At 31.6% G+C, this 1,152,339-nt stretch overlaps 14 protein-coding genes, 7 non-coding genes and 1 pseudogene across 32 annotated transcripts in view; 15 read left to right on the top strand and 7 right to left on the bottom strand.

Annotated features, from left to right (window-relative positions):
* Positions 1-305,319: 305,319 nt before the first annotated feature.
* On the top strand, positions 305,320-305,401 carry TRNAL-AAG (transfer RNA leucine (anticodon AAG)). Its single transcript has one exon. It is a non-coding gene; the product is annotated as a tRNA-Leu (tRNA).
* Positions 305,402-368,213: 62,812 nt separating this feature from the next.
* Positions 368,214-1,038,399, bottom strand: LOC147073889 (uncharacterized). Its single transcript, XM_085944702.1, has 10 exons — positions 1,038,088-1,038,399; positions 860,953-861,089; positions 585,395-585,595; positions 511,434-511,670; positions 504,777-504,883; positions 474,732-474,951; positions 409,781-409,930; positions 408,233-408,379; positions 371,643-371,792; positions 368,214-369,428 (listed from the first exon to the last, which is right to left on the bottom strand). The coding sequence occupies exons 1-10, from the start codon at positions 1,038,308-1,038,310 to the stop codon at positions 368,214-368,216; spliced, it is 2,787 nt and encodes a 928-aa protein (XP_085800828.1). The 5' UTR covers positions 1,038,311-1,038,399.
* On the bottom strand, positions 429,331-429,402 carry TRNAG-UCC (transfer RNA glycine (anticodon UCC)). Its single transcript has one exon. It is a non-coding gene; the product is annotated as a tRNA-Gly (tRNA).
* LOC147073905 (UDP-glycosyltransferase UGT5-like) lies at positions 594,273-600,260 on the top strand. Its single transcript, XM_085944643.1, has 5 exons — positions 594,273-594,377; positions 595,392-595,620; positions 596,855-597,450; positions 598,365-598,587; positions 599,734-600,260. Exons 2-5 carry the CDS (start codon positions 595,392-595,394, stop codon positions 600,258-600,260), a joined length of 1,575 nt encoding a protein of 524 aa, XP_085800769.1. The 5' UTR covers positions 594,273-594,377.
* Positions 608,292-610,600, top strand: LOC147073904 (UDP-glycosyltransferase UGT5 pseudogene; annotated as a pseudogene).
* On the top strand, positions 617,072-636,988 carry LOC147073903 (UDP-glycosyltransferase UGT5-like). Of its 10 annotated transcripts, none has more exons than XM_085945019.1 (6): positions 617,123-617,207; positions 617,287-617,377; positions 628,707-629,082; positions 632,155-632,750; positions 635,142-635,364; positions 636,320-636,988. In XM_085945019.1, exons 3-6 carry the CDS (start codon positions 628,848-628,850, stop codon positions 636,841-636,843), a joined length of 1,578 nt encoding a protein of 525 aa, XP_085801145.1. In that variant the 5' UTR covers positions 617,123-617,207; positions 617,287-617,377; positions 628,707-628,847; the 3' UTR covers positions 636,844-636,988. The 10 variants fall into 10 exon arrangements, with proteins under 10 accessions (XP_085801150.1, XP_085801149.1, XP_085801145.1 ...); XM_085945016.1 differs by lacking the exons at positions 617,123-617,207; positions 617,287-617,377 and adding exons at positions 619,382-619,459; positions 620,341-620,606; XM_085945018.1 differs by lacking the exons at positions 617,123-617,207; positions 617,287-617,377 and adding exons at positions 619,387-619,459; positions 620,402-620,606.
* On the top strand, positions 647,825-664,133 carry LOC147073902 (UDP-glycosyltransferase UGT5-like). Its single transcript, XM_085945010.1, has 5 exons — positions 647,825-648,065; positions 655,271-655,499; positions 658,785-659,380; positions 660,975-661,197; positions 662,606-664,133. Exons 1-5 carry the CDS (start codon positions 648,045-648,047, stop codon positions 663,133-663,135), a joined length of 1,599 nt encoding a protein of 532 aa, XP_085801136.1. The 5' UTR covers positions 647,825-648,044; the 3' UTR covers positions 663,136-664,133.
* LOC147073901 (UDP-glycosyltransferase UGT5-like) lies at positions 667,563-681,752 on the top strand. 3 transcript variants are annotated; one of them, XM_085945012.1, is made up of 5 exons: positions 667,563-667,597; positions 673,401-673,632; positions 676,554-677,149; positions 678,439-678,661; positions 680,717-681,752. In XM_085945012.1, the coding sequence occupies exons 2-5, from the start codon at positions 673,401-673,403 to the stop codon at positions 681,244-681,246; spliced, it is 1,581 nt and encodes a 526-aa protein (XP_085801138.1). In that variant the 5' UTR covers positions 667,563-667,597; the 3' UTR covers positions 681,247-681,752. The 3 variants fall into 3 exon arrangements, with proteins under 3 accessions (XP_085801138.1, XP_085801139.1, XP_085801137.1); XM_085945013.1 differs by lacking the exon at positions 667,563-667,597 and adding an exon at positions 667,949-668,787; XM_085945011.1 differs by lacking the exon at positions 667,563-667,597 and adding an exon at positions 671,448-671,857.
* Positions 692,646-697,365, top strand: LOC147073900 (UDP-glycosyltransferase UGT5-like). Its single transcript, XM_085944642.1, has 4 exons — positions 692,646-692,687; positions 694,400-694,622; positions 695,656-696,045; positions 697,355-697,365. The coding sequence occupies exons 2-4, from the start codon at positions 694,478-694,480 to the stop codon at positions 697,363-697,365; spliced, it is 546 nt and encodes a 181-aa protein (XP_085800768.1). The 5' UTR covers positions 692,646-692,687; positions 694,400-694,477.
* Positions 706,314-710,990, top strand: LOC147073899 (UDP-glycosyltransferase UGT5-like; the record flags this gene model as incomplete). The annotated part of the gene is made up of 4 exons (XM_085944640.1): positions 706,314-706,319; positions 706,668-706,856; positions 708,524-708,746; positions 710,635-710,990. Coding segments are annotated over exons 1-4 (774 nt in total), but the record flags the coding sequence as incomplete, so codon positions are not given.
* Positions 719,852-729,157, top strand: LOC147073898 (UDP-glycosyltransferase UGT5-like). Its single transcript, XM_085944639.1, has 5 exons — positions 719,852-719,860; positions 720,407-720,590; positions 725,024-725,205; positions 726,617-726,839; positions 728,622-729,157. The coding sequence occupies exons 1-5, from the start codon at positions 719,852-719,854 to the stop codon at positions 729,155-729,157; spliced, it is 1,134 nt and encodes a 377-aa protein (XP_085800765.1).
* Positions 734,314-744,763, top strand: LOC147073897 (UDP-glycosyltransferase UGT5-like). The gene is made up of 5 exons (XM_085944505.1): positions 734,314-734,572; positions 738,923-739,163; positions 739,282-739,877; positions 742,598-742,820; positions 744,074-744,763. Exons 2-5 carry the CDS (start codon positions 738,923-738,925, stop codon positions 744,592-744,594), a joined length of 1,581 nt encoding a protein of 526 aa, XP_085800631.1. The 5' UTR covers positions 734,314-734,572; the 3' UTR covers positions 744,595-744,763.
* LOC147073896 (5S ribosomal RNA) lies at positions 750,864-750,982 on the bottom strand. Its single transcript, XR_015070418.1, has one exon. It is a non-coding gene; the product is annotated as a 5S ribosomal RNA (ribosomal RNA).
* On the top strand, positions 753,998-756,556 carry LOC147073895 (UDP-glycosyltransferase UGT5-like). The gene is made up of 3 exons (XM_085944506.1): positions 753,998-754,470; positions 755,685-755,907; positions 756,012-756,556. The coding sequence occupies exons 1-3, from the start codon at positions 754,141-754,143 to the stop codon at positions 756,539-756,541; spliced, it is 1,083 nt and encodes a 360-aa protein (XP_085800632.1). The 5' UTR covers positions 753,998-754,140; the 3' UTR covers positions 756,542-756,556.
* On the top strand, positions 760,244-772,620 carry LOC147073894 (UDP-glycosyltransferase UGT5-like). Its single transcript, XM_085944638.1, has 5 exons — positions 760,244-760,381; positions 762,135-762,375; positions 767,717-768,309; positions 770,866-771,088; positions 772,079-772,620. Exons 1-5 carry the CDS (start codon positions 760,379-760,381, stop codon positions 772,618-772,620), a joined length of 1,602 nt encoding a protein of 533 aa, XP_085800764.1. The 5' UTR covers positions 760,244-760,378.
* On the top strand, positions 777,646-792,057 carry LOC147073893 (UDP-glycosyltransferase UGT5-like). Its single transcript, XM_085944315.1, has 6 exons — positions 777,646-777,780; positions 780,667-780,973; positions 781,128-781,729; positions 787,266-787,491; positions 790,766-790,933; positions 791,474-792,057. The coding sequence occupies exons 2-6, from the start codon at positions 780,724-780,726 to the stop codon at positions 791,821-791,823; spliced, it is 1,596 nt and encodes a 531-aa protein (XP_085800441.1). The 5' UTR covers positions 777,646-777,780; positions 780,667-780,723; the 3' UTR covers positions 791,824-792,057.
* Positions 793,913-794,031, bottom strand: LOC147073892 (5S ribosomal RNA). Its single transcript, XR_015070417.1, has one exon. It is a non-coding gene; the product is annotated as a 5S ribosomal RNA (ribosomal RNA).
* Positions 817,585-834,487, top strand: LOC147073891 (UDP-glycosyltransferase UGT5-like). The gene is made up of 4 exons (XM_085944235.1): positions 817,585-818,361; positions 825,941-826,542; positions 831,546-831,768; positions 833,731-834,487. Exons 1-4 carry the CDS (start codon positions 818,121-818,123, stop codon positions 834,249-834,251), a joined length of 1,587 nt encoding a protein of 528 aa, XP_085800361.1. The 5' UTR covers positions 817,585-818,120; the 3' UTR covers positions 834,252-834,487.
* On the bottom strand, positions 982,984-983,102 carry LOC147073890 (5S ribosomal RNA). The gene has a single exon (XR_015070416.1). It is a non-coding gene; the product is annotated as a 5S ribosomal RNA (ribosomal RNA).
* Positions 1,038,400-1,098,613: 60,214 nt separating the features above from the next.
* LOC147073888 (5S ribosomal RNA) lies at positions 1,098,614-1,098,732 on the bottom strand. Its single transcript, XR_015070419.1, has one exon. It is a non-coding gene; the product is annotated as a 5S ribosomal RNA (ribosomal RNA).
* A 39,969-nt stretch (positions 1,098,733-1,138,701) lies between these two features.
* On the top strand, positions 1,138,702-1,138,774 carry TRNAA-AGC (transfer RNA alanine (anticodon AGC)). The gene has a single exon. It is a non-coding gene; the product is annotated as a tRNA-Ala (tRNA).
* A 10,879-nt stretch (positions 1,138,775-1,149,653) lies between these two features.
* Positions 1,149,654-1,152,339, bottom strand: part of LOC147073886 (glutaryl-CoA dehydrogenase, mitochondrial) — a 3,610-nt gene continuing 924 nt past the window's right edge. Inside the window, exon 1 of the mRNA XM_085944259.1 lies at positions 1,149,654-1,152,339. This exon is cut by the window's right edge and continues 924 nt beyond it. Within this exon, the coding sequence (XP_085800385.1) occupies positions 1,151,435-1,152,339 (905 nt within the window). The 3' untranslated portion in view covers positions 1,149,654-1,151,434.

Here is a 1,152,339-nt window from a genome sequence, read left to right as displayed (position 1 = left end):
ATAATAAAAATAGGTAGATATTATACAATATCACACATTTTGTTAACTATAACAATTCGTATTAATTTCTTTCATTGTTTGCAATGGCAACTTAATATGACTATATCTATGGCATTTAGTAGCCTAGGTAATTATTCAATAAAAAAATAGTGCGTAAACAGCCACAAAGAAGTATTAAAAAAAAACAAATTTGTTATTAATTAATAGAAAACTCATCTTACAATAAAAATGTCTTGATTGAAATTGATTATTTATGGCTGCTAATAGAAATGCCACATTTTTTCGATTAATTCTGCAAATTCTAAATTTGAATTCTGACACGTCAAATGAACTTGTTTTGCGAAAGAAAACAAATGACAATATTATTAGTTTGACAGATAAAAAGCAGTGACATGGTTTTAGATTATATTTTCGTAGTAATTAGTGCGGAAAGATGTATTTATTTCTTGTAGCACGCCAATGTGCTACTTACAGATTTGAATAATTTTGTGGAATATTAATTTAGATATTTTGCAATATTGATTATATAGAAAGTATTAAACGACATTATAATCAATTTGAGGTACACGAACAGCAAGATGCGAAAATGTATGGTGACGGATGTAAAACGCGATTTAAAAACGATAGTATCTGTGATTGTGTCGAGTTTTATCAGATTGTGCCCGATTCAAATGGAAGTAGATTCGGGACTACAAAAATTGAAGTGAATTCCTTTAATAACCAACAAAGTGGTATTTAAATAAAAAAGTTGACGTATTTTCCAAAATCTCTTAGGATAATAATATATAGGAGATAATCGTCACGATTGCAGTATCATTCTGTGGCGTAATGCTTGTGCGTTCGGCTGATAACCGAACAATCGTTGCTTCGAATCCAATCGAGTGTGTTTTTTTTCTGTGAAAAAATAAATTATGTGTTACATGTCACACGCCAAAAATACACTCTGATCTGATTTTCCAAACGCGCCTAAAGAAGTATAAATACCCGTTAAATTAAAATATGTTTTTATAATGCTAGTCTATGTTTAATTAAATATTTGTCATATTACGTATGACGCACGATTTTCTAGATCCATTATGTGCAACAGTAGCCAACATAAAAGAGGAAAAACAACTTCCACCATAAATCTTTTTCAAGAATATCATTTACGAACGCTTTTTGCAGCTTTGCATTGAATACACTAGCTTCTATCCTTTCACACAAACTAAATAATGACTTTAACAAACTTATTCCTGGAAACTCATCTCTGGTACAGTATGAATACCTACTATGAAAAATATATACTGTTATAAAATGCGGAAGAAAAACCTTCTTTATAACGATGGAATATATTATTTCTGTACCGCAGAGCCAGTGACGAGTTTGGAGACTTAACTCCGTAGAATTGAAAGATTTTGATGCTCCATACGTTTAAAAATAAATAAAAAAAACTAGAGGATGGTTTATTTATAAAATAGAAACATATTAGAGTTCACAGAAATTAATCAACAATAACAGAGAATAGATCAAACAGCAGTGGCGAAGGGTGACTTTTGGAAACAGGTAGGCTGTGGAGAAAACACACGTGTTAGATATATTTACGGGAAATAAAAAGATAATCCGACATAACTACTGATGAATAGGTAGGTACACAAAAACCGATGAAATTTCAAAAGCTCACTGATGGTATAAAATTAAGCAATTAATTATTTGAATTATGTATTTTATTAGTATTTATTATTATCAAGATAGTAATTAGTATCAAGATACGCTCAAAATACCTATATTGAAAATATCCATTGTTGTGAATCTGTTCCATAACAATTTATAATTTAACCCGTAAACTAGACATTTTAAAATACTTCTATATTTAAAACACAGACTTAGACACAATATCAGATTTCAACTTACATAATTGGCTGAATAAATTGTCTTAGTCTATGAATAAACTAACTGACAAATAAAAATCACGAGATAAATTATTTATTATTTTTAACAACAACCAATATTTATATGTGATTGAATCCCTATAAATAATTATCTTATAAATTATTTTGTTAATATTATTTATATTATTTATTATTTTGTAAATATTATCTTATAAATTAAATTATCTTACAAATTATTTTGAATAAATGTGCATTTGCGTAAAATATAAGCGCTCCTTAAATAGCTTACCAATTTATATGGGCCGCCGCAGACGTCTTGAAATTATGAGAAACAAACTTCATATAAAAAAAAAATCGATTTACGCGAACGTAATCCATACAATATGTGAAGCGAAACGAGATGTCGCTTATTTTTTTAAACCTTCGAGACATGCCATAAATGGTGCTTATTGAAATAGTGGAAAATATCTTAAAATTATTATGACAATTATACGACAGATGTCGTTGGGCATATTGAATATATTAGTATGTGATTATATTATTTAATATGTCGATATAAAATTAAAAAATGTTTTTCTTAATAAGGTAGGCTTTAAATAATCGCCTAGTATGGAGTCTTCGCCACTGTCAAACAGTACACGAAAATAGACTAATTAGATAATATGATGACTCACTTGATACAAATAACCAGATGAACTTGCCAAAGAATTAGTTCAGTTCAGGTAGTTATCACATTTGACAACTAGATAACCACAATTAACACTAGAAACAAATCTCGATAGTGTAAAGGGCTTAGTTTCAAAATAGAGGACCTGTATTATCAAAAGGGTCAGAGCTAACCAGACTAAGCTGACAGGCTGTAAGACTGTGAAATAAAAATTACGGAGTCAACATAGGGTTAAATCATAATCCATCTACATAGCGTTTGCGGCATCCAGTCAATGGACAGGCCATCTGTGGGTCTCTTTTCGAAGTCATGCCTCTACAAAACCATACATTCCAACTATCAACGTAACTAGTAAAAATATAAATGTACATAATTATCTTTATTCGACATCCTGTACCTATATAAAAATAATTATTATTGACAATGGCATATTAGTTAGGTTATTTTTTTAGTACAAATACGTATTTGCTCGGTTGGTTATGTTATCTATTTGATATACGTTATAGATATTTTGTTATGCCTTGTCAGTCCTAAGCGAAGCATATAGGCATCCACAGAGTGAAGGTTAAATCAAAATTTTTGATGGGGAATTGATATTCGCCATTCGTCTAATGGTTTGAACTGTTTTAAGGCCCCCTTGTAAATCTTCTGACGAATCGATTGCAAATAACAGAAAATCACTACAGTTCATAGCCAGTGAAAACATTATTAAATAATACACAAATAAACATAAAAACCTTTTTTTCAAATGATTGCATACCTACGGCTACTTTTTTTTAAGCAAAATGGAATGCAGCTTAATGTGTTAATTATTTTAGGTTTGAAAAAAAATGGTGGCTACGTACGCATTCATCGCGTCAATTTTATATACCTATATTAATAGTGTGCCGTGACTCGAAAACGATTGAGAAGCACTGATTTAATGGACGATACTGGTAAATAGTTATTTGTTAAAGTTGTGCGGATTTAGATAGCTATATGATATATGGTTAATATTTTTCACTACGAGCACTTTAACAAGTGAAGCATATAGACACTCACCAAACATAGGTTATATTAATATTGTTATGAGAAAATGTTGGTTAACTAGTAATCGCTCCTTTTCATTGGATCAATAATATACATGAACAAAAAACATGTATTTTTGTGTCCAGCACCGCGATTTCCTAACTATCGACTCGTGTGGCACCAGACGACATGACGTAATTGTGACGTCAGCCAATACACGCTCGAGGCATGCCGCCCGCGCACAGTGCCCACCGTAGATATTATTACGATGAAACACCTATATGTGTATGGTGACAATGAATAGCGCCGCTGTCTGAGTATCGTTATTTTGTCGAGTGCTATTATCACTCCGGTAGTACGTCACAATGATGTCATATGACGTCATGTCGACCGGGAAGCTTGCACTCGCAAGTTCTAACATAGGGCCGTAGTCGCGAGACAGAACCAGTGACTCTCACCTTCAAAAACGGCTCACCAGAACACCGTGGGTAAATTTTATAAATACCTATACTATATAGAGAAATCATTAAAAGTATATCCAATTATAATTATTGTTTGAACTAACTAAAAGCCAAACTAAAATACATGTTTATAATGTTATTTGATATTATGTTAGTACAAAAACAATATTCGGTGTATTATTGCTTACTGTTTCATAGAATGTTTACTCGTCAAAAGCTTTTGACAGTTGAAATTATACTACTTAAACAAGCAAAAACAATGTTTAAGTAAAGTAGCTTATAGTGGTTATGTATAATTAATAATATGATATAGTGAAAGGGTAACATAATTAAAATACATCGAATATTTGTTGTTTAATAAAGTACGGTAGTATTATAAGTCTAGCAGTCAATAGTTTTGGGAACTTTCGTCGAGTATGTAGTATATTAACTCGGTGATTCCCAACCTTTTTTGTATGAAAAAAATCCTTGAAACTTTTTTAAAATGTCGCAGAACCCCTACCCGGAAGAGACACATCATATAATTATAAATTTCAAAAGAGGTAAATTATAAAATATATGTGTAAAGTAGTAGGTAGGTAGTGACAAGAAGTCTATCTTGCTCTCCCGCGGAGAACCGAGGACGTACATTACAGGGAAGCAGTAAGCAAACTCATTTACAAGACCGCATTCGTGGCATGGAAGTCAAGATGGATGGTATCCATAGAGGGGCTGCAAACTCTCTTATTTTTTTCAGACGTATACTGTAGGCATCAGAATAAGACGTGTGTGGGGCACTGAAATTGCCAGTTATTTACCGGCCATGGCAATTGCGCCGCGAATCTCTACGCCGGCTCTCACATCAAAACTCGTCGCGCGTAGCCTTCGAAACGTATAGATATTTGAATGCGGTGATCGGCGAGCCGGTATAGGAATGACCAATTCGTAGGTGTTTGTAAGTAAATTCGACTCTCAGAGTAATGCTATATAGAGAGGGCCTATTTTTCGGCAAATTGAAGTCGTGTTTCTAGCTTATAACGCACATTAGAACAACGATTTTATTATTATCAACTTTGACTTTTGACTAAATGATTAAAAAAAAATACCATGAACAAAAACTAGTATTTTAAAATGCTCACTACAATGGGCTAGACCAGCGCCATCTTAAGATACAAAGCCTGAGCATATCTTTTTGCACAAGCATATTTCTCAAACGAGCGGTCCCACTGTTCAGCTGTCAAAATCAGATCCCAGATTGTCTGACATATTGATTTGCAAAACCACATAATTATAAGCTCTTTCTTGTTTCTAATTTCGAAAATTAAATTGTAATACTTCACTTAGAACGTATTTTATTTAAACAACGTGTTTCAGCATTTGTAACTTCAACGTCTTCATCTAAAATAATATTTATTGCAAATTATGACTGAAAATACGGTACGTTTAATAATATTTAACTCGTTTAAATATTTTTTGAATGTTTGTTTGACAATCAAACCTGCGTGACAAGGTTTGTCTTTTTGAAAAGCAAAACGATATCCAAGATAATATGTTAATATCAGTTTTTAACGAAATCAATAAAAATGCTCTGACAAGTTAACACGACAGACACAATATCAGTATAAGCACTGTATAGAATAGTGATAGGTCACCCATAGACAGCAGCGGGAGGGGCAGAAAGGTAGGACCACTCGTCGCCAAGTCTCCAAATGCTTCGGCTTGTACTTAAGTTGGCTTTGGCTAGACGCAACTACAAATCACGAGAAAGAGCAGGTTGATGTTGCACGTTCAACAGTTCACGGTGCTTTCAAAAGAACTGCGACTGCACAGAACACCGGATTGATCGGCGTACGATATTTTGGCACCCCCCCCTCGTTTAACATTCCCATGTTCGAACTATCCCTGTTTTTTTCCCTAGACTGCTACATTCTGCGATTTATGGTTACGTCTACTCGTCGTAATTATCGTTGGGCCTTAACTTGCACATCGCTTATATTATAACGTGACCAATCACATAACACCGCGTTGAGTTTCTTGTATTATATTTTGAGTACCTACTGATAATATGGCTACATAATATTATTATAGTCAATCATCAATATTTTAATATGCAAATAAGCCAAAATCAGGTGATTTATAATTAAACTATTGTGAATGTAAATTCAACAAAAAAAGCATCAAATTTTCGGATGGGTTGTTTAAAGTAATAGTGATTGAATGATACGAGGGTGGGTCAATAATTCCTTAGAAAAAAGCATTAAAACAGTTTTTATTTTTGTATTTTTTTTTATTCCTTGGAGCTCAATACACTTGGTTAGACGTTTCTCAATTTTTTTTAAACCGTCAGAAAAATAAGTTTTCGGAAGGTCCTCAAAATAAGCATTTGTCCGATCGATGACTTCTTCATTTGAAAAAAAAAACGTTGTCCACTTAGCAATTTTTTAAGTTTGGGAAAAGGAAAAAGTCACTGGGGGCTAAATCTGGCGAATACGGTGGGTGGTCGACCAATTCGAACTTCAATTCTTCAATTTTAGCCATTGATCGTAAACATGTGTGAACACGGGCATTGTCCTGATGAAAGAGGATTTTTTTCCTGTTTAAATGAGGCCGTTTTTCTTCAATTTTGTTTTTTAGCTGGTCCAATAAAGATGCATAATAATCCCCTGTTATTGTTTTTCCTTTTTCCAAATAGTCAACGAAAATAATTTCACGTGCATCCCAAAATACAGTAGCCATAACCTTACCAGCTGATTTTACGGTTTTCGCCTTCTTTGGACATGGTTTGCCTTCGCAATCTACTGCTTTGACTGTTCTTTCGTCTCGGGAGTATAGTGGTGTATCCATGTTTCATCTACAGTCACAAAGCGACGAAAAAATTCATCCGGATTGCGTTGCATGAGCGACAACAGGGCTTTAGAGGCCACCACCCTACTGCGTTTATTGTCGACTGTGAGCAAACGCGGCACCCATCTTGCAGAAATATTTTTCATGCCCAATTTGTCATGTAAAATAGAAATGACGCTACCTTTTGAGATCCCTGTAACCTCAATTATCTCACTCAACTTTAATCTTCGGTCACTTAACACCATATCGTGGATTTTATTGATCATTTCTGGTGTAGTCACCTCTACAGGACGTCCTGAGCGTGGTTCATCCTTTGTTGATGTACGACCACGTTTAAATTCATTTAACCAGTTATAAATAGTTGCAAGTGAAGGAGCAGATATGCCGTGAACTAAATCCAACTCATTTTTTATTTCCTTTGCTGTTAACCCTTTTATATTAAAATGTTTAATAACAACTCTAAGCTCAATTTTCTCCATTTTCCATTTTTCCATTTTCCACAAGCAAATTTTTTTTTTAAATGTACGAGAAACACACAACAACCCGACCAATCTGATTGAAACTTCGCAGCATACTGAGTCGGTAGTGCCGCTGCATGAAAACAAACCGCTTGCAGTACTAGTCGCGCCACCTGTCGGCTTTTCTAAAGACTTATTGACCCACCCTCGTATTATGTTCATTAATTATTTAAAAATATAACATTTAAAAAAAATGACACTGGTCTTTCTGTTCATCTATGTTAAGTGATTTTTTATTTGGATAGTTCTAACAAATATTTTATTCTTGTAAATTGACGATGGCCGAGCGGCTTAAGCATCGGGCTATAACGACGTGGGTTGCAGGTTGGAATCCTGGGTCTGGCAAATACACATATTGTTTTTAAAGCTGTGTTTGAGTCAGAGGATGGACCTAATAGGTTGGGCAAGTGGCTAACATCCATTTCTCGTAGAAACAAATCTGTTGACACAAACCTACACTCCGTTCAGGCCCATATGATCTGATTAGGATCGACATGGCAAAAAAAAAAAAATTGAGAAAGAAACTGTTGTAGTAAATTTAATAAAACTGGTACGTACCTAATTAAATACAACTTTCATTGTTTTGATGCATAAAAATTTGTGTTGAAAAAATAAAAGCTCTCTTAAAAACCTATAAAATTAAGCTATATTGTGACCACATCGAAGTTTGATTCAATATACATACCTAATAGGGATTTGAAGAAAAAAAATATTTTTCCCGACAGAAATTGATGTTTTTAACTTAAAAATTACAAAAATATAACTATGATTTATTAAAAAATCTCATCACAATTTTCTGGATTTAAAAGACATAAAAAATGTTAAACATAGATAAACGTCTTCAACGAGCGCAAATTTAATAACTATTTTTATATATAGTAATATTATATTGTCTTTATTTTCTTTAATAATATATTTTATATAATATGTATTCTATCTATTCTGTCAATAGATGACCCTAATAGTACTACAGTCCTCCTTAAAGTTACTAGAAAGCTTGAATGGGTAAAACATCATATTATGCTCAACTGATTTATGTAATTTTACCTAAAATATGACAAAAAATGGTTTTAAATCTCTTTTTAGTAGATTTAACAGAACACCACGGACATGTTTATCGTATCGTATATATTATATTGTAGCAGTGAACAGAGATTTTATTTCTCACATTATTATATAAAGTATAAGAAAAGAATGTAAACAATATATTATAAAAATATGTGTATATAAAACTTACATCTTAATCACTTGTCAGGGTTGGAAATAATATGTATCGAGAACTCGCAAATAATATATCGCATATGCCGCTCAGGATATATTTAATACTAAACTACTCGAAGCCTTTCCAACCCTGTCCATTCCACGAAGCGTAGCGCTTGACGGCTGGCTTTCGAATAATTGATCACTTTACAGGTTTTCAGCGTAGCACCATATAAGCGTAGACCTACGGCGTAGACCAACAGCCGCGATACAAGGACCGATGGTAATTTGTTTTGATTTTGTGTGTGTGGTAAGGACAAACAAACTAAGTCTACGTCTGACACATTTATAAGGATTAATATTTCATTCGGATATGACTGAACTTTATACTGTTGTATTTGACAGTTCACGCAATGTTTAATGTTTCAATAATAGAGTACCGACTCAATTATTCGAAGTAAGCGGTGGGATAGGTAATTATTGTTTCTTTAACATATACCATGTGCGCACCAATTACATGTAATCTATCCTGTAATGTAATCTATCCTAACTTTGACCGTAAAAAATAAAAAAGTATTCACTATCAAATATCTTTACAATGAAGTTATAAATGTGAAAGGAGTGTCTGTTAGAATTTGAACTCAAAACTTATTTAAAGGAAACCAATTACATAATTTTTATGAGTGACAGCAAGTCTTTAATTTCTGTGAAAAAGTACTGTCAATTAATCTAGGTGAATATGTTGTATGTTGATTAGAGTAGAATGTTGTAAAGCGGTTTCGGAATACGGGTAGGATAAATATCGGTAAACGATGATTATTCACATAGTTTATTTGAATTTATTATTATTTAGGTTAGGGGGTGAAGATGATGGAGGAGAAAGACTGGACCACTTTGGGAGTAAAGGAGCGAGAATTTATTGACGTGTAAACGGTATATAGGTGGTACAAGAATAAATAACCCAGAAGAGATGTAAGTGGTTCGAGGCACGGTGGAAGAATGCTCGAGTCCCAGGTACGGTTAGATTGGTTAGAGAATGCTTCTGGGCGAGGCGCGGCGTGAAAGTGCGTTAGTCCAAGGCTTGGTGGAAGTGATTACTATACGGTGAGATCTGCTCACTCCAAAGCACGATAACGTGTACTACAATGATTATCGCTCTGTCCGGGAAGTTATGATTGAGTGTGTCTTTCTGTCAATCGTCCTTTGCTATTTATTGAAATAAATATTCAATAAATTGCGATAAGCTATTATTGATGTATCTCATAGTAGGAAAATATGCTGCCCATCGCATGACTGCAACTTCGCGGCATTTCGCTGACCAGGACTGGGGTTGTCGACCCTAATCGAACACTTGCAGAATGTGCTCACCGTAGATGAGATGTTGTGCGATACTTGTGTAACTCGCAGATTATCGCATTGTTGCAACCATGCTGACAATTGCATGAATGAAAGTGCATGAAAGAATGAATTAGAATTAACAAATTGTATGAAATTTATACATAAATATTTGAACGGAAAGTAATAAAAGTCTAATCAAGCTATTGTTAGCATTGTGATTTGATTAATATGTTGACAATATGACTTTAAGTAATGGCAACATCTTTAAATTATAAGTTTTGCGACAAATATTGCCACACATAAAGAAGATTTTACAATTATTGACAGTTTTCTTAACATGGAAGTGGCAAGTAGTAGAGAAGTAAGTAGTAGTAAAGCTAGACGTAGTAAAGCTAGATATATCTAAAGATAAATGCCTCAAAGACAAAAGTAATGATAAATTATTTTATATAGATGGCACTCAAATCAAGCTGTTATGTTCAGTGACGTCCCTAGACAAAATGCCGCCCCATTTTTGTATACAATATTTTTTATCATCCATGTTCGTATCGTTTCTGGTCACCAAGGACGTCGAAGGGAAACGGAAGTAAACTAGACATCACGAACCCGACAAAAAAAAAATACAGCCCTGTTAAACGTTTTACTTAATTAATGCATTTTGTTTACAACCAGTGAGCTGATTTTTTTAAATGAAAGATATTTTCGCTATTTAGTACTCAGTTTAGGTAGCTATTTTTATATATAGCTTATGAGAAAACAATACCTCGTATGCCACAAAACACGAGATGAAGAAAACTCTTTCTAGTCACTATCAAGGCATAAAAATTCTTCATTTTTTGTTTATCACTATTAAGATTAATAGTAGAATACGAAAAATACGTGATAGATTTGATGGAATCATAGAGAATATAGATATTTTTTTATCTCATCCACAAAGTGTCATGTGGCATAAGAGGTATTGCTTTCTCATGAGCGATATACCTAAAGATTCTCCTCGATTTGCCGCCCTTCGAGTAACTGCCGCCCCCAAGCGACGCTCAATCTGTCTACCCCCACGGGACGTCACTGGTTATGTTCCTTAGGGAAGAGGGCAAAGGAATCAGGTGACTTGTGTTGAAAGGAACCTGAGGTGGTATGATTTCTCCTTCCTTTGTCTTCTTACCAAAGACTGGACTTCTGTGCAGCTCCTGAGTAGTATTCACAGCTGTTACGTTTAAAAACTGTCGTTTTGAAGGTATTTGTCAAGGGATTTACCTTTAAGCGCGTGTTTAGATGAGACGGCGAGAAGATGGTCGGGAAACAATATAGCTTTCACGAAAGTTAAAACATTAAAGTTTATTCAACGGAAACTATTTAACGTTGATCCACTGACCACATGGCTAACTTCTGACTTACTTCGTACTAGATTTATTAAAACAGAGAACAATTATTATTACTACATGTTTTATCTTTTGATTATATAGATAAATAAGTATCTTTATTTTCGACTACCTATGCTAAAACTTTCATCATGTATCAGAAAATTCTCAGTACCTAAGTTATTCATGATTTAAAATTTGAAAAGAGGATATAGGGTGACGGGGAGGGGCACATAATCAACGATCCGCTACATTACAAATGTTTTTAGAAGAAAGTCCTAAAAAAAGGTCCCGACTTTGGATGAAATTTTCAATATTAGTAGAAAATTTTGATCATATTGAGAGTTTTTTACAGGACGTGTTAAAAACAACTCTTTGATTTTTGGATGGATTATTTTTTCTGGGTCGCTAAAGTTTCGCGAAAATGGCGTAACCAAATTTATTACCCTTATCTGGGTAGTATGTACTCAAAAAGGTTAAGAAATCCTGATCTAGCCCCATAAAAACAACCATGTTACGAATCTTCAAACATGGCGGTTATCTAGGGCAATGCTCAGGGCCGGATTCACACTTGAACGGATCCTGGGAAAATATTACCAGAAATTTCAACATTAAAACGTAATTAAAAAAATAGGTTCATTTTTATATATTTTTATTTTTATATATTATTTGCTAAATCGTAAATTCTATTGCGCATATTGTTCAAGTTATAAACATAACTGAAATGCAACACATAACTTCCTCAATATGTAAATTATTTGATTCATCCTGGGCAATGTTAAGCCCTATTTCAATTTAATTGACGGGTTCCGGGGGCTCTACCAATTCGGGACCCTCGCCTATAGCCCATTTAGCCCTATGTTAAACCTAGGCCTGGCAATGGTTCCTAACCTGTTTCGTGAAATATCACATATTTATTTCTGTTTTGATGTTTGAAAGAGCTACTCGTAAATTATTACCAGTTAACAAATTTATGTACGAATATTTTGAATTCTCGATAGTGGCCGTGACGAGAAAGACTCACATATTATATATTTAGTGGCAAATTGTAGAACGATAAATATTTTTTAACTAAACTTCGAGGACTCAGCCATTGTAAAATCTAGAGTAAATCTTAATTTTTTGAATAATAAAATGCCTAATTCTTGTCAAATTTGGGATCACAGAGATTATCAATATAATTTTTTATCGTAAATATTTCACTATAATAATGTCGACATAAATTATACTGATGGTTTAATAAATGCGTTTAAAAATTAATAAATGTAAAAAATCTTAACACCACTGCACATTTATGTACTGAAATATGACTATATTCTAAAACATTAGAGCGGGAGGTTTAAAAGAATACTATTTTATGTAATAAAAATACTTTATGCAGTCATCAAATGAATACGTGTATTAATTAAGGCTCTAAGTACCAAAAACAAAAAAACTGACATTTTTATAGAAAAGTGTTCTACATACTAACGCCAATAACTTCAGCTATGGTCTAAGTGCCTCAAGCAAGTCAAAAAAATACAGCAAAATATTTAAACCTGTTGACGTTGTAAGTCCATTGGCCTGTTTAATTTATAATGGTGTAAATAGCACTACAGTGGTCAACTTCATTCAATATAAAATGGCTGACGATGATGTGTTGACACTTGTGACTTCCTAATACCTAAAATTATAGAAGCTGCCGTGATTGCTTCACACTGTAAAACCACATTTTTCAAAAGGTCTGCTTCATGAAATTTTACTGCAATGACTCGGTATTTTGTATCTACAGGCATTACTACTTTTTGGTACTTAGAGCCTTAATTAATACACGTATTCAAATGTTTAAAATAAATATAAAGGATAATAAGGCTTCAAACTTGTATAAATAGATTATATACAACGTTTAAGGTATGTCCAGGATCATGCTTTGAAAATAGAAAAAAAGCTCCATTTTGACCCACGCTGAGCACGTCCGCCCTTAAGTTAATTTTGTGTATCAGTAGAAGAATCAAGAAAACATTGACATTGTCAAATATGGGTTTTCGTGGTTTTTTAGCCTTTTTTATACAAGGTAAAACGTGTATGATATATTTAAATGATAAAATAAAGATATACTAAAACTCGAGCTTGATATTATACTCTACAAGATATTTAGAAGATGGAGGACCGTTATATGTTTTTTACTCACTCAAACACCTCATACCTACCAAAGTGGTCATTATTTTAACAAATTTAAATTAAAACCATAAAATGATGGCTACATCTATTAATAAGTAACTTAAACTTTTAAAATAATCAAAATATGATTTAAAATATTTGAAATTAAATAAATGAAGAGAGAAGAAAGTCAAAAATCAGCTCAATGTGTCTAAAACTGCACAAATTGGGCTCATTGCATCATAAACTAAATACAAATGAGCTGATTACAAATTCATTGCTATCTTAACTTTCATTATATTTCAAAATAAATGAGAAATCAATATATATATTATAGATTCTTTTATTTAATATTACACCCATTTTCCAACCAATAACGAGTTCATTCTTTTTATTGTTCTCATGCACAATTATCATTTTGTCACCTGTTTTTGCTGTGTACCTACCCTTCATATTATGTTATTGTTTAAAATAGTTATTAATCTTTAAAACGCCCATATATCAGAAGATATGCAGTGATTTTGACTGTCGCATAATTCTAATATATTTCTTACATATCTTACTTCTCCGTCTTTTGTCTTTTTATATTATTATTTTCAATTTTAATAAATGCACGCTCTAGCCACATCTGCCGCCTCGAAATTATAATAATTCTCGACTGTCGCCCGCAGACATGATCGCGCAAATCGTGCGTAAACATTGCAGACATGTCTTTATGGACGTTTAATGTTATTGCGTCTTTAAAAAGTGACATCTTGCGGTGGCACCGCACATTATTAAAGATATATCAACATTATAATACATCTAATATTTTGCGGGTAAATTATCGTACGAAATTTGAAAAAAATACGAATACCAGCTATTAGAATGAAGCGCGAGCTAAATTGAGGTGCATGTCGCGGACTATCACGTGACGTCACAGTACGCTGCCGCTGCGGGAAAAAATGATGTGATGTGGTTTTTCTTGGTGTTTAAATTGTTATCAGACTGATGCTCCCATCCCCAAGCGCATTTTGAAAATTTAAAAAACATTGTCAGTTGGCAAAATCTTCCGAAATCACTAAAACAAAAATGAAGTCACCTCACGTTGAACTGCACTGCATCGACACCTGCATGAGGTTTTGAATGTTTTTATCATATTCCACATGCCTACACTTTTCGAATGTCATGTCAAAATCACGTTTTTTTTTTGTTTTTAGCGGTTGTCACTATGTATTTTCAAGAAGAATAATTATGGTCTATTATCTATGGTCAGCAGATTGGATTCTGTTCAAAATAATGTCTATGGATGTCATGCCGCAAGTATTTTAACGTACGTACACGTAGAAACTGTTAAAATTAATTGAAATTGGCATGAATAATTAATAATAATTCAAATTACAAATACATTATAGTAGGCACTATACTACAGTGTCGTTTTTTTCAGTGAATTTACAGAGATGGTGATGGTTCAAAATATTCTGCAAATTGACAAATTCTTAGATTAAATTTGTCGCCGCGCAGCGTGACAGTAGGCGACATGCACCTCAATTTGGCTTGCGCTTAATTGGATTACGATAGGGTTGGGTTACACGCACATGCTATTAATTATATTATTATTTATGCATGGACGGCCATTTCAAGACACACGAGTTAGTTCAACTAGAAAAGTAAGTTGGCTAATAGTTTTTTGCGAAGCACGTTCCCGTAGAGGCGTAGCACGCATTTAGACCTCTACGCCGTAGGTATAATGTACGCGTACAGTGAACAAATAATGAAATTGAAATGTAACCGTCCAGATAAATGATGTTTGTTTATTGCAAACATATTGAGATTTGATTCGAGTAATAAAACATCGATTATAATAAAAATCGTGAGTAAAATATCATTTTTTTTATTTAAATTTAATTATTAACATACATAATTTTGAAATTCACTTCTGAGAAAATATATAATAACCAATAGAAAAATCTTTTTGAAAAAAGTAATACACCCGGCAGGAATCGAACATTCATCTTTTGGGTTTACGCCCCGTGCGCATTGTCCACTATGCTACTAGGTGACATACTAATTACGATAATTTTTAACTATTAGCCCTTATAGTACCTGCTCATCAGCGTTTTTCCAAATCAAACTACTATTGGGAATCGGTTTTTGTATATTAAATCAAAGTAGGTAGGTACATATTACTTTAATTACTAACCGACGTCACGGATCTCTCCAATATTTTATGTTGTAACATACTCGAACTTGCAAAAAATTTTTAATTAACTATTTCTTTTATTCAACGAATAATTCACAAAATTTAAGAATGTACCATTCTAATTATTGGACATATGTGTATGTTTAATAATTAGAATGGTACATTCTTAAATCTTGTGAATTATTCGTTGAATAAAAGAAATAGTTAATTAAAAAATATATTAATATGTTTTATAGGCGAAGGATAAGTACTTTTATTGAAAGTTTTGGGACGTCGCTATTATTCAGGCGGATCATACCAAAACCATTGATTGGGATCATCAATAATGGATCGTTTGAATTAAAACAAATAAACGGTTTATGTAAGTAGTCAGACTTTAAATACAGTGATATTCCTAGGCAAAATGGTGCCCCATTAAGGGAGAACATGCTCAGCGTAGGTCAAAATGGAGCTTTTATTGCATTTTCAAAGCATAATCCTGGACATTCCTTAAACGTTGTAGATAATCTATTTATATAATTTTGAAGCCTTATTATCCTTTATATTTATTTTAGACATTTGATGACTGCATGAAGTATTTTTATTATATAAAAAGTATTCTTTTAAACCTCTCGCTCAGTTCAGTACATAAATGTGCAGTGGTGTTAAGACTTTTTACGTTTATTAATTTTTAAACGCATTTACTTTATGCAGTCATCAAATGTTTAAAATAAATATAAAGGATAATAAGGCTTCAAAATTATATAAATAGATTATCTACAACGTTTATGGAATGTCCAGGATAATGCTTTGAAAATACAATAAAAGCTCCATTTTGACCTACGCTGAGCATGTCCGCCCTTAAATCTATAGTAGGACGTGTCAAATGTTACATGAACTCATTGGCTACCTACCGACTAATTAAAGTATTTTTTCTCATTGAACAAATAAGATAAAAAAACGTAAATTTATGTTTAGAGTAGAAATATTATGTCAGCAGCGCAGGCGAAAAAAAATCTTATTTTCACGAAACTTACCATGGAATATTGTAATATTCGTATTCTTTTATCATTTGTCGCTTATTATAATGTACATACTGCTTTAAAGCAGCGCATGATCTTTCAATCCCAATGATATTACCGTTCAAACATGTTTGGTGTTTAACTCACTAAGCTAGCACAGTGATTTCACGAGCTGAACAGGCTTTTATAAAAATGTGTGTCTTTTGATTTTTGTTACCGCGGTCTTTTGCTTCATCCGTGCATCGTAGGCGTTAGAAAATCCATGGCGTTCGCCTAGTATTGACGTTGTTAGGGATGTAAAATAATATCACGTTTCACTGTTGTAAGGGTTGTTGGCAGGGAAAGTTTTAATGGCAGCCGATAAATTGTTCCTTTATCACTAGTGGCAGACCAGTTACCACACACTTGAAGGCTGTGCTATCACTGTTTACAAACTGTCATTAGTGAGGTACATGCTTAAACAAATCGGAGTTAGAGCGCCCCTGAGTTTTATCCAGCAAAATTAACAAGGAATGATACATCACGAGGGCCACCAGACACCACTGGAATAAAATAAATAAGTCATCTACTTGTATCTTTCAATGTGATATTTGAATATTTCAGAATGGTGATGTAAGAATATCTGCATATTAGATGAAATCGGAATTTTTAAGCTAAGGATAGTATTTACTCATTGAATCAATGAGTAAGTAGGTATGATTACCAGGGACCTAATTAGCAGAGATGTTGAAGTCAGAAAAATTAACTGAAACAATCCATGATAAAATCTTTAGGCAGAGTAAACAGCCCTAGCTTGATAAAACTAAGAAGGTACTTTCATAAGTATAATAGCGCTTGTAAATGTGCATGGATTTATTGGCACCAATAGTGTGTATTTTAAACTATCGCGATAATAACTTATTGTTTACATGTAAAAGTGCTGACTGTCTCTTCAATCTCATTCTTCAAGCGTAAGTAAGACGCGTTGTTGACATTGTATGGTGCTATTTGACAGGTTCGTAGATAATCGGTAAGCATCAAAATGTTCAGTGTGGTGTAGTTCGTATTTATTCCGACAGGTTCGCCACTATCGTTCTATTGCGCATGCGTACCGCCATGCAAATAATTATTATCTGAAAATTAGGAAGCTTCTGAACTTTCTACCTGTCTCGCCAATCTCATTCTTCAAAAGTAAGAGGAACGCGATGTTGTCATTTTATGGTACTATTTGACATCACCATCATCATCATCAGGGGCGCGACAACCTGGTGTGGGTCCTGGCCTCCTCCAACAGCTCCTTCCACCTGTCCCTATCCAGTGTGGCCGCTTTCCAATTTGGTACCCCTAGAATACGGCAGTCACTGGCAGCTCCATCTAACCAGCGAATCTTTGGCCTCCCTCTTCTTCTACGTCCTATTGGATTGCTGGACATCACTCTCTTTGCCGGTTTATTGTCATTCATATGGTCCACATGACCTAGCCATCGCAGTCTCCCAATCTTAATTGATTTAACTGCGCTGCAATCTTTGTACAGCCCGTAGAGCTCAGCATTATATCTTCTCCTCCAATTGGTGCCATCCCTGATCGGTCCATATATACGGCGGAGAATTTTTCTTTCAAAGATGTTCAGGGCTCGTTAATTTCGCAGAGTTAATGTCCAGGTTTCCGATGCGTAGGTGAGCACTGGCTTTACAAGTGTGTTGTAAAGAGTGCTTTTAGTTCGTCGAGATAGTAAGCGGGACTTAAAATGTCTTAACAGACCAAAGTAGCATTTATTCGCAGACATTCTCTTGTTGATTTCTTCTGTAATATCATTATGTCGAGTTACAAGAGATCCAAGGTATATGAAACTGTCGACCGTATCAAACTTGTATGCATCAATATCTAACTTTGGTGTGACTTCTCGTGGTGTGACATAGACAGGCATGTATTTAGTTTTTGCCTCGTTTATTTGTAAACCCATTCTTTTGGCAGAGGCTTCTAGTGCTGTGAATGCCTTTTTCAGCGCCAATTCTGATATGGCAACGATACTCGTATCAATATCATCGGCATACGCCAGCAGCTGCACAGGCTTAGTAAATATCGTGCCGCTGCCACGGGCATCAATCTTTGCATCCCGTATCGCCTTTTCTAGCGCAATATTGAAAAGAAGGCATGCCAGAGCGTCACCTTGCCTTAGGCCTTTCAGTGATATAAATGGCTCGGATATTTCTGCTTGAAGCTTTACCCGGCATTGTACTGGTGTCATTGTCATCTCTACAAGTTTAATTATTTTCGTCGGAATTTCAAATTCTCGCATTGCTTCGTATAACCGGTATCGATTAATGCTATCATAAGCTGCCATAAGCAGCGATGAATAGGTGACACGTATTAATATTGAATTCAGTGATCTTTTCTAGAATCTGCCTTAGAGTGAATATTTGAGTAACACATGATCTCCCTCGTCGAAAGCCTCCTTGGTAGTGCCCGAGTATTCCTTCTACAATGGGTTCCAACCGCTGGAATATCAGAATCGACAACAGTTTATATGCAGAGCTAAGGATTGTCACCCCTCTGTAGTTACTACATTCTAGTTGGTCTCCTTTCTTGTGCAGGGGACAAATCAGCCCATCTTTCCACTTCTCTGGCATCTTTTCTGAAGTCCATACTTGGTGGATTAGGCTATGTAAATGTTTGAGCAGGCTTTCTCACCCACATTTTATTAATTCACTCTGTAGGTTATCTATTCCAGGCGATTTGTTTGTTTTTAACCTTGACATGGCACCTTTTACCTCATTTAATGTCGGTGGTTCTTCGTTATCATCCATGCCACTTTGTACTGATTCCTGGTCATGAGTATTAATGTTAGTGTTGCCGGCATCATTATGGGGGGTATTTAAATGTTGATAAAAGAAACCCACCCACCGGGCAAGAATACGGTGCTTTTCTGTGAGTATCATGCCATTGTCATCCTTGCACATTGTGATACGAGGCTTGAAACCCTTAATCCTTAATCCTAATATTATTTATCTTTCTATAGAACAGCCGACTTTCTTGGGCTTTATAGTGTTCTTGGAGTAGGATTATTTCCTTTTTTAAATAATCAAGTTTCTTTTTCTTGTGTAATTTCTTTTCGTCATGCCGGCGCTTTTTATACTCATTGTCTGATGCCCGCGTTTTCTTCTGTAGCATCATTAAGTAAGCCTCATTCTTTCTCGTAGTGACTTCGCGGTAATCTTCGTCAAACCATTCTGATCGTTCACCTGTTTTTCGGCGTCCTAAGGTATCATTAGCTGAGGATACTATGGTAGTCTTGCACTCTTCCCAGTGTTGATTCACCTCTTCATAATCTCCAACCTCAAAATTGTCGCTCAGGTGAGTGTTCAAGCTCTCTTGGTACCAAGCCAGTCCCTGCGAAATCTTCAGTTTCTCTGTGTCAAAGAGTTTTGCTCTTGCTCCCATTTCCTTTTTGGTGTTTGAGATCTTTGCTCTAACTTTTCCACACACTAGGAAATGGTCTGAGTCTACATTAGCCCCTCTGTATGTCCGGACGCTCATTAGATCCGATCTGTGCCTGTTGTCTATCAAAATATGGTCTATTTGGTTTATTGTGCACCCATCCGGGGATTTCCAAGTTCCCTTATATATATCCTTATGGGGAAACATTGTGCTACCAATAACCATATTTAGTGACGCTGCACAGTTAATTAGTCGGGTACCATTGTCATTACTTTCATTGTAAAGACTATGTTTTCCGACAATGGCAGTGTAAGATCTCCTCCCGTCCTATTTTGGCATTTAGATCACCGAGTAGGTACTATTTGACAGGTCGTGAAAATTGGTTAAATTCAAAATGAGTCTCTGCGTCGTGTAGTTCGTTTTTTACCGGTAGGTTTGCTACTATCGTTTTACTGCATAAGGCGCAGATATTGCACAGTTCAATTGTCGCGTGAAAATTCTAAAGCTTTTGAACTTTTTTGATCCATGCATGCAATCTTGTAACTTCCACGATAATACGTGTTAACACGTGATTTTTTTTGTTGTGGCCGCGATAATACGTACCTACTGTCAGCAGTAAATCCATGCACATATAAACGGGGTATTATTGGAAATATTTACAATGACGGAATGAACATAATATATATTATAAATTAAACGCCACCCCATTAAAAAAAATATATATATAATTTATAAAAGAATCAAATATATTATCTAGGAAGGCTCGTTTTGAATTTCAGTTTTATTTTTATTTTACATTGTAGGCTCATCATTAAATAGTATATTAGGTTAGCGGGATGCATCAATGGAATAATTATTCTATCATTGAACCGACAAAAATTCGCATGTCGCAATTGAAATTTTTAACCAAAATACGAGGGTGGGTCAATAAGTCCTTAGAAAAGCCGACAAGTGGCGCGACTTGTACTGTAAGCGGTTTGTTTTCATGCAGCGGCACTACCGATTCAGTATGCTGCGAAGTTTCAATCAGATTGGTCGGGTTGTTGTGTGTTTTTCGTACATTTAAAAAAAAAATTTGCTTGTGGAAAATGGAAAAATGGAAAATGGAGAAAATTGAGTTTAGAGCTGTTATTAAACATTTTAATATAAAAGGGTTAACAGCAAAGGAAATAAAAAATGAGTTGGATTTAGTTCACGGCATATCTGCTCCTTCACTTGCAACTATTTATAACTGGTTAAATGAATTTAAACGTGGTCGTACATCAACAAAGGATGAAACACGCTCAGGACGTCCTGTAGAGGTGACTACACCAGAAATGATCAATAAAATCCACGATATGGTGTTAAGTGACCGAAGATTAAAGTTGAGTGAGATAATTGAGGTTACAGGGATCTCAAAAGGTAGCGTCATTTCTATTTTACATGACAAATTGGGCATGAAAAATATTTCTGCAAGATGGGTGCCGCGTTTGCTCACAGTCGACAATAAACGCAATAGGGTGGTGGCCTCTAAAGCCCTGTTGTCGCTCATGCAACGCAATCCGGATGAATTTTTTCGTCGCTTTGTGACTGTAGATGAAACATAGATACACCACTATACTCCCGAGACGAAAGAACAGTCAAAGCAGTGGATTGCGAAGACAAACCATGTCCAAAGAAGGTGAAAATCGTAAAATCAGCTGGTAAGGTTATGGCTACTGTATTTTGGGATGCACGTGAAATTATTTTCGTTGACTATTTGGAAAAAGGAAAAACAATAACAGGGGATCATTATGCATCTTTATTGGACCAGCTAAAAAACGAAATTGAAGAAAAATGGCCTCATTTAAACAGGAAAAAAATCCTCTTTCATCAGGACAATGCCCGTGTTCACACATGTTTACGATCAATGGCTAAAATTGAAGAATTGAAGTTCAAATTGGTCGACCACCCACCGTATTCGCCAGATTTAGCCCCCAGTGACTTTTTCCTTTTCCCAAACTTAAAAAAATGGCTAAGTGGACAACGTTTTTTTTTCAAATGAAGAAGTCATCGATCGGACAAATGCTTATTTTGAGGACCTTCCGAAAACTTATTTTTCTGACGGTTTAAAAAAAATTGAGAAACGTCTAACCAAGTGTATTGAGCTCCAAGGAGATTATGTTGAGAAATAAAAAAAAAATACAAAAATAAAAACTGTTTTAATGCTTTTTTCTAAGGAATTATTGACCCACCCTCGTATGTTCGGCTTTGGACTCCCTATACGCATTAACGTTAACCATCTCATAATGAGGTTAGGTTAGGCTAGGTTACACTTATTATGTATCCGAAGCCAGTGGAGCGTTAGAAATGGAAAATTTTACGAACCGGACCCTGAATAATTTAACGAAAATATTTACATAGAATAAATACATAGTTATCCAATATGTGTATTTTATTAAAATAAGTGTGCTAGATTTTTTGTTATATGACATATTTGGCTCAGATCGTTAAATTAATTTTCCAACCAGACAGAACAATAATTTTAGGGATTTTATAAACCGCAACGGCACTTCTGCCCATTTCGAGCCCTGAATCAGTACCAGTCCAAAAAGGTCATTAAATATGTATTTATTTAACATGCCATTAGTTAAGATTTGTCGCGATTAAGTATGGCGCCTTTAGCATAGCTATGTGCATGGACTCGAAACCCGAGAGTGGCAGGTTCGATTCCCGCGGGGTGTTTTACGTTTTCAAAAAAGATTTTTTCTATTGGTTATAATATTTATTTATTTATTAAATTTATCAAATTTAAGAATACAAAACATTGTGGACATACCAAATCTAAATTCAAGACGTACATAACATGAGATTTACGGCGGCTCTCGTGGTGCAGTGCGTAAGGCGCTTGACTTCCACCCGAGAGTTCCTGGGTTCGATTCCCGGTCAGGACACACAATATTTATGTGTTTTTCTCAAAGTCTGGGTGTTTGTGATTGTTCAAAATTACTAACAACCACCTTGTACGAAAAAGCGAGGACATGTTTATTAATAATGAAAAAAAAAAATAGATTTACATTATAACAAATATTACCCTCACAAAAGAGAAGAAGAGAATATAGAATATAATAATGATAATAATAACAGAAAAAAATAAATCAAAACATACTTAAGTACAATAATTTAATACAGAAAAATAAAAATTTGACAACAAAAAACATACAATTTTATACAGTTAAATAAAGTTTCAAAAACAAAATGAAAAGTACATCATTGAAAATGTCGATGTATTTAGGGAGCGCATTCACTAATGTAGCACCCCTCGCTAATGATGCCTGATAGGCTTGACACGAGGAAACGGTTCCGATCCAGAATAAATCATGGCTGCGACCACGTAGGAAATTAATTTACAGGCGCGTGTAAATTCAAATTCTTTAGGACACCAGGATTGGAAACCATCCGTCGCTCTAACAAGCAAAAGTGTTTCAAGATAATATATTTCTCAAAAGTGTTTTCAAAATTATGTATGTTCAATAATAAGAATGTTACCTTCTTAAATTTTGTGAATAATTCGTTTAATAAAAAAAATGTTAATTAAGAATGTATTTATTTGCTAACAAAATACTTACACATCGAAAAAATCTATTAGGTGGCATATACGTCAATTTCCGAAGTAATAAGAGTGTGTGCGAGTGTGCACTTTAATTATTACAGTCCACCCAGTCTTTGTGGGCAGTGTATAGATTTTAACACAAAGCATTCAGCCAAGCGGCGGCAATGAACCACGTAAAATATTTTCAAAAATTCTATGAATACTAAATGAAATCAGGGTAGAGTGCTACAGGGTGGCTAGCGGGCGGTGGCTGCATGACCGATGAAACAACGCGTTATAATGCACCCACTACAACCAGTGGCGTCCCGTACATTTAAATGAATTCGTACTAAAAAGAAATTATAATCTATAATGCAAGCAATTCACATTTACTGGACATCAGTAACAGAGATTGATTATAAGTTAGGCGAGTATCTGATTTAATATTAGATATAGCAGGCCATGCAGTAGTAGCAGTGAAATAATCACAGAAACAAACAGGTTTTGATAAATTATAGGTATGTAGTGCTTAATGACTTCGGATCTTGTCAGCATTGTTAGCCACTATTTGCCAAATATTACACATTGTGTAAGATTTGGAAAGTCATTTAAACAATCGCAAAAATCATCGCATCTTTTTTTTTCGACCATGTTCGATCCTAGTAGGATCATATGGGCCTCCACAGAGTAGATGTTTGTATTAAGAGATTTTGTTTTTTTTTTACAAGAAATGGATGTCAGCCACTTGCTCAACCTATTAGGTCCATACCCTGACTAACACACAAATTGAAAAACAATATGTGTACTTGCTAGACCCAGGATTCGAACCTGAGACCCACGGCGTGATAGTCCAACGCTTAAGCCGCGCGGCCACCGTGGGTATGCATCGTATCTACAGTCATCATATTCTACACGCGTGACATTATTCGATGGAATCGAAACGTTCCAAGTGGAATAATGCAGATGCCAGCAGATTTCTTAATGGCAATTTTTGCAACCTTGGACAAAAAAGAAAAAAATTGTACTGCACAAGAAAAAATCTGTACCGGACAAACAAGAATACGAGCTAATAAAAACGTGGTAAAGAATAGCTGCACTCTACAATTATTACACTGACCCACTGTGACACCCGCGTGATTCCGATTGTCAAAGTGCGGTCACGCTTTTGTCTTGCGGTTTTTGTTGTGTTTCGCTGTTAGTAGTGAGTGCATGGCGTAGCGTAGTGCGGCGGGGGAAACGGTGCAACGGAACATCTGGCGACTGCCCTACCTGCGCACCACCGCCGTTCCACTGACACATCTCGCGTTTTTTTATTTGCATATAATTAGTGGATCATTGTTGATGAACTAGTCAGTCTAAATATCTATTAATATCAATCATAATTCTCCGTCCAAGCTTCGTATCAGTATTCGCCAGTATTGTCAGTATCGCTCAGCATTCGATTCCACCGAGTTCGGACTTAGGAACATTATCATGAGTATTGTAACATACTCTTGTACTAACTGTTTACGCTGTAAATAAAACTCGCTCCTACATCCATCGGAGTAACCACCACCAAATCTCGACTTCTCATCCCTCCTCCTGACGACTCTCCATCTATAGCTCCTGGTCATCTCCAATTACAGCGGTCTCATTCCACAACCACGAGACTCCCGCAAAATATAGCTGAGAAGCTAATGATTTATGCGTAAAACAGTATTCTGGAATTTAAAATATGTTTTACATGGTTCGCCACACTTGAGAGTACATTGTGACTTGTGTTATTGGATAGAAAAAAATATGAATAAAAATATTGAATAGGGTCTTTGAATTCGCATGCGATGAAGATGTTAATGTACAGTGTGACTTTCATATCACGTCTTCTACATCACCACTGTCATTTTTGGAACTAAAACCCTTCTCCCGCATTTAATTTCAGCGTTATACATTCCCTGCGTCTTTAATTCAGTCTGTGTTCGTTATTGCGTGGAGTTTTATTAACATACGGAGGAGAAAGAGAAAAGAAAGCTTTTAATTCTTCTCAATAATTCCAGACAGAGAGTATCTGCTATGACGAGTCAACATGCAAAGAGGTGGGCTGTAAGTACATATACGTTTTATATTCCCTCCTTTCGTCTCATTCGTGAATGTGGGGTAACTGCGTTGGACAGGCCATATCTTAAAAAATGAAAGATACCTAACCACCCTAACGGCTACTTTTCAATACGCCGGAAAGAAAAATGCAGAAGGTACCGTGCATGGAATGGGTAGTAAAAGGCATTGCATCTTTAGGACGTATGGAAAAAAGAAGAGTGAAGGTATTTCTTGTGTAGGGTGAGTACCCTACCATCCAGCATGACTTGGCAGAAGACCATTACTTCTTAAGGGCGGACGTACTCAGCGTTGGTCAAAATGGAGCTTTTATTGTATATTCAAAGCATGATCCTGGACATTCATTAAACGTTGTAGATAATCTATTTCTATAATTTTGAAGTCTTATTATCTTTTATATTTATTGTAGGCATTTGATGACTGCATGAAGTATTTTTATTATATAAAATAGTATTCTTTTAAACCTCTCGCTCTAATGTTTTAGAATATAGTCATATTTCAGTACATAAATGTGTAGTGGTGTTAAGATTTTTTACATTTATTAATTTTTAAACGCATTTATAAAACCATTAGTATAATTTATGTCGACATTATTATAGTGAAATATTTACGATAAAAAATTATATTGATAATATCTGTGATCCCAAATTTGACAAGAATTAGGCATTATATTATTAAAAAAATGGGCAAGATTAACACATTTGAAGATAATTCTAAACATACCTGTTATAAGCTATGTCATTGACTATTCAAGTGTGGTAAACATCCTATGAATAATGATTGATTTATAATAATTATTGACCTAAGAATAAGGTAGTGTTTTTTTGAAATACGCCATTTCTTTTGGCATTCCCCAGTAGTTAAGTTACAACATACGGCCGTAGCCATAAATTGACAAACTAAAACTGAAGTAGGGAGTAAGATCATGTTAATGCGCGTGTTTGAACATGTACCGTTTAAAAAAAAATCAGTTAGGTTAGGTTAGGTTACACAAAACGCATTTATGTGTCGAAAAAAATCAAACACGCGCGTTGATGAAACAAGCTATTTATGTAGGTCAATTAAATTTCAAAAGACAGCTGATTTAGCAAAAGTGCAGTTTTTCAATCTATAAAATACTATACAAACATGTACTTTTAGACACTCTCTCAGAGTCTTTCTCAATAGCATTTGCATTAACAACATCGCGTCACATCTGTTAAGTCACTCATCGTAATTTTTCATAGTAAAATAGAATCAGCTTGTTCTACTACGACTATCATGTTACTGTTATTTATTGTAATTTGATTCGTAGTCGTAGTTTATAGTGTATTTCATTTTTGTAATAATATTTATATTTATGGGGGAATAAACTGGGTATTTTTCTCAATCACACCCATCTATCTGATCTTCTCATTTCAACCTCACTATCCTCGTTCCTATTCCTACCCCATACTTAGAGTTGTGTATTTCCTGAGAAAATCTCAATCTCGAGATTCGGGATTTCCCGAAATAATGAAATTTTGAATTCTCGAGATTCGGGATTTACAAAAAAGAATTCTCGAGAAAAACCTGTAAAAATCCTAAAATTAGTGTAAAACAGACAAATTCCAAAAAATATGATTTTTTTATTTATGTAAGAAGACAAACAAAAAAGAAATAATGAATTAGGAAAACAAAAATAATTCAAAACATTATTTAATAAAAAAGAATTTCAAAAAACACAGAGTATCAATTGCTGCGTCTGACAATCGCGTACGCTTTTGAGACACAAAATTCCCTGATGTTGCAAAAAATGCGCTCATTTTGAGTCGACGTTGGCTTAATTGTGTCAAATACCCCGATCAGTCCTTGAACGTTTTGTGTTTTCTGTCCACTTTTTTCATATAGAAAATCCTTTTTTCATTTAATATGATAATGAAGAAGTCCCGAATCCCGATAAAAGATTCTAGAGATCCGGGATTTCTCGAAATGTTGAAAATTTTAATTCTCGAGATTCGGGATGGAAAATCTTGAAAAATTCTCGAGAATTCCCGTTGGGAAATACAAATTCCCGAAACCGAACTCTACTCATACTCTTATGGGGCAGGGCTATGGCAATGGGTTGTATAGATTGTACGTAATCCGCATAACGTAATTCTGATAATGCCCGGATTCACTGTTATTTCTTCTCTCACACTTTTTGTCATTGATGAAAACAGCCAATATTATGCGGGTCATAGAATAATATACAGTATACACTACTAACATTACATTATTTCGTATATTATGTAAAGTATTTTTATGGTTTATGAATTGGATAACAGGTAAAAGCTGAAATTTATTTAAGTAAGTATTTTTTTTTGTACATACTCGTAGCTTGAAATTCGGTATGCAAAAGTGATCGTTAAGAAAAAAACAGATACAATATTGTCATTACATTCCAGTATGATATTGCGTCGATATGTATTTGTCCAAATGCTGAATGATTTCAGAACCAAAAGTTTGCCGCGAAAAATATTGGTATACTTTGGCATTATGCGACTTGGACCGAGCTCAATGAACGCCACTGTGTTATAAATTCAGCTGAAAAAACGATCCAGCTATCATAACATTATGGAGATTATACTCTATGTAAAAGGGTATATTTTTATGGCGGGAATTTCAACTGAAAAGAGCCAAGCGTATGTTTTTATTCGATTTTTGCAAGTTAAAAGCGGACAAGTCGTATAAATTATAAAGCATATTACAAACATAAGTATATAATATCTTATTCATATCCAATCCATTTCTTCAGTGTTGAGGATGGTGATCACTGAAATTCCATATGCTCGTAAAAATCTTCTTCTTTCTCCTGCGCTTATAGTAATACTGTGAAATATTCATGTGAAAAAGCGAAGAAATTTATGTTCAATAAAATTTATTTATATTAAAATTATTATATTGAAAATATAATAAATACAATTCATAGATTTTTAGATGAATTAAAATTTATTTTATATTTTAGATATTACAACTATTTTTTTTTGTACATATCATGTCGAAAACAATAGTGAGGTACCTACCTAAGTAAAAAATACTAGTTTTGAGATAATTGAACTTTAACGGTTCCATGACAAAACAGAACAGCCAGGGGAAAAATAAAACATTCATTTTTTTGGAATCGATTTATTAATTAAATACTTATATTACTTACAAACGAAATATATATAAATATTTTTCAATTATTAAGTGAAATCATCAACTGTTTATCAGGTATAGGTATAATATTGGTATATACATTTTTTTTACAAAATCGTTATTTTGAAAATAATACATTATTTTCAATATACATATAGTAAATACAATTTTAAAATGTAATCACTGCATGTTGGCTATTTGGCGTAAAAACCTCAATTTATCTATTTGGTTTTGATAATCGTGCACAACTTTACTATTGCCAGTCGATTACTAAAGGTCTCATACTTTTTCTTTATAACTTCAAGGTGATCTGTATCTCACCTTAATCCATCTAATACAGTGTTTCCCACGGTGGGGCGTACGCCCCACCGGTGGGGCATGACGCCTCAGAGGTGGGGCACCACGTTTCAGAGATGAGACACGTCGGCATTTCACATAATAAAGGGGAATACTCATCGGTTATACAAAAAAATGCCAGAGATGTACAAAATTGAAATAAACGCAAATTGTACTTAAAATAGAATGAAACCCATAACAATTTCAATAATTATCTAAAAACACAAACTGTGCAGGAGTATAATTGTATTGTGGTATTTTGTAAGTTTTTCTTTTTTTGCATTTTTAATGCATACATTTTTGCATACTGGCAATACTGATTATCGAAGTTTGACAGCTACTTTATAATATTATGGCTACAGGTTTGGCCAAGGCCTTGTATTATTTTAGTATTTTAGCAAAATGAGTGAACAACCAAAATCAAAAATAAAAAAACCTCAGTATTCGGAGGAATTTTTAAAATTTGGTTTTATACCTGCTGTGCACGACGAATGCCTACCTTTTTGTCTGCTGTGAGAGAAATCCTTTACCAATGAAACAATGAAACGAGGTCGTCTTGAAGCGCATTTGAAGTCGAAACATAGTACTCATATTAATTCAGGTATTATTTTATTTCGAAATCTTAAGGAAAAATTTGGAAAACGTGCAACATTAACAAATCTATTTTCTGCCCAAACTGCAAATGTCGATCGTAGCCTTGAGGCTAGTTACCAAATTTCATTGCTCATCGCTAAATGTGGAAAAAACCATACTATAGGAGAGGATCAATATTAGAATTTCTTAAAACAGTTTTACAACAAGATGACAAACTCGTGAGGGCGATGCCGCTCAGCAACACTACTGTTTGCAGAAGAATAGACAAATTGAGTGAAAACGTTAAAATACAGCTAGTTGAAAAGCTGAAAACACGGAAATTTTCACTACAAATGGATGAATCTACTTTAAGAGAACGTGAAGCCGTGTTGCTAGCTTACGTAAGATATATTGATAAGGGGATATTTGCTTTTTTTTTTTTTTTAAATTGTTTTATTAAAAAAAGATGCCGGTGGGGCATTTGACTTTTGAAAAGGCTATGGTGGGGCATGGCATGAAGAAGGCTGGGAAACACTGATCTAATAGGTTCCAAATGCTTGTGTGACTTTCATGAAACAATGAGTTTAAGGCATTGTGAAAACCTTTACAACAATTTGTAGTCTTAGGACATCTCTCAGCAGCAACCTCAAAATGATTCCATGTTGTTATACCATTATTTTCAAAATAACGGTTTTGTAAAAAAATGTATAGGTAGGTAAGTATATACCTAATAAACAGTTGACGATTTCACTTAAAAATTGAAAAAAAAAATAAATCAATAAATATTGAAGTGTATTTTGTAGTATTTAATTAATGAATCGATTCCACAAAATGTTTTATGTTTCCCCTGGCTGTTTTGTTTTGTCATGGAACATTTATAAAAGAAGAAATTTTTGAAGAAAAAAATGTAAAACTTAAAAATTGAAAAATTTAAAACGACAAATATTTACGTATATATATAATTCGGTTATTAGCTTAAGTTTTATTAATAAATAGATTAAACAAAAATAAATGTTTTATTTTTCGCTTGGCTGTTCTGTTTTGACACTGTTCTGTTTTGTCATGTTCTGTTTTGTCATGTTCTGTTTTGTCATGTTCTATTTTGTCACGTTCTGTTTTGTCCTGTTGCCCTAATATTATACATGCAACATAATATTATTATGTGTTATTAGCCCGATATGCAAAAATGTCTAGTTACAATATTTATATAAAAATGATACGGTCATGGTGTATTCACGCAACATCGTAATTATATCAAGTCAACAATTTTAACATATTTTAAATTTAGATTTCCCAATAATTTATTTTTAAAAGATTTCTCAATTCTCATAAAATAGTATGCAAAACGGCACCAAATAAATTAATAGTCATATAATAGTTGCTTTATGAGTATTTAACTCATTTAATTAGTGAATTATTGTGAGTACATTATAATATCTAGTGAGATAAACCAGTATATTTTGTATTAACATGGCTATAGAATTAGTATTTTTGCGCAATGTCGTCTGTTTTTTAGACGTCACAGTGAAAATAATATTATTTTATACGTATTAATTTAAAATTACTTGCCTTTTGTGTTTGCGTGTGTATTGAATCGATACTCAATATAATTATGTTTTCCATTCATATTCAAAATTATTTATTTGATTTGCGTTTAAAAATGACAGAATATGTCAAGATTTTAGCTTGTCAGTCGGATACACACGTCACTATCATAATGTCTATGGTACGGTCATTTAATTATTTAACCGATAGATGGCAAAATAGCATAAATGCATTTCGTGCTAAGCATTTTTCACCACGCATACCACCAAAATGGTAAATTTTTCTGTGATTAAAGATTTGGTGTGTACATTTTGCAAGAAATAAATAATTCATATAACTATCTACAATATATCATTTCCTTTGTATGCTTCTCTAGTACTCAAGCATAGTTATATATCCTAGTGAATATAATTATGTATTGGCAATATCGACTTCAATTTCTTTTTTTTATTCTGCTTCTTCGCGAAAATTCTGTGGACGGTAATTTCCAAGCCGAACGCTACAATTGACACAAAAGTACCTATAGCCCACAACATCAATAGCGCTAAGAAAGATTTCATTCTAAACACTATATTCTTATCAGTGTCCAAAATATCTAAGCCGCGGGAAGACAGTGCACTTCCTCCGGCAGACTGCATTGCAATTTCGCGCCATTTTTTAAGGTGACCTGTTGTGTATACTCTCAGAATATACTTGTCGATTACCCTCAAATACGGCGTTTTCTTCCTGAAAGGCCACCCGTGGGAGGATGGTCTATGCGCGCAGTCTTTGTTAAGGTAATAGATAATTACGCTTCTTTCTTCTATGAGCATCATTTTGTGATCTAAAAGCGCTGTTACGCCGTCGCAAAGTTCAAAATCGTTTCGTGTTCTCTTCGAAAGTTTTACCAGGCTAGGGTCTGCTGAAGTTTGTAGCATGGTGTCTATTAGTGATGGATCATCCTGTTGAAAATATTTATTTAGTTATTTATTTAGTTATTGAATAAACTATTTTTTTTATTCAAGATTTGAGAATATACCTAACATTCTTTATTGAAAATAAATATTTTGAAAATAATATTAACGCAATAATTAGGTAGGACGCTGGTGATTAGGGATCCCGAGCGATTTTCAATACCTATGAATCCCGGGATTGATAAACATAATCCCGGGATTTCGGGATTGATTTTTTTATCAATTTTTATGGAAAATAAAATAAAAGCGAAAATAAAACATACTTTTAATGAAAAATAACTACATTAGAAATAAACTGAGTTTGAATGAAGTTTGATTTATACCCATGTGTAGGTTGCCGATTCATTTTATTTTTTCACATGAATTATTAAAAATGAGAAAGATTGGAAAAAACAATGCTTCGCACTATTTTAACAAAGTAATTCTACGATGATATCATACGTTTTACGACAGTTTCATATTTGGCTGACTAATTAGATTTATGATGCGGAAAGGCCATACGCACGCCATGATTGTTTGCTTTACTATTTTAAATCTCGCTAATCCATTCATAATGTCTTTACTATCAGAAACAGCAATCTCATATTAAATTCACATTATTATTTATACGAGTATTACAATATTATTTACTCCATTAAACTTGTGTATTTCCAAGATTGAACGTATACAATATTAACAATAAATGTCTTCAATAGTATAAATTATACTAGATTTATTTTTGACCGATTTTATCAATGTTATTTGTAAACATAAAATTTTAATATTAACAATGGAAAAAAATGCCAATCCCGGAACCAGTCCCGGGATCCCGGGATTGTCAAATTGTAATCCCGAAATCCCGGGATCAGAATTTTGGCTCGGGATTGGATTCCCTACTGGTGATTCATTAGTAAAGCACACAGGCCGGAATTCGTAAAACAAATCAATATTACGTTACTATTAGCTGCTACTAGCCACTCGATATTTGACAGTTCGCGAGGAACTATAAATTAAGACGGCGGCCGTGACGTAATCATATTTTAAAACAGTCGAATCTTGGATCTCAATTCTCAATATGTAAAATTTTCGTAATCTGTCTCGTTCTACAAGTTAACACAGTCAAGAGAGACGCTGTTAAAAGATAGTACTTTTTGATAGTTCAGACGGTAAACTTATTTACATAATTAACCGCCTGAATACGTAAAGCCATAAATGTGATATATGTATCATAATTAGCTCTTTTTGGATGTTCAGTGATATGTTAGAATAGGCCTTTTGACATATTCATTCAATAAGGAATACTATATTCTTAAATTATGTATAAAATTTATACAGAATAATATAAAAAAGAAATCTGAATTAAATAGTTACATAAACTCAATTACTACTCATAAACTAATACTATGGAATATTTGAATATGTGTAGGTACCGGGCGAAGTAAAGCTTCGTAGTTCTGATCGACTAAATCTTCTATTTTGATTTGCGAGGATTTTGGAGGTTCCACCATCAGAGTGTAAAGTTTTCCTTTATAAGCAGTACTGATGATGACGCAGCATAGCAGCCACATCACCATCACCCTTCTTCCTTCGATTATATGGATGTGGTAAAAACCTTGTTCAATCAGAATACTCGCGGTTATCTGAAAACAAAATCGTTGTCATGAAATTGAATAAAAGCGTCTTTTTGTTTCGTGATTATCCAAAATTGTATATCTTCACACCATAATTTAAATTAAGTTCATATCAAACGGTAATATTTTTAATGCAAGAAATGAAGTATCTCTACTGTCTCGGGAGTTACTCACTTTTACAACAGATTTTTTTCAAAAACTTGATATTTGAAATCTATTACTAAATTTAATTGAGAAACACAGCCAGTGGCGTGTTTAAGGACGTATAAGCTCGATGCACTAACTGATTTTGACCCCGCCAAGGTAAAAAATAAAATATAACCAATAAATTCCACCTAATTTTTATTTGTAGAAAATTAGATTTTATTGGATTTTAAATATGCCACTTATTGACGAATTAAAATTTTAAACTGCTTACACGAACATTGGGTTATGAAAATTTGAACAATTTGTTTGGTAAATAATGTTCTTGAATAAACCTTAAAAATAAATTTGGTAATGGTGGTGAGATAGATAAAGACTACCTCTCGTGTTATGTTGAAGTTTTTTTTAATAAAATTATGACTAGTTTGAATTGTTTCAAGGAACTGTTTTAAATATCGATTGCTTTATTCGCTTCAAAGGAAATCGCCGCGGAACACTGTCTTAGATCAGTGTCTGCCAAACAACTGTGTGTCGTGAGAGATTTGGGGTGTAGCGCGAAAGATTGCCCTAATAGGCTGGTTTTAAAACTGATTTAATCAATAGGGTATTATTAGACTTCTTACCCAAAAACTTTCTCCAAAATTGACCAATTTGTTTGCTGTGAAATATTTATTCCAAATATATAGAACAATTGACAACGTAATCAATGCAAGAGCAAGTATTATCCAGATGTAAATGCCAAACGTTAGTACGATCTTCGCTTCTGTAAAAACATTTTAGCAATATTATCATTCATTGCCACTCAGCAAAACTTATTAAAATATATTTTTATAAATACCAAAAACTTTTTGTTATCGCTAAAGGGAGACATTTTTGATATGAGAGGAAATTATTCGCATATCGTGTTAGTCGAAATTCACACCAAAATTTTTTTTATTTAAACATTTAGAAAATAACGTATCACATTTTAAAAATATGAGTAAATTAATTTTGACAACTAGTCACATAGAAAAAGAGGGAAATTCACAAAACGAAACAATATTTCACCAAGCAAAATAATCCTTAATCTATGGTCGTTATGGTCGACTATGGTCACATATTTGCGCGAGACGTCATATTTTAGATCTGTCAAATAAAGTATGATATTAATACAGTAGAAATTATCGTTTTAATAGCCCGATATCAATAAAATAGAATATAAGAGAATATGGATAGAATATAATACATAATGTTATGTATACACGCGTAATTTTAACGGTTTGATTGGTGATTGAATCATATGACTCATGTGCCAAAAGAGATTAATCGAACCTATGTACTACTTACTAATAAAACACAGTTTACTTGTGAATTACCTTTTTTAATTAAATAAAACTAAACACCAGTAACCTGATGCTGAGTACTTCCAATACACGGAAGTACATTGAAACATGTATATGTCTGAGAGCGATTTAAGACACACATCCACATTTAAATGCACTTCCATGTAGCGGAGGTACCTACTCAGGATTTACCCACTAGCCAAATATTTTGTTAAAAAATAATTTTTTACGCAGTCTGTCAAAAGGTTACCGACCACTGGTAGATAGTGTCTGTTTTTTTAAAAATTCAATAAATTCCTAAATCTAAGTCGCAGTAAAAAAATATTCATTTATTTATTAATTAGATATCTAAAATTATGTCATTAAACCATACACAATTTTAGATATTTTCTAAAATAAAATATAAAAATAATTTAAAAAATACATAAGTATTAGTAATAAAAATATATAAGTAATATATTCATATTACATCAATCATTTTTATAAATCGTAAATTGTTTAAGCTAAGCAGGACTTGATGAATTACAATACATATTAATAATTAAATACAATTAACATATTTAGGACTGTCAAGGCTAATGCTCTGAAAATACCATAAAATCTCCATTTTGACCTAAGTGCGGCATGTGAGCCCTTAATAAATAATAGTTCTTTTAAATACATAGACCACGTAGGTTACGAGCTGTGTTCTTCACATATCATGCAGCTCTACCGGCCATTTCCCGCATAGGAAAACCTTTCTCTTTTCCCGCATCAATTCCTTATGTCAAAACCATCCCTGCAATTAAAACCTACCTGGTGTGCTTGGTCAATATTTATTTACAGTTTCAATAATTAAATATTATAATTCTTTTCACCTTCTTTGAAAACGCTTTCTTGATCTGCAAATAAAATCATCATAGGATCATTCCCAAACGACGTACAAAAAGTGACTTTCTTGTATCTTGATTCTGAAATAGTTATACCACCCATCGACCAATCAACTCTGGTTTCATTCACGTCCAAAATCATATTGTTCCAAGCTCTCTTCTCTACGTGATGTGGCAACACTAGTTGATACGTGAAGTTTAATTTTTCCATCATGCCAAATAGCAAACTTGCCTCCAGCCCTTCCAAATTGTCACAAAAGGCAATGTTCTCGTGATATTTCGGTATCTCTCGGACGTCTTTGTTACAAGTAAGGGTGCCGTTTACGAGAGCAAACGAGATTCTAAACTTATGCCCGTAAAAGTTGTGAAATCTGTTCATAATCATATATTTGATTGTTTTTATAAAATTTTCCTCATCAGAAGCGGAAGCGGAAGCTGTAGAGTGGTGAGCTTTTAATATGACTTTTTTGGAGTCTTCTCCACAGTAATAACATATATCGTATAGTTTTAATAATTCGTCTTCCATTACTTCTAAAACGAATATTGAATGAACTTCTTTAATCAAATCCCCTTTAATAAACATATTCACATTTAAATTTTCATTCTCATTCTCTGGCTGACTTTCTATTCCTGGTTTCATAATATGTCTTGTATCTAAAAAGTAGATAATAATGTCATCTTGACGTGTGATATTACCATACTGTAATTCAAATTGGAGCGGATCTGACAGTAATATGATGTGAGCATAGCTTCGTTTGTTGTTAAATTTATTAGAACTTTTATTTAAAGTATCATAGTTAACTGTTAAAACAGCCATGGCTTGGGAGAGAGCTTTATTTTGAGTGATGTGTGCCATTGCCATGATATGGTTCACTTTATTGATGATCCTGTCGACGACTTCTCCTGTGTCGCTTTCGTAGTGAAGCACAATATTCGATATGGACGCTACTTGGGCAACAACTTTGTTCAGTAATATGTGCATTTTGTTTGTTTCTAATGATTTAATCCATTTTAATTCGTTATATATGTAGATTGAACTATTCAACTGTTTAGAATCATCTTTCCGTATTTGACAATATATTGATATATTGTATACTATTATAAACAAATAAAAAACTTTCTTCAACATCGTTCTCATTTTAATTTATAATTCTAATGAGTACGTAATCATTCCTGAAAAAAGAGTTCAATTATTATAAAAAAATTCACGATGTGTCTAATATAAAGCATATCGGGTATAGTGACTGAAACTTTACCTTGGATATGAGATCGTTGGTCCCTATTAAAAAAGTCGGATCTGCAAAATGCTATTTTTCAGCACGAGCAATCAAAGATGTTTCATCAAATAACCTTTGTGACCTATTGCTTGCCATAATGAATAAAAATACGGGTTATAGAAACTTTTCTAAACGTTTATAAAAACATCCATCTGTCCGGTGAACATAGCAGCAACTGTCAGATCCGACGCATCTTGCTCATCCACGCCCAGCCAACAATGTCGGTTGGTAAGAACCGACATTGTTATTCGGACACTCTCGGTAGAACCGTCATTTTTAACTTGAGTATCTCGAAATTTTTCAAACAAACAAAAAAATTATTGTATAAATGTTTAAAGTGTTTAAATAACTTTTACGTAATAATCCGAAAATGACAAAATTTCAGACCCGACTTGTTTAATAGGGGCCGACGAGATAATTCATCGGCTAGACGTCAGACATCTGGGCGCCGCTACAGATCAATGAAATGTTACAATTTGAACCAGCAAGTAGTCAAGCGAGTCAAGTCAAGAATTTCTCCACGTCAATGTGTATAACCGTATTTTTTTTTTAAAAATATATTCGTCATAGTTTGAAATGCCATAGTTGGAGTATTCAGTCTTATTCTAATCGAACCATCCTCTAACGGAGGTTGCATTTTTGATTACGCGATAGACGCACTCGTACTAATTGTAGAGGTCCTTAAACCACGAAATGCCTTGTGTTTTGAAATGAATGCTGTGCTTTTGGCCTCCCATATTAGTAGCGGTTACATGTAAGTTGTACGTATGCAGTTATTCGTGGGACACTTATTCGTGCGCCGCAGTACGTGAAACATGAGTTCGTGCAACATTTAATCAAATGACGAGTTCTTCGTTGAACATTTCACCGTGGAATTGCTGTTCCAATTAGATTCAATACGAATTTTATGAGATGTTTTTATTGGTTTTAAATAATTTAATGTTCAAACAACATAAATAATATACCTATACGATGTGATTATATTTATAATCTACTTACCTACCTATTTTTTAATGTGTGTTCCTTGTATTACGATGGTTTTATTACGTATTTTTAAGTGTTTTATTTAAACATTAATATTGTAAGTTACCGAAATAGCAATATTTTGTTACATATTATAAATACATATATTATATTTATAATTCCCTGTGTAATATGTTAGTATTTGCTAGTATTAGTATTTTAGTAAGTAATAGTGCACTTCAATGGCATAAATTATCAACAGCTATTGGTGGTAATTGGTAAAATATTATATTAGGAGATTATCTTTATTATTAGAATATTATGGTTTCAAATGTTTTATTCAGATTCCTATAATCTTACCAAAACATTTGAATAAAAAAAATATGTGAAAAATGTTCTCTTATTGTATTAATATGTGTATTTATATTTGTACATAAGACCAGATCAAATGTTTCTTACACACATAAATTTTGCGTGTGGACAATGGACTAGTTGATTTGAAACCTTTAGTAAGTAGGCATTATTGAAAATACAAAGATGGCAATACCTACCTACTTTAACTTTTACTATAGATAAATGCTGTTATTTAATTCATTTAGGATATTAATGATTTTTATAGATAAGTACGTAGTAGCGTAAAAACCCAATGGGTTGGGCGAATGGCTAACAAGTGACAACATTATTTGTAAAAAGTTTATTTATTAATATAATTTCCATTCAATGGAGCCCAATGTATTGCGCTTTGGAGCAAAAATGTTAATTATTTAGCTAGTTCCAGTACAAGCGATTGTTTAATAACTTGCAGACTTATTAATTGATAATTTTAGCAATAAAGATGCACTATAGATTTTTTTGTTGTTTTTAATACAAGTAAATAATTTGGACAAAACTAAAAAATAAAGCAATTTTTGAAAATTTTTAAGAACGAGAAAAGAAGTTAGCTAAGTTAGACAATTTTGACATAGGCACTTCTTTTACATAGATCCAGATTTATAATTCCTTGTGTAATATATTGGAATCATGTAAGTATAGATAATTGATGATTTTCATTAATAATATTATGTAGTGCCAGCTATTTATTGGTGTGAATTAGGAAGACATTATATTAGGTAGGTATATCTATAAGTAATAGTAGTAGTAGTAGTATAAATAGTCAACAACCACTTGATAAAGAATATGTTATTTTCAATATTTACATTATGTATCATAATATGCATTAAAGTTTCTAACATAAACGAAACGCGCATTCAATATTGGCAATATTCGAAGACACTAAACGAGCTTAGTATTTCTTGCGTTGCTGGCTTCAAATTCTTGGTCGATGGTGACTGGCTTTCGCATATCTTATTAATCATTTCTGTGGTATGACCTATAGATATTTAAAATGCACTATTATGCAACTGTAACAAAAATAACCTATAACGTAAGTGTATTAAACATTACATATTATTATTTATAAATCATGTATGTGTGCATACTTAGTAAACAGAATACAGTAGGTACCTAGCTAAATAATTAACATTTTTGCTCCAACGCGAAACACATTGGGCTCCACTGAATGGAAATTATATTAATAAATAAACTTTTTGCGAAGAATGTTGTCACTTGTTAGCCATTCGCGCAACCCACTGGATCTTTACGCTGTATTAACACACAATGGTTTCAAATGTTTTAATCAGATTATAATAATCTGATTACATCAATTGAATAAAAAATATAGATATTATATGAAAAATGTTCTCTCAGGTATAAGTATAAAAAAACAAATCAAATGTTCTCCTACATATAATTTTGCGTGCGGACAGTGGACTAATTGAATTAAAACTTATTGTAAGTAGGTCTAATTGAAAATACAAAGATAGCAATACCTACTTTAATTTAAAAAATAAATATTTTACCGAGGTATATAGATAAATGCAGTTATTATTTAATTCATTTAGGATAATATTGATCTTTATATATAAAGTACGCATTACCTACCAACATGTCTTAAATATAATTAAAAAATCATTTCATAAAAAAGACAAAAGACGTATCCAGATGGTAATGATTTTGTATAGAAATTATGTCAGTTTATTGTGTAGGTTTCTTCTATTATTATTGTGTGCACAAAAAACATTTGGCTACTGTAATATACCTAATATCCGGAGTTAGGATTTATAAATAAATGTACCTACCTATTTTTCTATAATTTAAGACCTACCTATATAGATAAATGGTGTTATTTAATTCATTTTGAATACTACAATACAAAACTACATATAAATAATATAGGTACCTATATGATATAATTGTATTTATAATATACTTACCTACCAATTAATTGTCTGCTGTGTGTCCCTTGTATTACGATGGTTTTATTACGTACTTTTAAGTGTTATATTTTGACTTGAATATTGTAGGTTAACCGAAATTAAAACTACATTATAATATATTTATATTGTAAATAAATAATATTACTTACTACATTATTTTACAATACATTATGTATGCCTACTATATTGGTATTTTGTATTGATAATTGAAGCTATTTATAATACCTTTGTAGAATATTAATCTATGGTAATACCTACGTAATGCACATTAAAGGGATCCTTATACCAGCAGAGGCACATAGCGGAAAAATACGAAGCTTGCAATTTGAGACTTTTTTTTGATAATTATTTGATATTATATAAGACATTTTCGCCTGTACTGGAACTAGTTAAATAATTAACATTTTTGCTCCAAAGCGCAATACATTGGGCTCCATTGAATGTAAATTATATTAATAAATAAACTTTTTACAAAGAATGTTGTCACTTGCTAGCCATTCGCCCAACCCATTGGGTCTTTACGCTACTACGTACTTATCTATAAAAATCATTAATATCCTAATTGAATTAAATAACAGCGTTTATCTATAGTAAAAGTTAAAGTAGGTAGGTATTGCCATCTTTGTATTTTCAATAATGCCTACTTACTAAAAGTTTCAAATCAACTAGTCCATTGTCCACACGCAAAATTTATGTGTGTAAGAAACATTTGATCTGGTCTTATATACAAATATAAATATACATATTAATACAATAAGTGAACATTTTTCACATAATTTTTTTATTGAAATATTTTGGTAAGATTATGGAAATCTGAATAAAACATTTGAAACCATAATATTCTAATAATAAAGATAATCTCCTAATATAATATTTTACCAATTACCACCAATAGCTGTTGATAATTTATACCATTAAAGTGCAATATTACTTACTAATATACTAATACTAATATATTACACAGGGAATTATAAATATAATATTATTTATTTATAATATTTAACAAAATATTGCTATTTCGGTAACTTACAATATTAATGTCTAAATAAAACACTAAACTGCATACGTACAACTTACATGTAACCGCTACTAATATGAGAGGCCAAAAGCACAGCATTCATTTCAAAACACAAGGCATTTTGTGGTTTAAGGACCTCTACAATTAGTACGAGTGCGTCTATCGCGTAATCAAAAATGCAACCTCCGTTAGGGGATGGTTCGATTAGAATAAGACTGAATACTCCAACTATGGCATTTCAAACTATGACGAATATATTTAAAAAAAAATACGGTTATACACATTGACGTGGAGAAATTCTTGACTTGACTCGCTTGACTACTTGCTGGTTCATGTTGGTCATGTCTGTCACGGTGAAATGTTCAACGAAGAACTCGTCATCTGATTAAATGTTGCAGGAACTCATGTTTCACGTATTGCGGCGCACGAATAAGTGTTCTACGTTGAACTGTTTACGTACAAATTTCCGGATACGATTAGTAGCTACCTATTTGGTCAATCTTGACGCCCACTATGGTCGAACAGCTTAAGCGTCGTCTTATAATGTCGTGAGTCCCAGGTTCGAATCCCGGGTCTGGCAAATACACATATTGATTTTCAATTTGTGTTTGGAGTTAGAGTATGGACCTAATAGGTTGAGCAAATGGCTAACATCCATTTATGGTAAAAAATAAAAAAAATCTGTTAATACTAATCTCCACTTTTTGGTAGCCCATATGATCCTATTAGGATCGGGCATGGTCAAAAGAAAAGGAATTTGGTAAATCCATTCAATAATTCCAATCAAGCGTATTTATTTCCTATGCACTTGAGTTGTTATAAACCATTCTCGATTTTAGAACGTTAACAAATGAAAGTTGAATAAATTGTTATTAAAAATAAATAAACAAATCCACCATTTACATCTATTTGCTCACTATATAATATAAATATTTTGTATCATGTGTTAAATGTGTCGCTTTTACTTTTACCAAAATAAATACGCGGTAGATTTGAATATTATATTATACAAATTGAATATAGATATATCATATAATTTAAATTATGATATATTCTTTTACAATGCTAGTCTATGTTTAATTAAATATCCATTGTATGTATTATGCACGATGTAGGTACTATATCCATTATGCGCAACAGAAGTCAACGTAAAAAATAAATACAACTTCCACCATAATTATTTTTCAAGAATATCATTTTCGCAGCTTTGCATTGAATACACTAGTTTCTATTCTTTCATATAAACTAATATTGAGTTTAACAAACTTATTCCTGGAATCTCACCTCTGGTATAGTATGAATGTGTTATATTGTACTTATATGGCTACATAATATTATAAAGTTACTCATCTATATTTAATATGCAAATAAGCCAGAATCGGGTGATTTATAATAAGACTACACTGAATGTGAATTCAACCAAAAATGCATCACATTTTTGGATGGGTTAAAATAATGGTGATTGAATGGCATTATGTTTATTTAAAAAAACACCTCTTAAAATAACATTATGGTCTTTCTGTGAAAAACTGTCATTTTTTATAGGATAGTTCGAACAGATATTAATTGATTCCTGTAAATGGAGGAAGAAACTGTTGTAGTAAATTTATTATAACTGGTACCTAATTAAATGAAATTTTGTTGTTTTGATAAATAATAAGCTTTCTTGAAAACCTATAAAATTACACTATATTGTGACTACATCGAATTTCGATTTGAAGGAAAATATGTTTTTCCGACAACAATTTATGTTTTTAATTTATTTTAATTACAAAAATATAACTTAAGTTAAAAAATCTCATCACAGTTTTATAGATGACTTAAAAAATGTGAAACATAGATAAACGTTTTCAACGAACGCACATTTCAAAACTGTTTTTTTTTTTTTAAATTGTAATATTACATCTTTATTTTCTTTATCTACTTAAAATAATATATATTAGATATACATTATCAGTGAATTGTATTCTTTGTATTCCGTCAATTGATGAGCCTAATAGCACTACACTCCTCCTTAAAGTTAATAGAAAACTGGAATGGATAAAATACCATATTATACTCTACTGATTTATACACTTTTACCTAAAAGATGACAAGGAATGGTTTTAAATCTCTTTTCAGTAGTTTTACCAAAATACCACGGACATGTTCATCGTATCGTATGTTTATTAAAGGAGTAAACAGAGATTTTGTTTCTCACATTATTGTATAAAATATAAGAAAATAATATAAACAATATCTTATAAAAATATGTATTATATAAAACTTACATCTTTATCAGGGTTGGAAATAATATGAAGACTAGCTAATAACATATCACCTATACCGTATTGGAAATATTTAATACTAAACTACTCAAAGCCTTTCTAACCCAGTCCATTCCACGAAGCGTAGCGCTTGACGACTGGCTTTCGAATAGTTGATCACTCTACAGATTTTAAGTGTAGCACCGTAGAAGCGTAGACCAACGGCGTATAGTGTAGACTAGGGGTCGGCAAACTTTTGGACCAAAGGAGCCAAATATGAGTGGCACAACGGTTAAAAAAAAATTTAAGAGCCATACGTATATTTTTATAAATATGATTTATTTAAATGAATTAATTACATTTAATAGTTGTTTATTTATTAAACGAAGGAGATTTCCCGAATAAAACTAACGTAAATTTTTATTGTTGAAATTATAAATATAATTTTTACAGAATATCGATTACATTTAATTTTCACGCAGTCCTAAAACTAATGTGAACAATGACCTTCCTTGAATTTCTTTGGAGAGTTTCTGTATGTTTGGTATGTAACTTGTAGTTTTTAATTTCAGGCGCGACTCCAAATTTTCAACGGTTATTTGGCTTCTCTTAATGCATTTTATATTGTTCATATTTGAAAATGATTGTTCACATACATATTATGTAGACCATATGAGTTAAGAAAGCTATTCCATGTATTAAAAAATTGTAGTATCTACCTTATGTCGATCTTTTAGAGCGCTCCACTTGTGTTGTGAAATTAAATTGCATTTTTCTCTCTCCAAATCCTCAATTTTGGTGGCAAGACCTACAAATGTGGATTTCCATAACTCCTTGTTAAATCCATCAATAAAATTGTATTTCAAAAGTGCTCGTGTCAATATTAAATGGAGAAAAAAAATATTTATCGACTTTTACAATGGGCGGATTTAAAACAACAACAATCATACCTGTTTGCATCAACCATCACGAATACAACTATCTTCTTCTTCTTCTTTATTCTATTTTCGTTTATTTATATGGTTCCTATACCATTCATCTGTTGTTTTGAAACTTTCGTCAGTTGTTGTGCCAATACTCGCGAAGGTTTCTGAATTAGTACAACCATATTCTTCTTCTTCTTCATTATATCTTATTTTTTTCGTATGGATCCTATACCATTCATCCAATTGCGATAAAACCTTCGTCAGTTGTTATGCCCACACCCGCGAAGGTTTCTGATTTAGTACAACCATCTTATTCTTCTTCTGTTCTATCTTCTTCTATTCGTATGCGTTCCTATACTATTCGTCCGATTGCAATGAAATTTTGATCAAGTATTGTGCTCACGCCCGCAAAGGTTACTGAATTGGTACAACTATTTTCTTCATCTTTTTCTTCTATTCTATCTTATTCTATTTGTATGTGTTTTTATACCATTCATCCGATTGCGATGAAACTTTTGTCAGTAGTTTTGCGCACACCTGCAAAGGTTTCTAAATTAGTATTATATAAAATACAAAGTTTGTTGTTTGTTTGTTCCATCCAATTTTGAATTTTTTACTACATATCAATACTATTAATAACGATTGCATATTTTGAATTCGATTTTAATTTAGTGTTCTTTTGTTTGACCTTTACTCCTATTAGAATTACTTTCATATTGCCATATTGTATTACACAGATATTTTAACATTAAAAAGATAACTACTTATTATTATTTTTTAAATATCTAAGATAAATGTATCCACGAAGCGACCCTGTGCGAAGCCGGGTACTTCAGCTTGTATTATAAAAAATGATAAAGGCAGCAATGTATAGGTATGTGAAAGAGGAATGGAATTTGTTTTGAGAGGCCTTCATCGAGCAGTGGATGGATCCTGGTTTATGATGATAATGACGATATAAATGGATAGGTATATATTAATATCACATTTTTTTATGAATGTAGCAATTAATATGACCAAGAGGATTGGTATAACCTTCATCCATCAGTGGAAACCTAATAAGCATAGTGACATATATTTTCTTCAATGTAACCATATGAATGCAAATAATGGATAAAACAATGTAGGTACTTACTTACTCATAGTGATTATGGGATACAATGGTCATAACTGACTATTTAATTTGCCTATAAGCATATAAGCTTAATATGAAGTACTACTACGAGGATTACCGCTCTGTCCAGGTAGTTATGATTAAGTGTGTCTTTCCGTAAATCGTCCTTTGCTATTTATTGAAATGAATATTCAATAAATTGTGACAAGCTATTATTGACGTATCTCATAGTTGGATAATAATATGCTGCCCGTCGCATGACTGCAACTTCGCGGCATTTTCCTGACCCCCCACCTGGGTTGTCGACCCTAATCGAAGTATGTCACACTTGCAGAATGTGATCATCGTAGATGAGATGATGTCCGATACTTGTGTAACTCGCTGATTATCGCATTGTTGCAACCATGCTGACAAGGTCTGAAGTTGTTGACCGCAATAGAAATAGGATTATAATGCATTAGGATTAAATTAATTAATTATTGGATTTCATCTTGATTGATAAACATTTGAATGGAAAGTAATTATAGTCTAACCAAGGTATTGGTTGCATTGTGATTTGATTAATAAGTTGAAAATATGAGTTTAAGTAATAGCGACATCTTCGATTATAAGTTTTGCAACAAATTTTACTAACCGCTCAAAGAAGAATTTACAATTGACAGTTTACTTAACATGACAGTGACGACAAAAAGCACGTATAGTTTATATTTTGAGTAAAGCCGCTAACTAGGTTTAAAGATGAATGTCTCAAAGACAAAAGTAATAGCACAATATTTTATATAGATGGCACTCAAATCAAGCGATGGTGAGCGTGGCGAGAATGGTCGCAGAACCAAACTGGTATGGAGTGTATTTGGGCGCCTGAATAATAAATTAAATTATTTGTATGTTAAAAGTGGTAAAGTATTTAACCGACGTATTCTACCAGTGCTCATATTATAAGCGTGTGAAACATTGGTTCTTTATGTAAGAGAAATCTAAAAATGAAGCTGCATGTTAGACATAACGCGGAAAGACCCCAAAATAAACGTATGTAATGCGATAGAGTCATTTAGTAGATGAAATAACAATGTCATTCGGTGAGTGTACAACCACTGGACAAACACCATCATACTGTGATATGTGATACCAAAATTAATTATTTGAAACATCACAACGATTGCCCAAATTATTATATTATTTGTGCATTTGCGTCGATGGCGTGTAAGATTCGGAAAGGACTAGGGGCTTTTAAGATCTCTTGTATTATTCGCAAACCAATAAATTTAGAATGAACTATTTCTTTTATTCAACGAATAATTCACAAGATTTAAGAATGTATCATTCTAATTATTGAACATACATAATTTTGAAAAACACTTTCTGTGAAAATACATTATAACCAATAGACAAAATCTTTTTGAAAAAAGTAAGCCACCCCGGCAGGGAATCGAACCCTGCAACCTGGAGTTGCAGATTGATTGTGAACGGATTGATTTCTTTTCCGCTGAATGTTTGCAATTTCGTCTCAACGAATGACTACCTCATCAACAAAGTGTTCCCGAACATGCTAACGAACTGCTAACCACAAAAATCACAATTGGTTGAGTGAACGAGCGATTCTTGCGGCAAAGAACAAAGATGTGAATCACTTAAACTTCACAATTAAAAATCAAATCGTTGGTCCACTGCATTCCTTAAAATCTATCGACTGTGTAACAAACGGACACGAAGCAACCAACTATCTACTAATTTACAACTGAATATTGGCTCGGTAGTCATCATGCTTCGAAATCTGAACCAAACAAAACTATGTAACGGAACGCGTTTGGTGGTGAGAAAACGATAATCAAAGGAATGTTCAATGGTGAGGAAGTTCTCATTACGAGAATTCCGATGATCCCAACCAATATGCCATTCCAGTTTAAACGAATTCAATTTCCGATTCGTCTTGCATTCGCCATGACGATCAACAAATCACAAGTCCAATCCTTGAGTGTTTGTGGCCTGAATCTAGAAAATGAATGTTTCTCTCATGGACAATTGTACGTAGCATGTTCACGTGTCGGCAAACCATCCGCTTTGTTCGTTCTCGCACCTGACAAAAAAACAAACCATGTCGTATATCACAAGGTGCTTCAATGAAGGGAATCGACCCGAGTACAACCCATCCAGCAAACAGTTTAACAGAGCGTAGTGAAAAAATGCTACGCGAATCATTTAGATTCGCTTCAATAAAGCAAATGCCTTGCTGCCACGTGAATTACATTCATTTCAATGTAATTGAAATACTTTTCATTTTGATTTGATTTTTGCATATTTATTGAACTTAATTCATTTTGAGTATTCATTTTAACTTAATAAAAAAACTGAATTTAATTCAGCTAATAAGTTAACACAGGATTTCTTGATTCTGAGGCGGTACGAAGTTCGCCGGGTCAGCTAGTAATTAATATATTTAGATTCTTTTAAAAAATAAAAAAATAATTTTGTCTAATCTAATGACTTTCAATGTGTATCAATGTTTCGGAAAATACATAATTTGACCTCATCGCTTAATTTTATGTGGCTAGTTGAAATTTCATAGAATTTGTGTATATATAGCTATACATCAGTAGTAACATCGTATTATTTTGTTATTTCTGGTAAATATACCTGACAAGTGTGTTATTTTTCTCTGATATCCACAGCCTACCTCGTTCCAAATGTCACCCTTTGTCATTGCTACCATATAACCCAACATCACATATATTTAGATTTCTCAAGTATTATATATCCGTACCTTTGTATAGATATAAATTATTGTGGTAATATGAGTACATGGTGATACAGTAGTTTGATTTAAAAGCGCGCGCATACTGCATGTGTCTATATAAAATTGCGCGGATAATGGTAACAACGTGATCACCATTTTTAATTATTAGCACTTCAGTTTCGATGCAAAAAGCGCCATTATTATCGCAAATGAGTCTGTTTGTCTCTTTCTCGAGAGAATATACGCATTCATCTCTTTATGATGCAGGCACAATTAATGCGCGAAGCTTTGGTAAAGCCTGTTTGTTTCAGATGAGCTTTTGTGCTTTCAGGTAGATCATAGGTTCTCAATTAAAAAGCATTTCAATACATTTCATTACACTAATTAAAGAATTACTAGATACAATTAAAAAAAACGACCTAAAAGATGATAGAATAAGCATATGAGTTAAAAAAGCAACAATAATAAAAATAATAACGTTATAAAAGCTAATTAATTTAATGAAGACAATTTGATAAATAATATTTTATATAATTATCATGCATTGATTTATTTTTTAATTCCTGCTGTACTTATTAAAATTAAAAAGTAGGTTAAACTACGATAAGACGTGATATGTATAAAATTATGGATTTAAGACGATTCAGCGTCACCGAGTGGGCATTGTTGTGGTGGCACAATTGGTGTGGTGGTAAAAGGGTGTGAAATTAATGTGATTTTCTCAAAGCCTGGATGTTCAATTGATTTCTTCACTTCTTCTTGTATAATAGGTACTCTGTTTCATTACATTATTTATATTGGACCGCATGGTCTGTTGTAGTGTTAAAAATCAGTGCATTTCTTTATTCTGTATATCTGTCTATTTTATATTTAACGCAGCCAGCTATTGCTAGTCATAAATAATAAGAATATGATTAACGTAGGTACTATGTAAGAAATATAAAAGCATTATATATGTGAATAGAATATAACTCTCTTAGGTAAGTACATAACGTGACACAGTGATTGGATGTTCAGGATGTCCAATAAAATATGTGACCGAAAGAGGTAGAAAAATGATTTGGAGATTGGAGTTTGAGATTTCCACAGTATGATTGTGTTTTGGCATTAAAAACTGTTGTATTTTGAAAGTGACGTGTGAAAATATGGTGATTTTAATACAAAAACGTTTGGACAAAATTCGTCTACAATACGTGTTAACGTTGTGATTATTCATCTCATATGATACCGAAGAAAAAGTGTGTGTTAAAGTTGTTAACACACACTTTTTAACACAAACAATACGTGTTAACGTTGTGATTATTCATCTCATATGATACCGAAGAAAAAGTGTGTGTTAAAGTTGTTAACACACACTTTTTAACACAAACAATACGTGTTAACGTTGTGATTATTCATCTCATATGATACCGAAGAAAAAGTGTGTGTTAAAGTTGTTAACACACACTTTTTAACACAAACAATACGTGTTAACGTTGTGATTATTCATCTCATATGATACCGAAGAAAAAGTGTGGTAATATTATATAATTATAGTTTTCACTTAAAATAAAAATACTGTTTGAGAAACCCTGCTGACTACAAACACTTCAGTCAAGGTATTGCGTAGAAAGTAGGTAGTAAAATCACAAATGCATCTTCAGAATTGCTATAACGTATCTGCTCGTTTATATACACGAGTGGGTATCGGTAGCGAAGGGTAGTAGGCTGTTAAGATCCGCCATAAATAGTGCACATTAATTTTTTTTAGTCATACGTATTTGTTTTTATTGAACTAATACTAAAATTTACAGATGGTGTTAGTTAGTTTTTAAAAATAAATTAAGCCCTGTCTAGGCCAAACCTTAATAGTTTTCGTATACTTTGAGCGATATGACAAAATTGTGCCCACTTTTTCATTCATACTTATTTGTTTTCGGTGGATTAAGAATACATATTATATTTTATATTGTTAGTTCATTTTTTTATTCATTAAGCAGAGCCCAAACTAAAACAATAGACAGAAAATATTATTCTATCTATAAATAATTCAAAGTTATATATTATATGATTCAATTGCATAGTTTGCCATATTTTGTAGATAGACGAGTATTTTTTGACTATAATCTATTAGGTATGGCTTGGTTTCGCAGGGTTTAATTGAATTTTAAAAACTAACCAATACCACCTGTAAATTAAAAGTTATATTGGCACTATTTATGGGGGATCTTAACAGCCTACCTCTACTCATCGCCACTGGTAGGTATATAGTGAAACTGATATATTACATACTATTATGCAGATTAAAACATATACATATTATGATGCGTACAGAGTAGATACATTTGATCATGTAGGTAAAATTAATATACAACTTATTTAGAATTTAAATAACATATAATACAATATCATCAATACATTCAACTTAGCCTGCACACTACCATACTGCTCCTCGTCACTTCTATTGGAGAAAATTTTGTCATTACACGTCACTTGCAGTTACAACTACCTACTGATGGTTTTGCTCGTCTACCAGTTGATACAACCTGTCACACTCAAATATAACGTAAACGAATTGAACTATAATACATAGTTTTGAGGATGGATTTAACTTCCCACATTGGGTCGTGGAGCCAATTTGTTAATTTTTTTTAATCCATCGTCGCTTTTCGTCAGTAAATTCAACAAAAATAAATGTTTTATTTTTCCCCTGGCTGTTCTGTTTTATCATTGTTCTGTTTTGTCATGTTTTTTTTTGTCATGTTCTATTTTGTTACATTCTGTTTTGTCTGGTTACCCTAATATTATACATGCTACATAAAATTATTATGTTTTATTGGTTTGATATACAAAAATGTTTAGTTACGATAATTACATCAAAATAACATCAAAATGACACGGTCATGGTGTATTCACGCAACATCGTATAAATTATGTCAGAAATTTTAACATATTTTAAATATAGATTTACCGATAATTTATTATTTAAAGATTTCTTAATTCTCATAAAATAGTATGCAAAACGGCACCACATAAATTAATAGTTATTAAATCTTTAAACAATTCAATAATTGCTTTATGGTTATTTAACAATGAGAACATTAATATCTAGTAAGATAACGTTACATATTATAGTGAACCAGTGTGTTGTGTTTTAACATGGCAATTGAATTCGTATTTTTGCATAATGGCGTCTGTTTTGTAGACGCCACAGTGGAAATAATATTATTTTAGACATATTTAATACTAGTTGTCTTTTATGTTTGCCTGTGCATTGAATCGATATTCAATATAATTATCTTTTGATGGAAAAAATAGATCACATTCAAAACTATATATTTGATTTGCGTTTAAAAATGACAGAATATTATGTCAAGATTTTAGCTTGTCAGTCGGATACACACGTCACTATCATAATATATATGGTACGGTCATTTAATTATTTAACCGATAGATGGCAAAATAGCATAAATGCATTTCATGCTAAGCATTTTTCACCACGCATAAATTTATTTAATTATAAATATAATTTTTTCTGTGATTAAAGATTTGGTGTGTACATTTTGCAAGAAATAACTAATTAATATAACTATCAACAATATAGCATTTCCTTTGTATGCTTCTCTAGTACTCAAGCATTGTTATAAATATCCTAGTGAATATAATTATGTTTTAGCAATATCGACTTCAATTTCTTTTTTTTATTCTGCTTCTTTGCGAAAATTCTGTGGACAGCAATTTCCAAGCCGAACGCTACAATTGACACAAAAGTACCTATAGCCCACAACATCAATAGCCCTAAGATAGATTTCATTCCAAACACTAAATTATTATCAGTATCCAGAATAACTAAGCCGCCGGAAGACAGTGCATTTCCTCCGGCAGACCGCATTGCAATTTCGCGCCATTTGTTGAAGAGACCTGTTGTGTATACTCTCAAAATATACTTGTCGATTCTCCTCAGATACGGCGTTTTCTTCCTGAAGGGCCAGCAGTGGGCTGATTGGAGAAAAGTGTCTGAAGACAGGCGGACTCGAGATATCTCATCTGATGTTAGTCTATGCGCGCAGTCTTTGTTGAATGAATAGACAATCACGTTTTGTTCTTCTATGAGCATCATTTTGTGGTGTAAAAGCGCTGTTACGCCGTCGCAAAGTTCAAAATCGCTTCGTGTTCTGTTCGAAAGTTTTATCAGGATAGGGTCTGCTGAAGTTTGCAGCATGGTATCTACTAGTGATGGATCATCCTGTTGAAAATATTTATTTAGTTATTTATTTATTGAATAAACTATTTTTTATTCAAGATTTGAGAAAGTAACCCTTTATTGAAAATACATATTTTGAAAATAATATTAACGCAATAATTAGGTAGGATGCAGGTGGTTCATTCGTAAAGCACACATGCTGGAATTCGTAAATTTGCCTGGCGTCGTATTTTTTTCAAAGATTTTTTCTAATTGCTAATATATTATATGTATTGTTTAAGTATATATTTATTTTTAATACTGTCGACCTTGGGCAGGACTTGGCAGTTTATCAAGTGACAAGAGCCAAATTGTCGTTGAATTGAAGTTGCAAACAATATGATAAAAAGGTATCAGCGAGCCGCATATATGTAATATAATTTTTATATGGAAATAAATTTTTAAGAAGAAAAAAATTCAAGATTTTTTATTAAAAAAATAATTAGAACGGCGTTGATGCATCGCTTTTGATAGGTTTAGATACTATATCTGGCAAATAACTCTATATTTTTAATTGAATGCATGATTGTAAATTTTCATACGTTATTCTGCTTCTAAGTTTATTTTTTTATTTAGTTCATGGATGAGAATGTTTGTTCACATTATGTAGAGCCAAAGATTGTGAGAATACCAAAAGCTAGTTTTTTTAACGCGTCATATGTTTCAGGCAAACTATTCCATCGGGTCTATTCTATACAAAAGGCTGCTTTCGTCCGATAAAACCGCTAACTAGGGTATGTTTGTATCAAATTATTAACACGTATTGTAACAATTATAATTAGCCGGTATTAATTGTTGCAATAAATGATATATTTTAACGGCATGCCCCCTGCCTATGCTAAAATTTAGAGCATGAGCGATAGAGAGACAGTTTCGACTGATTAACTGATTACAATACAATTACAACTATAATATTTCAATATAAAATGTATGTAACAAATACTAACACATTATCACGTTAGCACGTTAGCGGTCGATAGTCGCCTTTTGTATAGAATAGACCCGCATGTATCAAATATTATTGTTACTATTTTAGGCAATTGTTTAATAGCTGTCCACTTGTGCTGAGAAATCAAATTGGATTTCTCTCTTTCGAGTTCTTCCAAGCGGCTGGTCAGATTTGTGAATTTGTTGCTCCGCAGTTTTTTCCTTTTTAAATCTATTAACTGTATTTGGGGTGAACCATCATCTGGGTCAAACGATGTCAAGTTAATTTCATTGACATTGATGATTTTCAAAGCACTCTACTTCTTCCAATAATGTATATGCGATGTTTTCTTTCCCTTAAAACAAAATATTCAAAGCACTAAGATGTGAACGGACGCGACCATAAAATGTAATTATTGTAGCCAAGTGTCTTTTTCCAATTCCTATTTCCAAAGTTATAAGACTGTTTGAGATGAGGTAAAATTGGAGTTTATGACTGAAGAGCCGCAAAAGTCTATGTAAAGAGTCGCATGCGGCTCGCGAGCCGTTTCTTCCGACCCCTGACCTAGGATAATTGATGGAATTTGAATTTAAATTCTAATGGATTTAACGCGTACTAACCAATGGTAAATACACACTGACAACGAATACATTCAAGTCTAACTTATATAATAGATAAATAAAATAAACAATAAAGTAGGTAAAAACTTTATCGCCAGCTACCTAATAGGTCAAGAATCAAAATAAAAATATAACAAACACGGTAATTGAATGACGTTATGTATTAATTGCAAATTTAGATGGTTGTATGTTTGACTTTTATTCAGAAAAAAAACATTTTCCCTTTTTTTCTAATATATACGTTTCAGGAGGTAAATAAACAGTAATCACTTTAGCACGTTTCCGTTATTTTAATTGGTTCAAATTACCACGGAAGGCCTTCTATCCACATGACGGTTATCGATAGCTATCTACAATAATTGGTAAATTCGTAATACGGCAAAAATTTTGGTTGATAGGCATGTCGGTCAAATTCGGGTATGTTCATGCTGGTGGTTACGGCCGAACTCAAGCGGATACGCCTGAACGCAAGAAGTTTGTATTGACACGTCAGAGGTATAAACATTACCTACAATTTTATTAGTCATGCAATTGCGATTGCAGCACAAATGTGATTGCAGTAAAACAAATATTAAGTTTCTACTAGCTGCTACTAGCCACTCGATATTTGACAACTTGCGGGGAACTATAAATTAAGACGGCGGCCGTGACGTTACCATATTTCAAACCAGTCGGATCTTGCATCTCAACTCTTAATATGTAAAATTTTTGTACTCTGTCTCGCTCTACAAGTTAACACGGCTGTTAAGAGATAGCACTTTTTGAGAGTTCGGACGGCAAACTTATTTACATAACACACCGCCTGAATACGTAAAGTCATAAATGTGATATATTTATCACAATTAGCACTTTTTTGATGTGAAGTAATATGTAAGAATATTAGCTGAGGTTTTCAATAGGGAATACTATATTCTTAAATCATGCATCTTAATGTTCATTATATAAAAAAGAAATCTGAATTAAATAGTTACATAAACTCAATACAGCATGCAGGTTATTTATTGCCAATACGTAAAATAATAAAATGGAATAATTTGAATATGTGTACCAGGCGAAGTAAAGCTCCGTAGTTCTGATCGACCAGGTTTTCTATTTTGATTTCCGAGGGTTTTGGAGGTTCCACCATCAGAGTGTAAAGTTTTCCCTTGTAGGCAGTGCTGATGATAACGCAGCATAGCAGCCACATCACCATCACCCTTCTCCCTCCGATTATATGGACGTGGTAAAAACTTTGTTCAATCAGAATACTCGCGGTTATCTGAAAACAAAATCGTTGTCATGGAATTGAATAAAAGCGTTCTTTTTGTTTCGTGATTACCCAACATTGTATATCTTCATTTCATAAATTTAAATAAGTTTATCGCCAAGTTACAAATAAAACAGTTTTATTTTTAATGCAAGAAATGAAAAATCTTTACCATCTCGTAAGTTACTCACTTTTACAACAGATTAAAAAAAAACTTGATACTTGAAATCCATTACTAAATTTAACTAAGAAACATAGAGCCTGTGGTGTGTTTACGGATAAGCTCGATGCACTATCTAATTTTGACCCCCCCACGTTAAAAAATAAAATATAACCAATAAATTCCACATAATTTTAATTTGTAGAAAATTAGATTTTATTGCATTTTTAATACATCACTTTTTTACAAATTAAAATAATAAGCTGCTTAGACGAACATTGGGTTTTGAATTTATTTGGTAAATAATATTCTTGAATAAACCTGGTAAAATAAATTTGGTATTAGAAGTAAGATAGATAGCGAACACCTTTTGTGTTATGCTGAAGTTATTATTTGGGCAACATTTTACACTTATTTTTTAATAACATTATGACTAGTATGAACTGTTTCGGGGTCTCGTTTTAAAAATCGATGATGTCGATCTGTCTTAGGTCAGTGTCTGCCAAACAACCATATATCGTGAGAGGTTCGGGGTGTGGTGCGGAAGATTGCCTTAACTCATTGGGTGCTAAGGCCGCGACTGGCGCGTTTGAGTTACCTGGCTAATCGATATAATTAACGTGTTATTTAAATGTGCTAATTAAAAAATAATTAAAAACTCAGCAGTCAATGTATCAATAGGCTAGTTGTGAAACTGATTTAATCAATAGGTTATTATAAGACATCTTACACAAAAACTTTCTGCAAAATTGACCAATTTGTTGGCTGTGAAATATGTATTCCAAATATATAGAACAATTGATAACGTAATCAATGCAAGAGCCAGTATTAGCCAGATGTAAATTCCAAACGTTAGTACGATCTTCGAACCTGCAAAAATATTTTAGTAATATTATCATTTATTTACCACTCAGTAAAACATATATAAATATATTTTTAATAAAAATGCCAAAGACTTTTAGATGTCGCTAAAGGGAGACAGTTTTATATGGGTGGGAATTAATCGCCTATTGCGTTAGTCAAAATTCACATAAACAAAAAATATTTAAACATTTAGAAAATAACGTATCACATTTTAAAAATAATTTTGACAACTAGTCACATAGAAAAAGGTGGAAATTCACAAGGCGAAACAATATTTCACCAAGTAAAATAATCCTTAATCTATGGTCACTATGGTCGACTATGGTCACGTCATCACACGAGACGTCATGTTTTAGAAATCTACCATTTGACAGTTTTCGGCCATTTGTGAAACCATACAATTTCGTTGTGAATTTAATCTTTTTAAATGTTATTGGCACTTTGGGAAAATAGTCTATTTAATTGTGCGCATATATTATGTTCCCCTTTTATATTAGTTAAATTGTATTAATCTGTACGTAATATACATTATATATTAAGTATGATAAGAATGCTTATGGAAAACTGTTAGTTAAGATAAATCATGTAAATAGATTTACTTTAATAAAAAACTTCAATGGTTGATTTGAAAGATATAAAACTTTGGGTACGAAGTCTATATTCATTTTTGGTATAATCGGACTTAACAAATAATGGTTCTTCTAAGTACATTTGTATATTATTTTAATGAATCAAGAAATTTAAGCTTCGGAAACGTGTTAATTCTATTTCTTGACGGGTTGAAAATAGGGATTTTATATGAAGACATGAAGCTGTAGATAGAGTAAGAGGTGTAATAGACCACGTAGATTACGAGCTGTATTCTTCACATAGCATGCAGATCTACCGACCATTTCCCGCATAGGAAAACCTTTCTCTTTTCCCGCATCAATTCTTAATGTTAAAACCATCCCTGAAATTAAAAACCTACCTGATGGCCTTGGTCAATATTTATTTACAGTTTTATGATTAAATAATATAATTCTTTTCACCTTCTTTGAAAACGCTTTCTTGGTCTGCAAATAAAATCCTCATAGGATCGTACGTAAACGACGTACAACATGTGACTTTCTTGTATCTAGATTCTGAAATAGTTATACCACCCATCGACCAATCAACTCTGCTTTTATTCACGTCCAATATCATATTGTTCCAAGCTCTCTTCTCTACGTGATGTGGCAACACTAGTTGATATGTGAAGTTTAATTTTTCCATCATGCCAAATAGCAAACTTGCCTCCAGCCCTTCCAAATTGTCACAAAAGGCAATGTTCTCGCGATCTTTTGGTATCTCTCGTACGCCTTTGTTACAAGTAAGGGTGCCGTTCACGAGAGCAAACGAGATTCTAAACCTATGCCCGTAAAAGTTACGAAATCTGTTCATAATCATATATTTGATTGCTTTTATAAAATCTTCCTCGTTAGAAGCGGAAGCGGAAGCTGTAGAGTGCTGAGCTTTCAATATGACATTTTTAGAGTCTTCTCCACAGTAATAACATATATCGTAAAGTTTTAATAATTCATCTTCCATTAATTCTAAAACGAATATTGAATGAACTTCTTTAATCAAATCCCCTTTAATAAACATATTCACATTTAAATTTTCATTCTCATTCTCTGGCTGACTTTCTATTTCTGGTTTCAGAATATGTCTTTTAGCAAAAAAGTAGATGATTATGTCATCTTTGCGTGTGATATTACCATACTGTTTTTCAAATTGGAGCGGATCTGACAGTAATATGATGTGAGCATAGCTTCGTTTGTTGTTAAATTTATTAGAACTTTTATTTAAAGTATCATAGTTAACTGTTAAAACAGCCATGGCTTGGGAGAGAGCTTTATTTTGAGTGCTGTGGGCCATTGCCATGATATGGTTCACTTTCTTGATGATCCTGTCGACGACCTCTCCTGTGTCGCTTTCGTAGTGAAGCACAATATTCGATATGGACGCTACTTGGGCGACAAGTTTGTTCAGTAATATGTGCATTTTATTCGTTTCTAATGATTTAAACCATTTTAATTCGTTATATATGTAGATTGTACTATTTAACTGTTTAGAATCATCTTTCCGTATTTGACAATATATTGGTATATTATATAATATTATAAACAAATAAAAAACTTTCTTAAACATCGTTCTCATTTTAATTTCTAATTCTTATGAGTATGTTATCATTTCTGAAAAAAAATAACGTTCAGTTATTACAAACAATTTGACAACGTGTCTAATATAATGTAAGTGTATTGTACTATCCTATAAACCAGGGATGGTCAGTGCGTCGATCGCGGGTCTAGGACGATTTGGCACCAGACAACTGGACGCCACGGAATTCGAAAATAAATAGACGTTAGGTACTTATAGGTAAATATTTAATATTATTATTTATATTTAAATAATAATATTATGATTTAATAGTTGGTGAGAATGTAAATATGCAGACGTAAACAATGATTTAATCGTGCATATGTTTAAGTTCCAACGTAAAGAGTTTTTTATTTTATATAAAGCCTTAGTCATGGTAATTCTCAATCCGCGATAAAGAATACATTATGTTAAGAGTAAAATGAATTCAAACTACTGAGTAGTAGATAGAAACTGATTAAAATACCTCGTCTACACGTGTCTACGACAGTGCGGCATCTAATTGTACGGAGGCCAGTCGTCCCATTCCCTCGATCGCGAAGGTATTTTTGGTCTATCGCGGATATAATAATAATATTGTACTATTTCTTGTTCAAACGAGTCAAAACTTCTCGATGTTCCAGCTCTTAAAATCTATTTATTCTTATATCTTTTCTTACATATCATTATCAAGAAATACACTCATGCAAAGAACACAAGTGATGACAACTTGGAAGAAATTCTACAGGAAAACATTAATAAAATAAACAATGTATTTACATCAATTACAGCAATTTACAGCAATTTGACGAGTCGGTAGATTACACGGATATTACACAACTATGCGTTTTTATTCGATTGGTTTTTAAAGACATGTTTGCTTCAAAAGAATTGTTAACAGTTTTACCAATGGAGGAACGATTCAAAAGAGAAGATATATTGGTACTGTTCGGTTATCAGTTATTTGAAAATACCCGATATACTGGATTATTTGTTAGTTTGGGTTAGTATAGGCTAGTTTAGGTTAGGTTAGGTTGGATTAGGTTAGGTTAGGTTTGGTTAGGTTAACCTAACAAATAATCCAGTTTATCGGCTATTTTCAAAATGTGTTTTCCGCTGTATTCCTGATAACCGAACAGTACCGATATATTTAATGCATTAAAGTCGAATATTAATCATACTTGATTTCCTTTTCATAAACTAGTATCGGTAACAACTGATGGAGTTTCTGCTATGGTTGGGATTCATGTTGTGTTTATTACTTTATGTAAAAATGAGGCAACAGTAACCACTTTTATCAGTTATCATTGCATTATACACCAGCAGGCATGGCTCCCACAAGGGGGGGGGGGGTCTGACAGGGCTCTAGCTTCAGGGGAGCCCGGCGTAGCGGGTCGACCAGTCAAGTAAGAAAAACACAAGCCACAAATTTGCTCGAATAGTAAAAAAGTCGCTTGCTATTTAAATTTAAAATACATGACTGTGCGACGCAATATGATGTAATTCATATTGTATAGAATTTTTTTTAAGTATGCTTCCTGGCGAAGGGTTGCATCTTGGCTACTACAAAATTTCTAATATTCGATATATAGGTAAATTGTATAAATATGTCGAAATTACAGTTAATGTGTACGTACTTATTTTTTTAGAAGGGAAAGACATAATAATATTACTAAAGTACCTACCTATACTATCGTCATTAATTCTATGTTGCTGTATCGTTATTTTTTATATGTATAAAATATATGTTTTCAAAATACATATCTGAATTATAAAAAATGGGGTTTTATTGTTCTCGCATGATATAATTTTATTACAAGTGATATCAGTCGATCGCCATAAATATTTTTTTCAACTAGTCGATCCTAGAAAACAAAAGTGTGGCCACCCCTGCTATAGGCTATAGTGACCGAAACTTTAACTTGGATATGATTCAGCGTCGTCAACAAGACGGCTCCGGCTGGACGTCGGACATATGGGCGCCGCTACACATCAATGAAATGTTACGACTTGAACCAGCAAGTAGACAAGCGAGTCAAGTCAAGAATTTCACCACGTCAATGTACATAACGTTGTTTTTTTATATACTTGCAATTATTTAAAATGCCATAGTTGGAGTATTCAGTCTTATTCTAATCGAACCATCCCCTAACGGAGGTTGGATATTTGATTTATCATCTGCTACTCGAGACAATGATTTGAGTTTCTCCATCTCCACCTGCCATGTATATGCGGCCGCGGTTTGTGCACGGCCGCCTTTCATGACGCTATAAACGTGTCAGAATGAAAATATTTAAGTGCCACACTTCCTTGTCCCAAAGCGATGCTGCACGGGACTGATGTAGCAACCATGCACCTTAGTGCTTATAGAAAGAGTTTTAGAAAATAAAAAGAATCTTGACTTGCTCTGCCGTCATTTATCTTTAATGACATGAAGTGTCCTCTGTACCCGTGTACTGAAACTCTGCCGAAGCGTAGGCGCATTCGTACTAATCGTAGAGATCCTTAAGCCACGAAATGCGTTGAAATGAATGTTGTTTTGAAATGAATGCTCTGCTTTTGGCCTCCCATATTAGTAGCTAGCTATTTGGTAAATCTTAACGACCACGATGGTCGAGCAGCTTAAGCGTCGGATTATAATGTCGTGAGTTCCAGGATTGTATCCTGGGACTGGCAAATACACATATTGATTTTCAATTTGTGTTTGGAGTCAGAGTATGGACCGAATAGGTTGAACAAATGGCCAACATCCGTGTCTGGTAAAAACAAAAAAAAACCTTTTACGTAGCCAGAAATTGTTTGATTTTTTTTTATTTATGAATATAAAACATAACATCAATTGGTATTCATTCCATATAAAATTTGCTTTTCGTCACGTGTTTCCCTCACCTGGTGAGTTTTATTAAAAAGTAGTATCGAATATCGTAGTGTATTTTTGGGTTTCCACATGTCTCCTTCTTCCTTCTTTACTCGAAGTTTCGGGCTCGTTGCAGAGGCCATTATCAAGAGATGATATGAAGAAGGAGACACGGTGGAAACCCAAAAATATACTACGATAAAAAACAACCGTGAAAGCCTCAAACATTATAGTAGTAGCGAAATTTGCATATGAGTTTTTGTAATATTTATATAATATTAATATTAATATGTAATATTAATATTTTGCACATTGCATTGTAAACCATGCTGACAAGGCTTGAAGTTTTTGTCTGCGACAGAAGGACCATTAGAATGATTTAGCATTAAAAATTGTATGAAAGATTATACTGTGTTTGAATTCGTTTGCATCTTGATTGATAAACACTTGAATGGAAAATAATTAAAGTCTAATCAAGGTATTGTTTTCATTATGATTTGATTAATAAGTTGACAATATGACATCTTCGATTATAAGTTTTGCGACAAATTTTACCCCGCAATCAAACAAGAATTTACAATTGATAGTTTTCTTAACACGAAAGTGACGACAAAAAGCACGTTTTGTTTATATTAAGAAGAAAGCCGCTAGCTAGGTTTAAAGATGAATGTCTCAAAGACAAAAGTAATGACACATTATGTCACTCAAATCGTCCGATGATGAGCTTGGCTAGAACGGTCGCTGAGTATAGTATAGTAAAAGTGACCTCCCATTATGTCTTAAGCGTAAAGTGTTAAACCGACGTATTTTACAAGTGCTTATATAACCGTGTGAAACATGGGTTTTTTATGTAAAAGCAATCTAAAAATGAAGCTGAATGTTAGAAATGACGCGGAAAGACTCCAAAATTTACGTACGTAATGCGATAGAAGGTTCGTATCTTTCAACATGAACGAAACAAATCAAATTAAACCATAGACAATATACGTACAAATTGTATGAGTAGAAAGTAGACCGGAAATGGTTTGAGATTTGACGTTTGGTTCAGTGTATCATTGAAAATCAAACCGTTCTCGGACCATCAGAAATGGTTTGACATGAAACGTCAAACCGATTCGGACGATCCATAGACTAATGGCAATCTGACAAAGTGTTGATAAGCATTATTCGGCATTTATATATCGTGAGGTGTTCATATTAATATGTTAGACATTTACACCATAGAAGTTAACTTGAATTATGTATATTATAGATTAATAATCAATACCTATTATTCATAAGTAACCATACGTGAACAAGACGCCGCTTTTGGTCTTATTATCTCAAAGTTCAGCCATATTTTCTATGCAAAGAGTTCGATTTAATATCATTACTATAATTATTATGTCAGACCAATAATTTATTTTCATTTTATTTATATTTTGTAACGGAGATTCTAATTTACAAACTGTGTTAAATCAACCCGGAATGATCTTTATATTACCTACCTAACGAATTTTATCAATTTAATATGTTAGATTGTCATCTAAGTCACAAAATCATACTGTCGACATGAACAAGTGGTCAATTATAAAAAGCTCTCATCAAAAGTAATTTTTAAAAACTTATCATACCTATAAATCTTATAAATTAACTAAATGGCTACCTATTCACGAAACATTCTTTATATTTTGTACATTTAAAATGAATGAATACGAATTTGTATTATTGTAGACAACGATAGGAGGTTAGAATTTCATAACAAGTTGACGTTTCAATAAATATGTTTCTGTTTTAGAGACTAATATGTTATGAATTATCTTAAGTACTGGCAACACTAATTAGTCGTCAGAAAAGCGTTTCCGTGGACATTTACCAAACGGTCCCAAACCAAACGGTTACATTTCGTTTGTTTGATTCAGGTTGAATGATACAGACTGAGAGTCACCAAGTAGATGAAATAGCAATGTCGTTCGGTGAGTCGACAAGCATTAGACAAATTCCATCATACTGTGGTACCCAAAGAGTACTATACGACCACAATAATGGTCTAAAATCCGTTGGATACACGAACTCATATTGTTCGGTGGATGTACTTGGTAGCAGTGATGTCCCGTGGGGGTAGGCAGATTGAGTGTCGCTTGAAGGCGGCAGTTACTCGAAGGGTGGCAAATCGAGGAGAATCATTTGGTATATATAGAAACAGCTACCTAAACTTAGTAATAACGAAAATATCTTTCGATTAAAAAAATCAGCTCACTGGTTGGAAACAGTTTAAAAGGACTGTCGGGTTCGCGATGTCTAATTTACTTCCGTTGCCTTTCGACGTCCTTGGTGAACGATAAACGACGCGTGCATATTTTCGTATAATTACAGGCTGACTTAATCAGTGCTCACAGAAGTTGTGTTGGCCTTCAAACTAAAGATGCACCCTCTCTTTCTGAAGCCACTGTATTACCAACGTCAAAAAAATCCCCACATTTGCGGAAAAATATTTATAAATTTAATTTTGCATGTTTTAGTGGAATATATTTTGTTAGTAATGTATCCGTACAACACATTTCTTAGATATTGGAGGCATGAGAGGATGATAAAAATTACTGTATTAAAAAATGGGGCGGCATTTTAACGCGTCCTAGAGGCGGCACTTTGTCTAGGAACGTCACTGCTTGGTTGTGAAGAACTAGTGACAGAAAATAGTAAAGGAAGCTAAGGGGGCTTTCATCATGATCATCATCATTATGGATTAACCTCGGATAATGATGGCACCAAATATAATTATTTGAAACATCACAACGATTGCCCAAATTCTTATATTATTTGTGCATTTGCGTCGATGGCGTGTAAGATTCGGTAAGGACTGGGGATTTTAAGATCTCTTGTATTATTCACAAACCAATATTTATGAAGAACGAATAATAAAGACAGTCAACTACACTGATAGTTGTCATGAAGTGAATAAAGGTCATATACATCAATAAACAGTATGCTCATTAATGTGTCATAATGAATATTGCACTCTTCAATAAAAATTACAAGCAAATCTATGCATAATAAATAATATCATTGTGAGCCATCCGTTAGGTTCACACGGTTCAGAATTGCTTAAATCAATTCGTGGCATACCAAATTAAATATAAACTTGCTTGTTCAAAATTATGTCAAATTCAAAATTAAAGTTATTTAGTTTACGTGAAGTGAGCATTACAAATTATAAATTCAAGATGACCACCAGATGACACGAATAAAAATATGTAATTTATAGTAGTGACAACACTGAAAAAAAAACTTGATGAGAATTAAAAAAACTAAATCAGAAAAAAAGTAGACGGTAACGTCTAAACTCGTTCTTAGGCAAGTGAAATATGTCAATATCCAAAGCGACTTGGTTGTACATAATTATTGGTCATCCAAATGGAATCACCAATGGCAGGATAATATACAAAATATGCTCCCGATAATACATAGTAAACGTTATATTATTTAAACTAAAGGATTGAGCGAATCGCTATCAAGCATTGAACTTAAATGTTAACATACACTATTTATATAAGTGTTCATATGATCCACATAAAACCGAAAAAGGTTATTTAATATTAAGTGTGTCAATTTAGGTTTATTCAGGCTCAATTTCATCAGTTAAAATACAAAATTTTGGTTGTTAAATAATATAAACGAGGGCCGCGGGTTGCTCGTCACTAATTTATACTATCAGTTCTATATAAAATATAAGTCATGAGAGTGGGTATAAAATAAATAAACATGCAAATTAAAAAAAAAAAATTAGCTTTATTAATTGTCTGATAAAACCTGACATTCATTTATGAAGCGAGTGTATTGTAAAAATTAATATAATATACGTTGCATTAAAATATTGATTTTTTTAGAAAAAAAAACGTATCGAATATACTTAGTATTTTTTTATGTTGTAGACGATGTGAGACATTTTCTCCAGACGTTCAGGTTTTACGGCAACATACGAAATGTCGCTTTTGACAATCTAAATTGTTGGCGTTCTTAAAATCACGATTTTCCGTAAATTATTAAAATATTTTTTAATTTACAGAAATCGACAAAATTATAAAAACTGCACATTATAAATGTAATAATATTTTAAATATCTTATCGAAAATATTATATTATTCTATATCAATCTTAAAGATCTTAATAAGATCATAATATGGGCTTCCACAAAGTGGAGGTTTATATTAACATATTTTTGTTTTTACAAGAAATGTATGTTAGCCATTTGCTCAACCTATTGAGTCCATACTCTGGCTCCAAACACAAATTGAAAAACTATATGTGCATTTATTAGACCCAGGAATTGAACCTGGAACCCACCACATAAAATAATTAATTGGTTAATATATCAGTGTTTTAATTATTCAATGAATGCGCACACCTCGAATAAAGTATTTCTATCATTTGGACAATTAATACTACTCGATGTGTAAATATTGTAACAAACACAAAACATTGTATAAAAAATATCAAACTGGTTTCGATATTCTGAAATTATTAGATACACTCTAAATACTGGTATTCATTCGTATTTGCGTAGATAATTGGTACTTAATATAGTTTTGCTTTGTCAGAAATAAGTAAAAGATATTAAACTATATTTAATTTACTAGATATTTGTCTAGTCTTTTTAGACGCCAGTTCGTTTGTCCGTTCAGTCGAGGTTTCCATTTTGGTAGGTTCAGTTTTGAAATCGTGGTATATTTAGTTTAGACGATCAGTTTGGTTATCTGTTCAGTCTCAATTTTACATCAATTTGACAGTTCAGTTGGAAAACGGCGATGTATATTTGCCTATTTTTTATCCATTAAAAATTAATATTATTTTTATAATAAGTTTCTAAACATATTGATTCGTATAATATGGCCACGCGGATCTAATAGCAACCGAGGTCAACTTTTCGGCATTCGAAAAAATTGCAGCGTCGTATGGGGAGTGAGATAGTCCTGACTCCTCTGTTAACTCGTCCATTTCAACTCGTGATAGTATGCGGATACACAAGGCACTTAACGTCAGCGGACAGCAGAGCCAGTACATTTTTTTTCTACTTTCTTAAAGCACTACGGTGCATGGTTGCAGCATCAGTCCGTGCAGTTTTGTCTCGGGACGGAATGAGTACTTAAAATCACTTCTTTCAGACACGTTTATATCATCATGGAAGGCGACCGTGCATATCCAAGGTAACATAACTGGTGGTGGTGGGGAACCTAGGTGTTCATATATTTGAAGAAGTAATAATATTTTAAATTAACTCTTTCTTTTATTCAACGAATAATTCACAAGATTTAAGATTATACCATTATAATTATTCAACATACATATTTACAGAAACATGTAAAATACCTGGATACAGTAATCGAATCTGCATCTCTCGGGTTTTGCGCCCATGCACGCGCCATGCTAAGTGCATATTGGTTATAATGTTGTCAGAAGTTTTTTCAAAATTATGTATGTTGAATAATTAGAATATTATATATTAATTAAAAATCATCACTTTTATTTCAATATCACATCTAGAGGTAACACTTATCTGAATTGTTATGCATTATTTATTATTTATCTCAAAATCAGTTGATTAACACAAAAGCCCACTTATTTACAAAAGTATTACTGTATATAATAAACTCCCTAAACTATACTTTTTGTACTACTTAAATAATGTTTATATTTCCTTGATAAAGTTATTTCAATCAATTTTGATCATCGCGTCGATATCTTGAATTATTATCGTTAATCGTGCTCTGAAAAAGACTAAATTATTTAAAACATTTTCGTATTGCTTCGAAAATTCTTTCTGTCGTCATTTATCTTTTGTGTACAGAAAACGAGACAAAATGGCTTTAAAATGTTAATCCATTTGTAGCTCAGACGTTGGATTAAATAATCAGCAGAGAAGTCTGACAGACGAAACAATTTTATATTCAGATTAGGCAATTCGTTTCCTCAAAGATTCCGACACTCTGTTTTAAAATTCCCGATATATTTTGGCACAAAAATTCCATTTATATTTTATTTTTGTTGTTGGTTTTTTTTTATATATTTATTGTAGTTTTTTATATTAGTCAGTGTTTTTCAACATTTTTCTCAGAGCATTTAAAGATCGATGTTTTAAATATGATAAAGATATATTTACGGCACACTTCTGTAGGGTTTGCGTTGGGGATGAAGCGGTCGTCAGAAGGAGAGATGAGAAGTCGAGATTTGTTGGTTGCTCCGATGGATGTTGGAGCGAGTTTTATTTGCGACGTAACTGTCGGTACAATAGTATGTTACAGTAGTTATGTTACAATACTTATGATGATGTTTCGAGGTCCAATTCTCGGTAGGATGATATGTTGAGCGGAGCGATATAGAGAGTGAGATTCTAACAAGCCGGGAACTTAGATTTCAGTGACATTTTGGATGAATTATTATTCGATATTTATACAATCAAAATAATATCTAAACATTAAAATTTAGTAAATAATTATATTGATCGGGTCAGCGAACTAAATGGGATTTGCGTCAATGGACATACGAGTAGCTAGGAATTTATGATTTCGGTCATATAATTTGATACTACGGAAATGGATATTAAAATAAATTGTAATTGCGGTAGAATATTTAATATCGCCGATCAATCTACTGATAGAGGTAATGAGTTGTTTTTCGCCATACTTCCAAATACCTTGTGGCAAACCAGAACCTATGTCGTAGTACATCGGTTAAAAAGTTTTTACCTATGTAATAAATTGATGGTCTAATGTTAATACCCCGTATCTGACCTGACTGTCTAAAAATGATTTTTTGATGTCCTAAAAACAACAAAAATACTACCCATCGACTGCGAAATTCCCGTATCTGTAGTTATTTTAACAAAAATGATACAGCCATTTTAGTAATTTCCCGTATGTGAACATTGCAGGAATAAACCTGTGATTGCCCGTATCTTGCCTATAAGCTGTCAAGCGTGTTGCATGACGTGTGTTGAATTCAGCTTCAAAATGTCACTTTAGAATTATTTCAAAGCTAAAACAGTAAGTAATATAACAAAATTGGATGTTTATCTTTATATATCAAATTTTATTGGATGTTATCATTATATTCGACGTTCTGTGCTTTGCCATACCACTTTTTACGTTACGGGTTATTTTATGTCACGTGATATTAGGATGTCTGGAGCAGTCTATATAAAACGATAGGCGCTAAAGCGTACGCCTAAAATCTTTGCGTATAATATATTATTGTAATAATTCATAATTAGATAATTTAAAAAATATATTTCTATGGCATTCTAACACACATTAATAGAGATTCTTTTTAAAAATAAAAAAATAATTTTGATTAACCTAATGATTTTTAATAAATGTACTATCAATGTTTAGGAAAATACATAATTTAACCTCATCGCTCAATTTTATTTGGCCAGTGAGTTATAAAAATTTCATAGAATTAGGGTGTGATATCATATTATCTTGTTATTTCTCGTAAATATACATGACAAGTGTATTCTTTTTCTCTGGTCTCCACAACCTATCTTATTCTAAAAATCATCCTCCGTCTCTGCTTCCATATAACCCAATGTCACATATATTTAGATTGCTCGAGTATTATATTATATTATCCCAACTTTATAACCTGGTCCGTAACATTGTATAAATTATTGTGGTAATATGAGTACATGGTGATGCAGTAGTGTGATTTAAAGACGCGCACATACTGCACGCATCGATATAAAACTGCGCGGATAATGGTAATAACGTGATCACCATTTTAATTATTAGCACTTCAGTTTCGATGCAAAAAGCGCGATTATTATCGCAAATAAGTGCTGCCGTCTTTGTCTCTTTCGCGATAATATACGCATTCATCTCTTTCTGATGCAGGCACAATTAATGCGCGAAGCTTTCATAAAGCTTGTTTGTTTCAGATGAGCTTTTGTGCTTTCAGGTAGATCATAGGTTCTCAATTAAAAAGCATTTCAATACCTTTAAACACACTAATTAAACAATTAAGAGGTAAGATTTAAAAACGTAAAAGATAATAGAATAAGCAAATGAGTTTGAAGAAGCAATAGAAATAATAATAATAATCAATTATTGATTATCTAACATTATAAAGGCTAATTTAATGAAAATAATTTGATGAATATTTCAAATAATTGCCAAACATATTACGAATTGATTAATTTTTAATTCCTGCTGTACTAAAACACTGTACAACTTATAAAGTAGGTTAAACAACGATAAGATGTGATATGTATGAAATTATGGGTTTATGACGATTCAGCATCACCGAGTGGGCATAGGGACGGTTGGCCACCGGAACTGTTGGGTTTTGAGACAACCGGGCAATGGTACAAGTGAGTGATATAACAATTAGGCGCGAGGAAGGAAATGTACAAAGGAATAGATATACGTAAGTTACGATTTCATACAGAAGTTTAATAGCTTAGTAGGTATATATTGATGGCCTAGCGCACAAACGGGTTAAGTGCAAGATTGCTCGATTAGAGTACTTCATAATAACAATCATTAATGATTAAAACAATTGCATCCATATAAATATCGATTATTGTAATGAATAGTGTTCTAAACAGTGTAACGTACTTGTAATATTTTTTTGCTTAAGGCGATACTTCAGTGAAATGGCAAATAATTTTCAACTATAGGCGCGACGAAATTTTGGACTCGCTGGCAGTCTTAGAGAGAACGTCGAGGTGTCAATACGTCAATTGTTTCGTGATGGTGACGGGGGGTATTAATTCTTAAATCGTGTAAAGATGACTAAAAACGTTACCCATTTACTTTAAAAAGAAAACATGTCAATGAATATATTATTATTGTTACTAATAGAACATAAAATAGTGCCCACCACCACCCGTCATATATGCACAACCGTGGATATGCACGGCCGCTTTCTATGACGCTTTAAACGTGTCTGAAAGAAGTGATTTTAAGTGCTCATTCCGTCCCGAAACGGAGCCGCACAAAACTGATGCTGCAACCATGCACCGTAGTGCTTAAAGAAGAAAGTTAAGAAAGAAAATGTTTGTTTTTTGGACTGGCTCTGCTGTCCGCTGACGTTAAGCGCTTTGTGTACCAGCATACTGAGTGTCACGAATTGAAATGGATGAGTCTACAGAAGAGTCGGATAAACAGAACATTAAATGGACGCATGTTGGATTTATATGACAAATTATATTTCGGTCGGCATGCGTCATTTGCACCCGCGACCCGCAATCCGCGCATCGCCTAGCCACGATCTTTTTAGACAATGCCTCAACTGAGGTATAGCCATAATATATTATTTGTACTACAAATTGAGAATTATTATGGTGGACGTTGTTTATAAAAAAAACTATTTGCACGCTAGAACTCAAAGAGAATATTTACAATTAAATCATTATATACATATTGTATTTTTTAAAAATATAAATAACCATGCCCTTGCTTTTTCATACAAGGTGGTTGGGAGGGTTAGTTGCATTGATGTGTGGCTAATTATGTTCCTCCATTTATATCTTTAATTTTCTTTGTGGCCTGAATTAAATATTTTATGTAGTGTTCTTGTGTTGTTCTATTGATTAGTACTTCGTGAGACTTTTGGAGGTCAATTTCATGATTGTGATGGCTACACAGAGTCCTGCAAGTCCATCGCTTCATTTCTAGTATAGGGCAGTCGTTGATGACATGCCACAGAGTTTGAGATCTGTCGCTGTCACATGGACAACAGTCATCAGCCCTCAATTTAAATCTTTTTAGATAAGCTTGCACCGCTCCGTGGCCTATTAGATCTTTGTAAGTTCGTGTGATATTTTTATGTTCCTGGCAAGAGTGATGAGAGAGCTTATGGAATAAATTTCTGCGTTAGTGATCCTGTGGCGGATGTTGTGTATCTGTGATTCCATAGCTCTATTGTGTCTATGTAAATTGAATTAGTTAAATTCTAATGGATTCAAGCTCTGTACTATTCCATTTAAGTCGTTATTTGCGACCCGGATTTCGCCTTTCGGCATCTTCAGGCGTCGTGTACACTCACCAAATGCAAACACACACTGACAACGAACACTCTTAACTCTACCCTATATAGTAAATCAATACAATAAAGTAGGTAAAAACTCCATTACCTACATATCTAGTCAGAGGTCACAAAAATATACCTAATAAACAAATTATGAATAGTTGAAGTATCAGTAAAAAACCTAATTAGTAAAAACCCTTTGGTAGCATATTATTATAATAAATCGTCAAACCTAATAATAGATCATTATTCTTTATAAATAATAAAAATACTACATTCAAGAGGTGTATATCGTATATATTTAAACAAAGTTTTAATATATTATAAAGTTAACAATTTAATACTCGGTGAGGTGTGGGTGTGACATTTATGTATTTTTCGCAAAACCTGGATGTTTAATTGATTTCTTCACTTTTTCTTGTGTAATAGATACTCTGTTTCATTACATTATTTATATTGGACCACATGGTCTATTGTAGTGTTAAAAATCAGTACATTTATTCATTCTGAATAACTGTTTATTTCATATTTCACGTAGGTAGCCAAAATCATGCGCTATTGCTAGTCATAAATAAGAATATGATTTTAATTAACGTATTATGCGAGAAATATAAAAGCAATATATGTATGCGGAGGAGAACATAACTCTCTTAGGTAAGTATATACATAACGTGACACAGTGATTGGATGTTCAGGATGTCCAATAGAATAAAATGTTACCGAAAGAAGTAGAAAAATGATTTGGAGATTGTAGTTTGAGATTTTCGCAGTTTGATTGTGTTTTGGGTATTGGACACTGTTGTATTTTGAAAGTAATACAAAAAACATTTAGATGACGCGTCAAAATTAGGTGATTAGGTGAGTTAATGCAAAAACCGATGCACTCGTCTGGATAAAATTTGCCGAACTACAATACGAGTAAACGTTGTGACTATTCATCTCATATTATGATACCGAAGAAAATGTGTGATAATATTATGTATTATAGTTTCCACTTAAAATAAAAATACTGTTTGAGAAACCCTGCTGACTACAAACAATTCAGTCAAAGGATTACGTTGGACGTAGGTAATAAAATCACAAATGCATCTTCAGAATTGCTTGAGCTTGGAAATATATTATGATATAACGTATCTACTCTTTGTTTAAGTATATATTAGACGAGTAGGTATAAAGTAAGTAAATATAAGGTACAAAAGGATCCCCATAAATGGAGAATACCTGAGTCATCTGCGCTTTGCCGATGACATAGTAATTTTCTCGCAAGACTCAGAAGACCTCCAAAGCAGAATGCAGGAACTCGTTGAAGTAAGCAACAGAGTAGGTTTGAAAATAAATGTAACAAAGACGAAAGTCATGTTCAACTGCTTTGCAGGCCAAAAAAAGATCCTCATCAATGGCACTCAGCTCGAACAGGTGAAAAGCTACATCTATCTGGGACAACAAGTGCCTGTAGATGGATGTATATTTGATGAAATCGTTTGCAGAGTAAAGCTAGGCTGGACTACTTTTGGCCGCCTGAATAATGTCTTCAAAAGTGACCTTCCACTGCACCTAAAGCCCAAAGTGTTCAATCAGTGTGTGCTTCCCGTGATCACATATGCGTGTGAAACATTGACCCTAAGTAAAAGAGAGAAACTTAGAGTAGCACAACGTGGTATGGAGAAGTGCATGCTGGGCATAACGTGAAAGGACAAAAAGAGGAATGAGTGGATAAGGAAGCAGACAAGGGTTTGCGATGTAATAGAGTTTATTAAAAGCCTTAAATGGAGATGGGCTGGACACATAGCTCGAAGAAAAGACAATCATCCAGTGGTATCCAAGAAGTACAAAACGTTCGCAAAGTGGACCTAGAGGCCGCTGGATCGATGAAATGATAAAGTTCTGCGGAAGTACGTGGCAACGCAATACACAGGACTGAAAGAAGTGGAAGCAGCTTGAAGAGGCCTTCATCCAGCAGTGGATAGATTCAGACTGATGATGATATGAGTAGGTCTAGGAATATCGCGAGACTCTAATATTACATAATATTATGCAGATTAAAAAATATACATATGATGCGTACAGAGTAGATACATTTGATCATGTAGGTACAATTAATATAAAACTTATTTAAGATTTAAATAATATATTAAACAATATCGTCAGCGCATTCAACTTAGCCCGCACACTACCATACTGCTTGTCACTTCTATTGGTGACCAATTTTGTCACTTACATACTGCTCGCACCTCACTTGCAGCTGCAACTACGGTGATTTTGCTCATCTACCAGTAAACGAATTGAACTATAATACATGTTTTCGAGGATAGATTCAACTCCCCACCTTGAGTCGTGGAGACGAATTGTCATCATTTTCTTATAAATCTATCGTCGATTTTAATTTTTGTCAAAAAAATACCACCCTAACGTTCCAATAAAATAGTTGTGCCAAATTTCACAGTGGATTTTTAATTTTCTATTTCAGTCAATTAGGCCAGCAATATTGATTGATTCGGTAAGAAAGAGAGGAAATATAAAAAAAAAATATTTTATGTACATAAAGTATTATTAATTTTTGCACGTTATTAATTACAGTCAATCACTTTAATCTAAATTTGAATTACTGTGATACTTATCCAGTTGTTTATGGAAAAAATTAAAAGAAGAATATTGATGAATTAAAATAGCCTGAAATATCGAGTCAATATTTGAACCATACTAAAGCGCCCGTCATCCGTTTTACTGTTTCAGTATATTTCGACAGTTAGTAGGTGACAGTGATTTCCAATTGCACGCTGACAGGTAGACGGGTTTCCTAGCGGACGCATTTCAATCATTCATTTAGAACCTTTCACTCTAGAATCTAGATAAATATATAGTAGCGTATTTGGTAGTTCACATTTGAATTCTGAAATTTGAAATAAGGCCCGAATTTTTGATATAAAACATTTGATTTTATGGACGGATTTGGAATTAGTATGTAAAGGCCTACGGCTAGGCATTCATTTTTTTTTATCAAAATAATCCATTACCAATTACAATAAACACGAGTATTTTACTCTGATCACACAGTTTAATTATTTTTATTCACTTACAATGACAGCATTCAATAAAAATCTATCAACCAATATATCTTGTGAAATTATGGTATTAATGCCATTAGTGCAATTTTTATGATTTAATATATCTGAAAGAGTCCAAAATCTACGATTAAAATAACAAGATATTATATTATAATGATTATAGAAGTCTATTTTACTAAATGGCAAAAGAATTAAAAAAAAAATATATTAATTGTCTTCTTCTTCTTGGCGCTATTCTATGTGTGTCCTGGCCTCCTTCAGCATTTGCTTAGGCCCAGGTCTGTCTAATTTGTCAATAACATTGAGCTACTTTACGAGCTGTTTGTTGGCGAATTAAAAAGCGGGCTATTCAGCTACTGTGATTGTGATGATGACACACAAAACTTTCTATTCACACGTCGGCGTGTAGCGTGTAAAGTTGGCCGGCTTTCAATTTTTCTCGGTAGATTGCTTGCTTGTTAGCTTGTTCGATGATGACACTGGGCAACTGATTGTAATTTCGCCAACAAGCAGCTCGTAAAGTAGCTCAATGTCATTGACGTATTAAGCAGCTTTTATTCTGTTTAGGACACCTTGTACGAGGTCGACCAGGTTTACGTTTGCCTTTTGCTCCCGAATGTCAGTTTTTTTGTCATGCGTGACTCATACATACTGTGTACATGACCAAACTCTCTAAAAGTATATAATATGTATTCAAAACTATTCTGTTCAGTAGAATTCCATTCAGAATCCAAGAAAAAAATATATTCAGTAACTATTATACCAAGCACGCATTTTGTTTGTGACGGATTGCAGAAAAGAAAAACAAATGCTTTCGAATTTTACGAAAAATCTAATTTTAAATTGTATAGCTTTATATAATATACATAAAAAATAACAGTGTTAACCTTAGGACTAAAGTGATATTACTTTTTTCATTAATATTTATTTTTCATAACAAAAGTGACAGAAACAAATGTCACGAAATGTTTTCGGCTACATTTGCGATATTAATACAGAATTTCCGTCACAGCAGTAGCAGAGCGTTACCCGCCAGAATAAAAATTGTATACCGAATAATAATTCACGAATCAAACGCATTCTTTTTAAAAACACAACATTCTTTTGTTTGCCAAATGTCAGTTGTCTGTCATTGTGTTCTTGCGCCATTTTATGGCATTATTTATCCTGCCGTCCCCTCCCACCTCTGAGTTTCACGTTTCACCCTTTCATGCAGCTGTAACGGCCAGTCATTTGTAAAGAATTTCATTTATTTTCTTCCTTGCCATCGAAAATATTATTCGTTGTTTTGTGGGATCAGTTTGAGGCATGAGTGATAGATATTCCGCCATTTATTCTTGTGAAAAAAATTGATTTGACAGACGGAGGAAACTGGTATTGTGCCATTATTTTGAATAGTCGCTCCAAGGACGATACTACCTAATATGCAGTTTCTCAAAATCGAATTGGTACAATACAATTTATTAGTCAACTTATATAATAGGGATAGAAAACCTTTTTAAGCTTACGTGCCAAACATCTTTACAAAATGTGATCTGACCGTGCATGACATGATAAAGGACCTTTTACATCTTCCGGTCTTTTATTTAACAAAATATTAACTAAATAAATTGAATGAAGTTCTGTTTGTATTCAGTCGACACATTTTTTTGGTTTTTGAAGTTATACTTATTTTGCGGCATTTGGTAGAGAGTGAAATTGAGAGCTGCGCGCGCACACCGTTACGAAAGTGCGCGACAGTATGAAGTTAGCCGCGAATCAGTCAGCTGTATACAAACGCATGTTTGATAGTAGAATTGTTCTTCTTCTTCTTGAATTTATTATTGTCGACCATTTGCAATTCCATACGTAAATAAACGATTAAACGTCAGAGAGATAGTTGTTACTTCAAAAATATAAACAACGAGAAACAATTATGTAATTTAGTAATATAAGTTAAAGTGTATAAAAATAAACCAACGGCGTAATTTAATAAGATAATTAAGAGCTAGTCGAAGAATCTAGGTTATCAAAAGTTTTGTTTTTGTTTTGTTACGCCAAAGAAGTATTACTTATAATGCGCGTACATAAGTACACACACCGATTTTTAAGTATTAAAAGTTTAAGTTTTAAAACAATTACTGCTTTCGGCGACGTATTAAAAAAGATTGACTGGGTCGTTTTGCGTGGAGGTTTTACATGGTTCTATGTTTCGTTCATATATCAGACGTGCCATAGGATCGCTGCTGCTGCTGTAGAATTTAATGAATGCCGAGAGTTTCAATGTGATCGCAAACCTTTGTTAAATCTTAACAGAAGTACGGAGGTTGGTACGGAGATATCTTCCTGCCTATGCCTCTACTGCCCTATAACTTTCTCGCATTATATGTGAGATCAGCTACATTTTGGCGTGTATTTATACCGGCACCTCAACTCACCACATACTCGTGATGAGTTGTTGCAAGAGCTTTTTTGAAACTATTTGGATTTACTGCTATCATACATTCAATACATTCCACTACTGCTATCTGACCACTACACCTTCAGTCTGTATGTTTAGTCAATATTACTATAATAATTTTTGAGTTATCATGAAAAAAAACTAATTCACAAAATTGAATAAAAAAAACTATATTATCATGAAAAAAATGCTAAAATCACAGATACTATGTATACACTATAATTTTATTATTAGATTGAAAAATGTAGAGTAATGGATGTCAAATGGCATGGCAATTTGCTTTATGAGCATAGAAAATGTCGCTTGTGAAATGAATACGATCAAGTTGTTATCATCATAAATGTATCGTAAAAAGGTATTTATTACAGTTTTATTAATTATGAGGAGAAAAATAATCATTATACGAGTATTATACTACAATATATTTTTATATTTATTATGTACACAACACTAATTTTACGATTCTTAATAACCAGATTGATATGTAGGTACCTATTTTTTTTATAGTATTTTAGATATTCGGTAATTGCGCATCTATTCTATACACAGTAATTCTGCTATCGGCCGCTGTCGGTGGCTATCGAGGGTAGTTTATCATATTTATGTATTGAGGTATTATAATGGGTGGGAATTAATCGCACAATATACCTAATATAACTTAACCTAACCTAACCCAACTTAACCTAACCTAACCCAACCTAACCTGACCTGACCTAACCTAACCTAACCTAACCTAACCTAACCTAACCTAACCTAACCTAACCTAACCCAACCTAACCCAACCTAACCTAACTTAACCTACCCCAACCTAATATTACGTACCTAATAATGTAATCTTAGATTGTGATAATGAAGTATCAAAATCTATGAGCATTTCAAATTTTAAATTAACAATTATTGGATCGAAAAACCTATGTGCCGACAGAAAAATGTATTTATTATAATTGCCTACTGGAATAAACTGTTTTCGTAAAAAAAAACATAAAAGCTCATGACGGCATCTGCGGCACAATTACCTAAGTTTTAATTCACGTCACTTTCTAAATAGGTATTTATAGTATTATTTGAATCTGAAAGTAGGTACCTAATACATACTTATGTTTTGCCAAAATATTGTTTAAAATCATTAAATCTAATTTTCATAGTGTTTGTATTCTTTTACGATTAATTGGTTACAATAGTATATTGATACGTGAAGACTACTTTTTCCTTAGTGCAAATCAATAATTTGAGTGTTGTAGTTGATTTGTGAAAATCATCCATTTCCGATGTGACGAACATCTTTTTAAATGTTGTCAGCACTTTGTGAAAACAGTCTATTCAATTGTGCGAATATATATTCCCCTATTATAATTGTTAAAATAAGTTAGCCGTCTAAACTGTCAAAACTGTCTATCTCGCTCTAAAAGTTACCACAGATAAGAGAGGTGCTCTTAAAACATAGCAATTATTGTTACACTAATTATAATCCCTCAATTCATAAATATGATAAACTACCTTCGATAGCCGTTTATAATGGCCGATAGCAGTCTTGTGTATATGCGCAAGAGTAGTTTTTGTTTTAATGTTGTATACAACCATCAAATAAAGAACAATTATTTTTCAAAGCACTAACCTTATAAAGAGACATTTCTAACTAAATATCAATATAATAACGATACCAGTGCGTCTATTCTATACTTATCGACCGCTAAAGTGATAAAGTAATAAATATTATCAAACGTAGGGTAAGCTTGTATGTATCAAAATATAAGCACTTATTGTAACAATTAAAATAAGTTGGTTGTAATTGTTGCAACAAGTGCTATATTTTAACTTTGTCTATATTTGGCTGTGATAAAATTTAGAGCAAGATAAACAATTTTGGCTGTTTAGACGGCTAACTTATTTTAACAATTATAATACCTCAATACATAAATATGATAAACTACCCTCGATATAAGATAGATAAGTTATTGTAACAATTATAATATCTCAATACAAATATGTAATAAATACTATCACTTTATCATTTCAGCGGTCGATTTGTGTATAGAATAGACCCGCAGGTTAAATTAATCTATCACAAATATATCATTATCATGAGGGCTGGATTTACAAAGTCCAGGGTTCCCTAATTGGTAGGTTCCCCGGAGTAATAAAAATAAACGTATCCCGAAATAACCACGGCACATAAAATAATGCATGGTGCATTAAATGAAAATTAAAATGGCACAATATGACATATTATACCATTTGTGCACGAATTATATATTATTATACTACCTACACCTACTTATATTGAGAAAATCTCGTGTTGCCTTCAAGTTAATATTTTAATACATGAACATGCATAATAAAAATACTATTAAATAAATATATAATATTAGTATTCAGTAAAAAAATATTATATGATTTTTTAAAATAAAGTTTTAATTCAGTTCAGTCAGTTTTTTAGTTGCCCCTTCAAGTGTTTACCTGGCCATGATTGTCATAGATTAGCAAAGTCTTTGTTAATTATACTTAATAGAGGTTATAATAGGTTATGGGACTATTCAATTCTTATCAATTATCAAAACTACCACTACCAGCGCTACAATTGGATAATTTAACGAAAAATATTATCCGATTTAATTGTTATTTTATTTAGATTTGCCGATGAACAACTGCAATAAAAATCTCTATAAATTTAATATTATATATAGGTATCTACTATACGTATTGCACAAGTAAAGTCAGTCAGCAATTTTTTTTACGAAATCCACTGTCAAAACAGTATTATTCTCTTTTCATCGTTTATATTATGTTGCCAATTAATAATATGCGCGTAGTTTGCTTTGGGATGTTAGAGATTTGTACTTATAAATAATGCATTATTATTTACGAATAATAACAAAAAACACCATAGAGAAAAATAATTTATTTTCTTAATAACTTGTGAATCGGAATTTTTTTCCACGGGACTGAGCGCTGGTCCAGCGTTTCGGTTCATTTCGAGCGCCTGCCATTTTGTAGTGCTCATGATAAACTAGCAGTGATATAATTACGAAATGAACAACTCTTCTATCGTCTCATATCATATAATCATCTGGTCTATAGATTACTAGGTTGGGTCCAGAGTTGAATCTTTGGTCTAGTATTCTTTATAATCTGCTATTAGCTTGCCATTAAATTGATTAGTTCATATTTTTTATTTAAGTCCCACTTTTGAGGCTCTTTCAGCAATGAAAAAAAGCTTGTACTTCCTTGAATAAGTTTTATGTTAAAGGAAATAAAACAATCAATACTTTTTATTTCAATCGGAACGCTTAAAAGTTGTGTACCAAGTTCTCGCGATAAGCTTCATTAACATTCATTAATGAGATGGTAACAAATTTAAAAAGTTTTTATGAGCCCTAAAGCGAAATAATAAGCCGGAATAAATCTTTTCGGGAGGCGTAAAGAGCAAAGAATTTAATTCTGCGCGCAACCTTCGGGCAGCAGTAAAATGTTGAAAGGGTACGAAAAAGCTGCGAAGAGCTTTTTTAAATAATCTAGCCACGTGTATTTGAAGGTTCTTTTGTGAAAAAAGAATTCTATTAACCTTGCATAGCCGCTGTAACATTTTAATACTTGGTCCCAAAGAGAAACTAAATATTCTCGGTAAGAAACTAATCATAATATTGTGAATTACATTTTTGTCACATAATCTTTATATTTTATTCTTTAAAAGATTTTTTTACTGTATTTTTATTACGTACATTTAAAACAGTAAACTTGAGAGGCGAGATCTATTGATATTAATAAAATTGAATAACTGAAGCGCCTAGTTTCAAAAGACCCTAAAACGATTTTAGGTAGTTCTGAGAAAAACGAGAAAACGATTTTGGGTAGTTTTGAGAAAAATGAGAAAAAAGCATATCTATTAAATCTGTGAACTTTATGTATTTATTTTTTAATTCGTTACATTCTAGGAGTATTTTGGCCTTTCATTTTAGGGGTTTTTGAAAAGCACATCCAACCATTTTACCGGGTTTTGAAATTTACCCTAATTTTTGATCATACGTATTGACGGTTTTTGGCGTTTTTTAAAGTTCAATCTTTGGCCATCGTATAGGTAACAAAAATATCCATCTAAATATATATGTAACTCAAAAATTTTGAAAAACCGTTTTAGGGGCTTTTGAAACTAGGCACTTCAACTGTTCCTTTGGTTTTAACTTGAAAATTTAATATTGACGAAACTTGAACACTTTCTACAAATTAGCTAGATTTTCATCTGGATATCTGTATGTACAAAACCTCGCACTAGGTAAATGGTAAAATTGTAGTGGTGGTGTGTCCAGGTAGAGAGGCGCGTATCTCCATTGACACGTTGGTTAATGACACACTTTTTATCATTGTTATATTAAGTGTAAGCTATGTGTCATCTTAAAATTATCACGAGTAAGTGAAGTAGTCAGAAAGCAGCGAGTGAGTGGTGAGGTGTGATGAGGGTAGGAGAGCATGCGCCTTAATCCGAATATTGTTGAAAAACGCACTTGCAACAATTTATCATGAGTAAGTGGTTACATAGCAGCGAGTGAGTAGTGAGGTGAGGTGCGAATAGACGGGCGTGTGCCTAGACCCAACTGTAGTCATACTCATCTGATTGATTTAAAAAAAGTGAAAAATTGAATCTATTTCTTCATTCTATTTATTAATGGTTTAAATATACCTACAATATTGAATATTCATTTGGGAGGATTCATTGAATATAAAATATGAGTCTATTATTAACAACAGGGCTTCTCTCCGTCAACATTGTGATACCTATGAGGATAAAAATAATTGCATAGTTTTGAAGAGGTTTTATGAATACTGTATTTTTTATGATGTTGTAATATACTGAAGACTTAAATAAAAAATAAAAACCCGATTTGTCTAAATATTAACAATAAAGAGTGCTGTGAATTTTGAAAATAGAGAGAAGCCATTTTGCTTCTAATATATTCTTATACTGAAACACTTCTTATTTAGAATAGCTGAACAAATATTTTTTGTCTATCGTCTTGCAATAACACAGAATTTAGTAGTGTGGAAACACTCAATTTTAAACATATTTTTCCACAGACTTTTGAAATTAAAATATTTAAATCCAGTTCTAATATTATGGATGAAATAAGTACTATTAACTATTCAAATCCGGGATTAGAACCAGAACTGAACCGAAAACCGGAAAACCATTATTTTTGTTGGAATGAAAACCGGAACCGAACCGAAAACGGTTTTTTCGATTCACTCGAAACACTAAATTAAAATCGAATCCAAAATATGCAAACGTTATTAAAGTTATTAATATGCAGTGGAACAAACAAACAACAAACTTTGTATTTTATATAATACTAATTTAGAAACCTTCGCAGGTGTGTGCACAACTTCTGACAAAAGTTTCATCGTAATCGGATGAATGGTACAGGAATGCATACGAATAGAAGATGATGATTTTATAATTCAGAAATCTTCGTGGGCATGCGCACGACAACTCACCAAAGTTTCATTGCAAACGGATGAACAGTATAGGAACGCATACAAATAGAAGAAGAAGAAGACGGTTGTACTAATTCAGAAACCTTTGCGGGCGTGCGCACAAGAACTGGTCAAAATGTCATCGCAATCGGATGAATGGTATTAGAACGCATACGAATAGAAGAAGATAGAGTAGAAGAAAAAGAAGAAGAAAATAGTTGTATCAATTCTTAAACCTTTGCACAACACTTGATCAAAATTTCATTGCAATCGGATGAATGGTATATTAACGCATATGGGACAGACAGACAGACAGTCATTTTTATATATTAGTATAGCCTATACTCTTCGCGCAAGTTCAAGCAATAAGTTGACAAAGTTTTATCGCAATCAGATGAACGGTATGGCAGCGCATAAAATACGAACAAACAAACAAATATTAATTTTTATATATTAGATTATTTAAAAAAATATGACTACGACCGTGCGGTGCAGCATGACCATTGGTTTTGGAACGTGGCGCCGGGGTATTATACAAGTACCATAAAATGTTCGAAATTATGGTAGAAAATAATTTTTTAATTAAAATTAAAATATTTAAAAATTAATCACTTATATCAAATATCAAAATTTATTTTAGGTATAGTCCCAATATTGAAACTCGATTTGATATAAATAAAAAGGATTTCAAGTTATACACATTTATATTTTTATAAAGATCAATGTTTTTTAAAATAAATACAAAAAATATTAAAACGATGAATTAGTCAAAAATCTAAACGGTCAAAAATTGAAAACTTAATAAACTAAATTGTAATGATAAATATGACCATAATATATAATGTAATAATAAGACTGCAACGAATTCACATTTTTTTACAATTGTAAGTTTATCTTTGAATTAAAAAAAAAATATTTTTAATGTTTTCAGATACATATTTATTTATTAACTAGCTGACCCGGCGAACTTCGTACCGCCTCAGAATCAATCTTGTGTTAACTTATTAGCTGAATTAAAATACTCAAAATGAATTAAGTTCAATAAATGTGCAAAAATCAAATCAAAATGAAATAGATTACATAGTTTTGGTTGGTTCAGATTTCGAAGCATGATAACTACCAATTCAATATTCAGTTGTAAATTGTGCGGTGGCAAGCCAGGCAGATCCAATAAGTTTAAAAATTCAGTTGGATAGTTGGTTGCTTCGTCTTCGTTTATTACACAGTCGATAGATTTGAAAGAATGCATTGGACCAACGATTTGATTTTGAATTGTGAAGTTTAAGTGATCCACATCTTTGTTCTTTGCCGCAAAAATTGCTCGTTCACTCAACCAATTGTGATTTTTGTGGTTAGCAATGACGTTCGGGAACACTTTGTTGATGAGGCCGTCCTTCGCTGAGACGAAATTTAAAAAATTCAGCGGAAACGAAATCAATCCTTTCGATTCGTCGACAGGAACACGGCAGTTATCGATAGTCAGCAATTGCTTAGAGAAATCTTCGGCAGATGGATCGTTTAGCAATGCAACTCGCATGTTTGTCGTCAGCTGAAGTTTATTCACATAGCGCCACAGAGTCTATGATTTGAGGTAAGCGTTCATTTCATCGGCAGCGGTCGATCTTGGAATGACTGGTAGTGTTTGGCGGAAATTGCCAGATAGTAGAATTATTGCCCCACCAAAACATCTTGAGTAATTGCGCAGATCTTTCATAGTTCGATTGAGTGCTGCCAATGCGCATTTGTGCGCCATTGTGCATTCATCCCAGGTGATGATTTTACTTGCTACCAAAACTTTGGCCATTGCTGAGTAATTCGCAATACTGCTTGTCGGTGTTTCAGTCGTTTGAAGGTTTAACGGCAATTTCAACGCTGAATGAGCCATTCGGCATCCTTCTAACAACGTGGCCGCTATCCCAGAAGAAGCAACTGCTACAGAAATTTAGGATCTCGCACGAACAGTGGCCAAAATCAATGACATGAGAAATGTCTTCCCAGTTCCACCAGGCCCAACGAGGAAAAATAAACCACCATTTCCATCATCAATTGCCTTCATTAACGTATCGTACACTTCCTTCTGTTGGGGGTTCAACACTGATACATTCGATCAAACCGATAGGTTCAATGCACTTCGATCATATTCACGTTCACGTTCCAATTCTTGATTAAAAGCGTCATTCATTCCACGATGTGGCGTTGGCATTCCTAACTTGACTAACAAACTGCCGCACATGAGATAACACATGTCTTCAATCAAAAGCAAAGCCTGGTTATGTATGTCCTCATTCACTTTGAGATCGGGATTCTCTGAACTGACATGAATTCGATGTAAAATGTCTTCTGACATGTCATTCTTGTACTTGTTTCACAGTTCAGGTGGATTTGATGGGAAGAATTTCGAAATCATGATAGCAAATAATGTGCGTATGTGACTTGGAGATGCAGAAACAATTGCTACAGCGATTTTCATGTCCCGATGAATATCGTTTTCAAGCAAATTGAGCTGTTGACATGCAGCACAAAATGTTGGACACACATTAACCACCATTACCCATTAACAGTTCGAAGTGATTCAAATTATGTCGGCCCACAAACATTTACCGCAAGTAGAAGCATTCGTCATTCTTCAGGTGAACTGTGTAAATGCGACCAAGAGCATCATTAGAATGCACATCCTGATGATCAGGAACCGCATCGCCTTGCTTCCGACGTTGAAATTTCTTCGATGAAGCGTTCCAAGTGTTATTACGTAGCATCTCAAAGTAGAGCAACGTTCGTGCAAAGGGATCGCTTTGACAAATTGAAAAGAAACTGGTCAATGTTGTCGCTGGAGGTGTTACAGCACGTTGAGCAACATTCGATGCATTAAAATAAACTCGTTGACCATTCTCCAGATGCACCGCCAAATGTACAGCAGTGGGATGACGTTATTGAATGAGGAATGAGAAAATATGCCAAATTGCTTCATTGCAGCTCACGATTTTCTTACTTTTCCAATGCGCGAAGAAGCTTCTCGAGGCCGAGACGAACAAAAAAAAAATCATCGAAATCAGTCGATCATCAATAGACATCATCAAAAAAGCCGTTCCATACGAAATGTGAAAATGAATGTTCTTCATAATTTCTTTTTCCGTGAATTTTCCGATGTTTTAATAGTTATTCTGCTATTCAGGGCAGAGACAAATCCAACAAATTAAAGATCATAAAAATCGGTCCAGCCGTTTTTGAGTTATAAAATAAACGGTGTAATTAACCCGACTTTGTTTTATATAGATATATAGATTAGATATTCTGGCTCGCGGCATTGTAAATAACACTGGAAAATTAATAACACAATTCAAAATTACATAATGAAGCAATTATCGATACGCGCACATTGACAAATTTGATAACCTCACAAAGTGAACATTTAAGAAGGCAACTTATCGTTTAAAAATCACGATCAAAATCGCTATTTGCCTACAACAAAGTCTTTCGGTATTATCCGAGGCTGAACTGAATCAACTGTCAAAAACGCCATGTTCATACTTTCTTTTGTTTGTTTGTTTCTTGTTTATTATTTCTGTCATGTATCAGAGATGGCGTTGTATACGGATTTAAATTTTTTGTGATTTTTTTTTATTTTCGTATGCGCGAGGTCCATCGTTTAAATAATTCATCGATATCAGTCAAAAGCCGTTCGATACAAAATGTATGAGAAAATGAATTTTCTTCATAATTTATTTTTTCCGTGATTCATCCGATGTTTTTATAGTTATTCTGCTATTTAGGGAGGATACAAATCCAACAAATCAAAGATCATAAAAATCGGTCTAGCCGTTCTTGAGTTATAAATGGTGTAACTAACCCGACTTTGTTTTATATATATAGATACAATTGAAATTGTAAATTATCAAAAAAACATTTTAAATTTCACGCTTCGTATTTTGCCGCTAGGTTCTCTGCTGGCATGCCTCTCCCCCTTAAAAATATCAAACCATTGTTTAAAATACATTATGTGTCGCTACATTTCAAAATCAGCCAAGTCCACCTTTAGGTATTTTTGACTTTTTTGTGAATTGCTGAAGAACTACTGCTTACTAACATTTCTGCATTATCAAAATGTGGAATTTATTAATTTTAAATAATCTATACTCGAAATAATATAAATTTTCACCCTTGTGACTGTGTATTTGAGAAAACAAAAAACTGTTTTTCTCCCATTCATCTATTATGGACTTGGCTGAATTTGAAATCTAGCGACATATTTATCTTTGTTATTCAGTTTTTAAATTTAATATTATGTCGAGTTGTCAATTTATTATTCAATTTTCAGGTGATAGGTGAAAATTTACGATGAAGACATTTCTGCGAGCTGTCAAATGTGGAATGAACATAAAAAGTGCAGGTTGATGTATGCAATAGGTCAATCTTTAGTGGGGCGATCATTTACGGTCATATCTCAAAGCGACAGGGTATTCCATCAGACGGCTTTGTCTCCAAACTAAATAGAAAAAACATCAAACTTTTACGAAAAAACAGAAAAATAGTAAAAACATGCATTTTGTACGAGTTCTGCTTCAGCCTAGAATCTGCAATGAAAAATCAATATTTCGTCAGTATTATTTGAAATTTTTAGAAATACCACAATTTTATGTCATTTAATCATAGAAAAGATTTTAAAAATTATAAGAATCTAGATGGTAGCCCATAGAGATTTTTGATTTTATGGTTTCAGTTTTTTTTATCTTCATTTATTATTGTTGATATAGATTTATTGGGAAGCTTACAACAGAGATACGAAATCATTTATAACGTAATTAATTTACAATTGAGTTTTTTTTGCTGACAGATGATTTTGTAGATTTTCAAGAAAACGGTATTTTAACCGTTTTTTTTCTCCACGATAACATTAGTTGCTGCTGGAGTGCAAGCCATAAAGCGAAAAATATTGGGATGTCTGTAATATTCAAATATTGATTTTATAAAAGATTAGGCAGTTTCCTGTGTCCGCGTTGAACTTAATTTTTAATGAAGAATTTTTTTCCTGTGCATATGACCAATGTTGTTAATCTCATTTTAGTAATAGTGCAAGTTTATGCGTTTGTAACGCAAAAACCAAAAATAAATAAAATTGTAAAAAAATATAAAAGCGCATGTACACGTGCATGGATTTACTGGCAGCAATAGTGTGTATTTTAAACTATCGTGACAATAATTTTTTTACACGTAAAAGTCACGAATGTCTCTCCAATCTCATTCTTCAAGAGTGAGCGAAACGCGATGTTATCATTTTATGGTAGTGAAAATCGGTTAACCTCAAAATTCGTTCGTTGTGGTTCGTTTTTTTTACCAGCAGGTTCGGCACTACCATAAGAAGCATGAAAATTCAGAAGTTTCCGAACTTTTTTAAATTCATTCATGCAATCTTGAAACTGCAGGATAATACATGTACAGTTTTTTGTTATGGCTGCGATAATACGTACTGTCAGCAGTAAATCCATGCAAGTGTAAACGGTGTATAATTAGTATTTGAAGTGAGTGCTTAATGATAAACTGACTACTACGATCTCTTATCACGATTTTGGTCTTAATTCATTTATTTCAAGACCAATGTGTTTGTTTTTCTTCTACATGATATTTAAGGTATACCTACAGCAATCTCATAGTTTCATTATTTTATAGTAAAATCATGTTTTATAGATCAAATAATAGAATAAAATTAAAAATATTAAATCATTTTTTAGTTATACTTACACAGTTTCAGAAGCCGTGGGCTATCACGAACAATGAAGAAGGATCCATCAATCTGTCGAACGCTCGAGATGATATTGTGAGACCGAGATCCAGTCGGATTATAGCTACCATGCATAGGTCACATATCGGTCAATATCGACCCGTAAATACCTACCATATAAAAACAAAAGATGGCTAGTCTGTAATGAGACAATTGAAATATAGAGCTTATGTATTTGTACATTAAATTCACCGAAAGAATCTGTGATTGATAAATAAATCCAGTCCAAATCTATTTTATAAAATTGATTAGTTAGGTACTCAAATTATTAGGTAAATGTTACGGGTCAAAAATATTCATCCATCATCGACATTACACAATGATGCGGGTCTTGGTTGTCTTCGGGAAACGTGTCCACCTTCCTGTTTGCTACAAGCCCCCTTCAATGTATTTACCAACTTCTTTTGATCCCCTTTTTTATTATACTGAAAAAAAAGCCTTTTTGGTGATTGTATAATATCTTCTATACTTGAAACATGGTCTATCATCATATGTGAGACGATGAGGGAATCATCCTACAATGTATAAAGTGGGTGTATCTTCCTCACACACGACGTCGAAGAGCCTTTCTAATAACTTACTAACAAGAATAGCCAACACCCTCTATTTATTTTGTAAGAAGCCTAACCGTTGAGCAGAATTATCAAATAGGAATAGAAAAGCCAGTCAATATTAATGACGGCCAGGACATAAAACGCATGAAATACAAAACCCATTTGATTATTATCAGAATATTACTAATAATGAATGCGCGCTTCATTTACGTGAAAAACTTTAATGGACTATTGAGAATAACATATCTTTTAAAACGTGTCCATATTTATTCATATGTGTTTTTGGATCAAAATTTAGACGTATAGATCAATATGGGCCCGATGCTGGTTTTGTATAGTCTTATATTAGTTTCTTTTGAGAGATATCTTCATATAAAGTCTCTCTGTAAACAGTGACGTCCCGTGGGGGTTAGCAGATTGAGCGTCGCTTGGCAGCGGCAGTTACTGGAAGGGCGGCAAATCGAAGAGAATCATTATGTACCTAAACATAGTAATAACGGAAATATATTTGGTTCTTGGTTGGAAACATAATATGTAGGTATTCATTAACATACAAGGTATAACAGTACTGTTTTTTTTGTTGGGTTCGCGATATGTAGTTTACTTCCGTTGACCTTGGATGTCACGTCCTTGATGACTAGTAGTGATACGTCTTGATTTGAATTAATTTATCCAAATATTTTTGCCAGTCACTCGCGAGTTTTGGAAATTCTCAGAAGTATTTTTAAATGTATTTGAAACCGCGGACTCGTAATGTTGTCTATTGAAGCAGAGGTGGCATTTAAATTAGATTTGGTGGTATATATTTTGTTAGTAATGTACATAAACACATTTTTTAGATATTTTTTTAGTCAGGAAAGGATGATAAAAATACCGTATAAAAAAGTGGGGCGGCATTTTGTCTAGGGAGGTCACTGTCTGTAAACCATGGTAGTACTTGGTTGATGTCATTTACAAAGGAAATTTGTAATCACAGATATTATATGAATTCACGAGGTTTCATAAATACGTAGCTAAAATATAGCATTACGCTCCGGTCCATTCTCTTTGTTTATAGCGTTATGGATTTTCATCTAGCTAAACTTTCATCATTTGCCTATTTATCTTATTTTTTCCCAAACACTATTGAAAGCTCGTGAAAGCTCAGATGCTGTTGTTATATGAATAAAAGCTGCTACATTCCAAAGTACTACGGTACCCGTCTGCTAACTATTGAACTTCAATAACGAACATTGAAGTGATTCATTGGACTGTTTGAAAAACTCGCGAAAGCTTTTTCAGTCTAGCTTCAACTTACTAAAGCATGTTCTTAATGGAGTAGTGAAAGAACATATTGTATAAGAAACACCTTTAATACCGGGAGTTTAAGATTTGTATGCTTCTATATAATTTAAATACCATCAATATTTAATTTAAATTATCAGTAAGTATATTTCACTTTACAATGATAATTATATAGTTTGATAAATTGTCACTAGAAAAAAAAGTTTTAATTTAACTAAAACATTTTTGATAATGAAAAGTATGTGAAGTTAACTTAAAATTTAAACTTAAAATTAAATTAAATTTAAAATTAAAAGTATTTAAACGAGATTAATATCCAGATAGGTAGAAGAAATGTCCATAGATGATTCAATCACATAAATTATTTATTTATTATCAGTTGGATATAAAATAAAAATACGTGTGACAACAATCTACGTATTAAGTATTTTAATACTTTATACATAATTTTGAAATTATTTTAGAATTTATGGCTACTATCATGGCCCCCATATCCTGTAGCAGGACCCTAAGCCAGGATAATTGGCGGGCCCCCTACCTATCGCTAAGGTTAAGTGCAGTGTGATATTCTATAGTAGTGTTCCCTAAATGGTATTAAACGGAACTCCAAGTTTCCGCAAGGTAAAATTAAGGGCATTCCATATTATCATATTTTTTAGCGATTTTTTGTATTTTTAAATAAATCCACTCCAATTATTCAGTCGTTGGCACTTGGAATCATGTATTAGAAGTATTGGTAATGACCCCTTTTTGTGGTGCCCAAGTAACATGCGACCCTTCACCATATTTGATAGCCATTTTATTAGTCAGAAAACACACTACAAATAATTATAAAATAAAATTCTACATGTGAATATCATTTAATTATATAAATCATTTTATCAATCCCATAAAATTCCATCACATAGTGAAATAGCTGTAAATGTTTAAGTAAAATGGCACCGTAGGCGACTTTTACTATTGGAAAAACTTTGTGGTTTGTGTTTATCTCACCTAACCAGTCGACCCACCACACCGGGCCCCTCCTAAGCCCAGGTCCCCAGGTTAAAGCCATGTCAACCCCTTCTTATGAGGGCCATGGCTACAATTATTTATTTAATGCATAATGACGACTCCACGATGGCCAAGTGGGTAACACATCGGCGTATAATAACGTGGGTTCCATGTTTCGAATCCTGGGTCTAGCAAATACATTAATTGTTTTTCATGTGTGTTTTGGAGTATAGACTTAATAGGTTGAACAAGTGGCTAAGATTTATTTCTCGTAAAAACAAAAATCTGTTAATACAAACATCTACTATAATATAGAAGCCAATATGATCTTCTTAGGAAAATGAATTTTACATGGCAGCTGCACTATTTTGTTTTGTAAATTTATCACGCACTTTTTATTAGGTAATTTGTTTTAAAATTGCAACACTGTGCATACATCTGTGCATATTCGTTGATTTACCACATTAAGGTAATCTGTTTGTTCAGTTCTAAGTAAAATAATATTCATCAGATTTACCTGGGTTATCGATTAAATTATTGGTACCAATTTAATAAAGTTTCATTTTTACAACTCACGCTCCAAAGCTAGGATAAAACTTCTTCAAAAATTCAAGTGTTCAGATAACAATGTAAGAATGATAAAGTGAGTTGGGCGCGTTATATCTAATCGTTGTCGATTGCGCGAATCAACTCACGCTCTAGGTCAACTGTAGCACTGACGTAAATGTACAAATATTCATTGACATAAGTGGCTGAGTAGAGAGAGGGATGTGCGCTTAGATTTAACCGTCTTCCGTCTCATTGATTTGAAAAAAAAAACATCAAATTGGATCAGTATAATATATCTATTTTTTTTTATTTTGCATTTGACACGAGCAGAGTTGGGGCATATCGCGTAGTATGTATTTATTATATTATAACCTTAGATGGATTATTTTCCAAGCACAATATTGAGGCAGTTTATAGCCACCCTGTGAGCCATTATGTGTAAAAACTTGATCGATGTTTGTGTGATTTATATCCAGATTGCCTGACTAAGAAGGCGTTTTACATGTAAGAGTATTATTTTTGAGAAATAATGTCGCGTGTCGCATGTAAGAATAATTACCGAACTACACTTCTTTGACACATTGTTTACACTGGGCTAACGTAAGCTTTGACAACAATTGGAGCAAACTTAATCACCAACTTTTAATAATGATTTGATAATGTACAATTATTTCATGACTTTTAAGTAAACATAAGTAATTATCTCCGACCAAAAATGCTATAAGTTGAAATTGAATTTACAAGATTACATTTTTACTAAATGTCACAATGTCGTTCTAACGCGGACACTTCATATATTATATTCCAACTATCGCGAGAAAATTCAGAAGCTATTATGTGGAACGTAGGGTTCACCACTGTTGTATTATTTGGTTTGGCTGAGGATAGGTATTGCACATTAAGAGCGGCATGCACAATCTAAGATTTCGGTCCTAAGGATAAGTCGCCGAAAAGGATGACCTAACTATAGACTATACTGAGTATAGAGTTAGGGAATCCTTAACCATAGACAACTTTTGTTATGAACACGCCTCTTTCCATATTATCATTTTACTACTGACAGCTGCTATCAAAATAAATTTGCGTGCTATAAAACAGTCCATACACTCATATTCATTTAACAATTTATCGCAATATGGATATTGATAGTGTTAATTCGTTTGGCATGTACTTGCAGAATAATATTTTACTTGTATACGCCAACGCAGAAATACAAGATGCCAGATGATAAAATGACACTTGACGCTAGTGTTACCATGTTAAAAAAATATCTTGCGGTACCTGTAGAATCATGTATAATGACTTATAACGGAAACATAAGAGTATTATAATTAAATATTAGTATGTAGGTATTTATAGTTATTGCATTTATAAAATGCAGTTGTCATATTTTTGTCATCGTTTAACAATTATAAAATAATTTACCTAAACTATAGGAAAGAGAATTTTTGAATATGGTATTATTATCAATAGAAATGATCTTAACTAAGGATAATGTTTCTGCATAGTGTTTTCTGCTAAGGAAATTTTAGTTATGACAAATGTTTCTGCATTCCGCTCTAAATGCGGTAGTAGTTGTTTGTGATGATGGAGGAGGCAAGATTTTATTTATTGTTTCAAATAACTACAATGGAACAATCGGTGCAATATAATAAACATAACGGAAGGTCGGTGCGATGTGTCTTTGACGGAAACTTGTAATCGAGTGAGATGTCCAATCGATTCTGACCCGCTATTTATACATATTTACACTATGAAATAATATTTTGAACTTATAATGAAATAAGTAACATTAATTCGTAATATTATGAAATTGCAGATCCGTTATCTCATAACATTACGAAATCATATTATATATAGGACTAACTGATTGTACGTAAAAAATGAATATTTAATAAATAATATTATAATTGAGATTTGGGAATCCGATTTTAGATAACAGTTATAAAGGATTTGATGATCAAATTTTTTAAGGTTTTAGGGTTCAAAAAGAGTTTCGTAAAATGTGCGTACTATTTTGTTTCTAAATGTCATGTTGTGAACGTCTTAAACCAATAATTTGTAATGTCCACAATATGTTAAAAAAATAAATAAATTGAATTGAAAAATTGCCAGTTTTCCATATAATATATGAGGATTATTTTAAACATCGTAAATATCATATAAAAATCTCTAGATGACTGAGAAAGAGGCTTTTCATTTGTTGACAGTAAAATCTCTTACATCCGATATGCGGATGATACTATAATAATTGCAAGTGGCGAAAATGATATGTGAAATTTATTCGGACGGATGAAAAAAGCAAGCGTTGAATTTAGCTTTATAATAAACAAATCCAATACAAAATTAATGATAGTGGATAAAAGTGTCAAGTTTGTTTACATTGGCAGACTAAACTATTTGGAATCAATGAGAAATTTTATGTAGCTCAGCTCAACCCTCACTAACCCCAGTAGCTGCAAGAAAATGCTTAGGTGAAGAATTTAGAAGTCGACAAATGCTATGAGCCCCCGTGGTGGTCTAGTGGAAATCCCCTCCATTACAAGTATTACTAAAAAAACATTTGTAAAACGTTGAGATTTTTAATCACCTATACAGTGTTGAAACGTGAACTCCCCACATTCGCGATGTGGTCATGTCGGAGGATGCTCTGCATTCCATAGATGATCAGGCGCACTAATGTCTCAATATTCTCAATACTGAAATAGCTTCGCATCAAAGACTTACAGTGCAAGGAATGCGTTCTTTATTTCTGCGTATAATATACCCGAGAGTCCTAGAAAGGATAGTGATCATTAATGGCCTATAAATGAGGGACATTGCAAGGACATGCATTTTCCAGAGAGAGCGATTAAATTAACAACGGCTGAAGTAAAAAGATCAGCCTTAAATCGTATCTATATATCTTTAGACAAAATGATAATATTATTGGAAATACCTTTAACTTAAGTATCTAATCACTATCCTCTGTGATTAAGAAATAATATTAATAAATATTAGTATTACGAATAAGTATCAATGAAATATAAGAAATCACAGCGTTTTGAGACTCTTTTGCACGGGGAATTGTCTAATGAATAAAAATAAATAACAAATTATTTTGAAATTGATTGGACAACAATTGCAGAATATTTTTTACTCAAGCAATATTTTGTCTTTTTCAAAAAAAAAAAAAACCAAAAAAATGGGTTTGAATACGGGGTTATCAAAATTCAATTGTTATTATTTAATGTGTGTTTGTATAACAAGACACTGTGACAATGACCTTGCAGTTCGAATTGTAAAGCCAATAAATAAATAATATACTTATTTCGAAATATAATTTAGGGGTTAATTGTATGGTGCTTATAAAATTGAGCTTGTTAAATTTTATGACAATTGGTCAAAAATGTGTATTAAACGTTATTTTTAAACGTGTGTATTAACTTACAAGAAATACTATTATATAATATATGCAAATTATAAATGGCAAGTATAGTAATATAAAAGTGTTCAGTATGATGCTGTGCAGTTTTTATTAACCATAAAGCAAGATGAACGGCGATTTTTTCAACAGTTGGAACAGAAACGCTAAACACTTTTCTATTTGTTCGCAAAGCCAAATTGCATCTTACATTTTTAAACAGTGGAAAAGGCGTTTCTTAATATGTGGTAATGGTAGATATATTTTTTTTATTCATTAACAGTTATAATATATTATATTACATTGAGAATTATATAGAGAAACGATAATAATAATAATATTAAAAGAGTAAAACAAAGTAAGTGACATAAGGTGTAAAATTAAACGTTATAAGTACATAATATAATATAAACCAATAAAATAATAATCAAGTTTCCCCAAGTATATAAAATACTTTCTCTAGCCCATGGCAGTGACAAAAGGTTACTTTTGGAAAGAGGTAGGCTGTGGAGATCTGATAAAAAGAACACATTTGTCAGGTATACTTAATAAATAAGAAGATAATACGATATTACTACTAATGAATAGGTACACACTAATGACAACGCCACACTAATTTAATGAAACTTCAAAAACTCACTGACGACATAAAATTAAGCGTTCAGTTTAAATTGCGTATTTTTTCAAAACATTTATACACATCAAAAATCATTAGATAAAAGTTCTTTTTATTTTTAAAAACAGTCTATATTTATTAATATTCGATTAAACACCATATAAATTATTTTTTAAGCCGAGACGTGGGCTGAATTCCGACTGTGAGTGGGAGTGAGAACGCATCAGCTGGTGCGACCTCATTCTCGTTTGACCTAAAACTGTTTTAGGCTCTGCGATCGGAGCTTACCTTAGTTCATACAATTCAATAGACTGGGCGGGGCTACGTGACGTAAAGTCCATGTGAAAAAAATGAGAATTATTTGAAACATAATCCGATCTTTATTTACGTCAAGACAGATGGCGCGCTGTGGAATATTTTTTAAAACCTTTGCAGATTGTTTTGTAATTACTGTGTAATAAATTCATACACATACGGCATCTCTCGTTGGCAAAATAAATAATTTTATAGAATATATAATCAACTGATTATATAAATAAGTCAATATGCAATTAAAAAATGTTTTAGGTAGGCTTCAAATAATCGCCTAGTATGGAGTCTTCGCCACTGGCCCATGGATACCTAAAGAGTACTAAAAACAACGACTGCATTACCTTTTTGGATTTCTATGCTTAGTCGCTATCTCAATAACTAAGTTGAACGGCACTCACCTGTTTTATCAATCAAGCGATGACCGATCTTAACCATCGTCTTCAAAGCAGACATTATAAATAATTCTTCTTTTTTTGCCCTGTGAAATTTTTCAATCATCGTAACGTGGTATATAAAATTATGATTATACTACGTTTTTATTCTAGTCCCTTTATTTCATCTTCCGAATAGTATATACGTTAGTCGAGACTGACAAAAATGTAGGTATACGCTTGATGGTTGTCTTAGGTACCTCCTTATTAACAAACACGTTCATATCGATCCGATTGGTACGGGAAGTTGACTTATTTTACAAAATATTACGGTTAGTATAAGAAAGTAAGCCTCATATTAAAGCAATAGGTACCAGTGGCTAAGGGTGGAGGTACGCTGCTAAGAATCGATATAAATAGTTCACATTAAACTTTGTCTGTATTTGTTTTCATCGAACTAAAAATACAATTAGTAGATGGAGCAGGTTGGTTTTTAAAATTTAATTAAACCCTGCCTAAACAAAATCACAATAGTTTAGGTGTGCTGTGGGCGATCTGATAAAATAGTGTATACTTTTTCAGTCATATTTATTTGTTTTCGTTGAATTAAGAATTATACATAATTATTACAGCTGATGATGTCTGTTCTTCTTCTTCTTCCACCCTGTCACGTCCCAACATTGGGGCATAAGGCAAGCACAAGTTGGCGCCACTTCCCTCGGTCCATCGCCAACTCTTGCGCCTCCCGCCATGCCAGACCTGCAGCATGTAAGTCACTCTTGTAGCGCCGCTGCAGGGTGAGGAAGGGCCGGCCACGGCGACGGAACCCTTGAGGCTGTGCCACAAGGGTACGAAGTACCGCACTCTTTGGCGGCATCCGGAATACGTGTCCCAGCCACGTAAAGCATCTCTTAGTGATTACTTCAATTAACGAAGATTGTTGTGTCTGCTCATGAACTCAGGTGTTTGTAACGCGGTCGTACCAATATACCCCTAAGATTCGGCGGAGACATCGATTCTCAAAGCTCAAAAGCCGAGACTCTTGAAGCTTAGTAAGATGCCATGTCTCACAGCCATTCAGGGGCACAGGTAACACGCACGCGTTAAACAAACGACATTTGGTCCTCACAGAATACAGCCTTGACATCCATGCGACTCCAAGTTGGTTGAACGCAGAGCCCGCCACACCCATGCTGATTCACACACACAAAAACGTTTTTTGCATGATAATGAATAAGTTGGTTTTTATATCCTTGATGTGATATTAATTATTGAGTTCTCATTCACTGCGGACCAGTGAATTATTATTTAATTACCAGATTTAAATAACATGCTAATTATATCTAAAAAACAATTAAGAAAAATGATAGTTAAGTCGTTTTTCCCACATCACTTTTTTTTTAAATTGCCACCTAGCTAAATTTAGATAATAAATCGCCATTTGTAGCTAACATTCTTTGAACACAACGTATACAACTATATTGTGCAATAAAACCTATTTTGAAAAAACCGAGTGTTACGCCTTTTTTCCTTTCTACGGTCGGTATAATTTAATTATTGTCTAGTTTTTCAGTGCGTAATGCAAATGATATCAACGCTATAAATTTTCATATGTTTTCTTTATCTATCATGTCATCATTAAATTGTACACGATTTTTAAAACAAATACGCATGCGAACACGTGGCTTCATTTTTTTGAAAATGTAAAATAACATAATACTATAAGATGTAGTAAAATTAATGTTAAAAGTTTTAGAATCGTCCAGCTTAAGTTTCTCAACAAGCTGTTCAGTAAGGCTGCCCACCCATGATCGTATGCGTCTACTTCACTTCAATTAATTTTTATTGCAGAGTGTTCTCGGTAGAGGTCTTGGGGGATTGTTTAATATTCGCTTTGAGCTGAAAGAACAAAAAAAATGAATTTAGTTTCTTCTGAAATATCAGAGAGAAAGAGATTCGGCGAATTCGACCTGTTCTACTAAACGGTTTTCCCCGAGAAAAGTCATAATTCGATTTATTACAAAAATAAAACACCGATTAGGCGTGTAATGTGAATTTAAGTATTTGTTTTGTTAATATAATCCATACACTTGAAATGGGTTCTAGCGATAGCACGCAACTTACTGCTGTTTGAAATATAGATAATATTTACCTAATATATAGAATGATAAATTTCCGATTGGTTATTATGATTTTTTTTTTAAATAAATGATGTAGATGCGACCTTCTTCCTACACCAATCACACCTCACTATTCCGCTGGTACAATTTATCAAGCTGGATACTCTACCTACAGAAGCACATAGAGGGAAAATACGAAGCTTGCAATTTTGAGATACTTATTTTGATAAGTAAAATTTTAAAGAGTATCTAAAAATATTATAAAGAAAAATAAATGTTTTTTAATAAAATTCAAAGATAAACTTACAATTTAAAAAACCTTACAAAACGTAAATTCGTTAAAATGTCTTATCGTATTATTCCATGTTATTTTATGGGCATATTTATTATTTAAATTTAATTCAGTATATTTTCGTATGTCCCAGGTTCGAATCCTGGTCCTGGTAATTACACATAATATTGTTTTTCAATTATTTGTGTTTGAGTCAGAGTGTGGACGTATTAAGTTGAGCAAGTGGCTAACACCCATTTTTCGTAAAAATAATATTCTTTTAATAAAAATCTCCACTCTGTGAAGGCTCATAATATGATCTTGTTAGGATCAGATAATATGTAATAATAATTAAATTATACGTATATTTTATGTGTTTATGGATACATTCTGTCAATTATTGACCCTCGTAGTCGAGACTGTAAAGGCCCATAATATGATCTTATTAAAATTGGACATGGTCAAAAAAAGTTTTCTTTAATGTAAAGAAAATATGAAGAATTCATAGTTTTATTGTTTTTTATTTTTATTTAAAAAAATGATAATGACATGATATCTTTTCGATTTATATCAAATCGAGCATCAATATTCTGACGAACAGGTATTCACATTTTGTAACGTTTTTAAGTCTTTGACTTTAAATTAAAAATATTTTTAATGTTTTAGATAATTATATATTCATTAATTAAAACACTTTAAAATGTAAATTCCCAAAAAATATCTCAAATTGTAAGCTTTGTATTTTTCTGCTAGATGCCTCTAGTAGGTGAAGTATTCAACTTAAATATAACTGCTCGCTCCTCCACTACCCGTACCTCACCTCACCATTTCACAGCGGCTACCAGACCACTTTACATAGTGTATTATTTATTTATTTTATACTTGTTTTTGTAAATTCGGAACGTTTTATAAATATCGAAGAAAATTCTAATGAAATGGTACCAAAATGCATTCTATTAAGTGCAAATTTAGCAAAAGTAGTTTTTCAGTTATAACGGACGCAACTAGAATGACAGATAAAAGAGAATAAAAACAATTGTTTTTGCTTATGTACCATGGAGACAGTCAAAATGCTGATCAAAAGTCAAATATTTTGAAATCAAAAAATACCCTTAAATAATATTATAAGCATATAATGATAAATTTATTAAATAATATGAATGGTAATGAGTCAAAGATAACATGAAAGTTTTCTAGTTTAAATACAATATTATGTGTAACTTATTTAAATATATATTTTTTTATATATACTAATTGCTCTCTTTACTGCAAATACCTGTATGTTATGATTATTAATTTGAATATAATTCGATTGAATGATTTTAACATACTGAAATTCGGCGAACTGTCAAATATGTTGCCTGCAGCAAAAATATGTATAGTGATACAATCACACTGTCTAGTCTAGTCAGTAGTAATGTGATGAATATGAAAATTGGAAAGCACATTAATTAACACGGAGCCAATTATAAATATACAAATTAAACAGTTTTTTAAGTGTTTAACAAAGAGATAAAGAATTTAAACCGTTTTATGATTATGTTATGTTAGATGTTTTAAAAAAATATTCTATTTAAATTATTATGGCCTAAGTGCAGAATTTCCATTGTTGTAGTCGCGAGTAGTGGGTTCGAATTCCGCGTATGAGAAAATTGTTTCTACAATGTACATATCCAAATACCTATTGGTAACCGGACGAAATAGAACATGAAGAAATAGAACTGTGACAAGACAGAACAGTGACAAAATAGGAAAGCCAGGGGAAAATAAAATATTAATTTTCATCGTATTTTAATACTTATAAAACATTTTAAACGTTATAAAAATTATAAACGTTATATGTATAAATATTTAATGCATTATAATCACTGCATGTTGACCATTTGGCGTAAAAAGCTCAACTATCTGTATTTGTTTATTAGTTGTTAAGGTAGAGGCTCTGCCTACCGATGGTATCTAAAGCTAGAATACGAAGCATACATTGATGGGTATATGACTGACTTATTGGCAAATTCTGATTCACTTGTTTCGGGAATGGGACAACTGAGCGCCAGGATAATTGGGCGCCGCACTGTCGAATTAAAATTTAATAAAAATATGTTTGTTACGATTTTATACAGAACGTAGACGAGGAATTTCAAACAGTTTCTATCTAATACTTTGTAGTTTTGATTTATTTTTCTCTGTAGAGGTTATACTCAGCTCTACGACTGACACGTTATCGGCTATGCTCATGTTTAAAGCATATATAATGGCGAGTTGGAAATGATGAGACCTTGAATCTATGTAGAGGTTACAAGGTCGCTCAGCCCTTTTCCAAATTATTAAGTTAAAAGAATGATGATAAACCTTTACACGTAAATCATAGTCAATATAACTTCATGCTATCTGCCGATTAATAACCATTTATGTATTTGTGTCATATAAATGATAAAAATACCAACGCGTGATTTCCTTCAACACTGCCCATACAATATCACATATAAAAGCAACCGTCTAAATATAAAATAATAACGGAGGTAGTTGACAAACAAATAACAACTACACGCCTTATATTTTTCATTGCGGATTAAGAATTATCATGCCTGAGGTACTCGTATTATATAAAAATAAAATAAATCTCTTCTCTATGGAACTTAAACAAAATATGCACAATTAAATCATTATTTACGCATGTATATTTAAATTCTCACCAAGTATTAAATATAACGATATGTAATAATTTTAATATAAAAATTAATATTAAATATGTATTTTAAAAGTATCTAATATAGTTCACGAACGTCTATTTATTTTAGAATTTAATTCGATGTATTTGTGTAGCGCCCAGTTGTTCCGGCGCCGAATCGTCCTAGACCCCTGTTTCATGTCAGTTGTGTAAGTACATGAACGACGCATTTCTATATGCTTTTTCAAAGTTGGGCGTTTATATTATTAAGTAATACAACTTTTCATCGCCCATTTGTCAAAAAAATAAATATTGACCTTTGTGTGGTGTCAAACCTAACATTATTACTCTGCAGCCCACACGAATACGTTGATGGAGTTAAAAGATTACATCACGTAAAAAAATGTGTTCATACTCACAACGTTCCTTTTACTGTGATTAATTTTCAGGAGCGTAAGAAACTTGATAAACTTATCAAATTTTATTGAACATGTCAGAATACAAGAATGGAAAGGGTAAACACACTTTGTCACAATGTTTTATGGTGGAGAAAAATGGACAAAGGTTAGATAAGAGAAAAATATGCTTTATTTTATTATTTGCGTTCAAGCAAAACATAATAAGAAATACGTTTTTTTTTGTGTTGAATACAAAGCGCTGCTCATCATTTTACTTGCAGAATTTGAATATAAAAGTAACTTTGTCAAAAGTCTGTAACAATCAACGTTGACTTTCAGATCTTTTTTTCTTCATTTTTCTTTTCAGTCTGTCTCCATCTCAGTTGCGAAGAGTGACTCTTGGATGAAGGTAAATGATGATTAAACAAAACGAATAATACTTTATACGAAGAGTGAAGAATGAGAAACATGCCATCATTGTCGAGCTGTTAAAACCTCCAATGTGACAAAATTATATCAACATGTTTTTTTTTAATATTCTTTCATGTTCATTTATATCACAGCACCTTGTTATAAATACCACCAAAAATCTTCAATTTAATATGTCTTATTTTAAAAGACCGTAATATATTCAATTAGTAAGTTTACTTAGATGTTTGTATTTATTACTAGCAGTTTTTTCTATTCTATAAAATAAAAATTTTGATGACGAATTTAAATGAAGAAAAAAACAAATTAAATCAAAATTTATGAATTAGTAAACAAATATACACATTCAAGGTCATCAAAAATTCGATCTAATTTTGGCTCTCTTGAAAAGTAGTGATTTTAAATGTCTTATATATTCTTTTCACGTAGGTATATTATTATAATTTGTGTACATAATGTAGTGTAGACTATAGTTATAGGTGACGAATCGTTTTGGTAAAATATCATTGGTCAGTTATAATTTTTGTTTGTAGATTATATCTAAATCTGCTTCCTTTTTCCTACTTGGACTCCCAAGGTTTTTAAGTCCAAATCCAACTATACCCTCCATCTCGTTTGAGGTCGACCAGGTTTTTATTTACTTTTCAACTTTTGTCCATTTTTTGCCAAACGTTTGTCATTTATGACTCATCCATCCTCTGTACATAGCTCAGCCATCTAAGGTGGCCTAATTTGATGAACTGTACGATGTGCAGGCAGAAATTGGATCTTCATCTCCACTCTAACGGAGTGTCATTGATAGGTTCAAAGAAATCAAGCAGCACGCTCCGCTAAAGTGAGTCGAAAACTATTTCCATATTTTTGGTTATACTGAAGCAAAATTTGTTGCTTAGCACAATAATTCTTCATTTACTTTCGATTTCTATACACGAAATTCTTGAGTTACTCAAAATGTGCTATTCGGCATCATGAAAGTATCACAAGATCTATCTGGCCCTTTTTTTATATATAAGCGTGTATTTGGTTTTTTTCGTATTACAAGTAATTCCCGGTGTGCTGGCATTTTTCTCAATGTCCACAAAAACTTCTCTGAAAGTATTTTCGTTACTGTCTACGATGTAAATGTCGTTCACATATGCTAATATTTGATGCCAGTTGTTTTCATACATTTATAGAAATATAATAGAAACAATTCATCAGAATACCTCTACTTATACTTATATCTCTATGATTACAACACTAATAACAACTGACGGTAAACTGTTATGGGTACAAAGCATTCACCTTGCCGATCATCATATTTCAGTGTCGTGCGTTCATTTACAGTCACCCCTTTTTGGGTGATGATAATAACAATAATTTGCAATAGCAAAATGGGAATGTTGGTCATATATTTTCTAACATTGGGAGTAAACCTTTTATTAGTTTAGAGAAAAAACGTGTTCTTATTTATGAGTTAATTTATAATTCTTCTTATAAAGTTATGGTTAATTCGGCGCTGAGGATTAAACTTATACAGATTATTTAGTAACAGTGTTTTCAGACATAGCGTATAATTAGTATCTTTAGAATTATCTTCAAATGTGTTAATCTTGCCCATTTTTTAAAATAATAAAATGCCTAATTCTTGTCAAATTTGGGATCACAGAGATTATTAATATAATTTTTTATCGTAAATATTTCACTATAATAATGTCAACATAAATTTTACTAATGGTTTTATAAATGCGTTTAAAAATTAATAAATGTGAAAAATCTTAACACCACTGCACATGAATGTACTGAAATATGACTATATTCTAAAACACTAGATCGAGAGGTTTAAAAGAATACTATTTTATGTAATAAAAATACTTTATGCAGTCATCAAATGTTTAAAATAAATATAAAGGATAATAAGGCTTCAAAATTATATAAATAGATTATCTACAAAGTTTAAGGAAAGTCCAGGATCATGCTTTGAAAATACCATAAAAGCTCCATTTTGACCTACGCGGAGCACGTAGGCCGTTAAGATTTGGTTTATTCGTCATGTGCGCGTCCTGTCAAAGATAATAATTTTGGAAAGTAATAATAATGAATAGGTATACACCTTTAATCCAAGATACCGTCATTTTCTTTCGCTCTGGCTTAGAATCTTTTTTGCGTTGCAGTTAACAATCCTTGATAAGAAAATAGCAAAGAAGGTACGAAAAAAACTGGTGGGCAGAAAAAATACAAATTCTCTCAAATATCTGGTTAATTGTAAATGTGGTACATGTGAGATAGTTCTTAGAATATTCACCATGTTGTATCAAATATATAGTTATTTATTTGTCTGCCCTTGACTGTCGTAAAAAAAGCCAAGTGAAAATGTTCACCACAACCCAAGGTCGGCCAACCTTATATTACAGGCAGGCCCGAAATTATTCCCAGTTTCCGCATCAGTTCGGCCGTTGGGCAGATTATTTTGTATCGATCGGTGGTCCCGAGGGTTTTGGACCACACGGTTAATAATTCAAACGCGTCATATATTTTCCGGGGCCGGCTCATGTAGCCGTATGAAGTTTGCGCAGTGGCAGAGCAATTATGTTGTAGAGGTTTGACATAAAATATATTTATTTCATACACTATTTTGATGTGTGGAATAAATTACCCTAATTATAAAATATTTTTAATACATTTTAAACTAGTCAACACAATAACCATTCCTAGTAAAAAAAACGCAAAACATGAGCCGAAATAGTTGGTATTTAAAGTTGGTACGATAGAAAGAGGGATTCACATGAAGTTTTGTATAAAAACATATCTACGATTTTATATTATTATTTTAATAAAATTGGCTATAGAGTTTTTATAACATACTATAGTGTGGTTTTGGTAAGTAAAATCTCAGAGTTACAGTATGCTGTTTGCTATAATAACTTTTATCTAATTAAATCAATAATCTTTAATATTTTAGCTCCATCTCAAGAGTTTATTCAACACATTTATTAAGTTTATTTAATTTTGCTAAAATATAAATAATTTAATAACTAAAGTATATTTTTATTGTGACCCTAGACTTGATAGGTAAGTAATGGAGTTTTTACCTATTGTATTGTATTGCTTTATTATATAAGTTAGGGTTAAGAGTGTTCGTTGTTAGTGTGTGTTTGCCTTTGATGAGTATACACAGCGCCCGAAGATGCTGAAAGACAAAACCCGGGTCGCAAAAACGATTGAAATGGAATAGTACAAAACTTAAATCAATTAGAATTTAAATTCAAATTCCATTAAGTACCTTCGGCCGATAGTATTAATAATATATTTATTTGATTTACTCAAAGCCTGAGTGATTGTGATATTTTATCTCATATTACTAAATAGACTACTGTTTCACTACACTACTATCATTGGGCATAGTGTTATGCAGAACTAAGGATTGCATGTCTACATAAATTTGCCGTTGATTTACTTAACACGATCACTGTCGATCACTTATCACGTATGTGATGACAGGGAATGGACAAATTGACTTGTGCGTTCTTGTAAACGTCATATATTCTGAATAAACAATATATATATATATTTTCTAAACAATATTTATCATTTTAGTGTCAAAATATTCATGATAAACTCGAGAAACCTGTTGATTTGGTAGGTTTTCACAAATATATTTGTGAGGGCCATGGTATTGTGGATGATGAAGTCGTCAGGAGAGATGAGAAGTTGAGATTTGGTGGTTGCTCTGATGGATGGTGGAGCGAGTTTTATTTGCAGCGTAAACAGTCGGTACAAAAGTATCTTACAGTAGTTATGTTACAATACTTATGATACTGTTCCGAGGTCCGAATCTCGGTAGGATGAGATGTTGTGCGGAGCGATATAGAGAGTGAGATTCTAACAGGCCCAGAACTTATATTCGAGTGACATGTCCAGTGAATCATGATCCGCTATTTATTGATGTACTCACAATAAAAATAATATCGTGAAAAGAATATTTAGGAAATAATTATTGTAATTGAGTCAGCTATGTCAGATACAGCTGACTATGTGGAAAAATGGATATCGCGGAACAATCTGCAGTAAGCTATTTACTTAATTTACTATAATTGGACACTCCGGGAAATGAATATTATTAGAGAATTTGTAATTTCGGTAATATATTTAATATCGCCGATTAATAGGTATGCTACCACGAATTGAGTTGTTTATCACTATATATTTTATTATTTTGTTCCTATTTCATATTTTTTAATGGATTTATTTTATTTAAAAAATAGCTGGCCTACCAAGTGTCCACCTAGTAAAAATTAGCTGGCAGTGAAAAAATTAACATGGTTACATAATAAGCACTTAGATTAATTTAATATTTAGTTTATCAATTAGATTCAAATTTTGAGTTGCGTGGTTTTACCGTAATATTTTTTGTTGAATAAAAATAATTCTTTATAATTTTATTCTCGGTTACGCCACTGATAATGTTTTCGTACACTCTATATTAATTCATATAGCAGAAACTCAATCAGTGTTAGTCGTTTAGCCGAAGAATGTCAGATATTTCCATTTACAGGAAATGGGAATATGTATCGATTATTGTCGATTCAATAAAATTTTACGTTTCCCCTGCAACTTATGAGCACATAACTTTTACACATACGACTGTATTTTATTTTAGAAGAAACAAAATGGTAGCGAGGCTTCTGCAAAGATATTGTATAATAGAAAGAGTAATATGAACTTATGTATCATTCTTAAATCTTGTGAATTATTCGTTGAATAAAAGAAGTGGTTTATTAAATTATTAGCAAGTGCAAGCAGGGACGGCTCTAGTAAAGGAGCAAAGTGTGCACTGCACTCCCATCATCGATTAAATAAAAATATATAATATACAACCCCCATGTATTCCGAAAAATGCGATATCGGAAACTTATACGAAATCAATCATTTTGAATTCCGCGCGTATTCGAACATGTGATTTCGACGCGCCAACGCTACCGTCTACCAATACACACGTAACTACACCAATGAGACGCGACCAATACACACATGCCTCCATCGGTGAGACATGCCAAGGAGCAAAATTCAAAGTGTACCTTGAATTTACACTATTTTTCACGCATACATTTAAAAATTTAGATCGATAAATGAGGCTAGTAAAATCAAAACCAACAAAGTTCTATAAGACTACATGAATCTTCGTTGGAAATGATGTTTTCCAAGTTAATTCTTCAGGAGGTTGCCTGTACCTAATGCCATAGCACACAAAGCTTAACTCGGCGTTCGGACAATAAAATCATACACTGGCCGATATAAATATTCCAACACAAGCGCTTAGGCCACGCGTCGAGATATAGTTGGAAGCCTAATTATTGATGACTAATGTCATGTCGATGCATGCAGTGCAAAAATAGAAACATACCTATTCCCGACTTATTTATCAAACGGTTAGTTTAGTAAGTTTAGTTCAACGTAAGCCGCTCCCGGTTTCACCGATTTCGCCGATATTATTATGCTAACGTTGGTGGATTAATTTTTTTATTTTAATTTTGAGATAACCCTATTACTATTAGTGTTTCAATAGGTAGGTATCTTAAATTTGATGTACACACAGTTCAGTTCAGCTTGTTAATTTGGTACTTAGGTGCATTATGATTTTAATCAGGTGGGTATTCCACAGAAAGGCTGTTATTGAGAATAAATAGGTACTTAGGTGTAGAATTGTAGACGTAGGTGGGTGGGTAGCTTTTAACAATTAATTAGCCTAGTGTTTGCCGCATTGAAGTAGGTACCTAGTTACATAGGACTTATAATATCTATTATTACGTTTATTTTGTACAGATAGGTAGGTAGGTAGGTATCTATTCAATAAGAAGGAACATGGACCATAGGTACTGTCGTTGAATGAGAATTTTACAAGTGAAATTATTATTGTTTATCGTTATTTTAATTAGCGATTCACATCGAGACGGATGACAGTTTACATTGGCCGACATTATTAGCTCAGCCAAGTATTCATTCATTGAACGGTACCTACCTACCTATTTATAATTTTTCTTATTTGAAACGATAATGGAGCCCTATTTCGTGGTCGATTTGAGATTAGGTGGTACCTATTTTGATAGGTAAGTAAGTACGATAAAAAGGCCCCATTTCTTTTGTGGTCATTTTGAGATTAGGTAGGTATCATTAACCTTATCATTAGGTAGGTAATTGTGTAGGTAGTATGTCGATAACTACCCACTGTCCTATAGTTTAATGGGAATTAATTTTCCGAGTCGAATTCATGAAGCAATTATTATTCACATCGGCGCATCATCTATTTTATAGGTGGGTAAGTATAAAGACTGCTTTTGGATCACAATAAGTGCTAATACTTCGATACAACCCTACCTTGGATAGCTGCCGTAGCGGCAGAATGTCATCAATGGGAATTTAGAGCATAAATCGACGATTCAATTCAATAACGTCATCGTAGGTATCGTGAAAATGCATTCATTAAACGAAGTTGCGATTTTATATGACAGATCACAGCACTGTCGTGTCGCGGGAACGTTCTGCGATTTGAATCTGACATGGGCTGATTTTAAAGAAAATACCGAAGATATTAATTTTTTCCACTCAATATCGACGTTTCGGTTTAAATATGTTCAATAAGCATGTCACTCATGTTAAATGTGCCGAAATTCCTTCGTTGCAAAGTTTATATCATTTTTTGCAGTTCGACGTTTAACATAGGGGCAGATTGGCAATGCGCGGAGGTGACATTTATTTTTTATAACTTTTATTATAACTATCTTATTACTCGATGGACAACGCTAAAACTTTGGAATATGTAAATTTGCATCGTCTGAAACATATCTACAATGCGGCCGCACGCAATGAATTTTTAAAAATCGGCGGTCACAGTTAGAGTTCCGTAAACAACGCGACCGAATTATGCCAAATTATCAGCTATGTTTCGCATTAATCATTTCAAAATCATACGTATATTTAAAATTTGTACTGAAGAGAGCTAGCCGCCTACCTAGCCGGCTGGCTTTATATTTTAGTAAATGATTTTTTTTAAATCGGGTAATTTAATACTTAATTATAAATAATGAATAATTATTATTAACGTGACAAATTTAAACTTAAAAATGAACTAATAGTCTTATACAGTAGAGAAGATTTCTACGGTACTGTTGGAGCATTATTGATACTTCAACTTTTCACTAATAATAATTTACTGGAAGTATTTGGCAAAAGTGTTACCCTATTAAAAATAATTTGTACAATCCCGATGATTTCAGTGGGAAGTGAGCGTTGTTTCTCAACTTTAGAAAAGGTTAAGTCATTTTTGAGAAATAAAATGACTCAAGACAGGCTAAATGCTCTTGCAATGTTAAGTATAGATGTTCGTCTTATCGACGTGTTTTCAAAATCGATGGAAGATGGACTTCTTGTATAAATAGGTGAGTTTTTTTGCACTCCCTCATATTCTTGTCACCGGCCGCCACTGAGTGCAAGTACGCTATAAAAACTAAATACTTGGAGTGATACGTGACGTCGATTAGTAATTAAAGCATTTAATTGATATCTACCTTGATTTATATACAAAAACCGATAGCCAATATTATTAACACACTTTGATAAGAATTTAATGTAAGAACTACTAGTTAAAATCGTCGTAATTGAGTAAGATACCCGTAGCTTAATTAGATAAGCATACTGGTGCGAATCCAGCGGGTACAGGTGCAAGTCCCGTTGGGTGTCGTATTTTTTTTAAAATAGATTTTTTTCTAGTAGGTATGTATATGCATGGGATGTTTTCAAATTCTGTATGATCAATATGTAATATAATGTTACATTCTTAAATCTTATGGATTATTCGTTGAATAAAAGAAATGGCTTATATCCAAAATATTATCAATTGGAAATAAAAAAGAAAATGGCAGCCTGCCATCTAGGTGATGTATTGGTTACATACGTCAAGTGACGTCCCATAAGGGTTGGCAGGCCATGCTTTGCTTAGTGGTGGCAAATTATAGATAGACATGATAAGGGATGGGGTATTTTACAAACACTTCAACTATTCATAATTTGTTTGTTATATTTTTTTATTGTGACCCTTGCTAGGTAGGTAATTTGATAAAGTTTTTACCTACTTTATTGTATTGATTTGTTATATAAGTTAGAGTTAATAGTATTCGTTGTTAGTGTGTATTTACCTTTTGGTGAGTGAAAATATTGCCTGAAGATGCCAAAAGGCGAAACTCGGGTCGCAAAAAACGACTCAAATGGAATAGTACAAAACTTAAATCCATTAGAATTTAAATAAATGTTCAATGTATTACTATATTATAAAGGCTATACTTCAGTTGAGGCATGGTCTAAAAAGATCGTGGCTAGGCGATGCGTGGATTGTGCAAATGACGCGTGCTGAACAAAATATAATTTGTCATAAAAATCCAACATGCGTCAATTTAATGCTATGTTTATTGTTATATTACTAATAATAATAGTATATTTATTGACATGTTTTCTTTTTTAAGTACATACGTAAAGTTTTTTAGTCATCTTTACACGATTTAAGAATATTTTCATCCGACGCCATGACAAAACAAATCAACGTGCGCACACTTCGATTATCAGTCTCCGATTGGCGAGTCCAGGCGACGAGTGAGAAATTTCGTCGCACCTACTGTTGAACATTATTTGCCGTTTCACTGAAGTACGCTCTTAATATTTAATTGTGGGTCGTTATCACTAATCAAACTCTTCAACTGCTTAATGTGCAAACCAGCTAACTATGAATAAACAAACAAATTATGAATAGTTGAAGTGTTTGTAAAAAAAAACCCTACCTTATCAATAATAATATACTTGATAAGCGTATAATAAATCGTCAAAACCTTCTAATAGATCATCAGTAATTATTATAAACAATAAAAATACTATATTTTTTTAAGAAAATTGATACATATAATATTATAAATGGAAAAGAATCCACTCACGTTGAACTAGTAACACCAGACATCACTAATGTGAAAGAGATATTATTGGTCAAAAAGAAAGATATCTTGGTTATATTAAAAAGTATCAAAAAAGAATAGTAGTCAAAACAGTGGCGTGCTGCGGCCTTCTTGTCGCGAAAATTGAAAAATGGTTTTAATATATTCCCCTCCTAACGATGCCATCGCTCATTTTTATTCTCGGCGAGATGCGAAAATTACAGGGGCGGCGCGCGCTGCGGATAAATATGATCGTTTGAGTTATTTAAATGCGTCTTTTGATTGCTGCTATTATGTTTTTAAGTCGCAGCGCGCACACAGCAAAGAAAAAAAACAAATGCGGTCTTTGTGAGAAATTTACAATATTTTTTTTTTGTTTGGTAAAATTCGTCGACTGATTTACATGAATAAGTCGTTTATATAAAAGAAAATATAGAATATAATAAAATATATAAGAAAGAATGATTTATTTTATCTTGTATATAAAAAAATACTTGATAAGGTCTATTCCTTGCAGATCTCAGACAACAATATATAAGTAGATATTGTATATTATACTCGCCATAATTTGAAATATTATTATATAGAATCAAAGAAAATTTATTGAAATGCATTTTTTAGACATACTATCTTCAATCCAGGAAACAGTGATATTCCAGGACTGCCCATGTCATGATGTAAAACTATCTAATAATTGACTTCCATAAAAAACAAAAACCGATTGCCAAAGTAGCTTGATTTGGAAGAGCGCTGATGAGTAGGTATTAAAATTGACCAATAGTTAAAATTTGTCGCAATTAGTATGTCACTGCGTAGCATATTGGTAAATGCGACGGATGGGGCGTAAACCCGGGAGATACAGGGTTTGATTTCCCGTCGGGGTGGCTTACTTTTTTCAAAAAAAAAAATTATCTATTGGTAATATACTCTCTCAGAAAGTGTTTTTCAAAATTATATATGTTAAATAATTAGAATGATATATTCTTAAATCTTGTGAATTATTCGTTGAATAAAAGAAATAGTTGATTTTAAATATTATTTCGTTTAATACAAAAAGAAAACATTTTTTAATTAAAACAAAATAAAAAATACAAATTATATAATATATGAAATCACACTTTTCGTTTGATTTACAATTATTAGTAATTTTATAGATTATATTTTAAACATTAAATTTGTAATTTTATTCAATTGTGTCGACATAATATCATTGTGTAATTATGATCACGCCATTTACATAGTAATGGCTTCGCATTACTAAATGGGAGCATCAAAATGATTTACCAACTCAACAAGTAAAAATATAAAACTTATCGAAAAATGAATTTCCAAATTTCAGCTGAATTGGTCTTGAATTAGTTTACATTAAAAAAGTTATCCAAACAACATGTAATTAAATTTATTTACAATACTAAAGGATTTTTACTACATTGAGAAACCTTTTCACTCTACTTTATGTGTCGCAAACTACATTTATTCATATGATCTAGGAATCTTATGTGCACAGTCAAATCACTTAGTTTTATGTGTTTTAACACTCTTTTTTGCTTTTGGTTAATTAAATAGAAGCCCTCCAGGTAGTTCGTTGTCTACTAATGTAATAAAAAAACATATTCAATGATTACTTTAATAATTTTTGAGCTCTAACTAAATAACTAAACTATATAAAGCATAATATGGTACCTCAGATGTTTTTTTGATTTTTTTTTATTAGCGACATGTAACGCCGCTGTATTATTATTCACTTACCAAAAACTGACAGTATTTTTTGGTCATACAGTACGCCTCTGAATTGTCATGATGATCATTTTTATTCCGGCGACCTATTTAAAGTATGAAATTTATAATTCCGTAGATAAGTCAATTTCCATTGGTTCCTTTGTAATGAAGCGCCCTTGCAAAGGAAATGCAGTAGCTTATTGTATTGTAGTCATAATATTATTAAGTTTTCTTGATTGGCAACTGAGGGTAACTGCATTACTACATGATTTTGTTACCTATAGTGTATTATTAGTATGATAATTCCAGCCATTTCTTCTTCATTGTCCTCCTCTGATGTGAAGTGTTGATCACTCACGTATCCTGGACCACGCCATATATTTACAGCAAGTTGTATCTACCAACACTTCTCCAAATCTTTCCAACGAGTCCGTTTGAGTCGAACAATTTTATTCTTTAGAATATGTTGGATTTCTCGCAATCTTCGTAGACTTCGTAGTTCTGATTAACGTATACGCCATAGTCTGTCATGATTATTGCTACTCATATCAATCAAAGAATTTTTCTTCAACAAACCGTTTTCAGATTGTTATACTAACGACCTTAAGGGGGGACATGCTCGTCGAAGGTCAAAATTGAGTTTTTATTGTATTTTCAAACCATGATCCTGGACACTCTTTAAACGTTGTAGATAATCTATTTATATAATTTTGAAGCCTTATTATCCTTTATATTTTAAACATTTTGATGACTGCATAAAGTATTTTTGTTACATAAAATAGTATTCTTTTAAACCTCTCGCTCTAATGTTTTAGAATATAGTCATATTTCGGTACATAACTGTGCAGTGGTGTTAAAATTTTTTACGTTTATTAATTTTTAAACGCATTTATGAAACCATTAGTATAATTTATTACGAGATAATTTTTGTAAAATATTCACGATAAAAAGTTATATTGATAATCTCTGTGATCCCAAATTTGACAAGAATTAGGCATTTTATTATTCAAAAAATCAGCAAGATTAACACATTTGAAGATGATTCTAAAGATACTTATTATAAACTATGTCTTTGACCATTTAAGTGTGATAAACATCTTATGAATAATGATTGCTTTATAATAATTATTGACCTAAGAATAATGTAGTGTTTTTTTTAAATACGCCATTTCTTTTGTCATTCCTTAGTGGTTAAGCTACAACATACGGCCGTAGCTATAAATTGATAAACTATAATTAAAGTAGGGAGTAAAATTATGTTAACGCGCGTGTTTGGTCGTCTTCGTCAAGTTATACACATTTATATTTTTTTATAAAAATCGATGTTTTTTAAAATAGATATAAAAAATATGAAAACTATGAATTTGTCAAAAATCGCTTAGGTGATGCTTAGAAAACTTAATAAACTAAATTTTAATATTAAATATGACCATAAAATATATGTAATAATAGGGTGCGGACCGATAGAACAAATTCACATTTTATTACATTTTTTACAATTGTAAGTTTGTCTTTGACTTAAAATAAAAAATATTTTTATTTTTAATGTTTTCAGATACATATTTATTCATTAATACAGTTGAAATTGTAAATTATCAAAAAAATGTCTCAAGTTGCAAGCTTCGTATTTTTCCGCTAGGTGCCTCTTTAAAAAAGGCTCTGTGAAGACTTCGCCTTAAGGGTGAATTTTGTGTGAATTACACATAAATATGCATTTCTCAATGTCATCACTAGATGTCACTAGTATTACAATAAACTTCGCCGCAAAGACTCGTATGTCTATTTATAACGATTTATTAAATATAAAAAAATAATAAACAAACGAAAATTTAACGAAGCCGTAAACTTATTTACGAGAGTTATTAATAAAGAAAATGACTAGGAAGTTGTTTTCATAAATCTGTGAAGTGTTTTATTTATTTTAATGAAAAGATAATTACTCAAATTAAATTTTACTGTATTACTCTAAGACTTAATTTAAACGTACTCGTGTTGTTATTAAAATTACATGCCTATTACTAATTACATTTTAATTTAATTAACATAAAATTATAATAAGTATTTAATGAAAGTTTTGATGAAACAAGATGGTGAAGTATAAGAAGAATTTGTTGTAAATCCGCAAACATCTACTAGTAATAATGTACACCCGCGGGTCAAAGGAGGCATCGGAAAACAAAGGAAATTTGTCCAAAAAAGAATTAGAAAAAAATGCAGAAAAAGACACTGAACTTTAATTGGAAAGACAGAACCGTCTGCAACACAACATAGCGACGCTTTTCTCGATTTTAAATGTAATCAACAAATTTGTTTTAATGTTTTCTTATAAACCAAGCTGTTTCTTTTAATTAAAATGGCGTCATTATTTGAGCTCGATATTAGTGAACACATTTTTAAATTTAGACACTGTTAATTCTTAATGTTAATTATTTATTTCATAAACCAATAGAGAAAGCACAAGCTACCGCCATTTTGCTAGGTCCAACTGTATTGTTATAGCATCGTTAAAAAGTGAGGGAAGACGGAATCCATACAGTTGTACCATAAGCGTAATATGGAGTATCGCATTTTGTTCATTTGGTACTTAAAATCTGGCGAAAATGAAGAATTTAACACCTCAAAAGTTGAAGAATGTCATATTCAGAAAGAAACTGTACATATAGACTAAATAGTAGCGAATCAGAATAGATCTGTGTTTTACAAATGTTTCTGAAAACATCTAGGAAGACAGTAAAACGTGCCTTGTCGTCGAAGAGGAGTCAGTAGCATTATTGTGAAGTTCTTCAATAGAATTGTGGGAAACGCCTGAATAATGGATTGAGTGATGAAGAGGTGACATGAGATATTAAAACAAATATGTCGACGTATTTGTGTAGTTTTGACTATCGGTCTCATTTTGAAAAATTAAAGATTTTTAGCGCTTGCATATTGTGAATTAATATTAGAGATTGCAATCCAGGTTTAAAATTTCGGGATCTGCGGATTTGTAAAAACTAAAATTTTTAGGCGTTTTTTGAATAGTATATAGTTGTATTAAAGGTAAGTCTGTATTTTTTCAACACACAATTAATTTTTTTTTACATTTATAGGTACGAAAAAAAAGCCAACTGGTTCAACGGTGAGTAGTAATGTACGCATTTATACAGTTACTGCCGATGCAGGGCTAAAAGGTTTTCTTGCTCGAATAAAAGATGGCTGTACAATAATTAAAAAAATTAAAAAAATCCCAAGGTACAAACCTTTCTTTCCCTTATGTATAAAGTAAATATCAGACGTGAGAATTATATATTATATAGGTAGTTGATAAGGTCGTCTACAAAGTCATTTTTTGGTAACAAATAATATAAGAAAGATATTATTATTCAGTGATATTTTTACAGCACTATTCAATACAATATATTATAACTTTTTATAAAAGCAATTTTCAACATACTTTTATTCGAAAATCTGATAGAGCACAAATAAAAATAACGAGCCTCGATAAAATACACACTGATATTTTTCTGTTACTATGTATACCAAGATCTGGAAATCTATTTTAACGATGTCAAATTCCTACTATCATAATAATATCGGAGAAAATGATTGTTGGAAATTTGTAATATTTATGATTTGGTTTCGACAGATTCAATGATACAACATGTAATTTCACTGTCTATTGCCAATATTCAGTGGCGTGCATTTTATTATTGCAATTAATGTAAGCAATGTACATTTAAAATAAATTGTTCTAGCTAGTTGAATAGCATCAATCTTGAGATGAATTTTATTGAGATTTTGAAAGGAAAACGTTGATTATTCTTATTTTATTTATAGCCACGAAAAAGCTTTCGTAACCTCGTCGTATCACTTGATTAGTTTTGAATTAAAAAGGGCTTGACAATATATATATATATATTTACTTATAATTAAAAAAACATGTCTGTATCAATTACAAGGAATGATAAGCCAAGTATATTACTATTATCATATATACGTAAAAAGAAAACTCAAAATTGAGACACTGGTCAAAAAGGGTTGAGAAAAGATTATTATACTAACTAATACATACAATAATTGTGTATACGATAATCTCTCTTATACTAATCCAAATATGTTATAAAGAATATAGATAACTAGTTTAATATTGATATTTGAATAGATACAATATAGTATTTTTCGATATATAACAATTATTATGTTAATTACTCTACAATCCACCATATTTGAAAAGTCTGCGTACGCTACTGATACTAACCGTTGATGACATATTATAGTTTGTCAGCAATATTTAAGCAAAGCATGATTGTTATTATATAAATCATCGCTTTCCAAATTCTAACCTCAAAATACTAAACCGACTCTATAAAGTATGTTTAAGAATCGATTTAACAATACGCTGTATTATTGTAAATATATTTAAAAAATATAGTGATACCAATAATTATTCAGGATATGTCTCACAATAAACCATAGACCCTGCTTCACCCTGCCCCTCTTGAGTCTATGCAGGAGCATACAACAAACATAACATCGCAACAATTCAATCGATCCAGCATCACACCCAAGTTAACCCCCGTACCATGTAGATTACTCCTGTTGTATTGATGCACCCATGATAGTGGCTTGACACAATATAACGGGATATTACACATTCGGGTGGGATAATATGGTGTCCCACCCCTTTTAAATATCTTTACGTGACAATCTTTGTAAAAATCATCACCGATAAAAAAAAAACTACTCAATGGTACGGTTGTATCAGTGTAGCTTAGAATTTGCGAATTTAGAATGGCATATTACGAATCTTCATGCGCACAGAATGTCTCTATATTAGAGAAGCTTTCTACCAAAGAACGTCTCTTCTTTAACTGCAACTGATGCAATTCAAGTACAACATTGTTAGAAGAGGTCTGAGCAGGTACATATTACTGATAATGTAAAAGGTGATCATATATTCATGTGATTTTTTTTTGTCTAGCACCATGTAGCATGCCATTTGCACATGCTACATTTGTAGCGCGTAGATCTGTTTTGTAGTTGGTTGGGCCATTTATGGTCACCCTCATCCCAATATTTTTCTCCTACTTCAAATCCTCATTATTGTCGCAAGTCCAGGCGCAACCAAGTTATGAGTCATTAGTCGACCGTTATTAATAAAATAAACTTCAGTTACTTTAAGACAACGAGCGCATCTAGGTTTGTTACAGCTTGACCGTTGTTAACGGCTAATTCAAAGCACATACATAGTGATTCAAAACGTTCAGTGCAGACCACGAGCATGCGCAGTGTAACCATCGTAGAAACCATAATTATATTCGAGTCTCCGTGCTTTCTCAGTGAATCAAACCACCTGTCAAGCCGTGTTTCCCGCACAGGGTTTATTGTATTAAAAAATGTGCCGCGGAAGTGCCTACTAGGACGTGAGGGCATGCACCAGCTTCAGCCAGTCAGTTGAATATCAATAAGATTAGCGCCTAGCCTAACTCTCGTGCAATATCCCCCCCCCCCTCCAGCATCCACATCCACCGTCACAATAATATAAAAATTACAGTCCACTAGAAAAAGCGCCGCTATACAAATCAGCGTAATATTAGCCAGGCATCGACCATAATGCTACGTTAGTTATACATTAAAACACAATCACTGCTGACATGTTAATTAATATTTAATTACCACATTTAAATATCAAGTTAATTTTATCTTATGGCCAACTAATCCAAACGCTAATTAACTAACACTACATCAGTTTAATTGTCCATCAATAATATTTTGTTTTTAGTAACTAGTTCAATAATGAATGAAAACCACAAGATAGCTTTTATGTAAAAAACAGTATTATTGAACTGTTATCATAAAATAAAAATAAATATTTTTCAAACATCTGCGGTATTCTTGCCGATGCATAGATACAAAAAATAGACGAATGCCTCGAATAAAGCCAATTAAATTTTCGATTCTTCCACTAACAAGATGTGCAATAAATCTTCTTTGAAACGATTCAGTGATTTATTCGCCGCAAAAACCAATTTTTTTTTCTTCAATTTAAATGTGAGAATTTATTCTTGCAAGAAAATTCAACGTAACTTATAAATTGTGCAATACAATCTAGCACCTGAACTGCCGAGATATTATTTTAATTGATACTTTAAAAATAGAAAGCTTTACGTAGAAATTTAAATTTATAGTTTTTAAGTAAATAATATACGCGGTTAGTTTTTTCTGCATTCAGCCAGTAAAATATTGCGTTCAGTATTCTTAATTTGATTTTTTATATGGGTATAACAATTTATTTGACTATAATAAGATTCACCGTAATAAACTAATAATAATAATATTGATAGGCAATATTTGAATAAAAGTGAGATCGTTGAGGTGCAACAAACTAACTTAAATAAATCAATATTTGGTTTAGAGTTAAAGTTTTTAACATGGTGTACGTTTCCGATTTTTTTCAATTAAACGATTTCTATGTGCTTTTATAAAATAAAATTAATTTTATCATTGAGAGTATTTGCTCACATGGTACCAAAAATAGTTTAAATAGCAAATTAAACTTTTTCGTTTGAAATGTATTAGATTTTAACAATTTCATCTTTGGCAATCAAATTTATTTTTTATTGAATTATAGCGCCTGTACACTGCATGGATTTACTTGTATCGATAGTGTGTATTTTAAACTATCGCGATAATAACTGTTTACACGTGAAAGTGCTGACTATCTCGCCAATTACTAGTACTATTTGACAGGTCATGAAAATCGGTTAACCTCACAATGTGTCTTTGCACGGTATAAGTGTTTACCAGCATGTTTGCCACTATCGTTCTACTGCGTAGGCGCAGATATCACACAGTCCAATAGTCGCGTGAAAATTCAGAAGCTTCAGAACTTTTAAAATCCATACATGCGATCTTGCAATTTGCACTATAATACGTGTTTACACGTGCCTTTTTTGTTATGTTCACGATAACACGTACTGTCAGCAGTAAATCTTTGCACATATAAACGGGGTATTACTGAAAAAAAATCATTAATAGTAATTTTCTAGAATCTCGGCATGCCACTATGCGTCACGCGTGTCATAAGTTGCCGAATACTGGATTAGATAATAATTACTTATTTTTATCAGGTATATTTACCTTTAAAAATCGACGTTCACCATCTGACCAGTGTTTTCTTTTAAAAATTATAAATCATTTTGGTAATATACTCCAGAGGAGATGTATCTATTGTCCATCGAGATTTGCGGGGCATTAAGCTTTGTACAATGTCAGCTGAAGTAATACCGATTTCACTCGGAACCTTTTTAATCGACGCTTTCGTTATAATTATGATAGTTATTAATTCTCTACTAAACCTCAGCTGTTGATTATCTATGGTATTATAACTATTTTAACTTAACTATTTATTCTCTGTAAATTCAATGATAGAGTAACCTAGTAATTATTAGTCTCTGTGAAGTCAATAATATTCTGAACAGAACCCAACCCGCAGACCATAGATAATAGACTACATTCTTATAGAAAATACATAGTGCCAACCACTAAAAACAAAAAAACACGCAATTTTGACAAGATTTGAAAATGTATAGTCGTGTAGAAAATGATAAAAAATGTTCATTGAGTCATGCAGGTGTCGATGCAGTGCAGTACAACGTAAGGTAACCTTATTGTTGTTCTGATGATTTCGGCAGATTTTGCTAACTGAAAATATTCGTTTAAAGGTTCAAAATATGCTACGGGATGGGAGAATCAGTATGGTAATATTTAAACTCCAGGAAAACCGACATTTTCCCGTAGTGGCAGCTTAATGTGACGTCACGTGATAGTACGCGGTATGCACCATCATATATTTAGCGCTTAAGAGTCAATTAATTAATCACGCTTTATCGTTGAGCATTACCAAACTTTTTTACATTTTACTTTATATGCTTTACATTTCTTTTATTTCTATTACAGCATCAATTGTAACTTTTTACGGTGACAATGTGCATTGGTTTTATGTGAGTAAGCAACAATTTATGGTAGTTCTTATAGTAATTACTAGTTACCTCCTGAATAACGGTTAAATGTAATCATTCTGAATTAAAATATATTGACAATCAAACGTTACAAAATACCGTAATATGAAATGTTCATATAAATAGATAACTATTAGCCAAATACGATTTTTTAGATAAACAATTAAATCAAGTCTAAAAATTTCGTTTTTTGCTAATACAACTCAAAATGAAAAATACACAAAATAGAAAGCAATGCAAATAAGTGCACACTTAATAAGACTTTATGTTACCATAATCCAGTCATAACTTCGTATTTTGTATACAGATATAATTTAATTTCAAAAGCCCTCCATTGAGACGGGGCTAGACAGAGCTTTTCGAGTGCCTCGATCTGAATAGGGGTAGAAATAAAAATATTTCGAGCTTTTTTCGGTAAGCAAGAAAACTTTTTCAATTACGACGGCAGTTTGCAATATTATTTATTGTAGAAAAGCGGGTCGCATAGATATTCATAGAGTCTTACTTGTATTGTATTTTATTTATTTTATATTAAAACTTCTGAGATAGTAAAATGTCAACAGTTCACTGCATTTCAGACACAAGAGTAAATATTGGTTTTTACCTTTTATAAATAAATTAAAATATAATATACATTATTTAGCATAACAACAATGCATGAGTCTATAAAGTGACACAAATACACACACACGTAGAATAAAATTACGTTAATGCATTGTAGTTTCACCGGAAATCGAACACGGATATCCCGGATAAGAAGCCAGTATCCTACGAATTGGACTACTGTCTACAAGGACATATCAATATAAGCTGTTGTTGTAATTGATCACTTTTTGAATTGCAGTTATCACAGAAGTGTAGTTTTGACTTCTATTATATTATTATATCAGTTTCACATATAAATCCTTGGAAACAATCTTTATATTAGATTAAAGTATTTCTAAAATATCTACTTACTTACATCGAGATTGATAAGTTTGTCAATAGGACAAGTTTAAGGGTGGCTTTGCAGTCGTTTAGTTAAAATACTATTGTCGAGGTAATTTTTACGCAACATGTCCAACCCATTGCCATTTCATTAGTTTGGCCAGCTCTATCACATCACGTAGTATTATCTGCATCCTTATTAACAAAGTTATTTCATGATTTTAAAGCTCAACATGCTTCATCCTTCTTTTTTGAATTATAATTTATGAGTATAATAAAAAATATTGTTAATAAAATTGCAATTTAACTTACAGATATATAATACTAATATACTGGCATTGTGTCAAACGCAATTAAGCATTTATTTGTGACACTAAAAATCATTGTGTGAAAAATTTCTGTACAGTTGTGTTTGTGTATTAGTATTGTAAGTAAAATTGAGGTACTGGGGATTAAATGAATACGAGTGAATATATGAATATTTATGAGGTCCAATGCCAGTGCTGTAGATAAATAATTATGTAGTAATTGTAATTGTAGTTGTAGTAACTGACACAGTTAAACACATTTTTTGTAAGGATTTTGGTAATAACTAATAAGTGTATAACTGGTTTGAACTATGTCGAGGCACCATTTTAAATCTTCTGGGGAATCGATTGCTTCAAAGAAAATCGCCGTTATTTATCTCACATTTCGTTCTGTCCCATGCCATGAGCATGCAATATTCATGCGTCCTTTCTGTATATAGTAAATTTTATGCTTTAATAGAGATTATAATATATAGAGGTCATAAAATATTGTACCACTTACTTGTGATAAAATATGTATAAAAACAAATCAATTATGTTATTAGTATGATTTTTAGTTATACTCAAAACAGTCGAAGCTTTTTAAATTTTAATAATACGTTTCTTTAATAATCATAAAATAACTAATATCGCCATATAAACAAAAATTAAATTATTGTTACAAAGTCACTAATAACATTGTAATTATATAATATACAATGGAAGGCTACGTAATGTAATATTTCTACATAAAATTTATTAACAAAAAGGGATACATAAACAAAAATAATTGAACAAAAGAGACTGTTATAATCAGTGAGAATAAAATTGGTATATTTTTTAAACAAGAAAAAAATGATTTTTGGGATTTACTCACATTCATTAATTAATTTATCAGTGAAAACAATTCTGACCCAGATAGGGGTTAATCTTAAAAGGCATCTGTTCAGTCAAAGCAAAAAATATAACATGTTATTTTTTTAGTGAACGTTTTATTTATTTAGTGATAAATTATGGTATTGCACGTATCATATAATAAAATAAAACTTTGTATTTATATTAAAATGACATGCTCAAATCGAATAAAATCAGATAATTTGGTTTTTTTTAAATCGACTGAAAAAGTCGCCTCTTTCGATTGGGTCACTTGACTTAATGGGGTTAAAAAAAGGAATTTAAAGGAATAGATATTAGCTACATGCAATCTATTAATTATTATGATACGGAGGGCTCCAAGGATGTTATTGAAGTTTTTGGTTTTATATGACTGATTTTCCTTTCATTCAGGTATTCGTAAATATTGTTATTTAAAAGTAAGTTTTCCTGATATACACGACGGTGTAAAATAACAGTATTGACATGTGTCTCCCTGATAATTTATTGTATAACCTTGCCTTGTATTTTAATATGTCAAATGCCACTGCAAATTATTGGAGATTGTGTTAGGATAAATAATACGTTACTAATTGTTAATACCTAAATGTATACATTACAAAAATAAGTTGAGTCAAAATAAATATCCAGTCGATTTATACAATACGTACTTTCATACTCTTTCAATTGAATTCTTCTAATAAGCTTGCCTTATCAGAATCAGAGGCTTTATGAAACTTGTAGCACAGGTTGCAAATGTCTTTCTTTGGTTTGTGGAACTTTAGTTTAAATTCACTGCGTCCAACGCAACTGGCCCATCAGGTGGCCATTAGATATAATTAGCATGTTATTTAAATGTGGTAATTAAATATGAATTAAAAGTTCCGCAGCGAATAGGTTATGCCTATAAGATAATTTATCAGGCAAATATTCTTTTCTAGGCAATTTTCCTTATACAATTCAAACATTTTCAGAATTTATATTGAAATAAAAGATTTTATATAAGTCAAATATTATGTATTCAATAGTTTTTTACTTCTACTTACGGAAAAACTTAAAACATTGAAAAAGTGAATCGAATTGTAAAACGTTATGCTGTTACGTTTGTGTGTTAATAATAATTTAGGACGAATATTGTTATCACGAAAATGTATCAGGCGATACGTTTGTGTGTTTCTAATCAAAGTAACATAATATGAGATACGTCTTAGGTTATTTCGATCTGTGACGACATTTTAAAATTTTTTGTTTATCCATCAGGTAGAAACCGTTATTCTGAGTAAAACTGCATACTTAACTCAAAAACGCATTTTTTGTCGATACGTTTATGTGTTAATCAGGGGACGAATTTTAATAAGTACTACGTTTTTTTTATATATTCTGCTTAGAGATTCTTAGAGAAAAGCATAAAATAATGTATAAGTACATCAAACATCTATGTATATATATGCTTTTTATGTTCTTGAAACATAACAGAACAAGTATCTAAAACGCGAATTTTTCGTATTTATCACTTTTAAATTTATTCCAATGAAGTTGGAATAAAAAAGAGATTTAACTTTTTCCATCACGCTAGAGCCAACTGCCAAAGTTTGACAAATATGAAATAAAAACGGCAGAGCAAAGATTTTTTTCTGCACAGAAAAAAGGCGAAGAAGAAGAAGAATTGAAAAAATATATACGAGAATATCATAAGGATGTAAATGACGGTTTTATATTATTACCGTTTTTTACAAATCTAGGGCCATTATTGTCGGCTGGAAATTCTACGAATGTCACTTACAAAAAGAACAAAGTGAAATATTGTCAAAAATATTTTATATAAGCAAATACAGAATTTGCTGATGCCAACTGTTTCATCAGAATAAAAATAATATAAATTTTGTTGTAAAGTATGTATTAAGTTGTCGTCAATGCTCAACAATTAATGACTTACCGTAAATTTGTGCAATTACGATATTTCATAAGAATTCTAGATTCAGTATATACTTATTAAGATAATTAGTAGAAAGGTAACTGATCTTATTAAATTTCTTATTAATTTGTTTATATATTTCTTTCACAGTTAATTCTTAGTGGAACGATATGATGATAAGAATTAACAAACGCTTATTTATTGTAGTATTTCAACAATTTTATTAACTTCATGACCAATTATTTCGGCCAATGGGTATATTTTATACAAAACGTGGCTATCAGCAGCTATCGACGGTAATTTATCATATTTATGTATTGAGGTATTATAATCTATTGTTACAATAAGTTAGCTGTTTAAATTGTCAAAACTGTCTATCTCGCTCTAAAAGTTAACCAAGCCAAGGAGGGGCTGTTAAAACTTACCATTTTTGACAGTTTAGACGGTTAAATTATTGTAACAATTAACCGCCTCAATACATAAATATGATAAACTATCATCAATAGCCATCTTTTGTATAGAATAGACTCACAGGGAAAACAACATTAATGGAAACTGGCATATCCTAATGAGTGTGTTAGAATAGGCTACGGATCTCGAATGTAAAAAAAATATGGGATACACTTAAACACGTATTGAAGAATCTGTTATTCTTAATAGCTATCTCTGTATCTTAATAATATATTTTTTTATTTGGGGACAGTCGGCGCTATTTATTTTAGTTTGGTTTTATGGCCTGACTGTTATAAAGAACCATGCTTCAAAACCTTGGTCTATGGCGATGGTTTTTAAATTTCTATCTTATTAATATATTCTATGATTTTGAGTTTAAAAATATAATAAAGTGAAATTTGTCCTGGATTGGGTAAATTAGAATTGTGGAAATAGTACAACAAATATAAATATTAACTAACATAATTTAACGTGAAATTGTTATTTATATAAAATATATTATATTATTATTTAATTAAATATAAATGCTTTTTGACAAATAATCATTAATAAATTATGTGATAACTATGTATTAGACTTTTTATTGCAGATAATCTATATTTTATCATGGTCTATTTTCTATAATAACCATTATTCTTATGAGACTAGTAGAGCAAACCAAGTATTGACTGTAAGTAAAAGGAATTGAATCTACCTCTAGAAATATTTTCTTAAAAATAGGGTATTTGAGGTAAAAATGATAATAACCACCAGTTGTTGGCCTTTACAAATAGCTATTTAAAATTTAATTTCAAATTTATTCTACATATTATTATGAACATGACTTTTTATAATTACAAATTTAAAGAATTTCTAATATGGCATGAGTTATTAATAGTATAAAATTAAAAGAATATGGAAGCATGTCGAGTAAGCTAATTAGACTTGATCTTAATAACGCAACGTCTAACTCAAATCACTCCCACGTCAGTGGAATTTATCAATTTCCGACGAGATTTGATTGAAAATATTTCTCCTACCTTCGTTGGTTGAATGGTTTGAGTAGGTATGGTAGCTAAAGTTTTCAGGGTTCACTGCAAACCGTGGTTAAAGCAAGTAGTCCCATGACTCCGCTCGTGGTAAAGTATATCTTGACGCATCTCCTTACAATGAGAAGAAACATTCATGCATTTTAAAACAAAACATACGAACTTGCTAAAAATAAAAAAAATGCGACAACGCGAATGTTATAATAACAGTAATAGTGAGGCGCGTCAAACTAGCGATCTAAAAATTAGTTATATTTACTATATAGACTATGGGTATATGTTATGAGTAGGTAATCCAATCCCGAGCCAAAATTCTGATCCCGGGAGTGGTCCCGGGATTGGCATTTTTTCCCATTGTAAATATAAAATTTTGAATACAAATAACATTGATAAAATCGGTCAAAAATAAAGCTAGTGTAATTAATACTATTTAAGACATTTATTGTTATTATTGTATACGTTCAATCTTGGAAATACAGAAGTTTAATGGAGTAAATTATATTGTAATATAAATAATAATGTGAATTTAATATGAGGTTGCTGTTTCTGATAGTAAAGATTTAATGCTGTTAGCGAGATTTAAAATAGTAAAGCAAATCATGGTGTACTTATGGCCTTTCCACTTCATAAATCTAATTAGTCAGCCAAAATATATGAAACTGGCGTAAAACGTATGAGATCATGGTGGAATTATTTTGTTAATAGTGAGAAGCATTATTTTTTCCCAATCTTTCACATTTTTATTAATTTATGTGAAAAAATAAAATGAATCGGCAATTTACACATGGGTATAAATCAAACCTCATTCAAACTAAGTTTATTTCTAATCTAGTTATTTGTTATTAAAAGTACATTTCTTTTTTTTTTAAGATTATTTTTATCAATCCCGGGATTCATATGTATCGAAAATAGCTCGGGATCCCGGGATCAGAATCCCTAGTCATGAGCAATAATCATTATCAAAAACACTATAGATTTTTTAAAAGTAGTGTGATTTTTTTATGACAGAGTCTATGTTAAGTTAAATGGCTGCACCAGAGTGTGGTGTTGTAACATTCAGTACCCCATTCAAAATCCTATAGCGTCCACAGTTTTTAAAAGTCTGTCTAAATAATCTTATTTTTATAAAATACGGGTAAATATTAGTACTACAGACACGTAGATAGAAATCAAAGCAAACTGTTGTTTAGCCCTGATAAAGGTATCTACGTCTACCTTTTTCAAAATCTTGAAATATTGAAGTATCGACTGAAATCAATAGAAGGCTGCTTGAAAATATTCCCAGTGCAATTTTAATGAGTTCAAAACTCACTTTGTCATATAATTCCGATAAAGATTTCAAATTTTATAATTGCATGTCTTAAAAGTGAAATTTTATAGAAGGTCAGTTAAATTGTAACCGTTTTGAAATAAGCGAGTACTTGCACACATACTACCAGGAAAGAAAATATTAGGTATTTTTACATTAAGACTTTACATACTAAATATTTTGGATATGGTCTGTGTTATTAAAAAGTTTAAATAAGTCTATTTTTAGAATTAAATAATTATATATTTTTAAAATAATAAATAAGACACAAGATCTAATAATTAAATATACTTGCATCTTAAATTTTCTAGCTTGGTAGAATTGTAAAGTTCTTTAACAGAATTGTAGTGAAAGCCTGATCAACGGATCCTCTTCCAGATGAGAAGAAGTAATATGACGGCGAGTCGCAGTCAAATCCACGGAAAATCATAAAAAAATGTAAAATAAAAATGTCGAAAAAGTTATAAACAAAATTGAAAATCACATTAGTAACGGAGGGGATAAGCAAGAAGCATATGGCTTACCAGAAAAGTAAAATTGTACGTTAGTAAAATGTTAATTGTAAGAAAATAATAGTCTGATAAACTTTTGTGTGTTAAAACATGAAATAATATAAATTATATAAATTTAAAATTTAAGATATAATATCATCATCATCGTCAACCGGGGTCGATCCTCTGCAGGATGAAGGCGTCTTCATATCCCCTCTACTCTTTTCGGTCCCTAGTTTTTTGCTGCCATGCACATCCACCGAACTTTATGAGTTCGTCTATTCAGCGTATTTTAGAGCATCCCATTGGGCGTTTACTGGAATTTGGGTACCACTCGTGGACATATCCAGCCCTTTGCCATAACATTTGCTAGTGACATCCATCACATCGAGTACTCTTGTCTACTTCCTTATCCATTTGGCTATTTTGTGATCTTTACGCGTATGCCCAACATACACTTTTACATTCCACGTTACGCTACTTATATTTTTTGGATTTCTCTTACGTTAAGAATCTACGTTTCACACTCATACGTGAGTGTTGTTAGCATACATAGGTTGAACACTTTAGGCTTAAGAAACAGTGGGAAGTCACTTTTGAAGATACTATTCGGACACAAAAATACACTCAATGGCAGTCATACATATCACCCTTCTACATATAGCCGAGATAGACGTAGTTGTTGACCCGTCCGATTTGACTACACTTAGTTAAAACTGACTTACTTATTGAATATACATAATTCTGAAAACACTCATGAGAAAATATAGCCAATAGAAAAAATCTTTTTCGAAAAAAGTAAGACACTCGGCAGGAATCGAACCTGCATCTCATGTCCTGTGTATTAACACTATGCTATGACTCCCATGCTTAATTGCGACAAATTTTAATTATTGGCCTTTTTAATACCAGCTCATAAGCGCTCTCCTAATCGAGTTACGTAGAATGGTACATTCTTAAATCTTGTGAATTATTCGTTGAATAAAAGAAATAGTTAATTACTTACTCATACTTAAAATGTTATAAATATGTTATAAGTAAATAATGATAATTAATAAAAAGCTAAAGATGAAATAAAATACTTGTTAGTACTTGTGACCATAAAGTATGCACTTTGCTAATTAATCACTCATTGCTAACACCCTCCCCCAAAGGGCACTTTTTGTCATTGATATATATTGAACCAATAGTAATTATCAAAGCAATTCCATAACGATTTTTAATTAAATTTGAACATATTATCAGATGTACATTATCATTAGTACGTATTGATAATTGTGCGAGAGCTCTGTTATAAGTTGATTTCGAAATAATATTACTGTTGATTAAAATTAGCAGATGTGTAGAGCGTAATTGTCTACACAAAGCAAATAATTACTGAAACGCTGTATTAATTGTAACGAATTGTACGTAGGAATTATCTGATCGACATACAAACTGTATTATTAAAGATAATGGAGTAATTAACAGAAATGTTTATGCTAATTCTAAAACCATATGATTAATTTCGATTATTATCGGTAATTTGCGCGAAATTATTTGTGCGAAAGTAAATTGGTCGGAACCATAAAACCGATTCACAATATTTTGTTGAAGAGGTAATTTGTATTTTTTAGTCATTCAAATGATCAATATTTTAATACAATTTTGATAGACGTTATATCCTTTAAATTAATAAACGTCGTGAATTATATAAACATTGCATCTGTGGTAAGATGGCAAAACACGATATGTCTGTTTTTTAAATTGATCGGGAGAGCAATTTTAAACTTCAAATTCAAACAATAAACAAATCACATATTGACAGAGCTTATTTCTCCCAACCTATAAGACCAAGACATACCATTTTTTTTTATCTTGTAGATCTCACTGAGATGAATCTGAAAGTATACTTAACTCAATTTGCCAAAAAAAACGGACATATCATGATTTGAAATCTTAACACAGACATAATATTCTTTAATTGGATCAGAAACTAAACCTTTGAAACGATTGTAATATGATTATTATTTCCTTCTTTAGAATTTGTAAAGTAAAACATAATTATTTAATTATCATGCTCGTTTCTAAGTAATTTGAAGGTTGTATTAACAGATTTTTTTACAAGGAATAGTGAGAGAGTGGGAGAAGGTATATAAAATTATAATTGTATAAGTACATGAAAGTACACCGATTTTGCTAAATATACCCTATATTAAGAATTCACAGAACGACGTCCACATAATTTCAAATAAATGCAAGTGCAATATATAGGTATCGTTTTATATATTTGGTTAAAGACAGTTATTGTAATTCTAATTAGCATCCATAACAGAAGATTAGCTATAGACTTTAAGAATACGAATAGTCTCGATTTTTTAGTGAAATTTTTAAGATTAAGTTATCATAATGAAACACGAAAATTTACACTACAAACTATATTGAAATGTTGTTATATGCATGCAAAGTAAAAAGAGACCAGTCGATTTTGTATATTTCAAACTGAAATAATATAGAAGTTTCCAAATATTACATATTATTTATTAAAAATAGACGATGTTATAACAGTTGTGTTTACAAGAAGTAAGGAGATAAGCCTAGAAAATAAATAGTTATATATGCCAAATTAATCATAATACATTATTCTAATTACAATATAGACACGAGTTTAGTCGATACTTTTGAATAAATTAGTAAATTTTACACAGTAACATAATATAAGCTTCAATACATTACATATATATAAAAAAATAAATATTTTTATAAGAGCTGTGTGTAAATTAAAATAGAGATAATTCTAACAATAAGTTATATAATATTATTTTTAATTAATTATAATCTGTAATGCTTATAAATACAGCTGAATTTGTAAATTTTTATAGACAACTCCATAACTTGGCTCTTATGAAAACGAGATTTTTGACATAATATCTCCCTTCTATTTTTGCATACACACACATATGTATATATTTATACGTCATCAGTAAATGGTGTTTTAAAACAATATTTGGTTTCTGTAAGTACCTATTTCAATACAGTTCGTTATCGGTTGAGAAATTTATTGAAAATGGTATTCAGACTCAGCATTCAATAAAAATGTAATTTAGGATATTTTTCTTTTAGTAAAAGTGTTGGGGAATTCCCGGGCTTATAAATAATCAGCATGAAACCACCATATTTCACTTATTCGCTCTCAGCAAAAAAGCAGCAAAAGAATCTGCGATAATTCAAAAAGATTTTCTGCCAAGCAACGCATGTTACAAATAAAAGAGAAAAGATTTCAATTCCATTAAGAGACCCGATACATGCTTTTATTTCTCTCCCACCGAAGCCTAAGTATGCCATACGTATGGATATTTTTCGAGATGCTTGATCCAATGAGCCATCTTTGGTTTATTATTATTCACTAGTAAAGAAATACGCATAAATTGGTAGAAATAATACGTAGACATTAGAAACACAACCAAAAATACGATATAGTTATTCACAGGTAGGCATGATTGATTATTTTCAATTGAGTATGTACTTAGGTATCTATAAATTCAGAAAAAAGTACCACAATTTTATACATAATTTTGAAAAACACTTTCTGAGAGAGTATATTATAACCAATAGAAAAAATCTTTTTTGAAAAAAAGTAAGTCACCCCGACGGGGAATCGAACCCTGTATCTCCCGAGTTTACGCCTCATCCGTCGCATTTAATCAATATGCTACAGCGTGACATACTAATAGCGACAAATTTTAACTATTGGTCAATTTTAATACCTACCCATCAGCGTTCTTCCAAATCAAGCTACTTTGGCAATCGATTTTTGTTTCTTAAATCAAAGTAGGTATATTACTATTACTTTGATTACTAACCGACGTCGTAGAATTTCTCCAATATTTTTTAGATGTAACTACTTGCACTTGCTAATAATGTATAATTAACTATTTCTTTTATTCAACGAATAATTCACAAGATTTAAGAATACATCATTCTGATTATTGAACATTTATATAATTTTGAAAAACACTTTCTGAGAGAGTATATTATAACCAATAGAAAAAAACTTTTTTGAAAATAAGTAAGTCACTATTAGTGATTTTTCGCTATTTTTATTAGTATGTCACGCCGTAGCATATTGGTTAAATGCGACGGATGAGGCGTACACTCGGGAGATACAGGGTTCGATTCCCCGTCGGGGTGACTTACTTTTTTTTTCAAAAAAGATTTTTTCTATTGGTTATAATAATATACTCTCTCAGAAAGAATTTTTCAAAATTATATATGTTCAATACTCAGAATGATATATTCTTAAATCTTGTGAATTATTCGTTCAATAAAATAAATAGTTAATTATACTATATTTCTTTGACACTGATGTCATGAGAACGTACTTCTCATTGCTGCCCATATTCAAATCCAGAAATGTCCACAGAAAAACTATGATCCGGTTCTATAAAACCGTCATACGCACAGTTGTTGCATACGGGTGCGAGTCATGGACGCTAAATATGAAAGCAGCTGAAGTGGTGGAATGCTTTGAGAGAAAGATCCTGAGGTGGATATACGGACCCATGAATGATGGTGGGGAGTGGAGAATTAGGTACAACATGGAACTATACCGTTTATACTAAGATTAAAAACTCTCCACCTTCATAAAACTCCATAGGCTAAACTTGGGAGGCCATGTCCAGCGCATGTCTGAGTCACGGATACCGAAGAAAAAGGAAACCCAGAGGGGAAAAGGCCAGTGGGAAAGCCATGCGAACAATGGAGTGATAACGTTACAAAAGATGCCAACCAGCTGCTAAAATTCAGGAACTGGAAAAGACCTGCGGCTGGAGGATGGCGGTGGAGGAGGCCAGGGGTCAACTTGAGCTGTAGCGCTATCGAAGAAGAAGATGAAATGAGAATGTCTCAATCAAATATATGTCGACGACGTAACTTATTTTGTTCAATATTCTCTTGGCATAATTATTGTACAACTCGAGTCAATGAGTTCTGAGAATGATTTCTCTGCATTGAAATTGTTTACTTTCTGATTTTTATCTGTATGTTTTTAGAAAACTCATTTTTTTCAATAAAAGCTTCTCCTAAAGAAATATTTTAGAAAAAACAAAATACTGTTACTTGTACACTATTACTATCCACTAATTTTATAGAATATTAAAAGAACAAAACTAACAAATACCCACCTATTCCATATTATATCACTGACTATTTTTACATAACAATTTATTTTCTAATGTTAGAAAGTGTCATTTTTATAACGCATTTTTTTTTATTGATTACTACGAATTTTAAAGCATATAAGGACAATTTGTGTGTCCTGCGAATTTTTGAAATGTACTTTCTCTGTCTTATTATGAGCTTAGTTGGATCTCAAAATTATTACTTATATAACAAAATTGCATGTGGAGTGGGCAAGGTAAACAAGCTGCTTCAAAGAAATCCAAATGCACTACAGCAGAATAATATGCAATTATAGGAAGCAGACAAGAGTACGCGATGTAATAGACGTTGCCAAACAGCTGAAATGGAGATGGGCGGGGCACATTGCTCGCCGAAAGGACGGTCGCTGGACAAATGCTGTCATCCAGTGGTACCCAAGGGGTACGAAACGGCCACAGGGTCGCCCTAAAAGCCGCTGGATTGACGAACTGGTAAAGTTCGGCGGAAATACGTGGCAGCGAACGACACAGGACCGAGAGAGTTGGAGAAAGCTTGGGGAGGCCTTCATCCAGCAGTGGATTGACCCCGGCTGATGATGATATAAAAGTGATTGAATCTACCTGCAGGCATGTGATGATATTATTGGTTCACAGAAAAACTAGAGTGTCCTCAGAAATTTTTGAATGTATATTCTCTGTTGAATTATGGTGTATTAATAATCATTTTTTTAACCGGTCTTTTTTAAAAAATGCCATCTAACAAAAATGCATATGAAGAGGGCAAGATAAACTTTATTAACGTATTTAAAAATATTTTTATGATAGATAACTATACTATATTAATTCACTTTTATGTAATATTAAAACTAAACTTGAAATTTACACTATACTAATCTTATGTTTTCATTAGCAAAATAGCAAGTCTCACACAATACCACATTTGCTGACGTAAGGAGTTGTTCTGGACAATTATTATTATATTATATCCATATGATGCAATAATGAAATACGTTATTTCTACTAAATACTCAACGTTTCCTTTAAAAAAAAACAAATGTACGAGTATATAGTGTTACTGTCATAAACCGAAAGGTATTAATTTTATCTGTCGATTTATGGCCAGTAGAATAGTAGTTATAAAAAAATGTTTGCATGTAGGCTAGGCAAGCTAAATTTTATTAATATATTTTTATAAATTCATTAAATATTCATATTTTACATTTATCTAATATAAAATTAAAAAATAATAATTTATATCAAGTAATAATATTCTACATAGGTACTGATAGTCATATTTTACAAAAATAACTTCGCAGCTAGAAAAATATAATAAATAAAATATATTATAAAACCAATCTCTGCAGTACGTAGTTTTACGGTTGGCAAACAAAAAAAAATCTGAATAAGAGAATAAGATATAATAAAAAGTCAAGAAGCATTGCGCTGCAAACGTGTTGGGAAAAATTTACGGCCGAGCCAAGGGTGACTATTAGGAAAAGCTGCCCGTGAATTTTCACCGCAGTGAAAAACTAAAAGAGTACTTTTCTTCCCTCCAAGTGTCTCATTCCTACGTACATTTTATGATGTCAGTAACTGCCAGTGGATGTGCCGCGGCGATTGTTTCCAAGTGTAAAGTGTTTTGTGGGCGCGAGAGGACTTCTCTCCTAAGTGGCACATTTCAGTAGTTTTAATAATTGAATCTTGAGAAAAATATTATCTAATTCAATTCATTTTGAAACAATCAATTATTACAAAGTTTAGTACGTTCAAAATATAATATTCAAATGCTTTTTAAAAAACATTGATAACAGGTACAGTTTTGCAGTACAAAATATAATTAAAATTAATAATTTTTCTATATTATTCATAAGGATATTTTATCTTACATTTTCAAAATTTAAAATATTTTTATAATCAATTTTCATTCATATTTAAAAAAAATAATCGTTGTACGTATGCAATTCGCCGTTATACACATCACCGTGAAATGTTGTATCAGAAATATATGGCCGTATATTAAAGATCATCCAACCTCTTTGGGTCGTATTATAGTACTGACATAAAATTAATGTGTAAATAAAACACAGTTCTTGTCAGTTTACACTTTACAGGAGGCCAACAGTAAACAAATTTTGAAAATAGCTGATATACTGGATAATTTACTAGGTAAGGTTAGGTTTGGTTAGGTTTTTATTCGTGAATTCACGAGTTTTGTCAAAATTAACTATTCAAATAATTGAATTAATGTTAATATTGAATCTCATAAAAGTTGAGACCGTATGGAAAATACGGTCATCTCTTTACGATAAGAAAGCTCACGGCAAACTGTGCCACGGTGAAACGTTTTACGTACAATTTACATGCATCTAACCTAAAAAAATACTCGAGCAGGATTAAGCGATTTTAATAGTAATATTGTGACTAATTTTTTTCAAAATCTGATAAGTCCAAAATTTATGATAAACGACTTTTTTGCGTGTGAAGCGTAACTGGTTTGTTTTAACGTAAAATTCTATAAAACAGTGTTTTAAAATTAGAACAATTTATTAAACAATAAATTCATAACAATAAAATATTGGACATATTGAAATATAATTGTTTCACTGTGGTTAAGTATTTTTTTTTCGAATGCTTTTGGCGGATTTTAAACCTAGAAATTATTATAATATATTGTGTGAAACCATTTATTATATGGAATTCGTAGGTTGGTACGTATTTTCTGTAAGATTTTCATCATAATTATTGTGTGAAAAAAAAAAGGCATTAAATAAATATGGCTCCTAATATTTGTCCTTAGTTGTTTAGTAGTAAAAATTACTTAACATTTATACAAACAACTATTATTCCTATAGCTATAAAACTGTCAAGTCGAACACAGTATTCAGTTGTAGAATGCGGGGTATTATTTCTAGCGAAGTACGGGACTTTCATGGTTTATGCACTCTGACTGACGTGCATAGTGATTAAGTATACCGCCAAAGCATTAAATGCAGTGTTGCAATTACGCAAAATTGCATTGTGGCCGATTATTTTCTTCCCGTGCAATGCAAACTGACCAGTTTGTTATTTGGAAGTTTACGCTGTCACAGCAGTTGTAGTTAAATTAAACTTTTGAATTAATTGTGAACGCAGTATCTGATGAATAACATTGTCTCTGTAAGCGACTTTCCGTATAGAAATAAATCTGGGTGTCCTCACAATATTTTAATTCTTCTCTACTATAGATGAATCTGGTTGAAAAATAAACTCTACTTACATAGCAATACGGTTGAATAATATTACAAATTTGCGTTCATGTTTTTCATAATTATTCTTCTTCTTTCACCCTGTCACGACCCAGCGTTGGGGCATTGGGCAAACACAATTTCGCGCCACTTCCCTCGATCCATCGCCAACTCTGGCGCCTGCCGCTATTCCAGACATGTAGCGCGTAGATCGCTTTTATGGCAATGCTGCAAGGTGAGGGAAGGCCGGCCACGATGACAAAACCCTTGAGGCTGGTACACCCAGTCACGTAAAACGTCTCTTCGTGAATCATTTAATCAATTAATATAATTAATTATATTGTAGTTCTACCATATTATAAGTTAACTAACTTAATATTGTATATAGTTGCTGTCCAATTCTGCTCACGTGCTATTTAAATACGTTTGATTGAGAAACCAATAATAATTTCAATTCAATTCAATTCATTTATTTTTTTAACATATTGTGGACACGACAAAATAATAAGTTTAAGACGTTCACAACATGACATTTAGAAACAAAGATATATAAATATAACAGTATTACATAATATGAATAACATGATATATCAGTAGATGAATTAGATAGGTACAAGGAAGTACACCGGATGAGTTAAGCAGACCCTATTTTAAGATTTTATAAAACAACATCCACCTAAACTCATTCTCACGTAGGTGGAATATATCAACACCCGAAGCAATTTCGTTGAACATAGTTATCACTCTCCCAATTGGCATTACCAGTAGCAGGTTGGTTCTGCACCTTGGGAGAATAAACAACTGGTGGTCTCTATTTCTAAGATAGTTATCAGGGACATACAGGTCAACACTGCCCAGAATGGCAGAGTTCTCATTTATACCTTGTATAAGTCGAAAAAAATACGTAGCTAAATAAAGATTTCTTCTAAATTGTAGACTGCAGTATGTAAGCATGCCTAAGAGAAAGTCAGTTGGATAAAGCCACGGATAGTATCCATACAACCTCAAGTAAAGGAGTCTCAAGAATTTCTTCTGTACCCTCTCCACCATAAGGCCATACTTCAACTGGTGCGGTGCCCAAACAATAGACCCACTCTCAAGTCTGCTTCGAACTAAAGAATTTAATAAAAGTTTTAATACCGTAACATCTGAAAAGACCCGGGAAGTACGCATGACGAAGCCCAACATTTTAATCGCTTTGTTACAAATGGTAACTATATGGCTAATAAATGTCAGTTTACTCTCAAACATAATGCCAAGATCCCTTACAGATGATATTCGTGACAGAACTCTGCCATGCATCGAGTATTGGAAAAACAACACTTTTGAGGCTCTGGTAAACGATAAAAGATTGCATTTATCAATATTGAATTCTAGTTTGTTACGCCTGCCCCAATTTAATACATTATCTATATCAAGTTGGAGCTGACGACAATCGTCCAAGGTGACAACTTCCAAAAAGAGTTTCAAGTCATCAGCGAACAACAAAAACATAGCATTTTTTATTACCAATGCTATGTCATTTATAAAAATCGTGAACAGCAACGGCCCTAAGTTTGAGCCCTGGGGGACACCAGAAAATGTGTAAAAGGTCTGTGACTGATAAAGGCCGTACGATACGTATTGTTGACGGTTCCTAAAATAACTCCCGAATAGTTTCAAAAATCGATCCGACAATCCAATAAGTTGGAGTTTTTCCATCAGGATGTCATGATCGACCTTGTCAAATGCTTTCGAGAAGTCATTGTAAGAACAGTCAACCTGGTGGCCTCTATCCAGTGCCGATGACACATAATCGGTAAATACCATCAGGTTAGTTTCCGTTGATCGGCCTGCTCTAAATCCATGCTGTTCATTTATTATGAATGACTCAATTTTTGGATAAATCATGTTGTGCATGTCACACATCACATGCAATATGGCCGCAAATTACAAATTTGCATTCACGTATTCAAATTCTTCTTTTTCTAAACACTACAATTTATTCAATAAATAATTCACAAGATTTAGGAATGTATCATTCTTCATTGGTCACAACATAGTTTGGTCATTTATCACAGGTGTTTTCAAATTTCACTTTAATATTATGATTTTTTGTGAAAGTACTTGAAGTTTAGATATTATTATGTATTAAAAATCAGAATTCAGGATGTTCACAACATGAATATAAAATAAATAAGAACTGGTTCTAATCAAACGAGTTAAATAAAAATACATAATAAATATGATAATATAAAACATGAACAACGCTAAATAAAAAAATAGAGCACATCACTGAAAATGTATATGGCTCTGAAGAGCGCATTAATTAGTCTTGTACCCCTTGCTAATGATGTCCGATTACCCGACACTAGGAACAAGTTCTGCTCTAGAAGAGGCCATAACTGCAACCACATAGAAATGGTGTGGTGACCGAAATAGCTATCGGCTAATTGACCTAACTGTATAAATTAATATAATTTATATTATCGTTACGTAAAATGGAATTACCAAGAAAAGAGTACTTAACTAAATAAATTCCTTATTGACTTACGTATTTTTATAGTTAATTATTATTTAGTTAATTTATTTAAAAATATCTGCAGATTATTGAACATTGTAACACTTAAGCTAGATATTTTGTAAAATGGATGACTTTGGAATAGCGATGATGAACCTATGGCACGCGAGATGATTTTGTATGGCACGCGAATGTTTTATTTCGAAGAGAAAAAAGACGATGAAAATCGTACACAAATGACATATCGCATTGTATGAAATATAGCGGCAAAATACTCATTAGCACAATAAGCAAAATAAGCATTATGTTGAATGTAAATATATTATAATTGCATATGTCGCTCCTTTGGCTTTATGGGTCACACATAATACCGATTATCACACTAACCTCATCAGGTGGTGGAAAAAGCTGCGCCGCAAACCTCTGATTTTGATCGATTTGCAATGCTTCAGACCAGCGAGAGAATTATTCAAACAAAAAAAGATATGCCCTCGGCTAGAAACACGGTGAGAGATTGAATCTAAAGAACTCAATTGAAATTTTTAAACTTTTTTAATAGAATTCTTAAAGAAAAACTGCTTGGCACATCAGACGGTCGAAAAATAATATTTGGGAAATTTTGGCTTGCAAACGTAAAAAGGTTCGCCAACCCTGGTTTAGAATAAGTTGTTATCTACGTAATAATATAACTAATGCCATGCAATGTGGGCCTGATCGTCTCCAGAAAACTCTCCCAAGTGTCCGCATATATTCACTTCAAACCCGTTCCAATCTCTTAGCCATAAGGATGTTAACCACCTCATTTTAGGTATTCCAATTTTTTTCTTCCACAATTATTATTGCGAAGGCTAGTAGTTGGTTGCAATTCTTAAGGAATAGTTTGCCAATCTAAACAGCCAGTTAGTAAAACTATTTTATACCATTAAAAAAAGTGAAACAATCTCATTTAAAGAGCTAAGTATTTTTCCAAGAATTTACCAAGAGTTTACCGTTATCAAATGAATCAAAAAAAAACTCTTATATAGCTGAGTTGGTATACCTATATTCTATCATTTTTTATACTCTAGCTCTTGGTGCCATTTTCAATTGAAAGTTGGCGAACAAATTGAAGTACCTACATTTCTCTATCCTGGGTTTATTTTATCAGAATAATAACGCTCTGGCCATTAAAAAACTAAGCTAGTTTGTATAGCCAAGTGGATCTCATTCTTCCTTCGCTTCTGCTACCATCTACTCTACACTGTTATTTTTTATTATTATATAACTTTTATGGCTGTGTTTGATATGTACATTTTTACTAAAGGCCATACGATAATTGTGAAATTATCCGAATTTCTCCACAGTAACTAAATTGACTGCCGGAAAAATCATGAAACTATATTATGATTTCTCAAATCATTGATAATTTTTGTGAAATACATTTAAATTTCACTTATTCTTGCACTGGATCAAATATTTATGAGAATCCTTCCTTTTTAGAAAACAAGCAGAGCTTTTAAATCATATTTTTGTTATTCTAATTATTACAGTTGAGTTTAATTACTTCTTTAATCTCCCATCCAGAGCCAGTTTCGGTACCGTACATGGAAAGCCCTAAACAGACTGAGAACCATGGTAGGGCGCACCCGAGACAACATGGTGAAGTGGGGGTTCTCTGATGACCAAACCTGCGAGTAGAGTTGGGTATTTCCCGAGAAAAACTCAATCTCGAGATTCGGGATTTCCCGAAATGATGAAATTTTGAATTCTCGAGATTCGGGATTTCCAGAAAAGAATTCTCGAGATATTGGGAAATTAAAAAAAAACCTATGAAAATCCCAAAATCGTTGTAAAAACAGACAAATTCCAAAAAAATATGATTTTTTTTATTTATGTAAGACAAACAAAATTGAATTAGGAAAACAAAAACAATTCAAAACATTACTTATTAAAATGGAATTTAAAAAAACACAGACTGTCAATTGCTGCGTCTGACAATCGCGTACCCTTTTGGGACACAAAATCCCCTGGTTTTGCAAAAATTGCGCTCATTTTGAGTCGGCGTTAGCTTAATTGTGTTAAATGCCCCGACCAGTCTTTGAACGTTTTGTGTTTTTTGTCCACTTTTTTCATATAGAAAATCGTTTTTTCAATAAATATTTGATAATAAAGAAATCCCAAGAAAAGATTCTCTAGATCCGAGATTTCATGAAATGTTAAAAATTTCAATTCTCGAGATTCGGGATGGAAAATGTCGAAATTTTTTCGAGAATTCCCGTCGAGAAATTCCCGATACCTAATTCTACCTGCGAGTGCTGTGAAATGCAAAGCAAGGAGCATCTGTTTTCATGAAAGACTTTCCCAGTAAGCTAGCTAGCTATTGAAGACCCGACACGACGAAGAAGTATAATTATTACGGTCATTATATTTTTATGAATGCATGTAATATTGTTGTTATTTCAATTAAGATTTAAAGCATTTTTTTTATCTGGTTTGTTCTATTATGTCACTATTTCTGGTCCTTGGCGTGCATCGTTATTGTACAACTGACTGACAAATTATTTTTGTTTGAAATTAATACTCTATTACAATGGTATTGAAACAAACATTGAGTTTCAAAAATATTATCTTATAATACGTGTATTAAATACAATGCTTCATATACATGATCACAATCGCGACCCACCAAGAAAACTCTGTAACAATCACTCGTACCATTTCCTCCCTGCGAGCCTTCTGAACGAACTTGGCTTTTCAGCCTTAGACAGGGGCAAGCAGAAAGGCAGCCTCTTTCCTCCACACTAGAAAGATATATTAGGCTTTATTTCATTTAACTAACAAATGAGTATAAAAGGCGAACAAACATTCCACTGCGTCGGCAAATGAACAAATCCAATTTCAATAAAACTGCGGTGGTTCATTTGACAGTGGCATACACAGATTATCTGACTAAAGGAAAAAATAATATCTCTAATTTGTACTATCATTATTATGGTAAATATCACATCAAATAAATTGCGTCTAGTGAGATTCAAACTCACATATTTCACTTTTCATTATGCGTTTTCTGTGATCTTTCAGAGTTTTTCCCACCATGTAGCTTTTAATGCCACGTTGCGTTGTTATTAGAAGTCTATAAGGAAAGTTGGATCAGTGGCAAAATAAATGTAGCCCGTGGAACACATAACCCGGAAATTGAAAGATAAATTATTCGAGAAACCTTTGAGTTTTCAGCAAAAAAAAGTTTTAACACTAGTGACTAAGTCGCAAAATCGGCTCTGGAAATAATAAGGCAAAATCTGCTCTGGCGATTTTTAAAACCTCTGTTTTATGTCAGTAAATATTATGAGAAAATAAAAAAAATATGTATTAGCCTAGTAGTTATGAAGTGAAAATATTTTTGTGACTTTTTTTTAAGTAGAAAAAAAAATCTCCAGAGCGGATTTTCTGGAATTAATAAGGCAAATTCTGCTCTGGATATTCGTAAAACCTCTGTTTTATGAAAATAAAAAAATAAGTATTTCCGTAGTAGGTATGAAATGAAAACCGTTTTTTTGCCTTCTTTTTAATATAAGAAATCTCCAGAGTGTATATTGTGACTCGACTACTCATTTATTTATTTAAGTGTATAGCAGTTTTATTTTGACGTAAATCAATTGCATAGTTGTGTCGCTAAATTTCAAAGCCCGCTATAACACTTTTTTGAAATAATTTAGATATATATCAACGGATTCGTTATTAAAATCTCTACACGAAAATTTTATCACTTCTTTCAAAATCTGCTACGATTGACTGTCATACTGTAACATTCAAAAACCTTTTTAGTTCATAAAGTTTTTATTGATATTCTCAATATAATGAAAAAGTTTTATAGCGGGGTTTGAAGCTTAGCGACACACTTATCAATTATTTTTTGTTATAAGTAAGCCACTGTCGAAAACCCCCTCTTGCTTTTTCATTGCTTTGTGAATACAGCCATGAATCGATCTACGATGTTCTGGTATTCCCCGCGCATCCTCCTCTCTGTTTATTTTGATAAATTGTGCCAGCGGATTGGCAAACGAATTATATTATGCCTAATGTAATCTATCGCGGCTTTCCGCTGATCGCACAGCAATGTCTTTGAGAATTACAATATGTGGATTTATATTTAGACTCTTATTGTTTCGATGTACACATATGCCGACGTCGATATTGACGTACACATACTTACATATTATCATAATGTATATTTACACAGAGGCGTCGCATCCTTATAAGCTATGTGTGCGATACAAGCGGGCGGTCCTACTAGGGAGCGGTCGCAGGCCTCCTTTCTCTCTGTACAAATCTGGTTTTGATATAAATGACTTATATATCACCATTTACCAATTAATACGTGAAAAAATATTATAATGAATGGACTTCTGTGTATATATGATTACACTATTGATATTATTTTAAAATCAATGTACGAGGGTTGTCCAAGAATTAAAGACATTTATTATTTAAAAAATAAGGAAAATTTTATTTTTATAAAAAAAGCATACGAAAATGTAGGTATATATCCCCAAATATTTACATAGGGTCCGGGGTTGGAGGGGGGGGGGGGGCGTTGCGGGTTGACCTGATAATTGAGATAAACACACATCAAAAATTTGCTTTAATAGCAATAACCTGCGGCGCTATTATACTTCGTGATCATTGAAATTTTTAATTAAATGATTGTGCGATGTAATTTTTGATTATTGTATGTCGATACTCGACATATCCATAATTAGGTAAGTAAATGTAATAAAATTACAACAAACCGCTAATAATACACTGAATAGCTTAATTTGACCTAAAACACATTTTAAAAACGTTAATGTAGTGCGTCACACTGCCTTTAACCTTAGCGATGGGTAGGGGGCCTTTAAATATCCTAGTCTGAGGGCCCGCTTTAGAATGTGAGAGCCATGAAAAGTATACTTTCAATTTCAATTTCAATTTTAATTTATTTTACATATTGTGGACATTACAAATTATAAGTTCAAGACGTTCACAACATGACATTTAGAAACAAATAAATATTATTAAAAAAGTATTATGTAATATTGTAATTATGCAATATTAAGTTATTCTATAGTATAAATGTGTAAATACAAAAAATATGAAGTATATAGGTACAAGAAAGTACACCGGATGAGTTAAGCAGACCCTATTTTAAGAATTTATAAAATAACGTCCACCTATACTCATTCTCACGTAGATGGAATATATCAACATCCGAAGCAATTTGGTTGAACAGAGTTATTGCTCTACCAATTGGCATCACCAATGGCAGGTTAGTTTTGCTCCTCGGGAGAACAAACAACTGATGCTCCCGATTTCTAAGATAGTTATCAGGGACACACAAGTCAATATTACCAAGAATGGCAGAGTTCTCATTCACACCACGTATTAGTCGAAAAAAATACGTGGCCAAATATTGATATCTTCTAGCACTTAAACTACAGTATGTTAGCATACCTAAGAGAAAGTCAGTTGGATAAAGCCACGGATAGTATCCATATAACCTCAAATAAAGGAGTCTCAAAAATTTCTTTTGAACTCGCTCCACCATAAGGTCATATTTCAACTGATGCGGGGCCCAAACAATCGACCCACTCTCAAGCCGGCTTCTTACTAAGGAATTATAAAGAATTTTTAATACAGTAACATCCGAAAAGACCCGGGAAGTACGCAAGACGAAGCCCAACATTTGTAGCGCCTTGTATGCCTTCAATCTTTAGCTCCTTAATTCCCCTTTCCAATACTTTTTGAAGCGGTATTTAAAATAAAAAAATAAAAAAGGCATCGAAACACTTCAAACCAGTCATGCAATTATTAAATCATAAATGATTTTATCAAAAATTGAGTATATCTACCAAAGCATACCGAAATTACTGCATATAACTTAAAAAAGCATATAACATAGCCACACAAATATCATATAGTATTTGTAAACAAAAGATAAACCGCTAATATCTAGTATTATGTGTCATCAGTGTTATTTCAATAATAATTGGAAGGGGAAGAGATACCTACATGATTTGTTATTTTTACCAAGCATGTTGGTAGTTGGATTGAACAGTTTTTTTTATTTTATCGCTTATAAAATTAGTCAGTGTCTTGGGCTTCCATTGACATAAACCCGCGACTACCCTTTTTTATGTAACTATTGTTATATATATATAATATATATATATGTTATTGTTCTTTCAGTGTATTTGATTTTGTGAAACGATACTTAATGTGGTATTTTCGTTAGTCTGTATATCAATAAAATGCCTGAAGTTAATTAAATCACGACGTATGTAGCTGATAAATAAGTAATATTAGAAGACTCTTTCTAACTCAGTGCGGCATTCTTCTCACTTAGGCGGCTCCATTCCTAAAAACGACCCTGCACCCACACACCCATATACACATATACATTTTATATTATATTCGTTTATTATATTATTGATACATAATAATTTTACGTTATATCATAGAGATATAAATATCCAGGGATATAAATTTCGGATAGAAATGTTAATTCCAGGATTTCAAGATTAGTTAGTATACCAGGTATTATACCCAATCCCGAGATAAGTGTAAACATAATATTGAATAAAAAAAGTACCATGTAATCTTTTTTATAATCCCGCAATCTCGAAAATTTTCTATCAATAAACTTATTCACGTAATATAATATATTATATATTATTGAAATATAAACATGTTTATATCAGGCCTGCGAATTTTTTTTGGACAAAGATTTACAATAGGAATATAAAATGAAAGGCGGACCTGCAAGTAAAATACTTATTTCTAGGTTATATTAAAAAATATATACGATTTTCTAATAGCCAACAATTTAATGAGAAGAATAAAATTGTTTTACATTTTTTAAATTTCGGGTGCTAATTTTGTAGTAGAGTTCTTAAAACTGCTTGTAAGTTAATCGTTGATGCTTGATTGTAAAGAGTTTTTATTGATATTCATAATTGAAAATGTTTGTTCACATATTATGCAGGTTGATCCAAAAATACCTAACATTTTTAGAGCAGAATCTTAAGTTATTCGAATTTATCCGAATTAAGAGTGTTGTAACATTTGCAGATTTCTGCGGTACAATTCATGTATATTCAAATTATATATAAAAAAAGCGTTAAAATGTAGAAAAGTATTTTTTTTTCAGAAATACGATTAAAGCTTGCGGGCCCCACGAAAATATTTGGCGGGTCACAGTTTTCTCATGTCCGGAGACTATATGTTATAATGACGAAAGGGAAGATTACCTTTGATTTTTATGATAAAGAAAACAATACAATCCATTTAAATAATCAATTCAATAATTATATTCATTAACATATGTTTATTTATAATAGCATATGCACTACTTGTTTATTTATTGAACTTTGGTTGCACCAAATTTCTATCGAAATGGTGCTGTTTTTTAAATTCCATACTACGTACCTACTATCAGATAGAAAGTACATTATTTCCAGAGATAGCACCATCTATCATTGGGATGACAAATTACCTTAACCTAATATCATACACCCGAATATTTTTATTACATCACAATTTTTCACGTTTAGCAAATTGTATAAGCGCGGCAAATGGAATATGTTCCCAGTTGCCGGATTCTCCTTGACCACACATCCGGTAGACGCCATCTTGCCCCGAGTAAGATAAATTACTGTGTATGTAAGCATACTGAGCAAAATAAAGAATAGATCTCGTCTACTTCTTGCTGATCCCGTATGGCCATAACGGATTATTCGTACACTCTTATTTATTAATGCAGGGTATGGCAACATTTAGCATATTACAAATCAATAATTAAGGTATTTCTAAGACTAATAATAGTGAGGTGTTCGTTAATTACTTGGTTCTTTTTTTGAAATATGTTTTTAATCGACGTTCTCATATTTCAGTTCAGTTTTTTACCGCCAGGTTTTGAATAAATCCGTTTGACGTATAAGTAATATTGTGTTGGCATCATAGCTTGAAAGCAATTAGATTGATTTTTTTGCTGCGCTTATGAAGTCCTGACACATGAAAATCATACATTGCCCACGTTCAGGAAAACCCGATATAAAATCTCATTGGCAGAAAACCACTCCATGCTAATTAGGCGAAATCTCATTGGCTGCATAATGTTTAATACCAATACGCCAAGCAATAAATGGCTCCGAATGCTTTACGAACTATCAAATCTAATTGAATGTATCTAAAGGTATATCGTATATAACAAATCAATGCTCGAAACTAAATAAATAGGCACTTTAAATATCTACGTGTACGTATATCATTTTTCATTATGAAACCTAGTAAGCTACCACGGTTGGATGTACGCTCGAAGGGGCACATGGCTAATACGTCATACTGGGATACTACGCTAGTAACTTAATGCGGTATTTTATAAAATATTAAACTTTTATTCTGTGTGATAGTGTACGTCTTTCCAGGTGGAAAATTGATATTTTTAACCATACTGTAAGTTCAGTTCTGAAAGTTATCGTAATAGATATTTTTAAATAAGCTTATCAGATTGTGACATCTTGTAGAAGAGCATATTAATATTCGTTAGACCTATGAAATTCTTACATAACTTAGAAAAAAACTATAAAATTGGCAAGCGACAAGTAGTAGAGAAGTCGTGTGGTGTTTATACTTAAAATACAAGCTAATATGGAAGAAGAACATCATATATAAATTCAAATAATAATTCAAAAGAAACTGCAAATTAATACTCAGACTGGAATGCCTGTACTACCAGTCCCAATACCATGGTGAGTGCAAAGATGCCAAAGGTGAAACCCGGGTTATAAAAGATGATTCAAATGAAATAGTACAAAACATAAATCAATTAGACCTAAATTCAGATTCTACTGTACGTCATACAAAAAGAAAAATGCTTCATGTAGCCGGAAAATACCCCTTTTCTTTAGTATTATTGCTCTGAGCTATCAAGTATTTGTTGTATCCAGTATAAAAAGTACAAAATATTATTAATACATATAATAATTCCCTCTATTATTATAATATATTCACCTCTTTTTTTGATTAAATTAATCACGGTCATATTTTCAATTAAGTTATAAACATAATTTGTGTAAAATAATTGCTCACTCCTGTGTAAGCCAATATTTTTTAGAAATGTTGCAACCTCTCGTGTAGCGCTTAGATTTTAAGAAAGGATTTAAAATTCTGAGATCTTGCAACACCGACTAATTTTTAATGCATATTTGCATTCGGAAGTTGTGTGCCGAGGATTAGTTCAAACTTTAATCTCTATGTGCAAATTGCACAACGTCAACCAGTCTTATCTTTAACAAGACTTTTAATAAGGATTTTATTTATTAAAAAATAAGCTTTATTTTTTTATGCAATATTTTATTGAAAAAGTGATATTACCAAGCTTGAACAAAAACAAATCATAAGCGCGAGTGAGAAAGCATTTGGCACGCTTATATCTCTGCAATATGATTTTGAGTAATATATAATATCTACGGCTGAATTAAATATTTTTTGTAAACGTCGCCGGTAAATATTGATTTGAATGAAATTAATGTAATTTAAAAAACGGCGAGCACGTGTTGCTGAAATTTATTGTTTTTGTATTAAATATAAAGTTAGTGGTAATTATTTTTAGTTAATTTAGTAAAACATAATATGGTTAACTATGTAGTGCTTAAATTTGGTAGCTGTACTGAGAAGCAACATGATGGTATAACGTTTCATATTTAAATTAATAATAATAAAATTGATGCTCTATAATTGTGTGTTATATGTAAAAAACATGGCTTCATTTTGCAGAACAATAGCCACTATCTTATTATTATTCCTCTGAGGATATTACTTTCAGGTGTAAAATATATGTTGAGTTCTTTATTTTATTTATTCAATCTTTATAATTACTTACTCAATGTTTGCTTCTTATTTGGAACATATTATGGAGACCATGTGGTAACTCTAAAAATCACTTTCCTCAGGACCGCACCAAGGGTAGTTGCCGATAGAAATAAAAGAAGATATAAAAAATATGAATATATACAATACACGAAAATAATTGAAATCATTATTTTATTCTTACCAAAATATTTAAACATATTGTATCAAATATTGCAATATTGTCATTTTTGTAAAAATGTTTAATAAAATAAAGGAAAATTATCCGCAGACGATTTTTTCACAATCCATTAAATGAATTTATTTAAGTTATGACCCTTAAAATATTATAGCTTAACGATTCGGTGTTGTTCTGGATATAAACAATTACATTTTGCAGAAACATTTTATGTCTATTGTGATAGGACGTAAGAATTAACAATAACATATTTAGAATTATGCCTTTATACAGCTTTCTCCAGAAGATAACCCACTTCCTTATTGAGAAATAGTGTAATTAATTCAATCATTTTTTTTTCTAATATTATTGAGACTAAAAAACATTTTGTAAGCACGAAGTATACAATTACTAATTAAGCAAATTCATGTTAATATCTGAGATTTATGTAAGTATGCAATATTACCTGGAATTGAAATAACTTATTCCTGCTAGTGGATGTAAACATAAAATGGCTTCAGAATTCGCATTCATCTTGCAGGAGAGGCATAAAGCTGCCACCACGTTTCAGCACTGAGCTGCTCCGCATAAAATGTTGCAACGCGTTTCCGTTTGTGAGGAGTTACTTGGCACTGTGTTACCCAGGGATGCGCACGATTGTTTTCGATTAAAAATGATATTGGTGGAAGAAGAATATTTTTTAAACTAATCAATTTAACAATATCTTTGGCATAATAATATGATAAGTTAGTTTACTTTGAAAATAGTAAAAAATCTACTAGAGATTTATAGCAACAATAATATTTTTTATCGATTATAATTTGGTTTAGGCAATTTTAAAAAAAATATACTGACAATATGTATGTATTCTTAATCCAACGAAAATAAAATAAGTATGAATGAAAAAATGTGCACAATTTTATCGTTCGCCCAAAATATACCGAAAATATTATGGTTTGGTTTAGGTAGGGTTTATTTGATCTTTAAAAACTAACCGATACCATCTGTAAATTGTCGTCTTAGTTCAATAAAAACAAATGCGCATGACTAACAAAGTATAATCTGCATTATTTATGGCGGATATTAACAGCCTACCTCCACCCTTCGCCTGTATATGACAGTGTAGATTAAGATTCTTCTGACTTAATTCGCAAGTACTATGTGGCTGAGCCAGTTGCAATGTTACTAATAGTAAATGAATTGAATATTAATAATTATTTATAATGCATTATAACTTGATAGGATACAAACACCAAATTTCTAATTATTGACATAAACAAAATTACAAGAACATTATAAAGCAATAACCATTTACTTACTAACACGTTCGGCCTTGTCCACATGGCGCGCTTTAACTCGCGCATTCCAGGTACATGTGACTTCATTAAGTCGTCCACGTACAGTTGCGCCTTTATGATTGTCGCGCGCGTTTAAGGTACAGGTGACCTCATTGAGGTGTACACATGCACACGCGGGGAATCGAGGCGAGACACTCGCCACGTGGAAAAGGCCTTAGGTATAACAAGACTTTTGATATTTTAATAATATGATGCATTTAATTAATAATTTTTAATTTATAAATTTACAATAGATTATTATATTATATTAATACAACTTAACGGCCCACATGCTCAGCGTAGGTCAAAATGGAGCTTTTATAGTATTTTCAGAGCATAACCCTGGACATTCCTTAAACGTTGCAGATAATCTATTTATATAATTTTGAAGCATCCTTTGTTTATTTATTTATTTTACATATTTGATGACTGCATACATTATTTTTATTACATAAAATGCTATTTTTTTAAACGTCTCGCTCTAATGTTTTAGAATATAGTTATATTTCAGTACATCCATGTGGAGTGGTGTTAAGATTTTAGAGGTTTATTAATTTTTAAACGAATTAACAAAACCATTAGTAAAATTATTGTTAACATTATATAGTGACAAATTTACGATAAATATATTAACCACCAATACCTAACCGAAACAAAATATTTTTTAAAAAACGGTACATGTTCAAACACGCGCGTTACTATGATCTTACTCCCTAATTCAGTTATCGTTTGTCAATTTATAGTTACGACCGTATGTTGTAGCTTAACCACTGGGAAATGCCAATAGAAATGGGTATTTCAAAAAAATATTACCTTATTCTTACGTCAATAATTATTATAAAGCGATCATTATTCGTAGGATGTTTATCACATTTGAATGGTCAAAAACATCGCTTATAATCAGTATCTTTAGAATTATGTTCAAATGTGTTAATCGTGCTCATTTTTTTATTAATAAAATTACTAATTCTTGTCAAATTTGGGATCACAAAGATTATAAAATATATTTTTTTATGTAAATATGTCACTATATAATGTTTATACTAAGTTTACTAATGGTTTTGTAAATGCGTTTAAAAATTAATAAATCTAAAAAATCTTAACACTACTTCACATGGATGTACTGAAATATGACTATATTCTAAAACATTAGAGCAAGAGGTTCAAAAGAATACTATTTTATATAATAAAAATACTTTATGTAGTCATCGAATGTTTAAAATAAATATAAAAGATAATAAGACTTCAAAATTATATAAATAGATTGTCTACAACGTTTAAGGAATGTCCAGGGTTATGCTCTAAAAATACCATAAAAGCTCCATTTTGGCCTACGCTGAGCATGTGGGCCCTTAATGGACATTTGAGAAAATAATGGTACAATATTAATTCCAACAGACAATTATGAATCAAAAATAAGTAATGTACAATCTATGAAATTAGGTTTAATCACGGTCATTATATGATACAACAACGGAAAAGAGATAACATGTAATTGACGTCCAACAATTTTGAATCAGGCATAAATTTATTCTTAATAATCTCTAAAATTTCTTATTTATCCAACTATTTAAATTTCCCATTCATTTTTAGAATTTAATTTTTTTTAAAGATGTAAAATGAATAATGAATGGGGACAATTTTGAGCTAACCCTACACATACAGAGCGCAACAAAAGCACAGAAAACCAATCGACATACCACATAAATCGGAATATCGGATGATGTCAATAGACGCCACAATATCCTGACACGATTCAAAATGGCAGCGTTCAAAAGGGAACATAGCTTCGAATTTATTTATGTTATGCTCTTTAGCATATTTATTCGGTCGATTGTAAGTCAATATCAGCTTGATATATTAACATAGGGTAATGTATTTATATATGCTAACTCTCAACTTAATATTTCTTAACAATTTGGTATATAAAATTTAACGGATCTGAGTTCTGTACTATTCGGTTTGTAAACTTAAATCCATTACAATTTAAATTCAAATTCCATCGTATTCCAAGTCGATAGTATTGATTTGGTATATAGTATACCTATCGTAATATTTGTTTATTTTTTGAAAACAAAACATTGTAGACATAACAAATCTTAATTTAAGACGTTCACAATATGAGATTTACATTATCACAAATATTAAAAAAAACACAAGTACAATTTAATACAGAAAAATCATTTATCGAATACAAAATACATAGCACGTCACTGAAAATGTCCACGTCTTATATAAATATAATTATATAGGATGCAGGTGGATAGATTGGTAAAGCCACATTGGCAAAATCCGATGGATACAGGTTCGAGTCCTGCTCGGCATCGTATTTTCATCATTATTAAGATTTGTTTGTAGTACATAATAATATGTATGTTGGTTTCTATTCTCACAGCATTAATTATTAGTACCTGTATACTCTAATTATTAATTATATGTGTATACGAGAAATAGGCGACAGAGCCGTTGTCAGTTTATAGGAAAAATATAATATAAATACAAAGTGAAGTTAATTTAAATGTCAACGGGTGATATGTATGATGAGATTGCTCACAGAACCAAACTGGTAAAGATTGCATTTAGGTGCCTGAATAATATCTTCAAAAGTGTACTCCTATTAAGTCTAAAATGTACAGTGTTTAACCAATATGTGCTACCAATGCTCACGTATGCTTGTAAAACATAGATTCTTAATTTAAGGGAAATAAAAAAATACGAATAGCGCAACGTGGCATAGAATGTTGTGTGTTGGACATATCGTGTAAAGATCGCAAAGGAAACCAATGGATAAAGAAGTAGACGAAGTAGCAATGGGCTGGCATGGCGAGTAGACAACCGATGGGCAACTGCCATTACACAGCCATAAAATTGGTGCTCAATGTAAAGACGGACATATTAACATATCCGCATGTTTACCGTTCATAGTATCCGTTTTTACATACATTTTCCCCCGAAATTAAGTGAGATTAATTTTTTTCTTTAATTTTATATCAAAGATGAAAGAGTAAAAAATTCTTTTTTGGTAGATGTCCGAATTTATGTAGAGGCCGTTGATATATACCTATATATTGATATTTTTATAACTTTGGAAATAATCCTGTCGGTGAACCTTTAAAAAATCAAGTTTGAGTTTCGTTTAGTTACTTACCTTTTAAATTTTATACGAAACTCTTTGGATTGCGGTTTTCTATTTTCATCCATCCGTTTTAGAAGCGAACGATCGCTGTTTGATTTTCATTATATTTGGCGTCGGTAAATATTTGCGTTGCTCCGAGAATTAATAAACTTTTTCGAAAGTTTATCAGGGATATTTCTGAAACTGTACTTTACGCCGAGAATACAGTTAACACACCCGTGTATTTTATTACGGTACAGGGTTTTCTTTAGTTCGGTTAATAAATAATACATTGATATCTATAAATAGTGATACTTGTATCCTGGTTCATATAGCGACCGTTTATAGAAACAGTGACATTACGACAAACTTAGATCATTTTTTTCTAAATAAGTCATGTAAAAAATCTTTAATAAAGCCAAACAAAAATTACATGGAGGTTTAGAAGTGAGATGGAATAAGGAACAGGCAGGGTAGGTTGGTTTGACTCCCAAATGAATAACTCAGAATTTGGTGCGTGAATGAAATAAGCCCTGGTTTTATTATCTCCTTCCAAATAAATATTAATTAAATTATTACAGATAAATGTACAGATTATAATTTAGCTGAGTGAAATCACGGTTATGCTTTCTGATGAATTTACGAAATCAATTGGGCGAAGCTGAACGATAACCTTACGGTTAAATCTTTGATAACTGACTGACTGAATTGCTTTCATCTGTCTCGAGTGTTTTATACAGATTCGATACAATAGAAAATGCTGCTATCAACTAGGTACTTGCATATTTTGATAATCATGCTTATTAGGTTTATTGTGTAATGCATGATTCGATTTGTAAATTATAAATAATTGATTTTAATTTGAACAATTATGCAGTTTTTAGTAATTAAGCAAGATTGATTTTATACAAATAATTTTTGTGCATATCATAGCAAACTTTAATAGCATTATTTATTAATTTGCTATATTATTGATTAATTGAATTATTAAATCATTTTTGCTAAATTAGCTTTCTGTTGAATTTTGATTGACTCACATAAATCGCTTGTTTTGTAATTTTAACAATATTATGTTGCAAGATACATTAGATACATAGTTATAAATTAATTGTTTCCTGCCAAGTCATGCGGATGGTAAGGTTTTGACCTTACAGAGGTATTATTACGTTCGGGAATGTCTCAGGAGTAGATATTCACGACTTAGTTCGGTATGCTCTTCAATGAACTTGGACTGATTTTAATGAGAAGTAATTTATTAAAAAGTACTATGGGAGAGAAAGGCACGGTTAATACGAATAAATCAATTTAAGATACAAAAAAAAACAAAGCTAAAATACGGACAAATAAAACAATGTGAAGCGATCTTTATGTCTGCAATAGGACGCCGCATTTGAAATGAAACATATTAATTGGCCTTTGTGGCGACCAGGTTGAACCAATTTGCGCATCTCTTCCCTCTCGGAGAACATTCTTGGATATTCCCAGAAGATGTGGTTTGCATCCTGTAATTCTCCGCTACATGGACATGTTGACCAGGTAAGAAATCCAAGATCGTAGAGTTTGGCACCGTTTCCACCATGGCCTGTCACAAACTGAATGGTGTAGTAGTCAGTGGTGAATGTAGTTCTCTCTAATAGTATATTCAGAAAGCATAAATATGTATGCCTAGATATGGTAGAAGCATCCCACTATCGCATCCAGCATTGTCCGTTTCCTCAAGGATACTTTTTCACTATCAAGGTTTGTAGGCGGGGCAAGGTGAAAGTCACCAACAATGCCTTTCTCACCTTTAAAGAGCATCGTGGATACACTGCGTACCTGTATGTGCAAGTCAAGAGGAAGGACTCCAGCCAAGACAGGTAGTACGTCCGTAGAAGTTGTACGGTAGGCCTTTGAAACATATATCAGTGCGCTACCCACTTAAAAGGATATTCATAATTTATTAAATAAACACTTTATCGAGGAAAGTTATAGTTTTCAAGGTGAGACTGTGTTGTTATTATTGGTGAGTAATAAATAATGTTAACATTAGAAAAAGAAACTAAAAGATCAGTATGGACTACTGGTGTTTTTCCTTTTATTTTTTACAATTTGCGGCGACAATAATTAATAATGACAAGTTTCTCCAAGCAGTCACCGCCTCCCTAAGTCACACTGTCATCCGTGACTTTTTCAAATTGTCATAATTTAGTATGTAGTTTTGGTCCCTTTTTAGTGGGCATTACCATATTTTATCAATCGTATTAAATCTTTGCTAACCGGAATAAATCTCACATACACATATTATATGGAACGGGGGCGATGACGAGGCCAAAGAAATGGAGAGTTTATCTTTCACTGTTTGCTGAAAATCTGTCTTTTATTATATGGAAATCAAGTTTTATCTCCAAAGTAGAGACCCGAAATTTGGCAAAAATGTAGCTCCTCATTATATTGACTTTATACATATTTTTTGTAATAAAACGAGTCCAAAAATTCAGCTTTCCACCTTCGGTACAAATTCTTGTTTAAACTATTTCCATCTATATAAAAATGGTTTGATTGGAACGTGCGATGTTCATTTTTTGTCTCCAACATTATATTTAAGAAAAAAAACATTGATTACCTTTTCATCGAGCTTCTATAATTTATGTTTTTACTACGTCCGGCTATGACTTTATATTTAATTTCCACATTAAAAACTTGTAAATTTTGTGAGCACATTTTTATGTAACAGTTTTGTTGTCACAATAATATAATACTTGTATCTTATTAAACAATTAACAATTTTCTCAAAATTTAAACATCATGTACCTACGTACTTTCTAATGTACTCTGCGGATATTATAGTATTCTCGCATTGGACGTCATAATTAAGCATTTCCGGTTGTTCAATGAGCTTTCAACGTAGACATTGTTGTCTGTGGTACAACTAATAGCCTATAGCTGAATCGATGACGTCATATCCTTTGCAGGGTAATTCAATGAGAGCTTTCACTAGAATATACTGCCAGACTAGAAATACATTCTAGGAATTTTACTTGAATGCACTTGAGTGATATAATTGAAAACAAATAATTTTCCGGCATTAACAAAGCTACACAGCGAGTTCTACAAATCACATTCTCTAAAATCATTAATCACATAATTTAGCTTGAAAATAGTGCATATTGTAGGTATTATTAAATTATCCAAATAATATTGTTTTTACCTTTTACATAATATACATATTATATATATAATAAACATATTAAAAATATACTTGGTGTTAAAGTTGGAGGGTGGCGGATCTAATAAACAACAAATTGGGTGAAGAACGGTTTATATTTAATAGATCATGACAAATAACGTACAGTTTCCAATATTTATTGTATAAATTAGATAGACAAACTCCCAACTGCCATCATTTGACATTTCCCGATATGCGGTGTTACCTAAGTATTGATTTATAGGAATTCGGGACTAAGTAAAATGTTTGTTACACACATTAGTTTTAGATATTAATCACACCGGGTAAAGTTAAAAATATTATTAATGTTTGTCTAAGTTGCAGCAAACTCCTTGGCAGTAATTTATAATTATCGAACAATATACATAATGACCAGAACAGTCGGACAGAGTGATAATTTTATTATTTTCTGATTTTTTACTTTTCCGGGCAGTAAGTTTAATGTTTGTTACTCACTAGGAATGTGATAACTGAATAAAAAATTCGCCATTGAATTTTTTGCCGAAATGGCATGTTTACATTTTATTAATTGAAAATATTTTTTTTTCAACAGTAATTTTAACAAAGTTAATGTATTAAAGAATATTTACTCTCTTTGCTCCAAAAATAAGCATTAAGTATATACATTGCCTGAACAAAGTTAGAAATGAGAAGATAGTAATGTTATCACTCTGCCCGATTGATCCAGTCATTATGTATACTTGGTCCATAACGTATATATATTATATTTGTATGTACATACATAATTCTGAAAACACTCATGAGAAAGTATAGCCAATAGAAAAAAATTTTCGAATCGAAACTGCGTCTCTTGGGTATCGCGCCCTGTGCATTACCACTATGTTATGACTGCCATGCTTAATTGCGACAAACTTTAACTATTGGCCTTTTTAATACCTGCTTATAAGCGCTCTCCTAATTGAGTTACGTAGAATGGCACATTCTTAAATCTTGTGAATTATTCGTTGAATAAAAGAAATAGTTAATTACATACTTATACCTAAAATGTTATAACTATGTTATAAGTAAATAACTATTGGCTTTTTTTAACCCAGAGCCTACGGGCCGCACAAAATTGTGTTTTTGCTAACTACTTTTCAAATGCAAATTAACACGTTAATTACAAAATTAAGTAAAAGGGCCCGTAATCATTGTGTTAATATCTGCTCATTAGTGCTCTCCAAATTGAGTTACGATAGGTATTTAATAATAAAACAATAATATTTATTATTAATTCATTTTATCAACCTAAATACTAACTTGTATAGTAAAGTTTAACAGTGGATGTCCCAGTTCATTCTGCTATGAGTAGATTGTAATTGCCAGAACTGCAAGTAGGGACTATCTACATGACGTCAGCAATTGTTTTACATCTGCAATAAGCATATATTTCATGACCGTGTGTAACTATGGCTTGATTCAGCATTCTACTAAGTATATTATATGCCAAAGATAATAAATAGGATTTTAAATACCGGGATCCTGAATCCACGGATTTGTTTTTTTTAGAAATAGCGTATTTTTATGAAATAAATATACTTATAATATAATTTTCGATGGTACGCTTTGTTAGAAGATTTTTCAAAATATTGAAAACATGCATATGTAATATTTGTATTCTCATTATTAACAAATCGGCATACTAATTGCCGATTTTTGAATAGATTTACTTTCATCACTGTTGAACTACAAGCCACTCAATTTGGCTATTTTAGCTAAGTCATGTACATAATATACATAATATGGTCTTTGAGTTTGGTGCCTATATACATGGTTTACAGTAAGAATATCACAAAGAGTATAAAAAAAAACAATATAGTAGGTATGTGGGAGAAAATAAAATAATCGTTTAATTTGCATTTATATTTCGTACTTAATATAAACACTGAGGCAATGCTTAACAATGGTAAAGGTCAGTTTATTAATTATTTAAAACTTCAAAGTCAATCATATTAAAAAAAACTATTTGGATTAACTTAAAATAATATAATATATTTAATATACATAATTTGAAAACATCTCATGCATATACAAACTAGAGAAAATCATTTTGTAGAAACTTGAAAAGACTTGAAGCTGTATCTGCTGGATTCGCGCCAGTATGCTTTTCCAATTAAGCCTCGGGCATCTTAGTTAATTACAATGATTTTAACTAGTAGTTGTTTTTCTAGTGTGTATATGCATAAGATGTTTTCAAATTATAATCAATATATAATGCTACATTCTCAAATTTTGTGTTTTATTTTTTGTTGATTAAAAAAATAGTTTATTGATAATTGGTTCTACAAATTGATGTGGATATTTTGTCCGTTCCACGGAGAGGTTGCTTAACAAATTTTATTTTTACAAATAAAGGGGTTACTTAATACTTTGAACGCTGAAGACGCACCTGGCACGTAATGACCAGGCGGCCGATCGATGTAATTAACGTGCATTTTAAAGGTGGTAATTAAAAGTCATTATCTAGTCAGCAGCGACTGAGTTAACCAATTGAGTCCGTGCTCTAGTACTTGTACTATGTACTCAATACACCCTCCTCCACCCGTCGTGTCTGTACAGCCGTGGATTATGCATGTTCAAACACGCGCGTCAATATCATTTTACTCCCTACTTCAATTATAGTTTGTCAATTTATGGCTACGGCCGTATGTTGTAGCTTAACTACTGTGGAATGACAAAAGAAATAGCGTATTTCAAAAAAACACTACCTTATTCTTAGGTCAATAATTATTATAAAGCAATCATTATTCATAAGATGTTTATCACACTTGAATGGTCAAAGACATAGCTTATAATAAGTATCTTTAGAATCATCTTCAAATGTGTTAATCTTGCCGATTTTTTGAATAATAAAATGCCTAATTCTTGTCAAATTTGGGATCACAGAGATTATCAATATAATTTTTTATCGTGAATATTTTACAAAAATTATCTCGCAATAAATTATGCTAATGATTTTATAAATGCGTTTAAAAATTAATAAATGTAATAAATCTTAACACCACTGCACAGTTATGTACCGAAATATGACTATATTCTAAAACATTAGAGCGAGAGGTTTAAAAGAATACTATTTTATGTAACAAAAATACTTTATACAGTCATCAAATGTTTAAAATAACTATAAAGGATAATAAGGCTTCAAAATTATATAAATAGATTATCTACAACGTTTAAGGAGTGTCCAGGATCATGGTTTGAAAATACAATAAAAACTCCATTTTGACTTTCGACGAGCATGTCCCCCCTTAAGCGTCATCGATGAACTGTAAACAGCATCATAAAATCATGTCTTCTTCGCCCTAGAGGGAAATATAAACGCCGTTATGCATGCAGTTGACAGTGGTTGGCTAACGGAGCGGATGCGTTAAACGGCCGCTATCCAGGCCGTTAAGGTCACGTTCGTCGTTGGGCCGGATTAGAATTTGCGGCTTACCGATAACATCCGGTTAACTTGAGCCCAGCCGACTAACGAACTTATGTGTCATTGCGACTAACTCGGAAGCGGCTGAAGTGAATCAAAAGTGAACTCTACTCAGTGCAAATCGAGGTTTATATCATTACTTACTTTAACGTTAAAATTATTTAAAATACTAAACCGAAATATGAGTGATTGGATTAGACATATGCGTACAAGGGGGTTGCTTCAAAATGCAGATAAGTGCATGAAGATTAAAACTCACAGCAACGCCATTATTTCACTTAGGTAATATTGGTGATTGACCATTGGACAATTGGGAGAGCAATAACTCTGTTCAATCAAATCGCTTTGGATGTTGATATATTTCACCTACGTGAGAATGAGTATTATAGGTGGGCATTAGAGGTAGGAAAACTGGTCGATTTTGAAGACTAAGTATACTTACTACCAGTATAAAAAATACTTAGTATCAAAACTTGTTCCAAAATACTTACTAGTATTTGGAATAATATATAGAGTGTTTGGCGTACGTATGCGACATAAGTCTCATACTAAACTGGAACTAAAACTTAACTGCATATTAGTATTTGAAATATCGGCTTCGCTAAATAAATCGCTAATAATACACTGAGCTGGGCTTTTCGAAATGTCCCATTTATTATAAAATTTTAAACACATTTTAAATTTATGAGTTTTTTTTTATTGTAAACTGCGTTACCTCAGTCACTTCAACATATTTCCGAGGGAATTATATGCTGCTACAGAAAATTTATGACCTATCGTTCATACATAAGATGATGTAATTCGCATGCATAGACTAATAAATTGAAATATAACTGTATTCAAGTGCTATCTTGCTCGCGCGTATTTAATGTCAGTAGTATTGAAAGTCTACCAACTAGTGAGCGAGACTCGCGTTGATATCATCACAAGTTTTTTGGAACAAGTTTATTGGCCACACGTACTGAGTATGGGTAGTTTCATCCGATACTTGAGTACACAAACTGGTGACAGTATTTCCAACTCACCTCTAGTGGACGTTGTTTTATAAATTCTTAAAATATGGTTCACTTCGCACATTCGGTGTTCTTCCATGCTTTATAATTTATATTTTTTATAATTTTTGTACCTTTTAATTTACTTTTCATACTGTTTTTATGATACTGCATATATTTATTTATTCTTTACACTATTTCGTTGTTTTTAAATTTCATGTTGTGAACGTCTTCAATTTATAATTTGTAATATTCACGGTATGTAAAAAATAAATAAATTTGAAGTTGAAGTACCTACTTTGAAGTCTTTTACCATGTGGATTCAAAAGAAGTTTACATTAAGGCGTATAAGTATCTTAAACGCCACCTAAAAAAATTATACACCAACTATATAATACTCGTATGATAAATACGTGAGGCGATCATTATAATATATGTCTTAACATGAAAACGATGACAGATTAATACGATTTAATTAAAAAATTTGAATGTAGTCATGGAACGACGTGAACTTTAAAAACCAGTCCCTCACTTCTTTACATTATTATCGCCAGGAAAGCGTAGTCTTATTTTAGCCAGGACAAAACTGTAAGGAACGTAGTTTAGATCAGTGGTTCCCAAAGTTGACTGGGCTCCGACCCATCTAACAAAAATTTCCAATCTTGGGACCCACCTCTCAGCTGTCTTAGAGAAAAGAGGGCACAAATATTGGTAATGCTCAGATTCCCTAGTGGTGAGTCGTGGAACTACTTAATGCTGAATTTGTTCTAATTGAAATAAAAAAAATATTTTTTATAAATGTTACCAATATGAATGAAATACTGTTGAAATAAGAAACACAACTTAAATTTAAAAAAAAATATTACTTAAATACCTACACCTGCAAGATTTTTTTACAAAGCTATTTCAATGGGAAGGATGTATTTGTTTCTTATTTATCTTCATTAAAGTTTTAGCATCAACTTCAACTTTAGTTACTTTTAATCGCAGTGAGTTTGATATATTCAATTTATTTCGATATTTAGTTTTAATATTAATCATAACCGAAAATCCGACCTCACATAGATATGAGGTAGTAAAGTGGAGGATGACTTTCATAGCTTCATCGAACAGGCAAGGATAATTATCAGCAACTAAGAGCCAGAATTTCGTTGATGTTCGATGAAATATCAAATTTATCACTTCCTATTTTTTTTAATTCATGTATACAGCGGCGAGGGCCCACTCAATATTTGCTCGCGACCCACTGGTGGGTCGCGACCCATAGTTTGGGAAACCATGGTTTAGATGATGAAATGCATATCCTCGACGGTAGCTTACGCTTTTGTAGACATGTGCCCTGTATTATAAAACACATTATTTCAGTATAATGTATGTCCGTATTATGTTGACTAACTTGATATTATGTTAGTACACCCAATCCTCTTTTTGCACGAGGGATACGTACCTAAGCTACAGTGCAAAACAAAACCGTGTAAAAAAGATAAGGTACCCATACAAAAATGGTAGATAGGTTCCATTACTTAAAATCAACTCAAAATACGAAATTCTTTTACTCAAAAATAAATCGAATTTATTTAATATGTACACATAAAAATACATAATTTCCGATTTAAATTAAATTTAGCATATAGAAATATATCCATTCAGTGTCGCTACTTTACAATAAACGTGCCCGTTTACTGCTGTTTTTCACTGGCGAAAAATCACTCTCATCGCTGGAAATGTTTAATGATGCTGACGCCGAAGCACGCGACGTGTCTCTCATGTCGAGCCCGAAGTGACTGACTAGCGGCGTCATGTATGTACGTATTTATATTTGGGCGGCATCCGGTGACAACATATGGATGCACCAGTGGCATGTGGTATTAGAAAATATCAGCAAGAAAGGTACTTTGGTCGATAATTGAGTAGTTAGAGCTATAGTATGCTAAGTGGAGGATGTGTGTTTAAATCCAAGTAATTGCAAGGTTTTTATGGGCTTTTCTAATTGTCTGATAATTATTGAGGAATGAGTGTTTAAATCAAAGTTAATTTAAGATTTTTTGAAGGTTTTACCCATATAGGTATGAAGTTTTTCTAAGTTATCGATTATACATTCAAATTATTTAATTCAAATTCAAATTTATTTATTTTTACATACCGTGAACATTACAAAATATAAATTTAAGGCGTTCACAACATGACATTTAAAAACAAAGAAACAGTGTAAAGAAGACATAAATATATGCATTATCACAAAAACAGTATGAAAAGTAAAGTAAAAGGTACAACAATTATAAAAAATATATATAAATTATAAAGCATGGAAGCACACCAAATAATGAGCTAATTGGACCCTATTTTCAGAATTTATAAAACAGCGTCCACCTATACTCATCCTCATGCAGGTGGAATATATCTACATCCGAAGCGATTTGGTTGAACAAAGTTATTGTCATCCCAATTGGCGTCACCAATGGCAGGTTAGTTATGCTCCTCCGGAGAACAAACAACTGATGCTCCCGATTTCTAAGATAGTTATAAGGGACACACAAGTCAATACTACCAAGAATGGCAGAGTTCTCATTTACACCACGTATTAGTCGAAAAAAATACGTTGTCAAATATTGATATCTTCTAGCATTTAAACTACAGTATATAAGCATACCGCATATTGCTTGATGAGCGAATGATTTGCCATTTATTGATGTTATATTATATTATGTCGATTGTTAAATTTAAAGGTAATTCAGTGTTTATATTGTCAAAGATAAAAACGTCTAAGTAGAAAAAGCATAAAAATATACTTCTGATAAAAATTGCGAGCAATGTAGAAAATATGTTTTCCTATAACACTAATTCCACTTTACATTATGGAGAAACATTATTTTCGCAAGTTGCGGTAATAAAATTTTATAGTGAAAATATTTCCTTCTGCGATAGCCGACCTATACCTACTAAAAAACATTACTTTTACTCCAGCGACCCTCATTTGTCAAGTGCGTCTCGGAAACTACCCGCTTGTCATCTTGGGGCTACCCTCCTCTAAGGGGTTGGTTTTTGAATCAAAGGATGAGGAAAAGGAGGAAATCAAGTATAAGAAATGTCTTCAAGATTCTAGTACCTATCTAGCTTGTCAGAGTTGTATGAAATGTTTTTTGTACATACGAACCTACGTACATTTTAATGTATTGGCTAGTGATTTTCAAATTATTTTTAACTGGTGTTAGTTAGAAACACTGATATATTTATAATGAACGTGTTTGATTGACTGTACATATTGTTGATGTAAGTTTTATTATTGGCATTAACATGTAACTTTGGTGATTCTGGACTTGGAATTGTATTGCAAAATGAGTGGTAAATTATAACAAGCACATGCAATAAATATCTCGCTAATATCTTATTCATACAAGATTTCTACTATTATAACAAACACACAAGAAATACATAACATATAACACCGTTATTTAAAAATACTTACAGAAAGCCGGAGTCGGCTACGAGTATAGCTAAATAATATCTTTCCTAGTCATCGAATAACAAAAACAACATGTTACAAAAAATAGTTTTTCAACTCTTAATAATTATTCGATTTGTTAGTACGTAAAATGACTTTAGGTATCAAGATAAACAAATACGGGCGAATGTGTTATCTGATTTGACGATAATCTTAGTATCTGTATGTTAAATGGCATGTAATTTAAAATTTATAAAAATTGAGCGGAGTTTTTAGGTTCTGATGATGTTTCAGTAATTGACTAGCCTCGCTAATGGACTATCGTGATGGTAACAGTATTCCTTGAAATACTTACTGTTATTTTTCTTGATGATACTGTGATTAAGGATTACATTATGAATGATTTAAAGCTCTTTAAAATTGTAAGTACTAGCAGGAGATTTTATAATGGAGATTTGAGGGTTAGAAAGCAATATTATCGCTTGTATTTCACTTTGTAGCATGAACACAAAAAATACAGTCACTTGAAATTTTTATGGTTTTTCTCAAAGTCTTGAATTCGTGCCTCATTACGCCTATTGTACTATTACTGATAATGGAAAGGACTATGATGAAATGCAAAAAAAATAGCAATAGTAAAAATAGAACGCCCACAATAGCCGAACGGTGAACGTGTCGGCTTATAATGCCGTGGGTTTTTGGTTCGAATCCTGGGTCTGGTAAATACATATAATGTTTGCGTGGAGTCAGTGTATGGAACTGATATGTTGAGCTAATAGCTAATATCAATTTCTCGTTTCTGTTAATAAAAATCTCTATTCTGTAGAGGCCAATATTGTGACCTTCATAGGATCAAAGATGGTAAAAAAAATCCACACCTAAATGTTTACTGTGAGATTAAAAAGAAATTCTAAGGTTGTCATAGATAGCCGAGACGACGAATAAGTAAATTGCCTACAAACTGGGCCTTTTCAAAGTTAATAATAATATGAAGAATGATAGTAAAAATAATTGAAATAAAATATTTATGTTTTATTTAAAAATGTTAACGACAAATAATACGTTAGTCATAAGAGTAGGGTGTTGCTATAAACCAAACGAACATAATGGATTAGCCTAGTATTGATGATCAAAAATAGTTCAATATTGTTTGGAAATCCACGAATATTGTAACTATGTAACTTCATCTAAGCAAACATATTGCTATCTCAATTTCTAAGCCATTTATATTTTCACATACTACAGCGGATTTTATTTGGGGAACGCAAATTTGTAATATTGTAAAATGGTAATACAACTCGGAGCTTGGTCTTTTAGAACATATTTTTCGACTATCTGTAGTCCATTAATTTGGATGGCCAGTTGGACATGCCGAGGTTCTGGAGATTCTTTTTTCTCCATTCAGCCACCAGAAATGTCGTTTCTCAGGCTATATTGAAGTTATGCGTTTTGAAATCAATGTACTGGTTATTTTACACATGCCTTGTCTACTGAAAACACAATTTTATATTAAACACAGCTCAGATCGGTACCTATTGCTAAACACTGCATTCCTTGATTGGGTCAAACCTGTGTAATAAATACTTAGAACACACCATAAAAAATACTTAACAAGTGTAGAGATTATATATTTTCCTCTATTCAAATCGAACATTAGGTACTAATTTTTCTTTAAACAGAGTTTTGAGAGATTTAAATATTCTATTTATGTGGCTTTACGATATGTTCATTTTTTTGATAGATACATACATAGTAATATTAAAAAAACTTATTTTCTATCCTAATAGGATCATATTGATTTCACAGAATGAAGATTTGTATTAACAGTATTTTTTTTTGTTTTTTATGAGAAATGGATGTTAGCCACATTACTCAACCTATTATGTCAATATTCTGACTACAAACACAAATTGAAAAACAACATGTGTATTTACCAGACCCAGATTCAAAATTGGGATCTACAACATTATAAACCGACGAGTAAGCCGCTCGGCTATTGTGGGCGACACTTATGGTTAGAGCGTTGTTTTGTTCTCAAAAATCTATTTCAGTCATTTGTCTTGTTTTATTGACATTTAAAGTATAGACAATTAGTGCATAAGCTTCACTGTAGTGGAAATTCATATGCATAACAGCAATGTGATTATGAACAAATGCATTCCAGAAAGTAGTATTTGCATTGTATGCACCTATTCGACAGAGGTCAAGATTTCTACTTGTATAAGAATAAACACCATACATATTTTAATTATTTTTGCCAGTAGGTATATCTAAATATTTTGATGTATTTTTACGTAGTGTGATATTATACTTGTATACTAAACTATATCGGATTTAAACGCTTTGCGGTAAAATATTTAGGGTATAAGTGAATATAAACGCATTCAAATTGATTTTAAAAATAATATAGTTGTATATTTTTATTCTTATACATATTTTTACATTGTTCAGAGTCTCTTAAAAATTATGCAGCGCGTAGATCGCTATTATGGCATCGCTGTAGAGTGGTAGAGAGTATGATATGATTATGGCATGGACGATGTTTTGTCACAATTTTTCAATTGTCATCAAGTAGACTTGTGACACACAACCATAGCTTATTAACAATACAAAAATACTGAACACTTTATAAAAATTTCACTCAGATAATTACCAATATTGAACATAATATAAAAAAAACGTAGGTATCTAACAAATATATTATGAAACACGACACACTGCAAAAGTTGTTCAAAATTCTTCACAAACCTTCTACACAAAAGCCAAGAAAACCAAATTAAAAATAATTACATACAAAATAAAAAGAACTTTTTATATACAACGTTTTTAAATTTTCTGTTGAATCGTATAAACTTGAATTGACCAGCTTAAACGATCAAAAAAATGTACTTGATAGAAATACTGAATAATGAAATGTCATTTCATATTGATTTCCATAGTAACGCATGTATATATTATTTAATAATTTAGTTGCTAAGACCCCCTAGCAACCAATAATGGTATCGAAATAACTTTTCATACAAAACAGAATTAACTAAAAATGAATTCAATTCTACTTAAAGATGACCATACAGGTAAAGTTTCGTACTTATTAATTAATTAACTTAATTTTTAGTGTATTGTTTTTTTTAATAATAAAAGTTTAAATGAAAATATTATTGATAAATGCAAGTGTGAGATCTTGATGTCATCTAAGACCAAGAAAAATATATTTAAATAATTACAAGATAAAAAGAACTTTTTATATACAACGTTTTTAAATTTTCTGTTGAATCATATAAACTTGACTTGACTAGCTTAAACGATCATAGAATACTGAATTGTCATATTGACATTTCATATTGATTTCCATAGTAACGCACATATATATTAATAATTTAGTTGCTACTTTTTATGGATTTCTTCCGAAATAACTTTTTATACAAAACAGAATTAACTGAAAATGAATTCAATTCTACTTGAAGATAACTAAAAGTATTTAAAAAATGCATTGGCATCGTGTTCTGATATATTATAAAAGTTTAAAATGTCTAGCTAGTCGGGATATTAGTTAAAATTCGATTGCAAGATTTGTGCCGGACAAACAACCACCGGACAAATAAGAATACAACCTAAGAAAAACGTTGTAAAAAAAATAAGGTTAACACATATTGCAGTGTATGTCTTAGAATAAGTTATCTATTCGGCGAATATGAGATCTGAGATAGTTATCTAATAGATACGTTATGGCTAAAGTTTTCGCATTTTACAATATTCGATAAATTATGTAGCGTGAGGCAAACATTTTCCAGAACCCAGTGCAAGTCCGTAATTGTTAAAATACTATGGATAATGTCGCGGACGGGGAAAATATTTATCGAATACTGGCAATACTACGCGCGGTATTCCTCTTTATTATGTCATTAAATTGAATCGAATTGAATTTTCTTTTGGGGTCATGAAGATAGTTTGTCATGATGGAGTGGTTTTGTTGCGAGCAACTGAAGAGATAAAATCAACAATTCAATGATTTACTCTGCGATAGTTCACCAATAAAAATATTGCTCGGTCAGTTTTGGTATTGTTAAAAGTTTCGAACAAAAAACGATGTGGCCAGAAAATAAGTTCCTGTATTTTATTGATAAACATACAATTTGACTCGTAGAGATATTTTAAGTCGAAATAAATAATTATACATCACTATCTGCCTTGAGTGCCTATTCATTATTATGAAGAAATATCCACAGATTCAAAAATTTCAACGACTCTTTAACTATGGATAAGTTCGTCAAGTCACCTTTGAAAAATTACTTTTATAGAAAATACTTTGAACTTTTTAAATGAGGCATGTCCAAACCACGACATATAAGCTGCAAATAGCTCTGGAAATATAGACCACATAATGTAATTCAAAGACAATTTTGACCATGCATCTTTACATTATTTATCATTACAGAAGAAAAATCTTTCTCTACGATCACATCTTATAAAAGTCATTATTATTTATTTGCAAGTGTATTTGCGAAAAACTATTTTCAAGGATGAAGCAGACGAGGAGTAAAAATATAGGAATATTTTTGACAAACATCTTTGAAAATTGCGATCATTTCAATCGAATCAAATACCGATGGATTGATTTACATGCACCAATAGCGTGTATTTTAAAATATCGAGATAATAACTGTTTACAAAGTAAAAGTGGTGACTGTCTCGCCAATCTCATTCTTCAAGAGTAAGCGAAACGCGATGTTGTCATTTTATGGTACTATTTGACAGGTCGTGAAAATTGGTCAAAACGAGTCTCTGCGGTGTACTTAGTTTTTTTTTACCGACAAGCTCGCTACTGTAGTTCTACTGCGCAGGTACAGATTTTGCAATAATAATTGTTGCTTGAAAATACAGAAGCTTCTGAACTTTTTCAATCCTCACACTAAATATTGAAATTTTCACGATAATACTTGTTTATACGTGCATTTTTTGTTATGGCCGCGGTAATACGTACTGTCGGCAATAAATTCATTTACGTGTAAACGGGGTATTAGTTTCAAAAATATTCCACTAGTTTTATGTTTCCTCTTTTCTTTTTATGTTAAATAAAAAATTTAATTTATGTACTTCGGCACTGTGATGGCAAACGGTTATAACTGCTATTTAAACAATTTTACAGCAGAGGAAAAACAATGTTTTGAAGTAAGTCTGGTAAGAGTTAGTTATTTCATATCAAAATAAGCAAAATTAACACAAACCTCAAATCATTTCTTTAAAAAGAAAAATGAAGTTTAATTTTATATGTTATACATAAAATAGTAAAAAAACAGTAGTTATAACAGTTTGCCATCACAGAACCGACTTAATTTATAATTTAAGTGCATAAATTAAAAGTTTACTTTGCGTTGCATGTTCTTGCGTCAATATTTTTTAAAACAAAGTTATAATACACTCTGCTTCTAAATGAATTTGAAAAAAAAATAATATTAAGTGGATTGCGTCATATTATATAGTAAACAATTATTATTAAGCAAATATTTGTCAGATGACTAACATTAAAATTTCTCCAATAATGTCACTATGCAAACAGATTTTCTTTTCATCAATGAACCACCAAATCAAGGGTGCTTCCTGCTTAAATAGATAAATATTTGAGCTCACCGAATGACTGGCTGCCTAGCCCCGATCACAGATGTAATTGAATAAACAAACCGTTCAGTGGTATATAAGACGATTAGTTATATTACGATTTCTCCAGGGAACCCCCATCCTGAGTACTATCTAGTTTACCACAGTGACATCCCATTAAAATAGGCAAGAGAGAAAAATAATATAAAAGAAAAAAATAGCATTAAAATTAGTAAACTATTGTTTATAATATAAAAACATATTAAATAACATATGTAGACTGAATTGACGATTATAGTATGTTAACATACTAAATAAATTTAATTATTGACCACAGAACAGATATTAAATAGAATTCCGATAGAGTATTATATAACAATACAGTAAATTTTGACGCAGGATTTTGAATGTGTGAGTATCCTATGAAAATGAATCATTAATTATAGACGTGCAATAGTGTGTGTAATACACTAATATTAAATGAGCGTCAATGCATAAACCGAGAGCAGTTGTCAGTATTCGATGTATGACGTCTTGACACGTGTTTCAATTTATCCCGTATTCTTCCTTACTCGAGATCGATTGCCTGCTTCTCCTTACCCGTTAAGTATTTCAGTTCTCATTATTTCTGAGTTCCCTGTTATTGACATATTATAAATAATTAGAGTCATAAATCACATGCTACAATTTTCTCACTTTTGAGTGAAATATACGAAGCGATTCTAAAGATATAAAGAAAATAGTTAGGTATCAAAAGTTATTTTAAACAATGTGAAAATCATTGGTGTCATAACTCACATTAAGTCAATGAATAATGTGATAACCAATAAAGAAGCTATATTTTTCATAGTGTACTGTGTGTTTAGAGCTTTAGGAGTATTATATATATTAAAAATAAATAATGTAAATTGACTCACTCACTCATTAATATTCAAGGGAGTTCAATACTTTTCTTCTAATTACAAAAAATCTGATGCTTTTTAACGATTATATAATATTTACTTTTCATTGTCAATGCGCATTAAGATGAAACTGGTCTTGTATTCAAAAATATAAATTAATTGTGAAAAGAAGTACAAAAAAAAATATGAATAAAATTACATACCGATAAAAGTATTTGGTACTTTTTTCATGTTATTATAAATTTCATAATATATTGGTAAATTCTAATGGATTCAAGCTCTGTACTTTTCCATTTAAGTCGTTTTTTGCGACCCGGGTTTCGCCTTTCGGCATCTTCAGGCGTCGTGTACACTCACCAAAGGCAAACACACACTGACATCACTCTTAACTCTGCCTTATGTAGTAAATCAATAGGTACTATTACTAATTAGGTTTTTTACTGACACTTCAACTATTCATAGTTTGTTTATTGTATTTTTTGTGACCTCTGACTAGATAGGTAGGTAATGGAGTTTTTACCTACTTTATTGTATTGATTTACTATATAAGGTAGAGTTAAGAGTGTTCGTTGTCAGTGTGTGTTTGCCTTTGGTGAGTGTACCTACACGACGCCTGAAGATGCCGAAAGGCGTAACTCGTGTCGCAAAAAAACGACTTAAATGGAATAGTATAGAGTTTGAATCCATTAGAATTTAAATTCAAATTCCATCAAGTACCTTCGGTCGATAGTATTAATATTATAAATATTGGTAAATATTATAAAATAGTCTTTATCAAAATAATACAGTGTGCGATTGCAGAATTGTCTCTGCTATAAACTATCATTTGACAAGGGACGTCACTGGTCTAATCCAACCCCCATAGGACCCCTAGCTTACTCTTTGCCTTAGTACTTTTGGTAAACAAAGTTTGTATCAACCCCTTCGGTTTGATTTTGGAGAGTTTACAAGGTTAAGTAAGACTGGTGCCAACGGAATATACAATGGATGTCTTTGAGAAGCTGGTAAAATGCGTGCCTTGGAGAATATTCTGATGGATAATCGATATGTATAATTTTGAAATATACCGCGAAGTTTAGATTAGTAATAGTGTTCTACACTAATTGTGTTTATAATTATTAGTGTAGGTATATTACATATAAACTATATTCGTATGAATATTGTTAATGATTAAATTATATTATATAATACAAGGATTTACAGATAATCAATAATTATTTAACATGTAAATTATATTGTAGTCATTAAAAATCTTAAATCATTAAATTGTATATATTGATCATAATATAATAACAACAAAATATCTGTTATTGTGTTAACTGTCAATTAATGGTAAAAATGCATTGTATTATTGATGTAATTTAATAAAACCTATTTTTTAACTTATTTTACTTTTACCCCCCCGGTGGCCGCGCGGCTTAAGCGTTGGACTATAACGCCGTGGGTTCCAGGTTCGAATCCTGAGTCTGGCAAGTACACATCGATGGCTTAGAGTTAAAATATTGTATCTCCATAAATCATAATATTGAGAAAACTGCAATTGAAAGTATGCAAACCTTGGAAAATTAGATTTTGTGATATAAAAAAAAGTATATATCTTTGAAAAGGTAAGTTTAGAAGATGCAATATTTTAACACATAAAAATATAGACTATATTTGGTACATTTCAGTACTTAACTCATTTTCGACCAAAACTGGAGATACGATATTTTAGCTCTAAGCCATCGACATATTGTTTTTCAATTTGTGTGTGAGGCAGGGTATGGACCTAATAGGTTGAGCAAGTGGCTGACATCTATTTCTCGTAAAAACAAAATCTGTTAATACAAACCTCTACTCTGTGGAGGCCCATATGATCCAATCAGGATCGGACATGCTCGAAAACATATATTTTACTTTTACTAAATAAATATGGACCAGTTTTGTCCGCCTCAGTTGAAAATGTTCCTCTAATAAAACAACAAAATAGTTTAATTGAAATATATTAACAAGTGCAATATACGTACAACTAAAACTTTGAGCGATATGTATTCATATTATTTATATTAGGTAGGTACGTTCAAAACCGGGCATGTGACAGGATTTCAAGAAAAGAAATTGTTATTTATCCAAATTCAATAAGTACTCACTAGGAATTCATTATCTTTTACATAGCTCGTCTATTGAGATGTTCAATATTTTCGACCTTTTAGGTACGCATTGTTGTACATTTTTGTATTGTTTTTTTACTGAACTAATCTTTTATAGTTTTATAATATGTTCATTTTACGCTCACGATGGCCGAGTAGCTTATGCGTCGGCTTATAATAGCCAGGTTTAAATCATGGGTCTGGAAAATATACATATTATATTGTATTTCAATTTGTGTTTGAAGTCAGAATATGGACCTAATAGGTTGAGCAAGTGGCTAACACCCATTCCTCGTAAAAGCAAAAATCTGTTGATATGGCCTATAAAATGTTCATTTTACTTATATTTTGTTTATATATATAACATAATTGTAATATTTCATTATAATTGTATTATATTTTTTACAGTTTCTATTTTTATAAGTTGTCATTCTTATTTTTATATGAAACTTTATAAATAATTGTTGTTATAATGTGAATTTAATTGTTCGAGTAACTATAACTAAGTAAGGACCAAAAGTAAACGAAGTGAATTCAAATTCCACTCGGCTCAATTTTATTATACCATGTTTCTGAGTTTTTTCAAAATTACGTTATTTCTATAATTAAGAAACTGACATAATAAATCTTCTATGTATTCAGTATTTAATTAAAAAAATATCGGTGTGTGTACTTATGTACGCACGTTAGAAGTTATACTTCTTCGGCGTAACAAAACAAACCTTGTGATAAACTAGATTTTTCGACTATCTCTTAATTATCTTGTTAAATTACACACTCAAAAAAAAGAACCGCTTATTGGAACGCCGTTGGTTTATTTCTATACACTTTAACTTCTATTACTAAATTATATAGTTATTTATGGTTGTTTTTATTTTTAAAGTAACAACTGCCACTATGACGTGTAATAGTTTTTTTAAGCAAGGAATTGCAAATGGCCGACAATAATAAATTCGCTGCCTAAGCAACGGAACAATTCTAAACTATAATATTATTATACTGTATAATCGTCACGATTGGAGTATCATGCTGTGGTGTAAAGGTAAGTGCGTTCGGCTGATAACCGAACAATCGGTGGTTCGGATCCAATTGAGTGCGTTTATTTTTGTGTGAAAAAATAAATTATGTGTTACATGTCACACGCCAAAAATACACTCTGATCTGAGTTTCCAAACGCGCCTAAAGAAGTATAACTTCAAAAATAATTACTTCATTTTTTACAACAATGTCAACAACAAACTAGGCTGTCGTCGGACGTCAGGTTGAGTTAGAAATATCATTTACTTCATTTGATTACAAATAATGGTGATCTTCACCTGATCGGTGAAGCACCTTGTTAGGCATAAGTCGCATTAATCATTTTACTCATTTAATTTAATTACGACATTTAAATAACATGATAATTGTATCTAATAGCTCCGCGTTGTCAGCACTGTTAGGGATCGATAGCACTCACCCGGAAAGTTAACGATGTGTATCAACCCAACTTTTTTTCTATGGTTTTTTTATGATTAAAAATGATATATTTTTATAAGAAGTATTGAATAAGCACAATAAGTATAACTAAATAAATAAATATTATTGTAAAAGAGACAAGTTGATATTCCTAGAAAATTTCAGATGGTTATTAATTACGAATTCCGTACCCCTTTATTTACATTAATTTATTTGTACTATATAATCATGTTAACATCAATCATTGAGATAGAGCCAAAAAATAAATACCTGTCTAGAGATAATAATTATAGCCAGTGGCGGACTAAGAGAGATGTGCGGCCGGGCTTAAATGTATATTATTGAATATATTAATAACGCAATCGTTACATTATTATTAAAAAAAACACAAACTGACAGAATGTTTATACGTTTAGGAATACATTTTGTGTAATTTAATCGTTATTTAAACATTTTTATCTTCGGATATTATTTGAGATAAAATATTTTCTTCTACAATTAACAGATTTATTCTTGTACTAATCTTGCTAAGATTTTGTTTAATAGTGGATATACATTGATTTTTACATGATGTGGCATTCTGACAAATATAATAGATAGATTAATAAAGATATTGTTTACAAATTGACTATAATCAGGAAAACTTTATTGGTACCAAGAAACAGACTAATGTTTTTTTTTCCATATATATATCATACATAGTGAATAAGGTACAATCTTTGCAATTTAATAAAACAAAATAATATATTAAACTTGATTTTATCTCAACCACCCGCCATGTCTCTACACATATTATGCAGGTGTATACCACGGCGTAACAAACGTTATGTCGTGTCCACATTGGCAACAAGTTGCTGGCAACCTCATTAAATTTCGATTAAAATAATTTTTGGTCAAACAAATTATGAGCAACTTGTTGCCAATGTGGACACGGCATTTGACGCCTTTCAATGTTGTACTGAGAGTATCCATAGAGCAACTACTCAAGACCTTAGATTGCGTGCCCATTTTGATAAAATAGTTACGGTAACTTCTTGATGAGATAAAATCTTCTCAATTGCCGCACAATGCCGCAAATTTTTTGAAAGATGAACAATTTTTCCTTATATTATACTAATAAAATTTACACGAATATTAGATACAACGAGAAAAAAATATTTAGATTTAATTAGATGACCAATCACATAAAATATTGTTTACTATAATAAAGATCGCCATACTTTATTACACGAATGCTTTCCTGCCAAAAACAGTCTAAAGATTTCATTAAGTGCTGTTTTAGTTAAAACTTTTTGATTATAATACGTTTATTTTTTACTTAAATAAATGTAATTCTCCGGACCCAGGGTGGCGCGTTTCCCTAGTCCACTACTGATCATACCCACCCCATTCGTTTGCATATTGAGTTTGTTTAATTATATCTGTAATTCAATTGAATAGAGGGATGAAAAGCTGCAACGACTTAAAGCTATGGCAGCGTTTACAGTTAATTAATTAAAGGGATATCAACCTGACACAGCAATGGCGGGTTGTATGTGAACCACTGGGGTTGTTTAATGTATTGTTATCAATCGGTAAGGGTGCGTTTTGCCCGTCAGCGGATAAGTGATATAAATGCCACAAAAGGTGTATTTTAGAGAGGTTTCCAGCGAACGTGGGTTAAAACGAAGTAACGATTCTGTTTTTGGTGAAAATCACCAAACAAATCGTTAGCTAACCAATGTATTTTATTGGTAACCGTATATTTGTTTCTAAAAGCTTACAATAGAGAATCGGAAAAACAAAGATAAATATATCTAATCGTCATTATTAAGATGTGTTAATAATTATTAACTATTATAATAATTTGCGGGTTGCCGGTTTGCCCGTAGAGCTGGTGTCCAGGTTTAAATACTTAGGTGCCACGGCTGACGACGATGGTGGTATTCCTAATGAGCTTGTAATCTGTATGGTTATGGCGGGGATGCATTCAGCCAACTTGGAGTCGCATGGAGGTCAAAGCTCTAATTTATGAGGACCAAATGCCGTTTGTACAACGCGTGCATGCTACCTATGCTCCTGTATGGCTGTGAGACATGTAAGCTTACTAAGGTTCAAAGGTCTCGGCTTTTGAGCTTTGAGAATCGATATCTCCGCCGAATCTTATGGGTAAATTAGTACGATGGCGTTACAAACACCCGAGTTCATGAGGAGACACAACAGCCATGGGTGATTGACGTAATCACGAAGGGACGTTTAACGTGGCTGGGACATGTGTTTCGGATACCGCCAAAGAGTGCGACACTTCGTATTCTTATGGCACAACCTTAAAGTTTCCGTCGTCGTGGCCGGCCCTCTCTCATCCTGCAGCGGTGCTATAAAAGCGATCTACACGCTGCAGGTCTAGGATGGCGGAGGGGGGGGGGGGTGCAAGAGTTGGCGATGGATTGAGGGAAGTGGCGTGAACTTGTGCTTGCACTATGCCCCAACGCTAGGTCGTGACAGGGTGAAAGAAGAAAAGAAGAAGATTATAATAAAACAGCTTCATCTTTATTTATTTATATTTTTTCTAACCATATTCACTATTATTTTACTTGCAAATTACTTTGTGTAAGCCCATATATTGTTTCGTTTAATAGTAAACTTGTTATTTTTTCTTTGATACTCAGTTTGTTTATTTGAATATTATGATTTAGTAAAAAAAAATACAAGTGAATAAACGTGGGAGTTATTAATCAAGAAAATGTGTTGGTACATTATCTAAGTAGGTACAAATTACGACGGGTTTAAAAAGAAAAAAAAGCTTATGTTTCTGAACAATATTAAAATGGATAACATTATTATGGACGCTGCAATTTCTGTATATTAAACGTAACAAGGTAATAAAGCACGTATAAAAATACCTCACAATTTAGATGATTTAACTCCGAGACCGATTGTTCCTTTGTAAAACCAAAAAAAAACCCACGCCTCCGAATAATAACAAAGCCGAAGAAAAGTAGAAGGAAAATTTAAATACGAAGATTAAGGAGAGCGACTTGCACATAGAAAGAACGCGCGCTGCCCCCCTGGGGGTATTTCCGCGGGAGATGCAGGGGGGTTCTGGGGAGGGGCCGCTCAGTACCTAATCATTGTAGATTAACGGTCGCCCATAAAAAAGGATAGCTACAAAAAAAAAAACGGCCGAACTAACTTGTTGTAGGAAGAGATGGACGTTTATTTGCAGTAGAATACTGAGCAAAGCGAATTTAATAAGGATTTAAAATCGAAAAAAACTTGTCAAATTGTAATAAAAAATATGGTGAATTTATAATTACATATTATGAAAAATAAAAAATCAAAATAGGTCGTTTCGTAATAATGACGATTTATCGAGAATCTCAAGATTTTTCGAGACATCAAAAAACCTACATTAAATTCTCGAGAAAACAAATAATTTTGATTTCGAAAATTTTAAAATCTTGAGAAATGAAAAAAAGTAAAGAAATAATTACAAGCCCTAGAAACAACTGACCCACCACTGTTGTGCATTTTATGACATTAAGTTGTATATATATTGTATAGAAAAAAAGTCACCTTATACAGTTAGGGAGGTTGATAACATACTTCATCTATATGAATCTGTCAAAATATATAACTAATAGAAAAAAACACCCAGCAGGAGCCGAACCTGCGTCTCTCGGGTTTGCGCCCATGCACATTGACCACAATACTATAGGTATTTCTAATTGTGACAAATTTTTACTAATGGCTCTTACAATGCTCTCTGAAGCGCTTTCTAAATTGAGTTACTATTGGCGATCGGCTTTTGTATTTTAAATCAAAGTAAGTAGTTTATTAAAAAAAACTAGTAAATTCTCTCTATATAATGTTAGTCATTGCAACCTCATTTTAGAGTCTAGATAGATATTACCGTGTGACTACGAGAAATGAAAAATGACAAGAAATCATAATCTCTAATCATACGTACTACCTATATTATAACAAAGCGTCAATATATGCTACCATTTTTCAATCCGCCGATGCATAAAATATTATTTTTTATATGGCTACCAATTATTCAAATACCTACGCTAAAAACACTGTAGATTTTAGTAAAAACGTTTATATTATTCAATGTGGAAATAAAAATTACCGTAGTATATTCTTGGGTTTTCACCGTGTCTCCTTCTTCCTTCTTTACTCGACGTTTCGGGCTCGTTGAAGAGGCCATTATCAAGAGATATGTTTTATGATGAAGTGTAGTGTAGGTATGTGAATGTAAACGTTGCTCTTAGAATGTCAAAAGGAATCCGATTATCTAAGAGCAAACGTTGCTCAGAGTAATCTGTCAATTATTACGACCGGGGATACCGGCTCGAATATTAGATTTTGCTGATAGTGCCACTGTGAAGGAGACTAGTGAAGGAGACACGGTGAAAACCCAAGAATATACTACGATAAAAAACAACCGTGAAAGCCTCAAACATTATATAAAAATTACCGTTTATATTTTTAATCGGCCTCTATGGACCTCCACAGTGTGGTAGTTATGTTAACAGACTTTTTACAACTAACGGATAACAACCATAAACACAATTATCATAATATACTGATAATATAGAACGCTTATTATAATAATTGTATGTTGTCTATGTCAATAGCGTCGTGTAAGTCACATTTGTCAAAAAATGTTACTTATTGATAAGATTATTTAGAATTTGGCACAGGTGCTGAAGCAAGAGTTATTCCATGGCAAACTTTTTTTTTTTTATTTTAAATATAATTGGTAGAAAATATATTATGTTGAAATCAATTAAAGTCTTTTTTTCATAATACTGTCTTAGAGGGTTGCAAAATTGAACTTATGTCCATTAGGTTTAGTAAATATATACGTGAATTTTCTCAAATATGGACTAGAAATATGCACCTATAATTCAGAAACGGACGCTATTTTTTTTCGGAAGCCAGAACCCTCTACGGGTTGTCTTATTTTTTTATAGTAATGATGATGATGAGTGATGATAACGGCTCAGCTGCCCGTATTAATGACTTAATTTTTTTATTACCTCGCAAATATGGTATGAAACAGATTTTATCGTTGATTTTTTTGGGTAATAATCGAATAAATCCAGTAGCCTGTTCGAGTAATGTGTCCCGCGGGACGCTGAAACTCTCGAATTGCCATTTAAAAACTTTCATACTAGACCGACTCTAGTTCCACCCCGTCCCGTCAGAGTAATGAATGAATGAAATGGCGATTTGTCTTTTTTTACAGTTTTCTTTATTTGAATATTCAATTGTTTTTTTTATATCCCGTGCCCAGTTTTACGTCAAAGTGAGCGACGCCTTTTATTCGAAATTTAAAAGCTTTTTGTTTGCGTATCATTGTGCCTCGTTTGAAAATTGCCCCCGTTTGAAAGGGTGGGGATTTTTGAAAATATTTAGTTCACAAATAAACAGCGCAGCATATTGAATTTGTTATTTGAAAGATTGATAATTATTTTGTGTAAATATAAAATACATAATAATATAGAAGATCTTTGAATAACAGTACCACACCTTTCTGTCCGCTATCAGTGCTCCCTCTGTACATATTCCAGATAGCGCAGTTAAGGTTTATCGTCCTTTATTTTTCATTCCAGATCATACTCTCAATAGTGAAAAGGAGCCTCTTTGGTTCAATAGTCTGCCATCCTTGAGACATGGGGTGCCCAATAGATTCGCTCTACATTCACGTCATTTGAGACGAAAGTTCACTGTAGAACATGTATAGTTCGTTACGGTACCTTTCTCACTACGTCCAATCTTCATCATGTATGGCTCTAAAAATACTCTTATCAATATCCAGATTTCTCTAATCTATTTTTGATAACGTCTCCCTAGAAGTAAAGATACATCTAATTCGGTGATTCTCAATTAGAATTCAGCAAGCTGTGGCATGGTTTTCGCGAAATTTTGCAAAAACACGCTTAACCTTTATGGTGAAAGAGTAGAGAAAAGGTTTATTGTAAGCCATTTTTAAACAATGAAACATTTTGATTGCTTGTCTTGATTATATTATATCTTCTATTATTTTGGTGCTATATCGGGAATGGGACAACTGGACTCCGGGCAATTGGACGCCGCACTGTCGTAGACACGTATACAGAACGTAGACGAGGTATTTTATCTACTACTTAGTAGTTTTAATTCGACATACTGTATTCTTTATTGCAGATTGAGAATTACCATGCCTAAGGCTTTATAAGAAATAAAAAACTCTTTTTTCGTGGGAACTTAAACATGTGCACGATTGAATCATTATTTAAGTCTGCATATTCACATTCTCACCAACTATTAAATCATAGTATAATCATTTAAATATAAATAATAATATTAAATATATTTTTTTAAAGTACCTATAAGTACCTAACGTCTATTTATTTTCGAATTTCGTGGCGTCCAGTTGTCCGGTGCCAAATCATCCTAGACCCGCTATATCCGTTATCGGAAGTCAGCGATAAGTTTCGTAATTTTCTTTTTGTCCGTCACAACTCTAAATAGGGATGGAATGCTGAGCTCTTACCAGTCTCTGAGGGCGGCTCTCATGGTGCAGCGCTTGGCTTCTACCCGAGAGTTCCTGGGTTCGATTCCCGGTCAGGACACACAATATTTATGTGTTTTTCCCAAAGCCTGGTAATTAATAATTCTAAAAAAAAAAGTCTCTGAGGTTCTTAATGCCAGTGGTATATTCAGTAATATAGAGACCCGATTGATTTGATTGATTTTGAGGCCCTAAACGAAATAATACAATAATCTCATTCTAATTTCTCTAATACATCCATGCATTCAAACACTTCATCGTTTTAATTTTGTATAAATTATACAAACATGGTTTAATTGAAATCAGTCTGCTGTCTTACAAATCACAATACATAAGTAAAAAAGTAGTATACATACCGTATGGAAAATAGCTTTCATGTATCTATATTAAACATGAATAGCGCCGCAGACAAATACATCTTACAATCAGTTTTAAATTTTTAATTTACCCTTCTGGACCTTAATAAATGTATCAGTGGGGAGGGGAGTTCCCTGAGATTTAAGAATATGCCTTAATAATTATTTTAAATAAAGTTTGGGAACCACTTCTGTAACAATTCATTGGTCAATAGCCGGTGAGGGTTTTGTAAAGTTTTATTTTAATTTTCTTTGAGAGAAGTCTTAATCTGTCATGTCTGTAATTTATAGTGGGAATTGTTTGTAAGTATAGTAATTTTTCTAGTAATTTATTAGATAGTAGTTAGAAGAATGATGCTTTATATATGATTTTTTTTAATTAGTAAGAACATAATATTAGTTCATACTTTTAAGATTCAAATATACCTATATATTGATAAAAATAAATATGGCAAAATTGCGGCATTGAAACCCTAGATATATTAAGGAAGATATAATTTGGAAAAAATAAAAAAAACATTATATTTTTTTAGATTTTAGGTAGTTCTGAGAAAGATGAGAGAAAATCATATCTTTTATATATGTGAACTTTATGTATTTATTATTTAATTTGTTACATTCTTATGAGTATTTTGGCTTTCTATTTTAGGGGTTTTTGAAAAGCACACCCAACCATTTTAGCGGGTTTTGAAATTCACCCTAATTTTTGGTCATACTTACTGACCGTTTTTGGCGTTTTTTTAAGTTCAATCTTTAGCCATCATATAGATAACAAAAATATCCATCTAAATACTTATCTAACTCAAAAATCTTCAAAAACAGTTTTAGGTGCTTTTGAAACTAGGCGCTTCATATTGAATAAATTTTAATTACTATACAATTATTAACTCTTTTAATGTAAAAAGCTCATTTTCTCAAGCGTTATAATACTTATATCTCAAACAGAACTATAAATAAGCTTAAAATAATCTTCAATTAGGTATAGTCAATTAATATGAACATATTTCTTTCTAGCAGTAAAAGCGCATACAATGTTCATTTCGCAGAGACAAAAACTTTAGTGCGGATTAAAAAGTTCATTATCAAACGAACACAGGAATAAAGTCTCGAATAATAAAGAACGTAAGTTTTTCAATGAACAAAAAGAGCGTTAAAAATATCCATTACTTTTTGCAACTAACTAATCTTCTCAGTTCAAACTAATAGGATAACGTTTCTGAAAGTTTTTTGTGAATAGAGGACTTATGTAAAAATATGTTTTAATTTTTTGTTAAGTAATTGAGAATAGTTCTCTTCTTCGTTGTTATCCCCCCCATAACTGAGGGTGATGATCATTCTGAAATAGGTAACTACTGTGTAATTCTGGATCAATTTATCTCTGTAAACCTTCACTTGGTCAATCTACCTCTTAAGTGATTACCGTTTGGCCATTTTAACAGGCACACAAAAATTCGAGACTTTGTTGACCATGGTGTACAGTATTTCTGAAGAACCGCACAATTTGACGTTTGCAAACATAAGAAACTCTTTTGTTAATGCCCTTACGATGCATTACTTCAGTGATTTAACCAAGAAACCTTCAGCAAACTTCTTCAGCAACAAATCTTAAATACCGTAAATACGCAATTTTGTTATCATACATCAAATATCAAAAAACTATTTATAATTAAGTTATTAACATTTAGCCTGCCCACTGCATATGAAAAGAAAGACAGCAAATGTTAGATTAATTTATTTTGAAATGCACTTGTCATCAACTACCTATTTTGTAGGAATATTGTATTGAAATGTTGTGTGGTATATACTCATGTAGTATATTATACTATATTAGAGCGCGATGCTCAATTCGTACTTACCATAAACTAACAGTAAAAATTGTAAGTAGCCGAAATCCATCTGTTAACTATAGATTATAGAGATAAGGAATCCTTAACCATAGACTACTTTTGTTATGAACTCGCTCCCTTGCCCCCCTTCCGTATTGCCATTTACCACTGACAGCTGCTGTCAAAATAAATTGACGTGTCTTTAAAACGGCCAATACACTCAAATTCATTTAACAATTGATCTCAATATGGGTATTGAACAATTATTAAATATCCGTGACATTTAATACGACATATTTTCCTTTACTTTCTTGATTCTGTACATGTCTTAATTTAGTAAAACCGATTATCGAATTGAAATGTCAGTGTCAATGAATTATGAATTAACTTTTCTTATTCAGATTTAGATATTTATGTAATATTAAACCAATAGATAGGTAGTTAAAATATATAAGTACTTAGTTACCTACACACCAACATGGTAATATTAGTTTTAATCACTCTATATAATTATTCACATCATGGCATATATTTGTTATAATTGTAAATGACAAAATCTGACATTTCAACAGCAAGTGTTACCGTATCGGGAAAAACATGGTCAAAAATAACTTATATTATTCACTAATTGCGGAGACATTTAATCATTTTTATTAAATATTAATTGTGTATTTATAGTTATTGAATTTATTTTATATATTTTTCATATTTTTGTCATCGTTTAACAATTACAAAATAGTTTACCTAAATTATGAAAAAGAGAATTTTTATATATGATAATATTTTCAATAGAAAAACAGAACGAAGCTATTGCAGATTTGGTGGACCATAGACAACTCGATCATAACTATGAAAGGCTTTCTGGATAGTGTTTTGTTGTAATTTTGTTGTAATTTTGTTGTAATTATGACAGACGATTGTGCATAGGGCTCTTAGACTAGCTACTCAGTACTGCTCCATTTGGGAGTAAATGGGGTGAGGCGTGGGACTTATTTGGCTGTGAAACATAAAATATGTTTATTGATATAATGTCATTTATTTAGGATTTCTTTTCAGTGAGCAATGCAAATGACGGCAACACTGCTGTCATTTGTTTTTTTTTTAATCGGTCGACATGTAATTAGTGAAAATATTATATTTCAAAATTTGAATATCTGGTGTTATAAAGAATGTAACATACAAATAATATACAATCATTCGCAAATGCAAGAACGTCAATATTAAATACTTGGCTAGCGCCCAGACATCTGTTAATAATTAAATGAGTAATGTCATTTAGATTACAAAGAAGATTACATACTGATTGCTGATATTTGATGTACCTACTCCAGTTTAAACGTAAATAATTTAAGAAATAATTTGCATGTGTCACAGATGGATCATTAGTTTATAGACTAAAGCACTCAACCGGAAAGTGAAAGACGTGAGTTTGAGTCCGAATCACTCCAAATTTTTTTCTAGAATTTTTTCTTATATGTTATAATATCAATTATGATTTTAGTATTAGGTTTACGGTTCTTACTTTGAGAGACACTTGAAAATAGAGCTAGATGATATCAGGATGGCAGAAGCATTGTGTAGAGGAGCAACTTTGTCCGTTCGTAAAATTTAGTGCCGTTTCAATTCTCAATTAGGCAATCAAATTAACATCGATTCCAGATTAAAACTTTCGGCGAATTCGCGGAGCGCGAGCTCAACGAATAAGTAGGGTGGGAAATTCATGACTCGGGGATAAATTTATATGTAGGTATCTATCTCCACACGTAGCTGGGGAAATTATTAATTGGCATTGTTGTGACAGTGTAATTGGATTAATTCATGCTGTATATATATATAATATACAGAGGTGTCTTTTTGTCATGTTATTATGATGAATCGAATGATGGATGAGTTTTGCGTATAACATAGGTAAATCTAGAGAAAAATGAATAAAAAAATATAAATCTACCAGATGATTCATCAATTATTGCTGTATATTCTGTCCTCGTGAAATAAATAGGGTTTTAGGCAGAATTACTGTGATTTTGTAAGTTTCTGGCAACACAATATGAAAAATATAATTTAATATAATTTACATTTTAGTATGTGGCAATCATACCACTCAGCATTACAAAAATGACACAATTCAATATTCATGTTTTGTTGTGAAAACAAATCAGAGTAGCAGAAGCGATTTCAGCATTTCCTCAATCATAACCTAGATCAACAGTATATATTATGATTTATTTAATTGTGACAATGACTGTTGTCATGTATTGATTTGTATAAATGGCAAAGACGATACCACTCATCTCGACTCTGTCACTCGACTCACTACTCCACTCGAGTCCGGTCACTCGACACTCGTCATTCGTGATTCGTCTCTTGAGCACAGACTCCCGAGTTCGTTACTCAATCATCATCACTACCGGATCGCGGCTCAGTCTAAACACCTAGCTCAGCGCGATCTTGTACCGTGTACCGTTATCTTATTCCGACTATTAATTGTAACTCTCTGTACTCTGGATCAAGACAATAAACATCCACATCCATCTACACTACTGCTGCCTATCTGCCTATCACCCATTCTCCTCCTCATGATTAGGGATCCCGAGATATTTTCGATACCTATGAATCCCGGGATTGATAAACATAATCCCGGGATTTCGGGATTGATTTTTTTATCAATTTTTATGGAACATAAAATAAAAGCAAAAATATAACAGAAAAAATACTTATAATAAAAAATTACTACATTAGAAATAAACTGAGTTTGAATGAAGTTTGATTTATGCCCATGTGTAAGTTGCCGATTCATTTTATGTTTTCACATAAATTATTAAAAATGAGAGAGATTGAAAAAAACAATGCTTAGCATTTTTAACAAAGTAATCCGACCATGATCTCATATGTTTTACGGCAGTTTTATTTGGCTGACTAATTAGATTTATGAAGTGGAAAGGCCATAAGTACGCCATGATTATTTGCTTTACTATTTTAAATCTCGCTAATCCATTCTTTAAGCCGTTACTATCAGAAACAGCAATCTCATATTAAACTCACATTATTATTTATATTACAATATTATCTACTCCATTAAACTTATGTATTTCCTAGATTGAACGTAGATATATAATATTAACAATAAATGTCTTAAATAGTATAAATTATACTAGATTTATTTTTGACCGATTTTATCAATGTTATTTGTGAATATAAAATCTTTATATTAACAATGGAAAAAAATGCCAATCCCGGGATCCCGGGATTGTCAAATTGTAATCCCGAAATCCCGGGATCAGAATTTTGGCTCGGGATTGGATTCCCTATTCATGATCCCTGAAGATGTTTGTTTTTACGAGAAATCTAAGTAAGGTCGGTACTCTGGTCTAAACACACTTTCAAAAATAACATGTGAATTTTCCAGACCCAGGATTTGGACCCGGGGCCCACGACATTATAAGCCGACACTGTAAACGCTTGACAATTGTAGACGTATTATAATTTCAATTTCAAATATCTATTATAGAATGTGCGTTTGTTGAACACGTTCATCCAATTATTGAGTAAATACATTTATTATTTGAATTTGGTTTGATAAGTTCTACTGAAAGTTGCAAAGGTTTTTCTATAATTTATTTGATTTAAAAAAAACTTTTATTTGTATCGATTTGAGCATCGGTATGGTCCAAGGGAAGGACGCTATCGACGTCTCAATATATTCAGTTATGTGGACGTCGCGACGGATTATTGTAGAGAATTAATAACAAATATGTATAAGAAACCCTGATCTTATATGCTAAAGTACACAAACAAGAAGAAGACTATACTATATTATGTAGACTTAATCTACAAAAAAAGACAGTTTATATAAAATATTAATAATTATAATATAACCAATATAAAAATAACTCTGCCAAATTATTTTCAATATAATGTACGTTTATTTTTTATAAAAATGAAGTGCAGACCATAAGACAAATATTGAGATAGTAAAAAGCACTTTATAGGATGGTTTTTATTTATTCATAACTTAGAAACACTTTCGGCCCACGTTGATTGCCAGTTTATAGTATGTTTTAGTTATAAAAAAGAAACACTTCCGGTTTTAGTATTTATTCCGAATTCATAGAGATTAACAGAGATTACTTCAAACGTACGCGAAAATAGATTAACAAGATAAGATGACTCGCTCGGGAAATAATCAGATGAACTTGCTAAAGGATTAGTTCAGTTCAGGTAGGTATCACATTTGAAATCTAGGTACCACACATATCACTACTACAAACGAATCTCGATAGTGTAAGTTGCTTAGTCTCAAAATAAAAACTCTCAGTCTCAGCCAGTCAGTAGTCCTCAGACTAAACTGACTGGCTGTGAGAAATCTGTGAACGATATCAATTTTGAAGTTACGTCGCTGTATAAAGAGTTAAATACTAATCTGTCTACATAGCGCCTGCGATATCTAGTCGATGTGCCGCGCCATCTATGAGTCTCTTTTCAAAGTTATGCCTGCTATAACCTTTTAAAAACGAAACATCTCTTCTGAAATCGAGACATGGCTCTGAGTCTTCGATAGAGAGCGGTCAAATGCTGAATCATAACCATACTGGTTTGCGGAGTTGAAGCATGCACGTAAAAATAACAACCAACAGATGATTGGAGGTTTTCAAGATGCAGCTATGTCAGTAGACCATGGAGATATCTTGAGCTCAGGAGGTTTTAAAAGGAGCCAATTTAGCCAAGAGAGCATAGATACGAGTAAGTAAGGTAAGTAAGGTACGTATTCCGGTCATATTTTACGCAAAAAAAAATAAAAATTACTACAACTATTAAAGTAGGAAAGGGAAAGAGATTTTGAAGAATAGGTAGAAGGAGTTTCTCTTGGCTATAAAGCTTCCATAAGTGGCTCAATAAACATCATTATCAGGGGCGCGACAACCCGGTGTGGGTCTTGGCCTCCTCCAACAGCTTCCTCCACCTGTTCCTATCCAGTATGGCTACTTTCCAATGTGGTACCCCCAGAATACGGAAGTCACTGGCAGCTCCATCCAACCAGCGAATCTTTGGCCTGCCTTTTCTTCTACGCCCTATTGGATTGCTGGACACCACTCTCTTTGCCGGTTCATTGTCATTCATACGGTGCACATGACCTAGCCATCACAGTCTCCCAATCTTAATTGATTGAACTGCGCTGCAATCTTCGTATAGCCCGTAGAGCTCAGCATTGTATTTTCTCCTCCAATTGGTGCCGTCCCTAATCGGTCCATATATACAGCTGAGAATTTTTATTTCAAAAATGTTCAGGGCTTCTTCATTTCGCAGAGTTAATGTCCAGGTTTTCGATGGGTAGGTGAGCACTAGCTTTACAAGTGTCTTGTAAAGAGTGCTTTTAGTTCGGCGAGATAATATGCGGGACTTAAAATATCTTAACAAGCCAAAGTAGCATTTATTCGCAGACATGATTCTTTTGTTGATTTCTTCGGCTCAATAAACAAGGCGTTGGAAATCTGATATGACTAGTCTAGAAAAAAGAGGTGTTGTTGTATTTAAATCAGGTAAGCAACCTTCGGCAGAAGACGACAACAACCGTCATTGAAATTCGTGAAATTCGAAATTTCGTTTTCTATGGTGTATTCAGTGGCAAAAAGCCACACAAATCCTAAATATATCCGTTGTATTTTCTTCGGCAACTCGTACAAGCAAACACATGTTTTACGTATTCTTGAGTTATTTAATGGCAAAATGCTTTATCACTTCGTGACCAGAGCATATAAAGAAAAAGGCTTCGAGGGAATAATTTATTCCCCTTAACAGCGATATCCGATGGGGAATGGCGCACGCATTTAACGAATATGTATCATCTTTTTCCAAAAAAAAATAATAATACTTACGACCAGAGTTCTTTATGGTTAGTGCTGGTTGTATTTTTCGAAATTATTAACAGTTTTTTTGCCGCCGGGCAGGGCTCGAAGTGAAAAATTTATCAAGTGGAAACTTTATTTTTACGTAGGTATTATACATATGTTTATTAAAATATTACTTTGTTCTGTAGGTATCTTCATACTAAATTGATGTATCTTTCCATTTTTGCAAGTTACTTTTCATATTATTTATAATATGGTAACAAAGTTAAATAATTTCGCTCATGTTTATCCATATAATATCAAAGTACCTGCTTTGGACTACTTATAGATAAAATACGATTAAAAGGCGATGTTGAAAGGTAAGAAGGTCATCGAGAGAGATGTAAGACGACAAAGGGCGCTAGAATTAACAGGAACACAATATAATACAAATCTTTCAATCTATACCTGTATAAATAATTTTATGTTGCTTCTAGTAAGATGTCATGCAATGTTTAATATATAATTTATTAGGTATCTGTCATTTTATGTACTTTTAAGTGTGCATAATTTCTGTCGAATAAAAAAACCACGTATTCAGATTAGTTTTAAATTTATCATTATTTACTGACTTCATGGAAAACGCAATAATGTACCTATATGAGATCTAAAGGATGCAATAAATTTAAAACATAAATAAATTTTTAATACTAATAAAAATCTAACATAGTTACAAATATCAGATTTTTTTTTCGTTGACTCTATAATCTGATGTAAATATATTCTGCCTCATGAGGAAGATTTTTTGTAACTTACTTTTTTATTAGCGACTTCATTAACTTATTAGATGATTTTGGGTTATACACACATTGAAAATAACACCTGAATTTACTGTGCCCCTATAATCCAATATATTCACCGCTAGTGGAATGTATTGCGTACTCGTGATGGGTAAATTGGAATAAAGACGCTGGTAATAAAAATTGAGTTCCAAGATATCCCCTCAGAATAAATTTTCATAAAAAATATTAGTTTTGGCGTCAAAAAGAAGAAACAACTATATTTTATAAACAAAAGCATGGTTTTACAAAAACATTAGGATTTTTCCAAGTTTTGTCTACTAGACTGTAAATAAAATTTAGTTTATTTTGATGTACGTAAAATGCACAAAGTAATGCCAAAATCATAATAAACGGTAAATAATTAAGTTCAAGATGTTTATTGGCCGTCTTACTGTTTGTGTTCTAGTTTTAATATTTAAAAAATGAACGAGTTTAATGATATCATAATATAAATGAAAAAGAGATTGAAAATATATTCTTTGTGTTTTATTAAAAGTTTTAAATACAATATTAAGGCATTCCTTAATTATTAATGTATTATTCGAAATGTTTTTTATGTTGTTTGAAAATTGATTTATACTCCGGTTAGGTCACATACAGGTCGAGCCCTGACTCAGGGTAAATTTATGGAAGACGTAAAAAATGTATGAATGTCAAACCAGCTTGAAAATGATACATGCACTCGTTGTGACTTCTACACAAATATTATTTATTATTATATTCCATTATCATATTATGCTTATAATGCAATAGAAAAAGTTTTATAAGTATATATATATGTCTTTGTATATATTTTTCCATCAAACCCATACGACACTACTATTTTAAGATCATGTTAATATATTGCTCAATAGTTTGGTAACATAATTTAGTAAGTTATAAATTATTTTATGTTTTAGGTAACACTTTTCTCAACTAACCCGCCATGCGTTATGTATAATATTGCAAAGAACGCCATAATATAATTTTGAATGTTCTGTGGAGAAGCTTCTAGTAGCAAGCTTTCAAAACCATGGTTGATGTGCAATATAGTGACGCCAACCATTTTGAAATGGCTGACCGGTATAACTGAGAGTCGTATTTAAGAAGTTCTTTTAACAAATATTTTAGTAAACTCCTATAGGATCCTGATATTTGCGACATAAGCTGATGGAATTTGGAGAAAAAACCAGTGTTTAGTTGGGAATCAAGAACTAAACGGTTTGAGGTGAATCTGGTTATCAAACTACCTTCCAATTCTCGCGTTATTAGATCAAGAAAGCAGTTGCTTTAAATAATTTAATTTTAATGCATATTTTCTGTTTCAATTACCTACAGTAGGTTTTTCAAGTAATTTCTACTATTGTTTGCAACAGTCCACATGGTATAAAAATTTAATACCAGAGGGTACGAATTGATTATTTATTTTTACGTTGCATTTAATGTCATTTTTTAAAAATCAAAACTACGTTCAAAGCCTTTGGCGTAGAATCAGTCTTTGTATTCGGCAAGATAAATTACCAACCGCTATTTCCGGTGAGGATACAATATATTTATCTGATTTTTTAAAGCCTGGGTGTTTGTGATTGTTTCACTTATATTACTAAATACACTCACTAATGTTAAAACTACATTATTTAGTCATTGGGTCTCTAGGCATGTAATAGTTTTAAAAATAATATATATTATGTATATTTTTGAAATTTATATATTACCTTTATTATAAATGTAGAGGGATAATGTCGAGGTGGATTTAAAAACCTTGAACGTTCTTCACTGGAGGGAAATGGTTTTGTACACGCATGTATAGACGTACATGCTGGAGAATACCAAAACCCACATAGTGTTGTAGCGCTAAGAAGAAACATAAGATATAAAAATATTTACAAGATAAAAAGAACTTTTTATAAACAACGTTTTTAAATTTTCTGTTGAATCATATAAACTTGACTTGACTAGCTTAAACGATCAAAAAAAAAATTGTATTTGATAGAAATAATACTGAAATGTCATTTTGACACTCATATTGATTTCCATAGTAACGCACGTATATATTAATAATTTAGTTGATAGAACCATAGCAACCGATAATAGTGGATTGGATTACGGATTTTTTCCGAAATAACTTTTCATACAAAGCAGAATTAACTGAAAATGAATTCAAGATGGCAAAAGTATTAAAAAAATGCATTGGCATCGTGTTCTGATATATTCTAAAAATTTCAAATGTCTAGCTAGTCGGGAAGTTAGTTAAAAATCGATGGCAAGATTTGTACCGGACAAACAACCACCAGACAAATAAGAATACGACCTAAGAAAAATGTTGTAATAATAAATTCCTTGATGCCAAAGTATAAATTTGGACCGTAAAGGTTGGCGAGATGGGTGGGGAAAATATAACTGTATTCTGGCGCATAGTTTTGTATAACCTTAAATGATCTGAATGTTGACGTTGTACTATCGAAATCATTTATTTATTCAAATTAAAAATATTATATGTTGCGTTAATTTCACCCAGAACAAACTTGGTTCTATGTCCACAAACTCGCCGGCTCACTTGGCTAGTAATCCATTTTTTTTTTTACTTTTTTCTATGCCATGCGAGCCAGGGACTAATTTTCCAATGTTCTCACGAAGTTAATTCCAGGTAGTGAAGTGCCTGACTTCCAACCGGCAGTCTATTGTTTCTTCTACGAATTCACGGCGACTGAATTCGTAAATAATTTTAAGGCATATATTTTGGTACTTACTGGTAAATCGAGTATGAAATTGATTTGAACAAAAGGGACATAAAAGCTGCTCTAATTATTCTCTCTCATAATGACTGACTCGGGGGGGTAGTTCAACCTAAATTTGCTTTGTAAGGTAAAGCCAGTGCTGAATTAGAGGCTTACACTAGTTTTCGTTTTAATGGGGTAGGTATTTTAAAATAATATAATATTAACTAAAATCATACTTACTGCGGGTTTTCTGCTATTTTTTAAACTGGAAATGGAATCGGAATCTCTTAAAATGTAAGTGTTTCACAGATTCCACCAACTTTTAAAAATAATAACTGTATACATACAGATACGATACTTTTAAGTGCGTTTTTTTATTTATAGTAGAACTAGTTAATAAATATATAATAATATCTTATAATATATATATATATATATATATAGCATTTTTAGTAATCCATAATCGCATCAGTTGAAATATGACCTAATGGTGGAGCGACTTCAAACGAAATTTTTAAGACTCCTTTATTTGAGGTTATATGGATACTATCCGTGGCTTTATCCAACTGACTTTCTCTTAGGTATGCTTACATACATTAAGTGCTAGAAGATATCAATATTTGGCCACGTATTTTTTTCGACTTATACGTGGTGTGAATGAGAACTCTGCCATTCTTGGTAGTATTGACTAGTGTGTCCCTGATAACTATCTTAGAAATCGGAAGCATCAGTTGTTTGTTCTCCTGAGGAGCAGAACTAACCTGCCATTGGTAATGCCAATTGGGAGGGCAATAACTCTGTTCAACCAAATCGCTTCGGATGTTGATATATTTCATCTACGTGAGGATGAGTATAGGTGGTCGTTATTTTATATATTCCCTAAATAGGGTCTATATATATTTTTTTGTATTTACACATTTATACTGTAGAATAACTTAATACTGATCTATCTCTTTTGTTATGTACCTAATATTGTTTTAATAATTCTTTGTTTCTAAATATCATGTTGTGAACGTCTTAAACTTATAATTTGTAATGTCCACAATATGTAAAATAAATGAATTGAATTGAATTGAATAATATGCCGCTGATCGTAGATTTTAGGAAACCGTCATGTTGCTTCAAATATACACATTTGAGTGCAAGAATAGAGTTTTCTTTACTAATATTTATGATGTTTTACTATAAAGCTTTCGACCAAACTAACGAAATGACAGTATTGCTTATTATTTGTAAGGGTATGATTTCCCTTACAGAATAACTTAAATGTACTTAACATAACACTTAACAATTGAAATCATACGTTTACAGAATTAGAAATACTCAAATTTTATGTTTGAACCTAGTTTACTCAAAACTAACCAGAATGGACTTCATTCACTTGTATTATGAACCACTCACATATGAATTAAAAATGACTATTTTTATTATAGTACTTACGTATAGTTTTCAGTATGTGATCAATTGGAATTTTATTCAAATTCATTATATTATGTTTATATTTTAACAATTGAATATTTTTTATTTTTTTATTCTTCAGTTTTTGTAAAGCATCCTTAATACTGCCCTGTTAAATTAAACCCCTCTCTTCAGTACACCACTGGATTTCTAGACGGAAAATGTGGGCAGAATGCAGTGGCGTAACGGCTGTTCGCTAACAGCCCAGAACGAAGGGAACTGTTTGTGAGTATTCTTTGAAGCTAAATATTATGCGCAGTTAACTCGAGCGTTCTTTTTGCATATTGATAGGAAAATTACATGAAAAATATTATTAACGATGTCTTGAATAATTATTTAATACTATATAGAAGTGCATTTGTAGAATCTCATTAAAACCCGTGACCTTCGAGATTTTAAAATGATTAATTTAAAAACTGACTTTAGATAGATATATTAAGAAATCCAAAAATTAAAAATTTCTTATGTAAGAAATGACTGACATAATTATTACTTCCTGCATCATATTATTTTATTTAATAAAAAAATATATTATCATGATTATATTATAGATAAAACAGTTTTTTTACGAGAAATAGTTAGTCATCTCAACAACTTATTCCATTTTAACAATTTATTAAACGCACATTGAAAAAAACATGTATTTTTGTTAACTGCAAGATTGACGGAGGAATGGAACAACTGGGCGCCAAGACAATTGGGCGCTGCACTTTCGAATGAAATAAATAGACCTTCGTTACGATTCTATACAGAAAGTAGACGAAGAATTTTAATCAGTTTCTGATAAAATGATGTTTTTATTGCGGGTTGAAAATTTGCATGCCTGAGACATTATATACAAATAAAAGAACTCTTATCATTGGAACTTAAACATATACACAATTAAATCAATATTTACGTGTGCATATTTACATTTTCAACAAGTATTAAATAATAGTAGGTACGTATAATTTTATCAACGTTAACATTAACGCAATCATTAACGTTTATCTATTTTCGAATTCCATTCAATTGCGTGGCGCCCAGTTGTCCGGGCACCGAATCGTCCTAGACCCATTGACGGCGAGGTCCGTAGTTTCAGTTACGCACACAGTTAAAGTAATAATAATCTTCTTCTTTTGATGATGCTCATTTCGAGGTTTGGCTTCTCCACTACTTTCCTCTAGCCAAATGGCTTTTTTCCTACAGTGCTTCCAATGAGAATCATTATTGTGAGAATGCGGTAAAATAGTAGTTAGAACCCAAGACTCGCTTTCACTTACTTATACGAGTATAAAACAATGCATTTGTACGTAACAATTATCGATAATTAATATATTGTAAATTAAATAATATATAGATATTTATTTTTGTATTACCACTGGTACACGACTAAAACTACAAGATCATCGTATTATCACTCCACTCAAAATAGAAAGACATTGATGGCAACCCCGGTAATTCGAGTGATAATAACATTATTATCCCCAGTAATGAGGCAAAGGATATGAAGTGATTATTCTGATAGATTCGATTATCTTCGTTAATTAATATTTAAAATAACTTTTGCTGCTATTTTTAGTGGGAGGAATAATATTCAATCGCTTATCTCTAGTGATCTGATCAACACATGTGTCGGATATGCGGTGATTAGTAAAACAAACTTCCCTTCGACCCTTTCGCAAAATTAAATCGTTTGAAAATTTTCACGCTTCTCATCCTTTTATTGGAATTTTGTACGAGTTGAGAAGAATCATATAAGTCAATGTTTTAAAAATTAATAAATTTGAATTATTTTACCAGGAGAGAGGTAATCAAAACGCTGCTGGCATGGGTTTACGTCAAATTTAATAATCACTCAAGTTTAGTTTATCGCAAAATTTCTGATATCCTACTTGATAAGTGACGCAAGGAATGGGACGACTGGCCTTCGGACAATTGGACGCCGCACTGTCGTAGACACGTATACTGCCCCCATAAGCAAAAACACAGCTAATGGGAAAAAATGAAAAATTAAAGTAAGTATGAGGTGACATACTAGATAAAATTCTGAACATAATTGCATAACAAAATAAACTGCAAATCATTTTTTTTCATAAAGAAATCATCATAATGTGTTCATTACTTTTGCATACATCTATCGATTTGCTGTGTTTTTTGCTTAAAAACGCTGGCCTACTGTTTTCTTGTTTATGATTCTAGAATTTTTACATAAACGTAATACCGCATGTAACTGGTAATAATGAGATAACCTCAAATTAATCATTCACTAACTTCATATCGCCCTACATTTTTAATGATATTTTAAGACTCAAAGGTGATTAAGTTCGAAATTGGACTAAGAATCGTGAAAAAAAGATTCTCAACCTTTTTTTGGAGAGTATGCAATTGGATAAACTTGATCAAAATGCTGCAAAATCCAATGAAATTATAATAGCAAATAAAATATTATTGACCAGTTAATCACTTTTTAATTACCACATTTAAATATCATGCTAATTATATCTAATGGCCAAATACTGAAAACGCTCCAGCCCGTTGTTAGCACTAAATGAGATTTATTAATTTTAATCTTAATCTATCATAAAACACATTTCTAACTAACTAGTCTTATTAAATTAATGATATTTGTACTTATGTGTCTGAACATTTGATATTTAAAAATAATGCAAAAGAAAATTCATCAATATTCCTTTTTTCCAATGCGAGCCGCATGGCTGCTTCTAAGTTTAAATTTGTCAACTGGCTTCGATATTTGTTTTTTATGAAGTGCATTTCACTGAATAATCTTTCACAGTATACAGTAGTAGGAAAAATTGACAATATTAACTCATTTAGTGATGACACTGCGACAAGCGCGTTTGGCGCGACTGGCCATTAGATATAATTAACATGATATTTAAATGTGGTAATTAAATATTAATTAACAGGTCAGCAGTTTATGGATCATTTTGTCATGTGTAATCAACCAATTTCATAATTTTAAAAATACATTTTTGAAATATTATCATGTGTGGCCGTGGTGGCCGCATGCGGCCACCACGGCCACACATGAAAACCACTAGTGTAGACCCTACATGAAGGACATGATGATTGACAAAGCCGTCAGAGGCAATACATTTAAAATACAAAACTTCGTTTGATATCGCTTCTGCGTAGCACGATATGAGGTTTTTGACTAAAACTTCTCTCCTTAATATATATACCAAAACCTCAAGTGTACGTTGCACCATGTGGAGTAACAAAGGAAAATAAGAAATGCATAATTCAAAAATAAGGAAGAGTATTGCCTACAAATAAGATGACGTTTTGGGCGTCTTCCCACCAAAACTGACGAATTTTCGTATATTTAAAAATATATATTGTTATTCCAATATAATTTAATAAATAAAATACCATTACATTAAAAAATAAGTATTTAATTTTTTTTAAATATCCATTACAATTTAAATTATAAGCAAAAAAACATATTTACTGTTTTTTTCCTTATGAAATTGACATTATTCCATTCAAAATCATAAATAAAAAGACAATAGTGAAGTTTTATAATCAATATTTTTGTAATTTTGCCATTTTTATGTAATCAAAATATCAATTTTTAAATAATCTATTATAAACCGAAACATTTATTAAAATTGATTAACTTTTAATGAAGCAGCAATGAAAAACATGATAACCTCTCTTTTCTCAAAATTGACTTTTTCCCATTAGCTGTGTTTTTGCTTATGGGGGCAGTATATAGAACGTAGATGAGGTATTTTAATCAGTTTCTATCTACTACTTAGAAGTTTTAATTCATTTTACTCTTAACATAATATATTCTTTATTGCGGATTGAGAATTACCATGCCGAAGGCTTTATATAAAATAAAAAACTCTTTTTTCGTTGGAACTTAAACATATGCACGATTAAATCATTGTTTACGTCTGCATATTTACATTTTCACCAACTATTAAATCATAATATAATCATTTAAATATAAATACTAATATTTTTTTTAAAGTACCTATAAGTACCTAACGTCTATTTATTTTCGAATTCCGTAGCGTCCAGTTGTCCCGGTGCCAAATCGTCCTAGACTCGTGACGCATAATTAATAATATCCAAATAACCCCGTTAAAACGATAAGTGACCTTCTGAACGCAGTATATAGTGAAAACATTAAAGTAAACCTTAGTTTTTAAATGACTCACTTTTTTCATATGTCAACTAATCTATCACAATGTCATATGTAATTGAATCGCGTGTTAATGGAACAATTTGGCTGATTGGTACGATCGGGGCTCACTTTCTAGGGAGACTTAACAACATAAGTGATTTAGTTTGATACAAAAATAATGTAATGGAAAAATAAGTTGATTTACAAATAAAACAGATTGTGAGACATTTAAAATGCAAGAACATGTGCAGTATGTAATGTTTGAGGCTTTCACGGTTGTTTTTTATCGTAGTAAATCCATAGAAACCATGAAAATATTAATAGGGATGATGGATTATGGTTAAAAACGTCATGGCTTCCGGCACTATCAGCAAAATCTAATATTCGAGCCGGTATTTCTGGTCGTAACGATTGACACATTACTCTGAGCAACGTTTGCTCTTAGCTTATCGGATTCCTTTTCACATTCTTAGAGCAACGTTTACATTTGTATACCTACACTACATTTTCAACATAAAACATATCATCTCTTGATAATAGCCTCTGTAACGAGCCCGAAACGTCGAGTAAAGAAGGAAGAAGAACATACGGTAAAAACCCAAAAATATACTACGGTGTGCAGTATGATTTATACTTTAATTGAATCCTTTCAAAAATTCAATTCCATTATTCAAGAATATCTTTAGCTATTATAATAATTCTAATAAAGATATTCTACACATTTAAAATGGGCTCATTGACGACATGATAATTAATGGAGTTTTTCATGTAAACTGTTGACGACCGTTAATTGAAAGGTAGTATAAAATCAGCAATAGAGGCCTCGCGCAATGCTCTAATCGGGACTCGCACTTGTTGAACCCTGAATACAATTATATGAATAGTCTCTGCAGACATATTTTATTTTAATTTTGTTTCTTTATCATTGAATTAACCTCTCCGGTGTATTTATAAAAAAAAATGAAGGTCTCTCTTTAGAAAACCACGATGGCCGAGCGGCTTAAGCGTAAGCCTATCGCGTCGGGTCCGAGGTTCAAATACCGGATCTGGAAAGTACCTAAACATATTGTTTTTTTTTAATTTGTGTATGAGTCAGAGTATGGACCTAATAGGTTGAGCAAGTGGCTGACATCCATTTCTCTTAAAAACAAAATCTGTTAATACAAACTTCCGCTCTGTGTAGGCCCATACGATCATAATAGAATCAGACATGGTCGGAAGTTTTTTTTTAGAAATAATATATGATGGTGAAACATCTCTAAAGCTCATTTATTTCAGTGATTTGGATCTTAAGATGACAATACTTTATAATATGTGTCGTTGAATCAAGAATATGCATTTAATATATTTAGAATGGCTAATAATGACTTTATTAAGATACTTCACTTAGTATGAAGTCTAGCATGGCAGTGAAATATTTTTGCTATCGTACCTTTTCAAACTTAGTAGTTATATGAAGAAGCTTTCATATTTATTAATATTCGTAAATCATTGATTGTAATGGTTCTTTCCACGCGTCTCTTGTGTATGTTGATAGATTGAGTTTAAACTTTTGAACGATTTTATCCCTTTTCCCTGTGTCATTTAAGCTATATATATGCACGGTATGTGTGTTGAAAAGCTCGAGGCCATTCGAATTACAGGGTGGCTATTTCAAATATGCAATGATGAGAGCTTTTTCTAACATTTTGATAAAAGAAGACATACGATGAGATATTGTGAAGTGAAGTTTTTTCGTGAAACTTTACAAGTAGGTGCCTACTAATGTCTGTGAATAGATTAAATAGTTAATGATATACTTTTTTGAGAATCAGAGGTGAGAGTTTTTAGCGGCTGGAAAAAAAATATGTACTTATGGGTTTTTCGATGTATAAAATAACGTTATTTTAATAGTGTAAACTTTTTATTATTTAAGGAAAGATTTATTGGGATAAAAAACTCAAATCGTGTCAGCATATTGATCGGCGGTATTAAATAACTGACCGCAATTATAAATTCCTTAATATCCATTTTCAGTAGTGTCCAATTATGGCAAACTCGGTAAATAGCTGACTGCAATTATATATCCGCAATATCCATTTTTCCACATAGTCAGCCATATCCAATGCGTAAGCTCTACATAGAGAAGCTGACTCAATTATAATAATTATTTCCTAAATATTCTTTTCAAGATATTATTTTGATTGTGCGTACTGTTACGTCCCCAAAAAGCGGAGTAGTTTAAGTAAGATAGTTAATCACTTCCACTAGTACTTTTAGATTTCGTAATATACGAATTTAAATAGTCTTTATACTTGTAAGGTATTATTTGCTATTTTATTATTATTATACAGAGGACTATGAAATAGGGCTCTGTTAAAGTCTCTTTTGTTTTGTCAGGAATAGCGAAAGAGGGCGGAAATAATCACAGGAGATATCAAATTGAAAGATAAGAACTTCTGATAGATGTTCGATTTATTAAACGGTGAAGAATTACAGTAATACAGATTTATTACAACTGACAGAAAGCCAGCTTACAATATGTGAGGTACAATGGTCGACAGGGAACTAACAAATTAATTACGTGTGCAATCGTTCATATAGAACATGAATAATGTTCTAGATGTTTCCAATTATCAAACACAAATAACATATTTTATTGTTTTGTGGTTTTCTAGAATAAATTAGAATAAATGAATCAATATTTAAATTGACAATATTATTGATATCAGAGGATGCTATTGTTATCAGCGGAAGTTGCGGTTTCTCTAATTAGAATCAATCTCTTATCTACGTATCGATCTAATGCATAACAGTACGTCAATAAATAGCGGATCATAATTCATGAGACATGTTACTAGAATATAAGTTACCGGTCTGTTAGTATCTCATTATCTGTATCGCTCCGGATGACATCTCATTCTACCGAGACTCGGACTTCAAAAGAGTATCATAAGTATTGTGACATAACTACTGTAACATACTCTTGTACCGACTGTTTACACTGTAAATAAAATTCACTCCTCAATCTATCGGAGCAACCACCAAATCTCGACTTCTTCATCCATCACATCATGACTCCCACAGATTAAATAAAATAAAACACAATAAGTCTCTATTATTTAAATAATCTCCAATCCAATTTTCCAAATTTTCTGATCTACTAATCCAGATACTATCTTATTCTTCAAAAATAACTTTATTCTGTTAATTTTAGTAACTCTTCACTTTCAACTAACATACTAGGCTAGGAGTTCTTAGCCTTATGTGGTAGTCTTATACCTTATTTGAGATTTAGGATAATATTAGCGGGCGAACGTCGTATTTATAAAACAAAACAGATATTTTTTTATTAAGCACGGGTATTATATGTTACATTAAATTTGTTAAATAAGAATGTATGTATCTGGATGTAGGTATGTATACGTGTGTATATAAATATATATATTAGGTGTGTTTGGGAATATTAATTGTTTTACTGATAACTTTTGCGGACTGATATATACAATATCTCATTAATTAACTCCATTAGTTACCATTGTTCCCAGAATGGACGATTTTACACCTCTTGAGTGTAGTATTTTTATTGTTTATGATTACTAATGATCTATTATTAGGTTTTGACGATTTATTATAATACACTTGTCGAGTGTATTATTATTGATAAGATAAGGGGTTTTTTACAAACACTTCAACTATTCATAATTTGTTTGTTATATTTTTTTTATTATGACCCTTGACTTAATAAAATTCTACTCTTCGTCAGTAAGTTAGTCACACTTCTTTGTTTAATTGAACAAACAATATAATTTGCAAATGGTGATGGTAAGTTTTAATAATTCAATAAAATTCTGCCTAAGAACAATTGGCTGTAGAAATTCAACAACAATTCTGCACACATTGTCAGTTATACTTATTTGTTTTCATTTCACAAAGAATACAAATTGCAGATAGCGATGGTCATTTTTAAAAATACAATTAAACTCTGCCTAAGCTAAACCCTTTTCTACTGTTTCAATAGTAGAAATTTATTAATATAAAACTGATGACAAATATTTTTCCTAAAATGCCACTAGGGACGGATTTTTTATTTCATTACTTTTAAGGGTTGCCCGCTCAAAGGGATCATGTACCCTATGAAACTTAATTACGACGTACTGTAACTCCGACTTGCGCCTAATTTAATTCCGCCCATTTCGGAAACTGCCCGAAAACTTGATTAAGAGAATAATTCATCTTGGACACTTATAATTACTGTTTTTTTACTGCCATTGGCGAGTCGTTTGAATTAAACGGAAGCTTTTTCAAAACTTTTTCTTCAAAAGAAATTGGACATTGGGACATTCCTTTTATCGATTGCCATGAAAATATTTATTCAAATGGTGAGGCATGCCGTATTATTCTGTTTTACTTTAAAACTGAAGTATCTATAATATAGGTAAAATATAAATGCATACTTATTCATTATGTCCGGAATCATAACTTTTCTCCAAAACAATATATGAGAGATCACACAGTTAGTTATTTTTAACAGATGCTCTATAATTAGCAGATGGAAATATGATACGAAGGCAAAGTAAGGGATATCCATTAAAATTGATTTTGTTTAAGTGTCTAACCCTGAGATGACGAGCCTTTTTATTGAACAAAAATAATTTTGAAAACACTTCTGAGAAAATTTATAATATTACCAATAGAAAAAATCTTTTTTTGAAAAAAATACGACACCCAGCAGGAGTCCAACCTGCATCTCTCAGTATTCGCGCCCATGTACAACGACCACAGTGCTAAAGGTATCCTATTTAATTGCGACATATTTTAACTAGGTAATTGCTCTTAGAATAAATTATCTGAAGCGCTTTCTAAATAGAGTTATTGGCAAACGGCTGACCTCTTATGACGCAGGATGCAGTATTGAAGACGTGGCAGTGAAAATTGGGAATCTTTTACAGAGTGCAGGCACACATATTTGTCTTCACATAGTTTTGTTTGTTCGGATTGTTTTAGCTTTGTTTTTTTTGTATCTTATATATCACTAGCTGACCCAGCAAACGTTGTTCTGCCATATAAATTATTTCTAGTGAATATTTTGGTTGTTAAATAAAAAATAACGAATGTATCGTAAGTGTGTGGGGATGGGATCTATGAAAGAAAGAGGAATGGAGCGTTGTAGACGATGACCGCCAATACAAACAAAAAAACATCAACCATTCATTTTTTCAATTCAAAATGACTAATGATGTTCATAATGAAAGAATTACTTGTGACAGGATCTCGTTTTTTAATGTTTATGCAATATCCGTCTTGTCCCTTCCAGAAAATTAGCAGATATTGGAGAGCGTCGTATGAACGGTGTGTGTCAGCGATGAACTCCAGATTATTGTTTCTTCTTCGAATCACGATTTCTCGCGTCGATGTGCGGTCGCCAACCATGATTCCAGCAATGTCGTCAACAACATGCGCATTGAATCGACGCACGTGCTCTCCAGCTGGTGTTTTATCAGGATTGATGACAATAGCGTGATAGTATTTGCAATTCGTGCACGTGTGCTTTGAAGAATTTCAATAATTCATTGTGCTCATTTGGCATTGGCAGCAATGAGCCTACTTTGTGGTATACTTGGCCTTTGATTTTGAACGTAGAATGTAATTGTTGACCATTTGCCGCAGTATTGTGAACTATTTCTGTTGCTCCGAACGAAGTCATTTGGAAGCATGAATTGAATGTGTGAATGGACTTCAGGAACAGGTTTGAATCTGGAACCGTGCCGATGAGCAAGCCGTTCAATGGTTCTGGTGGTATCTCAATTTCTGGTAGTTGCACTTTTCCTGATGCGCAACACATCCCGGCTGACTCATGTTTGAATTTGAGCGCATGACAATAGGGACATTCTTTGTCCATAGCACCAATCAGCACTTTCGGATGAGCGGAATATTCAATATCTGGCTCGTACTCGAATGCGAGACGAAGGAACGAAGCGGATGTAAATGTTCGATGTACTTGTTGGCGTTGTCGGTCATTTGCTCTGCGTGTGTTAACTACGAACCGGCGCGCTTGGCTCCGTTCTAATTGTCGTTGTTAATTTCGTTCAGCTCGTGCCTCTTATGATTGAGATGCACGCAATTGCGACATGCTTACACGCACGTTTTTGTTCTCTTGTTGGATTTGTTCGTCTGTTCTTTCTGATCTACTATTTCGCATGTTTGTTGCTTTATTCGTTCGACGGCCTAAATGGCCCCCCTTGCGTCTTGCTCGCACTGTGCACTGTAATACACGCACATAAAAATAGATAAATTAAAATAAATCGTACAAAATTTTAAACGCACTGCGTTGTGATATGCCGAATGAAATATCAAAATGACGCGACGCTTTTCTTGAATTCTTCTCGGACGTAGCGCCATCTGTCATTCAACAACATAAATAATTTCGTTCTGTTTGAAATACGAACGACGGTTAAATTTGTTCATACAAAAATAATAAAATCGCAATTAAAAAATGGGAGGGTGGGGGTGGGAGGGTTAAAATTTGGGGTTAAAGGTATTTTTTATGCCAAATAATAAAAAAAATACAAAAAAAAATTGTCAAAAAAATAAAAGAAAAATTTTCTGGATAGAGATACCCTAATCACCTAGCGGTATGAAATATACTTGTTGACCTATTCTCATACCTAACAAATATACATAAAAAAAATCATAAAAATCGGTCGAGCCATTTCGGAGGAGTTCGACCACAAACATCGTGACACGAGATTTTTATATATATAGAGATAAAATTCGCTTATTTTATAAGTCTCAGTGCTTTTATTTCCCATTGCACTTTTTATTAAATAACGTCTTTCATTAAACTCAGTCAAAGCTCATTTGAGAGCGTGGCGACCTCAGTCTTGGGTATCTGCACCTGAGACATTCCCAGGCTTAAACAACTGCTTATGCTTCACATCCAAAAGTAAGTCCCTGTGAGACGCTCGATTAAGACCGAGTGTGGTGCAGGGAATGTTGGTTTCGAAGGTCCTGCGGGATTTGTAATAATACAAATATATTATGTTAATTATTTACAAGTGCCAGAACGTTATTAAAAAATCTATAATTATGTTAGCAATATTTGGAATTTTACTTCTGTAATTATGTACGCCCACGATTTACCAGTGGCTTAAGCATCAGCCTATAATGTCGAGTATCGAGAGTCGAATTCTGGGTCTGGCAAGTACACATAAAGTTTTTTTCAAATTTTGTATAAGTCACAGTATGGACCTAAAAGGTTGAGAAAGTGGCTAAAACCCATTTCTTGTGAAAACAAAAACTGTTAGTACAAAACCTCCACTCTCTGGAAGCCCATATGATCTTATTAGGATCGGAAATGGTATATATATATATGTACCTACTAGTTTAATGAAACTATTCAGTCACATACAATCGTAGGTTTTGCGATATATTATTATTATTATTTTATAAGCGCATGTTGTTGAAAATTTAAAATGAGTTTGAAAATAACAATTATTTCACTCATAGCAAAAAAAAAAAGAATATTGAAAAATATATTTTACAACCTCACCTAAAACTACTGTTCGCTCAGAAAATCCCAGAGTGCCACTAGTAAAAATAATCCAGTTCAAAATCAACAATCAACATAAAAATAATAATGCAAACGGTACCGCGTGTTGTAAAATTTGAAAAAAAAAATGAAAGGTAATAAAGCTCAACTGGTTCAAAAACTTGCACCGAGAAATGCACCGGCTATAAGGGGGTTGGAACATTAAATTGCAGAAGAATATAACCTTTTACTGATTTAAAAAAAATGTAGATAAATATATAAATTTAATATTACGATTCAGTTTTGTGTCCTCTTTTGACATACGAAAAATTATTATTACCACCTGCTTTATTATGTTGCTTTTCATAAATTAAAATTATCCGTACATTTTTTTAAAGCCGAGATTATCGTTATGTTCAATACATGCACTCATTCACACAGTTTATGAATCTTTATGCTGAGTATATAATTTGTATTCAATTATTTTTTTTATTTTTACCTTACTATATGCTATGTGAAGGCCATGATACGAAACTGTAATTGTAGTGATAGCGCTAGTTATTGCGCATACATCGAATGTAGTTAAGTATTGTTTGTTCACCATCATCATCAGTCTGAATCTATACACTGCTGAATGAAGGCCTCTTCAAGCTGCTTCTACTTCTCTCGGTCCTGTGCATTGCGTTGCCACGTACTTCCGCAGATTTTTATCATTTCATCGATTCAGCGGCCTCTAGGTCTACCTAGCGGACGTTTTGTACTTCTTGGATACCACTGGATGACTAGATTTGTCCAACGATTGTCTCTTCTTCGAGCTATGTGTCCAGCCCATCTCCATTTAAGGCTTTCAATAAACTCTATTACATCGCAAACCCATGTCTGCTTCCTTATCCACTCATTCCTCTTCTTGTCCTTTCGCGTTATATAAATAATTAGTAATAATTTGAAAGAAATATCAAATCAAAAATATTCATTTATTGCAAACAGGCTGCTGCATTGGATTCGAATATATTAATAATAATTAGCTTTACTATCGTAATTTGCAATTCGGTGACACGGCCTGAATGTAGTCGGCCATATAACTTGTGTATGCCACATAAGCTTGAAGTTTAAAAAAACAAAACATAGTGAGCGAAGAGCGAGAGAAAATGACTCAATAGGGTTGATGTAAGTGAAGTCGACAATGGCTACCATAGATATAATCATATTAAATTACATCAAAATATTCGTCGATCATAATATAGGTATCCATGGATTGGAAGTTGTACCTATTACCAGTTTTTTTAAAATTAAAAATGGATGTTAGCCAATTGCTCAACACATTGAAATGCACACTATGGGTCCAACTCTACATTGAAAAACAAAATGTAAATTTTACAGACCCGGGATTTAAGCCCGGGACCTACGACATTGTAAGCTGATATATATCCGATCGGCTATGGTAGATAGATACCTATCCGATTTTTTTTAAACGGTACATGTTCAAACACGCGCGTTAACATGATCTTACTCCCTACTTCAGGGGAGGGCAAACTGTGGCCCGCGGGCCGCATGTGGCCCGCCGGGTATTTTTTTGCGGCCCGCCATCGATAATTGTACTTGTGATTATGAATAACTTTTTTAAAAAATATTGACAATAGATCATAATTTGAAGAATTTGTTGTTTCGTAAATGTATTATCTCAGTACGTATTCCTTGCGTCTCGTATCACACTATGTAACCACGATTTTCTACGTTGAAAATCGATTTCAATAGATATTGATAGTGTACCGACAGAGCTACAACTTGAGATTATTAATCTGCAGTGTGACACTGATTTAAGAGAATTACATAGTCGTGAAGAAATCTCCAAATTTTACAATGCCCTTAATTCAGACAAATTCGACCAACTTAAAGAGTAGGTATGCAAGAAAAATGTTCGTTATTTTTGGATCAACCTATATATTATGTGAACAAACATTTTCGATCATGAACCTCAATAAAAATTCTTTACGATCAAATATCTCCGATGCCCATTTACTAGCAATTTTAAGAATATCAAAACTACAAAATTAACACCTAAATTTAAAAAAATGTTCAAAAATGTACAACAGTTTCATTCTTCTCATTATTTTTTTTGTAATGTTTATTTTTCGTGATAATACATAGTGTATATCTAAAAATGGTATTTTACTTGCGGCCCGCCGCTCATTTTTTATTCTTGAATTTGGCCCTCCATCCAAAAAGTTTGCCCGCCCCTGCCCTACTTCATTTATCGTTTGTCAATGTATGGCTACGGCCGTATGTTGTAGCTTAGTCACTGGGAGATGCCAATAGAAATAGTGTATTTCAAAAAAATACTATCTTATTCTTAGGTCAATAATTTATTATAAAGCAAACATTATTCGTAGAATGTTTATCACATTTGAATGGTCAAAAACATAGCTTATAATCAATATTTTTAAATGTGTAAATCTTGACCATTTTTTAAATAATAAAATGCCTAATTCTTGTCAAATTTGGGATCACAGAGATTATCAATATAATTTTTTATTGTAAATATTTCACTATAATAATGTCGACGTAAATTTTACTAATGGTTTTATAAATGCTTTTAAAAATAATAAATATAAAAAATCTTAACACCACTTCACATGGACGTACTGAAATATGACTATATTCTAAAACATTAGAGCGAGAGGTTTAAAAGAATACTATTTTATGTAATAAAAATACTTGATGCAGTTATCAAATTTTTAAAATAAATATAAAGGATAATAAGGCTTCAAAATGATGTAAATAGATTATCTACAACGTTTAAAGATTGTCCAGGATCATGCTTTGAAAATAGCATAAAAGCTCCATTTTGACGTACGCTGAGCATGTCCTCCCTTAAAATGGCCATTATTGAAAATTGGTTTTCAAGTTAAATAGTATGTCATTACAATATTTAGTCACACATATGCTCAAAAATCTAATATAGATCATATTAGATTTTTGATAGAATCTATATTATAGATATTTCAGATAGAATCAGATATTACAGGTGAAATTTGACACACTATATCCTATCGCTTTGTTTATATTTTGGGAATAGTGGATTTATAAGCTGATGGAAATGGATCATATATTATTTTAATTTAAAAATAAATAATATGATGGAAAAAGGAAACCAATGTAAAAGTAACCAATTATTTAATCTTGACGTAAAAATATCATTTATCACTACTATTATAATAGTCATTAATAGTCTACTATATAAACTCTAAAATGAATATTAATTGAATTTATATAGTTTGGTTTGGGTTAATTTAAAGGGAGTGATCTCAATAAATAATAAACTCTAATGTTGAAAACTTCGTTAAACTACATTCAGCTAATATTTAAAAAACAGTAATTCTGTAGACTGCAAAGTCAACAAGTTGCTAAGACTAAAACCAATTTAATAGCCCAAAGTCAAGAGGTCATCGATCAACAGAGTTACAGGTCGTAAGTTGCTGACCACTGATTTTAAAGGGTTGTGGGGTGGAAGGGAGGGTAAACTAAGCCGCCGACGGCTAATTGCCGACAACAGCTGATTGGCCAATAAAACTGTGACGCTAATAAAAGCCTTCGCCTCGCTTTTGATTGGCTCCGATTGTTAGCAACCGGCACTGTATATTGATGTTAATGTTTTAGTAAAAGCTTTTCTTCGGCTTTTTTCAGATTTACTTGTTGCAGCGCGATGACACTTTGCCATTTCCCGGAGGCAGCCTCTTAGTGCAGATTTTGTAAAATGAGAGAAAATAAACGGAAAAGAAACTGAATAGATTTTTCTATGCTGTTTTAATAGTAGCAAAATTAAACATTTATGTTTCTGTGTTAAAGTATTATCGAAGTTTCAAAAATTTCTTCACTTTCTTATGGTATACTTTTTAAAATACATTTTCAATGATGTTTTTATATTATTTACTGAATAAATCACAAAATTCAAGGATATTTAAAACACTTCAGTTGCAAGACTACTAGTTAATATCGTCATAATTAGATAGGATAAAGGAGACTTAATTGGTAAAGCACATTTACAAAAATTAAATGGATACAGCATTAAGTCGTTTTCGGCGTCATATTTTTAATTCTATATTTCTGGTATTTTATGAGTTGTATCTAGTGTTAAATAGTTACAAGATAAAAAGAACTTTTTATATACAACGTTTTTAAATTTTCTGTTGAATTATTATGCTCAATATGCTCAAACTTGTACTTGATATGAAGTAAATAAAAAACAAACAAATAAATACAGAATACTGAAATGTCATTTTGACATTTTATTTTGATTTATATAGTAACGCACGTATATATTAATAATTTAGTTGTTAGAACCACTCCTTTAGCAACCAATAGTAGTATTTTACTTTTTACGGATTTTTTAACTGAAAATGAATTCAATTCTGCTTAAAGACGGCTATAAGTATTAAAAGAATGCATTGGTATCGTGTTCTGATATATTCCAAAATTTTCAAATGTCTAGCTAGTAAGAAAGTTAGTTAAAAATCGATTGCAAGATTTGTACTGGATAAACAACCACCGGACAAACAAGAATACGAGCTAATAAAAACGTTGTAAAATATACAGTACCTATCGAACAATTTCAGAAACATAATATTATCCACTTTTAATAAATAAATCTGGATCGATTTCGTCCGCCTCAGAGAGACATTTTTAACTTCATTATATTAGAAAAAAATCCTAGTAAAAAGTTCATTCAACTCACATCCATTCTCTGTCTGGATAAATTTTGTTATTCATTAAGCTAACAACCCGATTATGATTCATGCAAATTAGTGCTAATTACTTTATTATCTGACGTGTTCAAATTCCACTAAAAAAGGCAACAAAATTTATAATTTAAATGAAAGTACCTATTGATATTCACTAACACGATTTTATACTTAGCGTCAGAAGTTATCGAATTTAGTTATGATATCTTTATATATGTTTTATGTTTATTTATATGGAAGCTTTTATGGCGATCCGTTGTCATATAGCCGTTTGTCATATCATTGAGAGCCCTTCTTGAAATTACGTTAAAAATATAATTTGACTATGTCCTTTATCATTTAGAATGATAGTTCAATAGTTCGAAATTTTGAAAGTCGCAGTTATACTAGGTGTCGCTCAATTTTGGGGCATTGCACCGCTTTATGTACAATGTTCTCAAAAACATTACATTACTCACAGAGCCGCATATTACTTCTCCCCCACTCTTTGTGCTTGCTAATAATCGTAATTATATATTATTTTTTATTGAATACTGAATATACAGCTGTAAAATATAGGCCTTACCATTAAAAAGTTTTCAAATAAAATTAACATATAAAATAACAATAGCCGTTGTTTAAATTGAAAACACGTTACTGGCCGAGTTATTAAATTATATAATAAGCTTTTGAAAGTTTTGGCCAGCTTTTTACGCAATGAATTCAGTATAAAAGTTTTCAAACTGTATCAAAATAACTGCATCGAAAGCGTAATTTCAGTTGTTTTAATACCGTAACTTAGAGGGACCAGTATTCATAAATTTCAAACACGTGTTACAAATGTGTTTTTGTGTGTGTTTTAATGCAAATATTTCCAGTTTGCTTTATTAGTGCTTTTGAGAAGAGTACTGAGCTTTTTGATACGGCCAAAGCTTTCGTAGTATAATTTCATTAAATTTGATAAATTATTTTTAACGAGACTCTACTTTAGAAGTTGTATGTTTTGGTTTGAATACTAAACAGTCGGCGCACATTAAGAGGGCACGAGTTAAATCTGCTTTATTAGAACCATTTGATAAAATAAACAGCATTTAAGCGAGCCTCTTATTAAGCATACTATATCTGGACCATACAGGTAAAGTTTCGTACTTATAAAAAAATCTTAATTTTTAGTGTATTGTTTATTTTAATAAAAAAAGTTTAATTGAAAATATTATTGATTAATTCAAGTGTGAGATCTTGATGTCATCTAAGACCAAGAACAATATATTTAAATAATTACAAGATAACAAGAACTTTTTATATACAACGTTTTTAAATTTTCTGTTGAATCATATAAACTTGACTTGACTAGCTTAAACGATCATAGAATACTGAATTGTCATATTGACATTTTATATTGATTTCCATAGTAACGCACGTATATATTAATAATTTAGTTGCTACTTTTTATGGATTTCTTCCGAAATAACTTTTCATACAAAACAGAATTAACTGAAAATGAATTCAATTCTACTTAAAGATAACTAGAAGTATTAAAATGATACATTGGCACCGTGTGATGATATATCCTAAAAGTTTCAAATGTCTAGCTAGTCGGAAAGTTAGTTAAAAATCGATTGCAAGATTTGTACTGGATAAACAAACACCGGATATACTAGAATACGACCTAATAAAAACGTTGTAATAAAAATATGGTCGCCAATATTAACAAAATTTGAAAAACACCTGAGCGTATTCTTCAAATTCTGATTTCGGTTCATCCGACAATAATTCTAGTTACATTAGATGCAAATATATTTTTCTAATGTGTATATTTATGATTGTCTGAGAATCGAATATAGAAACTCTGTTATCAGAAGCCAGTGCCATATGCACCGGATGATGAGGTTTATCAATTGAACCTCAATTAATATGCAAAACTAAAAGAAACAGTAAATTATGTCCTGGCGGTGAGGCTTGATCAATATCGTTTACACCTTTTTGTGCCATTCACTATTGGGAGTCGGCTTCTATGAAGGAGATCAAGTATCTGTACTCATAGCAATTACGGGCATTATTAATAACACAATGCTTACGGGCCCTTTTAATTAATTTTGTAATTAACGTGTTAATTTGCATTTGAAAAGTAATTAGCAAAAACACAATTTTGTGCGGCCCGTAAGCATTGGGTTAAGCTACAAAATGCGGAGTATTTCTCTGATATGTTTTCCATTTATTTTTCCTAGGATAAAAGTGGAGGAATGCTACATTTTTGTTTTGTCAATAGGTACTATATTTAAATATACGATTGTATCGTAAACATTGTAGAAGTCAGCAAATCAGTCGATACTCGTACCAGTATGATATTACAATAATTTTGGGTAATTTGATAAAACTAGATTGAATACACAAGCTGATGAAGAAGTCGAGATTTGGTGGTTGCTCCGATGGATGGATGAGCGAGATTTATTTGCAGCGAAAACAGTAAGTATAAGAGTATGTTACAGTAGTTATGTAACAATACTTATGATACTGTACCGAGGTCCGAATATCGGTAAAATGAGATGTTGTGCGGGGCTTCTAGAGACTGAGATACTAATAGACCGGGAATTTATATTCGAGTGACATGTCCAATGAATTATGATCCGCTATTTATTGACGTACTTGCTATCAATAATATCTTGAAAAGAATATTTAGGAAATAATTATTATAATTGAGCCAGCTACACTATATGGAGTTTCCGTCATTGGATATGGCTAACTACAAAAAAAAATAAAAAAATATGTGGAAAAAAACGGATATTGCGGAAATTATAATTGCAGTAAGCTATTTACTGAGTTTTCCATAATTGGACACTACGGGAAATAGATATTAAGGAATTTGTAACTGTGGTCAGTTATTTAATATCGCCGATCAATATGCTGACCTTGATTGAGTTAGTTATCAAAACATACATAATTTAAAAATCAAAATTTGACCGAAATTACATTTTACCTCTGGGGTTCAGATTACTCTGGTAGTGTTTTGCATGCCGTTTCTTCGCTCTATGCCATTTATTATATAACAAACGACCTAGGAACAATAAGTAGTCTACTCTGCGCCTGCTGTCATATAATGTATATGTCAATAATTATTGTTGAAAATATATACACGTTTTTAGAAAAAAATACTATTCCAACGACCGATAAACACATAATTAATTCGTCACCTCAATACTGCAACTAGATAACTTGATTTTCACTGTTTTCAACATTCAGGAGGCATTGTATTGCTCATGTTGGCTTGATCCTAAAGTCATAAACAAAACTGCCATTAAAGCCTTGGACCATGAATGATAGTTTTTACATAATTGATATTATGTGTACTTTATATCTGAAATTACTGACAGATGGAGCGAGTGATCCAGTTATAAAGTGTGGTAAATTTTGGAGCAATTTAATTCAAAATAATTAAACAGTTTAAGTAGGCCTCGCCTTCTCGTAATTGAGCAGCCTCGCACGAGACAAAATTTGTGTTACAATTCTTAAAACTAATTTGGACGTAAAAAAATAAAACTTATCATTAAAGATATTGCAGGTAAATCCAAATTATTTGGCTGCCAAATGTTGGTTCCGACTTGTTTTAAGAGGGCGCCCCAAATTACAGTATCAGCAGGTATATTTTATATATTTGTAGTAATATATATATACTTATTTACTTATATTACAATCACCAAGTAGGTACTATAAATTATTTGGATACTTGGCCATCAATTAATAATCGGTAGATGGTTCTTAGAAGCATGTTAAATGCATTTGCTAAAGCACATTATCTATTGACAAGATATTCTACTAGTTAGTTTCGTATGTTGGTCTCCATGTAATAGGATTTCATGGAAACGTTCTCATATTCCAATGAACTGTAATTGCCTTATACGCCCAAGACTTAAATGACATGTTATTGGTTTATTTCAGTGAAACCAAACATACACAATTCTAGCACCCTTTTAGGGAGATAGATTTTATAATAATTTTATTCCATTCTTCATGACGATAATATTATGTTTTTTTCCCTGCCAAAATATTTTACTTAATAATTACTTATTAATAAATAAAATAATTATAAAATACTCGTATGAAAAAAGTTTCAAAATTTCTTTTAGATTAGTAGTGCACAACATATTTGACAGAAGGACCAATATATCCAGTTTATAATTATTCACAGACTGCAGTGTCTGCAAGAATGCAAGTCTTGATAAATTAGTATATATCGTCACCGTTCAGGCAAAAGTCACCAACCCTAAAAACATAGTTTTGAGATATTGCAATTTGAAAGTTTGAAAATGCAGGAAAAATCAGATTTTAATGTTTTTAAGGTTTTATCTACATTAAATTATTTTCTCATGTCTTCTTAATAATTTCTTTAAGGTACTTTTACTTTTTGATGCTAATTAAAACATCTGAAAGGTTTTAAAGGAGGCAAGGTAGCTCAAATTATGGCTTGGTGACTTTTGCTTGTTAATAATCTGAACAATGTTAGCCAAAAGAAGCATCAGTAAAACTCACATATCCATAGTATAGTGACTTTTGCTTGTATATTTATAACGAAGGATTTTTTTTTTATAGAGTCAATAATGTCTAATGTCTATTCACCTATAATGACTTTTGCTTGTTAAGATTTTATCGAAAGTCATTTAGTGAAAAACAAATAATTCAGATTTAAGCAAAATTTTACTAACTAATGTACCGAGGTGAGTTTTGCATCTTAAAGAACATAATTTTACGCTTCGGGTGACATACTCAACTCAAAACTGCCATTTTCAGGGTTGGTGACTTTTGCCTGAACGGTGACGATATTATATGATAATAATAGCCCAGATATATATTTTATTATTTTAAATTCAATGGTTACATATCAGATACTTTAATCACTTTCCACTCTGCATTACGTGAAAAAATAATCGTATTACTTAAATGAAAAAAAAAGTCTATGTATGATTTTCTATCAGGGACGATTCAGATTACATTCCTTTGCTAGTGCATATTTTTTTTCATATCGAATAGTTAATAAAGTATTTGTCATTTTATGCCGCTGGTTATGCATTGCTGCTTTAGAACTTACCAGGGGTTCTTAACCTTTTTGTGGTAGCGGGCGCATTTTAGATTTGGGGTAATAGTGGCGGGCGCACATCGGATTTCTGTCGCGTAGATGGATATTAAAAATATCTTCGCCTCTTGTTTGCTGTTCCATTGGTGGTAACTTTAGAAGTTCTTCTTTCACACTAAAACCACTGAATACTATCCTTATGCACACTGACAATTGCGCTGTATCAGATATTATATCTGTCGATTCGTCTAACTGCAGTGAGAACTATTCACATTTTTCCATATCATTTTTTAAATGACTTTGTAAATCAGTTGACTTCTTCTAGATTCTCATAATCTGCAATAACTGCACATCTTGAATTGCCGAAATAATTTCTCACTTATAAGAAAATCCTTCAGAGAGCGTTTCGGCACCAGTGAGAAATGCTTTCTTAATTAATTCGCTATCTAAAAATGGTATTTTACTTTGTGCTAACAAATAAGAAATTTTAAAGATGGCATTTTTAATTTTATTTACACGGTTAGTAAAAAACGTTTGCTGTGTAGATAATCCTGAATTAAGTTGATAAATTTTCCTTTTTCTCAACCCTGCTGGGGGCGCATGAAAATGGCTCCGCGGGCACGCGGTTAAGAACCCCTGCCTTATACCACCAGAGTTACGGCAAACACAACTTGGAAAACACTATTTTATAGTATCACATGCTTCAATAGAATACGTCCTATAACATGTAGTATAAAGCAACTAATTAATGGTGTTTTAATAGATTACGTGCATCGTAATAACTCTATCGAATTCCTATCACAATTGACACTATATTGCATGCATTTAGATTATATGCCATTATTGGTTCTATAAACATTGATATTATTAATTAAAATAAATATAAATTTTTTGGTATAATTACTTAATTATACCTATTAGAAAAAACCCCAAATTGCTAAATTAAACTTCCAGCCGTCGCGTGTATGTTTTTCACAAATTTGTAATTTCCAATTTTGGCTTTCAAGGCCGTGACGCCATTTTTTGTTTGTTTATTTTTGTTTTGAGGAACTTTGGGAATTATACTAAAAGAAAAGTAATTGACTTACACGTGATCCATAAATACACAATATACATACAAAAATTTAACAAATTATACAATAAACTTATACAATTTATCAGTTTACTATTTAATAGTTAAGACGGTACTTCAGGTAAACGGAAAATAATTTTCAACTAGGCGCGACAAAATTTTGGATTCGCTGGAAATTGGAGAGCGAAAGTCGAGCTGTGAACACGTCAATTTGTTTCGTGATGGCGACGGGGGTATTAATTCTTAAATCGTGTAAAGAACGTTACACATTTACTAGAAAAAGAAAACATGTCAATGAATATATTATTATTGTTACTAATAGAACAATAAACAGAACATTAAATGGACGCATGTTGGATTTATATGACAAATTATATTTCGTTTGGCACGCGTCATTTACACAATCCGCGCATCGTCTAGCCACGATCTTTTTAGACCATGCCTCAACTGAGGTATAGCCTTAATGAACCTCTTTAAAACGATCGCAGATCCTGTGGTCACAATCCTGGAATTGGAAATTTATGAATCTAGATGGATCTCGTTCTCATTCTTCAACCTGTTCCAAATCAAAGGCTACAAAAGTTTCTAGGTTGTCATTTTCAGTGTGGGGTAAATCGTTAAACTTTTAGACGACCACGAGATTCTGTTGAATCTATATTTTCTTCTTTTTTATCTCATCCGTGCAAGTTTCAGATATACACACTGGGTTTAAAAAAAATCTTACTAGACTAGGGGTCTGGAAAATTTTGTTACAAAAAAGCCAAATATGAGTAGCATAACCAGTTAGTGACAGCTTGTTCATAATTAACGGGAAACGAAGAAGAGGAAAAATACTTACATGCCAAATATAGTAATGTCTATATTCTGTAGATCTTTGATAACAAGCCACTTGGGTTGCGCAAAATGCATTTTTTTTACCCAGATTTTTTTATTTTATATCAAAATTTCGGTGTCGTTTGGGCATAACCTGTTAACTGAAAAATGTTGAATTTACAGGAGAGCCATTTTAAGCTTTGAATTGCCCACATAAATTTCAGTTCATTTTTTTGTTTAAAATTGAAAAAAACATTTAAAAATAAATAACTGAAGAAGAATATGACAATACTTAGATTGTCAATTATTTCACTAATTAGGAAAATAAGGTCACTTATCAGTGATCAAACTATGATAAGGTCTTTGGTCATGTTTTGACCAAACTAACCACTGTGTTTGTTCACATATCATCATGTTATTACAATAGCGTTTTGAGCATTTTAAGTGAAATATGGATATCGGGTTATTACCAAATGGAAGATAATACTATAGTGACCCAATTTGTACTCAACATAAAATGACCAAAAAACCAGTTATCAGGTTATGCCCAAACGCCACCGATTTTCTTTACTTATTTTTTCGTTCAGGAGGTAGATACAGAAATTAAAAAGAATATTGGTTGATATTTTGCATTAAGAAAATTTGTTACAAAAGCTAAAATCGCTTTAATAATATATAGGTACCGTTGAATCTCGATATAACGGACTAAAAGGTGGGTGAGATGGTATCTGTTAATGCCGGAAGTTCGTTATATAATAAAGTAGGTTTTCAGAATGAATTTTTTATTATTAAAAAAATAAAGGGCACAATACATTAATATAATATGAAGCCAGTGAAGTTTCCATAAATGGATTTAAAAAAAAATATGAGAAATGAATGAAAATTTTAATTTCACAGAACAGTTTTTTGATATCTAAAAAAACAGTCACATTTTTTTCTAAAATAAACTTATACTTAGTTAAAACACCAACACAGAAATGGAAATTTTGTCAGTTATATTGATGTTTTATTGTACACAGATTCTAGAAACCTTCACAGAAACGATTGTCTCAGACTAAAAAATCATGAAATAATATAACAGCAATGAAAATTTTGTTTTCTCGTCGGTATTTTGACGTGTTTTGAAAATATAGTACTAGTTTGATTTTAAATTCAATTTTCCTGAAGAACTACGTGCACCTATCACAAACTTACATATGGATTGCCACGTACACTTCGTTGCACCCCCAGGGTTACCCCCAGTTTAATCACATTAAAATAACATGTTAGAGTTTACATCACTATTTCAAGACTTATTTTTAAATTTTCTGACAGATCGATTGCTTCATTTGCGTCTAAAAAGAAAATCGCCGATATCCACCCCTGTACTAAACAAAGATTACCAAATAGTATAAACTCTGCATTCCCTGAATCTGTAAATAATGTATTTTCTTACCAAGATGCATGGTTACTTATATGGCATAGCATAGTGAGTATTTGCTTTGCAGAGACTAAACTAGTAGACGAGTCTAGCTGTAAAGTGTTCAGTATATAAATAAATACCATGCACGAAACACCAAACTACTGAAACTTCCTCACACGCTAAAACGTTACGGGAATTATTTGTACAAATTTCATTGCCACTGGTAGAACTGGTGAAGCTTATTTAAGGAAATTTCTACTAAAATATATATCACTGCGTCATGTCAACACAACAGAATCTAGTACTATAAACACATCGTTGTTTTAAATATTCAAATTTCGAATTTAATTATTTATTACATACTTTAGAATTCAGAACAATCGTATAATTAATATGGTAAGAGGCGAAACTTGAACCATTTAAGTTAATGATAACATCTAATCACTCCACCCAACACCCGGTATTAATCGGTGTTATTAGTTGTGTATTTTTGTATATTTTTTGACTGGGAATATCATAGGAGCAGTGACGAAAGATTGAGGTCAAAGTGTGCTTTGACTGAATTTAGGCTAAGAGTGTCCATAGCAGAGAGAAGTATACAGAGGCAAAAGCATCAATCGGATTCCGGCTAATGTTTTTTTACAGATTTAGCTAGGTACCTGCACCCTACTTAATTGACTAATACCATGAAACTGAAATATTTCTCAAATTATGTTGATATTGGGGACGAGCATTTGAAGTATGAATCAAGGTACCAATAATGGGTACTTATATTGGTTCCCAGTCGACGTTAGGATCGATTTTAATTTTAGTTTTAACGTACTTGCAGTACTTGCACCATTTTTAATGAATGAACTTTTTTTTTATTCACACGATTTAAAAATATATTATTCTTTATTAAACTTATATTTTTTGGATGTACATTAAAAATATATTTATTCGAAAGTGGCCTAAAAGACCTAGCCATAAACCTGGGTTGGCCGCTTAATTAAAATTATTAATCATTTACATTCATATATCTAAAAAAAATCTGTTTATACATAATTCTATTCTGTGAAAAATACTATAAAATACGACGTTTGTCTGAATTAAAAAGGTTATAGGTAATACAGTTAAATGATTTTATAATATAATTCCCGAGAGATAAGTTTCTCATACATTATCAATAAAAAGAAACAATGCAATAGAATTCCATGTAAAATTTGAATTTTCAATAACCTCTTCCATTTTGTATTAATAATCTGTAACCTTGGTAACGGAACAACAAAATACTCTGAATATAATTTATTTAGTCGATGTCAAAAATAATATATTGATTTCAATATTCAGAATTCACCGATATCTAAACTTGTGTAATCATGTTATGGATGACGATATTCTCGAAGTTTTACAAGAATCTATCATTGAAAGAACGAAATAACTGGAAAAGCTAAGAAAAGATAATGTCATTACATTTTTAAAGGCAGTGTTTTTTGTGAAGTGATATGGGACAACATAAACGTGGACCCCTACAAACCAACTCGTCATATTCTTAATCGAGCGTATCACGAGGGTCTACATTTGATGTGACGCATCAGCAGTTGTTTATGCCTGTGAATGTCTCAGGAGCAGATACCCAAGGCTGATATCGCTACGCTCTCAAGTGAGGTTTGACTGAGTTTACTGAAAGACCTTATTTAATAAATAAAGCCATGGGAGAGAAAAGCACGGACACATAATAAAAATAAATGAATTTAATGATATTAAGATAAAAAAAAAACTAAAACAATGCGGACAAACAAATATGTGATATGTCATAAGACGTGCTGTCGCTTTCTCAAGGATACTTTTTCAGCATGAATGTTTGGAGGCGGGCAAGTTACCAACAACGGCCATTCTCACCTTTGAAGAGTATCGTGGATGCACGCATACTTGTATGTACAGGTCAAGTGGAAGAATTCTGGCCAGGACATGGAAAGCGTTCATGGAAGTTGTGCGGTAGGCCTTGGTGATAGATAACAACGCACTGCGCTGCTCACTTAAAAGGATATTCATAATTTTTAAACTTTTGTGGATACGCGTACACCCAACGCTAGCAGCGTCGGAGGCAATTTTAAGCACCAGCTATACGGCCGACTCTCTGGAAGGTCGTCCCAGCCTTAGACCTAGGCCCTGGCATGGTGATTGAAATTTAACATAGTGTCCAATTGAACGCCGAGATAGGTGTCAATCTTTGAAAACTTAATGCTAGTATTACCAAAGCGGACTGTGGATGGCCGCGTACATTTAAAGCTACCTGGTTCTTTAAAAACAATGGCTTCTATTTTGGAAATGTATAAATGACAGTCTAAATAATTTTCCCCATGCCTTAATAAATTGATTTTAGGGCTTCGCCAACTGCACTCTGAATCTTTGCTCTGCTATCGGCTTCCACCAGTAGAAGCGCATCCTCTGCGTAGGTGATGATAGTGAAGTCAGTTGGAAGCGTGATTCTGAGAAGATCGTCAAAGAAAACGTTCCAGAGAACGGGCCCAAAGACAGAGGTCTGGTGACAGCCCATGCTGGTATGCCTCGCTACCAATAAGGGACAGCAAAGTTGGGTATAAATGCTAGTAATTTATAAAATAATTACCGTGTTACAAGTTGCCTTTAATTGGTAACGTTTCCCATCACACACTATAAGTGTAACGTGATCAAGTTACTGAGAAGAATTAATAATGTATCATATTACACTTTACTTTAATTTGAAATTAGTGAGAATAGTGTTTAGATGAAAGTTAGACAGCGTTGAAACGAAATTAGCAGGTGAATTTGAGCTTTCGCCAAATATGTATGACGGTTTCTCGGATATCATTTCTAAGAGAAGAGAATCTGATGTAAATGCGAGTAGGTATACGTATCCAAAAGACGTCAACATCTGTAGGATGGTTAACCCTTCGAATACGTAATACAATACTTACATAAAAATACATTGTGAATTATTGTAATTTTAAAAAGTATGAAAAAATAAAAAAAAATGATACAACAATACATAAATCACTGATTACGGAAGTATTTTTGGAATAACATTAAAAAATATTACTCCCCATTCTTTAAAGTAAACAAAAATATGCTTATGCAAATTTTATATATTTTATGTGTATTTATGCAAAAATTGTGAGTTGAAGGATATAGTGTTAAAAACTTATATGTGTGTAAATGCAAACTGTGCCATTGTTAGTACTGACCTGTATGTTACTGATAACTGTCTTAGAAATCGGGAAATCAGTTGTTTGTTTTTATAAGCTGCAGAACTAACCTTATATTGGTACCTAATGCCAATTGGCCGGGCAACTAAATCGCTTTAGGTAATTTTTTGCATTTAATCTTTTAAATTGCTTCTATTTTTTTTAAATACTAATGTTTTCGTTTGTCGTGTCATGTTGTGAACGTCTTCAATTTGTAATGTGTAAAGTTTACTATACTATGTATATATTGTAAATAAATACATTTGAATCGAATTGAATTTGAAAACCGATTAGTCTACATATGGTCCAAATCCAGTAAAAAAATCTGTGTAATTTCACACAATATTATGTAATAATTTATAACTTCCAAAACTTGCCAAAAATATATTTACCAAAAAATATATAAATGTAAACTTATCGATTTTTTAAATTAATATATGTTTTAATTAACTTTTTACAAAGTTAGGCAATTAAAATAATTTAAAGAATACATACCTATATGATGTAATAAAAACATAACAAATCCAGCATTAGTGAAAAATACTTAAGAACTATAGGATTTTATTAAAATATCTCCTTTTAAAATTTTTGAATATAGGTAGATAAATATTATTTTGATATTTCACTATAAACAAAATTGATATTAGAACTTGCTGTGACAGAACATTCTTGTTTCCCAAGGTTAGTTATTACCGAAAGCAGGAACACTGTCATCCCTTACACAAGCCATTTTTTAAAATTGTTTTGATTATTATGTCTTTATAATAATATATTATTATACTCTTATTTGATTTTTTGGGCATTCATTGCTATTAACATTTCCGAATTTACCCCACAAATAATAATACTCATAATCTACCCCTGTTTACGTCATGTATATTGAAAAAAATCTATTTAATACGAGTTACAACTAAAATTAAATAAATTTCTGTATGTATGTAACTAAAATAGATTAACACAATGGAAAAATTAATTATTTTTCTTTGTTATAAAAGCATGCTATACGTACTATAAAAAGATTTATAGTTAGTTGCAATCTTTTTTATAAGTCCTTAAGTGATTCTAGATCCTTTTTAGAATGGTTGAATTGAAAAATATATAACTATATTGGGTCTAGGACGATTTGGCGCCGAGACAACTGGACGCCACTCAATTCGAAAATAAATAGACGTTATGTACTTATAGGTGAAAAATATATTTAATATTATTATTTATATTTAGATTGTTATATTATGATTTAATAGTTTATGAGAATGTAAATATGTACATGTAAATAATGATTTAATTTTGCAGATGTTTAAGTTCCAACGAAAAAAGAGTTTTGAATTTTTATATAAAGGCTTAGGCATGGTTATTCTCAATCCACAATAAAAAAAAAAACATTATGTTAAGAGTAAAATGAATTAAAAATACTAAGTAGTAGATAGAAACTGATTAAAATTCCTCGTCTACGTTCTGTATACGTGTCTACGACAGTACGGCGTCCAATAGTCCTGGCGTCCAGTTGTCCCATCCCCACTAATTCTGCTAATACATGCTTACTATATTGCTTTGATTATTTACTTATGCAACGTCGTTCGTGTTTGTTGATCTAAATAATGATGGTTGATTGTGTAAAAAAACTTTAAAGTATTTCTCCGGAAAAAAAATTCAGACAACAATTATTGTGGAATTTGTTATAAATCAAATTACTTACCAATAGGTAACTTCAGTTACCCCTTCTCAGCTACATACATTTTTATTGCTGAAGATTTTTCTTCAATATCTTTGCATACATCTAATTAATTAGAATACAAAATTATTTCTATAATAATCAAACTATTTAAAAACATATTAAATTATGGTTCACATTCTAAGCTTATGGGCTATCATTGGTGGCGTTAAGTTCCAGTCGGCACGAAACGTTCTCCAAAAATCTCGTCCAAATTACTTTGAACTATTTGGCAGTGGCTTCGACCATTTGCACTTAAAATCTCAAATACGTTTTTCTTAATGTCCCAAACAGAGATGGCAATCATGCTTACTCGGTATCTTGCTTAGGATGCCTTGTTGCTCCACAAGTAAGTAGTGTTACCATAGTAATAATAATACATTGGTAAAACGTATGTATTATTATATTAGTGATTAATTGATCAAAGCATGAGTCGAATGATGATTTTCTAGAGCTGTGTGTATAACAATCATTACATAACTAGACAAATAGTGTTCGGAGACGTAAGCTTTAATTAATTGTATTGAATTGTACTAAAAATTACAGGTAAATCTTACAAAACCCTTTAAACTCATTTGCTATGATAGCATTTGGTTACACCATGAGCTTTATAAAAGACTTGGCGTCGTAAGATTTGTAAAAATCCATCACGTGGACGGACTTCAGAGCTTTCATGATATCTAGTCAATAACTGGAGAAAAGCGTAAAACCGAGATGAAAGCAGAAGTCTGTATGCGGTGGTTAATAACCCGAGCTGTATGATGTCAAAAGATGAAGATTATAATAATTAGAAATTAGTTTGAAAGATCAAGTAAAAGAGATCACAATATGTTCACGTTTTTACTGCACTAAAGAAAACAATATACTTACTATTGTAGGTGGAAGTGGGTTGTACAAAAAAATATTAAGATGCTATGAGACAAACACTATGGCTATAGAATATACCAGGGAACTCAGAAATAATGGGAACTGAAATACACAACGGGTAAGGTGATAGCAGGTAACCGAATCGAGTAAGGATGAACCCGGGTTAAACTTACACACGTGTCTAGAATACTTTTAACGTCGAATACTAAAAACTGCTCTCGGCTTATGCATTTACGCTCATTATTTAATGTTGGTGTATTACACACACTATTGCACGTGCATAATGCGTGCTTCATTTTCGTAGGACACTCACACATTCAAGAGCCTGCTTCACCATGCGGCGTATTGAATATAGCCTATTGGTATTCTATTTATTATTTGTTCTGTGGAATATACCATGTCCATATTAATAATGTTTTTATATAATGCATGGTTATCAAAATAAATAAACAAGATTACTAATCAGTTTAAAAATGGATGTTTTTTAATACTGATAGTCGCCACGGCGCGTGTGCGTGTGAACGGCTTGATGAGGTCTCATGTACCTAGAATGCGAGCGAGTGGACAATGCCTTAGGGTTCATGTTTTCCATGCATATATGATTACGTATAGCACACACTGGTTGAACATTTTGTGCTTTAGGCACAGTGGGAGGTCATTTTTGAAGACATTATTCAGGCGGCCAAAGCAGAATTTAGAGTATATTACATCATTTTCATCATAGAGTTGGAGTGTAAAGTTATAAAGTCGCAACTCTAATAGATTGAGCAAATGGTGAACGACTATATTTCATAAAATAATCTCTTAAGAATGTCTTTTGTAGATGACTAAGATCTACACCAGATTGTTGAATAATGATTATGATTGTGACATATATAAATAGCAAAATTTTAACTGCTGTCTTCCTTTAATACAAACAAATCACATGTAATATTATTGTAAGTAATCAAGTACGTATGCGATATTTAATTAAGCTTTCCAAGCTCTGTACAACATATTTCAGGGTATATATTATATTATAATCATCATATGAGGCTGGATGTAATTTTGTAAATGCGTAGGTGTGTGTGTGTGGGTGTATTGGTGATTTCCTTTACATGTGTGTCGTGCGTGTGTTACTCAGACGGATTTCCGCTGATTTATTTGCCCCCGCATTGGTTAATGGCTACCCGGAATACCTGGAAAGTTAGCGGTTCTCAAAATTTATCGAGAAATGTAACATGATTTGGAAATATTCATAGTAAAGTTGCTTTACTGCCCGGACAATGGAAAACTAGTATGTAGAATCATTTATGACGTCACACAGCGGCTTTCAAGACGTCTTCACCTAGTTTTGGGTTAGATTTTTTGTTATCATCATCATTCCGGTTCATTAAATCTCCAAAATTCTTATCTCGTAGAAAACATAATTCTACCATCTGAGTTAGATAGAGCCATATAATAAAAAATCTAATACATTAATTTTTATAAAATATACATACAATTGGATACGTATATTATTGTTTTCTGATAATTATTTAACGTTCGCAAAATTTTCCGTTTCGAGGGCTGTAAGTCTTGACCTTCTTCAAATACTTCCTCCATCCTGAACGATCCAGCGCCGACACTCTCCATTTGCTTTGACCGAGCATTTTTAAATTTCCCGTGGCGCAGTCCAGCCATCTCAATTTTGGCCGTCCAGGTCTTCTCTTCCCATGTGTACATAGCCCGTCTTACCGGTATATCCTCTGGAATTCTATGCACGTGGCCGATGCAGCGCTGTCTCTAAATTTTTACATGCCACGTGATCTTTTCGCCCCCATAAAATGTGTACTTTTTGTTATACCTATATAATATAACAATCTTATGTTTTTTGTTCTGTTATATTATGTAGGGTTCCCACCCTCTCTTTATTACTCGTTCAATAAAACGACGCACACTAATTTAAGTTTTCATTATCTCGGAAAGTAAACCACAACCACCCATGTTTTTTACATTTTAATTTATTGAAGATTTTACATCGGTAGGATAAGTATTAAACGTTAGTTTGGACTGTCTCAATTCATAATAGAATATGTTATCACCGGATTAGTATGTACGTATTTAAATGTCTCTGAATAAGTGGATATGTGGAAAGTATGCAAAACGTCTCTTTGAGCTGGATAGAAAATCCTTACCTATTTGTATTATAAAACAAACTACAATTATGATGATTTTGGCTTCAATATCAACCAAATATTTTAATAACGAGCTGTTGTGAGTTGTAACCATGAATTGTTGTAATTCAAATTTTATTTGATTTGTATGAATTATATAATATTATCTAAATGTAGTTTTATTATCAATAGAGTATAACCGCATTGGATTATGTTAAAGCAAAGGAAAAGTTATATTAAATCAGTGGCGGCTCTAAGATTTTTCAGATGGTTGTGAGTCGAGACGGGATTGACAAAAAAATAATAGGAACGGGTGAACAAAATACTAACAAATATTATAACATAGTGTTACTATTTTTATACATCGATAAAATATAAAATTAATTTCGGTATGTACTTACATATTTAATTAATTTATATGGGATATTGACTTGTTAGTAATATAATAAATATGTCGTATACTTCGAAGTAATGGCTAATGTTAATGAAAGAAATATTTTTATTTTTTCAAAATTTTTATTTGAACATTACCGGATACCATCTTCTTGGGCTCCTAACGTAGAGCCACTACTGTATTACATAATATAATATGTATTTATATTATGATGATGATTTTTAATATACCCACCTGAAAGAAGTACAATTAGTATTAGTAAATTATATTTTTTTTTTTTTGTTTAATATTTATAAAGAAAAAATATTTAATTTTATTTCCTTTGATCTATTATAATATTAAGACATTAGGTATAAGTCTCAACTATTATCTCGTCGAAGTGGAATTACGATGTAAAAGACATTTGAAAAGCATGTTCTCACAACATTGTTGAAAGAAAATTTCTTCACCCTATCTATAGGCCATTTTGGAATGGTGACACTTGAAGATATATAATATATACAATGCTGAGGTCTACTAATGACAAAAAGATTGCTATGCAATGTATGAGTGAAGGTAAGTACAACGCTTGTTAATTCATATGTACCTTATTATTAATAATATACAGATGTATAGAGTACTGTCAAGTAATTCAGTAAAATGGAAAAGAGAAGAAAATATGGTAGCTAAATGGGGTTACATGGGGTAAATTGTACGTAAACCATTTCGTCGTGACACAGTTCATCGTGAGTTTAATTATCAAAAAGAGATGACCGTACTTATACAATACTGATTCCAATTCTATTCGATTCAATATGGACATTAATTCAATTTTCATTGCTGATTTTGCCAAAATTCATGAATTAATTCATGAATGAAAACCTAACCTAACATAAGGTAACAAATGATCCAGTAGGTATATCGGCTATTTTCGAAATTTATTTGCTGCTGGCTTGCTGTAAAGTGTAAACCGACAAGAACCGTGTTTTATTTAGACATGAATTTTATGTCAGTACTATACGACCCAAAGAGGCTGGACGGTCTTTTATATACCGCCGTATATTCCCGATACAACATTTCACGGTGAAGTATGATACGGCGAACTGCATACTTAAAAGTTTCAGGACATGGCTAAATGGAGCTGCCGAAGCTACCAACGACTGTGTGATTATGGTGCTGAACCAGAATGCAGCCATTTTTAATGGTGACAGCTGGCGAAAAAAGTCGTTGGAGGAAACTAGCATCTATTTTAAGTTGTAATTGTTCTAATGACGATGATTGATCTAAGATATAAATTTTATAATTTATTAATTGAAAGTCCGCAAGATGCACAAAACTCTGAGAGCATATTTTACGAATTTATTATAATTTTCCTCACGCCGCGATAACCGGGGTATAATTAAAACGAGCACCCGAATGACTTGCATAGAGAATTGAACCTATTTATCAAAAGTAACCAATTAATTAAGCGAAGGGGCACAGGTGAGAAACGTTCGTGAAACTCCTAGGTAAGACTTTCCACCCTCCCCCCCGACGCCACCCTACGCACTCGTTACAATCATAATGAATGGCTCAGGGTTAGATTTAGACTATGCCTTAACTTTAACTTTGCCCCGTAAAATTAAGGTGGCAGCCCTGAATGCCGGGTGTATGAAATGTTTCCGCCCGACAGACAAATCATTTTAAATTTGCAAGTGTCATGCGGGGTTCGCAAATCACGCGGAAATATGGCGGCGAAAAGGGGTAAGTTGAAAATAAAACACCCGGCGAAATGATTTTACTTCAAATTGTTACTTCCCGGTATAAAGTGTTTTATTCGAAGCGTTTGACTATACCTAGTGTAATCTAACCTTATGTAATTTAAGCATTATACAACTTTAGTGGCATTTATGGAACGCCTTTAATGTGGTTAATTTTGTTGCCAGAGCAAAATGAACGATTCAGTAGTTAAAATTAACTTTTCTCAATAACTCTCCACTTTTTCCATCTGTAGCAATCATAAATCTTAGCATTACGGGTATGACATACTTAAATATTTATGTTTTCTTATCAAAACTTCTTGTCAGCATTTTCTCAATCAAAACTGTGTCTATTATGATTTATTTAATTGCGACAATATCTCTTGTAGAACATTGATTTCACGCGTATAAATAACGAGTGCGATCCATAACTCGCCACCACTCATCTCGAGTCCGTCACTCGACACAGTCACCTATTTAACAGTAGATTGGTAATATATTTGCTAACAGATCGTGGCATGATCTGAGCACGAGATTACCGCGATCACTCTGCACCATTCGTCTTTACACCGACCATTGTAACTATCTGTAGGTACTCTGCATCACGACAATAAACATCCACACTCATATCCACTACCGCTACTTTTATCTACACTCATCACTTCCAGCTCATCAATACCTAAATATCTAAAGGGACTACTTTCCGATTCAGTACGTCAAGCATATGGCAATTATTAATTGCTTCATATGGCCAGCATTTTTTTGACAACCTCTTCTCCTGCCTTCTATTTGATTGTTTGTCACTAATTTATCGATGTAGGCTGGGCGTATTTTTTTAAAAGTTTAAATTGAATAAAGATTTAGTTTAGTCACAATACTGAAGGTTGAAGGATATACGAGGGTGGGTCAATAATTCCTTAGAAAAAAGCATTAAAACAGTTTTTATTTTTGTATTTTTTTTTATTTCTCAACATAATCTCCTTGGAGCTCAATACACTTGGTTAGACGTTTCTCAATTTTTTTTAAACCGTCAGAAAAATAAGTTTTCGGAAGGTCCTCAAAATAAGCATTTGTCCGATCGATGACTTCTTCATTTGAAAAAAAACGTTGTCCACTTAGCCATTTTTTTAAGTTTGGGAAAAGGAAAAAGTCACTGGGGGCTAAATCTGGCGAATACGGTGGGTGGTCGACCAATTCGAACTTCAATTCTTCAATTTTAGCCATTGATCGTAAACATGTGTGAACACGGGCATTGTCCTGATGAAAGAGGATTTTTTTTCCTGTTTAAATGAGGCCGTTTTTCTTCAATTTTGTTTTTTAGCTGGTCCAATAAAGATGCATAATAATCCCCTGTTATTGTTTTTCCTTTTTTCAAATAGTCAACGAAAATAATTCCACGTGCATCCCAAAATACAGTAGCCATAACCTTACCAGCTGATTTTACGGTTTTCGCCTTCTTTGGACATGGTTTGCCTTTCGCAATCCACTGCTTTGACTGTTCTTTCGTCTCGGGAGTATAGTGGTGTATCCATGTTTTATCTACAGTCACAAAGCGACGAAAAAATTCATCCGGATTGCGTTGCATGAGCGACAACAGGGCTTTAGAGGCCACCACCCTATTGCGTTTATTGTCGACTGTGAGCAAACGCAGCACCCATCTTGCAGAAATTTTTTTCATGCCCAATTTGTCATGTAAAATAGAAATGACGCTACTTTTTGAGATCCCTGTAACCTCAATTATCTCACTCAACTTTAATCTTCGGTCACTTAACACCATATCGTGGATTTTATTGATCATTTCTGGTGTAGTCACTTCTACAGGACGTCCTGAGCGTGGTTCATCCTTTGTTGATGTACGACCACGTTTAAATTCATTTAACCAGTTATAAATAGTTGCAAGTAAAGGAGCAGATATGCCGTGAACTAAATCCAACTCATTTTTTATTTCCTTTGCTGTTAACCCTATTATTTTAAAATGTTTAATAACAGCTCTAAACTCAATTTTCTCCATTTTTGTAAACAAGCAATTTTTTTTCAAATGTACGAGAAACACACAACAACCCGACCAATCTGATTGAAACTTCGCAGCATACTGAATCTGTAGTGCCGCTGCATGAAAACAAACCGCTTACAGTACTAGTCGCGCCACCTGTCGGCTTTTCTAAGGACTTATTGACCCACCCTCGTATCATGACGTAAATAACAAATCTCTCTCTAACAATTATTTATTTGAGGCAAAGATCAGGTCACAAAATGGATAAAAGATTTTATATTCTTATGGAAGATGAGAAACGGCTTGGTATCTGTATATACATAATATATAGCGCGGTGCAATGTCCCAAATTTGAGTGATACAAAGTAGAGCTGTGACTTGTAGATGTCTTGGAGAAGTCGATGAACCCAAATGTGCTTTTGTATTGGGAAAACTACAGAAGAATTCAGTACAATCGTATAGTACTTTGACAGAATTAGTTTAGATGGACTGAATATTGGATCATAAGTTAAAATTATAGAGGTATCTATATCTAAGAGTATATTATATATATAAAAACCTATTATATGATAAATAAAAAAGATGAAAAATAGATTATTTGAAATAAAAAAAAAACTTAAAACTAAACTAAACCAAAGAATTTCACACCAAACTATTATTTTGGTATTGAAACCGTATACGAAAACGTTGAAACCGTAGATATATAAAAAAGGTCGAAACTCTCTTCATGAAATCATATACGTACGATATTGATATCATTGGACGGAACCAAAATACTACCAGAGAAGTATTTTTGCCAAAACACCAGGACTCACTGTTCTATCAAAAAGACCGGATAGATCTTTTAACATTTTGAGGGTGCCGAATAGCACTTTTAAGAAGGTCATAATTTTGGTGTACAAATGTTGTAGTCTATTAGCACTGAGAGTAACTTTACAATCAAAATTAAAATAAGAATATTGTACTAGGCAACAATGTTGCTTCGGTCTAATGAAGGTAATAAATGTTCTAAGGTTTGAATTTAAACTTGAAATGCATAGTAAGTATACATTAAAACATTAATAAGACCAGCAAAAGCATGCAAAAAGTATTGGGATCATTTAAGCGGACTGTGCTGCGTGGTATTTTTGGACGAATTAAGGACACACAGTTGGGGTGGAGAGGAAAATACAATTACTGTACGCGTTGTATGAGCTAAGACGGACATATAATGACAAAACAACTGAAATTCAGGAAACTAGAAGGCAAACAAAGATCCGGACGAATTAGTATAATATGGAAGAATAGAGTCATGTTTTTTTATTTAAATACTTAAAGCGTCGTAAACTAAAGGGGAACTTTGGACAGACCATGATGGAAGCAGATGCTGGAAAAGGCCAATAACCACATAGGATTGTAGCACCAGAAATACGAAGAAGACACTTGGAACATACGTATTATGTAACCAACGTAGCTTCTTCATTTTGATATCACAAGAGGCTGTATGATTCGTTTTCTTATCATGACCTCGTCACTCTTAATTTATTTTATACCATCGCATCAGCAGTTTCGCGGTACATGTCTGTTCTTGAAGCCCATTATAAAGTTGCTCTGAACCTTCATAAGGTGTCATGCCTCGTTATTATAAAGAAGTTCTGTAACTGAAAGGTAGCACTCAGTAATTTATTTTATTGATAAAGACGATTAGCTCTTTATATTCAGACGTGACATAAACGGTACATTTATATTTGTCACTGTACATCATATTATTTCCAAAATGGCGGCCATAAAACATGAAAGGCTCACATGTTAGAGTGCATCATAAACTTTGTGGCAGTAAAAATTCGACGTAAAGTTATGGAATTTAAATACCACGGTATCGCAGCATAAACAAAAACATACGTGCGTACAATAATTCGTACGCGCGGGAGTAGATTTGATTGCGCCGGAGCTTTGTAAGGATCCAAAGCAAAATGCGAGCCCACAAATCTTCATTACGCTAATATGACGGCAGGAGAAACGTTGCCCTGCTAACGTTCGTTTGGGCCAAAGAGGCCGTAAACTTTTCCACTAACTTGACTTGAGTTTATTCGCATAAAGTTTTTGGCTAAACGGCTGCGGTTGTTATAAATATCTCACAACAAATTTGAAACAGCTCTCGTGGTGCAGTGGGTAAGGCACTGGCCTTCCGCCCGAGAGTTCTGGGTTCAATCCCAGTGAGGATACAATATTTATGTGTTTTTCTCAAAGCCTGGGTGTTTGTGATTGTTCAAAATTACTAACAACCACCTTGTACAAAAAAGCAAGGACATGGTTATTAATAATTCTAAAAAAAAACAGCTGAAAGATTGAATGTTAATTATTATTATTCATGCATCTATCATTTACATTACACTAATAATTATATTCTGACCCTACCGCTCTATATAGATCTTGACTTCATCAAGTATCTGCATCGATATAGCTCTGGCCAAAGCCATTTCAGAGTTTTTGATACTCAAAGTCTTAGAACGAATTGACTTAAACTTAAACACTTATGCTCACTTTTAATATTAAAGAAATTCAATAACAATTAGCGCAACGTGGTATGGACATGTTCATGTTGGGGATAATGTAGAAAGATCACAAAAGTAACGAATGAATAAGGAAGCAGATACGAGTGGACGATGTGATAGAGGTCATAAAGCGGATGAAATGACTGGAGAACTGCTATCGTACAGTGGTACCAAAAGCGCAGTAAACGACTACACAAACGCCATGAAACCTGCTCGATTGACGAACTCGTAAAGTTCAGTGGATAGATGTATATGGCAGAGAATAACTACAGACTCATAAGGGTGAATTGGACTAGAGGAGGACTTCATCCTGCAGTGGATTGACCCCAGCTGATGATGATGATGATACGATATTAAAATTATTTACATTTTTCGTTGTTTTGAGCTATAAAAAATCGACTTCCGAACGATTTAAATATAACTCACATTAAAAATTTAAACAGCAAATGATCACAATCTACAAAATGTAATATCCAAGAGAGAAGGTAAATCTAACTACTTCGCCTCTTTTCATGTTTTCACTTTTTAAAAATTAATTAGTATGTAATGGAGATTTGCTAATAGTGAACAATCGTTTGTTTGAATTTTAAGGATTTGTTATATTTACATCGTTCTGAGGATTGGATTATAGCCTAAAAGCTATCTTCATAAATAGCTCTAATGTTTTGGAATAATTAATGAAAACCTTTTTTAAAACTCTTTAAAAATTAGATTATGTTTCATGTACATACCCTCATGTATTATGTGAACGCCCGCAATGGGCGCGCGGGTGACATGCCGGTCTATAATATCGTGGGTCCCGGGTCAGGCATGAGAAAACATAAATAATGTAATTTTTCAATGTATGTTTGGACCCAGAGTGTGAACCTAATAGGTTGAGAATGTGGTTAATACTCATTTATCGCAAAAACAATAATTTGTTAATACAACTGTGGAGGCCCATATTATGATCTTCATAGGATCGGACATGGACCCTCATGTACCCAGTAAATTATGTACTATAACATGACTTCTTCATGAGAATTTATTAATTCTAAATCATTTTTAATTACTCTATTATATTAAAATAAATCCATAACTCCCCACTTGATAAAATATATATTAAAAGGTTTACGAATGTTAGATTATTTAAAAACCCCCAGAAACACAGATATTAGAAAAAAATTGACCAAGTGGTGTACTTGTGAATAAAAAAATATTTTAAAATTCATAAGTAAATGTCCGCTGATATGATTAGATTAGTTATAGCTTTTATCTTAAGATTGTCTCCTGATTGGTGGAATTAGAATTATAATAATAATTAGAGATGAAACGTATCTATAAGAAATAATTCTCATGAATAATACACGAATTGGTAGATTAGAAGCGAAAGCACTTAACCGAAAAGTAAAAGACGTATCCTCAAGTGCTATTCAGTTCAAATTTTATTCTTGGATTTTCTTCTAATAATATGTATGTGAGGTCTTTCATAATTATATTTTTATATACTTACATTATTTATCTTCTATTTGTCGTTTTTTTTACAAACATTGATGAATGTACTCGTATTATATTAAACATTCACTTAGTGTTATTCTGTAGAATAATATAATACTCGTATGTTACTTTAGTCTGACGTTTTGCCCACAGGTCACCGAATGTGGAGACATTTCTAATTCATTACATCTCAACTTTAACTTACGAGGGACTTTCCCTTTTCAAACTTTCCGCCTTAATCATGACACTAAAGATGCGCAAAGTGTTTTATTCAATTGTCTTTCTCTTGCCTTTGAGAAGTGGTATGCGTGTCAACTAACAATGATGATTAAAAAGTAACTTAATACATTTAACAAAACGGGCTTCGTAACTAAAGTGTAACCGGGGTTTAAGCCACAAGTCTCAGTTTCATACTTGTTTACTTAAAGATATCATGAAATAACATTATGTTTGTCACTTTACTATACCAAAATTAACATGGTGTTTATTGAATTCATTTAAAGAGGCCTCTAGACTAAGCTATTGAAATAATACTATAATGTCTACTATCATAAATCGTCCAGTATTCGAATTTAGAACTAAGCTCATCACAGTATTAAAAGTGTTAAATGATATGTCAAATGTAAGCATGTAGCGCCCTCACTCAGCGGAGAACTTATACTTGTAGATCTATAACCGGTTATCGGGTTTACGAATAACTAACCGGTTAACATAATTGTTTAAACCACCAGATTAAAAGAAAAATATTACATATTTATTAAAATATTTATACTTTTAATTTTATTTCTTACTAAACAAGTACCTAAGCTTATTTTTTGAGTAAACAACTGTTCATGTATTTTGAACTTAGCTTAGTAGTTAGGATTTGAAGAAATTCCATTCGCATTTAAAGATTAATTAATTAACTAGCTTCCAGCAATACTAATAAGGATTATCAGTTTATTGCTGGGCAGTATACAAATTTAGTACCTAGGTAATATTTTATTTGTTGTCATGCAGCGCTGCGCAGTTTTTCTTGTGTCTTTTTAAATAATTATATTTTTTTCGGTTACCCGCGTAAAATTACCCGGTTTTTGACTAGTTTACAAACTTGCGGTTACCGGGTTAACTGGTTTGGATACTGAATATCAAAGATCTTTGACAAATATGTTTTTATAACGCTTCTAATAAGAGTATTCTTTTATAAAGCTCGAGGGAGCATAATTATACTGCGTAAAATATTTTATAAAAGATAAGTTAAAAAAAAATGGACAAAGAATGTAGGTTGACTTAATGATGATTATTGTATAAAATTTCATGTTTCGTATTGTACCATCAATACTTATATTATTTGCGTCTTCTAGTTTATATTTTGTAATGACCTGTCAAAACGACAGTAGACTCTGTGTTGCTAAGTTTACTGACATTTTAGTAGATCTATTGATATATGCATATTATGATAATATATTGAATTAAAGGACAAATTTAACTATTATTTTAGAAGATGCTTGTGAGTATAACAACGGAATGCTTGGAATGCCACGAATCTGTTTTTCATCAAGTAAAATCATCCATTCGTCATAGAATGTATTCGATTAAATATTATAGCAATGTGCTTTTTTACCCGCGCTTTTCCTCATATTGTTGCATGTGCGTTACTTCAGAGAAGTTTTTTTTAGATTTTACTAAAAGATATGTCAGTAAAAATAATGTCTTAGTCTATAAGATACGCAAGTTTCATTAGCTAGTTTTCCAGTAATAACCAATCAAATAGAAAGACATACAGTCAATGTAATTTAATTAATAATATAAAAGAATTCTATTGTAAAGTTAATCTGTACTGTAAATAAAATACCTAAATATTGACTATATATACACAAATTATACACTAGAAATTATTGTCTACGACGTTATTTGCGTAAGATACAAAATGACAAAATAGACTGATTCGTTTAATCGATTAATTTGAGATATCACAAAATAAAAGTATATTAAAAGTTATTTTCGTATATTGGTACGAGCAATATTGTCTATAAAGGGCTACCCACATTGAGGTGCATGTCACAGTGCTTGTCGCCTGCTGTTACGGGCTGCCGCTATGGGCAAAAAGTGCGTAATGTCGTTGTTCTTGGTGTTTAAAATGTTATCAGACTGACGCTCCCATCCCGTAGCACATTTTGAACCTTTAAACGAACATTGTCAGTTGGGAAAATTGTCCGTAATCATTAAAACAAGAATGAGCGCACTTGACGTTGAACTGCACTGCATCGGTGCCTGCATGATTCAATGAACGACAATTGAACGTTTTTATCATATTCCACATGCCAACACTTTTCGTCTGTGACGTCAAACTGTCAAATTGACGTTCTTTGTGTTTTTAGCAGTTAGCACTATGTATTTTCTATGAGAATGTTGTCTATTATCTATGGTCTGCAGGTTGTGTTCTATTATCTATGGATGTCGTGCCGCATATATTTTAATGTTCGCACACGTAGAAAATGTTAAAATTAATTAAAATTAGCATGAATAATTAATAATAATTCAAATTACTATTACGTTATTTATAGTAGGCACTCTTCGTCAGTGTCATTATTCAGTGAATTTACGAGATGGTTGGTACTCGTTCAAAATATTCTGCAAAATGACGAAACCATAGACATTTCTATCGCCGTGAGTTTACGTAATAGTCCGCGACATGCACCTCAATGTGGTTCCCGCTTAAGCTGTGCAAGTTTCAACAATAATTTTGGTTTATTAGTTTTTGAGTTATTAATAATTAATAACAGACGGACCGAAACTCTAATCTTATTAATAATATTTGAATCATTATTACTGACATTAACAGGTGTCTAATTTAATATTATTTAGGTATGTGAAACACAATGCTTTCAGTAACAATGTCTTTCGAATCAATAATGTTTTTAAAATATCTTCTGACTGCTTGTTGATATAGGGGAATAAAAACGCGGAGTCTTACGGAAAATTGACAGAATGAAAAAATAAAATACCCAGGCCGCAAAATACGATAATATGATATGTCGCTCGTGCGTGCACATGTCGCGTTTTGTCTGTGTTGCCAACACAATTGAATACAATGAAAATGCTATATTCAGTTTCTTTACCGTGCGTGAGGCTCTTTCCAAACTAAGCATTGGATAAAGCTAGACGTAGAAATTGTTTAATTTTAGCATTCTGGTAACTCACATTAATAGCATTACTTACTGAATGTATAATAATTTTGTAACATTAGCGTAATCGCACAAAGAAATCAAACAGGCTGGTAATGTTACATTTCTTTCGTCTGTGCGCATAAGCGGGACCATGTTGGGATAGTGACGTCACGCCGCTAAACAAATGAAAAAGAAGTATCTGCTCATGAGCGGATACGACATTTTGCTACTCTAAGTAGACACTGCTTAATTTTAGTATTTTGGTAACTAAAAATAATGATGAAAATCGACACGGTTATAAATAAAACCATCTGGCAATATTACAACTCTCTTCTACGCGCACAGGCGGGAATTTTTCAGGATATTGACGTGATGTGGCTAGCCGAAACGAATGAAAAGGTAGCATATGCAAATGGGTTGATACAACAGTTTGAAATTTTGCCTACGGTTTATGTCGTATGAATTTTGTTACATGCGATAAGCAGATTTTTCTATAAATTATTTAGCACAGAAAAATGCGGAAGTAAACTAAATTACATGTGTTTTGTGAATGACATTAAAATCACATCGACAAATTCGACGTGTTGCAGTCGAGGCGAGTTTGTGTGTGCGACCGGGCTTAGGTAGTTCCATACTATATATAATAATATATTAAAATTGTATTTCTTTGATAACTAACCACACTATCTAGTCTTGGTTTGATTAAGTTACGATTATATACATATTCTCTCCCCCACTATATAGGCAGTGGGGGTGTTAACACCTATTTAATAATAGAACCAACTAGCTGCCACTTTTACTTTTTGATTATAGGAATTATGACTTAGACTTGTATTTTGTAGATTATTCTAGAAGGAAGATGAAGAAGAAACTTATTACTATAATAATAATTGTTTTGTATACCTATATGTAATAAGTATATAGACATGTTATGTAATAATATTCCTATATTATTATATTAATTTTAATGAGTCTCCAACAGAATTTATATCTGAAATGTACTCTATAAATTTAATATGGGAGAAGGACAATGCGTGTATGTTAGATGGCAAAATATACCCAAGGTAAAAGATGCACGCAATATATGTAGTTAAGTATTGTTTTTTGATCAAATTAATTGACTGATACTTAAAACTGTTTTATTTGTATCCACAAAGTAAACAAAAACTAATTAAGAAATTATTTAATCTTGACATATTATTTTTAATTTAATATTAAAGAACGTTTGAATAAGCATAATGTATTTACGATTCTTTTTGTGATTATAATATAATTTTTATAATAGTATCCTTTTTACATCATTTGATTTATCATGCTCAAAAACTCCTATGCTAAAAATTGATATCACATACTTACTTTATCAGAAATGAGGACATAATAGAGTGGATCTTTTAACATTTTATCACATATAATAGAAAAAAAACTTTGCTTGGCCTTGTGCTATGGATGGATGCCTAACTCAACGGTCTGGTTATTCTTCAAGTCACAGGGATACTGGCATGTTTTGGGAAGACACAAGGTAACGCAGATTCTCGTAGGACTCATGTAATATCCATATTATGCTACACGGAATGGATTAGTTTTTATTAAAACTTTAGAAATGTTCACTTAGGTATCCTGGTTACACGTCGACTGTGTTTAGGAAAAAGAGCGTAACCCACACAGATTTTTTTTTACAGGAGAGGCAAACAACGTTTTTTGAATGATTTTGGTTCAATATTCATAAAAAAATTGTCAGGCATTGGGTGCATGACGATTGATTATTTTGTGTAATATCTTTTCGATCTACTAATAATTAAAGAAGTTATTACAGAAAAATCATTAAAATTGAGGGAAAATGCTTTTTCCCTTAAATTAAAACTTAATAATACTCAATTAAAACCTGAATTTAGATAATAAATCGGCATTTGCGGAATAATTCTTTTTGACAGAACGTGTATTTAGTTGTATACATTGTTAATATCTAATAAAAGCACTTTTCAAAAAATCGAGGGTTACGCCCTTTTTCCTAAATACAGTCGACGTGTATTATACAGCTAATAGAAGCATGTGTGAAATAATTATGGTCGCATGCATGCATGTTTCTAAAGTTAGAATCTTAATCAATTGAGAACATTTTTATATCAACTTCTCGTAAAGGAATCTATTACGACAGCGAACGAAAAGAGCATAGTTTGTGCAAATAACGTGAAGCAAAGGACTACAAAAACTGTAGCGTCTGCTTCACATGGATTCAGAGTTTCAGGTTATGAGGAAAATGGTGAATCAGTAGTAGAATCCATATATGTAATCAAGATCCACCAAAGGTATTTAACTACCTAACCAAGGATATGCAAAGAGGATCACCAAGGTGATGCTATTAATTTGCAATGAGGAAAAATATATTATAACGTACTTGAGTAATGATGAAATCTATGCATTAACTGGTCACAAAGTATTATTTTCTAAATCTATTAGATTGACGAACTAATTAGCTTTGCAATAAAATATGTGAAACTAGAGTAGTGAACTGAAAATAAGAATCTCTTTATCCCATCGCACATGGGTATTGAGGGCAATGAAAAGGCGGATGATCTGGCAAAGTAAGCTGGCCATTCAGGGGTACCATATCAGTGGATACCAGAAAACCTCGACTGGAATGAGGTTATAAAGAAAATGGGTCAAAGTATGTGGATAGATTTTTACCATAGGGCATCATTAGAAAAAAGGAAATGGAGTAAGTCTATTTTACCATCACCACGAGAGGTGCTCTGGTTTGTAGAGTCTCCTTTGACGAGGAATGAGCTTAAGTTAATACTGAGGCTAAGATCAGGGCACACAATGGGCAACAGATTTGATGTCCTCATGGGAAGAAGCAAATTGCAACTCTGCGATTTGTCATGTTTTAGAGGACATTGTACATATAGCACTACAATGCCCTAAATATGAACTTCACAGAGTACAGCTGCAAATTGCGGATATTTATGAGAATGTCGACGAATTGAAGTGTGTCCTGGCGGTGGGTAAGACGGAAGAGCTAGGCAAAATTGTAAATTTATTTAACAGAATAGGAGTGAGGACCTGATCCACGGATCCCCTTCTAGAAGAGAAGAGGCAATATGACAGCGAGTCGCAGTCAAAGCCTCGGTAAAATCACAAAAAAAAATATCTCTTTATCTAGAGTTGATTCAGAAGAAAAGCTTAATTTATTAGCAATGAATTGGAATCGTTATACAAAGAATCAGAGAATTTTTTGACAACAGATTCTGTGGTAATGGTAGGTATATAAATAAACTTTTCATATATTTAATATACTTGCACGTCTGTAGGATAAGGTCATATGCTGACAACAGTTATTTATTAGGATTCGGCGAAGGGTGGATCAAATAATGAAAAGTTATAGTTAAGATATTTTTCACGGTCTAAATAGATATTATATACCGAGTATGCAATAAACAGCTTGATAACACCAGGTCCGAAGTTGACTGATACAGACAGAGAATTCATAAATAATGGGCAGGTTCAAAAAAGACTGTTGGGAGGGAACAAGTCAGTCTCTCCGTAATATTCACTTGATAAATTGGTATCTTGCAGGAGAACTTAGTGCCTCGGAAAATAACACCTACCTCTGTTATGGTGTACCCTTATACTTATGTAACCATGAATAAATTCTCACTTCTCCATCATCACGAATAACCACGATCGTCTTTCATCCACCACACCATCGACCACTCCCACGAACGTATACATAATATTTTAGTAAGACTATTGATGAAAATAATTACAAGATAAAAAAACTTTTCATATTATACAACGTTTTATATACAAAAAAATTGTACTTGATAGAAATAATACTGAAATCTCACTGACATGTCATATTGATTTCCACAGTAACGCACGTATATATTAATAATTTAGTTGCTAGGACCCCAGAACCATGGCAACCGATAATGGTGTCGAAATAACTTTTGATACAAAACAGAATTAACTAAACATGAATTCAATTCTACTTAAAGATGGCTAAAAGTATTAAAAGAATGCATTGGCATCGTGTTCTGATATATTCTAAAAGTTTCAAATGTCTAGCTAGTCGGGAAGTTAGTTAAAAATCGATTGCAATATTTGTACTGGATAAACAACCACCGGACAAACAAGAATACGACCTAATAAAAACGTTGTAATAATGATGCATAAATGTGTATACTTATACGAATAATAAATAACTTAAATATGATGATTCAAAATGTAAAAAAAAATCAAATGTGAGTTAGAATATAGTTCGGCATTCAGCTGACGAAATGTTCTTTTGTTCGTTATTATTATTATGAATTTATTCGATACAATATTTAATTTATGAGTACATTTTCTTTGGGTCAAAAAGCTTTTTCCATTATACGAGACTGTTCAAATTAGAGTTACAGGAAGCTCTAAATAACAGCAAAGAATTAGTTTACTAAAAATATATATAATACTGGCCTGATTCGAAGGAAAACCATTCTAAAACTTTAACTCGGAAAGAATGTTTTTTTACAACTGACCTCCGGAGTTATTCAGCTGGAACGTAAGCGGCTAATTAGCAGAAATTTCACGATATACAAAGTTTGAAAACAATATTCTCTAAAATCCCAAACGATCCTTGAGTACCTACTGGGGTCGGTTATATTGTGGGCCAGTCGGCACGCACGGGGCATAGCGATTCTATTCACGAAATCGGGTCAGTGGGGTGCGTAGAAAACTTTTAATCGGCTCTCTAAACCCAAAATTTGCAAACAAATCTATACAATTATTGCTTTTTTACAAACTTCACGTAGGTACTATAATATATGCATGAGTATATTCTATTATATACATACATTTTAACAACGTTTGCTTTTAATCCATTGGAGACAATCGGAGCTAATCTGTCGACGCTGTTGACCAAGTGATTCTGGACAATCGGCATCAATTTTGCGAAAATTTAATTAAATTTTGGTAAAAATGTAATAATTCTTAAAACCCTATAATTTACGTACCTATTTAGAGATATAAGTATAAATTGAAGTATGATATTCACACAAGTTTAAAAAAATGAAATTAAACATATTATAATAAAAAAAGTTGTAGCAATTTTAGTAAAATCTTGTCAAATTTACTCAATGTTGTGTTAAATAAGAATATATATAATATTACAATAACATGTATATTTTTTTTAAATTATTTATTTATTTAAGAATACAAAACATTGTGGACATAACAAATCTAAATTCAAGACGTACACAACATGAGATTTACATTATAACAAATATTACCCTCACAAGAGAGAAGAAGAGAATATAGAATAAAATAATAATAATAACAGAAAAACAAATTAAATCAAAACATAATTAAGTACAATTTAATACAGAAAAATAAAATTTTGAAAACAAAAAACATACAATTTTCAACAGAAAAATAAAGTTTCAAAAACAAAATGCAAAGTACATCATTGAAAGTGTCTATATCTTTAGGGAGCGCATTTACTATCCTCGCTAATGGTGCCTGATAGGCTTGACACGAGGAAACGGTTCCGATCCAGAATAAATCATGGCTGCGACCACGTAGGTAATTGGCAGGCGCATGTAAATTCAAATTTATTAGGACACCAGGATTGGAAACCATCCCTCGCGCTGACAAGCAAAAGTGTTTCAAGAGAAGAAGAGACCGACGATATTCAAGAGAATGATAAAATGATTATTAAATATGTTTTGCAGAAAATATGAAAGCGATTTGTCTGCGCGGTATAGTTTGTGCAAACTAATTTTCGGTTTGTGCGAGCTACAGTTTTCCCGTCCATACTCACGAGCTTTCCGATACAAACCGGTTACCGCAGGTAAGCTTGTGGTAAAGCATGAGCGTCTAGCCGGCGCTTTAATACTTAATAAGAAAAGTATGTACCTAATGACTTACTATGAAAACTATCGACTAAAAACATGACGTTTGTGAAAAAGCAATATTATAAACTTTTTCAAATCGTAATTTAAAGATCTGATTAGAAAATTAAACTCTTAATATTATACTAATTTTTAAAATAAGGTTTTGTGTTTAATTTGTTGAATAAAAAATATATATTGAAATAGCCTGACTCACGAGAAAGTTTTTAATTGAGTTTGTTTATAAGAAATATATTGTGGCAGTTTATCTGAAACAAAGTCACACTAACCAAAGGTGATGTGTCAGCCTTGTATTGTTACTTTATATTGTAACTATTTGCACTGCCGAAACTGGAATATATTAATTACCTTTGATCCCATTTTCAGCAGCCTTTATTTTGAATTCACTAGATGATTTTGTTGCAGCAATCAAATCCGAAAACTACCCGCCATATTTTAGAAAAATAAATATTCCTTCAAATGCTTTGATAAATTATAGTCCGACAATAAGAAATCGGCGATAACAGGAAGTCGTTGTAGTCGCACATAGAGTTAATACTTCTCAGTGGCTTAATTGTCATTGCGGGAACGCGCGCACGGCACGCGTGTTTAAATATTGTTTTGGCTCTAATTTTAGATGCCACTTCTTTTCTTCTTTGCAATAAACCAAAAAATACTAATAATAATTCTAACATCACTTCTAATAATTTAAGATATTTTTTTTTTATAAAAAGCTTCAAATTATCCTAAATTGATAGATCAGTACACCACGGGAGCGTAAAATGAAGTGATAATTTGTGCGAGCTACACTAGAGGGAATTGGTAGTTCAAAATTTTAACTCGTGGACAAGAAGTTCTTGTTCGACAATAGCGTTAGTCATAGATTGATTATTTGTTCGCATCCAGGACATAGATTTAAAAAAAAAAATATGAATTTACCCCCAGATTTAGACTCCATCATGAAAGATTTTAATAATAATTATTTACCATTTAATACCACACAGTATATTCTGTGATTAGAATGCGGACACCACTGTCTTGCGTGATGGGTTTATTAGAATTTATAGATATGAAACATTAGCAGTCCATTTTGTGGAATATACAGCCTACTTCGCAAAGGCTTTTCCGATTGTCTTCCCATGCTTAGTTATTTTTATTGCCAGCTGGAAATTCAATTCTTATTATTTAATTACCTCTAGTATTATTGAAATATCAAAGCTTTATGACCAAATTAAAATTGGATACTTGGGGAAGCGAAGTAATTTCACGAACGAAGGTCGTAAACTTGGAAGGGAATTTATTGAAAAGCTATTTTTGATTTATTAACTATGTTGAATTTTTAATGGGTCTTTTACACGTAGATATAATTTTAGAGAAACCATCTTTAGGAATTATTACACAATACAAAATTAAGCTCACCGTCAGCCGATGTTGATTAAAACTTTAAAGATACGTATGGTTTGGGAACCATAAATAAATGTGTTTATTGTTGGGTTATCACTGTGGTTTCATTTGTTTCTCTCATATTCGAGAGCCATTCTCAAGAGATAATAATATAAAAGTGTTGATGTGTGTATGATACCATATCCGGAAAATTGTGGAGTTGACTGTGATATATTTTATCGGAAACCGACGGACGAGAGATTAAATTCACCTTAAATAAAACACTTAAAAAATATGTAGGTAATAAATACCACCGGAATACAATGGAAAGACAGAAAAAATGGATAAATTTAGAAATATAATCGAACACACAAAATTTTTGAAAACACTTCTGAGAAAATATATTATAACTTATAGAAAAAATCTTTTTGAAAAAAGTAAGACCCCGTAAAAATCGAACCTGCATCTCTCGGGTATCGCCCCCTCGTACATATACCACTATGCTAAAGGAGTCATACTTGGTTGCGACAAATTTTAACTAATGGCTTTTAATCAGCGCTCGAAACGGACCGGAACGCACCGGAGCGCAGCTCCTGTTCATGAATTCCTTGAAATTATCGAGATAAAAATGAAAAATTGCATTAGGATTCGTGAATTAATCATTCACATATTAAATATAATTTTTAAAGTTTATACGAAACTGAAAATTTAACTCAATTTTCACCTTCCTTGCCGAAAATATTATGCCAAAATCTTGCATGCCACAAAACTGTCTCAGCAAACCGTCTAATCTTGACAGGTATACCACAAAAAATCTACTAAGTACATACTCTTTTTATATAATCTTACATAAATATTTTAATATTTTCGGAAAATTATCGAGCGCTCCGGTTCGTAAAATTGCCCAATTCGAACGCTGCTTTTAATACTCTCTGAAGAGAAGAGAATAATTTTAAATTAATTATTTTTTTATTCGAAGAATAATTCACAAAAATTTAGGAATTCTAATTATTGAACATACACAATTTTTGAAAACACTTCTGAGAAAATATATTAAAATGTGTGTTCAATAATTAGAATGTTACTTTCTTAAATCTTGTCACTCTAAATACCAGTGGCGAAGGGTGGAGGTAGGCTGTTAAGATTCGCTATAAATAGTGCACACTAAACTTTGTTAGGCATATGTATTTGTTTTTATTGAACTAAGACTACAATTTACAGATGGTGTTAGTTAGTTTTTAAAAATCAATTAAACCCTGCCTAAACGAAACCATAATAGATTTGGTCTAATTTGGGCGATACGACAAAATTGTGCACACTTTTTCATTCATAGTTATTTGTTTTCGTTGGATTAAAACTACATATTAGACATATTGTTGGTTCATTTTTTTAATTCATTAAGCCCTGCGTAAACCAAACTAGAATAAATAAAAAATATTATTCTATCTATAAAATACTCAAAGTTATGTATGATTTAATTGCATAATTTAAGATATTTTATAGATAGACATGTATTTTTTGACTATTATCTATTATGGCTTGGTTTCTCAGGGTTTAATTGAATTTTAAAATCTAACCAACACTATCTGTAAATTGTACTCTTATTTCAATGAAAACAAATATGTATGTCTGAAAAAGTTTAATGTACACTATTTATGGCGGATCTTAACAGCCTACCTCCACCCTTCGCCACTGCTAAATACTCACCATTAATACATAGTATCACCGAGCAAGTTATAATTATTCATTATATTATTACGCAATGATACTAATTAAAATATTGAAAACTTAATAACATTAAGTAAAGATAAACTTTACTAATGAATATTGCAAGTGTAAGGCGTTATTATATTATAACGTAAGATATAATATGTACCGAATAATCTTGAACCCATAATAATTATTATCTGGGCGATGTGGATGTGTCCATATACATTATGTACTATTTTAATTGTTTTCTTGAGAATTTTCATTGGAATGTTATATATTTCTAAGCTGATAAATTTTTTACTTATTAAACGATTGATAATAATATTAATATGATCTAATAATAAGTTAAATCAAAATTTGACGTAAATTTAAAACTGTAAATAAGATAAATCATGACATAATATATTATACTTAAAAATAAATTTTACACAAAACTACTGCAAGTAAAATGCTTGATTCCAAATATTTTTAAATACACGTAATTCGACAAATAAATCTAAGAAACCAAAAATAGAATATGAGTTACTGAGTTTATTTCACATTTTTTTTTATCCATTTTTGGTGTCAGACAACTCATATTATATCGAAGATTCCTCTTCAACTAGGTACAGTGGTGCGTAAATTCCCGAAGAGACGAATTCATTTTTTTGTACAATCGCTTTCAATATGATTCCATTATCTGGTGAAAGAGCGTGCTTGTTATTTCGATGGACTCTTCGCTTTTTTCACTAATAATACCGAAGAAAATAAATTTCTAAGCTCTAACTACGTAAACTCTAAAGAATGATAAATATAATATACTCAAAATACTAAGTATGTAGAACATATTACATAACTTGTAAAAAACCTCAGATATACCCACTAGAAAAAATCATATTTGAAAAAATACGATGCTCGACGGGATTTTAACGCGTATAACCAGGGAACTCAGAAATAATGGGAACTGAAATACATAACGGGTAAGGCGATAGCAGGTAACCGACTCGAGTAAGAAAGAATCCGGGTTAAACTTAAACATGTGTCAAGAATACGTTTTACGTCGAATACTGAAAACTGCTCTCGGTTTATGCATTTACGCTCATTTAATGTTGGTGTATTACACGTGCACAATGCGTGCTCCATTTTCGTAGGACACTCACACATTCAAAATCCTGCATCAAGATGCGGCGTATTGAATATAGCCTATCGGTATTCTTTTATTATCTGTTCTGTGCGTATAACCACTGGTATCGTGCCAATTATGCTACGAGCCTCCTATCTAATTACGACAATTTATATTAGTAGGTCATATATAAAATGCTTATCAAATTGCGTTGTTATTGACTATCGGTTTTGTGTATTAAATCAAGGAAAATTAATTATGTAGGTATTTTCAATATATGGAATGTTACATTCTCAAAATATTGTGAATTATTCGTTGAATAAAAGAGATGGTTTATTAATTAATTATGTAAGTGAAAGTCTTCAGATAATAAATATTAAAAATATTTTTTGGCCAGCGAATTAAATATAATACTGTGCTTTTGATAGTTACGTCAGGAGTAATCCAATATTTGAGTAGATAAGAAGGAAATGGGCTTCTTTACATTACTTACAGATTGACATATGCATTCATGCTTCAAAACACAGTTTTAAAGCAGTTTTTGGTCCATTATGTTTTATTATAATATTATATTGTATTAATAGAGTATACTAAGCAACTTTGATCGTTGTTTAAATTAAAAATAATAAATTTCGCTAATTTGAACATTTTAAAGAGCGACTGTTTTGTATATAAAAACATGGAGATAAGTTCTTTTACTTCATATTATAATAGTTAAGACGTCATTGCACTTGTTAATAATTAAATGATTACATTATTATCGCTCATAATAAACAATAAATTGTGAATAACGCACGCATTTTACGCGTATATAGACCATTCTTGTTGATTGTTTTACGCTTCCACCTCAAGGTAAAAGGCGTTTCAGCTCCACCAACTCGACAAACATGGGCGCGATACCCGAGAGATGCAGGTTCGATTCCTGCGGGGTGGCTTACTTTTTTTTTTTAAGATTATTTCTATTGGTTATAATATTAGTTTCTCAGAAGTGTTTTCAAAATTTTATATGTTCAATAATAATTAGAATGTTACATTTTTAAATCTTGTCAATTATTCGTTGAATAAAAAAATACTTGATTAAAACATATAGCCTATACTCGTAGTTAATGTTATATTGTAACTACATTTATTTTTCCAATATTGGTTCTTTTGAAAGATAATACTCTTTTATTTCAAAAGCGTTTTGACATTACCTATTAATGTATATTCCATAATTAGAATGTTACATTCTTAAATCTTGTGAATTATTCGTTGAATAAAAAAAATACTTAGTTAATTACCTATTTATGATAATATAACAGATTGAAGATCAAATAGTTGGGTCGCATAAAGTGACCAAAGCGGTAAATTTTATAGACATAATATAATGTTTTATTTTTGTATTAGTAAGAATATAGCTTAATAGAGTTACAAAAGTGTATGGGTACGAGATGTTGAAAATTTGTCAAACAACGTTTACACACTTACCCACTTAATCATAACACATGCCATAAAGATCAATCTTGGGAATATACCCTAATTCAGGATATCCGAGATGCTATAACACATATGAAGAAAAAAGCCATAACCGCCCAAGTTAGTTGTAAACAACAATAACTATAATAATTATAACTAAGTGCAAAACTACTTGACGACAGTCAGCCTCCCACAGGGTCGGACCTCTGACCTTTGGGGTACACTTTGGACTCCGGCCGGGAGGGGTTGGGTTAATAGCACTGGCGTACTTGGAGGCTTAGTGAATTAGGAAGGTATGATGCGGCACTTGCCGTAGCTTGCATGCAGATGTGTAATACATAATCGCTTTTGCACTGTGTAATAAGTGTTATTGGTTAAGAACTGTCCAATTAGATACACAAAGCGTAAAAGTATATTACGTTTTGTATTTATTTGTTGGTATTATGGACATGGTTAATCTTGTATTAATTTGTTTAATTTTGGTATAAGGGTCACATCATTGTTATGTTTAAATTACACAATAAATTTTGATCCTCGCCGTATATATATGCCATATTAATCGGAAAACTATAATATGTGAATGTCCGTTAGGTTTCATACTCTAACATATTATGATAAATATAGATGATTTTATTTGTATTCGATCAGAGGAAGATTTTTAAATACAATTAAAAAACATAGGAAAAAAGACAAACCCAACCTTACAGATCCCAAAAATACTTATTTGACGAATTGTAAGATATACGCAAGAGTTATGTGGATCGGTAAAAACATATTTTTGTCGTCATAAAGCGAAAGAGAAGATCTCCTTCTCCTCAACTAGGTTGATCCAGAGTAACAATATAAATTAAAATAAGAACACTGCAAGCTCTAGTGGTCTAGTCGTGCACTCCATTCATAAGCAATTTCTTGGAAAATTCTGCGAGCACACATTTGAAAGATATTTCATATTAATAGCGCCAAGGTATATGCTGGAAAGAATATAGAAATAAATACCTACACGTCGAGTTTTGAGGGAAAAAAATTATTGATGCATCCAATAATAATTACTGACCGTTGTTTGCAATCGATTCGGTGATATAGAGAATGATCGTGTAATTTGACTTACGAGTATAGATGCAACAATGGAGGAAAGCATAACCTAATGCTTTAAAGTTAACACATCAATATTTCTATGAGAAATAGGCATTATTTCAAACAAAGTGCATACTTATTATAATAATAAATGCCGTTAATGTAATTGAATTATCCAGAAAAATAATTTGTTTCTATAAAATCGGTAATTATTATAAGTTAATTGCTTTGATAACCATAATTTAGTGTTTGTTATTTCTTATACCATATCTCTAATATAGTAATAACAGTGAATAAAATATTAATTAATATTGATAATCCTGCCGAAACCAGTAGATTTTAGTATAAGGCGTACTTGTTGATGGTATTTATTAAGTATTATCAAATGACCGTTCTTTGAGAGGCCCTCGTTAAATCATTGAGGGTTGAGGAATTTGTATGTTCTTATGTATGAGTCAGTTTTTGGCTTGGTGATATAATAATAGTAGAATTACCAGACATCCAAGTATTTTACAGATCAATCGTAGTCTCAACCATGTTCGCTACGGATATAGAATAGTAAGTATATTGTGGAATATTTATCTCATATAATAAGTGAGTGTGAAATAATTGACACTGAGCATTTGTCATCTTTGTGGATATAAGTAAAATGATACCAGCTTAGTTTGAAATATTTCTGATAATTTGATTGTATGTTGGTACTTTTGGTTTAGTTGTCGTCCTGTGCCTGTGGTTAACAAACAGTTACAATGTTATCATGGCCCCCACATCCTGAAGCGGCCCCCCAGGCTAGGATTTTTAGAGGCCTTCCCTACCTATCGCTAGAATATTTAAAGGTGGTGGTACGTTCTACAGAAACGTTTTTTAATTGGTTTTTCAGGTAAAATTAAGGGTATTCGGTGTATTTTTAGCGATTTTTTGTATTGTTGAATAAATCCACTTGAATCGTGGAGTTATCGAATATTGACATACAATAATCAAAAATTGCAGCATACAACTTTATAAATAAAATAACGCCGCAGGCGACCTTTTTCCCGATTAGAGCAAATTTGTGATGTGTGTTTATCTTATTTATCAAGTCAACCCTACACGCCGGGCCTCCAGGTTAAAGCCCTGTCAGCCCACCCCTTGTGGGGGTCATGACTGTTATACATGCATATAAAATTGAAAACGCCAATAAAAAATAACAAACAAAGTTTCTACAGATATTATATACTAACACGTTATTGTAACGTAATCGAAGAATAACGAAAAAAATAGTGCAAGTACGTTAAAACTAAAATTTTCAGAGATTCTGACACTGGTTAGTAATTAAGGTAATTGATACCTACATTGATTTAAAAATAAAAAAGCCACTGCCAAAATTAACGCAGTTTGCAAATCGCTTCAGAAATATAAAAAAATTACTGGTTAATTTCGTCGTAATTAGATATGACGCACGTGGTTCAATTGATACAAATCCAGTGAATGTCAGTATTTTTTTCAAAACAGTTTTTCTAGTAGGAATACATAATATATTTGAGGTATTTTCAAATTATGTATTATAGAAATCAGTTGAAGAAAAATATAAAAAAAGACAAGAACAGAAAAAAAATATTTTTTTTCACTACTACTATAATATATTGGAAATGGCGCGTTTATAGGAAGCAAGCTAAATGGATCAAAAGTGTAGAAATAAATATCATGGGTATTAATTGTAGCAATGTTCGTTGAAGGAGTTTATGGTGAGATTAGAATTACTTCGGCTGATACATTACAAATCTTGATGTCATATTAACCTAGATAGCAATAGAAATTCGGAGTATATTTGCTAGGTAAAAAAAATGAACTGAAATAAAATACTGATGTAAAGAGAACGTCGATTTTCTAAAGATGGTACAATGAAAGACGTAGTGGTCGACTTTAGGTTATATGATATTGTCTACTACACTATACCGCCGTATAAATGAATAAAAGCTCTTTATGGAGCTTTAATGATGTGAAATAATTGTTTTTGGATAGTTACAAAAAGTGGTTTAAGCGTGAAAACAAGTAAACTATTCAAAGTGCGGCCAGTTAATTTTTAACGTCCTGTTTTATGTACCCACTTACTAACCCTTTTACGGTAAGTATAATCTTGGCCACGCCACTGATTATAACCCAGAGCGGGGTTTCATCACCTAATTAAGATTGATTACGGATAAAAGTTTATTGTTGTTGAAATTTTGTCGGAACTATCTCGTTACTTGCCGGAAAGCAGTGGCGGCGCGTGGGATGGGCGGAGGGGCGGGGGGCGGCATCCGGGAAGTGTGCGACGAAGCAGTGGCGCGCGGAAGGAAGACGGGTATTAAGGAAACTTTAATTTGATACATGTGCCACAGGATGCGGATCACTATGAGATTGTATAGCCGGAGATTTAAAAGTAGATTTAGAGTAAGATAATATCTAGGAACTCAAAAATAACATTATGTTTTGACTGATTGATTTATTAGTAAATGCGATTTCTAAATTAAAATCTCACGTATCATATAAATTTATCATATTATATATAATAATATGAGTCGCCCATTTTCAAAAATTATCTAGTCCAGTTTTGACTAAAATGAAATGAATATACAATTTTATTCCTTATTCAAAGTGACATACACATGTTCTAGAAACATTTCCAAAACTAGTCTTGTGCAGTCAGTATAACGGTTAAAAAATATCATCCAATTTCAAAATGCATTTTGTCCGTCTGGTGACAATTTTCAAATATCATCTTTTCCATTGTTCCAGAGTGAGTATTTTGAAACTTTCACTCATTACGGGAAAGTATATCATGTTCTTCAAAACTTTCAAGTCTTTGATTGGAAAAGCTCTGTAGTTATATAATAAAAGCACCCGCCCAATGGCCGCAAAATGGTTATTTTTTCGATGTAGAATTTCCATACTCGTTTTTTTGTGAATATCTTAAAACAAAACAAAAAAAGTGAATTTTGGAAATAGGCGACTCATATCTATATATATACAGGGACGTATCAAGGCATTTTAGAGCCCGGGGCAGTAACGAAAAATACACCTCTTATGTAATATAAAACTGGTAGATACCTATGCATACTTACTAATAACTTATAAAGTTAGACGGTGTTTGGTTCAGATTAACAGAATTAATTAAGAAAATAACTAGGTATTAAAAGTATTTTCAAAAAGTAGTTAGTATAAAAATAAAATACTTATTTATGAAAGAATCACAGTGAATTTTCAATATTACATGTTATAGTTAACCAGACAAAAGACTAAATAATCGATTAACAATAATCGACAACTCAACATTTAGTATTACATAAACACATGTTTTTAAAACGCCAAAAAAATTGCATCACAAGCAATTTTTTACAAAAAAAATATTTTATTCATATCATAAGAAGGTTTGTTTCCTATAATTTGTTAATTTTACGATGAAATTTTCCGCTCATTTTTTATTCTTGCACGTTCAAAGAAATGCCAATTCTGCGCCTCTTCTCGAACTGCGTCTGGGGCAATTGCTTCTTTTGCATACCCCTTGTTACGCCACTGTATATATTAAATTATGGCAAAAAAATAAAAAAAATTGTTTCGAGTAAATTTCAAAGTCCAATGGTTTTAGCGGATATATTATTAATTCAAAGTTCATTATTTACCATTCAAATGCTGAATAAAATGGAAGAAAAATTATTTTTCATTATAAAATATGATTATATAATTGCATATGATTTTGCGTCGATGATCGGTAAGGAAATACTAATTTTAAGGCAGATATTATGGTGTATAATCATGTTACATTGTGACGTTCTAACATTGACACCTTGTATCCGACATATAATATTTTTCATATGGGGCATTAACATGTTATAAAAATCAAGTACCTAATCAAATTAAATAAAAACAAAAATACATTAATATTAATACTATCGACCGAAGGTACTTGATGGAATTTTAATTTAACTCCATTAATTATTTTTCTTAGAATTGACGATTTACACCTCTTGAGTGTAGTATTGTATTGTTTATAAAGAATAATGATCTATTATTAGGTTTGACGATTCATTATAATAATATGCTATGGAGTGTATTGTTATTAATAAGATAGGGTTTTTACTAATTAGTTTTTTACTAAGTATTCATAATTTGTTTATTTTATTTTTTGTGACCTCTGACTAGATAGGTAGGTAATGGAATTTCTACCTACTTTATTGTATTGATTTACTATATAAGGTAGGGTTAAGAGTGTTTCTTGTCAGTGTGTGTTTGCCTTTGGTGAGTGTACACGACGCCTGAGGATGCCGAAAGGCGAAACGCGGGTCGCAAAAAACGACTTAAATGGAATAATACAGAGCTTGAATCCATTAGAAAAATACATTAACCTTAAAAAATAAATTATTTTTGCACTAAACGTATTTTTGTTGGCATTTAATTTCATTTAATAGTTTTTGTATAAAATTTTAACTCAAATTCTATATATTATACTATTAGAACATCGATTATCTAAAACTATTTTAACGTCTAAAATAAAAAAAAAATATAAATCCTTATATCATGGTACCTAATTACAAAATGCAAAATGTTATAATTTCTAAAAAAAAAACACGAACGAGTTAAACGAAGTCTTGTAAAAATGAATATATTTCAGTATAATAATATTATGATGTTATCTGTTAAGAAAATTATAGGTAAAATGCACTTATTGATAAAGGATAATTTTAAAATTTACTATAACCGTGGATATTGTATGCAGTAAAATATGGCTATATTCTCAATGTCAAAAGTACCCTTTTATACTATTATTAATTTTATATCTACATAATATAATATAGAATATTGTATTTCCGACGTCTATATACGGCACGCGGACCTTTAATATAAAATCTTTGCAACAATAATTTTTGCAAATATATATCAATATTAACAAAATTAGCCCATGAAAATAAACCAAATTGATAAAATAAATAAATTATTATAGAACCTGATTTTAAATTATTTATGTTATATCTTACAAAATTTAATGATTGAAAAATGCATTATAATATTGTTTTAAATTTAAGTACTTATATTTCTGTTTCTACGTCTGGATGGTTTTTAAAAGAGTTCTTACAATGTTTGCGGAATTATTAAATTTATAAAGCCAAAAAAGGCTTTATGAAGAGCTTAAATGCGAGCTTTCTGCATGTATATATTATTCTCGTACTTACTGCTTATTGTGTCAGAACACAAGGATTTTTTCCTTTTGTACTCTGTTATTTGGACTTATATATTATATTTTAAAATTTATGAACGATGAAACAGTCGCAATGTTCAAAGATTTGAGGCTTTCATTTGAGCAACCTAAGAAATCCTGGAGTGAAAATTTAATCCTGGAATGATGCCTTCTGTCGTCTTGTCAATTCGCCACAATCTTGGCATACGTATAAATCATCTTAAAGCAGGTCCGCTTTAGAAATTTTGATTAGAATAATTATTTTATTATAATCGATTTCATTAATTAAAGTATTATAATTATTATAGATTGAGTTGCCAGAAGAGTGCAGGGAGACATAGTCATCATTCTGTCATAAATGATATTTGATCTGTCGATCTTTGTTTTCGCCGGGTGTTCCATGAAAGTATGAGCCTCTTGGTGTCTGTCTACAGGATGGTAAGTGACCTGATGGTATTAAGATGATTCCATAGAAGGTTAAGAAATCTAAGATCTGGGATGCCGTTGTGGTGGATATATTCGCGGTATCAATAAATAATAAATAAATAATCGCGGAATAAATCAGCTCAATCGTCAGGTTCAGCATTTTTTTTTTGCTGATTCTAACACAGCCAAGAAATACGATGGTCTGTCACCTAATTATACCGTCTAGTTTGAAGACAGTGGTTGAGATTGGTCGTCGCTCGACTGATAAAACAAGTGGGTGTCATTTAACTGAATACTAGAGACAGCGAATAAGCAAGACATTCCAAGAGGTAAAGCAGTCGCTTATTTAGGTACTCTTGAGGCATCTAGAAGTCTGGAGGAAGTATTCTATATACTTGGGGAAACCTAATATATCAATAGTTTTATAATTACTATTTTATTGGTTTACATAATATATTACTTATATCGTTTAATTGTACACCTTTTGTAATTTTTTTTGTTTTACTCTTTTATTATTATTGTTTCTCTACTTAATATAATAAAATATGTAACTATTTGTTTGCAATAATAAAATCACCCTATTCTATTCTAATTATTTGACTGGGATCTGTACATATGCATCATTGTATGCGATTATATAATAATTATTATAATAAATTACCTTAAATAATATTATGATACATGTGCTTTCTCTTCACTAACTAACACGTCCTCCACAACCTTTCTGTATATACCGTAGCGGCGTAGCACAACACATGAAAAGCTCTCTTCAAATGTGTAGTGAGAATGTCCCAGGAACAAAAAAAATAAAACCTATATGATGAATAGCGTGCACAAACATGTGGACAATTCTTGGTTTCGCATCTATGATTACTACTTTGGTAGAACCTATATGAAAAAAGAACTTCTCTAACGTCAAAACATACGAAAGCTGAACGATTTCCTTTTAATATAAACCAGTTCGCAATAGCCGATCGGGCTAGCTAACGGTTAGACAGACTATGAGCACTAGGGATTCCAATACCGGTATTTCAAAACCGGTAGACCAGTATTTTTCGATGCCGAAACACCGGTTTTTAAAATCAGACAATAACGATATATTCTTTATTGGAAGTGGAAACAAAATGTATTAATTAATATAAAAGACACTCTCGTTCTCTCTTCATTCTCAAAATCTTGTGAATTATTCATTGAATAAAAGAAATGATTTATTATAAAAGACTAAGTATATCTTACCTTTACCTATCTTTAAAGGTTTACATATAATATGTTTATATATTTAGATTTTTTTGCTATAAAATATTACCATTTTAAAGAGATATTTATATCTATATTTATTGGTAGATACTTCTGTTTTTTTTCCATACTTCAAAAGAACTCCTCAGATATATCTACTATAAAAAATCAATTTTGGGAAATATACGATACCCGACGGGACTAACCACAAGATAACCTGTAACCACAAGATTTGTGCCAATGTGCTTAAACCAATTAAGCTACGGACATCTTACTTAATTATAAAGAATTTAACTAGTAGTTAATACAAGAAATGTTTATCAAATTGTGTTAATGTTGACTATCGGTTTTTGTGTATTAAATTTAGATTTACTATTTAAATAAAAATAATGATCTATTAAGTTTTTAGTTAGTTAATAACACTATAGATAATATAATTATTATCTCTTCCAACTCTGACATTGACCTTATAACAGGCTACAAGCTTCCTTGAGATGATCGGCATTCGCGGTCCATCTAAAGTCAAAAGGATTAAAGTCCTAAGCAAATGATCTCAGTGGCTGGGGCAAAGCAAGAGACTTCGTAAATTTCATTACATTTCGAATGGAATTTCAGAATGTACCAATTTACTCTGACGAACGAAAATAGAATACATTCGTAGGATTTGAGGATTTGTATTGATTAACTGACATATTTGTAAATGAGTTTTGGTTATAGAATTCTTTTGGAGAGTTTTTAAGTATTATTATGTTAGTAAAATAAAGTATATATTGATACCAATTATCATTATATTATATGGCCAAATCTTCCTCAAAAAATCTTGTAAAAAACATATGTTTGTAACTGTGAAATGAGACAATTGCAGAATGCCAGACTAATAGGTCCTACGCCCTAAATGCCCCACAGCAAATAATTTTTACTAAATCATACTTAGAAGTGTAAGTTATTAAGATACGCAGCTATATTTAAGAAGTCAATATCGTTAACTTAGAATGCGTTGCCTACTGTATCCATATATTATAATGATACGGAAACAGGCAGCGACCCAGAACAACACCATTTAAAATATGGTTCAGACACGCCGAAATAAGATGATCTAAATTAGAAACTCTAGATGGTTTTTATTGCGTGTGACTTAGCTAATTAAGATGTTTCTGAATCGCGCTGTTTGCATTTCGACATAACGGTAAAGATAACAACTTCAGTCCGGCGTGGCCTGGAATCGGAATGATAATAGTCAGTCTTCCCGTCTCCTAAGCGCGTCTCAAAACTTAGAAATAGACTTTTTACTCTAAGTGCATGTACCTGCTAGTATTTTTAATAATAATTCATAACTTATCAGAAAATAAATAGTGTTTTATCCCCAAACAACACCCAAAGTGCCAGTGATATCTTGATAATAATTCAATATATTTTCACATCTGTTTTTATTGTTTCATAATATATTATGTCTCTGTTCGATATTTTATGTTGAAAGAATAGCATTACACACATTGATTATTAGATGATGTTGGAAGGAATCTGAATATTTTCAAATTTTATTATTGACATATTATTTGTACAACATTTTAATATATTTTTTTAAAATAAATAAAATAAAACATTTATTTTGTGGCTTATTTAGTAATGCTCTTGACCGGAATGTGATAGCATGTTCTTGAAGCTGTTGGATAAAGGCCTATCTAAATAGAAGTCTCCGTTTTTTTATTACGTGGTATTGTTGACGAAAGTCTGAGCTTGATAATATTGTATGTTAGAGAAATAATGTATTATGATGGGAGGGTTAAAGGCGATATCTTTACCTACCAAAGACTCCTAGCGGAAAAATACGAAGCTTGCAATTTGAGACAATTTTTTGATAATTTACAATTTCAACTGTGTTAAATATGTATTGGAAAACATTAAACAGAAAAATATTTTTATTTTAAGTCGAAGATAAACTTACAATTATTGTAAAAAATGTTAATTTTTTGAATTGGAATCCATGGTATTATTACTTTTATTTTATAGTCATAGTTATTATTCAAATTTAGTTTATTAAGATTTCAAAGCATCACTTAAGAGATTTTTGACTAATTCATAGTTTTATTATTTTTTTTATATTTATTTAAAAATACATCAATTTTTATAAAAATATAAATGTGTATAGCTTGAAATCCTTTTTCTTTAAATCAAATTTTATTAAGGTATGGTTTCAATATTGAAGCTCGATTTGATATAAATTAAAAGAATCTCAACAAATTTACATTTTAATAAAAATCGATGTTTTTTAAAATTGATATAAAAAATATTAAAACTTGGTATAAATTAGTCATAAATCTCAAGCGATGCTTAGAATACTCAATAAACTAAATTTTAATAATACACGCCCACGGTGGCCGCGCGGCATAAGCGTTGGACTATAAAGCCGTGGGTCCCAGGTTCGAATCCTGGGTCTGGCAAGTACACATATTGTTTTTCAATTTGTGTGTGTCAGGGTATGGACCTAATAGGTTGAGCAAGTGGCTGACATCCATTTCTCGTAAAGAACAAAGTCTGTCAATACAAACCTCCACTCCGTGGAGGCCCATATGATCCTATCAGGATCGGACATGGTCAAAAAAAAAAAAAAAAAAGTAACAATAAGATGGGGTCCAATTTAACGAATTTACATTTTTTTAAATTGTAAGTTTATCTTTGACTTACAATTAAAAATATTTTTCTTTTTAATGTTTTCAGATTATTAATTAACACAGTTGAAATTGTAAATTATCAAAAAAATGTCTCAAATTGTAAGCTTCGTATTTTTCCGCTAGGTAAAAACGTCGCCCTAATAGAAAATCATATTTAATACAGTTAACTATTACACGCTGCCAAAAGATGCTAAATATCCACTTCCCGTGTAATTCAACTCGTAAAATATTTATCGCCGAAACCTTTATGTAGAGATGATAGGGTATTCACGGCTTTCGATATTGAACCAAGTGCTGGCAAGAAAGCTAAGATGCTCAGAGAGAATTTACATAATGTCAAGTGAAGATCAAACCATAGACTAAGTAGGCGAGCTGGCTTTGGATGCGATAAATCTCTTTACCCTTTCAATTCGCAGTTTCAATGCAAACACTTCATCAGAAAGCACTACACGCAAGGCGAGCGCAGCTTAATGCAAAGGTTTGATGCGTCAAATAACGAGTCTAGATGATTGCCATAGTGGAAGCTTTACGTTTAAGCTTAGTGCAAAATGTACGTGATATTTTGCGATAATGAAATGAAGAGTAGTATATTTTAAATACTTGACATCAACTTAACATGAGATCTTTGTCCATACCGTCAACGTAATACTACAAATAGATAACACTGATTTGGTCATTATTAGGAAAATGAAATTCAAACTTTACTTGATGAACATAAATCTAGGCCATAATTATTATTTTAAATAAAAATGGAAAATAAAATTGTGCTTGTCTGATTGGGAACAATTAAATAATGTTGTATTATTTTAGTTATTTAATGCATTTATGGTTAATTGTTGATTAACTTATGACTTACCTAGTTTCATAATTTTGTAGAGAAGGAAATGTAAAATCATATTCAATTCTTTTTTTTTCTTTCGACCATGTCCGATCCTAATAGGATCATATGGGCCTCCACAGGGTGGAGGTTTGTATTAACAGATTTTATTTTTACGAGGAATGGATGTCAGCAACTTGCTCAACCTATTAGGTCCATACTCTGATTCATACACAAATTGAAAAACAATATGTGTACTTGCCAGACCCAGGATTCGAACCTGGGACCCTCGACTCCATAGGCCGGTATTTAAGCTACGCGGCCATCGTGGGTGTATTCAATAGCTATCATATAAACAGTGAAAATCAAGTTATCTTGTAGTATTGAGGTGACGATATATAATATGTGTATTTTTTTTCGATTTTCCGATTTTTCGTGTATTCTCCATATGGTTGAAATTTACTTATTTATTTTGTCATGTCCCAGTGTTGGGGCATAGAGAAAGTACAAGGTCACCTCATTTTTCTCTGTCTATCGCAATATTTCGTATCTCCTGTTAGATGTAGATTGTATTTGTAGCACCGCTGCCGGGTAAGGAAGGATCAGCCATGGCGACGGAACCCCTTAAAAATCTAATAATTATATATCTCAGGGTTTTCAAATGATGTATGTTAATTCAAATATTGTGAATTATTCGTTGAATAAAGAAATAGTAGTAATATTAAATTATTAGCAAGTGCAAGTACGTGATAACTAAATTTGGAATGATCAGGGCGTCGGTTAGTAATTAGGGTACTTAATTGATACCGATAGCTAAAAATAACGCAATTTGATAAGCAATTCATGAAATAACTACTATTTAATTTCACCGTAGCTAGATGGGATTCCAGTAGCCTAATTATTGTACAGCACATTGACGTGAATTAGAAATAAAAAAGATTATTCTAGGAGGTGTTTTCATATTAAGTATTTTCAACTGAATATAATATGTATATTATATTTATTATACAATTCGCTTTAAATATGTCGTCAAAATAGTATATTGCGCCAATTTATGTATGTTTAAACTATGTAACCACTCATTTATGTGACTATCAAAACACGAAAACTTACTTTCACTGAATCAACTACTCCGGTGATACTTGAACCCTTGCGGTTTTGATTGCATCAAACTAGAGTGAGGGCGCTTATTTTGATGACACATAAATCGATATCGAAATGAATCTGATCGAGTGTCCGGTACTATGTATATATTATATTATGGTTCTCGGCTGATGTCCCTGAACTAAGTAAGTTTAAGCATAAACGTAAAAAATACATTATAATTGACAAAAACAAGTCGATCACTATATATACCTTGAACAGCAACGTATTTATATATTATATAAGATCTATAAACTACCTGCTACCTGTCGCAGAATATAATTATTATGCATCCATAAATTACGTTATTAAAATTATGAATGATTTAAAAATATTATTGCTACATAAGAGTTAACTTAATAAACATAATTTAAATGATAATAATAATAGTAAAATAATTAAAAAATATATTTGTATTGACTTATCTATCTGTCTATGTGTAACGAGTAAGAGAAAATATATGCAAATTAGTATTGATCTATATAAATAAAAATAGTTGGCTGTCAAAGTAACTTTAAATCATGTGAAAATCATTGAAAAAGTCCACTGTTGTTGTCATAACTCACATATTTCAATGAAAAGTGTGAGTTCTGTCAACAAGGCCTTTCTAACCAATCTGGGAGCTATATTTTTTATAGTATGCTATGTGTCTGCAGCTTTATGAGTATTATATAAAATATGTATATTTTATATATATATATATATATATAAACATTTAAAAAAATATGTAAATCGAGTCACTCACTCATTAAAATTCAGGGGAGTTCAATATTCTAATTACAAAAAATTAAAGATAAAAATAACTTTTTATGTACCACGTCTATAAATTTTCTGTTGAATCATATAAACTTGACAATTCTATGTATTATTAATTTAGGACAAATAAGGCAATTGTCAACAAATCATTTTTTTTGCTATTTTGTAACAAACAAAAAATATAGAATACTGAAATGATATTTTGATTTTCATAGTAACCCACGTATATATTAATAATTTAGTTGCTAGGACCATCTCCTTAGTAACCAATTATAGTGGATTGGATTACGGATTTCTTCCAAAATAACTTTTCATACAAAACAAAATTAACTGAAAATGAATTTAATTCTACTTAAAGATAGCCATCTTTAAGTAAGTCGAGTATTAAAAAAATGCATTGGCATCGTGTTCTGATATATTCTAAAAGTTTCAAATGTCTAGCTAGTCAGGAAGTTAGTTAAAAATCGATTGCAAGATTTGTACTGGATAAACAACCAACGAACAAACAAGAATACGAGCTAAGAAAAACGTGGTAAAATCAGTGCTCTGGTGTTTTTTTCCCGATTATTTGAAAAATAGATTTTTGGAATATGCGACTCAAATAAATACAAATAAACGAAAATTCCAAATTTGAAAAATAAATTGATAAGCAAATAAAGGAATCGTTTATTTTAATCGGGTCGTGAAAGAAAATTAATGATATGATACTCTCAAAATAGTTGGACAGATACTTACAGTGCAGTACTAGCATATCGCTATATCCGAGTATCTCTACAGTTGACATTGTAATCTGGTAATTTTTTGTAGTATGTAATAATACAATGGAACCTTTTAACTAAATCACATTAACTTTAATTGTAAATTTATATTCGACTTTTAATTTCTTTTGCTCAGTTGTAGATTACGTAGTATTACGTTTTATTATATGAAAATATTGAATAGACTACAGACTGACAATTGTAAGTTGCCTTTTGCATACGGAAAACAATTTGTTGGGCCCCATTGGACCAGAAGACTACTCGGTAGCAATTCGAAATAACATGTTGCTTGAGATGTTCGGAATGCAATTTTATTTCTCTACCTGGTTCCAGTTTGTTATGTCTTTGTCAATTTAAATTGCATGTCTGCGAATGGACTTATAACAATTGGGTGAAGTCAATATTTTTCTTAACAACAATAGCAATACTTAGCACGATTAGAACATTGTCACATTTTCGTATACTTTATATATTCATATTCTCATCCCTTAGAAGACTTTATTTATTTAATAAAACGAAACATTGTGGACATAACAAATCTAAATTCAAGACATGTAAAATATTAGATTTATATTATAACAAATATTACCCTCACACAATGACATTAATATGGACGAATCATCTGGAAAAGAAAATGACACTCACTTTATTGCCGGGTCTGCCAAATGGCATAATCTGTTCTAACGCCATTACAATAAAGGTGATATTGCTATAAATTCCTGGTGCTTTTTGTTGGGTCTGCCGAATGGTTCGATTCGAACGGGTTCGCTCAAATGAACATTGACATTAGAAACACTGTTCTAACGCCATTACAATAAAGGTCATATTGCTATGAATTTCCGATGCGTGATATCGCATAATGGAAATTGCGTGACCTCTACCTATACATGCGAATGCGCGAATTTAATTGCTAGCTACTATATTGAGTGCGTCGTCCATTAATAATGTCATTGCCCTCACAAGAGAAGAGAATATATATAAATAATACAAATTTAAAAAAAAAACATAAGTATATTTTTATACAGGAAAATAAAAGAATACAAAATACATAGCACGTCGCTTGAAATGTCTACGTCTTTGGGGAGCGCATTGACTAGTATTGCACATCTCGATAATGGTACCTGATACGCTTGACACGAGGAACCGGTTCCGATCTAGAATAAATAAATAAATAAAACACGTAGGTAATTAACAGGTACATGTAAACTCAAATTCTTTAGCACACCAGGTTTGGAAACCATATTTCGCGTTAACAGGTAAAAATGTTTCAAGTTTTATACTATCTTACGTAGACAGTATCGAAAACTGCATATTGGACATGTGCTATTATAGAAGTTTATTTCGTTTTGTAAAATTACTTTTTTTGATAATCAGTTTAGTTTAAATCATGGGTGGCCAACTCGCGGCCCATGGGCCGCATGCGACCCACTGGGTGTCAACTTGTGGCCCGTGGAGCAGTGAGAAAATAAAAATAATAGTAAATCAAATGCTACCGCTAGATATGCTAATTTCGCAAATTGGGATTAAATATTGGCTCAAGATTTTAAGGAGCACCGTGTGCTGTTTGCTGCATTTGCAATGCCATTCTCCGTAGACGTGAATTTATTGCCGAGAAATTTACAAATGGAACATTGTGAAATATGTTGCGATGAACATTCCATGATGTTGGTTTGGAAGAGTTTTACAAAACATATTTGGACAAGGAGAAAATATCCTGCATTTTACAAACACGCTCTAATGATGACTTTGCTATTTGGAAACACTTAGACGTGTAAACAGTTTTTAAGTCGGATGAATCATATCAAATCCCGAGTGAGAACACGAAAGACTTATGTGCATTTAGAAAACTGTTTGCATGTAGGAACAACCTTACTCGATATCGATATCGATGCACTTAGTTCTGCCACACAAAATCAAACTTCTCGCTAAAATTTCTTATTTTTATATTATTTTGTTTATTTTTTATTATTATAAAAGTCTAATCTAATAAATATGTTTGATTCACATTTATGTTTTATTTTATTAATATACATTTCTTTCTCTCTGTTTTGTTTTGTATAATAATAAAATCGGTTGTGCGGCCCGGAAGGAAATCTCATTTTTAGAATCTGGCCCGGTTGCTGAAAAGGTTGGCCACCCATGGCTTAGATCAATGGCTAAGTATGCAGAAACTTTATTCATCGTGTGAATTGTACACACATATGAATTGAAGCAGATGCGGTATTGTTTCCCGCGCACCCAACAAACGACCCACGACGCGCCACAAACCATTTAAAGGCTCGTCTTACGTGAGCAACGTCAGCGAAGCGATGAGCGGCGTGCGCAACTCAAACGTATAACCGTATAAACGTACAACCAAAAAAGACTGTTTAAGAACATTTTCACACACGGTTATACGTTTGAATTGCGCGTGCCGCTCAACGGTTCGTGCGACTTCGCCCATGTAAAACACGAGAACCTCACCAACATTTTGTCATATCACTATAATAGTAGAACAATTTAACCTTAAAATTGCACAGATTGCAATTTCTTCTACTGCGCACAAATTACATAATGTAAATTTAATTATTGTTATCGTTATTATTTCCGACTGCTCTTACATGAAGCCTATTGCACCGTTTCCTCTCGCTTGGTATCGCTCTAACTATGTCATATTTTCTGTCAAAACTGTAGACATTTACGCTTATGAGGTATTTGTTTATAAATGTGAATGGCATGCTTCGTTCGGATATATAGCCCTTCCACACTGCGACAGAAACATCTTTTGTGTTATCAACACGTTTATATGAAAATGCGCAATAAAAATTGGCGTGCATTTATTGAACGTATACATGCTGCAAATTCCACCATAGCTTACGCTCGGCTCGCCGTATGCTTGTATTTGTATACCTGAAAATAGACATATCAAGACAAATATATTCCGTAACATGTTCTAATGATATCTTAAATATTTCGAGTTACTTACTACATTACTAATTCTTACGGATATACTTTACAATACAACAATCAGTTAAAATTAATTTAACCTACGCGTGTTCATAAGAGCATAATAAGATTTATAATGATTATTATGTTGGAAAACTTTACTATTAAAACTCATGAAATATTGCCATCTATATTAAAAATACTTAATTTTGACTTGTAATTTTATCAACTGATTTTGTACCTAAATACGGTAGGTACACATGCAATAGTCAAGAAAAATGTGTTTTATATTTATATGCCTACTAAAAATAGTCTAGAGTCTAGATAATAAAATACATCTAACTTTCACTATGAATTCTTATAAATTTTATTTTCGTGATTTCCGGCAACTAACTATACGAGTTAATAAAGTGTAATTGATAATATTAGTAAAAGATCCCATCATAATACGCGTAGCCTTTTTTCACTTTACCAGATATAATGATATCTGTCTATAATAGTTACTTAAATAAAATATTATTTATTATATACTAAATATTAAAGTATTTTCTGTATAATTACCGCACCTGAAGTTATCCTTTCGATACGAAATGACAGAGAGCCAAACAAATCAGCGGATTGAAGTCTCTCGATGCACATTTTCTTATACTGAATGACAGAGGCTAAGGAAAATGTACTTTAAGAAAAATGAAAAACGACGTCTATGCGTATAACCAAACTAGATTGAATGTCTTTCACAAAACAACGAGGAAAATTCTATTCGATGTAATGAAGACGACGTAAAGAATTTTCAATATAGTTTAAAAAGATACTGGGTTCTGTTTGTGCATTTAAAATTTTCAAGTATAATTTTAAATGTACTAGTTAACTAATTTAATATATACATTTTTATAACGGTTATTGATCGGATTAACTTCCTTACAGCAGTAACTATACTCAGATATTGGACGAGTTAGTATATTATCGACTATTAGTGGGAAAGGTGGATGTGAAGCAGACATAAGAAGGCGTGCATATATTGTGAAAAATATGGTGACACATCTTACTATATTATTACTATATGGAAAGGTCGAAGTATTTCAATTATGTTTATGCAACTATTAGTTTTTTCCAGATTATTGTACGATGACAAGATATATATCCTGAAGATAAGGGAGCGGAAGGTAATCGATGCCTTCGAAATATGGTATTGGCGTTGAATGCTTCATATTATTTTATGGACAGAAAAAGCACAGAACAAATCCCAGACACGACAGATAAAGACATAACTGTTAATATGTAATAATATGTCTGAGATGCATTCTGAAGTTTTGTGGAAATATTATTCGGTGACGATCAGCTAATCTGAAGAAACTGGTAGTTTTGGGTTGCTTCCAGTGATGGCGAAGTAGAAAAAGGGTATCGATACGCTGGTGCGACCAAGTCTATAGGGGCAGCATTCACTCTGCCCTGAGAGAAGCAGACGACCATGAGGGGTCGATATTAGTTGTTCAGAAGATGTCTGTATTTCAAAGTAATCACGATCTTTAGCTACAATGGAACGACAAACGAATATATTATTATTTAAATGATTTTTAATCAATATATCATGATTTATGAAATTCCATAATTTATTTTTACTTTCTAAAATACAAAACCCAACATCTGCGATGGATCAGCCATGTGATACATATGAATGAAATATCATCACTATTGATGGCATGAAAACCCTTGGTGGATCTTGGCCTCCTTCAAAAAGTTTTTCCATCCTAGACGATTAAGCACCGATATTCTCCAGTTGCTTTGAGCGAGTATTCTTAAATCTCATGTAGCACAGTCCAACAATCTCGCAACAATCACCCGTTTACGTCTTCTATTGCCCTCGGGGGTTGCATACACAGCCTGCCTTGCCGGTATATCCTCCAAAATTTTATAAACTATCACATTTTAATATTGTACGTTATAGTTTTTAGGCGACGAAAAATTGTTCAGAAAAAAAGAAAGAGTGTAGAAATACTACGACTTTTGTGATAATATAGTTGGAGTGACACCAAGCTAGGGAAAGCGATGTAATAATATTATGTTTGGTGTAAGTGCAGTCAAGAATCAAGTCAAGACAAGACCGTTTCAATAATATTATAATTCGGTCTACCAAATTACTTTGCACTAGAAGAAGATTAAAATGATACACTATAACAAGGTTGGCGAACCTTTTACGTACGCGTGTCAAAATTTTCCAAATATTATTTTTCGACTGTCTGACGTGCCGAGAAATTTTCATGGGAAAAAGTAGTTTTGAACTAATTTTATAACTGTCTGCCAGAATTACTATTACTAGCTCCATCAAGATTTTGTTTATTATTTAGAGATATTAAATTCTTTGTTACTGTACTACTTAGCATTACTGTACTTCATTAAGCACAAATTGACATCGGAATTGCTCCGATCCGATGAGGCATTCTATCGCTACAGTGGTCTCAAGCATAGTAAATCGATCAAAATTTAAAATTCGCAGCGCGGCTTCTTCCGCCGACTGATGAGATTGTTGCGATAATATTACATGTGATGCATAAAGCCTAAGGACCGACTTATATGAACAATTATAATATTATTTACATTAAAAACACACCTAATGCTTATCCTTGAAGATTACTTGCTTGCTTTATTTATACAATGCGATCTGTCATTTGAGGCGTCTAATTCCAAAAAGCGATAAGTACACATTTGGTCAAAATCGAGAAAAAAATACGCACGTATTCTTTGTATAATTTTACATAATATGTATTGATCTATAAATAAAATTCGAAAATAAAATATTTTAAGTCTCGATTTATTACAAAAAGCGCCAAGTCCGTGTTTCATATTATTTAAAGCTTGGTTGATTTAGCGCGTCCAATAAGGGAACGTTGAATATTGAAAAGGGCGTCTTCCATGCTGTAGCATCTGGTAAACTCATGACAGTGCCACGGAAATATGTGCCTTATGCGGAGTAAATTAAAAAGTGAGCTACAAATAGCGCTACGTCCAATTTTATTTTGCCTATATTTATTACATTTAAGAGTTTATCGGCTGAAAAAAAATTCCATTTGGTTCTAATTTTGACATAGAATACAACGGAAAACATAATCTTACGTTAAAACAAATAATTGAAGCTCAAAACACAAAAAAACGTTGTTTCCCGAAAATATTGAATTGTGGACTTGTCGCTTTTGTAATTAGACGCCTCAATTTATTATTTTTAGGGGAATTTTTTCCTTTTCAAAATAAAATATTTGCGTGCCATGCAAAATCAACTCGCGTGCCATAGGTTTGCCACTACTGTACTATAACATCGTTACTGATATTTTAAAATAATTTGTTAATCGTACTAAAGTATGTATTATCATATTATTATGTGTATTTGGTACAAATAAAGCTACTATATGGCTTGCAATTTTCGAGGTTTTCCCCAAAGCTTACAATTATCAAAAATACAGTAGAATATAGTACCATAGTGTAGTTTTGTTTAACATACTTTTTGTAGGTCGCATAATCTTGTCACAAAACCGGAAACTATGATACATTGCCACAGTAACTTGTCCCATTTGGGAATATTTTGTAGTCGACTACCTACTGAATAATGCGAGACAATGTGCATTTGGGATCAGGTGCATTAGCGTACTAGGACACTAAATATAGTTAGATGCTTTGCAATATGATTGTAATAATTTATATCAGCGCTATAATAAAGTTACGTTAGATATATCTAACGAAATTAGAAACAATGATTTCTAATTGAAATCTTGCTTTTGAAGTTGTATCACATGTGAAGAGGAGTGTTTTTTTTACATAAATTTTTTTGAAGTTATACTTTTTTTGGTGCGTTTGGGAAGTCAGATCAGATTGTATTTTTGGCGTGTGACATGTAACACATAATTTATTTTTTCACACGAAAAAAAACGCACTCGATTGGATTCGAACCACCGATTGCTCGGTTACCAGCCGAGCGCACTACCTTTACGCCACAGTATGATACTGCAATCGTGACGATTATACAGTATAATATTATGATTTAGAATTGTTCCGATGCCTAGGCAGCGAACTTATTATTTTCGGCCATTTTTAATTCCTTACGTAAACAAACGATTAAACTTCAGTTAGTAATATAAGTTAAAGTGTATAAAAATAAACCAACGACGTTCCAATAAGCGGTCCTTTTTCTTGAGTGTTTAATTTAACAAGATAATTAAGAGCTAGTCAAAGAATCTAGTTTATCACAAGTTTTGTTTTTGTTTTGTTACGCCAAAGAAGTAGCCAAAGAAGTATAACTTCTAAAGCGCGTACATAAGTACACACACCGATTTAAAAAAATGTTTAGATTGGAATCTATTTAATAATTTATATTTTAGTCGATCATCGATATTGTAAAAATAGCAATCAAGGCTTAAATTATGTAAAGTTACAAATAGTACTGGTACTAGTAAATACTATAGTTGCAAATGCGCTATTTTAGATGCAACCATAGAATATTTTTTCTCGTTGGTCGTATCCTCGTGACCACCTTGAATTTTTTCATACTTTGAGGGACCAAGACTTTCCATCCCTCTCGATCTTCCACTTCTTTCAAGGCAGAATAAATGGTGCCCCTAGTCAGATCCTTCACTTGGTCGCTCCAGCGTATTGATGCTCTTTCTCTGCTTCGCCTTACTTGGAGGTCAACTAAAATACCAGTCTCTCCAGGTTGTCCGGTCCACGCCGGACAATATGTTCAAAAAACTGCAGAATGCGTCTTATACATATTGTCGAGAGCCATTCCTTTATCGGCATTCTCTGGATTATTGACTGATACATCCTGTGTTCTGTCCAAGAAATACAAAGCATTTGGCGCCAACACCACATCTCGAAGGCATCAATTGCCGGCTGCTCCTTTGCCTTTACATCCATGACACCGAATAAAAATATGGAGATCACTAATGTTTGCACAAGCATATTATTGTTGTGGCAATTGAAATCCCCCGATTCTTCCATATAGTGGTAAGACGTGTCATCGAATTTTTTGCTTTCTTATTTCCGCTTCACACCCACCTTTTCCACTAATGGTCGAGCCCAGCTATACAAACTCATCCACTGTTTCTAAGTTTTGGAGTATACTTGCTGTTGGTAGAAGGTTAGCCTGATCGAAAACCATTAACTTGGTTTTATTTCTATTAATAAGGAAGCCGTATTTGCGCCTCTCTTCCTCTACCTGGTAAACAATCTAAACGCATGTGTTTTAAGTTCATCAGATGCGTGTAGTGACAATAGGCTGAGATTTGATATTTTAAAGAGCATTGCAATATTCGTCATATTTAGCCAGCGATAGGATTTCATATTCAACATAAACATGAAGGTGCTAGTCACAGAGAAAGATATCACCACATATCACATTAATATGATAGAAATATGAAAGCTAGTCACCATGAACCAAGATTTTGAAGCCAGATTTATTTTATTACTTTATAACGGTCAGGCTATAAAATGCAAGAAAAACAATGCGCGCCGAGTACTCTTAAATATTACCAATATTGACAGCGCATTTTGTTTACATGACAAACTTTAATGTTAATTATTAAACATATTATTAATATAACATAATTAACTACTTTTTTATTCAAAGAATAATTTACAAGCGTTAACAATAAGTATACTTAACATTATTTTATTGAACATACATAATTTGAAAACACTTATGAGAAATATATGATTAATATGATAAATTATTGGTTTTACATTTCTCAAGTGTTTTCAAATGATGTATATTATAATATTGCATATTTTAATACGTGTTTAAGTTTATCCCAAATTTCTCCACACTCAAGAATTGAACCATGTTACAATCTCAACCTTCTGGGTGAGGTACATTCTACTTCCCCTTATTGTTGTGTTCTTTGGATACCACAAGATTGTAGGTGAAAAGCATTTTTATACTCGTATTTTCATCCTTGGAATTTTTTATCACTAAATAATAATAAAGTACCTAAAGTATATTTTTCTGTAAAGTTATACAATTATAGCTTGTTATTATCTTTAAGATATATTAAAAGTCAAAAAAATATATATTGTAGTGAAATAAAATTGTACAATTAGAATTACCTGGGTATATAATATTATATACTTCACGACTAGAGTAATTTTGACTAACTTTGAGTAATTTTCATTATTATGGGCACCTATAATACAAATGTATAGTAATATCGACCCTCTATTTTTTTTTCATTTAAAGAAACAAGAAAAAAAATTGAATCTATCAAAAAATCGAAAAAACTCCTGTAAAATTAACTTTATTTAAATTCTACAAGTAATCGTCTGATTGTTTAATAAATAAAATTTCATTGAGCATTGCCAAATTTTATTTATCACATTTCTCTCGTAAATCAAAGAATAAACTGAAGATCTATGCGATAAAAATTAAAAGTCATTAAAATTTTTATTATCTTATTTTTATATCGATTTAGGTTATATAAATGTAAATAATTGCTGTCCTTACTTACTCCAAATTATGTCAATATACAAATATTCTACCAGGTGTGTCCAACCCAAATCATTTGGTGGGCCAAAAAACATATTACTAACCTTGGGTGGGCCACACACATAAAAAAAATCATAGAACTTATTCAAAATATTTTATTACCTAATTGTGGCACTTGTTTTGTATATTGTTTGATATCGTTTTCAAATAGACTGGTAATTTAGCTGACGTGCATTGCAGTTGATTGATCATGTTTTCATCAAGCAACTTGCTGTGACACTTCGTTTTTACTACATTTAATTTTGAAAATAATGATTCGCAGCGATATGTAGTCTCAAATGCTGCTGTAATGCACATTGACTGTCATTTTAATTTTGGAAATTTATCTTCGATAAAACTCAAGCTTATTTCTTTAGAACATGCACGTAAATCTATGCTTGATTGCAATTCTATTAGCTCCATTTGTAAATTTGTAGGCACTGATTCCACCTCCACGTTAAATGGAGTTAAGAATAATATTTTGAACATTTTCTCATACGTTTGCATAAATGCGTATCTGTTGTCAAATTCTTTAATTAATTTTGTGACTTTATTAGAATATTTAAAAAAATCTTTATCATCACTATTAAGTACGGAGTGTGTGGAGCCGGCATAAGTATAAAAACAGGTACTAGTACGCAGCATAACAAGAAAGTTCTAATTTCACAAAATATAATATAAATGTGGTAAATTTAGGAGAATTTTTTTTTATTGTATGAATACCGAAATGCAAAATACAGAAAACTGAAAACTTCAATTGGGCCTTCGGCCGCGGGTTGGGCATGCCTGTTCTACACAAATGATAATGCAATAGAAAGAAAAATATTATTTGAAATTTTTTTTTTTCAGTAGATAAATTGGATTTGAAAACGTCAAAGTATTTCTGTGAAACACGTATGAATAAGTAAGGCAAGGTAAATTATAATAATATGATTAGAAGGTATTTTCGGTCGAAAAATGTCATCTGAAATCTTCAAATAGAGTACCTACATAGGTATAATATAATAAGCTACTATATATAATAAAAACAGTCAAATATTTTTTTTACTCTATCTCATACAATGTAATAGATATAGTTATGAAAAGATGAGTTATGTTTTATTAAAATATTTTTTATTACTAGCTGATTTTTTGAAAAATATTTGGTGTTAAATAATAGCCATCCTAGCATCCTCTACGGGCTATTAGGTCTGACTTTTTAGATACCCGTTTTTTTTAAGTATGCCATCTTGTCATGGAAACCCGATCTATCATCTTTATTTGGTCTACAATTAATACAGTGTGAATCTTTACAGCCTCACGGAAATGATTATTAATAGTTTTTCTTTTAATGAGAAATGAATTTGAATCATCCAAAACTCCATCGCCCAGATGGCTTCGCAGCAAATTTTTTTAACAAGTCCCTTTTAGTCGAAAAAAATGATGGTTTAGAATTTCAGATTGTTTTGGTTTTCTCAAATTCGTCGTAGATTAATTCGTGGTTGTGATATATGCGCTACACTCTATATTGATTCCTCGACTTTGACTTTGGGTATTTCGTGTTTTATAGGGCAACTGGTCTGAAACCCTTACCTCTTCACTAGTTCGATGTCTGTAGTGTTCCAAATATCATTTTCATAATTTTCCATTTAAAAATTAGAAGAGTATTTTCAGACTTGTTGCTAATATGTGTTGCTAGTGCAGTATTTTTTTGTTTATCAGGATTTTTATGCTTCTTTGAAAGCACTTTGGATTTCAGATATTTACGAAGTTCAAAGTAACACTTGTTGGCTATTTAGTCTTTTGATTTCTATTTCCATATCATTGTTAGCGGTGACAATAAAACCCAGACTTATGAAGTGAGGTTAAATTAATCACAAAAATTAAGTCCATAAATTAGTATTTGTGGGACATTACGTTTCTGTATGTCATGCGTGTTGGTTTTAATGTCAGTTTCTTTCTTATATCGTATTTTATTTATAATCTAGAATAATATGCATATTATATATATTAGCTGATTAATCTTTTACAAGAACTCTATAGAAAATAAATACTTAACTAATTGATTCCTGTAAGTCGTGATAATTTTGATGATTTTTTTCATATAATTTTAGGGAATTTTAGGAGTTATACCCCATTACATATTCTGTAAAATTGCATATATAATTTGGACGTATTTTTTTTAGATTGTGACCATACGTGAGACTTATCGGTTTTCTTGAACGAATCATTCCGAATGGAAAAAATATATTACAATTAATAAATGGATACATAAAAAAGAGTAATTTAATAATGTTATAACATAAAAAAACATAAAATTTAGTCAACTAATAATCTTAACTATTAAAAAAAACTGGTGACACTTCCCTCGATATATTTTATAACAAAGTCATCGGATAATTTTTCGAAAGAAAATCATGTTTTTATAACGATGAAGAGACTGAAAAACATGACGTCATTCGTGTCTGAATAAATAATAAGCGCCCTCGGGCGGGTTTCAAGGGCCTACTTTAAAATGTAATTAACGTTCTTCGTCGGATCAAAATAACAACGTGGAACCACACCAAAGTAAGTTGCGTACAAACTGGTTATGTTTTGTAAATATTCATATCATTTTCAGTAGCTTTGATGAAAATCTTCCAGCGATAAATGATTTTTATTAATTTAACGGGGCCTAGTAAAAAAGCTTCAACTAATCCCAAAGAGCAGAGTTACTGGTTTCATACACAAATAATTTAATAATATGTTACTATAATATTTTATTATTTGTAAACCAATGTAGTTAACCTGATTTTTTGATTGAAAAGTGAGCAGTATCAATATCACTCAGCTCTAATCGGTGAAGAGCTGCGTCTACCTGAGAAAAAAAGTATTTATACATGGATGTGTTGACTATTTAAGTAATTTAAGGTCATCGTCGTTCAAGAAGTAAGAAAAACTTATATTTAAAAAAAAATATAAAGCATTTTATTGTATTTTAAGTGATAGTTACACAATCTAGATTTACGAAGAATATTACTATGATTTTGCTCAAGACTCAAAGGTTGAGAATATTCGGAGTGTTTATCAGACTTGAAAAGTTTGACAATATCCGGGATGCACTTACCCCTTCCAAAAGCTTGAAAACTTCCGGAGTGGACGCCGATCTCTAAAAATTTGGAAACATCATGAAAGCAGACGTCAGATTCTAAAGGTTGAGAACGTTACGGCAGCGAAAGCCAGGCTTCTCAAGAGGCTCGTGTGCTATATTTTTTTTATTTATCTGTGCAGCATTCGATTGTTCCAGAGCCCAGTTATCCTGGCACTCCAATTTCCTGTTCGTACACTTAACTTAAATTCAAGTAAATTTAGTCAAAAACATTGGAGTGTATGGCGACATCAGTCTCGGGTTACTGCTCCTAAGACATTCCCAATCATGAGAAAAATGGATGCAGTGCGGTGGTGGTTTGGTGGGGTCATTAAATTTAATATACTGACTCTCAATTATCCCACCCCAAATTGGAAATAACGCGTATGGTCAAAAGATGGCATTCTATGATAAATGAATATGCAGGGATATGCGACTTAAGTTTGCGAATTAACCAAAAACCTTATAAGAGGTGTCCATTGGGAAAAATATGTTTGAGAGGTAGCTGAAAAAGAGGTTGATGGATCGACAACATAGTAAAGTATGTGGACCATATTGGGATGCTGTTAAGGTATTGGAGGAGGTGTTTTATTTGTTGCGGACACATAAGGTATTATCAAATTTTGGTATATTAATATTTATTTGGTGTAGTATTAGACATAGCACTTATAAGCATTTTATTGTTATAGTGATGTATGAAAATATGTAGATTTTTTGTACACATTAAAATAAACTTAACTTAACTAAAGAATTGAATACATAATAAAAATAATCAGTCGATATTTGGAGCTTTTATACTATAAAATAAAGCTTATTTCAAATAATTATTATAAATACTTTATCAAAATATTACCTGCTTTTATGTTCATAATATTGAATGTATTAATTTAAAAGCCTAACAATTTGTAGAGAGGAATCAATTTTCTAGTATGAAATTAATATTATTCTCCCAGCATAATATTAGGCACACTTATTGTTGTAATAATTTTCAATTTGATGACCAATGAAAATGTTTGCTTTTAGTATTATTACTTCAACTACCTATTTAGAAGTTAATTGAATATTACGAATTATAATACAAATTTCAGCTCAAATAGGCACCTTTATGAGATAGATTTGTTCTATAAATATAATAAATGAAGTAGGTAATCAAAAACTGAAAGATAGTAAATCGTTATAGTATAATACTATTTTATTTCTATTATTGGACACCTCATCCTTATTTTATATAGTGATCCCTGTCGTGTGACAAAAATAAAAACGTGATTTTGAGACACAAAACATTTTTGATGGGTAGCGTCGATATTTCTATTATAATAATATTACATAGATATTTCTTTTAAAATAAAGCTCTATAAAATGCTCATCAGGTTATAATATTGATCTGTGGATTAGAACAGTGCTCTGAAACCTTTTCTTACCCACGTCATACCACAAGTAAAAATATACAAAAAAAATTATACCCCAAAATTATTATTATTATTTTATGAATAATTAAATTAAATATACATAGTATCTATATAATAAATTATGTATTTACTTATTAAATCAATATAATTAACATGATTATTATGAAATAATAATATTTGAGGATACTTGTGGTGCTTGTGCTGACCATCATAAAGTAATAAAGCGAACTCGGCTACAAAACCGTGGTCTATGGCTACTGAATTTTACATTTTTATCGTATTAATCTATTATGTCAGCCTCCACCAAGGGCAGGTACACATATTAGTTCTTTACGAAGAATGTTCAATGGTGATTGGAGATATCCGATATGACTCCTGACTACTAAACCAGTGTATTCTTGATTGGCAACGGTGGATTTGCTTCCAAAGATTTTTGACCTTGGACTTGTTACCCGACCAACATATCCATGTGGCGGAGGACAATGTGATTCAACGCATATCCTCGGGATGTTCGAGAATGTACTCCGAAAGGGAAGAGATGTTCAAGTTTGTCCAACCAGCTGTCAGACCCATTTTGGTGTCCGACCTGGTTATCACAAAGCCCAATTTTGTTGCGTTTAAAAATGCGGCATCTTTTTGCAGGCGTGAAGATCTCTTCATACAGCTTTGTACGTACGTATTATTTTAGCTTTGTTTTGGACTATATATTTATTTATTTATTTTTCGTTACCTCATCGCGCTTTTCTCTCTCATGGAAAATTTTCATTAGAAAGTCTCTGTAAACTCAGTGAAAGCACACTTGAGTATGTGGCGACCTCAGTCTTGGGTATCTCTTACTGATATATTCTCAGGAGTAAAAAACTACTGATGCTTCACAAACAAACGTAGGGCCTCATGATACGTTCGATTAAGAACGAGTGTGGTGCGGGGAGGCTTAGTTTGGAAGGGTGTATGTTTGTGTTGTTCTGTGAGCATGAATATCAATTTGCTATTTATTATAAATATTTTCATAAAGGTCACATGCTAAAAAAAACTATTCCCAAAACATTTCTTACAAAAAACCGTCTATTCAAACAGAAAACAGCCCTTTTTCAATCAAATGTTTAATTTAAAACTATCACAAACAAAAGTGAATGGCCGGCAAGACGCGCGTCGAGAAAATTCGATTTCCAAGACGCCGAATTTGCGGGCACGATCGCCGGAAAATCGAATACCGAATGGGATTTTTTTTGAAAAGCGGCACCAAAGAAAATATCGTAAAAAAGGGCACGTGGAAAATATGGAACATTACGGCGATAGCAATAATGTTTCGACTGAGCGTAGTAAAAGCCAGCCTCCTCCCCCAAGGAAACCTTATTACTGTGTTACACCGAACGATTCAGGGTATACACGCTGTCAAAACTATGACATGATACGATAGTATGTTGGAATTTTTACAAATTGTCTTCCATATTATATTCATTCGCATTCACTCATATAGTAACAGGGTGTAGACGATGGTATATTAAAAGGAAAAACACAGTCACAAATACATAGGTAATCTTATTTTAAAAAATTCCGACTATGTCCGATCCTAATAAGATCATTTATTATGGGTCTCCACGAGTGGAGGTTTGTATTAAAAGATTTTATCTTTACGAGAAATGGATGTCAGCCACTTGCTCAACCTATACCAACCATAGTCTGACTCATACACAAATTGAAAAACAATATAATGTGTACATGACAGACACAGGATTCGAGTCGGGGACCCATGATGCTATAGGCTGACGCTTAAGCCGCGCGGCCATCTTGGGCTGTAGTGTAAAGAAAAATAGTTAACACGAATTAGGCATCGGGAGATCGTATTTTCATCAGATTGGTGGATAAAAATAGTCTCCCAGACAATGAATGTTTACAGGATCTAGGATTTGAGATTTATTATATTAGATTATTTTATTATACCTATATGCTATACGTACATCGGCGTAAGATTAATTTGAATATATTCTGAATGTTGACAATTGAATCTTTTGATCTTTTGTGTACAATGTAGTTTACAATTACTATTTTTTATTAAATGAATAGGTTGAAAGAAAAAAAAAAATCTAAACTGATGTTCCAAATTGTGTGCAAACATTGTTATTATTTAATGGAAAATAATTATTTTAATTACTAGTTGTAACGTAAAATGCAAAAAACCATCATTCATTCAAATGTCATGGCGGCATTATAAGTACATGTAGTCCACAGCGTGTGTCAACCACAGAATATGAGTGTTATTTTATTAGATTGTATGGTGTAATATTGCGGCAATTGAGCATACGAAAAAGAAACTTTTCAAAACACATGTAAAAGAAAACCCTTGTACGTGGACCTTGGAGAAATCAATTACGACGTATAGATTGTGCAATCCAGTGGATACCAGGTACGCAAAGAAAAATATTAGAAATTTCATATTTATTAGCTACGTGGCAACGATATTTTTGGAAAATAGAATTTATGTACCTTGTCAATCAAATACTGTATATCATTTAAAAGTTATTTAGGATCTTTATCTAGCAATATTATACAGTATAAACGCATTGGTTGGTAATATATAAAAAAGTTAGGTAAATGTTGGTCAGTAAAAAAATGAAATATATATTTTTGAAATGAGTGCTCTTAAGGTAAAGCAAACATTAGAAACCATTAGATCGCGCTGTCACGTAGATATGACTAATAGTGAAACATGAACCTATATAATATTTATAAATTTATAACAGCAGAGATATACAAATTAATATTTATGAATGTTTTGTAAGTATGCACTCGTAAGTAGACTATTAATATGGGGGCCAAGTTATCATCTAAATGTGTACACAATGAAAAAAATGCAGAAGTTAATGAAAATACTGTAATTTAGTAGTAGATAAGTTGATAAAAAATATTGGAAGCACTATATATATATATAAATCTAATTAAAAAAAATGAAAAAGAAGAGCCGTGGTATTTTTAACAATTGAAGCTTGTGATCTTTGGTTTGTAGACAAAGTAAATTTATACAATTAATATTAAAGATTCATATACCTAATACTATGTATACTTATTTGAATCTTTTCCGTCATTTGATACAAACTAACTCTATTAAAAAATGCAAAAGAAGCTACACATTCAACTGAGTTTAAATGGATGCCATCCGAAGGCATCCGCCAAAGTAAATTTTTCAGAAAATAAATCTGTCCATATGTAAAGTATAGGTTAAAGTGATGAAACAAGGAATTGAAAGGCTTTCTCCTGCAAGCATTGTATTTGGTGTGAGAGAAAATCAACTTTGTGTCCTTTTCTTCTAGATCATCCATTATCTAGTTCGGGCTTATGTAAACTTATTGCTATTGCTAGTGCTATTGATAGTGTATAATAGTTAAATCGAGAAATACCAACTAAAAGTTTGTAAGTGACTGTGGTAGAAATCATAATATATTATTTGGAATAATATATCATTCTTCAAAACGATATCCGCTAAGAAGTTGGTAGATTAATACATCTAACGTTTATTAGAAAATGTTATTGAATGTCAAAAAGTGTCCTGATTCGTATCCCGGATCTGGCTAACTCACACGTTCTCTTTTAATATGTATTTTGACTTAATAATATGCTGAGTAGTGGCTGACATCCATTTCTTGTAATGAGTAATGTTAAAACAATTTTCACTCTGTGAAGATCCATATTATGATACTCGTAGATGATTGAATGTAATTTATTACTATTAAACAATGATCCTTCTATTATTTAGCATCTATAAGGATGTTAATAGGACATTTTCAAACGAAATTAATGAAAATGCCATAACGTCATATTATGTCAAATCGACACTAATGCAATGCGCAAATCTACCGAAATCGTTTTTCTTTGAATTTAAAAATAATTTATTATCTAAAAAGAAAAAGTCAAACAGAGGGGTCTCGAACTTCCGGAAGGTGAAATATTTGAGTTTGGGTCCCACTTTGTACAACTTTTTTTCTAAGATTTTTTAAGAGAAAAAATAACCGACTCGGACTCGAAGTCATAACGATCACTTTCCGAGTGAGTCGATAATCCAGCTATAATTCATGATAATTATTAAGTACCTACTAATAATATAGTAATATATAAGTATAATAATAACTGTCATCATTATGTTAATGGAATTTTTAAAAACTATTTTCCCCATAAAAAACCATAGTATTTGATCAATTTAGTAGTGGCGAAGACTCCATACTAGGCGATTATTTAAAGCCTACCTTCTTAAGAAAAATATTTTTTAATTTTATATTGACATATTAAATAATATAATCACATAATAATATATTCAATATAATAATATATAAAATATAATTGTCATAATAATTTTACGATCTTTTCCACTATTTCAATAAGCATCATTTATGTCGTTTCGCTTCACATATTGTATGGATAACGTTCGCGTGAATCGAAAACTTTTTTTATATGAAGTTTGTTTCTCATAATTTCAAGACGTCTGCGGCGGCCCATATAAATTGGTAAGCTATTCAAGGAGCGCTTACATTTTACGTAAGTGCACATTTATTCAAAATAATTTATAAGATAATTTAAGAATATAATTTCTAGGGATTCAATCACATATAAATATTGATTGTTGTTAAAAATAATAAATAATTTATCTCGTGATTCTTATTTGTCAGTTAGTCTATTTATAGACTAAGACAATTTATTCAGCCAATTATGTAAGTTGAAATCTGATATTGTATCTAAGTCTGTGTTTTAAATATAGAAGTATTTTAAAATGTCTAGTTTACGGGTTAAATAATAAATTGTTATGGAACAGATTCACAACAACGGATATTTTCAATATATTTTGAGCGTATCTTGCGTTTATATTTAAGAAAATACATAATTCAATTAATTGCTTAATTTTATGCCATCAGTGAGCTTTCGAAATTTCATCGGTTTTTGTGTACCTACCTATTCATCAGTAGTTATGTCAGATTATCTTCTTATTTCCCGTAAATACATCTAACAAGTGTGCTTTTTCCACAACCTACCTGTTTCCAAAAGTCACCCTTCGCCACTGCAATTTAGTTATATTTTTTATTGTCGTTGACTACTCAAATAAAAAATATAAAATTATTGAAAATAGAATGGAGTAGTATTTATATACCACCACATTTTCATAATAGTATTTGTGTCCTATATAATCGAAATAGTTTAGTCCTAATCTTATTATGTATTATTATGTGTGTCTATGTAATACGTATTGAATCGATGAGATTAATTCATGGAAAATTTACTCTGTGATTTCACAAGTACTAATCCTATTAAAGCTACATCAAATTGTAAAACCCCACTATGTAATTGGATTTCAAAGTATAGTGTCAAATTAAATCGTATTACATTATTGTTTCGTCATAATTATTAACTCAATTTCCCTATTACTTATTTAGGTTTATTAAGCATTTCATTTAGCGTAAGTATCCACATTATTTATTAATTATCTGTCCCAAAACATCCTATTTACAAGGGATATTGAAAAAAATAACAAAAACACAAACGCTGTATATAAAACAATAACGAATATTGGTTTGTAAATTGCCATTGTGCTGATGCGAATAATTACTATGTGTTTATGGATTGATAATTAATTCAGTCACGAAAAGTGGAAAAAGACTGCGTAAATCCGACATAAATAGTACACACTTAACTATGTCAGTCGTATTCATTTGTTTTAATTGATTACTGATACTGTTATTGGGTAGTTTAAAAATAATAAATGAAACACTGCCTAAAGCAAACCATAATACATATTAAGTATTAAGTAGAGAATATTCTTTTATCTGTTATGAATGGTTTAATCAATTTGTATTCTTAATTCATTGAAAACAAATAAGTATATGACTGGCAAAGTTTGCATTATATTTTTTAAATCTCCACAGACTACCTCTACTATTATGGTTTGGTCTAGGCAGGACTTAAATCGAGATTTTTTTATGTTTTAACATTTAAGATATTTCTTAAATGTTTGAATTTGGAAGCCTTGTGTTCAACAAACGTATCATACATAGATTTTGCCAAAATGCTTTGATATATCTTATTTGACATGATAATAAATCGAATGCTCGATTATTACAGCCTACGCATTATACTAATTTATACTATGGTGCATTATAATATGCATGTATAAATAGGAATATTGTATTAAAAAAATATTATATTGAGTACACATAGATGTCGTTGTTAGTCTTAAATATATTTTAAACAATATGTACGGTTTGGTTTAACTCAAATTCAATTGCATTAAAACTAATAATTTGCATTTAAAACAAGTTAAAAGGAAGGTGGTGATATTTAGAAATTTAAAATAAAATGGACAACTTAATATCGATTAAAAATACGACAGGGAAGGTAAACCTAGATTCCAATAACAAACAAAAACTTCTTAGCCTAGTGCAAATCGACATACATCTGCTCAAGAAAAATAGATATTTATACGAGAATTATTATGTTTTTATCCAAATGCGAATACTATTTTTATTCCGTCCCGGATGAAAGATATATGAAAATACATAGGCAAACAAACAAGGGTATCCTTGTTTATGGGAAAATAATACTCTTTCAAGCAAAAACGCTTGATTTTATGAATTTTTGTTTTGATTAAAGGGCGCAAATTTGTGCAATGTGGATTGTTGAAACTATATTTGATAATAATTGTTGCAAGTGTGGATATGACGTGTTCAGCTTCAAACAAATTGTCATGCACATACATTTTTGTACTTTACCTACTAGATTTACTTACTAGTTACTAGAACGTAGTTTACCATAATTAATATTGAATTTTAGGTTATATTTAGAAAGAAACGCCTTATATTATAATATCGTCGTATCGGAGATAAAGAAAATTTAACTACGCTAATAAGCTACTACACTAACAATTGAAGTTAATGGCTCCACCTAGAGCAACCAAACCAATTTAAACCGAAACCAATTAACCGGATAATCGCACGTTTCTAAAATAACCGAATATCGGGTAATTCTAGACGCAACCATATAAATACACACCAGCAGTGCAGCGCGACATGACAACAAATAAAATTATTGCTTACTAGCCTGCAATAAACCGATAATCATAATAATTGCTGGGACTTAGTCAAAGAATAAAATCTTTTTTAAATGCAAATAGAATTTCCCCAAATGTGCAGTTTTTTTTTTTTTTTTTTCGACCATGTCCGATCCTAATAGGATCATATGGGCCTTCACAGGGTAGAGGTTTGTATTAACAGATTTTGTTTTTTACGAGAAATGGATATCAGCCACTTGCTCAAACTATTAGGTCCATACCCTGACTCACACACAAATTGAAAAACAATATGTGTACTTGCCAGACCCAGGATTCGAACCTGAGATCCACGGCGTGATAGTTCAACGCTTAAGCCGCGTGGCCACCGTGGGTGTTAACTGAACAATTATTAATAAACCTACTTACTTACCTTCAAAGAAAGTACATACAGATAGATTACCAGGCTGGTATTATCCTTACTGATACATACCATAAATCGAAATTAAATTTAAAGTACATAATATATCTATTTAAACAGTCAACATATTTTTTTTGTATCTGACGTATCTTTATTTTTAATTGTATAACCGGTTAACCGGTTTATTATTCGCCAAAAACCGCTAACCGGGTAGTGTTTTCCTCCGGTTAATTAGATGCTCTGGCCTTACTAAACTATACTCGACCATACGCGGTATTCAACAAGCGTATTACGGGTTCCTATTTTTATGTGAAGCATCATTTTTCATGACTAAGAATATTTCAGACGTCAAAACTGATGTCGCCATGCGAAATGTGCTTTATCTAAATTTCATCATCATCAGGGGCGTGACAACCCGGTGTCGGTCTTGGCCTCCTCTAACAGCTCTCTCCACCTGTCCCTATCCAGTGTGGCCGCTTTCCAATTCTGTACCCCCAGAAGACGGCAGTCACTGGCAGCTCCATCCAACCAGCGAATCTTTGGCCTGCCTCTTCTTCTACGCCCTATTGGATTGCTGGACATCACTCTCTTTGCCGGTTCATTGTCATTCATACGGTGCACATGACCTAGCTATCGCAGTCTCCCAATCTTAATTGATTGAACTGCGCTGCAATCTTCGTACAGCCCGTGATTTTAATTTAAGGCTACTTATGGAATAGAGGAGTATGTATAGCAAAAATTAAACTTAACACTTAATCAGTTTTACCTAACATTATTATAGTATTAGATAATTTAAAAAAAATATTATGATGGTCTTAAAAATAACACTCTTTGAAAGTTCCACAATCACTGCGGCAGTCATTTAACCGGCTAGGTGGTGAATAACCGATACTCGGAGCTTTAGATAACAGACTGGTTCACTACCTTTTGTGGTTTTAACGCCCCGAGCCACTTTCGCACAAATGGATTTTACTTGAAAGCGTTCAATATTCACAAACTGAAAACGATCGCGCAGAGAGAGTGGTGCGGCAAAGGGGCCCTGATAACCGAAGCGAACAAAGCGAGGCGGGCTCAACGGGATCGAGTTTGTTTAATTCAGTTAAATTAGATTTTTGATTAATCCAGACCTGATCGGAATGTATAAAAAAAGTTTCCGCCCTGCCGCAAAAATAAAGCAATTTATCAATAAAATTGGCATAGTACCTTCTTCGTGGAAAATAAACAAAGTGAAAAGAGAAATAAGCATTTGAATTTATTGAAAATCTAACGATAATACAGCCTTGATTAAGATTTTATTGACTGAAGCTATTTTACATTAAATAGAGGGTTTAAGTTTCCATCAATATTATTATTAAGACTGGAAAATATTACAAGGTGGAACATTCTCGTACATATTCTTCTTCTCTTATACATTTTAATGTATATTCTTTCTTACTGTCTTTGTACTAGTGTTTCAGACCACCGCCATCTTTAGATTAATAAAACCTGAGCATAACTTTTTGCACAAGCAACGAGTGGTCCAATGCCATGGTATTTATTGACAACGTACTTGAGGGTAGAGTCTGGTATTCTATAATGACTGAAGAGTATAATAATATAAGTTATTAGTTATTGTCGTTTAGAATCGACTGTCACACTGACAAACGTCCGAGTGTATGATATTATTATACACAGAAGAAGTTTACTTACTTTTATCGTCACTTCCAATTATTAATAACACTGTAACACATAACTACCTAATCAGATGAACTCCAAGGTCTCCAAGATACGTTAAAATAATCTGAAAGAAATCTGAAACTAAGAATACTCCGACAAGTGAACATGCCGCGTCATTATGAGCACTCTATAGACAATGACAGGTCATCCATAGACAACGGGAGGGGCGAAAAGTAGGACCAGTCGTGTAATATATCGGCTTCCTTCTTCAGTGTGCAATGTTCAGACTCAATTCTTTGTCTGTGCTGCATCAGCTTGGCGGATTCTCATACAGCATCTTCCTCTCTCTAATACGTTGATGTGGATGTTCTATCTTATTGTCTTTGTAGAGACTTTGTCGATACGATACGAACGAGGCCGCGTTAATAACAGAGTGACTCAAAATGCATTTGTTTGACCTTCGTTGCGCTAAATCTGATTTGAGCGAACGTCGCATCTATCATCCGTCCTGAACTTTTCATCATCATTCATCCCAAAACTAAGTGAAACCGTGAGTGCGTGAACACCGAACCGGCTCCAGCGCGCGCCAGCCCTCTCAACATAAAAAGTCAGTGTCAGGCATCTTGTATAAACCCTCCCCCTAGATCCGTAATACACCAACCACCATCTTCAAATTACAGTCCACTGCTAAAAGCGCCACCACATACGTTATACTGTACATATTCACGAAAGATTAACTTTAAAAGTGGACAAATAACAGGTGGACGCTCTTTTCAACTGACCTGCGAAGCCGTTTTCTAATTGAAAAAAAATTAGGTAACTGAGTCTGCAGCGTCTAAATCTATTTCCCGAAACTGAAAAAAAATAAACTAGCACAGCGCCACCGAACGAATGCGAAAACTTTATAAATTAAATACATTGTGTTTTTTTCGGCGAAACTGCAGTCTGCCGGAAGATTGTCCGCTGGAAAAGCAGTGGTAGCGAATATTTGTTATTTATATTTTTTATTATTCATCAACTATTGTCTGACATCATAAATACAGATTGCGTTAACGTAATTGCAGTATTGTATATCATAGTGTATATAAATTTAACCAGGTAACTTGAACAGTGCTTGAAATTAACCAGATCGTACTGGAGCATATTTTCCGTTAATGGAAACCACAAAATTATCGCTAAGTATTTGTAATTTGTTGTATTGTGTAAAAAATAATTTGATCATCTGAGTTTTAACGCCATTTATTGTAACAAAAATCTAACACACTTTTTTAAAATATTATAATAGTGATAAAATTAAATAAAATAAATATTATCTTAAGAGCGTACTACGTAAACGGCAAATAATTTTCAACAATAGGTGAGACGAAATTTTTCTCTAGTCACCAATCGGAGACCGACTGTCGAGGTGTCCGCACGTGGATTTGTTTTGGCATGGCGTCGGATGAAAATATTCTTAAATCGTGTAAAGATAACTAAAAAAAAACTTTACGTATGTACTTAAAAAAGAAAACATGTCAATGAATATACTATTATTATTAGTGATATAATAATAAACATAACATTAAATAGACGCATGTTGGATTTTTATGATAAATTATATTTGGTTCGGCACGCGTCATTTGCACAATCCGCGCATCGCCTAGTCACGATCTTTTTAGACCAAGCCTCAACTGAGGTATAGCCTTAACACGGAATGATTTCATACCTTTCCGAAATTGGCCAGACTGGGCAGAAAAAGTTTTGTAAGTGTTTTTTAGATCATGCCTCAGCTGAAGTATAGCCTTAATATTTTCGGAGAATTATCGATCGCTGATTTTGAGAGATGACTTATGACGATTTTGGTATTGTCGTACAGTTGCTAACTGATATAATTATCTACAGACACATTTTGAATACTAAAAAACGTCTACATTTTTTATTTGATGTTTTGATTTCTCGACTTTTCACAACTATCAATATTCATGAATAATTCTCTTTTTCTCAAAATATTTATATATCGAGATTATTGTACTGTTTACTTAAAACGATAATACTGCCCTTCCAAGGAAGAAGGCAGTAACTCATGTTAAAAATTTGTGAAATTGAGTTATGAATGCCATCCGTTAGATAATTTTGAAAGCGATATATTCTTTTCCCTTTAAATCAGTAGGTATTGCCACTAAAATACCGTTCAAATCCTTTGTGGAAGAATGGACACCTGCTAAAGTGATACAAATTTCTTACCAAAAAGGTAGTCATCTCACCTATTTATTGCAGTTTCTGCTGATTTATTATTACTTTGTTTGTATTTTAACATCCTACCAATAAAAAATATCAACTTTTTTTTTATTAATTCACAATATTAAAATTTGAAAAAAAAAATCGGTGTGTGTACTTATGTACGCGCGTTAGAAGTTATACTTCTTTGGCGTAACAAAAACAAAACTTGTGATAAACTAGATTCTTTGACTAGCTCTTAATTATCTTGTTAAATTACACACTCAAGAAAAGGACCACTTATTGGAACGCCGTTGGTTTATTTCTATACACTTTAACTTATATTACTAAATTATATAATGGTTTCTCGTTGTTTTTATTTTTAAAGTACCAACTGTCACTCTAACGTTTAATTGTTTGTTTACGTATGGAATTGCAAATTGCCGACGATAATAAATTTGCTGCCTAGGCAACAGAATAATTCTAAACTATAATATTATACTGTATAATCGTCACGATTGCAGTATCATACTGTGGCGTAAAGGTAGTGCGTTCGGCTGATAACCGAACAATCGGTGGTTCGAATCCAATCGAGCGCGTTTTTTTTCGAGTGAAAACTTAAATTATGTGTTACATGTCGCACGCCAAAAATACACTTTGATCTGATTTCCCAAACGCGCCAAAAGAAGTATAGCTTAAAAAACACATTGTGTCATTTATCTCGAGTGTGTGAGAGTCAGCGTTCTTCCTTGAAAGGGCAGAATAGCACTCATCCGGATAATGAAAGATGTGAGTCCAACCTTTTTAAAGGTTTTTTCTCTCTAATGGTATCTATCTATATTTTTAAGAATAATAATCTAACATTTTTCAACAAATTTTGTGTACCCAATCAGGATCGAATTATACAAATTATAAGTACATAATAATAAAATAATGAAAGTATAAACATAGGAACATAATAATCCTAGTCGATAGTTCTAGAATATTAAATAATTCACAAGTAATTCAAAACACTAAATGCATGTAAGTACGAAAGGGTTTTGTTTTATGAGTTACTTAGAATGGGATCGAATCTGAATATTATTCTTCGTTTATTGTATGCTATAAATCTTTCGCCTTTTAATGTTAAGCACACAAAAATTGTAATTAATTGTAATATATTAATTATGTAATGCATTATAAAAATACGTAATTTAAAACGACTTTAACCGAAAAACCAAAAAATAAATTGATTGCGAATTGCTGACTCTAAAGACAAAAAAGGAGAAACTAAAATGGCCAGCTGCTTTTGTTTTTTAGTCATCATTACTGCAGAAGTTTTTTAACTGAGCTCAGTTTTCCCAATCCGCCTTTAACTTACTCCAGTGGCCGTAACTTCAAAGTTTCCAACTTATCTTATTCCTTCTTCTTCTGTGGCAATTATCCTCTAGGAGCGTTTGTCTCGTGGAAGGAGGTTGTGTGAGAGAGTTGAGATATAGTGGCATGGGTGAGCTTTATAATTTATAAAAATCTTCTGTTACTAGTCTAATTGAGGTGCCAAGGTTTCAACAGATATAAATAATATAATATTATAGAAAATTATGATATGGGGCAGTTTTTACGTAAAACAAACTACATACATGCGTTAAGCATATTCCTAACTTTAAACTATTTGTATCAAAAGTTATAAACATTCTTTCACTAACATTATTTGATTATATACCAAGGACGTTATTATCATCGTATTTAAATTGAAAGTTTTAACCCGATATATCCTCTTTTAAACATTAACAATATTTATTAACATATATTTTATTCGCATAGTAATAGTGAATAATTTAATTTTAAGAACGAAAATTATCTACTGTATGTAGAATTTACAAACGCATAATTAACGATTAATGATCTCGTAATAACGCATAAGTCGATTTCATTCATTCCGACCATCTTCAATCCTAATAGGATCATTTGGGCCTCTATAGAGCAGAGGTTTGTATTAACAGATTTTTGTTTTTTTATTCGAGAAATGGATGTCAGCCACTTGCTTAACCTATTAGGTCCATACTCTGACTCATACACAAATTGAGTGGTTCACAAGCATAGTGAACCAAGTCCATTCTGGTTATTTTAGAGTAAGCTAGGTTCAAACATAATTTTTGAGTATTTATTATTCTGTAAGGGTATAATTTCTCTTACATATTTACTTAAATGTACCCAAAATAACACTTCAGAACTGCAATCATACCCTCCCTACAGAATCAGAAATACTCAAATATTATGTTTGAATCTAGCTTACTAAAAAAACCCAGAATGAACTTGGTTCACAATGCTTGTGAACCACTCAATTGATATGTGTACTTGCCAGACCCAAGATTCGAACTTAGGAGGCATGAAGCTATAGGCCGACACTAAAGGCGGGCGGCCATCGTGGGTATATCAGAATATCTATCTCAATTATATATAATATGTTGATCAGATTAAAAATACATGTTAACAAGAAAACTATTAGCCTGGATCACCTGGGAAGGCCTCTCCAAGCTGGTACTATTTATCTTGGTCATATGAATTGAGTTGCTTTGTAATTAAGAATAATTTAACTATTTCGATTTTGTTCATTCACTGGAATACTCGATTGGTCCAGCAATTGTCTCTTTTAAGTTATATGCTCTGTCAATTTCTAATCAAGGTTTTAGTAAACACTGTGATATCGCAAACTGTTATTTTTGTCATGTATCTAATTAAATAGTTTGTTTTCATTTTGACATGTTAAACTCAGTATGTAGTATATATTACTCGTAGGAATTATTAAATTTTAAAGTATTTTTATGCTTTAAATCAATCCTCAGAATAGTCCCCTAAGACAACTTTATTCTATCAATTAAAAACGATTCAAATTTTTCTAGTTTCAATTGATCTACAATAAAATTACAATATACATATCTCAGAATGCTATTTTACATACTATAATTAATGTGAAATAATGAAAACACTATTGTAAATACGTTATGTAATGAATAATAACTAAAAGTGTGATATTTACATAGTCAAAATCCCCGTTTTGTATGAAAATTATAATATTTAACTATAATAAAAAATTTTCATGGACATAAATAAATATCCTCATACGATATCTCTGTTTCTTTAATCTACGTTTAGTTTTGAAGCAAAAAGCATCCTTTTTTAACCGCAGAGATCTTGTGATACTGCTGCAAGTTTATTCTCAGAATGACAAGTCGTTCTTTGTTCAAAAATATTTACTTTAATCCAAAATGTATTGTTCGTGTTTCCTAAAGAAACTTTAATGAGTCAGTTTCATTCATAACATTGGAATTTTAAACAATAGTATTTCAAAAACTTAATCGCCATTTCTGTTACAAGTTGTACGACTTCCTTAATGTGATAGTATCTTATGAGAGTAATCACATCTAGTATCTGTCAAGCGTAGTGATTGCCAATCTAACTTATTTGGTGGGACCCATAAGTCGTTTTGTAAAATTTCGGAGAACGCCCATATATTTGACACAACATTAAAGTCCAGAAATGCAAATTACACACCCTTTAAATGCCGGGAGGTATTAGAATGGTGGTACCCAGTGGGCCACGAATTTCGATGAAAAAATAAAATCTTAGAAATATCATTATTTAGAAATATATTAAAAGTATGTCATAAAGACTTGTATATCGGTTAAGAATGTCACCATAATTACAAGAGATGTCACTATATTGTGTGCAATACATTAATTTATTTAAAACAACCGAGTGAGTGTAAAGTAAAGCGTGTATATATGCTCATTTTCTATAGCCTGCCTTGCACGCACGGATTTGTAGAGCGTGTAAACGCGCTTGTGGCATACACTCAGTTTTAAATACGTAAAGCACTATTTTGTTTCAAATGCAATGGAAATTCATTATCTACTACATTTAATTTTTTGTGCGTGTTTTTCATAAGAGGATAAAAGAAAATCTTTAAAATTATTGTAAAATACTCGTCCACGAAAATTGATAGCCTATTAGCGCCGCAGGCGATAAATTGCTCATTTCCACGGAATCAATTTTCAAAACTGGAATTGTTTGCATACCTTCCACAATCCAGTTAATAATAAAACATAATTAACAATAATTAATAGAATAAAAATGAAAACTGTAACGCTAATGTATAGCATTGAAGCACCTTGACAGAAACAAAATTACAAGTAGACAAATATACCGAATGAAGAAATGTACTAAGTAATAATTTTTGATTTTTTTTTTTAAATAAAAGAGATATACACCTCACCACTGCTATCGGATCATTGTATCTACTGGTTAGTAAATTGTATTATTAGCTCCGATTAAATAAGCATAATCAAAAAGAATTGGACGTAGTTGTGCGCTCTCTACCGGACCTCACCTGATGACTCCAACGCTGCTATTTGAACACTTTACTTATTTGTGATGAGAGTGTTGCTTTTGAAAAAAATATTTTAAAATATTCAGATAATATACTACCCTACAATTTTAACTAAAAGATGTGCAAGTGTCATAAATTCAGCGGTTTTTTCGTTATAAGAGAATAAACAAACGGAAGGTCAAAACTATATATAGAATTTTTCAAAATGCTTATCCAAAGTATTTCAAAATCAAAGACAAAAACATAAATTTTATTGTTACTATTTTATAATATCAATATGAACGATATGTGTTTTATAATTTTTTGTATGTGTAGTTGTGAGATGAAACTGAATTACACACATATGAAAAATAGGATTATTGTTCATAATCTAAATTTTAAATACGAATATCTTTTTGTATTCGGCTATTATCTTGAAATAATTCTTCAATTGCATGACACGTGTGAAATTAGCTTTGGTAAGTACTATAAATTAGTGTAACACAGAATTAAATAATATACAAAACATGCGTTGTGTGATTTAATTATCATTTACCAGTAACAACAAAACTATATTAAAATAAAGCGATCAAGGAATATTATACATATGCGCCGAATATATTGAAATACCTATAGGTATATACTGCGAAACACGCGTTTTTATACATAATAATTAATTCAAAGTGAAATGAAAACCTAAACTTTTCAATATGAACCGGTAACAAATTGTGACATAGTGTGGCAGCGAATTTCATCTAAAATTGATCCCGCAATAGACAAAACTTCGCAACGTAGTATCGAGTGATTCACGGAAAAGCTCATTCGTAAAAAGCTCCGTTAAAATATTCACGATCAATTTTCTCCTGGCCATGTTTCTTGGTCGGGAAATATTCACGAGGGTTCATGTTCAACTATGCTCAACATACACCCGGGAAGCCTCTGCGGATACGATCCGTAATTATTAATTTTCTTCGCTGGAATACTGATTTAACGCCAAAATTATAAAACATTTGTAGTACAATTTTTCAATAATCATGACTTGGGAGTTTAGTGTGTTTTGTGTAGTAAAATATTTTTGAACGGAGATTTGGTTTACAATATTGTATTTAATATGTTGTCTTGTGTTTAATACAATAATTGTCCTTACATTTGCATCCACAGTAGTCGAGTGGTTAGGGCAACCGTGGGTTTCAGGTTCAATCACGCGGCTGGTCTAAAAATTGATGTTGTTTTTTTTCAATTTGTGTTTGATCCTGTTTAAAGACCCAATGGGTTGGGTGAATGGATAATAACCATTAATAGTAAAAAATGTTGATATATCTTCCAATCTGTGAGGGGCTATACATTCCGATCAGGAGCAAAAAAGGCAAATTTACTATTAGGATTAATCTAAATAGCTTTATAAGAATGATTTTTTTTATATATATTATAATGAAAATTATTTAAGTTACGTTGATGGAACCGGTCGTGATTGTTAATACGTTTATAGCCTAAAATAAGTATTACATTTGTGTTTTTATTTTAATGAGCGTAATGTTTTCCCACTCTTAGTGGCAGCGAAGAACTAGGGTATGAGTGAAAAGATCAGTGGCGTAACAAGGAGTGTGGAAGCGGGGTAGCCGCTCGGGCGCAACTCGGGTAAGGGCGCAGAAGTTGACTTTCGTTAAACATTCAAAAGTAAAAACTGAATAGAAAATTTCATCCTAAAATGTCGAAAATATGGGTGTATTGTCTTATCGTAAAAAAATTGCCTGTATCGCAAATTATTTTATCATTTATTATTTAAAATGCCTTTACGGAATGTAATTATTTTAATCTTTCATATAGTTACCCGTTGTTAAAAATACAATATTGTCAGTTCTATAATTTGTACTTAAGATTAAGAATCTTGATTTATTTTTAGTTTAAAGGGTCATGTGTTTTTGAAAATGCTTTTATTACTTATTTAATCCATAATATTTAATTCTTTAATGGTAAACGGATACCATCGACATTATTTAGTTTGTATAGGTTGGTGGTAAATGTGCATAGTATGTATCTACAACGTTTTTATTACGCAAAGGGCGTTTTTTGTGCGCTAAAGTACCTCGTGTCCGGAAACTTGTACGTATGCAGTTCGCCGTATCACACTTCACTGTGAAATATTGTATCGGAAATATATGGCCGTATATTATAAACCGTCCAACCTCTTTGAGTAGTATGGTACTGACATAAGATTCATATCTAAATGAAACACGGTTATTTACACTTTACAGGAAGTAAGCAGCAAACAAATTTTGAAAATAGTCGATATACTGGATTATTTGTTAGGTTAAGTTAGGTTTTCATTCTTGAATTCATGAATGCCAAAATCAGCGATGAAAATTGAATTATTGTTCATATTGAATCTAATAAAATTGGATACCGTAATAGTATACGGTCATCACTTTCCGATAGAAAGCTTACGGCGAACTGTGCCATGATGAAATGTTTTACGTACAATTTACATGTAACCAAAATACCTTGCTACGCCCTTGAAAAATATCTATGGGATGTTTCAATCTAGTAATGGGTTCATAGCAGAGTATTTCAAATATTACATAAAAAAATCTGTACGTAAAAGTAAAACCTCTTTTAGTATAAATGCTGTTTTGAAAAGGCTGAAATCTGTGTGTGTATAGTCGACCAATCGCAACGGCGAAACAAACTTTGCGTCAAATTGACTGTACCGTATTAGTTCGCACAGTTTATGGGCAAAGTTTTTGATGATGATGTTCCTTAGCGGATTTGCCTGCCGCGCTGTTAATAGCTGGCTTTGCACCTCCGCTCTGCTACCTATGAGTACCTACTCTTACACACAAATGTGGACATTAAAATTGTAACATAGTTTTAGTAATAATGCAAAATGTAAGTGGATAAAGACACAAATAATACGTTTTATCATAATTACTATAGGCGTCGATCCACATTTGATGAAGGGTTCCCAGTTGTGAAGAGTACCTATAGGTAAATGATGAATAATCTGATCTGAACAATTTTATTGTATTAATAAAATTGCATTAAATAATATATTTTTTTTAATTAACAAACATAATAATATACTTAGACTACTACTCTACCTGGGTTTCATGATTATGAAAAAGCATTTATTTATATCAAAAAATACTCAATTATAGACGCCATGTAATCTCTGAGTGCTATATAAACAAACAAACAAACAAAAAATATTATACAGTTATGCAACAGTCAGCGTTAAGCTTCATCAGCCATCTTGCAGACTTTTTCGATATCGGCCCGGCGCACCGAAATGAATGTATACTTAGGGACCATTCGGCTTAAATACCGACAGCCTCAGGTCACATGATAGTATGATACTAGTTTTGACACTGTGTGTGTTTTTTTTTACAATACGTATGTGTTGTTTGCGAGAAATGTACCGAATTAATTGAGCCTTTATTGCATTGTGTTGGTGACGTTGGTTTAATAGCTGCATACGTATTAATGCTAATAAATACATTTCCGTCTAGTTAAGCAAGTCTGCTGTAAATTTTGAATGCTTACCTACAGACAGATGTTGTTGGAAAATTATATTATTTTCGTAGAATATAAAATAATGAAGTTATTTTTTAAATATGCACGATAATAGGCAAATAAAAAATACTTTTTTTAAGATTGTGAGCTTTAAATAGGCCTATTCTAACATATCACTTAACATAAAAAAGAGCTAATTGTGATAAATATATAATAATACTTTACGTATTCTGGCGGTTAATTATGTAAATAAGTTAATCATCTGAACTGTCAAAAGGTGATATCTTTTAACAGCCCCTAGCGGCCGTGCTAACTTTGACAACGAGACAGAGTATGTCAATTTTACACATTGAGAATTGAGACGCAAGATCCGACTATTTTGCTGCAATCGCAATGACATGACTAATAAAATTGGAGGTTATGTTGATATGTATGATGTGTGAATACAAAATTCTTATCTTCGGTTCATTACCTTATTATCTGCTTGGGCTCGGCAGTACAAACATATCCGAATTTGACCGACATGTCTACCAACCTAAATTTTCGCCATTTTAGAGATAGCTGCCACTAAGCGTTTAGTGTAAAGAATACCTTCTGTACTAATTTGGAAGAATGAAAATAACGGAAACGTGCTAAAGTGATAACCGTTAAGAATAGACCTGCTGGTATGGAGTCTTTGCTATTGATAGTCATGTTTTGTCTTTTTTTTCATGATCAGAATAACATACACCTATCGTCAGTGGCGCACCTAGGATTTAATATGGGGGGGGGGGGCAAGAAGGAGAACTAAAAAGGAGCCTAATTTCTCGTTTATCGGTATTTTGTCTATTGCACTCGGTGTACCTACACCATGGTCCCCACATCCTGAAACGGGCACTCAGGCTACGATATTTGGCGGGCCCCCTACCTATCGCTAAGATTAAAGGCAGTGTGAAACGCTACATTCACGTTCTTTAAATTGTGTTTCAGTTCAAATTAAGGGTACTTATACAATGAATTATTGGCGATTTTTAATACATCTACTTTAATAATGGAGCTGTCGAGTATCGACACATAATAATCAAAAAATATATTGCATAATTATATAAGTAATTGAAAATGTTCATGGTCATGAAGTATAATAGCGCCGCAGGCGACTTTTTTTACTATTAAAGCTAATTTATGATGTGTGTTTATCTCACTTATCTGGTCAACCCGACACGCCGGGCCCCCCTCAGCCCGAGCTCCCAGGCTAGAGCTCTGTCAGCCCTCCCCAGCCATGACTTACACCACTCCGGAATTTGGATGGACACCGAGAATTTTTTGACAGTTCCATTAGGGATTGAATTTCTAAAAAAACCTGACATTAGTGTTTCGAATTTTTTGTATTAGAAATTAAAATCTAAGAAATTTTTCTAAAAATGGTGCTGGAGAATTATAACAAATCATTTTTGCCGTGTCTTTATTTGTCTAAGCCCAAAGGTACCTATAGTTTATTGGCTTTCAATTTCAATATTTAAAATCATTCTGATAATTTTCATTTTTGGGGGGTGCCAGGGCCCCTTGCCCTCCCCTGGGTGCGCCACTGCCTATCGTAATATAAAAATCTTGGTCACAGTAAATTTATGCACAACTCAAGTTCAAGATAAATAAATATACCTACATTAGGTAGTCTTCTATAAAAAGTTTATACGTAGGTGAAGCAGTTAAAAAAATCATTATATTTTCAGTATGTTAAATGTGAATATAATAATAATAAGAATGAACGTTGCATAATGGAATATTAAAACGTCATATTTTATAAAAATTATTCGTTTTGAATAAGCCGTTCGTTTCATACAGAGACGTGTAACAGAATCGTTCTTATGAAATACCTCGCATGGCGTTGCCTGCATCCTGATATCGTCATAAATCGGGTCGCGTTATCCGGATAAGTCACGTAGAATCTTCACGTGTTACGTGACGTAGGAATTTTAATTTTGCCAATTTACGTATGGTCACAGTATTTTAAAGCGATTGCAAGCTAATTTTATTTTTAGAGACAGTTTTATAGGTATCTCCAAATCTATTTGACTATTATTAAAAAGGCTATCTAATTATCACAAAATGATTTATAATACACAGGATCTGTTCTGTGATAATACATAATAAAAGAATGTATGAAAATGTAATAAATGATTTAAAGTTTAAAATAAAATAATCTTGTATTAAATTTTAACTAATAGCAGTGTTGTATCATTTTTTTGTGTGCCAGAGCAATGTTTTCTTTTCGAGTATTTACATAAAGGCTTTCCGCGATATTTTTTTAAGAGTGGACAGTACCTATGGAAGTTACGTACTCTTGTGGCACAATTTCAAGGGTTTAATCGCCGTGGCCGACCCTCCCTCATTCTAAAGCATGGGTGGCCAACCCGTGGCTCGTGGAGCAGTGAGAAAATAAAAATAATATCAAATGCTGCCGCTAGATGTGCTAATTACGCAAATTGAGATTCGATATTGGCTCAAGATTATAAAAAGCACCGTATGCTTTTTACTGCATTTGCAACGCCATTTTCCGTAGACGTGAATTTATTACCGGGAAATTTGCAAATGGAACATTGTGAAATATGTTGCGATGAACAGTTGAAGGAGAAATTCCATCAGGTTGGTTAGGAAGAGTTTTACAAAACATATTTAGACAAGGAGACATATCCTTCATTTTACAAACATGCTCTAATGATGACTTCGCTATTTGGAAACACCTACACGTGTGAACAGCTTTTTAGTCGGATGAAGCATATCAAATCCCGAGTGAGAACACGAATCACTGATGTGCATTTGGAAAACTGTTTGCGTGTAGGAACAACCTCACTCGATATCGATATTGATGCACTTAGTTCTGCCATATAAAATCAAACTGCTCACTAAAATATATTATTTTTATATTATTTTTTGTATTATTTAAAAAAGTCTAATCTAATAAATATGTTGGATTCTCATTTTTGTTTTATTTTATTAATATATAATATATATTTATTTTTTGTTTTGTATAATAAAAAACATGGTTGTGCGGCCCGGTACGAAGTCTCATTTTTAGAATCTGGCCCGGCTGCTGAAAAGGTTGGCCACCCATATTCTAAAGCGTTACTATAAAAGAATACGTGTTGTGTTGCAGGTTTCATTAGGCGATGAACTGAGAGAAGTAGTGCGACCTTGTGCTTGCTCTATGCCTCCACAATGGGACGAGACAAGGTGAAGTAAGTATGGGTGTTGGAACGGGATGGCGGAAATGTGGCAAATCGATTGCAGTGCCGAAGACTTCATACTAGGCGATTATTTAAAGCCTACCTTCTTAAGAAAAATAGATTTCGACTACATAGATTCACAACTACATAATTGGACGGTATCCAAGTCTACAGAATCTTCTACCTATACACGGAAACAAAGGCTTGTGATGATCCAAAGTTTTTTTGGATGTAGTTTTGTGATTTTGAGATTTTTGTATCATTTGGTTAAATAAGTCTTACTATCTATGACTATGTAATTTTATGCGCAATGGACTCTGTCCTGGCGGTTTGTTGGATAACAAATAATGATATTTTTAATTAATTTAAATTATATTAAGATTTTTGTTACATACACGTATATCTACAACTAAACAAGGTGCTAATTATAGTTTTCTTTTAAAGCCATCTCCGCTTTGATATTCCCATGATCATGGCTATCTTCACTATATTGGCTACTACCCATCACAGTTTGAAGAGATTAAACTCACACACGTATTTCAGTGCGTAAGGCATTCGTCTGTCATCTGGGGATCCGGAGTTTGATTCTTGGTGAAGTCACAATATATTAACGTGATTTTATCAAATCCTGGGTGTTTGTGATTATTTATCTTCTATTGCCTAGTAAACTACTGTTATTAGGCGTCATGGTCAGTTATAGTTTTAAAAAGAAAAAACATCAATATATACCGTGTTTTACTCTGTCTAGTATTTATACCAGTGATCTTTCCATCCTATTACACATCCCGAAAGAAACTAGACTGATTTTAGGAATTCTAAGCATTGATATACTACTGGATGAATCATATGCTTCTTAAAATGACGCCCGATTTTCAGCGACTCGGCCTTTGTTAAAACTTACTGAGTAAGCCCAGTCTAGCTTGCATCTTACTCTAACTAATAGTCAGCGCATGACGACTTGCTCTGTCTGTTTTGCGTTGCAGCACCCTTAGCTTCACTATTCCAAGAACGAAAATTTAGTTTTACAGCCAGGGCAATACGGGTGAAATTCGGGAATCCATGTTAACGGTCGTAACGCATTATACCTACAAGCTTAGATTATAGAAAAATACCTACAAGGAAATATTATAAGACGATATTCGTTATATCTTTTGTGGTACATTTTTAAAATGACACTTGTATGCGAACTGCTCATCTAGTAGTATATCAATGATTCTAAGCCACGTGGAATGGAAAATAGAATTGTTTATGTTTAATGTATTTGAGTTTAATCGAGCATTTCGGTATTTCGCATTCTTAGACTAAACTATTTATAGTTATTATTAAGTTTCCATTATTCACTCAAATGGCAAATGTCATAAACAGCTGGTACCCGGCAATGTGTATTTTACAATTAATTATAATGCAGTATGGGTTAATATTTCCCCCAGCATATATGCATGTAAAAGTATGCAACGTTTAAAATTACTACTATTTTCTTTTTCACTGTATGTGTGAACATAATAAATATCGCCTCGTAATTATACTACGTACATAAAAATATTATCTGAAAAAAATGTTTTCAATCAAATAAAAAAATATTTATTGTCATCACAATGATTACTGACAATCGTAATCACTCTATAATAAATACTGCGGAGTTTTGGATCTTTTTCTATCATATGCAACCCTTGTGGTGGATATATTTTCAGCCGGTGTCGGTCCACTGCTGGATGAAGGCCTCCCCCAGCTCCCTCCACTCTTCTCGGTTCCTTGTTTTTTTCTGCCACGTACTTCCATCAAACCTGGCAAGTTCGTCAATCCAGCGGGTTTTGGAGCGCCCCTGTGGCCGCTTAGTGCCTCTCGGGTACCACTGAATGACTGCATTCGTCCAGCGGCCGTCCGTTCGCCGTGCGATATGTCCGGCCTACCGCCATTTCATCAATTTGGTGATCTCTATCACATCTCTCACTCTTGTTTGCTTTCTTGTCCATTGGTTTCTTTTGCAGTCCTTACGCGTTATGCCCAACATGCACCTTTCCATGCGCGTTGCGTAACTCTCAATTTTTGGATCTCTCGTGTGTTGAGAGTCCATGTTTCGCAAGCATACGTTAGCACTAGTTGCACACATTGGTTAAACACTTTACGCTTCAGGCATATTAGAAGGTCGCTCTTGAAGATATTACTTAAGCGCCCGAACGCATCCCAAGCTCTCTTCGAACAATCTCGTCATCTATGCCTCCATCTACAGACATTTGCTCTCCGAGGTAGATATAGGTGTTGATCCTCTCGATTTGATTGCCGTTGATGAAGATCGCCTTTGGATCAGCGAAGTGGGTTATCATTACCTTTGTGTTTTGTCTTTGTGGTGGATACTGTAGTTTTTATAGTGAATCATTTTACCTGATCAGTCCGCCGTCTTTTGCCTCTTTTGGAACAATGCTCCAAATAATGAGATTTCAAATGAAAATCGGACAGGGTCAATGTGTACTATTGTATCATGGTAACGTAAACTATCATTGGTTGAGAAATCACTCCATAATAATCAACTGACACCTCATTGGCTGAATATTGCTTAATATCAATATACTGTTAGAATTTGCGTACATTTAAAACCTATATGTGGATTTAGCTAAAAGCCATTCCTATGGTATGGTAGATCAATTCTTTCGAGGCTCTCCGAGCATTGGCGAATACTATTACATATCATCATAATCAGCTTGAATCTATCCACTGCTAGATGAAGGTCTCTCCAAGCTGATTCCATTTTGCCACGTACTTCCGCTGAACTTTACCATTTCATCAATCCAGCGGCCTCTAAGTCTACCTTGCGGACGTTTTGTACCTATTGGGTACCACTGGATAACTAGATTTTTCCAGTAATTGTCCCTTATTCGAGCTATGTGCTATTAGATAAATATATTAGGTACTAATAAAAATAAAGATTTCCAGACTTTTAAAGAAGGGCCTCGTATGCCATGAATTATTTCACACAAGGGCACACAATCACTGCTAATCTTTTAATTACCACATTTAAATAACACGTTAATTATATCGAATGGCCAACGACTCCAAACGCGCCAGTCGCGGTGTTAGCACTAAATGAGATAAAGATAACAAGCATAGTTTGAAAATTAAAATAAATAAAATATCTCAAAAGAAAGTCAATTCGCTAGGATGTCACTCTCGGCAAAAACTGGGATGGTATTTTATCACTTATAATTTTTTCTGAATAAAAAAATTATATATTTATTTTAATTATAATATTATATCCACCACTGCATAAATGACACCGCGGCTAGAAAATTACTTCGACCAAGTGAGAGAAAAACGTTAATAAATTTATTTATTACCTTCTCTGAAGTACGCTGCAGTCATTTTCATAGAACTAGCTATGTAAAACAATAAAATATTTTCCGCACTCTATGAAATATGACTGTAATTTTCCGAGTCACAACTTTTGCTCTCTCTGTATTAGTGGTTTTATCATAATAATACACGGAGTACAATTTTCTAGTTCTTTCCCGTGAATATGACATCATAAAAGTGATAAAAGAACTGAATTTTTAGTACCTACTATAAATTAATAAGATAAAACAATATTATATTTGTCATTCTATCCACTATTTAGTGTTAACCAAGACGTGATGATAATATAACTAAAGTTTCATCAATAGTCCTGTAAGTAGATGTAGATCAATTATTATAGCCATAGAATAATCAAAAGCCCCCTAAATGAATTAGTAAATTTAGTGAATGTACGTTGAATGTTAGGATAATGATTATCGATACTGATAGCGTTTTTTGCATGATCTACCATTTTTGAGTAGTCGTTTAGTTTTCGAATCTAGCACATAGTGTTAAATATAGCATTTATTAATTGATATTGCATAGATTTTCTTGATAATTATTAGATTTAACTATCAAGTAAGTGTGAGTCTTTTATTGATGTTCCAGAAAATTAGCTTGCAACTGATCCTAATAGGAATTTGTCTACACCATAAACATGGAGCCTTCAAAACTAACCCGCCCCGCACCACACTCGGTCATACGTTTGGTTGTAAATCATCAGCAGTTGATTTCACCTGGTAATGTCTCAAGAGCAGTTACTCAAGACTGAAGTCGTTACGCACTTAAATGAACTTTGACAGTTTACAGTCACTTAATTAATTACAAAGTGAATATGGGAGAGACGAGCACGAAGAACTAACACAACAGAATAAATCTTAATAGTTATAATATCATACAAAAAAACAATACGGACATACAAAACTGTGTGAAGAGATCTTCACGTCCAAAAGAAGACGCCGCATTTTTTTTTAAATAAATAAAGTTTGCTTTTGTGGCGACCAGGTTGGACGGCCCGATGGACCCACCAACTAATTGAACCGACTTGAGTATATCTTTCCTTTCGGATCACATTCTCGGCATACCCAGAGGATGTGATCTGAATCCTGTAGTTCTCCGCGACATGGACATATTGTCAGAAATCTTTTTTTTTAACAAGAAACAATCCAACTTGACCGTAGATTTTTCACTGAATGAGCTAAAATGCTTTTACGTTTTGTCATGGAATATAAATTATTAATACGGCTTCTTTCCACAGATCAAGTTTTTTGTTTTTCATTATATTTTAAGAAAATCTAGAAAAATACCCAGCATATTTTTATATCCTGTCTGGCCGTTATTTGTCAATGAGAGTGAAAAATACTGCTAATGACTCAGATAAGTGGAGACATGAATGATGGACGTTTTTTCAGTACCTAGTGGATAAGCATAGCTGAAACAATGATGATTTGACAATAAACTTTGCAATATATTTTACCTAGGTATAACCGAAAGCCAAACCGAAGAAATCAGAAATAAGTATAATAATATACAATCTGGAAAATAAATTATATCTCCGTTTATTTTTTGATATTCGTACGTAGCACTATTTAAATCACAAAAATATATTTTATAAAAATAAATTTAGATGGGATACTATTAATAAACATTTTCTTATGTACGTACAGTCCGAGAATTTTCTAGCGCATCTTCCACCATCGGTAGCGTGGCCGAGCGGTCTAAGGCGCTGGTTTAAGGCACCAGTCTCTTCGGAGGCGTGGGTTCGAATCCCACCGCTATCATATTTTTTTATATTTGTTTTTAATTTATCGCGTGTACTTTTATTATAATCTAATTCAGAAAAAATGATAAGACAATCTTTGACATGGAGATAATTTTTTTATTGCATATTATTATATTTACAAATTGTTTATGTTGCACGGAGCTCTATTATAAGCTGTGTAATTTAATCGTATAATGTGGTAAATATTAAGTCTACTTAGCTGTAGGTACCTAAGTTATTTCTCAATGCAGATTTCCTTATGCCAAATTGTTCTCCGAAACTTAGTGGCATGGCTTAAATATGGCAACTTAAACATGGCATGCATTAAACAAAAGTGTGTTAATATTTTTTTTATATTATGATTAACGTAGTGACATTAATGGATGTTGCTATTACTGTTTCTTTTTCATCGTATAATAATATATTAAATACTGCCATACAAAGATTACTATTTTTCTCCAGTTACATGTACAAATGAGGGTTTTAGAGAAAACGGCAGTTTCCATCGTCGTTTATTATCCTTCAATTAAAACATTTTTAGTGACTTCCCGACATTTTTGTCTCTAGAGTCCTCCAAAGCAACCTTCATAAAAATGGGACATCAGGACTATTCTAACATATCACTTAACTACAAAATCAATAAAACAAGTGATAAATATGATATTATTATGTTGTATTCAGGCAGTTCTAACTAGTAAGCTAACTGTTAGAGGGCTCGCACATCAGAACTCGCCGCATGCGTCTTACGATGAATTCGTCGATGTGACGTCATCGTAAACCAAGAAACAAACGTTATCAAATGGAGCTTCACAGATTGGCCGATGCAACTGCGACGCTACGACGCTCCTGCATGCGACGAATTGCGTTTGCTAGAGCCTGCATGTCGATATCGAAAAATTTCGACTCCGAGCATGCGCACAGCCGAACAATCGGCCATTTCTGTCTCTGTCTACACTATCATTGCTCGCTCATCGCTGGTCACCGCGTTTTGACGTTTGTCCATATAATCAACACAATAAAAATGGCAGATGAGAGACTTCTCCTTTTTCGCGTTTGACGTTTGCCGCTAGGCAGATGTGTGAGGTTGTGGCATGCAACATTCGGCGGCGGCTCGGAAGTTTTGATTTATGGCCGTCAGGCACACAAGGCGAGTTGTGATGTGCGAGCCGGCTTAGGCGTGATATTTTATTAACACGGTCGCCCATGAGCGCGTTAACCGAGAGCTGTCGGAAATATCGTTAAGTAACACAGTTAACACGTCTTATTTGATTGAAAATGCACTCTATTAGAATCGAATAAGATCTGTTAACTATGCTAACTATTATAAAGGAAAACTTAACTATAAATACTGAACTATTTCTTTAATATAATATTATTTTAATAATATTTCTTTTTTTCTAAATGCCATGTCGTTAATGTCTTAAATTAATAATTTGTTCACTATCTGTAAAAAATAAATAAAATGGAATTGCTCCGCGTGATATCCGTGTTATTTTGGAGCAATGAAAATAACGGAAACGTGTAACTATTTAGAATAGCTTTAGAATCGTTATACAAATTCAATACTGCATTCATTAATAACCAATGCTCGTTGGATAACAGGAATACATCAAAATAATAATTTATTATATAAAACTAATTTCTCGAATAGTAGCTGTTCGTACCAAGTGAAACTCTTTTGATTTCTACGTCTTACAACGTTAATATCTTGGAAACATTCAACATTCCCAGACGCCAGTATAAGAATACATTAAAGCTATAAATCATGCCGGTAATAGATGTTTCATGTTGCCGAAACGGTTCGCATTCTAACGTGCTTGCAAATTTTAGGAAAATGTTAAATTTTAATGCGTCTTATTTCATCCAGTTTAGTAAATTTTGTGATTAAATACCTATGATATTTTATATCTTATGTAGTCAGGGCTAGTTTCAAGAAAATTAATTTAACATTTCAGTACATACAGCATGTAAACTTAGATACATTGGAAAACATGCAAATTCGGCAAATATTTGAACCCAGTGTGATTAAGAAACATTTATATCATATTCGTGCACTGCACCGCAAAAAGTCTTATTAGATGATAATTAGGACCGTCAAAAAGAACCTATCAATACTGGTCTTTGCGATTTATTTTCATAAATAAATACCTAGTAAACTTGCATCATTTGTTATATAATGTTTGAGGCTTTCACGGTTGTTTTTTATCGTAGTAGATTTTTGGGTTTCCACCGTGTGTTCTTCTTCCTTCTTTACTCGATGTTTTGGGCTCGTTGCAGAGGCCGTTATGAAGAGATGATATATTTTCTGATGAAAATGTAGTGTTGGTATGTGAATGTAAATGTGAATGTTGAAACCCTGAAAATATTAATAGGGATGATGGATTACGGTTAAAAACGTCATGGCTTCCGGCACTATCAGCAAAATCCAATATTAGAGCCGGTATCCTTGGTCGTAACGATTGACAGATTACTCTGAGCAACGTTTGCTCTTAGCTAATCGGATACCCTTTGACATTCTTAGAGCAACGTTTACATTCAAATACCTACACTACATTTTCATCATCAACATATCATCTCTTGATAATGGCCTCTGCAACGAGCCCGAAACGTCGAGTAAAGAAGGAAGAAGGACACACGGTGGAAACCAAAAATTCTACTACGATAAGCATCATTTGCTATCGATAGTTTTGACCGATAGTCTGATATTTTCTTTCGATATAATGCAGATACCAGGTATCAATATTTTTTCTTTCCGTATGACGGCCCTGATAACAATGACGTATTTAATCAAGATTTTAAATTAGAAAATAATATTTAAAGTATATATTTATTTGCTATGTTCGATCCGTATAGAGGCTCATCCTAACAGAATTTTTGTTTTTACGAAAAATGGATGTTAGCCAATTGCTCAACCTATTTCGGCGCTACGTTTTTTTGACACTATAATTTCATACTTTAGAATAATATTGAGTTGCAATATTTTTAATGTTAAGAATAAATTGTATTTGATTTGTGTTTTGATCTATTACATTTGAGACCTGGGTTTCGCATTTTGGCCTCTTCAGACACTATGCGTACTCACCAATGGTAACTATATACTGACAACGAATACAGTTACACAATGAGATCACAGGTAAAAACAGTATCAACTAAGTACAGGATCAGGTACGAGTATATAACATTTTTTTATCATTTTGAATGTATAAAGTTTTTATTTTTATTTATTTATTTAAAAAAGACACATTGAGCACATAACCAATTCAAGACGTTCACAACATGACATTTAGAATAAAAAGTACTGTTAAATCAACTTAGTAAAGAGAAAAAACAATGAAAAAAATAATTTCATAGTGAAAGAAATAAAATAAAAAAACAACAATAATTAAAGAAAAATACAAATTAGACGATAAAATAGAATTTTAAAAACAAAATAAATAATACATCGCTAGAAATATCTACATCTCTAGGGAGTGCATTGACCAGCCGTACAGCCCTCGCATTGGTGCTGTCAATTCCCTCCATTTTCGAAAGTGAAATGATGCTGTCTCTTTGTTTCTTTGTGGTTTTCGTCTGGATTCGGGACTTGGAGGTGGACAAATAACACACCGGAATTGTGATCAGAAACGACAAATTTTATTTGAGTTGATATATACTTATGGTGACATTTTTAATAATTTGTTTTATACGTAGCGCGAGTTAACAATGTTAACTGTCTGGCCGTCTGCCGCGTATTACCCGCCATTTTATGTTTCGCTTTCAGCAAGAAGCATTGTCGAAAAACAGCGACCATTGCGATGTTGCAGATATTTTTAAATGGCCGGGATTTACAGCATTGCCGGCTTTATTATTATTTATTTTCGTAATCAACCCTTACTATTTATTGGTTTGATACCGATTTGGGCCTCTCCAGATTCACAGAGACATCCCCAAATGGGGACCATTGGGAATGTAACAGTGCCTAGTGAGCCTGACATGAGGAAACAACTTTCACCCAAAATAGGTCTTGGCTGCGACCACGCATGTAATTGACGGGTGCATACAAATATAAAATTTTTCATAATATCGGGATGGGAAACTATATCATGTGAGAGCAGACCCAAAACCTATAGTAAATAACTGAATATTATTGGCGTGTATTTTTGAAGGAAGTATTAATAGACAATTTTGAAAAGTTTTTAAATCCCAAGTGTCAGAATTTTTAATCATTGGTAAGTATTTATTTCGAAGTGTCAGAATAAGGACGCCGGTTTTAGTGTGGAGGGTAAAATAATGCTTGAGGAAGTAATAATATTAAAAAATCGGTTGTAAAACTAAATAATCATTATTTAAATTACGCGTGTCAGTAGATAAAACATATATCCATTATTATTATGATAATTTGACAAGTAAACAATTTTATATGGGACGCATAGCAATTTAGGGTTACCATCTCGCACGTACGGGATATTTTCTATGCTCGCACGCCAAATTCATGAATATTCGGTACAAATAACCATTATTGTGATTATTAAAAGAACATTAACTAAGAAGTTATCAAAGGTGCAGCAAAAAGAGCTATAATTATATGAGCACATCACACAGATGACAGAAAATAACCTCAATTCCGATAACTTTAAGCCCAAATTATAATAATTTAGTGATATTTGACGGCTTATAATTATTATGGAAATTAAAAATATGCCTATTAAACTATTATTATCTAATTGAAATAACCTGTTTCATAAATTAATTCTATTGAAACGATTATGAATAATTTGTCTTCATTTGAAATTACGTGCAAAATAACTAATTAGCTTAAAGATAAGTGATAGTTAATGGACTATTTCAACCTATATCTAATATACTTATACTTAAATATTTTTAAAGAAAGTAATAATGAAAAATAATACCTCATTTTAAGGTTAAATTTGATTAAAAATGTTATATTGTGAAATATTATTCATTCAACCAAATTTTTCATACATTTTTAATGAGATTAAAATACCTAATATGATTGATCGAACTAATACATCGATAATCGAATGAGTTTATGTGATATTAGTATTAATTCAAATAAAATAGCTACCTACTTTCTGGTTAGCATGTCGATTATAAAACAATTTATATAAATCTTTTAGATAACGAACCTTTTAATGTCGAGACAATTGAGAAATACCTGTTACTTATTCCAAATATGTCAAAATTACGGATATCGATAACTTATACTAAATAATTTTATTTACAAAATAAAAGGAATGTTCATTGATCGACAATGGCTAGGCATTTTTTGCTGTGGGGAAAATATTGATATATTTTTATAAAATTTACAATAACCTGGTCACACCGTTCACCGTTGACATGACAAGCCAAGCGACCCTTCAAGTTGCCATGTATTTTTTTTTTGTAGACAACTGAAGTCTGCCTTATTCTTTATTTTTATGTCAAAAATAAACCTATAATAGACACATCTGGTGTACCTACCTACCTGTCTTCTTATTTTTTTAAATGTTAAAAATATATTATAATACACACTAGGCATACAACATAATTCTATAATGGAGCATGTATTTTCAATGGTCATTAGCCCAGTGTAGATACCTACTGAAAACAGTTTCTAATAAACATTAATAATTGATTACAAACTAATTCTGTTGTACCCAAGAACCAACAGTTACAGCTGATGGCTAGAACGAATTTCTTAAGAAACCTGCTCAGAAGATCCACATTGAATTGTGAAGCCATTTTTTTTAGATACATTCATTATAATAGAAAGAAAAAATACTATTCTACATTTCTAGTACTGAGGAAGTCAACTGTCATCTGTCAAGGTACAGCATAACCATAGACTATTATGGTATTAGTCTATGATACAACTAACTCGAATATTAGTCTATGTTATAACCCTGGTAAGAATGACAGAGAAGAATACTATCCTAGAAAATTTAAAAAAGCGGCCAATTAAATTATTTCTGCCCAAATTTTAATCTATTCTGACACACAAATATTTATACTTGACATTAAACATTTTAATAATTCCCTGTGCTTATTTAAATACTTTCTCATATATTATTTGAATACTTACCATTGAGTATTTTTTACTTCCTGCTTATTTTAAATTATTCCCAAAGATTAATAAAATACTTTTATTAAGATACTTCCTAAATTTGAATATTTATACTTACCAAATAATTAGAAGCCAATATTATTATCCATACGAGTCGCAAAAAATCATTCAAATAGAATTGTATAAAACTCAAACCAATTCAAATTTAAAATCAAATACCATCAAGTATCCTCAGCCGATAGTTTTAATTTTTAAATGAAACGTTTACAGATTGCCTAACATTGATTCTTCGTCACTACCAGGATTGGTTATAAGACAAAAGACGACATTACTTCATAATACGATTTATTGCATTATATATTTTACTATACAACTTTCAATTATCTTGCAGGAATATATACAGACTATAATATATATGACGTGCATACACAAGTTAATACAGTGCATTATGTATATAAATCGATATGCTAATTTAAAAATGAAATTCACTCACGTCCCCATTCTAAAGTCATTCGTGATTTCTTAACCTTTTGTAATGTCGTGACGGAAAGCTCCGGCTGGGTCACCGTAGTTAGCTTTCAGCCGACGAAACATGCATGCAGCCGAGCTTTTATATAATCGAGCTATTTCTGAAAATATCTCAATTGGAAACGGACAAAAATAGTGGAAAATAATTTGTATTTTTATTTTTTGATGTCAAATAAATAATAAATATAGTATCAGTCTTATAATGCACTTATTTGAGTCATTTATTACAAATAAGTTATACAAATTTTGTATAAAAATCGATGTTCCTTTTTTAATAAATTATGAAATATAATTAAAACTATGAATTATTAAATTTTTTCGATACACTAGAGAAAACTTCGTAAACTATTTTCTTTAAAAAAAACGTAATCGTAATATATTGTGTTGTAATATATGATTATTTAAAAACATCACGTGTATAACGCTTTTATTTATTTATTATTTATCTACGTCAAAATATTGTTCGTTTTAATGTTTTAGGTAGGTATTGATATTTAAGACGGTCAATAACACCAACATAACATTTGTTATCCGATAGAATTTGCTTTATATAGCCACCCATTGGCCGATATAAATAGTCAGTATTATCAGTTATTTTAATTAAATTTTATTGTATATAATCTTTTAGTTTAAACTATTATTTTTTTAAAAAAAAAGCTACACAAAACCGTCTTATAAATTTGACTGAGTATACTCACAATTGACACGTTTTAAAATGTAAATTATCAATGAATTGTCTCAAATTGTATATTTATTCCGTTAAGTGCCTCTGGTAGATGGATCATTCATCTTTAACATTCGATCATTATATTATTTCTTGTAATATTATGCTGCAGTCAATTATGTCATAAACTCAATACCCAATTAATTAATTCATTATTATACTATCCGAAGTCAGGTTTGCAAAAGTATTTTTATATGTATATAAGTATATTTTAAGTTTTAAAATTTAAATCAAATATCTATACTAAGTATACCTATGGCTAGGTAGGTGGATGTAAGTATCCCGAATCCCGTAATTAAAACTCATTCAATTTTTCCACTATAACGGAACCTTTTGAGGGTTCTAACAACTCGTCGTTACACAAGAGTAGAAACCCAATTATGTTTTATTTAGTTGTCTTTTATACAATAACATTTTATCATGAATTGACACATTGTGAGAACATTGAAGTTTTTTCTGCTGTGAAATCATCGCAGAAACCTTCTGACTGAATTAAAAAGTGTGCTAAATGTGTCAATGTTTTCTCTCTACGTGAATACAAAAAGTTTTATATGCCACAAAGTCTTAGTATGACTGAAGTAGCACTGACCCAGATTTTTTACTCGTTAAAGCTTTTTAGAGCTACAATTAAGACTTTAAAAAGAACGATATCATCCTAAACATTATTGTTGGAATAAAAATTGTTTGTCACAATAAAAAAAAGCTTTTTTTCGATTTAAGTCAAATGAGTTCTTTTACATTATTGCTTGATCAGGTGGAAAATTCATTTTTTTTATTGTTATGAGTTCTAGAATATTAAATTTAATATTCATTTATAATTGCTATTAAATAAACTTTTATCGTAAAGGCACTTAAGTAAATTTTCTTCATATTTCTCTCTCTCTCTTCCTCGTGATATACACACATACAAAGTTATTAGGTATTTTATATTACGGTACATATGTCTCATTCTAATTTATAAATCTTTATTAATCATAAAAGACATTTGTGTAGATACAATTATATTAAAAAAATATAAAACTGTGTGTGGAGGTACCTAAAACTTGGAATATGGTAAAGTGCGGACAGACAATCCACCTTAAACGACTCGTAAACTTATTTTCAAACACGACAATGACGTTATTTTTAAAATTTATATCTTGTGTTGAAATGACCAGCTGTTGCTACTTGATTGTTGTAAAATGATTCCAATAATGAGTAATTGAATTAAAAAATATACATAAAAATAAGCAGAAGTTTACGCCACTTCCCTCGGTCCATTGCCAACTATCGTGCCTCCCACCATGCCAGACCTGCAGCGCGTAGATTGCTTATGTAGCACTGCTGCAGGATAAGAGAGAGCCGGCCACGGTGACGGAACCCTTAAGGCTGTACCATAAGGTACGGCATGTCGCATTCTTTGGCGGTATCAAAAACACATGTCACAGACACGTAAAGCGTCTCTTCATGATTACCTCAGTCACCGAAGGCTGCTGTATCCGCTCACGAACTAGAGTGTTTGTAATGCGATCGTACCAATAATGTGCCCCTAAGATTCGGCGGAGACTTTGATTCTCAAAGCTCAAAAGCCAAGACCTTTGAAGCTTAGTAAGATGCCATGTCTCACAGCCTCACAGAATACAGTCTTGACCTCCTTGCGACTCCAAGTTGGTTGAATGCAGATCCCACATACCCATGCAGATACCAAACTCACTGGAAATACCCTTTTTTAATTTTCTAAATCGCTCTTCTTCTTCTTCGACCATGTCCGATCTAATAAGATCATATGGGCCTCCATAAAGTTGAGGTTTGTATTAACAGATTTAGTTTTTACGACAAATGGATGTTAGCCACTTGCTCAACCTTTTTTTTTGACCTTGTCAGATCCTAATAGGATCATAATATGGGCCTCTACAGAGTAGAGGTTTGTATTAACAGATTTCGTTTTTTACGAGAAATGGATGTCAGCCACTTGCTCAACCTATTAGGTCCATACTCTGACTCATACACAAATTGAAAAACAATATCTGATATTGCCAGACCCAGGATTCGAGCCTAAGACCCACGACGTTATAGGCCGATGTTTAAACTGCGCGGCCATCGTGGGTATATTTTTAATCTAAATTTGAGCATAAATGTTCAAAAATTGGGTAAATAATGTGAGGGAAAAACCCGACAATTATGCCACCTTAGATCATTATTTAAATAATATGTTAGGCGGTGTCCACATTGGCAACAAGTTGCTGGCAACCCTATTAAATCCCGATTAAAATAATTTATGGCCATATAAATTATGATAATTATCGTGAAATTTAATGAGGTTGCTACGAGGGTGGGTCAATAAGTCCTTAGAAAAGCCGACAGGTGGCGCGACTAGTACTGTAAGCGGTTTGTTTTCATGCAGCGGCACTACCGATTCAGTATGCTGCGAAGTTTCAATCAGATTGGTCGGGTTGTTGTGTGTTTCTCGTACATTTAAAAAAAAAATTTGCTTGTGGAAAATGGAAAAATGGAAAATGGAGAAAATTGAGTTTAGAGCTGTTATTAAACATTTTAATATAAAAGGGTTAACAGCAAAGGAAATAAAAAATGAGTTGGATTTAGTTCACGGCATATCTGCTCCTTCACTTGCAACTATTTATAACTGGTTAAATGAATTTAAACGTGGTCGTACATCAACAAAGGATGAACCACGCTCAGGACGTCCTGTAGAGGTGACTACACCAGAAATGATCAATAAAATCCACGATATGGTGTTAAGTGACCGAAGATTAAAGTTGAGTGAGATAATTGAGGTTACAGGGATCTCAAAAGGTAGCGTCATTTCTATTTTACATGACAAATTGGGCATGAAAAATATTTCTGCAAGATGGGTGCCGCGTTTGCTCACAGTCGACAATAAACGCAATAGGGTGGTGGCCTCTAAAGCCCTGTTGTCGCTCATGCAACGCAATCCGGATGAATTTTTTCGTCGCTTTGTGACTGTAGATGAAACATGGATACACCACTATACTCCCGAGACGAAAGAACAGTCAAAGCAGTGGATTGCGAAGGCAAACCATGTCCAAAGAAGGCGAAAACCGTAAAATCAGCTGGTAAGGTTATGGCTACTGTATTTTGGGATGCACGTGAAATTATTTTCGTTGACTATTTGGAAAAAGGAAAAACAATAACAGGGGATTATTATGCATCTTTATTGGACCAGCTAAAAAACAAAATTGAAGAAAAACGGCCTCATTTAAACAGGAAAAAAATCCTCTTTCATCAGGACAATGCCCGTGTTCACACATGTTTACGATCAATGGCTAAAATTGAAGAATTGAAGTTCGAATTGGTCGACCACCCACCGTATTCGCCAGATTTAGCCGCCAGTGACTTTTTCCTTTTCCCAAACTTAAAAAAATGGCTAAGTGGACAACGTTTTTTTTCAAATGAAGAAGTCATCGATCGGACAAATGCTTATTTTGAGGACCTTCCGAAAACTTATTTTTCTGACGGTTTAAAAAAAAATGAGAAACGTCTTACCAAGTGTATTGAGCTCCAAGGAGATTATGTTGAGAAATAAAAAATAAATACAAAAATAAAAACTGTTTTAATGCTTTTTTCTAAGGAATTATTGACCCACCCTCGTAGCAACTTGTTGCCAATGTAGACACGGCATTAGACTCCAAATAACTCAATATCAATAAAAAATACTTTTAGATAATTACAATACTACATCACTTGTATTTATCAATTCGTCACCGTTCAGGCAAAAGTCACCAACCCTGAAAATGGCAGTTTTGAGTTGAGTATGTCACCCGAAGCGTAAAATTATGTTCTTTAAGATGCAAAACTCACCACGGTACATTAGTTAGTAAAATTTTGCTTAAATCCGAATTATTTGTTTTTCACTAAATGACTTTCGATAAAATTTTAACAAGCAAAAGTCATTATAGGTGAATAGACATTATTGACTATATAAAAAAATAAATCCTTCGTTATAAATATACAAGCAAAAGTCACTATACTATGGATGGTGAGTTTTACTGATCATTCTTTTGGCTAACATTGTTCAGATTATTAACAAGCAAAAGTCACCAAACCATAATTGAGCTACCTTGCCTCCTTCAAAACCTTCCAGATGTTTTAATTACCATCAAAAAGTAAAATTACATTAAAGAAATTATTAAGAAGACATGAGAAAATAATTTAATGTAGATAAAACCTTAAAAACATTAAAATCTGATTTTTCCTGCATTTTCAAACTTTCAAATTGCGATATCTCAAAACTATGTTTTTAGGGTTGGTGACTTTTGCCTGAACGGTGACGAATTTATGTTTACCAGTATTATGAAACAAAAGTCTACTAAAAATCACAGCATTGCCATAATCCAACGCGAATACCATAATCTAATATAAAAGATTGCCACACTCCAAAATTATAACCCAGCAAGTGTTGTTCCCCTACTTGGTTTATTATGGTGTAATGAATTTCTTAACCAGCGGTAAGGTATAGTTGCTAGGTTTTGTAATGTTGAACATATTGAAAATAAAGCAGTTTAAAAACAACAGGCATGTGCATTACGAGGTTCAATATCTTTAAAAATAGAATAAAAAAATGAAAATAATTACGAGATAAAAAGAACTTTTTATATACAACGATTTTATATTTTCTGTTGAATTATTATGCTCAAACTAGTACTTGATAATATGAAGTAAATAAAAAACACAAACAAACAAATACACAATACTGAAATGTCATTTTGACATTCCATTTTGATTTCCGTAGTGACGCACATATATATCAATAATTCAGTTGCTACGACCCCCTTAACAACTAACAATAGTCTTTTACTTTTTACAGATTTTTCTGAAATAACTTTTCATACAAAAACGAAATTAACTGAAAATGAATTCAATTCTGCTTAAAGATGGCTAAAAGTATTAAAAGAATGCATTGGCATCGTGTTCTATCATCATCATGTTCAAATGTCTAGCTAGTCGGGAAGTTAGTTAAAAATCGATTGCAAGATTTGTACTGGACAAACAACCACCGGACAAACAAGAATACGAGCTAATAAAAACGTTGTAAAATATCCCTCGCTGTGTATTTAATTTGGACAGCCGTACTGTAAGTATATCAAAAGCGAAGACTCCATACTAGGCGATTATTTGAAGCCTACCTTCTTAAGAAAAATAATTTTTAATTGCATATTGACTTATTTATATAATCACTTGATTATAATATATTATATAAAATAATTTATTTTGCCAGCGAGAGATGCCATATGTGTAGGAATGTATTACACAGTAATTAAAAAACAATCTGCAAAGGTTTTAAAAAATATACCAAAGCGCGCCATCTGTCTTGGCGTAAATAAAGGTCTGATTATGTTTCAAATAATTCTCAATTTTTTTCATATGCACTTTACATCACGTAGCCCCGCCCAGACTATCAAATTGTATGAACTAAGATAAGCTCCGATCGCAGAGCCTAAAACCCATCGCGCATAATATTGTTGTCACGACTGCACTTTGCCCAAAATAATTAATAATTAGATAATAAATTTTTTTTAATGGTGTTTAATCGAATATTAATAAATATAGATTGTTTTGAAAAATATAAAGAACTTTTACCTAATGATTTTTGATGTGTATAAATGTTTTGAAAAAATACGTAATTTAAACTGATCGCTTAAGTTTATGTCGTCAGTGAGTTTTTGAAGTTTCATTGAATTAGTGTGTACCTATTAATTAGTAATAAGTAATATCGTATTATCTTCTTATTTCTCGTAATTATACCTGACAAGTGTGTTCTTTTTATCAGATCTCCACAGCCTACCCCTTTCCAAAAGTCACCCTTCGCCACTGAAGTATATACATATATTCACGTTTTCAAATGATATTTATCAAAGGGTGTGACAATTCCATTTAGCAAGTTTTTACTTTAATATAATATTAGACCCTCTACATAACGTTGTGTCATTCAAATTAAATTTTCAACTCCGGCAGATCCACTATGGCTGTGTGCATAATAATATTATTATTTTAGTCGTTGTTGGATGACTACTTTTGACCTTTTTTCAGGTGTAATCATTACTGTCATTTTATTCAACTATTTTTAGTCTCCTTTGAATATTTTACAGTTTCCGTTATTTTTTATTCGCAAGGTAATTCATATAATTTGAATGAATTTCAGTTTTGTACTATTCAGTTTGAGTAGTTTTTTTGCGATACGGGTTTGCCTTTCGGCATTTTTAGGTACATGCGCACTCACCAATGAAAAATACACACTGACAACGAATATACTTACAGTTATTTCTAACTTATATACCTACTACACTAATATACAATAAACTATAAAGTAGGTAAAAATTTTATACAATAAAAAATTTAATAAACAAATTGTTAATAGAAATGAAAATATAATTAACATTAAATTCTACAGGTTTTTTAGAAGATTTGTCGATAGCTATTTCGGTTGTTACACCATTATCAAGACTATACAGATAAGCCGTTTGCCTTTGCTTAAATACTATATGCATAGATAGAGACAGAATACATTTTCTTATTCGTTTAAACAATATTATGACGTTGTATACTTATTATTGATTGTAATATTATTATTACTTTGAAAACTTTTGGGTTTTTAATGGGTTGAAGTGTTTGTAAAAAACCACACCTAATTACTAATAATACATTCAATAGTCAAATAAATCGTCAAAGCTGGAAATAAGATATCATTAGATAACTACTCACTAAAACACAAATCAATCGGTGTAAAATCATAATTACTGAGTAACGTATTGGGAATTTATTGGAGTTTACTAATGAGAAATAACAATAATAAAAGTAGGTACCTACTAATAATAAATAATAATGGGTACCTATTAATAATCCATAATTGGTAAAAATATCATGCTTTAAAATAAGCTAAACAAATATAATTACAGGCTATGTTTTTTTTAAACGCCTTATTTATCTAAGTTAAAAATTCCATTAAGTATAATTAAGTCTATAGTATTAATATCATCCTAATTCGGGTTTGTGTATGTCACTTGATAATGTAATGTTTTGAATTATATGCGAATTTTATAGATCGCTTTTACAGGTCACAATATAGCGAAAGAATTCAATACCATATTGTGGTATGAATTAGGGATTCCAATCCCGGGAATCCGAACTATTTTCGATGCCTATGACTAATTTATGGAAAATAAAATAAAAACGAAATTATAACAGAAAAAATACTTTTAATAACATACAACTACATTAGAAATAAACTGAGTTTGAATGATGTTTGATTTATTTCAATTTCAATTTTATTTTTTATTTTATTTTCATTTTTTTTTTTTTTTTTTTTTTTTTTACATATTGTGGACATTACAAATTATAAGTTTAAGACGTTCACAACATGACATAAAAAAGAGATAGATAATATGTTATTAAACAAATATGTACATACAAAAATATTAATTATATAGGTACATGGAAATACACCGGATGAGTTAAGCAGACCCTATTTTAAAAATTTATAAAATAACGTCCACCTATACTCATCTTCACGTAGATGGAATATATCAACACCCGAAGCAATTTCGTTGAACATAGTTATCGCCCTCCCAATTGGCATTACCAGTGGCAGGTTGGTTCTGCACCTTGGGAGAATAAACAACTGATGTTCTCTATTTCTAAGATAGTTATCAGGGACACACAGGTCAACACTGCCCAGAATGGCAGAGTTATCATTTATACCTCGTATAAGTCGAAAAAAATACATAGCTAAATAAAGATTTCTTCTAAATTGCAAACTGCAGTATGTAAGCATGCCTAAGAGAAAGTCAGTTGGATAAAGCCACGGATAGTATCCGTACAACCTCAAATAAAGGAGTCTCAAGAATTTCTTCTGAACCCTCTCCACCATAAGGCCATACTTCAACTGATGCGGTGCCCAAACAATAGACCCACTCTCAAGTCTGCTTCGAACTAAAGAATTAAATAAAAGTTTTAATACCGTAACATCCCATTTGTTGTGTTACCCATATAATTACCCATGTGTTGCCAATTCATTTTATTTTTTTTACATAAATTAATAAAAATGAGAAAGTTTGGAAAAACAATGCTTCGCATTTTTAACAAAGTGATTCCACCTTGTTTTTTAATGCATTTGTCGTTTTTTATTTTAATTGAAATTTTATTGGTATTTGTCATCTTTTCATAAATAAATAAAACTGTTTTACTTTCACATTGTTATTTATATAACAATATTATTTACTCCATTATACCTATGTATTTCCAAGATTGAACGTACACAATATTAACAATAAATGTCTTAAATAGTATAATTTATACTAAATTACGTATATATATAAATTTTGTATTGAAAAAAATGCCAATCCCGGGATCCCGTGATCGTCAAATCGTAATCCCGGAATCTAGATTTTGGCTCGGGATTAGATTCCCTAGTATGAATGGTAAATTTATCAAATTTTATAATTTATAAAGTTCATTATTGAATGGTAATAATACTGATAATCATCGGTTGTCTGGTTCGATTTTTATTTCAATAACGGAATGATTGATGAAACAATTCTCAAACCAATAAAGTTTAATTTTTTCGCTAAGACATGTACATGGGTGGTAAAATTAAAAATGAACAAACTCGTTCCTTATTACTAGAAAAGACTAGTCTAATATGAATTAGAAACGACGCTAGTATGCTAAACAAACCATTGACTTCAATAATAACGGTGTAATAATGACGCTGGGGTGGTCGAGTTACTGTATAATAAAGATATTAGGTACATACTATTATTAACGTATCGATTATTTAAATCAGGCGTGTTCTATGCCTATGCGACGATAACCATTGTTAAAAGAACGTGCCATTGTGCTTGAATTAAAAAATAATACAAGTGAGGTCGAGAAACCAGGCGCGCACGTCATACGGGCCCTCAGGTGCAGACCTAGCCAGAAACATAGAAAAATATAAACCCAAAAAAATATTTACTTTTAATATTGCATAAACATGATAGCGCGATGTGAATGATACAAACGGACACTAAAGGCCATTCGCATACGATAACTTTTTGTGAAGATATCATTTTCGACTGAAAGCTTCTTTTATAGAAATGCATAACATATATTTCATTCTGTCCCATATTTTAGCATGTTGTTACTCTGAATATCTCGAAAGCTTCAAGTCTTCGTGACATCTCTTGGTGTTGCGTTCATACTCCCATACTATAGAAAAGAATTGAGAGAATATAACAACAAACCATACGCAGTTTCAGACCTAGGTTATGGTCTTGATTGCTAAGGAGGCGTCTCATTTTGAGAGATGAACCTTTCGAAATGTGGCTATATTGACGCATCCTCAAAATTCCTTGGACTGACCATGTGAAAAATATTGAAGCTCTCAATCGAACGGGAAAGGACCGAGAAGTTCTGCATAGTATCAAAACCAGGAAACGATAGTACCTCGGCTACATTATGAGAGGACAAAAGTACAGCATTCCCAACTTGTCATTCAAGGAAAGATAAACGGTAAACGTAGCAGAGGACGATGCCGATTTCGTGGCTTAAGAATCTCCGCGATTAATACAAGTGTAGCTCCACTGAATTGTTCTAGGTAGCAGATGACAAAGCTAAGCTCGACTTAGTGGTAGTCGACCTCCGTTAGGGCATGGCACAATAAGAAGAAGACTCTGAATATGTTATTTAATTGGTACAGTAGACATTTTTAGTTATTTGGGAGGTCTTTTTTGAATTCAATTTTTGTTATTTTAACACTCAAAAATATATAAAACTATAATGCCATTTGCTTTTAAAAGTAATTGACCAGTACCTATATCTACAAAACAAATAAATTAATAAATACATAAAGGCAGGAAAAAACAATTAATGATAATATCGGAAAGACATAGCTGATTACACATTAATCTCATAAACAATTACTTGACTAGTAGGTTTCTACTTCAAATTTAATATTTGCATCAGATGAGTAAATAATTAGATTTTCATAAAATTATGTTCAGAAGGGGAGACTGTATGTGAGTATTGCATTTATAATAGAGACTTCTCAAATATCATGGGGATCATGTAAGTTGCATCATACCCATTAACCAAATAACCACGAAGTAGTGTGGAATAGTTAAATATTAAACAGTGTATATATTATTATTTTTAGCTTGCAACTATTTTTCTTTTTAATAAAAATAATACACAAGATTTCAGAAAATAGCATTCATTATTAAACATTGTGTCTAACTTTTAACAATATTTTTTTCTAATATGTATGTTTCTGTGATTGCAAATTATCTTTGAATTCACAGAAGACTACAAGCATTGAGCCCTCCAAACCAACTGCTCTGCACAACACTCTGTATTAATCGAGCGTATAACGAAACCCTACGTCTAAATGTGAAGCATCAGCAGTTTTTTATGCTTGTGAATAACTCAGGAGCAGATACCTAAGACTGATGTCACAGCTCAATCAAGGCGTGTGCTTTAATACTTGATTTTATACGAGGCGTCTAATTCCAAAAAGCGATAAGTCCACATTTGGTCAAAATCGAGAAAAAATACGCACGTATTCTTTGTATTAATCTATAAATTCCAAAACGCGACATAACCCTACTAAAAAAAATATTTTAAGTGTTGATTTATTACAAAAAGCGCCATGTCCGTGTTTCATAATATTTAAAGCATGGTTGATTTCGCGCGTGTTTAAGTCAACCGATAAGGGAACGTTCAATATTGAAAAGGGCGTTTCCCATGCTGTAGCATCTGGTAAACTCATGAAAGTGCCACGGAAATATGTGCCTTATGCGGAATAAATTTAAGGTACAAATAGCGCTACGTCCAATTTTACTTATATTTAAGAGTTTATCGGCTGAAACAAATTGCCATTTGGTTCTAATTTCCACATAGAATACAACGGAAAAAATAATCTCATGTTACTACAAATAATTGAATCTTGAAACATAAAATCGTTGTTTCCCGAAAATATTGAATTGTGGACTTGTCGCTTTTTGTAATTAGACGCCTCATACACGCTTTGTAATCAAAAGTGTCTAAGGGAGATAAGAGAACGGTGATATGGTGAACTAAGAAAAAAAAACAAATGCTTCTAATTTATAAATATAATATAGTGTAAAAAATCGAAGCAAAACAATACGGATATACGAAACGCAACCAAATTGTGTCCTGTATGGTCATATGGAATAGATTATTAAGATAGAAGGAAATGCGACAAACAGTCGCTAAAAACCTAGACTTTGAAGCCATCTTTGATATATGACTTAATTATGACCAAGCTATACCTACAATACAAGAAATATAAAGGCTACTGAAATTCCCCAAATATTATCAATATTGATCTCGCGTTTTGTTTATGTGATAAATGTTTACGTAAATATTAAAAATAAAATATTATTTAAAAAGTGATTAAGTATGTTTATCCTTTTCTCCACATTCGAGTATTCTACCTTCTTATAGCCACACTCAGAAGGTAACAACTCCACATACCTACACATTATACATAGGAAAGAGTAAACGGCTGATCGGTTTTGCGATGTGATGCTGGATGAAGTTGCTCTGACCTCCACCGACAAGTGCACTAACCCCACACACTTATAGCTGTACATACATTATAAGCTCTCAGTATTATACGTAAATTTGGAGAGACTGGCAGTCAGCGAAAGTCAAACAACGAAAAAGTGGCCAGGTGATAAATGCCACTGAGTTTTCTTTATCAATGACTCTAGAGCAGTGGAGTGGACACGTATTGCAGATGATCATCGAGGGTGGTTTAAGCAATGCGGTCAGATGATTCGATATTATATAAAGACATCTGTCAGTGGTGGGTACATTATTTATTACGTATAGGTACATCATTGATTAGGCATTGCAACTCGACTACAATCAGTGATGCTTCAAACGAAGTATTTTTTTCTTAACTTAATACTCTATCTACCTCTTTATGTGCTGTACGACAATACTAGATCAAAATATCGGCTAATTTATTACACATATATTTTTAATTTATCGACAAAAAAATAATGAATTTTATTGTACTTTATTTCCGCCATCAAATACGCCTAGATAATAGCAAATTATATGCCCAGATAATATTATTGTTTGGGCAAAACGTATATAAAAATGGACGCTTATATTACCAGGCGCCCAGTAAAATATATCTTTAATCAGTGCTAACCGGTATTATACTGAACCGGAATATCTTATAAAGATTATATTATTATCGGTAGTGTGGTTAAAGAATAAAAATATTTTTTAGATGACATACATTAGATAACAGGGAAACTTTGCCATTATTAGTAGTATTGGCTTGTGTGATATCTCTGATAATTATTTTAGAAATCGGGGGCATCCGTTGTTTGTTCTCGTTCAATTTGAAGAGCTAACCTGTCAATTGGGAAGGCAATAACTATCTTTAGTCAAATCGAATAATGATATATTCCACTTACGTGAAGATAAATTTAGCTAGACGTTATTTTATAGGTTTTTAAGATAGGGTCTATCAAGCTGGTTTCACTCTATGTGCTTCCATGTACTTTTATTTTTCTTATTGTATTATTTACTGTAAACTACCTTGTATTTTTATTTGAAAATTGTTAACACATACTTCATGTCATGTCGTGAATGCTTTGAATTTATAATTTGACATGTTCATTATATGTAAAATTAATTTAAAATTTGAAATATTAGATTACATTATTTGAATTTCATAATTAGATTCTACATTTTCGGCATAGCAAAGATGTGTCAATAATAGTGTCTCCATGAAAAAGTTGTAACCATTCATTTAGCAGAGTAAATTATTAACGAAAAAATAAATTAAAAGAATCGTAAAATCCTTATTTCATATTGGTCTCCATTAAAATGGGACTACCTTTATTCTATTAATGAGATGATAATTATTACCAAATGACACGTCAGATCAGTGTGTCTCGATATAGTATAGTATAGTACGATCGTATTACCGTTGTGATATTATGGCCTAGATAAATAATTGGTTGACCTAAACAGACCAAATTCAATTTAATTTATTCAAAATTCCCGCTCTTTCGGGACATAATTTCAAAATATACCTATAGAGGAATAAGGCCGCCCGGTCACTAGATTGTTAATATTAATAACCCACGTACTACAGTGAAGACTTTGAAAAAAATGTCAGTCGAGAAGGGACCGATACCGAGTGCAAAGTTTAAACAAAATATAATCAAATAATAATATTATTTGAAACCAGGCAGCCATGTCCTCATCACGCATTCTATAGCAATGTAATATTATGTAACTGTATGTAATAGTATACACAAATCGACTACTTAATCTGCAAACCAGCCAACAGCACTTTTGATAAAAGATAAGATTTTGATGGCATTTTGTTATATAGCATGTTTTCTATGCTCATACAAACGTTTAAGCTCCTAAATCTATAAATAAATGCGTTATCGTTCTTCACACAAAACATCCAACTGCAGTCCAAATTTCCAATACGTATCGTATATGGAACAACTCCGCTCTTTATATACATTTTCTTTATAATATATAAAAGGGAAGTTAAAACAGTGTATTAATTATTCGTAGTGCAGCTTATTTGTAAAAAAAAATCCAAGTGTATTTTTGGAATTGTTAAATTCCGCTCGATAGTTAAATTATTACGTTTTTTCTCCTTCCTGAACAATTTGCCCAAATGGAGTTAGCTGGTTTGCAGATTAAGCAGTCGAAATGTAATTTACTTAACATTGAAGTTAATCCCTCCAAACCAAAACCCACCACGCACCACACCCGGTCTTAATCGGGCGTATCACGTGGCCCTACATTGGCGATGTGAAGCATCTAGTTAAGTTTTAGGCCGGGAATGCCCTATGAAGAGATAGCCAGGACTAAGGTTGCTACGCTCAGAGTAAGCTCTGACTGAGGTTAAAGTTACTTTCTAATGCAAAGTGCCGGGGAGAGAAGAGCACAAGGAAATTATGAAAATAAAAACGATTCTAGTGTATATAAAACGTAATAATAAAGCTAATCATACGGACAGCAAAAATTATGTGAAGAGATCTTCACGCCCGCAGTAAGACGCCGCAATTTTTTTTAAATGCAAGGTAATTAGCCTTAGTAGCAACCAAGCCCGATGGGCCCAACAGCTGGTTGGACCGACCTGAGTATCTCCTCCCGTTTGGAGCACATTCTAAGACATTCCCAGAGGATTTCCCAGAGGAGGAATTTACTTAACAATCACTGCTAACCTTTTAATTACCTTTTAATTACCACATTTAAATAACACGTTAATTATATATAATGGCCAACGACTCCAAACGCGCCAGTCGCGGTGCTAGCACTAAATGAGTTAAAGAATAAAATTGTCTTCATGTGCTAAATGTAGTTTTTGAATACATCAAACCCAGCTTCTCTAAGAAATCTCCCTCGATCATCTGCCGTGTTTTAATATGTTGAACTAAGATCATTGATTTACAGTAGGTAGGTATCAGTGTTTAGATTTTGTTCTAATATTGTTTAACAATAACAATATTCCGGAGAGAATTTTCCTAGAAAAGCAGCACTGTCTACGATAGGGGCAATCTAGACTAATGACACAACCCCGTACAGTCGCATGGGCTTTAATGGTATCGCGTGCTTATGTTTGATACTTCGCTCCCTCCCTAAGGCGACCCTGTGAATATTTACGTAAGTGCCGGGGGAAATGTTCGCCCCTCGCGGTGCCCACGGTAATTTTGAAAGTTTTACAAGGAAAAATTCTCCATTTTGCAATTGCGTTGTAGTTGGCCGTTTTACCTTACGAGAATGACATTGATGGTCATTCAAACAAAATGAGCATTTTATTTTTATTGTCTCTTTACACTCCGAGGAAATAATTAAATGGTTATACGGCGTCATAATTTTACTCTAATCTAATTTTTTGTTTGTAATGATTGATCCTAATAGATCAAATGGGATTCCATAGTGTGGAGGTTGTATTAACATAACATATGTATGTTTTTACGATAAACGGTTATTTGCTCAACCAATTAGGTCCATACTTAGGATCCAACACACACATTGAAAAACAATGTGTGTATTTTCCAGACCCAGGATTCAAACCTGGGACCTGCGACATTATAAGCCGACGCTTAGGCCTCTTGGCCATCGTGGGCATATATAAATATAATAATTAATCCGGCAATTTTTTATATGATACTAGCTGAAGTACCCGGCTTCGCACGGGGTCGCTTCGTGGTTATATTTATCTTAGATATTTGAAAAATAATAAGAGGTAATTATTTCTTTAATATTAAAATATCTGTGTAATACAATATGGCAATATGAAAATAATTATAATAGGAGTAAAGGTCAAACATAAGAACACTAAATTAAAATCGAATCCAAAATATGAAAACGTTATTAATGTTATAAATATGTATTAAAAAAAAAATCAAAATTGGATGGAACAAACAAACAACAAACTTTGTATGTTATATAATAATAATTTAGAAACCGCACACAACTGACAAAAGTTTCATCGCAATCGGATGAATGGTATAGGAACGGATACGAATAGTAGAAGAAGATGATTTTCTAATTCAGAAACCTTCGTGGGCATGCGCATGACAACTCACCAAAGTTTCATTGCAATCGGATTAATGGTATAGGAACGCATACGAATAGAAGAAGAAGAAGATGGTTGTACTAATTCAAAAACCTTCGCGGGCTTGCGCACAACAACTGGTCAAAATTTCATCACAATCGGATGAATGGCATAAGAACGCATACAAATAGAAGAAGAAAAAGATGATTGTAGTAATTCAGAAACCTTTGCGGGCAAGGGCACAACAACTCACCAAAGTTTCATTGCAATCGGATGAATGGTATAGGAACGCATACGAATAGAAGAAAAAGAAGATGGTTGTACTAATTCAGAACTCTTCGCGGGCGTGCTCACAACAACTGGTCAAAATTTCATAGCAATCGGATGAATAGTATAAGAACGCATACAAATAGAAGAAGATAGAATAGAAGAAAAAGAAAATAGTTGTAACAATTCAGAGACCTTTGCGGCGTGAGCACAACAGTTGATCAAAATTTCATTGCAATCGGATGAATGGTATAGGAACGCATACGAATAGAAGATAGAATAGAAGAAGAAGATGGTTGTACCAATTCAGAAACCTTCGCGGGTGTTGGCACAATTACTGACGAAAAATTTGTTGCAATCGGATAAATGGAATAGAAACGCATACGAATAGAAGAATATAGAATAGAAGAAGAAGAAGAAGAAGATAGTTGTACTAATTCAAAAACCATTGCGGGTGTTACCACAACAACTGACGAAGGTTTCATCGCAATCGGATAAATGGTATAGGGACCATACGAATAAAAGAAGATAGAATGAAGAAGAAGAAGAAGAAGATGGTTGTACTAATTCAGAAACCTTCGCGGGTGTAGGCACAATTACTAACGAAAATTTTATTGCAATCGGATGAATGGAATAGGAACGCATACGAATAGAAGAATATAGAATAGAAGAAGAAGAAGAAGAAGATGGTTGTACTAATTAAAAAACCATTGCGGGTATTACCACAACAACTGATGAAGGTTTCATTGCAATCGGATGAATGGTATAGGGACCATACGAATAAAAGAAGATAGAATGAAGAAGAAGAAGAAGAAGAAGATAGTTGTACTAATTCAGAAACCTTTGCAGGTGTTGGCACAATTACTGACGAAAATTTTATTGCAATTGGATGAATGGAATAGGAACGCATACGAATAGAAGAATATAGAATAGAAGAAGAAGAAGAAGAAGAAGAAGAAGATGGTTGTACTAATTCAAAAACCATTGCGAGTGTTACCACAACAACTGATGAAGGTTTCATCGCAATCGGATGAATGGTATAGGGACCATACGAATAAAAGAAGATAGAATGAAGAAGAAGAAGAAGATGATAATTTTTCTAATTTAGAAACCTTCATGGGTGTGCATACAACCACTTGCCAAAATTTCATTGCAATCGGATGAATGGTATAGGAACCATACGAATAAAAGAAGATAGAATGAAGAAGAAGAAGAAGATGATAATTTTTCTAATTCAGAAACCTTTATGGGTGTGCATACAACCACTTACCAAAATTTCATTGCAATCGGATGAATGGTATAGGAACCATACGAATAAAAAAAAATATAATGAAGAAGAAGAAGAAGGTGATGATTTTTCTAATTCAGAAACCTTTATGGGTATGCATACAACCACTTACCAAAATTTCATTGCAATCGGATGAATGGTATAGGAACGCATACGGGACAGACACACAGACAGACAGACATACAGACAGACAGACATTCATTTTTATATATTAGTATAGCCTATACTCTTCCCGCAAGTGCAAGCAATAAGTTTACAAAGTTTTATCGCAATCGGATGAACGGTATGGCTGCGCATTAAATACGAACAAACAAACACACAAACACACAAATATAAATTTTTATATATTAGATAACATATTACAATCGTTTTGAGTAACGTGGATAATTTTTTTTTTATATATTAATACTCAAGATCCAACACACACACATTGAAAAAGCAATATGTGAATTACACCAGACCCCGGGACCCATGATATTATAAACCGCTCGGCCACCGTGGCCCAGTATTTTTTTATTGTTGTCATTACTTATCATAATTTATGGCACTAATCTTGATGGGTATTCCCATTGAGTTACTATGTAAGATAAGCCTTTGGCCAAATTTACATAGATTTGATGCATAGACATTTTTTAATATTTCGTAAACTATTTGGAGCCATTTATTGATCGGAGTATTGGTATTAAGCGATATGCAGCCAATGAGTTATCACCTGATTAGTGTGGAGTAGATTTTATTCAATGCGATTTTATATCGGGTTTGCCCAAACGATTTTCGTTTATAAGAACTTCTCTCCATAAGCGCAGCATAAAACCAAGCCTCCTCTAATTTTTTTTCCATCCTGTATTTCTATATGAAAAAAAATTAATTAACTGTAAGATTTCGTTACAAAACTGTTTCTGCCCAGTCTGGCCAATTTCGGAAAGGTATGAGATCACACCGTGTTAAGGCTATACCTCAGTTGAAGCATGGTCTAAAAAGATCGTGGCTAGGCGATGCGCGGATTGAGCAAACGACGCGTGCCGAACGAAATATAATTTGTCATATAAATCAAACATGCGTCCATTTAATGTTCTGTTTATTGTTCTATTAGTAACAATAATAATATATTCATCGACATGTTTTCTTTTTCAAGTAAATGTGCAACGTTTTTTAGTCATATTTACACGATATAAGAATTTATACCTCCGTCGCCATCACAAAATAAATTGACGTGTTCACAGCTCGACGTTCGCCTCCGATTGCCAGCGAGTCCAAAATTTCGTCGCACCTATAGTTGAAAATTATTTGCCGTTTCACTGAAGTACCGTCTTAATATCTGTGCATTTGAATTCGGCCTGCATTCGAAAAAGCCTGTACAACACTTTGCGACTGTTTAAAATATTGTAACTGTATTACTCTGTAATTGTCATGATATTTCTTCAAATAAAAACCGTTCTTCACTAAAACTTTTACTATTGGACACGATGCCGGTTTAGGGTTTCGTGCCCTAGACGTGTCTATATAATATATAAATTATTTAGATATCTTACCATATTTTATGACAAAAAATGCGATTTATATTTAACTAATCATTGCCGTCACCCGGTCGCAAATTACTGCAAATTTGTCCACAAACACTCGACCTGCAAAAGCCGCATCACTGCATCCATTCATGAATTTTCCATCGCGATTCTGTCGCCAACTTTAATAACACAAGTCAACTTTAATAATTCAGACATGGACGCCTGAGAATCCGACGTTGTTTGCTGATAAACGGGTACGCTGCGTCTATTAATACACCATCTGGGTTGGTATTTTTAGTTCGGTTTAGAGAATATACATATTAGTAATATTAAAATTTCATTCATAATAAACCAGTTTAAAAAAACATACTAGAGTAAGAAATTAAAAGTTTCTATACTAATTATTATTAACGTCTTTCTACTTACGTACTGTTGCTTAAATACTAGAAGATCTCTATAATTTCTTAATTAGTTTTTGTTTACTTCGTGGATACAAATAGAACAGTTTTAAGTATCAGTTAATTATATTTATCAAAAAACAATACTTAACTATATTGCGTACATCTTTTACCTTGGGTATATTTTGCCACACGCATTGTCCTTCTCCCATATTAAATTTATAGAGTACATTTCACATATAAATTCTGTTGGAGACTCAATAAAACTAATATATAATTAAAATTATTGTATTTATATAGCAATATTAATACATCACAGGTCAATAATATACCTATTACATATTGGTATACAAGATAATATGTATGCTTCGTATTATAGTATTATTCACTTTTTCAAAAGAAAAAAGAGTTAAAAAAAAATTGAGACTACTTTACTTGGGGCTGTATGGATACTAACCGTGGCTTTATCCAATTGGCTTTCTCTTAGGTATTCTTACGTATTGTAGTTCAAAAGCTAGAGGATATCAATATATGGCCACGTAATTTTTCCGACTTATACGCGATGTAAATGAGAACTCTAACATTCCTGGTAATATTTATCTGAGTGTCTATGATAACTATCTAAAATCGCGGAGCATCAGTTGTTTGTTGGTCATGATTGACCTGTTCAATTGGGAGAGTTGATGATGCCAATTGAGAAATCGTTAGTAGAACACAATATGTTCCATTGGCGCAAATCCTAGGGATGCAAGTATGTCTCCTGCTGGGCATCGTATTTTTTCAAAAGAATTTTTTCTATTGGTTATCTTTCATAATCAATATTTTCAAATTAGCTTATTATGTATTTATTATGTTAACAACTTTTAAATATATATTAAGAAGGAATAAGCAGATGAATCAGAGCCTAAAATAGTTTTCACATCTTGAGAAAAACAATTGTGCTGATGTTCGAAGAGGCCGTCGTTTCCACATAAAATTTTAGATGAATGAATAAAATTAATAACATGCAAATTTTTACACGAATGTAAAATATTTATAATAAAATACAAAAAAACCTCAAAAAATATATATCAATATCAACTGACGGCTTATTGCACAATTCTTTTTCATAATTAGGTTTCAATCGCAAACCTACATTAAACCCACCACTCGGTATTCTCGGTAATATATCATAGATATTACTTGGATAAATGTCTCAATTTAATGTGTTAGGCTTTTGAGGGGTAATTTTTAGCCCCTCATTCAAGCTATTTAACTATGAATAAACCACACAGTGAAAAAACCTCATGTGAATTATATAAATAATATTGACAGTATTGATCGTGGAAAATGTCATTAAATTGTATTATTGTATTATTAGTATTGTTTTGTTATAAATACTAATAAACGATCACAGGGAATGGAAGGAGTTAATGGAGTCCTTTATCTAGTAGTTCCATCCCCGGCTGATGATGAAATACTAATAATAAATGCCAGTCATTTCGATCTTCAAAAGGACAATATTATTACCAAGTGATTTAGATAGCAACGGTGTAATGGTGAGATGAGGTGTTCGTAGATGGGCATATGCCTACATCCAATCATTGTCTATCATTTGTCTTCTCAGTTGTGTGTGATACTAACGTACATGTCTAAAAACACTGACTGGATATTGTTATAGTAATAGAACGGTTACAAAGAGGAGAATGCGTCAAACGAGAGTTTTATCATTTTGCAAATAATAAATTATTCGGTATATTTGTTTATTTTTTATTTACAATTTTCACATAAACGAAGTCGCAGGCTATTGCTATAGTACAGGGTTTCCCAAACAATGTTCCGCGGAACACCAGTGTCCGCCCTACCTGAATAGGTGTTCCGCGACCATTTGGAAAGGTTTTATACACTGCAACACATTTAAAGATTGTAAGTAGAAGAAAAATAAGTAAAACTAAAATAATTAAAGAATCTACTTCATATTGAAAGGCGAGTGATGATCGATCTCCACTGATGTTTTTGATTATCGTCGATATTTAACATATACATAATTGTTCATATCAACATAAAAGTGGGTGTATTCAAAATACAAAAAATCGCTAAAAACACCCTTAATTTTACCTCGAACACCATTTGGAATATGCAGTTGCAGATCTCCACATTGCCTTTAACCTTAGCGATAAGTAGGGGGCCCGCCAAAGATCCTAGCCTGGGGGCCCGCTTCGGGATGTGGGGGCCATGATCTAGGTACAGACGGAGGACCATCTTTTCTTACACCGTGCGCTTGAAAAAGATGGGGTACCTATATTGTTTTTAACTGACTGGCTGACAAGTCTTGCCAGTTTAACGATAGTTGCCAAACTTGGCAGAACGGTTAGCTGCGCTCATAAATAGTCTACAAAATAAAGTAAGTGTTCCGTTAAAATTTACGGGTTTGCAAAGTGTTCCATTGCAGAAAAAGTTTGGGAAACCCTGCTATAGTAAACCTAAAAACTAAATCTACATATTATTATTATAATATAATATGAATTATTGCTTTGTTGAGTTTATTTTATTTAATTAAAATATGTAATTGGCAATATTATCAGAATATGATATGGTTTTGATATAAGAACTAGACATAGACGAAAGAGGCTTCATAATATTATACACTGAGAGCAAAGGGGGCGTCAGGGAAACAAGCGATGTATGTTGAGGAAAGGACGACGAAGAGGGAGGGAAAGACGATCAGACAAAGGAAGCTCACGATGTAATGACGATGCCGCGGTAGCTGAATTAAACGTATGCATGAGAAACGTTTGACAAGACAGTACTGTAGTGAACCGATCGGAAAGTGCATTACGGTATTATAATATCTTGTTCTGTTAGATTATTATTTATCATATTGAAATGTATGAATCGTATTGATGTGACTAAATCAAGTTAGTGGATATAGATTTGAAGTAGAATCCCGTTATGTTCAATTTTATTTCTAATTGGCATGTTCGAAGTTTTTTACAAAGTACTTACTTATTCTTCTTTTCATTTGACCATGCCCAATCTTAATAATATCATAATATAGACCTTCACAGAGTGGTGTAGGTTTGTATTGACAGATGCGATTTACGAGAAATGGTTGTTGGCCACCTGCTCAACCTATTAAGCCCATACTCTGACACTAACCACAAAATGAAAAACAATATGTGTTTTTACCAGACCCAGGATTCAAACCTGTGATTTACCACATTAAAAACCGACGCGTAAGCCACTCGTCCATCGCCGTAGTGTAAATAATGATATGTTATAAAAGGCGACTCTCGTGGTGCAGTGCGTAAGGCGCTGGCCCTTCCACCTGAGGTTCCTTCCTGATTCCCGGTGAGAGCACAATATTTATGTGTTTTTCTCAAAGCCTAGGTTTTTGTAATTGTTCAAAATTACTAACAACCACCTTGTACGAAAAAGCAAGGACATGGTTATTAATAATTCAAAAAAAAAATATATTTTAACAAAAATTTTAAGTGATCCTGTCACAAGTTAAGTGATCTTCACACAAGTTAGTAATAATTAAAATTATTCAATACTTTGATTTAAAAATAAAAAAGCCGGTTTCCAATAAGTAACGTAATTTAGAAAGCACGTCAGAGAGTATCGTAAAAACTATTACTTACTTAACTTCATCGTAATTTGATAGGACCAGTATATCTTAGTGGTCAGGAAATAAGGGTGCAAGTCCCGGGGGGCGCAGGTTCGTATCCTTGCTGGGTGCCGTATTTTTGTCAAATTATGTCATCGTCATCATCAGCCTAGATCTATCCACTGCTGGATAAAGGCATCTTCAAACTTATTCCACTTCTCTCGGTCCTGTGCGTTGCATTTCCACGTACTTCCGTAGAAATTTATAATTTCATCGATTCAGCGCCTTTTAAGTCTACCTTGCGTACCTATACTTCTTGGGTACCATTGGATGACTAGATTTGTCCAACGATTGTCCCTTCTTTGTGCTATTTGGCCAGCCCATTTTCATTTTAGGCCTTTAGCGAACTCTATTACATCGCAAACCCTTGTCGGTTTATGTATATTCAATAAAATAATGTTATTTGTGTGGCCGTGCGGCTTAAGCATTGGACTATAACGCCGTGGGTCCCAGGTTCGAATCCTGGGTCTGGCAAGTACACATATTGTTTTTCAATTTGTAAATGTCAGGGTTAGGACCTAATAGGTTGAGCAAGTGACTGACATGCATTTCTCGTAAAAAAACAAAATCTGTCAATACAAACCTCTACTCTGTGGGAGGCCCATATGATCCTATTAGGATCAGACATGGTCGAAAGAAGAAAAGAAAAGAAGAATAATTATTCGTGGAATAAAAAAATAGTTTTTTATAATAAAGTATCACTATGCCGAAGTGAAGGATACTTATTATATCAATTGTATTAACTATTTTAATTTTAATATACAATTTATAAAATAGTCAAAGCTACCAACCACACACCAGACAAACTCATATCGCAGCTGTCTCGCGTACATACTTCACCGCAGACTCTAGTGAGCAGTGACGTCAGCAGAGCTCATTACGGATCCTGGGCCCTTTGTACTTTCTCACTACTTCTCTCCCCATTTCACCCTACCAGCGGGTACTCACTGCACGCTTCTGATCGGATATACATATTGTCAGTATGGAAAACTAATGGAAGAAAAACGGATAAAAATTTTAAAACTTTAGAGCCATTATGCTACGTAGGTAAATTCTTATTTTCGTTTCCATCATTCGCTTAACCATTTTCCCCCATCCTTTGGATTGAAACAAAAAAAAAAGAATGAGCTGGAATTGTACCTATCACTAACACAGGATGTGGTGATAATACTTACATATTATCCTACTACTCATTCATAGATACGAAATCAATCTCCGATACTATATTTTGGTGGCCCTACTCTGCAAAACCATATATCATTGGCGAAGGACGAAAGTCGGCTTTGGAAATCTGATATAAATAATGCACACTAAACTTTGTCAGTCATACTTATTTGTTTTCATTGAACTAAGAATACAAATTGCAGATAGTGTTGGTTATTTTTTAAATTCAACTAAGTCCTGCCTAAGGCAAACCATAATAGTGGAAGTAGGCTGTAGAGATTCCACCCAAATTTTCTTCTTCGACCATATCCGATCCTAATACGATCATATTATTATGGGCTTCCGCAGAGTGGAGGTTTGTATTAACAGATTTTGTTTTTACGAGAAATGAATATAAGCCACTTTTCAACCTATTAGTTTCATACTCTGACTCATACACAAATTAAAAAAACAATATCTGTACTTGCCAGACCCAGGATTTGAGCTTGGGAGCCACGATGCTATAGGCCTATGCTTAAGCTGCGCGGCCATCGTGGGTGTTACAAATAGTGAACATTAAACTTTTTCAGTCATACTTATCTGTTTTCATTGAACTAACAATACAAATTGCAGATGGTTTTAATGAATTTTAAAAATTCAATTAAACTCTACCCAAACCAAAGTAATAGATAAAAGATCTTTTATCTATATCTATATCTAAAAATGTATATGATTTATTGTAACTTTATATTTGGCACCAAACTATCAGTAACACGTTACTCTTGGTTTTGCCTTAAGGCTATACCTCAGTTGAGGCACGGTCTAAAAAGATCGTGACTAGGCGATGCGCGGACTGTGCAAATGACGCGAGCCGAACGAAATATATTTTGTCATATAAATCCAACATGCGTCCATTCAATGTTCTGTTAATTGTTCTATTAGTGACAATAATAATATATTCATTGAAATGTTTTCTTTTTCAAGTAAATTGGTAACGTTTTTTAGTCATCTTTACACGATTTAAGAATTAATACCACCGTCACTATCACGAAACAAATTGACGTGTTCACAGCTCGACTTTCGCTCTCCAATTGCCAGCGAGTGCAAAATTTCGTCGCACCTATAGTTGAAAATTATTTGCCGTTCAACAGAAGTACCGTCTTGAGCACATCAGTCGAGCTAATATTTACCAGCTTCGCGTCTAGCTTCACCAAGTCGTTTATTCATATATTATCTTCTTACTTTAATGCACTCACACTTATGGTTAGTTTTTGGTTCAGGCCTTCAATTTAATCATTATTCAAATTCTCTCCACCCAGGTCCAACAACGCGAAAGCATTGCTTGACATAATTATATATGTATAATTGTAAGCATTATATCTCTTTCGAAAAAATAATAACACATTTTTTTTGGATTAATATTGTATTTTCTTTGGTTAACATAAGGTTAAGAAAATTACCTACATCATTGGTAATAGTTTCTCTTATCTTATAAAGACTAATTATATTGTACAGCTGACTTGAATGAAAAGGAAAAAATCTAATGGTCATATTTACAATGGAAAGATTTTCTTTAAAAAATAAGTTTTATCTTACCTACTTCAAAACATTGTTAATTGTCTCAATACAATTTTGGGAAACAATATTATTCATTAAAAAATAAAAATATCTTAAACTACGTAAGTATTAATGTTTTCACTTAGTTCTATTAACGAATATTAAAAACATTACATTTAAATATAGGTTATAATATGTTATGGTTTATCATTCTAATATTCACAATTTAAAACTTATCAGTATGATTGTATATTTTATTATTTATTTATAATATTATTTACAACGGTTTTTGGTAAAAATAAGGAAATATTATAAGAAAAACGTGTTTTTACAATATAAAATGAGATGATGTTAAGAAAAATTTAGGCATTTTGAATAGTAATTACGATACAAAAAAATGTTTTTTTTTTCGATAAAATATTCAGACAAAAAGTGTATCTAAAAAAGATCTACAATAATATTGTTTAATTTATATTTTATCAAGACGTTAAAAATATTAAATATTCTTAATTGAATTTTTAAAAACAATGTTGTTTTTCAGAGTAAAGCGAAAAATATAATACATGAAAATATATTTGATACATGTACATTATAAAAAATATATTAGAATATGATGATTTTTATAAAATGATAATATGTAATAAGTCTAACTTAAAATAATTTAATAAGGTATCATTAATATTTATTAATTATTTGAAATAAAAACAATATGCAATGCGTAGGTGGCTTTACCGGATGTTTGATAATCTGGAGAAACTGTTGGTTTTTGGGTAGTTTCCAGGAAAGACAAAGCAGAGGAAGAGCATCGAGAACTTGGAGTGACCAAATGAATGCGCTAACTGGGAGCTACCGTCACTCTTCCCTGATAGAAGCATAGGACCGATAGCGGTAGAAACTATTAGTCGCTCAGAATATGAATGAATTTTCGAGTGGCCAAGATACTCAGTACTGAGGGAGCGACCAAGAAGAGTAAATAGGTTTATAATGATCAGGACAAGTTTCGTCTGTTTGGACAAATATGATAATTGACAGAGACACTGGTATAGATCGTTGTTGAATTATGCGTTTAGTAATTAATTCCACCAAGAACAGTTAACATCATAAAAGTAACAAGTATTACAGACTATAATACTATAAAAATGTATATAATTTTAATATACGGTTTCTTAAAAACATGTACAAAGAATTAGCAACAAAAATTTATTCATTCATTCATTTAATAATGTAGTATGAAAATATTAAATATAATGAATGATTCTTTCAGAAACAAAAGAATAATATAATATGATGTATTAATTTTATTCATTAAAAATGTCGATTAATTTTTTATTATCTATTCACAACATGTTAATTCTTATAACCTAAAAATGTCCGTTTATAAAAAATGTACAGTGTAATTTTATCAAGTAATATCGATGAACCATTATAAAATGTATTTTTTAATATAAGTTACATTGTCGCAATATATTCGTCTAATTGTTTTATAATATTCATAAATAACTGACTATAAAATTCATAATAGTTTTAAGAAAGTACAGAAAAAGTTAAGTAAACGAATGTTTAACAAATTAAAATTTAATTAAAATATAAAAATACAACATTAATGTATCACGCGTTTAAAATTAATATATTATGATTTTTATAACAATATTATAATTACATAATATAAGATTATGTAATTAAATATTGTTAAAAAATTATGTTAAATGTTTATTTAAACTCATTGTCGCCATTCAGGTAAAAGTAATCATCACATAAAATTAGACTACCTCTAGAGTCAAGATTTTTTCTCTTAATGTACTATGCTGTCACATTGCATTAACATACAATAAATTATTAATGATATTGACTGTAGAAAGGAAAAAGGACGTACCTCATAAATTAAATCTTACAGGAGGCACAAAAACGTGTTTGTTATGTCGTAGTATATTCTTGGGTTTCCATCGTGTCTCCTTCTTCCTTCTTTACTCGACGTTTCGGGCTCGTTGCAGAGGCCATTATCAAGAGATGATATGTTTTATGATGAAAATGTATCATCTCTTGATAATGGCTTCTGCAACGAGCCCAAAACGTCGAGTAAAGAAGGAAGAAGGAGACACGGTGGAAACCCAAGAATATACTACGATAAAAAACAACCGTGAAAGCCTCAAACATTATATGTGTTTGTTATGGTTTTCGGTCAAAGTTAAAAAGTACAAAATATACATAACTGTGAAGTGCAAGATAGTTAATAATTTGGTTTTTATATTCTTCATCTGATATTAATTATTGAGTTAATTAAAGAAAAACCAACAAAAATTATGGTTTGGTCGTTTTTCCCACATAACTTCCTTCTTTAAAAAAAAAAAATGCTGCTGAATTTAGATACCTTAAAAATTGGTATTTGCAGTTTACATCCTTTGGAAATAACGTGTACATTAAATTACATGTGTTATGTGAATACCAATAAAATCACATAGACACATTCCATGTGTTGCAGTCGAGACGAGTTTAAACGTGCGATCCAGCTAAAAAGACACGTAGTACGGTTTTCACTGTTAAAAAAAATGATTTTTCCTACACCTTTATACATTCAAAGAGTAATAATAATATGTCAATAAATTTTGCTGGTAATGACTTTTCCTTAAATGACGTCAATAGAGAATAAAAAAACAGGTTTTATATATAAATAAAAAGTTTTTTTTTTAATTAAAGAAATAGTTTTAATTTACATCGAGAATATGTAGGTAATTTAAATTCTGTCAGTATTCATTATAATAATAAAAATAAATAACAATTCATATTGCGGTACCACAGTTTATTTAAAAAATCTAAGAGAGAGATACTGTTCAATGCGGCGAATTCAAGCCTATTGCAGATATGACCAATTGTGTTTTGATAATATGTAGTTACATATAACTTACAATAGCCCTCGTGTTTACTGTTCACGTCATAGCGAAGAGTGATTAGACTAGCCACGAGTTGCTTGCCGGTCATATTATCTGCACATATCCTAATGCACACAAACCATAATCGGTGAGAAAATGTCCCTACCTACCTCTTAAATATTGTTTTGGTCGAATTTAATGATGAATTATTATTGATTAAGGGATGATAGTTGTAGGGTTGCTGCCAAAAGTTGATAAGTCGATAATTTAGGTATTTAGAGTTAACAACGGATTATGTATCTATACATACATAATGTATGCTAGAAAATACAATTCTAGGTCATCCGATAAGAAAATGTAAATAAAGCAGAAAGAAATTAGCATTATGCCTGATTTTCGAGGGTATGTCAAACTATAAATTACAATTATTATTACCTACTTCATCACAGGATTTTTAAAAACTTTTAGCGGTAACCAATAAGTAACAATTTTAAATTCGTTTTTACTGTGTAATACTGTGGTGCCAAGTAAAACGGAGATAAGTCCAAATGTATCAATGTCATTTTAAATAAAATAATTTAACATAATCACTGTCTATTACAATTCAATAAGTTTCATGTTAATAACCATTGAAGTAATAGGGTGCACGCTTAATGAAATTTCACGCTATTCTGATGACTTATCACGCTTTTCTTGTCACTAAAAAATAAATATTTTGACTTAAGTACATTCATTTTTTACTTATATTATTTTAAAAAAATCCTAAAATAAATAAAACATACTTACTTAAAAACATAATATGATAAAATTTAATAAAATTCGTTTTTGTATAGTTTCACATTTTTATAAACTATTAATATTTTTCTAAGTAAGTATTTTATAATCGTTAAAAATTCCACCTAAATATTATTATTTTATCATTAAATTAGTATGAGCTATTAAAGACAATTCACTTCATAATTTATAAAAATTCAGTCGATTTTTACAGCAGTCGAATCGATGAAACCCACGCCAACACGTTACAGACAACAAAAACAAATCTTACATACATAACAAAATATTAATTTATATATTATTACGTAATTTAATATATAATATTATTATATGTGTATAAAATTATTCACAACGTAAGAAAAAAACAGTGATATAATTAGATAAATTATTGAATTTTTAGGTGTAGTAGTGGGGATTTTTAACCCAATCAATACCGGCAAGTTTTCCAGTCGATAGTAGTAGTATCTACTAACAAACGATGCAGAAGAGTGGTTTGAATCTTTGCATACTTGACTGCATCAAAAGTTTTTCGAAAAAGTCAATAGATAGCTGAAAATATTAGATTAATTACGGCCCGGAAAAAAACCGGAAATTTCCGGGTCCGGTATTAAAGGGAATAAACATTAATCACGAAAATTTCAGAGTCCGGCATGATAAGTACAAAACTACTAATACGTGAACAGTAAGCTCTTCTTATATTTTTGCAAATAAACCTCAAAATTAGTAACCGTCTGAGACGGACGCATAATATATAAAAACCCTGCTTATTTGTAGAATATTATTAACCCCAATTTAACTGATTGTAAGTGTGATGTATTTGTTTTCTATTATATGATTTTAAAATATATTCCAAATTCATTCAATATAGCAGAGAAAAATTCCAGTGGTTCTATTCTATACAAATTATGGCTATCGATGGTAATTTATCATTTTAATGTATTTAGGTTGTTAATTGTTACAATAAGTTAACCGTCCTAACTGTCAAAAAGTGCTATGTTTTAACAGCTTCTCTCTTGGCGGTATTAACTTTTAGAGCGAGATAGACAGTTTTGAGAGTTTATACGACTAACTTATTGTAACAATTATAATACCTCAATACATAAATATGATAAACTACCGTCAATAATCGCAATGTGTATAAAATAGACCCACATATACTTAACTGGTTGATAAAACATGAAAGCAAAAAGCGACCAAAGAGTATTTGTGCTAATTAATACAGTTTCTCTTTATAAAACGAAGTGATGCTATGTAGATTTTTATGCTTAATCATTGGTTACAGATTGATAGCAGATATTGACTTATAAAGAGTGTATTAGGGTGTTTTGTTAAATGGAATGTTTATTCTACCTAAAACTTAAATAATCTACTAATAAATTATGCTACCAGTTTTAATACAAATATGTATGTATAACATGGTCCGTCGATGTAATAGAAATTAAAAATGAAAAGTAGTGCAATGTTTCACTAATAGAGACATGACGCGAATAGATCATAAATGAAAGTAATAATCAAGGAGGCACACAATGTGATAAATATCGTAATGATTTTGAAATGGTAATTATATTGAACAAATCGCTCAGCAAGTGGGTAACCACTGGGAGTTCAAAGAGCATTAAACGATCTTATGGCTACCCAAAAATCCACTGGATTAACGAACTCAGATTCAAACCTGAGTTCGTTAATCCAGTACTGTCAATATTATGTGTGGGTCTGAAGAAAGAAGGGACTCTAAAGAGAGAAAGGAGATTATTTTATAAATATGTAAATTAAAACAGATTTATATTTTTATCATAAACAATACTAGAGTTTTCGGTTGATCTAATACAATAATGTTTGAAAACATCATCAGTTGGTTTCTCAATATGAAATATAATTAATATTAGAATAGTGCATAATATTATTAAAAATAAAGATTATTATCCATACGTAATTCGGTGATATGAAAATCGACTGGGTTAAATTATTATGGATTGAAGTTGGGTTTAAAAAAATATGCATTGATTAGGAAACATTGAGGGTCAACGAGGAGAAAGGTGACGTATTTGATGGTCGGCTATATAAACGTGGTTTTTTAATATATCTATTCAGCCATATGGGTGGCGGAATGTGGATATAAATAATGCCTATACAATAATCGTTCATATCCATAATATTAAAAAAAAAGAACGTGACAATTTGAATTAAAACAATTTAAATGTTCATAATAATTTATAGAACGATTTGTAAACATTTATACAATGTTTACGTACATATGTGTCTTGGTCTGAAGTTTGGAATAGGCATTACTTTCTAGCGACCCACAAATATTGTACCTAATAGAACAGTTAATAATATTATATGCGTTAGCAACATTGTATAATGTATGAACGCTTGCTTTTTGTACATACTTAACAACTTGTTCATATTTGCGATTTTAAATGATCATTCATTTTAATAGGCGTAACAAAACTTCTTTTACGCTTAAAACACTAATGCAAGATGTTGTTATCTCATAATTAATCTGTAATGCCAAATGACTTGTAACTGATTTAATCGTCAGTCAATAGAATATATTATTTACAAGCTCTATCTACATATTATTTTCTTCATTTTTCTTCAGCATCTTTGGTAATAACTTTTACAAGTTATATTATTATCAATATTAACGAGATGTAACGATATTAGATTTTGAATGGAGGTGTGATCATCAATATTGAGAAATACGTCAAAAGAAAAATAAGGATATAATTCGATCAGAAGAAAAATTATAAATATAAGGAAATATATAATAATTTTATTGGATGTTTTTTTCACCATATTAAAATATTGGGGTCGCAAGTAACTAAACTTGTCCGTTATAGAACGTAGTCGCAATTCAACAAAAGTTAGAAAATCATATATAAGTAATTAATTATATCACTGTTTTAATATCGTCGTGTGACACCTCACGTGTCGTACACATAACACCCGAATTAGAATAAACACATTAACTTAACGTTTCGCGCTAAACCGTGGTCTCAACGAGCTCAAGCTCCTGTCAACAAAAACTGTCTTTACCTTCAACATACATGTCTTCCGTCGACGGTACATATACCCCTTTAGAGCTACCATACCTAGACCCCATCGCACTAGAGTGGTGGGTACTATACCGTCCTAACGTACCACCATACCTAGCTTCAGTTGGGTCTTTCATATATCTTTCATCAGTACGCGGGTCGTATCTATCAGTAGAATTAAACCTAGCGTCATTCAAGCCGTATCTTTCAGCTGTAGAATACTTGGATCCCATCGAATACTTATCAATCGTTGCGTATTTTTGAGCAGTACCATAACCTGGATCGCTGGGTACATAGTTTTCCGGTGGCGGTATCTGGTACCGTCCTATTCCCGTACCGTTACTATGCATATGATTTACATGAAGATGATTATTCGTCGTTGAATTAGCTTCTAATTGGGCTTTTATCTTCTTCTTCTCTCTGTGTCTGTGCTGGCAGAACCGGATACAGAATGTGAAGATTATTGGAATTATTAGTATCAGAAAGGCTCCGGCGCCTATGACGATGTAGAGGAATGGTATTCCAAAGTGGAAAGCGCAGTTAGCATCTTCTTCGTCGAATCCTGATGGGCAGTGTTTGACTCCGTCGCACCACAGAGAAGCAGATATACACGCGTTCAGTTCTGGACACCTGTTGAAAAAAATAAATCACATTAGAATAATTGATCTACAATGCTTTTTAATAAATAGTTAGGTACTTGCAAATATAAGTTATCTATTTGTAGTATTGAAGTGACGATATATTCATTTTTACAGTTTTTTTTTAATTGTAAAAATTGACTAAGTATAATAATTATTATATTTATGATATTCTTATTTATAACAAAACTGATACTGCATCGTTAAAAAATAATTAAATATTTGATAGCTATTTTTTTACAGATAAATCAGTACACAAAAGAATTTAAAATTCAATATTTTCACCAAGTTTATATAAATGAATATATTAATAAATCAGAATTTTGAACTGACTAATTTTTATCTGGCCTGTTAAAATGCCATTTACTAAAAAACGATCAATAATGAACGATATTTTTTCTTAATCGTTTTAAAAGAAGTAAAGTGTACGCCAATTTTAGAACACATTAGTGGGAGTATTGATTCGGGGTTAAATTTAACCATTCGAATTTTAAAGGTCAGCTGATAAAATCAACCGTAAAGTTTTTAATACAAACACAATTTATTTTTTAAGTACTGTTCTCTAAAAATATATCGTTATTTTATTAAGAATAACAAAGAAAATATCTACATGTTTTCTTGTGGACATACCGTCAAAATAACAGCGATTTTTCTTTTAAAACATTTTTTAATTTTTCTAAGGTAAATACTTAAATTATTCTTGTGCCAACATTAGTGTTCTATATATTTTTGTACGGTGTGTAATCATGGATATTGAAGAAAAGGGAGTGGAAGGCAATTGATGCCTTCGAAATGTGGTATTTACGTGTAATACTTTGTATTTCTTGGACAGAGTACAGGACGAACCAGTCAATCGTTCAGAGACTTTAGAATTTAGATAAAAGAACAGCTCTCGACAGTATGTATGAGATGCATTCTGCAGTTTTCTTGGACAAATTGTTCAGCGCGAACCAGATAACCTGGAGAGAATGGTAGTTTTGGGTAACCTCCAGCAAAGGCAAAGCAGAGAAAGAGCGCCGGCGCGCTGGAGCGACCAAGTGAAGGGGCTGATTGGGGCAGAAGATCGGAAGGAGTGGACCAGTCTTGGTTGCCCAAAAGATGCATTGATATTGACGCTTGACAACATTTCAAGGTGGTTATGATCCTTACCCATGAAAGAACGACCAAGAAGAAGAAATACTTGTAAACCTACTTGTGAAGGGATTTTTATGAAAAACTATTTATATTAGGAATATTTTAATTAAAATATTATAAGCATGTGCAAGCAGATTAAAACAAATATTTTGAGAGATCCTGATGTCGTCAAGGAATCTGGATAAGTACCTATTGTTAATACCTTGATATAAAATCCACTTAAAATATTCGTCAATGTTAATAAGTTAATTACGTGTTGGCCGGAGTTCAATGGATGCGGGTTTGCGTTTCTCTCCGAGCTAATATTTTATTCATAAATATTTTTCTTAATTATTCAAAATTATGTATGTTTATTATGGTTCAATTTACATTATAATATGTCAAAGAGTTGATGATAATCAATGGGTCTACTCTAGGTTTTAATATCAATCACAATAACAGATATTAATATTATATAGTAGGTACTTCATGTGCATAACTTAATAATGAGCGTGGCTGGTTTAATCATCTTAAAAAATATTATCAACAGGTATTATGTCTTCAAAATGTGATAGGTATTAAGACATATTTTCAGTAAGCAGCACCTATTGCAAACCGGAGAATCCTAAGTATTATATTTGAAATTATCAATGACATGCATTCAGGGTGGAGTTGGATACTTGGATCCGCATATAGTCAAGATTATTATGATGGGATGCCTCAAATGTTTGGGATATTTTCGGAAATCAGATCACAGAAGAAGTATTTGCCAGCGACGTACAAGATGGATAGATGAAATTGAACACAATATTAAGACAATGGTGTTAGTGAGAGGTTACACCAGAATCAAATTCTAAGCGTAACCCCAAACAAGCCTAGCCTAGTATAATTTCTGTCACCTTTTTGACATATTGCAATTTCGGTTGAAACCCAATAACTTTTTTTCCTATTCTATAAGCAAACTTATAATTAAATAATTAGTTAAGCGACTTGGGTTCACTTTTCGGCTTTTTCATGTACCATTTTCATTATCCTATGCTAAATATAAATTTACTTAGCTTATTGTTACTGACTGCATAAATAAAAATTATAAAATAACACAAAATTTCATTATTAGTAAGCAAAGAATTAATTCTACAGTAATTGGGAAATATGAAGTGCAATACAAATCTCAAGTAAGTATCTTCATTCAAAAGTTAAACATTAAATTGTATATTGATAAAGCTATGCCATAATATATTCATTATCAAAGTTAAGATGCTGTTTAGACTACTTCCGTTTTTCTCCTTCAAAAACCAAAAAAGGACTATCCCGTCGAGGGTCCACTTTCGAAAAATACTGATCGCAATTAAGGCTAAGAGTGGTTTCGGTGGGTGGCAGAGAAAATGCTATATTTTATTTCACATTGGCAAAAGTGTCGCGCGGGGCCATTAAGTTGATGAGTTTATTTCAGTTCGGCGCCCTCCGCGTACTTTGTGAAAACTTGCCGGCAATCAGCGAAATAGGGTGAATTAAAAAAAAACATCAGATCCTAAGTCCGCGCCTGACAGAATTTTGCAATTTTTATTTTTGCGTATTTGCAGCATTTATTGTTGAAATCGAATACACATTACTGTCTAAATATTTCATCATAGATTGATATTAAATTTTACCATCACGGGTAAGCATTTTGGGTATAATATGGAGTAAGGGGGTTCATACTAATTGATACTACAATAAAATACGGGTCTTCGTCGCTTCCAGAACTCCACTAGGCTCTGTTTGCTATAAGTTCTCTTAATTGTCCAAGTTTCATGGATAGATACTAGAAGATACTATATTGTCTTTTCTACACATTTCTTTTTCCTTTTACCTTCTGGATTATTATTGAAGAGGAGCTTCTTGTTAGTTAGGTGACTTATCTCTTTCTGTAGGTTATATCTCTATGTACCATTTTCTCCATCTGGCTCATAAGATACTTTCTAATATCAGTGTTTTATAGATATGCACACTCCCTTTATCTTTTTTTCGATCCATAAGTCATTATTGATTTAATAAGGGGTTTTAGAACATTATTTTAGTTTTCTTTTAAAGGACTTGATTAAAAGTGTCTCTATATTAAAAAGTTAGGAGTTTAATGAGTATATAATATGTGTGAGTGATAACGAATTGTTTAATTAATTTGATATATTAGGGTTTATAATTCTGAATTATTGATGCAGTGGTTACACTTGTACAAATATTGTTTCAAATATGGCGAAAGTTAAGAAATGAGTTAACTCTTCCGTTAAAAATGAGATTGAAGAGTATCAAAATATTTTCGTTTCAGTAGTATAAACAGTTAAATATAGTGTATTTAATACAAAAATAAATTAAACAAAATAACTGTTATAATATATGTCTTGGATTTAAATCTATATTGCAAAATATTTGTTATCCTATCGCTGGATTTGAGTGTCAAACAATCGATTTATAAGCGGATGATGATATAAAAAGTCGATTCACTGTTGGATGAAGTCGTCTTTATAATGCATTTATTTTATAATAATTAGATGCTATTACCCATTTCCATTTGATTCATTCATTCTTATATCGAAGAAAATAATCACTTGGTAGAGCTTAAATCTATGTCAGTGCATTTTGAATATTAAATAGCAGAAAGTTTCCCAGCGAACATGTTCAGTGATTAAGATTTATTTTATCCACGCTCACAAAAAGAAGAGGAATTTAATCTTCATTTAGCTCTAATAACTATGCCTACAACATATACGTATTTGCAAGGAGGAGTTGGCTGTATAAGAGCAAGATGGGAGTTCTTTACATTTGATGCATACTATCAAGTACGGAGTGCTCCGTAATTTTGAATTTACTTGCTCAGTTGAGAACTAGAAATGCTTCATTGATTTGGGCGGAGAGATCATGTCAAAATTAGGGTTGAATATGTGATACATTTGTGGGTGTACCATGGATCTCCCATCATAGTATATATAAGTTATGATAGTTTGTTTAAGTACCTAATAACCATGCTACTTTGTAAGTTAGTTGATAAGAAAGGGTTGTGATATCATTTACGAAATCTTGTTGACGGCACGTATAGAGGGCATTCAACCCGCTTGAGTTATTTTCCCGACGACAATTTCATAACGACACATCATGTTTTCTTGATAATTTAACCATTTGTAATAATTTGGAATGCAGCCGCAGCAACTTTGTATTTGGAAATATATTGTTAATTATTTTATAATGCAACTAGGAAACGCTGACAGTGTCATATTTGCGTGAACCCTGCTTAGTTCATGCAATAAATAGTGACATGCATCTTAAGGTCGTGTACCCCAAGCCATTGATAGATTTCTTTTGTTTGAAATCGTATAAAAGCTCGGTGCACGAGAGATCTGATAACACACGTCATAAATTCATTCCAAGATACAGTCGAATTTCTAATAGTTTTTCTCATAACGCATCGTCGTTATCTAAATTGTCAAACTCATTTTTAACTATCAATATACTGTTTGTAACTTTTGTATCATTTATTGTTGATGAAAATATATCGGGTATTTACTTATTCACGTATCCACTTTCTATTCATTGAAGTCAACCTACTTATCACATCCAACACCCCCATCATCCTCTCATAATACATTTAATCCATTCATTTATTCAAAAAATTGCATGGAAGATATTATTTACTCATTTCGGCTATGTTCTCATAAAAAGAATGTCAATAAAAAATGGTAAATTGACTCTGTGTAACCAATACCCTCATACTATGCTGATTGTACTGTCAAATTGTATAAAAGTAAGAATAAATAAATATTATATTTTTTTTGGTAAACAAGAAAAATCTCATTCATTTCCGTTGTTTTTTTTAAATTTAATTTTGCGCAGACGGCATGGGCATGGGCGAGGTTCAATTAAAAAGTATTCAAAATTGTATTAAAAATGACTGTTAAAAAAAGCGAACGATATTAAAGAGATATTTTAGTTATTCTTGAGTACGATAGGGAGTCCCGGAAACCATTAGATAATTTAAAATAAAACCTGCTTTCGGTTTTTTTACTGCTCACTCGTTTGCGTATAATTTGACCGGGATTTTTATGACCCCTCAGATATTCGTTTTTATTTAAGCTTTCATTTTTTTAATTTGCCAATTTACCCACTTTATTTCGAAAATTCGAATAAAATTTCAACTAAAAGTGAATTGACGCGTATCGTAACACAAAGAAAATTAAAAAGAAAATTGATACGACTTATTCGAGCAGTATTGTATAGGAATTTATATGAAACTCACCCTTGAGATTTTATTTCAGCCGACACCTCAAAAACATACCTACTTATTAGAAAAATATTTCTACCAAAATGGAAATTCAATTTACAATAATGTACGTTCAATAAAAGATGCGACACTCTTGGTTGATATTGTATAAATTGAGTCGTATAGTATCAAAAGTAGATCTGTGCATTATTCATCATTTCGAGAAAATGACGAAAAACATTTTGTTGGGCTTATTAGTGTTATAATAGCATGAAATAAGTTTCTACATTTAAAAATTAGAAATTCAATTCAAAATTAACTGTTCTACTTTTGTTTCCAAAGTATTGAACACTTCTAATTCTGATACCAAGCCCTATTTTCCATCACAATTTTATACGACACAAATATGATTTTGATTCGAATATTATATTGCTAGTCGTACATTATGGTCAGAAGAATAATTTGGCATACTTAGTTAAATTTAGATATATTTGCGACAGTTCTACTTTTGATACTATACGACTCAATTCATGGAATATAAATAATATATATTTTAAATAAAATTATTTTTCATTCATATTTAAATATTACCAAATATTTAAGAATATAATGTATGTCATTGCATATTTATATATATTTCAATTGTAATACTCAGCGGCAAAGGGTGGAGGTAGGCTATTAATTAGTATTAATATATTATTATATTATATATATATTAAATTAACATATTTTGTTTTCATTGAACTAAGACTGCAATGTGTAGATAGTGTGTGTTAGTTTTAAAAATGCAATTAAACCCTGCATAATTCAAGCCATAGTAGATAAAATAGTAAAAAAATATTCATTTATCTACGTATTACATATTTTTTATAGATTATGGTTTGGCGTATGTAGGGCTTCATGAATTTTAAAAAGCTAACCAACACCATCTTTAATATGTATTCTTAATTTAACGAAAACAAAAAAATACGACTGAAAATGTGTGCACAATTTTTTTGATCGCCCATAGCATATAATATAAACTATTATGGTTTTGTTTAGGCAGGATTTAATTGAAATTTAAAAACTATCCGGCACCATCTTCAAATTGTATTTTTAGTTCATTGAAAGCAAATAAGTATGATAGACAAAGTTTAGGGTGCACTATTTATTTCGAAAATTAACAGCCTACCTCCACCTCTCGCTACTGGCTAACACATCAGAAGCATACATATAAGAAAATTACTTATTATAAAGTTTATAACTTCGCCTAGAGCATTGTTAGTCTTGAACCGAGCCTCATAATACGTGACTGACTTAATTTATATATTAATTGCAAAGAAGTCGTTATATAACAAGTTAACCCTTAAATGCATGCTGTTCTACTTTTTAATAACAATGATATACTCATATACAACGAAGTGTGATTACGGGAAAAGTAATTAATTTTTTCTATATACTTTTATCAAAAAACACTTTTTACTATAAACTTGCTGTACTGTTGAAATCATTTTTATCATAAATAATCAATGAATCTACCTTATAGAATCCAATAATATTTTTTTCCCGATCAACATCTAATATTTCTGTAAATTCTTTTATTCTGTTAACTGTCAATTCATGGTGGAACTACATTGTATTGTTGCTTAATTTAATAAAACGCAATTTTTTTGAGTTACTTATTCCACTTTTAATTAATAAATTACGACTGGTTTCGTCCGCCTCAGAGAGACATTTTCAACTGAACTTCAGAATATATCAGAACACGATGCCAATGCATTCTTTTAATACTTTTAGCCATCTTTAAGCAGAATTGAAATTATTTTCAGTTAGTTCTGTTTTGTATGGAAAGTTATTTCAGAAAAATCCGTGAAAAGTAAAAGACTATTATTGGTTGCTGAGGAGGTGGTTCTAGCAACTAAATTATTAGTATATACGTGCGTTACTATGGAAATCAAAATTGATATTTAAGTATTCTATATTTGTTTGTTTGTTTTCTATTTACTTCATAGCAAGTAGAAGTGTGATCATATTGAGCATAATAATGCAACAGAAAATTTAAAAACGTTGTATATAAAAAGTTCTTTTTATCTTGTAATTAGGTATTACATTTTACTGACGTTTCCACTTAATTAGAAAATTTTGTATGAAACGCTACAAATATATTGTATAATATAACTTTATTTGTACAAAAGATCTAATGACCCGACGAAAAGAAGGAGCAATGTTTTTTTCCGATAAAACGTAAGCCCATACTGAATTGCACGCTCGTCAGCGGCCGAAAATTGTTTTTGAATAATGTTGTTTCGAAGGGAAATATTTCACCCTGTGAAAATTGAGATCATTAGCGGAATTTTCTTTGACGCAACGGAAAAAAAAATCGTCGTCAAAAAGAACGATTTTTTTTTTGAAACAGTTAATGATTACTGGTTTGTCGTGAAGTGTAGAATATGTCGTTTTACATAATAATGGGGTCGAATATATACAAGAATAATGCTTTCTGTAAAGAGAAAACGTGATGACGTTGACAACAGTAAGTTATTGAATTATGTTTGTAATAAAAGTAAGAATACCTATGGTGTTTCATAACTGTGTAAGTAATACTAAGTCTAAACCTTACGTGAATAATATTTTCTATCTGCGACGGGATACCGAAACATAACAATTTTAATTAAATATTAATTTGTACTTAAATCATTTATATACAATATAATTTGTTTGTTCACGTACATATTATAATATATATTTGATCTGGACCTAAATATAACATAAATTAAATGTATTCCTGCAGAAGAAAATATTATGTAGGTAAGTAAATTAAAAATAAAATAAAATCGTTTATTTGAGTCTAGAACGTTTCGGCGCCGGGACAACTGGGCGTCATCTAATCAAATGAAATTCAAAAATAAATAAACGTTCGTGATTATAGGCACTTTTAAAAAATATAATTAATATTATTATTTATATTAAAATTATTATATTACTTATTATTTTTGTTATTTGTTTCTTTGTTAAACACCACAACAGGCAGTGAATCCTAATTACAGTGGCAAAACTCCCAGGCTTGAAGAATTTGTTTATTAGATTATGTAAATATTCTTTTACCTCACCGGGAATCGAACCCAGAGCTGCCGGATGGAAGGCTAGCCAGCGCCTTACTTACTGCACCACGATAGCCGTCAAAGAATTGAAAATTGAAATTTGTACATGTAAATTGATTTAATTGTGCATATATTTAAGTTTTAACGAGAATTTCTTTTATTACAACGTTTTTCTTAGCTCGTATTCTTGTTTGTCCGGTGGTTCTTTGTTCGGTACAAATTTTGCAATCGATTTTAACTAACTTCCCGACTAGCTAGACATTTAAAACTTTTAGAATATATCAGAACACGATGCCAATGCATTTTTTAATACTTTTAGCCATCTTTAAGTAGAATTGAATTCATTTTCAGTTAATTCTGTTTTGTATGAAAAGTTATTTCGACACCATTATTGGTTCCTAGGGGTGTGGGGTCCTAGCAACTAAATTATTAATATATACGTGCGTTACTATGGAAATCAATATGACATGTCAAGTAAAATTTTTTTTGATCGTTTAAGCTAGTCAATTTAAGTTAATATGGTTCAACAGAATTTAAAAACATTGTACTTATATAAAAAGTTCTTTTTATCTTGTAATTATTTTTATATAAAGTCGCATGATAATTTTCAATCCCCAATTAAAACAAGATGTTCAGAGCAAAATTAATTATAAGTACTAAGTAGTAGATAGAAACAGATATGACCTCGTCTTCTTTCTTTATAAAATCTGTCAATTCCTTTACAGTCCAGGCTTCGACTCCATGAACCACTAGTATGAGTATAATATCGCACCTGATCGCTCTCCAACAAGTGCCTAAAGCTATGTCTCGATTGCAAAAGATATGTTTCATTTGATGAAAAGTGCTTATATTGCCATTTGAATCCTGATCCTTATTTCAAGGTTTGGATAAATATTATGTATGATATGATGCTATCGTAGTAGATTTTTGGGTTTTCACCGTGTGTCCTTCTTCCTTCTTTACTTGACGTTTCGGGCTCGTTGCAGAAGCCATTATCATGAGATGATATGGTTTATGATGAAAATGTACTGTAGGTAAATGAATGTAAAGGTTGGTTTAAGAGTGTCAAAAGGAATCCGATTAGCTAAGAGCAAACGTTGCTAAGAGTAATGTGTCAATCGTTACGACCACAGATACCGGGTCGAATATTGGATTTTGCTGATAGTGCCGGAAGCCATGACGTTTTTAACCGTAATCCATTATCCTTGTTAATATTTTCAGGGTTTCTATGAATTTCAATGGCCTCCTTACGTCCAGTAAAGAAGGAAGAAGGACACGCGGTAGAAACCCAAAAATCTATTACGATAAAAAAACAACCGTGAAAGCCTCAAACATTATATGTATGACGCTGATTAGCTCATAAATCGTTTTTGTAGGGGAGGGTATAATATTTACACCCCATACCCAAGGAGCCTCATCGGTTGTTATGACATATTTGGCGATATAGATTACTTGTCACAGAGACTGTCAAAAAATACGCATGTTATATACAACGTTATCAACAATGATATTATTATTATATTGTTTTAGAAATGGTATCCATTTTATTATAATATGTTTCAGTGACTTATATATTTTTGTCAGCCATGTGGTCTAAGATACCGCAGATAGAAGAAGTCGGATATCAAAGAATCAGTGCCGGGGCAGAGGGGTGGGGGCCGGAGAAACGCGAAATTAATTGATGTGGGACGCCGGATGGTCTCAGAGAAATAAAACTTGATTGCTTTCCTTCGGTGCTGGAAGAGAAATGCCGTTGAAGTATGTGCTAAGTAAGTATAATAAACGTTCTGCTACTAACTTCGCATCGGTCGACGCAGTGGTGTGGTAAAGAAAAACGAAATTTGACGAAGTTATTTTGTGATAATACACCATACTTCGTTAAGTCGAAAGACGTTACACAACTTTATTGTCATAATAATAATTATTATGCAGATAGGAGAAGTATAGTAAATTTAGTAATAGTTACTAAGAGTAATGATTGAATTAACTACAATCCGCATTTTACCACGTTTTTATAAGGTCGTATTCTTGTTTGTCCAGTACAGATTTTTTCTTGTGCAGTACAATTTTTTTCTTGTTTGTCTAAGATTTTTAACTGATTTCCCGACTAGCTAGACATTTGAAACTTTCATAATATATCAGAACACGACGACAATGCATTCTTATAATACATTTGGTCATCTTTAAACAGAATTGAATTCATTTTCAGTTAATTCTGTTTTGTACGTTTCGGAAAAAATTCGTTAAAAGTAATATTTACTACTGACTATTATTGGTTGCTAAGTGGGTCCTAGCAACTGAATTATTAATATATACATGCGTTACTATGGAAATTAATATTAAATGTCAAAATGACATTTCTGTATTCTATAATATTTATTTAGTATTTCTATCAAGTACAATAAAAAGTTTTTATTCATAAATAAATAATTGTTTAGTTTATATGATTCAACAAAAAATTTAAAAACGTGATATATAAAAAGTTCTTTTTATCTTGTAATTTTGTAAATTTGCTTCGCACTCTAATGTTTTATGATTATTAATTAGTAAGATGCACTCAAATATAAAAACAATTTTAAAATAGTTATTATTTAGATAATTTATCACGGAAAAACGTAACTTTAAGAACATGCCGCTATCAATCCACAGACGTAAAGAATATTAATAGTTATACAATTACCAATATTCAAAAAAATTAAATAATTTGGAACTGAAAGAGTTTGTCTTATTCTGTAAAATATGTTGGTTCAATCTTTCTAACTCGAATTCACGTTTTTTTATTTTCCGGATGAGTGCTTTGGCCTCTAAGCTACCGATCCATCTATGATTAGTGGAAATTATATCCCTTTTTACGCTTAAACTGGTGTATTTCAATTCGATCGAAGACAAATTTTTGAAGTTATACTTCTTTTGATAGAGAGTGAAATTGAGAGTTGCGCGCGCACACCGTTACGAAAGTACGCGACAGTATGAAGTTAGATGCGAATCAGTCAGCTGTATACAAACGAAAATTTGATGGTTCCGTTGCATCGGCCATTTGCAGTTCCTTACGTAAACAAACGATTAAACGTCAGAGTGACAGTTACTTTAAAAATAAAAACAACGAGACATAATTATATAATTTAGTAATATAAGTTAAAGTGAGAAATAAACCAACGGCGCTCCAATAAGCGGCCTTTTTTTGAGTGTGTAATTTAACAAGATAATTAAGTGCTAGTCGAAGAATCTAGGTTATCACAAGTTTTGTTTTTGTTTTCTTACTTTTATCATCACTTTTTTTACCCCCCACCCCAAAGTAATAATAATTATGACTTTACATAAAGTCAAATGTAAATTCAGATACTTATACTTGATTAAATATTAACATGTCATGTAGGTGAAAAAATAGTGAATGTAGTGAATACTAAAACTTAAACTGTATTCTTACATATTTTATTATTACGCCACTGTTACTGGAGATTAAGTTCACATTTTGAATTGATTGCTAAGGGAGGGTTTAAGTAACGATTGAACGGTGCTTGAAATGAAAAATGTAATGCATAATGATGATGTGGTGGGTCTAGAAATATATTATTTTTGATTTATTGAGCAATTACTAAATAGAAACGTAAAAGAAAGACTTTGGTACAGATATCAGATTGGGATTCGATTTAAAAATAAATTTTCTTAATAAAATAATAAATATAAGTAGTAATATATACTTATTGATAGTTTTTATAAGCTTATGGCTTGTATTGAAGATTATTAATCTAAGAAGAGATGGAATCATTTATTTTGAAATCGTTTAATAAACAAAATCAAAAGTATGTACGCTGACCTAAAATTGCTAAATTTAAAGGGATTTTAAAGGAATTTATGGTAATTCTGTGATTAGTTGATTGTTGAATATGAAAAACTCTGTGAAATGAATTTTCATACCCAATTTATTTTGTCATTAAAACTGTAGAATTTCTTGCAAAAATCATGGGCTTTTGGAAAAAAAACTTGTTGGCAACGAATACAAGGAAACACGATGGCATCGTCCTATAGCGTCGTGGGTTTTTGGTTCGAATCCTGGGTCTGACAAGTACACATATTATTGTTCTTAAATTTATGTATTAGTCGGAGTATGGACCTACTAGGTTGAACAAGTGGCTGACATCCATTTTTTGTAAAAACAAAATCTGTTAATACAAACCTCCACTCTGTGGGGGCCCATACTATCTAATTAGGATCGGACATGGTAGGATGTAGCATAAAGCCGGTGACAGATATCACTCATGTCTTATTATTTAACTTTTTCAAGTGCCACATTTTTTATTTCATATGATATTTCTTATGTATCTATTTATATATTTATTTAATTTACATTATTTAAAAATTATATCAATACCTGTGACGCACTAATGTCTATAAGTTCGAATCGATTGATCAATATTAATTATATTGCCTCTATTGTTAAGAAAAAAAGGTTTTCATACTTTGCATTGATCAACGGTGGTTATTCTTAATTCAAATTACAAAAAATGTCAGTCAACCTTTCGCGTGAACCGATTTATACTTAACCAAAAAAAAAACAAAAACATATTCAACAATATTTCAATGCTCAAACATCAAAATCGACAAAAATACTGGCCAAATACTAAATTTATTTTCCAATACAGCAATCGCAGGTGTTCTCGAAGCGTGGTACTTTATTGTAAAGAGATACGTTTGCGGGCGCAAGAAATTGGGGAAAACAACGGAATTGATTCAAAATCTGTGCGAAGGCATCTGCCCAGAATGGGAAGTTTTTTGTTGTTTCCGCGGCCATCAATATTGACCTGCGCATACAAATAAGCTACGCCTGCACAGAATGGCTAGCAATTTTGTAGAATAACTTTTAGAGAAATATCCAATAGTATGCGAAAACTTAGATATTGTTTATTTGAAAGCGATGTCTATAGTATCAAATTTAATAAAGCACTCAATAGTCATCATCGTTAACTGGGGTTAATCCATGGCTCGAAATGGACCACAGCTCACCGGAGCGCCGTTCCGGATCATAAAATCCTGAAGATTATCGCTTTGTCTCGTGGAAAAATTTAATTTACCGTCCGAGCTAGAAATGCCATATAAAAAATCTAACACACTTATTTTTATAAAATACACTTATAGTTAGATGACTATTAATATTTTCTTAAAATTATCGAGCGTTCCGGCTTGTAAAATTTTTATTTCGAGAGCTGGGTTAATCCACTTCTGGATGAAAGCCTTCGATAGATCCTTACACTCATATCGGTTCCCATGTCTTTGCTGCCGCGTATATTCACTGAAAGTTATGATTTCGTCTTTCCAGCAGGTTTTAGAGCAACTCTGTGCGGTCGGTTAGTAGCACAGAATAGATAATAAATCGAATTCCGTTAGGCTAAATACCAATACAGTTAATTTTAACGCAGGGTTTTGAATGTGTTAGTGTCCTACGAAAATGAACCACGCATTATAGACGTCCAATAGTTTGTGTAATATACCAATATTAAATGAGCGTCAATGCACACCGAGAGCAGTTGTCAGTAGTTGACGTATGACTTCTTGACACGTGTTTAAATTTATCCGTATTCTTCCTTACTCGAGATCGGTTGCTTGTTTCTCCTTACTAGTTAGGTATTTCAGTTCATTGGCTAGTAGCTCTCTGGTATCACTGAATAACGGGAATTTTCAGTGGTTATCCACTTTGCTGAGCGACATATTTAGCCTATAGTCATTTTCACCTGCTTAGCAATCTATACCAGATCACGTACTTTTGGCTGCCACTTATTTATTGGTTCATTTTATGTTTTTTTTTACGTTATTTGGTATGTAATAGAATGTAGTATATGTTATGGATATAATTCCATCAGTAATATATGTTAGTTTTCTAGGTAGACCGACTCAGGGGATGAAAGACTCTTATACAAATTTTACTGCTAAAATAAATTCATTTTAAAAATATTTTTTACGTTGATCACATTTACAAGAAAATCATAAAAATATATTACACTTGAATTTTTGAAATGCCCTGTGGAATGAAATAATATTTAAGCAGAAAACAAAACTGCTTGCGGGATGTGTATGCAATATGTGCGTCGGTTGCCTATTTTTTTATGAATTGGAATATAGCTATATTTATTGTGTACAGTCAAAAAACCGTTCTAGTCAATCGTGCGATTTTATTTTTTATTTATTTATAAACAAGAATTGCACTAAAACACATACTATATAAATAATATATGTGTTACGCCGAATATGTGAAATTGACTATTACATGAAATGGGCAAAATTTTGCCTAAATCATGAAAAATGCAAGCCTGTCTGGCGAATGCATGAATTCGGCAGTAATTTTTCTGCCTAGTTCATGTATTTGACAAATTAGATAGTAGCGCTACGGTGGTATTTTTTGCAACTAAACTATATGTGTCAAATGCTCATGCATTGGTCAAAATGTACGTATATTAATTATGGTCAAAATAGATGGTCGCGCTCCGGTGGTGTTTTTTGCAACTAATCAAACTAACCAAATGTGTCAAATATCATTGATTATAATATAAAAATATACCAATCAATAACTACAATGACGTTCATATCCATTTACTATGCGCAAAAAAAAATCTAGAACTATAATATGATAACGGAAGAATTTTATTGAAAGGTATTTTCACGATTTGATTCGTGCTTGAGTATCAATCGTGCAATGGTCGATTGTATGTTTGTAATAGTTTGTTGACACTTGTTAGCTAACCTCAAAATGGACATTTAGTTGAATAATTCAGAATTACAAAGCCTAACCTAACCTAACCTAATAATAATATTATTATATTATGTCCAATTATAGCTAATAAAACCATCCGTATTAAATTTACTTTTTCTACTGTCATGTTGACAGTACACGAATTCCATACCCTGGCGAATTCACGTACTCGGCAGAAAATTTACCTAATTCATGAATAAGGCAACAGGCTTGACTATAACACGAATTAGCCAAAATTTTGCCCATTTCATGTAATAGTCAGTTTCGCACATTCGGCGTAACATATGTATATATATATATATATATTCCAGATGCGTTATTTACATCATTGTATGACGTTTGCCATAGTTATCTCGATAATTGATCACCTTAATTTTCTCCATCTTCTGAGACCTCAAAGTTTTAGAGTATGTTATACCTATCAAAGCTGATAAAATACCTACCCAACTTCACAAGTTAATAAGGGCTAATAATGTCTATATAAGATTATGCTATACTTACAGAAGTATGGTAACTTGATAAACACAAGTGTGGGTCAACATGCGGTCGTAAGACTATGGACCCGCACCCGAATATCATACACAATAAGTAAATAAACTAATCATTATGATATCATCAAACTATATAAAAAAAAACGGCATGCGCTTGCGCCCTTTGTCCAATTATTTATTATACTTTGTAACGTTTATATTATGTATCTTTACTTGCATTCTCTTGAATAAACTTTAATACTTTAACTTTCGTGAAAGCATTGTTTTTTCTCAATAATCTTCTCGCCATCTAGTCTAAACATATCCCTGAATGTAAATTACCTGCCAATTACCCCTAAGACGACGGTCTTTAAACGAAACAACTGTGCATACTACTGATGTGTCGCATATAAATCTAGTCTTCCGTGAGGAGACAAAGGAACGAGAACACCATCATATAACCCCAGGTTCCTTTTAATACAAGTCACCTGATTCCATTACCTTCTTCCCTGGGGGACATAACAGTATCTTGCCTGAAGAAGACTTTTGTCATAACTGCTGTACAAGCTCATGATTAGAATAGAATCAGTGTGTTTCATCTTAAAAGATTGGGATTCTTCAGAGATTGTTATCTCAAGTTGAATGCTCACACTTGGGTTATCACTATTTTCATTTAATTTCTCCTTTACATTACGTATTTTCGAAGCTATATAATAATATACAGACTTGTAGTAATATTGAATAACTGTGTAAACTGTCTTCTTAATAACATTGTTGTGTACTGAACCCCCTGTAATTGTTCACAATAACTTCACAATGAATTTTCCTACTATACTTGATATGGTTTTAATATATTTGAGAAAAGTTTTGTTGGTAAACCATTATTAAGTAAACATTAAATGTACATATAAGTATATTATTAAAAAATAGCGCAATAAAATATTTATTTACTTTATCGGGTAATGGTAGGTAAGCAGGTAGTATAATTTATTAAAACCCAGTTGTAAAGCCATATTTTTGTAACAGTCATATTATAAGCAACTAACTTATAAGTAAGAGGTATTTTGAAATGTATTATTTTATTTCTTGTTATGTGAGTCTCCACAGAGTGGAGGTTCTATTAACAAAAAAAAAAGTTTTTACGAGAAATGACTGTTAGCCACTTGCTCAATCTATTAGATTCATACTTTGGATCCAAACGTACATTGAAAAGCAACATTTATGAATTTTTGCCAGACCCGGGATTCAAAAGATATTATCGGCCAATTCGGCCATTGTGGGCGTTAAATTCACATTACGCACAAAAATAATAGTTATATATACAAATACTATATATAAAACGTCCCACACCACACCACTTTTACTCACACAGTGGAAAGAGCTGGGTATTTAATTTTACGTTACGTATTTTAATTAACTACTCTTACAATAATTCGTGGAATGAACAAATAAGATTGTTTATCAAATTGTATGGAAGAATTTTAGCGTTATTTATATATATATATACACTAATATTCCTTTAAAATGCTATATAGATAAAATACCTTACACGAAAATTAAGTTCTTGTTTATTGTTGACATCTCGTATAAATAATTTTGTGTAATGTCTACATTATATTATTAAATATTAAACTAGAGACGCAAAAATACTAGGTTGAATTTTTCTCTACGAATACATCCCTTAGCTAATACGGTCTCAAAATAGTAAAAGCTCTTGGAAACTTACATATAAATAGATATGTCTACTTTGAAAACCAAGTTATTGCTAGCATCTTTATAAATTACCCCTCAAAACATATTCGTTCATATAAGTGGTGCTACCCCAGCGAAAGCTCTTAGATTAATCTTTTTTCTTGGGAAGAGGCAGCCTTTTGCGGCCTTGGATCAGAAAAAAGCCTGCCAAGTAGAGATTGCCAACAAGTGGGTTTTGGCGACAACATTGAATACAAGTCCTATATCAAATTTATAGAGCTTTCATTATTATTTCTTCTTACATAGAGCATTGTTTGCGGATAACGTGCTTAGATAACAGAAAAGGTTTTCTATTCATGATTAATCACTCTCGTAAATTTCTGTGATACTTTTGGATTGTATTAATGAATATCGGTATTAATATTTTTGCCAAACTGAAGTAATATATTATCAGATTATTTGTAATGATAACAAATGAATCGCTGCAAATCAACAGTGAGTATCTCAAAAATGTGTTGTATTCATAACTCCACGGGATAGTTATATTTATCAATTTTTACTTTGAATTTTAGTTTTGAAAATATAAATTTATATCTCTATATCTCTATATACTCGTATATAAAAATCTCGTGTCACGATGTTTGTGGTCGAACTCCTCCGAAATGGCTCGACCGATTTTTGTGATTTTTTTAATGTATATTTGTTAGGTATGAGAATAGGTCAACAAGTATATTTTATACCGCTAGGTGATTAAGGTATCTCTATCCAGAAAAATTTTCTTTAATTTTTTTGACAATTTTTTTTTCTATTTTTTTTATTATTTGGCATAAAAAATACCTATAACCCCAAATTTTCACTCTCCTACCCCCACCTTCCCATTTTTTAATCGCGATTTTATTATTTTTGTATGAACAAATTTAACCGTCGTTCGTATTTCAAACAGAACGAAATTATTTATGTTGTTGAATGACAGATGGCGCTACGTCTGAGAAGAATTCAAGAGAAGCGTCGCGTCATTTTGACATTTCATTCGGCATATCACAACGCAGTGCGTGCAAAATTTTGTACGATTTATTTTAATTTATATATTTTTATGTGCGTATATTACAGTGCACAATGCCAGCAAGACGCAAGGGGGGCCATTTGGGCCGTCGAACGAATAAAGCAACAAACATGCGAAATAGTAGAGCAGAAAGAACAGACGAACAAATCCAACAAGATAACAAAAACGTGCGTGTAAGCATGTTGCAATTGCGTGCATCTCAATCACAAGAGGCACGAGCTGAACGAAATCAACAACGACAATTGGAACGGAGCCAAGCGCGCCGGTTCGTAGTTAACACACGCAGAGCAAATGACCGACAACGCCAACAAGTACATCGAGCATTTACAGCCGCTTCGTTCCTTCGTCTCGCATTCGAGTACGAGCCAGATATTGAATATTCCGCTCATCCAAAAGTGCTGATTGGTGCTATGGACAAAGAATGTCCCCATTGTCATGCGCTGAAATTCAAACATGAGTCAGCCGGGATGTGTTGCGCATCAGGAAAAGTGGAACTACCAGAAATTGAGATACCACCAGACCCATTGAACGGCTTGCTCATCGGCACGGTTCCAGATTCAAACCTGTTCCTGAAGTCCATTCGCACATTCAATTCATGCTTCCAAATGACTTCGTCCGGAGCAACAGAAATAATTCACAATACTGCGGCAAATGGTCAACAATTCCATTCTACGTTCAAAATCAAAGGCTAAGTATACCACAAAGTAGGCTCATTGCTGCCAATGCCAAACGAACCACATACATTTTTACAAATCTACTTCATGGGCGCGGCGGTGAGGACATCAATCATGTGGATGCACGTTGCGGCTACAATAGCCTCATTTCGCATAATGCCAGGTGCATCGTCGGCGAACTGGACGCCCTATTGAATGAGCACAATGAATTATTGAAATTCTTCTTAGCACGCATGCACGAATTGCAAAGTGACAATCACTGAGATCCTGTCACAGGTAATTCATTAATTATGAACATCATTACTCATTTTGAATTGAGAAAATGAATGGTTGATGTTTTTTTTGTTTTTATCGGCGGTCATCGTCTACAGCGCCCTATTCCTCTTTCTGTCATAGATCCCATCCCCACACACTTACGATACATTCGTTATTTTTTATTTACCAACCAAAATATTCACTAGAAATAATTTATATGGCAGAACAACGTTTGCCGGGTCAGCTAGTAATGTTATATATATCTGCACGTCTTTTCATACACAAGACTGCTATCAGTGTCTATTGGTGACTATCGAGGGTAGTTTATCATATTTATGTATTGAGATGGTTAATTGTTACAATAAGTTAACCGTCTGAACTGTCAAAAAGTACTGTTTGAACAGTACCTGTCTTGGCTGTGTTAACTTCTAGAGCGACATAGACTGTTTTTACAGTTTAAACGGCTAACGTTTTGTAACAATTATAATATCCCAATACATAAATATAATAAACTATCCTCCATATCCGTTGATAGCAGCCTTATTTATAGAATAGGTGCACTGAAGCCTGTAGCTGTATACATTTATAAAATTATTGGGAAGAATTTTTAGATACTTAATTGAAAACCCTTGTATTCAATGTTTACGATAAAATGACTTAGAAATATGAAAGAATGAATCTGAATGTTCTCATAGTTGTTGGAATGCTCCTTTTTGAAGTCATAGATTTGGATTAGATTCGGCGCCAGGAAAAAATACATGTTTGTTTTGTTATACTATACATGTGAATTTCATATAGAGCAACAACTCAACAAATTGGTAGGGTAGCTAAAAACCATTAAACGTAAAGAAAAAACCTATTAATGTAATTTCTACTCTGCGGAGGTCCATTTACCCCACTTGAAACCTTTTTACCCCCAGTGGAAATGGTAATTTATTCTTCTTTTTTACTAATAATCAGATGAAATGTGAATAAAGGTTTAATTAAATTATCTAAAATGAAAATAATTTTCTACGAAACATAGATTTAATAGAATATGTTTTCATTTTTTATTACTGAATTGATCAAACTTTACATATTAAGTGGGGTTGGTTAGTCTCGAAATCATGTTAAGGCAGGGCTCGAAATGGACCAGAACGCACCGGAGCACCATTCCTGTTCGTAAAATCGGTAAAATTATCGCTCCGTCTCGTGGAATAAATAATTTGACCGTCTGAGCTAGGCCATATAATAGAAAATCTAACACAGTAGAAACACATAAACTTTGATAACTTTACTCTATAAAACTACACTCCACACTATAAAAAAACTTTGATAACTTTACTATATAAAAATCTTCGAGTGCTGTGTTAAGGAGTAATTGCAATTTGAAAGTTTGACAAATCTGGCAAACTGCTGATTTTTTGGGCTTTATATACGTGTTGACTTTTTTTTCTAGCATATATATGGATACATGATCCATTGTTTACTCTAAATACCTAAATTATCGACTTATTAACTTTTAGCAGCAATCCCACAATATTATGGATATATTTTCACCCTAATGGAGAGAGCAAAATATTTTGTAATAGCATGTAGTTCTCGATATAATAAATAATTTCCAGGGACAAGTATTTTTTCCGTTAATAAAATAGGAAGCATAATCACTGATGTAACGTGGGATACGAACCACTAGACGATGACGACCATATTGTCACACTCGTCAATATAATAAAAAATCTGTTTTAATACTTGCTATAATACAATTATCGTTAACACAGAATTAAAGCTATTTCAGGCGTATTAAAAGTCGCCATAGTATGACGCCCCTGTTCGTTTGGTGAAAGTCGTTACGGAGCTACGCGGCGGCGCCCCGTTATAACGGCGTTATGCTACTTTTCGTGAAGCGTCCCTAACGAACGAACGGGGTATCCGTGGCTGGGAAAAACAGATTGATGGCAAAATGATGGCCAAATGCGTACCGTCTGCATGAAAAGCGCAAAGTTTTGCCTTCAAAATGATTGCAAGGCAGCACGCATCTAGTATATTTGATTTATTAACGTTTACTCAACGAATTAAACGTTTACATCTGACTAGTAAATTAGTATATTTATATTTATATTTTAATTCAATAATATATTGAGTTAACTAAATATAATTAATAATGACAGTATTTTGTTTAATGTTTGGGACTTTCACAGTTGATTGTTATTGTAATATATTTTTGAATTTTCCTTGCAGATAATTCTTCCTTCTTTACTTGAAAATTCCGTTTGATAGGGATTGCAATACCGAATGAAAATACCAATCCGGTATTTTACGAGTATTTTTTATGAGTATATAAACATCAAACAATTATGCACAGGCAAGTCCATTATGTAGTAGACTAACTATTTCTATTGTATTATAATATAAATATTCGTCAATAAGGCCGAGGTTCTTAATAATTATACAAACGAATATTAGTTATTTAAGCGCATTTTTAGATACATCTAAAAATAGACCTGACAACTTTACTTATAAGACCCGTGGGCGACTGGCAAAAATATTTGGATAAATTTAAAATCAGGGAAGAAAGTACCTACCTACAATGTAATAATTTTGCAAACCTGCACGTGTTCTTAATGGTCTCCAAGGTCAAAGGCCAACGGAAATAAACCAGGCCGACACAAAATAATACAGTCCTGATAACCATTTGATATTAATTAATACATTTTATATCTACTTTCAATACTGAATATATTGGTATTTTCTGATTTTTAAAACCGGTAGGTGTTGCAATCTCTAGTTTTAGATGAAATTCTCTTGTATTGAAGTGTATTGTTAGGTGCATGAATACAAACGCCGCCCTAAGTGTATTGCAAAGAGCTCTGTTTAGCTGATAGAATATTTAAATTTAGAATAATATACTTACATAAAAATATACACGTTAATGTTAATAAATTATAACTTGTGAATAAAATTTTCAACGGGTGAAACGTTGCGAAAATAAACAAGTGGAACTCATGGTGACAACCCAACAATCTCGTAGTATAATTATTTATTTTTATAACTATCCACTGCAATATTATTTGTAAATAAGAGATTTTATTATGCATAGTCCAGATAAAGATGCATCGGTTCGGTAAACAAAAGAACATTATATTTATAAACTGTTTGAATATTGTATCAAAAGTGCTTACAAACATTTACGTACAATTTTTTTTAAACATTTATTATGTTCTAATAAAAAGGTCGATGTGTTTTTGTTTTTTTCCGATGCGAATGAAAAAAAAATGTTCATATAACAATAATATTAGTCTGACCATTAGTCGAGGATACTAAATTATTTAAAACAATAGAATTATAATTTTAAATTAATATGTTTGACATAAACTTGAACAGTTCTTAAAAACATTTAAAAAAAAATCATAAGCCGAATGAGTTTTAAAAACTATTGGTTTCCGGGCGAATACCTAACATCGATCGTCACTTAACTTCATTTTACTGTTCAACTATGAATACCAATAGTGAATTAATTATAGTATTGAAATATTTTTTTACCTGATGGGACAATCCAGAAACATGTTTGGTATAGCTGACATCGAAGAGATGAAGGAAGAGCTGGGACCGGCAAGAACTGGTATCTTCGACACCTCGATCCACTTCACGGCGTATTTTCCGACTTCCCTTTGGACAAACTCGACGACGAAGTTTCTAGAATTCGGCTCCAATATAAGTTCAGAATCCGACTGATCACCGCTCAATTTCCAACCCTTAGAAAATAATTCCACTGTCTGTACATCAAAGTTAGCCTTATCATATCCAGCACTTGCGACTGGGCATATTTCTTTAGGCGAGCTTGTATCCATCGCGTAGTAAATCAATATTCTATTCGAAGTAGGACATACTGATGCAGATATTTGATTTATTTCAAAGCCTTTTACTTTGATGTATAAGTAATTCATATTTGAATCACTTGGTTCAATCATCCACGGCTGGTGAACGCAATTATCTATTGTAGGATCGTCTGTACGTACACTTTCAGAGACTACGTTTTTATCAGAAATTACTTCTGAAGACGGAGTATCGTCTAAGTTAGGATTTTTAAGTATAATTTCTCCACTAGATCCACGTAACCTTCGTTCATTCCAAGCCGTAGAGCATACGTTATCTTCAGCTGAATTTGCTGATATAAACTGATACTCTCCTTCAAATCCAAAGTCATTAAAGTCTTCAGTTATATTCATCATTGTGATTGTTAAGTTTACTTCTACAACAGCTGCAGTTAAAGTATTTATTGTAAAGGTTTCTGTCATATTTGAACATATGCAATCACGTGGTATAGAAATACCTGGCCATGGATACTCTGTAATTTTTAATTCGCCAAAACCTAATGATTTCTGTGAACTAGATTTTAAAATATTGGCGTATGCTCTATCGCATTTCCATCGACCAGTTTTTGTATCCTTGTGAGAGTAGCATTCTTTATTTCCAAACGACGCTTTAGTGAAAGTCAATCTGATTCGCTCGCCAATTCCGGCCTCGAATCTTAGTATGCAACTCATATTCTGCGAGCCGCCTCGACCGTAGAAAAATATGCTTTTAGGTGATTGAAATCGTCCCGAGGAGCTTTGCGAGCCGGGAGTTGATCTGAATAGCCGATCACACAGGCTGCTAGACCCCCGAATGGGCTGGCCTTGTTGGCTTACGTCGACAAATTCATATCGAATCAAAAAGACGATTGGATAGAGTGCAGAGCCTTGTTTTAAAACCTGAAACAAAGAAACGAAAAACAATATTAGTCAGGTCGCACATAGTGATTGCGAGTAAACATCAATTTTATATAAATATCCTTATATGATCATTATTAGACTCGCATACAATCTTTATTTTAATAATATTAATTGATAAACTTCTAGTTGATATTATTTCCATACACATAATTCAAACTTAATTCTTACTTTGTAAAAAATTAGAATGACTTTACTAACAGTGACGAAAATGTAGTATTATTAATGATATATTTTATAAACGTATTTTTACAAATACATGGCATTACAGTTTTTTCCGATAAGTATACGTAACAAATATTTTTTTACAACGCATAATAATATATAAGAAAGACAGAATATATTATTAAAAATAACAATAATTATTAAACTTATATGTATATAAATTAAAAGTAAACAATCACAATCAAAATTAAAATACAAATTCAAAATAAGAATTCAATGTTATCACAGTTGATTAAATCTGTATATAATACTGTAAAGTATTGTTTTTTTTTCTGATGAAATGAATTACTAAACTTTGAATGATTGAAGGGACGAAATGTTTCCTATACGATTAAAAAAAATAGCCTTCCATAAAATACGATTAAAATAATGATATTATGCTAGAATCTTGTCTTTCAAGAAAAAAAAAATGCTTTCTGTAACTTTTCAGACACCTAATTGGTAACATTACCTATATATTATTGTGTTTGCGTGAATGTTTATATTTGTAATGAACACAATATTATGTTAAAAAAATAAATTGAATTGAATTGAATTTATAAAAGATGTTTGTGTTTATTTAGAAAAAATCGTCCCGAGAAGTTCGAAAGTAAATATACATTATAGGAGCAGACTACAAACTATGGAACAAATGCGAATATGTTGATATTTGATTAAATTGTAGTAAGGCAAATAATGTACAATTTTTCGTCTATGATCATCATCATCATCAGCCAGTGTCAATCCACTGTTAGATGAAAAGTGAAGACCTACCATTCCACAGCCTCATCTACTCTTTTAATTTGCTATTTTTCCTGCCACGTAATTTCATTGAACTTTATTAGTGCATCTACATTTTTTCATTTGCCGAATATCATATCCTGTCCATTTATAATGAATTAATTATAAGGAATGTAAAAATTTTTCATTGTATTTTGAGCCTATTTACAAATATCACATGTGTACGTATGTGTTTATGTATGTAAGTATGTGCAAGAATGAGAATTTATAATTTAATCGATGAATATTTTAGGCGAATTGTATCATAGTATATGTCGTAAGCCATATCCGTGTGCGAGATGCTTTAGGGTTTTTCGGAGAAAGTTAATTATGTCGCAAAAAAGAGAGTGTCGAGAGTTGCTAGTAATCAAAGTAATGTCCGCTGTTATCTCGGAAAACGTTTTCTCCCTAATGGCACTATAGAAATACGTTTCCGATATTTTTTGCGGAAATTTCTGTAAGTAAATGTTTATCGAGTTGAAATTAATGTGCGACGTGATTTCTTGTAATTCGATTATTGATTTTTTTTAAGGAATTCACTTACTTAAGTCAACGCCGTTGATATTTAAATACTTTAAATGTGATAGTACTAAAAGAATAGTAAATTTATCATACTTGCAAGAATAGTAGGTATTTTTCATTAGAACAGTATGAAGTGTCATTGTTTCTAGTTGTAAACTGAGAAACAAGTCGTCAGCTGAATGCAGAACTATTTTAACTCACAATTACAATATTTTAGGAGGGAGTTCTTTGAAACAAAATATTTAAATTATTTATTACTTGTATAGATAAATGTAGGTATAGATCAATTTTAGTAAGACTATTAATGAAAATAATGAGACTCAAATGTGTCTATATAAATATTAAAAATATCTTAAACAGAATGTTTCAAAAAAATACTTCTGTAAAATATTTTAAGTGTAAGTTAGAATTCTTCTGCATTCAGCTGACAAACTGAAAATTCAATTAGTAAATAATATGTAAGTATTAAAATGATAAGTTTTTAGAAACCTTATTGATGCATTTAATTAAAATAATATATTATCATAATATTATTTTTTAATAACTATTACTGATATATTGTGTAAGTATTTATATTTTAAAATAATTTTCGTAAATAGCATTTTATGTTTACCTTAGTTATTTTTTGAATTTTTATTTATAAACTAAAATTAATACATAATATATGGAATTGACAAATTGAAAGCTCACCTGTTCTATGGTCATTTCTGGTCCCGTAGTGACATAGCTTTCTTGAAGCGAACATGGTCGCGTTGACCTAGTACTGTTACTGAGCAAGGTATGATCGCAAAGCTTGGGTACTTCTTCTTTGCAAAATTCTCCTAACAGACTTGCGTTATTCTGAAAAGAAAAAGAAAAACAATATTAGATATAAAAGAAAAATTTACTTAAACGAAACAAAAAAATAAAATCCAAAGAAACTGAAACTTTTAGTTGTTTTCTTGTATAGATAATTATTAATACATGTATTTATGATTTGAGACCATTTAATTTCTGTTTACGTGTCACTGAATAAAAAAGCTTATTTTACATGATAGTCATGAAGTCATTTGTTGTATCTATGAAAAGCAACGACATGAATTGTAAAAAAGGTATACAATGCTAAATTGAACGGTCTGTACAAAGATTTAAATGCAATCAATTATTAGAATTGGGAGACTACGCTTGTTGGGTTATAACAGGAGTCGGCAAACCGTGGCTCGCGAGCCGCATGTGGCTCTTTTGGTATTGGCATGCGGCTCTTTGCAAAATTCCCTTTTTTTACAAAAAAAATTGCAAAATTCACAATTTTTATTTTTTGTCATTGATTTGTACGCTTATTATATTATATAATGATAATTATTATCGCGAGCCTAATTTTTCCTCCGTGATGGTTGATGCAAAAAGGTATGATTGTTGTTGCTTAAAATCCGCCCATTGCAAAAGTCGACAAATCAAATTTTTCTTCATTTGTTATTGACACGAGCACTCTTGAAATAAAATTTTATTGGTGGATTTAACAAGCAAATAGTTAGGGAGCTCAAAATTTGTAGGTTTTGCAACCAAAATTGAGGATTTGGAGAGAGAAAAATGTAATTTTATTTCACACAAGTAGGGCGCTCTAAAAGATCTACATAAAGTAGATACTACGATTTTTAATACATATTATGGAATAGCTTTCCGAACTAATGTTCGAGTCTACATAATAATATATATGTGAACAATCATTTTCGAACATAAACAATATAAGTAGCATTTAGAGAAGCCAAATAATCGATGAGAATTTTTTGCAGTCGCGCATGAAATTAAAAACTACAAATTACATACCAAACATACATACTCTCCAAAGAAATACAAGAAAGGTCATTGTTAACATTAGTTTTAAGAAATACGTAAAAATTGTATGTAATTATTCATATTCTGTAAAAATTATATTTATAATGTCAACAATAAAAACATATAATATAAAATATTTACGTTAGTTTTATTCGGAAAATCTTCTTCACTTAATAAATAAATAATTATAAAATAATTAATTCATTTAAATAAATCATATTTATAAAAATATACGTATGGCTCTCGATGTTTTTTTACCATTGTGCGACTTATATTTGGCTCTTTTGGTTCAAGAGTTTGCCGACTCCTGGGTTATAACAATAATATAAACGCCAATAAGTAAACCGGAGAAGATAGTAGGTATAAACGACCACTTTATAGAAATAATATTCTCAAAGTTGGTATAATACAATATAATAAGTTTGTAAATAATAATAAAAATGGTTACGTATTAATTATTGTTGAATTACGCTTTTGTTACGTATTGGCTGTAATTTTTTTTAATGTGATCTTACATATTGACAATGAGAATTTGTAGTAAGTAACAAAAGCTAATACGAAACTGCCGAACAATCTAAGTGAAGAGATCTTCTCGTTGGCAATCCTATTATTATGTTGTAAATTTTCTAAATGCAACAAAATGTCTTTGTGGCTCCAGGTCAGACAGTCCGAATGGCCCAACAGCTGATTGAGCCTACTTGAGCACCTCCTCCCTTTTCATGCACATTTTGGAAGATTCCTAGACGGTGTGGTTTGCATCATTTTTTTCTCCGCCAAATGGACATGTTGAACGGGTAACAAGATCAAGCTCAAAGAGCCTGCCAGCGAAGCCACCATGTCCAGTACAAAAATGACTGGTGTAATGATCTGGAGTCAAAGCAGTTTTCTCCATTTGCATTTAATTTTTGTAAAAAAACACACCTATATGTGTAAAATTTTAATGGATTTAAATTTTGTACTATTCCATTTGAGTCGTTTTTTTGCGACCCGGGTTTTTCTTTTCGGCATTTATACTGGTGAGTATACACAGCGCCTGAATATGCCGAAATCCGAGATCCGTTAGAATTTAAATTCAAATTCCATCACGTACCTTCGGTCGATAGTAGGTATTAATATAATATACGTGTAAGGCCAATCAGTAAGATTATAAAGTAAAACTTCAATATGCCACCATCTTTTATTCATTGAATGCTGCCAACGTTGAGAATATATATTTCACTAGTTCATAATTCTTTGCTGGTTTATTGTCATTTTTAATTATTTTACAACGTTTTTCTTAGCTCGTATTCTTATTTGTCCGGTGGTTCTTTGCAGGGTACAAATCTTGCAATCGATTTTTAACTAACTTCCCGACTAGCTAGACATTTGAAACTTTTAGAATATATCAGAACACGGTGCCAATGCATATTTTAGCCATCTTTAAGTAGAATCGAATTAATTTTCAGTTAATCCTATTTTGTATGAAAAGTTATTTCGGAAGAAATCCGTAATCCAATCCACTATTATTGGTTGCTAGGGGTCTGGGGTCCAGCATCTAAATAATTAATATAATACGTGCGTAATATACATGTCAAAATGACATTTCAGTATTATTTCTATCAAGTACATTTTTTTTGATCGTTTAAGCTAGTCAAGTCAAGTTTATATTATGATTCAACAGAAAATTTAAAAACGTTGTATATAAAAAGTTCTTATTATCTTGTAATTATTTACTATTGATTCTTGGTGGAATGGCATATTGGTCAAATTGTATTGATATTATCCGCTTGAATGAAACCAGTATTGGTATTATTTATTATTATCAGTATTGAAAAATACGAATAAATAATATAACTAAACTTCGGTTTATTGTTGTTTTTTTCCAAGAATATATAAAAATAGTTTTTCACTTTATTTTCATAATATAAAAGCTCAACCTGCATAAAAGACGTCTTTCGCTTAACGTCTTCGGATGAAAAACAATTTTGGCTAAACATCGAAAGCTCTAAATCAAAACAAATAGTGATCATTACACAGGCGCATGGTAAATTGTGTCTGCTTTATTAACATAGGGGTAGACTGGGGATAACCGTGCCATATTCAAAGCTAATAAATTGAGATTGTTTAGTTGGCATTATTTCATTAATCAATAGGTACAGTATGTAAAAGCGAAGCAACAGCTGGGGGCAATAGCGTAAGTTTATGTGCTGCATGCTATATTTTAACGTTCATATTAAACTTGAGATGCACACAACTCATTATGCCGAGACGTTGGAAATTAATATTTTCCTTTCGGTAGGATATATTTAAGCATATACAAAGAAAACGATTTCATTAATAAATTCCTTGGCGAGAGTATGTGCATACTGTTGCACAAGCGCATAATACTTTTGAAAAAATAATAAACCAAAAGTTTCGTTTTAATAACAGCGGAAAGATTAAATTTCACTATTAACTATTTAAATTTTTCGTATAAATAATCGCAAGTAGTGTTTTTTGTAATTTTATATTTTGCGTTAAAGAAAATATTTATAACTTTGTGTTAGCTAACAAACTTTGGTGGAACAAAATATATTAATATAGTAATTGTTCTATATTATAGTTAATTTATTATTATTATTATTGTGGCTGTCATGAAATTCCTGTTAGTAACTGTAACTCAGATCTCAATTATAATATTATTTAAAATTATTTTTTACGAACAATCAGTCAGACCTATGGATATACTTAATATATTATTATTAAGTCACCGTGGCCAATGAAAAATTTGCTGCGTCATATGGAGGACGGAATAATTCCGATCCCTCCTTAGATTCATCACTTTCAACTCCTGACTCCTCTATTTCGGTAGAGTTTCAGTACACGTGTACACAGAGGACGCTTTAATGTTATTAAAAATAAATGACTGCTGAGCAAGTTCAAGATTCTATTGTTATTTTTAACTCGTCCTGTAAGTACCAAGGTGCATAGATGTCACATGTGCAGCTTCGTTTGAGACAAAGAAGTGTGGCACCAAAATCTTTTCATTTTAACACGTTTATAGCGTCATGAAAGGCGGCCGTGCACAAATTGCGGCTGCATATTATACATGGCGGGTGGACCCGTGTACTGAAACTCTGCCAAAACAGAGGAGTCAGGAGTTGAAAGTGATGAATCTAATGAGGGATCGGAATCATTCCGTCCTCCATATGACGCAGCAAATTTTTCGAATGCCTGAAAGTTGGCCTTGGTTGATATCAAGTTGGCGTGGCCAATCGGGCCCGTGTATAGACGTACCCTAGAAAACAGCTCCGCTCGGTCGGATCCCATCAACGGGCAGTCCCAGAGGGCAATTGAAATTAAAATTTCTTGCAATCATCCCACAAATATAATAACTGAAATTTGAATGTACGATCGGTTACGATGATCGCATAAGTAAAATAGTTATCACCATAGAGGTATTAAATAAAGTTATCACTTTATAATGTTGCATATTTTTATAATCAAGTATAAAAATGCAAATATGTAACATAATCACCTATAATATTTAAAATAAATTTATTTTATACTGAAAGAAATGAGAGAGAATAAGAATTGAAAAAATAAAATTCCTAATATTTTTCTTTTGTGCTTTAGATAGAAGGATTATCAAAAAAACTTCGGAGAGTGTCTGATTTTAAAATGACATCCATTGTTTTCGTGCGGTTAACGTCATTAAACCTGGTCAACCCTATAGTTTGACTTTGAAAGTCATCACTCAAATTGCTGTGAGACATCATAGTCAGACTGTTTATTCTGTAAGGTCACAAACTTCTTCAAAACCTACAGTGGTGGTTAAAATATGAAGGGTACAGGGGAATAAGGCTAGAAATCAGTTTTTTTAAAATGTTCAGGAGACGAAATTTAGAATTGCAACACTCATATTGACCTCTTTTATGCCACATTTTTTTTAATGTTGGTATAGGTTTATTACTATAATCTAAGCTTCTAATAAATTCAAAATCGTGATTAACTTTTACTTTTGAAGATATGAAAAAAAAACCAGACAAACTTCCAAACTTATAGTGCAAAAAATGATGTCAATGAAACAGATGTAGATGACATTTCACACAAAAATCTTTTACGAATTTTTAAAATTTTTTAAGTGAACAATTTTTACGCACGCTATACAAAAACATCTGGAAAATTCAATTCAGCTGATCTGTGATAAAAAGTCGTAATGATTTATTCGACAAATTAAGTAATAATCGAACGTAACGGGCGAGATTAATCCAAAAACATTGCGATTAGCAAGCGCGCTTGCTGTTGAGTGAGCCTTTTTGGGAATCAGGTGGATGACTTGAATTATTTATTTATAGAAGAAAAATATTATTGCTAACACAAACCATTAAATAATCGATTTTTATTAAGTTAATACTATCAACAGATGGCAATATAATATTGATACTTTTTTGAATGGAGAATTTTTTTTTTTTTAAATAAGTACGTCTTACTTATTTTATTTTGAAAAAATACGAATTGCATGCAATTTACTTTACTATAGACTACTTCTTACAATTTATATATCTGAGAATAGAAAGACAGAAAGTCTCATTTTGGCCGTGTTTGTTCATTACACACACTTAATAAACTATTAATATATTTATTAAAATAATAAATTTATTATTATTATTATATTCAACTGAGGTTATTTAATTTCTTATTTAAACCACAAAAAGCCATTAGTCTGTACACGTCATAATTTGATTGTAGTTCTAACCATAAGATGTGTGCTGTTGTATACCACCACCAATACTGTTTAAGCAAGTTTAAGTTTTTTTTCACGCGTATAAAATATACATACTTAGTTAATTAGTCTAATGTTTCTGACCGAATGCATGATTTTTGTTATTAGACTTATGGTTTTACTGGAAATATAACAGTGTATGCGAAAAGATTAATTATTATTTATTTTAACAATTCTTTAATGCACGTTCTGTTACTAGACCCTGACATAATATTATAAGACAGCCAGGTTGACAATGATGCCATGTTTGATCCCCAGTTGTGCATCATACTCTTTAGTTAATATGAGTAACATCTATTTTTAAAAAGTTAAATATAACATTTTTAGTAATGTGTATTACTTAGTAAAATACCTCAAATGAAAAAAAAATCAAATTAAAGTCCCGTAGAAGTGGTTCCTATCACTTTTTCGGTTACTCATAGCTTACGTTCCTTCAAAAGGCACTTTTAGCCAGTGACTTTTATAATATTATGGTATGTAGTTAGTTATAAATGAACTTTGATATACATACTTACATTGAAATAAGAGTACCGACCTAGTTAATATAGATTTTCGTAAAACATGTCTTTTTATTTTAAGTATTCTGATTTTTTACAAGGATAAATAAGTTAAAATGATACATAGTAAAGTAATAACCAAATTTTTAATTACTTTTTTAATTCACACGATTCAAGAATATAACATTCTAATTATTGAACATGCATAGTTTTGAAAACACTTCTGAGAAAATATATTATAAGCAATAGAAAAAAATATTTGGTACAGTTCGGTTATGAGGAATACAGCGGAAAACACATTTTGAAAATACCCGATATACTCGATTATTTGTTAGATTAACCGAACCAAACCTAACCTAAACTAACCCAAACTAACAAATAATCCAGTATATCGGGTATTTTCAAAATTTGTTTTCCGCTGTATTCCTCATAACCGAACTGTACCAAATATTTTTTTTTTAAAGTAAGACACCCGCAGGAATCGAACCTGCATCTCTTGAGTATCGCGCCCATGCACATATTTCACTATATTTTCTCAGAAGTGTTTTCAAAATTATATGTGTTTAATAACAAAATTGTATACATAAATCAATACTCTCTTTTATGTAACAATCGATTCATTTTAAATTATTATGTTTATGTTAATCTCTTTATGCTGTATTTCATTGAAAAACTAAGAATAGCAAACTTTATTATGCTGTAATAGACAATGTTATGATTCACAAAACAATGCAGACAAAAGTAACAGAATAACAACAACTCTTTAGTGTCTTTCAAGGCACGCCATTGTCAGTGAGCGAAAAGAGAGGGGGGTAAACAGACGACGGGTCCATATTTCAAAGTGTTAAACTTTCATACGGCAATCAATTAACCTCTCACTTTAACCACCCCCTGCCCCTCCCTCGGTCTCTACTTAAAATGTCGGCACAAGGCGAACGGTGCGCGACCGTTCACCTTAAATCTACTGTAATTAATTTTGTTTAGCACTTTGTTTATTTGATTCAATTTTCCCGCGCGCACCTCCCGGATGCAGCTATATTTGAATTTCGAAGGTGTTTTCCCGCCACTCTTATGACTGACGTTATGTTTATCCGCTCGGGGGATAGATACATGTCGCTGTTGTTTATTTATGCCGTAACGTCATAATGCATGTTTCCATGTCATGTTACAGTAAACTGAGAATAATGATTTTAAATTTTGACATTTTAATAGCGCCTGTACACGTGCATGGATTTACTGGCAGTAATAGCGGGTATTTATTTTAGCGTTATAACTATCGTGACAATAACTGCTTACACGTTAAAGTCCTGACTGTCTCTCCAATCTGATTCTTCAAAAGTGAGCGAGACGCGATTTTGTTATTTTATGGTACTATTTGACACGTAGTAAAAATCGGTTAACCGTACGTAGTTCATTTTTTTGCCGACAGGTTCACCACCATCGTTCTACTGCGTAGGCGCGGATCGAAAAATTCTCAACTGTAGCATGAAAATTCAGAAGCTTCCGACGTTTTTTGATTCATGCATGCAATCTTGCAACTGCAGGATAATACATGTTTGCACGTACATTTTATTGTTATGGCCACGATAATACATACGGTCAGTAGTAAATCCATGCAAGTGTAAACGGGGTATAAGACATGCAAGTCATCATCATCATCAGCAGCAGCCTGAATCTATCCACTGCTGGATGAAGGCCTCTTCAAGCTGCTTTCACTTCTCTCCTGTGCGTTGTGTTGCCACGTACTTCCACATAACTTTATCATTTCATCGATCCAGCGGCCTCTAAGTCTACCTTGTGGACGTTTTGTACCTCTTGGATACCACTGGATGAGTAAATTTGTCCAACAATTGTCTCTTCTTCGAGCTATGTGTCCAGCCCATCTCCATTTAAGGCTTTTAATGAACTCTATTACATCGCAAATCCTTGTCTGCTTCCTTATCCACTCATTCATCTTGCAAATTCCTCTTGCAAGTGTGAACGTATGAACGTATTTTGCTGATGCCACGTTCCGACCTGTCAATTTTTGTCATTTAACTATCGGTAGAATGACGTTTGAAATTTATTTGATAAGTAGAAAATACATTGAAACAAAAGAAAATGTAAGATTATTTTAATGAAGTTGAAGCTTAACCACTGGGGAATGCCAAAAGAACGTATTTCAAAAAAACACTACCTTATTCTTAGGTCAATAATTATTATAAAGCAATCATTATTCGTACGATGTTTATCACATTTGAATGGTCAAAAACGTAGCTTATAATTAGTATCTTTAGAATTATCTTCAAATGTGTTAATCTTGCCCATTTTTTGAATAATAAAATGCCTAATTCTTGTCAAATTTGGGATCACAGAGATTATCAATATAATTTTTTATCGTAAATATTTCACTATAATAATGTCGATATAAATTATACTGATGGCTTAAAAAAATTTATAAAAATGCGTTTCAAAATTAATAAATGTAAAAAATCTTAACACCACTGCACATTTATGTAGTGAAATATGACTATATTCTAAAATATTAGAGCGAGAGGTTTAAAAGAATACTATTTTATGTAATAAAAATACTTTATGCAGTCATCAAATGTTTAAAATAAATATAAAGGATAATAAGGTTTCAAAATTATATAAATAGATTATCTACAACGTTTAAGGAAGGTCCAGGATCATGCTTTGAAAATAGAATAAAAGCTTCATTTTGACCCACGCTGACTGAGCACGTCCGCCCTTAAGTAATTGCGTGAATAGTTATCAATGTTAGAAAAAAACATACTTTTCTTCAGTTTAAACATATGCATATTTCATCACCACGTTCATGTATAAATAAAATAATATTAGATAAGTACATACAAATATCCAATACAAAAACGCCATAGTTAATTCAATACACAATGTCACAGAAAGGAAAAAATCTAAATTCATTTTTTCATCGGGCGATGTAAAAAGAAAACGCACCGCACTAAAAAAGCTATCAACTGTAATAAAAAGGCAAAGGATACTCTACGAGTGGGTGTTGGAAAACCGGTTTTTGGTATGACAAAATCGTTTTTACACAAAAAAAAAGTTTATTGTTATCAACGCCATATTAATTTTTAATAAACTATTTCATAATTCAACTATAATTCACAAGATTTTGAGAATGTAAATATTGAACATACATAATTTTAAAACACCTCAGCTGATATACCCACTAGAAAAAATCATATTTGAAAAAAAAAATGAAACTCGACTGGTATCACGCCAACTTTGCATTAATAAATTATGTTAGGAACCTCCAATCTAATTACAATAATTTAAACTACTAGGTCATAATTACATAAAATGCTAATCAAATTGCCTAATTATTGATAATGGGTTTTTGTGTATTAAATCAAGGAATATTAATTACCCACTTGGTACAAGTCGGTTATTGGGAAGCCAGCGACAAACACACTTTGAAAATAGCCGATATAGTGGATTACTTGTTAGGTTGGGTTAGGTTAAGTTAGGTTAGGTTAGGTTTTCATTCTTGAATTCATGAATTTTGCCAAAATCGGCTATGACAATTAGCGCGGTTCCCGCCTGGCTTCCCCATAACCGACTTGTACCACCTACCTTAAGGCTATACCACAGTTGAGGCATGGTCTAAAAAGATCGTGGCTAGGCGTTGCACGGATTGCGGGTCGCGGGTGCAAATGACGTATGCCGAACGAAGTATAATTTGTAATACAAATTCAACATGCGTCCATTTAATGTTCTGTTTATTGTTCTATTAGAAATAATAATAATATATGCATTGACATGTTTTCTTTTTCAAGTAAATGGGTAACGTTTTTATTCATCTTTACACGATTTAAGAATTAATACCCCCGTCGCCATCACGAAACAAATTGACGTATTCACACCTCGACGTTCGCTCTCCGACTGCCAGCGAGTCAAAAATTTCGTCGCGCCTATAGTTGAAAATTATTTGCCGTTTCACTGAAGTATCGTCTTAATTACTAACCGACGCCCGGCTCTCGCCAAATATTTTAGTTATAACGTCTATTGAACAGTCGGAAAAAAATAACCGGTTTTTCATTTTATTTAAATACAAAAAACCGATAATACTTCAGTTCGTTATTAAAGACCCCTTTACCAACACAATAGCTCGTATAAGTATAATAGCCTGGTATGCGTAATACGCAAGCTGAAAATATATTTTTTCTGCGAGCATTATTTATGTAAATAGCATTTGCTTGTTCAACAATGGGTTTAGTTTGTACTTGTATATTGTTAATCTTAGCTGTCAGCTTTTCAGGTTACGGCGGGCCTCATTTAGCTAACGGCCCGCCCGATTCGAATAAGTCCCACGATCGACGTAGCGAATACCGTTTCAAAATGGTTTTTAGAAACCGAGGTCGACATGTGCTTTGATTGCAATGCGGTAACCTGTTCGCAATAAATAAGGATATACCATTGGAAATTTTGTTTAAATTATTGTACGTCCATTTTGAAAAAAAATCTATAATATTTTTTTATGGATTTAAGAGGCGACGGGAGGCTGTGGGTCAACAAAACTAGCAGGTGCCACTGACTTCCAAAATTACCCCACCTAATACTTCTTCTTGCATGCCTATTCTTACATATTAATTAACATCAAAAAACAGCTAATTGTGATAAATATATCACATTTATCACATTACGTATTCTGGCGGTTTATTATATGAAAAAGTTAGCCGTCTGAACTGTCAAAAGGTGATATCTTTTAAAAGCTCCTCCTTTAGCCTGCAAACTTTGATAATAAGACAGAGTATGTCAATTTTACATAATATTGAAGATTGAGATGCAAGATTTGACTGTTGTACTGCAATCACAATGACAAGACTATGAAAATTGTAGGTTATGTCGATATGTCTGACGTGTTAAGACAAAATTCTTGTGTTCGGCTCATTGCCAACTAGATAGGGCTCGTTCGGTCTTATCCGCTAGGATTAGGCATTACAAACATATCCGAATTTGACCGACATGAGATTAGAGATAGCGGCCGATAACTGTTTTGTTTATAGAATGCCTTCCATGCTAATTTTTACCAATGAAAATAATGGAAACGTGCTAAAGTGATAGCCGTTAAATATAGACCTGTTTATGCTTCAATCGCTGACTATCGAACTTTTACAGATGTATTCCCCGTAACCAAGCAACTCCGTACTTGTATATGTATAAACCCCTGGTCTGCAGGTATAACTGAGGGTGTTCACTTACGAGTTGCATTCACAGGTGGTCATCGAATACGCGTGACTTAATTAATGGTCATTTATTGGATGCCTCAGACAGTTGAATCACTTTATGAGTACTAAATATATAAGTCCATCGCTAGACAAATCGATGGACAAAACATCGAGAGCGTCGACAGCTTCAAGTACCTGGGGGTACACATCACGGGAGATGGCATTATGCAGAAAGAGCTCGCTATCTAAATGGGAATGGCTGGAGCAACATTCAACTCAATGCGAAATGTCTGGTACTCACGATTGTACTCGGTCAAAACCAAATGCCGCCTATTCGACGCTTGCATTCTGATGGTGCTGCTTTACGGTAGCGAATCATGGCACCTTACGAAGGCTCAGAGCAACCGTATACTGAGCTTCGAAAACAGATGTTTGCGAAGAATACTGGGTGTGCGGTGGTATGACTTTATGAACAACGAGGAGATAAGAGAACACACCAAGCAGCCTCTCATCACGCTGAAAGTGTTGACTGAATTTTGTTGAATCGAAATTGGTTGAATCCGACGTTGGACTTGGCTCGGCCACGTGCTGCGGATGCCAGAGGAGAACTTTAGCCTGGCTTGCCTGTTCTTCAATCTGACCAGATTCCGGCGACCTGGAAGGCCGCTAAATACTATCTACAGAGTGTATACGGCGGAGCTACGGGATGCTGGTTTGACCTGGAACGAAGCAAGAAGACTGGCGAGCGACAGGGATTCTTGGAGGCGCCGCGTGGTGTCCATATGCTCCAGTTAAGGGGCGCATATGGCCAAAGAAGAAGAAGAAAAAGACTATATAAAATATTTACATATTAAATTAGTGTTTATGAACTATTTCTATAGACTAAAATATTCTAATATTATTAATTTAAAATATAGATATATATATATATTTATTATTTCTGAAACTAATTTTTAGCACATTTACAACACAGCGGGTGATCCACATTCCAAAGTTTCAATGCTACATGTAACAATCACTGTTGTTTGAAATGGTAAACAGATTTCACGCTTGTTATGTGGCCCTATGGAGCTATTTCACTTAGGCATAGTTCTCTCTGTATACATCAATCATAGAGTTAAGCAAATTTCTAATATAAATTAAATTTTAGACGTAGCCCTAACTAATATTTCTGGTACCATATGGAGTCAAAGTAAATTGTCTCACCGAAGAATTTAGACTGAAATACCTACAGAGTTGATTAGATTTCACTGCTACCTTCAATAACATTGGATATAGATTGATTTGCGGATTATTGACAGGTATTAGTATAATTTACAATTGTAGCAATGATTTTATCACTATCATGAACTCCAGAAACTCTCAAATTTATTCCTATCCAAAGTGGCCACTTTTGGTCTAGCATCACAAGTAGTTTTATTTATTAACTGTCATTTAGAACAATTTGCCAGGTGGAATAAAAAAATAAATGCAAAAATAATGATAGATTTTATAAACATTCTAAAAGTGTCTAGAAAATACGTCATAATTAGTAACATTGTTTCGACAATAACACGGATCCAATAATAATACTTAGAGAGCACTTATGAGCAGCGCTCGAAATGGAAAAGTTTACGAACCGTAGCGCTCGACAATTTTCTGAAGATATTTGAAAGTTATCTAAATGTATGTGTTTTTTATAAAAATAAGTTTGTTAAAAGGCTTATCTAGTTCAGACGATCAACATATTTTTTGCACGAGACAGAGCGATAATTTTACCGATTTCACGAACGGAACGGCGCTCCGGTGCGTTCCGGTCCATTTCGAGCCCTGCTTATGAGAGGTATTAATAAGGCCAGTAGTTAAAACCGGTCGCAATTAAGAATGGCAGTCGTAGCATAGTGGTAATGCACAGGGCGCGATACCCAAAAGACGCAGTGTCGATTCCTGCCGGGTGTCTTGCGTTTTTCAAAAAAGATTTTTTCTATTGGCTATATTTTCTCATTAGTTTTTTCAGAATTACGTACGCTTAAAAATTTTGTTTTACAACTTATAAAATACATAAGTCATAAAATGTATGCAGGTTAAAAGTTTCAGAATTTTGTATGTAGCATTTATTTTATTTATGAGACACGAAAGATCAGCATATTAATTTTCAAGAAAATCTATTATAATATTCTAATTTTATTATAAGAAGTTTTAAGTTATTTGCGTTATCAAAAACGCTAGATATTATAACACCATACGCCAAATGAACATTTTATAAGTTAAAGGCTTTTCAAAATTCACAGTTGGCAACAATGATCTGAAGCATACGCTGCGGTAGTCATTGGTAATGCGTCAATGACATTGAGCTACTTTACAAGCGGTTTGTTGGCGAATTTAAAAGCGGATTGCTACTGCGATTGTGATGATGACACACATAACTTTCCATTCGCTGAGAAGCCAACAAGGTAGCGACTATTTTTACAGAACATAGTTCGTTTTTTTACCGGGAGGTCGCTACTATGCTCTAATGTGCAGACGCAGAAGACCCACACGCCGGCGTGTAGCATGTAGCGTGTAAAGTTGACTGGCTTTCAACTTTTCTCGGTAGATTGTTTACAATTTGCTTGTTAGCTTGTTCGATGATGACACTGGGCGACTTTACAGCCAGATTGTAAATTTTCCAACAAGCAGCTGGTAAAGTAGCTCAATGTCATTGACGCTTTACTCCATCTGCCAGATGGCATCTGGTCAGTTTTCTACTTTCTATTCGGATAGTCGAGCTTGACACAATGTATCGTATAGACGTGGTTGTAGTAAGGGAACTGAAACCTAGCATAAAATGTAGTTTGCTATCTTAATATTGACTTAAAAAGTGATCTGAGTGGCTATGAGCCTAGCGCCTGGAGCGTTCCAAGTTTGTATTTCGATGTTTACAAAACTTCGCTAAGCTTGGCTTATAATTAGCGGAGAATAACACTTGATATATTATATCAAATTATATCTATGGAATTGAAAATCATAGTGCACATGATAAACGAGAATAAATTAATTTATTATCTAGATACTTTATTTTCATAATAATTATTTTTTATATTCATGTGGTTTTTAATACTCTAATAAATATTAACTAAACGGTTAAATAATAAGAAAAAAAATGAATTATCTGTCATCTGGAATTTAAGAGGAAGGGAATTAAGGGAAAGTAAAATGCAATGTCATTTAGATCCTTCTGTGCGGGGTAAAAATGTGATAGCTTTTGAAAGCTAGCTGTACAAAAGCTCGCTCCGTATTAGTAGGAAAAATACATCTCGAGGTGATTTTAAGAATGGAAAAGCACAAATAAGTTAAAATCAGGAATCTATTATACTCAAGTCACATGATGCGATATCCCGAAAAGTAGCGTACCCTTAGCGTCCTGGTATTAAACAGACTAGCTTGAACTCAATCCGATAACCAATAAATTAATAACCATACATTCAAACTACCAATGTATCTCTTCTAGAATACTTAACTAAACTTAATTATTATTGAAGATGTCAGTGATAGCACATAATATATTTTTTGTAGACTTTTTTGTTGTTATTGAATGGATTTTGTTATGCTTCTAGTAATATTTTATATTCAGTATCTCAGAAATACACATCGTTTTACTGTTTTGGTATAAATTATTAATTATTGTATGAATGGTTTGAACTATTTCGAAGCACCGTTTAAATTTTATGTTGAAACAAATGTGTCATCGGCAAGCAGCAAATAAAAAAAATATAAAAAAGCATATATTATTAAATTATCTTAAAAATATTAAAAATGCATACTCCTATGAAAAAAAACTGAATTAAGCAGAGAAAGTCTGTGGGTCTGTTTTTTTTTCTAAACTTCAAGCGTAGCTTAGTTTTGATTCTTATCGAGTCAAATGGTATTTTAATCGCTTTCATTCATTATCACACAGCGCTTAGTTATGTGTTTTTTTTCTACTTTTATAGTTTTATTTTGATTTATTTACACGCAAGATATTTAAATAAATCACTGTAATAAACATATTTCAAAATAACATTAACATATTCAATGGTATTTAATGTTTAAGAATGAGATTGTGTAATGAGTATGCAATGTATTATTTGTATAAGTTTAAAACTAATATTAATTTACACTAATAAATAACATTACTATTACATTATAATTGTATTTATCCTGATTTATTTGAAACGCTTGAAACCTTAAACATAAACACCAATTCGAATTTAAATAATTACAAGATAAAAAGAACTTTTTATATACAACGTTTTTAAATTTTCTGTTGAATCATATAAACTTGACTTCACTAGCTTAAACGATCAAAAAAATTTGTACTTGATAGAAATAATACTGAAATGTCATTTTGACATTTCATATTGATTTCCATAGTAACGCACGTATATATTAATAATTTAGTTGCTAGGACCCAACAGCAACCAATAATAGTGTTTTACTTTTTAAGGATTTCTTCCGAAATAACTTTTCATACAAAACAGAATTAACTGAAAATGAATTTAATTCTACTTAAAGATGGTTGAAAGTATTAAAAGAATGCATTGGCATGGTTTTCTGATATATTCTTAAAGTTTAAAATGTCTAGCTAGTTGGGAAGTTAGTTAAAAATCGATTGCAACATTTGTACCGGACAAACAACCACCGGACAAATAAGAATACGAACTAAGAAAAACGTTGTAATAATAATACGGTTTTTACTCTTCATGAAAAGATGTTGTTTTGGATTTACGATATTATGGTATTATAGAAAAAAAGTACAGTAAACAATCACAAGAAACAAATTCGCTTTGATTCCACAAGCCTTAATATTTAAATAATATAACGTCCCCTGTTCATTTCACATTTTAATTTTCCGCACGTTTCCCCAAATACCAAACAATCCATGTTCAACTTTCAATATGAATCGAAAAGCAATCCCGGGTTCCGGATGAAAGCTTCTCATACGAAATGAGCTTCGAATCGAACGAAACAAAAAATAATAATAATAAATCAGAAATTCAAATAATGTAGCGAGGTTCACAACCAATTCATTTGCGCCCTCTACGGCGCGCGTATGAAAACAATTATTACTTGATAGAATCCGCTGATATAAATCAACAAATTAAGTTTCCTCGTGAACCACTCACATTCAAAATGTTTAATCAACGTCTGGCGTACAAAATATTAGGCAAATTAACTTTGGCGCTAGTACTCTATCTCACTTTTGCCTAGCTGAGAAACTTCGCAATGTAATCTGAAAGAGAGTGAAGTCAGATATTCGGCACGTGAGGCCCGCGGGGTAACACGGGGCCTACACAGATGTATACCCTAAAAAGTTTGTTTAAACTTTACATACTAGGGATCATTTATTATACAATTTTTTTATTACAATATTTGATAGAGCTTTTATAATCAATATATCTGTAGATAACCATAAAAAGATATCATTCACTCCGTTGGAAATATTGTTCGCCATATTGTAAGGTTTTCCTATTACTTATCGAGGGGATGAACATCATGTTGTTCTTATTCCCGATGTTTTGTTTAATCGATTAAGGTTGCTTGATATGTGTGTGACATAGTGTGATCAGGCAGTGATGAATAATACACGGAGTTGGTATTTTCTTGGTTTTATATTGTAGTAATAAATTTTGGATAAACACGGCACAAAGAAATTACTGTCACATTGATTTTAGTTGAGTTGAAAGATTTACATTAATTTAAAATTTAGATACGGTGCGAGACACAGAACAGTGTGGCGTGTCGACTACATTGTAGGAAGGTTGAAAGACAACTGTTTACATTTCCGTTTTGCGTTATTGTCTATGGTCTATAAATAAGCATATATAATAACAATGTCGGTTGTAGGGTTATACAAAACCTCTACATACTATTAACTAATACGATAATATGATAATAATAATAATATGACATATGCAATCGAAAGCTTCATTTATGGCAAACAGGTTGTCGCATTGCATTCGAGAATAATCATTAACTGACACTACCATCGTAATTACCAATTTAATATAATGACTGTACAATAATAATTTATTCTCAACTCTATGACAAAAAGACTTAGAGATATGTAGCGCCTATCACATTATTTTTAAGCCGGCAGGTGTTTTTAAAGTAGACCCGAACACTGGAACCCTTGTTTTAGAATCTTAAGAACCCTAAACTGAAATAAGTTAGGTACAGATGTTAGGGTCCAGCGATTATATTTTTTAAATTTACTTGTTTCAATATATTAATCATATTACTTTTTGTCACTTTATCATTGATTCAGTTGTTAAAAAATATATAGGTACCTATATTATTACCGATATTATAAAGATACTCTAGGGGTTAAAAAATTATAATGAAAACTAAATTCATTGTAACTGAAGTCGGATCCGACGGTTCTAACATAATATCTAGACATTTTAATTTAACTGTTATCAACAAAGTATTATTGGACAGATAAAGCAATGCATTAGTAGACTATTTGTGTGGTCTTTTGAATTTGTTTTGGTAAACACCTGTTTTATAAATATTATTCAGTTGAAAATGTCCCTCTGAAGCGGACGTAACCGGTCCAGATTTATTTACTAAGTGGAACAAGTACCAAAAAAAAGATGTGTTTTATTAAAATTAGGTATTCAATAATATCTGGTTTAAGCAAAACTTAACAGTCTTGAAACAATATTATATTATCAAAAGAAAAAATCAGGATAACACCACTTCTGAAGAGAGTTGATAAATGAAATATTTTCTTTATATTTATTGTCAGTTTAATTTAGATGAATAAGACCGTTTACTTGAATGCTAAAATTAATATGGCCGCCTTTCTTATCCCTGGAGAATGTCTATGTACGTAGTTTGTCGGCAAACATTTTCATTAAAATCGAGCACTTTGAGATCATTTGTACGTTTGTACTGTTGGTAGGTGTTTGGTTGGGGTTTCAGTCTATGAAATGGTATGTTCGGTAATTGGCGTACAATTTATGGATCGAGAGAAACGCTTCCACGGGATTTATTTCGCAGAGTGAATTTATGAACGTTCGTTATTTGAATAAATAATATGATATGCGCGTAAAATCGCGGGAGAATTATGCCAAAAGTGTACTGAGCAAACTACTTAGTATTAAGCCGTAGTAGTTTATAAATCGTTAATATTCATATGAAAACTTAATAACATGCATTCAGATATAAATGTTTATTTATTGGATAAGTTATAAGTATTTCAATGACATATTGGCAATATCTGAATATTACTCAATATGACTGCGGATACATAAAATATAATAAAAATCCAGTACCTGATTATTGATATTAATATTTACTAGAATATAATATGTACTTTTTTTAATACATGAAGCGATCATGCTACTCTGTGTTTAATTAGTGGCACAATTTAATAAAATGTAGGTTTTGTCATTAAAACAAAACATTGGCAATAATAATTTTCAGCGCTTCCTCAATCATAACTAGACCAGTAATGTTTGTTTTCATTGAGAATATCGATGGTACTATATTTACTGTATTCATATAAATAAGAAGAACAATCTATGAATACACACACATGTTCGAATCCTGGGTCTGGCAAATACACATATTGTTTTTCAATTTGTGTGTCAGTCAGAGTCAGGGTATGGACCTTATAAGTTGAGCAAGTGGCTGACATCTATTTCTCGTAAAAAAACAAAATCTGTTAATTCAAACCTCTACTCTGTGGAGGGCCCATATGATCCTATTAGGATCGGACATAGTCAGAAAAAAAAGTCATCGAGTCTGCCACGAGACGTAGCTACTGCTATTGTGTCACGAGTTCTTCACTCGACATTCGTTATTCCATTTTTTTTAAATCTCTCAGTGCCTTCTTATAATTAATCTCTTGATTAATATCATCAATACATCATTACCTCTCGATTATAATCTCTACGTTCACATATTTATTATTAAAGTATTATATAACATAAATACCGTTTTAAGAAAAAAAACATTTTTTTCGGTTAGGCACATGTGTTCAAACACGCGCGTTAACGTGATCTTAGTCCCTACTTGATTTATCGTTTGTTAATTTATGGCTACGGCCGTATGTTGTAGCTTAACCACTGGGAAATGCAAATAGAAATGGTGTATTTAAAAAAAACACTACCTTATTCTTAGGTCAATAATTATTATAACACAATCACTATTCGTAGAATGTTTATCACATTTGAATGATCAAAAACATAGCTTATAAACAGTATCTTTAGAATTATCTTAAAATGTGTTCATTTTTTTAATAATAAAATGCCTAATTCTTGTCAAATTTGGGATCACAGAGATTATAAAATATATTTTTTTATCGTTAATATTTCACTATATAATATTAACATTAATTTAACTAATGGTTTATAAATGCGTTTAAAAATTAATAAATCAAAAAAATCTTAGCACCACTAAACATAGATGTACTGAAATATGACTATATTCTAAAACATTAGATCGAGAGGTTTAAAAGAATACTATTTTATGTAATAAAAATACTTTATGCAGTCATCATTTTTTTTTAATAAATATAAAGGATAATAAGGCTTCAAAATTATATAAAAAGATTAGATACTCTACAAAGATTAAGGAATGTTCAGGGTTATGCTCTAAAAATACCATAACATTTCCATTTTGACCTACGTGGCGCACATGGGCCGTTAAGACGAATTCAATTAATTTAAACACATGATATTTAAAAAATATATATTATAATAACTATTTCTATACATATTACTAAAAACAATTAACAGATGACAATGGCATCTATCAACATTCTTGGATGCGGGTTAGTTCTTTATTATCAGATTATGCTATCATTTGTTTTGTTGCATGGCCCAATGTGCAATGTTTTCAAATTAAGAATTTTTATTGACGTAAGTATATATTAATTCCTTTCACCTTACTACGCTTTTAATATGTCTTCTTTTTGTCTCACTCTCCTTCGAAGATTATTTACATACCTATATTGTCTCTCAAGCAAAACTGTAAATTCATTTATTATTTTCAATTAATCATTTTTTTTTACCGTGACTTACTTTTTCTTAATTTTTATTGGTTTTATTTTCCAAATTAATATAGCGCTTATATAGTTTTATTTTATAATATGAATATTTCATAAAATATTGCTAAAAGAGAAGCAAGAAAATTTACTGAGGTGACATTTTAGATTCGCACCGTCGGTAAAGAATCGCCCTAACGTTATTATAATAATGAACAAAGTTTCAAAATTACTTTGAAAATTATTGCAATCTACTCTCATTAAATTTTCAACTACTTTGTCCACTCAGAGCCTTCAAGTATTCAAGTACCTAAAGCTTCTCGATATTTTAAGGCATCAAATATGTAAGAGCCAGTAGTTGTTCGATGAGCTTTTACTGTGAGAGAAAAATCACTTAGTAATTTTCCGTGAGTACGTGTTACTTAGTTATTTTGATGTTGTTAATGATTTTAATTATTTCTGAGAAAGTTTGTTTATGTCGAACTTATATTAAAAATATATTGTTTAGCCTAAAAAGTTTCTAAATAATATCTAATTAAGGTTTCCCAAACTATCAAACCCAACAAATAATAAAGCACTGATTACGAAAATAAATAATGTTGAATATCTGCTGGCAACAATGCCATAATTTTGACCGTTGGAGATATTGCAACGTCGCCTTGAAAAAAACCGTTGAAAGCGGAATACAAGATGGCGCGGAGAACGCTGCAAGCAGCTAAATCGAGAACACGTACATTTCGTCCTCCGTAGAATTAAATTACTAAAAGTGTAACTATTATATAATATTAACGTAAATATACCTTGCCGTTTCCAAAACAATTCCGGTGTGTCATTGTTCACCTCCCCATCCCGAATCAGACGAAAAATCAGACAACAAAATAAAAGTGACAGTTTGCTATTCACCTTGCCAAAATGGAGGGAAATGATAATACGTAGTACTTTGAGTGACCTTGGTCGAAGAATGGTGTGAAACAATACTTATGAATGAAACATAGTTTTACACGCACTTACAATTTATTAAATATATATACTCCATTAACACTTTTTTCTACATCACGTAAAATATTATACATGTACTAAGACTTAAAAATACTCTGCGTAGAGTATGAAAGTTACTGGAGTGTATGCTAAGTCTATAAACTGTGTAAATTCGTACAAGTTAACGAAATTAGAAAGTGGGGATTTGGCGAGGTTTAGATGCGCAAAGCTTAAGAGCGAGCGGTATTATCGAGTGGTCAACCGATGGAGTGGGCATCTCGTAATAATAATTATTATATCGTGGAATCATTTGCGCTACTAACTTGGTTAACGAGTGAGTTGTTGGTGTAAGCGCAATACCACGAAAATTTCTTCGAATTATGTTACCATGTTTTTTAAAACAAAGATCGATTTGAGAAACGAATAAGATGAAAAAGTGAATTATTTTGTCATATTACGAGTATAACGTATAACTATAAATATTTTCGATAATTCAACTTTAATTGAGTCGTTTACGTTAACAGATGTTTCGGACTATAAACTATAATGGCGAAAGCCCCATACTAAGCGATTATTTAAAGTTAAAGCCTACATTCTAAGAATAACATAGATTTTCAAGTATTTAATTTAAATTAAAATACATAACGGAATGTATAAAAAATTGAGTCATCTATCGCCAGAATATAGAATACCGCTTAGTTTAGTTAAGTTTAGAATAAAAAAAAAATGACGAACGCCATCTGTTCTCAACTAAATTAATGAATTAATGGTGAAAAAATCCCTGGTCTATTTTATATGGCCCGTCATTTACGTGACGTCAGACATGTCTGGAAATTTGTATGGAGTTTATGAGCGATGGGCGAACAGCCTAAACTCTGTATGTTTATTGTCGATGACTGCCACTTTAAGCAAATAATAAATACATACGATGTTTTAAAAAAATAATTTCTATTGGGTTCAATCAGTTATAATTATAAATTGTTTTTAAAAATAAAAAAAATGTATTTAGTGTTTATTGTTAAAGTTATTACTTAGTTCAGTCATATACAAAAACAATTTATATCATGGCATGTGATTAAATGATATAGAGCATCTGGGTTTGCTGTACACTGAAATAGCCGCAGAAACATCGCATCCTAAGCTTTAATGATCGATGAGTGCGGGCAGGTCCATTGTACCATGTCGAAAACTGCTATAGTTATAACGGCTTAAAGTACTTTACATACTCATGTTACGTTCATAGTAAATCTAAGCGAGAAACGATAAGAACACTACCGTTTATTTGTCATACACTCAACTATCGTCTACAGATATGATCACGTATGATATATAAATTTAATATGGTGGATTGGTGAAGATAATAGATTTTTTTTATTATGTCGATCTTGTTAGTAATTATTGCATTCCATAAAAATGTTTTTATTTTGGATGTTATCTCATATTTAATGATTTACCGTACCGCAGGATGGTAATTATTTATTGAAAAGTCAGTAACTCGTACGCTAAAAATACAATACAATCTAAGTATATATAGAGTTATAGATTTAATTTACATACAAATCATCTCGTTTGATTGTGTGTAATTTTTAAATCAGCTTTGTATAAATTAAATCAACAAATTACAATTATATATATCTACTGCTAGATAAAGACCTCTCCAAGGTGATTTCATTCATCTCAGTACTGTGAATATTGTTGCCACTTATTTATGCAGAGCTTAAGTATTTCATTAATACAGCAGTCTCTAAGTCTACCTTTCGAATATTTTCTTCTTCTTGACTAGGTACTACTAGATGCTAGTCTATTTGAGGGCTCTAGGAACAAGATGGCAGTTTCCATTTAAAAAAATGATGGCTTAGTCAATAAATATGTCTTATTTCTCTCTTTTTAGTATATTTCTGAAAAACGTATTATAAAATGTTATACATAAAAAAATGTAATACACTTGTAATGACTGCCGTCTTTGTTTCTATTTCTAGACGAGATTTTAGCCAAATATATTAAATTGGATGCGCATTCTTGTTATTTTATTCCGTATTTTATCTATTCACGTAATGTCCAACAAGCACCTCTCTACACTATGCTATGCGATATTATTCAAGCGGCCAAAAGCACTCTAGCCTAGCTTTGTTCTGTAAACAATTTTATCCACTTTACAAGCGTTTATAGGCATAATATCTTATCGTCCTCAATATATTATGTAGTTATTCATCTGTTTAAACAGTTAAATAGTAACCGTATGTAATGGAGATTATTTGTCGCTTCGCTCCACTACGTACGCAACTTAATCCTATATAGCTACTATCCAGCCCTCTCTGGGTTTGTTGCTTTCCGGCAAAGTACATAATTAATATGAATGAATCACTTTCAGGCCGAAACTGGCGTTCAGAGAATAGGATTTCACGTGTAATTAAGTGGGTAGATCCTGTTGAATGATCAAGCTGCAATATGTATACAGGTATTAACATAGATAACTGACGCAGGCTGCGGAGATTTCCTGGTGTTATGACGTAGAATATGAAATGAGGTCAAGGTTAGGTCATTGGATAACATGGTTACTTTGTGAAAGTTTCTCTCGTAAATATTATAATATGTTTACTCAGCATATAATATTAACTTTACCTGGACATGTTTAGTACAGTTGTGAATATAAGTGCCACACCCACTTTGTCTTTTCTGATTTTCTATGATACTTTTAACAGAATAAATAGTTTTTTTCTGTTTTTTACATTATACCTCAAAACTACTACCATATAATGGTTTTATTTATGTATAACATATAAAAACTTTGGGCCCACGTTGGTCGCCTGTTATTATAGTAGGTATATCATAATATTTATAAAATAGACACACTTCCGGATTAGTATTTATTCAGAATTCACAGAAATTTAATCAACAATAACAGAGAATACTTCAAACGATACACTAAAACAGATTAACAAGATAAGATGACTCGGTCGCCCAAATAACAAGATGAACTTGCTAAAGGATTAGTTCAGTTCAGATAGGTATCACATTTGATAACCAGATACCCAAATTATTACTAGAAACGAATCTTGGTAGTGTAAGGTGCTTAGTCCCAAACGAGGACCTGTATGATCAAAAGGGTCAGAGCTAATGAACTGACTGGATGTAGGACTGTGAGAGATCTGCAAGAGATATCAATTACAGAGTCAACATAGAGTTAAATCCTTATCCGTCTACATAGTGCTTGCGGTGTCTAGTCAATAGGCAGCGCCATCTATAGGTCTCTTTTCGAAGTCATGCCTTGCAATATTGATTCCTTAAGATATCGATTCGTTGTTGATTCATTTAAATAGATTGTAATACTTACACTATAATGATAGTACTATATTATATAACTACTAACTGACAACAAGAAATCGGCGATAACAGGAAGTCGCTGTAGTCGCATATAGTAGACTACTTAGTATCGCACCTGTCATTGCAGCAACGCGTGCTAGAGGTGTGTTTAAATAATGTATCGGCTCTCTTTTCAGATGCAACTCCTTTTCTTTGCAATAAACCAAAAAATGACTAATAATAATACAAAATCACTCTTGATCGTTTTAGATATATTTTTTATTATAAAAAGCTTCAAATTATGTAAAATGATTGATCCGTATACCATGGGAGCGTAAAATGAAATGATAAATTTGGGGGCGTTCCTCATTTGAAAACGGAAGTGCGATTAGCTTTACTGGAGGCGATTGTTAGTTCACAGTTTTAACACGTGGACAAGAAGTTCTCGTTCGACAGTACGTTATCCGAGGTTTTTAAAATTTTGCCAATGAAATACTTATTATCACGTGTGTAAATAAATTGAAAAATATGCAAGTTTTTAATATTTTCGTAACGGAGACAGGTAGATTTTTTTCTTCTTTAATAGTGTCAAATAATGGTAATTTGTAATGGATTGTTCCATTTTTGAAATATTATTATTCATTTGTATGCTGTTTATTAATTACTTAAATACGATTATACTAATGTTTTCTAAAATGCTAGGTGAATTTATTTGATTTATTTTCGAACATAAAATATAAATTTCATTTAATTATTTTGCTCTAAAATTTTGTAGTACCTATTAGTAAAATTAGTTGATGATGTCACATTGAAGTGGCCAAAATCGGAACTGATTATTATGAAATTAAGTAAAACAAGTACTACATAATATTTTTATGTGTTTTGTTTTATTTTAAATTAATATTGGTAGAAATATTAAATGAAAACATAAAATAAATATATAATAATAATAAAAATATAATAAACTCTTCAAACATAATATATAAGCATTAGAAATTTAGAGAGATCCTGATGCCGGTTAGTAATTAAGATAATATTAATACTTTGATTTAAAGTATAAAAACTATTAGTTAATTTCGTAACAACTAGATAGGACATACATAACCAAGTTGGTAGAGCACACGTGTTCGTAAAAATATATATTTCTTAGTTTCATAGTTTATTTCTTTGTCAAGTTCTATGACCAATAATACTGTTAGAAAAAAGTACGTTGAAATTATTCTAATCGTTCTTTAGTATCTTGCAAGCTCTACACAAAGTTACATTTCATATTTTGTAAGACGGTGTGGCTTCCTCTCACTTGGCATGTTTAAAATTGTCATTAATTCGCAGCACTTAACCCTTATCGCGAGGATAAATTTACACTGCTGCAGCAATCTTGCGGTCGCTAAAGGGTTGGAATATCAAATGTGCAACATTAGTTTAGGTAAAGTTTAGAAACATTACATTATCGGTACCTATGGAAAATTGTATGGCATCTTTACAGAGTATACGAATAGTTTACAGAGGCGTGGAAAATTTCAGTCTTTTCTACACGAAAACTATTTGATTTACATTAATTTTATGTTATCCTCATAACTTCATCATTAGATCGCGAGTCTTGGGCTTAGAACCTGGATCTGGAAAATTCATATGTTGTTTTGTCGATGTCTCTTTAAAGTTAGAATATGGACCTAATAGGTTGTGCAAGTAGTAAACATAGATTTTTTTAATAACAATAGAAATAAAATCTTAAAGAAACCTCATCATGAGGCAGCTAAGGTATATATCCGATTGAAGAGGAAATAAAAAAAAAACAGATCATAACCACCAAAAAAAGTTTGCAAATATATTTAAAATCAACACCATCTGTTGCTTTTATATCATTCATTGAAACCCAATATTAGCTGGTTTCAAGAAATATATTTAATCTCCTATGTCTGCTGCAAACTTCTTCCTCTATCTTCATCTTAAAGCTTGTCTCGTTCAACAACCCTAATAGTGGTGAGGGGCTCTGTGTCGGTTATGATTCGAATCCCATTTGGTGCAAATATTTGTCAAAAAATGGTGATTTGCTTTGTGAAAATATGAAACAAAATGTGTCATCCATGCACTTAATATTCACAAAAGAAATTATCAGATATATTTCATAAATCACACCTCAGATATATACAACTACCAGAAAAAAATCTGAGGTGTTTTCAAATTATGTACTTATGTCCAATAAAGAATGTTATATTTTCAAATCTTTTGAATGTATCCATTGAATAAAACAAAAACATTAACGTGTGTTTCATAAAAAGAAAAATGCTTTATTTGCGTAATATTTATTTGAATAAAAAGATATTTTATCTATTTTATGTTATTCTTGTCAAAAGTGTTGATAATATGAATAACCAAGTAAAAGTAAAAGTTTAAAAATAAATAAAATCTCTTCTATATTATGGTACACGGATTCTTAACTAGCTAACAATAGCGTCTAAATCCGTATATCTTATGTCCTGCATGGATACATCTACATCCCTCCTAGACGAAGACTTAGTCAGGAAGATCCCTGTTTGCATCCACGATACCAAAATGGCTGATTTACATCCGGGCTTAGAGTGACACATAACCGGGGTTGATCCGTGGCGCGAGGATCGCCGGTAATTTGTTAAAGCGCAACACGCGACGCTGCCGACGCCTGATTTAGCGTCGATCCACTCAGGTTGTGACAGCCGAAAGCTTATACTGGATAGTGCGATCGACGAGGTGGAAGAAGATAGTTAACTTTACGAAAGGTGTGTTTATATTATAGTTATTTATATTAACATTAAACAAAATAAAAATTTGTATCTAAGTTCTTTTAAAATCTAACAATAATGACAAAATATGATTGAATATTTTATTACAATACATAGTTAAATATTGTATGTAAGCAGTTTAGTTAGGTTATGAAATTATTGGAAGGGTGCACTAAAAGATTTATTTTACTCACATTTATAGAACAAATTATATTCAATTTGAAATGGATCATGGTATTATCTCTACCCAGTCTTTACCTTTCAATATCTTCAGGCTTAGTTCTCAGTGTATTTACATTAAATCGTAATAAGTTAAACACTTAATTACCACGAACAACACTAAGTAGACCGCCTCACAGGGTGGAGGTTGTATTGACAGAATTTAGTTTATGAAAAATGGATATTAGTCACTTGCTCAGTCAATCCATTCCCAGGAGCCAAACAAACATTGAAAAAATAATATGTGAATTTCGACAGACTTAAAGATTTTAACCCAGTAAATAATATGATGTTATAAGCCGATGCGTTACTGCTTGACTATCGGACTAAATCATTAGCATGTCAAAAAAAAATTAGACCATTATAATATTTATGAAATAAATACCTGTGCGTTTTGGTTGGAAAATTTAAAAAAATGATATAGTGGAAATAGGGAAATATGTTTGCTGCACTTTAAACAAATAACCATTGTCTACTTTTCATATTTTTTATTGTAAAAGTGTTTTGTATATAAATCATTAATAATATAAACAACTATTGCGTGAATATAATATAACCAACTTAGGCTTTCTAAATGTTTCATGCAATTTCCACATGAATTTTTTTTTATTTTTTCAATTATAAAAACATGACGTTTTGAAATCATGCACCTTTCTCCAATCTTAAGTAAATATTCGGAAAATGATTTAGGTTTAGAGCATTACTATAACATAATATAATGCGATATAATACCAAACTTTCACTGTGTAAATACTATTAAATTATGTTTTCTTACATTGTATAATGAAATTATGTTCACATATGTAAAAATTATGTGCATGCACGAAAGGGTATGTATATTGATTAGCCGTGTGCTTGTAAACACCTATAATTTGTAAAACATTAAAACGTTTAATTAGTTTAAATTTTTTTTTAAGTTTTTTTATTAGTTTTAAACGTCAATTGCCGTATACAGGGTGACTCCATAAATAGTAATGCGCAAGAGTAGTAGTGCAAGTCAGTGAGAGCCAGCCTAATCACCATTAAAGGTCATTGTCTGGCATCCTCAGTATAACCCCCCCCCCTCGGCATCCGAATCATTCTGTCATATTACAGTCCAATGAAAAACGCCGCCAATTACATTACAAATTTGATTATATAGTATATTATTATACTTTTTAGATACGGAATTCAAACTCGCGACATACGACTACATAAGCGGACACGTTACTGTATCCATTTACACTAGTAAACAATTTCGTGTTTATAAATTTACATTTTTGAATTTCGGTGAATGATAAAGGAATATTTTTCTTTACTTCTATTTGGCATTTTATATGTCAATACAGAATCCATTGTAAAACATTGCATTCGTAAAAATTCCAATAAAAAATCAATCGAAAGCCCATTTCAACTTTTGAAACACCTCGCGAGGGTGAAAAAGCTCGACGGTAAAACCTCCACGTGAAGGCATGCAGCTAGCAGGCTGGAATTATTATTATTATTTGTCGTCCAAGGCAATCCTCCCTGGTGATAAATATTACTTCCTGTAGGAGGTAGAAAAGCTAATATATGCGATACAATATGTAATAACTTAAGACTAACCTACTGAAAATAAACTATAGAACGTACTGGAAATATTAAAAAAAATATTTAATGATACGAGAATATTTCTTTTAGATTTCATGTCGCTCGCTCTTTTAATAAGATACTTTCCGTTTATATATTAAGGGTTGGGGCTTACGTAGGGTGTTGATTTATACTTTACCACTTATTAAAAACACTGATTGAAGGACATTAAGTATTACGTCAGTATATTTCGCTTGACAAGTAACAATTAATTATTAGCAACATTATTTTGTAAAAGCACGCTTTGGCGCAAAAAGGTGGCAAATCGTATTTAGAGGCGACGTTCAAGGCTCATGGGTAGAATGCCGACTGACCGTACCTACTCTCGCTCCTTCGTCCGCCTAGAAACTTCTTTTTGTTTGTTTCGCTGTGCATCCGTGTCTAGCCTTGCCTCATTTACAGTTACAATAATATTATCATTATACTCGTACTTATTCTCAACTCTGTCGATTGGAGGATTTTTGATGAGGGATTTAGGCATTATGATATTTGGTATTAATATATACTCATTTTTTAAAAGTTATAACCAAGCTTTTTTATATTATGTGAGACAATTTTAGATATTTTTTTTAAACATAAAACTATTAAAAGTAAGTCAAAAATTGTCAAAGGTAGGTTTTTGTATGATTTTTTTTTTCATTTTTTCAATGTGTTCAAGTTTGAAAGTCTACTAGTTCTATATAATGTTATTATATTTACTAAACAGATCGATGAGTAAGATGATTTCATGTAAACATAGGTATATTATTATATATTAATCATTTCAAGAATATGTGACTTCTCAAAATGGAGGTAATCTAGAGTTTTTTACAGCAAAGGGTAGTTTTCTAGATACACATATACAAATTGAAAACTAAATTTTCTATAGATGAATATTTGATACAGCAGAAATTTTAATTTAGGATAATTTGATTGAGAAGTGGACATTTGTATGATTCAGTAAATTCAGTAGATGACACAATTAAAACAAAAAAAAAATACATAATATAATGTTATGTAGTCTTCCATTGGTATGAGTATAACGAATTATGTTTCCTTATAAATTAATATAGTACTCAAGGTAACCTAGTTGATAGAGTGGCAATTTTGAAAGCCGTGTTTGATGTCACAGTTGGGCAAAATTATATGTTGTATTTTTTAATGTGTATTTGATCTAATGCAAGGACTCAATTGTTTGGATGAATGAGTAACAATCACACCTGTACAGAGGCATATAATGTGTGTGCTCAAGTTAGAAGCAACACGGTTAGAAGTGTATAGAATTTTTTAACCGTTAAGGCGAAGTCTTCACTGAGCCTTTTTTAAAGAGGCACCTAGCGGAAAAATACGAAGCTTGCAATTTGAGACATTTTTTTGATAATTTACAATTTCAACTGTATTAATGAATAAATATGTATCTGAAAACATTAAAAAGAAAAATATTTTTTATCTTAAGTCAAAGATAAACTTACAATTGTAAAAAATGTAATAAAATGTGAATTTGTTGAATCGGACCGCACCCTATTATTACGTATATTTTATGGTCATATTTATTATTAAATTTTAGTTTATTAAGTTTTCTAAGCATCCCTTAAGAGATTTTTGACTAATTCATAGTTTTAATATTTTTTATATTTATTTTAAAAAACATCGATTTTTATAAAAAATATAAATGTGTATAACTTGAAATCCTTTTTATTTTTCCATTAGGTGCCTCTTTAAAAAAGACTCAACGAAGACTTCGCCTTAAGAAATTAGAAATTTATTAAATCAGGGATGCTTTCTTGTGCCCATGGTATTAAGTTGCATGTTTTGTTTGTTTCGCAAACGTGAGATTGAAAATATATATATTTCATATAGTAATATATACATTGCAAGTTTGTTAGTGTGTTCAAATATATGGGTTGCAGGTATTATATTATGTGTTGATAATATAAGTGGCAAAGCGCAGGTGTAGAGTTTCATACCATGAGAGAGAACTTGCAATATGTAATGGATATGTGTATTCTATTTCGAGCTACGATACCTACTAGTGGTAGATATAATACAATGCACCTATATGGTTTTACTGTTAACATTATATTATGTTTTAGTATTAACGTACCTACAATGTTCTCTTTCAATACATCGTCTTCTAATTATCATGTTTAAAAAATTGTTACAAAAAGTTTTATGGGAGAGATCTTGCTATTTTCTCAATTGAAAATATGAAATAATTTAATTAAAAAATAAAAGTAATTAATATAATTCTAATTGTATTTTTTCATACTTGATATAATATTATCAACATAATAATATGTAAAAAGTAAAATTTACGATTTACAATTCTAAACGGATCATATGAGTCTCCAGAGTGGAAGTTGTGTTAATAGATTTTTTACTTGGAAAATATGTTAACCATTCGCTTAACATACAGAGTTCGTGGTTTCGATCAAATACACATTGAAAAAAATAAAAATCACGTTATGAAATAGTAGACCGAACTTTTCAAAAAATATATGTCAGAGATCTTTGATAATCTAATACTGACCTGAGGCAAAGTCGCTGGATCGCGTTCCAATTTCGGTCATTGTTTTTTCAAGGATTTTACAAATATGTGTGTTTCGAGTTATAAAAGAACATATTAGATTCTTTTGGATAAGAAGTAATACAGCTGATAAATACGCTAAACACGCCACAATAGACAAGAGATCTTCAACTTATACAGACTCCCCCTTACGATATTATGTAAAAAATAAAATAAATTAAGACACAATAGAGCTATGGAACAGCAGATACACAACATCCGCTACAGGATCAAAAACGTTAAGCAACTCAAACTGTGTGGCATGTCATAAACAACTGCCCAATACTAAAAAAAAGGATGGGCTCTCAAAACTTTCTATAGATAACATAACCATAAAATTGACGTCCAAACACCTCATGAAATACTAAACACTAATATAACACAAGACCACTACACAAAATAGCTAATTCTGGCCTAACACTGAGGTAAATAGCTAACTACACGATTTACCTGAAAACTGTAATCTAGCATTTTTTTTAAATATCATAAGCACAAGTGCGAATATGTAAATAATTTAAGTATTATCTAGCACAATACATGGTTGGTACGAAAATGCAAAAGCATGTCTATTTAAAAAAAAAAGTATATATTATATCTGAGACTATTTCAAATTATAATATATTATGGTATATTTATACGTCTTGTTCATTAATTTCCATACTGTAGTACTTTGGTCTCATTGTTTGAATTTTCATTCAGTATCAATATTATGACAATACTGATTGTGTTACAATACTCCAAAAGGATTTCATTGTTTCTTCGTTTGATAATGTAAAAACCATGTTGTTATGTTCCGCTTTTCTTCAATGCTAATAATGAATGAAATAGCATCAATTTAACATTTTCAACATCATATCTTCCGATTTGCGTTAACAATGGTAACACAAGTAGATACAGCCTGCCACAGAAATAATGAACGTAAGAAGATGACGTTATAAAACGTCAAACGCCATTGCTATAATGATGTGAAAATAATAAGACCAAACGGCGGAGAGAAGATGACAGGGCCGTATCAAGAGTAGTTGCCGCCCGGTTGCACGCGAACTTTTACCGCCCTCCATATATGATTTTTTCCTTTCTAAAATTATAGTATTTTTAAAAACATTTCGTAAGCTTGTCCTTTTAAATTTGAAAACTCTATGGCTCGATTCCATTATATTAATTGCTTTAAGTTTTGTACAATTATTCCAATTGATTACATTTTGCAACCTGGGTGTCATGAGATATAAGTCTTAAACTTTATATTTAAATATATTATTATCATTGGCTTTACGATCATGTGTGGATCTTGGCTATCTTCACATTATCTCTCCACACGTAGCTCTCTTTTTTAAGTTCTCCAGATTTGCACACGCAGTTTAGTGGCATCTCTATTAAAATAGTTTGAAATACCACCCTTCATCAATGCGAAATCTACTTACTTTATATACTTCAATGACGCACAGAAAGACTATTAACTGTTTAAAAATAAAAAATAAGGGAGGAAACAAGATCAATATAACTTTTGTAAGGAGGTTTCGTGGGGAGAATTTTTTTTCACCTGCGGCTTATAAACGTCGGTAGGATTTTTAAAAGCACGTAGGTATTGCATTTTTACATTTATTATAATAAAGAAAAACAAAGTAAGCCAATCGAATGCTGGATGAATTCTCTGAAAGCTCTTGGTCTTTCTGTAACTGTGTAAATATCTCCAGAGTACTGGATGATTATGATATTAATTGTTCAACGATTATTAGTTTTTCGAGCATGCCTGTTCATTTCCACTTGTTACAATGAGCGATCCTAAGAGGATCATAATTATGGGCCTCCACATGAGAGGTTGTATTTACATATTTTTATTTTTACGAGACATGTTTGTTCGCCACTTGCACAACCCATTAGGTTCATTCTCCGGTCCAAACACATATTGAGAAACAACATGTGAATTTGCCATACCCGGAATCCACGACATTATAAGCTGATGCAGTAACCGCTCAGTTATCGTAGGCGTTATTCTTTCAACGATTTTGTTTACTCCCTTAAAAATTTATGAAAATTTAAAAGTTTGCCGTATCATACTTCCCCGTGAAATGTTGTGTATATATATCGCACCGTGAGTGTAAAACCAAGGCATTTGCAAATTTTTCAATTTCGAGATTAAATGTAAAACAACTGCAAAAGTCGTGAAAATGTAAAAGTGAAGTAACTGAAAGAACATGCAATATAATGTAGATATAAACCAAATATTATGGTTTTTTTTAGAATTTCTCCTAACAAAAGGAAGACTTCAAACCCTAACATATCAAAAATATGTCTTTTGCAGATAGCTTGGTTTTACACTCACGGTGCGATATGGCCGTATATTAAAGACTGTCTAACCTCTTTGGGTCGTACACTACTGACATAAAATTCATGTATAATAAAATAAAAAACACGGTTCTTGTCGACTTACATTTTACATGAAGCTAGCAGCGAACAAATTTTTGAAAATAGCCGATATACTGGATTATTTGTTAGATTAGGTTTTTATTCTTGAATTCATGAATTTTGCCAAAATCAGCTATGAAAATTGAATTAATGTTCATATTGAATCTAATAAAATTGGAGACCGTAAAGTATACGGTCATCTCTCTCCGATAGAAAGCTCACGGCAAATTGTGATACGGTGAAATGTTTTACGTACAATTTACGTGTAACCATTATTTTTGAAACTAATTTATATTTAAGGTCGTAGATACTTATTTCACCTGAACTTATTATACTTTTGTACTGGTAGAATACACCGGGGTTGTGGCATATTACTCATGAATATTTTATTATGGTTTTAAAAATATATTTATTCAAATATTTAGTCGCTCCTGAATTCTACCGCGCAGGTAATGTGCACCCACGGAACACTCACTCGAGGCGGGCCTGGCCGGGCATATTATAGAGGGGGTACATATCATCTATTACTCCGAAGGCTACCCTTTGACAGGCCCCCCACGCCCCCTCCGCGGCGCAAAACTTCCTGAAAATCACGCAAAACTGGCGTAATGATTCCGAAAAGGGTCTGACAAGACAATTATGCCGAAAATGACGAACCATTATTGGGTGGCCGACTTAATTTGGGCGGCGAGTGTTTCCAAAAGCGACGATTAATTTTCATTACAATTGGAAACGGTCTGGCATTTAGGGAATTTAATAAAAATGTTCGCCAAAAAATGATAATGGCTTCAGGTACTTACTTACCTGTACTAATTGATTTAATCATATCTTAAAAAATAAAATAATATAATTCTTCATTACAAGGCATTTTCATATTTTCTTCGTACATTCCATTTACATAATTTCAGAATATTAGTCTAAAACCAATACTTAAGCTAAGGCATGGTCTAAAAAGATCGTGACTAGGCGATGCGCGGTTGTGCAAATGACGCGAGCCAAACGAAATATAATTTGTTATAAAAATTCAATATGCGTCCATTTAAAGTTATGTTTATTGTTATATTAGTATTCATTGACATGTTTTCTTTTTAAAGTACATGCGTAACGTTTTTTAGTCATCTTTACACGACTTAAGAATATATTCCTCCGACGCCATCACAAAACAAATTGACGTACTCACACCTCGACTGTCGGTATCCGATTGGCCACAAGTGCAAAATTTCGTTCCACCTACTGTTGAAAATTATTTGCCGTTTCACTTATGTATTGCCTTAATTAAATATATTTTTAAATAAGATTAAGTTTGATTTATATTTAAAAAAATAATATTATTTAATTATACAGTGTCCGACATTTTTACGTGTGAAGTTGGCCATATCCCAGTTCACCGTGAGATGTCGTATCGGAAATAGATGACCGAATATTTTGTTAAACACCACAACAAGCCGTGAAGCCCAATTACAGTGGAAAAACTCCCAGGCTTCAGGTATTTACATATAAGATTATGTAAATATATTTTGACCTCACCGGGATCGAACCTGGAGATCACGGATGGAATACCAGCGCATTACGCACAAAAGCCGCAATAGAATTGAGATCCAATTAATGTATAAATAAAACAAAATACGTAATAAAACCAACGGAATAAAAAGGACAGACGAAATAAGATATGTAGCTAAATTAATAATACAATCATATATTATAATGTATTTAAAAAAATTTTAAATGCTGGTAGTTATCAAATATCTATTAATGAACATTGCTGGCTGCAATGATTCATGAACAACGCGTATTTTTTTAGATTTCAATGCTCTACAGCCATCTCTTTCCGGTAAGATATCTCACTGTGAACTGTGCTACGATGAAATAATAATGTCTTTTTGGAATGATCATTCGTGTTTCATTGGGTATATAAATGTTCATGTAAATGAAATATTTATTTATGATTTTGTTAAAGATCATGTAAAATTTATTTTATATTATAATTTATCATTTTGTTACAACCTTTTATTATAAAAAATCATAATATGTAGATTTGAAAGTAATATTTTAGATAAAAAAATATTCTAACCGAAGATTTGTGTGATATGAATTGAGGTAGAAAAATATTCGTACAGCTGATGTTAATAATTATGTGGCCTATAGAATCGCGAGTGTTGTGATTTGATTTTCAACGAATGTAATTAATATAAAAATCGTAAAAAGGACTATGTTCTTACCTTTTCTTCGATATCCCCATCCACGACTCTCCCATCCCAGATCCTTAGTTGAGCATTACAATCAGTTCCTTGATCGAATGCTGCAGGATCCGGTGACGCCGCATAGTATTTGATGAAGGAAATCCAAACAATTTCGTTGCTGCGGCCCTGATGAAAGAAATAAACAACAACGCATAAAGTAAGCTCATTATCCCAATTACCTAATATACATACAAAGTTAATTTTAAATTTGTTCAAGACCTCGAAAATAATTATACAAGGTAAATACATATTCACAATGTTGAAGTACTTATGTTAAAATGTCTAGTTTATGGCTAATTAATAATCAACCACTCATCAGTAAATATGACGAGGAAGTTATAGATACTTATACAGTGAACATATTCAAAATATATTATATTATTATAGTAGGGCAATGTGAAAAGTGTTTTTTTGAAAGTTCTATGAACTCCACAATTCGTAAAATAATATTATTTTTATCAGGAGCACGTTTATAGCCAAAACTGGAATAGTGGGCACAATTTTTTTCCAGTGAAACTTACATAACTTAGATAATACAGTACTTATATAATTTTTGATAAATAAATATTATGTAGTTCTATTTTTAACAATTTCTACTGATCAATAATCTATTATGAAACATATTAATTAGGTTACTTGGTTAAACGTAATTATTATCGTCAATACAATAAATATATCCATCTCCACCATTTGAAAGCGCTTCAGAGAGTATTATAAGAGCCATTAGTTAAAATTTGTCGTAATTAAAAGGGGTACCTTTAGCAGAGTGGTCTATGTGCTTGGGTGCGAAACCCGAGAGATGCTGGTTCGATTTCTGCGTGTCTTACTTTTTTTCAAAAAGATTTTTACTATTGGTAATAATATATTTTCTCAGAAGTGTTTTCAAAATTATGTAAGAATATAGTATATTATATTATATTGTAAATAAATTATTAATTTTTGCTATTTATATACTAGGAACGTGAGCATAATATTAATTTAGGGTATATTAGTAGTCAATTATTATTATATTAAGTATACCATATTCGAGGGCTTAGTGTCAAATAACACTATCTACAAAAGTGCAACTTTACAGGAGAGCCGAAAATCGTTATTTTAGATTCTTGTAACTTTACAAGGGAAATGTTTATTTAAAACCTAATGTTAATATTTTATAATTTATTGTGTATTGTACATTTATCTTGCTTATGATGTAGTTTTTAAGAAATATGAACACAAGGGTAACTTATGTAATTAGCGTTAAAGTTTACTGACGATTTAATAAGAAAGTAGAAAAGATTGACATAACGTTGTTTGACTATCATGTAGCCGTAAATGTAAAATAACGTTATCTCAAAAAAAAAAAAAAAACAGTTTTTTGTAGATAACGTTGTCTGACTTTAAGCACTATTATTGAGGAATAATTTGTATTGTCGATATATATAATGATATATTATATTATAATACATTCTACATCTGCTATATTATTTAGATATAATGAATTAGACATCATCAAAGACGTCATGTTATAATATTAATAATAATTACCTGGAAATGATATCGGCATGTGGTATTGGGTGGGAGAGAATGGCGCGGATTCCTCAGAATACCAGAGCTGGCATCGAACGTGTTGAGAAGGAATTCACAGCGGCCATCCTCGCGGACGTAGCTGTGAGAGTTTGTCTCCATGAACAGCACCTGGAGCAGAATAAAAAGTACCACATTAATAAAATGTTATTAAAATTTGGTAAATGTAGTAAAATAATATCCATTAATATTAAGTACGTAAACGCTATATTAATTAATAAATTAAAACTAGTCTATACATACAGATACTTGGGCGTTTTATTTATATTGTTAGTAAGATCATTCTGCAGCTAAGTTTATAACTAACAGTTATCAAAATCAAAGTTTTGTTTTAGAGTAATCAATAATTAACATTAAATATTGACATTCCGCAATGGAATCCCTTAATTTTGCATGACCTATTCTGGGTCAGAACTGTTTTCTCGAGTCAAGCTTATCAGGCACATCAGCGAAGGGTGCAAGACTAGTCAATGCAATCCCTAAATACATAGATATTTTCAATGATATGCTATGCAATTTTTTTTGAAACTTTATTTTACTGTATAAAATTGTTAACCTTTATATTTTATTCTTCTCTCTTGTGAGGGTAATACTTGTTATAATGTAAATCTCATGATAGTGCAGGATCCCATAGACTTTTCGTATACATAATATGCAGAACGCATTCTGACAATTAGAATAGGTTCTAGGGGTCACAGAGATATATAATGTCGATGTTGCCAGGCGATATTACTGGTCAATTTTTTTATTGAGGTTTTAATTTTTTTTCTTATAACCCACCAAAAATTGTTGTGAGTTCTTCAATAAAACCAAGACCAAATCAGGGATTGATTGGAAATGCAATAATTGTACGATGCCATCGGCATGGTCGTAGAACGGTTCGTCCCATTTGAAAAAATAAAAATAGCGGGTAATGCAATGTGTTCAAAATTATCGATCCGTAGGATCCTCTTTGGCTCAAATTATTTTATTTAGTAGCATTTTTGTATAGAATCACCCAGATTGGTTTTTTTAGTGTATCTATACATATGACATTAGTTTTAGTATTATGGTTAATCCAGAAACAGTGTAGGTTGCATATATAGGTAGGTGAATAAATGAAATGACGATAACCACTAACCACACTAAGTACACATTTATTTAAAAAAAAGAAACAACAAGTCAAGTGTTCAAACTACTTTAAGTATCATGATCACAGTTTTTACAAACTTTACTTATACATTTTCACAATGATATACTTGTCAAAGCCGATTTCGTATAACTAATAATCTAATGTACGGCAGTTTGAATTATATTGCATGGTTTAACTAAATAATTTGGTAAAGGTTCATTCGTCATTTGTCCTGGATACAAATTATTTTCTAGTAACTCATAGCCAAGTTGAAAATCAATAGGCTGAAATAGTGAATCGGATGAGCTTTTCCATAAATAAACTTGTGCTGAAGCCTTTAAATAGTTTTACACTGCCAAAGACCATGTATTATGAAATCATACATTTAATTAAAAAATATGCAGTTACTTTTTTTACACTAACTTTGGTCCAGTTCCAATTTTTTTTTTGTATTTTCATAAATTGCCATTACATTATAATGTGTAAAATTATTCAATATAATATATGCATTTCATGTAATATTATAATGTTTGAAAAATTAAGGTTATGTTTTATATTTTATAAATAAAGATAAAAAATGTGGGCCAAAGTTAGGACCACGAATTGGGTAACTTTGGCCCATGACACAAATTATTCATAATAAACACTAATCTTTCAAAGATTAGCTTTATGGTTATATGTATTTTGTATGTTATTAAGAGGATAAACATTAAACAAAAAATGGCTATGGTATAACCATAATATTATTACAGCATTATTTGGAACTTATTTTTTTGTAATGGGCCAAACGTAGATCGTGACTAGGTACACTATTTATTAAAAAATAACTAATTTTATAAGAATTAACTATAAAATCTGATCATATTAACGAAATCTATATACTTTTTTAATCAATTTAATATGTCAAGAGGTACCGAATATCGTAATTTTAAACGTTTTATACAAGACTGTAACAACTTAAAAACCGATAAAATTTCCCCCGTGGAGGTTAAAAACAGTTTGTTTTATCAACGGTGGAATAATATTTACCTGATGCCGGCGACATTTTCGTTTTTTTTATGTTGACAATTTTTAAATTTTAAATAAACATCGAGGAGTATTTTTTGCGAAATTATTTTTCAAAGCTCGGAGCGACGGCTATTGATTTTAAAGTGTTTTTTTATGAACATCAAGGCATCGATTTGATTACCTTGTGCTTTTAAAAGTTCACCACAAAAGCTTATACAAAGAAATTCAAATGTTGTTACATGCGAATTCACTTAGAATAAATTTAATCCAAACATTACTCTATTCATTATCATCATCAGCCGAGGTCGATCGACTGCTGGATGAAAGCCTCCCTTCTAGTGACGTCCCGTGGGGGTAGACAGATTGAGCGTCGCTTAGGGGCGGCAGTTACCCAAAGGGCGGCAAATCGAGGAGAATCATTAGGTATATAATATAGAAATAGCTACATAACATTAGTAATATCGGAAATATCTTTCCATTAAAAAATTCAGCTCACTGGTTAGAATCAAATTAATGTATGAACTAGGTACTATACAAGTTTTAACAGGACTTTATTTTTTGTCGGGTGTGCGATGTCTAGTTTACTTCCGTTGTCTTTGGACGTCACGTTCTTGGTAAACAGCGATGACACGTGCATACCTAATTTAAAAATTATCTAAATATGTTTGTAAGTCTCTCGTGAGTTTTGGAAGTTGTCGGGTGTATTTTTAAATCTGAAACCGTAGACTCGAAATATTGTATATTGAAGCAGCGATGGCATTTAAATTAGATTTTTAGTGGTATATGTCTTGTTAGTAGTAATGTATCCATACAATACATTTCTTAGATATTTGAGTCATGAAAGGATGATAAAAAGTACTGTATAAAAATATGGCGGCATTTTGTCTAGGGACGTCACTGCTCCCTTCACTCTTCTCGGTCACTAGTTCTTAGTTCTCCACTTCCACGTACGTTCACCAAGCTTTACGATTTCGTGTATTCATCGGGTTTTAAGGCATCCCTGTGTATCGTGACCTTTGTAGTGCCCCTAATATCTAACAGTTATCCATTCCCCGAGCGCCATGTCCAGTTTGCTTCCATTTAATCTATATCACCGCGTACTCTTGTCTGCTTCCTTATCCATTGACTGCTCTTGTTATCTTTTTGCGTTATGGATAATATGCATGGTAAAACCGTACGTTACGTTCCCCTAAACGGATTTGCTTACATTAAGACTACACGCATACGTGACCATTAGTAAGATTAATTGGTTAAACATTTTATGCTTAAAACACAATAGTCACTTTTGGAAACACTTTTAATGTGCCCAAATGCACTCCATGCTAGTTTGGTTTTGTAAGAAATCTCATCCTACATACAACAGGTGTCACCCGTCAATTGACATTATCTGTTTTCCAAGATATAGGTACGTATTTGTCGTCACGCTCAATTTGAGTGACATTGATGATGATCCGCATTTGGTTAAGAAAAGTATTCATCATTCAATCTTGTGCATAATTTTAACGACATTAATTTAAATTTAATATAATAAACGAATTTGAATGTTTCGTAAAAGCAAATTTTAAATTACGTATTGCTTGATGGATTTCTAAGATGGAAATAGTTAAAGTCTAATAATTCAGCTGACGTTTGAAGTTAACTGGTAAGTTTTTGTGTTCTGCCACTACCTTCCAGAGATCTGAATCACTCTTGAAGTCATAGGTTTTGCTAGTCTAGTTGGCAATATAATTTTAGTGTTGCCATAAGTTGTTCAGAAAAATATTTTGCAAGTAATGGTGAAATCTTAAATTTTAACATTAGTGATGCCACCAACATTTAACACCCAACGAAACATATTAATCACTTATTCAAAATAAAATAAAATAAAATGATAATACTATACTTCCAAACCCACAAGAAGGTGAAGGGTGGTGAGCAGGCATAATATTGTTGTTAATTTGTTTGTACTTCATTGTTTTGTTTTGAATTGTGTGATAAAATGTTTACAATGCATCGGAATAATGGTTTTAAATCGATTTCACAATGCAACGTTCATAATGGTTTTGCGTGGTTTATTTTAATGAAATGCATCACATAATAGACGTGGTCGAATATTTGAATAGCATAATATTATGTAATAATTGTATATCTACATACAGAGATAAAACGAAAAAGGTGAGTGATATTACAGTAAACATGCTTTTCTTATTTAATTATTAGTTATTTAAATAAAAAATATATTTTAACACATTTACCAATATTTTCTAATGTTATAGCCTCGCAGCTTTGAGCCTATCTTTTTATGCTTATCAAATATTAATAAGTAGCATACTGAATGTCTGGAGTGCATTTGATAAAGATGTGCATTATCGCATCATTGTGATGCTGCATTATGACGTGTTTTTTGCTGAAATGACTAGATGCTTTTCCAGTCTTTTGAATTTGTTTTTGCATTAACGAATTGCTAACCAAATGTCCTAAATATGTCAGTTATTTCTTGCACGCTTCATGTTAGAGATTCCAGAGATTTTATTGCATCGTTATGGAATTCAGCAGAATTCCTACTTTAAACATTATCAAATATATTTTTTTTAAAGAATCCCCTAAATATAAAAATATAACGGTTGTTGCATGAAATTCATATCAACAAATCAAACAATGTTGATGTAATTATTAATAATATTAAAGAGATTGGTAGATCGCCATTTTATTTTCGGATAATATAAACCCCTTTCTTCTAAATATAATATCCATAATCCTGTTTATAATATACAACACTAAACTACGTATTCATAATTAATTTTATAGACGTTAGGTACAAAAAAGATTTACAGGCTAAGTACATACGCTAAAGTGCTACAATAATTTAATATTTGAAGAAATTATTTATACTAAGTGTCATTTTAATAATTTTATAACTCATATTTCACAGGTTGATTGGTACTATTGAAATTCAGGTGCCTAGTTTGTTTACGCAAATTAGCATTTGGTTCAATATTTACAATTATACAGAATTTTCAACTGTACATATCCGTTCGATTGACGTCGGTCACGGAAGCCAACTAACCTGCCAGGTAAATATAGCATTACTGCCATCAGTGTATACAGGTGTAATTAGTAATCCAGGGATGGAATAATATACACAAAATTTGGTTTAAGATATTCTTAAATATTATTGGCAATATCTAAAATTGTACTTAATACTACAGTGTCGTGGTCTTCGTTTTATGTTGATAATAATGGTATCCATTTAAAGCATCGATGGGCTCATAACCATATTTCGTAAACATACAGTATAGTAGAGGGGTTTTCCAATATGCTGTCTTCAAATAATACAATTTGTTTAAAAAAAAAAGAGTCAAAATATGAGACGACCATTTTTTAATTATTTTTGGGTTGGAGGTCTAACTCTTTTTTCATTTAAGAGTGATTACGCCATCTTTAGGTACTTACATATTATAATTAGTTGGATTGCAATAACTTGCGATGTTATTATATATCTCCGTAAAATACAGAAATTACATCACCAATTATTTCGATACGCTTACTATTCTATGGTAATGACGGCGTTTTCTACACAACTTAGCTTGACTGTTGAACGGACCTAATGGGATGGGTGAATGGCTAACAACCATTCCTTTTAAAAAGTCTCTTAATATAATTTCATCTCTGTGGACGTCCATATGCGTAGGGGTAAAAATCTCATACGGTCCACTTAGGAGCAAAAATTGTACTTTACTTTTTCTTAAATAGAATAATTTTGTTTTCCTTCTTGTGCGGTTCTTTGAAATTTATTTTTACCTGTGTAATTTATTATGAAATAGAAAAAAATATTGCATAGGTAAGTTAAATCAATTTGTGTAGCCAGTATAATTTTATAGATATAGCGATATTTAAGTCTGGACTATTAATTGTTAAAAAGAACGAGTCACAATGGATAAAGATTTTTTTTAATTTGAGTCTCGTTGAAGTAGTTGTAGGAAAATATTTTGGACGTTGACACATTGAAACACACCGTCATCTTTGGAAGCTATTTTGACCCAGGTGTATTATCGATGTTTTACGTTTAATCCTTTCTATGCCGCAATTAGTTAATTGATAGTAATTAACATAAGAATTGGTGTAATTAGGGCGTGCAAAGACGCTTTGGGCACTTAACTGGTTAATACGTATGACATATGCATTTTTGTGTTATTATATAAAAAAATATAAATCTTTTAAATCTCTTGAATGAATTAAAAGTAAATAGTATTTAATAAATCTAGCTATTTGAGTCGTAACTTAAGCACATCCGAAAGGCGTATTAAAAATATTATTAATTATAAAATAATATTATATCGCTTATAATATTAATAAATTGTATCTCATTATTGGTTTTCAACGGCGACATGTAGCAAGCAGTGTTTATTAACCTCTATTAACCTAACTATTTGAATCCCTTCCAGTGCTCGAAATGGACCGTAACGCACTGGAGCGCAGCTCCTGTTCATGAAATCCCCAAGACCATCGCTCCGTGTCGTGAAATTAATTTACTTAATATAATGTAAATATCCATTTATACGAAACTTGTCGGAATCATTGTGCAGAAATAATATTTATGACCTCGATCTCCGTCCACGGTGCCTACAATATTATGCTTTAATCGTGTATACCACAAGTAATCATCTGAACTTGCAGGTATATCACAAAAAAATCTACTTAATACAATTATTTTCATATAATACTTTGATACATAAATCTACATAAATATGTTCATATTTTCGGGAAATTTAAGAGCGCTCCGGTACGTAAAATTTTCCATTTAGAGCGCTGATCCCTTCTCAGTATGTGTATAATAATGTTAATGCATTCGAATCATTAAATTTGTAGAATGCTATTGTTGTACCTCGGCGATAGGACGGGAAAAAGTCATCCCTGTCAGCGATAAATAGACGCCATAGCTTTCTTAATTTGTACATAGATATCGCCGTGCACCATTTATGTCGGATTTTAATAGCCTACTTCATCCTTTGTTACTGCTATGAAGCATCTAAAATAGAACCGCCCCTCACAATTATATAATATGAAATAGGTATGTCTAATACGACTATTTTTGAAAATATCGATGTTTGATGTATCGAACATTCCTAATACTGAAGCTCCATTTATAAAGATAAGGATATTTCAACAAAATTAGTTTCAATAATATAAATATCTTCAACTTGAAAAAATACGACACGTTAAAAAATACACGTACACAGAATAAACTCCTCGAAAGTCCTTAGATTGATATTTAGAATTTCTTCCCCGGATACTCTTTGATGTAGGTAGGGGCGCGCAAACAAGGGCATAAATTTTTCCTTGTTGTTATATTTTATTGTGCGTAGATAAAAATTTATGACATTATTCATGCCGCACTAAATATGTAATAAAAATATGTGCCTGTCATGCGGGATTGCCAATAAAAAAATTGCGACGGCGTCGTAAAATGAAAGAAAATCAAAACCGTATGCGATTTTCATGCGAGCAATTTTATATACCGTAATATTATTATTATGAAACAGCTGTTTTGAGAAAAACTGCTTTTCCCACCTGCAGTTGTGCAGTTTTATTTTAGTAAATCTATTGGTAATCAATCATATTATTTATTACGCTTGTAGATTTTTGAATTATGAATAATTGAGTCACCAAGAGTCATAATTCACATTTTGCAATTTTGTCATTTTTGAGTTAAATATACTAAATGATATATAGAAAAATAGTTGGATATCAAAAGTCACATTAAACTATGTGAAAATCATTGATAAAGTCGACTGTTAGTGTTATAACTGACATTTTTCAATGAATAATGTTTGTCTGTCACAAAAGCCTTTATAACCAATCAATGTATCTGCAGCCGGCTCACTCACTCATTAATATTCAAGGCAGTTCAATACTTTTCTTCTAATTACTGTGTTTGTCATATTAATGCTTGTTGCACCAGGCGCAGCCAAAGCCCGGTGCAGCGCGTACCCTTACCAAACTCTTCCCGTACACCAGGGGGTACGCGTACCACACTTTGGGAAACACTGCAGTGTAGTGAGTTGAAGAACCTACAATTATTATTGTTCGATTCAAAAATCAAACTGTCTTGAACATTACTAATTCGGAATGCAAATAAGACTCCAATAAATTCTTGTGTTTGTCAACTGGTAGGTACTTTGGTTATGATGGTTATAATATTACGGTGAAGGGTAGTTATCGAAATATTTATAAATAAACACGTGGAAATGACGTGTTAACCATAGCTGTATTTGCACAATCATGCGTAAAGTCGGATATAGTATTACAGGCGAAAGCCACATTGTACACAAGGCCGAACAGAGAGAATGCACGCATTGTGGCATCAATGTTGAACGCACAATTGCCCGGACAAACAATTATGTGTAACAGTAAGTTATAATCACAATTGAAATTCTGCCTAGTGCGTTACAAAAGCGAACTGATCACCTATGTAGTTATGGACATGTGTTATGCAATTTTCGTGATATTTACCTGTTAAATTAAAACAGTGGATTACACAGAATGATATTTGTATTGTCAATAATTAAAGTAAAACAGCATTAAGTCAATTTTTGTCGAAAATAAGACTGGAGATATAATTATTTCCAAAAAAGTGTTTTACTATTAATATTGTATATTGGTGGAAATACAATACAACAAACAATATTATGGAGTACGTATTCCAAATAATTTAGTATTAAGATGAATATCTGTCCTGATTAAGGGCGGACGTGCTCAGCGTGGGTCAAAATAGAGCTTTTATTCTATTTTTATAGCATGATCCTGGACATTCCTTAAACATTGCAGATAATCTATTTATATAATTTTGAAGCCGTATTATCCTTTATATTTATTTCAAATATTTGATGACTGCATAAAGTATTTTTCTTACATAAAATAGTATTCTTTTAAACCTCTCGCTCCAATGTTTTTGAATATAGTCATATTTCAGTACATAGATGTGCAGTGGTGTTAAGATTTTTACGTAAAACGCATTTATAAAACCATCAGTATAATTTATGTCGACATTATTATAGTGAAATATTTACGACAAAAAATTATATTGATAATCTCTATGATCCCAAATTTGACAAGAATTAGGCATTTTATTATTCAAAAAATGGGCAAGATTAACACATTTGAAGATAATTCTAAAGATACTCATTATAAGCTATGTCTTTGACCATTCAAGCGTGATAATGATAAACATCCTACGAATAATGATTGCTTTATAATAATTATTGACCTAAGAATAAGGTAGTGTTTTTTTGAAATACGCCATTTCTTTTGACATTCCCCAGTGGTTAAGCTACAACATACGGCCGTAGCCATAAATTGACAAACTAAAACTGAAGTAGGGAGTAAGATCATGATAACGCGCGTGTTTGAACATGTAGGTACCGTTTAAAAAAAAGTTTTTTTTTCGGTTAGGTACATGTTCAAACACGCCAAAGGTCAGGTCAAAGATAAACTTTCAATTAAAAACGTTATTTAATGTGTTTTATGAAAATCGATACCTAGGTACCAACTTCAAAATATTAAACCTATGAATTAGAAAAAATAGATAAACATTTTTTCTATATATTGGAGAAAGTTCAATGAACTAAATTTTAATAATAATTAATGTGACCATACAAAAAAATTAAATTATATAAAGATGGGATTCTTTAACGAATACACGTTTTATAACATTTAAAAAAATGTAAGTATGTTAACCTTTGACTTGAAAAAATATTACATATTTATTAATTAAAGTACCTTTGCTATATTCTATATTTTCCGCTAGGTGCCTCTGGTAGGTAGATGATTCACCTTAGTCAGGACTTATTGTCAATTGATGAAGAAGGTATAACATACTATTATGTTTTGTTTTATTTCATACTATTAATACATTTTTAATATCGACGTCAAACCGCCAAGATAAAAAAAACTTTACGTTTCAGCTATTTTTCATTCAATAATATATATCAAATCTAACATTTATTATTGGATATAGGTACTCCATTTATTTTTTTGAAGTACCTTAGAAATTATCTCCCCAGTTATTCAATATATATGGAGAGCATATAATGCGAAGAGCCCTAGATCATTGGCAAGGCGGACTAACAGTTAGTGGCCAAAAAATAAACAACTTAAAATTCGCAGATGATACCACACTAATCGCTGCTGATGAAAGAGAACTCACAGAGCTGCTACACGGGGTAGAGGAAGAGAGTCGCAAATACGGCCTCCTTATTAATAGGAATAAGACCAAGTTAATGGTTGTTGATCGGGCCAACCTTCTACCAACACCAAGTACACTCCAAAACCTCGAAACAGTCGACGAGTTAATATATCTTGGATCGCCCATCAGTGGAAAGGGCGGATGCGAAGCGGAAATAAGAAGGCGCACACAAATTGCAAAAAATGCAATGACACGCCTTACCACTATATAAAAGGATCGGGGAATTTCGATTGCCACAAAAATGATGCTTGTGCAAACATTAGTGTTCTCGATATTTCCATACGGAGTCGAGTCGTGGACCCTGAAGGCAAGAGAACGGAAGGCAATAATTGATGCCTTTGAGATGTGGTGTTGGCGCTGAATGCTTCGCATTTCTTGGACGGATCACAGGACGAACCAGTCAATCATCCAGAGACTGAAAATAAAGGAACGGCTCTCGACGATATTATGTCTGAGAAGAATTCTGCAGTTTTTTGGACATATTGTCAGGCGCGGACCGGACAACCTGGAGAGACTGGTAGTATAGTATAGTCTAGGTAGTGGTAGTAGAGAGAAAATGAAGCAGAAGAAAAGCGTCTGCGCGATGGAGCGACCAAGTGAAAGTGCTGGGGGGCACCATCCATTCTGCCCTGAGAGAAGCGGAAGATCGAGAAGGATGGAAAGTCTTGGTCGCTCAAAGGATGGCGAAATTTAAATGTGGTCACGATTCTCAGCCATGAGTGGACGACCAAGAAGAAAGAGAGAAATTTAATTGTTTGTCGACACTTCAATTACATTATTAGTATATATGTTAATAATTTGGTATTCAATAATTGATTATAAATCAGATTAATAGAAATGTTTAATTCAAATACGAGTAATTATTACATTATTCTATAAGTTATACGCTCTAACACTTAGTATTGCACATTTATATATTTAGCGTTAATACAATACGGTTGAACCGAAATGCGATATTAGCAGTGAAGGCACATCAAACCTGATTTCAATGCTATAGGTAAAGTTTCCGGCTCGCATTCATCCGGTGTATTGATGCGTACATTGTTATCAGGAGGGAGGGGTGGCTGAAGGCTTTGATTTACTCCTGGGGGTGGGCTGGTGTTATAAGGCCACGAATCTATTGATCGTTTAAGCACTGGAAAGTGCTTTTTGCTTAAGGTCTTTTGTTTCCTTTGATGATTTTTGAGCGACTTGATCAATGATATTGTTATCATTGATTCATAGTAAATCAAAGTTCTTTATTTGGTCAGAAATAAGACGTTTTTGTTATTAAATGCATTCACGGAACTATTATAATAATATGTTATACATTTAACTATATAAACTGACGTTTAACTTTATATACTTCTATATTATCTCATAACCTATTCAGAAAGATTAATTCCAACATTAAAATTAACTCCGGAGTCATTAAAAATTGTAGATAGTGTTAGCAGAGTCGTACATCAAAACCCGTCCGCCTGCAACTTATCGAATACGTCGATGTGACGTCAATGTTATTCATAAAACACACGTTGTCAAATGGAGCTCCGCATATTGGTGGAATGTGACTTTTTAGTTTGAAAAAAAAAACATCTAGTGCTACTAGCAACAAATCGCATGCGTCTCGGGCGGCGAGTCGAAGCCGCTAAAACGCATACACACACTAAGGAATTGGTCATTGCCACATCCCAATATCTAGGTTTTGAGAGGTTAAGCCCCACTGTCGCTTGGTTCCTATGTGCGCGGTCTTCATATCGTCACTGTTCTGGCAGAAGACACTAATTCGAAAAAATTACGTACTGAATTAGTTATACCAAAATGTTCCTTATTTCAAGCTTTACCGCCTGGAAACCTTCTTAATAAATAAACAGTCTTTATTTTAAAGTCATCCTTTTTACGATTGCTTAATAAACTCACATGATAGACCATTTCAAACATTTTAACAATTTCAAAGTCAAATTACTCAAAACTATTATTCTCCAGTTAGTGTGTTCTGCCAGAACAGAGACGATATTATGTTATATCGGAGTGCGCTTTTAGAAGGTTTGATTTATGGCTGTGCGGTAGACGAGGCGAGTTTGGATGTGAGAGCCGGCTAAGAGTTAATTCGGATATGAAACGTCAAAAATAACGTTTCAAAATAAATTAATTAGATTAGGATCGACGATAATTATTATAAATAACCGTAAAAATATCATTATCTTGCAATACTATATCGTGACACTAGCAACACTGCCGTGCATCAAGTTATACTTGCCGCCTTATAAGTCTCTCGTAAAGTTGTGAAATTTATTGTTCAACAAATTTCAATGGCAATGTATCATTATTATACGTTGGTATCGCAATAAACTACGAGTTCATCCATAAGTTTATGTTATTTTATAGGTTATGTTTTGTACGATTTCAAACTGAGAGCAGAATTCATGCGACTTTAAAAGAAGTGTAAATATTGATGAAACTTTCACAAATTAAGCAACGTTTCATATTGATATTACCAGTGGCGAGTCTAGGAATGTGGATGCCCAAAGATGAGTGGTTTCAAAATAATATATGAAATAAAAATAAAACCTTATTTTTAAACTTACAAGAAAAAAGTAAGTACTTGGAAGAATCATATACTGTAACTATACATAATAATTATTATTAAAATATGAAAGTGGTGACGCATAATATTAAAAGTGGTTTGTTTTTTGTGTAAAACTTGACTTGTTACGCCTCTTTTATGTTACTTGCAAGAATTTTGTTACGCTATAGTTAAAATTTAAAAATCGTATTTAAAAAAAATTATTAATTGCATGACTGGTTAGAACAGTTTGGAGGCCCCTTTTCTCATCGTTTGACTATTTGAATGTATTATTATGCATCAAAGAAAATTTCTGCTGGATATTAATACGAGTAGGTAAATTAGTCATAGCACCCTAATTTCAATCGTACATAATAATTTAGTCCACATATAACTTAGAAATTATTTTGAATAACTTGAAAAGATATCTTCTATTCAGCTGAATAACATTTTATTAAAAAAAATGGATTTCAAAGTTGTGCAATATGGAGATGTGAAGAAGAATCATTATCTTCCAGCTTAAGAGCAAGAGTGACTGGATTTTTGTTGTTATTTTTAAGACATCGTTGGAAATCTTTTTTTTAATACTTACCTACCATTAAATAAATATTTAAATGATTCTTCAGTCTCAATTTAATCTCACTAATCAAAAACCTCCGCTCTTGTAGTAATGCGAGGAAAGCGATTTTTACCGAAATGTGAAATATTTTATTTTCAGTTGGCGTCATTTGAAAATATGCATTGCAGTAAAAATCATACGAGCGGTTCAAGAAAAGCACCCTTACATTATTTTTTTAAAATAGGGTGCATGGAAAAATGCGGAAAACACCATACAATATGGAGTTATTCTAGCAACTATTAATATATTACATTTCATATTCTAATATTTTCCAAACATTTTCTGGTATAGATTTAAAAATATTTTTATTTTCTGCTATTTTTATGGGAGATTCCAATTCTGAAATTAAAGATTCGTGCTTATAACATGGTCAAGCGTATTTACCTGAAATAAATAAATATAACCTAAAATAAGCGACTTTTTCTAAATAAATATTATATTGGAAATTAATTATTATTTCAGTTAATAAAAAAATGATTAATTAATTGGCACAGTATTGTCGATGTTATAATTCAGTGATTCCGAATAATGTTGTTTTGAACTTGGTATAAAATTTAGCAATTAGATCGATCAACTTTACTATGTGATAATTTTTACCATGCCACTAACCTGAAATTGCCTTATTTTTTTTGGAAAACTATTTAGTAGTATGTCTTTATAGACACACTTCATCTACTTATTTAATTTACTCTGTGCAATCTTTTTTACTTTAATTAAATCATAAAATTCTCCGTAATGTGTTTTTTTTTTTGTATTTTATCACTTACCTACTTTGACACATACACTAAATGAAAGATTTAGGATAAATTTTATATAACATGTCATACTAATCCCTTAAAAATGTATATCACCTCTTAATTTTGTGTAGAATTAACTGCCACCAGAAAACATCAATTACAAACCCATATACAACAAGGTGACCCACGCAAGTGAATGAGTAACTCAACTATGTAACTAGATAACAAAAAAGTGTGCGAGTGAGTAACACGGGATTTAAGAGTATTTCAAGAGTCCAGGACTTCTTCTAGGTCCTTCCAGGTCCAGAGTCCAGGACTTCTTCTACTCACTAAACCCTGAAGATTAGTGCCTAGCGTTTGGAAATCCACACTATCTATCCTACCCTTACAAACTCAACATTAAAATATAAAGTTCATTAAAATATCGCAATGGTTTTCAAATCCCATAAACTTGTGATGGTTTTAAAAGTATAGTCAGTAATACGTATTAATGGACAGAGAATATAGTTTTAGTAGAAAATTACTAGCTAATTGATAATCTAGAGTCACATACATCAATGAAATAGTATATTTATTGGTTAAAAATGTACCTATAAAAATACTTTCCCCATTCCCATTCTGAAGAAATATTTGCTACTTAGACAATATCACAGTTTATAAACCGCTTCTTTATTATTGCAAAGAAATAAAATCACATCTCATTTAAATAAAAGCTCATCCGCTAAACGAGAGAGGGATGTTACTACCCCCTCTCGATATGCAGGCCATATTTCATTTGCGTTTGATCCTCGAAAATCCCTTTATGTCGTAAAGTCATACAGATGATGGACGCGAGAGTCCACAAAGCCTCAGGATTAGATATATGGAGACGTTTCAATTTACCTATGGGCAAATGCAGCTGTTTACATTCTGAACGACGCTTTGCACCCTCCTAAGACACTAAAATTGATATCGCCGAGACTCAGTGCAATACCACGTATATACAAAACATGAAATAGCAATTTTATTACCTGCATTTCATATTATTTTCAATAAGTAACATCGGAACATATTATTATAAGATCTGTTAATTAATTTCTTTACGTTCTACCTATAGGTACATTTTTATAATATATTTTTTTAAATTACGAAGTGTTATTTAATGTAAGTTTTATTCATCATTTCATATTATCCGTTTGATGATAATATGTACACTTCTTCCAAGAATTTTCACTAAAAACTAGCCATTACTATTTTTTTTTACAATTTTCAATTATGACGTTGTCTCTTTCTTATTTAACTCGTAATTAAATAATGCTAAAAATTAACATTTAATGAATTTCGGTACCTAAGCTATTATTGACAACCTGGGGCAATTGACCCTCATAGTTCTCTACTAAGAAATTTCAACTTCTTCTCTCTACATTTTACAATCACTTTAAATTATACTTACTGCTTTTAAAAAATAGTAAAATGCGAAGTTTAGTTTTGCTTTTAATCCATAATATCCAAAATAGTCAGTGTAAATATATTTATTATTTTATGAGCCAACAAAATGATTACTATTAATTTTCCAAGGCTGTGCTTTTTCGAAATATTATATGGCATTTATGTTGTGATTCAAAGTAATTTCAGATATAAAATATTTGAAATTCATCGTCACATATTAATCGACAATTAGTTAACAGTTTGATTTTTCTCTTATGTAATTAATATACTAAACGTTTAATATGATATTAGTTATTCTAATATTATTCTCTTCAGACGAACAAAGTTTCGAGGGTCCTTGTGAGAATTTCTGCATTTTGTTCTTACGTGGTATTAGACATTTGATTGTGATATTCTATTAGGGGTTGCATATGCTCGGCTAGGGGCGAATAAACGTGAATGGGATAGATGCACTTAGTTAATGTTATTATACACAAATAAATTCAACTTCAATAATATGTTATGATACTATTTGTTTCATAACCTAATACTTAACGTCAGAATGCAGTTTAACAGACTTGTGTTTATAGAACTATATTTTTTTGTTTTAATATTTTCTCTTCGATAAAGATATTTTTTTTATTTAATACTGAAAAAAAAACAAGATTTAAGAATATTACATTCTTCATTATAACACATACTTACATCATTTTGAAAATCCTTGATTTTTTTTGTAAAGTGGGACTCAAACACTCATCTTTCACTTTGCGGGTGAGTAGTCTAGCCCAGTGTACCGCAACCTTTTCATTATCATCAGTATCAGCAGACCCCTCGTGATAAAACTATGTTATTATAGCCACCCTTGTCCTCAAATTTTAATTTATAAATTAAAGGAATGTAAGTACACTTCAATTTTTTTTATATAATAAAGGAATGTAAATTAAAAAAAGTTCCGATAACTAGCTACATATCTGCCGCAAAATTTACGTATAGATATACTAGTAAAAAATGTTTTCTACAGTTTTAAGTACTTAAATAAAGAGAAATCAGTGTTTTAGAATGCAAACTACCCGTCACACACTGCATAATGGAACTACAGCGCTTTTTTTATTTCCAGTCCCATCCGCATTGAAATACATTGATTTAAATTTAAATGGTGAACAACCGTCCTTTGAAAAGATTATTTCAGACTTCGTAACAATTGTGAGAATTCTGTGTACAATCAAAAAAAATATTTATATTGATTGCAATTTGCAATTCTATTTTATTTGTATAATATGTATGGTTTAATAAATATTTGTTTTAACCGTTTTTTTTGACCACCGGTTGCGTAACACTGGTCTAACCCTAACCTATATGGACAATTTTGATCGATATCTAAAAGGTTAGAATACTCACATAGAAAGTTAAATATGTAAATTTGAGTCCTATTCGATCCAACCCTCTTTCTAGATATTTTTCTAGTAACTAAGTTTCTGAGTTTTTTCTGGAATGAAATACATTAATGGAATTTGGCTTTAAAGAGTTCTTTATTTTATTATGAAAAATAAATACCTACTCTTGTTTTTGCTTACAAGGTGATTCTCTTGTTTATTGAATATTTTCGTTTAACATATTAGGTATTTCGAGTAGCACTACATACAGAGAGATAATGCTCATATTACATAGGGATATTGAGATTTACTTTGATACGATAGTAAACAATTGGTTGTTCGTGAACCGCTCAATCCATATTCAAATAAACGCAATAGTAAAGAAAAAACTTACTATACTTTGTCATGATATGATTACCTATAACAGGCATGTTCAATCTAATATACTCTCATATTTTAATTATTGTAGTTTATTTCGAGAAGCACACTGAGATGTTACAAATTAACCAAAGACACATTGCACTCATCACTATTCTCATACGTTGGAAAAGCTTTCTGCGCGATGGCAGAGTTAGAATATTTATATATTCTCATATATCACTTTTGCAGCAGGCCGTGAGTGATGCAATACGATTTAAGTGATACGAAGAGGTTACGTGTTGTTTCTTATGATTAACTTGAAAACGATTTTCGTGTTAGTAATCTAGTTAAGGAAATAAACACCGGACTGGTATATGCTTCCACTTCAAAATCCCAATAAAATCATATATTAGCTACAACTTAATCTACAAACATTTCTCTTTTCACGAGTGAATGTATAGATATATAGTATATATAGTATATGGTGTGATCGACCAAAATTCAGACTGCAATAATTGACTGTGATTGACGCTTTGGACATGTTTGACTTATATTATTGGTTGGGAAATAAGAAAAAACTAATTTTAGTGAGTTGATAAAATACACAATATGATATACTCATTAAAAATTATATGATGATATGAAGCAGTGTAATATGGTTTTAATACAAGACAAAACAATGCATACTTACTCTTACTATTAGTATTATTATAAATAAGCTTTATATCATGGTTATACGAGTATAATATTATTATTAATATAATGTTAACCAGATTATACTATCACTACAAATGTATAAGGGTAGATTTTAATGATTATTTATAGTTCTCAAAATGTCTAGACTCTAGACATAGAACACAGGCTATGATTAAAAACAAGGTTTGCACGTGTGATGAAAATATTGTATAATATTATTATATTGAGTTACGAATAACCATAATAATGTCTTACTAAAATTTCTTTAGTAATAATATTGTCAACACTACCCTGACTGCTTTGTTGCCAAATATATTATATTGAATGATTACGGTCATTTTTTTTCGATCAAGATATCCAAAGAAACCCATAAAAATATGTAGGGGAAGGGTGTGTAAATTTATTGACATGTAATCTTAAAAAGACTTCTCAATACTATTTCCCCTTATTGCACACAGCGTATATATTATTTTTAGTACATATAAATTGAGGCCGTTATGCACGGAATGCCACGAATCATTATACGCTATTTTGCTGTTTATCGGGTGTTTAATGGATAGTGAAAAAATAAACAAGCTTAGTGGTGAAATTAGTGACATTTTTTATACGTCAGTGTCAAATAGAAAGAACACATAAAACAACAACCGTGAAGCTATGCAAGCGTTTGCGGGTATTTAAATATTTTTAGTATCGATTAAATAATATGCAAACGCAAAAGACTAACACTATGAATTGAATGCGTCATTTATAATATTATTATAACAGTTTTGACATTTATTATCGTAAAGCAAGCGAATTCATTACACATCGTGTCTTACTAGATACACTGTATTCGCAATGCGTCAATTTACTGATATTGCACTGATTGAATGATTGGTAAATTATATGATATGGTTGTTAAATTTTAATTAATAATAATTATTTTACTCATTTTTGTGCAATCCGGGTTTCGCTTTACGGTATCTTCAAGCACAATGAGCACTCACCAATAGTATACGTATTATCTGTCAGTGTGTATTTACCATTGGTGAGTACGCATAGTGCCGGAATATGCCGAAAGGCGAAACCCGAGTGCCAAAAAATTATATTTAAAACAATTAATATTAAAATTCCATAAAATACCCTCAGTAAATAGGATTATTTTGTTCAGATATTTAAGGTTTTAATAAAACTATACTATTTTATGTAAAATTACAAAATATTTTAATAATTATTATCGGATAATAGATGTTAAAAAACTGACACAAATGATTACGGAACGCAATATATCACAAATTAAGATTTTTGTGGCTGTCGTTATATTTTGATTCAACCTAACACGGCATTCTAGACGTCTAGAGATTAGGCAGGCAACTAAATAAAAATAGAATATTTTAATAAGATCACTAATAAAATGAAAACAAAGTAAATAATAAAAATGACAAAAAGGTGTGCGACGGCCGGGAATCGAACCCGGATCAACTGCTTGGAAGGCAACTATGCTGACCATTACACCACCATCGCCCGTGTACGAGTTCATAAAATTTCGGTTCAAATCAACATACTGTTAGAATAAAACTATTATTATTATCTTTCAGTAAGTATTGTCAGCTAATTCTTGATAACTAGGAACTAGGAGGTACCTACATAATAATATTAGATATATTCATTTTATTGATAGTAAAGTGAAGTGCTTTGCTACTGATGATTTGCTTGAGGCAAATACGAAAGGTAAACGTAAATTTTACTGATTAAAAATTATTTTAATATAAAATATTAAAAAGATTTTTTTTTATAACGTAGGTACAATTAAAAACAAGAATTATTATATTAGTAATACTATGCGATCGTTAAATGTAGACTTCAGCTTTGGTGTGGTTACAATACCCACAATACCTCGATTAGACATAAATTTAAGGATTTTATGTTATGCAGGTACATTGTTATTTCTGTTTTTAAATTAAAACAATATATTTTATATACTTATTTATAATTTATTTTATATATTTATATTATATAAGTATGTAAGTACCTAAAGCTACAAATGATTTTAAATTAATCTAAGACATTCTACACATTTTATTACATTATTTATTATTAATTTTAACAGTTTTCATTTGCTGTAAGTTTCTATTTGATTTTTTGAGTATGTTTAGATATACATTAATTATTTAAAACATTTCAATATTTGTAAATAATTATTAGTGAAGTCTAAAAAAATATAGAATAGGCGCTTACTAACATTACATTCTCCCTTTTTTATTCGAATAATTTATTTAGGGAGATGCTTATAGGTACCACCAGTGACACCTAGCGGAAAAATACGAAGCTTGCAATTTGAGACATTTTTTTTTGATAATTTACAATTTATGTAACTAAAAACATTAAAAAGATTTTTTTTAAGTCAAAAATAAACTCAATCAAGCTTCAATATTGGGACCATACCTAAAATAAAATTTGATATAATTAATAAGGATTTCAAATCATACACATTTATAATTTTATGAAAATTGACGTTTTATAAAATAAATAAAAAAATATTAAAACGATGAATTAGTCAAAAATCTAAACGTCAAAAAATAGAAAACTTAATAAACTAATAAATATAACCATAAAATGTAATGTAATAATAAGATGTGACTCTGCAATAAATTCACATTTTTTTTACAATAATTGTAAGTTTGTCTTTGACTCAAAAAAATCTTCTTAATGTTTTCAGATAAGTAGATATTTATTAATTGATACAGTTAAAATTGTAAATTATCAATAAAAAATCCCAAATTGCAAGCTTCGTATTTTTCCGCTAGGTTCTCTGTTGGCATAAGGATCCTCCTTAAATAATTGTTACAATAAGTTAGCCGTCTAAACAGTCAAAACTGTCTATCTCGCTCTAAAATTTAGCACACCCAAGAGAGGTGCTGTTAAAACATAGCACTTATTGTAACAATTACAACTAATTTCTTTAATAATTGTGTTAACTGTCAATACATGGTGGAACTGCATTGTATAATTGATTAATACTAGGTTGAAAATGTCCCTTTGAGGCGGACGAAACCGGTCCAAATTTATTAAATAAAAAGTGGAATAAGTACAAAAAAAATGCGTTTTATTAATAATAATCTATAATTACAGCTAACTTATTGCAATTGTTACAATAAGTGCTAATACTTCGATAAAAAAACTACCCTCGATGGCTACCGATAGCGGCTGATGGCAGTCTTATGTATATAATAGATGCATTGGTATTTTTAAAAAGAAAATATTTTACATAACATCGAATATAAAATCGCAAACAAGTCAATGTACTGTGATTAACTAAAATTATATTATTTGCAAAATCTGTAATAGATCGCATAGGTTAACATTGCCTATTTTATATTATTGACTCCGAGTAAATAATGTATTATTAATTAGCTAATTGAGATCCAATTTATTATACGCTAACCCATTCACGACGTACTTGGTACGTACCGTATACGTCTATAGAACGCGTTTTCCGAGAAATATTTTCTTTAGTGGGAAATTGAAAACGTTCCCATATTCTGAGAGAGGAAAGCATTAGTGATTCTTACACGTTTTTAGCTTATTTTACTCCATTTGTATTCCTGCGCACGCGTCCCGGGCCATTAGCTTTTCGTGGGCATGGCCTTTTCGTATCCTAGTTGAAAGATCATGTTATAATAATATATTTCCAAATAGTATCATCCTTTTTTATTAAACCAGTTGAGATATTAAGTTATAAAAAGATTTTTTTACACTAATTATAGGTTATGTAGTTCACATAGTATTTTGCGATGGATCTTAATAAAGTATTTTTTTTAATATACTTAATATAAACCAGACCTTGTTTTTTCAAACAAAGTGATTCTGTTATCATAATTAATAGAGGTAAGTTAATTACATAGGTACCTATTTTGTATATTTTGATATAAAAAAGGATTTTAAGTTATACACAAGTATATTTTTTATAAAAATCGATGTTCTTTTAACCCATAGCTTAGGGGCCGCACAAAATTGTGTTTTTGCTAATTACTTTTCAAATGCAAATTAACACGTTAATTACAAAATTAATTAAAAGGGCCCGTAAGCATTGGGTTAAATAAACATAACAAATATTAAAACTATGACTTAGTCAAAAATCTCTTCATAACATTATAGAAAATTTAATAAACTAAATTTTAATAATCAACATGATCAGAAAATAAAATGTAATAATAAAATGGGATCTTTTAATCTATTCACATTTTATAATATTTTTTTAAAATTGTAAGTTTATCTATGACTTAAAATAAAAAATATTTTACTTTTTCATGTTTTCGGATTACATATTCATCAATAAAAATAGAGTTTAAATTGTAAATTATCAAAAAAAATATTTCAAATTGCAAGCTTTGTATTTTTCCACTAGATGACTCTGTTAAGTAGAGAATTCGCCTTAAGTTGTATTATAGTACTTATTATTTATATTGAGAGTTTTAGACCATGTTTTTCCTTTGATTAAAAAAAACACCAGAATTATATATTTTATGTAGTGTCTTTGTGTTATATAGTATTTCGTGACGTTTTTGGAGGTAATCTTCGTAATTCGAGAGCTCATCGTTATTTTTATAGTATTCGGCAGTCGTTAATGGCCTACTGTATTAGAGGTGTTGCCATCACATGAACAGCAATCATCGTCTACTAGTTTGAATTTTTTTAGATATGCTCTCAGTACTCAGTGACCTCTTAGTATCTGTGCAAGTTCGTATGATATTTTTTATGTTTCTAGCAAGAACAGTGATTATATTTGAAATAATCAAAGTTTGAATAAGTTAATAATGCTACAGCCACCTCGGAATACAAACAAAAACAGGATGTGCACAGTAAAGATACTTATTGTGTACATACAAAGTTTTTTTAAATGCACACGTGGAATGGATAGGAGAGACTATTTAATCGTACTTCGTGATATATGGAGAATTCGTTTGTCATCTCTCTGTCAGACCTCAAAAGAGATGGAAGGGTAGATAGATGTAACTTTCGTTTAAAAAATCTAAATATAAATTAAATATAAGACGTGTTTATATATTTTACAACGTTTTCATTAGCTCGTATTCTTGTTTATCCGGTGGTTGTTTGTCCAGTACAAATCTTGCAATCGATTTTTAACTAACTTCTCGACTAGCTAGACATTTGAAACTTTTAGAATATATCAGGGCACGATGCCAATGCATTCTTTTAATACTTTTAGCCATCTTTCATTTTCAGTTAATTCTGTTATGTATGGAAAGTTATTTCAGAAAAATCTGTAAAAAGTAAAAGACTATTATTGGTTACTAAGGGGGTGGTCCTAGCAACAAAATTATTAATATATACGTGCATTACTATGGAAATCAAAATGAAATGTCAAAATGACATTTCAGTATTCTATATTTCTTTGTTTGTTCTTTATTTACTTAATATCAAATACAAGTTTGAGCATATTGAGCATAATAATTCAACAGAAAATTTTAAAACGTTGTATATTCAAAGTTCTTTTTATCTTGTAATTATTTAGACTGTAATTAATATGAAATCTGATATCCGAGCACCAAATAATATATTTAAAGTTTGGGATTTTTTATATAAATAAAATAATCCTTGAAAGACATTATTCATTTTAGATTTCACAATAGTATTGTTTACTCTTGGTCATTTTCAGAGTTTGCCCAACTGAAAAAAATCTTCATACTTCACACCACAAGGTTTTCTGTTGAAGTAATATAGTAAAACATATTTTTTCATCTTTTGTGGCACTTGGAACAATAGTCCTTTTAGCGTCTCGTGTTTGACTCTGCTCGAGACGTGGAAATATGCTTTTATCACGCCCTCTTTATGTTTTCGGGTTTATCTAAATGTCAGGAAATATTTCGCTACATTATTGTGCAATATTTCACGAAAATTATACAATAATTTAGTGTCATTGTAAAATTACGTTCGTAATTTGTGACTGATGTTACCGCGAAGAACTGAAATGTCTGTCCACAAACTCGAAAGTCACAAAAATCAAAAAAGTGTCGATCAGCGTTGTTGCGATCTACGCGTTGCAGGTCAAACATAGTCAAGAGGTGCATAATAACAATATGACGCTAGTCCAAAAGAAATAGCGTGACTTTGCCTTTACAGTATGATCTGATGCTGACTTGAACATGGCAGGATGAACTGCTAATAAATTCATAATTATAATATATTTTGTTCTAAGTACATAATATATTAATAATAATTAAATGGTAAATAACAACCCTTGATGTATTAAAATAGTCGTAGAATTTGTACTTCTACTCTGCTGTATGTGTTACGCCGAATGTGCGAAATTGACTATTACATGAAATGGGCAAAATTATCTGCCGAGTGCATGGATTCGTCAGTAATTTTTCTGCCTAGTTCATGCATTGGGTAAATTAGATAATAGCGCTCCGGTGGTGTTTTTTGCAACTAAACCAAATGTGTCAAATGCTCATGCATTGGCCAAAATAGATAGTGGCGGCTCCGGTGGTGTTTTTTGCAACTAATCAAACTAACCAAATGTATCAAATGTCATTGATTATATAAAAATATATCAATCAATAACTACAATGACGTTCATTTCCATTTACTATACCCAAAAACAACCTAGAACTATAATATCATAACGGAAGAATTTTATTAAAAGGTATTTTTGCGATTTGATTCGTGCTTGGGTATCAGGCTATTGTCGATTGTTTGTTTGTGATAGTATGATTTGATAGTTTGTTGACAGTTGTTAGCTAACCTCAAAACGGACATTCAGTTGAATTCAGAATTACAAAACCTAGCCTAACCTAACCTAATCTAACCTCAAAATTGTATATCACAATTAGTGCATATTTACTTAAATGTCACCACATGCAGAAAATTTACTAAAACTGTTACATGTCCAATTAGTAATTATATTATATTATTATTATTAATAATAATATATTTTATGTCCAATTATAACTAATAAAACCATCCGTATTAAATTTACTTTTTCTACTGTCATGTTGATAGTTTAAGAATTCCATTCGACGAATTCACGCACTCAGAAATAAGGCAACAGGCTTGACTGTTACATTAATTAGGCAAAATTTTGCCCATTTCATGTAAAAGTCAATTTCGCACATTCGGCGTAACATATATACAAACATTCAATATAATTTAATTAAATCTTGAATGACAATATCCCGAAAAATAATGAGTTTTTTGAACATATTGTTCGGCATGGATCAAATAACCTGTTTTTAGTGAAGCAGTTTATTTCAATCTACCCTAAAAGAAGCAGAAAACCATGAAGGGTGAAAGTCTTGGTCGCTCTGAAGATGGCTAAATTTTTAGGTGGTTACGATCCTCAACCATGAAAGAACTACCAAGAAGAGAAATTTTTGTACACGGATAACAACAGATGGCTTAATCTTAATTTCATTAAAAACTTAATTGTTCATCAATTTACAAGACATTCCCCTTTACTACTACTATACTCTACTGTAGTATGGTACCGGTAGTATTTATTGATAAACAGGAGAATACAAAGTATTTACATTGACTATTATTATATAGCTGGATTTTGTGATAAAAAATTCTGTCGATATTCAATAGGAACTTATATTCTGGATTGTAAATCAATAATGTGCCGGAAAACATTTCATTCGAGCAGATGAAACATAACCCTTTGCGTATTTGATTTTGCGGTATTTCCAAGAAGGTTTGCACTTGTAAATACGATATACTATGATCTGTTTCAGACACAAAATGACAACGCTTTCTATAAATTGAATTTCACGACTGGACTGTCAGAAATATCTCGGACTGTTATTCAAATCTTATCGCAATGAAACGGTTTCCATAACACATTTATTGAAAAGATAATATTTAATACGAGTACCTTAATTGCTTAATTATTACGGATTACATTATAATGAAAGAAAAATTAGATTTATTGTACCTATTTCAATTAAGTTTGTCTTATATAATAATACTAGCTGACCCGGCAAACGTTGTTCTGCCATATAAATTATTTCTAGTGAATATTTTGGTTGTTAAATAAAAAATAACGAATCTATCGTAAGTGTGTGGGGATGGGATCTATGACAGAAAGAGGAATAGAGCGCTGTAGACGATGACCGCCGATAAAAACAAAAAAACACCAACCAATCATTTTCTCAATTCAAAATGAGTAATGATGTTCATAATGAATGAATTACCTGTGACAGGATCTCGTTGTTTAATCTTTATGCAATATCCGTCTTTTCCCTTCCAGAAAATTTGCGGATATTGGAGAGCGTCGTATGAACGGTGTGTGTCAGCGATGAACTCCAGATTATTGTTTCTTCTTCGAATCACGATTTCTCGCGTCGATGTGCGGTCGCCAACCACGATTCCAGCAATGTCGTCAACAACAGTCGCATTGAATCGACGTACGTGCTCTCCAGCTGGTGTTTTATCAGGATTGATGGCAATAGCGTGATTGTCACTTTGCAATTCGTGTATGTGTGCTTTGAAGAATTTCAATAATTCATTGTCCTCATTCAACAGGGCGTCCAGTTCGCCGACGATGCGCCTGGCATTAGGCAAATTGAGGCTATTGTAGCCGCAACGTGCATCCACATGATTGATGTCCTCACCGCCGCGTTGATTTTGAACGTAGAATGGAATTGTTGACCATTAGCCGCAGTATTGTGAACTATTTCTGTTGCTCCGGACGAAGTCATTTGGAAGCATGAATTGAATGTGCGAATGGACTTCAGGAATAGGTTTGAATCTGGAACCGTGCCGATGAGCAAGCCGTTCAATGGTTCTGGTGGTATCTCAATTTCTGGTAGTTGCACTTTTCCTGATGCGCAACACATCCCGGCTGACTCATGTTTGAATTTGAGCGCATGACAATGGGGACATTCTTTGTCCATAGCACCAATCAGCACTTTCGGATGAGCGGAATATTCAATATCTGGCTCGTACTCGAATGCGAGACGAAGGAACGAAGCGGATGTAAATGTTCGATGTACTTGTTGGCGTTGTCGGTCATTTGCTCTGCGTGTGTTAACTACGAACCGGCGCGCTTGGCTCCGTTCCAATTGTCGTTGTTGATTTCGTTCAGCTCGTGCCTCTTGTGATTGAGATGCACGCAATCGCGACATACTTACACGCACGTTTTTGTTATCTTGTTAGATTTGTTCGTCTGTTCTTTCTGCTCTAATATTTCGCATGTTTGTTGCTTTATTTGTTCGACGGCCCAAATGGCCCCCCTTGCGTCTTGCTGGAATTGTGCAGTGTAATACACGCACATAAAAATAAATAAATTTAAATAAATCGTACAAAATTTTGCACGCACTGCGTTGTGATATGCCGAATGAAATGTCAAAATGACGCGACGCTTCTCTTGAATTCTTCTCGGACGTAGCGCCATCTGTCATTCAACAACATAAAGAATTTCGTTCTGTTTGAAATACGAACGACGGTTAAATTTGTTCATACAAAAATAATAAAATCGCGATTAAAAAATGGGAGCGTGGAGGTAGGAGAGTGAAAATTTTGGGTTATAGGTAATTTTTTATGCCAATTAATAAAAAAAATACAAAAAAAATTGTCAAAAAAATAAAAGAAAATTTTTCTGGATAGAGATACCCTAATCACCTAGCGGTATGAAATATACTTGTTGACCTATTCTCATACCTAAAAAATATACATAAAAAATTTCATAAAAATCGGTCGAGCCATTTCGGAGGAGTTCGACCACAAACATCGTGACACGAGATTTTTATATAGGTATATAGAGAAGTATATTAAAATAAAAATGCAACCGGGTGTAACTGGGTGTACAGTGGTATGACTGCAGGAGTAACGATGAGATAAGAGAGCGGACCAAGTAGTCTCTCATCATGCTTAGAGTAAAGAGGTGACATGAGACTAGGCTAGGCCCTTTACTGAAGATACTCCAAGAGAATTTCAAGCTTGCTTGCCTGTTCTCCAAGCCAACCGGTTTTAGACATCTTAGAAGGCCGCTAAATACTCAAGCCTCAAGAGAATTTCAATTTGGCTTATCTGTTATTCAAGCATATCGGATTTTGGTGTCCTGTAATGCCAATCAATGGTATCCAATGAGGACGCAAAAAGATTGGCGAGCCAAAGGGATTCTTAATACGGTCACATATTGAACATATAATAAAAAAAACCAGGAGCAATGTTGCAATTCTCTTCCGTGCCAACTAGTGAGGCCAATATCGACAAAGTGACGTTATTCGGCTAGCCAAAACGAATCAAAAAGCAGGTTCTGCATATAATGCACCATTTTTATATTATACTTGCGCCCCGTGTCAAGCGAAATTTGTTACACGTGACATGCAGATGTTTTTTCTACCAAAAATGTCCCACAGATGCTATGTGCGGCAGTATATTAAGTTAGATTATATTTTGTTAATGATAATAAAATCACAACTACAAATTTGATGTATATGCAACATCCAAGGCTGCAGACACACGGTATTGCTGTCGAAGTCAATCAATTAGATTCAAATAAGACCCTGCATCGACGCATGTCTACGCACGTCCACTGTAATGCCGTGTGTCTGCAGCCTAAGGGTGGCGGACATGACTACAGATAAAAAAGTTACCTATTTAAAAATATCTACCTACTACATATACAATACTATAACTAGATTACTTTATTTAGTTTATATTATTAGAATTTATCAATGTTAACACTAATATTAGATTCGTAATTTGAATGTGGTGACATCTACTCTATGTTGATTCCTATTTGAGGATTAGGCCGGAACTGACTTCGGGTGATCTTATAACTAGAAGTTAGCTTAACTTTTAGTAATACTAAAATTTGATTGTAGGTATTTTATGTTTGATGTAGATTTAAGAATACTGTTGTAAAATTTTAACTACCTAGCCTAACTGTCATTTTAAAAATTCAACCGTACTTATATCTATTTTCGTTCATCGCCAACGCTGAATGAGTTTTTATACCTGAAATTCTGGTAGCGCGGACATAGTCATATGGGTGGCATCAGTTTAATGCTCTGATTCTAGAATACTTATTGTAAAATTTACAAGGCTGTATCACATTTATATATATATTTTTTTTTAATACCCTTTCAAAGCAAGTCATTCTTTTAGGATGCGTCCACCCCCAGTCTTGTTAGTAACCAGTTAGTAACGTGTAGTGTTATTTTAGTTACAAACTAGTAATAAAATTAAATATTTTATTATGTTGAAGAATATTCGCAAACAATAAAAATACAGAACTATTTTTAAATATTCGTGGAATCAAAAGGAACAAGTGAAAAAGTGATTCATTTGTTTTAAAACAAATGAAAACAATAAAAAGTGAAGGCACGACTCATTATTTTTTTAAGTAAATAAAAATGCAGTAAACTGCATTACCGCTCGAGATTTCATTTATTATTTTCGCCAATTGATGTCACTACAAACGTTAATCTTTAAATAATAAAAATAGGAAGTGTGTTGTCTCCAGACACTGTTGTGTTGAATTGAGTATAATATAAATGAACGTGGATTCTTAAACTAACACAAATAAAGTCTTTAAAAATAATGTATTTCGCGATGAGGTTATCTGAACAGTGACTGATAGCCTCCATTTATTGCTGTTTTTCTTACAAAGCTACAATCACGAATAAGTGTTTGTTTTTCACGTGTAAGCACGTACGTCTACTAACACACGTACATATGAAAACTTTTACATTGGTATCAATTTGTGAAATCTCTCTATACCCTGCATGACGTCCTGATACTTTTAGCTGATTTGATATTTCCAATTTATCACCCTAGAGCAATGCGTGCTGAGCGATTCATCTAAGAATATCAGCTGTGATAAAAAATCTCTCCAATTAATATACCGTAATAATATAATGTTTATTTCATTTATAAAATATAAAGTTTGCTTATTTGTTTTTTCCGTAAATTTTGAATTTTCAGCACAGGATTCAATTTTTATTTGGTGTTCTATTGTTTAATTTTTACTGCTGTCAGAATTTTTTTCATGACAAACATACATTGATATTAAAATACTTCTAATTTATATTATGTTGTAAAATAGTTAATAATAAAGATATTGAACGGATAGTGACATTGGGTACAATAATGAAGACAACATATCGATTGTGCTGCACAAGTCAAAAGAGAGTTTGAATGACCATATTGAAAAAAAATCTTGGTTTTATTAGGTATTTATCACCATTCAAAAATAATAATACTCACAGAATAACTTTTGATGATGCATTTTTGGAATGCTGAAGATGATATTCTCATTAATTTATCCTCATAAATAACTCATTTTGGCTCAACAATTATCAATATGCCAACAAAGATTATTAATACATTTTAAATGTACCTAAACTAAAAACCAATCGTAATTTTTGTATCTTTATATTGCATTGGAGCAGTGTTATATTATAATATAAATATATTATGACATTATTGTTTAATTTATAATAAATTAAAAGAAAAAACAGCGGTAATCATTAAAAAGAGTTATTGTTTTGGAATAACGTTTTACTTTGACCCCATAATATTATTAAGATCATCACGAATCAGCACTCGAAATAGAAAATTTCACGAACCGGAGCGCTCGGTAATCATTTGAATATATTAATATAGTATTTATCTAATTTTATGTGTATTTTATAAAAATAAGTGTGTTAGATTTTTTGTTATATGACCATTCTTGCTCAAACGGTAAAATTATTTTTTCCACGAGACGGAACGACAACAAAATGGCGCTCCGGTTCACTCCGGTTCATTTTGAGCCCTCTCATGAATAAAGATTAAAATGATATATATTATAAAAACCAATTGCAAATACATCATCGCTATATACGATATATTTTCATTGCATAAGTAACAATATGTAAAGTTGTAGCATTTTTATTTAATTTAGAATTTAACAAAAATCCCCCATGAATGTCCAGCGTATGTTTGTTTCATATCGATAGCATTATTAACAAAAAAAAAAACACAGTATTTTAGCCGAACATTGAAAGACAATCTCATGTTTGGAGTACCAGACCACCTAGAAATATTAATACAACGTACTCATATTATTAACACTGCACAAAATATTTGCACCGAATTTAAAGTGTCTTGGTAAATATGTAAATAATCAGAAAGTGGTTAATAGTTTAAACATAGATATACTATAAGTATATACTTATATTTCGGACTATATAATTGTGTTGTCCAAGTAAAATTAATATAAGATTAATAAAAAATAGCAAAATAAATTTATGTCAATAGAAATAGTAAATTAACATTTATCTAACTCACAATGCAGAGAAAAATAGATGGCAGTAGAAGCGTCGGGAGAAGGATATTCTTTTGGATTCATTGACATAAGTGGCATAATAAGACATTTTTGGGATGTGATACGAACGACTGGTCGATAATAGAGAAATGCACTGCAAGTTGTTCGCTGATCGCCTATCGAATACGGCACCAAAATAATAAGAAGACTAAATAAGGTACTAAGAGGAGGACATATTATTATACATCCTTGGTAAGGAGACTAGCAGTTTAAAATAATCTTAAATTTACGATTACATGATTAAAATAACTTACAAAATATACTGACATGACTTTCGTGAGTAAGTTGTCGGAATCTTTAGGTGAATTGTGATCTACATGACAGCTTCAGTGTTAAGCATACATGGATAAACTTTTGCATGATATCAACGCAATCGGTGGATGAAACAGGAAGTTTCAGTTCAGGAAGAAACAGTTTTATAACGTCTTAAATAATTAAATGGCGTAGTTAGCTCTATCGGTGTACAGATATGTACTGTATAAATTTTGTATTTACTCGTCTCTGTATAGGTACTTACTATTTTTTCTAATAGTTGCTGCATCTATTTCTTTATTTTTAAACACTATTTTAATACTATTTCTTTGATTTTTTTAAAAATATTCTGTGCTCGTCTTGAATCTATAATCTGTAAAATTTGTTATATGTAAATTAATTTTTAATTTGAATCTTTATGGTAGGTATGTGGATATGTTGTTTTTTAAGTTTAATTAATTAACAAACTGAACTATCCCAAATGAGACAGTAATATAAGTTATAAGCAGTGACGAGTGGTGGTAGAAGCAACATGCCTGCTGATTATGGGTGGTAAATAAAGTAAGAGTAAAGAATAATACAATTCTTGACGGTATACTTTGTTGAGACGAGGTTCTTTCGCCTGCGGCGCTGACAATCCTTGCCCACTTGCTCAATATACATCCACGTAAGAAGTTCAAAGTTTATTGTTGCATTTATACATCCAACGTACGTACGTATGTAAAGAAAAAAATTAAGCATACCGTTTTTTCGGAAAATTATAGAGCGTTCCTGTTCGTGAAATTTTCCATTTCGAGCACTGATCATGTGGCTGCTTTTTGCAGAACGAATATGACATTTTTATATGACAGCAGCTTGGTTGCTTTATGCAAATCGAATATGTCATATTCTGCGATTTGAAAACTCTTTAAAACGCATTCATATGAAATTTTTGTATGACAGCAGCTTGGCTGATTTGTGTAGAATGTAAAACAAACCTGTGAGATTATGGAAATCACAATAACTCATTTTTTTCAAAATCGTGGCCTGGCTGCTTTGTGTATAACTACGCTCAATTAATATCCCCGTCGCCATCACGAAACAAATTTACGTGTTCACAGCTCGACGTTCGCTCTCCGATTACCATTCCAAAATTTTGTCGCACCTATAGTTGAAAATTATTTGCCGTTTCACTAAAGTACCGTCTTAATAGTTATAATATATATACAAAAATTATCTCAATCCGTTGCCGGTGTGCACTTACCTACTATTAAGTAGTGCAGAAAACGACAAATAGAGGTTTTAAGAAATATTTTATTCTTCATCATTTGTGTGTTTCAGATTCACCTTGAATACCAATTGGGAACCATGTGTTGTACGATTTATGTTTAAAAATGAAATGTTATTATTAAAACAAAATTAAATAAATTCGAATTCTTTCATGAATTAATAATAACTTGGGCACGTTCCGAGATAAAGCGTTATCATAAAATCGTCGTTTTGAGATAAAAGCGATAAAACACGATGCAATATTTCAAAATCCATGTGATACGTTTAAATGGTAATTTGGCACGTCATTTTAATTATAGATTTATTAAAAATAAGTAAATAAGCCGTAATAACGCTTTTTCCCTGATAGGAACTCAATTATTGCGCGTTTTATAATTCAATGGTCTCAGATTTCTTTGCGGTTTATATTTTGTTGTGAAGAATGTAATATTATAAAATATTAATTTTATTACCAACATTAGGACTGATATTTATGGCCCGTAGTTTACTTAGGCTGTAATTCTTTGCATACTCTTGAAATAAGCTAGCTACGCCACTGGTAACTAAAAATCTTGGTACTCGATACGTAGATACATAACACGCTTATAAAGGCAATATAATTTATCCTTTGATTTTAAAATATTCTATATTAAATTAATGAAATTCATATTATCAATAACTAGTTAGGTATTGTACCATTAAACGATGACAAAAACTATTTTCGTGGTTTATTTATATCGTAGATAAAAAAAAATTATTACCGATTTTCTTGTTTCAAAATATGTAATACTTATATATTTTTTTTATACTTTTTATTGCCAGGCTAGATTATCACAAGTTAGATAAACGTATTAAGTAAGTATATTTTTTTTTTTTTTTAAATATTACTTTTCTTTATTTATTTACTTTCAAATCTGATACTTATGTTTTATTAAAATATATCTCTATATATATAAAAATCTCGTGTCACGATGTTTGTGGTCGAACTCCTCCGAAATGGCTCGACCGATTTTTATGAATTTTTTTTATGTATATTTGTTAGGTATGAGAATAGGTCAACAAGTATATTTCATACCGCTAGGTGATTAGGGTATCTCTATCCAGAAAAATTTTCTTTTAATTTTTAGACATTTTTTTTTTGTATTTTTTTTATTATTTGGCATAAAAAAATTCTTATAAACCCAAATTTTCACCTTCCTACCCCAGCCCTCCCATTTTTTAATCGCGATTTTATTATTTTTGTATGAGCAAATTTAACCGTCGTTCGTATTTCAAACAGAACGAAATTATTTATGTTGTTGAATGACAGATGGCACTACGTCCGAGAAGAATTCAAGAGAAGCATCGCGTCATTTTGACATTTCATTCGGCATATCACAACGCAGTGCGTGCAAAATTTTGTACGATTTATTTTAATCTATCTATTTTTATGTGCGTGTATTACAGTGCACAATGCCAGCAAGACGCAAGGGGGGCCATTTGGGCCGTCGAACGATTAAAGCAACAAACATGCAAAATAGTAGAGCAAAAAGAACAGACGAACAAATCCAACAAGATAACAAAAACGTGCGTGTAAGCATGTCGCAATTGCATGCATCTCAATCACAAGAGGCACGAGGTGAACGAAATCAACAACGACAATTGGAACGGAGCCAAGCGCACCGGTTTGTAGATAACACACGCAGAGCAAATGACCGACAACGCCAACAAGTACATCGAACATTTACATCCGTTTCGTTCCTTCGTCTCGCATTCGAGTACGAGCCAGATATTGAATATTCCGCTCATCCGAAAGTGCTGATTGGTGCTATGGACAAAGAATATCCCCATTGTTATGCGCTCAAATTCAAACATGAGTCAGCCGGGATGTGTTGCGCATCAGGAAAAGTGCAACTACCAGAAATTGAGATACCACCAGAACCATTGAACGGCTTGCTCATCGGCATGGTTCCAGATTCAAACCTGTTCCTGAAGTCCATTCGCACATTCAATTCATGCTTCCAAATGACTTCGTCCGGAGCAACAGAAATAGTTCACAATACTGCGGCAAATGGTCAACAATTCCATTCTACGTTCAAAATCAAAGGCCAAGTATATCACAAAGTAGGCTCATTGCTGCCAATGCCAAACGAACCACGCGGCGGTGAGGACATCAATCATGTGGATGCACGTTGCGGCTACAATAGCCTCAATTCGCCTAATAACAGGCGTATCGTCGGCGAACTGGACGCCCTGTTGAATGAGCACAATGAATTATTGAAATTCTTCAAAGCACACATGCACGAATTGCAAAGTGACAATCACGCTATTGCCATCAATCCTGATAAAACACCAGCTGGAGAGCACGTACGTCGATTCAATGCGACTGTTGTTGACGACATTGCTGGAATCATGGTTGGCGACCGCACATCGACGCGAGAAATCGTGATTCGAAGAAGAAACAATAATCTGGAGTTCATCGCTGACACACACCGTTCATACGACGCTCTCCAATATCCGCTAATTTTCTGGAAGGGACAAGACGGATATTGTATAAACATTAAACAACGAAATCCTGTCACAGGTAATTCATTCATTATGATCATCATTACTCATTTTGAATTGAGAAAATGAATGGTTGGTGTTTTTTTGTTTTTATCGGCAGTCATCATCTACAGCGCTCCATTTCTCTTTCTGTCATAGATCCCATCCCCACACACTTACGATACATTCGTTATTTTTTATTTAACAACCAAAATATTCACTAGAAATAATTTATATGGCAGTACAACGTTTGCCGGGTCAGCTAGTATAAGTATAATAATCATTCATTTATTTTCTTGGATTATAAGTAATATTAAGAACTCCGAAAAATATAATATGATTTCATTTATAACAAGAGATGTTTATTTATCGTTTCTATTGTACAGATAATATACTTTCTAAAATATAAATTTATTATTTTCGTATAAAATAGTAACCAAACAAAAGAAACAAAAAACATCTAAACATATAACATTTTTTTGAGTTGAACTGTCACATCGAAACACTACATAAATAGTTTGACAGAATAAACTAACCTTGTAAGAGAAAAAAAACACTAAAGCCTCCAAGTCTATGCCAAAGACAAACATATTCAGCAAACGTTACCCAAGTGGAGTTCGGCGAAACAATATGGAGGAAATGTAAACAAAGAAGCCTTTATATTTTAGATAAACAGAAAGGAGGAAATCTTCAAAAAACAAAAAAAGCTTTCCCTCACAAAAAACGAGGCGTTTTGAATGCCACGCTTCTGTTCAGCATACGCGATTGAATTTTTTGCGGGGCTTACCACATTTGTATCCGTAAATGGAGCACATGGCCACCGTGCAGATCTCCAATAATATCCACAGTATTACTAAAAACTTCTTACACAACATCGTTTGATAAGTCACAAATTAATTCATTGAAAAAAATATTACTAAAAATGATTATTTAGAATTGGTGTCCTATAATTCTAATATATTGGAACAGCTTAACCGTAAAATTGCGCAGATTGCAATTTCTTCTACTCTGTGGACAAATTATTCACATTAAATTTATTGTTACCGTTATTATTTATGACTGTTCTTACGTGAATCCTATTGCATCATTTTCTTTCGCTCGGCGTCGCTCCAGCAACGTCATATTTTTTGTCAAAAGTATCGAACTTCACGCTTATATAGTATGTTTATAGAAAAAAGTATTCCATGACGTTATGGGTAACAATATTTTTTTTTTGGTGGGATAGTTCGCGAAAATTATACATAATTTGAAAACACTTCAGTAAAATATATAATCAATCCGACCATGTCTGATCCTAATAGGATCATATGGGCCTCCACAGAGTGGAGATTTGTATTAACAGATTTTGTTTTTACGAAAAATGGATTTCAGCCATTTGCTCAACCTATTAGGTCTATACTCTGACGTACACACAAATTATATTTATAAGCACTAAAAAAAATTTTTTTGAAAAAAAAAAACGACGCCAAGCGTTATTCAAACCCGCAACCCTAAGATTAGCATAAGAACACAGTAATTACGGAAATAACTTTTTATCTTCCGTTCCAATTTTACAACTGGATTTCGCACTTCGACTAAATAATACCATGTCCGATTGACCGTTTCATAATGTAACCTAACCTTAAATTTGGTGACTACAACGTGTAGAAACGCCAAAAACTAGCATAATACCGAGGAATCCAATAGAACGCAGAAGGAAAACCAGGTCAAAATTTTCTGGCCAGGTTCAATAAATACATATAGTCAGTAAGGTGTAGAGAATAATTGAAGGAAGCTAGAACCTACTCTAAGTTGTTGCACTTCTGATATAATAATTATTACCTTTACTGATTATAAGCTATATAATTATTATTTATTTTTATATTTGAAATATTTTGACGTTTGAGCAGTGTTCAAATCTTCCATCCAATCCGTATATGTATGAAAATCCATTGAGGCGTACCAAACATATGCCTTTATCACCGAAGAGGGTTTTTGGAGTGTCAGGACCAACATTTCATAGAATTTTATCTTTTGCGGCGTACATTTGTTCGGCGTTCCCTGTGTGAAAATCCAAGTTTTAAATCAACCGATTGTCTTTTTTCTCAACATGCCATCCACCCTCCCCCTAGACGCCCTAACAGTACGCCATTGGTACTCTGTCGTAACACGTTCATGTACAATGCGTCCGGAATAGACAACGTTTTGGATTTAGAATTTATTTAAAATGCATATCGCGTATAGTATGGATTGAAACACTTTATGGATGCATGTTAAAATATTATTATATTTATTTTATTATATAAAATAAAGCGTCACACATCAAGATTATAATAATATAATACATTTGAGTGAATTTTAACTAAATTCATTACTAGGTAGTACGTAGGCGAAGGGTGGAGGTAGGCTGTTAAGATCCGTCATAAATAGTGCACATTTAACATTGTCAGTCATACGTATGTATTTTTATTGAACAAAGACAACAATTTACAGGTGGTGTATGTTAGTTTTAAAAATCAATTAAACCCTGCCTGCACTAAACCATAATAGTTATGGTATATTTTGGGCGATACGACAAAATTGTGCACATTTTTACATTCATTTTTATTTGTAATATGTCTAATATGGATTAAAAATACATATTAGATATATTATTGGTTCATTTTTTTAAATTCATTTGATCCTGCCTAAACCAAACTATAATAGATCAAAAATATTATTCTTACTGTAAAATATCCAAAGTTATGTAGGATTTAATTGCATAATTTTAGATATTTTATCGATGGACGAGATTTTTTTGTCCCATATCTGTTATGGCTCGGTTTTCGCAGGGTTTAATTAAATTTTAAAAACTAACCAACACCATAATGTAAATAATTGTAGCCTCATTTCAATGACAACAAATACGTATGACTGACAAAGTTTAGTGTGCACTATCTATGGAGGATCTTAACAGCCTACATCTACCCTTCGCCACTGCAGGTACTGTTATCTTAACTTAAATGTTAAATTAATACAATATTTGTTAGTCAATAGTTCAGTATTCTGTTGAGCATTTTAAGCAAATAACATGATAGACTTGAGCTGAAACCAAAACATTGAAATGATATTGAAAATCATGGTAGCTACATAACTGTTTTTCTAATGATAGACCACTTTAATTATGAATAACAAATAACACTTCTACAGGGACGCTCTAAGCCCACTGGATGGACGAACTCATAAAGTTCGTTGAATATACGTAGCAGTAAATAGTTTGGGTCCAAGAATAGTAGAGAGAGCTAACTGAGGCCTTCATCCAGCAGTGCGTCGACCTCGGCTGCTGCTGATAATGATTATGGCATACCATAATTGTTTAGGTATTATTAACATATCCGACAAAATTGTGTACACTTTTTTAGTTACTCTTATTTGTTTTCGTTGAATACATGATTAGTTTTTTTAAATTCATTAAACCCTGCCCAACCAAACCATAATCGATAAAAAATAATCTTCTATCTATAAAATATTAAAAATGATTTATGGTTTAATGGCATAATAATTTTAGATATTTTATAGATAAGCGAATATTTTTTTCTGTTTGTTACCTACTATGGCTTGGATTAGACAGGGCTTAATTTTATTCTAAAAACTAACAAACACTATCTACACATTGTATTCTTTGTTCAATAAAAATAAATATATTTCGCTTACAATGTTTAGTGTGCAACTATTTATGTCGGATCTTAACAGCATACCTATCGAAACCGTGTTAATAAGATTCCTTCACTAATGGTCCAAAGTCTTTGATATAACACATTAAATTCGCTAATATCCATACCATAGGCCACAAACACGTAACGAGATTTGATAATATAAATCAAATCGAGCAATAAAAACAACATGTCGTAAAAGGTTAACCTGTCCTATTGTTTCCTTCGTCTACGTTGCGCCGCGCAGGGCTCTTCTGGGGCGCACTCTTTGATGCGATTAAGAAGCGCGACCCCCGCGGCCTCTGCGACGCACCACAAGTGAAATCTGCGTCGCACTTCAGAATGAATAATACATTTTTGGGGTCCCCTGTTTCTTTTGCCACTTATTTCGACTAGTATTGTGAGAGGGGTATGTTTCTATTAGTTTTGTCGATTTTTCGCGGAATTTATTTTGTTTGAGTAGGTAATATTTTGTGCATTAAAACTAAAAAACATAATTATTTTTGAAAATATGTAGTTAATTCACTGGTCATGATTTAATATTATAATATTGGTATCATTTTCATACTTTGACTTACTAAAATACAATATATTATAAAGTGACAAATAAAAGAACCATACCCTGCCCATTCATAGATATCTGTACATACAAACAGACAAAATATAAGTGATTATGTGAATTTGGTTAAAAACAAAAACAAAAAACTGTACCTACATTACAATAAGAGCCTTTTTAGAAAATTTGCTTTCACTTTTTTCACACTCTGCTAATGTACCTATCTACATCTGTCAACTATTATAAATATTATTGTAGAAATACATACTTACATAATAATATGTTAGCTATGTATATAAAATAATATATATCTTATACATTACGTCATGTGCATGAATTTACTGCTGACAATACGTATTATCGTAGCCATAACAAAAAAAAATGCACGTGTAAACATATAATATCATCTTAAAAATTGCAAGATGGCATGCATATATTAAAATGTTCAGAAGCTTCTGAATTTTCACGAGACAATTACTACACCGCGCAGACTCATTTTGAGGTTAACTATTTTTCACGAGCTGTCAAATAGTACCATAAAATGACAATATCGCGTCTCGCTTACTGTTGAAGAATGAGATTGGCGAGACAGTCGGCACTTTTACGTGTAAACAGTAGTTTTCATCGCGATAGTTTAAAATACATACTATTGGTGCAAGTAAATCTATGTATGTGTACAGGAGCTATTAATTTTACTCTTAGTACACAATAATTCTGTAGTACTGGTTCCACTTATTTTAAATTACCAGGACCCGTTTTGTGCGCTTCAAAGGGATATTGTCAACTGGTAACCCTTGTTCCATGGAATCTTTGAAGTGGATGAAACTGATCTTGACTAATATAAAAATAAGTGGAACTAGTACTACATAATAATGTTGTTGTATTTTAATTATTACAATGCATTTCCCCCATGAATTGACAGTTAACACCATAAAAATACCTGTCTTTATTACTTTAATGGTGATAAATAATGATACTCATTATTGTATTTGACATTTTATAATATTAACATTGTACTACCAATACTTTCTTGTAACAGTTATGCCCATTCAGGTATTGAGAGACTTCAAAATGCTGAAAAAACGTGCTAGCGAAAAACTATCAGCCAAGAAAACTTGATTGAGCTAAGGGTTACTTTAATCCGAAAATGAACTTATCCGGCTGATGATGATTATAATGAAGCCTTGAAGTAAAAATTGGCAAAAATTCCAAAGTAAATAATTTTATTTTATTTCTCTAAAATATATTTTAAATGTCGCAGTTTATCTACTTATAATTATTTATATATCTTATGCCGAGTAGTGATAACAGTATTATTTTTAAATACCAGTTAACATATAAAAATATAATTGCTTTTTTTCTTAAATAACATATACGTACATAATATAAATATTTAGTGTTAACTTATGGAGTTATTAAATTAAAATTCCAATTATTTATTAAACATTACACATTACATTATAAAAACAGTATTTTTTTGACCATGTTCGATCCTAATAAGATCAGATTATGGACCTCCACAAGGTGAATATTTGTATTATTAGATTTTTGTTTTTACAAAAAATGGATATTAGCCACTTGTTCAACCCATTAGGTCCATATTCTGACTCCAAATACAAACACAAATTGAAAAACATTATGCGTATTTGCCAGACCCAGGATTCAAACATAGAACTCACGATATTATCAACCGACTCGTAAGCCGCTCAGCCATCGTGGGCGTATTACAATATTGAAATAGAAAAAGCAAAATAAGTGTCATTATTAAAATAAATAATATAAACAAGACAAAAATATAAAAATACCAGCTAAACTCAATCACGTAAGTGGAATATGTATATAGACATCCGAAACAATCTGGTTAAAAACGGAAATTTATTTTATTAATTGGTCAAATCTACCTACTAGGTAGATTTAATGTTATAAAATACGTTTTCTATGCCAACTTAATCTTATTATTAATTATTTAAAATGTTATGATAGAATTAATTTTAATTAAGAATTTATGAACGTAATGAACATCATTATTAATATCGATCTATCCACTGTTGGAAGAATGCATCTCTAATCTTTCTCTCGGTCATTTATTGTGTATTGTATTGTCATGAAGGTATTTTTGTAAAAATTAGTTTTCTCGTCGATCTAGTGTCGATCTAGTGTCGATCTCAGCTAGATCTACCTTTCAGAAAACTATACTTGTCTGAAGATTATCTTGTCATTGAGCTTTATGCTCTACGTTATAAGTATTCAATGTTTTTAGTTATATTTATTACGTTATGTTTACACTATATATTTATCCATATTATCTTGTATATTTAGCAAACCCTTTTGAGCAATGGTTTAAAAAATACCCTAGTAAGGTACAAAATAGCATTATCGATTTTTGCGTAAGCTATTTTTTATTTCCTCTTGGCATACGTAAAAAAAAGAAAAACACACTTCTGATAGGAAATGTAGATACGGAAGACAGAGGTTAGGTGTGATTTATTAGGAGGAATACATTGTTTTATCTTTCTAGTATGCGATACATAAACTTTTTTTTCTTCTTTGTTTAAAGTCAGTCTGGCATAGAGGGATAGATTTGAGAGTATTTTCCCTTATAATGTATTTTTACCTCAATCTGGGAGGTATATTAAATATTTTTCTATATCGAACGATTCATTTTAAAAGAGTCTAAGTTATCTAAAACGAATCAACATTCCTTAAAGCCAATAACAATAATAAAAATAGTATTATTTTAAATTATTAATTGCCAGTAAACTTTTATACATTTTTTAGTAATATATTTATTCATTGGAATAACCACGTGCAGGTTTAATTAATAAAATGTTTGGTTAGAAACAACACATAATATTTTGAGAAAAATATGTTAGTGGAAAAGTTGATTATATTTACGTAATTTAAAAAATATATACAGTGGATTAATTTTTAATTAAGATTTATTTTATTAATATTTACCGTTGAATCGTTTTGTGATTATTTATTTATTATTATTATTTTTTTTATTTATCTATAAATATATATATTATTGATATTATAGTCAAATAAATAAACTCTCTTTATTTTTAATACACATATATATTATTATGTACATACCTAAATGTTATTTTGACAGTATCAAAAAATTATTAGGATAATCAAGCATATGAATTTATTTTGCAATACAGTATTTATCACAAGATTTGAGAATATAACATTATTTATCGAACATACATAATTTGAAAATAACACATAAGAAATTTAAATACAACAAAACGAACTCGCATCCATTGGATTTTGGCCAATGTACTTTCCCAATCGAGCTACCTGCGTCTTATCGAATTACGACAAAATAAATTAATACTAATGAAATGATTTTCAAATTATTTTAACGTGGTTACACCGAGCGTCATATTTTACCACGTTTTTCTTAGCTCGTATTCTTATTTGTCCGGTGGTTGTTTATCCAGTACAAATCTTGCAATCGATTTATAACTAACTTCCCGACTAGTTAGACATTTGAAACTTTTAGAATGTATCGGAACACGGTGCCAATGCATTCTTTAAATACTTTTAGCCATCTTTAAGTAGAATTGAATTCATTTTCAGTTAATTCTGTTTTGTATGAAAAGATATTTCGGAAAAAATCCGTAATCCAATCCACTATTATTGGTTGCTATGGAGGTAGTCCTAGCAACAAAATTATTAATATATACGTGCGTTACTATGGAAATCAAAATGACATTTCAGTACTTATTATATATTTGTTTGTTTGTTGCAAAATAGCAAAAAAATGATTGGTTGACAATTGCCTTATTTATCCTAAATTATTAATACATAGAATTGTCAAGTTTATAATATGATTCAACAGACAATTTAAAGACGTGGTATATAAAAAGTTCTTTTTATTTTGTAATTATTTTTAAGAGATTTTTTCTAGTAGGTAGGAGTTTTCAAATTTTGTAAAGTAACTTGTTTTTATTACATACGAATAAACTTTACTAAAGATACAATAAATCTTGACTTAAATATTGATATATTTAAAACTCAGTTTCTTAAAATTTCTTTCTGGATTTTGTCAAGAATATATCTAATGACTAATGATAATACCTCTTTAATTTTATCTGAAAATATGAACCCGCTAAAAATGTGCAAAGGGGATTACTTTGATCGAAAAAAATGACGGAAGGCGAGCGTAACGCGAACGTGCTTGCTTTGCTAAAGTTTTTATTCGATAAATCATTTTTTAAAGCACTGCCTAGCTAGAATAACCCCCGAAGAGCTTTTGCGCCCCCCGATACCCTGTTTTCCATTTCACAAGGAATTTATTAAGATATTTCATTATCGTTTCCGGATTTTACAATGAAAACAATGTTGATTAATAAATACCGTACCCACCTGGAATGTTTAATATTATCGTAAGTATATCGTGAAATATTATAATCATAGCTCTGGTCTCTTTTGATTCGGAACGAGAGGTAATAATAAAATTCTTGCACGAAATAACTGTCAAAAATACACACAAGAAACACGTCTAGAAAATGATCTACAAGACTTCAAAATTTCATTATACCAAATTTTTACTCAACTAGTATTTTGTAGCATTTTTTCTTCTCCTAAATATTTAAAATTGAAGATTTACATGATTTTGAGAAACTTCTGAATTTAATATACTTATTTTTTTGATCCTATCATTTAAACTGTCAATCCGAGTAATGCAAATTAATTATAACAAGTACGTTATCCGAGCTATGTATATTTAGCTAATAACGCAGCGAGCTTTTTTAATTATCCATATTTATGATATTTATTAACATGTTTATAATATATTATAGCATCTAAATTTATTAATGATATCCTTGTTTGACACTTGCGAATATTGAAATAACTATCATTGTTGCGTATCTGCATTCATTTCATTACATCACTTTGCTATTCTATTCTGCTAACGCGGTTACAGCTTTTATTGAAACTAGAAACAATAATTCATACTAGAAAATAAGATCATTATACCTATAATACAGTAACACCAATGCTTTCAGAAAATTACATACATTTAATTTCCATGGGAGTCGAGCATGGAGCTTTCGGATGAGAAGCCATCTACTATGCGGTAATGCCAGTTGTGTGTTTATCCGTTTACAAAATAATAAATATCTTATATATCTATAAGCAGGATCAAATTATTTCAAGGGGACCTTTTAAATCATCATGTACTACTTTGTTAATTGGTAAGTTGTTAAATAAATAATTATAATTAGAAAACAATATTTTTATAATTACATACTTAAATATTATTCAAGATTAAATTATAACTACAACAGGTGTATTAAGCTTGAATAAAATAATTATAAAAAAAATCTTAAACACACAGTGTTTATTACGGATTTCCACTTTTATACTGTTTGTTATTCTATCATTTCTCCCGTACCCCAAACTTCCGTGGCAAAGTTTTTCTTGCTAATGAAATATCTACAGTGAGCTTAATCAATTTCATTGCCTGTTTTACATACGGCCCAAGCGCTCCTATCAAAAATCTCATTTCGATAACAATATAAATTAACAAGGTGGGACGTGTTTTAATTATAAAGCCTGTTACGAGAATCCCCCAGTGCAGCGTTTCCCAACCTCAACACAGCTGTGGCCTTTTAGGCCTAGTCCATTATAAATTTTCGTGGCCCGGTAGTTAAATTAATAACCTATTTTTTAATTTAACATTCTTAAGGTTTTATTTTTAGTATTAGCGCCATTCTATAAATAAAGTTATGAATTATTATGATATGTTAACATTTGATAAATATAAAAAATGCACTTATTATCTGTGTGATTACTTTCCTGTATCAATTAATATGAAGTAATAAAGTCCAGTAAAATCCAGGACCGGCTTTCAAAATTGGTTTCTAGAAAGTTATGCAATTTTAAGGCTATATGTATATTGAGAAAAAAATAATGATAATTTAATGAGACTTACCATTAGAAAAAAAAAGTTGAAAAGTAAGATGAAAATTATCTAGGTGGGTGTAGGGTAGCAGAATTATAAATATATCGCTGAATATATTATTAAAATGACAGAAGAAGACATATTTTACCATATTGTTTTTATTAGCTCGTATTCTTGTTTGTCCAGTACAATTTTATTTTGTTTGTCCAACATTAATTTGTATTGGACAATTGAAGATTTTTAACTAACTTGCCGACTAGCTAGACATTTGAAACTTTTAGAATATATAAGAACACGATGACAATGCATTCTTTTAATACTTTTAGCAATCTTTAAACAGAATTGAATTCATTTTCAGTTAATTCTGTTTTGTATGGAAAGTTAGTTCGGAAAAACACTATTATTGGTTGCTAAGGGGGTCCTAGCAACTAAATTATTAATATATACGTGCGTTACTATTAAAATCAATATTAAAATAATGTCAGAATGACATTTCAGTATTCTATATTTATTCAGTATTTCTACCAAGTACAAAAAAAAGTATTTATTGATACATAGAATTGTTAAGTTTATATGATTCAACAAAAAATTTAAAAACGTGGTATTTAAAAAGTTCTTTTTATCTTGTAATTATCTTTATTTTGTTAGACTAGCTAAAAGCGCTGCCGAACATGACGATTAAACTATGAGATGCTGCGAGTGTATTCATCACCTATTTCCGATATTATAATGTATTGGTATGTAACGGATACTTTTAATTTCCCATCTAGATCCTCTATAAGGGATAAAAAATTCTAAAAAAACTACATTGAAATATTGCAATTAATATTGTTGTTAATTGTATTATAATCGCTAGCAAGCATTTAAAATATTCTACTAACTAAAGGAAGAGTTAAGCGCCTAGTTTCAAAAGCCCCTAAAACGGTTTTCGAAAATTTTTGAGTTAGACATGTATTTAAATGGATATTTTTCTTACCTATATAATGGCCGAAGATTGAACTTTAAAAAACGTCAAAAACCGTCAAGACGTGTGATCAAAAATTAGGGTAAATTTCAAAACGTGCTAAAATGGTTGGGTGTGCTTTTCAAATACCCCTAAAATGGAAAGTCAAAATACTCATTAGAATGTAACAAATTAAAAAATAAATACATAAAGTTCACAGATTTAATAGATATGATTTTATCTCATTTTTTCAAAACTACCTAAAATAGTTTTTCTATTTTTTCTCAGAACTACCTAAAATCGTTTTAAGGGTTTTTGTAACTAGGCGCTTCAAGTGTCGAATGATTCGATACTGTTATCATATTGGAAGAAAAGTATACGTCTTATATACCTTTTTGACGGCTCTCTTCTACCCAGTTCATCAATTATTAAGTGTGTGTATTATTATTTTATATGTTTTTTTTTTTTAAATAAAATTTACCTTATTTGACTTGGCGGTGTATATCCGGTCCGTGAAATGACGAAAACTGTCCTGACGCACAGTGTTGCCAGTTTTGGGCTGCGGTGATGCAAATATTCACAAAATAATTTGTATGACGGGTCAAAGTGGGGTACGTGTTAGCCTATAAAGTCCGAAGTTTGTCGAGAAGTTTGCGTGCTATTAGGGGTGGAGAAAATTTCGGGCGCTTTGCGAAAGGATTATGGCCGTAAAATTTAATATTCATAATTGAGTAGATTGAAGTTACGCATGGGCAAAACAGTACATAAAGTAATAACCTTGCGGCATTGCAATTTAAATTTCATTGATACAGATTTTGGTTCACCAATATCAATTTCCTCTAATATTGATCATCATGTCTCCATACTCATCATACTGCAGTGGTGAGGGCTGAAGGTAGGCCATTAACGGCCCACATGCGCCGCGTAGGTCAAAATGGAGATTTTATGGTATTTTCAGAGCATAAGCCTGGACATTCGTTAAACGTTGTAGATAATCTATTTATATAATTTTGAAGCCTTATTATCCTTTATATTTATTTTAAACATTTGATGACTGCATAAAGTATTTTTATTACATAAAATAGTATTCTTTCAAACCTCTCAATCTAGTATTTTAGAATATAGTAATATTTTAGTAGATCCATGTGCAGTGGTGTTAAGATGTTTTAGGTTTATTAATTTTTAAACCCATTTATAAAACCATTAGTAAAATTGTTGTTAACATTATGTATAGTGAAATATTTACGATTAAAAATTATATTTATAATCTCTGTGATCCCAAATATGACATTTTATTATTCAAAAAATTCGCACAATTACCACATTTGAAGATAATTCTAAATATACTCATTATAAGCTATGTCTTTGACCATTCAAATAAGATAAAACATTCTACGAATAATGATTGTTTTATAATTATTATTGACCTAAGAATAAGCTAGTATTTTTTTTGAAATACGCCATTTCTCTTGGCATTTTATTTCAGCAAAACAAAGCAAAAAATTATATAAATAGATTATCTACAACGTTTAAGGAATGTCCAGGTTTATGTTCTGAAAATACCATGATAGCTCTATTTTGACCTACGTGGCGCACGTGGGCCGTTAAGCCTTGCTGAACAATCGATAAAATATATTCTTCTATCTATAAAATATCAAAAATGATGTATGGTTTAATGGCATATTTTTAGATATTTTTTAGATAAATGACTATTTTTTTTCTATGGCTTGGATTAAACAGGGTTCAATTAAATTTTAAAAACTCATAAGCACTATTTATATGAAATCAATGGGAACAATTACGTTTGACTGATGAAGTTTAGTATGCGATATTTATGTCGGATCATAACACCCTACCTCAACTCATCATCAGGGTTTTTTTTGTTGACCATGTCCGATCTTAATAAGATCATATCGGCCTCCACAGTTAGTATATCTCACTAGTATACTGTGGTGTAAAAAATATTAGGTATCCTTCAAAATTGTGACCTAAGAGCAATCTCTCAAGACTTTGGGTGGCATCCACCAAGGCAAGGCAATTGCAGACAAAACACAGCAGTTATTGCAGACCATTTTTTTCTGGTCGTGTTATTTCCTATTTTAGCAACATTAACTGGCCACTAAACGTCAACATCGTACGACTTCTTTCTCTCTTCAGTTTTTAAAAAAAATGAATGTTTACACTGATAAGGCAGAAATTGATACTGACTAGAAATTGAAATTGACTTGAAATGACTTTGAATCACAAATATTCCAATTATGTACTTTACTTTTTATTCAAAAAAACAAAACTGAAAATAATTTTATTATTATTGAAACATTTTTTATTTAATTTATATTAATCTATTCTATTATAAAATATATTAAAGACTGTTAAGTTAATTTATAATATTGTTTAATATTTTAAAGTAGTTTTTGCTTCTGAGTTAAATATAAATAATATAGCATTTATGCATTTTTTTATCTCAAATTTCCTTCCAAGCTAAAGCCCACTGTCTACAAAACTAAAGTCTACGTTATAATTAAATGTGTAAGCTATAATTAAGGAAAGTGCCGCCATCTACAATCAAATATACGGAACTCATTCATTTCACGTTTTATTTTATAATTTCAACTTAATGGTAGACACCTACCAGTCAGACGGATGTGAAATAATAATAATTATTATTTTTTTGTAACGTAAATAGTAAATTTAACAACCAATAAAATCTTAATACTAATATTTTTTGTAAGTGTTTAGTTTCTATATAACTAAAATATAATTATGTAGCTTTGGTTGTATACATACCAGTGGCAAATGGTGAAGATAGACTATGGAGATCCGATGTAAACAATGCAAAGTAAACTTATTTATTTTTATTAGATCAATAATACAAATTGCAGATAGTATTGGTTAGTTTTAAAATTCATTTAAACTCTGCCTAAAGCAAACCATCTATTATTCTATCGGTTATAAAATATTTAAAATTATTTCATTAAATCATATATATTATACATTATGGTTTGGTTAAAATTTTAAAAACCATTATATAATTTGTATTTTAGTTCAATGAAAACAAATAAAAATATGACTGACAAAGTGTGTATTATTTTTGTTGGATATCCACAGCCTAAACCTGCTAGTAAGGTTTAATAGAAATTTAAAACTAACCAATATTATCTGCAATTTGTATTATTAGTTCAATTAAAATAAATAAATATGACTGAAAAAGTTTAGTATTTACTATTTATGTCTCTGTATTCACAGTCTACACCCACCCTTTGCTAATGATACATATAATATTATTTATAGAGTCTAGAGGTGTTGACCTACCCCCACGATGATCTACACCCACGATGGCCGCGTGGCTTGAACGCTGGCCTATAGAGTCGAGGGTCCCAGGTTTGAATCCTGGGTCTGGCAAATACACATATTATTTTTCAATTTGTGTATGAGTCAAAGTATGGACCTAATAGGTTGAGCAAAGTGCCTGACATCCATTTCTCATAAAAATTAAATCTGTTAATACAAACCTCCAGTCTGTGGAGGCCCATATGATCCTATCAGGATCGGACATGGTCGAAAGAAAGAAGAGGTGTTGACAAGTAAATTTTTATAGCTAAAAACGATACATATACAGAAAAATTAAAAAGTACCTATGTTATGTAAATCTCTTATCAATTATTAAAATACTGACCATTTAAATACAACTGAATATTGTAATAAGTTAATACCTAACTAATTAAAAATGGTCTTTTGGTATTCAGATGAATGATATAAGATATTGAAGTTAAGCGCCCTCCACCAAAATCCGCCCCGCACCACACTCGGTCTTAATCGAGCGTATTGCGGGATCCTACAATTGCTGATGTGAAGCATCCGAAACAATTGGACTGGGAGTGTCCTGGGAGAAGATGCCCAAGACTAAGGTTGCTGTGCTCCAAATGTAAAATTTCACGAATCAGAGCATTTGATAATTTAGACGGAGTAATAATCCCAGTGCAGTCGGGTTCATTTCGAGCCCTAATCTGAGGATATTTAGAGCCAAGAGAGAACATGCAGTATGGTGCATGATTTAAAGCGTGAAATTTTCGAGGACTTTGGGGAACCCATGCTAATTCAAATTATAAGCCCACTAAAATGAATTGTTCATATTCAACTACCTAATTCTTTGATGCGTACCACGCTTGGTGGGGGAGTATATATTGGAAGATATATGATTGGATTTCGTGACTTAAAACGTGCAAGCTATCGACATCCTGGATTGGAGGAGAGTTTTGGCGTTATAAATTGGACTAGGGGCGATGACTTGAGGAGGTTAATACCCATTCTATACTGTTAACCAATACTTGGAAAAACATAATAATATTTATAATTCTATGTATGAAAATAATAACTATGAAAATAAAATGCATTAATTTAATATCTAGTTCCTAGTAAAGATAAAGTAATATTTTATGCCAGTATATATAGCTTTCTGAGTAATAATTTTCCATATGTAGGAAGTGCAATAATATGTAGATTTCCTCTCGTGAATTCTGCATCCCTGTCCCAGACGTTCCCCGTTAGTTGGCAGGGGCAAACAAAGCGAATCTATCGTCAAATTTCTCGCGCCGAATAATAAGGGATAAAAGGGGAAATTCGGCGTAAAGTAATTTAATTGACGCAGCTCCCGGGGGATCCCTCGCGTTAATTATCGAATATGTGATGTGTTTTAATGGGGGAAAACTTTGGAATCGACAGAACCATTGTTAGCCAAGTTTTATATAATTGCTGACGCGGGAAGGAGTGAGATTTGTATACATTGGTAATTGATCTGTAGAATATTGCCAATTAATATTTATGCGTACAATCAAATTATTTATTACTGATATTTTTCAAAATAAAGTAGATGGGTGGGTTTTACGTAAATATTATAAAACATACTTTTAGTTTCAGATCAGTAATTCAATAACGAAATATGAAGTATGTTATGTTATATCAGTAGTTCTTAACGTTTTCGAAGTCACGGTGCACTTTTGATCACAAGAAAAAAATGCGGTGCACCAAAATCAAATGGTTAGAAAACAAAGTAAAATAAACGGATACTTTTATTACAAATTAAACATATTATATAACAGTTAAAGAAAAAAATATATATACATATATGGAAAAACTGTAAGTGAAATTCCCCTTAACATAATGGAATTTATTTGATGTGAAAATCAATTAATTTGATAACTGAGCTTGTCGGATTTTACAAATTTCAGAAAATATTAGGTCGAATATTTGATACAGCTACCCTCAATTCTTTGTCTAAATTCGTAAGCCCGTGAGGCTATGAAAGACGCGTGCGATCGATTCGTCAAAATCGAAATCAAATTAGATCTTTCATAATTTCGCGAAGGACTTTTTCGGTTTTCACTATTTCGCGGATTTTTCTGCTTCTATCATTTTTTTTGCGGTGCACTTGGTACAAGCTAGCGGTGCACCAGTACTTTGTGGTGCACCGGTTAAGAATCACTGTGCTATATTATAATATATAATTTAACATTTTACAAACAAATTAAGCATACAATGCGCACTGGTCTTTTGCGAAGTTTTAATTTTATAAACATTATTTTCAAGTCGATTGCAGATGAACAGAACAGGTCAATACTTGCTTCAGGTATTACAGGTTCCCTATTCTATACACTAGGGCCTAGGCGACTATCGACCGCTAAAGTAATAGTATTTATTACATATTTGTATTGAAGAATTACAATTGTTACTATAAGTTAACCGTCTAAACAGTCAAACAGGCTATCTCGCTCTAAATTTTATCACAGCCAAGAGATGTTCTGTTAAAATATAGCACTTATTGCAACAATAATTACAACCAACTTATTGTAATTGTTACAATAAGTGCTAATACTTTGATACGAACCTACCCTAAGTTTGATAATATTTAACACTTTATCGGTCGATAAATATAGAATCGACTCACTTAAACAGATAATAAGGTTATGTCATAACAAATACTCTCTCGCTCTATCATAACACCCCCAGAGTAGCAACAGGTTATTTGGATCTCTAAATTAACTCTAGAATTAACAAAAAGCTTAGTTTTAAACATTATAACGATAGAATTCTACTACGTAATCGCCAGTCCAATTTATAAATATTATTATAGATGTAGGTAGCAATATTCATCAAATAATTAGTTGATAATACTCTTATGAAAATATTACCATGACAACCGCTTTCAGGATACTAAGAAACCTTTTTTATCCTTACACAAGCCACAAGATCAAATAGATATTATTATTAGTTTACGTTTATTCGTGGAAACTATCAAAGGATATTGTAAAGTGCACAAAAGGAAATCAACATATCCTTGCGATAAAAATCTTTTGAGAATATTTTACGGCATTTTGGCAAGTCGAAGACGTCAGACCGCTTGTAAATTGGGAAAAATAAGCCATGCCATACTTATATTACGTACTAAAATATCATAATCTACTATATAATATAAAAAATATAGGCTAAAATCTGAAAAAAAATCTTGTTTTCATGTTTGTTTTGCGTTTTGTCGTATTAAACTATAAAATCCTAAGGTGATCCGGTACCTACTACAAACATGGGGTCTTCATATAACATTATTTAAAAAAAATAATTACAAAATAAAAAGAACTTTTTATATACAACTAAACTTGACTTGACTAGCTTAAACGATCAAAAAAAATTGTACTTGATAGAAATACTGAATAATGAAATGTCATTTCACATTGATTTTCATAGTAACGCACGTATATATTATTCAATAATTTAGTTGCTAGGACCCCCTAGCAACCAATAATGGTATCGAAATAAGTTTTCATACAAAACAGAATTAACTAAAAATGAATTCAATTCTACTTAGAGATGGCTAAAAGTATTTAAAAAATGCATCGCCATCGTGTTATGATATATTATAAAAGTTTCAAATGTCTAGCTAGTCGGGAAGTTAGTTAAAATCGATTTCAAGATTTATACCGGACAAACAACCACCGGACAGATAAGAATAAGAACCTAAGAATAACGTTGTAAAAAAACTATTTTATTTGCTATAAGTGACTAATGCATAGTTTCCAGATAGAAATATAAAAATATGGATGTGTGGCTTCAATTTTAGAGAAAATTAAAAGTAAATATTACATTTTTTGATAAAATAATGTTAAAAAAATATATTTTTCAAATAAAATGACGCTATCGCTCTGAAACCATTTCTTTTAGATGTCTGATGGGCGTATTTCAGAAATATAAAAAAATGGGTGGAATTTAAAAATCATAATAACGACCATTGTCAATTTGTACATATTGTGATGAATGGCAGGGAGAGGTTCATATTATAAACATTGTAACTTATTGATAAAGTGCAAATATTTAATTTTTTTGTCTTTAATTTATTATAAACATCACTGTTTATGTTTATTTTAAAATGAGACATAAACAAGTTCTATTTACGTCTGCAGCAAGTTAAAAAAAAAATCTACGCTACACTTTTAAAAATTGTATTCTATAAAAGCTTCATTTAAAGATAACACTTTGTTTGAAAACATTTACGCGTTCGCATTTTCCTTAACGAAAAATAGCTTTACGTCTGTCAAGGCGAGCTTTCCATTGACCGAAAGCACTTCATTGAAAATAAGCGGGGCAAAGCTTAAAGCTGGTCCCGTGATGAGCTTCTTTGAATAAACAGGGTGGTTTAAAGTGTTAATCATTTAATATTTCTTTCAATAATATTTCAAAAAAAATCTACTGGGCCTTAATTAAATATAAATATCGGATAGAAACTGTTTATATTGAATGCTTGTTATTATACAGTAATAATAATAAAAAAAGTTTTTTCTTAACATATTATTATTTTCATTTTTAAAAACTAAAGCATTCGCGGTAGTTTCAGAATGCGTGTTTTAAATTTTATATTAACAAAGAATGGTAATACATTAATAATTAGTGAGAACGAAAATATGGCATCAAAAATCTTCATTTATTGCTAACAGGTTACATACCATTTTGCATTCAAAGTATAAAATGTGTTCTCTTTTTAATATCATTCATGTATGGTAACTGACCATTTTTATATTTATACCTAAGCTATGTTTGTATAATTACTAGTTACAATTACAGACAAAACAAATAAATAATTCCACAATGTACAATTCGGATAATAAATCAATAATTCATGCTTGGCTTTACAGGTCGATATTACAGGTAAATATTATATAGTCACTTCGTAGGTATCGAGTCTTCGCTGGACTGCAATTTATGCTAGGTAAATATTTTAGAAATATTTTTTAAAACAATGGAAAACCAGTATTCCTGTGGCAACATTTTCTGATGCACACTGCATCCATCTGATAAACGCTCAACTTGTATGCGAGAAACGCGACCGTGCGCTCCTGTCGCGTGAATATTGAACAGTGGCGGCGCTTGAAAGGAAGGTTCTCAAAGAAGGAGGGGCGCGCCGCCACTGAAGCAGTTGCTGCCAAGCGAAGGGGTCGCAATCTGTTTTTAGCGGTCAGCTGATTTATGCTTGGCCGACGTTGCGATTTGCAAATTTATTGACCCCATGTAAGACTCGGAGTAAAATGAAGAATCTTGAAGGATTTTTTTCAAGCGAACTTATCGGTGATATGTACTATATACTTTTAAATCTTAAAAGATATTGATTGGGAAACATTACTCAGCTGTTATTGCCGTATTCTCACGTGTCAATTTTTGTTGTTCATCTTTATGTTGAATGTTGAACAAGAAATTAATAAAAATGTTTCCACATATCTATTTACGTTAGTGTTCAGTGAATTTGTTAATTTATAAATATCATTTCGTTCAATTACTTTAAAACTTTTTTGGACGAAGACGCTAAACTTAATTTGGAAACTAAAATAATAATACTGTGTGATGAACGTCAATTACGTAGATAATCGCATGGAAATCGAAAGCGGTTTGACGTGCCGATGCTAATTGTCATTGTCTTGGTTAAAGAAGGCAGTTGACACGAATGATGATTCACTGTTGAATTGACTAAACGTAGAAAGGACGTCAACTTCGTTCAATTCAACTTACAAATTGATCAACTTGGCTTAACTATTTAATTCCCACTTGATTCAAAATTTGACTTTAAACAATCATTCATCAAACAATTGAAACGTGACACAAATCGCTACGCGAGAACGCGGCATTAGACTGCATCATCGGGGCTAATTTCCAATGAGAAAGATTTAATTTAAGACTACCCAAGAGAACTTATAAATACTACCAAGCTCAGAAAGGCTTCGTATATACTTAAATTAAATATCTTAATTAGATTGATGAACAATAGAAAAATAAAAAATAATTCAAATATAATAATTATAGGCAACTAGCTGCAAAAGACAGTTGAAGATCGTCATAATAATTTCGCTAAGTCTATATTTAATTCCAGAATAAAAATATTTCTGGAATATAATAACACAATGGAATGTCTAAAGTAGTTTTTAACCGAGATTATGTGCATCTGTGGCATGTGAATTAATCTCCATTCCAGGATTCTGCAGAAGCACGGCTTTCAAGGGAATTTAAAATTTTCCCTTTGAGGTGCGACGGCTAAGCGAATGCATTCATTATGTTTGATATGGTAAAGATAGTGGCCGACGTTTCTGCAACGCGGTGACTTGCATTCAAATTCCATTGCAATAAAGACGTGGCTTTTCAGCTTTTTTTAAATATTTAATTTATGCAACATATATAATTTTAAAATATTTTCGATACTATTATAAATACTCGTACCTACTAGAAAAATCTTTTAAAAAAATATGACATGATAAAAAAGAGCAATGAAATAATCAGAGAAATAAAAGCAAAAAACGTTGGAATATTAATTTTGACCACATCATGCGGCATCCCGAGACATAATCAACTTCGACATCATTCTTATCATTGAAGGAAAGATCTCCGATAAGTAAAGGCATATTAGTTGAAGAATGTCCTAACTCAAGAACCTTAGAGACTGGTTTGAGCTCAGCACTTCCACATTCCTTCCACAGCACATCCCTATTTAAAACACGGATTGGCAGGGAAAAAATGGTCGTACGCATTGCCAACGTCCGATAATGGACATAGGGCACAAAAAGAAGAAGAGAAAGAAGAGAATAATGTTAAATTATAAAATCTTCTTCTCAAATACTTTTCTAGTTATTAGTTTGATATTTTGGAAAAATATTTTTTATCTAAAAAAGTATTTGTAATCTATAATAAAAATCATTAATTTTCATACTTTTAACAAAAAAATATTATAGTTATAATATTATAAAATAACTGCTAATAATCGAAGTTGGTTCCTGAAATTTTATTACGTAGGTATTTATGTGTTATATACTTAGTAATATTGACTGAAAAGTAGCAGAATATACATTTCGGATCCTGTTAAAAATGCGGCCAAATTCTGATAATCCAGATTCTGCTTTTATAATATGTGTTTAGATACTTAATTAATATGTTCAGCAATTATCTAATAATTATATATTTCTTGTAAAAATAATCTTTTAAAAATCATTGGGAGGTGACCAAGACTTTAGTCATTAGAGGAAAAAAAATCTTGTAGGTAAATGTATTGAATAGAAATAAAAATCAAGAAATACAGATATTCAATGAATTCAATAATAATTATACATTATTGGCTTTATTTAATTGATTTAAAATAAGCATTAAAGTATAAAAGTGATAATAACTAAATAAGAACTCTGCCATTCTTGGTAGTATTGACTTGTGTGTCCCTGATAACTATCTTAGAAATCAGGAGCTTTTTTGTTCTCCCAAGGAGCAGATCTAACCTGACATTGCTGATGCCAATTCATTGGGAGGGCAATAACTCTGTTTAACCAAATCACTTCGGATATTGACATGTTCTACTTGCATGCGGATGAGTATAGGTGGACGTTGTTTTATAAATTATTAAAACATGGTCTGCTTAGCTCATTCGTTGAACTGCCTTGTATATAATTTATATTGTTCTATATTTACACTTTTCTACTGTTTCATAACATAATTAATACTGATCTATTTATTTTTTATATAACACTGTTTTAATAATATTACTTTGTTTCTAAATAATGTCATGCTGTGAACGTCTTAAATTAATAATTTGTATTATTCACTATATACAAAGATAAATAAAATTTTAATTTGAATTATAATTATATGTAAACTGATATTTATAAACTATTGAATATTTTTATTGGTTTTTAATTAAATGTGTTTAGAATGGTTTACGAATGATCAGTTCATTTGCTTGTGACAATCATTTCGTACAAAAACTTTATAATACGTATTTGGCCGACAGATTTTTTTTAATTCGTTATTTCCAATATGACAAATTGTAATAGAAAAAACTAATAGATGATAAAACTCTTTTTAGCTCCTTTGATAAAAAGCTTCTTTACGCCGTTCAACTTTATTAATGACTTTAGAAGCAATTAAAACTTTCAAATGAATTTCATACTAGAACGACGAAATTCTTTTTAATTTTTATTTGAGTTGTAAACATGAATGATATTAATTTTGCTTGACTTAGTCCATCAATCAATAATTATTATCTAATAGGTAGTTATTTAAAATAAAAGTATTTTTTTTCTTTTTAATAAAAACGATGGCAACAAAAAAATTAGAACCGAGAAGAGAAAACAGCAATAAGAGATCTTAACCTAGCCGTGAATGGAGACGATGATAATGTAGAGGTATATGTTTTTTTTTCTTTTTAATGATTTTTATAATAATAAAAATTCTTTAAATGTGAATAAAACATAATCATTTTCTTAAAAAAACACGTTATTAAAAAGTCAATAGTTTTTTGAATAGATATTAATTTAACCACGGTTACATATTATAAATTGTACGTATTACATATCACCGTGGCATAGCTCGCCGTGAGCTTTTTTATTGGAATGAAATGACCGTATACTTTACGGATGAAATTCAATGAATTCAATGAAAACCTATCCTAACCTAACACATTTAAAAAATAATCTATATTTCTATAGACAAATCAATATTTTCAAAATTGATTTGTCGCTGGCTTCCTGTAAACGTGTAAACCGACAAGAACCGTGTTTTATTTATACATGAATTTTATCTTATTACTATAATATGACACATAGAGGTTGGACGGTCTTTAATATACGATAATTTATATTTCCGATATAACATGTCACGCTGAAGTATGATACGTTGAACTACATACGAACAAATTTTTGGATACGATTAAACAACATGAAATATAAATTTTGTAACAGCAAACCGATTGGACGAGAGACTAGCATACATATTTTAAGACCATGGGTCAATGAGAAGTTGAATTGGACCAGTCTTAAACGAGGAATGAAAAAAATCATTTTGCGAGACTTTTCTACTTAGAAATTGAAGACGCGAAATATATGGTATGGTTTGTAAGTTTTTTTCTCTTTCATGCATATAGTATGATGGTATTGACGCTGAACCACGAAATCCTACAGAGAGTTAAGGCTTTTGAGATATGACTGTATAGACTTATTTTCAAAATGATTTGGCCTGACTGGGTGACAAAATGTTTACATCATCGAATGAATGGAAAAGGACCAAAACGATCATCGTAGTAAACAAGGTAAAACTAGAAAATTCGTGATTGGTACGAGTGTAGCTTCATCAAACAGGCAATAAGGCCTACTAATAATGATATTAGTGTAGTAAAATAATAGTGTAATTAGTAATATAAATGAAACAATGACAAACACCCAGGGTTTGAGAAAATCCCCTAAATAATATTGTGACCTCACTGGGAATCAAAACCGGAGCACCTAGGTGAAAGGTCAGCATCTTACGTACTGAGATACGAGGGCAGCCAATATTAAGATTATATACAAAATGTGACTTTGGTCAAAAAAAATGGCACATTCTTATTTGAAGATTACAACAACGTCACAAGGACAGCTGAGAGTAATGTACTAATGAGACAGTGGCTTATTAGTAGCAGCGAAATGATCACAAAAACATTCAGGGTTTGAGAATATTAACTAGATGTATTGTTATATTACCAGGAATTAAAATTAAAAATTAAAAAAGCCCCGGATGAGAAGGCCAGTACGCTAGGCATTAGACTACGAGTGCTGGGTAGAGAGCTCTTGGTTACATGTTTATAATGGCGGTTATATTTGGTGCGAAATGATCAAAAAAAAATACATCAAAAAATATATTTCAAAGGGAAAAACCAATATTAAAGTAAAGCCAAAAAAACGGAATGTTTGTATTTTAGAAAGCAGTTTTTATAGATACTCAGAAATTTGCAACGACGGCAAATATTGAAAATTCGTTTCAGCTGGATTTTTATGATATATTTTTTGAAAACTTTTACGAAATTATAATATACGATATCTATATAAAATTTCATAGTGTTATTTACTGTATGATATGCGTAAAATATATATTTTTTTTAATTTAACTTGACATATAATCAATCATCCATATAAATCGCAAATTCTTACAAAATGAATATATCTTATGATATATTAATTTACTTTGATTCATAAGAATAACGATAATGCGGTAACAGGCAAGATTACAAAAAATTTTAAAGTGATTTTAGTTTCGTAGGTAGTAAAGTAATTTCTACATAGGAGCTAATGGAATGACAAAAAATTAATACAATAATCATTGAATAAAACAAAAAGACTTTAAAAAACAAAATCACAGAACAAGTCATATAACAAATCACGATGGAACCGACAAGGCATCAATCCATGCAATAGCTTTCAGTTTGGCTTAGTGTATGGCTGAATCACCTCTGGGTAAGGCATATAATATGACTCCAAAATGTGCTCCATGATCTGATCCCACCATACTCGCAAACGATAGCATTATTAACAAAAAACACATTTTTGTGACGATCTGAAACCTTCACAAATAGATACATGGACGATGCTTAGATAGTAATCTAAAAATATGGATATCGTTGATATAAAGAGATAATGGAACGTAAACGTTGTACTATCATCGTTGATTTTGCTTGTATTATTATTAAGAGAAGGTGAAAGTTTTGGTGGTTCGAGGTTGTGAAATATTATTTGATTTTAAGATTTTGGTAATGAAATTTATCGATTATTGGTGAAAAAATATTATAAAAATAGTAATATATGGCACTTATAATAACATTGAATTAAATATGTTTCAATAATTTAGAAATATTTGTATTTTACGATCACCGTTTTGAGTATTTCCATGTTACATAAGCACAGAATATATAGATTTTTTAATTTGTTTTATAAACGGGTCCGTTTATCGAGCAAATAAAAACTTTAATTATTCCAATAGATTAAATATAGGTTTTGAAGTAACATAATGCAACTTCTCGCACTTATAACAATATTCATCACGAACAGGTACCTAAAATGGTAAGTTATGAAGCGAGGTGCATCTATAGAGGCGCACGCGTACATCCAACTATCGTTGATTAAGGATATACCTCAGTTGAGGCATGGTCTAAAAAGATCATGGCTAGGCGATGCGCGGATTGTGCAAATGACGCGTGCTGAACGAAATAAAATTTGTCATATAAATCCAACATCCGTCCATTTAATATTCTGTTTATTGTTATATTAGTAACAATTATAATTTATGTTCATTGACATGTTTTCTTTTTCAAGTAGATGGGTAACGTTTTTTTGTCATCTTTACACGATTTAAAAATAAATACCCCCGTCGCCATCACGAGACAAATTGACGTGTTCACAGCTCGACGTTCGCTCTCCGATTGCCAGCGAGTCCGAAATTTCGTCGCACCTATAGTTGAAAATTATTTGCCGTTTCACTGAAGTACCGTCTTAAGCTGTCAGTCGAGTATGATACTGACTTTGTGATTAAAGGTAACTACTAACTGTAGGTATATTCATTGAATAAACTGTTGACTATAATATTATCTATTAAAAAAAATGTACAAAAAGGCTACTCATTTCCGTATTCAATGCGGAAATACTCGTAGGCTGCTGCTAACAAATTATTATTGTAATTTTTGTTTATAGTATTTACACAATCTACGTGTTTATATATATATAAAAAAAAACAAATTATCTTTAAAGAGAAAAACGCAATATTTTTTATTTGTCAGAGTTTATTTTTTAAAGCGAATTAAAACGTATTTTCAGTCATATTTGAATGTAAAAAAAATCCTTTATGAAGATGTGGACAAAAAATATCTCACTAATGAGCTTGCGTTTCAATGCAGACAGAATAAAACAACACAATTTCGAATCACAATATAAAGTTTTCCGCATTTCATCCCTTTGAACAATTAGTTTCGCATTTTTATCGCAAAGGTTTAGTACGTACCTATCTCTCTTTTTTGCAATGAGAACCATCGCATAATGCTACGGGCTATACGAGAAGACCATACATGTATACGATTTTGTACCAAACACATACAAAATATTTATAAATAACACTTGTGATTGATTTGAATAAAGTCTAATAAATAAATGTACCCCGAATGAAGTGGAATAAAAGTCTATAAAAAGCTTTCACACAAATATTGCTAGAAGGAAAACTAGAAATAAAAATGATATCTCGTAAACTTACGTTACTTATTGATTGTGTTTGTTTGTTTATGCCTTTTTATTATTTGTGACTAGAGCATTTAAACCGGTTAAAATCTAAACTGATTAACCGGTTATTTTTACACAGTTAACCGATAAAATTCATAGAAGGTATTTGTACAAATAAAAAAAATAAATTAAGTATGTAAAAAGACACAATAAAAACTGCACAGTTCGGCATGACAAAAAATAAACTATTAGGTACCAATTTCCGTACTAACCTGTAGTTAACTGATAATACTATGTGCTGAGAGCTAGTCTTACGTAGTGGCTACTAACAGAAGTTTTTGAAATTCAAATGGAACTTCACATCCAAAATATTTTTTTAAATTTTGATGGCTTAGATCGGTTAAACGGTTAGTTATTCGTAAAAAACCGCCAGCCAGATAATATTTTATTAATAATATAATATGTTTTATATAAATATAATATTTCCCGGAATTCTATTTATTATCTGTTCTGTGTGAAAAACATTATTTTTTTTAGTAGTTTTAAAACATATTATATCGATTTACAATGATTTAGCAAATTTCGTAGATATAATTGTGTGTGTTTTTTTAATTTTATGTTGATATTATACAGAGAGTTTAGTGTTACAATTAAAATAGCGACAATGGCCGCGCGGCTTAAGCGTCGGCCTATAACGTCGTGGGTCTCAGAGCCGAATCCTGGGTCTGGCAAGTACACATATTGTTTTTTTTAAAGTCTGGGCGTACTAGGTTGAGCAAGTGGCTGACATAAATTTCTCGTATAAACAAAAATCTGTTAATACAAACCTCCACTCTGTGGAGGCCTATATGATCCTATTACGGACATGGTCGGAGGACTTATAAATATAATATAGAAAAAAACGTCATTTACGATAAAAGAACGTCTGTATTAATAATAGTTCTAAAATTAAGCATATTTACAAAAAAGTAATTTCCAACAATGAGAAATAATATAATAATATTTTGTTTTGTACGTCAAATAGAATAATATGTACCATTTTCTTTAAAATTTATTATAGAGTTTTGTTTGTAGATTATGTACATAATTAAACATCAATTTTTAACATTGTTCTATTGTTTCAAATACAATTACCATCTAAATCATAGAATGATCTGAGTATAATTTCTTGTAGATAATATTATTTTCTTTGACTCATTCTTCATATTATAAAGATACCTACATTGTTCTACAATTATAATGTAGAAGTAAGTATTGTAGCAAAAAAATACAACGGAGCGATCCTTGTAAACCTGTGAATTCACAACATGTTATTTTGCGATATGAAAATGCGCTTGGAAATATGTAACAGCGAAGTAACAAAACGACGTCATAGTCTCTTTGTTGTTCGGGTAATCCCTTCTGCCCAGGGGATATTCTGGTCTCAAAGCCGGAACATTTTTTTCCAATAAAATAACCACCAAGATGAATCTCGGCGGTCTATTTTGCCGCAATAGGTTTATTACGAGAATATGGCTGTAATATGTCTCGTTTTTTTTTTTACAAAGAACTATTTTTATACGTTATAATGAGAATGGAAAGAGTTTACTCAGAGATTATATCACACACTGAGATCTATAGGATCACAACTGTAAAAAAACAACCAAAAAAGACTTATGAATGCAGTTCGATAGAAAAAAAAATCTATTTTAATGATTTATGGCATTAACTGCTACTTGGAAGCAGTGGTCTCCTACACAATTAAGTCCATGGTTATTTTATATTTAAAATTTTAATTTAGAGCTATATAGAGGCATTATCTTACATGAAGCCCTTTTGCCTAAAAAATAATTCATCTTTGGTACAATATTTTTCAGCAGTCTACTGCAATTAACTAAATTGTAGTTAATTATTTAACATTCGAACTCAAATTACTCAAGATTATGTGATTTGCAGTTATGGCCCTATAGATTTTAGTGTGTGATATTACACTCGTTATAGAAGCGCCAATCAATGTCGTTATAACGATAAAAATAATATATAAAATAAGTAAAATATTCAGATTCAAATGTATTTGACAAGGTGTACGATATCTGATAGATTTATTTAATACGAAATAAATGCCAATAAAACAATATACTATGAAAAAGAATTATTATTTAATTGTTTAGTTAATATTGAATGATATACAAGAGGTTTTTAAGAATGTGTGATTCTTTACTATAGATATAACATTTTTTGAAAAACTTCAGAAACATAAGTACATTTTAGAAAAAAAAAATCTTGAAAATAGTTGGACCGAATGGGACTCGTCTTTCTTTTCCCTTTCTGGGTAAGTGCTTTGCACTCTAAGCTATCGATCCATCTTTGATTCATGCGAATTATTTCTTATGATTGGTGGAATTTGAAGTACGTTTCTCAGTTTAAACGTAAATATAAGAAATAATTGGCATGAATCATAAACGGATTGATAGCATAGAGGCCAAAGCACTCACCCGGAAAATGAAAGACGTGAGTTTCATTCAGTCCAACGTTTATTATAGTTTTTTTTTCTAATGTGTATGTTTCTGAGGTTTATCAAAATTATGTTATTTATACTTAAGTATGTTTAAAATAACAAATCTAATTACCAAGACGATTATTTTATAACTGGCATCACGAGTAATTAAAATTGATTGTTATTACGTCTATAGTTATAACTCTTAAGGCCTGCACTAAAACTAAACATAATTTAGAAGTAAATTAGTCCTAAATTAATTGTCGCCTGATCCCAGGGCACTCGTCATTTTTGATAACGACTTTGAATTTGACCAGTGGTTTAAGCGTCATAATAACTTAGTTAATAGTTTTAAGTAATAAAGGTGATTATAATTGCTATTAAACTAATTATCTTACCTGTACTTCAAGCTCAAATCCAGGTAGATAACTGAGCGGTACCGGATGAAACGGATTATCATACGGAGAAGTGTGAAAGTCCAGCAACATCTTGGGACCAGAGCTGATGATATCAGGAACTGCGTCTCCACCGCATAGCCGCACGAGAACAGGAGATGATGGAAGTCCGCCATCGTAGACTGTCAAATAATCTTGGACTACGTTGCATTGATCCCAGATCCTGAAAAGAAAGAAAAAATAAATTGTTTAGGATTTTATTTTATTTTAAAAATATTATGTTATTGTATAACGTTCTGAGACTTTAACGGTTTTTTTGTTATTGTAATAGATTTTGGGTTTTTACCGCGTGTTCTTCTTCCTTTTTTTCGAGGTTTCAGGCTCGTTGCAGAGGACATTATTAAGAAATCTCTTAAGAATAGCCTCTACAATAGTCCGAAACACCGAGGAAAGAAATAGGACAGGGCTCAAAATAGACCGGAACGCGCCGGAGCGCCATTTTTGTTCGTGAAATTCTAAAAGATACCGTTCCGGCTCGTGGATTCTTTGAAAATTGCGTTCCGTTTCATGTTATTGAGATAATATTGCATGTAGGTATATAGTTTTTAAAGTTGTAAGAACTGATTCGTGAGAATATGTTATGTTATTTATTAACGATTAGTCCTACAAGGTCTATAACATAATATAGGCTGTTCGGATTTCAGATGTGCTCCAAATTTGTAATTATTTACCCTTACAAGCAGGGCTGAATTTACAAAAAGGGCTACAGGTCCGGGACCCAAAATTAGTAGGTCTACAGAACCCGAAAAATAATGGGAAATCACAAAAGAACCTTGCAGCGAAGGAATACAAAAATATACGAGCTTCTAGAATTTCGAAGATAAGAGCCCAATTCTAAGAAAATTGATGAAAAATAAGTGATTATGCAAAAAATGAGTAGGTACCTTTTAAAAAATAAAACTATATTTTAATGTTGTATTGCTGAGGGAGGGGGGGGTAATGTGTATTAGCTGAGGGCTCCTTCAAGCATAAATGAAACCCTGATTACTAGGCATATCGCCCTTATAATATCCGAAAAATATTTAACCCACTTTCATATTTTAGAATGATTATTCAGCGCTCCGGTTCGTAAGATTTTCTATTTAGAGCACTGAAAGAGGAAGAACACACGGTGAAAACCTAAAATCTATAACGATATTATGTTGTGATTATGAGAGAAAAATATTCTCTGATGGCGTCAAAGCGGAGTAGTTCCAAGAACACGCGCCTTCCAGATGGAGTGGCATAATCAAAAAAGCGATTGAATTAACAATGATGAAGCAACTTGACATAATGACTCCGGACTCCGGTTGTAATGCAAAGAAAATCAGGTAAAGAATTGCGATGTCCAAGAACTCTGTAAGTCGTCTCACGATATGGAATGACTAGTTAAACGCTAATATTTTCAATTTTTCTATACGGTGTTGAAACCTTGATTTTTTGAAAACCCGATACGAATAAAATTAATTCAATTGAGAATATGGTGCTGGCGGAGGATGCTCCGCATTCCATGGATGACCAGGCGTACAAATGTCTCTAGACTGGAAGAGTTGGTATCAAAGAAAGTTTCTTGGCTAACTGCAAGAGACGCGATACTTTAGGTAAAATATGGTAAGTAGAAATTTGGACAGCCTGGAAAGAAGAGTAAAATTTGTTGGCGTCGAAGAGAGGAGCTTGCAAGGGCAAGGAAGCAACAAGATCAGCGCAAAATTTACTGATCACCATTCTCAGTAATGAGGCAAAGGATATCTAGACAATAAATAACACAATCAGCGTAGGATCACTAAATCATAGAAATGCCTGAAATTTTAGTTATTACTATCGTAAGTAATAAAGAAAATGATATAAAGATAATTATGAGCACTCAATGCACATAGCACACAGTGAAAAATGTGAGGTTTGAGTCCTGCTGGGTTTCCTCTTTTCCTTTTTTCCTATTTTTTTTGTTCAAAGACGTGTCTTTTAAAAGTACGTATTTTAAATGTCTAATGTATTGTGTGAACGATAATTTAATTATCCATTTAATGTGTTTATTCAATTCAATATAAAATAGTATAGAAAGAATTGTCATAAGATGGAAACATAAAAAGCAAAGTATTTTTTCTGACTTACTTACTTCCGGTTTGTTCAGGATGCAGACCTCACATTGAGGTCGAATAAAGGTCGAAGCAGTAGTATCTTATATCCTTTGTCCGTCTAGGTTTGCGGACGCCAGGCATACTTGGCATAGATATCGGCCATAGGAAATAACCAATTCCCCGTACAGACCCGGGCAGAACTTTGTAATTACCCGCGGACCGACCACGGGCTTTGTTAATTAAACTTTGGTATTTGATTTTGTACCGTAATCTAAGGGTTAAACTGTTTTGATATCCTAATATTGGAGTCGTTTAGGGATAGAGAACTGGTATATGATTGCATGCCAAATACATAATATATTATACAATAATTATACCTATTAATTCTTAATTAGTAATAGTGATAGTATTAAATAATTCTGTGATATTTACGGTATGATTAATAGATCTCCACTGAGAAACAAAAAAAAGTTAATAGTGATGAGAATATTGTTCCAATTTTGTTTGATTTAATGAGAACATTAATTTGATATTAGTATCAAATATCAGATAATAGCAGTGTCATTATTTTATAGGTACGATTTGATACTTACGAGGATCTACCAGAATTTGTCTGAAAACAATTTTGTTTTTTCTCTACTAAGTTAATTTATCTGTTCTTTTTATTCTAAATGTCATATTGTGAACATCTTCAATGTGCCTTTTATAAATAAATAAATATATACGATATTTTTGTAATTCTAACCGTCTATACTAACGTACCTATTTTTTTTAATCTTTTACTCGTATTTCGGCGATTTTTTTTAAATCCCTCAATCGTTTTAGTTAAAACATAATATATTAAAAGAATGGCAGTAATACACAAAAATACATGCCACGCCACATTAACCCACTTTACCGTTGAAAAACAAGACAACCGTTACCATGGCCACCAAGAAAACCAACATGGCTACCGTTAGAGATTCTTGGGAGAATTATTGGAATTCAAACCACAATATTGAAGAAATCCAGGTGATTTTTGTGGAGGAAATAGTGACAATCCAATCTGATGAGCCTCAAACTTTTATAGAAACTTGATAAAGATAAAAATAATGTCGTATTGAATGAATTCACTGATGAAGCAAGTAGTCCCTTCAATTTGTATTTTATGTTAACTGTCCAATGTTTCACTTTTATTTATGCTTCATTTTTGATGAGAATTTTTAAGAACCAAAGAACTTAAAAAATAAAATACCACTCAAAAAAATCACTTTAATATATCAGTATAAATAAATTAAGCAAAACTACCATTTAACATAATAATACTGTAATACTATCTAAATGCAGACATTTCAATAATATACATATTGAAAAATTAGATAATTAACATTTAAAACTGCAATTTATATTAAAAATTTATAAGAATCTGTGTTATTATTTATATTATGAAAAATTTTATTCAGTATAATATTGAAGACGATTTTTTTAAACTTTGATGTTGATTATTTCTAAAACACACTTTTGTAGGCAATTCAGTTTTTCACCACAACCCTCTTATTATTTTTAAAAATATTTATTTACCCACAAAAAGAATTTGAAAGAAAAGAGTATTATAATATTTTTATGGTTTACGAGCTCACGTTACGTTACGAAACACGCATCTATAAAATTCACATATTGAATCCAGACGAAGAACCTGTTAGTTATAAAAAATGAGTTAGATTTAGGAATCCTTTGAGAAACTTCTTCGAGATGCAGCAAAAATACACAGTAGATTGTAGAGTAAAAAAAGTTTCTATGTAACCCAAGGTATAAATTAAATATAAATAAATATAAAGTTTGACCTTATTATATTATTAAAATGAAAAATACCTTAGGTTTGCAATCGAGGATGTTTGTATATCAGCAATGTTTCCAAAGCCTTGGTAACTGAATCATCATTTCGCAAACAATAGAAAACGAAGCACTATAGTTGCACACGTTTCACTAATCTGACCCATTTATTTTGTTGGTTATATGTATTGAATTTCAAATTTTCCCTACTACGTAAACAATACAGTTTATGTGAGAATTTTTGATAAAAATAACACAATTGTGGTATATAATGTATATCATATTAATTATTTACCTTATGAAATTTATAATATGCTATTTTATTCCAATAAAAGTGTATTAATTTAAACGTCGTGGTTTTAAAACTGAGAATAAGGACATTTTTTTTACAAATTATTATTTTTTAAATTAAAATCTTTTTGAATATTATTTAAAAGAATGACTATTTTCTATTTGTAAACATATAATACAAAAAAATTGCGAATTTTAATTTATTGTTTATTATAACAAAAGAAAATGTTATAAATTAGTTTTAAAACATAACAAATGGCGGCTGATAAATATGAAAGACTTCCTCAGATCAACATCAGCTTTAATTCTATTTAAAAAAGCAATTGGAGCTGAATTTTATATTTTATGATTTTAATGACGGAAAAGTACAAAGTAAAAATAAGTAAAAATGGAGGTTAATAACTCTTAAACTAATAGTTTCATTACTAATACTAACACTGTATAACTATATATTTTCAGCGATGTTTTTTTTATTATTTTAATTGATAATAATTGAGCAGTATTAGGTATACATGTAAATAAATCGAAAAACAGCTTACAAAACAATAAAAAATTAATAAAGTTGAAAATTAATCTTAGATAGAAAAATATTAACAAATAATAAAAATTATGTTAGGAATATCATCTGAATGTGATTTCAGAATAAGAAAAATATTTAAATAAATCTGAATTCGCGAAAAGGCATCCATAACCTTAAGTCTGGTAATAATTACTCATTAATACACTCAATTAAATTTACAGCTCTAATAATGCACTCACGGACGCGTTCAAAAGTGGCCAGTAATAAATAGTAAATCATTCGGACCACTGGCGACACTATGCCAGTTCTTTGCCGTTACTCTCGACGCCTCGTCGTTTAGCGTCGCGGCGCTCGCCCTGGGAAAAGCTAGGCGTCGCGTAATTTTCCCGACGCTAAAATCGCCACCCAGCTAGTGTTAATTGCTGCCGGCTTCAGTGCAAGACGCCAACGACCCTAGTGCTAAATCAACAATTCGAAGTATTGCTCGGGATCGATCAGGGATTTATAGTGCCTCTAATGGGGGACGGGCTTTATAAATGGTATAAATGTGATCTTTTTCGAAATATAGACCTTCATTATTTTCAATATACAGATAAAACGAGTATTATAATTAGTAATTTACTACAAAAATTCCTTTTTTCACATTAACGGAATATTTACTGTCCTTATTGTTGTCAAAAACGTGCACCATTATTTTTTTTCGATTGTACGCAGGGTGGAAAAAATTGATTTACCAACGGTCCCTCTATTTAGCGCACCTAGAATCATGATCATGAAATCATCAAACATCGAGAGCATCGACAGCTTCAAATACCTGAGGGTACACATCACGGGAGATGGCATTTTGCAGAGAGAGCTCGCTTTCCAAATGGGAATGGCTGGAGCAATATTAAACTCAATGCAGTGTGTCTGGGACTCATGAATGACTTTAGTAGCAACGAGAAGATAAGAGAACGCACCTAACAACCTCTCATTACGCTGAGAGTGAAAAGGCGGCGTTAGATCTGGCTCAGTCACGTGCTGCGGATGCCAGAAAAGAGCCTCCGCCTGGCTTGTCTGTTCTTCAAGCCGGATTCGGGCATCGTGGAAGGCCGCTAAATACCATCTATAGAGTATATACGTCAGAGCTACGGTATGCTGGTTTAACCTGAAACGAAGCAAGAAGACTGGCGAGCAACATGGATTCTTGAAGGCCACGTGGTGTCCATATACTCCAACTAAGGGGCGGATATGGCCGAAGAAGAAGAAGAAGAATCATGATAACAATTGAAGACAGGTTAATAGTAAATAACTCTCTCTCATTTCGATAATACGTTGGATAAATTAAATTATAGTTTCTAAATATTGGTTCCGCACGGGTTTTTAACCTGCAACCATTGAATTTCAACCAATGTGCTCTACCATTTGAAGTAATCGATTTTTTTTTAAATTTTGATGATATTGGCGACACTAATCAATACAAATTTGTTACTTATACTCGTAGTGTAATAAAAAGCAATTAAAAATAAGTCGGTATGTAGCTTGTTAATTGTTATTATGAAATAAATTTAAATAATCAAAATTACTGCCTTATTCATTGATATAAAGAATAACAAAAAACCGCATCGTTAATATTTGGTCTGTTTTATATTTAAGTTCGTTTATGTTGTAGATATTTTACATAAAACTATTTTATCAATTTAAAAATATTTTATAAACTTTGGAATACGGGTTAGCCGTGTTAAAATGAGTTGAATTATAAAGAAATAAGGGGAATGCCCGTAATAATACGAGACGTTTCATTGTGTGCGAAGTAAGAATCGTAAATGCACCCTTCTGAATAATAATCCTTTATTTAAACATCTTTAAAATGTGAAGTCGCTTTATCAAAGCAACCTTATAATTAGCTCACATCTGTAGTCTAGTCACACAAAGGGCTCTAATGAACGGCAATCAAGATATCGTGAAACATGAGTACATTTCATTTATTTCGAACAGATGTACCCAGATGACTTTCGCTGTTTCAAATATTGTACTTTCTGCATGATATACTATTTATCTAATATATAAAAATTAATATTTGTGTGTTTGTTTGTTCGTATTTAATGCGCAGCCATACCGTTCATCCGATTGCGATAAAACTTTGTCAACTTATTGCTTGCACTTGCGCAAAGAGTATAGGCTATACTAATATATAAAAATGAATGTCTGTCTGTCTGTATGTTTGTCTGTCTGTCTGTCTGTCCTGTATGCGTTCCTATACCATTCTTCCGATTGCGATGAAATTTTGGTAAGTGGTTGTATGCACACCCATGAAGGTTTCTGAATTAAGAAAATTATCATCTTCTTCTTCTTCTTCATACTATCTTCTTTTATTCGTATGGTTTCTATACCATTCATCCGATTGCGATGAAACCTTCGTCAGTTATTGTGTTAACACCCGCAAAGGTTTCTGAAATAGTACAACCATCTTCTTCTTCTTCTTCATTCTATCTTCTTTTATTCGTATGGTCCCTATACCATTCATCCGATTGCAATAAAATTTTCGTCAGTAATTGTGCCAACACCCGCGAAGGTTTCTGAATTAGTACAACCATCTTCTTCTTCTATTCTATCTTCTTCTATTTGTATGTGTTCCTATACCATTCATCCGATTGCGATGAAATTTTGACCAGTTGTTGTGAGCACGCCCGCAAAGGGTTCTGAATTAGTACAACCATCTTCTTCTCCTTCTATTCGTATGCGTTTCTATACCATTCATCCGATTGCAATGAAAATTGAATCAAGTATTGTGCTCACGCCCACAAAGGTTTCTGAATTGATACAACCATTTTCTTCTTCTTTTTCTTCTATTTTATCTTCTTCTATTCGTATGCGTTCTTATACCATTCATCCAATTGGGATGAAATTTTGACCAGTTGTTGTGCGCAAACCCGCAAAGGTTTCTGAATTAGTACAACCATCTTCTTCTCCTTCTATTCGAATGCGTACCTACACCATTCATCCGATTGCAATGAAACTTTGGTGAGTTGTCGTGCGCATGCCCAAGAAGATTTCTGAATTAGAAAAACATCTTCTTCTTCTATTCGTATGCGTTCCTATACCATTCATCCGATTGCGATGAAACTTTCGTTAGTGGTTGTGCCAACACTTGCAAAGGTTTCTGAATTAGAAAAATCATCATCTTCTTCTTCATCATTCTATTGTCTTTTATTCGTATGCGTTTCTATTCCATTCATCTGATTGCAATAAAACTTTCGTCAATAATTGTGCCAAAACCCGCAAAGGTTTCTGAATTAGAATAACCATCTCCTTCTTTTTCTATTTTATCTTCTTCTATTCGCAATGAAACTTTTGTCAGTTGTTGTGCGCACGCCTGCGAAGGTTTCTAAATTAGTGTTATTTAAAATACAACGTTTATTGTTTGTTTGTTCAATGCAATTTTGATTTTTTTTACTACTAATAACGTTTGCATATTTTGGATTCGATTTTAATTTAGTGGTCTTTTGTTTGACATTTACTCATATTAGAATTATTTTCATATTGCCATATTGTATTACACCGATATTTTAATATTAAAAAAACAATTACCTCTTATTATTTTTTAAATATCTAAGATAAATATACCCACGAAGCGACCCTGTGCGAAGCCGGGTACTTCAGCTAGTATTATATAAAATAATCGTATTGTTTTAGTAATCTTAGACGCCCGTAGTAGATTATTGACAAAACGTGAGTTTCTAAACATGTGGACTCAAATCATGCACAATATGGAAAAATTACATGTTCTTTTTTAGAATGTATACATTTTTAAATACAGATATTGAATTTATGGGTTAAGCTTGAGTACTAATAACAATGTATCATCTAAAATGTGCCAAGAAACGTAGCATTGTTGGAAGGTATCCAAGATCCTAACAAAATTGTAGAGCAACCAATGATTTAATTTATCTTACTAGTGTTGATATGTTCGAAAAATTAAGTAATTGAATACATTTGAGTGTTATTTTTTTTACTTTATTATACATATAAATTAATCGTAAAATTTTGAGAACACTGAACTGAGGAACTATTTTATGAAAATTATAAATGTTTTTTTGGTACTGTTCGGTTATCAGGAATACAGCGGAAAACACATTTTGAAAATACCCGATATACTGGATTATTTGTTAATTTGGGTTAGTTTAGGTTAGGTTAGGTTGGGTTGGGTTAGGTTAGGTTAGGTTTAGTTAGGTTAACCTAACAAATAATCCAGTTTATCAGCTATTTTCAAAATGTGTTTTCCGCTGTGAATTCCGTAAAGTAGATCATTTATTATGGGCCTCCACAGAATTAAGATTGTTTTAATAGATGTTTGTTTTAACGAGAAATGGATGTAAGCCACTTTGCTTGACGTATTTGGTCTATACTCTGGGTTCTCAAAGTCACAATTCAAAACCACTTGTGATTTTTTTTTTGCAGACATTATTGAACGACGCGTTACCCGGTCTGCCATCGTGGGCGTTATAAATACCTAAGTACTCAAAATTTTAACTTTGTGTAAATAATAAATGTTAGGTAATATATTATTATTATGTATATTAAAAAAATTAAATAATATTCGTCAAAAATAGAAACTGACAACTGATACTTCAATTATTATTATTCATTTTTATTTAATGACATTGACAATGTTGTTTAAAATTCGAAAACATGGAAATCGTTTCAAGTACTTGCTACTTGATACTCGTACAGACACGGTTAATTAGAGTAACAAGTACTATACATCAACGAACAACATACATCATTAGTGCTAAGCTAAAAAAGCATCAGTGAAAATTTGAAATTTAAAAAAATATGGTTTCATCATAAATTTATAATATTAATTCTCTTAAAATTTTCCGATAATAATTTAGTACAGATACATTTCGATATCTCAAAAGGTTCCGAAATTATACAACTAATAAAACGCACTTGCAACCAGAGCGTTGGAGCAGACCCTTTTTCGAATCTCTCTGCTCCGACTCCGCTCCAGGGTTTTCCTCCGCTCCGGTTAAAAAGTTATATGTATAAAATAATGTTAAAAAATATAAAACATAAGTAGTTTTAAAATAATCGTCATTTTCATTATTATTTATATTAAACAAAATGCCCGACAGCAAATCGTCTCTCATTATTTGACTCTTCTGTCAAAAAAGTGAGGTTATTTATCACTTGGCAGTGTTGCCATATTTCAAATAATTCCAGTGTTGCAAAGTGTCAACATAATATTCTATAATCATTTAGGATGAAAATTTAATAAAAAAAAACATCCAAAGCAGTGGAGCACTACAAATTTTCGGTGCTCCGGCTTCGCTCCTGCTCCAGTAAAATCCTATTGCTCCAGTGCTCTGTGGTCCTGCTCCGAGCTCCGCTCTAACGTTGTGCTTGCAACAACGGTTAGGTAGCTTTATTGTAGTGTTGAGGCAAAGCCTAGGTAGAAGGACGTGTGCCCACACCCAACCGACGACCGTATGAGATTAGTCGAATCATAAATAGGTAAAGTGGTCAGATAGCAGTGTTGGAGTGGTGAAGTGAAATTAGGATAGAGGCCTCGTTCCAATAGTTCAGACTATTTCTTTATTATGTACATTTGTTACATTTTTAGTTTAAATTACTAAATTAATAAAAAGACTTTTCATTTATGAATAGTTAATGGTTTATTGTGGCGATATTATGTTACATAATTCGGTTTATAATGTCGTGGACTCCACGTTAGAATCCTAGGTCTGCAAAATACATAATATATTGTTTTTAAATTTGTGTTTGGAGTCAGAGTATGGATCTTATGTTGAGCAAAAGTGTTTAGCACACATTTTTCTTCTAAATTCAAAAATATCTGTTAATACAAATTTCGGTACAGTTCGGTTATGAGGCAGTTACAGCGGCAAACACATTTTGAAAATAGCCGATATACTGGATTATTTGTTAGTGTAACCTAACCAAACCCAACCTTACCTAATCTAATATAAACTAACCCAAACTAACAAATAATCCAGTATATCGGGTATTTTCAAAATGTGTTTTCCGCTGTATTCCTCATAACCGAACTGTACCCAAATTTCTACTCCGTGGTGGCCTATATTATGATCTTATTAGGATTGGATATGGTCAAAAGAAAAAAAATTATATTAGATACAATTCTTTATAAAAAAAATATTTTCTTATACCACTAGGTACGCTATAAAAAACAAGGTGTGCAAACTAAAGGCTAAATAGGAATTTCATAATATAAGGTAGGTACCAACCAGCTTTGTTTTGTCAATGCAAGCAATGCCGTTCCAGAATTCAAACTGAAAGTAAATTTGCACAAGACTTGGCTGTTGGTTCAGTTTTGAATCTACACCTTCCGTTAGCCAGAGATGGAGGTAAACGTCTACGTTTCCTTATTATCTGCGGCACGTCAATTTAATGATTCGTGTATTTACGGTGAATTTGTTTATATAATTGGATTGTCTTATGAAAAGCGTCGACTGTTTTGTAACTATATAATAATAAAATAATATGAATTTATTGAGATTTAATAAAAGCATTTGCTTTTAAGATAAATAAGAAAGAATAGACTTTGACATAATAACAAATTTAACCATTAAAATGCATATCGTCACCTTACTATTAAAGACCTCGTGAGTCTGATATTATGGAAAAATGAAGTTTGTTTAAACAAAATAACATTTTAAATCATATGAAAACCTCGGTTCTCTAGACCAGTGGATCTCATGTGCGGCCACCAGCGCTTTACAGAATAATATTTCAAAAATTTATTTTAAACAGTTGAAAAATTTTGGTCGAAGTTGACGTGACCAAGAATCAAGTCAATTCAAAGAATTATTGTCGATTTGTTCTACTACTGTATACTGTGAAAGATCGTTCAGTGTAATTTACTTCGTTAAAAACAAATAACGAAGCCAGTTGGAGTTGACAGATGTAAACAAGAAGCAGCCATGCTGCTCGCATTGGAAATAGTAGTATTGAGAAATTTCCATTTGAATTATTTTTAAATAAATATATATGCACTAAAATGTTCAAATGTCTTTTATTAGATGGACTTGTCTGTAAATAAATTGATCTATTTATTAAGTAAATAAAATTTAGTTTTAACTTTTTCAATACAAACAAAAGTGAAATTTGGTGCCGCCACCAGACGTTTCCATAGAACTGTCAATGTTAATTGTGCGGCCACAGTTAAATTTCACGTGAGAACCACTGCTCTAGACTATTATGCAGTCCATCGATCGATTTAAAAAAATAATTTAAAAAAAAAAACTCGTAGGTCTCGTGGTTTCAAACATGGAATTAAAACCTCGTATTTCACAACCAGTATTAGCAGATTCATCGCTTATAGAGGTGTTTAAAATATTGTTTTTATTACGTTTTTTTCTTTGCCTCAACATTCTTTTCAAATAGACTTCAATAGGTTTTAATAGTAAGGTGACGATATATAATGGCAAATATAGAATCAATCGAAAATCGACAAACTATTCAAAAAGTAATATTATATTAGCACAGATATATAAACCAAAACATGGCATTTAAATTTTATAAATTGTAAAAGAAGGCGGTTACAATAATACTTATTTATGTTATTAAGGTTATACCTCAGTTGAGGCATGGTCTAAAAAGATCGTGGCTATGCGATGCACGGATTGTGCAAATGACGCGTGCCGAACGAAATATAATTTGTCATATAAATCCAACATGCGTCCATTTAATGTTCTGTTTATTGTTTTATTAGTAACAATAATAACATATTCATTTAAATGTTTTCTTTTTCAAGTAAATTTAACGTTTTTTAGTCATCTTTACATGATTTAAGAATTAATACCCCGTCGCCATCATGAAACAAATTGACGTGTTCACAGCTCAACGTTCGCTCTCCGATTTCCAGCGAGTCCAAAATTTCGTCGCAACTATAGTTGAAAATTATTTGCCGTTTCACTGAAGTACCGTCTTAACATTATTTGAAATTATTATGAAATGTTAATTTATTTAATTAAAAAGAGACAAGGCATCATAATAACAGAAGTAGACAACAGCTCTTCAGCTTCAGAGTTCTGTCTTCTGCTGGGTTCTGTTTACAAGTTATTTAATACTTTTTATGTAATAATATTTTTGTTATTGCACATTTTTGTAATCTACAGTGTTACCCTAGGAATGGTATCATTAATAATAATTCAATATAATAATTATTTTTATACAGGATATCCGGTCTACTAAAACCAAAATTAGATTTTATCTACCTAATTGAAATGTAGCCACAAAGCCTATTTAAATTTACTGTGAGAAGTGAACATGCCTAAATAATAATGGATTGAAAAGTTTATGCTGTTCGTGATAAACCGTGATTCGCTATTGGTACTCGTTTATACTTAGGTAATATATACTATATTATTGTAAGTATATATTTAATTTTATTATTTATTATGTATAGTAAAGTAAACAACAAATCATAGTTTTTTCAAGTATGTAAGTACATATTAATATGGATAACTAAATCTATAGAGAGTGTCTAATTTTTTACGTAAATTAGTTTCTCTGTTTAAATGAATGGGATTAAGGGGAAAATATAGTGGAAACTATAAACTATTCCAAATACCCTTATCAAAATGATTAAAATCCTGTGCAACCTAATGCCTAAGGAAAAGGAGAATAGGGCCTGATAGACGGACGTTTGTAAGCGAAGGATAAGTTAAGAGCCCGGGTACTGTGTGGAGATCGAAAATCAAGAATTTAGACGTCTTTGCAAGCTTAGCCTAGAGTCTAGACCATTTATAGTCCATGCAGGAAAGCCACATAGGTCATAATGATACCTTGTCTTCTCTCATCTTAAAAATTAACATGTAATGACAAATATGAAATTCATAAAAGAGTGTTATTATAAAATGTAATCATATTAAATTTGAGAATAAACCCATATTTGATATCTTTGGTTTTAGCATTTTTTTCAAATTATTGTTTTATAACAAACGTGTTATGTTTTCAACTAATTTAATATTAGGTACATAGTAAAATATATTCAACATTTTTTTCAATGGAGTTTGGAATTGACTCTAATTTTCAACTTGTAAATTCGGAGAATAAAAATAATAATTATTTTATTCACGTTTTTTTGACTTATGTGGTAAAACTTAAACTAATACCAATTACATTTACCATATAATTGTAAAGAACAAAAATTTTAGCCGGGTTTTGAACCAACTGTTTAGAGCGAGTAGTACAAAACGACCATAATATAAACAAAACCGCTGTCTGTAGACTGATATTTCCATACAAATCTCTCAAGGAATATACGCATAAAGAAGCTAGAGAGAAGAGAAATAAAATTTATTGGCTGAAGAGTCACCGACTGTGGTTCGAGTAAATGACAGTCAGATTTTAGATCCACAATAAATAAGTTGTAGATCAAAATATGATCATAGTCAGACTTTGAAAACGGTACCTACATAATATTACATAATAAGTTGGTGTGATTTAACCTAAGAGATAATATTATTTATAAAATATTATTATGTTGAGGTATTAAATAGCGCCGTCTAAATTAAATATACAACAGTGAACACATTTCGCTTATATATATTATTATTTATCAAGCAGTCTAGACACCCGGACTAAGTGGGATTTCAATTGAAAACTTACTTGCGACATTATAAGTACTAGTATTTATACTGAATTGAGATATCTAAGTTCTCATATGATTGGACGAGAATATTAAAGTAAGTAAAAATAGTGGCTGTAAAGAAATATAATAGCTATGTAAATAATATATTTAAAGTTACTGCTTACTTTCAGTGGTGTAGTGCTAAATAATTAAGTATTACAATAAATTTAAAAAAAATATTATATAAAGAAATAGTGTTTTTTAACATTACAGCATGCAATGACATTATTAATGGACAACGCACTCAATACAGTAGCTAGCGAGTAAATTCGTGCATAGCGACATCCGCACATGTATAGGTAGACGTCACGCAATTTCTATTATGCGATATCACGCATCGGGAATTTATAGCAATATCACCTTTATTGTAATGGCGTTAGAACAGTGTTTCTAGTGTCAATGTTCATTTGAGCGTACTCGTTTGAACCGAACCATTCGGCAGACCCGACAAAAAGCATCGGGAATTTATAGCAATATCACCTTTATTATAATGGCGTTAGAACAGATTATGCCATTCGGCAGACCCGACAAAAAAGTGAGTGTCATTTTTTTTCCAGATGCGTCGTCCATAATATTAATGTCATTGACAGCATGCCATAAAGTACAGTGACAATAGTGTACTAGCGCACAGATTTTGAGAAAATCAAATAAATAAATTATTGTGACCTCAACGGTAAACAAACATGGAGCTCCAGAATGATCTGACCTGAAGAAAGACCTTATCCCTTATTTAGATAATACAAACAAAATTAAATCAGAATAATTACGATCGATCGAAATCAATATTCGGATTTTTCTGCGCACGCGGTTCTTATACGAAGTTCAAATACAAACTTTTGTGTTTAGTAATGATGCAACGGATCTGAAACCTCCAGCAATAAATTCCTGTTGATCGGTTTCTACATTGACAGGTAAAAACTGATTGGTTGTCGTTGATTTTGTTACCGAGATAATTGAATTTAAACATTTCAATATCGATCAGCGTTTTTCTTTTAAATACATTACGAAATAAGTAAATACATATGTCGTAATCTTGCGTTAAGAATTATTCCACATCTACGACGATAGATTTGTAAATAAAAGACATAAAGATAGTATTTTCAAAAAAATATTTTTTGTTTAGCACATTAATTTTGATAATATATTATATTTTAAGATAAAACTAATAAATTTTACTAATGATGAATAAAAATATAATGTTTTCTGTGGATCATATTAGGTACAGTGAAAATATGCACACGTTGAATAGGTAGAGTAAGCCCGCGTCGGGCAATTAGTAGCCACGTTGGCCTGTCAATTAGCGTAACCGAACGAAAACTTGCCCAATATAAACCTACCCTGATACACCCCCTAACCAAGTCACAAATCCCCACCCCCATTCACAAATAGCTACCATATTTACCTTATCGTTAGTTTAGTTTAGACCATGGGAATAGTTATACCGAGTTGTTTGTTATCGCAGATTACTAACGTGCAAGTTATAGACATAAAATTCATTAATTTATATATCAAGGTAATAAAAACTCATAAAAATGTATATCCTAACCCTGCGAAAATTTTATAAATAATTTTGAAAACTAAATTAAAAGTAAATTTAACCAATGATTACAAAAATTATCAGGGCGTTGCTTATAAATCTTTGTATTCGTTTTATAGACAGTTATCTCCTATTTGAATCAAATGTTTTACAAAATAAGTATTATCCATTTTCTGATCTGGTAATGCCCCAAATTTTTTAAACCCAGAATCTTGTATTCCAATTGCGCTTATATTATACCTAGTCTATCAATGATGCTCTTCAAAGGTGAGAAGACGGTTGTTGGTGACTTTCACGCTCCCTCCCCTCTAAAGCTAACAAAATAGGTAATATGTTGACCGTCGCATGATTGCAACTTTGCGGTGTTTTGCTGACAACACCTAAGATTATCGATCTCCATCAAAGTTGTCTACATAATATTATAACTGATTTGTGCTATATTTATGTGGGTGTTCCGTAATACCTATATATGTTTAGGATATTGTATTTTTATTTAAAAATTCAAACCGTAGGGTCTCCAATATTTCAAGGCTATTTTGCAAGCTACGCAGTACCTACGGGTATCGATCAAATACATGGATACAAGGCCATAATTTTTACGTATTCAAACATAATATTTTTTTTAATAACTGGCCCCAGCATGAGGAATATAATAAAAATAGTAATTATATTACTAAATTAATGGGAAATCTCAAACCCTACATTTTTAATGTGTTCCAGTTAAGGTTCAGATATTTTAATATTCTGAATCAACATTTTTGGTTTCGTAATACTTTATGACCTCTCAAGTTTCCATGATTCCAGTATTATTTGCAAATCTGGTATATTAAATTAAGTAATCAAGTTTAGTCATGATATTTAGTAACCTGCTCTAGTTACTATACTGGTGTAAACTGTACTAACTAAAGTAACCACATCTGGTGGGCGGTTCTGTTATGTCCACTTTGTATGCACGCTCGCAGCGCCACGTGTGTGCGATGCGGCCGCGTAGCGAACTAGTGAATTCATATTTCGAATTCTAAATTAGCTTTTCTAAATAATTCGGCCTGCGGCGCTGTTTATGAATTTATGTGAATAATTATTCAAACTGTACAGAGTTTGTGTATTAGGCTAATCTTAATAAAATGCAACCCCGTTAATACATTTACTAAAATGACATAATATGCATAATAATTCACCCCCAAATATGAACAAATAAAACTTTACCGACGACGTTTTAAAGGTATGAATTGCTAAAAAACACCGTAGAAACATACAAAACAGGTGTGTTTTTAAAGTGATTTCTACATATGTATAATATAGAATATAACATTTTTTAATCTTGTGAATTATTTAGGTATGAACTTTTATTTTGTAGTGCCTGGCAGACTATGTTTTATCAACGTACGCCATTTTTAGGGTGTGTAATTTGTATTTATTGATAAGATAGATTAGTAAATAGATACCTATAAGTACTTCTTCCGAGTCATTGACTCATTTTTTTTTAAATTTATTTCTTTGTATTTTCATGTCGTCATTGTACAGGCCAAGTAGCGTAACCCTCAAATATCAAATTGTCCAGGAAGTGAAAAAAACTGTGGGCATTGGATTTACTTATTATTTTATAAAATATTTATTTATTATTTTATTACAAATTGAGTGGCTTATTCTGTCGTACCCTGTGGCTTACGTTTAGAGAGGGTTACAGCATTTGGCTGGAATATTTTTTGTCAAAGTTACAAATGGCTCACAAATAGTTTTAAATTATTTTGATATGAAATATTTTTTTGGGATTTATGATACTTGGCCAGTTCGTGTAAGACTATGCAATAAATGCATTAGCGTCAAAATGTCACTTTGATGAAAAATGAGGGTTACGCTACACTTGGCCTATACAGTGACGATGTCATATAATTGTAAATGTATTAAATTGGTAATTTGTAAAATTTTCTTTAAGCCGTGTTCAATTTTAAGAAGATCATTATGTGCCTCCAAAGTATCAGGTCGATTATTTAACAGATATTTGTTTTCACGAAAAATGGAATTTAGCCACTTGTCCAGCCTATTAGGTCCATACTCTGGGTTCAAACATGTGAATTTTTCCGATCCAGAATTCGAACGTGAGATTCAGGACATTATAAGGCTGGCTTGTAACGTTCGGCCACCGTGTGTTAGTTAGGCAAATATTAATATTATAATATTAATACTATCGACCAATTGTAAATGATGGATTTTGAATTTAAATTCTAATGGATTTAATATTATATATGATTTAAGTAATGCTATAAATACCCAAAACTAGATATAAGGTGTGTAACAACCATTTTATCAAGTTCAGGTACCGAACCAGGTGTGACCAGTAATATATTAATATGTCGATGACTGGATCGTTGATCGTCGATGTACCCAGCTTCTTATTGAAGAAGCTCGGATTAAAGTTAATGTGTGCATAGTTAAATTAATCTACCTGAATATTGTAAACTGTACGCTGTTTTTCTTGATCTTTAACATATAAACCATTTTCTTTCCAAGTGTATGCGATGCCGCCTCTCAGCTTTAACACTAGGCACCTACCAGAGTATGGAGTAATAACCAATTAGGTTGAACAAGTGGCTAAGATCCATATCTTGTAAAACAATGTAAGATTTATTATAATATCAGGTAACTATTCCGTAAAAATAAAAATAAATATTGATCTTTCTGACAAAATAACTAACATTATGAAAAAATATATCTTTAAAAGCTAATTCACAAGTATTATTTAAGTAATTCTTCATTGAATTGTTATGTTTTCGGCAACGAAAATCCTTACCAATGGGCCCCGATCCTTCACGTGGTCCAGTGGAAGGTGTTTGTCAGTAATATACTAGACAGCAGACTCCATGGATGTTAATCTTCAGAGATGTTTATTCGTCAATTCTCAATATTTAAATTTACATGGTGTAAAAATAAAAGGGAAAGAACTCAGGACAGTTCGAACCACAGTGAAACAACTCGGTGAGCAGAGCTAAGTTTAGTTTGAACAAGTTGAATGGTCCGAGTTGAATGATATAAGAATCATTTACAATAGTATAAATATGAAATAGTAAGTGAGTAATATTAGTGGGTCTAGTCTATATGTGTAAAATAACATAGCTAGATAGGGTAGATAAATTCGGGTTGATCAATATAATATTGAGTAGGTACATTGCAATAGTCGAAATCACACCGATATAATATGTTTAACAATAATACATAATTATCAGCTAGCTTAGAATGTCAATGAATTCAACAAAATATAATTTATTGTCAATGGGAGATAATACCATAGAGAGGGGAGTTACAGATACATAACAGAATTCTTCACGTAAACGTTAGTGAAACTGGTTCGCTTTAGAACTGAACAACTACCAATACAATTTCGATACTTAAATTAAGATACGTTACTGGTGTCAATACTTTAGGTCTTGACACTGGCAACATGACATCCCTAAACAGGTTCAGCAAGTTAAGTAGTAACAAATTGCAAAGGCCCAATAAAAAAGTTTCAGACCGTTACAAAACCCACTATAAAACTGCCTAACGTATGATATCTAAACACGTTCAGGCTATAAAGTTCTCCCCCGAAAGTCTGCCACTTACTTAGTTCATTAATAAGTTAACGGCACTAATTTATTAGTCGTCACTATCCTGTGAACGAAATAACTAACTTGGCCCAATCAAGCGTGAAAACAAATAGCCAAGTATCAATCTTGCTTATACCGAAACTTTTTTAATGTTCAAAGTGGATTTGACCTTATTGGGTAGACGCATTTAATATGACATTGAAAAGGTACTCGTAAGAAGCTTCTGCCTGACATAAATTTAAAGCAATCATTTTTAAGTTTTTTTATTAAATTTTTCGATTTAATGTAAGCAAGTTGGCATGACTACGTATTTAAAAAAAAACAGTTCGAATCACATCAAATACTTAATAAAAAACCAATAAAATCTAATATATTATTATGTCCATGTACTCAATAAGTGAAAAAGTAATATTATGACAAAATCAAAAAATAAACATACCGATTGGGGAAGAAATATATTTTGTGCTGAGCGAGACATTACATTGTATCCATTGCATATCGAAATATGTACTTTATCAATTAAACTACTGGTAAAATACTAATCAACTGGAAATTGTCTAAGAATTATTCGTTCGAAGTTTTTATTTCAAAATCCGTGGTATTGTCAACCAATGTTAACAATTATAATACGTCTGTTTCAACCCCCAGATGGATGAAGGTTTCCTCAAGCTCTGTTTAATCTTTTCGATTTATTATTTTATACTGACATATAATTCCACGGATCGACAGTCGCGTTTTTAGTCGTCTTATATTCATTGGGTACTAGATACTGGATTATCGCATTCGTCCAATGACCATCCTATCTATGAGCGATGCGTCCAGTCCATCTCCATGGGTTTCGGCATACTTATTTGACTTCGCATAATATTCTCATTTTCTCTCGTATATATTGGATTTTATTTCTATTTTTGCATATGTTTCTCAATACACTTATTTATATAATGTTGTGCAACTCTTGATTTCTGAATTTTTCTGTGATTAAGAGATCAAGTTTTACGTGAACTTTCATCATCGGAAAATGTCATCGTACATACCGCTTCTCCGTAATATATATTATATATTGTATTTGTAGACCTGCTCTAACTATACTCTCTATTGATCAACAATATTTTTATGTCAAAAGCAAGTGGTTTTTCATGGTTTTTCTCTTAGAAACCTTTATCTTCAAATAACGTACTTGGTGGCTTTTTTGCTAGTATTTTAATCAAATTTTCAAAGTTATTCAGATTTTTTAAGATTCATCATTACTTAGTGGTTATTAATTCACACTACGTTATAAAATATGTTTATTAATTGGTTATCACCACATTTGAGTATTAACTGAATTTGAGATAAGTGGCGTCTTTTTAAAAAAAAAACCAATAAATTAACTATAATTCTATATTAATGGTAGACAACGTTTTTAAGTGAAAGTGGTTTGTTTTAATGTAAGTATATTTATTATAGTAAGATAATAAAAATAGAAATTAAAAGCAATTAAAAATTTGACATTTATTAATATTTCATTCGAAGGATAATTTTTGGTGGTTTTTCTAAATCATTATAACGTATTGTGTAAAATTTGCAAAACATAATATTATGTTATTTGCAAATATACGCATTTTACCATCTCGGAGATATTTATAGTAGTTAGATGATTGGTATTGCACTAGTTACTTAATTGGTAAGGCAATTTACTCGGAATGGATTGAAGTTCAATTTCCGCTAAGCACAAATATTTTTTCAAATAGGCATGGTTCTCATCGAAATTATATATTTTCCATACGTTCTAAATTATTATATTCATGAATAAAAATAGTTCATTTAAAACCGAAATGTACTCACATGAAACTGTAACTCGGTAAGCTCTTTTAGGTTTTTCTAAATTTTGATATATCTCAAAACGCAGGTAGGTATACATTCTATTCAATTTAATATATTATTATGTATTTATCCTTGTAAAGCCGATTTGGGTAAGTAATTTTTATATCGACTTAGAGCGAATATTCTTTTACCTGGAGTCGCCGAGCTTTATTTTCCGGTATATTATAAAATAAAAGCGAATTTCCAATACTTTAAATCACAGTAGGTAAGGGATAATCTTCATTCGTCGATCTAAATTGCGTCTTAGATTTCTTTTGCGCTCGTCTCGGCGGCAATTTGTACGGTTCAAAATGGCAAGAAAACGTCCAAGTCAGCAATACAATGGTATATAATACAGAGAAGATGGGACGAAGTACACGATGATAATAAAATTGTATAATCGAATAAAAATAAACAACTCTATCCGGAGAAAATATTGAAATCTTTAATCCAAAACTGATTTTTTTGGTTGAGAATAAAACAACATAATATAAACAACCTAAAACAAAATACACAATATGTTGTCGCATCTAAAAGTTGTACCTACTTAATTCAGATTTTAAATTCTTGAAAAAATATCAAAATGTCTTGAGAATTCAAGAAATAGTTGTTACCAGGGAAAAATTACTGCGTAACTATTTTTTTTCGGTAGAAATACATGGAATTAGATAAATTCGCTAGTAAAAATAAATTAGACAAGAAAGCTGAAAAAAACTATCAATGTTGGGCCGGTTGAGTTAAATAAAAAACAAATTATGGACGACAAAAATCATAGCTCAAGAAAAAAACATTCTTGAAAAATGTCGAGAAATCATAAGATCTAGTCAATTAAACTAGAAAACTGAATAAAAATGTACTCATTTTAAATATTCACTTAATAATTGACGAGCTGTGGATTGAACTAATGCAAGTATAAGAAAATAGGGTTTAATTGATTTCAAAGGTTTCTTTAAAGTTAAAAACGTTCATTAAATAAGGTTTGATTCTTAAATGATTTTTATCTTTATATTTAATAAATTGGATATATTGTCAACACTGCTACTTAGTCGTTTATTAATTTTATACAAACTGTAATAGTTAACTGTTTATTCACTATTTTGATGTTTATAATAAAATTATTTTTGTTTGCGAATCTATGCATGAGCCTTAAATGAGTATAATAATAGAAGAAGAAAAACTTTTTACTTTTCAACATCATTGTTCAATGAATGCAATATAACTTTATTTATAAATTTTATCGTAGGATTTAATTCGCCAGGCAATACTTCCCTGAAGCAATTTGCCCATACAGCCGAAGGCTAGAGGCGAAAGAGTGAAAAGTGCTATCATTAGAGATAGTGTGCATGCATTGTGCGCGCTTCTATTTTACAAATATCTGTAGAAATAAATAATATATATATTTTCTTTTCAAGATATTAAAAAAGTGCATGGACTAGTATGTATTATTTTTCCATACTTGTTGCATTGAGTATTGAAAAATCTAATCTGAATGGTAGATAGTCTTTTTAACAATGTAGTATTTCATATTACCATCAACATGGGTCGATCTACCACTGGATGAAGGTTTCCCTTGGTTTAATTTAGGTACTCTTATCCAACTCTAATTTTGCGGTGTCATGTATATTTTCCCAATTTAATGAGTTAGTCGATTAGAGCTATACTCGTTTAATTCCTCATTGTGTACTACTGTATGACTGTATTTGTTCAACTGTAATTTATAATACTGGCGACTTACATCATATTACCGCATATTCTTGCTTGTTTCCTTATCCATTGATTTTTTTTAACTGTTTCCCCTATGCCCAACATGTACATATTTGTACCACGTTACGCTACTTTTTGCTTTTGGATTTCTGCTCTGCAATCCGGCTAACTCCATTTAGGTAACAACGCATTTATATATATACTTATATCCGCTCTACTATTTTACTCGTGGGAATTAGGCCGGAACAGACTTTGTGTAATCTTATAACTGAGAGTACCTTAAATTTTAATATTTAATTATTAGTATTTTATGTTTCTATCACGATTGGGTTGGCTTTAAAAATTGAAAATTTTATTTAAATGATTATTCAATCTAATGTTGGCGTACCCAAAATTCTGAGAAGGCACTCGGTGATGGCTTCGTGTGAAAAATTTAAGGAAAAGAAGGAAGAAGAATTCATTTAAAAATCTACCACGATAACAAACAACCGTAAACTTATATTTATTGTGACGTCACAAGAAACCAAAACTTAAAATCAAGACGTGCCTTACGTATTGACTCTATAAAAATTATCGGTATTTACCAGTAACTGCTTCTTGGTATACATTCTATTTAAATCTAAATCGACTATTATTAAACATTTACTAGGTATGTACTTTATATTTCAAGATACTATAATAATATGTATAGAATGATAATAATGCTTGAGATTCTAAAAAAAAATAAAGACACTTGAGATTCATTTAAGGAGAAAATTTTCAAAGACACCATTTCGTAGAATAATGTAAACATAGAAAATTAAATCAAGTGGAAAAATATCTACTCTCACAGTGAAGAAAATTTTGATGGTTGAGGCGTAAAACACGTATCGTTTGCCCCAAATAAAATAATTATACATGACGTATAAATCTACTAAAACATTTTTGTTGAAAACACGATATATTTTTATAGAAATAGATATAGTATTATTTTAAAATATCGATATTACTATATACTACAAACTAAGTAGTTATTTTGACAGGGTACAAAAATATGAGTATGAGGTACCAGTGGCAAAGGGTGGAGGTAGGCTGTTAAGATCCAACATAAAGAGTGCACACTAAGCTTTGTCGGTCATATGTATTTGTTTTTATTGAACTAATACTACAATGTGTAGATAGTGTTTTTTAGTTTTTAAAATACAATTAGACCCTGCCTAATCTATGCCATAGTACAGGGTTGGTGAACCATTTTACGTACGCGTGCCAAAATTTCTCAAATATTATTTTTCGATGTCTGACGTGCCGAACAGTTTTTAATGGAGAAAGAAAAATGGTTTTTAAGAATCCTATTAAAAATGATGATATTCTAGATATCAATATCTAGAACATAGCACGCGTATTTATAGCTTTAGCACTTTTTCAATTACGTCATACATTTCGATACACCAATTTTCTATAACTGATATTATATACTAAGAAAAACTTTCGGTATTTAGATTTTTATTATCGATTTTTTATATAATTTATTTTTTATGTCTTTATTCTTCATTATTCTTCCGGCTTTAGGATTCCACGCAAACATAGCATGTGTCTGAATTGAATATGATATCATAATTCTAGATGACATGCTTTCTTATTTTATAATATATACTTGCTCTTTGAATTGGGCCCCACTTTGTGACTGCGGTGAGATTAAGTTATCGAAACACATCTGGGAGTTATGATAATTTTATTTCTTCCAGAGAAGAGTTTCAGTTACACATCGAGCTGAACCAGAGGCTGTTGACTTTTTCCGTGATTTTGTTATACTCGTATATAGATTAGATTAGATTATATTAGATTTATTGTGTATGGAGTAAAAAATCTACAAAATTTTCTAATGACAGGCAACTACTCTGCAATATTTAATATTCATAAAATAAGACACTGAGCTTTTGGGATATTAGAAAAAATATCGAGAGCATCCTTGTCAGTTAGTTCAAAAAGCATCAGCGTTGATCGAACAAAGGCAAGGAGCTTAAATTAGTTTTAATAAGTTTTCCAATAATGAAATTTCCACTTGATTCAACTATAGAAACGCCGGAGACATTTTTTTACCTTTTATAGTTTTTTTTGGAACAGGATTGAATAACTTTAAAGTATTATCCCGGAGAGACAAAGTGGTACCTACGATCTACTTTGATTAGTTTCTCTGCCTTTTAAAGAATATTTAAAGTCAAGTCGTTTACAGATAAAAATTGAGCTGTTTTATTATTTTTTTACCAAGCCATTACAGATTAAATACTGTTTAGAGTTTTAATGTGAAACTTGATACTCAATCTTAATAATGTGAAAAAGTGATATATTATATTTTATGAACGTAGCTTAGTTATAATATAGTAGCTCTAGCTAATACACCTGTGCTTTTTCGATGACTATTTATAATGAGTTAATTTCCAAAGAAGAATCCAAGTAATAGCTATAGCAAAACAAAAAGTAGATCTAAACTTAAATGTATTAAATAAAAAGATAATATTTTAGGTACTGTATCTCGGCGGACAAATAATGCACATGTAATAGGTTTTTTAGGTACCTACTAATTAATATGATTTGGTTTTTACTACACTGATTTCATTCTTATTTTGTTATTTTAAAATTGAAACCATTAATTTGCATTTTACCTTAAGTTATGTAAAATAATATTGTATCTAGTAATAAGGGTGGAAACCGTCATTTTACAAAGGTTTTGTGTAACCTTTTCAAAATTTTGGTACGCCAACATTTTGCTGAACAGGTATTAAGTTATATTTTACAATTATTAATGGTAATAAAATTATTATGAACACATGTTTTATATTATTGACTTCAGTATAATTTCTACAAAAAATGATGAACTAAGCACAAACACGACGTGCATGCAATCAAATAGAATTAATTAAAAACCTTAAATATAAATAAGTAAGACACAGCATAAAGAAGAGAAAATCGCTGGAAAAATTAGATATCCAGTGATACTAAGATGGCGTAAAATTCCCGGATGCTAAAATATTTACCAGTCACTAGATAATCAAGTTCTATGGACGTATATAACAACTCAATATCCAAGGACAAACCTTCATTCAGTAGTAGAAATATCTACATGATTATAATGACGATGGAAAGTGTATTATTTATAATATTTATTTTATAATAAGTTATTGTAATGGTTACTTATTAAAATGGCGTATATTTAGGATGGGAGGATTGCATGAACTAATCTCAGCTTATTGTGATTGCGTCATACAATATGGATTATAGAATATTGCTTCGCGAAGTTACTCGGATACCTGAAGTATAAATGATATTATTAATCCTCTTACTATATTCACATTGAGTGCATCTATTTGTAAGTATACAATCATTATTGCATTAACATATAAATTAAATACAATAGAAGTCCTTCAAATAAATTTAAATCTTATTATATATAACTAATGTGTGAATAAAATATTCTCTATATCTCTCTATATACAATTACAATAATGAATTAATTCATTTTTTTAATAGTGTCAACTGTCAAATCTTGGTGGAAATACATTTACTTAAAATAAAACAATTTGTTGTACTTACTTATTCCATACAGTCTAATAATAATCAAGATCATCTTCGTCCACTCGTCAGTAATTGACAATAATTAATGTAACCAATATATTATTTTCGCATTCATACATTAAAAAAAAAGATGTTTCTTTGTCTGGTGTACAGTGACGTTTATTCAGGTTGACAGGAGATCGCGTCGCGTCATTGTCGCGGCTGTCTGCGGGGGAGAGACGCAACATGACTGGCAGTTATGGTTATTTTCATATCGAGTCTAATTTCAGTGTGGATAACGCATTTAAACCTGCAAGGAACCTCGCACCGATGTTGCATATGATGACCACTCATAGCGATAGTCGCGCGCAACCTCTCGAAATGTAGATATGTATGAGATGCGGTGACCGGCGAGCTTCGACGTCTAATCAGGAATGACCAATTCAAAGCGCGTGCGTATGCGTACTGGCGGTTTTGACTCGCAGCCCGAGACGCATGCAATTTGTTGCTAGCAACACTAGATGTTTTTTTTTTCAAACTAAATAGTCGCATTCCACCAATATGCGGATCTCCATTTGGCAATGTGTAATTTGTGAAGAAAGATGACCTCACATACATAATATTTGACACGTTGTGGGTGAGACGAGTTTATATGAGTGTATCAAGCAACATATTATAAGTTTATTGGGTACTTACTGTTCGTATATCAGGAATACAGTGGAAAACACATTTTGAAAATACCCGATATACTGGATTATTTGTTAGTTTGGGTTAGTTTAGGTTATGATAGGCTGGGTTAGGTTAGGTTAGGTTAGGTTAACCTAACAAATAATCCAGTTTATCGGCTATTTTCAAAATGTGTTTTCCGCTGTATTCTTGATAACCGAACAGTAGGTACCGTTTATTGTATGTCGAAATGAAAAATTGTAACAACTCTTCAATCTAGTTTTATTAGACCACAGTGAAAATAAGCTTGTATCACAACAGAGTGATCTCGTATATTGAAGTTTTAAATGACTATTCAGTCGCTTTATATAAAAAAAAACTAAAATCAAATGAAAAAAAAAACCGAGGAGGTAATACTGCGCTAGTAAGTTGGTGAAAAACATTAATCAAGCTTCGCCACTCTCGGGAAAATATGAAAACTTTACCACTCGCGATTTTCCTCGTTGTCGCCAACACGTTGACTTAACACTTGAAGTCGACTGTGTTTAAAAACTTTTTCATAGCATTATCTACACCTAGATTGCATCAGACAAAGAATTTCTTTTGTTAGCCGCCCGCTACAAGCTTCCAGCACTTCAGTCGTGAGGTTTCGAACTTGCCGTAGCTTTTTGTTAGTCTGCCGGACATGCGACATTGCTCCAGGGAAAGATAGTGTGAGAAGAGTGTGGAGAATTATAATGCTTGTATACAGTTCCAAGTGCACTCGTGGGAACTCAATTTTGGTGCATTTGTAAAGGAATACAAAGTAGATATTGAATGTTTTACTAAAACACATTTGTTTAAATTATCTTACTAATTAATAAACGTAATATAACAGTATCTAGTATTTTGCAGACATGTATGTATAATAAATCAACTATTCCTTATATTCTATTCATAGATAGTGTATTTTAAATCATGCCCAGTACCTTGTAGATATGCAGTTCGCCGTATTGTACTTCACCTTGAAACGTTGTATCGGACATATGTGTCGCTAGATTTCAAAATCAGCCAAGTCCATAATAGATGAATAGGAGAAAACAGCTTTTTGTTTTCTCAAATACACAGTCACAAGGGTGAAAGTTTATATTATTTCGAGTATAGAATATGTCAAATTAATAAATTCCACATTTTGATAATGCAGAAATGTTAGAAAGCAGTAGTTCTTCAGCAATTCACAAAAAAGTCAAAAATACCTAAAGGTGGACTTTGAAATGTAGCGACACATATACGGCCGTATATTAAAGACCGTCCAACCTCTTTGGGTCGTATAATACTGACATAAAATTCATGTCTAAATAAAACAAGGTTCTTTGTCAGTTTACAGGAAGCTAGCAGCAAAAAAATTTGAAAATAGCCGATATACTGGATTGATTGTTAGGTTAGGTTAGGTTTTCATTCTTAAATTCATGAATTTTGCCAAAATCAGGTATGAAAATTAAATTAATGTTCATATTGAATCTAATAAAATTAGAGACCGTATAGTATCCGGTCATTTCGTTCCGATAAGAAAACTCACAGCAAAATGTGCCACGGTGAAAAATTTTACGTACAATTTACACAGGTTTTAACCATTTTAAACAGCCTGTATGTTACATTGAAGTTAATGACTCTTATACCCACCACGTTCTACATCCGTAGTTACTAGAACATATCACGGGACACTACGTTTGATATGAAGCATCACTATTTTTTTTTTGACTGGAAATTTCTCAATAGCAGTTACCCAAGATTGAAGTTATCACACACTCGAGTGTGCTGTAATTAAGTTTAAAAATACCTTAGTTAAGTGGGCCCATGGAAGAGAGGAGAACGAGGATTAGACAAAAATTAAATAATAACGACTAATAGGTATAAACCTCCTGAACAATCTAAATTCTAAATAAAAAGATTTTGACATTTATGGAGTATGACGCAGAGATTTTTCTAAATGCAACAAAATTTGTATTTGTTCTGACTACCTCGGATAGCTCGATGAGCCTAACAGCTGGCTGGACTGATTTGAGTAGCTCTTCCAATTCCGTACATATTTCAGGATATTCCCAGAGGATGTGGTTTGGATCTTGAATTTGCTCTGCAACGAGACCGAAACGTCGAGGAAAGAAGGAAGAAGTACACGCGGTGGAAACCCAAGAATCTATTATGATAAAAAAAACAACCGTGAAAGTCTCACACATTATATAGTTATGTTTCAACGAATTTTAAAATAAATAAAAAATAGTTAAATATTATTGCAAAAAGATAAGAATACAAAACCAGACGATTATTGCTTTTATTTATTCGATTACATAGGGATAAATTTTATCATATTATGTATATAAATATATTTGTAGCTGTCAGTATATTATTGATCAAATATCTATTTTAATGTATCAAATTATTCGACCGCAATAATAAATTCTCAGCGACTCATATACCGGTAAACAACGTATTACCTGTGTCAGCATATCCATCTTTAGAAAGAATTATTGTATTGGTTAATGTATGTTAAGAAAACTTAACGTACTCTCTTAATGGTTACTCAACCTGTATTTTCTATTAAAATACTATGAAATTTATTATTTTCTCCATATATACAATATCGGCTGAGTACATTGTTCGGGACCGCACCGCACATGGAGAATAATATAATTTTCAAAACATATTGTGCACCCACTTTTATAAGATTCTTTGCCGGTTCGAGATTGTAGCAGTTCAGAAAAAATATTCTAGCGCTTTTGTTGAAAGAAAAAAAGCAAAGTTTTACTTACTTTAGGACTCTTTGACTTCTGTCGTATTTGATAATCTGGTCTTTGATGTGAATTTTGTGACTGTTTGTTTGACGAACTGCCAACAGGACGTGCTTTCCTGCGGGAACCTGAAACAATGAAGAAACCATCTATGAAGTTGACAAAAAAAACTAACTTAGAATATTTTCTTTGAAAATATATTTCTATATGAAAAACATATTATTTTGATAAAAATTCCATCACCGCACTGAAATCGAAAATATATACATACATAATTTTGAAAACACTTCTGAGAAAATATAATATTATAACCGATAGAAAAAATCCTCGCATGAATTGAACCTGCATCTCTCGGGTATCGCCCCCATGCACATATACCACTATGCTAAAGGCGTCAAACTTAATTGCGACGAATTTTAACTAATGGCTTTTAATACTCTCTAAAGCGTTTTCCAAAATGATCTACTTTTCGCGATCGGCTTTTGTATTTTAAAATAAAAGTAGGTAGTACTTTAATTACTAACCGACGTCACGGATCACTCCAAGATTTTTTGCTGTAACTAACTTGAACTTGCTAATATTTTTTAATTAACCATTTTTTTATTCAACGAATAATTATGTGATTAATAATCTTGTGAACTATTCGTTGAATAAAAAAAATAGTCAAGAAAATATTTACGTATGCCAAAATAATATCCTTCGACCTATTCATAAGTATACAGTTATATTGATAATGGATAAATATGTACCTTAACAAGAAGTATTTATTATATTACGTTATATATGTATATTGATAAACTTCTTCTTATTGTGCCATCCACTAACGGAAGTCGGCCACAATCAGATCGATCTTTGCTTTACCATCTGCTACTCGAATAGTTTGGTGGAGCTTCACTCATACCAATTACGGAGATTCTAGCGTTGTCCTGTATTACGCTTACGGTAACATTTATATATCCCTGGTTGAAAAGTTGGGGAATGCCACACCTTTTCCATCTCGTAATGTGACAGGTACTGTGGTTTTCTGGTTTTGCTACTTATAAAATATTTTTTTCTTAATTAATAATAAAAAATGAAAACTTAATAAACTTAATATAAAAAATAAATATAACCATAAAAATAATGTAATAATAACGTAACCTATGTACCAAATATGTGACAAATTCACATTTTTTTTTAAATTGCAAGTTTATCTTTGACTTAAAAAAAAATTCTTTTTATTGTTTTCAGATAGGATATTTATTAATTAATACAGTTGAAATTGTAAATTATTAAAAAAAATCTCAAATTGCAAGCTTCGTATTTTTCCGCTAGGTTCTCTGTAGGCATACAGGATCCCCCTTAACACAGCTGAAAATTATCAAAAAAATGTCTCAAATTGCAAGCTTCGTATTATTCAGCTATGTGCCTCTGTTGGTATAAGGATCTCCCTTAAATTAAAATTCCATCGAGTATCTTCGGTTTATAGTATTAATATATGAGGTAATCATTAGATAAACCTTTTATTGGTGCTGCCGAATTAACAGGGTTGTTTTAGAAATTCTGCATATTGTAAAACAACGAAAAAGTAAGAGAAGCATGGAATCGTCTTGGAAAAGCATTTATCTAGCACAGTAGCAAAGGGTGGAGGTAGGCTGATAAGATCCGTCATAGGTACATCAAACTTTGTTAGTCATACATATTTGTTTTTATTGAACTAAGACTACAATAAATTTTACAGATGGTATTGGTGAGTTTATAAAAATCAATTGTACCCTGCCTAAACCACCCCATCATAGTTTTTTTTATATATTTTGGCCGATACAACAAAATTGTGCACGTTTTTCATTCATTAAGAATACATATTACACATATTGTTGGTTCATTTTTTTAAATTTATTAAGCCCTGCCTAAACCAAAATAAAATAGATAAAAATATTATTATATCTATTCTATAAAGTATTCAAAGTTATGTATGATTTAGTTGCATAATTTTATATATTTTATAGATAAACGAGTATTTTTTGACTATTATCTATTATGGCTAGGTTTTCGCAGGGCTTAATTGAATTTTAAAAACTAACCAACATCATCTGTAAATTGTAGTATTATTTCAATGAAAACAAATACGTATGGCTGACAAAGTTTAGTATGCACCATTTATGGCGGATCTTAATAGCCTACCTCCACACTTCGCCGCTGCTAGCAGTACATTGATCTAGGTTTAAAATGATTATACTGATAAGGATACATTTTGAAAGGATTATTCATATTGTTTAAACTTGTAATCAAAACTCGCTGAGGATACGTCGTCGAAAGTTTGCATAAAGATAATCACCCGTAAGCACTCATAAGCTGTGTTGATCATCAAAACAGAATCCAACATTATGTGTCAAACTCCGAACAGTGAATATGGATTAAAATTAAGCATGGAATTTAGTATCATCTCTTCGTCTCTTCTTTGTCTCGCGAAACAAAATGTTTTTAGCCGAAAGGGAAGTTGCAAGCTCGCAAAAGTTGCGGACCCAATTTAACACGGGCACAAGACTTGTGACAACCTTCCTTTGAATTTTGAATGACAACCAGGTAAGAACAAAGGTGGAATAGAAATATAAACAAGGTATTCACAAAACGTATGTTCACTTAAAAATAAAATAGTTTAATTCAAAAGAAATATATTTATTCCCGTTTTGGAAACTATTATTGATAATCATTTTATTTTTAATAAACTATTTCTTTTTATTCAACGAATATGACACAAGATTTGAAAATATAACTTTATATATATTATTGAATATAGGCTACATATTTTGAAAACTTTTCATCCAATATACACACTAGAAAACATTTTTTTGTAGAAAAGAATACGAAACCCGACGGGACTTGAACATGTACGTGCTGGATTCGCGCCAGTGTACTTTTAAAATTGGACTACTGGCCTCTTACTAAACCACGACGATTTAAACTAGTAGTTGTTACATAAATTGGTTTTCGAATTGCGTTATAATGTTGGCTATTGATTTTAGTATATTGAATTATAGTAGGTTTTAATGTAATAGCTATTAGTTTAAACCGTTGTAATTTAGTAAGAGGTCCGTAGCTTAATTGGAAAGGCATACTAGCGCAAATCCAGTAGATATATATTCAAATCCCGTCGTATTTGTTTCTACAAAACGATTTTTTCTAATGTGTATATGCATGAGATGTTTTCAAATTAAGTATAATCACTCCATTGTTTAACTAAATTAAGGTTACCAAGTATTGTGAATTTACGAAATAATTCTTAGGATTTTTTGAAAACAATGATAATAATATATTACATAGAAATCTCATTCATTGTAAGAAAATCGAAAATTGAATTCTTTGTCTACATCAAATGAAAGTATTTTTAGGAGTAAATTAATTCATTGTCTCAAGAATGTGCCTTTGTAGTTTGAAACATTTTCCAGAGTTACTATTATTATTTTTCATATTAAAATACAATTTTTATTTTTATTTGTTTTTGAGGTAGATGACTCGTGTGAAGTAGAAGACTTTGCTGGAGAGGATTGTGTAGGACGAAATACCAGGAAGCTGTTTTTGGTGGAAGATGAGAGTAGCGGAATATTGACGAGACCAGTTGTTAATTTGGCCTGTAGTGAGATCAAATACGAAGAATATATGAATATAATAACTCGATTAAATAATGTATATTTTAAATTAATTATATATATTAATATAACGTGAAAATACTTTATCGTCAACTTGCTATTAAGACCTCGTACGTCCGATATTATGGAAAAACAAAGTTTATTCCACAAAATTTAAACAAAAAAACATATTAAATGATAAAACCTCGGTTATGTAGACTAGTATGTAGTCTATCTATCGAAAGACTTTAAAAACTCGTATGTTTCGTGGTTTCAAATATGGTATTAAAACCTCGTATTTCACAACCAGTTTTAGAAGATTCATCGATTAGAGAGGTGTTTAAAATATTGTTTATATTACTTTTTTTCCTTCCCTTCAACATTCTTCTCAAACAGACTTACGAGGTTTTAATAGTGAGATGACGATACGTTTGTTTAGGTATTAGTTAAGAAAAAAAATCTTAGAAAAAATATCTACATGGGATCAATTTTAAATGAAATAAATAAAATAGTTTTTAGTCATAGTTTGCAGAAATGTTACTTTATTTTATTTTAAAGCTTTTCAAATTGTGCTATTTGTTAAAACTTACAGACAGACGGAGAACACCTTGTTAGTTGTATGTGTGGTGTTGCCTGAGAAAAATTCAAATCGTAAGGAATAAAGATGAAAAAAGAGAATATGTGAAGAAAACTTTGAACAAACAAGAGGGCGACGTGTTAAAGTAACAACTTTCGATTTGATAACGCTTTCACGAATATCTTGAGAGCGACTTTTTTCTTCTCCGGTAGCGTTGTGCCAATGTATGTCAAAAAACAGTATTCTGTGAAGTAGCATAGATTGCTCTGCATATTAATAACACAAATACATGACTCCATTGTATACATAGAGATCAGTTGTCGACCATTTATAGTTGTATTAATGAATAATAATTTACTACGTATTATATTATTTAAATTAAAATGTTATGAGTGTTATAATAATATGTAATATAAATATATATAAGTTTATTTATTGGAATAACTAGATAAAGAATATTTATAATTAAAGAGTTTTATTGCCTGAAATTCAATGTAATTTTTATATTGTTGTACTGCCCGCTATATTCTACTGGAAAAATGTCTTCACACGTCATGCAACACGCTTGACAGCTTATAAGCAAGATACAGGATATTACAGGTTTATTCCTGCAATGTTCAGATACGGGAAATTACTAAAATGGCTGTATCATTTTTGTTAAAATAACTGCAGATATGGGAATTTCGCAGTCGATTGACAGTAATTTTGTGGTTTTTAGTAGGTGCGTCGTATAGGTCAGAGACGGAGTATTGGAGTAAATCTTGAAGTGGACCCATAGGCTAGAATCTTCAGCTGCCCCCCTACCTATCGCTAAGGTTAAAGTCAGTGTGACCATCTACAGTTGTGTAACACAAATAGTGTTCAAGGTAAAATTTACGGTATTTTATGGCGATTTTTTGTATTTTAATACACCTACTTGAATTAATTGTGAAGTTGTGAAATATTAACAAACAATAATCAAAAATTGCATCGCACAAGTAGGTACATATTTTGAAATGTTAGTATGCTTGAAGTGGAATAGCGCCGCAAGCGACATTTTTTACTATTAGTGCAATTTTGTGATGTGTGTTTATCTCACTTGGCTGGTCGATCCGCCACGCCGGGCCCCCCTTAAGCCCGGGCCTCCAGACTAGAGCCCTGTCAGCCCACCCCTTGTGGAGGCCATGCCGTACATTGTTAGACTAATTACTTTAACTATTTACCATATTATATGTGCATGTAAATATACGTTGGCACCACGAAGTGTAGTACTAGGTAGAAGGAAATGCGAAATAGCAGGTGCGACAAAAAATGCGCAAATAAATTGGAGACCAAGTAGGGTGGAATAACATTGGAGGAAATATTTACTACCATTTTGATGTGGGTTCGACTTTCGCTGAATTTGCTGACGATTTTTTATTCGACGGGCTTGCGATTGACGTTTTATGTCAATTCCGGTATAGGCAAAAGATGAATTTAACAAAGTTATCGATCGGAAAAAATGACAGAGTAAAAAAAATATATCATCAAAATCGTGTAATTTAATATCGTATGAGTCTTCGTAGATAATACGATTTCGTATGATATTATGTCATAAATTGCTGATTTGAAAAATTATCGTTCATTGATAGATTACATTTTCAGTTTCATATATGAAAATGAGCCACCGAAGAAAACCGTTTTCAATGCTGGCAGAAAAGTAGAATAAACTATTTAAATAATATTATTTAATAAGTTATATCAGTTATACATATTATTACTATACCTATTGATTTGACGGTCGGAAGTCTTCATTTTGTGTAAGAGAGAGAGAGATTTGCTGACCTTGGAAGACATCATGGTTATTTATCAGTAAACGTTAAGAAAACACAGAACTTGAAATTGGTTGTCTTTATGCAGATCTGGCTTTATTTTTATTATCAAGAACATTAACATTGGAGGTTTATTAATGAAGGTCGAGAGAGGTAAAAGATTGTATACAACATTTGAGATATTGTTATAACAAATACACATGGTTTAGGTAATGATGCTTTGACTAACACTTTACGACACTGATTTTGAAGGGTCTACAAATTATTATATTAGGTGTTTTAGACGTTTTTATCTAGTTTATTATTAAATGAATATAAAATTAAGGAGGTATGTAAGTACATAAACTCAAATTTTGATAATTAATAAGGAAATTTAATTGTTCATATATCACGAATTAATCCACAAAACCATTTCAAAATATGAGCGTTGATCCTAAATTTGGCAAATGAATCTTCAGAAAAAATACTAGCGCTCTTGAATTTGCCATTTTGGAACATTTAAATTCCGAGCAAACTTTGTATTGTATAGTATAAACAATGATAATGAAATATTTGTAAGAATTTTCAACAAATTTTTGATCGATCACCATTTGAAATAAGTTGTATCAAATTAATAACTGTTGGGTATTTATTTGTATTTATAACCTAAATAGTATAGTTTGTAGATATCTCCTCAAAATGAATAAAAATCATTCATCCTTACCTTGGAATGTTCGATTTTATACAAGCACGTAAGATTCCTAGGGTAAACCCCCGGATAGTTAGGTGATTGTATTCTGCAAGGTCTTCGATCGCAGTTGGTGAGCATCCTGTCACAGTAAGTTCCTGGCACCAGGTCACCTCTCCATATCGCCACTGAAGAGTTTCCGTAGCGCAGCTTTGCTTCGGACTTTTTCAAGAATTTGTAGGCCAGTTTGAAGTCAAAATTGTAGCCGATACCCTGTGGAATAAAGAAAAATACATGTTTAGTACGTGTATACTACAGTTTCATTATATAACACAAAACTCTATCTTTTAATATCTATCTGGAAAAAAATAAAAACTTTATTGAAACCATAATCATCACAATCTAGACGAGTTTTTTTCTCTTTTATTTTTTTATTATTAATTTTTATCACAATATTAATTGACACATAAAACTAAAATACTTACTAAGAATAGTCATTCAAATTACAGTTGTTGTAAAATAGTATATTTATTTTGGTTGAATAAATTGTTGACAAAATAATATAAATATACTTTTATCCAAGTAGATTTGTTACAGTATTCACTTTTAATATCCTTTTCATATAAAGTAAAATTCATAATATCATCGTGCAATACGCAGACTCGCAATCATTTTCCGTCAAGCATTTGAAGAGAAGCATGAAACAACTAAGTATATAAAAGCTTTAACATCATGCATTGGCGAACAGTGATCGCTCGACTTCCTATCGCGCGATAATATCCGTTTCGTGTGAAACGGGGGTAAGTTAATCTACATTTTTTGTTATATTAACATTAAGCGTATCTACCAGTTGTAACATCAGCTTCATCCATAACATTTAAATCGAGATATTAAAAATAATCTGGCTTTATGACTTTTCAAATAGAATATTATACTTTGTTAAACATATCATTAAATAATAATTATAAATGGGAATCTAATAAGAGAGAAAATAATTTAGATTCTAAAAATGATACAACTATATTTAAAATATCAATACCTGCTAATTTAGAATGATGTTATCGACTTTTCAACTAACCTCCAAGTTCAACAGTACCCCAGTTGGATTTTATAAATAGAAAAACTTGGTAGAGATTTACTTAAAAAAAATAGTTTCTAAAATGTAAAGAACATTGCAATCTATATTTTCATATTGTATCTGATGCATTGGCGGCAAACTTATGGCACATGTGCCAAGCCTAGTACGCAGGAGACTTCTGGTGACACGCGAAAAAATTATTGTAGAACGATATAAAATCTCAACCATTGGCACGCAGGACGTACAGGACATCGTAGAACTCAGTGTTATAAACTTAGAATTTTTTATGCCATATCTAATGTATTTATGTACCGACGCTTCTTAAGTATCATGTATGGTTAAATAATCGCCAAATGAGCTGGTAGAGAAAAAAAAAATCTTTTGGCAAGCCACACGTTATCACGAAAAATGCAAGGTTACTCAATGCGCTTCCCAAAGACATAGAAATTGTCAGTAATATGCTAATGTGTTTGAAATTTTATTTTATTGTATAACATAGTTTATGTTTTTTTTTATTTTTGTTTCTTCTCTCTTGTAATGGTAATATAACTTTGTTTGACTAGAACAAGCTTTTTTACCATGTGTTTCTTAGCTCGTATTCTTGTTTGTCCGGTAGTTGTTTATCCAGTATAAATCTTGCAATCAATTTTTAACTAACTTCCCGACTAGCTAGACATTTAAAACCAATGCATTCTTTTAATACTTTTAGCCATCTTTAAGTAGAATTGAATTCATTTTCAGTTAATTCTGTTTTGTATGAAAAGTTATTTTGGAAGAAATCCGTAATATAATCCACTATTATTGGTTACTAAGGGGGTGGTCTTAGCAACTAAATTATTAATATATACGTGCGTTACTATGGAAATCAAAATGACATTTCAGTATTCTATATTTGTTGTTTTGTTGCAAAATAGCAAAAAAATGATTTGTTGACAATTGCCTTATTTGTCATAAATTATTAATACATACATAGAATTGTCAAGTTTATATGATTCAACAGAAAATTTAAAAACGTGGTAGTATATAAAAAGTTCTTTTTATCTTGTAATTATTTCAATTTAAATCTTATATTGTCAACGTTATAGGTACAATGTTTTGTTTTTTGTAAGTAAATAAATACATAAATCACAAATAGTTTTTTGACATATAAACATAAAAAAGGTTTCCCAACCCTGATCCAGTGTGTTTTCAATTAGAATATTTGGTATAATATAATTATACAAAAATATTAGGTACTGTTCGGTTATCAGGAATACAGCGGAAAACACATTTAAAAAATAGCCGATAAACTGAATTATTTGTTAGGTGAACCTAACCAAACCTAACCTAACCTAACCTAACCCAACCTAACCTAACATAAACTAACTCAAACTAATAAATAATCCAGTATATCGGGTATTTTCAAAATGTGTTTTCCGCTGTATTCCTGATAACCGAACAGTACCAAATATTATTGTTATATAAAATGTATATATTATAATTATTTGGTTAATAAAAGTATGGGTCAGGTCAGGTAAAAAAATGGATAAACTCGTAGATGACTAATACCCTCATTTCTGCATTTCATAATAAATTCTGCTCAGATTTCTGTAAAGCATTTTGCAAAATGTTATTAAGAACAAAAGATTTGCAGATAGGGGAGAAGTTTCACAGGATACGAACATGACACCAACTTTGATGTAACGGGAAGTAAAGATAATTGTTCTTTGCCAACTTCTTCCCGGTAACGACAAAACTATTATGGAAATCCAAATATTTTGCGGAGGCTTTGTTCAACTTTGTTTAAAGCAGCTTTAATCATTTTAAACTGTTATCATCATCAGCGTTAACACCGTGTCATTATTTGTGTTATCTTTGCATGTGATATTAATATTTGGGACTTTCACGATTGTTTTTTATCGTAAGAGGGCTCGTACATCAGAACTCGCCGCAGGCGTCTTACGATGAATTCGTCGATGTGACGTCATCGTAAACCAAGAAACAAACGTTATCAAATGGAGCTTCGCAGATTGGCCGATGCAACTTCGACGCTGCGACGCATTGCGTTTGCTAGAGCCTGCGTGTCGATTTCGAAAAATATCGACTCCGCGCATGCGCACAGCCCCACAATATGCCATTTCTGTCTGTCTCTGTCTACACTGTCATTGCTCGCTCATCGCTGGTCACCGCGTTTGACGTTTGTTCATACAATCAACACAATAAAAATGGCAGATGAGAGACTTCTCCTTTTTCGCGTTTGACGTTTGCCGCTAGGCAGATGTGCGAGGTTGTAGTGCGTGGCAGTCTTGGAAGTTTTGATTTGCGTTGTGATGTGCGAGCCGGCTAATTGATTCTTCGGTTTCTACCACGTGTATTTCTTCCTTCTTTCCTCGACGTTTCGGGCTCGTTGCAGAGGCCATTACCAAGAAATATGTGTTATGATGATGATTCCGGTACTATCAGCAAAATCAAAAACTTCTTGATTAGTATGAGTGCAGCTCCTCCAAAATGTTTGGAGTAGGAGACGATACAAATAATTTTGCCCCGATGGTAGCCTACCTCCGATAGGTGATGGTATGGGAAACGAATATGAGAAACTCGAATTATTCAAAATTATTAAGTGATTCAGTACAAAAACAGATTTGGTCGAGAGAACGGCTTCAACCAATCCTCGTAAAAAAAAGTATGTTAATGTAACTTCTACTCTGTATTGGTCCATAGTATGCCCTGGTTAGGAATGAACATGGTATGTTATACTTATTCTTACTTCCTGTTTATTTGTCTTTATATTTATGTATGAATTTGTTAAATGAAATATGTAGTAGGTGTTCGTTTAATAAGGAATATTAAATATTATAAAATTTTGCTTAGAGATATAAAATGGCTCACAAAATTTTTCGTATTATAATATTATACTACGGCCTACGCAGCCCCCCAGCGGCGTGCGGAAGATGTTAAAAATAATGATACGAAAATAAAAAATAAACACACGCCATGGAAGGCGCGTGGCGGGTGGGCTCACATAATTCTTATGCCTTTTGTCAAGTGGCGGGGTAATAGAATTTAAACTTATTTATCCATTAAATGTGGCAAAATGGCTAATGTAAAAGTTTCCCGCGCAAAAGTTTCGCAATGAGAGATGTGGGATCGCGAAAAGTGCCGCGAGTCGTGACTCGTGCCGCAGCGGAGAGAAGGATGACCGTTGTTTGTGAAAAGTATAATATTATGTTTATATAAACAAATGTTTCGTAATTTAAAACCTTGTATTTTTACGTCTATTAATTAATATAATTAGAATTTATTTAGTGTAAATTTAATTTTACAATAGTCTTGTATATATTTTTTATACCTACTAATGTCTACAAGCCTTTGGCTATTTTTACTTTATATCAAAAAATATTGTCGGTATATTTACATAATATGTTCATTTCATTAAGATTATGTATGAAGATTAAAAAAACAATCTTTACTTACTTTAGTAATATAATATATTATAACAATACAAATAATGTTAGTGTGTTCCTTTCAATTTTTAAGTTTATTCAAATTTGGTGTTATTTTGTTAATTTTTACTTTTAAGCGCCAGCTAGATGATCATACTTTACCATAACGTTACGTGCGCACACCGGTGTGTATTGGGAAGCCCGTATGTATGGACGAGAAAACTGTAGCTCGCGCAAATTGAAAAGCGCTGAAAAAAAACCATATCGCGTAGGCAAGTCGTTGCCATCTATCCAGCCCATTTACATGGTCATTTTTAAACAGTTGTTTTTATTTTTTTAAATCTGTTTATTATTGTTTTGTTGAGTTAGGTAAATTCGGTAAATGTACATAATATATCGATAAAAAAAGTAACTGTGTGTATTCGGGTGGTTCAGTTAGTATAATATGTTAATATTTTGGCTTAATTTTGTAGTTTTATTGTATCCAAACCGGTAAGTGAATAATATAACAATATACAGTCAGAATAATGTCGTGAGTCCAACGTTTGAATTCCGAGTCGTGGCAAATTCACGTGTTATTTTTAGATCCAACTCAGGATCTAGTAGGTTGAGCTAGTGTCTAACATCCATTTCTCGTAAAAACAAAAATATTTTAATACAACCTCTGTAGAGGCCAATATGAACTTTATAAGGTTTAAAATAATAAAAAATACAATCATGATAATTATTATCCTGAATAGAACATGGATTCAATGCCTCGATACTGAATGAATTAAACATCACAGAGAGACCATCTTCAATGGTATACACGATATGTTGAATAAAACCTTCTTGTATAAAGATGGATCCTTATTTTCATACAAGGTCTCATTATGATCTTTCTTTCGACCATGCCAAATCCTAATAGGATCATATGGGCTTCCACAGAGTGGAGGTTTGTATTAACAGATTTTGTTTTTACGAGAATTGGATGTCAGCCACTTGCTCAACCTATTAGGTCCATACTCTGACTTATACACAAATTGAAAAACAATATGTGTACTTGTCAGACCGAGGATTCGAACCTGAGACCCACGACGCAATTGGTCAACGCTTATGATCTTAGTTATTATTATTTTTTCATACAAATTAGTACTTACGTCAAGTTTGATTTTAATGTGGGGAGCAATTTTTAAATATAAACCACAGAAGGCTTCATCTGGGAGAAGATTTGACATATTTCGTTTACATTGTATTATTTAACTCTTCGGATTTATCGTTGAGTGAGGCTCAAAAATCCCCAAAACAATAATATTTACCAATTTTGTAAAAGTTGAGTAAACAAATATTTTTTTACTGAATTTTTTTAAAATATTTACATATGCAAAACGTTTACTCATAATTTTTCATTATTACATTTATAAGAAGGCTACGATGAGTAAAATGAAACAAAAGATTCACAAAATCTTTTTTTAAAGGTAGACCATAATATAAACAGTCAAAATTTACTACAGTATAGTTATAAATGTAACTTTTCATCATATTAAAAGTATGGAGAGGTAACTAGACCAAACTAGGACTCCAATTATGGGTTCTTTTAAAAATATTACAACAAGATTATAACATTTTCTCATAATAATTAAATTATGGCTTTTTGAAACACCAGTAAATATTGAATAAAAAAATGATACAATAAAGTTATTATTAATATTGCTTTTCAGCAATTTATATGACAACACGTCTTTTTAAAATTTAAATAAATATGATGCAACAAATGAAAATGATCACGTTACAGGACTTGATTGCATCTAATTATAATAATACTTATTGTGCAGTGAAGGATTATGGAAAGGAGTCGTCTATCATAGCACTGCGTAACGTCGATGGTAAAACTCAGTAATTAATAATTTATTAAATATCCATGAAAATATTATAAATATACCAATAAGAAAAAAAATATAAAAATATGATGCCGGATAGCACTCGAACGTGCATCCATCGAATTCCGACTAATGTGCTTTAGCAAATTTATCACTTGCATTTTACCTATTTACGGCAAACATGAACCAATAGTCATGCAACTTAAACGCTTTAAAAATTTCGCTTATATTTGTGACGTGAAGATATAGGTAGGGATTGTTTTATAAATTCTTAAAATAGGGTTTACTTTGTCTAATTATTGTATATTATTATACTCGTGTCTAATTAATGATTATTTTTGTATTTACTCTTTCTATTGTTTAGTTACTTGATACCTCATCTATTTCTTTATTTATATAATATATATGTATACCTACTGTTTTAATAATGTTACTTTGTTTTTAAATGTCATGTTGTCAACATCTTGAATTAATAATTTGTAGAGTTTAATATATGTAAAATAAATAAAATTTGATTTGATTGATTGATGTAGGTACCTGCATTAATTTGATGTTTTAACAGAGTACGGATATACCGTCAGGATCAATCCAAATTTTAGTTAAATAAAAGAAAAAAATTAGCTCCACCTGTCTTATTTAAAAGAATTGTTTTTTTTAATCATAAATCTACCCTTTTAAGGCACTCATTATGGACTTTTAGATTTCTATAGACTATTTTCCGACTTCTAGTATCCCTATTCAACGAATACGGGATGAAAAATTGCAGGATAAAATTATTAGATAACGAAACAGCTGATGTTTGGAGAAGCCAAGTGGTGCTTGCATGCTCCTTCTACTAAGAAAGTGTTCTGAATAATTTAACGGCAAAATGACATAAATATTATTTACGATATTTTTTAGCATTATTCACGTAGCTTTGAATTAATTAAGTGGGCATTAAAAGTTAACATTATAACGACTGCACTTCATGTATAATAAAGCACAAAGCTTGCATCAAAGCTTCGCAATAAAGCTGCCTGGTTACCCCAGCGGAAGATGATACTACCTTGAGATGATTTCCGCCCTGGAAAGTGACAAGATATGCCACTCAGTAAAGCGAACCTTTGCGCCAAAGTATTCCGTCATTTTCTTCTTTTCTCTTCCATGACTTAGTTTGTGAATTCTTTCCTTATAGAAGAATAACAAAATAATACATTCATGAAATATTTATATTTAAATAAGAAAATTCAAGATATATTATTATATGTACTTATACTTTTGAATTAAATACCTACTTTCTTCAACTTCAATATAATATAGAAACGATTTATTAATACCACCTATACTATTATTCAAGTGCATTATTTTTTTATCATATATTTTTGTGAAAGACGCAGACGCAGGTTCGAATCCTGCTGGGTGTTGTAGTTTTCAAAAAATATTTTTTTCTATTCGTCATAATATATTTCTCAGAAGTGTTTTCAAATTATGTATGTTCAATAAAAATAATGTTACATTCTTAAATATTGTGAATTATTCGTTTGAATACAAAAATAGAATTTGTTTTATTTCACAGTAAAATGTATTAGTGTTGTTTACAAAGAAAGCGATGCACACAATTAATATTCTAAATTTAGGTATTTTGGAGTGATTTCATTTAAAAATAATACTAAATTATTACAAGATAAAAAGAACTTTTTATATACAACGTTTTTAAATTTTCTGTCGAATCATATAAACTTGACTTGACTAGCTAAAACGATCAAAAATTTTGTACTTCATTGAAATAATACTGAAATGTCATATTAATTTCCATAGTAACGCACGTATAATTAATATCAATAATTTAGTTGCTAGGACTCACTTAGCAACCAATAATAGTTTTATTTTATACGGATTTCTTCCGAAATAACTTTTCATACAGAACAGAATTAACTGAAAATGAAACCAATTCTACTTAAAGATGGCTAAAAGTATTAAAAAAATGTATTTGCATCGTATTCTGATATATTATTCTAAAAGTTTAAAATGTCTAGCTAGTCAGAAAGTTAGTTAAAAATCTATTACAAGATTTGTACTGGTCAAAGAAGCACTGGACAAGTAAGAATACGAGCTAAAAAAACGTTGTAAAATTATAATGATCCAAAGACATTCGTTAAAATACACTCGAATTATATTGTATTATTGTGGTACATAGGTATTTAAAAAATACCGTTAAAAGTAGAATTAACGTAATACCTCTTTAGAAATGAAAATGTAGCAAGACAATATTTATTGCAGTATGTAAATAGAACTAAGTAGACAATTCAATGTTAAAATATTGACGAAATATGGAATACCTACTCCATTTCACACGATTGGATGGTGTATAATTTAATTCGATATGTATCTATTTAATATATCATGCATCGTACACGTCATTATCTTTGCAATACACCAAAAGTTTACTAATAATAATTTTATTATCACTCTTGATCGTTTTAGACATATTTTTATTATTATTAAAACCATTAAATCACGTAAATTTGTAGATCCGTACACTACGGAAGCATAAAATGAAATGATAAATTTAGGGGGATCCTCATTTGAAAAAGAAAGTGCGATTAACTGCACATGATGGGATTGTTACTTCATAGTTTCAACACGTGGACAAGAAATTCTTGTTTGACATTAGAGTCCAAATTCTTTAGTATATTACACAGTATTACAACAGACAAATGAATAATGTTGATTGAATTTTACGAAGCCACCGGATTCCAATCCGTGGTTTACAGATCAGGAAGAAAGAGTGCTAGTTTATACTCCAAACTTTATTATAAATGCTGGATTAAATAATGAATGAGCTTTTATTAATGATTTCTATCTAGAAGATACAACTTAGTTCTGGGAGTCCTGAGCCTAGGCTGAGGTGTGAAAATATAATCATTTTTACATGTCACGAATGCCTCGACAACTTTGTCTGATGTAAAAAACTTTTTGTTTGACAATCGTGTTGAACGTCGGAGGCCCGAAAAGAGAGAAAAAATACTTGACAGGTATTCCTAGGAATTGTTAAGAGGGAAAACTTTCGTTTTCTAAGATAAAGAAAGAACTTTTGGTTTGATAAAAGAATTTATGTTGTACGTATGGACGTTGACGTTTTCCGTAGTTTTAGGGGTGCTTGATATATAAAAAAATAAGATATACATCGAAATCATCCCTCATTGTCACTTAAATACTAAATGAAGGTTTTTTTGTTCTATCATTCGTAAGTAAAAACAATATATTATTTATATAGTGGATTAAAATACTATACTTTAGATATTATTATTACATTATTAGTATTAAATAATATTATGGTTGGGCTGATTATGATCGCCCTCATCCCTTCAACCATCATCATCATCATCAGGGGCGCGACAACCCGGTGTGGGTCCTGGCCTCCTCCAATAGCTCCCTCCACCTGTCCCTATCCAGTGTGGCCGCTTTCCAATTCGGTACCCCCAGATTACGGCAGTCACTGGCAGCTCCATCCAACCAGCGAATCTTTGGCCTACCTCTTCTTCTACATTCTATTGGATTACTGGACATCACTCTCTTTGCCGGTTCATTGTCATTCATACGGTGCAATTGACTTAGCCATCGCAGTCTCCCAATCATAATTGATTGAACTGCGCTGCAATCTTCGTACAGCCCGTAGAGCTCAGCATTATATCTTCTCCTCCAATTGGTGCCATCCCTGATCGGTCCATATATACGGCGGGGAATTTTTCTTTCAAATATGTTCAGGGCTCGTTTATTTCGCAGAGTTAATGTCCAGGTTTCCGACGCGCAGATGAGCACTGGCTTTACAAGTGTCTTGCAAATAGTGCTTTTAGTTCGGCGCATCCCTTCTACCTCTAATCCTTATTATTGTTGCCGTCCAGGCGCTCAACTCAAATACGGAGTCATCAGTTGACCGTAATTGATAAAGAGTTAGTTACCTACAACAAAATAACGATCGGGTCAATACTTTGATACAGTTTAACTGTCGTGAACGCAGTAATTAAATTCGCGAGTCTTATTATGAAATCCATCGATAAAACACCTGGCAAGCTGTGATACCGGCTCTTGTGCATACATTTTAAACAGATACAAGTTGACTCATAATTGACTGTTCAACTGTGTTGTATAAAGACCGCCACGTACCACCAGAGCATTCGTTTAGTCAAGAGTTACGGTTGCATCTATGCAGCTATGCAAGCCACGCTATTGATATCATGATTAACTGTTTGGTGACCGACAGATCCTCAGCACTTAGCTTAAATAGCTGAAGACCTGTCTATAAATTGTGATACTATTTAACTAAGTTAATATAGATGGATGTATATTTTATGATTTTTTTCACAGATTAAAACTAAACTATAGTGCTTTTAGCTGCCTGAAAAATGTCTTAAAAATAGTTCTCTAATTATACCGAAACCAGTTAGTATATTATATATGAGCAAAATGTAAATTACAAATATTATCAAAAAGGTTTCACAAACGGCTCGGTTCCTCTACCGATTAGGCCACAGTAGTTGTTTTTAAACTTTTTGCCTGCCGACAAATATATACATAATATTCTGTCACATAAAAGTGTACGTATTCTCCCATATTATTGTCGAAGAACTGGTATTCAAAATAAAAATATCGCGCTACACAGTCAAAAGAAAAAAAAAATAATTTGGAAAGGCCCATCGTCAGCCAACACAATAATATAGGGTTGAAACGCGAGATGCAAGTCGCTTACATGATGTTCCGACCAGTGGCGCACCCAGGATTTAATATTGGGGGGGGGGGGGGCAAGAAGGAGAACGTAAATTAGTCCAATAGGCTATTTTTCTTCTTCACAGCCTAATTTCTCGTTTATCGGTCTTTTGTCTATTGCACTCGGTATACCTATACCATGGTCCCCACATCCTGAAACGGGCCCTCAGGCTAGGATATTTGGTGGGCCCCTTACCTACCGCTAAGATTAAAGGCAGTGTGAAACACTACATTAACGTTTTTCAAATTGTGTTTTAGTTCAAATTAAGGGTACTTATACAGTGAATTATTGGCGATTTTTAATACATCTACATTAATAATGGAGTTGTCGAGTATCGACACATAATAATCAAAAAATATATTGCACAATTATATAAATGTTCATGGTCTTGAAGTATAATGCGTATTTTACTATTAAAGGTAATTTATTATGTATGGTTATCTCACTTATCTGGTCAACCGACACGCTGGCCCCCCCCACAGACCGGGCCCCCAAGGCTAGAGCCCTGTCAGCCCTCCCCAGCCATGACCTACACTACTCCGGAATTTGGGTGGACACCGAGAATTTTTTGACAGTTCCATTAGGGATTGGGTTTCTAAAAAAACCTGACATTAGTGTTTCGAAATTTTTGTGTTAGAAATTAAAATCTAAGAAATTTTTCTAAAAAGGGTGTTGGAGAATTATTACAAATCATTTTTTATGCCGTGTTTTTATTTGTCTAAGCCCAAAGGTTATAGTTTATTGGTTTTCAATTTCAATTTTCTTCATTCTGATAATTTTCATTTTTGGGGGGTGCCAGGGCCCCCTGCCCCCCCTTGGGTGCGCCACTGGTTCCGACCAAGTAAGTGAAGAACAATACAGGTCTCTCAATAACTCAGCAGAACAGACAGAAGAATTCAAGAATTGCTGTTGAGATATAACTACCACATTTTAAAAGAATCACGATCGATAACAATGAGTGACAAGAAAACGAAAATAGCCTCAAACGCTAGTAGGTTTTTCGAAAATGTTAGTATTTTACAAAAATTTATTTATAAAACACACACATATATATGCAATGTAATATCCATACATATATGAAAACCCAAGAGACTAAATACGTACAGCAAAAAGATCTCACAAGTGTCTCTCCGGCGAAAAGAGAAATCAAACAATCAAACTAACTGAAACAAAAGACGAGATTCTCATTTTGAGCAACTCCCACCCACCCCCACTTTTAATCTTTCTAGATATATCTCGGGAGAACTTGGAAAATCCATCAAAAGTAGGTACTTCAAGTTTTAAGCGTATCATTATTTTGAAACAATTCACATCCCAGTGTTGACAGCGCTGATATTCGTATATATAAGTGGATTAATGGAGACGTTTTTTATTCAGAAGACACTGAGGATTATTGAGTTTTCATATACTCGTTTTCAAGACATGAGTATTTTTTTATTAGAAATTTTGACGATATAATTTGTTTCGGGAAAAAACCTTGAAAAGAGATTGAAATACTTACTAAAGTAAAATGAGATATCACTGTTTGTAGAAATTCATCAACTGCTGGGCAAAGGCCTTTCCAATGTATTTTTTTAGGATATTACGTATATTGTACGTTCTATTGTTACGTAGTTTTAGAAATCGGCATCATTTGAACATTATTTACCACTTCCATTTCCAGAAAGTCATTCAAGCTGTAAATCCTGTCCATTCCTCTTTTTCTCTCTAAAATTTTATTACATCGCATATCTTTATTCAATTATTTGTATTATTAAATCATTTAAAATCAGTCAAAGCATTCTTGATTGCATGGTAACGTAAGTCTTAATTTATTTTATTATGATAACTGTCAATTTTATTTATGGTGGAAATGCATTTTATTATTAATTTAATTTAATAAAACGCAAATTTTTATCTTGCTAACTCCACTTTTATTAATTATCTCGACCGTTTCATCCAACTCAAAGGGACATTTTCAACTATTGAAACATAAGTATGCTAAAAAAATTAGTTTATTTAAAGTCTTGGATAACTGCTCCTGAGATGTTCCTAATCATAAAAAAATATTGATGCCTTACATATAAATAAACGTAGGGTTCCGTTATACGCCCGATTATGACCGAATGTGGTACGGGCTGATTTAGTTTGGCGGAGCCATTAACTTTAAATATTTTAAAAATTAAAGTCGTCAAAATTTCTCGAATGAAATGGACTTGTCACCTCTGATGCAAACCGTCTGGTCAAAGAAGTATTGATTGATCTAAATCGAGCTAGAGCAGTAGTTAAATGACATGGCCCAGGATGCACGAGTAGTTGAAATCCTGGATAAAAGAAGGATCGCAGAGGAGAAACTGGACTGGGGAAAAAATTTGGGGAGGTTAATTCCCACCCCAGACGATTGCGCCATATAAACATATACATCAATAGTAATGATGGAAATGTCCTAACTGGTACTACGGAGTTGGTTACCCGAATATATATTGTTTTTAACCAGATAAATATTTTAACGTGTATATTAGTCATTTATGTAGTGAACTTTACTTCAGGCACAGTGAAACTTGGCGTGGCTTGTATCGAAGAGAAGCAAGAACCGAGCGTTGAGAACAGACAGTCTTAAATAAAGACTCATTATTATGTGCTCTGCCTCTGGTTGCGGTGTCTCTACAATAATGGAATAGTCGTGTACACGCGAGTTAATTGCAAAGACAATCGCGCCGTTATCGTGAATGCTATTCCAAAAACATGTACGAGTAAGTAACTCTATGATTCGCCAAGGTGTGTGTACACATGAACTACGTGTAGGGTCGACATATTGAAAGATAAAGTATTGATACTTGCTATCGGTATCGCATCTAATAAAAGTATCAATATTGATATAGTAAATAATGATATTAAAACGACACATGCGCATATATTCTATACACAAGGCTGCTATTGGCGCATATCGAGGGTAGTTTACCGTATTTATGTGTTGAGGTATTATAATATCTTTCTTTTTCCTATCGTTGGTCATGTCTCCCTTTTTATGTACTGGTCATACCCGCGCGTTCCTTTTTTATGTATAATTTTGGGACTCCTTTTGTTCTTTATAATGATAAGGCTCAAGGAACCAGGTATAAGTGGTAGGTAAAACTCCTTTCATTATTCGAATTTGACTATGAAGTCCTTGAGATATGTGTTTGTTATCACCTGGTAATTATAATACATCAATACATACATATGGTAAACTATTGTTACAACATAATTACGATATAATTATTGTTACAACAAGTTAGCCGTCTAAACTGTTTACAGCTAGAAGTAACATAGTATATTGAAGAAATTAGAGTGTGACTTTTATATCAAGTCGTCTACGTCACAACGCTGCATGCGTTGACACTGATGGCACGTGGTTTTGCACGCTGTTACTATTATGTCAAGTGCTTTTTGCATGTTGATTTGTCTTAGCAGATACTCTATTTCTGGCAATATTGAATTAAAAGCTTTATTTTCTCCGTCTGCTTCCGCGAAGGTTTTAAAATTTTAATATTAAAAAAACTCCAACAGATATAAAAAATACACTGATATTTGGAGGTAGGGAATTTAAATGGGAGGGTGGCGGTTTAGTTCCATAAATGACCGTTGTGACGTAGAAGACTTACTATTAAAGTCAAACTGTATAATATAGTATCGAGCGTAGAATATTAAACAGTACATAAACTTATATATTTAATGTAAGTTTCCGACCACATTCAACTTGTTTTCTGTACCCACATTGTCTACAATTATATAAAATAAATTATTTATGAAATAAAATCATTGCTTACAAAAACTGTCACCCTTACAACTGAAATTGGCTGTGCGACCTTTGACAAATTGCATCAATTCGTGTAAATACATCCCTTACTAATGACTATATTCATCCCGATATGCAACTTTGTGTGTGTAATATCTCGACAATAAAATACAAAATATATATGGTCGCGAGAAAATACTATTAATTTAACAAAATTTAAGTAATAAAGCTTCGATACAAAAAGCTTTCTAAGTACCTAGTACTCTGTGGCCTAATTTCACTTCATTTAACGGTACACATTTATTTAGTTACCTATGCATACAAATATGTCATATTGTTATTGATACTGCAGAGGGTTGGATGTTTTTTGACGCATCGACTCAAAACAACCATTAATTATTAATGTTGTATTTGTTGATCGATATCATTTAATCTGAATGGTTATATAATATATAATATTTATTGGAAAACAACGAACAAATATTAATATTTAAACGTAACATATTTATTTCATCTTCAGAAAAAAATGTCGGAAAAAACCATGCCAAAAATAATAAAATTATTCGGTACTGATCGGTTATCAGGAATACAGCGGAAAAAACATTTTGAAAATACTCGATATACTGGATTATTTGTTGGTTTGGGTTAGTTTAGGTTAGATAAGGTTGGGTTAGGTTAGGTTAGGATATGTTTGATTAGGTTAACCTAACAAATAATCCAGTTTATCGGCTATTTTCAAAATGTGTTTTTCGCTGTATTCCTGATAACCGAACAGTACCAAATATTCTAATGCATGCTAATAGTCAATCGGCATTTAATAAATTCAACAAGGTAACTGTATAATATGTTCCGATAAAAGAATCGATACCAAAGTATTGAAATATCGGTCAAAATATTAATACTTTTGAACGTCCTTATCTACGTGTACCATGGATGATGGAAGTTTCATTAACAAGATGAGAGGTGTGAATTAAAGTAATGTTCCTACGAAAAGTTTTAACGAGCGTACAAGGTTTTACAGGGAAACAAAATGATGTTAATTAATTTAATAATTATTCATGGCTCCCATTTTTCTGGTAAACATTGTAAGTGCGTAATAGTTAGTATGATAAATATCCCGCATTGCCCAGTCACCTCTTACTGCTAGTACCAATATATATCTTAGTTTCAATTATAATTTAGATAAATATGGTAGACAAATGGTGGATAAATAAAAATACTACAAAATAAATATTATATCAATTATTTGAGAGAAGTACGCATCTCAACGTCTATGTAGTTAGTTCCTCTTCAATGTTTTGTCAAATTGAAGAAGTAAGAATTAATGCATTCACTAGATTGAACAAAATCATATGCAACCATAATTTAAACCTGAACTTAAGGATGTGGTTGGCTAAATTTAATGATCTCTTATTATTTACGTGTCATCTTTTATCAGAAGTTGAATACTTTTTATAGAATTTCTCTTAAACAACTGCTATCCGGAGCAGTTCGATCCAGCTGTAGTTAAAAAATACTGTGGTTTGTCTTCACTCTTTTCTAGCGTAGTAAAGACTGAAATTCTCACTAAAATAATGGGGAATAAAATAAAATTGTTGCTTTAGAGTTGCGGGTTTATCAAAGAATTGTTAAGATATCGCGAAAGCAAAGAATTAGCAACATCTTTTTAACAATAAGTAATCGGAAACAATATGATTAGTTATTTTTGTCATCAAGAGAAAGATAGAGAGATAAACACAATCCTTCATTAATTCGCATCAGTGGATCAAATAAATATAAAGTAGATTAGCAAAAATGATAACTACCCTTCAGTTAGAAAATGAAAAATGTTGTTTAGGATTTAAGAAGGTCTTTTTCTTTGCTTGGCAAATTTTAAATTGTGGTTAGTTGAAAGGAAAAGAAATACGATTTATCGTAAAACATAATCTTTTAAAATAATGTGATTTAGGAATAATTATTGCTAAATGATTTTAATACAAATACAGCTCATAATTTATTATAACTGCTTCATTATCTCTGTTTGAACATAATTGCACAGAATTTAATCAATCTACATAGCTCATCTATGATAGGTTATTATTAAATAACGTAGGTATATGCCAAACATACGCATTGCCTGAGACTGCAGTGTAAATAACTTAATGTTAACTAACTCAATATTAAGGTTGAGTAATGAAGATTTTAGACGATATAATACACTACAACATACCGCCCAGAGAAAATATAGCCATCGTGGTTTCCTCGAATGTGATAAGAGTATTGTACGCTTTTAGAAATAGATATTGTTATAACATTATAATTAGATATAAGACACGAATCAATTGGTAAATTTACGACTGACCGAATTCCCACAGTATTATATTGTTAAAAAGAAATGAATGTTTTTACATAAATAAATAAGAGTTAATTTTTAGATTAAGTACTGATTAGACTAGATTTAGGTACTGTGTAATTTTAAGAACTAGCTATATTCTCGGGCGATTCTCGATCGATAACTATGTTCAAAAAAATTGCTTCAGGTGTTGATATATTCCACCTACGTGAGAATGAGTTTAGGTGGACGTTGTTTTATAAATTCTTAAAATAGGGTCTGCTTAACTCATCCGGTGCACTTCCTTGTACCTATCTAATTTATCTACTGATCTATCTCTTTTTTATGTAATATTGTTTTATATTTGTTCCTAAATGTCATGTTGTGAACGTTGTAAACTTATAATTTGTAATGTCCACAATATGTTAAAAAAAAAAAAAATTGAAATGTAGATAGTGTAATAATATAAAGTGTAATTATTATTCACGTCATAAAATCGATAGTTTATGATATTTTTGTGGAACATTAGTTGTTCTCTATATCCCTAGATATTCTCCCTTTGATTGACTCTTGTCCATGGGAACATATTATTATCGCAAGTACAATAAACTTCTTTCCAGTATTCTAGATATAAATTAAGTATCTAGATTTTAGTGAATGTAAAGCGGACTTTTATTTCAGCTGCCATATTGATCAGTTATGTTTGTTATCTGATTATACAATTGTCAATTAATTGAATCCAATAAAGTATTTTAATAAAATAAAATCATTTTGCATAATTAAACCAGCCTGGTTAAACCGTGCTATAACAATATACGTAGCTGTAATATTTTATATTTTTGTTATTATTAATAAATATGATTTGCCATTCTTGGTAGTATTGGCCTGCATCTTTCCTGATAACTATCTTAGAAATCTGGAGTACCTATAAGTCGTTTGTTCTCACAGGGTGCAGAACTACTAATTGGGAAGACAATAACTCGCTTCGGGTGTTGATATATTTCACCTACGTGAAAATGAGTAGGGGTTGTTTTATAAATTCTTAAAATAGGGTCTACTTAGCGTATTTGCTATACTTCCACCAGTTGCGTTGGACGCAGCGAATAGAATAATTATATTCTACGATTGAACTTAGATCAGCCACTAAAGAATTCAACAAAAAACAGTGTCGTCGAAGCATTGTTTGGAAACATGAAATGCAAAAAAACAGCACACCTGAAGATGGTTTACAACGATTCGGCGCCGTGACAGCTGGTTGCCACGCAATCGAATGAAATTCGAAATAAATAGACGTTCGTGAATTATAAGTACTTACTTTAAAAATATATATTTCATATTATTATTTATATTTAAATTATTATATTATTATTTAATTATAGGTGAGAGTAATATGCACACGTAAATAATTATTCAATTGTGCATATGTTTAAGTTCCGACGAAAAGAGAGTTATTTTATTTTTATATAAAGCCTCCGGCATGATAATTCTCAATACGCAATAAAAAAACGTTATGTTAAGAGCAAAATGAATTAAAACTACTAAGTAGTAGACAGAAACTTATTAAATTTCTCGTTCACTTTCTGTATAACATCGAAACGAACGTCTATATATTTCATTCGACAGTCCCATTCCCCCTCAAGAAGAAAGCGAAAGACAGATCAAAATTATGACTTGAACCACAAAATATCAGGATCCTTTTTGGATTGTGGACAAGGCGAATCTGAATGCGTCCTGTTACGATTACGATCATCAACTGTCTTACTTTTTGTTAAAACTATAAAACCACACAGGAATATTTTATGTTTATAAGGAAGGGTCACTACATTGTGACCGATTGAAACCAGGTTCGACTCCCGATGAGGTCACCATATATTTTTATGCACAAACTTCTCGATTATTAGAATCCGCTCTACTTATATTCTTGAGCAAGATACGCCAACGGCTAAGGCCCCGTTCCAAAGATTAATACATAATAATATACCCTCCCCTGAGTACCGAGTATTGTTTGGGTAGTGAAAAAAAGGCAGTTAATATAACCTCTAAATATGTACAAAGAGAAATAATATAAGAACGTAGGAATACCATTATCTGAGTATATAATACAACAAGTAGTGCCGCGCTTGAGAATAATTGAGCATATACACACACAAAACGAAAGTTGAAGGAGACAAACGCTGACAAAATGCATATCTGTCTAAAACGTGATTCCGCCCTTAAAATGCAAACTCGATGAGACGTTTGGTTCGCTCCTTCTTTGTGCAATGTCACAATTGCATGAACTCAAATTGCGATGCAGTTATAGTCGTTTTATGCAAGTATGATGACGTAACTGATAAAAGTAACCAACTTTAATATTATTTCCTTATAGTTACAAATAACGCATTCTTATTTTTTACTCCAATCCATATAGAGTTATTAAGCAACTGCTTAATAACTCTATATGGATTGGATCAACAATTATTGTTATTTAAAAAATATATTACATCTAAAGAAAATACTTTAAATATAAAATAAAATCATATTCTACCATTAGTAATAATAATAATAATAATTGTACTTACTCATATATTATTATTATATATTTACGAAACATCAGAACTAAAAACCTTTATATAGAATTTAATCTATTGATGTGTTTGTATGCAAAATTACAAAGACGTGAAATGTTTTCTATATTATATATCTGCAAGAAATTCAAGCCAAGTAGACCTTTTATTTATTTTTAAACATTTTTATTACATACATATTATTATAAAATTATTCTAAAATAAAACACAATATATTATAGTATTAATTCCACATCTTTAATATATTTAAACATTAAAAACGTTGTTTTTTAAACGAAAAAAATTGTGTTTTGCTTGAATTAATACAATGTATTTTTACCGGGGGTTGAATTAACTCCATAAGCAAAAAGCTTATTGAATGGTTCATTTTTAATGTACTTAGTTTGAACTTCTTATAAATAAGTTACTAACATACTTTTATTAAACCTATTTAAACTACTCTATAGACAAGGCTGCTATTGGCGGCTATCGAGGGTAGTTTATCATATATATGTATTGAAATACTATAATTGTTACAATAAGTTAGCCGTCTAAATTATTAAAATTGTCTACCTCGATCTAAAAGTTAATACAGCCAAAAGAGGTGCTGTTAAAACAGAACACTTTTTGATAGTTCATAAGATTAACCTATTGTAAAAATTAACCGTATCAATACATAAATATGATAATCTACCCTCAATGTGCACCGATAGTAGCCTTGTGTATAGAATAGAAGCGCTGAAACGATGATGTTAGCTTAGATTCGATACAAAGTAATATTTCAAATTAAGAATAATATTTCAAATCATTCTAATTTGTGAGTAATATTTTAAAAATAGAATGACATAAAATTTACAGTAATATTACACATAAAGCAAATAATACAGTTTACCTTTGAGAAACTGACAGGCTCTTGCTGTCATGGCGGTATATAGCAAAGGAGCTTTGAGATTTTGAACTAACAGAGGAAACTCTGCGCGATTATTAAAACGTAACTCAATTGTTGTAAGTGTGTTTGAATTTACACAATAACTACATTTCTACTATAGTTATTTCATTATTCAGTTCTACGAATCAACATTAAGTAGTATACCGCAACTAAAATATAATAATATATAAAGCAACAAATTGTAGATTCTTCTTTGTACATAATAATCTTGCGACAAAGATTAAAGTATTAACAGAGTATGTACTTTTAATTGGTAGTCGCTATAGTGAGATTATTAACTTGGTTATAAATCACCGCATTTATATTAAAACAGTTTAATTCATTGAACATACTATAATTTTCACGTCTAGTGATGTCACATTAGATTTAAAAACTGAAATAATGTTTTAAAACGTATTATATGCAAGTTCACGTTTGATATACGTTGTTATTATTGAAAGGGGTTTGTTTCAAACTTAATAATTACATTTTTAGTATTCAATTTTACAACGTTTTTCTTAGCTCGTATTCTTATTTGTCCAGTGGTTCTTTGTCCGGTACAAATCTTGGAATCGATTTTTAACTAACTTTCCAACTAGCTAGACATTTAAAACTTTTAGAATATATCAGAACACGATGTCAATGCATTTTTTTAATACTTTTAGCCATCTTTAAGTAGAATTGAATTCAATTTCAGTTAATTCTGTTTTGTATGAAAAGTTATTTCGACACCATTATTGGTTGCTAGGGGTCTGGGGTCCTAGCAACTAAATTACTAATATATACGTGCGTTACTATCGAAATCAATATGACATGTCAAAATAACATTTCAGTATTATTTCTATCAAGTACAAATTTTTGATCATTTAAGCTAGTCAAGTCAAGTTTATATGATTCAACAGAAAATTTAAAAACGTTCTATATAAAAAGTTCTTTTTATCTTGTAATTATAATATTATTATAAATATATGTGAAAATCAGTTTGTAGGTACTGAAATTATTAGCCCCCATTTCTAGATACTTATATGAGTTGCCTAGTCATAACTCACATTTTTAAATATTCTCATTTTTAGTTCTGTTAATAGGCACCAAGTGATTCTAAATGCATTAATCTATATAACAAGATAGTTTAATACAAAAAAAATCACTTTTAGTTATGTAAAAACCATTTCCAAAAATCACTCTTTGGAAAATTATATTCTGGCCCTAAGGTCTTTCTAACCAACCAGGAATCCGTACTTGACACTGTCATGGCGAATTATATATCTTAAGAAAGAGACAATTTGAATCATATTATTATATACTTTTAAAAACATCAAATAGACAATGTCACTCAAGTCACACATTTCTTTACTATTCAATAGTGTTTTTTTGCGATTTATTTAAAACTTGATATTTTGAGTATGCCAACTCATGGTGGCCGCGCGGGTTAAGCGTTGGACTATAACCCCGTGTGTCTCAGGTTTGAATCCTGGGTCTGGAAAGTACACATATTATTTTTTAATTTGTGTCTGTCTGGGTATTGACCTAATAGGTTGAGCAAGTGGCTGACATCCATTTCTCGTAAAAAACAAATTCTATTAATACAAACCTCTACTCTGTGGAGGCCCATATGATAAGGATCGGACAGGGTCGAAAAAAAATGATTCATTAATATTTACTTACATCAATTATTTGCAAAAAATTGCAGACGTAAGTTTGCAAGTAACATATTTGTTTTATTAATAAATGACCTTAATTACATACATATCGATTATTGAAGAACAATGTTTTGCCATTGGTAAAATTATATAAAATATTAATGCATCAATGAAATAAATTATAATGGTATACACTTCATGATCAATATTATACTACAATAATATACAAAAGTGATGGTTGAATTTGAAAGCTACAACGTTAATTCCAAATAAAATAAATTTAAAATATGCAGTAGTTTCAGATTAAATAGACAAATTAAACTATTTTTATTCAAACTAATTTTACACAAGATTTCATAATGAAATACGCAGTGTCACGATTTGTGTTCACATATTCTATTTGTCAACATCGCATGATGCACTGACGTGGAAATTGAACAGAAATGTTCACACTTTTTCGTTCACTGCTGCAAATCCGTCAGTCGCCCTCATGATATTATCTAGGTTTTGATTAGTCAATTTACTTAACGGATAAGTATACATAACGAATTATTAGAAAACTAACTACGTATACATTTTATCATTTTTAGGTCAAGAATGAATACATACTTAAGAAACGACTGTCGCTGATTAAAAAAAATACTGTAAGCTCTAATATTGCATGGCTTATGGAAGAGACGTCTGCATTTTAAGACTAATACTTTTCTTTCCAGTACGCGTTGTGATATATGTTTTGATACAATCATCGCTCGATTCTTTGTAAAGATTAAATCAAAAAAAATATTAATTACATACTTCAGCTATATCGGACTCTAAAGTACAATTAAAATTTTGAAAAATATAAGCTTTTTTACCTTATTTTACATGTTGTCTCATTGTTTAGTTAAATAACCTTTTCTATGAATAATGATGTTAATAATAATTCTCATGACGTTATTATTGTTATCCTGTGTATAAAAAACAAATTGATAAAGAGTATATGTTTTATACATGAAATTAGTCTTGTGAAATAATACCACAAGTCAACGTTAAGTCGTAGGTCATAGATACCAAACAGATAGTCATAGAGTATGGGTTTTTTTGTTGTGTTTATTTTGTGGAAAATTGATAATAAAACAAACAGTTTTCTTTTATGGCAGCCATTTAAAATCGTAAAAATATAATATTTTTCATTTGAATTGCTTACAGTATTCTGATATATTTGAAGAAAACAGTAAAAATTGGCGCATTAAAAATAGGGTTTATACATTTTTATTAGTTTCCTGTAAAAACGCCCATTTCATTCGAAGCACGTTGAAATACTAAATCAATTCGAAGAGGTCGTCAAAATTTTCGATAGACGTTACTCATGTCATGTCAAAAATTTCATTTCAACCGAAAAGAAGGGTATTTGAGAATTGAATATTACTTTCAGCAATATGATAAAAATGTCACGTCTTAATTTGTTATAAAGTCTTACCCACTTATATTAGATTGTATTGCTAACATAATTAATTACTAGTAAAATTTATTTTCTACTTAAGGCTATACCTCAGTTGAGGCATGGTCTAAAAAGATCGTGGCTAGGCGATGCGCGGATTGTGCAAATGACGCGTGCCGAACGAAATATAATTTGTCATATAAATCCAACATGCGTCCGTTTAATGTTCTTTTTATTGTTCTATTAGTAACAATAATAATATATTCATTGATATGTTTTCTTTTTCAAGTAAATGGGTAACGTTTTTTAGTCATCTTTACACGATTTAAGAACTAATACCGCGTCGCCATCACGAAACAAATTGACGTATTCACAGCTCGATGTTTGCTCTCCGATTGCCAGCGAGTCCAAAATTTTGTCACACCTACAATTGACAATTATTTGCCGTTTCACTGAAGTACCATCTTAATAACTAAAATAAATCAAATTTATTTATTAATTAATTACTTTTTTATTGAATGTATAATTCACATGATTTAAGAATGTAATATTCTAATTATTGAACATACATAATAATAAGATTATAACATAATAATTAGAATATTCCATTCTTAAATCTTGTAAATTATTCGTTGAATAAAAGAAGTAATTAATTAAAAATGATTAGCAAGTTCAAGGAAGCTACAACATTAAAATATTTTGGAGTGATCCGTAACGTCGGTTAGTAATTAAAGTAATACCTATTTTGATTTAAAAATACAAAAGCCGATTGTCAATAGCAGTCCAATTTGGAAAGCGCTTCAGAGAGTACTATAAGAGCCATTAGTAAAAATTTGTCGTAATTAAGTATGGTACTTTTAGCATAGTGATCTATGTGCGTGAGCGTGAAACCCGAAAGATGCAGGTTCGATTCCTGCGGTATGTCTTACTTTTTTCAAAAAGATTTTTTATATTGGTTATAATGTATTTTCTCAGAAGTGTTTTCAAAATTATGTACGTTCAAATTTAATTATATTACATCACGATTTATTCTTATCAATATATCTCCTATCTCTATCAGTAAGATCTTTATCTTGCTTTATCGCTTACTACTCGAAATAGTTCGATGGTTCTACACTTGTATCAAAAATATTGAAGTAAGAAGATGATTCTTTTTCTCTTTATGTAGGTAGCTGAAGTTTTGTTATTTTATAATTTTCAATACTACATACAAAAGAATTTGGACTATAAACAGAAGTAACCTTATATGAAATTAGAAAATATTTAACAATCGCACGAAGCACGGTCAGGTTAGGTAAACTTCACGGGTTAACAACCCCACCATGTAAAAACCTAACTGTTACGAATCCTCAGCCAAAGCCTCGGAAACCAGCAACATCTCCACGACGACTTCGCAAACGAAACATGGACTTGATTTTTGGTACATGGAACACACGAACACTGTACAAAAGATGCCAATCAGCTGCTAAAAATCATGAACTGGAAAAGACGTGCGGAGGACCGTTCCGGCTGGAGGAAGGCGGTGGAGGAGGCCAGGGCTCGACTTGAGCTGTAGCGCCATCGAAGAAGAATAAGAAGGTAAACTTCACTTATATTAAAATCGTACAGTTTCCATTTCAATGTTCTAACTCACGCAACAACTTCCATTTTATGTACATTATGATTACACTCGACTGCATTTATAAACTGCAGTCATAGAGAGACGTACACCCAGCAAATTGGTAAATAAATGTCATCAATAGTACAAAAATCTCTGTAAATGAACATACAAATAGAAAGTTACAATATAGAAAAATGTTTTTTTTTCAACATTTTTGTTACATATATATTTTTTTATCTGTTACTATTCATTTGTGGACGTCAGTATTTGTAACTTTATCAATACAAGGAATTTTAAGGATACATTCATAAAACCACATCTCAAAGATGTGAACAAAGATTTTTCTAATTGGAATATTTAAAAGTTATATATTTTTAATAATAATAACAGTGCGTTGTTTAATTTAAAAATATAATAAATATATGTTTTCTTAAAGGCCCACATGCTCAGCGTACGTCAAAATGGAGCTTTTATGCTATTTTCAAAGCATGATCCTGGACATTTCTTAAACGTTGTAGATAATCTATTTACATAATTTTGAAGCATTATTATAATTTATATGTATTTTAAACATTTGATGACTGCATATAGTATTTTTATTACATAAAATAGTATTCTTTTACACCTCTTGCTCTAATGTTTTAGAATATAGTCATATTTCAGTACGTCCATGTGAAGTGGTGTTAAATTTTTTTTATATTTATTAATTTTTAAAAGCATTTATAAAACCATTAGTATAATTTATGTCGACATTATTATAGTGGAATATTTACAATAAAAAATAATATTGATAATCTCTGTGATCCCGAATTTTACAAGAATTAGGCATTTTATTATTCAAAAAATGGGCAATATTTAAACATTTTACAAAAAGCATAAAAGCTCTATTTTGACGTACGCTGAGCATGTCCCCCCTTAAGTGTGTAATATAAAAAAGTGTATATTATATACAATATATTGAAAAAAAATCCATGTCTAGGAAAATGCTTTACTTTAGAGTGCTTCATAAAAGTCTAAATAGTTTCACCAATAATTTAAAACGTAAAAATCTCCGCGCTGGAGTCAAATTTGAAATTCCCCACTTCAGGCATGCGGCACACGTTGCAAATATAAAATGCGCCAAACACTCTCGCAAGTTGCCCCCATAAATACGGGCGATAAAATAAAAGTGGGGTTGGAGCCTTTCCGGGAGAGACCGACGGCCGGGCCTCGAACACATTAAAAGCCCGCCGAAAGATATGTGCGTCTATTAAAATATTTACCAGTGCGAATTTTTATTATTTACGCCGGTTTATTTAATGTTACGTCCCCCATTGGGCATATTGAAACAAATCTGCATGAAAAACGTACGCGAGAATGGCGTAAAATAAATTTATACTTACAAAACTAAACAAAACCTTGATGTTTATTATATGAATTAAACTCAGAATAATAAAAATTCACCGAAAAAATATTGCTAAAAGTTACAATATTTAAGCCGAGCGAAGCTCGTCTAAGCTTTCGCATATTTGTTAAAGAATATTATTATTTCATCAGTAGAATGAAGCCGCTCGATATGAAAAGAAAAACCGCCACTTAAATTTAGTGCATCATACATTTAAAGCGCATCTAAAACGAGCCATATTACATAATATTATCACCTAATAATTACAACAAAACATAATAATATGTAGTACTTAATACGTCACATATTTAATAAAAAATATTTATTGAAGATATTATGGACAAGTAATAAAAAAAATAAGAAATTTTCTCTTCAAAAATAAATCAATGAATTTTTTTATATAGATTTTCAGAAAATAGTTATATTTTATAATATTTTGTATCATTTGACAAATGAACCCGGTCCTGATTACTATTAAATAATATAAAATAAGTAATTCATTATTATTATCATGTTATACTTTAATTACTACAACGTTTTTTCCAGCAATGACTGAAAGTTAACACCACTAAAACATGTTACTTACTTTTAATATTTTCTTTAAGATTAATACAAAGACCAACAATTTTCCAGTAGTTTTTTCGTTAAATTGTGGAGCTAAATATTATAATAACTAATACATTTGTTTTTATTCTCTCTGTTTTAACTTTCAAACGAACTAAAAGCACTCTTTACAAGACACTTCGTTGCTATAGGATTGGTTTGTCGAATATCCGTTTTTGTGGAAATCGACCTTTTAAAGCAGAATGATTTTTTTGTATCTAAATAGATCAGAACCATCATTTTCTTTAATTTGCTTTATAATGAATACATTATTCATATTATGCTGTATAAGCAACAATTTAAATACCTCCATGCAGGATAATTCGACAAAACAATCCTACAGCGACGTCTTGTAAAGCCATTGCTCACCTACGCATCGGAAACCTGGATATTAACTCAAAATGAAGGAGCCCTGAACATCTTTGAAAGAAAAATTCTCCGCTGTATATATGGACCAATCAGGGACGGCACCAATCGGAGGAGAAGAAATAATGCTGAGCTCTACGGGCTGTAAGAAGATTGCAGCGCAGTTCAATCAATTAAGATTGGGAGACTGCGATGGCTAGGTCATGTGCACCGTATGAATTACAATGAACCGGCAAAGAGAGTGATGACCAGCAATCTAATAGGGCGTAGAAGAAGAGGCAGGCCAAAGATTCACTGGTTGGGTAGAGCTGCCAATGACTGCCGTATTCTGGGGTACGCGGAAAGCGGCCACACTGGATAGGGCACGTGGAGGGAGCTATTGTAAGAGGCCAGAACCCGCACCGGGTTGTCGCGCCCCTGATGATGATGATGTTTTAACTTTCATAAAAATAATTTGACAATTGACCAAATAATGTGATTTCAAAACTATATTTTGACTAAAATAATAAGGATATACGATACATAGGCCTTTATTCTGCTTTAGATACAAAGGCTTGTGATAAAATTTAAATTAAATAATTTTTAATGATTTTGAACCAATTCTAACAAAAATAAGTTTTTTTCAAAACGATTATAATGGAGTTTTACCACATAAACAACAGTTCAGTTGGTTTGTACTACAGTAGACTGAGTACCTAATTCAATTTCAAAAGATACACATTGAGAATTTTTGGCTAATCTATTATCTGATTAAATTTAGTATGTACCAATTAATATTTTTTTTATTTTGTGGCGATACATCTCAATTTATTCCACGGGTTCAACAAACAATACTCTTAATTACTTATATTGTTTTTCTGTTCCATTTCTAATTTATTATTTTATAATGTCCCTTTTTTGCAATTTTCCTAATTTGTCCAATTACTTTTGGATATCATCAAACTATCGAAAGTATAGCAGAAAACTAGGAACCTAGAAGACTGGAAGGAGCTAGGTTAGGTTTTTAATGAATAGATTTTGTTATAAGAGTGACACAACAACAAATTTAATACTCTCAACATTTTTCGATTTTCTGCTATGCTATAATATAAGTTTATAACATATTCTCTCTAGAAGAAGATGGGGTGAAAAGATCCATTATTTGGATAAGGTTCTATAATACTTATAACAGAATAGAACGTGTTAAAGGAGAATTTAGGAAAGGGGAGTACATACCGTCATGTTGGTCATAAGTTAGCGCGGGGGGAGTCGAGGGCCCCCGGGATTTAAGTTAGGGCCCCTTTGGCAAAGAAACGGCCCGTTATAAAGTAGGGGAATAGGCCATCGGTGGGCAGACATGAAAAACTTTCGGAAGGTGGAAAATTTGTGAATGTTTATCGAGTTTTCTGAATAGGAGAAAATCACTAAGGTGTACTAATTAATTGCAGGAAACTATTAACTGTTATCTAAGATCGCGATTTCAATGTAGATTTCTTAGTAGCTTTTGGCAGCTTAAAAAGAGCTTAGATTAATTTTGAGGTCACGAATTTAAATAATATTAATATTTTACTATTTTAACACTTTATAATTTGAACAAATGTACCTACAAAATAAGCGGTTTTATTTTAAATACATTATATTGTTTTACAATATGCGGAAAATAACACTAGACGTGAGAGTATATTGAGGGATTTCATTTTTTTACCATTCCAAATATATTTATACTGACTTATTTTTTAAATATTTTTATACGATTTTCTCTAATAATATACTAAAGTTTAGTAATTCCTCTGAGCCTCTATTCTACTATACGTAATGCGGATTGTAACTGTTTATATTTCTTCAATAAGTTGTTAATATTATGATAAAACATATCTTTATAAATAACTATTCAATCAAGGCCTGAACAAAAACGAACCATACGTGCGAATGAGAAAGCATGAGAAGCATTTCTCATAAGAATTTCTACGGCTGTTTTTTTTTATTTTTGGAAACGTTGCCGGTAAATATCGATTTGAATGATTACATTCATTTAAAAACTGCGAGCACGTCGTGTTGCTGAAATTTATTATTTTCGTGTTAAATTTAAAGTTTGTGCTAATTATTTTTAGTTAATATAGTAGAAAATATGTTTAACTATGTTATGCTCAATTTGGTAGCCGCACTGAGAAGCAATATGATGGTTATCATAGTTAAATTGATAATAATAAAATTAAGGTTCTACTGTGCGTTATACGCAAGAAACACGGCTTCATTTTGCCAAACAATAGCCACTCTCTTTATATTATTACTCTGAGCATTCAATTCATTTTCAAGGCAGAATAAATAATAGAGAAAATTTAATAGCACAACATTATTTGTAGTCATTTTGAACTACCTTAGTAAGATACTAATTTCAAAAACATATAACCGATGGATTCGAATAATATAATATAGTATCACATTTTGGAGTATTTTAGGTTTCTAGCTTAATCGATAAGGCTCTAGACCCTCCGTCGAACTAAGATAATTAAATGAATGTTACATTAGAAACAAGCCTTTTACAAAAATCATTCCATCTAATGAGAATAATTCATCCCACAACAATCGTATTTCGGATAATGTATTTTATTTATAAACGTTATAGAATATCGTAAAACTAATATTATATAATATATATAAGTACTAGAATCCAAGAATATTTTTTTTAAGTAAAAAAAGTTTTGGGGTACCTAATATGCGGCAATGGCTAATAGGAAATAGCATCATACTATATTCAACCCAAATTAATAATATTATATTCTATAAAATAATTTATTTTGCCAACGAGAGATGCCGTATGTGTAGGAATGTATTACACAGATAATTACAAAACAATTTGCAAAGGTTTTAAAAAATAAACCACAGCGCGACATCTGTCTTGACGTAAATAAAGGTCGGATTATGTTTCAAATAATTCTCAATTTTTTCCATATGGACTTGACGTCACGTAGTCCCGCCCAGTCTATCGAATTGTATGAACTAAAGTAAGCTACGATCTCAGAGCCTTAAACTAAATAATAATTAAATAATCGGATATCAATAAATATATACCGTTTTTTTTTTAAATAAAAAGAACTTTTATCTAATGATTTTTTATGTGTACCTATATGTTTTGAAGAAAGACGTAATTGAAACAGATCGCTTAATTTAATATCGTCAGTGAGTTTTTGGAAGTTTCATTAAATTAGTGTGTCGTTGTCATTAGTGTTCATTCATTAGTAGTAATATCGTATTATCTTCTTATTTCTCGTAAGTATACCTGACAAGTGTGCCCTTTTTGTCAGATCTCCGCAGCCTACCTCTTTCCAAAAGTCACCCTTTGCCACTGATATACATACCTACATAAATATTATCATTTAGTCATAACTAGTCATTACCTACTTACTGATTAAGTTTTTTTATTATAATATATGTACTGATAGTGAGACTCTTTTTCTGGCCTAACCATCCATTAAGGGCTCCATACCTATTGAGTTTTGTTATCTGGCCACCTGCGGAGTGACAGAAATACTTAACTGAAGGACGTTGCAGATTGTTGCTTATCTTTATATATTATAAGGTAGATAGGTTTATCAATCATGACAATAAATGCATCCATGTCTCTATTTTTGTTTGTTAGCAAAAATGTGGATACATCTTTATACAAAGCCTAAATATGGTTTTCTAAAGTTTCCCAGTAAAAGTTACTGAAGCATGTTTAAGATTGATGTAAATGCCAATTTTAATGAAAAATATAAAGGCACTTCCCCAATTCAGTGTGCATGAAGGGTCATTCTTTATTTTATTTTTATATTTTTAGGATTAATCTGTATAGAAGAAAGTTTTCCTTGAAAATATTGCTCTTTTTTAATATTTATTTATTTTGTGAAACATTCATTGTTACAATATGATAAGGTATGAATATCAAGTAATGGCCGATGTGCTTTAGATAAGATAATTGTGTTTTTTTTTAATTTAACTAGAATTAAAAAAGGATTCCAAAACCATTCGCACCCACGGATATAAACAAACACTTCTACCTTGGGTATATTACCCATATCTTTTATGATTTAATTTGGATTTTTTTGTCGATCACAACTTGTTTTGTAATCGTCTTCAGTCTTACATAATCAAATTTTCAAAGTAAATTTCAGTTGGTTATTACGAATACTGTATTGGTTATATCAAATACAAAAAAAAATGTTCCCTACATCTGAAAAAGACCCAAACACGGCCGGGTGGGAGTGAGAGAAAAATGCCCAGAATTATTTTCGGCCTTCAGTAGCTGCCGATTGTGAACTCCGCCATTAAGGAGAGTTTATGCATCTGTTAGTGCCATTTATGAAAAAAAGACATTTTGTTTTTTTATCCCTAGGTGTGTGGGTCTGACGGTTGACATTTATAACGCCCCGGAAATATTTGAAGGTTTTCCGGGAGATTATGTTGTGTACACTTTTTTGTATAAATAAAATAGATAAAGAGGAAAACATTGTTGTTTTTTTCAGTTATTTCTATTTGAAATCGATCAGAGGTTTATATATTATAGTCTACATGATAAATAAAAAAATAATTGTGATTTCTTCCTTCTTTTTTTATTAATTTTATATATTATATTTTTGTTCTTGAAAAGTTACTAGTAAGAAAACTAGTTTATTCAATATCTAGGGAGGTGTATAATTTAGGTATTTATTTAGAGAATTGATGTATGAAATATAAATAATATAATATATAATAGATAATTATAAGATTATTATTTTTATATTATAATTAAAGTAATATAATATTAAAGGTCCATAAATTCATAAAAATTGTTTAAATAAAAAAAAATTATTCACGATGGCCTAGCGGGAATGTATCGGCTTATAATGTGGTGGATCCCGGATTCAAATTCCGAGTCTGGCTAAAAAAATACATTATGTTTTTCAATGTGTGTATGAACCCTGAGTACCTAATAGATTAAGCATGTGGCTAACATCCATTACTTGTAGAATAATTTGACGTAGGTACATTAATAAAAACAACAACACAATGACGTGAGTTTGAGCCTCCAAACCCACCATAGTTACACCCTGACACGAAGTTTTGATCATGGTGTTAGTTATTGCTCATACTTAGAGTGCAATATAATAAATTGTTAATATTGAATTACACGGTAATACGTTAAGAGCATACTTCAGTGAAACGGCAAATAATTTTCAACTATAGGTGCGACGAAATTTTGGACTCGCTGGCAATCGGAGAGCGAAAGTTGAACTGTGAACACGTCAATTTTTTTTGTGGTGGCGACGGAGGTATTAATTCTTAAATCGTGTAGAGATGACTAAAAACGTTACCCATTTACTTACTAAAGAAAACATGTTAATGAATATATTATTATTGTTACTAATAGAATAATAAACAGAACATTAAATGGACGCGTGTTTAATTTTTATGACAAATTATATTTCTTTCGACACGCGTCATTTAGACCCTGAGGTATAGCCTTAATTGATTTGAACAAAATATACAATTATTTCATCGTATTTCATTAATTATCAATAATTGGCACTACCATCTTAACTCGCTATTCAAAACCCCAGTTTGTCTATAGTCTGTCTTCTTGAACTCGTAATTTACGACGTTAGAAGCAGATATTCTGAAATAATTTGCTAAGTTGAAGAATATTAAGTGTAATTATTAGCAATAGATTTATGATAACGAGTGGTAGTTAAAACATTTATTTATTTATTTATTTAAGAGAACAAAACATTGTTTGATTGAGATTTACAATTTATGACAAATATTACCCTTACAAGAGAGAAAACATATTATATAAAATAAATAAAACCTAAGTACAATTTTATACAGAAAAATAAAATTTTGAAAACAAAAAACATAAGTACAAATTTATACAGAAAAATAAAATTACGAAAACAAAATACGTGACATATCACTGAAAATCTCTTATCTTTGGAGAGTGAATTGACTAGTCTTGCACCCCTCGCTAATGGTGCCTGATAGGCTTGACACAAAGGAACGGCTTTGACCTAGAATATATCATGGCTGCGACCACGTAGGTAATTGAAAGGCGCATGTAAATTCTTTATGACACCAGGATTGGAAACCATCCCTCACGATAACAGGCAAACATGTATCAAGAGTAAAAGTGACCTACGAGATTCAAGAGAGTGAAAAGTAAGCATGCCTTGTAGAAAAGGAGTCGGAAAATAATCATTTGACAAATTATTATCGAAAGGAAAATAGTGACAATGTCTTAAATCAATGATACTCAACCTTTTTTTTCTTCGGGCCTAATACATATATTTTTAAAGTAACGCGGGCCGCATCGCTACATGTGTGACGAAAAAAATCATGAAACTCCCCTTTTTTACAAAACATTTTTGAGATTTTAAAAAATATGCGTGTTTTTAAAATTAATCGTGTGCAATAGCAATACTCTTATACCAGATGGAGCATAATGGCAATCCTCTTCAGGTGTCACTATCTGTGCGTCAAAGTCGAAACGAATGTCAAGATATACGTAATTCTTGATAATAAATGTGTTTCAGGCCGCACATAAAAGCTTAAAGGGCCGCATGTTGAGTATCGCTGTCTTAAATTAAAGACATCGAAGATTGTCACTATCTGTGCGTCAAAGTCGAAACGAATCTCAAGATATACGTAATTCTTGATAATAAATGTGTTTCAGGCCGCACATAAAAGCTTAAAGGGCCGCATGTTGAGTATCGCTGTCTTAAATTAAAGACATCGAGGATATTTCTTCTGGACGCGTTCTAAAATAGCTTATAGGAAACCTCATAAAGACACTAGATAATCGACCCATATTTAAGAATGCTACGCACTAACGAGACGTAGTCTAGAACAATGTTTCTTAACCTTTTTACATCCGCGAACCACAAAAAAAATCAATCAAAAAATGTTTTGCGGACCATCAACATAAGCTTTTAAAAATGGATACTAACTATTTTTGAAATGCAGAAAATTTTTGCGGCCCACCCAAAAATCTTCGCGGTCCACCGGTTAAGAAACTATGGTTTAGAGTGTACGTATGATATTTGGATTCTTGAATGGTTAATAAAGTTATTGGTTTTACACATTGGGCTCATGTTGTGATAAAAGCAAGATTCGAATCTACTTTTCTACCGCTGACTTGGTAAACAAAATTATCGTTAACGTAATCTATAAATTTATTAATGTACCTATTATAAAATATTCACTTGTATTTGATGTAAAATTTTTGACGCAAAGAAAAACACTGCAATATGTAAGTTTTCCCTAGAGATGTCGCTCTTGCGCAAACGTTTTAGAGGATTTCCCTTTAAAAACGTGCCATGAAATGGCCGCTTTGCCCTCCTGCGGCCGTCTTATTATTCTTTCAATCTAATCTCCTTGCCCGAAGAGGTAAACTAACCTTAAATATGTCCCAAAAAGCCCGCTCCCGCTCGTCCCCGGAGCGGGATTTTTGTGTCGCCATTAAAAATTCAAGAGACTCCGCCGCGAAATGTGTGTTACGGCCTGGGAAACGGGTTAGATTTTTTATTTAACAACTAAACATGTCGGGCTTGCGGTTAAAAAAGCGTAAATTTCGAAAGTGTTTCGTGTTTAATGTCATAAAATAGATGTGAATTCTAAATTAAATAACCCTTTTCTCTATCTGTGATGTCAAATCATGTTATACACATTCTTATGTATTCCAGATTTATGTTTATTTTTTAATTCACTTCACCCACTTACGTATATTTCATATATTTCTCATATTATAACACTCGTCAGAAAAGTGGAAAATACATTTATATAAATATGTTACCGAGATCGACAAATACATTTTAAAATACCATTATATCCCGAAATGATTGATATGGTAACGCAATATGACGGAATATATAAGTACCAACATTAAGAGAAAGGTTAATTAATATATCGCTAAGAGTATAAGAAGAACAGAAACTTTAATTTATATTATCATATTTTTGTGCTAAGTAAAACATTTATTGCGATTTCTTAACGATTAAGACTTTATTGGTACGTCGAATGATGTCGGCCTGTATTAATGTTTCGTTATTACGTAAGTGTGACTTTTGTGATTTTTGTGATCATTCATCTAAACATTCAAATTATGATATTTTGGTATATTCGGCTATCTGTATAATATATACAATGATAATATGATATGACAAAGTGATTGCTTCGGTTATGGTACAAGTTATCCATTGTACCTACGTGTTCGAAATTGGATATACCTAAGTAATAAATAATAAAACAATAGCACTCATTTATAACTATATCCGTATTTATTAATCATCATCAGCCGGGGTCAATCCACTGATAGATGAAGGCCTCCCCAAGCTTCTTCCAACTCTCTTGGTCCTGTGTCGTTCGCTGCCACGTATTTCTGCCGATTTTTATCAGTTCGTCAATCCAGTGGCTTTTATGGCGACCCTGTGGCCGTTTCGTGCCCCTTGGGTACCACTGGATGACGGCGTTTGTCCAGCGGCCATCCTTTCGGCAAGCAATGTGCCCCGCCCATCTCCATTTTAGCTGTTTGGCAACGTCTATTACATCGCGTACTCATGTCTGCTTCCTAATCCATTCGTTTCTCTTACGGTTCTTTCGCGTGATGCCCAACATACACCTCTCAATGTCTCGCTATGCGACTCTTAGCCTTTGGACATCTCTCGTGTTGAGGGTCCACGTTGCAGCCATACGTGAGCATGGGTAGCACACATTGGTTGAACACCCTACGCTAATGGTAAGTCACTCTTGAAGATTAATATTATGTGAAATTAATTAACTGTGTGAAATAATTTGCTTAAAACAAGTGTTATGGCGATAATGCTCTTTTTCCGGAGAATGGCTCAATTTACTATTATTATATTTTATTCAATATAAAAATAATAATGTAAAAATAGAACATTGTTATTTTTATACTTTAATAATATGTTAAAATAATATTTATTAAATTTATACTGGTATAAAACGTAATATCATTATTCTCACTAATTTAAAATGCTGATTCTAAAAAAAGCAAAGGGAATTCATTGAATCGATAGATACGATAACGATTTTACAAAAGTTCGAAGAACTCATTTAAATTTATTCCATACGTCATTGTTATAATATATTATATGTGAAAACTTTTATTAGATAATTGTGTATGCGCCGACTAAATTATTATGATACATGGATGTAGAATTTATATTATTAATTTATGAAAATGTCATAATCAAATGCACTGTCACTCTATTCGCATATAATCCACACAAACAATTTTCAATTCATTCCGTACACGGGAAATAGACAAACAAATCGTTATACATTAGTCATTACGAATACAATACTAGCTACCTAAAATAATTACCTATGAGAGAAAATGTAGTGTGGTGTCAGATTTTCTATTTGGAAATGAAAAATAAAATACATAGTCAGTAGAAAGCCTTTGGTTTTAATTCCTTACTAAGTTACTAACGTTTAGTTTCCCTATTTCACAAGCGATTTTGTTAGATTAAAAAAACTGAATGAAATCTTATATCCAAATATATTTAAAAACATCGGAGAGTACCTGAGTTATTTTACTAACTAATAATACCATCACATGCCTGCTGGTTATAAAATTAGCTATTATAAATATAAAATACAACTAAATCTTAATGCTATTAATAATAAATTTAAGGTTAATTCTAGTATACGATTAACAGAAGTCAGTTCAGACTTAATCCCCGAAGGGGAGTCAATTAAGTGGATGTTAGTAGATACTTAATCATAAAAACGTTACAAAATTGTCTGTTTATTATAAATTTATTTTCTTATTTGGTATTAAAGAAATAACAATAAACTCTAAATGTCAGTTTTTAGTATCTACTTTGTTTAATAAAAGTTAGATTTTCGTATTTTTTTTTATAATTTTACATCTTTAATACTGAAACAACAGCGTTTTTTTTATACAGGTGAGCAGTAAGAAAAGAAGGATTAGTCTTCTTCCTCGTCTAAATGCGACCCTTTGTTTTGTAAAAAAAAGCTCAAAATCCGTAAGATAAAGATTCAACGGTACACAAAGCTTTTGAGTGTTTTTCAGAAGTTTGTTTTTCTTTTTCCTAAAATCCTGAAAATTTAAAACATACGCCATATTTTATTCAAATAATTTAAAGTGAATAAGTGGATTTTTTAGCAGGTCGCATTGTTTTTAATTTTAAAAATATTGTCATAATATTTTTTACATAAATAATACATAATTTATAGATAAATATAGTTTAATGATTATATTATATAGCGTGTTATTTATTTATGAATATTATTTTCATGATACTTATATTGGTAACCCAAAAGAAATTTAATATAAAATAAAATAAGTATTATTTTTTACAATTAATAAAGTAAATAATAATTGTATCATGGTATCATTTTTAAACTATCACATTAATTAGCTTTTTATATACCCACCATTAAATATTAATAATGTTAATATAATACTATACACCGCGACCGGCTCGTTTGGAGCAGTTGGCCATTAGATATGTATAATTAACGTGTTATTTAAATGTGGTAATTAAAAAGTCAGCAGTGATTGTTTTAAAAAGGCTTTTAGATGCATGAAGATATGAGGATGAGTCATTATAATAACGAGAGAAAGCACGTCAAAAATTTAGCTTCACGAATAAACCTTGTGTAAACAAATATGTTAACGTTATTTAAACTGGGTACATTATTTTATTTATCTGGTTCATCCATCTTATGCAAGGTCCTCAGTTTCTTTGCCATACGTGACTGTATTATCCATCCGTACATGACACTGTCACCTAAGATAGCTAATTTTATTGACTGTTTTTAATTATTATGTCCGTATCTAATATAAAATAACCGAGAAAATCATACATCACACTGGAGGTTACAGTGTTTGAGACCATGATAATATTGACGATAAAGTAACAGCAAACTTTTATTAAATACGAATTGTTACAATATTGCAAACTGAACAGAAAAAATCCTTTTAAAATATGTTCCCTATTTCATAAATAAAACGATATCAAAAATAAAAATAAACAATGCCAATATCAATTTCCCTTTTACCTTATTCGATACAGTTTACTTTGATAACCAAAAATAAAGCCCCATCTCGGAATAAAAAATAAAAAAAAAACTATTTTCCCTTTTGTTTGAGCTTATTGCCGCAAAATATTGATATGGCTGACTTTAAATGTCATCTTTATTTACCAGTGCTTTCAAAAGTGGTTCAGTTGGAGTACATTTTAATCCTAAATATTAGCCAAAACTATACCATTAATCAAATTGTAAAAATAACAGCTTACGAATAATATCAATTATTCAAATAACTATTTTTACGAGTTTTATTATTTTTTTATAATGTGTGTAAACGTCAAACTAGAATTATATTATATAAGTGGATGGAAAATGTAATGACAGAAAAATAATATATTATATACATAATATATATTCTTTTTTATATGAAAAGGCGTTTGATTCCATCAAAAAATTCTTAATTATAGACGCCCTTAGCAACCAAGGAATTTCCAGACGCTACATAAACATATTGAACAGTATATACAGTGATGCCACGGCATGCGTGAAACTCCACAAACGGTCGTGTAAATTCCCCATTAACAAAGGTGTCCGGCAAGGTGATACCATTTCACCTAAATTATTCACCGCTACTCTTGAGGACGTATTTATTTTAACTTGATTTGGAGGTAGGTAGGTGTTCCAATTAATGGGGAGCACCTGAGTCACCTGCGCTTTGCAGATGATATTATTATACTCTCACAAGACCCGAAAGACCTCCAAGGTAGAATGCAAGAACTCGCGGATGTCAGTCAAACGGTCGGTCTAAAGATAAATGTCTCAAAGACAAAAGTGATGAGGAACTGTTTTTGGACCCTGCGATTACCTGTATTTATGGCACCCAACTCGAGCAAGTCAGCAGCTACGTCTATCTCGGACAGCAGGTGTCCATAGACGGAAGCATGCACGATGCAATTGCTCGAAGAACAAAGCTGGGATGGAGTGCTTTCGGACGTCTGAATAGTATCTTCAAGAGTGACCTACCACTATGTCTTAAGCGTAGGGTGTTCAACTCATGTGTGCTACCCGTGCTCATGTATGGCTGCGAGACGTAGACCCTCAACACGAGAGATGTCCAAAGGCTAAGAGTCACACAGCGAGGCATGGAGAGGTGTATGTTGGGCATCACGCGAAAGGACCGTAAGAGAAACGAATGGGTTAGGAAGCAGACAAGAGTACGCGATGTAATAGACTTTGCCAAACAGCTGAAATGGAGATGGGCGGGGCACATTGGTCGCCGAAGGGACGGCCGCTGGACAAATGCCGTCATCCAGTGGTACTCAAGGGGCACGAAACGGTCACAGGATCGCCCTAAAAGCCGCTGGATTGACGAACTGGTAAAGTTCGGCGGAAATACGTGGCAGCGAATGACACAGGACCGAGAAAGTTGGAGAAAGCTTGGGATGACCTTCATCCAGCAGTGGATTGACCCCGGCTGATGATGATATATTCTTTTTTTACGCTATAATAGGAGGCACATTGGGTTTGTAATATTAGTGAAACAATCTCAAAAACCCAGGCTTTGAAAAAATCACACAAATGCTTTTAGGTACACGAAATATAAAAATAAGAACACACATAATTTGAAAACATCTCATGCATATAGGTATGTACTCACAAAAAAAATCTTCTTAGAAAAAAATACGATACACGACGGGGCTGTAACCGCTGGATTCGCGCTAGTGTGCTTATCCAATTAAAATACGAGCACCCTACTTAATCACGACGAATTTAACTAGTAGATGTTACATGAAATTCTTATTAAATTACGTTATAAATAACGTATGTTCAATATATAGAATGTTACATTCTCAAATCCTATGTCTTATGCGACGGCTAGACGGCAGCGATATGCCTGCGCGGTATAGTTTGTGCAAAAAATACGGAACACTACAGGACTTTTCGGTTTGCGTGAGCTACAGTTTTTCCGTCCATACACACGGGCTTCCCGATACAAACCGGTTTGCACAAGTAAGCTTGTGGTAAAGCATGAGCGTCTAGCCGATACTTTATTCGTTTAGAAGAAAGTAGTTTTAAAAGAAATACTCGTAGTTTATTATAGAAAAATAAGATATTTACAAAAAAATGCTTTAATTCTATGGAATCTTGTAAATTTTAATTTTTTTTTAAATTTAAATAATGTACATATACCACTCCTCAATATTACATATTATATTCACTGGAGCTTTCAATTGATTTACACGTGACGGTTTGAATAAAAGATTTTTATTTAAGTAATATAAAATGTTAATTATTACTAGTATACACTTACGAATACCTATTTTTCAGAAATTATACATATAAGGAAGACATAAGATCGTAATAGATTTTTGGGTTTCCACCGTGTGTCCTTCTTCCTTCTTTACTCGACGTTTCGGGCTCGTTGCAGAGGCCATTATTAAGAGATGATATGTTTTATGATGAAAATGTAGTGTAGGTATGTGAATTTAAACGTTGCTTTAAGAATGTCAAAAGGAATTCGATTAGCTAAGAGCAAACGTTGCTCAGAGTAATCTGTCAATCGTTACGACCAAGGATACCGGCTCGAATATTGGATTTTGCTGATAGTGCCGGAAGCCATGACGTTTTTAACCGTACCTAATCCATCATCCCTATTAATATTTTCAGGGTTTCTATGGATTTCAATGGCCTCCTTTAGCCTCAAATACAAGCCTCAAAAGCCTCAAACATTATATAAGAAATAAGATATTTATCTATACTTGCAAAAGCTCTCATAATAACTGTTTAACGAGATAAATATGACTAAAGATACCGAAACGTATGTAAATACTCTTGCACGAATGACATAGCGTAGTAAGTTTAATACAACACATTTGACTTCATTGTATTATGTTTATTTAGCGTCGGTTGTTATGGAAATAAAAAACTATCCAGCAATATAGAAAATAAAATATTATAGTATTACTTTGATGTAGTTTTTCAAGCACTGTTTTCTGCAAACACGGTCCCGTGAGCATCCCCTCGAGATGTAGACAGAAACCATTTTGCGGGCCACAAATTTAAAAGACATGTCGGCGTTTTCCGTTTCCTCGAATCAAATTTCTTCCATACACAATTCGATTTGCCATTTCGAACATATGAATGTTTACAATTTATCAGGCCCGGAATCGCCGCATCTGAGATTTGTCACGTTTCAGGACAAAACGATACGTCATGTCATATTGGCGTTAATGTTATATTGCACCATTTCCATTATAAGATGACACGCTATTATATTATTATAATATATACCACTTTCTTATAAGAATTTTTGAAGTTATACCTACTTCTTTTGGCGCATTTGGAAAATCAGATCAGTGTATTTTTGGCGTGTGGCATGCAAAAAAACGCACTCGATTGTATTCCAACCACCGATTGTTCGGTTATCAGCCGAACGCACTACCTTTACGCCACAGTATGATACTAAATCGTGACGATTATACAGTATAATATTATAGTTTAGAATTGTTCCGTTGCCTAGGCAGCGAATTTATTATTGTCGGCCATTTGCAGTTCCTTACATAAACAAACGATTAAACGTCATAGTGGCAATTGTTACCTTAAAAATAAAAACAATGATAAATAATTATATAATTTAGTAATATAAGTAAAAATTTATAAAAATATACCAACAGCGCATCAATAAGCGGCCCGTTTTCTTACGTGTGTAATTTAACAAGATAATTAAGAGCTAGTCGAAGAATCTAGGTTACGCCAAAGAAGTATAACTAACGCGCGTACATTTACACACACCGATGTTTAGTTCAATAATTTATCAAACCAATAATATATTGTATTTCCCCCCAAGATGTGCGGATGGGAAATAAAGTCTCATCACAAATTGGTGAAGATTCGTCCTGGTTTAGTCAAATACTTAAATATATAAAGAGTCTTAACTTATCCTGACTTGTTTTTAAGGCAACTGGATTCCCGCAACCTGGATGGCTGCTACATCCCATCTACAATGAGTGGATGGGATGTAGCAATGTAGCATGTAATGAATAGGGAGTAAGATCATGTTAACGCGCGTGTTTGAACATGTACCTAACCGATTTTTTTTAACGGTACATGTTCAAACACGCGCGTTACCATGATCTTACTCCCTACTTCATTTATCGTTTGTCAATTTATGGCTATGGCCGTATGTTGTAGCTTAGCCACTGGGAAATGCCAATAGAAATGGGGTATTTCAAAAAAATACTACCTTATTTATAGGTCAATAATTATTATAAAGCAAACAATATTCGTAGACTGTTTATCACATTTATTGGTTAAAGATATAGTTTATAATCAGTATTTTTAAAATTATCTTTAAATGTGTAAATCTTGCGCATTTTTTGAATAATAAAATGCCTAATTCTTGTCAAATTTGGGATCACAGAGATTATCAATATATTTTTTTGTTGTAAATATTTCACTATAATATTGTCGACATAAATTTTACTAATGGTTTTATAAATGCTTTTAAAAATTAATAAATATAAAAAATCTTAATACCACTTCACATGGACGTACTGAAATATGACTATATTCTAAAACATTAGAGCGAGAGGCTTAAAAGAAGACTATTTTATGTGATAAAAATACTTTATGCAGTCATCAAATGTTTAAAATAAATATAAAGGATAATAAGGCTTCAGAATTATGTAAATAGATTATCTACAACGCTTAAGGAATGTCCAGGATCATGCTTTGAAAATAGCATAAAAGCTCCATTTTGACGTACGCTGAGCATGTGGGCCGTTAAAGTAACAAATATTAAATCGATTTTAATGTTTTTTTTTTATTACATATCTCTACTTTGCTGGTAAAAAATCTGTACCGCATAGAAAAAAAAATACTTAGAACAGAATCAAAAGGAGTCAAAAATATTGTTTTGGAATGATTGCTATAAGTTGCAGACGTTTACGTTTTATAAAGATATTTCTAAGTCCGTTTAAGACACCCACTATCTGGGAGAGGCTATAATTTTTTTGATTGTCACTGCTTTCACATGAAGTTGTTAATTGGTTTTGTTTTAAAGTAAAAAGAAGGTTTGATGTGTTTTTTAAATTTATACCTGCTTGTGTTCTCTAATACATAATAAAATTATTGTACATCTAATAAATGTTTGATGTTAACTCTTAATATTATTTTGAATAAAATGTATTTTTAACTACGTATTAATTAACGATGGAAAACTCAGTAATATACAGTCATGTTTTCACACCATTACAGAATAGCTACTTACTTATTTTCTTTAACTGGAATTTTAAAATGGGCCATAACTTATAGAGCTGTCTTTTCAGACCTCGTTTATAACATTTCATTAGTTCTATGCGGTAAAATATTCCAGAACGTAAATCTAACACATAATTTACAAAAGATGAATGATTTTACTAACCCAGAATTTTCTAAATAGACGATAGTTACGTAATAATATGATTGTTATTTAAATTATTTTTATTATACAATACAAAATTAATGCACGAGTATCTGGATAAATATTTATCAATATTATTCACTTACTTACAAAGAAACATAGAAAACTTACAAATTATCAATTATTATCCTAGTTCTAAGGGTGAGGGTTATCTAAACAGTTTTTTTACACAGGAAATGATTATTAAATACTTGCTAAACTCATGATGTATATGGTTTGGATCTAAAGCGATTGAAAATTCAATACGTACGTAAATTCAATACAATTACAATCTGAACTTCCTACTAACGGATGTACAGTATGATGTTCTCTTTATGGATCTAATACGCAAAGTGTTTTTTCATTTCATGATTCACTGCTGGAATATAGGCACCAGCGAGGCTATTCTAATATTTCACCTAACACCCAAAAATAACTACATGTTATAAATATATCACATTATTTATCACTTTACGTATTCAGGTAGCTTATTATGTAAATAAGTTAACCGTCTGAACTGTCAAAAATTGCTATCTTTTAACAGTTCCTCTTATGGCTGTGTTAACTTATAGAGCTAAATAGAGTACGTCAACTTTACATATTGAGAATTAAGATGCAAGATCCGTCTGTTTTGAAAGATGATTGCGTCACGGTCGCCATTTTAATTTATAGTTTTCCGCGAGCTGTCAAAATATCGAGTGGCTAGTAGCAGCTAGTTTTAACATAATATTTGTTTTACTGCAATTAAATTTTGTGCTGCAATGCCTGCAATGACATGACTAATAAAATTGTAGGTTATTTTGATATGTCTGACGTGTCAATACAAAATTCTAATGTTCGGACGTATCTGCTTGAGTTTGGGCGTATCCGCCAGCACGAACATACCCGAATTTTAACGACCTGTCTCTCAACCTAAAATTTTTGCCGTTTTACGAATTTACTAACTTTTAGAGATAGCCGCCGATAACTGCTTTATGTATGGAATGCCTTCTGTGTTAACTGGACCAATGCAAATAACGGAACATTGAAAAAATTACCACATAAAAAGATTATACAACTGATTGCATGAATAGTATATAGATACATAGCAGGTTCGATTACTCATCCGGAAAGTGAAAGATGTGATTTTTTTTTCTATATTAGGTATTTTCCTTAATGGATACCAAAAATTAAAATCTAAAAAATTAAATAAAAAATTTTGTTTATTTTTGTAAATAATAATACCTACTATTAAGAGTATTTCGAAAACTATTGAAGTGTAAGTAAATTCTATAATAAGATATGTTAAAATGAAAGAACCTATATGTCTATACTGTAATTGATACCTACTACCTTCGCAAATAGATCATGGTAAATTTATATTAGAACATGAGTATTGTCGATCTACTTTTTGAGGCAATTTAATTGAAAATTCATACACAGTATTTTTTGACTAATATATATAGTAGTATGGCTTGGTTTTCACGTGGTTTAATTGAATTTTAAAAACTAACCAAATACGTATGATTGACAAAGTTTAGTGTGGCTCTTAACAGCCTACCTCCAGCTTTTGCCACTGCTACCTACGTACTATATTTCACAGGTAGATTTTCAATGAAGGTTTTTATGACTAACTAAATATATTTTTTTTGTATATAATATTTTTGTAACTACTAATAATGCCCTTGTGTCTTTGAATATAATAACATATAGCTTTATTTAAGTATATAAGTAGATTTTATTAAAATATATATTTTTATTATATAATAATATATTTTAGCATGAAGGAATAATTCCTAAGTATGATTTTCGTATTTAAATACATCTCTACTCTTTAATTTGACTATACATAGTTGTAGCAAGGCGTGAAGCGTTTTTCATCTCTATTGGCCTATAAATTTTCCGAGTTTGCTTTCTGTAAAAAGGTTAATAAAATAAATCCATTTAAGATTTTTTCTCAAATTTATACTTAATGAAATAACCCGAATGCTTCAAAATCAATACTGCGGTTAAATAAACCTTGCGAAATAAAATAGCTTTTCTTAGATATATTTTTTGCTTGGAAACAGTTCAACGATTTGTAATAAATTAACTAAAAACTTAGCTATAAGTAATAAATTTGTTTGCATGAAAGTAATCTACAGTGAAATAAGTGTTTATATGATAATTCTAGAAAAATGTTAAATTTTGGTATCTACGTGTCATAATGAGATATATAACCAGAAATAACCAAATAATATCAAACATACATAACACTTTCTGAGAAAATATATTATTATAACCAATAGAAAAAATCGTCACTCTTCTGGCAGAAGACACTAATTCGAAAAAATGACATTAAATTAGTTATACCAAAATGTTCCTGATTTCAAACTTTACCGTCTGGAAACCTTCTTAATAAATAAACAGTCTTTATTTTAAAGTCATCCTTTTTACGATTACTTAATAAACTCACATGATAGACCATTTCAAACATTTTAACAACTTCAAAGTCAAATTACTCAAAACTAGTATTCTCCAGTTAGTGTGTTCTGCCAGAACAGAGACAAAATATTTTTTGAAAAAGGCAGGGAATTGAACCTTGCATTTCCCGGGTTTACGCCCTATCCGCGCATTACCTCTATGCTACGCAGTGACATACTAATTGCGACAAGTTTTAACTATTGGCCACCTTTAATACCCACTCATCAGCGTTCTTCTAAATCAAGCTACTGATTATATACTTAATAGCTTATTAATTAATCAATAGCTTACTAATTATAATAGCTTACTAACTAATCAAGCTACTAACTATTAAAAGTGGCCAATAGTTAAAATTTGTCGCAATTAGTATGTCACTGCGTAGCATAGAGGTAATGAGCGGATGGGGTGTAAACCCGGGAGATGCAGGGTTCGATTCCCTGCCGGGGTGGCTTACTTTTTTCAAAAAAGATTTTTTCTTTTGGTTATAATATATTTTCTCAGAAAGTGTTTTTCAAAATTATGTATGTTCAATAATTAGAATGGTACATTCTTTAATCTTGTGAATTATTCGTTGAATAAAAGAAATAGTTAATTACAAATATTATCAGCAAGTTTTCGCTCGGTTCTCACCAAATTTTTAGTTATAACGTACTCGAACTTGTTGTAATTTAATCAACTTTTTCTTTTACTCAACGAATAAATTGCAATATTTTAAAATGTAACATTCCGTATATTATGTTGACCATAATTTAAAAATCTGAGATATTTTCAAGTTATGTGTGTTCGATATATAGAATGTTTCATTCCCAAATCTTGTGAACAATTATTATTCGTTGAATAAAAGAAATGGTTTATTACTTTGACTTTTGATTGTGGTACATTAAATATATGCATACCTATGTAATAGGTATAATGTATTCATATTTAAGTTTTCAACATTCCTTACCAAAGACGGCAACACATTGCATCAACAAAATTTGAATTCAGGCAGTTTATACTTTTTTAGATATATCAAGTATTTTTTTGTTGTATATTCAATGTAATTTAAGCAATCATGTAGTTTGATGTGCCTATAAAAACAATGTTATTGAAAATGACGCTCGAAAATATTATGCAAACGGAAGAATTTTATGAAATAAATGAAAATGCCACATTTATTTGGTTAGTAACATTTGGAAGAGAGTGTAATCATAATAATATGAGGTTTTGTCTCGTAATATATTGCATTTTAAGAATGTAAAGTTAAGACAATAATATATTAGTGACAGTTAGCAGTATGGTAAATCAAATTTAATCAGGAGATTACAATTGCATTACATTGTAAAATTAGGTTAAAACGAACCACAAGGGACTAAAAAGAACAAACAAATTAACAAATATTTTTTTTACATATTCATCAGCATCAGCCTAAATCTAACCACTTCTGGATGAAGGCCTCTCTAAGCTGATTCCACTTCTCTTGGTCCTGTGCGTTTCATAGCCACGTACTTCCACAGAACTTTATCATTTTATCCATCCACAATATATTATCAACAAAACATTGAAAATTTTCAAATACTTAAAAATTGTGAATATCAATACGTGTATAATAGACGTCATAGAATAATTCTTTGAAAAAAAGAATTTTGGTTTGTTTTATTTCAACAAAACTTATTTTATTAATATATAATTAAATTTAGCTATTTTTATTATATTTCTTAGCAATGATCATAAAGAACAAAAAAACCAATACCAGATAATTAGTATCATATGATTTCAGACATTGTTTATTTTTTCCCGTATACCAATTAATAGGCTTCATGATAAACAGGGTTCCTTCATTTTACAATTTAAAATTAATTCCGACGTCATCGGCGTGTTTTTAACATTTTGTACTTTTGAAAAAAATCCTAATTACAGCAAGCTGCTTTGAGCTGCATTGGTATAAAATAGTGTATACGACATAGAACTACTATAAAATTATAATACAGATATATAGCTATGGTGCCCTGCTAAGTAAAAAGACAATGTTTCTGATTTTAGTGAAATAAGAACCCAAATTTTAGACTACATTTTTATCTTATATTGTGTAAAATGATTGGATTGTTTTGATATAATCTCTAAGTAGACAGTGCATATGCAGAGATTTTATCAAAACAATCCAATAATTATTATACATTAGCGGTATAAGAGAAAAAGTAGTTTCTTTAAAATTAAATAACTTTATATTTTATTAATATCATCATCAGCCGGGGTCAATCCACTGCTGGATAAAGGCCTCCCCAAGCTTTTTCCAACTCTCTCGGTCCTGTGTCGTTCGCTGCCACGTATTTCCGCCGAACTTTACCAGTTCATCAACCCAGCGGCTTTTAGGGCGACCCTGTGGCCGTTTCGTACCCCTTGGGTACCATTGGATGACGGCATTTGTCCAGCGGCCGTCCTTTCGGCGAGCAATGTGCCCCGCCCATCTCCATTTCAGCTGTTTGGCAACGTCTATTACATCGCGTACTCTTGTCTGCTTCCTAACCCATTCGTTTCTCTTGCGGTCCTTTCGCGTGATGCCCAACATGCACCTCTCCATGCCTCGCTGTGTGACTCTTAGCCTTTGGACATCTCTCGTGTTGAGGGTCCACGTCTCGCAGCCGTATGTGAGCACGGGTAGCACACATTGGTTGAACACCCTACGCTTAAGACATAATGGTAGGTCACTCTTGAAGACACTATTCAGACGTCCGAAAGCACTCCATCCCAGCTTTGTTCTTCGAGCAATTTCATCGTGCATGCTTCCGTATATGGACACCTGCTGTCCGAGATAGACGTAGCTGCTGACTTGCTCGAGTTGGGTGCCAGAAATACAGAATTTTATTAATATAATAAAATAAAATTATTGTTTGACTAAAAACCTACGTTAAAGTTAATTAAAATTTATTTTTAATATTAATACTATCATCCCAAGGTACTTGATGGAATTTGAATAAAAATTCTAATGGATTAAGGTTTTGTATTTTTCAATTTAAGTCATTTTTTGCGACCCGGGTTTCGCCTTATTAATTATATAATAATTCAATACAATAAAGTAGGTAAAAACTTATCACCTATCTATTAAGCCAAGGATCGAATAAAAAAATATAACAAACAAATTATGAATAGTTGTAGTGTTTCTATAAAACCCCATACTTCATCAATAATAATACACTCGATAAGCGTATAATAAATCATCAAAACCTAATAATAGATCATTAGTAATTATAAACAATAAAAATACTACACTCAAGAGGTGTAAAATCGTCCATTCTGGGAACAATCGTAACGTATTGGAAATTAATGGAATGGAATTAGCTAACTCCAGTGCCTGAAGATGTCGAAAAGCAAAACCTGGGTCGCAAAAAACGACTTAAATAAAATAGTACAAAACTTAAATTCAAGTTTATTTTTCTTATAAGCGTAAGGTTTGAATATTTGCTTATTTTGTAGTCTGACATTGCGACACAGTGTATTGTGTTATTATTTTGAAAAATAGTACGAGTGATTTATTTGACATCCTATGTTTATGCACATTATACAGTCATATTTCAAACAGGTTGAAATATTTACGGAGCATAATATTCTTGCATATAACTGTAAAATAATTTACATATAAAAGTGCTCACTGAATATTATTACCCAGTGCGTCTGCACGTATATAATATGAGAGTTGAGATACGGCGTATCAAGTAAACTTTTAGATCACCATACTAAAAATATAACTTACCTACATCATTGTAACAATATGTCAAGTAATCTCATTCCAAAGTAACTTTGTCGAACATTGGTTAAGTTTGGGTAAAGTTAGTTCGGCAAAGCTCATAGAATATCATATTATATTGAACAATTCTATAACAATTACATAGTAAGACGCAATACCTACTGACATTTAATCGCTGACAGTATAATAATATTAAAACTTATTGATTTCAAAACGTTCGAAAAAGATATTTTTTTGTTTTTTAGATTAATTTATATAATTTTGTTTTAAATATAGTTGTCTAGGGGCTTTTACTGTGACCACATCTTCTCGTCTGAGTAACAAACCGCTGTTCATAATATCCTCTTCTCCAATGTCAGATAACGTTTGAGTTCCTCGACGTTCTCAAGGACATTTGGAAGTCTCTACCCTAATATGTCGTTCAAATTTAGGGCATTATATCACTATGTATGCAATGTTCTAATGAACATCACATGCATTGCAGAACTGCAGATTGCTTTTCCTATAGATATGTCCTATAGATTCCTTATAGATAATTTTTCCCCCATGGTGTGGCCTTATATTATTCTCAATATCATTCTATATAGGTAGTCTTAATTTGTGATTCGTGCCATGTAATAAATATTACACAAAACTGTATAAATTACAGATTCCGATTTTTAATTTTAACAGTTAAGAGATAGGACTATAAAGATTTCGCACAAATATTTCAACATGGATCGTAATAGAAGTGGTCGTCACAAATCATCGGTTAAATAGATGAAACCAATCTTTGTTAATTGTTAAAAAAAAAATAGAAAATGAAAAGAGAGGAAAACTATTTTTCTAATACAATATTTTTAACGCGTTTCGACTCAGTGTCGTATGTTTGAGCCCTTAAAATATAATAATAAAAGAATATTTAGTTCTAAATTTGAAAATTGGGGCATCTCAGTGCCGACGCAAGTAGAAAGCAGATACATTCACAACGACTGGTCCTACTTTTTATGCCCCTCCCGTTGTTGTCGATGGATGACCTGTCATTGCCTGTCATTGTTTTATAGAGTGCTCATACTGACGCGTCTGTCGTGTTCACACAGGGAATGGTTTGATTTGGATAGATGAGTTACATGATAGATAATACACTAACATTAACACACCTTCTACAAATGTAATGCATAGGTCAATGCTACATATTTTTTGGAAATCGATATTACCACCGGTTTTTGTGTGAAGGACTATATATATTAATAACACTGATGGTCAATATATTTGATGTGAGAATTTTTTATAATTCAATTTGAAATTGAATTTGGGATCTTATTTTGACAGCTGAAAAGTGAACCACTCGTTGCTTGTGCAAAAAGTTATGCTTAGGCTTTATTAGTCTAAAGATGGCGGTGGGCATCTACATCATTTTATTCAAATTTTGTGTGTGGTATTAGGTATTTAAGTTTCAAATTGTTTTTGTTACCATTTTTTTTATTATAATGTAGTCAACGTCTTAACAAAAAGAGCGTTTTTATTTAGATGCCTAACATGGAAAAACCTCTAAACCAGCATCATCTAAATTTGTCTTGCTGATGGTGGTATATCTTTTCAATAATTGAGTTAAAGCCATTCAGTTGGCAACCTTCTTTGCTAAATATTATGTATTGATACCAAATATGATAATGCCTAAATCTCCCATCAAAAATCCTTCAATCGACAGAGTTGGGAATATAATGATAATATTATTGTAACTGTAACTGAATCAAGGCTAGACCAGGATGCACAGCGAAACAAACAAAAAAAAGTACCGTTATCTGTTCAAAAGTAGGTACGGTCAGTCGGTAATCTACCCCTGAGCCTTGAACGTCGCCTCTAAATACGATTTGCCACCTCTTTGCGCCAAACCGTGCGTTTACAAATGTTTTAATAATTAATTGTTTCTTGTAAAGCGAAATATACTTACATAATGTTCCTGAATCAGTATTTTTAATAAAGGGAAAAGTGTAAATCAACACCCTACGTAAACCCTTACCCATCAGTATAAAGACAAAAAATCACTATGAAGTTTTTTTTCTCTTCGACGTATTATTGTATATGAATTCAAGGATATAAACCGTACTCTATATTGTTTGTAAAATATTCATGCCGGCGCCGGATGAAAATGTTCATAGAACGATGACAGGCATGTCACTCTGAATACTACCGGTTTCCACCTTTCTGGTGAAGGTAAATAAACTATTTTCTGCTCATTTTTTATTCGAAAAATATGAACCGAAAGCGGTTAAACGTGTCAATATGGACTGAACTTTTTGTTTTAATGGTGGAGTGGATATTTAACGGCTTGTTTGAACCGAGTAAACTTTTGGATGAATTTTTATGTTTGGTGAATTCAAAAATAAAATCACAGAAAAATCGAGTGACACAAATGCTACTTTTCAAGCGAAATTCTCTTCATGTACCACTATGATTTTTTTATAACCAAAATAATAAAAATAAATCTTTTTTTTCCTAAAAGCCAGATATATTTTTTATATACGAATTATATTGTATTAATATAATAATAATCATAAATAAAATCATCTGTATAAAATAATATGCTTGAATAAAGTTATTATTATTATTATTATTTTGATCATGTTCGATCCTAATAAGATCTTAATATGGAACTCCACAGAGTAGAAGTTTGTAGTATCAGATTTTTGTTTTTACAAGAAATGGGTGGCAGCCAATTGATCAACCTATTAGGTCCATAGTCTGACTTCAAACACAGATTGAAAAACAATAAGTGTTTTCCAGACCCAGGATTTGAACTTGGGGCCCATGACGTTATAAGACGACGCGTAAGCCGCTCGTACACACTTGGCACGGATAACGTCAAGAGGGATGCAGAGGCTGAGTGTGACCGATTGAAAAGCGAGAGCTCGGGATACAAATCCTGGAAAACGCAGTCGACCATGGATTTGAATAATCTGTTGCGCCAGGTTAAGTAAGTCATCATCATCATTTTTGGCATTACAACCCTTGGCGAATCTTGGCTTCCTTAAAATACTTTCACCATCCTGGATGATCCAACGCCGACACTCTCCAGTTGATTTGACCGAGCATTATTAAATCTCCAGCTATCTTAATTTTGACCATTCAGGTTTTTTCTTGCCATTTGGGGTTGCGTACATAATCGGCCTCACCGGTATATCCTCCGGTATTATATGCACGTGGCCAATCCAGCGCAGTTTCTGCATTTTCATATGCCACGTGATCTTTCGCTCCCACAAAGTGTGTACAGCTTCTCATTATACCTTAACTTTAAAATGCCACTTTCTTGAATAGCCCCAATGATTCGTCTTAAAACTCTTCTCTCAAAGATATCCATCTCATCCTGTAAGTCCCCAGTATTCTGATTCATATATTAATAAGGTTAAGTAAGTAAAATTTAAAAATATAGCGGATATTGTAACTGGTTTTATAACTAATATCCTCAATTATACAGATTGATTTAAGATAAGTGTTGTCAATAATATTGATCGAAAATTGCAGTAAAATAAAGTTGTGATATAGTAAGTTTTTGAGATTTTTTGGCACTCTTCGATTAAACTCATTTTTCACTTGGCTTTAACGTAACGCGACGATGAAAAATACTTCCCTAAAATGAATGGAATCGTTTATCATACGAAATGAAGATGCAGAGCTTGTAAACGAAAATAAACTGCACTGAAACACTGAGACAAAAATATTGCACATTGCCTTTTATACGAGCTTTAGCTTTCTATTATTGTATCTACAATACTACATACTGATCTATAGTAATATCGCCTCGCTTGCATTTGTAAAAGGCTAATACACTACTATTATTAATTTGCTTTGGCCAGTTATGCTAGGTATATATTATGAAATATATAATAATTGACAGAGTCACCCTTATGATTATATTAAGATACAACTTTTAAATTGATGCATTATTATGAGAGAGATATTTTACTGTTTGGCATATTTTTTTTCTGCGGGAATTTGTCAAGAGAAGTTTCAAGAAAGGACAAACGGCCTGTTATATATCAGGTTTCTAGCCGAGTTCTTTTTAGATCAGTCTCTTGCAAAAATATGCATATCATTGGGGCCCAACCGTCCAAATGTCCTAAATATCAGCTTTTAATGATTATTATGTAATAAATTATATATATTATGTAATAGTCTACCAATTACAAAAATATTTACAATAATAGATCGATGGAAAATCAGAAATTTTTATTTTGAAAAGAAAGTTAATTAAAACTATCGATATTGATTTTAGAATGAACAACGCAAAGACTTGGTCTTAATTGAGCGTATCACGAGGCTCTACGTTTGGATGTGAAACATCAGCAGTTTTTTACGCCTGGCAATATCTCAAGAGCAAATACCCAAGACTGAGGTCACCGTGTTCTCAAGTGAGCTTTCACTGAGGTTACTGAATTAACATAAGTTTATTAAAAATCAACAGAAAAAAACAGACTGGGTTATTTAAATTTGGACGATGCACTCAAGGGGGCATTTGCATGATTTTTGCGTAGAGGCCAATTTTTTTTACCTAATTTATTGAGTAAATATAACATATTATAATCACACCATATTTCATTGTTTCGCAAGTTAGGGGTGATATGGAGCTACCCTAATAGTCAAACTGTAATTTTAATAAATATAAATAATTGTAACGTTAAATAGTTTTAAAAAACCGTTTTTTGAGAAACTGACCATGTACATAATATACCTATAATATGTTGTACTTGTTTTTGCACGAGTTTATTATGATTTTCTGCATTAGAATTTGGTAGAGCTTTTTAAGTGGACTGTAATTTATTTTAAGGAAAGATGAGGAGGTTGCATCTAGTGGTGGGGGCGATGGAACAGAGTGGCAGACACTGACCTTTGTGATGATATATGATGGCTCCGTGGTCTGGTTTCAACTTTCGCTCGCGCGGTATAGTTGTTTTGGGTCACCCTGTTCGTACACTCCCGCACTTTGTGACACAGTTTTATGGATTATATGTGAGGGTGTATGAATGATGATGCTAGTATATGAATGAGTCTGTATCTATTAATTCAATCACTTAAGCAACGGAAAGCTATTATAAGCCCGTACGCGTCCGCTGTCGAGATGCAACTGAATGTCTCTTTGCAATTACCGGTATTCTTTTGACGCCTAATTGCTTATTGATTGTCTGGTGACAATCATACTGGGGATTAGGAGGTGGGGAAATAAAGGAATGGAATGGGAATATAAATGACCCAACCAGCTTTAGTTATTGTAATACCCAATTTAACACGTCGTTAAAACTGATAAAAATAGACATACACGAATGCATGAAATATCATGCTAATTGAAGACAAAAGAAATTTCATAATATAAGAAAACCTTATGCCTGCGTATTTAATTTCGTTTTAAAATCCGTTTTTATAGAGAACCATTGTTAGACGCTTGAAATGTAACAGGCCACTACCTTCGTATTAGGGGTGTTTGCGATAGAAAATAAAAGAAAAATTACGTGAAATCCAGTCGAATGGAAACTCCTTTATAGTCAAAAATGGTGGGGTCCGTCTGTCATTGCCAAAAATTCCAGAAGATTCATATCGTTTTCTAACGTACAAATCGGAAATGACCCATTTTTAAAGGTTTCAACCCGAAAATAAACTGAATTTCACCGTCGAATGTACCACTATAGAATTGGCTTTCTTTTACAGATAAATATATTATAAATTCATAAAATACAAAAATAATCATAACCTTTTCTGTGTATTTATTGTTTTTATAAATTAGGTACTAAGCATTGTTATGCAGTGTGTTTATAAATATATATGGTACAGTTCGGTTATGAGAAATACAGCGGAAAACACATTTTGAAAATAGCCGATATACTGAATTATTTATCAGGTTAACCTAACCAAACCTAACCTAAACTAACCCAAACTAATAAATAATCCAGTATATTGGGTATTTTCAAAATGTGTTTTCCGCTGTATTCCTTATAACCGAACTGTACCATATATAATTGTGCCTCTCTTCGAAAAAATAGTAGTAACCGAAAATCAGGACTTGAAATGGACCGGAAAAAACCGGTTACTAAAATTTTTAAGACTATCGCTCAGCCTCCTGGAAAAAAAATAGAATTGTTTTCCCACCAATCACTGGATTATAGATATTATGTAAACACAATGCATATTCTTAAAGAAGATATTACGTTCTGCGTGTTGTCTCCCTAATACTTTTTGCAATTTGTTATCAAAACTATATAATATGTACTGCTCTTTCTTTAGAAAAAGGCTCCATTATAATAAATTATAGTACATAATATAACAATTATACCCATGAATTATTATTGATCCATCGAATTCCAAATTCATGCAAACAAAACAGTGTGTATAAATGTCGTAGGAATGTATTTTCTATGCGTTAAGTTACGGCTAGACGGCAGCGACTTGCCTGCGCGGTATAGTTTGTGCAAAAAATACAGAACACTTTTATAGCGTTTTTAGGTTTGCGCGAGTTACAGTTTTATAGCCCATACACACGGGCTTCTTGATGCAAACCGGCAAAAACAAAAAAAAAAAATAGCAAATATGTCTGAGACGTATTCTGCAGTTTTTTAGACGTATTGTCAGGCGCGCATCTGACAACCTGGAGACACTGGTGGTTTTGCCTGGCATCCAGGGAAGGCGAAATAGAGGAAGAGCGTCGACGCGGTCGAGCGACCAAGTGAAGGAGCTGACTGGGGTCACCATTCATTCTGCCCTGAGAGAAGCGGAAGATTGAGAGGGATAAAGTCTTGGTCACTCAAAGGATAACAACATTCAAAGGCGTATCCGGAAACTTGTACGTATGGAGTTCAACGTATCACACTTCACCGTGAAATGTTGTATCGGAAATATATAGCCATATATTAAAGACCGTCCAACTTCTTTGGGTCGTATAGTACTGACATAAAATTCATGTCTAAATAAAAGACGGTTATTGTCAGTTTACTTACAGGAAGCCAGCAGCAAACAAATTTTGAAAATAGCTGATATACTGGATTATTTATAAGATTAGCTTAGGTTAGATTTTCATTCTTGAATTCATGAACTTTGTCAAAATCAGCTATGACAATTGAATTAAAATGTTCATATTGAATCTAATAAAATTGGAGATCGTATAGTATATGTTCATCTCTTTCCAATAAGAAAGCTCACAGTGAACTGTGCAAGGGTGAAATATTTTACGGACAATTTACAATTCAGCCATTTAAAGGTGGTCATGGTCCTCAGTCATGAGGGTACGACCAAGAAGAGGTGCATCAAGTAGAATTCGAACCTCGCATCATTGACTATCTCGATGAGAGTTGCTATTTGTTAAGCTATTGATTTGGATCTGATTCTCGTAAATTATATGTTTGGTTCATTAGTTAACCATAGAGAAAATATACAGAGAAAATGGTGGTATTAAACGTATGTCTTAGCTGGAGATAGTTCGGGATTTTTAAGTCAATGTTAGGTTACTTAGTTAGAAAAAAATGAAAAATATTAAAAACAGGTTTATTGAATTTACTTTGTTTAAATTATTTTTCCTTATTTTGAAATATATAGTATGTTTTAATTAAAATTGTATCGGTATTCAATAAAACAATGCAAAACAACAGTATGTGAGTACTTGTTCAATTATTCAATATTATTATAGTATTGTCCAGATACGCCTGCAAATAAAGGTTTCCAAATTCCTGTGGGAAATTACTCGGTCAAAATTTTATACGCGAAACTTTTCAAATAATATATACGTAAATTTTTTTTTTGCCTCCATTTGGACAATAAAAAAGAACAGTAAAAACATGCTTAGAGAAAAATATTTAAAAAATAATAATAATTATTTGTTAATTTTTCAAGTACCTACGGAACCTTAATGTAAAAGTAATCCAAAAACTAAGAATCAGGTAATGTAGAATGAAATTGCTTTTAGAATAAAATTGATATGAATCAAATTTGGGCACATGAATGATGGTTTTGAAAGTAGGCTTATATTGAGCGAGCCTAATACTACAAAGTTCTAAGTGTTCGTCCTTGAAACAACGTACCCAACAATGAAATAGTATTCTAAGCTGCCTCATTGTTACTTTTGTTTCTCCAAGGACAAACACTTAGAACCTTGTAGTTCTCCACTCGCGATTAACAGTGTCTACGGTGGAAAATATATTATAACCAATGTGCGATATCAGTGTTCAAGTCTGCGTATGAAACATGAACAATTGAGATATGTTAATTTAAAAAAAACTAAATAGCTACATAAACCGACTCATAAGACGGCAGGCAAAGATAGGCGATGCTATTGAGGTATCAAAGCTATTTCAATGGCAGTGAGCAGGTTCTGTTATTCGGAATGTATAAAACCTCCAAATATCGTACCCAATTGAAATAAATCATAAAGACGAAACCAGTCATGAAATGACAATAAAAACTATGTAAGTCAGTGAAAAAAGAATAAATGGAAACTGAAATATCTAACGGGTGTGGAGTAACAGGCCACTGATCTCGAATGTGGAAGAATATGGGATTAACTTCAACAAGTATCTAGAATACGCCATTCTAAGATTGTCATTCATTCTGACAACTGCTCTCGGCTTATTCACTGATGTTCATTCAATATTGGTGTATTTGAAGGTTGCAACACACAAAATTGCATGTCTATATTGTGTGTTTCATTTTTGTTTTCATACTCACATATTCAAAACCCTGAAACTACAAATAACTACACATAGCTAAAAATAAAACTAATAAAATCATATGTCCGGTTAAAAATAATAAAAACTTCTATATCGAGACATAACGTCACCGCGGTCGTTTCTGGAAATAAAACCGTTTCAATAGATACAAAAAATGCGTGACGTAATACTGCCATCGCATACAGCGGCATGACGTAGATGCCAATATTAAAGGCGCACATTAGTAGTGATTTCAATAGTAAAGGTTAATTAATGCATTTCATTTTTTTAGCCGCCAGAGAATATAAATTCTCATCAAAATAATACCAAAAAGTGAAGTCGTATATACGACTCATATTATTATATAATACTGTGAATAAAATAATTAACTCTATAATAGTAGATCTAATTTTCAAAGGATTTATGTATATTTCATACTGTATAAATGAATATTATAATATTCTTCTTCTTTGTCCATATCCGCTCCTTAACCGGAGCATATGGACACCACGCGGCGCCTCCAAGAATCCCTGTCGCTCGCCAGTCTTCTTGCTTCGTTCCAGGTCAAACCAGTATCCCGTAGCTCCGCCGTATACACTCTATAGATTGTATTTAGCGGCCTTCCAGGTCGCCGGAATCCGGTTGGCTTGAAGAACAGGCAAGCCAGGTTAAAGTTCTCTTTTGGCATCCGCAGCACGTGGCCGAGCCAGGTCCAACGTCGCCTTTTCACTTTCAGCGTGATGAGAGGCTGCTTGGTGCGTTCTCTTATCTCCTCGTTGCTCCTAAAGTCATCATCCAGTATTCGTCGCAAACATCTGTTTTCGAAGCTCAGTATACGGTTGCTCTGAGCCTTCGTAAGGTGCCATGATTCGCTACCGTAAAGCAGCACCGTCAGAATGCAAGCGTCGAATAGGCGGCATTTGGTTTTGACCGAGTACAATCGTGAGTCCCATACATTTCGCATTGAGTTGAATGTTGCTCCAGCCATTCCCATTCGGATAGCGAGCTCTTTCTGCAAAATGCCATCTGCCGTGATGTGTACCCCCAGGTACTTGAAGCTGTCGATGCTTTCGATGTTTTGTCCATCGCTAATGAATATAATATACTAAATAATTATTTATTACATAATATATATATTTTTTTTTTGAAGTTATACTTCTTTTGGCACGTTTGGGAAAACAGATCAGAGTGTATTTTTGGCGTGTGACGAAGTCACGACGCGCCAATGCAACACATAATTTATTATTATGATTATATTAATTTCGGTCATAGGGGTACATGCGCATGCGCATAGTGTCATTTAGTTAGTCGTTCAATACAACCAAGTAAACATAAGCAATATTGTGTCATAATAAATATATACTATGTTTATAAACAAATTTCTGGAGACTAACATTCTACACTGTTAATGTATATTCATAAAAAATTATTTATATCGGAGTGTATATTTATTTTTCATTGTAAAGATTGAGTAAAATTTATATCAATAAATAAATAAATTTTGTGAATGTTGAGTTGGTAAATAATTCAAAAAATATATTAAAATTTGATTTTTTATTAATTCATCATGGGGACTTCTGAATCGATTATAACCGCTGTATGGAAAAGATGAGTTTTGGTCCAATACAATGACTAAATTACAATTATCATGTGCTATAAGAGACACACATAGAATCACGTACGTTTTCATCAACCTAATCCACTGTAATATTAATAAACTCAGGTAATGGCTTATTTTGTTTTGTTGCGCCAAAGAAGTATAATTTCTAACGCGCGTACACAAGTACACACCGATATTTTGTTTTCAACGAATAATTCAAAAGATTGTTAATGTAATAACCTTTACTTATTGAACTTCAGAAAATATAGATATCTGAGAGGACTCGAATCCGCATTCATCGGATTCCGACCAAAGTGCTTTACCGACTTAGCCAGCTGCACTAGCTTACTACAAAATTAACCTTTTTAAATTTATCATTTTTTTTAATATTGACGACCAGCTTTTGAAGTTTTGTAATCAACATATCAATAATATGTACTTAATTACATTGATTCTTAGTCTGTATCAAGATCTATAGAGATACTATTCTATTCTTAACGTACTTGCACTTGATAATAATTTAATTAACTATTTTATAGTGTTCAACAAGATTTAGGTACTTACTTATCAATGTAAAAAAATTTATCGGCCAGTTCATAAACATACATATTAAGATACCTAATAATAGTTAGTAGTTAATTTATGTTCTATTATACATGGATCAATCAGCATGTAATGTATTTATTATAAAACCATATCTAACAGGTATTTACTAACTATATTAATTCGATCATTAAATAAACGACTTATGATAGTAATACTATGATTTAGTATCTATTCGCAATATTAATGACTATTTTATGTATGTACCTATTCTATTTCTTAGAAATATTAATTAAAAATCATAATAAATAATATTTAAATTAAATTGTTTTATACCTGCATCGTGTCATATTATTTTAATGATTAACCATATTTATTTTAATGAATTACTTATTGAAAAAAAACTAATTTATTTATTAAGTAAAAAAATTATGACGTTATACCTAGAATGGATTTGAAATACAACATACTACTAATAACAGGTTATTTAATTTTATACAAGGAAAAACAGACTAAAAATACCATATTTTAAGTAGACAATATTATCATATATTTTTTTGACTCCTCTTTAATTTCTAAAAATATTTCAATTAATTATAAAAATATATCAATAATATTATCATGTCATTGTGTATAACAGTACGACTTCGAAAAGAGACCCACCGATGGCGCTGTCCATTGCCTGGATGTCGCAAGCGTTATGCAGATGGATTAGGATTTAACCCTTTAAAACTGTAATTTTTACTCACGATTTCACAGCTTCAGCTTTCACTGATTAACTTTGACCCTTTTATTCATACAGGTCTGAGATCCTATATTTTAAAATTAAACAACTTACACTATCGAGATTCGTTTCTGGTGTTAATTTTATTGTGGTAACCCTATATCAAGTAATTTTTATTTACAATCCCACAGCCTCAGCTTATTCTGATTATATCTGACCCTGTTGATCATACAGGTCTGAGGTCCTCTATTTTGAAACTAAGCACCTATCGAGATTCATTTCTAGTGTTAATTGTGGTTATCTAGTTGTCAAATGCAACACCCACCTGAGATGAACCAATTCTTTGGGAAGTTCATCTTGTTATTGGGTCGAGTGAGTCGTCTTATCTTGTTGATCTATTTTCGTGTACCGTTTGAAGTATTCTCTGAGACTCGGTTATTGTTGAGTAATCTCTGTGAAGTCTGAATAAATACTAAACCGGAAGTGTTTCTATTTTATGAATAAATCATCCTATACATGATATTAAATTGAACATAAATCAACACCATGTTACACGACATCATAATTCACAAGATAGATACCAGAAAACCTGGACTGGAATGAGGCTATAAAGAAAATGGGTCAAAGTATGTGGATAGATTTTCACCATAGGGCATCATTAGAAAAGGGAAAATGGAGTAAGTCTATTCTGCCATCACCACGAGAGGTGCCCTGGTTTGTAGAGTCTCCTTTGACGAGGAATGAGCTTAAGTTAATACTGAGGCTAAGAACAGGGCACACCATGGGCAAAAGATTTGATGTCTTCATGGGAAGAAGCAAATCGCAGCTCTGCGATGAATGTCATGTTTTAGAGGACATTGTACATATAGCACTACAATGCCCTAAATATGAACTTCACAGAGTACAGCTGCAAATTGCGGATATCTATGAGAATGTCGATGAATTGAAGGGTGTCCTGGCGGTGGGTAATACGGAAGAGCTAGGCAAAATTGTAAAATTATTTACCAGAATAGGAGTGAGGACCTGATCGACGGATCCTCTTCTAGAAGAAAAGAGGGGATATGACAGCAAGTCACAGTCAAAGCATCGGTAAAACCACAAAAAAATCACAAGATATATAAATATAAATTACACAAAATCTTTATGTCAAAATAGGTAGCATACATTGCTTCAAAAAGACACAATCGCAACAGGTATTAATCAATCTTAGAGGCGGCAGTGTTAATGCAATTACGTCATACTTGACAATGCAATGTTCTGGCCCGTGATGAATAGTTAGTTATTAGTTTACTAGCTGACCCGGCAAACTTTGTTCTGCCATATAAATTATTTCTAGTGAATATTTTGGTTGTTAAATAAAAAAATAACGAATGTATCGTAAGTGTGTGGGGATGGGATCTATGACAGAAAGAGAAATAGAGCGCTGTAGACGATGACCGCCGATAAAAATAAAAAACATCAACCATTCATTTTCTCAATTCAAAATGAGTAATGATGTTCATAATGAATGAATTACCTGTGATTCGGATGCGGATGCGGATATTGGAGAGCGTCGTATGAACGGTGTGTATCAGCGATGAACTCCAGATTATTGTTTCTTCTTCGAATCACGATTTCTCGCGTCGATGTGCGGTCGCCAACCATGATTCCAGCAATGTCGTCAACAACAGGCGAATTGAATCGACGCACGTGCTCTCCAGCTAGTGTTTTATCAGGATTGATGACAATAGCGTGATTGTCACTTTGCAATTAGTGCATGTGTGCTTTGAAGAATTTCAATAATTCATTGTGCTCATTCAACAGGGTGTCCAGTTCGCCGACGATGCGCCTGGCATTAGGCGAATTGAGGCTATTGTAGCCGCAATGTGCATCCACATGATTGATGTCCTCACCGCCCATGAAGTAGATTTGTAAAAATTTATTTGGTTCATTTGGCATTAGCAGCAATGAGCCTACTTTGTGGTATACTTGGCCTTTGATTTTGAACGTAGAATGGAATTGTTGACCATTTGCTGCAGTATTGTGAACCATTACTGTTGCTCCGAACGAAGTCATTTGGAAGCATGGATTTAATTTGCGAATGGACTTCAAGAACAGGTTTGAATCTGGAACCGTGCCGATGAGCAAGCCGTTCAATGGTTCTGGTGGTATCTCAATTTCTGGTAGTTGCACTTTTCCTGATGAACACATCCCGGCTGAGTCATGTTTGAATTTGAGCGCATGACAATGGGGACATTCTTTGTCCATAACACCAATCAGCACTTTCGGATGAGCGGAATATTCAATATCTGGCTCGTACTCGAATGCGAGACGAAGGAACGAAGCGGATGTAAATGTTCGATGTACTTGTTGGCGTTGTCGGTCATTTTCTCTGCGTGTGTTCACTACGAACCGGCGCGCTTGGCTCCGTTCCAATTGTCGTTGTTGATTTCGTTCAGCTCGTGCCTCTTGTGATTGGGATGTACGCAATTGCGACATGCTTATACGCACGTTTTTGTTATCTTGTTGGATTTGTTCGTCTGTTCTTTCTGCTCTACTATTTTGCATGTTTGTTGCTTTATTCGTTTGAGGGCCCAAATGGCCTCCCTTGCGTCTTGCTGGCATTGTGACTTTGATACACGCACATAAAAATAGATAAATTAAAATAAATCGTACAAAATTTTGCACGCACTGCGTTGTGATATGCCGAATGAAATGTTAAAATGACGCGACGCTTCTCTTGAATTCTTCTCGGACGTAGCGCCATCTGTCATTCAACAACATAAATAATTTCGTTCTGTTTGAAATACGAACGACGGTTAAATTTGTTCATACAAAAATAATAAAATCACGATTAAAAAATGGGAGGGTAAAAGTAGGAAGGTGAAAATTTGGGGTTATAAGTATTTTTTATGCCAAATAATAAAAAAAATACAAAAAAAAATTGTCAAAAAAATAAAAGAATTTTTTTCTGGATAGAGATACCCTAATCACCTAGTGGTATGAAATATACTTGTTGACCTATTCTCATACCTTACAAATATACATAAAAAAAATCATAAAAATCGGTCGAGCCATTTCGGAGGAGTTCGACCACAAACATCGTGACACGAGATTTTTATATATATAGAGATTTAGTTTATTGAAAACGACTTTATGTAGTAGGTAGTGAATTAAGCCAGACTGGTAATAATGATTAATGAAATACGTAAGTAAATACATTATTACCATTTTCGATCCAAAAGGAAGCATACATATTTGGACCTCTACAAAATTTATTTTTAAATGGGAAAAGAATGTTAATCATTTCGCTAAATCATTAAATGTGTTGAAAGTAAAAAAATACTATTCTATTACAAAAAAATGGCAAATGTTATTTTATGAGCCGCAAAATTTACAACCGCGCTATTTACTTAAGACTACTCTGATACTAGCTACTCCACCGTGGTGGCACTCCACATAAAACAAAGGATTTATTATCATATATTAGTATTGTATTGATCGATTAGTCATGCTATCAGTTCTTGTAAATCTTTTTCATGGCACTTGTACATTTTACGTTATCGAAAAGATATTGCTTGGCAATGTCACGTATTGAATTCGGGTACATGCAACCCTCTTTACTGTCTATGTGTTTAAGATTTCAAATCCAAAGATTTATTCCATATTTTTTTACACTGTATTTTATAATATTTAAATATTGATTCTATTTTGATAACTTTAAATATAAAGAAATTTTATTTAGTATTAACAAATGATAAAAATCTTCTTACAATAATTACAACCCAAATCGAGTCATAACATTTCAAACTCTCTACGTTACAGTCTCCAGCAGTTTATGCCCAGTCTTAAAAACCAGAGAGCTCTAAAGTAGTCTAAAGCATCCTTCTTCACTTCATCTATCCAACGAAGTCAACATAATAATATTATTATCTGGTGACGATTATTTTCAAAGCATTGCTTCTAAAGTTTTTAAAAATGATGTATTTTCAATTTACATTCTAAGACCACGATGCAGAGTTGCTAGTAAGTCTCAATTTAGTGAGATAATTTTTAATTAGCTTCATTCGTTATTTTATATTGAAAACGGTACTATATTTAAACTTTCAGTTTTCTTAATTTACTTATGCACAATATAAATTTAAAATTCTGAATATACTTCACGGTTTTTAAAAGAATTAATGTACACATGATATGCACTAAAGAATACTTTTTTAATGCAAAAACTATATTTAAGCCACGTTTTAAGCGTTGTTAGCCACCGGTTAATTATTGCTATTTTTATCTATTACGTATTGAAATACGATAACATTGTAAATGGAATACATTACTTTAATAATATTTACATAATAACGGTAATTGGTTGTTATTTGTAATTAAATTATTTTTATATTTTCTATTTATTATTTATGTATTATGGCGCATTGGCCATTCTCTGTAATGCTATAATAGGTACTCTCTTTTCTAAATGAACAAATTCGAACATTTTTTTTTAATTCATTTTTTTTCTTTCTTTTAAAAGCACGATTATACCTATATTTCTTTTTATTTTGAAATCTCTTAAGCTGTTATTTTAATAAACAACTCCGTATCGCGTAATCGGCGATATTAAATACATTACCGCAATTTCAAATTCCATAACACCCATTTACCGTAGTGTCCAATTATGGCAAACTCAGTAAATAACTGACTGAAATGATAATTTCAGCATATCCGTTTTTCCACATAATCAGCTTTATTATATATCCGATGACGCAAACTCCATATAAAATAGCTGACTCAATTATAATAATTATTTCCTAAATATTCTTTTCAAGATATTATTTTGACTGTGAGTAGGTCAATAAATAGCAGATCATATTTTATTGGACTTATCACTCGAATATAAGTTCCCGGTATGTTAGTATTTCAGTCTCTGTATCGCTCTGTCAAAAATCTCATTCAACCGAGGCACGGACCTCGGAACAGTATCATAAGTATTGCAACATAACTACTGTAATCATACTCTTATACTGACTGTTTATGCTGTAAGTAAATAAAACTCGCTCCTCCATCCATCGGAGCAACCACCAAATCTCAACTTCTTGATCCACAACACCCACTATTATGTAATAAATAACAAAGTTTAGGATATTTTCTTCAAATTATTTGAAGTATTTGTAGACACACAACATACTTGATAAAAACGAATTGGTGCTCGTTTTAAGATTACGAAACTCATTTGAAAAAAAAATGTTATTAAATGCTGAATCGTTAAAAATCACTGATTACAAAAAAAAATGTGCACGAGACTCGAAAAAAAGGTTGTATTTGAAAAACTAAAACTAACCGTTCGGCAAAGCGAAATGTCGGACCAATAAATATCGCAGTGACACCGGATTTTCTTTGATAACATTATCACAAGATTCTATCTTAGTCTTCCTTATGTGACGATTTATCATTCGGAGCTGGAGCTATGCAACTTGCTTCATACACTATAGATAAAGCACGATAGCAGAAAATGTCTCGAAATATAAGACAGGATATTTTTGGGGCATGACTTATAAGATTTGTGGACTTTTCGATTCTGTGCAGTATGAAAACATTGAATATCAAAGGTTTGCAAGTATTTTGGTGTCAAATAAATAACAAATCAGAATTGATGAATTTATTTAAAAAAAAAAAAAAAAAAACTGTAATTTAAACATATCGGGTAGCTGAAGGGAAATTTTCAATTCCACAAGTTGTTTTTTTACGACACCGAATGCATACATCGCAAGTGGCCACAAAAACGCATTTTTTAACTCAAGTTAGAGTATGTATCCTGCGTTAAAAGTTGTAAGACCAGATCTGAGAGACTTTGCAATTGATTTTTAATTTAGAAGAAACTACATGTTTTTATAAATATATGTTGGAATATTATTTTAATGATGGTTTATCATAATTATCAATGTACCACGGTGGCCAAACGACAATGTGTCAGATTAAAACAATAAGAGTCTCGGGTTTGAATTCCGGGTCCGGTAAATTCACGTGTTATTTTTTTTTCGATGTTTGTTAGGATGCAGAGTAACTATATAGTTCTAAAAGGTTGAACAATTAACAAATCTGTGAATACAATCTTCATTCTGTTGAGGTCAATATCGCACCCGGGGAATAATAGTGGCACAAGTCCAAATTTGTCATTCTTTAGTAAAGTATGCAGAAATGTTCCAAGATATCATTTCTATCCGCACAAATAGCGGCATAATTCTTAAAAATAATATAATGGTGGCCTTAAAAGCATTTTTGTCATTATCATGTTATAACATTTTACTTGAATTCAAGCAGAAATAGTGGCACAATAATCGTTGTGCTATTGTTATTGCGGATAATAATATTCAAAATGAGATGACTCAAGTGTGCAAACTTCACGCTATTATAAAGTAATTTAAAAAAAAAAACTGATTTAACACACCAAAATAAAATATTCAAACTGCTCTCCTGCATAAACAACTTTTTTGAGTTGTGCTACTATTATTCCCCGGGTGCGATATAATCCGCTTAGGATTGACCTTGGTCATTTAAATTTGTATGTATAATTTGGTTAATTTACTTTTTAAATTAACCGAAGTATTATGGGCACAATATTATTATTATAAAAAGGTTATTGACATAATAATATATTAGGTGCTGGGTTCTCATTTGTTGCTCCGGGATTGATTCTTGGTGAGGTTACAATATATTATGTGATTTTTTCAAAGCCTATGTGTTTATTATTGTTTCACTTCTATTAGTAATTTCACTATTGCTTCACTACACTACTGTGGTTAGGCATGTTTTATTGGTAAAAAGAATAAATAAATATGTGTGTGTGTATAAATATATACATATATATCTTTAAATAAATAAATTATCTGGGTGTAGTTGAAACACAAACTCTACCGTAATCGATGTAACGATGCAAAATACGAATTTGTGTCATAGTTTTGATATTTTTTCGGTAAAAAAAAACTTCAAGCACATCAATTTATTCTTTTCTTATTTAAATGTATTTTTTGTTTTGCATTATATTTTTATTTTTTTGTACCTATTTGTGTATTTTTACTGCCTAAATATAACTTATCTTTGTTTAACTATAGAGACAATTTGGATGCAATGTGTACTAAAAATATGAACATTAAGAAAACAGTAAATCCATTTTTTTTTTTGATTTATATTTTGATGAAATTTTTTTCCTACATGTATTGTAAATAAAGATTGTGTGCATATTATTACTTATTTGAATTCATAATGTCATGATATATTCCACTAACTAAATCTAATGAATATTGAGAGTTTGTATTTAAAACTGTGTTCTGCCGAAACCATAAATGACTGTTAGTAGGTACATATCGCCAAAATACTGTAGATACAACTAACCACTCTATATTTTCAAACAAGTAAGAACTTATCACCAAAAGAACATATTACCAAGAGACAATATAAATGAGAGTAAATATCGCAAAGAGTAGAGTACACATACACCGTCGCTCACTTGCAAAGTTTCAAGGATTTGCAAACAGTCGTAAATTATGGTAAAAACGTCACTTGTACGCGGCGAGAATAGAACTCCCGTTGCGACGGCACTTGCAGGATTCGCTATGTTATGAATTCCCGTATCACGTATTAATATAAGAAAGTCTACTTTGCCGAACGACTAACTTACCAGTATGAAAAATACCAGTACTGAGAAAAACATATGTGATTAATTTTTAAAGAAGGATATAATCAATGTATAATATTTTATTATCCTTTTTTACTCAAATCAAACACGGAGCATAGATCGATTCAAAATTAGCCAAGATTTACTATGCTGATTGCATTAAGGCTATACCTCAGTTTAGGCGAAGAAAAATCGTGGCTAGGCGATGCGCGGATTGCGGGTGCAAATGACGCATGCCAAACGAAATATAATTTGTCATATAAATCCAAAATGCGTCCATTTCATGTTCTGTTTATTGTTCTATTAGTAACAATAATAATATATTCATACACATGTAATCTTTTTAAAGTAAATGGGTGCCCACGTCGCCATCACGAAACAAATTGACGCGTTCCCAGCTCGACGTTCTCTCTCCGAATCGCAGCGAGTCCAAAATTTCGTCGCGCCTATAGTTGAAAATTATTTTCCGTTTCACTGATGTATTGCCTTAACTGGCATAGTACATCACGGTCCCACAAGGGAGGAGTGGTGACAGGGTTCAAGCCTGGGGGTCCGGGCATAAAAGGAGCGCGGCGTGGTGGGTCGACCAGCTAAGTGAGATGTACATACATCAAAAATGTATACTAATAGTACAAAAGTCGCTTACTACAAGGTTATTAAATGTTTTAAATATGTGGTTGTGCATTGCATTTTATTGTGATATGATGATTGATATACTTAAATCATAATAGTAAAAACACTATAGTTTAGTATTAGATCATCACACTGACCTTATCTTTAGCGATAGGTAGGTGGGCCCGCCTAAGATCCTGGCCTGGGGGCCCGCTTTAAGATGTAGGGGCCATGTAGTTATTACAAATAGTACGATGTCGCATTTCGATGTTTTCAGCGATTATGACTTTCGGATTACCATAAAATTTATGGTCAAATATTTTGTAGCATTTTTTTATATAAAAACATTATCTGTTTATTTTATTATATATATGATTTCAATATTATGATATGTCCGAACTATGCAGCTATTAGCATATTAAATATCTGAAGTATCGTAGAATAAACCAAATGCTTTGTTTTAATATTATCACTTTTCTATCAAGAACTAAAGCTGGGAAATTCTTAGTTTTATAAAGCTGCTTACGAAAGTATACAAAAATGCGGTTTCTCGCATCTTCGAGAAACTATGAAAATGTGAGTCATGATCTTTTGGAACTATAGAACTTTATTAACAAAGAAATAATATAATAATTATAATCATTGATATATTTAAAACTTATAAAATATTAAAATTAGGAAAAATGTGTTATAAACAAAGTATGCTTACATACTGTAGTTTAAATGCTAAAGATATCAATATTTCGCCACGAATTCTTTTTGATAACCAAATCGCTTCGGATGTTCAAATCAAATCAAATCAAATTTATTTATTTTACATATAATGAACATAACAAATTATATATTCCACCTACGTGGTGATGAGTAAATAGGTGGGCGTTGTCTTATCAATTTTTAAAATAGGGTTCACTTAGCTCAGTCGGTGTGCTTCCATGATTCATATTTTTTTTTATAATTTTTCTATATATTTACATTTACGATAGTGCATATATTTCTTTCTTCTTTACACTGTTTTAACACCTTTTCTCTGTTTTTATAATATTCCATGTTGTAAATTTGTAATGTTCAAACTATTTAAAAAAAAAAATGAGTTTGAAGACAATAATGGCAAAAAGTTGGTTAGTCGATAATTTAAGTATTAACGGAACAACGAATTATGTGTCTATATTATATAAATAATAATAATGTATGTTAGAATAAAATACCATCCGATATATTTAACATGCACTTAGAGCAGAAAGAGATAAGGAATATACACGATTTTAGGGGTTATGTCAAACTTTGAATTACTGCAATTACTCCACAACATAATTAAATTCTAAATTTTAGAGACTTACCAACTTTTGATAGTAACCCATGATAATAAGGTATCATGTAAAAATATATAGGTATGTGAAGGTAAATATGTATGTACATATAATATATTATAAGAATATAGAAGATAATTTGAGCATACAACAAAAAAGTTAATGTACTATAATATTGATTGAGCGCCTGAATTTATTGATCAATACAAAATTATTCATAAGTATTGAAATATTTTTTTGAAAAAAATTAACGTGAAATGTGTCACAATTGATCATTTATGTCTACTGTAGTAGGTTTTTGGGTATTTACAAATTGAATTTACAGTTTCAAACATAATCAATAAGTCAACAATATTACTTCGTATTGTTTTTAGTAAGAATGGATCAAGTAAAAAAAATAATGAAGATGATAGATTCAACTAGAATGCACTCAATTGTGACTCAAGTACAAATAAAATCATTATTTGTAGTTTTTTTTGACGATAAACTACTTACTTGAATTTATATGAAGGACCCAAAAAATCCACAGTATAAATTGCCATTATAACACAATCCTGTTCTCTCTGTAGTAATAATGTGAACGAATGTTTTGTGGAGGATACTCGTAAGATATAAGAAGTTGTGTCCCTAGGCGCAAGAGGAAATCTCTTGTGCGGCGTCTAAGTTATGATACTGTCTGCTAAACATGGGAGCACACGTTTATCTTTCGGGGGATACTTTTTATGTGATTCATTTAAGAAAAACACACACGGCACTCTTATTTTTCTCGTGATTTGCTATTTAAACACGGTATATAATATTATATCATACCACATACAAAGCTTATAAGTCAATACAGTAAATGTTTAAATTAAAATATAGATTTAGGTATTATTTTTTAGGGGAAGGAGGTGTTAATCAAAGAATAATAAACGATAAAAGTAGAGATGCTTAGGAAATACCTTCATTGAGCATACTATCTAGAGATGTAAAGACAATGATGGTGGTATATAATAATTTTAAGTTACAGTTATATCTTAGATTACTCATAATTCTCAAATAGTATGAATAAATTTTAATAATTCTTAAGAAGGGACGTGCGCCGCGTAGGTCAAAATTGAGATTTTATGCTTTTTTCGACATTCCTTAAACGTTGTAGATAATATATTTACATAATTTTTAAGCCTTATTATCCTTTATATTTATTTTAAACAGTTGATGACTGCATAAAGTATTTTTATTACATAAAATAGTATTCTTTTAAACCTTTCGCTCTAATGTTTTAGAATATAGTCATATTTCAGTACGTCCATGTGAAGTGCTGTTAAGATTTTTTATATTTATTAATTTTTAAAAGCATTTATAAAACCATTAGAAAAATTTATGTTGACATTATTATAGTGAAATATTTACAATAAAAATTATATTGATAATCTCTGTGATCCCAAATTTGACAAGAACTAGGCATTTTATTTTTCAAAAAATGGGCAGGATTTACAAATTTTAAGATAATTCTAAGATTACGATTATAAGATATGTCTTTGACCATTCAAATGTGATAAACATTCTACGAATAATGTTTGCCTCATAATAATTATTGACCTAAGAATAAGGTAGTATTTTTTTGAAATACGCCATTTCTGTTGGCATTTCCCAGTGGCTAAGCTACAACATACAGCCGTAGCCATAAATTCTCAAACGATACATGAAGTAGGGAGTAAGATCATGGTAACGCGCATGTTTGAACATGTACCGCTTTCAAAAAAAATTTTTAGGTTAGGTACATGTGCAGTCACAATTAATATATTTATAGGTTTTTTGGGAGAATTTAAAAACGGCGGAATATGAAGGTAATCGACTTTGAAACTAATCGGCTCCAATCATCAATTAGCATGTCCAAATTCAAGTAGGCTGTTATCTACTATCCACTGTCAAAATTAGCAGTGATCTACTACACTCTTTCATTGTCATTCATCAATTTGAATACACGTGTTATATTAAATTTGACTGATGACACTGTGGCGTTTCAAATTCCAACCAAGAGAGACTCCGCCTCAGTTTAAAGCGCTAGGACACAATATCTTCCTTTTCTCCCACTCCTGTGGTAGGCCGTGAGTGATGAAATAAGAATTAGGTGATACGACGAGGTCACGCGGATTTACTCATGGTTAATTTAAAAACTACTTTCACGTATGCTGCTTTAAGAAATATAAACAATTAATAATAAAACGGTTATTGAATCTCAATCTCGGCTTAGATCTGTGTGCCATACTAAACTTATGATTTTTGTTCATGAAAATATATTTTCACTAAATTTGTAAGTCTAACTGTATGGTATAAACGGATACGATCAGATTATTTTATAATATACTTTGTGAAAATATATTTCCATGAACAGAAAAGATAAGATTAGTATGGTATACGGTTCGAAACCGCATACGGTTGCAGTCCATGGATGGCCTATTAATGACATAAAATTGTATTAAAGTAAGTTAAATGTACGTTTTTCTTAATGTTTTCTCGATTCAATTTCAATAGGCATACTATAGCGCGATCGAACAAAAAAAATCTATCCCACGATTGACTAGAAGACATATTGTATTTACCATTGATATATTGTATTTTAAATATTTAAGTGTCTTACCTGTTGACTAAGTCGATCCAATCTTAACGTCAAATTTAGGCTCGATTTTTCGCTGTAGTAGACTGTATACCCCCAAGCAGAGCCACACCATTGGCCCTGAGGAGCTGGAAGCCCTTCTTCTCTGATGCTCATGTGTCCATCTGGGCATCCTTCTGATGTGAACGAAACGAATTTTCCGACTGTAAACGTGTCGAACGTGAGCTGAAACAGAAAGAAAATATACATTAAAATTAGGAATTTAAATTTAAAAAAAAAACTAATAGTCAGAGCCGTAAATGAAAATGGTCATTATTCCGGAATAGCATAATGGACTTTAAAACTACTGTTTGTCACCTCACAGATGGGAAGGGATTGAGGAGGGGAAGATCCTCAAAAGCATTGCAAGTTAACGGTGCATATGACCCACAGTGCAGTACAGAATACACGGCAGTGGACAGCATGGTAAAGCGTTCTGCTCTTCACGACTTGGATGATCTTCTTCGGGATGCGAAAACTGCAGCCTGCAATACAATCCGAGTGCTCTCTATCGTATTACTAGAGCTATTTGCTGTAAGGCTACAGAACAAAACAACGGGACCCTACATTTAGATATAGAGCAACAGTATTTTTAATGACCGTGAATATATCAAGATGAGTTAACCAAGACTAAGGTCGCCATACACACACATGTTTTTTGACTGAATTAATGTGATTGTAAGTTAAAAGTACCCATGGAAGAGAAGAGCATACAGAAGTAAAATTGAAAATTGTAGTAAACAAAAAAACTGCCCAACAATATAAGTAAAAGGTATTTTGCCTATGGCAGTAACGTCTTAAATTTTTTAAATGTCATAAAATTGGTTTGCATTGCGACCAGGTCGGATGACCCGATAGGCTCAATAATTGGTTTAACCGACATGAGCTTCACTTCCTTTTTCATACACATTTTAGGACATTCTCAGAAAATGTGGGCACAAAACAGAATCTATTCTACATACATAATTCTGAAAACACTCATGAGAAAATATAGCCAATAGAAAAAATCTTTTTCGAAAAAATACACCCGGCAGGAATCGAACCTGCAGAATTGGTAGAATTATGTATGTTCAATAATTAAAATAGTACATTCTTAAATATTGTGAATTATTCGTTGAATAAAAGAAATAGTTAGCTAAGAATCTATTCTATTGATAGGATGGAGATGAGAAAATTAGTCCCCATGGACCAAAACTCTGAAACTGCCTTTCTTTTACCCCTTAATGACAGTCCAAATACAAAACCTAACCGAATCTTCTTAAATATTATCAATATTGAATGCACGTTTCGTTAACGTAATTTGATGTTAAGTATGAATGATAGAAACCTAATTATTTAAATTAATTATAATTACTTAAGTTTACCCCATATTTTTCCACACTTGAGATTTAAATATTATTCAGAAAGTATCCTACTTTCATTATGTTTGTGTTCCTTAGGCGAGGTTGTCATTTAGCATAGAATCAACCTGATGATTTCAATTTTAAATATAGTATTTAAGATTTAGATTTTTTTAATGTAACCGTATATATTAAACGAGAAGAATTAATTAAAGGTATACCTGTATTGTTTTACGTTTAATATAGATCAGCAAATTTGCTAATAGATTCTCAAAATTGCAAAGTAATCATACAAATGAAATCAATAAGAACCTTTTATGAAATGTTTTCAAATACAAATTGAAAGTCGAAACTTATCTAATTAAAAAAACAAAAATTTCCAACATACTTTCCGACCCTCTGGTGATTTTCCGCCTTCTTCTCAAAGTGAATGGGGCAGGTACAAGAATCTACTTTAAAATTCGTTAAAACGAAAACTTCGATTTTTTCCAATAACATTAAAGAGGTAGGTACTTGTCGACATCCCACTTTTTCCGTTTCTAATTACGCGAAAATCGTATCTTTCTTTACATTTCCGCGATTTTTAAAGTAATTGCCTGAGCAGAGTATTCATCCCGACCAAAAAGGAAAGTTTTCCAATACTTTTTCCCTATGTACTATATATACATAGTATAATATAGTATATTTAAAAAAAAATACCTACACATAGTATTTTTAATATAAAAATATATTTTTTTATCAAAATTAGATTCATTCATTCTTCAACCCTAAATAAATAAATTATTATAATGTTTGTATTTAACACTGAATATTATAAAATATTAAAATATTAAATACTTTATTATTTTATATAGGGTAAATATTATGGTTACATGTAAATTGTACGTAAAAAATTTTACTCTGGCACAGTTCACCGTGACCTTTCTTATCGGAAAGAGATGACCATATTATACTATACGGTCTCCAATTTTATTAGATTCGATACGAACTATAATTCAATTTTAAGCTGATTTTGTCAAAATTCATGAATTTAAGAATGAAAACTTAACCTAACCTAACAAATTATCCAATATATCAGCTATTTTCAAAATTTGTTTGCTGTTTCCTGTAAACCGACAAGAACAGTGTTTTATTTAGACATGAATTTTATGTCAGTGCTAAACGACCCAAAGAGGTTGAACGCTTTTTAATATACGGCCATATATTTTCGATACAACATTTCACGGTAAAGTGTGATACGGCGAATTGCACGTGTTCAAGTTTCCAGACAAAAAATATTATATAACGAATATACGTTTTTTATAGCTTTGAAATTAAGCACATTTTTTAAATTTATTATATCTGTTCATCTATCTATATGGTAATATGTTATAATATATTTAAATGTGTATGTAATATGACGTTGGAAAACTGTCCGCCTTTTGTCACGGCCCAAATGTGTGCTGATTCACCAATATTTTTCACTACATTTCCATATTTTCCACATACTACGAAAATATCTTTACTATTCATTAAAAAGAGTCCAATGATTTAATATACATTATAATATGTTAAATCAAAAAAGAATCATAATATAAGTCTACATTGATTGGAGGCTGTGCTAACTGTTTACAAGAAATGAGTATTAACCGATTACTGAACTTATTATCTCCATAATCTGACTCCAAACGTATATTAAAAAACATCACAGGAATTTTCCAGAGTCGGAATTGAACCCGAGACTAAATATAATGTTTGATACGTTCACGGTTGTTTGTTATCGTATTTATAACTTTCTGAGTTTTTACCGTGTGTATGTCTTGCTTCATTTCTCGACTTTTCGGGCTCGTTGCAGATGCCAATTTTTAAGAAATAAGGAGGTAGAAGTAAGTAAGTAAATATTATCGTCACCTTACTATTAAAACTTCGTAAGTCTGTTTGAGAAGAATATTGAGGGGAAGGAAATGTAATACAAACAATATTTTAAACACCTCTCTAATCGATGAATTTGCTAACACTGGGTGTGAAATACGAGGTTTTAATTCCATGTTTGAAACCACGAGACCTGCGAGTTTTTTAAATTTATCGATAGATGAACAGCATACTAGTTTGGCGAACCGAGGTTTTGATATGATTTAAAATGTTTTTTGTTTAAGCTTTGTCGAACAAACTTCATTTTTCCATAATATTTGACTTACGAGGTCTTAATAATAACGTAACGAAATGGTGAAAACCCAGAAAGTTAAAAATACGTGAAGTCGGGACCTTCGAAATTGTAAGCCGTTACCGTTCGGACATCCTGGGTGTATTAAGAAGAATTTTAATAAAAACGTTGATTTTTGCAACAATCTCTATTGCTTCTAAGATCATCTGTTATTTTATTGTTAAGAAAGGTAATGGATACTGTTTAAATGACTCAACAGATTAATACATTAAGTGGATAAATATTGTTAATTGATACCTAAGGGGGGACATGCTTGTCGAACGCCAAAATTGAGTTTTTATTGTATTTTCAAACCATGATCCTGGACACTCCTTAAACGTCGTAGATAATCTATTTATATAATTTTGAAGCCTTATTATCCTTTATAGTTATTTTACACATTTGATGACTGTATAAAGTATTTTTGTTACATAAAATAGTATTCTTTTAAACCTCTCGCTCTAATGTTTTAGAATATAGTCATATTTCGGTACATAACTGTGCAGTGGTGTTAAGATTTTTTACATTTATTAATTTTTAAACGCATTTATAAAACCATTAGCATAATTTATTACGAGATAATTTTTGTAAAATATTCACGATAAAAAATTATACTGATAATCTCTGTGATCCCAAATTTGACAAGAATTAGGCATTTTATTATTCAAAAAATCGGCAAGATTAACACATTTGAAGATGATTCTAAAGATATTTATTATAAGCTATGTCCTTGACCATTCAAGTGTGATAAACATCTTATGAATAATGATTGTTTTATAATAATTATTGACCTAAGAATAAGGTAGTGTTTTTTTGAAATACGCTATTTCTTTTGTCATTCCCCAGTAGTTAAGCTACAACATACGGCCGTAGCCATAAATTGACAAACTATAATTGAAGTAGGGAGTAAAATGATATTGACGCGCGTATTTGAACATGTACCGTTTAAAAAAAAATAAAAAAAAATTCGGTTAGGTACATGTTCAAACACGCGCGTCAATATCATTTTACTCCCTACTTCAATTATAGTTTGTCAATTTATGGCTACGGCCGTATGTTGTAGCTTAACCACTGGGGAATGACAAAAGAAATGGCGTATTTCAAAAAAACACTACCTTATTCTTAGGTCAATAATTATTATAAAACAATCATTATTCATAAGATGTTTATCACACTTGAATGGTCAAGGACATAGCTTATAATAAATATCTTTAGAATCATCTTCAAATGTGTTAATCTTGCCGATTTTTTGAATAATAAAATGCCTAATTCTTGTCAAATTTGGGATCACAGAGATTATCAATATAATTTTTTATCGTGAATATTTTACAAAAATTATCTCGTAATAAATTATGCTAATGGTTTTATAAATGCGTTTAAAAATTAATACATGTAAAAAATCTTAACACCACTGCACAGTTATGTACCGAAATATGACTATATTCTAAAACATTAGAGCGAGAGGTTTAAAAGAATACTATTTTATGTAACAAAAATACTTTATGCAGTCATCAAATGTTTAAAATAAGTATAAATGATAATAAGGCTTTAAAATTATATAAATAGATTATCTACAACGTTTAAGGAGTGTCCAGGATCATGGTTTGAAAATACAATAAAAACTCAATTTTGACCTTCGACGAGCATGTCCCCCCTTAATCAACACCACACGTCAAGACTCGTAGCAGTGGCGTCCTATAAATATTTACTATGGTTCTAAAAAGATTATTTTATAATATTCTATTATTATTACAATAACGATATGAAAAAAATATTTGAACCGCGCAGCAGATGACATTATAATATTTAAATATATTCCTTACGTGTATATATCAATATAACTAAAAAAATATATTAAACACGTTTTTCAATCAAATTATTCAAGAAATGTTTGAATGCATTTTTTTTTAAATTTAATGGGTGTCAATTCAAAAATAATGTTGTATAATGATAAGTATACGTAAATGCAGAAAACACAATATAAATATTCACTAGTGTTCACTGGTGATATAAAAAGTAATATTTTTTATATAAAGACTTGTTAAAATATAATTGAAAAACACATTTTTTTTGTTTGGTTTAAGGTTTACAAGATATAACAATTGGGCTTCAAGTTTTGAAATGTGTTGCAGAACAATTAAGATACTAACCGAATGTTTAATATAATAATTAATGATACAATGAAATTATTCCCAAGTCTATGAACCTACCTAATGACAGTCACCGCTGTATGGGTTCATACATCCGCAATCAAAGCTGTCATAATGGAAAGTCCTTTACCCGACTAAAAAGATTTTAGAGACTTCTACAATTAAAGCTATAAGTTTTCTTGATTCTGTTTCTGTACGTTTTTATCGTACGTGTATTAAAAAAATGTCATACCCATCTCTATTTGTTAGAATTAAGCCGGAAGTTGATTGTAAAGTCGTTTATTTTCATCTGTCGCTTTTTTGTATGTTTTACGACTAACTTCAAACATGATTTTTTATTAATTTTCATGACGATATGGAAATTTTATTTTGTTATTCGCTTTTTAATTTTTTTTAATTTGCAAAAAGAAACTATTCTATTTCAAATCTGAATATGGAGGTTAATGACCAAAAGTAACAGCCTCGATTAAAAGAATAACATTAAAGTATACGAGAAGCTATCACCAGAGTAACCGGAACTAAGAATATGAGGAAGTCTGAATACTCTGGTGACATCATAAACTGTGAAAAGTGAATGATGGTATGTCTTCTTACAGCATCCATCTGTACCACCATTGACAAGAAAGCCAGGAAAGCGACCAAGGTATAATAAAGGTAATGGAATAATTGGGCGCCAGAAGAATTGGGCGCCGCACTGTCAAATGAAATAAATATACGTGCGTTAGTTAAGATACTATACAGAAAGTAGATGAGGAATTTTAATCACTTTCTATCTACTACTTAGTAGTTTTAATTAAGTTTGCTCTTAACATAATTTTTTTCATTGCGGATTGAGAAGTAGGTATCATGCCTGAAGCTTTACATAAATAATTACAAGACAAAAAGAGCTTTTTATATACCACGTTTTTAAATTTTCTATTGAATCATATAAACTTGACAATTCTATGTATTAATAATTTAGGACAAAAAAGGCAATTGTCAACAAATCATTTTTTTTTTGCTATTTTGCAACAAACAAAAAATATAGAATACTGAAATATCATTTTGACATTTCATATTCATTTCCATAGTAACGCACGTATATATTATTAATTTAGTTGCTAGAACCCCCTTAGCAACCAACAATAATAACTTTCCATACAAAACAGAATTAACTGAAAATGAATTCGATTCTGGTTAAAAATAGCTAAAAGTATTAAAAAATGCATTGTCGTCGTGTTCTGATATATTCTAAAGTTTCAAATGTCTAGCTAGTCGGAAAGTTAGTTAAAAATCTTTAATCGTCCAATACAAATCTTGGACAAATAAGAAAAAAATTATTCCGGATACACAAGAAAAAATCTGTACCGGACAACCAAGAATACGAGCTAATAAAAACCTGGTAAAATAAAAAAACACTCTTCTTGTTGGAAATTAAACATATGCACATTTAAATCATTATTTACTTATGCATATTTAAATTCTCGCCAAGTTTAGTATTAAATAATCTAAAATATAAAAATCAATATATGTTTGTTTGTTTGTTCGTATTTTATGCGCTGCCATACCGTTCATCCGATTCCGAAAAAACTCTGTCTGTCCCGTATGCGTTCCGATACCATTCATTCGATTGCGATGAAACTTTGGTGAGTTGTTGTGTGCACACCCGCGAAGGTTTCTGAATTAGAAAAATCATCTTCTTTCTTTTCATTCTATCTTCCTTTATTCGTATGGTTCCTATACCATTCATCCGATTGTGACAAAACTTTCGTCAGTTGTTGTGCGCACACTAGCAAAGGTTTTTGAATTAGGAAAACCACCTTTTTCTTCTTCATTATATCTTCATTTATTCATATAATTCCTATACAATTCATCCGATTGCAATGAAACTTTCGTCAGTTGTTATGCCCACACTTGCAAAGGTTTCTGAATTAGTACAACCATATTCTTCTTTTTTATTCTATATTCTTCTATTCATATGCGTTCCTATTCCATTCATCCGATTGCAATAAAACTTTCGTCAGTAATTGTGATGGTTTTTGAATTACTACAACCATCTTCTTCTATTCGTATGCGTTCCGATACCATTCATCCGATTGAAATGAAGCTTTGGTGAGTTGTCGTGCGCACGCCTGCAAAGATTTCTGAATTAGAAAATCGTCTTCTTCTTTTATCCGTATGCGTTCCGATACCATTCATCCGATTGAAATGAAGCTTTGGTGAGTTGTCGTGCGCACGCCTGCAAAGATTTCTGAATTAGAAAATCGTCTTCTTCTTTTATTCGTATGCGTTCCTATACCATTCATCCGATTGCGATGAAACTTTTGTCAGTTGTTGTGCGCACACCTGCGAAGGTTTCTAAATTAGTATTATGTAAAATACAAAGTTTGTTTGTTCCATCTAATTTTTGAGTTTTTTACTACATATTAACAACATTTGCATATTTTGAATTCGATTTTAATTTGGTGTTCTCCTGTTTGACCTTTACTCCTATTAGAATTACTTTCATATTGTCATATTGTATTACACATATATTTTAATATTAAAAAGATAATTAAGTACTTATTATTTTTTTAAATATCTAAGATAAATGTATCCACGAAGCGACCCTGTGCAAAGCCAGGTACTTCAGCTTGTTGTATAATAAATAAATATATATAATAATATTAAATATATATTTTTAAAGTACCTAAATTTAATTAATAATTCACGAACGTATATTTATTTTAGAATTTCATTCGATTGCGTGGCGCCTAGTTGTCCCGGCGCCGAATCGCTATAAACCCTATACTTAGTAGAGTAAAGGCTAGGCATATTTCGGTCATTGATACATCAACATCGCATTTTCCTTAATTACGGTAACCTCGGTAAATATATTTTTTAATAAGTATGGTTTTTTTTCTTTTTCCCAGTAGGTTAAGTGCTTTTTTAAGATAAAAGAAATATAATAAATACGTGTAAAAACCAATTAAAATCAATCCATCCAACTACTTCAGTCGCTGTGCTGGAAGTTTTAATTGTGTAGGATAATGGAGATAATGTGTAACTACTTTACGATTGGACATAATTCACGTATGTTTAAGTAAGATGTAAAGACAAGTTTTGAAAATAGTTTTCTTTAGATAAAATAAACAACACGGTGCTGTTTGCATATTTTTTTAACCTTGTGAAAAAATTTACCGTAGAATTATTACTTCATTGCTTAGTTGAGAATAAAATTTTGTTCAAGTCAGTGCGAACATCTGTAAATTTATGACAATAGTATAAATGTATGGTAAAATAAAAACTATTGAATTTTATCCAAAAATCTCAAAAAGGTAAATATTAAAATTTATTTGATATGCATATTAGTGTAAAATAACTGTAAAAAATTAAACCGAAAATTTTATATTATAAATCGAAACCAAAAGATCCTTGTTATCTTATACACTAAAGGAAGTGTGCGTATCAATAACCAGTAATTTTTACAGTGGTGAATATTTGCATATTATTAGAAAGTATGTTTTACATAAATTTCTAATCAACTATTTTATTTAATTATGTGGAAAATAAAAGATAATGTAGGAAGTTAGGGAAGGTATTCATCCAGTAACCTTGACTCCGTTTGATGATGATTATGAATTTTACTATATTAATTATTATTATAAATTATTCAATACTGAATATACACAAGCTTCATAAGTGATAAGTGACTATTATTAATACTGTATAATTCTAAATATCCAAGAAAATAAACATATAAGAAAAAAATTTGGGCAAAATATACCAAGACTAAAAGTGAGAATTGAACCTCATACTCAGAGTAATACTATAAAGAGAGTGGATATTGTTCGGCAAAATTAAGCCGTATTTCTCGCATGTAACGCACAGTGGAACCTCAATTTTATTATTATCAACTTAACTATGAAACGTTATACCATCATGTTGCTTCTCAGTACGGCTACCAAATGTAAATACAACATAGTTAAACATATTTCATACTAAATTAACTTAAAATAATTACCACTAATTTTATATTTAACACAAATTTCACATTCAAATGATATTGACCTGCGACGTTTCCAGAAAATATTTAATTCAGTAGTAGATATTATGTCTTACTCTAACGCATATTGCGGAGATATACGCGTGCTGAATGCTTTCTCATTCTCAGTTATGGTTAGTTTTTGTTCAGGCCTTGACCTCACATCTTTCAAATGTCTACAAGACTGTTCTTGTTCCGCGAGTTATCAATCCGCATTTCTTATGTTTATAATATATACGTATTTTGAAGTATTTTCAAGACCATGTTTAATATTATGTAATTGTTAAAATTTACTGATTATTTACAGATGAAGCTGTCCAGTTTATTCTTAGTATTGCAATGTTTCCATTTCGTGTATGCGTATCGCATTTTGGCAGTAATTCCTTTCTCAGGAAAATCGCACTATCTAAATATGCAGCCGATAGTTCAGGAATTAGCCAACAGGGGGCATGATGTTACAATGATAACTGCATTCACAGAGAAAAATGCAAACTATCGACAAATTGTAGTGGAACGGCGGTTACTATGGGAGTTTCGTATGTAAATTTGACCTGTATTTATTCTCTTAAGCATATGACCTTGGTGTGCTGTGCGGAATAGAATTTAGCTGTTTTCGATAATTACTAGCATCCACGGTGTGTCAACTTTTTGAGCATAGCGACCAATCAACGAAAATATAATACTGCAGAAACCACGAGAAGCGACGTGGTCGGGGTGGCACCGTTCATTCGGTTTACAAATTAAAAAATATTACTTCTATGAAGGGTAATATATTTAAGGAAATTTGGAGTACCCCACTGCGGAAGCAGCAAGGTATGGTAAGGTAATCGGCGGGTGGCGAGCAGCGGCGTATTATTTCGGCAAATATAGGCATTACTAATGTATACGAGAAATGTGGGGGTGAAATAATAGATGTTGAACACATCCTCTGGGATCGCCCGCTTATGGAACTCGAACGAGCGGAGCTGTTTGCCAGGGTCCGTCCTTACACGGGCCTAATTGGTCATGGAGATCTGATAGCAACTGAGGCCAACTTTGCGGCATTCGAGAAATTTGCAGCATCGTATGGGGAGCGGGATAGTGCCGACTCTTCTGTAGACTCATCCATTTCAATTCGTGACACTCAGTATGCGAGTAAACAAAGCGCTCAACGTCAGCGGACAGCAGAACCAGTCCAAAAAACAAAAAAAAATCTTTCCTTACTTTCTACTTTACGCACTACGGTGCATGGTTGCAGCATCAGTCCCGTGCGGCTCCGTCTCGGGACGAAATGAGCACTTAAAATCACTTCTTTCAGACACGTTTAAAGCGTCATAGAAATCGGCTGTGCATATCCACGTCTGTGCATATATGACTGGTGGTGGTGGGAACTTTAACGTAGTTCTAAATGATAAATAGCGTCAAAAATGGTTATGACCTTTCTAATTTAAATTAATGAAATCACAGTACTAATGTGATGACAAGTACACTAAAACAACATTTTGGAGAGATCCTAATATCTACTAGGAATCAAGTTAAGTACCCACCTGTTGGTATCTTAATACTCTCTAAATGGCAGTCTTAGTTCTATAAAAACAAATACGTATGACTAACAAAGTTTAATATGCACTATCTATGGCAGATCTTAACAGCCTACCTCCACCATTCACTACTTGCATCTCGTCGCTGTGGCGAGCCGTCGCCGTGGGTGGTAGTCTTTACATATGTCATTACTAACATGATTTATAAGAGTTAATAACATTATACTTACATGTTTTTTTTTATTTTCAGTTGGGGATAAACCCGATATTTACTCATTTAGTTCAATGGGATTTAGAAAAATGATGGACTTTTTATGGGAAGCTGTTTACTTCACTACCGAATCAGTTTTGAATTCGACCCCAATGCAAGATTTCATTAAAAACGATAACTCTCACTTCGACCTCATATTCGCTGAAGTTTTATACATGGAAGCTTTTTACATGTTTTCATACAAATATAATGCTCCCATAGTAGGCTTTTGTCCAATGGGATATACCCAATACATAGGAGAGACCATGGGAAGCCCTGTAGTATTAAACTACATGGCGCATGAATACTTAACATTTGGATCACACATGACTTTTATGCAGAAGATTATTAATACCTATTCAACAGTATACGATTTAGTAATGAGACAAATTCATCCTCTACCTAAGCACCAGGCTTTGGCTGAAAAACATTTCAGCCATTTGCCCCAGCCGTTACCCAAGTTGGTGGAAATTGAAAGGAATATATCTGTTATATTGTTGAATACTCATTTTAGTACTGATGTAGTCAGACCTTTAGTACCCGGAATTGTTGAAGTAGGAGGTGTTCATATAATGAAGCCAAAAAAACTTCCAAAGGTAGGTTACAATCATTGATTTAAAAAAAAAACTTTTATACGTAGAAAAATTAATTTTTGATGGGAATATATTATACTAATAAAATAAAATATAGTATGCATGGACACAAGCCACAAATTTGACTTTGAGACCGTATATTGGAATAGAAAAAGGGATTTGTAAACGAGGCTATCGAAATATATAAGAATTAATGAATTAATAGGGAGAATGGGCTACTTTTAAAAATACTATAGATTCCAACACTTTCAGGGAAATCCTATATTTGATCTAATATCATTGGTACTCGTATCATTGACAAAGGACAATTTTTTTTTTAAATTTTAACAACGTTTGATCTCAGTTAAACAGATCCTTCGACATACTAAGAGCGGCGTTTGCATGTATACAAGTACCATGTTACTTCAGTGTATTATCTCTTGAGAATAACCTCTCCAACGAGCCTGATACACCGATGAAACAAGGAAGAAGAACACGTGGTAACAACCCAAAAGTCAATTACGATAACAAAAATAATCGTGAAAGTTTAAAAATTAAGTAACAATTGCTACAAATACTTCATACACCATTAATTTACCATATGGGAGTATCGATTTAATACCTCTTTTCTATGTCTTTGTTCTGCTACTTAATACTTTTCCATTCGGCAACGTCCGTAATCAATCGCCATTTTTTATATTTTTGGACAACGTTATCGAATATATTACATGCTTTTTTTCTTGACCTCCCGGGCGGATTCGTTACGAAAAATCGCACAGGCGTAATGAAAAATAAAGTCACAAAAGTAGCGCAGCCGCGAGAGACTCCAGTTGGCCACACACGGCGCTTTATATGTTTTTTTTAGTCATTTATACAGATTTACAAAAAAAAATCTATCTATTATTAAGTTTAATTCATTAAACAAACGGCTATTTCAGAAACTACAGAAATACTTGGATGAGGCGACAGATGGAGCAATTTATTTTAGTCTTGGTTCAAACCTTCAGAGCAAAGATATGCCCAAAGAGAAGATTGATGTATTTTTAAGAGTTTTTGGAAAACTCAAGCAGAGGATCCTATGGAAGTGGGAAGACGAAACCATGACGGGAAAACCAGATAATGTTCTCATCAGAAAATGGATGCCCCAAAATGATATATTAGGTGAGGAGTAATTTGATTTTTAATAATCGTATTACACTCATTAAAATTAAAATAAAATGCATGAATATCATATATATTTAATAAGAATGCGAAATTTAATGATAAATGGTCGTTATACTAAATATGATTTACTTTTTCTTATATTTGGTATAGATCCAATAAGGCAATTTTACACGTCAAGGTGAAAACCGCCGGTAACTCGTTAACGACCGCGCGTATTAAACATAACAAATAGTTTATATTAGGCGGTAGATATTAATTTTACCAGTCGCAGAAGAAGGTGTTTGGAAACTAGGCGAAGGTCAGAACGCATCGAGAGGCGTCATTCCCACTAGCGGGAGAACACGGAACAAAACTACACGAGGCGATACAGAATGGACGTATTCATTGCGTCATACGTGATCAGTATCAGTGGCTGTATTGTGCGCTTAATTAAAAGAATGTTCGACACTCAAATGAAGGAATATAATTATAGCAATAAAGAATTCAGAAGAATTTTTATCTAAAAATAATATTCCTGAAACGCAACCGACTTGTACACTATGGCCTTGTCCAGATGGCGTGATTTGGACTTTTACTCGTGCATATAAACTCGCGCGCATTCCACGTACATATAACCTCATTGAGCCGTTCACATATAATCGCCGCATGTCACTTTTTGCGCACGGTCGAGGTACAGATGAACTTATTGAGCTCTCAAATGCACTCAACGTGAATCGCAACAGATACGCGTCATCTGGACAAGCTCTTAGAGACCGACAAGTTTAACGTGAGGCTCTGCGCCATAACTGCTGCGTCTATTCACATAAGCTAGTAGGCCGTTTATATAGAATATAATGCGTTTTTGATCGTTTTTCATCCGCCGCGTTTTGACGGTCACGTTGTAGTTTCAAAATTTTAGCAGGTGAATCGCGGTGTTTTATCTGGCCGTGTAGAATGAGCCTTACTTATATTATCGTTTGGACATTTCAGATTATTGTGAAGTTGAATCTCAGTTATCTCTAATTTTTTCTGAGGTCTGCTGGAAGAAAGTGTATTTAATTTTGTTTCCGCTTATTTTCCATCTGAACACATCCAAAAATTCACGAATTTCATTATGCCTCCATTATTATAACTATTTTACAAAGTTTTTTTAAATTTTTTTAGCTCACCCCAACGTCAAAATATTTATTTCACATGGCGGTTTGCTGAGTACACTGGAAGCGGCTGCGAGAGGCGTCCCTGTTATTGGAATACCAATATATTCCGACCAGCATTTAAATATAGATAAAGTTGAATTCAAAGGGGTTGGAGTTAAATTAGCTTATGTGGATATCTCAGATCAATCATTAGGTGAGACCATAAGAAAAATATTAAATAACCCAACATACAGTGAGAAAGCTAAAGCATTATCTGTGCGATTCAATGACAGGCCGTTGTCTGCTTTGGATACTGCTGTGTATTGGATTGAATATGTCATTCGGCATAAGGGAGCTAGTTTTATGCGATCGCCACTTTTAGATTTGCCGCAAATTGAAAACTACGTATTCCAATTAGGATTTATAGCTTTGTTTATGTTTATTTTAATTTGTTTTGTTATATATTCATTTATTAAACTATTTTTAAAATGCATACCTAAACACAAATGTAGGTATTCCCAACAAATGTATGCTAATGGGAAGAAGAACAAATAATAATTGATATCTGTAATTTTTATTTTGTTTAGGTAAATTATTGGTATATAACATAGTATTTGTATATATAAGAAAATAAAACAATTTTATAACGATTCGTCGAAATATTTTAATGGCGTCCCATCAATAAAACTCAAATTACAAAGGCAGATTCTCAAGACGATCATCCGCCCCGATTTTCTTCCTGATTGTCATGGCGTCAACCCAACATGAACGAATCCGGTGAAAGATCTGTAGCAATCGTACCATTCAGCATTAAACGAGTGATATACTTTAACATGTATTTGTATGTTTTGATGACAAAACAAAACAATAGAGCGATAATATTAGTCAGCATTTCTTAAATCATAACTAAATCAGTAGGGTCTGTTATGATTGGTAATATATTTTGTAATATATGCACTGTATAAATTGGAAGTACAATCCAGGAATCCTCACTCAACTGATCGAGTCCGTCACAAGATACACTACTATTGTCATGAGTCCTTCACTCGACATAGTCAAAGTCATACCACTCTAATCAAGTCGTTCATTAATATAATCAATCATTTGATCACATCGATCTTAGCAGTACATCGTAACCCGCGATTATAATCTCACATTGTCATCTTTAGTATTGTATTTATTGTATCTATCATAGCCTGAACAAAAACGATGCATGAGTGCGAGTGAGAAAGTATTCGGCACCCTTATAATCTCTGCGACACGCGCTAGAGTAAGATAAAAGGTCTACATACGTGTGAGTTAGTTTCCAAAAGTATCGCCGTCAAATCATGGTGAATCGCTTCACGTAGCGTCGATAACCTGCAAGCTCGTGTTACTAAAATTGCTATTTTTTGTGTTAAACATAAAGTCAGTGGTAAATATTTTTAGTTAATTAAGTAGAAAAGATGGTTCTGTGTGTTGTATTAAAATATGGTAGCCGTACTGATAAGCAAGAAGATGGTATTACGTTTCATATGTAAGGGCTGTCACCACCTCGGACTTCGAGTCTTATACCTGGAGTACCTTTTATGGGTGTAGAGTGGCCTGAACACGCATTTTGCATCGTAGTCGAATAACTTGCACCGAGCCGCACACTTGATCACACAGAGTGACGTTTCTTTCCAGAAATAAGTCCCACGGCCCGTGTATTTGAGACTGAGGACACGGTTCATGGAAGACCAGGTGTGAATAAGTAAGAAAGTATGCGAGACGACGAATGCAATTGGGCTTCGACACTTAACCAGTATAAAAAGTGACCAACTTTCGCTAACAATAATGTATGAAACATGTCAGTAGAATGTATAGAAAAAAAACCGCCAATAAATTGTAATACCATGTATAAAGAATAAATGGAAAAAATAACTTGTATTGTGACTGAGAGGGAGAAATGTTAGATAGTGCAAGGAGAAGAAAAAGAGTTGTTAGAAAATAATTAAATAATGTTGAATATCTGCTGGCAACAATGCCATAATTTTGACCGTTGGAGATATTGCAACGTCGCCTTGAAAAAAAACCGTTGAAAGCGGAAGACAAGATGGCGGCAGTGTTCGGAAAACAGCCAAATAAGAAACGCACGAATCTTGTCCCCCGTAAAACAAATTATAAAAAAACGTAACAATTATAAAACATCCACTTAAATGTACCCTACCGTTTATAAAACAAATTCCGGTGTGTTAATTTGCCCACCCCAAATCCTAAAAACCATACTAAAGATAAAAGTGACAGTTTACTAATTACTAACCAAAAATTATGATACCCACCTTCAAAAAAAACTGAAACTGAGCTAGACCAGAAGTGTGGTGGTTTATCAGGGCGTAATGCTCAATTCATACTTACCACAAACTTACAGTAAAATTGGTAAATAGCCGAAATCTATCTGTTAACTATAGATTATAGAGATAAGGAATCCTTAACCATAGACTACTTTTGTTATGAACTCGCCCCCTCCTGTATTACGAGGGTGGGTCAATAATTCCTTAGAAAAAAGCATTAAAACAGTTTTTATTTTTGTATTTTTTTTTTATTTCTCAACATAATCTCCTTGGAGCTCAATACACTTGGTTAGACGTTTCTCAATTTTTTTTAAACCGTCAGAAAAATAAGTTTTCGGAAGGTCCTCAAAATAAGCATTTGTCCGATCGATGACTTCTTCATTTGAAAAAAAACGTTGTCCACTTAGCCATTTTTTTAAGTTTGGGAAAAGGAAAAAGTCACTGGGGGCTAAATCTGGCGAATACGGTGGGTGGTCGACCAATTCGAACTTCAATTCTTCAATTTTAGCCATTGATCGTAAACATGTGTGAACACGGGCATTGTCCTGATGAAAGAGGATTTTTTTCCTGTTTAAATGAGGCCGTTTTTCTTCAATTTTGTTTTTTAGCTGGTCCAATAAAGATGCATAATAATCCCCTGTTATTGTTTTTCCTTTTTCCAAATAGTCAACGAAAATATTTCCACGTGCATCCCAAAATACAGTAGCCATAACCTTACCAGCTGATTTTACGGTTTTCGCCTTCTTTGGACATGGTTCGCCTTTCGCAATCCACTGCTTTGACTGTTCTTTCGTCTCGGGAGTATAGTGGTGTATCCATGTTTCATCTACAGTCACAAAGCGACGAAAAAATTCATCCGGATTGCGTTGCATGAGCGACAACAGGGCTTTAGAGGCCACCACCCTATTGCGTTTATTGTCGACTGTGAGCAAACGCGGCACCCGTCTTGCAGAAATTTTTTTCATGCCCAATTTGTCATGTAAAATAGAAATGACGCTACTTTTTGAGATCCCTGTAACCTCAATTATCTCACTCAACTTTAATCTTCGGTCACTTAACACCATATCGTGGATTTTATTGATCATTTCTGGTGTAGTCACCTCTACAGGACGTCCTGAGCGTGGTTCATCCTTTGTTGATGTACGACCACGTTTAAATTCATTTAACCAGTTATAAATAGTTGCAAGTGAAGGAGCAGATATGCCGTGAACTAAATCCAACTCATTTTTTATTTCCTTTGCTGTTAACCCTTTTATATTAAAATGTTTAATAACAGCTCTAAACTCAATTTTCTCCATTTTCCATTTTTCCATTTTCCACAAGCAAATTTTTTTTTAAATGTACGAGAAACACACAACAACCCGACCAATCTGATTGAAATTTTGCAGCATACTGAATCGGTAGTGCCGCTGCATGAAAACAAACCGCTTACAGTACTAGTCGCGCCACCTGTCGGCTTTTCTAAGGACTTATTGACCCACCCTCGTACCAATTACCACTGACAGCTGCTGTCAAAATAAATGTACGTGTCTATAAATAGCCCATACACTCAAATTCATTTAACAATTGATCTCAATATGGGTATTAAACAATTATTAAATATCCGTGACATTTAATACGATATATTTCCTTTACTTTCGTTGATTCTGTACATGTCTTAATTTAGTAAAACCGATTATCGAATTGGAATGTCAGTTTCAATGAATTATGAATTAACTTTTCCTATTCGGATTTAGATATTTATGTAATTTTAAACAAATAGATAGGTAGTTGAAATATATAAGTACTTAGTTACCTACACACCAACATGGTAATATTAGTTTTAATCACTCTATATAATTATTCATATCATGGCATATTTGTAATAATTGTAAATGACAAAATCTGACATTTCAACGGCATGTGTTACCGTATCGGGAAAAACATGGGTCAAAAAATAACTTATATTATTCACTAATTGCGGAGACATTTAATCATTTTAATTAAATATTAATTGTGTATTTATAGTTATTGAATTTATTTTGTGTATTTTTCATATTTTTGTCATCGTTTAACAATTACAAAATAATTTACCTAAATTACGAAAAAGAGAATTTTTATATATAGTATTATTTTCAATATAAAACCAGAACGAAGCTATTGCAGATCTGGTGGACCATAGACAACTCGATCATGACTATAAAAGGCTTTCTGGATAGCGTTTTGTTGTAATTATGACAGACGATTGAGCATCGCGCTCTAAGTTGATACATGTTCGTGATAATTTATTTGTATATTATTATATATTTGAATATCAGTGACCTAGTGTTTCTTTAAAATAACTTAAATTATGGATATCTTTACCTAATCGTTGCATTTTGACTGCTTAAAAATACTATATAACGTAAAAAATAGAAAATTATATTTTAATTCTGAGCGTCTAGTGCGAGAACTTTGGGCGAGCACTAGCGAAATGGTCTATGGTCTCGGAACATTTGTAGACGAATGCGTTCGCTCGCCCACAAACCAAACGCACGGCACGCAGCTTCATTTAGCAATGCAACGGGTGGCGTCTAGATGTATCTATAGTATATGGTATCTATTCTATTTTCTCCACCTCATTCACTGCCGAAGATCTTAAGTCATATTTCATCGTGCATCGCGAATGGTACAGACAATCAGGGGGACATCGTGGCAGATGATTGGTATGGAATCTGCTGGTGCTGATTGGCTGTAAGGAATTCTGGTACCTATCTACTACCTATGTACTTATTAAATGCCGTCCCATATATATATTACTATGCTGTCGATTCAAAGAATCATCAAAAATAAATTGTTAACTACTATAAATAATATTATTATGTCAGTATTTACTGAACAATTGTATTGCTTATTTAACTTGACTTCTTCATGATTTTAATTATTATATCATTGTGTCTACATTTCAAAATCAGCCAAGTCCACCTTTAGGTATTTTTTTTTACTTTTTTGTGAATTGTTGAAGAACTACTGCTTTCTAACATTTCTGCATTATTGAAATATGGAATTTATTAATTTTAAATATTCTTTACTAGAAATAATATAAACTTTCACCCTTGTGACTGTGTATTTGTGAAAACTAAAAAGCTGTTTTTCTCATATTCATCTATTATGGACTTGGCTGATTTTGAAATCTAGCGACACTTTACAATCACGTAATACAATTTAGATACCTAGTGATGTATGAAGGGAAATATAATTTTATACGTAGCAAATGTCGTAAAAAATATATCGATTAAATTTAATGTCGCAAGTGAAGTTTACGACCTTTTGAAATCAGGCATATGATTTAGGCTTAACACTACGATTATTTACGACTAATTCAATTTCATTGCTATGAACAACTGCTATAAATTCAATATATTATTATGGTCATAACTACATTATACATTTAATAGAATGTGCGTATAAAGTATTAAACAAATCCATTAACAATTTGCTATAACGTCTCATTTACAATTGTTTTTTTTTTTTTTTAACAAAGTGTATCTAAATAATAAAATGCCTAATACATCAGTTTATTTTTTATAACCCTTTTCCTATTAAAATAATTTAGAGACAGTGAATTACAAAGGTACGTACTTACATAATTACCTATTTTTATTACTAATAACATCCATTAATTGCTATTTTTGACGATGTCCGATTATATAAATATGACGATGCTAAAAAGAAAAATAAAGGTCATCCGATATAATTATAGAACATCCACAAAAAGCACAAAGAAATTACCATTATGCCTCGTTTTAGAGGGCATGTCAAACTTCAAATTGCAATAACTCCATAACATAATTTCCAGACTTACCAATTTTTGGCAGTAATCTATGCTGTAAAACTTTTAAAATGCGCCAAAATTATCAAAAAATGCTTTATTCAAACCGATTATACCAAAACTATATGAATAAACATTTTTTAAATTCCAATTTTATCATCATTGTTAGGGTGTAGTGATTGTAGTGCCAAAATTAATGGCACTACAACCTTTGGTGGGTCTTGACCTCTTTCATATACTTCCTCGATTCTGGACGATTCGGGGCCGACACTCTCCAGTTGCTTTGACTGAGCATTCTTAAATCTAGTAGTGCAGTCCAGCCAATTTTATATGACTTGGATTTATTGAAAAAAGTGTTACTCAAAAAGAAATCGGCATATTGTTTTAATTAAAAAAGAGAATTGAAAAAAACAACGTCGTTTATTACTAATGTTGAATTATGTACTTATTGCTTATTGTTTGCCTCATATACATTCAATAATAGATCACTTATGAATTTTTGTGTTTTATATTAAGTAATTATGATGTTGTTGAGTGAAATTGCAATATTTTAGATGAAAATAACCGACGTATTAACAATAATTCTATGGGTAAATTATGGAATCGCATATCGAATATTAGCAGTGTTACCATATTTTGGAAAATCTCACTATATGTATATACAACCAGTACTTGAAGAACTGGCAAACAGAGGACATAATGTAACTATTATATCGACATTTGAAGAGAAAAATCCAAAATATCGAGAGGTAGTTGTGGAAAAAAAATCTAATGGAAAGCACGTAAGAAAAAAATATTTTAATAAGTGTACTTCATACATTTATTTCTTAATATATTTTTTTAATTATTGATACTAATACTTCGGAGTTATTGACACTCTAATAACCACCATCTTGGTATTTCATTGGCTTCTATTTGCAAAAAATTATATTTAACTTTTAATTCGTATTCCGCATCATAATATATAATATCGATTTTGGAAAAGAAAAGGGCGTAATCCAGAGAAATCAAATTTTATAGAAGGCACAAAAACGTTTCGGTCTAAGTTCAAATAAAAATAGACATAACCATGAAGTGCATGATAATTAATAATTTAGTTTTTTTATAATTAATATTAATTTAAAAGTAAAACAACAAAAATATTAGTTAAGACGTTTTTCCCACGTCTTTTTTTTTTTTTTAACTTATAGCTAAATTTAGATAATAAATCGGCATTTTTAGTTTAGATCTTTTGAACACAACATTATTATGCAATTAAACTTATTTTGAAAAAAACTGAGGGTTACGCCTTTTTTCATTTCTTAAGTCGATATTTATGTAAAAACTGCAATTTTATTAAACCAGACGGTAATTGATTGAATTTATAATATTAACACTTTTACAGTTAGCAATGCAGATGCCATAAACTCTTTTGTCCATAGTAATTTTGCACACAAAATTCAATATGCATGGGATGGAATGTTACATGTTACTGGCTCAGTTTTGAACTCTTCATCAATGCGAGACTTTATAAATACAGACAACTCTAGCTACGACCTGATCATCACGTCAACTTATACCAAGAAGTCTACTACATGTTATCCTACAAGTACAATGTGCCTATAGTAGGCTTTAGCGCGATGGGATTTACCCAACAGATTGCTGACACCATGGGGAATCCATTGTTTTTTAACTACATGCCGCATGAATATTCACTACATGGACCAGACAATATGACATTGATGCAGATAATTAAAAACATGTTTTCAACCGTGTACGAATTGATTGGACGACAAGTGTATTGGTTGCCGAAACAACAAGACTTAGCAGAGAAATATTTCAGTCATTTACCACAGCCACTTCCAAAATTGAAGGATTTGGAAAAACATATTTCTATGGTTTTTATAAATAAACATTTCAGTTTTGATACAGTAAGATCGCTTGTTCCGGGGATAGTTGAAATTGGAGGAGCTCACATTAAAAAACCGAAAAAACTTCCAAAAGTATGTTTATACTGAACATATATTATAATATTAGATAGTTTCATACTTATTAATTGAGTTAATATTTACTTGGTTGACTCCCATTTAAAAAATGCGACTCCTTAATCTGCAAACCCGCTAACTCCATTTAGGAAAAATTTTCAGGAGGGAGAGAAAACAAAATAATTTAACTATTTACATATCGAGCGGAATTTAAAAATTCCAAAAATACACTTGGATTTTTTTTCAAATAAGCTACACTATGAATTAATATACTATTTTAGCTCCCCTTTATATTCGTCTATAAAAAAAATGTATATAAAGAACGGAGTTGTTCCATTTATGATTTTGGAAATTTGGCAAATTTGTGTGAAAAACATTAACGTATTTATTTACTAATAGGTTTAGTTAGGAGTTTGAAATTTATTCAGTATAGATAACAATACGTTTTATAACAAATGCCATCAAAATCTCATTTTTGGTCAAAAGTGCAGTTGGCTGGTTTGCAGATTAAATAGTCGCAATGTCGGTTGTAATAACATTATCAAGCCAAAAAAAAACTACATAACATCTTCCGCTTAAGGATAACATTCATAGAATAAGATGGTATCATAATTATTTCTCCCCCACCATGCAATTATTCTACAACTTGGAAACCGGATTAATTAAAAAATATTAATTTACTTTCATACTGGTTGTTAAATATTGTTTTGGTGTATCTATTTTATTCTATGCAATGAGGCTAAGGAATTACCATAATAACATTTATATACAATAATTAAACCCAAATGGGGTACATTTGACAATAATTATTAACATACTAAGTATACAATAAAATTAATATTATTTTGACGCCCACGATCACCGAGCGGCTTACGCGTCTGCTTATAAGTTCGAATCCTGGGTCTGTCAAATTCACATATTATTTTTCAATTTGTGTTTGGAGTATTGACACAATAGGTTGAGCAATTGACTAACATCCATTTCTCGTAAATACAAAAATTCTTGAATAAAAACCTCCTCTTTGTTATATTAATTATAGTAAGGATTAAGAATACTAAGTATGGTAAATATTATTCATTTTTTCCATATATATTGCTAACAAATTCCATATAAAATATCTTTATTTGTGATATTTATCAGCTTCAAAATACAAACATAATCCGTTTTACTATTTTTTTTTAAATTAATGACACATCGGAAATGTATCAATAGTTTATTGGATTATTTACATTAATAAAACAATTTTTTGTTACAAAGGCAATTTTTTTATTATTTTCATTAGTAAAACCATGCATTAAACATGCGTGTTACAAGGGAAAGTCACGATAGGGGTGATTTTTTTTCAGTATCTGCTTAAGTATATGGACGAAGCAAAAGATGGGGTGATTTTGGTTCAAACTTGCAATCTAAAGATCTGCCAGAAGAAAAACTTCAAATATTCCTCAGAATCTTTCGAAAACTTAAGCAGCGTATTATATGAAAATGGGAAGATGATATTATGAACGGAAAACCGGATAATGTTCTTATAGGAAAATGGTTGCCTCAAAATGACATTTTGGGTATGTAAGCAATTCTATAAAACTATTATAAATAACACTAATAGCCTGGGATGAACTTTGGCTACCTCTAACAATCTTTACTACTATCGCTGGTTTTCTGTTTTAGATTGAAAGTTGAGCATCTTGAGTCTGAATGGATTTTGACACTTCGTTTAACCATTAGGCGCCGGTCTCATAGAATCGGGCGTGCGGGGCGCTCGCGCATATTTTGAAATTTCGGCGGTGAATCAACAGGAATACAATTCAGCGTACACAGCGTATGACGAAGATGCTTTATATTTCAACGCACAGAGAGTAGAGCGCGGCATCCTTTGACGTCATAGCGCGACAATAAAACGAAAATACTATATATTCAAATACGTCAGGGCCTATTGGATGTGACCAGCGAAAGAGGTGCGACGGTCTCTAATTTACTTGGCTGTCGGGAGCGTCATCGTACAGGCGCGCCGTTATTTCGCATATTATAGTTTATTCTACACAGTGCGCTTAAATCGCTCATTGCAAATATTAACTTACTACTCTAGCACAATGACATCATCGTGAAAATGAATTTAGAGCCGACAAATAAATTAATAAATTTTATTGCTTTGCTTTACGCTGCTTTTTACATAGGTGAGAGGTAATGCGCGGCAAGAAACGTGTGATTATAGTTACGTATTCACGCTTCTCGCGCCGACTGCGACCCGGTCGCCGCGATTCGCTCCATTTGATGGGCACTATCGCTTAGTGTTATGAATTCTCAGTACTTTTTTGTTCCTCTGGTTTTAAAGACTTGCAGTCAGATTGGCACTAGTGGACAAAATGTCCTCAATAGTTAAATTAAGAAGATGGGACCAGAATAGAGACGTTATTGGTGCAAACAATATTATTTTAGTAAATACTTGTATATACTCGATAATGTTTACAATTATGACGTACTACACGAAAGACGTGATATATTTTTTTCAGCTCATCCTAATATAAAATTATTTATATTTCATGGAGGATTATTAAATACACTAGAAGCAACTGCCAGGGGAGTTCCCAGTATTGGAATACCAATATGTGCAGATCAATACTTAAATACAGAAAAGGTGGAGAAAAGAGGTTATGGGATAAAGGTTCCGTATGTGTATTTAACTGACGAGACTCTGGAAAACGCTATAAATGAATTAATTGATAATCCCCACGCTATAAAGAGACGGCCGAAGAGTTTGCTAAGAGATTTAATGATAGGCCCATGACTGCGATGAATACAGCTATATATTACAATACGGAACAAAGGAGCTGATTTCATGAGATCGCCAATAAATAAAATGTCATTTTTTGAGTATTATTCTTTCAATGTAGGATTTGTGGCAATATTATTATTTATATATATCTTTATTAGTGTTATTATATTTATGAAATGTGTGAAAAATTTACATAAATGTTTCAAAATACACAAAAAATAAAAAAAAAATAAAAAAATCTGTGTGTGTAGTGAAGTAATTCTTCTTTGGCGTAACAAAATAAAAACAAAACTTGTGATAAACTAAATTCTTCGACTAGCTCTTCATTATCTTGTTAAATTATTACACACTCAAGAAAAAGGGCTGCTTATTGGAACCCCGTCGGTTTATTTCTATACACTTTAATTTATATTACTAAATTATTTAATTATTTCTCGTTGTTTTTATTTTTAAAGTAACAACTGTCACTCTGACGTGTAAACGTTTGTTTACGTAAGGAATTGCAAATGGCCGACAATAATAAATTCGTTGCCTAGGCAATGGAACAATAATTCTAATTGGTCCGGTACTCCAAACATGGACTCTCTAATATACGCTATTTTTTGTTACTATATCAATCTGAAACAATGGAAATTTGACATACAGAGAGAAATACTAAAAAACATAGGTGTCATCGATGTACTTTTAAAAATAGTGGAAATTAAGCATTCGATTGGAACCTGACAGGATAGAAATTCTAGCGAGGGCAGGGCGATAGGCGGAGCCTCCCAATGGAGATTAAGCCGCCGAACGGAGACAACGCCACTTGTAATAAAATAACTAGTTAAAAAAATATATAACTGATTTTATTTCTGGAGATGAGATAATTATCTATAAAAAAATTTAGTAAACAAATAAGTAGTGACATTTAGTGGAATACTACGTATAAAAAGTATAAATAAAAACTTATATTACTAAGTAAATAATAATGTATAATAATTAATAGGATAATTATTTAGTTTATTTCATAGATAAACTTTCAATTAGAAAAAAGAACGTTTATGCTCCCCTCTACAATGGGCCAAGCAAGGTGAATGTTGGCGCCATTTGATGCGTGTTGAAACACTGACTGCGTCGATGTACTACAAATATTTGGCGGTCATAATGGTATACAACACGTATTTTGTTCTATGCGTAATAAGCATACACGTACATTCGCCTGATTTGGCCCAATGTGAAGAGGAAGCACTAAAAGACGAGCGTTAATTAAATCATCGTTTGGTTATACATATGGAGATTACATACCTACTATAAAATAATCACAATATTTATATTGTTTTAAAAATAGGTAAGTATGTATCAAATTCAATATACACATAATATGTACATTAAGTTATGATTAAAACTTATTCATCGATGACTCGTGTATATTTGACATTAGCTAATTTATGACTCACGTAAAACTATTTTGTTTACTGCGTACCTTTTGATAATAACATTTTTTATTTACTAGTTGGAGTTGCCACTTCATAGCCTTGTACTTGTAGCTTAAGGATGATGACAATGTCGTAATATATTCAAAAAATATTTTTTTACATAATATCTATATTATTATCTATTTATTAATACATACATTTAATACAAGTGAATATAATTTGATTTATTTTTATACGAGATAATTAGGTATTAGATATTATATAAGTGTAGTAAAAAGTGCAAAAAAGTGTACAGTTATAAGGCGTAGGTATACCACTTAGATAAAAAAAAAACCTCAGTAATTAATGATACTATATAGCAGTGCTCCGCAACCGGTGTGCCGCGAGACGATACTAGGTGTGCTGCAGAGCATTGCTTAAAAAACACCAATAATATTGTATATTAGACAATACTTACTTAATAGCCAAATTTGCGTACAGGGCTGGAAATACATTTGAGCACCTACATGAACTTCCTAAAACAATGCAAGGTCAGAATGAAAATATATTGACGTGATCTGATAAATTAGAAGGAGTTAAGACAAGCATCTCTACACATATACCAAAAGACCTACCAGACCACCAATGAAAACTTTTACGTCCATTGGAACAAGCTCAGGTATCATATTATTAATTATTTATTTTATTGATAATGCAAATACATGGGAATATGGTTGGTTCTTCGTCGTGCGTTATGTATTTTCAATTATTTATCAAATAAGTATGTAATGTAATTTTGGTGCATGTCCCCCACAAGGTGGGGGGCTCTAGCCTGGGGGCCTAAGCTCAGGGAGGCGGCGTGGCAGGTCAAGCAGATGAATGAGATAAACACAAATTACAAATTTGCTCTAATAACAAAAAAAGTCGCATGTGGAGCTGATTTCCTCCGCTAACCCGAATATTTTAACACATACGATTATGGGATACAATTTATTATTATTGTGTCAATACTCGACAAATAATTTATTATTGTTAATCCGACAACTAACCATAATTCAAGTAGATGTATTAATTAATAAATACAAAAAATCGCTAAACATAGATTAATTTTACCTATCACACTGTCTTTAACTATAGCGATAGGTAGGGGGGCACCGAAGATTCTGGCCTGGGGTCCATGTTTTGGTGTATACATTGTTTTACGTGTGGTGTGCCGCGGATTTCTGGATAGACCTTTAGTGTGCCGTGGGTGAGAAAAGGTTGCGGAGCGCTGCTATATAATATATATTATTATGACTTGTTGGTTTGATTTTTCAGTGAAATATTTATTATTTTAGATTTATTTCATACCCGATGGCAATTTTAGTATATTGTAAAAAATATTACTTTTCTGAACGATCACATTTATCGTTTAATATCATTATAAATCAATAGTTTCAACATGTGAATAAAAACTATAATAATTTTGTCATCACACTTTGTCTCCTTAACTGCAAAGCACTGTAAGTTTTTAAATAAAGTTTCATTCTTAACAAAAAATATACTTAAATAAAAATCAGTACTTTTTGCTGAAAGGTAACATCATGCAACTTAAGGTTAAAAAATAAAGGGATTCTAAATAAAATTATATATATATATATTTTACCTTGTTCAATCTTAAGATCATTTATCAATTGCATAATCTGCACATCAGCTAACTCCATTTTGGCAAATTGATCACGAAGGAGAAAAAACATAATAAATTAACTATCGGCCGAAATTTAACAATACCTATAATTCACTTTTTTTTACATATAAGCTGAACTATGAATTTATACACTATTTTAACTTCCATTACCTATATAAAATAATGAACCACTGAGTGAACCGCAAGTGTTTCTGTGGATAACTAAAATATTATTATAGATCGCGTAAGGGGTAAATAATAGTAATTATATATAATTGTGACTAGGAAATCCAATCCCGAGCCATAATTCTGATCCCGAGATTTCGGGATTAGAATTTGACAATCCCGGGATCCCGGGACTGGTCCCGGGATTGGCATTTGTTCCATTGTTATTATAATTTTTTTTATATTTACAAATAACATTGATAAAATCGGTCAAAAATAAATCTAGTATAGTTTATACTATGTAAGACATTAAATTTATTGTTAATATTGTATACGTTCAATCTTGGAAATACACAAGCTTAACGGAGTAAATAATATAGTAATTTAAATAATAATGTGAATTTAATAGGAGATTGCTGTTTCTGATAGTAAAGACTTAATGAATGGATTAGCGAGATTTAAAATATTAAAGCAAATAATCATGGCGTATATATGGCATTTCCGCTTCATAAATCTAATTAGTCAGCCAAATATGAAACTGCCGTAAAACGTATGATATCATGGTGGAATTACTTTGTTAAAAGTGCGAAGCATCATTTTTTCCAATCTTTCCATTTTTAATAATTTACGTGAAAAAATAAAATGAATCGGCAACCTACACATGGGTAGGTATAAATCAAACTTCATTCAAACTCAGTTTATTTCTAATGTAGCTTTTTTTTTAATAAAAGTATTTTTTCTGTTATATTTTCGCTTCTATTTTATTTTCCATAAAAATTGATAAAAAAATCAATCCCGAAATCCCGGGATTATGTTTATCAATCCCGGGATTCATTGGTATCGAAAATAGCTCAGGATCCCGGGATGGGAATCCCTAATTGTGACATGTTTGTTTATAAATTGATTTAGAAAAAATTGCGTTAAATGAAATAATCTCCAAATCTTAAAATATTGATTTGTTGGCCATGTGCAGCAGAGGCGATTATAATGACACACGTTCCACTTTATTACATAAGTAAATTTTGATACCACGCGAAAGAAGATAGTAAATTCTTAACTGTTTGAATTAATTGTGTAATTACAAAGGATAACAAATACCATCAGGAAAAAATGAGTAATTGAATCAGATTCAGGTGGAATATTTTCTTATTCCGTGAAAAGGGTGGTGAAATGGAAAACTCTTCTCTGAAAAAAAACTTTTATCTTAGATAAACTTAGATTATTTTTAAAAGGAAATAGTTATGTAGAAAAAAACGAGGATAGCTATAACACGAAAAAAAAACTACGAAATTAATTATGGATGAATGCTGTTCCTAATTTTACAAAAAATACTTTGTCATATCAACCATTATTACAAATAAGTTTTTTGGCACATAAGTATATCAAAAAGGTTTGCCAACCCTAGAATAGTATATCGAAATATAGTATCATGCCCAGATAAATACCTAGTTAAACATGTTGTAATGTTATACAGCATTCACAATTGTTCAATATTTCACGACGTTCAAGTTATATTAGCATATTTTTGAATAAACGAGAATATTTGAATACAACATTATGTCGATATTATCACAGGTTGTCTAAGTTTTTCCATCGCATTAGAATAAAATAATAATGTAGTTAACCAACCAAAGTTTCACATAAGAATATAGAGGCAATTTTACTACATATTAGTAATAATAATATTAAGTGTTTATTTTTGTTAATACCCAATACATTATCCATATTATTTTTCATATTAGGGTGTAAATAGATACGTGTTTTTATAATTTATTATATAACTTGATGGGAACGCTATGTTATTTGGTAAATTGTATTCTTTATAACATATTTATTTATTTATTATGTATTTTTACCTAAAAATAAATAAATAAAAATAAAAAATAAAAAAGCCTTTTTATTTCTTACAAACAAAAGTAAATGACAGTTGATTGACTATATCTAATGAATATATATATAACCTATGAATATATCTATTATGTATATATATCTACTTATTTTCTAGTTTATATAATATTAATTATTATTATTTTTTTATATTTTTGTGTAATACATATTATATATATTAAGATTTTTTGTTTTGTATATAATACTATTAGATAATGTTTATAAATTAAACAGTGATATGTAATTAGTTTGATTGGTTTGTAAGAACCCCTATACGGGTGAAGGCCTCCTCCAAAGAGTCCCACTGTCTTTATGATGTCATCTTGCCATCTCGCATGGGGTCTTCCTCTATAGCATTTCTCTTTTGGGCCGTGAAGTAATAATTTTTGTCCATCTCTCATCTTGTAGTCGCGCTACATGACCCGTCCATTTCCATTTAAGTCTGAGAGCATAGATTAGAGCGTCTGTGGCTTTTGAAATATTTCTTATTTTTGTGTGTCTTATTTTTTTTCTTTTGTTGATATTTAACATATTACGTTCCATACCACGTTGGCAGCTGGTGATTTTGTTCTTTACTATGCTAGAGTATCTCCAGGTCTGACAGGCATAATAAGCATGGCAGGAGACATGAGTTCAATACTCTAGTTTTTATCTTTGCTGTCATATTGCCTTTAAATATTTCCTTTAAGCTCCAGTATTTATTCCAAGAACTTTGTATTCTTCTTTCTAATTCCAGCTCATTGTTTTTCCTGTCAAAACAAATTTGTTTCCCCAGATAGGTGTAATTTTGTCGACTGAAATTTTTGATTCTGTGCTGTTCGTCATTAGCATTGTTTTTGATAGGTTCATTTCTAAACCGACTTGTTTGCTGACTTCGTTCAGTGTATGGACCATGAGTTGTAGTTGTGTGCCTGTTTCTGATAACATAACCAAATCATCGGCAAAACGGAGGTGACTAAGATATTTTCCATCGATATTCAATACATATTTTTTACAGTCCAGTTTTCTCATTATTGATTCTAGGATGGCAATAAATAGTTGCGGAGACAGGGGGTCGCCTTGTCTTACCCCTCTGTTAATAGGAAAGCTTGGTCCAATTTTTTCCAGTTTCACTTTACCTTTATTGTTCAAATATATGTTTTTAATTACTTGTATGTATACATTATCTACACCCTGCTCTTTCAGTGTTTCCCAGATGCTTAAGTGGGACACTGTGTCGAATGCTTTTTTTATAATCTATGAAAGCGATATAGAGAGCTCTCCTTTTTTTCCTTGATATTTTCAATCAGTAGTTCCAAGGTGTGAATGTGGTCTATAGTTGAGAAGCCCTTTCTAAATCTCGCTTGTTCAATGCGTTGTTCCGCATCTAGTGGAGTGCTTATTCTTTGATTTATTAGTGAAGAGAAGAGTTTGTACAAGCATGGCAATAAATTTATTAGCTTGCAATTGCCTATATCGCGTGGGGCTCCTTTTTATAGAATAATATAATATTTGATTCTGACCATTGAGTAGGTATATCGGTAGTTTCCAGTATGTGGTCGGCAAGAATTAGAGGTAGAGCTAGTTGAGTGTTTGCTGTTTTTATAGCTTCGTTTGTTACGTTATCTGAGCCTGGGCTTTTATCTGATTTCAGGCGTTTAATTGGTTCAACTATTTTTTCTACGTCGAACTGTGCTCTAGGTTCTTTATTGTAAGGGTCTGTGGTGCTCGTGCTACTCTGTCCTGTGAGTTTTTATTCTTTGACTTTGTATAGGGTTTTATAAAATTCCGTTGCAACGTATATAACGTCATTTCGATTATTGAGTGTTTTATTTGCCCGATTTACTCCGACGATCCATGTTTTGGATTTTTGTAGCTCTTTAAATGCTTTTTTTGAGCTGCCTGCTTGTACCTTTTATACCTAATATCGGTATTATATTATTATATTTTTTAATATCAAATTCTAACTTATAAGATTTATTGAATAGGATATTTTTACTATCATCTATTCGCTGCAAAAAGCGAGATTGCTGTTTTGGCCAAGGTGTCCTTAGTTTTTTTTGTACATAATATTTATCGATGTAGGTATATTAAACGTACCTATATATATAGGGGAGCGTGTGGTAATGAGACCCGGTGGGTAATGGGAGAGACTGCAAAACAGGTACCATCTAACACTAAAATGACTCGCAAATAACCAAAACATCTTCTTCAATCGTCGGCTAAGCCCGTCGATCGCTGTCGGCTGCTTAGTGGCACGTGCACGCGCGTGGCGAGTGGAAGTGTGTTTTGGGCTAGGTGCTTATATAAATTTACAATACATAAACATCATCGTAAGTACTTAAAATTTTACTTATTTTATCATATTTTGTGTTCATTGTATAGCCAGATACATGTATTTTTGTTTAGTAGTTTCAGAATCAAGGTTTAAAATGGTTTGGTTACGTTATTTATCAACCTTCAAAGTGGTTGACATTCGGGTAATTGAAGCCTAGGTGGCTCCCATTACCCCTATATAAATTTCACACCTCTTTTACTACTAGACAATATTTCAATTGTTCCAGATGCCCAGAAATAGAAAGCTGGCAACTTTCAAGGCTGGTTGGACGGTGACTTCGTTGGAAAATGTCCTCTTAAACCAGAAAGATTATATTTGTGTTTTTTGCTTAGTTCCATAACATGACGTGTTGATTTTTTTGATATTTTTAGTACTAGAGCATATTTTTGTTGAATAACATTAGTAAATATTTAATATTTTATTGTACCTATGTCTGTTATAATGTGTATAAGTGTTTGTAAGCATATTAAAATATGAAGCTCCCATTACATATTTGGTAAATTTTTGGTTCTCATTACCCTACATGTGGTATAATTAGAGCCAAATGTGTTTTTTGGGAAAACGTTTTTTTGTACCTTAGTTATAGAAATTTTGAGTGGAAATTGCAGTAATATTATTACTATGTAACCAAAGGACTCATTTAAAGTCTTAATAATAAACGATTAGAACATTTTGTTACTTTTTTTCAACAATTTCCTTATTAAGCCCCAATTCCCCCTTGCCCATTAATTTGGGCAAAATTAATTAATACCCATAAATTAGTTAAATCACACAGTCTAACTTACAATGATCTCACGGTATCTTTGATTAACTTGTTTCTTTCTAAATACAATGTACGCTAAAGACGTGCCTAGCCCGTAACGATTAGGTGGCCATTCGATATAATTAGCATTCTATTTAAATTGAAAAGTAATTATCTAGTCAGCAGTTTCAGAACACTACAAATATCAATAGAAATATGAAAGTGGGACAGCCATATTGTATATTCCAGCTATATGCCATGATAATAATTCGAATAATCCAGATCAAAATTAATTAATAATTATAAAATTTTCTAACTATTCACAGAATATAGTTGTTTCATTGGGAATATATTTCTGATGGATAGATTTTACTTTAAGTGTAATAATATTAACACATAATATTTCGTAATACTTTTCTTAGAAAACAAGGCTTTTTTGTTTTAATTTTAAATTTGTAAGTTAGATTAAAAAAGACACGTTAATTATTTATTTAAAAATACGTAAATAATATCTATTTCGTTGATTTTGAGGATCTGCGTTTGTTATTTTATTTTGTGAGAAATTTTATTAAGCAATACAGGTTTATAGATGTAGTGTTTTCTTTTGCAGGTCACATGTTTATTTATTAAAGCTATTTTCCTATGTGTCATTCTATACAGAATTGTGCGCACGTAAACTTAAATCTGTTGAAAACCATTTCAACAATAAAAATATTACATTATATTACTAAAGTGTTAAATCAAATGGTTATAAGTGCAATTATACATTTTAATCTGGATAAATGTATTATTATACAAATATAAGATACTATCTTATCTATAGGCACAGGCCTTGTATTTTATTATTACAAACAGTTAAACATTGAGAATTTTATAGAGAATTGATAAATTATATAGATAAACAATAATAATAATAATAATAATAAAAGAGTTAAACAAAATAAGTGACAAAAGGTGTAATATTAAATTATATAAGTACTGATCTATAAATTATTAAAATAAAAATTATAAATCTAATGATATACTGGGTTTCCCCAAGTATATTATAATATATATCCCCTAGTCTCCTAGATACATCAAAAGTACCTAAAAGGGCGACTGCATTACCTCTTTGGATATCTATGCTAATTTACTGTAGTATAAATATAATATAAATATTTAGATCTCGTCTAAAAGATGACACTTTAAACCAGGGGGGGGCAAACTTTTTGGATGGAGGGCCAAATTCAAGAATTCAAAATGAGCGGCGGGCCGCAAGTAAAATACCATTTTTAGATATACACTATTTATTATCACGAAAAATAAACATTTCAAAAAAATTAATGAGAAGAATGAAACTGTTGTACATTTTTTAAATTTAGGTGTTAATTTTGTAGTTGATATTCTCAAAACTGCTTGTAAATGGGCATCGGAGATATTTGATCGTAAAGAATTTTTATTGAGGTTCATGATCGAAAATTTTTGTTCACATATATAAATTGATCAAAAAATAACGAACATTTTTCTTGTATAATCTTTAAGTTGGTCGAATTTGTCTGAATTAAGTTGTAAAATTTAGAGATTTCTTCACGACGATGCAATTCAGCCCTTCCCTGCTTTAAACCATAATACAATTATTATTTTAACAGTATGCGTGTATTTTTAATTTACCTTTACCCTATAATTCATCGGGAGGCAAAATGCTAATAGGCGTTGTTGGCTATGTTGAGATAAACCATAATAACCGTACATAAAGACATAATAATATAGTGATGGTTAATGTTTTGTTAATAATAATAATAATTAAAATTAAATAAAATATTTAATACCGATCAAAAAGGGATATGTCTGATATTATTATGAATGTTGACAACCGAAATAAAACATCGATAGTAAATGATTTGAATTAAAATTGGTAAGTAGGCACTTTATAGTTTGTTTTTATAAATGTAATATATTTTTATCAAAAATTCGCAATTTATGACAGAGGGTATTTTTTGTCAATCAACTTTTAGACGAATAGGCCTCAAGGCTTTTACCACTCTTCTCAGTTTCTAGTTCTACTGCTGCCGTATTTGATGAGTTTCAATTTGGTGCCCTTTGTTTACCACTTTCGGATTGCAATATCGGTATTGAAAGTTGAAACAAAATGTATTAATTAACATGAAAGTTTTAATAAGACTGTTTTTGACGGTTTACGCGATGTCTAGTTCACTTCTGCTAACCTTCGATGTCTTTGGTGAATAGTAATGACACGTGCAGATTTGTGAAATACATTTGCAATATAGGTTGTTAAGTCCTTAATTTTAAATTTATCCTAATATTTCCCCAGTCGCTCACAGATTTTAGAAGTTGTCAGGTAATTTTTTAATCTAAGATCGCAGTAAAATATTATTCGTTTGTATAATCGTTGGTAACCTCAGCTCCAGTGGTGAATATTTCATGATGTATGTGGATAATTTCTTTATCTACTAAAGAATAGTTTATTCAATAGTGGATAAATATAATTTCGCTGATCAAAGAAGTGAGCAACAGAATAAAAGTTAAGATATTGCCAAGTGTTTAGAGTGCAATAAACTAATAAAACAAGTGGAATTACCAGTGTATTACATACATATTATCAAAGAACACTTCATAATATAAATTAAAAGATTATTCGAAGAAAGTGTCAATAGTTTAACTACTAGGTATCTGAAAAACATTAGCATTTCTACCATTACTTAGTTTTACATATTTTTAATGGTTTATAATATATATCAGTGACGAAGGGTGGAGGTAGGCTGTTAAGATCCGACATAAACAGTGCACATTAAACTTTTTCAGACATAAATATTTGTTTTCATTGAAATAAGACTTCAATTTACAGATATTGTTGGTTAGTTTTTAAAATTCAATTAAACCCTGAGAAACTAAGCCATAATAGATAATAATCAAAAAATACATGTATAATATAGTATAGTGTATAGTAAAGTAAAATATCTAAAATTATGCAATTAAATCACACATAACTTTGAATATTTTTTAAATAGAATAATATTTTATATTTATTATAGTTTGGTTTAGGCAGGGCTTAATGAATTAAAAAAATTAACCAACAATATTTTTTTTAATCCAACGAAAACTATGAATGAAAAAATGTGCACAATTTTGTTGTATTGCCCAAATTAGACCAAAACTTCTATGGTTTCGTTTAGGCAGGGTTTAATTGATTTTTAAAAACTAACTAACACCATCTGTAAATTGTAGTCTTAGTTCAATAACAACAAATACATATGACTAAAAAAGCTTAGTGTGCACCATTTATAGCGAATCTTAACAGCCTACCTCCACCCTTCGCCACTGATATAATATGTACATATTTACATACAGTATTAATATTTTAAAGACATTTTTATATATGTATTTATTGGGATATACCGCTATTATTATCGGTATTCAATAGGGGATACCGAAATATTGCAATATTGCAATCCATATTTCCAGCGGGTCATCTAACATTTAGAAAACCACCTATTTCTTTTTTATTAGTTCTATCACATATCATATTATATTTATTTTTTTATCTTCCTTTGATTGACTTTTTTGCAGTCTTTTTAAGCTATCCCCAACTTGTATCTTGACATGTCACATTGCACTATTTTTAATTATTTTAGATTGAGTCCATAGTTTTTCATACATACATACCTACGTAAACGCTGATAGCACGTAATAACTTATTTTATGGCTTATTCTTACAGTTCGAGGCCACATTTAAATACTATGAAGTCGCCTAAATGCGTTTTATGACATTTTTTTTAATATATAACTTCATAATCCGACGTTATTGTTGACCAAGTTGATTTGTTGATCATCACTTATGGATAAGCAAAGCAGTTTACTTTTGTGTAGATTAGAGGTCTGCTCCATTAATAAGCGAACATATTACTTTACTTCAAGATATTAATTATCTTTGAGCCTGAGTTATTCTTTTACTTAAAAACTCACATAGGTCTTCGGTGTTGTTTTTGCAAACGTAATAATGCCATCAGCCAAGCGCAGGTGACAGATAATCGCCAGTTCCGATGATTCCTTCTGAATAAATCTTCCGTGAATTGTTTGTTTATAAACTGGATAATATTACTTTAACTTTTACTTATCTTATAACTATAACGTGGTTATTCTACCAGTAGGCCTATTCTTAACAATTATCACTTGGAGGATTTACTGTTTTTGGAAAAAAAACGTCAACATTGCTTAGTATCTAGTAGATATTAGGCTAAAACATTACCAATTATGGGTACTTTATTCTTTTTTAATAAACATATCAATGCTCCTATGGCAAATGGATATTAAGATCCGACATATTCAATTCAATTCAATTTTTTTCAATTTATTTATTTTTAACATATTGTGGACATTAAAAATTATAAGTTTAAGACGTTCACAACATGACATTTAGAAACAAAGAAATATAAAACAGTATTACATAAAAAAGAGATAGATCAGTATAGAGATAGATAGTAAGTTATTGTATAAATGTGTACATACAAAAAATATAAATTAGATAGGTACAAGGAAGTACACCGGATGAGTTAAGCAGACGTATGTAATAGTGCACACTAAACTTCAGTCAGTCAATCTTGTTAAAAAATGGTTAAAGCAATTATTAGCGCGATACCAGTGGATATACGGGCTCAAATCCCGTCGAGCTTCGTATTTTTTTCAAATGTGATTTTTTCTAGTAGGTATATATCTGAGGTTTTTCAAGTTATGTATGTTCTATATGATATGGAATATTGCATTCTCAAATATTGTGAATTATTCGTTGAATAAAAGAACTATTCATTGAACTAAGACTACAATGTGTTATGCCTGGTCCACACCGAAAACAAGTCGCGCGACAACTCGTTAAATTTTACGATAAGCATGATAATTATCGTAAAATTTCTTAAGCAATTATGATAATTATCGTAAAATTTAACGAGTTGTCGCGCGACTTGTTTCCGGTGTGGCTGCACTTTTAGACAGGCGCGATCATGGACAAGCGAAGTGACTTGTAATGTGCAACGGATGGATAATTTTATAGCCAATGGTGGGAAACTAAGTTTTACCGTACAGTGAAGAGAAATTTCGTTCATAGAGACTCAGTTTATTGTCATAGATAGGGAAGTGACTTATATGGTAAAGATTGAAGTTTATTTTTTATTTTTGTGACTCAAATGACCTAGGTAATCCATCTGAACAAGTCATCAACGTGATTGACTCGAACTTTTATGTTCACATTTAAGTGACTCATTTCGTATGACTATTGTGAATTTGCTTACAGAGTTCGCCATCTTTAACCGTTGTATCTATTCATTTGTGGCTTTTCATATATTAGCTTCTTATTATTTTTTATTATAGCTCCCACATTGGCCGCACGGATTAAGCATCGGCCTATAGCGTCGTTAGTCCCAAGTTAGCATTCTGGGTCTAAAAAGTACCTACACATATTTTTTTTCAATTTGAGTCATGAGTATGGACCTAATAGGTTGAACAAGTGGCTGACATCCATTTCACGTAAAAACAAAATTTGTTAACATAAACCACCACTCTGTGGAGGCCCATATGATCATATTAAGATCTGAAATGGTCGAAGATTCTTTTCTTTCTAAAATCATGATAATATTATAATTATGTGTTTTTATATTATGAGAGGCATAAACAACGGTACTGAAGGATTACCTGCTGAATAATTTTCATAATAATCGAATTAAAAAACTACTTATTGAAATATGATAACGCAACACAAATATGTCGTACTCTTTTTCCTGTTTATTTGTTAAAATATTATCAAAAACCTACGTAAACAAATTTAAAATTTAAATATTTTTTTAATGCTTTTTCAATGCATTCAGTCATTATACGTTAGTTTTTTGTATAAGCATTGTGATTATTGAATGAACAAAAAAATAATAGTGTGGCTGATAGCCAAGTTTGAATTTATATCTAAAATCTCAAATCCATTCTCATCTTATTCCAAATGACGGCTTTAAATGATTGTATTTTTTATATTACAACGAACATCTTGTAGCACAGGCCACTGTTGATAACAAAATATTGAACGTGCCTGGTAGTTTTAGTAAAGTTTAAATATCATCAAATTACATTAATTGAGAAGGTTATATTTGCGAAATAAAATAAATAGTGTTAAAAGAAGAGAATATTATATACTTATAATATAATAATAAATTATATTTTATACCAATATTACTTAATATTATTAATACTATCGGCTGAAGGTACTTGATGGAATTTGAATTTAAATTTTAATAGATTTACGTTATGTACTATTCATCATAATTGAGTCGTTTTGCGACCCTGGTTTTGCCTTTTGGCATCTTCAGGCACTATGTACACTCACCAAAAGGTTTATATACACCAGTGGCGAAGACTCCATACTAGGCGATTATTTAAAGCCTACCTTCTTAAGAAAAATATTTTTTAATTTTATATTGACATATTAAATAATATAATCACATAATAATATATTCAATATGCCCAACGACATCTATCGTATAATTGTAATAATAATTTTACGATATTTTCCAGTATTTCAATAAGCATCATTTATGGCATGTCTCGAAGGTTTAAAAAAAATAAGCGACATCTCGTTTAGCTTACATATTGTATGGATTACGTTCGCGTGAATCGAAAACTTTTTTTATATGAAGTTTGTTTCTCATAATTTCAAGACGTCTGCGGCGGCCCATATAAATTGGTAAACTGTTTAAGGAGCGCTTACACTTATATATTACGTAAGTGCACATTTATTCAACATAATTTATAAGATAATTAAAAATAATAATTTCTAGGGATTCAATCACATATAAATATTGGTTGTTGTTAAAAATAATAAATAATTTATCTCGTGATTTTTATTTGTCAGTTAGTTTATTCATAGACTAAGACAATTTATTCAGCCAATTATGTAAGTTGAAATCTGATAGTTTATCTAAGTCTGTGTTTTAAATATAGAAGTATTTTAAAATGTCCAGTTTACGAGTTAAATTATAAATTGTTATGGAACAGATTCACAACAACGGATATTTTCAATATATTTTGAGCGTATCTTGCGTTTATATTTAAGAAAATACTTAATTCAAATTAATTGCTCAATTTTATATAATCAGTGAGCTTTTGAAATTTCATCGGTTTTTGTGTACCTACCTATTCATCAGTAGTTATGTCGGATTATCTTCTTATTTCCAGTAAATACATCTAACAAGTGTGGTTTCTCCACAGCCTACCTGTTTTAAAAAGTCACCCTTCGCCACTGATATACACTGACAACGAATACAATAATTATTAATTCTAACTTATATAATAAATTAATACAATAAATCAGGTAAAAACTTCATTACCTACGTATTAACTCTAGGATTATGAATATGTGAAGTGTTTCTAAAAAACTCCTATCACCAATAAAACAATCAATAGGCATATACATCGTCAAGACCCTGATAATAAATAGATCATGAAATAATAATCAATAATACTACTGTATTCATGAGGTGTAAAATCGTCAATACTAGGGAAACAATGGCAATGTATTAGGAATTTAATTACTTAATATGTTGTAGATGCATTAAATAAAAGTTATATTATATTTACCTTACGTTGCAAGAGAGCAATTAGCATTAAATAAAAAATATTTTATATTTACCTTGCGTTCCTAAAGTTGCAATGCTATCTTTTATTATATTAATTATTGTATCTTTTTATTCTACGTTATTTCTTAAAAAGTATCTAAGTAAACATTTTTTTGACTTTGGTTCAAATATCTGAAGGCTTATTTACTCAGTTTTTGTCGTTTGGATATATTTGGATGGTATTTAAAGATATAATTTAATATAATTTCAATGTATTGCGTTGACCATTTACCAATTCAAAATTAAACTGTTGACGTGGTTTCTCTTCTCTTTTTGGTCATGCACTCATGGCTGAGGATCGTGATCACATTTAATTTTCGCCATTCTTTGAGCGACTAAGATTTTCCATCCTTCTCGATCTTCCGCTTCTCTCAGGGCAGAATGGAGTCAGCTCTTTCACTTGGTCGCTCCATCGCGCAGACGCTCTCCTTCTGCATCACCTTCCCTGGAGGCTACCCAAAACTACCAGTCTCTCCAAGTTTTCCGATCCGCGCCTGACAATATGTCCAAAAAACTGCAGAATTCTTCTCAGACATATCTTCGAGAGCCGTTCCTATATCTTCAGTCTCTGGATGATTGACTAGTTCGTCCTGTGCTCCGTCAAAAGAAATGCGAAGCATTCGGCGCCAACACCACATCTCAAAGGCATCAATTGCCTTCCGTTCTCTTGCCTTCAGGATCCACGACTCGACTCCGTATAGAAATATCGTATCGTATAGTAATATACGTGGTTTACACACTCATAAAAGTGCCTATGGTATTTTTAGATGTAATTAAACTTGGGCTAGAAAATCGAAATTACCGTAATATTTTAATCGTTTTGTTTTAGGGTTTACAAAAAAATAATCTTGAGAGTTCATTTATTTTAAATGACGTGTGTCAACGAGAGCTATTTTTGGGGAACGAAATAAGTGATTTTTTTTATTTGTTGAATGTATACAAGGTTTAAAAATTACAGTATAAGCGTTCCGATTGGTTGAAATCTTACAAAGTTATGCGCATACACTCACCTTGTCGACCATGAGGGTCCGACTGGTTTAATCCTGATATTTTATCAAGGCTTACATATTGATATAAGTTTACTATGTATATTTTTTCAAAAGTATACATAGTAAACACTACAAAGCAGTTTGTGATTTAGCTTAATTTACTCTATTCCGCATAGTTGATAAATGGTCTATAGAACATACCAATATTGAAAAATGAGAAATTATAAATATATGTATAACATATTTAAATATATGCGTAACCTTTGATACAAGATTAGCGAGAAATTAATTTAAATGTGATGTTTATAATGATTGGCCCAAACGGTTTTTAAATATAGATATAAAATATTTTTTAGAGATTTATGATGGTTACTTACAATTATCATAATAGATTTTTGAGTTTTCACCGCGGGTACTTCTTCTTTCTTTCCTCGACGTTTTGGGCTCGTTGCAGAGGCCATTATTAAGAGATATGTATTATAACGAAGTGTAGTGTAGGTGTATGAATGCAAACGTCGCTATAAAGCCATGTCCACGCTGATTGGTGCGGTATTATTTATTTATTTATTTAAGAATACAAAACATTGTGGACATAACATATCTAAATTCAAGACGTACACAACATGAGATTTACATTATAAGTCAAACATTACCCTCACAAGAGAGAAGAGAATATAGAAGAAAATATATAATAACAATAATAATAATAATAACAAAAAAAATCATTAAAACATACTTAAGTACAATTTAATACAGAAAAATATAATTTTTGAGAACGAAAAACATACAATTTTATACAGAAAAATACAGTTTCAAAAACAAAATGCAAAGTACATCATTGAAAATGTCTATGTCTTTAGGGAGGATTATGGCGGTTTTTTGTTATTGATTTATAATAATATGTTCTTTTAAATTTGGAGGCTCGTCCAGAACTATATATTATGTATAATTGATATCTGTTTGCATCCCGCAATCGAAAATAATATTAAGAGGTAGTTCTAGCATGATAAAGCCACTGTAAACTTAGTCAAATAAACAATGGATATTTTCCATAGTAAAAGATTCATTTTGAGAATTTATAATTTTGCTTGGTCTTCCCATTCACCAGAAATGATGGTCTTTATGTCTTATGCGGCTATTTGAAAGAACAATTACTAATGTATGTCAAGAAATCTCGAACAATTTAGTAAGTCAGGCAGTTGGGGCAATAAATTATACAAAAATGATCCGAAAAGACCCAATATTTTTCAACAAGATAATGTTTGATATTTTAAGAATGTAGGCTATAAAAAATTCATGATTTATACTTACTAAAAAAATATTAATAATTTTAATTTATATGTTTTACTTCTATAGGTCTCAGTTGGGCCGCCCTGTACTGCAGTAGATTAAAATAATTAAATTGAAAATGATTCTGTACAGAATGTACTCTTAAATGTTAAACACAGTAACGAATATTACATTATCGGCAGTGAAGAAAAGATACAATTTTAGAATATGAAGATCACAACTGTATTGATAATAGTGCTAGCTCAGTGTTTTGACTATGTATTGCCATACAGTATATTGGCGGTAATACCGTTTACGGGAAAATCCCATTATTTATGTATGCAACCGATACTTCAAGAATTAGCGGACAGAGGCCATGATCTGACTGTTATTGCTGCTTATGGAGAGAAAAATGCAAATTATAAACAAATTGTCCTGGAAAGAAGACTTCTATGGGAAACAAGTAAGTTAATTTAAATATCGCTACACTAGATATAAGAAAAACTTATGGATAGAAATGGACAGCATCATAATTTTTCCAGATTAAATTACAATACTTATTTCTGTAAACAATTAATTTTATAAATTAAAAAAATGTATTTTCAAGACCTACTACATAAATCTTTTTTTTAATACAAAACGTGACCTGTGACTACTGGATTCTTTACCAATCTTAAGCAAAAGCAACTTAATAATGAGAGTTTAAGCAATCTTTTCTTTATTATACAGTTAAAATGTTACAAACGCTAAATCCAGCATAGTGTACCAATGATAAATAAGAATTTAGATTTTTTTTGTTCATCCTTGCATAGGATTTTCACTTAACGGTAAATAAATTAAAAACTCTCAATATTTTGTGATTTTTCAACTTTAGATTTTATGTTTAGTGAAATTTTATTTGCATATTGTGGTTTTTTGTTTGTCACTGTCATAAGACCAGTTTCATCTTGACAATATCGTCATAAAGATGAAACCTGTATTAGAATATTAATAAAAAAATGGAAATAGTAATAAATATAATGACTTTTATCTATATACATATAGGTACATACCGCATCAGTGCATATAGATTTAGATCGTTAAGCTTCGATGACATTGAGCTATTTTACAAGCTACAAGCCAGCGAATTTACAATCTGCTTGTAAACTCGCTCAGTGTCATCATAGAACTAGCTAACAAGCAGATTGTAAACAATCTACCGAGAAAAATTGAAAACCGGGCTACTTTACTCGCTATTCGTTGGCGTGTAGGCCGATCTGCGTCTGCGCAGTAGAGCGATGGTGACGAACCTGCCGGTAAAAAAATGAACTACCCAATACATCCTGTCAAATAGTACCAAAAATGACGGTTTCAACTCGCTAATTTGTTGGCTTCTGAGCAAGTGGAAAGTTTTGTGTGTCATCATCACAATCACACTAGCTGACTTCCCCGCTTTTAAACTCGACGACTAGCAGCTTGTAATGTAGCTCAATATCATCGACGCTTTAGATTCAATCATTTTTGGTGAAATGTCTAATAAAAAGTTCTAAAAACACCGAATATTATACTATTATTTATACAGCGTTTCATGCCATGCGTGGAGGTAGGCTGGTAAGATACGATATAAATAATGCACACTAAACTTTGTCAGTCATACGTATTTGTTTTCATTTAACTAAGACTACAAATTGCAGATAGCGTTAGTTAGGGCTTAAATTCAATTATACTCTGCGTAAACCAAATCCTAGTAGAATCTATTATCTATAGTCAAGAAATATTCGTCCATCTATAAAATATCTAAAATTATGCTATTAAATCATACATAATTTTAAACATTTTATCGACAGTTTTTTTTTGAATTTAATAAATCTAAGAAAAATTAACCAACCCCATTTGTAATATTATGTATTCTTAATTCAACGGAAACAAATATTTATCACTAAAAAAATGTGCACTATTTTTGAGTGGAGACAGAGTTTAATTGATTTCTTAAAACTAACCAGCATCACCTATAATTTTTTATCATTAGTTCAATGGAAACAGATAAATATAACTGACAAAATTAAGTTTGAACTTTTTATGTCTGATCTTAACACACTACCTCCACCCTTCGCCACTGATCCATAGTACCTACGACATTTTTATTAGTCAACCTTGAATATTTATACACAAGGTGTAAAAATGTTATATTCTTTATAATGAAATATTAATATCGACTCTGTTTAGGAAAAAGGGCGTAACCCTCGATTTTTCGAAAAGTGTTTTTATTAGATATTAACAATGTATACAACTAAATACACGTTCGGTAAAAAGGAAGTAACCCGCAAATGCCAATTTATTATCTAAATTCAGGTTTTAATTCAGCTTTAATTTAAGGAAAAAAGCATTTACCCTCAATTTTCATGATTTTTCTGTAATAACTCTTATATCATTAGATCGGAAAGATATTACACCAAATCATCAATCATCATGCACCCAATGTATGTGCTTATTTTTTTTTATTAATATTGAACCAAAAACATTCAAAAAACGTTTTTTGCCTCTCCTGTAAAATTTGTTCTGTGTGGGTTACGCCCTTTTTCCTAAACACGGTCGATATGCTCTAGCCGTCTAGCGCATACACTCGGCAAATTAAAGATAAAGTATACGTCGGAATATTTCTAATTGGTGTTAGTTAGTCTGAGTATTTTCAAAATGATGTACCTTTTACAATAAATAATTCAATATTCTTAAACCTTGACTATAATTCAGTATTGAATAAAAATAAATAATTTCATTATTTACCAGTGTAGTACAATAGCGTACATAAACTAGTACACTTTCACTAATTGATTACAAAAACAAAATTAAAGTAAAAACTCAAAGACACTTCGTTAGATATTAGAAATAATCTGAATGAATTATAGACAGATTAATAGCTTATAGCAGTGTTTCTCAACTACCAATCTGCAAATATTATTGTCGGCTATTTTAAAATGTATATGTCAAAAAATACAAACAAATCGTTATACAAAAAATAAATATACAAATTAACTATTTTTTTTATTCAATGAATAATTCACAGGATTTAAGAATGTAACATTTGAATTATTAAACATACATAATTTTGAAAACACTATATTATAACCAATAGAATTTTTTTTTTTGAAAAACATCCAACCTGACTAGACTAGACCAAGCGTCACTACTTTAGATGAAACACTAAAAATTTATTGACAAATTTGTTTGTCAGTGGACGTGTTTTCCATTTACGGCGAAATACAAAACACAAGTCTTTATACAGTATTAAAACAATCTTTATATTATAATGGTGGTTCAGACTAGGTTTTATTTTCGTTAATGTATTTAATAGTTCCTAAAGTTTTTTTAAAGACGTCAGACCTTCAAAAGTTAAATATCTTTTTTTATGTACCTTTTTATGTCTTATGTCGAAAGTATGTATCTTGTAAAATAAAGTAGATTCCAATTGAGCAAAATATTTAAATATATTAATAAGTACTTATATATTTTTTATTATTCAAATATTTTTTTTAAATGCATTATTTTTTATTTACAGTGGGAGTGAAACAAGACTTGTACGCTCTGAGTGAGGACAACTTTGAGAGAATACAAAATTTCTTCTGGGACGGTGTATATTTTACGAATGAACTGGCATTAAATCACGCTCTAATGCAAGATTTTATAAAAAATGACAATTCCCATTTCGACCTTATTTTTGTTGAGCCGTTGTACCAAGAAGTATTCTACATGTTCTCATACAAATACAATGCTCCCATGGTAGGATTTTGTCCAATGGGATATACTCAGTCCATTGGGAAAACCATGGGCAATCCGTTATTGTTAAATTATATACAACATGAATATTTAAGTTTTCGGTCTCCGATGACGTTTATACAGAAAATGATAAACACGTATTCAACCCTTTACGATTTTGTTTGGAGGAAGTATTACATGGTACCAAGGCAACAAGAATTGGCTGAAAAACACTTCAATCATCTGCCTCAACCTTTGCCTGATCTGATAGAACTGGAAAAGAATATATCCTTAATTCTTCTTAATACACACTTCACTACTAATACAGTTAGACCATACGTTCCAGGTATAATTGAAGTGGGGGGCGCACATATAAAGAAACCAAAACAACTGCCAGAGGTAACTATTATTAAAAATCATATGTCACCATGGTCATCGTCGTCATCGTCGTCATCATCATCACCATTGCTGCCGAAGGCCTTCCCTAGCTCTCTCCATTCTTCTTAGTCCATAGTTTTAGGGCGTCCCTGTTGCCGTTTAGTGCCTCTATGTGAAGGCATTTATGACATGTCTAGCCCTCTTGTCTGCTTTATTATCTTTTCTTACTATTCCGGCGCCCAAATGCACTTCATGCCAGTTTTGTTCTAGGAGCCTTCTAGATACCACCGTCAATTGACATCTGTTGACCAAGATTGATGTAGTTATGGACCCTCCCTATTTAAGTACCATTACTGAGAATTTATTTTATTTCAGCAAAGCAGTTTATCATAATATGTAATAATATTATATTAAATGTTTATCAATGTTCAAAGTCAACGATTAAACAAGTAATTACCATCTACTATTACTAGGTTACAAACCATTCATTTCAATTATTATTAATTATTACATAAATACTAAATACTGCAATTAAATACTAAGTTAGTTAAAAAAAACAAGCATAATTACTCATGTATAGTGTAAATATTTTAATTGAAACGAAATATTAGTGAAATGCATAATATCGCAGGGTTTCAAGATAATACACGTTTAATAAATACAATAATGATGATATACATTATATTAAATGCTACATGACATTTTTAAGTCGATAGCTAGTTTAGTTGTAATACCATTATCAAGACACCGAAATAACTATGTACTTAAAAAAATCATAAAGAATTTAATATAATTTATATTATCATTTGTAAAATAGAATTCTACTCAGTAAATGTTGACTTAAAATATCTAATAAATAAAATAAAGTATAAATATTTTTAATGACACAATACAGTGGTACCCAAGGGGCACTAAACGCCCACAGGGACGCCCTAAAACCCGCTGGATAGACGAGCTCATCATGTTCGGTGGATGTACGTGGAAGCAAAGAAATGGGGACCAAGAAGAGTCGAGAGAGCTAAGGGAGGCCTTCATCTATCAGTGGATCTACACCAGCTGATGATGACGATAATAATAATAAATATTCACGTGTTAAATATTTTTAGATTTTTCGTTTACTTATCAAATATGAAGAGGTTTTTTAAAAACCATGTCAATCGAAATATCAAAAATTTTGCTTTAAAATATTAAAAAAATAAATTCAGCAATTGTATATATTAATGTTTATCTATTTATATGGTTACTTTGTTTTTTTATTCATTTATAACTTAAGTTGCTGGGACATTATTAATAAAAATATGACCACAATATTTATTACTTACTTTGAAAAATTATATCCTTTATTTATTTTAAAACTTTATAGTATATCTAAAAATATATTACTAACATTATAAATGCTTGCACTCAAAAGATGAATTATTTCAATCAATGGTTGTTTCAGCGTAAAAAAAAGCGTAATAATTTCAATTTGAATTTTAAAAATATTATTTGAAACATCATAACGCTTCGCTTTTACTATATTATAGCCATATTATAGTGATAATATTATATCAAGTGACAGATAATGAAAGCTGCAGTTTAATACGAGTACAATATTTTAAATAATCAATACGTATCGTAAGATATTTAAAAAAAACCTAAATAAACTTAGAAGTAATTTAAAAATATAAAATATTATAAAATGCACTTTTGTTGAATCAATTTATCTTAATATTACATTATTAATAATTAATGATTATTTTTACAATTAAAAACTAGTAGTAAATTTATTTATAATCGATTCTTTTAATGTATTTTTTACAACGTTTTTATTAGGTCGTATTCTTATTTGTCCGGTGGTTGTTTATCCAGTACAAATCTTGCAATCGATTTTTAACTAACTTCCCGACTAGCGAGACATTTGAAACTTTTAGAATATATCAGAACACGATGCCAATGCATTTTTTAATACTTTTAGCCATCTTTAAGTAGAATTGAATTCATTTTCAGTTAATTCTGTGTTGTATGAAAAGTTGTTTCGGAAGAAATCCGTAATCCAATCCACTATTATTGGTTGCTAGGGGTCTGGGGTTCTAGCAACTAAATTATTAATATATACGTACGTTACTATGGAAATCAATATGAAATGTCAAAATGACATTTCAGTATTATTTCTATCAAGTACATTTTTTTTGATCGTTTAAGCTAGTTAATTCAAGTTTATATGATTGAACAGAAAATTTAAAAACGTTGAATATAAAAAGTTCTTTTTATCTTGTAATTATTTAAATCATAAATTGTATTAGATACTAAAAATGTTTATAATTATTTTTATTCATATCGATCCTAACTTTGGCATTGTGGATGCATCATCGTTTAATTTACATTATTTTATAAATAAATATATTATATATATTTCTTTTTTTGTTTCAGTGTCTCCAAAAGTATCTAGACAATGCTAAAGACGGAGCCATATATTTTAGCTTTGGCTCTAATATTCTATCAAAGGATCTTCCTCGCGAGAAAGTCGACATATTTTTAAAAGTGTTTGGAAAACTGAAACAAAAGGTTCTATGGAAATGGGAAGACGATACATTGGAAGGGAAACCGGACAACGTGTTTATTCAAAAATGGATGCCACAAAATGATATTTTAGGTAAAATATTCGGTCATATACCTACATGGTTTTGTATTTGAGTCGTCAATACTCAATGATACTCGTAGTGCAATCATAAATAATACAAGAAGTAGTAGAATTTGAGAATTTGTAGAACCCTCGTTAATACTGTAATACACAATATATTATAGCGCCTATACAGCATTGATTTACTTGCAGCAATAGAGGATACATATTTTAAACTATCGCGATAATAACTGTTTATATGTGAAAGTTCTGACTGTTTTGCCATTCTCATACATCAAGAGTAAGCGAGACGCGATGTTGTCATTTTATAGTACTATTTGACAGGTCGTGAAAATCGGTTAACGTCAAAATGAGTCTGCGCGGTGTAGTTCGTTTTTTTACCGGGAAGCTAACCACTATCGTTCTACTGTGCAGGCGAAGATATAGAATAAATCCCAACTGTCGCGTGAAAATTATTGCAGTTATTTATAAAAGTAAAGTTTTAAAAATGAATACCGAATGTAATATGTTTGGTTGAATGTTTATGTTTTCATTTCGATTAGTACCTATGAAGCATTTTCCATTCTTCATAATAATTGAGAACCAATAATTTTGATAGCTAATTTTCTGCTGTCTTCTATTTTGTATTTTATATTGAGCTATTAAAACAGCAATGAACACTGTGTTTCCAAGTTTATTGATATTTCAGTATATCTACTAACATTATTAATATTAGATTCAAAGTCAAATCTGTATGATGTTTTAGAAGATACCTATGAGATTATAATAATATCACAATTGAAATCATGAAATCATAGGCCAATCTTTAATATACAGCAATGCTGTGCATTTTAGAAAATATATTTGAAGTCATACAGTTTTGATAACTTATTGCTTAAGTACCTATTGCATTGTAAAAGTTTTATATTATTTTTTATATAAAAATACCGACCTAATACACGCCTAAATGATACATGTATTTTTACAGCTCATCCGAATATAAAACTATTCATTACACATGGAGGCATGCTTAGCACACTGGAAGCTGCAACTAGAGGAGTTCCAGTGATCGGCATACCAATATACGCTGATCAGCATTTGAATATTGAAAAGGTCGAATTTAAAGGATACGGAATAAAGCTCCCGTACGCTAAGATTTTGGAGAAAGCACTAGAAGATGCTGTGAGAAGAATCCTTGACAATCCTGAGTTTGGAATAAAGGCCAAAGAACTGGCTGATAGATTCAATGACAGGCTGGTACCCCCGATGGAGAAAGCTATTTATTGGATTGAATACGTCATGAAGCATAATGGCGCAAATTTTATGAAGTCGCCAGAATTAGATATCAGCAGATATGAATACTATATACTCCAATTAGTAGCTGTATTTGTGATTTTATTATTCATATTAATAATAATTTTGCGTAAACTTTTGAATTTAGTTTTTGTGTTGTTTAAGCGAAAAAAGCTCGACAACAAAAATGGTCATCTAAATGGTAAAAAATACAAATAGTTATTTACATATTCAATACAATAATATTAAGTAGGTAATATGTCTTAAACCAAAATGCTTGAATAAAAAAAAAACTAATTGTTGTTCTATCTCGTAAATCTTGTAAATATAAAATAACTTTTGTCATCAGACAATAAAAAGCTTCTATTTTTTGTTTTATTTTTTTTGCGACCATGTCCGATTCTAATAAGATCACATGGGCCTCCACAGGGTGGAGGTTTGTATTAACATATTTTGTTTTTACGAGAAATGGATTTCAGCCACTTGCTCAACCTAGGGGCGGAATGTTATATGAAAGTATGGTGAAGCAGGCTAGTATGGCGAAAAAGTATGGTGGGGCGGGCTGGTAATCAATTTGTGGCAAAATTGGAACTTTAACATTATATTATATGGGAACGTTATAATTACCAAAGTAAATCCTCTATGATGCCTTGATTTTTTTTTATCGCGTCGCTATTTCTCGTAAGTTATCGGCTATTGTTGACCTGCTTCATTCAGCTGTATGAGAAAACCGATTCCTTGCCCCTCTTTTAATTTAATACCTCTATGTGCTCAACCTATTAGGTCACACAAATTTAAAAACAATATATACACTTGCCAGACCCAGGATTCGAACCTGGAACCCACGACACGACGCAATTCTAAATTAAAAAAAAATACACACTAAAGGCTTTGAGGATCATAGTAGGACTGGCGTATGATTTAAGTGTACTGCTAGTTGATTTCCAACTTTTGATAGAAGACGGTACCACAAGAAGAAGAAGAAAAAAAAAACTAAAAGCAACAGAACAGAATTAAAATACAAAATAATAGTGATTTAGGTTAATTAGACAAACTGTAGGTGCAAAAGTTATACACAGAGGTGGATATTTAATAGTACTATGTAGCACAATGGGTATTAAACGACTAATAGGACCCCCTAAAACCCGCTGAATAAACAAACTCATCAAGTTCGGTTCGATGTACGTGGCAGCGAATAACTAGGAAACGAGAAGAAAGGAAGAAGCTAGAGGAAGCTCTTAACTAGCAGTGTATTGACGCCAGCAGATGATGATTATGATTCAATAATAATTGTTTTTTGACTAAAATAGGATGATTTCTATTTATGTAATTTTGCAAAATTTGTTAAATTTAAAAACATTTTTTTAAATTATGATATGTTAGTACCTAACTATGTAATTTATATATTATACTGTTCATCATATCGTCGGTCCCTATTAAAAAAGTCGAGTCTGAAATTTTGTCATTTTCGGATTATTACGTAAAAGTTATTTAAACACTTTAAGGGGGGACATGCTCGTCGAAGGTCAAAATTGAGTTTTTATTGTATTTTCAAACCATGATCCTGGACACTCCTTAAATGTTGTAGATAATCTATTTATATAATTTTAAAGCCTTATTATCCTTTATAGTTATTTTAAACATTTGATGACTGCATGAAGTATTTTTGTTACATAAAATAGTATTCTTTTAAACCTCTCGCTCTAATGTTTTAGAATATAGTCATATTTCGGTACAGAACTGTGCAGTGGTGTTAAAATTTTTTACATTTATTAATTTTTAAACGCATTTATAAAACCATTAGTATAATTTATTACGAGATAATTTTTGTAAAATATTCACGATAAAAAATTATTTTGATAATCTCTGTGATCCCAAATTTGACAAGAATTAGGCATTTTATTATTCAAAAAATCGGCAAGATTAACACATTTGAAGATGATTCTAAAGATATTTATTATAAGCTATGTCTTTGACCATTCAAGTGTGATAAAAATCTTATGAATAATGATTGTTTTATATTAATTATTGACCTAAGAATAAGGTAGTGTTTTTTTGAAATACGCCATTTCTTTTGTCATTCCCTAGTGGTTAAGCTACAACATACGGTCGTAGCCATAAAATGACAAACTATAATTAAAGTAGGGAGTAAAATTATGTTAACGCGCGTGTTTGAACATGTACCTAACCGAATTTTTTTTAATTTTTTTTTAAACTGTACATGTTCAAACACGCGCGTTAATATCATTTTACTCCCTACTTCAATTATAGTTTGTTAATTTATGGCTACGGCCGTATGTTGTAGCTTAACCACTGGGGAATGACATAAGAAATGGCGTATTTCAAAAAAACACTACCTTATTCTAAGGTCAATAATTATTATAAAGCAATCATTATTCATAAGATGTTTATTACATTTGAATGGTCAAAGACATAGCTTATAATAAATATCTTTAGAATCATCTTGAAATGTGTTATTCTTGCCGATTTTTTGAATAATAAAATGCCTAATTCTTGTCAAATTTGGGATCACAGAGATTATCAATATAATTTTTTATCGTGAATATTTTACAAAAATTATCTCGTAATAAATTATGCTAATGGTTTTATAAATACGTTTAAAAATTAATACATGTAAAAAATCTTAACACCACTGCACAGTTATGTACCGAAATATGACTATATTCTAAAACATTAGAGCGAGAGGTTTAAAAGAATACTATTTTATGTAACAAAAATACTTCATGCAGTCATCAAATGTTTAAAATAACTATAAAGGATAATAAGGCTTCAAAATTATATAAATAGATCATCTACAACGTTTAAGGAGTGTCCAGGATCATGGTTTGAATATACAATAAAAACTCAATTTTGACCTTCGACGAGCATGTCCCCCCTTAAACATTTATACCACAATCACAGTTTTTTTTGTTTGTTTGAAAAATTTCGAGATACTCAAGTTAAAAATGACGGATCTACCGAGAGTGTCCTTATAACAATGTCGGTTCTTACCAACCGACATTATTGGCTGGGCGTGGGTGAGCAAGATGCGTCGGATCTAACAGTTGCTGCTATGTTCACCGGACAGACGGATGTTTTTATAAACGTTTAGAAAAGTTTCTATAACCCGTATTTTTATTCATTATGGCAAGCAATAGGTCACAAAGGATATTTGATGAAACATCCTTTGATTGCTCGTACTGAAAAATAGCATTTTGCAGATCCGACTTTTTTAATAGGGACCGACGATGTATTATAATATGGCCATGATTCGATGCTGAACGATTTTTTAATGTCTATTATAAATTGGAAAATATAATTTAAATGCTAGAATTTTGTAAAACTGACACAGATATTCCGAATCAGCTTATTATTTGACCGATAAGGGTGAGCGTAATGTAATTAGTGGCATCTGGCGACCGAATATGAAGCATGGCAATTAATGCAATTTCTCTGATAATTTAGATTTTAAAACGTTTTAATTAATCAATACCTACATAATAATATGTACAATCGTTCAGGAGAATAAATATATTTTTTAAATTCTAACTACTAAGTAATTAAAAAAAAAACTAATAAAATGTGCGTTTATCAAACATCAGATGTTTTGAGACACTTGTATGTATATTATTTGAAATCATTTTGTATGTCGAAATGACATTCGCAACTCAGAATAATTCTCGAAATATTTTTCACGTACGTATTGATTAATTTATTAAAATACTCGAATTAAATTGCACACTTTATATTCTGTCGCCAGATGTCGCTCATGAAATCACATAAATGTACTAACATAAATTATACTCAGTATGTACTATCTAGACATTTCCTAACTATACCCAGTAATTAACTATAACGACAGACATACTTTTATATGGGTTATAAATATTGTAAATAATTAAATAGTTATTTAATATCAGTATTATTGATAATAAAACAATGTTCTTTACCTACCTTTTTAGTTGTATGTTCTTTTCATTTATTTCTAAATTGTCTATATATATATATATATATATATATATTGAACATACATAACTTGAAAATACTTCAAAAATATATCCAGCATTCCATGTAGGACCTACTAGTTTAAATTATCGCAATTATGTAGGAGGCTCGTAGTTTAATTTGTTAAAGCATATTGATGCGATACCGATGGATACACGGGTTCAAATCCCGTCGAGAATCGTATTTTTTTCAAATGTGAATTTTTCTAGTGGGTGTTATTTATGTTCAATTTATGAAATGTTACTTTCTCAAATCGTGTGAATTATTCGTTGAATAAAAGAAATGGTTTATTAATAATATCTATATAATTTTGTGATTAATATTCTTCTTATTCCTGGAGTTACAACTATATATGAGTCTTTATTTTATATAGTATTTACTTCCATCCAGGTCTATCCGACGCTATTTTCTCCACTTAAAATGCTCGGGGTTTTACGAAAGACACTATCCTTAACTTTTATATGACAGGCATGTCCAATTCCAAGTAGACTGTGACTTACTATCCAGTATCAAAACTGGCAGTGATTTACACCACTCTTCTATGATCATTCTTCAACTTAAATAAACCTATTATATTTGCTTGATAACATAGAAGCATTATAATTAAAACGATCTATTCGTTATGAAAGTAATAAGTTCTGGTCTTCTTTTGAGCACTCGTTGCAATCGTAAACTATTATCCTACTGTGCGAAGAAAGCACTGGGCGATGATAATGAAAATACTAAAATTTTTATTTCTCTCACTCCTGTGGTAGTCCGTGATTGATGTAATATGAATCAAGTAATATGACAAAGTCACTTCATTCAGGACACACATATAAATGATTAATCATCCCCTTTCAAAATATCAAGGAAATCATATTATAATATTAAAACTGAATGTATATGTTTTTTTTACATTTTCACGATTAAATTCGTATTTATTTTTCGATTGATCAGAATTCATCTCGCGATTGATGCATTGGACATGTCTGTTGTATGAGATTGACCAAGACATTAGTGTTAGTTTGCCTTCCTACATCTCTAATGTCAGTTTTTTGTCATGCGTGACTCCGGCCATCTAAAGTGGTTCAATTTGATGTATGGTATGTCATATGTGGAATCTTCTACACAGTGTTCAGGTAATTATTGTATCTGCATCGTAACAGTGATTGTGTGTTGTTGATAGATACTAAGTTTAACGCAACACGCTTCTCTCAAACAAACCCTGCACTATTTTAATGATTTTGATATTAATACTATCGACCGAAAGTACTTAATGGAATTTGAATTTAAATTCTAATGGATTTAAGTTTTGTTCTATTCCATTTGATGATTTTGGACATACACCAGGTTTCCGAGCCGTACATGACCACTAATCTCATTAGTGCATTTTGCATGAGTCTTTATTTTATATAGTATTTACTTCCATCCAGGTCTATCCGACGCTATTTTCTCCACTTAAAATGCTCGGGGTTTTACGAAAGACACTATCCTTAACTTTTATATGACAGGCATGTCCAATTCCAAGTAGACTGTGACTTACTATCCAGTATCAAAACTGGCAGTGATTTACACCACTCTTCTATGATCATTCTTCAACTTAAATAAACCTATTATATTTGCTTGATAACATAGAAGCATTATAATTAAAACGATCTATTCGTTATGAAAGTAATAAGTTCTGGTCTTCTTTTGAGCACTCGTTGCAATCGTAAACTATTATCCTACTGTGCGAAGAAAGCACTGGGCGATGATAATGAAAATACTAAAATTTTTATTTCTCTCACTCCTGTGGTAGTCCGTGATTGATGTAATATGAATCAAGTAATATGACAAAGTCACTTCATTCAGGACACACATATAAATGATTAATCATCCCCTTTCAAAATATCAAGGAAATCATATTATAATATTAAAACTGAATGTATATGTTTTTTTTACATTTTCACGATTAAATTCGTATTTATTTTTCGATTGATCAGAATTCATCTCGCGATTGATGCATTGGACATGTCTGTTGTATGAGATTGACCAAGACATTAGTGTTAGTTTGCCTTCCTACATCTCTAATGTCAGTTTTTTGTCATGCGTGACTCCGGCCATCTAAAGTGGTTCAATTTGATGTATGGTATGTCATATGTGGAATCTTCTACACAGTGTTCAGGTAATTATTGTATCTGCATCGTAACAGTGATTGTGTGTTGTTGATAGATACTAAGTTTAACGCAACACGCTTCTCTCAAACAAACCCTGCACTATTTTAATGATTTTGATATTAATACTATCGACCGAAAGTACTTAATGGAATTTGAATTTAAATTCTAATGGATTTAAGTTTTGTTCTATTCCATTTGATGATTTTGGACATACACCAGGTTTCCGAGCCGTACATGACCACTAATCTCATTAGTGCATTTTGCATGAGTCTTTATTTTATATAGTATTTACTTCCATCCAGGTCTATCCGACGCTATTTTCTCCACTTAAAATGCTCGGGGTTTTACGAAAGACACTATCCTTAACTTTTATATGACAGGCATGTCCAATTCCAAGTAGACTGTGACTTACTATCCAGTATCAAAACTGGCAGTGATTTACACCACTCTTCTATGATCATTCTTCAACTTAAATAAACCTATTATATTTGCTTGATAACATAGAAGCATTATAATTAAAACGATCTATTCGTTATGAAAGTAATAAGTTCTGGTCTTCTTTTGAGCACTCGTTGCAATCGTAAACTATTATCCTACTGTGCGAAGAAAGCACTGGGCGATGATAATGAAAATACTAAAATTTTTATTTCTCTCACTCCTGTGGTAGTCCGTGATTGATGTAATATGAATCAAGTAATATGACAAAGTCACTTCATTCAGGACACACATATAAATGATTAATCATCCCCTTTCAAAATATCAAGGAAATCATATTATAATATTAAAACTGAATGTATATGTTTTTTTTACATTTTCACGATTAAATTCGTATTTATTTTTCGATTGATCAGAATTCATCTCGCGATTGATGCATTGGACATGTCTGTTGTATGAGATTGACCAAGACATTAGTGTTAGTTTGCCTTCCTACATCTCTAATGTCAGTTTTTTGTCATGCGTGACTCCGGCCATCTAAAGTGGTTCAATTTGATGTATGGTATGTCATATGTGGAATCTTCTACACAGTGTTCAGGTAATTATTGTATCTGCATCGTAACAGTGATTGTGTGTTGTTGATAGATACTAAGTTTAACGCAACACGCTTCTCTCAAACAAACCCTGCACTATTTTAATGATTTTGATATTAATACTATCGACCGAAAGTACTTAATGGAATTTGAATTTAAATTCTAATGGATTTAAGTTTTGTTCTATTCCATTTGATGATTTTGGACATACACCAGGTTTCCGAGCCGTACATGACCACTAATCTCATTAGTGCATTTTGCAAGATGCATTACGAGTGTAGGTTTAGAGGCTTTATGATTATTATAATATTAAGTACTTAGATCAATGATACTCAACCTTTTTTTTCTTCGGGCCAAATACACATATTTGTAAAGTAACGCGGGCCGCATCACTACTGGTGTGACGAAAAAAATCATGAAAAACCCCTTTTTTTACAAAATTTTTTTGAGATTTTAAAAATTATGTGTTTTTTTCAAAATTAATCGTGTGCAATAGCAACACTCTTATACCAGATCTGATGTGGACCATAATGACAATCCTCTTCGGGTGTCACTATCTGTGCGTCAAAGTCGGAACGAATCTCAAGATATACGAAATTCCTGATAATAAATGTGTTTCGGGCCGCACATAAAAGCTTAAAGGGCCGCAGGTTGAGTATCGCTGACTTAGATGATGAAAAAAATATTTCTTTTTACCTTTAGAGTACCTCCAATTAGTATTTTCAATTAAAACAAAAAATAAAAATATTGTACCAATTTTTATTTTATAGGTACTAAGCATATTATTATGAAAGATTTAAGATTATCATATTCTTATTATGGAAAATTATTGTAATATAAATGTGAATTTTTAAAAATATTGTAGCTAAGTAAACAAAGTTTTTATTTTAAACACAAGAGAGTTATAAAAAACATACTTTCAAGAAAAATGTTCAAAGGTACACGTTATGTAAATGTGGTATATAATTATAATAACATTTTTACAAATAAAATTATTTAATTTTGACATTATGATTATTTGATTTATTATTTAAGATATCTCCCTCATTTTAAAGGTGACGACGTTATGTCAAACATTTCAAAAGTTGTTTTTTTATATTAATAATGATTTTATTATTACATGTCTGTAGTAAAAAATAATTATGATTACACTTACATATTATATACATAAATATATAACGCAAAATATATAAATCAAAGTTATATTATCTCTAACTGGTGAGTACTTTTAATGTATGTCAATACAATCAGTGGTTTCCAAGCTTTGTGTTAGTTGCCCCCTTTTCAAAAAAATAGAATCTTGAACCATATACAAAAAAAGAAAAAAACCTAATTAATAGAATAATATATGTTTCACGCTGCTGATAAAAGAGAACTCACAGAGCTGCTACACCGGGTAGAGGAAGAGAGTCGCAAATACGGCCTCCTTATTAATAGAAATAAGACGAAGTTAATGGTTATTGATCGGACCAACCTTCTACCAACACCAAGTACACTCCAAAACCCCAAAACAGTCGACGAGTTTATATATCTGGGATCGACCGTCAGTGGAGAGGGCGGTTGCGAAGCGGAAATAAGAAGGCGCACACAGATTGCGATGAACAAATGCGATGACACGCCTTACCACTATATGGAAGGATCGGGAAATTTTGATTGCCACAAAAATGCTGCATGTGCAAACATTAGTGTTCTCGATATTTCTATACGCAGTCGAGTCGTGGACCCTGAAGGCAAGAGAACGGAAGGTAATTGATGCCTTTGAGATATGGTGTTGGCGCCGAATGCTTCGCATTTCTTGGACGGAGCATAGGACGAACCAGTCAATCATCCAGAGAATGAAGTTAAAGGAACGGCTCTCGACGATGTGTCTGAGAAGAATTCTGCAGTTTTTTGGACATATTGTCAGGCGCGGACCGGACAACCTGGAGAGACTGGTAGTTTTGGGTAGCCTCCAGGGAAGGTGAAGTAGAGGAAGAGCGTCTGCGCGATGGAGCGACCAAGTGAAAGAGCTGACTGGGGGGGAGGGGCACCATCCATTCTGCCCTGAGAGAAGCAGAAGATCGAGAAGGATGGAAAGTCTTGGTCGCTCAAAGGATGGCGAAATTTAAATGTGGTCATGATCCTCAGCCATGAGTGCACGACCAAGAAGAGAAGAAATACATGTACTCTATTAATTAAACTATTTATAAAATAATAAACACAGTAGCAAGGGGTAGACAGTTAAGATTCTACATAAATAGTGCACAATACACTTTGTAATAAACACCCACGGTGGCCGTTGGTCAAGCGTTGGACTATCACGCTGTGGGTCTCAGGTTCGAATCCTGGGTCTGGCAAGTACACATATTGTTTTTCAGTTTGTGTGTGAGTCAGGGTAGTGACCTAATAGGTTGAGCAAGTGGCTGACATCCATTTATCGTAAAAAACAAAATCTGTTAATACAAACCTCTACTCTGTGGAGGCCCATATGATACTATTAGGATCGGACATGGTCAAAAAAAAAAAAAAAACTTTGTCAGTCATAATTTTTTATTTTCATTGAACTAAGAATACAATTTGCAGAAGGTGCTATATGCTAGATCGCCAGCGCACTTCACAATTAATAGTATAGAATTGAGGTATAATTAGCTGACATATCTTCACACACCTGTTCAAACAACATGACTTTTAAATACTGTTCTTTATGTAGTTTATAACTAGTGGCCGTTTTGTGAACTATTATGCACTTGCAAACTGCAAACCAGTGGTTACATTAATCTTTTTGCGCCTCCTTTTGCACTAGTCCACGCCTCTCAGTTTAGAAATCGTTTCGTTAATTGATAAGAGATGAATACGGTACCATCAAAAAGAATATTTATCGTAGAAAAATTATAATAATATTTACAATATTTTTAACTTCAAAGATTACAAATACTTATTATATTTATTTTATAATTTTATATTAAAATATCATCAACAAATACTTTTTAAAACAATACGTGAAGGAAACAATATGTAACAATAACAAAAATATTATCGCATTCAATACAACGCAGAAGACAACTCAAGAAAAAAGATAATAATATGCTGATAGAACTCGAATATCAAGGCTAAACAATTAATGGGGGTAATTTTTATCTGGGAACATTTGTCATCATTTGAGCCCATTATTACCTGCGTAGCTATTCGTAACACTTGACTCTTTAGCACGTTTCCGATATTTTTATTAGTCAAAATTAACACGAAAGCCATTCCACACACAAGGCGGTTATCAGTGGCTATCGACGGTTATCTACAATTATTATTGGTAAATTCGTATTACGACGAAAATTTAAGTTGGTAGACATGCGTGTGAAATACGTCTCTATTCAATCAAATACGGGTATGTTTATACGTCCCGGAATATTTATGTTTTTCCATCCGAACCTTGAAAAGCTCAAAATTTTGATTGAAACTTCAAATATTACATAACCTACAATTTTATTAGTCATGCATTATTGCAGCCTGTAGTAAAACAACTATTATGTTACTACTAGTCACTCGATATTTGACAGCTCGCGAGGATCTATAAATTAAGGCGGCGCTGTGACGTAATTATTTTTAAAAACAGTCTCATCTTGCATCTCAATTCTTAATAAATGTAATTGACGTACTCTAAAACTTAACACAGCCAAGAGAGGGACTGTTAAAAGATAGTAGGTAATTTTTGAGAGTCAGACGGTTAACTTATAATAATTAACTGCCTGAATACATAAAGTGATAAATGTGATTATATTTTTGGACGTTAAGTGATATGTTAGAATAGCCTCGCTGGTTTACAAAGGCAATTTTTATAACCATACTGCGAGCGTTGACATTTTAACAGAGTTTATTTATCAGTATTTTGTTATATTATTATGTAGATATTATTATTTTGTTATGTTTGTTTCTCATTATTACCATCTCTCATAAGAGTACATAGCTTTAAGCTAAGTAAATTCGGCCAAAGCATACTCTGGTCATAATACTACGAGTATGTTTGTAGAGCTTTTAAAATAATTAATCTATGACACTATGAATATCGGTCACCTTGCGTGAGTTTCTGTATAGCGATGCCAACCTATCCGTCTTTAAGTATATCATACAATCAGTTATATATTATATCTCGAACAGTGTTAACCGTGTCACAAATATTTCTCAAAATAAAGTTTAATCTTATAAACACAAACATGAATTAAATTAAAAAATATATATATTGTCTACGTAAAAATAATAAACAAGTTTAAATTAGATGAAAATATCTAACGGGAAGGTATGGTGTTTTTTTATAATACTATAATATATTGATCAATTTTTAATATTTGTGCATGAGTGCTAAATAATAAATAATGATATTTTTCTATCTATAAAGGTAGGTAAGGTTTGATTGGATACTTAAAAAATAACACTATGCAAATATATAAATATAAACTCAAAATATTATTATAAAACAAGTACCCACATATTGTGTCTGGCAAAAATTGTAATATTTGGTTTAAACTGTGTATAACCCACTTATAACTGATTCTCTTAAAAAATCTGATAATTTAGCCTTTCTTGTACGGAGGCACATAATACGCCCCGTTTCTAAGGAATATAATATTGTGATGAAACATAATATAGAAAATAAATTAATTTGAACATATAACTATGTTTAATATCATTGTATTATATGGGTTTCTTAGTTAAAACATTCCATAGTGTTAAGATAAAATTTAAACGTTAGGTTAATAAATATATTAAATGTATTTATGATATCATGTTTATCAACGTTATTATAGCAAGTATGGTAATTTATTTAAAATAATTATGTATGTTTGTTATATAGAACTAAACCAAAACAATTGTGCCAACTTTTCACCAGTTCATTCAAACTAAATGACAACAGAATATAAGAGAAATATTAATTATACTATGAAAAGATAATAATTGTAATTTCTATCAAAATTTAACAATACGATTTCTATGTTTGGTTACCAATGCAAATACATCAGTACAATATAAAGTACAAATAGTTCAAATACTATAAAATTTACCAAAATTACTTTCTTTTGAAATAGTATTTATTGAGGTTCAACGACGTAAACGCCAGTTTCATTAATAAATATTATAATATTTAATTAAATCATAAATTGTATCCTTTATACATGATTTAGACACATCAGATTTGCAAGCTTATTTAGAAAAAATACTATCTACACAGTGAATTATTGTAAATTCTTCTCGGTTATTCCCAAATGGTTGGTGACGACCCTGAAATGCAGAAATCTTCTGAAGAACCAAGACTCTTTTATACTAACGATCAGCTGCTTCTCTCAGGACAGAATAAAGGTCGCTCCAACGCTCTAATAGAAATTTGAATAATTCAAATTGATGGCCAATTAAATGAAATATGTCCTTCGCTATGCCAGTATATATAAAACGTTGTATCTAATCAAAAATAATATAGCAACCACGTAGAAAATAGGAAAGTTAAAAAAAAACTTCGACCTAAAATATAACGTTTTCGCCTGAGAATAGATGAAAAATAAAAATATTTAAAAGAAATATTTGTACTTAAACAGTTATAATTTGTAGTTTACTAATAGTTGATAAAAAAAACCATAATATTAAATTTCACAATCATATATACAAACCTTTTCAATTGCTTCAATAAAACCAATGCGTATAACAATGAGTGATCATGCGTAGTCGATGATAAAAATTGAGTAAATAAGTAGATCTCGTCCATATTCTGGCAGAAACCACTAAATCGAAAAAAATTGTTTTGAGAAATTACATCTATCATTCACTTTTCACTAAATAATATTTTTTAATAATTTTATATTGTTATTATTCTAGTAATAGGAAAAATTCTTTCATTTATAAGAGAAGAGGAGACTTCAAAATGATCCCAATATAGGTGTTTCCGGTAGGCAGGCCATCCACTTTAAATCATTATAGACACTAAATAGTTTGCTATTTACCAGGAGAGATTTTGTACAACTCAAATATTTTGACACAAGTGTTTTAAAAGAAATTTTCAATGTTTTATTATAGACGTCAGATATTTTAAAAAAAGAACGTTTTGATGTCAATAACTCAAAACATTTTTTTTTTCATAAACAGGGTCGACAATTTTAAATTAAATTTAAAAAAAAATGCACAGTAAATTGTGATTCGTCACAAACAATGCGTTATTTATGAATGCACGCGTTTGACGATAATTATTATTATTCGATAATATGAAACTAGTATGTAGACATTTTACGTAGGTGCAGAACTTTATTACAATATAGACTTCTATATTTTCTGATTTCATTATATTTTATACATATCGTAATAAAATATCATTAAGAAATAACTAATTATTATATAACGTCATTTACGCTAATTTAACGAAGTTATTTCATTGTAATATAATTACTATCTTACTGTCCATTCTTTAAAATAAAAACTGCATCATTATTTTGTTGTAAACATTTTTTTACGAAGAACAGATATTAGCAGGAAACACAAAAACTTGAGAACTGGGTTACTTTATAGGCGAGACTGTTAACAGGTATATTTTTTCGATTGAAGAGAAATATTTTTGTATACTAATATTTATTTTTGTTAGTTGATTGTGCTCTTTTCTCCCATAAGCACTTTTATTAGAACGTCTCTGTAAAATCTTTTAAATCATTGAATTCATAGCGACCTAAGTCTTAGGTATCTGCTCCTAAGACATTCCCAGGCGTAAAAAAACTGCTGATACTTCACACCCAAACGTAGAGGCTAGTGATACGCTCGACTACGAATTAGTGTGATGCGGGGGGATTGGTTTGGATGGGTGTATGTTTATGTTGTTCTATGGGTATTAGCCACCATTGTCAAAAACCCGCGATCGAGAGCTTCAGAGATCCACTAATCCACCATATGAGTATTAGGGTGTGGATACAATATTAAAATAACAGTAAATAATACTTTTTTATATACTACTCAACGTTATTATTATTTTTGCGGGAAATGATTACTTATTAAGAATTCGATTGACCCATTACAAACATGTTCTGGATGCAAATATACATTGAAAAATAGTATGTTTAATTTGACTAATACATAGATTAAATTTAAAGGTAGGGACTGTGTTTACTATGTTTTTGACAAAAAAAAATATTATTTACTACTAATTTGGCACTTTAAAATAAATATTAACAAAAATAAAATACTATAATTAAATAAATCTGTAATACGAAATGACTTTGAAATTTTTTTTATAAATTTAGTTTCAAATATTTATAAAAAAAAACTTCTGCATAGAACAATGCTTTTCTTCAACATATTTAAAATTTTATCTCGTCTTTTCTAAACCAAAAGGGCATCATTGACAATTTTCCACTTATTATAAGAGTAGGTATTTTTTTTTATTTATAACTATTTGCCAATTATTGTTATAATTTTATCTTGAAATAAGTCTTGCTGACACCTTTATGAAATAATTGAAACCCATAGTATGTAAGTCATTTTTACCATAACACCCAAAGCATCCTTTATGCTTAGAATCCGAAATATTATTGTTCACAAAATTTGTGATAAAAGCTATCATAATATGGCTTTCAAACAGCCATTTAATGTAATATACTTCGAAATTAACTATATGATAAACGTTTTATTTGTTGCGTGTTTCAAATGATTAAAATAATTACTTCCTTGCTACTAAACAGACTATGAATCACTAGTAACTATAGTAATATTACCTTGAGTATTGTATATTGTATCTTCGTGTACTGCTAAATTAAATATAACTTTGATGAATTATTGTCGTCAGGTAAAACATTGAATATACTCGTACATCATCAGTTCATAACATAACATTACAATATATACCATTATATTTCTACATAGTAGGTAGTCAAGGTAATTAGCAAAAATTGTTCTTTTTTTGCCGCCAATTTTCAAATTACGAACAGTCATTATTTTCGAATTACTCCCAATCTTGCATGTATGTATTCAAAAAAGTACGGTGAACTGCCATTAATAATAATTCTATTTACATTTAGGTATATACATAAACTTGACAGGCGTTATAGACCTCATTCACTCTGGTAATCGAAACAAAATAAAGAATTGTTCATTCTTTGGTATAACTTTGGGATTCGGAAAAAAATCCAGCATTTTTAAACAGTTTTATTTGAGTTCTTTCAAATGCATCGAAATGCAACTAAATTTATAGGTTTCACACCTGACTAAAGAATGGTCATTGACATATAAAACTCCACTCTTTATTTTAAACCTCTTAAGCATTCAAAAATAAAACAAATACATGTATCTAGCAGTCTAGTTTATTGCATTTAGGTAATTAAAATGAATATATTTAAAATTAATATCTACAAAAATGGAAAGTAGTTATATTTTATGATTTAAATTTGATTCTAATAAGATGTATAATATGTTGAAATAAATATAAATGGGCCTTGACAACCACGGTGGCCGCGCGGCTTAAGCGTTGGACTATCACGCCGTGGGTCTCAGGTTCGAATCCTGGGTCTGGCAAGTACACATATTGTTTTTCAATTTGTGTGTGAGTCAGGGTATGGACCTAATAGGTTGAGCAAGTGGCTGACATCCATTTCTCGTAAAAAAAAAACAAAATCTGTTAATACAAACCTCTACTCTGTGGAGGCCCATATGATCCTACTAGGCATCAGACATGGTCGAAAAAATATATATATAAATAAATTATAATTACATATTTTTTACATTATATTATTATAGTCTAAAAGTTTATTTGTATTAGCACATATTGTATTTGATATAATGTTATATAATATATCTTATAATTAGGTATAATGACCCTTATTTTTTCTTTTCATTTGTATTTATAAGTAATGTCTTATATAGTAATTTTATACAAAATACTGTTAGTTTCATGAAATATTTCATTTATTGGGTGAGGTGAGGTTAGTTTAAATTTCTATTAATAAAATCTTATATTATAATCAGAATTTTTTTATTAAACTAGTTTTTTTGGTTTAAAGCATATGAATAATATTAGTATATAATATCAGTTAAAAAATCCCTTTTAATGCGGACATAGCCAGTCCTACCCGTTATTAAATTAAGCTGAATAAGTACATGATATACATTTTGTTATATTTCAATTAATAAGTAGGTAGGTACTACGTTAGTTGAGAATTTTTTAAATATTATTATCAAAAGCTGATTATCTTTACAAAGTTGTACAAGTGGATTTCGTCCAGTTACTAGTAAAGTTGTCATGATAACGTAAAGTAAGTCAATGGTAACGTATCGTCCATTCTTTTTATAACACCACTCATTCAACGTAATTTCAGTATTTTTCATATTTTTTCCATAAGTAATTCAACTTTTGAATAGACTTGCGCCGCAGTACTATGGATCATTTTTATCATCATGAAACAATATTAATTCAACAATATAATAGTATATACAACAATAGCACTTGAACGTAATCCAATAACTTGGAACCTATGTTTTATGTGAAGATCATTATCACTGGCTTATAATATTCGTAAAATGTGACACAGTTACTCAAAGTGAGTATTAAAAGATATGCAAAATGATAAACGCTCGCTTCACTGTGCTATATTGTATACGCTCGTGTGCCGGTTAACAGCAAAAAGTTAAAAAAAAATCAAAGTTCTTCAGGTACTCAACTTCCTCGCAAATACAATATAGATCTAAACTGCATATGCTAGAGGTATAGCCAATACGAATAATATATCATGTATACTTGGGGGTAAAATGCATCTTCTTCATATTTTGTATGATCAGAAATAAAAATCAGAAGCACAATTAGCCATAAAATGACTCAAAGATAATACCTAATGATATAGTAGTGAAACTACGGTCGAACAAAGATTTGTTGTCCACGTGTTCAAACTGTGAACTAAAAATCCCCTCCAGTGCAGCTAATTGTACTTCCGTTTTCAAATGAGAAATGTCCCTAAATTTATTATTTAATTTTACGCTCCCGTAGTGTACGGATCTGTTAATTTGCGTAATTTGAAGCTTTTTAAAATAAAAATATCTTTAAAACGATCAGGAATGATGTTAGAATTATTATTAGTAAACTTTTGGGTCATTGCGAAGAAGAAAATGAGTCGCAAACAAAAGAAGAGCCGATACATTATTTAAATACGCCTGTAGCGCGCGTTGCCGCCTTGACAGGTATGTCGCTAGAAGTCTTCTATATATGACCACAGCGACTTCCTGTTGTCGCAGATTACGTGTTGTCGGACAACATACATTTTCATTTCTCTGTGGCATATGTGTGTTAGCAAAGTGAGCCATAGTGAACGACAAGATCTAGGTTACTCAACTACCATCTGATGATAGGCGCACTAAACATCCTCGTAACTAGGTAATTCGTGGATCTAAACGGTATACACTGTAAACATATTATACGAGTAAAGCACGGATTTTAAATTCAATTCCTTTGTATATGCGTGTAAAAAAACATTAACCTCTGCCATGAATACATTCTTGGAGAGACCTTCTGATATCTAGCAAGCTGAAAATACACTAGAAACAAGTAGATCGCGAAGAAAATTTTGTAATCAATTTAATAAATCGATAAGTTTTAGCCAGTAAGCAACTACAATATAGGTATACTATGGTTAAAGCATTCAAAATCATTACTTTAATTTGAGAAGAATTCCTCTAAAGGTGACTTTTTCAAAAATTATGATTTTTTATTGCCAACATATTATTACATACATAATATAGCTAAGTCAAAGTATTATTTTGCAATGATTTCGTATTTTTTAAGTGTGATAAATGATAATATTAATTATTATTCTTAGACAGTCAAATTATGAGTGCAAAATTGGCGTTGTGATATTAGAGAACTTTTATTTAAATTAGATCTGTAAGGTGAAGTCTTTACTGAGCCTTTTTTAAAGAGGCACCTAGCGGAAAAATACGAAGCTTCCAATTTGAGACATTTTTTTGATAATTTAATATTTCAACTGTATTAGTGAATAAATATGAATCTAAGACATTAAAAAGAAAAATATTTTTTATTTTAAGTCAAAGATAAACTTACAATTGTAAAAAATGTAATAAAATGTGAATTTGTTGAATCGTACCGCACCCTATATATATTTACATATATTTTATGGTCATATTTATTATTAATATTTAGTTTATTAAGTTTTCTAGGCATCAGTTAAGAGATGTTTGAATAATTCATAGATTTATTATTTTTATGTCGATTTTTATAAAAAAATATAAATGTGTATAACTTGAAATCCTTTTTTATTTTCATCAAATCAAGCTTCAATATTGGGACCATACATAAATAAATGTTAGCCACCCCTAGTAGTGGGGTGACTACCGGTGATTCTCCAGTTAGAACCTATATCCGACAATATGACTTTGTGATGTGATTCTGTTTCTGTTGAATTTCTATTGTGTGTTTATGCCTTGCATTAATATATACAAGTGAATGTATTAAATAAATCTATCGTGTTTCAGATGAATATTTGGAGTTCACTTGTACTACTTCAAGTGTTGCACTATGGGCTGGCCTATCGAATATTGGCTGTGATACCCTTTTCGGGTAAATCTCACTATCTGAACATGCAGCCAATTGTTCAAGAAATGGCTGACCGAGGACACGATGTGACTGTTATAGCGACTTACCCCGAAAAGAATCCAAACTACAAACAGATCGTTTTGGAGAGGAAACTTATTTGGGAAGGACGTGAGTAAAGATGGGTCATATTTTTAGTTTTGTCAATATTAAGTACTTTGGCTAATTTGTTGTATTTCTAAAAGTTTGGATTTTTTATTATTAGTTTTCATTTTAGAATATCTCATAATATATTAATTCTCTGATGGTCGGGCGGCTTTCGCGTCGGTTTATAATGTCGTGGGTCCCAGGTTTGAATCCTGGTTCTGCCAAATACACATAATATTATTTTTCAATTTGTGTTTAGAGTCAGAGTATGAACCTATTAGATTGAGTAAGTGACTAACATCCAATTCTTGTAAAAAATCTGTTAATAAAAACTTCAACTCTGCGGAGGCCCATGTGATCTTATTAGGATCGTTTTTCAAAAAATATTGAGAAAATTATTAAACACAATAAATTTAATCTTTTATTAGCTGATGGGTACTGCTCCGCATGCGAAAAAATGTGGTGTAGTGTAAAACTAGCTATTTGGTTAAGCAAAATAAATTTAATATATACCTACCTATATTTAGTGAAAATGGTAGGTTTGGTGTTGTTGTTCCATACAACTGTAATATTATTAACAGATAATAATTATAATAATTAAAAACTAATTTGTAAATAAGTAAACTAAACGTATCTTGCTTACTCTACGCCAGTGTATAATGAAATTGACAGTATTTTTTTAAAATCTTGTAAAAAGGTTATGTGTTCCATAATTGAAATATCCGACATGTCAAAAAACATCACATATTAATTTAATATACATTTCAAAATATCTCCTTATGATTTTAATAATATATAATAGATACTTCTTTGCAGTAAAAAATAAAATTAGTACCTATATTATAACTATGAATACTAACTATGATAACTGATATTTTTTTAATAAGTTTATAAAATGTGCCTCACCGCATCTACAAACACCCGTGCATAATGCAAATTACAGTAAACAATGCTTATAATTTATTAATAATACACTAACATACTAAAACATTATAATTTCAACCCTAGTTTGAATAATCTCACTATACCTACCCTTATTGAATCAATTTGTGGAATTATAATTAACTAAACCCTGAGGAAATAATTACCTACTTAATATACCTACTTTAATTTTTCGTTCAATAATAGGTACTTTAAAAAATATGTGGATATGTGTAATGATTATTGATATGTAATTGATTACAATTACCCACTGTACTTTGATATAACTCGTTTATATTGTTGAGTCTATATAATTACGTAAATTTACTGACCATTCAGCGACCAATGTTTAATTTGCTACGTAATTGGTGCAGTAAAGCATTTAATTTATCTACATTCCGTAATTTTATTATATGTTTGACTTATTCATTGAGGATAAATTAATGTTATCGTAATATAGACATATGTATGCAGCATACTTATTTACATAATATGTATATAATATTATATCATTTATATTATTTAATAGTAGCTAATATGACTATAATACTTATAATAATTAAGCATATAAGTAGATACATGCGATATAACCATAAATTTGATAATCGTATATTTGAAAATAGTTGTTAATATATGTTTATTTATTATGTACTTAGTATACGCCGACGATGGCCGAACAGTTACGCGTCACGCGTTAAAATATCGTGGGTTCCGGGTTCAAAACCCGGATCTGAATTGTCCATATATTGTTTTTCAATGTATGTTTGGACCAATAATTCCTGATAGGATTAGCATGTAGCTAAAATCCATTTCTGGCAAAAAAAAAATATTTGTTAACACAACCTTTAGGTATTTTGTGGAGGCCAATATTATCAAACATGGTAAATAAAACTCTATTAAAATGCAATTGGTATTTTTCCATACATTAAAAAAGTTATTAAATACTTATAAGATACTAAAAAACAATGCGTCGAAACTAACAAATCTAAATTGATACTATAAACTAACGGTACTTGGAATTTGAACCTAACCTAAGTTAACTCAACAATATGTTAGTTTTACCATAAATGAATGTGCGTAGTGCCTTGAAAGTTAAGCCTAACAAGATAAAAAGTAAAAAAGTAAAAATAACATAGGTATAAAAAATTACAAAGAAAAATGAGGAAGAATATTGAATAATTATAGACAAAAAAATTGAAAGCAAAAACTTAGTATCTGTATTGTATCAATCACTAATAATATTGAAGGGTTTAGGTTAAGTTATGTTAGATAAACAATAACACATTGAATAATTTCCGTTTTGATTATTTTTCTTCACATTTATAATTTTATTTCAAATGTATTATAATTTAATAGTGTAAAAAAATATATTTAATATAAGATATCTAATAATAATTAATATATAAGTATGATGATTTGAAAACAGACTAAAAAGAGCTGTTCATTTAATGTCAGATCTTCTACTGATTCTAGATATTGAATCAACGCGACTAGTATACATTGCATGCCTAAATAAAACGTTATTCATGACGAAATATACAAGATAGTTTCAGAATGTAAAGTATTTTTATTCAAACACATAACATATTTAATTACACATATTAAGTTAGACAAAAAAAAAATGTACCGAGTGTGATTCGAGCATATTTCTTTGGTTTACTGTTTTGAATATATTTGTAATACGTATGTTTTTACATTTTCACAGCATTGTTTATTTCATAGAAATAAATGAAATATTAGTAATAAATTATGGACAATACTGAGAGCAGGGCTTCGAACCAGAACTGAACCGAAAACCGTTATTTTGCGTCTAAACAAAAACCGGAACCGAACCGAAGAACATAGATACATCTCGACTCAATTCTCATAATTTATAATTTATTATTTTAAAAAAATTGGTCTAGGGCCGTGCGGTGCAGTATAACCATTGATTTCTGAGCGTAGTGCTGGGCTATCATACAAGTAACATAAGATAATAATCAAATGCTGTAAATTATGATAGAAAATATTTTTTTATTACAAATAAAAGCATTTAAAAATTCATTACTCGGAGCTGAAACGAAAACCGGAACCGAACCGATATATATTTTTTTACTTGAACCGGAACGAAACCCAAATGAAAAAATAACAGTTCGTAGCCCTGGCCGAGAGACAGATAATGTTATATCCATCATATTATTATAAATTCCCTTATGCAATATTATTTTTCAAATAAGTACACGCCGAAGTCCTGAGCATATATCGATTAAAAATCTGATTAACTTAGAATATTTTTTTCACTGACTGGCAGAGTCATTGGAACTTGTCATATGTTGTGAAAAAATACAAAACAAGGAAGGGTGTTGATTTTCGGAATACTGAGTACAAACTGTTGTTATTTTCTTACAGTTGGTGAAAAATTCGACTTGTTCGCCTTAAATACTGCGGTCTTCGAAAAAACAATGGATTTAGCATGGCGCGGTACTTTCTTCACTACTGAAACAGCTCTTAACTCCTCATTACTCCAAGACTTCATAAAGAATGATAACTCTCATTTTGATTTAATTTTTACCGAAATATTCTACCAAGAAGCACTTTATATGTTCGCCCACAAATATAACGCCCCCATAATTGGCTTCTGTACTATGGGATTCACGCAATCCATTGGAGACATCATGGGAAGTCCACTTATACTTAATTATATGGCGCATGAATATTTAACGTTTGGATCGCCAATGACTGTAGCGCAAAAATTTAGAAACATTTATTCGACGCTCTATGAATTGTTTTGGAGGCATTTCTACCACTTACCTTTGCATCAAAAATTGGCTGAAAAACACTTTGGTCATTTACCTGGAAAATTACCGCAAATAGCAGATATTGAAAAAAATATATCTCTTATACTGTTAAATACACATTATTCTTCAGACATAGTAAGGCCGTATGTGCCAGGGATTATTGAAGTAGGAGGTGCTCATATACGAAAACCAAAGGAGCTGCCAGAGGTAATTATATTTTATTAAAATTATAATAAAAAACATATTTATTTGTCAATGCACAGATTTTTTGTGTTGTTGAAAACGGTATTGGTTGAAAAAAAAATTAACGCGATAAAAATCTGTTTAATATCTACGTTAATATTTCATAGGAAAAAAAATATCCGGCAGAAGAACAATTCTCCTCACATTAAACGATTATTAGTATTATCTACAACTGTATTTCACCAATAGACACGTCTTACGCGTATGCCTTCAAGGACAACGGAAGTAGTCATCAATAGTTTTTAAAACCTTAATGATTGTTAAACTTTTTATAGTTATTTAAATAGATTTGGTTACATACTGGTGTATCAATATCAAAATTATTAGTATTTCGTATTGTATTGGTTTACCAGCATTCCTGAGACTTAGCGCGAAATAATATATTATGGTGCATGTCGCGGATTATCACGTGACGTCACAGTAAGCTGCCGCTATGGGAAAAAAGTGTGTAACGTCGTTTTTCTTGGTGTTTAACATGTTATCAGACTGATGGTACCATCCCGTAGCACATGTTGAACCATTAAACGAATATTGTCAGTAAAGTTGGCAAAATCTGTCGAAATCAGCAAAACAACAATCAGGTCACCTCACGTTGAACCGCACTGCATCGACACCTGCACGACGTTTTGAACGTTTTTATTATTTTCTAGATGCCTACACTTTTTCGAATCATGTCAAAATCAAGTTTATTGTTTTTAGTGGTTGGCACTATGTATTTTTTTTAATAACATTGTATATTATCACTTATCAGATATGGTCTGCAGGGTGGATTCTGTTCAAAATATTATCTATGTATATAATATTTTAACGTACGCACACTTAGAAACTGTTAAAATTAATTGAACTTAGCATGAATAATTAGTAATAATTCAAAATACTAATACATTAGAGTTGGCACTCTCTATAATTGAATTTAGAGAGGTGGTGATTGGACACCTACGGTGGCCGCGTGGCTTAAGCGTTGAAATATAACGCCGTGGGTCCCAGGTTTGAATCCTGGGTCTGGCAAGTACACATATTGTTTTTCAATTTGTTTGTGAGTCAGGGTATGGACCTAATAGGTTGAGCAAGTGGCTGACATCCATTTCTCGTAAAACGTAAAATCTGTCAATACAAACCTCTACTCCGTGGAGGCCCATTAGGATCGGACATGGTCGGGGGTGATTCGTCAAAATTTTCTGCAAAATGGCGAAACCATAGACTAAATTTGTTGCCGTGACAGCGTGACAGTGACGTGACATGCATCTCAATTTGATCACAACTTAAGGCGTTATCTGGAGGTGGCTATTACCCATAATAATATGACTATACCCAGTGCCGATAATCATGAGAATCTGTATAATTGTAGGAATCCACTGATAACTGATTTTCCCAAAAACAATTTGATTGAGTAAAATGATAATTACTTGTAAAATAAATTACAGTTCGATGTAATATTTTATATTAGTATATGTTAATATAGCACATGCAATTTTTTATTTTTAAATATTACTAAGTAGTTATTTATATCCCCACTAGTATTTCTATAAAACAGACATTATTATTATTTTTATTTCAGAATTTACAGAAGTATTTGGACGAGTCAAAAGATGGAGCTATTTATTTTAGTCTCGGTTCAAATATACAATGCAAAGAGATGCCAAAGGAAAAGCTTGAAATTTTCCTGAGAGTTTTCGGGAAATTAAAACAACGCGTTCTATGGAAATGGGAGGAAGAATTCATGAAGGGAAAACCAGAAAACGTAATGACTGGGAAGTGGATGCCACAAAATGATATCTTAGGTAATAAATTCATGAATTAGTTATTATTATTAAACAACTCCGATCAATTTTTATTTTGTAATATTTTTCATGGAATTAACCACGAACTTTTACAAATAATTTACAGCGATAAATTGTAAAATTATTAAATTAATTGAGCTTTTAAATGTGTCTTAAACCCTATTCATACTTCTTCAATTTGAAACACAAAATATATTACAAGGGTTCAGCAATATGGCAATACACTCAAATATATATACAAAGATTATTTAAGTGACGCACTCTATATTATGATATATATTTAGGTATTACTTCTAATGACCAAATGCAATGATGTTGATATTATATAATTACGTAAATTATGAACCTAATATAATGGAAATATGACAATACCATATTTTATGGCCCTCACTGGCGGTTGAAAATGAAAGATCGTTTTCTAATACCTACCAAACTATTCTTTTTTTTATTAACATTGATATAAAAATTTAATGTTTACCAAGTATATTAGGTAAAGATAGATTAATTTATGTTTAATCATAATCTATTAAATGTTCATAATTTAAAATACATGTGAAAAATATAAAACCACTATAAAAATTCTTTTTGAATAAAATACGACACCTAGCGGGATTTGAATCACCGTCCATGTGCACTGACCGCTAAGCTACGCATGACTTATCTAATGATGACGAAATTAGTAAGCGGTTCTTATAATACTGAAGTGCATTTTAACTTCAGTTGAGGCATGGTCCAAAAAGATCGTGGCTAGGCGATGCGCGGATCATACAAATGACGCGTGCCGAACGAAATATAATTTGTTATAAAAATCCAAGAAGCGTCCATTTAATGTTATGTTTATTGTTAAATTACTAATAATAATAGTATATTCATTGACATGTTTTCTTTTTAATGTACATACGTAAAGTTTTTTGGTCATCTTTACACAATTTAAGAATATTTTCATCCGACGCCATGACAAAACAAATCGCCGTCCGTATCTGTCTCCGATTGGCGACTAGTGAAAAATTTCGTTGCACCTACTGTTGAAAATTATTTGCCGTTTCACTGAAGTACGCTCTTAATCGTTTTGGCAATCGGCTCTTGTATTTTTAAATCAAATTAATAATAATTAACCGACGTCAAGATGACTCTAAATAATTGTTAAAATATTTTTTCACTTCCAAATAATTAAATTTAATAAACTAAATTATAAAAAAAGTAAAAATAAATTTATTTTATTCAATGACTAATTCACAAGATTTAATAATGTTATATTCTTTATAGAACATACATATCTAAGAATTGTTTAGTAAAGAATGTTAAATTCAAATGTAAATTATTCGTTGAATAAAAAAATGTTTTCGTTATCTATTAATAATTGCCTTATATACCTATTGTTATTAATTTTATTTTAAATTCTTTATAGCCCATCCAAACATAAAACTATTTATTACTCACGGAGGACTACTGAGTACATTAGAGGCAACAGCAAGAGGAGTTCCCGTAATAGGAATTCCATTCTTCGGAGACCAGCACCTGAATATTGAAAAGGTCGAAAAAAGAGGCTTCGGACTGAAACTCCCGTACAAGGACCTGACTGAAGAGGCACTGGAAAATGCTCTACGGACGATTCTAGATAATTCAACATACGAAGCGCGAGCTAGAGAATTGGCCGATAGATTTAATGATAGACCAACTTCGGCGTTGGACACAGCGATGTACTGGATAGAATATGTTATTAGACATAAAGGAGCTGACTTTATGAGATCTCCAGTAGTAGATATGTCACGTCTAGAGTATCATACGTTTCAATTAGGTTGTCTTGGGATATTAATATTACTCTTTATAAGTTTTTTGTTATTCATAGTAATAAACATTATTTTGTACGTAATTAAAAGTAGACAATTGAGTAGTAAAGGTGTTAGTTTAAATATGAGCGGTAAAAAGAATGACTGATGTACCTGTCAATTAATATAAAAGTATTATTAAATATAGTTTAGTGTAATTTACTTATGAAAGCGGTTCATAATATATAAATAACAAATACTACATAAATCCCGACAGGCCAAATTCTAAGAAGAGAACCAAAAATCCCGACGTACTACATATATAAAAAAAACTAATATAATTATTATCATCCCAAAATCAAGCAGAATATAAATAACTTAAAGCCAAACTAACGTAATCTAATCAAAATAAATTTGAGCCGGATTATTGTTAACATAATTTTTGATATCTAGCTACCGGTAACTGGACAAAACAGAACATGATAATAATAATATAGCAGAACATGAATACACATAATATAAAGAAACAAAACGGTGGCAAAACAGAATAGTGATAGACATAACTATTCATTATAGACATAAAATTCGACTAAATAAATAAATATTATGATAAAAAGCCAAATTTTCGTTTCTTATATTCACACAATTATTATTCAGAACTCATTATTTTGTTGTAGTCACTCAAGCATTTTAAGCATATTAGATTGATTAAGACGAGATACAGCTTGTCGGCAACACCGAGTTGAGTCCCGTTTAATTGAGGCTTTCCAGCGGAGAATGTACAAACTCTATAATTTGATTTTTTAACGATGTATTAATTAAACACCTGTGTTATTAAAAATCTATACAACATATAGACAATTTCAATTTTAAATGATATATTTTTCCCCTTTTCTGAATTTTCACAGTTCTGAATTGTCATTGTTCTGTTTCTTAATGTTATGTTATCATATTCTATTTATTCATGGAGACCTAGCTACCTAGTACCTATATAATATATAATTTTATTTGTTTCGTATGAATGGTTTGTCGAGATTTAGGCTGTCAGAATGTTGACCGTCAAGATTTTGCAGTGCACTCATAATTATAAGTACATAAGAATCCTTAGATCATTGTGATAAAAAAGAGTTATTTTAAATAAAAAAGTACAAACAAAATTTATGTCTAATTCATTATTCCTTAATTTATAAGCGACAGCGTTAAAAGGCGCAATTAGTCGAGTGTACACCGACGTTAGCCATTAGAGTATTGTTACTGTTTCCACGAAAAAATCACCTTTAATCTCTTACAATTTCTTTTCTTTCTTTTCTTTTCTTTCGACCATGTCCGATCCTAATAGAATCATATGGGCATCCACAGAGTAGAGGTTTGTATTAACAGATTTTGTTTTTTACGAGAAATGGATGTCAGCCACTTGCTCAACCTATTAGGTCCATACCTTGACTCACACACAAATTGAAAAACAATATGTGTACTTGTCAGCCCCAGGATTCGAACCTGGGACCCACGGCGTTATAGTCCAGCGCTTAAGCCGCGCGGCCACCGTCTACAGATACTGAGGATACAGTCTTATATTTCTGGATTGATCGAGATCTATAATATACACATTAAAACCTCTATGGATGGTCATTTACTTTACTTTACAGTGAAACTTTTAATTAATCTAGATATCAAATACACATTATTTATATATTATAATATAATATGTACTAATATAAATAATTCTACAAACCGTAGAATAATAATATGCTTCATTTTACATAAGTGGCAATTTACATCACGCTAGGTGAGTACTATTATTATTGTACCGTGTATGTATAATGTCTACATAATTACAATGCAACATATTAATTCTAATACCCATTTGATTCCACTATTATTTGTTATTAATTACATAATAATAATTACATACATAAATATTATCATTAATAAACTAAACATTGAAGCCAGGAATACCTGTTTAAACAATATACTGATAATATATTTTATTTATTATGATATTATAATATTGCCTTAAATAATGTATCAAGAAATAAGAAAGATATTAATATTTTGCTAAGTAAAATTTCCCCGACTAATATAATATTATGATTTATAGTAGTACCTACTCCACACGCTTGCTGGTTGGTGTTGATCTGCGTGTCCCTTATAATTAGGTTTACCATACGTCCCGGTTTAACCGGGATTATCCCGGATTGAGGATGGGCCCTAAAGTCCCGGCCGTTTTACCATGTTATCCCGGCTTATAATCTAGTACTTAGTTAACAGTACGTATTTTCTGATCCACACGCAAGTGATCGATAATTTGGGTTTAAAAAGTCAACTATTCAACTTTTAAAGACATAATATATAGAGAGTATAAATATTTAGCTTAGCCGAGATTGTTAAACTTTATTTATTTTATTATTACTTATATAAAAAATAATAATATATATTATTTTTTATAACTTACTATTATAGGCCACAGGGTCCAATGCTAGTGGTGTAGTGGAACAGTAGTATAATTAGTAATATAAGTGAAACAATCACAAATACCCAGACTTTGAGAAAATAACTTAAATATACTATGGTGAAATTGCCAAAAATCCAACCTGGAGCCCTTGGATGAACGGCCATCGCCTTATGCACTAGTGACTAGACTACAAGGGCTCATTGCATAGGCAATTATCAAGAAATCTCTTATCATCACCTGAGAATATCGAGGAATAAAAATCTAAAATCTCTTACTATAATAAACAACCGTGAAAGTCTCAAACATTATAAAATATCACTAATTTAGAAATACAAAGTATGTGCATTAATAACGTAAGCAGGTAGGTATAACAGGTACCTATATTATTATGAAAAACAAGTTAAGTAGGTAAACAACAAAAAAATCATTTACTACAGTGCTTGAACATGTTAATATAAGAATTATTCGAAAGGTAATAAATTTTTCGTATTAGAAGAATGAATAAAATCATGAAAAGGGTCCCAATTTTGGACAGTCTAGTAGACACAAAACGTGCACTGGCCAGTAGAAGATTAAATTAATAGTTTTAAACATAGCAAAAAGTCACCTTGATTTTATTGCGATTATAGTTATTAAGTTTTAAATAATAGCTTCAGCACGAATACCTAGTTTAAAGTGAATAAAATTATTGATTTAATAATAATAACATGCTGATAATTAATTATAAATGACTAATAATTTGAAAGTTGACATTGTCATAATAAAGTGACACTTTGACTTAATAAATATTTGTTGAGTTTATAATATATTATGACAGCTTACTATCAGTTGTTAATTATTGTCATACAACTATCACCATTATATTTATTTATCTACTTATGGCGTATGACATAAATGACATAATATTTCATTGTTATGTTATCACTGCTCTTTGTAAATGATGGTACCTAGACCGTAATGCGCTTTAATTCTTTACCTCACCCAGCAAGTGACATACACAATATTTTTTCCATGTTGGTAATCGGAATTAGATATCGTCATTGTACAGGCCAATTATTGTCGTAACCCTCATTTTTTACCGAAGTGACATTTTTATGGCAATGGAGTTATGGCATACTATTACACGAACTGGGCAAGTATCATAAATCCCAAAAAAATATATGCATATCAAAATAATTCAAAACTACTTTTTAGGCCATTTGTAAGTTAACAAAAATTCCAGCCAAAATGATGTAACCCTCTCAACAGTCGAAATACAAGCCACTGATGTGTCAATAAAAGAAAATTCTCAATGTACTCGTATAATAAAATAATATAAGTAGATGAAATAGTAAATAAATATTATATAAAATAATAAGTAAATCCGATGCCCACAGTTTTTTTCACTTCCTGAATAATTTGATATTTGAGGGTTACTCAAATAATTGGCCTGTACAGTGACAATATTATACACGATGTTTTATATTAACAGCCGAAGCGATTTGTTTGAAAAATAAGGTATTGTCCTTTTAATTCCCATTTTCAATGGCAGGTTAGTTCTGCAATTTGGAAAAATAAACAGCTGAAAAGCATTGCCAACTTGGCGTTTTTCTTGCCAGATCTATCATTTTCTAGCATGCAAAAAATTCATCTAGCTTATGGCGTTTTTATTAGCATTTTTGATGCCTTCAACAGCTTTAAATGTGCTGAAAATAAGCTTGATGTTTAGTTTATTTATTCTGATATTTAATGAAGGTAGGTCGGTATTTCACAACAACGGTCGGAACAACACAGTGAAAAAATATGAGTATTCTTGGCGTTATAGTGATATCATATCAGATATCATAATTTAATATATGGCATCGAATTGATGATTATTGGAGATTTCACTCTATTACCTAATTATTACTTTCATGGGTTGTTGGATTAATAAATTGTTTTAGTCATTTTTCAAATGAGTTTTTGGGAAAATTTAGTGTGATTTTTTTGCACTTTTTTTCGATATACATAAAAAAGATATTGAAATTTTATTATCACAAAATTTAGCGTTTGTTTCCTGAAAAATAGCTTATTTTCGCACCCCATCTGGCATGTTTTTGTCGACGACAGTTGGCAACACTGCAGCTGATGCTCTCAATTTATAATAACGTTATTACTCAAAACATGCAGTGTGGCTCACCGCGTGGTTTGGAGAGGGAAGGTAGGTATTACACTACATTTTTATCTTTAAGAATATTTTTAAAAACTTTAAAAAAAAATATCGATTTGACTTGATGAAAATTACATAAGTGACCTTCAAAGGGTACTATTGTTAGAATCCCACAATTATTTTCAAAAAAAATCATTTTAATATAACCTTTACGTAAAATATTAAATATCATTAGATCTACTGAAAATTCAGTAAGCATGACAACAATGGTTCACTGTTTTGACAGCTCGTTTCAAAAAGGATGGTGGAAAAAAAATATCTAACAAAATAATTGATTTTAGAATGTTAGAAATAACATGAAATTCTATATAATACTTGTCACACATTCTACAGAAGAGGAAATAAAAGAATGGACACAATATATAAATATGCAAGTCAACATATTACATTCGTTGTCCACTTTAATAAAATATTTTAAGAAGTGTAATTATTAATAATATGTCCCTCGTATTTTATAAGAGAATGTTTCTGAATGAAATCCTATAAAATATTATAATTTGATAAAAATCTTTGCCAACGATCTTTTATGGATATCTTTTATGGAAACCTTAGATGTAAGTAGCAGTGAATATGAGTTTACAATCTGTAAGCATCGGGTTCCCAATCTATGGGTCCCGACCCTAAGCAGGGTTGCCGGCTGAAACAGTAAACATACAAAATATTGATTTTTAACAAAATTGCACCCCTAGATGATTCAACATGGTTCAACCAAAAAAATTGACAATTTGAGTAGGTGTTGAAAAAGTATTTCCCTTATTTATAATTACGACATATTATTTTATTTTCAGAATTATCTAGTGATAATTGACAGAGATACTGATTTTACAATGTTCTAACTGCATCGGTTTGTTTTAATAGTTGTTGCTACACATCCAATGCACACACGTTATAATTAATTCTGAATGAATACTGGTGTGCATATCATTCATATCTAAATGTGACCATGCTTTTTTTTCAAGTTTTACTACCATGTGCTTCTCTGCGAGAATGGGCTTTCAACGCTTCTTCATTTAAAAAAAACAAGAAACGGGTTAAATGTTGAGAATGAAATAATATGGTTGGCATCAATGAATAAAAAAAGACAGGAAAAAACATACTGATTTATTGCAGTATAAAAACGGGCAACAAAATTCGCCATCTTGGAAAGCGACGATTTTGCGTAAACAAATATCACGTGGTCTGTACGTATGCGGTAAACTTCGTATGTGTTTGTAATTTTGTGTATTTTATGTTTGTGTATCACGCAATGTCGGCCATATTTGCCGGCCTTTCTGATTGCCGTGGTTACATTATGCTCATTCCTTCTTTTTTTTAAATTCAACTGTGAATTTTGAAGTTGGTTAACGAGTTACAATTATTTCAACCATCGAATTTAGGGATTGCAATACCGAATGAAAATAATAATACCGGTATTTCGGCTTTTCCTAGTATTCGTGAAATATATGAAAAACAAAACAGAAGTATCTACCAATATATAGGTACATATACCTATTATATAAATCTCTTTAAAATATTAATATGTTATAGCATTATTTAATCTATGGTTATATCACGTACCATCGCTGGTCTCAGAGGGCGTTGAAGGTCAACGGAAGTAAACCAGACATCGCGTTACCCGACAAAAAAATACAGTCATATTAAGCCTTCTACGTTGATTAATACATTTTGTTTCCACTTTTAACACCGAATATTTCGGTATTACGATAATGATGACCGGTATAAAAAAATACTGGGATACCGGTTTTGAAATACCGGAATTGCAATCTCTAATCACATTAAATAGGTACATTTTAAGATTTAATTATATCGAATAATTATAGTATACTGAAAAATCTATTTTCGATTAGTTTTTTTTTGGTCTTATTGAAAAGGCTTTTTACTATTTATCGGGGTCGCGGATATTTAGCTTTTTATAAAATGGGGTTACGACTAAAAAAAGGTTGGGAATGTGTGCTGTAAGCTGTCTGTAAGCGCTTTTTGTATATAAACAAAGGATTTTAATGCGATATAGTTAAACTATAAAATACAACTATTGTAATCGATCAAAATATACTTCACTGTCGACCTGTTGGCCATACCTTCTTTATAGTAGGTACCTATCATGAAAATAAATGTAAGTTGTATATTGTATATTGTTTGAAAGCCATATGCAAACTAATTTCTGATCGATTAGGTGCGCCTTACAAATATACTATCTGAAATCAACAAAAACAAAAATTTTATTAGAACAAAATAATATATTATGTTTCAGTATTTTTATTACTTTTTCATGCAGAAAATTATTTTGGCAATAAAATTTAATGGAAAAAACAAATTGTTTATTGGCTTCAGAGGGAATTCATTGTACAGCGTTTCAAAACTTTAAAAAGTAATTTTGTATCTACATACGCATTTAGAAAAATAAATACTTTTTATGGTCATTACAGTAATACCTACACCTAAATTACCTACCATATTATTAATTTATGCCGCTTTGTAAGCAATGCGTAAAGTTCTGACTTTCCATCTGGGGATACCGGTTTCGATCCCGGTGAGGTGAGAATATATTTTTGTGATGTTCTCAAAATTTGGGTTTTTGTGATTGCTTCACTTATATTACTGAATACACTATTGTTTCACTGCATTACTGTCATTGGGCCTCATGACTTGTTGTAGTGTTAAAAAAATATATACCTACTTATTTTAATATTGTAATATAGAGTCAATATTTAAACATAACTTTTATTTACCTAACTCATTGGTTCATTGCATTAGATTAAATACATAATAAAGAACATGTATGTTTGAGGGCTTAAGGGCTCCAACCCGCGGTGGATTCATAGACGACCACTCTACCAACTTGGTCACGTCGTAGTAGTATCGTAGTAGAATTTTGTGTTTTCACCGAGTGTTTTTCTTCGTTCTTTCCTCAATGTTTCGGGCTCGTTGCAGAGGCCATTCTTAAGAGAATTTATCGCAGAGAGAGACCGTTTTTAAGAGAATGGTCCCTACAACGAGCTCTAAACGTGCAATGAAAACCTAAAAATTTATTACAATAACAAATAACCGTGAATGCTTGAAATCATTATATTGCGTACGGTTGTTTTTTTTTTTATAATCAAGGAAAACAGCTTAAAATATCTCACAAAAAAAGTTCAAATATTACACCAATTTACTTGAAAATTAACATGTTGACCTCTTGTCACTTATAATAATATCTTACCAATAAATTAAATCTGACATACGATATTTTTAAAGTGATGACCAATTATTTTCGTATATGATCATTTTTTGGTTGTGAGACTTACGTATTTATTCGTTGCAAAATAATGAATTATTTTTTATAGTAAGTATTTTGTTCTCGTAAAATAATGGTAATTGACTTATTTTTATGAAGATTTTCTAGTAGGTAATGTTTTTATTATAAGAAAATCTAGCGATTTTTCTGTCAAATAGCTTATTTTCATACCCTATCTGGCATATTATTGTCAATGGTAGTTGGCAACACTGATTAACTTAATACGCTTTATGAATAATTAATGCATAAGTTTGCATAAGTTTTATTATTTTTAGCGATTTTATAAACAACTAAATTCCTCAATATATATATATATAATATAATTGTATAATAAATAATAATGAATTATTGTGTTATGTTAAATATATTTACATTAGTTAATTGGTATCTTTAATCAAACTAATTTATAACATATAATTAAGTTATTTAAAATATCATTATTCTGTAATAAATCAAATATTGGGATCAGAGTTCAATATACTATCACCATAATGACCGAAATATCATAATTATTATTACGTCCAAAATCATAATACATTTTTGTGATAATCGTAGTTACGTAGTTTTGCGCCGTAAAAAATATAACAGCTTGTCTTGCAAGTAATAAATTGGGTTAGGCAATAACATAGGTACAGCTTGTACAGTTAGTTTAGAATCATCTACGCTCAGTTCTCTTTAGATTGTCAGAGAGTGTTATATTATTGTTTCATTTCCAGCCGGCAAAATGAATTGAGAATTTTTATGCTAGCCAGTTTTTATTACTTATATTATGAAAACCAATTAAAAGGAGATTAGATAATCATCATATGGAAATTACAGTGTAATTAAAGTTAAATTTACTATAGCAAAAAAGTTTTTATAACCGTTAGAAGGTAGTTACGAGATACTAGACAGTGTGATTTTTTTAATAATTATAAATTGAACGCAAATAAGATTGTGGAAGTTATTGACAGGTTAACTATTATAAAATAAATGTAAGTACATATTTTTAAATACTATTCAACTAACAAATACTATTTTTAATTAACTTCTGTAGAAGGAAATATACAACATATATCTAAGTAGTTGGCCACTGAATGATTTTTCGTTATAAACAGTATGTATTTTGAATATTTATTTATAATTCATTTATTATAATACAGCATTGGCTTATAATAATTTAGAATTTGATTTTTTTAGTTGTTACTAACATCCATTTCTCATAAAAAAAACATTCGTATAACCGTGGAAGATTTTCTTAAAATCGAACATGGTATAAAAAATGGAATAAATCATTTCGCGTTTAACGAGTGGCAAAATGTCTCTTTATAAGTAACGATCTATAATATCCTTGGTCTGAAAAAATTATATGTCTTTTGATTCGAGAAATGGACTCAATATACTGAATGAATGTTTAACAATTATTTATTGTGGCCAATTTTCATATACAATACTTGTAGAGCTAGTGATGAACGTGAATATTCATAACTAATTAAATTAATGTTTAATTTAATTTAAAAAAAGTTTAATTTTCAATCTGTAACATAATTACCATAAAGTTTGTTTGTGTATTAATTGTTTAGATTTATATTTAAAATGAAATAAAAATATTTAAACTTTTAAAATAAGTCGACATCAAAATGTAATTTCCTTAAAGTGGTGGCATGTTGTCATACATCGACACAGCTCCACAGTAATCATTAAATCAATTCATTTAAATACCAACCTTGAAGATTTATAAATATTGTTATACTCTCTAGTATGTATCTCTTTGATACATACAATCAAATCTATATTGCTGTATGATCTTTAATTGTATCGGGTCTGCGATGAGCTATGCCCATAGACAAACAACTAGAGTAAAATCGTGAGTTATTCATGTTAAGTATTTCTAAAGACGATTATCCTCAGTAATATGACAATGATTGAGAAAAGATTATAATAGTAAATGCCTAAAACTAGATATTCAATGTTAGTTTAATTAAAAATAGTAAATTAATATCAGAGATTCCAAATATAATAATAATATATTATAGTAATCATATTAATTCGAAATAACCCCTTAGGTACCTGAAAATAGTTATTCCTCTTAATAGTGAATTAAAAAGTATTTTAACATAATTGTCACCTAATTAAATTAAAATTAAAAAATTAAAAACAAAAACTCTTTTGTATATTATTCTCGCCCTAAACCTCGGAAACCGTTGCAAATAAAATAAAAAATATTAAAATTAAAGACACATTGAATAATTATATTATTTAACTTATGTTTGAAACATTTTTAGATGTTAAAGAAATATAGTTGGTAAATTAAAAATCGTCAGCCTTTTTCCAAGATGGCACCAGTGGTACAATATATTGTACGAGTTGATTTTTAATACTAGACACTAGCACTTTTATTTCGAGATAAACTATTAATATTACTGTACTGTTATTAAATTTCAAATATTTTATTACAAAATATACCCACCATTAGCAGTTTTTTTTTTAAATAATTATAAAAACTACCGATAATAATGACGACTTATATACTTCCAGATGAAGATGCTCATCAGCCTATTTGTATCAATGCTGTTTTTCCAATACGCACTAGCGTACCGGATATTGGCGGTTATACCCTTCTCTGGAAAGTCACATTATATGAACATACAACCGGTGGTCGAAGAACTCGCCAACAGAGGGCATGACGTTACAGTAATAGCGACATTCGCCGAGAAAAATCCTCCCTACAAACAGATAGTTTTGGAGCGAAAGACATTTTGGGATGCATGTGAGTATTAAATATACAAACGTAGTTCATACTACTAAACAGCTGATTACAACAATCTGACATTTAAATTTAATTTAATACATATCGTATCTTACGCAGCATTATATATTCGGTTGAGTGTGACCCTTGTGTCTAGGCTATATGAATTAACAATTAAAACACTGATAAAATAATAATTAAATTATTTAAAGTTTATAATATGTAATTATTTGTAGGGTCTAACATGTTTATTTATGCGCGCGATGCAAAGCGTTGTGTGTATTTTCTGTTTAAACGCATCACGAAAAAAAGATTGCAAGTGTTTGAACATTTAGAATTCCCTAATACTTAATAAATAAAAAATGCAAAACATTAAAATAATTGTTTTTCTTTCATCTTTAGTTTCAACAGTCTATGCAACTTCCGTGCGCACTGGTTAAAAAGTCAGACTATAGGTACCTAATTATTTAATTTATATTGTGTAATTTTTATACTAAAGCACTCTCAATTAAAAAATATTTCAATAATTTATGGAAAATTGTCATTTAAAAACAGCAACATTTCTAATAATTTATTATTGTAATCGATGTTGTCATGTTAGCTCTAGTTTTGACCAGTGTTGCCAACCGTACTATAATTATAGTATTTGTACTATAATTTTGGTCCGCGTACTATGTACGATATAAAACAGGTATAGTACGCCCAAAATACTATAATTTTGAATATCTGGAAAAATATGTAAAAAGTACTAAAATTTCGATATTTTCGTTCGACAAATTGGTGCAAAGTACTATAATTTCACAATATAAGAAGATTTGGAGAACTTTGAAAAAAAATGCTCGAAAAACGTAAAAAAATCTCTTGACTTTGGTTTAAAATGAAATTTCTTGAATTCGTCGGTAAGCATTTTTGGTCGGAAGAGATACCTAAATAAAAAGGGTCTCGGAGTTTCTCAAATTCTCGGCTATTTTTTCTGAGATACGAAAAACCTATACAATTTCAACAGATGATAACGCGTACTATATTTTTTCTCCAAATACTATAATTTTGAAGGCTCTGTACTATAATTCCAGTTTGAAAAGATGGCAACACTGGTTTTGACTATCTGTCATCCACTCCCATCTATGCGATGCAGTATTTACTACTTAGATTTACATAACGACGACATTACTATCATGCACGGGGCACTGAGATAATTAATAATACGTATTATTTTAAATATTATGATTTAATGAATGTACCTATATCGTTCATTTGGCCTTCGACTATATTATAATATAATGAAAGGACATTGATAGTTAAAATAATATATGAAGGTCATAAGTAAGTAACAATATTATGTGAATGTAATTTTATTTAATGGATACTTACCTATTATTAATCTTGATTTAATAATACATGTGTTATCGTACCTAGTAGATAATATTTTATGTGAATTTTACTCTGAACTAAATGTATAATCCCACAAAGTATACCAATACTAAAATAATATTATTATTATGTACTTACCTCATAGTTAAAACAAACAAAGATATTATCCATTTTGTAAAGTAATTTTCTAGATAACAGAAGTATTAACAGATGGCAATATAAAATTGTTATATAATAAAAACGTTGTATTTAAAAAATTAATACGTGACAGTAGATAAATATTGTATCTTGAGTATGATTTTACCAAAATTGGTGGAATACACATTTTTTTCGCAAGAAGCAATTATAACTATTTTAAGAAGCTTCAACAAAATAGGGTGCATAAACTGCAAATAATATTATACACATCAAGTTAATAATTGCTTAGTAGAATTTCATTGTACATAATCGAATAAGCAATATTAATATAATTAATAATACAAATACTTTAAGGCAAAAGTAATAGTATAGCGAGCCAGTTAGCAGGTGAGTGGGTATGACTTGTCAAAATTTTCTCTTCTTCTTTTTTCTCGACACCATGATGAAACGTCGATCCTCGAGCTTGCTTTACTTATATAAATACTCCTACTGGGAAAAATATTTCGAATCGTCGACCGTTCAATCAGATAATCAATCAATTAGTCAATCAGTCAGTTAATCAGTAATTCGACGAGTCAGTCAGTGAATGACCGAGTGAGTCAATGAGTCAATAATATTAGGAATATAAAATATGTAATATTTTTTTTTTAAATATTATAATTTTGCATGCATCACAATATATTATCTAGATATATACATTGCTTAATCGTTACACATTATTTTGGCTTTATCCATGCAATTTTACCATAATTATATATGTGGTGGTACCATAGTAATAACGATGAGAAATATTTATTTTATCTATGAATAACATTATAGCAGGTACCAATTTAAAATGATTTAAATATTATCGACAGCAGGTACTTGATGGAAAATGAATTTAAATTCTAATGGATTTAAGTTTTGTACTATCCATTAGAATTTAAAATGATTTTTTTTAATAAATAAATAATTTGATAATAGAAATAAAAATAAAAATACTCGTCTATCTATAAAATATCTAAAATTATGCAATTAAATCATACATAACATTGGATATTTTATAGATAGAATATTATTTTTATATTATTATAGTTTGGTTTAGGCAGGCCTAATGAATTAAAAAAAAATAACCAACAATATCACGTGTAATATAAGCAAATAAGTATGACTGAAAAAGTGTACACAATTTTGTCGTATTGCGTAAAATATACTAAAACTGCTATGATTTGGATTAGGTAATACAATCTAACTAATACAATCTGTAAATTGTAGTCTTAGTTCAATAAAAACAAATACGAATGACTAACTTAGTTTAATGCGCACTATTTTGCAGATCTTAACAGCCTACTTCCACTGTTCGCTACTGGGTACTTCTACCTGTCTGACTTAGATTAAACTGCAAGACAAATTCCATTTTTAAATTGTTAACATTAATATTGTCTTTTTTTCAGTTGGAGAGAACCACGATATATATGCTCTTAATACAATGACTTTCGAAGAGACCCTGGACTGTGTATGGGAAGGCGCTTACTTCACAACGGAAGCTGCTTTTAACTCAACAAAAATGCAAGACTTCATTAAAAATGACAACAGTCATTTCGACTTGGTTTTCACAGAGATATTTTACCAAGAATCAATGTATATGTTCGCTCACAAATACAACGCACCTCTAGTTGGATTTTCCACTTCCGGCTTCTCACAGCTCTTGGGTAACAACATGGGAAATCCCTTAATGCTAGCCTACATGTCACATGAGTATCTACCTTTTGCATCTGATATGTCATTTTTTCAAAAGATTAAAAACGCATACTCGACTGTGTATGATTTAGTATGGAGATACTACTATTTATTACCCAAGCACCAGAAATTGGCAGAAAAACATTTCTCTCATTTGCCTAAGCCTCTTCCTAGATTGCAAGATATTGAAAAGAATATGTCGGCCGTGCTAATAAACACTCATTTTAGTACTGATATCATTCGGCCATATATTCCTGGAATAGTTGAAATCGGAGGAGCACATATTAAGACTCCAATGAAACTTCCTGAGGTTAGTATTATTTTTGATAATTGATGTGCTAAGAATTTAACTAAAATACATGCACGTGACATAAAATAATTTATATATGTGGTGAACTTTTAGGTGATATAATTAAAATTTCACGATTGTAACACCAAGAAAACGTTGAATTTCTTAAAATCATCAAAATACTTTCGTCTATTTTTTTATTTACTATATTAACTCGATAGCGATAAACAAAAAGGACCCAACTAATGGTTTTAGGTATTTTGAGTTATATATGCGACCTTGTTCAAAAAAATCCAAATTTCAATTTGCCAAAGAGATCCAAGTTAAATTCGGTCTAGTTTCCGTTTTATTTACATTATTTTTTTACTTAAGGGCGGACATGCTCAGCGTAGGTCAAAATGGAGCTTTTATTGTATTTTCAAACCATGATCCTGGACATTCCTTAAACGTTCTAGATAATCTATTTATATAATTATTTTGAAGCCTTATTATCCTTTATATTTATTTTAAACATTTTTTGATGACTGCATAAAGTATTTTTATTACATAAAATAGTGTTCTTTTTAACCTCTCGTTCTAATGTTTTAGAATATCAGAATTTCAGTTCATGAATGTGCAGTAGTGTTAAGATTTTTTACGTTTATAAATTTTTAAACGCATTTATAAAACCATTAGTATAATTTATATTGATAATCTCTGTGATCCCAAATTTGACAAGAATTAGGCATTTTATTATTCAAAAAATGGGCAAGATTAACACATTGGAAAATAATTATAAAGATACTAATTTTAAGCTATGTCTTTGACCATTCAAGTGTAATAAACATCTGACGAATAATGATTGTTTTATAATAATTAGTGACTTAAGAATAAGCTAGTGTTTTTTTGAAATACGCCATTTCTTTTGGCATTCCCTAGTAGTTAAGCTACAATATACGGTCGTAGCCATAAATTGACAAACTAAAACTGAAGTAGGGAGTAAGATCATGTTAACGCGCGTGTTTGAATATGTACCGTTAAAAAAAACATTTTTTTTTCGGTTAGGTACATGTTTAAACACAAAAATATATGTTTTGGTTTAACTGAGATAGAACATCGGTCAATGAATATGAATATAATTATTGTTTAATTATATTATTAATATTGAAATATATAAAAATAATATAAAATAGATACTTTTAAAATAGTTAGTAGTTTTAATTAATTTCTTTGTTTAAATAAAAAATATTGAAAAGAAGTAGGTCGTGAAAGTATTTATTTTAACTAAAAAATCCTCTAAAATATTGTTATTAAATTTATTTTAATTGCAGAATCTTCAGAAATTTTTGGATGGAGCCAAATATGGAGCAATATATTTCAGCCTTGGTACAAATGTGCAATGCAAAGATATGCCCAAAGAAAAGCTTGACATATTTCTAAGAGTATTTGGCAAACTCAAACAACGGGTCCTTTGGAAATGGGAAGAGGAAATAATGACAGGCAAACCGGATAACGTAATGACTGGAAAATGGATGCCTCAGAGTGACATCTTGGGTAAGATTATTCATTTTTTTATGTTTATTATTTTCTTGTTTGGTACCATAGATTATTTCAGATATAAAAAGATCAAGTATTATTATTAATTACATCGACAAAATAAACCATTCTGGGCAGCCTTCTGGTAATATTTTCATTTATCTCTATCTATCAAAATCTTCGTACTATTACGTCCCTCAGGGAAGAAGATAAAGGAATCAGGTGACTTGTGTTGAAAGGAATCTGAGGTGATATGATGGTTTCCTCATTACGGAAAACTAGATTTCTGTGCGATACCTGGGTAGTATGCACAGCTGTTTTGTTTAAAGACCGTCGTCTTGTGAGGTGATTAACTTTTAGGGATGTATTTAGATTAGATGGCGAGAGAAATGACCGAGAAACAATAATGTTTTTACAAAAGTAAAAGTAAGTTTAAGTCAAAGATAAATTTATTTACAATTGTAAAAAATGTGAATTTGTTGAATCGGACCCCATTTTATTATTACCTAATATATTTGATGGTCATAGTTATTATTAAAATTTAGTTTATTAAGCTTTCTAAACATCGCTCAAGAGATTTTTGACTAATTCAAAGTTTTAATTTTTTATATATTTATTTCAAAAAACATCGATATTGATAAAAATATGAATGTGTATTACTTGAGATCCTTTTTATTTATATAAAATAAAACATATTTTTCTTTTTAATGTTTTCAGATACATATTTATTAATTAACACATTTAAAATTGTAAATTATCAAAAAAATTCTCAAATTGCAAGCTTCGTATTTTTCCGCCAGGTGCCTCTGGTAGGTAAAGACATCGACCACATAATTACGAATTTGTTGATTTTGAATAAAAACCAATTCCCAGGGCACACATTCACGTTTTACTAAAGACACTTTTTAAAAAGATTACACAGATGTCTCACAATAAATGATCTATGTGTAGTTCTTGCAAATTCAATTTTTGCTCTAAAAATGATTATAACATGATCCGCCACACCAGTGAAAATAGACACCGGTTAGTCAGTCATCCACGCCTTCTTGCTCCAAACGAAATAATTATTTGTGCGATATGTCGAACATTTTGAATGAAAATAGTGACGTTTCTTGTTACAATAGTGATGTTGATCAAGAATATGTGAACAACGAACAAGAACATTAAATTGCTCATATTATCTTCTATATAAATATATATATATATATATATATCATCTACTTTTCGATCTCTGTCACAATGCGTCCTCTTCTGTTTCCTTATCCATTCATTTATTTTGTAATATTTACGCGATGTATTGTCCAATATGCACATTTCCATGTCATATTGCGCCGTATAGTACACCTACGCTTATAACTTTTCACTTTCTTCTACGCTGATACGCCTCTTTGCTGATTACCTTGCATTAAATTAGATCAAATGATATTCACTTGTTTCTCATATATTATATTGTAGTAATGAATTAATAGATAACTATTATATTATGTATTTTTGTTTTAGAATTTATATTATAGTCATCCTAAAGCCAAAGTGCAAAGTAATGAAGTACCAACTCTACCTGTATATAACAATAATCAAGAGTGACTGAATATACTCTCAAAGTCGCTTGTGTTTTTTATTATTCCAAAATAATTACCAAATTCACTATTGCAAAACCGTGAAAAGCATTTAATTAACATGTTTTGCATTTTATTAATAGAATTAACTACATATTATTATGAACAAAAACGAACACTGTATTTTATACTTTCTTGCTCATAGTTTTGAAATTGAAATTTAAGAGTCATATAACCGATGTCCCATTGATTCGCTTTTTCTGTAAAAGGCCCCGGAATCATCTATAGTCGAAATCGACCTTTTAATGCAGAATGATTTTTTGTATCTAAATGGACCAGAACCATCCTTTTCTTTGAGTTGCTATGTAATGAATACAGCATTCATATGCAATTTAAATACTTCCATGTATTTAAATATAGGATAATGAATTTTGTTTTTCGTCTCCTGAACATTTTACATTTGTTCTATTCGACAAACCAATACTACAGCAACCTAATTTAACTGTTATTCTTTCAGCTCATCCGAATATGAAACTGTTCGTCTCACATGGAGGACTACTAAGTACACTAGAGAGCACATCACGAGGAGTGCCTATTATCGGAATACCAATGTATGGAGACCAACATTTAAACACACAAAGAATGGAGAATGCAGGGAATGGATTGAAGATCCCGTACACTGAAGTAACAGAGGCTGCATTGGAGACAGCAATAAATGAAATATTACACAATCCAAAATACGAAAAAAGAGCGAAAGAACTTTCAGCGCGATTTAATGATAGGCCAATGTCAGCACTAGACACAGCCGTTTTTTGGATCGAATACGTCATCAGACATAAAGGAGCACCGTTTATGAAATCTCCTCTTTCAAATTTGTCACTATTTGAATATCATATCTTTGAATTAGGCAGTGTTGTTTTGTTACTGTTTTTGACATTTATTTCTGTTATTTATATATTTTTAAGATTTATATATAAATTATTTAGTAGAATTAAGAGTCAAAACAATATTAAACATACTAAGAAGAATGACAAAAAGCAAAGATGATAATACAACAAAGTATTGTAAAACAAATTTATTTTAGATTATATAATATTTTGTAACTTACTTATATTCTTGTTTGATATTAAAAAAAAAATTTTGCAAGTTGTTTTATGAATAAGTATATAATACGTTAACTAGGTATCAAACTATTTTACGAAACATCTAAATTTGTTGTAGATAAGCATCTAGTTATTTATTTCATAGAACATATGGATGATTGATACGCCCATCATGGGCGAGTGGCTAATGCATCGGCTTTTAATATCGTAGGTCCCAGGTTCGAATCCTGGGTCTGGTAAATACACATATTATTTTTTATTGTGTGTTTGGAGTCAGAGTACCTAATAGGTTGAGCAACATCCATTTTTCGTAAAAACAAAAATAATCTAATACAAACTTCCACTCCGTCGAGGTTCACACGATCTTCTTAGGATCGGATATGGTCAAAATTATATATATTATATAAGATGAATATTAATAATAAACGCAATTGAATGGATATAATAAAATGTAGACTTATTGACTAGTTTATATGATTTGATTTATATACGTTGATTACAACTGAAATGGCAGTAAAGAGCCATAATAATATGACGTGTATATTTATTTAACCTCCATGGCTATAATCGCCTTGTTAGAAAATAGGTACATATTATTATTAACAGAGTAAACACATTGGGAATGGTTGATTTGTAGAATTCATCTACTATAGAAGGAACAAAACAAAATTTTAAATATTCTATAGAATATTGACGAAATTTCTTATGTTTCACTCACATTTTGAAATAAGAGCAAATTTATATTAAACTGAGTTTAATGCAGAAGAATTAGGTGCACAGCTGTAAAGAAATAAATTGCTAGTCTTACATTGACAGAGGTGACTGATTGCATAATCGCAATATGCAATGATGCAATCGTCTATTTGGATTTCAGCAGCGTCCACGAGATGCTTAAAACTTCCACAGGAGGTCATTTATAATATACATATCCTCAATGATAAATATAGTGATGCAACAGTTAGCGAAAAATGTAATAAGCCATCTTGCAGGTTTTCTACTTGAATGGGGGAACAGTGGAATCACCATTAAATACATTACATACATACCACCAATTGACGGTGTTGACTAGAGGTAAGTTGGAAATACTGTCACCAGTTTGTGTACTCAAGTTTCGGATGAAACTACCCATACTCAGTATGTGTGGCCCAATAAACTAATTCCAGAAAACTTGTGATGATATCATCGCGAGTCGCTGTTCTGTGCACTCGCCAGTTGGTAGATTTTCAACATTTTTGAGATTAAATGCGCGCGAACGAGATAGCACTTGCATATAGGTATATTTTAATTTATTAGTCTATTGCATTCGAATGTATGAATAATAGGTCATAAATTTTGCAGCATAGTGGTATGCAGCACAGTGGTAAGGTGACGCCTTTGTTATATGACCGCTCAAAATGCTCAAATTAAAAAAAAAACACTTTCATTCATTTTTGTTAACAAGAATATTGTAACCTAATAGAAAAACAACTCATAAATTTAAAATGTGTTTAAAATTTTATAATAAATGGGACTTTTCGACAAGCGGAGCTCAGCGTATTTTTTAGCGATTCTAGTGAAACCGATACACAGTCTGAGTTCCCTGATCCGATACGTATTTCAAATACTAATATGGAGTTGGTTTTAGTTTCAGTTGAGTATGAAACTTTTGTCGCATACGCACGCCAAACGCTCTATATACCTAGTATTCCAAATACTATTAAGTATTTTGGAACAGGTTTCTATACTAAGTATTTTTTATACTGGTAGTAAGTATACTTAGTCTTCAAAATCGACCAGTTTTCTCATCTCTAGTGTTGAGTTAAATTGCTCGTATTTTGACGTCTGAATAGTATATTCAAAAGTGATGTCTCATATACATATTTGTCATATTTACATATTTACACAATACACAGCGATATATTTGTACAGTTTCTCCTAGTTTTTATTAAATTGGAGGCATAGTGGTGGTAACCGTTGAGCGTGTCATCGGCGACTGGCGGATTGGAAGTGACTAACAGCGACCATGCTGGACATGTTCATCTAGTACCTATGCTAAAACATTACTCAAATAATATCGGCTGTGCTACCCGCTTGGTCTACAGCACTGGTCAAGAGAGCTACAATATTTATGCCGAATTCCACTGAAAAAAAAAATCTTTTGATTTACACCTCCACCGACTGTAGTGGGTGTAGTCGTTCTTTTCGCCGAATGTTTATCTTAGATTTTTGGTTTTTTAATATAGAGGTTCCAAAATATTAATTGAAAATGGACAAAAAGGTATTATTGCATTTAACTTATACACAAACCTACTAAACAAAACACAGCCTAATTTCTCGTCTATCGATCTTTTGTCTATAGCACTCCGTGTACCTACACCATGGCCCCCACATCCTGAAACGGGCCCTCAGGCTAGGATATTTGGTGGGCCCTCTACCTAGCGCTTAGATTAAAGGCAGTGCGACTCAAGGACTCATGTGTGCATTATTTTCAATGATGAACATAATAAAATATGAAAAAACAGATTGCAATTTACTGATGCAAATAATACATTCCTAACTACTCAAAATTAATTAAAGAAATCCAATGCCAAAGATCCCTTTGTCATTCTGTTTTCTTGTATATACTTTTCACATTACGTTCATCTTATATATTTTTTAATATTAATACTATCGACCGAAGGTACTTAATGAAATTTTAATTTAAATCCATTATAATACATTTTTTATTAAAAAAAACATATTTATAATTATCTGTTTTATTATATTTGGCTTGGTATATTTGGTTCAGTAGATGTACGTGGCAGCGAAGCAATATTAATGAAATGAGTTAGAGAATGCCTTCATCCAACAACGATTAATTAAAATAGGTTAATACAGTACATATTTCTTGGTTTTCTTTTTATATGCATTACGGTGCATATTGACTACGTTTGCCATTTTTTAAATTAAAAAAATTTTTTTTTAAGGAAAACAACTCTGTTCATGTCTTAACAGGATGTCAAAACAGGAAATGCGTAGGTACATAGTTATTATATAATTTGTTAGTAAATGCACGTCCGTTTTATATCGCATTGGAAATTTGCCACATTATCAAGGGCGCAGTTAAAATTGATCTGTAATTCAAAAACGATGTATTATTATGAATTAAAATATCAAGTAGGTGTGATAATAAACATATAATATCTTGCGATTTGTTTACATATTTGAGGCTGTGTAGATTAAATCTTATCTATGTATAAAGTTTTAAACTATATTATTATATATATGCTATGCAATATCTGTAGAGGTTTACCCAACTCTACAACCGACGTTTTTATATGGCACAGACAATAATACTAAGCGGAAACAAGAGCTCACAAATCAGTTGTATTTTTGGCCTAGAACTGTACAGTCAGATATTCACTTGCAACTCAGCGAATATCCAATAAAATTATGATGTAAATCTTACGTTAACTAAATTAAATATCAATGTCACTATTCGTTAATGCCGTGTACAATCCAAAATGTATTACTACAATATAAAACAAATAATGTCAACGCTGTGTCTTATTTCTATTGTGCCCTGAACATTTATAATATCACACACACGACGCAACCTTCTACATGCAATTAATAGATGTTGGATTTATTTATTTTCACATTAATAATAGACACTGGCCAGATTAATACGATAGAAATGCCAGTCGCCGTTGATCAAGAACAGGAAATTAAACGCAATAAATAAAGAGTCCTTTGAATGTCCTCAAAAATGAACAGTATTGATTGCACGTTTTATTTACATGGCAAATTTTGATTTATAGTATCACACAGATGTAAACGTTAAAAATAACATATTATTAACCCATATTTAAATAAAGTATACAATTTGTCTTCACACCAGAAAATATTTTTACTGTAATCTACTTTCCTCATTTATGTGTTCCCTGGTATAAATGACAGGCTTTTATTTATTTTCATAAATCTTGAATTACGTACTTAGTGCTTATTTAACCGGTACTATGCCTTCAGCGAGTTATCTCACTCTATGAGGCCGTTATCGACAGGCCGCACATACAAATTCCGCGAGTTATCTCGCCCGACTTTAAGCTCAATTTACTAGCCACTGTCGATTGATTTACATATTCTAAAAAAATAAACAGACTGTGACATTAATTGTTTGAAGAATTATGAAATACTACCTAAGCCACAGGTATTATTGGTATCACAGCAAATATAGCAAGAGCTTTGCTCTGCGTTCACCATGCGCCGTTAAAAATTTGCGGCCTGTTAGATACTGCCATAGTAATATCGCGATGCATAGAAAAGGTTATGTTAGTATACTAGAAAATACTTTTATGTTATTGTTTAGCGTTCACGTAAAGTATCATAATATATATATTAAAAATATGCGAATCATCCATGACATATCTATTTGGATATCAATGAATTTACAGTATATTTAAATGACAGTGTAACTTTATAATATTCGAACCGTCCATGAAATTCGATTTTTTTGAATCAGTATCACATTCTTAAATTTAAACCATTAAATGTTATGGGAAAATTAATAATAACCGCAGTATAACAATAACACAGAATTGATTACTTTTTTTTAAATATCGTCAGATTAAATGAAATATGACAAAAAAATAATAGATACAATGAGACAATTCTGTATTCGAAATTCATGAAATTTTGCTGCACGTCTTGCTTCTGAACTTCTACCTCTTACTTTATACATATTTTTTCTGGTTAATAATACATAAATATGTAGGATAATTTTCTGTTGAATATTTAAATATTTTATATGACGTTAACTTTTGGTACCCATCTCTCTATCTCTTCTAGTATTAGAATTTTTAGCCATGCTCGATCGTAATTAGATAATATTATGGACCTCCAAGGAGTGGAGGTTGTGTTTAATAGATATTTGTTTTTACGAAAAATGGATGTTAGCCACTTGATCAATTTATTGGGTCCACACTCTGGTACCTAAGACACATTAAAAAAAGACATGTGATTTTTTTTCAGACCTGGGATTCGAACCCGGCATTATATGCTAACACGTTAGAGCTTGTCCAAATGACGCGTGTCTCACCGCCATATGCCGCGAGTGCATGTGGACGGCTCAATGAGGTCACATGTACCTGGAATGCGCACGAGTTTTTACGCGCAAATCAAATCGACTATCGCAGGTAAGTGGGTTTAATTAAAAATTTGTTTCCATATTTCTTGTGTCAAATAAATTTTTATTTTGTCAAATATTTTCTTACATACATTATTAATTACGTATATGAAATTTTATTAAAAGATTTTATATTTTTATATGGGTGGGTGAACGTCTGGTGGGTTTTTGAAAAAGGGGGTTGTTTTCCGGGGTGTTATTGACGGAAGGTTTGTGTCAGGGAAGTGATTGTTCTGGAATCCGCTATATAAGAATATGTAAAATTTTCTCAATAGCTACTTTTCAAGGAAATAATTTTGCTTATTATGCAAAATAGAGTTTCATAAGTAAACTCTGATAACCTTTCAATACCTTGCAGTATAATAAATAAAGTACATCTTCCGCAGTGAATATTTATTCATTTAATTCTATTTAGAATATGCAATATAAACATAGATTAACTTAAACCTAATACGTCTATAAAGGAGTGATACAAATTTAATCAGACATTATCATACATTAGTATTCAAAGGGAAACAAGGTAAGACGACTTTTATTTTTTTAATTTCCTTCCCATCCGTGTACACGTGTTAATATTTATTGTTACGTGCATTACCAGTAATATAATAAAATACACCGTAATATAAATAAACAATGTGTTGTAAAATAACCACAAAACATGAGGAAGATAATATATAAGATCTATTAGTAACGGAAAAACCGATTCATTGTTTTTCATGTACATAATAAATGATTGAAAACTCACGCTACATGACAGTTGATCAATCACCGGAGTGGAGTGTTTGCATTATTTTTGTCATACGCTATACTAGAACAGATTAAAATTAATAAACTGTTCTCCAAAAATAATAATAATTAGAATCCCCTTTTCCACGCATTACTTTAATTAAATTTAATAATATAACGTTCAAAATAAATATTAGTATCGAGCGACCTTAATTTTTTCCTTTATTTTTCCTTGTACCTGATACGGTTTTAATTGAATAATTTATAACGGTAATCCCTTATTTTATGGAATCTCATATGTTCATGGAAACTGTATTTTGTAGTTTCCGAGTAGTATATATTATTCTTGAATAGGCTCAGATTGAGTGAGATGGATTATTTAGTCTCTTTTTATTAGCTTTATACTTAAACGGTGACAAGTCGTTTATTTTTGTAGTGTCAATAATAGTGTTTCAAATGAAGTAGTTATCAACTAATTAAAAATAATTTATATTATCATTTTGTGGTGTTGAGTTCTACCAAGTAAACTGAATAATTAATAAAACATTTATAAACAATACAGATTCGTGCTTTTTGTGAAATAAAGTGGGTACCAGTGAAAATTAAAAACATATAATGTACGTATGCGATACATTCATATATTGTAACTAAATACATTCTATTTTCCATTATTAAAAAAACCAATACATTATTTTAAATGTGTTGTCTTTTTGAAGCGTTTCGCATTTGAAGTGAAAAAAATACATATAATAATAATAAATGACAGATCGCAATGTATAAAAAATAACAGGCAAATACTCAAGAATCACCATAACGTTTAATATAAATATATAATTGCATAAATCGGTCCTTGGCTTAATGCGTCACATATAATATTATCACACTAACCTCATCAGGCGGCGGGGATGCCACACCACGTACCTCGTTTTTTTTTTCGATTTACAATGCTTGAGACCACTGTACCGTGACAATCCCTCATCTGATCGGAGCAATTCTGATATAGAACTAAAATAATTAATACGCTAAAATAGTTGCACCAATTAAGAAACAAAAACTAACTAGTATTAGGAAGCCTGCAGGTCGTTTTAAAATTGGTCGACCAAAATATATGGCGTAATTGAAAAAAGTGATAAAGCTATCGGCGCAAATTTGGCGCCGGTGTTACAGGATGCAGGACATGATGAAAATCAAAAAAAATAATCATATTTTGATATTTTTAAAAGTTGCAATTACTTAATAATATATGTAGTTATCATTTTATGATGTTAGTTATATACAGTCCAATATATTTTTTAAGAAATATTTGATTTATAAAATCTATTCAAAATAATGATTAGTTCGCTAGGTATGAGGTGTTTGAGACCGTAATAAACATAAGATGGCCCTCTATCTTCTAAATATCTTGAAGAGTATTATATTTAGCTTGAGTTTCAGTATATCTTCCTTTTATTATTTACTTCTATCATGGACTTTTTATCTATGTCATTTTGTATAAAAAAGGCCAAAAAAAACCCAAATAACTATATTTGACATGTTTTTTTCATTCCACTTATACACAAAGTTTACTTAAAATGTAAATACTTAATAGAAAAATTCAAACCCTATAAATATTTTAAACATTTATTTGAATTGAATGAATAATACATGAGTTATATAAATTTTAGTAATCAGTGTGCCTTTTTAAGTGATCCTGAAAAATTAATTCTGTATGCAATTTGTTAATACCGTTACCAAAAAAAAGAGAATAATAAAATTTACTGGGTCGCAGCTGTGTCTATTTTAGCAAACGCTACTCTGGAAATATATTTTCTTCATATTCAATAAGTAGAATATATTTTTATAGTGACAAAGCCATCATCAATTGATATCGTATTCTACACAATTGTAACAAAACGTATATTTATTTTCAGATGAAACTTTATTTAAGTTTTCCAATCGTCTTGGGTATACTGCTGGTGCAGTATTGTCACCAATATAATGCATACAATATACTAGCGGTAATCCCCTATTCTGGAAAATCACACTATTTGAATGTTCTGCCTATAATACAAGAATTGGCCAACAGAGGACACAATATAACGATTATAGCAAGCTTTCGTGAAAAAAATGCCAATTATAGACAAATTGTTTTGCCGAAAATATCTATTTGGGCATACTGTAAGTAACCTTAATAATATTATTGTATATTAATAAATTGAAGTGTTAAGTTTTTAAGTGACAGTTAAGTGAAAAACAGTGAAAAATGGGTACGCGTGTGAATGCGTAGAAAAAATATTAACATGTCAAACTACTTTATATACAAAGTTATATTTGCACGTAGAATTGAGTCTTTGTTTGCAAAATTAGCGTTATTTTTATATCTTTGTCTTAAGACAATTAATACTGCCCTTCTAAGGAAGAATTCAGTACCTGTTTCTCCCACACTTTCAAGATAAATGACAGATTGTGAATTAATAAAAAAACGGTCATATTTTTTATTAGTAGGATGTTAAAATACAAACAAAGTAATAATAATCAAGCAGTAACTGCAATAAATAGGTGCAATAGCTGCCTTTTTGCTAAGAAGTGTGTATAATTTTAGCAGATGTCCATTTTTTCACTAAGGATTTTAACTATATAAATACTAGTTTTAAAGTGAACAGAATATATAGCTTTCAAAATTACCTAACGGATGGCATTCATAACTTAATTTTACAATTTTTGCGTGTCAGTTACTGCCTTCTTCCTTGGAAGGGCAGAATAGAAATTAAACACGACGTACTTACCAGCTCAAAAATCATGTGAACGTATGCACGTTACTACGTTAATACTTATATGCGTATGTAGTCGAAATTAAATTATGATTTTTACCTGATGCATAAAATAATATGTCCGATGCATGTTTTGAAATAATAGTGTAATTGCTATAATGGTATTTTTTCCAAAGTGGGACTCAATTTTTGATTCTTAAATTTTTAGAATACAAAACAATAATAAATTAACGCTGTGATTTTAGTTTTATTTTATTCAAAATTAGCTCAACCTCCTGAAATATTGTATTTTTATAAAAAATGTGTATTATTAAATTTGTTAAATTTTATTTGGCTGATATCCGTTAATATCATTCAAAAGAAGGTTATTATTTTTTCATACATACAAATACCATATAAGTGTATGTGTATCAGTTATAACAAATGAGTGATTTTGATCTGTCTTCAGTCAATTTCATATTTTATCAATCGGTTTATTTTACCTGAATCTCGATAAACTAAAAATTACAATATAATACATCAGTATACTTATTGTGATCTAGTATAATATTAACATAATATTATAATCTACGTTGAAAAAAATACAGTAACTGATTTTTTTTTTTCATTATAGTATTTTTTAAAATAATAATAATTGGAATGGTGAAAAATACATATTTACATTATAATAATCATTCTCAACTACATAGCCTAAGTGCTAGAGTTATGGGGTTCATAAACAATTTTTAAGACTTCCTTATATTAAACTGTATAGAACCAACGGATTATTATAGTAACTATTTCTCCAAAGTATCATTACATACAGTTGTGTAAAAATTTAGAAGATATCTTTATTTGGCAATGTATATTTTCCGACTTATTCATACATTATGATAATGAGAACGTTGTATTACTATGGTATTAATATCTGTATCCTTGATACGCAATTCAGTATCCATATTAATGAAACTCGTTTTTTTTTAATTCATACTACGTATTTAGTAATAATATGTTTGTCATTGTAATGCATTATGCAGGTAGCATACGTATTTTTATACGCATTTTAATTATGTTTGTATATTGTCATGGTGATATATAACGTGCTTAACAAATCAAGAGCATTAGACGTTTCTTCACCCAACGTGCAAAACTAACTTGACATAGGCAATTACAATTGGGAGAGAAACATGTGTAAATATGCAAATAGATTTAATTAATATGTGTAGTCCACTTTTGTGAGAATGAGTTTAGGTAAACAGTTTTAAATTAAATTCTTAATATAGAGTTTATATACATACTTCTAATAGTGTACAAGTATTATTTATATTATGTATATTTTCAGTGCGCTGTTTTTTTTAATTGTTTTATAAAAACATAACAAAATACTACATTTTATAGAAAAATATTCAAAAGCTTTGATATTAATTGAATTATCATTTACTTGGTAGAATTCCAATTATATTTTCATTTCTTAGCTTTGATATTGTTATATTTTAATAGTGTTTTTTCTACTTATTTTTTTAATATCATATTGTGAGCATCTTAAATTAAAATTTTTCATATTATGTTCTCATAAAAAGCACGTTTACACGTGCATGAATTTATTGGCGGTATTAGGTATTGTCGAGACCAAAACAATAAAATTCAATAATGTAAATACGCATTATCATGCATGCATAAAATAAGTTTTGCGACATCTGAATTTTCACAAGATTGCATGACGTATAATATGCATGCGCAGTAGAACGATAGTGGTGAAAATGCGGGATAAAATACGAACAAACCGCGCAGAGCGTTGTGACGTTTACCAATTTTCACAACCTGTCAAATAGCATCATACAATGACAACTACGCATTTCGCTTATGCTCGAGGAATGATATTGGCGAGACAGTCAGCACTTTTGCATGTAAGCAGTTATTATCGTGATATTTTAATTTACACACTGTTGGTGCCAGTTAATCTATGAACAGTAAAAACAAAACTGATTCGGTTGGTCGATGGTGTGCGTGCAGATGTTTACCCCTACTAGTGCTACTAATTACCTGGTAGCCGATGTACGCATAGCGCTGACGATGGTATACGTATTCGTATCCATACAATCCACGAACCGAATCATTGTTTTGTTTTTACTGTACGTGTATAAGCGCTTTAAGTCATTTATATTATCGAATAATAGAATAATCTCTTTTTTTACAGTCGGTGGAGAATCAGCAATTTTCGAAAACGAAAAACATGGCCTTAAATTGGAAAAGATATGGAACGGAGGATATTACATAACGGAAGCTGCATTAAACACAACAGTCATGCAGGACTTTATAAAAAATGACAATTCACACTTCGATTTGATATTCACGGAAATATTCTATCAAGAAGCTTTTTACATGTTTGCCCACAAATACAATGCACCGATAGTAGCGCTTTGTACGTTTGGACATAGTCAAACTATATCCGATACAATGGGAAGCCCTCTAGCTTTATCCTATATGTCGCACGAGTATTTAAATCCCAATAAACCGATGACTTTAATTGATAAATTTACTAACGCATATTATACTCTGCATGAAATCATATCGAGGCAGTATATATTATTACCTAAACATCAACAATTGGCAGAAAAACACTTTTCGCATTTACCTCAGCCCCTTCCAAGTATAGTAGATATTGAAAAAAATATTTCTATTACATTTGTCAACTCACATTACTCGTATGATACAGTTAAACCATATGTGCCTGGAATTATTGAAGTGGGTGGTGTGCATATTCAAAAAAATGAAAGCCTTCCATCTGTAAGTACTTATACCAATTATCTTTATATTGTCTTATTTTTTATATCGTATACACTCTTTTTATTATATCATTACCAACAGGGGTAGTTTCATCACTAGTCAATTTCTGCCACGTAGATTCATCGAATTTAATAAATTCAATGATCGGGTGAGCTTTAGAGCATCCCGCTGTGCCCCTTGAATAAAGGAATTTGTTAATCCACTCGCCTTGTAATTGAATTCAAATTTAAATTTATTAATTTTTACATAGGTATGGTGATAATTACAAATTATAAATTTAAGACTTTCACAACATGACATTTAAAAACAAATAAATAGTATTAAAACAGTGTAAAAAAGAAATAAATATATGCACTAGGTATAACAAAAAACAGTATGAAAAGTAAAGTAAAAGGTACAAAAATTATAAAGTATGGAAGCACATCGAATGAGCTAAGTGGAACTTATTTTAAGAATTTATAAAACGATGCCTGCCTATACTCATCCATACCATTGACATCTCATCTATTGAGGAATTTTTAGTGCTTAGTTTTTAGTGGTCTTTTCGAATTATGCCCAACTTGCACCTTTCTATGCCACGTTGCGCTACTCGATTGTTTTTTGGATTTTTCTTTCAATAAACTCAAATTTATTATTTAATCTTATTTTACATAAGTCGTTTCACACACATTGTCCCTAATTTTACAACGATTTTCTTAGCTCGTATTCTTATTTGTCCGGTGTTTGTTTGTCCGGTACAAATCTTGCAATCGATTTTTAATTAACTTCCCGACTAACTAGACATTTGAAACTTTTATAATATATCAAAACACGATGCAAATGCATTTTTTTAATACTTTTAGCCATCTTTAAGTAGAATTTAATTCATTTTCAGTTAATTCTATTTTGTATGAACAGTTATTTCGATACCATTATTGGTTGCTAGGGGATCCTAGCAACTAAATTATTAATATATACCTACGTGCGTTACTATGGAAATCAATATGAAATGACATTTCATTATTCAGTATTTCTATTAAGTATAAATTTTTTTGATCATTTAAGCTAGTCAAGTCAAGTTTATATGAAATTTAAAAACGTTGTACCTATCTAAAAAGTTCTTTTTATCTTGTAATTATTTTTTAATCTATAAGGGTCCACTCACACCATTTTCATTCATTCGTTAACATAATATAATAATGTAAAAACAGGTTGATGTATGTATGATTGCAAAATTAACTCATTAGTGTCATTATTCCAAATGTGCCTTTGTTTTTATGTAAATATTATCATATTTCGGTAACGCAGTGACTAATAACCAAATATTTTTATCAAAACACATAATTATTCTATGTAATTAGTAAGGAAGTTAACCTACTCCTATATACGTCATGATAATAAGGGGTTTTCTCTGGATTATCGATATGTGTTTTTTACATATTATTCTGTAGAACATTTTTACTTTAATATTAAAATTTAGTTTGCAATGGTAATTAGTTATTATCACATAAAAACATATGATTCAATATTTTAAAAATGATACCTACTTACAATTATGTACTTATAATTTATTGTATTGCAAATAAAATAATGAAAAAATCTCAATTCATATGTTTAGCAATATTTTTTTTAATATTAGAGGGTACATATTACTGTGTTCTTGTTTCAAGTGATTTAAGATATACGATACATCATACGGCTATAAATAATAAAAAAATATAATTTACTTTCAGCATCTTCAGTCGTACTTGGACGAAGCAAAACACGGCGCAATTTATTTCAGCTTGGGATCAAATGTCCAAAGCAAAGATATGCCTAATGAAAAACTCGAAATATTTTTGAGTGTTTTTGGAAAATTGAAAGAGCGAGTTCTTTGGAAATTTGAGTCTGAAAATATGACTGGAAAACCAGAAAATGTTCTCATTGACAAATGGATGCCACAGAATGATATTTTGGGTAAGAGAAAAAAAAATCTTAACATTTTTAAATCATTAGTTACCATGCAAAATGTCCTCTTCTGAAGAAAAAAAGTCGCAATTCCAAATGACTCAAATGGAAAATTAGGGAATTACCTATATGTTATTAAAACATAATATGTTTAAAGCTAACGGTAAAATGTGAAAAATGGGGGCTGACGTATATAACTAATTTTTCAAACAACCTACTGTTAAATATGTAGCAATCATACAGTCAGCATTAAATGAATGACATACTTTAATATGTATATTTTGTTGTCAAAACAAAAAAATAGAGCGATAATAATTTTCAGCATTTCCTCAATCATAACTTGATCAGTAGGGTCTGTTATTATTTATTAATTGCGACAATATCTCTTGTAATACATGTTTTACTGCAAGTGTATAAATTGTAAGGACAATGCATGAATCCTCACTCACTCACGAGATGCACTACTATTGTCATGAGTCTTTCACTTGACATAATCAACCGTCAATTCACTCAAATCAAGCCTTTCAGTTCATTAATATAATCAATCTCTTGATCACATCGATCTCACCAGTAAATTATTGTCCGCGATTATAATCTCACGGCTGTCATCTTTACATCTTTATTATTATATTCTCGTATCAATCAATAAACTTTGCTTCAAACATCCACGCAGCAACAAGCTTCTTTCTCCTCCACCTCATCTGTTGCCATAAATACTATTTTTAAAACAAATTAAGCTGGGTTTGTTAGTTTATGAATGTAGGTACCTACATTGAAAGTAGACGTTCTTATAGAACCAAAATCAAGACAAAATATAAAATATATACTATTGGTCACCAATTTTAAAAGGCATTATAATTAATTTTCTGAACGTAGTTTATATTTAATTGTATTATAAAAATTCATGTGAAGTATTTAGTGGTTTTGTCAATGACAAAAGAAGATTATTTTTCACAAAGTATTAATTGTCAGTGATATTTAAATTTTGATAACAATTTACCGTAATCTATTTTTAACTGAAGTATATTTTATTTTATTTCAGCGCACCCAAACGTAAAATTATTCATAAGTCACGGAGGATTGCTGAGCACCCTTGAAGCGACATCTAGAGGAGTTCCAATAATTGGAATACCATTCTTCGCAGACCAATTCAGAAATATAAAAAACATGGAGAGATCAGGGTGTGCATTTCACCTACCATATTCTTCAATTACAGAAGAATCGCTGGAAAATGCATTGAATAACGTTTTAAATGGCGAAAAGTACTCAAAAAAGGCTAAAGAGCTCTCTATTCGATTTAATGATAGGCCCATGTCAGCTCTCGAAACGACAATCTATTGGATTGAGTATGTAGCGAGACATAAAGGTGCTAGTTTTATGAGATCGCCTGCCCTCAGTATATCAAAGTTTGAGTATTATATTATGGATATAGGTTCTATATTTACACTGATAACATGTATAGTATCAATATTTTTATATAACTGTTATAGAGTTATATGTAATACAAGTAAAGTAAAATACAATCGTAATGAAATGTATAAAAATAAGAGAAAAAATAAATAATATAATATTACTTTATACAAACGTTGTTCTTTCGTCTTCTTACAATCTTACGTATCATTTTGATCTCCTCTACCACTTACCTCTATTCAATGCCTCTTATTTCCAATTTCGGGTGCCCAACTCCCAATTTTTTTAATGAGACGATTCGAGGTTCAGTTTCCGGTTGCGGTCCCATCAAATCGAAAATTGGAACCCCGGTTTCAGGGTTTGGTTTCAATCATTTTCGATAGGTATTTCAAGATACCTTTACCAGGTGAATCATAATAAAAAATCATATAATTCAATTTATAGGCTATCAAAAATATTACTTTAAAAAAATACCGTAATATTAGTAAATAATTTGTGTGTTAATTTTTTAAATTTAAATTAAATTAGTTCAATACTAATAAAAATAAATCAATATTCATAATTAACCAAGCTAAATTAATATTAAAAAAAATTCTAAATCTCAGGCGCGACTCTGTTGTATATATTATTGATAGATTGACTTCTAACTAAGTTAACAAGTAAAACCAGAGGCTATTTTACCACGTTTTTATTAGATCGTATTCTTGTTTGTCCAGTACAATTTTTTTCTTGTTTGTCCAAGATTTGTATTGGACGATTGAAGATTTTTAACTAACTTTATGACTAGCTAGACATTTGAAACTTTTCGAATATATCAGAACACGACGACAATGCATTCTTTTAATACTTTTAGCCATCTTGAAGCAGAAGTGAATCAGTTAATTTTGTTTTGTATGGAAAGTTATTTCGGAAAAAAATCGTAAAAAGTAAAACACTATTATTGGTTGCTAAGGGGGTCCTATCAATTAAATTATTAATATATACGTGCGTTACTATGGAAATCAATATGAAATGTCAAAATGACTTTTTAGTATTCTATATTTATTCAGTATTTTTATCAAGTACAATAAAAAGTTTTTATTAATACATAGAATTTTCAAGTTTTTATGATTCAACAGAAAATTTTAAATCGTGGTATATAAAAAGTCATTTTTATTTTGTTATCATTTCAACTTCATTTACCTAGATGTATGCTACATCTCTATAGAAAAGGATTGTTTTGATACGATAAATCCATAAATCACAATAAACAATACACACTGAAACACATACTATTATAATATCTACGTACAAGGTAAATAATATTAGTGTTTTATATTTTCATTAAAAAGGTTTGGAATAATTTCCATAGATGGTATTATTTTCATTGAGTTGAATTGTTAGCAACAATTAATACATTACCTACACTATTAAAAAATGGATAATATAATTATTATAATCTGATGTGATCGAGGCTGCCTTACGAAAAGGTTTCGTAACATATTTTTTGTTTTACAGGAAATATATGTTTGCCAGACCCATGGTCTGGATCCAAACACACATTTAAAAGTAACACGTGGTTTTTGCTAGATATTTTCTATGCTATGCTAGTTATTCCGTTTATTCAGTATAACTCTACCTACATATTGAATTGCATTTTATTAAAGTTGCAACCATCGGTGGTATAGCTTCATAAATGTATTGGAAACAAGGCCTGAACAAAAACGATGCATAAGTGCGAGTGAGAAAGTATTCGGCACCCTTATAATCTCTGCGACACGCGCTAGAGTAAGATAAAAGGTTTACAGATGTGGGAGATGGTTTGCTACGGTGTAGCTGCCAAATCTCACCTTATTGCTTAACTAAGCGTCGATAACCGTGTTGCTAAAATTGCTATTTTTTGTGTTAATTATAAACTCAGTGATAAATATTTTTAGTTAATTAAGTAGAAAAGATGGTTTTGTGTGTTGTATTAAAATGTGGTAGCCGTACTGATAAGCAAAAAGATGGTATTACGTTTCATAGGTAAGATGAAACATGTTCGTGATTATTTATTTGTATATCAAGTGACCGTGTTTCTTTAAAATAACTAAAATTATGGATATTTTTACCAAATGGTTGCATTTTGACCGCTTAAAAATACTATATAACTTTAAAAAAATAGTAAAATATATTTTAATTCTGAACGTCTAGTGCGAGCACTAGCGAAATGGTCTATGATCTCGAACATTTCAATACGAATGTATGAATACGAATGAATGCGAACGAACGCTCGCCCACAAACCAAACGCACGGCATGCAGCTTCATTTATCAATGCAATTGGTGGCGTCTAGATGTGTCTATAGTCTAAGATTGAAAATAATATTTATAAATATATAATATGTAATTTATAATCATAATACATCCAATAAGATCGTATCATTTTTTGGAAGGAAGAGCTATACAAAAACTGTCGCTGGACAACATTAAGTTAAAAACATTGAGTAGGTAGTATTTTTTGAATCGTTACGCAATATTTATAGCAGTAGAGTAGGTAATATTTACCTATTTATTTTATAGTCTTGTATTTGACGCTTACATATTGCAACCTTACAAATATAATGCCATGTCACCTTACTGACGAGTTATTTCAGTTTTGTGAGTAGTGTATGTAGGTTTATTATATTTTAGATATTTTCAACTCTGTTAACTTTATTAAGGTAAGAAGTTCTTCGTTTTTCACTCGATTTTCTCTCATATATTCAGCATTCAGAACGTATAAATATTATATTTCCATACAAAATATAAATACACCAGACAGTGACTTACATAAATCAATACGGAGTTATTCCACCTGCAGTAGGGTTAGTTAAATATAATTGTTGTTAGTAGATATTAATCTAGTAACCCCTTTCTAGTAAATTTTGTTATTCTTATTTGGATATTCTGTTTTTTATATTCATTTCAAAATCGATTATAAAATTATAATAAACATATGCCACCTTTAAATATATCGCACACTGAGTATTAAACCAAGGCATCTGCAAATTTTTCAATTTCGAGATTAAATGCAAAACAACTGCAAAAGTCGTGAACTTGATAATGTAAAAGTGAAGTAACGGAAAGAACATGCAATATAATGTAGATATAAACCAAATATTACGGTTTTTTTAGAAACTCTATTTCTCCTAACAAAACGAAGACTTAAAACCCTAATATATCCAAAATATGTCTTTTGCAGATGCCTTGGTTTTACACTCACGGCGCGAATGGTTGTGCGAGGCAGTTTTTGGTTTAAAAAAATAATAAAAATACACTGAATTTTATTTAACCTCACACCAATAGCGTCAGATTGACATTAACCTTTGTGATAGGTAGGGGGCCCGCTTCAGGATGTAGGGACTATGATTATAGTTTTGTTATAGTAACACTTTCAGTATGGTCACTTTCATATATTAAAAAAAGTTTGGCACAACCCTTAGTGCAATTTTATACAAAATACAGGTTAAAATCTACTACCATATTAAAATGACTGTGGTTGTAGTGTTGCCATCTTTTTGTCGCCAAATTATAGTACGTGGTCCTTGACATTATAGAATTTCGGTAAAAATTATAGTACGTACTCGTCATCATCTGATGAAAATATATAGGTTTTATATTTCTCATAAAAATAACGGAAAACTTGAAAAATTCCAAAGCCCTTTTTACTTAGATACCTCTTCCAGCCAAAAATGCTTACCGCCGAATTCTTTTTGTCGGCTCGCCAAATTTTCTTTTATTACGAAATTATAGAACTTTGTACAAATTTATAATACGAAGATATCGATATTTTAGTGATTTTGGCGTATTTTGTAATGTCCAAAATTAAATCTTTAAGATAAAAATACATTTTTTTCCGATATTCATTGGGTATACTATACTCTGCCTTCTTAATATCGAACATAGTAATATGCGAACCAAGATTATAATACAAATACTACAATTAATTACCGTATGGCTAGCAGCACTGGACTATTTATAGTAAATGTGTCGCTAGATTTCAAAATCTGCCAAATCTATAATAGATGAATAGGAGAAAAACAGCTTTTCGTTTTGTCAAATACACAGTCACAAGGGTGAAAGTTTATATTATTTCGAGAATAGAATATTTAAAATTAATAAATTCCACATTTTGATAATGCAGAAATGTTAGAAAGCAATAGTTCTTGAGCAATTCACAAAAAAGGTCAAAAATACCTAAAGGTGGACTTTTTTGACTGATTTTGAAATGTAGTAACACAAATGTATATGACCAATAAAACCATCTCAGAATCAATCAATAATAAAAAGAACTTATTACTATTACAATGTCATAGTAAATATTATAGGAGTGATAACAATTTTCTGTTTAAAATGTAATATAAATTAAAGAATGCGTCATCAAACTGATAGTTAGATTATTCAAACTATACAAAAAAAACTTTGGGATTTTTTAAAAATAAATTTACTTTGAAGTTTAGTAAGAAAAACTATGTTATTTGGGTCGTATATATATTTTTTTAGTAAATCGTTAGACACAAAATACATCAATAATTTCATCCCAGATCGATGAATCGAGTGAGAACCCTAGTTACGACATTTTGTACTAAATATGATTCAACTATTATAGTATGATTTCATAAGCATTCATAATATTAATAGTCGTTCTCAAGTGCAGTTGGATGTCAAGAGTTCAAAACCAGATAGATACACATAACCAAAAGTACGTAGAATCATTCAGTATATGTAAAGATTATGATCAGTTAACAACTTTATTTATTTATACAAAACTAATTAAAAATGTCAAATCATAATATTTTTTTAATAAGTATACCTATCTGAAAATATTATTTACTTACTAGAGTATTTAATTTTATTAGAGAAACGTTATTAAGTATATGAATTAAAAATATAATAATATAAAATATTATATTTTTTTTCTAATGTTCGAATTGCATACAGTATAAATATTGAAAACGATGGCCCAGTCTTAATAAGTCGGTAATTATGACTGAAATGACTATCGACTAGGTATAACACACAATTTTTGGAATTCAATCTTAGATTTCAATTCAGTGCTTACCTATTATTCCTATTAAAATATAATAATTGGTAATTTTTCCTTAATACAATTAACTAAGTTAAAGGAAATAGAGGACGACTGCGGTCCCATGACCCCAAGCGATTTTATTTTATTAACAAAACTTAAAATATATGTCTCAATTGTTTATAGTAACTTACTTTGATTCAGTATTATTTTATATAAATGGGATATTTAGTGCTATTATGAATATTAACAAAAGACGAAGTATCAATTTTAATACAACTTACTAATGATCCGACTGCGGAAAGGAAGAAGAGTGTAATCCAAACAAATCAAATTTACAGGAGGCACAAAAATGTTTTTGTTATAGTTTTTGGTCAAAGTTAAGATACAAAATAGACATAACCTTCAAGTGCATGATAATTAATTATTTGGTTTTTATATTCATAATTTGATATTAATTATTGAGGTAATTAAAAAAAATCAACAAAAATTATGGTTAAGTCATTTTTACCCGTTACTTCATTATGTTTCTTTTTTAAATTTCTAAATTTACTCATGGCTTATATTAATATTGTATTGTTATGCATTTTTAATTTAAATATAATATTATGGAATATAATAACAATCGAATAGAATCATATCGATGCAATAAATTTATAATAAAGCGTTTCATTAAATGTACAAAACAATGCGATTTCTGTCCATTTCGATATCCATAAAATAATACTGAAACCACACTGATTTATTCCGATAATCTAATCAGTAGGCTACTTTATACGAGTTATAAATAAGAACTCTGCCATTCTGGGCAATGTTGACCTGTGTGTCCCTGATAACTATCTTAGAAATAGAGACCGTCAGTTGTTTATTCTCCCAAGGTGCAGAACCAACCTGCCACTGGTAATGCCAATTGGGAGGGCGATTACTTTGGTCTTAGAAATTGCTTCGGGTTTTGATATATTCCACCTACGTGAGAATGAGTAAAGGTGGACGTTGTTTTATAAATTCTTTAAATATGGTCTGCTTAACTCATCCGGTGTACTTCCTTGTACCTATATAATTTATATTTTTTGTATTTACACATTTCTACTGTTTAAGAACATATCTACTATCTATATCTATACTGATCTCTTCTCTTTTTTTATGTAATACTGAAATGTTTCTAAATGTCATGTTGTGAACGTCTTAAACTTATAATATGAAATATTGACAATATGTTAAAAAATAAATAAATTGAAATTCTATACGTTTTATATTGTCAAATAATATTTAAATAGTAAAAACAAAATTATGTGTAAACAAACCGGTGTGAATACGTAATAGCGCCTGTACACGCCTATAGATTTACTAACACCAATAATTTAATAGTGTGTCACATATAGAGCTGACTGTCTCGCCAATTTCATTATTTAAGCGTAAGGGAGATGCAATGTGGTCATTGTATGGTGCAAAATGTTTTGAGTGGTGTAGTTCATTTTTTTTGACAGGTTTACCACTATCATTATACTGCGCAGGCGCAGATATCTCACAAAGTCCAACTGTCACGTGAAAATTCTGAACTTTTTTGAGATATGCATGCAATCTTGCAACTTTAATACGTATTGTAGCCGCGACAGTAGGTACTTACTGTCAGCAGTAAATCTATGCACGTGTAAATGGGGTATTAGTTAGTGAAAACGCAATAAACGAAACGAAGACACAAACTAGAGCTGTAAAAAAGCAGATACATAACATTTGCCACATGATCAATATCGCAGAAATTTATTCCAAACATAATATCAGCCTCACCCTTGCCAGGAATATAAAATCATCGCATGGATACTAACAGATCAAGGAGTACTGTGAGCATATATAATTAGGGTTGCATTTGGGGACGACAGCTGCTGTCCATGTGACGGCAACACGTCTCGAATGGTGTGGCATGTCATTAACGAATGTCCAATTTTAGAAAAGAGTGATGTGTTCTCACAACATTAATATAAAATTTACCTCCAACAAACCTTACCAAATAATAAACAACAACATCTATGTAATTATGATAGCATTAATCAAAACCGGTTATACGAAGCAATGCGAGAAATTGAAATTCCGACGAAAATAATTAAACTTGTAGAGATGACAATGACACCAGTACAATGCCGGGTGAAGTTTCAAGTGGTAATATCCGAGCCATTTACGAGATCACTGAATGGCCTCAGGCAAGGTGACGGCTTGGGATGCCTTCTTTTCAATATTGCGCTAGAAAAGGCGATACGGGATGCAAAGATTGATGCTCGTGGCAGCGGCACGATATTTACTAAGCCTCTGCAGCTGCTGGCGTATGCCGATGATATCGACATCATTGACATATCAGAATTGGCGCTGAAAAAGGCATTCACAGCACTAGAAGCCTCTGCCAAAAGAATGGGCTTACAAATAAACGAGGCAAAAACTAATTACATGCCTGTCTATGTCACACCACGAGGAGGCGCAACAAAGCTAGATATCGGTGCATATAAGTTTGATACGGTCGACAGTTTCATATACCTTGGTTCTCTCGTAACTCGACATAATGATATTACAGAAGAAATCAACAAGAGAATCATGTCTGCGAATAAATGCTACTTTGGCCTGTTAAGACATTTTAAGTCCCGCATACTATCTCGCCGAACTAAAAGCACTCTTTACAAGACACTTGTAAAGCCAGTGCTCACCTACGCATCGGAAACCTGGACATTAACTCTGCGAAATAAACGAACCCTGAACATTTTTGAAAGAAAAATTCTCCGCCGTATATATGGACCGATCAGGGACGGCACCGATTGGAGGAGAAGATATAATGATGAGCTCTACGGGCTATACGAAGATTGCAGCGCAGTTCAATCAATTAAGATTTAAGATTAAGAATAAACCGGCAAAGAGAGTGATATCCGGCAATCCAATCGGGTGTAGAACAAGAGGCAAGCCAAAGATTCGCTGGTTGGATGGAGCTGGCATTGACTGCCGTGTTCTAGGGGTACCATATTGGAAAGCGCCCACACTAAGTAGGGACAGGTGGAGGAAGCTGTTGGAGGAGGTCAAGACCCACACCGGGCTCTCGCACCCCTGCTGATGATATCTATGTAATTCTGACCGTTAAAAAAAATAAGAAATATTAATTGTAGGAACAGATTTCACCTAAAACCCTAATCTAGCAATTTTTAAAAGTTGTAATCTCTCATATAGAAAAATACGTAATTGACTACGTCGAAGTATCTCTATGTATATATTAGAATCTCCTTAAAGGACATGGTTCGTAATAAATTAATTTATAAAAATCGTTGGTGAAATAAAATGATTAGTATCATAATAAATCTCCTAATTATATATACGAATAATTATAAACCCATATTTTTATTTAATCTATTTTTAGATGAATTTAAACGTACTACTGTCATTTTTGATGTTCATAAAATGCAGTTATTCCTATAACATCTTGGCAGTTATACCCTTTGCGGGTAAATCTCATTACCTCAACATGCAACCAATACTGGAAGAGCTAGCGAATCGAGGACATAATCTGACTGTCATAGCGTCTTTCGCAGAAGAAAACCCTAACTACAGGCAAATTATATTGAATACGGAGACAGTTTGGGACTATTGTGAGTTTTTGTTTTGTTTTCGTATGGTGTTTCCATTCCAGATGTATTTTATCACCACAATGCGACATGAATTTCTCCTGACTACTGATATTCGAATTTCTGGGAACTTAATCCAAGCTGTGTATGTGAAGTAGGTTGCCTTCTGGGCAAGGCTGAGACAATGTTTAATACAATGCATTGGGTACCACTCTATACCGGTATTTGTCCAACGGTTATCCACTAACCAAGCGACATGTCCAGTTCATTACCATTTCATCTGCTGTGCGACTTTTATCGCAACGTGTACTTTATCTGCATTCTTATCAATGCCTTTTTATGGCCTTTCCGCGTTATATCCAACTTGCAACTTTCCATGACACGCTAGACTACTATTATATAACTAACCTAACCGAACTATTTATCGACAAACGAAACAAATCAAATACATTTTCAGACTGCATATGATGTTGAAATCGAACCTTTTTGATTACCCATCACCATATATCTCAGCCATCCGATAGACCGACAATATTTTTATGTATAAGAAAAAAATATATAAATAGAAGTACCTACTTAATAATTAATCAATATTGTTTATTCTGTACTTACATTAGTTTGTTTTAATATCAACAGATGTCGTTATAAATTCGCTTTTTTTAAATGTCTTTAAAAAAAATAATAGATATTATTCAAATATATTTCTGATGAAACAACCATAGTATTTTACATTTAAGTTTATATTATTGACAAATAATAATTTATAAATATTTTATTTAAAGTATGGTGTATTCACACGTTTACCATTGAATATCAATTTAAGAATAGTTATTGTTAATCAAAATGAAGAAAACAATATGTAAACCTTGTAATTTTCTACTTTACGTCACCAGCATACAGTCTGTTGCACGTTTTATTTTAACGGCCCATATGCTCAGCGTAGTTCAAAATTGAGTTTTCATCTAATCATCTTTAAATGTGTTAATTTTGCCAATTTTTTTAATAATAAAATGCCTAATTCTTGTCAAATTTGGGATCACAGAGATTATCAATATAGTTTTTTATCGTAGATATTTTACTAAAATTATCTCCTCATTAATTATACTAATGGTTTTATAAATGCGATTAAAAATTATTAAATGTAAAAAATCTTAACACCACTGCACATTCATGTACTGAAATATGACTATATTCTAAAACATTAGAGCGAGAGGTTTAAAAGAATACTATTTTATGTAACAAAAATACTTTATGCAGTCATCAAATATTTAAAATAGATATAAAGGATAATAAGGCTTCAAAATTAAATAAATAGATTATCTACAACGTTTAAGGAATGTCCAGGATCATGGTTTGAAAATGCAATAAAAGCTCCATTTTGACCTACGCCGAGCATGTCCCCCCTGCGTTCGATTTTTCTCTTTTTTCGCGATTATTTCTTCGTGGCTGAGTATTATGAAAATAATGACAAATAGTGATCTTCTCACCAAAATTCTTCACACTTCTCTGCATCTAATAGAATCACTCCAGTGAGCTGTTAGAAATTTTCTATATTTTCCAAAACCACCAGTGAGTTTGTTACTAATAATATTATTTTGTTTTTAGTACGGGCGAGAAAAGGCGCAGATAGTGGAATTAGCATGCTAGACTTCAAATCTTTCGAAGATATAATGGAAGTAACATGGGACGGATTTTTCTATGTGACAGAATCAATCCTTAATTCACCAGCGATGCAGGAGTTTATTAAAAACGATTCATCCCACTTTGACTTAATATTTATTGAAATATTTTACCAAGAAGCATTATACATGTTTGCTCATAAGTACAAAGCGCCAATCGTTGCTTTTAACACTATGGGATTCACGCAATCAACAGCTGATATCATGGGAAGTCCTATAGTGTTTCCGTACATGACCCATGAATTTTTCCAAATCGGCTTACATCCTACTTATATTCAAAAGTTACAAAATGTTTATTACACTGTTTATAATTCATTTTGGACTAAGTATTATTCTCTTCCCAAGCATCAACAATTGGCTGAAAAGCATTTCAGTACTTTACCCAAGCCTTTACCACAATTGTCAGATATTGAAAAGAATATCTCATTACTATTAATAAACACGCACTTCAGTTACGATGTCATCAGACCATATGTGCCAGGAGTCGTGGAGGTTGGCGGGGTACATATTAAAAATACGAATAAATTACCTGATGTAAGAATTATTTTTCAATTTTACATAATATATATTTTGAGGCGCCTAGTTTCAAACCCCCCCTAAAATGATTTAAGGTAGTTTTGAGAAAAACTCATAAGTACCTATCTATTAAATTTTAAATTTGTGAACTTTGTGTATTTATCATTTAATTCGTACATCCTAAAAACTATTTTGTTTAATATCTTTTACTCATTTTAAGCATATTTCACTAAAAGAATAAATTAAAAATGAAATGATTTTCATTTTAGGGGACTTTGAAACTTACCTATCATTTTAGGGGGTTCTAAAACTTACATATTGTAGCGATGCATGAAGAAATCGCCAAAGGCGTCTCGTCATTAGTTTTATTGGAGAAAAATACATGTGGTTAGTACAAGTAGTTAAAAATATATTTATTCAAAAAATAGTAATTAAAATTATGTTTACAACATAAAATTTATTGAATATACATAATTTAAAAACATCTCAAATATATACCTACCAGAAAAGACCTTTTTTAAATACATCCGACGGGATTCGATTGGCTTATCCATTTTAGGGGTATTTGAAAAGCACCCCAAACCATTTTAGTGAGTTTTTAAATTTACCCTAAATTTTGATAATACGTATTGACGGTTTTTGGCCATCATATATGTTACAAAAATATCCATCTAAATACATATCTCATAACTCAAAAGAATTCGAAAACCGTTTTAGGGGGGACTAAATTTGAAACTAGGCGCTTCATTTTATGGTTATTGAATAGTATTATAGTACTTTTACTCAATAATAATTTATAACATATTTAAGATAGTAACATTTTTTAATTAACATAAATGCATAATTTCGAAACACTTAACAGGCATACTTATATACATAATATGATAAAAGATATATTACCGGACAAGACCATCGGCTTTAGGCCAATGTGCTTTCCAAATAAAGATAAAGAATGATACGTTTTTAAACTGTGTTGAATATAAAAATTGTGAATTAAATTATTGGAAAGTGCAAGTACGTTAAGACTAAAATTTTGAAAGACCCTGACGTCGGCTAGGAGGAAATTTGATCAGTTGCATGACTATTTGTTAATTTAGTCGTAATGGTTGATCAGGTGGTTAGATTGATAAAACACATTGGTCAGAATCCAATGGATACAATATTTTGAGTCCTGTCCGGTACAGCATCTTTTTTCTAATGTGTAATTCTGAGGTGTTTCTAAATCATGATAAAAATAATTTATTATACATTTTTCTTTCTATAAAACGTTAATTTTTGTTTCTTTTTATTAAATTTATCATTACTTTTATCTGGTTCCTTAACATTTTTCTAATATTTTTCAACAAAAGTAAATAATTCAATAATGATCCCACGCCCTCTGTTAAGTAGAAATACGTAAGTACATCAGATGATATATGTACACAACGTATGCGATTTAACCCACTGATATTTAAAATCATATTATGATAAACTTATAATATTCTTCAATACTGTGTGATAAATACACGCGTATTCATATTATTAATAAATGCATGATAAATGACAATTCCTATCATAACATCATCGTAAAAACAAATTAAACATAAAATAATATATTTGTTTGCCTCATTATTAAAATTTTATTGCCAAGTAGTGGTGAACTTTCGCTGGTACTAATATAATATAAATATTTAATTTCGTTTCAGGAAATTCAATCATTTTTAGACAACGCAAACAATGGTGCAATATTCTTCAGTTTTGGCTCCAATATTAAGAGCAAAGACATGTCTGATGACAAGCTGCAAGTTTTCTTAAGAGTATTTGAAAAACTTAACATGAAAGTATTATGGAAATGGGAAGATGAAGATATGATTAGAAAACCGGAAAATATTTTAATTAGAAAATGGATGCCGCAAAATGATATTTTAGGTGAGTAAACTCTAGAAAACAACATATATTTTCATTACCGATAGCAGTTAAATTGAGAAAATATTTTTTTATATAATTAATTATAATTTGGTGATTTCAAGTAAACGTGTATATTATATAGATTAATAAGAATGTCTGTGAAGCAGTTTGCAATGCCTAGCAAAATGATCGGCAATTACCGTTTGTTTCTGTTAGTTATAAATGTGTTTTATTAGTAATTTGACAAAATGAAAACACATAACGAAAAGGAAGTTATTTTTTTTGCCAGTCAGACGATTAAACTCGCAAACCTTGGCTTCAGACAAGTCCTACTATAGTCAGTCCGTAGCAAAAAATGTGGATTTTGATCAAAGTGCTAGTTATACTACTTATATACTTCGAATGGAATAATATGGTAAATGGTTTGAAGTAAATGATTATTATTCCATATCGATTATGAATGAACGAAATAATAATATGCAATCGAAAGTTTACTGAAAAGTGCAAAAGGGTTACCGTATGTAATCGAACCTAGCAATATCGTGCCACGGCCTGACTATAAATGACCTTGGGCTTCATGAGGACGTTCACCAAGATACACAAAATCCACTACAGCTGTATTTTAAACCTGGATTTAAGAATTCGCTAATGCAGTCTCCTCATTTTACTTAAGTATATGGCGAAACTATGTTCTCTTATTTAGACAATATGTAATTTAAAAAAATATCTTTGTTATGTAGTTTTACCGACGGTTTCATACAATACGTGCTTACGATTTGATATGCTATTGGTACAATGAACCATTACAAATTTGCTGTATTTGTTTACCATGATATAATATGACTACATACTGTCACATCCCTGATTATTAGGCTTCTCCTAATAGTCCTAATTACTTTATTATTAGTCGCATGCACATCCCTGATTTCATAAATACGTTAGCCAGCCGAATACACATCTTAAATTCTTTGATTATCCGTCAAGATGTTTATAATTTTAGGTAATTAAAATCATGCATGGCGATGGAAAAATATGAATAATATTGTTATTGCTTTATATAAATAAAATTAAATAACATAGCTAGCACGTAAGAATTATCAATATAATATTACGCAAATATATCATACTGTAATTCTGCGGCATGCAAAACGAAATCATATGCTTTATAGAATGCGTTGTTTCAGTCGCTGACCAATGTCTCACCTATTTTTGTCGCATTCAGCTTCAACAAAAAAAAAAAATTATAATGAAAATGTAATTCCTATGAGAAAAAATCTTGGATTTTAAGTAGTTTTAAAGCTTTTTAATCAGTAAATTTGACTATAATAAATTAATTCACACTCAAGCATACATCAACCATGATTTTGCAGAGAGCCTAACCTCAACTATTCAAGTTATATAATATAACAAAGCCCTCTACAGTCAAGCGAATTTTGATCGTAGTGCTAGTTATAATGTATACTTAGACTGCACTGTAGTTAATTCGTAGTACAAAATTATGGTTACTTCATAATCTATAAAAATGTAATACGTTAACTAATATACTAAATAAAATATTCAATTAAAAATCGAAAGCAATAAGCATTACCACTGTCCAAGAAAAATAGAGGAGGAGATATATGCCTTCAACCTCACAGAGTACAGCTGCGAATTGCGGATATCTATGAGAATGTCGACGAATCGAAGGGTGTCCTGGTGGTGGGTAAGATGGAAGAGCTAGGCAAAATTATAAAGTTATTTAACAGAATAGGAGTGAGGACCTGATCGACGGATCCCCTTCTAGAAGAAAAGAGGCGATATGACTGCGAGTCGCAGTCAAAGCCTCGGTAAAATCACAAAAAAGCATTACCAACGAAACTTGCATTTAAATGCCGTGGTCTGATAATATAAATACAGTTCTATTTTTCAGGTCACCCAAATATCAAATTATTCATTACCCATGGAGGATTGTTGAGCACACTGGAAGCAGCTCATCATGGCGTACCAGTTATTGGGGTGCCATTCTATGCTGATCAGCACTTGAACATTAAGAAGATGGAGAATATTGGTTTCGCAGTGCATTTATCATACGAAGACTTGACTGAGGAAATATTACAATACGCTATTAATACAATTATAAATGATACAAATTATATAGATAGAGCTCGAAGGCTTTCGATTAGATTTAAGGATAGGCCTTTGTCGGCGATGGATACTGCGATATATTGGATTGAATTTGTTCTAAGGCATAACGGAGCCGCTCATATGAAATCTCCCTTGGGATCCTTTTCATTTTTGGAATATCATTTATTTGATTTAGGATTTATACTTATTATTTTTATAATTGCTTTGATTTTATTGATTTATTTGAAATTAAAAATATTATTGCTAATTGTTAAATGTTGTAAAGGAATTACTGTAAATGATCGAAGTAAAAAAAATAACTAAATAATAAAAAAAAATGTATTAAATCAGCTCTACAATCCTATGAGCTAATTTGGGCTGCCTCATAAAGTTGTTTTTTAACAGATTTTTGTTTTACGAAAAATGGAAGTAAGATATTTGCCCAACTGTCAGATCCATGATGTGTGGCTAAGTAATCATTGAAAAAAGAACATAATATTATGAATTTAACAGATACTCGAAACCAAGACCAAACGACTTTAATATATTATATATTATATTTTAATGACAATATATGTATGTAATACGTAGAAGGATAATGACCAAATTAGCTGTAACAAGATTAATAAATATATAATATCAATAGATCTCAAAAATTAATAAATTACGCGTGCAGATAGGTACTATTTATTGTTTTAAACATCCCTATATTGTGTAAAATCCTGAATTTAAGATCCAATAAAGGAAAATGCTAGTCGTATTTGAAATGTGATTATCATGGTGAAAATGAAGGATATCAGATACGAAAAACTGCCTGAACATTATAGCAACTGAGGTAAGTAATAATAAATATATATATATAAATTATCAATAATTGTCTCAAATTGGAAGCGTCATATTTTACCAAGTGCCTCTGGTAGGCAGAGCATTCAGCAAAGACTAGTAGACTAGTAGTAGTAATAGTTATCTTAATATGCACTCAAAATCCAATACAAACTGCGGTATTATTTTTTCTATCGTTTGACATCGTATGCAGAAAGACAAATACCGACCATAAAATAAATGGCTTTAATATATATAGTTAATATACTTAAGGGCGGACGTGCTCAGCGTGGGTCAAAATGGAGTTTTTTTTCTATTTTCAAAGCATGATCCTGGACATACCTTAAACGTTGTAGATAATCTATTTCTATTATTTTGAAGCCTTATTATCCGTTATATTTATTTTAAACATTTGATGACTGCATAAAGTATTTTTATTACATAAAATAGTAATATTTTAAACCTCTCGCTCTAATGTTTTAGAATATAGTCATATTTCAGTACATAAATGTGCAGTGGTGTTAAGATTTTTTACATTTATTAATTTTTAAACGCATTTATAAAACCGTCAGTATAATTTATATCGACATTATTATAGTGAAATATTTACGATAAAAAATTATATTGATAATCTCTGTGATCCCAAATTTGACAAGAATTAGGCATTTTATTATTCAAAAAATGGGCACGATTCTCACATTTGAAGATAATTATAAGCTATGTCTTCGACCATTCAAGTGTGATAAACATCCTACAAATTATGATTGCTTTATAATAATTATTGACCTAAGAATAAGGTAGTGTTTTTTTTGAAATACGCCATTTCTTTTGGCATTCCCCAGTGGTTAAGCTACAATATACGGCCGTAGCCATAATTTGACAAACTATAATTGAAATAGGGAGTAAAATGATGTTAACGCGCGTGTTTGAACATGTACCTAACCGATTTTTTTTTAAACGGTAAGGTTTAAGGTATGTCCAAAATCATGCTTTGAAAATAGAACAAGAGCTCCATTTTGACCTACGCTGAGCATGTCCCCTTTAATAATTTTCTGACTAACAATTGGTTAAGCTTCGTTAGATAGACACCAATAATAATCTAATGATTTAAAACAGGAGTGTCAATTTCACCATTTTAACAGTAGGTACTTATAAATTACAGTATTATAAATTAATTTTGGTACTTGTCAAATAGTCCGTCACTATTTGGTCCTATTTTAATTGGTGTTAAGCATGTAATATACCTGCGTAACGGACAATACTAATCACGACTATTTGCAACATTTATATTGAATTGAATGACAGCAACAGTAGGTATATTTATTTGTTTTTTTTTTAACTTTCATAATTTTGAAAAACACTTTCTGAGAAAATATATTATAACCAATAGAAAAAATCATTTTTGGAAAAAGTAAGCCACTCCGGCACGGAATCGAACCCTGCATCTCCCGGGTTTATGCCCCATCCGCGCATTACCTCTATGCTACGCGGTGATATACTAATAGCGACAAATTTTAACAATTGGCCACTTTTAATACCCACTCATCAGCGCTCTTCTAAATCAAGCTACTTTCGTAATCGATTTTTGTTTATTAAATCCGACGTCGTGGATTTCTCCAATATTTTTTTATGATGAAACTTACTTGAACTTGCTAATAATTTATAATTAACTATTTCTTTTATTGAACGAATAATTCACAAGATTTAAGAATGTGCCATTCTAATTATTGAACATAAATAATTTTTAAAAACTTTCTGAGAAAATATATTATAACCAAAAGAAAAAATCTCGTTTGAAAAAAGTAACCCATCTGTTATTGATTGCGCAGAAGATCGGTGGGTATTTCAGGCTTCATTTTCGGGAAAATATAAAAATATAATATACCCACGAAAATAAGCAAAAAAATTCTATCGTAACAGTATAATTGTTTGTTAGTAGACGACCTCGAAATCTAATATAAGTAGGTTAAAGTATGAAAACATTTTCTGATAATCTTAATAAAAATCAATAATTATTATCCCCATAATTACTGATAACATAAACTTGATAAATTTATGATACCGTGTTCTTCACTGATTAACTGTGCAAATCTAATATTGTTTTAGCTACCAATGTATTCCAAGGTAAAATAACTAAATTGAATATCGATCGATGTTGTTGAAAATAATTTGCGATTTTAACAGAACGATCGTGCATCTCCTATTAATTTATAATAGACGTTAATTACAGAATAAAGTAGGCAAATTTCTTTGCTGTTATAATATGACTAGCAAGGAGTGTCTTACTCAAAATAAAATACGTTCTTAGCGATCGAGTTTTCACCTACACACCAGACACTAAGTATGGTTCGCTGTATATTAACCAAATATTTTCCTATGGAATTGATGTATGGACACTAAACCAGGAAATATCACAGAGAGTTGAGGCTTTCTAGGTGTGGCTGTACATAATAATATGTAGGTTTCTTTTTAAATTATTTTTAGATTGGCTTAAAGCAAACGTTTCACAGAGTAATGTGCTGTCCAGAGACACCGAATCGAATATTAGATTTCCCTAACAGTGCCGAAAATTTTTGGCATTTTTAAGCGAAACCCATCACCAGGAACAAGTACACGCGGTGAAAAATCCAAAAAATCTATTATGATGACAAACAACCTCAAGTCTCAAACATTATATACATATATTTCTTATTTTCCATACAATGATTCGTATTTTTACAACGTTTTTCTTAGGCTCCTATTCTTATTTGTCCGGTGGTTCTTTGTCCGGTACAAATCTTGCAATCGATTTTTAACTAACTTCCCGACTAGCTAGACATCTGACACTTTTAGAATATATAATAACACGATGCCAATGCATTTTTGAAATACTTTTAGCCATCTTTAAGTAGAATTGAATTAATTTTCAGTTAATTCTGTTTTGTATTAAAAGTTATTTCGACACCATTATTGATTGCAAGGGGTCTGGGGTCTTAGCAACTACATTATTAATATATACGTGCCTTACTATGGATATCAATATGACATTTAAGTATTATTTCTATCAAGTACAAAATTTTTTGATCGTTTAAGCTAGTCATGTCAAGTTTATATGATTCAACAGAAAATTTGAAAACGTTGTATATAAAAAGTTCTTTTTATCGTGTAATTATTTTATTTTTACACCATGTAAAATGATTTTTATATACCTGCTTAAATATTTTTTTTTTATTTTAACAAAATTTATAATTTTAAAATTATGTCGTTTATAGAAAAATAAAATAAATTTGGTTACAGTTAAGGATTGCAATACCGACTGAATATTATCATTATCAATACTGATATTTCTTATAGAATACAGGTATTAATACCGGTATTCATCAAAACATAATATTATAGAAAAAAGAAGTACCTATCAATAGGTAACTATTAAAATATATTTGAAACATTATTTTATAGCAACCTTAAGTACCACCCACGCTTATATGAGCCCAGATGATCTTATTAGGATCGGACATGGTCGAAAAAAAGTACCCACCTACATTTATTATGTTGACCTTTGTAAATATGTATCGATCATAATATTATTTTAGAACTGCTCATTTTAACAAATACTATAAGTCCGGGTACAGAAAAATCTGTCTAAAATTTAATGTTTGTTGGATATACTATCAACGTGGATCAATAGTTATAAAATAATTGGTAATATTTGCCATGAATGATTTCTTTTTTGACATAATATTATGTTAATTCGTCACGACAATTCTATAAGTAGTCATATTTGACGGCAGCATTAAACGTAAATTTAATATACAATATGTAAGTAATGAAAAAATAACATTAAATTCATTTTTCAGCACGAGTATGCTTTCTTTATACCGAAAGACCGGTATTTTGAATTTTTGAAACCGATATTTTTGTATCGACAACCGGTATTGAGTCCCAAAGACTACGATGGGCGGGACATGTGGAGAGAATGCCTGAAGTTAGAGCGCCAAGGATCATGACGAAGTGGCTACCCCAACGGAAGAGACCCATAGGCCGTCCAAGAAGGAGATGGGCTGACGCCGTAGAAGTGGACTGGCTTCATATAGGATGACCCGGTAACTGGAGAATTGTGGCGAGAGACCGGAGTGAGTGGAGAGCGGTTGTGCAGGAGGCCAAATCCTACCCCGGGATGTAGCGCCGTGGAAGAAGAAGAAGAGAACCGGTATTGAAATCCCTAGTTACAGTACCTACTCTGTCTATGATTTTAATAAAATAAATATTGCAGTAAATATAATAAATTCATTTTATTTTATTTCACATGAAATAAAACATAAAGAAAAGGGGGTTCACATTATTTAAATAAAATATTGGGTAATTACAGGAGCATATTATTAATAAATTATTCATAATCAAAAACCGGTTGAGAGCCCTTGGTTTTATTAACCGTAGATTGATACGAGTATCATATAAGAATGAAATTATTGAATCGTCCGCAAAATGAATGACGATTTTTCGCATGAAGCAATTATTGCCGATGAAATTTTTCAAAAGTTTCAGTTGGAAATTGTAACTGAATGTGCGAACAATGAAAATTATCTGATACGGTTATTCCATTATTTTACGAAATAATTGTTTTTTTTAAACATCGCTAATGTGTCATATTTTGTGTTGAAGAATTTGCAATTGTATAGACGATGTTTAACATTTAAAAAATAATCGATGGTAAACGACATTTCGGAAAAATGGATAAATATATACTGGCCATTGTAAGTAAACTCCTAAGCTTATCATAATCAACAGCAAGTTCACTGCTAAATAAAGGCCTCCCTAATGCCCCTCTACCTGCCACGTATACAGTTTCACTGTACCACTATGGGTACCACTATATGACGGCATTGGTTCAGTGGTTGTCCACTCACCGAAAGATATTCCAGTCCATTATCATTTCATCTGCTCACCGACCTCTTTCGCATCGTGTCCTTCCGTCTGCTTCTTTATTCAATGATTTGTTTTATGGTCTTTCCGCGCTATGTCCAACATTCATCTTAACATGTTTCGTTTCGTTACTCGTAATTTTTGGATTTCCCTTACATTAAGAGTCCATATTTTATACGTATACGTGAGCACTGGCTAATAGTTTATCATGGTAAAGTAACCATAATTAAAAATATATATTATATAAAAAAGGAACCAATAACCGAAGAACGAAGATGGGTGAAGAAAACATTCTGTCTTTCAATAGGTAAATAATTTATTGAAGAAGATGGGCGAAGAAATATACTCTGTTTTTCAATATGTAAACAATTGATTGAAGAGTGATATCACAATACCTAAAGTCCAAATTTTATATTTTATACTGATGTTTCCCTAGCACCTGATAAATATTTTACGTTATTTATGTTCACTTAAAATTATGTAGTTTTTAACAAAAAAACATTTTTTTATTTTGATTATTAAATATGTATTTTCCCTCCTCAAATTGTTGTAGGGAGAAACATTCCAAAAACTAATAAAGATCTAAAAAAATTAGGCTGATAACTTGTCTTATTTTGTTTTCAAGTTTTTATATTTATTTTGTAATATAATTTTTATTATTACATATAACAGTTTATTAGAAGTCACTAAGTATAATTTTATATATTCTATATACTATAATATCACTTTTCAATTTATTATAAATATAATATTCTGATTATGAATATAATATTTATGTATTTTAATTATGGTTAGAATTGTTTAATTAAAGCAATACATGTTTTCAATGTTTTTTAAGTATATTTATGCCAATTTATTTCTCAAGAATTTATATTCTATATATATGTTATTTAAATGATTAAATATGATTTTTATTTTATTTTTGAGCCTAGTATTGACATATTTTTTATAAAATGTTTGTGGTAAATACTGCATGACTCCTTTATATCAATATTTTTTTGCAACAATGCAATTTTGAGATGGTTTTGACAGTGATTATGTTTATTTTTTTTTTTTAATTTTGTTTTCTACATATACACCAAAGTCGAAAGAAAAAAATACGTTCAAATTATGACATTAATTAAATTTATTTAATTCATGTTTTATTATTAATATTAATTAATAATTATTATCTATTGAGAAATGTTCAAATATTTTTTTTAAATTTCAATGACTAGATTCACAAACATCTAACAAGTAAATCAGTATAAATAAGTATAGGAAATAAGTTTATTTCCAATAGGATTAACTGGAAAACATTACAATATTATGATCATAATATATCGCGAATTTTTTTTTTAATATAGTGTATAGAATTACCAGATTTTCAATTTTTAATCAATATGTGACAATTGAAAATTCTACTTAAAATATATTCATAGGTATTACTTTTATCATAAATAAAATTAAAATATAATATTATTAGATTTGGATCCAATAACGCAGTGCTCCGCAACCTTTTCTCACCCATGGCACACCGAAGGTATTCCCAGAATTCTGCGGCACACCACAGGTAAATCAATTTATACATCAAAATATGGACCCCACACGCTGAAGCGGTCCCCCTACATATCGCTAAGTTTAAAGACAGTGCGATACTCTAAAGTAGGTAGTGTTCTTCAAATGGTGTTCGAGGTAAAATTAATGGTATTCATTATATGTTTAGCTATTTTTTATATTTAATAATACAAACACTCCCCAATCGCATATTTAAAAATATTAGCATCAGGGTAGTAATATAGCACCGCAGGCAACTTTTTTTAACCATTAGAGGAAATTTGTAATTTGTGTTTATCTCACTTATCTGGTTGATCTGCCACGCCCCCCCTGAGCCTGCCCCCCCAGACGAAAGAGAAACCCGAAGTTCTTGTCACCCATCAAGTATGACTGCTTATCATTTTTAATAATAGCTTGAGTTGAAAAAAGTTGCTCACATAGGTATATTTCGTATAAAATCCGAGGATATTCTTTATTAACCGAAATCCAAAAAATACCCAATGGAACATCGGCGAAATTCATTTTTAGCGTCACGTCGTTCCTCAATTCAACAAAATTCCTCACGAATATAATTATAATGCTTCTATAGAATTTCCGGCATTGGTTGCAAAAGGGTTTCGAATCCAGTCGTATTGATTGTATGAAAGAAATGATGAAATTTCTTTTGCAGCAAAGTTATAAGTTTTTGGGCCGGACCCAAAATTCATTCTTTCTTTTCAATGGTAGTGAATTTATTTAATATCCCTATGGTAGTGAAGCATATCAATATATTTTCATTCTGACCTTGCATTTTTTTATTAATTTTATTCAGGTGCTCAAATATATTACCAGCCATGCACGCAAATTTGGCCATTAAGTAATAATTGTATACTCGTAATATACAAAATTATTTGCATTTTTGACACAATGTGGCGCGGCACACCTAGCATCGTCTCGCGGCACATCGGTTGCGGGGCACTGCAATAAGGGATTTTGCACAAAATCTTTATTTCAATGGCATTTGCTGTCATTTATTCGTAAAAAGATCTAGTTAACAAAATAAAAGAAATGAAAGACCTTTGTATTAATTTTAATAAAATACAATGTAAAATAACACTTGTTCAATTAACCTAATAAAGGTCATACCCTATGGTCTATATAGTCTGCTTAGCAAGAGGTACCTACATATAAAACCGATGTTAAAAATAAACCAATATGCTATATTGTAAAAATAACTTATTGAATGAATGCAAATATTACATATTATTATAATATTACTAGACTAGTACCGGTAGAAAAAATAGAATTTGACTGTTTAAAAATCAGTTTCTTAATTTTTTCAATAAATATAATTATTTATTGTACAAATCTCATTAAAAAAACACCTTTAATAATACCTGAGTTCGGTAGACATGGGTTCGATACCTATTCCGTCTAAGATTTTTTCTAATATGTATATATATGAGGCAGTTTTAATTGATGTGTAATACATATTCAATATTTTCCTACAGTATTTGTACGATGAGTGATTTTTTTAGAATTTTCTGAAATAAAGCTGTACATCAGAAGTAAAAAGTTGGGTGTCCATTTTTTTTAAATGTGTTATGAAAGTTAGTATAATATTCTATACGTTTTTGTGTATATATTGACGAAAGAATAGTCGGGTATCCAAAGTTCCTAGATACGTAGCTTGTAATCCAGATTCCTAAAAACCTAAAAATTATATTTTTTTGATTATTATATACCATGCTCGACCCTAAAAAAATTATATAGACATCCACAAAATGGACGTTGTTAGCAGAATTACTAGTTATACGAAAAGTAAAATAACATAGCGAAAAATATAGGTACACAAATTTAACTATTGAGTATATGCCAAACCAGTTGCTATATTTTATATTTTGATCTCGCATAAACAAATATGACACCCAACCTTTGACTTTTGAATACAGAAATGTTTATATAAATAACTGGAAGCATTATTATAATCCGCATACAAGGAATAGAAATGTTCACCAATATCGTTGTATTGCAGAGATGTAAAAACACGAATTGGTGTTATCGTAAAACAGTGCAAAGTAGCTTATTTTGGGTCCTGCCACATACTCAAGGAAAAGTGAAGGGACGTAAAGAATCTGACAGAAAGCGAACACCTTGTTGATTGGACGGATGTTCCATAATATACCGCAATACATATTATTGAGTAGATAGTTTTGCTACAGTAATTGCACAACATCGAGAGAACCTCACATGTTAAATAAAAAGAAGTATATTATAAAACTTACCTTGCAACTGGTACTCATTCATCAAAAATTATAAATTTATTCTCTACTTTGCAGGTAAAAATATTAGTTGTGTTCGGCACATTGCAATCGTTTCACCACTGCTCGGCGTATCGAATTTTGGCATTACAAATATTTGGCGCCACATCACACTATTTGAATATTCAGCCCATCGTTCAAGAGTTGACCAACAGAGGACATGATGTGACATTAATAACAACTTTTGCTGAGAATGATCCAAGCTACACACAGATTATTGCTGAAAGGCAGGTCAGTTGGGATAAAGGTGAGAGAAATAATTATTTATCACACCTGTAAATAAGTGGCATAGAACAATACTACTTTTAAAAACACCTAATAAGTATCCTTATATAAACTATATTATTTGTCTTTAATCGTAGATAATATTTGTTTTAAATCAACTAGAAACACTAGAAACTGAAAATGAGTAATCTGTCAGAACAAAATACTGCCTGTTACATGCTAGGTATAGCATACATTATACTATTATGTGAGATAATATACCTATTTATTATGTTTAAATGCATTGTGTTATTGTTTCTGCTACTGAGAGATACATTTTATATCACTACATTAATTATTACGAAATATATATAATATTTTTACGACATTATGATTTTAATGGCAATGTGTAAGGAATTGTGCTTTTTTTTGTATCATAGATTTTGTCACAATATGTAAGCAAAGGAAATAAATATTTAAATTTGTATAAAATATTGAGAAAATCATTTTCAACTTTAAATAAAATTACTTAGTCAAAACTTTGAATATAACACAATATTAAATCTTAATTATACATAAATAATCTAAAAGAAATAAAAAAATACACAAATATTTAACATCTAAGTAAGCGTATTTTCGGAAATTGTGATTAGATGATCAAAACTGATTATCTTAGCTGCAACTAAACTGACTTAAACACTTTTACCCCGAAAACATAGATTCCATAAAAACTTTAGTATTATGAATTTGGTACCTAACTAATACAGGAAAAAGGGTATTCTCTGCGTTGGCTGTATTCTTTGTAAATAAAAAAAAAGAAAATGACGGCTTGCATTACATACTGTATTGCTTTGTTGGTCTATCTATGTGATGGTTCATATAAATAACAATGGATCATTGTATAAAAAGAAAACCACATTGTTCACCTTTGTACGTGCTACAAAATAAACCTCAATCACAAATACCATTGTAATGATTGTTATGAATGAATTTGTTAAGTATGTAGGTAGGTATGCGAAATGATTTGCAACTAGTTTTATTTAATCATTAACCCATTTAACATTGTTTCAGCATTACTTTCATGAGAATATATTTAAGATTAATATTCGTAGAAAAAAGGTTTTAATAAACATCTTCAAAAGGTACCTACGTATTGTTTGGTATTTAGTTTTTAATTGTTGGTAGTATTTGATTGCTTAATATAGGCATACTATTGAATAGGTGAAATAAAACATATTCTGAAAACCGAGAGTTAACAATAATATTTATACTTAAGTGTTTCTTATCAAACTACACTATTGTGATTCCCTGTTCCTGCGCCAAGCATTTCGTATCGACAGCATGATTTATTAAATAATATCAGAATGAATTTCTGTAGCCGAGAAAGTTATTTTGATCAAATAAATTTCAATTCAATAGATATATTTTTTTTTTTTAAATCACCTAAGTAATTTTTTATTTTATACTTCAAAATACCGTGGATGGTACGAAAACACTTATACGAAAGACTAAAAACTTATATGGCCGAAATCAAAACAATTCACTACATTATTACTATCACTACTACTAATTCACATAATATGCTTACTTTAAAATTAATATCAAATAAAATGTCCACTATCCAGACTTATACGGACATTAAGGATAGCCTTAATGTCCGTATACGTCTGGATAGTACGAGGTATAGACCTCAGTTAAGGCATGGTCGATCGTGGCTAGGCGATGCGCAGATTGTGCAAATAAAGCGTGCCGAACGAAATATAATTTGTCATATTTTGATTTTTATTCATTTTTCATTTTATTTCATTTGGATTTACCAACATGCGACCATTTAATGTTCCGTTTATTATTCTATTAGTAACAATAATAATATATTAACTGACATGTTTTCTTTTTCAAGTAAATGGGTAACGTTTTTAAGTCATCTTTACACGATTTAAGAATTAATACCTCCGTCACCATCACGAAACAAATTGACGTGTTCACAGCTCGACGTTCGCTCTCCGATTGCCAGCGAGTCCAAAATTTCATCGCACCTATAGTTGAAAATTATTTGCCGTTTCACTGAAGTACTGTCTTAAAGCATATTGGCACGATACCAGTGGATATACGGGCTCAAATCCCGTCAGGCATCGTATTTTTTTCAAATGTGATTTTTTCTAGTAGGTGCCTATATTATATCTGAGGTGTTTTCAAATTATGTATATTCATTATACAGATATGCTAATTTGCAGGAATTAAAAAAATACGTTTTTATTAGGTCATATTCTTGTTTGACCGGTGGTTGTTTATCCAATACAAATCTTGCAATAGATTTTTAACTAACTTACCGACTAGCTAGACATTTAAAACTTTTAGAATATATCAGAACACGATGCCAATGCATTATTTTAATATTTTTAGCCATCTTAAGTAGAATTGAATTCATTTTCATTTAATTCTGTTTTGTATGAAAAGTTATTTCGGAAGAAATCCGTAATCTAATCCACTATTATTGGTTGCTAAGGGGTGGCCCTAGCAACAAAATTATTAATATATACGTGCGTTACTATGGAAATTAAAATGACATTTCGGTATTCTATATTTGTTTGTTTGTTGCAAAATAGCAAACTTTACTTTTACTTTACTGACCTTATTTGTCCTAAATTATTAATACATAGAATTGTCAAGTTTATATGATACAACAGAAAATTTTACAACGTAGTATATAAAAAGTTCTTTTTATCTTGTATTATTGCATGATTTATTCTAACCGTCATTATTACACGAATTTTAATTTGATTAGCTACCGGAAATATTCACAATGTCTAAAAGATAAGTACATAATAAAATTATGTAAGTTTTCATTGTAATTATAATAATTATTATTCGTTTCAAATTAATGTCAAATAAACCAATTTTATCTAAGTGTGTCATCATTGTTTACAGATATATTTATGTAGGTCATATTATTATCTCTGATAAATACTGTTTCTTTTTAATTCGTAGAAATTATCGTACTTGTAAAAAATTGATTAATTAAAATCTCTTCGGCTTGAATATTTTCATGAGTTTTGTGAATCGGCCAATTTTATTTTATACAATATTTTAAACCTTCTAGAACCTATTAGAAAGCCTTCGCAAAGAGCAAGCAAACACATTTTTTTTCAGATTCTATTTGATTTCAGTTCAAGGAAGCTTTTCTGTCTAGCTCTTCAAGCTTGGACTTGTTGATCAGTCCATATCCTACTTATATAATATAATATAATATACATATATGTATTCAAGAATCGCAGAATGCTGAGAAATTCAAGAGTAAAGTTATTGAAATCAACCTTGTAGCCACAGAGGCAAAGTTTAATTTTGTAAAAGTTCAGCACCATATAGCGAGCAAGCTTTTCTTTACATTATTGTTCCATATTTGTATACTTTTGTTGGTTTTTCTACTTGCTTATCTCTTGCATAAGTATTTTTAATGATTTATCTAAGTAAACTCAGTCAAAGTACACGTAGAAACGATAGTATGCATAGAATACTGTTGCCAGAAATATCAAGCAACATGAGCGACCAATTTATCCTGTTGTATAATAGATTTATCTACCTGTGCTAGATTAGCGCGGTTTGGATTTGAGTTTCCTAGAGTAACCAAAGTTTTAACTATCCGCAAATCAGAGCGCAGTATATTACACTTGCGATGGGTACTAGAAACAAAGCTTTTGATACGGTACGGGGTCAGTTGCGTGGTGGGTTCTATTAGGTTTCCTAATCAATTCGAAGTATTCGATGCCAAAAATCATAAACTGCCTTATGTTACTTGCTTTTCAGAAATTAATGCGATAGATAATAATATTGTTTACTAAAAAGCTTAGGTATTACCGTTAGAATAACATATCGTGGTAAATTGATAAATTATTATAATGAAAGACATCATATAAACACTAAAGATTGTTGACACATACATAAAGTTAAATTATAAATCTATAATCTAAAAATGTAAAGATCTGTTTTTAAAAAGGTTTGTTTAAATATTAATTAATAATGTTTCTATTGCAGATTACAACTTACTGGATGTCACGAACTTCACCTTCAGTGAAACTCTATTATCATTTATGGATGGAGTTTACAATGCTACGGAATTCGCTTTAAACTCAACAAAGATCCAAAACTTTATAAAAAATGACAACTCTCACTTTGATTTAATTTTCACGGAAGTCTTTTTGTCACCTTCTATATACATGTTTGCGCATAAGTATAACGCGCCCATTGTTGGATTCTTCACTTCATTTTATTCGCAATCAATTGGGTTAGCTATGGGAAGTCCATTAATTCTATCATACATGGATCACGAATATTTAAATACTGAATCACCGTTTTTTTATAGATTCAATAATATTTACTGTACGTTATATGACGCATTTACTAGACATTATTATTTATTGCCACGGCATCAAGAGTTGGCAGAAAAATACTTCAGCAGCCTGCCACAGCCTTTGCCCCAGTTGCAAGACATCGAAAGGAACTTTTCAGCTGTATTTTTGAATACGCATTTTAGTGTTGACGATGTGAGGCCGCATGTGCCCGGCATCATAGAAGTTGGTGGAGTTCATATTAAAAAGCCAAAACAGCTTCCAGAGGTATGTGCCAATTGATCTAATTATCCTAAATTAATAATACTTGCTGTAAAACTCATATTAAAATCATATTATAAAAAAATATTCGATTTACAATGTGGTTTAGATATTTATCATTTTTAAATAATGGAGACTTATTTTTATCTGATATATTTTTGGTTTAAGCGATTAAGTAGTGTAATATTTATTTTCCGATATATCTTCATTAGCAGCAGGGCCAGATTTACTATAGAGCTAAAAAGGCTAACTAAATTATTGGGACCTCCGAAATCGGAAGAATAGTTTAAAAAAATCTTTACAGACGATTACGTCGACACGTCATCTAGATCCTATAAGATGGAGCGAAATTCTAATAATAAAAGTATACATTTTTCGTTTATTGATTGTATCAAAATCATTCAATAATTTTACACAATGCAAGAGAAAGGGTAGTTTAAAGCTTGGGTTCGCATTTTACTAAAACCAAAAATACTGTATTTTACTTAGCATTGCAGTATTGGGACCAGCAACTAAATTTGCAAGATGAAAGCAGTGTCTATATTGACACGAATATTAGAAAAAAATGCATTTTTTAAATTACATGATAATGATATTGCATGTGCCACCCCCCAATATGCATTAGCACAGTGTTCCTTCAAGCACAAGTCTCGCCCTGCATAGCAAATGGCTACAAAGTGTGATTTCAATTATAATTATTATCAGGTATAGTTTATTTAAAAACAACATAAAAATTCTGCATGGTCTACAATCCTCCGAACATATTTTAAATATTTTAGAAAATATTCTATAATTAAAACAAAAACACACATGCCAAACACACCATTAGAAAACTATTAATTATGCAGAAAAAGAGCCATATGTAAAATTGAATTGTTCCCAGTGAGAGTAGTTATCTTCCGGTTTCATTAAATTATACAAAGAAAAAATATATGAAATCCATTTAATAATAATAATATTCTCAAAAAGACCATGACTACAATCATTACATTACCTATTTGTAGTTTTGTGCTCACAATATATTATAATACATAAGTATATTATTTATTTATTATAGTATCTTTATACACATATCGCATCGATATAATATAAATCTTACTCCATATTCACTTCATTATGCAGCAGTCCTGTGGATTATATACAAAACTATCATAAAGAAATACATATAATTATTTGTTCAAAATATTATCTGGCTACGAGAGATTTTTGTAAGGCCACACTTTAAAAGCTAAAATTCAACACAAAGCATAACCTGTCAAGTGAGCAATTCCACTGTAAGCGGCGTGTCAAGGATGAAATCTCTCTAAGCGTACAATAATCAAAGATAATAGCAGCGTAAAATGGGTAACCAGCGCAACCCGTTCACCCCGCCGCCTCCTGTAAGCTTTGCACCTAATAATGAGTTGTTTTATTTCAGGATATTCAACATTTTTTGGACGATGCCAAAGACGGTGCGATATACTTCAGTATAGGATCAACGGTGCGAAGTAAAGATATGACTAAAGAAAAACTAGGCATTTTCAATAAAGTTTTTGGGAAATTAAAGCAACGGGTTCTGTGGAAATGGGAAGAAGACACATTGGAAGGAAAACCTGACAACGTTTTTATCAGAAAATGGATGCCGCAAAATGATATATTGGGTAATTAAAACTAGAATTATATACAATGAATAAATAATACACGAGAGTTCATAATATAGCATTCGATAATGATTCAAGTTTTTGAACGAATAAGAAATACACTTACCAGAAAAATCATATATACAATCAGTGACGTCCCATGGGGGTAATGTAAGGTAAGGTAATGGGGGTAAGTAATGTAAGTGTACCATTTGTAACAAAGCGCTTAAAATGTTGGGCTTCGTCATGCGTAGGTACTTCCCGGGTCTTTTCAGATGTTACGGTATTAAAACTTTTATTTAATTCTTTAGTTCGAAGCAGACTTGAGAGTGGGTCTATTGTTTGGGCACCGCATCAGTTGAATTATGGCTTTATGGTGGAGAGGGTACAGAATAAATTTTTGAGACTCCTTTACTTGATGTTGTATGGATACTATCCGTGGCTTTTTACAACTGACTTTCTCTTAGGCATGCTTACATACTGCAGTCTGCAATTTAGAAGAAATCTTTATTTAGTTACGTATATTTTTCGACTTATACGAGGTATACATGAGAACTCTGCCATTCTGGGCAGTGTTGACCTGTGTGTCTCTGATAACTATCTTAGAAATAGAGACCATCAGTTGTTTATTCTCCCAAGGTGCAGAACCAACCTGCCAATGGTAATGCCAATTGGGAGGGCGATAACTATGTTCAACGAAATTGCTTCGGGTGTTGATATATTCCACCTACGTGAGAATGAGTTTCGGTGGATGTTGTTTTATAAATTCTTAAAATAGGGTCTACTTAACTCATCCGGTGTAGGTACTTCCTTGTACTTATCTAATTTATCTACTGATATATCTCTTTTTTCATGTAGTACTGTTATATTTATATATCTTTGTTTCTAAATGTCATGTTGTGAACGTCTTAAACTTATAATTTGTCCACAATATGTAAAAAAAAAAAAATGAATTGAAATTGAAATTGAAAGTGTAAAATGTAAGTAATGCTTAAAAATAATCCAGTCTAAAAATTGAAAAATAAAGAAAAAATGTAACTATTATGAGTAAACTTATTAGTAAAATTTTTATACACGGTGGCCTTCCAAGGTAGGAAGCTGAAATGTGACCCACAATATCCTTATTAACAAAAAAAGTCCCTATCGTTCCCGAGTGATGTAATGCCTTTTATGGATCGGTCTAGGTCCTTATTTCAATGTTTACGAAATTTTATTTGGTTCAGCTTATAATTAATTACCCTATGGCCTATGCTCCATCTAAAAATTGATATATTAAATCAAAGCGAAAAAAATTATTTATCAAGGTACCGCATTACTTCGATCGCTGTGGACTTTCTTGTCAATAAGAAAGTTGAGGGAAATAATATGTTTGCCAAATTTAAAGTCGTACCTACGAAAATCACCACGCCCATACATTTTTGTAAAACTTTACTAGACTGTAGGTTTCGTCGATGTGAAACTTTTTGACTGCGTTTATAAACTATATAATTTAAGGATGATTTGTCCGCTTAACCAAAAATAAGTAATTAATTAATATAGCTGGGAAAAATTTTATATAATATTTGAAAGTAGTCAAATTTAGGGCACAACTTTGCGCCTAAGAGCGTCACTATTGAAAATCAAAATACTATATTTGTTTATTTTCTAATTCTCGATTTTCGAAAATCAAAATCATTTATAGCAATCGTCAATAATTTTACACAATATTTGTGAAATTAAGTAATCAACATCTCCTCTCCACACTCTGCATAATATTGCTACTTTTTTCATTAATTAATTCTTTATTCACATATTTCTATTCAGCCCATCCGAATGTGAAACTCTTCATAGCCCACGGAGGATTACTCGGGATGCTGGAGACGATGTATCATGGAGTTCCAGTAATCGGCATACCAATTTACGGAGACCAATACTATATCACCAATAACATGATCAAGTTGGGCATGGGATTGAAGCTATCTTACAACGATGTAACTGAAGAAATACTTGAGAAAACCATAAAACAAATTTTGTACAACACTTCATTCAACCAAAACGCAAAGGATGTATCGTTTAGATTTAAAGATAAACCCTTGTCACCAATGGATACTACAGTATATTGGACTGAGTATGTTATACGACAAAAAGGTGCTAAGTTTATGAGATCTCCCGTTTTGGATATGTCACCGTTTGATTATTACATGATGGATATTTGGCTAGCATTATTTTTATTCGTGTTAATTAGTGTTTCTATTGTTTATACAATTTTACTAAATTGTGTTCATATTATAAAATTAAGAACAGGAAAGAAGTGTGTAACATTTAGTGACAGAAATGATGACAAAAAGAAACACCACTGAAGAAATATTTAACTGTGCTAATTGTAATAATAATAAAAAAAAAATTACAATATAGGTACCTACTTATCAAATAAAAAAGCATTTTATATGTAATAAACTTTCATTTTGTACATTTTAATTAGAAGTGAATTTAATATTTAAGACGGTCAATAACACCAACATAATATTTGTTATCCGATAGAATTTGCTTTATATGTATATGTGTAGTCTGGCTACCCATTGGCCGATATAAATAGTCAGTATTATCAGTTGTTTTAATTAAATTTTATTGTACTTAATCTTTTAGTTTAAACTATTATTTTTGAGCCGTTCTACACAAAACCATCTTATAAATTTGTACTGAGTCTACCTATGTAATAAATATGTAAAAATTATCAACTCTTAATTTTATACATAACGATAATCTTAAATTTTAATCATTAATAGTTAGGTATATATCAGTATTAATATTATTTTATAGGAATGTCTAATTTATTGTGATGTTCACTCTAATATTAAAAAATAAAATGTAATATTTTTTAAGCTGAAGGTTTTCTTTAGGACGAGGAGTAAAAAAAATATATTAATGAATTCCAAATACCTATGTGCTCTCAAACAAAATTTTAACATAGCACTAGCGTGTATCATGTAAGATTGATTGTGTATGAAAGTGATGTGAGTGTAGATTTTTAATTTTTAATTTTAGCATAATCACAAAAAATAATATAATATTATGACGGGCTGCACAATTTAAAAGTACCGACAATATAATTATTGATCTTCGATTTATAGAAAGGATCAAACTTGGTTCAAAATTTGAGATTATAAAGTGGTTTTTGTAAGGGACAACGAATCAACTTATTTAAATAGTCACACAATGAATATTAAAATTTGTATTAAATTTATTGATTATATCCTAGTAACAAGATAAAACTTTTACGAATAGTTTGTTAAAAGTTTTATCTTAGAATTGAAAGATGTCGCTAGGTTACGAATATTTAAAAACCAATACAACACTATTGAGCGGGAATTTAAACTGTTCGATCGGCACCGATAGGTAAACATGATAATTTAAATTATTAATAGGTACAATTTCATTTTTATTATACTATTTAAAATACTAAAACAAAATCGTTTTGGTAAATTGTAAGGCTATAATATATAGATACAAAGATAACTGTAGATATATCTACTTGAAAAATTCAAGCAAGCTGAGATTGGTTCACGAAGTGGATTTATTGTTTTGATGGGTCAAAACTGGTTTCTTTCAAAGTAACATAATTATTAACTACTAAGGTAACAGTCTCTATAACCCAATTTTGGTCTGTACAACCAGGCACTCCTTGAAGATGAAAAAATTGATTTATTTGTGTAAGACAATACAAATTTAAATGTACAAAACAAAATAAACTAAATATTTTATTAATAATATGATTTCGTTTCGATTTAGATTTAAAATCGTTAATTTTATGCCTTAAGTAGAAAGTGGAAGGAGGAACATGTTTCGCCATCAAAAAAAAGTACCCGAGTAGGTAAAAAAAAATTATAACAAGATACATCAATTTTATTTTCCTCGTAAATATCTCTATGGTAATATTATATTGTAAGTATAAATTTGTAAGATGTTAAAAAAAGTCGATGACTGGGAAAGATTATAGGTATTATAGGTTAGTAATTATTACGTGATAGTTGTCATAATAACTAAAACACTTCACAGTGGCATCCATAAATAATATTTCCGATGACGATAATATTAAACAAAATAAAGAAAAGTAAGTAGTTATTTGTCAGATTGTATTTTTCATATTATTTGAATAAAGAGTAATCCAAATATTTAGCAAGGCGTTTGATTAAAATATTAATAGGTATATTTCGTAGAAAGTCAACCTATACTAATAATTATTACTTGGAGTGTTTATTTGTGATTTTAAAATATCATCATTTTGATTATTGCAATTATACCAATGCACAATGTGTATTTTTTATTTTTTTCCTGTCTTTCTTTCTCCACTAAAAACATATCAATATTATAACATATTATATTGTATGGTGTTAATTGTCACGTCAAATGGAAATGCATTGTATTAATTCGAGTGCTTATAATCGAACAACTTTATGTCAATCTTTTCTAGTTTATTCTTAAATCGTCAGAAAAGTTTAACGTTAACTATATAAAGTAATCATTGTTTTTATATGTTTTTAAAACCATACTAGATAAATATACCTACCAAGATAAAATAATGTACAATACACAATAAATTATTATAAAATATGGATATTAGGTTTTAAATAAACATCTCATTTGTTGAGTTACAAACAACAAAAAAAAAACGTTTTCGGCTCTCCTGTAAAGTTGCGCTTTTGTAGATAGTGTTGTTTAATATTAAGACCTCGAATTAAAATGAAGCACAAAATGTAGTATGAACAAGTTCCATTTACGTACTTACGGGGGGACATGCTCGTCGAAGGTCAAAATTGAGTTTTTATTGTATTTTCAAACCATGATCCTAGACACTCCTTAAACGTTGTAGATAATCTATTTATCTAACCGATTTTTTTTTTATTTTTTTTTAAACGGTACATGTTCAAACACGCGCGTCAATATCATTTTACTCCCTACTTTAAATATAGTTTTTTTAATTTATGGCTACGGCCGTATATTGTAGCTTAACCACTGGGGTATGACAAAAGAAATGGCGTATTTTAAAAAAACACTACCTTATTCTTAGGTCAATATATATTATAAAGCAATCATTATTCATAAGATGTTTATCACACTTGAATGGTCAAAGACATAGCTTATAATAAATATCTTTAGAATCATCTTCAAATGGGTTAATCTTGCCGATTTTTTGAATAATAAAATGCCTAATTCTTGGCAAATTTGGGATCACAGAGATTATCAATATAATTTTTTATCGTGAATATTTTACAAAAATTATCTCGTAATAAATTATACTAATGGTTTTATAAATGCGTTTAAAAATTAATAAATGTAAAAAATCTTAACACCACTGCACAGTTATGTACCGAAATATGACTATATTCTAAAACATTAGAGCGAGAGGTTTAAAAGAATACTATTTTATGTAACAAAAATACTTTATGCAGTCATCAAATGTGTAAAATAACTATAAAGGATAATAAGGCTTTAAAATTATATACATAGATTATCTACAACGTTTAAGGAGTGTCCAGGATCATGGTTTGAAAATACAATAAAAACTCAATTTTGACCTACGACGAGCACGTGGGCCGTTAATATACGAAATCGGTCCTGACTAATATTAAAAAAGGTAGAACTAGTACTACATAATTGTGTCATCAATATACACCAATATTGATGCAACTATACAGAACTTCGACTATTTTACTGTTACTGTCCAACAAGAAGACTTAGGCACAAGCCGGAAGGCGCTGTCGCCGACTAAATAGGAGGAGCTTATTAGTTTATAATGGAAGTGCGGTTAAAAATGGCAGGAGCTTGTTAGTTCACAGTTTTAATACGTAGCCAAGAAAATGTTGTCCGACAGTATTAGCCTCCATTATGCGATATTGTTATCTCAACAGGTTTCGAAGTTAAGGTGAACTATCTTAAAAATAACACACTTTCTTGTAACAATTCATCACGCGTTGCTAAATTTGACAGTTTGTAGTATTGATGTGGTGACGGACACGCGCTTCGATCCAACTGTGACAACATCACATTAATTCGAAAATAAATCGAATCAGTCTATTTTTTATTTCTGTGTTGCACGTGGACAAAATCGCGAGTTAGCGTTAATACTTCAAAAGTGTGGTAATAATTCAGTTGTTTGTGTAAATATTGTTCAATAATGGTTAACTAATAAAGAAATCATACCATGGGGTCTAACAGACCCCAACTCATCAATTGTGGGTTTCAATGCGTGCCTACGCAAGAGGTTAGAGAAAATCTATACGATAGTATCTGTCTAACTATCAAACTAATCGATTGTGTGTTTGTTAATTTAAAAAAAAAATCTATTAACTCAGATTTAATTTCCATTAGTGACTGTGTTTTATAACAATATAATATATTATTATTAATAATTAAATTTGAATGTTTTAATTGAAAGTAAGTGAATTAGTTTGATATCATTTTAGTATGTATGGTAATCTGCTATGCCAGTTAAAATAAATAGTCAAACAGTTGGTGATAAAAAATGGTTATTGTTCTTATCTCTCTCAGTCACGGAAGACAGTTGCTATGAATTTTAGTTGAATATGATATATTCTTACATATTATATTATATAGGATTTGTAAATCAAATAAATACAATATTATTTTGTAAGTTTAATAATATTAAAGGAAAAATGATAGTTTATATTATGTTAATTTTATTTTATTGATATCAATTCGTCATTTAAATACAAACTAATTATAATATAAATCAATAAATATTCCACTATTTTACCAATGTATTTAAATGTTCGAAATGGGAAGATGTGCAATATGGTTAGTTCAGTGAATATAATATAATAATGAAAATAATATTTACTATTTATTTTTAATAATGAATTCATACATAACCAATTATTAATAATTTTAATACGGTAAAAAAACATCACGTAAAGTGTCATCACATCACACTCAGGCAGCATCGAATAAAAATATTACCAAGCATTGACATACTTGTAGAATTATTAAAAAACACATTTATTAAATGCTTATATAGTATATACATAATATGCTTATGTAGCGAGCACATGCGACAGAAATTAAACTATATGTTGGTCTCTCCATTATCAGATATGTTGTTTATAAGTACCAGTCATTATACAATATATACTTGTAAGTAAAATAATTAAAAAAAAAAAAATTAAAATACCTCAATCCAATATTAGTTTTCTTCATTGTAAAAAAATAATAATTAGAATGTATACCTACTACTACATATTATTTTTTCAAAGACTACTTCACGAATAATCAACAATTTATTGGTTTGCGTCTACAATAATAGTAATTCTTCCTTATGAATAATAATAATGTAATTATTAAAATAGATACCGACGCTAATTTATGTTCAAAACTGCTAAATTAACACAATTAAAATTCGCATCGCTTATTTTTTTGGACGCCCCTGGTGACATAATGATTACTTACAAATAAAATGAACTCCCAACAGTGTAAGTATATTTTTTTACGTTATCTTTTTATTACTAATTTTGTAGTACGCGACCCATACCAAACAATAATTATTTCGTGGGCAGACGTCCAAATCGTGGTGTATCGTTCACTGTCTCTGTTGATAACATAAATTAGAGTAAACGTTCTAATTTAATATTTGTTAATTAAATATTACCGATAATGAGATAATGACGTGATCTAATAGTGTTATTAATATGAATTTCCAAAGTATTGTTTAAGTTTTGAATTGAATTACTTGTACATGTTCTCAAAATAAACCAAGAAAGGTAAATATTTATTAATATATAAGTGTTAAATTTCTATAACCATGTTATACATTTCCTAGTATTTAATTTTTTATAAATATAAAAGTTTTAAAAATTTGTAATTAAGATTTTTTACAGGATTTCATTGTCATTAATACGTATTTGTTTATTTATTTAGAAAGAGTATCGCGGCAATACAGCGATTGGCCAATGCGCCATAATACATTTAATACAAAATTATAAAAATGACTTAATTACAAAATAATAACCAGTATAACAAGAAAGTAGAAAAGACAGTATATGCTTGTGTAGATATTAGAGTAAAATGATAAATACAATTATAAATCTAACCTATTTAACACGTCCACAAACATGACATAGTTAATAAATACAAATCAACCTCAATGGTGCCATCAAATAAGTTAATCGCACGATACACAGCATCATGAAACATCACATCTGTTCTGCGACGAGGTATCAAGAAGACCGTAGTGTTACGAGTGATATTGGTGGGAACAGGAAAATTAATATTTGCCAGTATATACGGATTGTAAATGAACCCCAGTTCAAAAAATGGTTATGATGTTTGCATGCAGTATTGGTTTATTTATAACTTCTGTTCTGTGATAGTAACTAGCATCTTGTAAGTAGACAATAATAGTACTTATAATATAATTTAAATATAGCAAATACAGCTAATATGCGACTGAATGTTTAGATGAAATAGATAAACAGTTTATACGAAATAATTCATGTTTATAACAGATAATTTTGAATCATATTCCATTGAGTGGATTTCATAAATATAAATTTTAAATAAAAAAAACTTTAGTAGGCAGTCGATTACCTGATGTTTACGAACAGATATCTTGATTTATAATTAATATACTAGTTTAATTAAAAAAAATGGTATTATCTAGTGTAAATACCATTAATTAAATGTTTTAAGACGATAATGGTGTTCCCAGCGCACATAATATGGTATTGCTCATAATTGAATTTTGAAGATAAAATTTAAAAAATAGATTAGTTTAGATTAGTTAATATGACGATTTATTATTATATTTTATATTATTATAAAAGGTTACCAACAAATAATTCATAATAACCCATAGTAATCACTGATCTTCGTCGCAAACTTTTTTTTTTTTTTAATATTAATACCATGTGATTCTAGAATATTAACAGAATAAAATGTACGCGAGATTTATAAAATTTAAAGAAGAGGAAAAGTAAATATAGCTTAGAATTGTGAAATTACGTGTAATCTTTGGACACATCCTCTGATAAAACGATAATCTCTATATAAGAAAAACGTTTTAACAATTAATCATCACGTACTGTCCGATGAGTTTATCCCAGAAGAATTTTATTGAAAAATCATAATAGCGCCTTTACACATGAATGGATTAATTTGTACCAATGGCGTGTATTTTATACTAACGCAGTAATAAATTTACTGTTTACACGTAAAAATGCTGACTCTCTCACCAATCTCATTATTTAAGTGTAAGCGAGACGCTATGTTGTCTTTTTATGGTACTATTTGACAGTCGTGAAAATCGGTCAACCTCTAAATGAGTCTCTGCGCGGTGTATTTTTTTCAGATTCGCCACTATCGTTTAACTGCGCATGCGCATATATCGAACAAATCCCAACTGTCGTGTGAAAATTCATAAGTTTTCAAACTTTTTTGAATCATGCATGCTATCTTGCAACATGCAGGATATATGTACTGTCAGCAGTAAATCCGTGCACGTGTAAACGGGGTATAATATGCGTAAATTAAATGGATCTATCGGTTGGCGATGATAACATTAGAGAAAAAAACTCCCATCTGAGTGACCTCAGAACAGTACTTTTGTTGCGTATATTAGATATCTCAATCTCACAATCCTATCAGTCCGGCATTGAAAAATAGAAGTAGATGATAATAATATTTTATTATACATAATATAAAATATATATATCTCAATATTAATTGATTATGTTTTAAATTGAATTTTGATATATATATAAGGACTTATATATTACAATGCTTTGATTTTTAGTCATTACAATTGACGAAAAGAAAACACAGTTTTATAATATTTATTTTAACTGTATAATTAATAATAGGTATGTAGTACCATCTATTTTGATTTAAAATAAACGATACTGAAAATGTATGACATAATTTATGACGTACGTATCTAATAGTATAAATTAACAGTAATTATTTTTTAATTACATGTGTAATAACTTATTACTAATAAGTAATAACACAAACTGCGTAAGTATCATTAATACTGAAAAAGGTTGTGTATAAAATAGATGTGTCTGATTATAACAAATTATTTATTTCGTATTAGTATTCTAATTTTATTATTAGAAGAAAACAAATTTTAATTTTAATTGAAATGCTATTAAGTATGTAACTGATACGTATTTTAATCGATTGTGTCGAATAGACTATGCACATACAAGATAATTAAAAAAAACGATTTAATTACATGTTATATACTTAATTAATTTTGCATACAACAAAGGTTTTGTCAGTGTAAATGTAGAAGTTATTAAATTACTTTTTTATTAATTTTACTTAAGTATCTAAGTAGTAGCAGTATTATATATAAAAATCAATACTAGCTTAAAAATGTTTTCTTTCAATTTATTATTTATGATAAGTTATTTATATCAGAATACTATTACATAGTTAAGTGCATAATAATAATTACTATTAAATAAAATATAAAAAATGATGATCGTATCAAAGCCAAAAAAATTAAATACCGTATAATGTAGATCAGGCCAGAATCCGTATGCGTAGTTACGTATGTAACTCAACTAATGCTGTGATTACATTATGACGCACGTCGCGTACTGTCACATGCTGTCACAGCAAGCTGCCACTACGGGAAAACAGTGTGTACTGTGCTTAATGTTTCTTGCTGCTTAAAATGTTGTCAGACTGATGCTTCCATCCCATAGCACATTTGAACCTTTAAACGAACATTGCCAGTTAGCAAAATCTGCCGAAATCAGCAGAACAACAATGAGGCCACCTCACGTGTACCGCACTGCATCGTATTTATTTATTATATGTTTCTATATGAATTCGTATTCGAATGTTGTCTATTATCTATGATCTGCAGGTTGGGTTCTATTCAAAATATTATCCATGGATGCAATATCGCAAGTAATTTTAACGTTCACACTTTTGTTAAAATTAATTGAAATTAGCATAAATAAAGAATAGTAATTCAAAATACTAATACATTAGAGTTGGCACTCTTTGTTATTGAATTTATAGAGATAGTGATCATTCAAAATAATCTGCAAAATGACGAAACTATAGACTAAATTTGTCGCCGTGACAGCATGTCAATACGCGACGTACCTACATCATAATGTATTTGAAACTAATAAACTAAAAACTAATAGCAAGAAAACATTTTTTTTTAAGAAAAAAGAACTTCAGTGAGATAATCAAAAGAAATGTATACTACTTTCATAATGTAATGCACTCTGCCAGTTTTTTTTCGTGGAAAATTAAATTTGAAATGACTCTTTTTTAGCTTTATTTCAATAAAAATATTTTTTAGCCAGAATCAAAGTCGAGAGATTTTTCTCATTTAGATTTCTTTGCTAATTTTTCGCCGTCTAAATTCAATTATAGAATCTGAAATCAGATATAAAAATCTCGATATTTATAAAAAATATCTCAATCTTTCTCGAGAATTCTCAAATACAATCTCCAGTTAAAATAACAATATGCAACTATGTATTTCTGTAAGATTTTTGATAATAACATGTGTTTAGACCTAATAATTTAGTTAAAAGCTATGTTTATATTTTATTATTGACTTAAAAATATATAAAACATATATAAGACCTTAACCTTCATAAATTAGTCGACAGCTAGTTTTTTTTAAGAATAATTAAAATTAATAATAATTGCCCATACTTAAACTAACAAAAACATGTAAAACAAAGATAATATTATTATAACATGCATTTTGGAGTGGAAAACTGTTGGATAGGTGTATTATATTTTAACATAAAAAGAAGAAACCAATTATTATCAGGTAGAAAAACAAAAAAACACAATTAATAAATTAATATCTTAGCACTTATTTGACTTTTGCACTTCGTATAAATCAATATATTGATTACGTCAGTCATGACAAAATGCGTAAGAATAAAAAAAAAATCGTGTACATAATAATATACTACTAGCCTATATTATATTTTATCTTTTGCTATATACCTACAATTATTTATTTATTAACACAACACACAAAATAATACAGCTCTGACTTAAAAACAATACACATAAATACAGATATACCTACACGTATATGTTTTATAATACAATTTATTACCTTCCAGATGAAGGCTTGGATATTCTTCCTTGCATTTATATGCACAGCAGCAGCAGGATGTTCAGCCGCGAGGATTCTGTCATTAATGCCGTTCCCAGGAAAATCCCACTACATCAACATTCAGCCAATAATGCAAGAACTAGCCTTAAGGGGACACGACGTGACAGTTGTGACAACTCAATTCGAAAAAAATCCTTTACCCAACTACCATCAAATTATATTGGACAACAAAACGTTTTGGGATTCATGTAAGTTAGTATTTTTTTGAACCCCCTTTATAATCGCAATAAAGTGTTATTTTAAGGTATGATTTATAATATTCTTGTATCCACAACGTGACAATATCTAATTGTATTTTTTTTTCAGTTGGAACCAAACTTGACAAATTCGCATTCGAAAACATGGCATTCGCAAAAGAAATGAAACTACTATGGGATGGAGCTTATTTTACTACGGAAGTAGCTTTTAATTCAACATCACTCCAAGAATTTATACGCAATGACCACTCTAAATTTGACCTAGTCATAGTAGAACTTTTCTTCCAAGAAGCTTTCTACATGTTCGCTCATAAGTATAAAGCTCCCATTGTTACAATAAGCACTATGGGTTTCACGCAATACTTAGGCGATTCAATGGGAAACCCGCTGCAATTAGCGTACATGCCACACGAGTTTTTACCAAACGATGGTAAAATGAACATTTGGACAAGATTAGGCAATATGTTTTACACGATTTATGATATTCTTGGAAGGCGGTATTACATGCTGCCACGGCACGAAAGATTGCTAAAACGACACTTCGAGAATCTTCCAGGACCGTGGCCAAGTTTGGTGGAATTGGAAAGACAAGTTTCTGTTGCTTTGGTGAATACTCATTACAGCATTGACACTGTAAGACCACATGTTCCAGGGGTTGTGGAAATCGGTGGAGTTCATATTAAGCCACCAAAGAATTTAACACAGGTTAGTTTTAAATCAAAAATATTGAAGAAAAACTTCCCACTATAATGATGGAGATTTTATATATCCATGATTTAGTGGACATAATATTAATATATTATATATTATTTTGGCCACTTTTTATTAAAATTCAGTTATTCGCATACAAAACCGGTAAACATCATCATTTTTATACTACTGTTACAAATATTATACGAAAAAGTACAGTATTTAAGTGTATCATTTAAATACCTTTGTCCATTTGCCTTCAATTTTTAATTAATTCTTCAAAACATACAAAACTATACATATCTACCCAAATTATTTGAAATACCTACCTATGTCAATTTTTTACAATTTATTATGTTTTTATTGAAATATTCATAACAAAAAAAATATTTTAAAATACCGAATAATGAAATTTTCAAAATGACGTATCTCGAAAAACAGATCAACGACGTCCAAATTTGCATTTATGTATTTATATTTGAAAAATGATCATCAGGAATCTAAATATTGGGGAAGGTTCCATATTGATATCATAATAATTAACAAGAGGTATATGTTTCATATGAGATTTGAAAAGTATACCTAACTAATAATGTAGCATATAACCCACGAAATATTTATCAATATCTGTCTAGTATTTCAGTAAACTTATCAAAAGAAAACTCTAATCTCACTCACTTAATAACGAACTCACTCTCTTCGATTATTTCTACAAGTTGTTATATATCAATAGTATAATAATATATTGTTATAAACTTCATTGGGGAAAAAAACAGATGAGAATATTTTTATTCAAAACGATTGGCATCTTAACATACGAATATATGCATAAGAATACCCCTGCGTATATATTATATCACCGCAATGATAACTGGCTTCATATTTATCATAAAAATATATAAGTACAGTAAGCATTTATCTACTTTTGTAATTTTAAGATCATGGTCACACCACTTTCCATACTGCGATAATAAAATTTAATCTCATATCATGAGATAACACCTATTTAATTATAAAGCAAATGGTCCAATCTTATATAAATACTTTTATATCGGGATCCACAGCTTGACACTATTTCGTAAATGAAACAATAAAGTAGGTTTTTAATCCGAGTAGATAACTGAATTATTTTATTTACTCAACATTTTTATGTCATTTTTCGGAGTTAAGGTCATTGTTCTCGTTATGTCATAGCGAATTCATGTATATGTTATGCCGAATGTGCGAAATTGACTATTACATGAAATGGGCAAAATTTTGGCTAATTCATGTAATAGTCAAGCCTGTTGCCTAATTCATGAATTAGGTAAATTTTCTGCCGAGTACATGAATTCGCCAGGGTATAGAATTCTTAAACTTTACTGTCAACATGACAAGAAAAAGTAAATTTAATACGGATGGTTTTATTAGTTATAATTGGACATAATATAATATTATTATTATTACGTTAGGTTAGTTTGGGTTAGGTTTTGTAATTCTGAATTAAAATATTCAACTGAATGTCCATTTTAAAGTTAGCTAACAAGTGTCAACAAACTATCGCAAACATACAATCGACCATTGCACGATTGATATCCAAGCACGAATCAAATCGCGAAAATACCTTTCAATAAAATTCTTCCGTTATCATATTATAGTTCTAGATTTTTTTTGCGCATAGTAAATAGATATGAACGTCATTGTAGATATTGATTGGTATATTTTTATATTATAATCAATGACGTTTGACACATTTGGTTAGTTTGATTAGTTGCAAAAAACACCACCGGAGCGCGATCATCTATTTTGACCATAGATAATATACGTACATTTTGACCAATGCATGAGCATTTGACACATTTAGGTTAGTTGCAAAAAATACCACCGTAGCGCTACTATCTAACTTGTACAATGCATGAACTAGGCAGAAAAATTACTGCCGAATTCACGCACTCGCCAGATATTTTATCTAATTCATGAATAAGGCAACGGGCTTGCATTTTTCATGATTTAGGTAAAATTTTGCCCATTTCATGTAATAGTCAATTTCGCACATTCGGCGTAACATAGGTACCTATATACTAACAATAATTACAATGACATTATATGGATTAGCATGTCCAGTAATTATTATATTAAAAACTTTATAAAATTGTATTATTTACTTGTATTTTTACGGTTTGACTTTTCTAAACAACGGTCAACAATAACAATTGTCTTAGAATTTGACCGAAAATGCTCATAATAATATTCCTACATAAAAGTGACACATGCGTATGTATTTGTTACTTTTAATTATTTTCAAATATTGTGTGCACGTTTTATTTAAATTTCATCAGAAACTGAATGAGTTTTAGAAGTGACTAGAATTTTACTGTAAATGATGAAGGTTTCTTTCTTCAGACATGTATTTTTCATAATTATACATGGTATTTAACTAGTTTTTAATATTTTTAGTAATATGTTACATTTTTAATTAGAAAAGATTCTATTATCATAATTGAAGAACTTTCTACTTATGAGAAATGATTTCAAATATTTTTTTCATTAGTTCCATGAAATAATTCTTATAATAAAACTCATTCTCATTAAATGCTAATGGTACCACTTTTGTATGTTTTTATTATAATATAAATATCACTGTCCTGTTTGATTGAAAATGCCTGAACAAAATACGAAATATGTTTTCATTTTAAATACAATCTAAATTAAATAAGAGGAATTGTCTATGTACCTAATTATTGTAATAATTTCAGGATCTACAAAAATTCATTGACGAATCTACCCACGGTGTGGTATTCTTCAGTCTCGGGTCCAACCTGAAGAGTAAAGACATGCCCAAAGAGAAGGCGGATATGTTTCTGAGAGTGTTCAGCCGATTAAAACAACGGGTACTGTGGAAATGGGAAGATGAAAACATGTCAGGAAAACCCGAAAATGTTCTCACTCGCGCTTGGCTACCGCAGACGGATATTTTAGGTAAAAACTATTTTCCCCATTGAAAATTTCCACATACTGTCTACGCAATAATTTTAATCTAAATCTATATAAAATATGCCTTTGTCGTAATTTAATATCTCCCCTCTCTCATAACATGAACGAAATAATATCTCAGATTATTATATCTGTGGTCTTTGGTCAATTTATGGTAAGGTCAAAATTGATATTATATTTCGTAGTGATAGAAGTTGAATCTTTAATTTATTCGTGTAAACCGAGAAAAAAACTATAATAGTAAATTTTATAAAACAGAATATTATGTACATTATGAATATTTAAATATTTTCAATAATATTGATTAAATGAAACAGTTCACAAAACTGTAGGTATACATATCTGAATATAATAACAAATAAGACAGTAATATACTACCTATACATAATTTGAAAACATCTCATGCATATACACACTGGAAAAATCATTTTGTAGAAAAAATACGACACCCAACGGGACTTGAACCTGTATCTGCTAGATTGTATGCATCCAGTATGCTTTTTCAATTACGCTACGGGCATTTTATTAAATTACGATGATCTAAACTAGTAGTTGTTACATTAAATGCTTATCGATTTACGATATAATGTTGGCTATCGGTTTTAGTATATTAAATTAAGGTAGGTATCAATTATTTATTCCTTAATTACTAACCGAAGTTGCGGATCACTCCTTTATTTAGTTTTTATAACGTACTTAGACTTGCTAATGATAAAATTTAATAAACCATTTTATTTGTATAGTAATATAAATTAAAACGTATGTTTATGGTTCATATTCTTGATAATGTTACTATATGCTAAGGAAACGCTTATTGTATATAAAGAATATCACACATCTTGTGGTGAATGCCAAATGATATTATCAGTATTAAAAATTAATTTCCTTCATTATTTAAGCCCAGTAACAATATAAGCCTACCACAGAATCCTGCTAAAGTGGCGAATAGTGGTAAAAATAAAAAAAGGGCAGTGCAAAAACTCTACATAACCGAAAATAAATGTCAACTGTGAAACTAAAAAACAAAACTAAACCCTATGTATTCCATGTAATTAATTAATAATCAGGGTCAGTTTCATCCAATTCAATAGGACATTTTAACTGATTATTAAACCAAACGTACGAAGCTGGTACTGATTAAAATTAAATTATATATAATAGCATATTTCCATTAAAATATATTGACATTTAAAGCCATTAATCTGAATAGTTTATTTTCATTTATTAAATGATTTCAGCTCATCCCAACGTACGTGTTTTCATCACTCACGGTGGACTATTAAGTACACTGGAAGCAGTACACTTCGGAGTTCCAGTCATCGGTATACCAGTATTTGGAGACCAGCACCTAAACACTGCCAAAGCTGAAAACCTTGGTTTTGGAGTAAAGCTAGCGTTTTCTACACTGACTGAAGAATCAATTACTCTAGCTCTTAATAAAGTGCTGAACGATAAACGTTATTCGATAACTGCAAAGGAATTATCACGGCGATTTAGAGATCGACCAAACTCACCCATGGAGACAGCAATCTATTGGATCGAGTACGTCATTCGCCATAAAGGAGCCAGTTTTATGAGGTCTCCAGTTTTGGGATTGACTTGGTATGAATCTCATATGATAGATGCTTACTTAATTATATTCATCGCCATAATTATAATTACATCAATGATAGTAATTACACTTAAAATGTTTCTTAGAAAAATATTTGGAAAGACTATACCATTGAGCAGTGTAACAAATGGTAAAAAACATAATTAAAAGCCAAATATTATTATATAATAATTAATATATATCACGTATGTCAAACATCTAGTGGGCCGTGGTCTAAAAACTATTCAGTATCAAAACTGCCAATTTTCTACCGAATTCTACCTGTCATTCTTCAACTTAAATAAATGTATTATATTTGACTGAGAATAATCAAAAAGCTGTCTTTCACTGTCATAAATAAATACTCAATATCCCATTCGGCGTTAAAATGATTAAAAATGCCACTCATTATCAAACTATTATTCTACGGTGCAAAGAGCCTACTGCGTGACGGTAGAGATAAATACAGTTTAAAGAGCGACGATTCACACATTCGCTTTCTCTCACTCATGCGACAGGCCGTGAGTGGAGTAGTACGAATCAAGTGATATGACATATAATATTTAATAATATGATAAGGTCACACGGCATTACACGTGGTTAATAAGATGCCGACTTTTACGTAAGCCGGTTGAAGAAATAAAAATAGGAATTATTATTGAAGTTAATGGCCCCACCAAACCATACCTGCCTCGCACTACACCGGGTCTTAATCGGGCGTATCATAGGACCCTACGTTTGGATGTAAAGCATCAGTATTTTTTATGACTGGGAATGTTTCAGGAGACTTAGGTCACCATGCACTTAAGTGTGCTTTGACTGAATATACATGACTTTAAGCTAAAAGTGCCCATGAGAGAGAGGCAAATGGCAAATCGTCGCTATAGTACTTGTTTTCCGAATAGACCAATTGTCGATTGTTCAGGAAACGAAAAACAAAGTTCCTTGTCTTATATTTAAATATCAGTATATATATCAAGTACTCTGTCTCCTTTTTATGATTGCCACATTATCCAAAAAGAGATTTGATGAATAATATATTAGTATAATTCATTAAACTGAGAGAAAATACGTTTTCTTTACAAGTAAGCAATGTGGATATACGGATCATTCTCAGCGCTGGCTCCGAAAAGTGGATATTCGGAACAAAACAAGGACATTCGGAATGTAAGACCGTAGCGTATCGTTGCATGGACCGCGGTATACCGTGTGGTCAAAAAGTACAAACTTAAAAACTTAATATTTATTTACGTAAATTTTAATAAATTTACTGATAGGTACATGATTTTTTGTAAATATGTGATCAAGTTGTATCAATGATCGTTTTTATCTAATTTCATAGGTAATTATAAAATATGCCATTCACCATTTTCTGTTTACAAAATTGGGAATCAACATAAAATTATATATCTAATTATAGTTATAAAAAAACTGTATCCATAGATTTACGTAATAATAATGTAGATAGTAAAATTTTCCTAATTTCTATATTAAAACGGTGGCAATGATATTTTTATTGGTCACAAATAATGCTTCATTATGGATTTTAATCGAACTTGATACAATTAAACTTATTACAAACCATATATTGCATATTAGGTATTATGTTTTATTGGCATGGAACAAAAAATAGGGGCATGTGTTATTTAATAACCATTGATTGAGAATATTCTATCCTGAGTATAATATTATTATATAAAATAGTTCACTCACAAAACCAGAATTAACCTTAATAGATCGTACATTAACTAAAATATCTATTGGATAGCCAATAGTATTATAATTATACTTAATGAAAATACAATCAAATGTACTGTAATTCAATGGAAATCCACAAAAAAAAATAGGTATAAACATACATCTTATTAATAAATGAGATTAAATATTCGCGTACATTTTAGCATGAATAGATAAAAAGTAAATTAAAAACAGAAAGAGTTTTGATTATAGACATTAATAATAATTATTTTTAAGACCGTAGTTACCGAGTCACACTGTACAATTCGTATGACCGTTGGGATATTATCTCTGTTTCTCAGTACAAAATACAGTAATTTAGGTTAAAATACTTACTTCCATAACTCTGCTGTAAGTTCAGAGTGAACTGGTGATGTACCAGCCAAGATTGATAACTTTAATTTTGATAAATTCACTATTTAAACGATAGAAACTTAAAATAACACAATAGTAGTCAAAATCGCGCGCTTTGAAAGACGAAAAACAGACATCAGTCACATATGAAGTGAGCGACATTAGAAGTAGACAGCGCTATATGAAAGCGATATGCGAGAGTGAGACCGAGCTATTCTATTTGACATTCGGAAAATAAGCACAAAGCAATCGTTGCGAAACATGGCGTATTCGGAGTTTTTAAAAAAATATCTCTTTTTCTACATGAAAATATACAATTTTTATAAATGATTTCGGTGTAGTTAGACAAAAGAAATATAACTGCATTAAAATGTCGATTTTGACAAAAATGGATATTCGGAAAACAAGTACTATAGCGACGAAATGGTAAATAACAAATAAGCTATTACAAAACTGCCGAAAAAACTAAGTTAAGAGATCTTCATGTTGACAATTTAATTTTAAAAACTAACCAGCACTAGGGAATCCAATCCCGGGATCCCGAATCCCGGGATCCCGGGATCCCGAGCTATTTTCAATACCTATGAATCCCGGGATTGATAAACATAATCCCGAAACTTTCGGGATTGATTTTTTTATCAATTTTTATGGAAAATAAAATAAAAACGAAAATATAACAGAAAAAATACTTTTAATAACAAATAACTACATTAGAAATAAACTGAGTTTGAATGAAGTTTGATTTATACCCATGTGCAAGTTGCCGATTCATTTTATTTTGTCACATGAATTAATAAAAATGAGAAAGATTGGAAAATAACAAAGTAATTCCACCATGATCTCACACGTTTTACGGCAGATTCATATTTGGCTGACTAATTAAATTTATGAAGCGGAAAGGCCATAAGTACACCATGATTTGCTTTACTATTTTAAATCTCGCTAACCCATTCATTAAGTCTTTACTATCAGAAACAGCAATCTCATATTCAATTCACTTTATTATTTATATTACAATATTATTTATTCCGTTAAACTTATGTATTTCTAAGATTGAACGTATGCAATATTAACAATAAATGTCTTAAATAGTATAAATTATACTAGATTTATTTTTGACCGATTTTATCAATGTTATTTGAAACTATAAAAAAAATTATATGAACAATGGAAAAAAATGCCAATCCCGGGATTGTCAAATTGTAATCCCGAAATCCCGGGATCAGAATTTTGGCTCGGGATTGGATTCCCTAACCAGCACCATATGCAAATTGTATTCTTAGTTCAACGAAAATAAATAAGTATGACTGAAAATTTTTAATGTGCACTATTTATGTCGAATCTTAACAGGCTACCTCTACCCCTTGCCACTGATATATTCACCATATTGAATGCTAATCATTTAAATTATAGTCAATTTAAAATGATAATCTAATAAATTACACACATTACAAACACTAAATTATTATATTAATACTTTCGACCGAAGGTACTTGATGGAATTTGAATTTAAATTCTAATGGATTCAAGCTCTGTACTATTCCATTTAAGTCGTTTCTCGCGACCCGGGTTTCACCTTTCGGCATCTTCAGGCGTCGTGTACACTCACAACTAATTGTTGTCAGTGTGTGTTTGCCTTTGGTGAGTTTACACGACACCTGAAGATGCCGAAAGGCGAAACCCGGGTCGCGAGAAACGACTTAAATGGAATAGTACAGAGTTTGAATCCATTAGAAACTAAATTATTAGGTGAAAACAAAAAACAAATATACAATATGGATCGATATAAATCTTTAATCAATAGTCAAATAATATGATTTCGTCAAATTGTGTTTCATAAATAAAACTATGTTAATTCAAAGATATATAATGTTCTTCCAAATAGATTTTTCTTTTATTATTTCTCTATTGCACAAGGCAGTTTTAGTTTGACGTGTATGCCATTTTTTCTATGCAAACAAAATCTATTATGTCAGTTTATTATTAGTTTTCTTGAGAAAATTATTAATTCTAATGGTCTTTTTTCCGTCACATTCATACATTTAGGCTCCATTTCACTGCAAGAAGGTTTTATTCAACATCATTTTGTTAAGCATAATGTTAAATAAATAGTATTAACATCAAATAAATAGTTTTGGGAAAATGTTTTTTCGTGTTTTATTATTACACAATATAATTATTATCATAATTTATTACCTACCTAATATATGTGCTTTGGAGTTGTCAACAATAAAAATAAAAATATAAGGAATACCAGTGTATCTTATGTCAGATTTTTAAGTTGATGTGTTCAGTACAAATTTGGTATCTAACTAAAGTATCATAATTCCATAGATCCAATTCATAATTTCAATCTATTCATAACAGTATCAATAATTTGAAATTGTTAAAGCCACAAAGGCATCAATTTTAAGCCCAAGACATTGTTAAGATCTAGAGGCGGCAGGTTATATGAAAGTATGGTGAAGCAGGCTAGTATGGTGAAAAAGTATGGTGAGGCGGGCTGGTAATCAATTTGTGGCAAAACTTCCACGTTAACATTATATTATATGGGTACGTTATAATGACCAAAGTAAATCCTCGTGATGCCCTGAATTTTTTTCATCGCGTCGCTATTTCTAGTAAGTTGTCAGCTATTGTTGGCCTGCTTCATTCAGTTGTATGGTAAAGCCGATTCCTTACCCCTCTTTTTATTTAATACCTCTATGGTTAAGATTCATTTTTCCGAAAGTGTTCTTTTTTAATATAAGATTAAAAAAAATACAATGGCCTTCAGTTACAATAATTGTATGTTCCACGCCTATGGTATAGTAATGCATATTTGAAAATTGTAAAACCTTACCGATATGTATGTATGCATGACGAGAATGATGCTAGAAGTATCACTTACCTGAAAAAAAGAAACAATAACATTTATGAATATAATATATATAATACAATATAATATAATAGTACCTACTTATTAATTACTGTGCATTGTGGCGCATTGAATAATATTTCAAATGGTTTAAATCATTATCATTCAAAAACATTTTTGAAAAATTGAATATCAGTATCTCTCATCGAGACACTATATTTCTTGAATGAATTCTTACACGTTTTTCTTAAATTAGTAAACATGCCCTTATTCTTTCATACAAGGTGGGTCAGCGGGTTAATGACATTGATGTGAAGTTACTTATGTTCCTCCATTTATGTCTTTAATTTTCGGAAGGTGAATTACGTAAATATAAAAGTAGAGAAGAATGTCATAAGTTGATTTGTCAAGATAATATTATATTATACGAACACCGCTGCATCACAAAACGGCAAAGAGACTCGATATAATACTGTTTTTTTTTTCAATGTTAAATTTTGAGCTTCCATAATCAGGTAGGAATAGAATCTATGCATTCTGGATGTGGTGTGGTTCTGACAGAAAATGCTCGGTATTTCATAGACGGCCATGCGCAAAATACTGTACTGGAATGCCCTGCATCAAAGAACGTCTCTCGTCTACAACATGCTAGAGCCGCGTTCTTCATTTCTTCAGTCATATTGCTCGAAGAGGTTCAAGTATCATAAACAAGAGGGAGATTGCTGGTATCGTCAAGGAAATAATGTTATTTCAGTGTTACCATTCTCAATAATTAGTAATGTAAATGAAGAAGAATATTTTTTTTTATTGAGTATTTAATTGGTAAATACATCATATTATTATTTAGAAATAGGTACAACACTATACAAAAATTTGAAAGGAAGTGAAACTTTTGTTGATTATTAATTAACATGGAGCACTTGTTAGATTTTGTAACCAGCTCCTTCCGACGCTTTAAAAAACAATAAAAAAATATTTTTATTTATACGCCCAATCATTTTGTGTGACTGTGCGCGCCGATTATACACGTAATATTTTAAAATATTATCAATTGATAATATTAATTGTAAGTGTTTCGCTAAATTCGCTACTTATTGATAATAGACAGAATGATTGATACTGCCGAAAAGTGAACATTTTCATCGCACTTACATAATATTAATTATTATTGACTTCATCTCAAAGTAAGTAAATCAATCATTTATTAAAAATTAGTTGTTTTTATAATATGCCAAAACTATTTTACAAAAATACATTTATGTCTTATCTATAATAAAAGTTAAAGTCTCTATTTTTGCTCAGAGATAGCTTGTGTCACCTTTAAACTGTGCATTTATTATTATTAACTATTTTCTGATAAAATCAAATGTCGTGAGTTATTTACAATTGATATAGTATAACCTTTTGGGATAATTTTTACACGCGATAAAATTATAAATTAGACGCTGTTTATGCAGAAAAGTTTTCTTTCGGAAAATGCAAAAAGGAAGGCCAACGGCACGCGGTGTTCCCAAGCGGTCACCCATCCAAGTACTATCCGCGCCCAATGTTGCTTAACTTCGGTGATCGGACGAGAACCGGTGCTTTCAACATGGTATGGTCATTGGCGAACGCTTTACGTTTTTTAAAGATCAAATTCATATTCTACCAATACTTATTTTAGATAGCAAGCAAATGCTCAGCATACTAAAGACACCTACCGAAAAATATAAAGCTTGCAATTTTTAGGAAATAATTTTTTTTTATAATCATTAACTTGCCCACAATTTGAAAGAAACGTTATACAATGTGAATTCGTTAAACGATCCACTCTCATCATTATATATAATTTTACAGTTGTTTGTTTCATTCAAATTAAGTTTATTAAGTTTAAGTGTAAATAGAAAAGATTTTATGAATAATTAATTATTTTAATTTATTTTATTTAAAAAAACGTCGTTTTTCATAAAAAATAACATGTAATCCTTTTCTATTATGTAATGTCGGTTGTAATAGAAAACAGCGCTCGAAATGGATTTTTTTACGAACCGGAGCGCTCGATAATTTTCCGATAATATTAACATATTTATCTAATTTTTTGTATGTTATTGTAAGTATTAGATTTTTATTATATGGCCTACCTAGCCTTGATGGTCAAATTATTTTTCCACGGGATGGAGCGATAATCTAGGGGATTTCATGAACCGGAGCTGTACTCCGGTGTGCTTCGGTCTATTTCGAGCCATAATAGAAACATAATATCTTATTTTCATCAAAACTCTTTAAAGTACTTCCTAATTTATAATTATGCATAATGTGATAACCAGAGGGGAGTTTATCATATTTATGTATTGAGAAGGTTATTTGTTACTATAAGTTAACCGTCTGAACTGTCAAAAAGTGCTATGTTTTAACAGCACCTCCCTTGGCTGTGTTAACTTTTAGAGCGAGATAGACAGTTTTGGCAGTTTAGAAGGCTATTTTATTGTAACAATTATAATACCTAACTAAATACATAAATATGATAATCAACCCTCGATAGCCGCCGATAGTCGGCGATGGTAGCCTTGTGTATAGAAAAGATGCACATGAATTGTTAACATATTATTATCTTCAGCATGGCCACCACATTCTGAAGCGGACCCCAAGGACAGGAAGTTTGGCGGGCCCCCTACCTATTTCTAAGGTTAAGGGCAGTGTGCTACAATAATAGTGTCCCCCAAATGGTATTCCGCGGAACTCCACGGTTCCACGAGTTATTTTAGTGTTTTTTTTTTAAATAAATGAACTTGAATTATTGAGTGGTCGGCACTAGTTATCATATTATTATGAAGTAGTGATTGTGACCCCCTTTTGTGGTAGTCATTTAACATGTGACCCTTCGCCATATTGGATAAATAGCCATTTTTATTAATCAAGAACCACATTTAAAACAATAATTACATAAAATTCTACATGTGACTATCAATTATCACATCACATCAAGTTGTACCACATGACAACATATTTTTTTAATGTTAATATTGTGTAAGCAAAATAGCGCCGCAGGCGACTTTTTATTACTATTAGAACAAATTTATGGTGTGTGTTTATCTCACTTAACTGCTCGACCTGCAACGCCGGGCCCCCAGGCTAGAGCCCTGTCAGCCCCCCTTGTGGGGGCCATGATCTTCATAGTAATGCACCTATCTAATAATTTTAATGTTGTATTGGTACCTTATATACAGAATGTTGAAAACAGTTATGTCTAATTTATGTAGTTAAGTATGCAAATATAAATCTGAAGTCGAGTAAAGTAACTTGGTTGTCGATACGCTTGTATCTCTTTATAATATCTTGGCCTCTCAAGTAATCTCATACTACTAGTAATCTCATAATGTTGATTAATTTATTTTGTATGAATTTCAGATGAATTATTTTCTTCTTATAGCGATTCTCGCAACTTCGTCTTCTATGATACGAGTATGCGACGCTGAAAAAATTCTGGCATTGGCTCCATTTTTCGGAAAATCGCATACAATTTTTACGAATGCCATATTCGAAGAGCTCGCGAAAAGAGGGCACCATGTTACGGTGATTACGTCAAATCCGATCAAAAATAAATTAATGATAACTAACAAATTTTTGAAAATCTTCTTTTTTGCAATTCTGTTATTATTAAGTTATAATACATACGCCACTGTCAAAATATTATGAAATCAGTGTATATATGTGTGAAATCAATTCTTCTAAATCTGGCAAGTGACGATACTTTCCTCATTAAAATAACATATAAATTAGTAAGTGCCATAAAACATGCAAAAATATTCAATAACATAATTTAATATGTTTAGAGAATACATCCGCATATCTAAAGTATTCTGCTAATAATACCTCATAATAGTTTGGCATAATATGCTTAGAGTACGGTAACGACATACAGCAAGTTTTGTAACTCACCTCGGGGTTATTTGAATCGCTCCCCATTGTAAGTATATCTTTGTAGAGCGAGATTTGTACCGCGACGACGGGATGGAACCGAGTCATCCCGTCAGCGAAAAATAGATGCCATAGCTTTTTTAATGTGTACATAGGTGCCACCGTGGAATGGTGGGTATTCAATTTAATTATTTATTTTATTACCTTGTAATCATTATGTTAATACAAAGGTAATTTACAATCATTCCTTTATTTATTTTTATAATAATAATAAATATCTATTTAAAATAGCGACGGGTTTAGATGGATAAAATAATTTAAATAGTTCATAATTTTAATCATGTGATGAAGTAGGTATACTATGTCTAAGAATAAAAATATCGGACGTGTATTTTTGACATAGTAAGGATGTGGGGATGGTCTCTACGAACCCTTAAGTTAGAGCCGTCCCTGCATAGAGTTAAGGAATTTGTTAAAATTGTATTCTTAGATAACGATTATACGTTGATACGTTATCATAATTATTATAAGTACCTACTATCTTAATTTTTGTTTTTTTTATCAATATACATATATTATTATATTTAAAATTTCTACTATTTTTAGATGATACATCGGTTCTATTCAGCATCGACAACTTTCCAGTTATTATACAATTGGCAATTATTTGGACCGGATTTTTACAAGCTACAGAAAGCTCGTTGAATACGACTTCGGTTCGAGACTTCATTGAAAATGACCACAGTCATTTCGACTTGATAATATCGGAGCTTTTCTTCCAGGAAGCTTTTCTTTTATTCGCCCACAAGTACAAAGCACCCATTGTTTTATTAGACTCGTTAACATATTTACAGTCTATTGATTCATTTATGGGAAATCCAAACACACTTTCATATACTGGCCATGAATTCACTAAACACGTTGGCGGAGGAACCTTGTACCAAAGATGTTTTAATCACTTTATCGGATTTTACAACATTCTTGGAAAAAGGTTTTATTTAAATCCAAGTCAAAATTTGATTGCTGGTAAATATTTCAAGAATTTTCCACAGCCTTTACCAAGCGTCGAGGAAATGGAAAATAGAGTGTCAGTTGTTCTTTTAAACACTCATTATACATTTGATAATATTATACCAATGGTACCAGGAGTTGTTGAAGTTGGAGGTGTTCATATAAAGTCACCAAAAAGATTACCAGAGGTAAATTATTATAAAATATTTAAATACTTTTTAGACGTTCTGTAATATCATATTCTTAATTTAACGTTATTTAGATTTTTGTAACATTCACCACCATTGACTCCGTATGACTTTTAGTCGCCATCAGAATAAATTTACTGTCCACGTCTGTCTCGTGAACCGTAATTCTCCAGACATTTAAAGTCAAAGTGTGGTGGTATATCTCTAGTATTGCAATTAAGCAATCACAGCTCAGTTGTTCCAATTTTCCTTTTCCTGTTGTCATTTCTATTTTTGAGATTCGCATTTCCACTATTCTTTAAATATGACCCACCCATCGTAAATATTATATTCGGAATAGTTTTTTAATAATAAGGTCCGGTTTCATCCGCTTCGATGGGCCAATATCAACTGATACAAAATAATAGTATTAAATTCCAAATATCTGGCATTATTAAAATAATAATTTATTATCATGGTATGTATGCGATTTAAGCAGTTCGTAGTCTAGTGCGCAAGACACCGGCTTCCAATTCGGGGCTCCAGGTTTAAGGTCACAATATATGTGATTTTATCAAAACCTGAGTTCCTATTTCCGATTGTCACACTTCTATTACAATTGAGCATCATGATCTGTTTAGTATTAAAAAAAATATTATATAAACCTATAATACGAATACCTACACTATCTTTTTTTGAAAATATAGATAAATTAAATTGATTTATTTTGAGTTTCTAAAAAAAATATTTAATAATAATTCTTCATATTATATTCAATAAACAGTTTTGTCTTTAAATATTGTTAGTGTAAATTTAGTAAATTTTTGTGTCAGTGTTCACAGTGCCCAATGAATTGGACGATTAAATTATGTTGAGTAAGAACTATATAATTATTTAATTTAATACGAGGTCTTTCGACCAATGACAGTTATTAGTTATACTTATTACCGTTGAATATAATATAATATATATCATCATCAGCCTGAATCTATCCACTGTTGGATGAAGGCCTCTTCAAGCTCCTTCCACTTCTCTCGGTCATGTGCGTTGCGTTGCCACGTACTTCCGCAGAACTTTATCATTTCATCGATCCAGCGGCCTCTAGGTCTACCTTGCGGACGTTTTGTACCTCTTGGATACCACGGGATGACTAAATTTGTCCAACGATAGTCTATTCTTTGAGACAATAATATATATATATATATATACATACTTATATTTTAATTTTATTTCAGAACATTCAGAAATTTCTCGATGACGCGAAAGATGGTGTGATACTTCTTAGTTTTGGATCTCAGCTAAAAGGTTATCAATTAGAAAAAAGCAAGAAAAGAGCGTTTTTCAATGTTATTTCGAATTTAAAACAACGCGTAATATGGAAATGGGAAGACGACAACCCTCCAACGCATTTGGCAAATGTCCTACCAGTAAAGTGGGCACCACAAAGCGATATTCTAGGTAAAGTAATTCCAAATTTTTTATTTAGGTAATTTTCTTTGTCACCAAAAATCTGATTGATGAAAATTCTACAAAACTCTAAAATAAATGAATTGTTGTTTCAGCTCATCCCAATTTAATAGCATTTATCTCACATTCAGGAATGCTTAGCACGCTAGAGACAGTATACCATGGAGTACCAGTTATAGGCATACCGGTCTACGGTGACCAGTTCATGAACATTGCCAAATTAAAGAGACGAGGCATGGGCATCTCAATTGCTTTTGATGAACTCTCGGAGAAGACGCTATCGGAGGCAGTTGATAGGATAGTCAATGATAAATCCTATACAATAGCAGCCAAAGCTGTATCAGTTGCGTATCATGATCAGATCAGAACTCCAATGGAAACTTCGATGTATTGGATCGAATATGTCATTAGGCATAAGGGAGCTCCTTTTATGAAATCGCCTGCTGTTAATATGCCTTGGTATAAATATTACGATATAGATGTCGTGTGCGTCTTTTTTGTATTGATATCCATAATTATTGGTATAAATATAATGAATTATATAGTGTTATTGAAGAAATTTAGAATTTTTTTTGTGAAACCGAATAAAAATGATGATAAAATTAATAAAAAAAAACGAAAATAAACGTCAATAAACACTAATGACTTTAATGTTCTTGGAATGCAATTTTCATATATATAATTTGCACCTAATATTGAAGTTAAGGCACAAATGTCCATGCACAAAGACTTTCTGGCTATGAAAACAGTAATATTCTTTGCAAAGACACCGTAAATCGCGTGAATCAGTGTTGCCGTATTTTCAAAGTGGAATTATAATACAGAGCCTCCAAACTATTACAGTATTTCTCCAAAAAATATAGTACGCGTTGAATGACCAATGCTGTTCTGCATATTCAAAAATTAACGCATAAAGTAATTGTCTCCTTTTTTGTACAAATACTATAATTATAGTATGGTTGGCAACACTGTCGTGAGTGTTGAGAAGGAGAGCGTAAGCCACTTTGGGTAACAAAGGAGAGAGATGGAGACGTTAAAACCAGTTTACCTGATGGTGTACTTGAGGATAGTCATTGCCGACTTAACAGAAGAACTCTAAAGATGGCGCTGGGATAGTACTATACTCTATCATAGAGTCTCAACTTTTTTACACTTGCGAACCACTAAAAATAGGAGAAACGTTCTGCGGACCGCAAAATATATTATATTTATGTACCTACCTAGGGGCGGCAGGTTATATAGAAGTATGGTGAAGCAGGCAAGTATGGTGAGGCAGGCTGGTAATCAATTTGCGGCAAAATTTCCACTTTAACATTATATTATAAGGGTAACTTATAATTACCAAAGTAAATCCTCCGTGATGCCCTGCATTTTTTTTATCGCGCCGCTATTTCTCGTAAGTTGTCGCCTATTGTTGGCCTGCTTCATTCAGTTGTATGAGAAAACCGATTGCTTACGCCTCTTTTTATTTAATACCTCTATGGTACCTACCTATTAAAAAAAACGCAATACACAAACACTTGCAGGTGTACAAGTTTTGAGGTTTTTATTAGAATTCTTAGCATAGGTTTTTGAACGCCAAAAATTCGCCGATCACCAGAAAATTTTTGCGGACCACCGGTTAAGAAATACTGATTTAGAGAATTGTCGAATCCCAAGAAATGACTCAAGTCATGAAATCACAAGCACTAATTACAATGTTAATGCTTGTCGGCTTGTAATCCACCTTGTAACTGTGTGGTTATGTTACAAGCAATAATTATTACCATGTACAAAGTGTAATTATTACTTATTGGTTAATTCTTTAATTAAAATTTGTTAAAACAATAAATAATAAATCACAGTAAAAACAAAAGCTTACAGAAACAAAATACGTGCCTACTAATTAAAATAATTGACATATTATACAGTGTAACATAATGTTTAATTGTGTATTTATTTTGTAAGTGTTAGGTGTTTATTTTGTAAAATGATCGATTTATATTCTGGCTTTGTAGACATTTTTTGTCTCGATTAACATCGGCCGCGCAAATTAGTGCGAACCTGACCCAACCAAGTTGCAGTATTATTGGCACGTATACATATTTCTCACCCACACAACTACTAGTTGGACTACGCTAGAGCTTAGACATCAATGAATCGAAGAGTAATCTCGATACTTCGTTACTCGATAATGACTATAATATATAAATACCATGTAAAATAGTGATGCAAATGAGTCATCATCATCATCAGCCTGAATCTATCCACTGCTGGATGAAGGCCTCTTCAAGCTGCTTCCACTTCTCTTGGTACTCTCGTACTTCTGCAGAACTTTATCATTGCATCGATCCAGCGGCCTCTAGGTCTACCTTGCGGACATTTTGTACCTCTTGGATACCACTGGATGACTAAATTCGTCCAACGAATTGTCTCTTATTCTAGCAATGTCTCCAGCACATTTCCATTTGAGGCTTTTAATGAACGCTATCACATCGCCAACCCTTGTCTGCTTCCTTATCCACTCATTCCTCTTTTTGTCCTTTCGCGTTATGCCCATCATCCACCTCTCCATACCGCGTTGTGCTACTCTAAGTTTCTGGATCTCTCTTTTACTTAGGATCCATGTTTTACACGCATATGTGATTACGGGAACCACACACTGGTTGAACACTTTGCGCTTTAGGCACAGCGAAAGGTCACTTTTGAAGACATTATTCAGGTGGCCAAAAGCACTCCAGTCTAGCTTTACTCTGCGAACAATTTCATCAAATATACCTCCATCTATATTATAATATTATATTTTACGATTAATTCAAGTAAGATATTTTTATATATCTACTGTACGTGCATGGATTTACTGCTGATAGTACGTATTATCGCAGCCATAACGCAAAATGCACGCGTAAACACATCGTCAGCTGAATGTAGAACTGTTCTAACATAATTAATTACTTCTTTATTCAACGAATAATTCACAAGATTTAAAAATGTATCATTCTAATTATTGAACACACATAATTTTGAAAACACAATTAGAATGTTACATTCTTAAATCTTGTGAATTATTCGTTGAATGACAAAAGTAATTAGTTAAAAAATATTAGCAAGTCCAAGGAAGCTACAACACTAAAATATCTTGGAGTGATTCATAACATCGGTAAGTAATTAAAGTAATATATTATCTGTAGTATCTGATAAAGGTATTACGCCATTCATAGTATACAAACATCTCTAATCAACATTATACTGCTGGTACCTATGAAGTGTTGCCAGTCTCGTATTTTTCGTGTAAGATCTAGAATTTTTGTCAATATATACATAGGTAAGGGCGAAGGGTGGAGGTAGGCTGTTAAGATATTACATAAACAGTTTCAATCATACGTATTTCTTGTCACTGAGCTAAGACTACAATTTGCAGATAGTACCTATTGGTTAGTTTTTCAAAATTAATTAAATCCTTCCTAAACCAAACCATAACAATTTTGGTATGCTATGAGCGATCCGACGACAATAATGCACACTTTTTCAGTCATACTTATTTATTTTCGTTGAATTAAGAATAAGTACATATTATTAAAGATGGTGTTTTCTTAATTCATTAAGTCCTGCCTTAACCAAACTTTGATAGATAAAAATATTCTTCTAACTTTACTATGAAATATCTAAAATGATGTATGATTTAATGGCATAATTTTAGATATTTTATAGATAAACGAATATTTTTTTACTGTTATCTACTTTGGCTTGGATTAGACAGGGTTTAATTAAATTAAAAAAAAAACTAACAAACACTATCTACACATTGTCAATGAAAACAAAAACGTTTGACTGACAAAGTTTCGTGTGCACTATTTGTGTCGAATCTTAACAGCCTAACTTCACTCTTCGCCACTGATATAGATTATAATACTTCAACAAAAAAAAAAAAAAAAGTGCGCATTAAAACTTAGATAAATTAGGCTATTAATATTAAGTACTGTCCCTTACAAAATATTATGTTCTTTAAATCAATATTCTCGCATTTCAGTAGGTGATCAATAAGTATTTTAAAAAGTTGTAAAAAATCCGATAGAATTTTTCGCATATTTTTAGTGTTTTGCCTTGTTTCTTAATTAGGAATTATTAAAAATAAAAATAAAAACCTTTCGTCTCCAAGATTCATTCTATTCCGAAAATTGTCTTACAAAGCTACATGATTAAATACCATTTTAAATACCTACCACGTTTCAGTATACTTTTTAAACAATTTTAAAAACTGCTAAATAGTAAGTTTATTTGGAATATTTCTACTGACAACCAGTAAGAAGTTGGTAACACTAACTAGTAGACAGTAGCGAATGCTGTAGAGAGGTCGTTATACTGAGTTATTTATAAATTTGATGTGTTCATTCATTTATTAATAAAATATAATATATTATATTAAGCATAATACAGTGAAGTTACCTTTATCTTTTAGTGAATAATTTAATCAAAAGTTAAAATGGTAAGTGTCCATGATAATACAGATAACAGTTGAGTATGTAAAATGGTATTTTAAATCCCGCATTGATTGATTGATTTGCAATACATGGTCATAAATAAAATCACTGATTATTCTAAATTGCGATTTTGATTGCAACCTTTCCTTACATTTTGGCAGCCAATCATTAACATTCATAATATAAGATTGTAGTACCTACTTATTTATGTTGTATATATTATGTTATGATTCTTATTAAATATTTTATAATTTATTACATTCACAAAGAATCTATATGTGAGCCAATTTTTTAGTCGAATCACTTTATATGTGTGTGATAACATAAATATAATACTGTGTCACTTCTACTAACACAGATGATAAAAATAATATAACTGAGTATCTAATACATTAAATAATTGTGGTTATAAAATTATCTACATAGTATTATCTCAAATAGTACAAATACAAAATAGTGCACTGTTATTGTTATTATCAATTTTATTTATTCATTGAAAAATAATATTAAATGTCAATATCTTATATTATGTGTTAAATTTAATTTAATATTCTACGCTCGATAAACAATCTTAACTATATCATATTTATATAATGAGATATTGTGGCATAAAATATATAATATGGGTAAATCACTGGTGTCCTTATGAGGTTTCTTACAACCTTATTTTAGAGCTCGTTCAAAAGAAATTTCTTCAATGTCTTTATATTAAGACATATAGGTAATTATGATTATTTTCCATCTGCCTTTCTACAAGGCATGCTTACTTTTCATTCTATTGAATCTCATAGGTCACTTCTGCTCTTGAAACATTTTTGCCTGTTATCGCGAGGGATGGTTTCCAATCCTGGAGTCCTAAAGAATTTTTAATTTACATGCGCTTGACAATAATCTACCTAGTCGCAGCAATGATCTATTTTGAGTGCAGTACTAGCCAATGCGCTCCCCAAAGACATAGACATTTTGCTATGTATTTTGTTTTCGAAATTAAATTTTTCTGTATAAAATTGTATGTTTTTTTTATATATTTTCTTCTTCTCTCTTGTGAATGTAATATTTGTTATAATATAAATCTTATGTTGTGAACGTCTTGAATTTAGATTTGTGATACCCTCAATGTTTTGTTTTCTTAAATAAATAAATAAATAAAATCTCATTAATAAACACAGAAAAACATTTCCCACACTTAATTATTATAACAATAATTGGTTTTCAAAAATCGTCAAAAGTTCCTAATATCAATATAATAATATATTCTTATTCTTGGAAAGAGTAATTGCTGAGTTTTATACCTATATAATAATATATTGAGTCATAAAAAACCTATGCATCTACATTTTTGAAATAATTATTTTACACTGCTATCAATTTATTATACAGACATGTTATCAAGTATTTTCAGTCTGCAATTTATAATAATTATTATGTAAGCAATACATAATATGTATACATAATACATATCGTAAATAGAAGTAGAATTATATATTATTTTAAATACTTTTACTTTAATAGTAAATTAATAACGCAGGAACACACATATTATAAATACTTCTAACGTTATTATAAAGCGAATTTTTATCATTTTTTTTTATTGTACTTATTATAAATTTATATATTAAATAAGTATCTAAGCAAGTACATAAATGTGTTACAATAATATATTTATCGGATTTACACTTAAGTATCATATTCGGTTTTTCTTATAGAAAAGTATTTGTATTAATTAGGTTTACCATGATTATTTTATCTTTTTTTCAGATAACCAGAATATTCATAATACTATGCATTTTTACTTTGGTGGTAAAAGAATGTCAGCCAGCAAATATATTGGTAGTAGCACCCTTCTTCGCAAAGTCTCACTCCATCTTCATGCACTCCGTAATGACGCACTTGGCGAGAAAGGGGCACAATGTCACCATCATCACAACAAATTTAGAGAAAAATCCACCACCAAACTATACGCAGATTCAACTAGTTGAAGACCTGAACGTGCATTCTAGTCAGTGAATTCTATTCGTTATATATAAATCGAGCCATGGCATATAATTTGGAATATAATATAGAATGAATAATAGGTATACTATCAATGAGGTTTGATTTTTTCGATGTGCTCATGGAGAAAAGAAAATCGTACATTGCCTACATCAAATTTGGGCAAACCCGATATCAAATTTCATTGGTTCGAAACCACTCCATGCTAATTAGGCGAAACTTATTAATTGGTTGCATACCATTTAATAGCAAAACGCCAACCAATGAATGGCTCTCTAAATGATTAGCAAATGTGTATGCATCTGATCTGTGTAAATTTAGCTAAAGGCATAAACTATTAATATAAAATCAATGTAGGTATACACTATTTCTACATTTACCGAACGCTACCTTCGCCCCCCCCACCCGTTATACCCACCATTTACTACATACGCAAAATGACAACGTGCACTGTATGCATTGTTTATATTCGTTATCTCGTAAAGTAAATCAACTGCCCGTGAAAAGTGTATTAGTGAGGTTTCAGATTGATAGAATCATTAACGACAAACGTTGTAAAGAGATACCATGCTTGGAATATTGAACAGCCCTCAAATTGAATTTAATTATAATATTGTCATTGCAATAATAGGATACAGAAAATATACGAAAATGCTTGTGGAACAAGATAAATTAGAAAGTGTAACATAAAAACCTGATTTTTATTAAAAATATTATAGACTAGATTAATATCTGAATCCTCCAATTTACCCGTATTACGGCGAGATAATGATATTATAATATATTATACATTTCTGAGTTATTTCTGGACGAAAGTATTTATACAACTAGTTCGCAAGACTTGCAAAAGATGTCGCTTGTATCTCGCTTTGTAATTTTAATACATATTAATGTGAAAAATATTTGTGATAATAATTTAATATGAATTAATGAACAAATTAATTGCTGTGAAGAGGTATTATAATATTTAAAAAAAAAATGAAAATTTTGATTGTATTCATAAAATAATGCATCCAAGCAAATTATGAAAGGAATTCAATGTCAAAGTAGTAGCCTTGATTAAAAAAACCGACACTCAAGGCAGTTTGAGCATAAAATTCAAGGTTGAGAGATACAAAAACGACAGCATTTATTACATGCATTAAAATGACAATACCTAGTAGAAAATTTGCTGCAATTAGTCAGTAGATGGTTATTTTAATTATCCCGACCATGTCCGATCCTGATAGGATCATATGGGCCTCCACAGGGTGGAGGTTTGTATTGACAGATTTTGTTTTTTACGAGAAATGGATGTCAGCCACTTGCTCAACCTATTAGGTCCATACCCTGACACACACAAATTGAAAAACAATATATGTACTTGCCAGACCCAGGATTCGAACCTGGGACTCACGGCTTTATAGTCCAACGCTTATGCCGCGCGGCCACCGTGGGCGTATTTTAATTATAAGTACATTAATTTTTCGTCAGTTTTTTTGTTGCTAGATTTTCCCTACTACTATGTACTATACTACCTACTATGTTTTAATTTTATTTCTATGTGATCCATTTTCCCATGAATGCTCTCAACTTATCGTCATGTAAATTCAGTCAAAGCACACTTGAATGTATGGTGACCTCAGTCTCTTCGGTTACTGCTCCTGAGACATCCCAAATCATTAAAAATACTGATGATTCACATCCAAAGGTGGAGTTTTGTGACGCACCTGATTAAGACCGTGTGGGGTGCAGGACTGTTGTGGTTCGGTGAAGCTATTCATTTTAATTAATCTACGAAAAATTTATTAATGTCCCTACTCGTCAAATATGTAGGTATTATTATCAATAAACCTAATATGTATAGTGTATATAATTACACATAAATATATGATGGGCAAGATAGTTATTTTAGCACTCTTAAAATATAACAGTTGAGCAATTGTTGAAAATCTCTTTTTTAGATTTCAATAGGCAATCAATCAACAGGAAAATTCAACAGAATAATTTATAGATACGTATATGTAAATACCATTAGTTTCTATTAATTCAAAAAATAGTAGGAAGTCAAACACTTTCTTTGGGAGTTTCCCCATTTTATGTAGTTTGAAACCGAGAAAAGAGCTACTATGGTCTTCCTTCAATTGGTGTGATCGTCATGTCATGTAGTGGCGAAGGGTGGAGGTAGGCTGTTAAGATCTGTCATACATAGTGCACGCTAAACTTTGTCAGTCATACGCATGGCCCCCACAAAGGGGGGGATGACAGGGCTCTAGCCTGAGGGCCCGGGCTTAAAGGGGGCCCGGCGTGGCAGATTGACCAGTTAAGTGAAAAAAAACACACACCATAAATTTTCTCTAGTAGTAAAAAAGTCGCCTGCGGCGCTATTTTCCTTGATAAGGTAATTAAAATTTTTAAATATGTGGCTGTGTGATATAATTTTATGTGATATGATGATTGAAATAATTAATGAATAAATGATAATTCACATGTAGAATTTTATTTTATAATTAATTAAAGTGGGTTTCCTGACTTTTTATCCTATATGGCGAAGGGTTGCATGTTATTTGATTACCGCAAAAGGAGGTCGCGATCAGTGCTTCATAATATTATGCTGAGTGCCAACATCTCAATATATCAACTGGATTTATTTAAAAATCGTTAAAGATACACTGAAAACCTTGGGGTTCTATGGAAACCACTTGGTGAACATTACTGTAGATAACCTGCCATTACTCTTAGCGATAGATAGACCCTGGCCTGGGGGCCCGCTTCTGAATGTGGGGGCCATGGTCATACGTATTTGTTTTCATTAAATTTACAGATGGTGTTGGTTAGTTTTTAAAATTTAAGTAAACCCTGCGAAAACCAAGCGATAATAGATAATAGTCAAAAAAATACTCGTCTATCTATTAAATATCTAAAATTATGCAATTAAATTATACATAACTTTTAATATTTTATAAATAGAATAATATTTTTATCTATTGTAGTTTGGTTTAGGCAGGGCTTAATGAATTTTAAATAAATGAACCAACAATATGTGTAATATATATTCTTAATCCAACGAAAACAAATAAGTATGAATGAAAAAGTGAGTTCCATTTTATCGTATCACCGAAAGTATACCAAAACTCTTTTGGTTTGGCTTAGGCAGTGCTTAATTGATTTTATAAAGCTATTATTACTATCCGTAAATTGTAGGCTTAGTTCAATAAAAACAAACACGTACGACTAACAAAGTTTATTGTGCACTATTTACGGCATATCTTAACAGCCTACCTCCACCCCTCGCTACTGTGTTATGGTATATATTAGCTGGTTCTATCGAAGGAAAATAAGTTTTCTTGTAATTTTGCGGAATCAGTACGATGATAGTGAAAATCGCTTATCATCGAAAGTCGACCGAAATAACATGAAACAATAAATGCAGAAATAGTATGTCATTTAACACCAAGGCTACGGAGAAAATGTTGCCATTTAATCAATATTATTTTCTTGACATTCGATCGATTTATATTTAATTTTTGTTTGGTTTTTAAATGCTTTATGTATACTCCTTTTTCAGGTTGTTATTTTTATTATTAACGTATTAGATAATGATATTAATCTATGTTAACACAACTTGCTGATAATATATTTCTTTGGTAATGTATTGAGAATATGACGTGGTTTTAATAATTAATGGTATTACTAAGTTTTTTTTTAATATACTACCTTTTTTCAGTAATAACAACGAATATTAATGTACTTATAGCTTGTGATCCCTCACATTATCTACTCTATGAACCTGTTAGGAATTTATAATTGGGTTGCACTCAATATAAATTCAAATGTCGAAAATAATTATATATAACCACAGTCATTGATATAGGGAAATAAAGTGTCCATCCAAAATGACTACATATGTTTGGAATTTAAAAATTGTTTCAAATACAGTTATTCATAGCACAATATATTTTACTAACAAGCATTTTTGCAGTTTTAGAAAGAGTATTTTTTTTTGGGCTAACAGATTAACATATGCATACCTACTTCAATTCGAGATATACCTAGATATTATTTGCTAAAAGAAAATAGCTACAACAGTAACAATACTATCTTTATTATAAGTACCTATAACATTTATTTTATAATTATAACATATGGACCTTAAATATTTTTGTTTTGGGACGATTAAATTAATGAACAGTAAAATATAAATCTAGATATAAATTATATCCAAAGACGTTCGGTGACCCTTTTATATACTGTAGGTATACTTTATGCTATATTGCAGTACTTCTCAAACTGGGGGGCGCGGCCCCCTAGGGGGCCCTGGAGCTCCTGCCAGGGAGCCGCGAAATATTTCAGTAGGAATTATTTGAAAAAAAAAATCATAAAAACCTGATCACTGGGCGATAATATTTCCCGAATTTAAATGAAGACCAAAGTACAATTGAATAAGAACACCATTTGCTAAAGCTAAATCATTAAAATATGATCATATAACGTGGGCAGCTCAAGAAGGTCAGATAATTCCCTTGAAGTCGAATTTAATGTAAGAAGTCTTGCAGAAATTTGGATAAGGCGACAGTAGGAATATCTGTCAATCGCAAAAGCAGCATTGTTAATCATAATTCATTTTGCGACAATATACCTATGCGTAATAGCATTTGTATGGTAATAAAAAATAAATACAGGTCGTGTTTTTCAACGGATACTTTGGAGCAAACCCTGCGAATTAGCATTTCAAACATTGTACTGGATTTTGATGTATTATGTAAAAATATGCAATCACACCCCTCTCATTGAACTGTTTTTAAATTTTTATTAAAAATGACCCATAATAATAATTAATGGTAAATAAAATACTGTTACCCCCGTTTCAGACGGGACACCGGTGTCGCGCTTGTATATAATAAGGAGGCCTTTGTATTCGAATAAAGGGGCCTTTGTATTATGTTTATGAATGCCCAGAGCTAATGAGTCAACGCATAATTTCGCGATATAAATAAAAACATAAAACTGGCTGCGATCATAAAAACGTGTGCATCGGTGGCTTGAAAATGTAGCGGCCGACGGAAAAGTGTACCGGACACGCTTTGACTCATTAGCTCGGGGCGTTCATAAACATAATACAAAAGCTCTTTTATTCGAATACAATAGCCTCCTTATTATATAAGAGCGCGACACCGGTGTCCCGTCTGAAACGGGCTTTAGTCACTAAAGACAAAAAAATCCATGAGATGGAGCCATGGCTTTTTTTTTATTTCGGGGCCGCGATATGAAAAAGTTTGAGAAGCACTGCTCTATTGGATACTGGAGTTACAGATACTTTTGAACTAATCTATATGTAAACGCACTAAAAATTTACCATTTGTTTACAGTATCCGATGAAGATATATTTGCAATAAGAAATATGACAGTATTTCAACAGCTGAACTTGAATTGGAAAAAATCAAGCATCTGGTCAGACGTGGTGCTCAGCACTAATACCATAAAGAACTTCATAAACCACGACAGAAGTCAATTTGATTTGGTAATAGTCGAATATTTCCACCAAGAACACATGTATATGTTTTCACACAAGTACAAAGCACCTATGGTATTTATTTCTTCTTCAACATATAATCAGCACGTTTTTGAGACTATGGGAGGTTATATGCCGTATTCCTACGTACCACATGATCAGTATAGATCAGGATTCATATCTGATTTATATCAAAGAGTTTTAAATACAGCTGCAAGTATTTATGCTGAAATTGGAAGAAATTATTACTATATGCCTATACAACAGAGATTGGCACAAAAGCATTTTAGCAGTCTCCCCCAGCCTTTGCCGAACTTAAAGGAATTGGAGAAAAATATCGCATTGGTGATGTTTAATACTCACTTTTCTTGCGACTTAGTTGTGCCAATGGTGCCTGGTATTGTGGAAATCGGGGGAGCGCATATAAAACCTGCAGAAAAACTTCCAGAGGTAAGTGTAATATGTTTTTCTTATAAGTGAGTCGCCCATGTCCAGTTTTGATAAAAAATGAACTGGACAATAAATGTAATTGTATTCCGTATTTAAAGTGATACACTCGTCATGTTCTATAAACATTTCAATAACTAGTCTTTTGCAATCAGTATAAATGCATCTTGTCTGTCTGGTAGCATTTTACAACGTTTTTATTAGCTCGTATTCTTGTTTGTCCGGTGGTTGTTTTTCCAGTACAAATCTTGCAATCGATTTTAACTAACTTCCCGACTAGCTAGACATTTGAAACTTTTAGAATATATCATAACACGATGCTAATGTATTCTATTAATACGTTTAGCCATCTTTAAATGGAATCGAATTCATTTTTAGTTAATTTTGTTTTTGAAAGTTATTTCAGAAAAATCGGTAAAAAGTAAAAGACTATTATTGGTTGCTAAGTGGGTCCTAGCAACTAAATTATTAATATATATATACGTGCGTTACTATGGAAATCAAAATGACATTTCAGTATTATATATTAATTGTTTGTTTTTTATTTACTTCATAAATCAAGTACACGTTTGAGCATATTGAGCATAATAATTCAACAAACAATTTTAAAACGTTGTATATTATATAAAGTTCTTTTTATCTTGCAATTATTTCAAATATCTTTTCCATTGTTACCAATGACATTAATATGGACGAAGCATCTAGACAAAAAAATGACACTCACTTTTTTGTCGGGTCTGCCGAATGGCATAATCTGTTCTAACGCCATTACAATAAAGGTGATATTGCTATAAATTCCCGATGCTCTTTGTCGGGTCTGCCGAATGGTTTGGTTCGAACGGGTTCGCTCAAATGAACATTGACACTAGAAACACTGTTCTAACGCCATTATTACAATAAAGGTGATATTGCTATAAATTCCCGATGCGTGATATCGCATAATGGAAATTGCATGACGTCTACCTATACATGTGCGAATGTACATGATTAATGAATTTACTTTCTAGCTACTGTACTGAGTGCGTTGTCCATTAATAATGTCATTGATTGTTACAGAGTGGTTATTTTGAAACCTTCGCTCAATACAGGAAAGTATATCTTTTTCCGCAAATCTTTCAAGTGTTTGATTGGAAAAACTCTCTTGTTCAAATTTTAAAAACACCCGCTTAATGGCCTAAGAAAAAAATGTTATTTTTGTAGTTAGATGTTCCATACCAGTTTTGTATTATATTTCAAAACAAATGGAGAATTTTGGAAATTGGTAACGCAATTAATTTAGTAATGCAACTGCGCCATCTAGCTAACAGTTTGATATGGTTGACAAAAAACTCAGCATTCACAGCAAGATTTTAAAAATACCTATGACATAACAAAAATAGGATTAGTATTATCCCATTGACCATTTTTTGATTCATCACAAATACTCATTAGTAATATAGATTGGAGTATCCTAAAGTTAGAGTTTTAAACGATTTGACAGCTAATTGAATGAATGAGTTGCAATTTTTATTTCGTTTCATCTCTTCCTGGAATATTGCAACAATAAAGTTTTAATTTATTATTATTTGTTATTTAATTATTTGTTAAAACTTTATTATAATGGTTTTGAAACAAATATTGGGTTATTAAAATATGGCATAATAAAAACATCACATAGTTTTACACCTGTTCTCAATTTTTATTTTAGACAGTTAATTTGTCGTGAAATACCAAAATGCAATACCTACTGATAATATTATTATTCAGTCAAGCATGGCATTCTTTTAAGCGAATATTTGATAAAAGTGTTAGGTTACCACAAGATTTTAAAATGTGTTTTGACTTAAGAGCATACTTCAGTGAAACGACAAATAATTTTCAACTATAGGTGCGATGAAATTTCGGATTCGCTGGCAATCGGAGAGCGAAAGTCGAGCTGTGAACACGTCACTTTGTTTCGTGATGGCGAAGGGGGAATTAATTCTCAAATCGTGTAAAGATGACTAAAAACGTTACCCATTTACTTGAAAAAGAAAACATGTCAATGAACATATTATTATTATTACTAATAGAACAATAAACATAACATTAAATGGACGTATTTTGACTTTTTATGACAAATTATGTTTTGTTCTGCACGCGTCGTTTGCACAATTTTCGCGTCGCGTAGTCACGATCGTTTTAGACCGTTCCCCAGCTAAAGTATAGCCTTATAATATCAGACCCCATATTTCATAAATATTTCCAATAAATGGTGGAAAATGTTTTAGAGAAAATTCTGGGAAAAACCTAACAATTTACAAACATCTACCTGGTAAAATGACATAGTTACATAATCGAATATATTTTATTTTCCTCTAAATTTTTCAGTAGAAATATTAATATTTTTACTGTGGTTTATAATTTTGTAAAAAAAAAATAGTATGAACAAAAATATGGTCGTGAATATAGTAAAAAGTTTTCTCTTTTAGATTTTAGCGTAACTCAAAAAATATATTAATTTTCAAATCAATATAAAATCTCGTGACTACATACTAATGATTATTTTGTAATAGTAGATTACTGCTTTTCTTGTTTAAGGACTTACAAAAGTTTCTCGATGGTGCAACGGATGGCGCTGTGCTATTCGCGCTTGGCGGTTCACACTTGCAAAGTTCAGAAATACATCCCAAGAAACTGAAAGCTTTCATAACAGCCATCGAAGAACTCAATCTAAGAATTGTTTGGAAATGGGAAGATGATAATCCGCCAAAGGGTAAAAATATCTACACATCAAAATGGCTTCCACTGTATTCTATATTAGGTAAGTTTTTTAAAAGTTAATTCGGTGATGATTAAATGAGTACCTCCCTCCCAATGGCTAAAGCACTGGCTTCTCATCCAAGACTATGGGTTTAACTGTTGATGAGTTTACAATACGTCATATGGTATGTAATTTTCTTAAAGCTTGAGTTTTTTGTGAATGTTTCAATGCTACTACTACAACATTATTGGACTTTATGGCCTGTTATAGTTATAAAAAGAAAAAAAGATAAGTACCTAAGTAAAAAAATGAAAATAAGTTAAAAACTCAGTTAGGTATTCTATTTGAGTCATTTTTGCGACCCGGGTTTCGCCTTTTGGCATCTTCAGGCACTATGTGCACTGACCAAAAGGTAAATACACACTGATAATGAATACAATTAATTCTAACTTATATAACAAATTAATACAATAAAGTAGGTAAAAACTTTATCACGTCCTACCTATTTAAATTCAAGGATTACAATAAAAATATAACCAGCAAATAATAAAGAGTTGAAGTGTTTGTAAAAACCACTGTCATTAATAATACAATCAATAGGTTTATACTTCGTCAAGACCCTAATAATAGATCATTAAATAATAATCAATAATAATACTACATTCAAGAGGTTTTTTACAACTACAAACACTTCAAATATTCATAATTGGTTGGTTATATTTGTATTGTTAACCTTGACTTAAGTAGGTGAAAAAGTTTTTAAAAAATGTATTAATTTGTTATAGGTATACGTTAGAATTAATTGCAGTCATTGTCAGTGTGTACCTTTTTACCTTTTGGTGAAACCTGGGTCCCAAAAACGACTGAAATAGAATATTAGGTACATAACTAAAATCCATTAGAATTTAAATGTTAGTTAAGTCTTAAAGATTATTTTGGCACATTTATGTAATGATATATTCCAACTGATCACAGAAATAGCTGGTAAAAGTATACAGGCTCCTATCGTTTCATGATAATATTATAATATACCATGTTTTTAAATTTCAGGACACCCAAATGTGAAAGCCTTCATAAATCACGGCGGAAAACTCAGCCTATTGGAGGCAATGTATCAAGGCATACCCGTCATAGGGATACCTATATTCGCCGACCAATTTGTCAACCTGGCAAACCTGGTTGACAAGGGGGCCGCAATAAGTATCGACTATTACCAAATCGAAGAGCACATGCTGAAGGATATCCTACAGAAAATCACCAGAAATGCTAGCTACAAATTGAACGCGGTGAAAATATCTGAACAATTGCGCGACAGGCAAAATACGCCTCTAGAAACAGCATCATATTGGATTAATTATGTTTTGAAACATAAAGACAATAATTTGTTAAAATCACCACAGTATAACATGCCGTGGTATACATATTATATGGTAGATGTGTTAGCAATTTTAGTTACTATTTTAATATTTATGATCTATTTAATTTTTGTTTCAATAAAACTTATAAAAAATACATTATTTAGTAAGAAAGATTCAAAGACAGATACTAAGAATAAAAAAAAAGTGAATGATAAACAAAAGAAAAATAAATAGGTACTTATATTTTCTTCTATAAATATTGTATTTAGTATTCATAAGTAATTGAAATTAATCAACTCAGCCCAAAGCTTGAACAAAAACGAAACATAAGTGCAAGTGAGAAAGCATTCAGCACGTAGAAAATGTGGTTAACTATGTTCTATTCAAATTTTGTAGCCGCACTGAGAAGCAACATGATGGTATAACGTTTCATAGTAAAGTTAATAACAATAAAATTGATGTTTTACTGTGCGTTAAATGCAAGAAACACGGCTTCATTTTGCCGAACAAAAGCCTTTCTCATTATATTATTACTCTATGATTCAGACATATTTAATATTTTGTTTATTTTCATTGATATCACTCTGGTGTATTCTATATTATCAGGCATGTCTATCTTGTCGATGTATCTTGTCCAATTAATAAAATTTGAGTCATGTACTTTCAGTAGTAATAAAATATGATATCATTGAGACTTTGAGAAGCGCGCGTTACCCAATTGTATCACTTAATTCGTATTGCATCACTTAAGGCCTGCAGCAGGAATGATAGATAGAGAAAGTGCGAATCCCCGAGTTTGATGCGTTTTCTCCTTCTTACCGTTGCGCAATGGGCTCTTAAAAAAATTGGCGACGAGTGCAATGACTTTCACAAAGAGTGAAAACGCTCCACTGTTATCAACCAATATAATACATTAATAATAAGTTGAAGAAGAGAGTAAGGCGGCCCATTGCCAGTTTTGATATTGGATCGTAGATCACAGTTTACTTGAAGTTGGAGATGCCTGCTGTATATATCTATATTAATCATAAGTGTCAAAAGATGCTGTACCTATGAAGACTGTCACAAAAGTGATATTATTCTAAAGTATTTTTTTATGTCCAACAGTACTTAGGTACTTACCCTAAAGCGAGTGAATTTAATTTTAAATAGTAGGATACTGGCAATAATTGATTAAATTTCGTAAGCGGTCAATTCAAAATTATTTGACTAGTATTCAAACAATATGATGGAAAATTTTGACTCAATTACCGTGTCATTATTTATTTTTTCAATTATTAAGCTATCTTTTTTATTCAATTATTAATAATACCTACTTTTACTATGATTTCATTGGTTATTCAATATTTATACATAATTCAAAACAACCCAAGTGCAAACAAACTTTTATTATTAATTTTCAATTCAATTCTTAATTTTATATAAAATTTAAATTATTATTAAATTTTTAATTAAATTTTATTATGTATTTACTATTATAAATACTTCTCAGTTGTTTCGAAGTATGTATGTCATTATTGCTTAAAACTAAAGAAACAATAAAATGATATCAGTGTTCAAATATAACATCTAAAGACATTACAAATTTATCTCTACAATTATTGTTAGTAATTATCTTTATTATGGAAAATTGAGAACTTTATTTTTATTTATTAAACATAATATTTAAATACTCGTAGCTGCAGCATAAAAAATTAGATTAGGTAAAAATAAAAATAAAAAAATGATGTCAACATTTTTTCTGGCTATAAACACGTCTGTGATAAAACGTTATGATTATATTGCATACTCGTGTGACGTGTAGTATAAAACCTAATATACTTGTAACAATAATGTATAATTACGTAGTATTATTAATTTAAATTATTTCATTATTTGGAATTGCCTTCTTTCTTCGAAATTTTGAGTTATACTCCACACTATTATATTATTTCATTGCATTGTATGTGTATATTTTTATACTTGAATGAATTAAAAATTTATATAAAATCAACCATTGTTTTTTCTAATATGAGAATATTAAAAACGAATTGTCTTTAAACCCTCTAGTGCATCATCTGACATATATGCTACAGATTGTATTTTAATTCTGCACTTTTAGTGACTTCCATTTTTTCAGAAGGAAATTCTATTTGTCGATGACTAATGATATTTTTTAAATAATAAATTTTAAAAACTATCATAGATGGTACCTACTGGACCCGAATTATTTGACATATTGTGTGAAATTTGGATTTTAAACGTTATATTCAGAATAAATCATTGTTATTTTTAATATTATTATACTAATTTCAGCAAAGAAACAAATTTCATTATCATATTATAAATGTATATTTTCACGAAATATATCTTAAGACCTTATATCTTAACTAAAAAAAAAAAATCATGCATTCAGGGGTTGTAAAGGGTTTATTTATTAATCCTAATTCAATTTAGACTGCGCTATGCATTAAGAGATTAAAATACAGTAATGAATAAAAACTGCATTTTTAATAACCGACAATTTTGTAACACAAGTTTCTTTCAGAGAATTTTGAATTAAACACTGTTTCATCTATTATATAAGTAACGTGTTTAATGAAATGGAAAATTTCTGCAACCCAATTCGAAAGAATTCGCTTCGCTTTGTCTATAACTGTCATTTCAAGTTTTAGTAAGTGCAATTTATTAGATTGTATCGAGATTGAAGATTAAATTGAAATATGTATATACTATGTTGATATAATATAAACTGTATTTCAATATACGACAGAAGAATGTTTCAAACTTCAATATAATAAAACATTATGTAGTCAGTACCTATCTCGATTTTTTTAAATATTATATTGTTTAATGTGGAACAGAATTAAAAATTTATTATATTCTCTGTGGAATTCGTCGACAAATAATCATAGTGTGTGTTGACTGAACAAACAGTTTCAAAATAAAATAGCTACAAGTAAGAAGCTCAGAAACAAAAATTGCAGTTTCCATTTTCGTAATAAATTATGTTAGCGAGTCATTAAAAATGTCATCTTTCTTATACGTAGGTACTTAAAATTTCTGAAAAAATTATTTCGAAATATTTGTTTGTATACTAATAATATTAATATTATAACATTTTTTTTTTTAATAAATTTTACTTATAAAAGAGTAATAAGACATTTTTATTGAATAACTGGAAATTGACAAAAAGGGAAACGGCCGTTGTGTGTAACAACTAATAATATTACCACGAACACACATATTATAGTCAATCTCCTCAAAAAAGTGTACCGTTTGACGGTGGAAAAGAAAAATATAGTAAAATTTATGATGATTGATAATCTACGTGTAAAACTTTTGTGAATATTTTCATCAACGTATTCTATGGCTAGGAGCTCGCAGGGTAATAATTATTATTAGCTATTTTAAAAAAGAAGTTGTTTCTCTGACAGGGACGGAAACCTGAGCTATATTCAGATAATTGAGGCGATTAATTACAAAAAGCGACAAGTCCAAAATTCAATACTTTCGGGAAACAACGTTTTTATGTTTCAAGTTTCAATTATTTGTTTTAATGTGAGATTATTTTTTCCGTTGTATTCTATGTGGAAATTAGAACCAAATGGCAATTTGTTTCAGCCGATAAACTCTTAAATGTAATAAATATAGGCAAAATAAAATTGGACATAGCGCTATTTGTAGCTCACTTTTAAATTTACTCCGCATAAGGCACATATTTCCGTGGCACTGTCATGAGTTTACCAGATGCTACAGCATGGGAGACGCCCTTTTCAATATTGAACGTTCCCTTATTGGTTGACTTAAACACGCGCGAAATCAACCAAGCTTTAAATAATATGAAACACGGACTTGGTGCTTTTTGTAATAAATCTAGACTTAAAATATTTTTTTTCGTAGGATTATGTCGCGTTTTGGAATTTATAGATCAATACATATTGTGTAAAATTATACAAAGAATACGTGTGTATTTTTTTCTCGATTTTGACCAAATGTGGACTTATCGCTTTTTGGAATTAGACGCCTCAATTAGACTCTAGTTACCATACCAATCCTGTACACATCATATATTTCTAGGTAAATTATATACAATATAATTATGTATAATATATATTAAAACAAATACAAACCAAGCAAAAATAAAATTATTATATTTTAAGAGAAACACAATTTTAAGAGAAACCACAAATCATAATGAGTTGTTTCCAATAATATTGTTGAAATTCTTCTATAACTAAATAACCAAAACGATGAAAAAGAATTGAACAAATACCAACTTTGTAACTGTAACATTAAATTTCAGCTGTTGGTTTTCTCTTTCTAATTTTCCATCGAATAACAGAGACAAACATAGTATGTACCTATACAGAACGCACGCTGCTTTCGTTTCATACATTTCATAAATTGTTGATCTAGACCTGTGATTCCCAACTTTTTTGTTTGGCGGAACGCTTAAAACATTAAACGTTACAAAATTGTAGTAAAATCAATATTGGGAGGGGAAATTACATTATATCATATTATTTGTCTTAATTTATTTACCTGTCTGTAATTCATAAACTGTCTCTCTCTGATGCACGCAAAATTGTAGCAAAACCGTTTGCGTCTTTGTTGCGCGATCACAAGTTGCATCGATCTCATGCACGCTGCACGAATCTATATTAGACACATGTAGAATATGCTGACTGTAAATGGGATAATTATGTGATAGTTAAATAACTTGTTACTTCTTACGTTGTCGAAATATTGATGACAAGGCCCGAGGTTATTTCCCGCTACAAATGCAAGTCCATCATTATCATTAACAAATTTACTGCAACAATGGCAAATTTACTATACGCTTCAAAGAAACCAATAAAACAGTGAATAGTAAGTAAATAATTAGTATAGCACATAATAATATTTTGTGGTGCTGTTCATTACTGATAACTGAATTTATATTTTTTCCCCTTCAATACTATTCGTTGGAACTACAAAAGTTTTATTCTGTAGTAAAACTCATTTAAATTAAATATCTAGCTAAACTTAACATTTTACATGTTTCATTACTTACTATTAACGTTAAACCTCCTTTACTATATTTACAAAAAGATTTGTTGTACGTACTATTTTTCGCAAGCTTTGCAAATTCAAGCAGAACTTCTAACCCCGGTGAGCGGGTTGAGAATCACTGATCCACACAGTATAATCAGACAATTCAGTAATCACAAGATTGTCTCGATGTTCAGTTCGTATAATGAATTGAATGTCACAATATTCTGTTTCTATTATAGAATCCCGTGATAAACATTAAAAAGACCGGTATAATTTGACAACAAAACGATACTAAGTATTATTATATAAAATCATCAGTGAAGTGTTCAGTTTTCAATCACCAATTCTCAGCTATAAAAATAATATAATATTAACCAAGTATATACATTAAACGATTAGTGATTGCTGATTAGAGTTTCGACTACAATTATTAGAGAGAAATTTATAAACATTTTTATATCGAAACACTTGAAAGCATTCTCTCAACGTTTTTAATGTGAATTGATCCTCATGGAAAAATTTATATTCTATACGATGGCTCATTCATAGACCGCCAATATAAATTCAGTTCGGTATTTGTTCCTTTCACATGCAGTTATTTGTGTTATATGCTCTTAAAATACCATAAAATCTCCATTTTCACCTACGTTGGGCATGTGGACCCTTAAACAGCATACAAATAATTCATTACTCATCACTCTTTTTATAACTAATAACGGTACTGTTCGGTTATCAGGAATACAGCGGAAAACACATTTTGAAAATAGCTGATAAACTGGATTATTTGTTAGGTTAACCTAACCAAACCTAACCTAACCTAACCTAACCTAAACTAACTCAAATATACAAATAATCCAGTATATCGGGTATTTTCAAAATGTGTTTTCCGCTGTATTCCTGATAACCGAACAGTACCCTAATAACATCTAAAACAAGTATACATAAAATTGTAATATAACAATATGTAATATGAAAATGTTTTAATTATAAATTCAATTATTTTCCACGGAGTAGGTAAATTTGTATATTACTCTTGAGTGTTTGTTTTTATAATGTTTGAAAAATGATAAGAGCGTTCGTTGTTTTATTAAAACTTGGCAAAGCAAGAAAGATACGAGTCGTTGTCGTGAAGAATCGCCTTTATATAATATATTAATTATAACGTACGTGTTTGCAATTATTATAATACATACTTACGTACAAAAAGTAATTTTATAGTACCTACTTCATATTGTGATTGTGGTCTCTTTTGAGACCAAAAACCAAACCAAAATCTAACACAACCTACTGTACCTCAAACAAAAGTAGGTTGTGTTAAGTTTTAGGTTGTTTTTCAGTAGGTTTTGTTAGATTTTAGTTTGGTTTTTGCTGTCAAAACACCTTAACCACAATACGATAGGAAGAACTAAAAAAATACAAAAAAACTAAATAAATATTATTATTAACGGATACGTAATTATCTGTCATAATATAGTAAGTATAATACATACTTATTTCAAATAATGTCTATCTGACATGATAATATTACCATCATTTAAATAAAATACTTTTACTGTGCATATTTAAAATTACCTACATACTGTTGACTGATAACGTGTTTTAATTAAAGATATAAAGTTGTATCACGATAAATAATTAAAACAGTAATAATTACATTTAAAATTAATATTATATTTTAGAATGCTAATGCTATATGCTGATGCATATTGCTAATGAATATGTATTACAAATAAACCTTTACTATATATTAAACTTAAATATGTGAAAGTAAAGACCAAGAAAATTTTACTATTAAGGTAATATAACCATTTGCTTTGAGTCTTTAAATTGCATATTTCAGTTTAAAACTTTACACTTATTACCCGTATCTATTAAATAAAAATTCAAAACAATATTACATTCACTCAAGAAGGCAATTTCATAAAGTATTAAAATAATAAACGAGTATTCCCAATTAATATAAACCGTTATTGAATTCACCGTAAATGGACGGCAATGTGTAATCAATCATTACATATTAATATATTGAAAATTATTTGAAACACGAAAGAAGAGAATGACTTAGAAGTTGCGGAAAAACAATTAAAGAATTCACATTATCAGTTATTACACAAATAACTGCATGTAAAAGGAACAAATACAGAAATGAATTTATATTGGCGGTCTATGAGCCATCGTATACAATATTAATTCCTTAAACGTTGTAGATAATCCATTTATATAATTTTGAAGCCTTATTATCCTTTATATTTATTTTAAACATTTGATGACTGGATAAAGTATTTTTATTACATAAACTAGTATTCTTTTAAACCTCTCGATCTAATGTTTTAGAATATAATATACATATTTCAGTACGTCCATGTGCAGTGGTGTTAAGATTTTTTAGATTTATTAATTTTTAAACGCATTTACAAAACCATTAGTAAAATTAATGTTAGTGAAATATTTACGATAAAAAATTATATTTTATAATTAGGCATTTTATTATTCAAAAAATGGGCACGATTAACACATTTGAAGATAATTATAATGGTACTGATTATAAGCTATGTTTTTGACCATTGAAATGTGATAAACATCCTACGAATAATGATTGTTTTATAATAGTTATTGACCTTAGATTTTTTTTGAAATACGCCATTTCTATTGGCATTTCCCAGTGGTTAAGCTACAACATACAGCCATAGCCATAAATTGACAAACGATAAATGAAGTAGGAAGTAATATCATGTTAACGCGCGTGTGTGAATATGTACCTCACCGCGTATTTAGAGTATATGCTAAAACAATTCATTAAAAAATTTACATACTATAAGAGAAAACGTAGTTTAAATCTCAGGTTCTCATTTCACTAAAACTAAAAACATTGGCTTTTTATTAAGTAGAGTAGAGTTGGCAGGTTAATAAAGTAATGATAAATACAAATTCAATAATTATTGTATTCTGCAGCTAGGTAAATAGTTTTAAAAGATTGACAGAATAACTCTAGCTGATGCACTTTTGAGACACTAAAGATGTCACTCTAAACAACCCAACATAACTTATTTCTGCCAAATAATCCCTAACGCCTTTTTGGTTTAGAAAAACTAAAATAATAATAGTGTATAGGTATATATATCTAGTAATATTATAAATTTATTTAAAATTTCTAAGCAATAAAAACAGGAATAGTCACATATACACACATACAAGAAGATATTTTATACATATACAATACAAAGTTGTAATCAAGTAATAACATATTTTTTTTACCTATTTTAGGAATCTATCCCTCGGTATGTAAAACAATAATATTAAATTAAATTACTTAGGAGAAAAATGAATTTCAACCATTATTTAAAAAGTGTTTTCATAGTGACGCTCTTATGTTTTATAAATAATGTTTTATCCGCAAGAATTTTGGCTGTACTCCCCGTGTTTATCAAATCTCACACCATCTTCACACAAAGCATTGTGAGGGAGCTGGCGGTGCGAGGACATGATGTAACATTACTGACTCCATTCGAGGAACCAGATCCGCCTCCGACTCTTCGGCAGGTGCTGGCTGACCAGAAGTCATGTTGGGATGGTAATACTAATATCTAATTAAAAGGTAAATTGCGTAATAAAGACACATTCCCAGTCATAAAAAATCTGATGCTTTACAACCAATTCATTAATTAATTGATTAAGACCGGATACGGTTCGGTGAGCCATTAACTTGATTTTTTTTAAATTTACAGATCCATCTGACGAAGAAATGGAATACGAGCAGGAAACGCATCCTTCGTTGTTTGTAGAACACCTATATCGGTGGGAGGATCTATTATGGTTTACAGAAACTGGCCTTAACTCAACTAACATCAAAGATTTCATCCAAAACGACAATTCGCAATACGACCTAATAATAGCCGAAGCATTCCTACAAGAAGCTTTTCTGCTCTTGGCTCACAAGTACAATACCCCAGTTGTCATGCTATCATCTTTTGGAGTTGGCCATTATATAAATAGACAAATGGGAAGCCCCTTGGTGCTAGCAGCAACGCCTTTCGAGTTCTATAATCATTATGGTACTATGAATCTGTGGCAAAGAGTTGCTAATACCGTGTATACATTGAGCGATTTGGTAGGAAGGAAGTATTTCTACCTGCCAAAGCAACAGATTTTGGCTGAGAGACATTTCGGTCACTTGTTGAAGCCTCTTCCAAATGTTGAGGACTTGGAGCGAAACGTTTCTTTGATACTGACCAATAATCATTTCAGTATAGATACTGTACGACCAAATGTTCCTGGTATCGTGGAAGTTGGAGGAGTACATATAAAGAAATTGAAGGAATTGCCAAAAGTGAGTGAATTTCTATTATTTTAATCACCAAATACATATTTCAATAAAACAAAGTAGCTTATTAGTCGTTACTTAACCGATTTTTGGGTAAATAAGAAATAATGCATAATTATTAAAAAAATAAGTGAGAGCTCAATTAATAGTTGAAAACACAAATCATATAAATCATAATAATAAAATATCTACAGATTATCTATGCAAACACCAACAACGAAAATTTGTGTGTATTTCCTGGAATTGAAAACCTTATAGATTACCTATGTAGACAAATCGTGTTACCATTGCTGGTACTGTATTTTTACTAAATTAACCAATGATATTATAGCAAGTGATGGATCTACTATAAATCTATCTTGCTCAGTTTAATGGATCCACAATGCGTTAATTATTTCAGTTCATCAGTGATATAGTAACCATTAAATTGTTAAGAGTTTATATAAATTATTTATATTTTGCCATTTGCACACTTTTACCATCAATTTAAAAAAAAATGTTCACAATAATGATGATGGAACCAAGGCTTCGAACCGTTATTTTTTTTCGTTTCGGTTTAAATAAAATATATATATATCAGTTCGGTTCCAGTTTTCGTTGCGAGAAAATTACGGTTTTTTCGGTTTTCGGTTCAGCTCCGAGTGATTAATTTTTACACCTACGACAACATAAAGTTGGGATTGTTGTTTAATTTAATAAAACGGATTTTTTTGTAGTACTTATTCCACTTATCAATAAATTAGGATCAGTTTCGTCCGCCGAAATCCGTCCGCAGACGAAACTGGTCCTAATTTATTGATTAAAAGTGGAATACGTACTACAAACAAATTGATTTTTATTAAATTAAACAACAATGCAATGCAGTTCCACCATGAATTGACAGTTAACAAAATAAAAGAAAAGAAATAGGGGATTAAGATCATGTTAACGCGCGTGTTTGAACAGTTTTCCGGTTCGGTACCGGTTTTCGTTCCGACAAAAATAACGGTTTTCCGGTTTTCGGTTCAGTTCCGGTTCGAAGCCCTGGATGGAACTGTCATTGTGTTATGGTTTAAGGATGTAGGCACTATTGACGTTATTTCGTTTTAACGTAACTTGACATGCTATTCATCCAGTGCTATGTCAGTACATACAATATAACATAATTTTCATTTATCTCATTGCTTGCCAAGATTGAACATAGTAACATTATCGACACTCTGAGTAGTGTAACGTACTGGAAGCATTATTGATCTTAATTGAAATGCAACGTCTCATTCTGTGACACTATTGATGCTTGCGGCAGTACAATTAGTAATACACACGAAGAGGCGACATGAATCAATTGAAAATAATTAAAGTGTTTGTCAAGATTTATAACCATACTTTAGCGGAAATTTTCGTTATCTACGAAGATCATCATTAAAACAAAAACGATTTATATTTTCATTTTCTTACTTATTATTATTATTTATAACAGGTATGTCCAACTTGTCCAATTCTCCCATTGTCATTATTATTGTATTTATTTTCTTATTACTACATATTATATTAATACAAGCAGTGACGTCCCAAGACAAAATGCCGCACCTAGGCAGCGCCAAAATGCTGCCGCATTTTTTATCATCCTTTCATGGCTCCAATGTCTAAGAAATGTGTGTAGGCGTCACCACTGTGGTGTTCGATGTGTGGGTTATGGTGTTGAGGATGATGATGAAGAAGTCGAAGATGTATACAGGAGCGAGTTTTATTTGCAGCATAACGATCGGTACAATAGTATAAATACAATGACAGTACATTTATTATCTACTGAGATAGTTACGAGCCAGGTACTTAGATTCGAGTGACATTTTGATAAATCATTATTCGTTATTTATACAGTCAAAAGTAATACATAAAATTATATTCCCGTACATAATTATATTGAACGAGTCAGCGGTTTAAATACGAGTAGCTTGTGAATTTTATTTTGTGTCATAATATAACATTATACTATGGGAAAGGAATATTCGACTAATTTTCCATTGCGATACCGTATTTCATATCGCCAATCAATCTGCTGATCCTGCTAAACAGTATACTTGTTTTCCGTTATATGAGTCGCTGAGAAATTATTATTGCGGTCGAATAATTTGATACATTAAAAAAATAGATATTTGATCGCTAATATACTGACAGTTACATGTGTTATATGGGTACATTACTAACAAAATATATACCACTACATCTAATTTAAATGCCATCTCTACTTCAATAGACAATATTGCGAGTCCACGGTTTCAGGTACATTTCAAATTACACCTGACACCTTTCAAAACTTGCGAGTGACTGGCAAAAATATTTGTATAAATTAATTAGGTAAGGTTGTACCTACCTATAATTCAAATATAATTCGCAAAACTACACGTGTCTACACTAACATCTAAACTACACGCTGGTCATCAAGGACGTGACGTCCAAGGATAACGGAAGTAAACTAAACATCGCGAACCCTAAAAAAAATACAGTCTTGTTAAACCTTCATGTTAATTAATACATTTTGTTTCCAATCAGTGAGCTGAATTTTTTAAAGAAAAGATATTTCCATCGATGCTAAGTTAAGGTACTTATTTCTATATGTATCTGATGATTCTCCTCGATTTGTCGCCCTTCGAGTAACTGCCGCCCCCAAGCGACGCTCAATCTGTCTACCCCCACGGGACGTCACTGAACTATTATATCAAACATATTATATTATATCAGTGAGGACAATGGGGCGTTACAAATTAAACAATGCTACTTGTACCTACATACATAATTTTGAAAACCCTTTTGAGAAAATATATTATAACCAATAGCAAAAATATAAAAAAAAAGAAAGTAAGACACCCCGCAGGAATCGAACTTGCATCTCTCGGGTATCGCACTCACGCACATATACCACTATACTAAAGGAGTCATACTTAATTGCGACAAATGTTAACTGATGGCTTTTAATACTTACTGAAGCGCTTAATAAAATTATCCATGTTCAATATTTATTAGAATGTTACATTCTTAAATCTTATGAATTATTCGTTGAATAAAAAAAATACCTAGTAAATTAAAAATGCTACTTGTCTTTCACTATCAAGTTAAAATACTTAATTTTCCATTCATCGTGGAAATTGTATTACGGATTACATTTTATCATAAACGACGACGTCCCGTGGGGTACGCAGGTCATACATAGCATAAGGGCGGCACACAATAAAGAACAATATATACAAATATTACAACTTTGAGAGCAGGGACGGTTTTTAAAGAAGCAGACGATACGGTTGCTTCATTAGAAAGTACATACCTACTATTGATATCTTGCTTTAAAAATAATCAAAGCATTAAAAATTATGATTACATAACTATTGTTGTATTGTACGTTTATAACTTTGCCCTTTTTTGCACATTTTACTTCACTGATACGCCTCTTTCCCTGATTACCTCGCATACAATTAGATCAAATGATATTCACTTGTATTCAGTGACGTCCCGTAGGGGTAGGCAGTTTGAGCATCACTTTGGGGCGGCAGTTACTCGAGGGGCGGCAAATCGAGGAGAATCATTTGGTGTATACCTATATAGAAATAGCTACCTAAAAATTAGTACCTAATAAATATCTTTCCATAAAAAAATCAGCTCACTGGTTGGAAATAAAATGTATTAATTATCATAAAAGGTTTAACAGGATTGAATTTTTTTTTGTCGGGTTCGCGATATCTAGTTTAATTCCGTCGCCCTTCGACGTACATGGTGACCAGAAATGACACGTGAACGGATGATAAAAAATAGTCTATAAAAAATGGGGCGTTACTATGGCGTTGCCCATGGGCGGCATTTTGTCTAGGGACGTCACTGCTTGCATTAATATAATAATATGTAGTAATAAGAAAATAAATAGATATTATCTGTAAAAAATATGTTTTTAGAATATATTCATTATCATTTTCATTCTAAAACCATAGTGAATAGTTATGAAGGATACTAATACATAGTGTTATTTTGATTTATTTTAATTCTCTCTTGGTTGGTAATAATTATTTCAATTATTAGTATTTTCAATTGAAAATAAAATTTCTTTTATGTAGTTAACTGTCAATTCATGGTGGAACTGCATTGTATTGTTGTTTAATTTAATAAAACGCATTTTTTGTAGTAGGTCTTTATTCCACTTTTATACAATAAATTAGGACCGGTTTCGTCCGCCTCAGAGGAACATTTTCAATTATTTCAATTTCATTAGTTGAAAATGTCCCTCTGAGGTGGATGAAACCGGTCCAATTTTATTGATTAAAAGTGAAATTAGTACTACAAAAAAAATGTTTTTTATTAAATTAAACAACAAGAATATAATATATAGTTTGATTGTAAATGAATGTAGTGCATTTACTTTGTACAACGTTTACACCGTGAAATTGAATCACCATGAAATTTGATATCGATCTCAAATATTGCAGCGCATGAAATGAATTATTTTACTAACCGGAGACTAACATTTTTTTTCTAATTTTATGTATATTTTATCAAAATAAGTATGTCAGATTTTTGATATACCTATGTCCTACTTAGTTCAGATCGTCAATTTAATTTTTCCACAAAACGGAGCGATAATCTCAAGGATTTCATGACCAGGAAATGCGCACCGATGTGCTGCGGTCCATTTCGAGACCTAAAATAATCTAAATATCTCAACTAAATTATTTATTAAAAAACACTAAATATCATTGATTTAAATAATTAATCAAGTAATTAATAGTAGAAGAGAGTAAGTTAACTGTAAATAATGTTACCTACCTAAAGACTTATGCGCACAGTTAAAAATGTCACTAACACAATAAAATAAAAATATCATAAATTATTTTAACGGGTTGTTGTGTTAGTTGACGACTGTTTCTGTCACTAACTCCGTCCACACAGCATAAATAAAAGGCAATAATAATGTATTAACTGAATTTATGATGTTGTCAACCCAAGTTAAGTTACTAATAAGGCGTGTACTCACAAAGAAAATAATATGTTAGCAACTTAATAAAAAATGCTGTAGTTGATACGTTATTAATAGTTGTTATTTTCATGACTTTTCACGATTTTCTCAAAGATTGTGGTTATTATAATTTGAATAAACAAGAGCCGGTATGTCATACATAATGAAATTATATATTATTTGGTAGAAAAATTTAAACAATCCAAACAACATCAAACCTTTTTACTTTCATCGTAACAGATATCTGAAAATCCAAAAGACTGAAGGTCCGTTGATATCGATTGGCGGAAAAATCTTAGATAACGTTTTCCCAAACTGTTCTTTATGACTAAATCTACCTCACATGAAAAAATGCATTCACTTTTATTACAATCTGTATGAATTAATTTATTGTAAAGGCCATAAGAATACAATAAATTAATATATTATTATATAGTAATTATTATTTTGTTAATTTAATAAGTAGAAATACGTTTCAAAATTAATAAATTAGTAGCAGTCACAATGTTATAGTACAGTTTGTTACACGCAATATCTATTAAAATATCATTTATTTAATTTTAGGACCTGAAAAAGTTTATGGATGAGGCACCTGAAGGCTTCATTTTCTTCAGTTTTGGCACTATAGTAAAGAGCAGCAGACTTCCGGCAAAGAAGTTATCTGCCATTTTGAAAGTGTTTTCTGAGACAAAGGTCAGAGTGCTGTGGAAATGGGAAAACGATGAAAATCGACCCAAGACGTCTAATAATGTATATTTATCTAAATGGTTACCACAAGCAGAAATATTAGGTAAGGATGACAACCATATAATATATTAAATAGGTGAGAGGCTAGAGAAAACTTTTATTGAATGATATTATTATATTAAATAGAATATTTTTTAAGATATCATACAAAATACAAATATTGACGTAAGTGCTAATAAATGGGAGGTGGAGGACCCATGTTTTAAATTCTCTCTGCTAATGTATATTTATATTTATGAATGCGTGCATGTTTTGTAAATATTTTGATATTATAGCTCTAATCATAATTTACAAAATAATGTTTTCAGTAAACATAAGATAACAACTTCTCTTTAACGTCATTCCATATGCATTCCAGCGCATCTATTTTATACACAAGACTGCTTTCAGCCGCACTTATTGTAACAATTACAAAAAGTTAGCCGCATAAATAGTTAAAACTGTCTAGCTCGTTCTAAAATTTAGCATAGCCAAGAGAGGTGCTGTTAATTTCAATTTTCAATTTATTTATTTGTAACATATTTTGGACATTACAAATTATAAGTTTAAGATGTTCACAACATGACATTTGGAAATAAAGAAATATAAAACAGTATTACATAAAAGAAGAGATAGATCAGTATAGAGATAGATAGTAAATTATTAAACAGTAGAAATGTGTACATACAAAAACATTGTAGTTAAAACATAGTACTTATTGTAACAATTATTACAAGTAGCTAATACTTCGATACAAACCTACCCTAGAAAGCTGCCGTAGTGGCAGAAAGCAGTCTTTTGTATGGAATAGATGCGCTGGTAAGCCTCACGAATTGAAAACATTTTTTTTTCATTAGACAGTAAAACTAAATTTTTTCAATATTATATTATGTTGCACGATATAAGAGATACTTTTGGATTATGCGAATAATAAAGCTACATAATAATAAAATGATCATTGTATAACATGGGAATATGAGTTTTTAATAAGATAGAAGATAGACAAACGTTATTATGGTTTCATATAATAAATATACCAACCTAATTTCAATGTTTTTTGCATCTCTTAATGGCATAGTAATATTAAAAATACAACCTTGTTGCAATACAATCTATATAATCCTTATTTAGTAGTGAGCAGTAGGCAATGGCTGATTTTCATGCCCCCTTAGAATAAAAAATAAATTGAAAACCATATTTTCCAGCTACAAACATACCTAGTACATATAACAACGTATCTCTTTCTTACTATTGACGAAGACAGTGATGATACGAGGGTGGGTCAATAATTCCTTAGAAAAAAGCATTAAAACAGTTTTTATTTTTGTATTTTTTTTTTATTTCTCAACATAATCTCCTTGGAGCTCAATACACTTGGTTAGACGTTTCTCAATTTTTTTTAAACCGTCAGAAAAATAAGTTTTCGGAAGGTCCTCAAAATAAGCATTTGTCCGATCGATGACTTCTTCATTTGAAAAAAAACGTTGTTTTTTTAAGTTTGGGAAAAGGAAAAAGTCACTGGGGGCTAAATCTGGCGAATACGGTGGGTGGTCGACCAATTCGAACTTCAATTCTTCAATTTTAGCCATTGATCGTAAACATGTGTGAACACGGGCATTGTCCTGATGAAAGAGGATTTTTTTCCTGTTTAAATGAGGCCGTTTTTCTTCAATTTTGTTTTTTAGCTGGTCCAATAAAGATGCATAATAATCCCCTGTTATTGTTTTTCCTTTTTCCAAATAGTCAACGAAAATAATTCCACGTGCATCCCAAACTACAGTAGCCATAACCTTACCAGCTGATTTTACGGTTTTCGCCTTCTTTGGACATGGTTCGCCTTTCGCAATCCACTGCTTTGACTGTTCTTTCGTCTCGGGAGTATAGTGGTGTATCCATGTTTCATCTACAGTCACAAAGCGACGAAAAAATTCATCCGGATTGCGTTGCATGAGCGACAACAGGGCTTTAGAGGCCACCACCCTATTGCGTTTATTGTCGACTGTGAGCAAACGCGGCACACATCTTGCAGAAACTTTTTTCATGCCCAATTTGTCATGTAAAATAGAAATGACGCTACCTTTTGAGATCCCTGTAACCTCAATTATCTCACTCAACTTTAATCTTCGGTCACTTAACACCATATCGTGGATTTTATTGATCATTTCTGGTGTAGTCACCTCTACAGGACGTCCTGAGCGTGGTTCATCCTTTGTTGATGTACGACCACATTTAAATTCATTTAACCAGTTATAAATAGTTGCAAGTGAAGGAGCAGATATGCCGTGAACTAAATCCAACTCATTTTTTATTTCCTTTGCTGTTAACCCTTTTATATTAAAATGTTTAATAACAGCTCTAAACTCAATTTTCTCCATTTTCCATTTTTCCATTTTCCACAAGCAAATTTTTTTTTTAAATGTATGAGAAACACACAACAACCCGACCAATCTGATTGAAACTTCGCAGCATACTGAATCGGTAGTGCCGCTGCATGAAAACAAACCGCTTACAGTACTAGTCGCGCCACCTGTCGGCTTTTCTAAGGACTTATTGACCCACCCTCGTACATAAGAATATTATTGGTGGTTTACTTGTTTGTATACAAGCACATCTGCTTAAGTGGTTATAATATTATAGGCCATTTTGTTGTGAGTTGCAGGGGTTTTGTTATTCTTTGGATAATAATTTATAATAAATTTACGCATCTTAAAATTATTTTGGTACGTTTGAATGATTGTACGACTGACTCGAACTGTTTAGAACCTCCCTTTAAACATTCTGAAGATTCACTTGCGTTCATTCATTCAATTCGTCAAAGAAAATAGCCGCTGGCCACGTGTATACATGCATCCATAATTGTTCTAGTGAAGATAAGACATTCATATAAACAATAATTGAATACAGAAAATCTTTGTTATATTTAACATTACAATTATTATTAATAATAATTGTTATCTTAAAATGTATTTCAAAATAATATATAATGTGCATGAGTACGTAACCCGAATGAGTGTGTATTAAACATACATAACTTTATCTATCTACTGACAACATCCCGAAAAAATGTCATTACGTACCTATATTGTTATTCACTTTGTTTTACAATAAAATGGAATGTTACATATTTACTAAGTTACTTCTTAGGTAGGTAAATCATGCTCATTGCTTAGATATTGAATTTAGTTAGTTTGAAAAGAATACAGCATTCATACCAACCTTACTGAAAAAATATAAGAACACACAAGGGTATATATTATTTCTAAAACGTGGCATTACAAATTTAGCGCACGAAAGCGTGTAGGAAATACTTAATAATATTTTTTTTACGTTTTTTCCAGCTCATCCAAAAATTAAAGCCTTCATAACGCACGGAGGATTATTGGGAGCACAAGAGGCTATTTACTACGGTGTCCCAATTGTCGGCGTACCCTTCTACGGAGATCAATTCCTCAACGTGGCAAAGGCGGCAAAACTTGGCTACGGCGTGGAAGTGTCATACATAGATCCAGTGACGTCCCGTGGGGGTAGGCAGATTCAGCATCGCTTGGGGGCGGCAGTTACTCGAAGGGCGGCAAATCGAGAAGAATAAGTAGTTATATATAGAAATAGGTATCTAAACTTAGTAATAACGGAAATATCTATCCATTAAAAAAATTACCTCACTGGTTGGAAAAAAAATGTATTGATTAACATAAAAGGTTTAACAGGACTGTAATTTTTTTGTCGGGTTTGCGATGTCTGGTTATATTGTCCTTGGACGTAGCGTTCTTGATGACCAGCAATGACACAATATAGAAATTTGCGAATTAGATTTGAATAAGTAGATACAATATATTATTATTATCGTAGTTCGTAGTTCCATTTTTGACCGTTCTTCAGGTAAGTTTGTAGGACTACATATATTTTGATAGTGATGTATCCACACAACATATTTCTTTGATATTGGTGTCATGGAAGGAGGATAAAAAATACTGTTTAAAAAATGGGGCCGCATTTTGGCGCTGCCTAGGGGCGGCATTTTGTCTAGGGACGTCACTGCATAGATCTCTCAGAGATAACTTTCAAAAAGGCACTAGACAAAGTTCTTGGCGACCCAAGCTACCGACTGAAAGCAAAAGATGTCTCCAAAAGATTTAGAGATAAACCCAACACGCCGATGGAGACGGCCATGTTTTGGATCGAATACGTGATAAGGCACAGTGGCGCCACACATATGAGATCTCCGATACTCGATCTGCGCTGGTACGAATATCTTTTGATAGATGTAGCAGTGGTGCTTATTTTTATTGTGAGCGCTGTCGGTATTACAGCATACGCTTTCATCATGGTAATTTGTAAGCTGCTGTTTTATAGGAAACCCGGGAAATTTAAAAACAATAAAAATAAATATAATTAAATTTGGTAATAATTATTAATAATAATGTACCTACTGCATACTTTTTGTTATTACTCATAAACATTTAGGTATAGTAGGTAAATAGGTAACAAAAATGCGACGTACAATTAAATTTTAAATCTACCGTTTGAATTAATAATAGTCTCATAGATTTTTTCAATTATTTACAAAAACTTACTTCATTTACAAAACTTTCAAATAATATGTACAATAATAAATTATACTTACTATGAATTTTAGGTATTCTTTTTAATAATATAAAAGTATGCCTTTCTGCCTTTATGCTTCCTACCTACGTATTGTTTTATATAAATAATGTTGTACTGTGATAAGAAATTGAATAAATTATCTCAATTTTATAATTTGATTAAGCTAGCGTATTTTTTTTAATAAAATTAATTTTGTATAAATTAATATCCGCAAATAATTATCGTCCAGTTAAAAATGCATATACCAAAAAATGAAGCGAAAAAAATATCATAGGTACCTACATTTTTTGTCTGGTAAGTAATGAAAACGAAATAGATGTATACCATAATGGATGTAACACTTCGTCTCTTCGAAGCAATACTGAAGACACGGTTTGCAATTAATATTCTAATCTGGCAAATAATATGCAGCTTCAGATTTCACATTTTTTCTAAAACTATATATTAGAGAATTTTCATGGTATATTTTTTCTTGAATTTGGATTCAAACCTTTCTGCTTACATAATACGACTGTTATGTCTACTTGTTACAATGTTAAATTTAAAAACTAATGGGTACACGATGATATAGAAATAATGTTTATTTCTGAGTTAGCGGTCCACGAAATATTTCTGCTAGTTTTTCCGGCCCGAAGGTGTAAAAAGATTGGGAAAAAACTGTTTAAACAGCATAACAGCTATTATTATATAATCCTTATTATTTTACATACCTAATAATAATTACTCTGACCACTGCAGAAACATATATTTTATTTGAATGAGGAACGAAACCGCATCCATGGGATTCCTTTCTGTGCTGGTTCACCGAAATGTTTAGATACACATATATCATTATATATGTAGGTATGAGATACCTGGGATGCCTGAATTATATTGAGTACTTACCTCTATTATTATATTGTTTTAGTGACGTTATAAGAAGCTTCTTTGATAATATACATATGACAGAAATATAATCCTACACAAAAGCGTTTGTGTGTATTTTTACATTTATCTAGAGAGTTTGTTATGCAAATTTCATTGTTTACTCAATTAAAACAGATGAAACAGTATGCAAATTAAATGACTGTACTTTCCTTGTTTATTAGAACATTTAACTAAGAAAATTTTCATCGGATTTTATAATTTAATTCTTTGAAGATGATTTTATTAATTAATTTATTTAATATTTCGAGCGGAAAAACAGAATCTTTTTTATAATAATTTGACCGGATTATCGAGTTTGGAAAGTACCTAGTAAGATTAATTTATTATTGTTACACTGTTTAGTGATAATTACTTATTATGGTTTTTAAATTCCATAACTGAAATTTCTAACAAGTAAAATGTTGCCCAACATGAAATAACTTTACTGTCTGATAACAATATAATAATAAAAAGTTATAACAGCATATAAATACACTAGACATCTTACAGTAAATGGCATTAATAGATAATTCCGGTATAACTAAGTCGCATAACTGGGTATACATATTATATACTCATATTATTCTACTAAGGGTGAGATTGAATGCTATGTATTTATTTTTCTTTGAAAATGCGATATTTTTAAACCAGTCGCTTTCTTTAGATTATTTTTTTTAGTTGACGGGCATACCTATTAATATTTTAGTTATCAAAAATTATAAATAACAATGTGATCATCACATACAAGTATTTTCGGACAAGAAATTTAATCTAATCTCACAATTATTATTGAATTTAAAAAACGTAATTTTATGGTACCTACCTATGTCATTAATTGAAAATAAATACATAAGATATTTATATTATAGGACTGTTTATGATAAAATCAAAGCTGAGCTAAGTTACAAAATATCGACTCTATCGGAGTATGTTGTATAAGGTAGGCATAATTTTCCGGAAAATGCAAAAAGGAAAGCCAACGGCACGCGGTGTTCCCAAGCGGTCACCCATCCAAGTACTATCCGCGCCCAATGTTGCTTAACTTCGGTGATCGGACGAGAACCGGTGCTTTCAACATGGTATGGTCGTTGGCGAATAAAGTTAATTTATTTTTGTTTATAAATAGTTATTTATAATAATATATTTTTTTTTATTAAACGACGTAGGTTATTTTTTATAGCATATCGCATGTCACTTGCCGAAACGCATGTTTTATCTCTGGTTCATATGGCACAAAATGGCCGGAGAACACCGGAGCGCCGTTCCGGTTCATGAAATCCCCAAAATTATCGCTCCGTCTCTGGAAAAATGAACTTGATCACCTGACCATTTAACACTTATTTTTATAAAATAGGTATACATAAAATTGACAACTTGACCGCTACGGCTTGTAACGTTTTCCATTTCGAGCACTGCCGGTTCATGATGTTGAAACAATCCGTGGAGGGAAAGCGTGAATGATATTCTTGTTCCCAAAGTGACTGGCTAGCTAGGCTATAAGAGTTGCCTAGAGTCATAACTCACACATTTTCCAAATATCGAGTTATGAGATAATCGCATAAAACCACCAGAGCACTGTTTTTTGTAGTTAGAAGAAAAGTATTGAACCCCCTTGAATAATAATGAGTGAGTGAGTCGATTTTCATTATTTTTTAATATATACATATAATATTCCTAAGCTTAGGCTGCAGACACACAGCGCACTGTGAGAAATAGTTAGAAAGGCCTTGAGGACAGAAATCACATTATTCATTGAAAAATTTAAGTTATGACACGAACAGTCAACTTTGTCAATGATTTTCACGTAATTTAAAGTAACTTTGATACCCAAATATTTTTATTTATACTTATATATTTTAATGCCTTTAAAATTGCAGTATGTGAGTAATAACTAGGCGACTCATAAGGACTATAACAATATTATTCACACGCTCGTAATTTTCATATTAGAGGGAATATAAAATTCATCAATTCTGTGAGTGCTATTTCATTCTCTCACTCACTCACTCACTGATTCAATCGCTCATTCATTCATTTATCCATTCGTTCGTTCATTCGTTCACTCACTCATTCTAACCCACCCCCTCTTTGACTCACTCATTCATTCATTCATCCATTCATTCGTTCGTTCATTCAATCACTCATTCGCTCACCCACTCTCTCGCTCACTCACTCATTATTTCATTTACTCACTAACTCACCCACTCATTTATTCACTCACTCACTCACCCATTCTCTCATTCATTCATTCTCTCCTTCGTTCACTCACTCACTCACTCACTTACTCACATTCATTCATTCACTCGTTCATTCGCTCTTCTGTTCATTCAATCACTCATACATTGTTTCATTCATTTCATTTATTCTTTCGTTCGTTCACTCATTCATGTATTTATTTGTTTATTTATTTATTTATGTTGAGTCACATTTGTAGGAGAAAGTTCTTATATAGCATAATATGACATAATTATAGTATGTACTGATAGAACTATTGACTGAGGTAGATAGTATGATAAGATTGCTCGCATAATCAAACTAGCATTTGGACATTAGTATCGTCAAAATTGATCTCTCTGATAGATGTCGCTAAGCTGATGAAATGTCAGTGAGCTGGATATATTGGTCGGAAACAAATTCAGTCATACAGACCACGAGTCGCCTTAAAATAAAATTCATAGAATTTCGTGGATATACCTACATGCATCATAGAGCTAGGGATCGAGAAACTGAGGGAGGATTTCAACCAGCGGTGTATAGACACCGGCTGTGAATGATGACCATGACATAATCTTAGCAATATAACAATACATTTGTATTCACTGGGTCGAATTGCGAAGAACGGGATTAATTGTTTTTTTTCGCAATGGTAGCAAAATAATAAAAAATATATTCTAGCAAGAACGTGCATTTTAGACATGACTAGAAAAATGCAAGTAACTAGGTCATTTTAATGACAATATTTTTGTTTTGTTCCAGTTCTTGTGACCTGGATTTTATTTTGATATTATAATTAGATTACATAAATGAAAACAACAATGAATAATATTTTGTCGTACAATTTTAATTACCTGTTTTAATATAGATTAATAAGATTATTATGAAAAAAATAAAATTAGACTTAGTTTTTGAAAAGCGAATGAAATAAGAAAGCTTTTAAGCCAACATAAATCATTGAATCGACAGCTGATAGAAACGATTATAGTTTAAGAACAAAATAAATAAAAATAAATTAAGATACATACATTTAAATTTATTTACATTTATTATTCATACATTAACACTTTACATTATTTATTGCGTTAGTGTAAGGTCGCTGATTTAAAATTAGTAAAAATAAATATAGTACATATTATGTGATAGATTGTATTACACCAGAAACATCAGGGAACACAAATACCTAACGGGTGTGGAGTAACAGGTGACCGATCTCGAGTGTGGAAGAAAATGGGATAAACTTATACACGTGTCAAGAATACGTCATTCTAAGCTTGTCCTTCGTTCTGACAACTGCAGACAGCTCTCGGTTTACGCACTGATGCTCATTCAATATTGAATTATTTGAAGGTTGCAACACACACTACAGCACATCTATAATGTAGGTTTCATTTTCGTAGGTGTTCTCACAGATTCAAAACCCTGATTCAAAATTAAGTGTATTGGTGTATTTTTTTTCGACCATGTCTGATCCTAATAAAATCATAATATGGGCCTCTACAGAGTAGGTAGAGGTTTGGATTAACAGATTTTGGTTTTTTTTTTTACGAGAAATGGATGTCAGCCACTTGCTCAACTTTTAGGTCCATACCTTGACTCACACACAAATTAAAAAACAATATGTGTACTTACTAGACCCAGGATTCGAACCTGGGACTCACGGCGTTATACCTAGATCGAAATTCTATTTATAAATCTGTTCTGTGAAATACTTACTAGAAAAAAAAACAAATATGTTTTCTCAATGGCAATTAATTCATCGAATTATGGACGTTGTATTTACCAAAACTCATTTTTTCTAATACTTACCTACTTACTTAATTATTATATTAACACAATCGACCGAGGCTAGGTACCTACTTGATGGAATTTGAATTTAAAATATAAAGTACACATATTGTTTTTAAATTTGTGTGTGAGTCAGAGTATGGACCTAATAGGTTGAGCAAATGGCTGACATCCATTTCTCGTAAAATCTGTTAATACAAACCTCTACTCTGTGGAGGCCCATATGATCCTATTAGGATCGGACATGGACGAAAAAAAAATCCAATACAGTACCCAGTACTATTGTTTATTTATTTATTTAAGAAAACAAAACATTGTGGACATATCAAATCTAAATTCAAGACGTACACAACATGAGATCTACAATAATACCCTCAGAAGAGAGAAAAGAATATAGAAAATAATGACGATTTATACACCTATTGAATGTACCTATTATCACTTTAGTGCGTGTGTCGATACCTAATTATCGATTAGTTAGAGGTTTTTACAAACATTTCAACAATTTATTCATAATTTGTTCGTTTTGATTTTTATTTTGTATACTAATTGATCCTTTACTTAGTATGTATGTAATAAGGTTTACTTAGGTACAGTATTGTCATACTTTATTATTATAAGCGATGAATTAACTAGGTATATTCGCTGTAAACATTTTCCAACGCTACATACTATTTAAAACAAATCTTAGAACAATCACAGATGCCCAATGGTTTGTACGCAATACCACTCTTCACAGAGTATTGAACGTAAGGCATAAAGCCCATTGACGCAGCGAGTGCGGCGCTCGCGCAAAATTTCTACAAGTGGCGCGTAAATCATCGAAAATACAACGTAATCAAATACGCCAGCGCACACTGGACTTGACGATGCCTTGCGCCCCGCCTGCCGCATGAGTCACCGTTTTTCGCTTCTCGGCGATACGATTTAATGAAAATACAAAGAAGTCCATTCATTGAACACGGCTACCAAAATCACGCTGCTCGAGGCGTCGTCGATCGATGGGCGAGAAGCAATTATTTAATAACAGAGATCTCTTTGTTTAATTTTATTTAATTTTATGGTTGAATAATGTCGTCGTAAATATTAATTACAAGCCCCGAAATAATATAATATTTTTATTGCTTTGTTATGAGAGACGCTGTAATAATAATTATTTTGTGCTGCCTGGGCCGCTTATTACATAGGTAAAGGGTAATGCGCGGCAAGAGACGTGTGATTATGGTTATGAATAAACGCTTCATACACCGACTTTGCCCGCTCGACGCGTTCTATGGGCACTATCGCTAAAAGCCATCTACGAGCACATCTGGAAACTTTCTAAAAAATACTACAGTTCCATGACAGCATACTTCCCCAGACTCAAACCTGTCGATCAAAGATCTAAACAATTACGGTCGACCCATCCCCACCGAATTTTTGAGACCACGAGCAATATTGTTGAGTCTATATTTTTTCCCTACAGTGGGAGACAAAAGAGAAGCCACTCAGATCTCTCTCCATCTGCATAGTTATAAAAAATAAAATATTTTGCGGTGCCGGAGAAGTAGAAACCACTGTATAAATTTTTCCCCGTTCTTTTTTTTTCTTCCTTCAGACGCACCGCGAAGGACAATGTGTTCTTCGTTAATATGTATACTAACGCGAGTACTACACAATATGACGAGGATAAAAGGCTGTTTGGCGTTGGTGCCTCATACTATACCCATGGCCCCCACATCCTTAAACGGGCTCCCCGGCCAGGATCATTGGCGGCCCCCTATCTATCGCTAAGTTTAATGGCATGTGTGACGCACAACAGAAGTATTTTCAAAATTGTGTTAGAGGTAAAAGTAAGGGGCCTTCAGTTGTTTTTAGGGATTTTATGTAGTTTTAATACATCTACTTGTCAAGTATCAACACAAAACAATCAAATTGCATCTAACACCTCATTTTATGAAAAATTTCCTCTTGTGAAATAGCGCCACAGGCGACTTTTTTACCTACTATTAGAGCAAATTTGTGATGTGTGTTTATCTTAAATATTTGATCGACCCGCCACGCCAGGCCCCCCCCTGAGCCCGGGCCCCTAGGCTAGAGCCCTGATAGTCCCCCCCCTTGTGGGGGCCATGAGTATACCTATACATAATTGAATTTATATTCGTTGTCAGTGTGTTATTTACCATTTGTAAGTGTACATAATGCCTGAAGATGCCGAAAAAAAACGATTCAAATTAAATTGTAAGTACAAAACTTAAATCCAGTAGAATTTTAGTTACCTAAGTATTGTGTTAAATTAATATATACCTATTATATTAAATAAGGAAAGTAGGTACCATTTATTTTTAAATCGTCTCTATCATTCATTCATATTAATAAAAAACAGTTTAATATGATTATTAAGGAATGTAAGACGTGGCATATCCGACAAATAAATAAAAGCAGTCGAATCTTTTTGTTAGCCTAAACTCAGTAAGTAAGTATACAATTTACGATGTAAACTATAAAACATCTATATTCCTATTTCCGATATTCGTAATTATATTGTCACAACATAATATTTATTATTTAGATATGTATAAATATCATAAGAATAATAATTAAGATTTATATTAAGATCTCAAAAATATAATGACAACATCGATCTGCCGTAGACTGAATTATTTTATGGAAAACGCAATGTTAAAATTATTGTAATTTCAGTCTATTTCGCATATCAAAATTTACCAAAATAACTCGCAGTGACTATTTTGACATACTAAAAATACCAACCAATATCATTCTCTCTGGTTTGGTTTTAAAATATGTTCTAATCTATTTACTTGTCAGTCAATAATAGTTTTTTATACTATTAAAACAAAACAATTTCTTGTCTGACATATTTTATACAGTCAAAATAATAAATTAAAATTCTACAATGATATTACTGTCACCACAAATTACAAATTTTACTAAACAATTTCTCATTTTGATCTATCGTAATTGACACATTTTTACTATTGCAGTAAATAATTTAATACTGTTCCGACAAAGATTCACGCCTCTAGCAACTACAGCCACAGTAATATATAAAAAAAATCTAATTTTTTAATGCCGATGGCCAAAAACCCAGACATCATATTATTATTGCCTTGATGTTCATTCATGTCAGAGAAGCGAATGAAAAAGAACATCATAACCAACACCATTTCAACATTGTATTGTATCTATTTTAATCTTGGTTCAAAATCCATATGAAATTTTATTTATATCTGATATATTATGTAACTGCAGGGCGATGGCCAACTTGGAGGTGTGTTGGCCAAATGTCGTGTGTTCAACGCGGGTGTGCTACCTGCGCTCCTGTGCCATGTAACGTGGCATCTTACCAAACTTGAAAGGTCTCGACTTGGGATACATTGGTGCACTACGTTATAAAGCAGACAAAAACCCCTCGGTGATTAAAGTAGTCATGAAAAGGCGCTTCAAGTGGCTGGAACATATTGTGTTCTGGGTGCCGCCAGAGAGTATGATGCTCCGTACCCTTGTGCCACAACCCCAAGAGTTCCATCGTCGTGACCGACCCTCTCTCACGCTGCATCGGTGCTACAAAGCAATCTACGTGCCGCAAGTCACAGCCGGTCAGATACACGACCGTAAGATTGCTCTATGCCCCAATTCCGGGACGTAATAATATGTAACTATAAGAAATATGGATGCATAGCCATATTGGGAAGTCCTCGTCATCAGAAATGATGAATACTAAAGCCGAGGATTACATTCAGTTGTAAATTATTAGCAGGTAGTTAATAATAATTAAACCTAGGGGAAAAGGCCAGTGGGTAAGCCACGCACACGATGGGATGATAACATCACAAAAGATGCCAACCAGCTACTAAAAATCAGAAACTGGAAAAGACGTGCGGAGGACCGTTCCGGCTGGAGGAGGCCAGGGCTCGACTTGAGCTGTAGCGCCATCGAAGAAGAAGAAGTTAATAATTATAGGTATATACCAGTAGCTAAGGTTGGAGGTAGGCTGTTAAGATCCGGCATAAATAGTGCACACAAAACTTTGTCAGTCATATGTATTTGTGTTCATTAAAATAAGACTACAATTTTATTTATAGATAGCGTTGGATAATTTTTTAAATTCAATTATCAATTAAACTCTGTGAAAACCAAGGAATAATACGTAATAGTCAACAAATACTCGTCTACCTATAAAATATCAAAAACTTTGCAATCAATTCACAGATAACTTTGGATACAATAATAATATTTTTATCTATTATAGTTTGGTTTTGGCAGGGTTAAATGAATTTAAAAAAAAATTAACCATAATAATATGTATTCTTAATCCAACGAAACCAAATAAGTATGAATGAAAAGGTGTGCATAATTTTGTCGTATCACACAAAGTATACCCAAACTATTATAGCTTGGTTTAGGCAGGGTTTAATTGATTTTTAAAACTAACCAACACCATCTATATGTATTTTTTCCCCATATTCACCCGCCATGTATATGCAGTCGCGGTTTGTGCTCGGCCGCCATCCATGACGCTATAAACGTCAGAATGAAAATATTTTAGTGCCATACTTCCTTGTCCCGAAGCGATGTTGCACGGGACTGATGTAGCAACCATGCACCTTAGTGCTTAAAGAAATAGTTTTATAAAATAAAAAGAATCTTGACTTGCTCTGCTATCATTTATCTTTAAGACATGAAGTGTCCTCTATACCCGTGTACTGAAACTCTGCCGAAACAGAAGAGTCAGGAGTTGAAAGTAATGAATCTAAGGAGGATCGGAATTATTCCGTCCTCCATATTATGACGCAGCAAATTTTTCGAAAATTATTGTAGTATTGGTTCAATAAAAACAAATACACGTGACTGACATAGTTTTATATCCAATATTTATGTCAGATCTAACAGCCTACCTCCACCCTTCGCCACTGGTATACCAAAATATACATATTACTATTCTGATAAATTAATAAATTAATTATAAGACATTCCCTTAATGGAAGACAGAAGAAGTAAAGCGACTTGCATGGTGTATGACGTGTGACATACATAATGCGGGAAGATTACACAATATTATACCAATCTGGAAGGAAGCAGACGAGACTAACAATTTGCAAGGAAGTAGATGTCGCAAAACTTACTGATAAAATGATAACGATCTAGTCATTAGGCGAATGGATTAGCACTGAGCGAAAACATTAGAACCGAAACAATGTAATGTAGTAGAGGAGGTCTTCCTCCAATACTAAATCGATAGCTGATTATATTATGTACTTTAAACTTTTAACTTCCGGTAAATTTCCATCAGACACAGAGCCGCAAAACGAGGTTTGAATGTGAGAACATAGTTCATTTAATAAAACAAAAGTTACTACGTGGTTACTATATTTTTATTTATGCGAGAAGTAAACACTTAACATTGATACAGAACAGCGGTGATCGGGATAAAACCTTGGAATTCCGGAAGAAAATAATGGCGGCATTTTTACATGGTCACAATGTCATTCACGATCACATTGTTACTAACTTCTTGGGATAAGTAAAATACGTTTATCCTGGTCAGATAATTGCCCCCATTATAGTTTTCAACCAAAACTTGTCATTTATTGGTGAAAATATAATATTTGAAATGATAACATGTCATAATACGTCGATTGAAAAGCCGCACCTTCCGATGTATTACTATGATGGTAATTATAAATAATTATTAGTTAAATATGTACATTGTACACAAGTACTTAGTCACATCTCTTGTAGCATGGTCTCGCAATAGCGTCTTGTAACAAAAAAGTAAATTTTGCTGTACATAAGTAGGTTAAATACTCATCTCTAAGCATTCATACTAGGTATTAAAGTGGTCCAGCGTAGTCAAGTAATAAAATCAAGAGAAAAAAATCTGTCGTGAGTTATTATTTGTTAACTACTGTATTGTTATATTTGCAGCATTAAATTGCTATAATAATTTTATATAAAATATTGTGCTAAATCTTTCGGAACGTTACATATCTACCATACTATTAAATTTTATTTTATTCAATTGACATATTTTTCGTTCAATATACCGGAAGAACTAGAACTAAACACAATATGAAGAACTTTGGCGATTCTTCAAACTAGCAATGTGGCGCCGAGGAAACTGCGGAATATGACGTGTTTCCAATCAGCTGCACCATCGATGATAACATTACGCTTAAAGCCAACGACGCGATCATAACGGTGGTCAAGATAATATGGTTGAGAAGAATCTAGCCAGAGCCTAGGGACATGTTGCCGAAAACATAACACAGTTTCAAATAAAACTCGACATACGATTCAGGATGATTCAATATTGAATATACAATATACCTACTCAAGTCTAATAAATATCAATTCACGAAAAGATAGAATCATGTCGACGATTATTTTTACAAAAAGATAAAAATGTTGCCTTTTCGGTTTAATAATTTCATTAGAGGACATAATTCGTCTAACGGTACGAAACAATATTGTTTCATTATCGTACGCTTGATTTGCTATTGAATTTTAGAATCATTAATGGCCGAGTTTCTAACAAAAATGAGGCAAAACCATTGAAAAAGGCTTCTGAAATCACAAAAAGAAAATGTCCCATTGACATTCATTTAAATGAAAATAAACGGAAATGGTTTTCAATGCTTTCTCTTTACACTTTTTTATTTCATAAATTTTTCTATTAAAATTCTTTTTATGATTAGTTTATTAAGTATCCTCCGGAAGTAGGCTATGTTTGAATAAATCGAACAATTTCATTATATACCGATAAAGCGATTATTATTAATATGTTATAAGTACACACTTTATATGTATGTAATAAGTAATAACACATTACTACCATACCTACTGTAAAATATAAGCAATCCTTGATTCATAATATATACCTACTTCATGCGTAAACTTTTTATTTAGGATTTTTATGGAGTTATTAAAACTTTACTTGGCGATATGAGTTACAAAGTCACCTTCATTTTTTATATTATTTTCTAATATTTTTTCTCTTGAATTACTTTTCGCCAACGCATTATATTTTGTTAGTTTATTGACTATAAAATGAAACTTATTTTGCTATTATTATTGGAAATGTCGGCATATGCCATATAAGTTCATAATACAGAGTTATAGACATATATCAATAACAATATTATAATGTGACCGATATCAAAATATACTTTTAAATAATAATTCAATTACGATTTTATACATTTGAATTGCATTTGCCTTTATAATAATGTTACATAGTCAAATCAAATATTCTCACGGAAATAAAATCAACACTTTGCAATTATTATTACTCTTAATATTTTTTTATTCTTTTTTATTTTTTTTATTTTTATTCTTTAAATTCTTTATAATTGCAAATTTGTAGCCCAACTACATCCTACAACTACAGGATGCAAACCAAATCCACTGGGAATGTTTGAGAATGTGCTTTGAGAGGAAAGATATGCTTAAGTCGATCCATCCAACTGTTGGACCCATCGGGCCGTCTAACCTGGTCGCCACAAAGTCCAGTTATATTGCATTAAAAAAAAATTGTGGCCGTGAAGAACTCTTCACTTAGTTTTATTTGTCCGTATTGTTTTAGCTTTGTTTTTTGTATCTTATATATTATCACTAAATTCATTTATTTAGTTTCCGTGCCTTTCTCTCCCATGGCACTTTTTATTAAATTAAGTCTTTCAGTAAACTCAGTCAAAGCTCACTTGAGACCGTGGCGATCTTAGAGACGTAGGTATCTGCTCCTGAGACATTCCCAGGAGTAAAAAACTGCTGATGCTTCACATACAACCTAGGGACTTGCCATACGCTCGATTAAGACCAAGTGTGGTACGGGGTAGGTTGGTTTGGAGGGGTCTATGTTTGTGTTGCAAGAAAATAGTCAGTTGGATCTTGTCCTTCAACAAGCCAGCGTACCCCGTATCAGCTGTTTTTTATAAATTTTTGTTCCTTATAATATTAATGTACCAACTAATTTGTAATCGTCGTTTTTTATTATATTCCGACGATAAAAGTCTCAAGATTTTATCCAAACGTACAATAGTAAAGAATTAAATATTTTTTTCGATGGCCTAAATTGGCTTAAAATAAAATGTCTGTATGAGAAATCCTAATACGCACATTATTTATCATTGAATAGAAAAATATTCAAAGAATCACGTCTTAGTTCAGTAAATATTGACCATTAAGTAGGTCGTGTTGAAATTATTCCTTAGTTGGATATTTTTGATATTTGTAAAGCTAAGCAAATATCTAAAATGTTTGCGAATGTTACTTTTGACTTGTCGAATATCGTAAGTGTTAATCAAATATTTCAATATAACAAAACAATTTCGCCATACCTTGTCGAAAAATCAAATAACTATGTACTCATCAACACAACAAATATTGCTTATAAATAATACTACAATTGCATATAGACTATTAATAATTATAGACATTACTTATATTAATTACCTTTTTGACTTAGTTGTGGTACATATATAATACCACAATATATAAATATAAAATTTTAATCAAATCTAGATAATATATCGTCACCTCAATACTACAACTAGACAACTCTGATTTGGTTATTGTTGGGAAAATGAAATTTAAACTTTACTTGATCAACTTAAATCTAGGCTAAAATTATTATTTAAAATAAAAATAGAAAATTGTGCTCGTCTAATTGGGAGCATTTAAATAATGTTCAATAGTATGAAAAATATTGTAGATAGGTACCTATATTATTTTGTTTATTTAATGCATTTATGGTTTTCAAGTTAGGTATCTAATATTTTAGCACAGAAATAACATAGTTCCCATTAACTTCTGACTTACCTAGTTTAATCATATTGTAGAAAAGGAAATGTAGAATAATATTCACTAGTAAAGTAACTCTAAAACCGTGAAAATCAAGTTATCTAGTTGTAGTATTGAGGTGACGAAATTCATTTTTTGTGGTAACGGAAACAATTACAAAAAATATCTGTGTGATTGATTTGAAGAATACTTATATACAGAAAAATATTTTTTTTATATTTGCCCGGTTTTCATTTGTTATTTTATAGAATTTTACTTTCTTTACATATTATTTAGATGACAAACTGGATTAAGTTTTTATTAACATGGTTGGTTTGGAATACAATATAATGATTTCGAAACACGAGTTATTTTTGTGAATTTTACTTTAATAATTTATTTACGTTGACAGATTTTTTGTGTGATAAACCCATCTTCGAAACGGTCGATTATAATAAACTATGACTATATTATTATATAGCTGTCAACGAAAATTGTTCAAAAAGTAAAAATAACAAAAATAACTTTGTTTCGATACCATTTTAGTGGAGTTCTGCGACGTAAACGTAAGTTCAATTAATAAATACAATATATGCCAAACATTTTTGTATGTTGGATGAATCAGGACGGGTTACAATTTCAAAGCAAAAATGCGCTGAACGTAGTAAATACAGGTAGAAGGCGTTTCTTATGGCTGAAGAATCAAAGATACTAATTCAGTCCTGATTCCAAGAAACTGATAGCACTAAAGGTATTCAACTGTTGTTTCAATGTGTGTGTGAGTCAGGGTATGGGCCTAATAGGTTGAGTAAGTGGCTGACATCCATTTCTCGTAAACAAAAAAAAAACAAAAATCTGTTAATACAAACCTCTACTCTGTGGAGGCCCATATGTTCCTATTAGGATCGGACATGGTCGGAAAAAAAGTTAAATGTTAAGGGCATTCAAGTTTAATTTCATGTCATTCCGAAAATCGTAAAATTGATGTCACATACCTAAACATACTAAATTATATGATACCATTTCACTATAAGGGCATGAATGCTCATATTGTTTCAACGTGTTAAATTATGTTGTTTTATTTCTCACGCTACTAAAATAAGTACCGACCTACCTGTATTAAGTAAGTATCTGAAAGTCATAAATTTGATAAGCATGAAAATAAATAAACTAAATATTTAGCGTATTTTCAGGAAATTTAAAACTGTTGGAGACATCAAAATATGTTAGTAAAACGCCACAAGCCAGATGCGTTTTTTACAAGATAGATGCCTATTGAAACATGCTAAATCTACTAAGAAAAACGTTAAATTGGAAACGCTGACCAGATATCAAAACAACATAGGTGCATGTTGACTGCTTTCTTATTAAGGCATATTCATTGCAAAGATACCTAAGTTATACAATGTGTATGATTGACGTCATAAAAATAAATACCGTAGATGCTTATACTTAATTGTAAATTACGTTTTTCTTCAAAGTATACAAATATACAATACTTTTATAAAGAATGATTCTTACCCTTCATTCAATTCACGGACTGTATCCATAGTGTGATTACACAGTAATTATTAATTACTAAATAAATACCTTGTCATGGGAGTCTAGCCCGCGTAATGTGGGTATGAAAATACGTCATATAAATTATATAAAAACGGTGTATGTTTGATATGCAATTAAATTTCAATCATTATTTATAATTGACGGAACAAAAAACTGCAAGTAGTCTGGTAAGGTTTTTTATACGAATCATCTATGAAAACCACTTCCGATTTCATTAGAAACATACTATTATATAATGTAGTATTAATCCATTATATACCTACCAGTTTGACCGGCTCTTCTATAAAAAATATCAAGAATTTAAACAATATATATCTAAATCTTATTGCAGTGACGTCCATTTTACAGATGTACAAAAATTGTATTTATAAAACGTATTTGATGTGATGAAAATCATCAGATAATAATTACAAGATAAAAAATAACTTTTTAAGTATATACAACGTTTTTAAATTTTCTGTTGAACCATATAAACTTCACTTGACTATTTTAAACGATCAAAAAAAATGTACTTGATATGTCATATTGATTTCCATAATAACGCACGTATATATAAATAATTTAGTTGCTAGGACCCCAGACCCCTAGCAAGCAATAATGATGTCGAAATAACTTTTTATACAAAACATAATTAACTGAAAATGAATTCAATTCTACCTAAAGATGGCTAAAAGTATTAAAAAATGCATTAGCATCGTGTTCTGATATATCCTAAAAGTTTCAAATGTCTAGCTAGTCGGGAAGTTTTTGCAAAATTTCTACCGGACAAAGAACCACCGGACAAATAAGAATACGAGCTAAGAAAAACGTTGTAAAATAATCTTTGCAGTAAAGCGCCGGCTAGACGCTCATGCTTTACCACAAGCATATCTGGGAAAACAGGATTGTATCGAGAAGTCCGTGTGTATGGATGGGAAAAATGAAGCTCGCGCAAGCCGAAAAGTGCTGTAAAAGTGTTCCGTATTTTTTGTATAAACTATACCGCGCAGGCAAGTCGCTACCGTCTAGCCGGTGCATTAGTATTTGATATTTTTTTTTTAAATATACGTTTTAAAGCGTACTTTTAGTTAATTAAATTACTGTCATCCTACGATTAAAATGATTTTACGGATCAAAGATTAACGGTGACCTAGCAACATATTATTATAATATGGCTTTCTTATAGTATAACATAGATTATAGACAGTTTGCGACAACGGGGTAATGCAAAATATTACTGCAAGTCGCCGCAAGCTACAGAATTTTTGCGGCAGGTACGTGTGTGGATCTACTCTGTTATAATAATATTATTATTACGTACAACAACATGCCATAGAACACAAGGTCACTTGAAATATGCACCCATTCACAACTACTGATAACATGTAAGATTTTAACTCTTAGGTGGTCCAGAGTATACTATTGAAAATCTACGAGATTTTATCTTAATTGAACGTCACCAAATTTGCTTTTCCTATTTCGTACACATAGTCAAAACATCCATTTCGATTTGAATGTTAAACACTCGACCGACGTCATTGAACAAGTCATTAGACGAGTAGCAGTATTTAATTAGTAATAATTTATTATTATGCGGAAATAAAATGGAGTATTTTATAATATGATATCGGTGGACAGTGCAACTGCCGTTAGAAATGTATGTCTCAATGTCTCAAAAAAAAAATAATAATTATAATTACCAGTCATTGTCATATCGTATGTTTTGACCAGAAAATGGAACGGGAATAAAACCCTGAATCTATGACAACCTCATAATTATTTTAGAACCATTGATTCCGAATTGCTGTTAGTTAAAAATATTTATTATTACTTACATTATTTACGATGGTCGAGCAGTTACCTGTCTGTTTGTTAAGTCGTGGATCTTAGGTATTCGAATACCGGGTCTGGCAAAATCAATATGATATTTTCAATGCGTATTTTGATCTAAAGCTTGGACTTAATCGGTTGAGAAGTTGGCTTACATCCATTTATTGTAAAACAAAAATCTCGCGGTCAAGATCAGTATTGAAGCCAAAGAAAAAAATATATTTAGATGTAATGTAGTTTTTTTCTAATTTTGTTAAATACCAAAAAAGTGTGGTGAATAGTGGCCATATTATAATCCACGTGGTAAGTATATATATCTGGAAAAAAACATCTATCTATAATATATAATAATGACTTCGAATTCTGGGATTAGCAAATTTACATGTTGTCTTTTAATTTATGTTTGGACCAGAGTATGGATCAAATAGATTAAGTAGGTGGCTAACATTCATTTTTCTACATAATATAATCTTATTAGAATCGCGCATAGTAAAAAACTAAATTTATCTTTATGGATTTCGTTACCTAAGTAAATATATTTGTTTACAAAGAACTAGCCAAGATTTCTATGTTCAATTAAGTGAAAATAACGCGCGGAACCAACTACTATACTTAATTTTACCACAACACTTAACCTCAAAACGAAACCTTTAAAAAAATATGTTCAAACGGATTTTAACAGGTAGTAAGCAACTATAGCTGAAAACAAACAAACATACCGAGTTGGCAGCAATTTATTTATTAAGAAAAAATATTTTATGTTCAATCAACTACATGTTTTAAGTTAATTGTATGTGCATCAATGCATTAAATTAAATAACGTGAGTTTTGTGATGATCAACTAAATTACATAGATAAAAATGCAGTTGCTTTGCGTTTGTTTGTGCCGAGGTCACTAATAGATATGTAAATGTGATGTAGAACTTAGATGGTGATCAATGATATAGCAATAAAACCTAAATAATTAAACAATAGTTAACAATAAGAATAAAGAATTCACAATAACTATGCGTTAATACGTAGATAAATAAAAATGTGAATAAATTAGTGAACACAGAAACAAAATATCTAAATAATATAAAAATATAATATTCATTTTTGTCCAGTATTATTCAAATTGTATTCCACCTGACCGAACATTATGTTTTTCTTTGCACGCCTCTGTTGGTGAACGAACTTGCTTAGCAACTTTTTAGAAAGAGATAGATACCATCACTCTGATCTATAACGGTGATTCACGGTAAACAGGTTATTATTTAATAAAAACTGGGTTAGATTGACCAGCGTTATGCTAGAGCGGAGCTAGAAATAAAACGAATATGCCTACACAAAATTAAATAAACATAATTATTTAGAATTCAATACTTATTATAAATTTATCCGATAACCAGACACATAAATTTTGCCTCCAAGCTCTGTCAGGTTGGACTAATAATAGTGTTTCCTACTTGCTTATGTATCAAATTGTAGAATGGCACTCACTGAGTCTGAGACTGTATAATTGGAAGCAATTGTTCTTTCATAATATATATTACTAAATTAGTGAATGGATAATAGATTTTGAAAAAAGAACAAATGCATTGAAAGCAAAATATATTAATTTTGCCAGATTGCAAGTAAATACCCATTAAAAAAATCTTGTTTAATTAGTAATTGCTCACCGATATTTATCTTATATTTAACATGAAATGGTTATATACATTATTGTATTCCTTTAGGCGAGGTAAATCAGATTGTATATAATAACATATAATATGCTTTGATATTTAATTGTTATCTTTAATCTGTAAAATGAAATATAATAATATACATTTTATGCAGGGCTCGAAGTGAACCGGAGCGCACCGGAGCTCAGCTCAGTTCATAAAATTATCGATCCGTTTCGTAGAATAATTATTTTTACCATCTGAGCAAGGGTAGGCCATATAAAAAATCGAATACACGATTTTTTTATAAATATGTTAATATTTTCGGAAAATTATCCAGAACTCCGGTTCGTATTTTTTTTAATATTTAGCGCTGGTTTTATCAGAAAGTTGACAACATTTAATTAAATTAGCGAAACCGGCCCATCCGTTATTTCATTGAATTTTTATCCACTTTTGATAATACTGATAATGATTTATCAAACATAATTCTCTTCTTAATAGTAAGTATTTAGTTAACATTTCCATAGTTTTGTCTCAAAAAAATATCATATTATAATATTTATATTGTATTTATAACGCACTCCGCCCCATGATATGGTATACAAAATCTATAATACCCGTGGACCTAAAAAAATTAATCTACTTCCAAATTTATTCTAATTATGCAAGTCACTCAATGATGAACCTGGTCTAGATCACGTAGGCAATGAAAGGGAAATTGGAGAACAAGTTTTTTAGAATAAAATATGTAGTAGTACTTACCCAATGTAACGTAGTATATATCGGCCTAATACAAAAAAGTATCTATGTAGCCATAGAGAGATGAATGAAATATGTAAAGGTCAAATATTTAACCTCTAATAAATTTCTATTTCAATTGCCAATCGTTATTTGTATGCCAAATTAACTACATAATTATGTTAATTAATATCAGTTTTTTTAAACATCTGAATTGAATAATATAAATATGTGCAGTGTGGAAAATAACACTGTTTAAATAAATTACTTCGGATATTGATATTGATATTATTTACTACTCACGTGAAGGTGAGCTTAAGTGAAGGCTCTTCTTCTTATTGTGCCATCCTCTAATGGAGGTCGGCTACTATCAGAGAGATCGTAGCCTTATCATTTGCTACCCAGAACAAATCAGTGGGGTTGCACTCCGTCCTTCGCTACGCTTACCGTTGATCTTTCCTTGGATGAAAAATCGGGGAATGCTGTACTTTTGTCCTCTCATAATGTGGCCGAGGTACTGTAGTTATATAGTTTTGATACTATGCAGAACTTCAACATTTGTCATCCGATCAGTCCAAGGAATTTTGAGGATGCGTCAAGCGTCAATGCGTCTCCGTTTGATCTTTTGGGTTAGCGTCCATACTTTCATATCATAAAAAAGAATTGAGGGAACATAGGTTATAATACATTTAAAAAATTGGGTCTGCTTAGTTCTTGAGTTATGCATCCATGTGTTTTATTTAAAAATATAAACTTTATTTTCTATGTTTTTATGGCATTTTATTTATGCTTTAAATATGAAATGTCATTGTATCGTCATATCAAATTTAATCGAAACTGATGAGAGTATTTATAAAGTTCGTTCTAATATAATATCAAAGATAACGTACATATTTACAAAAGGTAGTTATATTGTTTTAAATGTTAAATATATATTTCCCTGGGCGATAATAGTTATTTTTACATCGGTAAGTAAATATTTTTCTTAGCTAAGAAACACTTTCTATTTTCTTATATGACATCTATACAATTATTAAACATCATAATATATTAATGCATTGCGTTTGATAAGATAATAATTGATTAGCATAAGTATTAATTATATTATGTATTTGGATCAAATTCTTGATGGCGAAAGAAGTGTCAAACCAACGCAAATATAAAATTGATGGTAATAGTTATCCAAATACAAATACACACACGATGGCCGCGCGGCTTAAGCGTTGGACTATAACGCCTTGGGTCCCAGGTTAGAATCCTAGGTCTGGCAAGTACACATATTGTTTTTCAATTTGTGTGTGAATCAGGGTATGGACCTAATAGGTTGAGCAAGTGGCTGACATCAATTTCTCGTAAAAAAAACAAAATCTGTTAATACAAACTTCTACTCTGTGGAGGCCTATATGATCCTATTACGATCGGACATGGTAAAAAAAAAACAAACAAATAACACACAAAGCAATAATTATTGTAAATATTGAAGCTTTTATAAGTATAAAAACCAATTATTAAGACAGCTAAATGAAAGATAGAGAAAAATATACAAGATTTGAGAATATAATATACTTTATCGAGCATACGTAATTTGAATATACGTACATGCTTAAAAAAAATACGAGATTAGGCGGGACGCGAACCCTCATCCAACGAATGCGCCTTACCAATTGAGTCAGCTACATCCTAATTATTAATTATTAACAACAAAATTAGCTATTCATATATTTGAAGCACCTCATAAATTGTATTAATTTTGGCAATTTGATTTAAACCACAAAAGCCGATTACCAAAATTAACGCAATTTGTGGAGCGATTTTTTTCTAACATTATCGTATTTTCAAAGTATGTTTTCTACATAATACATATTATCAAAATTGAAATACGTTTCAACATTTTAGTTTACAAAGGAATACCTATAATAATTTATATAAGCAACTACATTATTATTTTTGCAATATAGTAAGTAATAATATATTGATTTAATAATTATGTAGATAACAAAAACAAACAAGTTTATTTTTATTAGGACTATGAACTTCACGTTAATATATTAGCAAAAGAAATTATGTGTCATGTCATTAGTAATTATATTATAATTAATATTATCTGTTATACCATAATATATTTTGTTTTATTAAAAAAAAAAACTTACAATAGGTAATAATTCATTTACTTATTTAAAAAAAAATATTCATGAAAATAACTTAATTTTCTTAAAATAAATGCTTAAATAATATGTTTACATCTTAAGTAGAATAAACGTATATGCAATGATTTATATATTTTCTGAAAGCTGCCAAGTAAATGAGATAGAAATTGTAATATGGTTCCTTCTTTTTCTACTGTCATATCCGTGTGGTGTGAGAGATGCGTTATCATGTCCATGCTTTCTTTAACCAGTGATATGGCCACACCATTAATATTCTCCATGTTATTGATGGTCCAGGTGGACGCAAAGACTGATAGATTATTTATGGGATCATTGGTACGTTCTCACTTCTTTATAGCATAGTATCCTCGGTTTTAGTTACACCGTTTCGAATACAGAAACTATCGTCCTACAAATTGAGAAGTACTGCATATTACTAGGTGAATACCTGTCACCTGGAACAATCATAATAGCTTACTGTGCTTATCTCTCATATCTCATAGCTATTCATTCCACTGTATATGGCTCTGCAACCTCTTTAATTGTCCTAAAAAAGCTCTTTCTGTATTTCAGTCACATTTGCGTAGATATATTAAAATATAGATTCAGTCATGATGGGGCAGGACATAGTGAAACCATATAAATGCGGCGCATGTTATATAGCGATATGCTGACTGATTTTACCAATACCAAAACATAATAATATAATATATTATAATATAAATTGGAAAACACCTCAGATATATCCTACAAAAATAAATCTTTGAAAAAAATAAGATGCAAGATAATACTTGAACCAGTATCCACTGGATTTCCGCTAATGTGCTTTATTAATTAATCCACCTGCATCTTATCTAACTACGACAAAATTATTTAAATACTTAATAGTTTTAAAATATTGAAATGTTTATCAAATTGCGTTAATTAGTTGAATAAAATAATTATTATTGTCATTATTTTTAGTAATACAACTCTTGGTGGATCTATTTCCACTCTATTTTTCCAATTTCCAATTTCCTTACATTTAAAAACCTCATGTTGTAGTCTCCACCCATCTCAGTTTTAGCTGTGAAGATCTTCTCTTACTCTCAAGAGATGCTTAGATATCACGTCTTGTTGGTAACGTTGGTATTTCATGCACATGGCTAATCCAATAAAGAAAGTGCTTTATAATATCATTCATATATGAATCAATTAAAATTAATACGCCGTGTCCAAGTAAAAAGGTGAACGAACCGTATTTTCTGAGATGCTTTAATTAAAATTAAAATCACGAACCATGAAAATATTCAAATAATACATTACATATTATTTTAAGACAGAATGAATATTCATTTTATTAAATTTTCACAGTTTTTTTTTTAAATAAATCTTGCTCTGATTTATTATACGAGTCGCGCAATTAAATGCACATATTTTTGGCTATAAAGTTACATAACTTGATTCGGGGTTTTTTTTTAAATCCACGGTACACTTTCACAAACGTGTATTACGAAAATAATTGTTTTGGAGCCTGATGAATTTTATTTATGTCTTATGATATGATAAATAAAAATGTAATACCTATCGCAGGTGCTGTTTTCAAGTATTTACTCTCATGTGAGAGCTAAATTATTATTGTGAATACACAGTTGCGCAAGTAGACATGACTGTATTTTTATATAAATAATATTACTTAGGTATGACCCAGTTGAAGTTGTATGGACAATAAAAATAATCTATTGGTATGATTATTTTTAATATATAAAATAATATTATATAAATCCGTTTAACGAGTTTGATGTAAAATTTGTTAAAAGCCAATATCTGCAATGAGTGGGCCTTGTGACACATATGTATGAATAAACACCGACAAAATACTTCACGTCTAATCCATAAGGAAAATGAACAATGAAAAAACCATGACTTTGGTGGCTCGGCAGCGTACAACAAGACTTGCGAGTGCCAAGAGTGATTGACTAGTGAAGGAGAGCCGAGGACTAGGTAGAATGGAGGAGACTACTTGAGTTGGCTGAAGTACACCTAGGTTATAATGCTGGAGAAGAAAATTATTAAAATTATTATTTTAATAGTATTGTCAATATACAATAACATACGCCAACGACGCAGACAGATATCTTTGAGAAAGTCGATGAATTAAAAGGTACCCTGCCCTGGCGGTGGGTGGAACGGAATTGTTCGGTAGCATTGTAAAGTTCTTTAACATAATTGGAATGAGGGTCTGATCGGCGGATCCTCTTCCAGACGAGAAGAGGCGATATGACAGAGAGTCGCAGTCAAAGCATATGTAAAATCATAAAAAACTTACTTGACTTTAATTGAGCACATCACGAGTCGTAAATTATTGACATGAGACGCCTGCAGACTTTTTAGAATATAATTCTAAGTACTTATACTTTTTAAATTAATAACCATGCCCTTGATTTTTCGTATAAGATAGTTGAGAGTGTTAATGACATTGATGGGCAGTTAATTATAATGTTTTTTATGGTCATAATTACATGTTTGTGTTAAATTCTTGTGTTTTTTTGTTGTTTAGTATTTTATAAAGTGTTTGGAGATCAATAATTTTATGATTATGTATGATTATGATGATGTTCAAGTATACTTACAGTATTAAGTGAAACCATAATTTTCAAAATAACTATCTACTAGTACCTATTTATACAATCGTCAAACATAATAATAATGTAGTTTCTACCAGCTCTATAAATTCAATTCAATAGTGCTCAACTAAAGTAAATGACGCGACCTCGTGCCTGCCAAATGCTCGAAGTATTGGAGCATAACAGGGAGTAAATAAGTATATTGTCAGATTTAATAAAAATCAGCATTTGCAAGGAGTTACAAGTAGGGATTCCAATCCCAGGATCCCGAGCTATTTTCGATACCTATGAATCCCGGGATTGATAAACATAATCTCGGGATTTCGGGATTGATTTTTTTATCAATTTTTATGGAAACTAAAATAAAAGCAAAAATTTAACAGAAAAAAATACTTTTAATAAAAAATAACTACATTAGAAATAAACTGAGTTTGAATGAAGTTTGATTTATACCCATGTGTAGGTTGCCGATTCATTTTATTTTTTCACATAAATTATTAAAAATGGAAAGATTGGAAAAAAACATTGCTTCGCACTTTTAACAAAGTAATTCCACCATAATCTCATACGTGTTACGGCAGTTTCATATTTGGCTGACTAATTAGATTCATGAAGCAGAAAGGCCATAAGTACACCATGATTATTTGCTTTACTATTTTAAATCTCGCTAATCCATTCATTAAGTCTTTACTATCAGAAACAGCAATCTCCTATTAAATTCACATTATTTATATTACAATATTATTTACTCCGTTAAACTTCTGTATTTCCAAGATTGAAATTATGCGATATTAACAATAAATGTCTTAAATAGTATAAATTATACTAGATTTATTTTTGACCGATTTTATCAATGTTATTTGTAAATATAAAAATGTTGTATTAACAATGAAAAAATGCCAATCCCGGGATTATCGAATTGTAATCCCGAAATCCCGGGATCAGAATTTTGGCTCGGGATTGGATTCCCTAGTTACAAGCATTCAATTTCAAAATATGTGTATTTATATGATTAATGTTTAGTAAAAAATAATTATCTATTTTATAGGAGGATAATAATATATGTGGTATTATTATGTTTTTATGAACATGATACTTTATTTATTGATAAAATGTGTTAATAATTATTAATAGTTAGGTCAAGTGAAAGAAATTTCAACAAAACCCTTCAAAAAATAAAAGACGCAAGAATTCAATGCTATAGTACTTACTATCCTCAAGTGCACCATCGGGTAAACTGGTTTTAGATATCTCCATCTCTCTCCTTTGATACTGAAAGTGGTTTACGCTCTCCTTCTATCATTCTACATTCACGGTGTCTTCGCAAAGAACTGTTTTCGTTGTCAGAAGGCCTTTGCGCATGGACGTTTGCGCATTACTTCAATTTTACAAATTATTACTATGAAAATTGCATTCAAAGAAAATTGTAGTCATTAGTGTTTATTGCGAAAATGATTGCGCATTCAAGATCATTTCGCAAAGAATAATATGCTAAGTATATAAAAAATATTTTTTAAATAACGTGTATTTATAGAAATCACGTTTTAAATATAATATATACGTAATACTTAATATAATATCAGTGAGTTGTATTAAACATGTGTAGAGAATAGTATTTTAAACCATCATTACTTATGTAAACTCAAATAACCAGTCACATAGGAAGGTACTTAAAATGTACTGAGTCAAAATAAATAACGCGTAGAGAAGGTGTAAAGAGATTTCTTTTAAATATTATTTTGGTGTGACTTTTGTGTACAAAGAAATTGTGAGAGCTTCACTATTCCGTGATTTATCCGTACGTATAGACGTGTGGAAAAAAACCGTGTACTCGAGGTTGACATAAATTCAATACAATATAGTTGAAAGTGCGCGCGAGCAAAAAACATGAAAGCGGTCACAGTTTTGCTGGTAATTGTGTCGGTTCTGGCGCCCGTGTCGCTGTCTGCGAAAATTTTAGCGCTGCTTCCGCTGGATATACCTTCTCATCATGTATTTGGATACGCGATCATCAGAGAATTGGCCATAAGGGGCCACCATGTGACGCTGCTGACTCCGATTGAAGATGACGCCCCGCCGCCGAATTTGAAACAAGTTCTGATGCCAAGAAAATCTGTTTGGGATGCAAGTAAGAACTTAATACCTATTAATATTTTGATCTAAATAAAATAATATTAACCTCATTTGGGATACCACAAACTGTGGTCGATTATTTTAATAATAAAAATTACAATATATAATATTTGTCTTGATTCATTTATCTGTCTGTCTGTAATATACATGAGAAAACAAATATAAATATCTTGAAGAGAACGACACAGGAAGAAAACGTATTAAAAGAGGTTAAGATGAGAGAAAATACCTATACACGTTAACGCAAATTCTAAACTTGAAAAATAAACCGATACCTACGTAGATAAAGGAATCGCTTATTTTTGGGGTTGTGAAAGAAAACGAATAATATGATATACTCATTATAATATTGATAATTTCGACCGAAGGTACTTGATGGAATTTGAATTTAAATTCTAATGGATTCAAGCTCTGTACTATTCCATTAAAGTCGTTTTTTGCGACCCGGGTTTCGCCTTTCGGCATCTTCAGGCGTCGTGCACACTCACCAAAGGCAAACACACACTGACAACGAACACTCTCAACTCTACCGTAGTTTTTACCTACTTTATTGTATTGATTTACTATATAAGGCAGAGTTAAGAGTGTTCGTTGTCAGTGTGTGTTTGCCTTTGGTGAGTGTACACGACGCCTGAAGATGCCGAAAGGCGAAACCCGAGTCGCAAAAACGACTTAAATGGAATAGTAGGGAGCTTGAATCCATTAGAATTTTTATACTCATTATAGTTTGACAGCTGATGACTGAGAATGATGACAAGTGGAACTATCATCTAGTATTTTTCTTATATTATTACAATAATTATTAATTTCTGTAGATTAGACATTAACAATGAGTTCATTGAAATTATTAAATATGTAGGTATCAATACTTCCGTTAGATAGGTATTTTAGTTTCAGACGATTTAGTGTTTTTTGTTTTTGCTATGATAAATAAATCACTATGAGGCACTTGAATGAAAAATGTGTATATAATATATATATATATATATATATATATAATAGAGATTGCCATTATAAGTATCAGTTGCAAGCCATTCTCTCAACCTATATTCAGACGGTAGCAACAATAATAATATATCATTTTATAAGTAGTATACAGTAGACAAGACGTAATGTTGCTAGAAGTATGAATCGACCCCACACTCACGGTAGAGAGATGATTGCTCACTGTTCTCTATTGTGGTATTTTGTTCAACCATTCCTCATAAAAAAGTCTGTCGATATAACGACCACTATGTGGCATACATATTATTGTGCTCATGTCGTCATGGGATATGCTGTGCTAAGGAGTAAGAATGTTGATTTACTTTTTTACACATTGCATAGACAACATGCTAGTGTTATACGATTTTACCTATAATATGATATAGGTATTTTATTGCGCCTGTTGTGGAATAAATACTTGAAAACTTGCATAGTTTTATATAGGTCAGGACTATTAGACTAGATTAATATATAAATGTGAAAGTTAATCACAATGCTATGCCATAATTAATCGTTATGCCATAAAATACAAGAAACACAAAGCGCGCTAAGTGTCCTAAAATATTACCAATATTTAATGCGTGTTTCATTTACGCGTCAAACTTTAATCCTTTAATGTATATTATGATACAGACGTAGGTAACTATTGAAAATAACAAAATCTTTAACACGTGTTTCAGTAAGAATATCCCATATTTCTCCACACTCGACAATCAAACCTTGATACAGCCTTACCCAGAAGGTAACCGATCGACCATTATATTTGTATTCCCTGATCGAGAAATTAAATCCGGTGGCTGAGTCAAATTCATATTATGTTTAAATTCAATGTGTCGAATTAACGGTATGGGTATATTAACAACAAATCCCCGTAAGTTAGATTTTTGAATAAGTACTATATTATGTTTAAATACTCTATTTTGGACTGGAATATTAACTGTTTACAATATTAAGATGTTGTTATGTAAGTATTAAATCCAGTTTCTTCCGCAGTAAAATTATTTACAAATTAGTTTAAGTTAATTTATTTCAAAGTAATTAATAATTATGCTAATAATTAGCATCATTCGACAATGAAGATGACACAGAAAGAAGAATAATCGATAACTATTGAAGATAATTATTTTAGGTCACCTTTTTCTAGTCGCCTCTTATATTGTATACTATTTAATATTCAAGTATTAAAGCCAACTATTTAAATCGTAATATTTAGCTAGAGAATCAGTTTTTTTTTAAATACGTATCTCGTAATAAAACTGTTTATGGATATGGTTTATGCGCTTATGCAACTCTGAATATTATAATTATAGATATATGATCCAATAAAAATTCATTTAAAATAATGTATTCACATTGCAGTACAGATAATAAATAATTACAAGATAAAAAGAATTTTTTATACATAACGTTTTTAAATTTTCTGTTCAATCATATAAAGTTGACTTGACTAGCTTAAACGATCAAAAAAAATGTTGATGGAAATAATACTGAAATGTCATTTTGACACTTATATTGATTTTCATAATAACGCACGTATATATTAATAATTTCCTAGCAACTAATAATAGTGGATTGGATTACAGTTTTCTTCCGAAATAACTTTTCATACAAAACAGAATTAACTGAAAATGAATTTAATTCTACTTAAATATGGCTAAAAGTATTTAAAAAATGCATTGGCATCGTGTTCTGATATATTTTAAAAGTTTCAAATGTCTAGCCTAGCCAGGAAGTTAATTAAAAATCAATTGCAAGATTTGTACCGGACAAACAACCACCGGACAAATACGACCTAATAAAAACGTTGTAAAATATAAATTATTAGTCAAAATAAACAATTTATGTATATAGTAAACTATAATGTTTCTTTCAAAGTTATGTTATATTGTATTTCTCGAGATTATCCAAGGAGTTGACGATCTTCCGTAAAACTCAATATCAGGGAAAACTAAACATAACTAACTCATTACTACTCTGTTTATACAGGTTTAAGCAAAACTATTCACCAGAATCTGTACAATTTTATATTCTTATTAGTTGTCAGTTATTACGAAAATGTTCTAACTACTGACATATTTCTAAATATAAAACCATATAATTAAGACCAGAGGGAAACTGTACAGATACTGGGTGGTTAAACTGTTGGAATTTTAATATTTCATTGTTATTTATAGTAATCAAAGCATAAATAAGATTCTATGCTGGATGACACAGCTAACTAGGAGAGCAAATTTCAGAGCACGTTGTATGTAAATCTTGTGTCAAATGAACACGTTATGCGAAACAAAACTATCAGCTGATAATTTAATCATTAGCTTTTGTAAGAAATTTTCAACTTCATATTCATTTATTTAGGCTACATATTGGAAGGTTTAATTTAATATATTTGGTACACATTTACAATAAAAAAAATATTAGCAGTTTTGCTCGTCAATAAGGCATGGAAACCCCACATAATGGAGACTTTATTATGAGATTACATGCATTTGAGGTAATGTATTAGGGATCTTAACTTAAAAAATCTGTAAACTTTGTATATCTATAGCATTATGAAATTTTATATGCTTATATCGTCATGGGATCAACATTATTTAATGACTACAAAAGGACTATTTTTAGCATTTTCGCTCAAAAATTTAGATCAAAGTCAAATTTCGTTTCACAAGAAATCCTTTATTATAGAACTTTTTTAAATTGTTATTTTGTTAATTCACATAATATTATCATACATAAAATAACGTTTAATTAACAATATTTAGTAAAATTTTTGAGAGTTTTTTTAAATTTTGATCACTAAAATTAAATCACTTTATCTCAATATGCATTATTTAAAAAATCTGTGTCTACAAAATATTTTCATATGAAAAATAGTGTGTAAAAATTATTTTTGATATTTATTCAAAATAATTTAATTGCATATAGGTCAATGGTAGTTAAATACAACCTAAGAAGTTTGTGCCTAAAAACCAACCTGGAATATCCGTTTTACTGCTTCTATCTTTATATTGTCATTAACAATGCATAAGCAGTAAATTTGTTTTCTAAAGTACTGACATACATTTAAATCATTGTTGTTATAAAGACGATAACACAACGAATAGCTAGGTGCCAATTATATCTTGAGTTATAATAATTTTATAGTTATATCAAGATATGAAGTATTGTAAATAACATCTTCACTTTACACTGAGCTAATTAGGTATACGCAAGATTTTATATACAGACAGGATTAGAGATATTGCTTTTTTAATAAAAAAAACTTTAGCTACCTATGTAAAGTACACCTATAAAATGCAGTTATTAAACCCACGCTTTACGGATGTTTAAAAAGCTAGTTTCATGAATAATGCTTTTTAGAACTCTTTAATAAAATTATCGGAGGATTAATGCCGACAGTTATAATGTAATTGCAAACGTTAATTAAAAACTGAATTAATTACAACCCATTAAATTTGTTATCACAAGCGTACTAAAGTTTGGAAATTTATTTATTATTTGCATTGAAAATAGAAGTCGATAAACTTTACGTATATTTTTGATTATTTCAGTTTCATTTTATATGGCATTTTGTTATAATATTTTTAACAGTTAGTCAGTAAGGATGTGATACAATGAAGATAAATCTAAAATCACTATCTTCTATAAAACTTAAAATAATATTAATCTTTTACAGACAAGTAGTGTAAGAGAATTTTTATATTTTACCACGTTTTTCTTAGCTCGTATTTTTGTTTGTCCAGTGGTTGTTTATCCAGTACAAATCTTGCAATTAATTTTTAACTAACTTTCTGACTAGCTAGATATTTGAAACATTTAGAATATATCAGAACACGATGCCAATGCATTCTTTTAATACTTTTCACTAACACTAACACGCCAACATTCAAAATGGCTTCCACCTGTACCTTATTTTATCATTTTAACAAATTATTATTGTAATTATTTAAGCGCAAATATTTTTTCGTTTAATTGATTTTGAAATAAAACCGTGAAAAAAGGTGCCGGAACGCCGTTCCACCGCGTTAAATGGAAAAAAGCCCTGCTTTTAGCCATTTTTCCGCAGAATTGAATTAATTTTCAGATAATTCTGTTTTGTATGAAAAGTTATTTCGGAAGAAATCCGTAATCCGATCCACTAGTATTGGTTGCTAAGTGAGTGGTCCTAGCAACTAAATTAATTATATATACGTGCGTTACTATGGAAATCAAAATGACATTTCAGTATTCTATATTTGTTTGTTTGTTTATTGCAAAATAGCAAATAAAATGATTTGTTGACAATTATTGCCTTATTTGTCCTAAATTATTTATAAGTACATAGAATTGTCAAGTTTATATGATTCAACGGAAAATTTAAAAACGTGGTATATAAAAAGTTTTTTTTATCTTGTAATTATTTATAAATACAATTTAGTAATTCAATGGTACTGTTTTTTCGCCTATACGTATATTATAACATGGATTATAATATGTTACTAGTTGGTTAGTATAATATCAAGCATGGCCCTCACACCCTAAAGCGGACTCTACAATCTATCGCTAAGGTTCATGGTAGTGTATTATTATACAGTAGTGTATTATTATACAGTAGTGTTACTCCAATGGCATTCCGTGGAACTCCAGGTTTCGTGTTTTTTTTAGCAAATTTTGGTATTTTTAAATAAATCCTCTTGAATTGTCGGTACTTGGCATGATATTATAAAGCACCGATAGCGACCCCCTTTTGTGATAGCCAAATAACATGCGACCCTTTTCCATATTGGATAAATAATAATTTTTATTAATCAGGAAACACGCTAATAATAATTATAAAATTACCATCCATTCGTGAAATAGCATCACAGGCGACTATTATAGAAAAATTTGTGGTGTGTGTTTATCTCACGTTATTGGTCGACCTGCCACGCTAGGCCACTCACTTATAATATATTATATATTTTCTTGTTTTTATTTACAGATATATGCAACCAATATAATAGCATACACATTATATATAAATATATTACAAACTTCGATAATAAATAATATAAAAAAACGAGTTGCGAGCATCATAATCACGACATTTAAAAATCTAGAAATATTTGTTAGGTATGGTTGATTATTGTATTACTTTCTCGTAAAATTTATAGTTATGGTAGGTCAGATTAGGTTAGGTTAGGTTAGGTCATACTTACATTCCGACTCCCTCCATCAAATCACGTATCTGGCACAATATGTTACCCGGTTACTGTATAGACAATGTTAGCATAATAAAAGTTATGTAATAGAGGAACTAAACAGTTACCTTTGCACCTATAACGTAATTCATAACAAATACAATATAAGAACATACATTATTTAAAAACACGTATAATAATATGTATGTTCAATAAAGAATATTACATTTTTAAATCTTTTTAATTATTCGTTGAATAAAAAAAATGTTTATAAGAATATAATATTATAGTAATATAGTACTGCTATCATTAAATTACAAGAATATAATTGTGAAAACCTTCCTTATACCTAACTGTTACTTCAGTTGATCGTAGTTATATGTATATTTTAATTTTATTCATTTTTGTGATCAGTCTTTAAAAGATTTACAGTAAAAAACTCAGTTATTTTGGAGTTTGAATTAATTATTTTTAATTACCATTTTTATGCTGTTAAAATGCTTTTAATTGCCGTATACACAATGTAATCTCAACGCTTGTTAGCACTGTAAACTGTTAAAGAATATTCATAATTCGTAATTCATAAATAATATAATATAGAAAAAATACAATAGTATCTCTTCCACTAAGGATTATATTACGTATTAGGACAATCACATGCTAATTTATAAAAGTTCATTTTTCTCTGTGCGAAATGAAGATAAGTCTAGAATTATTAATACTTGTTAGGAGAGCCAAAAGAAAGCTAAGTTTTGAAAAAAATGGATATTATGAAATTCACAAATTCAGTAGCGTCGATTTCGTTCATTCGTTTACTTATTTACAGCAACTTATAATATTAATATAATTTAATATCTAAATAATACAAACTTAATATAATTGTGAACATGTTTAATAATGTAGAGTATGTCAAAGACAGATAAAGATAGAATGAGAAAGATGTAATCAAATTGCTTAAACCAAAAATATTAACTAAGGGTAATACTATAAGAAGAGTGGCTATCTATTGTTCGGCAAAATGAAGCCGTGTTTCTTGCAAATAAATATCACACAATATAGCCTCGATATTATTATTTATTTAACTATGAAACGTTAGCCGTATACCACCATGTTGCTTTTCAGTACGGCTACCAAATTTAAACACAACATAGTTAACCATATTTTCCACTAAATTAACTTACCACTTACTTCATATTTAACACAAAAACAATAAATTTCAGCAACACGTGCTTGCAGTTTTTACATGAACGTAGTCATTTTAATCGATATTTACCAGCGACGTTCACAAAAATATTTAATTCAGCCGTAGAAATTCTATCTTACTCTATCGCATATTACGGAGATTTAAGCGTGCTGAATGATTACTCACTCGCACTTATAGTTCGTTTTTGTTCAGACCTTGATTATAATGTTTTTTTTATTTACCAATTCTAGTACCAAAGCAAGAAGGAGAAGAAAAATTGGCAGTAGAATCAGGCACATTCTACGCGTCAACTTCAAACCTATGGAACGCCACACTCACAATGACTGAATACGTAATAAGTTCACCCGCCTTCAAAGAATTTGTCGAGAAAGACAAGTCTCATTTTGACTTAATAATCTATGATATATTCTATCATGAGGCATTCCTGATGCTAGGACACAAGTACAACGCGCCTATAGTAGGATTATCAGCCGTTGGATCATCACACGCCATCAATCAAAACATGGGAAATCCTTACGAACTGTCATACGCAGCACACGAAAGATTAGATTTGTACGGAAGGTTAAGGTTCCTTGACAGACTTCGAAACACTTACTGGACGATGGTGGACTTGTATGAAAGAAGTAAATATTTGTTATATGAGCACCAGGAGTTGGCACAAATGCATTTTAAAAACTTGACAGAGCCTTTACCCAGTATTTCTGATTTAGAAAGAAATGTCTCACTAGTACTTTTGAATTCACACTTTAGCATAAATGGAGCTAGGACGAATGTCCCAGGAATTGTTGAAATAGCCGGGGCTCATATAAAACCACCGCAACCATTACCAAAGGTATGTAGTTATTTTTATTTCATATTCTTTTTATTTTTAATGATTGGCCCTAAAAACGGCACTAATCTTCGCTGTCTCACGATAGAGTTTATTAACAGATTTTTTCCAAAAACTGAGGAGCTTTAAGGGACGAAATGCATCGCTGCCCAGTAAAAGAGTACACTATTTGACAAAATGTCAGTTTTGACTTAGGAATTACAAAATATGGAGAATCAGAAGAAGTTTATAGACAAGGCTGTACTATTATTGTAGAAATTTATTTTACCATTATATTATTTCAGATAAATTTGTATGATATCAACATGAATATCAAAGGTATATAATAATTGTTTTAGTGCAATACTACACTTTATTACATAAATTGATTTAATTAAAATATGGGAGGGAATTTAAGGTGGTTCTTTATAATTTAAGATAAAATGCTATTTTTTAAGGATATTTACATAATAATAATATTGAATTACTTTTGTAGCTGCAGAATAATAGCGATCAGATATCTATTGTTGAATGTATCAAATTACTCTGCAGTAATATATTCCCAGCGAATCAATTTCCAGCAAACAACTCTTAGCTATATCAGCAAGTTGATTGGCAATATTAGATACGGTATATTATTACATCATATCACAGCACATTATATCATTACGGTGTATTAGCCGAATAATCATTTTTCATGGTATAATATTTTTTTACGACTGTAATAATAAATAATATTTCATTTCACTACTCGATTTAAAACGCTGACTCTATAATTAGTCCAATATGATTATGTACCAGAATTAAATATTAATGTATTACTTTTTATTGTATAAATAACGAAGAATAATTTATCTAAATGTCACTCAAATCTAAGTACCTAGCTCGTAACTATCTCAGTAGATTATAATATCGTCACCGTTCAGGCAAAAGTCACCAACCCTGAAAATGGCAGTTTTGAGTTGAGTATGTCACATGAAGCGTAAAATTATGTTCTTTAAGATGCAAAAGTCACCACGGTACATTAGTTAGTAAAATGTAGCTTAAATCCGAATTATTTGTTTTCCACTAAATGACTTTCGATAAAATCTTAACAAGCAAAAGTCATTATAGGTGAATAGACATTATTGACTCTAAAAAAATAAATTCTTCGTTATAAATATACAAGCAAAAGTCACTATACTATGGATGGTGAGTTTTACTGATTTGTCATTTGAAAACTTCTAACACTTGACTGAAATACGCAAAAATAACCAAACAGGAATAGTTTACCTTAGCTGGTGATAGATAAGATCGCTTTGGTCAGATTATTAACAAGCAAAAGTCACCAAACCATAATTGAGCTACCTTACCTCCTTCAAAACCTTCTAGATGTTTTAATTAGCATCAAAAAGTAAAAGTACCTTAAAGAAATTATTAAGAACACATGAGAAAATAATGTAATGTAGATAAAACCTTAAAAACATTTAAATCTGATTTTTCCTGCATTTTCAAACTTTCAAATTGCGATATCTCAAAACTATGTTTTTAGGGTTGGTGACTTTTGCCTGAACGGTGACGATATGTACTATCATTGTATAATATACTATTGTACCGATACGCTGCTAATAAATCTCACCCTGCTACATCGTAGACTTCATTATCATCATCCTCAACCCATACGTCGAATACCACAGTAGTGACCCAACACTTTACAAAAATATCTAATAACCCTCTTATTGGTAATCAAAAACTTTGACAGCCATTTTCTTTTTTATCAAATAGTGTATACTTGTACTGAGGCAGCAACATATTGAAAAACAAGCATCTGAATTTTATAGACTCGGGATTTAAACCTGAGACCCAAGATTTCATAAAAGAGTACGTTACCCCTCGTCAACTATGTGCCCTCTCGTAATTAATTATTTAATAAATAAATAAGTAAAAATTGATAATTTTGTTTCAAAAACAAGAATTTATATATTGTAAGGTAAGAAAAGTGATATTTTTTATGGGAAATGGTCATTAACCAGTCGCTCAAGCCGTCAATTTCGTAAATAAAAACAGATTAATTATTATAATGTAGCGACACGTGAATTTTGGTATAATTCAGATTCAAACCCGTACCTGAGGGTACAGATAATATTCAGAAAATGTTGTAATATTGTACACGATGTGAAAAAAATAATTATTTTTGTATAATAGTCAGTTATCAATTATTTATCTGATTTCTACGTTGTTTAATTGTACTATATTGCATTATCAACGTTAACCATGTACGCATGTTTTATGTAACTAATCTGTAATAAAAAATAATGGCTTCCCCAAAGCCTATTTCATGCAGAAGTACTTAAAATGTTTGGCAATATAAGTACGTTTTAATAGTTTAGAGAATTATTTTATTTCATTTTTTTCTCGTTACAGAAGATATTATACTCAGTACCTACCTACTCGTATAGTATGGTATTTGTATTTATTTTGTTACGTAATGCCTACGCCAGACCAATATATTATATCTATATTAAGATCCGTCATAAATAGTGAACAGTCGCTGACAGAACACTTTGTCAGTCACACGTATTTGTTTTCATTTAAATAAGACTACAATGATTTACAGATGGCGTCAGTAAGTTTTTAAAATTCAATTAAACGCTGCGAAAACCAAGCCATAATAGATAATACTCAAAAAATACTCGTTTATTTAAAAAGTATAGAAAATTATGCTATTAAATCATACATAACTTTGGATATTTTATAGATAGAATAATATTTTTATCAATTATAGCTAGGTTTAGATAAAGCTTAATGAATTTTAAAAATGAGCCAACAATATGTGTAATATGTATTCTTAATCCAACGAAAACAAATAAGTATGAATGGAAAATTGTGCACAATTTTGTCGTATCGCCAAAAGCATACCAAAACTATCATGGTTTGGTTTAAGCAAGGTTTAATTGATTCTTTACTCTTCGCTTCTGAATATATGCTTGAATAAATTATAATATAAATGTTCTGGAAATAACTCTCATTATAAAATATCCATGAATTATTTGGAACTCAACTCAATAGCTGGTATATTGCAAACAAATAAAATAAAATATTATGGACAGTTCACGTCGTACAAATTAAGCGTACCTAATTAATTTAATCAATACAATATTTCACAAGACCATAACTCACTACTTCCGAAGAAAGACAATGAAAACATTTCACACTTGTTGTTTGATAATATTTTTGCGTATTGAAAATATACGTAAAATTTAAATATCGTATTTAAAATAGATTTTAATGTCTGGACATGTAGAAACACAGAAATATTATTTTAAACATAATAATATGTATACTTACATAATATATAATTGTGCAAAGATTTTTTTAAATAATTCAGGCTATTTATTAAAATTATTATCCTTGATAACTTGAAGTTAAAATTTTATATGCGCTAATCTAAAGAGCAAAAAAAACATGTTTGAGTTAATCATTGGTTTAAAATGTATCTAAAACGTTTGCTCACTTATTCTGAGATCATAATCGTGTCTATTAATTCAATGAACAAACACTTGTCTTCGGTTAGATTTTTGAGTACCATATTACAATATTTTTCAGTCGTCATAATTCATATTTCTTAGAAATACTTCGATAGATTGATTGAATAGTTTTGTAGCTGATAAATTTGAATAATCAGGGTTTAAAAACTATGTTGTACTTTATTTTAATCAATTTGAAAAGGTAACATATTATTTATCAGATAAAATATTATTCAACGAAGACATTAACTTTCTTTTTTTTAATAATAACCGACGTGTCATTACCTGTATATACAAATTCGTATAATTGTCATTAATTTCGTCCCACTCGCATATATTTTCTAAAGCGAAAAAATGCTTAATGGCTTTGGACAAACTTTTTGCTAATTCTAAAATTTAAAAGTTATTATTGTAAACATGTGTTTTTAGCTACAATCATATTGTCAAATTTAATGTTTTTTGGATTTTTCTAACGATGGATTTATACCGTAAAACAGCTGTCAACACCAATTACATAAACATTGTAGAATAAACAAATAATCACGGCCCACTATAGTCAAACAGTGACACAAAACTGTAAACTTCTATGGTAGTGCTAATTAATTGCAATTCAAATGTATTACGAAAAGCTGTTTATAGAAAATGATGATTGTTTCACATTGAAATAAATAGTATTACTTATGTATAGTATACATGTTATAGTATAAACAAATTATGTAATCGAATCGAATGTAAATCAATAACTAGAACTACCATAGTATTTTTGAATTCAGTGCCGCGGCCTGACAAATAAGTAATTTGCAAATCATTATAATAAAATTCTACCAAATAAACGCCAGTTCAATTAACCCAACCATTGCTGTAATATTACTTTGGGCGAAGCAGCCTATGTGATTGCAAATATTTCAGTTAAGTCATTGGACGCAAAAGACGCAGTAGCGCGTAACGACCACGTGGTCATTCGATATAATTAGCATGCTATTTAGATGTGGTAAATAAAAAGTAATTATCTAGTCAGCAATCAATGTGTCAATGCATGTCATCATATTCATATTTTAGATTTTCCTAGAATCATCAATAAAACGTTAAAATAAATAATTTTTTACTGCATTTCCCTTTTATCTACAGTAATATTGTCAATTTCGTACGGTAACTGAAGGTGACATTACCGGAATGGACATATTTTTTTATGATCGTAAAATTAAGGTTAAGTGTTAACAATTAGGTTATTAATGTATTTAAGATGTTTTTATATCTCATAACAGCTGTCAACATCAATAACTCAAACAGTGTAATAATTAACAAAAACGTTATTTCAAAATCAAAGTTCTTTCTACCACAAAAACGCCATATTCATAAATAATAATGTTAGGTTAGGTTAGACCGTGTACCTAAAAAAATATTAAGTTCATACAAGGATGAAAAGTTTATTACATAGCTATATAATTATTGACGAAAAAATGCTTATTCGAAATATTTAGATTTTCTTAAACTTTAAAGCTCCGCGCTTATTTTTTACAGGATATCAAAAAGTTTATGGACGAAGCTTCGGACGGAGTCATCTACTTTAGCCTGGGAAGTAGAGCGCAAAGTTCCGAAATGCCCGAGGAGAACATCAAGGCTTTCGTTAAAGTATTCGGAAGCCTTAAGGAGAGGATCATATGGAAATGGGATGCAGATAAATTGCCCGAGAAATCTGGCAATATCTTATACGAGAAATGGCTCCCGCAGGCTGACATTTTGGGTAATTTTTTGCATGAGTTTAAACGATGTCTTAAAATTTAAAATCACTGCAATTTTACTTTTTAATATTTAAATCAGTATTATTGTTAGAGGCACTACAATTATTGAATTCGAAATTGGAAAAATGTATATATAGATTGACAAATTTGATACGTATAATATAAGTAACAATTCTATTATTAATATTTAATGGTCATTTCTGTTGGAATAAGGAATAAAATATTTATATTTCTAATATATTATACTGACACTTTTTCCTTACTGACATTTATCATTAATCAAGCATTTAGTAGAAATTTATTTAGGAACCATTATACACAATACATACACGAAACATAGATAAATCTATCAATTAAAATAACATGTTCAGCTTGTGTTTTGTTTTTAATAATACAATATCTTCCCAGCCAGAATTAATTTACAGTTAAGATTGAGTGAAATGTCTTTTGCGAGAGAATACAAAAATTTCAATTTAATTTTACTAATAATTTACAAGTCACATTATCAAAGCTTTCTTAACACATTTAATTATTATTAAAGCTTTTGAAAGATCTTATTCATGTACGCACGTTTTATAATAGTTCTTTTTAATTTTAAAAAAAATAGTTTCTTCTTCTTAATGTTCTTAGAATACACATGGCAGTTATCATATTCTGTCTATGGAATCATTCGCAGAAGCTAATTCGTAATGTGAAACATCACTAACTTAATGAATAGTGTGTTTTATTTTAGTAAACAAGAAAAATGTTTTTTAGTGAATATTGATATTTTAAAAGGCTTTAAGCCATTCTATTGAATATTGTATACATTCATTACATACTTGTCTTCATAAATGAACAGATATTTAAATAATAACATTGACTGTTGTTGTCGTTCATTATTATATTCTTAAAATACGAGCTTACATTGACTACGATTAGGTACATAATGTATTATTATTGCGAGAAAAAAGGATACAATTGGTTTAAATTGTATTAAAAATCATAATAATAATAAATTGGTCATTTTAATAGGTACTATTTGGTATGTGTAATAATAAACTATTTATTAGACCCCCAGTACTGATCAAATTTTATGTAGGTGGAGATGCTTAGTATGTTTTCAAAACATAGCCTCATCTCACCCTCCATTCCATTGCTACTATCTGACCACAGTAACAGTACTACTCGTGATAAATTGTTGCAAGTTCGATATTAACGAAAAGTTTTATTTGTAGCTTTAGAATGTTTCAAGATATCAATACGAAACTTTTTTCAATTGATGCCAATAATGTAGTAGAAATCTGTGCAAATTCCATTATCATTGTTGAAGTAACTTTAGAGTTATCCCTGAATAAATAAACTGATAAAAATTTAAAAATATTTTAAAAAGTATTTTGCAATTATATAAATTATGGAGGAAAAATATTTCTTAATCAGAGACAAGCACTTTAATCTTATTATAAGTTTAATTGTTATTCTAATAGATTTAAATTTGAATCTATTCCATTTGAGTTGTTTTTTGCAACCTGGGTTTCACCTTTCGGCATCTTCAGGCAAGATGCACACTCACCAAAAGGCAAATACACACTGACAAATTGCATTGATATGTTTTATAAGGTAGAGTTAACTGTATTCGTTGTCAGTGTGTATTTGCCTTTAAGTGAGTGTACATAATGCCTGAAGTTCCCGAAAGGCAAAACTCGGGTCGCAAACTACGACTCAAATAGAATAGTACAAAACTTAAATCCATTAGAATTTAAATTTAAATTCCACTAAGTACCTTCGGACGATAGTATTCACACACTCACTGCTGACCTTTTAATATACCACATTTAAGTAACACGTTAATTATATCTAATGGCCAAGTACTCTAAATGCGCCAGTCGTGGTGTTAGAACTAAATAAGTTAATAATTGTTATTGTTACGTAATAAACTCTGATGAATAACAACTTTCAATATGTTTTTTTATATTTTTTTTCAGCACACCCAAAAATCAAACTCTTCATTACCCAATGCGGTGCACTGAGTATTCAGGAGGCAATCTCTAGATCAGTACCAGTTGTCGGAATACCGGTTTACAACGACCAGTTTGCCCACTGTGCAATGGCCGAAAGAAATGCATTCGGAGAGATATTGCAATATGGCCAAATATCAGAAGAGAGCATAAAAGCGACACTGCAAAAAGTATTACACGACCCTACTTACAAACAAGCTGCTAAAAAGATAACAGCCGTATTTAACGACAGGCCCGCAACGCCAATGCAGACCGCGATATATTGGATCGAATATGTGATAAGGTATAAAGGCGCCCCTCAGTTAGATAGCCCTGCAAGGGACTTATCGTGGTATGAGTATTACCAAATTGACGTTTACACGTGTATGGGTATCGGTTTATATTACGCCTATTGTACACTGAGTTGGCTATTCTGGAATGTGGCGCTGAGGAAAAAAATAGTGAGAGACGACCTCAAGGATCTGATAGAAAAACAAAAGCCTCATTAAATTAAAACACACTATAAATTATTGCATGAAAAGAAAGTGGTCAATGATATTTAAAAAATATATGTCATATTATAACAGACCATACCAATAGCGAAGGGTGGAAGTAGGCTGTTAAAATCCATCATAAATAGTGCACATTAAGCTTTGTTGGTCATAAATATTAATTGTTTTTATTTAACTAAGACTACAATAATTTACAGATGGTAAATATTTATTAAACCTTGCCAAACCAAACCAAAATAGTTTTGGTATTTTAAATTGTGTACACTTTTTCATTCATACTTATTTGTTTTCGTTGGATTAAGAATACATGGTACACATATTTTTGATTAACTTTTTTAAAATTTATTCTGCCTAACTATATTATATAATAAATATTGTTCTATTATAAAATATCCGAAGTTATGTATGATTTAATTGCATAATTTTAAATATTGTATGGATAGACGAGTATTTTTGTCAATTATTTATTATGGCTTAGTTTTCGCAGGGTTTAATTTAATTTTAAAACTAACCAACACCATCTGTAAATTGTAGTCTTATTTCAATGAAAAAAAAATACGTATGACTGACAAAGTTTAGTATACACAATTTATGGCGGATCCTAACAGCCTTTTTCCACCCTTCGCCACTGAAATATACACACTACGTCAATTACCAGATGTAAAATAATAAATGTATGATTTTTCTCACTTAAAAAATATGGATTTTGGCATTCGTCACTTTTTATTCATGCAATAGTTCACAATATTAGTTTGTTGATGGTTAGTGAAAGTGTATTAAAAAAACTCATTAGAAATACAGGAATCAAAAAAACTTAGTCAACATCTTAGAACTTAAATAATAGTTAGTATATTACTCCTCCATAGTGTCTAAATATAAAATTGTTAAGTATTTTTATTAAATAAATAATAAATTGTGAAAAAAACTATGTTTTAATATTTTTTATTTTATTTTTATATATTTTTTTACCCAGGTAGACATACAAAAATTTTTAGTTAAAAAAATAATTAGGTATAACTAAAAATCATGGGCATGTTTTTCGCAAACTATCTTTTGAAAATTAATTCATTTTCATTCATAATATGAAAACACTTCAGATAAATATAATAGAATCTTCAGCATGTTTTGAATCTGCGCCCTCTAGGATTCGGGCCCATGTGCTCTGACTACTTAGTAATATATGTATTTAGTGATTATTTATTTCTCAGAAATATTTTCAGATTATGTATGTTTAATAAAAGAATGTTGCTTTCGATAATGTTGTGAATTATTCGTTGAATAAAATTGAGAATTAGTTCATATATTTATTTTCCCTTTACATATTTCTAATTCATCAGTATTAATTGAATTTTCACCATATTATTTTACCTTATTTACAAAATAGGTATAATATGTATAAAATATTTTTTTCTATTTCGTTTGATATTATGGTATTTGATTTCAATGGAAGAAAAATAAAATCCTAAAATAACAATACGAAGACAAAATAAATATTATTATTTAAATGTAAATATTTTTCTCAAATAATATTGTTTTTCCTTATTACCAAGTCCCTGACATTTTGTATGAACGTGAGAATTCAAATATCATTTTAAATTATTTTAAGGATAATCTAGGTATTCCTTATAATATAATTCTATATAGGAAATATATGAAAGCTTGTTCCAATTTTAAAAATATTATTTTTAAACACTGACAACTAATACAGTCAATTCTCGTGTAAGTATACATAATATAACAAACTACCTAATACAATACATTAAGACAAAAACCTACGTCTTAAAGGAGTAAGTATAAAAAAAAATTGAAAATTTATATGAAAATGTTTCCGAAAACCCGTAATAGTCAGATACTCAATAAATAAATTAAATATTTAAGTGTATTGAATTGTCATTATTCATAAACAATGCAAATAAGTAACGTGTTGTAAATTTCAGAAATTTAACAATAATAGCTAGTGAGAAACGTCACTAAATACATATTTGGATGATTTTCTTTATTTTGATTTAGTAATATTTCGGTATTGCAAATTTAGGTCAATGCTTTACATATTATTATGTACAATATAATAAATAAATATTAAATATTTATATTGTGTGCAAGTTAATAAAAAATATTAACGATTTCAAGTATTATATAGTAATATTTTTGGAACATTGACAGAATACATGACGTACGTATAAACACATTCTTAAATAATTACAAGATAAAAAGAACTTTTTATGTCCAACGTTTTTAAATTTTCTGTTTAATCATATAAACTTGACTTGACTAGCTTAAACGATCAAAAAATATTGTACTTGATAGAAATAATACTGAAATGTCATTTTGACATTTTATATTGATTTCCATAGTAACGCATGTGTATATTAATAATTTAGTTGCTAGGACCCTAGACCCCTAGTAACCAATAATAGTGGATTGGATTACGGATTTCTTCCGAGATAATTTTTCATACAAAACAGAATTAACTGAAAATGAATTCAATTCCACTCAAAGATGGCTAAAAGTATTAAAAAAATGCATTGGCATCGTGTTCTGATATATTCTAAAAGTTTCAAATGTCTAGCTAGTCGGAAATTTAGTTAAAAATCGATTGCAAGATTTGTACTTGATAAACAACCACCGGACAAATAAGAATACGATCTAATAAAAACGTTGTAAATATCAAGTGGTTAATTGTTATTTTTTATAATATTATAATCATGCACTACTACTGAGTGAATTCTGAAGCTATTAGTTACCACTTAAGTTATAATTATAAGAAAAAAAAATATTATAATCATCATGCTAACATCTCACTTCATTGCTAAGTATCTGCTGATTTAGCGTATCTCAATGAGGATATTCATTAGATCGAATGTCAGGCCCACTTTTTTGTTTATAATGTTAATTGTACTTAAAATTTTCACCGAGTTTCAGTTTATCGAATCCAGACACTTTGACTGATTATAATATAACTACAAAACTCATAAAATACATCCACTAACTTTGACATAGTATTCAACTAATAGAAAAACATAGTTTTCTAATAATCAAAATGTAATAAGGGTTATTAGGGATTTCAATATTGGTATTTTAAAACCGGTATCCCAGTATTTTACGATACCGAAATACCGATTTTAAAAATCAGACAATACCGATATTTTCTAACGCGATCAAAGTAAATAAATCGCTAAGTGTAAAAAGTGTAATAAACTAATAAAACATTAGATGGAATTATCAGTGGGGTACAAACATAAATCTAAAAATACTTCATAATATAAGTGTATTGAAAGATAATTTGAAGAAAGTGCACATAGTTAAACTATATTTTTTCGACCATGTTCGATCCTAATATGATCATATTATGGGCCTCCACAGGGTTGGAGGTTTGTATTAACAGATTTTTTTTACGAGAAATAGATTTCAGCCACTTGCTCAACCTATTAGGTCCATACTTTGACTCAAACACAAATTGAAAAACATTATGTATATTTTGTCAAACCCAGGATTCGAACTTGGGACTCACGCCACTATAGGCCGACGCTTAAGACGCACTGCCATCGTAGGTGTTAAACTATACACTATGTAGATATTTGTAAACATCGGTATCTATAATACCATGTCCTACCTTTACCTTTTTTTTTTTAAGTTTACAATTATAATATGTACATATTTAGATATTTTTGTTATAAAATATTGATATATTAAAGAGATTTTTATATCTATATTTATTAGTAGATATTATTAGATTTTGGTATTCAATAGAACATTCTGAAATACCGGTATTGTTATTTTCATTCGATATTGCAATCTCTTGGTTGTATAATTTTACCATATTATGCAATTCTAATTGTTTAGTACTATAAAAAGTTATGTCATGAATATCTCTAACAAAATGTTTATGAAAATGAATTAAATATAAAAAAAAATAATATTATATCGTATATCATCTTAAATTGACGGCCAAGCATAGGTTTTTATATAAAAAATAATCACATTCGCGGTAAAGATAAGTATGTCAAGAATATAACAGGAAAAAGAGTAAAATTACCGATCATTGTCCGAAACGAACGCATTTGTTTATACTTTATCTAATCACTCTTTGGAAAGATAACTACTTACTAGGTAACAGTTAAGTTTGCGAGTCATTCAAGTAAGTAGGTAGGTCCATTACCTTTCGTATTTTCTCTCTCGAACGTGATATAAAATTTCATTGTCTTTGATTACTGCATAGATTGTTTATGGATGTGACCCTGCGATAAAAATAACGGTTATTATTTTTTTTTGTCTTTGTCTTAAATAATTATACTCAACATATTGTTATTATCCACTGACGTGACAGATTAACTGCAAAAAATCAAACATTTATAGCGCAATCAACTTTATTGTTATTCATAAATACTTGACGATTTGATTGGCTTACTTAACTAATATATTATATCAAAAATTATAGTCATAATACAGATTAATAATGAATCATTCATAGTGTTCTAAATACTAAGAAATATATTCGAATAAACAGTTTTTTCTGTTCTCGGATAAGTGTAAAATCAGAGAATTAATGTGAAGAGGAATGTACCTACATACACCTATTTACTATTTAAAATACTTTTATGACAATGATATTAGTCATTGATAATGAGCTTAGAAATCAGCTAAAAACATCAAAAATATTATATTCTATTTAAAAATGGTATTCAATGTAAACTGTTAAAACCTCCGATGCTTTTTATGTATTATATTCTGTTCCTATACATTAAACAACCCTCGACATTTTATATAATCTTAATAAGACCACAATACTTCCAATTTCATGGTTTGAAAACGTTCATTATTACTTTAACGATAATTGAATATTTTATGTTGAAAGCTGTTTCGAGCATTTAGATAGTAAGATTACTGATTTTTTTAAACTTGAAAAGATCAGCAAAGATCATGAATGCATGAATGAATTTATTTCTGTAATTTTATTACACATGTATTGGAAAGAGCTAAAGTTTTACGATACATTGCTGAAAACAACATAAATATCTACTAATTTCGTACCTGTATGGGATAGTTTTTATCCACGTCACCGTTAGTGTCTTAGTTGGATTATATTAAATTGTATGTTAATTGTATGACCCGCCCACGGTGACTTAGTTAGCAGCGCGGTCATCTGTGACGTCATGGATTGCATGTTTGATCCCGTGGTTGGGCACAAAATAATGCGTTTTTAAAAAGCGTCCAAATTATCAAGGAGTTGATGGACGTCCCTGCTCACTTTTTATTATACTATTCGCCAGATATACCTAAAATGCAAGAAGCTTGGAAAGCAAAAGGGAAGGAAAAGGTTTGGGATGCCAAGAAGTAAGAAATAATATTTTAAATCAATGTCCGTACAGCAGGTCTGAAATCAATGTATCGGTAAATAAAATATATCTATTTAGGAAGAATATTCTATCAATCTCAAAAAGACGTTAATAAGTTTAATCATTATTAGATTAGAAATAATTTATTTTATATTGCGGATTCATTTGTGGGAAACTTCAAACCGCATACATTTTACAACGTTTTTATTAGCTCGTATTCTTATTTATCCGGTGGTTGTTTATCCAGTACAAATCTTGCAATCGATTTTTAACTAACTTCCCGACTAGCTAAACATTTGAAACTTTTAGAATATATCAAAACACGATGCCAATGCATTCTTTGATAACTTTTAGCCATCTTTAAGTAGAATTGAATTAATTTTTAGTTAATTCTGTATGAAAAGGTTTTTCGGAAGAAATCCGTAATCTAATTCACTATTATTGGTTGCTAAGGGGGTGGTCCTAGCAACTAAATAATTAATATATACGTGCGTTACTATGGAAATCAAAATGATTCAGTATTCTATATTTGTTTGTTTGTTTTTTATTTACTTCATATCAAGTACAAGTTTGAGCATATTGAGCATAATAATTGAACAAAATTTTTAAAAACGTTGTATATAAAAAGTTCTTTTTATCTTGTAATTATTTGTAACTAAAGTTGAAATATGGTACAATGCAAATACCCAATGGATTGTGCGAATGACTAACAAATATGCATCGTAAAATCTGCAAAATCGTCCTCAATCTGCAAAAGTAGCATTTACTTCATTGTATAATACATCGTTTTAAATATTAAAATCATAAGCCATGAAACTTATAGATTAAAAAAATAATAGCATGGGTTTTCTACAAATACAGGAAATCCGTGAAAGCCGAGCGTAGTCAATATGGGAATGGTTGTTCGATTCGAATAGTTATGATCCAGTCATGAAGTTTTAAGTTAGTGTAATATTGTAATCTCATAAACTACTATCATATCCCGTGTTTAGCTATATTTTTACGAATAGTTTTATTATTTTTAAACATCCTACAGGATGTTTTGTGAGTATATAAAGAACAAAGGATGCCAGTGTATAAAGCCCACAAATGATTCACAGTTGTGCCGCAATGTTTTTCGTCGCATAGCGCTAGTAGTAACATGTCGCAGAATGCATAGTGCACCGGGGCTTCCGGTTGCGCAAAAATTCGAAAAAAACACGTATTTTTTTCATTCGCAGCGGATCGGCAACATTAGATTTATTTGCCATCGTTAGATTTATTCGCAATTTAAATGTCGCGAAAGTATGCAGATGTTGTTTGTTTTTTTGTTTACTGCGTTTTATATCTTTTAATGTTACCTGTTAGGGTTTATTGTATTGTAATAGCGATATTTTTTTTTACCACGTTCGATCCCAAGAAGATTGTAATTGGGGCTTCTCAGAGTGGAGGTTCTATTCAAAAATATTGTTTTTACGAGAAATGGATGTTAACCACTTGTTAAAACTATTACGTAACTTGATGAAAATTACGAGTAACGTTTCATAAAAAGGTGAATGTTGGGCATTTCGAGGAAAGACAACAAAATAAACCAATGCATAAGGAGGCACACAAGAGTATGCCATGTAATAGACGCTGCCAAGCAAACGGCTATGGGCTTGGCATATCACATGGTGAGTTGACACACGCTGGATTGACGAACTTATAAAATTCGGCGGATGTATGTGGCAGCAAATTACTAAGGACCGAGAAGAGTGAAAAGAGCTAGGGGAGTCTATTAAACAGTAATTTTACCTCGGTTAATGATGATATGTATTACTCTTAGTGGCATTACAAATATTAGACTGTTTATACCAAATTAATGATAATAGGTAAGTATTCAAATATGATATCCGGATAATATGCTCACTTCAATATCACTAAAAACGAATTTAAGTTGAATAAATTTGATCATTTTTTAATAAATTAAAAAATCATTAAAACTATGAATACTTGAAAAATCTGTTCACGATCTTCAAAGAACTTATTAATAAGATACTGTGCAATAAACGCATATTTTATAACGGCTTATTCTAAAAGATAATTAAATGTATTTTTTTTAATTAAAAAAATGTTTTTGTTCTTAATATATTTAGATACGTGTTGAATAATTAAAACACTTTAAAATATAAATTACATAAAGTGAATTATATTAACTTGCATGCATCGTTTCCTTTGGTAAGATACCGATATTGAAATTTTGCATCCATAATATCCTCCTCTAATACTATTATAAAATGATATAATCTCAGTAATTTTGAAATTATAATTAATTTGTGTTATATATTGTATTAATGTTATAATTGCCCACCTGTTACATGTGCACGCGATGTGGTCAAGACTCGTATTTAGACCAATAATTATTTAATAACATAATTGATTTATAAAAATGATACTAACGAACAAAAAAAAAATGTTAAATTAATAAACATGCCATTGTATTAAAATTACACAGCAATTAACAGCTTGTATGAAATTATTAAATCTATTATTCTTAATAAATTATATACACAAATACTATACGACATAATAAGAATATGTATATGAATATAAACGAACGATTCAGTTTGTAACAAAAACAAACTGGACATCAATCGTTTTCGAAAATTGTCGACTGAAGCCGAATAATCCCGAATGAATTGCCATACATTACTGTGTTATACAACCTCTGATTCTGATCTGTCATCTTTTTATTATGAACAAGCGGTGTAGAGCAGATCCAATAATAATACAACGGTATGTATTTAAAGAAAACTATAACTGATTACAAGATTTAATTACTAGTATAGCTAGTATAGGCAGTGTGCAAATTAATGTTGAGAACAGGTCGGATCTGAATGGTCATCTATTTTTTGAGCGTACTAGCCAATTACAAGTACGGTCTGCCTTCTCGGAATTATCCAGCTTTGCTCTAGTTGCTAAAGTGAATATTTATATAATTATACCGATACTATAATTATTTTATTAATTTGCAGTTGATTCTGCAGGCTATCAAACGCTGAGTCTGGTTTAACAATCCGTTTATTCATCAGATAGTCTTTGCCATTATACATTTTGTACACTCGTATGCATAAATTTATCTTAATTGCATTAAATCGCGCTGAAATTTTGTTAAATCATTTGATTTAATTTTCAATCATTAGCAACATAGTGATTGCAGGCTACACGAGGCCAAGTGCTTTTCTACATACACAAACATAGACGGTCAACGGATGCTATTCAAAACGGTGCTTTATAGTTCAGTGATTTCGCGCATAATCACGTAACATTATAAATACATAATTGAGTGATTTTAAATAAATGAGTAACCATGAAAATCCGTTATAAACATTAACATCCTAATAATATAATATTTGAGATGTGAGGTCTTAATATGACATTAATATATTATTAGAAAAGTAATAAAATATTTTTAGGGAAAAATCTTTATTGATTACCGTATGAGACAAATTTTAAAATTTCGTTCGCGCTAATGTCAAGACAATAAATCAATTTAGTGTTATTATTTTTTCGTCCCAGAATTAAACCCAAGATAAAAATAATACTGGCGTCATGGAATTCAGGCCGTGTATAAATTTAGTATGTAATAGAGTTTGCTAAAACCTCAAATGGAAAAAGGTTGGAAGAAGAAATAATCGCTGGGCAAATCTAGTCATCCAGTTGTAACCAAGAGGCACAAAACATCCGTAGGATAGACCTAGAGGCAGTTGAATCGATAAATAAATTAAGTTTTGAAGAAGTACGTGGCAAATGCACATGACCGAGAGAAGTTGAGTCAGCTTAGAAAGACTTTCATACAGCAATAGATAGATTCAGGCTGATGACGATAATGATCATAAACTTAATAATAAAACTAATCTTACAACTTTATGAGACGATAATAACAACTTGGTAATTAAATTATGAAATTGATTTATTAAAAAAAACAGCCTACAAAACCGTGGACCACATCATTTGAAAAAGTAATTGTGAAAATAATATAAATTTATCAACATAATTATTTTTCTGTTTTTAATACTAATATCATTTACTATTACATTTTTATTTTACAATAGGTTTATTAGTATGCAAATTAAACTCCATAAAATTAGTTTATTTGTCATTTATTTTCCCCATAATAATGGTTTACGAACAACATAACTAGAGGTACCTATCAACTGAAAACCTTTATTTTCGGATTTAAATAATATTATCAATACCAATAATACCACAGTGACTGTAAATCTCTTATTTTGTACTGTTTCATATGAGTCGGTTTTAGCGATTTATACTATTATGTTTTTTACAATCTTTTTTTTTTAATTACAATATATATATTCTGGATTCTTTTTATTTGCTGATACGTCAAAGATCTGTATGTACAATGAAAAGAAGGACGCAAGTAAATAATGTATACTTAAATAAATGTAGGGCAGGGGGGTTTCAGTAGTATGCTGGTGTAGTAAATATAATTTCAATCGGGAATTGTCGTAATCGCATTTGAAAATTTTGCAGAAATTCCAATTTAAATTTTAAAGCATTGATTTTGCAAAAAATATATGTTTTTTTTTATTTAGTGTAGTGGTTTCAGCAGTAATCCAGATATTACAGTATATAATTGAATTAATGATTGATTCTCAGATAGGGTTATTCGATTTTATGACACATTGAAGAAAGCTCTTTTTTTATACTGAATTATGAAGAGAAAACCTTTTTAAATCAAATAGAATTATTAACTTACTAAAACCTTGAAATGTTGAGATGTTTACTTATTGAAATAGGGTGTCAAATGTATACTTAAAAAAACCAAACGGTGTCGTGTTCTCCCAAAATATAAAATTGTATTTTTCGATGGCTAAACCAAATGCCGCCTATTCGACGCTTGCATTCTGACGGTGCTGCTTTACGGTAGCGAATCATGGCACCTTACGAAGGCTCAGAGTAACCGTATACTAAGCTTCGAAAACAGATGTTTGCGACTAATACTGGAGAACGCACCAAGCAGCCTCTCATCACGCTGAAAGTGAAGAGGCGACGTTGGACCTGGCTCGGCCACGTGCTGCGGATGCCAGAAGAGAACTTCAACCTGGCTTGCCTGTTCTTCAAGCTGACCGGATACCAGCGTCCTGGAAGACAGCTAAATACAATCTACAGAGTGTATAGCTACGGGATGTTGGATTGACCTGGAACGAAGCAAGAAGACTGGCGAGCGACAGGAATTCTTGGAGGCGCCGCGTGGTGTCCATACGCTCCAGTTAAGGGGCGGATATGGCAAAAGAAGAAAGAAGAAGAAGAAGACATAATAGACTTTTTTTTATTTATTTATTATATCTGCTAAAAATACACATACAAAATAATTATCTGTTAAGTAAATTCAAAACAAACCTGAATAAAACTAAAAATACAAAGCTCACCACTAATCCGCGGTTTTCATTTTCCGAATTAATTTGCATGGTTTTTATCAACTGCGGACAAATATTTGAGTAATAACCGTGGCAGTGTCTCCCTCCAGTTTCGTATACAAATTGCTAATCCGTGTACAAATATTAGCCCCGGTTAAATACCGGACAAAACTATCCGGCGCGGATCGAAGTGCTCTTTGCCGGGCCAATTACGTGGATCAACTTAGTAGGTATTTCAATATGGGATTCGAGCAAAGTTTATTCTGCGGCACACAAAGCCTATGAATAATGATTTCCCTTTACACTACATTTCGCTTCGTAATGTTGTTTTAATCTCGTCCGATGTTAATATAAAAATACACCAGCTTTTCTTCTATGTAATATTGTTATACGTAATTGAAAATACTCAGATTTCAAACTCTTGTTTAAATATACTTACTTACAAAATAATTCTCAGAATACTAATTTAGTTTGCTATTAATCCTATTAATTAAATATCAACCCATTTTGTTACATTATTATGTTGGGTTAATATATTTAAATATTCAAATATATCATTTAATTGTTTTGTTTAATTTCATTTTAAAACAAAAATATATATTTATATTACAACAGTTCATGAAGTCCAACGACCAGTGGCGCAGGGTGGAGTTGTACGTTTGACTGTCAAAGTTTTTTTTTCGTCCATGTCCGATCCTAATAAGATCATAAATATGGGCCTCCACAGAGTGGTGGTTTGTATTACTGGATTTTATTTTTACGAGAAATGGATATCAGCCACTTGATCGACCTATTAGGTCCATACTCATACACAAATTGGAAAACAATATGTATAATTGCCAAACTCAGGATTCTAACCTAGAACCCACGACGTTATAGGCCAATCCTTAAACCACGCGGCTTTCGTGGGTTTATTGTGAACTATTTATGTCGAATCTTAACAGCCTACCTCCACCCTTGGCTACTGCCAACAACAGAAGCATAATCAAAGCAGTAGTGTAGTGGTAGCAGTGAAATAATCACATAAACACCTAGGTTTATAGAAAATTGCATAAATGTATTGTCACCTCATCGGAAATCGAACCCGTACCGCACGGGCAAGAAGGAAATGTCTCACAAGAGAGTTGTATGTCAATTTTTACTGAAAAATAATTCATTATTTTAAATACGTTATTCGCAATAGATGTTATATAATGCTTAAGGCTATTTATACGTCAGTTGAGGCATGGTCTAAAAAGATCGTGGCCAGACGATGCGCGGATTGCGGGTCGCGGGTGCAAATGACGCATGCCGAACGAAATATAATTTGTTATATAAATCCAACATGCGTCCATTTAATGTTCTGTTTATTCTTCTATTAGTAACAATAATAATATATTCATTGGCATGTTTTCTTTTTCAAGTAAATGGGTAACGTTTTTAGTCATCTTTATACGATTTAAAAATTAATACCTTCGTCGCCATCATGAAACAAATTAACGTATTCACACCTCGACGTTCGCTCTCCGAATGCCAGCGAGTCCAAAATTTCGTCGCGCCTGTAGTTTAAAATTATTTGCCGTTTCACTGAAGTATCGTCTTAATTCACATATTTTAATAATTGATAGGACCGGATTCATTCGCCTCACAAGACATTTGTAAAATATGGCCTAGGAGTACATAAATCATTTCATTATATTATTTTTGAGCTCTAGTTTACAGCCACCATCTTTGATAGTCGATTTTGTATGACATTACCATCGACGTATTATTATTTGAACAAAGCGTGTGAAAAATAAAATTATTATTAAATAATTATTATAGTCTACCGCGAAGTTAAATTGACTAAAATCATTTTATATGTTTATATTCTTTAATAATAAACATATAAATAGATATGTAAGTGATGAAAAAATTAACTCTACCTTCATTGTAAAAATGGTCGTTTTACAAACTGTGTTAATTTTTAGATGTCAATTTGATTATTACTTCTAGAATAGAAATATATAATTAAATTAAATTTGATTTGATTTTTTTAAAAAGATAATTGCAATAATTTAGTAAATAAGTATTATTATGTTCCTGAAACTGAACTATACTTACAATGCAATAAGTGTGATTCTCACAGATTTTTGTAAGATGTCAATAACTATTTACTGTTTTTGTAAAAAGTACCAATTTTTCTGTTAGTTATTGTACGGAGTGGTGTATTTTGTAGATATATCAATATGTTTGACATTAATACAAGCAATTTTTTGTTATTGTTTATCTGAATATAATAAATATATAATAACATTATTGGTTTCTGCTTATGTGAAGCTACTGCAAGATATCTTTGTGTAGCCCAGCGTTCTGATGTTTATCTAACAATATCAGAATATTTAATAATTTAAGTAATTAACTTGTTTACTGAATCTATACTTTTACATAAATTGGTTCTTTGTATATAGATACGGGTTTATTCAACACTTTTACAACTGAATTATAAAAAAAAATACAACAATAAAAATACAGACTAGCAAGTGCTTTAAGCTTTAAAAAGGTGTTTTGAATTCAAGAACCTGGGGCAATGTGCGCTGAATACGGTGGCATAGCAAAAAAGCAACTCTCTCATTTACCTATCTTTACACCCGATAGCAATAAATTAGTTTGAACTTATGGGGTACTTTGAAAACGGCATATGGGAGCTTTTTGCAGAGCTTAATATCTGATTCAGTAAAGCACTAGCGCGCTTTGGAGTGTTCTATAAATCAATGACTACTAAATTTGTACAAAGCAAGTTATCGCAATGTGAATGATTAAATATATCTACTTATAAGTATTTGATAAAAGTATATTTTAAAGATATTATTTTCTGTATATGATAATTATATCAATTCATAACTGTTAAGTAGATGGACAAAGTGTAATACACTATGCACCTAAGTGACTGTAATTTATATTAGGACTAATATATCAGAAAACTAAAAACAATATGTTTGCTCACTGAATATATTGATATATAATTAGTTGACTATGCAAGCCACATTTTTTTTCAATAAAACTGTAGTTTTTGAAGAGGGTACCGAACATGCCATACGTCATCATTAACATTTAAGAAGGAGAGCCACATGAAACCAATTCTTCTGTACAATTTAATTTGTGTAGGTACTTACCTTAATTATTTAAATATATTAGTACATAGGTATTGGGTAACAATTATAAAAAGCCTCAACAATGTCCATATACTGAGATATTTAAAATGGTTGCCATGTAACAATCGCAATGAGATAATATAAATAAATATAATATGAATAATTATGTATTTTTAAGGATTCTAGACTGAAAAAAGCTCTTAATATTTTTGAGAGTTCATAGGATGAGATATCTATCATAGCAACTAAATAATTCGTGTGAAATATTTATTATGTGTATTTTATTTTTTGAACGTATTTACGAAAAGTCTCCACATACGTAGTGATCTTTTTTATAAATTTTAACTTGTATGAAGGTAAAAATTGGCTTTTTTTATTAAAAGAGTGTCTTAGTAAATTACATGAAAAATACATACTATTTTTCACAATATCATCTATGACCAAAATAATATTATCATCCGGGGAATTTTATTTTATGTGTCTTGCCTTAGATTCATGAAAAATAGACACCCGAGATATTAGTTTATACAATATTATAAAGTATGTATGTATTAAAATTACAATCACATAAGAAAGGTCACCGAAGTCAAATTCTAAACAGCACGAACCCACCAATTATGAAATATTAATTCAGTTGCAATACAAAACGAAATCAACCCTCTTTAATATCATAAACAAATTAATTATCGGGGTGAATTTGAATCTGACCATATAAATAAGTCGTTCGAAATAATTATTATTGTTCCAACTACTTCGATTCTATCCAACCCCCGTAACGTGTGAAATATAATACAACCCTCTGCAAGGGGGTTGCTCAAGTTTATGATTCAATATTCTTGCAGAGATATCCAAAGATATTATTTATGTTTTCTAATTAAATTTATTTAGTTGGAAAATGTCGAAGAAAATCTTTATTATATGAAAATTGATTCTATAATATATCACTGAAAGTACTAATCCTATAGTTATGAAAAGTTTGGAATAATATTTAAGACAAAATCTTCACTTAGTAAAAGTAAAACCACATGTTTGCTTATAATTACAACATACTATTATGGGAGTATAGAGTGAAGAACATAATTTTAACAGACCTTTTTAGGGATGGGATTAAGAGCTTTTTTTACAAAAACTTTTTGATTGCCATATTATATTAGTGCCTGTCGTGTTAAAAACTTTCAAATCCTAATTTATTGTTTCTCACTCTTCACGAGTTTTCCATTACAAATTCTCACTAGTCACTAATAACCAGCAAGGCAGGGCGGCTATTCTAAAAAGTTTAGACGGTAACACGTTTCTGATATTTTTCTTGATTCAAAATAACACGGCTATCAGTCGATCAGTCGTATCTAGAATAGTTTTATTGTTAAAATATAGCACTGTATTTTACTTGATTCTAATCGAATTCATTTGAAATCAAGTATGACATGTGAAAATATTTTACGTTACTACTCAATGGGGTTTGGCCATGTTAAAAAAATATTACGCTTGACAGTTAACTTTCTCGGATATTTAACTGGCTTAATAATGTATTTATCACCTTTTTTTTGATTTTGGAGCTAAGTTATACGATAGGTGTTTTTTGGTTGCTGTAAAACAATCAATTGGAATTCGGTTCCAGAACTTTATTTCATCAAATATGTATGTTAATTTTTCTGTTTAGACGTATTCTCAAAATTCCTTGGACTAACCAGATAACAATCATTAATGTTATCAATCGAATGGAAATATCAAAACCAGAAACTACAGTACCTTGACCACATTGTAAGAGGACAAAAGTATAGCATTCTCTGACTTTCAAGGAAAGATCAATGGTGAACGTAGCAAAGAACGACCCCGTAATTTTTAGCTTAAGAACCTCCAGTTCACTGAACTCTTCCGGGTAGCATATCGTCAGTTGAAAGGAAAAAGGATGTAATCCATACAAATAAAATTTTTCAGGAGGCACAAAAACATTTTTGTTATGGTTTTCGAAGTTAATTAAATAAAAACCCACATAAGTTATGATCTTTTTTCCCACTTTACTTCTTTTTTTTTAATTACGAGCTAAATTAAGATAATAATTCGGTATTTGCAGCTTATATTCTTTGAACACAACGTGTATTTAGTTAAGTGCAATATTATTATCCAATAAAATCTTTTTTGAAAAGACTTAGGGTTAAGTCCTTTTTCCTTTCTACAGTCGACATGATAAAAGTTAATATCGATAGTGGCAGATCTTCGTTGAAGGATAGCGCGATAAGAAGAAGGATTTTTCTTCTTTTATTTTCTTACTTCTTTCTTTCTAAATATCATATTAAAACCTTTTACTATCGACTAGTATTGTACCTATTTATTATATATTTAAGAATTCAGTGAAAATAATTTTGAGAATGTTGTGTATATTTTAAGATTATAATGTGTTCTGCCATAATTTAATAATCCTGTTGATCACATATTGTTCCACCAGTTGGAATGCACTAGAAAATCATCGTATTATAACATCATATTATGAATACTTGATCATCTCTGTTTTGTTGGATTCACAGTCACTATAGAGTTATGAATATAAAATTGATTTCGCCCCAAGAGGTAGTGGTGGGTTGGGAGGGCGTGTACTCTCCGAACATAATTTACCATCGGGTCGTTGTAATTTAAACATTTGATATTCTGCTCAATGAGGTAAAAGCGATGGGCAAAGAGATGTGTAAATATTACGAACTATTTTTAAATTTATAAATAGAACTCGTTTTGTTTGGACAATATTAAATATATTGGTACTTAACAACTTTATAATACATTAATTATAACTTAATATCATTGAACAAATTATTTTTCAAATTGCGATCTTATGCGTAGCTCTAAATAGACTAAAATAATCATTCGTAAGCTTTTACCGCTACACAAATACACGACTACAGTTATTAATTTGTTTGAAATTCAATGTACGTTTGCCGTCACATCGGCAAGTATTGCAGTCAAATTAAATGTAGTTTAGGCAATTCACATAGTGCAAATTTGCGCAACAAAAACATCATTCCATTAGACCACACATCGCTACTTCCGATGAATTTGTAAAAAAAAATCTTTTCATCACATCTTTTCCATCTGAGGAGATAATAAATAATGTTGTATAAATTTGTACGAAGCATCCTTATGGAATTGTTTTTATAAAGGTTTATCAAATTAGTACCCCAGATTTTTAAACGTTATAGCAGCCTTTATTCTGATTCCTATCAAAATTTAAATTTGTGTTCAGCATTGTTTGGCAAATCATCATAGAAATATACACAGTTGTAAAGCGTATACAAATTATTAAAAATTATTTCAACATTATAATATATTATTATTTGAAGGCGTATAAAATACAAGACCATTAGGTGCGTCGAAATGTTGCTGATTGAGCTTTAGAGCAACTTAAAACATATCCATTATTTCATTAAAAAATCATCTTGAGTGATGACGCTTGTATTTGGTTAAAAGGCTTCGTAAATAAGCACAATTGCCGCATTTGGAGTAATGAAAACTCACATTCTCAAAATTAACATTTTTGTGTGGTTGGTGTGTTTTGATGTGTTTGGATTGTATTTTTTTTGAAAACGAAAATGGTAATGCAGTTACTGTCAATGAAGAACGCTAATGATTTTGATACTGGCACGAATTAGATGTTTTTGATCTGGACGATATGTGGTTTCAACAAAATGGTGCATCAAGCTATATGACTCGTGATATAATCAACTTACTTTATTTCAAATTAAAAATAATATATATCTCTTATTTGATAACACTATTCAAAGTTTATTTTTTGATGAACACAATATTTAGTCATTGAGTAACAAAACTTTTTTTATGAAAGAAAAAATAACTAAGCCAAAAGAATGATTTTTACCTCATTTCTAGTATGAAAATGATAATATTATTATTACTTTACAATTGATTTTCAACTGCCATTCAATATACAGTTGAACGACAAAGCATAGCCATACAAGACTGTGGCCCTATTCCACCGTAACGTAACGTAATTCTACCAGTGATTGTGTAATAAATGTATTATTATTTAATTAATAGAGTAAATTATCCAGTTACAGACTAAAGATATGAATGAAAATGTATGTACATAGTTATAGTTTGTGGTTTCAGTAATAGCCGTTCATCCTTTCTAGAGTTCGGCCTCACACACTTATTGGCTTAATAACGTCCTCTGGTTTTCACTTTCACCCTAACGATTTTAGCTATTTCAGGTAAAGAACTAATCAAGCGGCGGCATCGAATATGGCTAAAGGATGCTCACACATTGGCGTAGAAGGCAAACGCAAATTATTGATAGAAGATTAAATAATTAATTGAGGTCATTCGTTTTATTTATCGAATGTGAGTTTTAACAGCTGCTTTTATAATTTATTGATAGCTATTATTAATAGTATTGGGTTGAAAAAATACGTTTGCGATGGAAATTATAAAATGAAGCTAAGTTAAAGATTATAGGTTAAGTGTGTCTTTTCCAACAATATTCCTTGGACTAATGAATCAATAATTTTGTAATGCAAATTCATTTTTTTATCAAGATTCAAATACAACCTTTTGTTTTCCAGGACTGCGTTGATAAAAAAATCGATTTGAATGTTACAATTTTTTTTATACAATTATTATTTATGTTAAAATCACAAATAATGCGACTTCAAGCCATTTTATTTTTAGCTCGGTATTAATTTAATGTCAATTCAACCACACGAAAATCGTTTTGCAATCATCATCGAATTTAAATTGTTATTTATTTTAAATAAAGTGGACATTACAAATTATACATTGAAGACGTTTGCAATGTGATATAGAAAAGGTGAAAAAAAATAAAAAAAAAAGCTGTATTAACGATATTTAAAAAAATAATATTTAAAATAATTACAAGATACAAAGAACTTTTTATATACCTACAACGTTTTTAAATTTCCTGTTGAATTATTATGCTCAATATGCTCAAACCTGTACTTGATATGAATTAAATAAAAAACAAACAAACAAATATAGAACACTAAAATGGGTCTAGGACGATTTGGCACCGCGAACTGGCCTCCGCCGATTGGCCTCCGGTAATTGGCCGCCGGTACAATCGGACGCCGGCCCAATTGGATGCCGACCCAATTCGACACCGACCCAATTGGCCTCCGGGAGGATTGGACGCCGCACAGTTGAATTAAATGCGCAAATGAATAGACGTACGTTACGATTTGTTGGAGTAAGTAAGCAAGTCAGTTTAATATGCTTCTATCTTCTCAGTAGTTGTACCTTATACATTTCGCACTTGACACATTTTTAATATAGATTGCGAATAATTTATTATGCCTTATGATGTTTATTAAAAGAAAATAAGTCTTCCCTCGCTAAAACTAAAAGATGTGCATAATCAATTAATTTATTGTCTATTCACGGGTACTTATTTATATTTACAACAAATATTAAAAATAATGTTAGATGTTAGAATGAAAACTACATTATATTTCAGCGTTTTATCGACTTAATATTATAATAAAGCTTAAACATGTATATTATTATGCATAAATGCGTATTTTAAGATAGTATGAAATTAAAAACAAAATATTAAGTAAGTTATCTACTAAGTATAAATGTTTCAGTAGTTTGATTGATAAGCAACTGATAAGGTACTGGGAAGGTTCTGGGACGAAATCCCGAAGGCCGAAATCCCGAAAAATAAAAATAATACAAACATCAATAATTGCGCAATTTTTGCAAGAGACACAAAAACCCATTTTTTTGTGGAAATATAAAAAAAATGTAAAATACAAACATCAATAATTGCGCAATCGCGAATTGCGCAATTTTTACAAGAGACACAAAATCCATTCGTTCTATAAAATGGTCTCTCCTGAAAAAAATTGCGCAATCGGAAAACCCATTTTCCACAAAAAATGGGTTTTTGTCTCTCTTGCAAAAATTGCGCAATTATTGATGTTTGTATTATTTTTAATTTTCGGGATTTCGGCCTTCGGGATTTCGTCCCAGTACCTTCCCAGTACCTTATCAGTTGCTTATCAATCAAACTACTGAAACATTTATACTTAGCAGATAACTTACTTAATATTTTGTTTTTAATTTCATACTATGTTAAAATACGCATTTATGCATAATAATATACATGTTTAAGCTTTATTATAATATTAAGTCGATAAAACGCTGAAATATAATGTAATTTTCATTCTAACATCTAACATTATTTTTAATATTTGTTGTAAATATAAATAAGTACCCGTGTATAGACAATAAATTAATTGATTATGCACATCTTTAAGTTTTAGCGAGGAAAGACTTATTTTCTTTTAATAAACATCATAAGGCATAATAATTATTCTCAATCTATATTAAAAATGTGTCAAGCACGAAATGTATAAGGTACAACTACTGAGAAGATAGAAGCATATTAAACTGACTTGCTTACTTACTCCAACAAATCGTAACGTACGTCTATTCCTTTGCGCATTTAATTCAACTATGCGGCGTCCAATCCTCCCGGAGGCCAATTGGGTCGGCGTCGAATTGGGTCGGCGTCCAATTGGGCCGGCGTCCGATTGTAACGGCGGCCAATTACCGGAGGCCAATCGGCGGAGGCCAGTTCGCGGTGTCAAATCGTCCCATTCCCCACTAAAATGTATCATTTTGACATTTCATTTAGATTTCCATAGTAACGCACGTATATATTAATAATTTTGTTGCTAGGACCACCGCCTTAGCAACCAATAATAGTCTTTTACTTTTTACGGATTTTTCTGAAATAACTTTCCATACAATTAACTGAAAATTAATTTGATTCTGCTTAAAGATGGCTAAAAGTATTAAAATAATGCATTGGCATCGTGTTCTGATATATTCTAAAAGTTTCAAATGTTTAGCTAGTCGGGAAGTTAGTTAAAAATTGATTGTGGGATTTGTATTGGACAAACAACCACGCAGACAAACAAGAATAAGAGCTAATAAAAACGTTGTAAATACATAGTACAGTGCGAAAATGATAAGTTGAAGTGTCATGGCCGCCGTCGTGGCTCTGCGACCTATGCCAGTATCGTAGTTCTCGAAACAGCCACGATTCACGTTAAACTTGCCGCAGATTAGTATAGCAAGTGAGCTAATGAGGCTTTTAGAGATCACTTAGGCCTCTTACGCACTGTCGATTGGTGTCCATCAACCGGAAACTCTGGCTGTTTTCTGGAACCGCATGCGTAAAAGCTGATTTACTTTTTTCACAAATCAGTAATCGTAGCCAGATATCATACATTTGTTATAGTAAAGTTGAAAAATGACAATGGTAGAGTATGATATAATTACTGCCAATTTTGATACTAGACCACAGCCTACTTGGAATTGGACAAACATTCAATATATTATTATACGAATAGTATCCATACGGCATTAAGTAGATTTATGATTTTCCATATCGACTGTAGAAAGGAAAAAGGACGTAATCCACGCAAATCAAATTTTACAGGAGGCAAAAAAACGTTTTTGTTATGGTTTTTGGTCAAAGTTAAAATATAAAATAGATAACCGTGCATGATAATATATAATTTGGCTTTATATTCCTAATCTGATATTAATTATTGAGTTGATTAAAGAAAAACCAACAAAAATGATGGTTAAGTCGTTATTCCCACTTCACTTTTCTTTTCCTTTTTTTTAAATGCCATTTAAATTTAGATAATAAATCGGCAATTGAAGCTTACATCCTTTGGACACAACGTGTATTTAGTCGTGTACAATGTTAATATCCAATTAAATTGAGAAGATTTTGAGAAAACTTATGGTTACGTCCCTTACTTGTTGACATAATATAGTCTCATTTTGATATTGTTAATATTTAATCCCTAATTTATGATTAAAACCTGCACTGCAATGTGATCAATTTCTTAAGGTGGTGGCAACTCAACGATGTTTGCCATACTACCACGATCAAATCTAAGCGTACCATCTCTTCGCTGGGCTCGCAATTTTCTTCGCCAATTTTCCGGGTCAAAAGTACGCGAATATGTTTGCACCAAACACATCGCTCTCTTATTAGAGGTGTTTTTCATTTAATACTATCGTAAATCAGCGGTGCTGCGCGGGTATTTTTATGTGTAAAATAATGACAAACACCCTTTACGAGCATTCTTGAAATTAGTTTGAAATTTGTTTTGAAAATATAAAATATAAATCAGGCCAGGAAACGTTGAAGATTGTTTTACTTTCATCATTGAACTAGCAAATTAATACTGTCAACTGAGGATATCTACTTGATGGAATCTGAATTTAAATTATAATTTATTTAAATTTTGCACTATTCAATTTTAATATTTTTTGCGACTTGGATTTTGTCATTCGGCATATTCAGGTACTATCACACCAGTGGCAAAAGTTATAGGTAGGCTGTTAAGATCCGAGATAAATAATGCATACTATACTTTTTTAGTAAAATTTATCTGTTTTCATTGAACTAAGACTATAAATTGCAGATAGTGTTTGTTAGTTTTTAAAATTCAATTAAGCCCTGCCTTATCCAAGCCATAGTAAAATATTTGTTTATCTTATATAAAATATCTAAAATTATGTCATTAAACTATACGTCAGATATTTTATAGATAGAAGAATATTTTTTATCGATTATACTTTGGTTCTGGCAGGGCTTAATAAATTAAAAAAAAAAAAAAAAACACCATCTGTACAATGTATTCTTAATTCAACGGAACAAATAAGTATGACTGAAAAAGTGTGCACTGTTGTTGTCAGATTGCCCATAGTACACTTAAACTATTATGGTTTGGTTTAGGCAGGGTTTAATTGAATTTAAAAAACTAACCAGCACCATCTGCAAATTATATTATTAGTTCAATGAAAACAAATAAGTATGACTTTCAAAATTTTGTGTACATTATTTGTGTCGAATCTTAATAGCCTACCTCCACCCCTTGGCACTGTTGCACACACAGAGCCTAAAATGCTAAAAAGCGAAACCTGGGTCGCAAAAATGACTCAAATTGTACAGTAAAAAGATAATTGGTTATAATTTCAGCTTACAGAATTTCAAAGATGTTAAATTCTTCTTTTATGTGAAGCATTGTTTCTCTATTAATATAGCCAATTTAAGTTAATTTTTCTTTTTTATATGCAACAAATACTATGTTCCTTCACTGATTCTTAGAGCTAGTAAGACAATAATTAGTAGACGAGGGGTTTTTAGTTTTGCTTCACTTGGGTGCAATCTTCGTTGAAGATGGTTTTCTTAGCATCTTCAGTTATAACAGACTTATTATAACGAAGAATGGTTGTTGATCTTAACCGTACATAATTTTTTATTTTTATTAAAAAGACAATAAATGTGATTTTTATCGAATGCTGGAGTCAAACTTAAATCCACGGCATTCTTATACTCACAGAACAGATAATAAATATAATACTGATAGGCTATATTCAATACGCCGCATATTGATGCAGGGTTTTGAATGTGTGAGTGTCCTACGAAAATGAAGCACGCATTATGCTCGTACAATACTGTGTGTAATACGCCAATATTAAATGAGCGTAAATGCATAAACCGAGAGCAGTTTTCAGTATTCGACGTAAAACGTATTCTTGACACGTGTGTAAGTTTAACCCGGATTCTTCCTTACTCGAGTCAGTTACCTGCTATCGCCTTACCCGTGATGTATTTCAGTTCCCATTATTTCTGAGTTCCCTGGGCAGTACTATTACACTGTAGAAACAGGCTTCAATCAGTACTATTCAAATTCGAATAGAAAATGATCGCCTTCATCATGGCTTTCTAACACCTTCTTCAACTACCGTTTTTCTTCATGTTCAATCGTCGTGGTTTTTAGCTTTACGACAGCCGTCACAAATAAGTAAGATAAGTAGATATAACGACTTGCATTTCCAATTAGAATGGGTATTAGACAACGATTAAATTATTTTAAAACTACTCATCATCATCAGCTGGAGTCAATCCACTACTGGATGAAGGCCTCCCAAGCTTCTTCCAACTCTCAAGGTCCTTTGTCGTTGTTCGTCAATCCAGCGGCTTTTAGGGCGACCCTGTGGCCATTTCGTGCCCCTTGGGTACAACTGGATGACAGCATTTGTCCAGCGGCCGTCTTTTCAGCGAGCAATGTGCCCCGTCCATTTCCATTTCAGCTGTTTGGCAACGTCTATTATATCGCGTACTTCTGTCTGCTTCCTAACCCATTCGTTTCTCTTATGGTCCTTTCACGTGATGCTCAACATACACCTCTCCATGCCTCGCTGTGCGACTCTTAGCCTTTGGACATCTCTCGTGTTGAGGGTCCACGTCTCGCAGCCATACGTGAGCACGAGTAGCACACATTGGTTGAACACCCTACGCTTAAGATATAATGGGAGGTCACTCTTGAAGATACCATTCAAACGCCCGAAAGCATTCCATCCCATTACATCTTGGTCATGAGTAAAAATGCGTTTTCTTATAAATCACCAATAAAACGTTATGAAATCACTTATATTATCAAAATACAGAGAAAATGTATTTTCATTTTCGAGATAAAATTAACCGTAGAGGTGGAAATTTCGAAAGTTAAACAGAACGCCCGGATATCTCATCACATTTTATGGCGTGGAAATTTCGCCGCCATGATCAAAATATTGGGTCCCCGACAAACATAATTTTCGTATTTTTTCACCTGAGCCGGAAATCACTGATCGTGTTATAAAACATATTGAACTGATTTTTTTCAAAACGCTTTGACATATTGACCAAATAAATTTATTATTATTCTATATTATTATTAATGAACTAACATAAGGGTAGGTATCTACCTAATTTAATATAATATATTATGATTATAAATGTGTTTTTATAAATAACTATTTTTAAAGTCTTCAATTTTGATTCTTCGTAAAAACTAGTTACGGTCAATCTACTTTTAGATCAATACACTTGCTTTTCCCTCCACCACACGCCACGTCTCCAAACCCATTATGCAGGCGTATACCGTGGCGTAACGAACGATAGGCGCTGTTCAAATTTGTGCCGAAAGTGTCCCAGGAGCAACTTCTCAAGACCTTGGTTGGCGTGCACTAGAGTGTGCGTGATCCCTACTTCCATATAATGTATTACGGTCAATTCTCGATGAGAAAAGACCTTCTTATTGACTGCTAAATAAATGCATATCTTATTTCTTTCACTCTTTTCAGACCGTAGAGCTTTGAATTTTCGTTGATCCAACTTATTTTAAGACGGCCCTGTGATCTTTATGTACCTCTTGGGTACCACTGGGGTGGGGTGGGTCTAGGGATTATTAAATCACCCACGTAGATATTTTTTCCTTGTGATATATGTCTGTTGATTGATTGAATGTCTCATAACTTACATTATAATAATATCTGTCAACAATTATATTACTGCTTTTTAATTCTATCTAAATAAATGTAATTGAATTATTTTTAAACGAGGAAGCAGGTAAAGAGAAGTTTATATTTAATTGTTCTACATATATTCAATTTATAAATTTGTATAAACTTTGTTAGTATAAATATATGTACGATTGTATATTTTATCAGTTAAAGATATCCCATTGACTTGGATGTTATCGGTTCTCATAATTATTATTATTAAAATGTGTGAAAAAAAGCTTACCAGATATATTATTATGTTATATTATTTAAATTAATTTAAGAATATGGTGTAATAAATAAGTTATAGGCAATGTATAGCAATAAAAAATGTAAATCCAGTCATCCAAAGCGTTGATTCACATTTATGTAAGTATTAAAGAAAAGTAAGCATGAAAAATATTGGGAGAACAATATGATAATTAATATATATAGTCGTAATATATTTGTATCAAAGTATGGCGATAAATAAGCTTATACCGAGTCAGCATGCATTTCGACAATGTAAAATTAACAAGTCACTTAACTGTCAATTTCTTCATTTAATATCAGCGTTTTTTTATACTTAATATATTTAATATCAGGCAATCGGATTCTTCTTCATCTCAATTCTTCATCAAAATACCTCGTTGTCGATAAATAATGTGGTTAATTGGTTTCTCAATCATAACCTAGTCAAAAATTATTAGTATAATTTATTAAGAATGGTTTGTGTAAGGTATTGATTGGTTTTATATAAATAACACTCACATTTCTCACAGACTCCCGAGTTTGTCCCGATCATCATCACAGCTGGATCGCGGCTCGATCTGAGCACCTAGCTCACCGCGATCACTCTACACCATTAATATTACTTCGATCATTGTAACTCTCTGTACTACTGCATCAAAACAATAAATATATACATCTATCTTTACTACCACTGCCTTTATCACTTTACCACCTTCTCCCTCATCGATCCCTAAAAAATAATTATCATTTCTAATAAAAGTAAGTAACTATATTTTTTAATTAATTGAAAGATAGAAGTGTACACCTGTAGCGAAAAGGGTTATCCACTCTTATTTCCATTATTATTAATCGATTGCTGTTGAAGAAATGTCTAAGCTAAATCCAGGAATCTCAGTAGCTGTGCATTGCCTGTCTTTCAGTTTATCCAGTGATTTTATTAGTTTTATTTTATTAGAGACTCTATGTCTCTCTTTTGGAAGTTTTCTATCTCTACAGTACTAATGAATTACAAAATTTCTCTAATGGCAAGTACCGATTTCTTCAACCTATTATATATGTGTATTTAATTATTTAAAGATGAATATTAAAACGTAACTTGTCACTATATAACAAGAACATTTCAATTAAAATCACCGATTTAATTTTTTGTTTCCAATACAATTGTGCAGTTATAGAATAAATCTGGCCTATAAATTTAATATTATAATATCGTATAAATATGACGTTATTGACTTACTTGTACGAGATCTCCATATGTGGCCCCTGCCGCAGTAAAGTTCAAGTGGCAGAGAAACGGCAGTTTGTCTTCACGAGGTCTTCTGATCTCCAACTCGTATGTCCTGCCGACATCACCGTAATACGTCCGATTACAAGCTGAAACAAATGAGAAAAGGATTCCATTAATTGAATGTTTCAGATGGCGTCTAGAGAAAGGCTTTTTGACAGAATCCTATCTGTCAAAAATTGAGTAAAATTAACTTAAAATATCACATGTCCGGAATATAAGGTAACAAAAAAACATTGATTCTGACAAAAAGCCACGTTGTCAATAACAGTTTGCTGATAAAATCCCACTTGTCAATGAATTCTGAGATTGTGTTGAAAAACTGAAAATAATAATACTAAACGTTATTAATACTAAAACGATTCTAAAACTGAATGAAATGATATGCCCGTGAGAAAGTTTTTTCTGTCTCCTGAAAAATTGATAAATTTGACAAATGGGATTCTGTCAAAAAGCCCTTCGATTTGAACGTCATTAATTATTAGGATGCCGGAATAAACAAAGTATATTGTTGACTTATTTTATTGTATTCTAAAAATCTTGATAATTGTAAATACTTATTACTCATATTGTAAAATTTTAAATAATAAAATTAATGATTCAATAAAAAATATGTGTGAAGAGTTTTGACACACTATATTTCACAACAACCATATTATGATGAAAAAAATATGATCCTTCGATAGATATATATAATTCTGTGAATATTAAATTTTTCTCATAAACACATTTACTTATATAATATACATTATTCACAAGTTATTTCATAATCTATCGTAAATAAAATATCAAAATATCGAGAAAAGAAATTATAATATTGTGCCTAATTACATTTTAAAATTCTCAGGACACCCAAGTTTTTCCAATAAATTCACAGAATTCAATAAACAAAAATACGTTTTAAAAATTACACTTTTAAAAATAAATTATAATATAAACTTAGTTTGTATGCAAGTGAAAAAATATGGAATAGGTATTAGTTTTTTATTAATATTGTGTCAAATGAGTGGAAATCAAAATATTGAGTTTTGAATTTGGAATGGTTACAATTTATAAACATATTATTATATCGGAAACTACCCCTTATAATTATTTTAATATAATAAATAAGGGTAATAAATATTATGATAATAATATGATTATGACGTTGCACAAAAAATATTGATAGTTAACACCATTAAAGTGGATAATTTATTATAAATATTGACAAGAGTGCGAGATTTTTGTAGAATTTAAAAGACTTAGTTGAATAATTATATTAATCATAATATTCCTGAATCAATAGTCATAATACTCTACAACTACTGTTACCAATCATCAGAACAATGCTTATTTTATATCCGTTCCACGAAAGTTGTTTGTTTTACTCCTCTTCAGTTAGTTAGTATAAGTGAGTTGCGAGATATGAACTCTTAGCAAGGTTCGAACCCGGAGATCATTACACAAAGTGGTTACGCCAAGACGCTCGTATAAATTTATATACTCTTGTACTCGAGCATTGGTTCAAATGGCCGGCGGTTTTCGTTTGCTCGCAAAACAGATGCGGATTAAGTAAGTTTGCAGTTGAATTCAAAATGGCAACTCGGATTATTAGTATCTAACAAATATTATTAAATGCGGTAGCTCTGCAGTGGCTGCATCAAGTTTCGGGTCAAATTTAAAAGATATACCAACAAATATCTTCCAATATAATATTATGGAACTAAGCTCAACACGGTATATTAATAAAACTTATATTATATACCAAATATAAGACCTCAGTGGACAATCATCTATACTGGTAAATATATAAATATGTGCCTTTAGTTATAGAATATTACACTTAACTTACATCAAATATTCAATATGACGCCATATTATTATAAAACTAACTCTAAAAAAATTAAAGATCCGTACAAAAATCTTGGACCGATTTATTTTCAATACCACATAGTTTAACATCTCAGGTGAAAGCTGTTTAAATTAATCTTCAAATACAACAACATTCGTGGCAATACTGCCTGATAAATTCGCACCGGTGGGTATCATCATCAGCCTGAATCTATCCACTGCTGAATGAAGGCCTCTTCAAGTAGCTTCCACTTCTCTCGGCCCTGTGCATTGCGTTGCCACGTACTTCCGCAGAACTTTATCATTTCATCGATCCAGCGGCCTCTAGGTCTACCTTGCGGACGTTTTGTACTTCTTGGATACCACTGGATGACTAGATTTGTCCAACGATTATCTCTTCTTTGAGCTATGTATCCAGCCCATCTCCATTTAAGGCTTTTGTGTGGTACCGGTGGGTATATTGTATGCAAAACAGTTAACTTATTGTAAAAATTAACCGGCTCAATATATAAATATGTTAAACTACCGCCGATAACCGCCAAAAGCCGCCTTGTCTATAGAATAGACCCAGTGATGTGTATTTTTTTTTTTTAATTCTCTACAATACAATACCTCTACAATTTTTCGGATTTAACGTATGTACTTCTAAATTTATTTATATTTATTATATAATGTAAATAATATTAAATCATTCTTATTCTTATTGTGCCATCCCGTAGCGGAGGTCGGCTACCATAAAGGCGATCTTATTTTTGTCGTCTGCTACCCGGAACAGTTCAGTGGAGCTGCACTCGTACCAATCACGGAGGTTTTTAAGCCACGAAATGCGGCGCCGTCCTCTTCTACGCTTCCCATTGATCTTTCCTTTAATGACAAGTTGGGGAATGCTGTATTTCACTCCTCTCATAATGTGGCCGAGGTACTGTAGTTTCCTGGTTTTGATACTACGTAGAACTTCTCGGTCCTTCCCAATTCGATTGAGAACTTCAACATTTGTCACCCAGTCAGTCCAAGGAATTTTGAGGATGCGTCTATACAGCCACATCTCGAAAGCTTCAAGTCTCCGTGACATCTCTTGGTTTAGCGTCCATACCTCCATACCATAGAAAAGAATTGAGAGCTCATAACAACGTACCATACGCAGTCTCAGACTTAGGTTAAGATCTCGATTGCTAAGGAGGCGTCTTATTTTGAGAAAGTCGCTCCTTGCGATCTCAATTCTAGTTTTTATTTTCTGAGACTGGTTCCATTTCTCATTGACCCATGTACCTAAATAAATGTACCTAAAAAAATCATTAAATCTTGAGTAATGTATTGAATAAAAAAATGAGTACTTCAGTATCAAAATGTTGTCAATATTGAAAAAGTTTAATTAACAATTATTTTTTTAACGTATACGGTTTTATATACAGTTCAATATACGATAGCACTTGTTAAAATCAATACGTATATATTATTTAAAAAGCTTTCAACGGTAAAGATAATGCATTAAGTATATTAGTCTATTATATACCTATTATTATTATTATTTAGTAATAAAAGTTATATATTATTATTATGTTCATTATGTACTTTTTGATATTGAAGAAGGTATGTTTGTATTAATTGAATCGAGAGTACTGATATTTTTTATCGGAATAAATAGTTTTTTCCTGAATCTTTCAGATGGTTTGTGTATCAAATGGTATAATATGTATGTATTTATTATAGCTTTGTTCTACAAACATATGAAAAAAGCTTTGTTTTCTACTATTATACTATTTATTTATTTAAGAAAACAAAACATTGTGAATGAAAAAAAAACAAACAAGTGAACAAATCAAAATCCAGGGCTTTCACGTCAGATTTATAATATATCAAATATTACTCTCATAAGAGAGAATGAGAAAAAAATAAAAAACATAAACAATTTTATACAGTAAAATAAAGTATCAAAAATAAAATGCACAGCACATGATTGAAAATGTATATGATTTATCATTGAAATAATACACCAAAGATAAATAGGAAAACGGATTAGTGTGAGTAATGAAAATTTAATTGCAATGATGGCATTTATGACAAAGCTTCTGGTATAAAATGACTTATAGGCTGTGAAAATTAATGAAAAAATAACTTTAATCGAGATATTAAAAATTTAATACATATTTCCTATTATATATACCTACCTAAAATGACTATTGATCATTAGTATTAAGTAATCAGTGAAATGCCAAAAATTTAAGGGTTTCATGACACTATTTGGCATGCCAAACATCTAAAGAGTAAATTAGTCTGCTTTTTAAAAGATAGTATATTATTATGTAATCCTGTGAATAAAAGCTAAAAACTTTGTCTAACTTTCATAAAAATAAATGTTCAGAGCTTTTTAAAAAGCCATGCCAAACAAAATTTAAAAAATATACATAAAAATATTACAGAAATCGTATAATAATATTGAACTATTAACATAATATATATAGTTGGTTTATTGGTACATTTAACAATTAACCACTGACATTGTGAATTGAAATATGATCGCAATATTTTCTACTTTGCAAAAATGATGGTATCATTACGCAGTCGAAGACTCGAAGAAGTCCGCCAAAGTAGCAACACTTATTTCTGTGACGATTTTTTTTACAAAAAAATATAAACATTTCTAAAGTATTTTATTCTTAAAGTCGAAAACGAAATAATTGCATTCAACATTAAATTTTATTTATCACATCAAAAAATGAACGATTGCAAGTATGCTTAGTTTCATTTTATTAAATCAAAAATGATTATTTGAAACATCATAACGTTTGGTTAATTTTTTACATAGGCAACATATTATATAATCTTCAGAAATATTAATTTGAACTGTTATAATTTATTATAAAAATAATGTGTTCAGTTGTCTCAAAATTTTGGCCATTTTATGCCCAAATTCGTTGCTGTCCGAACCTATCCTCCGGCGTTGGAAAAGCGCAAGGCATTACTTCTCGACATAAGGGTGTTTATCTCAGTCTGGGGTTGTCTGTATCTTGGTATTTATCACTGAGGAGTGACTCGGCTCAATGGAGAGCACGTGCTTTCTTCAAATAGTTGCCTAAAATGTAGCCACGCCATAAAACTATGAACTCCTGTATTTAATGATAAAGCAAGTCTAGGATAGTTTAAACTAATAATTTAACCACTTATTTTTTGTATAATAATAATAATAATATATATTCAACAAAATTATTATTTCACTAGCTTAAGTTATAATTTAAGCAAAATATTATTTGTCTGTTGTTATACTAATAATAAAATTTACACGTTTAAGTGACTTCAAAATAGTATAATATTAATGTGTGTTTTCACCAAGTTCATAAATAAGCATGAAAAATCGTATAACTAAAAAAAAACAACTGGGAAAATATTAATAAAACTTACATGGCTTATAAACAATATTGTTGATTCCAAATTTAAACTAAATCGAATCTGATAGTAGAATAATAATTATTATAACCCATTCTGGCCAAAGGGTTACGCTGTAGGCCTATAATCTCGGGAGTCTTAAGTTAAAATCGCGAGTGTGGAAAATTCGCATGTTATTTTTCAATGTCTGTTTGTACCCAGATGATGGATAGGTTGAGTAAGTGGCTAACATCCATTTTTAGTAAAAACAAAAAGATATACATAGGGGTCTCATTGTAAAGGGACAAGAATCACTTTAGGAGTGATAGAGTGATATATAGATGAAAGTCGGATTAGAGGTTGTTTTTGCACACCATAACAACATTCACAATCATATTATGGTTTAATTGAATTTTAAAAACTAACCAGGACCATTTACAATTTGTATTCCAAGTTCATTGAAAACAAAAGAGTACGACTGACAAAGCTTAGTGTGTACCTCCACCCTTCGCCACTGTCTTACAGTATACAATTTTAAGGATGCAAACATATGACAGGTAGATGAAATAAATCGCATGTCTTTTTACAACGTTTTTCTTAACTCGTATTCTTATTTGTCCGGTGGTTGTTTATCCAGTACAAATCTTGCAATCGCTTTTTAACTAACATCCCGACTAGCTAAATATTTGAAACTTTTAGAATATATCAGAACACGATGCCAATGCATTTTCATAATACTTTTAGCCATCTTTAAGTAGAATTCATTTCATTTTCAGTTAATTCTGTTTTATATGAAAAGTTATTTCGGAAGAAATCCGTAAAAAGTAAAACTATTATTGGTTGCTAAGTGGGTCCTAGCAACTAAATTATTAATATTAATATATTAAGTACAATTTTTTTTGATCGTTTAAGCTAGTCAAGTCAAGTTTATATGATTCAACAGAAAATTTAAAAACGTTATATATAAAAAGTTCTTTTTACGAGTCTCTTGTAATTATTATACTCTGACTTACGATGATATATTATGTGTTGTACTATTCTCTTAATAAATGAATATAGTATATAGGTACACGCTTATAAACAATATTGTATGGATGTACCTAATACGTAGCAAAAATGCTAATGTAATCATTTTTTAATAAGGTATAATGATGATAACAAAATCTACTTATAGTTATTACCCAAGTGAAAATACAATTCGCGAAATATGGACAAAAGTTTCTTTTATATTTTTCCACTATGCATTCATTATAGAACAGAAATAAGCCAACCTTGTTATGAAATATTTTATCAGTGAATGGCTCAGAAAATTCTACGCGGCTTAGTTTTTTTCTACGGTTCATACAAGAAAACCGACTTAATAGTTTATACAAAACTTACATTTTATACCAGAAAAAATACAAGGAAGTAGAGAGAAGAATAATAATGCTATTTATATTTTATTCAAAAATTCTAAATAGTAACTATTATTATGTGAACAATAGTTTTATATTAGTCTGTATTGGAATTGACTTGTTAATTAGTCCAGAGACAGCTATATTTATTATAACATTAATACTACGTAGTAGAAATTTTGCAAACTTTGCAAACTTTGCAAATTCGTCGCTATAGATTGGTTTGCCGAATATCCGTTTTTGTCGAAATCGACCTTTTAATGCAGAATGTTTTTTTGTATCTAAATGAACCAGAACCATCCTTTTATTTAAATTACTTAGTAATGGTAATGAAAACATCATTCATATGCTGTAAAAACAACAATTTAAATATCTCCATGTATTTAAATATAGGATTATGAAATTTGTTTTTCGTCTCCTGAACATTTGGTCTATTCGGGAAACCAATCCTACAGCGACGTTTTGTCAATTGTCATTTTTACAATTACAACATTCTCCTCTAACCTCGTATTCTTATTTGTCCGGTGGTTCTCTGTCCGGTACAAATCTTGCAATCGATTTTTAACTAACTTTCTGACTAGCTAGACATTTGAAACTTTTAGAATATATCAGAACACGATGCCAATGCTTTTTTTAAATACTTTTAGCCATCTTTAAGTAGAATTGAATTCATTTTCACTTAATTTTGTTTTGTATGAAAAGTTATTTCGACACCATTATTGGTTGCTAAGGATCTGAGGTCCTAGCAACTAAATTATTAATATATACGTGCGTTACTATGGAAATCAATATGACATGTCAAAATGACATTTCAGTATTATTTCTATCAAGTATAAATTTTTTTGATCGTTTAAGTTAGTCAAGTCAAGTTTATATGATTCAACAGAAAATTTAAAAACGTTGTATATAAAAAGTTCTTTTTAACTTGAAATTATTCAATTTTATGGCATTGTAGAGATACTAAATACTATGATTATAATCTTTTTATTATTGCATTACATCTCATCATAATGCAACTATAAACGCTTCGCATCTATAGCACTTTTCTGCATACACCCAACATGATCATATAGCAAAAAATGCATCTACACATTGTAGGCCATCATGGATTTATATAAATTAATAATGTTATCTCGACGAAAGAATTTCCTTGTAAATAGGCGTTCATATTTTACAGTATAGGTACAAGTCACGATGATAATATCATGTGGCATAAATTATATTATATATAACAACTTATGGGTTATATGTTATATCAATCTATGTTAGTTCGCTTAATTTGAAATAATACAGATACTTCAGAAAAACAACATTATTTTGGTGGGTCGTGGCCTGTTCCAATAATTTTTGGACGATTCACCGCTGACGCTTTTCAGTTACTTTGGCTAAAAATCATAAAATCCCTTATAGCACAATCCAATAAATTGTAGAAAAAATATTAAGCTATTTAATATAGTTGCTAACTGTCCGGTACTGTCCCCTATGGTAGTACATGTGATGAGGGGCATGCTATTTGGTAGTGAAATCTGGCATCAAGTATTCGGAAGAAATAACGAATATCGAATTAGTATAGTATATTTTAATTTTATCCAGTATAATAAAGCATATTCTATGTACCTACCTATATCAATCTCAAAAGAGGTACCAATTAGGATTTCAATATAATATAATAATATATTAATGTTTTAGATTAGTTCTATTCAGTCCACATGTTTTAACTTTACAAGAAAAGTTTTAGCGTTTTTCGTGTTTGTTATAAGATTTTATGAAGTCTTTCTGCTTTAAATTTATTGCGGGCTGATGGAGGCTGATACCCCACCACAGTTAGCTAATATTATAATATCTTAGTAAAAAAGATATCCAAAAACTGCGAGTAGCACAACATGGCATGGAAAGGTGCATGTTTGGCATAACACGAAAAATAACAAAAGAAACCAATGGGTAAGGAAGCAGCGAGAGTGCACAATATGACAGGGGTCAATAATCAGATGAAATAATAGTAGACTGGACATGTGGCCAGGCAAATAGACAATCGCTGGACAAATGCTGTCATACAGTGGCATCCAAGGGGCATTAAGCGTCCACAGGGACGCCCTAAAACACGCTGGATAGATGAACTCATAAAGTTCGGTGAATGTACGTGGCAACAATTTACTAGGCACTGAGAAGAATGAAGGGTGCTAGGGGAAGCCCTTATCTAGCAGTGGATCGGTAAAAACTTGCATCGTTTTTTTAGATGTGTAAAATATAATATACTCGTATGATGCAATTTGTAAAAAAAATACAAGTCGGCGTACTTATTAATATGTCTGATCGTAAGTAAATTGGAAATAAATTATAAAATAATCCTTTTGATATTGAAAATATTTCCTGCCGTCACTGGAGGGTAAAAAATCTTATTTTATTGCGTTTGTGAAGAAAAACTTTATAAAATCCTTATCGGGCGCGCTCGGACTCGGCGCAACAAATGTGCTTTCCCAGACCGTTTTCTTGGGAGAGTTTTCATGGGAGTGCCTTCGATATCATTTTTATACACTTTTCCAATAAAAAGAATAATAAACCGTATCGGATATAAAGTTTTTCTTGTCCACTTTTATTCTCTCTCCGCGAAATATTAAATAACGAAGTAGTAAATTGTTGATAAAGAATAAATCTTTTTTTTTTTGAAAACAAAAACAAAAATAGTGGATTGTCTTATTCAGCAAATTGAGCAGAAATAACTATGAAAACTCCATCCCACAGCTTGACACTGATTTAAAATGGCTATACACTATACACTAGAACGTTTTTTATTGATCATGTCTTGTTCTCAATGGCCACAGGATATCGTTTCAGGAATTGACAATGGCTGCACTATTTACCGCTTGTGTATTTTTGTTAAAATTGTCTGTAAATAAAAAGGATTTCAAGTTATACACATTTATATTTTTATAAAAATCGATATTTTTTAAATTAAATTTATAAAGTAATAAAAGTCAAAAATCTCTTAGGCGATACTTAACTTAAAAAAAACTAAAATTTAATAATAAATATGACCATAAAATATATGTAATAATAAGACGGGGTCCAATGCAACAAAATTCACATTTTTTTACAATTACAAGTTTATCTTTGACATCAAATAAAAAATATTTTTCTTTTAATATTTTCAGATAAGTAGGTATATATTTATTCATTAATACAGTCGAAATCGTAAATTATCAAAAAATGTCTCAAATTGCAAGCTTCGTATTTTTCCGCTAGGTGCCTCTGGTAGGTAAAGAAATCGCCTTAAAACAATTGTTTAATTGCGGAAATCTGCTTGGAAAATACTGGTCTATACTCCATAGGTATACAAGTATTTTATATTGTGGTCTTATAAAGCTATCAAATCACTAAGAAATAAATAAGGATTTTGAGACATGGTTTCATAGAATAATATTGAATGTTGGTCATGATAACAGATGAATAATATAGTGCTTAGAATCAATAAGTCTAAGTAAGAAATAATTTAAAATATTACTTCTAGTCAAGTACAAAAAATCGTATGTTCATGTAGCTAGGCTACACTTTACGTAAAGGGTAATACGATGTTGTAAATAAAAGTTAAATTCTGTAATATAAAAATAGTTGTCCAATAATCCGTACGTTCAACTGAACAGGCAGTTACCAGATCGAAGGAAAATGTTCACTTTGTCGCCCGGCCAGGAAGGAAGTCAAATAAATTCCAAAGGGTGTAAATTGGTAGAATTCACCAGACTATGGGCAACGCGGGCCAACTATCATACAGATACATTATATTATGTATTACACATTAAATCACCATTCATGAGAGTTGGATGAAAAGGTAAGAATTCAATTGGACATTTCGTTCGCCATAAGCGAATATTAAGCGAATATAATATTGATACGTTGGTTTTCATCTTTAAAGTAGGCAGTGGCATCACTATAAATCATTGAACCCTTACGACTATCGCAGCATAATATATGCCTATGACGTCACCAATAATATTAAAAAAATATTGATGATATTTTTATGTTCAATACATTATATCAATAAAATACTAGGGATGAAACCAAATTCAAATTCAAATTTCTCAAGTTTGACTATCCTAGGAGATTTTTCGATTACCAATCGCACACCTACATGTAGCGGGCACTCTTCTTCACAGTAACACATACTTTGTTAAACCATAATATATTGTATAATGTGTATTAATATTTTGATAATTTGGTCTATATCTGCTTTTTTGGTTGGGCTTTGGCTTGCCTGTTTTCTTTTTTTTTTCTCAGGTCATATTCCAGCTACGTATATGCACTTTATATAATATTATGGTATCAGGGGCGGGTCTAGCGGTAAGCGGACTAAGTGGCCGTGTGTCTTGGAGTGTCTTTAAAGAATTGTCTTACAGACGGATTTTGATAATTTCTGATAATTTTTTGATAATGTCTGTGATTTGGTGCAGTACAAAGAAGTCAGACATGAATTTATAACTAGAGAAGATTTCAAAGTAAATTCATTTTATCTCATATGTGACAAGACCAAGGCAGAACTATCGTAAAAAACACAAACATATGTAATAGTTATAGAGCCTTTTCGAATATTTTTTGTTTGAAATCTATCAATGGAAGAAAAAAAAGAACGGGATAAAAAATGTCGATGGATATTTACAAAGAGGTCATTGATGTTTGTACTTTTGAAGATGAATTTGACCATTTTTTTATATTTCTTAAAAAAAACAAGGATACTATTAAAACTACACCAGAGATCTATCGAGTCGCCAAAGAAATGTCTTGCACATTCCCAAGTGTAGATATATAATTGAAATTTTGTTAACAATCCCCTTATCTAATGCGTCAGGTGAAAGATCGTTTTCTGTTTCAAAACGTATAAAAAATATTTGAGAAGTACGATTAAATAGTATGGCCATTTTGTATATATAGAGCAAGAAATTTTAAACCGAATTGACACTGCCAAAATAAATTGACGAATTTGCAAGAAATAAAGCAAGACGAAAATTTATTTAAAAATAAGTTTTTTTAATTTTATTTCTATTACCTCTGTTATATTTTATGTTAATAAATTAATGAGATTTTCTATGTACTAATAAAACTTTTTTTTTCTAAGTTGAATTTGGGGGCCACGAAATTTTTACCGCTCAGGGCCTCCACTTGACTTAATCCGCCCCTGGTTGTATTTAGAAGCCTTTCCAGATGACAGATTCCAATTGCAAAGAAAAAATAAATGAACGTTTAAAACTTTTTTGGGGCCAATGTTTATTAATCTTCAACATGACGTGATAAGAGGTCACATGATTATCACTGATAATAAGTACGCCTAACATATCAGTTAATGCAAATGTACTTACACGAGCGTGGATTTGCACCAAACTATTACTATGTTATAACTATTTTATTATCCAGTAACAGTAAGTTGTTACAGTTATTTGTAATGCATAGTTTACAGATATAGATACTGGTCAAAATTAAATACCTACTAGGTAACACTATTTTAACTTTATCGTATTTTTTTTGTAACAATACGAAATGAGAGAGAAAAAATGCCATAATTTAAAAATTAATAGGATACATTATAGGTAAATCAATAAAGAACCATTTCTTGTGAAAATCGTTGTAATTGTTAAAAGTTTCTCAGAAATACAAAATACGCATTAATCATTTAAATAATAATATAATAATAAAGTGAAAATAATGCAACATACCGATAATAAATTTCACAAAATAAGTGTAGGATTATTGGATAAATAGGTACACATTTTTGCAGATTTTTTTTTTTTTTTTGAATATTATTACGTTCATGAAAATATTAGGTATGTATTTAATTTATTCCATGACAGAAAATATTATGTTTGCAGCGGATACTAGTTGTAAAATGGTATAACTTTAGGAGTAACGAGAAGATAAGAGAACGAAACTTGGAAGAACGCAAGAAGACTGGCGAGAAACAGGGATTTTTCGAGGAACTCTATGTTTTAACTGAGGAGCGGATATGGTATAAGAAGAAGAAGAAGAAATTATGTATTCATTTTAATAACTACTAATTCCGATTCCTGGCCCACCAAGGAAAAGTTGGACAATAACTATGCAAAACTTTTCTTATTATTTCTATTGATTTGTCGAATTATAAGATAGATAATAAATTAAATTATGTGTGGCAGAGAGATAATAATTTATTGTATTCGGCATTCTTTGTATTTAAATATTATTTTCGAATGAAATAAAAGCTCACCTGTTGTAGAAAGTTACACAAAAAAAAAGTCTAGCCGACTTTCCGGTAGATGGAGGCATTCAACAACCGGTAAAATTGTATCGAAAACGGAATCTGAAAAGAAATTATTCCCAAAGAATTCGACTTAGGTATGTATTTTTGTAAAATTGAATAAAAATGCTAACAAAAAGCTTTCAAAAGTCATTAGTCTAGACTTTAAACTCTGGAGGTCGGTCAAGTTTTCATATACCTAATGAAAGGCTGGTCAATTATACTTAATTAAAATATATCGATTTTGATTTACTGGAATATATTAACCAGTAAGAACACATTGCAATCAAGGCGTCAGGGTCAGGTATTCATAAATCAATATTTTACTAATGTATTATGGATTCATAATATAATTATGGGTATAAAATCCAAAGAATACAAAATGTGGTACACATTAAATTTGATACCGGTCGTACTGTATCAAAATATAACAGGTATCGAAGTCGTAGATATCACGGAATCTCATTTCCACCCTCCAGTATATTAACAGGGAAGTTCTTGGGTGGATGGGATGGGATTGAATAATATCAATAAGTATCATATCAATGGAGTCCATAATTAAGTAATATTAATAAAGATCTTTTGAGACACCTTAAGTCATTACGCACAATTTGAAATTCTGTCATTTTTTAGTTAAATATAGATACCAAGTGATTCTAAAAGGCATAAGGGATTATGTAAAGAAAAATAGTTAGCTATCAAAAATCACTTTAAACCATGTGAAAATCGTTGAAAAATTAACTGTTGGTGTCATAACTCACATTTTCAATAATTAATGTTCTGTCATCGAGCCCTTTCTAACCAATCAGGGAGCTCTATTTCTCATCATGCACTGTGTGTCGGCAGCCTTAGGAAAACAAATGTAAATCGACTCATTCACTCATTAATATTCAAGGGATTTCAATACTTTTCTTCTAATTATAAAAAAACAGTGCTCAGTGGGTCTATTCTATACTTATCGAACACTAAATTGATAAATAGTATCAAACTTAGGGTAGGTTTGTATCAAAATATTAGCACTTATTGTAACAATTACACGAAGCCGGTTTTTATTGTTGCAATAAGTGCGATATTTTAACAGCAGCAAGATAGGTGCTGTTAAAATATAGCACTTATTGCAACAATAAAAACCGGCTTCGTGTAATTGTTACAATAAGTGCTAATATTTTGATACAAACCTACCCTAAGTTTGATAATATTTTTCACTTTATCACTTTAGCGGTCGATAAGCATAGAATAGACCCACTGGTGTCAGTCTTTTTTGCGATTATTTCAAAACTTGACTGTAACTCACATATGTGAGTTACAACTCTAGGCAACACTTTATCTCGATCTCTACAAATCAATAAATCAAAATTCATTCTTCAATTCGAGAATTCTTAGTTCTGGAGAATAGGAAAAGTCAAGAAATCATTAAGCTTTACTCAAAATACGCCATGATTTGCTCTATTAACAAAAACAAATTTATCTTTTCAAAACACTTATAAACGTTAACGGAAAATAATCAATAAATTCACGCTTTCAATTACAATAATTAATTAACTAACCACAATGGGAATTATAAAAGTATTATATAATATACACCTACATATAAAATAAATGGCTCTCCTACGACATTCTTCTTAGTAATATTATGTATGTTTATAATTATTAGTTTTGTAGTGTTCGATGTCCCACTCGGGGTCACCACTGTTGTGTATGATATTGTGTGGGTTCACACTTTGGGAGTCGTCGATGTGTCGTAGATTATGGTGTTGAGGATGATGATGAAGAAGTCGAAGATGTATGCAGGAGCGAGTTTTATTAGGCGTAACGGTTGGTACAATAGTATGTTGCAGCAGTTGTGTTATAATACTAAACTTATGATAGGTACGGATCCGAGGTCCGCATCTCGGTACAATCAGATGTTGGGCAAAGCGATATAGAGACTGCGATGGTAACAGACTGGAAACGTATATTCGAGTGACATTTAGATAAATCATTATTCGTTATTTATACAGTCAAAAGTAATACCTAAACATTATATTCCAGTACATAATTATATTGAACGAGTCAGCGGTTTAAATACGAGTAGCTGTGAATTTTATTTATTATTACAATCATAACATAATATGATACTATGGGAATGGATATAAGACTAATTTTCTATTGCGATACCGTATTTAATATCGCCAATTAATCTGCTGATACAGGTAATAAGTTGTTTACCGAAATATGAGTCGCTGGAAATTTATTATTGCTGTTGAATAATTTGAAACATTGAAAATAGATATTTGATCAATAATATACTGACAGCTACAGTTTTATGAAAGCTTGTATTTTGGTTAAATTATATTTTAATAAGTTGCCAAGGTATCTAGATACCTAGTTACATGCCGGGAAATTTGAATTTTGAATTTCACTATGCTCATGTATTATAATCCTACTCGTGAAATTCTAAAGTCACGCTTGTAGCACGCTCAGAACATTGAGATTACTTGCACCGACGAATTACCTCTGAATATAATCAATACAGATGCAATTTTCTTCGCTGTATATATGCTAGCAGTAGTTTCCTTCCTGTAGAGTGTAGACGCTGTTTTACTTGATGATTCCACTCATTTATAAGTCTATCTGATTTTATACTGCCCGTTTATTGTCATAATATCAAGCGTCATTCATTTTAAAATTGATAATAATTATTCAATACAGAAAACGACAAATTTTATAAATTAATAAAAATGTCAATTAAAAAATAAACTATAAACGTACCACGTTGCGGGTATGGATACTTAATTATATTTTTAGTCGTTAAAACTGTATAAATAATTACATTGACTCTGTATAATCACTATGTTCTAGAAACAATCGATCCCTGTTGGGGCAAATATGTGTGTAGGGTCCAACTTGCATGTATTATAAGATTTTTATTTTCAATACGTATGGTGAATGGTAGCAACACTACATTCTTTCATAATTTTGTTATCGAGTATTCGGTAGAAATAATATATTTTGAATATTAATACTATCGACTAAAGGTACTTGATGGAACCGACGTAACAAATAAATGTAACATCTCAAAATACACTTTATGATTTAATCAGTTTACAGATGCTATATGTGGGGCTATACGGTCATGGTGGCCGCGCGGCTTAAGCGTTGGACTATCACGCCGTGGGTCCCAGGTTTGTATCCTGGGTCTGGCAAGTATACATATTGTTTTTCAATTTGTGTGTGAGTATGGTCCTAATAGGTTGAGCAAGTGGCTGACATCCATTTCTCGTAAAAACAAAATCTGTTAATACAAACCTCTACTCTGTGGAGGCCCATATGATCCTTTTAGGATCGGACATGGTCGGGGAAAAAAATATATGTGGGGAGCACAGAACAGGTTAGTAAATAGAATTCAGATAGGTTATAAGCCCCAATACACTAAATTTTGAAGCAGGGTTTTGAATGTGTGAGTGTCCTACGAAAATGAAACACACATTATAATGTGTTTTGCAAGCTTCAGATACACAAATATAGAATGAGCGCCAGTGCATAAACCGAGCGCAAATTTCAGAACGAAGGGCAAGCTTAGAATGACGTATTTTTGACACGTGTCTAAGTTGGTTCCATACGCTTCGACACTCGAGATCGGTTGCCTGTTATTCCACGCGCCCGTTAGGTATTTCAAATCGCATTAATTCTGTGTTCCCTTGGTAAATAGTTTTATACATTCTATAAAACACGTCTATACAATAATTATACAGATTATGGAATTGATTTTTAACTTAGGTATTGAAAGGGGCTCGAGATTACAACACTTTTTTTACCCATTTGAATCAGATGCTCACTAGCTTAGTTGAAGGACGACTGATCCCTTATCACGGAAGTATAAGAACACGAAAGCACTTATGTTAACTGCTTTTGTTTTATCGCCTTGCCAAATGGCGTGAATTAAAAAAAACCGAAGTGGCTCTGCTTTAGTCAATATATTATGATTATAATAACGTTTTGCCAATGTGTTATTACGAATAGTATATAATATACATTATATGAGCTGTCAATAATTAGGCGGTCCAATTTGCGTAGGTGTCCACATTAAGATCTTTGCGCATTTTTGCCCGACTGGAAACACAACGTGAAACGGAATACGTATACCTAATACTCACGTGGCACGAAGTAAAAGGCATGGCACTAACTTCACGGTGTACGTGAGACGAATCCGGCGCCGTGCCGGGACGCTAGTTCCTGCTGGCAATTTCCACACATCGCGTCGCCTCTTCGAGTCCTGGCTGTCAGAAAACTTGAAACTGTTTCGCGCGATATACGTACTGACTCACCTACCTGCTCGTGAAGATACTGCATGCATTCGGTTTAAGTGCAGTATAAATCTTTTGCCAAAGAAAAATACTCACTAAATACAGATAAGGTATACTTTACTATACATCGATGGGTTAGTAAATAGATATTGAATGTCTATTTTTTTTACCGAAATTGGATTATTATAAGCAAAACACCAAATTTTATTATATCGTGGAGTTGCTGTCAAAAGGTGGTAAGTCGATAATTTAGGTATTCAAACACCCAGAATTTAAGAAAATCACATAAATAAATTGTGACCTCACCGGGATCGAACCCGGAGTCAGAAGGAAAGGTCAGCACCTTATGCACAGGTCTACGAGAGTCGCATAATCCTGGTAATGTTAATTGAATGGAAAATAATTGTTTTCAACGAAATCGCTTCGTATATTGATATATTTCATGTATTAATTCTTAAAATAATGTCAACTTAATAATCGTATTTATTCTTTTTATACTGTTTTTATAATACTGCTTATATTTCTTTATTTTGTCATGTCATATTGTAAACGTCTTGAATTTTTAATTTGTACAGTTTGTTTTTTAAACCCTGTCCAATTCTAAAAAGATCATAATATGGATCTCAGTATTATCTGTATTAACAGATTTTCGTTTTTACGAGAAATGTTAGTCACTTGTTCAAGCTCATTAGGTACTCTGGGTCCAAACACACATAAAAAAAATAGTAGCATATGTTTTTTTACCCGGGGCCCACGACATTATAGGCCGACATTGATAAACATTTTTTGACATTAAAAAATCTTTAACCCTATAAAGCCACAATTTAATATGTACCATACTGCCCTGCCAAGTAAAAATACAGTGTTTTTTGTTTTAGTGTAAATATGAGAAACCAAGTTTTAAACTACTTTTTTCTCTTCTATTATGTAACTACAATTAGTATTGGATTATTTTGACAAAATCTCTATATATACAGTGACTATTTAGAGATTATCTCATTTCACTAAAACAAAAAAAAAACTGTCTTTTTACTTAGCAGGGCAGCATACCTCATTACAACTATTAATAGTAACCAACAGTCATACAACAGTATTTATTAAATTTCGTTAATTTTGTGGGTTAAATAAAAAAATAGTTTGTATTATTCGTAAAATACTTTTTGAGCATAATGTAGGACAGTGAAAACAAACAGATGTCGAAAAAAAACAACAAACAATAGTTTTAAAAAGTACAGGTTGTAACAAAAGGAAAAAATAGTATTTTCATCCATATTACAGTAGTGAAACTAAACCCTCGTACGACAATATAAAACTATCTTATAACAATCAATCGCTGGATATCTGATCACTGCAATCTTGCAGCATCCTTACCTCGCTTATGTATAACAAATGATCATAAATGTCAATGAAGATATACATTACGTTATTTTGCAATGTCCGCTTTATGATGATGAAATACGAAGGCTCCTTGAAAATTTTTGTCAAAATTGTAGGGTTGCAAGTCTATAGCAAGTTTTTTACTTCAACACAATATAGGTATATGCCAAGCATAATGATATTCTGAAGGGTCTGAGTCTCTAACTCTATCATTTTTGTCACACAAATACAATGAAATGGGCGGGGTGTATATGCCCCTACATACCCGTCGACGTATAATGTTTCAATATTGTCCACAAATACATATTTTATTCTTCCTTTGTTTATTTTATCTTTAGAATTATGTAAACTTATCATATTATTGTACTGATGTTCTTCTGTAACTTTATAAAAATAAAAATGTAAGTTTTCATAATATTTATATGGTTTGATTCTTATTTTTGTTATATCTCAGTTTCACATTTTTGGCACTTGGACCCTATAGACTTTCAACCCTTCAATTATAAATTACCACTTCATATTATTGAGATGTGAATAACTCTGTTTCTGTTTCTTTCTGAGATAATATTATAACATATAGGTATAAATTATAATACCAAATGACGTTAAAAGCAAATATGTCATATTATGCTGTGTCTACCATTGGCAACCTCATTAAATTTCACGATAATTATCATAATTTATGTGATTCTACCCATTATGAATATTATGTATTAGTTTAAAATATAATATATTCATTAATCTTGCATAATTGAAATGTAACAACAGTGTATACATCTACAGCTTAATAATTAAACCTCAGTTGAGATTTCGAAGCTTAATAATAATAATAATAAAAAGGTACATTTTGCCACTATTCTACCGCAGTATTTAATAAAATCGATACTTGTTTAGTAATTTGTATCTACTCTGGAGAAATTATTATATTTTCGCTCTATTTGAGTAGGCAAATCTACGAGAGTTTGAGTTACCGGCAGCCTCTCAAGGTATTCCTAAATGAATTAATTAATTACCATTCAGGAAGCCTATTTGTGAAAGCGAGGTATAAGACCTACGTAGCACGTCCGAAACTGATTCCTCAGGGGGTATCCACGCCAGTGCTGGAAGCCCGTCAAATGGGAAACGCCATGGGATGTTGTCTGGCCTTTACTCCAGGAAATAATAGTAATAATATCTTCGATTTAATTCGTACATGGTTGCTAGGTAACCGGATAATTGTATAATATTTAGGGACGTTGAAGTTGAAACGATTTCGTGTGATGTTTATGATGTGGGTCGATGTATTCATGGCTGTTAGAAAGGGGTGAGTAGCTAATGTGCTTTTAATATGATAGAAACAACTTGACTATTATACATTACGTGACTTAATGAAAATGTTATTCGATACCCACTAGGCCAGGGGGGGGCAAACTTTTTGGATGGAAGGCCAAATTCAAGAATTCAAAATGAGCGGCGGGCCGCAAGTAAAATACCATTTTTAGATATACCTACACTATTTATTATCACGAAAAATAAACATTTTTGTAAATTTAGGTGTTAATTTTGTAGTTGATATTCTCAAAACTACTTGTAAAAGGACATCGGAGATATTTGATCGTAAAGATTTTTTATTGAGGTTCATGATCGAAAATGTTTGTTCACATATATAGGTTGATCCAAAAATTACGAAATTTTTTTTTGCATAATCTTGAAGTTGGTCGAATTTGTCTGAATTAAGGTTGTAAAATTTGGAGATTTCTTCACGAAGATGCAATTCTCTTAAATCAGTGTCACACTGCAGATCAATAATCTCAAGTTGTAGCTCTGTCGGTACACTATCAATATCTATTGAAAATGGATCGCGTACTATTGCTAAACTTGTCTCAATTTTTCGGAAGTCGCCAAATCTTTGTGAAAAATTGTCATTCAGAGCTTTAATAATTTTACCATTTTTTCAAATTTATATTCTGATATATTCAGCAACTTCAAAGTTGGAAAGTGGTCCACGTCGTTATTCGATATTTGTCGAAGGAATAACTTGAGTTTTAATTGAAATCCATTCAAACTTTTTACCATATCATGGGCATATATTTTTTTTACTTGCAACGCGGAGTTAAAAGTATTTAAATGTGTCACGATCTTCAACGTAGAAAATAGTGGTTACATAGTGTGAGACGAGGCGCAATGAAGACGTACTGAGATAATACATTTACGAAACAACCAATTCTTCAAATTTTAATCTATTGTCAATATATATTTTAAGTACAATTAATGATGGCGGGCCACAAAAAAATACCCGGCGGGCCACATGCGGCCCGCGGGCCGCAGTTTGCCCCCCCCTGCACTAGGCGATGGTTCTTTGTGTTATATGTATATAGCAAGATATGAATGTTTGGCGGTTAAAGAGACGAGAACGTTACAAGAGTGTGACCAGGTGTAGTAGATGAAAGTCGAGATTAAGAGAAGAGTGAGTTTTTATTGCGACGTAAACATTAGGTACGAGTTTAGAGTTATGTTACTGTTTCAAAGTCCGAGGGTCAGTGGGTGTGATCCTGTGCGGAGCGATATATAAACTGAGATACTGACGGTACGGGAAGTTATATTAGAGTGGTATTCTTAATCAATTGTGATCCGCTATTTATAAACGTACTCACAATCTAAATAATATTTAGGAAATAACTATTATAATTGAGTCAGCTATTTTATATCGAGTTTGCGAAAATTGGATATTGGCTATAAGGGAAAACTGATATTAAGAAAATTAGAATTACGGTCAGCTGTTTTATTGTAGGCACGTATTATTTCACTGAGTTTAAAAATATTCAAGACCAGCTATATACAAAACATACAATACAATAATCTCTGTAGTAGGTCTGATGTTAAGTTTTAAATGGAACTATTTTTTTCAGTTTATTGACAATATAGTTGAAATTATATATATGTTACCCCCACGGTGAAGATATGCGGCCTGGAATACGCCGATGACGCTGTTCTATTCGACAACTTAATCGAGGGTATTCAAAAGACAATCGACAGGTTGCATGACATCTCGTCTCGCGTTGGTTTGAAAATCAACGCGAAGAAAACCAGCGTTTTATGTAATAACACCTGTCCAGATCCAGATTTCCCTCTGATTAGCGAGGAGCAAACCATCGACAGCGCCGACAGCTTCAAATACCTGGGGGTACACATCACGGGAGATGGCATTTGTAAAGAGAGCCCGATTCCGGATTCCGAATGGAGATTCCGAATGGGAATGGCTGGAGCATCATTCAACTCAATACGTAATGTCGGGAACTCACGATTGTACTCAGTAAAAACCAAATGCCTCCTATTCGAGGGTCAAATTCTGACGGTGCTGCTTTACGGTAGCGAACCATGGCGCCAGAATCAGAGAAACCGTATACTGAGCTTCAAAAGTAGATGTTTGCGACGGATACTGGGTGTGCGGTGGGGTATGACTTTGTAATGAGGAGATAAGAGAACGCATCAATCAGCCTCTCATCACGCTGAGAGTGGAGAGGCGATGTTGGACCTGACTCGGTCACGTGCTGTGGATACCAGAATAGAACTTCAACCCGGCTTGCCTGTTCTTCAAACCAACCGGATTCCGGTGTCCTGGAAGGCCGTTAAATACTATCTATAGAGCGTATACGGCGGAGATGACTACAGGATGATAGTTTGATGTGAAACGATGCAAGAAGACTGGCAAACGACAGGGATTCTTGGAGGTACCACGTGGTGTCCATATGGTCTAACTAAGGGGCGGTATGGTCGAAAGGAAGAACAATAAGATAGTTTAAATTAAAAACATTGTTATGAATATTTTAAGTTCTTTTTCTTTTTAGCAATAATTAATGTCGCAATTATTTAAATAAAGTAAAATTATATTTCACATATTTTGAGGTTTGCAGTTTATTTTATATATGACGCGGCGCTAGTAATTTCCCTCAAGTGCTTCCATGTGTCTTCACAAATATTCAGTTATACTACTTAACAATTGTTGTTAGGTAGTCTAACCTAACCGATGATGTTAGATGAACTAAAAGCTTAATGGTTGGATTATTTCTCTATTTATAAACATTACTAATGGTATTAATCCGTTTATAATAATCCGATACATTGGCAATAATAATTACATCCACACTTTACAAAGGCTCCTTCAAGGAAATAATTTCCATCCCTTATTTGCTTATATTCTTACAGGCTTAATTCATATGATTGGTATTCCGATTATTCGGTTCAGTAGGGTTTGATTGGATTACCGAAGATCGAACGCCCCCGGGGGGTTATCTTGTTTTAATCGAAATATGATTTTGGCAGATCAACTTGTTGAGAAGGGTGGACATGTTTACGTCATTCGTAGAACTGTATTCAAAGTCGAAAATATTATATTATTCTGTAAGGAGTGAAATATAACCCGCCTTTGTCAAACCTACAGGCTAAGTTGTGATGATATATCAAGGCAAAATAGGGAAACAATAACGACTTCTCTGTTATTCTAGCATAGAATGTATATTTTGTTTACTACAAGGCCTAAACATTTTCTAAATAATCATCCTTCATCGAGTTGTATCTATGGACCAATTAAGGATGGAACCAATAATTATTGTATGTAGTAACAATATTATAGTATACTCTATGGTATGTTCAATCAATCAAGAATGCGTGTATAGCCTGGATAGTGCAATGTGCACACAAAATTTTCGTAAGCATATTTGTTTTCAATAACTAAGAATATGTACAAATTATAGTTGGAATTTTTAGTTTTTAAACTTCGATTGAACCTTGCCTAGACCAAAGCATAATTAATAGTAGAAATAGTTTGTGGGGATCCAATAAAAATATTGCACGATTTGTCAGTCGTATTTATTTGTTTTAATTAAACTAACAATATCTATACAAATCGCAGATGGTTTTTAGAATTCGATTAAATCCTGCCTAAGTCAAACCAAAATAGATAAAAAAAATATTCTTCTGTGTTAAAATATTTAAGGTTATGTATAATTTAAATATAATGTTTAAATATATAAAAACTAATCAATATTATCTGATTTTTATATTCTTAATTCAATGTAAACAAATAAGTATGACTGAAAAAGTTTACGTCGGATCTTCATAGCCCATGTCCATCCTTCGCCACTATTATTGTAAGTAGGTAATATACTAAATCAGCGATATTGAGTCTTTTTATGGTAACATTTTTGGCACTTGATGCAAATTGATGCACAAAAAATACCATTAGTAAGGACATAAATGGACATTTATTACAGCGAACGGATGCTACTTTGGTTTACAAAATAAGTCTAATATACAAGAAGCTGATCCTACCAATACTAACCGACGGAATGTTGGACTATCATAAGGGCTGTTGAGGATGAGCTTGATGTATTTGAGAAGAAAGTATTACGTAACATATATTGATTCATACTAAAAGGACAATAATGGAATCGTTATGGTATTTATATAGTATTTAAATGAATAAAATTTTAATTACTATGAACCGTCTTCGTCACATTATTCTACTTTAAATTTATTTTCGTCATTCAGAGAACTACAATATAGTTACCTGATATTATATTTTTCAAACTAAAAACGCTTAATATTTATAATTTCAAATTTTATTGTATTTATTTACGTCATTCAAAGAATTGAACAATAATAAAAAAATATTAATCATATTTTTGAATAAATAAAACCGCATTATTTGCAAATCCATACTAAATAATTATCGTACCACCAGAAAAATACTTAAGCAAGTCAACAATGCTGTTTTGCAAAAGAGCCATTTGAAGTTTAAATAAATTTCAAATATTTTGTGAAAATACAGGAAAAGTCAGGATATCTAAATAAGTATTTATTTTATAGACAAATATGATCTATTTTTTACTCCATATCTAATGTTTCTTTAAAACATAATAATTATATTAAAATATTTTATTATTTCTGATTTACGACAGTATTTATTAAATCATTAAATTTTACATTTTTAAAAACATTGTTTTAGTTGTTGAGACAGTTTTTGTTGTCGTAACTAAGTTACAATAGTATTTTAAATGAACACTGTTTGTAAAGTACTAATATCAGTACAATAAGACACTATCTAAGTTTGAGAAACGAAAGTATTAATATTAAAATGGAAAAATCAAAGCATATTCATAATTCTAAAATGACTATTTTAGGGTTACAACAGTGTTTCACTGGCTGTACAATTAATGTACCTACTTAGTTAATTGTATCGTCACGATTTAGTTAGTATAATATATTTTTACGTCATTCAAAGAACTATCATTATACCCCGTTTACACGTGTATGGATTTACTGCTGACAGTACGTATTATCAAGGCCATAACAAACAAAATCACGGGTAAACACGTATTATCGTGCAAATTGCAAGACGCCTGAGTAGTAGAACGATAATGGCAAACATGCCAGTAAAAAAAACTGCTACACCGGCAGAAAATCATTTTGAGGTTAATCGATTTTCATGACCTGTCAAATAGTACCATAAAATGACAACATCGCGCCTCGCTTACTTTTGAAAAATGAGATTATCGAAATAGTCAGAACATCTACGTCTAAACAGTTATTATCGGAATAGCTTAAAATACACACTATTGGTGCAAATAAATCCATGCACGTGTACAGGCATTATTATATTATAGTCAAATATGATATTCGACAGAAAGGAATGACATATTAATAACTGTGTGCACAATATTATAAGAAATATCTTCTTGATAATAATATTCTTAAATAATAATTACGTTTTATATTTTGCAAAAGTGTATGCACCTAATTATATTAATAAAATTATGTTATAATAATTAAATTTGTCAGGAGTGCTATCAGGCACCAAAAGTTCTGTAATACAATACAAAAAGTATTTAATATTATGAATCTTAATAGAGTGAAAATAATTTTCATTTTAGGAAACATTTCTTTAGAAAATTTAATTAAAGTACCTACGGAAAAGTAGCGAAAATTTTAAAGTTGAATTATAATTCCATGTAAGAGAAATATTTAAAAGTTTATAATATGGAATACGAAGTTTTCTTTTAAGTAAAATAAATTTAATTTAATACGAAATTACATTTTGCCATCAGCGAACTTTTAAGAAACTGTCTCAGTTAGGATGAGTACACTGCGGAAACTCCGAGTGGGGTGTTGAGGGAAAAAATGTTTGCCATATTCAACCGTGATAAAATATCTTGGGTGGAAGTATTGTTACAGTTGTCGGACTGTACAGTGTGTATGGCAGAATGTAATAATACAATTCTTATGAGAGAAGAGTAACAAAAGGGATGCTTTAATAAGTTTACATCTTCAAAATTTTCTTACTCGCTAGACAGCTTTCTGATAAGTTATTATGAACTCTATATATTCAAAACTGTTCTGAAACTCACGACGTAAGTGAGACGTGGGTAGTATTAACAACTTACGTGTGTATGTGTCTGCACATCCCCGGGAAACGTATGATTATATTTCGTTTGAAGTTGTGTTTGTGAATCGTGACGTCGCGATACAAATATTATAATATCGTATTAAAATTCTTATACACCTACATTTACATTTTCTAAAAAAAATAAGCGCAAAATACGTACGAGTTTTCAGTGTTAATTAAAAAAAAATATTTTTATTATAGTAGATGACAGATGGATAAAATACAAATAATGTAATTTATCAGTAAAAGGTACTTAATTGTATCTTTCGTATTCTGCTACCAGATGCTTCTTGCTAGTAATCCTGCTGCCAGTAGCTTTCTCTTTAATTATCTTAAAGTTTGTCTTAAATTATACTTTACACTAATAAAATATTCAAAGACCATGCTAATAATCGACATATTTGTGATTTTTTGTGGAGATAATGAAATAATATTTCAATATTTCCCATAAATTAATTTAAAAATCAAAATCTCAGATGGTCAAAAGTCAAAACAAATGAAATCAGAATTGCTGTCATTTGCATTGAATTTTTCGTTCATATTATAATATTATATTGTATAGTATCTTTAAAATAATGAAGAACATTCAATTTTGAAAATCATACAAAAAAACTTAAAATTTCATTATTGTTATCAATCTACGTTAAAGAGTAATATGTTTTGATTGATACAATCGATTATAGCTCAACTTTTTACTGTTAGATTATAAACGTAGACACGGGAATAAATGTTTGACAAGTACTCTAGCCTTAGCACCAATACTGGTGAAATAAAGTTGAAAATCTAGAACGCGATTTTGAACATTATAAAACATATGATATTATTATTATTCATGCCTCAGGACGGTGATTCCTCTGTTGATGAAGTTTAGAATTCAACCCGCATGAGTCTATCTTAGCATATATTATACCTATACAACTACCAAAGCAGATAATGTGCAAGTTCCTTACCTACTCATGATAATGGTCCTATATAAGTGTAGACAAACTTTCAAAGAAATAAAATATATGAGTTTTCAAAAAAATAACTTTATTTTATTTGAACATAAAATCGAAAAGTTTCTATGTTAGATACGTTAAAGTGCCCACCACCACCCGTCATATATGCACAGCCGTGGATATGCACGGCCGCTTTCTATGACGCTTTAAACGTGTCTGAAAGAAGTGATTTTAAGTGCTCATTCCGTCCCAAGACGGAGCCGCACGGGACTGATGCTGCAACCATGCACCGTAGTGCTTAAAGAAGAAAGTTAAGAAAAAATGTTTATTTTTTGGACTGGCTCTGCTGTCCGCTGGACGTTAAGCGCTTTGTGTACCCGCATACTGAGTCTAAATGGTATAATTATATTTGCTATTTTAATGACTATGGTATGGTTCTAATAAGAAGTGAAATCAATACAGATTATGATAATTATGCCGCAGAGGAGGACACGAGCTTTTATATATATATTTTTTTACGAAAACAGTTTATTCCATGTAGACAATTATAGCAAATACCTTTTTCTGTCGGCGCATCGGCTTTTCGATCCAATAATCGTTAATTGAAAATTTGAAATTTTCATACATTTTGATACACCATTATCATAAACTAAGATTATATGAGGTAATATTAGGTTGGGGTAGGTTAGATTAGGTTAGGTTAGGTTTGGTTTGGTCTAAAAAGAAAGTTGTAAAATCTCATGTCCACCTCTGCGGCACATTTACCCAGATTATATATGAAAAATATCCTTTCATTGCCTACTGCATTAATATTGTATAACTTATAAATTGTGTGATCAATAATTCTAAATGTGTAATAATATCATTAAGTCGACACTGATGTAATGAACAGATAAATAACCCTCAGTATATGACGTGTTGTCATCGCACATGTGAAAGTACTGAATATAAATAGTTTCTGAGTACAATTAGTATAATAATCGAAAATCCATTTGCAGTTTAATATATTATTATGCATACCAACTGAAATAATTATGTGGTAACTATCAATTTTTGTGCGAAAATAAATTGTATTAAATTAAAATACAATATTATGTTGTGTCAGCTGATTTTTTTTATAAGGTGTGAATGTCCCATTGGAGTGAACGAAACCGATTCTGATCAATATAAAATTAAGCAGAATAGGTACGTACGACGTAGTGTATTTTTTTATTTATACAATATACCTATCATACAATATTGATATAATATATTACACATATTTATATGACTATAGTATTACACTATTTTTCTTTATTTATTCTATTCAATCAATGTGAAATCAGTGTGTAAGTATTTAAAAATAAAATATAAATCGAAATATTACGAGTATGTTATTGTATTCACTATAATACCTATATTATTTATTTTATCATAAATGTATATTATGTACATTTTTTAATATTTTCTTTTTTTTATTAAACTAGTAGCGTATTTGCTGTAGTTATATAAATATAATATTAAATCAATTCAAATAATAATAATAAATTAGCTTTAGATCTTACATACTATTATAATAGTATAACTAAAATAAATCAGACAAGATAATATAATTATAATACAACTATCAGTATTCAGTTGGCTAAAAGTGCTATATTATACTAATTTAAACAGAAAGTAGCTAGCCCATATTTTTTTTAAATGGAGAAGTTGAAATATATTTGTTCACCTCCCCTGCGCAGAGTTTTTGTCTCATTGTAAAACACATTTTCAATAATCTGGTGAAATTCTCTGCTAAGCGAATGAATGCAAGCATTGCTCATTAATTCCAACAATTAATTGTCACATCAATGCATACACCATATTATAATATAATTTTGAAAGAAAATTGAATTGCTTGGACCCTATAATAAGAGTTAGTGAATTAAACACAATAATGGTTGCAACAATTAAATGTAAAATCATTATACATACAACCTCCAGGGCCATACTATAATAAAGAAGATTCTTTAAAAATTAATACTTGTGCTTTCAGTATTGTCACCATTAATTTCAGTCATGTAACAAAAGGTATCATGATGAAATTTGTAACTTAAAATCTAAGAAGAATAATTTATTAGTTGTTATAATGAAACAGCTGTTAAAAGTCAATATTGTATCTGATTTTGTTGGGTCGTAAAAAACTTAGTTGTATAAGTACATGTTTATTTAGTAAAAAAAATACATTTTTCTTTTAAAATATAAAAGATAATTACATTTGTGTAACTACTTTAATTGATTGCAAACACATTTTATTCATAACCCTAAAGAAGCCACACTAATCCGTTTTATTAAATATGTCACATTATGAGAGTACAAAAATACAGGATTCCCCAAATTGTCATCCAAGGAAAGATCAAAAGTAAGCGTAGTAGAGGACGACGCCGCATTTCATGGCTTAAGAACATCCCTGATTGGTACGAGTGCAGCTCCAATAAACTACTCCGAGTAGCAGATGATAAGGCTAAGATCGCCCTAATGGTGGCTGACCTCCACTAGGGGATGACACGAAAAGAAGTAAATATTCGCTTACTAGTTATTTTGTAATGTCATAATAATGTGATTTCTTTTTGACCAAGTCCTATCCAAATATGATCATATGTGCTTCCACAGAGTGGTATAGGTGTAGCGCTTAAGTCGCTCGGCCATCGTAGGCGTCAAGTGACTATTAATTATTAACTCATAGCTTACGGGCCGCACAAAATTGTATTTTTGCTAATTACTTTTCAAATTCAAATTAACACGTTAATTACAAAATTAATTAAAAGGGCCCGTAAGCATTGTGTTAACTTTTAATATCGTATTGTACTAAATATAATATTTTTTAATAAACTAAAAGGCGTGAAATTGCCCAAAGCGGTCAATTGTCCGCATAGGTACGGATTTCGTATATTTTGTGGGTTGATTGCTTCACGATAAGATGCGCTCAGTTTAGTAGTACACTTGTATGAAACATAGTGGAACCTTTATTGCGTCCGTTGTATTGAATACGTTTGTTGCAGGCAAATACTAAAGACAGTGGTATTGTCTCAGAGACACTGGCACAAGCTGAAGTTTTACGTCTTATATACTGCATGTAATGAAGACCCATGTTTGAACAATTATTTGCCTAACTCTCAGGCCAAGTAATATGGACTTTATTGTACTTTTGTGGATATTGGTAAGCATTGCTATATCCTGTGAATTTTAAATTACTTTTATATACAATATTTTTGTAGTAAAAGATAGGAGTGCTGAGTATATTTTTTTATTTATTGTGTACCACCTCGTATTTATCGGTAAAATTGGCAGTAAAATAACAATTAAACAGGTAAATTATTTAAAGAAAATGTCTCACATAGATTAACCAAAGGAATAAAAATAAAAATTTTTATGTTTTCGGCAACGGAAATCCTTACCAAAGGGCCCCGATCCTTCACGTAGTCCAGTGGAAGGTGTATGTCAGTAATTAGACCCGATGTATGTTAATCTTTAGAAAGGTTTATTCGTCATGGGGTCTCAAAGTACAATTAAATGGTGTAAAAATAAAAGAAAAATAACTCAGGAGAGTTCGATTCGCATTGAAACAACTCGCAAAGTGGAGCTGAGTTAAGTTTGAACAAGTTCAATGATATTAGAATTTAATAGATTTAAGTTTTGTATTATTCCATTTTCGTCATTTTTTGCGACCCGAGTTTCGCTTTTCGGCATCTCCATTAGAATTTAAATTGAAATTCCATCAAGTACCTTCGGTCGATATTATTGATATTAAAATCATTTAAAATGGTAATAATATGAATTAGTAAGTAAGTAATATTAGTGACACTTAGTTCATGTACAAGGATTTATATGTGTGAAATAACACAGCTAGATAGGGTGGATAAATTAGGGTAGATCAATAATATAATATTGAGTAGGTACATTGCAATAGTCGAAATCACACCGATCGAATATTCTTAATATTGAGTAGGTACATTGCAATAGTCGAAATCACACCGATCGAATATTCTTAATAATGGTACATAATTAGTAACTTAGGGTGTTGATAAATTAAATAAAAGACAGTCTATTGTCATTGGGGAGATATCATAGAAAAGGTAGTTATGGATACATAACAAAATAAATAATGCTGATTGATTATAAAAAGAATCAGTGTTTTCATGTATAAATATTGGACATTGTTTTTTTATTAGTATTATTTACTTTACGTTGAAAAGTGTTTATGAATTATTTTAATATTATTTCATCCAAAGTTACGCATAACCAAAATATTTGACGGCGTGATGTATTTTTTCTCAAAATGTTTATTTAAAAATAACCCTAAAAGCACGCGACTGTATTTGACAATCAAATAGATTGATAAAATTTATTTCGTTTGTTGTTCACATATGAAAAAAAATATCAAATATAGTCTAAAAGAGCTGGAAATGTTTGACATTTGAGAAAAATATATGTGAGTAAAACACTCACAAAACAGCGCAACGCCATAAATAGTGAAAAACCAGTGTAGTGTCGATTTTTGCTATATGACGTCACAAACTTAGAGTAAGAAAACAAACATAATAAATACAGTGTGTTAATAAAATATATTATATATACTTATACAAAATAATATTGTAATAATTAACTATTGTAGTAATCAACCTGGATCAATCTATTGCTATAATAAATGACGATTTCTCCAAATTAATTCATCCACCTGTGCTTTGCTATTCAACGTACTTTTACCTGATTTAACTACTCCATTAATCCAGCGGCTTCCACATATGCGTATCGGATTTTTTTAAATCTTTAAAACCATTGAGTTATTGGCTTTATCCAGCGATTATAATATATTATTTGACCAATGACACTACACACAATAATATGCTAGAGCTATTTTCATATTTTGTATAACGTAGGGTTGCAGCCAAATGTTGGTAAGTTGATAATTTATGTATTTAGACTTTACAACGAATTATGTGTCTATATATTATAAATATGTATGCTAGAAGAAAAAACAAGTCATCCGATATATAGGAGACGTACATAAAGCACAATGAAATTAGCACAATGCTTGATTTTAGAGGGCATGTCAAACTTCAAATTGGAATTACTTCATAACTTGAATTCAAGACATATAAATAATTGACTCATATCAACATTTGGATACATTTTGGTTTCGATTCGACTACAAAAAGGTACTTTTTCGGCTAGTCATATCATTGATAAAAGTTTGTAATTGCTGATTTTTTAGTATATTGTGGTCAGGTAATAGTTTTTAAGTCGTCATTAACGAATTTAGTTAGGTTCAATTATTGTTGAACCTTTAGTAAATATCTGTACAGCAAAAGATTTTTAAAACTACTTGAAACTGAAACTTGGTGTCAAAATATAACACTTCGATCAAAAAAATAGTATGCCATAAGTTTGTTACTATACTGACAAAATGTTATATATGAAGCGTCTTATTACAAAAGCGACAAGTACACAATTCAATATTTTCGGAAAACAACGTTTTTATGTTTCAAGCTTCAATTATTATTTGTTTTAACGTGAGACTATTTTTTCCGTTGTATTCTACGTCGAAATTAGAACCAAATGGCAATTTGTTTCAGCCGATAAACTCTTAAATGTAAGAAATATAGGCAAAATAAAATTGGACATAGCGCTATTTGTATCTCACTTTTTAATTTACTTCGCATAAGGCACATATTTCCGTGGCACTGTCATGAGTTTACCAGATGCTACAGCATGGGAGACGTCCTTTTCAATATTGAACGTTCCCTTATTGGTTGAATTAAACACGTAATATGAAACACGGACTTGGCGCTTTTTGTAATAAATCGAGACTTAAAATATTTTTTTTCGTAGGGTTATGTCGCGTTTTGGAATTTATAGATCAATACATATTGTGTAAAATTATACAAAGAATACGTGCGTATTTTTTTTATCGATTTTGACCAAATGTAGACTTATCGTTTTTGGAATTAGACGCCTCATATGTAATAAATATAATATATTATTACCTAAAAAATACTAGCTGAATAAAGTAAATAAATTGAAACATGACATGGTTTATATAATGTTTCTGAACTTACTACATTCACTACTTGTTCACAATGATACTTATGATTTTAATGGCATTGCACAATAAACTATCCAAACGTGTAAAATCTTGTCAACCAAAAGTTGGTAAGTATAACCGTTTTTAATAACGTAGTATATTCTTGGGTTTTCACCGTGTCTCCTTCTTCCTTCTTTCCTCAACGTTTCGGGCTCGTTGCAGAGGCCATTATCAAGAGATATGTTTTATGATGAAATGTGGTGTAGGTATGTGAATGTAAACGTTGCTCTAAGAATGTCAAAAGGAATCCGATTATCTAAGAGCAAACGTTGCTCAGAGTAATCTGTCAATCATTACGACCGGAGATACTGGCTCGAATATTAGATTTTGCTGATAGTGCCGGAAGCCATGACGTTTTTAATCATAATCCATCATCCCTATTAATGTTTTCAGGGTTTCTGTGGATTTCAATGGCCTCCTTTACCAATCGTGCGAAATATCCTTTATTCCGACCCAATATCTTGGTCTCGAAGTCAAATTTGTGCCCTGTATCCATCGAGTGCTCGGCAATTGCCGACATCGTGTAATGTTTAAGACGGTATGCTCTCTCGTGTTCACTCACACGCTTCTGTACCGTTCTAGAAGTCTGGCCTATATACTTTTTTGGGCATCCACGACAGCTTATCTGGTATACACCTGCCGAGTACAAAGGCTGTGAGTCCTTTACTGGTCTTAGCATATTTCGGACCTTTGTCGATGTTGAGAATATTGTTTCAATATTATGTTTCCGAAGTATCCTGGAAATAGTATCTGTGGTGTTTTTGATGTAAGGTAGATAGGCCCGGCCTTTGAACTGTATCTTTTCCTCCTGACTGATCGGGTTAAGGTTGATTTTGCTTCTGGTGGCTTTTTGGATCATATTGTGAGAATATCCGTTTGCTTGAAGAGCCTTTGATACTTGAGATATCTCGGATTTTAAATACGAAGATTCGCAGATACGCCGAGCTCTTGTCATCAAAGTCGAAATCAGACCCATTTTTTGAGCAGGGTGGTGGTGAGAAGAAGCATGTAAATAACGATTGGTATGAGTTGGTTTCCGATAGTTCCGGTTCCGTTTACATTCACATACCTACACCACATTTCATCATAAAACATATCTCTTGATAATGGCCTCTGCAACGAGCCCGAAACGTCGAGTAAAGAAGGAAGAAGGAGACACGGTGAAAACCCAAGAATATACTACGATAAAAAACAACCGTGAAAGCCTCAAACATTATATGTTTTTAATAACCTTTTTTTGACCATATCCGATACTAATAATATCATATATGGGCCTTCACAGATGTTAGGTATGTATTAACAGATTTGTTTTACGAGATATGGATGTTAGCCACTTGCTCAACCTGTTAGGTGCATACTCTGACTTCAAACAAACAGGAAACTATATGTGAATTTTGCCAGACCTAGAATTTAAGCCTGGGACCCACAAAATTATTAGGCCACTCGGCCATCGAGGGATATGTAAACTTTTACGTATATATTAAAATCAATGTATTAAAAAAGCCTACATTCAATCAGATTTAAGCTAAGACTGATTTTATAGAAGATGTCAATGGCCATAACTCCTTCAAATATTTTTGAGACTTGCAAGATTTTCGCAGTCACGATATTCGTATATAAGTATACATTAAAATAATAATAAAGTGCTTTATCTTAAGATTTAATGGAAGCGCTTTTCCCCGAAGCTTTTTGCTATGTATTTTAATAGCGCTGTGCTGCACGATTCGTTATCGTTAAAAGCAACAACAACAAAAAACCCACATTTTCGCTGATACCAGCGTATTTGTTATTATTAAGGCATGGTCTTTTTACATTTTTCATACTGGATGATCCCCATAATCCAAATAGTTTGTTTGGATTCGGGGTACATTTAGTAGAGAAGAGTAAGTCGAACAATTTACTGTAGAAATAATATTGATTACTTAGGAATATATTATTATATCTAGCATGTTCAACTTCAAGTATCTAGGCTTTGATCGAATATTCACTATCAAAACTGGCAATATCTACCTACTGTCTCAGTTTTATTAATAAATTTATACAAACTTACTACATTTCGATGAGGATACTGAATAATCAATCACCACAAAAAAAAGAAATACTCTCATTCGTCGTGAAAATGATTAATTTGAGCTTTTTTAGGCGCTCATTGAAATCATAGTCAAACTATTTTCATATAGTGCAAAGAGCCTACTACTATAATACAACTCCTTATTGAACATACATAATTTGAAAACACTTCTGATAAATATATCATAACCAATAGAAAAAATACGAAACACAGAGGATTCGAACCTGCGTCTCTCGGGAATCGGCCTATATGAACTGACCATTATGCTATAAGTAGCTTATCTAATTGCGACGAATTTTAGCTAATGGTTATTACAACACTTTCTGAAGCGCTTTGGAAATTGCGTTATTAATTGGCATTCGGTTTTTGTATTGTATATCAAAGTATTTAATTACCTTAATTACTAACCGATGTCGGGATTGCTCGATGATTTTTGTTACTACATTTTAGTTTAAAGCGCGAGAATTCACCTAATCTCTTTCTCTCACTCATGCGGTAACCCGTAGGTAAACACTATACGAATCAAGCGATACGACGAGTTGACGTGGTCTACTCGTGGTTAATATAAAAAAAAGTATTATTACGTACGCTGGTTAATGAATTTCCATTCAAAATCTTAAAACTGAATGTATAAGATTTGTACATTTTACGACTCAGTTAAATCAAAAAAAGGGCATCAAAATATATTTCCTAATAAGTATACCGAGTGCTGAGGTTTAGTTTTCCAAGATACTCCAAATATTAATTTCAGTCGTTCATACGGTAGGTAGGTACCTACTATTTAGGTTATGCAATAGTCATCAGAATTCCTCCGCGACTATTAAATTTTAATGTACAGTAGTTATATATGGTTTGAGATTTTTTGACACTTATTGATTATTGAGATCCCTGATGATAAAATAAAATACAATCTAACCTAAATTATTCTAACTACCAACGCACCTAGTATAAAAAGGAATGTGTCTCTTTCACAGTGACAGGGTGATACAATATTATAATAATATTGGTGATTCATTTTTTTATACAATTACGTATCTATTTGAGTGATAAATTTATATAACGCATCTCTTTAAGAATTTGGTATAATTTAATAATTGTGTGAATGGTTTGAATCGTTTTGAGGCCCTCTTTTACATCTTGCACTCCCTAGAAGTATAGACATTTTTAGCGATGAATAATATATTTTATTTTTAAAAATCTATTTTATCGTTTAATTTGTTTTCTTCTTGAATTATTGTTGTTTTTTTTATTTTATTTCTTTGGCTATAAAATTATTTTTTGCTTTGTTTTTTTCTTTAGTACCTAAGATAATTTACCTGTATTTTTTACAACGTTTTTCTTAGCTCGTATTCTTATTTGTCCGGTGGTTGTTTGTCCGGTACAAATCTTGTAATCGATTTTTAACTGACTTCCCGACTAGCTAGACATTTGAAACTTTTAGAATATATCAGAACACGGTGTATATGCATTTTTAAATACTTTTAGCCATCTTTAAGTAGAATTTAATTCATTTTCAGTTAATTCTGTTTTGTATGAAAAGTTATTTCGATACCATTATTGGTTGCTAGGGAGTCCTAGCAACTAAATTATTAATATATACGTGCGTTACTATGGAAATCAATATGAAATGACATTTCATTATTTAGTATTTCTATCAAGTACAAATTTTTTTGATCGTTTAAGCTAGCCAAGTCAAGTTTATATGATTCAACAGAAAATTTAAAAACGTTATACATAAAAAGTTATTTTTACCTTGTAATTATTATTCTTAATGCCATGTTGTAAACGTCTTGAACTAATAATTTGTTATGTACTCAATGTGTCTTTTTTAAATAAATAAATCTTCACACGATTCGATTGCGTCATCTGCGTCAAATAGACGCGCCGCTGCAAAATATGTCTCGAAACATTGCGATTTTTAACGTCTACCCTCCTCTATTGGCCGGTGAAATTACACGTTATTGATTCGAATTTCGAACAATACGAAAAAAAACAAAAAGCAAAATAATATAACACACGGAAGGTCTAAATATATACAGTAATCGATGTTCTCGTATGTCCCAACCCAGTCGGCGACGTCAAAGGACCCTGATTAAGACCGTGAAAAGTATTAAGCCCCATGGGATTGATTTGACGTATGCGCAGATTTAATAAAATCGATTCCCGGCAGCCGAGCACTTTGTCTGCGTTAGATTGTGTAATGCCCAAGATAGTGAGAGTAATGCTATTTCGGAAACGAACCGGAAGTTGGACATAATTTTCCCGTAGCCCAACCTTATAAGCCAGAGGCTTTATAAAATACCTACTTCAGCTTAAATGTACCTATACGTTATCTTCAATGTGTATAGCATTTTTTAAACAGAAATGTCTGGTAATTTTTATGTAATATTGAAAAAACCTACACATGTATTAATAGATTATAATGAATAGCCTCAGAATCATATAAAATTCTAGAAAGAAGTACCTCAAATAAATGAGTTTGGTTATTAATAAAAAACACATGATTTATATAAGTACCAATAGTTCAAAAGTTAAAATCACTCACTCGTAGGTACCTACATCAAAAGATATTACTAGGATTTTTTAAAATATGTTTCTGACGATGTAGAAAATTATTAAAAAAAAAACTTGTGTAGGTACTTATATTATTTAGTGCGACACTTCGTACCCTTGTGACACAGCCTCAAAGGTTCCGTCGTTGTGGCCGACCCTCCCTTACCCTGCAGCGGTGCTACAAAAACGATCTACGCGCTACAGGTCTGGTATGGCGGGAGGTGCAAGAATTGGCGATGGATCGAGGGAAGTGGCGCGAACTTGTGCTTGCCCTATGTCCCAATGCTGGATCGTGACAGGGTGAAAGAAAGAAGAAAAATATCATTTAGTATTGAAAAACAATAAAAACAAATGTTATTTTAAAGTAGGTACAATCAACAGATATAATAATTAAGTTCGTAATATAATTACCCTTACTTAATTACAAAGCTGATTGCCTTTCATTTAGTGGAATTTGACGTACGTGGCTCAAATATGCGTAGGACTTATAAGTGAAAAATCGCCTGAATCACAGATAAATCGAGTGTTTTTATCATAGAGGTACTAAATAAAGAGAGGGGCAAGGAATCGGCTTTCTCATATAACTGAATGAAGCAGGTCAACAATAGTTGACAACTTATGGAAAAAGCGATGCGATAAAAAAAATTCAGGGCATCACGGAGGATTTACTTTGGTCATTATAACGTACCCATATAATATAATGTTAACGTGGAAATTTTGCCTCAACATGATTACCAGCCCGCCACACTATACTTTTTCACCATACCAGCCTGCTTCACCATACTTTCATATAACCTGCCGCCCTTAGGTTTTTATGATAAAAGTACTCACCCGCACAGTAAAATAATTATATGAGGTCAAACCCAACCTTGTTAAATTAATTTTTGCGATTTTTTTTTTCATTTCTGAGAATTGTGTAATATTTTCAATACAGCTGCAATTAAAAACAATATTTTTAACAAGTGTAAGAAAAAATACTCTGTATTACTATTAGTGATCAGAAATTACCCAGATTAAGTGTTATTTTAATTGGAATTTGTTAAATGTTTTGATTTAGGTATTCATTCGAGCTTGAAGAGTAAATCCAGATATATAGCGATATTGATAATATATAATTCCATGTAGCATAAACGTAACTAATTGATAAAGTACACATAGTATCTGTGATAATGTAGGTACACTGAAAGACACCAAATTATACATATTTGTGATGACGGCCATTAAAAAGTCATTTTCAGTGGTGACAAAATTTTTGCAGTTTTTGTATGTTTTCGCGGGAATTGTGATATTTTATCAAACGAAATTCTACAATGCAAAACTTTCAAAATGATACACATTATGGAACACAAAATAAATGTTAATTCTTATTATGAATATCTTTTCCTAACTAGATATTTCATATACTTACAAATTATCTACTCTAAAGCTAACATTTATTATATATTATTATATACCACATAATAAGTACAAAGCCTTGACTCAGAGGCTCAATTCTTATTAAGAAAAAGGTTTCATTGTTTATTTTTATTATTTTCATTACCAATTTTATGTTCAACCAGACTACTTTGCCAAAACCAACTGACTGTAATTGATTCTGCCGACCACTTTCTATTTTCCTTTATTCACGAAAAAATCTCGGCATGTTTATTAAGAGTAAAAGCGAATCAGATATCTCTAATTAAACTGGTCTGATTCTATTTTCTATTCGTTTTTTCTTACACAGTTAACAACATAAAATTACCACTTACACGTCTTTTAAAAGCGTTCATTCATTATTTGCAGACATATTATGACAACAATAATATTATTGCGTATTTAACCCTTATTTCATGATTTTATACTTTTTAATAATAAAATATATACTCATATATTATAACGGATAGGTGTGAAAAACAATGTAAAAAATATTTAAAGGTTTTTTTCATTATATTTTCATCATTTAACCCAATGCAGAGTGTCTGGGACTCGGTGATTGTACTTGATCAAAACCAAATATATATTCGACGCTTGCATTCTGACGGTGCTGCTTTACGGTAGCGAATCATGGCACCATACGAAGGCTCAGAGCAACCGTATACCGACTTTCAAAAACAGATGTTTGCGATGGATAATGGGTGTGCAACCAGGAGCCAAAAGAGCGCACCAAGCAGCCTCTCACCTCGCTAAGAGTGAAGAGGCGACGTTGGGCCTGGCTCGGCCACGTTCTGCGGATGCCAGAAGAGAATTTCAACCTGGCTTGCCTGTTCTTCAGGCCAACTGGATTCTGACGTCCTGGGAGGCCGCTAAATATTATATATAGAGTGTATACGATGGAGCTACGGGATTCTGGTTTGATATGGATCGATGCAAGAAGACTGGCGAGCGACAGGGATTCTTTGAGGCACCTGGTGGTATCTATATGCTCCAACTAAGAAGGGGATATGGCCGAAGAATATTTTCATCCAAAAACACTTTGTACCTACTATTAGAAATGCTGTATTCAACATTTTGTTAATATGTTGACATTATTTTTAAAAATTATATTCTAAAATCTAGATAAATGTCAAGAATGTACTTAGCTGGTATGCCCCTTCATCGCCTTTCAATTGTAAGCTGCCTCTAGTAAAGTATTTAAAGATAAGTTAAATCATGATAATGATTTAATTTGTATGGATACTGTCCGAGGGTGGGTACCCGTTAAAGTAGACATTGTTTAACAATACGTTGGTAAAGCAACTAAACTATGCGAGATCGATGTTTGAGGGCCGAAACCAAGGGATTGAAATCTTTTCTCCTACAAGGAGCTTCACGCAAGAACTATGGTGTGAAAAAGATGACCGACTGTTAGTAGTGCTATCCTTGTCTCTCAATTATAATTTTCGTAATATCTGTTTTTCCATTTATAGTCAGCCATATGCAATAATCGCAAACTCAATATAAAACTGCTGAATCAATTATAATAGTTATTTCCTAAATATTGTTTTCAATATATTATTTTGATTGTGAGTACGTCAATAAATAGCGGATCACAATTGATTGAAAATGCCAGTCGATTATAACTTCCCGGTAAAAACACATCGCACCACATTATTATATTGTGCCGATTGATATCTTATAATTATTTAAACAGTAAATAAGCTCTCGCTCCTCCATCATAACGTACAACTACTACCATCTTTCATCTGCAACACCTATCCACCGCCGAAGTGGACTCCCACAGTTAGGGATTCCAATCCCGGGATCCCGAACTATTTTCGATACCTATGAATCCTGGGATTGGTAAACATAATCACAAAACTTTCGGGATTGATTTTTTTTATCAATTTTTATGGAAAATGAAATAAAAACGAAAATAAAACAGAAAAAATACTTTTAATAACATATAACTACATTAGACATAAACTGAGTTTGAATGAAGTTTGATTTATTACCCATGTGTTGCCAATTCATTTTATTTTTTCACATAAATTAATAAAAATGAGAAAGATTGGGAAAAAACAATGCTTCGCACAATAATAACAATAAATATCTTAAATAGTATAAATTATACTAGATTTATTTTTGACCGATAACGTTATTTGTATATTTAAAAATTAAATATCGAAAAAAAACAAATCCCGGGACCAGTCCCGGGATCCCGTGATCGTCATATTGTAATCCCGGGATCAAGATTTTGCCTCAGGATTGGATTCCCTACCCACAATGCATGTGCTATTTTTTTCAATTATGGCCACCTACTTCTATCCAACAGATAGCTTTTGCCATTGATAGAAAGACATGAGTAAAATCATGATGATAATGACTACTCTCCAACAAGAAGATTTAGGCAAAAGCCGGAAGGCGCTGTTGTCAACTAAATGGTAGGAGCTTGTTAGTTTATAATGGAATTGCGGTTAAAAATGGGAGGAACTTGTTAGTTCACAGTTTTAACACGTAGCCAAGAAGATGTTGTTTGAGTATAGCTACATAATCTATGTAAACATGAAGAACTTACTTATACATATTCCTACTAGGACAATATTTTCTGTAACAATTTGTAAATGAACATACTATTAAATAAATATTATTTTCCGATAGAAAAGGGGAGAGAAAATGATGATTATATAGACTTTATGCTTGAATATAGTCAAAGTATTTTTCAATGGAAACACGATTGATTTCATTTTATTTATCAAAGTCGAAAACTTTCAAATACACACATATCTTTATATATAAGAGCAATAAATTATTGGAAATTTGACGTTGCTACCCCATTCCAAGGTGAGGTTTCCACGACATCAATCAATTATACCAAGACAAAAAAATATATACGAGAACTATTCAACCAGCTATGAAAGCCTATTTTTGAAAAAAAAAAACATTTATTTTTCTTCGATTTATTTGTGCGTCAAAGGCGTTTAATTGAGTGTGGTTGTAATATCATTTCTTTCGCGCGCTATTTTGGCAGACGCGTTTTGTTCCCGGGATGATTTATCGAGTCTGACATAACCTTCAAACAGAAAAAAGAAAAAAAAATGTATGGAAGAAAAATACACCAATTGTTTAAGTTTGACAAGGAATTCGAGCGAGAGAAAACATCTGTACCTGAGAGCAAGAACGACCTAACTACAGTGTTGTCATAATAAAATTTAACTCATTTTTCCTAATTCTTCTTTTTTTCTACCGTTTTGTGAAGATAAATTATTTGTATAAAATATAATTTTGTTTTCTTTAAATTGCGACATTAATTATTGCTAAAAAGAAAAATAACATAAAATATTCATAACATGGTTTTTAATTTCTACTATCTTCTTCTTTTTCTCTTTCAAGCTAGGTTGAAGCTATCTTCTGGCATCCGTATTACGTGGCCGAGCCAGTTCCATCATCGCCTCTTCACTCTCAGCGTGAGTGGCTGCTTGGTGCGCTCTCTTATCTCCTCGTTACTCCTAAATTTATACCACCACACACCCAGTATCCGTCGCAAATATCTGTTTTTGAAGCTCAATATACGGTTGCTCTGAGCCTTCGTAAGACACCATGATTCGTTACTACTGTTAGAATGCAAGCGTCGAATAGGCGGCATTTGGTTTTGACCGAGTATAATCGTGAGTACCAGATAATGAATCAAGTTGAATATTGCTCCAGCCATTCCCATTCGGATAACGAGCTCTCTCTATAAAATATACCCCCAGGTATTTGAAGCTGTCGACGCTCTCGATCTTCTCGTCGCTAATCAGAGGGAAATTTGGATCAAGACAGATGCTATTGCACAAAACATTGGTTTTATTTGAATTTATTTTCAAACCAACTCGATAAAAGTTGTTAAACAACCTGTCAATTGTCTCTTGAATGCCCCCAATTGAGTTTTCTTGTCATTGATTGAGTGAGGACAGCATCATTGGCCCCAGCTGACATACATCCTAATTATTTGCTGTATGCATAACGTGACGTGAAAATAAAGCCAATGAATAGGAAGACAAACAGGAGTACACGATATAGTAGATGTAGTATAGATGATAATGTAAAAATTCAGAAGCTAGTTCTGATCAAATAATGCATGTGAGTATTAAAAGGACAATGAATTTAGACTGATAATTACCTGGGTCATCAAAACCATACTGAAATTGATATGATTTGATCTCAGATTATCTTGATTATACGATGTATATTATTAGAAAATACATAAATGTTAATAATATTGATTACTTAAAAATTGAATCGTATTGAAGTGATGGAATTAAATATTCGAAATTTAAAATTTACGAAAAAAAACAATTGACACGTTTTATATTATTAAGATTTGACAGCGGATATGGCAGATATTCATTTTAACAGTGTAGTTTTGTTATATATTTCATTTTATTATAATATTTGCGTAATAATTAGTGTTAAATTACATTTTTTATGTTAAAAAGACGTGGCACAGTGTAGAGTACAGATATTCAGAAGTTTGTGTGAAATAAATCTAACGTAGGTATTAAAATGTAGTTAGCAACTTTGTAATGATTTTTTAATGAATCGGTAAAAAAATATCCGGAAAAGTATGGAGTTATACGGAATAGTGTATTTTTAACATATGATATCTTCTATAAATATGTGTTTATTAAATGAAAAATCTTGATGATGTAAATCCATCGAAGTGAAAGTCTAAAACTATCAGTAAAATTGGTTTTTATGCGAGAAGTTTGTGCATTTTTCAAAATCATGTTTACTCTCCAGAAAAGGGGGGATCCAGTCAACTGTAACAATTGCAAGGATTTCACTGTCCACATCGTTCTCTGGAAGGTTTTAACGCAGATTTGTATGTACAGGATCAGAAGTTGGAGGTTCTGCGTGCGCAACAGCGTGGTTTGTACCGGAAAAGTCCTGCTCGGAGCACATTTCAACTCCTCTCCATACCTCTGCTACTTCGTGGACTATAAAAAGGCATTTGACAGTACTCTCACTGTGACACTGGTTTGGAAATTGGAAATTGGTTTTTATACATACATTATTTATTATCATGAGAAAGGAATTTCAACATAAAAATAAATGATTTTCTAATAGCAAATAATTTAATGAGAAGGATAAAGCTGTTTTACATTTTTTAATTACTGATGTTATTTTGTAGTTGAGATTCTTAAAACTGCTGGTAAATATTCATCGGTGGTGCTTGATCGTCGAGAGTTTTTATTGATACCTATTATTAATTATTATCCCTCTGAGGCGGACGAAACCGGTCCTCATTTATTGATTAAAAGTGGAATAAGTACTACAAAAAAATGCGTTTTATTAAATTAAACAACAACACAATGCAGTTCCATCATGAATTGACAGTTAACCAAATAAAAGAAATTGAAAATATTTGTTCACAATTATGTAGGTTGATCCAAAAATAACCATCATTTCTTGAACAGAATCTTTAAGTTGTTAGAATTTATCTGATTTAAGAGTGATCTACATTTTGCAGATTTCTTCTCGACGGTGCAATTCATATTTCTTGATAATGTCCTCTACAACGAGCCCGAAACGTTGAGTAAAGAAGGAAGAAGTACACGCGGTAGAAACCCAAAAATCTATTACGATAAAAAACAACTGTGAAAGTCTCAAACATTATTTATGGTGCAATTTATATGTATTCAAATTTTATTTTTTAAATGACGTTAAACTGTAGAAAACTGTAGTAAACTTTTTTCAGAAAATAAATATGATTCAAGCTCGCAGGCTCTACAGGAATACTTGGCGGGTCGCAATTTTCCCAGACCTGCTCTACACCAATACAGAGTGCCACTTGAGAGCAGTTGGAACATTCTGTGATCTCTCGAAATCACATCAGGAGTCAAGCAAGGCTGTGTATTTGCACTTTTTATTATCATGATGAATTTAACAATGCGTAAGACAGTTTAAAAGATAAATCGGTAACCGGACAAAACAGAACAGTGACAAAACAAAACAGAACAGCCAGGGGAAAAATGAAACATTAATTTTTGTGGAATCTATTTAGGTTAAGTTAGGTTAGGTTAGGTTAGGTCATTATTTCGTTGTACCTAGTCACCCAATCATTTTGAACATATTATATTGATTAAGATGTATAGAAGATTATATAGAAAGATGTAGTAAGATTATATAATTTGATGTATTATGGCGTATTGAAAATCTGTGCTATTAAAAATCAATCAATATAAGAGATAGGACAATTTCAATATTAAATTGATATTTTTCCTGAAGTCATAGCTATATTTATCGTTGTTCTGTTTTGTCACTGTTCTGTTTTGTCATGGAACCGATAAATCAACCAATAAAAATAAAATTGTTTTTGGATTTGAGTCGTTATTGCATAAGGTATAGGAATTGTTTCCAAAGTCAGTAGCGGACCGGTTTATTGCGTTTCATCAACACGCGGCAATACTTTAGCTTCCACTGTTTTATCTCTTCCTAAATTACTCCATGTTCTTGGCAAGTTTATCTGATAAATACTTTTATCTACAAACTTGTACGCCCCCTCCCGTCATCTGCGAGAATCCTCCGCCACCTCTTGGCCGAGTATAAGAAAACAGAAAACTTAAATAAAAGTTTACGATTCTGTCGTGATAGAAAAATCGTAAGCCAAACGCGAAGTTAGATAAATAATACTGCGTGAAACTTCAACATCGGTAGCCGTAATCTTTTGAAATTATCTAACACTAACAAAAATGGACAGATTCTGGCTACATTGTCACTAAACGTGTGGAACAAATTGAAGTATGCGCTCCCTAGAGATATCGACATTTTTAGCGATGCATTATGTATTCTGTTTTTAAAATTCTATTTTATTGTTTAATTTGTATTTTTTTTAAATTATTGTTTTGTTGTTTTTATTTAATAAAACGCAATTTTTTGTAGTACTTATTCCACTTGTAATCAATAGATTAGGACCGGTTTCGTCCGCCTCAGAGAGACGTTTTCAAGTTGAATTTGTATTTTTTTTAAATTATTGTTTTGTTGTTTTTATTTAATAAAACGAAATTTTTTGTAGTACTTATTCCACTTTTAATCAATAGATTAGGACCGGTTTCGTGCGCCTCAAAGGGACATTTTCAAGTTGAAAGTGAAGTTGAAGTGGAATAAGAACTACAAAAAATTGCGTTTTATTAAATAAAAACAACAATACAATGCAGTTCCACCATGAATTGGCAGTTAACAAAATAAAAGAAATTAATTATTGTTGTTTTTTATTTTATTTCTTTTCTATAAAATTATTTTTTGCTCTGTTTTTTTTTCGCTAACTTGTTTTTTCTCTAGTTGATTTACTTGTATTTTTTATTATAAATGTCATAATATTGTGAACGTTTTGAATTAATAATTTGTTATGTACTTAACGTGTCTTTTTCAAATAAATACATAATAGCGCTATATACAAGTACATGGATTTACTTGCACCCATAGTATGTATTTTAAACTATCATGATAATAATTGTTACACGTAAAAGTGCTAACTGTCTCGCCAATCCTCATTCTTCAAGAGTAAGCGAGACGCGATGTTGTTATTTTAGGGTACTATTTGACAGGCCGTGAAAATTGGTTAGCCTCAAAATGAGTCTCTGCGTGGCGTAGTTCAATTTTTTACCGGCAGGTTTGCTACTATTGTTCTATTGTCGCATACTGCATTTGTTAAGAAAATTCAGAAGCTTCTGAACTTTTTTGACAAATGCATGCAATCTTGTGATTTACACGATAATACGTATTTACATGTAAGTACATTTTTTTGTTATGGCCGTGATAATACATATTGTGAACAGTAAATCCATGCACGTGTAAACGGTGTATAAGTACCTATAACTTTGTTATGAATTTAGTAGACAATTTCCACATTTCTACTTTGGACTTTGGACAAAATACGTTCATTACGTCATAATCAAGAATCGATTGCATTATTAAAAAAGTGTATATTAATCATAGTACAATTTTTTTTACTTATAAATATTATATAATAGGTTCCTAATATTATATATTGTGATATTTAATTGTTACATGATATTTTTGAGTGTTGTATTCCAGGGAATCGATAAATAACCAATTAAATAATAAATTAAAAAATAATATTGTTTATACGTGATGCAAATTATAAATGGGAATTCATTTTTAATTGGTGTATCGGCTTATAAATAAAATACTAGTACTCGTCGAACGTAATTTTAATAATATTTATTTGTGTAAAATAAAATTCCTGTATTTATTTTTATGTAGCACACTTTCCTGAATATCAAAGCTTTTGATTGCAGATGGAAATACGTCATAGTTTCACTATATAATACTTACTATTTATTTAATAAAACCATAATATATTGACGTAGTAATATGATTACAATACTTATACAATAATATCGATAAAAAAATAAACAGAATGACAATAATAATATTAAAGATTTAAAATGTATGTATCAAAATATAAATATTCTAGGATACAAAGTATATCCTACAGTGCCTTGGATATCTCATAAGTACCGAAAACAGTGACCTGTTTGGATTTATTTGCTTTTGTAGTAAGTACCAGTGGCGAAGAATGGAGGTAGACTGTTGAGATCTGGCATAAATAATGCACACAGTTGACTTTTCAGTCCAACGTACTCGTATTTGTTTCCATTGAATTAAGACTACAATGTATAAATAGTGATTGTTAGTTATTAGAATTCAATTAAACCCTGCCCAATCCATGCCATAGTAAATAATAGTCAGAGAATATTCGCTTATCTATAAAATATCTAATATTATGCCATTAAACCATACATGATTTTAGATATTTTATAGATGGAAGAATATTTTTTATCGATTATGGTTTGGTTTTAGACAGGGCTTGATGAATTGAAAAAAAGCTAACCTGCACCATCTGAAAACTGTATTTTTAGGTTAATAAAAACAAATAAGTACGACTGACAATGTTTAGTGTGCACTATTTATGTCGAATCTTAACAGCCTACCTCCATTCATTGCCACTGGCAGGTTGACTGGTTGAACTACGCACAACTGTTTTATAAGTTAAAAAAAAATATAAAAATTCATCGAATAATATAAAGATAAAAAATTTTCCTCGAGAGATAAGAAAATGTGAAATGGTATACAGTCAAGTAAACAACACAACATTAATTATTAAAAATAAATCAAAATGTAAGCAACTGATGGAAATTTATGATGATTACAAATTCATATGTCAATATCACTCATTTAGTGCTAACACCGCGACTGGCGCGTTTGGAGTACTAGACCATTAGATATAATTAACGTGTTATTTAAATGTGGTAATTAAAATGTACCCAATTAAAAGTTCAGTAGTGATTGTGTTAACATGTCTTTATATGTGGGGAGGTCTCAGAATATCTATACATACATCATATAAGCGCAAAATTTTTACTGTAGAACCGTGATTCCTAACCTTTTTTATCGGAATCCGTGAACACTTATACAATCTTAGGCTACACATATTTGACTGGCACGGCTCATATCATTTAGCTAATATTCCCGAATGTCATATAAATTTATTGTGCACGACATGACTGTATTAGGTACTAATATTATGTGCATAACTATTAAAAAAAAATACTGCACACATAGAAAAATATTTTCAGTATATCACAAATCTCTCATCTCGATGGTAAAAAAAATAATAAACAACTAACACCTAGAAAAGATAATAATTAATCTTTAAAATATTGCACAAGGCTTTTTCAAGTTATCTTTTTATTAAATAATACTGTTAGTATAGCCTATTTTTTTAATATTTTGCAGAACTTAAAGTAGCAGTGCATAGTAAGCGTCTAATTTCTATTCCAAGCGAAGATATTATTCTTTCTTTTCCAGCTGCTACAAATAGTCAAATCCCTAGTTATTTCGTTACTTTAACAGTGGCTAATATGGTGCAACGTCTAATCCAACCTAACGCTTTAAAAGCTTCATTTACCTACTAAAGAGGAGGCGAACTTTTTTTATATTTAAGCTTTTGTGCCAATATCTAAAAAAAATATGATAACGCTTGACGCGTTCCCGTCAAAGGGGTTTTTTTAAAATTAGGAACAGTATTTGTACCGCTTCAATCCATTTTTTCTTGTAGAATTTACAAAATTTCGGTTGAAAGTCCAAAGCTTTTTTTAACTCATCCGGCCATTTATTTCCCCAAACAGTCGACGCGTTTATTTTAGGTCTTCTATCAAATACTTTAGCTTTTTCAAAGCGGTTTTCGATGTCAAAAAACGGTAAATTTCCCAACGTGACTGACCTACTCTATTACAAATGTAAATCCCCTGACATGGCGCATAGAATCGGCGTTTAAGAATCTCTGTTCTAGACGAAAATTCATTTATGTTTGTACCAATATTACACTTTTTTATTGCCCGCGCGGCTTAAGCGTTGGCCTATGGCGTTGTGGGTCCCGGGTTTGAATACTGGGTCTGGCAGATACACATATTATTATTTTTCAATTTGTGCGTGAGTCAGAGTATGGACCTAATAGGTTGAGCAAGTGGCTGACATCCATGTCACGTAAAAACAAAATCTGTTAATACAAACCGCTACTCTGTGAAGGCCCATATGATCCTATTAGGATTAGAAATGGTCGGAATATATAATAATAATAATAAACAAAACTATAATATATATATATATATATGTTATAATTTCTCTATTTTGTTTAATAGTAAATTAAATTCTAGTTTTACTTTACTAACTACACAGTATAATGTGAAGCTAGAGATTTACACTATGGAATAATAACGTGAGGCATCTCCCACATTGTTGTAAGTACATACCTACGTTGAGACTATTTTAGTTTTACCACGACTGCCTTGGAACGTGTTGTTTAATTACAAGCATTAGATACACACGTACTTCGCGATATTATCAAGAGCCTTAAGTCTTAGATGTTTATTCTTGTGCCTCCAGAAGAAGGATATTGTAGCGTTCATCTCGAAGAAAAGCCTATGACGAAACAAATAAGTTTAGCTACTAGACTACTTTAATAAAGTAGAACTTGTGTGAATAATGTAAACTAATTCATTTTACTTTCTATAGTATTCATAACATACTGATAATTTATTAAAAATACTTAGAATCTATATAAACATTGATATAATTAGTATACAAAAACTTTTGTTTTGATTGACTTTTGTCAATCTGAAAATTCTTTTGGCAACTTATTAGAAAAGATCCAAATAGTCTACATAGGGAACTGAATTAACAATAACTGAAGCAACAAGATCAGCGTAGGATTTCTCCAGATCGAAGAAGATTGTAAGTAAAACCTGTAATTTTAATAATCATAGTCATCAGCATACGAAGAATAGACACTGACATTGATTAATAAACGTGTGATGAACCTTTAAACTCATTAGCGTTGTAGGTTTCACAACATATTATGGTAGGCACACCAGTACACAGTCTGAAACGGCTACGGTTCTTCATATTAATACTTCTTTATGTTAATTTGTTACTTATATTAATTTTTTTTGTTAGTTCTCAATTTAAACTTAACGTCCACTTGAGTGCGTGCTGACCTTATTCTTGGTAACTGCTTCTTAGACATTACGTCGTTTGTGGTGACATTAATACACTGCTATAATTAATATAATTCTTAATAATACATACTATGCTAGAGATCAAAGTTAAAAAGATAATGTTAAGTTGTCTGAATTTCCCCAGGTATTCAAACTACAGTTTTAAGACAAAGAAACATTTTTTGCCAATAAGCCTTGATACCGTATGTAACAAAAAAACGTAATTCAGCAACAAAAACACCGATTTTAATGAATGTCAAGTATAATCATTATACTAACTTAAATTATTGGTTTAAGTCAATGTTTAATTAACTATTTTATCACGGTTAAACTACTACCAATCCTAATGAAGAATTTCTTGTCATCAATATTAATTTTCACAACACACCCACGTTACAAAGAATAATATTATTATGAAGCGAATTAAACAGTAAAATAAATTATTTTTAACTTTTCTCTCAAATATTAGTAAAGTTATTGTGGACAAAATTAAAAATGAAGAAAGGGGCAAGGTAAGAATGAAACTATGAAGACAATAAGCTGTAAACTTATTTTGAATTATATGCAATGAAAATTTTTGCTTTTTTATACAATCTTCAATTCAAACGATTAAATCTCTTTTAAAGAGTTTATCTATTGGCATGTTCAATAACTTCACTTAGTGTGCTGTACTCAGCGTCTTGTCTTTTATTATATTTTTTTATTGGAATTACTCATTTTCAGTTTATAGTTAAGTGTATTTTGTTTATACACCTGTGTTTCCTCTTTCGTATAATTGTAGGCAAAAGGAAGAGAGCAGTAAGTCTAAAAAATCTAAAAATAAGCTTCCAAATGGACCATAATAAATGAGAAAAGAGGTGAATTGAATCAACGCATTTAAATTATTAAATTTCACATAAAATTATTGGATTTCCCATACAAAATGATCCCAACATCAATCTTATTTTGGCTCTCCTGTAAAGAAATGATTTTAGACTTAAAGTCTTATTTCTTTTGCATGTTGTTATTCTAACGTATCAAATTGTGTTTTATTATCAGAATAAAATATCTAATCGTGCAGATGATTTAAATAAAATGGTTTTTAGAGCTTTTGCTATAGCTCAGTTTATATAGATTGATTTACAACCGTGACATATAGCACAAGTGGCCGGGTTAAGTAAGGCATTCATCTTGTTTTAGTAATCCAGTCTTGCACGGTAAGCCTGCATGCCAAAATAGGTGAATGCTCCTAAATTAGACTCATTCGTCTAAATTTCAGTCAAGAATACTCTTATTCACGGTTCATCTAAAGAAAATTATAAACTTGTAAGTATTTAATGAAAATAAATATATCGGGAAATGTTAGTACCGTATTTATTTCCCTATATGACGTGATTAACTTTAGAGTGTCGTTAAATAATAATTAATTAGTAAAAACGCCATATTATTGTGAGATATACTATCAGATACATAATAAAATAATTTTATGAGTTTCTTACTATATTACATAATAGTTATATAGGTGGGTGTTTCATGTTATTGTTCGATAGTCCGCTTTATTGTATAAATAAATTGTTAGATTAATAGAGCAAGATTTTACGAAAGCTCGTGAATAACCACTTATATAAATAAAATGTACAACACTAACATAGACCCCTTAAAACCAAACCACCCCACACCATATCGATTTTAAATTGGGCGTATAATAATGATCTACGTTTAGATGTGAAGTATCGCTAGTTGTTTATCCCTGGGATTATCTCAGGAACAGTTGTCCAATAAAATATATTAAACTTAACAAAAACAAATATAAAACTGCCGAATGATATAGGTGAAAAGATCTTCACGTTCACAATATTATGATGCTACATATATTTAAACTAATATACTTGGTATTTGTAGCTGCTAAGTTGAAAATATACGTACCTGCCGAATTATATTGGTATAAAGATGATAAGAGGAACTAATAATTTATTATCTCATTTTTTCATATATATAATATCGTCACTGTTCTGGTAGAAGACACTAATTCGCAAAAATGACATGTTGAGTTAGTTATACCAAAACTTTCCTTATTTCAAACTTTACCGTCTGGAAACCTTCTTAATAAATAAACAGTCTTTATTTTAAAGTCATCCTTTTTACGATTACTTAATAAACTCACATGATAGACCATTTCAAACATTTTAACAACTTCAAAGCCAAATTACTCAAAACTAGTATTCTCCAGTTAGTATGTTCTGCCAGAACAGAGACGATATTATATACCTACCCCAATCCCTGCTTTTATCATTTAGCAATATGAAATCATAGCCATGAATTACATTCTTATAACAGATTAGTTACATCACACAATTAATAATTCAATTAAAGTTTAAAGAAATAATTTCATTGCCATATCAGAATTAAAATAATAATTGGCATAAGTTTAATGCAATGCAATTAATGAAAACAAAAATGCTTACAATAATTATGTAGGTGGTTATTTTAATCCGCCTTTCGAATTCTGTAAAAATTGGACCGCAGCCACTAAACTAAACGCACCATTTTGCCAAGTTAGTCTTGAACTAAGACGAATTAGTTTCATACTCTACCGCTAGAGTGCGCCCCGTCCATTAACCTTAGCGTGGCGCCCAACGTGGGGCGAGTTACCCCACGCTAGTGTGACGTGCAGCGTCTAATGACATAATGCAAACACATAATTACGGTGTCGCGCCTTTTGTTCAGAGTGCATCGTGAACCCGCTAGCTACTACCACACACCGCTGTTAAATTTCGAACGCCACTGTTCGCGACGTGTACCCTTAAATAATAGAGCAGTGCAGGTTGCAGTTATGATGCACCATGGAAAATACACGTTTGTTACATACCTTATTTTTATCAAGAACTCAAAATTCAATTGATAAGTTTTCAAACGTAAAATAAGAACGTTGACATTTTTATTTTTAAAAACTATAGAAAATTCAATTAAAGTCTTTAAATAATATTCTTAAGCACAATAAACTATTTCTTTTATTCAAAAAATGTTATATTCTTAAATCTTGTGAATTATTCGTTGAATTCATGTATTGAATTATTGGCAAGTGCAAGTACGTTATAATTAAATTTACAATTATTTATATAATTAATGATTACTCAATTTATAACAAGAAAATCGATAGTCAACATTAACAAAATTTGATAATAGTTGCATGTCAGCCTATTTTCATTAAGATCTCTTTCACTCTTTTAGTTAATAAGTTATTATGTAATTTCCCTTTGCACAGCTTAACTTAACACCATATTATCAGTTATCGACTGCAGCTACTTCATAAAATTTAAAGCTATATTAGAAGTGATTTCAGTATTGTACTATTTCATTTGATTTGTTTTAGCGACCTGGGATTATATTGTAAATATACAACTGACAGTTTATTTACAAAACTAAATTCAATTTTAGGTAATATAGTTTAATATGTTTGTGACTTGATAATAAATAATTAATTACGCTTACCGTGATAACAGCTTTTAAAATTTCATAGACGTGTTAATATTTGCGACGGAAAGCCGTATTATAATATGTGCCTAATAGCAACATCACAGTATCTTCCATAAGTCGTATGTTCAACTTAGAATACCTACTCCATTTGTTTAGTTAAAAATAATTTATGTCATCGGTTTACATATTATTTGATATTTTTTAAATTGTGTTATTAAAACATCGCTAAAATTAATATTTAATTGTTATATAATGTTTATTAAGTCGTATTATTATTTGTCCGGTGGTTGTTTGTCCGGTACAAATCTTGCAATCGATTTTAAACTAACTTTTGTATATATACTAACTAATATATCAGAACACGATGCCAATGCATTTTTTAATAGTTTCAGCCATTTTTAAGTAGAATTAAATACATTTTCAGTTAATTCTGTTTTGTATAAAAAGTTATTTCGGAAGAAATCCGTAATCCAATCCACTATTATTGGTTGCTAGGGTCCTAACAACTAAATTATTAATATATACGTGCGTTACTATGGAAATCAATATGAGTGTCAAAATGACATTTCAGTATTACTTCTATCAAAACATTTTTTTGATCGTTTAAGCTAGTCAAGTCAAGTTTTTATGATTCAATAGAAAATTTATAAACGTTGTATATAAAAAGTTCTTTTTATCTTGTAATTATTTAATTTTAACCTTGTTTTTTCTAATTTATAAATGTTCAGTTATAAATTTGGCTCTATATTAAAAGCTGCAAAGGCTCAAAAATATAATTGATTGTAGGTATTATGTACCTACCTAATAATATATATATGGATGTATTAAAATGAATTAACTACTTCTTTATTTTGCGACACGTGTTATAAAATAAATCAATTGTCGTGATATGGGAATTCTGTGCATTTTAGATTAACACAAATTATCTGTTTGTAGTCGAGAGATGAACAAAACATAATATAAAAATATCGTTGCTGTCATTTACATTACGCACTGAATAGGAAAATTTATCAAAGCTTTTATTATTTGATTAATTATTTGTAATTAAATAAAACACATTATTTTTGAGAACGAAACCGGTACAAAAAATTAATTTAAAAATAGAATAAGTACTAAAAAAATGTGTTTTATTTAATTACAAATAATAAATCAAATGATACAATGCAGTTCCACCATGAAAGCTAACACTATAAAAGAAAAAGGTTTTATTGGAAAGTTTTAGAAGACATGCTAATCATTATTGAATGACTTCATTAATTACTAATTATTATAAAAATAATACTTGTACATATGCAAGGTATTTCACTTGGCAGTGGTGAAAAAACTGATGAGGCGATTAGGTATCAACTATTAAGACTTAGATGATCGACCATGGTGGCACTATGAAAATAAAAGCATAAAACGTTGGGCTGCAAATAAACCAGTCAAAATATATGGCCAGCACACGCGATCAGGTACCGCTGCAGAATATAGTCATAGGAGAGCACATATGAAGGGGTGGACAAGTTCACGTATCTTCATCTTGGATCCAGCCTAAATACTCAAAATAAGACAGCAGAGGAGATAAAAATCCGCCTTATCTCCGGGAATAAATGCTGGCATGCCTGCAAGCGACTGGTGGGGTCGAAAATTCTAGGCCGAAGAAGTAAACTTCTATAAGGAAGTGTAAAAAACAATTATAAGGCCAGTGGTCACGTATGGCTGTGACTTGGTGCTTGAGTCAAAACGAGGAAAATGAATTAGCTGTCTTAGAGCGCAAAATACTCCGAAAAATCTTTGGACCTGCGTTGGAAAATGGGAACTACAGAATAAAAATGAACCACGGAGCTGGTTGGAAGAGCTGATTGAACAGAAAACAATCATAAGATACTGTAAGTTACAAAGACTACGATGGGCGGGACATGTGAAGAGAATGCCTGAAGTTAGAGCGCCAAGGATCATGACGAAGTGGCTACCCCAACGGAAGAGACCCAGAGGCCGACCAAGAAGGAGATGGGCTGACGTTGTAGAAGTGGACTGCCTTCATATAGGAAGACCCGGTAACTGGAGAAGTGTGGCGAGAGACAGTGACAGTAGTGAGTGAAGAGCGGTTGTGGAGGAGGCCAAATCCCACCCCAAGATTTAGCGCAGAAGAAGAAATTAGAAATCTAATAATTTACAAGAATTCAGATATCTGTCTATGAACTTTTTACATATAATATAATTTGAATTGTTGTTGAAACCGTATTTTTATTAAAATTTATTTCTTTATTTTTATCCAAACATACCTTAGTTGAAATATACATTAATAATTATCATTAAATATTTTTTATCGTAACAAAGATACCTACCCGTTAGGCATTATTGTGACCAAGAGTAGATACCAAACGGTTTAGTAAGGAACTTGTGTTTACGATAAAGGCGAACAATGCACCGGACATGCCGCAAATGGGGACACACTGGAAGTCGTGAAACTATTTATGAGAATAGTATCATGCCTGTACAGTTTTAGAGACAGAAAGATCCAACAATGTGTATAGCTACCTACATTCGTTATGCCATATTATGTGGTTTGCACCCTTCTGGTTTTCTCTTTCAACTTTTTGCTGACTATAATGATGCGGTTCTGAACTAAGTTAGATCATTGATTTACGTATACTAAAGAATTCCGACTATTATAATATAGCGCATTAGAGTAAAGATATTATATATGTTTAAGCGAGAGCGAGACGGGGAGAAGATATTATATTAAACGTACACGTATTATACACGCAAATAATAAATTTGAAAATCGGAGGAATTGTTTATTTTAATCAGGTCGTGAAAGAAAACAAATGATACTCTCATAATGGGAATGGGACAACTGGGTGCCGCACTGTCATAAAATAAATAGACATTCGTTACGATTTTATATATAAAGTAGACGATGAATTTTAATCAGGTTATAAATACTACTTACAAGTTTTGATTGAGAATTATTATCATGCCTGAGGCTTTATATAATAATAAAAGAACTCTCGTCTCGTTATAACTTAAATATATGCACAATTAAATAATTATTTACGTGTTCATATTTAAATTCGCACCAAGTATTAAATAAATATAATAATTAAAATATTAATCATATTATTAAATGTATATTTTAAAAGTAACTATAATTTTATTCACAAACGTATATTTATTTTCGAATTTCATTCGATTGCATGGCGCCCAGTTGTCTCGGCACCGAATCGTCCTAGACCCCTCATAATAGTATGTCAAATGCTTATAGTCCTTCCATGATTGTGATTCGATTATCGAGAAATTTGAAGAGATTTAAGGGTAATTATAATAGGAATAGGTTGCTATAATCTACTGTAGGCTATATATACAATCAATCAAAAAATATAAACATTATGGATGAGGAAGAACTCTCAGCTAAGCGTGGCCACTTGACAAATGAACTTGTTCAGAGATGTTGTGCTTGGCATCGTCAGGATACTCTACAAAGACTCCTCCAGGTTGATGCAGCAGTTCACCGACAAATAATTACGTTTGAAACACCATAACAAATACAGTATGTAAGACGTAACATAACCGCATAGTGCCATCTATTTATTTTATAAGATGTGTTGATAACACCTATAATACCCTCAATTTAATTACAAAGCCACCTTATCGAAGACTATAATACCTCAGAGCTTGTGTATATTGGAGTTGATTCGGATGCATCGTTCAGGCTAATAGCTCAGGATCTAGAGCTCTCACCCGGATAGTAAAAAGATGTGAGACTCGAGTCTCACTTGGCTTACATTATTCTAGGATTTTTATGATATGTATTTTTTATTTTTTTTATCAAGGAAACAAACAGTTACATATTGATTACAAAAATTTTAAATATAATAATGAAAAGTTATTGCAACCAGTAAAGTTTCCATGTATATATTATAATATAGTTAAGCCTAACAAGATAGAGAGTAAGAATAACATAAATATAAAGAAATTACATGAGAAAAATGAGGAGGAATAATGAATAATTAAATTATATACAAAAAAATAACATAAACAAATATAAATATATATCTATTTATACAAAATTTTAGAGATAGCGCGTTTAAATGAAACAGGTGAATTATTAAAAAGATCAACGGTGGAGAAATACATATTATAATTTAAACAAGAGCGCTAAATAAAAGAGTTTTGTGCATAATTAGAACCGCTACGACTAATATGGTATAAAGTTTGGTTTTGCGTAAATCTTGATGGACAATGGAAACCCACCCTTTCGAGTAGGTTTGGCGAGTCAACAAAACCATTGATAATTTTAAAAAGAAAATATTGATCAGATATTGAACGTAGTCTTTCCAAAGATGGTACCATAAATATATTCTTGGGTTTTCACCGTGTCTCCTTCTTCCTTCTTTACTCGACGTTTCGGGCTCGTTGCAGAGGCCATTATCAAGAGATATGTTTTATGATGAAATGTAGTGTATGTATGTGAATGTAAACGTTGCTCTAAGAATGTCAAAATGAATCCGATTATCTAAGAGCAAACGTTGCTCAGAGTAATCTGTCAATCATTACGACCGGGGATACTGGCTCGAATATTAGATTTTGCTGATAGTGCCGGAAACCATGACGTTTTTAACCGTAATCCATCATCCCTATTGATATTTTCAGGGTTTCTGTGGATTTCAATGGCCTCCTTTACCAATCGTGCGAAATATCCTTTATTCCGACCCAATATCTTGGTCTCAAAGTCAAATTTGTGCCCTGTATCCATCGAGTGCTCGGCAATTGCCGACATCGTGTAATGTTTAAGTCGGTATGCTCTCTCGTGTTCACTCACACGCTTCTTTACCGTTCTAGAAGTCTGGCCTATATACTTTTTTGAGCATCCACGACAGCTTAGCTGGTATACACCTGCCGAGTTCAAAGGTTGTGAGTCTTTTACTGGTCTTAACATATTTCGGACCTTTGTCGACGTTGAGAATATTGTTTCAATATTATGTTTCCGAAGTATCCTGGAGATAGTATCGGTGGTGTTTTTGATATAAGGTAGATATGCCCGGCCTTTGAACTGTATCTCTTCCTCCTGACTGACCGGGTTAAGGTTGATTTTGCTTCTGGTGGCTTTTTGGATCATATTGTGAGAATATCCGTTTGCTTGAGATACTTGAGATATCTCGGATTTTAAATACGAAGATTCGCAGATACGCCGAGCTCTTGTCATCAAAGTCGAAATCAGACCCATTTTTTGAGCAGGGTGATGGTGAGAAGAAGCATGTAAATAACGATTGGTATGAGTTGGTTTCCGATAGACTCTGTGTCCTAGAGAACCATCTAATTTTCTGATAACTTCCACGTCAAGAAACGTCGAGTAAAGAAGGAAGAAGAAGACACGGTGAAAACCCAAGAATATACTACGATAAAAAACAACCGTGAAAGCCTCAAACATTATATGGTACTCGTACCATAAAAGTTGCAGTGGTCGAAATAAAATTAGATAAATCATAACAGTAAGCTTTAAAATTGACGTGCTTACGAAATCGCTTTTGTACCGCGTATGTTTTATGAGTATGCCAAAATCATGTATTTTCAATAAAATGAAATTAATTTCTTAAAATCATGCGTCTATTCAGTATTGAATGAAGAAAATATTATTACAATACTATTACAATTCTGAAATGTTTTTATTGTGGTTTGATTGGTAGTCAACATTTTTAAATTTTGTGCATTGGTGCATTGTGTTATTATATAATGCTTTTTTTGTGGTGAATCTAGATTAAAAGTCCCCACTGGGATAGCATAGGGTATTGAATAGAAAAGTGATACAAAATGTGTGTGTATAATTGTGTTTTTGTACATTTTTATTACGATCCGAGTCGATCAATATTCGACAAAAGTATTTATTTATTTTTAAGTCAATACGACGTATGGGCTCGTCGTGGCTACACACTAGTGTTATATGTAGCATTTAACGTATCTGCCAATTAATACTGTTTATTGACTGAGAATATTCGATGTATGCTAAATTAATATCCCTATTATGAGGTATTCTTGAATAATTGTCTTCATCTTAGGAATTAGGTACAATACATCGTGAGTATTATTGTATTACTATTATGATATCTCGATCAGTTCAGCAAATCAATACATTCAAATGAACCATGAGCTGTTAATTAAAGATTGTTATTTTACGTATTGCATCAATATTATAAGACACCCCCGAATATAAGACGTATTTTTACCAATAATAAAATGAAAAAATATTACGAATATGAAAGTCATACAATGTCAATAAAAGTTGTAAGTAGGTAGGTACATATATTATGTGTTTACTTTTTTCTACTGAAACTTCTTCAAATTCAGTTTCAGATATATTTTCTAAATCATATTGAGTCTGAGTATTTTTTCAATGGAATATCGTTTTTGACAGCGATTATAAGACGCTCTTGGAATAAATTCAGATACGCAAAAATAAAATAAAAATATGCGTCTATATAATATTATTATATAATGGAAAATCAATTTTCAAGAATAGAAAGTACAGAGCGATAGTCAAAATACTTACAAAAAACCCTAAGTATAAAAATCATCACCCCAGTTTTAACTTGTTATAATTTTAGTTTAGTTTTTTGATTGAATTTAATTTAATGCCCACACGAAAAATGACATAACTAAAACATAGTTAACAAATCTCATCTTAGAAATGGGGTGACGAAATAATTAGGTGCTGAAAGTATGTATTTTTCATTACACTATGGTTGTTAAATTGATTAAACTTTGTCAGTCATATTTTATTTGTTTTCATTGAACTAAGAATACAATTATTTACAGATGGTGCTGGTTAGTTTTTAATTTTCAGGTGAACCCCGCCGTAAAATTGTGCACACTTTTTCATTCATACTTATTTGTTGATTAAGAATACATATTACTTACACATATTGTTGCTTCATTTTTTAAATTCATTAAGCCTGCCTAAACCAAACTATAAAAGATAAAAATATTATTCTATCTATAAAATATCTAAAGTTATGTAAGTATCATTTAATTGGATTATTTTTGAAATTTATTTTATAATTTCTTTTATTGTGTTAATTCATGGTGGAAATGCATAGTAGGTATTATTGATTTATTTTAATAAAACGCATTTTTTTAGTGCTTTTCCACTTTTAATAAATAAATCTGGACCGGTTTCATCCGCCTCAGTGGGAAATTTTCAACTGAATAATCTTTACAAAACAGGCATCTATCAAAACAAATTCAAAAGGCGACACAAATCATCTGCCAATACATTGAATTATCCGTCCAATAATACTTTGTCAATAACAATTAAATTGATAGTAATGAAATTAGATATTAAAATTTTATACTACATCATTGAGGACACTAAACAAAATATTCTAAATTATTACCATAAAAGAAAATATGCAGCAATAAGTAAAGACTTACAATAACAATATATCACCAAACTTGACAATTATCTATTATATCCTTTCACAGGGTGTAATTAAATTTTAAAAACCAATCAACACCTGTACATATCTAAATTATTGTAGTTTTATTTCAATGAAAACAAATACATATGACTGACAAAGTTTAGTGTGCACTATTTATGTCGGATCTTAACAGTCTACCTCCACCCTCCGCTACTGTTTAAAATTGAATACCTAGTAAGTACTATTTTTCATTTATTTCTTTTCAGCTTTCACGATTTCCAACAGAATTTAAAGCTACGTGGATTGCATTTGCAAGTATAACGAGTAATGCAGTTTTCTTACTGCAAAGATAATGGAGTTCTGTAATCTGTCAGTTTAACTCTATACGCATTGTAAGCACTTACACACCGCAGACTTGCAGCGAGTGAATTTAATTTATTTAGAAAGACGAGAAACGTAAGTCCTGACTGGTGGTGCATAAACTTGGATGGAGTGGAAATATGGAATACGGAAGTAAAATAACTATACCGTTTTGTATTTATTCAAGTTACTGTACTAGTATACTTTATAGAAAGTAAAACATTTTTCAGAACAGGAATATACATTTTTAAATGCACTTTATAGTTTTCCATTAATTTATATGTCGGTAATATTGATGATATAGGTCAGCGTTGCCAGATAATTATTTTACCAAATCGGGATTTTTACCATGTGAAATAAAAAAATCAGGATTTAGGAACAAAAAGAGAGACAACGTTAAAAACGCATAGTTCAATTCTAATGGATTTAAGTTTTTTGTGACCCGGGTTTCGCCTTTGGGCATCTTCAGGCACTATGTGCACTCACTATAAGGCAAATACGTACACGCTGACAACGAATACAGTTAACTCTAACTTATATAACAAATTAATACAATAAAGTACTATTTTTCTACTTGTATTTGTCTTTTGGTCAGTGCACATTGTGCCCGAAGATGCCAAAAGGCGAAACGACTCAAATAGAATAGTGCAATACTTAAATCTATTACAATTTAAATTCAAATTCCAACAAGTACCTTCGTTCGATAGTATTAATAGCATAGTTCACTATTTATATTGTATATTTTTATAATATAAATCATAAATGACACAACACAAAAGAAACTGTCAAAATAATAATATAAAAAAATATTTTTTGCCAACATTATTTGTACTTGTTGAAAATTTTACTTCTTGAAGAGTATCTTTCTGCTGCTTAACTCCAAAAGCGCTTTACAACAACTTGCCGCAGCAACTCGCTCACATAACAGTAAAACCATAGCATACCACATCCTTGACCAGATCGACGCCAAGAAAAATAGAGGAGGAAATCTATGCCTTCAATGGATCCCATCGCACATGGGTATTGAGGGCAATGAAAGGGCGGATGATCTGGCAAAGGAAGCTGGCCATTCAGGGGTACCATATCAGTGGATACCAGAAAACCTAAACTGAAATGAGGCTATAAAGAAAATGGGCCAAAGTAGAATCAGAAATCAAAGAAATCAGCTTGATAATATCTTTAGTCTCTTTTTTGCGAATAATTTGGATAACTGATGCTACTTCTGTGCAGCTAAGTCTTTCTAATTATTCGCAATCACATCAATAGAAGGTTTTAGCGAGTTAAATTCTAAATACATCATGTTCATAGTATCTACCTGTCCATTCAAATTTAGTATAGACACCATATCTGTCTTTTTTGTCCATGTCTATTTCTTAAGAGGGAGTTAATATGGAAACCATGCGGCACTTCCAAGAATCCTTGCTACTCGCCAGTATTTGCGTCTTTCCAGATTATGCAATCTTCCTATGGCTTCTCCGTATACACACTGTGGATGCTATTTAGAGTTCTGGAAGGCTTGTTGGCAGGAAGAAGAAGCAAGGCAGGTTAAGATACTCTTGGGGTATCGTAGCACGTAGCTGAGTCAGATCAGAATCAAATCTTTACTTTAAATGATGTTTTCAAAATTATAGCAATCCTTAGTTGACAAACTCACAATTAAACGATGGATGTTGTGAGATTGAAAAATCATAAATATATTATATTATAATATAGTAAAAAAGCTACTTTTACTATTGGTTAAATAATAATTATATTCGTATGAATATCAACTGATGAATGTAACGGACTTTGCAACTTACCTACTTTCGATATTAATCCAATTTTACGAAAAGAGCTTTACGTCATGATAAAATAAATTGGAAGAAACTGGCTTTTCGTATACATATAATAATAATAATATTATGTGGAATATACGTACCTTTTCATATTAAAATTGTATCTTAACGTTCAATAACTCTATAACTCCAAAAACTTACAAAAAATACTTTCCGGAAAGATTCAAAGCTTCTAACTATAGCATTACTCTGAGCTTCTAACGTAAATAATATATACGTAACTAATAAAACTAAATATCTACCTATTTGGATGTTATAATAATAACATTATGAAATCTACATTAACTCAAATATTTAAAACTGACACACCAATAAATGCTAACATTCACTATATCGATTCCCTTTCAGAGAAAATATCGGAACCGTCTTCTGGTAGTCTTGTAACTAGCAGTAATTTAAATTTAATATGTAATAACCGGTACAAAGGTTTAGATCAGGGGCGGGCAAACGTTTTGGATGGAGGGCCAAATTCAAGAATTCAAAATGAGCGGCGGGCCGCAAGTAAAATACCATTTTTAGATATACACTATTTATTATCACGAAAAATAAACATTACAAAAAAAATAATGAGAAGAATGAAAGTGTTGTACATTTTTTCAAATTCAGGTGTTAATTTTGTGGTTGATATTTTCAAAACTGCTTGTAAATGGGCATCGGAGATATTTGATTGTAAAGAATTTTTATTGAGGTTCATGATCGAAAATGTTTGTTCACATATATAGGTTGATCCAAAAACAACGAAAATTTTTCTTGCATAATCTTTAAGTTGTTCGAATTTGTCTGAATTAAGGGCATTGTAAAATTTGGATATATCTTCGCGACGATGCAATTCTCTTAAATCAGTGTCACACTGCAGACCAATAATCTCAAGTTGTAGCTATGTCAGTACACTATCAATATCTATTGAAAATGGATCGCGTACTGTTGCTAAACTTGTCTCAATTTTTCGGAAGTCACCAAATATTTGTAAAAAATCGTCATTCAGAGCTTTAATAATTTTACCATATTCTTCAAATTTATATTCTGGTATATTCAGCAACTTCAAAGTTGGAAAGTGGTCCACGTTCTTATTCGATATTTGTCGAAGGAACAACTTGAGTTTTAATTGAAATCCATTCAAACTCTTCACCATATCGTGGGCATATATTTTTTTCCTTGCAACGCAGAGTTAAAAGTATTTAAATGTGTCACGATGTTCAACATAGAAAATAGTGGTTACATGGTGTGAGACGAGACGCAAGGAAGACGTACTGAGATAATACATTAACGAAACAACAAATTCTTCAAATTTTAATCTATTGTCAATATTTTTAAAAAAAATATAAAAAAAGTTATTCGTAATCAGAAGTAAAATTAATAATGGTGGGCCGCAAAAAAATACCCGGCGAGCCACATGCGGCCCGCGGGCCGCAGTTTGCCCTCCCCTGGTTTAAATGATACAATGTTCTGCCAGTGAGCCATTTCTGAACAAGGCAATTGACAATATAGATAATAAACGATTTCAGATAGAATATAAAACGGGAAGGAGTTACGATTAGAGATTGTCGTCACTTGCTGCTCATCTGAGATTTCATGTAAAGAAGGGATTCGCACTCTGTCTATTTAGCAGCTGCATTTATATCATCATCATCGGCCTGAATCTATCCACTGCTGGATGAAGGCCACTTCTCTCGGTCCTGTAAATTGCGTTGCCACGTACTTCCGCAGAACTTAACCATTTCATCGATCCAGCTGCCTCTAGGTATACTTTGCAGACGTTTTGTACCACTAGGTGACTAGATTTGTTCAGTGACTGTCCTTTCTTCTAACTTTTTATAATGTGTCCTGCTCTATTCCATTTGATTTTTTTAGCGAACTCTATTAAAAACGCAAACCCTTGTCTGTTTTCTTATCCAATCATTCCGCACCTCTCCGTAGCACGCTGTGCTACTCTAAGTTTCTGGATCTTCCTGTAATCATTTTCTACAAATATTTCTCCTCTACTAATTGTAGTTGAGTGGATTCGCCACCCCCTATACACTATCTGGTTGAGCCAAATTGTGGTCGCATTTATCCTTAGTCCCCCCCTACTCAAATTCCCTTATTTATTATTGTCACAAGACCAGACTATTAGCAATTACGGTCAGGGATCGACCATAATTATTGCGAAAGACAGGCAATTCGAATGACATCCAGCAAGCGAATGTGGGCAAGTTGTTATACTTCACCGTCGCTTCCTACCTATAGCGTGATTCAAAAGTTAACTCAAAACATATTATATGCTCGACCTTCGTTGTACTAAGTCTGTTACGGCTTGAGTGAACGTCGCATCCTCATCATCATTCATCAGCCCCATATTATATCATCCATAAACAGTGTACCGTCAAGTGCCACGCACCGGGTAACCCAAACAAACAATACAGAATACGGAGCCATTATCAACATCATAAAATAGTCAGTGTATGGCATCCTGTTAAATCACCTTTAAATTATATAGTCCACTGTGGAAAGCGCCACCACTATCTATCTAAAACCCTTTTGAAATTATTGATGTTATTTGTGGATACATAAAATAGTGTTCCAAAAAAACGTTACTTCAATAAATTCTATATTTCGTTATACGATTGAAATTTTGTTATATATTATTATAGGATACACCACTTTGTGTTTTATTGACGTCTGCGAGCTGGGACGTTTCAGTCGTTCATTCGGACAATGGGTTGAATATCATATCAGACCAGGAATTTCCAATATATGAGATATGCGCAGGTATTAATATTATATATATCGGATAGCGAAAGATAGTTTGTACTGTTGTATTACACACAATAAATCGTTTGTGGAGATTTAGTGTCTTGGATAACGCCCCTTAGCCGTGGGGCCGTCTATGTAAAGTTGAAAAGGAAAAATATGTTTCATGCCATGATAATAATAACACAGAATCGAGAGAGCGTAAAATCGTAATACAGAGGAAATTTTTCCGTATTTTTCTGTGAGTTTTGTTTTTTTTTTACCACGATGGCGCCTTTCTTTTTTTATGTAGACTATGCTTGACAGAACGATTCCACTTTGAATTTAATATTTTTGATAGGCGTTAGTTACAGAAAATAAATATATTTGAAATTTATCGGAAGGATGTTCGATGGTTTTATCTTGTCCCCGATGTTACGTATAGTTTCTGATGGTTGCGTCGTGTGAGTGACAAGTGATGGATAATGTTAACGGAAACACAAGTTGGTATTTTCATGTTTTATATTATGGCAATAAAGTATTGTTGTTACTACACGGCACTACGAAAGACAATATATTAATTTTAGTTTGGGTGAGAAACACGGACGAGCGGCGCGTGTTGACTACATTTTAGGAAATCTCAATGACGACTGTGTCATTTCCGTTGCGTTAATGTCTATGGTCTATAAATGACCATAAACAATAACATGTCAATTGGTTACTGCATTGTCACCTTAGCTTATCCAGCCCATTAAACTGCATATATTTCAGTTAATAATATGCATTTTATCATCTTCATATTTCGGTTATTCCTAAAATTATCAATATTACAACTAATTAAAATGTTATTATTTTAAAAATTAATAGCTTTACCCAGTAAATACATAAATAATTTGAAGATATTTGTCAGATTGCATTTACCTGTCATAAATTATTATAAATTCACATTGCATACAGAGCGTCGCATTCCATTATGAACAAAAGAGATACTTAGATCTAAAAATATATGCAATAAAGAGCAACATACTCAATTATGAAAAAGAGATATTAAAATAAGGCGTGAGATCGACTAGTATTATGACTTGTAAGCTGTATGAATTTATAGAAATACTCGTATGATTAAAATTAAGTGATGTCTTTTCGATTATTGTATAGAATAATAAGTGAAAAATGATGATGAAACCGTACTAGACTTATTTAGGATGTTTTATGCACTTTCGTTTTTCCTACTATAATAATGTCAATTTCGTACAGTAACTCAAGGTGATATAACCTAAATGAACAGAATTAATTAGCATCGTAAAGGGATGGTTAAACCCGAGAAATAAAGCCCCCCCAAATGTATTATGCGCTTTGGATTTGCATGACAAACTTTAATACATATTATAATAAAGGCGTACATATTGAAAATTACATATTCTTTGGCACTTGGATACGTAAAGTTTATCTCATGTATCACACTATGAAATAATTGTACCTTCTTACAACTACTCACAGATGGTAACACAGTTTGTATGATTGCTATGTTCCCTCGCACTAATATTTGTCTGCGTAATGCATAACCTTTAAACATACTATGCACTATGCAATCGACCTTAGTTCAACAATATCTACTCATATGACATATTATATTATTATACTGCGCTTCTCACATGAAAATGAACACTCTTTGAATATTTTATGAAATTAAAAAAAAAAAATATGATTATTCATAAATTATAGCAAATATTTAAGCATTCATAGCGATTTGATAAAAATACTACGCAATTTAATCAATTACCTAAAACATGGACTAATTGCCATCTGAATTCCTCTGCAAAATGACTATTAGCCTATTATTTGATCTACTAATCTCAACCAATTTCATACGGTAGAAATTTGATTGACACTTGATGCCTATTTTACCAAAACGCGTAGCACATGTATATTATTTTCAATGCTATATTTGAGATTGAATAAAACCTTTAAATATTGTTTTTGGGACTTAATTCCATTTTTAAAACTTTATCAATGGTAATATGTATATAGAAAATATCTGTATAAGTACTACAGTGGCGCACCCAGGATTTAATATTGGGTTGGGGCCAAGGAGGAGAATGTAAAATAGTCCCATAGGCTCTTTTTCTTCTTCACAGCCTTATTTCTCGTTGTCTATTGCACTCGGTGTACCTACACCATGGTCCCCACATCCTGAAACGGGCCCTTAGGCTAGGATATTTGGCGGGCCCCCTACCTACCGCTAAGATTAAAGGCAGTGTGAAACACTACATTAACGTTTATCAAATTGTGTTTTAGTTCAAATTAAGGGTACTTATACAGTGAATTATTGGCGATTTTCAATACATCCACTTTAATAATGGAGCTGTCGAGTATCGACACATAATAATCAAAAAATATATTGCACAATTATATAAGTAATTGAAAATGTTCATGGCCACGAAGTATAATAGCGCCGCAGGCGACTTTTTTTTACTATTAAAGCTAATCTATGATGTGTGTTTATCTCATTTATCTCGTCAACCCGACACGCCGGGCCCCCAGGCTAGAGCCCTGTCAGCCCTCCCCAGCCATGACCTACACCACTCCGGAATTCGGATGGACACCGAGAATTTTTTGACATTTCCATTAAAGATTGAGTTTCTAAAAAAACCCGACATTAGTGTTTCGAAATTTTTGTGTTAGAAATTAAAATCTAAGAAATTTTTCTAGAGGGTGCTGGAGAATTTCAAATCATTTTTTGCCAGTGTTTTTATTTGTCTAATCTATTGGCTTTAAATTTCAATGTTTTTGGGGGGGGGCAAGGCCCCTTGGCCCCCCCCCTGGGTGCGCCACTGAAGTACTATATAACTTTTCTAACTAAGTTCCTTTTTATATATTGTGTACTCAAATATCTTCATGAACTATAATTGGTTTGGATTAAGTATAGGTACAAAATATCATTATATAACACTCTTTATTAAATAAATACATTACAGACGCATGGGAATTTTGGTTACCGGAATTGTATGATAAAATGGTTTCTATTTACTGAAACTGAAGGTCCTTTTTTATACAAGTGTTATAATCGTTGACTCAGAGTACCTATTTTATACTGTGATACATTATTCTCTGTTTATTCATGAGTTATAACCATTGTTACCTATACTTTATGTGTCAAAGATTTTATTTTCACAAAAATACAATATATAACGATACAAGGAGATCCGGTATTGATTTTTTATTTATTTTACCGAATGGTATTTTTACGTATGGTTTTCTGGAAGGCATTGACGTATTTAATGGACTAATACTTACGTGCAAAATAAGCCTACATTTTAGTCAGCCAGAATCGTCATACATAAATTTTGCTCTTTCGTAATAAATAAAATATACATAATTAATGCAGATGAAAGTGATGGAAAAATAATCGTTACTTCCATTGTAATAAGAGACAAATTGCTAAAACATATTTTTTGAAGAATCAATGCAAATTACATGAAAACTAATAATGTGGAACTTATTAATAATTTTAGACATTTTATAATCGGAATAATATAAACTTTCACCCTCGTGACTGTGCACACGAGGAAACAAAAAAGCTGTTTTTCTCATTTTCATCCATTATGGACATGGCTGATTTTGAAATCCAGCGACGCAATCGATAAAACAATTTACTGCAATCTAATGAGTTTTTCAAAAATTATATTTTAATGCCATGTATTAAGCTTTTTTCTCTCAATATTCAATGTCCTCAGTGTCCACATAACAGAACCTGAGATTAATCTAAATTAACAGTAACAGAAGTGAGATATTATCAAAGATTGTCTTTCTAAAAATGAGACGCCTTCTTAGCCTCAATAATCTGGAGACTTTAATTGCGTATTATGTTCTTCCAATCCAATTCTATGACATAATGAAATGGAGCCTAAACCAATACATATTAGAGGCTTTAGAGATGTGGTTATATATAATTCAAAATGGATATTATCAAAATTCCTTGACTGGCATGGTGTTAAGTGTTTACGTTTTCAAACGAACGGGAAAAACTGCATAATATCAAAACAAGAAAACCACAGTATCTTGGCCATAATATTATATGAAGACAAGTTACATCATTCTCGAAATCATTACCAATAGGAAAGACCAATTGTAAGCCTACCAGACGAGGATGCCCTGATGATAACTACTTTCTGATAGAGAATTGTGCTAGAATAATTACAGTAACATAGACACCAACGGCGAGCAATCACGCGTTCCTCACAGTCAGCCATTATACTAATAGTGCATCCTGTCCTAAGCTTACTTAACTTAGATACCCGGGTAAAGTAAAATATATTTTAAAAATACCAGTCAGTCAGTTAGTGACCCAATTAGTGTAAAAAACGCAAGAGTATGTACATAATTGGTGTCCAAAAAAGATTCTTCATAAAACGAAACCAGCATTTTTAATTATATTAAAACTCTCGATTTTTTTTCACTCTGTATATAATATATTGTTTTCACTTACTTATCTTAAAATACCCTTTCACATTCAATTGTGGGCATGAATTATCGATAAGAGTAATTCACCATTTGCTTATGCACAATAAAACAAATTTTACATGGGGTTGCGAGACATGTTCTAACCCTTCATAACACAATACTAGAGTAGATTTTTGTTGCGAAATTATTGTTTTACTATTTTTTCTTAAAATTATACGTCTTTATAATTTATATAATATGGTTACTTTATGTCTATATTTAAGATAAAGTGATACAATCTTACCCAAACAATTTAGATATTTTACTCATGCATCTTGACTAAAATTACAAATAGGTACCCATAAACAGACAGTCTTCTCACAACAAGCAGCAAACTGCCAATGGATTTTTCAGCCAATTCTTGTATTGTAGACTTAAATACAATAAAAATTTGCTAATGCAATACACATTATAATAAAATTTGCAACCGGACAGAAGCTCAAAATAATATATGAAACGTTTACAACGTTATTATAAAACTACTATTTTTTTAGTGATACAGTTTTAATAGATTTGGAATTAATTAACATAAAAGACATGATATTTGATTAATGATGCAGTAAAATTCTTCAACTATGTCGATGGCGTTTTTACGATAAATGTATCATTAAGGCTATACCTCAGTTGACGCATGGTCTAAAAAGATCGTGGCTAGACGATGCGCGGATTGTGCAAATGACGCGTGCCAAATGAAATATAATTTGTCATATAAATCCAACATGCGTCTATTTAATGTTATGTTTATTGTTCTATTAGTAACAATAATTAATATATTCATTGACATGTTTTCTTTTTCAAGTAAATGGGTAATGTTTTTTAGTCATCTTGACACGATTTGAGAATGAATACCCCCGTCGCCATCACGAAACAAATTGACGTGTTCACAGCTCGACGTTCGCTCTCCGATTGCCAGCGAAACCAAAATTTCGTCGCACCTATAGTTGAAAATTATTTGCCGTTTCACTGAAGTACCGTCTTAATTAATGCATTCATCACATTTTAAGATCCAATTGAACCGTTCAATTCAATATGTAAAGATTTGTCTTGATTAAGAGACTTTTAATTTAATATTTTTTTAAGTCTCACGTAGGTAGGGTTAGGTTAGTGTTGTTTTATTAAAATATATATATATATCATATAAGTTAATGTATACGTCGTTCAATGCATTCTTTATAGTTTATTACAATAAATTAATCAGCGGTCAAACTATGAATATGAAAAAACATGCCAGTGCCGGGTTAAGGAGTCCGGATGCTGGCTACAGGGGCGGACTATCGAGGGGCGGCAAAGGAAGAGCAAAGAGACGTGCCTACAGCGTGGCCCAGAGCGAACACACTCTGAATTATTCATATGGCGCGCCGGTGCTAAATAAAATAAAAGCTGCGCGGTTTCCAAGCCAGCGCATATATATAAATATAATATACAGGGTTAACACTTTTTTACACGTTGGTGTATTTAGACAAAAATGCATCTTTATTTGATAAAGTCAAAATAACTTAAAAGTTAATTGCCACAAAAATAATAAAATATAAATTTCACTAATTAGCCCAGAGGTTTATATGTATATAGATGGTGTGTCTCACAGAACAGATTACTAAGATGCAGTCGTCAATCGCCATTGACCAATACTTTGACGCCAGTTCTGATTTATGTCTTAACGAGGGGTAAGCTAATAAATTCAAGAAATACAAAGCTATATATTACAAAATATGTACATTTTATTGAACTGACGTTTACGTGATAGAACTCTATTTTTGAAACAAAGTTTTTTTTGTTATTTCAACATTAATTGAGTAATTACATACGTTGACAGCCGTTTCGGGCAATGAACACATAGTCAGAATGGTCGACTATAATTAATATTATAAGTTATAGTCATTAAAGCAGAATAATAAAATATAAATGTGTTTCAAAATCACAATTGTACTTACATACCTATTGTAAATAACATAATATTCTTTAACACGTGCTTAAGTTTATTCCATATTTATCCATATTGTATAATCAAACCTTCTTCCAACCACACCCATAAGGTAAAGCACTTTCCATATTTGTATGTTCTCTGGTGTGTATCTATAGACACGACGGCACTAAATCGATATTCGTGCATCAGCTAAAAACTATGTAACTATCTGGAAAGGCCAATACTAATTACCAACATTATTGTTTAATATAAATTTGATCATTTTATTTTAAAAAAATAATAATATTTACAGTATTATTCGACACAATTAACCATAAATAGAAATAAAATTAATCAAAAACAACTTATATGATTTCGGGTGCTTGAATGGAATGGGATAGATGGGAAAAATTTTAATATGTACAATTAATAATATTAAATGAAAATGTTAGAAAAATACATTTTAAATTCCATACAACAATAATTAATTCACCTATCGTAAAATTTCATACTATAAAATAGACAAATGATATTAGAAGACTCACTAGAGTTTGATGAAGAAGGCACATAACTGGACGCAATAATAAGTGAAATGACTAAGACCACTTATAATAGTAGGCTTTTACGTGCTGAAAAAAGGTATAAGCAGGAATATGTCGTAATAGTCAGAAATACTATGATTGTATTTATTTTCTGCACTGCAATATTTATACTTATTTTTGCACTACACTATTTATGCCTATTTTTGCACTAAAATATGTTTGCCTATTTTTGCACGGCAAAATTTATTCAATTTTTTTCATTGAAATAATATCTATGATTTTTATAACATCTTTCTCGGTGAAAGCGAATAAATAAATGACGTCATACCATTTAAAATATTTTACCTGACACCCACCGGAACACTAATAATTCATGACGTCATATTGATTTTCACGGCTATCATTATTTGTTAATATACTTTTGTTTATATTATTTTGTTGATAATTTGACGTCACATGTTACATAACCCTCTAACCCTTTCGTTATATACCATCACATTACATTAGACCCCTTTCATCACTTAGGGTGACATTATAATAATATATGAACGACTCTTAATATATGATAAGTTTTTGACTATATGCATCTTAGTATGTATACTTACGATTTTCTCGTCCTGTAATAAAAATAATAGAAATACAGCAATGATTTTGAAAGTATCTCACTTACAAAGTGGATGAAATGGGTTTTATAGAATTATTGATGTTGATATATCATGGTATGGAGTAAAAACATTTTTTATGGCAAACAAATAAAAGCAAACATTAAGTATATTACATGTAGTTAAATTTGTATTAAATTATGTTTGTTTTGAAATGTTTTTATTAGTTTTTCTGCATAAATGAAAGGCAAATGACCTACCGTATTTGTTTTAAGCTAAAGCATATTATAGACCTTCACAGAGATTATTTCAATCTCTTTATTGCTTGCAAAGAATGATTATTAGATACTCGATAAACTGAATGAATCTTCGTTATGGGTCCACACATAATGGTAAAATAAAATTGCGAATATTTGAATTTGAGCCGACAGTATACAGTAATTGAGTTGAAATAATTAGTTTTGTTAGAATTGATTTTGGACTCAAGTTTATGATAATGGATTAATAATACAAAAATTTATGGAAAATACAACTATTTTTATGATAATTGGATTAATAATACAAAAATCTATGAAAAATACAATTATTTTTTCTTCTCATTACGGCCACCATTAAAAATTATTTGTTAGGTATGTTGACTGTAGTTATTCATTATTGTAATTTGGTATTTCGTCCAACTACTAAGTTTATTTTTTTCATAATATATTAATACATATTTGATTAATAAACACTGAACTTTTTTATGTCTTTATGTCTATTTTAATATAACATGATACTATAGTTTTATTATTTCGATAGTTTTATGTAGGTACTTGTATTACGGACAAATTTATTATAGTATGCGAGGATCAATTATTCAATTGAGAGATCCTTAATTGTGAACTGCTTGATCGAAAGGTTTGATATCGACTGATATCGTTAGTTCTATTTTATGTGAACAGATGTTACTATTTAACATGTTAAATTTCTTAATATTTAATTAATACACGCAATTCCGACATTTAAAAAAAAAAAGAATCAAGGTATTTTGCAACAATATATATATTCCTTAATTCATAGATAACTCATTGAAGATAAAAAAAAATAGTCTAATAACACGTTAGCAAACTATGTCAAAAGTCAGTTAATATGCACCCTTATTAAAATGTATGCAAAGCTCATTTTTAGTCCTCATAATATATATCTACTATATTATAGATCTTTATCAGTATAATAATATTATAAAACTAAACGTTGACAAGAAGGCACATTTATGATTCACTGCGTTCTTATTTTTAAGATAATTTGTCTAGATAATAATTAAATGTATATAACTAAAAACAGTGAAAGTCAATAAATTACTGCACATCATTAGGGTTGCCAAAATATTAACTGTCAATTTTTTTTGAGCCAACCCTGTATAGTCACACAAAACCGCACATTGAAAAACACCACTAGCACAGTGGCACGCCTGGCACGATCCAATTTGTCTCATATTTTTTTGCTTTGTTTTTGTTTTTCATAAGCGGCGACCACACACACTCCCGAAGAATAGTTTTATTCTGTGAGCGAATCTGCCGCTGATTTGATCGGAAGTTTGTTTTATCGCGGAAATGCTATTTAGGTTATTTTTTATCTCTCGTCCAGTGGATCCGACGAGGACGTGTGCAGTCGGTACTCTGTTGTGTCCAATAACATGTCCGGTTCTGAAGAGGTGGCCACTTTAAACAATTGTAATTCTTTGACAGTGTCAACGCTTTGAAGAATTTTCTTTTATTTGACTCAATCATAATATATACGTTAATTGAATATTGATTTTTATTTTTCATCGGGTAAATAAAAAAACTGATTATTTAGGATGGCAGATTTAGATTTCGAGATATTATGTGAGAGATCCAGATAAAATGTAGATACCTAATTAAAAATGATATCAGCACCTAAGCGATAATTGAGGCATCTAATTACAAAAAGCGACAAGACCACAATTCGATATTTGCGGGAAACAATGTTTTTATGTCTCAAGCTTCAATTATTTGTTTTAACGTAAAATTGTTTTTTCCGTTGTATTCTATGTCGAAATTCAAATGGCAATTTATTTCAGCCGGTAAACTCTTAAATGTAATAAATATAGGATAAATAAAATTGGACGAAATGCTACTTGTACCTCACTTTTTAATTTATTCGGCATAAGACACATATTTCCGTGGCCCTGTCATGAATTTACCAGATGCTACAGTTTGGTTGACCCCATTTACAATATTGAACGTTCCCTCATTGGTTGACTTAAATAAGCACGAAATCAACCAAGCTTTAAATAATATGAAAAACGGACTTGGCGCTTTTTTTAATAAATCGAGACTTAAAATATTATTTTTCTTAGTGTTTTGTCGCGTTTTGGAATTTATAGATCAATATGTATTGTGTAAAATTATACAAAGAATACGTGCATATTTTTTTCTCGATTTTAACCAAATGTGGACTTATCGCTTTTTGGAATTAGACGCCTTAATTATGAATTTACACCGACGGCTTGCAAATATAAGAACCATTACCAACTCAACAAAATAATAAAATAATAAACTCGTGGATAAGTTACTAGATTGATTTTTATTGTAGAATAATCACTTTAAATCTACAAGTCATACGAGTAACAATATAATCAGATTAATTATGTAGATTGTAGTGGCATGTCCATTTTTAAACAGACTGTATTAAAAATGATGGTAATTTACCGTACCGTCCCATTATCATTATTTGACATGAAGACATCACAAAGAAATATTCATTTACCATTCGTTAAGAAAATTTTGGTGTTCTTTTGGGCACCCAAGTCACTTATCGTCAAACTATTTTCCTACTGTGCAAAGAGCTTACTATCCAATAGTAAAGATAACTACTTACTCATTATTTTAAATTGCTGGGATTAAGTTTCTTACTCCTAGAGTATCAAGTGGAATGTATATTCTTCTTCTCTGTCGTATGCATGAATGCTGAGGATCTGAACTGAAAAAAAACTTTACGCGAAGTGTTTACTTTAAATCGCATTGTATTCAAACAAATGCGTTTTATTTAGTGCGTAATTAAGTGATATTCATTGATTACATACATTAATAATAATAATAAAACTAATAAAATTATATCCATCGAATTAGGATTCCCACATGAATTTGAATAGTAGGTTCCTGAATTGTAATGAAAAAATAAATAAATATTAAAATACTACAAATTTAATGGACATACATCAAAGCAGTTAATAAATAAAATAGGTCCAACACATTTGTATCCCTAATTTGCAGAGAACAAAGACAATAATAATTCTTCTCAAACTAAAAATCGATCATAATATTATGATTTTAGGTGTTAGTAGCTTGATATATTATTATATTTACAAAAAATAATCTATGTCGACTATATCTATGTCATTCATTGAGTTTATTATTTCTTCTAATTACAAAAAGGTGTTTTAGTCGTTTTTGTCACCTTCTCAAAACTAAAAATTTAGAGAATGTGAGAATTTATTCTTGACTGCTCATTTGACTATTAACCATTTTTTGTGTTACATATTTTTTTTTATGCTACGCTAAAAATAGTTAAGAAGGTTCCGTTATATTACATTCAAAAGGATCCTTGGCTAAATTTCATTAGGAAACGCTGCTATGAAGCACGAGTTACTTATATATATATATATATAAAACCATGTCCGATCCTGATAGGATCATATGGGCCTCCACAGAGTGGGGTTTTGTATTGACAGATTTTGTTTTTCTTTTTACGAGAAATGGATGTCAGCCACTTGCTCAACCTATTAGGTCCATACCCTGACACACACAAATTAAAAAACAATATTTGTACTTGCCAGACCCAGGATTCCCACGGCTTTATAGTCCAACGCTTAAGCCGCGCGGCCACCGTGGATGTCTCATATATAAGAACTATTTACTTAAACATATGTTTAAATAAACCGCATAGATTAAGATGAGCATGGGTGGTAATGGACAAGAGCCAGTGGAGAGGTTTTGCGGTTGAGACCAAATCTCGTCCCAAGATAAGCATAACTCCATGGAGAAAAAGAAGTTTGTTTTTAAATATTGTTATAAGTATATTAAATATTCATACGAAAATAATTCTCGACACACTGAAAAGATAATATATTATTTATTACACCTGTGATAGCGCGTTGATCAAAATGCCATGCATACAAAATAAACTCATAGTCTTGTGGGATCGTAATTACCTTTCCAGTTGAAAACCAGCGAAACGAAATTTTACGTACAGAATTAGCAGAGCAGTTTTTACAAATGTCGAGTGAACTACAATTTAAATGAAAATGAACAAATAACTACTTTTCTTATGAAAGCAGCATTTACATTTTTAATGGCATATAAAGAACATTAATGTGTAACTTTATAGTTTCTTAACTTCTATTGATAAATGACTTTCATAATAAACAATATATGCTGAGAGGTCAACGTATTCAAGTATGTACACAAATGGCTAAATATAATAAATTTATTTGAAAACTATATACATATGCGATAATAATTTAATAAATTTTACATAGGTATTATTTTCAACATTTTGTACATAATGAGGTATTGTTTTCAGGGCACGTTAATAACATTTTTCAATGGAGAAACGTAATATTTATTTATTTTGATTAATGTACTTTTATGTATTTTGAAGTGCATCTGTTTTCCTATAATGAGAATATTTTTTAGGAGATAAGAAACATAGGTCCGTCTAAAACCATTTAAGTTATATTTATTCCAAGCAATCATATAAGCAGAGAAATAATATCATAACCAATTTAATAAAAGAATGTCACAGAAATTTTGAAATAAAGAAAATATAGAATTTAATTATATTATGGTTTCCACTGTTAATTGAAACTGATTTCTGATGACTTTTAAAATAACTTCAAAATATTCTTTTCAAGAGATTCGACATTAACTTGATTATAATATTCATTCACAATATAATATTTATGTATTAATTATTTTAAGCACGTCATTATAATGATAGTAACGCTATTTTCATTTGTTTTATTTATCTGTCATTGAGTTAAAAATAAAGTTTATAAAATTAGTGCTGCGCAAGAGCCGAACAAATTTGACGTTTCAGTTTTTGTGAAATTCAAAATTACACATAATATGTATAATGAATGATAGATAATTTTCTTAAGATACCAAGGGGCATTAAATAACCTCTAAAGCCTTGTCCACATGGTGCATGTTGCATCGCGATTCACCGCGAGTCCATGTGGACACCTCATTGAGGTTACCTGTGCCTCGAACGAACGCGACAGTCATCACGGCGCGAGCATATTTGGACGGCTCAATGAGGTCACATGTACTTGGAATGCGCGTAAGTGAAAACGCGCCATGTAGACACGGCCTAAAGCTTACTGAATAGACGAATTATTAATACAGTTGGGTGGATCTACGTGGCAGTAAACAAGAGTGGAGTGAGCTAGTAGAGACCTTCATTCAGTAGAGGTTTAAGACCGGCTAATGATGATGAAATTTTATAAAATATAATCATTTATTATTTCGTACAATGATTTGAGTTGTCCCATCTCCACCCGCCATGTATGTACAGCCGCGGTTTGTGCACGGACGCCTTCCATGACGCTATAAACGAGTCAGAATGAAAAGATTTTAGTGCCACACTTCCTTGTCCCGAATCAACGCTGCACGGGACTGATGTAGCAACCATGCACTTTAGTGCTTAAAGAAGAAGTTTTAGAAAATAAAAAGAATCTTGACTTGCTCTGCCGACATTAATCTTTAGTGACTTGAAGTATCCTCTGTACCCGTGTACCTATTGAAACTCTGCCGAAACAGAGGAGTCGGGAGTTGAAAATGAGAATACAATATAATTTTGCTTTAACTTGTCAGGTTAAAATTAAATTAAAATTTATACGTCATAATAACACAATATAAAAAAGCCCGATATAGATAGAACATATTATTTTATTCTAGGATTTGACAATCAGGCTTTTTCTTAAATAATGAATATAGCGTGTCATTCAGTGACGTCCCTAGACAAAATGCCACCCCTAAGCAGCGCCAATATGCCGCCCCATTTTTATACAGTATTTTTTACCATCATTTCACGACTCCAATATCTAAGAAATGTGTTGTATGGATACATTAGTAACAAAATAAATACCCCTAAATTTAATTTAAATGCCACCTCTACTTCAGTAGATAATATTGCGGGTCCACGGTTTCAGATACATTTAAAAATACATCTTACAGACAACTTTTAAAACTCGCGAGTGACTGGCAAAAATATTTGGATAAATTTATTAGATTATTATATACCTACCTATAATTAAAATAAAATTCGCAAATCTGCACGTGTCATTACTGGTCATCAAGGACGTGACGTCCAAAAACAACGGAAGTAAACAAGACATCGCAAACTCTACAAAAAAAGTACATTCCTGTTAAACCTTTCATGTTTATTAATACATTTTGTTTTCAACCAGTGAGCTCATTTTTTTAATGAAAAGATATTCCCGTTATTACTAAGTTTACGTACCTATTTATATATATACCTAATGATTCTCCTCGATTTGCCGCCCTTCGAGCATCTGCCGGCCCTAAACGACGCACAATCTGCCTACCCCCACGGAACGTCACTGGGTATATTGCATACATTTCAAAATCTATGCTGATGGACTTGATCCATTAATATTCCGAGTACTTATTCCCACAGACATCTCTCTCACATATCCATAGACAACCGACACGTCAGACGTGCATAAGTAATGCATCGGAACGATACGGTCCGGGACTTACCAGTTTTCCAGTTCTCGCGGGAAATGACCGCATTGACTTCCCTCTTTTGTTCTTATTTATTCATTCTGTGTACATGCCGCGGTTTGTTCGCACGGCGCGGGCCGGCGCGCGACGTTACGTGCAAAAAACCGCCGATTCCCGAGCGGCGGAAAAGTTTACGTGCCGCCTCGCAAAAAGCGCTCGAAGTTTTTCAATTGTTTTTATTTTACATTCGCGCATAAAAAATCATTCGACTTGTTTATGCCCTATGGATGTATGTTATTTTTTATTTTTTTTTGCAAAGCCAAAATAATGTATATTCGATGGTGTGCTTACTCTTATCATCTTACATACCATTTTACATTATCCAAAAATTAGCATTCTGCGCAATAGTAATTTAAAAACACATTATTTTGAATTCAATAACAAATAAACGAAACAAAGGAAAATAACGTTGCTGTCATTTGCATGACACACTGTAAAAAAAATATTAAAAAAATAAACATCGCTTAAGTAGGTATACGTTGTGATAACTTTGCACTCTTTACTATACTGATACGCCTCTTCGTCTGATTACCTAGCATAAAATTAGATCAAATGATATTTACTTGTATTAATATAAATGTAGTAATAAATAAAAAAAATAGACAGATAATATATGTAAGAAATATATCACATTATTTTCATCCTATAGCCGGAGTGCAAAGTTATGAAGCATTCTACCTGAAAGCAACATTGAGATAAGTCAAAAATAATAATTTCGAGATAATTGAATTTTAATGTGTGTGTCATACAATTAATGAAATATTTAACCATATAATGTTTATTTTGTTTTTTTGCGGCTTATAATAATAGATAATAATGGTAAGATTTTCTTTTACAGTGAGTTATCTCAGTTATCCCGTTATTGATTTAAAGTTACAATACAATTTTAATAAATGCAATGTTTTATACTTACCTGAAAATTTACTTGTTCACTTTATCACTCTGTCGCTCTCAGGTAGCAAGATGAACCTATATCATATACTTATTATTTGGTTGTTTATATTGATGGAGAACATTTTGTGAATCGGATGACGAGACTTGGATAACTGCAATAACTATTAACTGTCTAATAATAATATGTTTGCATACGCAAAACATTTTCTTTGACAGTTATTATGGCATTAGGCAATATTTTTGTCATTTTACACGTGCCATGTTCCTAAATTATATATAAAGTAAAAATTATAATAATAAACGAGAATTTAAATATTTTTGTCACATATTATGTTGAGATGAGCTTGCAAAATAATTTTAAGTAAGTACTTATATAATTTTGAAATACCTTAGTTAATATACATCTTGTAAAATACAGCCTTACATATTTTCACTATCCGAGTGACTGCTCTATCCCATGAGCTATCAGATATAAAACCACATAAGTTATATATAAATAGGTACAAGCAATATTAGAAAAACCGTAATTAAAAAGTATGAAGATTGAATATAACAATTATTATAAAGTACCTACATGTAATTACGCCAAATGAGATTTTTTTTAAATCTATAAAACAACGTCCACGTATTATACTTATATTTACACATGTGAAATAATATTGCAATATTCGGAACGATACGGTTGAACAAAATTATTGCCTATCCAATTGACATAACCAATAGCAGAATCAGTATATTATATACTATACCATATTACTTAGTAGTTTTAATTCATTTTACTCTTAACATAATGTTTTTTTATTGAGGATTAAGAATTACGATGCCTAAGAGCGGAATGCACAATCTAAGATTTCGATCCTAAGGATAAGTCGCCGAAAAGCATGACTTAACTATAGACAATCCTGAGTATAGAGTTGAGAAATCCTTAACCATAGACTACTTTTGTTATGAACACGCCCCCTTCTGTATTACCATTTACCACTGACAGCTGCTGTCAAAATAAATTCGCATGTCTATAAAACAGTCCATACACTCAAATTCATTTAACAATGTATCCCAATATGGATATTGATAGTGTTAATTCGTTTGGCATGTACTTGCAGAATATTATTTTACTTTTATACGCCAGCCCGCAAAATCACAAAATGCCAGGTGAAGAATGACACTTGACGCTAGTGTTACCATGTTAAAAAAATATCTTGCGGTGCCTGTGGAATTTCGTATAATGACTTATAACGGAAACATAAGAGTATTATAATTAAATATTAATATGTATTTATAGTTATTGTATTTATAAAATGCAGTTGTCATATTTTTGTCATCGTTTAACAATTATAAAATAATTTACCTAAACTATAGGAAAGAGTATTTTTAAATATGGTATTATTTTCAATAGAAATGATCTTAACTAAGGACAATGTTTCTGCATAGTGTTTTCTGCTAAGGAAATTTTAGTTATGACAAATGTTTCTGCATTCCGCTCTAAGGCTTTATATAAAATAAAAAAACTCTTTTTTCGTTGCAACTTAAACATATTATGCACGATTAAATCATTATTTACGTGTGCATATTTTAAATTCTCACCAACTTATAAATCATAATATAATAATTTAAATTTAAATAATATTATTAAATATTTTTTTTAAAGTACCTATAAGTACCTAACGTCTATTTAATTTCGAACTACGTGACGTCCAGTTGTCCCGGCGCCAAATCGTTCTAGACCCCAGAATAGTGTATAATATGTAGATATTTAAAGGAAACAATTATTGTAACAAACATAATAAACAGGTAAACCTTTTTAAGTTCCCTTTAAAGGTAGAACGAAACGTCAGATATATTATTACTTATATCGGAAGTAATAAGTAGACCAACCCATTGCCATGTACTATTATAATATACTACATACGGTCGCTTATTTTATAACGATAAAAAACGTACATTTTTATCGATCTCTCAAAGGAAAAAAGAAGAAAATATTTTTGCGTGACCTTTATAGTAATAACCATGAGCGAAAAATTTGCGTCCCCCAACCGATTATATATTTGAGAAAATAAAATGATATATTTGTACCCTTTCCCTCGATTCCAATTGAAAATTGGATTTTCCCGGATTCGCCTTTACATGTGGATTTTTCTCTAGCAATCCGATTGTAGCCTAATCCCATATTCCGAACACGTACTGCATCATTTATAATATGTCGAAAGCCCGACAGTTCGAACTTGTTCTGATGGAGCTTCACCCCAATAAAGTGATGGGTTCTCCTCTCCAAGGCCTCAACTTCTGTCCTTTCTTATGTGCATGCATTTGCATATTTACGTTTTGACGTCGCCTTAAAGCTCGCTCACTGGGTCAAACTTTTATTCCAAATAGTTTTGACACTACCTACGGCAGAAATTTATAACATTTTTTTCAGAAATTCCTACCAATAATTTATTCTTTTTACCACGTTTTTATTAGCTCGTAGTTTGTCCAGTACAATTTTTTTCTTGTTTGTCCAATACAAATCTTGTTTAACTAACTTCCCGACTAGCTAGACATTTTAAACTTTTAGAATATATCATAACACGATGACAATGCATTATTTTAATACTTTTAGCCATCTTTAAGCAGACTTGAATTCATTTTCAGTTAATTCTGTTTTGTATGGAAAGTTATTTCGGAAAAAAATTTGTAAAAAGTAAAACACTATTATCGGTTGCTAAGGGGGTCCTAGCAACTAAATTATTAATATATACGTGCGTCACTATGGAAATCAATATGAAATGTCAAAATGACATTTCAGTATTCTACCAGTATTTTTATCAAATACAAAAACATAGTATTTACCAATACATAGAATTGTCAAGTTTATATGATTCAACAGAAAATTTAAAAACGTGGTAGGTATATAAAAAGTTATTTTTATCTTGTAATTAATATATTTATTTTGTTTTAATGATTTTTTCTGGTAATAACAAATCTAAGGTGTTTTCGAATTATGTATGTTCAATAAAATAATGTTATATACTAAAATCTTGTAAATTATTCATTGAACTTAGTTACTACGTTATAACTAAATTTTGGAAAGATCCTGAAACCGATTAGTAATTAAGATAACTATTTTATTCCTTAATAATTTAAAACACAAAAGTCAATAGTGAAAAATTAACGCATTTTTTTAAATTAATATTTCTTTCTTTATTAAACACCACAACAGGCCGTGAAGCCCAATAATAGTGGTAAAACTCCCAGGCTTGAAGAATTTACATATTAGATTATGTAAATATATGTTGACCTCACTGGGAATCGAACCCAGAACTCCGTGATGGAAGGCCAGCACCTTACGCACTACTAGTTAATTTTATTGTAACTAGATTTTAGGAGCATGAGTCCATTAAGAAAGCACATTGGCGCGAATCTAGTGGATGTGGGTTTGAGTCCCGCTTAGCATCATATTTTTTTCAAGAAAGTACTTAAATATTATCTGAGATGTTTTCAAATTGTGTACATATGTTATATAAACATATATTACATTCTAAAATCTTGAAAATTAGCTGTTGAATATAAAACATATTATATTTTTTAATTTTTTTTAAATGAAATCGGTACATACTCGTACAAGCCATTTTACAGTGATGAATAGCCAAAAGGGGGGTAGCTGTTAGAGCCTAACAGGTATTATCAATCAATAATTAATTATCAACTATGTGAAAACAAAAACATCTTGTACTCAGTATATATAACCAACCGTATATTATTTTATAACTAATATTATTAGTCATCTATAACCATTGTAGCAGAAGGAGAATGATGATTTGGTATATTATGTACATATTATGTTTTGTTACGGCCGGGAGTGAGCGAATCCAATAAACAATGTATATGATTGCAGCGTTTATAATAAATTTTAAATAAGAATGTAAATCTACCAATGCATACATACGCACTATGCCGGTGTGCCAAAATAACAGAGCTCGACTGCCCAGGTAAGCGGCAAGTGACGATAATATGACGTAATCATCACCCCCTCTCACTCATCGTTGACTTTCTCTTTACTTGAATGTCATCGCTGGCTGGTGTCTATGTGACCTTCCTAAGAAATGACTCACTAGTAAACATTAAAGTAAAATTATGTTACTATCTTACAGTAAATTTGAATAGAAACATAAAATACTGGTGCTGTATTATCTAATACTCGGAACAGTTTGACGGAGCTACACTCGTACCAATCGTTGAGGTTATTAAGCCATGGAATGCGGCGTTAAAGCTTGAAAGCGGTGAAAGCTCACTGCAATATTTCCTTGGATGACAATTTGGGACTTTTGTCCTCCCTTAATGCTATATTAAATTTAGTCTACTCCTAGTTATAATACCACTTGAAGTCGGCTCTAGCCTAATCGCCGAATAGGAATCACTACGGTGGATGTTACTAATTACTCTGATTAAATGTTTTCTTTGTTTAACAGTGAGTCAAGAATAACTAAATTAATTGTCGACCAGGGTATTAATTAATATTGACATTCTTATCAGTTTATGCAAGTCAAAAAAGTAGTAAATAAGTACAAGTTAACTTTTTATATACAACGTTTTTAAATTTTCTGTTGAATCATATAAACTTGTCTTGACTAGCTTAAACGATCAAAAAAATGTACTTGATAGAAATAATACTGAAATGTCATTTTGACATGTCATATTGATTTCCATAGTAACGCACTTATATATTTCTAATAATTTGAGCCCTAGACTCCTAGCAACCAATAATGGTGTCGAAATAACTTACTTTTCATACAATACAGAATTAACTGAAAATGAATTCAATTCTACTTAAAGATGACTAAAAGGATTAAAAGAAATGCATTAGCATCGTGTTATGATATATTGTAAAAGTTTCAAATGTCTAGCTAGTCAGGAAGTTGGTTAAAAATCGATTGCAAGATTTGTACCGGACAAAGAACCACCGGACAAATAAGAATACGAGCTAAGAAAAACGTTGTAAAATATAGAAAATTAAACGCTTCTTCTCATAAAGTTTCCGTATTCGCTTAATATTGAAATTTATTATTCTATGATAAAAAGCAAACAAAAAATCAGTGTAATAGTTTAACTCAATAAAAACTGTTCTTTGGGGTAATAATTATATTTACTCAACCACTTCAATGTAATATATCTACCCCTTTTTAATGGAATAAAGGTTCATCTAAAAACTGACACGTTGGTTGGTCAAAACTCACCAACTAATGGCCAACTAACACGTTTACTCGTATGTTATGTAACCATGCTTCGGATGTTATCCACCCAAGGGTAAGAATTTCATTATCGTTATCGCCGGATTGTTATAAAGGTGATAGTTATGTTTCTCGATAACGCAAAGGTCGCCCAGGCACCGAACATTCGGTGCGTATATTAGACGTATACCTAATAAGCAGCGGCGTAGCAACATCTTCACATGAGTTACCATATCAGTTATTGGGCCCAGTTTAATATAGGGCCCAGTTTAATATAGGGCCTCATGAAACAGTGAGATACTATTTGTTTTTATTTAAAGCACAATATACTCTTACTATACAGATAGATTTATTAGTGAACTAAAATGTCCACGAAAAAGGAAAGCTGCTTAAATTGGCTTAATCAGCTGTTAGGCCTATCATACCGTCCGACCTGATCGCCATAAATAACAATTTTATTGTATTTAGGAAATTTACGGTATCATATTATTGTCAACGTGAAGATCTATTTATTTAGATTATTAGGCAATTTTTTATAGGTTTTTGTAATTTACTAAAATTTTTAATTTTACTTATATGTGCTCATCTCTTCCACGGTCACTTTTAACTTAAAGTCATGTAAATTCAGTCAAAACGCACTAATGTAACCTAGGCCTTGGATAACCGTTCCTGCGCATCTATTCTATACACAAGACTGCTTTCGGCCGCTATGACAGCTATATAGCGTAGGTTTGTATGGAAGTATTAGCACTCATTATATCAATTACAATAAGTTAGCCGTCTAAACAGTCAAAACTGTCTATATCGCTCTAAAATTTAGCAGAACCAAGAGAGGTGCTGATAAAACATAGCACTTATTGTAAAAATTCCAACTAACTTATTGTAATTGTTACAATAAGTGATAATGCTTCGATACAGACCTACCCTATATAGCTGCCATAGCAGCCGAAACCAGTCTTGTGTATAGAATAGATGCGCTGAAACATTCCTAGACATAAAAATATTGATGCTTCACATAAAACGTAGGGCCGCGTAATTGGCTCGATTAATACCGGGTATGGTTTTGTGAGGCCTTTAACTTCAATAGTTTTATCGGTATGCCATTAAGTATAATACTATCAATGACAGTTGGATTTCAACTTGAAGGGGCCCCTATGCTAACACTTCACACACGCCTCAATCGCCGAGAAATCGTGGACCTAATTGTCTCCGAGCATCAACTGTATTTTTTAGAAAAAAATACGATTTATTCCATTTTCTCCACGACTCCAGTGAACGATCCAAAATGACGTTCCCTGATCAGGTCTGACAATCGACTTTAGTCGGCCAGTGCAATTTGAGCTTTATATTAGAACCGCTTACTACTACTTACCCAAACAAATCTAATGTCCGTGGTTGATATAGGATTTTTTTTCGTTCCCGTTCCTGTTTTGTCTGGGGCATAAAATCTGTGTCTGCCAGTGAAATCTGAGCTTTTACACTGCTGAATACAAAGAGGTAGCTCTACATCAAAAAGATGAGTAAATAATTACAAGATAAAAAGAACTTTTTATATACAGCGTTTTTAAATTTTCTGTTGAATCACATAAACTTGACTTGACTAGCTTAAACGATCAAAAAAAATTGTACTTATAGAAATACTGAATAATGAAATGTCATTTCATATTGATTTCCATAGTAACGCACGTATATATTATTTATTAATAATTTAGTTGCTAGGACTCCCTAGCAACCAATAATGGTATCTAAATAACTTTTCATACAAAACAGAATTAACTAAAAATGAATTCATATCTACTTAAAGATGGCTAAAAGTATTAAAAAAATGCATTGGCATCGTATTCTGATATAGGTATTAAAAAAGTTTCAAATGTCAAGTTAGTTAAAAATCGATTGCAAGACTTGTACCGGACAAACAAACAGCCACCGGACAAATAAGAATACGACCTAAGAAAAACGTTGTAAAATACTCTTCTTAGGGGCCTAATATTTTTAGTTACACCACTGATAATATGAAACATTATCTGCCCTACTTATATGAACTTTGCATAACTTTAAACATTATCACACTACCATGTCAAACAATCTTGAAACGTTAGTTTGCTAAATTGCGTTATTAGAGGTTACATATGGTTTGATAAGACGTAGAATGTTGTAGAAATAGTACTCAGTTTGTACTTATTATTCATCACGGTTAACATGTAATTAATACCTATTGAGTGGAAAGGTGTTGAGTTTATCTTTTTATATAAGAAGTTATTAAAGCTTTATTAAAAGGAATGCCCATAACGCAAATATTTTTTAGCATATACCAACTTATTGAGCCCGTTTTAACCTCATCATCATCATTATCAGGGGCGCGACAACCCGATGTGGGTCTTGGCCTCCTCCAATAACTCCCTCCACCTGTCCCTATCCAGTGTGACCGCTTTCCAATTCGGTACCCCCAGAATACGGCAGTCACTGGCAGCTCCATCCAACCAGCGAATCTTTGGCCTGCCTCTTCTTCTACGCCCTATGGTATTGCTGAAAATCACTCTCTTTGCCGGTTCATTGTCATTCTTACAGTACACATGACCTAGCCATCGCAGTCTCCCAATCTTAATTGATTAAACTGCGCTGCAATCTTCGTACAGCCCGTAGAGCTCAGCATTATATTATCTTCTCCTCCAATTGGTGCCGTCCCTAATCGGTCCATATATACGGCGGAGACTTTTTCTTTCAAAAATGTTCAAGGCTCGTTCATTTCGCAGAGTTATTGTCCAGGTTTCCGATGCGTAAGTGAGCACTGGCTTTACAAGTGTCTTGTAAAGAGTGCTTTTAGTTCGGCGAGATAGTATGCGGGACTTAAAATGTCTTAACAGGCCAAAGTAGCATTTATTCGTTTTAGCCTTCATTACCATAATATTATGTCGTTATGGGGTTACGGAACCAGCTAGTATCGTGTGGTTATATCAAAAAAATGATTTACTTTATTTTCTGTTTTTATTTGACTTCTCGCGTTTAGATTATGAATATTTCTACACTGATACGGTTGCTCGGAGCCTTCATAAAGTACCACGACTCGATACTGTAAAGCAGCACTGTCAAAATTCAAGATTCAATAGACAGCATTTGGTTTTGAACCTATTTTGAAAAAACTGAGGGTTTTCCTTCCTACTGCCGAGTCATCATTTATTATTATTTATTATGATATTAAAAAAATCGTTTTATAATAAAACATTTAATATATATCCTGGTAACATTATAATAGACTCTTTTTTTCTATTTCTTTTGCAAAACAACAGTTTATTTCAAGGGGTTTTTATTTTGAAACATTATACTGTTATTTTTAAAGATAAGATACGATATATTTGCCATAAAATGTTAAATCATTCTGAGCTTGTTGAAACAATGTTTTTGAAATCATGCACTTTTCTAAAGTATTAAATAAAATGCTCGACAAGAACGGCAAAGTGCATGGAGCGGGAGTAGAAATAAGATATTTTTCAATTCAACATAACGTCAGAAGAAAATGGCTTTCAAGCAGAGGAGGCTACAGTTAAAAATAAGAAAATGGAAATTCTTGGAATTACACGTGAGAGGAGTAATATATTTCTCACAATGAGTAGTGAATTCGTAAGTTATATTGAATAAAGTACTAACAAAATATATTGATTGGACTAAAAATCAAATTGAAAGGTTCTATTATTCTAGTTAATAAAACCCGATGTAACTAACGTCTAAAATAATAGAGTTTAAATCAATTTAATCATTTTTAGAAGTTAGTTTTACCAGTTATTTATTGAAATAATTCATAGTTTTGCAACAGTTAATATATTTTTTTGTAAAGTGGACAATATCAGCATTTATTATTGTATTTTGTTTCTAAAAATATGGATAGATTATTGCTGTTTTCTCTACTGTATTATTTTATACAAATGCATTTAAGAGCATACTTCAGTGAAACGGCAAATAATTTTCAACTATAGGTGCGATGAAATTTTGGAGAGTGAAAGTCGAGCTGTGAACACGTCAATTTGTTTCGTTATGGCGACGGCCATATTAATTCTTAAATCGTGTAAAAATGACTAAACAACGTTACATATTATATTTCGTTCGGCACGCGTCATTTACACAATCCGCGTATCGCCTAGTCATGATCTTTTTAGACCGTGCCCCAGCTGAGGTATACCCTTATATGAATTGTCTGATGATGGTACATAACGAAAATTGGTTATTATCAATCAATAATAGAATTATTGACAGTTTAAAATAAATATATATATACCTACAGTAATTAAATAAAGTTGCTAGCCTTTATTAAGTAGAATTTTATTTTACAAAGTAATTAGACAACAAAATTAGTTATCGACTACAAAACCGCAACGTGGATTTAGAAAAAAACCTTTTTAATTCCTAATTTTATTGTCATACCATTATTAAGAATAGATATAAAATGAGCGTTTGTAAGTTACCACTACCACTATTATTATTAAATGTGTAACCATAATTTCCTTGAATATAAATGATTACATTGATATATTCCAGCGGATATTCTTATTTAAACAATTAATTATTATCAATAGCAGACAATATCTGCCAAAAATTCTTCAGTAGGTACGAGTACTATCAGCTTTTCTGCCTAAGATTAAAAATTCTGTCCAGAATCCACCAGCGGCATTGTTTTCACTAAATAGTACGATTTTCAAATTAAATGGCTTTTTGAAGTCGGGGACCATTCGATCCGCGGGCTATAAGTTGAACACGCTTGATTAAATTTAATCACCATAGTAGTGAATATTTTAAGTTTGGAACATTAATGCAAAATGTAATATTATAATATATTAATTTATATTTTAGAATATACTCCCTTTAGCGCCCGCAATAGCCGAGCGGTAATGTGTCGGCGTAAATAACATCGTCATGGGTCTCGGGTTCGAATCCCAGTTATGCCAAATTCGTATATGTTTTTTTTTTCAATTTTCGCTTGAACCCTGAGTATGGAAATAATAGTTCGAACAGGTGGCTAATATCCGTTTATCGTAAAAACAAAAACCTATTAATATATCCTCCAAACTGTGGAAGGCCGTATGCTCTGCTTAGGATCGAATATATTAAATTACTTAGGAGTGTTATATTATAAACATATTTAGTTAAATTAGAATAATAATAATAATAATATGTTAATTGAGGAACCAAACATATTGTGATGAAATTTATATGATGTTATTTTACGATAAACCGTGATATATTAGATATTATTAAAATGCCTAGAGCTATTGTTATGTGAATAAATATTACATATCAAGTACAAATTATTAATATTACACGAACGCATTTCTTTAGTTAGGAACAATTTGTATAAAAAACGGAATAACATTCGAAATCTCAAATTACATTTGACACGAGAGAAATAAAGGGATGTTTTTTTTTATTTCTCAGATACCAAATAAAATATAAAGGAAGTTATTTGAAATTATTTCGGAAAATGACATGTAAACGAAGTGAAATGAGAAAAAAACCGCCCACGTTGAAAAAGTAACATTTATGTATGACAGACATGAGATATCTCGCTGTAATTACGAGAGTGGGGGGGTCTGAGTGGGGGGTTATAGAAGACGTCCCCATCTTTTTTTTATTTGAAACGTCTGTCAGTTTTTTTTATGAAAAAAAAATATTTATGTCACTGCGAACATTAAATATGAAATTTTAATACGTTGTAGCCGGCGAGGAGCGGAGTTGAGATAGTCAGTTATTTTTTGAATTCTTATTTCTTTCTTCATTATACCATTCGTACCTATTCATGGGTTAATACATTATTAAATTCAGAAGTGTTATTTACAATGTTAAAAAATGTGATACTTTTATTTCTTTAAATTTTCATGCACTTAAAACAAATTCTTCTTTCAACATAATGGCTTTTGTGAAGGGTAACAAATGGCAAAGCTTTATAATAATTTTATATTACTTGGGGAAGACAAAATAATAATAAATATCATTCTACGAATCCAATATTATATTCGTATATATTTTATTGAAAAAAACACCCTTTAATATAATGTGTATAAGTAACTACTATAATCATAGTTTTACATATCAGTAAGAATACCTAATCAATTATGTAAATATTTATAAATTATTCACTGATAACTTAATCAACGGATGTTGATGACATTTTTTGCAGAGTGTTGGAGTGGAACTCGGAGCAGGAGTGCGGGGCAGTGGAGCAATGGATTTTTACCCGGAGCAAGGGCAGAGCCGAACCACCGAAAATTTCTAGTGCTCCACTGCTCCGGATGTTTTTTTTTTCTTATTAAATTTTCGTCCTACCCAATGAACCCGATGAAAATATTGTATTTGACACTTTGCAACACTGGAATTATTTGGAATACGATAAAACTGCCGAGTGATAAATATGAGCTCACTTTTTTACAGATAATGAAAGACGATTTGTTGTCAGTTTTTTTTTTTTAAATATAATTAATAATGAAAAAGATGAATAATAAACCTTATTTCAAAACTACTAATCTTTTTTAATTTTTTAACATTTTTTGTATACATAATTATAATACCTATTAAAACTTTTTACTCTGAGCGGTGCAGACCCTGGAGTGGAGCTGGAGCAAGTATTAGGTCCCGGAGCGGAGCAACTCAAAAAAGGGTCCGCTCCAAACCTCTGATTTTTATTACAAAAATAAAATATTTCCTAAGAAAGTACCTACCGTATTTCATAAAAAAAATATTTCTATGCGATGTTTAAGTATATAAGCATTATAAAAATTCAAACTGACTGATTCACAAGGACTTATTTAATGTAAAATTTACATTACAGCTATATTATTTTCCTCCCTGTCTTTATATTGTTTTGCATCAAAATTATATTCTTCTTATCATTACTTAAATCTTAACATTTATCCAATATTCTTTAAGGTAACACCAATTAACGAGCTTGAATTACAGTGGTAAAAAACACAGGCTATACACAGACTTGATAAAACTACATAATCATTATGTATTGTGACCTAACAAGGAACCAACCCGATCCCTTTTGATTTCGACTTTGAAGTAGTATTATTTTTTCTTTTGTAAAAGTCATCTCTGTGACAGCTGACGTTGTGGATGTCATATTAACAGAGGTTGTTGAGCTATTCACCGAACCCATTGGTTATTGCACTAATTCAAACGCACATTGAAAAAAACACCATATTTTTTGCCGAGTAACGAGATCAAAGCTACAATCTTCAGCTTCAGATATGTTGAATATTGTTAAAAAAGACAGAACGGTTTTTATATTATTGATGTTTAATGATGTAATTAAAAGGAATAAGTGAAAAAGTGAGCCACTTGTTTTAAAACAAATGACAAAACAAAAAAGCATGACTCATTTGTTTTTTTTAACACAAATGAAAATGCAGTAAACTGCATTACCGCTCGAGCTTTTACTTATTATTTTCGCCAATTGATGTCACTACAGATATAATCACTTTACTAATTAAACCATTATGGGTGTTGTATGATATAAGAATAAAAGAAAATGCGTGTATATATAACAATAACTAACAACTAAATTTTGATTTGTAGCAAGAAATATTTAAAAAAAAAAAAAAAAAAAAAAAAAAGTGTACAAATCATAAACTTCCGCTTTTCCTGTGTAGCTTCCGACTTTTCCCGCTCACAGGTTGCATGGAAGTATCGAAGCGTCTATTGCAGCGGAAAAACTATTTCGGAAAGAAAATGATTTATTACCACGGAATGGAAACAAAGTAAGCTTAACTTTACAGCTGTGGTTAGGTCAGTGAAAATCTTCTCTTTACAACCTCATTTATTTCCATCAAAATGTTAAGACGAAAAACTATAAACGAAGTCAAGTTTATGGAGCGGATTTTTGTTTTAGATGTAACAAATTCCTTCTTACTTTACGTCAATGCTTTATGGAATTTTATGTTCGAGTATAAAGGTGGAATTTCTGAATCTAGCTTCACGTGCAAGATACCTATATCCAAGGTAGAAAAAGTGTAGATAAAATGAAGATAAATAATTTGACACGTGGTACTACACATACCACAGTCTATTTTGAAGTCTAATGGACCCACAAAACCATACCCGCTCCGCACCACACCCGCTACGCATCACACCCGGTATTAATCGGGCGAAATAAAATATCTCATTAGTTAACTCAATTAATTTCCAATACGTTACCATTGTTCCTAGAATGGACGATTTTACACCTCTTGAGTATAGTATATTTATTGTTTATAATTACTAATAATCTATTATTAGGTTTTCACGATTTATTGTACGCTTATCGAGTGTATTATTATTAATAAGATATGGGGGTTTTTTACGAACACTTCAATATTCATAATAAATTTGTTTGTTATATTTTTTATTATGACCCTTGACCTTAATAGATCCGTAATGGAGTTTTTTTTTTTTTTAATTTTAATTTTATTAATTTCAGCTGTACAAATTGCGGAATGCAGGGATCACTTTAGAGAGTAATAACTAGTTTTTTTGATAGTGATAGTGAAAATAGTGAAATATACGAAAATCAAAAACTACACACACTAGCTTTCTCTATAGTCTATACTATACCATTTACCATATCTCCGCATCCTTTTAGAGGTATATTTTGCGGAGAGCATGTCAAGAAGTTCATATTCTAACTTCGGTTTCATCTAGATAAGATACAATTTTCACTTTCCCCGCAAGTCCTTTTTAGCAAGTCTAAATACGTAAAACCTCGAATATTGGAGTGATGCGTTACGTCGGTTAGTAATTAAAGCATTTAATTGATATCTACCTTGATTTATTAACAAAAATCGGTACCCAACATTTTAACACAATTTGATAAGCATTTCATGTAATAACTATTAAGTAATTAAAATCATCGTATTTACAGCGGTTACAGATTCAAGTTACGTCGGGTGTCGTATTTTCTTTCTAAAAACATTTTTTTCTAGTGGGGATATGCATAAGATGATTTCAAATGATGTATGTTCAATATAATATATAGAGTTTACATTCTCAAAACTTGTGAATTATTGGTTGAATAAAATAAATAGTTTATAATATACTAAATTGACCCCCTTTCGAGGATTATGTTTCAAAGCGATTTGATTTGACACAGAATAGATTTTCCATGTATGTAATAATTATGTTTTTTTATATTATGTTGTATAAATATTGGTCACATATTAATTCATGAATAAATTAAATAGCGGTGAAATACTTGATAATTGATTATTATATTTTAAATAAACTTTACAATATTGTGTAAGTCAAGATATCCGATTGTAAATTGCGAAAAAATGTGACAATCTTTCATTAATAAAAGTAAAAGAAAATTGTATTTCTTTTGAAGAAATTTTCATAAATATATTTTTAAATGTACACCAACTTGAGCACTGCGGCAATCTAATAAAAACACATTTCCAATAAATCAAAAGAAAATCTATTTCCAGGCCGCAGTAAATCATCATCTCCCATCGATACAGTGAGGAAAAGTTCGCGCAAAGTTACGCTATGATAAACTTCAAAACGTATCCAAGGAAACTGTTGGAAAAGAAATAATTAAATTTCCACTTCGGATAAAGAGAAAAGGTCTTGACAAGTTTGAATCGAGAAAAGTTGTCTTGCAGCGAAGTCTGAAGGAACAATAATTTTACATCATTCTGATGACATTCAAGAATAACAATTATTAATGTAATGCATAGAAAAAATGAAGATAGGTAAGTAACTATATGAAGGTATAGTTTTTACTGAACAAAAGAAAACGAGTTTTCAAAAAACTTATTGTATCTAAAGAAATATATTTACAACCGGATGTTAATCCGGGAATATCTAATTAATTACTTTAGAAAAGTTTATTTATCAAGAAATCCCATTAATATAACTTTAAATTCATTAGAGCTTTTAAATAATAATTTCATTATATACAGTTCAAAGTAACATATTCGTTCAATATTTTCGATAGGACCAATTATTAAAATGTTGAAAAAAATCTGGTAAGTAATTAAATTAAATAATAATTACAAGATAAAAAGAACTTTTTATATACAACGTTTTTAAATTTTCTGTTGAATCATATAAACTTGATAACTTGACTAGCTTAAACGATCAAAAAAATTTGTACTTTGTCATTTTGACATTCATGTTGATTTCCATAGTAACGCACGTATATATTAATAATTTAGTTGCTAGGACCCCAGACCCCTAGCAACCAATAATAGTGGATTAGATTACGGATTTCTTCCGAAATAACTTTTCATACAAAACAGAATTAACTGAAAATGTATTCAATTCTACTTAAAGATGGCTAAAAGTAATAAAAAAATGCATTGGCATCGTGTCCTGATATATTCTTAAAGTTTCAAATATCTAGCTAGTCGGGAAGTTAGTTAAAAATCGATTGCAAGATTTGTACCGGATAAACAACCACCGGACAAATAAGAATACGACCTAATAAAAACGTTGTAAAATACGGTGACCTTAAAAATAAACTAAATAATTTTTACGTTAAAAAAATTTTGGTATTTATTTAAATTCATCTAATAGTATTTTTTCTAACATTTTAACTGTTAAAAATATTGAATGTTAGATACGAAGTGTCAATGTTAGTCCATAGATATCTTACTTTCAAAAAATCAGACTACTGCATAGCTATTGTATTTGCTTTTCAAAAGAAATGAGTCATGTAGATTTTGTTTATTACATGGTGAATTAATGAGTAAGTGTAAGACTTAGATTTATTAAATAATAACCATTAGATACCTACTACACTGTTAACTTCACAAAGGGTTTATATATTTCACAGAAAGACTACGTTAATTGTTAAACTATACAGTGACGCAAGTAAACAGACAAGAGTACGTAATGTGATTGAGGTCGCTAAGCAAATTAAATGGCAATGGGCTGGACATGTCGCTCGGCGAGTGGTCAACCGCTGGACAAATGTCGTTATATACCTAGTGATACCCAAGGTGCACTAAACACACACAAGGACGTCATAAAACCCGCTGAATAGATGAACTTATAAAGTTTGGTGAATGCAATTGGCAGCAAAGAACTAGGACCGATAAGAATGGAAGAAGCTAGGGGAGGCCTCCATCTAACAGTGGATTGACCCCGGCTGATGATTTTGATAATGACGACGCGCGACATTAATTTATGCTTATAATATAGAGAATGAGTTTAAAATAGAATACGCCTGCACCTAACTCGATTTTACAAGAGTGAATTTAATAAGTGTCATTGATAATAACGATGTCTACATATTTATTGTCGCACAGATAAATGATTAAAACACATTCTCTAATATTTGTTTAACTAATAATTTTGTATACTTATATGTAAAAGAATTTAAAAATTATACTGAAAATAAATAATTTGAAAACATCTCATGCATAGATAGCCACTAGAAAAAATCTTATAAAGACAAAAATACAACACCCGACGGGACGGCATCAATTAAATGCATGAATTACTAACCGACGTCACGGATTACTCCAAATATTGTGCTTTAATAAATGAAATAGTTTAGTCAAATGTTATATATGTTACGCCGAATGTGCAAAATTGACTAATAATATAATATAATGTAATAGTCAAGCCCGTTGCCTTATTCATGAATTAGGTAAATTATCTGCCGAGTGCGTGAATTCGCCAGGGTATGAAATTCTTAAACTGTCAACATGACAGTAGAAAAAGTAAATTTAATACGTATGGTTTTATTAGTTATAATTTGACATAATATAATATTATTATTATTAGGTTTGGTTAGGTTTTGTTTTGTAATTCTGAATTCAACTGAATGTCCATTTTGAGGTTAGGTAACAAGTGTCAACAAACTATCACAAACAAACAATCGACCATTGCATGATTGATACCCAAGCACGAATCAAATCGAGAAAATACCTTTTAATAAAATTCTTCCGTTATCATATTATAGTTCTAGATTTTTTTTGGGTATAGTAAATGGATATGAACGTCATTGTAGTTATTGATTGGTATATTTTTATATAATGAATGACATTTATTTGACACATTTGGTTAGTTTGATTAGTTGCAAAAAACACCACCGGAGCGTGACCATCTATTTTGACCAATGCATGAGCATTTGACACATTTGGTTTAGTCGCAAAAACCACAACCGTAGCGCTACTATCTATTTTACCCAATGCATGAACTAGGCAGAAATATTACTGCCGAATTCACGCACTTGGCAGATATTTTGCCTAATTCATGAATAAGGCAATGGGCTTGCATTTTTCATGATTTAGGCAAAAATTTGTCCATTTCATGTAATAGTCAATTTCACACATTCGGCGTAACATATACATTATTTATAATGGGTCACACCTTCAATTGGTACGTAGTTAATGAAAAAACTTGTGTTGGTGTTCGGCGTCGCTATTTTTGATACTAGTAATAGGTAGTTTTGTTTTTATGAGGTTCATTTTTAAACCATAAGATTTGCTGACCTAATTAAAAATTAATATTTCTAAAATATTATTTTATTCTTCGTATTTATAATGAATGACCATCACAGACATTTTTGCTAAGAAGTAAAATTAATTGCATAACAAGATTACGCGTTCATATTAAAACGTTTATTCGCCCATTAATTAAAATTAATTTCAGTAAATAATCTCCAGTGCGCGAAGAAAAAAAGGACGAAAGAGGCGGCGTGAACGGAAATAAAAATATACAAAAAAAGCTTTTTTTATGGAGTCATTAAAAGTCCAAAACGGACACAACATTTCACAATATGTTGCGCAAAGCCTTGAGAGAAAGAAGCTTTTAATAAATCTGCGCGAAATTTACCTGCCATAACCCTCGTTTATATGAAACTATTGCCTTAGGGTCATAAAACCATTAAAATGGAAATATACTCCTTCTGTATGCATCGTGCGCCACCATGTTGTATTTTATTATTTTATATTATTTTGTGGCACCACCTGAAATAGCATTTTCACGAAATGAAATTTTACATAGTCTACGCTATATTCAGTTTTATTTATTTATGTATTCGGAATAAAGTATTATGGCGTCATAGTGAATGCACTATAATACACAATAAGGGCCATTCTACAAAATCAGTTAAAACGCCACAGTTCACCCGCTACCGACCGCGTGTCCGAAAACTTATACGTATGCAGTTCGTCGTATCACACTTCATATCACACTTCACCGTGAAATTTTTTATCGGAAATATATGACCGTATGTTAAGGCTATAATTGAGTTGAGGCATGGTCTAAAAAGATCGTGGCTAGGCGATGCGCGGATTGTGCAAATGACACGTGCCGAACGAAATCTTTCTTTTAATAATTTAATTTAATCTTTACACGATTTAATAATATTTTCATCCGACGCCTTGACAAAACAAATCGACGTGCAGACACTTCGACTGTCGGTCTCCGAATGACAACGCAGCTGAAATTACGTCCTACATAGTGTTGAAAATTATTTGCCGTTAACTTATGTACGTTCTTAAAGACCATCTAATACTCGTAGTACTGATATAAAATTCATGTCTAAAAAAACACGATTCTTGTCGATTTACACTTTACAGGAAGCCAGCATCATACAAATTTTGAAAATAGCCGATATACTGGATTATTATTTAAGTTAGGTTAGGTTTTCATTCTTGAATTTATGAATTTTGCACAAAATCAGCTATGAAAATTGAATTAAAATGTTCATTTTGAATCTAATAAAAATTGGAGATCGTATAGTATACGGTCATCTCTTTCCGGTAAGTAAGCTCACGGCGAACTTTACTGCGGTGAAATGTTTTACCTACACTTTACATGTAACCCACCGACCGCACCATTAAATAGAACCATTGGTTTATTATTTATCACCCTGTCTACATAAACATTCGGCAAGCGGAAGGCGGTCGGAACGCCTCAGGTGAGAGATGTTACACCATAACGGTAACGTGTATTTTGAAAATTTTAGGTTAGCGTTAGCTCCAAGGTATGGATTGAATGGTGTGAAGACCACGGCTCTGTTGGAGTGAACGGAAAGCCATGGAGCTGCTTGACGTGCAGGACTGGATGGAAATTATCGTAGGTTAGGGAGATTGAATGAGGATAGCTTAAAAGGGTTTGGACTATTATAATAATGTGGTCTCTCTTTTCATTACGCATCGCAACAGGGTGCTTAATACTTTGGACGCTGAAGACGCACCTGGCGCGTAATGACCAGGCGGCCGATCGATGTAATTAACGTGCATTTTAAAGTTGGTAATTAAAAAATCATTATCTAGTCAGCAGTGAATGAGTTAATATTGTACTATAGAAACACGCACAGAAACGAAAACACAGACACTGAAATATTTCATTCACGTATTGTTATTAGCAATGACAATTTTTTATTAATTTATATTATTATAATGCTCTTAAGTCAATATTTTATTATAATATTCTTACTCACCGGGATATTGGAGTATTTTTGGACATTTTAGTGGCATTTGAAATTAAATAATTAAAAATCACACACTCCTCAATCGAACCGACTACACAGCCTTATAATCCTAAGGCCGTAATTATTATACAGATTCCCATAAGTCCTGCACCGGGGGCTATATTTTTCTTCATTTCGTTATTCTCCCATTTTAATCTCCGCCGTGAGCTGCTTAGAAAGGCGCCGGGCCAGCACCCACCCACCCGGCGAGGCAGTATTTAAATAAATGGGGTCAAAGGCCACGGTGAATAATTGCATTAGACTTAAACGCAACTTCCGGTCCCCGGTGTAAAACCAGCCTGAAGTTACATGCAAGTGCGGTGCTTAATTTTATTTTATTTCGCAGTTTACAGCGGTTTTTTTAAACTCCCGCCCGCGTGATACAGTGTTTTCGCGTTCTGCTTCCTTGAGAACGGAAATTGTACCTGTAAGGTAAATTTAAAAGTTCATTTAGAAAAAAAAAATGAATAAGGTAACTTTATAATTTATTTATTTAATCAAGAAATTTAATTACCAATGGTACCTATAGGTACGTCAGTTGTTTTGTGTAATGCCTAGTCCAACCCAAGATACATCTCTAAGTGAACAATATTTTACATCATTTTTAATGTATTAAAAACATTAAATTTGTTATAATGGGTGCATTTGTTTCTTTATGTACATAATATATTGAACATATATAACTTGAATATACCTCAAATATATACCTACTAGAAAAATCATTTGTATTACTTATTTGAATTTATTAAAATTATTAGCCAGTTCAAGTAGACGTTATAACTTAATTTTTGGCGAGAGCCGGGCGTCGGTTGGTAAAATGCGATTAATGATTCCTTAATTTGAAATACAAAAACCGATAGTTAAATAATTACAAGATAAAAAGAACTTTTTATATTCAACGTTTTTAAATTTTCTGTTGAATCATATAAACTTGACTTTACTAGCTTAAACGATCAAAAAAATTTGTAGTTGATAGAAATAATACTGAAATGTCATTTTGACATTTCATATTGATTTCCATAGTAACGCACGTTTATATTAATAATTTAGTTGCTAGGACCCCAGACCTCTAGCAACCAATAATAGTGGATTGGATTACGTATTTCTTCCGAAATAACTTTTCATACAAAACAGAATTAACTGAAAATTAATTCATTTCTACTTAAAGATGGCTAAAGGTTTAAAAAATGCATTGGCATCGTGTTCTGATATATTCTAAAAGTTTCAAATGTTTTAGCCAGTCGGAAAGTTAGTTAAAAATCGATTTCCAGATTTGTACTGGATAAACAACCACCGCACAAATAAGAATACGACCTAATAAAAACGTTGTAAAATAACGCAATCTGATCTTAAGCATTTCATGTGGGACCTTCTAGTTAAAGTTATCGTAATTGAGTAGGTGGCCCGTAGCTTAATTAGTCTAAAGCATATTTGCTCGATACCAGTGGATGTATGGGTTCAAATGCCGTCAGGCGTCAATTTTTTTCAAATGTGATTTTTTGTAGTAGGTATATATTTGAGGTGTTTTCAAGTTATGTATGTTTTATATAATATAAAATGTCACATTCTCAAATATTGTGAATTATTCGTTGAATAAAAGAAGTAGTTTAATTTACATAATATAATATGTTGGTGTGCATAAGGTATTAGAATGTAGGTAAAAACTACATAATAATTTTGAAAATGGTCATAAGTCATAACTTTCATGGAATGGGATATCATTCTCTATCATTCTAACGTCGGCGTGACTGCTTTATTGTAATATCTATAATTATTATCAATTTTATCCGGAATAATTATCGTAAAGCCACGTTTAGCAACAACGTCATTCCGCGATTTTCTGTATTACAGCCCATAAATTTAAATTTAAATTCGTTATAATATATATTTAACTGCCATGTCAATTTGGAGCTGAACCAGATGATCTATTTAGCATAGCTTTATAGCTAATAAGGAAGGTTTTATGGCCCCAGCCGAGTTTATCCTTCAAATTGGCGTTTAATTCTACGGCGATAAGAACGAGACAAGTGACTGTTAGAAGGATTAATGCAACCCAGTTACAATTAATCCCATCGAAATACATTGTTAATTAAGTCCCAAGATTGAAAAAATCAATACTTTAATATTAATACTATCGACCAAGGGTACCTACTTCATGGAATTTAAATTTAAGTCTTGTACTATTCCATTTAATTTGTTTTTTTGCAACCCGCTAGACACTATGCGCACTCACAAACGGTAAATGGACACTGACAATGAAAAGTATAATTAATTCTAACCTATATAATAAATTAATACAATAAAGTAGGTAAAAACTTTATCACCCACTTTTTTGTGGTTTTACCGAGGCTTTGACTGCGACTCGCTGTCATATCGCCTCTTCTCTTTTAGAAGGGGATCCGTCGATCAGGTCCTCACTCCTATTCTGTTAAATGACTTTACAATTTTGCCTAGCTCTTCCGTGTTCCCCACCGCCAGGACACCCTTCATTTCGTCGACATTCTCATAGACATCCGCAATTCGCAGCTGTACTCTGTAAAGTTCATATTTAGGGCATTGTAGTGCTATATGTACAATGTCCTCTAAAACATGACATTCATCACAGAGCTGCGAATCGCTTCTTCCCATGAGGACATCAAATCTTTTGCCCATTGTGTGCGCTGTTCTTATCCTCAGTATTAACTTAAGCTCATTCATCGTCAAAGGAGACTCTACAAACCAGGGCACCTCTCGTGGTGATGGTAGAATAGACTTACTCCATTTCCCTTTTTCTAATGATGACCTATGGTGAAAATCTATCCACATACTTTGGCCCATTTTCTTTATAGACTCATTCCAGTCCAGGTTTTCTGGTATATACTGATATGGTACCCCTGAATGGCTAGCTTCTTTTGCCAAATCATCCGCCCTTTCATTACCCTTGATACTCATGTACGATGGGATCCATTGAAGGCATATATCTCCTCCTCTATTTTTCTTGGTGTTGATCTAGTCAAGGATGTGGTATGCTAATCACCTAATTATTATGTCAACGATCATAATAAAAAATATGACGAACAAATTGAATTATGAATAGATTAAAACGTTTATAACGTCAAAACCCTAATAATAGATCATTAGATAATAATCAATAATAATACATTCAATAGGTATAAAATCGTCACTACTGGTAATTAAATGGAGTTAATTAATGATATATATACCAATAATATAAGTACCTGTTAATAATATGGGTTTTAATAATTCATAATTGGTACCTAACTGTCTGGCTTCAAAAAAGTTATATTAGTTACACAAATATTTTTACCTGCTAAACTTTTTTTTAATATAACAAATCCACAAATAAGCACACATAATATTATTATATATACTCAAATACACGTATACATACATACATCCACATAATATATATACATATTCATTTCTTTCGTGATCTATCTGCGTTATGCCCAACATATAACATTCACCTTTCCATGCCACGTTGCGCTACTCGTATTAACATAAATACTAAATTTAAATAAGTATAGTAGGGTAGAAAAAAATCTTTGTGGCGAATTTAAGACCTAAACTGATTTTTTACGCTGTTATTGTTATACTAGGATAATTTAGATAAAGCCTCTGGAAGTAAAATTTTCATTTTAAAGCTCAGTGTTTTATATAATATTGTTATTTTATGTGACGCCGTTATTATACGTACCCGAAGTTTTCGTAAAATAAGGAGGCTCATTCAAATTCAGAGTTTATTGCTGAAACTTTTTTTTAATATCAATTCTCCAACAGTTAAAACAAAATCTGAAAGTCTCGAATCTACTAGACTTCAAAGAAAACTTTGGCTTAAGGCAGTGGATGGAAACTAGTTTATTTAAAGTCTCTTCAACATATGAAAAATGGCGGTTGATGAATATTAACGAAATCGTGATCAACCTACGGTTTAATTCTATTTTACTAACAAACAGAGCTGGGTCTGATATTGTATGAATAAGGATTGCAATACTGGTATTTCAAAACCAGTCTTTTAGTATTTACCAATACTGAAATACCGGTTTTAAAAATCCAAAATACCGGAATTTTTGGTGTTAAGAAAACACACTCGTTTTCATTTTTTTAAATGAATTATAAGTTATGTGCTGCTAAAATGCAAATATATTAAGTAAATTCTATAACATATTCTACACAAATAATAAAACAAATTTCATTAAATATATTTATATAGGTAAGTACCTAATTGTCGCGATGAATTATCATAATATCATTTTGAAATAGAAAACATCCGTGACAAATATGTTCAATTATTCTATACTTATTGATGACTGTGCAAGCGTTGATATTAAGAAGCTTTTCCTGCAGCCGGGACGACTTATTTGCACTTGATGAACGTTTTAGGGCTTTAGTTAAAATTGTAAATATATTCAAATAGTTTGTAAAAAATCACTAGTTCTACAATTATGATGACTACATATTTTTAAATGTTAACATAATAAATGTAGGTATGTAGGTTTTTGCTATAAAATAATATTTTTAAAAGATTTTAATAGCTATATTTATTGATAAGCACCTACGTCTGTTTTTTAATGTTTAAGAAATACCGAAAAATCAGTATTGACATTTTCATTCGGTATTGCAATCCCTACGTGTGAATATTTATAATTTGATGGAGAAGTACTGATAATAGATAGAATGATAATCAAGAAAATAATAAAACAATGTAAAAATGGAAATAACCAATTACCTCAAGGAAATAATGGTAAAGAGTATACGGAAAATCAACGCATTTTAAATATTAATAGTAAAATACTCTCTCTTTCTCTCTCTCTTTCTCGTTATATCTGCGGTGAAGATATCTACGGATATCTCAAGAGAGCTTCAACCTGACCAACTTTTTATTCAAGCCACCTGTATTCCGGCGTCCAGGAAGGCCGCTAAATATCGTAAATAAAGTATATATGGGGACGCTACGTGATGCTTGAGACCTAATAAGACTGGGGTGTGCCAGGACTTTTTGTAGACGCCGTTTGGTGACCATATGCTAAGCCTAAATAACAAACATCAAGTAAAGACTGGATTATCAGTATTTTGCAAATTGCTTTGAATTCGGGCATGCGCATGCAATGGTTTGAACCAGAATGATATTTGCTTGTATGTATTATTATCTACTTTCAATAAATATTGTCCCGTGTTCGAATTCAGAACTAATCTCCCCACAGTACAAAAAGTGTTGAATTATATGTTAAATATTAGCATGTGGTGCCCTTACTCAGCGGACAACTAATACTTGATGATCTATAGTAAAAACCGTAATGGTAAACCACCAGCACAAATATAGACCATCTCTAAACCAACCTGCCCCGCACCACACTTCATTGAGCGTATTATGAGGGTCTACGTTTAGATGCGAAGCATTAGAATTTTTTTACGCCTGGGAATGTCTTGGAATATATACCCATTCTTCTTTAGACCATGTCCGATCCTAATAGGATCATATGGGCCTCCACAGAGTGGAGGTTTGTATTGACAGATTTTTTGTTTTTACGAGAAATGGATGTCAGCCACTTGCTCAACCTATTAGGTCCATACTCTGACTCATACACAAATTGAAAAACAATATGTGTACTAGCCAGACCCAGGATTCGAACCTGGGACCCTCGACTCTATAGGCCGGCATTTAAGCCACTCGGCCATCGTGGGTTATATACCCATACACCGCCCAATTTATTGATTTTTTTTAAAAGAAAAATGTCCCCATGGAAGAGAGGAGCGCGATTATCTAACAAAAATATAAGATTATAATTAATAAATATATGGTCCAAAAAACCAAAGATAAAACAATACGGATATACAAAACTGTGTGAAGAGATCTTCACGTCCGCAATAAGACGCTGCAGTTTTTTTTTAAATGCAACGAAATTGACGATGGGGCCATCAGCTGATTGGACCAACCTGAGCATCTCTTCCTTTTCGGAGCACATTTCGGACTTTCCCAGAGGATGTGGTTTGCATCATTGGACGCGGTAAGCCAAACCACCAGTTCTTCACGACTGGCTTATGCGTACAATAATCTTATATTTACTGCCGAATTTTATTGTATATTTAAAGCAGTACAAATAAATGGCCAAAATCTCAACTGGAAAATCAAATAATAACGTTTATTTAATCTGGAGCGCTATGTTCAATTTACGCCACATAAATTCTCGAACGTTCGAGAGTGATTTTCTATAAAAGAATGAGCAAAATTTAATGAGGCAGTGAATGTCTTCGTTAAAAGTTTTAATTTATTACACATCTTTGCCAGAATAACGAGAAACATAATTATTATTTAACTGTCATGAAATTCGAAATGAAAATACTATACTAATTTATTGTATTAAATTAAACTTCGATATAAAAAACAATAATATTTTTATTCAACAGAATTGTATTGTTTGGTATTTTGCAAGTCGCAAAAACTACGGTGGGTAGGTCTGCTGCAGATCATATCAGAATAATGCCAGATAACAGGATACCAAAGAAACACACATACCCATATGTAAGTTAGCTAATTATAAATTGTGGATATAATATACATATTAAGATAGAGTTATACTCAGCGTTGCCAATTTATCGTTTTTCTAGCCAGATCTAGGCAACCATCTGGTTTGTGGCGTTTTTATTAGCATTTTTTGATGCCTCCAACAGCTTTAAATGTGTTGAAAAACTCTAGATATTTAGTTTATGTATTTTCATGCGCATCAAATTTCTGCCTACCAAATACTTAATGCATGTAGGTCAGTACCTATTTAAGTGAGAAATAAAACACGATGAAATAATTTCATGCATTATTTAATGTTTTTATAAACGTATTATTCCGAATATCCATTTCCCCGTATGTAAAATAATAATTTAACAATTATTCTTCTAAAAGGTATGTTCTTTAATTTTCTATGTCTGTCCGACAGCAAAGAAACTCTCGTCTTCAAACATGAAACGAAATTTTAAGGCTGTTGACACTATATAGGTATTCGTTGTCAATTTTAAAATATATTTCTGTTAAAATGTGTGGTTTTTACAAATATGACGTTTTGATATTTTTTCGATTTTTGCACTTTTTTTTTCGATACGCGAAAGCGAAGGTATCAACTTCGTTCTTGATAAAATAAGTAAATTTACTTGCATTTTTACAAAATATAGTGTTTTTTTCTTTCCAAATAGCTTGCTTGACAGTTGGCAACACTGGTCATACTGGGTCCGTATTTTATTTATTAAATGGTAATACGATTCTGACGTTTATATGGCACATTTTTTATGTTTTAGATGTCACATTGAAAATAATGGAATATCAGTTGTAGGTATTCAATAATGCTTGTGTTTTATATTGTTCATAAACAACATATAAAAAAATGGTTTAAAATGGTAGACGTTAGATATCTTGGGTTTTTTTTTATTATTATGAATAACCATGTCCTTGTTTTTTCGTACAAGGTGGTTGTTAATAATTTTAAACAATCACAAACACCCAGGCTTTGAGAAAAACACATAAATATTGTATGTCCTGACCGGAATAGAACCCAGGAACTCTCGGGTGGAAGGCAAGCGCATTACGCATTGCACCACGAAAGCCGCCCTGAGATATCTTAGGTTACCACGCAAATGCAAACGTCACTAGTCGAATGCTCAGCATTTCACGGGAACGTTTTATTTCCATTATTTTTTCGATTCATTGAACAGGCCACTCACTGCCAAATAGCATAATAAGCCTAATTATTAGCAGCCGACTCTCAAATCTAAGTTCGCCTCGTCTGCCGCACAGCCATAAATCAAACCTTCTAAGAACGTCAATCCGGGTTTACATATGAAGACCGCGCACATCTACCTAACGACAGTCTCACGTTACCCTCGAAACGTATATTTATATTTGGATGCGGCAATCGGCGAGCCGGTATATGAATGACCAATGCGTAGGTGTCCATATGCGTTCTGGAATCTTCGACTCGTAGCCCAAGAAGCACGCAACTTGTCGATTGCAACAGTGGATTTTTTAAAAACTGAAAAGTCACATTCGACCATTGGCAACGTGTGTTTTGTGAATAACGGTAACGTCACATCGACGTATTCGACACGTTGCAGATCAGACGAGTTGAGATGTGAGAGCAGGGGTAATATTATTACATGCGTCAAGCTATAGAAACGTCGTGTATAGATAGTCATATCCTTTAAAAATATAACTGTCCTAAGCCATAGTAATTATCTCATTATAAAAATCAATAACAAGATTATAAGGTAAGAAGGATGGGTACCTACCTACCTTGAAAATTTTCAGATTATCCAGTGGTGAAGTGTACCGATTTATTATAATCCCTTTCATTTATAAAACAAAGCGCTCGCTCCTTCAAAGCTGGAAAAGGGTGGGTTGTTTAATTTTGGCGTGAAGAAAAATCTGTTTTAATCTCTAGACGAAATTGCCCAAGCAAATAATATTTCCTCTCGAGGCTCCCTGACAAGATGTCGCTCTGTGTATCGTTAGCTAACTCCTTCTTATTAAGTTTTACAGTAGCTATTCTGTTTGTTAACCTCAGACTTGTGAATTACCTCAGCAAAGTTGATTTACCTTATTAAGTAAAAAACGAAAAAAAGGTAAATCGCCATTTTACCAAATAGAAATGTTGTTTTGTAACTGATTACACAATTTTAAAAAACTTTGATTATTTATTTTGTTTTTTTTTATATGAAAAAAATATTGTGAAAAATTGTACGTGACCATTGAATGCAGGACAGTTAAAATATTGAAGTGCGGTCAATATTATACAGCTCCGAATGATCAGAATAAACTCTAGATTCTTTTTTATAATAAGTCATACAGGGAAGCTGATAAATATATACACTAAACACGATACAACAAAAAAATAATTTCATTTTATACCAGTAGTTCAAGGTAGGCTGTTAAGATTCGGCATAAATAGTTCAATTAAGCTCTGTTAGTCATACGTATTTGTTTTTATTAAACTGATTTTACAATTTACAGATGGTGCTAGTTAGTTTTTAAAAATCAATTAAACCCTACCTATAATAATATGACAAAATTGTACACACTTTTTCATTCATACTTGTTTGTTTTCGTTGGATTAAGAATACATATTACACATATTTTTTTTAAATTCATTACTTATACTAAACTGAAATATTAGAAAAAATAAGAAATATTATTCTATCTATAAAATATCCAAAGTTATGTATAATTTAATGGCATAATTTTAGATATTATACAAATAGACAAGTATTTTTGACTATTTTCTATTATGGCTTGGTGTTCGTAGGATTTAATTCGATTTTAAAAACTAACCAATACCATCTGTAAATAATTGTCAATGAAAACAAATATGTATGACTGTAAAAGTTTAATGTACACTATTAATAATTTTATGGTGGATCTTAACAGCCTACCTCCACCCTTCGCCACTGGTTTACACACACTTCCTTCTAAGTTACGCAAAAAAACTTAATATGTCTTTATAAAGATAATCTTAACGGGCACTACAACTCCTTGTAGGCTTTGGAAGTCGCGCATGGATGATTAATTAAACGGCCGATATGCCAAAGCATACAAGATTTACTATTCTGCGATTCAAAACAATTAGTATAGATTTCGTTGATTGAGTTTGTACCCTTCTTCCAAAATTGCAGCAAAGTAAATGGAAAACCTGATACTAACTGCATCTAACGGGTCTATCTATCAACTATGCGAAAATTTAAGATCACACCCTCAATTAGGTTATGTGCTTTTTATATATTGACTTGTCATAGCAGAAACTCTATCTCTGGCACCATTGAGATGTATTAAAAGCTCTCCTTTCTATGTCTCCTCCTCACAATACTACATTAGAAATAATCCCCTTTGTCTGCTTCCGAAAAGGTTTACTCTACACGCCACACGGTATCGAAGACACACTGAATTATGGTCGCGGGGAAAGTAAATTAATGCCGGTGGCGGGTTTTAGTTCCAGAAACGACCGTGGCGTCGTAGAAGACTTTATGTAAAAGTCGCACTATAATACTATCGTATGAATGTCAAACAATGATCATTAACGTAGTGTCGGAAGTATTTAATAATTATCGCTTTTCACGATCAAACTTGTTTTCGTTTTACCATACCTAATAAAATAAAATAGCTATCACAGAGTATAATAATCAGTAATCACTTTTATCAAAATACTTCGGGGCATACATTTAATAAAGATTGTTATATAAATTATATTAATTACCATTATTATTGTAATTAATAACCACCATGTTATCGACTATTATTATCGTGTTTACTTACCTGCTTACTTGATTACGTGATTGCGTTGAATAAAATATATGGGAAACAGCGGATGCCAAACGTGCTACTTACCTGAAACAAACAAAAACACAAATAATTAACGACAATTGATTTCACAGGCTATTAATTTACTATACTTAGTAATAACTAAACTGAATTTTTTGTCAATGATTTTGAACAAAAAAAACCTGAATCTGTATAAGTTTGTGGTGTTGAGGTGGATGATGAAGAAGTCGAAGATGTATGCAGGAGCGAGTTTTATTTGCAGCGTAATGGTTGGTAAAATAGTATGTTACAGCAGTTCATGTTACAATACTAAACTTATGATAGGTACGGATCCGAGTCCGCACCTCGGTACAATCAGATGTTGGGTGAAGCGATAAAGAGACTGCGATGGTAACAGATTGGAAGCGTATCTTCGAGTGACATTTTGATAAATCATTCTACGTAATTTATACAGTCGAAAGTAATACATAAACATTATATTCTAGTACATAATTATCTTGAACGAGTCATCGGTTTAAATTCGAGTACCTGTGAATGATATTTATTATTACAGTCATAATATAATATAAGACTATGGGAATGGATATTCGACTAATTTTCCATTGCGATAGCGTATTTCATATTGCCATCCAATCTGCTGATACAGATAAAAGTTGTTTACTGGAATATGAATCGCTGGGAATATATTATTGCGGTCGAATAATTTGATACATTAAACACAGATATTTGATCGCTAATATACTGACATCTACATAAGTATCTTAAAAAGGTAAAATTATAACTAAAATAACGCACTTAATAGCAACGGTGGAGTGGTGAGTTGAGGTGTGAACTGAGAAGCGTTAGGCCTTATCCACATGGCGCGTGTCTCGCCACGAGTGAATGTGGACACCTCAATAAGGTCACCTTTACCTCGAACGTACGCGACAGTCGTCACAGGGTGAGTTCTTGTGGACGGCGCAATGAGGTCACATGTACCTGGAATATGCGTGAGTCAAAACGCGCGATGTGGACAAAGCCTGAAGATGCATTCAAACGTTGTGGATTGTGCAGGCTTACTCGAAAGACGCGTGGTGTTCTTTTAGCATTCTGGGAAGATGAAGAGCGTAAACTGAGCTATCTGAGTCTAGTGGATAACTTATTTCAACCATATAGTGCTATCAAGGGGCACAAAATGTTAATCTTAAAATCAGCTTAATCCACAAACTTGTGATATTTGTTGGAGCTATAAGGGGGTATACTTGTTATGTTGTTGGTCAACTACCCCCGATATTATTATATTCAGATGGTTGCGCTTGGATGTGAGATGTGATATTATATGGGTCTCTAATAAGGAAACACGCGTGAGTATTTATACCAGTTTGTATTTTGTACATATCACATTTTACACTAGTGATATTACACGGCCGGATAACAAGAAAGTATATTAATTTGTGAATTAACAAGTAGGTACAGGTTTATAATAATACTTTTACATTATTTTGATAATTTAAGGAATGAATGGGCGTGTCGTAACAGCTACATTTTAGAAGCGCTCTTAGACAACTGTCGTTTCCGTCTCGTTATTGTCTATGCTCTAAAAATGACTATAGACAATAATAAGTCAGTTGTAGTAAAATCTCTACATATTCTCAAGCTAAGGACTGAAAAGGGTGGAAGGAACTGAATAAACCTGTGGGTGTCATGGTGTGATGTATGAATAAGTCGAGATTTGGTAGATGCTCCGATGGATGGAGGACCGAGTTTTATTTGCAGCGTAAACAGTCGGTACAAAAGTATGTTACAGTAGTTATGTTACAATACTTATGATACTGTTCCGATGTCCGAGTTTCGGTAGAATGAGATGTTGTGCGAAGCGATACAGAGACTGAAATACTAACATACCGTGAACTTATATTCGAGTAACATCGTCAATGAATTATGATCCGCTATTTATTGACGTACTCACAATCAAAATAATATCTTGAAAAGAATATTTAGGAAATAATTATTATAATTGAGTCAGTCTAAATGGAGTTTACGTCATTGGATATGGCTGATTAATTTGAAAAATGGATACGGCGGAAATTATAATTGCAGTAAGCTATTTACTGAGTTTGCCATAATTGGACACTACGGGAAATGGATATTAAGGAATTTATAATTGCGGTCAGTTATTTAATATCGCCGACCAATATGCTGACACGGATTGAGATGTTATTCCCATAAGTCCTTATCCACCAGCGGGTTGACTCCAGCTGATGATGGTGATGGAACTTTAGATAACTCATGTTTCCTAAATGTACCAACAGTCAGCAATTTCAAGCGCTTCCATAAAACACAGACTAACCACAATATTTCGCTTATTTTAAATTTTTACAACGTTGCTACCGAAAAACTGAATTATTTTCATTCAAGGAGAAATAAAAATATTTCTTCCCTACTTTGTGTGCTTTATTTCTTTTAATTCTCTGTTTTCCGGAAACGCTGAGGCACCATTAAGTTTTCTTGCTGAGCATTTATATTCTTTAGCATTTCTTTTCGAAAATATCTTTCCCCCTTTTGATAGCATATTTCAAGTAGATTTTTAATTCGTTTATTTAGTTCAAGTCAGTCATAATTACTTCGGTTAATTTTTAGACAAATACGGACCACAGTAAACAAACAATAATTGAGGTGCCGAGAGTTGAATAAATACAAGCACACGGTATTTAGAAGCTTTTGACTAAAGAGGCATAAGTGTCAAATAAGAATGTATGAAAAATTATAACCATTTATTTTCTAAAATTTGAGTATATTCAATGAACTTCTATGTACGAAAGAATAGCCACGTATCTAATTTAAATATTTAGTCTGATTTGTACCTCATTAAAAATTTACACACACTGATAAATATTTATCTACCATTTTTAATATTAAATCAAGAGTGGTTACGTTGATTTTATTTAAAATTTTATAATAAATACAATAAGTATGTAGGTTTCTGATTTTTTTTCAAGTTTTCAATAAAAATAATAACGATAGATTTTTAAAAAGTTAATATATAGTTTTATATAGGGTTGAATATAATTTTATTAGGGTGAAATTAAACATTTACATTCAGTAAATTTGAAAATTAATATCTTATATCTGTAATAACATCTGTAATATGAATTAAAAATACATATAACAGATGGTGTTGGTTAGTTTTTGAAAATTTGTTAAGCTCTGCCTATAACTAAAACCATAATCAAAAAAAAAAATATTCTTCTATCTATGTATATTTTAATAGCATTATTTTAGATTTTTATAGATAGAAGAATATTTTTTGACTATTATCTAACTATAGCTTAGATAAGGCAAGGTTTAATTGAATTTTAATACGAGCAGACACTATCTACAAATAATTGTTGTATTAGTTCAATGAAAACAAAAATATGTCTTACTAACAAAGTTTAGTGTGCACTATTTATGTTGGATCTTAATAGCCTTCATCCACCCTTCGCCACTGCTTTATTATACTTAAGATTTTTTTAAACTTATACTAAACTTTTATTTGAAAAGTCATGCGATATTTTTACTCAATTATTATGATAACTAAGCGGCCGTAATTTATACTGAGAACATTATTATATAGTTATACGGATGCGTAGTGGTATCATTCATTTGCCTTACATTTTCCCGACTGAATAAAAAACCGGAATAAAAGTTTCGCCGCCCCATTCCAGTGCATATTTCATTCCGGTCCGCTCGCAACAATTACGGAAGATTAGCCCGCAGTTCACGCGTCCCGCTCGCACTCGCCCTAACCCCGTTACGTCCGAGGGAAAGAGCAACCGAGACTTTACCAAATTAGCATCCACAGAGTTCTCGCAAAAGACGGGCAGAGGAAATTGTACAGTGTGTATCATGCTTTCTTTATAAGCTTTTCACATTTTTTTTCTCTGTCTTTCCAGTGAATTAATGACGTCATATTCTTTTCACGGGATAATCCGACATGCGGTTGCCCGCTGAAATTTTTCACAGATAAATTAGAGACGCAAAGCGTTGGCTAAGGTGATCCTAGCGTATTTTATTTTATGCATGTCTAGCGTTAAAAAATCGAGCAAAGAAAGAATTTTCTAGAATAAGAGATAGTGACATGTGACAACTTTTAAGTGCTACTTTTACAACACTCAACTTAGGTTAGGTAAATATTTAAAGTCATACACAGCATTGATTGACATATTTTCTTTCTCTTCTTCGTCACTACCCTCATAATTTTAATGATTATCAAGATAATTCTGCAATAACTGAATCAGCTTTATCCAAATTAATATATCTTCTAGAAACGGTTACGTAATGAAAGATGAAAGAATTGGCATTTATGAATAATAATGCGACGGTCAAAAAACCCAAGCATTGTCAATGTGATTGCAACAACACAGTAATCAGCGAGTTAATAATTATCGCACATCACCTCATCTACGGTCAGCACATTCTGTAAGTGTGACATATTTCGATGAGGGTCGACAACCCCACGCCTTGGCAGCGAAACGTCACAAAGTTGCAGCAGTGCAACAATCAGCATGTTACCCAATTTTGATTGACATCAATAATGGCTTGCCGTTGAGTAGGTACACTCTATGATCGTTCCTCGGACTGAACAGATCTCACCACATAGTACTCGCTTCCACCGAGCCTCGGACCGCTAACATCTTTTCAGCGTTATTTTTTCTTGTACCCACGTATACACTGTTTACGCAGCAATAAAATTTCGCTCCTCGATTCAATCGAGCAACCTCCAATCGGTCTCTTCAACTTCAACACCTTCACAAAAGAAATATAAAGCCTCCCAAGGGTTTTAAAATATTACCAATATTGAATGCGCTCGTTTCGTTTACGTGACAAACTTTAATGCATATTATTATGCAGATGTCACCACTGAAAATAATATTATTTAACATGAGTTTAAGTTTATCCCATAATATTTATTCACATTCATAAATTAAACCTTTTTACAGTCCCACACAGAAGGCAACCCATATCCTTTATTTTTATGTTACCTGATCTGAGTATATAAATATGTATTCCTAATAATATTTTTCATAGTATTATTATAATAACCATCATAATGATTGCAACCAGGTGGGCAAGAAATCATTTTTATTTGAACAATCAACGGTGGAACAAATCCATAAATAATGATGATTTTAATATTTATTCTTTCGTACTATCAATAAAACTATTTTATAGACGTATTGAAAATGGGAATGGGATAACTGGACGCCGCACTGTCGTAAACACGTAAACGGAACGTAGACGATGACTTTTAATCAGTTTCTATCTACTACTTAGTAGTTTTAATTCATTTTACTCTTAACATACTGTTTTTTATTGCAAATTGAGAATTACCATGCCTAACGCTTTATATAAAAATAAAAATAAAACTCTTTTTTCGTTGAAACTTAAACATATGCACAATTAAATCATTATTTACGTGTGCATATTTAAATTCTCACCAACTATTAAATCATAATATAATAATTTAAATATTAATAATAATATTAAATATTTTTTTTAAAGTACGTCTATTTATTTTCGAATTGCGTGTCGTCCAGTTGTCCCGGCGCCAAATTGTGCTAGACCCTTTAAAATGGTATGATAAAATATCTTCCGTGAATATAATAATGGGTAGGTACTGTTCGGTTATACGGAATACAGCGGAAAACGCATTTTGAAAATAGACGATAAACTGTATTATTTGTTAGTTTGGGTTAGTTTAGGTTAGGTTAGGTTAGGGTTGGTTATGTTAACCTAACAAATAATCCAGTTTATCGGCTATTTTCAAAATGCGTTTTCCGCTGTATTCCGTATAACCGAACAGTACCAAATAATGTTTTAATATTTCAAAACGTATTTCACGTAATAAAATTATCTATACAAAACACAACCCACTTATCACCTTATCAGACGCAGAAGAGGCACATGTTCCATTCTCAGATAGATGAGTGTTTTTACGCGTACACAGCAAATGCGTTTATAAATATTAAATTTAACCCTCATCCCCTTCCACACTTGAGTGATTCTCCCTTCAAAATTATATTACTCGCTCCTAACTTACAAAAGGTTAAAGTTGTTCGGCGTCTGGACTCGCGAAACTTCTCGAGTTGTCTCCTTTTGTAAATTGTTTCCATAATAAGCGATAAAGTGGAAACATTAAAATTCATTCGTAAAACGTTTTAACTAGGTTTACCTTCCGCACTTGACACTGAATAATTGCACTTTAAATACATCACACCTACAATCATGGCCCCCACAAGGGGGGGGGGGGGGTGACAGGGCTCTAGCCTGGGGGCCTGGGCTCAGGAAGGGCCCGGTGTTGCGAGTCATAACATAAATAATTTAAAATCGATTGTATGATGCAATTTTTTAGTATGCCGATACTCGACAACCCCATAATTCAAATGGATGTGCATATTAAAAATACAAAAAAACGCTAAAAATACACCTTAATTTTACCGCGTACACCATTTTGGAAAACGCTACTGCAGCGCGTCACACTGCTTTTAACCTAAGGCCTAAGCGATACGTAGGGGGGGCGCCAAATTTCTATCCCGGGGGCCCGCTTCAGGATGTGGGGGCCATGCCTACAATAATAATATATAGATACAGTAATAGAAGTGATGATTTTAAAGGTTATAATAAATACAGTTTATTAAGAATTAGCTTCAGAAATACCCAACATTCTTCATTTTCGACATTTAGACAGAATTTAAAGCCCACTAAACTGTATACTTCGATGGTAATAGGTACTAGTTATTGCTAATACTTAGAATGCAATATGGTAAACCGTTTGTAGAAAATTATGATTTTCGTATATTAAAATAAACAATATTATTTTGAAGAAATATGCAATTGAAAAAAATCTTCATTTTTTGCAAACAGGCTACCGTCCGTTTTGCATTCGAAGATAATCAATAACTAGCACTACTTCAGTCTGACGGCCTGAATATAGTCGGACACAGTCATTGAATAAAAGAAGTGGTTTATATAATAATACAATGTATTTTGTTTATTTATCCAATATTCATAGGTTATTTTATAATCCGTCTAGTTTTTTATTCTTACGATATGCTAAAACTAACTTTTCATGTAGGTACTTAACTATTTTTATATTCACTTATTTTTTATTATTAATATTATTGCATTACCTTGGCCTTCTGTTGTTTTTTTCGCGCGTTTTGTAATAAAATAATAATTATAAAAACATGAGTGATAAAATCTAAGCTGGCATTAAAAAAAACAATTCGATAAATTATTTTACTTACACAAAAATTTTAACGGCAGTCTATTTAGTCGACGAGGATGAATTTCTATGATTTTGCGACTACATACTGCATGGCTTTAAATAAATAGTAAATTTTAATTATTTATTTAATTAAAAATTACTCAATCCATCAATTATTGCGTTATGTAATTCTTGATGGAAAAATCGAAACACCCATGTTGCTAGATAGGGGTACCGCATCATTATTGGTGCACCACCCACAGGCGGCTGCAAGCTAGTAGGTATTTGAATTTGTCTCCCTGCACCGGTTGCACTTTGTTACTGTGCGCATTCTATAATATATTGTCATCTATGTCACGGGGCTGTATGCGATTACAGTATAGAGTTGCAACTTCATAACTTTGCACTCCGGCTCTAGAATGAAAATGGTGTAATTATAATCGAAAAATATATACATGTATTACTTTAAGTAAATATTATTTTATTCTATATATATTGTTTTTCAAGCGAATATTATTTTATGCAAGGTAATCAGGCAAATAGTAGGTATAGTAAAAAAGCGTATACTTTACGCCACGCGCTTTTTGCATGCTGGTAGTATTACAACGGTTTTAGTTCCAGAAATGACCGCGTTGACGTGTGTATCTCGATATAGAAGCCACAGTCTACATATTAGTATTATTTATGACAGATTCGATCGTAACAATTAAATTAAAGTAAGTTGTTATCAACAAGTTTAGTATATGTACATTCAAAAGTGATAGTATAATCATAAAATATTATTTTCTTTTTACGATAATAATCAGATTTGTATCAATACCTACTTAATGTAATATTATTTCCTAAAACACCGATTCCAAAAGAGTCAAACATTGTAGTCGAGTTTTAGATACGTCGTGAAAAATATGTTTCGTATGTGGAAAATGTAATGAAATGTATCTTTAATAAAATGGAGTATGTTTTTATGATTATTTTAATAGTAGACTATTTTCTAACTTATGGTGCCATATATTTTTATTGGATACACGGATCGCAGCAACCCTGATGGGAGACGACAAATTTAATACATTTATGTCCAGACATGAGCGTTTGGAAAATCTGTTCCTATGGGGAAAATATTTAATTAAATTGGTAAGTCAGCTGACACCACATTCAATACTTATGAAGAAGTTACTTGACACGATATGTAGAAGTATGTTTAGTTTAATGACATGTACCTATTTCCACTTCAATCAATATCAGGGTAAAATTCTATTACGTGGAATTACGCAAAATAAAACTCTCTCCTTGAATTTAATGTGGTTTCAACTGGATTTTCAGTATTTCGCAAGCCGTCAAATATTTATTTTTTACATCACGTACGAATTCCAAAATAGAAACAGGCATTCCGGCATTTAATCGCCTGTTGGGCCTTAAAAGGAAACAGGGAGAATGGATACATTTAAGTGTTTCGGAGTTTCATTCTACTCTAGCCTTTTGGGGGCCTCCATAAATTCCATTTCGGACATAATCTACTTGTTTTTATCTTATTTTCTCCCAAATTACGGCGTTTTATTCGGTGAGCCCTAAATTATTTCGCGTTCGCAGGGAGCTCAGTTAATAAACAAAGGCCAGCTGATTTTTTTTTCATTCAGGGCGACGACAAGTAGCTTCGAGTTGAAATGAAAAAGCTCTGATTAATATGTCTACGGTTTCCGCTAGCTTTTCAAAGAGCTTTATTATGCTTGTGTACATCGGTAGAAATTTTGCGCTGGAGATTGCAATTGCAAATTGTTTGAGTTTAAATTAGTTTTTTCCCTTCGCTTACATACGTATTTAAATCATTTATTAACTCAATTCCTATACAAAAGTTTTAATAATGAATGATATGAAAACTATTCGATGAATATTATTATTTTATCATACGTAACATTCATACTACTTTTTAAATTTTAAGTTAGCAACAATTTTACGATTATTCTTTTACAACTAAATGCGTTTATAATATTAAAATTAAAAGATCATTTAATTTCTTCAGATCCCTTGCCTCATTACTGAGGATGATGCTTGTTAAAATTACGGTTTACCCATGCGCACACACATGGAGGGAATTTTCGGTTCGGTCCGTACTCATTCCCAGAAACATAAAAAAATCAAAGTATTTAGGCAAATTGAATATAACTTCTTATTCTAATTTATCAGGACGTCATAAATGGGGACCGCGACTCGAATTTGGCTGTCAACTGTCGAACAGCTCTCTCAACGGGTTGGCCTGACCTTTTTCGGCATTCTACTGTGGCCAGTGGAAAATCCGTGGCACTCATAAGTTGGTGTACCTATCTGGATATTTGATGTTTATTTGCTTTAATATTTTGATGTGGCATGTCTAAAAGACAAGACGGATACTGACAATACTAATCATAATGACCGTTAAGTCACTACTAGTAGATGCGACTCGTCACAATAACTCAGAGGTGAACACCCTTAGTTATACCTGCAGGCCAGTAGTTTATCGCTAGACTCAAAGTACGGAGTGCCTGGGTATAGAAAATCTACCTGGAAAATTAATAATCCTCGATAAAATCACCTTTTATTTTGAAAAAAATTTTGAACAATTAATAAATTAAGCTATCCATACCGCTGAAAACATTATCTGATTTGTAATTAACCCTCAATTCCACGGTGTTGCCTTTTAGCAACAAACTGTATAAATGTTTATTTTTTTGTGCGTGAATGAAATTTTATTTAAAAGCATGCATTTTTTTGCAATGGATAAAGTGTGCTGATAAAATGGTTTTTATTTACAGGTGCCATTGTTTATTTATAATAATATAAACGATTAGAGAAGTGATAATATTGTGCATTTTGTTTGACACTTTATTTATTTAGGTTGAGATTATAGAGGAAAATGCCAATGAATCTTTGAAATAGTATGGTACTAAGGTAGTGTTGAAGATTCTATAGACTGCAAAAGGATGAATGACTCCGTAAAAAGGTAATGAATGGACAGTTTTGCAGTTTTTTAACCAAGCTAAAGGAGACTGACAATTAATTCGGAAACATTTAGGATTAGAAAATTTTGAGGGTCTAAACCTAAACTAAATGGAAGACGTAGATCCTCTACTTCTACTAGATAGTACGGCCGTGGGAAGGAGGCTGCGTGTATTTCGATGCCTTGTTGATAAAAATTGTTGGAGGAATATTGTATCAAGTGATAAAAATACAATAATAAACCTATAAATACAAAAAACGGAAGCCAACGGCACGCGGTGTTCCCAAGCGGTCACCCATCCAAGTACTATCCGCGCCCAATGTTGCTTAACTTCGGTGATCGGACGAGAACCGGTGCTTTCAACATGGTATGGTCGTTGGCGAACGTTGATTGATATTTTGATAATATTTAGCAAATTTTATTTCGAAGACAACATTTTCCGCAATAATGCCTAAAATATTTTATATAATAATATAAGTATTATCTCTGGAATTTGTTTATTAACAACATTGGTATTAATTTTAGTTTAAACCTAATATCTATTATACATAATTAACATCTGCTAATTGCTCTCCATAACGTACTTACTTACATAATAATCTATCTTATTATTAGCAATTTAGTTGACATTTATTTTTTACGATAAAAAATGACAGTGTCTCGTATGTCGTTGGCAGTTGTAATATTCCATATAGTGCAGGATCCCATAGACTTTTCGTATACATAACATTCTGACGATTGGAATAGGTTCTAGTGGTCACAAAGATATATAATGTCGATATTGCCAGGCGATATTAGTGGTCAAATTTTTTTTTATTGAGCTTTTAATTCTTTTTCTTATAACCCACTAAAAATTGTTCTGAGTTCTTCAATAAAACCAAGACCGAATCAGGGATTGATTGAAAATGCAATAATTGTACCACGCCATCGGCATGGTCTAGAACGTTTCGTCCCATTTAAAAAAATAAAAATAGCGGGTAGTGCAATGTGTTCAAAATTATCGATTCTTAGGATCCTCCTTGGCTTAAATTATTTTATTTAGTAGCATTTTTGTATAGAATCACCCAGATTGGTTTCTGTACTATATCTATGCATATGACATTAGTTTTAGTATTATGGTTAATCCAGAAACAGTGTAGGTTGCACATATAGGTAGGTGAATAAATGAAATAACGATAACCACTAACCACACTAAGTACACATTTATTTAAAAAAAAAAAAAAGAAACAAGTCAAGTGTTCAAGCTGCTTTAAGTATCATGATCACAGTTTTTACAAACACTACTTACACATTTGCACAATGATATACATGTCAAAGCCGATTTCTTATAACTACATGATAATGTACGGCAGTTGCACATTTGCATGGTTTAACTAAATAATTTGGTAGAGGTTCATTCGTCATTTGTCTTGGGTACAAATTATTTTCTCATTACTCATAGCAAAGTTGTTAGCGATTAGGAATGCAGAAATTAGGTATATAATTTTATTTATTATGGCGTATTGAAAATCTGTGCTATTAAAAATTTATCAACATAATAGAGATAGGACAATTTCAATATTAAATTTATATTTTTCCTGAAAGGTCATGGTTATATTTATCGTTGTTCTGTTTTATTACTGTTCTGTTTTGTGACTGTTCTCTTTTGTCATGGAAGCCACTGATATACCTATTTCAAAAAAATACGTCGTGTTATATATAGAACTTTTAACAGTAAATTTAAGAAAAAAATACAATAATTACCTACTCGTACATAGTGTAACGTAGTACTAGTACGATATCAATTATTTCCGTGGATGTGGAGCATATACAGCATCTATGGACGCACGCCACTGATAATAATAAGTATTTTTTTTAAATAGGTAAATCAGAAATGTAGCAGGTGATGTTTATTGAATCTAAAGGTACGTGGAATATTTAGGATACAAAGTGATTTTTTTTATTAATTATGTCCTTTCTCAAACTTTTCACGGCCATATGCGGGATACGACCCGTTGATAATTCATGGAAGACTGTCAAAAATAAACTAAACGACAAATAAAAAAAGGCATTCCCTTCACATTGGCATGTGATCGGGTCTATTTTTCACGCATATCGACGGTGAAAATGATGAAAGAACTGAGAAAAATGGCCGCTTCCTTTACGGTAATGGGGTTTCACGATTGCCAAATCATGTCCGATAAATTCATAGCCTGGGACAAATTAGGGGTCGTAAGGGTCGGCCGACCCCTCACAGAGAAGTGAAATGATGGATAACCACCGGCCCAGGGGTCCGAGGAGTCTCTCCAGTCGATTTGCGTCCGCCTTTGTTAGCTCCGCTTTCCTTCGATTGATATATTCAATCGGCCCTAGCGACTGTCAACCGATTGGGAGGGCGGAAATATCTCCCGATCCCGCCCTGCGCTTAGTCGAATATTGAAAGTAAAGAGCTACTGAAATACCTTGTTACAATCTTTCAAAATATTTTCAATATCTCCCACCATATGACTAATGCATTAAGGCTATACCTCAGTTGAGGCATTGTCTAAAAAGATCGTGGCTCGGCGATGCGCGGATTGGGGATCGCGGGTGCAAATGACGCATGCCGAACGCAATATAATTTGTCATATAAATCCAACATGCGTCCATTTAATGTTCTATGAGTAACAATAATAATATATTCATTGACATGTTTTCTGCTTCAAGTAAATGGGTAACGTTTTTAGTCATCTTTACACGATTTAAGAATTAATACCCCCGTCGCCATCACGATACAAATTGACGTATTCACACCTCGACGTTCGTTCTCCGAATGCCAGCGAGTCCAAAATTTCGTCGCGCCTATAGTTGAAAATTATTTGCCGTTTCACTAATGTATCGTCTTAATGCTTCCAATAGTGATAAAATATAAAAAAATGGTACTGTTCGGTTAAAGCAGATACAGCGGAAAACGCATTTTGAAAATAGCCGATAAACTGGATTATTTGTTAGTTAACCTAACCAAACCTAACCTAACCGAACCTAAACTAACCCAAACTAACAAATAATCCAGTTTATCGGCTATTTTCAAATGCGTTTTCCGCTGTATCCGCTTTAACCGAACAGTACCTAAAAAATATAATATTAAACTATAATCCTCAAAACGGTAAAAGTAGGTGTGCGATGAAATGAATCTTCAATAATTTCATTTAGTCAATAATGTCACTGGTAGTGAAGGATGTCTTTTGAAATTAGGTAGGCAATGGTGGGTAATTTGTTACTTACTACACTTTTTAATATTGCCACTACGTGTTCATCTCTCCAATGGGTACCTTAACGTAAAGTCATGTAAATTCAGTCAAAACACATTTGAGTGCATGGCGACCTTAGTTTTGGATAACTGCTCCTGAGACTTTCCCAGTTATAAAAAAATGATGCTTCACACCAAACGTAGGGTCCCGTGGTACGCCCGATTAAGACCGGGTGTGGTTTGGTGGGGCCATTAACTTCAATAATCCCGCCATGCGCTTAGTCGAATATTGAAAGTAAAGAGCTCCTGAAATACCTTGTTACAATCTTTCAAAATATTTACTATATCCCCCATCATATGACTAATGCATTAATGCTTCCAACAGTGATAACATACAGAAAAGCTATTTAATTAACACAATTTTTAAAAGGGTTTAGGTAGGTGTGTAATTGAATAATGTATCTTCAATAATTTCATTCGGTCTATAACAGTGGTTCTCATGTGCGGCCACCACCACCGGAAAAGTCTCGTTTCAGAAGTTGAAAATGACAATTTTTCTGTTTTATCTTCTTTTAGCGATTCTTAAAGCTTAAAATAATCGTGTTTTCAATCTCTAAATTTGGAACTTGATAAAAGCTTCAAAGAATTGATTTTTTTTTAAACTCTTTCTTTCGTAACATCGCCTTTTCTGATGATGACAAATGAAAATTTCATAGGACTGCAGACGAGATTAACATCATTTTCAGTATTAAATTTAATTACTGGGCTAACTTTAAATATGCAAGTACTTAAAAACCATTTTAATAATACCACGGTTACAAAATTTTGGTCGAAGTTATACGTTGACCAACAATCAAGTCAATTCAAAGAATTGACAACAATTGCTTTATTAATATTGTCGATTTTTCCTACTACTGAATACTGTGAACGATCATTCAGTGTAGTGCACTTCATAAAAAACAAATATCAAAGCCAGTTGACAGAATGATGTAAACTTAGAAGCAGCCATGCGGCTCGCATTGGAAAAAATGTGTATTGAGGAATTTCCATACGCATTATTTTTAAATAAATAGGTATGTACTAAAATTTGCAAATGTCTTTTATTGAATGGACATGGCTATACATAAATTGATCCGTTTTTTTTAGTAAATAAAATTTAGCTTTAATTGTTTGAATCACAACAAAAGTGAAGTTTGGTGCGGCCACTAGACGTTTCCATAGAACTGTCAAATTTCATTTATTGTGCGGCCACAGCTAAATTTTACATAAGAACCACTGGTCTATAATGTCACTAGTAGTGAAGAGTACCTATCTTTGGGATTTATGTAGGCAATGGGGCCACAGTGCATATGTAGTAGTCAGTAATACTTATAGGATTAATAATATTATTTTACTATTAACGATGTCCAATCATAAGAAAATCATAATATGGACCTCCGAGCAGTGCAGGTTGTATTAAAAGATTGATGTTTTTAAGAAAAATGAATGACAGCCACATCTTGCTCAACTTATTGAAAAAGAACATATAGTATAATATTTTATTAATTAATATAATAATAATATAATATTAATTAGGTAGGGTGCTGGTGGCTAAATTGGTAAAGTATATTGGCCGAAACACGATGAATGCAGGTTTGAGTACTGTCCAACGCCATGTTTTTCTTAAAGATTTTTCGTAATAAATATGTTTCTGTGGTTTTCCTCTACACTTTCCTAAACTATTACATGATTAAACGTATCGCCGTTTGCCATTCCATTCTACAATTTGAGTGCTATAAAATAGCACGTTCATCTTCTTCTTTATGGCTTGCCCTCCTCCCGCAGCAGGCTGTTTCCAGCCAGATTCATCTAAAGCCGCTTTCTTCCATTTAAAGACGATCGTGGTTTAAAAATCTAACTCGACTCCATCAGGTCGGCCAGGTTTTTGTTTGCCTTCCAGCTGATGTCAGTTGCTTTTATTATGACTCATCGATCATATTATGTACATTCGTTGAACTTCCGTTTCGAATAAGCTTAGGTTTTTTTTACGTATTTCAAAACAACTATATTTTAATTATTATTGGGCATCATTGATTCCTAAATAAAACTTCGTCGTGCTATTATAAGTAAATATATCATAAATTCAAGATAAACATTTGATTTTTTTAATAGTACAAAAAAAGTTCAACGGGGCGCGATAATATCACACTGGGGAGCCATTCAATGAAATGCTTAGTTCAAAAATCGAGTATGTTTGGAAACCTTTTTTAATTCTGCCACCGGATCGTGAACGATTGATCATATTTTTACAAAAAAGGTCGATACGTTTTGTTTTAACTGTATATTCCCTCGTTCGCGTACCGATGGCAGTAAATAATGCATTATTATTTTGTTTATTTCACGAACAAAAAAACAATAGAAACGTAAAGGGTGATTGCAATGCGATATTTTTAAGGATCTACTAGGATGCAGGAGCATCAATCATTAATTAGATCAATTAATAGGGTAGTGAACAAATACATATAAAGCTAAATAATATATGAAAGTAAAACACACAAAAACTGCGAAGATATCAGTGCCGTTCGTGTTGAAAACACATCTGTAAAAAACTTCTCGATATTATCGTCCATACCTCTTTTAAATGCACAAGTTGTTCAACAAATTTTTAGTTTCACTCAAATTAACAGAACATTATTAAATTAAGGCATATAATATATTATTTTAATAAACTTTGAATCATGGATTTGTTATGAATAGATGCCATTATTTAATAATTACTTACTTAACACTGAACGTAGCCGACTTGTATTAAAACCAAAACATTCACATGTAATGTAAATATGTATATCTATAAAACTACCTATGCCAAGACTGACTGAACCAATATTATTGTATCTAGATATATTGTAGTGAAATCATTTAGAATATTTTTAGATAAACACTACGCATAAGTCATACGTACATGAAACTATACCGTAAATCTAATGATTACGTCATTATAAGTCCTAACAGGGAAAAACCTTTTCAAAAAACGCATTTTTTGAGTTGAGTTTTCTAGAACATGGATCCAATAGGTCAAGTAAGTGGCTAACATCCATTTCTCGTAAAACAAAAATCTGAAATCTCTTTGTGAGGCGGACCGAATCTACATAGAATTTCAGAAATAATTAAAAACGATCGATGCTTATCTCTCAGGTCCAAGAATATATATTGTATAAATAATTATTAATTAAATAATTATCATATTGTTTTTCAATTTGTGCATGAGTCAGAGTATGGTCCTAATAGGTTGAGCAAGTGGCTGACATCCATTTCGCGTAAAAATAAAATCTGTTAATACAAACCTCCACTCTGTGGATGCCCATATGATCCTATTAGGATCGGGCATGGTCAAAAGAAGAAATAATTATTCATAGTAGTGACAAATTAAGAAACCCTAAGGATTTTTTTTTTAAATATATTTATTTTAAATGTTAATATTTTTCTAGCGATACCTACTGTCCACTTATAATAGATAACTTCAATTTGAGGTTATTGGAGATCTTTCGATATAATTATGTAGGTACGTATAATAAATAACGCTACCTGATAGCAGCACTGAGATAATGTAAACAAGTCGATTTTGAGAAGTATGCCAATCGATTGCTCATTACTATACCTACATAATAAATCACTGAGATTTAAAATAAAATACCCCATTTAAATGGAAAATAGTAATGTTGCATTTATATAATGTTCTGTAACTTCAAAGCAACAGTGACATAAATCAAATAACTGTACCGTAATTTACCACTATTATCTATTAATAATAAAATTATAAACTGGAGACATAACAAAATAAATATTATATATGTGGTTTTATTCGTATTATCTCTAAACTAATATTGTTTACTTATCTCACTGTTGCTGTCAGGTATCGATATTTATACTGCATAATATAAATTATTTATACATTAATAAAATGACATAATAACATTACAGAAGAGCCTACCTATCACTGTTGAACTTTTAATTACCACATTTAAATGCGCCAGCCGTGGTGTTAAAACTAAATGAGTTAAGTCTTATTTGATTAATAAATGTAAACGTTTATACATACATATACAAATGATATTACTAACATTTTTAAATTTATGTAAAATTATAGAAAACTTCTCACAAAAATATGGATCAAAGCTTTTCTTGTTATGTTAGTTTTATCATTACAACGTTTTTCTTAGCTCGTATTCTTATTTGTCCGGTGGTTCTTTGTCCAGTACAAATCTTGCAATCAATTTTTATCCAACTCCCCGACTAGCTAGACATTTGAAACTTTTAGAATATATCAGAACACGATGCCAATGCATTTTTTTATACTTTTAGCCATTTTTAAGTAGAATTGAATTAATTTTCAGTTAATTCTATTTTGTATGAAAAGTTATTTCAACACCATTATTGGTTGCTATGCGGATGGTCATAGCAACTAAATTATTAATATATACGTACGTTACTATGGAAATCAATATGAATGACAAAATGACATTTCAGTATTATTTCTATCAAGTACAATTTTTTTTGGTCGTTAAGCTAGTCAAGTCAAGTTTATATGATTTAACAGAAAATTTAAAAACGTTTTATATAAAAAGTTCTTTTTATCTTGTTATTATTTATAACTATATTGTTGTGTCATTTGTCCTATAAATGAATCAATATCTAACATGAAATCAAAACATGTCATAAGTAAAACGTTGCCTAATGTAGTAAATGCTTAACCGTACCTACCCGAATAGACTATTCATCCGTTCTCTGAGAGCTTTTTGTACAAATCCAATCACCCCTTACGCTACGAAACATTGCCCTATTATTATTCCACAGAAAAAAGCTCATACGAATTCGCGTAACGGAGCTTTTTCGATTATCATAAATCCGGCGGCAAACGGCCACTGTCACCTTCCATCAGGAGGCGATAAAGCCTGAAATATTTTCCGCTTTATTTACTTCGCGATGTCGCTGGATCGTGCGATGTAAAACATATTGACTCAGGTCACATTTCGGTGATTTAGTATCATTTCTTTTCCCTTTAAAACTGTTACTGAAGTATAAATGAATTACAATTATTATGTTAATAAGCCTTAAATACATGATTTTTTGTTTTAGTTATAATACATATTTTGTCATTCCAATAGGTATTTTAACAATGGGAAAAATAATTAAAAATAATTACAACACAAAAAGAACTTTATATAAACCACGTTGTTAAATTTTCTGTTGAATCATATAAACTTGACAATTCTATGTATTAATAAAAACTTTTTATTGTACTTGATAGAAATACTGAATAAATTATTAGACATTTTAAGCTTTTAGAATATACTTTTGGCCATCTTTAAGCAGAATTGAATTAATTTTCAGTTAAATCTGTTTTGTATGATTCGGAAAAAAATCGTTAAAAATAATATTTACTACTCACTATTATTGGTTGCTAAGTGGGTTACTATGGAAATCAATATTAAATGTCAAAATGACATTTCAGTATTCTATAATATTTATTCAGTATTTCTATCAAGTACAATAAAAAGTTTTTATTAATAAATAGAATTGTCAAGTTTATATGATTCAGCAGAAAATTTAAAAACGTCGTATATATAAAGTTCTTTTTATTTTGTAATTATTTCTGTAATAACTTTAAAGTTGCTTAGATATCTTATTGAACATATAATTTGAAGTCAGAGAAATGTATAACCACCAGTAAAAAAATATGACACCTAGCAGGACTTTTTCTATAGGTACCTAATATTTATTTCTCCTACGTGTTTTTAAATTATGTTTATTCAGTAAGCATGTTACATTCATAAATCTTTTATTATAAATAGTTTATTAGATATCTTATTGATGTTGTGAAGGTGGCTGCAACTGTCAAAATAACTAATTCAAATATCATAAATTAGTGAAAGCTTTGTTTTAAAACCATTACAATAAAGTCATACCAATATGGTAAAGTATTACTATATGTATAGTGTACGTCATGTATATGATGTTACCTCTATAAAATATGATTTTTCAATATGCTTCATCGTGCTGAATTTATATTTTCAGCACATTCAATAATATCCAGAAATTTAAGATATGAGCATTTTATGTCACTTTTATTACCTTTCACCGTATAGAATATGCTAAAGAAAACTGTTAATATTTGTATTGAAGTCGTATAGAGTTTTTAGTATTTGTTCCTGTACAACTCGTGTGGGATCGTTTATCATATTTCGTTTTTTATTGGAAACGTGTCTGTGACATAAAGACAATACATAAGTGTGTACATGCAAATAAAGACCTATCCAATGTCACAAGATTTAGTATAGTCTCTATACTAACTGAACATATATAATAAATTGTTTTACATAATATACTAATAATATGGGAATGGGACGACTGGCCTCCGGACAATTGGACGCCGCACTGTCGTAGACACGTTTAGACGAGGTATTTTAATCAGTTTATATCTACTACTCAGTAGTTTGAATTCATTTTACTTTTAACACAATGTTTTCTTTATCGCGGATTGAGAATTACCATGCCTAAAGCTTTATATAAAATAAAAAACTCTTTTTTCGTTGGAACTTAAACATATGCACGATTAAATCATTGTTTACGTCTGCATATTTACATTCTTACCAACTATTAAATCATAATATAATCATTGAAATATAAATAATAATATTAAATATTTTTTTAAGTACCTATAAGTACCTAACGTCTATTTATTTTCGAATTCCGTGGCGTCCAGTTGTCCGGTGCCAAATCGTCGTAGACCCAATAATATAATACGTATGGAGTGCATTTTGGTGCCTGAATAGTATCTTCAAAACTGACCTCCCATTGTGTCTTAATGTGTCTTACTAACGTTCACGTATGCATGTGAAAAAATATGGACTCTTTATAATCTAATAGAAATCCAAAAATTACGAGTAGCGCAACGTGGCATGAAAATGTGTATGTTGAGCATAACGCGTAAAGATCATAAACGAAACCAATGGATAAGGAAGCAGATAAGATTACGCGATGTGATGGAGGTCGCTAAGCAGATTAAATGGCAATGGGCTGAACAAATGCCGTTATACAATGATACCCAAGGTGCACAGTTTACAAATTTCGATGGATATACGTGGCAGCAACTATTGTGAGTGATTTCATCAAGGTTGTAATACAAATATAGATAATAAATTCCACAGGTGTTTTTTTTTAATTTGTCGAGAGGTAGTCTTGACAATGGTGTTTCAACCGAAACAGCTATCGACTTAAAAATCAATAAAGTAATATTTTTGGATAATAAAATATTATAGTTAAGAAGTTATCGCGGCACTATTTTACTTAAATGGTGTTAATATTTTAAAATATGTGGTTATGCGATGCAATTTTTAATTGTATAACTCAATAACTCTATAATTCAGGTGGATGTATTAAAAAATACAAAACATCGCTAAAATACACCTTAATTTTACCGCGTATTAAATGGTCCAAATTTTGGAAAACGCTACTGTGGAGCTTGACAATGACTTTACCCTTAGCTATACATAGGGAGCCTGCCAAAGATCCTAGCCGGGGGGGGGGCGGCATCCTAAAGCAAGGCTATAGTGCTATATATATAATACTATGATGACAATAAATAGTATGTAGACTATTATCACTAGACGGACAAGTCAAAATATTGATTAGGTAAAATATGTGAAAACGCGATAAAAAAAATCATTTGAAAATCGAATTATCTCGTTTATTTTCCAAAACGATGTTCTTTTATTTGCTACTAAAAAACAAGCAAACTTATTTTTTGTGTACCTACTCTCCCACCGTTTAAAACTAACATTATTTTTTTTAATCTTCGTAGCTTTTCGAAGTACTGAAGCACTTTGACTGTAACCACACAGTCAACACAGTTAATTTTCCTGTTTATATTCGTTTTATCAGCCCGAAATAGGTTATTTACGACTTCGAATTCTGCAGATTGTCCCACGAAAAAAAACGAACAAAAAAATCTCGCCGCGGACATCTGGCGGTCGGCTGCGAAAGGTGTTGAAAAAAGGCGCGAAATAACGGAGAATGATAACACTTGTAAACAATAAAATTTGATTTAGTGTTCATTTTTAACGGTTATTGTCGAAGCCGTTCGGGATTATAACGCATGTATCCTGGCGATAAATCGGATAGAAAGCATGGACTCCGGGGGGCGGATTTTTTAACCTAGCGTCTAAAAAGAAGTTTAAGTCAGTTGTTTATCAGTACTGCAACCATTTTACCACCCATGTTTTCCGCTTAATAGCTATAAAGACGAATACTTCACACGTCGAGATAACCACAGTTTTCGTAAGAAATATTCCCCTTTTTACTAACTTTTTGATACGAACTTGGTAAACTTGATAAATCTTTGACGTAGGTATATTACGCAATAGTTTTTCTATAAGATTTAAAAGAGTGCGTCGAAACCAATGGCATTAACCCATAGCTTACGGGCCGCACAAAATTGTGTTTTTCCTAATTACTTTTCAAATTCAAATGAACACGTTAATTACAAAATTAATTAAAAGGGCCCGTAAGCATTCTGTTAATATGGACGAATTATCTGGGAAAAAAATGACACTCACTTTATTGTCGGGTCTGCCGAATGGCATAATCTGTTCTAACACCATTACAATAAAGGTGATATTGCTATAAATTCCTGATGCTTTTTGTTGGGTCTACCGAATGTTTCGGTTTGAACAGGTTCGCTCAAATAAACATTAACATTAGAAACGCTGCTCTAACGCCATTGCAATAAAGGTCGTATTGCTATAAATTCCCGATGCGTGATATCGCACAATGGAAATTGTGTGACGTCTACCTATACATGCGAATGCGCTAATTTACTTGCTAGCTACAGTATTGAGTGTGTCGTCCATTAATAATGTCATTGGTCGAAACAGTTCAAATCAATCATAGGTACTTATAATTATTATGTTATTCCAAAAACTTAAAACGATGCATATTTCTCACAAATTGCCAAACGCATAACAAAATCCCCGCAACTAACATCAAAGGCGTATATTCAAACATATACGTACTTGTACCCATAAAAATAAACCACTAATACTTTTATGAATGATCACTGTCACCTTCAATAATAAATAATTTTAATTAAAACTTTAAATTAATATTTTTACTAAGTTGGTAGTTGAAGTTTAGTATTCTCTTCCACCGAGTCTCGGAACTCGGAACAGTATCATTACTTTGCCCTGTCATTTTACCATTGTTCTTATTCACTCGTCAGTAGTAAACTCGCTCCTCCATTCATTGGAGCAACCTCCAATCTCGACTTTCATCACTACACCGTCTCCCCAAATCAGTATACCTTCATTGTTGTTTAGAAAATTACATTATTGAAATCTTATTTTCCTGAGTCTTTCAATATATGAGTATTAATATATTATTCGAATTTTTCTTATTGAATTTTCAGGTATTGTACGAGAAAACCTCTCAAGCGGCCAAAAAAGTAGAACCTAACATCAACAGAAATAAAATGATAATAAATATGAATATAGATTTCCTTTTTTGATATTCGATTCATTAATCATACGTCCGTTGGCTCGATTCTGTCACTTTCTTTCAAACAAAAGCCCGCGAAATGAACATGTCCTGTCCCTCATCAAAATGATTGATAAAGTCAGGGGGGCGGAAAAAGGCGCAAAAAGTGGCGGAAATTGGGCGGAAATGGTCTCCGATGACGTATTGACGCGGGTAACCGTACCTCGCCCATGCTCCTCCCCCCGCATGTTTATTTTCCATAACTTAAATCGTGATACAGATTCTACTGGGATGCGTTTTGATAGATGGCGCCCATAAAATATTTCATGGCGAAATTTACAAAATTGGTTATTTTGTGTCTTCCTCTTATTCACTATGGTATATTAGTGACAGCGCACCTTTCTCTGGTGCCATTGTCCACTTGTCTGGTCGCTGCAGTGAATTGCGAGTTACGATCGTGGTGATAGTTATTGATGATCTTTAAATGCTTTGGTACACTGTAACTGCATATTTCGTTAAAATGTATTAGGTACTATTTATTCCAATATAAAACAATTATAGTTTTCTTCAAAACGTTTACCATATTACGTTTGAAGCATGAGCAATAACTAGCACTACGATTCAAATTTCCAGTTTAGTGCCGTGACCTGACTGTAGTGAACCTTATCTGAAGACGTATAATATGCTGGTTCATATTCTTTTAAAACTTTTTAAACATGTTTTGTTATTTTGCCTCTTTCAATATAAGTTGCTCCAAAGTTAGATATCTACTATCACGTGCAGGTTACTCATCGTTCTATATGTGTAATACTACCATAACATATCGACTATAGAAAGGAAAAAGGAGTTAACCCACAGACTTTTTCAAAATAGGTTTTATTGGCAAATAACTTTGAACACGACTAAATACACGCTGTGTTCAAAGAATATTAACTGGAAATGCCGAATAATTATCTAAGTTTAAACACTATTTTTTAGGTTGGAAGTGAAGTGGGGGAAAAAGACTTAACCGTCATTTATATTGGTACCTATGTTCATTAATTACTTGAATAATTAATATCGAAACATAAAACATCAAAATAATTATCTTCATACACTTAAGGTTTATGTTTATAGTATATTATTATCTTTGACCGAAAACTAGTCCTTTTTCCTATTAACAGTTGATATCATTATTCATTTCAGATGCATTGTACCTAGGCACTTAACTAATTTATTTAATTATTTCATATTTAAATAAATTATATTATTATGTGATTTAAAATGCGTTATCTTGCGACTGGGTTGAATTCGCGTTTTTTTCAATCAGCATATTATTATTGTGTGCTAGGATTCATTATATTACATGAGTGTACCCAATGAAGAATATCGTGGTCTTTCTGCCAAAAGTTGGTAAGTATCAAAATCATGTTATTGAGTACCTAATTACAATTTGTCAGTTTGTTATACCCTCTAAAGTCAAGCATACTGTTAATTTCTTTGTGCTTTATGTGCACGTTCTATTTATATCGGATGGCCTTGAATATTTTTTATAGCATACATATTTATATAATATAGACACGTCATAATCTGTTGTTAACTTTAAATACATAAATTATCGTTGAGCAATCCCACGATATAATCCTTGCAATCAGAGTATAACAGTTAAGTAGTCCACAAGCTCCGTCTTTGAATGATAATTGGAACTTATTTTTGTCTTAAAATGGATTAAATATCCAAATATGAATATTCCACTAATTATAATACTTTTCATAATTAAAATAATTCCCTCATTGTCTTTATTAAATTAATCGTGAAATTCACATTTAAATATTTCTATTGAATAGTACATAATTGCAAATAATATGGTATTAAATTTTGAATTGACGGCTTATAACTAGGGAGCGGACTTGTATGCAACAAAAAACATGATTATATGCATGCACATAAAATCAATAAAATGTGCACTAAAACCGAAGAAATATGCAGTTAAAAATTGTCATTTTTGTGAATTGTAAATAAAAATTGTAAATACCCACTTTACCCAATATTACTGACAAAAAATCGAATAACTAATTAATAATTTTTCAACATAATACGATATCAGAACAAAAAAACAAACAATGAATATAAAGTTAATCAATTACAATGTTCAAAATATTTTTTTCACAAGTACACATAATTGAATAATAAAAGCAATGTAAACCAAACATACCTTAAAAAACGAAAACGACACACTTAACTATTCCTAAATACTATTTTCTGTTTTTTGCCCGAAAAAAATATTACAATATTACAATATTTTTTTCAATATTATGCTCTGGCATTAAATTTTTCCGCACACCTATCTGTCAGTAGTTTGTTTATATGCGGAAAACGACCTCTCAACGTCCACAGAGGTAATTGGGCAAACTTTAAATGATAGTGCCCGAGTTGACTTCACTTTTTCTGATAAATCTACAGCTCGGAAATGGCATTATAAATGCAAGTGCATCCAAACTAACTTCCAAACTTAATTATATTTCTATAAAATAATTTAAAAAAAACTTAAATTTTAAATTCAAAAGCTCTAAAATATGAATTTATTTATGAAATATACACTAATGTCTCGAATATGCTCTAACGTCTCAAATATGCATTTATATGCACAACAAAAACATATTTTTTGATACTGTTTTTCAAAACAGATTTCTGTGCAACTCTCATAGCTGTGCATACACCCTAACAAAACATGCACGAGCATATAAATCCGGGCCCTACTTATAACTCATACAATATTTTAAAGTGAAATTATTAAAATTAACTTAAGACGGTTACCCAAATACTAATTACCGACTTGGGAATACTCCTGAATAGTTGAAAGAGTAGAAGAAATGTAAGAATCCGTATTTTTTTCTTAATTAAATACTTAAGTAGAGAAATCTTTTGTCTTTATAGTCTCGAGAATAGTGTATCAATCAAAATAGTTATCTACTAATAAACAGATAACATAGAATTTATTCTTTCGACCATGTCTGATCCTAATAGGATCATATGGACCTCCACAGAGTAGAGGTTTGTATTGACAGATTTTGTTTTTTTTACGAAAAATGGATGTCAGCCACTTGCTCAACCTATTAGGTCCATACCTTGACACACAAATTGAGAAACAATATGTGTATTTTCCAGACCCAGGATTCGAACCTAGGACCCACGGCGTTATAGTCCAACGCTTAAGCCGGGTGGCCACCGTGGGCGTTAGAATTTATATTATGACTAAAATAAATCTGTTGTCATTTTCAATATGTATGGAATTATATCTACCGGTACACATAAAGTCAATACTGATAAATAACATAGCTGATATTATAATAATAACATTACAAGAATATTTTTTATGTATTATTTTAAACTGTATTTAATCATGACAATATTTTGTATCTAATATATCTACACAAACAACGTCAAAACTGTAATCACTCTGTGTATAAATTGTATTTTCTATTTCCACGATAATATAATGTGTTGGTATTAAATAACATAAAGGAAATTTTCCATGAAAAATAAACAAGAGAAATAATCAGTGGCGTATCTAGAGTGTAAGCCTCTTATTTACCGTTTCCACGAAAGCCTACAAAATAAAAGGCTCGTATTTGTAAATATTTACGCCATAACGTTAAAATAACAGCGGTCGCAAGGGCTTTGAAAATATAAGTTTATATATTATTCCCCTCATTGTCATGTGTCATTCGCAACATTACACATTAAACTGAGTTAATTATTATTTTTATACTATGAATGGTACTAAAGATGTAAGTTACGGGAGATCAAATCGAAACCATATACAGATTTTAGTTACAAAACGTATTTTATTATCCCATTAAATCTTAGGCGCCGTGCACATACAATCGGGCGTGCGGGGCTCTTGCGCATATTCAATGTGAATCATCGAAAATACAACGTAATCAAATATGGCAGAGCACACTGGTTTTGACGAAGCACTGCGTCTGCTCGCCCCATGATTCACGCGTTCTTTGGCTTCTCAGAGGGGCGAATTAACGAAAATACTATGTTGTTAAATATGACAAAGCCCATTGAACACGGCAAGCAAAAGGGGCACGCGCTGTTTTATTTTATCCGCTTCTGGACACGTTGTCAATGGCCGGGCGACTTCATTATTTTAATAACAAAGAAGTTATTGTTTAGTTGCTGGCTATGCGATATATTGCTAGTAGAATTATGTCATCGTGAATATGAATTACAAGCCGCCGAGAAATAAAATAATAATTTTATTGCTTTGTTAAGAGAGGCGCTGAAAATAATAATTATTTTGTGCTTCTCGTGCCTCTGATTACATTGGTGAAGGGTAATGCGCGGGTGGGAGGAGTGACATTTCGGTTGTATTTACGCTTCACGGGCCTACTTCGCAGTGATCGCCCCGATCCGACGCTTTTGGTGGGCTTTATGCCTTACACCATTTAGATATTGCCAATAAATTAATTAAATAATAGAACCTGGAATTTATAGCCAGTCGACGGTAAGAAAAATAATATTAAATATGTGAAAATGCGGACTAGTTATCATATTATTGTATACAGAATAGCAGTGGCAAAGGGTGCCTTTTGAAGGAAAGTAGGCTGTAAAGTTTAACCATCTCAAACGCAATTCAAAATCGATCAAGAAAATTTTAATATCACAAGAGTCGGACGCTCAGTCCTCGGGACCACAGGACGAATCCAATACGCCAAAATGAATGTCTACATATACAAAAAGGGTCTAAACAAGGGGAACAAAATTACTAAGGTTACATGTATTTTTTATAATTCGTATGAAATTGTTTGTATGTGTTGTGTGCATAAAATGTACGAAATTACTAGAAGCCTTCGTATTATTGTGTTGGTTTCTGATACGTATTAGTACCAATACTATTGAGCCAGTATGAATAGATACAATAATTATATCCATGTAGCTGACAGGTAATGTATAATACATTCCAAGAATATAAAATAATCAAGTTATCATTTAAATAAGCACGTTAATACATTGGACGCTAAAGACTCACCTAGCTAGATTAGGTGGTCATTCGATATAATTATCATGCTATTTAAAAGAGGTAATTATCTAGTCAGCAGTCAATTAAAAATTATTTGTCTTAAGAAGGTAGGCTTTAAATAATCGTCTAGTATGGAGTCTTCACCAATACAGGGTAGTATATTACAGCCTATTTAAAGTTGAAAGACATGTTTGTCATTTATAAAAATTTAGCTTAAAACTAACTTCTGACGAGAAACTACCAAAATTATAGTATTTTGTTTGAAATGATAAATTAGTACAATAAATTAAGAAGGTAATTTCGTTTCTTGCTTTAAATAACTTAACACGTAGGTAGACACAGTCAAATAGTCTAATCATAGTTATTATAAGCTCTGTTAATGGTGTTACAATCTAAATATAAATATCAATTAAAAAATAAAGACACCACACATTTTTTCCTATTGCAATAAATTACTATTACATGGATCGTCTCGTTAATTTTCATTGATAATTATAACGTTATTAAAATTGAATGAACTAATTGAATTAATGCGCCCAATAATTTTGAAGGAATTTATAGAATCCTTGTAAATACATTAATGCACATTTAACATAATTATGTTAGTGGCGGTTGGACATAAATAATTTTACAAGAACCTGTTATTAAAAGTCACGTCACATTAACTGGGGTCCCTTTTAACCATCTTAGCCAAAAACCATGCTCCGACATTCATAATGATATTACCTTCACGACCCTTAGCAACATATTTGAAAAAAAAAACACCTTCATATTTAAAAAAAAAAAAAAAACCTCTTCTTCGTCTTCTGTCACGCTCTAAGGTTCTCTAGTTCACTTTATAGCCATCTCGTAAATGTTACAGTGGATTCAGCAAGCGGACAGGCTATCAAGTCTTCCACAGTTTCCTCAGTGTCCCTAATCTGAATGCGCATAAATGCCTTAAACTCTTACATAAACCACCAAAGAAACATAACTTTATTACTTAAGAAGAAAACAGTTTAAAAATATACATGAATGCTACAATCTAATTTTAATCAATGAGTACATTAGCTTTAATAATAAATCTTTGCCAAATAATAATATATGATATTATTGCCCGCAATTTTCAAGTGGTAACGTGTCCATTTATGAAGTAGTGTTTTTCAATGTGTGCTTGAAACCTAAGCATGCAGGTTATAGATTGAGGAAGTGGATAAAATTTATTTATCGAAAAAAAAATATGAACCCTCTTCGTGAGACAGCCAAAATCTAAATCTGATAGTCTAAAATAATTGATTATGTGTGACGAGTACACGCCACAGAAATTAAACTTTTGTTTTGCTCTTTATTCACGGATATAATATTATAGACAACACATGGTAAATTTGATACATCTTTTTCAAGTTTTCATACGTATTTGTCATTTTTATTAAAAATAAATTAATGTATACACAGCTCCTTCTTCTAATTGTGCCATCCCCTAGCGGAGGTCGGTCACCATCGAGGCGATCTTCATTTTGTCATCTGCTACCCAGAACAGTTCAGTGGAGCTACATTTGTGCCAATCACGGAAGTTCTTAACCGACGGAATGCGGCGTCATTCTCTACCACGCCTACCATTGATCTTTTCTTGGATGACAAGTTGGGGAATGCTCTACTTTTGTCCTCTCAAAAGTGGCCAAGGTACTGTAGTTTTCTTGTTTTGATACTACGCAGAACTTTTCGATCCTTTCCCATTCGATTGAGAACTTCAACATTAACTTGTCACCTATCAGTCCAAGGAGTCTTGATGATGAATCTATACTGCCACATGTCAAAAGCTTGAACTCTCCGTGACATCTCCATGTTTAGCGTCCATACTTCCATACAATTGAAAATAATTAATAACAGAACATAACAAAGTACCATACGCAGTCTCAGGTCCAGATTAATGTCTCGATTGCTAAGAAGGCGTCTCATTTTGAGAAAGGCACTCTTTGCGATCTCAATTCTAGTTTTTATTTCCTGAGACTGGTCTCATTTCTCATTGAACTATATACCTAAGTATTTATAATGGGTCACACGTTCAATTGGTTAGCTGTTAATGATGAAACTTGTGTTGGTGTACATAGCTAATTAATAATAAAAAAATCGATTTATAGATTTTTAACACCTGAATCTAATATTATAAAAATATAATCAATCATTAAAATCGAAATTTTATATTGACATCGGCGCATCTATTCTGTACAAAAAGACTGCTATCGGTTGCTATCGGCGGTTATCGAGGGTAGTTTATCATATTCTTGTATTGAGGTATTATAATTGTTACAACAAGTTAGCCTTCTAAACAGTCAAAACTATCTATCTCACTCTAAAAGTGAGCACAGCCAAGAGAGGAGCTGTTAAAATATAACACTTATTGTAACAATTACAACTGACTTATTGTAAAAATTATAATACTTTAATACAAAAATATGAAAAACTACCCTCAATAGTCGCCGATAGCAGTCTTGTGTATAGAATAGATAGGCTGCCTTAAATTAATCATTATTGGTTTGCGTCTACAATAATAGTTATCTTCCATCTATACAAACTCGTAAAAAGTTTTCAGTTTATAGGTATAATAAAATTTAGATTTTCATGATTATATTAATTTACTTTCTCAATTTTTTGGTTGTATACCTATGCCAGAAGATAATTGGGTAAAACCTTTGGTAATATGACACTATTATTTTAACCAATTTCGGTGTTCGGCCAATTATGCTGCGGCGTGAACGTGTTTCGTATTAATTTGTAGTAGCACTTTGTTTTGAGAATCTTGTTGAGGTACACAGGTAAATATTTCCACTTATTATGCAAAAATACACCATAAACCATTAAATGAAAATTCAAATATATATAAAGAAGTATATTAATTTATTATTTACAATCGATAGCTTGCGACGTTGTCCGAATGACATACGGAAATTTTACAGATATAGATTTACAGAATGAAAGCATAGACTGATCAATGAAATATACAACAGATAAATATAGGCATGTGATATTTCATCCACAGCACACCTCACCATTCCACTATAATATTATGACCACTTTACCTAGTGTGCTATTTTCAATAGATTTATCTTGTAACTTCGGAACCATTTGGGATACCGAGATGAACTTGCTATTCTAAATGTATTCTCTAAGTTTTGCAAGATTTATCAGTATTGGTTTTGTCCTTGGATTTTTTTTTTATTAAGCTTCGAAGTCTCAATTGAGTCTTATTTAGCTGACCAAAAGGCAAATGTTCCAGAGTCACAGATATACATTTTAAATTTATTATTAGCTTTTATACATTATATGTTTTTCATATTATGTTACTAGGCCTTGTCCACATGGCGCGTGTCTCGCCGCGGTTCGCCACGAGTGCAATAAAGTCACCTGTACCTCGACCGCGCGCGACAGTCGTCACGGTGCGAGTGCGTGTGGACCGCTCAATGAGGTCACATGTACTTGGAGTATGCTAGAGTCAAAACGCGCTATGTGGAAAAGGCCTTGAAGTATTTTATATTTAAACCTGGCACAATTAGTGATCCCTCATTGTCCAGGCGCTATCCTTTTATCCGGTGGCTCCCGTTCGATTCCCGATGAGGTCACAATATATTTATGTGGATTTATCAAAGCTTGGGTGTTTGTGATTGTTTCATTTCTCTGCACTATTATCATTGGAACTCATGGCCTGTTAAAAAGGATATATGAATATGTCCCGATCGTCGTTACAAAAGGTTCATAAATATTTTATACGTTTATAATAAATGCACTTCATCTACATACTTCATTATATAATTATCAACAAAACAAATAAGTACCAAATAATCTAGAATATAGACAAATAATAATCTATATAGTATTATTATGTTAACAACACTGGCATTTTAATTTTAATATATTGTCATAATATCATGAACGTAATGTGATGGCATGGTGTTAAAATAGTTTACAAATTACTGTTTTGTTTTATGCGTAGATTAAGGCAGATCTGAATGTCTTATGGAACAGGTCTTTTTCAAAAACTGTTTTATATATTACATAACAATGACTAATGCAGAAGCTATATCTTAAATAAATCTCCTTCGACCTCTTCCCCCGCTGAAAACTGTTTCAAACTGACCGGAATACATCACACACAGAAAACTAGGCACGAGTGTTAGTGTACGTCCTGAGTGGCAGCGTTCGGCGCAGCGTTGAGTGTTTTGCGCAACTCAAACGTATAACCGTGTGTGAAAATGTTCGTAGACAATGTCTTTTTTTGGTTATACATTTATACGGTTATACGTTTGAGTTGCGAAAAATGCTCAACGCTGCGCCGAACGCTGGCACTAAGGCCTTACACTTAGAGACCGACAAGTTTAACGTGAGGCTGCGCGGCAACGCGGCAGCTATGCAGCGTAGCCTCACGTTGAACTTGTCGGTCTCTAGCAAGGTTGGAGAAGATAAGTGAATTTATCCGTGAAATAATCGTATAGAAGTAATAAAAGTATCCTGAACTGCCTAACTTCGTGCATATGCTCGAGTCAAGGCGCTTTTTCACGTTATTGCTTATCGGATTTTATTTTAAACTCATCTTCATTGTTTACATAATCATAACACACACGCTATACTCACATATAAACATGTGAGTATGTATATATTAATTATTGGACTAAATATTTGTATTATCAAGTTGGGTGTTCTTCTGATTCGGCCCCGTGTGAACGCGGCATGTGGGTAATTCGTAGTGGCCCTTCCGTAGTTTCGTATGTCTCCATAGGTAAACATCTCCCCTACTTTCGTAGACACACTTGTCGTTTTTAAAACGATTCCCGTCGTTTATACGCCATTTGTTTGAATTTATATGCCGCTGCTTTATCGGCGTGCCATTTTTTTTGGCGCCATTACGCCAGCCGAGCATTTCAATTTATAAATATGGAAGTCATTCCGGGGCGGGCCCTGTGGCCGCCATCTTGGCAATCCCTTCCTCAGGTAAATTATCATTTTATTTAAAGAACTGAGTGCCTTAACATAAGAATAAGAACATTAACAACATATTATTATATCACATACCAACTCAACAGATAAATAAGATATAATAATTACTGTATTAGCCAGTCGTCATGGACCAAGGTTTTAAAGCCGGGCTCGGTTTATTACTCTGTAGTTGTTCGTTATTCCAATTATTACGTCCAACTACTAAGTTTAATTGTTTTTATATGGATACATATTGAATAAGTAAACCCACTGTTTTTATGGTTGTTAATTATTATTTTATTTGAATGTTTCGACTTTATTATTTTGATAGTTTTCTATCTATTGCAGACAAACACAGTACCAACCTATGCGAAGAGCGATTATTTTAATAGATTTAAGTTTTGTACTATTCCATTTGAGTCGTTTTTTGCGACCCGGGTTTCGCCTTTCAACATTTTCAGCCGCTGTGTATAGTCACCAAAAGACAATGAACACTATTAACTGTAACTTATATAATAAATCAATACAATAAAATAGGTAAAAACTTATCACGTACCTATTATGTCAAGGATCCAATAAAAAATATATAACAGACAAATTATGAATAGTAGAATTTAAATTCAAATCCAATCAAGTGCCTTCGGTCGATAGTATTAATATGAAAGATTATTTGTGAATACCTTGATTAAAAGGTTTGATATCGACTACTCATTATAAGATCTAATACAAAATAATGTAATGACAAGTAGATACTTCATTATCGTCTAAGATCGTTAGTTATATTTCATGTCGATAGATGTTATTGTAACTTAGACTTAGGCCATCAATTGCAAGAAAAACAAGGGTCCCAAGTATCCAAAAATACCGCTAATATTGAATACGCGTTTCGCTTACGTAACAAACTTTGATACAGGTATAACTATTGAACATAATAAATTTAAGGATATTGTTGGCAACGCTTATAATTTCAGTGATCACCATCCTTAGTAATGAAGCAAACGATATGAACAGATGTTGAATAAGACAATTACTTTCTTAAGTTTTGTGAATTACGCAAGATCTAAATATTGAGAGATTTCTAACACCTAATATTAGTCTGTACCTAAGCAAAGTAAGTATCTATTATATTTGTACTTTGATTTAAGACCACAAAAATTAACGAAATTTGCTCTGCTTCAGCTACAAATGCTATTAGAGTCTGTCTTCTAGAAGCTGGCGTTCACGTCACGTTGTTCGCGGACGTAGAGCATTGTGCCATCGCGTTCGACTGTTGCAAGTTTTCAATGGGTGGTAACGTAATTGGCGCAATTAAGTGGAACGAAGGTGGCTTAATTGACAAAATGAATTGGCTGTACTACGATGAATTCAGATTTCTTCTTGTTGTGTTAATATAATAATATGTTCAATAAAGACCAACATTAAAATTTCTTGTGAATAAATTATTCTGATTATGAATAAAATCATTAACAAGGTTATCAATTTACTTAAATTTATTATCAAATAACAAAGTTTATACTGTACTAACGATAAAATACAAAAGGAAATGACCCTTTTGTAAGTATACACGTCCGAACCAAGTGATGGGATTATCTGAATTTCCCTTTTTAGCAGCAAAAAATATGAAAATGATCTTATTTAATATTATTAACAGAGAACATAATTATTATTGAAGAAAATATAAGATATTATATAAATACAAGCTTGGAAATATTATTTTTATTGTTATCATCGACGTCAAGTATTGTTAATAAATTATTTTATAACAACGCATATGAGTTTTTCCTCGGGCATGTTTTATTATAATGTGCCAATATTCCATATTATAATATTATCATACTAACTCAAGTTATACGGGAAAAACTAATAGCGAGCCCGGAAAACTGGTATATTATTGAAATTTATTCAAACGACTCGATTCGGTAAAGCAAGGCTGGGAAAAGTTTTAACGTTAGTTGACCAATATCTCGAATACGCGCCGCAAGATATCGTAATTCGTTAAAGGGATGCGGTAATATATTTCGTTGGCTTCTACATAAAACAACCATAAAAAGTCGTACAACATATCTTGGCGATAAACTACACTTATCTACCATATTTTTTGGCCCATTTGATGTCAATTTATCATTAAAAGAATAACGTTTGTGGAATAAGTGTTTTTTTAGAATTATTTATTTATTGGATAAGGTTTTATCTAGAAAAATAAACGTGATACATCGAGTAAATATTTATGATGCAGAATAAAAATGTTAAAATCTCCAAGTAAACAATGTCTCGAAAAATTTTCTCGTAATTCTGAAATGATTACGTCATAATATATCGCTAAACTTAACTGTAGTAAGTATATGAAAAATCGGTACGGTTCGGAAAATACCCGATATACTGGATTATTATTGTTAGTTTGGGTTAGTTTAGGTAAGGTTGGGTTAGGTTAGGTTAGGTTTTGTTAGGTTAGGTTATTTATGATGCAGAATAAAAATGTTAAAATCTCCAAGTAAACAATGTCTCGAAAAATTATCCCGTAATTCTGAAATGATTACGTCATAATATATCGCTAAGCTTGACTGTAGTAAGTATATGAAAAATCGGTACTGTTCGGTTATGAGGAATACAGCAGAAAACACATTTTGAAAATACCCGATATACTGGATTATTTGTTAGTTTGGGTTAGGTTAGGTTAGGTTAGGTTTTGTAAGGTTAACCTAACAAATAATCCAGTATATCTAGTATTTTCAAAATGTGTTTTCCGCTGTATTCCTCATAACCAAACAGTACCGAAAAATCATTGTTTTGAGATAATTGAATCCAAAGATTTACTTATGGATTTACGAAATCGATCGAGCGAAGCTAAACGATAACCTTATGGTTAAATCTTTGATAACTGACTGCCAATTGATTTCATGTACTGAGTGATTTTATAGTGATTCGATACAATAGAAAATGCTGCTATCACTATTTGAATATTTTGATAATCATGCTTTATTGTGTGACGCATGATTCTTAATTTTTAATAATTGGGCAAGATTGATTTTCATATAAACAACTTTTGTGCATATCATGATAAACTTACGTAGCATTATTTATTAGTTTGTAATATTATTGATTAATTGAATTATTTTATAATTTTGCTACATTAGCTTTCTGTTGAAATTGATTGATTCATATAAATCACTTGTTTTGCAATTTTAACAATATTATGTTGCAAGATACATGGTAATTATAAATTAATGGTTTTTTGCCAAGTCATGCGGATGGTAGTGTATTGACCCTACAGTGCTATTTAGAGGCATATACTGAGATGGACTAAAATCCATCCCGAGATAGACGCATTGGACACGTATAGTATAAAAATACTTAAACACACAAGTGTAAAAGAAGATAGATTGCAGATAACTAACTTTGCAAGTGATATCCTCAATTTTCCTTATGACATAAATCAATCAGTCTTAACTCTCTCCCACAAAACCCCCAATTTCATTTCAATAATAATAAATAATTCTATATAACAAAAAAATACGTTTCTTTAAATTCATGGCACGTTTAGGGCGTCAAGTAAACTTCTGACGTCTGCGAGATGAGTCGACATATCAGAAAAACGGGCGCCGGCAATCTGTCAGTATGGATCTCGGTGTTTTACGTCAGCTTACTTGAATAACATGTATTGCAAGTTGAGAATTTATACAGAAAATGGATTATTTATATTCCTCGCACGGCCTATTTATTTTTTTCTCCTTCGAGTAACACGATATCTAAAGATTCAAAATGTCTATATAGTATTTGAGACTATGTAATTATTTTTATCTATATTTTATCAACTCTCTGAAATTCGAGACTTCACAAGTTAAAAAAATATTCTATTTATTTTTGTTTCTTCTTCAAAAAGTACTGCTACTATTAACGGCTCACATGTTCAGCGTACATTAAAATGGAGCTTTTATGCTATTTTCAAAGCATGATCATGGACATTCCTTAAACGTTATAGATAATCTATTTAATTATGTTTAATTATGAAGCCTTATTATCCTAGATATTTATTTTAAACATTTGATGACTGCATAAAGTATTTTTATTACATAAAATAGTATTCTTTTAAACCTCTCGCTCTAATGTTTTAGAATATAGTCATATTTCAGTTCGTCCATGTGAACTGGTGTTAAGATTTTTCATATTTATTAATTTTTAAAAGCTTTTATAAAACTATTAGTAAAATTTATGTCGACATTATTATAGTGAAATATTTACAATAAAAAAATATATTGATAATCTCTGTGATCCCAAATTTGAGAAGAATTAGGCATTTTATTATTCAAATAATGGGCAAGATTTACACATTTAAAAATACTGATTATAAGCTATGTTTTTGACCATTCAAATGTGATAAACATTCAACGAATAATGTTTGCTTTATGATAATTATTGACCTAAGAATAAGGTAGTATTTTTTTTGAAATACGCCATTTCTATTGGCATTTCCCAGTGGCTAAGCTACAACATACGGCCGTAGCCATAATTTTTTTAAACGGTAATAAGGCTTCAAAATTATGTTAATAGATTATCTACAACGTTTAAGGAATTTCCAGGATCATGCTTTTAAAATAGCATAAAAGCTCCATTTTGACGTACGCTGAGCATGTCCCCTCTTAAATAACTTCTACTACACCTTAATTGAACAATTATTGTTCTACGAGTGAGCGATACCTGTGCTCTTGTATGGCTGTGAGACATGGCATCTTGCTAAGCTTCAAAGGTCTTGACTTTTGAGCTTTGAGAATCGATGTCGCCGAATCTTAGGGGTACGGAGCATCCATATACAACATCACATTTCGGATGCTCTCCCCTATCAGATTCTCTCAAAGTCAAGATTTCATAACTTCTAATGAATATTGAAAATATCAGCATTTTAAAGAGTTTTTTAGTGCTTTTTGGGATGAATCGTGGTAGGATATTATTATAATATTTTTATGGAAATAACAAAAACATATATGGGGATAAACAACTCAATTCGTGTCAGTATATTGATCGGCGATAATAAAACTCGCTCCTCCATACAACGGAGCAACCACCAAATCTCGACTTCCTCATCCACCACACATATTATTATGTAAAATTTTGTCTAATAATAATAATTGTCAAAATATCGCAGACATGTTGCTATAATAGCGAAATACAATATACTTACTTTAAGCGCTAACTTTAGTTGGGGTTAAGTAGTTATAATTTAATTAAATATTGGTATGTAGGTACATTCACTTAGCTTAAATATGGCCGGCCTTGTCGTGCATACCGGTCTAGCATTTTCGATCGCATCGTTTCAAATTTACAAATAATATTGCGGGCTTAACACTTTTTCCCTTATTCTTTTGATTACAGGCAGTCAGACCTCGCTCTTTAGCTAGGCGAGGCATTCGATTTCAACTTTCGAATAAACTACAAACTGTATCATACTATAAACTGCCTTTTCTTATATTATGAATATCGTTCTCCGTTATACTTTGTACTATTCCTGGACCCGTCCTCCACCTGCTACTGATAATTAGTAGACGCCGGTTCAGGGTCACGCCCCATTTATGCTCGATTAAAATTGACGAGGTTTTGGGAGTGCATACATTATACCATTCTTGGTAGTATTGACCAGTCTGTCCCTGATAAAAATCTTAGAAATCGGGAGCATTACTTGGTTGTTTTCCCAAGGTGAAGAACTAACCTACCATTTGTAATGCCAATTGGGAGGGCAATATCTCTGCTCAACCGAATCCCTTCGGATATTGACATATTATTCCACTTGTGATGACGAGTATTTATAGGTGGGTATTGTTTTATAAATTCTTAAAATAGGGTAAGCTTTGCTCATTCGGTGTAGTTATTTCCTTGTATCTAATTTATATATATATTTTGTATTTACACGTGTCTACTGTTTAATAACTTAATATTAATCTATTTCTTTTTTATATAATACATACTGTTTTAAATGTGTTAAATTAATAGTTGTTTAATGTTCACTATATATTATGTAATAATAAATAAAATTTCAATTTCCTTGGATAAATCGAAGTGAAACTGTTAAATAATTAATAAAGTGGCGTTTAAATAAAACATAAGTGTGTTATCCTTGAGATTTTAAAGTAATAAATATAGAGAAAATATTGTTTTAAATATAATCAAAATATTATGTAGTGAATGTATTTCCGATATGTTGAAATATATTTAAAAGATGAAAAGGCGCTTTTTATCAAGCGCTTTTGCTCAATATGTTCCATAAACAAAATAAGTAGAACGGTATAAATATTATATTAGACTATGCGGTTTGCTTTTGTGGCAAACTATTATTGAACGTAGGAAGTGTTTCGCTTAGAAAATAATAATAGAGTAGCTAATAACACTGTCAGTTATTCTTTTGCTTTGTTTGAATATTGGAATAATGCAAGTATCATAACATGATAAAACAACTTCATACGGATCGCATTTCACATTCAATCTAAAATAAGAGACCATTGTTAATAATAACAATGTGAAAAAAACTCTGGTGAATTTTATAATAATTTTGAAACATATTAATTTAGAAAAAATAACTTTAAGAAACTGATACTTTTGCAATCGATGGAAGTCAATTAGATACTGAACCATAATATTTTTCTGGTCTACAGAGTTGAATCCTGGATGTTATTTAAAGAACAGACAATAAAACAATTAACGTCTTCGAGGTTAGGCTGGATTGGCTCATGAAGATATCTTGGGTTGATCACCCTACCAATATGGAGGTTTTAAAGACGAGTCGATTAGACAAGTTAACTTAAAGCTACTATAAAGTGCAGAGAAACTGCGTTGTGACACTATATGAGTATGATTTACTGCAATACATAATACAAATGAAGGTAAAGAACAGCAATACCAAGCGTTTGTAGCTGGAGATTATTTTAGATACAAAACCTTTCTTTGGAAGTAGTCAAATGTCTAAGACGCTGGGAATCTGATGGTCTATTTTTCATATAAATCCACGAGAATCCAGTTAAAGCACATTTGAGTACATGACGATTTCTACATTGCGTAACTGTTCGTGAGAGATTCACAGTCATAAAAAAATGATGCTTCAGATCAAACATACGGTCATGGGATACGTCAGATTGGGCCAGACCGGGTGTGGCGCGGGGCGATATGGTTTGGTGGAGTATAGAGAGATGAATTGCATGTTGATTTCCAACATTCGATAGGAGACTGCGTCAAGAGAAGAAGAGGATGATATAAAAATACACGATTGTATCCCTATTGGTGGCGAAAATGGATTATGTAAATAATGGTATTTTTATACCCACGATTTTCTTTTAGTAGACATCTTCTTTGCGAGTGTCATCATTGGATAAGAACTGTAAATCATTCGCCAAAAATGCCCCTCACACAAAAGAACTCGCGTTCCGAATGCTGCATTCAACGTTTAATATGGTTTATGCCCGCGCTATTCTCAAGTGAAAGATTTCGCTCGGAAAACGGGGAAACTCGGCGCGGAAAATTTATGCAAACATGCCTAACGAAAAGTATATTTTAATGCTTATAATATTTAGTGCAAGGTTTTTCAAGTGTACCATTACTATGCACAATAATATTTTGCCTCATATTTATAATATACATAAACATTCAATACAATATTCTATTAACCATAAATATATACAAGGAATAATAAAATATTTTTCTTTTATAATTATTAAGTATTGTTCATTCTACTATCCCCACGGTTGGTGCCCTGGTATGTAGTCTCCTTTGAAGAAGAGCGAGCTTAAACTGATACGAAAGCTGAGAACAGGGCACACAATGGGTAAAAGATTTGATGTCCTCATGGGAAGAAGCGATTCGCAGCTCAGCGATGAATGTGAAGTTTTTGAGGACATTATACATATATCAGTACAATGCCCTAAATATGAACAACACAGAGTATAGCTGCAAATTTCGGATATCTTTGTAATATCGATGAATTTAAAGGTGACCTGGCGGTGGGTAAGACGGAAGAGCTTGGCAAAATTGTAAAGTTCTTTAACAGAATTGGAGTGAGGACCTGATAGCCGGATCCCCTTCTAGAAGAGAAGAGGTAATATGACAACGAGTCGCAGTGAAAGCCTCGATAACATCGTAAAAAAAAATATGAAATGTGGTTTTACAATCAATATAATTTGTATATATACATGTATAATATTACTTAATATAATATCTGTCATAATAGAAAAATGATAGTGTATAAAATGTGTAAATAGTTTGAATGATAGTAAAAGAAGTTTAATAATTGTAATGCACAATTATCAAACATAGAGTGCCAACTAAATCAATCAATAAAACATGAAATATTTAATACTTTTAATCTCACAGCTTATAAGATTCGGCTTTCTGCCAACTTAACCCTGTGTAAAGAATGCCTTATAAATCACTTATCTACCTCAAATAAAATGTCATTTGTAAACTCGTTGAAATATTAAATTATAATTTTTGGGCGCCTTGAAAGATGTGTAATTACAAATTAAATATAACAGTATAAAAATAAGAACACAGCTAATCGTTAAAAGTGTCATTTAATTACACAAACCATTGAAATTTAAGAATGATACAAAAAAAAAATACAATTTGAGAAGCGTTGCTTGGTATGGGCATAGAGAAATTTCTTGGAAGATGGTAACTATTACTTAACTTTATGTTTAAATTGTGATGGCTGGAACTTCATCTTGGCTGGAATTATGAACTGCGAATCCTTCTTCCTGTCCGAGAGGAAGTAACTACAAATGGCGTTGAAACTGTATCTATACTTTAACCGGTGACACCCGTTCGGCACTGAATCTAAACTTGGAGTGAGGATCTTGCGGGCGGAAATAATTTATTTGTTGACAAGACGCTTTCAAAAAGGCGGGAATGAATCCGATTGGCCTATTTTTAACCGTCATTGTCTTGGAAACAAGGGTTGACACACACTTTTTAACAAGGTTGTGCCAAATTTTGTTATTTAATTAACATTATTTATTTTAATATCTGCGTTTTAAATGTAGCCATGTTACGTAAAATGTAACATGACAATACCCTCGTTCCGCAATAGATGAAAAATCTGGAACTCCTCCCCAGGGTGTCCAAAGTCAGTCGACAGTAGTCGCAGGCACCTCATGTGGAAGCAGTATCCAACAGATTGTTAGAATAATGTAGTGGCTCAGCATAGTTTTGTCCATCAAAGGAAGGTAGTGTTGTCCTTCAAAAGAAGATCATTTTGTACATCGGAGAAGATTGTGTCGTACATCGGAGAAGATCGTGTCATCCTTCAGGTCTTTGCTTTTCATTCTTGTTTAGAACTAGCTAAGTTTCACTTTCTTTCCTTCAATAGGAACTATCTACACTTGCACTGAACTTGAAATTATATTTATTCTTCTCGTCGTCAAAAAAGTTTAAAAATTATATATTATACCATACTCTATGTACCATACCAATCGAAGAAAACAGATATACAATTATAATAATAATCACATATAAATCAGGTAATAAAAATGTACATGCAAGTACACACAAAATTTTTAAAATAGGGTAAAATTTAGAGAAAAATTGTAAATATAGTTAATTATGCAAAAATTTGAAAAAGAAACAATCTTAAACATTTTTCTTTTATAACAAAAGCGAAATACTTATTGTTAATCAGTCATTTTAGGTGATAACATATCATAGTAAACATAGTATTATAATAAAATAAAGAATTGTGGAAAGTTACGGTAGTACTTTTGGAAAGTACGCCAACAAATTTGAACAAGAAATCCACAATCATTTACTTAAATTACAGAAATTTATTTATATATAAATAGTGATAACATGAATTCCATTATCATTAGTAATATGTGGTTGTTATAACAAAATTGTGGCGATTTATGGTAGTTCTATGAAAAGAACGCCTAAAAATTGAAAAAAGCGCCACAATCTTATCAAACAATACCTTTTTGAGTTATAATTATAATTACCACGATATTCCATTTAAATATCGGTAATAAAATCAAGAAATAATAGTTATTTAATACTATTTGAACATTGGTAATAAAATATAGAAATACTATTTAATACCATTTAAATATCATCATTTAAATACTGGTAATTAAATTCAATAGACAATAGTTGCTTCCATTTAAATATCATTCAAATAATGGTAACAAAATTAAGTGATATTTCCATACTATATCATCATAATAATGGAAATAAAGTTAAAAGATTTAGAGATTAAGTTGCTTCCATTTAGATATCATTCAAACAATGACGTATTAAATGGACAACTCACTTCATACCCGGCGCGCACGAGAAATTGTGCATGAAAGTCATTCGCAGATGTATAGGTAGATGTCACGTGACCATATGACGTATCCGTTTCCATTATGCGATACAAGCTTCGAGAGTTTATAGTAATATAACCTTTATTGTAATGGCGTATTAGTGTCATGACTCATTGCGTTAGAAACAGATTCTCGGTTACTTACGACTTCTCGGAGATTAGACGCAAGTAAGCCTAGCGAATCACAGGCGACTGACTGTCCAATGGTTCCTGTCATTCAATTGCATTGAATAAACATTCATCAATATCTTAAAATGGCATTTTATAAATAATAAATAATACTAACACATGAAAAGTGATATCCCATCTTTCTTGGAGTGTTTAGTAGATTTTTTTACAATTTTTAACTAGGCACATTTGCATTTTGTAACACAATAATAACGGTGGAGTCGAAACCTGACAGTCAGAAATTTTGTATGGGCAGACCCAGCGGTGTCGCCAGACCGCTTGCAAGCAGAATGTTCATTTGAGCGTAGGATACCGATATTAAAATATGAATTTCGCCATCCGGCAGACCCGACACAAAGTGAGTGTCATTTTATTTTCTAGATGCTTCGTCCATATTAATGTCATTGCATTCAAATAATGGAAATAAAGATAAAAGATTTAGAGATTTAGTTGCTTCCATTTAATTATCATTCAAATAATGGAAATAAAGCTAAAAGATTTAGAGATTAAGTTGCTTCCATGCTATACCATTATAATATACATTATTATTGACAATAAGAACAAAAAAAATTTACAATAACTTTATACAATCCAAGTTATATTGGATGAAAAGAAAATTTTAATTTATAGAATTATACTATAAATTATTTTTAAAGAGACATTTAAGTTTTACGATCATTCTTGTTGCATTGTAATTTAATTTAATAAGAAATATTTTACTTTTAACCATATTAATTTACAGGTTAAATATCATCAAATTACAATTTGTAAGAAGAAAAATTATACAATAATTAATTATTATGCACAATTAAGAGAAATCAATATGTTTACATTCATATTGATTAAGTATTTATTTGAAAACAACTGTGAATCAACGTGTAAAATATGACTATTCATTACGAATATACATTTATTAGAGAAAAAAGCACGATAAAATTCAACAGGGTTAATTCAATAGAAATTCTGAGAAAGGTACCAAACATATGGGGGTTTGAGAAGATTAAGCAAGTACTAAACTGATATTCCCTTCGCTCCAGGTCCCAGAAGGCAATTACAGGCTACAAAAAGAACACAATCCAGTACCAACTTGTAATTTATAAACATTTACACTTGTAAAATATTTAAAGAGAAAAAATATATTCGAAAATATGAAAAAAAAGAACGCCCATATATTTAGTGATAGGAATAACTCGACTTAGGGTTTTCAACTCGACGGTATATACTAACTTACCATTTAGCAAGCAGTCCGTACATTTATAATTAATAGTTAACATAGCAACAAAATATTTAGATGAGTTTGTGGTCTTTTGTGTCATTTACCGAGGTTAACGCAATGAATGGTTCAGTTACTCTCAATAGCATCGAACAACATTTCCTAAACGATTAGACATTCTACGACTAATAAAATTATCATGATATTCGCATGATAAACAAAACAAAACCTTCACCGAGGTTATTATACATACAAAAATTAATCAATATTAATATTTCCAGTTTTAATTGGCTCGGACATCCCTAACTATGGCCCAGTCTTCATGACTACACTATTCTAACATACCATACAATTTTCCGTTACTTTCATACATCATCTACGGCTTCTATTCATCATCTTTTATAGCTCCACCGGTTAGTTAAGCCAAGATCAATCAAAACACAAAAACAATCTCAAAGTCTTTTATATTCCTCCTCTAAATTCAACTGCTTTAACTAAAGAATTCAGCAAAGTTGCTGGATCGATCGGAAGGTATAATTAACAAAGAAATTAAAAAAAAAGAAAGCTATGAAAATATCATCTGAACCCACAAAAATAATCAAAAACATTACATTAAACGTCCGAAGTTAATTTGTAATTAAGTTTTTGAACTCCACCAGCGAAATTCGAAGCAACAAACACTTTGACATGTTGTTACCTCTTTGCAAAGAACGAATTTAGTGACACAAAATAAGAAGCATTCGAGCCTCTACCATGCCTTTTTACAATAAAAACATTTCGAGTAAGAACTTAATTTAGTGACCAATTCCCAGGCTTGTTTCCTATTCTGAGCTCGAAAAAATAGCATACCGTGAGATCACGTAATATATGCCCCATTGAGTAAAGAATCCCCTCTCTATGTTCGCAACTCAATGGTAAGAAATAGAATCGTTGCAACTTAATAAAATTTCGCGACTTCATAAGCTAACAAACAATCCATAAAAAATACACGAAGGCGCTGGCTAACATAAGTTACACCAGTCTATCCGACATGCCGAGCTACAGAAGAGAAATTGTATAACCTCGTTCAATAAGGTTAAATAACTAGAAATTATCACCATGAACGAGAAAAAAGAGAAAAAAAAAATAACCCATGAATCTAGATAACTTCATCAAGCTCTCTACTCTCAAAAAAAAACTTTTAGCAGTATTAAAAAATATAAAGAAAATTAACCCATAAGCAAAATTAAACCTTTCTCTCAGAATATAATGTAAGTTATAGAAATAATCCAAACAATATTAGGATTATAACAGTATTGTTAATACAAAACAAAAATTGACAATCGTACTTGTCAGAATCCACGCAGAAAACCTCTCAACAACTACAACCAAGCAATTAAAACCGATACCTGTCAATATACTGAAATACATTATTTTATAAGTGTTTTTTATACATTCATTAAGCAAAGTATACCATTTTTTAGGACAACAATTTGTATCAGGTTGCAATTCCATAGTCAAAGCGCTGGAAAGCTGCTGCCTTGAATTCCACAAGTAGACTGTACTTCATTCATAGTACTTCAGGATCGACATTATCAACCTTGAATAAAAAAACAAAAATATGTAGTTTAAAACAGTTTAAACAATTTACATAGAAGATTTATTTAATTAGAGTTAAACAATATTAAGAAGTTTCTATAATATATTGAATAACGGAGAAATGATAAGGTAATTGTTGCAAAAGCGCAACGATTATTACAACAAGAACGATCGTTTTGTTTAATAGACAGACTTTTAGTCTTTGACATCAATACATACACAAAGAATTGTTAGTAATACAAAATTACTTGTATTAAAAATGAACCTAAAAATAAGTGTCTATACAATGTATAGAGTTACCCCTTTTGTTGAATAGAAAGGAATAAATAACTTTCTTATTAAAAAATAAAGTAAGTTTTAAATAGTTTAAATCATTAATTAATGTATTCAATCATTAATTCTTTAGAGTTAAATTAACAATTAAATACTTTTTTTAATATCTTTTATGTGGAATTTTCCAAGTGGTTTTAAATTCATATCTCCCAGAATATACATCACAGGTGAAATCTTTTTAAGTATTATATTTCAGCAAAAGAAATTTATAGCGTTTTAACGGTAAACAATGTCACCAGTATTATATTGAATTATTGAATAGATTTCTTTCTTAAATTTTAAATTTATTGTCGTTATTGAAATTATTAAATAATTGTTCTTGGAAAAGGTCCAATTAAATCTATAGAAAATATTTGCAAACAGAAAGTTTACAAATCAGTTTATAAAATAATAATATTAATATATAGATAGATATAATATTAGTAGATAAGGATATATTATATTATATTAATAGATATTTGGATAATTTTAATTGCAAGTCTTCCATGTGTATTGTCTTGTGGTGACAAAAACGCACAGGTCCGGGTTTATATAATATTAATACGATAGGTATTTGGATAATTTTAATTGCAAGTCTTCCATGTGTATTGTCTTGTGATGACAATAATGCACAGGTCCGTTTTCATATAATATTAATACGATATTTTGATAATTTTAATTGCAAGTCTTCCATGTGTATTGCCTTTTAGTGACAATAACGCACAGGTCCGTAATTACTTGCATCAGTATGTAAAGAAAACTCCAATTCAAAATTTGGACAAGCAAGAACAGCTGTTTTAGTGACTCAAATGCTAATCGTGCATCTGGTGACCATTTAAAATTAGAAATACCACCTTTTATACCAGTTAGTTTAGTTAAAGGTGCAGAAATAGTAAAAAAATTATTTATAAATCTTCGATAATAACTACATAAACCAACAAATGATTTAATATCTTTCGAAGACTTGGGTATTGGAAAATTCTTAACACAATCTAATTTAATAGGATCGCACTGCAAACCTTTTTCATTTACAATATAACCCAAAAATTTTAATTCTGATTTACAAAATTCGGATTTCTTAAAATTAATTGTTAAACCAGAATTTTTTAATTTAGTATACACTCTAAAGTAAAACCAAATCATTTATTGTACTGAATATATGTACAATATTATAAAATATAGCTGTGAAACTCTTCGTTTCACAACAGCTTGGACAAACCTATTCAAAAATATTGAATAAAATTGGTTCATACACAAAAAATTAAAATATTTCGCTGGTTGTCAATTATTAAGTAGGTATATAAGCTGAAAATTACAATTTTATTTATACTACATTAATAAAATTTGTTGAAATTGTTTAAATGACCAATGGACGTTAAATGAATTTCAATATAGAATTAAAATCACAACACTTAAAAATTTCAAATGTGAATCATAAAAAGAGATAGATTATAAAACTATCAATAATTAAACAAACAAATATTATTTTGCTTGGTAATTTTATTAATTTATTTTAAAAAATGAGTAAGTACTTTTAATATTGAGAAGAAGAAGAAAAAAAAAATTTATTATAGGATTACTAAAAGTTCAATAAAAACAATTCCAATCAATTCTATTTCAATTTACTTAGCTTTTTCAGTTATTTTTTCATCCAGTTGTGCTGAGAAATGTAGATTTTCTCTTCAAGATCGAAGATCCAATCAGTGCAGAGAAATGTAGAAGTGAAGTGAAGTAAAGAAGTAGTTGTAGTATCGATGTCGATGATCTCGTTGTCTCATCAATCACAATACGAACAGTTGAAAAAAATCTGAAAACAGTATTTGGCATAGCGTTTTTCAGTGATTTGTAAAAAATAACGAGTTTTAAATCATTAATTTCAAAAACACTAAAACAATATAAATTTACAAAAAAAATTTATTAAGAAGTTAACTTTAAACAATTTGAATTTGTTTAGATAGACATTCTTGCTTTAAAAAACATATAAATACTCCATTATCTTGAAACAAGATTATAAATCATTCCCATATCTTAAAAAAATAACCAAACATTTATGATATGAAAAAAAATCAATCCACAAAAATAAAAAATATTATTTCTCAAACACTCACTTATTTGTGTGTTTGGGATAGCAACAAGACATTCTATGTACTTGTCGGATTCGGCCGGGTTTATTATTTACTATTTATTATATACTAGCTCACTAACCACATAGCATACAGCTAAAAAAGTACGTACAAATGCAAGATTCTAATTTCGAATTTAATTATCATAGGATAATTTAGAAGGAGACAACAAAATTTATGATTTCTCTTTCTAAAATGTTTTATAATTTATGTAGGTATATAGGTACTATGGAACAAATTTGGCAACATTGCAAATTGGTAATTTTCCATTGAAATAATGGCATTTTAACAAATTTTAGGTTTTGCAAATGGCGGAGTTAATTTCTCTTTTCTGAAAATAATTTAACAAAATTAATAATGAATTTTTATATATGACTGATTTGAAATTGAAAAAAATATGACTTTATTTAACCGGATTACGATGAAATTATATCTGTTTGATCATTTCCCCAAAACACAAAGATAAGATTTAATGGTTTTTCTTCATTTATATCTTTTTCCAAACAAAAAAACTTGGAAGACAAATCGAGTAGGTACAACTAACAACAAAAACTAAAAAACAAGCGGGAATTCATGTAAGTAGGTATTATAAATGCTTCTACAATGAACTCAGCAATATCGTTTGCATAATATAATTTTGTTTACAAGAAATATACGCATATAATGCGTGATTTGAAGTCAATGCATTATTTCGACACGGGTATTGAAAACAACAAAACAAAATACGTTTTGAAACAAAGATCAATCTTCTTTGGTTTGAAACAATTTGAAATACAACGTTTTATTGTGTGGCGCGTCGTATTTCACAAGACAAAAAAATGCGTAAATATTAACGAAGTCGTCAACAAAAAATTTATTACGTTCAAGTCTCGGCGTTTTTATCGCGTGAGAAAGAATGACTAGGTAATAATAAGAATGAACAGAAAGAACTATAGTCTATAATATTATTGAATATTATGAAATATAATATAGATTTTTTTTAATTATAGTACTCACCGTGAAATTTCTTGAATAAAAAAACAACAAATTTGACTATGCAAATTGTAGTGTTTTGTAAGAAGGCACAAACTGAACTGGATTCATAACCAAAATGGCGTATGCTTTTATAATTATAATATTACTAATTATAGTAATTTTAGTTCAGAAAATGGCTACCTCCTTTATTAACGGAAATAGCTTTAAAATTTTAATGGCAGCTATGAACATTACCATAAATTTAGTAATTATATCATATTTAATAATAATACTAAAATAGTTGAAAATTAACTAATTCTTATCGAATTTGATAAATTTGAATCAATTTAACAACCAGCTAACATTTAAATCAATTTACTTCATACTTTTCATGTTTTAATGAAAAGTATGTAGCAAAACAAACTTTATAATAAGTTTTTATAAAGTAGGTATGTATGCATTGAATGTCAAAAAAACGTAAAAGGAATACGAATCACATAAAATTCATGCAATAGGTAATATACAATAATAAGCAAATTGTCAACATAAATGAAATATAGCATGGAATATAATATAAAATATAATACAATATAATAGGTAATAATTAATTCAAAAGTATTGTACCAAGTAACACATCTCAAAGTTTAAAAGTCGAAACAAATTTACAGTGACATTTTATGAAATGAAAAAAACTTTCTCTATACAAAATTAAGTCAACAAAAACACAATATTTCTTAGTTGATTTTATTACATCGTAAACTAAAAAAATCGCACCACGCATTGGTAGCGTCAATTGTCAAATTAGAGAAAATGCAAGTGTAAAATGTATAAATAGTTTGAATGATAGTAAAAGAAGTTTAATAATTGTAATGCACAATTATCAAACATAGAGTGCCAACTAAATCAATCAATAAAACATGAAATATTTAATACTTTTAATCTCACAGCTTATAAGATTCGGCTTTCTGCCAACTTAACCCTGTGTAAAGAATGCCTTATAAATCACTTATCTACCTCAAATAAAATGTCATTTGTAAACTCGTTGAAATATTAAATTATAATTTTTGGGCGCCTTGAAAGATGTGTAATTACAAATTAAATATAACAGTATAAAAATAAGAACACAGCTAATCGTTAAAAGTGTCATTTAATTACACAAACCATTGAAATTTAAGAATGATACAAAAAAAAAATACAATTTGAGAAGCGTTGCTTGGTATGGGCATAGAGAAATTTCTTGGAAGATGGTAACTATTACTTAACTTTATGTTTAAATTGTGATGGCTGGAACTTCATCTTGGCTGGAATTATGAACTGCGAATCCTTCTTCCTGTCCGAGAGGAAGTAACTACAAATGGCGTTGAAACTGTATCTATACTTTAACCGGTGACACCCGTTCGGCACTGAATCTAAACTTGGAGTGAGGATCTTGCGGGCGGAAATAATTTATTTGTTGACAAGACGCTTTCAAAAAGGCGGGAATGAATCCGATTGGCCTATTTTTAACCGTCATTGTCTTGGAAACAAGGGTTGACACACACTTTTTAACAAGGTTGTGCCAAATTTTGTTATTTAATTAACATTATTTATTTTTAATATCTGCGTTTTAAATGTAGCCATGTTACGTAAAATGTAACATGACATATCTCAGATATAACATTAAAAACAGTTCGACTGAATGGAAGACAATTGGATAATAAACATTTTTTTGTACTGAAACTAAACGGATCGGTTCAGACTAAGTTACTTAATAAATGTCGAAGGAGGTGCACATTTTGAAAGGTGTATGACAGTATTGCATTTATCATCATTTTAATGCATGCTCAAAGTAATTTATATAGTCGATGAAAGACATTCAAAGATATGTAAAAATCAATGGTAGATGAATTGTTCCTTGTAGTAACAGTAACCCTTACCAACGGGCTCTGATCCGGTAGAAGGTGTATATTATTAGTGATGGATGGATTCTCGATGGATGTTAATCTTCAGTATTGTTTATTCGTCAATTAATCTCAAATTATAATAATTACATAGTGTAGATAAAAGGGAAAGAACTCATTAGAGTTTGATCTGCATTGAAACAACTCGTAGAGCAGAACTGAGTTATGTTTGAACAATTTGAATGGTATTAGAATCATTTACAATGGTATAAATGTGATACCTACTGTTATGAACTGTAGAGTTTGAATTAATATACTTTCATTTACTCAAAAAATATAATGAATGTTAATATAATTTGTATCAGTCATATTTTCTTTGTACAAATGATTACGCGCTCCTGTATTTGCTAAGTACCTACTGAATATACGTAATTAAAGCATAAGTGTTTTTTGTTAATATTCTTAGAGGCTGTATGATAATTAGGTTAAAAAGGACGACGTGTTAAATCCGTAGTGTTGGGCTTTGTATTACGTATAGTGTAAAATTCACCGCACTGTCCTTGAGCGAAGGTATGTTTTAATGGGATACGCCAACATTAAACACAGTGTTTTAAGTACATGTAGACAAAAGAGGTGAAAACCATTCTATGTGGCTATTAAATTATGATGTACCTACTATAGAACATGGAAATTATGTAGAAATCCTAGGAAAGTTAGAACATGTTGACGTGCAACAATTAAGGCTTTTTATTAATTATTATTAAGGTAAGGATTAAGAACAATCAATGCTATTATAAACATATTAGCGCTATTACATGTGCATGGATATACTTGCACTAATAATATGTATTTTAAACTATCACGATAATAACTGTTTATACGTAAAAGTGCTGACTGTCTCGCCAATCTCATTATTCAAGTGTAAGCAACATGCGATTTTGACATTGTATGCTACTATTTGACATGTCGTGAACATGGGTTGAACCTCGAAACATAAGTACTGGAAGCACAGTATATTGACGTATACTCTACGTTTCAAGCGTCTGAGATAGGTGTAGTTGCAGACCTGCTCAAGCTGAATACCATTAACTGCAATTAAAGTAGTTCATCATAGTAACATGAATTGTCTACGAGACATCTTTTGCCCTTTTCTCACAAATCAATATACTACATACTAATAAAATTATTTATTTTAATACACGTAATATAATATTATATTCTATGTAACAGGCCATGTGGCTCAATGACAGTAGTGTAGTGAAATAGCAGTGCACGAGTAGAAGTAAAATGATCACATAAATACACATTTTTTGAGAAAACCACATATATATAATAATAAGTCTATGAGCAATAATATAGAACATAGAACAGCGAGCGAATGCTCTGGCTCTCTCTCCGTTGTTCAGATGTATTGATGTTTTTCTTGGTTTATATTTGTCCAGTAAAAAATGGATAATTGTTATGACTTCACCCAGAATCGAATCCGGAACACCCATTAAGAGCACAGTGCCTTACGAACTGGACTACATAAAATTCATTTTAAACGTTTTAATTAGGTCGTATTCTTATTTATTCGGTGGTTGTATATCCAATACAAATCTTGCAATCGATTTTTAACTAACTTCCCGACTAGCTTGACATTTGAAACTTTTAGAATATATCAGAACACGATGCCAATGCATTCTTTTAATACTCTTAGCCATCTTTAAATATAATTGAATTAATTGTCAGTTAATTCTGTTTTGTATGAAAAGTTATTTCGGAAGAAATCCGTAATCCAATCCAATATTATTGGTTGCTAGGGGTCTGGGGTCCTAGCAACTAAATTATTAATATATACGTGCGTTACTATGGAAATCAATATGAAATGTCAAAATGACATTTCAGTATTATTTCTATCAAGTACATTTTTTTTGATCGTTTAAGCTAGTCAAGTCAAGTTTATATGATTCAACAAAAAATTTAAAAACGTTGTGTATAAAAAGTTCTTTGTATCTTGTAATTATTGAAATCTAAAAATACTTAAATGAAATCAGTTGAAAACTAATGTTCAGTCGTTCATTCAAATGTTTATCATAAGTATTTATACACAAATCCTAATTGCGTTATGCTTTTAAATAAAGATTTATTATTCAATTCACGTATGTGCAACGAATACGTGTTACATTTAACATATGCTTCCATAAACAAGCGAGTAAGCAAACCTCACATCTAGTAAAATAAGTTATTTAATCTATTGGTTTTTTCAATCAGAGCGGAGCCTAGAACACCCCCTCCCCGGTCCCCGAAGTATTGAATAATTTATATCAGGGGCGTCTCGTGAGGTCCGCCCACGCGCCGTCCCTTAAATAAAAAAAGCAATTTTATAAAACCTGCGTTTTACTGCCATTATTAAATTACGCCGTGCGTTTTTTTTTTCGCTGCGACGCCACTGCGCACTTGTGGGGTCTTTTTTTTAAGTATCGTAAATATTAAATGAAAAGTGACCGCCATGATTTATTGGGTTTTAAAAGTTTTAATAAGTTTTTTTCTCTTTAATTGAAAACACGTAGGTACGTAAAAATTGGATTATTTAGAAACCACTTAAGTACGAAATAAGTTACTACAATACTAAATTTATAACTTTGGGAATTGGGATTAATAATAACTTTTAAAATAGAAAATCCATAAACATTTTTTTATTTAGTTTATATTATTTTATTTAGTAGATCGGCACAGCTTATATTATAGAACAATCAACTTTCTATATTAGGTATATGCCTCGTGCAATATTTTAAATAAGTATATTAGTTACAAATATATATATATTTTTATATTCTAATTGTTTATTATTATACATTTACTATCAAATTCGGCTCTTTCTGCTAGAAAAAAATAGGTTAAAATTGGTTGCAAATGAATATTGATATTTCGACTAAATTAGCACAATATCGTTTGACATTAATTTAGAACCTCTAAAATTAAACATACTTATGCTTGAGATCATTTATACTTAATTCGTGTATTGGATTCTTGTATATTTAGTGGAAGCCAGCGGCAAACAGATTTTTGAAATAGCCGATATACTGGATTATTTGCTAGGTTAGGTTAGGTCAGGGGTCGGCAAACTCTTGAACCAAAAGAGCCAAATATGACTGGCACAACTCTGAAAAAAAAATCGAGAGCCATACGTATATTTTTATTAATATGATTTATTTAAATGAAATAATTGCTTATTTATTAAGTGAAGAAGATTTCCCGAATAAAACTAACGTAAATACTTAATTTTATATGTTTTTATTGTTGACATTATAAATATAATTTTTACATAATATCAATAACATACAAGTTTTACGCATTCCAACTAATGTGAACAATGACCTTCCTTGCATTTCTTTAGAGAGTGTGTATGTTTGGTATGTAACTTGTAGTTTTTAATTTCAGGCGCGACACAAAAATATTCTCATCGGTTATTTGACTTCTCTAAATGCTATTTATATTGTTCATCTTTGAAAATGATTGTTCACATACATATTATTATGTAGACTCCAATGTTCGGAAAGCTATTCCATAATATGTATTAAAAATCGTAGTATCTATCTACTTTATGTAGATCTTTTAGAGCGCCTCACTTGTGTTGTGACATTAAATTTCATTTTTCTCTCTCCAAATCCTCAATTTTGGTGGCAAGACCTACAAATTTTGAGCTCCGTAACTATTTGCTTGTTAAATCCACCAATAAAATTGTATTTCATAAGTGCTCGTGTCAATATCAAACGAAGAAAAATTTTATTTGTCGACTTTTGCAATGGGCGGATTTAAAACAACAACAATCACACCTTTTTGCATCAACCATCACGGAGGAAAAAATAGCCTCGCGGTAATGTCATTATATCATATAATAAGTGTACAAATCAATGACGAAAAATTACAATTGTGAATTTTGGAAAAGTTTTTGTAAAAATTGGGAATTTGGCAAAGAGCCGCACACTGATACCGCGGATAAAGCCGCGGTTTATCGACCCCTGGGTTAGGTTATAATTCTTGAATTATGAACCTTACCGAAATTGGCTATGAAAATTGCCCCTGTTCCCGCCTGGCTTCCAGTAAACAAACTTGTACCGTTTATTGTTAAATAATATTTTAATTTGAATTGTCTTTTTCATCAATACCTACTGTAACATATTAGCTGAATTTCATAAATGTTTCTAAATAAAACAATATGGAGATAATTGACTTTATAACCAGCATTCTCAAATTTATCAACTTGATTTAACATGCTTTAAAATCATTACCCTACCCTGCTTTTTTCTTTAATGACCGAAACTTTTTTAATTTTCTTTTAGTGTCTAAAATTTGTTTTATTAAATAATTAATTAATTTATATATTTATGCATATTACCTTTATTTGAATAACTACCGACGAACACAACTAATTATACTTACATTGGGAATATTAAAAAAAAAATCATAACCTATTACGACTTATATAAGTATTAGTAGGTGAATAGAGGTTACATAAAATGAAATATATTTTTATTTATGTTTTCAAATAGTATTGGGGTGTATAATTCAAAAACCAAAATCATTTATGCCAGATATTTCATACAAGAATCCATGAATCTATTGACCAAAAGCCTCTAAAAGAATCAAGAAAAGCTCTACCGCACAAAGCAAACGGCCCTACCCCAAAAAAGGGCTGCAGCTTTGCTAAATATTTTTTTTTCATTTTTATGTCTTCTACCCCTATAAAGCACACGCACCCTTGTTCCTTGGCTCGGCCTGGAATCTGGATTTCCGATACAATAAGTTTGGATTTCCTCCTAGCTGGCTGGATGTAGGTCAGAAAAACAAGGATCGCCCGTTCGTTATTCGCCATAACGTTCCTTCGTATATGGCAGGAAGTGTAGAGTCTACTGTCGAAATAGCGAAAGTGAAATGAAGTGTGATTTATAGCCTTCGATACAAAATTTTCGAGTTTCTTGAGATGCGATTAATTGATTAAATTTTAGGAATTTACAGTATCACAAAAGCTACAGACAGAGCATACAAAATTAATTGTATGCACGAAATACTTAAAATATTTATAGTTACATACATAATTTAAGGCAATAATAATATTGTAGTCCACTTACGTGAGAATAAGTTAGTATAAGTGTTTTATAGCGTATTACAAAAGGATATACTTAAGTCAGTTAGTAGACTGTACAACACGGAGATTTGGGACTGATTAATAATATAGAAATGTGGAGCCAATCGCTATAGACAAAAATTTTTAAGCGAGATTTGGATTATGACTTAATGATGGTCAGATTATAAAATTTAAGAAATACGAAGGCTCCGAATTGTTTTCAAATATTACCAGTATTGAGTGTGCGTTTCGTATACGTATACAAACTTTCATATAATATAATTATATTTATTTATTTAAGAATACAAAACATTTTGGACATAACAAATCTAAATTCAAGACGTACAAACATGAGATTTACATTATAACAAATATTACCCTCACAAGAGAGAAGAAGAGAATATAGAATATAATAATAATAATAACAGAAAAACAAATTAAATCAAAACATACTTAAGTACAATTTAATACAGAAAAATAAAATTTTGAAAACAAACAATAATAATAATAATGATACAGGCGTAATTATTGAAAATAATATATTATTTAATACATGTTTAAGTTTATCATATATATTTTTATATTTCTCCACACTCGAAAATTAAACCTTGTTACAACCTCACCCGGGTGGCAACCCACTTCCTATTATTCGTGTTCCCTGCTGTTAGGAACAAAGTGATTTTGCTGCTTACTGTTAGTGTTTTTATGTACGTATTTACCGTTTTCTTAAAAAGTCACTCAATGTTTTGAACGAATTATTAGATTATGGAGGGGTGTTATATTTCGAAATAAAAAGTATTGGTAGGTACTTACTGATATCGGTAAAATATTGTGTCGATGCTTAAAAAGTATTGACAATTGCAACTATCGTTACAATTATAAAACGATTCTTGCTTACGAGAGCTTTTTTAACGAACTTACATTATTTGCCATTATTTTCAACGAATTTAAACATGCATTGGTCTTTCGCCCGGGGACTCTGGGTTTGATTTCTGGTAAATTAACAATATATTTATATTTAAGAGGTATTCTCAAAACCTGGATGTTTAGTTTCACTTCTACGTTACTGTTCACTACTCAACTGTCATTGGGCCGCATGGCATATTGTAGTGTTAAAAAATATATAAATTATAATATAAGTACGTATATCTATTGTTTTTACATTAAAAAATGGTATGTTATATTTGTAATTATAGTTACGTGTATTACATAGGTACATAATTTGAGACAACCTCAATTTTATTCATCCGTCTTTATTATTATTTTAATAATGAAAAACTTCCCTACATTATGTACTATGCTAATGTTATATTTTCTAAGTTTTCCGTCATAAAAAGAAAAAGCAAATACCATGTTGAATGTAGGTATTTATACTACTGTAACCACTGGTATTAAAAATTATCGTTTCCCACGAAAGCTTGTTTTAATTAAACGAACTTTTTTTGCTACATAATACTTTTTTTACAATGTATATTACACATTTATTTTTTAACACACTGTTATAGCCCCGCAGATTTGAGTCTATCTTTGTATTATTATCAAGCATTAATAAGCATGCATAATGAATGGCTAAGAATGCATTTGATAAAGATTTGCTTTATCGAACCGTTGTTCTTATCAATCTAAATGTCTGGAATGCAATGCATCTTTATCGCTCATTGTTTCAAACTTCACTCTAACGGATATTGTTTTATACTTTTATATGTATCCTATTTTCTTATCAAACTAAATTTCTGATAATGCTATACTTACGTAATTTTATTATTTTTTGTTTCATATAGAATCAAAAATATAGCTTTTTAATTAAGTTAAATTCAACCGTAAAAACGGACGCATCGAATCCATTCACACATTGTATCAAATCAGACTGTTATTGTTAACAAGTTATTGTCTAAAACATTATCTAATTATACAATATATTACCTTCTAATAAAACCAGTTTAAATATAAATGGTGCTTTTAATAAAATTGATCCCGCCGTTCCATAACAACACACATAATTTGGGATAACTTCAATTTTATAATAACAAAAACCTCTCTACGTGAGTGTTTGTGTATGTTGACATCAATTCAAAAATTCCACCACAGTGTAAGTATCACAGCATTTTCCGAGTTTTCCCGTCACAGGTACCCACTCCGGACTTGAAAGCGCATATCACAATGGGGAAAACCGCCGCCGCCACTGCCATATCAGTAAATCTGGTCCGATCGCATTTTCGTTCACGGGGACCAACTTTTATTAGCCCTCAACAATGGCGCTCTTAGAACCGGTCCTGATCGTTCGGCCTGCCACCGCCCGGTCCATTCCGATCCCGTGCATTGCGGAAGTACTGGCTGTTTCCTAACGATGTCCCGGGCGCACTAACTTGCCTCTACCCCGAGTGGGTGTTTTTGATGTATTTTTCCATTTCGTGCAGATGTTTAATGAAAACAAATACAAACAAACATATTTTCAGATGAAGGAAAAAATATATTCGCCTTACATAACGTGGAAACTATCATCGTGGTTCGATTTTTTAAATCCCGTATCCGTTGAAGTACGGCCCTAAAGTAAAAAAAAAAAAAAAGATTTTTGTCAGATTTTATTACTTGATACTCAATGGATACGTAGCTTTCTGAATGATTTTCTCTTAGATAATTGTTAGGTGTCATTACAAGCTGTAGCGTTTTATTCTGAGTGTTCGTTATCTATCAAGTTCTCTGCTCCCAAGAGCAAGATTTTTTTCGCAAGAAATGTATGTTAACCACTTTCTCAACTTATTCGTTTACACGTAAAAGTGCTGAGTGTCTCTCCAATCTCATTCTTCAAGAGTAAGCGAGACGCGATGTTGTCATTTTATGTTAGAGGTATCGCAATCTACAGAGACATTGTTGTACGCTAAAAACGATTTGCAGTTGTGTTGGTGTTCTTTGGGAGTATTGGCACAGTGTTTTCATAAAGTATTACGGTAAATAAGCATAGTTTTATGACTTATTGTTTTAATAAAATATGGAATAAAAATGCGTAAATTAGAACATAGATACCTATATATTATTTACTTACTTATAGTGATAGTTACAATTGAATGAAAATATCGTGTATTATTATTTATTTAGTTGGGATTGGGAATATACAATGCTTTGGAATTTATGAATTAGCCTTAACGATCTCATTATCGTTATTTAACAGATTAGTTATAAATTTATAGAGAACTAAACAATTAAAGATTAGAGAAAGAAAAGAAATAAGAAATAGAGATAAAGATAAAGAAATAATAAATAATAAAAAGAAGAAATAAGGGCGATTCTAAGTAGGGTTTTATTACAGGCATTAATGCAAACACACAAATAATACCAATACAGATGCGAAGTAATTTTAGCGTACAACAATTTCCCTGTAGATTGCGATACCTCTACTATTTGACAGGTCATAAAAATCGGTTAACCTCAAAATGAGTCTCTACGCGATGTGGCTTGTTGTTCGCCACTATCATTCTACCATGCACGCGCACCAACCATGAAAGTACCAAAAATTATTGCATGAAAATTAAGAAGCTTCCAAACTTTTTTGATTCATGCATGCAATCTTGCAACTAGCATTTTATTGTTATAGCCGCGATAATACGTACTGTCAGCAGTAAATCCTGCACGTGTGAACGGGGTATAACTCTTCGTAGTATTCAAAAGATTGTAATATGTGACCAAACTACTCAGTGTTTACTATTTTTTTTTATAAAACTTAATAGGTACCTATACCAGGCATTCAAAATTTCTCGCGCGAAATACAAAAATGAATTCGTGAATATCTTATTCTGAGGGTGTCGTATACAAGGTGCTAAAACTGAGTTGTGCCCCCATCCGGGCTAACATCCCCATTTCCTTAGTACCATCTCCAGACATTTGCAGTTTTCCGTAAAACTTGTATGGGAAAACCCGGACACTTTCCCATTGTAGTGTCGGGAAAATATCTACCCGAGTCGTCGTTAAACTGCACCTTCCACATATATTCACCTTTATTGCCAGTTCGGGGAATTCTATTTTAATTCAGGGCAACATCTGCGAATTTAATGAGCGTTTTTAATACATCAATGAATAAAATGACTGCATATTTTAACAACATACGGCATTGACTTTTAATATATATTATATAATTATTATATCATCATCGTCAGCTGGGGTCAATCCACTGCTGGATGAAGGTCTCCCCAAGCTTCTTCCATCTCTCTCGGCCCTATGTCGTTCGTTGCCACGTATTTCCGCCGAACTTTATCTTGAGGCTTTTAGGGCGACCCTGTAGTCGTTTAGTGCCCCTTGGGTACCATTTGTCCAGCGGCCGTCCTTTCGGCGAGCAATATGCCCCGCCCATCTCCATTTCATCTGTTTAGCAACGTCTATTACATCGCGTACTCCTGTCTGCTTCCTAATACATTCGTTTCTATTACGGTCCTTTCGCGTGATGCCCAACATACACCTCTCCATGCCTCGCTGTGCGACTCTTAGCCTTTGGACATCTCTCGTGTTGAGGGTCCACATCTCGCAGCCATACGTGAGCATGGGCAGCACACATTGGTTGGACACCCTACGCTTAAGACATAATGGTAGGTCATTCTTGAAGATACTATTCAGACGTCCGAAAGCACTCCATCCGAGCTTTGTTCTGCGAGCAATTTCATCGTGCATGCTTCCGTCTATGGGCACCTGCTGTCCGAGATAGACGTAGCTGCTGACTTGCTCGAGTTGGGTGCACTTAATATTATAATAATAGCTGTATCTACTGTTCTCTGTGGGAGCAAATGTAGTATTATGTGAGAGTTACTATTTGGAGTATTTGGTATTAAAAACTAAATTGATATTGTAGATAGGTATTTTCAATTTTGGTTTTAATATTACTACTACCACTACATATTAAAAACTAATTGTAAATATATTAATAAAATCTACAATGTCCACTCGACCAGCGTTGCCAACTTAGCGTTTTTATTGCCAGATTTAGCATTTTTGAATAAACATCTAGCTTGGAAAATACGCATCTGGCGTATGGCGTTAATTCTACCGTTTTTCAACACCAAAAACTGCTTAAAAAACACAAAAAGCTAGAATATTACAATTTCGCTAAAAATCATCAAGTTGACCTCTTGTACCTTACTAATAAATTAACTGTGGCTAATTTCGTACCTGATCATTTTTTGGTTGTAAGAACTACGTATTTATTAGTTGCAAAACAGTTAATTCTCTTTAAAAATAATGGTAAAAATTACGACTTATTTTACTAAGTTCTAGTTTCTAGTCGTTTTACAACATTATTATTAACTCGTATTCTTGTTTGTCCGGTGGTTGTTTATCCAGTACAAATCTTTCAATCGATTTCTAACTAACTTCCCGACTAGCTAGACATTTGAAACTTTTAGAATATACCAAAACACGATGCCAATGCATTCTTTTAATACTTTTAGCCATCTTTAAGTAGAATTGAATTCATTTTCAGGTATTTCTATTTTGTATGAAAAGTAATTTCGGAAAAAATCCAATCCACTATTATTGGTTGCTAAGTGGGTGGTTCTAGCAACTAAATTATTAATATATACGTGCGTTACTATGGAAATCAAAATGACATGTCAGTATTCTATATTTTGTTTGTTTTTTATTTGCTTCATATCAAGTACAAGTTTGAGCATATTGAGCATAATAATTCAACAGAAAATTTAAAAAAGTTGTGTATAAAAAGTTCTTTTTATCTTGTAATTATTTCTTTAATTATAAGAAATACTAGCGGTTTTTTTTTTGTTGCAAAATAGCTTATTTTCATACCTTATCTGGCAATGTTTCTCATTGACAGTTAGCAATACTACACTCAAAACTGTGTGTCATTTAAATGACAGTAAATATTACATTCATTTGTTTTAAAAATCCTTTCTAAAACGAGTAGATACCGAATTATATTATTAAAAAATTAGAATTCGGTTGCTAAAAATGTAAATAAAAATACTTCAGGCTGGCTTGCATTGAGAATGATCATAATAAATATGATCTATTGATATTTTTGAAACCAAAAACCAGTAAGCTGTCGTAGAGGGCGACAAATTCGCTCTACAATAGATTAGACAGGCGGCCGCAAAAATATTTTCCGTTCAAGATTCTCGCTAATGGTGTCATCAATAATTACTCCGCGACACGGCGACAATTTAGACTTTGACATAATTTAAGCCACGTCTACACTGACAAATAATAATTATTATTATTATAATCCTGTGCTTAGACAATGGCAATAAAATTGTCCGCCTCCGTAATTTATTTCACAATGTTAAAATTTGACATTATCGTGAAATCTTCTTCTTTGTCTTGTGGACGTATATAATATATACATATTTATATACGAGGGTTACAAAATACAATTAATACAATACATGTTATAATATATTATATTAGGTACAAATAGTTATTTTTTAAATATGTAATTTAAAATATTTGGTACCGGCATCACAGTCTTCCTTGTTATCTATTTGTGACTGATTGATATTTCATGCTACAAGTCCTATATTTCGTACACGCAAAACGTATTAAGTCATATCATGCTTTCTGCCAGAATAAAAAAATAACAATATTACTTAATATTGTTATTATGTTAAAAACTATACACCCTATGACTTAATGCATTTTACCAGGATGTAATGCGTCAAACTTTATACGTTAGGTATGTAATTAAGGTAATTAATATTCCTTGCTTTAATACACAAAAACCGATCCTCAATAATAACGCAATTTGATAAGGATTCCATGTATGACCAAATAGTGTAAATTGTTTTAATAATATAGGAGGCTCGTAGCATAATTGGTTAATGCACAGTTAGCGCGATACCAGTGGTTATACAGGTTCAAATTCCGTCGAGCATCGTATTTTTTCAAATATGATTTTTTCTAGTGGGTATATATATCTAAGGTGTTTTCAAGTTATGTATGTTCAATATATATTCTCAAAAAATTGTGAATAATTCGTTGAATAAAAGAAATGGTTTAATAAAAACTATGTGTTAAATTTAATAAATAGATAGTTCGTAGTATAGTCCGTGGCTTTATCCAACTGACTTTCTCTTAGGCATGTTTACATACTGCAGTCTGCAATTTAGACGAAATCTTTATTTAGCTACGTATTTTTTTCGACTTATACGAGGTATAAATGAGAACTCTGCCATTCTGGGAAGTGTTGACCTGTGTGTCCCTGATAACTATCTTAGAAATAGAGACCATTACTTGTTTATTCTCCCAAGGTGCAGAACCAACCTGCCACTGGTAATGCCAATTGGGAGGGCGATAACTATATTCAACGAAATTGCTTCGGGTGTTGATATATTCCACCTAAGTGAGAATGAGTTTAGGTGAACGTTGTTTTATAAATTCATAAAATAGGGTCTGCTTAACTCATCCGGTGTACTTCCTTGTACCTATATAATTTATCTACTGATATATCTAATTTTAAGGAAATCCTGTTATATTTATATATCTTTGTTTCTAAATGTCATGTTGTGAACGTCTTAAACTTATAATTTGTGATATCCACAATTTGTTAAAAAAATAAATAAATTGAAAAATTTAATATATTGAAATTCACTAGTGTAGTACTAAGTTGTTTGTATTTTTTTTATTTATATTTATCATTTACATCGCAGGTATCGTGTTATGCGCGTCTGACTTTACCTCCCCCCCTCCGTCACAATCTGCCTCATTATGCCAGTCATTATAATCTTCCTCCTTAGCGCGTGAAATATGACGTCCCCATAAGAATACACCCAAACCTCCTCCCGAAATCTCGCCAGAAGTCACTTCGTTAAATTATTGTACGAGACCATTTACTTCCAAGCATTTAGTAACTGCCAAGATACGCGGAGATAAATTGTTCGGGTTTTTTTAGAAATAATCACGGCCATTCGTCGGATTATGGCACAAGTTTTAAATGCGTTGGGATATTTCACTTCTAAGGGGATTAGTTCATATTGCACGGCATGAGCTGCAGCTGATGGAAGGCATTTATTTCGAGTTTTTATGAATCCCTAGATGACAGAATAAACTTAGATAATTATATTACGAAGGGACATAAATATTTTTAGAAATATTCGAATAATAATAAGGCAATATTTAAATCGTTTATCTTAACCATAAATATGCAAAAGTCTCTATGTATTATTGCATTGTATGATGCAGTCATCAAATGTTTAAAATAAATATAAATACAACATACGGCCATAGCCATAAATTGACATACGATAAATAAAGTAGGGAGTAAGATCATGGTAACGCGCGTGTTTGAACATGTACCGTTTAAAAAAAAATCGTTTAGGTACACGTTCAAACGCGCGCGCTAACAGAATCTTACTCCCTACTTCATTTATCGTTTGTCAATTTATGGCTACTGCCGTATGTTGTAGCTTAGCCACTGGAAAATGTCAATAGAAATGGCGTATTTCAAAAAAATACTACCTAATTCTTAGGTCAATAATTATTATAAAGCAAACATTATTCGTAGGATGTTTATCACATTTGAATGGTCAAAGACATAGCTTATAATCAGTATCTTTTGAATTATCTTCAAATGTGTTGATCGTGCCCATTTTAAAATAATAAAATACCTAATTCTTGTCAAATTTGGGATCACAAAGATTATAAAATATATTTTTTTATCGTAAATATGTCACTATATAATGTTAACATTAATTTTAGTAATGGTTTTGTAAATGCGTTTAAAAATTAATAAATCTAAAAAATCTTAACACCACTTCACATGGACGTACTGAAATATGACTATATTCTAAAACATTAGAGCGAGAGGTTTAAGAGAATACTTTTTTATGTAATAAAAATACTTTAAGCAGTCATCAAATGTTTAAAATAAATATAAAGGATAATAAGGCTTCAAAATTATATAAATAGATTATCTACAACGTTTAAGGAATGTCCAGAGTTATACTCTGAAAATACCATAAAATCTCCATTTTGACCAACGTGGCGCATGTGGGCCCTTAATGAAAGCATGAAAAGGTGAGAAACTTACGTGAGCAGTATCTCGGCTCGTCACTCTTGTCACCGCAGTCGTCTTCGCCATCGCAGAACTTGTCGAGGGCGACACACTGTCCTGTGTCGCAGTAAAACTCACTAAGGCGACACGGGGGCCCGCCCACGGCAGTCTCTCCGCGGGCACCCTGCCACAAGCACAGAACCACGACCAAAATGTACCACAAACGGCCACTTGATATGTGGACATACGACGAAGACATATTCAGAACACTTGCACTTAAGCACTTATTAATTAACAATGAAAAAAATAACCACAACACTATTTAATTATTTACTGCTTGTATAGAATTCAAGCAATACAACAGTCTATAAAGCTTTAAACTGTGTAAACTTTTAAAAGACTTGCAAATTAAAAAGTTTTTTAATATTTTTTTTATACAATAATAACGTGACAAACTGAGTTATGATTCTGTCAATAATACGGTCCAAAACTGTCAAGTTTTTTGAATGAAGAAACTTTCATTCATTGAATACATGATTTTTCTTTTACTAAAATTTTGCAATCAACAATGATTAAAACTGAATAGAAGCAAAGACTTCGCAAAATTAAGAATACTACTAAAATATAACGTTAATTATTTATGTATATTTTTAGTTCACAACCATTTCGACATGAGTGAGTTCGAAATTTTACTTAGAATAACTTAAATTTATCTGGCCACTAATTAAGACTATGAAAAGTAGATGCCCGGTATTGTACATTTTCTTCTGAATCACGGAATGTATCTGAAATAAAAAGAAAAATACATTAATATCATTATTGAGCAATATCGGTTAATATGTGAAGTTGAAATTATTATATGGTTGGGCCAAATTGTAGTCGCATTCATCCTTTCTTCCCAACTACCCTTGAATCCTTATGTATTATTGTCGCAAGACCAGGGCGACTAGCAATTATGGGTCACGAGACGATTGTAATTGCAAATCTAAATTATAATCTGTAAACGTACCTGTAATAATTAAATTAATATTTATTTGGAAGGAGATAATAAAACCAGGGTTCATTTTATTCACGCATTAATCTTCTTATTATTGGAGTCAAACCAACCTACCCTGCCTGTTCCTTATTCCATCTCACTTCTAAAGATGTGAGATCACTTGACTTCATCAAAAACAAGAAAATAACCTTCATCACAATGTTTATAGTAAAGTTACGTGATTACAGGTGACTGAAGAGAGAGTCTAAATATTATCACCTGTCTTCTTTCAAGCGAAACGTATTCCGGCGCCATTTTAGGCAACTAAATATCATTTTCAGGATGTATATGACGAGTAACGCTCCTTTCACATTATACGGTTTTGACTGTATGGCAAAAAATCAAACAGCGAAATTCTTTTAGTGGCGTGAAAAAGAGCATGGCCCTTTTCACATTACATGGCTACGGTTAAAAACCGAAATGGTATAGCAGCCGTCCATTAACCCTGTATACACGGCGCCCGGACGGCCAACGATTACTCAGTGGTGTAAGTGACCTAATGCACGCTTTCACATTAGATAAATCGTACGGCACAGCACAATACTCAACCACAAACCGAGTTTGTGACGGAAAAAAACCGTGCATAAACCGTATACTGTATAGTGTGAAAAGCAGTGACGTCCCTAGACAAAAAGCCGCCCCTGGGCAGCGCTAAAATTTCGCCCCATTTTTTTATACAGTATTTTGTATCATCCGTGCACGGTGTCGTTTCTTGTCACCATGGGCGTCAAAGGGCAACGGAAGTAAACTAGACATCGCGAACTCGACAAAAAATTACAGTCATGAATTATTAATACATTGAATTGTGAGCTTAATTTATTAATGGAAAGATATTTTCGTTATTACTAAGTTTAGGTAGCTATTTCTATATATACCAAATGATTCTCCTCGATTTGTCACCCTTGAGTAACTGCCGCCCCCAAGCGACACTCTATCTGCCTACCCCCAGGGGACGTCACTGGTGAAAAGAGCCTGAACTTGTTGTCGATTTGGATTTTTACTGTTCGATGTTTTTACATACGGTTAAAACCGTATAGATAGTGTGAAATAAGGGTAAAGTTGTGCATATGGCCTGCAAAGATACAATAAGCTGTCGATCTATATGAATTCTTGGAGACTTTGTAAGAAGAAAAGGTTTATAGAAAAATATTCATCTATACTTTATAGGTACTTTGATGATATGCCTTTAAAAATACCATAATAAGTAAACAATCTTGGTTGCTGTATACATAAATAAATGAAATCAATAAGTATCAGAATAATTGACATGGTAAAAAGCACGTATTATCTAAACATTTCTTATGCAATTAAGATAATAGTATATAACAATATTATTACATTGTAGGTACCTCGCTGATCGTTGGAGTTTAGTCCTGGATAGTAAATGAATGGGCTGTTAGAACATTGGCATTTGGTTAGAACAGGCGGCATGCAGTTGCATTGGCGTACAATAAGAAATTTTCTGGGCTGTCATAATATTATTAATATGGAGGTTTTACGACGAACAGAATAGCAGTATTATTCGGCCATATTTTCCGCAATGTATAGTGTGATTTACCCCACCTACAGCTACAGTGTATGAATTATTCTCTTGGCTACGACACCTCCAAAGTGACGTATCATTGTGTTCTTAGCCAAATATAATATTGTCTCTGTTCTGGCAGAACACACTAACTGGAGAATACTAGTTTTGAGTAATTTGACCTTGAAGTTGTTAAAATGTTTGAAATGGTCTATCATGTGAGTTTATTAAGTAATTGTAAAAGTATGACTTTAAAATAAAGACTGTTTATTTATTAAAAAGGTTTCCAGACGGTAAAGTTTGAAATAAGGAACATTTTGGTATAACTAAGTCAATATGTCATTTTTTCGAATTAGTGTCTTCTGCCAGAACAGTGACGATATAATATAGCCTATAAGAATATTAATTGTTTAACTAATATAATTTTTTAATGACTGATATTATGTACTATTGATATATCTCATTAGTAATTAGGTATATCCATTAAATTCCCAATACGATGCCATTATTTTCCCAGTATTGACGATTTTATACCTTTTGAATGTAGTATTTAATGATATATTATTCTATTGCTAAGTTTTTGACGATGTATACGCCTATCGATTGTATCATTAGTGAAATCTGATAACGGTTTTTTATAAACGCTTCAACTACTATTCATAATTTGGTTGTTATATTTATTATTGTGATCGTTGACTTAATAGATATTTGATAAAGTTTTTACCTTCTTAGTTAGAATTAATTGAATTTGTTGTTAGTACGTATTTACCTTTTGTTGAGTGCACATAATGCCCGAAGATGCCGAAAGGCGAAACCCGGGTCGCAAAAACGACGAAAATGGAATAGTACATATATTATATGTTTTTTATATTGAAGAATGTCAATATGAAAATGAGATAGATCACTGCCAGTATTGATAATAGATGTTAGATCACAGTTTACTTTACTTGATGTTGGAAATGCCTGCCGTATACCAAAGCTTTTATTTTTATTGTATAAATAGTGTATAAAACTGTATGTAAACACCCACGATGGCCGCGTGGCTTAAGCGCCCGTCTATACTGTCGAGAGTCCCGGGTTTGAATCCAGGGTCTGGCAGGTACACATATTGTTTTTCAATTTGTGTATGAGTCAGAGTATAGAGGTTGAGCAAGTGGCTGACATCCATTTCTCGTAAAAATAAAATCTGTTAATACAAACCTCCACTCTGTGGAGGAACATATTATGATCCTATTAGGATCGGACATGCTCGAAAGAAGAAGAAGAAAAACTAAAAGTATTTTAAATACGTGATAAGTAGTGAATAATATCATTCCGTATAACTTCTTATTTAAGGAATGACTCATAGAAATAAAGGTTCTGCTAGGGCTAGACGGTGAATATGATAACCGTTGAATCATTTAATAAGACATCGTTTAATAAGACCACAACCATGTATGTTTGCTCAGTTGTTTCAAATGAATGTCTCCTGAACTTACCACCTCAATGAAACTCGGTATTTTGCTACTCTTTTTCAGTTAATAAATAGCTACAGATCCCTTGTATCTCTTCTCACATTATCTTACTAAACACCCTCTCACCTGAGAATTCTTCGAGCATCTTATTTAGAATACGGGAGTCATTGGTCTGACAAAGGCGACCACAGATTACCTCAAATCCGTATATAGATAACTGTGTGTTATTGCACTGGACTTTGCATACTTATCCATCATATTTTACTGGTTTTACAGGATCTTCATTTGAAGGCTTTCAATTATTTGTTATTTATAGTTGAAAAAAACAGGCGTATAATTAAATTGAAAACTTTGTCTCACGTAGCCTTTATCTCATAGACTATTCAGTAATTAAACAATCGTAAAGTTCCAAACAGCTCTCTGTATATTTAACATAAACTACTCAAATTACCAGCACTCCGCTGTGTTATCAATTAAGTTTAATCTCAATTTCATTACTCTACCCTCTTACTATTTCTGTGGTGCTCGTGGTTTTGGTTCTACACAAACTGGCAGCCTCGTTTTGATATTCCATACATATTTTCAATTTAAATCCTACTTCATTTGAATACAAACCATGCACTAAATAACATCGGTTTTATTTGTTTTCTTTGCGAAGCAGATGTACCAACACACAAAATACACGGATTCTGTATTAATTATAATAATACAGACACACCGGTGGTTAAAATTTTGATCTCGTTATTATTATTTAGCGATATATCTAAATGTGTATATTACATACAGTAATCTGTTTTTGCCTATATAATTACTATAATATTATTGAACATAATATTATATAATTTGAAAACATCTTTTGTATATACCCACTAGAGAAAAAGTATACGAAGCCCAACGGGACATGAATCCATTGAAATATTGGATAATTACGTTGAAGTTCACTAGTAGTTTTTTTTAATCTTTGAAGTGCTTATCAAAATTGTGGTGTTGATTTTTGGCTATCGGGGTTTTGTATTTTTCAATCATTGTATCAATTAAGTGCCTTAATAACTAACTGACATACCTATGTCTCCAATATTGTTTATTACGTACTTGCAACTCTTATTTTTTTATTCAACGAATAATATATAATATTAAAAAAATCTCCATTATTTATATTGTACATACCTACGTAATTTGAATATAATTCAGATATATTGTAGGTACCTACTACAAAAATCTTTGAAAATAATACGACGTCCGACGGTACTTGAACCCAAATTCGCTGGAATCGCGCCAATCAATGTGCTTTATCAATAAATTATTTTCTAGTTGGTAGTTTGGGGTGTTTTCAAATTCTGTATATTATATTATAATATAGTTTGTTTATAATGCTAAGTGAATAATGTACGAAAAGTATATAGCTCACAATAAATTGTGACCACGAATATCATTATTATTCTCAATTTTATAATAACGACGTTTAAAATAATACTCTTACATGGTATTAATATATTATTCAATTTTAATATATTATTCAAATATTAATTAAGTCCTGTTGTTTATTATTATAATGATTTTTCCATTTTCCAATTAGTTTTTTTTAATAAAAAATATAATATTCTTATTTATATTCATAATTTCATACATAATACGGAATATCATTACAATGATTTGTATTAAAAAATATATATAAGTAACCGTAAGTATATGGTCAGCACACGCGATCGGATACCGCTGCAGAATATAGACATGGGACAGCATGCATAATTATGAAGGGGTGGACAAGTTCACGTATCTCGGATCCAGCCTAAATACCAAAAATAAGACAGCAGAGGAGATAAAAATCCGCCTTATCTCCGGGAATAAATGCTGGCATGCCTGCAAGCGACTGGTGGGGTCGAAAATTCTAGGCCGAAGAAGTAAACTTCTAATTTATAAAACAATTATAAGGCCAGTGGTCACTTATGGCTGTGAGACTTGGTACTTAACTCAAAACGAGGAAAACAAATTAGCTGTCTTCAAGCGCAAAATACTCCGAAAAATCTTTGGACCCACGTTGGAAAACGGGAACTACAGAATAAAAATGAACCACGAGTTGGAAGAGCTGATTGAACAGCAAACAATCATAAGATACTGTAAGTCCCAAAGACTACGATGGGCGGGACATGTGGAGAGAATTACTGAAGTTAGAGCGCCAAGGATCATGACGAAGTGGTACCCCAACCGAAGAGATCCAGAGGCCGTCTAAGAAGGAGATGGGCTGACGCCGTTGAAATGGACTGGCTTCATATAGGAAGACCCGGTAACTGGAGAAGTGTGGCGAGAGACCGGAGTGAGTGGAGAGCGGTTGTGGAGGAGGCCAAATCCCACCCCGGGATGTAGCGCCTTGGAAGAAGAAGACATAAGTAACCGAAACGGGATATGTATGGGTTAAAATGTCATTAAACACAAATTATTTTGTAGCTATATGATGTGTTTTTGAATTTACTTCATAATAATAATATATTTTACAAACTATGTAAAAAAATCATTAAGTTTAAATACAGTACGACTATAAAATGTAATATTTTTATTCTGTCTGCATAATAAAATAAATAGCATATTATGGCAATTTTCCATTTGCAAGCTTTCAAAAACACTTTGATGTATTGAATGTTCATGAAACATTATAAATAAACCATTTCACAGATTTACGTACGGGTGAATAATCTCTGCATTATTTCAATGTAATATCACCGCTTATGTTCATACTAATTTTCCGTATCAATAATGACGATGCATTTTAAATGCCCTTTTTGTATGATTTTAATTTATTTAAATTTACAAAGCACTATTGAGATACATGGAAATTAAAAGGGGGTATTTAGTAATTATATATTTACCATCTATACTTAAGTATAATTAGCAATATAATAGGTACATATATCTAGTATGTGGTCTTAGATGCCGTAGATGAAAATCATTCCCATAAATTTATATACTAAATTATAAAATATTTTTGTTCTTTCCTTCCAGTTTTACCACGTTTTTATTAGCTCGTATTCTTGTTTGTCCGGTACAGATTTTTTCTTGTGTGTCCAGTATATTTATTATTTATTTATTATCCAGAATATTTTAAACTAACTTCCGACTAGCTAGACATTTGAAATTTTTAGAATATACCAGAACACGACGACAATGCATTCTTTTAATACTTTTAGCCATTTTTTAAGCAGAATTGTATTCATTTTCAGTTAATTCTGTTGTGTATGGAAAGTTATTATTGTCGGTTGCTAAGGGGGTCCTAGCTACTAAATTATTAATATATTCGTGCGTTACTATGGAATTCAATATGAAATGTCAAAATGACATTTCATTATTCTATAATATTTCTATCAAGTACAATAAAAAGTTTTTATTAATACATAGAATTGTCAAGTATATATGATTCAACAGAAAATTTTAAAACGTGGTATATAAAAAGTTCTTTTTATCTTGTAATTATTATATTCAAACCACAAATTAACAATAAATTTACATATTTTGAATCCAATATTAATTTAATATGTTTTTTTTTTGTCTCTTATTTCTTTCAGAACTATTTTCTTTTTTGAAATATTGCATTCCTAGATTAATCAATTATTTGTAGTATTCGGCGGAGCATAGGTATTGCAGATGAAAGACCGTAGTAGTTGTTCGTATTATGGAGGAGGCGAGAATTTATTTACTGCTGATCATTACAATCGATGCAATATAATATTATATACATCGGTAATTCGGTGCGATGTGTCTTTAACGGAAACTTGTAATCTAGTGAGATGATCTCGGGAGAAGTCATTCAATACTGAGGTTACCACGTACTTAAGTGTACATAGTAACATAGCAAAATAAATAAAATAAGATTATAATGTTTTAATGCCAATAAATGGATTTTCGCGTTAATAAGCCGAAATCAGCTGTTTAGTAACTAGTACCGTGATAAGTAGCAGTTGAGCCAATGTGTTAAAAATTTATTATTTAGAAATATTTACCATTGCTTAAAAAACGATTTTAAATGAAAGAATGAAATTAAAACGTGAGCGTTTGTTAGTTTGCTTTGCCAAAACTTTCATTGAGAACGGTAAAATCGCAGGTATATACGAATTCTTTGAAATGGAAAAAGGCAAATATTACACGTATATTTTCAATACATCAAAAAGAGTCGCGCGGTGATATTCCGTCCATTTTCCGCGTTAAAGGCTTTTTTCTCGTTTTCATATTGAACTCCCGTGCCCCCCGGGAAAAGTTTGCGGCAAAACGAAGTGTAACACGGAAAAAAGAAAGAAAAAAAATCTTGTGGTGGATTTAGTTTTTCTCTTATTTCTCCCGCTCAGAAATAACAATAATCCTTCGACTTTGCGTTTTCTTTTGTGAGTTTTTTTTCCCGGAAAAGTGTAAAAAATATTTGGAAGTGACAGGTATATTTATTATGTTATAATAACATTTATGATAATATAACATCACTTATATAAATACACATAGGTACTTGAAGATTATGCATATTAGCAACAATGTAACATAGATGAAAGTCATGTTCAAATGCTTTGCAGGCCAAAAAGAGATCCTCGTCAATAGCACTCAGCTCGAATAGGTGAAAAAGCTACATCTATCTGAGACAACAAGTATCTATAGATGGATGTATATTTTATGAAATTGTTCGCAGAGTAAAGCTAGGCTGGAGTGCTTTTGGCTTCTTCAAAAGTGACCTTCCACTGTGCCTAAAGCGCAAAGTGTCCAACCAGTGTGTGCTTCCCGTGATCACATATGCGTGTGCAACATGGATCCTAAGTAAAAGAGAGATCCACAAACTTAGAGAAGCACAAGTAGCACAGAGTAGCGAAAGGACAAGAAGAGGAATGAGTGGATAAGGAATCAGAGAAGGGTTTGCGATGTAATAGAGTTTATTAAAAGCTTTAAATGGAGATGGGCTGGACACATAGCTCGAAGAAGAAACAATCGTTGGACAAATCTAGTCATCCAGTGGTATCCGAGAAGTACAAAACGTCCGCAAGGTAGACCTAGAGGCAGCTGGATACATGAAATGATAAAGTTCTGCAGAAGGAAGTGGCAACGCAATGCACAGGACCGAAAGAAGTGGAAGCAGCTTGAAGAGGCCTTCATCCAGCAGTGGATAGATTCAGGCTGATGATGATGATAACAAATAAATAAAATATTATTTTATTATAATGTTGAACAGTCTCTTACTCCTACAACCTTTTTGCAGTAGCTTTGGATGGAGGTAGGCTATTAAGATCAGCCATAAATAGTGCACATTAAGTTTTGTTGGTAATATGCATTTGTTTTTATTTAACTAACACTACAATAATTTACAGATGGTGTTTATTGTTATTTTTTTAAATCAATTAAACCCTGCCTCAACCAAACCATAATAGTTTTGGTATACTTTGGGCATTGGAGACTATAGGTACTTTTATACGCACGATGAAATTGTGCACACTTTTTCATTTCTGCATACTTATTTATTTTCGCTGGATTAAGAATACATAATTAAATTGGTTGGTTCATTTTTTTAAAACATTAAGCCCTGCCTAAACCAAACTATAAAAGATAAAAAATATTATTATATCTATAAAATATCCAAATTTATGTAAGATTTAGTTACATAATTTTAGATATTTTATAGATAGACGAGTATTTTATGACTTTTATCTATTAAGGTTAGGTTTTCGCACGGTTTAATTGATTTTTAAAAAACTAATCAACACCATCTGTAAATTGTCGCCTTATTTTAATGAAAACTAATACGTATGATTGACAAAGTTTAGTATGCCCTATTTATGGCGGATCTTAAAAGCCTACTTCTACCTTTCGCCACTGACTTTTTGATTAAGCAACTCACTATAATACCAACCAAGATTTCGCGACACACGTGTGCAAAGTGTTGAATTATTTTTTTTTATTTAAATAATAAAATATTTGCATATTTTATTAAAGTGACTGCATATTTTATTTGTATACATACTCGTGCATCGTTACTATCGAGAGCGCAGTAAAAGAGGGCGATTCCTGGTTTCCTGCAACAGTTCAAGTGCCACGTCAATTTTCTTTTAATCCTACAAACATGATCTTTTGAAAAGGGAAGAAAATTATATTTTCAAAACCGAACCGAGAAAATCGAACAGTAGCTTAGTTTATAACATAGATTCAAAAAAAAAATTATAACCTTGTAAAAAATATATTTTAAACTTACAGATACAACAAATAATTATTATTTGATGGTAATTCATGATCATTAAATGATCATATAAAATAAGTTTATTTTTTTTTCCGACCATGTCCGATCCTGATAGGATCATATGGGCCTCCACAGAATGGAGGTTTGTATTGACAGTTTTTTTTTTTTTTTTTTTTTACGAGAAATGGATGTCAGCCACATGCTCAACCTATTAGGTCCATACCCTGACACACACGAATTTAAAAACAATATGTGTACTTGCCAGACCCAGGATTCGAACCTGGGACCCTCGGCTTTGTAGTCCAACGCTTACGCCGCGCGGCCACCGTGGGTTTATTACTTAGTTTATTACTTGGTATTAATACTATCAACCGAAGGTACTTGATGCAATTTGAATTATTTAAATTCTAATGGATTTAAGTTTTGTACTAGAATTGTTCTTCGAATGTTCGATTTTACACCTCTTGAGTAAAATATTTTTATTGATTATAAGTACTAATGATCTATTATTAGGCTTTGAGGTTTTATAATAATATGCTTATCGAGTATATTATTATTAATAAGATAGGGGTTTTTTTTACTAACACTTCAACTATTCATAATTTGTTAGTTATAATTATTTTTTATTGTGACGCTTGACTTGCTAGGTAAGTAATTGAGTTTTTACTTACTTTATTGTATTGATTTATTATATAAGATAGAGTTAAGAGTGTTCTTTGTCAGTGTGAGTTTGCATTTAGTGAGTATATACAGCGCCTGAAGATGCCGATAGGCGAAACCAGGGTCGCAAAAAAACGACTCGAATGGAATAGTACAAAACTTGAATCCATTAGAATGTATTACTTGGTATTCAACGTGTTATGCTCAGATGGTGAAATTTATCAAGTATGAGTACCGAAATTTACTTTCGACTCGGTAATCAAAAGTATAACTTACTGTAGAAGCAAAAAATGTCACAAAGCATATATTATGAACCTACTAAATAATAACTCTACCTAACGCCGTCAAACTCGTTAAAGAATTTCCTCCTTCTTCTGTGCTTTACAAAAAGCGATTAATCCTTAATTTTGGCGGCTGTCCCTATCAATTTCTCACGTTTCTTGAAGTGCAGTGGCGTGCGGAAATGCTGCATTACAAATGTAATGCAGTTAAAACGACGTTAATCCCTGGTGCAATTTTCTGCAGTTGCAATTACTACGTACCAACAGTTTGAATTCTCTCTACTACCTACATTATATCGGATAAGTCCTTACACAGTGGCACCCTAAATGCTTTACATACAGGGGACGAATAATATTTTTAAGCAAATAATTCTGTGACGTACCTACCGAATTTTAAATTATACAAAAAATATTGAAAATATTTCTGTATTTGATAGCTTCAATAAAATACGTGTGTTGCAAAGGCTACGAGAGCAACAACTAAAAAACCTCTACATTCAATAAGAAAATCGTAAAATATTCATTATAATTAGGTATACATAATATAATTATACATTATATACCTATGTACCTAATGTTATAATGTTTTCAACTTGAAATTATAGTTCACAATATCAAATCACTCTGGAATATTGTAACTTAAAATTAGGCTTTTTATTAAATAAACTGTGCTCTAAAATTTATAAAATAAAACCTCATTACTTTACAATTAAACAATAAAAAATCACATAAAATCTCAAATAATATTTCCTACGTAGGTAAGTAACATAAATATATATCGGCCATCAACAACAGGCCATCATTATCATTTCAAATAATTTATTTCAATTTTTCAATACATAAAAAAGAGATAGATCAGTAGATAAATTAGATAGGTACAAGGAAGTACACCGGATGAGTTAAGCAGACCCTATTTTAAGAATTTATAAAACAACGTCCACCTAAACTCATTCTCACGTAGGTGGAATATATCAAGACCCGAAGCGATTTCGTTGAACATAGTTATCGCCCTCCCAATTGGCATTACCAGTGGCAGGTTGGTTCAGCACATTGGGAGAATAAACAACTGATGGTTTCTATTTCTTAGATAGTTATCAGGAACACACAGGTCAATACTGCCCAGAATGGCAGAGTTCTCATTTATACCTCGTATAAGTCAAAAAAAATACGTAGTTAAATAAAGATTTCTTCTAAATTGCATACTGTAGTATGCAAGCATGCCTAAGAGAAAGTTAGTTTGATAAAGCCACGGATAGTATCCATACAACCTCAAGTAAATGAGTCTCAAGAATTTCTTCTGTGCCCTCTCAATCAATTAAAACAATCAATGTACGTATGCAGTGCTACCAAAAAATATTATTAATGTTTCCATAATTCCCCGGATTAGTGACGGACAAAACATCCAGATTGTCGAAAGCTTTAACTATTTGGGGGTCCACAACATGTAAGATACTATTTTGAAAAGAAAACTCGCTATCAAAATGGGAATGGCTGAAGCAACATTTAAGTCGATGTGGAGTATTTGGGACCCAAGACTCGGTAAAAGCAAATGCCGCCAATTTATTGTCAGATAGGAGCAACCGTTTACTGAGCTTCGAGAAAAGATGTTTATAGCGGATACTGAGTGTAATGCTGTATGACTTTCGGAATAACGAGGAGATAGGAGAACGAGCCAAGCCACCTCTCATCATACAAAGAGTGAAGAGGCGATGTAGGGACTTGCTCAGCCACGTGCTGCGAATGCCTTAAGAGAATTTCAACCTGGCTTGACTGTTTTTCAAACCAACTGGATTCCAGCATCGTGATTGCTGGCATGACCAGGTAAGATGTGCTTTAACTAAGCTGGCTCTCACATCTAAACTTGCCTCGTCTACCGCGTACCCATAAATCAAACCTTCTATGTTTACGTTTCTATCACTCCGTTGTTACAAATACCGCACATATCTACCTAGTGACAGTCGCACGTAACCTCTCGAAACATATATTATATAGCGACCTGCGAGCTGGTATAGGAATGACAAATTCGTAGGTGTGCGTATGTGTTCTGGTGTCTTTGACTCGCAGCACGAGCGCATGCGACTTGTTTCTAGTAGCACTAGATGTTTATTTCAAACTAAATAGTCTTATTAGCGATAGTGCCCATAGAACGCGTCGAGCGGGCGAAGTCGGCGTATGAAGCGTTTATTCATAACTATAGTCACACGTCTCTTGCCGCTCATTACCCTTCACCTATGTAATAAGCGGCCCAAGCAGCACAAAATAATTATTATTACAGCGTCTCTCATAACAAAGCAATAAAAATATTATAGTATTTCGGAGCTTGTAATTAATATTTACGACGACGTTATTCAACCAGCAAAATATAGGACATGCAATAAAATTAAACAATGAGATCTCTGTTATTAAATAATGACTTCTCGCCCGTCGATCGACGACGCCGTCCAGAGCGTGATTTTGCTCGCTGTGTTCAATGAATGAATGTTTCTTTCATTCGTATCGCCGAGAAGCGGTGATTCGCGAAAAAACGATGATTCATGCGGCGGGCGCGTATAATGCGTCGTCAAATCCAGTGGGCGCTGGCGTATTTGATTACGTTGTATTTTCGTTGATTTACGCGCCACTTGTGAAATTTTGCGCGAGAGCCACACTTGCTGCGTTAAGTGGGTTTTACGCCTTAGACCGATATGCGGACCTCCATTTGGCCACGTGTGTTTTGTTAATAACGATAACGTCACATCGACGTATTCAACACGTTGCAGACACAATGTTCTGAAATTGCAATACAATGAGTTTGCTGAATTTATGCAAACTCTTTGGTAGAACCCTTGTGATTTAGGTATAACACACCACTGAATACACTGTAGAGATGTCCATTAAGTAGTACCGGTTGTTGCACTTGGGTATAATTTCTTATCCGTGTTGCGAGCCGTTTAATTAGCCATGAAGGCATGTTAACGATCGCCATATTTTACTTTATATGGATTACAAAATGTGCGCATAGTAAACAAAACGATACGTAGTATACAGCTAACGACACCAGCAGTGAATAACAATATTATTATAATGGGATTTTTCCAGAGCGCTTTTTGGGTTGCCAGAGTGTCCCAATAATAAAATGCTGTAATTTGGAAATATGTATCTTTTTATCGACATCTTAACTAAGTATATAATTCCGTGATTGATACGTACGTATAAAAAATATAGTTTTTTTTTCTGTCCGTCTTTTCTTTCGTTATAACTCAAGAAGTAATAGACGAATATTGACAAAACTTATACAGGTTACCTATAGAGTATACTGTTTCTACTAAATGAGTAGAGTTTCATATGGATGACATATTTAGGTTTCAAAGTTTACACACATAGTTTATACCTACACATTTATAATTTTATAAAAATCGATGTTTTTTCAAATAAATATAAAACAATTACAAGATAAAAAGAACTTTTTATGTAGAACGTTTTTAAATTTTCTGTTGAATCATATAAACTTGACTTGACTAGCTTAAACGATCAAAAAAAAATTGTACTTGATAGAAATAATACTGAAATGTCATTTTGACATTTCATATTGATTTCCATAGTAACGCTCGTATATTGTTATGGAATAATATCACATATGAATATATCTTGTAATATATAAATTTATTAATAAAGACTGCGCCAAACCATTTTGTTAGCCAGTAAGTGCAGTAACATGAAGTATCTTAAATTATAAAAGATGTTGTGAGCCCTTTATTCGGGACTTGATATCCGGGAGGCGAAGGCAGGACCGTCTGTCCGCCGGAGCTCCCGCGATGATTGTCGATCTCTTTAAAATGCCGTATCGTTAATTAAACATTTAATTAATAAACTGCCGATGTCAATTGTGTTAAAATAACTCTGAATAAATTCAACCAGTTTAAAACGTTATTGTTTAGAGTTCATTATTGCCGCGGTAGTTGGCATGCGGCGCGACCTCCACCTTTGCGTTGCCGTGTTGGGCTAAGGCTTCCCAATGAAGCCGTTCCCTAACACGATATTTGGTGTCAATGGCAGTCTGGTAAATCCGTGCTATAACATTAAATTGGTGTCAGACAGTGCGATGAGACGAGACGTGATGAGACGAGACGTGATGAGACGAGACGAGATGAGACGAGACGAGATGAGATGAGACGAGACAATATGAGATGAGAAAACCTGACAATAAGATCATCTCATGAAGAATCCGTAAACATACATTAATTGATGAAGAAAAAAATGGAAAAACCAAAAGGACCAGTGAGACAGCAAAACCGTGAGTCAATCAAGCTAATCAACTCGATTTGTTGCAATGTCCATTCCCATGTACTTACCTATCCCAATAATATTGTATTGTATTTGGTGATATGTATGTTTTCTTATCAATTTATCAGTTTTTCATTATTAGATTCATATCGCATAAGAAATTGCGTACTTGATCATTAGTTGAAAAATAATTTAAAATCAAATGTCAAGAAATAAAATACTGAATCTATAATAAAAGTAATACGTTTAATTTTTGAATTATCGACCAAGTGTCAAAAATCAGAAAGGGTTTTAATTGTCTGCAAAATAAAATCAAGTGTTAAAAATGTAAACATTGTTTCTATAGTAAAATTAATACATTTTATGAATTATTATTAACTATATCTAGGATATAACCGGAATAGTTAGATGTGCAGAATAGTCTTCTGTTACAATTGTATTAATTAAAAGTACACTCTCATAAATTATCTTTATGTGTGAAACTAATCTAAATCGAAGTTAGAAAGTTGCTTAGATCAGAAATGTCCTAATTAGGAATAATAGAATCGTCAGTATTCGTTATAAATCAAAAATTAATAATGTATTAAAAATAATATATAATACTCAGTTTTCCCTACGGAATTATAAATAATCAATTATTAATGTATTAAAAATAATATAATATTATACTCAGTTTTCACTACGGAATTATAAATAATCAATTATCGTAGGCTGTCAGTTAAAGACAAGTACTTATCAAAATTACGTTATTAAAATGTATTGAAATATATTTTCAAGATAAAATAATAATTAACATGACGCAAGCGAATAATTTAAATAGACTGAAATGTCAAATTTTTAAAGTATCAAAGTTCTTTGTAAATTCCCAAATGAAAAATAAATGGAAAAACACATGCAAAATGTGATTATTATATGATAACTGTGTTTTATCAAGCTTCCTATTAAAATATTATCTTATGATGACTTTGTTACAGATCCCATACAAAATTTCGTGTGTTTAAATACCTGTTTAAGACAATTGTCAAATAAATAAATTTTTAATATTATAAAACCGTGTACTACTTATTTTAAAATAATTATGGCAGACTGGTTAATCCGTGCTATAACATTATTAGGATAGTGTTCAGGTGATAAATGTTACTATAATCAATCAATATTGTAGGAAAATACCTATTATAGTTTGCGTAATATCTATACGTGAGAAAGCATAGTAAATGTAGATTATGTCTTTTATAAAAATTTTAATTCATGTTTTCAAAGTTAAATTAGAAGTAAGATGAGTTCAATTGTGTTCGCTAAATGTTAAATGAATGTATTAAATTAAATACGAAAATGTGGTCCAGTAAAAACTACATTAAGCATTAAACTAATGCTAATTAAATGAAAGAAAGAATTATTAAAATTCGTATTTCCGTGAAAATAAACGGATAATAAATGACAAAATGTGTCAATGAATATAGGTATTTAAAGAAATACAAAATTGTAGTCCAGGAAAAACTACATTAGGCAAACTAATGCTAATGAAATAAAAGAAAGAATTATTAAAATTATTGTTTCCGTGAATAGAAACGGATAATAAATGACAAAATGTGTCAATGAATATAGGCATTCAAAGAAATACAAGAATGTAGTCCAGGAAAAACTACATTAGGCAATCTAATGCTAATTAAAAAGTGGATAAAATAATTAAAAATAATTGAAAAAAAATGCGTGATGACAAAATGTGTCAATTTGAAACCGTATGCCGAGTTTTACGAGTTTTAAAGTCTTTATCGATTAATAGAGATCAAAAGATCTTCTATATAATATACAAGCGTCTAAAAACCAAGTGGAGTGTTCTCTCATAAAATTAAATATTATAGTCATGTGATTTATGACAAGAAGAAAAATAATATTGCCAATCAGTTCTCAATTATACGTAAATTGGAAATCAAATAAGTGGTAAATAGATTTTAACGTGTTGCGTAAATCTCCATATTATATTGATAATTAATTATTGTCATAATTAATTGATGCGAAAGCATAAAACCTTATCTATGGGTGGGTTCGATTGAATTACACTTACAAATATAATCGCTGTAATGATAGTTCTTGCCAAGACACTTTATATTATATAGTGAAAGAAACGCGAAATCTTGAGCTGTATTTTAGGTAGTTTTGTTAAAATGTAAGATATCGTCAGTGATAAGAGAGGAGAATAAAAATAGAAGGGTTAGAGAAATATAGTTTTATATCGTAAAGTGATAAATGAGAATTGAGAAAATGGTAGATAAATGTATGGAATAAATTATTTCAAATTAAATCGAATTTATAAGACCTATTGAGAACACACACGTAGAAAATTAAACAATGGTTATCTTTATACCACTAAGAATAGGAAAAAATCCCTTTCAAAACTATACGTGGGAACGAAAAAGTTCCAGAAGAAAAAAAAAATGCTATAAGCTAGGGCGTAAATCCATAAATTGCTCAGTGCAATAAGACATACTTTCATAAAATAAAATAGTGTACCTAACATAATAAAATGCATAGTTATATTATTGTGAAACGACAGCTGCTTAAATGTAGACAATTAAATAGATATATACCTTACACCGTAATAAAAATCAATAGGTATGACGCTAGATAAAATATATATCAAGAATACTTTTAGGTAAAATCCCATAAATTGCCTTAATTATTACCATGGGAACGTTGTCGAATGCAAGGAAAAAGAAATCTTGCAATTTCCATAGAAATTCGGTTGGTATACAATAAATAAGTTAACAATGCCGACCCTTACTTACAAAGTTGTTTAGTATTTGCCCAGACAATAATGTGAAGAAACACCTTTCAGGTAAAATCAATAAATTGTCATATTTATTACAGTAAGAAATGCCGCATTATGCAATTTTAAGAGAAAAAAGAAGTAGATACTTATTGCAATATTCAATAGAATAAAGAAACCCCAAAATGGACAATGTATTCATAAATTACGACCCTTACTTACGATGTTCAGTATTTGCCGGACAATGAGTGGTTTGTACGGTGGCCAAGTACAAATAATTTGTTTGCCTGTGCAGTTACAACAATGTAATTTTTAAAATCTATTATTTAATTTAGATACCTTATACAAAAGTTAAAATTACAAATAGAATATTGTTGCGTTCATATAATCTATGAAATCTATTTCAGTATTCATTTCAAAACAAGATAATAAATATCAATCAAGCACAATTTTATTCTGTTATACGTAAAATAGAAAAGCGTGTTAATAAGGAATATAAAGAATAAAATTAAATGAGTATAAGTAATAACTTATTATAGTATATTAAAAGCATACTTTCTCTTGATAAATTCTAATAAATAAATAAATCTAATAAATTCTCTTATCCATTAAAATGAAACATAAATGAAGTTAAAAATAAATAAATTAATAAATAATGCGAGCATACCTATGCCCATAGGTACCTATCTACTGAAAAAGAATTAAGTAATAAATTAATCAAATCATTACTTTTATTGCATAATGACTGTTGTGTTATTGTTATTTTATTAATATACATGTAAAACAATACATGTAATATTTTTAGATAAATTGTTGACAATCAATAATTAATTGTCAGAAGAAGTAATTAGAACAGTTCGCATAGATAGATACTGGTATTCGAACAAGATAAAAATATACTTGTATCAAAATAGACTATAATAAAATAATACAAAGGTATTTAATAGTTAACGAGCTATAAAAATAATTATAGTATGCATTAGCTAGGAATTGTAATTCTGAGGAATGAATTAAATGCGTGAAATTAAATGCAACGAACTGCCAATTGAATATAATAAAATAAACATTTTTCTTTCTAGTTTTCAAATCCTAAGTTTGTAAAATGAGGTCTCATGAACCAGAGGTTATAATCCTCGTTGTATTAGATCGCATAGATAAATACATAAGTATATATTTGAGGTGAAAATCTCAAAATTGAATGATGAATCGAGGTTTAAAATCCTCTCAGATTAAATTCTGTAATCAATGCGTTTATGATCAATTAAGATGTAATGCGTAACGCATATTTGCAAACATGCAAAATTATTGGAACTATAATTATGTTCATAAGAAGAAAAAATTAAGCAAGAATCGTAAAAGTGAAACGATGAAATGTCATTTAGTTGTGCGAGTAAACAAGAAAATGAAGCACCTGTTTATGAATGTTAGTAGGTAACAATGAAAAAAAATAGTGTGTAGTAAATCCCAAAATTACAAAGGTTTATTGCACTCCCTTTTCTCAAAAACCGTTAGAAATCGAAAGTGTTTTGTTGTAAACATAAATACAGATCAGCTGTTTTAAGAAGTTTATCTTTCGAGTAAAGTTATTGTCTATTATAAAATTAAAATCCAAATTATTGTCATTTAATTATTAAAATCTCAGTGAATCAATTATTGCGTATATAACACTTATATTGCAAGTAAGACAATTAGAAATAATTTCCTTATCAAATAATTAAGTAGATTGTTAGAGACTAGATAGTTACCAACGAGTAATAAATACACGAGAGTAAAGAAATATTAATATCATACTACTCGTAATAAAAGCTAATTAAATTTAGTGTATTATGTCGATTAGTTTTATTCTATCGAAATATTTTAGAATCTAATTTTAAATGTAAGTAAGTATAAACATGATGCCATACGTAATGTGTTAAATTTTGTTGAAGAAACAATGTGTCTAATTAATTAAGATTCAAAATTGAAAAAAAACCTTATCGGTAGTTAAAGAATCAATGCAGAGTGAGAAAAATAAAGCTCTCTATACATATTATTTTAATGCGAATAAAATGCATTTTGTAAACAAGTATCTAATAAGAAATGTATCTTATTATTGTTTGAGATATTAGAATGTGTATTTTAAACATTCGGGTTTAAATAATTAACGTATTTTTTGATCGTTATTAATTCGAAAATATCGACTTATGATTAGAAAATAATCAAATTGTTTTAATAATAACATGTAAGTTATATTAAGAAAAAAATTAACATACAAATCAAATCTCATTAGAAGATATTTTACTATTAATTTTATATAATCCTTGTATCCAAAATGTTCCAAATTCCTTGTAATCCTGTATTATTGCATTAATCGAAAAATCTGCGATAAACAAATACCAATTGGAAAAAACTAACTGAAGGATGTCACACAATTCGAAATGGAGAAAAGTGAATCTTATTATGGATGTAACAAAAACAAATATTATGCCTAAACTAATGAGGCATCATCATCAACAATTATTATGAAATCAATTTTAACCAAGGAAAATATTATTATCGAAATGATCATCATCAAACAATTATTATGAAATCAATTTTAACCAAGGAAAAATATTATTATCGAAATGATCATCATCAAACAATTATTATGAAATCAATTTTAACCAAGGAAAAATATTATTATCGAAAAGATTATTATCAAACAATTATAATGGAATCAATTATTATCAAATCAAATAATTTACAAAATCAATGGAAAAAAGAAGTACTTAACAAAAATGTTAATTTAAGAAGAAGGGATGTCATTTAAAATATAAGATGACAATCGACAATTTACATCAAATGCAATCAAAATCATTTGAAATCAACAATTTTACATCAAATGCAATCAAAATCATTTGAAATCAACATTAGTTATCAACGACTGATGTAGGTACTATACCAAGATGTTCTCAAAACTTAATCAATTCAAAGAAGAGGACAATATAATATTACCATTATGGAGACGAACTAATTACTAATGTAATCGAGGCCACAACTTATAGATTATTGAATCAAGGTCAACGCAGTTCTTCAATTCAAAACTGATGTCACATTTTTACGATGTCTTGAAGAAAGAAACAAACTACTCCACGATTATTCGACGCCTGTAAAGCAACCGACATCGAGTCTGCTACTTTACTCTAACATTGGGGTTGTTATGGAATAATATCACATATGAATATATCTTGTAATATATAAATTTATTAATAAAGACTGCGCCAAACCATTTTGTTAGCCAGTAAGTGCAGTAACATGAAGTATCTTAAATTATAAAAGATGTTGTGAGCCCTTTATTCGGGACTTGATATCCGGGAGGCGAAGGCACGACCGTCTGTCCGCCGGAGCTCCCGCGATGATTGTCGATCTCTTTAAAATGCCGTATCGTTAATTAAACATTTAATTAATAAACTGCCGATGTCAATTGTGTTAAAATAACTCTGAATAAATTCAACCAGTTTAAAACGTTATTGTTTAGAGTTCATTATTGCCGCGGTAGTTGGCATGCGGCGCGACCTCCACCTTTGCGTTGCCGTGTTGGGCTAAGGCTTCCCAATGAAGCCGTTCCCTAACACGATATTTGGTGTCAATGGCAGTCTGGTAAATCCGTGCTATAACAATATATTAATAATTTAGTTGCTAGAACCGCAGACCCCTAGCAACCAATAATAGTGGATTGGATTACGGATTTCTTCCGAAATAACTTTTCATACAAAACAGAATTAACTGAAAATGAATTCAATTCTACTTAAAGTTAGCAAAAAGTATTAAAAGAATACATTGGCATCGTGTTCTGATATATTCTAAAAGTTTCAAATGTCTAGCTACTCGGGAAGTTAGTTATAAATCGATTGCAAGATTTGTACAGGATAAACAACCACCGGACAAATCAGAATACGACCTAATAAAATCGTTGTAATAAAATATTAAGACGATGAATTAGTCAAAAAGCTATATGATAAAAAATTGAAAACTTAATAAACTAAATTTTAATAATAAATATGACCATAAATATAACGTAATAATAACGTAACTGTGGACATAAATTTGTAACAAATTCACATTTTTTTTACAATTATAAGTTTATCTTTGACTATTTTCTTTTTCTTTTCAATGAATTGCAAGCTTCGTATCTTTCCGCTAGGTGCCCCTACTGGTATCAGCATCCCCTTTAAGTGATATGTTAGAATAGGACTAGTGGTCTCTCTAAAGACACTCCATTCAGTGTGGACGTTCTGTCATAATATACTTATAATATATATATATATATATATTTAATATAATATTATAAGGAGCCTCGCCAGTTATGTATCCATTTTAAATAGGGGAATGTAATATATTCGCATAATTAAATAAGCAATTTTCACATTGTGTTGATAACATTTAAAAAATGAAAGTAAGATCGGAAATGATCGACAACTGTCAATGGTAGATTTTCAATATAGAAAGAAATAGTTCTCACTAATGTCAATAGATTATTGTGATACTCGAAAATGAATAGGTGGTATCGACGGAAAATATATTTTGCTCTGCTTCACAGTTAAATTAATTTAAAGAATATTTTAAGATGCGTATTCAATAGTATTTACATACATTATATTCAGAAGTCTATGAACATCTTATTCGAAAAGAAATGATCAATTTGATGAAAGGTTATAATTATTATATAGACAGAGCAAAAATGGTATTTTGTATGTCTTTAAAAATATATTATCTATCCATATTCTATTTTATTGGAACGAGGATATTAAAACGACAATGTTTGCAGTAATATCATCCTTTATTAAATTTGACAGATTTGAGACGTGACGTCTCGCGCAATGACGTGACCATAGCCGACCATGATAGTGAGCGTAGACTAAAGCTTATTTTTCATGTTGAAATATTACGCTTTGTGAGTTTCATTCTTTTTATATGTGACTAGTTGTCAAACTTAGGTTTAGTTCTATTTTTAAAATGTGATAAGTACGTTACTTTTCTAAATGTCTGATTTGTTTGTTGATGTGAATTTTGACTAACGCTATGTGCGATTAATTACCACGCTTTTAAATATAATATACACAAATGCGTGCCTTCAGCGACTTATCTCGCTCTATGAGGCCGTGATTGATGTAAGTGACATTGTGGCAGACGAGGTGGACCGCCTCTCCCAAGGGGCGGCACACTTACCGTTTTTTTCCAGACGTATTCTGAAGGCACCAAACTAGAAGATTCAAACCTTCGCACTGGATTAGCCAGTTCCTCATCGGCCATGGCAACTTCGCCGCCGGACTCCACGAGTTTGGCTTGATAGTAGATGGGCCGGGTTGTACCTGCGGGCATGACCACCAAGATGTTGAACACATCCTCAGGGATTACCCGCGTATGTAACTCGAATGAGCGGAGCTGTTTGCCAGGGTCCGTGCTCACACGGGCCCAATTAGTCATGGAGATCTGATAGCAACCGAGGCCAACTTTGCGGCATTCGAGATATTTGCAGCGTCGTATGGAGAGCGGGATAGTCCCGACTCTTCTGTAGACTCATCCATTTCAATTCGTGACACTCAGTATGCGGGTACACAAAGCGCTTAACGTTAGCGGACAGCAGAGCCAGTCCAAAAAACAAAAAAATCTTTCTTAACTTTCTTCTTTAAGCACTACGGTGCATGGTTGCAGCATCAGTCCCGTGCGACTCCGTCTCGGGATGGAATGAGTACTTAAAATCACTTCTTTCAGACACGTTTAAAGCGTCATGGAAAGCGGCCGTGCATATCCACGGCTGTGCATATATGACAGGTGGTGGTGGGAACTTTAACGTAGGCCGCAAATACAAATTTTTCGAGTTATCAGGCCCGACTTTAACCTCAAATTACTAGCCACTGTCGATTGATTTGCATAATTTAAAAAATTAAACGCTCAGTGACATCTGTTAGAATAATAAGTGTGAAATACTAAACCACAAATTATCGTTATTACAGCGATTGTAGTAAAGTAAGAGGTTCGTTCTACATTCAACATGTGTCGTTAAAAATCTGAGGCCTGTCACAGACATAGTAATATCGTGAGGCATAGAAAAGGTTAACAATTTTTATTAGTATATAATATCATGATAATATTATCACAGTGATATCATTATCAAAGTTTAATAGTAAGTGTTTTCATTAAAACGTTGTATCAAATTGATACATTTTTTTTAAACTTTTACCCACCATAAAAGTAAAAGCGTCTCCACAATCTGGCAAGGCATAAAATTTCAATGAAGTGCTCCCTGTCCAAAATAATAATAAAGCAAAACTTTTAATTCCCTCGCAAACTTTCGCTAATTAAAATAAGCCCTCTCTCATTTATAATTTCACTTTTTGTTCGTGCGTGCAAACCTACGTCCATAAACGTAGATATCAACTTTTGTTTAACGATACAGCAGACGGAAAATTTTACCCTAATAACAATAACACAAGCGTTGAAAACATACATTATAAGTTTTTGTTAAGGATATTTGTGCTTATGAAGGATGAAAATCATTGTTATTTTAAGGGGGGAAAGCTAAACAAAACAGTATTTTTTTTAAATTAATTTTCTATTTAATATTAATTATTACCTAGTTATATTGTTTGTCACGTGAGTTTCGAGACGTTTGGAGCGTAATGCAGAACTATACATATGCGCGTATACTTAAGTCGTTGATATACATGCCTAACTTTAAGGAGCCGATTTCGACGACCTAAGTTAAAATGAGAAAAACATATACAATTCTTAAAAGAACGCCTAAGTAGAAGAGAGAAAGAACATTTAACGCGTTTTTATTCTTATAACGGCAGCTTAATGTCAACGGTTCTACATTGCGCTCTTAGGCTTTGGAGACTGTCTGATTTGAAGACGGTGGATGATCGGTCGTATAATATAGTATAATAACCAATAGAAGAAATCTTTTTTGAAAAAAGTAAGTCACCCCGACGGGGAATCGAACCCTGTATCTCCCGAGTATACGCCTCATCCGTCGTATTAAGCCATTATGCTACGGCGTGACATACTAAAAGCGAACAAATTTTAACTATTGGTCAATTTCTATACCTACCCATCAGCGTTCCTTCCTTTTTTCAAAAAAGATTTTTTCTATTGGTTATTATATACTCTATCAGAAAGTGTTTTTTTCAAAATAATATATGTTCAAAAGTAATTCATTACATATTAATTGGTTTTAATCGGTTCATTCCTGAATTTTTTTATAAGCTACATAGTTTTTGTTTAAATTTTGATGAAATGATATAAGTACACGTGTGTCCGAAATCCAATTAACACAGTTAATAAAAATATAATGCTTAACATAAAATTATACCTTCGGCCAGTTTTTCCTAGCCCCGAAAAATGGCGAATTTGAAATACATGATTACATTTTACTTCACAAGCACAATGCACTCACTGTTGATAGAATATATCTCACTCAGTCGAATGCTGAATACAATATATCTCTATATATATAAAAATCTCGTGTCACGATGTTTGTGGTCGAACTCCTCCGAAATCGCTCGACCGATTTTTATTATTTTTTTTATGTATATTTGTTAGGTATGAGAATAGGTCAACAAGTATATTTCATACCGTTAGATGATTAGGGTATCTCTATCCAGAAAAATTTTCTTTTATTTTTTTGACAATTTTTTTTTTGTATTTTTTTTATTATTTGGCATAAAAAAATACTTATAACCCCAAATTTTAACCCTCCTACCTCCACCCTCCCATTTTTTAATCGCGATTTTATTATTTTTGTATGAACAAATTTAACCGTCGTTCGTATTTCAAACAGAACGAAATTATTTATGTTGTTGAATGACAGATGGCGCTACGTCCGAGAAGAATTCAAGAGAAGCGTCGCGTCATTTTGAAATTTCATTCGGCATATCACAACGCAGTGCGTGCAAAATTTTGTACGATTTATTTTAATTTATCTATTTTTATGTGCGTGTATTACAGTGCACAATGCCAGCAAGACGCAAGGGGGGCCATTTAGGCCGTCGAACGAATAAAGCAACAAACATGCAAAATAGTAGAGCAGAAAGAACAGACGAACAGATCCAACAAGAGAACAAAAACGTGCGTGTAAGCATGTTGCAATTGCGTGCATCTCAATCATAAGAGGCACGAGCTGAACGAAATCAACAACGACAATTGGAACGGAGCCAAGCGCGCCGGTTCGTAGTTAACACACGCAGAGCAAATGACCGACAACACCAACAAGTACATCGAACATTTACATCCGCTTCGTTCCTTCGTCTCGCATTCGAGTACGAGCCAGATATTGAATATTCCGCTCATCCGAAAGTGCTGATTGGTGCTATGGACAAAGAATGTCCCCATTGTCATGCGCTCAAATTCAAACATGAGTCAGCCGGGATGTGTTGCGCATCAGGAAAAGTGCGAGTACCAGAAATTGAGATACCACCAGAAACATTGAACGGCTTGCTCATCGGCACGGTTCCAGATTCAAACCTGTTCCTGAAGTCCATTCAATTCATGCTTCCAAATGACTTCGTTCGGAGCAACAAAAATAGTTCACAATACTGCGGCAAATGGTCAATAATTCCATTCTACGTTCAAAATCAAAGGCCAAGTATACCACAAAGTAGGCTCATTGCTGCCAATGCCAAACGAACCACATACATTTTTACAAATCTACTTCATGGGCGGTGAGGACATCAATCATGTGGATGCACGTTGCGGCTACAATGGCCTCAATTCGCCTCTTTCCAGGCGCATCGTCGGCGAACTGGACGCCCTGTTGAATGAGCACAATGAATTATTGAAATTCTTCAAGACACACATGCACGAATTGCAAAGTGACAATCACGCTGTTGTCATCAATCCTGATAAAACACCAGCTGGAGAGCACGTGCGTCGATTCAATGCACCTGTTGTTGACGACATTGCTGGAATCATGGTTGGCGACCGCACATCGACGCGAGAAATCGTGATTCGAAGAAGAAACAATAATCTGGAGTTCATCGCTGACACACACCGTTCATACGACGCTCTCCAATATCCGCTAATTTTCTGGAAGGGACAAGACGGATATTGCATAAACCTTAAACAACGAGATCCTGCCACAGGTAATTCATTCATTATGAACATCATTAGTTATTTTGAATTAAGAAAATGAATGGTTGATGTTTTTTTGTTTTTATCGGCGGTCATCGTCTACAGCGCTCTATTCCTCTTTCTGTCATAGATCCCATCCCCACACACTTACGATACATTCGTTATTTTTTATTTAACAACCAAAATATTTACTAGAAATAATTTATATGGCAGAACAACGTTTGCCGGGTCAGCTAGTATGTTTATAATATTATCCACCACGGTAATTTTACCTTTTCAATAAAATGGTGGTGTAGAAAATTTTTTAGTCAAATTAATACCCAATCATTAATCAAAGACCAAAATACTGAATCAAGAGCACTGACACTGAGCCAATCAATCTCCACAAATTCATTTAATTTCAAAACAGTCGACTGCTTTGCCTACTACATAGGATCCAATGTCACAAAGGATAATGAGAACCCTGATGAAATACGACAAAGCAGCGAGCGAAACCTACTTATCATTATTGTTCGTCCTTAATTCTATGAACGTTATCAAAAATACCGAATTAAACCCTTAATCCTTAATGCATAGAATATCAACATACATTTAATCAAAACAATGTCAATATAACATACATAGAAAAAAACACAATGAGACCTGCTCTCTCAATTAGTGACGAACACAGATCAGATTAATAATATAATGTGAAAGCCAGTCGCCCTGGATCAACTTTTTTTAAGCTGAATTTATATTATTACTGTAGGCCATAAATTTTAAATAACACAAAGCGCGCCGACTGTCCACAAATATTGAATGCGCGTTTCGTTAACAAGACTAATTGAAGTAGGTAACTATTGAAAAAGATTTTTCACAACTTGAGATCCTTATTTCGCTATACCATCCCCGGGAGTGTGAGCCAGTTCATATTAATTGTATGTTCCCTGATGATGACGACGTTTGTGTTTCGTCATTATTATTGTAACCATTACTACATTTTAATTACCCTAGAATTTAAGAATGTAATTATTTATTTATTTTTCACTGTTCTTGGTGGAAATACTTAGAATTAAGAAATAGACATAGCAAAAGGGTGAAACCGATCTATAAGCAATTAAATTTGTGGATATAGTACAAAAAAATAAATATGATAAATATTATCACTCAATTTTTTACGGCCATACCTTAGTTGAGACACGGTCTAAAAAGATCGTCGCTAGGCGATGCGCGGATTGCGGGTCGCGGGTGCAAATGAGGCATGTCAAACCAAATATAATTTGTCTTATAAATCCAATATGTGTCCATTTAATGTTCTGTTTATTGTTTTATCAGTAACAATAATAATATATTCATTGACATGTTTTCTTTTTAAAGTAAATGGGTAACATTTTAAGTCATCTTTACACGATTTAAGAATTGTTACGGCCGTCGCCATCACGAAGCAAAATGACGTGTTTCCAGCTCTACATTCTCTCTCCGAATGGGAGCGAGTGCAAAATTTCGTCGCGCCTATGGTTGAAAATTATTTGCTGTTTCGCTGATGAATCACCTTAATTAGCTAAAGGCACTGAGGGATCCATTTTGCCATCGACTTGGTTGGACCATCGTCTGGGTGACCTTCCTTTTCCGCACCAACCATCGACGTTTCCACTGATGATGGGCTTTTCTAAATTATAATTTTTCCCTCTGACCATGTAACCATGACATTTTTATAGAAAAAGATACAAATAAAAGTATTTGTTGGTTGTTTTTAGAATAAAATAACGACGCCTACTTTTAAAGTACTTAATAAAAACTAAATATTATGATAATTCAATAAATTAATGAAAACTGTCAATTATACCATTTTCATGTACGAGTAGAATCATTTTTTTTATTTTATATAAAAATACTTACCTATATCGATTCGGGGAAGCAAAATATTATCCTCTGTGAAATTTTCTCAAATCGTGTTACCATGGCAACCCTTATTTTGGCGAAGTAAAAATTCTAACGCATTTATGCCCGAAAACTTTAGACTGGGTAAAAAGCGCGACAGTCAATTTTGAAATTAAAAAATTCAGCCGAGCGTGTTAATTTAAATTCAAAAGCTTCGAACCAAAAGGGCCCCTAATTAATATTTAATCATTTTACCTTTTGATGCTGACAAATTTTTGTTTATTAAATATTAATAAAGCTGATTAAATTACTTTTCCGGCAAATCAAAAGTCAGGGGACCATTTTCAATAACCGCATCTACGGCGGATGTTATTATGTTTGCAAAATTATCAAGGGATTATAAAAAGGCTTTATTTAGATTTTAAAAATATCTTTGAAATGGGTTTATTTTTGTAAACATTAAATATATTTTTTTTATTTTAAATATCGATCTTTTATATTCTCAGTCCATTCTTAAATATCAAACATTGATTCCTTTTCAAATAGATCGTCTAATGACATATTCAATTCATCTATTTAAACACTGCAGATAAAAACTATTTTGTTGTAAGTATATTATTTTATAATTATATTATCCTCTTTCTTTTTTTTTCAAATAATAAACTATATTTTGATTATAATATAGGTCTTTCGTGGCTTGGCCAAGACACGTTATCTCTTTTAATTGGTGTTTTTTTTAACGTCACCTCATTGCTGTGTGTGAAAAAAGAAAATATATTATATAATATTCACATTGTAATATTTTATTAATTTTGTGTTGTCTTCTTTTTTTACTGTTTGCTTGTATTGTATACCATTCTAATGGCTGCCAATATCGCCAAGTTAATATCCTTCGACTAAAGCTCAATCGTGACACAGCGACTAATGAATATAAAAATATCTCTAAAAACTCCCGTATTACAGTAACTTATGATCTTTTCACCTATATGCCAATTAAGTTAAAGAAAAATGTTTTGCTTGTCAGCAAAAAAAGTTAGTTCAAAGAAACGTTGAACCTGGAGAAATCTGGTGTCATGATTAGGAGATATCTGTAGTAAACAACTCCTATTATCTGTTACTAGACTTAATAGTAGAACTCTTTGAATCCATACTTCTGCTCAAATACGTCGTAGGCCTAACCCGAATAAATGTTCCGCACAATGCGTATAACATAGATACTTGAGGATTAATTGCCTCTCCTTTTGTGACTACAGAGAAATACAAACCACTAAGCATATTGTTGAAACCTTTGTTCTGTATGCCTTTCCTGGAATACTTTCTGCTATTTTTCATGCTAATAAAAACCCGCTGGCATATTAGGTTAAGTCTCTAACGGTGGCTCACTTGTAATAATTTTATTATTTCAATACGTGATATATTTTGCTTAACCTTTTGTCAAATAAATAGTAGTAACCCGCAATTGTAAGGTTGTATGTTGTGTTTAGGTATATTCCTAATGCTTTCCAAAATTAAATAATTTCAATGAAAAATATTAAAAAAATCAATAATATTTCATTTTTATATTTAACACAAAATTTCAGTAAAAAACAAGAATAACTAAATACGTTACCCGGATAGGGCGTTCAGTAAACAGACAGATATCGAGATGAACAAATAAAATTTGAAACGAAGTCAATATAACTCCTCCATATACCCAATATTAGAGGGAACCTTTTTTATTGCCTCGGAAAATTATATGAAACAAAGAAGGAGCAGAGAGGCAAGGAGTAATTGGTTGATTGAACGATAACAAGAGGGGGAAAAGTTACAGGAAAATCTTTTTATGCCTGCCATTGCCATGAAATGAGCTTTCGATATTTTGTACCCACTGTTACAGAGCCTATACTGCCTACTTCTGTAATATCACTTTGAAATCTGTTGATTAAGATTATGACGTAAAGAGTTAGATATAACTGAAGGGTAAATTTTCTCAATTTTAGTTATAGATTACTAATAAATATTCATAGCTGAGTATAAATTTACAGCATATTTTTATAAAATATCAAATACATTAAATTTGACTCAATAAATTTTCAAATTATATTAATATATATTATTTTAAAACTTATATTTTAAATAAATTTATACAAATTATACAAAAAAACTTTAAACTTCAGTTTCGGGTTTAAATTCACATCTTTCAGTATCCGGGTGTATGCCTTCATCTTTTAAACTAGGGGTTTTCAATATTTTTAGTTTCACGGCACCCTAAAAATGTGCGAGATTTTTTTAAATTTAATTCCGTTCAGTTCAATCCATCTCTTTCGGCATCATTGTAAGCATCCTCAACGCAAACGATGCACAGTTTGAATACCACTGCTCTTAGTTCATTCAAATCATAGACTCATTCAAATCAAATATAATAGCTATGATATCCAAAGTGTTTGAAATTACATTTCAAAAAAGGCAACCAAATGTGTAATTAAATCAAGACAATGAATGATAATAATAATTAATATGATTAATTATAGATGACGGCAGAAATTATCAAATTTATTTGTGACTTCGAGGGCATCTGTTGTTTATTCTCCCAACGGAGGGCAATAACCATGTTTAATGAAATCGCTTCGAAAATTGATATATTCCACTTACGTGAGGGTGAATTTAGGTGGACATTGTTTTATCAGTTTTTAAGATAGGGTCTATCAATAGTTCACTCTGTGTGCTTCCATCTACCTTTATTTATGTTATTTTATTTCTTATTGTATTATTAACTAACATTGCTTTGTATTTATATTTCAAAAATTGTTAAAAACTTATTTTTTGTCATATCGTAAAACCTTTAAATTTATAATTTGTTATGTAAAATAAATAAATTTGAATTTGAATTTGAGCAATTAATAAATTATAATATAATAATTACAAGAAATATACACTAATTTTATTATTTAAATCTAGGTTGACAGTGGTAGATCACTTTTTAAGACATTATTAAGTCAGTCAAAAGCGCAGTTTATTAAAATTTAATACACTCACTTTTTTTCTACATAATATAATATTTAGTTATATTTATAATACATTATCTAGTCATTTATATTATTATTTAATTACTTAGAGATAATGTGGAAAATAATATCACTCAAAACAATATGACATAATAAAACTGAACGTATGTAATCAAAAAGAGGCAACCCAATTTGTAATTAAATCAAGACAGTGAATGATAATATTAACATGATTTGATGACGGCTGGAATTATCCAAATTTATTTGTGACTTCCTTGCACTTGCGAACGATTAATAAATATTAATATAATACTAATTACAAGAAGTATACTAACATTAATAATTTTGTTATTTTAGTTACAGTGATAGATCACTTTTTAAGACATTAATTAAGGGGGGACATGCTTAGCGTACGTCAAAATGAAGCTTTTATGCTATTTTCAAAGCATGATCCTGGACATTCCTTAAACGTTGTAGATAATCTATTATATAAATTTTGAAGCCTTATTATCCTTTATATTTATTTTAAACATAATTTGATGACTGCATAAAGTATTTTTATTACATAAAATAGTATTAAAATAGTCTTAACACCACTTCACATGGACGTACTGAAATATGACTATATTCTAAAACATTAGAGCGAGAGGTTTAAAAGAATACTAATTTATGTAATAAAAATACTTTATGCAGTCATCAAATGTTTAAAATAAATATAAAGGATAATAAGGCTTCAAAATTATGTAAATAGATTATCTACAACGTTTAAGGAATGTCCAGGATCATGCTTTGAAAATAGCGTAAAAGCTCCACTTTGACGTACGCTGAGCACATGGGCCGTTAAGTCAGCCAAAAGCACAGTTTAATCAAATTTAATATACTCACTTTTTTTCTAGATATATTATTTAGTTATATAATATATCTAGTCATGTATATTATTATTTATTATCAAAACTTACAGGTAATGTGGAAAATATCACTCAAAATAATCTCTACTATATTATATGACATAATAAAACTGAACGTATGTGATTCCAAAAGAAATCTACCGAAATAATCTTTCTATTAACAACGAATAACTCGCGAGATTACGGTCGACTCTGTAACGTCTCCGATATGATTTCATACAAAAGCTTCTATAGCCGTTCCCTATCGAGACATGCAAAGTACTCTATTATTTCTGCTACGCGGCCAAATTCGGCCGGATGTTGCGCTATCTGTAACGATGCATCTGTCGCCGTAGGTGTATAAAGCTCTATGGGGTTTCTAAGAACTTGGGTCCCTCGTATAATAAACGGTTGTAATGACAATCATAACGGTGGTAATATCACGCGGGAGTACATTTAAACCTCCGAGTCGCCATTAAATCGGCCGTTATTATATAGCACTGACTTTCCCGAGCGCGTGGTGACATTACTTATATACTCACAGACAACATTTTGAGATTTTTTTTTCTCTTTAACGCCGTGTTCTCACATGTCGATTTTTGTTGTTCAACTTTATGTTGAATGTTCAACATTGAACAAAGAATATTATGTTATAATAAGAATGTTCCCGTATATCACTATAAAATAAAAAATACAAGATAAAAAGAACTTTTTATATACCAAGTTTTTAAATTTTCTGTTGAATCATATAAACTTGACAATTTTATGTATTAATAATTTAGGACAAATAAGGCAATTGTCAACAAATCATGTTTTTGCTATTTTGCGACAAACAAACAAATATAGAATACTGAAATGTCATTTTGATTTCCATAGTAACGCACGTACATATTAATTATTAAGTTGCCAGGACCACCCCCTCAGCAACTAATAATAGTGGATTGGATTAAGGATTTCTTCCGAAATAACTTTTCATACAAAACAGAAATAACTGAAAATGTATCCAATTCTACTTAAAGATGGCTAAAAGTATTAAACGAATGCATTGGCATCGTGTTCTGATATATTCTAAAAGTTTCAAATGTCTAGCTAGTCGGGAAGTTAGTTAAACATCAATTGCAAGATTTTTACTGGATAAACAACCACCGGACAAACAAGAATACGAGCTTATAAAAACGTGGTAATAATAAAATGAATCGATCGATTACGCTAAGCAATTGTCGATCAATTAAAATATGGTCCCCACTTATCAATAAAATAAATTTTAACTGTCATTTAAGCGAATGTTTTTTGTGCTTAGATCGAAGTTACAAAAGGGTTAACTGTCAAACCGAATTGTGGATAATGCGTTCAATTTCTGATATTTGTGATCAGCATAGTCTGGCAATTAATCAGCATGAATAGAGTCACGTTTTAACAATACCTACAACCAAATTATCCACCCTTCATGAGCAGTTGGACTTCAAAAGTCAACAAATAGGAAATCGGTATATTGCAAAATGGTGATCTTTTCCGCTCTTTTAATATTTTATAGATTTTGATTCAGGCTTAAGTCATAATACACCTTGGTGTATTTCTTAAGCTTTCATGTTTGTGTGATTATTTCACTGCTAAGATAACTGGATATAATTCAATTCATAGAATTTTAAATAAGCCTTTTTATCTTATATAGGTACATCCATTAACTTTTTAAAACGAGAATATATTCCAAAATTACTGTTTTCCATTACAACTTTGTGAGTAGGTAATTCTTTATTGACATATTCTGTAATTTAATACGGTGTGGCATGAACTTCCAAAAATGTAACTGTTACTATAGAATACATTTTATATAGTGCTACAGAATACACCAGGTGTCTGTGTTATACTAAATTTTGGCAAAACGCTTTTAAAATGGTAGTATCGCAGGGTTGTTTCACTGTAAAATAGATACTATCTCAATAATATTATTATAAGAAAGTCTCTTTACAGCTATGGAAAAAAATTACAGGCGTTTAAATGGCAGTATGCCACGGGGAACCGTTAAAGTTTGCGGAGACATTTTAGTTTAAAATATTATCCGTAATATTGGCGAATGGAGATATTCAAAGTAGGAAAGTAGAAAGTCTTGCTGTATTAATAATTTGCAAGTGAGTTTCGCATTTCTTATACTTTACAATGGCTGTCAAGAATTCTACATTTATTATGATGTAGATAAATAGTTATTATGATATACTTTTATGTAAGTAAGTATGTATATTCATCACAGGTTAAATATGAAATAAATTATTTTATAACCAAACTTAAATAAGTAAACACAAGTTTGCGTCTAAATATCGAATAATTAAAAGCAGTAATCGTCTGATATTTGAGTGTTTTCCAAGCATAGTGAACCAAGTCCATTCTAGTTATTTTTAAGTAAGCTAGGTTTAAATATAATATTTGAGTATTTCTTATTCTATAAAGGGTATGATTTCTCTTAAATAATAACTTAGATGTACTCAATATAACACTTCAGAATTGCAATCATACCCTTACAGAATTAGAAATACTAGCCTACTCAAAAATAACTAGAATGGACTTGGTTCACTATGCTTGTGAACCACTCATTTTATACATGTAATGTTTACTTTAATAATATTTAACTATTGATATGCTATTTTATTTTTGATTCACTGTCAAATAAGATCGCTAAAATATAAAATTTTACATATTATGCTGGGACTATTTTGGTAACTTAAAATAATTATTAAAATATTACTCCGTGAGACGTCTGTCATTTTTTGTCATATTCGTCAGTAATGTGACACTTCACTAAGTGATATAATGTTGACTCCGCGATATTTTATTTGTGTGCCTTGTATTGAGAGTTAAAACACAAAATTACTAAAATATGACATAAAATTTCAATGAATATTTATCTCAAGACAAAAAATAATAGAAATCTACAATACGTTTCTATTTCGTTGATAAAAAATTAAAAATTAAGAAACATAATATTAAAATACCTATCGTGTATTTTTACTTCATTACTAATCTACAGCCTTGATATTATTGACTGAAGCTTTCTACTTGACAGAATTCGAATATAATAATATATTCAAATTGATTTAAGTTTTATACTTATTTTCTTTGAATCGTTTTTCGCAACTCTGGTTTCGCCTTTTCGCTCGTATGGATATTTTTGATTTGATTTGAATTTCAACTTCGTCATGATATAGGTTACTTTTTTGAAAAACTTTTGAGACCCCGAAGATTATATTCTAAATAACATAACCTTATATAATTATAAAACAGTGGCGTACAGTCTGCCCATAAATAATTGATATAGTACTGCAATACATTGTGTACTTATTCATTGTAAAATTTTATGTTTAAAGATAGTGGATGAAAAGTGGGTACCTATATGATAATATGTATTTTGCAATTGCATCCCTACAACTAAAAGTCACCACACCCTTCGGATATTTGTCTTTAAAACTTTACTTAGATAGACCCTTCTGGCATAGCAACTTCGATACAGTGGCATACATACTTATATGCAGTAGCGGCTCAACGACTTTCTAGAAGGTGGGGTGGGGTTTAGCCATCAATTATTAAATATATACTTTTACCTACCTAGTTTCTCATATTATACATTTTGTTCTAAGCTACATATATTATAATAAAATGATTTTATTAATGAGGAAATGAGTAATTTTTCAGAATATATAATATGATTATCTGATAACGACTCAGATAATCATAATAAATATTCTGTGCTTAAAAAAATAACTTAATTAATAATAATAATTAATATAGACTCACCGTTATAAGTTTTGAACAATGACATACATAGAACATTTTTACTCACCATGTGGTTATTTGATTCGCTCCCCAGTATGTGTATACTAACGTTAATGCATTCACATATTTTGTAGAAAAAGATTTGTACCGCGGTGACGGGATGGGACTGAGTGACCCCTTCAGCAAAAAATAGATGCAATAGCTTTCTTAATTTGTACACAGTTGTCACCGTGAAATAGGACGTATTTAATTTAATCAATTACTTCATTATGTTATTACATAATTTACAATCACTTTTTATTTGTATAATAATAATAAATATCTCTATAAAATTTCGACGGGGTTAGATGGATGAAATAAATTAAATAAGTAGTTAATTTAATCATGTTATTAAGTAGGTATATTATGACAATGATAAAAATATTGGACGTGTATTTTTGACATGATAACAATGTGGGGAGTGTCCCTACGAACCCTTAAGGTAGAGCCGCCTCTGCTTATTTGTAGGTAATGTAGTGATGTTTTAGTCGTAATATGTGTACACAATAAGCAGTTATATGTCGGTCTATGGTCTATACTTATCTCATCTAGTATTGATACGAAACTAATAAACTCATGCATTGTTCCAATGACCCCATGGGAGAACAGCGTCTTAGAGGTAAAGCTCTTTTACTGCAATGAGTATTACCCGTATAAGAGGATACGGGGGAGAATGTCGCACCGCTCAAGGTGATTCGGTCCAAACACTGCGTTCGTGTTGGGATTAACGGTGGAGTAAAGCGGCGCGAATCCCCCCTCGGGGTAAGTCCTGGGGACAAAGAGTTTGGCGGAGCTTGTTAGTGAAACTTTCTACTTTCGATACCTTGTGAGGTAAATGTACAGCTCAGGGGGTGGTATTGTATAGGGTGAATATTGAATTTAATCAGTTACGCCCAATTAATATTCTGCCGGTGTGCGCAGTGATTTTGTGACCACCCCCGTACAATACAACACAAACGCAAACAAAAATGTTAATTATATCTAAAGCGTTTGAAATTTAGCTAGAAAGAGTCTTTAAATAATATAATGCCACTTCGTTGGAATTTTGGAATGTTTTGGATGGTCGATCTGTTAACCACAGAAAAAAAATATTTTTTAAGTCAGCGCACACCGTGGTCTTTGACAGTTTTTTTACATATTAACTGAAATATAACAATCGTACTATGTAGTACTTATTACTACTTATTCTACATAGGTACCTACATAAATCATGATGAGGATTAGGTCCGTCCGCTTTAATAGAATATCCTCAACTGACGAAAGTATACATTTTTACAGCTATGTAAACGAAGAAATTTAAAGACATATTAAGTTATGTACTTACCATAAGCATAAACATATATAATTAATAACATGTACAATATTTTGAGAACTCCTCTATTTTTTTAAAATCAATTAAAATTATCTAGCTTACGAGATACATTTATTTAACCGTATATAACCTCATGCAGGTATATTCTTGTCGGTTAGTACTTTAGCACGTGTCCGTTTATTTCATTCTTCCAAATTAGCACCGTACTTACATAATGTATATACACGAGAGTGAGACAGAGAAGAGACGTATTATAATGGGCAAGGTGAGAGAAAACATACGCGTAAGCGCAACTTCAAAATTTGAAAATTAAACCGATACGCAAATAAAGGAATCGTTTATTTTAATCGAGTCGTGAAAGAAAAAAAATACATGATACTCTCATAATAGTTTGACTGATGACTGAGAATATTGACAGGTGGCACTGCTACCTGGTAATTTTTCTAGTCTATATTTGTATTTACATTTATTAAATTTTTCATGCTTTTTTTTCAATATGCTTCATTGCTGAAGGTCATGACTATTTTGAAATGCACTAGATATGTTTTCCCGGCAATCAATGCATTCCGCAAAGCTTAATGTATGTATTGAGAGATCCATAGCATCATTCACTTGCTTCGACTATTCTGTAAGTAACCAAGCTCTTCAACGCCGATCCTCGATGTTTCTGACTGACGATGAGCATTTCCAAATTTTCCTTTTACTGGATGGTCCAAGTGAAGTAAGTCACAGACACAGTATTGACAAAGCCAAATTTTACCCATTTTAATTTGCACACTACCTACATTTTTTTATAGGTATATTGTTTAATTCTGTCATTGCTCCATTGACGATGCATATTCTGCAATATTAATCTCCTTTTTTGCAACCTCCGTGATTTTAATGCAAAAAATATTACGTCAACATGTATTATTAAATAGGTTTTATTAATCTATAATATTGTTATTGTACTCGTATTTGAATCGATAGATTAGCAGACTTAAAATAAGTAAGACATCCTTTGTCAATTCACTTCCGTGCGAATAACCAAATATCGAATTGACGCTAAACATGAAAGGCAGACCTGACCCGTTTTATTTCAATTTGGCGAAAATACAAATCAATTGGAAAAAGATAAACGTCATTTGTCAAAAGCGGTACTGAAAATAAACGTTATTCTCTTTTCGAAAGTGGCGCTGTCTGGCCGTTCGTGGAGAGCGCGCGTTTTCCTACTTCAACACTTGTTGCGGGACACTATTTCCGGATCCGGTTGCCGCGGAAGAACGACGATGACGTCACTGTCTACTCGACTTTGCGACACCTTCGAGGCTGTGAGAACATTTTGTCAATTTAAAAGTGTATTTTAATTAAAAAATAAGCATTCCTATTTTTTAAGGAGGGAAAATTTAATAATAAATCCAGTTGCAACACCAAATATTTCGCACAAAAAAGATGACAGTTGTTATTGAAGATTGTATTTAGTAAAATATTTTATTTCAATAAGCTATAATTTCATAGCTATAAATAATTGAAATGATAAAATGTAATGGTATTAAACACACCATTTTAATAAAGTACCTATTACGAAACTTTGTCCTCCTCTTCCTTGGTCAAATAAGCGATACATTTATATCAATATAAGCTGATCACACCCACGATGGCCACGCGGCTTAATTGTCGGCCTATACCGTCGTAGTCCCAGGGTCGAATGCGGAGTCTGGCAAGTACACATATTGTTTTTCAATTTGTGTATGAGTCGTAGTATAGACCTAATAGGTTGAGCAAATGGCTGACATCCATTTTCCGTAAAAACAAAGTTTGTTAATACAAATATTCACTTTATGGAGGCCCATAATAATATGATCTTATTAGGATCTGACATGGTCGGAAAAAATACGCTGATTAGTTTACTAATTATGCAATAATTACCTTCTGATTTTGATTCAATATGTCGACGAAATTTAAAGATATTTTTATAGAAAGTACATCAATATTAACGATGCCATCAAATATGTCTACTGCACAATAAACAGCATCAAGAAATACCACGTTGCTTTTACAATACGCAGTCTTGTATATATTATCTGATAATTGAGTGGTTAACAATAATAATTATGGATCAATTCCATTAAAATGGGTCCTGAAATATTTGAACCTAAAGTAAAAACTCCTTTTGTAAAATATAAGAATGTTTTTACTATAAATGCTTACCATTTTTGATAGTATATGGATCAATTTAAATAAAATAGTCGAAACATAAAGTATACCTATTCAGGATTTATTAATATTAGCAAATACCTCTTTATACTGCAGAAGGAACTGTCAAAATGGACATGATTCACATTCAATTTGATGTCTTATCAATACTAGTATTGCGATTTACACGGAAAATTATATAGCTACAATAATTGTGATATTAACACACAGTAATATAGAAATCTGTTTTATCTAATCTAATCTAAAAAAAACGAATTTTATGAAAATTGGACTTGATCCATAATTATTGTGAACCACCCAATTATGGGTGACATTGTTGATAACGTGACAATTAATATTAACGAATAAGCCATATCAAGGCATTAAAACATCCCCATGCAGAATAGAATTCAACATTGCCAATCTCTGATCTCTACAATATACCTAAGTGTCAGACAACCGCTCATTTTTTCCCGCCCGGATATCTCATCTCACAGATGACCTGTTCCGCTTTTGAACGCTTCCGGTATACCACACTGTACCCATCTATCCGTCCGTGTTTTTTTTCGTGTTTGAAATATTTCCCACTCGAAAAATTTCGCTGCTCCCATCTTTTATTCGACCCTTTTATCAGCTTGACCGATGTCTGCAATTGAATATAGGTCAAATTTTGCGATGTTTATTTTTTCAGATGAATGATCTCGCTTAGGATAACATATCTCAGTCGGAGAGGTAAAGTGACCTTAGTAAAAGATAACCCGAAAACTTTTTTTTTAGAGGCAAGGAAATGAAAGGTAAGATGGCCTCATCTAAAGACAACATTATCTAACGTGGAGAAATTTAATGAAATACAAAGTAACGAGTGTCGATGAAAGACTAGAAAGTTGGCAAATTTTCACAAACTACTTAGCATTCAAGGTAAGATTTAGGTAAGCAGAAAAAGACAGTCCAGGCTCAAAAATCTCAAAGATTGGAGCTCAACACTCTATTAAATTTGTCTGTAGAGTAGTGACGGACAAGGAAAATATTGCTAACATATTAATTCACCAATAACGGCACCAAAAAAACAATAACCGATGTTTTAACTACAAACATGCATCGAAATAACTGCGATTAATCAAAAAGCGGGTTTCAAATCCATAATGAATTCAAAGTGAGAATTTCTACCAATACATGGCTGCGAGTACTAGTAATAAAAGCAAATACTCGAGAGCAAAAATAATTAACTGCCTGATGATAATTCTAACGTAGATATCAAAAGTGGTCAGTGGCGAAGGGTAACTTTTTGAAAGAGGTAGGCTGTGAATATCAGAGAAAAAGAGCACACTTGTCAGATATACACTAATGACAATGACACACTAATTCGATGAAATTGCAATAGCTTACTGACGGCATAAAATTGAGCAATAAGTTTAAATAATTATGTATTTTCCTAAACATTTATACACATTAAAAATATTTTTTTTATTTTTAAAAACTATCTATATTTAGCCATTGAAATTATTTTTTTAAATTATCTAATTATTAATTTGTTTTGACATTACAATATTACACTGAAAGATTTTAAGCTTACGCATCAGAGCCTATCGTTTTGCATACATTGCGATAGACCTGCTGAGGTCACGTGACATAAAGTCCATACAAAAAAAAACAGCATTCCCGGTGAATTATTCGATAAGTATCGAGTCTTCGCCACTGAAAGTGGTACCTATATCGAAACTGAAAATGAAATTAAATCCAGACCCCTACAAGAAAACTTCTCTCTAAATTTAAATAAAATTATAATATATTTTTTTTAAATACCCTTTTAATTTTCACGGTACCTACGGAAACGTTATTAAAAGATAATTAATTAACTTCATATTTCCTCTCGCTGCCAAAGTTAAATAATTATAACATCAGAGAGAGAAAACGTTTACTCGAATATTCGGAAAATTTTATTCATAGCAGAGCTCAAGTCCAACTCAATTAATATTATTGGCCCATGACTACTTGCATGGATGACGGCACACGATTCCCTATCGAATTATAAGGGCAATACTACATTCAAGGATCGAATTCGATTCGACCCGACCAGAAGAGTCGAGACGCTTGTTTTCAATATCATCAGAGAGATACAGATTAGACCATATTATTATTGTCAACGACTCAAGGAAATATTCTTATCGAAGGCACAGTCTTTGTAAATATGTGAACTTTCTAATAATGATTAAAAATAACTGATAAAATGATTTTATATTTTATATATTGTAATATTACCTACTCTATAATATTAAAAGATACATATCCTTAAATTTACAACGCCTTTTTGTTGAGTTTTTCTGTCAGGTTTTTCTTGTCCCAGTTCTTGTAACATTTGGGGGCGGTCCGGGACGTGAAGTCTCCATTCAATGTTTATAAAAGTCACTATTTTCTTAATTTGTAATCTGAAACCTTCTCAAACAGATTTCTCATCGACGTTTTCCAGATGAAATGTAAAAAAAACTTGGGTGTCGTCGATTTACTTTGTAATATAATAGAATTTAAACATTGCATAAGTGCGCGTCATCTTTTTATGCATGTAACAAATTTAGCTAAAGAAGTAAGAAAAAAGAGTAGCTTCTCTGGCGAAGGGTCAAGGTTTTAGGCCACCGCAAGTTATAAAATGATACTCTTTTACGCATATTTTTTATAATTATTAAAGTCACTTTCTGTAGCATTTTGTAGAGAAAATAAGACGATGGTTAAATAATAATAGTATATGGTACATTGATATAGTTACAGGGGTGACAAACCTTTTCCTGTCGGAAGGCCACATTCATTTATCTTAAATCAAATAAGGCCGCCTTTAAGAAACATCCCTCAATGTACGCGATAGTTAGGTTCCAAATGATTTTTAATCCCGATGCTTGCGCATTCTGTACTCCTATGATACTACACAGGAGTGTATTATATTATAAATTTATATGTAAAAACGAACTAAAATGATTTAAATATTATACCTATTAAATAAAAATAAAAGGATTTATTTTGTAAAATTTGGATTCAATCACAAGGCCGCACTTTAGACCCTAAACGGCACGGAGCCTATATAGTATAATGGTTAGCCAATGAATGTTATCAAAAGTGAGTATTTTATGGTTATTTTTTTTTAAACATGTGTAAGTACATCAGAATCGAAGAATTTTCTCGTATTTGTATTATGATATTAGCTCGATAACTAGAAATAGATAAAGTCAAGAAAATACTTGCCAATATACCTTTTTCATTTATAAATAGATAAATAAGTAGGTATATAATTTGGCAACATATTTAATGTATAACTATACTATAAACGTTAAATTATTCGAAGGTAGTTACATTATCCGATTTCAAATTTGCTAATCTTATCATGTAATACAATCGAGCGTTTGTGATTCAGCCTACAGACTGAAATCAGATCATTCGATGTAATGTGGCCACGAGAGTGTTTGGGTCTAAATAGGCATTTACGAAATGGTGTATTATAAGCTTTTGCCCGAAGCTTATAAATGTGGAAATTTTCCTACCCCTACTTTGCTAACAAATTAATTAGAAAATATACAAGGAAACAAATAATGTTGTTTGGAAAAGCTTTGTATTATGCAACAATTCGTATTAATTTCAAATAGTACTTATTTAATTTGCTTCAGACACATAATTGTTTTAAATATTAAACCACCTATTAAAATAATACTACTAATTGATTGATTTTATGTAAGTATTATTCATTTGATTTTTTTCCGCAACCCAAGTTTCGCCTGTGCGCATCTTCAGGCACTATTAGTGGTAAATGCACACTAATAACGATTACTGTTAATTCTTGTTTATATAATAAATTAATACTATAAACGAATGTAAAAACCTTATTACGCACTAAGTAAAGGATCAAGTATAAAAACAAATTTTGAATATTTTAACTTTTTTGTAAAAACCCGTAGTAAATACATTAGATACTCACTGTTAATAAATTTAGTAAGTGCATTAAATTGTCTATATTCGTGAAGAATGGAACCATTAGTTAGGTCTTGGAGATGGATGCTTTTACAGGAGTTGCTTCACCTAAACTAGTCTAGATTAACATTAATATAATATTTATGTGATCATCGACTGAGGTAGTCTTTTAAAAATTGTACGTATGTACCAAAAAAATACATCCCACGATACGGGGGGCGATCCAGTTTTTTATTTCGAGGTTTACTTTTATATTATATAGGCTGGTATTTGTAATAGATTCACAGATATAATTGTCATATGTGATGCGTCATAATATATAATATTGTAAAATAATATTAAATAATTTTCCCCGATATCGCCATTTTGAAAGAATGAATACACGTGTAAAACTGACTTTAAAATATGTCTCCAAAAATCTCTACGGTTCTTTGGCCACACAATCAGAAGAGAACATTGAAAATCAACGTGGTATAGTAAGGTCACCTACAATATCTTCAGCAACGTTAACTACGTGTGTGTATGTAAACTACTTTTATGCAGGGATCGCTGAAGAAATATAACTATAACATTTTAAAGTGGTAACGATCATCAACAGCGAGAGATTTCACAACAGTACAATATATTATAATATAATAATATATCAAATATTTGGGGTAGTCCGAATCCTTCAACCCATTTATTATGTACCCAACTACACAAAAACTCTATTTAAACCTTCTATGAGCTATCATTTTGTAAACAGGTAATAGATTACGGATTATTAAAATATTCAACAATAATGACTTTCTATATACGTAATGAAAATTTAAATACATAACGTAAAAATATGTAGATTTTACTTTTTTGTCATCACTATTTATTATGTCTATATATTTATTAACTCGTGCTGTGTAGCTTTTTTATATGACCCGAATATTTCACATCAACCATATTATAATAGTTATAGTGATTTTTCAAATAATTTGAAGACAATTATTATTTACTAGGTATATAATTTCAAGTTTCTGTAAATACATGTAATAATATGTTATGCTTGCTTGACATGGCCTTTAACACGATAAGGGTAGATAAGTGTAATAATCACTAACTACGGTGATTATACTGATTACTGCTAGGGATGTTATTGAAGTATCGATACGTTTCACACCTTTTTCGATACATTGATATCAGGGAACTGAAATACCTAACGGCTGTGGAGTAACAGGCAACCGATCTAGAATATGGAATAATATGGGATAAACTTGAACACTGTCAAGAATACGCTTGTACTTCGTTCTGACAACTGCTCTCATTTTATGCACTGATTCTCATTCAATATCGATGTATTTGAAGGTTGCAACATACACTATTGTACGTATATAATGTGTGATTCATTTTTGTAGGATACTCACACATTCAAAACCCTGCGTCAAAATGTAGTGTATTCGGGTATAGCCTATCGGAATTATATTTATTAATCTGTTCTGTGATTGATATCGATGTAGACAGAAGGGGTTTCCTACGTTTCGCTTTCGAAAAAATCAGCAAAACGATCGATATTTATTGGAGACGAAATTAATAAACACCTGCTTTCATGGCCCCCACAAAGCGGGGGCTGACAGGGCTCTAGCCTAGGAGCCCAACGTGGCAGATCAACTAGTTAAATTAGATAAACACACTGTAAATTTATAAGCTCTAATAGTAAAAAAGTCGCCTGCGGCGCTATATAACAAATAGAATTTTATTTTATAGTTATTTTTAGTGTCTCCTGACAAATGAAAATGACTATTTATCCAACATGGCGAAGGGTCAGAATGATGTAACTTGGCTATCACAAAAGAGGGTCGTGCTCAGTGCTTCATAATATGATGGTGAGTACCGACAATAATTCACGCTGATTTATTTAAAAATACGAAAAATCGCTAAAATATACACGGAATACCCTTTATTTTACGCGGAACCCTGGAGTTCCACGGAATATCATTTAGGAAACACTACTATAGAACATTACACTGCCCTTAACCTTAGCGATAGGTTGGGGGGCCCTCCAAATATCGTGGTCTGGGGGCCCGCTTCAGGGTGTGGGGGCCATGCCTGCGTTAATTTAGTCACCAAACTTTAATAGCAACCAGTGGCGAAGAAAACTCACTAAACGAATATTTACGTATCGTATTTGACATGTAACCAGGGAACATAAAAATAGAGTGCAGCTGTAAGAAGGTACCTACCTACAATTCTTAAGTATTGAGAAAAATGGGATATACTTAGACAAGTATTAAAAAAATATTATTTTCAATATTTACGTCTGTATCATAATAATCATTTAAGTTTGACACTCATCGGGCTTTGTAGTTTGCGTTTTGTGGTATGGTCGTTCCCTCGTGGTTAAGGCTTGTGACTACCTAGGATTTTTTTCATCGTTTAAGCGACCAAGATTTCCTACTCCTCTCAATCCTCCGCTTATATAAGGGCTGAGTGAATACTGCTCCCAGTCAGCTCCTTCACTTGATCGACTCCAGTGCGTTGACGATCTTCCTCTACTTTACCATCCCTGCACGCTACCGAAAACCACCAGTTTCTCCAGATTATCCGGTTCGCGCCGAATATTACTTCCAAAAAAAACTGCAGAATATATCTCAAACATATTGTTGAGAGACGGTATGGTCGATATTAAGTCATACAACAAATCTGCCTTCATAGTTTTTGTCGATGGGTATTATTGCATTGTTATCTTATTCATTTTATATTCTGTGACATCCGCATCACCGTTGCAGAATCGAACAGAAAATATGTGAAGATATTCTCGCGGATATTCGATAATGACCCTTATTATATTCTGGCTAGAATTCAGTTTTCTACTACATTCATACGTATCCATCTGTAGTATAATATACTATACACCCATATAATATGTCGTTCAATCCTTCATTTTGTTGATCTATAATATACATTTCGTACAAAATAATAAAAATACACTTTTTATTGAATGTACAATATACTTTATATTTTTTTTTTGTTAATATTTAAATTTCCATTTAAAACGAAAATTAAACGGTTTTTACTGATGCATGAAAAAAAAGTTGTTTTGGATTAATTAGGTTTACAATATAGAATATAGATCAACGGACACGTGTTGCGTCAATAATTGGTAAGCTAATTTTTATTTTAATTTAAGCTTTATTAGTTTTAAGCTAGGTTATGCCCATATTATTCCGCCATTTTGAGATAATTACAATAAACCATTAATCGCATTTAAAACTGAAAATAGAATATTAGTATTTATAATTTTTGAAAAGGCGTATGGCGAAATTAAAAACTATTTGTATCGTTGATCATAATCGACTACGTTAAAGTTCCCACTCCACCCGTCATATATGCACAGCCGTGGATATGCACGGGCGCTTTCCATGACGCTTTAAACGTGTCTGAATGAAGTGATTTTAAGTGTTAATTCCGTACCGAAACGCAGCCGCACGGGACTGATGCTGCAACCATGCACCGTAGTGCTGAAAGAAGAAAGTTAAGATTTTTTTTTTGTTTTTGGACTGGCTCTGCTGTCCGCTGACGTTAAGCGCCCTGTGTACCCACGTATTGAGTGTCACGAATTAAAATGGATGAGTCTACAGAGTAGTCGGGACTATCCTGCTCCCCATACGACGCTGCAAATTTCTCGAATGCCGCAAAGTTGGCCTCGGTTGCTATCAGATCTCCATGTCCAATTGGGCCCGTGTGAGGACGGACCCTGGCAAACAGCTCCGCTCGTAACCGACTTCGTGATCAACCTCCATTTTAATACATTGTAACGGAGCTGGATTTGATAGTTAATGAAATGATGATTCATCATTTATAGCACTACAAACAACGCTTGGTGGTTTTACCGAGGATTTTTAAATCTTCCGTGGCACAGTCCAGCCATCTCAATTTCGGCCGCCCAGGTCTTCTCTTGCCATTGGGGGTTAGTCATAGTTAATAAATAGTATATATAATATCGTGGCGTTTCTGCTTAAAGATAGTAAGTCGATAATAATTGAAAACAAATTAAGTATTTATATTAATATGTATGACAGAAAAAAATGCTCATCCGATATATAGAAAATGCACATAAAGCTCAAATAAATTAGCATTATGCCTAGTCTTAGAGGGCAATATGTCAAAGTTAAGATTGCAATTACTTCATAATATGATTTCGACGCTTAGGTACCAACTTTTTACAGTTACTAACGCACTGATGTAAATTCAAGAGAGGTTAAAAAACTGACAACATGACATTGAGGAATCTATGTTGTGCATAACAAAAATCTAAAAATAAATAAATCGATAAGAACGCAAACAAAAGGACTGTAAATAATATAATGTCTAAGACTTTGATGTAGAGTTGCACAGGTAATATAGAATGACGAAAAGATAATCGAACAGCAAATCGTATCATACAGTTGCACCTACCCAACAAATATTTAAAGATTAAAGTGCGACGACGAAGAGCAGCAGATCGAGAGCAGGTGATGCTGATGATGGTGGGGAAAAATAATAAAACTAATTTTAAAAACCACCTTCTATGGCGACTTATAAATTAGAAAAGTAAGTCTTGAATAATATAATAGAAATCGAATTGAATTAATATGATCTCAAAATAAGTTCAATTATATTACTGCTAAACAATGACTAGCCCATTGTAAATACGTCATCGTCATAGATAAGGACGTTACTTTTGCCATGAATGGAAAAATACTTACAGAACCAGAATCAAGAAAAATATCAAACATATTAAAAATTAAGGAAGTCAACTTTGAAACCAATATCCTCATATTATAATATAATACTTGTATCAATACTTTATATTGATACGGTGCCATAGGAAATATCGATATATAGTTTTATTTCGATAATATGGCTTCCCTAATTACAGTTGAAAAATCGATGCATTATTAACCCAGCATTTCCAAATTACACCGTCCATATCAACAATCTTACGCAGCTCTACGTGAATTGCGTATTCAAGCGTCGTACATATATTTCGGGAACTGATCAATAGAGAGAGATAAAGAGGCGGGGGGTGTACCCAAACAACAAGTGATCGACACACTAATTGGTTTTAAAATTTGTCCCCGGAATCCCCGTTAAACCCATACGTGCCAGTGGCGGACACCCCGGTGGGAATTAACACGACTTTAGTCGGATCCACCCGTAAACAGGCTACGTGAGAGCAATACACTAAGAGGTATTCACTCCACTTGAGTGGGAGACGGTCAGTAGCGTACGGAACTTAGAATTCAAAAGAATATAATCTAAAAAGGAAACATCCATATATTATAGTTACGCCCTAAGGGGAGGAGGGGTCTGACACAGTGTGATAATTGGTGACAAAGAGATTAGGTTAGGAGGAGAGGGGTCCCAACATAAAAACTAAGCTATGGGTATCATATCTAATTGAGACGCAATTAACAAGTGGTTTTTACAATTCAGTGTTATTGTTTGGTAGTCAGCTTTTGTATTAGTAGAGCACATGGGCGTGAATCCCAAAGGCGCGAGCTGAATCCCGTTGGATGTCGAATTTTTTTCAAAACGATTTTTTCTAGTGGTTATATTATATTTTCTGATGTGTTTTGAAATTATTATACCTACATGTTTAATTAATTACATGGTACAAAGCGATCAGCAGAACGATTTGATCGGGCTTAGCAAATCAAGAGTAAGTCATGCTCGATGGTCTCTCCAAGCGAATGTCGGTACGGAGATTTTATTATATTCTGCCATATTCAGATGGCAGAATGCATATTAAATTTAATATTATAATGAGAAGATTTTTTAAAAATAGAACACTCTAGGTATGAACTGTAATCTAGAGGATATTAGCTTATTTTCGTTTTTGTGACAGAGGGTCTAGCTGGTGGAAGTACCTATATGTTTAAGGGTGGTTAACTGTATTTAAAAAGTCGAATTTACCACGTGGTCACAACGTTATTATTCAAATATTTAAATTAAAAAATTTATATTTTATACGTATATTTTCTTTTTAACGCTAGAACAGACCATGATACCCAATGACAGTTGTGTAAGTTAGTAATTGAAATAAATCAATCACAAACATCCAGACTTTAAGAAAATTAAACACCGAGCCTCCGGATGAAAGGCCAGCGTTCTACACAGTGGACTACGAGGGTCGCCTATTAAACACTACGAATACATTTTTAATTAATAATAAAATATATATTTCGTAATTTTGCACTCCACTGACACCTTTGGTCCACTTTAGCCGAATAGTTTTCCCGTTCATTTGTAAAGAAATGCTACGGATTACTGCATCTCAATTTTCGCCTACATTTTATTATCGGCCAGGTAAATAAGTACCTGCACAGTGAAAGTTTCCTATCAGTGATAGGTAGAACGAAAACCGCATTCATAATCTACCAAATGAAAAATAATCATAAAACTCATCCTCGCGTAGGTGTATATCAACATCCGAAGCAATTTGGTTGAACAGAGTTATTGCACTCCCAGTTGGCATCACTAATTGCAGGTTTAGAAATATGAATGGTAAATTATTATTTTTCCCCTACAAAATCTCAATGAAATATATTATAAAACAAATTTACTGAATTTAGATGATTTTTACAGTTTCACGATTCCTATGGAATATCAAGTCCAGATCAAGATACTTACATTGAAAATTACTTCTATTCCAAAGATTACTTTCTGAATATTTAAAAACATTTATGAACATTTAAAATATTCTGTTACAATTATTACTGGCAATGTGTTTTTGTTTCTCGGTGAGGATGGAAAACATTATTTCATAATATTATGCAAATATTCTTAGTATGGACTACGATACAAGTTCTGGCTTGACATAATGTGACTAGAGTAAAAAAGTTAAGATTATTTTGTCGTAGACAATTTATTGTAACTACTACCTAATTTCTCTAATTTGTATATAGGTTTATTTATTTTTATTTACTAGAATTAATACTGCTTCTATTTGCATGATTGTCCATCAAATGGTGATAATGTATTTGAGTCGTATAGTATGAAAAGTAGAACTGTCGCAAATATATCGAGATTTAACTAAGTATGCCAAATTATTCTTCTGACCATAATTTACGACTAGCAATATAATATTCGAATCAAAATCATATTTGTGTCGTATAAAATTGTGATGGAAAATAGGGCAAATATATAAAAAAGGTAGAACTGTTGAATTTGAATTGAATTTATAATTTATAAATGTAGAAACATAATTCATGTTATTATAACACTAAAAAACCCAACAAAACGTTTTTCGTCATTTTCTCGAAAAGACGCTAAGATCTACTTTTGATACTATAAGATTCATTTATTATATTGTAAATTTCATAAACGAATTATCGATCAAATTTATCATGTTATTAAATATTGATTAATCAAAATTATTCGTGTTTTATATATTAAATGTGTTATTGTAAGTGTTTATTGCTTTTATATTATTGTTTTATGTTAATAATTAAGAATGTTTGGGTTTAGTGCTTGGATGAGCTTTTTAAGTGGACTGTAACTATTTTTAGGGAAGATGAGGAGGTCGGATCTAGGGGTGGGGGCGATGGAACAGAATGCCAGACACTGACATTTGTGATGATGTATGATGGCTGCGTGGTCTGGTTTCAACTTTCATTCGTGCGGTATTGTTATTTTGGGTCACCCGGTTCGTACACTCACGCACTTTGTGACACAGTTTTATGGATTATATGTGAGGGTGTATGAATGATGATGATTGACTCTGAATGAGTCTGTATCTATTGAGTCAATCACTTAAGCGACGGAATGCTATTAGAAGCCCGCTATCGAGATGCAACTGAATTTTCTTTGTAACACCGTCTCTCATGACCCGTAATTGCTTATTGATTGTCTAGTGACAATAACACTGGGGATTAGAAGGTGGGTGAGGAGATAATGAGTAGAATGGGACTATAAATGGCATATATTATGAAATATAAATATGCAATTTTATTAATTTTAATTGTTAGTGTTATTTTAATAAATATTGGTTGATTGTTTTTGTCACTTTTTGAATTTGTTATTATAAATCCCGGTTGTGTTGAATATTCTTTAGTTGAAAATGTCCCACTGAGGCGGACGAAGCCGGTCCATATATAAAATAAAAGTAGAATAAGTACGATAAAGATTCGAGTTATATTAATTTAAATTAATAATGCGATTGACAGTTAACACAATAAAATGATATGGTAGCTAATTACATACTTGGCATTGGTAGGTAAGTACACAGTTCAATTTTCGGTTCAGGATACAATGAAATAATAATAATATTATTATGAATCGGATAGACACGTTACCATTATCTAAAATGAAATATCCAACACCGAGTTGTTTTTTTTTTATTTGCAACAAAAATCCTTTTACTCGCCGTTTTTCTGCAATTCTGCGTCAGATAGCGCTTTCAGAGTGAAAGCTCACAATAGACATTCATACAAAAGGAACTGTGTCACAGATTATGTCGACTTCCAAGCTTTACTTCCCGACATAAAGGAGATCAATACATTGTATTAGAGTAGCTAGTATTTCAATCACATACGGTTTAAGATAATCCCTCCCCGTTACGTATTCACTCGATCCAATATTCTGCTCAAGATACATAATAATAATATATATATATCTACATACATGTTTTTATTCGGTCAATATAATTTGTGGCTTCAGTGACATTCCATTATCTAATCTATATAGTTCTTTTTTTTAAATAACTTCGAATATGTACGGCTACGAAATTGTTTCAAATTTAATCATGTATTGTTATGTAGGTATATAGAAAGCGGCACGAAGTCGTCCTCTTTCTGTTATAATGATACGGCACTGAACTGGTTCAATAATCAACAACTTATTGCGTAGAATGATATACATCTGGAAATATAGGACAAGAAAAGCGTATATTTACTACATTGAAGCAATTTTGCGGTGATGTCCGAGTGTCCTCGGCAACAGGCGAAATTCGAATGCTCAGATATCAAGTAGATATTAAACGATTTCATCATTTTGTGGTACGAATCGGTACCTGCTCTTTTGTCTTCTTAGAATTTGGTCAGCATCATCTATGTAGGTAAAATATTTGTTACAATCCTAAATCTAATTTCTCAAGAGAAAGTAAAAATCAATATATAAATTCGTATAGTCAAGCCTTCCAACACTGAATTCAGCTTATTTTCGGATGGGAAATATCGATATCAGTACATCGTAGTATCGTTGATCCATAAGAGGGTAAATATATGTCATATAAATATTGAAGATTAGCCTGAATAATTGGTTTACATTGTAGGAAAGATAATTATGTAATTATTAAGCACTATCTGTTCTCGTTACCAAAAAAAATCTAGATATTTATATAAGATATATTAAGTAAGAAATGTATCTACGGTTGCAGTATTGTTTTCAAATCAATATTTAACTAACACGTGCATCGTGAATTGTATTTCATACTCCCTTGTTAACACTTTCTTTTGGAGTTTTCAACTGTCTTTTTATTTTAGAGAAATTGCAATAACATAATTATTACGACCGCCATATGGCTAAAAAGGACCAAGTAAAGTGGAGAGTACTTGGATAAAATAGTATCTCTTGGGGTCGTTGAGTCACACCTGAGCTTTGGTGGAGGGGTACGTAATTATAACATATCACCCATTATTATACTTGTTTTACCACTATCATACAATTGACTATTGACGTGCAAAGGTGAACGATTTTTATTAAAACAACTTCACAAAAAAAACGTGTGTCATTTTTAAACCATTAAAAAACGTTTCCTTTTTATATAACCGCAAAGTACTCAAGCATGCGTGCCTATAAAAAGCTTACCCCAATATTCAAATCAATCGATTTTCCCCTATCGCAAAGAGTGGCGTAAAAGAGACGTGTAGTTAAAAGACATAAGGGTGGTATGTGGCGGTTACCTCACTTAAAAAATGTGCCACATCAGCGTCTGGTTTTCAAAAGGGTTTGCGCCCTCGCGTTGTGTAGGGTGCGAAAGGTTCTGGGACGAAGTACATAATGCTTTCACAGTGACTACAATGGGTGCTTACATTCTGGTCATCATACGTTTAAACTCACAATAGACTGACTTGAGTCCACACGGTATAGTTTTGGAGGTTACATTGTGTTACTTGAAACCGTATCTAGAAATTTAGTGACTGGATACTGAATTATAGCCTAGAAACTAAAATTTAGACAGAAAAAAAAATCATATAAAAAATACGTCATTCGTTATTTGTGCATTCACATGTGTACATTTATTATTTTTTATTCGATACCTACCGAATACACACAAGACATGTAAGTGTTAAATACTCATGGCCATTGGAGGAGGCGTCCGAAAAGCAGGCGGCGGTCAGAACGTGTCTGGAGGCGTCATCTTGTGCATAATCAGTGTCACATTTTTTTTGTGTTTGTGTAACTGGAAAAAATTAGAAACAGTCGGTGGCCAATAACCGCAGCTTTTCACCTTAAGTGTCTCTATTTTACAACGTTTTTCCTAGGTTGTATTCTTATTTGTCCGGTAGTTGTTTGTGCGGTACGAATTTTGCGATCGATGTTTAACTAACTTCCCGACTAGCTAGATATTTGAAACTTATACTTACAGAACACGATGCCAATGCATTTTTAGCCATCTTTAAGTAGAATTGAATTCATTTTTAGTTAATTCTGTTTCGTATGAAAAGTTATTTCGATACCATTATTGGTTGCTACGATGTCCTAGTAACTAAATTAATATAAATAACATATACGTGCGTTACTATAGAAATCAATATGGAATGAGATTTCATTATTCAGTATTTCTATCAAGTACAATTTTTTTGATCGTTTAAGCTAGTCAAGTCAAGTTTATATGATTCAACAGAAAATTCAAAAACGTTGTAATATATAAAAAGTTCTTTTTATCTTGCAATTATTATCATGAAGATGGTAGTTTTATTTTGGCAATGTTTGGAATACCTCCGATGACAAAAATATCAGATTTAATTCGTGTGACTCACAGGCAAAAACAGTCGCACCAACAGTGAAAGATGTGAGAATCGAGTCCGACTTAGTCTACTTGTTTTCTTGTATTTGCATAATATCTGGATTAAATAGCAAAGCTTTCATACAATTTGTATTACATACAATAATTGTTACAAATTATTTTGGTGGTCAATAATTCTAATAATATATAACAGTGTATACCTACCAGATATTATTAACGTTTATACGCATATCACACAATGAGATTATTAAAATTAATTATAATTAATAAACGTATTAATCAATATGTTTGTGGATAATTGTATAACATATAAAATGTACTATTTTATATATACTTAAATTTTATTTTTTATTAAGTGTAACAAACCAGCAAATATTTGCGTTAAAACCAGGCGAATAATGATTTAATTCCGCATATTATAATCTCATTGAAGGAACAGCTGTTCTTATAATATTTTTATATTATAATGCTCGGCCAAATAATAATTGCTCAATCTGATATAAAAAATAAAACAATCACTATTCGATACTTAGTATATATTGTAATAAAACAACGATTGATACATTTATAATAATTGGGTTTTTTTATTATCATTTGCCACATCAATAATTTAATGTTAATAAATATTTGATGTGATGAGTTTCGATTGATTGATTTCTTTGTCACTTAGGTTATTTTACCGATGATAATATTCATTTTTATATTTACTAAGTGATACCCGAAATACCTAGACACTTATATCAATAGATTCTATGAGGCGACGTAAATGTTATTGAATTAATTTTAAATTGGTCTCCTAGTAACAGAGAAATTAATATAAATAAAAAGTTGGACAGGTATGGAAATGTATGTTGAGCATCACACGCAACAATAGCTAAAATATGGAATGGGTATGGACATGGCCCCCACATCCTGAAGCGGGCCCCCGGGCTAGGATCTGTGACGGGCCCCCATATATCGCTAAATATAAAGGCAGTGTGACGCTCTATGTCTACAGTAGCGTTTTCCAAATGGTGTACGCGGTAAAATATATTTGAATTCATTTATTTGAATTATGGAGTTGTCGAGTATCGATACACAATTAAAAATTGTATCGTACAACCACATAATTTTAAATAATAATAACAGTGAAGATAAATAGCACCAAGAGAGAATTTGTGATGTGTGTTTAAATCACTTATCTGGTCGATTCGCCACGCCGAGCCCTTCTTGAGCCCGGGTCCCCAGGCTAGAGCTCTGTCAGCCGCCCCTTTGTGGGAGCCATGGGTATGGAAGCAAACGAGATTAGGTATGCCAAAATCTTGAAATAGAGACGACTTGGACGCATACCTCGTAGGAGATAGTAGGACTGCTAGATAAATTCCATAAAGGCATCAAGGTGGAATTCGGTGGGTTTACGCGACAACGAACTACAAGGAACCGATAAGAGTGAATATTTGAGATTGAAGAAACCTTTATTCAGCATTGTATTGAAATAGACTGTTGATAATCATAAGTTTTCCCCGATAATCCCGAGCCAAAATTTTGATTACGGGATTTCGGGATTACAATTTGACAATCCCGGGATTGGCATTTTTTTCTATACCTAGTAATATAAAAAAATTATATTTACAAACATTGATAAAATCGGTCAAAAATAAATCTAGTATAATTTATACTATTTAAGACATTTATTGTTAATATTGTGTGCCTTCAATCTTGGTAATACATTAGTTTAATGGAGTAAATAATATTGTAATATAAATAATAATGTGAATTTGATATGAGATTGCTGTTTCTGATACCAAATACTTAATGAATGGGTTAGCGAGATTAGCAAATAATGGTGTATGGCCTTTCCGCTTCATAAATCTAATAAGTTACCCAAATATGAAACTGCCGTAAAACGAAAAAAAAATAATAATATCATGTTAAGTACTTTGTTAAAAATGCGAAGCATTGTTTTTTTCCAAAATTTCTCATTTTTATTAATTTATGTGAAAAAAATGATTTGGTAACTTACACAATATGGATAATAAATCAAAATTCATTCAAACTCAGTTTATTTCTAATGAAGTTATTTGTTATTAAGAGTATTTTTTCTGTAATATTTTCGTTTTTATTTTATTTTCCTTAAAAATTGATAAAATAATCAATCTCGAAAGTTTCGGGATTATGTTTACCAATCCCGGGATTCATATGTATAAAATAGTTCGGGATCCCGGGATTGGACTCCCTAATAATAAGTATATTGTTTACACTGTCTATATTTCTACATTATCAGAAGAGCTATTAGCAAGGTGGGCTATGTTCGCGTCTATTGGATGTAAATAGGACGTGGGCAGTTGAGAGTAAGATGACCGAACTGCACCACAAGAAATTTTAAGACGCTCCGCCAAAAGATTTTATAAGTGACAACGCTGGAACGTTCAGGATGGAGAAAATATCTGAAGGAGGCCGGGATCCACTAAGGGTTGTATAATCAAAAATCACAATTTTATAGCCCCGCAGCTTTGAACTTATCTATGTATGCTTATCAAGTATTAATAAGCATGCATAATGAATGGCTGAGGATGCATTTGATAAAGATTTGTTTTATTGCACCATTGTTATTATCAATCTAATTGACTGGAATACAATTTACCTTTGTCGCTCATTGTTTCAAACTTCTTTCTAACGGTATTGTCATCTGAGAATGCCATACGTAATATCAATTTTTGTTTTATATTATATTTATTACCTTATCCAAATAGCTTTTCAATTCTGTTTAAATTCAACCTTAAAGAAAGACGCATTGACTGCATTCGATCACTGGGTTAGATAAGAGTTATTGTCTAAAACTTTGAAACATAATCTGATATATATATATTACCTTCTAATAAAATCAGTTTAAATATAAAATGTGTTTACCTATATGAAAATTGTTCAGCCGTTCCATAATAATAACGATGTTGATATTGAGCAATTATATCAGATATCTCATTTATAGTAAAACACGTCATAGTATTGTAAAAAATACAAAAATTTACTTAAACAATAAATTTTCTTGCGTCAGTAATATTGAAACAATATTGCTCTATATATTTCTTAAGCCATTGAGTACGTCTCTTGTATTAATCGTGATAATACGCTTATCACAAAACCACGACAACGACGTGCGGTGATCTTCCTTTGTCTTCTGAAAGACTTGCCTAACCTAAATATCGACCCTAAGTCTCCATTCACAGTATTAGCTAGGGTTTATAATCAATACCGGTCGCAGTATGACCACTGCATATAATATGATTGTATTGTACGAATTCAATAATCTACATTAATCGAAAATCTATTTCGAGAATAATCGATTTATCGGTTAATCCAAGATATAATTCTATTCACACTGATAAAATGTTGTGTTGCTTGGAGACAAATTGAACAAATTTTGACGACAACCAATTATTATTAATTGTATCGATTTTTTTAAAAGTGTAGATGACTGATGACAAATTTAATAAAAACTATTATAATATTCTTAAAAGCATAGTTCAGTGAAACGGCAAATATTTTTCAACTATAGGTGCGACGAAATTTTTGACTCGCTGGCAATCGGAGAGCGAAAGTCGAGCTGTGAACACGTCAATGTGTTTCGCGATGGCGACGGGGGTATTAATTCTAAAATCGTGTAAAGATGACTAAAAATGTTACCCATTTACTTGAAAAAGAAAACATGTCAATGAATATATTATTATCGTTACAAATAGAACAATAAACAGAACATTAAATGGACGCATGTTGAATTTATATGAAAAATTATATTTCGGTCGGCACGCGTCATTCGCACAATTCGCGCATCGCCTAGCAACGATCTTTTTAGACCATGCCTCAACTGAGGTATAGCCTTAACAAATTTTCCAGCACCATTTGGACATTATTTACATATTAAATTTGCAACGATTGGAAACGAGTCATCAGTAAAACTATAATAATAATAATCATTTAGCAATTTTCAGTAGGGTTACAACAAAAATAAATAATTTTTAATTAATTACTTTTAAAAATGTTACATTCTAATTATTGAACATACATAATTTTTGAAAACACTTTTGAGATAATATTATATTAAAACCAATAAAATTCAAATATTATGTAGGTATTGTTGTTTAATTTAATAAAACGCATTTTTTTGTAATACTTATTCCATTTTTAATCAATAAATTAGGACCGGTTTCGTCCACCTCAGAGAAACATTTTCAACTGTAAGTTTCAACTTGTTGAAAATTTCCTTCTGAGGCGGACGAAACCGGTCCTAATTTATTGATTAAAATTGGAATTAGTACTACAAAAAATTGCGTTTTATTAAATTAAACGACAATACTATGCAGTTCCACCATGAATTGACAGTTAACAAAATAAAATAAATTATGTAGGTATGCTCAATAATTTGAATGTTACATTCTTAAATCTTGTGAATTATTCGTTGAATAAAAAAAGTCATAAATTAAAAAAAAAAAAAAGTCCAAGGAAGCTACATTACTAAAATATCTTGGAGTGATCCGTGACATCGGTTAGTAATTAAAGTAATACCTACTTTGATTTAAAATACAAAAGCCGATAGCCAATAGTAGCTTAATTTAGAAAACGCTTCAGTGAGTATTTATTTGATACCTGTTGGTCTATTCTGTACGACGTATCGACCGCTTAAGTGATAAATTGATAGATATAATCAAACTTAGGGAAGGTTTGTATCAAAATATTAGCACTTATTGTAAAAATTAGGTGCGATAAGTTGGTTGTAATTATTGTTGCAATAAGTACTATATTTTAACAGCACTGTAAGGTGTTTTAAAAAGACTTTTTCTATTGGTTTTAATATATTCTCTCATAAGTGTTTTCAAAAATGATGTTAAAGAAATAATTTATTTTAAATATATTTCAAGTAGGTATGTCCACGGTGACAGCATCACGTAAAATTATTATGTATGTAGTATGATGTAATATGATGAAGTATTCTTCTTCGAATTTCGCTGCAACTGCAATCGAGACCTGACTTTCTTATTTTGGGCAGCAGTATCCGTCTGGTCCTACATGCAAAGTATCTAACTCCGACGTATTTCCCTCGTAGATACCGCGAATTTAATTGGTGGAAAAACGAAAATTGTTATGAAAATATGTGTTCTTTCTTTTCAATGTAAATCGAGTAAGCTGTATTTTATTTTTAATAATGTCATATTATTATTTTAATAACTACGAACTTATTTAAAGAAATCAAGCCGTCAATGAGATTTTCGGGAATATCCACTCGTTTTGAAATACATTTCTATATTTTTACGAAAATATTATTATTGTGAAATAACAATATCATTTCGATAAATGCAAAAAAAAGCCAACGGCACGCGGTGTTCCCAAGCGGTCACCCATCCAAGTACTATCCGCGCCCAATGTTGCTTAACTTCGGTGATCGGACGAGAACCGGCGCTTTCAACATGGTATGGTCGTTGGCGAAAGCCAACTATTTTTTAATGTATAAGAACGTAATATTATTATGTTTGATGTTCGTACTATAATAATACGAATGCTATGAAATATTATGTTAATAAGTTTTCTGTCATTCCCTCATATTATTATATGTTGTATCGTGGCCACCCTGAAATGCAGTCATTTTCTACGCGACCAATGGCCCGAACAATATAATATTATCATAACGTCTACTGATATATAGATAGGCTGATATATAGATATTATATTGTAAATGTTGAGGTAGAGATAGTGAATTCACGTGTCAATTCATGATAGTAATATGTTTAAACCACAAGATTCTCCATCCCTCATAGTCATATGCTTCTCTCAGGGCATAATGAAAACTACCCCTAGTAAGCACCTTCACTTGGTCACGCTCGCTGATGCTTTTCCTTTGCCTCGCCTTTCCTTCCCAAAACCACTAGTTTCTCCAGGTTATTTTGAAAACCAACATCAGAATAATTTTAATTAAGATTAAATAAATAAATATATATTGCAAAATGGTGATGTTTTCTTTCGATATTTATTTATATTCGACTTTAATTATTATTTTTATTAATGAATTTAAATAACCGGTATAATCCCGGTAGTGAATTATTTGTTTAACTGGTAAGAACCACAGTCCGGTAAATTCGAAAGCCCTAATATTGGCGAAGGCTTTAAGCTCCCAGAAGCTTTCTACTGAGTGATTTGATACAAGCACATCAGTAGATTAGGTAGGCCTGCCAGAACAGTATGCTTCTAAATGACATTCGTATCAGATTTGATACATTAGGTAAATTGAGTCGATACATACATTATATGGATGGGTGTATTGAACGATTTATTTAATCGGATTAATGTATTGTTGCTAATAATATTGATATGTATTTGCTATTTTAAAGATTGCGATTCTGATTCCATACTAATAATTTTATATTTAAACATTTTTTTATTGTTGTAGTTTAATGATATTTTAATTTATCTACAGTTCAATTGAAGATAAAGCATTTCAAACTTCATTCAGATTATTATATTTTATATTATTAAGATATAATTTTATAAGTATTTTTTACATTTCCCAATAACTGAAGAAATGTTCGATTTTTTTTTACATACCCTACAGTGAACATTACAAATTATAAATTCAAGACGTTCACAAAGTGACATTTAAAAAGCAAAGAAATAGAATTAAAACAGTGAACAATCACAATAAACAGTATAAAAAATAAATAGCTACAAAAATTATAAAGCATGGAAGCACGCCAAATTAGCTAAGTGGACTGTATTTTAGGAATTTATAAAACAACGTCTACCTGTACTCATCCTCACGTGGGTAGAATATATCAACATCGACGAGCAGAGTTATTGCCCTCCCAGGGCTCGAAATGGACCGGAGCGCACCGGAGCGCCGTTCCTGTTCGTGAAATCGGTAAAATTATCGCTCCGTCTCGTGGAAAAAATAATTTGACCGAATGAGCTAGATAAGCCATATAATAGAAAATCTAATCCACTTATTTTTATAAAAAACACATACAATTTGATAAATATGTGAATATCTTCAGAAAACTGTCGACCGCTCCGGTTCGTAAATTTGTCCATTTCGAGCGCTGTGCCCTCCCAATGTGCATCACTAATGGCAGGTTAGTTCTGCACCTTAGGAGAAGAAACAACTGATGCTCCCGACTTCTAAGAAAACAGGTACAAGTCTATACTACCAATAATGGCAGTTCTCATTTACACCACGTACAAGTCTAAAAAATACGTTGCCAAATACGGATATCTTCTGGCATTTAAACTGTGGGATACATATGCATGGTTTTTCTAGGGCCTAGGCGGTTCTAATTTTGAAAACATTATTTTAAAGTCGATGACATAAGAACTAAATAAATGAAAACGGCATTGTCATTCGCATTACACACTGAAAAAATAGACATAAATTATTATAAGTGCATATGTGGTGGTCCTTAAGATAATGGGAAACATTTTGCGAAGATTAATAAAGATTTACTGGAAGGTTTCATAAATGATATTTTATATTAATTGACGAGATATTTTAATTATTAATTTATTAATGTCTACGTTATAGCTATTTGTTATATGCACATTGTTCATCATATAGGTTTATCAGTAGGCTGTGACGTGATTGAAGCCTATGTTGTATTTGCGAAGGAGCTTGTAAGATCTATCATTGAAACTATTACCAGATAGGATATCCTCACCCCAGACACATGGTGCTATAGTCCTTCCTTCTAGTTCATTTTAATAGATATTATACTGAATTATAATGTATTTAAATATTCCACGGCTACGTGTTAAACATTACACCCTAAAGTCAAAATTTATCTTTATGGTGTTCTTGTGTTATCCCATAAATACTTATATGGTTATGCGCCCTAAATTAGGCTTAGCGCACCTTCGCACAGCATTAATTAAACACCATATAATAATATTAATCTCATAAAATCTCTACGCCCTACGATCCATGCCCATACATTCCCGGTTCACTGTCCTGAATTCCTGAGCCCAAATCATTACAGAATTTTCAGGAGAAATGTTGTTTTCCTTTTTCAGAAGGTGTTGTTATCACCCCCTCGGCCTGTGTGGATATGCTCTCTCTTTCTCACACCCCTAGAAATCGGCCCTGCGCCAGGCATCCCTTGCTCTGCCGTGGTTTTCAGTTTAATTAAATGAAAACAAGGGTGTCCGCGAAGCTCGTCACAGGCTGTATACCTAGGTCGCGGGAATGGCGTACTTAGTAGTTGATAAATAGTTAAGCCTCTCTTAGGTTGGCAATTTTGTGAAGTATTTTATATGAAGCCATGATGAAATAAGATCCATGACAGATAAAAAGTAATGCTTATGGAGATTAATTATCAGATTGAAGTCGTTGACAAATATCAAAATACTATCGGCTGTAGACAGATGGGGCACATTATTTTACACAATAATATTTTAATATAGAATCTCTTATTGATATATAACGTCGAAGTCACAACATGAAAGATTAAATTTTTAAATTATATAAGTATAAATAACTTTATATAAAAATTAATGATTTTTATAAATTTGTTTGTAGCTTAAAATATAGATGGCGCGGCGCACATGAGATATCTTTCAAAGGTATTGTCAATAATTTAAAGTAATAATAATAATTATTAATTATTATATTATGTTGCCGTCTAAACTGTCTATCTCGCTTTAAAAGTTGAAAATTTCAGCCAAGAGAGGTGCTGTTAAAACATAGCACTTATATTAACAATTATAACTAACTTATTGTAACAATTATAATACCTCAATACAAACATATGATAAACTACGATGCGCATGTTCACATTATATGTTTACGATAGTTTCAACCCACCAATTACCTTACAGAAAAATATTACACAAACGATTTATAATTAATGTACTCAATGTAATTAACGTACACTAAGCTGTGAATTGTCGCGAATAGGTCACATTGAAAGATAACAGGATGTCAATGATCCTGGCCAGGTGGGTACTCCAGCGGATACAGACCGCGAAAAAGCTGGATCAACTGCGTGGAGGAAAATTGGGGCATGTTAGAATGGTTAGCAAGATGATGAGCAAGGGACAGAAGCCAGAGGATAACACTTATGGAGAAGTTTAAAATTTATGTTTGTTTCTGTAAAAAGATATTTAACCAATACGTTCTCTTTCCGTATTATGTATTTATTTTATTTTATAACAGTTGCATTATTTCTGTTTTTATATTATGTAAAATTAATTATTGCCATATTAAGTGGATGCCTTACCGCAGAAAACGAATATGGGAGAGATTCTGTAGGTATTCCGAGAAAAACTCGTTAAAATAGGATATAAAGTATTCAGAATACCCAAATTTAGGTTAGATATCAGTAAATTCTTTGTGGTGAAAAGAAGTCGGTTTTCTTCTCTAGATATTGAATATTTTTTTTAATATTGCTGCGATCCCAGAACCTTAATTGGGTCAGGCGATATTGCTGTTTATTCATGCTGTTTAAAGACGGCATATTGAATTTATATGAATTTACATAACAAAAAGCATTTATTATATTACAGCAGCCAATGGTTAATGGTGAAAAATATAGTAAACAAGTATACTTAGGTAACATTGTAATCAACATTAAAATTATTATATCTAGTCATATCAATAACTAAACCGGACTTTTTCGTAGAGCTCGGTACGTAGAGCTCGTACCAACAGTTCTATATCATATAAGCGGGGTGCAAATGGGTCAACAGATTACACCCTTCCTATGAAGTGTCTGATACATTTTTTGAAAGTACCTACGTCGCGTATATTATGCTTCATAACTTTCAAATTTTTTTTACACATTATAAATTATCTATTTATTTAATTATTACGACATATATTATATAATTTTTGAGGCTTTGACGGTTGTTTTTTATCGTGATAGATTTTTGGGTTTCCACCGTATTACTATTTATATTATTAATACAAGTGAATATCATTTGATCTAATATTATGCGAGGTAATCAGGCAAAGAGGCGTATCGATGTAGTAAAAAGTGCAAAGTTATAAAACGTATACTCTACCAGCGGCAAAGAATCCATACTAGGCGAATATTTAAAACCTTTAAGAAAAATATTTTTTAATTGCATATTGACGTAAGTATTTAAATAATCATTTATATCCTACAAAAATATTTTAATTTCCCAACGATATGTTAACGATACTTGTTAACGGCCCACATGCTCGTCGTAGGTCAAAATTGAGTTTTTATTGTATTTTCAAACCATGATCCTGGACACTCCTTAAACGTTGTAGATTATCTATTTATATAATTTTGAAGCCTTATTATCCCTCATATTTATTTTAAACATTTGATGACTGCATAAAGTATTTTTGTTACATAAAATAGTATTCTTTTAAACCTCTCGCTCTAATGTTTTAGAATATAGTCATATTTCGGTACATAGCTGTGCAGTGGTGTTAAAATTTTTTACATTTATTAATTTTTAAACGCATTTATAAAACTATTAGTATAATTTATGAAAGATATTTTTTGTAAAATATTCACGATAAAAAATTATATTGATAATCTCTGTGATCCCAAATTTGACAAAAATTAGGCATTTTATTATTCAAAAAATCAGCAATATTAACACATTTGAAGATGATTCTGAAGACACATGTTATAAGCTATGTTTTTCACCATTCAAGTGTAATAAACATTTTATGAATAATGATCGCTTTATAATAATTATTGACCTAAGAATAAGGTAGTGTTTTTTTGAAATACGCCATTTCGCCATTCCCCAGTGGTTAAGCTACAACATCCGGCCGTAGCCATAAATTTACAAACTATACTTAAAGTAGGAAGTAAAATGATATTGACGCGCGTGTTTGAACATGAACCGTTTAAAAAAAAATTTAAAAAAATTCAGTTAGGTACATGTTCAAACACGCGCGTTAACATAATTTTACTTCCTACTTTAATTATAGTATGTCAATTTATGGCTACGGCCGTATGTTGTAGTTTAACCACTGGGGAATGACAAAAGAAATGGCGTATTTCAAAAAAACACTACCTTATTCTTAGGTAAATAATTATTATAAAGCAATCATTATTCGTAGGATTTTTATCATACTTGAATGGTTAAAAACATAGATTATAATAAATATATTTAGAATCATCTTCAAATGTGTTAATCTTGCCGATTTTTGAATAATAAAATGCCTAATTCTTGTCAAATTTGGGATCACAGAGATTATCAATATAATTTTTTATCGTGAATATTTTACAAAAATTATCTCGTCATAAATTATACTAATGATTTTATAAATGCGTTTAAAAATTAATAAATGTAAAAAATTTTAACACCACTGCACAGTTATGTACCGAAATATGACTATATTCTAAAACATTAGAGCGAGAGGTTTAAAAGAATACTATTTTATGTAACAAAAATACTTTATGCAGTCATCAAATGTTTAAAATAAATATGAGGGACAATAAGGCCTCAAAATTATATAAATAGATTATCTACAACGTTTAAGGAGTGTCCAGAATCATGGTTTGAAAATACAATAAAAACTCAATTTTGACCTACGACGAGCATGTCCCCCCAGTCAGAAAATAATATAATATAATGTGACGTTTAAAATGTTAATTACCAAAATAAATGCTAATGTGGCCTCCAAAAACCTTTCAAATCAAGGCACCTCAGGATATAAACCAAAAGCCTGTTATAGAAGATACTCATCAAACCCACCCTGACCCAAGGCTCCGAACGTTGGATAGGAACTCATAAAAAAATATGACAAGATATTGACCAAAATAGATTTGAGTCTTTGTCGTTACCAATATTTTTCAAAACTGTGTGTTTTGAGATGTTCCGAATTACTTATGTATGAGTTTATACATGTATATTTATTATATATAATTTAATTCTTATAAAAAATAATACTCAGTGGCGGAATTAGTCGATGGCTGAAATATAAATCGGGTATAAAAGAAATATTCTTATAATCAAAATAATTTGTCGTAAACATGTAAAATTGGCTTATAAAAATCTTTCCTTGGAGGAGATTAATTAAAAAAAAAGATTTGATAGTCTGGCCTGCCGTTGAAATAAATGAGAAAATTTAATAAGTGAAGGTTTATACAGAAATTAGCAGTACATTCATGTTAAATTAACCATGATATAGCCACCCGCCTTAAGATAATTTTCATTCCATTCATTATACTGAACGTTTAGGATAATTTTTATTATGGTGTTTCATGAAAAAAAAAAGTAGCCCCGAATTTTCAAAGCAGGTTTATTCATTATCGTAAAAATCTTTGCCTAAAAATTAGGTCATGCTTTAAAGCCAGTGATTCTCAAAGTTTTCGCATACATTTTTTATTAATTAGTTCATTTATTTATTGATTGATAAACCAGTATTATGGCACAACAACGAACGCCAAAATACACAGTAAAATACAAGTACCTACAAACTATGCAATTGTTCACAAACGTTAAGCTGAATTATGTACATTAAATTCGGCAGGTTGATTATTTGTTATCACACCAATATCAAAAATGCAATCATAAATGATTCGTCTGTTAGATAAGATTCTCCTTCTTACTCACTCACTATCTATTCAGAAATAATATGCACCTTTAAATTGAAATTTTTTATACTAATTTTTCATAATTAACTTTACTTTAAAACAGATTATTAAATATCATATGTGTACTTAATTTGATAAGTTTCCATGCTGTCAGTCATTAGTAAATAATAATTTAAAAACCAAATTTGTTAGGCACGAATTTTAAAAAATAAGCTCACTTGACAATAATAGTTGATGTTGAATTTTACAGTAAATTATTATTGAGGCCAATGCATGCATAATAAATCATGAGTTTGTCAATAATTATCATGCAGATAATGTTTTTGATAATACACTTCAATCCAGTCCTTTATTTCAAAATCGTTGACATTTTGGCTACGGATTAGCCGCCATGTTGTCTAAATTTTCAATCATGCGCATGATAAATCGAGGATTCATTTTTATCCGTTATTAAAAGAACTTAAAATTTAATCGATCACCTGCTCAGTCCTACATGCGAATACTAACATGTTATACTCGTACAAGCAGCGTTGGCAACTTAGCATTTTTAACAGGCTGCAAAATTCGTATATGGCGTATGTACTTATAACTTTCAATAATAAACATTTGCCTGAAAATGAACAGGGTGATCTTTTGTACCTAAGGTATATCCTAAAAAAAAGCTACATACAAAAATGTGACCAAACTTCTTACTTGCATTAATTTAATGACGTTTTTATTAGTTGTAAGATACAAATGTCTTATTTGATCATTTTTCTTGAAAAAACAATGTTAATAATTAATAAGGTATATGAGATATTTATTTTGAAATGCTAGAATCTTCAAGAAAGAGAATTCATTTTTTTCTGCCATTTGGCTTATTCAAGTTGATTTAGAAATTACATTTTATAGAATTTTTGAGCATATTATAATATGTCTGATTATAGTAAAAATAAACATTATGAACGTTTGCATACTGGAATGGTGCGAAATTGTTGGTTATGGAATTTAAGTTGATTCCAGAATTATTATAATCGCTGAGAACGTCGGAATAGGTCATCATGACATTTTTCAACGATCAACTTTACTATTCGTCCCAATACCATGCTAGTTAACGCAATCGGCTACTAAAACTTATTTTTATGCCTATTGGTGTTTTTATTATTTACTGTGTTCCACATGGTGCACTTAGTATAAACTATAAACAGTGAACATACATAATTAAAATAAGAAGGATAATATGTACGGTGAATACCCTACCATCCAGCATGACTTGGCAGGAAACCATTAATTTATTACTACAATGTATCTTGCAACATAATATAGTTAAAATTGCAAAACAAGTGATATATGTGAGTCAATCAAATTTCAACAGAAAGCTAATTTAGCAAAATAATATAATAATTCAATTAATCAATAATATCGCAAATTAAGAAATAATGCTATATAAGTTTACCATGATATGCACACAAGTTGTTAGTATGAAAATCAATCTTGCTCAATTATTGAAACTGCATAATTGTTCAAATTAAAATCAATTGTTTTAATTTATGAAACAAATCATGCATTGCACAATAAACCTCATAAGCATGATTATAAAAATATTCAAGTAGTTGATAGCAGCATGTTCTATTGTATCGAATCAATATGAAACACCCAGTAGAAGAAAGCTACATAGTCATTCAGTCATCCAAGATTTAGCCGTAAGGTTATCGTTCTGCTTCGCCCGATCGATCTCGCAATTCATCAGAACGCACACTCGTGATTTCACTCAGCTAAATTATAATCTGTAAACTTATCTATAATAATTAAATTAATATTTATTTGGAAGGAGATAATAAAACCAGGGTTCATTTCATTCACGCACCAAATTCTGAATTATTCATTTGGGAGTCTAACCAATGTATCCTGCCTGTTCCCTACATCATTTCCTAACGAAAGATATTGTAATATATTATTCTTACTAATATCTATATGCAATTACATATTTTATAAATTTAAAAACATTGAAAAACACTGGGGTATTAAAAAAATATGTTAGTCTGTTGCCAGAAGCTTTGGAATAAACTTTATCTTAATTTTTTTATCTCTTCGAATATTACGCGTAGGTTTTTTTCCTTCATTAAAGCTTCTAAAATATAAACAGCTAAGGTTTTATACTCTGCCACAACGTCAAGATAATCAAGGGAAACTACGGGGGAAAAACTTCCGATAACTTACCTTGGAAACTTAGCTAAATTAATTGGCAAAATGTCAAACAGGGACTCGGATTACCTGAAAACAAAAAGAAAATCTCAATTAGAAACTTCTGTGTTGGCCAATCTGTTGGTTTAATGCTTTATTTATGTAAAATTAATGTTTCCTGTCGATCATTGTGACACCTCTGAAGTTTGTTAATTTCTATTTTATTCTAAACTGTCTAATTGATGAAGTAATTTTATTAATTTTAAACATCACTGTGTGAAAAAAGACGTGAAAAAATTTGGTGAAACGTAATAGTTTGAACACACAATATTGCAGTAGCAAAGGATGGAGGCAGGCTGTTAAGATCCACCATAAATAGTGAACATTAAACTTTGTTAGTCGTACGTATTTGTTTTTATTGAACTAAGACTGCAATTTATAGATGTTATTGGTAAGTTTTTAAAAATCAATTAAACCCTGCCTAAACCAAACCATAATAGTTTTGGTATATTTCGGGCGATATGACAAACTTGTGCACACTTTTCCATTCATACTTATTTGTTTTCGTTGGATTAAGACTACATTTTACACATATTATTTGTTCATTTTTTTAAATTCATTATGCCTGCCTAACCAAATTACAATAGATAAAAATAATATTCTATTTAAATAATATAAAATATCCAAAGTTATGTATGATTTAATTGCATAATTTTGGATATTTAATAGATATACGAGTATTTTTTGACTATTATCGCTTGGTTTTCGCAGAGTTTACTTGAATTTTAAAAACTAACACCATCTGTAAATTATAGTCTTATTTCAATGAAAACAAATATGTATGACTGACAAAGTTTAGTGTGCACTATTTATGGCGGATCTTAACAGCTTACCTTCACCCTTCGCCACTGCAATATTGTATTAAACAACTTTAGAAATAAACCAATTCCAAAAACTATATTATTTAACAGGTACCTACATTTATAACTAAAACGTTCCAGAACACCAAATAAAAATGTACTTATAGAGTGTAACAACTACTGTTATATTATAGTGAAAGTATAATTATTGAGATGAAAAAAACTCTGTCTACTAAAAGTGATCTCAATCTAAAATCAAAACAAAATGTAGAAACTGAAGATGAAGACGTATATTTACTCAATTATATGAGTACTATACTCGTACTATAAAGAATTTTTGTGATAAAATACAATGCTGATTTTAATTATTATACTCTCCTATCCTAATCCTATATGACGCTTTTAGCTGACTCGCATATCAAAACTCGTCCGCATGCAACGTGTCGAATACGTCGATGTGACGTCACCGTTATGCCTTTCGGGCTATGAGTCAAAGACACCAGAACGCATACGAACACCTACGAATTGGTCATTTCTATACCGGCTCGCTGGTCGCGCATACAAATATCTATACGTTTCGAGAGGTTACGTGCGACTGTCATTTGGTGCGCGGTTTTTCATATGCAACATCGGATTGACGTTTCTAGAAGGTTTGATTTATGGCTGTACGGCAGACGGGTGAGTTTAGATGTGAGAGCCGGTTAAGGGCTAAAACAGACATACGGCCGACCCGAGACAAGCGGGACAATGGACTATAGGAAACGTCGTCTACGTTAACGCAACGGTTGCTTTGCGTTGGACATATCGATACATCTGAACAGATATTGCAGCTAAAAACTATATATTTATGTTCTGTCCAGAAAGCTGTATTTTGAATGTTTAGATGTATCTATATGTCGATCGTAAAGCAACCGTTGCATTAGCCCAAACGATGTTAGATATCCTGTTGTTTTGGGTTTGCCGTACATCTATCTGACCCCTTAAAACCGAAAATATTCCAAAATTTTGGAATTTATTTTTAATTCATTGATATTAATAAAGAAGTAACTTTGTATATATTTTTGATTGACCTTCATGGGTGGCTCACTAATTAACCAATGCACCTCGTAGGTAGGGATTGCAATACCGGTATTCAATTATTTATCAATACCGAAATACCGGTTTCAAAAATCCAAAAAACGGTATTTTTGGGAATTAGAAAAAATGAATTTAATGTTATCTTTTCATTACTTACTACTATATTATATATTAAATTTAGTGTACAGGTTTTATGCTACAAAACAAAACAAAACGCAAATATATTGACTGTAACTGACAAAAATTAAATAACATTAAAACAAAATCCGTTAAATATACTTACAGAATTGTCGCGATGAATTAACATATTTCGAAACTAACTATTGATCCAACGTTGATAGTACATCCAACAAACGTTGGATTTTAAAGAGATGTTTATATACACGGACTCTTGTAAAAATTTGCAGTAATTCTAAAATATTATGGTTAATACATATTTACAAACGTCAACATAATAAATATAGGTAGGTAGGTACTTCAGATTGCTACAAAATAATGTTTTAAATAGATTTGAATAGATCGTTTCATTGATAAGAACTTCTTTGTTTCTATATGTTTTTACGAATACCGGTATTAATACCGGTATCCAATAGTAAATACCGAAATACCGGTATTGATATCCTCATTTCGTATTGCAATCCCTACTCGTAGATACAAGATACCCAATATGTGTAATCTATCAAATTATTAAAGTAATCCAGAAAGGTAAGGACACGGCAATTGGGTAGATTTACTAGATGCTTAATATTAAAAATATTATTGAGTAAAAATAGTAATAAACTCAAATGTGTATTTTTTTAAATAATTGATGGTAAATTGGTTTTCTGCTTGTGACTCAGGGAAACGCCTTTATCGTGTATTTTTTTTTTACTGAAAGTGGTGAAATTGATGAATACTCTACTAATAAAATATTCGACTTGTAAAACAACTTTATATATATTTTTAAGTGGAGCAAACAATATCTTGTGGATACGTAGATATTCCTAAAAACTTTGTTAGGTACGAAAATCGCATTACTGATGAAGTTAACTTTGTCCGTATGGACCTCCTATATGGCGTTGTCGAAGTTGTTTGAAAATCAAACAGTCTAGCATCTTGATTACGGACATTACGCGAACAATCAAAAGGCGTTCTAAATATTCTTTTATTGGTAAAATAAAAATAACAAACACTTCATTATATTAATTAGTGATACTTCGTTTCCATTTTTATTTTATAAACAAGACAGTTTTCTATAGAACGTCCATGTTGAATTGATTAGGACGTAGGTACAGATGAAAAAAGTTTCGTTTACACAGGTACCTACCTACTAACATTTTGAAAACAATTAGTACATACATAAATAAATTAATATAACAAAATCCTGGTTGGACCAATAATTATGGTCGCCTATCCCAATATTTCTATCCTACCTACAATCCAAATTATTGTCGCAAGTCCCCGTCGTCTTTCAAGGGATAAAACCATATAAAATTAGATATTTAGAGTAGAATATTATGGAAAACTTTGTAAAAAACACCCGCGGTAGTCTAATTAGTAGAGCAGTCATTTCAGAAGCTATGAGTTGTGTGTTTTAATTCAGCACATGAACTTAAATGGATGTTGTATTTTTAACCGGTTCGATGCCTTGCGAGTTATTTCGCTCTATGAGGCCGTGATTGACAAGCCGCACATACAAATTTCGCGAGCTATCTCATCCGACCTTAAACTAAAATTACTAGCCACTGTCGATTTATTTGCATAATCTAAAAAAAATAAACATAGTGACATCTGTTTGAACAATTAAATTAAACCACACGTTATCGGTATTACAGCGATTGTAGTAGACTATCCTTTATCTAACCTTGCCATTGTACACAGTGACAAGGATTTGTGTGTATACGCAACCGTATGCATGTATTAGTAAAAGCCGGGCACTCGATTGGTTAACACACGTACGCTGTATAATTGTATTAGTAAATTCCAAGCACTCGATTGGTTTATTCAAGTTTTCGTTCAAAAACATCTATTCCAAATGGCAAGGTTACGTAACAGAGTCTAATAGCTTTGCTGTACATTCAACGTGGGTTGTTAAAAATCTGCGACCTGTCAGATACTGCCATAATAATATCGTGAGGTATAAAAAAGGTTAAAATGCATTTTGATCCATTGCAAGGACGATGTACGAGTGGCTTACAATCACCCGTTGCAAAAAGTCTGTTAATCTAACCACCACTTTGTTGAAGCTCATATGGTCGGCTTAGAAGTAAAAGTATTAAATATTTTTTATTTAATAAACATAAGAATATAAAATAGATATTTAACTATTCAGCAACGCCGCTGGATAGTTGGTATTCGGCTCGAGAAGTTAGATTGATATCTACATATGCAAATATTACAGCATTTCCGTGAAATAATCTGCGAGCGCTCAGTGCAAGGAAACCGCCGGGGAGCTATAAAACGTATAATTATATGAACTTGGGGATATGGTAATGCGACTCGGAAGCAAATTTAACATCGTCTATTTTGCCTCTCAACAGAGCTGCGAAATTCCCAACCCCGGGGCAAATGGACATCAATTGAACCTCGCTTTGTAGTTGCTACCTATATAATTAGGATATATTATTGGCATACAAATTCACAAAGTCCGAGACAATTTTCTATAAGACATAAATAATACATAATTTTAAATGAATTATATCATCATCATCTCAGCCACGCCCTGGGTTTTGGGAAATTCCCGACGGGAATTCTCGAGAAGTTTTCGAGATTTTCCATCCCGAATGTCGAGAATAGAAATTTTTAACATTTCGGGAAATCCCGAATCTCGAGAATCTTTTCTTGGGATTCGGGATGTCTTTATTATCAAATATTAATTGAAAAACGATTATCTATATAAAAAAAAACAGTAGACAGAAAGACGTTCAAGGACTGATAGGGCATTTACCACAATTAAGCCAACGTCGACTCTTTTTGCAACATTAGGGAATTTTGTGTCTCAAAAGCCTACGCGATTGTCAGACGCAGCGATTGACAGTCGTTTTTTGATTTTTTTTTTTTTAATAAGTAATGCTTTGAATTATTTTTGTTTTCCTACTTCTATTTTGTTTGTCTTCTTAATTAAATAAAAAAAAACATATTTTTTAGGAATTTGTCTGTTTTTACACTGATTTTAGGATTTTTACAAGTTTTTTTTTTAATTTCCCGATTTCTCGAGAATTCTCGAGAATTCTTTTTTGGAAATCCCGAATCTCGAGAATTCAAAATTTCATCATTTCGGGAAATCCCGAATCTCGAGATTGAGATTTTCTCGGGAAATACCCAACTCTACTCTCCATTCTGCCTCCTTAGCCTTGCATTGCCACGTACTTCTGTTAAACTTGATTATTTCATCGATCCAACGGACTCTTGATCATCATTAGTTCATTTAATATTTCTTGGTTACCGATGGATGATTTTTTTCCAGTGATGATTTCTTCATCAAGTGTTTTGTTCTGCATTAAGCAAACAATATTATTGGAAAATAATATCTATTATAAATACTAGTTGAACTGGGTCGCTTCGTGGTTATATTTATCTTAGATATTTAAAAAATAATAAGAGGTAATTATTTTTTTAATATAAAATATCTGTGTTATACAATATGGCAATATGAATATAATTCTAATAGGAGTAACGGTCAAACAAAAGACCACTAAATTAAAATCGTATCCAAAATATGCAACCGTTATTAATGTTATTAATATGCAGTAAAAAAAAATCAAAATTGCATGGAACAAACAAACAACAAACGATGTATTTTATATAGTACTAATTTAGAAACCTTCGCAGGTGTGCGCACAGCAACTAACAAAAGTTTCATCGCAATCGGATGAATGGTATAGGGACGCATACGAATAGAAGAAGATGATGATTTTCTAATTTAGAAATCTTCGTGGGCATACGCACAACAACTCACCAAAGTTTCATTGTGAATAGAAGAAGATAAAATAGAAAAAGAAGAAGATGGTTATTCTAATCCAGAAATCTTCGCGGGTTTTGGCACAATTATTGACAAAAGTTTTATTGCAATCGGATGAATGGAATAGAAACGCATACGAATAGAAGAATATAAAATAAAAGAAGAAGATGGTTGTACTAATTCAGAAACCTTTGCGGGTGTTACCACAACAACTGACGAAGGTTTCATCGCAATCGGATGAATAGTGTAGGAACCATACGAATAAAAGAAGATAGAATGAAGAATAAGAAGGAGATGGTTTTACTAATTCAGAAACCTTCGCAGGTGTTGGCACAACCACTAACGAAAGTTTCATCGCAATTCGATGAATGGTATAGGGACCATACAAATAAAAGAACATAGAATGATGAAGAAGAAGAAGATGGTTGTACTTAATCAGAAACCTTTGCGGGTGTGCATACAACCACTTACCAAAATTTCATCGCAATCGGATGAATGGTATAGGAACGCATACAGGACAGAGAGAAAGACAGACAGATAGACAGGCATCCAGACAGACAGACATTCATTTTTATATATAAATATAGCCTATACTCTTCGCGTAAGTGCAAGCAATAAGTTAACGAAGTTTTATCGCAATCGGATGAACGGTATGGCAGCGCATACAATACGAACAAACAAACAAACAAACAAATATTAATTTGTATATATTAGATTATTGTCCAATAATATTGTTTGCTTGGTCTATCATATATTTCTTTTACTACCCCTGTGTATTATGTCTAACATGCATTTTTCCATACAGCCTTCTGCTGATCTTACTTTTTTAATATTTAAAACAAGTAAATTACGTAATTAGAGGTTGTGTAAATATTTATTTTTATTTTTACGAGAAGTTGTGTAAACCACTTGCTCAACATATTGACCCCATACTCTAGGTACAAACAGACAAAACATGTGATTTTGCCAGACCCGGAATTCGAAACCGAGATCCATGGTCCTTCGGTGACTACCATTGTTACCAATCGATAGACAAAATATTACATAATATAACTCCATTGTGAGCAATCATCAATCGATAGATAAATATTACATAATGTAACTATTCAGATAGCTCACAATATAAGAGAAAGAAGAGGGAAGGTGGTTGAATGTTCAGGGTATTGGTTATCTGAAACAAGTAACCCAGGATAAGGAGATACCTATATTAAAATTTGGTGGTCAACTTTTGATTAAAAACAGCACCAAAAAAGAGAAGAACAAATAAATTTTAATTTAGACGGTTTTTTGTTGAATTTACTTATCGAATAAGTACATGAAAATAAAACGGAGACAGTCATAATAATATTCACGCGTAATCTAAATTCATGATATAAATTTTAAACTCGACCCTAAATTGACCGCTAGCCAAAAAAAGCTGTCAGATTTTATATTGTACTTTAGAAACTCGTGTTCTATGGAAATTGAATAATTCCAGCCATGCCTATGAGACTGCACAAAGGCGTGCTTTGAATCATCAACAGGGAGGAGTAAGAACGAAATTGAATCAGAGAGCGAAAACAAATCACATTAAACGGGGGATTATACAAATGAATAAATGAATGAGCATGCCTCCCGTCAATACTGCGACTCTAAAATAATTATTTTCGAATGTTTTATGTATAATAATTCTAAAGCTACTTTGTTAAATGATAACGTAGGTATTATTTGTTACTTGATATTGCTCATGGTTGTCTTAAGATTGAAAACATAAAAAACATATTTTCAAAAACAATTGCGGGAAGTTTTGAATCTAAGATAATATGTAAACGTTTTCTCATTAAAACGATAGGTACCTACTACCTACTTAGTACATTACAATAATTATGGAATGCTTTAATTTAGATAATAATTCATTAATTTTATATGAGGCCAGTATTACAAAAATCTACATCCTATATCTACTCAAAATCTAAAAATAAAACTTACATATTATTATGTACCTATCTATGTAAATTTTATTCAATATATTGTGATGACCAGGGAACACAGAATTAATGGTAACTGAAATACCTAACTGGTGTGGAGTAATAGGCAACCGATCTCGAATGTGAAAGAATATTAGATAAACTTAAACACGTGTTAAGAATACGTCACTCTATACAACGTACTGACAACCGCTCTTGGCTTATGCACTGACGTACATTCAATATTGGTGTAAATTCTAATGGATGTAAGTTTTGTACTATTCCATTTGAGTAGTACAGAAGTAGTCAAATGTAATAGTATAAAACTTAAATCCATTAGAATTTAAATTCAAACTCCATCAAATACCTTCGGTCGATAGTATTATCAATATTGGTGTATTTGAAAGTGAAGGTAACACACACTATTGCACGTCTATAATGTGTATTTCATTTTCATAGGAGATTCACACATTCAAAACCCTGCTTCAAAATGTATGGTCTGTCTGAATTATATTTATTAATTTGTTCTGTGGTAATGACATATTATGTATAATAGCCATTACAATATATGTATATATCTCCTAAGAGCCCGGATTGTCCACTATTTGTAAAATCATAGTTTTTCGTAAAAAGAGCTGTTGACGAGATTTTAAACGGACCTTAATATTAGGCGGGAAGATTTTTTGTTTGGAAGAGAGAAGTAAAAAAAAAGCCTCACGTTTTGATTTTGGACGGATTTCCGACGGCAGTGAAGTCAAGAATTTGGACACTCTGTAATACAGAAAACCCGCGAAAGGCATATGAAAAAGAAGTATAAAAATTCAGTAACCAAGCAATTAAATATAAACAAACAAATGCCGATATATCCAATTTTGTATTACAACCAAACTAATAACAATATGCATGTTCTGTTTTTTAAATTTCAAGTATAAACTAACGAATATTCGTATTTAGAAATCGACGTCTCATTATATTAGTGTGCAATACGAATGATAAACTCATCGTAAATGTGTCATATTCGTAGATGAGTGTATACATTCACTCATTGCTTCTTTGTCGACTAAAAGGAACCGGTGTTACAATTAATTTCAAAGCTAGGTCCATACTTAGGTACCTACCAAAAGGGTCGATCAGAAAACTCAAAATAAATGTCATTAAATATTGGAACTGAAGATAATTAAATCTTTCAGTTTCGAAATTAAATTTGATATATTATTCTTATTCATAATGTGTATAGTGTGTTAATAAAAAAGCGACAATACTATGAAAATGATCACTTTAAGATCAAGTTTAACCGACGTTATTTTATCATAGGTTAATTTTGTTATTATCAAGCCGCCGTCATATCGACCGTGCTTAGGAAAAAGGGCGTAACCCACACAGAACAAATTTTACAGGAGTGGCTTAAAACCTTTTTTTGAATGATTTTGGTTTAATATTAATAAAAAGATAGGCACAGACATTAAGTGCATGATGATTGATGATTTGGTGTAATATCTTTTCGATGTACTAATAATAAGTTATTACAGAAAAATCATTAAAATAAAACTAAATTAAAGCTCAATTAAAACCTGATTTTAGACAATAAATCGGCATTTGCGGCTTACTTCCTTTTTACATAACGTGTATTTGGTTGTATACATTGTTAATATCTAATAAAATCACTTTTCTAAAAATCGAGGGTTACGCCCTTTTTCCTCAACACAGTCGATATGAATGTGATACATGACGATTATCAAAAAATATCATAGAATATCAAAATTAGAGAATGGCTGTTATGTATTTTTTAAATGAAATTTTTGAAACCCAAATGCGTAGTATCGTAACATACCAAACGATTTATTCATTTTTTTACTTGCCTACAGTTGTGATTCCGATAGATGTTTTATAACGATACATAATATTAAAATATTAGATTGTGTTAGTGAAAGGAAGAACTTCTCAAGTTGGACCGACCCTCAATTGGACCGGTCGGCCATTGCGACTTGGTATCTATACGAGGAAAAATTTCTCAGCTTTCAAAATGGTTGCAGCATTTTCCGATAAGCGAGAAGGTTTTTTCTCATCGAGAATTATTGATCGTAATATATTACATATATATGAAAATAAGAATCATGCACCCTCTAGTCACTAGCGTAACCTAAATTAAGCAATGTCTTGGGAAGTTGGTCCTGGGACAATTTTACCACAAATTTTAATAGCGTGCTTACGATCATTACGCCACAGTATACGCTTGCACAACGAGTGTGGAGGGAAATACAAACAAAAATAGTGATATTCTTGAAACACTACTCGGTAACATCGAATAGCTTCATGACCACCCCAAAAATTGCAATTATTTTTTTTTGTCCGATTATACATTATACATTTTTAATTAAATAAAATTATAGTAACACTAAATAAAAAAAATACAATGATAATAAAAAAGGCCCTAAGTATAATAATATATTATACCTATCTACGATGTACGCATTGTATTTTAAAATATCTTCCATTCAATATGTTTCAGGTCTTCAAATTTATCAATGGTAGGTACCATAATTTTTTTAAGATCTTTTTTTCATGAAAACAAAGTCCCGCAGTATTGTCATATTTTCTTTGAGAAACCATAGTTATTCAAAAGTTAAAGGGCCGTTGGACCAAAAAGAATTGCGAGATGTAGAAGGACCTGTTGATTATTTGCCTCGATGCACATTCTCATTTCCCATTTCGAAAAATATTTCTCACAATTAATACAACAAAGAAGTCGCCCTACCGTAGAATAATAATAGGACGCCAACAGAGTTGGATCGAGACGAGGGGTGGCTTAAAAAAACTTTTGTTATTAAAATAAAATAAAATAATAAGTAGTTAGGAGACTTTACATTGTAGATCGTCCAGGCTATTCTAACATATCACGTAACATCCAAAATGTTACAAATATATCACATTTGTCACTTTACGTATTCAGGTGGTTAATTATTACAATAATTTAACCGTCTGAATTGTAAAAAAGTGCTATCGTTTAACAGTCCCTCCCTTGGTTGTGTTAACTTTTAGAGCGAGATAAAGTACGTCAATTTTACATATTGCGAATTGAAATGGAAGACACGTATATTTTAAAAAATAATTACGTCACGGCTGCCGCCTTAATTTATAATTCCCCAAGAACTGTCAAATATCAAGTGGCTCGGAGCAACTGATAGTAACATAATATTTTGTTTTACTAAATGCTGCAATCGCTATGACATGACTAGTAAAATTGTAGGTTACGTTTATATGTTTGACGTTTTAATACGAAATTGTTGGGTTCGGGCGTGTCCGCCAGCAGAAACTCGAATTTGACCGACATGTCTACCAACCTACATTTTCGCCTTATTACTAGTTTAACAATTATTTTATATAACCGTCGATAAATGGTCTAAAACTATCAGTTTCTGAACAAGCTAGACGTATCTCCCTTGCACTATTTAGTCATATTTATTCCGTGTTCTGATTGAAAACATAATAATGTTTCCAGTGTCGAATCTGACAATCACAATGCTGCAGGCCAATTTTGGAATAATATTACATACCAACCACCTAATAAATAGAGATACAAAAATTAAGATTAGTGCGAAATAGTCATGCCGAGCATAGCATGAAAATACGGATAGAAAATATGCAGGTATATTGCATTTTCTCCGGATTATTACTAACTAAATGAACTCTGTTTTCGCTTAAAACAACCAACATAATGTCATAAACCAAAGTATTCAGGACATTTTATTATAATTTAATTAAAACCTTAATTCGGCCCTGTAAATGAATACTGATGAAGAATTATTAATATTGCCGACCAAGAGAGAGAGCGAGGGGTTTTTCAAATATAACAATAAAAGGGAAAAATTCTTTGTTTTTTCTTTCAACAAGATCGATTTAAAAATTTGTAAGAATTAAAATTTTGTTTCACCACCTTCTTGCCATTGTTCCAATTTAATTAAAATTTTCTGAGTATTAATTCGAGCGATTGTTGAGAATCTGTCGTCGCCCAAATCACTTGTATTTAAATTCAATTACAGTAATTATGAGATGAATTAGAAAAATAATTGTGTAAGAAATTAATTCCTTTCATTCGAACAAGCATTGAAATAAATCACTGGATACTCTAATTTAATATAGGACAAAAACAAAACCCTTCATTTTTTATGTTTGTAGGTATAGGTATTCTATTTTTGAAAAAAATATAAATATATTATTCATATATTATTTCAGGGGCTCGTAAACGAGCAACTTTTTACGGCAATATGATACGGCAATAAATGTGTTGCTGTTAATAGTTCCCCAAAATATAAAAATAGTACGTTTCAAAAGTTTCCATCTATTTATTATAGCCCATGCTTTCTGGCAGCATTGTTGGTCGATTTATTGAATATCGAACGCAATCAAAAATACGGCAATAATTCCAAAATAAATCTATTTCTTTCTCGGTCTACTCCATATTATTGTTGTTTTAATTTAATAAAACGCAATTTTTTTTTGTAGTACTTATTCCACTTTTAATCAATAAATTAGGACCGGTTTCGTCCACCTCAGAGGATTAATAGGTACATAAATTATCCGTCCTATTGTTATATTATTTCTGTCGCTTTGGATTTTGTTTGATAAATATTGTTTTATAAAAAAAATGTATTCAGTTGAAAATGTCCCTCTGAGGCGGATGAAACCGGTCCTAATTTATTGAATAAAAGTGGAATAAGTAGGTACTACAAACAATTGCGTTTTATTAAATTAAAACAACAATAAAATGCAGTTCCACCATGAATTGACAGTTAACAAAATAAAAGAAATTACTCCATATTATGTCCGTCTTTTTTACCTGACGTCCACCTACCTCACCCTTAGCAATATCGATCGCTTATTGGCTAATCCGCTCCAAAATAAGTCTGGGCAGCCAAATGATGTGTTCTCTTGTATTGAAGGACTTTAATATTGCCAGTTTAATAAAATCAGTACGGCTTTCAATATAATTCAGGACCTCTATGACTTGAAAATGTTACATCGTGACAGTACCTTCAGGCACATGCGTATTTACCAATAATTGTAAAATACACACTGAAAACAAATATAGTTAATTTTAACTATAAATAATATAATATAATAAAGTTACCTGCCTATTAATTCAAGCATCACAACAAAAAATACAACACAAATTATGAATAGTTGAAAAGTGTTTGGAAAAAATCTTATATAATTATTAATAATACATTCAATACGCATATAAATCGTCAAAACTCTAAATATTAGATCATTAGATAACTACTCACTAATAACACAATCTTTTTTTTTAAACTGTCTATTAATTCACATTGAATTAATATTTCCACCCACCCACGATGGCCCCGCGGCTAAAGCGTTGGCCTATAGCGTCTTGGGTCCCAGGTTCGAATCCTGGGTCTGGCAAGTACACATATTGTTTTTCAATTTGTGTATGAGTCAGAATATGGACCTAATAGGTTAAGCAAGTGGCTGACATCCATTTTTCGTAAAATTAAAATCTTTTAATATAAACCTCGACCTTGTAGAGGCTCATAATATTATGATCTTATTAGGATCGGACAAGGTACACGGGAATAACACAATCAATAGACGTAAAATCGTAATTACTGAGTAACGTATTGGGAATTTAACGGATTTTATTAATGAAAAATAACTTTAATAAGTAGGTACTAATAATAAATAACAATGGGCATTAATAGTCCTTAATTTGTAGGAATATTAGGTTTTTAGTAGGTATTAATAATTATGAAAACGTATTTTTATTCGATCACTGACTCATAGCTTTAAACACTCGCCAAGAATCAACATATCTTAGATAACAATTATTAAATTCTCAATTAATACAATTAAGTTACGTTTAATTCAATATTGCGAATGTTAATTCAATCAATACATTTATCATGCCTACCAAAATATTCAGCGCTTCAGGCGAATCACCTTCGAAATTTCCTATTCCAAATTGAGTCGCAGTCTTTCAGGCAATATCGAATTTCAAGCTTGCCGCCCTCAGCCGCCCCCTTATTGGCCCACCCGTAAGCCGCCCCCTCCCCAAATAATACAACAATTTGCAAACAATAATTTTATGCAAATCCGTGACGTCACGCGCCCTACGAGCACGCTCGCACGGGCCGAATAATTCTGGTCGCGTTTTATTATTTCGAGATTTGCTTCGGGCGAATCTTGAATCGTGTATAATGTACCTGTAGATATGGTAGTTGAAGATGCGGTACTCTATTAAAATACAATACTGTCTTATCATCATCAATAGTATACCAACCCGGAAGGATTCCTGGCTTCCCTCAACAACCATGTCCACACATTCTTATACCAGTGTCTAAGATTCGATAACAATGAAAAATAAATAAGTGGTAAAATAAATAATAATCAAATTAAGTACTGAATATCAATCTCACGATTATCCAAGTCTATAAGACGTCTTCAAAATTGAAAAAATACGCAAATAACGTCATAATCAATATTCCTACACATCATTCTATGGGTAAACGAGGCGATTAGCGATGAGCTTTCGACATGCCCTCGTAGTCTATTCGGTTAGGCACTGAAGGCTCCGGAGATTCCCGATGAGCTCACAATATAATTTAGGTGTGTATGTCATTGTCCCGTTTCTACTACTGTAATACTGTTTTACTCTGGGACTCCACCTCTCACATAACCAGTTGCAGTGTTAAAAATATATTCAAAAAAAACAACACAATACCAGAAAAATAAAACTGTATCTTTATTAAATGTTAATAAGCATATGGAAATAACAGTCTGATGATACGGAATGCAACAGTGGACTTGTTTGATAAAATTTTATCAGTGATGAAATTAAAGTATTAGTAAATAAATTGCTACATTATTTATTATTTAATAATATCATGTTAAACAGATATAATATAATACGTTGAAGATGAAACATATATATTAAATTAACTCCCATGAGAATGACTTTTAAAGTATTTCTTTTCGATTACACTTCGCTTACATCGCAACAACATGCCCTCTACACCACTGCCTTATAAAGTGGACACTTTTCTATTTAGTACCCTAAGGTCCCCAAGCATAAGGCGGTTATTTGTAGCTCTATATAGCAAGTAAAGTTTTAGTGATATAATATACACAGCGAGTAGTAAATGATGCGGTATCTTAAACGGAAACAATATATTATATTTACCATAATATTATACATAATTAATAACTACGTTACTGAAACATTTAAAACAAAACAATCACATGGTAGCATTAATCACTCCCTTCTTAATATAATCAACTTGCTTACCCCTCTATTTCTACACAAATAAAATAAATAAAAACAACCCTTCAAAATAGTAACCTTACAAAATAACCGAAACGTCAAAAAATAAGAAAATGATGAACTAAGAGCAACCATTGCACATTATTATCACTATATTTGACTATGATCACAAAAGAAATTTAATTCAACATGAACATAATTATTATAAGTACATACCTACATATTAATTTATGTAAACTAATAAATCTTTGTGAGAAAGTAAAAAGGAGATATTATGTTACTGCTTTTTATGAAAGCAAGAGGAGATTGAAATTTGGGCAACTTTACTTTAACTTTTATTTGAGTTATATTTTGTTGGCATATGTATTTAATTAATATAATAATACAAACTGAAGTACCCGGCGTTGCACAGGGTTGCTTCGTAGAAACATTTATCTTAGATATTTAAAAAATAATAAAAAGTAATTATCTTTTTAATATTAAAATATCTGTGTAATACAATATGGCGATATGAAAATAATTCTAATATGAGTAAAGGTCAAACAAAAGAACACTAAATTAAAATCGAATCCAAAATATGCAAACGTTATTAATAATATTAATATGTAGTAAAAAAACCAAAATTGGATGGAACAAACAAACAACAAGCTTTGTATTTTATATAATACTAATTTAGAAACCTTCGCGGGTGCGCGCACAACAACTGACAAAAGTTTCATCGTAATCGGATGAATGGTATAGGAACGCATACGAATAGAATATGAAGAAGATGGTTTTTCTAATTTAGAAACATTTGCAGGCGTGCACACAACAACTGACCAAATTTTCATCGGAATCGGATGAATGGTATAGGAACGCATACGGGACAGACAGACAGATATTCATTTTTATATATAAGATATAGCCTATAACCTTCGCGCAAGTGCAAACAATAAGTTGACAAAGTTTTATCGCAATCGGATGAACGGTATGGCAGCGCATAGAAAATGAACAAACAAACAAACGAATATTGATTTTTATATATTAGATTAAGAAATATTTCTCTTTTCATTTAGCGCACAGAGTTAATCTATTGCTATCTTCATAAATAATGGATTATTTATTATATTAGCATTATATTTGTATAAAATTATTATAATGTGACATTTTTATTTTATTAAAAATTAAATTTATCACAGATATATTTTGGTCACTTTATAAAACCTTTATTTTAAATTATGAAAATCTAGATTACAAACCTACTTTTTGTAAAACAAGTGAATCAATAGAACGCTAAACTACTATTATCATTATGTTTGGAGTATCGAAACGCTCCCAAAGATTAATATAATTACTGTATGTATTATTACCGCATTACCTATCCTAGCTAACAACCATTTCTCGTAAAAAAAGTCTTTAAAGATAATCTCCACACTGCGGTGACCTTTATTTCTACGTCTTATAGTGAATTTTAATTTTGTATGAATGTATTTTGATTATTAGATTTTAAATTTTATTGATAATCATTATGTACCATTTCTTCATTGACATTACTTCATCTTCCTGGCGCTAAAACCTTATGTAGGTTTTGAGTTTATCCAGTATCTGCCTATATCCATATCTGTCAAAATCTATTTACCTCTAGTTTTGGATACCCAATATCTTGTAATCCAATTTGACGTATCTTGTACGAAGTCGAATAGATGTGTATTTGCTTTCCGGCTTCCAGAATTTTTGTCATGCGAGACCATCCAAAATAATGTGCATCCATATCATCGATGCGTCCAATGATACGATACAGCACGTTCCAATCAAATAAATATATTTTTAATCATGCATCAGATTTCCGAGTCATATAAATACTCGTATATGATAACTGGTCTAATTAGTGTTATGTATAATCGTTGATGAATAAACCAAAATCATTAAATGTAAAAAAATCTCATAAAAAAGAAGTTAATTCTCGAATAAGGCTTACATTTCCGTATACTATCCCGTATTGTTTCTTCACAAATCGTGAGCTGATTTCGGTGTTCATTTAATTTTAACGTTCCGCCCCGAGGGAGAGCTTTCGAAAGCTTGCAGCTAAAAAGCGACGTCATTTCACGGAGAGAAGCGTCGCGCCGTTGTCATTACTAACTACTGCCATCGAACGTAGTACTGCCTTGTGACAGCTTTTTATATCTAATTTTATCAAATACGACAATATTATCTATTTATCTCTTTCTCAATAATTCATTATCATTATTTACGCTATTTTATTGCATGAAAAAAACATTGTTATTAATGAGCGTAGTAATACGTTAGGTAGTGAATGAAGCATTTTTTTAGTCCTATCGTAGTGTAACAAAAGGTAGGTCATTAATTATCGACATTTTTCCTTACATATTATGGCATTTATTTGATTACGATTAATCTATGCAAAAAGTCTTCAAAGGTTCATGTTGGACATAAGGTGAAAATACCATACAATACACCAGTGGCGAAGACTCCATACTAGGCGATTATTTGAAGCCTACTTTATATAGCAAAATATTTTTAATTGCATATTGACTTATTTATATAATCACTTGATTATAATTATATTCTATAAAATAATTTATTTTGCCAACGAGAGATGCCGTATGTGAAGGAATGTATTACACAGTAATTACAAAACAATCTGCAAAGGTTTTAAAAAATATAACACAGCGCGCTATCTGTCTTGACGTTTATAAAAGTCGGATTACGTTTCAAATAATTCAAATTTTTTCTCATATGTACTTTTCCCAGCCCCGCTCAGTCTATAAAATTGTATGAACAAAGGTAAGCTCCGATCGCAGAGCCTAAAACTAAATAATTAATAATAAGGTTATTTAAAAAAAATATTTATAAGGTGTTTAATCGAATATTAATAAATATTATACTGTTTTTAAAAATAAAAACAGCTTTTATGTAATGATTTTTGATGTATATAAATGTTTTGAAAAAATACGTAATTTAAACTGATCGCTTAATTTTATGTCGTCAGTGAGTTTATGAAGTTTCATTAAATTAGTGTGTACCTATTCATTAGCAGTAATATCGTATTATCTTCTTATTTCTCGTAAGCAGTATACCTGACAAGTGTGTTCTTTTTATCAGATCTCCACAGCCTACCTCTTTCCAAAAGTCACCCTTCGCCACTGCAATACACCAATGAATAAGGAGGTAGACAAGAGTACACGAGGTAATATAGGTCGCTAAACTGATAAAATGGTACCAGGCTGGTCACGGCGGGATAAATGCCGTCATACAGCGGTACCTAAGTGGCACTAAATGAGCACAAGGAAGCCTTAAAACCCTCTGAATAGACGATATTATAAAATTCGGTGGATGTACGTGGCAACGAAGAACTAGGAACCGGAGAGAATGGAATGAGCTAGAGGAGACCTTCATCAAACGGTGGTTCAACTTCGGATAATGATTATGAAACAACAACAATAAAAACAGTGAACAAAATATAAGTAAGTAAGAACTTGAGATAATAAGATGAGAAAATAATTTAAAAATAATTACAAGATAAAAATAACTTTTTATATACAACGTTTTTAAATTTTCTGTTGAACCATATAAACTTGACTTGGCTAGCTTAAACGATCAAAAAAATTTTTACTTGACATGTCATATTTATTTCCATAGTAACGCACGTATATATTAATAATTTAGTTGCTAGGACACCAACAACCAATAATGGTGTCCAAATAACTGTTCATACAAAACAGAATTAACCGAAAATGTTCTATTCTACTTAAAGAAGGCTTAAAGTGCATAGACATCGCGTTTTGATATATTCTAAAAGTTTCAAATGTCTAGCTAGTCGGGAAGTTAGTTAAAAATCGATTGCAAGATTTGTACCGGATAAAGAACCACCGGACAAATAAGAATACGAGCTAAGAAAAACGTTGTAAAAAATGAAAACTAACAGTTATAAAAAGCTAACTAAATACATAATGAATCAATGAATGCCTTCAAAATCTGCACCATTAAGTTAATTTACTGCTATGCTTCAATGCCTCAACTGAGGGATAGAATATGTCAATGAACGAACAGTTAAAACGTTATCTAATATATAAAAATTAATATTTGTGTGTTTGTTTGTTCGTATTTAATGCGCAGCCATACCGTTCATCCGATTGCGATAAAACTTTGTAAACTTATTGCTTGCACTTGCGGGAAGAGTATAGGCTATACTAATATATAAAAATGAATGTCTGTCTGTCTGTATGTCTGTCTGTCTGTGTGTCTGTCCCGTATGCGTTCCTATACCATTCATCCGATTGCAATGAAATTTTGGTAAGTGGTTGTATGCATACCAATAAAGGTTTCTGAATTAGAAAAATCATCATCTTCTTCTTCATTATATTTTCTTTTATTCGTATGGTTCCTATACCATTCATCCGATTGCAATGAAATTTTGGTAAGTGGTTGTATGCACACCCATAAAGGTTTCTGAATTAGAAAAATCATCATCTTCTTCTTCTTCATTATATCTTCTTTTATTCGTATGGTTCCTATACCATTCATCCGATTGCAATGAAATTTTGGCAAGTGGTTGTATGCACACCCATGAAGGTTTCTAAATTAGAAAAATCATCATCTTCTTCTTCTTCTTCATTCTATCTTCTTTTATTCGTATGGTCCCTATACCATTCATCCGATTGCGATGAAACCTTCATCAGTTGTTGTGGTAACACCCGCGATGGTTTTTGAATTAGTACAACCATCTTCTTCTTCTTCTTCTTCTTCTTCTTCTTCTATTCTATATTCTTCTATTCGTATGCGTTCCTATTCCATTCATCCGATTGCAATAAAATTTTCGTCAGTAATTGTGCCAACACCCGCAAAGGTTTCTGAATTAGTACAACTATCTTCTTCTTCTTCTTCATTTTATCTTCTTTTATTCGTATGGTCCCTATACTATTCATCCGATTGCAATGAAACCTTCATCAGTTGTTGTGGTAATACCCGCAATGGTTTTTTAATTAGTACAACCATCTTCTTCTTCTTTTTCTTCTTCTATTCTATATTCTTCTATTCGTATGCGTTCCTATTCCATTCATCCGATTGCAATAAAATTTTCGTCAGTAATTGTGCCAACACCCGCAAAGGTTTCTGAATTAGTACAACTATCTTCTTCTTCTTCTTCATTTTATCTTCTTTTATTCGTATGGTCCCTATACTATTCATCCGATTGCAATGAAACCTTCATCAGTTGTTGTGGTAATACCCGCAATGGTTTTTTAATTAGTACAACCATCTTCTTCTTCTTCTTCTTCTTCTTCTATTCCATATTCTTCTATTCGTATGCGTTCCTATTCCATTCATCCGATTGTAATAAAATTTTCGTTAGTAATTGTGCCTACACCCGCGAAGGTTTCTGAATTAGTACAACCATCTTCTTCTTCTTCTTCATTCTATCTTCTTTTATTCGTATGGTCCCTATACCATTTATCCGATTGCGATGAAACCTTCGTCAGTTGTTGTGGTAACACCCGCAATGGTTTTTGAATTAGTACAACTATCTTCTTCTTCTTCTTCTTCTTCTTCTATTCTATATTCTTCTATTCGTATGCTTTTCTATTCCATTCATCCGATTGCAACAAATTGTGCCAACACCCGCGAAGGTTTCTGAATTGGTACAACCATCTTCTTCTTCTATTCTATCTTCTATTCGTATGCGTTCCTATACCATTCATCCGATTGCAATGAAATTTTGATCAACTGTTGTGCTCACGCCGCAAAGGTCTCTGAATTGTTACAACTATTTTCTTTTTCTTCTATTCTATCTTCTTCTATTTGTATGCGTTCTTATACCATTCATCCGATTGCGATGAAATTTTGACCAGTTGTTGTGAGCATGCCCGCAAAGAGTTCTGAATTAGTACAACCATCTTCTTCTTCTTCTATTCGTATGCGTTCCTATACCATTCATCCGATTGCAATGAAACTTTGGTGAGTTGTTGTGCCCTTGCCCGCAAAGGTTTCTGAATTACTACAATCATCTTTTTCTTCTTCTATTTGTATGCGTTCTTATGCCATTCATCCGATTGTGATGAAATTTTGACCAGTTGTTGTGCGCAAGCCCGCGAAGGTTTTTAATTTAGTACAACCATCTTCTTCTTCTTCTATTCGTATGCGTTCCTATACCATTAATCCGATTGCAATGAAACTTTGGTGAGTTGTCATGCGCATGCCCACGAAGGTTTCTGAATTAGAAGATCATCTTCTTCTACTATTCGTATGCGTTCCTATACCATTCATCCGATTGCGATGAAACTTTTGTCAGTTGTGTGCGGTTTCTAAATTATTATTATATAACATACAAAGTTAGTTGTTTGTTTGTTCCATCCAATTTTGATTTTTTTTTTACTACATATTTATAACATTAATAACGTTTTCATATTTTGGATTCGATTTTAATTTAGTGTTCTTATGTTTGACCTTTACTCCTATTATAATTATTTTCATATTGCCATATTGTATTACACAGATATTTTAATATTAAAGAAATAATTACCTCTTATTATTTTTCAAATATCTAAGATAAATATAACCACGAAGCGACCCCGTGCGAAGCCGGGTACTTCAGCTAGTAATATATAAAAATCAACGTAAAATCCTATTTCGAGTGGGAACACGAAACTGGATTATATCCCAAAATTATTTCAAATGAATATAAAATACCTATGTTAAAACTATGAATTATCTAAAAAATACTTTTAGAACAAAAAGAAACATACATAATCATAAAATAATAATTTGTAATTATAAGATAAGATTTAAAGAATTCACATTTTATAACGTGTTTTTGATTTTGAAAAAATATGTATTTTCTTAATAATATTTTGTACGTTTATACCTAAGTATTGATTAATTAAAACAGTTTGATATATACCTAAATTAATAATAATTAATAATCTCAAATTTCAAGCTTCATATTTTTCCGCTAGGTGCTTCTGGTGAGCGGAACATTCAGTGTGTAATTAAATATTATAAAAATAAATTAATAATTGATTAACTTGTTTATAAGTATAAAAAATAATTACAACTTGAATAATATAATCTAACAAAAAGATAAATTATTTCAAGAAAGGGTCTCAAATAAGTATAATGTAATTACTTACTCGTATTAAAAGTTTTCGGGTTTTCTCCCAGTATGTACTAGGGTCAATTTCCTGTACGCGTAGCATTGAAAGAATCCGGTGAAAGAGATTGAACCCAAACGATAAGAACCGTGTTGGGTTATTTAGCAACAATGCCACTCGCATTTGAATTGAAAGGACAAGGGGTTCTTTTTTAATGGCGTATAAATGCAAGCTTTGGCGTTATGTTCCTTCCTTCTCGTCCTTGAATGCTAAACTTACGGCTTGAATTTAGATGGGTGAGTGAGGATTGTTCGGGGTTAAAATTTAACGATGTCTTGACAACGAAAATCACGCGTTTGTAAATTTAACCAATACTCTAGTAATGGTAAAGTAATGAGTCAAACTAGAAATATGGCGCACACATGTACGCCATTAATAACTAGGGCACGAATATATTTCTAGTACATTTTTGAAAGGCGCTTTTTGTAGGTTCCCGAAACTGTGTGGACACAGGGTAATAGTAAAAAGAGAGAATTTTACCCTTACATATAAAAAGAAGTGCTCTTTAAAAATATTTTGGAACATACCAACTTTCCAACCTTATAAATGACGTAGGGGAGCAATTCTTTTCTTTATTCAACAGCGGTGAAGGTGAAGATCTGGTTGTTCGTGCAATGATCAATATCCTCAAATTAGCGACAGTGTGGGATTCTAAAAAACCAAGCTGATAGAGTTTAGCGGGTACTACGTGCACTAGTTATTTAGGACATAGCCATTTCCTGCAGCATATCATCGTTATAGGATAAAGAAAAAACAGCGACGATCATAAAATCTATGGGATTGAGCTGTAACACTGTAAAATGTCCTTAAAATTTGAAGCGTCTTTTAATGATAACATTCGTCACCAAACAATGACTTCTTTTGAGTTTAGGTCAGTTGCCAAATCTCATATTATATCAGGAGTACAGAGAGCGCGAACATATTGAATAAATCAATACGTCATCATATTATTGAAAAATTATCCATAATTTTTTTCATTGATTTTTAAAGCAGCGAGAGGGCGCGGGTAACCAAAATCTAGCAGGTGCCACTAACCTCCAAATTTAGCTATTCAACTAGGTACTTTATTCGGTTACAAGTAAGCTGTATGTAATACATTTCACCGAGGCACAGTTCGCCATAAGCTTTCTTGAGAGATAACCGTATACTACACGGTCTCTAATTTTATTAGATTCAATATGAACATTAATTCAATATTCATAGCTGATTTTGGGAAAATTCATGAATTCAAGAATGAAAACCTAACCTAACATAACCTAATAAAGAATCCAGTATATCGGCTATTTTCAAAATTTGTTTGCTGCTAGATTCCTGTAAAGTGTAAACCGACAAGAACCGTGTTTTATTTAGACATGAATTTTATATCAGTACTATACGACCCAAAGAGGTTGGACGGTCTTTCATATAGGTACGGCCATATATGAAATATTTCCGATACAACATTTCACGGTGAAGTGTGATACGGCGAACTGCATATGTACAAGTTTCCGGACTTTATTCATACCCAGACACTCCACACTGGTACGGACCCGAAACCCTTACCCTTGGTTGTGTGCGCCCCCGATTATATTCTATCATGTTGCGTATTATCCCCATCGTAATAGTACAGCGGTCATCGTGTGATTGACCAAAGCAGAGCCTGTTTGATTTTTGTTTTAAAATCGCAAGTGTGGCTAAAACTAAAAAAATGTACTTTGCATGTCAGATTATAATACGGTTCGACTGAATTTCGACATTATATTTATTGCGCTTGAGATCTGAATCTGGCATTATTTATACGTATAATACAATCATAAAATGCCAATCCATCACCTTCCACAGAGCATACAACACGTGTTTTCATTTGTTGGCGCAGCTATTTCCCGAGCTTTAGGACGTAGCAAAGTTTATCTTGTGTTTTAACGCGGGAAAATCTTCGACTGGGGAGAACGGAAAATATTTCATCACGACTTCGCAAAATGACGGCTGCGCGTGCGATGCGTCTTTTCGCTTTAAATTGCCGGATTTATTAGTTCAATGGCTCACTATGTTCGTGCCTTGTTTCTTATACGTCACGCCTTATAATGACGTAATAAACTTTACGAGGATCAGATGTTTATTGTACTTAGTAAAAGTTACTTTTAATTCGCGTGATACTAATTTATGTTGTCATAAATACACGCGTTGTGTTATTAATTATTCAAAATGCTTCCCCTTCGACGGCGTAATGACTTAATTTATATTTAAGTTTTCGAATGAATGAATAATATGAGACAAAAATCTGTCACGAATTATCATAGGGTATCAGGGTAGCGTATATTATTATCATGCATGTCGTCTACTATCACGTGACGTCACAGTAAGCTGTCGCTACGGGAAAAATGTGTGTAAAGTCGTTTTTTGGTGTTTAAAATACTATCAGACTGATACTCCCATCCCGTAGCACATTTTGAACCTTTAAAGGAACATTGTCAGCAAAATCTGCCATAATCACCAAAACAACAATAAGGTTACCTCACGTTGAACCGCACTGCATCGACACCTGCATGACGTTTTGAATTTTTTTTTATCTTTTTCTACATGTCTACACTTTTTTAAATCATGTCAAAATCACGTTTTTTGTTTTTAGTGGTTGTTACTATGTATTTTCTATACGAATATTGCCTATTATCTATGATATGCAGGTTGGGTTCTGTTCAAAATATTATCTATGGATATAATATTGCGAGTAATTTAACGCACACGTATAAACTGTTAAAATTAATTGAAATTGGCATGAATAATTAATAATAATTCAAAATACCAATACATTAGAGTTAGCACTCTCTATAATTGAATTTAGAGAGGTGGTGATCATTCAAAATATTCTGCGAAATGACAAAACCATAGACTAAATTTATCGCCGTGACAGCGTGACAGTGACCTGCATCTCAATTATTTGATCACAACTTGAGACAAAAATCTATCACGAAAAATCATCTAGTATCACGATCGCATAATGTACGAGAAGGTATTCGATTATGACGTAAACAAACCTGAAGAAAATAAAAACAATTTTAAAAATAGAACACTCAAAAAAGCGAAATGAATTTTTCCTGTCAGATTAATGAATTGATTATTAATCCCATAAAAATGATCATTTTGACTACTTCTTTTTTTTTAGTATTAATTTATTCTGTGAAATCTGTGAAAAGAATACGATTTACTTGTTCTAAAATAACTAATTTAATGAGTTTTACAAATGCATTTAAATATCATATTTTAACACATTTAAAATGGATAATTTCCTCACATGAATGCCACAAACTATTTATTTTGCTTACCTGTTTTTTCACCACACCACGCTGAAAAATAAATATCGTCTCCTGAATTACCTAGTTTAATTATAGAATTAGAAACAAAATAAATTAAACGGAATAAATGATACAAATATAAAAAAAGTAATCAAAGTCATAAAAGAAAATGGATAAGAACTAACTATGAATGATTAAAAAGAAAATTTCAGGTGAGATAAAATAATATGTTCTCTTCAAAGGCTAACAATTACTCCGTGAAAGATCTAGTTAGTAGACATAAAGGTAACTTAACATTTTGTCACCTGGTTTCCAACTTCCTGCTACATGACACAACGTCTAGTGACTGTCACGGATGGTAGAACGGAATGTAAAAAAAGATAACCATAATGATTAACTGCTTGCTACATATTTCATTATATCACATATTGTCTCTTCAATAAAAACGTCTACGAAAAATCCCGAATCTTTATTGTAGTACATATTATAATAAAAAGGGAGTAACCCATACAAATCAAATTTTACAGGAGGCACAAAAACGTTTTTTTTTATGGTTTTCGGTCAAAGTTAATATACAAAATAGACATAACCTTGAAGAGCATGAAAATTATTAGTTAATTTGGTTTTTATATCCCTAATCTGATATCAAGCATTGATTTAATTTAAAAAAATATGGTTAAGTCGTTTTTACCACGTCAGTTCCTTCTTTTTTTTAACTGTCAGCAATCGGCATTTGCAGCTTACATCCTTTGGACACAACGTGTACTTAGTCGTGTACAACGTTATTATTCTATAAAACCAATTTTGAAAAATCTGAGGGTTATGCCCTTTTCACTTTCCATAGTCAATAATATGGTACAACTTAATAAAATTGGACTGTCTGCATGTTTGCCCATTTCCTTTTGATCGGTTATAACTCAAAAACTGCTCGATTAATATTGTTAACATGGTGTACAGATTATATTGTTCATAAGAATTTTTTAAATTGGTTACGAAATATCTAAATAAAATTAACGCACTGGGTGAAGTGTTCTGGTAAAGCCTCAATTACATTGAGCTTCTTTACGAGCTGTTTATTGGCGAATTTACAATCTGCCTGTAAAGTCGCCCAGTGTAATCATCGAATAAGCTAATAAGCAGGTTGTAAACACTCTACCGAGAAAAGTTGAAAGCCGGTCAATTTTACACGCTACACGCCGGCGTGTGGGCCTACTGCGTCTGCGCAGTAGAGCGCAGTACCAACCTCCCGGTAAAAAAACGAACTACGTTTTGTCAAAATAGTCGCTGGCTTGTGGCTTCTCAGCGAATGGAAAGTTTTGTGTGTAATCATCAAATCGCAGTAGCTGAATCTCCCGCTTTTAAATTAGCCAATAAACAGCTCGTAAAGAAGCTCAATGTAATTGAGGCTTAAAGTGTGTGGGTAGAAAAGCGCTCTCCTACATCCAACCGTTGTCGGATAACACACTTTCATAACGAGTACGTAAAATAGTCAGATAGCAGCATTGGAGTGGTGAGGTGAGTTACAGGAAGAGGACCTTTCTGTTTTTTTCACTCTGTATATTTATTTGCATGTTACGTAAACGAAATCGTGGGTTAGCGATACCTAGCTAAAAATACAATATTCATGAACGAAACGGCACACAATGTTATATTTTAAATGCTATTTGAATAATTTAGGCAGTAGCTTTAGCAATATTCACCTGACTGTCAGTCTGGAGTCTAGACAAGCGTAGGCGTTTCTGTTCCGATTATCGGACGGGTTTGAAATTAAATTTAATAAGCCGTTTGTAAATAAATAGAACTGTCCAATTGTTACCATGCCGAAAATTGATTTAAATTTTCGCAAAACGGGGAATAGAAAAGTTTTCTTCATTATGCAACACCAACTGTCAATTAAAAAGTGAAATAACATTGGATCGACATTGAACAATAAGTCAGTCTATGGTAGTCTGAATATTAATTAATTGTTTTTCACTCACCGTAAAATATTCTTCGATGACTTTGAAATCGTTTGTCTAGTAATTTATTATTTTTAGAATATCTTTAGTGTCAGCAATTTTTTTTCTTGGTGTGTTCTTAAAATAATTTGTGTCTACTGACGTAAAGCGATTTTTATTTTTAATCATATTATCCTTTTACTTATTTGTGGACACACTTTGAGCGTGCAGGTATACCACACAGTAATGTTCTCTAGCACTAAGCACCTTGTTTTTTTTTTAAATCATTCTTTTTGTGAAAAAAATAGCTATCGACTAAATTCTGATACTGTCTATGACATTAATAAAATTCAGAACGGAAAAGCTGTTTATACTCAATAAATTAAGGCAGGGAGAGCTAAAAAAGGGGGCTCAAGAGAATTCTCCTTCACTCAATGAAATCAAAAAATTGGACAGTTATATTTTAGAGTCCTATAATATATAGGTATTAGAAAAACATTTTTCGTGTTTCCACAAACGTCAGAAATAAATCAAAATACCTTTTCACAAAATAAGCACGATTTTTCACGATACTGTTCATCGTACGATTCATCTATTTATCAGTTGCTTCATTACATTAATACCAACCCCTATTTTACGATAATAAATAATAAAAAAGTGATCAGTGCATACATAATAATATAGATAAAGTTAGGTTAGGTTAGGTCCTCACGACATTGTGTGTTTATCAAAAATCAAACGTTTCCCATTTGCCTTCAACGTAATAATAACTTTTCGCCACTGTATCAAAAATTTAGCAATAATAATTAGAGTTTATCTCTCCTGTTTAAGGCACCTCAGTTGAGGCATGGTCTAAAAAGATCGTGGCTAGGTGATGCGCGGATTGCGGGTCACGGGTGCAAATGACGCATGCCGACCGAAATATAATTTGTCATATAAATCCAACATGCTTCCATTTAATGTTCTGTTTATTGTTGTATTAGTAACAATAATAATATATTCATTGACATGTTTTCTTTTTCAGGTAAATGGGTAACGTTTTTAGTCATCTTTACACGATTTAAGAATTAATACCCCCGTCGCCATCACGAAACAAATTGACGTGTTCACACATCGACGTTCGTTCTCCGAATGCCAGCGAGTCCAAAATTTCGTCGCGCCTATAGTTGAAAATTATTTGCCGTTTCACTGATGTATCGTCTTAATTGTCTAAGTCTAAATGAATAAACGAGTCGGCGTGGACGACTTTTCACTATAACCTCTGTCTTTTATATGTTTTGCTGTTGCATGATACAATTTTTAATTCATATGTGCCCACTCCTCTAATGTAACCCGAAAATGAAGGATTCCCAAGCAATACCACGCAGCATCCAGTCGAGAAGAGTTCTTAATACATATACAAATTTATACGATGATGTATAACTTTTTAATAAATTGTACTACTTAATGCTTTTAAATATTATATAACAATGTCATAATATTTATGTTATTATGTTATTAACCTTGTTTCGTTAAATTATATAACAATTCATTATTATTTATTGTTAATTCATGAACTCATTCCATTCTATTGATTATTATTTTATTAATAGTACTATGCGCAGTGCAGAATGGTATTATGCAATTATTTTGATTAGAATTTCACTCTACTAAAGACACTGGGTCAAATTGATAGTGAATAAGCAATTATAATTTATTGACGTCAATTGCATTAATAATACTACAATAATAAACAAAAACAATCCGCAAGGCAATACAAATATATTGATTCATATAATTACTTATTGCCATAGTCAATAGTGCAATGTGGCTTTAGGCACAATGTTAGTTAGCATTATTTTAGCAATTCCTCGAATAAAATCAGGGGTGTGAAAAATACATAGTATTATTCAATTGATCACACATATGGCTAATATAAAGTGACAGCATATCACACGTATATTTCACTCCAGGGAACACAGACTTAATAGGAACTGAAATACCTAGCTGGTCTGGAGTAACAAGCAACCGATCAAGAATGTGGAAGAATATGGGATTAAAAGAGCGTGTCAGTAATACGTCATTATAAGCTTGACCTTCATTCTGACAACTAATCTCGGTTTATGCACTGACTCTCATTCAATATTGGTATATTTGAAGGTTGCAACACACACTATTGCACGTCTATAATATGTGTTTCATCAGTGACGTCCCGTGGGGATATTCTAAATGAGCGTCGCTTGGGGGCGGCAGTTACTCGAAAGGCGGCGAATTGAGGAGAATGATTAGGTATATATAGATATAGGTAGGTACCTAAGCTTAGCTAAAATTCAGCTCATTGGTTGGAAACAAAATGTATTAATTAACATAATACGTTTAACAGAACTGTATTTTTTTTGTCGGTATCGTGATGTCTAGTTTACTTCCGTTGTCCTTGGACGACACGTCTTTGGTAAGCAGCAATGACACATGCAAGTTATCATGTATAATATTTTTTTAATGTATCTGAATCCGTGGACTTTCAATATTGTCCATTAAAGTAGAGATGGCATTTAAATTAGGTTTAGCGGTATATTTTGTTAGTAATGTATTCATACAATACCTTTCTCAGATATTGGAGTCATGAAAGGATGATAAAAAATACTGTATAATAAAATGGGGCATTCTGGCGCTGCCTAGGGGTGGCATTTTGTCTAGGGACCTCACTGTGTTTCATTTTCGTACGACACTCATACAATCAAAACTCTGTTTCAAATTGTAGTGTATTGCGGTACCTATAGCCTATCCGAATTATATTTATTAATCTGCTCTATGATTGAGTTATTATTTAATACTAATACGTTAGGTACAGTAGGCGACAATTAATGACATAAATATTAACCTAACCGGAAACAATAATTATACATTGACTACGTCACTGATGAGTACATGATTTACGTCCCTGATGGGTACATAGCGAAGTTTGTTTTTTTCTATCTTAAATACATGTTTTATATATAATTATTATACAATTTTATAGTAAATTAATAATACATTAAATTTAAATAACACGCATAATTAAAATTGGAACTCATCAGAAGTACGCCTATAAAAAATAAACATAATACCCAAACGAGTATTCGATAATAATGACAATTTATATATTATCATTGATCGATGTTTTTCTTGCATATAAAATCAAATCTAATTTCAACATTTTGATTATTATTAATAGATACCTACCTACTATGAATAAATTAAATTAACATCATTATCAACTGAACATTACGATAACTATTGTGAACGTTTTCACCGGGGGCGTAGCTCAGATGGTAGAGCGCTCGCTTAGCATGTGAGAGGTACCGGGATCGATACCCGGCGCCTCCAAGTCAATATTTTTTTTTACTTTCTACATACATTTTTTTTTATATCTATACTACTTACTATCAAATAATATTAACGTAATACAATCAAAGCTTAATTATTATACTCGTAGTTCTTCTGATATTTAAAATAAATACTACATTGTTAAATGATTAGGATCTTACAAAATTATGTACCTATTAAAAGCGTAAATATGTGAGTACTATGTAAGTCTCCTTCCTGCCTTGTTGTAAAGTTGGGCCCTTTTTCCCTTCACATTAAGTAGTTAGATCTTTATTTGTCGAATAACTGTACCTTTGTGATAGACAGGGCAGATCTCTAGCCAATATCAAAAAAGTGTTACATTATAGTGGATTACATATTTTTTTTAAATTTAAAACATAATGGAATTAAAGAAACATAAATATTAAAAGAGTTACGTTCCCTGACAGTAAATTTGACGAGACGGTGGGGGGAAACAGGTCTCTATAACTACGTTCCGGCGGCCAGTTTATGCGGATAACTCCGTGAGATCTCAACTGATCCAAAAATGTACGTTGTGCATCGTAAACCGGTGTTAAAACATTATAAACCTACTTGAATGTGGACAGTGTATATTTTGGAATATAATGAACGACGATTTTTTGATATTTCGTGAACACTAACAACGCAAGCAACACACATTATTACTGCGAAACAAGTAGTATAATATTTTCGATTCATGTCTGTTTAGTGGAATCCACTGGCAAACAAATTTTGGAAATAGCTGATATACTGGATTATTTGTTAGGTTAGGGTTTTTTTATTCAATTTTTTTTTAAACATATCGTGGACATTACAAATTATAAGCTTAAGGCGTTCACAACATGACATTTAGAAACAAAGAAATATAAAACAGTACTACATAAAAAAAGAGATAGATCAGTAGACAAATTAGATAGGTACAAGGAAGTACACCCGATGAGTTAAGCAGACCCTATTTTAAGAATTTATAAAACAACGTCCACCTAAACTCATTCTCACGTAGGTGGAATGTATCAACACCTGAAGTAATTTCGTTGAACATAGTTATCGCCCTCCCAATAGGCATTACCAGTGGCAGGTTGGTTCTGCACCTTGGGAGAATACACAAATGATGGTCTCTATTTCTAAGATAGTTATCAAGGACACACAGGTCAACACTGCCCAGAATGGCAGAGTTCTCATTAAATTCATACCTCGTATAAGTCGAAAAAAATACGTAGATAAATAAAGATTTCGTCTAAATTGAAGTCTTGAAAGAAAGAAAGAAAGAAAGTCAGTTGGATAAAGCCACGGATAGTATCCATACAACCTCAAGTAAAGGAGTCTCAAAAATTTCTTCTGTACCCTTTCCATCATAAGGCCATATTTGCCCAAAAAATAGACACTCTCAAGTCTGCTTCGAACTAAAGAATTAAATAAAAGTTTTAATACCGTAACATCTGAAAAGACCCGGGTTGGTTAGGTTATCATTCTTAAATTCTTGAATTTTGCCGAAATCGGCTATGAAAATTGCCGCTGTTCCCACCTGGCTTCCAGTAAACAGACTTGTACCATATTTTATTGTTAAAACATGTTATATAATATTATTAGTACCTAATATCATGATAACATTTGTTCGTTTCCACGGTTTTACTAAGATATTATTTTTATCTTACGCATATTTTATATGAATATCTAGGAATAATTTAGACATGCACCGCACATACAGCATCTTTGAACCGCACGCCACTGCTATATATACATAGGTGAGAAATATATTTGCGAACTAAACCCCAGGGCAAACATAGTGGCCGACAAATTATAGTAAACAAAGTGGTGACTCCCTTGAGAAACCTGCTAAAGACAGTAGTTGTTAACAATTTAGTAATATAAGGAGAATTTACTATTCCATGTGCGATAATAATATTATTAATATGTATTATGCATCTTGATACTATCAGTGGCGTAGATGTATCAAGAATATGTAAATTATTAGGGTCAAGAGGATTCGGGTCCGTAAAACTTGCGTTAAACTTACTAATAATAAATAATGTAGGTATATCGTTCACAATATATCCTGTTACCAGCTTACGTTTTTAATGTTTGTAATCACAGAACAAATTAATAAATATAATTCAGATTGGCTATATTTTGAAGCAGGGGTTTGAATGTATGAGTGTCCTACGATAATGAAATACACATTATAGACGTGCAACGTGCATTGCTAACTTTAAATACACCAATATTAAATGAGAGTCAATAAAACCAAGAGCAGTTATCAGAACTCAGAACTAAGCTCAAGCTTAGAATGACGTATTCTTAATTGAAGTTTATCATATTTTCTTCCACACTTGAGATCGGTTGTCTATTATTCCCAATGACATTATTAAATGGACGACGCATTCAATACAGTAGCTAGCAAGTAAACTCGCGCATTCGCATGTTTACGAAGACGTCACGCAATTCCATTACGCGATATCACGCATCGGGAATTTATAGCAATATGACCTTTATTGTGATGGCGTCAGAGCAGTGTTTCTAATGTCAATGTTCATTTGAGCGAACCCGTTCGAGCCGAAACTTTCGGCAGACCCAACATAAAGCATCTGGAATTTATAGCAATATCACCTTTATTGTAATGGTGTTAGAACAGATTATGCCATTCGGCAGACCCGACAATAAAGTGAGTGTCATTTTCTTTTCCAGATGATTCGTCCATATATTAATGTCATTGATTATTCCACACCCGTTAGGTATTGCTATTAATTCTGTGTTCCATGTTTGTAATAGTCATAGAAATCGGGTCTAGGACGATTCGGCGCCGGGACAACTGGGCGCTACGCAATCGAATGAAATTCTAAAATAAATAGACGTTCATGAATTATTTAATTATCATTAAATAATATGTGAGAATTTTAAGTATGTACTCGTAAATAATGAATTCATTGTGCATACTATGTTTAAGCTCCAACGAGAAGAGAGTTATTATTTGTACATAAAGCGTCAATCATAATAATTCTCAATCCGCAATAAAACACATTACTAGGTGGCAGCGACTTGCCTGCGCGGTATAATTTGTGCAAAAAATACGAAACACATTTACGGCGCTTTTTGGTTTGCGCAAACTACATTTTTCCCGTCCATACACACGGGCTTCTCGATACAAACCGGTTTGCGCAGGTAAGCTTGTGGTAAAGCATGAGCGTCCAACCGGCGCTTTAAGCGCAACATGAATTAAAACTACCAAGTAGTACCTACATAGAAACTTATTAAGATTCCTCGTCTTCTTTCTGTATCAAATTGTATCGAACGTTTATTTATTTCATACAACAGTGTGGTGCCCACTTCTCCTGGCGTCTAGCTGCCCTAGTGCATAGAAATTAAGAATTGAATTACAAGCTCAATAACCACAGGACCGATTAATCTGAGTTCCCTGTCAATAACATTATATTGTCAAGTTTTCATCTTAAAATAACAAAGGCATTGAGCTACATATAAAATTATGTATTTATGTTTTCATCACAATTGCTAAGCAGCTAATAGTCGTATGCATGGATGCCACGAAATGGTATTTTAGCTATTTAGTGTATCGGTGGTTTATCGAAAGACGAAAAACAAAAACAAAATTTGAAAGATGAAAATATTATAACATTAGAGTTTAGACTCATGTTGTAACGTTTTCATCCGCATTCTTAATTAATAATTAATCTGACATCTCTCGGTATTAATCATAAACTAAATAACTACTTTTGAATGTCGTTCACTTGTTTCCGACAAAGGAATTATTATATTGAGTATTGATTCGATATGCAGATATAAAATACTTGCACTATTAAATACGTATTGTACTATATTATTTTCACTTTGATAATATATAAAACATTAACAAACAGGTCATTTTGAAAATGTACAACTTGTATTGTCATTCATGTAAATAAAAATAAATACGGATCATATTATATAATATAAAATAAATGTTGAATTCCTGCCAAAACTATTTTAGGTAGGTAACCTTAACGTTTAGCGTCACTCTTGTGAAATATAACATCCCCGGAGCTTTGGTCAATGCGGTAGCACCTACCCCGTAACAACAGCCTTCATTGAAAAGTCTGCGAAAATCTGGGTTGCTTTTCTGCAGACACATTTTCCCAACAGCAGCTTATGGGAAAACATTAACTTTCTTGGGAGTACACTGAAAAGCTAGAATTTAACGGTCTGGGTATTGCAAAAGGGCGGGTGCAAAGTGTTTTTCCGCACGTGTGACCAATGTTTGTTATATTATTGAAAAATGTAGAAAAATAAAAATACATACTTGAACCATATAATAATGTTTTTTAAACCTCTTTTACAACTTGTACAAGGAAATAAAACATACAATTTTGAGAAATCCTGACGCAATCTGTGTATCGAATTATAATGTCATTTAAAAAAGGTAAAGTAAATGATGTATTATTTCTCTCCTAAGAGTGGAAGTTATAGAAGAATTGATTATTAATAATTAACTATTCACCTAACTCATTGGATCTATGTACTGGATTAAACGTAATTAAAAAAAACAACACGTAGTATTTGTTTTCAGCCATGGGTCTATTTAGTATAATTATTAGGAAATATCTTTAAGTACTTAAGTCAGTACCTTAATGAGGAGAGCTCTCACCTGAAAAGCGAATGATATAATATGCGCGAATCTTACTCAGTTCAAAATTTTTTTAGGTTTTTTTCTGACACCACTGCTTCCGACACGTTTGTAAGATATGTATTATATCGTACGTATGCTATTTCACTATCAAGGATTGCAATCGGGATTATAATATTTCTCAACCCCAATCAATAAAAACATAATAATATTATAGATTAAATATTTCAGGATATCTTAAAACATTTTTCTATTATTATGATGAAAAATTGTATTTTTTATAATTCATTTTTAGATTACGAAAAACACAACATTAATTAGAATAACCTTAACCTCTCGTAAAATCTTGAAACTATTTGATAACGTCGATTATTACTACATACTATTATTTTAATATATTGTTTTTTTTATAAACTAGTTAATCTATGTGGGGGTCATCACTGTGGGTGGCATGGTGTTGTGGATGAGGAAGTCGAGATTTGGTGGTTGCTACGATGGATGAAGGAGCGAGTTTTATTTGCAGCGTAAACAGTCAGCACAAGAGTATGTTACAGTTAGTAGTTATGTTTCAATACTTATGATACTGTTCCGAGGTCCGAGTCTCGGTAGAATGAGATGTCGTGCGGAGCGATATAAAGACTGAGATTCTAACAGGCCGGGAACTTATATTCGAGTGACATGTCCAATTAATTATTAATATTGACGCTATTTATTGACGTACTCACAATCAAAATAATATCTTGACTAGAAAATTTAGGAAATAATTATTATAAGTAATTGAGTCAGCTACTATATGGAGTTTGCGTCAACGGATATAGCTGACTATGTGGAAAACTGTATATCGCAGAAATAATAATTGCAGTAAGCTATTTACTGAGTTTGCCATAATTGGACACTACGGGAAATGGATGTTAAAGAATTTGTAATTGCGGTAATCTATTTATTATCGCCGATCAATATGCTGACACAAATTAAGTTGTTTATCTCCATATTAATTACTATTATTTACGAAAATAAGTATTTTTTTATAAAACTATTCCTGTAATTTTGCTATTTCGGTAATAAAAAATTGAGCATGTAGAATGTTTTGTAAAACCTAGTAACTACACCAATTTATGAAAATGTGTAGGTAGATACTTTTAATATAGCATTTTTTGAATCTTTGCTAAATTGTACCGTAACGAAAAATATTCAACAGCATAACTTTGCTTTCAATGGGCACTTACAGAAGTTGTCTTGAAAATGTTTGCTTGTAAAAGGTGTATAAAGATCAGAGTCTCTCCCACTTCGTTTTGTTTATCGCGGCCACCGCAGTCGGGGGGTTAACCGCCCACAAAATATACAACTTGTGATTTCCCAAAAGGCAGATTTCGTCCTACAAGTGTTTTATGCCAGCGATGCATATTATTGACTGTCCCAGTAAGGAAGGGGCGAAAGGGAAGTTTTGCAACATTACGACGACTAACCACAATCACCGGTGGTAACCGTACGTTTCGGACGACGCTCCCCATACCATTTGCATAGGTTGTCCACATAGGGTCAGTATTACACATTGGCGTTCAACTTAAATAATCAAAGTCATCATTCTAATATAAAGTTTATTCTATTCAAGACGTCAAAATAAAATACTTCCTTAGCAACCTAGATATGAGACTATGTTTGTTCGCTGTTATATTCTCCCAATCTTTTTCTCCTGTATGCATTTATGGGCGCTAAACTAGATGTCATGAGGAGTCAAGGCTTCCTAGATGTGGCTGTATAGACGCAACCTCAAAATTCCCTATACTGATAGATAGACTAAAACATGTGACAAAATATTGACGGCCTCCCCATGGTGGCTGACCTCCGATAGGGGATGGCACGAGAAGAGGATTATTTAACATATAATTTAAACTTTTCAATATAATTGCCTTGCCAATTTGATTGTTACTGCAATGCGAGTAGACGTCATTTTTCCATGAGTTTCGTAAGTCAAAATAATGTTCGCGATGGACTAAATTTTGGAAAAAATTAGACGTCCTCACCCGTTGAAATATCGGACCGTACTAACGTTAGAAATAAGAAATTAGAAAAACTGTATAGATTAATCGATCAAATGGTCTCTTTTTGTTAATTTTGCAAAATAATTATATTTCTTAATTGTCTGAAAACAGGATAAATACATGAAAATGTACGACGTGTTTTGGTAATATAGCGTCACTAATTGTACCGAATTTATGGGGTTTTTTTTTTTTTTTTATTGTAAATTATTATTTATAGTATTACATGAATATTATATTGTAATAAAAAAATATTTTTATTGTGCAGTATACCTACATTATTTTGTGAAAAAAAAATCATTTAAAATTGGCTGATGTATACTCAAACTAAAATGGCTTTAAAATCTTTATTTTTCTGATATTAAAAAAAGTACGTGGGTTATCAATGAAATGTATTATTTTACGAATTTATTTCATACAATATATACCTGCAAAACTATTATTAAGTTCAACATTCATTGTGGCGTGACAGTCGTTTTGGCCAATTTCAAAAACAGGACCGACTATTCGTCATTTATTTTAAAAAGTAAAGCGATTCAGAAAATTTTAATGACACAAAAAGTTTTATTTGAATACTATTTATTAGATTTTAAATAAATAAAGAGTTTATTGTGTATCAATTCGTTTTAAACGTGCTTGCCATTTCCACGATTCCGAGAAGACAGGAAAAAACGGGTCCAATGGCCTTAATAATCCAGGGAGTATCCTGCAGTCAATACGCATAAGGATAATTCCACCGTGGATATGTAATATGCCACTGCGTATAGGTTTATCTAAGCTGAAATATTAATCGAAGGCCAGTGCAATCGAAAAAACTTGATTTTCCATTTTTTAAAAATTCTCATTCATCACTTTTTCTCTAAGAAATATGATGAACTACAGTCGATAGTCGCCGATAGCCAACTTATGTATAGAATATACCCACAAGTGTACTAACTTAAGTCGATAATAAGAATTGATCCTAATAACGTAATAATATCGACGGACGACACGGATTTTTAAGGCTTTCAAGATATCAAAGTGGTAATCGTAGGTATAAGAAGGTATTTTTTACATATGACATATTAATATAACTATTCATTTGGCTTACCTTTTTCTAAATACAGTAAAAAGGATAGCGTTCCTAGTAGCTAGTGATATTGTTTATACCAAGGAACTCAGATCTGTTCTGTGGTCTATACCTACACAGCAAAATTAATGTATGTTACATAATATTTTTTTCAAAACCGTATTGTCATAACAACTCATAACATAAGTCATACCATATAAATTATACTCACAATTATGCATCACACACATAAAGGACATCAGCCATAATAATTTTATTATATCTCATTGGCTAGGTGTAAAAATTGCGCCCATAGGTAATCGGCATACTAAATGCAGTGGCGAAGGGTGGAGGCAGGCTGTTAAGATCCGCCATAAATAGTGCACACTGAACTTTGTCAGTCATATGTATTTGTTTTCATTGAAATAAGACTTCAATTTACAGACGGTGTTGGTTAGTTTTTTAAAATTCAATTAAACCTGCGAAACCAAGCCATAATAAATAAAAGTCAAAAAATTCACGTCTCTATAAATTGTCTAAAATTGTGCAATTAAATCATACATAACTTTGGATATTTTATAGATATAATAATACGTTTATATATTATAGTTTGGTTTAGGCAGGGCTTAAAGAATTTTATAAAAATGAACCAACAATATTTATAATATATTGTATTCTTAATCCAACGAAAACAAATAAATATGAATGAAAAGGTGTGCACAGTGAAGTCGTATCACCTAAATTATATTGAAACAACACCATATGTAAATAATTGTAGTCTTAGTTCAATAAAAACAAATTCGTATGGCTAACAAAGTTTAATGCACACTATTAATTTATGTTTGATGTTAACAGCCAACCTCCACCCTTCGCTGCTAATATTGTATATTTTCTAGATTTACCGATCTTCATTATTTTGAACTAGGTGTATGTAGTTGATTACACTACCCCGATTATTTCCGAAAGCGTTCTTATGTCGGTGGCGCTATACAAAAAATATACATGCTACACATAAGTACTAAAAACCCTCTCATTTCGTGAATCGTCGTGATTTTTTGCGTTCGTAATGCACTAGGTAAGTCTGGGGAGCGCTACAAAAGGAGAAAAGTCAGTAAGAGCTTTCCGTAGCGAGCAAACTAGAACGCAAATTGCATGAGAAGTGACTTGATGTATTTTTGTACGAGGTAGAACCGGATTCACCACATTCAAATTTCACTAGTGATATGACACTCATAGAACAAAAGAGTGTATGTGACAATTCAAGAAATAAGGAAAATTGTACATATTGTATCATACGTATTTATGTAGATAGATACTGTACGATAATATTGATTGTAGATAAAACAGTGTAGACTCCTGTAAACCAAATTAATAGTTATATTATATCGTATGTAAAAAGTACCTACCTACTTATACCTACGATTACCATTTTGATATCTTGGAAGCCTTAAAACCCAACAACGTAATTAGGATCAATTTTCATTATTGACTTAAGTTAGTACACTTGTGGGTCTATTCTTTACACAATATGGCTATCGACGATAGTTTAGTATGTATTGATGCGGTTAACTGTTGCAATGAATTAACCGTCTAAACTGTCAATAAGTGCTAAGTTTTAACAGGCCTTCTTTTGGCTGTTTTAACTTTTACAATGAGATAAGATAGTTTTAACAGTTTAGGCGGTATAACAATTATAACACCTCAATACATACATATGATAAATTATCGTCGATAGCCGCCTTGTATATAGAATAGACCCGCTGGTCTGGCAATAACTTAAATATTCTATTAATTTTTTTCATTATATATTTCAATTTATGTACCTACACTCTACAGTGACGGTCATATTATCGAGAATTAGCACACTATGAAATAACTAGATTATTTACTTCGTCAGATATAATAATATGACCCAAATTTTGTACCTAACCATTATTTTCAATACATAAGTATATCAAAGACACAACACTTATGCAAAAAGTAATGCCTAGCCCTTTGGATATCGCTACTCGCTACCGACTGCAGCGACAAAACAACATTTTACTGCTCCCGGAGGTTGATTTTCACCCGTCGCTTCGAGATACTACATCTCTATGCAAGCATGTATTTGTCGCGGGGCTAGTAGGTACAGCCTAGTTTAAGATTATAAAAAATAATTACTTACCATATTATCAAAATGATAATAATACATTCATTCGCGACAATAAAAATAGATACGTAGGTACTTACTTACAAATGTATGAGTTTAATATTTTTTGAATATTATCAGTATAAAAATATGTTGCTTAGTCTTTACTTTGTTACTATGACAATAGGAGCGTGTCGGTAGGCAATGAAAAAAAAAACATTTCAATTACCTCAAATTTATTTATTTCAAATCTGCGTAGTAACTGATAAGATAAACTGGTGTTTATTGTATCAAAATAATATGTATCAAATAATGTTGACTTTACATAGATGAGTCTTATATTATTATCAGTTCCGTTTGACATAATATGAAAATTATTTGGAAGCACAAGAAGCATGGTAAAGTTGGTAAGCTCCACAAATAATATTAAGATCCCTCAGTTGGCATTCCGATTTTATTGGTTTTATTTTATTGGTTATAAATGGTTTAACACAAATTTTACAAGAATTTTCAAATAAATAATAATACAGAAGTGAAGTATTATTGGCTGATTATCTACTCACCGTGACGGATTGTCTTTTTATATGCCCTGCAAATTGGCAATTAAATGTCATAGCAGCAGTGTGAAGTTCTCTACAAATGAGTTGATGGATTAATTAAGTCTAAATGTAGTCTGAAATTTAAAAAAAACATACGTTTTATGCTAATTCATATTTAGGCCTCAAAATATATATTAAAACGCCATTTAAAATATTATTGATGGTTTCTGTTCGCAAAATGATGTATTGTTTAATTAAAAATCGAATAATTTCAAAATTTTAAACTCAATTGGCATTATAGGCTGTTATAATGTTTATTTCTTTCCTTGATTAGTAATTAATTAAATACTAATTATAAAAAATGTAAATTGTGTAAGATTGTGTGTATAAGGTCACAAGCCACCTGGAAATCTTTAATTTATCACTGTAAGTAATAATTATTACTGTAAATAACGAACAATGTAATTGTAATAGATACATAAAAAGGTAATAAATAAAACAGTGACCATGGAAATGTTATCAAAAATAATAATATATTTTCTCTAAAATAATAATTCATACAATTTAAAAAAATATATAGGTATAATACTCAACATTATGAACACAGCGGATGGCTTACTAAAATAGCCTAAAAGCATGTAAGTTTTATACAATATTTATGATTCTCTAACACCCATTGTACTTTTATTTAAAAAAAAATACCACATATTTTTCATTTAGGCATTACTTTTAGGTAATATCGATTTTATTGAATACAACGTCTTATAAATATACGTGGGTAATATTGCCTGCTGTCTAATAAAATAAATTCTCTCAATTTTATTTATAAAACGGGTTATTTAAAGTAACAACCATTTTCAAGTTAAATAAAAGAAAGGTACGTCTTAACGTAATCACCAGAGGCAAAAAGCTCTGAAATAGAAATACAAAAAAAAGAAAGTTTATTTCTCTGTTACATAGAGGAAACGAACCGTTTCATCAATAATTAATTTAAAAACCGACCGGGTATTTTATTTTAATAAACTATTCACGGAAACCGAACATGTTTATATTGTGTATTTCTTATTTGTTTTTCTGTTTAAAAGATAGCACAGTTTAAAGAGCGAATGTGCCCAAATACAAACAGCGTAATTTAAATTAATTATCAAAGCGTTACATAATACTTTACGGTCATATTATTTTTGACAAAGAAAATATTTCTAATAATAATATTATGATACTTTTACCATGTACATGACACAGACAATGTTATTAATGTTGCAAATTACATACTTGCATGACACAGTATTAATAAATTAATATACAATGTGTAATTAATGAATGAAAAATCTACCTAAGTAGTTGTACAATATTTGCGAACCATTAAGTAGTTTGACTATGGTAAATTGAAAAATGCTTAAACATACTATAATATCTACACATACACAAAATATAATAATATGACTAAAACAATTAAGCGGGTAGGTAAACATATTAGTTTTCCATATAGCAAAGTAGGGTATATAGCTCATAGGTTAACTATTCTATTTAAATTGTAAATAGTTGATAGGTACATGTTAAGTATGACAGTTTAATATAACATATATTATTTCATATATAATTAGTTATATAGTTATTTGTCGATAATTATTTCGTATGTTACACCATAATCAAACTACTATAGAGGTGGAAATAGAGAGATGGTAACGAATAGGTAGTTACATAGGTACTTAACAAATGTTCATCACATCTCTTCAATATCAAATAATGTAATAATATCAAACTAATGAAAGTATACAAATTAACGGGATTTCAAATTAAATTTAAAAAATAAATAATGCATTCTGAAAATGGTGAACAATCAGCCATATAATATTATGTTACATTAAATATTACAACATCACGGATATCAGAGTTAACAATAATTAATAGTAAAAAATATAATAAATATTGTAAAAAAATATGTACGTATATAAAGACGGAAACTACTTACAACAACCATTGAATATTTATTACACAGGTGATAGTCTTTATTTCACGAAGGCTCACCCCCACTTTCGTAAGCACGATGCGCAGAAGAAAATTTCAAACATGAAATCGGTCTGCGCAAACGGTCAGTGGAGTAGGGACGAGCCTTCGTGAAATAAAAAATAAATGAATACAAAATATAAATAAATCAGTAGATTGAGCTTTAGTAAAAACAATATTCTTTTTAGTGCAATGTCATTGAAATAATGCACACATACTTAAGTAGATATATGCAGTTAATACTATTGTCGTGTAGGTAGGTGTATTATTAATTTCATTATGGTTTAACCAGCAAACGATGGTATTCCAGTAATAGCTCTTCCCAATATCAAAGCATGAATGTCATGAGTTCCTTCGTAAGTATTAACAGCTTCCAGATTCATAACGTGCCTAATAATGTGGTACTCATCAGCGATACCATTCCCTCCCAGCATATCCCTAGCAACTCTTGCGATATCAAGTGCCTTTCCACAAGAATTTCTCTTCACAAGTGAAATCATATCTGGTGAAGCTAGACCCTTGTCCTTCAATCGGCCAACTTGCAAACACCCTTGTAATCCTAGACTAATATCTGTTATCATATCGGCCATCTTCTTTTGAATAATCTGATTAGCAGCCAATGGTCTATTGAACTGGTGTCTGTCAAGAGTGTATTGCCTAGCGATAGTAAGACAAGCCTCCGCAGCTCCAAGAGCGCCCCAAGAAATTCCATAACGAGCGTTATTGAGACATCCAAAAGGACCTTTTAATCCTTGCACGTTAGGCAGCAAGTTTTCTTCTGGTATAACGACATCATCCATTAGAATCATTCCAGTTTCTGAAGCCCTCAACGAGAATTTTCCTTCAATTTTAGGCGTCGCTAAACCAGACTTGACCTGAGATCTTTCGATAATAAATCCTCTGATGATACCATCTTCCGTTTTTCCCCACACTACGAATACATCAGCTACGGGTGAACTTGTAATCCAAGTTTTAGATCCAGATAAACTGTAAGTTTTCGTTCTAGAGTTGTACTTGGCTTTAGTTTCCATCGAGCCCGGATCACTTCCGTGATTTGGCTCAGTAAGTCCAAAACATCCGATTATTTTACCTTTCGCCATTCCAGGCAAGAGTTTCTCTTTTTGAGCGTCAGTTCCGTACATGTAAATAGCTCCCATTGCTAAAGAACTTTGCACACTAAATGCGGATC

This window comes from Rhyacophila brunnea, unplaced genomic scaffold, assembly GCF_057557595.1.
Source record: "Rhyacophila brunnea isolate RB1 unplaced genomic scaffold, BYU_Rbru_1.0 scaffold_17, whole genome shotgun sequence".
In the NCBI taxonomy this organism is placed as follows: Eukaryota; Metazoa; Arthropoda; class Insecta; order Trichoptera; family Rhyacophilidae; genus Rhyacophila; species Rhyacophila brunnea.
The sequence above is the reverse complement of the archived record's forward strand: the minus strand, read 5'-3'. Positions and strand labels throughout refer to the sequence as shown.

Bases quoted from the DNA above. Each gene is read 5' to 3' on its own strand.
- LOC147073891 (XM_085944235.1), top strand. From the start codon at position 818,121: ATGAAAGCGGTCACAGTTTTGCTGGTAATTGTGTCGGTTCTGGCGCCC. The intron at 818,362-825,940 runs GTAAGAACTTAA...TACCAATTCTAG, and splicing joins AAAATCTGTTTGGGATGCAA to TACCAAAGCAAGAAGGAGAA. The intron at 826,543-831,545 runs GTATGTAGTTAT...TATTTTTTACAG, and splicing joins CACCGCAACCATTACCAAAG to GATATCAAAAAGTTTATGGA.
- LOC147073903 (XM_085945024.1), top strand. From the start codon at position 628,848: ATGAAGATCACAACTGTATTGATAATAGTGCTAGCTCAGTGTTTTGAC. The intron at 632,751-635,141 runs GTAACTATTATT...TTTTTGTTTCAG, and splicing joins AACCAAAACAACTGCCAGAG to TGTCTCCAAAAGTATCTAGA. The intron at 635,365-636,319 runs GTAAAATATTCG...GTATTTTTACAG, and splicing joins GCCACAAAATGATATTTTAG to CTCATCCGAATATAAAACTA.
- LOC147073894 (XM_085944638.1), top strand. The intron at 768,310-770,865 runs GTAAGTGTAATA...TTCTTGTTTAAG, and splicing joins CTGCAGAAAAACTTCCAGAG to GACTTACAAAAGTTTCTCGA. The intron at 771,089-772,078 runs GTAAGTTTTTTA...TTTAAATTTCAG, and splicing joins TCCACTGTATTCTATATTAG to GACACCCAAATGTGAAAGCC.
- LOC147073901 (XM_085945012.1), top strand. From the start codon at position 673,401: ATGAAGATGCTCATCAGCCTATTTGTATCAATGCTGTTTTTCCAATAC. The intron at 673,633-676,553 runs GTGAGTATTAAA...TCTTTTTTTCAG, and splicing joins AAAGACATTTTGGGATGCAT to TTGGAGAGAACCACGATATA. The intron at 678,662-680,716 runs GTAAGATTATTC...TTATTCTTTCAG, and splicing joins GCCTCAGAGTGACATCTTGG to CTCATCCGAATATGAAACTG.
- LOC147073889 (XM_085944702.1), bottom strand. From the start codon at position 1,038,310: ATGTCTTCGTCGTATGTCCACATATCAAGTGGCCGTTTGTGGTACATT. The intron at 409,931-474,731 runs GTAAGATAATTA...ATTCTGCTCCAG, and splicing joins GATTTGAGCTTGAAGTACAG to GTGCTGTTCATGGAGACAAA. The intron at 408,380-409,780 runs GTAATTATTATT...TTCTTTCATCAG, and splicing joins CATGCCGATATCATTTCCAG to GGCCGCAGCAACGAAATTGT.
- LOC147073893 (XM_085944315.1), top strand. From the start codon at position 780,724: ATGAATTTCAACCATTATTTAAAAAGTGTTTTCATAGTGACGCTCTTA. The intron at 787,492-790,765 runs GTAAGGATGACA...CGTTTTTTCCAG, and splicing joins ACCACAAGCAGAAATATTAG to CTCATCCAAAAATTAAAGCC. The intron at 790,934-791,473 runs CAGTGACGTCCC...ACTGCATAGATC, and splicing joins GGAAGTGTCATACATAGATC to TCTCAGAGATAACTTTCAAA.
- LOC147073902 (XM_085945010.1), top strand. From the start codon at position 648,045: ATGAAAATATCTAACGGGAAG. The intron at 655,500-658,784 runs GTGAGTAAAGAT...ATTTTCTTACAG, and splicing joins GAAACTTATTTGGGAAGGAC to TTGGTGAAAAATTCGACTTG. The intron at 661,198-662,605 runs GTAATAAATTCA...AATTCTTTATAG, and splicing joins GCCACAAAATGATATCTTAG to CCCATCCAAACATAAAACTA.
- LOC147073905 (XM_085944643.1), top strand. From the start codon at position 595,392: ATGAAGCTGTCCAGTTTATTCTTAGTATTGCAATGTTTCCATTTCGTG. The intron at 597,451-598,364 runs GTAGGTTACAAT...CGGCTATTTCAG, and splicing joins AGCCAAAAAAACTTCCAAAG to AAACTACAGAAATACTTGGA. The intron at 598,588-599,733 runs GTGAGGAGTAAT...AAATTTTTTTAG, and splicing joins GCCCCAAAATGATATATTAG to CTCACCCCAACGTCAAAATA.
- LOC147073897 (XM_085944505.1), top strand. From the start codon at position 738,923: ATGAAGGCTTGGATATTCTTCCTTGCATTTATATGCACAGCAGCAGCA. The intron at 739,164-739,281 runs GTAAGTTAGTAT...TTTTTTTTTCAG, and splicing joins CAAAACGTTTTGGGATTCAT to TTGGAACCAAACTTGACAAA. The intron at 742,821-744,073 runs GTAAAAACTATT...AAATGATTTCAG, and splicing joins ACCGCAGACGGATATTTTAG to CTCATCCCAACGTACGTGTT.
- LOC147073900 (XM_085944642.1), top strand. From the start codon at position 694,478: ATGCCTAATGAAAAACTCGAAATATTTTTGAGTGTTTTTGGAAAATTG. The intron at 694,623-695,655 runs GTAAGAGAAAAA...ATTTTATTTCAG, and splicing joins GCCACAGAATGATATTTTGG to CGCACCCAAACGTAAAATTA.
- LOC147073898 (XM_085944639.1), top strand. The intron at 720,591-725,023 runs GCTACACACAGA...CACGGCATCAAG, and splicing joins TTTTGCTGAGAATGATCCAA to AGTTGGCAGAAAAATACTTC. The intron at 726,840-728,621 runs GTAATTAAAACT...ATTTCTATTCAG, and splicing joins GCCGCAAAATGATATATTGG to CCCATCCGAATGTGAAACTC.
- LOC147073895 (XM_085944506.1), top strand. From the start codon at position 754,141: ATGGGAAATCCAAACACACTTTCATATACTGGCCATGAATTCACTAAA. The intron at 754,471-755,684 runs GTAAATTATTAT...ATTTTATTTCAG, and splicing joins CACCAAAAAGATTACCAGAG to AACATTCAGAAATTTCTCGA. The intron at 755,908-756,011 runs GTAAAGTAATTC...TTGTTGTTTCAG, and splicing joins ACCACAAAGCGATATTCTAG to CTCATCCCAATTTAATAGCA.